The sequence below is a fragment of the Lissotriton helveticus genome, chromosome 7 (assembly GCF_964261635.1).
Source record: "Lissotriton helveticus chromosome 7, aLisHel1.1, whole genome shotgun sequence".
Taxonomy (NCBI): Eukaryota; Metazoa; Chordata; class Amphibia; order Caudata; family Salamandridae; genus Lissotriton; species Lissotriton helveticus.
This window is the reverse complement of record NC_136068.1, coordinates 1,745,125,860-1,746,279,292: the sequence shown is the minus strand read 5'-3', so window position 1 is coordinate 1,746,279,292 and position 1,153,433 is coordinate 1,745,125,860. Positions and strand designations below refer to the sequence as shown.

General features: G+C 45.4%; 1 protein-coding gene across 3 annotated transcripts; it reads left to right on the top strand.

Annotated features, from left to right (window-relative positions):
* Positions 1–554,933: 554,933 nt before the first annotated feature.
* On the top strand, positions 554,934–1,069,390 carry LOC144767667 (sialic acid-binding Ig-like lectin 13). Of its 3 annotated transcripts, XM_078651059.1 has the most exons (11): positions 554,954–555,010; positions 695,893–696,055; positions 760,298–760,651; positions 855,312–855,617; positions 859,935–859,979; positions 867,216–867,476; positions 942,703–942,750; positions 945,479–945,748; positions 984,631–984,745; positions 985,115–985,205; positions 1,068,752–1,069,390. In XM_078651059.1, coding segments are annotated over exons 2-11 (1,695 nt in total). In that variant the 5' UTR covers positions 554,954–555,010; positions 695,893–696,054; the 3' UTR covers positions 1,068,956–1,069,390. The 3 variants fall into 3 exon arrangements, with proteins under 3 accessions (XP_078507187.1, XP_078507186.1, XP_078507185.1); XM_078651061.1 differs by lacking the exon at positions 760,298–760,651 and having other exon boundaries at positions 554,934–555,010; positions 695,893–696,051; XM_078651060.1 differs by lacking the exon at positions 942,703–942,750 and having other exon boundaries at positions 554,953–555,010.
* The last annotated feature ends 84,043 nt before the right edge of the window (positions 1,069,391–1,153,433 follow it).

Genomic DNA, 1,153,433 nt, shown 5'->3' with positions numbered 1-1,153,433 from the left:
AAGGGAGAAGGTCCAGCGCTAGCATTTTAGCCAGCTTAGTGTTATACAGATGCGTCGTTGGGTGGTTGCTTTCAAATGGCGCATCTGAAAATAACATGCTTCTAATGGTGGGCTGGACCATTTTACGGGATGAGGATGACTTGTTCAACCCAGTTACGCTCAGTGATGATGAACTTTTTCGCATTGGTGTCTCACTCTCTCCCACACTCTTAGTTTGGCTCATATATCTTGCAGGGGGTGTGCTGCTGACAGGGGTACTGGGTGTAACTGAAGAAATGATTGACGCTTCTTCCTCCTCGTCATCAGCAGATGAAACATCAACGGATACAATTTGTTGACTTGCAATTCGGGCTGCCTTGATCTCCCTTAGGTGCGCATGCCATTTGACAGTGTGCTGTCTCTCAAGATGACCTCTCTGGCCTCCGGTACTATAGTTGGTACCAAGCTTACCACAACTAACTCGAACCTTACAAATGGTACAAATGGCTATGTTTTCCCTTGTTGGGCTAACACTAAAGAAGGCCCAGAGTACGGACTTCAAATGTCTGTGGGGGGCGGAGGAGGCGATACTGGGAATGCTGCTAATGCCAGATGAAGTGGAGGTTGTGTGTTCCCGAAATTTAGTACGTTGTGCACTTACAGCACCAGTAATTGAGGAAATGGAGGTCGAGGTGGATGGAGGTCCCTTCTGGCGAGAAAATATGGAAGCTGTAGGTGGTGGTGTACTAGTTAACTGCATTGGTGGTGGTCCCATTGACACGTCGCCAACATCACGCTCAGCAGCATTTCGGGCTAGGGTAAAAATGTCTGTTTGCTGCATGCCCGCTGAGGCTGGAGTGACGTCTATGATGACTGCGTCGTCGTCGTGAGAGTCTTCATCAGCAGGAGTATACGCCACTTCTTCTTCAGCGTCATCATCACACTCCATAACTCTGAGACTTTACTTTCGGGGACCTTCCTTTTACGCTTACCTACCTTTGTCAGATCATGGTGTGCCTCACTCTCAGACAGGCCTCATATGATACCTTGGCATGAAGTCGAATTCCTGATGTGCCCCTACTTCGGTAGGAACAACTATTGTGGGCACTTGTGCCGCTCCATGCACCTTTGCTTGTGCCTCTCCTTGCACCGCCTCTCCTTCTACATGTACTTGGGCTTGTACTAATTGCACATGTGGTTGCGGCTGTGGTTGTTGAACACTCGTCAGATGAGTTACAACAACCTGTGTTGATTGAGGGATGCTGCTACTTTCTTGCGATGAGCCAACATCACTGGTCCATGGTGATTGAACAACTATACTGGCTGCCTCTGCAGCACTCAAGGGCTTGGACCTAAGTTGGTGTGGTGGTGGCGGCACTGAGCCCAATGGAGCGGAGGTGCTGCTCCCAGCTTGGTCCCCAGCAGACCCCGATGCTGCTGCAGGCGTACTTGTGGCGGTCGTCACACCAGTCTCCTTGGTAAGTAGCGCCACTTGCTTCTTCTGCTTCTTACTGGCAACTTTCTTGCTAGAGGAGCTACGGGCAACTTTTTTTGGGGCCATCTTCTTCAGATGTCAGAACAGCAGGCCGCAGTTGCAGAAGTTGATGAGGTGTCTGTGGCCACACGTGACGTTGTGCTGCACACACCGCAGCAGGACTTCTTCCTGGCACTGAGGAACGATGAGGCTGATGATTTGTCTTTCTGCACCTAAAAGCAAACGGAGCCAGAGGAACATCAGTTAAATAAATGTTGCATATGTAGCGTTTCAATGAATAGTTTGCAAGTTAGCATTTTTAATTATACCCACCCCCCAAAATGGAAAGACCAAAAAAATGCACCACTGACTGAGTACCCCTGGGCATAATGGATGAAAGCATGGCAGACTGGGTGCAGGCCTATGGCACAACAAAGCACGCTGCCTGGCTTCAAAATGGCCCCTAGACCCCCACCCACATGGCCAGGCCCTGCCTGTACCAGTTCTCAAAATGTCCCCCACCCACATGGCCATGCCCCATCAACACCCCAAAAAATCGAAACACACACAAAAATCACAAAAATCCAATGCCATCCATGCCCTCCATGAGGTTTACATTAAAGAGACCCCACAGAAAGACTCAGTCCATGCACCACTGAGTACCCCTGGGCAAAAGGCCCCAACAACAGCCAAGAAATCGAAAAACACACAAAAATCATCACAATCCAATGCCATCCATGCCCTCCATGATGTTTACATTAAAGAGACCCCACAAAAAGACTCAGTCCATGCACCACTGAGTACCCCTGGGCAAAAGGCCCCAACAACAGCCAAAAAATCGAAAAAACACATAAAAATCACCACAATCGAATGCCATGCATGCCCTCCATGATGTTTACATTAAAGAGACCCCACAGAAAGACTAGGCCCATGCACCACTGAGTAACACTGGGCATAATGGATGAAAGCAAGGCACATTGGATGCAAGCCTATGGCACAAAGCACACTGCCTGGATTCAAAATGGCCCCTTGACCCCCACCACATGGCCAGGCCCTGCCTGGACCAGTCCTCAAAATGGCCCCCACCCTCATGGCCATGCCCCATCAACACCCGAAAAAATCGAAAAACACACAAAAATCACCACAATCCAATGACATCCATGCCCTCCATGACGTTTACATTAAAGAGACCCCACAGAAAGACTCAGTCCATGCACCACTGAGTACCCCTGGGCAAAAGGCCCCAACAACAGCCAAAAAATCGAAAAACACACAAAAATCACCACAATCCAATGCCATCCATGCCCTCCATGATGTTTACATTAAAGAGACCCCACAGAAAGACTAGGCCCATGCACCACTGAGTGAGTACCCCTGGGCAAAAGGCCCCAACAACAGACAAAAAATCAAAAAACACATAACAATCACCACAATCATATGCCATCCATGCCCTCCATGATGTTTACATTAGAGAGACCCCACAGAAAGACTAGGCCCATGCACCACTGGGTACCCCTGGGCATAATGGATGAAAGCAAGGCACATTGGATGCAGGCCTATGGCACAAAGCACACTGTCTGGATTCAAAATGGCCCCTTGACCCCCACCACATGACCAGGCCCTGCCTGGACCAGGGCTCAAAACGGCCCCCACCCACATGGCCATGCCCCATCAACATCCCAAAAAATCGAAAAACACACAAAAATCACCACAATCCAATGCCATCCATGCCCTCCATGATGTTTACATTCAAGACACCCCACAGAAAGACTAGGCCCATGCGCCACTGAGTACCCCTGGGCAAAAGGCCCCAACAACAGCCAAAAATTCGAAAAACACACAAAAATCACCACAATCCAATGCCATCCATGTCCTCCATGGTGTTTACATTAAAGAGACCCCACAGAAAGACTCAGTCCATGCACCACTGAGTACCCCTGGGCAAAAGGCCCCAACAACAGCCAAAAAATCGAAAAACACACAAAAATCACCACAATCCAATGGTATCCATGCCCTAAATTATGTTGAAATTCAACAAAACAGTTGCATCATGCACCCATAACTAACCCTGGTCCTACTGGATACTGTGGCTACCCACAATATATTGTATTTAATGTTCTGAAAAAGTTCCAAAATTGTAGTTGCAGCAACTGTAATGCCCCAAACAAACAACATCAACTTACTTGTGAAATTTCTAATCCAAAAGTGATCCAGAGAAAGTCAAAAAGGCCTCAAATCTAAATATCCAGCAGCATCCACAAAAAGTAATCCTTCCAGGTCAAGATCCAAATCAAAGTGACCAGGACATGAACAAAGCACTGGGAGGAGCCTGCTGGACAGGAACAGGAAGTTGGAGACTGTGGGGCACTTCCTTCCTCCCACCCGCACCAAAATGGACTCCTTGCAAACAAAAGTGAAGGCAAATGTCAACCTGAGGAGTTATTCTGATAAAAATCATCATTTTCAAGGTTTATGCTGCCTGCTGGTCGATTACTTGTGCGAAATTGCAAATTTTGCAATTTCGCAATTGCGAGATTGCCGCTGCCCGCCGCATCTACGTGTTCGCAAGTGTTTACTCCCTCGATGCGTGATCATGGGCCTTTATGACGTACTCGCGTTGACAAACTCTCGCTGTGCAAGGTGGCAAGCCGCGATGTTGTAATCGCGGTCGACAAACTCCTACGGGATCCCGCAGCAAGATCCAAAATGGCGCAGCACACGCAAACATGGAGAAAAACAACTCTTCAAACGCTGAATGACGGTAAGTGAACGCCACGCGCCGAAAAATTGTATAATATTGTATTTGTCAGGCGCGACCAAGCAAAACAATCCGCTTCGCATGAATTTGCGAATTTCCGGCAAATTGGCGAGAGTTCGCGGATTGCGAATTTGCCGAAAATCCACGAATTCCCAGAGCGGAACGGATTTTACGCCCATGCTTAGTAATGAGTAGTTTATCAACTCTTTTGAGTTTCTGTGACGGCATTAGAATACAGCACATTGCTGTCATATTGAAAACAGATAGCACCATAAGGGGCCCTATCTCATTAATTGTCAGACAGGATTTATCAGTCCTAGGGCACAATGCCTTCTCTCCTAAAAAATGTAGAAGCTAACACCTGCCGGTCATAAAACACAGCTAAATTAATAACACAGGCTTAACCCACAAGCTACAAATAAACACTGTGGCAACTTAGTTTTAAGTTAGTATAAAATTGTATACAAGCAAGTGCATTAAAGACTTCTAATTTTGAAAGTTAGAAATACAGCTTCATTATTGTGGATAAAAGAGAAAGGATAAAAGTAAGGGCTTTCTATTTTGTTGCTTTCCTAAGAAGCACATGTGTTGATCTGATTGTAAATAATTACTACTTTCTAAAGGGTGGAACAAACTTTCTATGTTTCAGTAAAGCTTCTGTGCTTAGTTTCAAAAGGCGTTTTGAAAGTATTATAAAAAAATGCATTTAAAGACAAAAGGCGAAGGAATGAGGCATGCTTTTTATATGTAGAAACAACAGAAGGGTTAGTGATCATAATTTAAAAAAATACTACAGGTAAAAAATTGTTAAAAGTAATTGCACTAAAACAGTTTTTGCATTATTATGATCTTTATAATGTCTAATAACACCACTGTGAAAATGCAATAATATTTAGCAGTGTAGAAAAAATTACGTTGTGCAAAATGTGCATTAAGATTTAAATGTTTAAATGATTAAGTATATTGTGCATCAAAATTAAAAAGCTGAGCATTAGTTTCTCTAGCAATGACAATTAATGTATCTTAGTGACAAACTTAAAATATGATTTCTAGTATGCCCTAATGGCTGCAGTCTCAAATACAATTAAAAGTTACACGAAAAGAGTAGCTCTAGAGACATGTGAATTACATCGCACGCCTTAATGCACAATAGTTCTGGGAGCATTATGGCGTTCTGAATACTAAAATTTTGAGCTAGTTCTTTAGGTGCTAGAACGCACAATGCACAAGAATAAAAAAATAAAGAGCAAAAGTTACATCCTACCTTTAAAATATCAGCACACAGGCATGGAGCAGGGATGCCTTTAGTCATGCTTCTCGAAGAGTTACTTTGAATTGTAATGGCCACATGGGGATAACTTTGCTCAGATGAGGGACAACAGGTTTAAGGATCAGAGGCCAAGTCTTGTATTTAGCAGACTAGCAATGATGAAAGCAAAATGCCCACATTGGAGGGTTTATTTCTGGCAGGCTTGCTCTGGCACTTTTACCTTGGAAGACATTCCGAAGTAAGGGGTCAAAGCGTAGAGAGAGAGAGAGGAGAAGCTTTGCTTATTATTTCTGGCAAAAGACCAGGCAGGTTCCATGAAGCCATAAGAGAGAAGGAGGGGCAGCAGCGTCTGTGGGCCATGTGCAGCTCCTAGCAGCTCTGCCATACATACAGAAATATTGGTTTCAATTGAAGGTTGCTGTGCCAGGGCTACATAAGGAGGCAATCAAATTAATTTTGCATTCATGGGCCATCATGTTAGACAGCCCAATAGCTAAAGGAATTGGTAGTTGGTCATTGGATTAATGTTTTCTAGTTAGCTCAATGTGTTTGTACAGCAAAATGTACAAAGTGGTCATTCCAATAGTATTGGACATTGCCTCCTTAGTATGGATTCCCCAAGCTATTAACCTCCTACCAGTCTGTTCATGCCCAACTGCAAAAGGGGGTAAGTATTGTCTACAGGAGGGCACCTGCTTAGGTTACCTACTGTTGAAGGGTTTTAGGAGACTAGCTCCTGGGCAAATTAAAGGTAAGCAAAATTAAGTAACACACTGTGTTTTATTTTGTTTATGTGCTTGGTATATGTATTATTGTGTTTATTTCTTGGCGTGTGTGTCTATTATGTGTAGTTTTGTGAGCTATTCTGCATGGAAAGTATGCAGGGCATCTTGTTGGTGCTCTCTCCTCTCTCTCTCCCTCTCTCTCTTGAGCCTGTCTAAGCTGTCTAGGAACAGCCATGAGACAATTGGTTGGGCTCGCTTTAGTCATTCATTTCACATGTTCTTGAATAAATAGAGACAAAGCACCTCACCAGTGCACGTCTAATTGGCTATTAAGTAATACTGTTTGAACAAATTGTTAGAATTAACAAAATGAATAAATAAATACGCCATGCTCCTGCCCATCCTGTCTGTAAACTGATGAAATTGGAATCGGATAAGGATGAAAGGATGGGTAGAATAGGCCTATGTTCCCTTATTTGACCTTTAAGGGGACCTATATGTTGGTGGCTTATGTTCCAAATTTCCCGATGGAAAACCATTATTGTTTATGTTATTACAGCACTACGTATGTCGGAGAGGCATCACGAGTCCCTCATTAGTTAGTCTATGTAATTGAGCTGACAGCCAATGCTAGAGCGAGTACATAGGTTTCTCCCTTGAATATGATATTACATGGCCCAGATCGTGAAAAGTATGATGTATATGGTTAACAATGCTAGGAAAGATGCCCATATGCCCTTAGCACACATTTTTAGGAACAAAATGTTCTTTTGATTGTTTTCTTGTCTGTCACAAACAAGTTCTGCTAGAAAATTCATGTGCCTACTAGGTTATGTTTAATGTATCAGTTATTCATGTAATATGGATCTCTCTTACATTCACAGTTTTAGAGTTACGCAGTACACATATGTTATGTTATGTTATATTAATTTATTATGCGCACAGATACTCCAGCCAAGGAGCGTCCCGGCGCAGAGACAAGGTAGAGCATAACACAACAAGAGGATGAAAATATAAAAGAGGCAGCTAAAACAAGAATGTTTTTATAGCCCTCCGGAAGGTCAAAAGGTCCTCCAGCAGGCGAATTTCAACAGGGAGGGAGTTCCAAGCTGATGCCGCTTTTACACTAAACGAGCGACCTCCCATACGACTGAGTCTGAATCTGGGGACTACAGCGAGGGCCAGGCCCTGGGAACGGAGGGTACGGGTGGGAACATAGAAGGAGAGACAGCTAGATAAGATTTCCGGGCCTATACCTCTCAAGATCTTGAAGGCAAGACACAAGACCTTAAAGAGGATGCGCTTCCTTACAGGAAGTCAATGTAGGGAGCGAAGAACATTTGCCACCGAACAGAATCTGGGCAGGCCGACAATCGCCCTAGCCGCAGCATTCTGAACCCGCTGCAAGCGAGTTAACTCGGCCTGGTTGGCCCCAGCCAGAAGAGAGCTAGCATAATCCAGGCGAGAGATGATAGTTGCCTGGATCATCAGCTGCCTGGTCGGGGCATCGAAGAACTTGAGAACAGGTCTCAAGCCTCTTAACAGACCAAAGCAGCAGGCAGCAGTTTTTTTAGTGTGCCCTACAAAGGTAAGGCCCGCATCCAGCCAGACCCCCAGATTTTTCACCTCCGACACCGGGGTCGGAGTGGGTCCCAGCTCTGGAGGCCACCATTGGTCACCCCACAACTCCACTCCCTTACCGACAACCATCACTTCTGTTTTAGTGGCATTTAGCTGGAGACAGTTGCCTGTCAACCAGCTAGCCACCGCCTTCAGTCCAGACTGAAACCTAGGGGCCTCAATCTCCGCGTCCCCGCTGAGAGTAACCGCCAGCTGTGTGTCGTCGGCATATGAGACCAAAGTTAGGCCCCACTGCCTAGCGACATCAGCCAGCGGTCTCACGTAGAGATTAAACAACGTGGGGCTCAGCGAGGACCCCTGCGGAACCCCCATGGCCAGCGGTTGGAATTTGGACTTGAAGGGAGGGATGGCGACACAGAAGGAACGGTCATCTAGAAAGGAGCGGAACCATTACAACGCCTGGCCGCCAATACCATTCTCCTCAAGCCGATGCAGGAGGATGCTGTGAGATACCGTGTCAAAGGCGGCGCTAAGGTCTAACAATATAAGCGCCGCCGTTTGACCAGCATCCAGCCTTGCACGGAGATGTTCCACCATCACAAGTAGCGCGGTCTCCGTGCTGTGACCAGCACGGAAGCCGTTTTGTGTGGGGTCGAGGGCATTGGTCCGGACAAGATGTTCAGACAGGGCCAGATTGACATAGGCCTCTGTAATCTTTGCAGGCCAGGGTAGCAACGAAATGGGACGGTAACTTTCAGGCTTAGACGGGTCCAGGGAGGGCTTTTTGATAATTGGGGACACCACAGCTTGCTTCCACTTAGCTGGAACTACTCCCGATTCCAAGGAAAGGTTGACAAGGGAACGCACAGCTGAGCGTCCCATAAAAGCCTGATCTCGAAAGAGAGCAGGCCTTACTGGATCAGAAGGAGATCCAGATTTGACTTGCAACGCAAGTTTGTCAAACCCGTCCAAGGTAAGAGGGGGGAAGGCAAGCAGAGTAGTCTGATGAGGTGTCCCACTGGCACTTTCCCGACCGGACCCTATGCTAGGGAATGTCCGATAAATAGCTTGGACTTTCCCCAAGAAATATGAAGCAAGGGATTCACAGTGGGAAAGGGAACTTACAGTCATAGAGGTAGTCCGCTTTGCCATAAGATCTTTTACGGCCTTAAAAATGGCCTTTGACGGATTGGCACTGTTCCTGAATTCTGCGGCATAAAAAGCCGCTCGAGCTCGACAAATAGCCCGATGATAGAGCTTTACGGACCTGGCGTATTCAGCTTTTAAATCGGCCCCATAGGTCTTCCGCCATGCCCTCTCCGCCCGTCTACAGGCTCCCTTCAGGGCACGAAGAGCACCATCGTACCAGGGACTCGACTCTCTAGAGTTGATTTTAGTCGATACAATAGGTATCAGAGAGTCCAGAGCCCTAGTAATCCAGGAACAAAAGAGGTCATACCCCTTTTCTACGTCTGTCAAAGGACCCAGCGGCTCCTCTAGTAGAAGAAGATGAAAGTCTTCTAACCTAAGTTTCTTCCAGGCTCTCCTCGGTACCCGTCTAGCCGAAGAGATGGAAGGGGTGGCTGAGACAGGACAAAGAATGGACACCAGGAAGTGGTCTGTCCATTCTACCGGTAAGATAGAGGTAATTTTAATCTCCGGCAGATCGGTGAAAAAGGGATCTAAAATATGCCCCCCCGTATGGGTAGGCTGGGAGACCATCTGGGAAAGTTGAAAGGCCTCTAGGTCAGAAGAAACGGAACGCACTGTCAGACCTGAGAGGGTGTCGAAATGCAGATTCAAATCACCCATGATGGAGAAATTGGCACAGTCTGCGACCAAAGGGCCAACAGTGTCGGGGAAAGCATTTCTAAACACCACATCGCTGCCGGGCGGACGGTAAATGACCATCCCGGAAAGCGTAAACTCAGGGCTGACAGAGACCTTGAACAAGGCACTTTCACATCCAGAGATATTGAGGGCACTCCACACACAGGAAAAACTGGACCTTACTATTAGAGCTATACCCCCACCTCTGGACGATCTATTCAAGGTGTACATAGAATAGCCAGGGGGGCAGGCTAGATTGGAAATAGCAGTATCCACATCCTGGAGCCAGGTTTCAGTTATGGCAAATATATCCGGGGCTTCCTCCTCAATGAGGTCATAGATGTTCTGATGATGTTTCAGAGCTGACCTGACATTCAGGTTCAGGATCCGCAAAGAGGAAGGGAAATCTCTAATGCGGCAAAATATGAGTGCATGGTCATAAGCGCAAAACATGGTTGTTCTTATGCAAGCAAAATAATTTTAGAGGTGTCTGCAGTGTTGCACAATAGTGAAGGTTCACAAAGTAGAAGCTGTATCGTGATTTATATGACTTATAAGTTTGTTAAAAAAAATAGCTGTTTTTAAATTCCTTTTTTTTAGGTTCCTCTTATGAATAACATAGGGGTGTTTCTGAAATTGAATATCCTCTTTTGATTGATTATTTGTATGTTGTGTCTAAAGATTTCCGTTCTGTTCACTAACAGATATCTGCTGCCCTACAACCATTGCCAGAGGGGCCAGGATATCAGATCCAACAAGGGGATTACGCGCAAGTCTAATTTGGAGATGAGGTGAAGGGACTCAGCCCAGGTGTTGTTCGCCACACCGGTGAAGGTGGAAGGTCAGATAAAACGTGTACCTCTACCAATGTTGGATAATTCTTGGGTGAAAGACGGGTTTACAAATCAGGACGGAAAGCAGATTCTGCGCTTTGCTCCTGTTTTTTTATGCCTAGCTAAGAGAGGCACAGACCGATAACAGGAGCAAGGAGGATTTGCCTGAGGGGACCCTCTCTGAAACAAGGGTTTCTTCAGATACTCCAGTTTCTGTGTATCTGGCTGAGACCCGGTCCCCAAGTGAAAGCAAGTCTGCACCTTTGTTTGTGGTGCCTGGTCACAATAGGTACAATCTGCGGCCCCAACGAAAGAGCAGTGTGTCAGCAGAGCAACACAGGAGTTAGGGAAGGACTTTAGCTCAGGGTACAGGTGCTGTGCCTCTGGTGCCTGTTTGATTAGTGTGAGCAATACTGGTGCAATGCGTGAGACACTGGACAGGATTGTTGAGGGTATTTACCCTGGAGGGTGATTGCCCTATCCTGAAAGAAAGACTTTTTCCTTAGCCTGGGCTGATTGTTTTTCTGGGTTGCAAGTTGGGCAGCTCCACCGTGAGAGAAGTGAGCGCTTGATGAACGATAAGAGCCTGCTTGTGAGACTCAGACGGACACAGGAAGAAGACTCCCCTCTGGCTGGTTGTACAGTTGTTTCAATTCCCCAAGTACTTTTTTGTTAGCAATGTACCCCTTTGGTCGTCCAATTTTTGTGGAGGAGCAGCCCTTTGCAGCTTCTCGACCTAATTCCCATGGCCCTGTTTGGTCCTCCTGGTCCCCCAAAACAAAGATTGTTATTGTAACAATTATTGTATTTGTTTTAATATTCGTATTTGGAATACTGTTTTTCTGCAAGAAAAATATCTTGTGCTCTGCCCCCCCTGAACATATCATTGGTACTCTAGCCCTCATAAAGTAGAACACTGGAATGTCTATCAAGATGATGCTTTTATTTAGATATTGCATCAGACATGTGCTGTTGGCTATTTCCAAACTCAATAAGATAGCCACTAAAATACATCAGAGCCCTGGAACTTGAAATCGGACTGGGTAGTTTTGGGATTTGCTTTCTGCTTGGGGTTGGAAAATATTGACAGTTCTGTTTGTGATGATAGCCATTATTTTCTCCTGCTATCTGTGTGTTTAGGCCGATGCTATTCATTCTCTGCCTTCTATTTTACAAACCATTCATCTATTGAAAAGCAAGCTGTAGGTATGGTTAGGTAAGTGTTAAGGTAAGAAAGCACTTTTTTGAAGGACAATTGGTGGATACTCTGGCTTAAGGTTCTTCAGCAGCCCTACTAGTCCTATTTCTGAATAAAAACAATGAAAAATCATTCCGCAATTAATTAAAATGGAGTCGAATTTTGGTGGAATGGAGACAAATCTGAATACAGAGGATACACGTCTTACTACCCTGAAAAATGTTCTCTTTTCCCCTTTCCCTACACATTCAAGCATCAGACTGTCTACAAAAATAGTTGAATAAACAAGAATGGGCAACCTAGCCTCTTTTGCTTCCCATTGTAAAAGCAAAACTGAGTGACAAGTCTCATCTGTTGAATTCTGCATCAGGCAAATAACTCCCCTCCCAACCTCAACCCGACAAATAATAATGGCATGTAAATTGTAATGCAAGTGTGTTTGAAAAAAGGCAATATTTTCACTTGACCTTTCAAGCACAGTAGAACTTTTAAGTGCAGGACAACTGAACTCAGAAATCAAATGCTAACCACTGTTCCTGATGTACTTTAAACTGTGACTAACATTTCCTGTTTACAATTGCAAAATGCAATGATATGAAAAGAAATATCTGCTTTCATGTTACAGTAATACCCATTCGGAAGGAACCTTGTGGACTCTAGCATTGGTAAAATGTCTATTGAAATAAAAAAAACTCATTTTTTTATTTAGTTATGGCTCCTTTTGGAAAGTGTTATAATAAATAATGGTGGCACAACTTGCCTCGCTTGTACATACACAAATAGGTTTTTTTTACGTATGGCTACAGACAGCTGTATCCATCTGTTGCAAAGCTAATTATGCCGACCCAAGGTATATAGCAGATGTAAACATTGTGTGATTTATCCTATGATGTCATAGGTAAAGTGGAACAATTCGGAAAACATGGAGTAATGACACCACCATTGCAAACATTTCATTGATGACATTTCCTACCCAACACGCAGATATTAGAAAATGTGAATGACCCAACTCCTGGTCAGCTCTGCATTCTATTTTACTGATTTTTTGTGTCTGTTTTGTAGCTCAGATTTTTGCTAGGATATATTAATGGTCAACCAGTGCCCCCCTACGGGCTTGTACACCTAGTTTATACTCAGTAGCTTCAGCAATACAAATCAAATGCGCTTAATTCTACTGTAGGCTTCTCTCAGGCTTCATATTCAGTAAATGCTGCTTTCTCACTAAAGCTATTCGATTTAGCAGATGTGCCAATCTGCTCTGTTTAGTGCTTCAGCTGCATATTTCACCCAGCCAAGCAAAACAGGTAATTTATAAATTCACACCTATATGAGGTAAAAAAACGAACATCTGTTTCTCTAGACTATAGACATTATGTCTAACTAACAAAATGCATTCTCATCAAAACAGAACATATTATGCCCAGCTTCAATGGAATACAATATAAAATTGCCCTACAAAAACAATTGCTTGCGTCTCTCTCCATCTACAACTATAGTATTTCACCTAAAGTGTTTAATTAACTGAACCTTCCAATAGGTTAATGCATCCATCTAAGTACATCCGTCTTGCTTAAGTATTTGTATGCTCCATATTGTATTTGTTTTTTCCAAAAGTAACAAATAGACTGTTATTGTGCCCATTATTGAAATCAGTACGTTTGCGATTGACTGAAGAACGCTTACAGTAGACAGTAAGTGCATAAAATAACAACCCATACGCCTACGTCGGACAGCTTCAAATAAACGGAGAAAATTCCATTCAGTACAACAAGCAAAGCAAGGACTGTATCTCGATAATAAACAATTGTGATGAGGTGCCACTGCGAAGATAAATATATACACTAGGGGGGAAAAGGCTGTTGGCACAATCTGTAATGCTGTATTCAAATTGTGTCTGCTTTTCAGAACAAGATGCGATTCAAAAACATTCTGGGCCGAGAATTCAATTTTTTAACAGTTAAGGGTAAAGGTTACGTCTGACCACAAAGGCGGCTGGTGAATGGCTCAGTAATGATCCTTTAGCACTGTAGCACCTTTGTGCAGCTCGGTGAGAGTAAACAAACCAAGCCAGATTTTCTGCCACTTTTCATTGGAGGGTGTGAAAATACTGAAGAGCTCACCTCGGCTATCCAGGTGCAAATGCAGTCCTTTGAGTTCAGGACATAAAATCCCCCAGTCTAGTTTCCTGGACCGGATGGCAAGCTTGAGCGGAGAGAGGCGTTACGCTGCTGGGGCCGGCCCAGTTCCCACCACCGGCACTAACTTTCTTAGAGGACCTATGTGAAGGAGAGTGTCAGGAAGCAGCTACAGGAGAATATAGCAATGAAAACATGTGGTTTATGCGGCCCCATTGTAAAACTGAAAGGGCGCATGGCACGCTGAGAATACAATTAGGCTTGTACTACAGGGAAGGGCAGCAGTAGAAAACAAGGAGATAAACGCACACACACAGCGTGCGCGTCTCTGCTCACTCCCACGGCAATAATCCGTAGGAATGAACTTGTGAGAAAAGGTGGGACATGCACCCACCAATAGTCATTTGCAGGCTACAATTTAACACACACAAATGCCTATCCAAAGCATAGGAGGAGTCAGACCCCACAAAGTACAGACAACAGATCGCCTAACAGCGCAAGCACTGTAGGCTCGACCTAAAAATAAGAGCTTCATGAGCAATGGGTCCTGATGTAATCCCTATGACAGTTATGAAAAAGAGCCTCTGCTGTGGGCTAGTACCTTACTCTGCTGTTTGACTATTGCTACCTGCAAGTAAAGACGCCCCAGTCTAGGTCCGGTAGTATCCTAATTCCATTATACATAAAGGGCCGTAGACATCACCCGGGTAACTACCGGCAAATAGCTACACTAGATGCAGGGGGGAAAATATTTGCTCAGTTTTCTTGACCATCTTACTCCCCATAGAACAAGCAGAATTTAGAAGAAAAAAAATCCACCCTTGATAACATCAGTATGCTGAAGTTAATAGGGGAGAAGTAAATGTATATGTTGCTTTTATAGACTTCTCAACAGATTTTGATAAGGTAGACCGGCCATTACTGTGAAACAAATTCCATAAAATCGGAGTGCTTACCTCCCTGTTATCATTAATTATTGTCCTGCACTTGCGAACATGGTGTCAGGGGCTAATAGGAGGAAAACAGGGCCTATCAACAGTAATACCTACAGAGAATGGCCTGAAGCAAGGGTTTCTACTAGCCAATAATACTCTTTTCTTTGTATGTAACAGATTTACCCGAATGCTTTGTTCCCTTCGACGGAGTAGCACCAAAGATAGGTGGCTGTCCTTTTGCATGTCTGATGTATGCAGATGATATTGCAACTATAGACCTGACCCCCAATGAACTAAATACAAATTTGATATCATTGAAGAAATATATGATGGTGCAATTTCTGAAAATGTATGTTTCTAAAAGTAAAGTTCTGATCATGAAATGTAGCAGAAGCATACATTTGTGGAATTTCAATTCAAGAACCGGTCTTAAACCTGGAGATGGTAGATTCTTTTCTCTACCTGGGGAACGTAATAATGGGCAACACAAAGAATAAGCCACATATTGAACATAGTTCTTGTAAAGTAGCATCACATGCAAATGGCTTACTCATATACTATAGCGCAATGGGACGAAAACACTTTTTACATTTGCTCACAGTTTTTAAAGCAAAAATCCCTTATACTTTGTTATATTCTATTGAATCTATGTCAGTATAGGACTGGAGTTTCCTAGATAAGATTGAAAGCCAGATTGTATGCAAATCATGTAATTTCAGTACTCTGTTCCTAACATAAGCTATAAGACTTGGCGCCCTGAGCCCGAGCCTGAGTGGCCCAATACCCTAAGGAGGCTCCCCCGGTGATCCTAACCTGGGTTCCTGTGACCCCCTGAACACTTACAAGCTTCTAACCCAAGACTGCAGCCATTATCTGGGAGGTCCCCTCCTACCATGAACGAAGGTGACACCCTGACTGTCTCTGTGACCGAAGCTTTCCAAAAAGTCCGACTGTGACCCCTCCGCCTACTCCTTCTGTGACTACTTATAGTAACAAGAATTCAACTCCCAAAGATCCCATTCGCCTGTTCAGTCCTTGACCACCTTCCAGGAATCCCCGACCGACTCTGCAGCTTAGACAAAGACCGACGGTCTTCACTGAGAAACCCTGAGCCCCCAGACGACTGGATCCTGTACTTGGCGGCCTCCGTGTCGCTGGTGGGGTAGTTCTTGTACTGCCGATTGGCCCCTTCCTTGCTTGACCTCGACCCCAGGAGCTTTTTGTTCAACCAATCTGGTGGGCTGCAGGTCTGCAGTCCTAAACCAACTACCTTACTTAGCCCGTTGGCTAACGTACAGTGTCTGCACTCCGCACCCGGTCACCTCTGTGGCATTGTTGGTGCGATCCGAGTGCCCATCGGAAAAAGCATTACCCATGGACCCATAACCTCATTTTTGTTCTCTAAGGACTAAGAGTGCCTCATGAGTAATCCTGGAAAACTGTAATTATACTGCAAAATGCATTACCCTCTTTCCTTTCTCTTAGGAAATGTACCGGCGTGGTATCTAGAGATACCTCGCGGAGTAAGAAAAGTAACTGTTAAGTAATTTTGACTATTTTTGCCAAAGTTTACAAACCTGTAACAAAACCAAGTGAATGTCAAATGCATGTTTGTGGTACCTTGCCGTAGAGCATATGATTCTGCCTATGATTTGGTTCTAGTAATGAGATACAACTATATATTAGTATACCAACAAATTGGTCTGAATTCAGTCTTTGAGTGTGTGATATAATTTCTTGCCTGAGTGTGTACAATAAATGCTTAGCACTACTCTCTGATGAAGCCTTACTGCTTGCCCACACTACCACAAATAGAGAGTAAGGTGTTATTACTTTTACCTTTGCCTAACTTTGGGGATCAACTGGAATCTGTGCACACTATACCCTACTTTGATATAGTATATATAGAGCCAGCTTCCTTCAGGAGTGAAAAGAAATATTGGTGAAGTAGTTATGGACATGTTAGGGGTTATCATTCATCTAACAGGAATAGCCGTAAATATTTGGAAATTATTTGAGTTGCAGATAGACTGGCTATGCATTCTGCAGGGTACTTTACTTTAGTGGATATGGAGATGTGAACAATTAGAGGAACGTTGATGCAGAACCATCTCCCCTTAGAGATACATTTGGAGAAGGAGGATGTATGACGTTACAACGCAGGCTATTACAACGCCTGCCTTTACAACGCGGTTTTTACATCGCAAACCTTTACAACGCATAGTGCTTTTAGGCGCTGGATAGTGATTTATTTAATTTACTATTCCAACTCCAGTCCCCGTGGATAGTAGGGAAGGTGTTGGATAGTAAATTAAATATATTCCCTATCCTAGAGCGCCCCCCAGCGCAATGCGTTGTAATGGTTTGCGTTGTAATGACCGCGTTTTAATGGTAGTGCGATGTAAAAATTTCGTTGTAAGTGATGTTTCCCGGAGAAGGAGGGTGTGTCTGTTTGGTAACTGGGGCAAAGAAGTGGTCTACATACATGCCAGATTATAGTAGAGCGATTGAGTCTCACATGACTTACATATCTAATTTGACTCACAAGATTAGGTCATTAGAAGAACCAGATTTTTTGGAAGATATAGGATTTTGGGATCAGAAAATAGAGAATGGTTTTGGAAAGGTAGGCAAGTGGCTAAGTATTTTGGAGTAATAATCATATTGATTTTTGCAATTCCCCTATTTTTCTTAATAAAACTAATAGAAAATATGATTAGAAAATATACTGGAAATAAGAAGAATAGAAGTAGTGCAAATAATTCTTCAAGAAAAAGGATGAACTTGGAATTGGACGATTACCGGGATCCAATGTTTCAACAAATGAAGCAGATGGAAGAGAATGCTCAACTAACCAAGAAGATGAAGGCTTTAAAAGACTAATGGCTGATTATTAAATTTATTAAATGAGGTTAATTGAGTATTTGGAAATAATCAGATAAAGGATTTGTAGCTTTTTCAAAATGTGCAATTGTGTAATGTTGGGTGAAAACTATTTCCGAAATGTTTTGGTTAAAATGAAGCATAAAGTCACAATGTTGCACCTATATTATGTTTACTGAGTCACTTTGAAGTGCAATTAATTCTGTGAAGTTGCTGTGCCACGCTTTTTTATATGAGATGCTATTTATTTTATTATGGATGCAGATTTGGGTGTTCTGTTCTACTCGCTCCTGCTCATTCTGCCTCATATTATGTTTAACCATCTAGCCTTGTTTCAACAGTGCACATATCCATTGACTTCAAAGATTCAAAATGTACTATTGTGCTAAGAAGTATGTATTGTGCAATTGTATTGTAATGAGCAGGAGCAAGAGGAACCTAACACCCAAATCTGCAAACCCAGGAGATCCACCAAACAGACGAGGTGGTATACTCCGGAACTCAGAACCCTCAAGCCAAACTGACAGCATCTAGAAAAGGGATGGCACACCAGTAAGGACCCCACATACCAAGCCATCCTCAAGACAGTACCAAACAATTATCACCAACGCCTAAAAGACATAAAAAGTGACACCCTGCCCAACCACATTGAAGCCAGCTCCAATAACGGTAATGAACTATTTTTCCTCGTAAGAGAGATCTCCAGTCCATCAGCCACTGAGCACACCATCACCCCATCCCAAGAACTCTGCGACATCCTGATGGACTTCTTCCACAACAAAATATCCACCATGTATAAAAACTTCCAACTACAACATACTGACCTCTACAACGTCCTCGCTCTCACTGCTGCCAAATCCCAGCACCGGCTGACCACACGGTAATAGCTCGCCACACAGAACTCCACGGCCATCATCCACTCCGTCTACTCAGAAGCACCCACAGACTCCTGTCCTCACCACTCTTCAACCTCAGAAGCAAAAAAATCAGCAATAAACTCACCTCCATCTTCAATGCATCCATCACCATGGCCACGTTCCCCACAGAATGGAAAGTCATAAAGGTCAAACCCCTCCTTAAGAAACCCTCCGCTTACCCCAGCAAACTCAAGAACTGCCACCCCATCTCTTTGCTCCCCTGTCCCACCGAAGTCCTCAAGAAAGCCATCTGTTGACAACTCACAGAACACTTACAGAACAACAATTTGCTGGACATCTCCCAATCAGGCTTCCTCACCAAGCACAGCACCGAAACTGCCTTGATCGCTACCTCTGACGACAGCAGAACCATCCTCAACCAGGGAGAAACAGCAGCCCTAACCCTCCTCAACCACTCAGCAGCATTCAACACAGTAACCCACCACACACTGATCAAGAAACTACATTAAATTGGAATCCATGGAAACGCCCTCAGATGAATCATCTCCTTCCTCACAGAAAGAACTCAGAGAATTTGCCTACCACCATTCACCTCAGAACCCAAGAGAATATTGCTGGGCATCCCTCATGGCTTATCCCTCAAGGCTTATCCCTCAGCCCCACCCTGTTAAAAACCTGCTCAACACCCTTGACCAACGTCATCAGAGCCCACAGCCTCAACATAATTTCCTATGCAGGTGACACCCAGCTCATCCTCTCACTTTCAGAATCCCCCTCCACTACTTGAACCAGTTCCCACAACTGCATGAAGAGTGTTGCTGGCTAAATGAAGACCAACTGTGTAAAGCTCCACAAGTGTAGTGTAGTTCCTATATTCCAAATAGGCTCTGCGCATTGGAATAATATATCCTATAGATGTGACGTAGGACTTAGGTCTAATAGGTCTCTATTGAATATATTAGACTTAATTGTGTGCCAGCTAGCTCAGAGGTCACTAGAAATTTTCTAGAATAAACAAGAAGGGATTAGTTTCTGACAACCGCATAAACATGACAACTATGTTTCCCCAAGAATAAAACTGATCTTCAGAGTCGTGGAAACAATAGATAGATATTTCACTCAGTCATTTGTGCATGCTTCGTTTCATCAGAGGTGCTGAGAAATAGAGAGACGGGCATTTTCAATAAAAGTATTTATTGAACAGTCTTCTTTCTCATGCAGAAGAAATGAACTGCTACAATCCTAATCCTGGCTGTAAAATATAATGCGTACAGCAAGAGGAGTATTACAAAATAATACTGTAAAAGCATGGTATGGTTTCTAAGCCATAGAATACATACATAAATAAATAAATACTAAAAGTACTCAACTGGTGCTTCTAAAATACGCCTACCCCTATGTACCTAACCTAGGTCTAGTACGAGGGAAGAAGTACGTGTGGTGTATCATAAGTTTACTATTCTTTTGCCAAGAATCTATCCAAGATTTCTCTTAGGGTCTAATCACCTTCGTACCTTGGTTTAGAATGAAGGAGGTCTGGTATCTCTTTGTCTCCGGACTCGATTTCCCAGCACCCCGCAACGGGACCTTGGAAACACTGGAGCTGGATTTCTCGGCAAGGGAAAAGACAGCGTCTCTCTCAGTGCATCAGCTGGAGGGTCGGCTTCCTTCAGCACATGCTGTAGCTAGATGCGTCGGGCAAGTAGATAGTCAAACTGCTCCAAACCACCGTGTGTTTGCTAGGGCAAGTGTCGGCATATTTATACCTTGAAGGTGCCAAGTTTGACATAAAGGTAGACATAATAACTTCATCAAAGAGTCACAGTTCTTTGAAAACTCCATGAGTTCTTGGACAAATCAATATTCAAGCAAGGGGAAGTCCCTAACTGCTGAAGCCGAATTTTCCAAGAAATCGTTGTGGCTTTTCAGAACTAGTGGAAGTAATCATGCCTGTATTTGGACTGCATGGGCTATGTCTAAATATGGTTATGATTTCTATGCCTATATAAGGACAAGGTGATTTATACCTATATCAGGGCATGAATCTGGAAAATTACACTAGGGTCCTAAAATGCTATACCATGAAAAGACAGATCAATGCAGTCTCTTCTGCCTGCTTACTCACTACCTACATTCACTGGAAGGTATTTAGATGGCTCCCAGTCATCACAAGGAAAACTGTCACGCAAGTCCTAGTCACCAGCCACCTGGTAATGGTAATGCACTCTACATAGGAATCACCACCCAACTCCTGAAGAGACTCCAGATGATACAGAACTCTGCTGGCAGACTCATCCTAGATCTACCTAAACAAACTCACACCATCTCCAACCTCAAGAAGCTCTACTGGCTCCTCGTCCACAAGAGATCACCCTTCAAGCTGCTTTTACACGCCTACAAAGGCCTTCATGACCAAGGGCCAGCATACTTCCACTAACCCTCCAGACACCTGCAATCCTCCTCCCAAACTCACCCCCCTCATCCACAGAAGCCACAGTGCAAGGGGTACCTTCTCCTACCTCGCCACCTAGTCCTAGAACAACCTTCCCCATCACCTTTGAACTTCTCCCTTCCTCTTGGAATTCAGAAAGGTACGCAAGACCTGGCTTATCGGCTGTTCCTACCTTCTGCAGCAAGAACCTTGTGCATGGATACCCTAGCGGATGATTAGCCATGTTCTACAAATATTGATCGATGAAGTGTGTATTGCATCAAGTACCCAAAGTATCATTTTCAAGGAGTTCCACTGAAAAGTTGGTTGAAGGCGTGTTAATTCTCTGAGCCATTATCTGAGAAGTGTTTAATTATGTGCTGATCTTGTTTGGCGTGCAGTTGCTGAGAGAGGAGGTGGAAGATTTCTCTTACCTTAAGAAATGGGTTAGTGTTAATGTTTTAAAATATTATGTTGTAGTTTGTGATTTGCCAATGCGACTCTAACCATGAATATGCAATGCTGAATTTGCAGAATCTACTAATTAAATGAGTGATTTGTGTATAAAAACTCCTGAGCTTTATCATCAAGGGACACATTCTATTTTATGGTGAGATCATTCTATTTTACAGGGGGCTACTTCTATTTTGTATTTTGCTGCGGCTGAGATGACATTGTATTTTTCCTTATGGGACTATGTCCATTTAAACTAAGTTATACCTTTTCTGAATTTGACTCCTGGGGGTTTGCTTAATGTTGCTTAGTTGAGGTTAAATGTTATGATTATATATTTATGTATTGAGCATTCATGGCATTTTCATACATTTTTGGTGTACCACATTTACTATAATTTCTGTAATCAATCAATTTGTTCCTTAGTTTTGATCGTTAACTCAGTTATTAATGCTTCTTTATAGTACTCTGGTAAATTGTGGGGCTTATTTACAAGACCTGTGCGCCACCGAAACATCACTTTTTTTTTACTTTCCGGCTGCACAGAGTTCAGAGCCGTATATACGAGGCCGCGGAAATCCACCTGCATGACTTTCCATGGCCTCTGGGATATGGTCTAAGGCAGTGCCTCAAACTGCATCGGGACCTGTGCCATGGGCTTTGCGGTTTGTGTTCCCACTCAACACTCATGGTATTTAATACATTCCCATATTTACAACACAGCGAAAATCTGGGAATGCACCAAAACAGCACACCTCCCCAAGGGAGGTGTAACAATTGTTTCTGTGCAGGAAGGTAACCCTTCCTGCACAGAAACAACTGAATTTTAACACAGACCCCATTGTGCCATGGTGCAAGGGTGCTGCGTTGGGGCTAGGCACCAATTTGTGCACCAGCACAGTGGAAGAGGAGAGGAATGTGCCATATCTCAGATACAGTGCATTCCTGCCCTTTTGTTTTGATGCAGGTGATGGAGCGAGGTTGAAAACAACATTTTTGTATCCCCTCATGAACTTTCTTCCCCATAACAGTAATATGTATTAATCGTGTGGTTTTGAACTTAACCAACCTAGAATAGAATGTACAACACATGAATACACGTGAGATACTAATTTGCTTGTGTTGCGAATTTAATCTACTAATTAGGTAAAATTGTTAAATTAATCTGGTAAAATGTCATAATCTAATGAAAATATATGTGTACAAGCTTCTTGTATGTCTTATTGTGGCAAAACTGATAGTATGCTTATTTGTGGCTAAAATGCTAGGTAATAACTAACAACGTTACCTTAGAATGGGGGAGGTAAACAGAAGGGCTATACTTCGAAATCCAACGTTTAATTGTGTTTGTCTCTGTAATAGTTCCCATAAAGGCCCATGAGGCCTAAGATAAAATGAAAGTTTGCGAGACTTCGAGATTGTGATGATCTACGAATTCGCGACTGTGCTCGAGAGAAGTGCAAGCAGCTTGTGTTTGTACCGAGTGGGTCAAGGTCGGCGTGGCTTGAACTTGAGCAAGTGCCAAAATCCTGTATGTCCGCATCGTGAGCATGGGAGCCCAGTCTGAAATAACAAATTAAAGGACAAAAGTGAAAAAACTGCTAAAGGACAATTGAGACTATTTTTTTGATTAAAACGATGACTTGGCAGAAATATGGACAATGAGGATATGAGGTTATGCTCATCCACCCCTTAATTCGACCAATGAGAATAAGCGAGGACACTAAAAGTTACGAATATTAGATAGATAAGTTAGGGTGAAAGGGTTTAAAGAGGACGTTTGGAAGTAAGAAAAAAGCTTACTTTTGATTTTATTTTAGCACCAGGACATGCTGTCGGACTAACTAACTTTTCCTATGGTGCAAAGACTTTAACTTTTGATGAGTACCGAGTCCGGATGGGAGGTGAGCATCAAGAAAGATTAGAGAGGTGGTTTTTGGGAATTATGCTGTCCTTGCTTTGATGTCCGTGTCCTGACATCTTGGTAATATTACTTTGACTTATTTTTCTGAACTGTTATTCTAATGAATATAAAAGTTTGAATTAAACTTCTCTTTCTCTCTAGGTCATTGAATGTTTAAATGATTATTAAAATAGAACGAATAAAGTCAGGTCATGTTAGGAGATTAAAAATTAAATAAATGGAAAGTTAAGCTGTTCTTGTTGTCCATTAAGTCAACTTTTACTAGCAGATTCATTGACCAAATGGTGGGGTGATTTATGTTTCTTAAGAATAAACCCATGGTAATTTTGACAAACTGCAGATGTATATAGTGTAAAACATTTTAGTATGAAGTAAGACACTCCGCTAAAAATCCTGCAGCTCTCCTCTAGTCTTCACTAATCCTGGGAGCAGGGTGAATGTGTGTATAAATGACTCGTGGTGTTATGGGCCCCACTGATGAGTAATGTGTGAATAGCTCCTAGGAAATTTGGTAAGAATTGGGGTGTTCAATATATTGGGGTTCAGAAGATTATTGAGGTTCGGCTTCCACATCGGTCACTGTAGGTTGTTGTTTCTGTACCGCCAAGTGCAGATATTGCATTGCCAGTCGTCGCTAGTGGTCGCTGTAGCGCAAATAGCAGGCTTCACTGGAGATTAACATTGGCAGTCATCACGGGGTCAAATCCGAGGGCTAAGGGGTCTGTTCACAGTCATGAAGAGCCTAAACTTCAGGATTTTACTTTTTCTTTTTTGGAGGAGCTCAAACTGATGCGAGCCAAGTCAAGAGTCCAGAACCTTGGGAGGCACGTCTTGGGGCACCGAAGGTGACTCTGGTATGCTTGGCGATTGCAGCGGGTCCTGTGGAGCTTGTTACGTCACTGTTCCTCAAACAGGAGGTAATCCAGCTAACTTCTCGGGTCAATCATTTTAGCCTGAGATGAAGGTAAGTAGGTCTAGCATTCCTTCTCAGATAGCAAGACAGATATGCATCAGAGCAGACTTCCGGTAGCAGGGCAGCCCTTTTTTGGTAATGTTCATAGGTCCAGGAGTGTTCTGCTGATTGTGTGAGTGATAAACCCTTTCCTACCCCAACATCTGGTTCTGGAAAGTTCTTCCCCTCTCTTGTTAAGGCTCCACACTTTCTGGGGGGACAACAGGCTGCAGGAATATGCAAACCCCAAAAGCAGGGCCATTGACAGTCATGTGACCAGGACAATAGCAGAAGGAACACATGGTTAGCACAAGTAGATGACAAGTTTCTAAAAGTTATACAATGATGTTTGCACTCTGTGTTACTTTTCTTAGTTATTCTTATTCCTCTGTTTGTCCTGTGTGCTTCCTTGTCAATGCACCGTGTCCACTGGCACTGTGTGAATTAAGCTTGCAAGAAAGTCAGGATGGAGACTCTACCTGACTGACTTGGAGCACTTTTCTGTGGAAAGCAAAGTAGTTTTCCTATTCTTTTTTGATCGCTTTTATCCTTTTTAGGTCGACCTCTGCCAATGCGCTTGCGCATTGCAGATGTCGATCTATAGTTGCTCAAATAAACTCTTTGAACCAAGCGCGGATTCGGATTACATGCAGTTCATGTGCCCGTGCACGCGCTTCAGACCCGCCACAGAAATGCCGAGAGAGCTTCACACTTTAAAGGTTCCCTCCCACCCTTCCTTTGATGTCTGCCGCGCGTAGCCTCTGCCTGTCGCCTCTCCTTCCTTCACTGCCTCTCTCTGTCATGAATCTTAGCTTAGTAAAGAGGTCTCTGGGTCCTAGCGCGCTCTTCATTTTCTCCTCCAAGATGTCTCCTTTTCAGTTTCTACGTTTGCATCTCTCTCGCACGCCCCTTTGTCAAGTTTTCAATGCATCTTACTCCCCTTGCTTCTCTTACTCATTTCGTTTTTCCAGAACTTGTATTGTATTGTATTGAACTTGTCCTCAGCCCCTCCCCACCTTTGTGCCTAGTCTCCTAATTCTCGTCTGTCCACACACCCCTGTCCGCTACTTATTTTCATTTGTGTAAACAGGCATTTGCCTCCACCAGTGCATCCCTAGAGTCCACCCCCCTACCAGTCATTTGCATCAAACCATTCCTCCGTGGCTGTGAAGGCCACACTAGACCTTTCCCCACTTGCTGCTGAGGAGGCCCCACTAGACTTTCCCCGGGTTGTCGCTTCTGTCCATCACTGTCTTCCAACCAGCGTCACTGGTCCCTGCAATATCTTTTTAAGGTTGACGAGCCTCACTGGACTCTCCCGAGTCCACATCCTCCGTTCTGTCCTGGGTTGAAAGGCCTGATTGCCTGCCGGGAAGTGCTAAACTCCCAGACAAAACTTCTTTGTCCGTTGGCACGCATATCCACCCCCCACCCCAGTGTCCGAATTACTGGTAGCCACTGCCCTGCCCCTGCACTGCCGTGGTGCACTCCCCGTTCTCTTCCTGTTGAATACCTTCGTAGGTTTCTTCTCTCGACTCATACCTGCAGTGACCTCTCCCTCTAGCCCCATACTGCCTCCTGCCGCATTATCCTTCTGATCTTCACTCCATTGGCCCTGCTGAAACGCCTCACATGCCATTTCACGTGATGGGAGCCTTAAGCCCCTCCCCCTGCATCTCTAATGCATTGTTTGCCGCGGCCCTGCTGACCTGCAAAGCTGCTGGGCACCCCGCCGACTCAGCGCCTGTCTCGCGCACCACAGTAGCACTGATCGCGCGCTTCCCATGCCGCACGCATCCCTCCTGACTTAAATGTACCGCTGCTGCCATGACAATCTGCAGGTGCTGATGATCACCCATGGTACCAGGTAAGGAACCTGATCCAGCTACTTAATGGGCCTCAAGTCCCAGTGCCACTTCTTTCTTGCTCCCCAACGTTTTGGGGTGCCGCAGCAAACATGCCAATATCACAACTGCCATTCCCTCTAGTGCCCTCCTCAGTGGCCGACTTCTTACTGCAACCACACCAGCCTGAGGTTCGGGCTCACTCAGCACCACCACAGCATCACTCAGCACCACCACAGCACCACTGAGCACCACCACAGCATCACTCAGCACCACCACAGCACCACTCAGCATCACCACATCATCACTCAGCGCTACCCCAGCATCACACAGTACCACCACAGCACCACTCAGCACCACCACAGCACCACTCAGCGCCACCCCAGCATCACTCAGCACCACCACAGCACCACTCAGCATCACCACATCATCACTCAGCACCACCACAGCACCACTCAGCACAACCACAGCATCACTCAGCACCACCACAGCACCACTCAGCACCACCACAGCATCACTCAGTACCACCACAGCATCACTCAGTACCACCACAGCACCACTCAGCGCCACCACAGCATCACTCAGCGCCACCCCAGCATCACTCAGCACCACCACAGCACCACTCAGTATCACCTCAGCATCACTCAGCACCACCACAGCACCACTCAGCATCACCACACCATCACTCAGCGCTACCCCAGCATCACTCAGCACCACCACATTATCACTCAGCACCACAACAGCACCACTCAGCACCACCACAGCACCACTCAGCACCACCACAGCACCACTCAGCACCACCACAGCACCACTCAGCACCACCACATTATCACTCAGCACCACCACATTATCACTCAGCACCACCACAGCACCACTCAGCACCACCACAGCACCACTCAGCACCACCACAGCATCACTCAGCACCACCACAGCATCACTCAGCACCACCACAGCACCACTCAGCACCACCACAGCATCACTCAGCACCACCACAGGATCACTCAGCGCCACCCCAGCATCACTCAGCACCACTCAGCACCACCACAGCACCACTCAGCGCCACCACAGCATCACTCAGCGCCACCCCAGCATCACTCAGCACCACCACAGCACCACTCAGCATCACCACATCATCACTCAGCGCTACCACAGCATCACTAAGCACCACCACATTATCACTCAGCACCACCACAGCACCACTCAGCACCACCACAGCATCACTCAGTGCCACCCCAGCATCACTCAGCACCACCACAGCACCACTCAGCATCACCACATCATCACTCAGCGCTAACCCAGCATCACTCAGTACCACCACAGCACCACTCAGCGCCACCACAGCATCACTCAGCGCCACCCCAGCATCACTCAGCACCACCACAGCACCACTCAGTATCACCTCAGCATCACTCAGCACCACCACAGCACCACTCAGCACCACCACAGCATCACTCAGCACCACCACAGCATCACTCAGCACCACCACAGCACCACTCAGCACCACCACAGCATAACTCAGCACCACCACAGGATCACTCAGCGTCACCCCAGCATCACTCAGCACCACTCAGCACCACCACAGCACCACTCAGCGCCACCACAGCATCACTCAGCGCCACCCCAGCATCACTCAGCACCACCACAGCACCACTCAGCATCACCACATCATCACTCAGCGCTACCACAGCATCACTAAGCACCACCACATTATCACTCAGCACCACCACAGCACCACTCAGCACCACCACAGCATCACTCAGTGCCACCCCAGCATCACTCAGCACCACCACAGCACCACTCAGCATCACCACATCATCACTCAGCGCTAACCCAGCATCACTCAGCACCACCACATTATCACTCAGTATCACCACATCACTCAGCACCACCACAGCACCACTCAGCACCACCACAGCATCACTCAGCACCACTAAGCACCACCACAGCACCACTCAGTACCATCACAGCACCACCACAGCACCACTCAGCACCACCACAGCACCACTCAGCACCACCACAGCACCACCACAGCAGCACCACAGCACCACTCAGCACCACCACAGCACCACTCAGCACCACCACAGCACCACTCAGCACCACCACAGCTTCACTCAGCACCACCACAGCACCACCACAGCACCACTCAGCACCACCACAGCATCACTCAGCCCCACCACAGCATCACTCAGCGTCACCCCAGTATCACTCAGCACCACTCAGCACCACCACCTCCCCACTCAGCACCACCACAGCATCACTCAGCGCCACCCAGCATCACTCAGCACCACCACAGCACCACTCAGCATCAACACATCACTCAGCACTACCCCAGCATCACTCAGCACCACCACATTATCACTCAGCACCACCACATTATCACTCAGCACCACCACAGCACCACTCAGCACTACAACAGCGCCACTCAGCACCACCACAGCATCACTCACCACCACCACAGCATCACTCAGCACCACCACAGCACCACTCAGCATCACCACATCACTCAGCACTACCCCAGCATCACTCAGCACCACCACATTATCACTCAGCACCACCACATTATCACTCAGCACCACCACAGCACCACTCAGCACTACCAAAGCGCCACTCAGCACCACCACACCATCACTCACCACCACCACAGCATCACTCAGCACCACCACAGCACCACTCAGCACCACCACAGCACCACTCTGGAACACTACAGCATCACTCTGGAACACCACAGCATCACTATGCGCTACCACAGCATTATTATGCGCCACCACAGCATCACTCAGGGCCTCCACAGCATCACTCAGGGTCTCCCCAGCATCACTCAGGGCATCCACAGCATCACTCACGGCCTCCACAGCATCACTCACGGCCTCCACAGCATCACTCACGGCCTCCACAGCATCACTCACGGCCTCCACAGCATCACTCATGGCCTCCACAGCATCACTCACGGCCTCCACAGCTTCACTCAAGGCCACCACAGCATCACTCAGGGGCACCACAGCATCACTCAGGGGCACCACAACATCACTATGCCCTACCACAGCATCACTTAACGCCACAGCATCACTCGTTGCCAGCACAACATCACTCCGCGCCATCACAGCATCGATCTGTGCAACCATTCAACAACAACTGGTTCAAATATGTTCTCTCAATGTTTCAAGCTTTATTACAAATGTCACAAAAACTTTTTAATATTTCACTTCTGTTCTTACATTTTCGTCACAATAAAATACACTGAACATAATCTTCACAAAAGTTATTTACAAAAGTTTAAGCTATTGTCATTATAAATTACAATCACTTTTATTTAAGTATTAATTATTTTAAAAAATTAAAAGCCATTGTTATTTGTAATATCAATACATCTAAGTCACGTAAATACAAAACATGTTGTATTACAAATGCTATAGGTGTCACATTTGCGAAAGTTATAACTATTGGCATTGTAAATGACAAAGCTATTAATTTAGCTATTTTCAAAACCAACACATAAATAAACAAATTGTCATTTACAAGACCAATAGCTCAAACTTTCTGTTGCAAAGTCATCCTGTGCCCTGGGCACCCCCCAACTTTTTGCTGACTGGAACTGGTGGTAACTGACTCTGACTGACCCTGGGCTCTGTTTAACCAGGCCCAGGGCCAGTGCCAAGCCAAAAGGAACACATTAGAACACAGTTAAAACACCCAACATACACTAGGGTACACTATAGTATGGTGGGGTACCCCTGTAGTTGGCATGACCTACCACCTAAGGCCCTAGTATGTAATAGGGCAGGGGATTGAAACTACCTAGAAGTCTCCAGTATCCTGGGGCATGGCAGTTTAGAGGCCATCAGATTCTCTGCACCAGCATGTGTGCAGTGCTGAAGCCTGAGGTCAGTTTAAACCCTAAATTGTGCCCAAACTCGACTTTGGGGGTAGTGGCCCTTAAAAATTAAATACCTACCATGTTTATGAATTTTAGGGACCCCCAGGATCACCCCTAGGTATCCCAGGGGTGGGGGTTCAGTTATCTATAAGGAGCGCCCTTATAAAATGAGTTTTTAGAAGCCTGGGTTAAGTGAAATTTTACATTTCACTCCCCACATTGTCTTAAAAAGGTGCTCAAATTCGACTTTGATGCTGGAAGAATTGGGTAAGGGTGATCTGCAATATTTCTGCAGATTCAGAACCCATGAAGTCTCCCCTAGTTGCACAGGGGGTGGGGGTCCGGTAGAAATTTGGGAAATACTTATAAAATATGGTTTTATAAGCCCTGGTGCTAGAAAAGTGGCGCCAGTCATTTTCCCCATTGCAAACCACATGGCCCATAGGTTAACATGGTAGGAAGTGATTGATTAATAAATATTGATAGGAGAGGACTAGCCGGACCATTCAAAGACTTCCCAGAATGGTCGTAGTAAATCCAACAATATTATATTGTTGAATTTCTCCTAAAGTGTACATACAATAAGTTATGAGACTTTCTTGTTTGTAAGTCCAAATTCAGCCTTTCAGTGGTCTGCCCTGATTGGTCAGATTTAAGTGGATTAGCCAGGCTGCTGGGAGGGCAGTGATCTGTTCTATTGGAATTCCAGGCCAGGAGGTGGCGTCGTAAACTACCCTCTTCAAAGGCAAGAGGGGAGGCCTGGGTTTTAGTCCACAATGACAGTCATGACCCAGAGTCAGGACTAGGCTTAAGAAAGGAATTTGCAGATGTTACTGGGATGGTCCATGGAAATGAGATATCCCAGGGGGTGTGTTTAGCCAGCTCTTACCTCCTTGCTGGAAAATCATCCATTATGGATTTGGAAGGATGATGCATTCTGGGACAAACTAATGACACACTCCACAGGATGTGGTCATAACTAGGAGTAGTTGCCCTGCTCTCATTGGCCAGCAGTGACCTGGTGCTTGACCCAGAGAATTTTGAATAAGTATCTGAGAGGGGCAGAGCCCTCCAGATCTGCTGCTTGAAACTGAATGAAGCAAGAAGTGCCCTGCTGCGAAGTTTGCTGTGCAAAGATTTCTAAGGCCTGACCTCTGAACACTGCACCAAGTAACACTGCAGCCCTGTGGATTACCTTGCTGCCAAAAGACTCAAGAGTGGAAACTCCCTGCAAGCTACAGGTTAACAGAGCTCACCTGGACAGCCCCACAAAGAATTCCAAGCCTGGAGCACAGTGGATTTGTAAGGGGTTTTGTTCAAGTGGATTGCGGAATTGAAGTTTCACACTTTCAAGGACCCTCTTGGAGATTCCAGAACCTTGGATTGTGTGTTGGATACTTTGGGACCTGCAAGCAGAACGCCAGGAAGGTGTTCTAACTGGACCCCGCTAGCTGAAGAAGGAGGCCGACTACATTGGTGAGAATTCTTCAGAACAATTTATAAAGGTGTGTCCCTGACAGAGAAAACAAAAAGACTTAAAGGGGCGCTGTTGGTTTCTAAGCACTAGAAAGTGACTAATCTTTAAAAATTCATATATCAGGTTCCCTACAGTGGATTATTTTCGTTTTGGTGTCATTTAAAAGATAAAAATATTAACTATTTTTATAAATTGGTGTTGGATTTTTATTTTGTGTTGTGTCTTAATTATTTACTGAAATGGTGTTTTTAAATGCTTTACATGCCTGTCTTTGAAGTTAAGCCTGTCTGCTTGCAGCCACGTTACCAAGGGTTGAGCAAAGGAATAATTTTCTAAGACCTATGCTGAGTCCTATCATGTGTTAGAGGCCTTATTGCCAGTGGCAGACCTACATTTGCCCCTACCAATAACACTTTCCTAATGCGAGACCTATTGCATTGCAAATGCTTGTTTTTTATTGTGTTCTAATAATCAATATGAACGAAGTTCCATTTGCAATTTATTTCTTTACTGCCATATTCCAATAACTTGCTGATGGCATTTTATTTAACGTCTATATGCTTTTGGAAGCCAATGCATTTCGGGTCAGTAATGGCCCTTCATCAGGGGTCTCAAATATGTTTCGACGCGGAGCTCATCCATTCGTTCATGAACAAATCATTTTTTCCACTTTGTACATGGTTGTAGATGGAGGAAAAGTATATCTTTACTGACATTAGCATGTTTCAGTAGGTTTCATGTATGTATGTATTGCAAGCTCTCATTTCATTCTGTTTTAAAGAAAATAATATTTGGAACACAAAGAGGATTTATTAAATTGCAATTAATTTGAGTCTAAACAGCATATTCCCATTTACTCTCAATTCAAAGTTACTACTTATTTAATATAAAAAGGCAACCCAGTATTAGTCAAAGGGAGAGACAGGTTTTCCGGTAGTGAAAAATTTACTTTAGTAAGTTTCCAATTTGTGGACGAGTAAAACATTAACACACATGTCCTATGTTTTTAATAGAATGCACCATGCCCTCTGAGCCTTTAGGGCCTGTCTTAAAGTTGACTTATAAGTACTAAAAGGGAAGGTTTACCGTAGCAAAAGGTCTATTTTGCCTGGTCAAAATGGTAGTTTAAAACTGTACTACACAATGCAGGGTTTGGCCTGAGACATCTTTTAAACGGCTACTTTACAGGGTGGCAAAATGTGTAATGCAGGGCGACAAGTAGCATTTAGGTCACAGGCCTAGGTACACCCAGTTCCATATACCAGGGAGTTAGAAGTTATTTAAATATGCCAATTAGGTGCAGAGTAAACGTAATGTTCTTAAAGGAGAGAACACGCGCATGTTAGTGCTGTTAAAGTGTGCAGAGTCCTAAAACCAGCAAAAAGAAATTCATCAAAACAGGAGTAGAGAAGGGAATACGTCTGGGGGAAACGCACACCAAGGATATCAGATGTGACATAATGTCTGTTGATGTCATCAAAAATATTTGAAATGCAATAACATGTATACGTTTTAGTCTCCCTTTGCTTTGGTCAGTGTGCCAGTTTTATAATATGCAATTAGTAATTATCCAAAGCATGTTGGGCTGGCTGGTTATTTGTGCCCTGGTTTGGTCTCTCCCCACCTTCCCCCTCTAACCCCCTCAGCCACTGTCCACCAGGACCTTGTTATTTGTATTATTCGGCTAATTCGTACCCGTAAGTCAGGAAGAGGTTTCACCATGGTTGATATTATTAAGCACAATTAATTCAGATATTTCACCCCGGCCCTTACACTGTGCTTTCCCTTTGCTCGTGTAAAAACAATGCATAACTGTTCATTAGAATGTGTTTGTTTCTGCTTCACTCTGGCTGCAGCTGACATCTGTTACAGTTTTAGAACTTGAGAGCTTTGGACTTCTGTCCCTATACACTGCCGTGACTGTGAGAGTTAAGAGGCTAGACGAAGAGGCCACTACTCACCCAGTACTGTGACACGGAGAGGAGCATGAGTATAAGTAAGTTTAATGCGACTGTTTTGACCGTGTTCATATCGGAAGTAGTACGTGCCAGTATCCCGTGTGCCGACGTCATCGATCCTGAGGGAACAGTCCCTTTGATTCACATCTCCCACCAGCTTGAAGCGCCCTCTGGTGTCCGCGCGGATCTCTGTCTTTCCATCATTGGAAGCCACGGCCGGGGCGGACCAGTAATCACCCTCAGTGAACCAGTATCCGTGGGGGTTCTCTGCTGCCTGCTGCGTCGGCTCGATGGTGAACCGGCAGGGAATGAGGACGCACAGGCCAAGCTGGACCGTGACGGGGTTGACCATCAATGTATAATCTTCAAAGGCACCGAGGACTCCTGCGGAGACAAGTGGGGAAGGAAATGTAATCTGTATAATAATATGAATTAAAGGAGAGAAGTAGCGAGCGGAAAGGGACAGAAGGAAACACGATATAACATAACAGGTGTATTTGTAAAGCGCACGGATCACCCATAGGTGCCCTGACGCTGAATAACAGATGTTTATTGTTACCCAACACAATGGTCCTCATTTTATCAACCTCAGACGGATGAAAGGCTGTGTGGACCCGCTGGGATTTGAACCTTTGACCATGAGGTCAAACACAGGCCCTTGCAGTGTCTGCTTTAGTCCACTGAGCCACCAGACCCTGTCTAATTTTCTACAAGGACAATTATTTTAAGATGGGAATACAAAAACAACGAATGTACAAACAGTAAAACATTAGAAAGGACACTTATTAATACTGACTGCTGCAGTCTGGTGCGTCTGTCAGGCAGAGAAACGTTTGTTTTCAGGTCCTCTAAAAACTTCCTCTCTGCACACATAGGAAACATGCACAAACTCTTCCACCCCAACCTCAGTTAAAACCACATCCCCGGATCCCTTCAACTATTAGAGATTCTCTTTATTGTACTATAAATGTTTTTTATTAATGATTGAATCCCTTCAACTTCTTGCTTTTAACGTTTGTCTCAGGTCTGTTAAAGTTTTACATTTCTAAAACGGTTTCTGCAAAGCGCCTAACATTTCCTGAGGCGCTGCTGTGCTATACAACAGTTGACTGCATTTTTAAAACAAGCATTGGCAATGCGATTGGTCTCGCATTGATGAGAGTTTAAGAATTGACCTTGTGAATGACAATGCAGTTTATTTATGTGTTTTGAAAATTAACACATAAATAAAGGGCATTGTCATTTATAATGCCAATAGCTCAAACTCTCTTAAATACGAGACCTATTTTATTTTAAAGAAGCGTCCGCCATTGTTCAAAGGGCACTGAATGTGCAGTAAAGCACATTGTGGCTGCAGTAGGAGAAACTCATTAAAGAAAATAGGGGCATATTATCAAGGTCCGGTGTTAAATTAACGCTGTTTTATCAGCAGGAAACTGCCGATAAAACGGCGATAATGGGCTTGATAATACGCCATTGTTAATTCCTATAGAAGCCCATGTTTTTGTGTTAACATGGGCTTCTATGGGAATTAACAAGAGCGTATTATTAAGCCCATTATCGCTGTTTTATCGGCAGTTTCCTGCCGATAAAACGCCGATAATTTTAACACCGGTCCTTGATAATATGCCCCATAGTGCTTACAGACTAAATAAGACGTATCATATAACAACAGAAGTAAAAAATGCCAGTCCTCTTGAGAGGTTACAAATGAAGACAAGGCGGTACTACGGAGGAACCAACAAGCCGAATAACGAATCAGAAGCCAGCATACAGCATGCCTCACAGACCAGCACATGCCCCGCAGAGCAGCACATAGCTGCCCAGGATCGATCTAAAAGCAATATCATGTTATAAAAGTGGCCCTCAGGCCCAATGAGCACTTGTGCCACTTTTAGTGCTGCTGAAATACTTGCTTATCACAGAAGAAAGAGCCCATATATGTGTTCTACAGCCCATACTGTAAATACAATCACATGGGTGCACATTTTTCATTTGCACAATCTCAAAGGGAGGTTCCCTCTTTTGCCTCACATTCTGACCCAACGCAAATAAGGGAACACTTTTGCCCCACCTCCCTTCATTGTATTGCTGATGCAGACACAGGTAATGTAAATATAATTTATAGAGTGCTGCTTATGCCCAAGGGCGAGTTGAGGCTTATGGAGAGAGTGCCACATAGGAAGTCACACACAGTTAGTGCCCCCTGAATGTAGGTTTTGCGAGTGGCCAGTGGTTCCAGGACACTTTCCCTGAGATAGGTGTGAGTCACACAATGCACACCTCTTGAAAGGAAGTCCGACCCCCTATTACAGTAAGACCAGTTCCCTTTCCTTGACAGATGTGGAGCTGTGGTCCATCTTTCACTGATGTGCTCCTAAGTGTGCAAGCATCAATGGGAGCTTTCACTGGACTTTCCCAATTAACTTGGCACAGACTGGGACCATGCACAATATTAATATAATACAACCCTGGTGCAAGCCCTGACAAGCCAAAAGCCCTGATGTTTGCCAATGTCTGCCTTCTGACTAGAGAAAGCTTATGTTTAGCACTAATCCTGAAGAAACACCACAATGCACTACAGAATGCAGGCACCCTTTTTCACTGGGCAACATTATATAAAATGAGCACAGTGAGTGCTAATTTAAGACATGAGGCATATATCACATAACGGAATCACAAGAAACATTACTTTAAGGCAGTCTCTGCTACAGTTTTGTGGTGACTGGTATCTTACTTAGTTATAGAGCTCGACCAGTGCTATGTTATCACTTAAGACACTGTCAAATGGTGATTTGTAAAATGAGCTTGAAATGCATGTACTGCTTGTGCCTTAAAATGGATCAGCGTTTGTTGAAAAAAATAACGTAAAATACAGAACATACCACAACAATATATACAAACATAACACAATAAAAACATAACAGGGCAAAACCCAATACAAGTCAAAGCAGAATGCATTATAATAACCACAGTACAACACATCGTATTGCAAAAATGTAGCACAAAAACACAGCAATGCAAAACAAGCATTGGCAATGCCAATAGGTCTCGCAAATGGGAGACCTATTTGATTTGTCAATGGGGTGTGGGTGGTGCATGGAGATCACGTTAGTGATGGTAGGCAGTAGTGGGCTCTCAGTGGAGGAGGCAGTGAAGAACTTGGTAAGACAAAGACAGGGCAGCAGCAGACAGTGGAGGGTTTTGAGAGGAACAGATAGAGAACGGCTCAGAGAACGGAATGCAATGAAGGTCGACACAAAGGGCACCGGGCGGTGCAGCGAGGATGGCAGTGGAATCCCTGACTCCTGTGCAGCCTCCCTAGTCTCACAGGGCTCCAAGGAGGACATACAATGAAAGTCGCCATGAAGGGCACCAGTACAGTGTGAATGGCAGCGGTACTATGGACTACTGTGCAGCCTTCCTATTCAGGCAGTTCACTGAGGTCCTTGAGTGGCTTGTGTGGCCAACTCCTCTTCATCTTCTAACTTGTGTTTGAAATTGAACGCGTCCACAACACCACCATGCACCGGCAAGTTTATAACCCTACTCTGCGATGTTCTTGACTACCATGCCATTGTTCACCATTTGAGTGATGTCATGGCCCGCCTCCCGAGGGGGGTAAGAAATGCTGTTCACAAGCATGGTTGTAGCTGTATGGGCAGTAAATATGTTGCGGCTGTCACATTACTTGAAAACATTGTGAGAGCCAAAGTAAAACTAGAGTGAATTATCGCATGGCATTTTGTGTGCAGCCCTAATGCTGATGCCGGCAGAATGGCGCTATGTACTGGAAATACAATTACAGAGACCTAGCGACTGTAAGTGTCCATGAATCTGGCACCACGCTGAGCCAGGGAAACACTCAAACAATAAAAATGTCCCAGACCAGAAAGTACCAAAGAACATGTCTGATGTTAAATATTAAGCGCTCAATGCCCCTGGGTAGAGTTCACTTCGTTTAAAACTGCAAAAGCGTACTGAGAAAACATCGGGCCGCCCCCCCTAACCAGGGCCGAGAAAGAGTAGAAGTATTCTCTGGAACGTTCCTGCTGCTGGAGAAACAGGAGCCTCAATCGCGTTCTACCACCGGGGCAACCACAGCTCATGCCCCGGCTGGCTGACACATTAGCCTACAGTCACCCACGTAACAGGCACGCTGGTTCCTGAATGGTCGGTGATGTCGTGTGGCTGACACAGCCAGAACTTTGACCCGCTGCAGTATAAACATCAGGCAACATCAAGTACCTCTCACAGAGGCAGGAAAGTGAAGATACCGGACACCGATTTAGAACATCAAGTCCGAGACCCAAAGTACGAGGGATATAAGAAATTTAAATTCAACAGAACGCATGCAGGCTGATGAAGAATTACTGTTATGTTTACAAGCCGATTGAAAATCAATGTTTTAGAGTAACAACATTGTGGTAAAACAAGCTTCCGGGCATTGTGACAGATCGCAAAACGTTAACTTTTCAGCAGTAAGGTAATTGCCCTCTGCGGGATTCTGAGAGTTTTGAAACAAGGTGGTGTGGCAGCAGGAGGAGGCTGGCCTGCACTTGCGGGAGCGATAATTGCTGCTTTATGGTGGCGTGCGCTCCCGCAAGTAGATCGCCTCACGTGCACGCGTTGTATTGATGGCAATGGAACGCATGCAGGTTTTTGGCTGAAAAGCCATGGCGATGGGGAAAGGTCTTTTTGCCTATGCAGCGCTTGCACGCTGCGTAGGCAAGACCTAAAAAAGCAGAACACATCACCACAGTAAAAAACAAGCATTTACAATGCAACGGTTTCGCCTTAGCAAAAGTTAGAGCAATTGGCATTGTAAATGACAACATTTTTATTTATGTGTTGGTTTTGAAAACAGATACATAAATGGCATTGTCATTTACAATGCCAATAGCTTAATCTCTCTCAAATGCCACACACACACACACACACACCCACAGAGAGCCCCCCACACAGAGCCCTCCTCACACACACAAAGAACCCCCCCCACACACACAAACAGAGGCCCCCACACACACACACAGAGCTCCCCCACACACACACATAGAGCCCCCCCCACACACACAGAGCCCCCCACACACACACAGAGCCCCCCACACAGAGCCCCCCCACACAGAGCCCCCACACAGAGCCACCCCACACAGAGCCCCCCACACACCCACACAGAGCCCCCCACACACTGCGAGCCCCCCCACACACTGCGAGCCCCCCCACACACTGCGAGCCCCCCATACAGAGCCCCCCACACACTGCGAGCCCCCACACACACTGCGAGCCCTCCCCACACACTGCGAGCCCCCCACACACTGCGAGCCCCCCACACACTGCGAGTCCCCCCACACACTGCGAGTCCCCCCACACACTGCGAGCCCCCCACACACTGCTAGCCCCCCCACACACTGCGAGCCCCACACACACTGCGAGCCCCACACACTGCTGCTGTTTACAAGGAGGGGCCGCATGTAAAGGTCCATTTGGACGCAAGCGGCCTCATGGGCCGTACATTGAGTATCACAGATTTAAAGTATACTCGCAGCAAGTTAGAACGGTAGCCGGGCCCTAAAGCAGCAAACCCATTACTTTCAATTAAAAAACGGGAAGTAATTATCACCGTGACCACTTTGAAATGAAGCAGTTATGCATCTTCAGCAACAAAAACAAAAGACAATGGCACTTAACCAACAACCACCGCGCTTTTAACAATTTCACTTTTCTCACAGACTTTACCCACCTCCACTAGACTGACCTGTGCTGAAAAGGATGCAGTTTTGCTAGTAACAAGCACCCCTACATCTGATTAAACTAATATACTTGATGCTCCACGATCAGTATTGTTGTTCAATCCACATCCTCAAAAAAATAGATTAAATTTACAACGAGCATGAACTAGGTAATCAGATGTAACTAGGGCGGATGGCGTTTATGTTCAATAAACTTGTGAGGCAGGGGTTGCATTGGTTTTAGATCTTAAAGGCACACAAGCAATGAGGGGGGGTGAGGACCTCACGCACACAAGCAACGAGGGGGGGAGGGGGGGAGGAGCTCATGCACACAAGCAACGAGTGGGGAGGGGGAGAGGAGCGCACGCACACAAGGAACGAGAGGGGAGGGGGGTGAGGAGCTCACGCACACAAGACGGAAAACAAAGACGACAGCCACGAGTTTACCTTAAATGCAAAAACAGGACCATACATACCAGGCAAAGACGGAAAACAGACACGACAACAACGAGCCACGCAAAGACGGAAAACAAAGATGACAACAAAAAAAAGACGGAAAGAAGCCACTGAGACGACAATCGCGCAGCCCACTCCGGCAAAAGACACTTTGAAAAAGACCAAAACATGACGAAAAAAAAAACATCCGCCCACCGCCGCAATGACGTTGTTAAAGGGGCGGAGAGCGAAAAAATCACCGGAACGCCCATGAATCTGCTCGGACAATGACTGACGCATCTCTGTTCCAATGGCAGGCCTCCATTTATGGAGCTAGCCAATGGAACAGAGAGGCGGGTTAAAGCCTCATACTGAAACTCAAAAGATTTCGCCTGCGCGAACAATGCTGCGCAGTGGACGCCAGGAGAAGCCTAAAAACCCCACAACCTTGTTCTAAACCTTAACCTTGTTCTAAAATTAATAAGAAAAGTGTCACAAAATTATTCAAATCCTATTACGGGAACGGGAGATATTGATTTAAAAAAGGTTCAAGTTAAAAAATCACCAAGGAACGGTATAGCATCTATTGATCTGGTTGAATTGATCCTAGGCACAAGTTGAGACTACACCCAGGCTTTGTCAGTTGATCCTGTAAAGATGTATCCTCTAGCTCGGCAACATTCAAGGCTGTATCTAACCAAGTCCTCTCAAAGTTGAATATTCACACAACAAGACCCTGCTGAATCCTTTGGTTTTGGTGGGAAATGCTCCAAGAAGGAAAAATGCAACTTTTGTCATCAGCTATATACCTGAATGGCCTTTTCCAAGTCAAGGCTGCTATCTTGGAACCTAATCTCTTTTTTCTGACTCAAACATCTCCAGTGGGACAACTTGGGAATCTGATGCCAGGCAGGGTGTTCAGAAATCAGATAACTTAGCCGTAGGTGTCTGCAGAAGTTCTCTTTCAGGCAGCCCGTTCTTCGAGTAGGACCAATCCAGTTTTCTTGCCCGCCAAGTTTGCACCTTGGTTGGATTGTCCTGGTGGTTAGTCCCTGTCCTTTAAAGATTTAAAAAAAATGTATTCAGTTACTTCTTTCCGGAACAGCTTCTCAATCTCTCCTAAGGCACCCTAGACCTCCGAGACAGCCCTTATAGACCAGTTCCCAGTAAAGTAGAGGTCACCAGCAGGGCCCAGTTAGGGTCAACTTGTAACTGGCCAACTGGTCACTTCCAAGAAAGCAAGAAAGGCCTCTTGCAGTTTGGTGTGTCTCTTCAGCCACACTTCTCAGTCCTAGATACAAGTGAGGACAGGCTCAGTCTTTCAGGCAAACTAGCCCATGGGTGGGGATCAGTCCTGGACACTACCTAAATAATGGGTAAAACATTCTAAAGGGCACCTATTCCCCCTTTTTCCAACACATCCTGCTTGCCTTATTGCAAACTCTTTCAAAATGCACCATTGACAGGGAAAACCGAGAAGAAACAACGTTTCTCTCCCGCGGCAGCAGCTTGTTGTCCACCCAGGGGTGTGGCCAGTGTAGTGAGATATCCCTACCACTATTCCACACCAAATGATTATGGAACAAGCCTCCTCCTCCTGTAGCCCCTCCCCCACCAAGAATGGAGTTGGGATGCTGGAGTGTACAATGGGATCAAAGGCTCGTCTTCCCCTGGTCTCGTTATATACTGAAGTGTGGATGGACAGGCCACACCCTGTACCCTTTCACATTAATGAAGTTCTTGGACTCTCCCAAATGGTCCTACTTGAGATAAACTGAATTGCATACCTCACACCGAAGCCATCCTGTCAAAATGTAATGTCCAGGCTATTGTTCCTGTTCTGAGAGCAGTTTCATACCTACTAGGTGAGTGAAGCACTGGCAGAGAGGGAAGTCAAGGCAGGCTAATGCTAATTAGCCTACTGGAGCTTCTCTGCAGCTTTCTGGAAGTCACTTTTCCTCTACAATTATCAAAAATGCAACTTCGCCACTGAATTTGATTTTTAATTCATGTTAAAAACATTGGGTCTAGTCTGTACTTTTTATCATGACAAACCTACATAAACATCATTTTAAATGATGTACTTTTCGTTTTTTTTCTCATGTAAAAAGTCAGAGCACCTATTTAATGAAAATAGCTTTTGAAGGATAGATCCTATAGGAACATGCCAAACTTGAATTTATGTGTTCAATTATTAAGCACTAAACACCCTGCCTTGAAGGCTGCAAGGCCTACTTAGGGATGACGTATTCAATATTTAAAACTAGTTTTCTGTCCTGTCCTGGTTAATTTTGACAGGTCCACTTGGAGGTTTAAAGCTGCAGCAGTTAGGCTACACTTGTACGCCTTAAGTCATGGGGTCCTTCCTGTTTAGCCTAGTGAACTACATAATAGATACTGCTGTACACAGGTGACAGCAATTTATTTCCCTGCCATTGGTGCATTTCCTGTATTGTATTGATGTATTTGTTGGCCTTACTGAAAAGTTAAATATGGCTGCTCATGTTTAATCAATTGTATCATGTTTAAGGGGTCAAAGCACATACACTGGGAACTTGACAACACTACTTCAGTGTGCAGAGATCAAACACAGCTGCATCATTCAAAGAACGGGGTTGACAATGGAAACAGAAGCACTTTCTCAAGCTTGTTCAAGTAAATACACCATCTGAGCGTCAAAAACAGTGATAGTAGGTGCTTTCTTGCCTTGCGTGAGAGACGAGTGACAATGTTATAACTCACAGAATGTTTACATAACGGATGGGGCCTTAATCCACAGGAAAGTCTTGTGGCCACATTGACTTAAAGTAAGGTTGATAGGCTTAGGAATAGATTTCAATAATCCTAAATTAATCCTCTTTCTTAACCGTGTGGAAAGTGGGGGAGGAAACAAGAGAAAAATAATTTCCACCGCAACACAATTTAAATAAAAATCTAAATATGGTCCTATGTAAATACGGAACTCACTCAGACCAACTCACAAATTAACAGCCTACAACAACAGGCCCATTTTGGGACTCGTACGCTTGATGAAGAGCTACCCAGTGTTGAAGCATATTAACTCCCAATCTGTGACATTGCCTATTTTGCCCCCGTGAAATGATTACATTGCTATGATAGAACAGTTAACAGGGAGACAAAACACGAGGCGCGTGACGCAGGAGGAGTTTAACTGTGCAAATAGCATCTATTTGACAGGTCTCCACCTGCCCAGTCTTAGCTGGACATTCGTGCAGTGCTGAGCATTTTACCCGCTTTGCCACAAACCACTGCTTCAGCGAAATGCGGGTATTTTCCAGGAGCAAAAATCACTGGCTTCATCTCGCAAACAGATGTTGACACCTAGTCTGAACTACAGGGTGTCGGGACATCTCTGCCCCACAAACCGCTTGAGGAATTCCTTGAAAGCTGGCGCTGCTGCCTTGTAATTAACCACGGCTACTCGAGCGTAAAATGGCAGGCACACGCCCCTCGAAACACCCCCTCTCGCCCCTACTCCGGTGGGTACCCCCTCGCGCGCCTCCTGACCGCAGATACCAGGGCAGGTAGGGGGAGAAGGGAAGGTGGGGAAGCTCCGTCGCTCTTCTTACCTTGTTTGGGGTGGAACAAAACTTCCCAACTCCTGCTCACCAGAAGGGAGAAGTGGCAGAACAGCCCAGCCAGCCACTTGCCAGTCTGCATGGTTCCGTTATAAAAGGGTCCCGCGGCCGTGCGTGCAGCCAGCCCCGGCACACTCTACACCCTCCTCCGCCTCTCGTCCCGGCTGGAATCCCCCCGCTGCGGGCAGAGCAGCACCCGCTCGTGCTCTGGCTGCCTCCTGCTGCACCGGCTGCCTCGCACAGCTCCTCTGCTGCTGGCGAGCCCTCATGCCCGCCGCTCAGCGCCCACCCCCATGGCCTCAACACTCCCCCTGCGCTGCCTCCCCTATCAGCAGCAACTCCCTCCTTCCGTCCGCGCGCCGCTGCCCTCTGCGATGCCCAGTCCTGCTCGAGGTGAAGAGCGGCTGCTCCACAGATCCCTAGGTAAAGGAGGCCCCTTTCTCTGGGGTAAGTTACCCTCTCTGTACCCTGTCACCCGTAAAAGACCCATCTCTAAGCACGCATGACATTGAAAACCACCGATGCTCTCATATTTTGCTGCTTGTGTTGAGGATAGAATGATTCAGTGGCAAGTTAAAACAAGTCAGGTCCCGGGCCGGCAGCCAATCACAGCGCGGCCTGGGAATGACGTCAGGGCGTGTCCCGTGCCGGCAGCCAATCACAGCGCGGCCCGGGACAAAGGGGCGGGATTTAAAAAAAGCCCTAGAAACGCCCCCGAATCGCGTTTTCCCCGAGAAAGCGTGATTGACAGCCTCTGTCTCCCAATGGCTAGCCTCCATTTATGGAGCTTGCCAATGAGAGACAGAGGCGGGTCATCGATCCGACATAGAACTCAAAAGGTTTTTTAGCGGATGCGCACTACGTGCGCACTTGCAGGCAAAACCTAAAAAGAAAAAAAATTATACACAACTAATATATATATAAATATTTTTGACACACATTAGTATCTTTAGAATCCTACTTTCATAATTTGGTGATAAAAGATGCTTCACCCTCTGCCTTCAGTTTACATAAAATAGGGCCAGTCAAAAATGTTTTCAGCTCCTGCGCTCTGAGTCTGATCCCAGCACCATTGTTGGAGATGCAGCTTACATTTTTAAAGCATAATACTGAAGCTATTATAATTGTCCGACATGAAACTTTAGTAAATATCACCTGCCTTAGAACCAGAAAATTAAACTCAGGAAGTAAATTATAACTTACTTCACTAGCTCTACAAGCATTAGAGAACATTCAGCAGCAGATGCCAGGGCCTGCAGGAAATGTCCAGCAAGCTTTATTTATCATGTTCCCAAATAAATTAATACTTTGCGTTATAATTTGCAAGTAAATCTGTATTATTAAATCATGACCAAGTAAGCAGTCATGTTTATTATATTCTTGGTGGTTGACATACATGGTGGTAATTTAATTTATTGTGCAGTTTTACCACTGTATTCTTCTTCAGTGTTGTAACTCTGTGTCAAGCAAGCTGTATACATGTACGGCCAGGTAGCTCTTCAGAGACAAAAACTGTCGACTTGCTCAATGAACAAGCCATAGCATCAGCCATGAAAAAAATGCACGAAGCCGGGAACAAAGTGGCATTACTAGAGTAGAGTATGCTCATTGAATGTGTTTACTATTACTTTGCTGCACACTCACGAGTTGGTTGCAATTTTACGGTTTTCTTGTGTAGGGTGTGCTTGCTGGTTGAACAGAGAACTAACACGTCGCGCAGCCCGGGGTTTCCTGTTAGTCTTTTGCAGAGTGTAATTTGTCTACATGTATACAGTGCCTGTCCTCACCTTAGATGGAACTCTGTACTCAGACTGCTTTTCCCCAGACGATCCATCTGTGACATTTTTGTTAAAAATCCTGCTATGGGGTTTCTTTCAGTCAGACATGGTTTTTTCTCCAAACAAAGAGTGAGCAGAGAGAAAGAGGGGGAGGCGCGAAGGAGTTTACCACACGATCGGCACAGAGATGTTTTAAGACATGGGCAAAGTGGACCCTCGTCCAGGGCCCCAGCCTATAAGAGGCCTCCCTGATAGAGCCAGGTCTGTTCTGCGAGTCTTGCTCCAATGACCTTGAATATTTCTTAAACGGATTGTTTTAAATATTTTTTTAAATACTGGTTCCTTTAATGCATTTTTATTGTGCTTGATGTGGGAGAGTCTATAACAGCCATTTTTTCCGAAGACAGTGCCTTACATGAGAAATTAGAGGGTATCACAGAGATTTTGCAGTAGTATTGTGCTGTAAAGGAAGAGGATCCATTCCAAGTTGTAGGGTAGACATTCCAAATATTTATAAGTATTAAAGACATGTAGAGGAGAACCCCGCCAGGAGCAGCCACCCTGCTGCTCATCCCTACTCCAAAAGACTCTCTGTCAAACACAAAACATTCTATCATGCACTCTCTCACCAACATCCGACACAGGCTGAACAGCAGGTATGACACATCTCCCTTTGTTGCCAATAATAATAACAACAGCAATTACATTTACATACATTTAGATATACGGTACAAAGCGAATAATATGGTACAAAGCTAAAAGTAATATAAATGTATAATAAAAGCAAAAGGTAAAGAGAATAAAAGAAGAAACAGGAAGCAGTGAGAGAATAAAAGATTGAAACAGGAAGAAGTGAAAGCATACGCATGCCAGCCATCCATCACACAACACTTCTCCCTTTGTTATAAACAAAACACAAAAGACCAATCTCCTAAAATCCAAGCCGTAGCAACAAACAAGCAGTCACACCAAGAAATAATCAAACCCAAAAGCACACACAAGAATCTGGCCAGGCCAACATGGTGTAAGAGGGTCAAGCTATAAGCCATAACAGTAAACTCCTAAAAAGCAAGAATTTAAACAGTAGTGGCAAAAAAGGACATCTTCGCCCAAACAGAAGTTTGGGTTGTGAGGTGTGGCTTAGGGGTTTTTCACACTGAACATAGGAAATCACATAAACTCTGCATGAGCAACATCAATGCGAACATTGAGAAGTAATATTACGTAAGTAATTAACATCATGTAATAATATCTAGTACTATAACTGCAGATTAAGACAAAATGTGGGTCCGGATCACAATGGGTGGTACAAAAATTACCAATCCATAACCACATAGCTGTGGGAAGCAACTTTAAAAATCATAACCACGTAAATGTGGGAGAAACACTGTAAAAAGTACACTTCAACAGTAAGCAAACAGTAAAGAAATAATCATTGCATCTAACATACTGCAAGTCAGAGATAATGTAAATTACGCTGCATAATCCGTAATGCAATGGGTGGTAGGAGAGGACCAACCCATAACCACCCAAAAGAGTGGGAGCAACACTGTAAAAAGCACATTCGAACATCCTTGAAAAGAAAAGAAAAAACACACCACAAGTTCCAGTACGAGGTAATTAGGTAAGTAAATGCAGTACGCAGCAACAACAGCAAATTCAACACAGCTTCCAGGAGCTGGCAAAAAGGTAAGAAAGTCACAACTAAGTACGCAGCAAGTCTCTGTAAAACCCAGTATTGAATGAATCAAAAACTAAAAAATCACTCTGCAAGAAAAAAAAACATATGGCAGTATTGATGAAAGCACAGCAAGGTGTAAAGAATGAGAAATAACATGTATGGCAAGTTATCAACATGCACAGTAAAAAAAAAAATAACAGGTGCATCCACGGTAAGCGATTTCTCACCCGAAGACAATCATTGTCCCAAGAAAATAATAAAATAAAATAAAAGAAGTAGTCACCGTGGTCATCTGAGTCAAATTGTAGAAAGTAATAAAGTGCTCACACAACTACGTGCCATTTTAATGAGGAAGGTCACTTTCACTAAGCAGAAAAGCACGAAGACTTGTTAAGGTGCTTCATTGTATTTTAACTTTATTGAATGTTCAAGAGCGAAAGTGCTGGAAAAGCACAAGGGGGCACTGTTGTATTAATTCTATTACTGGACTGGAGGCTTAGGATTATGCTATCTCTTTCTTTACTGTATAAAACACAGCAGCCAATAAAAACGTTCAATTAGTTATAACAAACTACATTGCCCATGATGCTTTGCAATGGTAACGCCTCCTTGGCCCTCCATAGGAGCCCTGAGTCCAGTCCCATCATCCTCTTTCTTTGCTGCTCACAGCAAGAGTTAAGGGCCCATCTATTGCTCCATCAAAATGTTTATTTTCATTGATATGTCAATCTGACTTGTGGGATTATCTGCTCTGAAATATGATTATTTGCACATCAGGTTTATTGCCTTTGTTCTTATGCCAAGTGTTTTATTTATCGTTATTTACTTGTAGCTTGCTGTTTATATTTATCCCAATTTGAGTGCTGGGAAGGGAATTTGTCCTTTTGTATTCCAGCGCGGCTGGTATTTCCGCATTCCATTTGCAGGCACAACCCTCGCGCAAGTGTACCTGACCGCTCCCGCGGTCATTTCAAACCGGTAGCCGGCAGCGCGTATAAGCGCTAGAGTGCCCTGGGCTCCCCTTGTCGCCCGCGCACCACGCAGGAGCTAATTGGTTCACGGCGGGCGGGCTCTGCACAAGCGCTACCATTGGGCTCAATTTAGGCTCCATTTGGGCTCCTTTTGGGCGCGTGTTGTGCTGCGCACGTCGCCCTCGTGCTGAGAGTCATTTTCCCCGCATTTGCATATCGAATAGTTGGTGGAGGTACACCCAGGTCGGCTGGAACGTTATCTGCCTTGTGGAGTGAGCACACACTCTTAGGATCTTAATTTTGGCTCCTACACCTTTTGTAAGGGGTTGTAACAACAGTTGACTACAGCTTTGCTGAGGGGGCTTGGTACAATCTTGTTTGACCATCAGTGTTTGTGTGCAGTGTGGGCTTGCCCCCCCCTACTCCTCTTTAGTTAAATATATATACAGATTGCCTTTAGTATATATCCATATCCTTATAGTCTTTAAGGATAATGGATGACTGGGTGACTTATGAAGATGGCGAAGAGGAGGTGTATTATGAAGGACAGCAGGAGACTGTACTTGAGGATAATATTGTGGAGGCTCTGGATGCTTCAGTCCAATCCTCCGTCAATAAGGCTATTGAGAGCACAGTACCTAATACTGTGCAACAGGTTCTAGCTGCTGCACTTAAGCCTATCACTAAGCAGCTTGAGAGTTTTGCTAAAAGGCATGGCTTCACTAAGGATAAAGCTAAAACATGCTGGAAAGCATTGTAAATAGACAACTAAGCAGTTATCTTGAAACCAACAACATCTTGGCCCCCTGCAATCCGGGTTTTGCCCAGGTTATCAGCACAGAGACCACCCTGTTAGCCGTTACGGACTCATTGAGGCTGCCTGTGGATGCTGGGGGATCTGCCATACTGATTCTCCTTGACGTCTCCGCGGCCTTCGATACCGTCTCCCACACCAGGCTCGGGGAGAGGTTAATATCCTATCAGGGTCTAGCCCTTAAATGGCTTAAAAACTTCCTAACGTACCGAGCCCAAACGGTTATCATGGGTCCTTTCCACTCAGACAAAACAACGCTGGACAAGGGTGTCCCACAAGGCTCCTGCCTCAGCCCTACCCTTTTTAACATTTATCTGGCTCCGCTGGCTGAGGCAGTTGAAGCATTAGGTTTCAAAAACAATCTCCTATGCGGATGACACCTAGCTACTGTTCACCATCGGCCCAAACCCAGAGGCTGAGAGGCTCCGGTTCACTAAGGGCATACTTGCAATATCCAACTGGATGACCGACAACTGTCTCCAATTGAACCCCGGTAAAACGGAAGTTATGGTGCTGGGAAAGGCCGCTACCATCTGGACAAACGAATGGTGGCCTTTACAACTGGGTATTCCCCCTGCTCCAAAACAGAGTGTAAAAAACCTGGGTGTGAAACTAGATCGCCTACTGTCAATGAAGGATCATGTAGCAGCCACTATTGGTTCCTGCTACCACAGCCTTCGCCTACTTCGGAAATTTTTCTCATATATCCCAACTAACCTCCGTAGAACGCTGATTCAAGCGATGGTGATCAGCTGTTTGGATTACGGGAACGCCTTACTGGCCGAGGTTGGGACCACACTCCTAAACAAACTTCAAGTAATCCAAAATACCGCTGCAAGAATGATCCTAAATATGCCTGCTGGTTCTCCGTCATTGCCTTTGTTAAAATCTCTACACTGGCTGCCGGTAAAAAAAAGATCCATCTTCAAAATCTGCTGCTTGTCTTTTAATGCTTGAAACGGCCGAGGCCCTCAATATTTACAAAAGAAATTGAACAGATACTCCCCTGGTCGTTTGGTGAGATCGGGCTCGCGAGGCTGCTTCATATTCCTCGCATCCGTCTCAAGCGTACAGGTGGTATGACTTTCTCCTACCTCGCCCCCAAATACTGGAACAGTCTTCCCAAATTTCTTAGGGACATTCCACTGTATACATCCTTCAGGAAACATCTAAAAGCCTTTCTGTACTAAATTCCAACTCAGCCCAGATGTCGCTATCAGTGATGTTTTACTCTAGGCAGTGCCGAGATGGACCAGGGTGATTCGAGCGCTATACAAGAGTGACTAACAAAGGGAAAAGCACTCTACCAACTGCAGGCACAGCGCAGAAAAGTCAATGGCCGCATGCCAGTGCATTAAATGATCTACCTCCTGCCCCTTCGGGGTAACATGGGTACTCCCTTAGTGGCAAGGCAAAGAGTAAATACAAGGTTTATCCCGATACCGACACAACCAATACTGACACGAATACTACTACTACTGATGAGGAACCCCCTCCAAAAAATAAAGCAAAGAGGGTGACGTCCACAACCCCGGAAGGAGCACTCAATACTCCATTCACTTTCAATCCTAGTGACATTGTGCACCCTAGGTCCTCGGATTGGTCTCCAACTCCAGAATTCACTGAGTACCTTCATGAAAACCTTCGTAAAGGTTTTGACAAAGAGGTTCGCAACTGACTCAGATCCGAATGTCCTAGGCCTGAGGTACCAGACAAAGTAGCAGAGACCCTAGAGACAGACGTGAGTCTCCTCACTTTTCTTAAAAAGTTTGCTAAGGATCCCAAGAAGGGGATTGAACGTGCTTGGCGCGGGTGCCAAGATAAGCTCCTGGACGTCAGAGGGTCCGCTAGCAAACATTTTGGAGATGGCCCTGTAGCCAAGGAAGCACCAACCCCGGTTGACCAGGATATACTTGCAGGTTGGACCCAGAGGACGTTTTGCCTTTTAGGCAATGCTAATTGCGCCATATCCACCAAAAGGCACAAGCCCTTGCTTATGCGCATGGATACTAACCTTACAGATCTTGCTGCAGCGGAACCTGGCCCATTGGCCGAAGGTAATCTCTTCGGTTTGTGAAAGACGTATCGAAATATGAAGGGACATTCACATTCCTCGGTAAGGCGCAGTCAGGCATTTAACGGTCTTCCAGCAAGGCCTTTTTAACAGGACAGGACGAGGCAAGGGACGCTCGTCAGACCGTGTATATAATCAAGGTCCCCCCAGAGGTGACTATGGCTGCGGACGAGGAGAATGGGACTCAACAAGAGGGGGCACCTTCTACTCCACTCGCCGACGTTTCAACAGACGGCGTTTCCACGGCGGTGGAAACAGAGCTGGTTTCCAAGCACAGAATTCCTCAGGTAAGCTTATCCGATGTATCTGTACTTCCATTTGGGGGTCGAACTCAAGCCTTTGTTCAGAAGTGTTTGATTACGCAAGATGCCTGGGTAATTCAGATGGTTCAAGGTTTCCGTCTGGAGTTCTACGATGCACGACGTCAGGACAGTTTGCCCAAACCTCTACATTTTTCTGAACTAGAGAGCAAGACTCCGAAATAGCAGAATTGCTGCAAAAACACGCATTATGCCTTGCGACGGCAAGCCTCACTGCTTTTGCAGCAATGTCTTTCTGGTCCAAAAGAAGGGTATTGGACATAGACTGGTCTTGAATTTGAGGGAGTTCAATCAGTACCTCATTTACAAACACTTCAAAATGGAAGGGATCCATTTTTTGAGGGATCTACTGAAGCACAGGGACTGGCTGGTCAGGTTGAATCTCAAGGATGCCTATCTGTCCATTCCCTTTTTTCCTCCACACCGCTGTTTCCTGCAATTTCAATGGAAAGGTCAGTGGTACGAGTATTCAGCCCTTCCTTTCGGGCTCTCCTCGGCTCCTTGGTGCTTCACCAAGGTGATGAAACCAGTAGTGGCCCACCTGCGGGAGCAGGGAGTGCGCATGATTATTTATCTGGACGACATACTAATCATGGCGCAGAGCCCGGAGTTAGTGGCTCACCATCTTCAAATGACAATGTCCCTATTGCAGAGTTTGGGCTTTGTGATCAATCACGCCAAGTCGACATTAGTTCCGGCGCAGAGGACGGAATTTCTGGGGTTTGTAATAGACTCTCAGTCGGCATAACTGAGTCTTCCCAAATCCAAGTTGATGGATCTCAGGAAAGAGATTACGTCACTTCTAGCAAGCAGCAGGTGTCTCTCAGACTTACTGCCAGAATGGTGGGTTTGCTATCGTCCACCATTCAGGCGATCTTCCCAGGACCGCTGCATTACAGAGCACTGCAGAGGCTAAAGATCCAACATTTGCAGAAAGGTCTCACTTACGCAAATGTGGTTCCGTTCACACAGGAGGTGAGAGACGAAATGCAGTGGTGGCTGGGCCACGGGGAAGCGTGGAATGGAAGAGCCATTTTGGGATCACAACCTGAGGTAGTCATCTAATCAGACGCCAGCCATTTCGGTTGGGGGCACACTGTGGAGATATCTCCACAGGCAGTCGATGGTCACCCCAAGAGTTGTCTTTACACATAAATTGTCTAGAGCTACTAGCGGGTTCTTTTGCGATTCGGACTCTATCCCCCAAGCAGACCTCGTGGTGCATCCTTCTAGGGATGAACAACATCTCAGTGGTGAGGCACATAAACAAGTTGGGGGGAACAAGGTCATCTCTTCTAGTGGAGATTGCCAAAGATTTTTGGCATTATTGCCTGAATCAGCAGATCACGGTGATTGCGGAGTACATCCCAGGGCAGTCCAACCTAGTAGCGGACTGGAATTCCAGATGTCTATGGGATTACAGCAATTGGAGACTGCATCCAACAGTGTTCCAATAGTTACAGAACCTTGGGGTCAATGTCAGACAGACTTGTTTGCGTCCAGGTTGAACCGTCAGCTTTCCAACTTCTTCAGTTGGAGGCCGGACGCAGCGGCGAAAGCGACCGATGCTTTCCTTCGGAACTGATCGGGAGGGTTGAACTATGCGTTCCCTCCGTTCCTGTTAATACCCAGGGTGATGTCACACATTTTCAAGCAGCAGGCAGAGGTGATACTGGTGACACCCCTGTGGAGGTCACATCCATGGTTCCCAGTGTTACTGGAGATGAGCAGCGACCTCTCCAGGATGCTACCCTGGTCGAAGTCCCTACTCGTGGAACCTCACAGGGAACAGCATTGGTTGATCCTAGTGGAGAGGCTGTCCCTGATGGCATGGTGGCTTTCCTGCAGCAGTGTGAAATGCCAGGAGTTTCGGCGACAGCTTCGGCATTCATCAAACAAGCCTGGGCGCCGTCAACTAGGAAACGGTACTCTTCAGCCTGGAAGGGCAGGATGTGTTGGTGTCTGGAACAGCACTTGGATCCCGTGGGGGCAGGTCTACCCCATGTTGTAAAAAAAATTTCCGGACAAAGTAGCCGAGGGTTTGGCATACCGGTCGGTAAATCATTTTAGATCGGCCATCTCGGCGGGACATTCCCAAGTGGACAGAAAACCTATTGGAATGCATCCTTTGATATGTAAGCTTCTTAAGGTTATACGGGTGGCAAATCCACCTAAACCTAAGTACTCTGGCTTATGGGATGTCTCACTTGTTATTTCCCTATTTAATAAGTGGCCAGTGAATAATCTTCTTTCCCGGAAACAGTTGTTTGCCAAATTGGCAATGCTTCTCTCCCTTTCGGCATGCAGGCGTTCATCGGATGTACGGGCATTGGAACTTATAGGTAGAGTATTTACTCCGGAGGGAGTTTCTCTTACTATCGCAGGTCGTACAAGAACTCTATCTATACATGTTACATATAATGCTTTTCTCAGCAATGAGAAATAATGTGTTGTGCACTGTTTAAAGGAATACCAAGAATCTACTAGATTGTTGAGACCAGAGGGTTCGACTCAACTGCTCATTGCAGTACAGAAGCCTTTTAAGCTGGTGTCGGCAGTAAGTATTGCCAGATGGCTTTGCTATGTTATGAAAGAGGCTGGTATTGATATTCAGAAATTTGGGGGACATTCAGTACGAGGTGCCATGGCATCTAAGTCTTACATGTTAGGTTCTAGCATTCAGGATATTATGCATTGTGCTGATTGGTCTGCAGGATCGACTTTAAACAATTTTATTATAAGCCGGTGGAAGACAGAACATCTGTTGTGTTTAATAAAGCGTTAAACTAGCATAATCCGAAGCCTTCGGTCCTGTAATAGAATCAAAAATTTGCTAGCATTCGCACTAAGAATTTTCAATTCTATTAAGGACACGGAGGCGAGGATTATCCCACCTGGCTATGTACAAGATTGTTGTTCATATTACACACCCGTGCATAATGAGATGATGAGGTTTAATGATACACAGATATTACGGGTTGTTCATTTTTTCCTAGGCACAGACAAGAAGTCTGAGTAAGAAGTTCTTCCAGTTGAAGACTAGAGAATGGATCTTGGTTCCGTGTTAACTTCCATGTTGGAGGATGTTCTACTGATAGAGCACGCAGGTTACCCGACTATAATAATTTTACCATATGCTCAATTTGGGCCCATAAATTCAATTTACCATTTTCATTAATCAGGCAACCTACACACTACTACCAGTAACCCTGTTCCTTCCTATTTATTTCCAATGTACCTGACCTACCAATCCTCGACGCAGGTACCTAAGATCACCATGGATCAGGGAGCTAGCTGAAAAGATAAGTAGTCACCAAAATACAATAATATTTATAATATTTGTACTCTTTATAATAACCAAAGACTCAGGAAGTTTTGAAAACCTTTATCTAATCTTCTTCATAATCAGAAAGCATTACATTTACAGCAAGTAAACCGTCAATAATCAAAGTCATGACAATTGTGTATCCATGTAGAAAGAAAAATAAATACAAGCATTTAGAAGTATAAGGGAAAGGTCAAGAAAAGGAACAACACTAAATAGACAATCCTGGAATCAGACTGGAAATGGTGTTTCCTAAAGGACGGGAAAGATAAGGAACATGCTAGAATCACAGTTGAATATTCACTAGAGAAATGGATGTGAATAAAGAACTTGATTTATGGAATGACGGGTTTAAGTAATTCAGCAGCTATAGGGAGGGTAAGAATTGGAACACGCTAATATTTCAGAATGACCACTTTAGTACGATAAAGGGAAGGTAAAGAAAAGGAACATCTATTTATTCAGAGACAGTACTTTAGTATCCAACTATAAGGTAAGGAAAAAATTGGAACATGCTAATAAAGGTACTTTTACGACTTCAGTATTTTGTCACAAGGGGAGGGGAAAGAAAGGACCATATGCAATTTTAGCAAGACTTCATAAAAGGGTAAAGAAAAGTAATGCAAGTATGCAAGTATGTCTCTCCCACAGATTTATATTTACCTAGAACTGTGTGGAGACCAACCCTGGCCACGGGTCAGTTAAGGACAGGAGAAACCCTCAAGGAATGCAGTTGCCAGTAGTCCAGCAGGAGCAGAATGGAAACCCAGGACAGGAAAACCAGATTAGGATCAGGACAGGACCACCAAAGTTGAGACCAGCACCCGCAGTTCAGTTGCAACGCCTGCGCTACACCTTCTCTGCAGCTATCAGTCAAAACGCCGATTGGATTCTCGAATTCCCCAGCAAAGTGCTTCGCCAGCACTTAAGGTTCTCAAAACCCCAAATGGGTCTGTGAGTCAGTTTGACAGAGTGCTCCGCGGCACCTCTGTTTCTCGATCAGCTATTGAGTGCGTTGGGTCAGTGACAGGTCAGCTATTCGGACAAGTCGGACAATGTCTCTAGCTAAACCTAGGCTAGTTATACTGTTTTCGGGTCAGTGTTCCACCCCCCAAATGTTGCAAGTGTAAGGATCCCCAATTTCGATTGGACAAAAGAAAGGACAGGTCATCACACCATCTAGGATTTGACTTTCTCAAGGCCATAATTTACATTTTCTGGGCACGTCTATCGAATTTCAGGTTCACATGATATGTTCAATATGCAAAACAATGGACAGTCTATTGATTTATACAATGTAGTCTTTTACCATCTTCTTAGTGGGGTCAGACAAATGGTTCCCAGGAACATCTTGGCTGGTGCTTCTATCTGGCTTGTTTTCAAGAACACCGAGCTCATCCCCTTGCTGAAGACTGTCATGCGCAGAAGGGGTTGTCAACATGGCGTATTCCCATCCCCCATTTACGATACATGAAAAGTAAATAGAAACAGTTTTAAAACACAGAAAAAAATGAATGCACTGTATACCATGAATCCCTATATTACTCCCATTACCTTCTAATAACTATAGCATTAGAATTAATGCAAAACGAACAGCATAGCAAAAGCTGCGGTGCAAGCTTCGGGCATGTGAGAACACAAAGCAGCCATCTTATTGCTACTGCGCAAGTGCAAAAGGTTTCCCACCAGAACTGCGAGAACGTCATGTCATATGGGTATGACTGACGCATGCGCAGAAGAAATTCCCAGGTTGGTGGCCATTTTAGGTTGCAAGCATATTAGGATTAGTAAACACATAAGCAAGCGTCTCTGGGACACCCAAAATGTAAGAATAAAGGGGAAAATAATAAGACAAACAGGTTGATTTAGTTCATTTTGGTTATTCGAGGTTCATGATTACAAGCAAGTCGCTTTACGTGCGAATCCTTGCTCCATCACTACAGTTATTTGTTGATATACGGACTGTTGCAGTTCAAGCAAAGAAAGAGGATGATGGGACTGGACTCGGCTCTTATGGAGGGCCAAGGAGGCGTTGCCATTACAAAGCATCATGGGCAATGTAGTTTGTCATACCTAATTGAATGTTTTTATTGGCTGCTGTGTTTTATACAGTAAAGAAAGAGATAGCATAATCCGAAGCCCCTGTGTCCAAATTTTTGATTCAACCCTTGAAGTGTGTTCATGGGTAGGAAGGAAATACATGCTGTAACAAGATAGAAATGTTCCAACGATGTGCACTTCTGAAGGAAAATTGTATAAATAAAGCATAAGGATGTAAAATAAATAAAAAACATGGGTGGCAGGAGTGGCATGCAGCAAATAGTGGATGACTTGAAGAAGAGTACCAAACTTAAAATAGCAGCACGCACTGTGATGTTGAGTCGGGTGGTTCACTGCATGTTATTATAGAGGGGAGTCCCTTTGCAGGATCAAGTTGCGTCGAAGGAGGAACGTCACAAGGAGGCAAGATGACGCCTAAAAACACATTGAAGAGACCTACGAAGGTAAGCGGGTGCGTGCCCCGTCTAACTCGTGCAGCATTAAAAAACAACTGTAGACATTGAACTGCCACTAATGGTGCAGTAGGAAAATAACGGAAAGTGTGCAGAACTAACAGGAAATGTTCATGTAGTAGAAGAGAAGGAGAAAAGTAGACGATCTCTTGCAGTACGTGACAGCTGCACCTCCACACGACAGGCAGAAATTGATGGTCCTCTCTCACCGGACTACAAGTTCATCACAATAAAATGGTAGCTCACACCATGCAGAGGAGAAAAAAAACGCTGCTCATCAGGGCAGAAGTTCTCCAGTGCAACGCCGTACAGTAGAAGCAGGGCATCCCATCTTGGAAAACGGGCAGCAGGAAAAGGAACACTTGCTTCAGGGCAGCAACACAGGGAGGAAGAAGGGCATTAGGCATGCCGAAGGCAAGCAGGAGACAAGTAAGAACTGATAGTTGGTGTGAAAAACTGCACTTTGAAGAAACACTCTCCCCAAAGTAACAGGAAGGGAACAGCAGGAGAGGAATACTTCTGTGAAGTTAGTTGGTCAGGAGCAGGCAGGCAGGGAGTACTTTTCAAAAGTAGCAGAACGGGCAGCGAGGCAGGAGGGAACTTGCATGTAGTACACAGTGCAAAAAAAAGAAGAATAGAGAGGCAACAACAAAACAGGTGGTACAAGGGAAGTATCCAACAGATTGTTTATGTACTTTCATAAACGAGTACTAGTCCTTCATTGATGTTCATAGGTTAATTTTATTGCATCCTTCATAAAGAGTCTTGAGAAAGATGAACAATCAACACAGCCAACGCGTTTCGCCCAAGTTGGGCTTCCTCAGGGCTGTAAATATAACAATAATACAATCAGGATATGCAAATCCAAAATTTATACACAAACAATGAACAGTCATCACAAAAATAGTGAAACAAAGTACAACTAAGAATTTAAATGGGAAACCTGATCTGTTCAAATACAAAAACACAAATAGAAGGACCATGAGCGCTACAGAAAAAATATAAAATGAGAGGCGAATAGCAAAACCTGGAAGAGTAAAAAACAGAGAAAACAGAACACAACATACACAATATAACCGATTTTTTTAGAATTATATGCAAAAACATTACAAACATCCAAAGCTGAGAAAGAACCGTAACAATTTTGAACGAATACAAAAATCCTCGAAGAAGAGAACACAATAATAAATGCTGAACATTGCAAATACACAGGACTGCCGCTTCGTTATATATACACATTCGAAAACCCAGGCCGGCAAAAAAGTAAATACATAAACAAAAGAATACATAAACAAAAAAATATATAAAACAAAGGAGAAAAGGGGGACAGCTTAACAAAGAAAAACAGAAATTGGGTGCAGGACAGGTGCATGCACAGAAAGCCAATAGCAAGAAAACAAGAGTAGACAATGTGACTCCTACATTGCTAGACACCTACTGCAACCCAAAACAGCAAACCATAAATAACCAAGAAGGTTAATCCTCACCAGATATTTGGAACAAAGAAAAAATTGCAGGTAAAGCAATCTTCAGATGACGCATATATGTCTCTGTTTCTAGATTGAAACTGCATGAACAACATGTAGAAAATTCCTTGTAACTTTCGATATAGACTGGAACACGTGAACCCACCACCCCCCTGCCCATTATTAGAAAAGCTTGGATACCTTTTCAAAAAAGCGGAGGCATCCAAGGACTTCTTTTTCCAATGGGCATGTATGTAGGCATATAACTGCGATCTACACAGCAAATCTGCACAAGCATATCGATATGGAAAAATTAATTCACTACACACAGGAATCAGGTTTTCGAGACTCTACTTAACAAGACGCCAAAAATTTGGACAAAAAGCAGTAATCATTCAATTACCTTATACATTTATCAGTGTTTTCTCAGTCTCAGGTTTCAGCAAACTATAACTGGTGAGCACTATGATATGTGTCACTATACAACGCGCTGCAAATAATAAGAAAATGAAATTAACAAGAAAAACGGTAGCGCCCCACTTATATAACAAAGTGAGCGGACAACATTTTTATTTAAGGCGAAATTTATACAGAATAAATAGGCCGTCCCATATTTGGTTTAATGAACAAATAACACGAAAAAAATACTCGAATATGACTAACTACTTTTCTATAACCAGAAAAACTAGGGTATGCTAATCCGATAACGTGACTGTGATGTAATGTAAATACATCAGTTCCAAACAGTAAAATACGGTAAAAGATACACATGGTTAATTATGTAGTGTTTAAACAAAAAAGTCGCGACGACCAAGCAAGAGGCTTGCACACATCATTTCTAAAGTAGAAAACATGAAACACATATACTGTAACGGGCTATGACAGCAACATGTATTTCAGTCCTGAAGAGCTTAGTGGTTCGCTCGACAATGCGGATTATCAAAGCGCATACAAACAAGAAAACGGGCATTTACCAGCTTAGCCTAAGCATCTCAGTATATACTTACAACAAGAATTTGTGGCCCGTTCCTACATCGGTCTTCCAGTTGCGTTTCTCGCCAATGGAGAAGTAAAAAAGACGCGTGAAAAAGAAACACCAAAAAGCGTCATCTATTAATACTCTGACTAATTAGCAACGTAATGAGGCACCTGATTTTGGGCGTGCCCCTTATTTTCATGAGTCAAATACTCAATATATAAGAGATAAGAGTAAATTGTCATACTCCTAGTCCAATAAAAATGATAAAAAATAGTGACAGCCAACTTTAATTGCCATCATCAACCAACCTTGTACAAGTTGGTCTAAAGAAATATTATTTAATAATTTAAAAGTGACCGCCCGTTACTGAAGCCGCACGAAACTTGTATGTTGTGGCACTTCCCCAATTCACCAGTAATGTTGCAAACTATGTGAGCAAAACGTAGTTATAAACAGGACGACCTTAATATATAAATGTAATCCAAGACACAAAAAACAAGCCGCAACTTTGAACTCGAAAATCCTGAGTTCACAATAACGCTTAGCCCAACACACCACAAACCCGTCGGCATGCCACGACCCTATACAATTTACCCGATCATTGTTCAAGAAATTCAGAAAAGTCAACCAAGCATTAACTCAAATCCTTGATAAGTTTAACAATCCCTCCAAATTGTAATAAGTATGGCAATAGCAGCCTAGAACTCATGATGACAGGAGTGGTGAGAACACTCTGCCGAGTGTCTCACGCCACTGTAATTGGCATAACGATGTAGGAGAAATAAGAGTAATTATTACATACTTACAGCTGTAAGGCCACTGAAAATACTGGCCGCGGTCAACAGTGTTTCCGAATCTATGGCCAAACAGTGACGTGGGCTACCATTGCCCGGACACACGCTAGTTTTGGGGAATAGAGCACATTTAAAGACAGAACCAAACCACTAGAGATAAATTGTAATGAGTATGCCAATGGCAGCCTAGAACTCATGGTGACAGGAGTGGTGAGAACACTCAGCCGGGTGTCCCACGCCACTGTAGTTTACATAATGACGCAGGAGAAAATAAGAGTAATTATTACATACTTACAGCTTTAAGGCCACTAGAAACACTGGCCGCGGTCAACAGTGTTTTCGAAACTATGGCCAAGCAGTGACGTGGTCAGCCATTGCCAAGATACAGGCTAGTTTTGGGAAGTAGAGCACATTTAAAAAACAGACCCCAACCACCAGAGACGCACTTCAGTGCACATGTATATCGAAGACGTGCCTTGATAGAGACATTACAATACAGTCAGTATGGTATCACATATAGAAAGGTAGCCATACATTCTTATATGCTGATGCTTTGCATAGATGTAATAATTTCAACAATTTAATGAACAACGCAGCAGACATAGATATGGCGAATAGCATATTTTCACTCATATTGTTAAAAACTGACCAGAGGTGAAGAAATGAGAAAAAGTTTCTCAATGAGTTATCAGGGGGCAAGGGTCCAAAAGACCGCGGAAAGATATATGAGTCATCATCACATGACACTTATACCAATTGTTGATGTTCACATGAATATTTACAGTACCAAGTCCAGGGCATTAAACAGACAAGTGAACGATCCAAGGCAAGCGGTACATGTACTTGTAATATGGATGCTGCGATAGTGTCATCATTTCCAAACAAAGAGGGGGTTGAGTAATGAACAGATATTACACATCCAATATGACTGAATCAAAGTTTACAGATAACTTATCTGATGCATTACAAAGAATAATGCATCTCATTTGTCAGAATTCAGGCCAACGGTATTAGCTCTCAATTTACAAATCCAAGTGGCCTCCAGTTGCCGCAGGTGCAGTTCTCTATTGCCGCCTTGTCTGTCAACTGGAACATGGTCAATTGCATCAAATTTAAAGTTAGTCTTGGGAATCGTGGACGTGCAAATGTGGGCTCCTGCTGCATTAGTACTATCATTTTTAAGAGCAGCCCGACGATGTTCCTGAATGCGGACCCTTAGCTATCGTACAGTGCTCCCCACATATATTTTGCCACAATTGCACAATATCACATAAATCACATGTGTAGATAGGAAATTAAGAATTTTTTTATCTCATTTACATAACCGCTGTTATAGGAAAAGCATGATATCTTATTCAGACCCATGTGACAAATACTGCAATTGCCACAAATATAAAAGCCTTTGGATTGATTGAGCCAACTTGCAGTATTTTTGCTTTTGTTTGCAGTGTAACTAGGACAAAAAGCTTCTCGCAGGGTTCCTGATCTCCTGTAGATCACCACGGGTTTTTTCCCCAGGAGTGATCCCACTCCTGGAGTGCCCATCAGGACCTTCCAATGTCTGTGTAAAATGTTATATACCTCTTGTTTCAATTGCGAAAAGGTAGTCACAAAAGCTAGACGTTCAGAACTTTTTTGTGTCGACATCCTTTTTGGTTTCAATAAGTCTTTCCTATTCACCTTCCTGACTTTATCAAGAGCCATGGTGAGCACCTGGTTTTTGTAGCCCGTCTGTTTAAACCGTTGCATAGTCTCCAAGGCATGCCTCTCGAAGTGAGTGTCATCACTACAATGCCGACGGGCACGGATCAGCTCCCCTAGGGGAATTGCGTTCTTAGTACTCAAAGAATGAGCACTGTCACAATGAAGTGTGCTGTTAACTGCCATGTCTTTCCTACATAAGGACGTCAAGAGTCTACCCTGTTCGACATATACCTTAACATCAAGAAACTGTATTTTACTCTTCGAGCTATTGATGGTACGACGAACATTGAAGGGATTATCATTTAGATATACAAAGAAAGAGTCCAAATTCTCTTGGGAACCAGTCCAGACTAGAAAGACATCTAGTAACGTCCCCAAAAGTGGACATCACCTGTCCACTAGTTAGCATTCCGGGACCAAACGTGAATTCGTTCAAACCATCCCATAAACAAATTCGCGTAGGATGGTGTGAATTTTGAGCCCATCGCGGTCCCCTGTTGTTGTTTGAACCATGTTTGGTTAAACAGAAAATAGTTGTTGCTAAGAATCAGATCAATCATCTCCAGGAGCATCCCATGGTGCTCTAACAAGGTGGCACTTCTGGTAGATAGAAAGCTATCAATCGATAGCCTTCCAAATTCCTTCTTAATACAAGTGTATAATGATACAACATCCATGGTCACCAACAACATGGAGTTGTCCCACTGTAAATCCTCAATCTTGTTGAGAAAGTCTTTCGTATCTTCGACAAAGGAAGGGAGATTGAATGGTTTTTAAAAAAAGTCCACAAATTCGGACAGATTTTCAGTCAATGAGCCATTGTCGGATATTATCGGTCATCCTGAGGGAAACTTAGATTTTTTGTGCACCTTGGGTAATAAATAAAGGCAAGTGGACCGTGGTGAGACAATTTTCAGATAACGATAATCTGATTCTGACAGAAGTCCAATTTCTTTCCAGTGAGCTAAGCGCATGTTGACTTTTAGCGTTGCATCGGGAATTGGATTTCCACTTATTTTGCTGTAACATTACTTGTCACTCAGTTGTCGGAGTGCCTCATTATCATAGTCAAGTTTGTTCATAATGACCACATTACCTCCCTTGTCAGCCTCACGGATGACAAGGGAGGGGTCATTCTTGAGATCATACAAAGCCCTGCGTTCTTCATTAGTTAGGGTGACATTCTTTCTGGTGCCTTTCCCGGCAATGTACCGATCCTCCAATTTATAGAGGTCCTCTGTTACTAATTTTTGAAAAACATCAACACTGGTGACATGCGTTCCCTGAGGTGTAAACTTACTTTTGGGATGTAATTGGGAATCGAAGGTTAGATCTTGTTGTATGTCTAGTTCCTGGGCTATCCCTTCTAGAGGAGTTTCCATGTGTTCATCAAGGGAAGTCAGAAGAGAAACCAATTTTAGATGCTCTACTGACATACTCCCTGAAGCACCCTCATATGATGTGGATGATCGTCCTAGATCTTGATTTAAATGAAAATGACATTTTAATTTTACTTTTCTAGAAAACTTAAAAAGATCAGTATGGATATCAGAAAAAACGCCTTTGTAGCATGCACACTAACCCAAACCTTTATTGAGCAAAGACATTTCAGCAGTATTCAATGCATGGTCTGACAGATTAATAACAAGATTCACATTGCTCAACGAATTAGTAACAGTATCAACACATACAACTCCCTCTAAGGGTTGAGTTTTTTCTTCTGATTTCTGGTTAATACCCCTGGTTCGTTTTCTGTTTTTCCTGTACCCACCCCTTCTTGTCTGTTTGTGGATTTCTTTTGTTTGTTGCCAATACGAAATCGTAGTACCTCCTCTAAAAACACGAGGAAGATGGGGGGGCAGTCACATCAGTGTTTGATTCATTAACAGTCATTCCTGTTGCCCCAGCTTCATCAATAGATGATGCATTGGAACTACTCAGTAGACTAGTGACACTTCCCATACTTAAAGCGTCACCCTCCTTTGGTTTCGGAACAAGTATATTATCAAACTTTTGCGCAAAGGTGTAAATGCGCCCCTGCAAATAATCACGATCATCCCTGGCTATTTTGTTTAACTTCCTTTGTTTAATAAAACGCTGGTGATTGGAGATCTGCTCTTTAAGAATTACATAGTTTTTTTCAGTGACTTCTTTCACATTTAAATTCTTAATCTCGTCTTCAAGGGCCTGAATTTCCTCTCTCAACTTAACACATTTTCTATCTGAATGTTCAATTAGTACTCTCATCATGACAAAAGATGAGTTTTCAAGATTCTGTTCCCAATATTTGAGTAGATCTGCTTCTAAATCATCAAAAGTTGTAAATGTGAGAATACGGAGACCACGTGGTATCTTTTTGTTATCCAGATACCTTTTAAGTGTGACTCCGTCCCACCACTTAGATAACTCTGCCTTTTTCAGGCGTTCTAGTCTCAAAAATTTTGTTTTTATACCTTCAACTACTGGGACATTGGTGGCATTCGATTTCGAAGACCTATCTGATGTAAATAGATCTTTGGCAAGCTCCTCTCTTTCATCATCAAAATTCATTTTTAAATTAATTTACAGTGCAAGTGGGTGTGCACACTATCCTTAAAATACAGCAGAAAAAGCAAAGAATGGCAGTAAGGATTTGCAAGTTGCACTACCCACAATATACACAAAGGTCACAGCAAAATCTTATTTGCATATGTTGCCCAGAGTGCTCCAGGGTAGCAGTAAAGGCAGGCAGCAGACAGTTCATCATTAATAGGCAAGACGTAAATAAAAGCAGGTAGGTAAGTACTTGTGGGAAACTGCATTATGGGTAGGACCAATCCCAGAATGCAGGAATTGGACACTACTCCATGGTACTGGGAAGGAAAGAAATGTAGAAAACTGGCATTTACCTGTTGGGCGACAAGTGGATTGGTCACTGGTGGGGTTCTCAAGGCCAGTTGAACAGGTACCTTGAATTTTTCCCTTGAGTTCATCTTTCTTCTTGTTTCTTTTCATTTTGAAGTGGCACACGTGGATTTTCGTTTCTTAAATCGTTGCCAAAATGTTGTAAAAGAAGAGGATCCATTCCAAGTTTTAGGGTAGACATTCCAAGTTTTTCTTTAAGTATAGAATACATGTAGAGGAGAACCCCACCAGGAGCAGCCTCCCTGCTACTCAGCCCCACTCCAACTGACTCTCTGTCACACACCCAACATTCTATCATGCACTCTCTCACAAACATTCCACACAGGCTGAACAGCAGGTATAACATATTGGTGTGCTCCTGCTGTGTTACAACATTGAAAACACACATCACTATCCGTGAATATTCGTTGTAAAAACATTTAGAATTTGGATGAGTAGACCCTGTGCACTGCCAGTGACCTGGCCTAAGAGGGCATGACAGACCTGAAATTGGATCACAAATTCAAAGCTGTTCCGAACAGGGGCCCCCAAAGTACATTTGGCCCAGGGCCCCCACAATCCTCAAGATGCCCTGGATCGGCAAGTTTTTTTTAAGTTATGAAGCTGGCGTTCTTCTACTTTTTGGGTAGAAACTGGATTTAACAAGCTTACATAACTATTTTAATTACAGAAGCAACACCTGGCTCTTACAGAAATTTGCGAGCATTTCAAAATTTGCAGTATGTAAACGGACTGGGATGGGGAGAAGGGGGTAGGCAGGATGAACATGAGGGAGGATGGATGAAGCCGAAACACGTTGCCGGCCCAAAGAAAACAAAAGAGTTTGCTGCCATGAAGAAAGGTTAAATGCAAGCGCAAATGTTTCTTTTTTAAAGCCTGCACAAAGTAAACAAAACACATACACATCACTGCAGTACACAAGCAGAGGCAAAAAACTAATTGTGTCATAGTAACAGACTTCACAAACAAAGTAGAACTAGTACCTCAATCACTACGATTGCAGGGGAGGGACACTAATTAAATTAAATGTATCTGTAGTTCAGCAGTGCTCCACATAAGCCACAGGAAGTGATGTATTGCAACTTCTGCCGAATTAGACGTCAGCCAGGGAAGAGTGATTATTCTATTGACCATTGGTGAGTGTGGGCGGGCTATAAGTACATGACTTTTTTTTAACACAACAGGTCTGTCTCCATAGAGACAGCGCTTGGGCGCTGCATACAGGCTTGACCTAAAAATGAAAAAGCCTTTTCCTTTCACTGTGCCCCACTTCCATGGTGGCTAGCCACATGGAATCTCTGAGTCTCAAAGAGTGTTTTAGATTCCGTCTAACCTCCGTCTGACCTCAGGCAGTTCTCTACCCCACTCTCTCCATGACAAAGCAGGTCAACACCGTCTCGTCCTCCTGCTTCAACACCCTCCATATGCTCCGCAAGATCTACAGGTGGATCCCCAACGGTCACCTAGGCCCTCGTCAGCAGCAGGCTGGAATACTGAAAGGCCCTCTACAAAGGAGCCTCAACCAAACTCCTTAAACGACTGAAAAGCATTCAAAATGCCTGATTCTCAACATCCCTTGCCGCAGCCACATCACAACCCACCTGAGAGACCTGCACTGGCTCCCCGTCAACAAGAGGATCATATTCATGCTCCTCACCCATGCACACAAGGCACTCCATAACACCGGACCAGCATACCTCAACAAACGACTCAGCTTCTACACCCCCAACCTCCAGCTCCGCTCCGCCGACCTCCCCACAGTCCCTCGCATCTGAAGAGCGACCTCCGGCAGCAGATGGTTCTCCCACCTCGCTACCAAGACCTGGAACACCCTCCCCATCCTCCTACGGCAGACCCAGGACCTGCTAACCTTCAGAAGACTCCTCAAGACCTGGCTATTCGAGCAGTAACAGCACCCCGCCCCCCAGCGCCTTGAGACCCTCACGGGTACGTAGTGTGCTTTATAAATGTTCTGATTGATTGATTGATTGATTGATTCTCAACCAGTGGATGTTATTGGGCTCGTCAGGCAGAGCAGGAAACAGGATGCAGGGAACAGGCAGGTTTCAAGCCTCTTTGAGTCACAATGACCACCGTCCTTGCTCCTCTCCGGACCCTGAGCTGATGCTCCTTGGTAACTCCCCCAATCCCACTATTGACTCCCTGTGGTCTTCTTGTCTTGGACCCGCCCCCACACCCAAGGACACAATTAAGAGCCTGGGCATCTGGCTGGATAAGTCTCTGAATGTTAACCACCAAGCAGCTAAACTTTCAGCCACCTGCTTCGGTATACTGAGGCTCATCCGGAAAATTCTCCCCCTACTACTCTTCAAGGCTAGTCAGATTATGATCCAGGGTCTCATTCTATCTCGCTTGGACGTTGGGAATGCCCTCTACCTAAGTGCCCCGCAGGCCACCCTAAGCAAGTCACCCAGAACTGTGCTGCACGAACCCTCCTTCAGATCCCCCCATCGCCTCCCTGTCAAAACCGAACTTAAGAATCTTCATTGGCTCCCAGTCAGGAAAATAATTGAATTCAAGAGCCTGTGTATCGCCCACCATGCCTTCTGGAAAGCGGGCGCCACCATTAATCATTCTCTGATCACCCCTTACCACCCCAATATCCTTGTCACAGTACCCAGGATCCAGAGACCCAGATGTCGGGCCGTTCGTTCTCCTAAAACTCGGCCAAACTCTGGAACTCCCTTCCCCTCCACCTGCGATCAGACCCCAATCTATTGTCCTTTCACAAAAAGCTAAAAACCCTGCTGTTCAATAAATCAGATTAGGTCCCTACCGTTCATCCACACGCATTTGTCTGCAGCGCTAGGATGCCTCATGGTAGCTATTGCGCTATACAAATCATCTTTTCATTTCATTCATTTCATTTCACACTGACCTATTGGAAGTGGCTGGGTTCAGGTCCGGGGAGCACAAAGGACCCTTCTGCCTCCTTTTAAAGGGTATGATTTCAAAACCACAGGCAGCCACCATCAAGTTCAAGTCCCCCACACCTTAGCCGTAGTATACTATATGGCGAATTTCTTCGTCTATGCCATATTAGTAGTCTTGAGTCCGATTTAAGACAGAGTCAAACTGAGGCTCTTGACCATTTTCTGGCTCGCGGGTATAAGTTTCCAGATTTAGAATCAGCCTTGGACAAGGCCAATTCCCTACCACGTGAGTTCTACTTCAAAACCAAAAAAGAACATAATGCAGAATTGATGGTACAGTCTTCAACTGTTGTAGAGAACAGTGACACACAACCCATTAGACTAATCACCACATATAGTAAGCAGGAAAAACAAATCCTAAAAATTGTTTACATAGTGCTTACGGAATTAACATTGAAATGACTGTTGCCTACTCTCCCTGCAATCACTTTCAGGAGAACACACTCCATGAGGGATGCCTTGGTTAAATCCAGCCCTGAACTGACATCCAAATCCACCTGGCTTTCTAAGGCTGGCTTTTTTAAATTTTCTTTTTGCCGGACATGCAAGTTTGGGGTCAATGTGTCTGAGTACTTAACGGTTTTCAGTGACATTCCAGTACAGATAAAAGAACATTACAGATGTCATACTAAATATGCTCTACATTTGCTTGAATGCAATTGTCACCTTATGTACATCGGCAGCACTTAGCTCCCAGTGTTCAATAGGATATTGCAGCACCTGCGAGCTATAATCAACCCATATCCCAACTGTCAAGTCGCCAGCCATTTTAGAGCTATCCATCAGAACAAAGTTAGTGATCTGAAATATTCTGTGATTGGGGCTGTCCCCCCATGTATGAGAGGGGGTAACGGAGGAAGGAAGCTGCGACAGTTAGAGTCCTCTTTCATTTTGACCCTCGACACGAAGATGCCTAACGGGTTAAATACCAGCGAGGACTTGCACAACTACTTATATTCATGTCAGTTGCTGGGCTTCCTTATGACCTATTTGATCTGCTTATGGGCTATAGACTCACTGTCTCTTCCGTTTTTCTATTAAATGTTCACATATTTCTATATAAATGTTTACATTTTCCCTGTTTTTTTAGTACTGCATTGATGAATTTGTATTGTATTCCCTATGTATATTTGACTGATATATTTTGTACTGTATTTTTGAGGCACCAACACTTTATGGATTAAGCATTAGCACTTTGATTAATACCTTAAGGTGTGTTTCTACAAGATGTACGTTGTTACAACGCATGCTTTTACCACGCATGCTGTAACAACGCAAGTTTTAAAACGCATTCCGTTACAACGCATTATACTGGGGGGTGCTGGATAGTGAATAGTTTAATTTACTATTCCAACACCAGTCCCCGTGGACACTAGGGAAGGTGTTGGATAGTAAATTAAAACTATTCCCTATCCTAGAGCGCCCCATAGTGTAATGCGTTGTAATGGTTTTTGTTTTAAAGTCTGCGTTGTAAAAGCACTGCGTGCTAAAAGTTGCGTAATAAAGGTTGTTCACCGTCCCTACAGTACTGTGTGCGCCCTTTGCACAGCCCTACTACTTTTTAAATACCAGGGTTTATAAGGGGATTTTTTATCTGTTTTAATCCGTTTTTCTGGCACTTTTGCACATGTTTTTAGCAATTGGTTGATGCTTGTTTTTACTTCATATGTATAATATTTGATGTTATCTAGATTTCTTCCATTTAGCCCTCATGATGTATTTTAAATATGTTTTAAATATTGGATAGTACCACTTGGTATTTAATTGTGCAGAGGGAGCTAAATGTGGTGCACTTTATCAATTATTGGCACTAGCCATGATTTCCAGCATATGTATGCTCAGAATTTGTTTTTAGTGGAATCCAGTTCTCATTATTCATGCCAATTTGCACAAGGAGTATCTGCTGGATCTCAACCTCCAAACAATATTTATTTACAATTATTTCTATTTTATGTCGTACCTAGGTCTTATGTAAAATCTCTATTGTTTTTATTTATGTATTGAAGTATTTATTATATGAGCCATGCAACATTGCCAGTGATGATGTTTCCATCTACATGCTCCGTACTATAGTGTGTTTTCTATTTTTACTTGCACTGCCCTTTGACCAGTCCTTTGTTGTGATTGTTTGCACTGAGTATTTGTGTAGTGAGTTGTGTAGCAGACCTTGTAAAATGTGTCTAAGGTCTGCCATTGCAGAGCCTGCGTGCAGTCTGGTACTGTCATGCTGACTGGGCAAGTGCACCCACTTGCCAGTCCCTAAACCTTCCCTTTTCTTCATATCAGTCACCCCTATGTTAGGCCCAAGGGCAGGGTGAATTGGAAGTATAAGGTAGGACAAGCCCTAATGTGTGTGGCATGTCCTAATGGTGAATTACAGCCATTTTCGTTTTTCATTATTGCAAGGCTACCTGTTCTCCATAGGCCAAAATGGGCTGTTAGATTATTACATGTTTATAATCCTATCTGTCGCAGAGAACATGGTCGAAATTCGAGTTCAGTATGCCTGAACTCAGAATGATAAAATACATCTTTTAGTGAAGTTGGTTTTAACATGTTTGTATTTGCGTATTTGTGTTTGCAAATACCACTTTTAGAAAGTAGGTATTTGCTTGTCTAACCTTTCAAGCCTGCCTCTGCTAGGTTGTGTATTCCTTTGTCTGGTTTTGTGAGTGACAGGGTTGGGGAATTCCAAGAAACAGGATGAGTCAGCCCAGTGGTGAATAGAGAACAAAGTTCTCCAGGACTGGACTTGCCTTCCACAATGCTGGCTCCACAACCTGTGGGGCGTCTGATGTGCCTGCCCTGCACTGTGAAAGGAAAGGAGAAGTCTGGTAAGCAGAGTGCTTCAGAACTGGTTTGGACTGGGCAAAGGCCCCTCTCCCCTCAGAGAAGAAAGGATTTTAGGGTATAAATATTTGGACCCTGATCCCATGAAATTAGATCACTTTTGGACTCCAAGAAGAACCCTTTACTGAGGAGAGGAACCTGAAGAAACTGAGGAGAGACTATTCCCAAGCTGAAATGCTGCTTGGGAGATTGGCCTGCAGTGGTTGCCTTACTGCCAAAGGAAGGAGAAAGGAACTTTGTGTACTTTGCTTTCAACTTGTGAAGGATCTCCAAGGGCTTGGAAAAGAGCTTGCCTCCTGCTGAAGTCTCAGGTACAACAGACATCGACTCCCAGCTCCTCAGAGTTCTTTGTAAGTGCCTGCTGCTGTTTTGAGCCTTCTGAGGAACTACGTGTCGCAAAGAGCTGGAAGCACGACTCATCGAAGAAGTGTGTCGCCGTCGCTGTGCCTGCCGCTGCAACTCCGAAGGAGGGTGCTGCCGCTGGAACTGTCGCACTGCACTGCATCGAGAGAAGCGTGCCGCAACGAAGAGGAAGCGTGTTGCCATCGCAATTCCGAAGGAGAGTGTCGCCACTGTAGCTGTCGCATTGCACCGCATCGAGAGAAGAGTCTTGCAACAAGGTCGGAGCGTGTCGCCGTCGCTGTGCCTGCCATCGCAACTCAAAAGGAGAGTTTCACCACTGGAACTGTCGCACTGCACCGCTTCGAAGACAAGCGCCACGCATACCCGAGAAGCATGCCGCCGTCGGAGCTGCTGCTGTCACATCGTGGATGTCGCCGATGTAGTTGCTGCATTGCGCGGAAGTTTCACGCATCGTGGGAGTAGCGTGTTGCAGTTGGAGCTGTTGCCGTCGCATCACTGAATAAGGGTGTTGCGGCTGCAGTCCACGCATCGAACCGAGAATTTCTCGCATCCCCAGGGAAGCGTGCCGCATCTGGAAGATCTTCACGTCTTTATTACTTTGCACCTGAACTTTGCCACATTTCCCTCGCTGGGACGTTGCTTTTCGTGGAAGCCCAACGCAGCCTAAGGTACATTGACGCAAAGTGTTGCATCTTAAGATCTGAACTGAACTTAGCTAAATCTACCATCTTAAAGTAACAGTATTGGTTATTTTTGTCGTTTATGGTCTTGTGGTAAATCTATATAAAGTACACTTATTTTTTATATAAAACCTTGTGTGGTATCCATCCGTAGTGTTGTCACTGGGTTACTGTATGTGGTCTCAAATGCTTTACACATTGCCTCTGAGATAAGCCTGTCTGCTCGTGCCAAGCTACCAAGGGGGTGAGCACGGGTTATTTTAGGAGTGTAATCCCCTTATCCTGACTAGAGGCAAGGGTCCCTATTTGTCACAAGTACCTACCTGTGCCAACTAGAGACCCCCAAATCTAACAGTGAGTGATTGTGAGAGTAGCTGTATGGATGAGTGTGTGCTTGTATCAGTGATTGTACTAGAGAGTAAATATGTGTTAGTATCTGTGTGAATAGGTGAGGTGGTATGTGTATAACTGTATAGGTGAGTAAATGGGAGTGTGATTGATTCTTTGCATGACTGACTAGGTGTGTGAGTAACTCTATGGATGAGTGGTGGTGTATGAGTCTCTATATAGGTGTATGAGTGCAAATGATACTGCTGTATTGATGAGTGACCTCATGTATGAGTGATTGTAGGGGTGAATGAGTGGATGTGTGTGTAGACCTAGGAATCAGTGAGTGGGTATGCAGTAACTGGTATTGGTGTGTCTGTTGTTTCGAAAATGGTAGTCTGTATTTTAGAGTGGGAGTATCAAAGGTTATAATCAATCAATCAGGGGTTTATATGGCGTGCTACTCACCCATAAGGGTCTCATGGCACGGGGGAGCGGCTCTGGATCAGTCGAAGAGCCAGGTCTTGAGGTCCTTCCTGAATGTGTGCAGGGTTGGGGAGCATCTGATGTTCACAGGGACCACGATCCAGGTCTTGGCTGCGATGTAGGAGAAATCTCTTGCTGGTTTGGTTTCTGCCAGGGAGAGGTCAGTGTGAAGTATTGGGTTTTTAAGAACCCAGTGGTGCCAGGGAACACACCCTAGGACTTCGAGTCTTTCCTGTCCCAGACTACAGAAACACAGAGTCTTCTTGGTGAAGTCAAAGGTCGAATTTATTGGCTGCAGCCAGTAACAGGTATCCTAGAAGTACAACACGGTGTATATTCTCAGGAGACTGCTCAACTTACAAAGCCATCCATCCCTTTTTATACAAAATATTATGCTTTAAGCAAACATTCCTTATTTTACAGTTGACCATTCACATATTTTCACAACAAAGAAAAAGCAGATTCATGATGACAAGCCCGTTTTCAGTTTGTCCAGCCCACAATCAGTTTCCCGGCAAAGCCCAGCATTTTCATCAGATATCGGACGGACCCTTAATAAAATCGGGCACCTCTTCCTCGTAAAGCAAGTCATAAAGAAAGAAACAGATACAGGTGTGTGCGAGATTAGGCGTGGTTTGGAAGTGATGAAAGGTTTATGGTTTGCTGTGCCTTGATACTAATCTTGATCGGCCACTGGGAGAGGAACTGGCCGAACAGGTTTGGCTTCAGGCAGTGGAAGTCAGCTTGCCCAGGTCACACAAAAGTCAGCAAAGGTTTACGTGTCCTTAAGACTCGTTTTGACCTTAGTCATCAGCCTATGTGAGGGCAACCACAAAATGGCTGCCATGCACAAAATGGAACCCGAGGGTTCAGGACGGAATCCCTGATTTAATGGTGATCTAGCCATTCGAGTACGCCTTTAATGCCTGGATATAGTATATTCGTCATTCTCGGTCTGCTGATACCAAAATCGTCATGATCCGACGATGTTTATGACACGGGTCCAGAATTTTCAGTACTACAGACCCTCATTTTGCCCTTACATAGGCAATCAACCTATACTCACGCTAATCTAAGTCCAGGTCTATATTCACAAATTCATTGAGATGTTGCTGTAGCACCATCCTATTGCTTAGCTCGTCCCTTGATACAGGTTTCCTTACACACGATGTAGCACAGAGGCCACATATAGCAGGAGCACACTGTACGCACAGACAAAACAGGAAAAGGATGGCTAAAATCATCCCAATGACCATCAGAATCTTCCACCCACCCCCAGGCGGACATCAGTTGCCAGAACCACCCCATCAACGACCAATCTCCTTTATCCACATGAATAGATTCAGAGATCTTATGTAGTTTGGAGATGGCCAGGTACACTGTTGGAGCGTTATCCGGAATGAAAACACAGCAACTCGATTGGATCACTTTACATACCCCACCTCGGTCTGCAAGTATGACGTCTAACGCGACCCTGTTCTGAAGGGTCATAAGGCGATCCGACTGGAGCTCAGCAGTCAAGTTACTAAGGGCACCGGCAGTTACAACTACGGTGGATTCAACCACTCTCGTCAATTGCCTTATGTTCCTGCTGTTAACCATAGGTCCCCAAAACGGCAGAAAACCCTTAAAGAAGTCTCCAAATGTTTGTCCTGCAGTGTCTTCTTTACTGAAAACACCTCTAACTATCCTTGTCTTATGGTAATCTGCCGCAGCTGTGTAGGTGGGAGGCAACAGGAATGAAACAAAACATGTGCCCGAGAAGTCAGGGGGCAACCGCATGTAGGGTCTATCATGACAGATGAAGTAGGTACCCTTAGCTGCTAGGAACGAAGGGGAAGTCTGGGATGCAAAGACATATGTTTCAGTGCAGATACTCTTTCCTAACTGAGCTCTGGGATTCTTGCCATTACCTTGCAGACATAGGTGACCCTGATGGGGTACAATCCAAATTGGGGAGGATCTCTTAGCTCGCTGTTTCTCACTCAGAGTAACTCCGTATCTGGTCACGTTCCAACCAATATATGCTAGTGTCTCATCTCTCGGGATAGTCTCATAGAAAGTATCTTCCCTAATCAGACCTACTATACCCTTAACTAGAGCACTATTCTTTGGATTATCTTTTACAGAACGTAGGGGGTGGACTTCATGTGCATAATTGAACATCGTTCTGTATGCCCACACAGAATCATTATGGCTGAAAGGCAGGACCAAATAAGGGATACCTTTATCAGTAGTATGAGGCATCAGACCACACACCCAACAGTTAGTCGTGTTCACTACTAATTGGTGTTGGTGCAAAAGCTGAACAAAGGAGTTATTGATAAACTTTAATCTCCTAGCGGACTCATGTTCAGGTAAAGGGTGAAAAGAATGTGAGGAAACAGTAGAAGGAGGCATGGGCTGTGCTGTGGGTGCAAATGTCACTTGAAAAGAGAATAAAACATATCCTATTAAAAATATCATTACACTAAACAACATGAAAATGCATAATATCAAAAAGCGTTTCTTGGTCATCATTCTACAAATTTTAGCTTTAAGGCTCATCTCTTTGGCAGGTCTCTCCATCTCGAAAAACTCCATCCTCTCTAATTGCTGCTCGCGATGGTAGGGTGTTCTATGCTAAGGAATGCTTCTGTCAGTCCAGGGCAACTCCCTTAGACCAACCAGAACCGTCGACCTAACGTCTTCGGCTGCACTCCAAAGACTTCGGCAACCACGACCCTACAGCTGAACCCGGATGGTGGTTCGAAAAACAAAAATAAAAAGTTTCTCAGATGAGAGAGCTGCACTTTCAAAAATAGCAAAGGAAAGAAAAAATGTTATTAGTCCATAGTTCTCGGCCTCAGATTATAACGTCTCTTTCCAGATAATGTCTGATCTTGGAACAAGGGTTCAGGCTCTGTAGTGTCCAATCGGATTGACAGTGGCATAGCCTTTTGCAAAATTTTGTCACTTTCACTGTCAGAAATTGTTCCTTTTACACGTGCATCGCTGAAAGGCAGAAAACGAGGCACAGTCTCAGTTTCAGAGTCAGCAATACCCTCCTGGACCCATCGGTCGTACGGCAGAGGCAAAGGAACCCTCTTGCAGTGTACGCCGTGGATCCAGTTCTTCTTCCCTTTCACTCGCACGGCTGATCTTGTTGATAGCAGGACTAGGTAAGGGCCTGTCCAACGGGGCTGATCATTCTTTGTCCGCTGGAAATTCTTGACCAGCACCCAGGATCCAGGAGTAATAGGATGTCCTGGAGCTTCTGAGACCTGATGCAGAGTATCGTTAACCTGTGCAATTTAGCCGTCAGATCATACAAATAATCAAACAGTACATGGTGTTCAATTTCACTGAATTTTGTCGGCCTAGGCACTCCCCATATGTTGGCCGGGCGGCCGAACACGATCTCATATGGACTAAGTCCCACTCGCGAATGCACAGTCATTCTGGTTGATAGGAGTGCTAAAGGCAGAGCGTCAGGCCATTTAAGACCAGAGCTTGCTTGGATTTTGGCCAATTTTAGTTTTAGCGTGCCATTATAGCACTGTACTAGTCCAGCTGATTGGTGGTGATTTGTAGCGTGGAATTTTTGCTGGATACCTAGCCCTTCACATACTTTCTTCATCACTCGACCCACAAATTCACTTCCATTGTCACTCCAGACCATTCTCGGCATTCCAAACCTAGGGAAGAACTCTTTGACAAGGGCTTTAGCTGTGGACATGGCAGTGTTGTCCTTCAGGGGATATGCTTCTACCCATCTTGAAAAGGCACAAACAGCAACGAGTACGTATTTCAAATTGTTGCACCTTTCCATGTGGATGAAATCTAGCTGCAAAACCTCGAACGGATACGTTGGAGGTGCAAAATGACCAGCTGGAGTTGGGGTTCCCCTACCAGGATTGTATTTCAAGCACACCATGCAATTCTTGACCACATTCTCTGCACACTTAGGAATTCTAGCATTTTGCCATACTGGAGCCAACAACTTACAAATCCCTTTCACACTGATGTGAGCCATTCCATGGGCCATTGTAACCACTGCAAGCACATATGCATCGGGTAATAACCATCGCTGATGTTCTGACAATTCAACCTAACAACCATTTGCATCCAATTTACCCGTACTCTCTCTCCACACACTCAACTCTTTCTCTGTAGCTACAGCTTGAATAGATTACACACTCTCTATTGTATCCTCACACATTCCAATGTCACCAACCCATCTCGCAGGGCCTGCAACATACATTCGACTCATCACATCCCTCGCTGTTTCTTTTGCGATTTCATCATCAAATGCATTGCCACGACCAACATCATCAGTAACCTTCTTGTGTGCACTGCATTTCACAATCGCAACTTGCAACGGCAAAGTAAGTGACTCAAGAAGCTCATTCACCAACTGACCATGCTGTACCTTGGCTCCATGCGAAGTCAGAAACCCACGTTCTTTCCACAATCGTCCAAAACTATGGGCCACACCAAATGCATACTGGCTGTCAGTATATATAGTCACTTTCATTCCTTTTGACAACACACACGCTCTTGTAAGTGCAATCAACTCTGCTGATTGAGCTGAATTATGTGGGATACGTGCAGCTTCAACAATCGTATGCAAAGTCGTAACAGCATATGCCGCAGTCGTATCACCATTCGGAAGCTTGAAGCATGAACCATCCACCCATAAGGTACCATCACACTCCACAAGAGGAGTGTCTCTGAGGTCTACTCTCCCTTTCATTTCTTCCTCTGTCTTAAGAAAACAATCATGCTGTTCAGAAACATCTGTTTCTGCTACAATCGGCAACAACGTAGCTGGATTCAATGTGTTGCATCTTTTTATGTGCACATGACTCGCCAAAAGTGTCAACTCGTAACCTGACAATCGAGCACTAGATAAGTGCTGTGTCTTGGTCCTGTTTAACAAAATGTCCACTGCATGTGGAACCATTACAATTAACATATTATTCATCACTAACCCAGCAGACTGCCGAATAGAAACTGCTGCTGCCGCTGTGGCTCTCAAGCAACTTGGCAACGCTCTAGCTACCGGATCCAAAGTCGACGAAAAATACGCGCATGGACGTTGCTTGTCCCCAAAAGACTGTGTCAACACTGACAATGCACAACCTTCTTTCTCATGGACATACAGTGTAAAAGGCTTACTGTAGTCGGGGGTACCCAACACAGGAGCCGAACGCAATGCGTCACGCAATTCGGTAAAACTTTTCTGACAATCTTCAGACCATGGAAGGGGATTCGGTGTATCTTTACGAGTCAATGCCACCAAGGGTTTGGCCAGTAAAGAAAAATTCGGTATCCATTGTCTGCAGTAGGATGTAATGCCCAAGAAAGCGCGCACTTCTCTCTGTGTCCTTGGCACGCTCAATTTTGCAATTGCCTGAATTCTTTCTGGGGTCAGTTTCCTTCCCTCCTTCGATAAGAGATGACCTAAGTAGGTCACTTCTTGTCGACAATATTGCAATTTAGAAAGGGACACTTTGTGATGCAAATCGGACAAGTGACGTAACAACGACAATTTTGCTTCTTTACAAATTTCCTCAGTATCTGCAGCGACTAGTAAATCGTCAACGTACTGAATAAGGGTAGCGCCATCAAGGTAGAACAATTGTATCAAGCTGTGTTTTTAAAGCCTGACTACATATCGATGGACTGTCACAATAGCCCTGGGGAGCGTGTTTGAACCGGAAGCTCCGTCCTCCTAAACAGAAGCCGAAAATATCCCTGCTCTCCTCGGCAATCGGGATGCTGAAGAAAGCCTTCTTCAAGTCAATCACCGAGAACCAAGTCGCAGAAGCTGGAATCATAGTCAATAGGGCAGTGATATAAGGAACGACTGGAAATTGTGGCACAACGATTTTGTTCACTTCTCTAAGATCAATCACAAACCTGTAAACAGGTGGCTGAGAAGGGTCAGTACGCTTCAAAACGGGCAAAACCGGGCTATTGCAAACGTTGCCTCTTGTCTCCTCAATTACATCTTTTTCAATCAAATCATAAATGATCGCTAGCAACGCTTTTTCACCTTCGTTAGAGATCTTGTATTGGGGAATACGTGGCATTTTAACATTCGCTTTTAATGTCACAACATATGGCGGTATTTCCAAAAGACCCACATCATTAGGACCAGTAGCCCAAAGAATATCAGGAAGGAGCGACAATTCTGTCGGAAGTTTATCCTTTGACAAATACATTGGGGAGACCACTTTCTTACCTAGTGTAAGCTGTACTCCTGAAGGAGAACAATACAAGGTTGCATACAATCTTTTCAACAGATCCAATCCTAACAAGTTCTCACCACAACCCGTTGTCAAAATAAGGGGTGCTTCTAATTCACAAGGTCCAACCGAAAGAGACATAGGACTAGAAATCGGGTTCCTAACCGGGGCGCCAGAAAAACCTACTGAAACATTCATTTCGCCAGACAAAGGTGCGCCAGGGAGTTTAGAGTGTATAATAGAACTCTTTGTAGCACCAGTATCCGACAGAAAAGGTTCTGACACACATGATGTAATCACCTCAACATAAGGTCCACTCTGATCCACTGGAACTGAAACAACTCCTTCTCTTTGTCTATGGCTGTCCTAGCAATCATTACCTTCCATATTCTCATCTTCTGCATAGTAGTCATCAGCATAGTATTGAGGCGTCCTACCAGACGCGTTATTCTGCTGATCAAAACTATTCATTGAATTCTGAGGCGGAAAAGAACGCGCGTTCTGGGGGAAATTTCCACGTCCTCTACCTCTAGGCGCTTGTGGGGCACCCCGACCTCTTGCGCTAGAAACACCATTCATACGCTGTAACAAAGCAGGGCAACTACTTTTAAAATGACCTTCTTCTTTACAATATGCACACTGATTAGGGCCTACAGGAAAACGTGGTTGAGAAAACTCGAACCTTTGCGAATTTCTCTGAAATTGCTGAGGTTGCTGATAATCACGCTGACCACCACGAGGCGGATAAGCTTGCTGTAAAAGAACCTTCGTCTTTAACTCTTTAGTTTTCTTGTCTGCTCTATCCTTCTCATCCTTATCTCTATTTTCATAATACTGTGCAGTAGCCAATATCTGTGCTGATGAGGAAACGGCCCAAGAACTCTCTGAATCTTTCAATTTTTTACACAACTCAGGAAGCAAATTATGTACGAACTTGTCAACGAACAACCGTTGACCACCTTCTGTACTCATATCTTGACCACTGTGGTCGATAAATGTTTCGTCAAACCTAGTGAAGAAATCAGACACGGTTTCCTCTTTCTTCTGCTTACATGCAGACAATTTGTCCCAATTCACTCGCATAGCAGGCATTAAAGTCTTCATGTAGGTAACAATTTTACCAGGGAGTTCTGCCACTACAGGCTCAGGTTTAGCACCACCAACTTGTCGGCCATCTGCAGCAGCAATATTAGTCCATGTATCACCTAACTCCTGCGCATGATCTGTATGACGAATCAATCCCCACAGAGGCTGTGGAACCACATTTCCAAACAACATATCTATATCAGCTAGACTCATGACACATGAGTCTGCAGTCTGTGATAATTCCTTATAATAACCTGCAGGATTTTTACGGGGGTCAGGCAAAGTCTGCTTAAGGGCCAAAACTTCAGCTCGCTTCCAAGGAACATGTACAAAAACACGCTGAAAGTGAGCCGGTACAGCTACAATACCAGCATTAACATCGGCCTAAACGGCCTCTTTCCACACCGGAGGAACCTCTCTCATTGGATATTGTCTCGCTTTCCTCCTAACAGAGGGATCAGGTTCAAACAACGACCGAGAGATTGTCTCCTTCCTAAATGACAGCAATGTCGCAACTGCTCTTTTAACATCGGAACCCACAATCGTTCCTTTTGCAAACTCGAACCGTACACGACACAACTCAGGTGGATTGGGCTCAAAATCATTATCCTCCAAATCCTCACAAAGAAAAGTACACATTTTATCAAAAACGTATCTTTGCTTCGGTGCTTCCCACTGATGGAAGACATCCATAACAGACTCTAGCTCATATCTTGTGGGGTCTGTAACCCATTTATCTGCCAAATAATTCAATGTTTCCTGCTCTCTAGAGTCGGGCAGTTGACTGCGCAACTGTTTGTGCGTTGAAACAGGAGTCATACTCGCTGCCCCAAAAAGAGGAGATAGGAGACTAGCAACAGTGTCAGTCATTCTCTGTCGAACAGAAGGAGAAGTCGACAAGAGAACAGGAGGAAAAGCAGAGTGAGGCAAGGCAGATGCAGACGCAGAGGCAGTAACAGGAGGAACATCAGAAGAGGTAGTTGATGCAGTAGTCAAAGTTGTAGGAAGTACAGAGGGAGCAGGTAGCAAAGTCAGCGGCCCTTGAGGAGGCTGAGCCGTAGCAGTAGGAGCCAACTGAAGAGGAGCTGGCGGCTGTGGAAAAACCTGAGGCACAACAATCGAAGGTTGCAAACTAAAGGTTGCGGAGGTACAGTAGCACTCTGCGCATAGGGTGGTGGCGAATTCAATAAATGCGACATTAGAGGATCTTTCTCAAGTTCCTTTGCTGTATCCTGCTGGAGAGGTGGCAAAACTGGATAGCATTTATCAATTGCCATTTTACGTTGCCTGTGCAACTGCTCACTCGCTTGCTCTTCTTCATCATCTTTATACTGCATAGCAGCTTGCATTATCGAAATACCCTTTTCTCTTTTATTCTTTTTAGCTAATTTAATTTCTTTCTGTTTGGCTTCCTTTCGCCATAGGCGGAAAGAGTCAAACATTGCCGGCCGGGCTTTCTTCTTGAAAAGTCTAACCTCTAGATTATCTAATATCTCTGTGTCAAAACTACCATATTGGGGCCATTTAGAAACACCATCCTTCCTGGTGTATCGAATCCATACTTCATTATACGTGATGGGGCCCACGCCGTGTTTTACATAGAGTTCATAAGTTGGAGTTCCAATTGGAGGAACCGGACACGAGTCCTCCAATCGGGAATCCCTGTTACAACCAAGACAAAACAAATTTCCAAGTCTGCTAAGACCAGGCATCTTCGCTCTCTAGTCTAGCTTCAAACTTCAAAGGATTATCGAAATACGATAGTCTCGTGAATACACGAGTCCCTCGGCTTTGGTACTTGCAAGTTCCAAATCGAAGTTCCCAAGGGGATACCCAAACTAAGAACCAAACTAAGGACTGGGAGACGCTCCACTTATACTTAACTGAGGTATCGATGATGTCACCAGAAGACTCGTCTATTGTTTCGCTCTACAAATCATCAAAGGGTCCAAGACAGGGCGATAGTCAGGGCAGCAGTCCTTTGTAGCCGTCGGGAAGCGGGGAACCGCGCAGCAAAGACTTTCGGACCACGAACGACATACAGGGGTCGATGAAGTGGTTGGCCTTCCTCCAGAATTTTCACACGAAGCTCCTCACGAACCTCTGGCTTGGACCGGTACCGCTGAAATCTCCCCGCGTTGGGCGCCAACTGAAGTACTTTAAGAACCCAGCGGTGCCAGGGAACACACCCTAAGACTTCGAGTCCTTCCTGTCCCAGACTACAGAAACACAGAGTCTTCTTGGTGAAGTCAAAGATCAAATTTATTGGCTGCAGCCAGTAACAGGTATCCTAGAAGTACAACACGGTGTATATTCTCAGGAGACTGCTCAACTTACAAAGCCATCCATCCCTTTTTATACAAAATATTATGCTTTAAGCAAACATTCCTTATTTTAGAGTTGACCATTCACATATTTTCACAACAAAGAAAAAGCAGATTCATGATGACAAGCCCGTTTTCAGTTTGTCCAGCCCACAATCAGTTTCCCGGCAAAGCCCAGCATTGTCATCAGATATCGGACGGACCCCTAATAAAATCGGGCACCTCCTCCTCGTAAAGCAAGTCATAAAGAAAGAAACAGATACAGGTGTGTGCGAGATTAGGCGTGGTTTGGAAGTGATGAAAGGTTTATGGTTTGCTGTGCCTTGATACTAATCTTGATCGGCCACTGGGAGGGGAATTGGCCGAACAGGTTTGGCTTCAGGCAGTGGAGTCAGCTTGCCCAGGTCACACAAAAGTCAGCAAAGGTGCACGTGTCCTTAAGACTAGTTTTGACCTTAGTCATAGCCTATGTGAGGGCAACCACAAAATGGCTGCCATGCACAAAATGGAACCCGAGGGTTCAGGACGGAATCCCTGCTTTAATGGTGATCTAGCCATTCGAGTACGCCTTTAATGCCTGGATATAGTATATTCGTCAGTCTCGGTCTGCTGATACCAAAATCGTCATGATTCGACGATGTTTATGACACGGGTCCAGAATTTTCAGTACTACAAGTGGAGCAGAGGTTACTCTTGGGTACGTGGAAGGATACTCTCTTGTTGGGGTATTAGGGTCCGATGGTGTTGAGGGATTTGTATGTGAGGGTGAGGAGTTTGAAGGTGAGTGACCCTCTCCTCGACGGGGAGCCAGTGGAGGCCTTGTAGGTGTTGGGTCAAGTGTTCGTGAAGCGGTGTCCTGAGGACGATTCTGGCTGCGGCATTCTAGATGGTTTGGAGTTTGTGTAGAAGAGTTCTGCTGATTCCGGCGTAGAGGGCATTGCCGTAGTCCAGTCTGCTGTTTATGAGTGAGTGGGGAACGGTCCTTCTGCAGTCAGAGGGGTTCGTTTTGAAGGTCTTACGGAGAATGCGAAGGCAGTTGAAACTAGTGGAAGTGACGGCATTGATCTGGTGAAACATGGAGAGGGAGGAGTCCAGGATGATGCCGAGGATCTTAGTGTGGTCTGTAAGGTGGTTGGGCTCCCAACGGCGGAAGGCCACCATGTGTTGTCCCAGGCGGAGGTGCAAGATTCGAGGATGAAGACCTCGGTCTTCACTGAGTTGAGCTACAAGCAGCTGTTTTTCATCCAGGCTGCCAAGTTCTTCATTCCTTCCTGGAAGTTGAGTCTGGTTTGTTTGGTATACTTTGTGAGTGAGAGGATGAGCTGGGTGTCGTCGGGTAGGATACGATGCTGAGCCCATGCTGTGTGACGATGGTGGTTGTGAAGTCTGGCTGCGAGCATGCAATGTGAAACGGTATTGAAGGCTGCGGAGAGGTGTAGAAGGATGAGGGCAGCAGTGTGTCCCTGGTCTAGTAGCATGCATCAGTGGCGGCGAGGAGGGCGGTCTTGGTGCTGTGGTTGCTGCGGAATCCAGACTGGGAGGTGTTTAGGATGGAGTTTTCTTTGATGAAGGCAGTCAGCTGGGCATTTACGAGTCTCTCGGTGACTTTGGCCGCAAAGGGGAGGAGAGAGATGGGTCGGTAGTTTGTCAGATCCGTTGGGTCGGGCGTTGGTTTTTAAGGAGGGGTTTCACCTCTGACTGTTTCCAGTCATCTGGGCAGATACCGGATCTGAGGGAGGCTTTGATGGTACGTCCTAGTTTGGGTGCGATGACAGCGGCATCCCTGTGCAATATTTTCTGGTGGGCAGGGGTCTGTTGGTGCTCCTAAGTGTGTTTTCTTCATGGTCGCGGTGATGAATTTGACGCTAGCGGGATCCCAGAACGTGATGGTCGGCTTATCGGTGGCAGTGGGTAGGAGGGTGGTATCCGGCACTCGTTCAATGAAGTTGTCGTAGAGGGCCTTGATCTTCAGATGGAAGTAGGAGCTGATCTTGTTGCAGAGTTCCTGGGAAGCTTTGATCTCTGTGGCTTCGCAGGAGGGTTTTGCGAACTGCTGCATGACGTTGAACAGTTCCTTGGTGTTGGTCGCGTTGGTTTGGACTTTGTCTCTTATGAAGGTCCATTTGGTGTCTCTTATGCGCTGGTGGTATTCCTTCTAGGCCTGGGCAGTAAATTCAGTTCCGCTCCCGGAATTTGCGGAATTTGCAGAAAACGCAGAACTGCCAAAAATTCCGTGCTTGCTCACGCTTTCAAAATGCGTGTTTGCGAGATATTTACCCGAGCACGCAAACAGTGTTTGCGAACAGGAAAAAAGCATCGCGAACGGGCAGAACATGCACTTGCCTGCAGAGATTTTTTACCATTTTGCGGAGCTTTGCATAGTGCGACTACACAAATTCTGCCCACCCCTTTTCCCTTCAAGGCGATCTTGTGGCTGTTCCGTGCTTCCATGGTTTTCTGGTTTTGCCAGGTTTTCTCTAGGCATCTGCAGGAGCGTCTGGCTTCTTAAAGTTCTGTGGTGAACCAGGCGGCCTTCAGATGGTGTTGTAAGGCGGGGAGGCGGAGGGGTGCAAGCTTGTCTGCGCAGCAGGAGACCCAGCAGTGAAATTCCCTGGCTGCGGTGTTGGTTGTGGTGAGGGGGGGTTGACAGAGGGTGGTGTTGAGTTGTTACTCTGTGACCTTGCTCCAGTTCCGTCGTGGTGGGTGCAGGGTGGGCTTGGGTGAGGTGGTGGTGTTAAAAGTGAAGTGGATGCAGTGGTGGTCTGTCCAGAGGAGCTGGGTGGTGTGGCTGAAGTGGATGTTTGTCCCTCCTGCGAAGATGGGGTCGAGGGTGTGACCCGCTCTCCGGATGGGTGTGTTGACAAGCTGCTTCAGACCTAGTTTGGCAAGGTTGTGAAGCAGAGTGGTGGAGTTGGGGTAATTGCCAGTTGTTGAGGTGGAAGTTCATGTCCCTGAGTAGAATGTAGTCCATGGAGGTGATGGCGTGGGGTGCGACGAGCTCGGCGATGGTAGTTGCGGGCTGGGTGCGAGGCCATGGCGGTCTGTAGATGAGGGTGTTGCTTAGCGTGGTCCAGGGTCTGGTCTGGATCTAGAAGTGGAGGTGTTCTGTGTTGGAGTGGGGGTCACTTGTGCTGGATGTGGAGAGTCAGAGGGGGTCTTGTGTGCAATGGTGAATCCTCCTCCAGGGCAGTGCAGGCAGTCCTTTCTCTGGATCTTGTAGCTGTCAGGGATGGCAGTGGCAATGTTCGGGCCGGAGGTAGCGTTAGTCCAGGTTTCTGTGAAGAAGGTAACGTTGGGCGAGAGGATGTCGATCAGGTGCCAGATTTCTATGGCATGTCGTTACAGGGAGCGCACGTTGAGAAGGATGCAAGTATGGGTTTCGGTGGTGTGTGCATCAGGCGGACCTTCAGCGGTCGTAAGAGCTTTGTTGATGGTGAAGGTTCTGCTGAAGGGTCTGCACAATAACTGCTCATGGGTGGTGTTCGGCTAGGATCCTGCGCAGTCAGTGTGTCTTCCGGAGTTGAGTGCGTGTAGGGTGGTGGAGTCATAGTGGTGGGGTCAAGGTGAACCAGGGTTCCTGGCGCTGGTAGCGTTTGGGTCGCAAACGGGCTTGCCTTAGGCACCCCTTTGGCTCGCCAGCAGCGCGACTGCACAGCCGTCGCCTTTAAGTAGGGTAGGAGGTGGGAGCAGAGGTAGGGAGGTGGGAGCAGGGCTGAATCGGGGGGCTTGGCCGTAGGGGCAGCAGCGGAGGGAAGGGTATGACCAAGTAGCAGGGGGAAAAGAAGAAACCCAGTAATACAGTACACAGAGGCAAACAATGAGGAAAAGCAATTAACGACGAAACAAGGGGAAATACCACTGAAAACGGACTGGCCTGCAGGCACGGAGAACCTGCAGCGCAGGGATTGGCTGCCGGCTCGAAACCTGGTCGGAGACAGGCTCTGTGCTGGAGCGGTCCGGCTGTAAGGCGGAGCTGCTGGGGAGAGTGCTGGACTTGGACCAGAGGTCAAGATTTTATATTAGGGCATGAGGAGGTGCACCAGATTATCACATGACTGAAGTCATCAAAGATGTCATCAGTGATGTCATTTAAGATGTCATCAGTGATGTCACTGACCATGTTATGAATGATGTAATATGTGACGTCATCAGCAGTGCTTTGCAGGGGCACGAGATATAGTTAGCTCAACTAACTATAACAGCCGAATTTCTCTGGTTCTGTATGAGGGAAATGTCCAACTAACTATAACGTCCCTGAAACCTGCTGGTTTTTTCAGGGAATTTTTAAGGTTTTTTAAATGCTAATTTCTAACTATAACGTCCCTGAAACCTATGGCTTTTTCAGTGAATTTCAAAGATTTTTAAATGCTAATCTCGAACTATGCCTACAGAGGAAGGATTTGTGTAGAAAGAGGAAGAAAGGTGCAGGAAGAAGCAAGAGAAATGCAGAAAGAGGAAACAGAAGTCCAGACATACGAAGAAAAATGCAGAAAGAAGTAAAAGAGGTGCAGAAAGAGTCTTTTTTTGCAAAGTCATCCTCTGCCCTCAACTATTTGCTGACTGGTACTAGTGGTAACTGACTCTGACCAACCAGGCCAGGAGGCAGTGCTTTGCTGAAAGACACTTGGAATACAGTGAAAACACCTACATACACTAGGGCACGCTATGGGTTGGCTTACCCCTGTGATTGCATGACCGCCCCTGTAAGGCCCTAGTACATAATAGGGCAGGGGGATTTAAACTACCTCTAAGTCAGAGGTGCAGAAAGAACAAACGAAGGTGCAAAAATAACCAAGAGGGATACAGAAAGAGCCAAGAAAAGTGCAGAAAGAAGCCAAAGAGGTGCAGAAAGAGGCAAGAGAAGTGCAGAACATGGCAGGAGAGGTGCAGGAAGAGGCAGGACAGGTGCACAAAGAGGCAAAAGGGGTACAGAAGGAAGCAAGAGAAGTGCAGAGAGAAGCAGCAGATGAGCTTAAAGAGGCAAGAGGGGTGCAGAAAGAGGCAAGAGAAGTGCAGAAAGACGCTACAGAGGTGCTGAAAGAGGCAAGAGAGGTGCAGAAACAGGCAAGAAAAGTACAGAAAAAGAGAACAGGGGCGCAGAAAGAGGTTAGAGGGATACATACATTTTCAAGAGAGGTAGATAAAGAAGCAATAGCAATGCAGAAAGAAGAAGAGAAGTGTAGAAAGAAGCAGCAGAGGTACAGAAACAGACAGGATAATTATAGAAAGAGGGAACAGGGGTACAAAAATAAGCAAGCTAGGTGCAGAAAGAGGGAAGAAGGGTACAGAACAAAGCAAGAGGGGTGCAGAAAGAAGAAAGTGAGGTACAGAAAGAGGCAACAGAGGTACAGAAAGATGCAATAAAAAAGCTTAAATAAGCTAGAGAAGTACAGGAAAATTGCTGAAAGAAGCGACAGAGGTGTAGAAAAAGGAAGGAAAGTGCAGAAAGAGGCAAGTGAGGTGCAGAAAGAAGCAATAGCAGTGCAGAAAGAACCAACAGAGGTGCAAAAAGAGTCAAGTGGGATGCAGAAAGAGGTAGAAGTGCAGAAGCAAGAGCAGTGCAGAAAGAACCAAGAGTTGTGCAGAATGAGGCAAGAGAGATGCAGAGAGAGGCAGGAGATGTGCAGAAAAAGTAAAAAAGGGTGCAGAAAGAAGCAAAAGAAGTGCAGAAAGAGGCAAGTGAAGTGCAGAAACAGGCAAACGGGGTGCATAAAGACAGAACAGGTGTGCAGATAGATGCAATAGGTGCAGAAAGAGGAGGGAGGGGTACAGAAGAGGCAAGAGGGATGCAGATATTTGAAATAGATGTGCAAAAAGAAGCAAGAGCATTGCAGAAAGAACCAACAGCTGTGCAGAAAGAGGCAAGAAAAGTACAGAGGGAAGCAAAAGAGGTGAGGAAAGAGGCATGAGAACTGCAGAAAAAGGCAAGAAAGGTGCAGAAAGAGGCAGGAGAGGTGTACAGAGTAGCAAAATGGATACAGAAATAGGGAAAAGGGATGCAGAAAGAAGCAAGAGAAGTGCTGAAAGAAGCAACGTAAGTGCGTAAAGTGGCAAGAAGGGTACAGAAAGAGGCAGGAGAAGTAAAGAAAGAAGCAACGGAGGTACCGCAAGAAGCAATACACATGCAAAAACAGGCAAGAAAGGTACAGAAATAGGGGACGGTTTACAGAAAGAGGTAAGAGGGATACAGAAATTTTTTAACAAAGGTGCAGAAAGAAGCAAGAGCAGTGCAGAAAGAGGTGAGAGTAGTGCAGAAAGAAGCAAGAAATGTGGAGAAATAGGAAGGAGTGGTGCAGAAGATGCATGAGGGACGCAGAAATTTACAAAAGAGGTACAGAAAGAAACAAGACCTGTTAGAAAGAACCAACAGACGTGCAAAAAGAGTACAAGTACAAGTACAGAAAGAAAAAAGACAGGTGTATAAACAGGGAAGACGTGTGCAGAAAGAGACAATAGGAGTGCAGAAACAGACAACAGGGGTGCAGACAGAAGCAGGAGAGGTATAGAAAGAGGCAATATAAGTAAAGAAAGTGGAAAAAGAAGTGCAGATATGAGCAAAAGAGGTGCACAAAGAGGCAAGAGGGGTGCAGAAAGAGGCAAGAGTAGTGCAGAAAGAACCAAGAGATATGCAGAATGAGGCAAGAGCTATACGGAAAAAGTAAGAAGGGTACAGAAAGAAGCAAGTGTGGTGCAGAAGGAGGCAAGAACATTGAAGAAAGAGGCAAGAGAGTTATAGAAACAGGCAAAAGGGGCACAAAAGAGGGAACAGGTATGCAGACAGAGGCAAGAGAGGTTCAGAAAAAGGGGAGAGGGATGCAGATAGAGGAAAGATAGGTGCAGAAAGAAGCAAGTGAGTTGGAAAAAGAAGCAACAGAAGTGCAAAAAGACACAAGAGAGGTACAGAAACTAACAAGGGAAGTGCAGAAGGAGGCAAGAGAACTGCAGATAGAGGCAAAAGAGTTGCAGAAACATGCAAAAGGGTTCAGAAAGAGGGAACAGGTGTGCAAATAGAGGCAAGAGAGGTACAGAAAGAGGGAAGGGGGTACAGAAAGAGCAACGGAATGGAGAAAATTGCAACAAAGGTACAAAAAGAAGCAAGAACAGTGCAGAAAGAACCAACAGAGGTACAAAAAGAGGCAAGAGGGGTACAGAAAAGCCAAGAAATGTACAGATTAAAAGCAAAAGAGGTGCATAGAAAGAGGTGGGAGGGGTGCTGAAAGAAGGAAGAGAATTGCAGGAAGAAGCAACAGATGTGCTGAAAGAGGTGCATAGGGTGCAGAAAGAGGTAAGGGAAGTGCAGAAGGTAGCAACAGAGGTGCAGAAAGAGGCAAGAGATGTACAGAAACAGGCAGGAAAGGTGCAGAAAAAAGCAACAGAGGTACAGAAAGAGGTGCAAAGGGTGCAGAAAGGGGCAAGGTAAGGGCAGAAACAGGCAGGAAAGGTACAGAAAGAGGGAACAGGGGTGCAGAAAGAGGTAAGGGTTGTGCAGATAGAAGGAAGTGAGGTGCAGAAAGACGCAAGAGAGGTGCAGAAACAAACAAGAGAAGTACAGAAAGATGGAAGACGGGTACAGAAGGAGGCAAGTGGGGTTCAGAAAGAAGGAAGAGAAGTGCAGAAAGAAGCAATAGAGGTGCTGAAAGAGACAAGAAGGGTACAGAAAGCGTCAAGAGAAGTGCAGAAAGAAGCAACAGAGTTGCAGAAAGAGGGAATAGAGGTGCAGAAAGAGGCAAGAGAGCTACAGAAACAAACAAGGTAAGTGCAGAAGCAGGCAAGAGAACGGCAGAAAGAGACAAGAGAGTTATAGAAACAGGCAAGAGAGTTGCAGAAAGAGGGAAGAGGGGCACAGAAAGAGCAAGGGAAAGCAGAAATTTACAACAAAGGTGCAAAAAGAAGCACGAGCAGTGCAGAAAGAACCAACAGAGGTACAGAAAGAGGCAAGAAGGGTACAGAAAGAGGCAAGAATAGTACAGAAAGAAGAAAATAGTTACATAAAAAGGCACAAGAAGTGCACAAATAGGCAGGAGGGGTGCACAAAGAGGCAAAAGGGGAACAGAGAAAGACAAGAGGGGTGCAGAAAGAAGCAAGTGAGATTCAGAAAGAGGCAACCTAGGTGCAGAAAGACGCAAGAGAGGTACAGAAACAAACAAGGAAAGTGCAGAAGGAGGCAATAGAACTGCAGAAAGAGGCATGAGAGTTGCAGAAACAGGCAAGAGAGGTGCAGACAGAGGGAAGATGGGCACAGAAATAGCAAAGGGAATGTAGACATGCGCAAAAAAGGTGCAAACAGAAGCAAGAGCAGTGCAGAAAGAACCAACAGAAGTACAGAAAGAGGCAAGAAGGGTACAGAAAGAGGCAAGAAAAGTACAGAAAGAAGAACAATAGTTACATAAAAAGGCACATGAGGTGCACAAATAAGCAGGAGAGGTGCACAAACGGATAACAGAAAAAGACAAGAGTGGTGCAGAAAGAAGCAAGAAAGGTGCATAAAGAAGCAACAGAGGTCCTTAAAGAGGCAAGAGCGGTGCAGAAAGAGGCAATGGAAGTACAGAAAGAAGCAACAGAGGTGCCAAAAGAGGCAAGAGAGGTGTAGAAACAGGCAAGAAAGGTATAGAAAGAGGGAACAGGGATGCAGAAAGAGGTAGGAGAGATACAGAAATGTGCAAGAGAAGTGCAGAAAGAAGCAAGAGAAGTGCAGAAAGAAGCAAGAGAGGTAGAAAAATAGGGAAAAGGGGTACAGAAAGAGGCAGGAGGGGCGCAGAAAGAAGAAAGAGATGTGCAAGAAGAAGCAACAGAGGTGCTGAAAGAGATGTGAAGGGTGCAGAAAGAGGCAAGGGAAGTACAGGAAGAAGCAACAGAGGTACTGAAAGAGGCAAGAGAGGTACAGAAACAGGTAGTAAAGGTACAGAAAGAGGGAACTGGGGTGCAGAAAGAGGCAAGGGGCATGCAGACAGAAGCAAGTGAGGTGCAGAAAGAGGCAACAGAGGTGCAAAAAGAAACAACAGAGAAGAGCAGAAAGTGGCAAAAGGGGTACAAAAAGAGGCAAGAGGGGTGCAGAAAGAAGGAAGAGAAGTGAAGAAAGAAGGAGCAGAGGTGCTGAAAGAGACAAGAAGGGTACAGAAAGAGGCAAGAGAAGAGCAGAAAGTGGCAAGTGAAGTGCAGAAAGAGGCAAGAGAGGTATAGAAAGATGCAAGATGAGTGTAGAAATAGGCAAGAGAAATGCAGAAAAAGGCACCTGAGTTGCAGAAAGAGGCAAGAGAGGTACAGAAAGAAGCTCAAGAAACGCAGAAAGAGGCAAGAGAAATGCTGAAAGAGGCAAGTCAGGTGCAGAAGGAGGCAAGAGAACTGCAAAAAGAGGCAAGGGAGTTGCAGAAATAGGCAAAAGGGGTGCAGAAAGAGGGAACAGGTATGCAGACAGAGGCAAAAGAGGTGCAGAAAGTGGAAAGAGGGTACAGAAAGAGCAAGGGGATGCAGAAATTTGCAACAAAGTTACATAAAGAAGCAAAAGCAGTGCAGAAAGAACCAAGAGAATTGTAGAAAAGGCAAGAGGGGTACACAAAGAGGCAGTAGAGGTGCACAAAGAGGAGAAAAGGGAAGCAGAAAAAGGCAAGAAGAGTGCAGAAATAAGCAAGAGAAGTACAGAAAGAAGCAAAGTAGGTTCTTTCAGAGGCAAGAGTGGCTCAGAAAGAGGCTCGAGAAGAGCAGAAATAAGCAGCAGAGTTACAGAAAGAGGCACTAGAGGTGAAGAAAGAGGCAACAGAGATGCAGAACGAAGCAAGTGAGATGCAGAAAGAGGCACAAGAGGTACAGAAAGAAGCGAGTGAGTTTCTGAAAGAGGCAAGAGAAGATCAGAAAGTGGCAAGTGATGTGCAGAAAGAGGCCAGAGAGGAATAGAAAGAGGCAAGATATGTGTAGAAAGAGGCAAGATAAATGCAGAAAGTGCACCTGAGTTGCAGAAAGAGGCAAGAGAGGTTCAGAAAAAGCTCAAGAAGCGCAGAAAGAGGCAAGAGAAGTGCAAAAATAGGCAAGTGAGGTACAGAAGGACGCAAGAGAACTGCAGAAAAAGGCAAGAGAGTTGTAGTAACAGGCAAAAGGGGTGCAGAAAGAAGGACAGGTATGTAGAGAGAAACTAGAGAGGTGCAGAAAGAGGGGAGAGAGGTGCTGAAAGAGGAAAGAGGGTACAGAAAGAGCAAAGGGATGCAGAAATTTGCAACAAAGTTGCATAAAGAAGCAAGAGCAGTGCAGAAAGTACCAGGAGAATTGTAGAAAAGGCAAGAGGGGTACACAAAGAGGCAGTAGAGGTGCACAAAGAGGAGAAAAGGGAAGCAGGAAAAGGCAAGAAGAGTGCAGAAATAAGCAAGAGAAGTACAGAAAGAAGCAAAATAGGTTCTTAAAGAGGCAAGAGTGGCTCAGAAAGAGGCTTGAGAAGAGCAAAAATAAGCAACAGGGTTGCAGAATGAGGCGATAGAGGTGCAGATAGAGGCAAGAGAGATGCGGAAAGAAGCAAGTGAGGTACATAAAAAGGCAAAAGAGGTACAGAAAGAAGAGAGTGATGTTCATAAAGAGGCAAGAGAAGATCAGAAAATGGCAAGTGATGTGCAAAACGAGGCAAGAGAGGTATAGAAAGAGTCAAGATAAGTGTAGAAATAAGCAAGAGAAGTGCAGGAAGAGGCACTAGTGTTACATTAAGAGGTAGGAGAGGTACAGAAAGAGAAGAGCAGAAAGAGGAAAGAGACATGCAGAAAGAGGCAAGAGAGGTACAGAAAGAGGCAAGGGAAGCACAGAAACAGCCAAGGGAAATGCACTAAGAGACAAGAGAGGAGCAGAAACAGTCAAGAGAGGTGTAGAAAGAAGCAAGAGAAGTTTAGAAAGAGGCAAGTGAGGTGCATAAGGAAGACAGTGAGGCAATATCTTCACGTTGCAACATACAATTCTCTAATCATCCAATCTGGCGTCACCTTGACTTTTCGTTAACAGATATTGCAGTAGTGGTTCCGAAATGTCCTTGGGCTTAGATGAAGAGGGAAGTTCTTCAGCATACATTTCCAATGTTTCTTGGCAGTACACCATGTCTTTCAGACAGTGGTCAGGGTGAGACAAGATTACACTGCCCGGCCAAATGCCAGAAGTCTGCATCTTGAGCACCACATCGCTTGCAATTACTGGTATCACGCAGGCCTATTTTTTACAGTTTGGAGGCTATGTGGTATATCTGATGTATGCATTTGAAATGAATAATCCTTAGACTGCCATTGGGGGTTAGTTTGCCTATCAATGTACAAATTAGTTCCCACTCTGAGGAGGTCAGCGAGGTTTTCAATGCAGTGTTCCACGGTAGCAGACTGCGATCCTCACGTCGGACCGTTTATATTCGTATCAACTTATATAGTTTAGTTACTAGTTTCTACTTCGAGGGTGTCACCAGCAGAAATTGTAGAGATTGCAGCGCAGGAGGTTCTAAGGGATAAGACTCAAAGTGCTTATGAAGTGCACGTTTCAGGCGGTGGATAAAATACAATTTATACGAAAACAGTAAAAAGACAATTTATCAAGAGACAAATTAAAAACAAGTTGTTTTTAATTTGTCTCTTGATAAATTGTCTTTTTACTGTAAGAGACAAATTAAAAACAAGTTGTTTTTAATTTGTCTCTTGATAAATTGTCTTTTTACTGTTTTTGTATAAATTGTATTTTATTGTTACTGATGCTAATATACATGGACAAGAGGGGGCTAACACTTTTGACAGACGCAATCAATATCAAATGTCCGACTATGAGCCGTCTAATTTGCAAGATTCTGCTTATGCATAGGATTGCCTAGGATGGGGTAAGGAATCAGTTGAAGTTCCAGTAGATCAGAAGGGTCCCTATGTTACAGCACATGTTTTGGGTTTTACTGATCAGTTTCTCGTTGATACAGGAGCTACTCGTAGCGCCTTGTCTAAACACTTGATTCCAAGGGTTCCCATGTCTAGCTTAACTATTACATCGATAGGTTTCAATGGAACATCATCCCTTAGCCCATTGTCACAGCCACTACCACTTCATGTTGATAAGTTTACTGCTCCATGTCCGTTTTTGCTTTCTCCAAATGCACCAGACAATATTGTGGGTCTTGACATGCTCAAATATTTCAGGGCCACAATACGATGTTCTCCGGAAGGAGGACGGGTTATTTTAAATGACAACCACCCCATGATTGGGAGATCCTGTATTGTTAAAGAGGACATCGCCCTAGCTTCACTCCCTAGTACTCTGTGGGCTACTTCAGATACTGATGTAGGACAAATGGTTATTCTGCAAGTACATATTAGTGTCAAGGAGGGTGCTATACTGCCGAGATTGCCTCAGTATAAAGTTTCTCGAGAAGGAGAAGAAGCACTTACACGTATTGTACAAGACCTGATTGAAGTGGGGGTGGTGGAAGAAGTTCCTTATAATGTCTGCAATAGTCCGATTCTTCCCATTCTGAAAAAAGATACTGACACTAGAATTTATAGATTTATCATTGATTTGAGAGAAGTCAACAAGATTGTAGTACCACAGTACCCTGTAGTGTCTGGCGTCGCAACATTGCTTACTTTGGTCCCTCCAACGGCGACTACATTTTCAGCAGTGGATTAAAGAACGCTTTCTTCTCGATTCTTATTCATCCTGATAGCCGATATTTGTTCGGATTTACTTTGAATAATTGATCATACAGATTTTGTAAAGTTCCTCAAGGCTATACTGAGAGTCCTAGTATTTATAGTCAAGCCTTAAAACAACAACTTGATTCCTTTACTTTGACTGAAGGAGTGGCCCTCATACAATATGTCGATGACATATTGTTGGCAGCCGATACACCTGAGCAGTGTGAACAATGTACTTTGTCCTTACTTTCTTTCCTTGCTACACACAACCATAAAGTATCACGGAAGAAATTACAATATTGTAGACCGAAGGTGACCTACTTAGGACACCTTCTGTCTAAGGAGGGCCGTGCATTGACATCAGATCGTATTCAAGCAGTTCTAGACACTCCAGTACCTTCCACTCAGAAAGATGTCCGTGCATTTATTGGTTTAACTTCACTTTGTAGGCAATGGATATTAACACATTGTTAAACCATTGCTAGCACTTCTGACTAAGAACACTCCGATTCCTCTTCCTTGGACAGATGAATGTCAAAATGCCTTCCGTCAGTTGAAACAAGCTCTTTGCTCTGCACCAGTGTTAAGCACACCAGATTATACGAAGGCCTTTACACTCTATGTACACGAGAAAGATGGATGTGCATTGTCAGTTTTAGTACAGACACACGGTGACAAGCAGCGTCCCTGTGCATATTTTTCTGCAGTTCTTGACCCTGTTGCTCGTGCTTTGCCTGGATGTTTCCGTTCAGTTGCAGTGACAGCTGTGTCCATACGTCAGAGTGAAGGGATAGTTTTGTTACACAAACTGTTGGTGCTAGTACCCCATGCAGTAGATGCCCTTTTGAATCAGACTAGAACGCAACATTTAACTAGTGCTCGCCTGACAGGATACAAATTGACACTTTAGCACCTCATATTACATTGAAGAGGTGTGCAACATTAAACCCAGCCACTTTGTTGCCATATCCTGCGACTCAATCTCATTCAAAGGAGCCTCATGATTGTATATTCCTTACTGAGGAACAGACAAAGGGTCGCATTGACTTGCAAGATACGCCCCTGACAGATGTAAATGGGGAGTTGTGGGTTGATGGGTCCTGTTTTAAGTTACCGGATGGCACAACCTCAGCTGCATATGCAATTACCACTCTTGAAACAATAGTGGAAACAGCTCGTATACGACAGAAGTCGGCTCAAGCAGCTGAACTAATGGCTTTGACACGAGCGTGTGAGCTTAGTACTGATTTATGTGCGAACATTTACACGGATAGCCGCTATGCTTTTGGAGTGGTTCAAGATTTTGGCCTACTCTGGAAGGAAAGAGGCTTTCTTACATCCCATGGGATGCAGATAATGCACGGAGAATTAGTACATAATCTTTTGACTGCACTTACATATCCGAAGAAAATTGCCATTATGAAGTGTAGCGCACACAAGAAGATCACTGACAAGATAGGACAAGGAAATGCCTTTGCAGATCGTGTAGCTCGCGAAACTGCAATACAGCGAAACACTACATCTATGTACGTAGTAAAATCACAAGCTGAGCATTGGCATGATGCTAGAGAGGAAGTATTGGATATACAGAGTTCTGCCTCTGTGCAAAAACTTGAGCAGTGGTCCAAAGAAGGAATGTTAGACGATGCGGGTTGCAGTGGCGTCACTAGGAGTGTGCGGGGGGTGCAGGCCGCACCGGGTGACACCCTCACATGGGGGTGACACCATCTGGTTGCGCCCCCCCCCAGCAGGCCTCTGTACATGGCACCCCCTGCACCGCACCCGAAGGCCTCGGAGAGACTCGATCCGCTTTAAAAACAAAAGCGAACAGAGATATTTTCTCACCTATTCGAATTAAAATGTTCTCATTAGTTAAAGTTTGAAAAGTGTAGTAATGAGGGGCACCCGCCATTTATATGGAAAAAGACACGGTGCTAAAGCGGGGGAGCCGGGGAGGGGGGTATTAACCGCTTGGAAATTAGCTTTTACTTTAGCTGTTTCATATCGTACAATTCTCACGTCTACAAACTCGCTGGTGCCTTGTACACAGATTTCTTTCTGCATCTTGCAAAGCTTTAAAAGAGAAACCACATGAAAGCGGCAGAGAGTGTAAAAGGGGGGGGTCCTGCTTCCCCCCCCCGGGGTTTAATGTGCGAGAGAGAGGGAGCTAGAGGGAGTAAGAAGACAGAGAGAGAGAGAGAGTTAGAGTGAGAAAGACAGAGAGAGAGGGAGCTAGAGTGATAAAGACAGAGAGAGAGGGAGCTAGAGGGAGTAAGACAGAGAGAAGGAGACAGAGGTAGCTAGAGGAAGTAAGACAGAGAGAGAGAGAGGGAGCTAGACAGAGAGAGGTAGCTAGAGGGAGTACGATAGAGAGAGAGGGAGCTAGAGGGAGCCAGACAGAGAGAGAGGGAGCAAGACAGAGAGAGAGGGAGCTAGAGGGAATAAGAGAGAGGGAGCTAGAGGGAGCAAGACAGAGAGAGAGGGCGCTAGAGGGAGTAAGACAGAGAGAGAAGGAGCTAGAGGGAGTAAGACAGAGAGAGAGGGAGACAGAGGGAGCTAGAGGTAGTAAGACAGAGAGAGAGAGGGAGCTAGACAGAGACAGAGGGAGCTAGAGGGAGTAAGACAGAGAGAGAGGGAGCTCGACAGAGAGAGGGAGCTAGAGGGAGTAAGACAGAGAGAGGGAGCTAGAGGGAGCTAGACAGAGAGAGGGAGCTAGAGGGAGTAAGACAGAGAGAGAGAGGGAGTCAGAGGGAGCTAGAGGGAGCAAGACAGAGAGAGAGGGAGCTAGACAGAGAGAGCGAGCTAGAGGGAGTAAGATAGAGAGGGAGCTAAAGGGAGTAAGACAGAGAGAGAGGGAGCTAGAGGGAGTAAGAGAGAGAGCGAGAGGGAGCTAGAGGGAGGAAGACAGAGAGAGGAGCTAGAGGGAGTACGACAGAGAGAGAGGGAGCTAGAGGGAGTAAGACAGAGAGAGAGGGAGCTAGAGGGAATAAGACCGAGAGAGAGGGAGACAGAGGGAGTTAGAGGGAGCAAGAGAGAGGGAGCTAGAGGGAGCTGGACACAGAGAGGGAGAGGGAGTAAGACAGAGAGAGAGGGAGCTAGAGAGAGTAAGACAGCGAGAGAGGGAGCTAGACAGAGAGAGGGAGCTAGAGGGAGTAAGATAGAGAGAGAGGGAGCTACAGGGAGCGAGAGCGAGCAAGACAGAGAGAGGGAGCTAGAGGGAGTAAGAGAGAGAGAGGGAGCTAGAAGGAGCAAGGCAGAGAGAGGGAGCTAGAGGGACCAAGCCGGAGAGAGAGGGAGCTAGAGGGAGCTAGAGGGAGTAAGACAGAGAGAGAGGGAGCTAGGCGGAGCAAGACAGATAGAGAGGGACCTAGAGGGAGCAAGACAGAGAGGGAGATAGAGGGAGTAAGAGAGAAGGAGCTAGAGGGAGTAAGCCAGAGAGAGAGGGAGCTAGAGGGAGTAAGACAGAGAGGGAGACAGAGGGAGTAAGACAGGGAGAGAGGGAGCTAGACAGAGAGAGGGAGCTAGAGGGATTAAGATAGAGAGAGAGGGAGCAAGACAGAGGGAGAGGGAGTAAGAGAGAGAGAGGGAGCTAGAGGGAGCTAGACAGAGAGATGGAGCTAGAGGGAGTAAGACAGAGAGAGGGAGACAGAGGGAGCTAGAGGGAGCAAGACAGAGAGAGAGGGAGCTAGACAGAGAGAGGGAGTAAGACAGAGAGAGAGAGTGAGCTAGAGGGCTCTTGACAGAGAGAGGGAGCTAGAGGGAGTAAGAGAGAGAGGGAGCTAGAGGGAGCAAGACAGAGTGAGAGGGAGCTAGAGGGAGTAAGACAGAGAGAGAGCTAGAGGGAGCAAGACAGGGAGAGAGGGGGCTAGAGGGAGTAAGAGAGAGAGGGAGCTCGAGGGAGTAAGAGAGAGGGGGCTAGAGGGAGTAAGACAGAGAGAGAGGAAGATAGAGGGAGTAAGACAGAGAGAGGGAGCAAGACAGAGAGAGAGGGAGCTAGAGGGAGTAAGAGAGAGAGAGGGAGCTGGAGGGATTAAGAGAGAGAGCGGGAGCTAGAGGGAGTAAGAGAGAGAGTGGGAGCTAGAGAGAGTAAGACAGAGAGAGGGAGTAAGACAGAGAGAGAGGGAGCAAGAGGGAGTAAGACAGAGAGAGAGGGAGCTAGAAGGAGTAAGAGAGGGAGAGAGGGAGCTAGAGGGAGCAATACAGAGAGAGGGAGCTAAGGGAGTAAGACAGAGAGAGAGGGAGCTAGAGGGAGTAAGGCAGAGAGAGAGGGAGCTAGAGGGAGTAAGACAGAGAGAGAGGGAGACAGAGGGAGCTAGAGGGAGCTAGACAGAGAGAGGGAGCTAGAGGGAGTAAGACAGTACCTAGCACCGTACATTTCCGACAGAGGTGGTCCATGCGGTAAGTCATGAGGGGGTGACACCATGAGTTACCCGCACCGGGTGACACCAACCCCAGTGACGCCACTGGCGGGTTGTTGGCGTAACAAAGAAATGAATACATGGAAATTACCTGCAGCCTATTTGCAACCTATGGTTCAAATGGCACATGGGCTGGCACATGTTGGAGCTCTAGCAATAACGAAACTACTTACACAAGTTTGGGAGCATCCTGAGATTGCCAGCACAGCTAAAAGAGTAGTACAGTCCTGTTTGATCTGTTGGCAGCACAATCCTGGAAAAGGGACACAAACTCCTACAGGAGGGTTTGCTACACCAACTGCACCTTTTGAAGTTTTGCAGATGGATTACATCCAACTTGAACGCTGTAACAATCTAAAGTATGTCTTAGTGGTGATATGTGCCTTCAGTAAATATATAGAGGCATACCCTACGAAGGATAATACAGCGCTCACTACAGCCAAGGTGCTTTTAAAGGAGTTTTCCCACGGTATGGTGTTTGTAAACTTTTGTGGAGTGACAACGGACCTCATTTTATTGGGCAAGTTGTTGATTATGTCATGAAAGGATTAGGGATCAAACAGAAGTTCCATGCAGTCTTCCACCCACAATCAGCAGGATTAGTGGAGAGGTACAACGCTATTCTGAAATTAAAGTTAGCCAAAATTCTGGTTTCCACATCCTTAAAGTGGCAGATGCGTTACCTCTGGCATTGCTGTCCATAAGATCGGTGCCACACTCACGATCTGGGCTCACACATTACGAGGTGGTATTTGGAAGACCAATGAATATTTGGGGAGTTCCTAAGCCGCACCCCATACATGCTGTACCTTGTGTTCTGTTAAATGATTATTTGGCACAATTGACTGAAAGTTTGATCTCTATTCATCAACAGGTTTGAGAAGCTCTCCCAGACAGATCTACAGGTGAGACCCATGACCTCCGTCCCGGTGACCAGGTGATGATCAAAGCCTTCGACAGATCGAACATCTTGGAGCCGAGGTGGCGAGGTCCGGAGCAGGTGCTGTTGGCTACAAGGACAGCGGTTTAAGTGACGAACAGGAAGAATTGGCTCCATACCACGCACTGCAAGCGTGTATCACCCGCCTTGGTGGAACCTGCTGTGCTGACTGATCATCGAGAGATTCTGGAGATGGAGAAAGGTCAAGCTATCGCAACGGACGAATCTGCGGAAGTCTTCCCGGACCACACGATTCCAGGAGCATCGTGATACGACTTGAGACCAAGAAAAAAATTTGCAGTTTTGAAAAAGAGAGGTTGACCCTGGGTTAGTGGAAACGTAATGCTGATATGACAAGGGGGGGGGGGATCAGCCCTGTGTAGTGTAGTGACACCCGCCTTGATCTTCGGTGAAGAAATCAGCGGCTGCCCACGGGATAAGAGCTCCAAATATTAATTTAACAAGTTTGCAGGAATATTAAATTATCACTGTTGCTAAAATGCTCAACAAGCAAATCATTTGTGCTGTAGGGAGTGTTGTTGCTTTGCTGGTTATGGCAATGATCACCTGGTTTGATGAGAAAGTGGCTCCTGCTCGACAGCTTTTTGTTGCCACTATGCCAGTTCCAGTGGAACACAACTATTTTACGCTTCCCTATCATGAACAGAAGCATCGACAATCCTACCTAAATAACACCTTTATCCAGATGTTGCATCATACACATAATACCACGAATACCACCAATTGTTGGGTGTGTGGGATGATACCTGCACACCAAAAGAAAGGAGGAACGCCTTTTATTCTTCTACCGTTTTCCCATAATGTTTCATGCCAAGCTTGGTATGCACTTTTGTTTGCTTATGGAAAACCTTCAGTAGGTGGAATAATTTCTCAATTAAATAAAGAATGTTACCAAGATAAAGATGGTTACCCTCAAGCTAAAGGGACTAATTTGGAATGGTATGAATACCAACCGGACAATATTTCGACACCATATCTCTTCACAAATGTGAGGAATATGAAGAACATTATACCCTTTGTGATTTCTGTAACCAGAGCAAAAGCAGATTTATGTATTGGCAGTGTTGGGAGAATTCCCGTAGGACGAAGTGAATGTATTTCTGTACTGAACATTGAGGGCATAAATAATAGTAGTTTTATATCGTCGCACAACACCTATTTTGTGTGCGGTAATAAAGGATATTACCAATTACCTGTTCAGGTGTATGTTATATATCATTTCTGTCACCACCTGTGTTTTTAGCACCTGCATCCTATTATCGGGACCTGAAACTGTACAATGATATTTCTAAGAATAGATATAAACGGACAACAAGTACTGACGAGATTGATCAGACAGACACCACTCTGCAACAATATGTTGATTTCAATTTGGGTTTGTTTTTCTTTGTGGGTGCTGCATTGAATAGCAGAAAAATCAGACGATTGACTCGTGTAGTGGAAGCTGTCACCCATCAGACAGCTATGGCACTTGGGAACATTACAGAAGAACTGCAAATTACAAGAATTGTAGCACTCCAAAATCGGATGTTGCTTGATGTGATTTTGGCTGATCGAGGTGGTGCATGCCACATCATCGGTAGCAGTTGCTGCGTTTTCATCCCAGACCACTCACCTTCAGTTTATGACGCAATCTCTAAGCTACATAAGATTGCTGCAGACATTCACCCAGAGACTGGTACATGGACATTTTCAAACTTTATATGGACACTCTTTGTTACTTGGGGCTGAAAGCTACTGACTATTCTATGTATACTGCTGGTGATACTATTTACATGCTGTACTTGTATACAATGTGGTCCCATGATTTGCTCCATGTGCATCACTGCTTGTATGCCTGCAAAAAGAGGTATTACAAAAGAACAACAAATGCTAAATAGTGAAGTTACTGAGATGATGAACATCAATGTACAGGATGCAAATCTAGATTACCCTAGACAGACAAATGTCTTCAGCTAATGCTGAAAGGGTCGTCTGTTGTAAATTAACAGCGATTAGATTAAGCATTAGCAGAAGACATCCTGTATTTAGAGATTATCTTGTCCGTTTATGGAATCCATTTTGTATTTCTGTCAGCCATTTTCTGTGCCATGTGCTCACCATGTGCTCTGTCCTAGCTTCCTGTTAACTGCTCTTGAAATCTGCCTAGAGACGAGATATATTTATCCTCCTTTGCTTTGTACATGCCCAGTAGAGCTTACAGCTGTTCCTAACTTATAACTGTCAAGATGTGTCCACCAGAATTAGCTTACTGTCAGCCCTTCCCACTTGTTGCTAGCACAATTTCTGTATGACCTTATATGTATTTGAAACCAACTCTCTGTGCCTTGTACCGCCTTCATTTCAGCCCCTGTGTGGGTATAAAAGGACCAAGCTGCTTCTAGTCAGTGTGCTACTTCATACACTACCGAAGGGTGTTGTATGGTTGTGGTTCCACCTCATGAGGTTTAATAAATACTTTGTTTTCTATTTTAGTTCATGTGCCAACTTCTTACTATTGGTCTGAGGACTCTGAGCAAAGAAGGGCGAATCCCTTGCACTGGCAGGCCTTGCTGAGGCTTGCTACAACAATAGGTGGTCCAATCCAGGGCCTTGTTTCATATCCCTTCATTGCGGAGGCATGTGCGTAGGGTGCAGTGGCAGACAGTGCCTATGGATCACATACTGAAGTATGATGGATACACACAAAGGTGATGGGTTATGGACTGCGCAACGTAAGTGAACACATGTAATATAACAGTATGAGAAATGACAAAGCTCTAAAGGGAAATTGTACAGCGACCACCATTCACTGTCAACAGCGTAGTCAAAGTCCACTAAAATAGAACAAACACATCAACTCCCAATCTATAGTCAATGAATTTTCAAGTTCAACCAATTAATCCACGCATGGGTCTTTTCAGTAAGTTTTCTTCTTGCGTTCTTTATTTGATGTTTGGTACCATGGAATATCTTCTATTCTTCAACAACAGAATAGATAGCCACAGAATATGTCCAGATCATGCCAACACGTGTTTCATTCAGGACTAACCTCGGACTTCCTCAGTGCTAAAACAAACAAATTCATTTTTCAATTTAGGTCTGAAAAACATACTACAGTCCTCTCATATGTGAGAAGATAACCTCCACTAAGGGATGTTAAGGGAGGACAGGTGAAAGTGTTATTTGTCCAAGGGAATAGAGGAGAAAAAAAGGTGGTTACTACGAATAGAGACACAAGCGCACATAAAATTATATAAAAAAGATACAAAATATAAATGTGAAGACGATAGATACAAGAAAAAGGGGGAAGAAGAGCGAGAAGTGATAAGTCATAAGGAGTGTATCAAAAAAAGCTGAAGAGACTTTATCAGACAATACTCCACTAAGTGTAACACACCTTAATACCAAATAACAAAAACTAAAAAAGAGAGGAGGTAGGTGTCAAAGTAGGGCAAGAGATACAGCACGCCCCTATCATGCACACCTATTAAGTGCCAACAGGTAAGACGCTCACCGCAAATTCCGATGTATTCAGCATAAAGGATCAGCTCAATGGCTACCTTCATCAACCTTCTTCATTAGGGACAACAACCTATAGATATCCATAAATCGAGTCATTACTCAAATTCATGTCCCTTTGCAAACAAATAAAACTCTGAAATCTGTTGTGCTTAAATAGCTAATAATATATGTGGAGAACACTCACCATAAATAGTAGAATCAATTGGAGAATAATAGTACATCCTCAGTCAATAGCAGCAATATTGTTAAAACCAAATATAGTCCTAAAATAATAATACAGGTAAACGCATTCAGGGATCAGAGCAAGATAAATCAATGCTATATTGCAAACGGTAGCCATAAAACTATAGTTATCGAAAATTCATATATATATATATGCGCGCTCAAACGTCTCAAATGCCGTCATATGTGCTTTGCCCAAGAGAGATACATGTTCGGTTATTTAGATTCACTAATTCGAATCATATATCTTTATCATTAAACTAATGGCCCACTTGAAAGAAAAAAGGGGGTGTGGGGTCCCACATTATCTATCTAGAATGAGGGGCAACCACATTTTGTATTAAAACTACAATTTCTACCCTAACAAGTAGTGTACACGGACTATCGAGTTCACAATTTATCCAATGTATCCCCAGCCCGAGCCGGATAATCACGGCACAATCATTACAATCTTAAAATTCTGCCATAGAAGGTTCCCTATCTCAAGTCAAGATTAAGGAACTCCTTACTGCAAACCCTTTATTGCAAATGGTATCCCATCTCAACTTAAAATCCATTCAGTCTGGATGGAAAGAATTCGCAGTGATTCCTGGCATGCAGCACCAGCGCCATCTTGTAATGGGGATTTATACAACTCCATTCAATCATAATAAAAAAGGACTAGACAAGTGGGTCATCAATGATTGCAACCCAACGGGCGCCATCTTGAAGTCATCCGTGAAAATATATTAAAACAACTTACCATGTGTGCAAGAAAGTTTTGCATCTCGTCTTGTTTTCAAAAGAGATCTAATTTTAAACAGAAAACATTCAGTTCGAACTAACCACCTTCTTAGAGCATCCGTAATAGTTTCTAAAAGCATATTGCCAAAAACGAGGACTTATATCATAGCCTTACAAGTAAGTCACTAACAACTCTACTGAGTATTCAAAAATGATTATTTATTTTAAAAAAGGGCAACAGGTAAGTATCTGGCTGACGATTTTACAAATCAAATTTCAAATTCGTCTTTATTCAATCATAAATAATCATAAAAGACACATATAACAATACAAAGTAGTTAAAATTCATGGTAGGTTTTTTTTAAAAAAAAGATATTAAACATATCATGGTAGGATTCTGTTAAAATTCTAAACACATATCAACAATTAAATGAATGTGAATCCTTTCCCCCTAAAATCAAATAAAAATTCATAGTAATAAACTAATTACACAAGTTTTGGCTAGACGCTTCATTCTCATGAGCATTATATATTAGAAAAGACTAAAACACAGTACACTCAACACAATCATGTTACATAGAACCTGGCAAACTAATCATTCTAAGGTCCCACGTCCAGCTCTTAAATTTAGCCATAGAAATAACTATGACTTCGCTAGTATCAGTTTTTAAGATATGCAAAGCCGTTTGACAAGATCTTGTTCCTATTAGAGCGCAAACCGGCTTTAGCCATTTGTGACGAGGGCCCTTGTATGCAGGGCATACAAACAGAACATGCTGTAAGGTCTCTTCCTCACATGGGCAGAAGTGACATTTTGTTTCTTGATTGATCCCCCACTTTTTAGTAAAAGATTTTAGGGGGAGAGAGCCCACTCTAAATTGGTGATAGAGTTTCCTGTCACCAAGGCTCGTGATGGTATCCAAATAAGCCTCCAGCCTACATTAAATTTTGTGATCCAGAAAGAGACATGTTAGGGAAGCACCATTCACCAGAGACAGAGACTTTTGGCTCACCATGTCCCTGTATATGGCTTCAAAATGTATTTTGGAAGGGAAATAATTCCCTTCAGGGTCCTCCCACAAATGGATGAGGCCCATAGCCAATAAAGTAGCCTTAATCTGTTGTAACCATGTGATTTTGTTGGATTTATCAGCTTCTCTAATATACCTAACTGCTCATGCATAAGGAGCTAACTTCGGGGTAGTCCAGAGTCTTCGCCAATAGGCAAGAGGTCTAAAACCTGCAGCCTCCTCAAAAGAAACACAACCCAGATCTGCAAGTAATGGTCTAAGAGGTGTTGATTGAGGAAGGCCGGTAAATGCCCTCAGAAACTTGTTCTGAGCTTGGACTAATGGAACTAGATTTTCGAATCTCCAAAGTTCAACTCCATAAATAATTGAAGCTCTAACCTTCCCTTGGTAAGTAGTTAGAGCCGGAGCAAGTAGCTTGGTTTGGGATCGCCGGTGTTCTTTAAAGAGGGACCCTGCTAGTTGGTTGTGTCTCAAGACTAACAGATCCATCTGTGGCTTCCAGTTCAACCTTTTGCCCATAGTAACGCCCAGATATGTAAAGGAGTCAGTTTTTTCCAGGAACAAATTATTCATTTCTACTCTAGCTTTCACATGTTTGTAGCTGAGTCAAGGCTATATGTTCCTGTTTTGTAAGGTTATAAGTATGTGCTGGCATTCCCTTATGTGTCATAGAGTCTTCAAATGTGTCTAGTTCTTTGCTGACAATTCTATGGAAAACCTCAATATTATTACTACTCATTAATTGGGGTGTCCATCGAGACTTAGGTTTCACTCCACTGTAAAACACTGGCATCTGTGCAAAGTTCTAAATCTAAAAGTACTTGCTGCAATGTTACTGTATCATGTTCATCTCTCGCAATGGAGAGTAGCAACGCTGTGCCCCGTATATCCTGAATAGATTGTTCTCCAACAACAATTTCATTCGCATCAAATTTATTTTCACTGGTAATATTGGCAAAAAACTTTTTTAGCTTTAAACTTTGCGCAACCTTGTACAAATCGATTTTATCATTTGACATATCACATCTAGAGGTTGGACAGAAATTCATGGCCTTACTCAAAACAGATATCATATCATTTGATAACGTCAGACCTGATAAATCGATCACTTGTATCCCCTCGACATTGTCAGACATATCTACTTGGTCATGTTCTAAGAGCGGGTGTGCATACCCTCCCTTGTTTTTCGATTTTCCTCTCCCCCTCTTTGTTTCCCTTGCAGATTCTTTTAATGTCCCTTCAAAATAAAATACTAGTGCTTACTCCTGGGGCTTCCACAACTGACACTTCCTCTCCAAGACTAGACATATCACTCAAGAAAGCTGTACTTAGACCACTCATTAATGAGGACTTGCTCTCAACACGCTGCAGGTCTTGTTTTACAAGATTATCAAATTTTTTAGCAAACATGTAGACTCTTCCACTGGAATAGTCTATCTCATCGCGCTTTAAATTACGCGCAATCCTTTCTTTTATGTCGTCCTCAAATTTACCAAGCACTTCCTCAAAAATATCATCATTCTTTTTGGTGGCCTCTACCAAGTTAAGCTCAAGGATTTCTTTTTCTAAATTATGAACTTCTTGCACAGTTTTAAGCACTTTCCTATCTGCATTTTCAATGAGTATGTTCATAAATCTCATTTAGTTCCTAGTCAATTCCTTTTCCCATATCAACAAAAGATCGCCTGCAAGATCGTCATAAGTCGGAAAGATCTGTGAACGCAGACCTCTTGGGATTCTTTCCAACCTTATGTATTCCTTCAAGGTGGCCCCATCCCACCATTTGACTATTTCGGTTTTCTTTAACCTTTCCAATCTCATAAATTTGGCCTTCAGGCCTTCGTTAGGCCTTATGGTGCCTTGTGTCACTCCTCTGATGATATAGACATCTGCCTGTACATTTTTAAAGAGATCTTCCGTAACCTTACTTCTATCATTTCTAGAACACATCATCCACATTATTGAACCTATTAGGTCAGTCACTAAACCTGCTGCAACCCCTATATGAGCAAGCACACATAAAGGTGGTGGGGTATGGGCTGCGCAACATAAGTGAACACATGTAATATAACAGTATGAGTAATGACAAAGCTCGAAGGAAAATTGTACAGCGACCACCATTCACTGTAAACAGCATAGACAAAGTCCACTTAAAAAGAACAAACACATCAATTCCAAAGCTATAGTCAGAGTAATTTTCCAGTACAACCAATCAATTGACGCAGGGGTCTTTTCAGTAAGTTTTCTTCTTGCGTTCTTTATACAATGTTTCTACCAAATACACAGTTAGGCAACACATTAACTGCTCGTCGAAATTGATAGTGTATGCATTATTATGTAAATGCTCCAAAATCTATATAGGCAGTATGGTCAAATGCCTGAAAGACCGTGTGGCTGAACACTTTAGGGCCCTAAAAAATCGGGATTCGAGATACCCTATCGTGAACCATGCCCTTGAGTGTCCATCACGGAAAACACATTTATCATTCACCTTTCAATTCTTACTGATAGTGGATAGCGACTCATTTGTAAGGCTATAATATTAGCCCTCGCTTTTGCTAATGTGGTTTTAGGAATTGTCACTGATGTTCTAAGGATGTGTCCAGTTCGAACTGAATGTCTTTTGGACTTCTTTTGAACACGAGGTAAGCAGCAATTTTCGTGCACAGGGCTAGTTGGTTATATATCCAACGTGGATGATCTCAAGATGGCACTCATCAGGTTAGAATCACTGATGACCCACTTGTTTATCTCCCTTTTTCTAACTGATCATGATTGAATGGATATGCGCACATCCCCATTACAAGATGGCGCTGGTACTAAGGAAGAGCCTGTTTTTGCAGGAATGGGATGCACACGTAGGTAAAATCGTCAGCAGATACTTACCTGTAACCCTTTTTTATAAATAATTGTTTTTGAATACTCAGGAGAGTGGTTAGTCACTTGTATGGCTGTGATATTGATGGAGCAAGGTTTCGTACGTTAGAAACTTGCTTGGATGCAATCCTATCGAATAACATGTAATAATGTAATCAACATGTTTCGTGAATACTAATAATTGCATTACACTCAATTTTAAATAATCTAGGGGAAGCTTGACAATATGTTTTTACTAACAAGTAATCCGAGTGGCTTAATGTGGCTGCCGAAATCGGGGGAATATTCTGGCAAGGCGTCTACTGCATCTACGTAGTATGACATCTTTCGCTTTGGGGGGAAACCTTGGCAGCTGCGCAGTAGTATTTCAATTTGCCGTTTGAACTTCACATGCTAATGCACATGCTATGCCTAAACGAAACCTCGCACATCTTACTAAAATGCTCATGCAATAGTTAAAGTAAATTAAAGGGATTAGGGTAGGAAGAAGTGGTATACAGTGCATTCATTTATTTTCGTATTCTAACATGTTTTTCTTTAACTTTGTTATTAGTTCGTATTTGGGCCTGGAAGGTGATTGCCTGATTATGCGCAAGCTTATTGGACTCTGTCAAACTCCGCAATGTGACATTGAAACCCAGCCAAGGACACTTTAACAAGAGAAGTGCCTGGGAACACCACCATTTGACCCAGAGAGGGAAAGGAGAAAAAGTCAAACTTTGTATACATTGTAGACGAAATTAAAATGAAATGCAGTCGGGAAATAAAGCAATGGAAAGTAAAATTAAGGGGCGGGAATATTGAACAATGGACTAAAGATATGTCATTACATAAGTAGGGTGTGATGATATCTCCCCATCTCATTGTGCAATCAGAAGTAGGGGATATACGAATATTGAAACATTGGGGGTTGGTACACACACTTAGAATAGTATAACTAAGGTAGGCTCAGTCAGTTAGATTGTCAGACTTGTCACCGACCTGTCACAGACGCATCACTGAGTGCCATGGGATATTGTCGTTGAGCCCTGTTCGGTGGGTCGACAGTCTGTCGACCCAACATTGTTCTTTTTCATATAGGAGCCGCTGGGTGTTGGGTCCCAGCGGGACTTGCTCAATGACAGTCCATCTCATATCGTTGGGTGTGTGATGAGCCTCGAGAAAATGGTCAGTAAGTTTTGTCGCATTTTTCTTGCATCGTATGTGGTATACCTAATTAAGTGTGCCTGTGGAAAATCCTACGTTGGCATGACGACCCGCAAAGTCAAGCAACGGATCTGCGAGCACCGCAGCACCATACGATGCAAGAAAAATGCGACAAAACTTACTGACCATTTTCTCGAGGCTCATCACACACCCAACGATATGAGATGGACTGTCATTGAGCAAGTCCCGCTGGGACCCAACACCCTGCGGCTCCTATATGAAAAAGAACAACGTTGGGTCTACAGACTGTCGACCCACCGAACAGGGCTCAACGACAATATCCCATGGCACTCAGTACTACAATGACTTCAAACGAACTCTTCTCTTCACTCATAGATCTAGAAAGGGTCGCTCACCGTGAAGCAGTCGCCCACTTCCGGCACTATCTGACCCGTTAAACTTTCCCATCTGGGACAGAACATCGAGCAGTGGGCTGACTGACCATCCCACCTCATATAGTCTAATAGCCTTTTCCGCAGGGCCACCCGTCCAGGACTCAGGCTTTAATTCCATTAAGTCCACATTCTGTTTGACATCCTTAACAACAGTTGACACCAAGTACAGGCTTTAACAACTGTTGAGCCATGTACCCCCAGCCAAGTCTCATCACTCATTATTTTTAACATTTTTAATTTCTGCTCTCCAGGGCTCTATAATATCTTACCCTCGTAGCAGCGGAAATGTTATTATTTACTTTCTTTGGCCCCCCTTTTAAGCCGTTTTGCTCTCACACAGAGCGATTCCCTTCACGGGAATCGAACCCTAGATTGCAGGGCGAGATTGAACTAATGCGGCCACCATCCATCACTCTGCCTCAGTGACGACCCTGGCGCCGACCCACGTGACCGGCAGTCAACTCCGCCTACCGCGGAAGTAGAAACCTTACATACCGGCCCAGACGCCCGTTCTGACTGTAACAGGGCGTAGGATCGCAGTAGGTACAAGGCCAGTGACCTCTTCACAAAACTGTAAGTAATTCATGCGCTGGGACCCGCGGGCCGCACAGACCTCAACGCCCGGTCCAGATTTTTCTTAATCCATTGTTCATAGTCAGACGCCATCCTTGAAACATACCTTCGATCTTTGTTTCAGAATATGTTTTTACTGACGAGGCTAGCCTTCCCCGCCCTATGAGGTTTCTTAATACCCCGATACGAGTAAGCTTAACCCTTGTGTGTCTTTAAATGTTTTTGTGTCTGTGAGTCCGGTACGAGTGATGCATGCAGAGCATGGCAGCCTATGCACTTTTAAAAAATTGTTTGCCCACACTATAGGCATGCAAGATTTGTTCACGCCACATAAAATGGATGTCTGGCGTTTGCATCAAATAGATATTGACGCACGTAAAATTAGCATTGTGTACTTGAGTGGCTAAGCAGTACACCACTTATAACATTACCCAGGTACCTCCACATCATGGCACTGAGCGACAGTACCCTGTATACGAGCATAAGATACCTGTCCTAATGAAATCATCAGCATGCAGACACGAATGTGAGTCACTGCACGACGTTACAGGCTTGTACCTAAACCGATTATCTGACATTACTCCTCATTTTCTTTGCAGGTATTTTGATTTTTCACGCAAACCCAATTGGGTTACAGCGTTTACCACAGACATTTACTTTTTTGTCACTCATTGTGGTCCCAGAGAGTAGGACTGGGTGCGTCTTTTAGGGGACGCACACCACCCACTCTCAGGGCAACAGTCCTGAAGAAAACCTGGTGAACCAACACCTTTATGGTTGAAACATGTAGACCTGACAACACATAGAGATACAAGGGCTCATAATCACCCTCACTTTATCTCGCACTTCTGTTTTTAACATTGTCCAGTTGCTTATAAATAAAAATTCAATTTCTTAAGTTAAACCAGGACAACTTTTAACACACATACCCTTTTTTTCTTTTCACGCATCCTCACTCACAACCAGCTCCACTGTAATCAGGTGTTGTAGCACACCCTGATGACGCTAGGTCATTAGGGTGGACCCCGATGATGAAGCATGTCACCACTAGGTGGTGAGTGAGGTGTTTCTTAACAAAAGCAAATTCCCCCCTTTTGTTTCAGCCTGTACCCCATTAGGAACTGTCATTTCCACTGGGTGGTACTCCTCCTTTTGTTCTTTGGCACATCATTAAGTACCAAAGCCATGACTGATTCCATCTATCTACTTGGACAGAAACTCACTGAGGAGTGTACAGAGCATTGAATTCTTCAAGATGGTTGGTAAGTTGTTCAGACATTATTTGCTTTGTCTTTTTTTACAAAGTGGGTAACACCACCGTGAGATCAGAGTTATAAACATTTAGAACATCCAAACCATCTTTTGAAGGCAGAGGGCTAACAACACTGGCTTTCCAAACTTTGGGGAAAAGTTCAGCTGTGAACAATGCATTGATAATATTGGCAATTTCCTAGACACTGGCAGTAGATGTTTCTTGTAATACTCTCAGACAGCACAAGTCATTGGGAAAGCCAGGTTTCAAAATGGACAGAAGAATGCCTACCTCCTCTTTAGAGACAGTGGTAAAGCAAGAGAGGGAAATCTCAGTGCAGAAGTAAAGGCCAGGTGCAGGAAAACTGAAACAAGTAAAGCAGGGGACTGATAAATGGGTAGGTATACTCTGCAAGTCATTGGACATAGAAGTGGCAGGGCTACATGTCCTCCAATGCACACCTCTTTAGAACAGAGGCAGAGACCAAAAGGCAAACAATAAGGATGGACAGAATTGACTTCATGGGTTTGGTGAGATGGAGTTCTGAGAGACTTGAGAGCTACATTCAGCTAGGAGTAGGGAAGCAAGAAAATGGAGGACGAGCTTAAAGCCGTATTTTACGTTATTAAGGGGCCTTGCCCATTCTAGGGATGAAACCATGTTTTGAGGTCACTTAATAAAAAAGTGATGTGATGATAGTAAAAAAGTACTGTTGGTGGAGCGGGGGGGGGTTATGAGGTAGCCCCAGCTCTTTCTGGTGTTACTAAAGCTAGACTATTGAACGCCATGCCAGTGGATTAGATAAACGCGCAGTAATACGATGGTGAAAACTGTGACAAGACGCTGACATTCGGTCAAGGTTCAGGTTTTATTGCATACGTGTTGAGGTAGAAACTATCGTACCGTGACTGACACTTGCGGTGTTGAAAACAGCATCTAGTGGTAAACCCTGGGTTTGCGCCGGGAACCTTGATGGAGAGACTGCTGGTGTGAAGTTGGGGAGTTCGGCAAAAGCCGAAAGTGATTAATATAACGGAATCAATAAAGCATCTAAAATGCGACTTTGTTGGACAAATTGAAGCCCCCGAAGAATGGCTCATCGCCCGAAATGCATTGGGCAAGAATTGAAACTCAAGAAAAATATGTAAATTAATTTACTTTGTATGAAGGAATTGGGAACAAGAAGATTTTTCAATCATAAAAGGATTAATGTTCTTTCAAGCATTTTTGTGTGAATAAATGTGTTTAATGAAATGTAAACATTGTTAAAAAGATTTATTTTTACAAGAGAAAAAAGTGAAAAGTGAATATTGCAAAAGCTTTCAGCGATTGTGCACAACGGTCAAGTTGAATAAACTTGAAATAGAGTTTATGTAAATAGGCGTGTACAGGCAGCACGTATCCCATTGTTGCACGCTATTAATATTAAGTTTAAAAAATAAGGGTTACATTGTGGTAATAGGAATTTGAAGAAAATAGGTGTGCTTCACTTACAAAATAGAGTTGCTAAAGCTAGGACACAGATGCCCAGGGCCAACAGATACATTTAGGAGAAAAGTAATCTGCAAAAGAGGCAGGGCAGGAAGCAATAAATCATATCAAGTAAGACTTGCTGGGGATTGATGAGGGATGACCAAAAGATGGAGATTGACAAATACAGTTGCTTCTAGTTTTAACAAAAAGAGGGTGGGGTAGCCAGATAAGTGAACATTCTACGTCTTGATTTGTATAGAGGGTCTGGGTCAGACATAATACCTGTAATCACTGAGATATTGCAGAGCTGGCCTGATACCAGTAAGTTTGAGAAAGGACTAAAAGATCAGTGTGAAAAAGGTGTCTGGTAGGCCTAAGAGGAGACGAATATGCCAATGCAAAGTGGACAGGGTCTAGAAACCAAAGACCTAAGTAAAGTGATGTGGTGAGAGAGATAGCTGAGAGTCACATACAGGATAAGTTATTGCATAGTAGATGGTAATGGTGTGATGTATTAGTTTTTCATTGCCCGTTCTAATCATTTACAAACTAAAGGGTGGGGAATTACTTTTAGTTTTTTCTTGTCTCAATTATAACACAAACTTTATTCAATTTTAAAGTTTGTCTCTGCTGATTTCATTGCTCCTTTTTGTCCTTCAATGACAAGCCAATTAGTTTGTTCCCAAAGAGATACTTCTCCAGGTGCAAGTGCAAGAGAAGTGGCTTCAAATATGCACACCCCATGTTGACACCATTGCATACACACATAGGTAGTCTCCACACCCATTCCTGCCTACAGAGCTGCACTTCACACCAACAATGTCCCTATGTAGCTCCAGGTAACATTTTGTTCAAAATAGTGACACCTCACACATATCCCAACAGAAGCATAGCGCTTTGTAGACACTTCTTCAAAAGAACTGCATCTCTCAAATACACCAATGAATAGTTCTTCCATTCTGAGACACTGCCCATTGGTGCTACATATGTAAGGCAACAAGATGCCTGCACTAAAATTAACCCATTTTGCAGCTCCCAGAATGCACTGGTATGGCAAATCAAAACTGGAAAAGTTGTGCCCTGGTGAGTCATCTAGTCACCATATACATATGACTGACACTGCCCCGAAAAATGTATATTTTCAGACAGTGCCCAACCACCACAACGTCACCAAAGCTCTGCGGTACACGCGAACAAAAACCCACATAAAGGATGAGCCTCATACCAATACTTATTTCTTCCAAACAACAGTAATATCGACCCCCGCCAAAAAGGTAAAATAACAATGGAGTACTTAATACCAGTATAGTACTCCCAGAGACCTAGTCAACACAAGAGGCTTTAGCTGCAACTCCCCGAAGAGGCGCTCTTCAGAAATAACCCTCAAAGCACGCACGGAAAAGAGCAAAACGTTAGGATATGTGGTGGATGTGCTGTGTAGCTAATATTATGAGTGAAGTGTGGGCCATGTAAAATATAAATGTAGGGTTCTGCCCCAAAAGTTCAAGAAGGGCTGAGACACGCAACAACTTGCAGTGAAATGGCAGTAAAACACTCAATATTGCCAGAGATTATAGCCGAACCTCACGATGGGGCCCGTTCAGAAACTATCAGATGGAGAGTATGAAAGCTGAAGCAGGCCCCACTTGAACTAACTGGATTTTTTAAAAATAACTTTTATATTTGTCTGCATGTGAGGTATGGTGTTGGATAAAAAAACGACGAGTTAAAAAAGAGCGGTACTGCGCAAGCCCTTTTAACTTCTGACAGGCCTTAGCTGGCTCCATTCGAATATCAAAATTAAATTAAATTAAATTCCAAAGCTCAGCACACAGACTCACACTCATCCAAGGGTTAATGAAGCTACTCGTTGCTAATTTATTCTGGAAGTTGCCATGTTCGGACCATGCAAGCATGATCCGTGTTTTTCAGGCGGTATGGAAACAGTTCAACTCCCTGCCTTCAAATCTTTGCACTCGCACCATGCCCTTAACAATCTAAACAGGGAAAAGCTGAGAAACTGGCGGCCCGGCCTTCTTACTATATGGATCGGTCCTAGGATTTGTGTGGCCCCGTGCAGGATAGAAACATGCGAGGCACCTCTAATTTGCATAAGATGTAGAAACACAGCAAGTGACATCATTGGAAGTGTCAACTGCATGACCAAACATTTTCTGGCGCTGTTGAAGTAGCTTTACAAAAAGCTACTTCTCTAATGCGGATATCACTGAGATTGCTACAAATACAAATATTAGCCCTAATAAAATAAGTGCAACTTTTTTAAAGCTCTATCATGTGGAAATACAACATGTCAAACTGGGTTTAAAAGCTAGGCCCATATCACCCCAAAACCAATGTTTCCAGATAAGTGTGTGATTAACATTCTAAGACAGACTGCCCCATAGCTGTACAGTTGTTCATCAGGTGATTCCCTGATACTCCAGTTGCACCAGTGAATTTCACGTTTAAGGTGTTTGGTTTTAGCAGGCATGGGCCTCAAACAAAGGGATCCATGCTGGTTTGGGTGAGTGACATGCAAATGCTCCAATATATAACAGAAAGCACAAAGAAGAGGATGAGATGACACTGATAACATACACAGGTTGGGTGGCAGGTGCACCAAAACCTAGACCATTCCCTCAAACTGAATGCCTAAACCCAGAAACTACTCTCAAGCATAATTTTTATGACCTGAAAAGAGCTGAACTAACTTAAAGATATAAAGATGAGATGGCTAAATAGGGACAAACAAGAATGTGTAAAAAGGGAACAACCTGTCAAAAGCTACAATGGGAGCCAGACACTCAACAGACAAGCAGTACATTAAAGCAACAAAACAAGAGGGATTTATTATAGCAGACTCAGTGCAGTTTTCCCTTAGAAGGAAATTAAATCTAGCAATGTGAAATAGGTTTGGCAGGTGGTGTTTGACTTTCAAAATAAATATCCCATACACCCTGAGTATCCCTTAGATTTTCATTTTTAAAAATTTGAAGTCACATTTGAAGTCGCGTATCCTTAAAAGCTGAGAAGACACTTGCCGAATTGCAAGGGTCCAGACATGTCGCTTGAATCAAATTTTGCCTAAGAAGTAATAACCAAATTGCACTTACCATCAGGTAAATCCACTGGATCTTGGTTAGAGATAAGTGAATGCAAGACCCTTAAAAAAGACCATGTCCATCATCCATAAATTACTACCTAATCAACACTTTTGGTCCCACCAATCATCAATTCATGATTTACCTTTTTAAAACTACTAGCCACCCACTCACAATAGGCTCAGTGACTGGCTAATCATTCCATGTGTGATAACATACTCTGTGGAATGAGGCACTCACTCCTCAGTCAGCTCCTCTCTTCAGCCCCCTTTTTCTGTTTACTGCTCCTTCTTCTCACCTCCAAAGCAAGGTTAATTCAAACTGTACTGCTGAAAAGCAGCAATTTACCCAGGTCTCTCCTTGAGGTTTTGGATCATTTGTCGTGGGAAGAGGCGCACATCAACTTATGCTTGCCCAGGCCGGGCCATTGTCATTCTGCACTTGACGATGATCAGGCTGTCTTTAGGAGCATGACCAGACAGACCCTGTGCAGCAGCATGCTACATGCATTTTAATACTATTTGGGACAGGATGACTAGCGTGTAGCATGCATAGATCTAGTTACTTGGACAGTTAGTGACAAATTATAAACTTTAAAACAAGCTGGCTAGATACCTAATAGGCCTTCAAACTACTTTTACAAGATATTTGAACTTCTTCACCTTACCCTTTCCTCAGGGTGTTTTGTTACATTTCACCAAATTGTGCCGATAATGCAAATTTCTTTAGTTATTGTTCTATTGAAAGAGATGAAAAAAATACCACACCAAGAGGGTATCCTGGCGCTAAGGGATTTCCAAGGAAAATGTACAGGATACACTAATGTATGGAAAGGCCAGTTTTACGTTTTTCCCCAAAAAGGAGAAGGATCTACCTCCAATATGTTTCCTCTTAATTTGGGGATGGAATAGGAGCGTGGCTGTTACAGAGCGTAGGATTCTGGAATAAACATAAGGAATAATATAGTGCTGAATAGGGAGCGGGCCCTTTTATGCAGTGCACAACGGCAAATGGATAGATCGTTTGGTAACTGGAATCAGTAGAAAGATGAATAGTAATGCTACACAATCTAGGGCCGCCTCCGATTAGAATCCTATCCCTAAACTGGACATGGTGAGTACTTAGGTACACTGCAGATTGGCTACTGGGATACCCTTATAAGTCCCTAGTATATGGTACTGAGGTACCCAGGACACAGGTACACCAGTATTCCCTCATGGGCTGAAGCATGTATTATATCACCCATGAGAGACCACTCAAATTGTGACTACAGGCCTGCGATTACAGCCTGCAGCCTGTGTAAGCTGGTGCTAGTACCACTTAAGGCAGATATAGGTTTCCCTATATCTGAGGTCACTACACTTTAAACCTATAAATCACCCCTAAGGCAGGTCTTTTGATCCTGAAGGCAAGATGCTGGGTCCTAAGTTGGAGCGTGCCCCGCATGAGTAGGGCACATGTACAACCTTCGGAGTCCATTCTCCCGGGTTGTAAGTGCATCCGCCATTATAACATTTAGACTAGCCATACGTCATTGCGCGATGACCATCTCTAAACTAGCTGTAACGAACCTCGTCATGTTTGGTATCAAACATGTTGGGATCATATCATACCATAAATGGTGTGGGAGGTATGATTCCATGCACTGTTCTTCCGATACCAGTCTTCCAGAACCGGACAGCAAGCTAGGGCTGCTGCCGACCAGAGACATGTTTCTGCCCTCCTGCTTCTGAGCCAAGCTTGAGCAGGGGAAGGCATAAAAAAGTTATCCTGTAACAGGGAGTTGTGAACACCTCCCAGAAAGGGTTTAGTGTATGCGCCACTAAGATGGCTTGAAGGGCACATTTGGTGCCCACCTTGCAAACTCCAGTTCAAACCAGTTCAGGGAGCAGTTGTCTATCTGCTCTGGCGCGAAACTGGACAAAATACAGGGGAGTATCCCTCCATGGTCCAGCCCCTCAGGACCCCTGAATTGTCCCAGCCCTTTCCTAAGGGTACTTAAGGGCTTACCGGTGGGTGGATATCACATCATGGGAAAATAATCAAATCATACACCACTTCAACTTTGACCATCGGGACACTATGGATTTTGTTTTGGGAACCAAGACTTTAACAGGTAAGATACCTGCTGCTCCTGGTCTCGTCATCCTGCTGGTCTTTTGCAACGTCTGTGCCCGTGCTCCATACAGGTTCTTAACCAGGCCTGTGGACATCCAAGACACAAGAAGGAATCTCCCTTGGAGTGAAGGAGTCACTCCCCTGCATCTGCAGGCACCGCAACACAGCTGACCAGTCTGCTGATCCTGGGCTCCCACTGACTCCGAAAGGCTCAGCAACACGAATCTTTGACAGAATATCGAGGGTCAGAATATCGACAGACAAAATATCAACGCTGGAATATCGAAGGCAAGTATATTGACACCCTATCTACAACATGGTAAGTACAAAAATATCGAAACTAAAACATCAATGTTAAAAATATCGTTATTAAAAATATGTTTTGTTTGTAAAAAAAAAAGTTAAAATAAGTTAATAATACTTATATATAATTTAAAATTATTTAAAAATATGTTATAATGTTTAAAATGATTACATAATACATATTTAATATTAAACATTTAATTAAAATTAAACATACAATATTTAATATATACTTAATAATAATATATAAATATTTTTAATTAATAAAACAATATTAACAAATACTATAAATTACAAAAACATCAACACTCATAATATAATAACATACATAATAATAAATAATTATATTTAATAAATAAAAACAATTAAATATACTTTCAATATTATAATAATTATTTAAATACAACATTATGTAACATATTAAATACATAAATAAATATAAATAATATTGGATAACGTAAGGGTAAAAATTACTATTCAAACTCCAGAGGGTGCAACATTAGGGAAAGCGTTGGATAGCGTAAGAGTAAAAATTACTATTCCAACTCCAGAGGGTGCAACAGTAGGGAAAACGTTGTATAGCATAGGGGGAAAAATTACTATTCCCACTCCAGAAAGTGCAACAGTAGGGAAAGCGTTGGATAGCGTAGGGAGAAAAATTACTATTCCCACTCCAATGAGTGCAACATTAGGGAAAAGATTGGATAGCGTAAGGGTAAAAATTACTATTCCAACTCCAAAGGGTTCAACAGTAGGGAAAGAGTTGGATAGCGTAGGGGTAAAAATTACTATTCCCATACCAGAGAGTGCAACAGTAGGGAAAGCGTTGGATAGCGGGTTGGTAAAAATTACTATTCCCACTCCAGTGAGTGCAACAGTAGGGAAATCATTGGATAGCATACGGGTAAAAATGACTATTCCAACTCCAGAGGGTGCAACAGTAGGGAAATCAATGGATAGCGTAGGGGTAAAATTACTAATCCAACTCCAAAGAGTGCATCAGTAGAGAAAGGGTTGGATAGCGTAGGGGGAAAAATTACTATTCCCACTCCAGAGAGTGCAACAGTAGTGAAAGCGTTGGATAGCGGGTGGGTAAAAATTACTATTCCCACTCCAGTGAGTGCAACAGTAGGTAAAACGTTGAATAGCGTACGGCTAAAAATTACTATTCCAACTCCAGAGGGTGCAACAGTAATGAAAGCGTTGGATAGCGTAGGGGGAAAATTTACTATTCTAACTCCAAAGGGTGCAACAGTAGGGAAAGCATTGGATAGCGTAGGTGGAAAAATTACTATTCCAACTCCAGAGGGTGCAACAGTAGGGAAAACGTTGGATAGCGTGAGGAGAAAAATTACTATTCCCACTCCAATGAGTGCAACATTAGGGAAAAGGTTAGATAGCGTAAGGGTAAAAATTACTATTCCAACTCCAAAGGGTGCAACAGTAGGGAAAGAGTTGGATAGCGTAGGGGGAAAAATTACTATTCCCATACCAGAGAATGCAACAGTAGGGAAAGCGTTGGATAGCGGGTGGGTAAAAATTACTATTCCCACTCCAGTGAGTACAACAGTAGGGAAATCATTGGATAGCATACGGGTAAAAATTACTATTCCAACTCCAGAGGGTGCAACAGTAGGGAAATCATTGGATAGCGTAGGGGTAAAATTACTATTCCAACTCCAAAGAGTGCAACAGTAGGGAAAGAGTTGGATAGCGTAGGGGGAAAAATTACTATTCCCACTCCAGAGAGTGCAACAGTACGGAAAGCGTTGGATAGCGGGTGGGTAAAAATTACTATTCCCACTCCAGTGAGTTTAACAGTAGGGAAAGCGTTGAATAGCGTACGGGTAAAAATTACTATTCCAACTCCAGATGGTGCAAAAGTAAGGAAAGCTTTGGATAGCGTAGGGGGAAAATGTACTATTCTAACTCCAAAGGGTGCAACAGTAGGGAAAGCGTTAGATAGCGTAGGTGGAAAAATTACTATTCCAACTCCAGAGGGTGCAACAGTAGGGAAAACGTTGGATAGCGTAGGGGAAAAATTACTATTCCCACTCAAGTGAGTGCAACAGTAGGGAAAGCGTTGGATAGCGTACGGGTTAAAAATAATATTCCAACTCCAGAGGGTACAACAGTAGGGAAAACATTGGATAGCATACAAGTAAAAATGACTACTTCAACTCCAAAGGGTGCAACAGTAGGAAAATCGTTGGATAGCGTCAGTGTAAAATTACTATTCCAATTCCAAGGAGTGCTACAGTAGGGAAAGATTTGGATAGCTTAGGGGGGAAAATTACTATTCCCACTCCAGAGAGTGCAACAGTAGGGAAAGCATAGAATAGCGTACGGATAAAAATTACTATACCAACTCCAAAGGGTTCAACAGTAAGGAAAGCGTTGGATAGCGTAGGTGGAAAATTTACTATTCAAACTCCAAAGGGTGCAACAGTAGGGAAAGCGTTGGATAGCGTAGGTGGAAAAATTACTATTCCAACTCCAGAGGGTGCAACAGTAGGAAAAGCTTTGGATAGCGTAGGGGGAAAATTACTCTTCCAACTCCAAAGGGTGCAACAGTAGGGAAAGCGTTTAATAGCGTAGAATTTTATTTTAACATACTTATAATTAATGTTTATATTTGCAATAATGTATAACTAATTTTTTTAATACATCAACATCAATAAAAAACGATTAATAATTAATATCACCAATAACATTTGAAGAATTATTTGACAATAAATTAACAACAAACACCAATAAATAATAATTATTAAATATTACTCACCAAATAATAAATATAAAAAAATCAACTATTTATCATAAAAATAATATATATATATTTTTTTAAATCACAATTAAAAAACAATAAAGAAACAATATACAAAATCACAAAAAATTAAAAAAATGTTTACCAATTAATTGATGAATTTTTCTACTGATAAAAATATATATACAAATTACAAATATTAATTGCCAATTAAATTAATTACTTATGTATTCAAATATTTAATTGCCAATTAATAATAATTAATACATTAATTATCCATAACAGAAAATGTATTAATAATTAAATATTTACAATTAAATTACTTCCCACCCAATACCCCTATAATCCCACAACACGCTCCGGTACTAAAACATAACATTTAATTTAAATTAACATTAATTACCAATTAAATAATAAATTTATCAATTTAAAAAATGAATTGCCAATTAATAAGTAATTACAAAATAAATTATACATAAACATTTTTTTTTAATTACAATTAAATTACTTCCCACCCTATTCCCTATAAACCCACAACCCGCTCCGGTACTAAAACACAACATTTAATAAAAATTAACATTAGTTACCAATTAAATAATTAATTTTCCAATTAAATAAATAAATTATCAATTAAAAAATTATTTGCCAATTAATAATTAAATAAATAATTATTTATACATAAAAATTTCATTTATTATTTACAATTAAATTACTTCCCACCCTATTCCCCTATAAACCCACAACCCGCTCTGGTACTAAAACATATAATTTAATAAAAATTAACATTAATTACCAATTAAATAATTAATTTACCTATTAAATAATTCATTTATCAATTAAAATTATTATTTGCCAATTAATAATTAAATAAAAATTTATTTATACATAAAGCATTCATTATTTATTTACAATTAAATTACTTCCCACCCTATTCCCCTATAAACCCACAACCCGCTCTGGTACTAAAACATATAATTTACTTAAAAATGTAATTATTAATATATAAAAATAATACACATATAATATGAATTAATTGAAATATTTAACAGAAACATATAACACATACATAATAAAAAACATAAAAATAATATAAATATCGATATTAGTAACATCGAAATTAGTTACATCGATATATATGCTATCGATATTACTAACTTCGATATTACTTACATCGATATAAATAAATTGGATATTACTTACCTTAGGGTCGATATTCTGTCCTACGATATTCTTGACATCGATATTCTGTACCTTCGAAATTTCAAACACGATATTTTGGTAGGTCGAAATTTATGACTCGATATTTTGACTGTGTACCCAGCAACACATGTGGTGGTTCTGCAACTCCCTCGAGGCATGAACTGTCTATATACCAAGTTTGAGGCCAGTATTACTCGTCGGAACCTCTGGAACAGAACTCCTCTGCACCGCATTGACTTGCTGTTGCTAAGGCTAAGGGAAAGGTGTGGTACCGCGGCCAGGGTGACTGACTCCGGAATCTGGGGATCACGATTTGATCGCCGGGGCAAGCGGCAGATTAGCCCAGCACCATGTGACTCTGGGCAATAGCTTGCTTAATCTTCCCGACGGCCCCTAGCGCCTAGAGACCCTATCGCGTGATGGTTCGCGCTTTACAAATGTGGATTATTATTATTATTATTATTACAAATGTGGATTATTATTATTATTATTATTATTATTATTATTATTATTTCCAACAGAGATCTTCGGGCTCCAAGAAGCTTCAACCTCAAGCAACTCTTGCAGCCAAGTCCTTATCTTGAATACACCTTTGGGTTCCACCGGACTCCTTTGTCTTCTTCTCAAGTGGCACCTTACTTGAAGTCTTCCATTGTAGTTTACAGCGGTCTCTGATGTCATTTGACACCTATGCAACCGGCTTCCCTGATGTGGGTATCCAGGTTCCTGGGGTATCCATGGGTGGGGTGACTCTACAACCTTCCATCTTCCACAGGGTTTCTTCAGGGTCCACTGGGAAGGATCCTTCCTAAAAAATTGCAACTGCATCTTACCTATTGACTAACATTGAGCACGCTGTCATGTTCCCACTCAGCACACAACCTCTGTGGGCCTCCTAGAAACTCACCCAGGGTGCTTACTTGGGTCCTCTGCTCTTCTACGTCTTCTGGGTCCATTCTGTACTTAGGTCATGGTTCGCATTCTACTATTTTAGTAGAAAACATACAAAACTGACGAATAGGAATAGTTCGAAAACAAGCTATCGAATGTCCAAAACACACCCTTCCTTCAGACCTCGTGTTCTCTCCTCCCCTCAAGTTAATCAACACTAGTGCCCGTATTTCAATTTGCAGGTGGTAGAACATGTTTGAATGCTTCAAAGGATAGTTTATGTAACAAGAGAACACACGAAGAGAATAGTGAAGGCCAGTCAAATAAGATAAAGTTAGGAAGAATAGTGAGAGCCAAACAGTCAGTCGAGACAGGGATAAATCAGCGTAGACATGCATTAGTGGACTCGGCCAGAACCTGACATCGGTTTCGTAAACAAGGGCTGGGGGGTTTACTCTTCAACAGACAAGAGACGTAGCAGCTGAAAAGGCAGAAACACCGTGTTCGCCGTGCTGCCTGAGTGAGGCAACACAAAATGGCGGCTGGACACAAAATGGCGGCTAGATACAAAGCGGAGTCAAAAACTACGTAACCTTGCCCTCCTTTTGCCATACTCAGGCAAAGCACAAAAGACTCATGCTAGTCTGAGTCGATGTCAATGGTCATGAGGTCATTGAGTTGTTGCTGTCACATCATTCTAATGTTCTCCGTTTTCTGTGACACTGGTTTTGGAACGCATACAGTGGCACAAAGTCCACAGATGGCTGGGCCACACTGTAAACAGAGGCAACAAGAAAAGATGATCGCTAGAATCGCTCCAAGGAAAGTTAATACTTTCCATCCCCATGTGGACAGTAGTCCGCAAAACCATCCCATCACAGACCAATCTCCAGTATCCTTATGAATGGACTCTGAGATGACATGTAGTTTAGAAATGGCTTGGTATACTGTAGGGGCATTATCAGGAACGTAAACGCAGCAACTAGACCCAATTAATTTACAGACTCCTCCTCTATCTGCAAGGACGATATCCAAAACCATCCGGTTTTGTAAAGTCATAAGACGATCCGCCTGAAGTTCAACTGTCAGATTATTCAATGCTCCAGCAGTTACGTTTATGGTAGCATCAACCACACGGACTAGACGTCTGATGTTTCTGCTATTAACTATTGGACCCAAAAGTGAAGAAACTCTTTCAGAAAATCTCCTCCCTCTTGTCCAGCTGTGTCTTCAGCATCGATAACCCCTCTACCGTATCTCTTTCTGTGGTGGTCTGCAGGAGCAGTATATGTCGGAGGAAGAAGGAAAGCTATGTAACATGTTCCCGAGAAATATGTAGGAAGCCATGTATAAGCTCTATCATGGCAGATAAAGAATGTACCTTGAGATGGTACTAACGGTGAAGAAACTGAGGGTGTGTAAACATATGTATGGTAACAATTACTCTTTTCCTGTCTGATTTTAGTGTTCTGGCCATTTATTTGTAAACACTAATTACCTTTATGAGGTATAGTCCAGATCGGGGAAGATCGTTTCTGTTTAATCTTGTCAGTGAGGCTAGTGATATAGCGAGTCACATTCCACCCATCATATGCTTGCTTCTCATCCTTGGGAATTTTACTAATGTCAGCTATTTTCGCCATTGTTACTATTCCGTTAATCAAAGGACTTTGGCTAAAATCCACTCCACCATTATAGGACCCACCAGGAGGATATCGAAGTTGATTCTGGTATGCATTAGAAAACATAGCCAGATAAGCCCAAGCAGAACCTTCATATGAAAATGTGAGAACTAAATACGGCATCCCTCTCTCTGTATTGTGGGGCATGAGCCCACAAACCCAACAGTTAGTAGTATTAACTACCAATTGATGTGATGTAACAATTGGATAAACGAATTGTTGAGATATTCCGTTCTCCTCATCTGCTCATGTTCTGGGAGTGCATAGAATTTGTGTGGAGAAATAGTAGTAGAGGAAATCAAAGAGACAGAAGTAGGAGCAGGTGCTGGCTGCATAATGTGTACAATCCTTCCTACACATGCTAATAAACTGCATAAACATACTAAAATGCATAATGCTACGCCACAACGACTGAACAGTAACTTCTTATAATGGTTTCTTTTCATCATTTTAATATCGCACCCTTCCATTTCATTATCCAATACTCTAAAGGCGTTGCTCACGATAATCTTCCTTATTCACTTGGCTGTGATTGTTAGCCGTCCTATGACACTGCAAGTCCTGTTGACCTAGTCACTATTCAGGTCACAGCCTAAGACTCCTACCGTGACCCTGCAACTTGATGGATAATGAAAAAGGAATGTTTTTTTAATAAAAGCAGAATTTATAAAACACAAAGTTCAATTGTCCTTAGACAACCTTGGTCGCAGGTTGTACCGCGTCGTGCCAGGTATTGTTTGGTCCTTAAACAAAGTCTTTGGATCTGACGTGTTCAGACGCAAGTGCGATGGTACAGCTTCCTGCAAAACTTCGTCGTCTTATTTTTCAGAATTTGTCCAGTCCAGGCGTGCACTACTGATTGGTACAAATCTGGGTACTTTCTCACATTCGCTATCACCAACACTTTCTTGGACCCACTGGTCATAAGGTAATGGTAATGGTACCCTTTTGCAGTGCACGCCGTGGATCCAATTTTTCTTCCCAACGACCTTCACTGCTGTGCGAGTGGTCAACAAGACTTGTCTCGGCGGCCCCCAACGATTCCAGGTTCTTTTTCCCCTGGAATTTTTTCAGACACACCCAATCCCCAGGTTGGATGGAGTGTCCTGGATCTGAGGAGGCCTCCGGCAAACCATTTTGGACCTGTTGACGAATAACACATAATCTAGTGGTGAGGTCATGCACATAGTCAACCAACAATAGATACGGAATGTCCGAATATTTCTTGGGTCGAGGGACTCCCCAAACATTGGCTGGGCGTCCAAAAACAATTTCATATGGGCTAAGCCCCAAACGAGAATGAACTGTCGTTATTGTTGAAAGGAGTGCCAAAGGCAAGGCATCAGGCCAGGAGAGGCCTGTGCTGGCCTGTATTTTTGCCAACTTGAGCTTGAGAGTGCCATTATAACACTCTACCAAACCCGCTGACCGAGGGTGGTTTGCCGCATGGAATTTCTGTCTAATACCAAGACCCACACACACCTTCTGCATAATTTGGCCTACAAATTCACTCCCATTGTCACTCCAGACAATGCGCGGCAAACCAAACCTCGGGAAAAATTCCTTCAAAAGAACTTTGACAGTGGACAAAGCAGTATTGTCCTTTAGGGGTAGACCTCTTTCCATCTGGAAAAGGCACAAACCACCATCAGGACATACTTAAGGTTGTTAAAACGTTCCATGTGATTATAATCTATTTGTAATACTTCAAAGGGATACGTCGGGGGAGCAAAATGACCTGCCGGAGTTGGTGTTCCCTTTCCTGGATTGTGCATCAAACAAACAATACAATGCTTCACCACATTTTCTGCACATTTGGGTATACCTTCTGTTAGACCTGTCTGCTTCTGAGAGTCCCCTCACACTATGATTTATTTTGTTACCCCGTGCCTCCTAAAATTTGTCGCTTTTTCTTTGTCTACCAGGACCTTTTTGTGTGTTGTCCCATGGGGCTAGATGCTCTTTGATGCCCAGTTGCTCACCAAGTTCCTGGCACCTATGTACAAGGCGCCTGACGGAACCGGTGGCATAACCAACTGGGGTTGTCAACCCTAAAATGGTGGACACAATTGTCCCCTATGAGAGTGACTCCCATTGGAGCCCCTCTGACCTCTGACCCTTTGAAGGTTTTGGCGCACTTTGTGTAACCTGCAAACCTGACAGGAATCCCCTCAGGAGTTACAAGTACACAAAATGGCTGCCTTAGGAAGCCCAGTACGGTGGCTCCTAATGACCAAAAAGATACCTTGAAAGGGCCATGTCATTGACATAGCCAGGGAAGGTTCTAGAACCTTCTGGCTCGTGCTGGTATCCTAGGGCACTGGCTATAAAAGGCCCAGTCCCTGGCGGCCATGTTGGAGAAGAATGATCAAAAAACACCAGAAGAAGAGGACTTGACCCCAGATTGACACCTGCCCTGTTAACCCCCTGAGGCAGCTGATAGTTCAGGCAGAAGAGCAGCAGAGGTTGCTGGCGTGGACCCTGACTGGCGTTCCAGTCAGAAGCGTGAGCAGTGTCCTCTAGCCTTCAACGCCTGGTCAGCAAGTGCCCAATTGCCCCTCAGAGACTTTGGCCATAGTTAGAGCCTCCCCGCCCCCCCAGTGGTGAGATCGCAACCACAACTCTTAAAGTGCCACCTTCAACTTAAGTGCCTCCTGGCGGGCGTTCGGACGTCTCCGCACCCACCGTGGTCGACGCGCTGTTTGTGGATAGAAGGTGAGGTGCTGCGCTGGGGCGGGGAAAGGCTGGCCTTCATTTGGGCGAGATTACTGTCTCTGCCCTGGCCGAGTGACTTGGGAGCTGGTGTGTGGGCGGGAACCCCCCCGTGAGTGAGCTCGGAGGGAGGATCGCGGAGCCCCTGGAACCCCCCTTCGCCCTTGGGAGAAGTGCCATACTGACTGGAGCGCTTACCGGCGCCGCCGAAGTGAGGTGGGCCGTCTCTACCCCTGAAGTTGCCGCGTTGTTGTGGAACTGTGATGCGGTCTCATTTTGAACTGTGCACGTAGGTGTTTTGGCCCCTCCGGCAGCCCGTTCGACGGTCCCAAGACTCGTGAACTGGAGCCGCCTTCGGAAACCCCGCCTGCGCTGACAGAAGCGCACAGACTCCTCCGGCAGCAGTAGCATTGAACCGGCTGACCGCGGAGTGTAATTGCCGTAGTCATTTTATGCCTTTATCTTCCAGATATACGCGCAATGAGTTGTGAGTGCAACTAAGGGATTATCACGCGTATCTTGTGCCCAGAGAGCCCGAACCCGTGAACACTTCAAAAACTGTAAGAGCACGCATTCCACATTGAACGACAAAGGTAATGTGTTTACCCTGAAAGTGATTAATTGGTGGCAGCGATACCAGAATGACCCTGTGATATTTATGTGAAACGATCAGTATCTAACCTGCTAGGAAACTGTCCAGTCATTGCTGATATTTATTCCAGTCATTGCTGATATTTATTCCAGTCATTGCTGATATTTATTCCAGTCATTGCTGATATTCATTCCAGTCATTGCTGATATTTATTCCAGTCATTGCTGATATTTATTCCAGTCATTGCTGATATTTATTCCAGTCATTGCTGATATTTATTCTAATGTATTGAATCCTGATATTTATCCAGTATATTTATTTATTAGAGTCCAACTATTTATTCCTGAGAAACCAGTACACAGCTAATCAAACCCATGTAAGAAATGTGAATGTGATTACCTAAGTGAACTTCCTTCAAACCCAGAGAACTTTTACATAAACGAAACGTATTTTTCTATAACAGTGGTGTGGTGTCCTTCTTTTTGTGTGGTGTGCAGGGAGTTAATATTGGGTCAGAGCCGGCTTAACACTACAGCCTTCACTTGCCTCGTCACTTGAGCCAAGTTACCCCCTTTGTGCTGGGCTTGCCCATCGCAGGTCCAACATAAAATTGGTGCTCAGCGGGTGGGATCGCGAGCCGTGCTTGTTTTGAACCCCATAATAATTCAGTGTGCACCACAGGTACACACCCGGAGTTTTCTCCTAGCGGCCCTCAAATTCAACGTTTTGCTTTTTCCAAATTCTTTCCTGGAGGTGGGTGGAAGTGACCCTCAAAGTTCTTATCCTGGTCACCTACTTCGGGGTGGTGGTCCACACTTTTCACTGACAAGATGGAATTCGAAATGTCAGAGCTGGAGACCTATACTGTGGCCCAGCTCAAGGATTTCTGTCAGGAGAGGGGAGTGTTTGTCAGGCGAGGGGCCAAAAGAGAGGAGCTCCGTACTAGTCTGCAAGCATGGGTGGAAGCACACACGGAGGGAACGGTGGAGGAGGAGGAATCGGATAGAGGTACTGTCATTGATAGGACTGCGGAATGTCCCCCGGGGGTGAGATGTCAATCAGCCCCAAGGCAACCTCACGGGAGGGCAGCAGTGTGTCATCGAGAGGATTGTCAGAAACCGAGTTAGCTGACAGGAGAGAGGAAAGACTGTTAAGGTGGGAAATAGCAAAAATGGAGTTGGAAGAAAGGAGGGAGGGGAGTTGGTTGGAACATGAGTCCAAGCTGGAGATGGAAAGGAAAAGGATGGAACACGAGTTCAAGCTACGAGAACTCGAATTCCAGGCCCCTAACATCACTCCGAAGGGTGTCGAGTCAAAGGAATTTGCCAGGGAGCCCAGGCCCCATTTACCCAAGGACGTAGTCGCCAGTTATACCGCTGGAGACGACTTAGCCAAGTGGCTGGCAGCCTATGAGGTCTCCTTAAGAGCCCATGGGATCCATGAGAAGCATTGGGGTGGTGGATTATACCGGTACATGCCTTCGACAGGTAGGGATGCCCTATTGGCCCTAGACCGGGAGGAACAGGTTAATTACCCCGCCATGAAAGTGGCGCTCATCAGGAAGTTTGGGTTGACCCCCGAGAAATACCGGCAAAGGTTTAGGGGCAGCCACAAGCTGAGCTCACAAAATTGGGTTGACTTCCTGGATTTTGCAAAGAAAGCCCTGGAAGGGTGGGTCCAAGGTAGTGAGGTGGAGGTCTATCAAGGGTTGTATGACTTAATCCTCAAGGAGCATCTACTCGAGAAATGTCTTCCCGAGCTGAGGCAACACCTGGTAGACAGCAAACTTACTTGCCCCCATAAGCTTGCTGAGGAGGCGGACATTTGGGCGAGTACCCGAGTGTCCACGAAGGGGACTGGAGGAGATTCTCAGAAGTCCGGACAGGGCGCTCCCCAGAGGAAAGAGGGGGGAGATAATAAGAAAGAGTTCTCCAAAGGTCCCCAAAATAACTTTAAGGGGAAAAACACCTTTTCCAACTCTAAGGCTAACCCGCAGAAGAACCCTAACCCTGGCCAAAGTCAGCAGCCAAGGGTTGTCCATTGCTTTGAGTGCGGTGGTATTGGACATTACAAAGGAGACCCGAAATGCCAAAGAGACCACCCCCTCCCACTGGAGGAAAGGCCCCGGGAGTCGCTAGTGTAGCGCTCGGGGAGGAGATGTCCTTAAGTAAGGGAAGGGAGTGGGCGGGAGTCACCTTAGTGTCCCTGGGTGATCGGGAGATGGTTCCAAAGATCCAGGTGCCCGCGAATACTACCAAGTATGGGCAGTGGATCACCATCAATGGCCATAGAGGGGAAGCTCTGAGAGATACAGAAGCCAGTATGACTATGGTAAGGAGTCATCTGGTGTCCTCGGAGCAGGTGATGCCAGGCGTACTTCATCCACCGCCGCAATGGCTGACGGCAGAATGGGTCACTATCCTGTGGCCGAGGTTCCCTTTGAGTGGGGAGGGGTTGCAGTTCCACTTCGAGTCGCCGTAAGCCCCGCCGTGCCAGTCGATTGTTTGCTGGGCAATGATATGGAGCACAATGCTTGGAAGGAGGTGGAATACCGGGCTCATTCTGAGATGCTGGGTACACCTGATTGGGCCTGTGTGAGTACCAGGTCGGCGACTGCTCGAGAGGAGAAGTCGCAGGGGTCGGAGTCTGGAACAATGGCCCGCCCCGTAGCTGCTGATGAGGGAGCATGTCGAGGACAGGAGGAGCCTGCCTCGACGTCCGTGCCCCATGAGGCGGATAGGCCACCTGCGGAGGTGGACCCGGAGTCCACGGAGGAGGACATGGTTCCGTTGGAGAACTTCGCTATCCCCGCTGATTGGCGAGTGGAGGGAGGTCCGTCCAGGGAGGAACTGAGCAAGGGACAAAGGGAATGTCCCTCCCTCAAGGGTCTGAGGCAACAGGCTGAAGCCCAAGCAGCGGGTAACGAGTCTGGGAACTATCATGTTTACTGGGAGGATGGCCTTCTCTACAGTGAACCCAGAGCGCCAGTGCACGGATTGTCACGGGCCCTGGTAGTCCCACAGTGTTACCGAGCCTTCCTGTTAGAGTTGGTTCATGAGATTCCCTTGGCAGGACAATTGGGTCAGGACAAGACCTTTGCCAGGCTTGTCCCCCACTTTTATTGGCCTCGAATGAGGGTGGCGTCCAACGCATACTGTCGGTCGTGTGTGTCATGCCAAGCCAGTGGGAAAACAGGGATGAAGCTGAAAGCTCCCCTGGAACCACTTCCCGTCGTTGGCACCCCCTTTGAAAGGGTGGGCATCGACATTGCTGGGCCCCTAGATCCACCAACAACCTCTGGTCACAGGTTTATCCTGGTACTGGTGGATCATGCCACAAGGTATCCAGAGGCAATTCCTCTGAGAACCATCACTGCACCGGTGGTGGCAAAGGCCCTGATGGGGATCTTTACCCGAGTGGGTTTCCCCAAGGAAGTTGTGTCTGATAGGGGGACCAACTTCATGTCAGCATACATGCGGGCAATGTGGAAGGAGTGTGGAGTGACCTACCGCTTCACCACTCCTTATCACCCACAGGCCAATGGCCTTGTGGAAAGATTCAACAAGACGTTGAAGGGTATGATGAGAAGTCTACCCGAAAGCCTGCGGAGGAAATGGGACGTCCTCCTACCCTGTTTACTTTTTTCTTACAGGGAAGTGCCGCAGAAGGGAGTGGGCTTCAGCCCCTTCGAGCTTTTGTACGGGCACCCTGTACGTGGACCTCTCAGCCTGGTGAGGGACTCCTGGGAAAAGTCTTCCCGGAAAGTTCCCCAGGATGTGGTGAGCTACATGCTGGCCTTCAGGAGCCAAATGGCTAAGTTGTGGAAGCAAGCTTCTGACAACTTGGAAGCCAGCCAGGCAGTGATGAAAGCGTGGTACGACCACAACGCTCACCCAGTGGAGCTGGAGCCTGGACAGAAGGTGTGGGTGATGGAGCCGGGAGAGCTGAGCGCTCTTCAGGACCGTTGGACAGGCCCCTATGAGGTATTGGAAAAGATGGGCAAGTCTACCTACCTGGTGGACGTCAAGACCCCACGGCATCCCCATAGGGTGCTGCATGCCAATCGCCGCAATCCCCACTATGAGAGGCCCGAAGTCATGTTAATCATGGTGACTGATGGATCGGAGGAAGAGGACACTGAGCCTCTTCCCGACCTGTTTGCGTCTCAAGAGAAGGATGGGTCAGTGGGGGGAGTGAAACTCTCACCATCCCTAACTCTGGAGCAGCAGGAGGAATGTCTCCAGGTCTTGGGGTCATTCTCTCCTCTGTTCTCCCTTGTCCCGGGTAAGACCCATCTGTGTGTTCATGACGTGGACACCGGTGACAGCCCACCTGTGAAGTCTAAGTCTTACCGGCTGTCGGACAAGGTGAAGGCCAGCATCCGAAGCGAAGTAGATAAGATGCTGGAGCTCAGAGTTATTGAACCTTCGAATAGCCCTTGGTCTAGCCAGGTGGTTTTAGTTCCCAAAGCTGCACCACCTGGCACCACGCCAGAATTGCGATTCTGCGTGGACTATCGAGGACTCAATTCGGTCACGAAGACCGATGCTCATCCGATCCCTCGGGCGGATGAACTAATTGACCGGTTGGGAGCTGCCCAATATCTGAGTACCATTGACCTCACAGCAGGGTACTGGCAGATTCCCATGACTGATGGAGCAAAGGAAAGGTCAGCCTTCTCCACACCTGATGGACACTACCAGTTCTGTGTGATGCCCTTTGGGCTCAAGAACGCTCCTGCAACATTCCAGCGACTGGTGAACACGATCCTCACTGGGAAGGAATCCTTCTCTGCTGCTTACCTGGACGACAGTGCCGTCTTCAGTAGCAGGTGGGAGGATCACTTGCAGCACCTGCAAGACATTCTCCAGGCCCTGGAACAAGCTGGTCTGATGATCAAGGCCAGCAAGTGTCAGATTGGGCAGGGGTCGGTGGTGTACTTAGGTCACTTGGTGGGCCGGGGAACGGTGCAACCCCTTCAGGCAAAGATTGAGGCAATCGTGGCCTGGGAACCCCCCAAGACCCAGACTGAGGTCCGAGCCTTCCTGGGCCTCACAGGTTACTACAGACGGTTCGTGAAGGGGTATGGCACAATCGTGGCTCCCCTTACTGAACTCACGGCCAAGAAGCAACCCAGGAGAGTCATCTGGACCGAGGCTTGCCAACGAGCCTTCGACACCCTGAAACAAGCATTGTGCAACGCTCCAATTTTGAAGGCTCCAGATTTCTCAAAGAAATTCATTGTCCAGACAGACGCATCCGACATTGGCATTGGGGCGGTGCTATCGCAACTCAATGAAGAGGGTCTGGATCAACCCGTGGTCTTCCTGTCACGGAGACTACTTCCCCGGGAACAGAGATGGAGTACCATTGAGCGGGAAGCCTTTGCGGTGGTCTGGGCACTGAAGAAGCTGCGACCATACCTGTTTGGTTCGCACTTCCTGGTTCAGACAGACCACCGACCCCTTCGTTGGCTCATGCAGATGAAGGGGGAAAACCCAAAACTGTTCAGGTGGTCTATCTCCCTACAGGGAATGGACTTTCGGGTGGAACATCGGCCCGGAGCTGACCACGCCAATGCAGACGGTCTCTCCAGGTATTTTCGCCTTAGTGTTGAGAACTCCCAAGGGGTTGGGTAGCTCTCCCCACTTTCAGCTGGGGGGGACGCGTGTTAGACCTGTCTGCTTTTGAGAGTCTCCTCACACCATGATTTATTTTGTTCCCCCGTGCCTCCTAAAATTAGTCGCTTTTTCTTTGTCTACCAGGACCTTTTTGTGTGTTGTCCCATGGGGCTAGATGCTCTTTGATGCCCAGTTGCTCACCAAGTTCCTGGCACCTATGTACAAGGCGCCTGACGGAACCGGTGGCATAACCAACTGGGGTTGTCAACCCTAAAATGGTGGACACCATTGTCCCCTATGAGAGTGACTCCCATTGGAGCCCCTCTGACCTCTGACCCTTTGAATGTTTTGGCGCACTTTGTGTAACCTGCAAACCTGACAGGAATCCCCTCAGGAGTTACAAGTACACAAAATGGCTGCCTTAGGAAGCCCAGTACGGTGGCTCCTAATGACCAAAAAGATACCTTGAAAGGGCCATGTCATTGACATAGCCAGGGAAGGTTCTAGAACCTTCTGGCTCGTGCTGGCATCCTAGGGCACTGGCTATAAAAGGCCCAGTCCCTGGCGGCCATGTTGGAGAAGAATGATCAAAGAACACCAGAAGAAGAGGACTTGACCCCAGATTGACACCTGCCCTGTTAACCCCCTGAGGCAGCTGATAGTTCAGGCAGAAGAGCAGCAGAGGTTGCTGGCGTGGACCCTGACTGGCGTTCCAGTCAGAAGCGTGAGCAGTGTCCTCTAGCCTTCAGCGCCTGGTCAGCAAGTGCCCAATTGCCCCTCAGAGACTTTGGCCATAGTTAGAGCCTCCCCGCCCCCCCAGTGGTGAGATCGCAACCGCAACTCTTAAAGTGCCACCTTCAACTTAAGTGCCTCCTGGCGGGCGTTCGGACGTCTCCGAACCCACCGCCGTCGACGCGCTGTTTGTGGATAGAAGGTGAGGTGCTGCGCTGGGGCGGGGAAAGGCTGGCCTTCATTTGGGCGAGATTACTGTCTCTGCCCTGCCCGAGTGACTTGGGAGCTGGTGTGTGGGCGGGAACCCCCCCGTGAGTGAGCTCGGAGGGAGGATCGCGGAGCCCCTGGAACCCCCCTTTGCCCTTGGGAGAAGTGCCATACTGACTGGAGCGCTTACCGGCGCCGCCGAAGTGAGGTGGGCCGTCTCTACCCCTGAAGTTGCCGCGTTGTTGTGGAACTGTGATGCGGTCTCATTTTGAATTGTGCGCGTAGGTGTTTTGGCCCCTCCGGCAGCCCGTTCGACGGTCCCAAGACTCGTGAACTGGAGCCGCCTTCGGAAACCCCGCCTGCGCTGACAGAAGCGCACAGACTCCTCCGGCAGCAGTAGCATTGAACCGGCTGACCGCGGAGTGTAATTGCCGTAGTCATTTTATGCCTTTATCTTCCAGATATACGCGCAATGAGTTGTGAGTGCAACTAAGGGATTATCATGCGTATCTTGTGCCCAGAGAGCCCGAACCCGTGAACACTTCAAAAACTGTAAGAGCACGCATTCCGCATTGAATGACAAACGTAATGTGTTTACCCTGAAAGTGATTAATTGGTGGCAGCGATACCAGAATGACCCTGTGATATTTATGTGAAACGATCAGTATCTAACCTGCTAGGAAACTGTCCAGTCATTGCTGATATTTATTCCAGTCATTGCTGATATTTATTCCAGTCATTGCTGATATTCATTCCAGTCATTGCTGATATTTATTCCAGTCATTGCTGATATTTATTCCAGTCATTGCTGATATTTATTCCAGTCATTGCTGATATTTATTCCAGTCATTGCTGATATTTATTCCAGTCATTGCTGATATTTATTCTAATGTATTGAATCCTGATATTTATCCAGTATATTTATTTATTAGAGTCCAACTATTTATTCCTGAGAAACCAGTACACAGCTAATCAAACCCATGTAAAAAATGTGAATGTGATTACCTAAGTGAACTTCCTTCAAACCCAGAGAACTTTTACATAAACGAAACGTATTTTTCTATAACAGTGGTGTGGTGTCCTTCTTTTTGTGTGGTGTGCAGGGAGTTATTATTGGGTCAGAGCCGGCTTAACACTACAGCCTTCACTTGCCTCGTCACTTGAGCCAAACTACCCCCTTTGTGCTGGGCTTGCCCATCGCAGGTCCAACACCTTCATTCTGCCATACTGGAGCCAGAAGTTTACATATACCCCTTGCATTAATATGGGCTGGTCCATGTGCCATAGTAACTACAATTGCAAAAACAACAAGTGATGGACTGAATGTGGATCAATGTCACACACTCCCCCAGTCAAAAGATCTGGGCCCAAATCCATCGTTTTTTTGCACTCCACACCACCCTGGGTTAGACAATGGCGATATGCAAATCAGCTCTGACCCTGTTGCCCCATGGGAACAGTCCAGTCCGAACTACAAAAGCCATGTCCTTCCCAGAACGGAATCAAGCATCCGAGGACCGGACCGGTTTCGAGGTAACACCTCTCTTCAGCCCGGCTAGCTTGACTCCAAGTGGTGTGGAGTGCCTGGGACCCACGTCTGGGCATCCCCAGCGCACTTAGGGCGGCAATTGCAAAAACAACAAGTGATGGACTGAATGTGGATCAATGTCACACACTCCCCCAGTCAAAAGATCTGGGCCCAAATCCATCGTTTTTTTGCACTCCACACCACCCTGGGTTAGACAATGGCGATATGCAAATCAGCTCTGACCCTGTTGCCCCATGGGAACAGTCCAGTCCGAACTACAAAAGCCATGTCCTTCCCAGAACAGAATCAAGCATCCGAGGACCGGACCGGTTTCGAGGTAACACCTCTCTTCAGCCCGGCTAGCTTGACTCCAAGTGGTGTGGAGTGCCTGGGACCCACGTCTGGGCATCCCCAGCGCACTTAGGGCGGCAATTGCAAAAACAACAAGTGATGGACTGAATGTGGATCAATGTCACACACTCCTCCAGTCAAAAGATCTGGGCCCAAATCCATCGTTTTTTTGCACTCCACACCACCCTGGGTTAGACAATGGCGATATGCAAATCAGCTCTGACCCTGTTGCCCCATGGGAACAGTCCAGTCCGAACTACAAAAGCCATGTCCTTCCCAGAACAGAATCAAGCATCCGAGGACCGGACCGGTTTCGAGGTAACACCTCTCTTCAGCCCAGCTAGCTTGACTCCAAGTGGTGTGGAGTGCCTGGGACCCACGTCTGGGCATCCCCAGCGCACTTAGGGCGGCAATTGCAAAAACAACAAGTGATGGACTGAATGTGGATCAATGTCACACACTCCCCCAGTCAAAAGATCTGGGCCCAAATCCATCGTTTTTTTGCACTCCACACCACCCTGGGTTAGACAATGGCGATATGCAAATCAGCTCTGACCCTGTTGCCCCATGGGAACAGTCCAGTCCGAACTACAAAAGCCATGTCCTTCCCAGAACGGAATCAAGCATCCGAGGACCGGACCGGTTTCGAGGTAACACCTCTCTTCAGCCCGGCTAGCTTGACTCCAAGTGGTGTGGAGTGCCTGGGACCCACGTCTGGGCATCCCCAGCGCACTTAGGGCGGCAATTGCAAAAACAACAAGTGATGGACTGAATGTGGATCAATGTCACACACTCCCCCAGTCAAAAGATCTGGGCCCAAATCCATCATTTTTTTGCACTCCACACCACCCTGGGTTAGACAATGGCGATATGCAAATCAGCTCTGACCCTGTTGCCCCATGGGAACAGTCCAGTCCGAACTACAAAAGCCATGTCCTTCCCAGAACGGAATCAAGCATCCGAGGACCGGACAGGTTTCGAGGTAACACCTCTCTTCAGCCCGGCTAGCTTGACTCCAAGTGGTGTGGAGTGCCTGGGACCCACGTCTGGGCATCCCCAGCGCACTTAGGGCGGCAATTGCAAAAACAACAAGTGATGGACTGAATGTGGATCAATGTCACACACTCCCCCAGTCAAAAGATCTGGGCCCAAATCCATCGTTTTTTTGCACTCCACACCACCCTGGGTTAGACAATGGCGATATGCAAATCAGCTCTGACCCTGTTGCCCCATGGGAACAGTCCAGTCCGAACTACAAAAGCCATGTCCTTCCCAGAACGGAATCAAGCATCCGAGGACCGGACCGGTTTCGAGGTAACACCTCTCTTCAGCCCGGCTAGCTTGACTCAAAGTGGTGTGGAGTGCCTGGGACCCACGTCTGGGCATCCCCAGCGCACTTAGGGCGGCAATTGCAAAAACAACAAGTGATGGACTGAATGTGGATCAATGTCACACACTCCCCCAGTCAAAAGATCTGGGCCCAAATCCATCGTTTTTTTGCACTCCACACCACCCTGGGTTAGACAATGGCGATATGCAAATCAGCTCTGACCCTGTTGCCCCATGGGAACAGTCCAGTCCGAACTACAAAAGCCATGTCCTTCCCAGAACGGAATCAAGCATCCGAGGACCGGACCAGTGGTGAGGAGTGCCTGGGACCCACATTCAGTCCATCACTTGTTGTTTTTGCAATTGCCGCCCTAAGTGCGCTGGGGATGCCCAGACGTGGGTCCCAGGCACTCCACACCACTTGGAGTCAAGCTAGCCGGGCTGAAGAGAGGTGTTACCTCGAAACCGGTCCGGTCCTCGGATGCTTGATTCCGTTCTGGGAAGGACATGGCTTTTGTAGTTCGGACTGGACTGTTCCCATGGGGCAACAGGGTCAGAGCTGATTTGCATATCGCCATTGTCTAACCCAGGGTGGGGTGGAGTGCAAAAAAACAATGGATTTGGGCCCAGATCTTTTGACTGGGGGAGTGTGTGACATTGATCCACATTCAGTCCATCACTTGTTGTTTTTGCAATTGCCGCCCTAAGTGCGCTGGGGATGCCCAGACGTGGGTCCCAGGCACTCCACACCACTTGGAGTCAAGCTAGCCGGGCTGAAGAGAGGTGTTACCTCGAAACCGGTCCGGTCCTCGGATGCTTGATTCCGTTCTGGGAAGGACATGGCTTTTGTAGTTCGGACTGGACTGTTCCCATGGGGCAACAGGGTCAGAGCTGATTTGCATATCGCCATTGTCTAACCCAGGGTGGTGTGGAGTGCAAAAAAAAAAAACGATGGATTTTGGCCCAGATCTTTTGACTGGGGGAGTGTGTGACATTGATCCACATTCAGTCCATCACTTGTTGTTTTTGCAATTGCCGCCCTAAGTAACCTGGGGATGCCCAGACGTGGGTCCCAGGCACTCCACACCACTTGGAGTCAAGCTAGCCGGGCTGAAGAGAGGTGTTACCTCGAAACCGGTCCGGTCCTCGGATGCTTGATTCCGTTCTGGGAAGGACATGGCTTTTGTAGTTCGGACTGGACTGTTCCCATGGGGCAACAGGGTCAGAGCTGATTTGCATATCGCCATTGTCTAACCCAGGGTGGTGTGGAGTGCAAAAAAACGATGGATTTGGGCCCAGATCTTTTGACTGGGGGAGTGTGTGACATTGATCCACATTCAGTCCATCACTTGTTGTTTTTGCAATAGTAACTACAGGTAGTACATACGCATCTGGTAACAACCACGCTGATGCTCTGATAATTCCGTCCAACATCCCATCGTGTCCAACATTCCTGTACTCTCTCTCCACTTACTCAATTCTTTCTCAGTCACTTCCTTCTGAATCATTTTCACGCTTTCTAATGTGTCTTCACACATACCTCCTTCTGCGACCCATCTTGCGGGGCCCGCAACATACATGTGACTTTCAACATCTTTCGCTGTTTCCCTTGCTACTTCATCCGCAAATGCATTCCCTCGACCCACATCATCAGTAATTCTCTTATGTGCACTACACTTCACAATCGCCACTTGAGCAGGCAAAACAAGTGATTCAAGAAGGTCAGTTACCAACTGACCATGCTGTATTTTAGTGCCGTGGGAGGTAAAGAATACTCTTTCCTTCCACAAACGGCCAAAACTATGAGCAACGCCAGAGGCATATTGGCTATCTGTGTAAATGGTCACTCTCTTTCCTTTCGCCAACACGCATGCTCTTGTTAATGCAATTAACTCTGCAACTTGCGCTGAATTCTGTGTAATGCGTGCAGTTTCTACTACTGTATGCAAAGTTGTAACAGCATAAGCTGCTGTCGTCTCGCCATTAGGAAGCTTAAAACAAGATCCATCTACCCAAAGAATTCCATCCGGATCCGCAAGTGGTGTATCTTTTAAATCAACTCGACCCTTAGTTTCTTCTTCTGTACGAAGAAAACAATCATGCTGGTCTTGTACATTTTTCTCATCTAAAACAGGTAACAATGTTGCTGGGTTCAAAACATTACATCTCTTGATGTGCATGTGACTAGCTAAAAGCGTCAACTCATACCCAGACAAACGAGCACTCGTTAAATGCTGTGTCTTTGTTCTATTCAAAAGGGTATCTACTGCATGTGGCACCATAACATTAAGAGTATGATCTAACACTTATCCAGCAGATTGACGAATGGAGATCGCCGCTGCTGATGTTGCTCTGAGACAACTAGGTAATGCCTTGGCTACTGGATCCAAAGTAGCCGAAAAATAGGTACATGGCCTTTGTTTGTCTCCAAATTGTTGTGCCAAGACTGACAATGCGCAACCTTCCCTCTCATGAACATATAGTGTGAAAGGCTTATTATGGTCTGGAGTACCCAACACCGGAGCAGAACACAAGGCAGTACGTAAATCAGAAAAACTCTTCTGACATTCATCAGTCCAAGGAAGAGGTGGGGTGTATCTCTGAAAGTAAGTGCCAACAAAGGTTTGGCCAGCAAGGAAAAATTCGGGATCCATTGTCTACAATAAGAGGTAATGCCTAAGAAAGCACGCACCTCTCTTTTTGTAGATGGCACAGACATTCGTGCAATTGCATGGATACGTTCTGGGGTCAATCGCCTTCCCTCCTTTGACAAGAGATGACCTAAATAGGTAACCTCTTGGCAACAATATTGTAACTTAGAAGGTGACACCTTATGATGTAAGTCAGACAAATGTTGCATAAGTAACACAGTCACAGTTTTACAAACATCTTCCGAATCGGCAGCCACTAACAAATCATCCACATATTGTATAAGAGTAGCACCGGGAGGCAAAGAAAAAGTATCAAGCTGAGATTTCAAAGCCTGACTATAGATGGAGGGACTCTCACAATAGCCTTGAGGTGCACGCTTAAATCGGAAGCTTCGGCCTCCGAGAGAGAAGCCAAAAAGATCCCTACTCTCCTCAGCAATAGGAATGCCAAAGAAAGCATTTTTAAGATCAATAACCGAAAACCAAGCTAGGGAAGCAGGAATCATAGTGAGCAAAGCAGTAATATCCAGGACAACAGGAAAGTGAGGGACAACAATTTTGTTGACCTCTCGAAGATCAATCACGAAACGATACACAGGTGGCTGGGAAGGATCAGTACGTTTAAAAACAGGCAGAACAGGACTATTGCAAACATTTCCTCTGGTCTCTTCGACCACACCCTTCTGAACCAAGTCATAAACAATAGCTAGCAAAGCTCTCTCACCATCATTAGAGATCATATATTGAGGAATGCGTGGCAACTTAACATCAGACTTAAAAGTAATCACATAAGGTGGAATTTGAAGCAAACCAACATCCTTCGGACCCGTAGCCCAAAGCATAACAGGGAGCGAACGCAATTCGAGTGGCAGTTGATCTTGAGATACATACATTGGAGAAGTCAATTTATCACCCAAAGTTAGATGTACACCAGAGGGGGAACAATACAATGTAGCAAGCAAGCGTTTTAACAAATCCAAACCCAATAAATTCTCTCCTCAACCCGTCGTCAAAAGAAGGAGAGCTTCTAAATCATACGGACCAATAGAAATAGGCAAAGGACAAGAAATAGGGTTACTAACTGGGGCGCCAGAAAATCCTACAGAAACATTCATTAAGCCAGACAAAGGTGCCCCAGGGAGTTTGGAATGTATAATAGAACTTCTCATTGCACCAGTATCCAAAAGAAATGGTTCCATAACACCCAATGCTACAACATCAACATAAGGTCCATTCTGATCCACTGGAACTGATACGACTCCCTTACTTTGTCTACGGATGTCCTAGCTTGTGTGAAAATCGGGACTTTCACTCTCGACATAATAATCGTCATTATAATATTGCGCAGACAGAGATTTTTGCTGATCAAAATAATTCATAGTTTTCTGCGGAGGTAAGGAAAGCTGTTCTTGAGACACCGCACCTCGCCCTCTACCTCTAGGTACTGACTGAAAACCACCACGACCTCATGGCACAGATTGTCCACCAGTACGTTGTAGTAAAACCGGACAATTAATCTTAAAATGACCGTCTTCTTTACAATAGGCGCATTGATTAGGACCCAACTGAGATCGCGGAACAAAATGTGTAGGTTTCTGCAATAACCTTTGAAACTGTGGAGGCGGTTGCGATTGGGGCTCATCAGAACGAGGGGAATAAGCATGTTGCAAAAGAATCTTCGTTTTCAATTCTTTAGTCTTTTTCTCTGCTTTTTCCTTTTCTTCCTTATCCCTAGTCTTATAATACTGAGCAGAAGCTAATATCTGGGCAGTTGACGAAACGGCCCATGAACTCTCTGATTATTTCAATTTATGTGATAATTCTGGAAGTAAATTACAGACAAAATTATCTACGAGTAATCGCTGTCCACCTTCAGTACACTTATCTTGACCACTATGGTTGAATAAATATTCTTCGAAACGTGTAAAGAAATTGGAGACACTTTCATCTGTCTTTTGCTTACATGCCGCTAACTTATCCCAGTTAACGCGTACAGCAGGCATCATTGTTTTCATAAGAGCTATTATTCTACCGGGTAATTCCGTGACCAAATCATCAGGTTTGGCACCACTTATTTGTCCTGCATCTGCGGCTACCATAGCAGCCCAAGCACCACCTAAAGCTTGATCATGATCTTCCCTACAAATTTTATCCCATATAGCCTGTGGGACTACATTGCCCATCAGTAAATCAATATCTGCCAAATTCATGATACATGCATCAACAGTCTGGGACAACTCTTTATAATACCCAGCAGGATTTTTACGAGGGTCCGGTAAAGACTGTTTAAGTGCCAACACTTCTGATCTTTTCCAAGGATCATGTACCCATATACGCTGAAAATGAGCTGGGACAGCCGGATTAGCATTTAGATCTGTATCTCTCCATATTGGAGGAACTTCTCGCATAGGATATTGTTTTATTTTACGCCGAACCGCAGGATCAGGTTCAAGAGGAGCTTGAGAGAAAAAGGAAGACCGGAAAGTAACACGTTTTTGAACAGCATGCTCTACATCAGGACCCACAATAAGTCCCTTATCAAATTGATCCTGTATCTCAAACACACCCTGTGGAGGAGGAAAATCCAAATCCATATCTCCCCATGCTTTGATAAGAGTATTACACATAATATTAAAGACATATCTCTGCGTAGGCGCATTCCATTGAAGAAAAGTGTCTAAGATATCACGCACACTATACTGCAGACTACTCATGATCCAATTACGAGCGAGAGAATCTAACTTAGTCCGTTCTTCTGAATCTGGAATCTGACTACGAGATTGCCTTCGAGATGAAGCAGGAGAAAAAGAAACAGACCCAAGAAAAGGTGACAAGAGACCGGAAACAGTGTTGACTAATCGTTGTCGAGCTGTAGGGGAATCTGACATGAGAACAGGAGACAATGTATTCTGTACGGCAGGGGAAGAACTAGTAGCAAAAGAAACTGACGACAAAGAAGACTGAGGCATAGAAAACTGAGGTAATGAAGCCGGTGGCAAAGGAGGCGGAGGTGGAATCACTGGAAGAGGCAAATGTGCTGGAACCGGAATAACTGGATTAGCAGCAGGTTGTAATGGGGGTGCATTAGCACCTAATACATAAGGTGGAGGTAAGGTCAATAGATGGGACATGAAAGGATCCTCGTCAGGACCCTTACTCTTTGAGGAAGTAGACAACACAGGATAACACATATCTATTGCCATACGATGCTGTCGTTCTGAAACTTCAATCAGCTGATCAGTCTCATCATTTTTAAACTGTTGGGCAGCCTGTAATATCGTCATGTCTTGCGCTTTTTTATCTTTCTTTGCTTGTTTAATATCTTTCTGCTTGGCTTCCTTACACCAGAGGCGGAAAGAGTCAAACATTTGCGGCCGGGCTTTTCTCTTAAACAAAATTGCTTCCAAATTATTTAATATGTCAGGCTCAAACCTGCCATTTTGTGGCCACTGTAAAACACCATCTTTCTTTGTGTACAGGATCCATGTTTCATTAAAAATAATAGGACCAAGTTTCGAATAGAGCTCATAAGTGGGAGTTCCAACCGGAGAAATCGGACAAGAATCCTCCAGCCGGGAATCCCTAGAACAACCAAAGCAACAGAATTTCCTAAACTTACTAAATCCAGGCATTTCGTAACAAACTGAATTTATTCCAAACGTCAAGAGGTTTGAAGACAATATAGTCACAGCACAAACGTACTTATCCCTTGGCTTCGATTAGTGCACTGATCGAATAACAAAAACAAAACAAAGAGTGGGCGCTACCCACGAATACTTAACTAAATATTTTCTCACGCCAACAGATGTCCGTCTAACGTCTCGCGATACCAATCATCACCAGAGGGCCAAGGCAGGGCGACAGTCAGGGCAGCAGCCGTCAGCAGCCGTCGGAAAGGAGTAGCCGCGCTTCAAAAGACTTTCGGTCCACTTCAACATACAGGGGGTCGCTCACGTGGTTCGCGAATCCTCCAGAATTTTCTTGCGAAGCTCCTCACGACCCTCAGGCTGAACCACTACCGCTGAAGTCACCCCACGCTGGGCGTCAATTGGAGAACCGGGCCTTATGGGCCCAGCGGCGCAGGGCACGCCTAATATCTCCGGGTTCATCTGCCTTGTCGAACAGAGACACGAGACACTCTGTTGGGCGTAGAAAATCAGGTTTATTAGCTGCAGCTAAGCACAGTGGTCCTAGAGGTACACCAGTGGTAAGTTCTCAGGAGACTGCCACTTAATTCCGTGGCGCACAATATATTATAGTACACAGATTTACAATGCCCACTCCCAAACATACAAAACTGACGAATAGGAATAGTTTGAAAACAAGCTATCGAATGTCCAAAACACACCCTTCCTTCAGACCCCGTGTGCTCTCCTCCCCTCAAGTTAATCAACACTAGTGCCCGTAATTCAATTTGCAGGTGGTAGAACATGTTTGAATGCTTCAAAGGATAGTTTATGTAACAAGAGAACACATGAGGAGAATAGCGAAGGCCAGTCAAATAAGATAAAGTTAGGAAGAATAGTGAGAGCCAAACAGCCAGTCGAGACAGGGATCAATCAGCCTAGACATGGATTAGTGGACTCGGCCAGACCCTGACATTGGTTTCGTAAACAAGGGCAGGGGGGTTTACTTTTCAACAGACAAGACACGTAGCAGCTGAAAAGGCAAAAACACTGTGTTCGCCGTGCTGCCTGAGTGAGGCAACACAAAATGGCGGCTGGACACAAAATGGCAGCTAGATACGAAGCGGAGTCAAAAACTACGTAACCTCAGGTCTCCCCCTGGGGACCACTGTGTATTTGTGTTACCTACGTGCTCAATTTCCTAAGTATTGTGTTTATTGTGTTTATATCTCCGGGTAGGAGATAATACATTGTGTTAATGACTGTTTGTTATAAAATACCTATTTTTATAACTACATTGTGTGATTCTTTTTTACCTAACCTATACCATAAGATTATGTACTGGTAAAAACAAGCTGCTTTATGCTCCTGGGCTAAGCCTGAAGGCAGCTCTCCACTTAGAGAGCTATCTAAGGTTGTCTTTGACCACTAAAATCACCATAAGGGTTGTCTGAATTAGTGCATGGTGCTACACTTACATAAGTGAGCACCATATACTGAGCTAGCCTCTCACAACACCCCTTTACATCAATCGCTCAGCTATCCCCAGCTTTGTCGCTTCTATTTCTCGTTATGTCCTTCTTATATCCACCTTTCTTCTCCATGCTGTATTCCTCATCTCTCCCCCTGCCTCTTACTTTTCTCACCAATTCTGGCCTTTTATACCCACCTCTCTCCATTCAAACTCTCTTATTGTTCTGCCTCTCTTACATCTATATACCCCATGCATGTACTTGTCCTTCACCTCTCATTTATTCCTTCAGCCTCCTCTGTCGGTTTGTCGCCCTTTACACCCACCTCTCCTCTTTGAGTCCCCTGCCTCTTACCTTGTCTCACTGTTTCTGCCTTTTATATCCATGTATACCTTCCATTCTCTACACTTCACTTTATCTCGACTATGGTCTCTTACCTTTCTCGCTAATTCTGCCTCTATTACACCCACCTCTTACCTACCTGCTGAACCCTTCACCTCTCATCTCTCTGCAGTCTCCAACCTTCTCTCACTGGTTCTACCTCTCTGAAATCTACCTCTCCCCTGCCCCTCTCTCCCAGCCTCGTACCCTATCTTGGCTGTGTTGCCTGCTACATTTAACACTCACCATTCCTCTACATGACACTCAAGTCATCCTAATGGTTCCGCTTCTCTTACATCTACCTCTTCTATCCAAGCACTGCCTTTCATCTTTCATCTTTCTCTCCAGCATTTACTTTATTCACTGATTCTGCCCCCTTCATGTCCACCTCTCCCCTTCATGCTCAACTTCATGTTTTATCTCTCTCTCTCACCTCTTATCTCCAGTTGCTGTTTCTGCCCCTGTAGCTTCCGCTTCCCCCTACATGCGCTTCCATTCATCACTCTTCTCCCCTGCCTCTTACCTTGCTACACCTCTTGTGCCAGGACGCAATACAGGCCCCTACAACATAGATGGGCCCACAACACTTCAGAGGGCCCCCAACCCATCAGGGGGCTTCCGTTCAGCCCATGGCCAATGACTGTCTGTGAGATGTGGGAGTTTCAGGGGCCCATTATCACATTCTGCAGAGAGGGACCCAATCATTTTGTGTTACACCACTGCTTTTATGTAACTTACAACATTTTCTCCTCTTCCACGATCTCACTCTCCCCAAGCCGGTTACATTTCTTTCTTTGCATGCTATTCCTTTTGCCTAACCAAGATTCTTCCCTTCTTTCATTGATTCTGCCATTACATGCACATCACTCCTTCCCCATCTCCCTTTCCTTAAGCGTCTTGTTCTATATAGCTGTTTTGCCCCTTATGTTCAGCTCTCTGCTGTACTTTGTCATCTCCCCACCTCTTACTTTCTTTTGTTTGTCTAACCCCTTTTAAATGTGCCTCTCCCTCAATATTTCTATAACCTAAAAAGAACACCCGACCTCCTTAGATGTACCCAGGAACACAGGAACTAAGACTTCAGGTGTGATCAAACATGATGCCGGGGAGTAGTTGTACCTTTTCAGTTGTGCAAAACAAGTAATGGTGTGTGGTTTGATGAGTTAAACAGCTTGGGTGTATCTTAGATGGTTCTTTGCACTCACCTCAGGGGTTACCCCTCCTTCCCTCCTACCAACTCAATGTTGTCACCTGTACTATTCTTTTACCCAATTGTTCAATATTCGTATGTTTCATGTAAATTACATGAAAATAAAAAACAGTAAGCGATTATACTCGACTGCAGTTACTATTTATGTTTGACTCTGTTCATGTTACTTTTGGATGTACATGCTTGTTGGCAAAATAAAACAACAAAACAGAATTCTAAAAAAATAAATAATAATAACCACCTCTCTCTCTACGTTTTCTGCTCTCCCTTCTTTGGAAGTGAGCAGACAGAGCCCATTGTTATGTGAGGTCACTCTGTTTTTTTGCTGTGAGCCCTGCATGATACTCTGCATTTCATTAATGCAGGAGCAGGGTTCACTTCAATTCTCACACCAGTTAAAGTGTCTGCCTAACGCTGTTATCAGATGCAGCGATTAAGCTAAGAGAAAGAGATGCAGGGAAAACTAATCACGGCCACAAACCCTGTCCTGCCCAGTCTGCAGCACCTCAAGGCGATGCAGTGTCATGTTGATGTTTCAGCCCATGGCAGCCGGGCCCAGGAGAGCCCCCCCCACCTTGTGTCTTTTCACAGTTCACCAAGTCTGCGAATCCAAATGGAAGGGACTGCCACCAGGAACAATGGCACCATTTCAAAAGCATGATGGACTCGTGGGGAGGCTCCATCCTAGTTAGACAGCCACGGGGCCCTGGGCAGCTGCCCACACTGCCCATGCCTAGGGCCGGCCCTGACTGGGCCTGCACCGGCGATCCGGGGGGTGGGGGGGGCAAGTGCTACCCCTTGCAGACGCCCATGTCTGTCAGTGATCCGTTACACTAAGGGGCCGATTCTGATCTGGGCCGGAATGCCTTCCGACCGTGCCAGATCCGGAGTATTTTCCAACAGAGCCAGACTCCTGCAGTCTGACCGAGCAAGTACGATGCAGCCGCATGCTGCCCAACTCGTTCGGTCGGACTCCCATAGAAGTCAGTGGGAGCCAGTCGTACAATGCGTACATGGGCTCCCATTGACTGAATGTGTGCATCTTGCACCAGGGCACCCTCTACAGTGGGTACTCGTCTGTGCCATCTGCACCATACATGCCCGTGTTGGGGAGACATTTGGGTCTCCCCTGTGTCCGAGTCGTAAGGCTGCGGGTGACGGGGGTGTCCAACGCAGACCCCCAAAGGCAGCTTCCCGGACGTTATATGAGCCGGAAAACTTCGCCTCCATTGCACGGTATGCTTACAGATGAGGCGTACCGAGCGGTTCACACCCGGAAAATATTCGGTCAGCGATTTTGCGTTTCTCGCATCTTACTTGCTCGCTCGTACAGCTGTACGAGTTGGGCAGAGAAAATCCGTATGGCTTGTACTTTTTACAGCTGGATAGTGTTCGGGGACCTTCCGAGCGAGATGGGAATCGGCCCCTTAGTAATTTTTTATACACTTCTTATGACTTATCACTTCTCTCTCTACTTCCCCCTTTTTCTTGTACCTATCATCTTCACATTTATATTTTGTATATTATTTATATAATTTTATGTACACTTGTGTCTCTATTCATAGTAACCACCTTTTTTTCTCCTTTGTTCACTTACACACATAACACTTTCCCCTGTCCTCTCTTAAAAATCCCTGGGTGGTTATATTCTCACATATGAGAGGACTGTAGTAGGTTTTTCAGACTAAATTGAAAAATGGATTTGTTTGTTTTAGCCCTGAGGAAGTCCTAGGTTAGTCCTGGATGAAACATGTGTTGGCATGATCCGGACATAATCTGTGGCTATCTGTTCTGTTGTTGAAGAATAAAAGATATTCCATGGTACCAAACATCAAATAAAGAACGCAAGAAAAAAACTTACTGAAAAGTCTCCTATGTGGATTCATTGGTTGTACTTGAAAATTAACTGACTATAGCTTGCGAATTGATGTGTTTCTTCTATCATGCATACATGCACAAATATGGTGAAAATATTTTCTGTGGCTAAAAATTTAGGTGAAAGCTCATGATTCTGGAATGACTGCAGGTGAGATAAAAGCTGAGGTGTATTGCCTTGTTGACTGGGAGCCAGTGCTGTTCTTTCAGGTGGGCAGTGATGTGGATGTGGCAGGGTATGTCGCGGATGAGGCGTGCTGAGGCGTTCTGTATGCGTTGGAGTCTCTTCTGGAGTTTGACCATGGTCCCTGCGTAGAGGGCGTTGCCATAGTCCAGCCTGCGGCTGATGAGGGCCTGTGTGACCGTCCCTCTGGTTCCGGTCGGGATCCTGCTGTAGATCTTGCGGTGCATGTGAAGGGTGTTGAAGCAGGAGGAGGAGATGGCATTGACTTGCTGGGTCATAGCGTGCGATGAGTCCAGGAGGAACCCCAGGTTGTGTGCGTGGTCAGTGGGTGTAGGTGCTGGTCCCAGGGTGGATGGCTACCAAGAGTCATCCTAGGCGGTGGGATTGGATCGGAGGATGAGGACCTCTGTCTTGTCCGGGTTAAGTTTCAGGCGGATGGTCTGCATCCAGCTGGCGACGGCTTTTGTTCCTTCGCGGAGGTTGGTTTTTGCGGTGGTTGGGTTTTTGGTGAGTGAGAGGATCAGTTGAGTGTCGTCAGCGTAGGAGACAATGTTGAGGTTGTGCGAGCGGACGATGTTGGCGAGCGGTGCGATGTAGACATGGAAGAGGGTAGGGCTAGGATGATCCTTGGGGCACGCCGCAGATGATCTTGGTGGCTTTGGAATGGAAGGGGGAGGCGGAGCCTCTGGGTTCTGTCAGTGAGGAAGGAGGTGGTCCAGTCCAGGGCTTTGTTGCGTATTCCTGCGTTGTGTAGGCGTGTGCGTAGGATCTGGTGGCAGACGGTGTCAAAGGCGGCTGAGAGATCCAAGAGCATGAGGGCTGCGGTTTCGCCATTGTCCAATAGAGTCCTGATGTCATCTGTGGTGGAGATGAGTGCGGTTTCGGTGCTGTGATTCCTGGACAGGTCCAGGATGTTGTTCTCCTCGAGGAAGTGGGTCAGTTGCCTGTTAATGAGCTTTTCGATGACTTTCGCCGGGAAGGGAAGAAGGGAGATGAGTCAGAATTTCTTGAGGTCCTTTGGGTCCGCTGTGGGTTTCTTGAGTAGGGCGTTGATCTCAGCGTGCTTCCAGGTTTCTGGGAAGGGGTCGGATGGCGAGCCAGAGTGGATGGTGTTCATGGTCTTGATGGTGTTGTCATCATTGATGTGGGTCCAGGAGAGTAGGTGTTTGTGAGGCTGGGGGGCGGTGAATCTGCAGTGTTGGTGGCTGTAGGGAGGATCTGGTGGCTGTATGGAGGATCTGGGAGGATCTGGGTGTTAAAGCAGTTGTGGATGTCTGTGATCTTGCGGTGAAAGAAGGTGAAAGAAGGTGGCTACTTGGTCGCATAGGTCTTGTGATGGTAGAATGTCATTGGAACTGTATCTGGGGTTTAAGAGCCCCTTTACAATGTTGAAGAGCTCTTTGGTGGTGGGTGCGTTGTTGTCGATGCATTCCTTGAAGGAGGTCCCTTTGGTGGCTCGGATGGGTTGGTGGTGCTTGCCGCTGGCGCATTTTAGGGCTGAGTGGTTGTCTGGTGTCTTTTTGTGTCTATTACTGGTATTGGTGGTGGTATTGGTGGTGGTATTGCTGGAGGTATTGGTGATGGTGGTGGTATTGGTGTTGGTGTTGGGGATATTGTTGGTGGTATTGGTGGTGGTGGTGGGAGTGATATTGGTAGTGGTACTGGTATTGGTGGTGGTAGTGATATTGGTAGTGTTGGTGGTATTGGTGGTGGTATTGGTGGTGGTGGTGGTAACTGGTGGTATTGGTGGTGGTGATATTGGTAGTGATGGTGTTATTGGTATTGTTATTGGTGGTATCCTTGGTGGTGGTGGTATTGGTATTGGTGGTGGTATTGGTATTGGTTCGGTGATATTAGTAGTGGTGTTGGTTGGTGATGGTATTGGTGGTGGTACTGGTATTGGTGGTGGTATTGGTGGTGTTAGTATTGGTGGTTTCGGTGGTGGTGGTATTGGTGATATTGGTGGTAATGGTGGTAGTATTGGAGGTGATGAAAATGAAATGAAAATTAAGTTTATAAAGCACTCGAATGCTCTGGCATCTTGGCACTAAAAAGCGGTGAGAAAGTGATGTTCTGCAGGTTGATATAGCTCATTCAGGAGGGTAACAGCCAGGATCTAAGTAATTTCCTAAAAAGCTGCAAGTTCGATTGCTGCCTCATGGTGCTGGTATTGGTGGTGGTAACTGGTGGTATTGGTGGTGGTGGTATTGGTGGTGGTGATATTGGTAGTGATGGTGTTATTGGTATTTTTATTGGTAGTATCCGTGGTGGTGGTATTGGTTGTGGTAATGGTGGTGGCGGTATTGGTTGTGGTATTGGTATTGGTTGGGTGGTATTAGTAGTGGTGTTGGTGGTGATGGTATTGGTGGTGTTGGTGTTGGTGGTATCGGTGGTGGTGGTATTGGTGATATTGGTGGTGATGGTGGTGGTATTGGAGGTGATGAAAATGAAATTAAAATTAAGTTCATAAAGCATTCGAATGCCATGGCATCTTGGCACTGAAAGCGGTGAGACAGTGATGCTCTGCAGGTTGACGTAGCTTATTTAGCAGGGAAACAGTTAGGATTTAAGTAATTTCCTAAAAAGCTGCAAGTTAAGTTGCTGCCTCAGGACAGTTGTCATCTTATTCCATAGCGTGGATGCACGATAGGAAAAACTCCTGCCACCCCATCTAGCTCTGCAAAATGTGGGAGTTTCAACAAGACCCCCATTAGTTGATCTTAGGCTCCTCACAGGCAAATACCTTGGGAACAATTTTTGGATCTCAGCAGCTCCATCACCATAAAGTGCTTTGTGGACCTGACAAAGTGCCTTAAACTCCACTCATTGCTGAATGGGGAGCCAATGTAATGCTCTAATTCCAGCTAAGGTAGAATGACCTTTGGTGATATTTAAAAGCAGACGAGCAGCTGCATTTTGTTAAGACTGTAATTTGGACAACTGAGCTTTGTCAATGCCCACAAAAAGTGTGTCACAGTGATTGATTCTAGATCGGATGAGAGCCACCACCACCGTTCTCCTGAGTTCTTGAGGGATAAAGAGAAAAATCTTGCATAGGATCTTTAGTAAGAAAAAGCAGGAAGACGATAGGCAGTTTATCTGGCCTGTAAAATGTAATTCATTGTCCACGATGATTCCTAAATTCTAAACCTTGGCTGTTGGACAGGGACACTAACCCGCCTCTGTTGGTCACCAGGTTTGGTTCTACACGAAAGGGCCCTTACCAAATTCCATCACCTCAGTTTTCTCTGTATTATTCTTAATAAAGTTTTGACTCATCCAGCTCATGATTTTGGTCAAACAGGAATGGAAGCTAACAGCAGCGGCTTCTGGATTTTTTGATACGTATATAATGAGTAGGGAATCGTCTGAATAGGAGACCAAGGTGAAATCATACTCTCTAATGATTCTGGCCAGTGGAGTGAGATAGATATTAAAGAGGGTGGGAGATAAGGCCGAGCCCTGTGGCACCCCGCAAGGAAGGTGAAAAGTGTCACATTGCAGATGCTCCCAGACGGGAAAAAAACATTACAACGCAACTTTTTCAACGCATTACCTTTACAACAAATCTTTTACAACGCAAGAACCTTCACAACGCATGCTATTACAACGCATGCTATTACAACGCAGATGCTATTACAACACATGCTATTACCACGTACGTATGGGTACGTTTTATATTATATTTTTTAATTAAAAGTTATTGTAATAGTTTTTTTTTATTTATTTTTTTATTTAATTTTAAATCCCCCAATAGTTTTTACACCTCCCTGGAGTTCGAATAGTAATTAATACCCTACCCTACTTTCACCCCCTGGAGTTAGAATAGTAATTAATACTCCGGCACTATTCAGCACTCACCCTACTTTTACACCCCCACGAGTTAGAGTAGTAATTAATACTCCTACACTATCCAGCACTTACCCTACTTTTACACCCCCCTGGAGTTAGAATAGTTATGAATACTCCTTCAATATCCAGCACTTACCCTACTTGTACACCCTCCTGTAGTTAGAATAGTAATTAATACTCCTGCACTATCCAGCACTTACCCTACTTTTACCCCCCCAGGAGTTAGAAAAGTAATTAATACTCCTGTACTATCCAGGACTTACCCTACTATTTCACCCCTCTGGAGTTAGAATAGTAAATAATACTCCTACACTATCCAGCACTTACCCTACTTTTAGACCCCCCTGGAGTTAGAATAGTTAATAATACTCCTGCACTATCCAGCAGTTACCCTACTTTTACACCCCCCTGGAGTTAGAATAGTAATTAATACTCCTGCACTATCCAGCACTTACCTTACTTTTACACCCCCTGGAGTTTAAATAGTAATTAATACTCCTGCACTATCCAGAACTCACCCTACTTTTACACCCACCTGGAATTAGAATAGTAAATAATACTCCTACACTACCCAGCACTTACCCTACTTTTTTACATCTTTGTTATTAAAATAGTAATTAAAATTCCTTTACTACTTAACTCTTACCAAAATAATACTCTCTGCTTACCTTTTAATAGTTAATAATACTCAACAAGAGTCTAACTCTTACTCTTCTTTTTTATCAATCCCTAAAAGTATGGTTAGTAAATTGAAAAAATACTCAATTTATTATTATTTGTTTTTTAAAATGGTTTACAATTATTTTGTTTTCGAATGTTGTCCTTTATTTTAAAAAAATATTAACAAAAAAATAGATATGTTAAAAAAATGTTTTGTCCTTCATATGATTCTGTTGCTGTCTATGTGTTTGCCGCGTGTATCATTGTTGAGTTCATTTGAAGATAGATGCGGGATGGAACAGAAGCAAATGGAAGCAGCATGAAGGTAAGTACAATATTTAAAAATTATTTACATGCTTGGTTTATTACTAGTTGAATAAATAAAATATGTATATTATAAATAATTAGAATGCGAGACTGTTTTATTTTCATTTTTTTAAAACTTTTTTTATTAAAGAATATTTTTTATTTTTAAATATTTTTTTAAAAATGTTGATGTATTTTATTACATAAGAAAACATGTTTTTAAACATATTGTGATGTATTCCTATAGGTTCTGTATCGATCCCCCTATTCCTGACCCTATTCTGGTTAACAAACCAACAAGTTAACTAGCAGTCAGCCCATGAGGCAGCAAACCCCCATGATGCAGATACCGTTATCTGACGAAGCCACACTACGGCACAGGAACGTGTTATCTGATTAGGTCATAACGCTTGCGATCTAATTAGACAAGCGATATTCCTCCAGCCCCTGATAAGGCATACGGAGTTCTCATAACAAATCAAACCTATGACAACCTGGGAAAAACCCTGCGGCCATTGTTTTGATTTCACCGAGAACTTCAGCAAAAGAATGTGCTAACGACCTGGTCGTATGACATCCTTATTGACGTATCTATGTCCATCCTTACGTCAATCTCGGCACCTTAAAGGTATAAATATTACCGATATTGCCCTATGCAAACACACGCGGTGGTGACGAGACGGAGCAGCCATACTTGCCGAAGCCCAGAGCAGAGCAGACCCCGCTGGCGCAGCCCCGCCTTCCTGACGCGCTGAGAACGAGACGCGCTGCTTTCTCCTGCCGAGAAATCCAGCACCGGCGTTTCCGGGTAGCCCTCGCAGGCAGCCTGGAATATCGAGAGCAGAGAAGAGAGATACCATCCCTCATTCATCCTAACTTCCAGGTACAGAACTGAATAACCCCTCGCAGAGAATTCTTTAGTCAGTCACTTGGTAAAAACAAACTTAACTTAAACTGTAACTTTCTATTCCCGCCCACGTATTAGGCTTAGGTCAGGTACACGGGGTAGGCGTATCTAGAAACACCAGTTGAGTACGTTTAGTCAAATGTATATGTGTATGTAATATATTTTATTCATTTTAAACCTTCATATGGCTTAGAAACCATATCAATGTTTTTACAGTATTATTTTACACTTCTGCTTTTAATGTATGCACTTTACTTAACTATAAGTATTGCAATAATATCGATCCATTTCTCTTGTACGAGAAAAGAGACTGATCAATAAATAACACCTTTTTATTGAACACGCCCGTCTCTTCCTTTTCTCTACATTCTGATGAGACTAAGAATGCACGTACTGACTGAGTAAAATAAATTGCCTTTTGTTCACACGACTCTCGAGATACACTCTTGATTAGGGGAGAGCAAAGTTGTCATGTTCTATGGTTGTCAGAAACTAAATCCCTTCTTGTCTAATCAGGGAATTTAATTCCTTCCTGAACATTCGTGAAAGTTTCTAGTGAACTCTGAGCTAGCTGGCAAACCCAAAACTTTAAGTCTAATATCGACAGTAGTAGACCTAGTTAACGTCTGGTCTAGGCCTATACTATTGAAGGTATTATTCCAATGCGCAGAGCCTATTGGGATAATAGGAACTACACTACAATATATTACTTTTAATAATAATTCGAAAATAAATAGTCCTTTTTCTTTCTTCATAGCTCCTGATGACGTATACGCGTAGACGTGATTCATCGCGGCCATATTGAGGAGCGTCGATGGACAGAGCAGAAGCAAGGAGACCTGCGCTCAGGTAGGAAACTTTTATAACTTTATGTATAACTAACAGCCCGTCCCGACGTTGTCCGGGTATGAATTGCTGCCGGCCAGTAGTATATTGTTTTGTAGGATTTCGTTTTGATAGCATTTCATATCTATGACAGGCCTGTGTAACGCTCCGATTCACAGTGCACTGCTGATGCACTTAAGAGTGCGCGTTCAGTGGTGTGTGAACTCGAGATTCCCTACTTTATTTTTCCTTACAATATAATATAGCGCGAACTCGACAACATGGCATGAGCACAATTTACATTACAGAAGAACACATTCATTTGTGGTCGGCACGGGGAGACAAAGCGATTTGCCTGGAATCACAGGATGTTGAGCTGATGCCGAGATTCGAACATAGCTCCCCAGCTCTAAAGTTCGTAATTCTAGAACTTGTGGCGGGAGGTGTGTCTAAAAGTGTATGTCGGTGCTGGCCATCAATGAGAGAGACCTGTGCATTTTTCAAATGGGTGGTGAAAAAATATGAGTATGTTGCTGGAGATGTGGGCCGCCATGCCACCAATATACTAACCGGGGGAGGGTAAACACCCATTATTCCGCAACTTTCTTTCCGCATACCATCACTCCGCATACCTTCATTACGAAAGTACCACGACTTCGCAATGCCATTATAATGCATGGCATTACATTTTATATGCTTTTACCACCAATACATTTACAACGAAATTAGTTGTAAATGCGTAATGGTAAAAGCATGTTTTTTTTTAATGTTTAGATAAGGTAAGTATGGGTATAGGGGTATATGTTTTGGGGTACTGAGGTATATGTTTTGGGGTGTTTGGGAATTTTAAGGGTTCAGATATAGTTGTGGGTTATGGGGTACAGGGGTAGTTTTAGGGTTTAGGGATAGGTATGGGTTTTGGGGTACAGGGGTATTTTTAGGGTTCAGAGGTAGGTTTGGGTTTTGGGGTACTGGGGTATTTTTAGGGTGCCACGCTGCTCACGGATTTTCCCGCAGCTCATGTGGGACATTGACAATTGGATTGTAAGTGCACCCGCGGACAGAGGCCCATCTGGTGGCTTCGATATTTGCACAATACAGCGGTGAAAATAGTGCACCCATACAGGGTTTAAACACAGAGGCACACTGCAGTAACCAGAATGCTTTGCCCATCAGAGGGCATGATCTTGCCATAAAGGAAGGTGTGTCCTAACAAGCACGAAGAAGTCAAGCCTTTGAATAAGAAGCATGGTAGCTTCAAAACGCGTCGGCTTAAATTGACTGAAATCAATCAGGATTCTGTATAAGCAATCTGTCCGGGGGGAGCACTTTTAACAATAAAAGGATCTACTCCCGTCAAGTGTCTGGGTGCTGTCCTGCCCTATAAGCATTTTGGAGTGAAATATATATATATATATAGATATGAGAATGTAGTAGCTGATTTAAAAAAGCTGCAAATTCAAACAGGTGGTACGAAGCGTAGGTACTCTGCTCAGCTACAACAATACAAGGCACTGACCGACAAGTTAAATAAAGAAAAAAATCTGGTAATAAGAAATAGTGACAAAGGGGGAAATGTTGTCCTCATGACAAAAATAAATTATGACAAGGAGGCATATAATCAACTTAATGATCATTTGTGTTATGAGAAGATCAACAATCGGGAATTGTTGACCATAAAAGAAGAATATCACCGCAAACTTTACAAGTGGCAGTCAGCAAAACTCATTACTGAAACTGAATACAAGTATTTAAAGACTGAACATCCTGTTACTCCCATCCTGTATTTCATCCCGAAAATACACAAGAACCCCGAACATCCACCTGGAAGGCCAATTATTTCGGCACGGGGAGGCCTCTTGGAGCATACCTCGATTTATATTGACTATTTTTTGCAAGGTTATGTCCATCAATTGGGGTCATATATACGTGACACAGGGGACTTCCTGGTTAAAATCAAAGATGTGCAAATTCAGGAGGGGGATTGGTTAATAGCATTGGATGTGACAGCATTGTATAATAGTATTTCACATAGTGATGGTTTGGAGGCAATTCGGTACTACCTCTCCAGAAGGGAATCAGGTAATGAGAAACATACCAAAATGCTGCTAGATATGTTAAGTTTCTGTCTAACAAACAATGTCTTCTTATTCAACCAACAATTGTATCGCCAGAAGCAGGGGGTAGCGATGGGGGCCAGCTTCTCTCCAAGCTACGCATGTTTGCACATGGGAGCTTGGGAGGAGCTGGTCCTCGGCTACGGGTACCAACATATTATCAGAAACAATCTAGTGGCATGGTTCCGCTTCATAGATGACTTGTTCGTCGTATGGAGAGGAAGTTATGAAGAAGCACTCAAATTTGTTAAGGATGTCAATGACAATCCCCTTAATCTCAGATTTACGGCGACCTTGAGTCAAAAAAGTGTCACATTTCTTGATGCCGAACTCTACATCAAGGGGGACCGTTTGGAGTCCAAGGTATTCAGAAAAAAGACAGCTGGCAACAGCATTCTTCATGCTGCGAGTGCCCACCCGGTACACCTTATTTCCAGCATCCCATATGGGGAGATGCTACGCCTGAGACGTATTTGTAGCAACCCCATAGATCTGGAGCAGGCACAAAATGAAAGTAAAAACAGATTCCTTGAGAGAGGCTATTCAACGAAATTGGTTGACCGAGCGAAACAGAAATCCATGAGTCTAACTAGAGAGGAACTCCTTATCAGGAAAGCTGAAAGGGAGCTCAACACCATACAAGATATATCTAAACATGGGAAGACAGAGCCTGAATGTTTTAGAATAATAACTGGGTTCACTAAGCAACGTCATCAAATAAGAAAATAGTGAACAAACACTGGCCCATAGTGTTAAAAGACACCGTGATAGGCAGTGGCCTGCCTAAGGAAGTTTTGTTAACCTTCAGCAGGGCCCCCTCCCTAAGGGATCATATTGGTAAAACTAATCCGGATCTTTTTACTAAAACAGAATGGTGGCAGAAGAACAAAGGCTTTTATAACTGCAAGGTTTGCAAAGCATGCACACATGGTGAAAATACCAAGACATTTAAGGATGGATTCACTGGGAATAACCATGCGATAACCCAAGTTTTAACATGCAAGACAGAATATGCCATCTATGTTTTGCGTTGCCCCTGTGGATTACAGTATGTGGGCAGCACGAGGAATGCTGTCCACAAACGTATTTTACAGCATTTGCGCGCAATAACCAATGTGGACAGTACCTATCCAGTGGCGCGCCACTTTAGAGACTTCCATCAAAGCAATAATAGCAGTCTCAGGTATTGGGTTATTGATGCGGTTATTAACAACAGAAGGGGTGGAGACAGAGATGCCAGACTCAGAAAACTTGAAACAAAGTATATTCTTCTGCTTAATACTAAGGTGCCTAATGGACTTAACGTGACAGAGGACCTCCACACTTGCTTGCTCTAATCATGTATGATTGGGTTGTGTGTTCTCCCCCTCTTGAGTGATGTCCTCGTCATGCGCCCGGCTGGGTGATGACTTGGGTGGACCTCGAGGGGGCTGCGAGCACACACCAATTATTATTAACTAATTGAAAACGTAATGCTGCTTAGATTAGATTATCAATTTTGATTATTATTTTCACTGTGCACTGGTTTTACTTGTTAGGAATACACATGAAGATACATATGACAGAGTTCCTAACAGTTTTCTTTTCATTTTATTTTGTTTATTATTCAGGGTAGGGTTATGGGTCATCATGACCAACCTCACATTTATTTACTTTTTGCACTAGAAACCAAGGAATGGCAAATATGGCAGCCAAATTTTTGAATCGTTTTAAAATATACATGAATTGATTTCATTTTAATATGAACAGGGAGGCCGTCCCAATATGGGGAGAGTGCAGTAGTGGATGTCAAATATTGATACACAACTGTTGAGGATTTCTCTGTACCGTCTATCCTAAATCTGCTAAGTTGAGATATATAATTATTTGTGAAAACTGATTGTGGACCCAGGGACTGACAGGAATACATTATTGCACAGTAATGCTAGATTTGCACATATTTTGATGATGCACTTTAAGCACGATATGCACTTTATAGAGTCAGCACTTTGCACTTTATATTTATTTATTCGTTATCCCTTGGTCTGAATTCAAACCTGGAAGTATGCAGAGATAGTTGGTACGGAAGTCAGGAAATTTATAATGAGGTTTTTACAGAACTTTTTTTAACATATATAACTGTTTTAGGAATTGTATTTATTATTCAAACAGCGGTCCTGTATATATCCTGACCAGTAATGCACTAGGACTCTTCATTTAAATCAGAAATCTTGAAAATATGTATTTTACAATGATTTTTAAATGATCGATCAATGGACTTTAGCTCATAAGGAACTTGTATTTTTTAGCGAAATTCAACATGTTTTAAAAATGTATTTCCCATCAATTTTGAAAAATAATGTGATTTTGTTGGGTGCAACGCCAAGTATTTCCTCTATGTCTACACGTGTTCATGCACAGGTGGTTTTAATTTTATCACGTACTAGCACTTTAAAAGGTGTACCTTGAAGCTTTATCGCTGTCATGTGAACAAGGCTCCGTTGAGCCGAAACGTCTTTGACACTTTCTGCTGAATAAAGATTGAAACACCTCGAGGTCCGTGTCCGGTGTCCTGTTTTGCCGGCTGAAAAAGCAGCGTGTGCAGGAGAGATACGGAGTTCACGATATATATAGATATATGAACAAAGTCCTTTCTGAAGCAAAAAGGGAGAGACCACACAGGGGAGTCTGCGGAGGGAGTTCTTTTAATGCCAAAGTTAAAACCAAATATCAGGGCAAATGCATTTCGGCATGGGTTTGCCTTCGTCAGCGCCAGATGGTTTTTCAGGAGGCAGGCAATCTGATCGGTTTAAATACCTCTCCCCCTCCTGTCTGGTGAAAAGGTAGCTCCGCCCCCCAAGCAGCATGTGCTGTTAATTGCTGGTTAGTTCTCCCTGTAGGACGCCTTAGTGTGTCAATACTACAATGTCCAGAATGCTGTGGGCTGGTCTCACAATCAGATGGGGGTGGATGAAATTAAGCGGGCCATTTTCACCTGTGAAGTTCGTGGCTGTCATCTCCTCCGCTCCCCGTACTGCACAAACCACAAAGTCCCGGCAGTTTCTTAGGCAGGGGTAAGACTGGCAATTCAGCTCACCCAACGTGGGGCACAGTGGCTCTCAGCACTGCCGTTTTCATTGCCGGATCCATGGGTGGGGCCAGACCATCCCAGTAGCCTGGGAACGAAAATGTTTCCACAGAAGCGGAAAGCCAGCTCGGTCCGGTCCACTTGTAATGCAGGGGTCCCTCAAGCGCGTTACTGGAGCTCGCGCCAAACAAGTGAACAAAGTCCTTTCTGAAGCAAAAAAGGGAGAGACCACACAGGGGAGTCTGCGGAGGGAGTTCTTTTAATGCCAAAGTTAAAACCAAATATCAGGGCGAATGCATTTCGGCATGGGTTTGCCTTCGTCAGCGCCAGATGGTTTTTCAGGAGGCAGGCAATCTGATCGGTTTAAATACCTCTCCCCCTCCTGTCTGGTGAAAAGGTAGCTCCGCCCCCCAAGCAGCATGTGCTGTTAATTGCTGGTTAGTTCTCCCTGTAGGACGCCTTAGTGCGTCAATACTACAATGTCCAGAATGCTGTGGGCTGGTCTCACAATCAGATGGGGGTGGATGAAATTAAGCAGGCCATTTTCACCTGTGAAGTTCGTGGCTGTCATCTCCTCCGCTCCCCGTACTGCACAAACCACAAAGTCCCGGCAGTTTCTTAGGCAGGGGTAAGACTGGCAATTCAGCTCACCCAACGTGGGGCACAGTGGCTCTCAGCACTGCCGTTTTCATTGCCGGATCCATGGGTGGGGCCAGACCATCCCAGTAGCCTGGGAACGAAAATGTTTCCACAGAAGCGGAAAGCCAGCTCGGTCCGGTCCACTTGTAATTCAGGGGTCCCTCAAGCGCGTTACTGGAGCTCGCGCCAAATAAGTGAACAAAGTCCTTTCTGAAGCAAAAAGGGAGAGACCACACAGGGGAGTCTGCAGAGGGAGTTCTTTTAATGCCAAAGTTAAAACCAAATATCAGGGCGAATGCATTTCGGCATGGGTTTGCCTTCGTCAGCGCCAGATGGTTTTTCAGGAGGCAGGCAATCTGATCGGTTTAAATACCTCTCCCCCTCCTGTCTGGTGAAAAGGTAGCTCCGCCCCCAAGCAGCATGTGCTGTTAATTGCTGGTTAGTTCTCCCTGTAGGACGCCTCAGTGCGTCAATACTACAATGTCCAGAATGCTGTGGGCTGGTCTCACAATCAGATGGGGGTGGATGAAATTAAGCGGGCCATTTTCACCTGTGAAGTTCGTGGCTGTCATCTCCTCCGCTCCCCGTACTGCACAAACCACAAAGTCCCGGCAGTTTCTTAGGCAGGGGTAAGACTGGCAATTCAGCTCACCCAACGTGGGGCACAGTGGCTCTCAGCACTGCCGTTTTCATTGCCGGATCCATGGGTGGGGCCAGACCATCCCAGTAGCCTGGGAACGAAAATGTTTCCACAGAAGCGGAAAGCCAGCTCGGTCCGGTCCACTTGTAATGCAGGGGTCCCTCAAGCGCGTTACTGGAGCTCGCACCAAATAAGTGAACAAAGTCCTTTCTGAAGCAAAAAGGGAGAGACCACAGAGGGGAGTCTGTGGAGGGAGTTCTTTTAATGCCAAAGTTAAAACCAAATATCAGGGCGAATGCATTTCGGCATGGGTTTGCCTTCGTCAGCGCCCGATGGTTTTTCAGGAGGCAGGCAATCTGATCGGTTTAAATACCTCTCCCCTCCTGTCTGGTGAAAAGGTAGCTCCGCCCCCCAAGCAGCATGTGCTGTTAATTGCTGGTTAGTTCTCCCTGTAGGACGCCTTAGTGCGTCAATACTACAATGTCCAGAATGCTGTGGGCTGGTCTCACAATCAGATGGGGGTGGATGAAATTAAGCGGGCCATTTTCACCTGTGAAGTTCGTGGCTGTCATCTCCTCCGCTCCCCGTACTGCACAAACCACAAAGTCCCGGCAGTTTCTTAGGCAGGGGTAAGACTGGCAATTCAGCTCACCCAACGTGGGGCACAGTGGCTCTCAGCACTGCCGTTTTCATTGCCGGATCCATGGGTGGGGCCAGACCATCCCAGTAGCCTGGGAACGAAAATGTTTCCACAGAAGCGGAAAGCCAGCTCGGTCCGGTCCACTTGTAATGCAGGGGTCCCTCAAGCGCGTTACTGGAGCTCGCACCAAATAAGTGAACAAAGTCCTTTCTGAAGCAAAAAGGGAGAGACCACAGAGGGGAGTCTGTGGAGGGAGTTCTTTTAATGCCAAAGTTAAAACCAAATATCAGGGCGAATGCATTTCGGCATGGGTTTGCCTTCGTCAGCGCCCGATGGTTTTTCAGGAGGCAGGCAATCTGATCGGTTTAAATACCTCTCCCCTCCTGTCTGGTGAAAAGGTAGCTCCGCCCCCCAAGCAGCATGTGCTGTTAATTGCTGGTTAGTTCTCCCTGTAGGACGCCTTAGTGCGTCAATACTACAATGTCCAGAATGCTGTGGGCTGGTCTCACAATCAGATGGGGGTGGATGAAATTAAGCGGGCCATTTTCACCTGTGAAGTTCGTGGCTGTCATCTCCTCCGCTCCCCGTACTGCACAAACCACAAAGTCCCGGCAGTTTCTTAGGCAGGGGTAAGACTGGCAATTCAGCTCACCCAACGTGGGGCACAGTGGCTCTCAGCACTGCCGTTTTCATTGCCGGATCCATGGGTGGGGCCAGACCATCCCAGTAGCCTGGGAAAGAAAATGTTTCCACAGAAGCGGAAAGCCAGCTCGGTCCGTCCACTTGCAATGCAGGGGTCCCTCAAGCGCGTTACTGGAGCTCGCGCCAAATAAGTGAACAAAGTCCTTTCTGAAGCAAAAAGGGAGAGACCACACAGGGGAGTCTGCGGAGGGAGTTCTTTTAATGCCAAAGTTAAAACCAAATATCAGGGCGAATGCATTTCGGCATGGGTTTGCCTTCGTCAGTGCCAGATGGTTTTTCAGGAGGCAGGCAATCTGATCGGTTTAAATACCTCTCCCCCTCCTGTCTGGTGAAAAGGTAGCTCCGCCTCCCAAGCAGCATGTGCTGTTAATTGCTGGTTAGTTCTCCCTGTAGGACGCCTTAGTGCGTCAATACTACAATGTCCAGAATGCTGTGGGCTGGTCTCACAATCAGATGGGGGTGGATGAAATTAAGCGGGCCATTTTCACCTGTGAAGTTCGTGGCTGTCATCTCCTCTGCTCCCCGTACTGCACAAACCACAAAGTCCCGGCAGTTTCTTAGGCAGGGGTAAGACTGGCAATTCAGCTCACCCAACGTGGGGCACAGTGGCTCTCAGCACTGCCGTTTTCATTGCCGGATCCATGGGTGGGGCCAGACCATCCCAGTAGCCTGGGAACGAAAATGTTTCCACAGAAGCGGAAAGCCAGCTCGGTCCGGTCCACTTGTAATGCAGGGGTCCCTCAAGCGCGTTACTGGAGCTCGCGCCAAATAAGTGAACAAAGTCCTTTCTGAAGCAAAAAGGGAGAGACCACACAGGGGAGTCTGCGGAGGGAGTTCTTTTAATGCCAAAGTTAAAACCAAATATCAGGGCGAATGCATTTCGGCATGGGTTTGCCTTCGTCAGCGCCAGATGGTTTTTCAGGAGGCAGGCAATCTGATCGGTTTAAATACCTCTCCCCCTCCTGTCTGGTGAAAAGGTAGCTCCGCCCCCCAAGCAGCATGTGCTGTTAATTGCTGGTTAGTTCTCCCTGTAGGACGCCTTAGTGCGTCAATACTACAATGTCCAGAATGCTGTGGGCTGGTCTCACAATCAGATGGGGGTGGATGAAATTAAGCGGGCCATTTTCACCTGTGAAGTTCGTGGCTGTCATCTCCTCCGCTCCCCGTACTGCACAAACCACAAAGTCCCGGCAGTTTCTTAGGCAGGGGTAAGACTGGCAATTCAGCTCACCCAACGTGGGGCACAGTGGCTCTCAGAACTGCCGTTTTCATTGCCGGATCCATGGGTGGGGCCAGACCATCCCAGTAGCCTGGGAACGAAAATGTTTCCACAGAAGCGGGAAGCCAGCTCGGTCCGGTCCACTTGTAATGCAGGGGTCCCTCAAGCGCGTTACTGGAGCTCGCGTCAAATAAGTGAACAAAGTCCTTTCTGAAGCAAAAAGGGAGAGACCACACAGGGGAGTCTGCGGAGGGAGTTCTTTTAATGGCAAAGTTAAAACCAAATATCAGGGCGAATGCATTTTGGCATGGGTTTGCCTTCGTCAGCGCCAGATGGTTTTTCAGGAGGCAGGCAATCTGATCGGTTTAAATACCTCTCCCCCTCCTGTCTGGTGAAAAGGTAGCTCCGCCCCCCAAGCAGCATGTGCTGTTAATTGCTGGTTAGTTCTCCCTGTAGGACGCCTTAGTGCGTCAATACTATACTATATATATATTATATTATATTACCTACTGGCGGTCGCCAGTAGGTAGTTATAGTTAGGATTGCCTACCATGGGAAATCCGCAACATTCTATTGGGAATAACTCTGGCGCCGGTTGAGGAATTTGCGTGTAATTTTCCAAAATTTTGGCCAGCTCCGCTCCGCTCCTTCCCTGGAAGTTTCGGGGGGATTCGTGGAGTGGGGGCTGAGAAAAAAAGGGGGGTCCCAAAACGTGTTTTCCCAATGTTAATTTCCATAGGACGGTCTGACAAGTCTACAGCCCGAACCGCTGAACGGAATTACGCCAAACTTGGCAAAATTGTAGGGACTGGTACGCAGATGTGCCTTTGCAATGTTTGGTGAAAATTGCGCCAGTGTTTTGTTTTTAAATTAACTTCAAAAACACATATATATCTATATGCTCTCTCCAAGCGCTCACAGGTGCGCGTTCCGGGGAGCGCACCCGGCGCGCTACGGGAGTGCGCGAGCGGAAAGCTGATTGGCTGTCGGGTGTCTGTCAACATTCTAAACAGTCCGGAGATTCCGCCATCTTGTGTCTCGGTAGAATCGAGACACAAGAGGTGAAAAAGAAAGGGGGAAATAATTAAAAGGGGGCAGAGTACACAGCCCCTGACCCCCTAGGTTTTCTGAGGGGGGCCTAGAAGGACCCTGAAGGGCAAAAAAACTTTTTTTGGGGGGGGAAATTTTCATGGGGTAAGCGCTGGGTGCGTTCCCAGTTGCGCGCTCCGGTACGCGCACCCTGAGCATACCACAGGGGAAAACAGTGTAAAAAATTATAGTAAAAAAATAATTTAGAGTGCTTAGAGGTAGGGTAGCTCTGAAAAGAGCTGTTGTGTTATGTGGGTGTTTTTTGTACCTACAAGTAGGTACCAATGCAGAGCCTTATATTCAAGAGGAAAACTCTATTCCCCTCATCTGTAAAATGCACACCATCTCTCCTATAGGTGTCTTGCATTTTGTAACGCAAGTTGTTGTGGTAAATGGAACCCATACCATAGTCTCTGAGGTAAGCAGAAACAGATTTATTTACATGTTTCCTTGCTTTTTCAATCTGTGGACAAAATTGGTTGGACCAGTTCCATTTTTGCCTTTGGCATATATTAGAAAATACCAAGGCAGTTTTTGGAAAAAGTGACATCAATTGCCCAAAGATGTCCTCTAAAAGCATTTCCAGACCTACCCCAGTCAAAGTGCCCAAGTCATTGCCACCACAGTGCACAATTATAAGGTCAGGGTGTGGTAAATGCATAAAGGATTTTACCAATGGTATCAATTGGTGACTTCTCAATCCTCTCTGTCCAATCCATACAATGTCCACATTTGGTAAATCAAGGTTGTAAATACCTCTGTTAGCTGTGTATTTTTGACTCCAGTGGACATAGCTATGACCCACAAACCAGACTTTTTGCATGTTGAAGGTAGATGTGCCTCTAGTCAGATGAATTGTGGAAATGAAATGGCAGTTTGATTAAGAAAAAAAGTGCTTGGGAATCAGTGCAGTTGAAAAACTAGAAATTATTGGTGCTTTCTTAAAAATCTCCACTGAAAATTAGGCTGCATGCTTTTTTTTTGTAAGAAGTCATTTAAATGGTTGAGAAAAAGTCATTTAAAGAAACATTGCATTTCATTAGCTAGTTAGTAGATTCAGAGGTCAAACAACCTTGATGGATTTTTTACCAACATAGTATGATGAACTTGTGAACTGTGTGCTGGTTTAAGAGGGAGTTACCATGGTTACTTGGTGAATGAGCACTGGGGGGATGGGTGAATGTTATGTGAGTTTCAAAGTCTTGAAATGTACAAACAATCAAAATGTGCAGTTTGGTTTTGAATTTATGTGGGAACAATTTTAATTGGTTAGGTACAAGAATATGGGTCTGAAATGAGAAAGAATCTATGCCAATATTCTTTTCTTCCTCTCTTTTCCCATCCTTTGCTCTTTCACTGTTTTCCCTTCCCTTACTGTCCTTACTCCACTTCACTAATTCCTTCTCTTACTCCCTCTGTCCTCTTACTCCTACACTCCTCTTACCTCATTCTCTCTCTGTTGGCCTCATTCTCTCTGACCCCTTAGTCTGTCACTCCTCTTCTATCACACTCACTCCCTGTAACACAGCCACACTCCCTCACTTATGTTTCTTTCCTCTCTCACTCAGGGCCTCATTTATGAGAAATGACGCATTGCTGCGTGAAAGCAGCGATGCATCACTTCTCAGTGCGCTCTCCTTGCGACATTCCTGATGCGTCATATTTAATGTATGACGTATTATGTCGCAAGGAGTTACAGATACGTCAGTATTTCTGACGTATCTGTAAGGGCAAAAGTGGTGCATTGCTGGAGTGTGTCACAAAAGTGACGCAACTCCAGCAATGTATCCTTTCACATGGGGCCAGCCCCATGTAAAAGGGCTTGCGTCAGTCTTATGCCTGCTGTGAGGCAGGCGCAAGATTTTGACGCAACGTAGTCCTAAAAGTGACGCAGTGAAATCTCATAGATTTCACTGCATCACTTCTACAACCCTTCCTTGCATCAATACGCCCCCTTTGCATACATTACACCTGGCGCAGGTATAATGTGGCGCAGGGGTTTACAAAGTGACGCATCTACCTAGATGCGTCACTTTGTAAATATGACTCAACAAGGTGCATTTTTTACACCACTGGTGCGTCACAAAAAGCGACGCACAGGCGGCGTAAAAGTGACGCATGGCCTCATAAATGAGGCCTTCAGTCTTCTACTCATGCGTCATATTTAATGTATGACGTATTATGTCGCAAGGAGTTACAGATACGTCAGTATTTCTGACGTATCTGTAAGCGCAAAAGTGATGCATTGCTGGAGTGTGTCACAAAAGTGACGCAACTCCAGCAATGCATCCTTTCACATGGGGCCAGCTCCATGTGAAAGGGCCTACATCAGTCTTACGCCTGCTGTGAGGCAGGTGCAAGATTTTGATGCAACGGTATCCTAAAAGTGATGCAGTGAAATCTCATAGATTTCACTGCGTCACTTCTACGACCCTTCCTTGCGTTAATACGCCCCCTTTGCATACATTACACCTGGCGCAGGTATAAAGTGGCGCAGGGGTTTACAAAGTGACGCATCTACCTAGATGCGCCACTTTGTAAATATGACTCAACAAGGTGCATTTTTTACAGCACTGGTGCGTCACAAAAAGTGACGCACCGGCGGCGTAAAAGTGACGCATGGCCTCATAAATGAGGCCTTCATTCTTCTACTCATGTGTCATATTTAATGTATGACGCATTATGTCGCAAGGAGTTATAGATACGTCAGTATTTCTGACGTATCTGTAATTGCAAAAGTGATGCATTGCTGGAGTGTGTCACAAAAGTGACGCAACTCCAGCAATGCATCCTTTCACATGGGGCCAGCCCCATGTGAAAGGGCCTGCGTCAGTCTTACGCCTGCTGGGAGGCAGGTGCAAGATTTTGACGCAACGGTATCCTAAAAGTGATGCAGTGAAATCTCATAGATTTCACTGCGTCACTTCTACGACCCTTCCTTGCGTTAATACGCCCCCTTTGCATACATTACACCTGGCGCAGGTATAATGTGGCGCAGGGGTTTACAAAGTGACGCATCTACCCTAGATGCGTCACTTTGTAAATATGACTCAACAAGGTGCATTTTTTACAGCACTGGTGTGTCACAAAAAGTGACGCATCGGCGGCGTAAAAGTGACGCATGGCCTCATAAATGAGGCCTTCATTCTTCTACTCATGTGTCATATTTAATGTATGACGCATTATGTCGCAAGGAGTTACAGATACGTCAGTATTTCTGACGTATCTGTAAGCGCAAAAGTGATGCATTGCTGGAGTGTGTCACAAAAGTGACGCAACTCCAGCAATGCATCCTATCACTTGGGGCCAGCCCTAAGTGAAAGGGCCTGCATCAGTCTTACGCCTGCTGTGAGGCAGGCGCAAGATTTTGACGCAATGGTATCCTAAAAGTGATGCAGTGAAATCTCATAGATTTCACTGCGTCACTTCTACGACCCTTTCTTGCGTCAATACGCCCCCTTTGCATACATTACACCTGGCGCAGGTATAATGTGGCGCAGGGCTTTACAAAGTGACGCATCTACCTAGATGCGTCACTTTGTAAATATGACTCAACAAGGTGCATTTTTGACAGCACTGGTGCGTCACAAAAAGTGACGCACAGGTGGTGTAAAAGTGACGCATGGCCTTATAAATGAGGCCTTCAGTCTTCTACTCTTACTTTTTCGTTCACTTTCTCTGTTTCTTCACTGCCTTACTCACCTTGTCTCACACTCACTTGTCTTTATGCAGTCTGTATCTCCACTCTTTCCTAAACATCACTGCTCTTTTCTTACCCTTCCACACCCCCGTTCTTTTAGTACATTTTCTTCACTTATCCACATTCACCATGTTCACTCTCCTTCTCCTCACTCTCCTTCCCCACACTCACCTTCTTTCAGTCCCCCTACTTCACTTCCCTTCCCCTCTCATCCCTTTCTTTGCTTTCTCACTCATTTTCCTCTCCTCTCTCACTGCACTCCACTTCAGTTACTCTTTTTCATTTTTTTAAGAATACAGCTCTTTGATGAGAATTGGAGGTAGTTCTGAAAAGAACTTTTTTTTCTTCTTTTTTCCTTTTTTTTGAACAAAAACAAAAACAGGGAATGGGAAACTGCTCAACTGGAGCAAAAAAAAATAATCAAAATTAGGGCTGGGGACGGCAGCGGTGGTTCTCTAATGCTCGAACCATGAGCATAACTCTTTGTTCCCCATAACAAAGTAGCTGATCACATTGTCTGCATTTAATTATGGCTTCATTAAAAGCAGGCCGAATATTAGGGATCAGCTCTTCTGTTCGCCCCCTCACCGATGTAGTTGCTCCTCCAGTTGAAGTAGAGGCACCATCTCTTGGAGCCTCTTGTGCCAGAGCCCTGACACTCTCCCGGGCATAGTTCTGGGAATGCCTTCTCTTAACGTGGCGAATCATGGTAGAATTACCAAAACTGTACTTCCTTGTGGGGTCTCCTCTGGAAAGTACAGTATGGCTTACACTCCACCTTTGGAGCATTTACTTTCTTACGTCCCTCAGGAATATCAAAATATTTCCAGATAAAATGCTCCTTAACTCTAGGCTGAGGAGGCTCTTCATCTACGAATCCATCAGAGTCATCATTGCTGCTCGATGCTCTGGCAGCCATGATAATCCAACAGAGATTAAGCAGTAAAAAGACAGGTCTTGCGGTCACAAAAGTGAAAGAAGAAGTGAAGGAAATGGGCAGGGATTTCATTATTTGTAAAAAAAACTGTTAGCAACCAATGAAAAGTGTTATTTTAAGGTCACATGACTTGACACGCTTACGCTGCCCGCACCAGGGCGCTTCCGGGGGCGCTTACGCGGCGCGAACGTAGGCACTTCCGGGGGCGCTTACGCGGCGTGCCTAAATGACGTTTTGGTAGCTTTACGGAAATGCTAAATCACTTTCATTTCGTAAATCAAAAATACTGCTTTTATAAGTATGCTACTGAATGTCTTGCATTATTATTTACTTTTCATACATATTTTTTTTTACGAATGCAGAAATAGCGCTCTCGCCGCGCTCTCGGGAGAGCTTACCGGTGCGCGCACCCTGAGCACCCCAAGTCAAAATGATACAGGTAAGCTTAACGGTGCGCGCACCCTGAGCGCACCAGGAAAAAATTATCAAAAAAAATATACATTGAAAAAATATTTTATTTTTAAAAAAATATATAATTAATACTTATAAAAAAAAGCTAATAAAAAAAATCGTAGGTTACAAAGTCGATATACAAAGGAATTTGCTTTTTAAAAATCAATGAAATTAACTGAAAAAACATAGGTTTCTCAATCGGTATTGTTAGGAATTAGCATTTAAAAAACCTTTGAAATTCACTGAAAAAACCATAGGTTTCACACTCGTTATAGTTAGGAATTAGCATTTAAAAAACCTTTCAAATTCACTGAAAAAACCATAGGTTTCACACCAGTTATAGTTAGCTGAACATTTTACTCATACAAAACCATTGAAATTCCCACGTTATAGTTAGTTGGACTCACTATAACTCGCGCGCCCGCAATCCACTGCTGATGATGTCACATATTACATCATTCATGACATGGTCAGTGACATCACTGATGACATCACTGATGACATCTCACATGACATCACTGATGACATCACTGATGACATCTCAAATGACATCACTGATGACATCATCCATGTGATAATACGATGCACCTCCTCACACTCTAATCTAACCTTTGATACAACCAGTGTTAAATACAAACTACCATTCCTGAAATTATTGACACACCAATACCCGTAACTACATACGCACTCACTGATTCCTAGGTCTACACACACATCCACTCATTCACCCATACAATCACTCATACATACAGTCACTCATCAATAGAACACTATCATATCCACTCATACACCTATAGAGACACTCACACGCTGACACTCATCCAAAGAGTTACTCACTCACCTAGTCAGTTATGCAAAGAATCAATCACACACCCATTTCCTCAACTATACAGTTATACACACTAAACTTTACTTATTCAAACATATACTAACACAAACATACTCTCTTTTACAATCACTGAGACAAGTACACATTGATCCATACAGTTAATAACGCAATCACAGGCTCTCATGTATAGTCATTTATATATGACAACTCTCACATGCACTGTGTTTTACATATGTACTTACTTGGACATGGAGCACTGAGATAGCTATTCACTCACCAACACACCCATGCAGACAGTCAACCACCCATACAGCTCTTTCCACATGCACTGTTGAACCCATATACCAAGTGAATAAACTGCTCACACATATATGCACAGAGTCACACACCTCCCAGCCACCCACACACACACTCACCCTCACATACAAATACTTGGACAACCAATCAATAACCCATATAGCCACTCATATAGCTACTGATCAACACATGCAGCAGCTTACACAACAACAGACATAATGATGCACACATTCAGACAGTTTAGACACTAACCCATGCATTCAGTAAGACACATTTAATCTCCCACTCATACAGTCAGTCATGCTCCTACTAAATCCATTATCCAAACACTCATACATACACTCATTTTACAATATGTTAAACACATTTTTGATTTTTAATTTACAGGAACACACATTTACTGGATGATGTCATCAGTGATGTCATTTGAGATGTCATCAGTGATGTCATTTGAGATGTCATCAGTGATGTCATTTGAGATGTCATCAGTGATGTCATCAGTGATGTCATCAGTTATGTCACGGACCATGTCATGAATGATGTAATATGTGACATCATCAGCAGTGGATTGCGGGCGCGCGAGTTATAGTGAGTCCAACTAACTATAACGTGGGAATTTCAATAGTTTTGTATGAGTAAAATGTTCAGCTAACTATAACTAGTGTGAAACCTATGGTTTTTTCAGTGAATTTGAAAGGTTTTTTAAATGCTAATTCCTAACTATAACGAGTGTGAAACCTATGTTTTTTTCAGTGAATATATATATATAGATATATATATATTCACTGAAAAAACCATAGGTTATAGACCATATATAGTTAGGAATTAGCATTTAGAAAACCTTATTTTACTCACACAAAACCATTGAAATTCCATATATAGTTAGTTGCACTAACTATATATCGCGCACCCGCAATCCACTGCTGATGATGTCACATATTACATCATTCATGACATGGTCAGTGACATCACTGATGACATCACTGATGACATCTCAAATGACATCACTGATGACATCACTGATGACATCATCCATTGACTGTGTGTTTCTGTAAAGTTTAAATATGTTTTACATATTGAAGAATGAGTAGATGTATAACTGTCTGGACGAAGGATTTAGTAGGTGCATGACTGAATGTATGAGTGAGTGATTAAATGTGTCTCACTGAGTGCATGGGTTAGTGACTAAACTGTCTTAATTTGTGCATCATTATGTCTGTTGTTCTGTAAACTGCTGCATGTGTTGATCAGTAGCTATATGATTAACTATATGGGTTATTGATTGATTGTCCAAGTATTTGTATGGGAGACTGAGTGTGTGTGTGGCTGGCTGGGAGGTGTGTGACTCTGTGCAGATCAATGTGTACTTGTATCAATGATTGTATAAGAAAGTAAGTATGTGTTAGTATATGTTTGAAAATGTAAGGTGCTCTATGTTTAACTGTATAGACAAGAAAATGGAAGTGTGATTGATTCTTTACAGGACTGACTAGGTGTGTGAGTAACTCCATGGATGAGTGGCAGAGTGTGAGTGTCTGTATAGGTGTATGAGTGCATATGATAGTGTTGTAAAGATGAGTGATTGTATGTATGAATGATTGTATGGGTGAATGAGTGAATGTGTGTGTAGACGTAGGAATCAGTGAGTACGTATGTAGTAACTAGTATTGTTGTGTCAATGGTTTCAAAAATTATACTCTGTATTTAACACTGGGTGAAACAGAGGTTATATTAAAATGTGAGGAGATGCATTGTATTGTCACATGAATGATATCATCACTGATGTGGTCATTGATGTCAAATGAGATGTCATCAGTGATGTCATCAGTGATGTCATTTGAGATGTCATCAGTGATGTCATCAGTGATGTCACTGACCATGTCATGAATGATGTAATATGTGACATCATCAGCAGTGGATTGCGGGTGCGCGATATATAGTTAGTGCAACTAACTATATATGGAATTTCAATGGTTTTGTGTGAGTAAAATAAGGTTTTCTAAATGCTAATTCCTAACTATATATGGTCTATAACCTATGGTTTTTTCAGTGAATTTTCAAGGTTTTGTAAATGCTAATTCCTAACTATATATGGTCTATAACCTATGGTTTTTTCAGTGAATTTCATTGGTTTTTTAACAGCTAATATCTGTAGCTGTAAAATGTATTCTTCTTTAAATCCAAAAATATATTTTATATGTTTATTAATAATTTTTTTTTTTAATATTTTTTTTTCTTCGTTCCCGCTTCGCGAATCGGGAAACTTCCCGTTAGCTGACCTTGATGCCGCGAAATAGACCGCGAGCCGGTAAACGTTTCTTTACCGCAACTGCCGCGTTAGAAAACAACATCGTGACGCCTCCCGTCCACATGACGTTTCGCGTTGTCGCGTGATACGTCATATGACGTGCTACGTTAGCGAACTGGTACGCGAAGCGAGGCGCAAAGCGCAGGTTTCTGGAAGCAAACCGGGAGGCCCTGCAAAGCGCGTAACGTAAACACAGCAGGTCATGTGACTTGGTAATAACACTTTTCATTGGTTCATTTCACTTTTGGTTTCCTAATGATGTAAGACTAGGTCATATAATCTAAAATGAACACTTTTCATTGGTTGAGAACTATTGTTTTTCCCAAATGATGAAAATCCCTCCTTCTTTCCTCACTCTGACTTTCATCATTGTGAGAGAAAGACCCTTTGTTACCAGTGAGCAATGGCTTCTTTAGTAGCTTCAGCTGGTGCTTCCCCACCACCTCCACCACATCCAAGGAAGAGTGGACCACCTGCTGAAGTTATAATTCAGCAAGAAGAGGAAGAAGAGGAACAGGACGACGAGCACGAAGAGAGGCACTTTTTGCCTGAGGAGCCCAGGACGTCTCACCGGAAAGAAAACTTCATTTGGCAATTTTTTAAAATTCCCAAAGGTCAGAAAAAAGTAAATGCAAGATACGTAACTTGCCTTATATGTCAAGATAGACTGTCCAGAGGGACCGAGAAAAAATACAGTTTCGGAAACTACACAATGCATCGCCATATGACTAGGTGGCATCCTAACAACTACAGTGCTGCACAGTTTCGTAACGACCTAGATAATCTCCCTATTATGGCCAGAAGATCTGTTGTACCGGAAGTAACGGGACCAGAGGGCAGGGAGATGGTGCCAAATATACAAACGAGATTTCGTGAAGTAAAACAAGTCTGCGTACATTGCAGTGGATTCATTTGCTACGGAGAAAGAAGCATCACTCTGATCAACAGAGCTATTGACAATCATGCTCATGTTTGTCCGAAACGCCCCAAACAATAAATTCTTTTTTTTTTTTGTTGCTCCTGTTGAGCCCTTTACAATGAATCGTTTTCGTTGCCCCCTCCGAAAAAAACCCCAAAAAAATATAAAACTGTTCAGAAAAATTCAAAAAAAGTAAAAAAATGTTCAGAAAAATAATAAAAAAAATATAAAACAACAAAAACAATAAAAAAAAAAGTTCTTTTCAGAACTACCTCCCCGGTATTAAAAAATTGGTACAATATTTGGAACTGTGCCAACCTCTATTTCCCTTAGTTCGCTTCCCAGTTCGCTCGCCGGTACGCGAACCGGATGCGAACCAAAAAAACAGTAAGTATAAGGGAAGGAAACAGACAGTTATGTTAAAAGAAAGACAGCTATAGGGGAGTAAACTAGAGATACTATTACCCGTAATCCACTGCTGATGATGTCACATATTACATCATTCATGACATGCTCAGTATGTATGGAAAGGGGCAGATTTATATTAACTAGCACATCCCCAGAGATGCACCAGTTAACGTGCACCGCTGCTCTGCCACCCACGGTCTGCCGCATTTACAATCAGATAGGACAAAGCTGCATCAAAACCCTGCGCCTGCTTGAAGCAGGCATAGATCTTGACGCAGGTAGGCTGAAAGCTAAAGCAACAACTAAGTGTCGTGTGCAGAAGTTGCAAAAAAGGAAAAATGGCGTTTAAACCAGTAATGAGCCCATGCTAACTTAACACAGTGTAAAGATATCCAGGATCTACATCAGTTTGGGGTTCACGAACCTGGCAGGTACAAGGCACTGAGGCTTTGCACCGTGCATATCTCATCCCAAATCATATGTTGTTTGTGAATGAAACAATTTCCCAGACCAAATGCTTTGGATTGGCTACTTCTAAAAAATTAAACACCCCTACTATCCCGGAGTTAGAGGAATATGATGGTTGGAGTAATTTTACTCGGTTGTCCATTAAAGATTTACAGGCCCTACTCCATAATTCTTCCTTTAACATTTCCAGTATAAATCCAAAAGGTTGGCTGCTTTGGCAACGTGCCTTATCCACGGTTTAATAACGCTGCCTTTTGCTTTATATAAGTTTTCAAATTGTATGAAATATATACCAATAGGTCGTTATGCACCTTTAGGTAGTGGTTTTCTTCATGAGGTCTGGTCGCTTCCATACACATACAGATGTTTCAAAGATGATCAAGAAGTTTATCTGAATGGAGAGGAATGCACTGAGACGCCAGATCATTCACTAATGTGTAGGCACATACAGTTACACGGTTCATGCAACAAACACCGACCAAATATGGCTTGCGTGTTGCAAGGCACGCCAGTTCCTGCTATCATCCCCACGTTCAAGTTGTTGGAAAATGGTAGTTATTTCATGCTCAATAATGAAGATTGTTCTGGGTTAATTAAAAGTATTCCTTTTATCGTAACAGTAAGTGAACGGGTTATTTGCTGCAGAAATGTTCTATTTCCTCCCACACATGAACATAGGGAGTTTTCAATCTGGCCACAAATACCAACCTTGGGAGCAGATTTCAACGGCATGGCAAGAATAAGAGCTCTTTTGTCTCAGAGAGAGGTGGCCTTGAGTTCGGCCCGTGAAACTTTCGTGCTTCACATAGCGAACACCCGTACAGAGGTGCAGACCCTTTTAAATACAGATTTGCCTTTCCATTTCAGCAAGATGGTTCGGACTATCTTTAACGCGTCCTCCACAAAGGGCCTGGCGCACTTTTTTAAAGTTGTTACCAGTGGTCTCGTGACTTCATTTGAGAAAATCTTTGGAGTCATCCCTGCTTTCTTTCATTCTATTTTTTCCACTGTGCTTGGTGGATTCCCATTTTTACTTGCATTACCAGCGGACGCTCTTGTGCTTTTTTACATTTTTAAATATGGATGTCCCTCCTGTGCAAGCTCCCGCCCTGCAGCTGCTGACGCTGTTCCGCAATCGCATGCTTGAATATTATGGCACAATGCCGTTGGCGATATTAAGCACGGCATATGGATTATCTTTTCGATTCTCCTACTTCACCTGTGTCCAGCCTGTATTTCACTGCCTGACCTGTGATTTCGATTGGGCCATTGATTTGTGTCTCTGCGGACCGGTTTCTCCTGACGTCGACTTTAATCAGCTGCTGACTCCTATCATTACTCACGAGTTGGTTTGTCCTGGCGAAAGGATTATGGCTGTGGCATTGATGCATGGACTAATTGGTCCCTGGAATTTACTGGCGGCAACACAGTCTTTCTTGGAACAGAGCTTTCTTGAAAACCCACCGAGCTGTCCTCTGATGGTGATAGAGGATCCGGTGCTGGGAGAGCACGTATGTTCTTTTCCGCTTTTAAATTGGATGGCTGAACTCTTTTCGGATGAAGACGGTGACTTCCTATTGGAGGCTGTTGCAGCTTATTTTGCATACACAGTTATGTCATAGACCTTTTTCATGTTTGATATGCTGAGTACTAGCATTTCATTGACAATTCATTGACTTATTTGTCAAGTTTTTATTATTTAGCTTGCCTATTGGCTTAAGCCTCGATAAAGTAATTGGCTGTTTTATTTTTCTTTAGCATTAAATTTTCCTAGTTTTAAATGTTTTACCTTGCGGACCGTCCACATATAAACTTGCAATCTGCTCTCATGAGATGCCACTTCTATTATCTTATTCAGTTCGTTTCCGGATCATGGGGAGGTGTCATCTAGATCCTGGATATCTTTACACCGTGTTAAGTTAGCATGAGCTCATTGCCGGTTTAAACGCCATTTTTCCTTTTTTGCAACTTCTGCACACAACACTTAGTTGTTGCTTTAGCTTTCAACCTAGTAGTTCATCGTGGTTTACATGAGAATAATATGTTATTGCTCTACTATCTGCTTTGCTTGTTAAACTATATCTGTACAGCGACTGCTGAAGTTTCAAGAACAACACGATACAGAATTGTTATGAGGTCTGATCTCCACGACTTCATACTCATAACATAAGTGCAGCTTCTGCCAATTCTGGGCATGAGGCGGGTTTTATATTGCTTTGCCGAACACACATACACAACACTTGATGCGGTTCACATGAAGAGAGAGCTGGTGTATGCTGATGTGATTCCTTCAAATCTAAGACACTAAAGTATGGGCACGCCCTAAACCAACACAAAGAGACCTTCTTAGCAAATAATATAATATGTGTATTAGGGAGGGTCAGATATAAGCAGCCGCGGGCCGTGGAGGGAGTTACGGTGGGGCAGGGAGGCGGGGAGGGGGAGGGGCAGGGTGGAGCCCTCTCCACCCTGCCCCTCCCCCTCCCCGCCTCCCTGCCCCACCGTAACTCCCTCCACGGCCCGCGGCTGCTTATAAGTGTTGCTAACTCTTATTCATTTACAGCATGTTAACATACTGTCACCATTCGCTTTTTATGTACTAGTAACTATGCTGGTAATTTTGCTACTGATAATATGTGTACTTGTATTATCTAAGATACTGCGCCTGAGAAGACGGCATTAGTAAATAAACATTTCAAATACACATGTGTTCTTCTTAACTCCATGTTCTGGTTTCTAAGAAATATATAACGACCGACTCTTCATGAGTTCCACGTATCCTGAGGTACTATAAGTTCATATTCTGGATTGTCTAAACATTGAGAGTTTGTTATATCCAATGTGACACTGTACCTAGCTTGCTAAGGGGTTTTTGATTACTAAGGTGAGTTTTGGGGCACCCTAATTCGCCGAGGTTCCAATCCTCTGTCCACAGTTCTGTGTGAGAACAGAAACCCTGCGACAGGGGCACCCTGGAGCCTTGCTGGAGCTTCATCACACTTGCGATACAACTCCAGCAATGCGCCACCTTTACGGCACAGATACGTCACGCATCTGTGCTGTTTTTGCCCCATGATGCGCCGCATTGTAAATGCAGCACACCATAGGTGACGGAACAGCGGCACAGAATGACTAACACATCCCTGGTGATGCGCCAGTCATCATAAATCTATCCCTATGCTTCTTATCTTGTTAGAGATGAACCGCCATATGTATCATCAAAGTTTTTTGCATTTCCTAAATAGCGAACTTTAAGGAATAAATAGCGATTCTTTACCATTCCTAGTTTGCGATGAGCTATTTGCTAATTACAAATTACCCATTCATTTCCATGCAGCAGGAGGCCCATAGGAATGAAGGTGCAATTTGCGATTAGCAATTACCTCATCGCAAATTACGAATTTTTCCGAGGGTGCAGGGGTGTCTCAAGAACACCCTGCTGCACCCCTGAAAAAGAAATTTGGGGGCATATGGCGCACATAAATTTTGAAAACATTCCTTTACCTCAAAAACGATTTTCAACTCATAATTTGAAAACACTGCACATGGGGAAATGACTTAAAATGTCCTTAAGACACATAAAAGCGTTTTTTGATTGCCTTTGCAGCATGTTTCAGTCACCTTTAACATGCCTATGTAACGCAAACATTCAAAATCTAAATTTGCCATGCACAGGTGGGAGCATATTTACAAGCAATTTGCTCCACAGACAAACTTCTTACATTGAAATGGGAAAAATAACATCAAAGACTCTCAATTACCTTATAAAGAAGCAGACACCATTATGTCCTTGTCATCAATATTAAAACCATTGCTTTTTCTCAAAAACGATTTACAAGTCATAATTTGAAAACACTCCACAGCTCCTATGCACATAAAAACCCTGTCAGTACTAATACTTCACATTTTCTCCAATTACAATTTCTCAAAGAAACAAAATCTATTTGTAAAACACTTGAGACAAAGAAACATTTGAAAAACACAACTTTCTTCATAATTTTCTCCTTAAAACACACTATTTTCTATCTAAATTAAAGAAATCTTTTCTCACCTTAGCAAATACTTTGAGTTTCAAAACAGTCTCAGAAACACACCAATTTGTCTTCAGCAGAGCAAAAGGTATGCACTCCAGAGTCTGCAGCTATCAAAAGCACAGAAATGCTGTAATTCTTCACACATATCTCTCATGTCACCCAATCAAAACTCTTCCCTCACTTTTTTTCAAATCAAAACCCTTCCCCCCCTCTGCCCCCTCTCTGTTTTTTCTGCATAGCAACCACCTCTTGCAAGACCTCTGGTGTTTCCAAGTTCACACAACAATGTTGCAATTGAACTCTGAACTCTCAGTGCACCTGCATATCCAATGCAATCTTTCATTTAATGATTTTTTCTTCGCCACTCAAAATACATCTTTCAACGAACTCATCCATGCACCCTAACTTTCTGTTTTCAGCAATCAAAATCCACCAATCACTCTTACTGCTTCATTAACACAGAAACTCCTCAGTTTTTTTCATTTTACACTCTCATTTTTTCAACTGCCATTTCATTGCCACACTTCATCTGACTGCAGGAGAACCTTCTCTCGCCATGTTTTCTGTCTGGATTGTTGGACATAGTTACATCTATTGGGCTCAGAGGTACGCTGAAAACAGGAATTTACCTAACCTCAATTTACAAGATGTGGAAATTAAGTGATTTGGCCACAGAGGATTAAAATGTCACCAATTGATACCATTGGTGAAAACCTTTATGCATTTGCCAAAACCTGACCTGTTAATTGTGCACTGTGGAGGTAATGATTTGGGCACTTTGACTGGGGTAGGTCTGGAAATGCTTTTAAAGGACACCTTTGAGCAATTGATGGCACTTTTTCCTCAGACTGCCTTGGTATATTCAAATATATGCCAAAGACAGAAATGGAGGTGGTCAAACCAATTTTGTCCACAAATTGAGAAATCGAGGAAGCATGTAAACAAATCTGTTTCAGCTTACATGAGAGACCATGGAATGGGCTCCCTGTACAACAATAACTTGCGTTACTACATGCAAGATATCTACAGAGGAGATGGAGTTCACTTCTCAGATGAGGGCAACAGAATTTTCACTCTGAATTTAAGACTGTGCATTGGTACCTACTTATAAGTACCTAAATGTACCATAAACCCAAAAGCTCTTCTCAGAGCTACCCTACATCTGATCACTCACAATTATTATTTTACTCTAACTTTTTTCACTAATTTTCAAGAAAGTACGCTCCCCAGAACGCTTCCCGGTTCGCGAACCGGGCGCACTCCACGCAAAAAAACTAAAAAAACGATATATTTTTTTTTTGCCCTGCGAGACCCTTTTAAAGCCTCCACATCAAACCTAGGGGATCAGGGAGGATCTACTATGCCCCCTTATGGTCATTTGCCCCTTCGCTTTGGCCTCCTCTTGTCTCTCGATCCTACCGAGAGACAAGATGGCGGCCGCTACGGACTGTTTGGAATGTTTACAGACGCCAAAGAACCAATCAGCTTCGAAAAGCTCCGTAACGCGAAAAGTACGCAAAGCGGAGCGCTGTTACAGATATATATCTTTTTTTGAACGTTAATTTCTCAAAATCCACTGGAGCACATATATTGAGACCTAGCAAAGGCACATCGGGCTACCAGTCCCTACAATTTTGCCAAGTTTCGTGCAAATCCATTCAGCCGTTCGATTATTATTATTTTTATTTTTTTTTGCCCCGCGGGGCCCTTTTAAAACCTCCACATCAAACCTAGGGGGTCAGCGAGAATCTACTATGCCCCCTTATGGTCATTTGCCCCTTCGCTTTGGCCTCCTCTTGTCTCTCGATCCTACCGAGAGACAAGATGGCGGCCGCTACGGACTGTTTGGAATGTTTACAGACGCCGGAGAACCAATCAGCTTCGCTTCACAAAGCTCCGTTGCGCGAAAAGTACGCGAACTGGAGCGCTGCCCGGTCCGCTGTTACAGATATATATCTTTTTTTGAACGTTAATTTCTCAAAATCCACTGAAGCACATATATTGAGACCTACAAAAGGCACATCGGGCTACCAGTCCCTACAATTTTGCCAAGTTTCGTGCAAATCCATTCGGCCCTTCGGGCTAAAAGTGAGGCCAACCGCCCTATGGAAAACTCAATGTTAAAAACACGTTTTGGGACCCCCCTTTTTTCTCGGCCCCCCCTTGACGAACCCCCCCCAAATTTTCAAGGGCTGCTCAGAAACAAAATGTGCCATTTTCCTGAAAATTTCAGCCAATTCCGTCCACAAACGCCAAAGTTATTAGACATAGAATTTTCAAAAATCCCATAGGGAAAAAATCCTAACTATATATACCTACTGGCGAAATATTGTCACAAGGAGGAGATGACTTGAATGATTTTTTTGATCAATCTCTTGATGGCGAATTTATCGAATGTTTGGAGACCATAGAGGTACAAGAATCATCATTGCAGACTTTTCATGAGGACATTGCTGATGAGGACATGTTACTAGTTCTTTCAAATTTAGAAAATTCTGAAGAATAAATTTATATTTAGAAATCAAAAATTGTTTGAGACATTATTCATTTTTATTTTTAATTTATGAGGTTGTAGCGAAGTGATTGTAGTATAAAATGAGACTTATAGTATAGAGTGCAACATTTTTATGTTACATGGTAAGTTTACTCATATTTACTTCCCTTCTGCCACTATATTATCTCCAATGTGTATTTGACATCTCTTCTTCATCTCCGGCCTCCTTTCTCTCACTGTGTCTCCAATGCATCTTATCGCTGCTATTTTGTGTAATTACAGAAGAGAGTAAAATAAAATAGTTCGGAACGTGAAAAGGGGGCAAAGTAGAGTACTCCTCACCCCCTAGGCCTTTTTAGGCGGTCCCAAAAGGATCAGTTTCTGCTTTCCTGAGAGATTATGGTATGAGTTCCATATACCACAATAACTTGCATTACAACATGCAAGATATCTATCTCCTTTTGGAGATATTCGCGCTAAGCGCGAATATCTCCAAAAAGTAACACCTGCCCTGAGCTAATGCTCTTAGCCATGTTATCCAATGGGAGGTGGATAACATGGCTAAGAGCATTAGCTCGGTAATGCATGAATATCGCTGAGTTTTTAGCGATATTGATGCATTGCGGCCGTTTATTATCGCATTTGCGATAAACCTTGATAATAGCAAGGTTTATCTTCTATAATTTCTGACGATGCTTAGCGGTAAAAAATTCGTTGGTAAGCATCGTTAACGATAAATATCGCTTAACTTTGGTAATATGCCCCAACGTCTGTTAACGTTCGATTCGAAGGAAAAGTGTTGAAAAACATTGTTTGCGCCATCTTGCCTTTTTTGAAATGCCACACTTTTGTGGTGCACGGCAGCCATTTTAGATGTCTTGACCAGACCCACTCTCTGCACGCTGTCGATCCTTAGCATGACTCCCCACCCTCGCAAGCATCTTCCCCAGGCACTGGTCACCCCCGCTCTCTGTCTTATGCATGGGCAATAAACCTCCCCCCATCTGCGCTGCTCTTCCCTGAAAATCACACTCTGTGCCCGCCCGACACCTCCCTTTCGCCCTATTCACTACCGCACCCTCTGACACTCCTCTTCCTCTGTGTCCGATTGTCCAGGCTATCAGCTAGCCCTGCAGATGTAGTTTATGGCCCCAGCTGTAAAGAATCACCCCTCTTCAAAGGAGTTATAGTAGATCAAGGCCCACACCCGATGAGATCCGTCACACCACACGCGTTCCTACTATCTGATAACCATCCTGTATTGTGATTTGGGAGGGGACCGAGCCTGTAGCGGAAGATTCCAGGAATGACTCTTGGTACATCAAAGTTTTTACAATTATGTGTCACATTAAAAATATGTAGCACTCCAACAAAGTAGTAGGAATATAAAACTTTAATAACATATAAATATATACAACAAAACAAAAACAGTAAAAACATTTAAACAACGAAGAGACCGTGGCAATTTCTTTTGAATTATCCAATAGATTTATTGAAATTGACAGCACCAATAATGAAATATTCTTGTCAGTAGCGGTCTGTTGTGCGAATAGTTCCAAGGCAGCAGAACGCGCTGAAATCTAGATGGCACGAAAGTGATGTCTAGTAAGTTGCCGCCCAGCAAATAACGGCGTGGGGCGCCGCGGGGGTGAGTGAGTCCAGTAGGCACCACAGCTATTCTTACCGGCATTGCAGAATTACTGCTGGGGACAATGCCTGTGCTGTAGCAGGGTCACAGCAGAAACAAAAAGGATTCTGTTGAAGATGTTGTTGGTTTTCAATTTGAAAACAGTTCTGGTGTCAACTGCTATGCTAATGTAGTGGTTAATGTTTTGTTTTCTCTAGAAAATGTAAAAGAGGGGGAGGCAGTCCAAAGTTCCGTTAAAAGGGCAAAGGAAAGGATCGGTGGTTTGAACTATCAGTCAAAAAGGGGAGGGGGTGCAACAATTTTTCCTACCGGGTCACACTGTGCTTTCACCCGAACTGAGGTCTGCAGGATTCTAGTAATTCAAAGTGAGGCTGGCGCCAGCATGGGAGCGCCGACGTCCCGCGGATACAGTTTCGTCACTCCACGGGCGATCATGGCAGTCATTCCCCATCGGGGGTCGGAGACTCCCGCGGCTCCTCTAGAATCTTCAAGGTCGTGGAGGACTACGGTGGTGGAGTCAAGCAGTGACCGGGCCATTTCTTTATGCTGGGCCCGCTCTTGCCAGGTTGACCGCCATTTTGAGAGTTCGGTAGCTACTGGCGATCGAGGGGTCAAATGAGCGGACGGGCTCCACCCTGCCGGGCGAGACGTTGCAGCATGGCCACAGTGGAAGAACCCTTTTCCGGGCGCCTGGAGCGCTGAGGGTGCAGCTGGGAAGCCTCCACCTGGGGAGGCGGGAGAGGCCTGTTCGCACCGTCTCTCCCTCCCAGTGCACCCCACGGCGTCTCGCTTGAGATTTGTTATGGCCGGACCAGGCGATGAGGACGAGGGGGGTGGGGGGGTCGGAGGCATGTGCAAGAAATCCCCCCCCAGTGTTGTCGCAGCCATTATTCAAGAAAGAAGAAGTGTCCCGTCCGTCTTCGGGCCGGGCTTCCGGTAGATGTCGGCCGGACGCCCCTGGCTCTGGCCCCATGAACGGGTTTCTTGGTTTATCGGCTGCAGCCGGATCCCGTCGTCCTCGGCCCCCCGACCGTTGGTGGCCGGACCGGAAGAGCATGTGGCGGGAGTACCTGCAACTCTCAAGGGCCACCGCGGCCGGACTGGGAGAGAGACGGGAGGGTCGAGGAGACATTCCCCCCCCCTGCAACTGTTCAGCGTTGTAAAGGCAATCCCCTGGCCGGGTCCCGCTGGCCTCGGCCTCTCCTCCGGCTACACCCTACGTTAGGATCTCCTGGCCGAGGCGTGGCAGCAGGACCTGCCTTATATGGGCTGCTCCCGGCTGGGCGTAGCCGCAACCCTGCCCCACCTTGGAAGTTTCCAGAGTGGGGGCGGATGTTCTACTGACTTGCATTTTCCCTAGTCTATCGATTTTTTTGGCGTGGCAGGCGGTGGGACAGCGAGGGGTGATTTGGTTTCTCTTACTGTTTTTCTGGTATCTCACCACTGGCATATTTTAACGTTTTCTTGTTTCTAGGACATTAATAGGTTTTATCATTACGTTATGTTATCGTTTCTTTGTTCGTTGTTTAATAAAAGTTCATGTTCATCAGTGGCCTACTGATTTTCGTTTTCCTATTCTTTTCTTTCCAGGTTGTTTCATGCTAAAGTTTCTGTTAACAGGATACAGTGATCACTTCGTTATTATTGCATATGTCCTTTTCACTAGGGGTGCTCTCTGGTCGGGCCAGATAACGTATCTCTAGTAAATGGTCCGGGTGAAACAGGTGCATCAATCAGTGGGGAGTAGATAGGCATGACAGATTACAACGGGGGAGAAAGGTCCGCATTATGTAGCCTTTCACTACTTGCAAAGATTTTCCTACGTTTATTTGCAAACAGGGAATACCTCCAAAAAGAACTAATTCCCAAACAGCCAATGTTCGGACAATCAATCAATCAATGAGGAATGAAATAGGTACGACGTGTTAAAGGCTTGCGTTACCTACCCTTCACTATCTGCAAAGGGAGAGAGAATATTCCTATTCTTCCTCGTTTGCAGGCAGAGAAGATCCTTAAGAGAACCAACTTCGAACAATTCAATGCTCGATTGAAACAATCAACAAGGGGTACTGTGACCACAAATGAACGCCGCTTATGTACATACGCATTGCTATTTTCAACAGGTTGTTCCTAATGTTTCTATTTTAGCGAGGTCAAAAAGAGATCCCATTAGTGGCCTACTGATTTTGTTCGATTCCTTTTGTTTTTTTACACGATTTTTCGCTATCTGCAAAGACTAAACAGAGTATTGCGACTCTGTGCTTGTTTGTAAATAGAGAATGAACCAAAGAGAACAATCAATCAAATGGAGAGAGAAGCAGGCACGACGGATTACAAAGGGGGCAAAGGGCTGCGTTAACTACCCTTCACTATCTGCAAAGAGAGAGTACTCCTAATAGAAATGAGGGGTGGGGGGCAGCATTCAAAGCAGATCAGTGTGCATAAACACGAAAATGTTTTTACTTACAACGTACTTGACATTCGACAGCTTATGATATTTGCTATTAAAAAACCATTGAAATTCACTGAAAAAACCATAGGTTATAGACCATATATAGTTAGGAATTAGCATTTACAAAACCTTGAAAATTCACTGAAAAAACCATAGGTTATAGACCATATATAGTTAGGAATTAGCATTTACAAAACCTTGAAAATTCACTGCAAAAACCATAGGTTAGAGACCATATATAGTTAGCTGGACATTTTATTGACATAAAACCAATGAAATTCCATATATAGTTAGTTGCACTAACTATATATCGCGCACCCGCAATCCACTGCTGATGATGTCACATATTACATCATTCATGACATGGTCAGTGACATCACTGATGACATCACTGATGACATCTCAAATGACATCACTGATGACATCACTGATGACATCTCATTTGACATCAATGACCACATCACTGATGATATCATTCATGTGACAATACAATGCATCTCCTCACATTTTAATATAACCTCTGTTTCACCCAGTGTTAAAAAGAGTATACTTTTTGAAACCATTGACACACCAATACTAGTTACTACATACGCACTCACTGATTGCTACGTCTACACACACCTTCACTCATTCACCCATACAATCATTCATACATACAATCACTCATCTTTACAACACTATCATATGCACTCATACACCTATACAGACACTCACAGTCTGCCACTCATCCATGGAGTTACTCACACACCTAGTCAGTCCTGTAAAGAATCAATGAAACTTCCATTTTCTTGTCTATACAGTTAAACATAGAGCACCTTACATTTTCAAACATATACTAACACATACTTACCTTCTTATACAATCATTGATACAAGTACAGATTGATCTGCACAGAGTCACACACCTCGCAGCTAGCCACACACACACTCAGTCTCCCATACAAATACTTGGGCAATCAATCAATAACCCATATAGTTACTCATATAGCTACTGATCAACACATGCAGCAGTTTACAGAACAACAGACATAATGATGCACAAATTAAGACAGTTTAGTCACTAACCCATGCACTCAGTGAGACACATTTAATCACTCACTCATACAGTCAGTCATGCACCTACTAAATCCTTCGTCCAGACACTTACACATCCACTCATTCTTCAATATGTAAGACATATTTAAACTTTATAGAAACAAAAAATCACTGGATGTTGTTATCAGTGATGTCATCAGTGATGTCATTTGAGATGTCATCAGTGATGTCATCAGTGATGTCACTGACCATGTCATGAATGATGTAATATGTGACATCATCAGCAGTGGATTGCGGGTGCGCGATATATAGTTAGTGCAACTAACTATATATGGAATTTCATTGGTTTTATGTCAATAAAATGTCCAGCTAACTATATATGGTCTCTAACCTATGGTTTTTGCAGTGAATTTTCAAGGTTTTGTAAATGCTAATTCCTAACTATATATGGTCTATAACCTATGGTTTTTTCAGTGAATTTTCAAGGTTTTGTAAATGCTAATTCCTAACTATATATGGTCTATAACCTATGGTTTTTTCAGTGAATATATATATATATATAAATACACATATATACAAACATATATTTGGTGTTTTAATAATGTACTTTTACAATGTATATGACTTTACCACACATGCATTTGCGTTATAATGGCATGCGTGATAAAGTCATTTGCGTTGTAAAAGTTTTAGAAATGATGTCTTTCCAGGGTAATAGTCCAACGTTATAAAAATTGTGGAGTGATGGTGTGCGGGATGTCGGTTTGCGGAATATCATCACATATTCCCGGGGGAGGGATAGTCCCTTTCTTGCTATTTCCGTGGAGGCGGGCCTTTTGTTCAGATGTGCGTGGCGCAAGGCCTGTGCGCAACAGAAGTGGAAAATCTCCAGTGTGCGCTTCAGGCGTCACCGGAATTTAAGGCGAGATTACATTTCCTGCACGATGGCCCCTGTTTGCGCTCCTTCCGGCCCTTGGGAATAGCGCCATGGCTGACCTCCATACAGTAAAGCAGGTGCTTGTCACTGGGGGCGCAGGGCAAGCACTCCCGGAGCTGGAATGTACAGAACCTGGGAAGAAAAAACAATGAAATATTGGGCACAACGCTCGCTTTTTTTTTCCATAATCCTTCACCCCGCACAAGCCCACGCCCACGCCCCCAGCACACGCCCACAGCACACGATATGAAAGTAAACGAATGAATGAAAGTAAACTTATAAACGCGCAACTTTGCCCGAAGGCATCAAGGCGCCTACCAAAGAGAATCAAAAAAAGAAAGAAAAGGCAAAACCAAAAGCTACAGGTATGCTTTACCAAAGAGCCATGTTTTTAAGGCTTTGAGACATGGCATGAAGCGCGGAACGTACCACACGCCCCCAGCATTTGTCACGCCCCCAGCACACGCCCACAGCACAACGCAGACACGCCCACAAGGGACTACTTTGCTGGCACGGTTCTTTTACCTTTTAAATGTATATGGTGGGCTTCTGCATAGCCTATGTCCTTCTACTGCAACTGCCCTTTCCAACGCTGTATTGGGTGTTGTGATTGGTGCTGTGGTTCCTGAGTTTACCTGCCTCGAAGGTTTGGGCTCTCTCTTTATTATATTAGTATAGATTTAAATGTTCTTTAGAGTTACATATATTGCAGGGAGAGAAGAGGGAGGATTAGTTTAGATATATGTTCATGTTTTTATTAGCTTTTTAGCATGTCGCCAATCGTGTTGCTAGAGTATGCCGTTGTCGGGTCACGTGTTATTAGTTATAAAAATGATATTATTAATTGAAAATATTAGTAATGTTCATAGTACTGTAAAAACTTGTTTTTGAATGTAATTTTTCAAAAAACAAAATTTGGATTGGAAAAGAGGGAAAAAGAAGAAGATCGATTTCGTTGGATTGGATTTATTTTTGGGAAAATGGATTGTTTTTTAAACAATTTTTTGGAATCGAGGAAGCTATCTAGGTTTTTGGCTGTGGATTTTGAAGACTTGGATTTTTCAGAGAAGAAAGAAGATGGATCGTTCTTTGTTTTCAATTTTCACTTCGCAATCGTTTGGATTTGGAGAAGATTTTTTGGGGGGTTTTGTTTGAATCGATCTTTTTCCAAAGGTCTCTTTTAATTTCGAATGTATTACCAAATTTGGACAATGTTTTTTTGGGGGGGAATCGTTCTTACTATTGAAGAATTCCCTATTGTTTTTTTTTTTGTGGCTGGATTTGTTTATGGATTTAAAAAAGCATGGACATGGTTTGGATTTACAAAGAAAAGAAAAGAAAAAAGAAGACATCTAAGGTAAGGTGACCTGACTTTATAATTTGTAAAAATGTTTTAGAAAAATGTCAAATTAATTTGATTGTTTATTTAAATTAGGGCAACACAGGAAAGTAATGGTGTAGGTGAGTAAGTAATGTAGTATGTGAGCAACATTATCTAGGTAGTCTGAAGCCACACACAACGAAAATTGTTGTAATGCACCCAATAGTCTTTCTGACATTTCTTTTGATCTTTTGGAAATGCGTGGGTTTAGACTACCTGTTAATGCTTGTGACATTCTCATTTCTTGGAAACTTTGCTCCTTCCTCAAAGTTTCCAGAAAATGATAAAAGTTTGGGTGAGGTTTTCCAATTGTGTGGTTGAAGGAGTTATGCCATCCCTCTATGGCATTGTTTATATACTTGGCTGTCTTATCTGTGGACATTATCTGAAAAGAAAAGATTTTTTATAGAAAAATATTAGAATTTTAAAGGTTTTGTTTTTTCAAACAGTGTTTCTTTCACCTTCCTTGATTATACTACACTTACTCAATTTTCTCACCCCCTGATGTTAGAATTGTAATTATTACTCATACGTTATCCTGCACTTTCCCTACTTTCTCACCTTCCTGGAGTTAAAACACAAATTTCTAATCCAACACTATCCGGCACTTTTCCTAATTTGAAAAACAAGAAGAGTTAGAATAGTAAATTATACTTCTACACAATTCAATACTTTCCCTACTTTATTATCCCTCAGAAGTAAGAATAGTTATTACTACTCCTGCACTATCCAGCACTTACCCTACGTTTACACCTTCCTTGTTTTTTGATATAAATGAACACTCCTATACTGTGCAGCATTTACCCTAGTTTTTAACCTCTTTGGAGTTAGAATAGTAATGAATACTCCTGCATTATCCAGCACTTACCCTACTTTTACACCCCTCCGGAGTTAGAATAGTAAATAATGCTCCTGCTCTATCCAGCACTTACCCTACATTTACACCCCCCTGGAGTTGGAATAGAAATTAATACTTCTGCACTATCCAGCACTTACCCTACTTTTACACCCCCCTGGAGTTAGAATAGTATTTATTACTCCTACACTATCCAGCACTTACTCTATTTTTATATCTTCCTGGATTTGGAATTTTAATTAATACTCTTGCACTGTCTTCCACTTACCCTTGTTTTACACCTTCTAGGAGTTAGAATAGTAATTAATACTCCTGCACTATCCAGTACTTACCCTATTTTTACACCAACCTGGAGTTAGAATATTAAATAATACTCCTACTCTTACCAGCACTTACCCTCCTTTTACACCCCATTGAGTTAGAATAGTAAATAATACTTCTACACCATCAAGAACTTTCTCTACTTTTACACCCGTCTGTTCTAATAAATAAAAAAATTATATTCTATATACTATTTATATTTTAATCTACCTTGAAACGTTTCTCGTGTTAAACTTTTAAAATAGTTTTTTTTAATTGTTTTTTTTTTTTACCTTTGTAGAAGTTGCTTGCTTGTTTGTGTAGATGTACTTTGTTGATCTTGTAGTTTCTTTGTTGACCTTTGAATTTGTTTAGCTGTTTTAAATAAAAAAAGAAAATATATGTTTTTTCTGCTTATTTGCGAGGTAACTCTATGAGGAGTTAAAGAGGTTAATTGATTTCTTTCAACATTTTTATTTAGTATTTACCTTTAGTTTTTTAGTTTCGATGTATTGTAGAAGGTTTCATATTAATACAAAGATGGTCTTCAGCAGTTTTTTTGTTCGATTTTTCAAGTTGATATTTCTTCGAAGATATCTGTAGTGGGATATAGGTATAAAAAACTGTTTATTTTCTAATTATTAAATCTCTATTTTAATTATTAAAAATGATTTCATTAGTTCATGGATATCCTGCTTTAAGATATTTTTACATTAAATTGTGTCTCCATTTTTCATTCCACATTTAAGTTATCCCTTTAAAACAGTTGCCAAATTATACAGGTAATTGTACAAAAACTTTTTAAAAAACATTCATTTTTAAATTAAATTAATTATTTGGTATTCTCTTTCATTACCTTTCAAAGAGATGTCTTTATAAATTGTTGGTGTCCTTTCTTCAATCTTTTTTAAAAAGATTTCTTGAAAAATAGTTTTATTTTGCTGAAATTATGAAAACGTGACATGGTTTAGCTTTGTTAATATGTTAACATTTTACAGAAAACATTTTATTTATGGCTTTCTTCTTTTCAAATTTAAAAAACACTGTTTATTCAAGAGTTTTACAAAGATATAGAACTGTGCCTCATATTATTGCTTTCTTTGAATTATTTTTAAAAGAAAAATTCATTTTGTGTGACATACTACTTAAAATGTTTTTTTTTAAATTACCTTACAACTAATATCTTTAATTGATTTTCAATATTCTGTTACTTGTTGTTTCGATTTTCTAAGGTGTTGAAAACTGTAAAATATAATGAATCTATTTTTAAAAATTTAGAATATTAATTTATTAAAAGAAATTATTCTTTCTTATATGTGTTATACTTACTTGTTTTTTGGGGAATTGATGTATGGCATTTGCTGAGTACTCGTTTGTCTGTAATCGTCAGAGTATATGGGAAATCTGTCTGCTCTCTCTCTGGTAGTCTGTTGACCACTGGCTTCAAAATGGTGTCTTCCCCTTATTTATAGCTTTTTGTGTGTGTAACCATATTTTACAGGAAACCTTTTGTTGGTATTCGTGTTTTTTTGTGATTCATTTTATGTGAGAACTTATATTTTAAATGTATTCCTTTAAACTTACTGTTTAATCTGTTCGACAGTGTTTACTCCTCCATTTTGTTTTATGTGGCTTAGTGTTCTCGTCATGAAAACTGTTGTAGGACTTGATTTTCACGAAGGTTTTAAAATGGTGGCTCTCTTTATGGTTTAATCTCTATTTTCTTGTTGACTTATTTTGATTTGTTAATGTTTAAAAAATGATTATAATCTCATTTCCTCTTGTTGTTTTGATTTTTTTTAAATAATGTTTGTTACTCGATTAATAATCGAGTATTAATTGTAATACCCAAGTATTAATTTCGTAAATAAAGTTCATCATTTCATAATTATGTGTTTAATTGTGTTACATTTTGTAATACACTTCCCCACCCAAAACCCCTATTTTCCCTGCATCCCGTCCCAGGAGTTATTTTACAAAATTTAAAAATGTATATATTTTTGCATTGTAATGGTATGCGTTGTATTGTTTTTTGTTGTAATGGTACTTTTAATAGTTTCCAATTGCATCGCGTAGTAATGGTATGCGTTGTAGAAACATTCGTTGTAATGGGTTTTGCGTTGTGAAAAATGCGTTGTAATGGCATGCGTTGTGATAGCATGCGTTGTAATGACATACATTCTCCCAGACTATACTCTGCTCTCTGGAGGCTAGGAAGGAGATGAGGAGGGCCAGGGCCATACCCCTGATCCCCAGAGCCTTCAGCCGCTGCACTAACACTGTGTGATTCACGGTGTTGAATGCTGCCTGTAGGTCTAGGAGGATGAGGATGGCCCAGCCCCCCGTCAACCTAACTGCGAATCCCTTTTGTAGCCATTATCAGCACCGACTCGGTAGAGTGGCAAGATCGAAAGACATGCTGAGTAGGATCTAGCAAATTGTTAGATTCGAGGAATTGAGTCAATTCCATATTCATTGATTTTTCCAAACTTTTGGCTGCTAATGGCAAACAGGAGATTGGTCAGTAGCTCTTAACTTCGGTCTGGTTCAGGGCAGGTTTTATTAGAATCGGCCTGATACAAGTTTTTTTTCCAGGCACATGGAAAGCTCCCTGAATCCACTACTTTATTAAGGAAAAGAGTTAAATATTTTATTGTATCTGAAACTAAATGTAAAATCACAGGTGAGCCTGACTTATTAGTGAGAAGAAGGTGATTCACCTTCTCTGGTGAGGAGCAAGGAAAACTAATGATTTGGCTCAGAGAGCTAAACTCCTCTACTGGTGAGTTATTAGAAGCCACAGTAGCGCTTATTTTGAGAAGGAGATCATAAATAACTTGGACTTTTGTTTGAAAAAAAATAACCAGCTTGTTAGAGAAGGCTTGATCAGGCCTAAACTGTTTGGACTGTTGCGGCTTGGAAAAAGCTTGGACTGTTTTAAAAAGTTGCTGCAAGGAGTTTTTGGCCTCCCCGATTTTAGCCATAAAGTAGTCCTTTTTGGCCCTTATAATAGCCTCCTTGTATTGCTCCAAAGCTAAGTTATAAGCTAGTTTGTGCTCCTTACTATAATTGGATCTCCATAATCATTCGGCTCTCCTACAATTCGATTTATTGCATTTAAGACCTGGTCACACCAAAACCATACAGTCAATACACAACCTAGCAGAGGCAAACAGGATGGCTAAGCAAGAAACTACCTACTTTCTGGAAGTGGTATTTTCAAACACAGAGTAAGAATCATCTTCACTAAAAGATGCATCTTTATATTCTGAGTTCAAGCATATTACACTTTATCTTTCCATCTTGTCCCAATGGGAAGTTATATTTTTAAGATGTTATAAATGAACTTCCTTTCTATCCTATGGGACTGGTAGCCTTTAAATAGTGAAAACCGAAACTCACTGTAGTTCAATATCCAGACATGTTACACACATCAGGGCATGTCCTACCTTTCATATATACTGCACCCTGCCCACAAGAGTACACTGGGCCTACCTTAGGGGTGAATCACAGGCAAGAAAAGTGAAAGTTAGGGCCTGGCAAGTGGGTGCACTTGCCAGGTCAACATGGCAATACCAGACCGCATACAGACACTGCAGTGGTCGGTCTGAGTGACATTTACAGGCGTATCTTGTGGGTGGAACAATCAGTGCTGCAGACTCACTAGCAGTATTTGGTTTACATGCCCTGGGCACGTACAGTGCACTGTACTAGGGACTGATTAATAAATTAAATATGCCAATTATGGATAGCTAATCCAAGACAACAATTTACAGAGGGAGCACTTGCACTTTAGCAATGAACAGCAGTGGCTAAGTGCTCAACACATCTAGACCATCAACAACGAAGTCCAACACACAGTAAAAACACAGGAGGCAAAGGCAAAAATACTGGGGAACCCCATGGCAAGGATGCCAGGTCTAACAATTGCTAATCTTCTCCCCAAAGCCACTACCACATGCTCCACCTGTAATTTTTCTCTTGAAATGCTGGTCCATATTCACAAGCCACTAGTTGCTCTAACCACCATTCAGGCCGCTCATTCTCCTCACAAATCCCAACTGCTATGTGTGCTTCTCAAAGCTGAAACCCTTATTAAACATAATACATAATCACCGACACCTTGGCCCCGGTACTCACTGACATCTTGCAATTGATGTTTTTGCATTGCTTTTTCACAGATGGGTGAAAGAAAGCTTCCGTCCATCCTCTACTCAAGAAATATTCTCTGGATCCATCTGACCCTAACAACTATCGTCCAATATCATGTCTTCCACTCCCGGCCAAGATCATCAAGAAGGTGATGAATTCTCAACTAACTGAATTCATCTATTCCTATAATCTTCTTGATCCCACTCATTTTGGTTGCCATGCTGATCACAGTACGGAAACAGCCCTAATCAAGGCCAATGAAGATATTAGATCTGCCCTGTATGCGTGCAACAAAGTTGCTTTGATTCTTCTGGATCTGTTGGCGGCTTCTGACACAGTCCACGACAACTAACTGCTGTTCCAGCCTCAATGAGATTGATGTCAAACGTTTGGCCTGGGACCTACTCAGATAATTTCTAAAATCTTGTGAACAAGCAGCTTGTCTGGACAGCTTTGTATCCCTAACTTTCTCCCTTCCTTGTGGGGTTCCATAGGGATCCTCACTAAGCCCCACGCTTTTCAATATTTACATCACTCCATTAACGGATCTCATTAAGTCTTTATGATTCGCCCTCACATCCTATTCTGACGATACTAAAATCGTTATCTCTCTTGGTATTGATACACCTGATTTGAGTATGCACTTCTGTACCTGCATGCGGGCATCAGCAATTGGATGTCAGAAAACTGTCTTAGGCTAAACTTGAGTAGACAGGGTCCTTCTCTTGGGTGCACAGACCCCTTTCTGGACCCCGCACAATGGCCCCAGGAACTGGGCACTCCTCCATAACCAGTTAGTATTACCCGCAATATGGGAGTCATTATGAATGACAAACTCTTCTGCACAGACCTTGTCATCGCAGTCTCCTCCAAAGTCTTCTATACGCTCAAATTGATTAAAAAGATTCTTGTCTAGCAATTTCCATACTGGAATACTGCAGTGCCCTTTACCTGGTCCTGAATGCACATAAGTCAGTCCTTAATAAGCTTCATGGGCGGCAGCGCATTTCTACTCAGCATCCCAAAATATCAATCTCTGTCTAAACACTTGAAAAGGCTTGCTGGCTGCCTAGCAGACACAGAGTTATGTTTAAGATTCTCTGTATTGTCTTTAAAGCCTTATATGATAAGGGCCTCACTTTCTGAAAAACAGCCTCAGTTGGTACACTCCCAATAGACAACTAGGTTTAGCTTATGCCAAACTCGTGATCATCCCTATCTTCTAACTGTGAGGGCGGCATTAACAATTGTACATAGCTCTAAGAAAGCATCTCCGGGGAGAGCTTGATCATCATCCTAATGAGAAATTGGTTTTGAGGGAGTTGAGTTTGTCAGCAAGATCTAGGAGAACTATGGAACTGAAGACTGGCCGTTGCTGAATTCTATGGAAAGGGGTGGGTGAAAACATTAAGCAGGCTTTGTTCCATTGATGTGCTGTTGAATCGTCTGTATATTTTTTCAAGAAAGAACTGTTAATGGCTTTGCACTTTTATGTGAAGTGAGGAATAAGTGTGTCCGGCAGGAGGTTGGTTGTTCCATTGCTTGTGTCTCTGAAACGGATTTCTGCTTCTTCTGATGGCTTCATTGATTGTGTATTCTCCTGCACTCTTAATGATCTGGCAAAGAAGAGGGCGAATAGGACTTACACCTTTTTGGTGGATGTCCCTTTCCAGACTTTAAAATAAATTGCAATCTTATTTCTAATCTTTCACACTTAACCCTTGGTTTCCATTGTTACACTTTGGACAGGCCACAGAAAAAAGGTGGAGGTCTTGCTGTCATCTATCATGATTCCCTGGGACCTACGTTTCGCCCGATTTTCCAACTCAGGGGGCCATTAGGATGGTGGGCGGACTTTGCCCGCCCGCCATCCTCACATGTACTTGGGACCATCCGCCATAAGGGAGGGGGTCCCGTGCATGGTATTAGGATGCGCCCGCCAAAGTGGCGGATGCATCCTGCATTTTTAACATTGTGGCGGGCGGTGCTCTGCTAAATGCTAAAAATGCATGTATGCATTTGCATACACAAAGCGGCAGGCACCGCGCAGTGCCTGCTGCCTTGTGTATGCAAATACTGGGGGGTATCACAGGTACCCCCATGTGCACCCCCCACCTCGCCTTCACTCCAGGGGCCTGCAGGGGGCCCCTGAAGTGAAGACCACCTGCATTTCCATGGCGGCATCGCCGCCACGGAAAGGCATCTGTTGCTGCCCATAATAATATGGCTGGCGGTGTCTGATAGACACCACCACCATATCCTTTTCCGCCCCGGTCGCAATGCGACCGGGGCGGAAAAGAGGCAGACGGTCTTTCCGTCCGCCGCGGAACCCCCAACCATGCTAATATGGCGGGGGTCTTTCTGGTTAGGATGGCGGGCGGATTGCCCCCGCCAGGCCGGCGGTGGCTACAGCCAGCCTGACGGGGCAATCCGCCCGCCATCCTAATGGGCCCCTCAGTGTGTGAAGCACTAGCTTTTAATATTCATTTAATTAATTACAGGACTTTTAAAGGTATATTGCTAAATCATCCACCGGGCCCTAAAAGAGGATTCTTGGAGATAGTGGGTACCTTAATTGAGGAAGGGTTATTTCTTGATTCCTATACAGTAATGATGGATTTTAACTTCTATTTAGAAAATCACACGGATTTTGACACTCATCAGTTAGATCAGATTATGGGGGTTGGAGGCCTACAACAGTTGGTGAATATTCCTACGCATGAAAATGGACACACTCTTGATGGCATATACTCAAACAAACCTGATATAGGTTGTATTTCAGTCCTCCCTCTCTCATGGTCGGACCTCTGTGCTATTCAGTTTGAACTTAAGAGTGGGGGGAATCAACTAGTGAAAACTAAACCCGCCCAGGAGATTGTGTCCAGAGCCTGGGGAAAATTGGATATCAGTCAACTGGAAAGCTCTCTAAGCAGCTCGATGCTATCCCCTCCAGTTGTAGTGGAAATTGCTGCAGCTGCTTATAATCAATGGTTAGCCACAGCCTGCAATTTATTAGTTCCTAGAAACAGTTGGTTCCCAAACGAGCCTCACCATCAGCCCCTTGGTACTCGGAAAAACTAAGAGTTAAAAAACTGGAGTGCAAACTGTTGGAAAGGGCTCGGCGTAAAAATTATGGTGTAACCGACAAGGAAAGACATAAACTCTGCATTACAAACTATAAACAAATGTTACTAGAGGCTAAAAGATGTTTTTTTTCATTGCACATAACATTAGCAAAGTCAAACTCAAAGGAACTGTTTAATACCATTGAACAACTGTCTACTCCAACTGCTCCTAGAAGCCACAGTAATCTTTCATTCTGTAATGAAATTGCTGATTTCTTCAAGAACAAAGTGAAGGGTATATTTTTATCCTTTTCTAAAACCAATAAAATGATACAGTCAAACCCTAACATGAGCAGGTTAGGCAGTAGTGACTCCTCATTGGCATTTGATCAATTCTCATCAGTGGAGGTATCAGAGACAGTTAAGGTGTTAACCTTGATTCGTTCAGGAGCCCCTAATGATCCATGCCATGCTTGGATCATTAAGCAAATACCCGAAGTTATAGGAATGGCCCGACCCCCTTGAATGCGGTCCTTAAATCCGGTGTATTCCCTAAAATCTGGAAGCAAGCCTCTGTGCTTCCACTTCTGAAGAAACAGAATTTGGACCCGAAAGATCCCAACAACTATAGGCATATCTCGCGACTTTCTCTGCCTGCTAAGATCTTGGAGAAGGTGATGAACATCCAACTCAGTGCGTTTCTCCAGCATAATAACTCCCTGGACCCATCACAATACGGGTTCAGGGCTGATCACAGCACTGAGTTGGGTCTGTTGAAATCCACTGAAGAAATTAGAGAGGCCGTAGATGGAGGAGGTAGTGCTGTTTTGATCCTATTGGACTTGTCCGCAGCCTTTGGTCCATCATAAGTTATTGATGGACCGACTGTCTGAGATAGGTGTCGAAGGCCTAGCGTGGAAACTCCTTCAATCTTTTTTAGCTGATAGGATTCAAACCATGGATCTGGATGGTAATTCATCTAAATCATTCACACTCCCCTGTGGGGTGCCACAGGGCTCTTCATTAAGCCCAACGCTTTTCAATATATATGTGGCACCTCTAGCAGGAGTTATTAGATCATTTGGTTTCCAGCTCACCTCCTACGCTGATGACACAAAAATTGTGTTGTCGCTGATTAGGGGAGGTGAGAAGGAGACTGGGGATCGTTTCCATGAGTGTATGAGTGCAATATCAGGTTAGATGTCCTCCAACTGTCTTAAGCTTAATTCCAATAAGACTGAGGGTTTTAAGTTCTGGAACAATCCACTAATGTGGACACCGGAATGGTGGCCAGATGACCTGGGCCCTTGCCCTATACCCACTAAGAAGGCTAAAAACTTGGGGGTACTAATGGATAACAAACTTGCCATGGGGGATCAAGTGAGCTTGGTTTCCTCAGCTTGCTTTATGATTCTAAGAATCAGAAGGAAAATTAAGTTCTTCCTAACTGAGAGCAATCTTAAGACAGTAGTCATGGCCCTTATAACATCACGTTTGGACTATTGTAATAGCCTATATCTGAACATACAAAAACAGCATATGTATAGGCTTCAACTAGTCCAAAACACAGCTGTAAGGCTGCTGTCTGGAACACCCACATTTGTCTCTGTTAGAGGAGAACGTAAGAAGCTACATTGGCTCCCAATAAAACAAAGAACCCGCTTCAAGGCTCTTTGTGTAGTATTCAAAGCCATCAATGGTATTGGCCAAAGTTTCTTAGGCAAAAATTTCACAGGTACATTCTGGGGAGAATGTTACGATCCACCAGCGCTAAACAAGTGCAAGTCTCCATGGCTAAATAATTAAGCTGGGGAGGCAGGAGTTTTACTCATTGTGCCTCTAAAGCCTGGAATGAGCTCCCTCTTTCCCTCAAAACTGCCCGAGTCTCCTTATGTTGCGGAAGGGCCTGAAAACATGGCTCTTTCCTAAGTAGCGTTCCATTCAGCTTCCCAGGAAGACCAGTATTAAGCGCCAGGACACCCAAGGGTAAGCGCGCACTCTACAAGTGCATATAACATAAAATGACATAACTGTTCTTTAATTTTTGTCAGTAAGGCATCCTGCATGCAACAGCTATGCCAAGACATGGGTCTCCTGCTCACTGTGCGAGAGGGCTCAAGCTGTGCAACACTTATAATACCAAATAAGGTCAAGAGTAAAACCAGTGGCTTATATTATTTCAAGCATTGCACCCATTGTTTTTTTTATTTGTTTTCTAGTGAAATCTAGCTTGTGTACTTCAAAAACAGATTTGTGGTGTGCATCGAGGATCGACGCCAGGCTCATGCAATATGTACTATTTCATATGAATATGCAACAGTTTGCATGATGGCATCATATATTAGCAAGAAGTATCTGTCACACATCTGCACTCTTTTACAAAACACAGGGGTGTTTTTTCGCGTAATCATGTAGAATTCAGCAGTAATCTTCAGTAATTACGCAAAATTCGTACACACCCATTTTTAAACACAACTATTACTCTACAATCGGCAGAAACAAATCCATCATCATGCTTCACCAAGCAGAAATGTACCCAGCAAGGAATACCAGACATTTACCAGAACTGTTATTCAACTATATAGTTCCGGAAGATTCATGTCTTGTTAAAAGACTGCTAGCCAAACCCTTTTAAAACATTGACGTAACAGCTACTCTGTGTTAGTCACGCCAGAAATATTTCTGAATTAAATAATAACCCAATCTCTTCAACAAAAAGGCACTTTAGAGTAAGGAACATTTCCATGCAAACAAAATATATCTAACAAAAAATATGATTTAATTTGTGTGTTTTTTTAATATTGATGCTGCACACTTACCTTTCCAGAACACGGACAGTGCAAACACTCTAAGGAAAATCATAGTTGACAATGCACTGAAGTCTCACTGACTGGCAATGTTGCAAAAGTTGTTACTTCACACGAAACTATTTTATTCGCACAACAATTCAAGTAGATTTGCACTGTGGTAAACTGGAAGAGAAAGAACAGAAAACGTGGTCAAGATTAACTAACTTTTTAAAGAACAGAGTCAATGCATCCAAAGTAAATAAGCTCAGTTAGTCATTTGGCTAATTTTTTTTTTCATGTTTATATATTACTAGCGGCCCGTCCGGACGTTGTCCAGGTATGAATTGCTGCCGGCCAGTAGTATATTGTTTTATAGGATTTCGTTTTTGATAGCATTTCTTATCTGTGACAGGCCTGTGAAACGCTCGGATTCACAGTGCACTGCTGTGCACTTAAGAGTGCGCGTTCAGTAGTGTGTGAACTCGAGTTTCCCTACTTTATTTTTCCTTGCAATATTATGTAGCACGAACTCGACAACATGGCATGAGCACAATTTACATTACAGAAGAACACATTCATTTGTGGTAGGGGAGACAAAGCGATTTGCCTGGAATCACAGGATGTTGAGCTGATGCCGAGATACGAACGTAGCTCCCCAGCTCTAAGTTCGCAATTCTAGAACTTGTGGCGGGAGGTGTGTCTCAAAGTGTATGTCGGTGCTGGCCATCAATGAGAGAGACCTGTGCATTTTTCAAATGGGTGGTGAAAAAATATGAGTATGTTGCTGGAGATGTGGGCCGCCGTGCCACCAATGTACTTACCGGGGGAGGGTAAACACCCATTATTCCGCAACTTTCTTTCCGCATACCATCACTCCGCATACTTTCATTACGAAAATACCATGACCCCGCAATGCCATTGTAACGCATGGCATTACATTTTATATGCTTTTACCACGCATACATTTACAACGAAATTCGTTGTAAATGCATGAATGGTAAAAGCATGTTTTTTTTAATGTTTGGATGAGGTAAGTATGGGTATAGGGGTATATGTTTTGGGGTACTGAGGTATATGTTTTGGGGTGTTTGGGTATTTTAAGGGTTCAGATATAGTTTTGGGTTATGGGGTACAGGGGTAGTTTTAGGGTTTAGGGATAGGTATGGGTTTTGGGGTACAGGGGTATTTTTAGGGTTCAGGGCTAGGTTTGGGGGTAAAGGGGTATTTTTAGGGTTCAGGGGTAGGTTTGGGTTTTGGGGTACAGGGGTATTTTTAGGGTTCAGGGCTAGGTTTGGGTTTTGGGGTACAGGGGTATTTTAGAGTTCAGGGGTAGGTTTGGCATTTGGGGTACAGGGTTATTTTTAGGGTTCAGGGCTAGGTTTGGGTTTTGGGGTTCAGGGATATTTTAGGGTTTAGGGGTAGGTTTAGGTTTTGGGGTACAGGGGTATTTTTAGGGTTCAGGGCTAGGGTTGGGTTTTGGGGTACAGGGGTAGGTTTGGGTTTTGAGGTACAGGGGTATTTATAGGGTTCAGTTCTAGGTTTGGGTTTTGGGGTACAGGGGTATTTTTAGGGTTTAGGGATAGGTTTGAGTTTTGGGGTACAGGGTATATTTATAGGGTTAAGATGGGTTAATGTTTAAGGGTGTTTGGGTATTTTAAGGAGTAAGGGTGGGTTATGATTATGGGGTGCAGGGGTATTTAAAGGGAGCATGGTGGGATTAGTTTTTAGGGTGGAAAGGGTAATAAAATAAAATAATAAATAAAAATAATATAAATAATGCAATTTAAAAGAATAAATGTTTTAATTAAATTTAAAAAAAATGTGTATATAAATATTACTTTTAGAAAATCTGGTTCTATGGCAGATAAGTTGGTACACAATTTCCTTGAGAAGCAAGTCTCGGATACTTGGGGTGCCTTGGGAGGAGGATTTAAGAAGTGTGCAGTTTGTAAGGCTTGTAAGGCTTGCAGGCATAGATGCAACAAGACACAGTATGTTGTACCTTTTAAGAAAGAGCCTGTGAAAATCAGGAAAAGAATGTCTTGCAAAACAGATTTTGCAGTTTATGTGCTGCAGTGCCCTTGTGATCTCCGGTATGTGGGGAGTACCCGCCTTCCGGTGCACAAGCGGATATTGCAGCACATTAGGGCTATCGTGGGTAAAGATCAGGCATACCAGGTAGCCCGCCATTTTGAAAACATGCACAACAGTGACCCCACCTCCCTAGAATATTATGCCATTGATTGTGTTCTTCCCCTCAAGAGAGGGGGAGATAGAAATGCTAAACTTCGGGCGTTGGAAACCAGATATATAATTGAATTAGACAGCAAGACCCCGCACGGGATGAATGCGAGTGAAGACCTATATACTTGCCTTTAGTTCTATATATTCATATCATATCTGGACTAATTGAAGGTCACCAATTACATTATGTAGTAATTCTGGAGTACTGTTCTGTTTTCTGGTTCTCTATGTGTAACATCGGCTGTGGTGAGGTCTCCCAGTGTGGATTTTCTTTTTGGTGCTCATTGGCCAAGCAGTGGTAATATGAGGTCTTAAAAAATCTGAGACCTCCTTCTAACTCTTTTACAACTCACTAACAAAATATTCCTTTTTTTGTGAATCTCTTTTTTTTAAAAGGGAATCCTGAATTAAGTAACATTATTATGCACTATAATATTTTTTGCACATACAAGGGTTAAAGTTTTTAACGAGGGGAAATATTAAGAGGAAATAAATTTATATTAATCAGATTTATGATAATTTAAATACAATTATGTTTTGGCAAAAGATAAATAAGTCATTTGGAAAGCATAGGGGTTGATTTTTGTTCTATAATTGATAGGACAATGGATGTGATTTACATAACGAATTACATGTCATGTCTGGTCAACTGATTGCATATGCATGTTCCAAAAAGACAAACTGGAGTCATTCTTTAGTGGGATTAGGTTCTCATTTGTAGGCACAGGCACTTTGTCTTGCATTGTATATAGTATGTATATAGAACAAAATGAATTGAATTGAATGAAATTCTGTCTTATTTTTGATATACATATATATTTTTGATAACATTGGTGTATATATATGGGCATATTTATTTGTGTACATTATCAAGTTTTATATGAGAAATATATATTTAAGATTGCGGAATTTGCACAATGTTTGTGTTGCACAGAACATCATTAACTCGCTACAATAGTCATATGGCACTTTGCCAGAAATCAAGCCTTCATTGACTTATATTGCATTGCATATCGAAATGAACCACTAGGGGTTAAAAAATTGCGGTTGGTTTGCTTTAGCCCCTCCCACCCCTTCCCTGAAATGTACAAGTACCCTCGTTTGTGTCTTTGCAACTGTATCATGTGATCAAGCCTTGTGTCGGAGGCGAAACGCGTCATGCGGTCTTGCTGGGTTTTATTTAATATAAAACACTAAATTTGCACCAGAAAACTTGGGTCTGTCTTGTTTGCTTTTCCTTGCGAGCTGTCTGGATGGAAACGGACAGGGATGTGGCGGCGGTCACATCAGGCGGAGTACAAGAAATATATATATATATATATATATATATATATATATATATATATATATATATATATATATAAATACACATATATACAACATATATTTGATGTTTTAATAATGTACTTTTACAATGTATATGACTTTACCACACATGCATTTGCGTTATGATGGCATGCGTGATAAAGTCATATGCGAGTAATAGTCCCGCGTTATACAAATTGCGGAGTGATGTTATGTGGGATGTTGGTTTGCGGAATATCATCACATATTCCCGGGGAAGGGATAGTCCCTTTCTTGCTATTTCTGTGGAGGCCTACCCCCGTGAGAACGGGGGTAGAAACGAGGATCATGCGACAGAGGAGGAAGTAATGTCGGATGAGTTACAGGTGATCAATTTATCCAGCAGAAAATTAAACAACACTGAGATATCCCTTTTAAAAAGAGGAATACATTTTTGCCCTAAAAGTCACATGAATTTGGCACAGGTCAGGATTGACCTCTATCTCTACATCAGAAAAATCAAGTTAGCAAAAGCCTTCAAGGAACAAACTTTAAAAGAGAAATCCAAAAAACAATTGGAATCTTCGGAAAGCAATCTATAATTAAAAGATGCAGAAGGGTTTTTAACCCTTATGAATATTGATCAAGGCCCGGCACAGCAACTGACGGTAACACAAAGTGTGAACCAACGAGGAGCTGGATTAAGTGGGAAAAAAGCTAAATCTAAATTCTACCAGCAACTGGGACCAGGTAACAAAGTAGACCTATTCCAAGAGTCTGTGATACAAGATCTTTACAAACTCAAGTGGAATCATGACCAAGATAATTTAACTAAGGCTGAACGGATGGCACTCAAAACTCTATCGGAGGATGACAAAATTGAAATAAAAATCGCCGACAAAGGCGGAAATGTAATAATTATGGACCGGAGTGCATACATGATAGAAGCCCATCGTCAACTCAGAGACACACAATGCTATGAAAAATTGAAGAAAAGTCCTATAATGGAAATAAAGAACAAAATTGACACAAAACTATCTGTATGGGTGACGAATGGTCTCATTGACGAAACGGAAAAAAAATGTCTAACGGTAACACACCCAACAATGGCGACCATGTATTTTCCACCCAAAATACACAAAGACCAAAAAAAAAAACCCGGAAGACCAATTGTATCCGCCAAAGGATCATTACTGTAACCAATGGCTGAGTACATAGACCATTTTTTGAAACCTTATGTAGAGAACTTGAACTCATACATTCAGGACACAAGTGATCTTTTACGAATCCTACAGAATACACGTGGCAAGACTCATATCACCTTATTGCAATGGATGTAATTGGTTTGTACACCAATATAGACAATGAGATGGGTAAACAGGCATGTAATTACTTCTTGGAGGAGAGACGTTTGGAATACAGCAGCCATAACAAAATGTTGCTGGAAATGATCTCAACCTGCTTAGAGGATAATATCCTCACATTCGGAGAGGAAATCTTCAGACAACGCAGTGGAACGGCGATGGGATTTTCCTTCAGCCCTAGCTACGCGTGTCTAACTATGGGCTGGTGGGAACAGGAGAAAGCATGGAACTCAGCAAATGAACTAGCGGTGAATAAAATCATCAGTTGGAAAAGATTTATCGACGATCTGCTGATAATCTGGGATGGCACGGAGGGTGAATTCGAGGATTTCTTTAAAATAATGAACAACAGCACCACAAACCTAAAATTCACCTATACCATCAGTAAGGAAAAAAATCATCTTTTTAGATACAGAAATCTACATTAACCGCATGCGCGCTAGCGAAATTCCGCTCCTGTGCTGAGACTTTTAAAACCGCATGTTTCATGACGAGCTGGGCTCGTCATGAGCGTGTGAGGAGGCTACCTCATGACGAGCCCAGCTCGTCATGAGCGTCGAAGGGGTTAAGGACCATCAAGTCCATACCACACTACATAGAAAAGTGACCTCAACAAATGCCACCCTAGAGGCAACCAGTTTCCACCAAAAAACATTGTTGAACAGCATACCCTATGGAGAATTCCTAAGGATTCGCCGAATATGCAGTGAGCAAGAACAATGGCAAAAGAACAGCAAACACACAATTGAAAGATTTGTGAGGAGAAAATATCCCATTAAAGCAGTAAAAAAAAGCTTCGAAAGAGCAAACAAAAAAACACGTGAAGAATGCTTAAAACGGAAAAACAAACATGAGGAATCAGAACATGGAAAAATCAGAATGATCATGGACTTCTCCCAAGAAAGCACCCAAATTGGAAAGATTTTAAGAAAGAACTGGAAATTACTCCAATTGGATGGTACTGTCAAAGAAATCATGGGCAATCACCTAATCATAACGTACAGACGTGCAAAAAACTTGAAAGACCACATGATACATAGTCATTTTCAAAAAAAGAGACAGGATGACTGGTTAAAAACCAAAGGTTTCGTAAAATGCCATGGGTGCAAGATGTGCCAAATTGCTAAACCAATGAAAGAGATAATGTTAGTAAACAAAAAGAAATGGCAAATCAGACAATGTATCACTTGCTAAACACCTTTCACAGTCTACATAGTGGAATGTCCGTGCCCCTTGAAGTATGTGGGGAGTACCACAGTGGAACTGAAAAACAGAATCCTGCAACACATGAGGGCAACAATACATAAAGATCGGTCAAATGCCATATCAAAACATATGGAACAATTTCACCAGGGAGATTGGCAAAAGATGAGCTTTTATGGCATTCAAACAATCCCAAAAGGAGATCGAGGGGGTGACCGCGACAGAAAATTGAGGCAAACAGAATCAAAATTTATTCTTAACCTGAGAAAGCTGCATCCTCATGGTATGAACCAGTCAGAAGAATTATATGTCCACTTGTAAAGATCATCAGAAACTGTAACAAGAATTCTTGTGGAACTGACGTTCGGCAAACAAAGACACAAATAAGGATTAATAGACTGAAAATAATTGATAAAGCCTATTGGAAGGCAACAAGTCATTATGAAAAACAATGCTGATCGTTTCAGAAATATTGAAAAACATAAAATGGAAAAACAAACTAAACTTTTGTCGTAAGAAACTCCAAGGACCAGAATTCCTTGAAATATGAACATGTGACAGGAAATGATCACAGAGAAAGAAAAAAAAAACTTTTAAAACTACAATGGGTGGGGCTACCCGTTGATCGTGAGCAAGGTGGTGAGACACCGAAACGCGTAAATCTAATGTGCTGTTAGTCCCTGTAATTTAAAATAAAGCTGATTTGTGAACTGTAACTGGGTGTGCGACCCGTTTGTTCCCCTTGGTGGGGGATAGTTGGTGAATACAAAGCGGCGTTGGTTCTGCCGCAGGATAACGCACCTGCATGAGCGCTGCATATCCCGGATAAGTTTGAACCGATTTGGAGGATATATATATATATAAATACACATATATACAACATATATTTGATGTTTTAATAATGTACTTTTACAATGTATATGACTTTACCACACATGCATTTGCGTTATGATGGCATGCGTGATAAAGTCATATGCGTTGTAAAAGTTTTAGAAATGATGTCTTTGCGGAGTAATAGTCCCGCGTTATAAAAATTGCGGAGTGATGGTATGTGGGATGTTGGTTTGCGGAATATCATCAAATATTCCCGGGGAAGGGATAGTCCCTTTCTTGCTATTTCCGTGGAGGCCGGCCTTGTGTCAGGATTTATTTATTTATTTATTTTTAGAGTTTTCTATAGCGCGAACTTGAACCGATTAGGTTATCAGAGCGCTTTACATAGCACATGTTACATTTATCACCGTTACACGTTATCACAGCAGTTTACATAGAATCAGTTACGTTGCACATTTCAGTAACTTGAACCGATTAGGTTATCAAAGCGCTTTAAATAAGACAGCATTCGATGTCCAGTGCCCTCCTCCGCCGTGTAGCGGGGGACCACTTCCAGCCCTCCGAAGTCGTCGAGCTGTCGGGACTAGGCTCCTGGAATGTCCAGTGCCCTCCTCCGCCGTGTAGCGGGGGACCTCTTCCAGCCCTTCGAAGTCGTCGAACTGTCGGGACTAGGCTCCTGGAATTTCAGCTGTCCCTTTACAACTACTTTGTTTGAAGTCATGACGGCAGTCTCAATCCCAGCAGCAACCAAGTGAGCTCTCTGTCTCCAAGTTTCTCTCCGCGCTTGGTGATAGTTCCTCAAGGCCATAAATAACCCCAACACAGTTTTTTCCATCTTAGTTCTTATGCGTGGAAATAACAGGAAACTGCAGTTCATACGAAATAAACGTCCGGATAATCCGGCACTGGCAGTGGCCCCAAGCTGGCAACAGGTCGGGAGGCAGGCCACTAGATCAATAGAGGGCCACAGGATTAGCAGGGGGCCGGGGAAAAGTTGGGGCGAGCCAGTGGAGGGCCACAGGATTAGCAGGGGGCCGGGGAAAAGTTGGGGCGAGCCAGTGGAAGCGGCGATCGCCATCAGCAGTCGCCTCCGGCCGCCATCTTAGGGTCAGGCAGGCATCGTGTGTTTATTATGTCCTTGCAGCAGAGAGAGAAATTCCCTTTAGGTTTGTCCCTGGGAGCGCGTGGTCCGCTGCTCACCTCTGTCCCGATGGTGCTGTACACCCCCAGATATTCAGGATCGGCTCCGTCGGCCGTTTTCAACACTGGGCGCCATCTTGGAGTCAGGCAATTGTTGCCGATCGGGGGGCTATTTCGTGCTTCAATGCGGTGTTGGGGGCAGCAATCGACTCACCAGCTCCCAGATCGCCGCTGATGGATGGGTGGCGTCACGACCATGCTCGGTGAGACTGCGGGGCTGAGATCGCGGGGCTGTGTGGTGGCGAGGCAGAGATCAGGACAGCCAAAATGGCGGGCCGTCACCGATCGCCGCCACCTGTCTCCTCGTGTGCCCTCCAGAACTCGCGTCAGTCAGGCTTCCGAGCAGGGCACAGTACCGAAACTGCCATGACTCACATAGTGGACGATGCCCTCCAAATCCTAGACCAAAATGAAAGGATGTGTGTGGCGCGAGGCCTGTGTGCAACAGAAGTGGAAAATCTCCAGTGTGCGCTTCAGGCGTCACCGGAAGTTAAGGCGAGATTACATTTCCTGCACAATGGCCCCTGTTTGCGCTCCTTCCGGCCCTTGGGAATAGCGCCATGCCTGACCTACATACAGTAAAGCAGGTGCACGTCACTAGGAGCGCGGGGCAAGCACACCCGGAGCTGGAATGTACAGAACCTGGGAAGAAAAAACAATGAAATATTGGGCACAACGGTTGCTTTTTTTCTGTAATCCCGCGCCCCGCACACACCCACGACCTGGGCACACGCCCACAGCACACGATATGAGACATTGCATGAAGGGCGGAATGTACCACACGCCCCCAGCGTTTGTCAGGCCCCCAGCACACGCCCACAGCACAACTCAGACACGCCCACAATGGACTACTTTGACTGGCACGGTTCTTTTACCTTTTAAATGTATATGGTGGGCGTCTGCGTAGCCTATGTCCTTCTGCTGCAACTGCCCTTTCCAACGCTGTATCTGGTGTTGTGATTGGTGCTGTGGTTCCTGAGATTACCCGCCTCAAAGGTTTGGGCTCTCTCTTTATTATATTAGTATAGATTTCACTGAACCTTCAAATAGCTAAATAGGAATACAATAGCGTACCGTGTTTCAGTGTAGAAACAATACCTGTCTGGTTCAAGAGGAAAGTCATTAAATGCTTCTATACTTGCTGTGGTAAATCTTCCAAAACACCCATATTACAGAATGAGAAAATGAATCCTTTTTGTATATATTGATGGACTTTGCCCTCCCTGCAGTGCCACTCCCAAACATTTTGCCTTCACCCCTCCTGTTTTACTAACATTTTTTGTTGGCTTTGAGGACTCTGTGCACTGCTAACCAGCGCTAAAGTGCTTGTGCTTTCTTCTTTAAACATGGTTTGCCGTTGCAATTGGACATGGGCTGTCGGGCGATTGAAGACCAAGCTAAGTTACGCCCTTTGCTTCTGTGGGCCCGCATCTGGAGAGTTCCTGAGCTCTCAAGTTATGCGGATGGCCTGCGGGAGATAATTAAATCCACAGGCTGGACAAAAATAAAATGGTTAAGGGATATCAAAGCATTACTTGCCAATCTGGGCCTAGAAGAAGCATGGCATCAACAGACGGCTCCGCCCAAACTAATGCTAAAACAACTCTACTGGAAATGGGTGGCAAATAAAAGAAACTCTTCTGTAACGATTTGTAAATCGTCTAGAAATTTTATGGAGTCTAAAGATGTCCCCATCAGAGAACTGTATTTAGACATTATCTCAGCCCCATGGGAAAGATCCCTGTATTTTAAATTTAGAATAGGTCTTCTCCCCTTAATGGAACTCACAAGCCACTGGAAAATTCCCTATCAGACTGCTCCGTGGTGCCCTTTCTGCCCACAGCGTCATGAATCTGTCCCTCATTTTTTATTCGAGTGTCCTGTCTATAAAGTTCCACGGACGAAATGGCTAAAACCCATGTGCCTTACACTGGGAACAAGACATTGTAATGTGGCACTAAGGATATTACTTTCAGACACTCGCTCATTTTATGCATGCGCCACCTCGAAGTATCTTGGGTGGGCATGGCGGATTCGGTCAAAAAGACTTAGACAAATTGTTTAATCATGTTTTTATTTCTTGGGTCTGTTTAATGAATATAACTTTTTTAGGTAATTTATACAATTTCTCCCCCAAAAAAAATAATAGTAAGAATTGCTGATTTCCATCATGCAAGGGGTCTTTTTATACGTTTTATTCTTATTGCCCAAAATGAATTTTATATGTATGTATGCTTTTTAAGATATTTTTATGTCGAAATAAAGCCTTTTTGACTTGACTTGACTTGACTTTAAACATGGTAAAAATTGGCTTTCACTCAATTGGCAATTTATTTTACTTATAAGCTCTTGTAACATGGTACTACGTGTACTCAGAGGCTGTAAATTAAATGCTACTAGTAGGCCTACATTACTTATTGTGGCATCCTCTTGAGCAGCCCTTTAAAATATGTCTCAAGCCTGCCATTGGAGCCTGGCAGTTTTAAACTGCAATTTCGACTTGGCAAAATAAACATTTTGCCAAGCCTAATCCTTCCTTTTTCATTGATATAATAAATGATCAAATGTACAAGGTACTCGTAACAAAGCCACAGGACAAAAACACATTTAGGGCCATATTATCAAGTAATTGCGATAAAGATCGCAAAGCACGCTTAGCCCGTTTTTATCTATTGTCGTCTATCGCTGAATTACATCGCCGTGTTAGCAGCGTATTAGCAACCTTTGCTAACAGGCGATGTTCAAACCAGCAATAGACGGCGATGAACAACATTAGTGTGTCAAATCAAGCAAGGATTTCAGAGCGCTAATGAAAATCTTGTAAATATGGGAGTGTGGACTTAATCTGTCAATCCACCTCCCATTTAAAAGATAGCTAAGTCAGGAATTTACCTGACGTTAGATTCCAGCGATAACCGCGGTTAGCACAGCTATTTTTATCTCTTTGCGTGTCCCGGTCATCCTTCTTAATAGCGTGATGTTGTCTTTGCGGCTATTTTGCAGTTGTTTTGTGAACGAATGCCTACTTTGCATCTAATTAGCGATGCGAGGGGTTAGTAAAACTGCGGCTAACATGCGCTAATGCCTGTTAGCAGCGCATTGATGATATGGAGATAAATATATTGCCGCTTTTCGGGCCAAAATGACAGCGAAATCAGCGATGTTGGGCTTGATAATATGCCCCTTAGATATTGCACATTAAGGAAATCCACCCAGAAAATGACAGTGTGAATTCCTAAGTAGAAAGGATGCTGAACCGTAACTCTTTATAGAATGCTCATATGAACGGAGTAAGTTAGCGTCCCACAGCCTAGCAGTATATTTCATTTTCTCATAAAAACCAGTGGTGAGCATGAAAAAAACGTAGTCACCAGTCCATGGTTTCACAATAACTAGCATATACAGGCATCTCGTAGCCTCTGCAATTCACCTTAATAAAGTTGTTCAAGTATTTGGGAATTCAAAAACAGGTTTTCACAATCATACCCAGCTGAATGCGTGATTGCTGTTTCTAAATTTCAGCAAGCACAAAAATGAACCAGTAATGTGACATGACGTATCAAAGCTTAACAACAAACTAATAACGACATGGCTACTAGGATGACAGCATGTATGTTGCAGACAGTCGTGGCTTGCAGTACTCGGGGGTGGAGGGGCACACGTGAGGCTTATCGCACGGGGGATACTGTGGGGGATGGCGTTGAAGAAAAATAAAACTTACCCTACCTGGTCCCACATCGCCTCTGCTCCTGGTCTGGGTCAGCGCTTTCCTGCTCCTGAATAGGAACAGGCATTATCCCTCCCTTCCGGTAAGCCAATCACAATGCTGCATTGGCAGCGTTGTGATTGGTGCAGAGTCAGGGACAGCAGCGCCCAGCAGGGCATCTGTAGGGAGGTCAGTTTCTCTATATAGGCTGCATGCAGCCTCCGTAGAGAAAATGTAGAGTGAGTATGACTGCTTTGGTCAGCCATAGGGCCAACCAAACAGTCAGGGTACTCAGAGTGGTGCAAGCCACTCCTCCCCAAAGACCCCCAACTAGGCATACCCATGCTTTCTGCTTTTTCGCAGCGTGAGAAGCAGAATATAAAATGGTATTTAAAATACCATTTAATATTCTGCTTCTCACACTACGAGAAAGCAGTGGGGCGGCGCTCCCCCACTCTAATGGAGGAGCCGCCCCCTGGATATAAGTAACCTCTTGGGTTGGCCCTAATGGCTCCTAAGGCAGGGAGCAGTGTTTTAAAAAAGTTTGACATGTATTTTAAAATTTTACATATCCTAGTACTGAAAAACTCTTTAAATTATTTTTTTGTAAATACATAGCCTTCCTCTTCAATAGTATAAAATTGGGTTACCTTATTACATTTATAAAATGCTTACTTTTTTTTTTGTACAAGTGGAAATATAAAGTTTGGTCACCGGGGGCTTAATAAAAATTTATTTTTCTACCTCACGAGCCAGGTATTTTTTAACTTTCACTCACTTTAAACTCACCACTCACATACGTCCTTTTACCCCACACACATTCACACATAGTCCAATAGAAAGTGCTCCCACGTAGTCGTCGGTCGCAGCACGCCGCATCCCGGAGAGGGGTGCGAAGACCCCTATGAGCAAGCATGACATCAAGGGGCCTGTTGGTGTGTGAGGGGTATTTAAACAACACTGAGTGTTCCCCACCACAATAGGGACCATCTCAAACTGTCCAAGTGGATTCCACTTTGTTTTTGTAACTGAGAAAGGGCCACGGCTGATGGGGAGGGGAAATGTTGAGATTCTTACACACCCCGAGTCCGGGCTACCTAATGTCAATGGCACAAGCGGGGTGAATATCATTGTAATGGACCCGATTAAAGACAGGCAAGAGGCGTTAAGGAAGAACCCACAAGAAGGAGGCACATGCAGCGAGGTTCAGGGTGACTCCAGCCCAAGCAAAGTTAACAGGCATTCAAGGGAGGAGAGGGCATTGGCCCGTACCAATAAGGATAATATATCGTGCTATCAGGGGAGGGGAGGTGCTAGACTTACTGAACTAGTATCCTCACAGGCGAACATGACAAATAATATCCAGGAATTACCAGTACTAGATCTACCTCCAGCAGTAAGTCCCTACACACTGGTTCTGACAGGGATCCAACCATGTCCAGAGGGCAGGGAAGAAACCACCTGCTCCTTGATTAATAAAGCAGCCCACTGGCTGGCCGTTAATGTAGGTTTTAGTATAAGTAACCACAGACACATGTTAATGGCCAGAAGAGTATCATGGATTGGAAAGAGCAGAAAGGGATTCCCGGGAGACTGTGTAATCCTAAACTTTAGACACCCAGAGTTGGTAAGTGATCTATTGTACCATCAAAAGAAGGGGATTTATCAGGACGCTAGTAACTCCAGGGATAGATTACTCCCACTGGGCTTCTTCTACAGAGATCATGTGCAAACCCAGAAGAGGGAAGGTCCAAGGTTTCCAAGGGTAAGGATAATGGACGGGGGGGTAATCAGTGCCGTTGTTCAATCGATACACCCCCCTACAAAGTGATTCTGCCCTAAGCGACCTGGACTGACTACCTGAGGGGCCAATTATAGCTCAAGGGGGAGCCCTGGAGGAAGTACAGTCAGCCATGGCCACGGGAGGAGGAGGTGGAATGCAGACGGACATTCAAGCACAGTCCACTGCATGGACAGTATATAGAGAACTTGGCACCGAGTCTAGTCCACCTGGAGGATCGTCACTCCAAAAGGGGTCCAAACTCTTCCTCATCTGAAGGACAGGGAATTATTAATATAATTTCCTCGAATATAGCAGGCCTGCCCAGCAAATTAAAAAATCAGAACTGGCTGAATTATATAAGGAGCTTCAAAATAATTTGCCTGCAGGAAACATGGGAGGTGGATTCGACCAATTTAGTAATGGAAGGGTATAAAATGTACTTCGTCCCCGCCCAAAGATCTCTGGCTGGGCGAGCTAAAGGAGGTTTGATCATGTATGTGGACCTGAGGCCAAGGGGAAAATGGAAGAACCTAGCTTGGTACTCTGCATGCATTCAAGGGTTACAGTTCATGACTAGGGGTTTGAAACAGCTATTGACTTTCATTGTAATTTTTACAACGCCGTTCAAGGCGGATAGTCCATGGCCAGCCTGGTTGAGCTGGACCATAGGTTGACACGACTGGAATCACTAGGAGGGAGCAAAGCGCAGCTGATAGTGATGGGAGATTTAAATTGCCATTTGTGTGACCGCCTACTTAATAGTCAAGAGGTTTGGGCATCATGCCCAAGGGAAAACGGAATACATATGGAACACACTAGGGAGGGACTGGAGCTTAGCAAGGTCTTGGGCACTCATGCCATAACACACACATTAGACCTGATAAGAGTAGTCGGGCCGTGGGCATCTCTTCGACTTTTAAAGGCAAAGGAAGGGGTTCCGTTATAGATTTTATCTTTGTACCCACCACTCTAATTTGTCGGATATTGAGTTTCAATGTCGAACTAAGCCCCTTCAGCGATCACAACCCACTGGTCCTGACCTTACAGGGCCCGGACCTAGTCAAGCATTCCCCGCGCAAACAGACCAGAGGCTCTCTTCAAGCAACGGATCAGGGGAGAAGATTTATATGGGCAAAAATTGAATGTGATAAATTCTATAATGCTCTACTGATGGGGGAAAATCAACAGATATGGTTGTGCTTGGATCCCACCATTGAGGGGGCGGGCCAAATTACTGCATATGAGGGGGCTGCTCGCCGTATTGATGAGCTTCTTAGATGTACAACGAGAAAAAAAGTAGAAGACACCCCAAGGTGGTTCAACCAGCAATGTTCTAGTGCACTTAGAGACCTTAAAGCAGCACTAAAGTCGGTCCCCAGAGACAAGCTCTGTGTGTCATTGGGTAGGGGAAGGTATAAACAGGCCCTGAAATATTGTAAATATTCACTGCAAAATGAGGCATGGGAAAATCTGAGGGAGGCAGCTGAAGCGAGGGATATGTCTGCCTTCTGGAAAATTGTAAATGACCCCCTCTTTCAGATAAGGATGGGTGGAGCATTTCAAAGGTCTTTATAACTATGTTTGCCCAAGCATTGCACCTCCATCTGAAGGGGTTGAAAACAGAACATCTCTGGACATCCCCTTTGCCTTGGGCGAGATAAAAGCAGCAATAGAGGGTTTAACCCGTAATAAGGCCCCGGGACCGGATGGGATTCCCCCCGACCTCCTGCTATCTCAGGTAGACCTGTGGGCTCCAATCTTAGCAAGAGTAATTAATACAGCAGTGGAGATAGGCATGCCTCCTTCATGGTCCACTGCGACAATTGTCCCAATTTTCAAAAGGGGCGATAAAGATAACCCACAATGCTACAGACCTATTTCCCTTATTGACGTCTCAGTAAAAGTCATGGGGAGAGCAATACTTAACCGCCTCATGGAATGGGCAGAAGAGCACGAAATCATCTTGGACATTCAGTATGGCTTCAGGCCGGGTCGCTCAACAACTGACCAATGTCTTAACCTCTACCTCCTTGTTGCCAAGTACACCCTCGCCAGTAATGAGACGGTGTACCTGGCATTCATGGACCTGACAGCAGCCTTCGATCGGGTCAATCGCTCCAAACTATGGGAGTTACTGGGGACCATGGGTGTGGATCCAGGACTGGTGAATATTCTACGCACCTTACACCAGAATACATCAGCCCGGGTCCGATATAACGAAACGGATCCCTTCCCCTGTACCAGGGGCGTTAGACAGGGCTGTATCCTGGCTCCCTTTTTATTTACACTATAAATTAATGGTTTAGATAAGGCTCTGGGGGAATTAGGGGCAGATTGCCCGAGGATAGGCAATAGAGTAATACCGGTCCTGACGCGGTGCTGTTGTCTCGCACCGCGCGGGGCCTCCACCATCTGATTGATGGTTTTGTTAGCATTATGGAGAATCTGGAATTGTCCGCAAATCTTTCAAATCCTATATCATGGTGTTGGGGAAAAGACCAGGTAGAAACTTCAACTTCAAGATTGGCTCCCACTCTCTAGAAAAAGTACAGGCATTTTCCTATTTAAGTATCGTGTTTGACCCCCGGACTAGGTTCAATAAACTGATGGCGGGGAAATGCAGCTCCCTCTCTAGTTCTACGGGGGCAATCATGAAATTTGCACAAAGGCTGGGACGTTGGGCCCCAGAATAAATCACAAACCTGTACAGGGCCATTTGCAAAGCAAAAATGCTATAAGGAAGTGAGTTATGGGGATTCACCGACCCTACAAAGATACAGGTTGAAGAAAATAAATTCCTGCGTAGGTTACTGAGAGTCCCACAGAGTACATCATCTCACTCCATTCACGAAGAGCTAGGTCTCTCTTATATCAGAGATGAGATCCAATTAAAACCCCTCTGTTGCTGGATAAAAACATGGTCCAAACCCGAAGCGACTCTAGGAAGACAGATTATATCTGATTGCATCAAAAGGGACCAAGGGCATAACATCCCCTTGCTGAAATACGTAAAGGAAACTCTGGCTGGTTTGGGCCATGCTGGCTATTATGAAATCCCGAATTCGCTGGCGGCACAGGCTAAGGAGACTGTCAAGACGGCATTTTTACAGCAGAGGGCCTCCGCCAGGGACGACACTGAGTTGATCAAACCATCTGTAGGAGCCCACCTACTTGCTAAATCTAGTCCTGGAATAGAACCATACTTGGCCTACTTCTATAATGCCCCGGACAGATTCATGATGACCAGATTTAGGTTGAACCAACTTCACAACATCTTGGAGTGCCCAGAGGTTTTTTTTCCAACGACTGAGTTAAGGGGTCCCTGCGGATGCGACTAAAAGTACCCACAGGACACGCTCCATTTTGTTTAATTGTGCCCTCATTATGCCCACCCCAGGAGGTTGTTTTTAAAAAGAATTTTAAAGTCTGCTAGGTTCAAACAAGCAAGGGTGGCGCTACTATTTCTGAAACTGTCTGCTGAGGCCTTCACACTCTTTTGCACAGTACATTTTTTAAGGATGGCCGCAAGACTGACGAAAACCATAGACTCTGGATGTTGACTCTTATCATGTGACCGTTCTTTCTTCCCCCTAGGCTATCCCGTATGAGGTTCTTGAATGGACATTTTAAACCTAGACGTTTTTAAGGTGTCCTGTTTGGGGGTAATTCTCTGTCCCGCTAAACCGGCACCAAGCCCTCTGCTATAGACATCTTTTCTATTGATCAGAATGCCCTTTAGGTATAGCATTACTTATAATTGTCAGTCTATTTTAGTAGTATGTGTTAATAGTTCTGTATCTTATTTTTATTGTAGTATCTTATAGAGTGTTTTTATCTACGGTGTTTTTAACATGTTTGCTGTATACTTTTAATGGTATTCATGGATACCGAATAAAGTAATCTTGTCTGTCTGTCTGACATTTCAAACAGGCTGCATTAGCACACTCAGGAAGAACTTGACACTACACTTTTGTCACACCTGGCACCTTGGGGTTTGGGCAGGGGAAGAAAAGAAATTCCAGACCAGATGTGGGGAACATCAACACATTTCTCCCACTTCAAAGCTGGCACCAGATATACATTTTAGATCCTCAGGCCAATTTTTCAGTGTACATCTGGCCCTGTGATTACCACAGAAGAAGGACAGCTCTGCTACTTAGGAATGCGTTGCCGCTTGAGGCCTGCCCTGCTCTTTGAGAAGGAATACTGGACCTACTCCCTTCTTCCTAGGCAGAGTGATTTCAAGTGTCATGTGTCTACCTCCTGTTCTGAGCTACAGAAACACAAGCTCCAAAGCCCTCCCTGCAATTGTCCAGGTGACCTGCTGCACTGGACCTGCATTTGAAACTTCCTGAGCCCGCTGGTTTCTGCTGAAATGAGATCCTGACCTCAAGAGTTACCTCTCCTAGTCCGGGACTCTTGGCTGGCATCAGATGAGCTTCTCCAATCAAGAAAAAGAGGATTCTTTAACAGTCGGTGTCTCCCGACCGGATCCTCTGACTACAGTGACGACCGTCCACAACAACCGACCTGCTCCTCGCACTACAGTGACGACCCTCCATGATGCGCTCCCTGGCCATTGTAGTCTGCCCCACCACAAACTGTACTCTTCATACCAGATTTTTAGAATGGAACTTTGGCAGATGGACTAACCTGGTCCATGTATCCGGGTGGCGCTCCATCGAGGTCAGCCTGAACTTGTGACGTTTCCCCAGTCTAGCATGACTAGAAGACCTGCTAGTGGTGCTTCGGGCTTTTTGGCACTATGCTTAAACTTAAACTATTGAAACTTGCATATCTCTGGTTCTACTAATTGACTATTTTTAATTTTGGAATCATTTTATTTATAACATGTTGCTCTATTTTTTTTAATTGGTGTGGCATTTTTTATTGCATTATGTTTTCACTGTATTACTGTTTGTGTGCGGCATACTTACTTAACACAGTACCTCTAAGTTAACTCTGACTACTTTTGTACCAAGCTACCTGAATGTTAAGCACAGTCAAATTTAGTGACTATTGTGGCTCACCCAGACAAGGATTGTGGTTGTTGCTTGAGAAGGAATAACACCCCACCTCAACCCAAAAACTATTTTTTCACAAGCATTGTGACCTCAAATTTGGGTAATGTTAATAATGCTCATAATCGGTACTCTAGAATCTTTTCATGGATGCCACGATCAACAACTCAAAAAATATTCTGTTAAATTACAAATTGTAGAGAAAGTGATTCAAAAAGGAGTTGCTTTTGTCACATATGTAATAAGGAAAACTCATGAGGAGAAACTTGAAAACAGGTTTATTTCAATGTAAGCAAGCACAAGCAAAAAGTTAAGCCTATGTACCTTCTCTGGAGTTTGAGAGGGGCAGGAAAGGGCTGAATTCCTCCGGGACTTATTGTGCTTCTTGTTTTACTTACTCAGTGACTTCAACTGTGACAATGATCTGCTGTAGGAAAAACTTTATGAGCAGCAAGAGGACTTCCCTTTCGGCCTTGACAAGCTTAGACTCAAAGTCATGTTTGGCCTTGTGGTTATCTGGACACAATTGCTACATGCCTTGGAGTCATATCTGAACCCCAAATACCTTAGGCATATCTGAAGGGGATCAGTCACAAACATCTGTTCGTAATGGTCCCTGCAAGGTTTAAGCCTTGAGGCCTGAGTGGGAGTTAGAGGCGGGGGGGGGGGGAATTATTTACCTAGCACTCTGCTATATTTTACATTTTTATAGAGAAAATGATCTCATCAGAAACAAGGGGTATCTTTGGATCAATATCTGGTGGTATGGAAGGAAATGGAATTGCAACAGCATGTATGGGTAGTGCTTATATGTTGCTCAGCACATCACTTCTAAAGCAGAACAAAGTCACGGAAGAGTCGCACTACACCACAAACCAGCACAAAGGGTTACTGCTGAAAGTTTTCTTGATCCAATCTGACTTCTGGAAAATATTCACAATGTGAGGAATGTGCAGTTAGAAGTACCTAGTACAAGACTCTTTTAAAACTTTGCTGCAAAACTAAGGTGTTGCCCAAAATGGGCCCAACTTTGATCATTTGAAATTGTGCACCAAACCGTTTATAAGCAATAACAGAAAAAAAAACATATTGGCTTTATGTAGTCTGAGCAAAAATCAGATGATTCCTGCAGACCATGAAAAAAATAGCCACAAGTTGATGAAGTAAAAGCGACACATAAAAATAAGGGACACCGGAAAACAAGGGCGAAAAAGGGGATAAAAATGACCAAGCAGAAAAGAAGAATACAAAATATAAAGATAAAAACAATGCAATATAGCGTTGTGGGTTTCTGTAATTAATATCTCAGAGTTGCCAAACAAAGTCCTCAAAAACTACGTGAGCTACTCATTTAGGGCCCAGCTGGGCACTACAATGAAAAGCAAAAGAAGCATATAAAAACATGTATGCTAGACTTCATTGAGATTTGATCCACAGTATAAGTTATCTCAGGGGACTTACCTTAGTGAGATGGAAGTTGCTGGATATTGATAAGGATGATACTATAAGAGGGAAAACTATACACTACCGCTGCAATACAGAAATGAAGGCCCAGTTGTAATATTTATACAAGGCACAATTGTGTTGGTGTGTGGCTAAAGTTCAACAGCTACTGACCAGGTAGCATGTGGCAGCATCTGGGATAGGGCTGTCAATGGCACGCAAGAGGCACGCAGGCTTGGGGTGAGAGCTAGGCTGCCTCACGGTGAGGGTTGTAACCACGTTTTCTTGCAGTAGCTCCGCCTGGGAAATGACAGTTTGATAAGGTGTGAGGGGATAAAAAGACACATTCTGTGTACTTGTGAACCGCCGATTTCAGTTCTTCCGTTTGTGATGGGCGAAGAGCCGGGTACGTCTCTCGTTCAATTTCTTTTTTTTTGTTAAATAATTTATTGATGTAATAATAAAAGTACCCGAGTTACAATTGAACATAAGTTGAAACAATAGAATAATATAGTGTATAACATCAAAAAATATTATTATAAAGAGCAATCTAATTCAGAGATAATAAGGAGAGGGAAATGAGATCATCTTATGATTAAGAAATGAGTAAGCAGAATAAGGATACATATTAAGATAAGTGGAAGCTAGACGGACGTTTTTGAAAATAAGGGAATAAGAAAGGGGAGAAAGAGAGAGAAGAAAGAGAAGAGAAGAGAAAAAAAGGGGGAAAATGAGAAACGGAAAGGTGAGAGGATAAATAAGAAGTGAAGGGAATTCAAAATAAATCTGATTTGATTTTCTGAGATAACGATGATAATGAGACATTAGAAATTCTATGTTCATTACAAATAAGGTTCCACCACATTAATGTACAAACTGTGGAGTTATCTTTCCAACAAGTTAGCATCGCTTTAAATGCAAGAGAAATTAAAAGGTCAAACAGTTTCAAACTTGGTGTAACCTCAGGAAAATCAGTAGACATAGATCCAAGAAATATATTTTGAATTGATAATGGTATTCTAACAACGAATTATTCTGGAAGATATGTACCAAATGGATTTCCAAAATTTAAGAACATTAGGACAGTAAAAATTAAATGTAACAATGTGCCATCCAAGGATAGACAAGACCAACAAAGGGAAGAGGAAGAGGGATTAATCTTATGAGTATGAATAGGTTTACAAACAGCTCTATTGTAGAGAAAAAATAAAGATTGAGTAATGTTAGCAGCTTTTGAAGTAGTGACATTTTTTTGCCATAATTTGTCCCTCCTGTTAGTGGAAAGGGATAGAAAGAGGTCTTGTTCCCAAGCTAATCCAACAGTGGATTTAGGCCTATCAGATGTAGGGGTGGACAGAAGCTTGTATATGATAGAAGCTTTGGGATTGGAGTCAGGATTTAAGGTGGCGAAAGGGATCAATGGTGTAAAGGGTTTAGATAGGATGGTGTCATCGGAAGAAAATTTTGACGACAGAAATGGTTGTATGACAATGAATATTTGTGAGTATTGGGAAGAGTAGGAGAGAGGTAAATTATAACGTTGGCGTAATGCATTGAAGGGTATGAAAGAGTTATGGGATACAAATTGACGAACATAAAAGATACCCTTCTCTTTCCAATGTTTAAAGTAAAATGATTTGTGTCAGAATGTAATGAATTTGTTATACCAAATGGAGGATGTAAGGAACTCTTGTTGAAAGGTGGCACCCTCTATGAACAATAAGTGCATCATGTGTTGGGAGTATTTTGAAATGGGATAATGAGAAATAAAGGAACAATTAAACATAAAGCTTGTCAGAAAAGAAGAAGTTGTGTAGCAAGGAGTGCTCAAAATCAATCCATCTAAGCATCAGTGAGTTGTGAGACTGTTTATTTAGAGCATAGAGTTGTCTAAGTAAAAATGCGGTATGATGTAATTTAAAATTAGGAAATCTTACACCACCTTCATTTTTTGGTTTAATTAATTTAGATAAGGCAATACAAGAGGTGTATTATTCCACAAAAATTAAAAACATAGAGAATTAAGTTGTTTAAAATAGTAATTGGGGATTTTGAATGGTAACATGGAAAGTAAAAAAAGGATGAGAGAAACAATCATCATTTTAATAGAATCAAGTCTACCCCACCAAGAAGGAAAGAGAGGGGACCAGGAATTAAATGATGTTTGAACATTGAGTTTTAGTGCATTAAAGTTATGTAAGAGAGTATGAGGGATATTAGAGTAGAACCATACACCCAAATATTTAATTTTGGACGGACACCATTTGAAACTGGTGTTGGAAAACATGTATTGATAACAGGTGGAATTTAATGGTAATACCTCTGTTTTAGAAAAATTTAATTTGTATTCAGAAACTTTAAAGTATAAATCAATTTCCTGTAGTAACGGGGGTAAAGCGGTAGAGGGGTTAGAGACATAGATCAAAATATCATCTGCATACGCAGATAGTTTGATTTCATGAGATTTATGTTTAAAGCCTGTTATTAGGGGTTCATGACGGATGCTTTCAAGGAAAGGTTTAAGACATAAAAGAAATAAAAGAGGGCAAAATGGACAGCCTTGCCTGATACCTCTATGTAAGTTGAAATAGGGAGATATAAGACCGATAACAGCGATAGATGGCGGGGTTCAAGATAAAACAACTTAATAAATTAAATAAATTTAGGGCCAAAACCAAACCAGTGAAGAGTTTTGAACATGAATGGCCAATATACACAATCAAATGCTTTCTCAGCATTGAAAGATAATGTGGCTACATGGTCAAGATAATTTTTCCCCAATGCAAGCACATTAGATAACATCCTAGCATTATCAGTAGTAGGCCGACTTCTAATTAAAGCGGATTGGTCAGGTTTGACTAGAGGGGGTATAATAGTATGCAATCTAGAAGCAAGAATTTTCACACAAATTTTACAATCATAATTAATTAATGAGATTGGGCGATAATTTTGAGAAAGGGTATGGTCCCAGGTTTAGGGATGATTATAATGAGGGCATCTAAAAAGGATCCCTCAGGTTTTTATGTAGAGATGAAGGAATTAAAAATTTCAAGGAGGCGAGGGGCAAAAAAAGAGGAGAAAGTAGAGAATAGTTCAATGGAAAAGCCATCAGGACCAGAAGCACTGGCCCTTCTCAAGGATTTAATAGTATCAAGGATCTCCTGGAGAGATACATGTTTTTCAAGAAGAGATATTTCATCAGGCACAGATGGGGAGTAGGGAAGTTCATCAAAGAAAGTGTGAGTATTACTAGCAGAAGGAGAAGTATCACCCGTATATTGAAAATGATAGTAGGAAAGAATTAATAATTTCAGAATCGGGGAGGAGCCTAGCTTCCAAACATGATGGCCGCCTAATCCTTCGGCTCCGCCGACCCTTCCGCTTTCCTCCCGTCCCGGGACCTATCCTGGCGTTAATCCTGCTCCTGAGTTCGATTTTCGGGGCCGGGAGGAGACCCCGACTCTATTGGTGTGTCTTCTCACGCGCTCCCTGCCGCTGAAGCGTTGGGACGCTCTCGCCTTCTCCCGACCGCTGCCCGGCGCCGAGGGGTCTTTGTTCTTCGGCTCTGGCTGCCCTCACCCCGGAACACAGCGGCCGCAGTGGACGTAGTCAGGCCGGCCGGCGGCTCGCAGCGGCTGCCTTGGATGTTTGCGTTCAGCCCGCTCTCCTCATCTTTCAGTAGACGGCATACCGGCTGTGAGCGCAACATTGTCTCACCGTCCAGGCTTGTCAGTGCCTTTGTTCTCTTCTTGGCTCGCTCCGTGATGGGGTGGGCGCCATTTTAAGGTCCGAGCGACTGGACCTTGTTCTCACGATCCTGGACCACAACTACTGACATGGCAGCGGCAGTCGCTACATTTGCCCCTGCATTGTGCAGCAGGGTCTGTGCGCCCTTGGTGCCCCCGGCCAGGGGGTGTTCTCAAGTTCACCGGCATGGTGCTCAGCTATCTGATGGTAACGTGGAGGACCAGTATTGTGGGCTGCAACGACGTTCTGAACCGAATGTGCGGGGATCTGCCACATCCTCCCCACCGGAGGCACCGGTGCGGATTGCGGATATTCTGGGAGCCCTGGGTCTTTTTCGATCTGCTCTATGCGGCGACGCCTGTGACCTAGGGCTCCGTCTGGATGCCGTTCTCTCTGCTGTGCCCTTGCTCGACCGAGCACAATCACGAATGCGGAACGATGAGCCATATCCTGTGTCCGAATTTTGTGGAGTGCCCGGGGGTGCTGGAGGTCTGTGCTCCTGATGTTCCCGCAACGCTGTTTTCGATGAAGACGCAGCGGTCTGCTGTCTGCGTGTTGGTTCACTGTATGGGATCTCGTCCTCAGACGCCATGTTTGGACACTCCTTTGTGGACTATTGTGGCTTTGCAGCTGCTGCTCCTGCTCTGGCCGGGTGGACTGCTACGGTGCGATGACCAACTTTGTGTCGCTGTCGCGTGCATGTCATTGGATTGGACGGACTTGGATGGAAGGCGCTGTGCTGTGCTGGGGTCATATTGCTGGTTTGTCCCATTCAAGGCGGCTACGGTGCTGCTGAACCACGTCGATATTCCTGATCGTAGGGGACAGGGCTGAATTCCCCCTGTCTATGACTGTGGTAGCATATACTGTCTGGGTGGCTCGGGGTGAACGGGGCTTTGAGGTCGGACTTTGTCGCTGTACCGGGTGGCGGGGGGGTGGGTCGGGGATGTCTCCTTTCCCGTCAGACCTATTGTTGCTCGTTATGCAGGGAGGCTGGTGGTGAGCCGGGGATCCTATATGTTTATTCTGTGTCGGTGGCGGGGTCTAGGAATGGGAGCCCGATTATTACCTGCCGGGTGCGGGTCTGTTTCTCTCCTCCTCCTCTCTTTATATCTTTATATACTTCCCTACTGTGGGGCAGTTCCGGGGCGACAGGCACGCTGTTAGTGGGATTGACCATAGTCATTACAGGAGTGCTGGGTGGTGGGTGTGGGGGGGGTTTGTTTTTTTAGTTTGTTTTGTTATATGGTCACTATCGCTCTTTTCCGTCTTTGGGAGGGTTCTTTCCTCTTTGTTGGGTTGGCTGCTTCTGGGTTTCGTACTTTTTTATCTTCCTGTATTTCAATGAATCATTGTTTCCGTTCTTGGGGGTGGGCTTCCTGGGACTGTGAGTGGAATTGTTGTTGGTATGTAACGCTGCTTACTATCCGATCTTACTGTCGCGGTTGCTTATTATATATAATTGCTGTCTTTATGGCCTACTTTCGACTGTAAATGGGGTACGCCCCTCTTGTTGCGTTTCTTTTTGTATCCCTTTCTGTAAGGTGTGTATTCCTTCCTGTTGCAGCCCCCTCGCTTCATCTACTTTAAAACGAAAACCTCTTCTCTTGTGTTGCGCATCCCGTAGTCACTTCTGTCGGACTTCGCAATATTCTGATTGTACGTGGTTACACTGTTCTCCTGTTTTTTCTATCTTTGCGGCCGGCCGTGATGGTTGTGGGCTTGCGCATGTATCTCCTGTTTTTGTCTCAATAAAGGTTTTCAAAAAAAAAAAAAATAATAATAATTTCGGAATCAGAATGAAGTAATTTAGTAGTAGTAGTGTTACGAATAGGGCCGATGGTTTTCTTTTCCGTTTTGATTTTTAAATAGTTAGCCAACCTTTTACCTGCTTTATTTTGATCCCCGTGATATTTGGATTTTATTTAAAGTAAAATATTGCACGCATCAGCAGTAGCTAATTTATTTAAGTCAGATTTTGTCTTAATGAGGTCGCAAAGGTGTGAAGGAGAATTAGATGTAAAGAAAGAGTGTTGTAGAGATTTAATGTGTTTGAGAGCATAGAGATACTTGGAGTTTAGTAATAAGGGGCCATAGTATCAAGAAGGGTGATAACATTATCACTGCGTTAGCGACAGGAAACTGCCACTAAAGCGGCCATAAGTGGCTTGATAATATGTCCTTGTGAATTCTCATAGAAGCCCAGGTTCGGGTGTGAACCTGGGCTTCTATGTGAATTCACAAGGGCATATTTTCAAGCTACTTATTGATGCTTTAGCCGTAGTTTCCTGCCACTAAAAGCGGCGTTAATGTTATCACCCTTCTTGATAATATGGCCCTTCTTCTTTTTGGCGATGTATGCAATGGTGAAAGCCCTAAAGAAAGCCTTAAAACGCCCCAGTTATTATGGATAGACGTATCACTGGCTTTGTTGAACAGAAATAATTCATTTATGAAAGAGGTGGCTTCAGATATATAGGATTGGTCAGATAGATGAAAGTTATTGAATCTCCATCGGGCATGTTTGGAGATGGTAAGAGAGATATCAAATGACAAAGAAACAGTGGCATGGTCGGAAAGAAAAATGGATCCATTTTCTGAGGATTGAACAGAGGGGAAAAGGGATTTTGAAACCAAAATATATTCAATGCGTGACATTGTATGATGAATATTAGAGAAAAAAGTCAATTCATATTGATCAGGATTGCAGGTTTTCCAGACATCAAAAAGTGGATGAGAGGCAATAGCAGATTGAAATGATTTATGGGATTTGTCCGGTTTAAATGTTCATTTTGATTTTCGATCGGAAAAAGGATCAAGCCAATTATTAAAGTCTCTAGCAACAATAATATTTGGATTGGAAATGGACAATAATTTAGGTTTAATTGTATTCCAAAAATCAGTGTCAGGTTTAACTGGTCCATAAATATTGAAGAAAGTGATTACTTTATTATGGATCTTGGCCTGAAGTATTGCCCATCGTCCATTTGTATAATTTTCAGTAGACAAAATGTGAATTTATAATGATTTATGACAGAGAATTGCAACCCCACCCTTGCGGTTGACCGCAGGTGAAAAAAGAACCAGGCCCACACATTGAATTTTAAGTTTAAGAGACTCAACATCGTTACAATGGGTTTATTGTAAAAAAGCAAATTGGAAATTTAACTTTGAAAAGTGGGAAAGTACCTTCTGGCGCTTGACAGGGTGCCCCAGACCACGAACGTTCCATGAAACAAAATTAAGCATATATTATTTTAGAGACAAGGGTACAGGAACAATGATGACACACTGCAGAGACAACAATGGGAGGAAAAAGGACACTGTTTTACAATAATGAGGAAATGTAAGGAACATAAAAGTAGTAACCATGAAGACAAAAAGACACCATTTATCAATAGAAAGTAATTAAAAAAAATATCAAACAATAATGAATGATATAGGGTCACGTAGAATAAAGGAGATGACACAAAAATAAAGAAGTATTCCTATGCTTCGAAAAAAGAAAAAGAAAGATGAACAAAAAAAGGGACAATGGAGAAAGGAAAACAAAATAGGAGGAAATCAGAGTTAAGTGGAGAGAGAGAAAGAAATGACAGAAGGATAATAAATAGCAAGAAAGAATGAGAAGAAAATGAGAGAGATAAGAAAAAGAAGAGACAGATCAAGAACCATACGCCAGATCTGAGAGACAAAAAGAGTAAGAAGAGAAACAGGCATGTAAGCATCCAAAAACAAAAAGCAACATTGGAGAGAAATGGAAGATAATATATTAAGAACATTTCGAACCGCGTAATCAAAAGTTAGAGAGCATAACTAGAGAACCAAATCGTTTTCATTTGGTCGGATCTTCAAAAGAGCGGGAAACACCCTTGTGAGTAACTTTGCAGAGGCAGGGATTTAGTATACTATAGCGAATATTCAGAGATCTCTTTTGACTACGTAGTGCCAGTAATTTCTTGCGTCGAGCATTGATCACATTAGAAATATCTTGGGAAATAAATATGTTATGACCAGACCAGACAAGACAGCATTTCTCTCTAGCACATTTCAGTACTCGCATTAGGTCAGTAAATTCTAAGAAGAGCAATATGATAACACGCAGTCTGGTGGAATGAGGATGAAGGCGGCCAAGCCGATGAGCTCATTGAATGTTTAAAGGTGCAGAAGACTGAAGATTCAAGAGTTCAGGTAAAAATTTCTTCAGGAAGGAAAGGAGGTCAAGGCCCTCAATATATTACGGCAGACCATAAATACGTAAATTGTTTCTTCTGTTGCGATTGTCAAGGTCCTCGTATGAAGCTTAATCTTTTGGATTTCTTGTTCCAACACAGGAATCTTGGTCGTCAAGTCTTGAATGTGGCCCAAACGTTGTTCCATTTCAGTGATTTTACCTTCCATGTTGATCCATCTATCTTCAGTCAACTGCAGTTTCTCGTTGGTAGCACTCATGAAGGGTGTAAGTGCACGTAATTTGTCCGAAATTGTATTCGGGACTGGATTTGAGGATGACTGAATTGGAAAAGGTGAATCGTTCTTGACTCTTTTAGGTTTGGTGCCAGAAGAGGAAGCTTTGGAGAGGCGCAGTGATTAAGTAGACATTTTAAAGATGCGTGTCTGACCTTGAAGAGGCTTTTTAGAAGGAGATATTCTGCCCATAAAAGAGGGTGTAAAGAAGGAATCGTAAGTGAACAGCACACTGCAAGTGTATATACGCTAATACCTCAAAAACGTACACAGAATAAATTAGAGGTATAAGTAATCACATTACAATACAATATATGTTACTGAGAAATATGAAGAGCATGTAACAGTAAATGCAGACACTAAAAAACTAGTTCTGAAGTAATTTGTGCAGTAAGCAACAAAAGGACGCACTTTCCATTGACAGGTGTATAATACAATAAACTAGAGCATTATAATGTGGCATTATTATGAGATCTGTGGGATGAAGGAAAGTTGCAGACCTGAACAGAGCCAAAAGGCCAAAGTCACAAGTGGACTCTGGTAGAAATGCAGCGCAGATACCAGAATGTGTAAAATTGTGGCCACTCAGTACTTCAAAGAGCCCAGCGTGCGTTTTTTCACAATAAAATCCTAGCCCTGAGAGTTGCAAATAAAAAGTGAACCCAAAACAAAAATGGGATCTTATGTGTTGGAAATATCACTTGTTAAAGGATTGTAGACCTGCAGTGCTTTATAAGACCACTAGAGAGCAGACAGAGACAATTTATGGGGCCTTTCGCACTAAACACAGAAGTTCATTGCTCTTGATTTCAAAGGTAACACGACCCGTTTTCCCTGTCCGGCACGTCTGTAAAACCGCATTCCATGATGGAAATAAAAGCTCAGTGCAGAAAGTAATTGGGTTTGGAAACTGTTCAAGATGCCAGCATATGCACCACAAAAGGAGAAACACTTATTATTATTATTATTATTATTAAATGAAATTTATAGGTAGCGCAACTAAACCCGTAGGCATCAAGGCGCTGATGATGGTAAACGGAAAGCTCAGAAATCACCTAAGAAGGAGTTATGAATAGGCTTCTTGAAAAAGCCATGTCTTAAGGGCTTTACGGAACAGAGTGTGGGAGGAGATCACCTTGAGGTCGTTGGGGAGTGTATTCCATAGTCTGGGTGCAAGGAAGCGGAAGGACCTTCCGCCCCATCTGGCCTTGACTATACGAGGGACAACTAGCAGGCTTTTGCTGGAAGAGCGGAGTGCTCTACCAGGGGTATAACAGGCCACCAGAGCGCGAATAGCCTCCGGTCCAGACTCATTGAGGGCACGGTGTGTAAGGCATAAGGCCTTAAAATTAATCCTCGCCTGCATGGGGAGCCAGTGCAGACTTTTTCCAATGGCCGTGCCCGAGGAGCGTTTGGGGGCACCCACAACAAACCGGGCAGCCGCATTCTGCACAGTCTGGAGGCGATGGACCAGACCATTGCTAATGCCAAGGTAAAGTGCATTGCAATAGTCCAATCTGGAAGCAATGAGCGCCATTACTACCTGTTTGCGTGACTGAGGGGAGAGGTAATGAATAATTTTTCTTAAGATCCTCAGCGCATTGCAACAGGTGGACACAGTCCTGCTGACTTGCTTGTCTAGCGAAAGAGTAGTGTCCAGAATGACCCCAAGATTGCAGGCAAATAGGGACGGCAAGGGGCAGGTGCCTAGCACAGAAGGCCACCAGTCCATGGACCAGATCTCACTTTTGCCCCCAAAAATGAGGACCTCCGTTTTCTCCCCATTAGGCTTGAGGAAGTTCTCAACCATCCAACCGGCGACCGCCTCCATGCAGTTTTTAAAGTTATGAGCAGTTATGCTCGCAGATTGAGAAATGGAGGCCATAATCTACATATTGTCGGCGTAGGAGAGAACTTCTAGCCCAAAGGATCTTATAAGCCTGGCGAGTGGGGCAACATAGACGTTAAAAAGCGTCGGGCTCAGGGAGGAGCCCTGAGGGACCCCACACTTCACAGCCTTAATAGGTGACATATACTCGCCTAGCTTCACCCTTTGCTTCCATTGGACAAGGAAGGATGTTAGGAGGCTGAGAGCAGAACCCTTGACTCCCAGCTTACTGAGTCGGCTGGCCAAAATGGTAGGGGACAGGGTGTCGAAAGCAGCCGTAAGGTCAAGTAGCACCAGTAAGGTGATCTGACCGGTGTCGACCTTAGAACGGATGCTGTCGACAACCACTGTGAGCGCCGACTCAGTGCTGTGAGTCCTCCGAAAACCGTGCTGTGAAGGATCAAGGGAGTTGGAACTGTCAAGGAAAGTGCTCAGATGGAGATTGAGATGAGCCTCTAGGAGTTTGGCAGGGGCAGGGAGAAGGGAAATGGGACGAAAGTTCTTGAGTATCCCAGGGTCCAAGGTAGGTTTTTTCAACAGAGGCTTGACAGTGGCCATTTTCCAAGAGAGGGGATAGGTCCCTTCTGAAAAGGCCCGATTCATAACCTCCATCAAAGGGGGCAGAATAGTCTGTCTACAATCCTTAAGGACCTTTAAGGGGCATGGGTCTGACGGTGACCCGGACTTTAGTTTGTCCAGCAGCGTGTTAAGATGTATAGAAGTAATGGGAGGAAACTGGGAGAGGGAATGGGAAGGGTCAGGAGCTTGGTCTTCAGAAATGAGAATCGAGGAGGTGGCAGGTTGGTTACTGGAGTTAAGGATTTCTAGGTCAGTGTAAATGTCCGAGATCTTTTCATGGAAAAATGTAGCGATCTGGTCACACAGTGCCTGGCAGGCTGTAATAGGGTCAGGAGTCTGAATAAGGGAAAGATTATCCGCTATCTTAAAGAGATCACTAGGAGATTTCAGCGAGGATGTAAGCTTGGAGTTATAGGCCTGTTTTTCTGTGAGGACCTTTATAGCCTTTGAGAAGGAACTTATGTTTTTCCTTCTCTACGGGGTCCAGGTGTGTCCTCCAGAGCCTTTCCTGCCTCCTACATCCTTGTCTGAGAGTCCTGAGGGATTCAGAATACCAGGGGGCCGAAGGCCGTTTTCTGGCAGAGTAGTATTGCCGGGCCGGGGCAAGCGAGTTGACAGCCTCCGTCAAAGTATTGGAGAGGTCAAGAGCTGCAGCATGAACATCCCCGGTAGATCGGAGTTTAAGAGTGGCTAAATAAGGAGTGAGGGAGTCATTGGTAATGTCCCCAAAGTTCCTTCTCAATGCCCACTTGGTGTGATCAGACCGAAGGCCAGTGGGAGAAGAGAAGAGAAAATCAAAGGGGACGACAAGATGGTCTGACCCAGACAAGGTGAAGGGAGTACCAATTTGAAGACGGGGGTCGTTACTAAAAACTCCATCCAGGGTATGCCCAACTGAATGGGTAGGCCCAGTCACTAACAGCGGCAGGCCATAAGAGGATAAGGAGTCCAACAGATGGGCCGTATCAGGGGAGTTATAATTTTCCAAATGGAAATTAAAATCCCCTAGGATGGTTAAACTGGGCCCATCAATATAGGGCTCTAGGATCTTGAGAAGTTCTGAACCGAACGCAGACCTAGGACCAGGGGGTCTGTAGACCAGTATTCCAGTAAAGGAGATCGTGGGGGAGGGATTGAGGGTAAAATGCATTGCCTGAAGGCGCTCGGATGGAGAGGACAGATGGGCAGTCCGGCATTTTATAGAGCTGAGGTACAGTATCCCCAGACCTCCTCCCACTCGACCCACTCTATCCATCCTGGCCAGCGAGTACCCCTCGGGAATAGCATTTAACAGGTCCGGTTCAGACGAATCCGAGGCCCATGTTTCAGTGATGAAAGCCCATGTGGGCTTTCTCTGTGAAATGAGATCCCTAAAGGAGATGTTATTTTTGACCAATGAGCGGGAATTTAGAAGGATGCCCGCGTGACAAACGGTAGGCGACGGAGGTACCCTCGTGAGAGGAGGGCAACAGTTAGCCGTATCCAGGGAATTATGTGTGGTAGCTGTATAATTACAACTGCATACATGGGTGTTTGCAAGGCTTTCAGGAGTGAAAGAGTGATGGCAGGACAGCTTAGAGGGTTTCAGTGCCCGCAGGGCAGAAGAAGAGTATAAGGGATCACCTGAGGCAGCATGCCTGGCCCCTGGCGCCTCCTTGTCGCTGACGGGCACAGACGGGCTGGACTCTGGCTCGACTCCGGCGCGAATGCGGCTCGACCGCTGATCACGTCCGCTGCACGGAGTCATGAACAGTTGTTTAAATACTGGCGACTAGAGCGCCGAACCACGAGTGCCCAACCAAATATGGCCGCTGCAGATTTTCACCGCCCGGGAGCCTCAGCCCTTAATGCGGCCGAGAGCCAGCCTGGGTGTGTGAGAATGGTTAATTAAAAATGATCAGCGGAGCAGAGTGCAAATTCTTCGAAGTCCGTGACACAGCCAGGTATGTTTTAAAACGGGGAAAGCGCCACGATAAGATCCGTGAGCGCTGGGAGATAGGAAGGGGGAGGGAACGGACACAAAGAGTCAATAGCAAGTACAGGATAAAAGATAATTTTTAAAAACGCTATCAGGGACAATGCCTCCCGGCTTCCGCCTCAGGAGATAAACGAGCAGCAATCTCGCGCCTGCTCTCGGGGGCCGTTTAAATACTGGTGACTAGAGCGCCGAACCACGAGTGCCCAACCAAATATGGCCGCTGCAGATTTTCACCGCCCGGGAGCCTCAGCCCTTAATTCGGCCGAGAGCCAGCCTGGGTGCATGAGAATGGTTAATTAAAAATTATCAGCGGAGCAGAGTGCAAATTCTGCGAAGTCCGTGACACAGCCAGGTATGTTTTAAAACGGGGAAAGCGCCACGATAAGATCCGAGAGCGCTTGGAGATAGGAAGGGGGAGGGAACGGACACAAAGGGTCAATAGCAAGTACAGGATAAAAGATAATTTTTAAAAACGCTATCAGGGACAATGCCTCCCGGCTTCCGCCTCAGGAGATAAACGAGCAGCCTCACTTCAGGTGAGGAAACGTTATGAGAGCACAGGAATGCTTAAAATGGCTGGTGTAGGAAGGTGGAATCTGACTGCATGGTTGCCCTCACTTTTTTCCTGGAGTTTTGATGGTTTGTGACTTATTTTGCTGGGATCCTGCTATTCAGAACCCCAGACTAGCTGCTTCCTCTTTAAATTGATTGCATGTACTTTATGTACACTCCAGTTTGGTTACTGGGTTACCCTTGTGAGTCCCTAGTACATGGTACCTTGGGTACCAAGGGCATAGGTACCCCAGAAGCCTACCAGGGGCTGAAGCATGTATTATGCCACCCCTTGGCAGCCTTCCAAAATGGCACCACAGGTCTGCTACTGCAGCCTGGATAAGGAGGTGTAAGCACCACTTACTAAGATATAGGCTACCTATATCTACCTTTAATAACAGACACATATAAACCTATAAGTCACTCCTAAGGCAAGCCTTAACTATCCTGAAGGCAGAGTGCTTGGTTTTGTGTGAGAGGGTGCCCATGCATGAGCAGGACCCCTCTGCAGCTTTTGAAATGTATTCTCTGAGGCTGTTCTGTGAACAGCCATACCATATACTCTTAAGTGCATTATAACCTCGCTGTAAATACTAACTTTGGAATGGCTGCATCGAAACATGTCGTATTTGGTGTCAAACACTTTGGAATCCTACACCCTCACTAGTCCTGGTGGAGGGGGGTAGAATTCCACCCTTCTAGAGGGAGAAGACATGTACCCACTTACCTGACTGGTACTAGTTTAAAAGAGCCCCAGCACCACAAAATGGATGCTGCAGACACAGACACGAGTCTGACCTCCTGCTGCTGGACAAAACTCCAGCAGGGGAGGCCTGGACATTAGTTACCTGTCTCAGGGAGTTGTAACCACCTCCCAGACAGGCTTTAGTGTATTGGGGCTGGGTGTGTGTATTCATAGAATGCTTTTTAGACAGTGGTGGGGGCACACTTGGTATTTGTGCTCTGGTGCGAAACTGGACAAAGGGAAAGGGGTGTAATCACCCCCTCCCTGGGTCCTCCCATAGGTGGGACCCTAGAGTAAGCCCAACCCTCAAAACTTAGTATAAGTATAGGAGCCCAGTCCTTAGGACTTTAGATTATACCTGGACGAAACTCTGCAACATATATCCTGGAACTTCGACATTCTACATCGACTAGAAGACTGAAAAATCTCCCTTGGGGTCAAGGAGGGACTCCCCTGTTCGAACAGGCACAAAGAAACATCTTGCCGGTCTGCATTTCCAAGTCTCCCGCCGGATCCCGCCGGACTTGAGACTCAAGACATGGACTTCGTAGAAGCAGACACGAGATCCCAGCAAAGCTGAGGCCCGCAGACATCACGAGAGACATGGGACTGGAACTCCTGGACACCGTGCACATTTGCCAGTGCATCCACTTTCCAAGCTTTCCCGAAATTGTGCATTGGGCTACTTGTAGTCCAAGCCCTAGCACCATTTGCATCAAAGATTGTGAGCCTACACTCCACGAGTGTTCCGTGGGCCTGCTTCTAGCATTTCTGCTTGAGGCCCCTTCGTGATCCCTGGTCAATTGACTGGTGGGTCCCCACGAAGGTAACTCTTCTGTTCCTTGGGCTTCCCTGGTTGCTCCAGACGTGCCCTGACTCCTCTTCAAAGGGTGAGTCCCTCAGACCTTGCTGGTCTGCTCCGAAGCCAATCCCTGCTTTCTGCGTGGGTTGCTGTTGCCAAGGTTTGTTGGTTCCAATCAGGATACCGATGCCGCAGCACTCAAATCCAGCTTCTGGTTGTCCTCGACACCTCCTGGTCCTCGTGGCTGAAGAGTCAAGCTTCACCTTCTGCATCTGAAAGCACCCGACATCGGTAGGCATCCGCTCATCGCCTTCCTGGTCACTGGCTAGTGACCCAGACTCTGTCCCCTCTGCTTTCAGATTCTTCAGATCTTTGATCCACCCTTGGATCCATCCGGACACTTTCCACTTGGACGCCTGCAGCATTTTTCAGCAGCTCTCCATAGAAAACGATGACGAAACCCGACACAAAAAGACACCTATGCACCCGGCTTCCCTGGTTGAGGTAACTCGAGTACTCTGGTGCTCCTGTGGTTTCTTACTATAGAATTACCTAGTTCTCAAGGGGTTTGCTCCAAGTCCACCTCTAAGTGTCACTATTCTTTAAAAATCTAATTGCAACGTTCTCCATAGTAGTCAATGGTGATATGGCCGGGATGCCCGCCACCCCCTCCCAACACACATCCCCAAGGATGGGAAGTCGGACAATAGTTGACTTTTTTGGAAGACGGGAGGGAGTCACCCTCCCGGCCGTATTTCTTAAAATATGAAACAAAATTTAAAACATTAAATTAAAAGTTTCATCATTAAGCATTATGTACAATTTGACATTTATTACATTTCGATGCAGTCATGTACTTTTGGCTAACATCCTGAAAATGCATACACTCTAATTCAAATTGTACATCCTAGCATTAACGGCCAACGGCAAGGTCTTAACCGGTGTCAGATCCCTACTTCCTAAATCTCGCCCTCACCGTGTGAGCGGTGCATGCGCAGAGGGCTCTACCCTCATTGCCAACTGTAACTTCCCTTATCGTGGTAGGGGCCCCCTTTCCACTCTACGCCATCTTAAGGATCGTCCGAGTTCCCGTATGAGGTCTCTGTAGGAAGGACAGCGTGGACTCTCCCCCCCACCCCATACTCTCTATCCACCGTCGCGGATATCCGGCCCCCGGGAAATTCGTCAGGAGGGGCATTTAACCGCCTCCCCACCTGGGAGGGGCCCATGGCCATCTCCCCCTAGGCGCCCCATCCTTAGTGGGGGTCGCCTCCCCATGGAAGGGGCCAATGGCCGTCTTCCCCCGGGCGCTCCCATCCATTGTGGGTGGCGCCCCACTCTAGGGACCTTTAAATTCCTGCTCACCGATCATGACCTTACCGCCCGACAAATAAATACGACAGTTGTTTAACTTACTAAAAAGAAAAAATTCAACTACATCTTACTGTTCTAATGATCATTCCTGCAAGAAGAACTTTCTCCAATGCAAACCATATTTACCCTTTCAACATTCCTTTATTCACTCTATTAAGGAAAAGAAAGGCCTATACTTTCATCACTCAGAAAAACTTTATTTTCTCCAAACATTTGCTATCAGGGGCTGGTGGGTGGGTCAAAATTGCTGCTTGTTCCGTCGAGGGCTCACGAGCAACGAGTGGGTGCAGCCTTCCGATCCGAGGAACAAGAGGACGATCTTCGGGGTTCCCGCTCCTTTGTCCTTCTGCGGGAGGGCGTGTACCCGTCACCGATACGCCTACTGGGCGTGGTCTTCCTTCAAGGTGTCTAGGACAACCCCTCTCGGGCGGGGGGAAGGCGCGCTCCGGCTACACCGCTTTGGGCATACCAGCCGGGCCACGCCCACCCCCGCCCAAAATGGCTTCCCGGGAGGTTCGGGCCCCCAACCATACGTTCGGGGGGACCTAGCGGTCGCCCCTTTCCATATGGCCGGGATGCCCGCCACCCCCTCCCAACACACATCCCCAAGGATGGGAAGTCGGACAATAGTTGACTTTTTTGGAAGACGGGAGGGAGTCACCCTCCCGGCCGTATTTATTAAAATATGAAACAAAATTTAAAACATTAAATTAAAAGTTTCATCATTAAGCATTATGTACAATTTGACATTTATTACATTTCGATGCAGTCATGTACTTTTGGCTAACATCCTGAAAATACATACACTCTAATTCAAATTGTACATCCTAGCATTAACGGCCAACGGCAAGGTCTTAACCGGTGTCAGATCCCTACTTCCAAAATCTCACCCTCACCGTGTGAGCGGCGCATGCGCAGAGGGCTCTACCCTCATTGCCAACTGTAACTTCCCTTATCGTGGTGGGGGCCCCCTTTCCACTCGACGCCATCTTAAGGATCGTCCGAGTTCCCATATGAGGTCTCTGTAGGAAGGACAGTGTGGACTCTCCCCCCCACCCCATACTCTCTATCCGCCGTCGCGGATATCCGGCCCCCGGGAAATTCGTCAGGAGGGGCATTTAACCGCCTCCCCACCTGGGAGGGGCCCATGGCCATCTCCCCCTAGGCGCCCCATCCTTAGTGGGTGTCGCCTCCCCATGGAAGGGGCCAATGGCCGTCTTCCCCCGGGCGCTCCCATCCATTGTGGGTGGCGCCCCACTCTAGGGACCTTTAAATTCCTGCTCACCGATCATGACCTTACCGCCACAGACCGGATGGTTGACCGACCATCCGGTCCCCCCAAACTCCTCCTATAGGTCATGCTTCTTCAACTTTCTCAGCCAAGCAACCAAGTCTCCTATGAGTAAATCATTCCCCTCCCTGGACAGGTGAACCCCATCGTTCAGATACATCTGGTCACCCCGGATACATCCATGTGGAATAACATGCAACTGTGCAGAACGGAACAATCTACCAATCTTATTATTAACCCGTTTAACTGAATGGTTCAGAGCTGACACCGAAAGGCCCCCCTGCCACCTCCTTCTAGGAATCATGTGGGACCAGGCAATCGTGCACCCCGGGACTCTTTTTGCCAACCAGCTAACAGTTGACAAGATACGTTCAAGTAACACTCGTCTACCCAGATTCACCAAATCATTGCCACCCAGGTATACTATGACTATAGATGGCGGTGACCTATGCCGCCCTAAAAGTCCCTCGAAAAATTACTCAAATTTGTCAAAAACGAGCCCACCTTTCCCATGGAAAGCCATTCTGAACCCGTATTCCCCAGGTGCGTGAATCGCGTCACCTTCTTTGAATACGTCACCGGCGCGCCTCACGTATGAGTGGCCCACGACCCATACCATCCTCTCCCCAGTCGGTGATCTCTGACCGCTGGTCACTTGATGTAGGGTCGAACTCCAATTCCGCCCTGCATGGCAGGCCCGCGAAACTGCAAAGTAAACAAAAGACAGAAAACGTGAGTGCATGTCAATTGATCACTTACAACATGTGCAATCGCACATACCTCTTAAAGCAATTCGAGGACCAACGGCCCAACTGTTTCACTTCCTCGGCACTCTGACCCCTGGCTGTAGCCTCTGTAGCAGCCCCTATCCTAAAGGAGTGGGTCCCAAAATCGCACGGGTCCATGCCCGCGTCAGCGATTGCCAGTGCCAGCACCCTCTGAAACTGAAATCTCGTCAGTGGGGTGCCATCCTTGTGTCGGAGCAAGCTCCCCCCCCAGGCGGCCACTCTTAGCGCCAAATAGTCTTCCACACACTTCAACGGACAGACGGGGGACCCATGCTTGCACTGTACGACCACACTATCTCCCATAGCCCCCTGGTCGGTCTTGGACCTGGCTATCATGATTATCATCGAATCACCCCTTATCTGGATGTGATCCCTGCACAAACCTCCCTCCATCTCTCTCTTGTTCCTTGCGACAAGCTCGCTCACCCTCATTGCCCCATGGAATGCCAATGTGAACGCTGCCCGGAACAGAACTGCTTCATAATGGGAGGAACATGTCTCATCCAGCTTTGCTAAAAGCAGAGACAGTCTGTCTAAGCCAATCGGGTGCCTCGTATCTCTTTTGCAACCCTCAAGGCGCTGCCAGCCGCGAAGGGCTCTCTTCACCAAAAAAGAACCTGTAGGATCTTTTATGCCGTGTACCTGGGCCATGAAGGAAATGGCCGCCCTATGCCTACCGGCCGTCGCTGCTGATCGGCCCTCTCTGTGTAGTGCAACCAGGTACCCCAGGAAGTATTCCTCCTGACCCCAATTCTGACTCCCTGCAGGACCCAAATATGTGCAATAGGAACGAAACGCTCCTTCGTATGCTTTCCTCGTCCTGGGGGCTAGACTCGCTGCCACGAGGTCTTGTAATCCGAGGCACCGATCAGCCACATTGCTTCCTGGAATGGTGCTGCCTCTAAGTCTGCTGTGGGCAGATAACCCCTGAATGCCTGTATATGTGAACGAGAGAGTGCATCAGCCGCATGGTTCAGTACACCTGGCACATGTTTTACCCTGAACAGTACATTCAACCTCATGCACAGCAGGACAATCTCTTTCAACCATCTCAAAATCATTTTGCAGCGTGCTGCCTGTTGGTTAATGCAATCTACAACAGTCATATTGTCGGACCAAAACACCACTGAGCGGCCCCTGAAATCATCTGCCCATGTCATCAGAGCCACCCAAATGGGGAATAACTCGAGGAACCCAATGTTACTTGTGATGCCGTCAGAGTGCCACCATGTTGGCCATGTTTGTGCCGACCATCGATCACCTAAGATGGCGCCAAAACCCACACTCCCCGCCGAGTCGGTCCATAGACCTAATTCCACTGAAGACTCTGGCGGGGAACTCCAGACGACTCGACCGTTGAAGTCTGCCAGAAATGCCAACCAAATACGCATATCCTGGCGAACCTCTCCAGACAGTCTCGTACGGTGGTGCGCCTCTTTGAGACCACCCATAGCTTGCGCGATAGAGCGCGAAAACGGCCGGGCCATAGGAATCACCCTCAGGGCAAAATTAAGCTGACCCACTGTTCGTTGTAACTGGTGCAGGGTCACTTTCTCCCCACTCAGGCATTGCATCAAGGAAGCCCGGAACCTCGTCACTTTGTCTACTGGCAGTCGGAAACACCCCTCCACAGAATCGAGCTCAATACCCAGAAACTCCAGTGAAGTAGATGGTCCAACCGTCTTACCTGGTGCCAATGGGACACCGAATTCTTTCATGAGGATGCAGAAATCATGCAGCGCCTGTGCGCAATTCATATCATCGGCTGCCCCCAAAAACAGGAAATCATCCAAATAATGCATAACATGTCTATGCCCTGTGGCCACTGTAAATGCCCATTCCAAAAAACAGCTAAACATCTCAAAATATGCACATGAAATGGAACAACCCATGGGCATGCATTTATCCATGTAATACTTTCCCTGAAGTGCAAAACCTAGCAGGCGCTGATCCTGCGGGTGCACCGGAAGCAACCGGAATGCTGATTCGATATCACATTTCGCCATCAGCGCCCCGGGGCCTAGGTGGTTCAAAATGGCCACGGCATCATCGAACGATGCGTATCGTACCGAACAAACTTCTGGGTCTATGGCCTCATTCACCGAGGAACCCCTGGGAGCAGAAAGGTTATGTATGAGTCTAAACTCCCCCGGATCTTTCTTCGGGACCACCCCTAATGGGGAACATATGAAATCGGCCACCGGCGGGCAGGGAAAGGGGCCAGCCACTCGTCCTAATCCGACTTCTTTAGCTATTTTCCTCTCTGCCACGCCTGGGTTGTGCCGTACCGATAACTGATTTCTACAAAAGGAGTTCCCCCGAACTTCCCCCACTGGGATGTGGAAGCCATGTAAGAATCCCTTCCTCAACATCCCAGCGGACACATGATCAGGGTATTTGTTTAACCACGGAATCATAACCATTAGATCAACGGGTGTAGGCATACGGTCACAAAGGTCCACCTTACTCCTGCTTAGGTCCTCCTTTTCCACCCGCCCCGACGTTCTTTGATCTACAAGTACTTTCCGGGTGCGAGGAATTCCCACACCCGGCACACACATGCTTAAACTTGCATGTCCCCTGCGGTCTGTTACAATTGCCTCGATTGAAGCCCCAACAGACCCCTCCTTGTCCGCCCTTCCTGCCAACTCTAGGCTGATAGCCCCCACCTGTGCCTGCTCGAAAGGGCACCCCGGGCTTTTGGCGGACAACTCCGGACCCGCTCCCGCCTGGCGAGGACGTACCTGTCGCCCCTGGCAGGAGTTGCTTGTGCCATGACACCGAGTCCAAACAATCCCAGGACAGAGAAGAATCAAATTCTTTTGCTTTACGGAACTTCATGTCATAGCCTTTCCATTCTTCCCCCTCATACATTGAATAAAAATCCATAATGCGATTCTGATAGCAAACCAACTCAGTCATAACATCAGGTTTACGTTCCACCAAAACTGCGGTAAATATAGAGAAAGCCTTCACCCAGTTCGTCACTGTCTCTTCCACCCTGAACTCGGCCATCTTGGCGCGCCATACACTAGGGTGCCACAAATCTTTCTGGGTTTTAGCATATTCCATCTCACGATGGTCTGTTAACAATGAAAACATGTTGACATACTTGTCTCCCCATATTAACTCCTTTGTGGCCAAGGGAACGTGCTGTGCAACTTTTTCCCGCCTTGAGGGTATCGAGCCCTCCCCCACCATTGGCAATGCGAGCTTACCCGGATCGGCTATTGTTGCCGCCGCCTTCTCTTGACCAGCTGCTGGTACTCCTGGCGCCACCTGTGGGGGAACAAGAGGAACACTCGCCCTTACGACATCTCTCGATTGCCGCAACTGCTTTATTAACACTCTGGCCTCTGCGGCCGGATCACCCGGGGTCGCAGTGCCCCCCACCTTTGTCTTAAACCATGCCGTCAACTGTGCGGCCAATTCTGGGGGCATTTCATCATCCTAGGGCGAGGTGATCACCACTGGGATAGGCTGGCCTAACACTGGTTCCGGAACCGGGATACCAGCCGGTACTAGGGGGACGATGGGTTGCACCTCCGGTGCCGGGACCCCCCCCCGAGACTGTCCTCTCTTTGACCCGCTTCCCTCGTAACGCGGGAACCACTCCCGGAAAGCCCGGGCCTATTACCTTTTTCGGCTGACCTGGGTCGTTCATTGCCGCCAATTGCTTCTTTACCTCCGCCAAACCTCTACCGAGCGATTGGACTTGACCGAGCTTCCGGTCCATACAGGCCATCCGGTTCGACAATAGGCGTAACATCTTCTCCGTTTCGGAACCCTTTCCTGCTTGCTTGCTAGGCATGGTTTCGAGTCCTCCGCCTTTGGTCGATCCACGAGGTCCTGGAATCAAGTGTCGAAAACTGAAAGATAAAAACAAGATTACCACGTTCAAAATTGCTGCTTGTTCCGTCGAGGGCTCACGAGCAACGAGTGGGTGCAGCCTTCCGATCCGAGGAACAAGAGGACGATCTTCGGGGTTCCCGCTCCTTTATCCTTCTGCGGGAGGGCGTGTACCCGTCACCGATACGCCTACTGGGCGTGGTCTTCCTTCAAGGTGTCTAGGACAACCCCTCTCGGGCGGGGGGAAGGCGCGCTCCGGCTACACCGCTTTGGGCATACCAGCCGGGCCACGCCCACCCCCGCCCAAAATGGCTTCCCGGGAGGTTCGGGCCCCCAACCATACGTTCGGGGGGACCTAGCGGTCGCCCCTTTCCATTTGCGGCTGTGTGTAGACACTGCACGCGTCCCCCGTGGGTCTCCTGTGTCACTACCTTGGGTGGTTCCTGGTTGCCGCAGTTGTTCTACAGGCCCTAGGCCTTGTCTCTATGTCTATCGTGGTTCTTATACCACTAACTTTGTATCTGGTTTGTGACGCCCCTAGGGATAATCATATATTGTGATAATTTACTGTGTGATAAATAAGTTTATCATATGTACTTGTGCCTCTAGCCTCAAAAAGATACTAGCGGGATGTGTTTAGAATAAATACATATATTTTTATATATACCTAGTGTGGTTCTCCTTTCATTTGGTCATTCACGACATTATAGACTGGTAAAACAAGCTGCTTTACATTCCTTCAAGACTTAGCCTGAAGGCTGCTCTCCACAGCTACCACTAGGATAGCTTTCTATAAGGTTGTCTTTAACCTACCATCAATATGGAGTAGTTTAGACTGGTGCAAGGTGCCCGCTAGAATAGTGGACAGCATATGCCAGGCCGACTTCTCACAACGGGCGCTCTGTATCAGGGAGTGTTGCGCATTGTACTGAAATGCGAAGAAAAGCGGGTATAATTACAGCCCCGCTCGCTCAAGAGACTTGCACAATGAAAAGACGTTGGATGCCAGCTTTGAGTGCGCTGATCATGGTCTCAAAGTGGTCGAAATATGAATTATTCGCTCCGTGAGCGGACGGAGCTGAGAAGGATGCCACTATCTTGCTGGATGAGTAAGCCATGCCCCCCTCTCGTTGAATTTTAACTCGCAAAAACGAGTCTCAGCTACGTGTCACTAGACTCAACTAGCGAAAAACGAGAGCAAGCCTCCAGTTACTCGGGGCTCATAGAGTGGGCATAACATATGTTTGAGAGTGAAAAAGACTTTGACGAGATAAGTGAATGTTCAAATATACCATTTAAGGGGGCAGGGTTAAATCTAAATAGGAGGTTATATTTTCATATAGATTTGTGTAATCAACAGCAATAGGTGGCTATCCCAATAAAGGGAAGTTTCAAATAGTTAAAATTAATTAGCGTTTGCTAAATACATGAATGCAAAATAATTACATAAACAAATAAATACATATCTATAGAGGCAGTTCGAAATTACTGTGATAGGCTGACAAGTTAAATGCCTTCGATTGTCCATGCTTGTCTTTACAGGCAACATTATCTTTTCAAAAGGTACATTTACCATCCAAGCGAAGTTAAAAGTAGGACGTACTAATGGTACTCATAAAGAACAGCATTGTAAGCAGGAAAAACAGAGATTAAAAAATGAGGCAAGTATACATGTTAATACATAAACAAATCATCATTGATGCAGTGTAAGCTGACCCATCAAGGAACCTCCTAAGAAAACAGCGCTGTAAGCAGTAAAAGCGACATGTAAGAATGTGTGCCACCATGTTAATTGCTAAATATACACTATTGACCTCAATGACAATCAAAATGAGCAACTCTTTATATATTAGTCCTTACATTCTACCATGTTTTGACCAACTTCTAATTATGCCTATCTTTGGGGGACTGGCCCCTTCCATGTCATTGGGGACACTGTCTCCAGTTCTGTACTTCTGTGTGATTACCTCAGGCATTTTGACAGCTGTAAACTTCCTTTGCTTCCTTTAAGTTGATTAGAGTACCAAGTCTGATAACAACGGTTTGTAGGTCAAAAGTTCCAGACTGTATGCAGTATCTGTAATGACCTGGAGTAAGGTGGTCACTGTAGCCTGCCTAGCACCCTGAGCTCTAAAATTCCCAGTAGTACCATTTTACAAAATTAGCCATCACCCTCTTCCACTCAGCAATGGTAGCTACACCTCTGGGCAGAGGGATTTAGACTGATACCTTTATGTTATGTTAATGCATATGCATTTATAGGCTTCTACAAACGGTTAATAGGAGCAGAGTGCTGAGCTCCTCAGAGTGACTAGAGGCTTTTGGTGCCCCCATATGAGCGCCCTCAGGAGGGTATCTAATTCTTGAAAGAAACGGAGGTGATGATGGGGAGGTGGGTAAAGTAGTATAGGAGTTGGAACAGGATGACCATTTTTGGCAAAGCCAAAAGAAGATGTTTCCAGAATCGCATTCTTGACCACAGCGAGGATAGGGCTTTTTTCAGGTTGTGGTCAAAGAGGACAGCTGATGAGGGATTAACCTTTTGAATGCTATGGGGATTTTTCCCCTGTGCTGGAAAATCATGATTACCATTATTCATGACGAGCTGGGCTCGTCATGAGCGTAGCAGGAGGCTACTGCATGACGAGCCCAGCTCGTCATGAGCGTCGAAGGGGTTAAGGTGTACTCAAAGATAGCGGACCGTAACACTCAGCCAACTTTGGGGGATGACTCCGAGTTGAACCTCTTGTGGGGAGGTGTCGGTGTGCAGTGGGTATATGCAATTTTTAGTCAAGTTGACATGGAGACCCCCAATACACACAAATGCATCCAGCATGGCACGTATGAGTGCAGTATTGGAGCAAATGTCGTGAAGGTAGAGAAGCAAGTCATCCCAGTATAAGGACACAGTGCGTGTCCCATCATCTAAGGGGAATTTACCAATTTTGTCCTTCCTTGCGAAGGTGGATTGTGAGGGGTTCAATGGCATTCGCAAAGAGCAAGGGGGACAGAGAGCAGCCTTGTCTGGTCTCCCTTCCCACTGAGAATGGCAACGATATAAGCCACCCCAGGCGGACATGGGTATCGTGAACAGTAGTTTTGTGTTTTTTAGGAGGCAGTTGCCCACCCACATATGGGATAGTATCTGGATGAGGTAGTCCCAAGAGAGCGTTTCAATTGCTTTTTCAAGGTCTAAGAAAAGGCAGGCTGCATGTCCGTGGCATAACGAAACATGAGGGGGCCCCCAGCAAAGTACATGATGAGGGGCCCTCCACTCCTCGGACCCAGTAAGGAGCTTGCAGGTCAGGTGTCCATCGCCCATGCACAGTGCCGGAGGGCCATCCTGGAGCTCGCCCCCCACACCATGGAGGTTGCAGGGGCTACTGTTACCCTACTGCCTATTGCCAAGGTTTCTAGCACACCGAACTCTGTGTTTCAGAGTTATCTAGAAAATGCTAATTTATATAGTAAAAAAGAGTTCTAATTGAAGTGTAGTAACCCTTATGTCCCTGGGTCCTGGTGCCACTGTTCCTGCTGCTCTAATGATAGCTATGTCCCCTATTTTAGATGACTGAAGTGATGTGGCATAGGTTATAAAACTGGGATTGTAGAGGGTTGCTTTTGCAGGTTTACAATTTCAAATCTGAGAAACGTTTGCTTGAGAGGTGCCTTCTTAACTTGAGTATTGTTTATCCCTTTACAATTTTGGATCCCAAGTCTTTGTGTATTTTCTAATGCCTGCTCAGGGATTTGTTCGATGACTGTCCATGTGAGGTCCTTGGGGGTATGGCCATGGGTGATGAAAAGTAATGGACACTACCCCTACAATGATTGCAGTGTGTGTCACTTAACCACCCACACCAAAACTCTAACCCTAGAACCTAACAAGGTGCGGACACAACGCAGCCACACCAACTGTAATTCACGTAATGTGATTTATCTTCTCACCTGCTCCTGTGGTCTCCGCTATATCGGCCTGACTACCCGACCCGCAAAATACACACTAGGGTCACTGAGCACAGAAGCACCATTAGGTGTAAGAAAAACATCAGTAAATTAACCAACCACTTCATCACCCATGGCCATACCCCCAATGACCTCACATGGACAGTCAGAGAACAAATCCCTGAGCAGGCATTAGACAATGAAAGAAGACTGATGAGCAAAGAGCAGCGTTGGATCTATCGCCTTTTCTCACACATCAATGGCCTGAACAATGCGATCCCTTGGAACTCAGTCACATGCTGACTTAAACCTCTATACCGAGGTCTTTACTAGTACCCATTCAACCCAGTTGACCTATGAACTGCCACTCAACTGAGGCTACCACCCCTAATCGTGCCCAACCCATATCGGGTTGTGACTAGTTGCCATACCCAGCCATAGCCTCCCGCTCCTACAGCAACCTGTGATGATTCATTACACTATGCCCGAGCTAAATGCACCTCCTTGAAATTCCATGCCCGCACTATTGATAGTGGCAGATTGCATACTTCAACACAACACATACTCTAACGCGCACCTGCACTAATATCTAGTATCTCACCCCCGCTCATGCGCAATAGACACAAGCAGCACCGCTCATGTGCTAGAGACTAGTGTCTTTCCACCAACTAGTGTCTCACCCCCGCTCATGTGCAATAGACACAAGCAGCACTGCGCATCTGCTAGAGACTAGTGTCTTTCCACCGCCCATGAGCAGACAGCTAGGAACACACCCGGGGTAGTCTTTCTACTCTTACTTCCAGCTACAGGTGCAGATAGTTAATCCAATTAGCAAGCATATAAAAACGAACAAGAAACTCCAGCTCTTTCTACCGGAGTACGAGGACGGTGCAACAGGTACAAGGCAGGCTCTGACCAGAAAAGCTGTGAGTATGACAACCTCCAAGCAACAATCTCTGGGTAAGCGCTTTTCCCTCCTTACAGGTCTCTAACTCCCAGTGGCCAACATTATTTCCCTACAGGGTCAACCCCTTACCGCTTCACTCCTGGAAGCATTGGCTGCAAAATCTAATCGTTAGAGTGTTTACTTACGCCCCATCACACTTTGTATCTCATGCATATGTGTGACACCCGTGTTTTAGCGACACCACCCCCAATTATTTGCGATAATCACAATAATGGTACCACCAGTGCCATTACACTTTTACCGACTGTAGTCTACCCACTGAGCACTGTAGAATCGGCATTCTATGTATATGACTATGTGGTGAAGACGCCTATTTGACTCTCCTCTTCTTACATGTTTTGTCTATGTCTTCAATGTTGTCGGTACAGGCATATATGAGAAAGGAATCCCCCCTCTCACACTTAGAGAAACACCTTAGTGAGTGTAACACATAGCCTGGATTACACTCCTTTTTAACCTGCACTACACTCTATTTTAAAAAGGTCCTGAAGAAAGCCAGATTTAGTTTAAGGCACTGGCTGAAACATGTCGATCAACTGATGGATGTAGGAGGTAGTAACTCGCCTCCCTTAAACATCCCCAAGCCTTATTTTAACCGCTGACGGGGGCCCAGTTATTACAATTTAATTTACCCTCGGGTACTGGGACCCTCGCCAAGCCGTTTTAACTCACACTTCATTTTACACCTCACACTGCACTCTCGGTAAAATACCAGCTCCGCTGTAATCAGGCGTCGCAGCACACCCGGGACACATTGGGTGTCACTGGGTGGGCCCGATGATGAAGCATGCCACCAACCAGGTTGGTGGGTGAGGGCTTCATGAACTCACCAACGAGGTGCCCATGACAAATCTAATCAGAGTCCTAACAATATTGGTCATATTTAAGCTAGTCTCTTTTGATAACACACGAAAATAGAACCTTAACATTTGAGATAAAAAGGAGAGACAAACAGATACCCATTCAGTGAATGATTTGTACAAAGTGGAACCAGAACACTAGGATTCATTGCGGCTTCCCCGTAACTAAATTGTGTGAACTTAGGCAGATATTTCTTTTCACCTGCTTTTCCCTCACTATTGCATATGAAAGCACCTTCAAAAACGTGAAAACTGTCTTGCCTCTTAGGTCATTAATAGCACTATTGCCAGGGTGGAGGCGGGGGCAGAAATGGTTATAAATTCAAGTTAAAAACTATCACTTTTGATAAGTACGTCTCAGACAGTGTTTCTGTGTGATTTATAATGTCACAGCTTCCACTTGTTCAAGAAGTATGATATACATGGCGAACGTGTTTGTGGCTCGGGATCCACCCAGACCCTTGGCTCGGCTCTGTCTTGGCTCACACTGTTGAGTCGTGGATTCGTCTACCTACCTTCCATGAGATCAGTCATAAGATATTGTGCGTTTACTCCCTCCGAGTTCCATGTTTAACTTTCCAATGATGTGTTCCGAGGGAATAGCCCCATTGTTTCCCAATACCCAAGGACTGGACGCACGCTCCAGCCTTCCTTGGGTGACCTTAGGCCTGACTGACGTGAGCAGTGGTTGCCCGTTCGATTCCCTGACTACATTCTATGACGTTTATCACAAACAACATTGTTTCTTTAGTTTAAGGACGAAACGAAAATTCGAGTAGAAGAAAGGTAACGGATATATTTATATGTAGAATGTGTAGAATTGTGTCATGGAGGGCCCCCCTCTGAGGTTCTGTAGCGATCCGAACCCGTGTTTTCGGTATCGTAGTACTGACACGATTTTGGTACCAGTGAACCGTAAATGATCCATTGTGTATGTGGCAGTGTTTTCGCTGTGCTACTAGCACGGATACACTGAGAAATAGGGCATTCTGTTGAAAACACACGGCATCCATTTTAGATACGGCATCCATTTTGTCTCTTGCCCTCACATAGTCAATGGACGAACGTTGACCCCAGCTGAATCACCTTGTTAGGGACACGTAGGCTTTAGTTCAGGAAGGCTGATGCTGCGTGACTTGGCAGAAGCTGCCTCCCTTGCCTGAAGCCAGTCCTGTTATACTGGTTCTCGTGTTCGTTGGCCTGACCACGATTAGGAGGCCGAAGACAGTAGCCGTGCCCGTTTTATGACCCACAAGCATCTCTTATCCTGCTTTTCTATCTTCTACACCTGGCCCTGCTCCTTTCCTTCTGGGCTTTTACTATGGGGAGGAAACATTTTTTACGATGAGGCGGAACGATCTATGAATAGAAAACTGACATGAAGACTTGATGGAATACTGGAAACTTGCAAATAATTATCGTTGATATATGTTTATTGTTCTGTTTGGGATACCGGGCTAGGCATGGAAGATATTTTAACAATGTTGCCTAAAGTCATTTTCCATGTATATAAGGAGCGACCCACTTTGTACAAGTTGAACAGTCTCCTAGAATCTGCCTTTGTGTGGTTCCTGTGACTTCTGTATCCCTGCAGTAAATAAACCTTGGTCTCTGACGCCACCATCGAGAAGCCCGTGTCTCTGTTTATTTGTGCACCGAGACAGGAAGGAACTCAGGGGTCTTTTGGGTGTTGTTTCCCTGACACCTCTGGACTCTAGAAAGTCCAGAACCTCATTTGGCGCCCAACCGGGGCGACGTCAACTGGTACCGGTCCAAAGCCTGAAGATTTCGAGGAGCTTCGTGTGGAGATTCCGGAGGGAGGTACCCCGCTTCATCGATCCCTGCATGTCGTAAAAGTGGCCCGACAATCTCTTCCACGAGGGTTCCCGTTCCCAGACGGCTACAGAGGACCGCTGCCCTGACTGTCGCCCTGTCTTGGACCTCAGGTGCAGACCTTAGTACGGCGAGACGTAGACGGGTTCTCCTTGGTGACGTCTTCGACATTTCAGTTAAGTATTAAGTGGGTCGCACCCAGTTTGGTTGCTCTTGGTTGCTCTTGGTTGCTCTTGTAAGGATTTATCATTGGTTGACGGATAATCCTTTTGTTTTCTGGATATACGCTTGTTTTGGATACTCTTGGTTGCGTTTGTAGATTATCACTGGTTGCTCTTGTCAAAGATAATCTTTGGTTTTTGGTATTGGTTCATTTGGATGCTCTTGGTAGGCCTAAGTTCTTTGCACATTTGGTTAGAATCTTGTCCTTAGTTTGTAATGGCTAGTCGTAGTAATTGTTTCCTGTCCTGGTTAAGTTGCAACAGGGATTGCCGGTTGGAGGACTCGTGTCCGGTTCCTCCGATTGGAACTCCAACGTATGAGCTCTACTGTAAACATGGTGTGGGTCCTATCACTTACAATGAAGTGTGGGTCCGATACACCAGGAAAGATGGTGTCCTTAGTTGGCCACAACATGGTAGCTTCAAAACTGAAATTCTAGATAACCTGGAAGTAAAATTATTTAAGAAGAAAGCCCGGCCGGCAATGTTTGATTCTTTTCGTTTTTGGCGTAAGGAAGCCAGACAGAGAGAAATAAGAAAAAGGAAAAAGGAACAGAAAGAGAAAGGTTTGACTTTGATGCGGTCTGCTAGGCAGTTGCATATCAACGAGACTGAAAAAGCAATAGAGGTAGCGAATAGAGAGCATAATATGGTGATTGACAAGTGCTACCCTGCCTTGCCATCGTGTCCTGCTAAGCCAGCAGAGGACCCCGAAAAGGACCCCCTGTTGTCTTATCTTTTGAGATCGCCTCCACCGTATGCACAGGGTGTTACGGCAACACAGTTGCCACCTGTTGTACAACCGGCTGTTGGTCAGCCTGGAATAGTTGTTCCTCCTCTTTTGATCCAAGCTCCTGCCCTTCCTGTGGTTAATGTTCCTCCAGCACCCCCTCTTCCTGGGTTGCCTATTCCGCCTGTGCCTGTCGTTTCGCAAACTACTTTGCCCACTACTCCTACCCTTACAATTTCATCTGCTCCAGCTTCCTTGTCCCCGACCTCTGTAAACATTCTGACTCCGCTTTCTGTTCGTCGGAAAATAACTTACTCTGTAACTAATATTTTAACCCCTTTTTACAGGTCTTTAATTAAGACCCCCGTTTCTGACTCTACACAGAGACGTAGTCAGCTTCCTGGTCCCCAGGAACGAGAAATGTTAGATTCGACAGCTCTTAGGTGGGTTTCGAAAACTGTGAAATACGATGCACAAAGGGTGTTGGATACGTTTATGCAATGGAATGAACCAACTCAGCGATACGTATTTGATGTGATGTGTTCCCTTTTGCGTGAGGAATGGGATGATGATTACTTGGATTCAGTTCCCGCTGATTTGATATATACTCAGCAAAGATTCGCTGCAGGAATGATAGTGGGTCCGGACGTAAAGGAAGCGTTAGAACTGATTTTAGCATACAGGTCTGATTCTCCTCTTCGATTACCAAGGGACCCAGATGGTTCTTCGATTACTAGGAAGAAGCGAGGTCAGTATACGATGAGGGAAGTCCCGCCGATATGGCGTGAAGCAGTTCAAGCTAATGCGAATCTTGGTATTCAAGCAGCTCCAGCACAGTTTCAGAGAGTGTGGATACACATTCCGTGGAAACGGGCTGAAGTTTTAGCAGTAAAACAGACATTGCCGGACCCGTGCAAGAATCCTGCTGGTTATTATAAAGAGTTGACCCAGACAGTTCAAGCTTGTGTCATGAATTTGGCAGACATTGAGATGCTTTTCGGCAATGTAGTGCCACAGCCTATTTGGGCCATAATTCGCAATGAGGATCAACAAGTTGCCTTAGGAGGTGATTGGCCAGCTATTGTAGCGGCAGATGCACAACAAATTGGTGGTGCTAAACCTGAGCCCCTGATCGCTGCCTTGCCTGGCAGAATGATCAATTTGATGAAAACTCTGATGCCGGCGTTACGTGTCAACTGGGATAAATTATCAGCATGCAAGCAAAAGAAGGATGAAAGTGTCTCTGATTTCTTCACCAGATTTGAAGAGACTTTCGTAGACCACAGTGGTCAAGATATGAGTACTGAGGGAGGCCAGAGATTGTTTGTCGACAAGTTTGTGTTTAATTTATTGCCTGAATTAAGTAATACGTTGAAGGATTCTGAGAGTGCATGGGCGGTATCGACGACAGCACAGATACTTGCAACTGCTCAGTATTACGAAAATAGAGAAAAAGAAGAGAAGGAAAAGTCAGAGAAGAAGACGAAAGACTTGAAAACTAAAGTTCTTTTGCAACAGGCGTATCCGCCTCGCTCGAATCAGTCAGATTCACAGCAGCGACCCCAGTTTCAGCAACAGCCACAGTTCCAGCAAGGAATGTCCCAAAGGTTTGATTATGGTATTCCCTGACAACAGTTAGCATGGAATCAGTGTGCCTATTGTAAAAAGGAGGGTCATTATAAGAATGAGTGTCCAGTTCTGCATCCACAAACTAGCGGTGTCCCCGCTCCGAGAGGCCGTGGTGGTTTCATGCAAGCTCCTAGAGGCAGAGGACGCGGTGCTGTGCCTCCACAGACTGATCGTTCCTCTAATTATTTTGATCAGCAGAATGTGCCATCGGGTAGATCTCAACAATACCATGTTGAAGATTATTAAGAGGTAATGGAGAAGTACAGCAAAGTGAGTACTAGGACAGCCATAGGCAAAGAGAGGGAGTAGTATCAGTTCCAGTCGATCAGAGTGGACCTTATGTCGCAGTAGCTACATCCGGTGTGATTGAACCGTTTCTGTTGGATACTGGTGCGGCAAAAAGTTCAATTATGCATGTGAAACTCCCTGGCACACCTTTGTCTGGCTTAACCAACATTTCGGTAGGATTCTCAGGCGCCCCTGTTCATAACCCTGTCTCTGGTCCTTTGTCCATTTCTGTTGGACCATGTCATCTAGAAGCACCCCTTATTCTAACGACTGGTTGTAATGAGAATCTGCTTGTTCTAGATCTGTTAAAACGCCTGCATGCGACATTGTACTGCTCTCCTTCAGGAGTACAGCTCACGTTGGGTGAGAGAGTGATCTCTCCAATGTATTTGTCAATGGATAAGCTCCCACCGGAGCTGCGTTCTCTCCCTGATACTCCTTGGGCAACTGGTCCTAACGATGAAGTTCTTTTGGAAATTCCTCCTTATGTGGTGAGTTCGATGGCGAATGTTAGATTTCCACGAATCCCACAGTATCGGATTTCAAATGAAGGTGAATGTGCGCTTTTACTGATCGTGCAGGACTTGATACAGAAAGCTGTGATAGAAGAAACTAGAGGAAATGTATGCAACAGTCCTGTTTTGCCGATGTTAAAACGCACTGATCCTTCCAAACCTCCAGTCTACAGACTAGTGATTGACCTTAGAGAGGTTAATAAAATTGTGGTTCCGCAATTTCCTGTGGTCCCGGATATCACTGCATTACTGACATTAATTCCTGCTTCAGCTGCGTGGTTTTCAGTGATTGACTTGAAGAATGCCTTTTTCAGCATTCCGATAGCCGAAGACAGTAGGGATATTTTTGGTTTCTCCTTAGGTGGTCGTAGCTTCAGATTCAAACGCGCTCCACAAGGCTATTGTGAGAGCCCTTCGATTTACAGCCAAGCATTAAAAAGTCATTTAGATACCTTTTTACTTCCTCCTGGTGCTGCTCTTATCCAATATGTAGACGATCTCTTAGTGGCTGCTGATGACGAGGAAACGTGCAAAACAGCTACAATTTCTTTGCTGCATCATTTATCAGACTTACATCACAAGGTGTCACCTTCTAAACTACAATATTGTTGCCAAGAAGTGACCTATTTAGGTCATCTTTTGTCAAAAGAGGGAAGAAGGTTGACCCCAGAGAGAATTAAAGCAATTTCGCAGATGACTGTACCAAGCACACAGAGAGAAGTGCGTGCGTTTTTGGGTATTACGTCATATTGCAGACAATGGATCCCAAATTTTTCTCTTATGGCAAATCCATTGGTGGCTCTGACTGGAAAAGGTGTTCCGAGTCCTTTGCCATGGTCTGATGAATGCCAGCAGAGCTTCTCTGATTTGCGTGATGCGTTGTGTTCAGCTCCTGTGTTGGGTACTCCTGACTACAGTAAGCCATTTACACTATATGTCCACGAAAGAGAGGGTTGCGCGTTGAGTGTTTTGACGCAACAATTCGGTGACAAGCGACGACCTTGTGCGTATTTCTCATCGACATTAGACCCGGTAGCCAGAGCATTACCAAGTTGTTTGAGAGCTACAGCAGCAGCTGCAGTGTCCATTCGACAGTCTGCTGGATTGGTCATGAACAATATGTTAGTAGTCATGGTTCCACATGCCGTGGATACACTCATGAATCGAACGAAAACTCAGCACCTCACCAGTGCTAGACTATCAGGCTATGAGCTGACGCTTTTGGCAAGTCACATTCAGATTAAGCGGTGCAGCATATTGAATCCAGCAACACTGTTGCCGACTACTCAGGAGTCGAGTGATGTGGAACCCCATGATTGTTGCTTCAGAACTGAGGAAGAGAAAAGGACGGATTGATTTAAAAGATACTCCATTACTAGATCCAGATGGTATTTTGTATGTGGACGGATCTTGTTTTAAACTCCAGAATGGTGATGTAACTAGTGCGTACGCAGTTAAGACTTTGAGCACGATTGTTGAGACTGCAAGAGTGAGTCAGAATTCTGCCCAAGCTGCAGAATTAATTGCATTGACGAGAGCGTGTGTTTTAGCTGAGGGAAAGAGAGTGAATGTGTTTACTGATAGTCAATATGCCTTCGGCGTAGCACACAGTTTCGGTCGTTTGTGGAAGGAAAGAGGTTTCCTTACGTCCCATGGGACTAAGATCCAACATGGACAATTAGTCAATGACCTGTTGGAATCTCTGGCCTTACCAAAGGAAGTTGCGATTGTGAAATGCAGTGCCCATCGAAAGGTTACGGATGACCTTGGTCGTGGGAATGCGTTCGCAGATGAGGTCGCTACGGAGACGACCAAGAATATGATGAGTCGAATGTATGTTGCAATGTCTGCAAGGTAGATTGTAAAGGCAATCCAGAATGAAGCTACTGAAAGTGAGAGGAATGCATGGGAGGAGAAAATGGGTAAATTGGATTCGAATGGATGTTGGATTGATTTGTCAGAGCATCAGCGATGGATGTTGCCTGATGCGTATGTACTTGTGGTGGTTACGATGGCTCATGGAATAGCGCACATCAGTACGAAAGGTATCAGTAAGATGTTAGCTGCCGTATGGAAGAATGATGGGATTGCTAAGTGTGCGGAGAGAGTGGTGAAAAATTGCATGGTATGCCTGATGCATAATCCTGGCAAGGGAACCCCAACCCCAGCTGGTCATTTTGCTCCCCCTTCTTGTCCCTTTGAAGTAATCCAGTTAGATTTTATCCACATGGACAGGTGTAACAACCTCAAATATGTCATAGTGGTAGTCTGTGCATTTTCGAGATGGATTGAAGCTTATCCGTTAAAGGATAACACTGCCCTGTCCACTGCCAAAATCCTCCTGAAAGAATATTTCCCTAGGTACGGCATGCCACGGATTGTATGGTCGGACAATGTAAGTGAGTTCGTAGGGAAAGTTACGCAAAGTGTGTGTGCAGGTTTGGGAATTAAGCAAAAATTCCACAGTGCGAATCATCCACAGTCAGCAGGCCTGGTTGAGGGGTACAATGGTACCTTGAAGCTGAAACTTGCTAAAATCCAAGCTTCCACTGGTTTATCTTGGCCAGATGCACTGCCTTTGGCCTTACTGTCTACCAGAGCCACTGTACACTCTCGAATAGGGCTTAGCCCATATGAGATTGTGTTTGGTCGCCCTGCTAATGTTTGGGGAGTTCCGAGGCCCAAGGAATTCAATCGGATCGAATATCCAATGTTGATTGATTACCTTTTTGACCTGACTGCTAAATTGAGTCTTATTCATCAACAGGTTTTTGAAACCTTGCCTAAGCCGCCAGAGGGTCCAGGGCACGCACTGAAACCCGGGGATTTTGTTCTCGTAAGGAACTTTGGACGAACCCGAAACCTTCAGCCAAGATTTGTTGGTCCTTTTCAAGTGCTCCTGGCCACAAAAACTGCTGTACGCCTAGCCGGCAGAAAAAAATTGGGTGCACGCTACCCATACGAAGCGTGTGCCTCTCCCACTCCCCCATGACAGTTGGGTTAGATAGGGAATTGGTGTTTGCGAGACCAAACCTGTTCCTAGGCTTGTCCCTTTCAGCGATGCAGAGTATACAACGGACAGACAAACTGAAACACAGAACTCTGACACCACACCAGGAACTGTTTCTTTGAACCCTCAACAGAGCACTGTACAAAGTGAACATTTGCCACCTGTGGATTTGAACATTGCTGCATCTTCAAATCCGTTGTTTCGAGATCAGACACAACCTTAAAAATTCCGTTACAACTTGCGTTCTCATTCTATGAACCAATAACATTGCATAAGTACTGGTCTATTTGAAAACTGATTGATCTAACCATATTCTTTTCAGTCAGGAAGTTTTGCTCATGAATGTTTTGTTTTTTTACCTTGCCATCTGGGTTGCCGTAGGGTCGTAACGTGTGCCTAGTTTAACTTGCAGGGGACCAGACACAAGGTCGGTTTCTTCTGTTTATTTTGGGAACTCCCAGAGTAGACAGAGGCATTTTTAACAGGTACAAATCATCCGATTGTGAACGGCTGTAGAAGATGGAGCTTCCTGAACTGCGACAAGTTAACGCTATCAATACTCGCAAGACAAATTTGTACAAAATTCTGCATAGCAAATGTTTCATAATGCAATGTGCTCTGACATGTTTGACTGTTTTAATAACTTTGGTGGGCGGAATTGTTTTCGGTATCAAGTTAATTTTTGCACCAGTTACATCTACAGTACCTCCAAATGTTTCTGTTTCTCCGACTATTGTTTCTCTTCATTCTTTTCACCCTTTTCCTGCACATGAGCAAGCTCGATGCTCTGAGTTTATAAATAACACTTTCATTCAGCTCTTGCACCAACACCAACTGGTAGTAAATACAACGAACTGCTGGGTGTGCGGTCTGATACCACATACCATGGACAAGGGTATCCCCTATCTGGTTCTGCCCTTTAGTTATAATGGATCATTTTGGGCATTTCAGACCATGTTCGTTTATGCTCTTGAGACCTATCCCCCGCGACCTCCGCGTTCCACTAGGTATAACTCTGCTAATAGAGCCTTGGTAAAGGGAATTACTGACATGGTTAGTGATGTCAATGACACTCCGTTTATTCCCAAGGATGAATTGCGAGTTTATATGGGTTGGAATGCTACGGAGAATGGCATTAGTTTGGGTTAGAACAAGCGTAAGAGCTCGACTCCGATTTGGGTCGTACCCCACCAAGGTCAAGTCTGTTTGCAAGGGAATGGGAGGAACCCGAGAGCTCGGTTAGGGAAGAGTGACTGTACTGAAACGTACGTTTTTCCAGCACAGTCTTCCCCAGCATTCTTAGCTGCTAAGGGTACCTATTTTGTCTGCCAAGACAGAGCATATACATGGTTGCCGGCTGACTTTTCAGGCTCCTGTTATATTGCCCGACTGTTACCTCCGACATACACTGCTGCACCGGATTATCACAAGACTAGATTTGTGAGAGGTGTCTTCGACAAAGAAGATACTGCTGGCCAAGAAGCAGGAGATTTTTTTTAAGGGTTTCCTTCCGTTCTGGGGGCCCATGGCCAATAGTAGGAACTTGCGTCAACTAACACGGGTAGTTGAATCCACTATCACTGAGACTGCCAGTGCCCTTAGTAACCTGACAGCTGAGCTCCAGGCGGATTGCCTCATGACGTTGCAGAACCGTATGGTTCTTGAGGTAATACTTGCAGATCGAGGTGGAGTATGTAAGATGATCCAATCGAGTTGCTGTGTTTTTATTCCTAATAATGCTCCAACAGTGTACGAGGCCATTTCTAAGTTACACAAGATCGCTGACTCTATTCACGTAGATAAAGGTGATTGGTCGCTGATGGGATGGCCTTTGAATCTGTTATCTGCATAGGGATGGAAGGTTCTGATGGTCATTGGTGTTGTGTTGGTGTTCCTATTCTCATGCTGTCTCGTTGTTCAGTGTGGTCCTGCCTTATGTGGCCACTGTGCCGCAACATGCGTAAGAAGGCCGCCTGTTTTGGGAGAGACGTTACGAGATAGAATGATGCTCCAGCACCATATCAGTGACTTAATGAATATAGAGATAGACTCTGACATAGAGTGAGTTATTGCCTATGTAAGGGCAAGAGGACGGTCTGAGGTTCTGTAGCGATCCGAACCCGTGTTTTCGGTATCGTAGTACTGACACGATTTTGGTACCAGTGAACCGTAAATGATCCATTGTGTATTGGCAGTGTTTTCGCTGTGCTACTAGCACGGATACACTGAGAAATAGGGCATTCTGTTGAAAACACACGGCATCCATTTTAGATACGGCGTCCATTTTGTCTCTTGCCCTCACATAGTCAATGGACGAACGTTGACCCCAGCTGAATCACCTTGTTAGGGACACGTAGGCTTTAGTTCAGGAAGGCTGATGCTGCGTGACTTGACAGAAGCTGCCTCCCTTGCCTGAAGCCAGTCCTGTTATACTGGTTCTCGTGTTCGTTGGCCTGACCACGATTAGGAGGCCGAAGACAGTAGCCGTGCCCGTTTTATGACCCACAAGCATCTCTTATCCTGCTTTTCTATCTTCTACACCTGGCCCTGCTCCTTTCCTTCTGGGCTTTTACTATAGGGAGGAAACATTTTTTACGATGAGGCGGATCGATCTATGAATAGAAAACTGACATGAAGACTTGATGGAATACTGGAAACTTGCAAATAATTATCGTTGATATATGTTTATTGTTCTGTTTGGGATACCAGGCTAGGCATGGAAGATATTTTAACAATGCTGCCTAAAGTCATTTTCCATGTATATAAGGAGCGACCCACTTTGTACAAGTTGAACAGTCTCCTAGAATCTGCCTTTGTGTGGTTCCTGTGACTTCTGTATCCCTGCAGTAAATAAACCTTGGTCTCTGACGCCACCATCGAGAAGCCTGTGTCTCTGTTTATTTGTGCACCGAGACAGGAAGGAACTCAGGGGTCTTTTGGGTGTTGTTTCCCTGACACCTCTGGACTCTAGAAAGTCAAGAACCTCACCTCTCATAGCTGCCAAGATTTCGGATTGCTATGTGTGACATTTTCAGAATTTCAGTGTGCTTAGGAGTGACATTTCAATGACTATGAGTAACACTATCTCAAGAGCAAAATAAAGCAATAAATAAGAGGGAAATATATAAACAGCTGAATTTACAGCTATGAACAACGAGAAAAAGATTTTAAAACTGCTGCAAAGCATCACTAGAAATTAGAGGGCACTAGTGCCCTTGTAATCTGATCGTACTTTAGAGCTGGGCAGGACGACCCCCCCTGGTGGAGAGATCTTGTTTAGTTTGGCTCAGGGCACCACCCATGGCGCTATAATGAGGCAAATTGCATGCAGCGCTAGTCGATTAGTACAGCACCCCCTCCCTCCTGACACTGTTACACTACATTATTGTGTACTAACGTGTCACTGCAGACATAGAGAGACGCTGCTTGCTTCACAATATTTCTGAGAGTATATGAGATCGTAGGCAGCCCAGAATTGATCCAATTTTATAGCAAGCAAGTGTAACTACATACCTGGCAGACGCGGGACGTGAGAGAGCCGTCTGTGCTGAAATAAGTGTAAAGGCGTGCCGCGGTAAAAATCAAGTAATTTAAGGGGCTTGTACTGAAACTCCTGCTGCTTGGGGCGTCGCTCAGTGGGACTGTCTAGCCATTGATGGGCGAAAACCTAAGTGAGTGTGGGCCTCTCACCAAACAAGCTAATTCTGGCACCCATCTGATACCTTTGAAATTCCCGCCTATTGGGACCTGCAGCGCAGCTACATAGAGATGCGTGTAAATAATCGGACTCTGTGAAGGATTGTGTAAATTCAAGGTGATGTGGAGGGTCAGTTTTAATGATGTCTTGCTGGGGTGGACACTGTAAACTTTAAGAAACCCTTTCTTGCATGTCCCACGGCATGGCCGTGTGAACCCTGCTCGTCCCCAGAGTGAATAAATTAAGTAATCACTTACTGTGGCCCGGGCAATGATTCAAAGGTGCCCACCAGCTGCACAGTCCATGAGTGGTGTGCTCGCCTCCTCTGCACTCCATCGCAGCTGCCACGGTCCCTTGAGTCAGAGGCCAGATATTGGGAATCGCAATGTTGATTCGTTTAATTTAAATTTTGACCATGGTGGTGTGAGCGGTACTTCTATTTGCCGCACAGAAACTTTGCTGCCTGACTGCTGCTGTGCCACAGTACAGTAAAGTAAAGTATGGCATTCACTTTTAAGTTTTACAAGTCTTACTAGTGAAATAATCTTAAATTCATTTTTCACTACTGCAAGGTCTGGCTCTCCCATGAGCTAAAATTTGGATTGCCTTATTACATTTTATAAGTGTAATTTCCAATCGGAAACAGATGGGACCTTCAAATGTTGTGTCTCTGGAATCACATTTTTAAAAAACAACCTATGGTGAAGCTGGCTTTTATCTTGTAAATATGAAAATGCCACTTTTAGAAAGTTGGCAAATTTCTTACTGTAACCATTTGGTGCCATCTGCCTGTCCCTGGAATACACATCTGAGGTGGATGACATTTGGCTTTGTGCATTCCCTCTAGACAGCCATACAAAAAGGAAGGGCAGGTGTGAGTGAAATGCAATCTGAATCCTGATCGCTCATCCTGGGCAGGATGGGAGGGAGAAACTGCCACTTACACCTTAAAGGGTTGTGTCCTGTCCCCACACAAAGGGTTGCACATACCCCCTCTGTAGTGAGCCAGGGCATGAAAAGAAAGGGACGTGTGCACTTCAAATGCATCTCTTTGAAGTCTCCACCTTCAAAGGCCCAACTGGGTATAAGTACTAGACCTCTGCCACCACCAACTCAGACCACTTCTCGAACCAAGGACATTCTAGCAGGAAGAAGGACTACTGCGCTGTTGGAGGAACTGTCACTTTGCTAAACTGCTTAGCTATGTTGGCCTTCTGCCTCTTGCCTGGGAGTGAGAAGGACTGGACCTACATCCCAGAACCAAAGTATCTTCAAGGGCTTGCTGATTTGTTGCCTGTTTTCTGAAGTCTCAGGGATTTCAAAAGCGTCTTTCTTCAACCAGCACCTGTCTGCTGTGAGTCCTGCTCTGCCAAGTGGTTGCAATCCAGTCCTGGGCCCTAGGAAGTGAGTGTAAAGTACTGCAACAAAGACAATCCATGCCTCAATGACGTTGCGCCGATCAGAACCAGTGCATTCCCCTTGACACTGACACATCACAGCTGCTGCATGCACCGTGAACTCCTCATCGCCGTGCGAGCAAAGCATCATCCCATGGTTCCGACTTCTATCCGACTTTGCATAGCTCTGCGCTGATGCATCCCTTCGTACTGCTCACATCGCCTACAGCCCAGCGCTTTGACGATGATGCCCCTCCCTGGTGTACATCGCACCTTGACTGTCAATGTATCTGTGCTGGTGCGCAGCTCATTAACAACGCATCGCCTATATCTGCTAGATTGACAACGACGCATCGTCTTCTTTGCTCACCGCATCGCCCTCGACATATCCGAGGTACAGTTCAGCAGGCCAAGGCCGACCCACACTCTACCGCAGTCGGCCCAAACTTTATGATTTGACCTGGTCAAGCACGACCAGATAGCCCCGGTTCGCGCTATCTATTTTTAAGCATTATTGAATAATTTATTCTTTAAAAATTCAAATCTTGTCTTCTACTTATTGAATTTTTAATTGTTTTGGACTTGTTTTACTCATAAAAATATAAACTATTTTTCTAAACTGGTGTGAAGTCTATTTGTGATGTTTTCAATGTGTTTCTGCTTGATGTGTTGCATAAATACTTTGCACATTGTCTCTTAAAGTAAGCCTGACTGCTCTCTGCCAAGCTACCCGATGGTGAATACAGGTTAATTAAATAGTAGTTACTGACTTATTCTGATTAAGATTGTGGTTCCTGCTTGGACACGGTGAATACTTCTTCCAACCAGAATCCCAATTTCAAACAACATACATTTGTGCTTGTTGTAAGCAATGTTTGTGGTAATATCAAGGAAATCAATAGTAAGAGATGGCCCATCAAACCATAAAACAGGCCCACAGACAATAAAGGAAACAGCCCATACTCTGGTCTTTGAGGCCAGTCCTACAGACACTGTCTGATTGCCCTATATGCAGGGGCAGTGGAATTAAGCGACTGTGCAGCCATGGTGATTTTTTGCATAATTCCAAATGTATGCATTTGCCACATAGTTCCTCATCTGCTGCATAATCTGGAGATTTTAAGAAAAAATTGTTTCTAGCTCATACGGTTCAAAGGTTACTAAAACTGCAGCGGTACGTGTTCCTGTGAAGTGGAAGGCTATTTGTAAAGGTTGACTGGTCACATTTCTGTTGTTTACTGCTGTATGAAGTAGTCTCCTTTGTGTATAGTCTCCTTTGTGTCTTAAACTGGTACTAATGAGGTGCACCTAACGCCCAGACAGTGTTAACAAGTGTAAAAAGTACAAAATATTGAAGTAATACTATTAAAAAAATATGCTGCATCTCGCTGCATAATTTGTCTTTTCTTGCAGCATAATTTACTCAACCCTGCTTCATAATTTGTCCCTCTCCTGCCGCACAATTCCGGTGGCCTTGCCTATACGCCAGTCTGACTCAGGGTGCAGCCCGAATTAATGCCTCAGCAGTTTGCCTTGGACACAAAGCAAACCGAGAACATAAAATGTGACAAAAGCGGCAACATAAGTATTGCAGCCCTTTCTATAAAAACATATTGCCCTGGGCACTATTCATAATACAGCCCCTGTTGTGCTGCATGGGCTTCCCCAAGATGCTAAAGTGTCTTTCCTCTTATAGAAACTAAACTACCATAAGCGGGTCACTACTTTTGTGTCTCCAGGAACCACATTGTGCCACTGAAGACGGGCATTCTGCACGGAAAATGTGATGCAGCCGAGCTCTAGAAGAGGAGGAGAGAGAGGAGACAGCATTGCAGCATGCACAGATGGAGCCAAGATGTTTTCAATGAGTGCAGTAAAAGCTTCTTTATTCCCCATCACCAAATCCTTAATGAAAACTCAATGGTACAATATAAACATTTGTGAAATGCCAAGCGCTTTACCACACATAACAAACAACAAGGTATTGGATGGAAGCATTGATTTAATCTCAGCTCATGGCCACATACCAGTCCGTCGTTTTTCACCCACCTTGAAAATCTCTTCAGCCACCTAAATAAAGTCAGTACTGACCCTGCTCCTCGTGGGAAAAGTCCATCCCAAACTGCCAAATGAGGGTCCCTCTAGAAGGGAACCCAAGTAACCTAAGACCGCTTTTGGACTATTTACGCCTCTTCAGTAGGGTGTAGCCTGAGTAGTATGCCACTATGAATCTAGGACCTACCTGGGCATTCGCGTCACCCTTAGACCTGACTGATGGCACGTCGAACCAATGGTGAACAAGGAAAAATACAGGAAAACAAATGACTTAATGGGGCTTACTCAACGTCATTCTTTACATATCATTTGTGTGTTTTATTTATTTTAGGAAACGATGGCATGAGCTCTCGTCGCAGTCAGCTAAAGCTGTCTGTAGCAGACCTAAAAAAGCAGAAGCAGGACTGAGCAACTTCCTTGTCTCAAACAATGGGACCATCTGTTCTCTTATCCGGCAGCAGCAGTCTCCTCTCCTGTGTGATTTCTGCTCTTGATTAGGGTAACATAAATATGGTTAAAGTACTTGACATTTCTTTCAAATGCAAATGAAGGTGCGCATGTCCTGGTGTATTACCTACAACAATTCCCCAATCGTATTTTAACCCCTACAATAGCCTACTCAACCAATTATTCTCTGTTGGTTGCTTTTTCTCCTGCCTCTATCCATTGACACTATGGTGTTGGAATGCCACTAGACCCAAATGTTGGTGAGTGTTAGATGGATTCGTCAGCACGAAGAAGCTTGAACCATCAAAAAACCTTTCAGCACTCATAACATTGAACCATTTAGCCACTGCTGTAAGTTAAGAGGCTGCCTATCAGTGAGCAAAATGTGTCTTTACTAGAAGTAAGGATTTGACGTCCCAAGTGCCTGCCACCCACGGACCTAGCTGAAATGTAGTGGTGCCTTCTTTTGTTACAGTTGTTGTATTACTTTTTCTCATTGCAGTTGTACTTGTTTTACCAAACCGCCACTTATTGTTCCCAAATCAATCTAATGTGCATTTCTATGCTGAGGTTCCAAGTGTTGCAAATCTGCCAGCAAATGAATGGGGCCACAGCCTGGCACCCCTCATAACAGACCCTGCACCAGTCATTCCTGAGGATTGGCATTCTGACCAGCATCTCAGGCAGGGACAGGAGGGCGAGTTAGCCAGGGACTTGCCAGTAGGCGATGGTGATGGGGCCATTAGCCCCTCTGGCACACTTAAACAGCACCAGCGCGCCCTCATCCTGCTCCCATCCCAAAGCTTCCAGACATTGTTATGGCATTACAAAAATAGAAAGTTTCACGGACACTTTGTGCGATTGTTAGGGCGCATTGAGGCAGTTCCTGGCTGTACACCTATTGGGGCAAATTTACAAGAAACTGAATCATCTGTAGAGCTGCGTCAGTTTCTCTGCACCATCATCGATGCTCCATATTTACAATATGGTACAAAAGGGGGTGGTGATAGATGGAGCATCTGAACCATTCAAACACTCACACCCAGTCAACAGATCTGGGTTTAAACCATCACCGTTCTTTAGCCCACTCTGCCACCCCAGTTCAGACATGGCCATATGCAAATCAGTCTGACCCTGTGCCTCATGGGAACAGTCCAGCCCGACCTGTCAAGCCATGCCTTCCCTGGATCGGAAACAAGCTTCCTAGGACCGGTTTCTGGCATTTCAGCCATCTTCAGCCAGGTTTGCTTGAATCCAGTGGCAACGTGAGCAAGGGACTCACGTCTGAGCATTACCTGCCAACTTATGGCGAACAAAGCGGTACAAAAGGGGGTGGTGATGGACGGAGCATCTGAACCAATCAAATCAATCAATCAATCAATCAGAACATTTATAGAGCGCGCTACTCACCCGTTAGGGTCTCAAGGCGCTGGAGGGGGGTGCAGCTACTGCTCGAAAAGCCAGGTCTTGAGGTGTTTCCTGAAGGTGAAATGGTCCTGGGTCATTTATAGGTGTGCGGGGAGGAAGTTCCATGTTTTGGCTGCCAGGTAGGAGAACGATCTTCCTCCGGCTGTGGTTCTTCGAATCCGTGGGACGGTGGCGAGGGCGAGGCTGGCAGAGCGGAGCTGGTGGGCTGGAGTGTAGAACGAGAGGCGATTGTTGAGGTATTCGCGGCCCGTGCCGTGGAGAGCTTTGTGTGCGTGGGTGAGGAGCCTGAATGTGATCCTCTTGTTGACGGGGAGCCAGTGCAGGTTTCTCAGGTGGGCGGATATGTGGCTGTGGCACGGGATGTCGAAGATGAGTCTCGCGGAGGCGTTCTGTATGCGTTGTAGTCGTTTCTGAAGTTTGGATGTGGTTCCGGCATATAGGGCAATTCCGTAGTCCAGTCGGCTGGTTACGAGGGCTTGGGTGACCGTCTTTCCGGTTTCTGTGGGGATCCAACGGAAGATCTTTCGGAGCATGCGCAGGGTGTTGAAACATGATGATGAGACAGCGTTGACCTGCCTGGTCATCGTGAGAGAGGAGTCCAGGATCAATCCCAGGTTGCGTGCGTGGTCCGAGGGAGTCGGCGCGGAGCCCAGAGCTGAGGGCCACCAGGAGTCGTCCCAGGAGGATGGGGCTTGTCCGAGGATGAGGACCTCCGTCTTGTCTGAGTTCAGCTTCAGGCGGCTGAGCTTCATCCAGTCTGCGACATCTTTCATTCCTTCCTGTAGGTTGGTCTTGGCGGTGGTGGGTCTTTGGTGAGTGAGAGTATCAGCTGGGTGTCGTCGGCGTAGGAGATGATGTTGATGTTATGTTTGCGTGCGATGGCGGCGAGGGGGCTCATATAGATATTGAAGAGGGTCGGGCTGAGCGAGGAGCCTTGGGGTACGCCGCAGATGATCTTGGTGGCTTTTGAGCGGAAGGGAGGGAGGCGGACTCTCTGGGTCCTGTCCGAGAGGAACGAGGTGATCCAATCCAGGGCTTTTCCTTGGATCCCCGTGTGGTAGAGGCTGGTTATTAGGGTGTGGTGGCATAGTGTCAAAGGCTGCGGAGAGGTCCAGGAGGATGAGGGCGGTCGTTTCTCCGTTGCCCATCAGGGTCCTGATGTCGTCGGTGGCTGCGATGAGGGCAGTCTCGGTGCTGTGGTTGGCTCGAAACCCGGCCTGGGAAGGGTCGAGCGAGTTGTTTGCCTCGAGGAAAGCAGTCATCCATTTGTTTGTTCAAACACTCACACCCAGTCAACAGATCTGGGTTTAATACATCACCGTTCTTTAACCCACTCTGCCACCCCAGTTCAGACATGGCAATATGCAAATCAGTCTGACCCTATGCCTTATGGGAACAGTCCAGCCCGAACTGCCAAGCCATGCCTTCCCTGGACCGGAAACAAGCTTCCTAGGACCGGTTTCTGGCATTTCAGCCCGCTTCAGCCAGGCTTGCTTGAATCCAGTGGCAAAGTGAGCGAGGTACTCACGTCTGAGCATACCCTGCCAACTTATGGCGAACAAAGCGGTACAAAAGGGGGTGTTGATGGTCGGAGCATGGCTTGGCAGTTCGGGCTGGACTGTTCCCATGAGGCACAGGGTCAGACTGATTTGCATATGGCCATGTCTGAACTTGGGTGGCAGAGTGGGCTAAAGAACGGTGATGGATTAAACCCAGATCTGTTGACTGGGTGTGAGTGTTTGATTGGTTCAGATGCTCCCTCCATCAGGAGCCCCTTTTGTACCGCTTTGTTCGCCATAAGTTGGTAGGGTATGCTCAGACGTGAGTCCCGTGCTCACTTTGCCACTGGATTCAAGCAAGCCTGGCTGATGACGGCTGAAATGCCAGAAACCAGTCCTAGAAAGCTGGTTTCCGGTCCAGGGAAGGCATGGCTTTGCAGTTCGGGCTGGACTGTTCCCATGAGGCACAGGGTCAGACTGATTTGCATAGGGCCATGGCTGAACTGGGGTGGCAGAGTGTGTTTAAGAACGGTGATGGATTAAACCCAGATCTGTTGACTGGGTGTGAGTGTTTGATTGGTTTAGATGCTCCCTCCATCGCCACCACCTTTTGTACCGCTTTGTTCGCCATAAGTTGGCAGGGTATGCTCAGACGTGAGTTCCTTGCTCACTTTGCCATTGGATTCAAGCAAGCCTGGCTGATGACGGCTGAAATGCCAGAAACCGGTCCTAGGATGTTTGTTTCCGGTCCAGGGAAGGTATGGCTTGGCAGTTTGGGCTGGACTGTTCCCATGAGGCACAGGGTCAGACTGATTTGCATATGGCCATGTCTGGACTGGGGTGGCAGAGTGGGCTAAAGAACGGTGATGGATTAAACTCATATCTGTTGACTGGGTGTGAGTGTTTGATTGGTTCAGATGCTCCGTCCATCACCACCCCCCTTTGTACCACTTTGTTTGCCATAAGTTGGCAGGGTATGCTCAGACGTGAGTCCCTTGCTCACTTTGCCACTGGATTCAAGCAAGCCTGGCTGAAATGCCAGAAACCAGTCCTAGGAAGCTTGTTTCCGGTCCAGGGAAGGCATGTCTTAGCAGTTCGGGCTGGACTGTTCCAATGAGGCACAGGCTCAGCCTAATTTTCATATGGCCACGTCTGAACTGGGGTGGCAGAGTGGGCTAAAGAACGGTGATGGATTAAACACTGATCTGTTGACTGGGTGTGAGTGTTTGATTGGTTCAGATGCTCCGTCCATCACCACCCCCTTTTGTACCATATTTACAATATGTCACACCATGGAGCAAGGATTGACAGATGCGTCAGAAATTCTGATACATCTGTTGGCCCAAAAGTCATGCATTGCTGGAGTTGTGCTGGAGTTGTGTGACAAGCACGACACAACTCCTGCAATGCATGCGTAGGTCGATACTCATTGTACTGCGTCACTAGTTACTCTTGCTTCAAACAGGCATAAGGTTTTGACGCAGTGGTAACCCTGCATATATTATACCTGACGCAGGTATAATGTGACGCATTACAATGTTATGCATTTCCCTAGATGCATCACGTTGTAAATTGGTTGCATTGTGTGTGCTGAGCCACAAAAGTGACACAACTTCGACGCAAAAGTGTTTTGCATGGGGATAGTAATTCGGCCCCAGTATCTGTCACAAGAAGTGTAACAGTTTTTAAAAAAAGGACAACTCACACAAAAAACCAAGGCAAACAGTTCTTTTGAGAAGTTTTATAACTCCAAATTGTCTTTTGAGAAGATTTAGCTTCTCGAGGAGAGAATCTTCTCCAGGTTGCAGCTGTGGTCAGTAGCACTCTATCACACAAACAGCCTCGCAAAAAGAAGTGCCAGACACCGCTGGTGCAGACTAAAGCCGTGCTGGCAGCCATAATAATTCATGGGCAGCTAAAAAATCTCACGGGTGCTTGCGAGCACATGGCAAGTTGCGGTTGCACTTGCCGCGGATGTGAAAAGACGCTACCAGCGCACCAACGGAAAAAAACTATGCTCCATTTCCGAGCACAGTTTATTGGTAACTCTGTGTTCTCGGCAGAACAGAGAGTTGCTGAATTCCCCAAAGACGGTGAGCGGAGAGGAGCTTTTCAACCAGGCCTAGTGTATATATATGAATATAGACATATGGATATATGTATATATTCACTGGAAAAAAATAGTCACAGGGACGGTATAGTTAGGCTCAGATTTCACTTGTACAAAACCATTGAAATTCAGAAGTTATAGTTATCTGCTCTAACGCTAACTTACGTCCCCACAATGCCCTGCTTAAGACCTCACATATGAAATCACTCATGACGTGGTCAGTGATCTCACTGATGACATCTCAAATGACATCACTGATGACATCATCAAGTGAGTGTAAGTGTTTTTAAGAGTTTATGGGTATATATACTAACCTACAATAAAAGTTCATTCATTCATTCAAATCCATTATTCGATCTTACGCATAAGATCATAAAGGTATTTACAGTCACAGTTTAAGAAAAGATATAGAAAAAAATATCATAAGTCCTGACACTTAAAAATCTGTTAACATCCAATTTGGTTCAAGTCCATTTCACCTATATACATGTACAAATACAATAAGAGTTGGAAAACCAGTCCTAACTCACCTTATGAGTCGACCTGCTACCTCTTTTTCAAACATGCCAATAAAAACGATGCTAGCGAGAAAACACACGAAAGAATTCTGCAAGGATTTGAGAAAAAAACAATTTTAAATTGAAACCCTTACAAATCGGTACAATAAAATCATATCTTTCCTGGCGGTAAAGACCACAAAAGAATAAAAGATGAAGATAATTTTGTGGGGATAACTTGTCACATGGACACAGGGAAAGATCAGAATGTATGTATTTCTTCCCTGGATATCCTACCATCAGTAGAATCAAATGTAGGCAAAATATTAATAAAATATATTTGTGATGTGGGAATGTAACATCAGCCAAATAAAAGTAGCTTCCCTCCTCCAGCACTGGGGTTAATTAAAAAAGACGAGCTGACTGTGTGTGGAATTTTTTTTCTCTTCTTAAATATTCGGCTCTCTGAGTGAATAACTCAATTACGTTCCGCTTTGTAATGGAGTTACAGGTTGATGGATCTTTAAAAAGGCAACTTAGACTATAAAAGTTACATTAGTATATTAGGTACACTACTATTGAGGGATTTTACTTCTAATATATATTATGTGAGTGGCTGTGTGACTGTACGTATCCTTGTGTGTATAAGTGTGTGAATAGCTGTATGGGTGCATAAGTGGGTGCGTGAGTAGCTGTGTGGGTGAGTGAGATGCTGTTTCAGTCGCTGTATTGGTGAGTGAGTGGGTGTGTCTTTGGCTATATGGGTGTATCATCCAGTGAGTGGAAGTATTTTGTAAACGTTTTGGAGTTTTAATAGATATATACTAAGCTGTTTCATAACATAACTTCTTTTGTACTACTAATGACTTGAGAGACTGTGTGAATCTGTGTGCGAGTGGTTTGTTGAGTACCTGTATGGGTGTTTGAGTGGGTGTGTGAGTTGCTGGGAGTCCATGCCTGTCAATTATGTTTTTGCATATAAATATAGCTATAAATAATAATATGTAAGTGTTTCACACACACACATATATATGAATATATATATATATTCACTGAAAAAACCATAGGTTATAGACCATATATAGTTAGGAATTAGCATTTACAAAACCTTATTTTACTCACACAAAACCATTGAAATTCCATATATAGTTAGTTGCACTAACTATATATCGCGCACCCGCAATCCACTGCTGATGATGTCACATATTACATCATTCATGACATGGTCAGTGACTGGCCCCAAGGGGGGCCGAGAAAAAAGGGGGGTCCCAAAACGTGTTTTTAACATTGAGTTTTCCATAGGGCGGTTGGCCTCACTTTTAGCCCGAACGGCTGAATGGATTTGCATGAAACTTGGCAAAATTGTAGGGACTGATGTGCCTTTTGTAGGTCTCAATATATGTGCTACAGTGGATTTTGAGAAATTAACGTTTAAAAAAAGATATATATCTGTAACAGCGGACCGGGCAGCGCTCCAGGACGCGTACTTTTCGCGCAACGGAGCTTTGTGAAGCGAAGCTGATTGGTTCTCCGGCGTCTGTCAACATTCCAAACAGTCCGTAGCGGCCGCCATCTTGTCTCTCGGTAGGATCGAGAGACAAGAGGAGGCGAAAGCGAAGGGGCAAATGACCATAAGGGGGAATAGTAGATCCTCGCTGACCCCCTAGGTTTGATGTGGAGGTTTTAAAAGGGCCCCGCGGGGCAAAAAAAAAAAATAATAATAATAATCGAACGGCTGAATGGATTTGCACGAAACTTGGTAAAATATTAGGGACTGGTAGCCCGATGTGCCTTTGCTAGGTCTCAATATATGTGCTCCAGTGGATTTTGAGAAATTAACGTTCAAAAAAAGATATATATCTGTAACAGCGCTCCGCTTCGCGTAACGGAGGTTTGCGACGCTGATTGGTCATTCTGTCACTGGGCTATAGTTGGGCTACATCTGGCTGATATTTGGGCTACATTTGTTTTTTTTCGTCTCTGGCGGCCATCTTTGGGCTACATTGGGCTACATTGGGATTCATTGGGCTTCATTGGGCTACATTGGGCTACATTTGGGTTCCAACATATATATAGGCCAATGTAGCCCAATATATATTTTTCAAAGTTAATTTTCGTAAAAACCACTGGAGCATATATCTTGAGACATAGCAAAGGCACATCGGGCTACCAGTCCCTACAATTTTGCCAAGTTTCGTGCAAATCCATTCAGCCGTTCGAGCTAAAAGTGAGTCCAACCGTCCTATGGAAATGAAGGAAATGAATGGGTAATTTGTAATTAGCAAATAGCTCATCGCAAACTAGGAATGGTAAAGAATCGCTATTTATTCCTTAAAGTTCGCTATTTAGGAAATGCAAAAAACTTTGATGATACATATGGCGGTTCATCTCTAACAAGATAAGAAGCATAGGGATAGATTTATGATGACTGGCGCATCACCAGGGATGTGTTAGTCATTCTGTGCCGCTGTTCCGTCACCTATGGTGTGCTGCATTTACAATGCGGCGCATCATGGGGCAAAAACAGCACAGATGCGTGATGTATCTGTGCCGTAAAGGTGGCGCATTGCTGGAGTTGTATCGCAAGTGTGATGAAGCTCCAGCAAGGGTCGGGGGTGCCCCTGTCGCAGGGTTTCTGTTCTCACACAGAACTGTGGACAGAGGATTGGAACCTCGGCGAATTAGGGTGTCCCAAAACTCACCTTAGTAATCAAAAACCCCTTAGCAAGCTAGGTACAGTGTCACATTGGATATAACAAACTCTCAATGTTTAGACAATCCAGAATATGAACTTATAGTACCTCAGGATACGTGGAACTCATGAACAGTCGGTCGTTATATATTTCTTAGAAACCAGAACATGGAGTTAAGAAGAACACATGTGTATTTGAAATGTTTATTTACTAATGCCGTCTTCTCAGGCGTAGTATCTTAGATAATACAAGTACACATATTATCAGTAGCAAAATTACCAGCATAGTTACTAGTACATAAAAAGCGAATGGTGACAGTATGTTAACATGCTGTAAATGAATAGGAGTTAGCAACACTTATAAGCAGCCGCGGGCCGTGGAGGGAGTTACGGTGGGGCAGGGAGGCGGGGAGGGGGAGGGGCAGGGTGGAGAGGGCTCCACCCTGCTTCTCCCCCTCCCCGCCTCCCTGCCTCACCGTAACTCCCTCCACGGCCCGCGGCTGCTTATATCTCACCCTCCCTAATACACATATTATATTATTTGCTAAGAAGGTCTCTTTGTGTTGGTTTAGGGCGTGCCCATACTTTAGTGTCTTAGATTTGAAGGAATCACATCAGCATACACCAGCTCTCTCTTCATGTGAACCGCATCAAGTGTTGTGTATGTGTGTTCGGCAAAGCAATATAAAACCCGCCTCATGCCCAGAATTGGCAGAAGTTGCACTTATGTTATGAGTATGAAGTCGTGGAGATCAGACCTCATAACAATTCTGTATCGTGTTGTTCTTGAAACTTTAGCACTCGCTGTACAGATATAGTTTAACAAGCAAAGCAGATAGTAGAGCAATAACATATTATTCTCATGTAAACCACGATGAACTACTAGGTTGAAAGCTAAAGCAACAACTAAGTGTCGTGTGCAGAAGTTGCAAAAAAGGAAAAATGGCGTTTAAACCGGTAATGAGCCCATGCTAACTTAACACGGTGTAAAGATATCCAGGACGTAGATGACACCTCCCCATGATCCGGAAACGAACTGAATAAGATAATAGAAGTGCCATCTCATGAGAGCAGATTGCAAGTTTATATGTGGACGGTCCGCAAGGTAAAGCATTAAAAACTAGGAAAATTTAATGCTAAAGAAAAATAAAACAGCCAAGTACTTTATCGAGTCTTAAGCCAATAGGCAAGGTAAATAATAAAAACTTGACAAATAAGTCAATGAATTGTCAATGAAATGCTAGTACTCAGCATATCAAACATGAAAAAGGTCTATGACATAACTGTGTATGCAAAATAAGCTGCAACAGCCTCCAATAGGAAGTCACCGTCTTCATCCGAAAACAGTTCAGCCATCCAATTTAAAAGCGGAAAAGAACATACGTGCTCTCCCAGCACCGGATCCTCTATCACCATCAGAGGACAGCTCGGTGGGTTTTCAAGAAAGCTCTGTTCCAAGAAAGACTGTGTTGCCGCCAGTAAATTCCAGGGACCAATTAGTCCATGCATCAATGCCACAGCCATAATCCTTTCGCCAGGACAAACCAACTCGTGAGTAATGATAGGAGTCATCAGCTGATTAAAGTCGACGTCAGGAGAAACCGGTCCGCAGAGACACAAATCAATGGCCCAATCGAAATCACAGGTCAGGCAGTGAAATACAGGCTGGACACAGGTGAAGTAGGAGAATCGAAAAGATAATCCATATGCCGTGCTTAATATCGCCAACGGCATTGTGCCATAATATTCTAGCATGCGATTGCGGAACAGTGTCAGCAGCTGCAGGGCGGGAGGTTGCATAGGAGGGACATCCATATTAAAAAATGTAAAAAAGCACAAGAGCGTCCGCTGGTAATGCAAGTAAAAATGGCAATCCACGAAGCAGAGTGGAAAAAATACAATGAAAGAAAGTAGGGATGACTCGAAAGATTTTCTCAAATGAAGTCACGAGACCACTGGTAACAACTTTAAAAAAGTGCGCCAGGGCCTTTGTGGAGGATGCGTTAGAGATAGTCCGAACCATCTTGCTGAAATGGAAAGGCAAATCTGAATTGAAAAGGGTCTGCACCTCTGTACGGGTGTTCGCTATGTGAAGCACGAAAGTTTCACGGGCCGAACTCAAGGCCACCTCTCTCTGAGACAAAAGAGCTCTTATTCTTGCCATGCCGTTGAAATCTGCTCCCAAGGTTGGTATTTGTGGCGAGATTGAAAACTCCCTATGTTCATGTGTGGGAGGAAATAGAACATTTCTGCAGCAAATAACCCGTTCACTTACTGTTACGATAAAAGGAATACTTTTAATTAACCCAGATCAATCTTCATTATTGAGCATCAAATAACTACCATTTTCCAACAACTTGAACGTGGGGATGATAGCAGGAACTGGCGTGCCTTGCAACACGCAAGCCATATTTGGTCGGTGTTTGTTGCATGAACCGTGTAACTGTATGTGCCTACACATTAGTGAATGATCTGACGTCTCAGTGCATTCCTCTCCATTCAGATAAACTTCTTGATCATCTTTGAAACATCTGTATGTGTATGGAAGCGACCAGACCTCATGAAGAAAAGCACTACCTAAAGGTTCATAACGACCTATTGGTATATATTTCATACAATTTGAAAACTTATATAAAGCAAAAGGCAGCGTTATTAAACCGTGGATAAGGCACGTTGCCAAAAAACCCGCAATCCTCTGCTGATGATGTCACTGAGCATGTCATGAATGATGTAATATGTGACATCATCAGCAGTGGATTACGGGTAATAGTATCTCTAGTTTACTCCCCTATAGCTGTCTTTCTTTTAACATAAGTGTCTGTTTCCTTCCCTTATACTTACTGTTTTTGGTTCGCTTCCGGTTCGCGTACCGGCGAGCGAACTGGGAAGCGAACTAAGAGAAATAGAGGTTGGCACAGTTCCAAATATTGTACCAATTTTTTAATAACGGGGAGGTAGTTCTGAAAAGAACTTTGTTTTTATTGTTTTTGTTGTTTTCAATTTTTTTATTATTTTTCGGAACATTTTTTTACTTTTTTTGAATTTTTCTGAACAGTTTTATATTTTTGGGGGTTTTTCTTGGAGGGGGCAATGAAAACGAATCATTTCAAAGGGCTCAACAGGAGCAACAAAACAAAAAAAAAGTATTTATTATTTTGGGCGTTTCGTACAAACTTGCATATGATAGTCAATAGCTCTGTTGATCAGAGTGATGCTTCTTTCTCCGTAGCAAATGAATCCATCGCAAAATACGCAGGTGTGTTTTACTTCACCAAATCTCATTTGTATATTTGGCACCATCTCCCTGCCCTCTGGTCCCGTTACTTCCGGTACAACAGATCTTCTGGCCATAATAGGGAGATTATCTAGGTCGTTCCGAAACTGTGCAGCACTGTAGTTGTTAGGATGCCACCTAGTCATATGGCGATGCATTGTGTAGTTTCCGAAACTGTATTTTTTCTCGGTTCCTCTGGACAGTCTATCTTGACATATAAGGCAAGTTACGTATCTTGCATTTACTTTTTTCTCACCTTTGGGAATTTTAAAAAATTGCCAAATGAAGTTTTCTTTCCGGTGAGACGTCCTGGGCTCCTCAGGCAAAAACTGCCTCTCTTCGTGCTCGTCATCCTGTTCCTCTTCTTCCTCTTCTTGTTGAATTATAACTTGAGCAGGTGGTCCACTCTTCCTTGGATGTGGTGGAGGTGGTGGGGAAGCACCAGCTGAAGCTACTAAAGAAGCCATTGCTCAGTGATCACAAAGGGTCTTTCTCTCACAATGATGAAAGTCAGAGTGAGGAAAGAAGGAGGGATTTTCATCATTTGGGAAAAACAAGAGTTCTCAACCAATGAAAAGTGTTCATTTTAGATTATATGACCTAGTCTTACATCATTAGGAAACCAAAAGTGAAATGAACCAATGAAAAGTGTTATTACCAAGTCACATGACCTGCTGTGTTTACGTTAAGCGCTTTGCAGGGCCTCCCGGTTTGCTTCCAGAAACCTGCGCTTTGCGACTCGGTTCGCGTACCAGTTCGCTAACGTAGCACGTCATATGACGTATCACGCGACAACGTGAAACGTCATGCGGACGGGAGGCGTCACGATGTTGTTTTGTAACGCGGCAGTTGCGGTAAAGAAACGTTTACCGGCTCGCGGTCTATTTCGCGGCATCAAGGTCAGCTAACGGGAAGCTTCCCGATTCGCGAAGCGGGAACGAAGAAAAAAAAATATTTAAAAAAAAAATTATTCATAAACATATAAAATATATTTTTGGATTTAAAGAAGAATACATTTTACAGCTACAGATATTAGCTGTTAAAAAACCAATGAAATTCACTGAAAAAATGGTCAGTGACAACTCTTGCAAAGCTTGCAAGATTGGTAAAAGCATGAAAGTGATCGAAGAACCAGATGGGAAATCAATGAAAATTGAACAACAAATTTCATGCACTTCAAAAAATGTTGTATATATCGTAGAATGCAAATGCGGAATGAAGTACGTGGGATGTACAACTTGTATGTTAAAAAAACGGATTTTGGAGCATATCCGAGCGGTCAAAAATTCCAATATGCAATATGCCACTGCAAAACACATGAGCATCTGCCAAAATGGAGACTGGAGACAAATGCATTTTTATGGTGTAAAAATGCTGGATAAAATGGAGAGAGGTGGTGATGTGGTTCGAAGACTGCGACAACTGGAGTCACGCATGATAGTCAGACTCAGAACGAAACACCCGAAAGGGATGAATTTTGGAGAGGATCTGCACGTTCATCTTGAATAAAATGTTCTCAAAATGACATTGGGTACTACACCCTGAATTTGGGAATAAGACTGCAAAACAGTGGAACATTAAGGAAGGATTTGGGTACTATACCCGAAGGATACAATTTAAAATGCCCCAGTGAACTATTAGTCACCAATGTGCAGTAACTGAAACAGCACACATTGTCTTTCTTTTCTTTTAATTTTTTTCACAAACAACAGTAATGTAACTACAATTCCCACAATGCCTCCTAAATGGCTAGTTATGGGATAGTACAAATAAAGACACTGTAGAGGGACTAACCAACCGTGAGCAAGGCCAGTGTTGGCTGAAACGCGTTGGTGGGGTGAAGTCTTGATTAAAAAGGCTTAAAGGTATTCCTGGTGTGCCGCCTCTTTTGTTTGCCATATATATATATATATATATATATATATATATATATAGTTAGGATTGTTTTCCATAAGGAAATCGCAACATTCTATTGGGAATAACTTTGGCGCCGGTTGAGGAATCTTCCTGAATTTTTCCTTAACTTTGCCTCGCGACGCTCCGGTCCTTCCCTGAAAGTTTGGGGGGGATTCGTCAAGCGGAGGCCGAGATAAAAGGGGGTCCCAAAACGTGTTTTCCCCATGTTAATTTCCATAGGGCGGTCGGACTCACTTTTAGCTCGAACGGCTGAATGATTTACCACCAAACTTGGCAAAATTGTAGGGACTGGTAGCCCGATGTCCCTTTGCTATGTCTCAAGATGTGCTCTCCAGAGGATTTTGAGTAATTTAGGTTAAAAAAAGTATATATCTATGGCAGCTTACCCGTGCGCTTACGGTACGCGCACGTACGCGTACCGTACGCGTACCTCTAGTGCGCGAGCTGCATTCTGATTGGCTGCCAATGTCTCTCAACACTCCAAAACAGAAACTGTTGGCAGCCATCTTGTGCCTCAGTAGACTGAGGCACAGGAAAGCAGAAAAACAAACGTGTAGAACTCAAAAAGGGGGCAGGGTAGAAGCATCCTGACCCCTAGGCCTGCTCAGGGGGTCCCACAAGTACCCCCAAGGCCCAAACAAAAATAATAATAATTTCGGAAAATCGCGGGGTACGTGCGCGTACCTCATTTTTTTACAAGAAAAAAAAAGATTTGGGGGCCTTGTAGAAACACTCTGACCCCCCTAGGGCTGTTCAGGTCGTGCCATACGGATATTAACATATATAAATGTTATCCGCTAATAGAATTAGCATTTAAAAAACCTTGCGAGTTCACTGCAAAAAACAAAGGTTTCAGGCCTTATATAGTTAGGAATTAGCATTTAAAAAACCTTTGAAATTCACTGAAAAAACCATAGGTTTCACACCAGTTATAGTTAGGATTTAGCATTTAAAAAACCTTTGAAATTCTCCGAAAAAAACATGTTTCACACCAGTTATAGTTAGGAATTAGCATTTAAAAATCCTATTAAATTCACTGAGAAAACTATAGGTTTGACACCAGTTATAGTTAGCTGAACATTTTACTCATACACAAACACCCCACACACATACCCCACATACACACACCCCACACCCACCCCTCCCACACACACCCCCCACACATACCTCACACACCCACACCTCCACCCACACCCAAACACCCCACACACCCAAACCCACACACACACCTTACACACCCACACCCCCACCTACACCCACACACCCCACACACCCTTACCCACACACACCTTACTCCCCCCCACACACACACACCTCACAGACACACCCCACACATCCCCCACACACACCTCACCCCTCCCCCCCACACACACACACCTCTGACACACACCCCCCCACACACACACACCACACACACACCTCTCACACCCACACACACACACACACACACCCACACACACACACTCCTCACACACACACACCCCTACACACACACCCACACACACACACCACACACACACACACCCACACATCCTACACACACACCCCACACACACCCCCCACACACACACTTATTCTTTTTTTTCCTTTTTTTGAGGGGGTGCCCCACACACATACCCCCACACACACACACCCCGCACCCCCCCCCACATACACCCCCCACACATACCTCATACACCCACACCCAAACACCCCACGCACCCACACCCACACCTTACACACCCACACCCCCACCTACACCCACACACCCCACACACCCACACACACCTCACTCCCCCCACACACACACACCTCACAGACACACCCCACACATCCCCCACACACACCTCACCCCTTCCCCATACACACACACCTCTGACACACACACACACCCACACACACACTCCTCTCACACACACACCCTCACACCCCCCACACACCACACACACACCCCACACACACACACCCACACATCCTACACACACACACCCCACACACATACCCCCCCACATACACACCCCACCCCACCCCACCCCCCACACACACACACCACACACACACTCATTATTTTTTATTTTTTTTGAGGGGGTGCCCCACACATATACCCCCACACACACACACCCCACACCCACCCCCCCACACACACCCCACCATACCTCATACACCCACACCTCCACCCACACCCAAACACCCCACACACCCACACCCACACACCATACACCCCCACACGCCCACCTACACCCCACACCCCCACCCACACAGACCTCACTCCCCCCCACACACACACACACCTCACAGACACACCCCACACATCCCCCACACACAGCTCACCCCCCCACCCACACATACCTCTGACACACACCCCACACACACACACACACACACCCCACACACACACCTCACACACACACACACACACCCACACACATTCCTCACCCCCACACACACCCACACACACCCCCACACGCACACACACCCACACACACACCCCACACACACACCCACACATCCTACACACACACACCCCACACACATACCCCCCACACACACACCCCCACACACACACACCACACACACACACACTTATTATTATTATTTTTTTTTTGAGGGGGTGCGCGCCCCGGTACACGTATCGGTACGCGTACCCCGGAGAAAAAAAGAAAGACAGAGTTTTTTTAAAATGTAGCATTTTTATATAAATTGGAGGTAGTTCTGAATAGAACTGTTTTTTTATTCTTATTGTTGTATTATTTTTTTATTGTTTTTTTGTACCCCGCGACTTTAAAAAAATATATATATATATTTTTTTTTGCCTTGGGGCTCCTTGTGGGACCCCCTGAGCAGGCCTAGGGGGTCAGGGTGTTTCTACTCTGGCCCCTTTGCGAGTTTCACACCTTTGTTTCACTGCTTTCTTGTGCCTTGGTTCTAACAAGGCACAAGATGGCTGCCAGGGACACCCAGTATGCAAGGGGAATTAGTTCCCCCTCTTCAAACATGCACGGGGGCTGTGTTGCAGAGAGGTGTAAAAAGGGTGTGGCCTCATTACACCTCTATGCAATGCAGCCATCTGGCGCATACTGGAGGCTCCTGGTGGGCTAGTTGGCCCCCAGGGACCCCCATTATGCAAGGGGAATTAGTTCTCCCTCTGCAAACGCGCCAGGCGGCTGCGTTGCAGAGAGGTGTAACAAGGGGCATAGCCTCATTACACCTCTGCAATGCAGCCCCCTGGCGCATACTGGACGTTCCAGGTGGGCTAGTTGGCCCCCAGGGGCCCCCAGTATGTAGGGGGAATGAGTTCCCCCTCTTCAAACATGCACGGGGGCTGCGTTGCAGAGAGGTGTAAAAAGGGCCGTGGCTTAATTACACCTCTCTGCAATGCAGTCCCCTGGTGCATACTGGAGATTCCTGGTGGGCTTTCAGGTCTTATATAGTTAGGAATTAGCATTAAAAAAAACTTTGAAATTCACTGAAAAAACCATAGGTTTCAGGCCTTATATAGTTAGGAATTAGCATTTAAAAAACCTTGCAAATTTAATGAAAAAACCATAGGTTTCAGCCTTATATAGTTAGGAGTTAGCATTTAAAAAAACCTTGCAAATTCACTGAAAAAAACATAGGTTTCAGGCCTTATAAAGTTAGGAATTAGGCACAAGAAAGCAGAAAAACAAACGTGTAGAACACAAAAAGGGGGGGCAGGGTAGAAACACCCTGACCCCCTAGGGCTGCTCAGGTGGTCCCCCTAGGATATTAATATATTGAAACATTATCCGCTAATAGAATTAGCATTTAAAAAACCTTTGAAATTCACTGAAAAAAACATAGGTTTCAGGCCTTATATAGTTAGGAATTAGCATTTAAAAAACCTTTGAAATTCACTGAAAAAACCATAGGTTTAAGGCTTTATATAGTTAGGAATTAGCATTTAAAAAACCTTTGAAATTCACTGAAAAAACCATAGGTTTCAGGAGTTATATAGTTAGGAATTAGCTTTTACAAAACCTTTGAAATTCACTCAAAAAACTATAAGTTTTAGTGGTGTTATAGTTAGCTGGACATTTTACTCATACAAAACCATTGAAATTGCTCCTATATAGTTAGTTGTACTAAGTATATATCGCGCACCCGCAATCCACTGCTGATGATGTCACATATTAGATCATTCATGACATGGTCAGTGACATCACTGATGACATCTCAAATGACATCACTGATGTGAACACATACAGTAATACTGTGAAAACACTACAGTGGACACCACACCAGTTTAGGAAATAAAATCAAAACTTTATATAAACCAACAAGGCCAAATATGACAAAAATACCAACATACAATTCTGTAAAAATAGTTACTTTGCAAGATAACCTTTAAAATGCAAAAATAGCTGCAAAACACAATTCTTCCGAGTCAGTAGCTCCATCCATGGCTACTGCAATTTTGAAAACAACAGAGTCTAACTGTTCCAGCCGACTGCATTGGTACAGGTCAGCTAAAGCGTCAACAGCCTTGTAGAAAGTACTTTTCTTGTTGCGGTTGACACATTGGTACGGGCCGGTCGGGGCAACTGTTGTGATTGTGGTGAAGTGGAGCGGTGCAGGGGTGGTGCCCTCATGGTGCGGTGCAGGCAGTGGCTCAGTGATGGTGTCGTCGAGGCTAAGGCTTTTGTTGCAGAGGGAGGCGTGCTCTATGCGGTGCTGGAAGATCACAATGCAGGAGACGGAGCTGGTTGGTGTTTGGGTCAGGCAGCGACGGTGTCTACGATGTCCAGGCAAGGTGAGATGAGGTGGTGCAGTGCCCACAGGAAGCGGTGCAAGTAGCGGCTCAGTGACGATCATCCAGATGGTGTCGGTGATGCCCAGGATGCGGTGAAGTGCGGCGGTGCCTTCGGCAGAGGCTTCAGGACACAGAATCCTACTACGGAGTCTGTGATGGAGTTGGTAGCCCTTTTCTTCTGTGGTGACTGAAACCAACGGTTGCAGAGACGGTGCCCAGCAGGATGGTGAGATCTTTGCTGTTCCTGAGACCTTTTGAACAGGGGCCAAACTCCACTTCCAGGTCCTTGGAGATAATTCTCATGCAGTTCCTCTCCCTGGCAGAAACAGCTACTTTAGGCCATCTCCAGACAGCACACAGCAAAGGGGCCATATTCATCCTCCAGTTTCTTGCAGCTCTTCTCATTGGCAAAGGTTCCTCTTGAAGTCCAAAAGTGATTTAAAAGTCTGGGCTCTGGGCCCCTCTTTTTACAATACAAAATATTTTGTTCTCTTTGGCAGAGAAGCTCTTTGCCCAGCCAAAACCAGTTCTGTCCTCTATTGCAGCCTCTTGGCAGGATTTGGAAACAGCATTCTCCAAGGCAGACTAGGCTCATTCAGGGGTGAAAGAACCTCCCCCCTACTCTGAATGCAGCTCAGGTCTATTCAGCCAAGTCCTGACTCGCCCTGAAAAGGCAGGACACACCTCAACCCCCCCAAGTGGCTTTCTGAACAGAATGCACATCCCTAGCCCCTGGCACTCCAAAGACAGACAGTCAATTCAAAACCTAGCAGAGGCACACTGGATGGTTAGGCATGAAAAGACCTACTTTCTAAAATGAGTAGTTTCAAAACCCAGAATGTAAAAATAAGCCTCACTAAAAGATGCATCTTAACATTCTGAGTTCTGGCATATCAAATTTTTATTTCCTCTCTTGTTACCATGGGCAGTAATACTCATAAGATGTTATGAGCAAACTCCCCATTCTATCCAATTGGACAAATAGGCTTACAATAGTGAAAAACGAAATTGGCAGTATTTCACTACCAGGACATGACACACACATCAGGGAGGTCCTACCTTTCATATACACTGCACCCTGCCCAGAGGGGTGTCTTGGACCTACCTTAGGGGTGACTTACATGTATTAAAAGGGTAGGGCCTGGCAAGTGCGTTCACTGGCCAGGTCTGCATGGCAGTATTAGACAGCAGAAAGGTACCGCATTGGTAGGCCTGACACCTTGTTGCAAGTCTGCTATTGTAGGTGGCACAATCAGTGCTGCAAGGATGCTAGCAGTTTTTGGTTTACAGGCCCTGGGCACACAGTGCACTGTACTTGGGACTTAACAGTAAACCAAATAACCCAATCATAGAAACGTCAATCCATAATTACAATATACAGAGGGAGCACTTCCACTTTGGCACTGAATAGTAGTCGCAAAGTGCCCAAAGCAACTAGACAAGCAAAACAAAATGCATCACACAGTAAAAATACAGGAGGTAAAGGCAAAAAAATGCAGGGGAAACTGACGCCAAGGTTGCCAGGGCTGACAATGTTTCTATAAATATACATACAAATATACATATATTTTTTAAAAACACATATGCTTTTACCACTCATGATTTTATATATATATATATATAATCACAGCTCCCAAATACAAAGATACAGCACTCTCGAGAAACTCTAGAACCAAAAGTTTATTTGGTTGCTTCAACACAAAAGACGCGTTTCGGCAACTGCTTTTGTCAATTTCACAAGGCAGCCCGAGACAGCGATATTTAAATTATATATATGTATATAAAAGGCTATTTACTTATCTGCTAAATCCTTTGGGGCAGATTAACAAGCCCCTTGTGCTGCCAGTACGTCACTTTTTGTGACGCACTGGCAACGCATTTCTCTATCCCATATTTACAAGGATAGGAAAAGCCATCCTGTCCTTGTAATTACGGCCTCTTTCCATGCAGTACTTTGCGTGAAAGGGGCATTCCATCGGTGTGCTCATGCAACACCCATTGATCCAGACACATTTCTAGATTTACGAGGATTCGTAAACCTGGAAATGCATTAGTATGCTGTGCTACGCTAAGGGTGACATAGCGAAGCACAATGAGGGGAAATGTTTTAATTTCTCCTCATTTTGTTCCGCTTTCAATGCATGCTGCATTCTACAGCACGCATTGAGAGAGGTAAATGCCTGTAGTGATTGTTTTGGAGCAGGAGGGTGCCCCTTCCTGCACAAAAACATTCTCCCTATGACACAGGCATCCTTGAACCGTGGTGCAAGGGAGCCTGCTCTGGTGCATGCCAGCTGTTTCTAGAATGGTCCCCACGAAGGTGGAGAGCACTCAGTGTTCTTTTAATACCCCTCACACACCAAAAAGAATCCCTTGTTGTAAAGCTTCATCATCGGGGTATTCGCACCCCTCTACGGGGTGCGGCGTGCTACTAACCGACGGAATACGTGGGAGCACTTAGTTAATGACTATGTGTGGTGTGCGGAGGGGTTATGTTATTAAGTGAATGGTGGGTTTGAAGTGAGTATAGTGAAGAAATTAAAAAGGGCCTGGCACGTGGTCTAATAAACTTTAATGGGCCTCCGTGTTGGCACTATTAAAAGGGTGGTTTCGAGGTGTATATGTATGATAATGTACAACACCTCATGGGTGCGTCAACATGTTTTGATGCAGAGCATCTTCTCCAGGACGGGGTTGCACAATCCCCACCTTACTCACATCTAGATGTCAAAATACATCAATTATTAAACATAATTAGTTTAATTTGGCTTTCCGAGACTAATGTGTGCCTAATGTTTAATTCGTAGATATCTGCAATGTATACTTGCTGCCAAATTGTTAGCACCATTAGCCTCCAGAACGGTAGGGGTGTTGTGCTAACTAGCAACAAAAAGCAGGAGAATCCCTGTCCTTGTCTGCCCCTGACTATGGCTCCATTGATACCACTCCCAATAACAATCTATCCCAAATAACCATTTCCAAATGTTTCCCTCTTTTATCCCTCCTTTACCCTATTCATCCAACGAACAGGTGCACATGTCCACCACTCCCAATGACAATCTATCCCTTACAGCCCTTTCTAAGCTAGTCCCTTCTTCATCCCTTCTCTAAGCTATTTATTCAAATAACAGGCACACATACCCACCACTCCCAAACACAACTTATAATTACCCTCTGTAGTGTTCTACTAGCCAAAAAGGCTTTCAATGTCTCATTAGGGGTAGTAAGCACTATAGAAATACAATTACAATTACCTATCATCCATTGTCTTGAAGAAACTGGCTATGCGTTCTCTATTCATTAAGGAAGTCACCATCCACCATGCCTGCTTTTCGCAGTAGAACCTTTGTCTCCTGCATACTGTAGCCAACTGGTCTGTATGTTGGAGCAGAGTGCCATATGTAGATTGTTATTGTCGCATTCTTGCTTGAATTGACCTGATCGATTATTGTATTTGGTGTGACAGAGATAAGCTTGAATGTTAGATTTCTTGAGCATTGATTTTAGGAAAATCTCAAGCCACTAAAGCAGCCATTGCTTCTACATATTTTAGCCACCCTCTTCACCTTGGATCCATCAAGAGACAACTAGTCAAAAAATCAGGTAGTTGAAAACCAAGCACTCCCTTCCCGTCAAATACTATATTCAAAGTAAGTCACTAGCATATGATCTATCTTGTATCAAGGTCAAACATCTCACTTGCTGTTGTTGTCCATGTTTGTGCTCCATGAGTCTATGTGTTCCTCCTCATTTTCAAACTAGAGCTGTCACAGATTTGGCAGCAGGCTCTCAGCAGTGAAGGGCACCACTTCGACTTAATTTAGTACATTTCCTTCTAGTGAATTTTTTTGTGTAGGAAGATGCAACTTCTTGCACCAAACAATCCTGCATGCAACGGAGGCACCCTGGCACCATGGTGCAAGAGGTCCTGCGTTGTCTCTATCACATCGTGCGCCAGTGATAAGGAAAGGACAGGAACACGCTATATTGGGATAAATATTCCTGCCCTTTCCCTGTGACGCAGCACAGCAAGCTGACTTGCTGTGCCGCGTTACTTTTTAATAAATATGCTCCTGAAGGACTAACCATAGATGCCGTTTGAGAGAGACACTCTTCCATCCAAGCACTACCATGGACGACTGCCCGTCTGCAAATATGTCACAAAAGTGTAACCGCTATATAAATGAGACTACAAGGCAATACACCCACACAGCCATTAATTAATGAACACATCCATCCAGAACCCTTGTGTTTGTGCTCATACATACATTGTTTGAGGCAAGGGAGTGTCTGTGTATTTATGCCTGTGTATATGTGCACTTGAATATTTTTCTTGTGCATATGAGTGCGTGTTTGTGCTATCTGCGGATGCAACCAAACATAACAAAGTTCCATAATTATACGATAACAAACAACAAATGCCCATAAAATGACCAGCCCTATTGCCTTTGCCAATGATTGTCTCGCATCTTTCATGCATTACAGAAGAACAACAATGAGCATACTCATCATTCAAAATGATACCAATCCCAGTGCTAAATCTGTTGCGGGATCCTAAAATATCTAATTGGCTGGCCAGCTCATGGAAATACACAGGCCCTGGCTCGAGCTGTGGCCCCCAATGAAGGGCACTAACCCACCCTCCAACACAGGGACTAAAGAGACTACCCATCGCCCCAGTGCGGACCTGAAGACCTGTCCCAGGAAGAGGGCTGCAGCTTGTTTCATCGATTCATGCATCCAATGATAGACACACAATTTAGAGGCTGCTTTGTACACTTACTTCTGGAGGAGCTGAGGCAGGCGTGTCTGTGTCCTGTGGGCGCCGTGCTGGTGTGAACCAAGCTGTCCCCACAGAAGGAGGAGAGAAAAAAAAACAAAGCAGGGCTGAGGCAACTTCCTTGTTGTGAACATTGGTTCAGGCTGTTCCTCTTCCGTGCAGCAACCTCCTCTTCTTCTAGGGTGCATGACTGTAGGTTTAAGCGGGGTCATGTTAAGGATTTTGTGGGCCCCCAGTCGAAGGTATTTTTGGGGCCCATGTTCCGAACAGCTTTGAATTTAAGATTGAGTTTCAGCTCTTTCAGGCCCTCTTTGGGTGGGCACTGACAGTGCACAGGCACACTGGTCCACATTCTAAATGTGTTTACATCTAATATTCTGAGATAGTTACTGTGTTTTCAATATTGTAACACAGCAGTAGCTCACTAATATTGCAAATATTCTCAGTAACCCCTTCCCGTTTCTCACATGTGAGGTCCTGTTTTGATCTAAAAGAAACTTTTTTTTTACTGGTGTTGCATTAAACATTAAAACAAATGTTTGTAATAGACTCCCACGCATCACTCTTATTAAAAATAAATTAAAGGAAAACACTATTTACAACAATCTGTTTGAGAATTATTCAAGGTCATCATGTCAAGACTCAGAACAGAGCTGGCTTGGTTAGGGGGTCCTATAGTCTTGGGCCCTGGGCCAGGGCCCACTTTGTCCATGCCTTAAAACGTCTCTGGCTTTAAGGCCACATCGATATGGTGCCTTTTTAAGAGTACATTGTAACACAATTTCTATTCTCAGATATGATTTTTGAAATAATTTACTTGCAAAGCAGAATGTATGCATGTGTGTTTGCAATACTACTGTTACATTTTCCTGTGGTTGTTCTTGAAAAATAGTCTGCTATGCCAGGATTGTCTGATAGTACTTAAATGTTCACTTCACAGGAAACAAGAATTGGCAACACCAATGAGTCTGCCCTACAGTGTGCTATAACATGACTGAGCATTTGGCTGCTTTAGTGCTTCTGCACATAAGAGCAGATATCTTCTACTGTTCCAAGACAGCTTAAGCACCACTTCTACATGTGTTGGCTATCATGAATTTGTAAATCACTAAGTTAACTTTTGGGAGAACACATGTTCTTCCACATGTCATTTTTATTTCTTCTTGCATACTTTCTCATTGCTGTACCATTCCAAGATGACCGATGCACTGCAAAACTAGCAATGGCAGTAGTCCATAGCAGTAGTCAACCATCATTTGGTGATATGTGGCCAGAGCAGTCAACATCGAAGCTGGGACTGGGTTCGAGTCTCGGCAGGGATGGTCAACATCCTGTGATTCTGGGCAAATTCCTTAGGGCCTTATGTATGAACACATTTCCCCATAGACACAGAATGGGTAAAACCCTTTGATACAACTGGCCCCATATCTCCTAGTGTCTAACAAAAATGAGTGCGTCTTTAACACAACTGGTGCCCGTGTAAAGAGCTCTGATACCTTTTGGTCATGTTTGTGGTATATATAGCTCTAAAAAAAGTACATATGTATCTGATAAAAAAATAATTTACGGGGTGCAGAATAGGGATTCCCATTCTCCTAGCCTTGTGTTCCTCTGGGACCCCACCTCCCACAAAATGTATTAAAAAAAAGTAAAAAAAAATTGATACAATTCTGTGGTTCTCCCTTGAGACTGTGATTAAAACAAATTGCAGGCTGCATTGTTTTTTTAAATTAAAATGACCACCAGGGTGGGCCAGAGCCCAGTGAATCAAATCATATTTATTTATTAAAAATGTGGGCAAGACGGTATGTATGGGGCCACCTCCCCAAGTTGAGCTAATTTTGGTCCCAGGGACCCCCATCTACTGGATCCTGGTGCATTTCTTGAAGGGGACAGGGTGAGAGCCATGACCCTATGGAACCAAACACCCAGATATGGCATTTTTTTAACAGTGGAGGGGTGAGAGGCCTTCTCCATTACTATTATTATTATTATGAAATTTGTTAAGCGCACGGCTACCCCCACCGGGGGTGTCCCGGCGCTGTGGCCTGCAGCGGTAGTGACCATGGAGGTTAATAGCTGGAGAACAGTCATGTTTTCAATTTGGACCTAAACTGAGATTCTGATTCGATCGGTCTGAGATTTAGCAGGAGGGAATTCCACAGCGTAGCAGTGACCACCGCAAAAGCTCTGCCTCCTCTTCTCGATCGATGGAAACGGGGGGGCAGGAGACGGAGGTGCTTAGATCTGAGTGCACGAGATTAATGGAGCTTCATAAGGCTCCTGGGACTCCATCCCTAGGGCCAGCTATATAATTTTTAAAAGGTGGGGGCGCGAAGTCCCCACCCTGAGCCTCCAAAGGCCCCAGGGACCACATCCCCCAGGGTCAGCTCACTTGTTGTGTACAGAGGACACTGTTGACAAAACTCCAATTAGTAGAACTGGAGTTATTAAGTTTTAGGTCAAATCTAGCTCCTAATAGATCAAAGGACTAAACGTGGACATCTTGTCGTGCAAGACCGGGTCAAAGTCAAAAGGTTTGGCTTACCTTGATGGAGTGTAGGTCAGATACAAGAAATGATTGGGTCTAGTCGGCGCTTACTTTCAGACTTTGAAGAAATTTTGAAGGCAATGTTCTGAGAAGGTAAAGTGAAGCAGGCAAAGTCTTCAGGAAGTGCCTGAGGAGGAAGCGTCATTGTCGGGGAGCCACTGGACGAATTCACATTGAAGATTTCCATTTTCTGACTTTTTTGGGGAAGTAAAAAATCTCCAGGGAGACGAGGAAGGGGGCTGTAGCCGACGAGAGTTCCATTAGGCTGGATACCCTTTGGTGAAGGACCGCTGATTAGGATTTGCTGCTGCAGTGAAGAACGTAGCGAAGTGGTCGCTAAGTCAGGTTTCCGACGATGCACCTTGTGCGAAAAGACAAGCAGGTTGGTCCTAGTCTTCTCTCGGTTCTCAAAGTAGGTTTTTGTCAAATCTATTTTTATTTTGTCTATCTGGGTACCTTTAACCCCACCATCAAGGACCCAGGACTGACTGGAGAAGCATCATTTGTGGGGTTTGGGGGGGGGTTTGGCTCACTCAGGCTGGGTGGACCAGGTGAGGGTTAAAGATAGATGGAGCCTTTTCTGTTCCAGAGGCTTTAATCAGGAGGCCAGCTAACTAGCCCTTGAAGTCATTTTGGTAGGCTTGGGTTTAAATGGTGAAATAGGGCTCAAGCAGCAGGGCAGGCCTCTGAGGGTTCAAGACAGCCTCAGACAGCATAGCAGTTTTGCCATGTGCAGCAAAGCAGTCTTCTGAAATACAGAGCAGGGCACAGCAGTAGGTATTCCTCTGACAGTCCTTCCACAGGTCCAGAAAGTGAACTTAAGATTGGGTCTGAGGTTCCCATTTGTAAACCTTGGGCTCTGTGGCCCCCTCTCCCAAGCCTATTTAGGCCTTGGGGACCCCATCCTTCGTGGTCCACATTAATTACAGGTAAGCTTCCCGTTGCCCACATATGGCGCCCACCATGCACAATGGTGAGGGCTGCCGGGGAGCCCCAGGACCCCCGCTGCTACAGCCAACTCCCCGCATGCTGGGGGAGTCGGCATTTCTTGCACACAGAGGGAGCAGCCAGTATTTATGCTGGTCCCTCCCGGCGGGAGTAATCTGTTGTTCTGCTAACCTGCCCGCATTATTGCAGTCAGGAAACAGATAACAATTCTGCTCCCAGCTGCCTGGAGCATTTTTAAAGCTCCCGCCCCCTGGCACAGGCTTGGTGTTTGCTCCTATTTGGTGGGAGTGTTAAAACAAACGCAAGTTTCCCTGCACATGCTAGTGCACGCAGTGAAATCACTGTGTCTTGGGAATGAATGAATGAATGAGTACATATTTGTATAATGCATGGCTACCCGGAGGCATCCCAGTGCTTTTGACCCAGAGAAAGGACATCTCACTCAGCAGAACAGAAAGGTCTTCAACCATTTCCTAAATGCTAGGTGGTTGAATTCAAGCCGGATGTTCTCGGGGAGTTGGTTCCAACATTTGGCTGCGTGAAATGAGAATCGTCGGCCAGCCATGCGCGACCGCTTGAACCTGGGAACCGTCAGCAGATTGAGATGGTTGGATCTTAGGACTCTAGAACATTGATAGTGGCAGAACAAAGGGCGCAGGATGACCGGGCCATTATTAGTTGTCGACTTATGAGCCATACACAAGGCTTTGAACCGGACCCTTTCCTGCACCGGCAGCCAGTGGAGAGAACGAACGGCAGCCTTCGCAGAACAATGTCTAGGTACATCCAAGAGCAGTTGGGCTGCGCAGTTCTGGACAGACTGTAGAGTTTTGATTGTGCCTAACGGTGCCCCGAGATAGACCGCATTTGCGTAGTCCAGTCGAGAAAGAATAAGAGACTGGACCAAGATCCGTCTGGCCTCAAATGGAAGTAAGGTCAAAACCTTCCTTAAGAGTCTAAGCAGGCCATAACAAGTCGCCGCGACTTTTCAAGCCTGAACTTGAAAACCCAGGGTGGGATCAAGCCAGACTACTAAACTCTTGATTTGGTTCTTCGGAATGGGGAGGAACCAAGACATTTCGTCCACCAAGTGTCCAGATTAATGGGGGCCTTGTAGCCTAGCAACATGATCTCGGGTTTTAAACCATTGAGCTTTAAGAAAGAGGAGTCCATCCATTCGAGGACCTTGGTGAGACAGGGGGAAAGATTGTTTATCCCAGAATCCACAGCATCCGCCCTAGCAAGGGAGACGACCAACTGCGTATCATGTAGATAATAAACAAGGTCTGGCTAAGTGCGGATCCCTGGGGACCGCCGTAATACAGTGGGAGTTGTTTGGATGCTGATTCATCTTAAAAGACCGAAAAGGTTCTCTCCGAGAGAAAAGACTGGAGCCATTTAAGAGCCACCCCTGAAATTCCTACCTCCCGCAGACGGTGAATCAGGAGTGGGCGGTTTACCGTATCGAAGGCTGCGCTGAGGTCCAGCAGGATCACCGCAGCGCAGCCTCCCTCATCCACAATTTTCCTACTTTCCTCCACCACAGCAACCAGGGCAGTCTCTGTACCCTGCTTAGTTCTAAATCCCATTTGAGAGGGGTGAAGGGCTCCCTCGTTCTCAATGAACGATGGTAATGCAAGGTTAACATGTTTCTCTGCAATTTTGCTGAGCCCAGGCAACTGAGAAATGGGTCTATAGTTGGACCAATCTTCCGGATCCAGGCTGGGTTTTTTTAAGAGAGCCTTGACTCTCGCCTGCTTCCATAAAGGAGGAACCACACCTGAAGCCAAGGAGGCATTGATGACGTTCCTAATGATTGGAGCCACGGTCGCAGAGACCTGTTTAAGAACAGAAGGAGGAGCAATGTCTGATGGGGAGCCAGATTTAAGAATCCCAAGGAATCTTTCTACCGTGGGCAGGTCAAGCGAAGGGAAGGACTCCAGCACTACGGGAGGTACATGCGCAGTGAGCGGGGAGGTGGGGTCGGAATTATTAGAAGGGAGAAAGGCTGAGTAGATATTGGCAACCTTAGTGGTGAAGAAATAAGCCAATTCATCGCAACGTTCTGGGGGTCCGACGCTTCATTAAGGGAACAAGGGGGGGGGGGGTGACCAGGGATTTAAACATTTTAAAAATTTCCCTAGGTGAATTAGCGGCATCTGCAATTTTCCCTTGGTAGTAGGATGATTGTGCAATTTTTAATTGGAACTTGTATGCCCTAAGTTGCAGTCGATATTAATTTTTATTCTCAGAGGAGAAATTCTTTCTCCATTTTCTTTCAGCCCGCTTGCAGCTACGCTTAAGTTTTTTCAGTTCCGTGGAGTACCAGGGCATTTTATTTTGACCGATACGATGACATACTTCTATTTTAGGAAGAATGAGATCTAAAGAGGTCTCTAGCCACTTAATAAAGGCAGCATTAGCTCTAACAGGATTATCACAAAGTGGGGGGGAGATTTCTTTAAAGTGGCTACCCACTCATCTAAGGAGAGTCTTGACCAAATCCGACTCATCTTCTTAGAGACTAATTTGACCACCGCGCGCTGAAGTACTTGTTGCTACATTGCTCATTTTAACTATTTTAAAAATCACTTGTTCTACTGCGCGTTCGCGCTGACGATCTTTGGCGCTAGGCGCAACCTTTCCTTGCTCGTTATTGGGGGGCAATACTTAGATTAGCTTCTCACCTGCACCATAATTGGACCTCACCCCGCACTTTGCGGGACTCAGAGCGCTTCAGGGCACCTTGGGCTCGTGGGGACATCACATCGCGGTGATTGTAGCCGCCATCTTAGGTGAGGGAACCAGGGAGTGCCGAATAGCAGGCGCCATCTTGGTTGGGGGGCTAGTGATTTCATTGCAGGACTCCCGTGTCTGAGAAGGGGTTTAAAAGCGGAGCCTTTCTATCGACAGGTCAGACTAATTTGACCACTGCGCGCTGAAGTACTTGTTGCTGCATTGCTCGTTTTAACTATTTTAAAAATCACTTGTTCTACTGCGCGTTCGCGCTGACGATCTTTGGCGCTAGGCGCAACCTTCCCTTGCTCGTTATTGGGGGGCAATACTTAGATTAGCTTCTCACCTGCACCATAATTGGACCTCAACCCGCACTTTGCGGGACTCAGAGCGCTTCAGGGCACCTTGGACTCGTGGGGACATCGCGTCGCGGTGATTGTAGCCGCCATCTTAGGTGAGGGAACCAGGGAGTGCCAAATAGCAGGCGCCATCTTGGTTGGGGGGCTAGTGATTTAATTGCAGGACTCCCGTGTCTGAGAAGGGGTTTAAAAGCGGAGCCTTTCTATCGACAGGTCAGACTAATTTGACCACCGCGCGCTGAAGTACTTGTTGCTGCATTGCTCGTTCTAACTATTTTAAAAATCACTTGTTCTACTGCGCGTTCGCGCTGACGATCTTTGGCGCTAGGCGCATCCTTTCCTTGCTCGTTATTGGGGGGCAATACTTAGATTAGCTTCTCACCTGCACCATAATTGGACCTCACCCCGCACTTTGCGGGACTCAGAGCGCTTCAGGGCACCTTGGGCTCGTGGGGACATCACATCGCGGTGATTGTAGCCGCCATCTTAGGTGAGGGAACCAGGGAGTGCCGAATAGCAGGCGCCATCTTGGTTGGGGGGCTAGTGATTTCATTGCAGGACTCCCGTGTCTGAGAAGGGGTTTAAAAGCGGAGCCTTTCTATCGACAGGTCAGACTAATTTGACCACTGCGCGCTGAAGTACTTGTTGCTGCATTGCTCGTTTTAACTATTTTAAAAATCACTTGTTCTACTGCGCGTTCGCGCTGACGATCTTTGGCGCTAGGCGCAACCTTCCCTTGCTCGTTATTGGGGGGCAATACTTAGATTAGCTTCTCACCTGCACCATAATTGGACCTCAACCCGCACTTTGCGGGACTCAGAGCGCTTCAGGGCACCTTGGACTCGTGGGGACATCGCGTCGCGGTGATTGTAGCCGCCATCTTAGGTGAGGGAACCAGGGAGTGCCAAATAGCAGGCGCCATCTTGGTTGGGGGGCTAGTGATTTAATTGCAGGACTCCCGTATCTGAGAAGGGGTTTAAAAGCGGAGCCTTTCTATCGACAGGTCAGACTAATTTGACCACCGCGCGCTGAAGTACTTGTTGCTGCATTGCTCGTTTTAACTATTTTAAAAATCACTTGTTCTACTGCGCGTTCGCGCTGACGATCTTTGGCGCTAGGCGCAACCTTTCCTTGCTCGTTATTGGGGGGCAATACTTAGATAAGCTTCTCGCCTGCACCATAATTGGACCTCACCCCGCACTTTGAGGGACTCAGAGCGCTTCAGGGCACCTTGGGCTCGTGGGACATCGCCTTGCGGTGATTGTACCCGCCATCTTAGGTGAGGGAACCAGGGAGTGCCGAATAGCAGGTGCCATCTTGGTTGGGGGGCTAGTGATTTCATTGCAGGACTCCCGTGTGTACGGCTATATAAGAGGGCTGCTCCTAAAGCGCGCAGCGGTGTGCCAGAGGTAAGCCCGTTTGCGCCCGTTCGCGCCCGTTCGCGCACAGGATGCGCCGGGTGCCGGAAACTCTGCCTCTCTGCATCGAGCCGCATTATCATATTCCCATGACAAACTTGTAAGCCTGAATCTCGGCACCATCCCTAGTTGTAAGCCTAATACCATCTGTAAGCACCCAGACTCCTTGAACGTGAGATCTCTCAGCAAGCACTGTGAAGAAATTGCGCTACTCTTCATGACAGAGACTTGGACCAGAGCAAACAGCTCGGTGGAACTGGGGACAGCCTGCCCCCCCGGCTTTAAAATAATACACATTCCTCGGGTGGGGGCTAAAGGAGGTGGAGTCGGGTTAATCTTTAGGGAGACTTTAGATTTCTCCCAGTTTAACATCAAGGCCATTTCTGGATGTAAACTCCTGGGCTTTTCCCTTAAGGGTCAGGGAGGTGTATTACACACTGGGCTGCTATGTTACAGACCCCCGGCTAACACGCTATCTGCTGTGTCCGAGCTTATAGACCTAATTTATGATCTATCTCATTCTCACACAAGGCTGATGGTGTTAGGGGATTTTAATCTATGGCCGGATGGACCGACGAACTCGGCTTTCGTAGAGCTGGTCCAGGCCTGCCGCAACATCGAGTTACAGCAGCTCGTACTCTCCCAAACCCACTCAAAGGGTCACACTCTGGATTTGCTCTTCGCCGACGTATGTCACACGATTCTGCGGGATGTCCTACCTCAGTGCTGGACGGACCATGCGCTCGTCCTTTTCTCTCTCTCACTTACAGCTGCTATAGTAAAGAAAGGTAGTGCGGGAGTCATTAAGATGGGTAGACAATGGTCTAAACTCCTTAAACAATCTACACTACCTACTTTGCTTTTGGATGGCTTCATCTTGCGAGATAGTGTGGACATGAGCTATGAGTTCCTTTGTCAGCGAATTCTGGCTTCTCTGGACTGTTTGGACCCGCTGCGTAAAATTAGAGCTAGGACTAATCTGGCTATGCCATGGTACTCAGGAGAACTTCGGCAGCTCAAGCTCCAGTGCAAACAGGCTGAGCGCGCCTGGAGAAGCAGTACCTGGAATCAGACAGAGTCTTCTTTATACAGGCATTGGTGACCTATAAAGTCCAGATTAAGCTGGCCAAAGCCAGTTTCCTAGAAGAATCGCTGAAGGCAGCTGCAAACAAGTCTCAGGCCTTATTTAAGATCGTTAAAGACCTGGCCCACCCAGCCTGTACTATAAATGAAATCCCGGCCTCTCAAGCTCTTTGCGACTCATTGGCACAGGCCTTTGAGGACAAGATCGCCACCATCTTAAACAATCTTGCCTCGTCATCTGGCCCTGTCCCTCAATCCGCGCATTATCCCATTTTGACTGAGACCACGAAGGATGGTGCCAAGTTAGCCGGGTTGAACAACTTCCCCCTGCCATCCTTTGAGGACTTCTGTGGGCTGGCTGACAGTGTGTCCTCGGGCTCGCCGCTTGATCCTCTTCCACCTAAATTCTGGAAACTGTTCCGGGAAGAGCTTTTTCCCCCGCTTTTTTCCATTTGCTGTCAGTCCCTCAGGTCGGCACTGGTCCCGGACTGCTGGAAACTGGCTGTGGTCTCCCCACTGCTAAAGAAGGAAAACCTGGATCCTGTTTGCCCAGCTAACTATAGGCCTATTTCCCTGCTGCCATTTCCAATTAAAATTCTTGAGAAACTGGCCACAAAACATCTCTCCAACTTCTTTGAGACCACTGATTGCTTGGATGTGGCCCAGTTTGGCTTTAGACCAGCCCATGGGACAGAATCGGCACTGGTGACTGTTCTTGATGTCGGTCCTTTAGGTTCACCGCAGCAAGACTGTGGAATTCCCTTCCGCTAGGTCTGAGGGGTTTGGAAGACCTCCCTTCCTTTAAGAAAGCCTTAAAAACATACTTGTTCCCTAGAATAATGTAAATGGTTCAGCTGCTGGAAACATCATGTATGTGTCATAATAGTCTAAGCGCCAGGATGCCCGTCGGGTGACCGTTTTTTGCGCTATACAAGTATGCCAATACATACAGAAATACATACATATTTTGACCGAATGGTTAGGGTCAGCAGGGGTCCAGGTAAATGTGAGCAGCGCGTGGTCTGACCACGGAACAAAAAGAGACTCATCCCAAGTAATGTCATCCAGATTGGTAAAAAAGTGGTCAATCAAATGTCCCGCTAAATGGGTGGGTCCGCATACAATTTGTTTGAGTTGTAGCATCCCCAATCCTTCCAGAAGGTCTTGCGAAAGAAGAGCCCCAGGATCATCAAGATGTATATTAAAATCACCTGAGATGGAGAAGTTGGGGTACTACTGATGATATGGGTGATCTTGTCAAGAAGGATGTTACAGAAACCGCTGCTATCTGCGAATGCAACAAAAAATAACAAAGTTCCATAATTATACCATAACAAAGAACATATGCCCATAAAATGACCAGCCCTATTGCCTTTGCCAATGATTGTCTCGCATCTTTCATGCATTACAGAAGAACAACAATGAGCAGACCCATAATGCAAAATGATACCAATCCCAGTGCTAAATCTGTTGCAGGATCCTAAAATATCTCTTTGTCTGGCCAGCTCATGGAAATACACAGGACCTGGCTCGAGCTGTGGCCCCCACTGAAGGGCACTAACCCATCCTCCAACACAGGGACTAAAGAGACTACCCATCGCCGCAGTGCGGACCTGAAGACCTGTCCCAGGAAGAGGGCTGCAGCTTGTTTCATCGATTTATGCATCCAATGATAGACACACAATTTTGAAGCTGCTTTGTGCACTTACTTCTGGAGGAGCTGAGGCAGGCGTGTCTGTGTCCTGTGGGCGCCGTGCTGGTGTGAACCAAGCTGTCCCCACAGAAGGAGGAGAGATAAAAAAAAAAAGCAGGGCTGAGGGCGGCAACTTCCTTGTTGTGAACATTGGTTCAGGCTGTTCCCCTTCCCTGCAGCAACCTCCTCTTCTTCTCGGGTGCATGATTGTAGGTTTAAGCGGGGTCATGTTAAGGATTTTGTGGGCCCTGTGTCGAACATATTTTTGGGTTCCATGTTCCGAACAGTTTTGAATTTAAGATCCAGTTTCAGCTCTTTCAGGCCCTCTTTGGCTGGTCACTGACAGTACACAGGCACACTGGTCCAAATTCTAAATGTGTTTACATGTAATATTCTGAGATAGTTACTGTGTTTTCAATATTGTAACACAACAGTAGCTCACTAATATTGCAAATATTCTCAGTATCCCCTTCCCGTTTCTCACGTGAGGTCCTGCTTTGATCTAAAAGAAACTTTTTTTTACTGATGTTGCATTAAACATAAACACAAAATGTTTGTAATAGACACCCACATATCACCCTTATTAAAAATAAATTAAAGGGGGGCTTGGCTAAGATGGCGACGGAGTAGGATGTGTTGCTGAGTCCCTCCGGCGCCACCACTTTCTTAGCGTTGTTTAAGCCCCTGATCGCGTCAAGAATCGCCACCATACCTGGTAACTGATTATCCTGGTGCGGAGTAGCGGGGTCCGGTATCGTAATTGGTACCGCAGGAGCTCTTTGGCGGAGGTGACGAGCCGCCAGACCTGTGGCGTGGTGAGGCCTGGTGTGCCGGGGCCTAGAGTGCGTGGTGAGGCTGAGGGTCGCTGCTGTTGGAGGCGGAGAGGCGGCCTGTGTGGTGCCTCGTAGTGGGACGATCCCTGGCTCCCCCGATGGTGTAGCTGCCCTATTGCATGGCCCCGGGAGACTCTGGTGGCGGAATCGACTCCTGGCCCTGAGATAGCAGAGGGAAGGCCCGGGACGCATCGCGGAGCACGGCGGTAGCCGGCAGGTGAGGCCGGGGATTGGCGGCCTGCCTGGGGTGAACGGAACTCCTGTGGCGCTCTCCCGCCCCCGCCTCTCCCTTGCACTGTGTGCGGCTTTGGCGGCGGGGACGCCTCACTCCGGGAGAACTTTGTCCGGGGTGCCTTTGGCACTGTGGGCGGCCCTGCTTTGCTGGGGGCCCCTGAGGAACACCAACTGAGTGCCGCGAGGGGGGCGCGACCAACCAGCCCCTGGACGCTGCCGCCTGTGGGGAGCGAGATCGGGCCCTTGTCCTGTGGGCATCACTGCCTGGCCTTGGGGGGACACTGAGGACCGGCCACGGCCAGCCTTGCGAGCGGAGGCCTCCAGGGTGATGAGGCAGAGCGGCAGGGCCCTGACTGCATGTGGGGAGAACCGGCGGTCTCCTGGCGCAGATGCCCCCGGGGTACCTAGGAACCGGATCCCTCAGCTGACTTATTGGGCCTCCTGGGAGCCTGCAGGAATTTGCTTGCCCTGCTGCAGTGGGTCGCCTTGGGGCCCCGCTGAAACTACCCGGGGACAGAGCGGAATAGCGGTCAGCGGCCGTTCCACGCGGCCTACTTTGCCAGCTTGGCACCGGGAGCGCCCTGGGCAACGAGTGGCGGCTGATCAGAGCCCTACCCGGGGGCGTAGCGTGGCGGGTCTGCTGGAGGGACCCTGCTTGGTGATCTGGTCCTGACTTGCCTCTATCTGGGGTCCCTGGAGTGGCGGTGTGGAGAGGCACTCGTGGGGGTCCCAGCTTTGGAGGATCTGGTACCTATCCTTTGGCCCACGCGGCACCGCAGTGGTGTCCTGCGGCGACGCTGGAGGGGACGGCCCCACGCGAGCCTGGAACGGGGGCCTCCGGTTGAATGGCGATGCGAGGTGGTGCCCTAGCTGCCGGGGGAGAGAAGTAACAGTCCTCTGGTCCGGATGCTCTGGGAGACATCTCTGTGAACAGTGCTCCCAGCGTCTCGTGAGGCCTCCTTGGACCCTGACTCCGGCCTCATTGGACCCTACCTTTGCGATCTTGCCCTGCTGCGGCACGTTGTCTTAAGGGCCCCAATGTGCTGCCTGGGGACGGAGCGGTCAGGCACTGCGAGCGCTCACATGCGGTCGGCTTCGACGGCCCGACAACAGGAGTATCTTGTGCGACTGGTGGAGGCTGGACGGGGCCATACCTGGGGACGAGGGGCGGCTGGCTTGGTGGGGGGTGCCTTGGCTCGGTGGGCTCGTCTGGCTGGCTACGGCGTGGTGCAGCCCAGCTCTGGAGCGCCTGGATCCTTGGGAGACCATGCCCTGCTGCGACATCCCTGTGAGGGGCACAGCCATTGGCGGTGCCGGTGAAGCCTGCTGGGGGACCTCGGGTCCCTTACCAACGGCTGCAGAGGAGAGGGAGATATAAGGGCCCTGACCTTCGCCGTGCCTGCCCGGGGAATGCACGGATTGATCACTGCCTGATATTACAACTGCAAGATTACTTGGAGTGGAAAGGCGCTGCAAGAAGGCCAGCTGGTGCTATAGTGGTTGGCGAGCTTGGGAGCTGGGAGGCTTAGACCGGCGGAAGAGTCTGATCTGATGCTCTGTCTGGCTGGAGTGGGTACGACAGGGACGGCGCAATGTCCTCCAAACCTCGTAAGGAAAAGCCGGGCAAGGATGCCCCGCTGAGGGGGGCCCAGCAGGCGGCATCGCCGGCTCCCAGCGCCTTGCCCAGACGAAAGGACGATGAGGCGCCCGCCACTAAGGCTTTCATGTTTGAACTTTTCTCTGCCATAAAGGAGGACATCTCGGAACTCCGCTCCCAGCTCGCTTCAGATCTCCGTGAGGTGAGGAGGGATGTAGATGGCATTTGGGAGCGAGTGGCCACACTGGAGGATCATGATTTGGGGCTAGCTGGCGACGTGCACCAACTCCAACAGGATGTACTCCGGCTCACGGAGCAGAATCTGGATCTCCAGGCCCACGCGGAGGACTTGGAGAACAGGACCCGCAGGAATAGCATCCGCATCCAAGCCGTGCCCTGGGACAGTGAAGCTGGAGACCTACGGGGCTATGTAGAGGCCCTCTTCCTGCAGATCCTGGGAGAGGATGAGCTCCATGAAATTCGTATGGACAGGGTCCATAGAGTTGGTCTGCCGAGGGGCGCGGGGGCTCCACCCCCTGACATCCTGGTTTGCATCCATGACTTCCAACTGAAGGAACGCATACTTCCAAAAGCTCAAGGGATTTCTTCATTGCAATTTCGGGACCATCGTCCCCAGCTATTCCAGGACCTGGCGGCCTCGACGCTTCAGAAGAGGCGCGACTTTCGACCTGTGACGGCCTTCTTGCGCGACCAGAATGTGGCCTACTCCTGGGGCCATCCTTTACGCCTTATCTTCAGATGGCAGAACAGGTTGGTTCAAGTCATATCCCTGAAGGATGCCAAGGACCTCCTGGGCCTGGATGATGCTGCCCCTTCCCCAAGAGGGGGGGCTCCCCATCGAGAAGGAGACGGCGCTCCCCGGCCTGGCAAAGAGTGGGTCGGGCTGATACATCGGGGAGGCCGGATCCCGCAGTCAGCCTGCAGGAGAGGGGTGCAGCAGTTGCCTCTGTGGCGACGGTGACGGTGACGCCATCACAGGATAGCTCTTCAGCTGCCTGAGCCCAGGGAGGAAGATTGGCTGGTGTCGGAGGGACACCTCCCTTTGAGGTACCATGGGTATTTATGTACTTTTGGGAAGACACCCCGGTCCGGAGTTCTGGGGGGACACTAACTGTTGCCACGATCCCCGTTCTCTGAGGGTACCAACGGACGTCCACATTCTGGGACTGTCAGTTCCTCTGATCTGCATTCTTTGCTTCTTTTTGAGACTCTTCATTGCTTCATTTTGTTGTGTTGGTTTTCTGTTAAGTCTTTTGGGTCTTGGGGGTGGGAGGGAGCTTGGGTGGTCTGTTGGGGGGTGGGAGGGATTGGGGGTTGGGAGGGTGGTGGTGGTGGCCAAGGTGTGTGGATGTGTGCAGCTTTTATGTTGTGGTATGATGTGTGTATGTGTTTTGACTGGCCAGGGCTGGGTTGTGGTGCACTGAGTGTCCGCTGTGATGAGATTGCTGCTTCGATGGCTGCGTGGTCCTGGTGTCCTGGTGCGGCTGGAGGAGGGGAGGTGGGGTGGAATCCACAGCTGCACAGGGTCGGATTGTGGGGGGGCGGGGAGCCTGGGGGAGGGAAGGGGGGGAAACCGGGCTGTTGGACGAGGTACGCTGCCCTAGATCCTGTTCTATGTAGCGATACTCACTGTTGTGCACTATTACAATCTGGGCGGTGGCGGGTTCGGATAGAGGGAGTTGAGTCGATTAGTGTGTGCCTGCTAGTGGAGAGGGAGGGGGTCCCTAATTCGTAATGCCGATCACCATAGGAACATGGAATGTGAAAGGTTTGAATTCCCCACAGAAACGCCAGAAAGTTTGAAAGTATATAAATGATCATCAGCTGGATGTGGTGGGCCTTCAGGAGACTCACCTGGCATGAAGGGACGAGACCCGCCTCAAACATAAGCAGTTTCCCCTTATTTATAGGTCGTCCGCCCCCACGAAGCATAGGGGAGTGGCCCTTATCTTCCGCTCTGTCCTCCACTTCCAGCCCATGGGTGTGCGTAGCGATAAGGAGGGGCATTGGCTCATGGTTAAGGGCCTGCTTCATGGCAAATTATGCACGTTTTTGGTTTTGTATGCTCCGAATGTGGGCCAAAATGGCTACATTCAGGACCTGTTGCAGAGGGTGGAGGACTTTGTCGAGGGGGTCCTATTTTTGATGGGGGACTTTAATCTGGTTTGGCATAGGGAGCTGGATAGCTCTCACCTCCAGAGGTCCGATACTGGTCTATTCTCTGCTGAGACGCAGTGGCTGACCGGTGACATGGGGCTAGTGGACGGTTGGCGTTCTCTCCATCCCCACTCACGGGATTTCACCTTCTTCTCCCATGTCCTTCACTCTTATTCCCGCTTGGACCACATTTTTATAAGTCAATCCCTTAGGGGAGATGTCCGCAAAGCCAGAATATTCCCGCTTTCTGTTTCTGACCACAGCTTGCTCGTGCTTTGTCTACACTGGTCGGCAGGGGGAGATGGCCAACGCAAGTGGTACTTTCCGGCCTCTCTTGTCCGGGACGAGGCCTCGTGTAAGGAACTGCGCAAGGCCATCCGTGAGTTTTTTGCTCTCAACCCAGTGCAAGATACGTCGGTGTTCAACACCTGGGACGCCTTTAAGGCGTCTCTGAGGGGCAGCTGCTTGGCCCTCAATGCTACCCTTAACAGGTTGCGGAAGAAGGAACGTGAGGAATTGGAAAGGGAGCTCTCCGCTCTTGAACAGGCACATAAACAGAACCCTACCAGGCTGACACTTCGCCCACTGATGGCGGTCAGGGGGAAACTTAGGGCTCATTATAACAACAGAGCGGAGTTTACCCTGCTGAAATTGCGTCGCCTCTCCTATTCCCAAGGGAACAAAGTAGGGAAGCACTTAGCTCGACAACTCCGGAACAAAAGAGAGAAGGAATACATAGGGGGTATCCGGGATGCAACAGGGACTGTGCAGCACCGCGACGAGGACAAGGCTGACCTCTTCGGTGACTTCTACGCCACGCTCTACGTGGGAGATGCCTTTGACCCTGAGAAACAACGAGACTACTTAAGCGCCCTACCACTGCCCCAGATCTCCACAGAGTGGAATGGGCTACTCACTGCCCCCTTCACTAGAGAAGAGGTCTTGGGTGCCATTAAGGCTTTGAAGCCCCATAAGGCACCTGGGGCGGATGGCTTTATGGCTCTTTTTTATTAAACCTTCGCCACCGAGGTGGGCGATTTTCTGGTGCACCTTTTTAATGGCATGGCTGAGGCCGGGGAAACGTCAGGGTCCATGGCCGAGGCCGTAATTTCGATTATCCCCAAACCGGGGAAGGACCCATCTAAATGCTCCTCATATAGACCAAGAGCCCTTCTCAATCTGGACGCCAAGCTGTATTCCTCCATCATCGCGAACAGGCTTCAAGACCTGATTCCGGCACTCATTCACCCGGACCAGTCTGGATTCATTAAAGGACGCCAGACTCACGATAATACCAGAAGAGTGATACGTCTGATAGAGAAGGCTAATAGATTCAGGATTCCGGCGGTCCTGGTGGGCTTTGATTCAGAAAAAGCCTTCGACCGGGTGGACTGGGGCTTCTTGTTCCACACCCTGTCAGCCTTAGGCTTCTCGGCTAAATTCCTATCGATGGTCGGGGCAAACTACAGCAGCCCTCAATCTAGTGTGGCGGTTAATGGCCACCTGTCTGCATTTTTCTCGCATTCACGAGGCACCAGGCAGGGCTGCCCCCTCTCCCCCCTGCTCTTCGCCTTGAGCATTGAGCCGTTAGCATTAGCCGTACGGGGGCACCAGGAGATTCATGGACTTCCCTTTACGGGGGAACAACATAAGATTACCCTATTCGCTGATGACGTTCTCCTTTCCCTTATGGATCCAGCTCAATCTCTACCGCACATCCAGGAGGCCTTGCCGTGCTTCGAGGAGGTGGCAGGCTTTAGGATGAACTATGATGAGTCCTATATTCTCAACCTCACGCTCTCTTCGGCGGAGGTGGACCGACTGCGGCCGCTCACTCCACTGTCGTGGGCCTCCAACTCCATCTTGTACTTGGGGATCCATTTGACTCCCACGATAGGGAAATTGTACTCCGCGAACTTCCCCCCACTATTGGCGAAGGTACAGGGCGACCTCGGGCGCTGGAAACCGATGTACATATCGTGGTTGGGGAGAATTCACGCGCTCAAGATGACTCTTCTCCCCATGTTCTTATACCTTTTCCAGGCACTCCCTATTCCGCTGGAGATGGACTTCTTCCAGCGTCTCAAAACACAAATGCTTCGTTTCATCTGGCAGGGGGGACGGGCGCGTTTTTCCTTTACCACTCTCCGTCGGCCGCGGAAACAGGGTGGAGTGGGCCTCCACGACATGCACCTATATTACAAGGCAGCGCAATTACGTGTCTTGGTGGAATGGACCCAACAGGCCTCGGAGAAACACTGGCTGTATATGGACAGGAGTGTGGCGGGGAGAACGATATGGGACTTGGTGTGGAGGCCCAAGGGGGATAGGCCCAAGAACGCCTACATCAGTACTCCCACCGGCACTACCCTGAAAGTATGGGACTCGGTATCTGGTGATGAACGATGGACGTCGTTCCCGTCTCCTTTTACCCCTATACACTTCAACCCAGCTTTTCCACCAGCTCTGCGGGAGGGCCCTTTTGATGCATGGAGGGAAGGGGACTGCCTTGCTCTCACGCACTTGTTTCATGGCTTTACCCCACTCACCTTTGAAAACTGCATGCGGGACTACGGAGTCCCAATATCTGAACGGTTCCACCACATCCAGCTGCTCCATTGGGCTATGTCACCCGCGGTCGGAGATGCGGTCACGAGACCACCCGCCCCATTCGAGGCTTTCCTATCCCGAACATCGACCATGAAGGGCGTCATCTCATTTATTTACAACCTTCTTCTCTCTTCCGCCGTGTCACCGAGGCCGCAGTATATGGGCCTCTGGGAGGAACTCCCCGGGCGCAATATTTCGGACGTGGAGTGGTCGCACCTTTGGCGCGACATCGCTGCACACAATCATTCAGTGGAACTTCGGGAGGCACATCTTAAGACTCTCATGGATTGGTACTTGTACCCGACCAAGTTGCATCGGATCTTCCTGAATTCCTCGGATAGATGCTGGAGGGGCTGCAGCCTCTTGGGAGACTTCTGCCACATCTGGTGGGACTGCCCGATCATCCGCCCATACTGGGAGGATATCCTATCCCATATCCAGGAGATGCTGGGGTACCCGATTGCGGACTCGATGGCCCATATTCTGCAGGGCCTTCGGGACCCGGATCTCGAACATCAGACTAGGGCTGACAAAAAGATACTATGGCTGTCTATTGGAGCTGCCAAGCTCACTCTAGCCGCTGCTTGGAAGAAGCCAGAAGCCCCGGTGATTTCCCTGTGGCATGCGAGATTATGGAAGCTGTTGAGCATGGAACGCATGGCGGATATCTTCTTGGGTAATTTCAAGAACTTCATGTACCGCTGGGGCCCTTTGGTCTGCCTTTTTTCCAGAGGTCTTCCGTCTGTGGTTTGCCCACCCATGGTACGGGCTCCATCTGTTTCAGGTCTGAGTGTGATAATTGGATGAATGAGTAAGTGCGGATGTTGCCACCACCACAGTGGGGAAGGGAGGGGGGGGTGTTTCCTGGTTCATGTTTTTGTGACACCCTACCAATAGCTGAGGCAACAAGAGGCCCAACGCAATGTAGAATGCTCAACTTTTTCACTGTTTTCTGAAATTGCAAAGCCACCCACCCCGACTCGGTTCTTGATTCTGCGGTGACTCTATATCCATGGCTTGGGGGTGTCTCATGTGCCTCCTATGGACTGGGCCTTCCGGGCTAAATGTCGGTGGCTTTCCTTGCTACATGCCTCTTTGTCACTTGTCTCTATGATTGCCCCCTGCGTGGGAAGTTGTGCGGGATTGTCGCATGGTTTTTCTGTTTCCTTCTTTACAATCTTAATAAAAACACCTTTGACAAAAAAAATCAAAAATTCAAGGAAAACGCTATTTACAACAATCTGTTTGAGAATTATTCAAGGTCATCATGGTAAAAACTCAGTACAGAGCTGGCTTGGTCAGGGAGTCCTAAAAGTCTGGGGCCCTGGGCCAGGGCCCACTTTGCCCATGCCTTAAAACGTCTCTGGCTTTAAGGCAACATCGATATGGTGCCTTTTTAAGAGTACATTGTAACACAATTTCTATTCTCAGATATGATTATTAATATAATTTACTTACAAAGCAGAATGTATGCATGTGTGTTTGCAATACTACTGTGAGTCTGCCCTACAGTGTGCTATAACATGACTAAGCTTTTGGCTGCTTTAGTGCTTCTGCACATAAGAGCAGATATCTTCTACTGTTCCAAGACAGCTTAAGCTCCGCTTCTACATGTGTTGGCTATCATGAAATTGTAAATCACTAAGAACCTATCAGTTAACTTTTGGGAGATCACATGTGCTTCCACATGTCATTTTTATTTCTTCTTGCATACTTTCTCATTGCTGTACCATTCCAAGATGACCCATGCTCTGCAAAACTAGCAATGGCAGTAGTCCATAGCAGTGGTCAAACATCATTTGGTGATATGTGGCCAGAGCAGTCAACATCGAAGCTGGGACTGGGTTCGAGTCTCGGCAGGGATGGTCAACATCCTGTGATTCTGGGCAAATTCCTTAGGGCCTTATGTATGAACACATTTCCCCATAGACACAGAATGGGTGAAACTCTTTGATACATCTGGCCCCATATCTCCTAGTGTCTAACAAAAATGAGTGCGTTTTTAACACAACTGGTGCTTGTGTAAAGCGCTCTGATACCTTCTGGTCATGTTTGTGGTATATAAAACTCTAAAAAAAGTACATATGTATGTGATAAAAAAGAATATAAGGGGTGCAGAATAGGGATTCCCATTCTCCTAGCCTTGTGGCCCTCTGGGAACCCACCTCCCACACAATTTATTTAAAAAAATAATTGACACAATGTTGTGGTTCTCCCTTGAGACCGTGATTAAAACAAATTGCAGGCTGCATTGTTTTTTTAAAAACTAAAATGACCACCAGGGTGGGCCAGGGCCCAGTGGATCAAATCATATTTATTTATTAAAAATGTGGGCAAGAGAGTATGTATGGGGCTACCTCCCCAAGTTGAGCTAATTTTGGTCCCAGGGATCCTGGTGCATTTCTTGAAGGGGATAGGGTGAGAGCCATGACCCTATGGAACCAAACACCCTGATCTGGCATTTTTTTTACCAGTGGAGGGGGGAGAGGCCTTCTCCATGAGCTTCATAAGGCCTCTGGGACTCCATCCCTAGAGCCAGCTATATATTTTTTAAAAGGTGGGGCACGAAGTCCCCACCCTGAGCCTCCAAAGGCCCCAGGGACCACATCCCCCAGGGTCATCTCACTAGTTGGGTACAGAGGACACTGTTTCTCTACTCTTGAGAGCATTGATATGGTTGACTTGTATGCTACCTCCCGGCGGGAGCTGCAAAACTGCTCCAAACCCCCTACTGCTCATGGCTTGTGAGCAGTGGGGGGAGGTAGGGAAGGGCACTAGCATGGGTTGACAAAACTCCAATTAGTAGAACTGGAGTTATGAAGTTTTAGGTCAAATCTAGCTCCTAATAGATCAAAGGACCAAACGTGGACATCTTGTCGTGCAAGACCGGGTCAAAGTCAAAAGGTATGGCTGACCTTGATGGAGTGTAGGTCAGATACAAGAAGTGATTGGGTCTAGTCGGCGCTTACTTTCAGACTTTGAAGAAATTTTGAAGACAATGTTCTGAGAAGGTAAAGTGAAGCAGGCAAAGTCTGCAGGAGGTGCCTGAGGAGGAAGCGTCATTGTCGGGGAGCCGCTGGACAAAGTCACAGCGAAGATTTCCATTTTCTGACTGTTTTTTTGGAAGTAAAAAATCTCCAGCGAGACGAGGAAGGGGGATGTAGCCGACGAGAGTTCCATTTGGCTGGATACCCTTTGGCGAAGGACCGCTGATTAGGATTTGCTGTTGCAGTGAAGAACATAGCGGAAGTAGTCGCTAAGTCAGGCTTCCGACGATGCACCTTGGGCGAAAAGACAAGCAGGTTGGTCCTAGTCTTCTCTCGGTTCTCAAAGTAGGTTTTTGTCAAAGCTTTTTGTATTTTGTCTATCTGGGTACCTTTAACACCACCATCAAGGACCCAGGACTGACTGGAGAAGCATCATTTGGGGGGGTTTTGGCTCACTCAGGCTGGGTCCAGGTGAGGGTTAAAGATGGATGGAGCTTTTTCTGTTCCAGAGGCTTTAATCAGGAGGCCAGCTAACTAGCCCTTGAAGTCATTCTGGTAGGCTTGGGTTTAAATGGTGAAATAGGGCTCAAGCAGCAGGGTAGGCCTCTGACAGTTCAGGACAGCCTCAGGCAGCATAGTAGTTTTGAAACCACTACGAACCTTAGGTATGATTCGTTCAGGCTGCCCAGCCAAATTCTACGATTTGAATCAAATGAATCAACTGCGCTATTTTTACTCTCCTTTTCTTGGTAGGTAAACTGTCCATTTTACACTTTAATCCTAATTTCATCCTCAATTCATTTTACTCAATGTTTTACGATGTGTATTTGTTCACAAAAAGCCCAGGAATCCGAGGTAGGTTGCACATGCCATGATTTTATTTTGGCAGCCCAATGCATTTTAAGAAATTAAATTCTCTTCTTCAGGGGCATCTACAAACATAAAATAAATATTTTTAGCTAACATATTTCACTATATAAAATGCTTAGTAACACTTCAGTAACCATAACAAAATGAATCAGTTCAATAACACTTCAGCAACTATAACACAGTTAATCAGTGGTACAGCACAAACGTATTCACAAGTCTGCTGGAAAGTGGTCTGGTCCACGTTAAGAACCGTTTACAAACTCCAGGGTTTCCTCATTAATCATCCCCCTCATCTATAGTACATCGTTTTTCCTTTTTTTAAAACAAAACATATTGCCACAATTTTAACATACTTCCAGACGTGAACTACTCTGCTCTTACCATGGCTTGTAAATCCCCGTGTTTGTTAAAATGAGAGCCTCCTCCCTTATCCGGCTTGTGACCGCGCTCTGATGCAAAGTGAAGTTTATTTGAGAAATCACAGCTTTTACTTTAGTGTTCCCGTGAACTGGTGAATGACTAATTATTCTGTTCAGGTGAGTGCGAATGGTTCTACACTAACACTAAAAACGGACGTCTGCCGTTCCCCTTCGATAGTTATTCACATGGCACTTCAATTCCCAAAATCCTATGCAATGTCTTCTCCACTCACTCAGTCTCTACGGAGCTCACATAGTTATGCTGGTGTTTTCAGTGCTTTATAAATGTTCTTTTTAAAAAACAGTCTTTAATGTTCCAAACATCTTCTTAATTCGGTTAGCAATCAATGTTGAATTTCTTATTTAATTTTGTAAGTTGGCAAGGTAACAAACCCAGGTCCTGTGCTCATTCTTCATGCAAATGTATTGTATCACTGTAGTTCGGGTCTCATGTTTCTTATGAATCCTTATTTTAATAATGTCTTCATGGGTGCCATCTCGTGGTGAGACGAATGTGTCATACTAATGGTTGAAGAGAAGAGATGCACTCTCTGGTAATCCTTATGTTTAAACGTGTGTAATCCTTTGTCATTTCTTCATGGCGTGCAAAACCTGCTTTGCGCTCGTCTCTAAACGCTGTTTGCATTGTACTGAAACCACTACGAACCTTAGGTATGATTCGTTCAGGCTGCACAGCCAAATTCTACGATTTGAATCAAATGAATCAATTGCGCTATTTTTACTCTCCTTTTCTTGGTAGGTAAACTGTCCATTTTACACTTTAATCCTAATTTCATCCTCAATTCATTTTACTCAATCTTTTACGATGTGTATTTGTTCACAAAAAGCTCAGGAATCCGAGGTAGGTTGCACATGCCATGATTTTATTTTGGCAGCCCAATGCATTTCAAGAAATTAAATTCTCTTCTTCAGGGGCATCTACAAACATAAAATAAATACTTTTAGCTAACATATTTCACTATATAAAATGCTTAGTAACACTTCAGTAACCATAACAAAATGAATCAGTTCAATAACACTTCAGCAACTATAACACAGTTAATCAGTGGTACAGCACAAACGTATTCACAAGTCTGCTGGAAAGTGGTCTGGTCCACGTTAAGAACCGTTTACAAACTCCAGGGTACCACGAGATGGCACCCATGAAGACATTACTAAAATAAGGATTCATAAGAAACATGAGACCCGAACTACAGTGATACAATACATTTGCATGAAGAATGAGCACAGGACCTGGGTTTGTTACCTTGCCAACTTACGAAATTAAATAAGAAATTCAACATTGATTGCTAACCGAATTAAGAAGATGTTTGGAACATTAAAGACTGTTTTTTAAAAAGAACATTTATAAAGCACTGAAAACACCAGCATAACTATGTGATCTCCGTAGAGACTGAGTGAGTGGAGAAGACATTGCATAGGATTTTGGGAATTGAAGTGCCATGTGAATAACTATCGAAGGGGAACGGCAGACGCCCGTTTTTAGTGTTAGTGTAGAACCATTTGCACTCACCTGAACAGAATAATTAGTCATTCACCAGTTCACGGGAACACTAAAGTAAAAGCCGTGATTTCTCAAATAAACTTCACTTTGCATCAGAGCGCGGTCACAAGCCGGATAAGGGAGGAGGCTCTCATTTTAACAAACACGGGGATTTACAAGCCATGGTAAGAGCAGAGTAGTTCACGTCTGGAAGTATGTTAAAATTGTGGCAATATGTTTTGTTTTAAAAAAAGGAAAAACGAAGTACTATAGATGAGGGGGATGATTAATGAGGAAACCCTGGAGTTTGTAAACGGTTCTTAACGTGGACCAGACCACTTTCCAGCAGACTTGTGAATACGTTTGTGCTGTACCACTGATTAACTGTGTTATAGTTGCTGAAGTGTTATTGAACTGATTCATTTTGTTATGGTTACTGAAGTGTTACTAAGCATTTTATATAGTGAAATATGTTAGCTAAAAGTATTTATTTTATGTTTGTAGATGCCCCTGAAGAAGAGAATTTAATTTCTTGAAATGCATTGGGCTTCCAAAATAACATCATGGCATGTGCAACCTACCTCGGATTCCTGAGCTTTTTGTGAACAAATACACATCGTAAAACATTGAGTAAAATGAATTGAGGATGAAATTAGGATTAAAGTGTAAAATGGACAGTTTACCTACCAAGAAAAGGAGAGTAAAAATAGCGCAATTGATTCATTTGATTCAAATCGTAGAATTTGGCTGTGCAGCCTGAACGAATCATACCTAAGGTTCGTAGTGGTTTCAGTACAATGCAAACAGCGTTTAGAGACGAGCGCAAAGCAGGTTTTGCACGCCATGAAGAAATGACAAAGGATTACACACGTTTAAACATAAGGATTACCAGAGAGTGCATCTCTTCTCTTCAACCATTAGCAAAGTAGTTTTGCCATGTGCCGCAAAGCAGTCTTCTGAAATACAGAGCAGGGCACAGCAGTAGGTATTCCTCTGACAGTCCTTCCACAGGTCCAGGAAGTGAACTTAAGATTGGGTCTGAGGGTCCCATTTGCAAACCTTGGGCTCTGTGGCCCCCTCTCCCAAGCATATTTAGGCCATCCTTCGTGGTCCACATTAATTACAGGTAAACGTCCCGTTGCCCACATATCGCACCCACCATGCACAACGGTGAGGGCTGCCGGGGAGCCCCAGGACCCCCCCGGCGTAGCCAACTCCCTGCATGCTGCGGGAGTCGGCATTTCTTGCACACAGAGGGGGCAGCCAGTATTTATGCTGCTCACTCCGGGCGGGAGCAATCTGTTGTTCTGCTAACCTGCCCGCATTATTGCAGTCAGGAAACAGATAGCAATTCTGCTCCCAGCTGCCTGGAGCATTTTTAAAGCTCCTGCCCCCTGGCACAGGCTTGGTGTTTGCTCCTATTTGGTGGGAGTGTTAAAACAAACACAAGTTTTCCTGCACATGCTAGTGCACGCAGTGAAATCACTGTGTCTCAGGAGACACAGTATATGAGCCAACACTGGGGGTTGGGTCCTCTGGGCCAATAATGGTTCAGGAAAGGGTGCTGTGTGACCCCCTTCCTTTAAAAAATATATTAGGCTCCAGGGGATGGGTTGAATATGGGGGCAGTGCTCCCCCTCTCCATTTTTATGAATTGAGCCCTGAGGGATGGTGACCCTAAGGCCAAAAATGGCTCAGAGTGAGGGCCACACTTCCCTCCCCTCAATTAAACAATGCAGCCCGGCACTCCATTTTGTTTTGTTTTGCTGCAGCCCTGCGGGAGTCCCACAGGTTTGTGGGAAAAATTGGCAATTGTTTTATCTTTTGCCCCCAGGTAGGGTCCCTTTTGGTTCCACCTATGGTGCCTAGGAGGGCAGGGTATCCCTACCCTGCCCCATTACATTTCTTAGGTGCGTCCATTGGGGCGTAGGGGCGCACCATGACAAGAGCAGCCAGCACCTCAATAAAATTAGAAATAATGACAAACAAGAAAGCGCCGCAGCGCAGCGCTGCAGTCCGGGACCGGGACACACCCGATGGAATGCAGAGTGCGCAGGGGGTGGGGCTGGCCAACTTGAGTGACAGTCTGAGTCTGCAGCAGACCAGCAGCAGTACTGTCTGCGCATGAGGATTTTTGGGCTGTAACTATCCCAAGCATGCGCGTTACAAGGCTGACAGTGAAGTTCCCCAGAGAGGGACCAAAGGGGCCGTGGGTGCTGCTTTAGCCGGGCCCGGGGTTTCAAAGGCGCCAGAGGGCGAGTAGTCAGTGTGCCCCCCTAGCCAATCCTGGCGCTGCATGAAGCGCCAGGATTGGTTGGTCCACCGCGCATAAGGGCAGGCAATCCATTATTGGATGCCGCGCGTGGGTGGTGGTGGGTGGCACACTGCCTCAGCACTGACTGCATATCATGGCCACTCACAGCATGTTAAGCTATGTAGTGATTGGCCATTCGGGACGCGTGCGCGAGCCGTGACGTCGTTTTCACTTTTTCAGTAGTTACTGTTTCTACTGTACTTTTAGTTGCTGGTCGAGTCGTCGCCACGTGCATGCAGGCAGCTGAGTGAGCAGCAGACGTCCGACTCCGACACTTCACTCACTTGTCGTCGTCGAGCCTACTCGAGAGATAAGATACAGTCCGACAGAAAGTCAGCTTCTGTGACAGAAGACAATAGAATAGTAGGTGCAGTGCTGCTCCAAAAAAGTTGACTCTGTTGTTACTATGAATAGAATTAGAATCAGTAGTAATTACAATCTCATTGACGAATTGATCCTCCTCGTCACGTCCTCTGGCATGCCATTGCGCGCTGGTTCACAGCTTTTCGCTCTGCATCTCGCCGTTAAAAATGTCTCTCGCTGCCCCCGCAGGGATGTTTGTCAAAGCCCTGAGAAGACATTTACAGGAGCGCCTGCAAGAAACGCTCTCGGAAAAGAACACAGACAAGGGCAGGTCGGCAATAAAGCATTTGTGGAGCATTGGGGGACGGTTCTCGGGTTCTGGTTCTCACGTGTTTATGGAGGCCGTAAACCTTCAGGAAAACAAGTGCAGCATTCTAGTGTCTCACGTGAGAAGGGCCTCGTTATGTCTAAAGTTGTGCGTCATTACTGTTGCCGGGTAGGAGTCATTCTTGCTTTGGCGAACCATATTTTACCACGAGCCATTACTTAATACAAGGCCCACTTGGGGGTTTCCATGTCAAATTAGTTGACTTTTTCCAGCCCCAATTATCGAAATAGAAAGGTTACACAATAACACAGGACATTCCTTTTTACAATGCCAATTAATTGCACAGCAGGGCTCTATTGTAACTAGGGCATGTGCAGAATTCGCACATTTTAGTAATTACACGAAGTTTCAGACAAATTAAACAAAACTCACAGAGCTGCTCGTGTTTTGACTGGCTGGTGCTTCAGAGACAGGATTTTTTTTGCTCAATCCACCCCAATAAAGCCATGTACCAGTATGGTGTCATTTCGAAAAAAAAGGGTAAGGAAAAATGTTGGATAATATGCAAATTACAATATAGCACTGACATTTTGCCTGTTGCCATATAAACGGAAACCCCGCCCTTTGTCGATTTCCACATGGCCCCATGTTGAAATTATAGTCTTTAATTGTACTAAAAACATAATATAAATTTCAGCTCCAAAACCACTTAAATATTATTCATGATCATGAATACAGATACCAGAGCCCACAGTTCACCCCCTTCCCATCCTTTTTACAGTAAAACACAGCTGACATTAAGAAAAAACTCAAATTCCTCCGCAAATAACCAAAAGCAATAATTATTTGTAATGATGGAGCATGGTCTCCCTCCAGCACCTGCAGAATTATCACAGCTAATGGATTCCTGCGCCTTCATTTCTTGTGGGGTGGTTTTAATTGGAAAATGCACAAAATGCATGTTTCACATTATTAATGGTAAATGAAACTAGAAGAAAAACCCGCGGTAGCTGCAGGGAGTCTGTCAGTGCAGCCCTCTTGTTAGGGGGATGGTAGAGGCGATGCACGTGGCGTGGAGCTAGGAGTTGTGGTGGATATTTTCCTGCAATGGTCCTGGGTATTTCTGTCGCCTTGCACGGTGATCCGATCTCACTCGGTTTAGAAAATGTAAAGGATGAGGCAAAAAATGTGGGAATGAGATGGAAGTTGAAGGGGGCTAGAAAAGATCAACAGCAATAGATGGCTGAAGCTCTTTCTCAAAAGAGTTGAGGTGAGGATTGGCGTCAATTTACCAACTTTTGAGGGGCAGAGGATGTGACATCATGCAGTCTCCGAGACTATTGATGACATCACAGGTTTAATCCTTGGACCAACCATTGCCCCTCAACGGTACCTATTTGCCTCGAAGTAAACGTTTACGATGAGAAAATCACAATGAGATGAGGCAATATTTCTCTCCATGTGTTCTCATTCCTGACGTGTCACGCAGTTTGGTGCTTATTTCCCATGTTAAAGAACAATAGATGTTTCAGCACCCAGGCTAATGTGCTGTATAGCTCAATACATATAAGGTCCCAAAGACGAGACCGATTGTATTGAAAATGCTTGTTGTTGAGTAGGCTTGAATACAAATGCAAATTGCAAATGCAAATTGCAAATGCTTGTTGTTGAGTAGGCTTGAATACAAAAGGCCATGATTTGGACGTGAAAGAATGCGACATGAGACTTTGGACCATTCAAACTCTTTCTTATCTGCACTCTTAACAAAGGAATGACTTGGAAGCTGGCCTTGTGATACGACCTCCGCATGCTTTGTCTTGTGGTCAAGATCCTTAGGCTTGTGATATATTTTTAAGACACTATAGAATCTTTCAAAAAGAATATAATGGACAGGGAGGGCCATGGTGTACTTTTAAATTGTTTTGAGGGAGGGATGTATTTAAAAAAAAGGCTAGAGGGTGGTGGTGCTCGTGGGAGGCTTCCTCAGAAAACACTGGCGAGTTGTTTGTGAAAAAACACATAAATGGAGCAAGACCATAAAACAGTTCCCTTGTAGACTGGTTTTATTAATTCTACCTGTAGAAGGCCATTGTGCAGGCCAATAACTATGTTTTGCATTTACTATACAATGAATTGAAGCTACTTTGCAGGTTTGAGACCACACTTCCCACAAAGATGAACAGTAGAGAGTGTGCATGCATAACACAGGATGCCCTTCTTATACGTAGACTCTGGTCAGTATGCAGGTCAAGGTTTAAACCTTTTTATATATGTGACCTGTGATCAGTTCACAGTCAAGCAATGTACATTTTCATAAATATGTCTTGTGGTCAGGGTACTGTTCTAGGACTGGATGTTTTGATAGATGTAATGTGTTGCAAATGTGCAGATCTGTTACTGGAAAATCTCATACATGTTGCCTGTGGTCAGTGCCAGTAAAGGAGTGGAACCTTTTTATTTGTGTGACTTATGCTCAATGTGTGGGTCTCAAATTGGACCTTTTCATATCTGTGACTTGTAGTCAGTCTGCAGGTCTCAGACTGGACCTATCATACATGTGACTTCAGGACCATGTGCAGTCCAAAGACTTGATCATTTCACATATGTGGCTTATAGTTTGCATGTAGGGCAAACAATGGACGGTTTGATATACATGATTTATGTTCTGTGTGCAGGCCTAAGACTAGACCCTTCATATACAGTTAACTATGACTCTAATCCGGGGTAGTGAAGCATGACTTTAATCCAGCGCCATGCACCATGACTCTAATCCAAGGCAATGAAACATGATACTAATCCAGGTTCTGACAATAAATTATGTTGGTGAATTGAACTCAGACCTGCACACTTACCGTGACCACAAGTCACATTTATGAAGTTGCCTAGTCCTAGTCCTGGACACTCACCACAGGTTTTATATATATATATATATATATATATACCTATATACCTATATATACCTATATATATAAAACCTGTGGTCAGTGTCCAGGACTAGTATATGCAGTTTGCTAGGTTCTGTTTCAGTGGAGTGCGCTCTCTCTCTCTGGAGCAAGAACTTTATAAACATTGTGCATAATCAATTATTGTTTAGATTCCCTAATAAAAGTAGTTTGCCCAATAAAAATTCGGCATGCACTTTACTCTTACATTGACACTTAGGCAAGCCCACCAGGTCAGGCCTTCTAGCAATGGCCCACACCGCATGGTCATGTTAAATTGTGTTAAGTGCTCTTGAATGGCACATTCCCACCATAACTATGGCCTCATAGCCTCTCATGTATGCTGCCGTCTTCGCTGTTCTCTGTTGATTTGGAATTTAGTGGAGTTTCTTGTTCTCTTGAGGAGAGTAGTCTTACTGGATAGTGGTTGGCATGATGGACCCGATTAACGTATTGCCCAGTGATTGACTATGTTGGAGGAGGTGGTGGCTAAATCCTCCTACTGGTGTCTGTGTTCACCACCCTCCCTGTCTGGCTTTGCTATTCCTTGCTACGGGCAGTTGTTTCTGAATTTGTTCTACCATTTGTGTGAGGAGGCTGAAGCAGGACCCTTAAATAACAACTCTTTCAATCAAAATGTGCATGTGCTCACTAGTTTCTCAGGTCCTACTTGACAGTGAAGCTGTCTGGAAGATCTATTGTTGCTATTTCTTTAACACAGAGAGTGCACCATTTCTCACATTATACTAATGGCTGATTAAAGTATCATTCCACTCCCTCAATGGAGGAATATTTCACATCACAAAGGTACTCAGAATCATCCTGTATTTACATTTCTTCATTCATAGATGCATTATATAAAGAAAGCAATTGTGTTTTTATTTTTGTTTTTCACTGCAGCAGACTTAATAGGACGGAATGTATGAAGCTCTGTGGATATACTGAATAAGCAGCTACCTATGTTATGACATCTATTAATGTAATACCTGCACTTTCACAATTGCTTTATTAACCTTCCTGCTTTCTCAAATTTGCTTGAAAATGCACAATTTGTCCACACTTTTTTAAAAATTTGCTCGGGGGGAAATCCCCCCGAACCCACCTTAGGGGTTTCGGCCTCGTTCGCTGCGCTCGCTCGCTACGGTGCAGTATGATTATCATTTTACGCCCACCACTTTCAAATGTCACCAGCCGCCCCTCACAGGGGACTAAGTTCCTGGCAGCCAATCAGAGCACTCGCTTCAGTGGGAGTCTGACTCCCACGGGATCGAAATGGCAGAAGGGAAAAATAGCTCCATGGGCCAATCAGAGTGCTCTAATTTTTTTTAAATGGACCCGAGAGACTTTTGCAAGAGGCCCTCAAACCCAACCGTCCAGACATACACTTTTATTTTTAACCTTAAGGTCTCAAAAACTACTGTAGGGGGGACAGAGCAAAAAATGGAGGAGGGGGTTCCAAAATGCAAAATCCCTATGCATTTTTCATAGATTATTTTAGACAGCGCTATTGCAAAAACTGCTGAAGGGAATTACATAAAATTTGTCAGGGAGCTAGATCTTGAACTAGAAAGCCTGCTTTTTGTGATTTGGTGTAAATATGTTTAGTAATTTTTGAGAAATTATTTGTATATCTAGACGATTAGGTATGAGGGACTCTCACAACAGGCCCTCAAACCCAGTTTTGAAAAATAGAGCAATCTTTTTACCGCAAGCGCTCTGATTGTATGCCAGCATCATGAATAAAAATGTTGCTGGCAGCCATTACAGGATTAGAGGAGTTAGTTTTCTGAGTTGAAGTTTAAAACAAATAAGTGGACAGGTTGCAATACCCTGCCCCGCTAGGCCTTGTGGAGGTTGGGGGAGTACAGACAGACCTACAGGTCCAAAACTTTTAAAAACTGCAGTTTTTGGCACAATCCTGCTGGACTCTCCCAGGATCATTCGAAACAAACAAAAATAAGGCAGCCTGCCATCTTCTAAAAAAACATATGGGGGTGTGAGTGGGAACCCCTTCCCATGCCCATTTTGGGCCCCATATACCCATCCTCTAGGGTGTAATTCATTTAGTAAGGATAAGAAGGCCACTCAGACTCCTCCCCGACATTTAATAGGCCCTGGGGACTCCATTCCCATGGGGCAAGATTCTGTAATTATGGGGAGGGAGTGTGCGGCCCTTCTCCCCAAGCCTTAGCAGGCCTTGGGTACCCCAGCCCCTGGGGCCAAATGTGGAGTGTACTAAACTCCAAGTACACAAAAGGATCCAGCACTTGACAACCATTAAGAATCATGACAACAAGTATCCCGTAATGAGACATTTTTGGCAACAACATGAAGGCAAGACTTTTGAAGTTCAGTTTAATAAACAGGATTAAATGCAACAGTACAGGAGGAACAAAAAGATAGCTATAAGGAGACTTGAAGTCAGGCATATATTGGAATTCGATACCAAGGAGCCAACAGGTTTGAATGCGGATGAAGGGATGTTCGTCCATTTATGAATATGATTGTATTGAATGTACCTTGACCCATACAATTAGGTAGGACATATTTCTTTTAATTGTGTGTTTATTTTATCCATGCTCCAGTGTTGCATGGAATGCACTCGGTGAAATTGCATGAAACTTTTGAATATGGATCCTTAAGTTAAGAATTTACCCTCTTGGCTGGAATTGCATGTTTTGAATATTTATTTAGATTTATTGCATAATGAGTAGGCCTGGGCTAGGTTTGCCGAGTTCAATGACCAAAAACCTCCACCATGCTATGTGGAATTCCGCAAGTGGAGGAGTGCATTTAGTCATGCCCCTCGCATCGATTTTCAAGGCCGGGTGTTTGTCCTGCACTGTAAAATCAGTACTGATAAGCTGAAACGCGTCTGCCGAGAAGGTTCACTTTTATGGTTTCTACGCTATGAAATTGAAGAAGAATAAAAGCAGCTTGAATAAAAATGCTTGCTGAGTCGGTCACTTTCATATTGTGAGGGGGTATTGGACTTTATGTTACACCTGTAATCTTGGCACTAGTTACTGGCATGCCCTCCAGATCTGGTGCAACGCGTCTGACAGCGACTTTGGAGTTTAGAAATTAAATACAACGCGTCACCCCCCCAGCAGGGAATTCATCGTGGAACATTATCGAACTGCAAGGGGAGAGAGGCAGCAGTATTTTACTGTGGGGGGAGTTTCAAGTGGACTAACCATTGCTGTGTCAGGCCCTTTCATATTGTGAGGGGTTATGGCCCCGGTTACTTACCGGTAATCTTCATTACTCCGAGTCCTAGTCTTCCTCGCCACAGTATTTACTAATGAGCATTCTGCTCCTACAGAAACTCCAGGCAAAAGTTAAAATACTATTCTCCCTATCCCTCCAATATGGCCCCCAGTGGCAACCACCAATCACATAAAAGGATACAAGATCCAGACCACGACCTGTAAACCAAAGCTGTATACATGAAGCCACAACAGAGGGCCGGGAGGGAAGGGAAACTATACTGCGGCGAGGAAGACTAGGACTGTTTAGATCTCCCGAGGGAGCCACAACGCTGCTGAGGCGCGGCGCAACGAAAACCTTTTAATCTTCGGGACTTTTTACTTACCTTGCCTCCATCTTGCAGGGGCTGCACCCTGGACATCGCGCACCCCCTGACGCCTCCTGACCTCCCTGCCGGCCGCCGTCAGAGCGCCCCACGCTGCTCGTTCCCTCACCCTGTGACGGGCAGGTCACGAGGGCGGGGACGGGCGTGCCCACCATCTCGGGCTGCTCTGTGGTTGGCGGGGCTGCTTCTCTGTCCCTCCCCCCCTGGTAATCTATTTCAGCAGGGCGAGTTCAGGCCCTGTCACTGTTTAGATCTCCCGAGGGAGCCACAACGCTGCTGAGGCGCGGCGCAACAAAAACCTTTTAATCTTCAAGACTTTTTACTTACCTTGCCTCCATCTTGATGGGGCTGCGCCCTGGACATCGCGCACCCCCTGACGCCTCCTGACCTCCCTGCCGGCCGCCGCCAGAGCGCCCCACGCTGCTCGTTCCCTCACCCTGTGACGGGCAGGTCACGAGGGCGGGGACGGGGCGTGCCCACCATCTCCGGCTGCTCTGTGGTTAGCGGGGCTGCTTCTCTGTCCCTCCCCCCTGGTAATCTATTTCAGCAGGGCGAGTTCAGGCCCTGTCACTGTTTAGATCTCCCGAGGGAGCCACAACGCTGCTGAGGCGCGGCGCAACGAAAACCTTTTAATCTTCGAGACTTTTTACTTACCTTGCCTCCATCTTGCAGGGGCTGCGCCCTGGACATCGCGCACCCCCTGACGCCTCCTGACCTCCCTGCCGGCCGCCGCCAGAGCGCCCCACGCTGCTCGTTCCCTCACCCTGTGACGGGCAGGTCACGAGGGCGGGGACGGGCGTGCCCACCATCTCGGTCTGCTCTGTGGTTGGCGGGGCTGCTTCTCTGTCCCTCCCCCCCTGGTAATCTATTTCAGCAGGGCGAGTTCAGGCCCTGTCACTGTTTAGATCTCCCGAGGGAGCCACAACGCTGCTGAGGCGCGGCGCAACGAAAACGTTTTAATCTTCGAGACTTTTTATTTACCTTGCCTCCATCTTGCAGGGGCTGCGCCCTGGACATCGCGCACCCCCTGACGCCTCCTGACCTCCCTGCCGGCCGCCGCCAGAGCGCCCCACGCTGCTCGTTCCCTCACCCTGTGACGGGCAGGTCACAAGGGCGGGGACGGGCGTGCCCACCATCTTGGGCTGCTCTGTGGTTGGCGGGGCTGCTTCTCTGTCCCTCCCCCCCTGGTAATCTATTTCAGCAGGGCGAGTTCAGGCCCTGTCACTGTTTAGATCTCCCGAGGGAGCCACAACGCTGCTGAGGCGCGGCGCAACGAAAACCTTTTAATCTTCGAGACTTTTTACTTACCTTGCCTCCATCTTGCAGGGGCTGCGCCCTGGACATCGCGCACCCCCTGACGCCTCCTGACCTCCCTGCCGGCCGCCGCCAGAGCGCCCCACGCTGCTCGTTCCCTCACCCTGTGACGGGTAGGTCACGAGGGCGGGGACGGGCGTGCCCACCATCTCGGGCTGCTCTGTGGTTGGCGGGGCTGCTTCTCTGTCCCCCCCCCCTGGTAATCTATTTCAGCAGGGCGAGTTCAGGCCCTGTCACTGTTTAGATCTCCCGAGGGAGCCACAACGCTGCTGAGGCGCGGCGCAACGAAAACCTTTTAATCTTCGAGACTTTTTACTTACCTTGCCTCCATCTTGCAGGGGCTGCGCCCTGGACATCCCGCACCCCCTGACGCCTCCTGACCTCCCTGCCGGCCGCCGCCAGAGCGCCCCACGCTGCTCGTTCCCTCACCCTGTGACGGGCAGGTCACGAGGGCGGGGACGGGCGTGCCCACCATCTCGGGCTGCTCTGTGGTTGGCGGGGCTGCTTCTCTGTCCCTCCACCCCCTGTCACGCCCCTCTTAGACCCTTTCCATGTGTCCCTATATCACAACTTCCCCGTTTAGACGGCGCAGCGGGCGGGCGCAGCGGGCGCGACGAAGGCGCGCCGAAGTTGCGCCTAAGTTAAGCCCGTCTGCGCCCGTCCGCGGCCGACCGGGGCTAGGGGCGCGTCACTCTGCCCCGCTTATCACCTATTCCCCGGCCCAACTTCACTGCCTCCAGGGTCCCTGGCCCATTGCTACTTCCACTTGTTCTCGTATTTCCTCCCTTGGTCTATCCCATGAGGTTTCCTCGCACATTCCCTTTACTGTGTCTGGCCCTTCTCTTTTACTCCCATCTTCCATTCACCCTACACCCCTTAAACCCTTAACAGTCCTCTACCTTAATACTCGGTCCGCTGTTGCCCATGCACACGAACTTTCGGTCCTGTTGGACCTTCATACCCCTGATCTCCTTTTTTTAACGGAGACCTGGTTCGGCGATGACTCCCTCCCCGCCCTTCTGGCCACCCTGCCGGCTACTTACTATGCTCTTCGGGCAGATCGCCCTTCCGGCAGAGTGGGGGGCGGTGTGGCAGTCATCGCACGCACCGATCTCCCTTTTCAAACCCTGTCCTTACCGGACATTGCTACCTCTGAATACTTGGTTATTCGCACCACTGCCACCTCTCCTCCTTTGACCTGCTTTCTCACTTACCGTCCTCCCCAATCTCCCGCACAGTTCCTTTCTGATTTCTTGGATGTCCTGGCTACCATTACAGTTAACAACACCTCTATTTTACTCCTTGGTGATTTTAATTTCTGGCCCTCCGACCCTGCTGAATGTTCTTCCTCAAAGGAATTTTCTGAAACCCTTCAATCCCTCAATTTCACTTCCTTCGTTCACTCTCCCACCCACATCAAAGGTCACATGCTTGACCAGATCTGGTCCTTGAATTGTCCTGTGGAATCTCTCTCTATCTTGCCCTGTACATGGTCCGATCACCACTTGATTTCATTCTCTCTGCCCACTCACAACATAACCCTCCCTATAGAGAGAAGCAGAACATGACAACATGAGAGTCTGCCCGGACACCAACACGGCAAACCTCCAGCAAAGCCGGTAAACATCAAGCGACCCAACTGAACAGCTTTCAGGCCCATGCAACGGAGAACAAGAAAGCAGAGCCACCGACCACCAGGCGGCATCAAAGAGTCATCCAGATTAGCCCCCCCAGGGCAACAGACAGGCACTCGCAGTGACCATCCGAGAGGGAACAAACAGAAACGGACGACATCAGAACAGAAGACCGACATCCAGCCAACAACAAAGAACTACCCTCACTAGGGCAGGCACAGGAACCCCCAAATCGAAATCCAGACCATGAGGGTCTCAATGAGAAAAACAATATAACTCATCATAAGAGACAAAGGGAGAGGAGCCCATTGCACCACTAACAAGATTCGGCTCTTTAAGACCGGAACCACAACAGGCGTCAGCCCACAGCACCTGGTACCACCAGGCGACCGCCCAACCAGGCACTAACCTGGTGCGACCTGTAACTTCAGAGAGCAATCCAGATCAGGTGTGGCATAGGACAGAATACCCGGACCCCCAACCAAATTCACACTGGAGGGCAAGTCCCCGACACAAGGGACCGAAAACAGATGTCAGAGGCAATGTCAGTGCATGATGCTTAAACACCAACCAACAGTGTCCCAAGTGAGCCCCAATGTACATCTGATCCAGTGAAGGAACCAGGAATCATGAGAAGACGTGACCCACAAGGACCAGGCAAGTCTCACCGACAAGGAGCATTGCCCCAAGGAAAAAGAAGCAGATACAACCAAACAACCAGGTAAGGAAGATCACAATCCCCCTCCCATGATAAAGCCTAACCAGAGGTGTCAGAACCGCAGTAAAGACACGAGGGCAGAAACCCCGGCCCAAAGGACAGGGACAAGGAGAGAAGCATCCCGCAAACCGAAGGAATTCAGAAACCCAACAAATGAGCAGATGCAGGAACACCTGTAAGGGCACCAATCTGACGGGATCAAAACATCAATCCAACCAAGGCAGAACCACCACTGGACACAGGCCCTCCAAGAGACATGCCACCAGGAAGAGAACAAAGAATACACCCGGCCCCCACTGATCCACAGGCAGCGGAACAATAGCCCCATATTCCACAAGGTAGCGGAAGCCCCCAAAAGTGCCACCAAACATAGAGGGAACCGGGGGCAAAGGAGGACCAGAAACCTACTGGGGAGACAGAAGGAAACAAGGAGAAAGCAGTTAACACCATCAGGAGAGCCCAGTGGACCAACACAGCCCACATCCAGCCGACGACAAAGAGAGACAGCCGACCCCCCACAGAATCCACACCTGGAGTAACCCAGGCAGCAGAGGAGGAGGAAGAGGGGGCAGGGAATGGGGACTAGTCAGAGGAAGAAGTACCCCGGCCACACCCAAGACCACGAAGTTTGGAGGAGCCCTTCCCCGATGAGCAGGAGCAAGTGCAGAATCACTCATCAGAACCACCAAGTGAGCACCAAAAGGCGAACACCAGAAAGAGAAACGCACCGGAACAAAACTCTCAGCGCAGATTCGGCTCTCTAAGACCGGAACCACAACAGGCGTCAGCCCACAGCACCTGGTACCACCAGGCGACCGCCCAACCAGGCACTAACCTGGTGCGACCTGTAACTTCAGAGAGCAATCCAGATCAGGTGTGGCATAGGACAGAATGGGCATAGGCCCAAGGAGACAAAGGAAACGAAAGAAAGAAACCGACCCCATCATTCCATCAGGGCGAGAGTGGGAAACAACCACACCCAGTCCAACATCCACCGTAACAGAGGCAGGAAAACAAACTGCAAAGTCCTACAAGGGATAACGGTTATTCAGAAACCGGGGGAAATTTCAACAACATCATTCCATACAGCCACCGACACCCCCAAAACAGGTGAATATAGAGGCAACGACACTGGCTCCTGATGGTGAAATAGCGCAAAGAATGAGAGACCTCCACATCCACCACGGACTCGGGAAACAACAGGACGGTACGGATGTGTTGAAGAATATCCGAAATACCCGACCCCTGCACAAAACGACCATATACGTCCACACATTTCACCCCCACTGAGACATGGGAAGGACCCAGAACACATCAGGCCCATTTGGGAGGAGGAAGCGAGACCCGAACATGCAAGGTAGCCGCCACCGCAGTAATCAATAACTGCTGCATCAATGCAAGGTTTGGGACTGAGTCCTGAAAACCAGTACAAGGAATAACCTGTAATATCACCACAGCAAGTAGGAGCACACAAAAGTGTACCATCACCATGGAAACCAGAGAAAATAGCCCCAGACCTGGAGCAGCAGGCCCAAAGCAAGCATGTCATAGCATGATCCCAAGAAGAAGCGCAGTAAACCAAGCACCAACCCCTACAGACGACACCAAGAAGCCACGCCCCACCATAATGCGGAGAGGAAGAGGGAACTGGCATGCAAAACAGGGAGGCCCAAAAAACAAGGTACGTTGAGTCCGCTAAAGCAGGACTCAGTATCATGCAAAATGAGAGGGGCATGCGGGAGAAGCAAACTTGTATGGGACCCACCAGTGACCGGGGCGGAAGTCAAAAACACAAAACCAGAGTCCGCATAAGCGCAAGTGGTGAAAACCAGCAATGCAGGTTAAAAGCGCTATATCAGCATACCCACAACACAAACACTGGTACGCTGATCAGCTCGGACCTGTCAGCCACCCCGTGCATCAACACACGGTGATCCTACCTCGAGGCAAGCGGCAAGAACTCATAAGTGGTAGCGTGACCGGGAAACAGAAACTGAAAGCCGCCCCCACTCGCCCTGCCGTATACATGACAGCCATTTCAAGGAAAACAAGTGGTCCCAAGCATAAACAAAATAGTTTTAGCAAAATAATATATAGACCACAATGGGCTACTATATAGTATATAAAATCCCTTGCCCAGCCGGGCAGGGTATCTTTATTCAAGTGATAATCTGTCTAGATGTATGAATAAAACAGGTAACCAAAGACATCAAGGTTACTGTAAGGCACGGTCCTGTGCCATACACAAAGGAAGAAGTAAAGAGGACAGTAAGTGCAGACAATATCAGGCAAACAAAGTGAGCTAGCAGGCCACTGACATAAATTGAAATCAACAGTGTGACCTGGAGTTAGACAACCATACTCTAATGCAATAAATTACAAATATGGGACACTCTTAAAGCAGTCGACGGACGTTTCGATCCCAAGCTCAATTATAAAGGGATCATCTTCAGGACTTTCTTAATCAAAACTTTTGCCTGAATATAACCTTTTAACATAAAACCGCCTGTTATGGGAAGAATTAGAAGGGAAAAAGACAAAACAGAAGTATAATCAGTGAAAAGGACATGTACAGTTTATGCTCGCCAGTTACTGAATTCGGAATCGCAGTGCATTTCGTGTGCATTCCGTGCAGTTCATGTGAAGAATCTTTTTTGACCGTTTGGTGGTATCCCGAGGGGTTTCTTTGTGATGTGACCTATACTTCTAGGGAGAGGTGAGGTCGTGGTGGTGACGTGGTAGCCGTGCTGGAGAATTGGGCCGAGAGTGGGTTGTGATTTAAATAAAAAGCGATGGGAGTGTAGCATAGTTAGGGAAGGTGTCTAGCATGCGCTGTGGAGATCACATACCAGAATTGTATCTGTTGTTGGGTTTTTTTTTTTTTTTTGTTCTTTGTTAGATGTCTTCAATAATTAAGGCAATAACACGACATCCTGTTGGCAGAAGGTGGGAGAGCCACATTGTTACTGGTACTATAAAGTTATTAATTTTCTCAGTTAAAACCAGGACTGGCAAACGGTTCAATCATTTACCATGTTTGGAGGTTGGAATTCCGAGCTGGACTTCAATTACGCACAGCAAGGATGCGGTTCAGGTTGTGGCGCCAATTTTTGAGTCCGGGTTGGACTGTAAGTACAGAATTAGAGCCAGAGTTAAAGGGGTGTTCAGCTGGGGCTGTTAGCGAAATGATTGTACGCAGCAAACTTTTACCTTGGAATCTAATCCCTCGGGATTTGTAATACTAGTCCCAGTATTTCGCGCTTTAAAAGGATTTTCTGTACACAAAATAACTTCTATACAGGAGGTCTGAAAGAATTGAGTTCAAACAGAAGTCACTAAAAGAACTGAGTTGCAATTGAATTCAGTAACATTTCATTAATTGTACCTACGGCAATTGTGTTGATTTGTGGTGGGTATTTGACTGGGACCCACTATCGAAAAATTCTGATCTCCCTTTTACATTACGGAATTCCGATATGTCTGGAGTGGAGAGAAGGGCAGGAGTGAGATACGATTTAATCTATTTTAAATTGTGAGCGCCGTGGGTGTTAAAAAGGAAAACATACTTAGCTGCAGTAGAAATAGTTCATACTGCAATTCGAAAATCGGCGCTGGTATCCTCCGTGAGGGCCCGAAAATTAAAGGTCTCCTGTAGTGGAACAGAATAACGTTCTTAGCGGAAAATATCGGACTTTGTGAACTCTAACTCACGAGTAGTCAGAGGCTTACCTCGAGGTACCGGTGGCTTTGCGTGCATCGGTGGCGCGTTGTGATCAGCAGGATTGCTTCCGTGTTGGAAGACTGTTCGCTGCTTATTGGGCAATTTGTAGATCACGTGTGTGGAGATACTAGGTCACGTGATAGGGGTCCGAAAAAATCATAGCCGGCTTCATAGAATCATTTACGCCGCCATACTGGAGTGGCTGGTTGTACAGTATTTGGGGTTTTTTACCGTTACCTTTTGTACAATATTTTTCGTTACATATTACAGACCAGCGCATTTTCTGCGGCATTTTACTCAGTGATATAGAGGCAGTGCCTAAAAACTGGGCATTTGTATATTTGATGTGGAGGCAGTAACGACCAGCGCATTTTCCTCAGTGATGTAGAGGCAGAGCCTAAAAACTGGTCATTTGTACATTTGATGTGGAGGCAGTACCGACCAGTGCATTTTATGCGGCATTTTACTCAGTGATGTAGAGGCAGTGCCTAAAAACAGGGCATTTGTACAATTGATGTGGAGGCAGTACCTCAAAACGGGGCATTTGTGCAGCTGAAGGGAGGGGTTTTTTGTGAACACCCAAAGTGACTTATATTTACAATTGATTGTGCAGAAACAATTTTTATATACAATAAGCAAGCTTATTAATATACATATCAAAGCTTTCCTTAGAATCATGGTGTGGACAATTTCGGTCAGAACAAAACATGAATTGTCACGGTTTGCAATTATGTAGAAGTCCCAGTTTCAGATTCATATTCCTTTTAGTTGAACCAGGAACAGAATACAGTCTTTGTATCTCGTTGGAACTATAGAAGGGTAGTCCAGTCCTCATTCCTATTTAGTCCACTGTGGATAGTGTCAAACTGAATGATGCTTTTTAGTTCTTCGCGGTTGAGCAGTTGGGCCAAGTTGCCACCCCTTGGTGGAAGTTTAACAGTCTTCAGGATTATCCACTTGATGTCATCTGCGGAGTGTCTTTGTTCCAGAAAGTGATCCACCAGTGGTGCATTCTGTGTGCCGCACCTGATACGGCTTCGATGCTGACATATCCGAGTCTTTGCCTTCTGGGTAGTTTGCCCAACATACATTTTTGGGCAGGGGCATAAAATTGCATAAATAACATTATGGCTATTGCAATTTGTAAAGCTCTTAAAAGGTACCGTCACACCATTGTGGCTGAAATTCCTTGATTCAATCGTGAACTCACAAACCGTGCAGCAACCACACTTCACGTGACCTAGGATAGGTGGAAGACCCCAGTTCGATTCAATTGTGGTAGTAAACATGGGGGAAGGGAGGGCAGCCCTTACTAGATGGTCTTTTAAGTTTTTGCCTTTCTTAAAAGCAAAAACAGGTCTCTCCAGATGTATTGGTCCTGCATTTAATGTAGGCCAATGTTTCAGAATGGATTTCCTAATTTTGTTAGAAATAGGAGAAAAGGTAGTTACGCAGGCTATTCTTTCAGTTTTCTCTCTTACTTTAGGGGGAGAGAAAACTGAAAGAATTGCCTGCGTAACTACCTTTTCTCCTATTTCTAACAAAATTAGGAAATCCATTCTGAAACATTGGCCTACATTAAATGCAGGACCAATACATCTGGAGAGACCTGTTTTTGCTTTTAAGAAAAGCAAAAACTTAAAAGACCATCTAGTAAGGGCTGCCCTCCCTTCCCCCATGTTTACTACCACAATTGAATCGAACTGGGGTCTACCACCTATCCTAGGTCACGTGAAGTGTGGTTGCTGCACGGTTTGTGAGTTCACGATTGAATCAAGGAATTTCAGCCACAATGGTGTGACGGTACCTTTTAAGAGCTTTACAAATTGCAATAGCCATAATGTTATTTATGCAATTGTATGCCCCTGCCCAAAAATGTATGTTGGGCAAACTACCCAGAAGGCAAAGACTCGGATATGTCAGCATCGAAGCCGTATCAGGTGCGGCACACAGAATGCACCACTGGTGGATCACTTTCTGGAACAAAGACACTCCGCAGATGACATCAAGTGGATAATCCTGAAGACTGTTAAACTTCCACCAAGGGGTGGCAACTTGGCCCAACTGCTCAACCGCGAAGAACTAAAAAGCATCATTCAGTTTGACACTATCCACAGTGGACTAAATAGGAATGAGGACTGGACTACCCTTCTATAGTTCCAACGAGATACAAAGACTGTATTCTGTTCCTGGTTCAACTAAAAGGAATATGAATCTGAAACTGGGACTTCTACATAATTGCAAAAAGTGACAATTCATGTTTTGTTCTGACCGAAATTGTCCACACCATGATTCTAAGGAAAGCTTTGATATGTATATTAATAAGCTTGCTTATTGTATATAAAAATTGTTTCTGCACAATCAATTGTAAATATAAGTCACTTTGGGTGTTCACAAAAAAAACCCTCCCTTCAGCTGCACAAATGCCCCGTTTTGAGGTACTGCCTCCACATCAATTGTACAAATGCCCAGTTTTTAGGCACTGCCTCTACATCACTGAGTAAAATGCCGCATAAAATGCACTGGTCGGTACTGCCTCCACATCAAATGTACAAATGACCAGTTTTTATGCCCTGCCTCTACATCACTGAGGAAAATGCGCTGGTCGTTACTGCCTCCACATCAAATATACAAATGCCCAGTTTTTAGGCACTGCCTCTATATCACTGAGTAAAATGCCGCAGAAAATGCGCTGGTCTGTAATATGTAACGAAAAATATTGTACAAAAGGTAACGGTAAAAAACCCCATATACTGTACAACCAGCCACTCCAGTATGGCGGCGTAAATGATTCTATGAAGCCGGCTATGAATTTTTTCGGACCCCTATCACGTGACCTAGTATCTCCACACACGTGATCTACGAATTGCCCAATAAGCAGCGAACAGTCTTCCAACATGGAAGCAATCCTGCTGATCACAACGCGCCACCGATGCACGCAAAGCCACCGGTACCTCGAGGTAAGCCTCTGACTACTCGTGAGTTAGAGTTCACAAAGTCCGATATTTTCCGCTAAGAACGTTATTCTGTTCCACTACAGGAGACCTTTAATTTTCGGGCCCTCACGGAGGATACCAGCGCCGATTTTCGAATTGCAGTATGAACTATTTCTACTGCAGCTAAGTATGTTTTCCTTTTTAACACCCACGGCGCTCACAATTTAAAATAGATTAAATCGTATCTCACTCCTGCCCTTCTCTCCACTCCAGACATATCGGAATTCCGTAATGTAAAAGGGAGATCAGAATTTTTCGATAGTGGGTCCCAGTCAAATACCCACCACAAATCAACACAATTGCCGTAGGTACAATTAATGAAATGTTACTGAATTCAATTGCAACTCAGTTCTTTTAGTGACTTCTGTTTGAACTCAATTCTTTCAGACCTCCTGTATAGAAGTTATTTTGTGTACAGAAAATCCTTTTAAAGCGCGAAATACTGGGACTAGTATTACAAATCCCGAGGGATTAGATTCCAAGGTAAAAGTTTGCTGCGTACAATCATTTCGCTAACAGCCCCAGCTGAACACCCCTTTAACTCTGGCTCTAATTCTGTACTTACAGTCCAACCCGGACTCAAAAATTGGCGCCACAACCTGAACCGCATCCTTGCTGTGCGTAATTGAAGTCCAGCTCGGAATTCCAACCTCCAAACATGGTAAATGATTGAACCGTTTGCCAGTCCTGGTTTTAACTGAGAAAATTAATAACTTTATAGTACCAGTAACAATGTGGCTCTCCCACCTTCTGCCAACAGGATGTCGTGTTATTGCCTTAATTATTGAAGACATCTAACAAAGAACAAAAAAAAAAAAACCCCAACAACAGATACAATTCTGGTATGTGATCTCCACAGCGCATGCTAGACACCTTCCCTAACTATGCTACACTCCCATCGCTTTTTATTTAAATCACAACCCACTCTCGGCCCAATTCTCCAGCACGGCTACCACGTCACCACCACGACCTCACCTCTCCCTAGAAGTATAGGTCACATCACAAAGAAACCCCTCGGGATACCGCCAAACGGTCGAAAAAGATTCTTCACATGAACTGCACGGAATGCACACGAAATGCACTGCGATTCCGAATTCAGTAACTGGCGAGCATAAACTGTACATGTCCTTTTCACTGATTATACTTCTGTTTTGTCTTTTTCCCTTCTAATTCTTCCCATAACAGGCGGTTTTATGTTAAAAGGTTATATTCAGGCAAAAGTTTTGATTAAGAAAGTCCTGAAGATGATCCCTTTATAATTGAGCTTGGGATCGAAACGTCCGTCGACTGCTTTAAGAGTGTCCCATATTTGTAATTTATTGCATTAGAGTATGGTTGTCTAACTCCAGGTCACACTGTTGATTTCAATTTATGTCAGTGGCCTGCTAGCTCACTTTGTTTGCCTGATATTGTCTGCACTTACTGTCCTCTTTACTTATTCCTTTGTGTATGGCACAGGACTGTGCCTTACAGTAACCTTGATGTCTTTGGTTACCTGTTTTATTCATACATCTAGACAGATTATCACTTGAATAAAGATACCCAGCCCGGCTGGGCAAGGGATTTTATATACTATATAGTAGCCCATTGTGGTCTATATATTATTTTGCTAAAACTATTTTGTTTATGCTTGGGACCACTTGTTTTCCTTGAAATAATTGATACCCATGGTCCTAGGCCATTTATTGGGTTCCCCTTGTTCTCTCTAAAATAGTATACATGACAGCCAGCAGGAAACCAAACACCGTGGCTTCAAGCAGGAAGGCAAGAAGATAAATGCACAGCGGTCCCAGAAACACGCCGGGTCTGCTTCAAGCATAACAGCGGTACAAAAGGGGGTGGTAATGGACGGAGCATCTGAACCAATTAAACACTCACACCCAGTCAAAAGATCTGGGTTTAATCCATCACCGTTCTTTAGCCCACTCTGCCACCCCAGTTCAGAAATGGCTATATGCAAATCAGTCTGAACCTGTGCCTCATGGGAACAGTCCAGCCCGAACTGCCAAGCCATGCCTTCCCTGGACCGGAAACAAGCTTCCGAGGACCGGTTTCTGGCATTACAGCCGTCTTCAGCCCGGCTTGCTTGAATCCAGTGGCAAAGTGAGCAAGGGACTCACGTCTGAGCATACCCTGCCACACTTATGGCGGCCAAAAGCGGTACAAAAGGGGGTGGTAATAGACGGAGCATCTGAACCAATCAAACACTCACACCCAGTCAAAAGATCTGGGTTTAATCCATCACCCTTCTTTAGCCCACTCTGCCACCCCAGTTCAGAAATGGCTATATGCAAATCAGTCTACCCTGTGCCTCATGGGAACAGTCCAGCCCGAACTGCCAAGCCATGCATTCCCTGGACCGGAAACAAGCTTCCGAGGACCGGTTTCTGGCATTACAGCCGTCTTCAGCCCGGCTTGCTTGAATCCAGTGGCAAAGTGAGCAAGGGACTCACGTCTGAGCATACCCTGCCACACTTATGGCGGCCAAAAGCGGTACAAAAGGGGGTGGTAATGGACAGAGCATCGGAACCAATCAAACACTCACACCCAGTCAAAAGATCTGGGTTTAATCCATCACCGTTCTTTAGCCCACTCTGCCACCCCAGTTCAGAAATGGCTATATGCAAATCAGTCTGACCCTGTGCCTCATGGGAACAGTCCAGCCGGAACTGCCAAGCCATGCCTTCCCTGGACCGGAAACAAGCTTCCGAGGACCGGTTTCTGGCATTTCGGTCCTTGGATGCTTGATTCCGGTCTGGGAAAGACATGGCTTGGTAGTTCGGACTGGACTGTTCCCATGCGGCACAGGGTCAGAGCTGATTTGCATATAGCCAGTGTGTAACCTTGGGTGGTGTGGAGTGCAAAAAAACGATGGATTTAGGCCCAGATCCTTGTACTGGGGTGAATGTATAACATTGTTCTTCATTCTGTCCATCAACTGTGTTTTTTGCAATTTTCACCCCTAGTGTGCTGGGTATGCTCAGACGTGAGCCCAGGCTCTCCACACCACTGGAGTCAAGCTATCCAGGCTGATGAAGGCTGATAGCCAGAAACCGGTCCTTGGATGCTTGATTCCGGTCTGGGAAAGACATGGCTTGGTAGTTTGGACTGGACTGTTCCCATGAGGCACAGGGTCAGAGCTGATTTGCATATAGCCAGTGTCTAACCCAGGGTGGTGTGGAGTGCAAAGAAACGATGGATTTAGGCCCAGATCCTTGTACTGGGGTGAATGTATGACATTGTTCTACATTCTGTCCATCAACTGGGTTTTTTGCAATTTTCACCCCGAGTGTGCTGGGTATGCTCAGACGTGAGTCCCAGGCTCTCCACACCACTGGAGTCAAGCTATCCAGGCTGATGAAGGCTGATAGCCAGAAACCGGTCCTTGGATGCTTGATTCCGGTCTGGGAAAGAGATGGCTTGGTAGTTCGGACTGGACTGTTCCCATGAGGCACAGTGTCAGAGCTGATTTGCATATAGCCAGTGTCTAACCCAGGGTGGTGTGGAGTGCAAAAAAACGATGGATTTAGGCCCAAATCCTTGTACTGGGGTGAATGTATGACATTGTTCTACATTCTGTCCATCAACTGTGTTTTTTGCAATTTTCACCCCGAGTGTGCTGGGTATGCTCAGACGTGAGTCCCAGGCTCTCCACACCACTGGAGTCAAGCTATCCAGGCTGATGAAGGCTGATAGCCAGAAACCGGTCCTTGGATGCTTGATTCCGGTCTGGGAAAGACATGGCTTGGTAGTTCGGACTGGACTGTTCCCATGAGGCACAGGGTCAGAGCTAATTTGCATATAGCCAGTGTCTAACTCAGGGTGGTGTGGAGTGCAAAAAAACGATGGATTTAGGCCCAGATCCTTGTACTGGGTTGAATGTATGACATTGTTCTACATTCTGTCCATCAACTTTGTTTTTTGCAATTTTCACCCCGAGTGAGCTGGGTATGCTCAGACGTGAGTCCCAGGCTCTCCACACCACTGGAGTCAAGCTATCCAGGCTGATGAAGGCTGATAGCCAGAAACCGGTCCTTGGATGCTTGATTCCGGTCTGGGAAAGACATGGCTTGGTAGTTCGGACTGGACTGTTCCCATGAGGCACAGGGTCAGAGCTGATTTGCATATAGCCAGTGTCTAACCCAGGGTGGCGTGGAGTGGAAACAAACGATGAATTTAGGCCCAGATCCTTGTACTGGGTTGAATGTATGACATTGTTCTACATTCTGCCCATCAACTGTGTTTTTTGTGGGTTTTTTTCAAGCATAACAGCGGCATCAGGGGAAGCACCAAGCAACACGCGAGTCCTCTAGAGCAGGACACGGCAACATGAGCAAACAATCAGGCACCCAGACAAGACGCTGAGTCAGCTAAGGCAGGACTCTGCAACACAAGGAAAAAATACAGGCACCCAGACAAGACGCCGAGTCCGCTAGGGCAGGGCTCGGCAACATGATTAAACAAATTGTGGCACCCAGACCAGATGCCGAGTCAGGACTCGGTGTCTGCAGCAGAAACCATCACCGGCACGGAGAGCAAGACCCTGCGAGTCCGCTAAAGCAGAACAAGGGAATATGTAGAAAGCGCCCAACAAGGGGGGCAGGCGGAGGGAGGAAACAGAGCAAAACCACACTGCATCCCCCACCCCAAAACGGGGCACAAGAGTCTGCTAAAGCAGGACCGCCGCCCCCAACTTACCTGTAGAACAGGAACATGAACAGCACTCGAAGTAGTGCAGAAACAAAAAAACAGGTCGTAGTCTAGATCTTTTATCCTTTTATGTGATTGGTAGTTGCCACTGGGGGCCATATTGGAGGGATAGGGAGACTAGTATGCTAATTTTTGCTTGGAGTTTCTGTAGGAGGAGAATGCTCATTAGTAATTACTGTGGCGAGGAAGTTGGTCGAGGAGGTAATGGACCATATATACATATCCAAATGTGAGGGCTCGAAATTGAAAGTGCCACATGCGCCGGGATTTCTTCCTTTTTATTGGCAGGACAGCAAGGCTTCAACACAGTAAGTTCCAGCACACGAATACGCCAAACATTGCCATACACATTTCAGGAGTCTATTCCCTTGGTCACTGGCATGGCTAAAGGAGAGCAGATGGGCAAAACGATGCCGCACTAGCAGGGTGTTTCTAAGTCCTGCCCGAATGGGCATGTTCTCACAGTGCATTCTGGTCTCAATAGTTCCATAGCGGATGCCTCTGTATTCTCTCCTCACATGATTTCAATCACCACAGTGCGTTTGCAGACAACATACCAGGTTGGTGCTTCGTATTCTTAGTCTAGCAAACTGGACACGTCGCTCCATAAGTGCCTCGTTGGTCATCAGCACTGCGGACCCGCACTGTCAGTGGTGGGGCGCTTCCGCGGCCAGAGCAGGTCGCTATATATCCAAACGTGAGGGATCAAAATTGAAAGTGCCAAACGTGGTGTGATTTCTTCCTTTTTTATTGGCAGGACAGCTAGGTTTCAACATGGTAAGTTCCAGCACATCAATACGCCAAACATTGGTGATTCGACCATGGTTTTCATAAACTGGAAGTGATGGCGCTCAACCAGTATTTACGTCAACTATAAGTGAAAAGGAATTAGGTATGGTGCAGTCAGGAAGGAGAGACCCTAAAAAACCCTCAATCTGTGAAGGAGAACCAAGCACAATTACAAAGAGCATGATTCCCGCGCACTCATACAAGATAATATATCATGTAGACAAATGTTGAAAGCAAATGGAACCAATCCAATGTTGAGATATTTGTTTTCTTTAATCGGTCATCAAACATAAAAACACACAGCCAGCCGACACGTGTTTCGTCAGAGAAACAGTGCACTCCGACTCTTCAGGGCTCTATGACTAGCTCCAAAACTGTGATATCCCAAAGCCGGTGATAATTCCAACCAGGTAGGGTATGCTAAGTCTCAACCAAACGAATATTAATTCAAGAGTGAAAATACATGCTAATCGAAGTTACGGTCAAATGTGACGCCAGTGTAGATAAATAGGGGAAATACGATAATCACAATCAAATAATCACATGAAGCATACAGAGAATATAACTTCTGGAACAATCCCAGTAAAGCACGAGTACGTGCTTCCTGATATTTTGGCTCTGTAATGGTGTCTGCGTCCTGGCGTCTTCCACACAATCCGCCAAACATTGCCATACGCATTTCCCAATCCCAGTTGAAAAGTGCGTATAAAAAAGCATTGGTTATGCCAAAAGATTTCAAAGCCAAGATAGATTGGCTTTTTCAATTCTTATTTCATTGGGTAACAAAAGCAGGCAGAGTGCATAGTTCTTGGTTTGGGTCCATAACAAAGTGAATTAAAACAAGCATATGCAAATCCAAAATGTAGGACCTTGACTGTGCTTTATATATGGAAGTATTTAACACCTTCAATGCTATGGAGATTTTTCTCCCACGCTGAATCTTTTTTTTTCCCATTGTTTATGACAAGGTCAGATCGTCATAAGCACACGTCCAGTGTACTGCATGACGAGCTGACCTACCTTGTCATTAGCATAGAAGGGGTTAAGGCATTAAAAATCAACTGAAGAATGAACATTTCCTTTGTTGTAATATTTATTCATTAAACTCAAACTGTTTGGTAAATCACACAAACATATATGCTGTTAGATCTGTAACCCTTGATGTTGCATTCTCCGAAACGTTTTGCCTTCTCCCCTCTTGTTTTCTGGAATTTGTTTTTGTTGGCCTTAGGACTCTGTGCACTTTATTTACCACTGCTCACTAGTGCTAATGTGCATGTGCTCTCTTCTTTAAACACACACATGTTTCCTCTCTGCACATACTCACACCTTTCCAGACTAGACAAGTGGCATACCTTACCTACTACATATTATCCCCCTAAGCTCCCCGTTACTTTGAAGGGTAGTTGCTTGCATCTACTCCTTAGGAAAAATGCCCAACGGTGGGTGAGCCCCCATGGCCGAAATGGCGCGGAAAGAAGACAATGTGCCCCCTCCCCTTAATCAAACAATGCATCCCCGGTCCACCATTTTAGTTTTTTTTGTCCTTAATCCGGTTCTTTTCCATTAAACTACACTAGAATTGGGATCTAGTCTTTGTTTAGTGGCAGCCATATATTTGCCATATATACGTAGTTATGATATTACAAATACAACAAGAAAATACAGTTTTCATTCCGGTTCCAACACAGGAAACCTCACCCGGCCCGGACACAGAAAGGATTGACAGATTGACAGCTCTTTCTCGATTCTGTGTGTGGTGGTGCATGGCCGTTTGTAGTTGGTGGATCGATTTGTCTGTTTAATTCCGATAATGAACGAGACTCCTCCATGCTAACTAATTACACAACCCCCAGCGAGGCTTTATTTGGAAACCACCTAAAAATAACTATATGTGTAAATTCACCATGTATTTGTTACATCAACTATGAATTACATCAGATATTATTAGGAAGATCATATACATTAACATGATCTTCTGAATGTAGTATGTGTGTGTCAAAAATGAATGATGTTAGAATGGTGGTTATGTGTCAGTCTCTGTGGAACTTACGGTTTTCTATTCTCATAATATATGTTTTATGCACAAATAAGATTATGTATAGTTGAATAAATATATTTTCATACTTTTCTAATTATTAGTGTCAGTATTGATTTTTATATACACATGTTTTGAGAGACTGTTATGAAGTAGCCCTAGAATATTTACATTAATGTAATTCGCTGTCTAGGTGTACTTCTTATCCTTCTCAGGGAGCCCCTTTTCTTTGCATTTCACACACCCCCAGTGTGATCACCACCCTGGGGGTGTCCAGTGGCCACTTGTACCCACAACCCTAACACCCCTAAATCTAGGATCTAAGGGCCACCCTGGACAACAGAACTCCAGTTCTGATCAAAGTTGCATCAAAGAGAACAAAGAAGTAATTCAAGGTGACAACATCAGAACTTTCACACACCAAAAGAGGGAGACTCGATACCTGTGACGACACTCCTGGAACTGCTCAATAGAGGTTCAACCTGTGCTAAAGGTCGGTTCCCCTGGACAGAGGGACCCCTGTGAGAGCCAGAAGCAAGTTCAGACTCCTGAGGACCACTGGGGCTAGTCCCCCGCAAATTGAAGGTAAAAAAGCACTCCTGAGTCAAAGAATCTCTGGTCATTGGGCCCTCTGAGGGATCGCCCAAATCCAGTTGGTCTAGTGCATTGCGGGAACCATAGTCCTTCCAGGCAACTACTGTGTTCCCTGAGGCCACCGGACACCAAAGTACTCATCTGCTATGCTTACCGTTAACAAGGCTTGTTGGTCATCAGTCCAGCAAATGTCCCCTGCACTCAACGCAGTACCTAGAGGTAAATCTATCTGACTTTCATCCAATGTCAGCAGCTGCCACCTTCTTGCGTTGTTCCACTTGTTCCCCGCAGCACTGCGCCATCTGTAAAAACGTTCCGTCCATCATCCCCTTTTGTGTAGCTGTAAAAAGCACTACGGACAGCCAGGAAAACTCTGCACCTGCGGTCCACGAGGCAGATAAAATTGAACTGACTGTCGTGGCTTGGTCCAGGGTCCTGCATCACATTTATCCTCCTTGAATTCCATGCAGCTCATCCTGCAAGTAACTGATTGTGGCTACCAGTTTTTTCCCATTGACTGCAATGTAAAAGTTCTGCAGATTTAAATTGCTGTGATTTATGTCTTCTTCTACAATCCATGACTCCGATATTATGTATCTGATCATGTTCATTTTAGTGTCTAAATTAACATGAAAATCTGCTTTTTATAAATAAATTGGTGTCAGATTTCTTTCAAGTAGTGTTAATGACTTATTGTCCATGTTGGTACTCTGAAATACTTAACAAGTGTTCCTCTAGTAAAGCCTGACTGCTCTTTGCCACACTACCAGGACTGAGCTAAGATCTTATTATTGTGAATCTACGGATCCTAGTTGGGGTTTGTGATAGTATGGCAGGGGCATCACTGACATAAGACTACAAAAATATCCCCATACACAAATATCGACACAAAAATATGGACATCCACAATATCGACATCCTATCTTTAAAATGTAAAATACAAAAATATTGAAAAAATATATAGATGTAAAAAATATTGATGCACAAAATATCGATTTTTTATATATAATAATGATGTTTAATAAAATAAATAATAAAATCAACTTAATTTTTTTAAAGATGTAATGTACATTTAAACAAATATAATAAATACATTTAATTTAAAAAATGTAATTGTACATATATAAAATGTAATATATGAATTCATATTTACTGTAAAACAATTGATACATTAATAACGGTAATTCATTTTCAAATGTTATGAATATATAAAAATTAACAAATACATAAATATATATATACATATACCTATAACAAAAAATCTAATAAAAAAACATTATTTTATAAACACATTAAGAGTAGGCCTATTTGCTTGGCTACTGCCTATTCATGCATGCTTGCCTTGGAAGACGAAGAGTTGGTTTTTCGCTTAAGCACATTCCTTAGAATTGCCACTAGGGCGCGTAAGTCAATGTTCATGGACTGAGTTTTTAATTATGCATAGACAATTCCTAATTATCAAATGGATTGGTTTTATACATTAGTGATTTATCTATGATGATTGTATTGTTCCAATTTGCCCTCTAAACATTTTTATGTTACTCTCCACATACAACTGTAATCTCTGCTACTATATATTGTTAATTCTTATTGTCATTTTTAATTAATGTTGCGCTTTTATGGATACATTGATTATACGAATAAAGTTTGTGAACTATTATAAATTAAAATATTAATATATATTTTTTAAAATAGCTTACATTTTGCACTCCATTGGGTGCAACAGTAAGAGAAAAGTGTTGGATAGCGTAGGGGTAAACATTAGCATTCCCACTCCGGTGAGTGCTAGAATATGGAAAGTTTTGGATAGTGGAGGTAAAAAGAATTACTATTGCCACTTCAGTGAATGCAGCAGTAGGGAAAGTGTTGTAGAGCACAGAAGTAAAAATGACTATTCCCACTCCAGTGAGTTCAACAGTAGGGAAAGTGTTGGATTGAGTAGGGTTAAATATTATTATTCCCACACCAGTGAGTGCAACAGTAGGGAAAGAGTTGGATAGAGGAGGGCAAAAAATGACTATTCCCACTCCAGTGAGTGCAGCAGTAGGGAAAGGGTTGGATAGCGGATGTAACAATTACTATTACCACTCTGGTGAGTGCAACAGTAGGGAAAGTGTTGGATAGCGGAGGGGTAAAAATGACTATTATCACTCTATTGAGTGCAATAGTAGGGAAAGTGTTGGATAGCAGAGGGTTTTAATTAATATTCTCAATAAAGTCAATAAAAAAATAAAAACAAATAAAAGATCAACTACAATACAAAAATTGTTAAAAACACAAAAATAAAAAATATATTAAAATATTAAAGATAACAAAAAATAGAAATGTGTTATAATGTTAAAAAAATAAAAATTTCCAACAACCATTATTTTATAAAAGTTTAAAAAAAATTGCAAACAAATAACTATATTTATTATAAATTAATTATAATCAAAACATTAATTGTTACATAAAAAAAATATTCTTTATTTCCTACCCTATAACAACACATATTTTACATCACACATCTAAATTTCTAAACAAAATTGTACCTCCATAATTAACATCATTAATTATCAAATACATAAGTATTATTAATTAAAAATCAAATTAAAACATATAAAAATTAATTTACTGACCAGCATTACCTCTATAAAACCATAATCCACACAAAATAAAAGTAAAGAATAACCATACAAAATATCAATTAAAGAATGAATAATAATGTGTAAATAATTATTAATTAATTCATAAACATAAAATAATTTTCACCCTTTACCCTATTAAAACACCACAACACACACATAAAAGTCTTGACACATTTTCCATAACTAATTTTAAATTATTTAAAGTGTTTCAATTAACATCTTATTAATTATTTGAAAATAGTTTACTTCACACCATTTACCACTATAAACCCCACAACTCACATCTCAGATTAATTACAGAGTTGCCATCATTAATTCTTAATACATTAATTAACATTAAATATCAATTAATTTTAAATAAATTACTTCAAACCCTATTCCCCTATAAACCCCACCACCCATTCCTAAACAACATACACAATCAACAAAATGAATTACAAAATATTTATTTAATTAATGTTAATTAACAAACATTTGATTGATATTTAATATTACACTAATTCCCATAATTAACACTATAAATTAAAAATTAAATAAATATTAATACATACACATTATTTTATTGTATTTATTTATTTATGTATTTTTTGGGGGTCCTCATTTTCCACCATGGATTCGAGTGTAGGGTCGAGCAGAAACGACTTGCTGTCTCAGTATATAACTGGCAAGGGTTTTAAGTTTTACTGTTCTAAATTCCCTTCAGCAAGAAAGCGCGTTCTTCCAAGATCCACACATAGAAGCCAAATAAAAAGTGAACAATACTGCCATTGTACTCCGGAAACCACCCAGAGTATAAGCGACATAGGGAGAATTTAGCCACAGCGGCGTAATCATTGGACCTGGGGGAAAAACAAAAACCCCAGTCTTTTAGTTCCATTTCAACAGATGCCAGAATGATCTTTTGTTTCGGTTCCCAGACCTTGCAAGGTCGAGCTTTGACACTTGCAAGACCGGAGCTCGCCAGTCAGTAAGTGAGGGTGGAAGTTGATCTTTCCATCTTTTACAGATCTCCCTTCTAGCCAATAATATGGAGTAAAAAAGAAGATTTTTGGCCGGACTACACATTATTATTAAATATATTCAAATTAAATTACTTCCCACCATATTCCCTTATAAACCCACAACCCGCTCCTACAAAAATAACACAATTAACATATTTATCGATTAATTAATTAATTAATTAATTAATTAATAAAACTTAACAACCAATTAATAAATAATTAATACAAAATTAATTCCCACAATCAACACAATAACATCTAAATTAAATAAATACTAATAAACACAAATAATAATTACTTTATTATAGTTAAATTATTTGCTTTTTTTAAAGTGTCATATGGCAGAAATATATGCCCATAGGGCATGTATGTGTGGCACATGTGCACCCATGCACTATTCAGGGGCGCAACAGGGTGTGAATGTGACACCCTGCCACCCTTGTAAATGGTCCCCCTATTACCGATTCGGTAATCTGTATTTACCATTCCCATTCTCAGGCCCATAGGAATGAATGGGAATTACAGATTCGGTAAATACCGATTCTGTATTCGGTAATACCGAATATTACCGATTCGGTAAATTGTACAGAATCTTTATCTACATCCCATTTACCGATTCTGAAATACTGAATCGGTACAATTCGGTATTTTAGAATCGGTAAATGGGAATTACCTACATCTGGCCCCTAATCTCTCCGGGTGACAAAGGAAAAAAAGGCAAAACTTTATGAAAATATATTTCCACCAAAGCAGTATTCTTGCTGCAGGAAATGATAAGAGAAGCAAACTGGGAACAAGCATTGGTACATGCAGGAAAATATACTACAGCCAATAGAATTGGTGGAAAGGTAAGTGGCACACACAGGAACCAATGAGAAGCCAGGAGAAAGAAGAGACGGGATGTAAGTCCGCTTTAAGTTTACGTTAAAAACAAGAGATGTCTCCAGCTCAGTGCAAACACTGTGCAGGCAAAACCTAAAAAGTATTTCAACATTAGAGAGATGTGAGAGCAGGGATGCTGATCTGCTATCTTCACTGGCCTTTGGAGCTATTCGCAAAGGGACACAAAAGAGTTACTGCCTCATTCATATTAGGAGGTAAGATTTTTTTGCATCCTTCTTAGAATGGGCATTTTATGGTAATACTATCTGTACCTTAATCTCAAGGCAAAGAAAAAGAAGATCATAAACGATTCAGTTTTCAAAATACTGCAATTGGATAGTGATCTACCTTTAGTACATCTGAAGTACCGGGTTTTTCAGAACCCAGCAGTGCCAGGGGTACACCCTAAGACTTCGGGTCCTTCCTGTTTCAGACTACAGAAACTCAGAGTCTTCTAGGTGAAGTCAAAGATCGAATTTATTGGCTGCAACCAAGTAACAGGTATCCTAGAAGTACAACACGGTGTATGTTCTCAGGAGACAGCTCAATCTTACAAAGCCAGCCTTCTCTTTTATACAAAATATTATGCTTTAGGCAAACATTCTTTGTTTTACAGTTAAGCATTCACATATTTTCACTACAAAGGAAAAGCAGAGTCATGATGACAAGCCCATATTTCAGTTCGTCCAGCCCACAATCAATTATCCGGCAAGGCCCAGTATTTTCATCAGATATCGACGGACCCCTAATAAAAACGGGCACCTCCTCCTCGTAAAGCAGGTCATAAAGTAGGAAACAGGGACAGGTGTGTGCAGGATTAGGCGTGGTTTGTGTGCGATGAAAGGTTTATGGCATGTTGTGCCTTGATACTATCTCGTTCGGCCACTGGGAGAGGAACTGACCGAACAGGTTTGGCCTTTGGGCAGTGGAGTCAGCTTGCCTAGGTCGCAGAGAAGTCAGCAAAGGTGTACGTGTCCTTCGGATTCGTTTCTGGCCTTAGTCATCTGCCTATGTGAGGGCAACCCACAAAATGGCTGCCGTACACAAAATGGAACCCGAGGGTTCAGGACGCAAACTACGGTTTCAGGGTGAAATCGTCACTCGAATATGACGAAAATGCTTGTGCATAGACTACCAGCCATTCTCGTTCTGCTGATATCAAAATCGTCATGATACGATGATGTTTATAACATGGGTCCAGAATTTCAAGTACTACGGCCCTCCTTTTGCCCTTACATAGGCAATAACCTATACTCATGCTAATCTGAGTCCAGGTCTACATTCATAAAGTCATTGAGATGTTGCTGTAGCATCATCCTATTACTTAGCTCGTCCCTTGATACAGGTTTCCTTACACACGATGTAGCACAGAGGCCACATATTGCAGGAGCACACTGTACGCACAGACAGAACAGGAAAAGGATGGCTAAGACCATCCCAATGACCATCAGAATTTTCCATCCCCAGCCGGATACCAGTTCCCAGAACCATCCCATTAACGACCAATCTCCTTTGTCCATATGAATAGATTCGGAAATCTTATGCAGTTTGGAGATGGCCTGGTACACTGTTGGAGCGTTATCTGGAATGAAAACACAGCAACTCGATTGGATCACTCTACATACCCCACCTCGGTCTGCAAGGATGACGTCTAACGCAACCCTGTTCTGAAGGGTCATAAGACGATCCGACTGGAGCTCAGCTGTCAAGTTACTAAGGGCACCGGCAGTTTCGACTACGGTGGACTCAACCACACTTGTCAATTGCCTTATGTTCCTGCTGTTAACCATGGGTCCCCAGAACGGCAGAAAACCCTTTACGAAGTCTCCAAATTCTTGTCCGGCAGTGTCTTCTTTACTGAAGACACCTCTAACTATCCTTGTCTTATGGTAATCTGCCGCAGCTGTGTAGGTAAGAGGCAACAGGAACGAAACAAAGCATGTGCCCGAAAAGTCAGGGGGCAACCATGTATAGGCTCTATTATGGCAGATGAAATAGGTACCCTTAGCTGCCAGGAACGAAGGGGAAGTCTGGGACGCAAAAACGTACGTTTCAGTGCAGATACTCTTCCCTAACTGAGCTCTGGGATTCTTGCCAGTTCCTTGCAGACATAAGTGACCCTGATGGGGTAAAATCCAATTCGGGGAAGATCTCTTACCTTGCTGTTTCTCACTCAGAGTAACTCCATATCCGGTCACGTTTCATCCTATATACACTAGTGTCTCATCTCTCGGGATAGTCTCATAGGAAATATCTTCCTTAATCATATCTACTATACCCTTAACTAGAGCACTATTCTTAGGATTGTCTTTTACAGAACGTAGGGGTAGGTCTCATGTGCGTAGATGAACATTGTTCTGTATGCCCACACAGAACCATTATGGCTGAAAGGCAGGACCAGATAAGGGATACCTTTATCCGTTCTGTGAGGCATAACACCGCACACCCAACAGTTAGTCATGTTCATTACTAGTTGGTGTTGGTGCAAAAGCTGAACGAAGGAGTTATTAATAAACTCTAATCTCCTAGCGGACCCATGTTCAGGAAGAGGTTGAAAAGAATGTGAGGAAACAGTAGAAGGAGGAGGTATAGACGGTGTAGTGGGTGCAAATGTCACTCGAAAAGAGAATAAAACATATCCTATTAAAAACATCATTACACTGAACAACATAAAAATGCATGATATCAAAAAGCGTTTCTTGGTCATCATTCTGCATATTCCGGTTTTAAAGTTCATTGTTTTGGCAGGTCTCTCCATCTCGAAAAACTCCATCCTCTCTAAATGCTGCTCGCGATGGTAGGGTGTTCTATGCTAAGGAATGCTTCTGTCAGTCCAGGGCAACTCCCTTAGACCAACCAGAACTGTTGACCTAACGTCTTCAGCCACACCCCAAAGACTTGGGCAACCGCGACCCTACAGCTGAACCCGGATGGTGGTTCGAAAAACAAAAATAAAAAAGTTTCTCAGATGAGAGAGCTGCACTTTCAAAATTTAGCAAAGGGAAAAAAAAAATTATTTGTCCATAGTTCTCGGCCTCAGATTATAGCGTTTCTTCCCAGGTACTGTCTGGTCTTGAAACAGGAGTTCAGGCTCTGTAGTGTCCAATCGGATTGACGGCGGCACAGCTTCTTGCAAGAGATTGTCACTTTCTTTTTCAGAAATTGTTCCTTTTACACGTGCATCACTGAAAGGCAGAAAACGAGGCAAAGTTTCAGTCTCTGAGTCAGCGATACCCTCCTGGACCCACTGGTCGTACGGTAGAGGCAAAGGCACCCTCTTGCAGTGTACACCGTGGATCCAGTGCTTCTTCCCTTCCACTCGAACTGCTGATCTCGTTGAGAGAAGAACTAGGTGAGGGCCGGTCCACCGGGGCTGGTCATTCTTTGTTCGCTGGAAATTCTTGACCAGCACTCTGGATCCAGGATCGATCGAGTGTCCCGGAGCTTCAGAGACCTGAGGCAGAGTATCGTGAACCTGTTGGTGTAAAACACGCAATTTAGCAGTCAATTCATACAAATAGTCAAGCAGTACAGGGTGTTCGATCTCACTGAATTTTGTCGGCCTTGGCACTCCCCATATGTTGGTCGGACGGCCGAACACTATTTCATACGGACTAAGTCCCACTCGCGAATGCACAATCATTCTTGTTGATAGGAGTGCTAAAGGCAGAGCGTCAGGCCATTTAAGACCAGAGCTTGCTTGGATCTTGGCCAACTTTAGTTTTAGCGTGCAGTTGTAACATTCTACTAGTCCAGCTGATTGGGAGTGATTTGCAGCGTGGAATTTCTGCTGGATACCTAGCCCTTCGCATACTTTCTTCATCACTCGACCCACAAATTCACTCCCATTGCCACTCCAGACCATTCTCGGCATTCCAAATCTAGGGAAAAACTCTTTCACAAGGGCTTTAGCTGTTGATAAGGCAGCGTTGTCTTTTAGGGGATATGCTTCTACCCATCTAGAAAATGCACAAACAACAACGAGTATGTATTTCAAATTGTTGCACCTTTCCATGTGGATGAAATCTAGCTGCAAAACCTCGAACGGATACGTTGGAGGTGCAAAATGACCAGCTGGAGTTGGGGTTCCCCTACCAGGATTGTATTTCAGACACACCATACAATTCTTGCCTACATTCTCTGCACACTTAAGGATTCCAGCATTTTGCCATACTGGAGCCAACAACTTACAAATCCCTTTCACACTGATATGAGCCATTCCATGAGCCATTGTAACCACTGCTAGTACATACGCATCGGGTAACAACCATCTCTGATGCTCTGACAATTCAACCCAACAACCATTGGCATCCAATTTACCCGTACTTTCTCTCCACACACTCAATTCTTTCTCTGTAGCTTCAGCTTGAATAGACTTCACACTCTCTATCGTATCTTCACACATTCCAACATCACCAACCCATCTTGCAGGGCCTGTAACATACATTCGACTCATCACATCCCTCGCTGTTTCTTTTGCAATTTCATCAGCAAATGCATTTCCACGACCAACATCATCAGTCACCTTCTTGTGTGCACTGCATTTTACAATTGCGACTTGCAACGGCAAGGTAAGTGACTCGAGAAGCTCATTCACCAACTGACCATGCTGTATCTTAGCTCCATGCGAAGTCAGAAATCCACGTTCTTTCCACAATCGTCCAAAACTGTGAGCCACACCAAATGCATACTGGCTGTCGGTATATATAGTCACTTTCATTCCTTTCGACAACACACACGCTCTCGAAAGTGCAATCAACTCTGCTGCTTGAGCTGAATTATGTGGGATACGTGCAGCTTCAACAATCGTATGCAAAGTCGTGACAGCATATGCTGCAGTCGTATCACCATTCGGAAGCTTGAAGCATGAACCATCCACCCATAAGGTACCATCACACTTCACAAGAGGAGTGTCACTAAGATCTATTCTCCCTTTCGTTTCTTCCTCTGTTCTGAGAAAACAATCATGCTGTTCAGAAACATCTGTTTCTGCTACAATCGGCAACAACGTAGCTGGATTCAACGTGTTGCATCTTTTTATGTGCACATGACTCGCTAATAGTGTCAACTCGTAACCTGACAACCGAGCACTAGTTAAGTGCTGTGTCTTGGTCCTGTTTAACAACGTGTCTACTGCTTGTGGAACCATCACAATCAATGTGTTATTCATCACTAAACCAGCAGACTGTCGAATAGCAACAGCTGCTGCTGCTGTGGCTCTTAAGCAACTCGGCAATGCTTTAGCTACCGGGTCTAAAGTCGACGAAAAATCTGTACACGGACGCTGTTTGTCTCCGAACAACTGTGTCAACACCGATAATGCACAACCTTCTTTCTCATGGACATACAATGTAAAGGGCTTACTGTAGTCTGGGGTACCCAACACAGGAGCCAAACATAATGCATCACGCAATTCGGAAAAACTTTTCTGACACTCTTCAGACCACGGAATGGGATTCGGTGTATCTTTACAGGTTAATGCCACCAAAGGTTTGGCCAGCAAAGAAAAATTTGGTATCCATTGCCTGCAGTATGATGTAATACCTAGGAAAGCACACACTTCTCTCTGTGTCCTTGGCACACTCAATTTCGCTATTGCCTGAATTCTTTCTGGGGTCAGTTTCCTTCCCTCCTTCGATGAGAGATGACCTAAGTAGGTCACTTCTTGACGACAATATTGCAATTTGGAAAGAGACACCTTGTGGTGCAAATCAGACAAATGACGCAACAATGACAACGTGGCTTCTTTACAAATTTCCTCAGTATCTGCTGCAACAAGCAAATCATCAACGTACTGAATAAGGGTAGCGCCATCAGGTAAAACAATTGTATCAAGCTGTGTCTTTAAAGCCTGACTATATATCGATGGGCTTTCACAGTAGCCCTGGGGAGCGCGTTTGAAGCGGAAGCTTCGGCCTCCTAAACTGAAGCCAAAAATATCCCTGCTCTCCTCGGCTATCGGGATGCTGAAGAAAGCATTCTTCAAGTCAATCAAGTGGCGGAAGCTGGAATCATAGTCAATAGGGCAGTGATATCAGGAACAACTGGAAATTGTGGCACAACTATCTTATTGACCTCTCTAAGATCAATCACGAACCTGTACACAGGTGGCTGAGAAGGATCAGTACGTTTCAAAACAGGCAGAACAGGACTATTGCAAACGTTGCCTCTTGTCTCTTCAATTACATCTTTTTCAATCAAATCGTAAATGATCGCTAGCAATGCTTTTTCACCTTCACTAGAAATCTTGTACTGGGGAATGCGTGGCATTTTAACATTGGCTTTCAATGTCACAACAAATGGCGGTATTTCTAAGAGACCCAAATCATTAGGACCAGTAGCCCACAAAATATCGGGAAGAAATGACAATTCTGTCGGCAGTTTGTCCCTCGACAAATACATTGGAGAGATCACTTTCTTACCCAGTGTGAGTTGTACAACCTTTTCAACAGATCCAATCCTAACAAGTTTTCACCACAACCTGTCGTCAGAATAAGGGGTGCTTCGAATTCGCAAGGTCCAACAGAAAGGGACATAGGACTAGAAACTGGGTTCCTAACCGGGGCGCCAGAAAAACCTACTGAAACATTTGTTTCGCCAGACAAAGGTGCGCCAGGGAGTTTAGAGTGCATTATAGAACTCTTTGTAGCACCAGTATCCAACAGAAAAGGCTCTGAAACACCTGATGTAATCACCTCAACATAAGGTCCACTCTGATCTACTGGAACTGAAACAACTCCCTCTCTTTGTCTATGGCTGTCCTAGCAATCATTACCTTCCATATGCTCATCTTCTGCATAGTAATCATCAGCGTAGTACTGAGCTGTCCTACCAGACGCGTTATTCTGCTGATCAAAACTATTCATTGAATTTTGAGGCGGGAAAGAACGTGCGTTCTGGGGGAAATTTCCGCGTCCTCTACCTCTAGGTGCCTTTGAAATACCTCGACCTCTTGCGATAGAAACACCATTCATACGCTGCAACAAAGCAGGGCAGCTACTTTTAAAATGACCCTCTTCCTTGCAATATGCACACTGATTAGGGCCTACAGGAAAACGTTGTTGAGAAGGCTCGAACCTCTGCGAGTTTCTCTGATACTGTGGTAAATAAATAATTAATTACCGGTACTATTTTTGAATACAGTGAATAAAACAGATAGCTCAATAAATAAGAGACAGGATTCGAGGTATCGATGTCTGACAGGCTTTTAATCAGGCATAAGGGAAGGGACAGGAACGGGATAGCCTTCATGGGAATAGAATGATGGCAGCTGCCAGGGAAGGGATAAAGGGTAAGCTTTTAGTAACAGTACACAGTATATATACTAAAACAATTACATTACATTCAATACAGTAGGCGTAGCAGTAGGCGTAACTCGTAGCAGTCGCGAAAGATAAAGACAAAAGGGGTGTAACAAGAAGACGTGTACAGGGCGTATACATAGACATGTGATGTAAACGTAACAGAAGTGTCATAAACGGGGCGGAAACATGGAGGGGGCTATCTGAGTAGCTGGGACCTTTAACCTAGTGGTGCGCGCAAACGGGCAATGACGTGTTACCAGGGAGGAACTGGGGCTATGACTTCTGCGCTAGAGGAGGAGACTAAAGTCTGCAGTGTCAGAACGACTTGTACCTATATCATATCTGGTATCTTGTGTTTGGAGTACATGTTGATAGAATCCAAAAGTTATCAGGGCAAAGGCTACTTGATACTAAGACTGGTGCGTGCATCATTCTACATGTATTGCGTGTGCGAGGAATATTCTATGAATATTAATACAGTATTTCTCTTACATGGAGACAGTAAGGCTAGACCATGGCTGAAACTGTTGATGCGATTCAGTAGCTTAGGAATGCAGAGAAGGAGGGCTGGACTGATGACTAGAAGCATAACATACTCTTGGCAGACTGGCAGGCAGAGCCAGGCCGGGCCGGGCACTGTGAGGCAGGAAGTAAGTGAAGGGTCAGGGATGCAGGTGGGGGCTGTATCGCTCCTCGGAGAGGGTTCAGGAGACAGGAGCTGAATCTGATGTCCGGGCCCTTTTGAGGCCTAGAAACGGGGACAATTCAATGAATTAACGTGCACACTGTAAAATGTGACAACATAGGCCTAATACTCGTTGTTTTCACGAGAACTGGATACTGACGTACTAGAGTTGGACACAACTATAATTGCGTCTTTAATCGACCATAGGGGAATACATGCATATCGATCATGCACATATAGCATAATATGGGGAACACGTAGGCACATATAACATGGCAAAATTTACTTTTCCACTTTCCCTCCTTGTGCCCTACGTTTCCATCAGGAAACATCAATATTCATGATACCATCTATCTGTTCATATAGCATCATTTGCTCGTCTCGAATTGTCTTGGAACGGGATTTAGGACTAGGAATACAAGAGGTAGCACACATGCCGCAAATCGCAGGGCCACATTGTATACAGAGGCAGCAACTGAATATGATCATTACTGCTATACCTAGGAATGACAATACTTTCCATCCCCAGGCAGATATGATACTCCAGAGCCAACCGGACCACGTCCAGGTGCCTGGATTCTGGTGTAACTGATGGGCAATTTTATGAAGTCTGGTTATAGCTGAATAAACAGACGGCGCGTTATTAGGAATGAAAATGCAGCAACTAGATCCGATGACTCTACATGCTCCTCCTCTATCGGCCAGTATGACGTCAAGAACGAGACGATTTTGGAGCACGACAAATCTCATAGCAGATTGCTCTTCAGTTAAGTTACCTAGAGCGGAAGTAGTCTCATTCACTGCTGCTTCAAGGGTTCTGGTTAACCTACGTATTAACTTACTATTCTGGACAGGTCCTATAAAGAAAAAGAATCCTTTATTGAAGTCTTGATATTGTTCTAGAGTAGTTTCAGTTTGATCGACAATTGGGGACTCCCTTCTATGTCTGATGTGTACTAGATGTGTGTTTCTGTGATAATCAGATGGGGCTAGAAAAACTGGTGGCAGTAGGAAGGCAATGTAACATGTTCCATCCCAATCGAGGGGCAGACGAACATATGCGGTTTGACCACAAACAAAATAAGAATGACGTGAGGCTTTGAAAATAGATTTCCCACTGTCACCATACTCGATAGTAGTAGTACAATCACTATGTCCTACATGTGCGGAACCATTCTTTCTGACACATAATTCGCCTTTGACTGGTAGTACTGAAATAGCAGGCAAATCTGGAGTAGTATCGGACTGAACATTCAGGACCATGAAAGTCGAAGAATAATTACCTAAATCATATACTTCATTTTCTAGATCTAACCCTGTTCTATGGGAAAGACCTTGCTTGTCTGGGAAACATGTTCTATTCAGAAGGGACATGTCAGTGGAGGAAGACGTTAACGTGGACCATGCTCCACATGAACCATTATGTGAAAACGGATAAGGAAAGAGTGGCAGAACTCCCTTCGGTGTCTGGAAAGGGGGGAGTCGACCACACACCCAACAATTAGTGGCATTGCTGGTCTGGTGGGAATAGTGCAACATTCGGATGAATGTATTGTTACGCATAGCAAGACGATAGGATAGCTCGTGAGGAGGCAGATCACTAAATGTGTGCTCTACCGTAACATTAGAAAACATATGTACATGTGAAATTGGAAAACATAAATGTAAAGCATAACTTATGCATGTAACCATAAGACTCAAAAATAACAAGAAGAATAGAACGATAATACATCTTTTAGAGTTTTGACTAACTCTCTCACTGTGTGGGTCTATCTCATACATGTCAGGAACCTGTCTAACCGTTTCACCCGAGAGGGACTTAGACAATTAAACTGGCTAACTTATTTTACTAGACCGGAGTTTGATTTTATACTCCTGCTGCGGAGTTTTCTCTAACAGTGGAAGTTTGAATTGGGAGTCTGTTTTTAGGCAGTCTTTAGAAATAGGGCAGTCCTTAATAAATGTCTTTTGTCGTAATCCATGGAATTTCTTGATATGACTGATGTGGACCCATCCCTTCCGGCCTTCTAGCTTGACTGCGGTCCTTGTTGTCAATAAAACCAGCCGGGGCTCTTTCCAACGGGGCTCCAGCGGACTTGAACAATCAAAATTTCGCACCAGGACATATTCTCCCGGAAAGACTTCATGCGGTTTCACCTCAGTGTTGTCTGGGAATGCAGCGGCAACCTGTGAACGACAAGAGTGTAGGGCAGACATCAAGGAAGCTAGGTAATCTGTCAGCATATTACTGGAAACATCTGTAATGCTACGGGGTCTAGGTGTACCCCACATGTTTGGAGGGCGGCCGAATACAACCTCATACGGGGACAGACCTGATCTGGAATGTGCAACCATTCTCATGTAGAACAGAGCAACTGGCAGAGCTACTAGCCAGTCTACACCTTTCTCTGTACACACTTTAGCAATGCGGATTTTCAAAGTCTGGTTATGTCTCTCTACGAGACCGGCTGCTTCAGGATGGCGTACACAATGGAACTTCCACTGGTACCCTAACAGAAGGGAAACATGTTTCATGAGCTCGGATGAGAATGGCTGGCCGTTATCTGAATACACGACCCTAGGTAATCCATAGCGGGGAAAGAACTCACGAACCAACTGCCTGGCAGTGGTCGCGGCAGTGTAATATGGAACTGGATATGCTTCTGTCCATCTGGACAAAGCGCATACAACTACTAGGACATACTTGAAACCTCGACATCGCTCCATCTGAATATAATCCATCTGGAGGACTTCAAAAGGGTGGTCAGGAGGTTGGAATCCACCTTGTTCCACCGGAACACTTTTACCTGGATTGAACTGACAACATATCATACAGGTGCGTACTTTCTGCTTGGCTGCAGCTCGTAAATGCTTGTTAAACCAAAGGTTCTGAATACTGTCCAACATAGCTTTTTCTCCTAGATGTGCTGGACTATGTGCGGTGTTAATAATGACTTGAACCATAGAGTCGGGGAGAAACCATGTGGCTTTTCCCTTCGTCAACCATCCTTGATCTGTCTGGACCCCTCCTTGTTCGGACCATTTCTTGATTTCTTCGGGAGTAGCATGTGACTGTATATCTATGACATCTTGTGTAGGGTCCTTGACGGTCATACAAGTAGTCTGATCTGGAGTGAGTGTCTGTGTCGTGTTAACTGGAATGTCTGGAGTCTGAGCTGTGAGCTTGGCTGTTCGATCTGCTAGATCGTTACCTTGGGAAATAATGTCAGTGACTTTCGTATGTGCCTTGCACTTCATGATAGCAATAGCTGTCGGTAAATGTATTGCATCTAACAGAGCTTGAATGAGGAGACCATGCTGGATCTTGGTTCCATGAGAAGTCATAAAACCTCTTTCTTGCCAGAGCACTCCAAAGTCGTGTACGACTCCGAATGCATAACGTGAATCTGTGTATATGTTTACTTTCTGGTTCTTGGCACGTATGCAGGCTTGGGTCAGAGCGACTAGCTCTGCTGCTTGAGCAGACAGGGTGTCAATACGATGTGTTTCTATAACTTCGGTTTCAGTAGTCACTGCATACGCGGCTACTAGTTCTCCTGTACTTGTTCTCATACATGAACCATCCACATAAAGTGTCAGGTCGGGATCAGGTAATGCAATATCTGTCAGATCTTGTCTTGGCTTTGTCATAGTGTTAACAACTTCCACACAGTCATGTGTGGCAGGATTTGAAGTAACTGACGGTAACAGTGTAGCTGGATTTAGAATGTTGCAGCGTCTGATTTCTATGTGTGGCTGAAATAGTGTCAGTTCATAACCTGTTAAACGTGCAATTGTCAAGTGCTGAGTCTGGGTTCTGTTTAAAAGAACTTCCACGGAGTGTGGAACTTGTACTGTCAGGGAATGTCCTAACACTATGGAATCACTTTGTCTGATAGCTAGAGCTGTGGCTGCAACTGACTTGAGGCACGCAGGCAGAGCCTGGGCCACTGGATCTAATGTGCTCGAAAAATAAGCACAGGGCTTGTATTGTCCTGCTTGATCTTGAGTGAGAACAGATAATGCGGTACCATCACGTTCTGTGACAAAAAGTGTAAAAGGCTTACTGTAGTTTGGTATTGCTAGAACTGGTGCTTGGCATTAGGCTTTCTTTAACTCATTGAAAACAAGTGTATGTTCCTGGTCCAAGGGAGGACAGTCGATACGGCTGCCTCCTGTGTCGTTAACTGTATCAGTGGCTTGGCTAGAAATGCATACTGAGGAATCCATTGTCTGCAGTAAGAAGTGAGGCCAATAAAAGCTCGTACCTCCTTCTGTGTCTTGGGCTGTGGAAGACGTGCTATTAACTGGATACGGTCAGGTGTCAACTGCCTACCCCACTTGGACAGTAAGTGTCCTAAGTATACCACTTGCTGGACACAGAATTGGAATTTGGAAGGGGACACCTTGTGCCCCATCTCGGCCAAGAAATACAGAACTGTAAGTGACGCTCGCTCGCAGTCACGTTCAGAACGGGCTGTGATCAGTAGATCATCGACATACTGGAGCAGGGCAGTGTCAGTTGGCATGTGAATATTGTCTAGTTGTCTTTTAAGTGCTTGACTGTAAATGCTAGGGCTTTCTGTAAAACCTTGAGGAGCTCGTGTGAATTTATAGCTTCTTCCATTTAAACAGAAACCGGAAAGGAATTGGCTGTCTGGATGAATGGGGACACTGAAGAATGCGTTCTTGAGATCGATAACTGTGAAGAACGTAGCTTCAGAATCAATGGCTGTCAAGAGGGATGAAATATCTGGGACTACTGGGTACTGGGGTATAATACATTTATTAAGTTCTCGAAGATCAATCACTAATCGATATACTGGAGGTGCATTTGGATCAGTACGTTTCAGGACTGGAATGATAGGAGAATTACATACATTGGAGTCAGTTTCTACAACCACTCCTTGAGCAATAAGCTCGTCAATAATTTTGGATAAGGCTGCTACAGCCTCAGGTGGCAATTTGTACTGTCTGATTCGTGGTAAAACCACACCTTGCTTTAGAGTCACACGATGGGTATGCATACAACCTACATCAGTTGGACCTTGCGCCCATAAATGCTGTGGTACATTCAATAATCTTGGATCAAAATCACGTAATACATAATGACCTTTGAAGTCTCTCAAAAACAGGCGGACCCCCTCTGGGGAACAACAAATTACTGCTCCTAATTCTTTCAATGTCTTAATGCCTAACAAATTTTCTGGACAAGATTTCGTGAGTAACAAATCAGTAGTTCGGGACAATGGACCGCCTTCTAGAGTAACTGGTTTCGATATCTCATTAACAATCGGTTTTCCTGAAAATCCAAGGGAAACATTTCTAGAGCCTGAGAGCGGAGCCCCTGAAACCTCGTCATGACTGATAGTAGTCCTACTTGCCCCTGTATCAATCAGAAACTTTCTGTCTTTCCCTAATACTTGACTGTGTACATAGGGACCCTCTTGATCTACAGGTATCTCGATGAGAGGCAAGCCTACCTCCCTCTCTAGGCTGTTTCATGACTATGGCTGATAATCTGGATATTCTGTCTGGGCATACTGGTACATCTGCTGTGTAACATGCTGTGTTGCAGCGATAGGCTGCGGTGCTGTAACTGTCTGTTGTGCATTCTGTGGTGGCTGAGAAGTCTGTGAGACTTGTTCTTGTCTAGGCGGACGTGGTCTTTCTTTAGTTTTACCAGTAGCTATGTTGTGTTTCAGAACTGCACACTCGTTTATAAAATGACCTGGCTGTTTACAGTAATTGCATGTCCCTTTAACGGGAGCTGTAGGATGACTAGCTTGATTCGGACCCCTCTTCTGACTATCTTGTGGAACAGATTGGGCAACTAATACTTTCATTTTCGTGTCTTTCATACGTCTCCTTTCGTGTTCCTGCTCTTCCCTGATTCTGTTCTGGTGATACTGGAGCATTTGTAACATCTGTGACGGAGTATTAGCTTGCCAGGTACTTTCGACTTTCAATACTCGATTTTTAACTTGTGGACTTGAATTCTCGACTAGTTTGGTAACAAAAAGATGAGGGTACGATTCACTACTTGTTTTCAGACCACTGTTAATAATAAAACATTTTTCGAATCTAGAATAAAAATCACTAGTGTCTTCATCTTGTTTCTGTTTACAAGCTGAAATGGCATCCCAATCTTCCTTTTTCGTGGCTAGTAATCTTGGCAAAACTTGTATCAATAACTCGGGCAAATCTTTAGCCTTCTCCCCAAGACCAGTACCTGGTACTCGTAAATTATCTTCAGCTTCTAGAGCTGTCCAATCTATCTTTTTCTCTCCCACCTCCCATTCTTTTTCCTTGAGTTTTTCATATACACCCGCGGGCAACAGGACCTTTAACATTTTAATGATATCAGGATACGTGTATTCACCCATACGGAGCATGTCTTTTAATTCACGATGGAACCCTGCTGGATCTTTGTCGTGACAGGGAATTAACTTCTTCATCTCTAAGAGTTCCATCTTTGTGATGGGGGTGTAAACAAATACTCGTTCTAGATCACCACCCGTTGTCCTAACTGGGTGTACTTCTCGTAACGGATTCTGTCTATCTATGTAAAATGATTTACTTTCTGGGGGTGAGACGTGAACAAAATGCGGATTCAGAAACGTTCGATATTTGTGGCGCTGTTCTAGAATGACACTAATTAAATCGGTACCTAGACCTCTCCATCTGTACTGGAGTAACTCGTTCAAAACATCATGTAGAGGACCTGGATCAGAATGCTGTCCCTCATACAGTGTAATGAGGTGCTGGATCATATACATACCCACCAGTCGCTGCTCGGCTGGGGGCAATTTCAGAAACATTTGTGCCACTTTTTCGTCTGGAAAAGTGGTAGAATCAGTAGTCCACCGGACTGCTAAACGGGCTAGTTCTTGTTCATGCATTGTACTAAGCTCACTATAGCCTATTCGTGATTTCAGAATGTGATCGGTAGCCTGGAATACTTGTTCAAGAGAACACTGTTCTGGTACGGGAGGAGGGAAAACTTTCTTGTGATCTAGGCGTGAATGTCGGTCGGGAAGTCTAGTTCTACCTACATACGCTATTCTGGAGGGATTCTCGTCGTCTACCTCTTCAGTAGGAGAGTCGTCTTCTTTCTCGGTTACTTGTGTTGCTTCTCGTTTCTCGTGTAACTTTATTATTTCCCTACGAATTTTCTTGTACATACTCTCTATACAATTTTGTGTCTTGTGTCTTCCCTCGGCTATATGGTCACTCCACCTGGTCAAGACTTTCATTTCTTCTTGATCTTTGTCTGGACAATCTTGCTCTCTGATTAAACAGTTAATTAAAAACTTTAAAAGCATGAGCTGAGTCTCGACTTTTCTTTGAATCATGGCGTCGCGAATACTTTCTGGATACACTCCTGTACGGATAAAACGATATATTCTGTCTAGATGTTCTTTCATATCGGGCAGGGTGTCCAAATAGTCGGTCACCCGTCTTAAACGTAATGAATATATGACCATAGTACCATCGCCTGGAACTGGATCATAACGACATTCGGTAAGTGCTCGCTTGATATCTGTAAATGTATGAACTTTTGGCGTACGCTGTAACGCTAGTTCATGTAGCGTCATACGTCTGTGTTGAGGCGGGGTACCAGGAGGACTTCCCCCCGCGGCTCTTAAACTGGAATCGTCAGTGGGTACTGTACGTGCTGGCAGAGTGACTGATGTAGCGGGCACATGTACTGTGGGCTGGGCCGGGGGTGCTGTAACAGATGCTGTAACGGGTGCGGTAACGTGGACTGTACCCACGGCCCCGGTGGCTGGAGGAACAGGAATTACATTATTTACGAGAGCTGGCGGAACAGGGTTTGCATATTCTGGGACTGTATCGTCCAAATAGGACGAGAGAAAAATATCAGCTGCGGTCGGTTTATGACGTAGCTTAATCGGGACTAATGGTGGCGGAAAATTGCATGGTGCTTCCGGGGTTGCTTTTGGCAAGCCCTCGGCAAGAAGAGGATACATACCCTTAATAAGGGCATTTCTCTGTCTGTCTGACTGTTCTGCTTTAACTCGTTCACCTACTTCGATCAATTCCCTTTCTTGGGTTCTTTCTGAGGATTCCCTACTTAATTCTGTTTTTCTGATCTCTTTTTCGGTTCTTTTATGAGATTCTTTGCGCCATAACTTGATGGCATCTTTCTGGGACTGTCTGGCTTTCTTTTTCCATAATGCTTCTTCTACTCGCATGATGCACTCGGCATCCCATGTACCTGATACGGGCCATCTATATTGCTGTTCTAATTCCTTGGTATAGTCCGCCCATAAGTCTAGATATAATATGGCACTTAAGCCATGCTTATGATACATAAAATGACCTGGACTGTCCCTAGGCGGGACAGGAACTGCTTCCTCGAGTAACCCTTTTCTGGTTTTTAACTGACGTAACTTGGAGAATAGAGGCATGCTTAGACTTGAATCCGAACACAATACAATACACGATAAACACAGTAATGACTGGAAAAACAAATCACTCATACCACGACATTGAAAACACATTAAATAACATTTAAAATAACAGTTCGGACAGAAATATTACCTGGTATACTGAAAACAGAGACATGAATTTCTCGAGAACGGAACTTACTAGAATTACTAGATGCACTGCTAAACAGTACGAAACATACCGGTCCCATAAAGAGACACGTCAGGACCCGCATCCACCTAGGTGGACACTTCGTGCTGGATCTGTGTACCCAAACCCACTGGACCAGAGACAAATTAATTGACCCTGTCTAGATACTACCCCAGCAACGGTACTCACCGGGCAGCAAGAACGGAAGGCCTCGGACTGGACTGGACTGCTACGACGTCGGACTACGAACTACGGACTTCAGTTACAGGTGGGCCTCCGGATACCTCGGACCTTGTACTCTCGGCTTGGGCTCTGGTCGGGACTCGCCGCGTTCCTCACCGCCTCGTCTGGATGCTGGACCGCAACCTCCGTCTCCTCCGTGGGCCTGAGGGATACTTGAAGCAGAAATATCTGCACGTGCACGGTATGGTTCCGTCACGGCTGCAGAGGATCAGGGGGCCTGCGTGGCTTCACCGGCGCGTGGGGAAAGGGCAAGTCCCTATTCGGGCGCCATTATGTGGTAAATAAAGAATTAATTACCGGTACTATTTTTGAATACAGTGAATAAAACAGGTAGCTCAATAAATAAGAGACAGGATTCGAGGTATCGAAGTCTGACAGGCTTTTAATCAGGCATAAGGGAAGGGACAGGAACGGGATAGCCTGCATGGGAATAGAATGATGGCAGCTGCCAGGGAAGGGATAAAGGGTAAGCTTTTAGTAACAGTACACAGTATATATACTAAAACAATTACATTACATTCAATACAGTAGGCGTAGCAGTAGGCGTAACTCGTAGCAGTCGCGAAAGATAAAGACAAAAGGGGTGTAACAAGAAGACGTGTACAGGGCGTATACATAGACATGTGATGTAAAAGTAACAGAAGTGTCATAAACGGGGCGGAAACATGGAGGGGGCTATCTGAGTAGCTGGGACCTTTAACCTAGTGGTGCGCGCAAACGGGCAATGACGTGTTACCAGGGAGGAACTGGGGCTATGACTTCTGCGCTAGAGGAGGAGACTAAAGTCTGCAGTGTCAGAACGACTTGTACCTATATCATATCTGGTATCTTGTGTTTGGAGTACATGTTGATAGAATCCAAAAGTTATCAGGGCAAAGGCTACTTGATACTAAGACTGGTGCGTGCATAATTCTACATGTATTGCGTGTGCGAGGAATATTCTATGAATATTAATACAGTATTTCTCTTACATGGAGACAGTAAGGCTAGACCATGGCTGAAACTGTTGATGCGATTCAGTAGCTTAGGAATGCAGAGAAGGAGGGCTGGACTGATAACTAGAAGCATAACATACTCTTGGCAGACTGGCAGGCAGAGCCAGGCCGGGCCGGGCACTGTGAGGCAGGAAGTAAGTGAAGGGTCAGGGATGCAGGTGGGGGCTGTATCGCTCCTCGGAGAGGGTTCAGGAGACAGGAGCTGAATCTGATGTCCGGGCCCTTTTGAGGCCTAGAAACGGGGACAATTCAATGAATTAACGTGCACACTGTAAAATGTGACAACATAGGCCTAATACTCGTTGTTTTCACGAGAACTGGATACTGACGTACTAGAGTTGGACACAACTATAATTGCGTCTTTAATCGACCATAGGGGAATACATGCATATCGATCATACACATATAGCATAATATGGGGAACACGTAGGCACATATAACATGGCAAAATTTACTTTTCCACAATACTGTTGAGGTTGCTGATAGTTACTCTGACCACCACGTGGCGGATACGCTTGCTGTAACAGAACCTTCGTTTTTAACTCTTTAATTTTCTTGTCTGCCCTATCCTTCTCATCTTTATCTCGATTTTCATAATACTGTGCAGTAGCCAATATCTGTGCTGAAGAGGAAACGGCCCAAGAACTTTCTGAATACTTTAACTTCTTACATAACTCGGGAAGCAAATTATGCACAAACTTGTCAACGAACAACCGTTGACCACCTTCTGTACTCATATCTTGACCACTGTGGTTGATAAACGTTTCTTCAAACCTGGTGAAGAAATCCGTTTCATCTTTCTTCTGTTTACACGCAGACAACTTATCCCAATTCACACGCATCACAGGCATTAAAGTTTTCATGTAATTGATAATCCTACCAGGAAGGTCTGCTATTAAAGGCTCGGGTTTAGCACCACCAACTTGTCGGTCATTTGCAGCACTAATATTAGCCCATGTGTCACCTAACTCCTGATCATGATCCGCATGACGAATCTTTCCCCATAAAGGCTGTGGAACAACATTTCCAAACAACATGTCTATATCAGCTAGATTCATAATGCAAGAACCTGCGGTCGGTGACAATTCCTTGTAATACCCTGCAGGATTTTTACGGGGATCGGGCAATGTCTGTTTAAGGGCCAAGACTTCAGCTCGCTTCCATGGAACATGTACCCAGACACGCTGCAAATGTGCTGGTACAGCATCAACGTGATTAGCTAGATCAGCCGCAACGGCGTCCTTCCATACTGGAGGAACTTCTCTCATTGGGTACTGTCTCACCTTCTTCTTAACAGAGGAATCAGACTCAAACAACGACCGAGAAACACCCTCACTCCTAAACGACAACAATGTCGCAACTGCTTTCTCAACATCGGAACCCACAATTGTTCCCTTTTCAAACTCGAACCGTACACAGCACAACTCAGGCGGATTAGGCTCTAAATCATTTTCCTCTAAATCCTCACAAAGAAAAGTACACATTTTCTCAAAAACGTATCTCTGTTTCGGTGCTTCCCACTGATGGAAGACATCCATAACAGACTCTAGCTCATATCTCATCGGGTCGGTAACCCCTTTATGTGCCAAATAATTCAATGTTTCCTTCTCCCTAGAATCAGGCAGTTGGCTATGTAACTGTTTACGCTCTGAGACAGGGGTTACACTTGTTGCTCCGAAGAGAGGATACAGAAAGCTAGCAACAGTGCTAGTCATTCTCTGGCGAACAGAGGGAGAAGTCGATGAAAGGACAGGCGGAAAAGCAGAGTGAGGCAAGGCAGACGCAGAGGCAGTGTCAGGAGGAATACCAGGGGTGGTAGTTGATATAGTGGTCAAAGTCGTAGGAAGTAAAGGCAGAGCAGATGTCAAAGTCGGTGGCCCTTGAGGAGGCTGCACCAGAAGAGTAGGAGCCAACTGAAGAGCAGCAGGTGGCTGTGGAAGAACCTGAGGTACAACAACCGGGGGTTGCTGCACAACTAAAGGTTGCGGAGGTGCTGTAGCACTCAACGCATAGAGGGGTGGCGAACTCAATAAGTGTGACATTAGGGAGTCTTTTTCAAGTTCTTTTGCTGCATCTTGCTGGAGGCGGCAAAACTAGATAACATTTATCGGTTATCATTTTACGTTGCCTGTGCAACTGTTCGCTCATCTGTTCCTCTTCGTTATCTTTAAACTGCATAGCAGCTTGCATTATCGAGATACCCCTTTCTCTCTTATTTTTCTTCGCTAATTTAATTTCCTTGTGTTTGGCTTCCTTACGCCATAGGCGGAAAGAGTCAAACAACGCCGGCCGGGCTTTCTTCTTAAAAAGTTTAACTTCTAGATGGGGCGCTAGGTGGCGCCAAACCAAGATGGCCGCACTGGAGTGAGGCTCCCGCCTGACCGGGCACTCTTTTCAATCCTGTACTATCCTGATCGCTGATATCGGACCAAAACCCTGGCTTCATTGCGGTGACCTGCACATAACGGTGTAAATTTTATCGAGTTTGCCCATCCGGCTGCCTTGAGGAACACCGACGCTTCTGGAGCGGGAGGAGGGGACGGAGCGAGGGCTGCTGTGAGCCGGACCCGCACGCCAGGAAAGACCGGGGATCTGCGGCCTGCGCGGCGCTGCTGACGAACATCGACCCGGGGAACGAACTGCCCCCCTGCCCGGCCCAGAAAGCTACTGCAGCGAGACCCCCAGCGCTGCGCTGACACGGTGAGCACTGCCTACATCCTGGGAATTTCCCCACCGAGGAGTGCGCTAGGCACCGCGCGCACCCTGGGAGATACTGACGGCCCGGCTGCTCAAATAGAAGGCGAGGAAGTAAGAACTGCTGCACACCGCGCTGCACCATCTCCATTGGTCTGGCCCTTATCGGAGGGATTCAGGGACGCCCCCTGCCCGCCTGGCACTTCTCGCTCGTCGGAACGGCGCACTACGCGACCGCGAGGCCGTGCGGCCTATACACGCCTGGTCGGCCACACCAGCCTGAGCCTGCGCGGGGACTCACCTGCCACCCTGCCCGCTGAGAGCTGCCGCGCTGGGGAAACATGAGCCATGCTTCCCCGCTGACCTGCCTCGCCATACAAGGACTCCTTCACAGGCGCGGCCCCCCCCCCGACCCGGGGGCTACGCGCGAGCCTGAAGTTGTGGCCTGCGTGGTTCGGGCCTGGTGCTGGGCCGCTGGGGTGCTCAAATCTCTGACCTAGTGGGCACTGATACACGGCATTGAAAGGCCACCTCATCGGAAGACGAGGCGAAGGCCCCAAACAACGACCTGGGTGACCTACTCTGAAAGGGCCTGCCGACTGTTTCGTACATCGCTGCCTAATTTCCACGTCTAGGTGGCGGCAACCTCTTTGCCTGGAAAGACCCTGCGGAACACGCCCATACCGGCTGGACTGTGGCCCTGGCTGTCCCTCTCCTACCCCTCCCCCCTCGCCTGGTGGAGGCCTCTACCGGGTCAACTGCCCCTGAATTTTGCTCCTACCTCCGTGGGCCTGAACTAACAAAGGACACACCCCACAACAAGGCTAACCCCCCGAAAACCTTCCAGAGGGACGCTGTCAACTAAAAGACGACATCTGACACTTGAAGCTCCTACCCAGCGTATCTGCTCGCGCTCATCACTGTCGGATCTCCTTTTGGTCGAAGTTCTGGCGTCCTCTTCACTTGTGACGGCCCGGACCCCAAGGCGCGACATGGGGCGCAATGATGCCAGACAGTCCAAAATACCATTTGAGTCCAAAAAATCTACCAAGGCGACACCGGAGACGGAGGAGTCCCTCGCCGCACCAGCCCCCCAAGAGGAGGATTGGAAAACGCTCCTGCTTGGCATGAGGCAAAGCCTATTGACCATTGATGCCAAGATCGACACCATTAACACGCGCATGGATAGCGTTGTGACACGACTGGAACATCATGATACCCGCATCAAAGAGACCGAAGACAGGATCTCTGTGCTGGAAGACGGGGCCTCCTCGACCACCAAGCAAGTCACACACATAGACAAACTGCTCAAAATAATTGCAGATAAAAACGAGGATTTAGATGCGAGGTCCCGACGCAACAACATCCGCGTCCTGGGCCTTGCGGAGTCCAAAATCACAGGAAAAATTGAGGTTTTCATGGAAAAACTGGTGGTGGAACTGTTCGGGATAGAGTTCTTCTCCTCCCACCTTATTGTGGAGCGGGCCCATAGATCTCTTGCTGCACAACCTCTTCCTGGGTTACCCCCAACGTCCAATCATCGCCCGCTTCCTGGACTACAGGGACAGGGATGCAGTTCTACGTCGCGCAAGAGAGCTCGGAACTGTAGCTTATAGCAACACGACGCTATCCTTCTTTCCTGATTTTACCCCCTCGGTTCAGGATGCCAGACGCAAGTTCGCCGGTGTGAAAAAGAAACTCCAAGCCCAAGAAATCCCCTATGCCATGCTCTATCCTGCGAAGTTAAAGGTCACTCACCGTGGCACACAACACTTTTTCCATAACCCGCAACAGGTGGAGGACTTTCTTAAGCAGCACAAGAAGGAGCGACTCCGAGATGAGAGGGAGGGACGTCGGTCCAGATCACACTCTCCGTTATCCCAACATGACTAACAACTGGAACTGAATTCCTCGTTGCGCTGCTACTGGACGCAGCCCCTATCTGGGCTAGACGCAACACATACCGGTGAGGCAACACTCCTGATTTCCTCACTCACCGATCTAAGACATGAACGAGTGCCAGATCACCCACCTCCGTCCCACACTAGCAGTCTGGGATTTGTCCCAGGTGCCTGTGGGTGCAAGTAAGGAGGTGGAGGGCAGGTCTGGCGCTCCCTAGGTTCCGCCTCCAATGGGCGATCCCCACAACACCTCTTCCCCTTTAGGGGCAAGGGTGAATGTAGTTACTATCTTGTTTTTGGTTCTACTTGGGCTTGGGGAGGGTGGGAGGGTGCTAATTGCCCGGCAGGTTGGGTTTGCCGGTGTGGGTGGGTGGACACTATGCTTTGATTCTGCGATCATTACTGTGCCTGATATAATGGGGGTGTCTGGGCACTTCTGGGTTGCGGGACGGGTGCTACTCCGGCCAGTTGGGGATGCCGGAATGGGGGGGAGTTTGACCTGGGTTTATTCTTTTTACTACACTGTTGCGGTACTTCCAGATGTGGGGGGGAACTACGGGGCTGGGAAATGTCCTCATTAGTAAATCCACTGGTGCCTGTCTGATGATATATGCTGCATGTGCATGCCACTTTTATTTTCCATTGTGGGGATGGGTGACGTGACGAATGTGCCGCCAACGCTCCAACTCCAGGTGATGTCATGGAATGTACGTGGGCTAAATAACCCTAGAAAAAAGCAACAAATATTTGGGTACCTGGACAGACATGGAATGTCTATAGCTCTCCTACAGGAGACTCACTTAGTGCCGACTGGGTCCCCTCTGTTCGCATCCAGATGGGCTTCGTGCAGGGTCTTTTCATCCTATTCAAGTTACGCTAGAGGAGTCACAATCCTGATACGGAGGGGGGTGGGCTTTACCCCGGCAGGTACGGACTTCGACACAGGAGGGAGATACTGCATGGTCTGGGGGACACTGCACTCCCATACGGTACTCTTTGCATGCTACTACGGCCCCAACACAGATGACCCGTCTGCACTTCTTACCATGTGGGGCAAAATTCAGACGTTAGGCATAGCTCATGTAATGCTTGGGGGGGACTTCAATACTGCTGTAAAACCTGTTCTTGACAGGTCACACCCACAATCGATACATTACACACACACCCAACGCTCCTTATTAGGCATCATGGAGGACCAACACTTGACAGATGCCTGGAGGCATTCGCACCCCTCCTTGCATCAAGGCACTCACTACTCGGCAGTCCACTCCACTTGGGCTCGCATAGACTACATATTCCTGACCGCAGGCCTCACACCCTGGGTGGTTAACACTATGCACCTAGCTCGTACTTTTTTGGACCACTCACCAGTCCTCCTCTCCTTGCGCGTCCCCCACGATGTCTCCCCTTATTTAAGCTGGCGCCTCAACCCTGCGCACCTCACAGACTCGGCCTTCAAGACGGAGCTGGAGCAGGACATACAAGAATTCTTTGACTGCAACATTAACTCAGTTGATAGCCTTACTACCGTATGGGAGGCCTTCAAGGTCACTGTGAGAGGTTGGTGTATCTCCAAAGGAGGGGGAGTACTCAAATCCCTTCGGGGGGAGCTACGTAAGTTAGAATCCGAGATTCACACGCTTGAGAGTGATATTTCTCGCGGGACAAAGGGGCATGAAGTGCGAGCGCAGCTCAGAGAAAGAATTAATGAATATACCGAGGCTGCGGAAAAGGAAAGTACATTTCTAGGGAAGCCTTACATGGCACGAGTATATGGTGAGGGAGACAGGCCAGGCAGGGCGTTGGCCTCGGCTGTTAAGCCCCCCAGACATCGCAATTATGTCACCTCTCTGCTCGATGACCAACAGGTGCCACAGAGAGACCTACCTAGACAGCTTCGCGTACTCACTGATCACTACAAGACACTGTACACCTCCCAGAGGCAGAGGTAGCTGGACCTGAGTGCATACCTTGACGACACTGCGATTGCATGGTTGGGCCCGACACAACAGAAGTTCTTACACCTCGAGCTTGAGCTGGATGAAATAAAAGACGCCATTATGTCCATGAAATCTGGCAAATCCCCTGGGTCAGATGGTCTGCCGATAGATTTCTATAAAGCCTACATCCATCTGCTTGCCCCCATGCTGAAGCGAGTGTACTACTCAGCTCTGGAGGAAGGCGTTTTGCCAACTAGTATGCGGGAGGCACTGATAGCGTCACTGCTTAAGCCAGGCAAGCCTGCTGAGCTTTGTGACTCCCACCGGCCCCTGTCATTATTAAACACTGACGTTAAAATACTGGCGAAAGTACTGGCGACACGCTTGAATCTTCTGATGGAAAGGCTGGTCCTCCCGGATCAGGCAGGCTTTGTCCTGAACCGTGCGACTTCACACAACCTCCGCACCTTACAAGCGGTAATGCAGGATATTGATCCTAAATGTGAAGCAGCTGCTGTTTTCCTCGATGCCACCAAGGCGTTCGATTCCCTGGAATGGGACTACCTACTGTCGTTGCTAGAACGGATGGGAACTCCATTTAGTTTTCTAGATTGGATCAAGCTATTGTACACTAAACCACATGCTTCGGTCCTACTGAATGGGTCCCGTTCGGCCCCCTTCGAGATAGATAGAGGGACCCGACAGGGATGCCCATTATCCCCAGTATTATTTGCCATAGCTATCGAACCCCTTGCCGCCAAGCTTCGCCAACATCATAATCACAGATCCCTGATTCATCCGGAGCGACAGCTGCTCATTTCATTATATGCCGATGACATGACTTTATATGTCCATAAACCGCAAGATAATCTGAATCCCCTATTGTGCGAAATTACCAAATTTGGAGCCATAGCGGGGGTACAGATCAACTGGTCCAAATCAGCCCTGTTCCCCCTAACAGACAACACTCCCCAGTTCCCTCTCGACTACCCCCTGTTATGGGAAAATGACGAGATAAAGTACTTAGGAATCAACGTGGCCAGGAACCGTGAAGCTCTAATCAGGGCAAACTACGGTACTGTCCTTGACAAATTGACGGACAGCATTACTAAATGGATTAATCTTCCGCTGTCCATGGCTGGACGCATATCCATGATCAAGATGGTTATTCTTCCTAAGATGCTGTACCTCTTCGCCAACATTCCCTATAGTCCAGGCTCGCATTTCTTCCGCGCCCTGGATTCCCAGGTGTCAAGACTTGTGTGGGGGGGGGGGAAACAAGCTAGGCTAAAACTTGGGACGCTCATGTTGCCCTACCACCAGGGCGGATTTGATGTGCCGAACTTTCGGCTGTACTACGACTGTGCGCAAGGCCACTTTCCTGCCTACTGGCTTCATCCACCACCCTTTATGGCTCACCTGGCCGTGGAGGATGGATACATGCGACCTGAAAAACCGTTGGGCTATCTTTACACGGACGCCAGTAAGTCTGACCGAGACCCCTCCACGGTAGATTGCACCGTACGTGCCTGGCGTAGGATTGCGGAGCGTATGGGGGTGACCCTTATGTATTCCCCATGCATGACCCTAGAGTAAGCATCACACGTGAAGAAATAGGATGCAAACTGCTCTCCAAACTAGCCCTTCATACATGGGGAGATCTGTACGTGCAAGGTCAGTTTCGTACAAAAGACCAATTTTTTGGGGAGCACGCACCTTCTGTTATGGACACGTTTCTTTACACGCGACTACGACAGAATATCAAAACTGTTACACCCGGGTTTCCAGACGAGCCGGAAGTCTTAGCGCCCTTACATGCACTGCTTCAAAACGACACCCCGAAACACGTAGTCTCCTTGCTCTACAAACATGCGTATGCGGCCTACACGCCCCCTGATCTACGAGCGAGACGGGACTGGGACGCAGACCTAGATTCCCCTCTCTCAGACGAACAATGGGAAGACAGCTGCTCCCACACGACTTCAGTGACGGGAAATGCCCGCCTCCGACAGGTCCATTATAAGTTCTATTACACTCCCGCCAAGCTGTGCCGCTTTGGACTAAGTGACAATGACCCATGCATCAGATGCAAACAGACAGGGGCGGACTTTATACACTTGGCATGGGCGTGTCCAGCTATTGCACTATACTGGGCGCAGGTGTTTGAGGCCATGTCTACAATGATAGGGACGGAGATCGAAATATGCCCCAAAATTGCCCTATTAGGCCTCTCCATCCCGGCAAATAACAAACACCGGAAATTCTTCGCACTGGGCTTCCTGCTTGCGAAACGCCATGTGGCATGTAGTTGGGGCCGTGGTCGCGCCCCCAAATTCAAAATATGGCAGACTACTATGTCAACCTGGCAGGATCAACCCCATAACTACGCCGACTTACTACCACATAAATCCGCCTATCTGCTCCGGGCCCAAACTACTGCTGAAGCTGGACTTGAGGATCGGGAAGATGCTAGACATGCTGGGCAACCGTACGAGCTTCATGGCGCGTCCTCTCCACTGCTGATTGATGCTGCTGAGAACCCCCACCCCCCCACCCCACCCTCTAGGTGCACCTTGGGCGAGGAGATATTTAAACCAATGCACCTCCACCTGTGGTCCTAGGCGCCTTCATGCAAATTTATATGGGTATACTCTGCCCACTCCCTGACTGACCATAAGACGGACTTCTGGCCCTCTCGGCGTCAGCGCGCTACACTCCTTTCCTCCCCCCCCCCTTTTTTTTTTTTTCCTCTCTGGCACAATGCACACAACATGGCGTTCCACAGTGGACTATCTCCCCAGTACCCGGAGACAGGCACAGGCTACACCCCCCCCTCCTCCCATGAGACATGCACGTCTGGCCCTTAAGCTGACTCTGCACTAAGAGATCCTCTCAACAACATCCCTCGACTGGGGATTACACAGGGGAAGGGGACTGACAGCCTCGGTTCTTGTAGTTCGTTATAGTAAAAGTTTAGAGTTCAACAAAAAGAGAAAATGAGACCTCCAGTGTTTAAGAATTGGCATTATCTGATCAGTTGCCTGCGGAATTACGCCTCCTTTCACAGCTTTAAAAGCTTTACATCGCGGCCGGCCCGGATGGGTTGTAGGCGGCATGCTGTGTTAATCTATTGCTCCTTTCCTATGGTTATGAGGAGTGCTGGAACTGCATACTATTGCTGCCGGCCTGACTCCTCAGGTTGTAGGCACCGAAGCTGTGTACTGATTATGTGACTTCAATAAAGGTCTTTAAAAATAAAAAAAATAAAAAAGTTTAACTTCTAGATTATCTAGAATTTCCGTGTCAAAGCTACCATATTGGGGCCATTTTAAAACACCATCCTTGTGGGTGTATCGGATCCATACTTCATTATATGTGATGGGGCCTACTCCATGTTCATAGGTTGGAGTTCCAATCGGAGGAACCGGACATGAGTCCTCCAATCGGGAATCCCTATTACAACCAAGACAGAACAAATTTCCAAGTCTGCTAAGACCAGGCATCTTCGCTCTCTAGTCTAGCTTCAAACTTCAAAGGATTATCGAATACGATATTCTCGTGAATACACGAGTCCCTTGGCTTTGGTACTTGCAAGTTCCAAATCAAAGATCCCAAAGGGATACCAAACTAAGAACCAAACTAAGGACTGGGAGACGCTTCACTTATACTTAACTGAGGTATAGATGACGTCACTAGAAGACTCGTCTATCGTTTCGCTCAACCAAACGTCAAAGGTCCAAAACAGGGCGATAGTCAGGGCAGCAGTCCTTCGTAGCCGTCGGGAAGCGGGGAACCTCGCAGCAAAGACTTTCGGACCATGTCGACATGCAGGGATCGATGAAGTGGCGGCCTTCCTCCAGAATTTTCACACAAAGCTCCTCACGAACCTCTGGCTTGGACCGGTACCGCTGATATCGCCCCACGTTGGGCGCCAGATGATGTACCGGGTTTTTCAGGACCCAGCGGTGCCAGGGGTACACCCTAAGACTTCGGATCCTTCCTGTTTCAGACTACAGAAACTCAGAATCTTCTAGGTGAAGTCAAAGATCGAATTTATTGGCTGCAACCAAGTAACAGGTATCCTAGAAGTACAACACGGTGTATATTCTCAGGAGACTGCTCAATCTTACAAAGCCAGCCTTCTCTTTTATACAAAATATTATGCTTTAGACAAACATTCTTTGTTTTACAGTTGATCATTCACATATTTTCAATACAAAGGAAAAGCAGAGTCATGATGACAAGCCCATATTTCAGTTCGTCCAGCCCACAATCAATTATCCGGCAAGGCCCAGTATTTTCATCAGATATCGATGGACCCCTAATAAAAACGGGCACCTCCTCCTCCTAAAGCAGGACATAAAGTAGGAAACAGGGACAGGTGTGTGCAAGATTAGGCGTAGTTTGTGTGCGATGAAAGGTTTATGGCATGTTGTGCCTTGATACTATCTCGTTCGGCCACTGGGAGAGGAACTGACCGAACAGGTTTGGCCTTGGGCAGTGGAGTCACTTTGCCTAGGTCGCAGAGAAGTCAGCAAAGGTGTACGTGTCCTTCGGATTCGTTTCTGGCCTTAGTCATCTGCCTATGTGAGGGCAACCCACAAAATGGCTGCCGTACACAAAATGGAACCCGAGGGTTCAGGACGCAAACTACGGTTTCAGGGTGAAATCGTCGCTCGAATATGAGGAAAATGCTTGTGCATAGACTATCAGCCATTCTCGTTCTGCTGATATCAAAATTGTCATGATACGATGATGTTTATAACATGGGTCCAGAATTTCAAGTACTACACATCAGGTCTAGTTACCAGTATAGTTTAGTGAGACCGATGAGAGAATCAGTCATAGAGAGTTAGGTGTCAATCTGACCCTTCTATTCTGTCCCGTGAAATATTGGACCAATTATGTGTGCATGTGTGACTACATTATTACACCAGAGCTGCCACCCACTAACAGTCCAACACATTTCCTGCCCGTGCATTTAAGTGTCTTATGAGCCATTGTTACCTCCCGGGCTGGACTGGCTACCAGGCGTTTTGGTGTGCTGCCAAGCTGGGGGCTGATTTCGTTGATGGGGAAATGCCTGTACCTAAAACCATTTGTTTTACTTTGTTTATTTATAAGCACACGCAGGTTCCCATCAACAAAATCAGCCCCACCTGATTGAAATCAGCCCCCAGCTTGGCAGTACACCAAACCGCCCGGTAGCCAGTCTGGCCCTGGTTACCTCGTTGATGGCTCCACCTGCTGTTGCCTCCTTCTAACATTCCACTGCTCTGTCTCCTGCTTACAAATATAGAGTACTATTTTTCAAGTGCGTTTTTAATATTCTCCTCAGACTTACAAATATTTGAGTTTTCTTTAAAAGGATGGAGTTTTGCATGATTATCTTTGCTATATGTTTGTTGCTGAAGAAATATACCTAGCTGTACCTTGTTAATTCAAATTTTTTACTAAGAAATAACATACGTTTCTTGTTAAGACTTCTAATTGCATGTATTCAAAATTGAAGTATGATTCATTGAAATTGAATAAGTGCAATGTTCTGCAAAAGTCATTGCCTTTATGTTATTTTTGTATATGCAGGCTAGACATAAGTGTAACACTCTTTAACAGACCTTAAATTTGCAACTGTGACACTTAACAAATGCAACTGGATGGACTAGTCTACTACCCTTTATCCCTTAATCCTTAATCCCCCTAGACATTTACCACAAACTCTTAAATTCATACTTCAAACCCTATGCAGTTTATGTCTACTAAACAATCATTTAGCCAGAACCCCTATACTATTAAACACTCCTACTAATCTTTAACTCTTACCTCTACACCAATAACCTTTAATCCTATACCTCAAACTCTTAACCACATACCCAAATGCTTAACCCTTAACATCTGCCCTACACCCCAAAATGTGCCTCATTCTGCAAACCATATACCCAAACCCTTAATCCTATACTCCTAATCCCATACATTTAACGCTTAAATGTTAGCCACGGGCCACAAACCCTTAACACTAGTCCCTTAATCCATAATAGTAAACCACAAATCCTTAATTTTATACACCAAACCGTGCAGCCTACATCCCTTTACCTTTAGTCTTCTGACTCCAAACCCCAGTACCTGAAAAACGTATCCATATATGCCAAACCTTTAGGCCTATATCAAAATTCATACACTCTTCACCCCAGATCCCATACTCTTAACCCCTATACCATAAACTCTATAATGCAAAGCCTTACTCGTATGCCTTTAATCCACTCTATTCCCATAATCCTTAAATTCTATTCACTGACCCGTATCCCTTAATTTTTACCTGTAAGAAATTGGATAACAGGTTGACGAGGGTGAAAGACTACTCAATCAGTAACCATAATCCTTGTCAGTGTGAGGCAAAAGCAAATCTAAAATTCACCTGTGCTCAACCCTCTGGTAGATTGGCACTGAGCAGTCAAGCTTAATTTATAGGCAATGTGTGAATATTTATGCAGCACACAAACAGTAATCGAGTGAAAAAACACAAAACAAGAACAATTGCAGATCAACTTAGAAACATAGAGTACATTTTTATAAATAACATAATATAAACACAACAAAAATACTATCAACAGAACCGGAGATATGCAATTTTAAAGGTTCAAGTAAAAATAGCACTATAAAGCACAAAGCAACACCTGTGGATATCTGGTCGCACCGGACCAGTACAAGGTCACAAATTCAGGCCAACCACTATGGAGTGCCAGCTGGCTACAGTGACCCATTTAGGCCAGCTGAACAACAATACCTTAAATTCTGGTTGAGAAGCATTGAAAGGTCCCAAGCATAGAATACAACATGCTGCCGAGGTGAAGCTGGTATGTGAGAATCCGGTCGAAGAGGGCTTGCAACATGAAGCCAGGCATTGAAGATGCAATGCACAATTGAGGTGATGAGTCTGTTACAAAGAGCTGCGAGGCTACAATGTAAGAACCTCAAGCCTACCATCAATGAGAGATTTACGATGCACAGGAGTACTGAGGGAAAGTTTTGCGCAGGTGGCAGTTCCGGTGCGGACTGCGTGGTCAATGCAGAGTCCTTGCATCAGGAAAACCCTTGTAGCAGAGGCAACAGTTCCGATGTCCTCACATCAGAAAAACCCTTGCAGCCGAGGCGATCCGTTGGTTATGCTCTCGATTTTGTCGCTCAGCAGCAGTAATGCATCAGTTCAGCTGCCTCCACAAATGGGCTGGCAGAGCACCTTTAGGCTGACTTCCAACGGTGTAGGACTGGGCTGGCACCAATTGCATTTGGCAGAGTCGAGGGCTGGGTACATGGTTGTCGTAGTCTTCTGTCCTTGAGACTCTAGACAGGAGGCCAGACAACTAGCCCTTGGAGTCACTTTGGGGTCCTGAGTTCAGCAGATGCAAGTCCAGTCCTTCTCACCCAGGCAAGAGTGAAGCAGGTCATCAGGGCAGCAGTTCCTTCAGAGCAAAAGTCCAGTAGAGTGTCAGTACTGTCAGCAGCGCAGCAGTCTGTATGCCTGGCAATGTATCCACATGTCCAAAAGTGTACTGAAGAGTTGGTGTCTGGGTTCAAATATTTATACCTGGACCTTCCTTTAAAGTGGGAAACACTTCTAGAGTTTTCCCTTTGAAGTTGACATGCATCGTGCCAGAATGGCCTGGCTCCAGAATAACTACAGGAGCTATGCAGCTCTCTGTGTGGAGGCAGGACAAAGCCTATTCAAATATATTAGGGCTGTGTCCTTTTCCGCCCTCCCATCTTTCCAGGGATAGCCCATCCAGGCACACCTAAGCATGTGCGTGGCTCTCTAGGATAAATACACAAAGCCCAACTGTCAGCTACACCAGTCATGTGACCCAGAGATAGGCTGCAGGCAGTAAATGGATAAGACAAGAAAAATCCCACTTTCCAAAAGCGGCATATTCAATATTGTAATTTAAAGACTTCTGCACCACATGAGAGGATTTATCATTACAATTTCAAAGACCCCAAACATGAACTGGTCATCTGCTCCCATTTGGAAATGATCACTTATCAGATATAATAAGGTAACTTAAAAGTTAGCCTATGGGAGCGGTGGCAGTAGTGAAAAACGAATGTAAGAGTTTTTCACTACCACGACATTTAAAGTAAAAATGTGTATGTACCACTTTTTAAATACACTGCAGCCTGCCCTCTGGACTGCCCAGGGCCTACCCTAGGGGGGACTTTATATGTATTAGAAAGGAAATTTTGGGCCTGGGTAACAGGTTCATTTTGCCGGGTTGACGTGGCAGTTTAAAAACTGCACACACAGGCTGTAATGACAGAAGTGAGACATGTTTAAAGTGCTACTTGAGGGAGTGAAACATTCAGTGCAGAAGGCCCACTGTTGCATTTAATTTACCAGCCTTGAGCACAGGTTGTGCCTCTTTTTTCTAGGGTCTTATAAGTAAAGTATATTTGCCAATTGGCTATAAGCCAATTCTTCCATGTTTTAAGGAGAGAGTAAAAAACACTTTGCAGAGTCCTAAAGCCACCAAAAAAAAGTCAACAAAACAGGAGGGTTGAAGGGAAAACGTGATAGGGAAAACCATGCCAAGGATGCCAGGTCTAACACTAACCCATCCATAAAAAACAATACCCTTAACCACTAATCCCACACCCTTAAAGTTATACTCTTAATCTCAAACCATTAATATATTAATGCATTAAACCCTTTCACACTGTTCTTACTTCAATATATTTTTAATCAAACTCTTTAGAAAGTGTTCTTGTTTACATGCTTTTAAAATCATGTGTCCTAATGAATGGTCAGTTTGATTCAGAATGTATCATAAAGCTATGGATAGTAATTTTTTAGAGCATTGTCCAATGTTTTTGCAAATTCATACTGATGCCCATCCATGTGTGCAGTAAGGTGATTCTACTGCAGTAAGGGGTCTATTGCTTTTCTCCTTATGGTCTTTGTGCCTGCTGCTCACAGTAAACTCAATAACAAAAACCTTCTGAAGGATTTATATGCATCTCAAACTTCAAACACTTGTAGAGATTTTAGAGAATGTTCTTCGGTTTGCTGAGTTTTTTCTTACAATAAAAAGATGTTTCACATTGTGGTTATATTACCAGAGTTTTGTTGACAGAATATAATTTGACATAATTATTGCACTCTAAATATTGTTTATAAAAATATTGCCCAATTAATTTTATAATAGAAGTCCCATTGCTAATAATTCCTACTAGGACAATATTTTGGACTATATCTGTAGATGACTTTCTGACAACCATACTGTGACTAATGGATGCCTGCTTCTTAGACAACGGAGAAATTCAAGTTTCAGGCAACAGTTCTATAACAATTTCTTTCACAGAACTCCTCTCATTCACAGATTCTTTCCACAGCTTTATATGGTATCTAGATGGCTATCTAGAATGCTGTAAAAGAATGTTGGTTCACATTCCAAGTCCAGGGATCTGATTAATATAAGGTTTTATTCTGGACAGGTGAGCCTGCATCCTGAAGCTGTTGGATGTGATGTGCTCCTAATAAAGAACCTAATCTGCCTATCCCTGGATGGCGTTATCTTTACAGGTTGTTCTTTGAAACCGCTCACAATTATAATCTAGTGGCCCAATTCACAAATGTAAACTGAGGCAAAATTCTGACTTTCAGAATTCACAAAGGGCATTTATGAGTAGTAAAGTTAAACTTTCATCTCGGTTAAACATAAGTTTTAGTATTAAGTTTAACTGAGACCAAAAGTCCTTAAACTTTTAGTCTCAGTTTAACATAAGAACAAATCCTTACTACAAAAGTCTAACTTTACTACTCGTAAATGCCCTTTGTGAATTCTGTTTTATTTTTAAGTGAATCATAAATCTGGTCAGTTTTTTTTTATTTAACCCCGTTTGATTTCTTTGTTTGGGTCTTTAGTTTATCTGTAGCTTCCTCATGACTCTAAGTCACTTACTGTTGTTGAAAAAAGAAATCTATATCCACCAATTGAGAATAATTTTATAGTGTGAATAAAAGACAGAGCTTCCATTCTTGTGGTTAAGGAAGGGTAATTTATTGTGTCTAATGTTAATAGCTTTCTTCAAGTTCTTTCTTTCGTTTTTTTTCAAAGTTAAGACTGTCTAAATTTGACCCTCCTTAATCAGAATTGGTAGGTCAAACAATATTGTTTGCCTATTTTAGGTTCAGCCCTTAACTGTTGCAGTGTTGTTTAAGCTCGGCTCCCCTTCCCTTTACAGAATTTTCCAGGATGAGAGAGCACCAAGAATGTTATCTTGTGTTGGCTGCCATTAATGTGTATGGCTGATAAGATGTGGTTCAGGTCTGCCAAATATGTCTTATTACTAAGATCTGAAAGTGACATCTCATAGCTGCTATCTTTCACTGAGAGTTCTCTATGCTAGGTTTAACAACCTTACAGAGTTTATCCTTCCTGCCAATGTCATTGGGTGGACTGTTTTTGCAATGTGCACAGCTTCACTCCATGTGTTTCTTTTATGATGTTTTGCCAATAATTATATTGTTATCTGGTTCTCCGGTTTTGTTTGAGATTGAATGCCATGATGCAGTGCGCTAAGACATGATTCATTGCAACAGGAGCAAGGCACCCCTGCATCCGGCCACCCTGCACCCTGGAGAATAGGACCTGAGGTGTTGCTACTGTCCCGAGATCTCCTACTTACCTGCTCAGCTGTTGGTTCCTCCCAGAAGACTTCCTGGATCGAGCCTGCAGCCAAAACCCCAAACCAGCAATTAAACTACAGGGCACCTGATGCCAAATCACTACCCTGCACCCGGTTGCACCTGTGCCACAGTGGGTGCACCTTGTGGGCTAAATTGGATGCCCCTTTGGCCTGAGTTAAACCCTAGGAGCTTTGATCCCTCAGGCAAGTGGCATGCACGAGAGTAGCCACTGACCGGAGGTCCCAAATCCCCCTTTGGATAACATTGGGCCTCAGCACTCTGCACCCTGCCGCTCTAGTGTCACTGAGAGTGCACTTTGAGTGCATCCTTGACCCTGGGGGAAACCTGATTCTAACCACAGAAACTCAACTCCCAAGACTGATTCCTCACCTTTAAACCGACAACCTGACTTTCTCCTATAGGACTGCACTGACTTTTCTGTGAAAAAAGTTGTGCATGGAGTTGAGAATTGTATGAAACCTAAGAAACTGTGTTTTGAGAAAAACGGACTTACTCGCCTTTTATCCAGGAAATATCCCAGTGTGATATCTAGGCATATCACACTGAGTAAAAAAAGTATTCCTGAAAAAGTAATCCTGAAAAGTAATAACATGTAATTGCAACTATACTTGCATATTATTACAAACCTGTAAGAAAAGTCATTCTTCATCAAGCTTGCTTTTTAACAATCTTTCTTGAAAAGTAAAATCATATTTACCAGTACCAAGTCCTGCTTGGGACTATAAATAAAAAGTGGTAACTAGACATAATATCGAAGTACAAATATAGAATGGACAAAATATCGAATGGACACAATATAGTGGTTAAAAATATCGAATTGAAGGTAAGTAATATCAATTGACAAAATATTGAAGTCAAAATATCGAAGTATATAATATAGGCATTAAAATATATCGAATTTTTAAAGTGTCTTGTATGTTATATATGTGTGAAAAGTGTATATTATTTTTGTAATGTTTAATATTTTTTAAGTAATGAATTTTATGTTATTTCATTTTTGCATAATTTAATTCTGTAGCAGGTTGTGAGTTTATAGGGGACTAGGGTGGGAAGTAATTTAATTATATTAAATTAAATATTAATTTTTAGCATTATTAATTATTTTCAATTTAATTTTGCTTTTTAGTTCTGCAGCGGGTTGTGGGTTTATAGGGGAATAGGGTGGGAAGTAATTTAATTGTAGTTCAGTCGATATATTTTTTTTATTTATTGGTATTGATTGTTAAGTTATTGTTAATTAATTTTTAATTGTTAATTAATTTTTATTCATTGGTAATTAATTTTTATCAATTGACTATTTGATAATTATGATAATTTTACTAATTTATTTTCCGTAGCGGGTTGTGGGTTTATTGGGGAATAGGGTGGAAAGTAATGTAATTGTAATTAATTACATATTAAAAATACTTTTTGTGTATTGATAATTAATTTACTGTTAATTAAATATTAATTGGTATTAATTTGTATTATTAATTAGTTTTTGTTATTGAAAATGAATTTGTTGTTGATTAATTATGAATATGTAATAATTGTTTAATAACTAATATTTATTTGTATTTCTGATTAATTAATTGTTACATAATATTCAATTGGTAATTAATTTTAATTAATGTTTTATTGGTATTGATATTTAATTTATTTGTATTAATATATTAAATCATTACTTTCCCTACTGTTAAACTCACTGGAGTGGGAAAAGTAATTTTAGCCCTATGCTATCCAACGCTTTCCCTACTGTTGCACTCTCTGGAGTGGGAATAGTAATTTTTACCCCTACGCTATCCAACGCTTTCCCTACTGTTGCACTCTCTGGAGTGGGAACAGTAATTTTTACCCTCCCGCTGTCCAACGCTTTCCCTACTGTTGCACTCTCTGGAGTGGGAATAGTAATTTTTACCCTTCCGCTATCCAACGCATTTCCTACTGTTGCACTCTCTGGAGTGGGAATACTAATTTTGACCCTCCCGCTATCCAATGCTTTCCCTACTGTTGCACTCTCTGGAGTGAGAATAGTAATTTTCACCCCTGCGCTATCCAACGCTTTCACTAGTGTTGCACTCTCTGGAGTGGGAATAGTAATTTTTACCTTCCCGCTATCCACCCCTTTCCCGACTGTTGCACTCTCCGGAGTGGGAGTAGTCATTTTTACCCTCCTGATATCCAACGCTTTCCCTACTGTTGCACTCACTGGCGTGGTAATAGTAAAACTTACCCTCCCGCTATCCTACGGTAAAAATATTGTATCTTTTTTATTAATATTACGTTAATATATCTATCTGTATTAAAAAATAAAATTGTATGGTTATTTTTTTAACTTACATTAATTATTTATTCATTTTAAGGTTATTAAATATTTTTAAGTATGTTTCAGTTAATTATGTTTATTATTTCATTAATTTTAAATTACTTTTAAGACATTTAAAAAAAATGATATTTTGACTAACTATATTTTTTACAACAATATTTTTGATTCGATATTTTTGTACTTACCTGTTTGTAGATAGGAATTCGATATTTTTGCATTCTATATTTTGTCAACGATATTTTGGTAAGTCTACATTTTGGTATGCTATATTATGTCAGTGATAAAGAAATATTTTTGTTACAAACAATTGTACTGGTTTCAGTCTTTCAGTGTGTGACATCATTTCTTGCCCAAGTGGGTACAATAAACGCGTAATACTGCCCTTTTATAAAGTCTTAGTGCTCGCCCACACTAACACAAGTAGTGAGTAAGCTTTTTTCTCCTTTTACCTGTGTAAGCCTTTGGAGATCCACTGGACACTGTGCACACTATACTGTACTTTGATATAGTATATACAGAGTCAGCTTCCTACAGCAATGCACCTTGAAGACGCCGGAGTGCCATAAAGAGCGGAGAGCTGTCCCGCAACACGGACCGCACGCAGGACGCAGCTTGACGCGTGCCCGGGCGAAGATAGGGCCAAGAGTGGGTCCGTCTGTGCATGTTAGCTGCAGGAAGAGGTAGGAAGAAGCGGGGCAGGGCCACCCCTGTTGGTCCAATTTTTGACCGCCATGAATCAGTGGACTTATTTAGAGGCATATTTTTGCGTCCATAACAAGGCCCTGTTTCTTTTGCTTAACTCTTTGTGTTTGGCTGGTTAGACTGGGGCATTGGACCAGCTTCTTTCTGACTATGACCCGCTATTTTTGAGTTTAGTTAACTTGACCAAAAGGCTAATGGTGCAAAAAGGTGCAGTGAAGATGGGGAAAAAGAAAGGTCCTTCCACCAAAACTCTGCCCCCATTTGTAGCCCCTCGTGTCAAAACCATAGAAGGCTTTCTCTTCCAGGTAGTGGGGTCTGTAGCCAAGGAAATAGAGCTGGTCGAAAGGAGACTCTCTTTGGACAGGGTCAGGTCCCTCATTCTTCCCATTGGGTCACTGGAAAGGTCTTGCTTAGAGTGGCCTCATTTTGATTTGGTCCATCTGAGGAGGCAGAAGGTAGCTTGGGGGGACACCTACAGGAATGGTGAAGGTAACTCCATAACTCTCACCACACTGGTAGACAGCCCGAGGTGCAAGAGGAAAAGGAAAACAGCCCAGCCTCTTTTTGAGCCCAAACTGGGTGTTTGTTCCACTACTATTTCAAAGGATGGGGAGCTCGTCCTATAAGAGTGTATCGCTCAAAGACTAGAAGTCAATGTTAAATTACAAATTGGACCAAATTTTGATGAGACTTTCACACATTGAAGAAAAGGTCGGAGAGATCCTTACCTCGATTAACAAGGGGAGGATGGGGTATGGGACCTGTCTGGAGCGGGGCCCACCTGAGCCCGCTTGTCAGAAGAGGGAGCCCGGGTCAACACATGTTGTCCCTGCGATCCTTGTTGCTCTTATACCAGGGAATGAGGTGGAGTCTCGGGGTGCTGATACTTGTCCCTGTTTCTTGGGCACTGACGGGGTGTTTGGCCTCCTGGGCATCAAATTAAGTAAGGGGAGGTGCTTAACTTGCCCCCAGTAGCAACCCCCTATGTAGTTGTTTTAGGAAATGTCGAACCCTGCTCCACCCCTAGGGGAGAATCATATCAAGAACTCAAGAACAAGGTAGTGTATTGGTTTTGCGTGCATTTGCCCTGAAGTAAGTGGGTAGCAGACCGCATCATGATGGCCCGTAGAGTACACTGGGTAGGGAACGACAGGAAACTGTGGGGGGGGGAGACTGTGTAGTCATTTACTTCGATAACCCTTGGCAAACTTCTTTAGGCTGTCCCCTGCCCGACATTGAGAATATCGGGGATAGTTGCCCTCCCACTGGATATTTTCTATAGGCCAGGCAGGGCTATGGGCTCTTTAGATTCCCATCACACGCATAGGGAGTTGCATTTAACTACTGAGCATCTTGAATCAGGGCTGTTTTCTTGTGTGACTGTTGCTAATAGATTTCTGCCCCTGACTTGGTTGGGGTCCTTTGATTGACTGGGTGTATGCGATTCTGTGCAGCACCCTAGCGTATCTTTGCCCCTGGTCCCCGCAGTAATCCCCTCTCAGTCTTTAAAAGGTTATACACTGTTGTCCTGTAATATTGCGGGTCTTTCCACCAAGTGTCTGAACTAATGTAGGTCCATTTAATTAAATTCTTCCATATCATTTGTCGCCAAGAAACTGGAGAAAATGTTAATAGTTTATATCTTGAGGGAAATGCACCATATTTTGAACCAGCCATACCTTGAAAAGCGGGTAGGCCAAAGGGAGGATTAATTAAGTTTGTTCAAATGAAACTGAGTGGCTGAGTTTTTGCCTCCACTGGCTTGGACATATAATGTAGGAGCTGCGGTTAGCACTCCCTGACTTCCTCTCAGAGGTTTTAGTCAATTTTCATAACAGTAAATGTCGTAGTTCTGAGCAGGGGACGTGGGCTTCACAATTGGACCGCCATTTGCACTCCATTTCAGCCCAAGGTGGCGAACAAGTTCTAAATGTGATAGCGAGGGACTTTAGTTGTCACATGTGCAACCCCCCCAGGATGGTGAGGAACCAAATTGAAGCTAACTGCTGAGAGTAGGGCTACATTTTGAGCACTCTCAGAAAGGTCGGGAGCTCAATGAGTTCCTGGATGGCCATAATCTAGTCTTTACTATGGAGAATTTGGTAAACTCCCAGGATCCTGTAATTTGTCGAAGGGAGGGGCTGCAGGCCGTTTATTGATTTATTTTTGTTTCTGCTTCACTATTTTGGTTTATTTCCATTTAACATCGATTTTAGCTGTTATAGTGATCACAACCCTATATCTGTTACCTCGGATGTAGCTAAGGTCCCCCTGACAGCACATGGGGGCTTTGAGGAGGCTCTCTACTGCTGATGAGGGGATACAGCTGAAATGGACGGCAGCGCCTTCAGGTGGCCCTTTTTGCACTTTATTCTAGTGAAAATAATATCTGTCTTGACAGTGGGAAATAGGAAGGTCCTGGGGGCTTTCAGAGCTATTGATGCTGGGGTTATTAAAGTAATGACAGTTCCAGTTTCAAGTTGTAAGGAGTCACATGCCCCCAAATGGTTTGATACGTGTTGTTTGAGAACTCTCCATTATTTGAAGCTGGCTCTGAAGCAATGGGGCAATTAGTTAAAGATTGCAGGCTGGCTTATAAACAGCCTCTAGTTTCCTGTAAATGTAATTTACAGGAGTTGGCATGGGGGAACTCTGTCAAGCATGTGAGACGAGGGTTAGCTCTCTCTTCTGGAGAGTGATAAGCAAACCCTGCTTTGCAGTGGGTCCTGGGCCACTCATATGTCATCATATTCAGTGCATCAGTGGGTGGCTCATTTTGAGGGTGTATATAACCAGGGGTCTTGTGGAAGTGACAAAACTCCCACTGGAGCACTCACAGTCTGTGTTTCAGTGGTATGGTATCCAGGTGGCGACGGCTATAATCCCTTCTTGAAAGTTGTGCCTGTTGATGTTGGGTTCTTTGGTGAGGGAGAGGATGAGCTGGGAGTCCTCTGCATAGGAGACAATGTTGAGCTTGTGGCTTATGACATTGGTTGCAAGGAGGGCAATGTAGATGTTGAAGAGAGTAGGGCTGAGAGAGGATCACTGGGGCACCTCACATCTGGTCTCTGTTGGTTTCAAGAGGTAGGGCAGGAGTCTGTCTTGCTTAGTTCGACCTGTGAGAAATGAGCCTATCAATCAAGGGCCTTTAGGCGGATGCCAGAGTTGTGAGTCTGATTGCTAGTGTGCGGTGGGAGACGTTGTTGAAGGCAGCCGAGAGATCCAGGAGGATGAGGGCTGATGTTTGGCCCTGGTCGAGTAGGGCGCGGATGTCATTGGTGGCGGCGAGTAGGGTGGTCTCAGTGCAGTGGTTGCTGTGGAATTCGAATTGGGAGATGTCCAGGAAGATGTTGGCTTCGATGAAGTTTGCTAGCTGGGTGTTTAGGTCATTTTCGATGATGTTGGCTATGAATGGAAGCAGGGAGATGGGTGTGAAGTTCTTGAGGTCCATTGGGTCTGTGGAGGGTTTCTTCAGGAGGAGGTTGAGATTGGCGTGTTTGCAGTCATCAAGGAATGTAGTGGTTTCGAGGGAGCAATTGGTCATTTGGCGAAGTTTGGGTGAGATGGCCGTGGTGGGTCTGTGGTAGATGTGGGGTGTGTAGGAGTCTGAGGGAGCTTCGGTGTGGTCTTTATGGTGTCTTCTGTCATGAGAGGGGTCCAAGTGAGCAAGGTCTTTTCGGTGGCATCACTGGGGGTGGGAGCTGGAGCAGTGAGGAGGGCTTTGTTGTTGAAGTTGTCATAGCTCATCTTAATCTTGAGGTAAAAGAAGGTGCTGAGTCTGTTGGAGAGGTCTTGGGAGGGTGGGACGTCTGTTGTTTCGCTGCAGAGTTTGGCAAATTCGTTGATGATGAAGAGTTCTTCGGAGTTGTATGAGTTGGTGAGAATTCTGTCTTAAAGGAATTTCTTCTTTGTGGATGGATGAGTTGGTGGTGTGTTGTAGTGGCTGCTCTGTAATTGTTCCTCCATGTCTTTTCGAGTCATCAGCAGGAGCGCTTGGATTTTTGGAGTGCAGGGGGGAACCTGCTTACTTTCTTGATGTGTTGTCCTGTGGCTTTCTTGAGCGGGCCGAGTGTGTTGGCACATTTTGTGATCAAACGGTGGAGATTGTGTGCCATGGTTTTAGCATCTATTGTCGTCAGTAGTGGGGTGCCGATGATAGTGAAGGTGAGTTAGTATCGGTGACTTTGTTCCAGCTTCTATGGGAAAGGTTGTGGGAGTGCTTGTATACAGTGGTTTTCTGAAGGAGACGTGGATGCAGTGGTGATCTGTCCAAAGGAGTCCCGTGGTGTGGCTGTAGGCTGTAGGAGACACTGTTTCGTTTAGAGAAGATGGGATCGAATGTGTATCCTGCAGTGTGAGAGGGGGCAGTGACAAGTTGCTTCAGTCCTATGTTGGCGAGGTTCTCTAGGAGTGCAGTGGTGTTGGGGTCGCCGTGGTTGCCCTCTGAGTAGGATAGAGTCTGTGGAGGCAAGAGCATGTGGTGCGCTGAGGTAGGCGATCATATTGGGAAAAGGAGTGCAGGGGCTGGGCGACCTGTAGATGAGGGTTCCATGGAAAGTCATTTTAGTGTCGATCTGATTCTGGAAGTGGAGATGCTCTATGAGGGTTGTGGTGTCGTCCGGGCGGGTGGTTGTCAAACCCAGGATGTTTTTGTGGATGATGGAGATATCTCCTCCTGGGCGGGTGGGGAGGTCTTTCCGCAGGATCTTGTATCCATCTGCAATGGCGGTGGTGATGTCAGGCGCAGAGTTGGCGCTGGTCCAGGTTTCTGTCAGGAAGGCGACGTCTGGGCATGGGAGTTGAGGAGGTCCCAGATTTCTATGGCATGCATGTAAAGGGAGCACACGTTGAGGAGAATGCAGTTGAGTGGTTTGTGAGCAGTGGTGTTCCGTACGCTGGAGGCTGCTGCTGGGGTCCAGATGTGGGTGAAGATGCAGCAGCAGTGTTGACAGGAGATCCGGCCTTGAGTGTTGCTTGGCGTCAAAATCTGGCAGTTGTTGCTGTGTCTGGGGTTGAGAGCATGGAGCATTCTGGAGTCACAGCAGAGACCTGGCAGGGTGCTAGGGTCCCTGGCACTGGTCATGGTCAGGTCACGGATGGGCACAGATGGGATTGCCTTTGAAGTGCCTTTGGCGCACCAGCGGCGTGCCAGCTGAGCGCGGCCGTCTTTAAGTAGTGGTCAGGGAGGGACGTCAGCTAGGAGGCGGAGCGGAAATAACACACTGGAGGGAGAGGGGCCACAGGCGCAGCAGCGGCATGGACAGTGAAGGGAGCGTGAGGGGGAAGGGAACAGAGAGAGAAGAGAGAAAAGAGGGAGAAAAGAGAGAAGTGAGAGGAAAGTGAGAAACAAGTGCTCTCCCACTGGAACACGAGGAATGAGGAGCAGGCAGGAGCCTGTGGGTGGAGGAAGGCCTCGACCACCCTGTAATGGAGCTCAGGGGGCGGCACTTAGTGGTGGAGCTGCACGGGGAGAGCAGTCACACTGACCAAGTGAGTGGTTTAGCTAATTTTGGGGCACACCACCGGGTGCCCGCTGAGCGGGCCGTCATTAAGTAGGGGTCGAGGAGGGAGGTCAGCTGGGAGGTGGGAGCGTTAAGGACACACTGGAGGGCGAAGGGTCTGTGAGGCAGAAGTGGCATGGACAACGACGGGAGTTCAAAATGAGAAAAGAGAAAAAAGGCCACAGAAAGAGGCAAAGTGATGCAGCAGAAGAACAGAGTGGAACACCATGGATGAGGCACAGGCAGGAGCCTGCGGGCGGAGGAGGGCCTTGAACACCCTGTAACGGACCTCAGGAGGCAGTACATAGTGGTGGGCAACTATTTATTACATATAGTATATAAAAAAAAGCCTTCAGATAGAGCAAGAGTCCTGAAGCTTGGGTTCTGTCAAAGATGATGTAAATACAGAGCACCGTCAGATCCGCAAAAAAAAAGTAGATGTCGCTCCCTTCACAGTTTTTATAACAGATCAATAGCAAACTCGCCTCACTCCCCGGAGGTGTGCACCATTACATGACTGGGCCATGTTGTAGTATTAGCTGCACAAGTGTGTAGGCATTATGCACCATCGTCATCGGATGTCATCAGTAACTGTGCTTCACCAAATGTGAAACACTGAGCATTACCAGCCTGTGCGTTCTCCAATTCTAGCTAGAGCGAGGAGTATGGTATAAAGTTTCAGTTAGTATCAATGTCCTGGCATGCAATAGTTTCCTTTCTACTGTGTCGGCAAGTTTTTAAGTACCAACATCGTGAACCTGTGGGAAAAAGGACAAAAAAGTGTTTTACGCACAACAACACAAAGTGGTTTAGTGGGGAAGCTAGAATCAGAAGGGTTCTCAAACTCCACATCTGGCTTTGTCCTTTTTTTTCTGGGACATGTAGTTTGGATTTTTGCACTCAACACTGCTTAGCCAAAAATTAAAATAAATAAGCAGGACTGTGAAAGATTCTGAATGTCTAACATCGAGCATCTTGAAATCTTAGACTTAAACACACGCCAGTTTTTTTTACTTAAATTTACTCTTCCAAATGTTTCTATATTTCTCTTAGGTTTTAATTGTTTTATATTATCATGATTTTAGGGCACCACCTGCTGACATTTCTCTGTATTTTTCAAAGTTGCTTTGATTTTGTAATGCTCAGTGGCGGACGTGCTGGTGACACATTATATTGTTAGATCTTCCACATTGAGAGGGTCTATTGGGTAGCTCTGGCTCATCTCTTTTTATTTATTTTCATTTGTCTGACACAATTAACTCATTATGATTTGCTTTGGTATTCCCTCTTTTATCTATATAGACTTTTATTTTCGTAAGTTTACAGTCTGTCATTTAGTTCTGCAGTATTCCTCATACATCTTCTAGCCCCCTGTTTATTTCCACTGTTTCGTTCCCCCTGCCGTCCATAGTCCGTCATCTAGTTTCACTGTATCGTCTCGTTCTCGACGAGATTTGCTCCCTGTATATATAGGCCGCATTTACCAGCCGTCTTTTCAGTGGCGGACACCTGATTCTTGTCCCCAGGGCTTCACCGGTGTCAACTCCCTGTGAAACCACTTTACGACTCGTCCGTTGGCTAGTGGAGGTAATTATTGGATTCCATCTTTACAATCACGCAGTAGCTAAGATGGGGCTTAGTCCTACCTGGTTTACTTTTGAATAACTCAGTTCCTCTCTACCACTAGAGCACGCTCCACCACGGCGTAACGTATCAGCCAATTAGTGCTCCTACCTTCCCTCCACGGCTCGTCGTCTATCTTCGTGACAACCCGACCGCATACTATCATAGGTAATTATTGTGTTATACCCTTATTGTATTGCTTGGGCTTGCATGTAGCTGGTTTGTCACTGGTTTCCCCCTCTGATTCTCAGTTATTTTATATCACTAGAGTATCGAAATCTCGGAGGACAACATCGTTTCAATAGTGCTTCTACCCGCCTTCTACGGCGCCCTTCTCCTACCTCCTGGTCCATTTGTGACGCAGATTCACATGGTCGCCGACTGGCTGCCGCCCCCCTCCCTCGAACTCACCACGCCAAACCCAGGACACAGGCTCATGAAACATGGTTAACTTTTGGAAGGCGGGGGTCACGAAACCCCCGGCCGTATTTATTAAGATATAAGATCATAAAATGTTTAATTGCATGATAAACGTTTTATACAAAATCATCAAGACATTAGATACAATGTTGTCAACAAATGTGAAAGCCTAACCTTAACAGAGACTCTAATACATTTTGTTTCCTAACCAAATCCAACATCCTCATCTAGATTTTGTATAATACATTTCTGGCCATATGGCAAGGTCGCTAACCGGTGTCAGGTCCTACAAGCTGCGCCTTACCTAGCGATGTGCGCATGCGTAGCCAAGCCCGTTAAATTACCCGGTCCACGCCGTGAACTCCATTTACCCACTAAAGGAGGGCCCTTACTCTGCGCCATCCGGTGACGTCATGAGTATGCGCGCGCGGGGTGGCTACCAGCCAAAGGAAAGCGTGACTACTCCAACCCGCGACCCTTTGAAGCACCAGTTACCTTGCCCCTGAAGTTCTAGGAGGTGCCAATGGCCCCTCCCCCTGGGCGGGAACCTCCTTTATGGGATGATGCCCGCCCCCTCAGACCTTAAAAATTAGCTGCTCACCGGTCATGACCTTACCGCATGCCCCATACCTAATAAATACGACGACCTATGGAAAAAATTCTAATGGACAACTACTCTCTACTAAACACATAACGCATCCACATATCTACCAAAGGAAGAAAGGGCCTAATTATCATTGTAACAGCAAAACATAATTCAACACGTACCTATCAAAGGAAAAATTGGCCTAAACACAATCGAACAGTACAACATATTTCAACATTTCTCAGAACATAATCTACAAATTTACAACTAGACCAACTTCATCACCGCACAGTCATTTTTTGTTCCAGGGATGGTGGGAGGGAAAACAAGAGGCCCCCGGGCGTGGGGCACGACCAGTTGCGTGGGAGCGTCCAGGAACAAGAGGGTCTCCTGGGCGCTCTCCGCCTCTATATTCCTAAGGGGCACGGTGGGGGGGCGGCTACGCCCCCCACCCGGCCCCTCCTGCGGTCCGCCCCCCAGACCCGGTAGTCCTATGATGACATCCGGGTCAGGGAGGGCACCTGGAGAGGGGGGCGGTCGCCGCGCCGCCATGCGGGCGGGGGGGCCAAGAGCCCCCCCTTTTCACATGGTCGCCGACTGGCTGCCGCCCCCCTCCCTCGAACTCACCACGCCAAACCCAGGACACAGGCTCATGAAACTTGGTTAACTTTTGGAAGGCGGGGGTCACGAAACCCCCGGCCGTATTTATTAAGATATAAGATCATAACATTTTTAATTGCATGATAAACGTTTTATACAAAATCATCAAGACATTAGATACAATGTTGTCAACAAATGTGAAAGCCTAACCTTAACAGAGACTCTAATACATTTTGTTTCCTAACCGAATCTAACATCCTCATCTAGATTTTGTATAATACATTTCTGGCCATATGGCAAGGTCGCTAACCGGTGTCAGGTCCTACAAGCTGCGCCTTACCTAGCGATGTGCGCATGCGTAGCCAAGCCCGTTAAATTACCCGGTCCACGCCGTGAACTCCATTTACCCACTAAAGGAGGGCCCTTACTCTGCGCCATCCGGTGACGTCATGAGTATGCGTGCGCGGGGTGGCTACCAGCCAAAGGAAAGCGTGACTACTCCAACCCGCGACCCTTTGAAGCACCAGTTACCTTGCCCCTGAAGTTCTAGGAGGTGCCAATGGCCCCTCCCCCTGGGCGGGAACCTCCTTTATGGGATGATGCCCGCCCCCTCAGACCTTAAAAATTAGCTGCTCACCGGTCATGACCTTACCGCCACAGGCCAGCATTGTTAACCGACGATCTGGCCTCCCCCTGTCCTGACCTACCCTAGCAAGTTCTCCCTTTAGCAAAACCCTCCAACCAGGCCCAGACATTATCAGACCACAGGACGTTCCCTTCCTCAGTCAAGTGCACCCCATCACTCGCTGGACAGATTCTACCGCTGCTGCGCACGCGCTGCTGCTGGCGTTTCTGATTTTTAATCCTCCTGATTTTGCTATTTGTTTTATTGTTCGTTTATTGCACATTTCCCCTGTTTTTAGCGGGGCTTGGTCAGGGCTTCCTCCCTCCCTCTCACCTGCATTTAAATAGTTGGTTGCACCGCCATTTGGTGGGTCCTGGTCCCGAGGGTGGTCCTGTGGGCGCCATCTTGTGTTGGGCTCATTTTTGGAAAAACGGGCGCCATCTTGGAGCGTACTCGCGCTCGCGACGTGATTGGTCGGCCTATTTAAGGCGGACCCACTCATCTGGCAGTCTGGACAGATTCTACCGCTGCTGCGCACGCGCTGCTGCTGGCGTTTCTGATTTTTAATCCTCCTGATTTTGCTATTTGTTTTATTGTTCGTTTATTGCACATTTCCCCTGTTTTTAGCGGGGCTTGGTCAGGGCTTCCTCCCTCCCTCTCACCTGCATTTAAATAGTTGGTTGCACCGCCATTTGGTGGGTCCTGGTCCCGAGGGTGGTCCTGTGGGCGCCATCTTGTGTTGGGCTCATTTTTGGAAAAACGGGCGCCATCTTGGAGCGTACTCGCGCTCGCGACGTGATTGGTCGGCCTATTTAAGGCGGACCCACTCATCTGGCAGTCTGGACAGATTCTACCGCTGCTGCGCACGCGCTGCTGCTGGCGTTTCTGATTTTTAATCCTCCTGATTTTGCTATTTGTTTTATTGTTCGTTTATTGCACATTTCCCCTGTTTTTAGCGGGGCTTGGTCAGGGCTTCCTCCCTCCCTCTCACCTGCATTTAAATAGTTGGTTGCACCGCCATTTGGTGGGTCCTGGTCCCGAGGGTGGTCCTGTGGGCGCCATCTTGTGTTGGGCTCATTTTTGGAAAAACGGGCGCCATCTTGGAGCGTACTCGCGCTCGCGACGTGATTGGTCAGCCTATTTAAAGCCCCCCCCCCCCCGCGCAGCTGGGACGCCGTCGCTGTGCCGGAGTCGTGCCAGAGTCCTGCCCGTCTGCGCTCGTCCGCGTCGAGGTAGCGTGAGGCGGGCAGGCCCTGGCTCCTTTGATTGGGGAACTTCGCACTCCCTGGCGGGATGTTGTCTTATACACGGCCAGAACTTCTGGCTATAGGACAACGGTCTAGGGTATGCTTATGCAAGCCGGTAGATCCATTGGCTGGACCATATAGCTCTGCCTGTAAAGGCTGGTCACTCACGAGCCCCACCAAGATCCGTTCCCTGGAAGACGCTACTACCATCACACGCAAGCGTGTTGTGACTCGGGATTTTCGGATCTGGTGTTTGAATGTCAGGTCTCTGGCCAAACACTATCAGTTCATTCGTGAACTGATTGACAAAGATGACCCTGATCTCTTTCTATTGACCGAAACCTGGCTTCAGGACTCGGATTCTGCTATATTGAATCTAGCCTTTCCCCAGAATTATAAGATCTTCACGGCCAACAGGGCCACTAGAGGAGGTGGTATTGCTATGGCAGTCAAATCCTGTTTCCCGGCTGAATGGAAACTTTCAGGACTGCCCGCTTGTGAAAGCGCCATATTTAAAATTGCCTTTAGCCATCACTTTACATTCAGCGGTATGCTCATTTACCGCCCTCCCGGCAATGATTCTGTCTTCAGGTCCGCACTGGCCGATATGGTCAGCCCGATAGCGCTCGGTTGTGCCAATTTTAACATCTTGGGGGACCTCAACATCCATTTTGACAATGGGTCATCCACAACCGTGAGCACTCTATTGGCGGATCTGGAAGCCCTGCAACTCATCCAGCTTGTCACCCTTCCTACCCACTCAGGAGGCCATATTTTGAACCCCTTTTTTTCCACGCTTGAGGGGGTGAAGGTGTCAGACCCTTTGTTGATGGGATGGACGGATCATTTGCTAGTGGAAGCCTTCTGTTCGGTCCACGATAAGCCTTTTATATCGGTGGACAGGCCTATTTTAAAAAGGCCTTGGCATAAGCTAAAGCTCGAAGAGTTTTATAGGCTACTGGAACAGAAACCTCTGAGCACCCTTGTTAATGCAAATGTGAACCAAGGATACCATCAGTTCTGCACCTGGATCACCGACGCTCTGGACTCTCTTATACCTATGCGGTGGTCGAAAGGCCGGATAAAAACACAAAGCCCTTGGTATAATGAGTCTCTTGCAGAGCTGAAAAAATCTTGCCGAAAAACAGAGAGGGAATGGAGAAGATCTTACGATCCTGCTCTGAAAATTCGGTATTTCGCTGATCTGAAGGTTTATCACAGGGCTATTTGCAGAACACGAGCTGCTTTCTATGCACAGGAATTTGCTCTCAGTTCCAACCCCTCGAAACTGATTTTCAAGGTCCTGAAGGACCTGATGACTAAAAAAGCCACCTCGGAGGTGATTTGTACAGACTCCCATTGTGACAATCTGGCCACTTTCTTCTTAGAGAAAGTGGAAAAAATCTACCAAGGATTTGATACAGGCTGTTCAAATCTAGAGGTAACCGAACCTGATGCTATGGGACATGATACCCTGGCTATTCTACCAGACCTGCCTATTGAAATCTTTGACAGGCTCAGCCTCAGGGTTAAGTCAGGTTCTCCTCTGGACCCGTTGAAGCCAGCTTATATCAACACACTTTCCCCGTTGTGCCGAGACCCCATATTGAAATTAATCAATATGTCACTGTCCAACGGAATGGTACCCACCGCATGGAAACAGGCAGTGATTACCCCTATTTTAAAAAAGGCCAATTCTGACCCCCGGATGCCAGAAAACTACAGACCTATATCCCTTCTGCCTTGGATAGCGAAAATAACGGAAGCCCATGTCAACTCAGTTCTGTCTGAGCATCTGGCTCGTAACCAGATATTAGATCCCAGTCAGAATGGCTTCCGGTCAGGACACAGTACCGAGACGGCGTTACTTTACATCACGGAACATCTTCGCCAGGTACTTGACTCGGGTCATACAGCAGCGCTCCTGCTATTAGACCTAAGCGCTGCTTTTGACACTGTGTCCCACCATATATTGATCCAACGCTTACAGGAAGCTGGAGTTACGGACATCGCTCTCCAGTGGTTTCGTTCCTTTCTATCGGAGCGAACCTTCAAAGTGGCTATACCACCAGCTCAATCCGCCACTTATTCCTTGGAGATGGGAGTCCCACAGGGATCCTCGTTGAGCCCTACAATGTTCAACCTCTATGTGAAACTGCTAGCTGCAGTCGTCAAACAGTGGGGTCTGACGATGACCTCATATGCTGACGACACACAGCTGGCGGTGACACTTAGTGGAGACCCCGAGGTGGAGGCTCCCAGATTCCGAGAGGGTCTGGTGGCAGTAGCAAGCTGGCTCCGGACCAACTGCCTTCAGTTGAATGCCACCAAAACTGAGGTGTTGGTATTAGGGAAGCATGCGGAGCTATGGGGAAATCAGTGGTGGCCACCAGAGCTGGGTGTCATTCCGATTCCTGCCTCTGGCGTCAGAAATCTAGGCATTTGGCTGGATCCTGCACTCACCTTCATGGATCACACCAAGAAGGTGGCGGCCACATGCTATGGCATCTTGCGGGGTATAAGGCCGGTTTTAAAGTACTTTGACCCCCCCACTAGACAGCTTGTGGTCCAGGCATCAATACTATCCCGGCTGGACTACGGCAGTTCGCTGATGCTAGGGATGAATCAAGCAGAGGCCTCTAGACTACAAAGGGTTCAAAATGCCGCGGCACGTGCCATTGTGGGCCTCCCCAGACACTGTTCAGTGGCTGGCACGATCGTGGCCCTACACTGGCTCCCGGTCAGACAGCGAATCAAGTTCAAAGCGCTGTGTCTGGCTTTTAAAATTTTGAAGTTTTCTTCGCCGTCGGCACTTGCCAACTTACTTACTCCCTATTTTCCTTCAAGGTCCTTGAGATCTGAGTCGCTCCACCTGGCAGTATGCCCCCGTTTCAAATTGTGCAGAATGGGTGGCCGTTCCTTCCGGGTGCTTGCGGCAGGGTTATGGAACTCGCTTCCGGTCCATATTCGAGCTCTCGACGACCTGCTTGCCTTCAGGCAGGCGATTAAAACCTTCTTGTTTCCCGTCTCTGAATAGTTGCCCCTTTCTTTTATTGTGTGTTATGTTGTAGTGTCTGTCCAAGCGCCAGGACGCCCGTTTGCTGGGGCAGCTGTGCGCGATAAAAATACAATTAACATAACATAACATAACATAACATAACATAACATCACCCAAGTAGTAATGTTCACCCCATATACACCCATGCGGGATCGTCTGCAACAGGGGGGCTCGGAATAATTTGTCCAACTGTGTGTTGATCCTCTTTACCGAGTGATTCAACGCCCTGACTGAGTCCCCCCCTCGCCACTGCCACCGAGGGATAAGTTGCGACCATACTACTGTGCAACCCGGGCAAGTCCTAGACACCCACCCCGCAGTGGAAATGATCTCTTCAATGAGTATTTGCCTCCCCAGTTTGGCCAGGTCATTCTCCCCCAGGTGAAGTATCACCACTGACGGGGGGTCGGGCTGCTGAGCTAAGAGTCCCTGAAAGAAGTTCCTGAACTGTCCAAGGCACAGACCCCCTCTCCCAAAGAATGAGATGTCCAACCCCTTCAATGCCGCCTTTCTCTTACGGTCTGTTGAAAGAAAAACATTTTGCACCCGCCTTACATAAGAATGACCTACAATCCAGAGCTTGCTGCTTGTGCTGTGATGGTGTAGCTCCTTTGTTCCCGCCAGCGAGTTCCTCCCCTGCGTCACAGGTTTGAGAAACTGCAAGAACCAGAAAACATAACCAGCGTGAGAATCATCCTGTCATAACATGTCAATCCGTACATATCGTTTATAACAGTCAGATGACCATCTCCCAATCTTCTTCACACTCTCTGCCGAAAGACCCCCTAGGGCAGCCTCAGTTGCCGCCCCTATCCTGAAGGAGTGCGTGCCAAATTCCTTAGGATCCAACCCTGCCTGTCTAACAGTCAGTTCAAGGACCCGCCTGAACTGGTATCTAGTCAATGGTGTCCCATTGGCATGACACAACAGTGCCCCACCCGCCGTGCCCTCCCGTTGCTTGTGGAACACCTCCACATGGGAAACCGGGCAACAGGGGTTGGTCTCGGCCCGGTGGAGCACTATGGTGTAACCCCGAGACTCCTGATCAGTTTTTGACCTCTGAATTGTCACCCACATGGTGTCTTCCCTGATCCTAACACTATTTAGCTGTAGCCCGCCCAACTTATCCCCTTTTGACCCTGCCACCAGTTCGCCAATTCTTAGAGCCCCATAAAAAGCCAAGGCAAAAGCAGCTTTGAACAGATGTATCTCCCATTCTGAACTACACACCTCGTGCAATGCCACTAATAAGGCTGTCAGCCGCGCCAAGCCTATGGGCTTCCTTGTATCTGCAGCATGGCCCTGCAACCGGCGCCATCCCCTCATGGCCTTGCGCACCACAAAATTATTGGTGGGATCTCGCATGCCCTTAGCCTGTGCAAAGAAGGAAACAGCTGCCCTATGTCTGCCTGCGGCTGCCACTGATCTCCCTTCCCTGTGCATCCATTCCAAATATTCCGCAAAACTGTCCTCCTGCGCCCACCTGACCTCCCACTCCTGCCCTAAGAACGAGCGGTAAGACAAAAACGCCCCTTCATAAGATGTCTTGGTCCTGGGTGCTAGGCTAGCAACCACGAGGTCCTGTAATCTGGGGCACCAATCTGCCAGAGTACTGTCGGGAATTGTGCTGGCGAGGGGTCTGCTGCAGGAAGGTGTTCCCTGAAAACCTGCATTTTGAAGCGAGAAAGGGAGTCAGCTGCATTGTTAAGGACGCCTGGGACATGTTTGGCCCTGAAGAGTACATTCAATTTTAAGCACAGCAGCACAATCTCTTTAATCAGGCGCAAGATGAACGGACAGCGTGCCCCTTGCTGGTTTATGCATTCGACCACTGTCATGTTATCAGACCAGAACACCACTGATTGGTTACATAGATGTTCTGGCCAGACCTTCAATGCCACCCATACTGGAAAAAGTTCCAGGAAGCCAATGTTGGCAGTCAAGGCCCATCTTTTCCATTCCTCTGGCCACCGTTGGGCTACCCACTTGGTCCCTAAAATGGCACCAAAGCCAACACTACCAGCAGCGTCCGTCCACAAACCCAATTCTGCTGATGACGCGGGAGGACCCGCCCACACTACCCTGCCATTAAAGTCCCTCAGAAATGCCATCCATATCTGCATATCCTGGCGAACCTCAGCTGACAGCCTAGTGCGGTGGTGCTTCTCCCGCAGTCCTTTCATAGCCAGGGCAATAGAGCGTGAGAATGGGCGTGCCATTGGGATGACCCGTAGTGCAAAATTCAGTTGCCCCACCACTTCCTGCAGCTGCTGCAAGGAAACCTTGTTCTTTCCTAGACATTGCCGCAGAGCCGCTCTGAACCTAGACACTTTGTCCTTGGGCAACCTGAAACATCCTTGAACCGAGTCAATTTCAATGCCCAGAAATTCCAAGCAAGTAGCCGGGCCCACCGTCTTCCCTGGCGCCAGCGGAACCCCAAAAGCCCGCATGAGCACGCAAAATTCCTGCAATGCCCACGCACACTCCTGAGAGTCCGCCGCACCTAGGAACAAGAAATCATCCAAGTAATGCATAACTTGCTGGTGGCCCGTTGCCTGTCTCATAACCCATTCTAGGAATGAGCTAAATGTCTCAAAATAGGCACATGATATGGAACAGCCCATGAGCATACATTTGTCCATGTAAAACTTGCCCTCAAAGGTAAAACCTAAAAGGTGGTGGTCCTTCGGGTGCACTGGGAGGAGGCGAAAAGCGGATTCTATGTCAGATTTAGCCATCAATGCCCCTGGTCCCAGGGCACGCAACAGGGCAACCGCCTGATCAAAAGAGGCATATTTCACACTACAAATCCCTTCATCAATGGCATCGTTCAAGGATGACCCTCTCGGCGCGGATAAGTTGTGGATCAATCTAAATTCGCCTTTCTCTTTTTTGGGTACTACTCCAAGTGGTGAACACACAAAATTAGGGACAGGTGCCTCCTGGAAGGGGCCCGCTATCCTGCCTAAGGACAGTTCCTTGGTAATCTTAGCGGACACTACTGTTGGATTTTGTTTCACTGATAATTGGTTCCTGCAATTACTGCTACCTGTGTAACCCACTGCCGGGATCCTAAAACCTCGTGAAAACCCCTCCTGAAGTAGGGTGGCCGCTGCGTGATCAGGGTATCTATCTAACCATGGGATCAATGCTAACACATCTATTGGTGTGGGGGGGCCCAGCTCGTCAAAGTTACTCCGGCTTCCCCCTTCCCCTATGCCCATGGTTGCCTGGCTTGGACCTGCAGGTTGTCTCGGGGTGTGACTGGTGTCCACAGATTGAACATGCATGCCTGAATCTACAGGTGCCCTGGGGTCTTGTGCATGTGCGCCTATTAAAATCCCAGCATACCCCCCTCTTTTCTGACCCCACCCCCTTACTTTTCCCCGGGACCTCATTCCCCTGGGTTGTCCGAAAGGGCTGATAAGGCTTCGCAGAAAACGTCCTGACTGTACTGATGGCCTGCGAAGGGACTGAGTCACCCGAGAACTGTTTATGCCAAGACAAGGAGTCGACCTTGTCCCATGCTAGTGATGCGTCAAATTCTTTGGCCTTCCTGAAATTCACATCATACTCCTTCCACGCATCACCAGTGTATTGATCACTCCACCCCACAATCCTACTCAGGTAGCAAGCCATTTCGGCCTGCACATTTGGGGGGCGTTCTGCCGTGATGGCCGAAAGGACAGCAAAGGCCCTGATCCAGTTCTTCAATGTCTCCTCTACTCTAAACCTGGTGCATTGCGCCCTCCATTCGCTTGGATGCATCCACTCCTTCAATACCTTGGCCTGTTCCATCTCCCTATTGTCCAGCAATAAAGAGAAAAGGTATACATATTTCCCTGCCCAAATCATCTCCTTCACTTCCTTGGACACATGTTGCCCCAAATTTTCACTTCTCGTTGGCACTAAGCCGTCCCCCAAAAAGAGGCAGAGACACTTCCTTACCATTCACAGGCACTTGGGCCGGTAGGGCACTCTCCCCGTTCGCCTGGGCAGGACCCGGACCTGTAAGGGAAGAAGATGCTGGTCCCGCACTGCTGGCAACCGCCGTTGCAGCCTTAATCTTTTCTACCAACTTTTCTGCTTCTGCTACATGATCAGATGAATCAAAGGTCATACCCCCCTTTCTCAACCATGGCAGCAAATCAGCTATCCGGGATACCAATTCTGAAGGAACTGCGTCAGTTCCCGCGGGGCCCGCCGTCACCACTGGGGGCACGGCCGGGGGCGCAGGAGCAATGGGCAGGGGAGCGGGTGTGACTGGTATTGGTGCCAGGGGGGATTGGGCAGGTCCCACAGGCGGGAGCGCCGGCGGGATGGCAGGCACCGGTGCTACGGGCGCTGGGATCACAGGCGTAGGTGAAATAGGCACCGGGACTACCGGCTCAGGGGTAGGGGCAGCATACCTAGGTTTCTTGGCCTTAGACCTCTTTGGTGAGGTGACAAAATCCCCCCTTGGAGGGGGGGGCCTTCTGACGAACAGGCCTACCCGATGGGCCAGGGGAATCATCAAACCTCTCATTAATTCGTGCCTCTAATTCATCAATCTTCCCCAACCGTTTGTTCATTTCGCCCATTTCCCGCATCATGGCTCGCATCATCACCTCCATCTTAGACCCTCCTTTACCACCCCTTGCTCCTGGCATGATGACAACTGCTACACTCCTAGTATCACAAACGGGCGTATTTGTGTTCTGTACCTTCACCAGATGGAGGGTCTCCAGGGGGCTTTCAGCACCAAGCAATGGCAACCGCAACACCACCGGCTTATCCGGCTATGTAAGGGGTGAGTAAACCTAATGTAGACCCACCCGGCGGCCACCAGGAGTGATGAATGCCAGCCCCCCGTTCGCCTCTTACCGACCAATCCTGCGTACTCGCCGACGATATCGGTCTGCGACCACACCACACGTCCACGCCTTCGCGCTGAACAGTCAAAATTTTGCAGGAAAATTCACGTTAAATCCTGTAATAGAAAATGTTATTAATACTTGGAAGTACGCGGTCGTTCACCACTTGGCTGTTCCCCTTACTTACACATAGTACAGTTGTAGCCTTACATTAACAACCCCTTTCTGTAGTCTACCACACTAACAGTTTAATTCACCAAATTGTACAATATTCCCCACTTAGACCTAGAGTAATTGTAGCAGTATCCCTCACTTTAACCTAGTACAGTTGTAACCCTGCAGAAACTAACCCCTTTTCTGCATTTAAAATCACCAAATTGTTACACGCACCAAATTGCCAGAAATTCACTAGGGTCTCCCATCCAGGTCCTACCCTGGTCGACCCTGCTTAGCTTCCTTTCACACTTGTTCATTAAATGCTTTCAAACCTCGTTGATTCGTTACCCCCGTAACTAAAGCCGGCTGGATGGCGCCAGAACCGCACAATGATTTATTTATATGATCGAGCAGAGCGGGGGATAACAAATTAGTGGCCCGATGCCCCCGTGAAACCGGCGATTATTCCCTTCGAGCAGGCGGGGGGGGACCAGTAAATGACCCGATGCTCCAAACACGCTCCCGTGCACCGTCCCTCGTCGAGCCGCTCTGCAGCCCGTGCCCGACAAATACCTCAATCCGTCGACAACCAGTAAATACTGCGACGCTCCGGTAGCTCAAACCCCTTCGGCAGCAGCCCGTCAGCTCAATCCGTCGACAACCAGCAAATACTGCGACGCTCCGGTAGCTCAAACCCCTTTGGCGGCAGCCCGTCAGCTGACGACGCGATCCAAGAAGCCCCAGCAGCTCGCACCTGAAAAATAAAAGAAAATTGAATCAAAAAACAAGAGGCCCCCGGGCGCGGGGCACGACCAGTTGCGTGGGAGCGTCCAGGAACAAGAGGGTCTCCTGGGCGCTCCCCGCCTCTATATTCCTAAGGGGCACGGTGGGGGGGCGGCTACGCCCCCACCCGGCCCCTCCTGCGGTCCGCCCCCGACCCGGAAGTCCTATGATGACATCCGGGTCAGGGAGGGCACCTGGAGAGGGGGGCGGTCGTCGCGCCGCCATGCGGGCGGGGGGGCCAAGAGCCCCCCCTTTTCATTACCGTTCACCAGGTAGTACATCTCCTGGATTACATCTTTGCTGTTTCACTTAGTGGTTGTCGTTTTAACACGTACCTAATTTTGGTTCGGTCTTTGGTTGGTGAGTAGCTACATGAGTGTCTATATGGGTTATTAGTTGTTATTTTGAGTATCAGAATGAGTGTCTGTATGGTTTGATGGGGGGTATTACTTAGCGCACAGATGCATGAATGACTGACTGACTCACTGTAAGTGTTTTGAAGACAGCATGTGTGCAGGACTGTATGGGTGGATGAGTGTGTGTATGGGTGTGTTAGTGAGTGAATGACTGTCTCAATAGTATCTTTATGAGTAACTACAAATGTTTTAAACTACTATAAGAGAGTATTGATGTTTATAAGTGAGTATATGTGAGATTGAGAGATTGGAAGAGTTCCTGTATAAATAAGTATGTGTTTCTATAAGTGATTGTTTAAGAGAGTAAGTTTGTGTACGTTTCTGAAGAAGTAAGTGTAGTGGTGTGTGTATAGCTGTATATGCAAGTAAATGGATGTTTGATAGTTTATTTGCATGTGTGAGTATGTGTGTGAGTAACTCAATGGATGAGTATCGGGGTGTAACAGGATGTATAGGTGTATGAGTACATATGATGAGTTATTACATGTATGAGTGATTATGTAGAACTTTTGGTGAATGAGTGGATGTGTATGTAGATGTTGGAATTACTGTATAGGTTGTTGTAACTGGTATTGGTATCTCCATTTTTTTGAAAATGTTAGTTTCTATTTTTGAATGTGTGTATCAAAGGTTATATTAGGGTGAGTGGAGGTCTGCCACTCTTTCACAAGGATGATGTCATCAGTGATGTCATTTGAGATGTCATCAGTGATGTTATGAGTGATGTCACTGACCATGTCATGAGTGATGTAATATATGACGTCATCAGCAGTGCATTGCGGGCACGCAAGTATAGTTAGCTGAACTAACTATAACAGGGGAATTTTAATGGTTTTGTATGAGTGAAATGTCCAGCTAACTATAAGATGTGTGAAACCTATGGTTTTTTCAGTGAATTTCAAAGGTTTTGTAAATGATAATTTTTAAATGTATTAATTGTTATTTTTTTTATACTGATTTACTACATTGTTTTAAAGTATTTATTTTTAGATATTTTATTTTTTAAATTACATTACATATTTTTAATATAAATTGACAAAAATGTTTTTGAAAATATTGAAATTGTAATATATATATATTTTATTTTATATATTTTTTAATTTATATATATTTTACATAGCAGGCAATGATATCCTATGGAAGGAAATTCAAGTTACTGTAAATATGGTTATAATTACTTTTCAGGATCAGTAGTGGGCTGAAAGATGCAGCACTGTGGTCTCTTCTGATAAAAGGTGAGTAAATCGGAATTCGTAGTTCGGATAATTTTAGAGGAATTTTTTAACATTCCAAAACTCCGCATTTGGAAGAATTTCCAAGTGAAACCAGTCAATGTTAGCCTATGGAAGGAAATTCAAGTTACTGTAAGTATGGTTAGAATTACTTTTCAGGATCAGTAGTGGGCTGAAGGATGCAGCACTGAGGTCTCTCCTGATTACAGGTGAGTAAATCGGAATTCTTAGTTCGGTTGATTTTAGAGGAATTTTTTAAAGTTCCAAAACTCCACACACAGAAGAATTTCCAAGTGAAAACAGTCAATGTTAGCCTATGGAAGGAAATTCAAGTTACTGTAAGTTTGGTTAGAATTACTTTTCAGGATCAGTAGTGGGCTGAAGGATGAAGCACTGAGGTCTCTCCTGATAACAGGTGAGTAAATCGGAATTCGTAGTTCAGCTGATTTTAGAGGAATTTTTTAAAGTTCCAAAACTCCACACACAGAAGAATTTCCAAGTGAAACCAGTCAATGTTAGCCTATGGAAGGAAATTCAAGTTACTGTAAGTATGGTTAGAATTACTTTTCAGGATCAGTAGTGGCCTGAAAGATGCAGCACTGAGGTCTCTCCTGAGAACAGGTGAGTAAATCGGAATTCGTAGTTCGGCTGATTTTAGAGGAATTTTTTAAAGGTACCTCCAGTATGTGCCATGGAGCTGCGTTGCAGAGAGGTGTTCAGAGGCCACTCCCCCTTTTTACAACACTCTGCAATGCAGCTCTGTGGCACTTACTAGAGGTACCTGTTGGGCTAGTTGGCCCCTAATGAACCTCTGGATAGAAAAGGAATTAATCCCCCAACCTAAATCGCGCCACAGGGTATGTTTGCACCATATCACCTCAAGCCCCACCCCCTACCTTCACCACCGTGCAAACTCACCCCGTAGCGTGTTCTAAGTTGGGGGATTAAGGGGCATATTACCAACAACTAGCGATAATTTTTGTCTCTAACTTGTTTAGAGACAAAAATTATCGCCGCACATCGGCGATTTTTATCGCAGATAAACCTTGCTATTAGCAAGGTTTATCGCAAATGCGATAAAAAACGCCCGCAATGCATGAATATCGCTGAAAAGTCAGCGATATTCATGCATTATCGAGCAAATGCTCTTAGCCATGTTATCCACCTCCCATTGGATAACATGGCTAAGAACTGCTCAGGGCAGGTGTTAGCTTTTGGAGATATTCGCGCTTAGCGCAAATATCTCCAAAAGTTGGTAATAGGAGATAGCGATGTTAGCGACTGTTTCCAGTCGCTAACATCTTGGCACTCCCACTTTGCATATCATTAGTGATAAATATCACTGACATGCAAAGTGGGGCCCATGATGGTCGCTATCTCCTATTAGCTGTCGCTAACTGGTGTTAGCGACAGCTTGGTAATAGAGAGATAATTTTATCTCCGCTTTCTTTGCTTTTAAAGCCAAAAAAGCGGAGATAAAACCCCTTGATAATATACCCCTAAGTCCCCTTGCATACTGGGGGTCCCTGGGGGCCAACTAGCCCACCAGGAACCTCCAGCATGCGCCAGGGGACTGCCTTGCAGAGAGGTGTAAAAAGGGGCGTGGCCTCATTACACTTCTCTGCAACGCAGTCCCCTGGTGCATTTCCAGAGGGGGAACTAAATCCCCTTGAATACTGGGGGTCCCTGGGGGCCAACTAGCCCACCAGGAACCTCCAGTATGCGCCAGGGGGCTGCCTTGCAGAGAGGTGTAAAAAGAGGCGTGGCCTCATTACATCCCTCTGCAACGCTGCACTCCGAGTCAAATAAAAAGTTCGTTAGAAGAGAGTAATCTGGGAAAGATCGTTCGTTTAGAGTGATCAGGATGAAACCCCTGCTAACCTGGAGGGGTAGTAAATATGAATCAAAAGGAACCTTAAAGGCGTAAGGTGGATAACCTGAGCACTCCTGTGTGCTGAAATGAGCAATAGTCATCAAAAAATTCTCGAAAAATTGTAGTCCAAACCAATCATTAAATGTTAAATGTTCAAAGTTTTATTCACTTTGTAACATGATGCAGATTTGTCTTTAATCCAAAGTAATCAATTTTGCAGGTAATTTTATATATTTCCATGGAAGGAAATTCAAATTACTCGGATGGCGTTTCACGGCGTTCTGCAACACGGACGTTCCTCCTTAACTGCACCTTCTCGAACCCCCGACGAAGAGCTACGCTTCGAAATGCATTGGGGACATGGATTAATGTTCATTATGATGACATTTATGAGAAATATATAACATTACCTGCAAAATTGATTACTTTGGATTAAAGACAAATCTGCATCATGTTACAAAGTGAATAAAACTTTGAACATTTAATGAATGGTTTGGACTACAATTTTTCGAGAATTATTTGATGACTATTGCTCATTTCAGCACACAGGAGTGCTCAGGTTATCCACCTTACGCCTGTAAGGTTCCTTTTGATACTGTATATTAGAACATTGGAATGTTGGGAGCTCCATTGAAGACAATGGAGTACTCCTTGCTTCTACGCGGCCGGTAACGGCCCTCATAGCAACATTCCAATGTTTTACAAAGGCCTCTCGGATTTAAATCCCCTCGAGCTTCGAGAAGCCTTTGTTTTATTTCTTAGAACATTCTGCCTTCTAGTGGCAGAATGTTCTAATAGTCTTATAGCCCTTCGTAGTAGGGCTATACCGGCTATTAAAGTCCCGGTCACTTGTTAAAGGCTAACGCAGGAGCTAGCCTTTAATAGCCGGAATAGCCCGCTATGGCGGGCTATCAGGCTATATGATATAACCCAGCATCAATACGATACCTGATCATAATAAGACTTTCCACCCACCAGTGCTACTGCATATATGAGTCTAACAGCATGTATATGTATTTGTAATCACCTCAAGTGGCAATGATATGTTGTTCTTCTTTAAACATACTTAGAATCAAATAACATAGGGGCATATTACCAAGCAATAGCGATAATTATCGCTATTGCTTGGTTAGAGACAAAAAATTACCGCTGAGCTGCGGCGATTTTTATCGCAGATAAACCTTGGTATTACAAGGTTTATCGCAAATGCGAAAAAAACGGCCGCAATGCTTGAATATCGCTGAAAAGTCAGCGATATTCATGCATTACCGAGCTAATGCTCTTAGCCATGTTATCCACCTCCCGTTGGATAACATGGCTAAGAACTGCTCAGGGCAGGTGTTAGCTTTTGGAGATATTCGCGCTTAGCGCAAATATCTCCAAAAGTTAGTAATAGGAGATAGCGATGTTAGCAACTGTTTCCAGTCGCTAACATCTTGGCACGCCCACTTTGCATGTCATTAGTGATAAATATCACTGACATGCAAAGTGGGGCCCAAGATGGTCGCTATCTCCTACTAGCTGTCGCTAACTGGTGTTAGCGACGGCTAGGTAATAGGGAGATAATTTTATCTACGCTTTCTTGGCTTTTAAAGCCAAAAAAGCGGAGATAACCCCCCTTGATAATATGCCCCAAAGTTTTAGTTTTTTAAAGCAAAAACAATCGTGAAACCTAAATGTGGAAATTATCTCATGCAAATCACCCAGGAAATGGAAACATGAAAGGGGGGTAAACTTGATATGTTTCCGAGAAGATCAAAGGGGAAGTTTGCAGACGGCGAGATAAGAGGTGGCTGGGTTTCAACAGCAGGCTCGAGCCACAGCAAATAGCCCTTTTCATACTCTCAATAAGATGGGTCTGTAAAGTGACACCGGTGCAATAACACGGCCAAACCGATGAAAGGGATGACTTGATACATTTTTCTTCTGATAAACTTCCGCCAACTCCCAGGCCTCATCAGGATACTTGATTTGATTGTAGGACAGTCCTGCAAAGTACAGTTTAGAACAGGTTACTGCAATTAGAGCAGAGCAGAATATGGGTGCTTTGTAAAAGCATTAAATAAAGTGCACCAGAGTCTTTTTTGAGCCAGTGCAAAGTTCACGTCTACAGGTCCCCCAAAAAATTGACATTTGTCAATGCATTGTGTTTTATAGTTCCAAAAGTACCTTCAATGGTAGAATTTTGATCCCATATTGATTGACCTTAAAACAAAACTAAAGGTCTCAAACGCAGTAGTGGGGCTGCAAAGATGAGTGCATTATATTGCGTTCGATACTTACACAGTACATTAAAGGAGTACAGTAAGGAGGAGGAAACGTTAGAAAAAAGTTAACTTGGTCCAGGAAGAACGGAACCTGGAAGGTTTTAGCTGAAAAACAGGAGGGGCGTTTATTTATGTATTTTTCTACTGGTATATAGCTCAAACATGACCCTGAAGTATTGGAGCGCTTTACATTAGCACCATCACGTAAATTCACATTCATGCTCTTAACCACGGCAGTGGCGGCTGGCAGTGAAATGGGGCATGGAACCAAATATATTACTTTGAAAGGGGGTGGAGGAACCGAATATATATATTTTTAAAACACTTACCTTCTCGTGCCGCGGCCGTCTCAGTCTCTCCTTTGTCGTTGCTGAAGATTCTGGAAGCACAAATGCTTCCCTAAGTCAATCACAACACTGCAATGCAGCGTTGTGATTGGTCTGAGTACTGTCGATCGGCGCTCAGATGGGGACTGGGGCCTGGGCATGTTTTCCACCAGGCTGTGTAATGCAGCCTGGGGGGGGGACATGCAAGTATGAATGATGGTTTGCCCAGGGCAAGACGGCCAACTAAATAGTCATGCGCACTTAGGGGCCCATTAGAATGTAGGGCGGATCGCCACCGCCCACATGGTGGTGGCAATCCGCTCTACATCCTAGCCCGCCCGCCACCCATTTCCCCCGCCATATTAGTATGGCTGGGGGTACCGCTGCGGACGGTAGGAGCGTCCGCCGCTTTTCCGCCCTGTCAACAAGTCGACCGGGTGGAAAAGGGTTTAATATGGTGGCGGTGTCTGCTGGACACCGCCATCCATATCAGGATGCAGGCGGGGCAGCCTTTCTGTGGCAGTGTTGCCGCCTCGGAAAGGCATGCGTTTCGAGGTTGGGGGCCCGCAAGATGTTGGAGGGGTGGGAGGGGCCCCTGAGAGGTACCAATGGTACCCCCATGCATGTGCATGCACAGCATGGCAGGCACTGCGCAACATGCATTTTTGGCATTGCGGTGGGTGCTGCTGAAAGCACCGCCCGCCGAAATGTTAAAAATGAAGGATGCGCCCGCCAGCGTGGCAGGCGCATCCTAATCTCCCCCATGGGACCCCTGCACATATGGCGGGCGGTCCCGTTTTCCATCCTAATGATGCCCTTAGTGTGCACAGTCCACTCTTCCTCCTTGAGCCACTAGCCCCGCCCCTCCCTAACCCAGCCCCACAGCAACGGAAAAAAATGACAATAACCTTTTTATTATCATTTTATTTTTCCCTTTCGTACTGCTCTGCAGGGGCGTAACACAGGCCCCCGCAGCCCCCGCGTTGCGGGGGGGCCCTCGTGCTCCAGGGGCCCCGGACCCCTCACAAGTGCAGGAGCAAGCATTAGCAAGCCAGAATTAAATGGTGCGCTCAGCACATGGCCTGCTCCTTAATTAAACAGTGCGTAAAAGCCCCCGGGCTGCGTTGTGGGTGGTGCGTGCTCCAGGCAGGGGCCCCTCACTCAGCCAGCAAGCCTCTGACTTCATTAATTCAGTGGTGCGCACGTCCGCCAGGCCCCGGGCGGGCCTCTGAGATAGTGAGACACTTTAATAATTATTGTATGGGGTGCGCAAATGTCTCCGCCCTCCTAGTCCCCACCTGGCTAACCTTGCCCTTGCCCTCTTCTGCTTCCTGCCACCGAAGGAGCTGCATGCCGGGCCTCTCAGGTGAGTCGAGGCAGAAATGGTGCGAGGGTTTGTGAAATAAAAGCTCTGCTTGTAGCATTTTGCGTTAAATCTTCATTTGTCTTGAAAAGCAAGTGAAATCCGGAGCTACACAGAACCGGTCACATGGTTGGTCTGTTTTCACAAGGTTCCCTATTTGGTGCTCATTAAACCCTGTCCATACCTTGTCTCAGTCTGTGAAAGTCAAAACCGAAGTTGTCTATTACAGCACTGAAAAAATAAAGTAATTGACCTTGTGCCACGGAGATTTGCTTTTTGTTTATTTTGTGCCTTTATTTCGTACACTAACTCTTTTAAATATTAATGTGTGGTGGGCTTGGTAATGAACTCTTGGCCACACTCCGGATGCAGGCTGAGTGTAATAGGAGTGCAAATGTGATAAAAATATCGAAGAGCGACACTTGCTAGAGTTACAAGACTTTGTTTACAGTCATAATAAAGCTGCATTTTAGGCTCTTTTTGCTATCAATAAGACCGTAAGCCTCCTTTTCGCATGTTCCTCCACTGACAATGGCAAGGACAACATACATATTGTAACAATGACACATTGCCAGATTTCATCAGAAGCAAACCAGGTTTGTGGGCAAGATGTGTGTCTGCCTACATTATGATTGCCCAGCCCTGCCCCTATGGTGTAATGGACCCTAATGTAAGCAAGGGACATGGGCCCGCACACCATTTGGGTGGTAATATTAAGCCATAAAGGCAGCAGAGAGGCCTGCCTGTCTGCACCCTGTGGCCTGGTACCATTGTAGTAGCTCAGACGAACCATGTCTATGTTCAGTGCCACCCAGTATTCATTTGATGGAGCGGGGTGATTTTGTGGAGCAGGAACTATTGGAAATATTCACTTCCATCGTTCAATGACTTGTAGGGAGAAGTCCTTAGCATGTAGTGCCTTGATGTTTAACTTTCTACGTAAACGCATAGTTTGTTGCCAGGGAGTTGGGCTTTTTGAGAAAGGTAGCAGTATTGCCTGTTTGAACCCCAAGTGCAATGATCTTTATTTTGAAGCCCTTGAGCAGGAGTATAATACTCTCCCTCATATTGTGATGCGAGTAATGAAGGCATTTAGCGGTGTCTCTTGGCTATCCCACCTGCTTTGATTTGTCACTTAATCACAGTTGGCTATCTCCTTGGGGGTCATTTCAGTGAAGCGCGGGAAGCAGCGATTTGGACATTGTGAGTGCACTATGGATATCCCATCTCCTTTGATTTGTCACTTGTCTGCAACACAAGATTGGCCTATATGGCAATCTGGCAATGCCAGAAGGGCTGATCTGCCAGGTCAGTGTTGAGTCGTTTCTATGGTCTGGTTTGACAGCACAGCTGTCGCCAGGCAATTGTGAGTATCACTAGAAAAGGGCGTAGGCTATACCCACATCTTGGGAGTCAGGAGCACATCATTTGATTGAGCAGAAGTTGTGTGCTTCCACAAAAAAGTGCTTGCCCTCCACGCAGCTATGATCATTATGTTCATTTATCCAGTTGCCTGAGCTTGAACTTTTACGGGCACACATGTGACATTGTAATGCTATTAAAATGTCTTTGATAACTAGATAATATATGTAGTTTTTCTCTGGCAGCAGCACAGACGTGAGGAGGGAAGTCATTAACCTGCACAGGTTTTTAGATCTGGTTTCACTGTGCAACTGTCACTTGATGTTTTAACCTACTCCGATATTATTCCACTTTTTTTATTCCACACTATTATATCACTATTCCAGTAGCATAACAAAGGCCCCCGCAGTGCAGTACCATGGCCTGTGAACTTCCGAGTAAGTGCAGAAGTGGGGCTCTCCATGCACTTTTCAGGGGGAGGCCTCAAGTTTCGTTCTGCTACTAGCTCTGTACTGTGTACACATCGTGAGTTTTTACCATATTTCTTGTTTTAGGCATTATGAAAACAAACGTCGTTTTTAATTTCAGGAGAATGCATGTCCTATGTTTACAAATTAATGATCAGCCCCAGACAGCTCAGTGGAGGAACACACACAAAGCATGGTTTACCAGTGTGTGGAGCTTATGTTCAGGTTTCTACCTTGTGACGTGTTGTGTTAATTTGAAGTGGGTGTCTTAACATCAATGTAATATTTAAGTGTTTACATAGCCTGCACTAGTTTAATTCTCTCTTGTGTAATATTTGTTAGTCATTGCTTCATCTGCCTCTTGTGATGAAAGAAAGAGCCCTTTAGGACACCCTATTTCCTGCAAATTTCACCGCGATCTTTGCAGTGGGTGTTCAACCAGCTGAGTTATCCTACTAACATGGGTTCGAATATTTTTCTCACGGGCTGTATAAGGGACCTTCTTCTTACATCTTGGTGTGGTGGTGGGCATAAAATAAGGTCTTCAGTAAATGGACCACGAAATCCGAAAAGGCAAGCACTGGCATTATCGGCTAAATAGATGACACAAGAGGAAACAAAATGAAAACAAAACTGATAGGAGCCCTTCTACAGGGGAGGATTGCGGTGCTAATATGTACAGGTGCACATTTATTTAAAAAGTTCTTTCACGGGGGATAGTCATATGTCTGGGACCTAGACCCAATGGGCAGTGTAGAACTTGAGACAGAACACAGGATTCTGGTCATCACATGTTTGTTACAGATGCAGGGTGGACATTCACAATGCTTGAACACCAGAGCCTAAAGCCTCTGCACTACAGCGCTGTACAACTGTCTGTGTCATCAGCAGAGTAACCCTACAGTTCTAACAATTGTGAAGAACGGTTGGAGGAGATGTGTGAAAGGGTTGATGAGCAATTGACCTGTTTTGTCTGGATATTTGTCTTGCCCTTTCCCCTCGTGACAAGTCACGCGCCCAATGCACCACCAGTAAAGGCGTGGAGCGTATCAATAACACCCACAGCCCCCTCGGTGCAGGGGGCCCTGGGATCCTGGATGCCCCCTCTGACACTGTGCACAGGTCGCCCTGAGAGTTCCTGACTGGGCCCGAATCGTGGGGGCCCCTTCCATGCACTTTGCAGGGGGGCCCCCTCAAGTTTCGTTACGCCACTGCTGCTCTGAGAGCAGTGGGTGACGCTTCGCCCCCTGAAGCAGCAGAAAAGTAGTTGCCTAGAATCAAAGGATGTCGAGCCGAAGGCGAGAATAAACCTGGTTCCCCAGTTCTCGAATCGACAGCTCTGGCCAAAAGTCACATACATGCGGTTGTGAGGGAGAAAGGGGAGGGACATTTGACTAGATAACAGAAGGGCAAGTGACTTACCAGGGAAAAGGGGGAATAGGGTGTATATAGGGGGCAGGGGAATTAGGAGTGTTGGAAAATGATGCCATGTATTTATGTGCAGGAAATAAACAAGCATTTACAATGCAATAGGCCTCACATTTATGATAGCTTGAGCTATTGGCATTGTAAATGACAATGCCTTTTATCTCTGTGTTGTTTTTAAAACAGATAAATAAAAGGCATTGCCATTCACAATGCCAATGGCTCAAAGTCTTGTAAATACGAGACCTTTTGCATTGCAAATGCTTGTTTTAAATGCTGTGTGAAATACTTAGCTGTATTCCTCGCAAAGGTCAACTGTAGGGCAGTGTTTATGATTTGACAAGGCTGTGTAGTTAGTCACAGCATGTGGTTTTAAGTACAGAGGGGCAGATTTATGAAGGCCTTGCGCCGCCGGTGCGTCACTTTATTTGACGCAACGGCGGCGCAAACAATGCGCCCTATTTACAACGTGACGCATCTAGGAGATGCGTCAAGTTGTGAAGCCCTGCGCCATAAGGAGGCGTTCCTGCGCAGGGGGGGGGCGTTCCTGCGCAGGAAGGCCTCCTAAAAGTGGCTGAGTGAAATCTATAAGATTTCACTCAGTCACTTTCAGGACAATGCTGCGTCAAAACCCTGCGCCTGCTTGAAGCAGGCGTAGGTCTTGACGCAGCATTGTGGAGATGGGGCACCCCCGAGCCTTGCTGGAGCTGCATCGCGCTTGCGACGCAGCTCCAGCAATGTGCCACCTTTACGGCACAGATGCGTCACGCATCTGTGCCGTTTTTGCCCCATGGTGCGCCGCATTGTAAATGCGGCACACCATGGGTGGCGGAGCAGCGGCGCAAAATGACTGGCGCATCCCTGGGGATGCGCCAGTCATCATAAATCTGCCCCAGAAGGTTTAGCTTTCAGCTGCTAATTCTTGCTTAGCAAAAGTTGGGGACATAGATAACCATGAAAGGCCTGGGTAGGAGCCAGTGAAACAAATTGTTAAAGGGCATGTATGCGTTCTGTCCGGAAGTGTATGTGTAATCAGTGATAAACAGATGGTGACCCTGATAGTAATTAAAGTTCTTTGGCTGTGAAGATGTCTTCAGGTTGTCTTTACTGAAACCAAAGAAGTCATTCAATTGGTGTGCTGTGACCTACTTTTATTTTCTTGAAGGCTTATATAGAGGTATATGATAAACATTGCTAAAAACAGTGCTGTAAAAGCGTGTTACAATTAAAAAAAAATCAGTGAGTATGTGATAGTAATGTAAAAAAGACATTGTACAAAAGATACCACACAATTGGGCAAGTACATTGTTTGCTGTGGTAAAAATATAATTGCGTGTTGTTTTGCATTGTTATAATGCAGTTTCTATGTAGAGCAGGTTGCAGGGAAGAGAGTGTGCAAATGCTTGAAGCATTTATTAGGAATATAAGGTAATGCACACCATGAGCCAGACATTTTGGAATGCCCAACTGTTCGTAGACCATAAAGGAATGCCACGGGTGTGTGCACTTTCAAGCAATGTTATAGACTTGAGTGAGAGGTGCATCCTTAATGCCATACATATGGAGACATGCCGTGGGCTAGTGAAAGGCATGCCCAAAATATGTGCAAACTAAATAGATGCAGTGTAGGAGTTTAACTTGAATACTATTTGCACCTTTGGGAGAAAGAGAGCCCAGGGAGCTCCACATTAGCGTAGAGGGCTGCTTTTTGTGTGATATTACGAAATGGTGAAAAAGTGTAAATTTCTAAAAATAGGAAGAGTAAAGTGCGCTTTCTGTGGAGTGAACCCTTGTCACTAATTCCAGAGCTGTGTGGGCCTATAACAGCGCCTCTTATTAGCGTAACGTGCAGCTTTTTCTCTGTTATTAGTAAGTGGGCAAATAGTAATGTTTTTTAAAAGTAGGATGTTTCAAAAGTGACATTTTTAAATGTTCGATGCACTCTAAGCCTTTGTAAATTCCTTTGGAGCCTTTTCTGTTGTATATAATGCAAATTGAACAGTGCAAAAGTTTGTGTTTTATAAATGTTGAATATTATAAATCCCAACATTATAATAAATACAAAATGAATAAAAGGAGGGGTTAGTTAAGTTGTATGTATATAGTGCTATGGAAGCAAAATAGCATTTTAGTGTTGGAGCACTCCCTGTACCCTAACTACAATAAACGTTTTGTTTAATATGTGTCGGAAATAAATAGCAATCCATGGTTTTGTTCAGCTAACTTCAACTTGCAAGGTTTTATGTAATTTTTAAAACCGGTTGGAGTGTTATACGATAATAAAACTGATGCACTGTAAGTGTATAACACAAATATAAAGCCTGGCCTCATGCACCATCTGGAGGAAGGGAGCCCAACAGATCTCCCTATTAACAAAGGAGCATATTATCAAGCAAATGTTCGCCCAGTTTAGCTGCGCTTTTCTGCGATGAAGCATCAATTTTTTTATCCGCAATTTACAAGGACTCGCTATCATGCTTTAGAGATTGTTTTCTTGAGATAGCAGCTGTTTTTTTGCAGCTTTGCATGTCAGCGATATTTATCGCTAATGACATGCAATGTAGGCGTTCCTCACTAAAACTACATGGAAACAGTCTGTTGGACTTGGGCCTTAGTGCAGGTTCACCCCTAATCTTTTTGCTTTTATTTGTGACCCAGTGTTAGTGATTTTTGGGTCTTGGCGCACTTTTTCCCTGTGTCCTAGAGTAAAGTGCGTGCGTGTAGTATGGCTGGCCTGCCCTCCCATAGGAATGCATGGGGAATGTGTGTGTCCATGTTAGTTCCTGATGTGTGGGGAATGCAGGCTCGAGTTTAGTATGTATGAACTCGTGAGAATGAATGCTGCACAATGGTATGTGCGGCTTGTATGTGTCTAGTTGGGAAGTGCTACTTCTGGACATTGAGGTATGTGTGCAGTGAGGATACTGGAGCGTGATTGGCTGGAGCTGGCTGGCATGCCAGGCTCCAGGAAGTCTGGATGGGTCTGCCCGGTGGTGAGTGTGAGATCAGCATGAGTGATGTGTGGGAGGAGTGCACCTGGGTCCTTGATGGGCTGGGGTTTTCCCCACACAATGCTGGCTCCGCCCCCCTGTGGTTTGTCTAACGACCCAAGCCTCCCCAGTGAATGAAAGGGGTGGTTGGGCCATCAAGGGTACTCCCAAGCCAGCTGAAACTGGTTTCCCCCCACCCTGCACCCTGAAACAAAGGATTTCACAGTATAAGAAGGGGCTGTGTCCCCTTACAATTTGTTCTACTTTTGGATCCTTGCCAGAGGGGGCTGTTGCTGCTGCTGGGGCCAGGAGGACCTCCACTTGGCTTGTCTCCCTGCCTGGAGACCCAGTGTGCTGGCTCTGGCCCTGCCTTGCCCCCCTGCCTGCCTCCAGACCCTGCTGGAGCTTTGCTTTTGGCCAGAGCGCCTAGAAGCGCTTTATTTCTCCCCTCAGCGCTGGGAGCGCTTTTGCTTATATTTCTAGCGCTGGGAGCGCTTGATTTGCCTCCTAGCACTTGGAAGCGCTTTATTTGCTGGTTATAGCGCTGGGAGCGCTTTATTTTACCCTTAGCACTCGAGGGCGCTTTACTTGTTCCTCGCCGGTGCCCACCCGGCATTTGGCCCGTTTCTGCAGTTTTTCGAGTCCCCTGGCAGGTGCCCACCCTACCAGGGACCTGGCGCTGTTCTTTTGGCCTTGAGCGAGGCTCCGTGGCATTGGTTTGAGCCCCGAGGCTCTTGCGGGCATCTCAGCCTTCTGAGTCCACGAGGGACTCCAACGACGCCCGCATTCTTAGTGAGAGGAGCCCAGAGGCTCATGGGGGCAACTTAAGATTCACGAGCCCCGAGAGGCTCCTCAAGGTGCCACAGCTGTTGTGAGAGGCTCCCGCCCAGTAGTTATTGTAGAGCCCCGTGGCTCTGAGGCACCAGTTGTTTGCCGAGCCCCTAGGCTCGAGGGGGTAGTTGGTTTACGAGCCCTGAGAGGCTCCTTGGCCACATTGATTTAGAGCCCTGAGAGAGGCTCGAGGGGGGCATTTTATTGATTAAGAGCGCTGAAGCTCTTAGGTGCCAGTCACCTGTGTTCTTGAGCCCACGAGGCTCCAACGTTGCCCTAACTTTCCCTGCATCAGTTGCCCAGCACTTTGTGGGCAACTGCTACGTTTAGGTTTGTGGTTTGTGCTGCCTGCGCAGACCCCCTGACATTGAGACTCAGGGCATTTCAGCCCCTTTCGAGGCCAGTTGGCCTGGGGGACAATTCTAGTGTTGTGCCATGTGCACCCTGCGCAATTTATGATTTACTGCTAATTTGATTTCTGTGCAAATGTCCTACCTGCACCTCTGGATGTGTTTTAATGTTTCATGTGCAATTGTTTATTTTATTACCTTTGCTAAAAGTGACCTGCTTAGGTAATTCCTTATGTTTTTATTCCCCTTTGCTAAAAGTGACCTGCTTAGAGGAATATTGATGGTTTATTGCCTTTGCTAAAAGTGACCTGCTTAGGTTTCCTTCCCTTTGCTAAATGTGACTTGCTTAGGTGATAGGTTTTCCTTCCATAGGTCCTGATGATAAGGTCCTAGTTCCCTGCGTGATTTCCCTACAGTGTTTAGGGTGGCGTAGGAGGTATTTACCCTTTACCAGTAGTTACTGGTTGTATGCTACATGTAACTATTTTGTGTGCTACATTCATTATATGTTTGTGCTAAGTGTTATACCTACAAGTATTATTTCTAAAAAGTGCATACCCCTGACCGTGGTCCAGGTGGCCCTGTCCTGTACATAATCCCTTGTAAATCTTGCCCGTGCCTGTTGGCACATTGTAAAGTGTGTGTGTTATCTAATGTGTTTTTACTATTATAATACAAAGGCTATTTTTGATATAACCTTGTGTGGAGTCTCCTTTGTGGTGGGCCTAGGGTGTTGTCGCTGGGGTGCGCGCGCAAACGCTTTACACATCGCCTCCGAGATTAGCCTTGCTGCTCGCGCCACGTTACCTAGAGGGTGAGTGGGGGTTATCTTGGTGTGTGACTCCCTTGCCCTGACTTGGAAGTGGTGGTCTCTGACTGACCTTGGCGCAAGCCTTGGCCAGCCAGAGATCCCGTTTCTAACACAGTCGCAAACACAACTTCCTTCTATTATCAATGCGGCCCGGACCCGCAAAGTGATAAAAAAAAGTTGCACTAACCGCTTTTATCGCTGGAGTTTAACACCTGAGAAAAACTTGACTTAACCATCTTGTCAATGGGAGGTGGATTGTTAGGTTAAGTCCAGACTTGCCTATTAGCAAGCTTTTCATTAGAGCAGTAAAATTATCACTAGATTTCTCGCTATATTGCTGGTTTTCACCGCTATCGTTGGATTTTACATCGCCTCTGAGCAAAGCATTGCTAATACGCCGCTAACACGGCGATGTAATTCAGCGATAGACGGCGATAAGAAAATATGCCCTATGCGCGATTTGCGATAATCTTTGCACGGTGTTGATAATATGCCCTATAGAGTGCAGCTTTTTCCGTAGTATGAACAAGTGTGCAAAAAGTGGTAAATTGCAAAAAAAAAAAGGGTCTATAAAATGGGCTGGATGTGGTGTGATCCCTTGTGACTCCATCCGGATGTTTGTGTGCAAATACCAGGGTTCCTTGATAGTGTATTGTGCAGCTTAAGCTGTAATATTAAGAATTGTGCGTAAAGTGGCAAATTGTTTTAAAAAAACATATAAAGTGCGATGGACGTGGCGTGATCTTTTGAAACACCATGTGGGTGCTTGTGTGCAAATAATTGAGCTCCTTATTTGCATACAGTGCAGTTTTATCAGTAATTTTATAAAGCCGTTAAAAAGTGGTATTGTCTAAAAAGAATATGTGCAAACTGCGCTGAATGTGGTATGTATGTATGTATGTATTGTGCACTTATATAGCGCGAACTGCCACCCAAAGGGTATCCTGGCGCTTCTGACTCCACTGAACCATTTACGCAGACACGTATTTAGCCAACTCTAGGAAAAAGGTGAGTTTTTAAATTTTTCTTGAAGGATGGAAGGTCCTCCAAGCTCCTCAAGAATAGTGGGAGGGAGTTGCAAAGCTTGGCAGCTGTGTATCCAAAGGATCGGCCCCCCATCCGAATCCTATTGATCCTTGGAACCACGACCAGATGTAATGAAGATGAGCGTAACGGTCTCGCTGCGTGGTACCAGGAGAAGAGGTTCCGTAGCATTACTGAGCCTTGGTCATGTAGAGCCTTAAAGACCAGGCAGGAAGATTTAAAAAGAATTCTCTGTTGGACTGGCAGCCAATGCAGATCTTTAAGTGCAAGGGATGAGGAGGCAGCACGAGGCCTAGAGAGGGCTAGTTTTGCAGCCATGTTTTGGACGCGTTGCAACTTAGAAATCAAGGTACCAGGAGCCCCCAGAAGCAATGCGTTGCAATAATCTATCCTACTAAGGATAATGCCACGCACCACCTCTGGTCTGGCCTGGAGTGGGAGCAGGGGAAGAATTTTCCGCAAAGTGCGGAGTAACATCATACAGATAGAGATGGTTTTATCAACAAAACCATTCAGCTGGAGATTGGAATCGAACATTACTCCAAGGTTACGGGCAGAATCCACCGCCACCACCTTACCCAAGGTATGAGGACTTGACACTTTATTTTGAGCATTGTGTGCTAATAGCAGAGCTCTGTAGTAGCGTAGAGTGCAGATTTGTACATAATATTTAGAAATAGGTAAAAAGGGATAATTAAAAAATATGTACTGTTTTGGTACGAAAACATCACCCGCTGGAAGTGGCATAAGGCCTTGTGATTTCCTCTGAAGCTGTTTGTGGCAATTTTTCTAGGCCCTTTGCGCTGTACAGCTTTACGTTTAGTTCGAGCTTCTTTTACAGAGCAGGAAGGAAGGGTTTGCGCTGATGCCTGGAGTTATTGTTATGGAAGCAAAATAGCATTTTGGTTTTAGAGCACTCCCTGCATATTAAATAAAATAAAAGGAATGCATGCACCATTTAATATAATATCACCCTTGGGAGGAAGGGAGCCCAACTGAACTTCGCATTAGGGTAGAGTAATTTTTTAAAAAAGATTAACAAGTGGGCAAAAAGGCATATTTTGTAAAAAGAAAACGTGTAAAGTGTGCTGTATGTGGTATGCTTCCTTGGAACTTCCTCCAGAGCTCTGTGTGCTATTAATAAAGCTTCCTATTAGCATAAAGTGCAGCCTTGTTTGCTATATTTAAAAAATCAGCAAAAAATCATTTCAAGCCACGGAGACTTCCTCCAGCGTTCTGTGTGACAATTTTTCTGAGCCCTCTGTGCTCTACAGCTTTAAGTATGCTGTCAGTTGTTTTGAAAGAGAAGGAGAGAAACGTTAGAGGGCCTGCATAGATTTACTGCTAATGAAGCAAAATAGCATTTCGGTTTTGGAGCACACCTTGCATTTTAATTAAAATTAAAGGAATGTGTGCCCCATTTAATATAGCATCATCCCTGGGAGGAAGGGAACCCAACTGAGCTTTGTATTAGCGTGGGAGGAAGGGAACCCAACTGAGCTTTGTATTAGCTAGAGCAGGGGTCTTCAAACTGTGGGGAGCGAACCCCAGGGGGGCCGTGTAGCGATGCAAAGGGGGTCGCGCCTTCACAGTGTCACTTCTGCCCTGGCCTCCAGGATTTCAGCCCCCCTCCTCCCCCATCCTGTGTCTCAGCCAGGGCTGCTGCAGTGCAGCTCGTGCTCCTGGAGCCTCAGCTAGGCAGTGTCTGGAGTCTTATCTCCAGCCGAGTTTTTCACAGGTTGTTAAAGACCATTAGTATATTTACATGCCTGTGTTAACTAATTACCAAAGCTTAGTTTTTTTATGGTGCCAGTACCCCCTGGGCCCCTATCCCTTACATTTGTCTTTTTACACTTACTGCTGTAGTGTGAGAATGCATTTAATGAAAAGAAATATAAAGTTGGGTTGCCAAAAGGAACATGCCTGCTATGTGTTGTTTAAAGATCCTGCAGAGACCTGCTCTTGACACTAAATTGAGTTATAAATAAAAAAGTATGTCTTAATTAGTTATGTGACTTTTCTGTCTTCATTCTCTTTAATTATTAGTCATGGATCATGGAGGCATCCCTAGAACACAATTAAAAGTGCTTTCAATTTATATTTTCTGTTCTAAGTATTCACAGATAAGTGCAAAAAATACAGCTGTTGGTGACTGCTTATTTCTGGGCCATCAAAATAATGAGCTGGTAACCCTAATCATTAGACTGGAAGTTTGTTACAGGATCAGCACATTATTTATTTCCTCCACCCTAGAACCCTGATTAATGCCATTATAGCAATAGTTTAACTTATATCTGAAACCCTACGCTTCAAGTTTCTGGGAATGCACCCTGCTTTCAGACTACTCACTTCTCATTCTCGCCCTGCACTCCCAGCGATCACCATGCACTCCCAGCGATCACCATGCACTCACACTGATCACCATGCACTCAGAGCGATCACCATGCACTCATAGCTATCACCATGCACTCACAGCGATCACAATACACTCACACTGATCACAATGCACTCACACTGATCACAATGCACTCGCACTGATCACAATGCACTCACACTGATCACCATGCACTCACAGCAATCAGAATGCACTCAGAGCAATCACCCGCTCACCCTGCACTCACAGAGATCACAATGCACTCACACTGATCACAGTGCACTCACACTGATCGCCATGCACTCACAACATTCACCCACTCACCCTGCATCTACAGTGATCACAATGCCCCTCCACTGATCACCATGCACCAACACCATTCACCCGCTCACCCTACACTAACCGTAATCACAATTCACTCACACTGATCACCATGCACTCACACCATTCACCCACTCACCCTGCACTCACAGTGATCATAATGCATTCACACTGATCACAATGCACGCACACTGATCACCATGCAGTCACACTGATCACAATGCACTTACACCATTCACCCGCTTACCCTGCACTCACAGTGATCATAACACATTCACACTGATCACAATGTACTCACACTGATCACCATGCACTCACAACATTCACCCACTCACCCTGCACTCACAGTGATCATAATGTACTCACAGTGATCACAATGCACTCACACTGATCACCATGCACTCACAACATTCACCCGCTCACCCTGCTCTCACAGTGATCACTCTGTACTAAAAATTTGCTTGAATTGTTCACTCTGTACCTCACCATGCAGTCACACGAGCACACTTCTCACCCTGCACTCATGTGACACTTCACTCACCTGCCCCCCCCCTTACTGCTCAATCTGTAGCTCACTCAAACAAGGCCATCACTAACCATGCCCTAATTCATCCCACTCTGCACTTACAGCCAAACCCAAATTCATATGGTCACCTCACTCACCCTACAGTCACTCCTTTTACCCTACTCTCACACTGTTGCATTGTTCACCGTGCAGTCACATGGGCACTCTTGTCACCCACACAGTGCAGAAGGTTAAAGTGCCTGGTACAAAGAAGATGTACCATGCACATCACAGAACTGAGTGAGAGTAAACTATGAGTAGCGCTATAAAAAAATGAAATGTTTGTCAGACAGGTGCTATAGAGAGATGAGGTGTATTGTTGGTGAGTGGTAGTGAGGGAATTCATGGAGAAGGTGGAAAGACTGTTGCACCGTGTGCGACCAGTGCTTGGACAAGCCCTGGCTGGGAGTGTTAACCCCCCCCTCCGAAGTTCGGGTCTAGTGGATCCCCTGCTTCTGCCTATTTACATTTGTAGTGCGCTACTGTTACCAAAAGGTGTCCTGGGGCTAATAACCATCTGCCTGCAATGTGAGAGAGAGATCCAGGGTTGGGAGAGGAGAGAAGAGAGGGATGGAAGGAATGGGTGAGAGGAAAGGGGCATGGGTAAACTGCTTAACTCTGCACAAGACCGCCACGGTTTGAATGCACCCTGCTGCTCCCGGCCATGGCCAGGTGAGCTTCTAATGTAGCAGTGCGTATTCCTGCGGATTGGGAGGCCCTTCACAGAGGTTGACTAGACATTTTTCTCATGTTAATTGCTGTATTTTGGTTATAAACTGGTACTGATGGGGTGAAATCTTTCCTCAGTATTACTGTGTTTAAAAATAATAAAGCAATGCTACCCCAAAATACGCAGCATCACAGAACATTATTTACATTTTCTACTCACACAATTTAGTCAAGCTTGTCGCATAATTTGGTCCTCACCTTCCTCATAACCTAGAGGTTTAGAAATTTTTGTCAGGAGGGGGTCCTTACGCTTGAAAATGTTGACAGGGGGTTCTCGGCATCCAAAAGTTTGAAGACCTCTGGCGTAGAGTGTAGCATTTTCCATAAGTATAAAAAGTGGTCAAAAAGTGGTATTTTGTAAAAACAGGACATGTAAAGTTCACTGGGTGTGGCATTAGCCCCTGTGACTCCATCCAGAGCTCTGTGTGCTATTGACAAAGCTCCCTATTGGTGTGAACTGCAGCCTTCTTAGTGATATTTGAAAATGGGAAAAAAATACTTGAGACCCAGAGACTCGGGGCCCGATTCACAGAACTAACTTAAGACAAAATCCTAAACTTACTACCATTTTGGTATTCACAGCAGGCACTTACTCATGTTGGTATTCACAGAAGGCACTTACTCATTTCGGTATTCACAGAAGTTAGGAGTCCTAACTTTAGGACTCCTAAATGCCTTCTGTGAATTCTGAAATCTTAAAGTTAGGATTTTTCTCAGTTTAGGAGTAGTAAAGTTAGGAATCCTATCTTTGGGACTCCTAAACTGAGAAAAATCCTAACTTTAAGACTTTTGGTATTCACAGAAGGCATTTAGGAGTCCTAATGTTAGGGGTCCTAACTTTACTACTCCTAAACTGCGAAAAATCCTAATTTTAAGACTTTCAGTTTTCACAGGAGGCATTTAGGGGTGCTACAGTTTCCTTTTTTGAAAATGGTGACCAGTATGGAGCTCCTCCAGGACTCCGGGGTTGAGGCGGTTAAATAGATGTGATTGAAGAGCGGGGTTAGTAGTGACGCCCAGAATTCTGGTTCCAGTTTAAAAACCAGTGCAGGAATACCGTTGGGCCCTGGGGCCCCATTGTTTTTCATGCTCTTGATGGTTTTGATGACCTGTTGGACTTTTATCTGGACTGGTAGGGGACCATGGGCTTTGGCCGGAGATCAATTGTCCATGGAGGCCTTGCCTGGGCTTGATATCGTGACTCCTGGCTTTGTGTTAACTGGATTGACTTGCCCGGATGGGTCCGCCCTACCACTTGTTAGATCTCTATTAGAAGGCACTGTTACATATAGCTGTTTCACGTGTAGCAACCAATCTTTTTCAGACACTCTGTTTTCTCTTGTGGCTCCTCGGTTGCTTCCATGGTTTATGTATTTCCAGAGTTGTGCTGGGTGCCTTTGTTTGAGCAGGGAAAAGACTTTTAGCCATTCGCTTTACATGTTCGCTTTTTAATGTTCCCATAGTTTCTTCCTAAGAGATGACCTCAATGATGCGATTGATGGTCCCTCAGTTTGACTACCCCCTTTTTTCTTTTCAGTGAGGGCCTTGCGCAGAAGCCTTTTGCATTCCCATATATCGCTGTTTGGGAGAATACTTCCTGGTCTCCATTGCCCATTCTGTCCCGGGTTTTGAGTCTTGGGGTTCCAGCACTTGGTTTGTGGCTCCTCGATCATGTTCTCCCATCCTTTTATGGGTGAAAGTTCAGCGAGCAGAATCCCTTCCTTTTTCTGGGACAACCAAGCTTGAAGTGTATTCCCGATCTTGTCTGACCACTTAATCCTCCTCAAGACGCTATGTAGTTCCTCCGCACTAGTCTCCCCAATGGATTGGTGGATAGTGGCGGGTGGAACTTCCAGCTGAAATGCCGCTCTTAGTGGCCGGTGGCCCCTTTCCTTTCGGTCTGCGACTTCAAAGTCTTCCATTCTTGCCTCCATCTCTTCGCTGGCCATGATGTAGTCAAATCTTGACGCGTCTCGGAAGGTGAACTGGGGATGCCAAGAGGCCGAGCAAGCTTTTTTCAGTACATGAGTTGATATCAGCTTATAATTGTTGAGGAGGTCATGCAAAGGAGCTGCCCTGCCTAAACTCTGCAGGAGGGATTCAATTTTGTCAAGATCCTTCAGATTGAAATCCCCCGCTACGATGACCTGGTGTGATTTATATTTGTTTAGCAGGTCTTCGAGGTGCTGTGCCATTGCCTCTAGCTGATCTTTCATGAGGGAATGTGCTGGGTTGATATAACAGTTAATTAACAACAGGCGCATTGGATATTTATTGAGATTCAGGCATCTGATCTGTAGGGCTTGTAGTCCAGGAGAGTTTGAGTTGATTGCTGTGGCTGCAAGGGTGCATTCGTGTTTTATGAAGACTGATAAACCACTGGCTGGACGATCAAAGATGTTCCGTTTGATGGCTGGGACTTGATGTTCATGGTACCCTTTCCAGGAACTGCCTCAGATTTTCATTTTTGCAGATTTTGCTAATCCATGCGATGTTCCAGGAGATTATGATTAATTGCTGCTTGTGGTTTAGTCCTGGCCCAGCAACTCCTTTGACCGGATGGCTTTTGTCGTAGTTAGGAATACTATGGCCTCCTTCTTGCGAGACCCTTTTGATCTGTATTAGGGGAGGTGGTGCATATAACCCGCTGATTGTTTTGGCATGAGATCCTAATGCCAGTTAGGTCCCCTTTGCCCGTCTGGCTTCTATCCGAGGGTCCTGAGCTTTTTGTCTCTTGCAGGACCGACCAGGTGGCCTTGCCCCCTGGCTCTGGGGCTAAGACATGTGGCTATTTTGGTTGCGATAACATCTGAACTTCGATGCCCCATTCAGCGAATTAGGTGGAGTAATTCATGACAACTTGTATTTCTTTGTTCTTCAGACCAACCACTGCTGAGTCGCCATGTATGTCACCCTTCATGCTCAGGAATTTCACCCATTCCAGGTCTCCTGTTTGTATCTTGTCTAGGGTATCCAGATGCTTGAAGAGATGTAGAATGTTGCTTCGATTTAGGATGTCGTGCTGTCCCGTACTAAGGAATCTCGGAGTGAGAACCACCTCATATACAACTGCTGGCGCACCCACGGTTAAGATTCTTTTTGTAGCTGTCTCTGCTGGTGTTGGTCGTATGCTGGTGCTTCCTTGTTCAGTTGAGGAGGGTCCTGCTTGAGGCCGCTTATTTTGGCCATAATATTCCAAGGGGGGGGCTGAGGCCCCAGACTTACTTGTGGTGGATTTGAAGTGGCCGACTGTGGTGACTGCGTTGCCGAGGCTGTTTGGATGAGGGGTTCTGCTGTGGGTGGACTTTTTTCAGCTGTTAAGTCATTGTCTCTGGGGTGATACGCCCTTTCTAATGACATTTGGCCCTTCACACTGAAGGTGCTTGGTGGTAAGGTTGACTTCTGCTGGATTTCCAAAGACGTGGAGGCTCTGGAGACAGTAAGGCCGAAGGAGCAGATTGAGACCAGGAGATCATTGGTTTTGGCCCTTTAGGAACGTATTGGGCTCACTGATCTCCGTGGTGTGAGGGTCTAGTCCGAAGGCGTTAGGCTGGTGGATTTGTGCAGTTGTCATTGCTGTGGAACTGCCTTTGAGCAGGGCTGTGCCAAGAGTCTTGCTGATTGTGATATCCTGCCCCTTGTCTTCTGTGAGAAGTAGGAGGGATCCGCCCCCGGGAAGGCCTTTTAGTTGCTTTGGAGGGGTGTTCTTGTGTTCTGTACTGGTCTTTTCCTGCTTGGCCCTAGGTTCCTCGCAGGGGAGGATGTTGTCCTTCAGTATGCGGATGTGATTGGACACTCGTCGAGTATGTTCGTTGGTGCTGCTGACTTGAGCTGGACTTGGGCCAAAGGGAGGCATGTCCAGTGATATACTATTGTCGCTGCTGGGGGGGTCATTTTTCTTAATGAGAAAGTTTCTAATCGAACCCCTTTGAGTTCCCTTTTGTGGCATTTCTTTTAAGCAATCAGTTAATGATTTGCTCCTTGTAATCCTATTGTACCCTTTCTTTGATGGGTTGCTTGTAGGGATTTCTTCCGGGGTCCTGTGTAATCGGCCCTTCCTTTGGGGCCCTATTTGCCCGATGGATCACTGGAGTCAACTGGGACACTACGGAACGTGATTCCGCCCGCCGCTAAACCCTGAGTCCTCCGATCACCATCTCCCAATGCAGCTCCCGCCACCAAACACCAGCTCTCGGCTCGCGCTGCTCGCACCGCTCAGGTCGCTCAGACTGCGGACAGGCTCCTCCTCCTCTCAGGTGGACACGATCAGCCAGTAACCATCTGCTCTGTGCTCCTTGCCCTTACACAAAAGTGCACAGAACGGGAAACTGAGTTACAAGGTCAATGTTCTTCTCATAGAAATGTGACCAGAGTTCAGTTTAAAATTGCTTGAGATGGGTGCACTATGATGGCAAACGTGAATCTCCTGGGCGTCTGCAAACTGTTGTGCAACTGTGCCTCGCAACTGATGCCGCTCCTCTCCACTCCGTGGTCCTTAGTCCTGGGCCCCGCAAGTCCGCCCTTTGAGCACTTTTCCCCGACCAACCACGCCCCTGTGTCTCAGGTTCAGGTACTGTGCCCAAGGGCAGCGGGGAAGCAGGGAAGCGACAGCGATGTAGATAGCGCCCTGGTGGCGTCAGAGAGGCTGGAGCGGAGTGCTGTAGGGCTGCCGGAAACTGCAGGAGAAGCGGATACCGGCTTGCACTGTGACTGCGCTGGAAGCCGGTTGCCTGTCCTCAGGAGCCACGGAGAGCAGTTAACGGAATACCTCAGAAGCTGCCGCAACGGTCCCAACCTCTCTCCAAAAAACCGTGCTGATTGTAGTTGTGCTACATATCGGCTGCAGGTCCTCTGGTGCAGCGGGCCATGGTGGCGGGATACTTCAAGAGCCGCGGTGGCCACAGGAGAGGCGAATACCAGCTTGAACATAGCTAGATGCCAGTTGCCGGTCCGCAGGCGCCGCGGTTTACCTCGGGAGCCGCAGGCGGCTGCAGCTTCTCCTCTCCTTCCAAATTTTGCGCCGTGTCTTGGGAAAACCAGGACTGGAGAATTTAGATATCATTCTTATTATTTTTTTGTTAATTGTGATTAGCTAATTAATTAAATGTTTAGTTAATTGTGTTAATTTAATAATATTTTAGACTTTTGGAGGTGGCGTTTATAGTGAAAAATAGTGGGAGGTAAAATAAATTAAATTTTAATTAAACTGTAGGACTGGGTCTACTAAATTATTCCTCTACGCTATCCAAAACTTTCCCTTCTGTTGCACTCTCTGAAGTGGGAATAATAATTTGTACCCCTACGCTATCCAACACTTTCTCTACTGTTGCACTCACTGGAGTGGGAATAGTAATTTGTCCCCCTACCCTAGCCAACGTTTTCCCTACTGTTGCACTCACTGGAGTGGGAATAGTCATTTTTACCCTCCCACTATCCAACACTTTCCCTACTGTTCCACTTGCTGGAGACGGAATAGTAATTTGTACCTACCCGCTATCCAACACTTTCCCTACTGTTCCACTCACTGGAGTGGGAATAGTCATTTTTACTCTCCTGCTATCCTACACTTTCCCTACTGTTCCACTCACTGGAGTGGAAATAGTAATTTTTACCCCTACGCTATCCAACACTTTCCCTGCTGTTGCACTCTCTGGAGTGGCAATAGTCATTTTTACCCCTACGCTATACAACACTTTTCCTACTGTTGCACTCACTGGAATGGGAATAGTAATTTTTACCCCTACGCTATCCAATGTTTTCCCTACTGTTGCACTCACTAAAGTGGGAATAGTAATTTTTACATTCCCGCTATCCAACTATTAAACTTGACGGAGTGGGAATAGTAATTTTATATCCTATGCTATGCTACGTTTTCACTATTTTTATATTTATTGTAGTGTAAAATTATATATTTTTTAAAAGTTTATTTTAATATTTTAATTTATTATATCTGAATATTTGTATATTCATATAATATGTTTATTTATATAAATGTAATTATATTTTAAAGTATGTCTTTAACATTTTTGGTCCGAATCCAATTCGGTAAAATCCCGCACGGATAGTTGTACGGAGCGTATTTCTCGTACGAATCGTACACCTTCAACGTCCCCGTACGTAGGATCAAGTACGATCCAAATCCAAATCAGATCTCCGTACGAATTGTACCAAACACCGTATGACAAAAACATACATAGGATTTGTATCCAGTACACGCAGTCCGTACGTAAACAAGCAGCAGTTTCCGGCCCAGCAAGTACGATTCGTGTCGGCGAGACTCCGTATGACCCTTTTTCTACGGGAGCTGAAAACGTCCGTAAAAAGGAGAGTCCGGCCCGAACCGCACCCCAGGTCCGCGACATACACGCCATGAACCCCATCGTCCGTGTCATCCCAGTCATGTACGCCTATGACCTGGTGCACAGAAACCGATGATGGCGCAGACGGTGAGAACAACGTATCGCAACAATGGAAGTGTACTTGTACGGTGCGTCTTACACACTCGCGTATTTCACCATTGCAATAGTGCTACTAGCCACACACACGCCGTGAATGTTGGGGTATGGTGCATCACACGCTCGCGTATGGCACCAATGCAATAGTGATACGATGCGCACACATACCATGATTGTTGGGGTACGGTGCAGGTCACGCGATGCGCACACAAGCCATGAATGTTGGGGTACAGTGCGTTTCACGCGCTCGCATATGGCACCATTGCAATAGTGATATGAGCCGCACACACACGAACAACGTATCGCAACAATGGAAGTGTACTTGTACGGTGCGTCTTACACACTCGCGTATTTCACCATTGCAATAGTGCTACTAGCCACACACACACCACACCATGAATGTTGGGGTACGGTGCGTCACGCGCTCGCGTATGGCACCAGTGCAATAGTGATACGATGCGCACACACACCAAGAATGTTGGGGTACGGTGTGTGACATCTGAGGGGTGGGTGGAAATGACTCCCAGCATAGGCCAACAGTATGGGGGTAGGGGCAGAGGACTCCCAGAAGAGGCCAACAGTATGAGGGTGGGTGGATATGACTCCCAGCAGTGTTCAGACATATGAGGGTGGTGCAGAGGACTCCCAGCATAGGCCAACAGTATGGGGGTGGGTGGATATGACTCCCAGCAGAGGCCAACAGTATGGGGGTGGGTGGATATGACTCCCAGCAGAGGCCAACAGTGTGGGGGTGGGTGCAAAAGACTCCCAGCAGTGACCAGACATATGAGGGGTGGGTGCAGAGGACTCCCAGCACTGTCCAGACATATGAGGGGTGGGTGCAGAGGACTCCCAGCAGTGGCCACACATATGAGGGGTGGGTGTAGAGGACTCCCAGCAGAGGCCACCGTATGGGGGTGGGGTCCAGAGGACTCCCAGCAGAGGCCAACAGTATGGGGGTGGGCGGATATGACTCCCAGCAGTGTCCACACATATGGGGGTGGGTGCAGAGGACTCCCAGCATAGGCCAACAGTACGGGGGTGGGTGGATATGACTCCCAGCATAGGCCAACAGTATGGGGGTGGGTGAATATGACTCCCAGCATAGGCCAACAGTATGGGGGTGGGTGGATATGACTCCCAGCATAGGCCAAAAGTATGGGGGTGGGTGGATATGACTCCCAGCATAGGTCAACAGTATGGGGGTGGGTGGATATGACTCCCAGCAGTGTCCAGACATATGAGGGGTGGGTGCAGAGGATTCCCAGCAGAGGTCAACAGTATGGGGGTGGGTGGATATGACTCCCAGCAGTGTCCAGACATATGAGGGGTGGGTGCAGAGGACTCCCAGGATAGGCCAACAGTATGGGGGTGGGTGGATATGACTCCCAGCAGTGTCCAGACATATGAGGGGTGGGTGCACAGGACTCCCAGCAGTGCTCAGATATAGGGGGGTACATCATCATCAGCATACCACAACTACATGGGGGTATGTGCACATCCCTAACTTGTGACTTTCATGATAGTGCCATAGCAACACATCACTTACAGCAGTATCCCACTCCATGGAGGATGGATTTCTGACACACCACATGTGGGTGTGATGTAAAATTCCACATGCATACCCACCCATGGAGGTTGCTGGCGAAATACACACCCTACCATCATGACACAATAGTGTATAGTTATGTAACAGCCCACCAAACAAAGAGAGAGAAAGGGAACGCACACTGTCACGTACATCCCAGGGCTGATATGAATGTCCAGGTGGTTGTCAGACAATGCTCAAAATTGTAAGTCGTGTGCCCAAATACCCTGCAGAACAATTCCCAACATAGGGGTAGGCCGTGATAAAACACATGCATAGTGGCAAAAAGGGTGAATGTGTCCATGAAGGCATTTGTACATACTCAAAACACAAGTACAGTGAGTAGCATGGATGGCACAGACGAATGAGCAGTGGACATCTGTGAGCATGCATGGCCATTGCTGAAGGGAACCACCACCAAAAAAGGAAATGTGCACACGTGTCAGCACAACAATTGTGCAACTGTCTGCAGTAAAGATCTCAGGTGTCACATAGGAAGGAACACTCCTTGGGACAATGTCTGTAGCCAAACTGAACCCACACAACCAATGATTAATTGCAGAGACATTGTGATGGCACACAGATACCATGGTCCACTTCATGACCATCAACAAAAAACATCTTTCAGAACCCCAAAACATTACCATGAACCCAACTCCAGGGCCCTCATCACCAACAACAAGTACCTGAAATGCAATAGTGTAGAATGCAAAATAAAAGGTTTTATTCAGCTGCTGAGCAGGATGTGGGCGGCGTGGCACTGGTACCACCACCAACGCATGAACTACAACACCAACACGACCTAGAGCTTCCATATTTTTTAGTCAGAAGGGCCGGCAGGCACCTCCATCCAGCTCGACCTCCATTACCTCAAGTAGTGGTGCTGTAAGTGAACAACAGAGTCGAATTCAGCCACGCCCATCCTCCACTTCATCTGGCATTGAAACTGAAAGTAGCACCTCCACCACCAACAGACATCTCCAGTCCCAGTTTGGGACTTCTTTAGTGTTAGCAAAAATGCGGAAAACATGGTTGTCTGTTCGATTTGTAAAATATTAGTTAGTCGGGGTAAGCTTGGTACCAACTATGGTACCGGAGGCCAGAGAGGTCATCTCCAAAAACACCACACTATCCAGTGGGAGGCGCACCTAAGGAAGATCCGGGAAGCCAAAAGTAGAACTGATCCAAATGTATCCATTCACATTGTATCTGATGCTGACGAGGGGCTGATTGTGCAGGTAGGAAGTCAAGAACCGACCGACATTTTTTCTGGTACACCCAGTACCCCTGGCAGCAGCACTGCAGTGGTACTGCCCACACCCTCTACCCCTGCAACATGTATGAGGCACACCAAGAGTCTGGGAGAGACACCAATGCGAAAAAGTACATCAATGAGCCTAACTGGTTTGAAGAAGTCTGCATCATCATCATCACGTAAAACGGTCCAGACCACCATTAGCAGAATGTTTTGGTCGGATGCGCCATTTGAACGCAACCACCCAACGGCACTTCTGTATAACGCAAAGCTGGCTAAAATGCTAGCGCTGGACTTCTCCCTTTTTCTTTCATGGAAGGGGTGGGTTTTCTAGAATTTGTGGCAACAGTCTGCCCTAAATGGAAGGTTCCTAGCCGGTCCTATTTTGCCAGGGTTGCTGTTCCAGCACTACATCAAGATGTGCTGAAGGTGATTGGCGCAGCTATTCTGAAGAGTGCTGTTCACACTATCCACCTGACAACAGACATGTGGACCAGTTGCCAAGCCCTTGTGCATCACTGCACACTGGGTCTCTTTTGCAGGGGTTGAAGACCAGTTAAAAGCAGGTGTTGACACGGACACAGTTATTTAACCCCTTCCATGCTCATGACGAGCTCAGCTCGTCATGTAACGCGTTTTTTTAAAAACGCCACACAGCGCGAAAAAAGCCGCCGCACGCATGCGGTTAAGCTACTTGGAAACATGCAACAGTAGCCATGTTTGCCATGGAGAAAACTCATACTGTGCCTAACCTTTTGGAGGAGTTTGATAGGAAGGTCTGTGAATGGCTGCATCCAAGAAATCACATAGTTGGTTATGTTTCCACTGATAATGGCAGTAATATAGTATATATATATAGTCAGGGCCATGGCTGATGGTGAATATATCAGAGTGCTGTGTTTGGCGCACAGTATTAACATCGTGGTGCAAGATTTCTTGAAAAAAGAAAACACAGTCAGACTTGCTCACTTTGCCGCATTGCTGTAGGGGATACCAACACACCGCCTACCTGGTCTGAAGATCGCTGCCTGCACTTGGGACCCCACGCTGTCGGTCTCCCCTGCCGCCGCTGCCTGCTACATCGAGCGGCCGCCGAGGGGGAGACTACAGCTCCCAGGTAGCAGCACGGTAACACCGCCCACTTCCGCCCACTATCGCGCCCGGAGGCGCTCAAAGGGAAGATGCTCCTTCGGTGGAGCGGGGGACTTGCTCACTTTGCCGCATTGCTATGGGGGATACCAACACACTGCCTACCTGGTCTGAAGATCGCTGCCTGCACTTGGGACCCCACGCTGTCGGTCTCCCCTGCCGCCGCTGCCTGCTACATCGCGCGGCCGCCGAGGGGGGAGACTACAGCTCCCAGGTAGCAGCGCGGTAACACCGCCCACTTCCGCCCACTATCGCGCCCGGAGGCGCTCAAAGGGAAGAGGCTCCTCCCGTGTCGCGGGACGCGCGCGGGCGACGCCGGGCTGAGCCCGGGCAGAGGGCGGGCCATCTGTGGCCATCAGGGGCCAGAAGAGGCCGGGCAGGGCCACCCCCCTTGACCGTACTAATGGGTAAGCGCAAACATCTGGGAACTGAAGGGCAAGGGGCTAAAGATGCTGAGGTACCCCGCAAAGCAGATACAATCATCTCATATCTCACATCAGCGGTTGGTGCCATTAATCAGAAAATAGCCAACACAGAAAAGGAATTGGAACTGGGAAAGGCTACTGATTTACCCAATCCTGACCTTCCATCTTCACCCACAGAGACAACGCCTGAATGTATTCTGGTTGAGGCACTACCTATATGCGAATCTGCGACTCATGATCTTCCGGCACAAAGCTTAGAGAGTCACAGCCTAAAGGCTCCACTAAATAAGGTCAAACAGAAGTCTAAGAAAAGTGGGGGGAAAGGCACCCATGCCTCCCTTCACCAGGACCTTGCTCATGACATCTGCTCACTCATGGGGGATAAATTGGAAGAACTGATTAATGCCCGATTAGAACCAATTCTGGAAGAAATTGGAAAAGACATTTTTGACTGTTTGAATACTTGCTTGGCTGGTTTGTTAAAGAGGTGCGAGAAAATTGACTCATTCATCAACGATTTTCGCACCCGAGAACAACTTTCTGCTAATGACAATAAGTCTTTCGAGACCAATAACATAGAGTCTATGGAATGTACAGGGCGAAAAGTTTCCCCTGTGAAGGCACATCCGCCACCTAAACATGTGTTACCAACTTCACCCCACAAGGTGGATAGGCCTGGCACTAGCAATCCATTGCCACAACTAAACCCCGTTCCAGCTACACATGTGAATCCCGCTGCACGTCCTAATCCCCCTCACAATACATCTAACTTTAGTACTTCTAGCACTCCTAGGTTGCACCTACTCCCTGAGGCGGCCCCTTTTGTAGCAGTAATAACTGGGGTCCCGTCCTTTCACCAAAACGAGAATGAGTCCACCAGGGACCTGCTAGACAAATCTAGAGAATGGTGCAAACAATACTAAAGTGGTGAACACGATATATCCCGTTCCATCATTATGGCTAGAAGGGTGGGGTGGGTAGGACACGGGGTGAAGAATATCAATGGAGATTGTATCGTTATTAACTTCTCAGTGAGAGAAGTTGCTGAAAAACTATTTTGGTATGGGTCTCCCATTACAAATAACGCTATTAGACCCCTCCCTTTAGGGTATTTCTATCCTCCGCAGGGGAGTAAGAAGCCACGCTCATGCTCACAGAAGCTAGCTGGAAAAAGAGATATACCTACTTTAGGACCATGTCACTTTGCCATGCACCACAAGTGCGGTGCCCCAACTATTGTTTCCCAGCGCCTTCCCCCAATCATAACACCTACACTGAATCTTGATGACAAACAGATTGGGGGTGTCCTTTTATCCAATCGTTTTACATCACTGTCACATCCAGATAACTTTGATTGACTACATAAGACACGAGATATTAATTATATCTCTTCCTTGACACGAAAGAACATATGCAGAATTCTCAGCTGGAATATTGCAGGCCTAAGATCTAAGATTGAAGATGAGAATTGGCTGGGTTTTGTTTCATCTTTTGATATTATATCTTTTCAAGAAACATGGGACACAGCCAATAGATTTGCCTTAGTTGGGTATGTTCACTTTAGTATTCCTGCTATACCAAGCGTGTCAGGGAGAGCAAAGGGCGGTCTATCCATATTACTCTCACTCAACCTGAAAGGGAAAGCTAAACAGCTAGAGACAGGCTCTCCTCACTACTTAGCAGTAGAACTGTCAGCGATTAACTCACCCACCATTTTATTTATTAACTTCTATAATTCTCCAGAATTTGTCAGCACACACCAACTTATAGTCTCACTTGAGGAATTTTTAGATAATTATAGAATAACTAAAAACAGTTTTGAGGTCATCCTCATGGGTGACTTCAACACACATCCTTGCCGCATGGACTGCATTGCGGAAGACAAAGGGGGACCACCTTTTCACTCTTCACGCATCTTGAGCACACTAAACAAGGGGAAGCCTTGGAGAGCTTTTTGGCCTCCTTTAATCTCTATGAATCTAGTTGCTGTCCAACAGGCCCTAGATCCCTAACATTTAAAGGGAAAGACACAGGCTCGGTCATAGATTACATTTTTGCATCATCTTTTATTTTACCTTTTATTTTAAGTTATAGGGTAGTAGACTCTATTTTCCGTGATCATAACCCCATGGTAATGGAGGTTGCTCAGGGGGGGTTATTAGATTTTAAAGATTATGACATGCGTTGTGCGACTGATTTGACAACCAAAGATCAGGGTAGAAGGCTGAAATGGTCTAAAGTGACCCCGGTCAGCTTTTTAAAAGAGGTATTAGCAAAGGTCGAGGAGGAGGTCGGTATTTGCCTAGATCCTCTTGCCTCTAATAGCAGAACAGTTGAGGCATTCAACTTAATATGCCAGCAAGTAAACAATGACTTAATGCTTAAAGCAAAATCAGGGGGGCAGAGAGGAAAACGTTGGTTTGACACTAATTGTTCCAAGGCTCATTCCGCCCTTCTAAAGGGACTTAGGGAGACACCTAGAAATAAAATAAATATAGCCCAACTCAGGAAGGCTTATAAACAGGCAATTTATGCCCGGAAGAAGCAGATCAACGAACGAGCCTGGAATGACCTGCAATCAGATGAGGTTTTGCGGGATAGTTCCAAATTCTGAGAGGTGATTAATCACCCCTATTTTTCAGGGGTGGAGAATCACGGTGCAGAATGTGTTATACCGGACGAGCAGTGGCTATCCCATTTCGGCAATATTTATAGTCAGCCTATATCCGGCCACATGCAGGAGAGTCTTCTCCATCCTCGCTCGGAGCTAATTCAAGCATTTGAGGCAGAGGATGTAGAAAAGGCTATAAATGAGACACTCAAGAACAAGGCGCCGGGCCCTGATGGGGTCCCTGCGGACCTATACAAATCAGCACCCAAATTTTGGGCCAAGATCTTGACAAATGTGTTTAATTGTGCTAGAGAAAACAACTTTTCTCAATCATGGGCTAGGTCTATAATCATACTAATCTTTAAAAACGGTCAAAGGGGCGACCCAGCTTGTTATAGACCCATTTCCCTAATAGACTCTGCCGTTAAGATCTTGGGCAGAGTCATTTTGGGTAGGATAACAACTTGGTTAGAAGGTAGAGGAATTTTATCGAACGCCCAATACGGATTTAGGCCCAAAAGGAGCACCTGGGATCAGTGCTTAAACTTGCACTTGATCATTAGCAAATATACCACAGTGAAAGAAGGGGCTCTGTATATGGCATTTATGGATCTCTCCTCAGCCTTTGACCTGGTTAACAGGTCAAGGCTGAGGGGAGTCCTTTTGGATATGGGAATGGAGCGAGCACTTGTGGGCTTTTTGGCAGACCTTCATCAAGGATTAGAGGCCTCTGTTAGAGTCACTCAAGAAGGAAGATGCACTGGACCCTTTAAATCTCAGAGAGGGGTGAGGCAGGGGTGCATCCTTGCCCCTCTCATTTTCACTTTATACATAAACGTACTTGAGCCAGCACTTTCCACCATGGTAGTTGACGTCCCGCGTGCAGGAGAGACTAACATCCCGGATGACGCAGTCCTTCTGGCCCGAACGGGCATGGCCCTTAATACATTATTGGCCTCCTTTGGGGATTTCATGACCGCGTTAGATCTGAAAATAAACACACAAAAATCTCAGGTCATGATTGTGGGACTTAAGGGCAGGAAAAAGAAACCCATAACCTTCAGCTGCAGAGGAAAAGAAGTACTTAGGGTCTCCTCCTTTACCTACTTGGGCGTGATCTTTGATGATAAAGGAACCTGCGGCGTCCAACACAAGTCTAAAACAAATGCAGTTACTAGATCCGCTGCAGCCCTCTTGAGCTGCGCTAAAAAAATGGGGTCACGACCAATGGAGGCCATTCTCAAGGTGTATAAAGCCAAATGTTTGGCAATAGCCACCTATGGAGCTTCAATCTGGGGATACACAAACTCAGACACTATCCAGAAGGCGGAAAATAGATTCCTTAGATCACTGCTTTCCGTCCCCCAGTCCACTCCCACCTTTACCACTCATTCAGAGCTAGGCATTGGGTTTGTCACAGATCAAATAAAATCTGCCCCTGTTATTTCATGGTTAAAAACATGGCTAAATGAGGAAATCTCCTTAAACCACCAGATCCTCAAAGATTGCTTGGCCATGGACAGAGCCCAAAAAATTCCATGGCTGGCCTATGTAAAATCTATGTTATCACACGTGGGACGCATAGATCTTTTTCATTCCCCTGATAGTATTAAAAAAGGGGATGTTATGATGATAAAAACATCATTGATAAACTCATTTATGGCAGAGCGGGAGGAAACTGAGATAAAAAAAACGACTGTTAGAAGAAACTGCGCCCTCATTATTGTCCCAGGCCCGGAACCCTACCTGGTTTTTGTTAACAAACCATTTCATCGCTTTCTTTTAACTAGATTTTGTTTAAATTTGATACACTTCTTGTTAGGCTCCTACGCTAGATGGGAAACTCCTGTTAACCGCATGCGTGCGGTCGATATTCTGCTGCTGCGCTGGGATTTACAAAAACCCATTATTCATGACGAGCTGGGCTCGTCATGAGCGTGCGAGGAGGCTACCTCATGACGAGCCCAGCTCGTCATGAGCGTCGAAGGGGTTAAAGCAAGTCCTTGTGATTGCGATCACTTCTCATTACAGGACACTTTACATTTTACTATGTTTTGCGATCATTATGCACTAATCAGGAAAAAATACCTACTACCAATTCTCCGAGAGGCTGGCTTTTTACAGGTCAGGCCAGCGCTCTTATTTTTGCAACTTTTTCCTAGTGCACGAATAACTTTTTATGTAGCAAACTTTTTAGTGGCAGGAGTTCGTATAAACAAAAGGCGTAATAAAGGAAGACAAGGACAAATCTTCAATGAAATATTTTAGTAAAACTCGGTGTTTTAAATTTTTAAGTTTAGGTGAAACATTTAATTCTATGATAATCTTATAATGATGTAAGATATGTTTACATAGACTATTTTATTTGAACTTATGAAATATGCCGATATTATATATGATATATTTTGCACAAACTCTATTAATGTTGTATTGTTGTATTTTATTGTATTTTGCATGATCTGTATACCGTGTCTTTTTGTGATTTAAAAAAAAAATTGAATAAAAGTGATTGACTGACTGACCACCTGCCGAAGAATCTGCACACATTTCAGCCATTCTTTTAAGGCCCGGAAGTCAAAGGACTCATCCATGAGGTGGCAATACGTTGGAACTCAACCTTTTACATGCTTGAGCGTCTGTATGAGCAGTGGGGGGTAATAAATGATTATGTCTATAAACTGGGTTCTACAATTAAAGACTTGAGGATAGAGTTAGGGGAATGGAAGCTAGTTGCAAGCCTGACAGACATGCTTCGTCCTTTTGAGGTCTTCACCCGTGAAGTCAGCAGGGAGGACTGTTCTTTGGGCAAAGCTATCCCATTGTTGGTCATGCTAGAGCACCAACTGAAGGCGGTGTCTTCAACGTTCCGAGATGATGCTGAAAAGCAAGACTCATTACAGTTGGCGGAGAGGTTATTAAGCCGCCTAGTTGACAATGAAAGGCTTAAAAACATACATACAGAACAACATTACATTTGTGCCACTATTCTGGATCCACGGTACAAAAAGGCAGTGGCCAGCAAAGCATTCATTCCTTTTTATGAAGCAGATGTTTCAAAGTACAAACATTGGCTAGCTGTGTCAGCCACTCAGTTCGAAAAAGAGCGGCAGAAAATTCAAGGAGCCGGCAGAAGTACAACTGAGTCAAGTTCCACTTCTGAATCTGTGGCCGAAGGGAGTCACTTTCCCTCACAGCCGTTAATGACACCAGCAACCATATCATCATCCTCACCTGCACCAGGCCCAGCCATAATATTGTCGGTTAGCTGATTGGCTAACTCATCAAGGGTTTGCTCGTTCCAGTGATTCAGAGGCCACAGATGGTACGCAAAGTGGAGCAACCCTGGAGAACCTTGAGTCGATGGTGCAGGCCTATCTGGATGACCCAACAGAGGTCTTTGTTATTCAGAACCCATTGCTGTATTGGTATAGGAAAAGGCCTCTATGGCGACTGATCACCAACCTGGCTCTAAATTATTTGTCTTGCCCACTCGCAAGTGTGTCTTCTGAACGTATTTTCAGTGCTGCTGGTGCCATTGTAACTTCAAAAAGGACCCGCCTCACGCCCAAAAATGTGGAGATGTTAACACTGATCAAGATGAATCAGCACTTCATACCACCAGGTTACAAAATACGTGAATGCACGCAGGAAGAAGAGGACACCGACTTAGGTAACCGAAGTTCTTCTCTGTTACCTGACCTACTCCCGTCTCAATTCATAGAGTTTGAGGACGAGCTCTACTTCCCTGACACCGAGGCCTGAAAATGACTTCCTTTTTTCGTCCTTATTCACTTTTATTCCTGTGTGTCTTTCTTTGTTTTGCAACTTTTACCACAACAAAACTCTAATCACCTAATCACAACAAGTCCATCAGCAGCACTATCTTCATCTTATTTTCCATATTGATTTGAAGGTGCCGCAGTCAGCATTCCTGAGGTTCACACGTTCACAACTCAATCATGCTCCTCTATCCTCCTCCTCCAGACTCCCCCTATCCATTTCCCTCAAGGCAGATGGATGGAATATGCAGAATAAAGAAACTTTGCCTTCGTAGACGAGTCTCTCGAGTGGGACCGAAATTACTGACTGACTACATGCTTGCTGATTGCTGACAGAGTTACTTCTGAAATTGACAGGAGAGGCTGCCCTGTGGGCCCTCACTTTCCGAAGAAGATGCGGACAAAAAGTAGAACAGGTAATGAATAATGAGAAGATGGCATGCAGTGGGCAGCAATGGCTGTCTGGCTCTGATTAAACAAATTGCTGTTTGTTTTTTGTGCATGAAATGAATCATATGTCTTATCTCAGTTATTATTTAATATTTTACACAGTAATTGTAACTCATGTCTACTACTCTGTTTTTTTTTTACCTTGTTTAATTCAAATTGTACTTCAACTTCAGGGGCCACTATGTTGCATTTTTCAATATGCAAAATGTCCTTGGAGTGGACTCACTTGCCAATATACCATGATGATTGATTAAATAATATGTCTTTTTTCTTTACAGTCACTCACTGGGATGGATGGATCATCAGCGTCGGTTTACAGAAGAACTATGGCCAATTTGTGAGTGGCAAACAGGTAAACCAGTCTACAACAACTACTACAGCAGAACTACATGTCTGTCTATTCGTGGTATGTAGTGGTCGAGGGCGAGGCAGTGTACTGTTGTTGTTATGCCAGGCAGAGTCCACTCCACTCCAGACAGCAGTTCATGTAAAATTGGGGCTCTGTGTCTTGCTGCATACAATTAGATATGCTTTGTCTGTCTGACAAAGAGCCTAGGTATGCTACATCAGGTTGCTTCACTCAGTGGTGCCTGCCTTGACCGCGTGCATGGCCGTGCCTCAAGCTTGGGCCAAACATCAGTTATGTTTGCGAAATTTGCTGTTTTTCCGTTTATCGCGAATCTCGCAAAATTACCGAACATTCGCAAATTCTTGAGCGGAACGGATTTTTGGCCCATGCTTGCGGCAGGGTCATGCAGACGGTCAAGGCAGGCACCACTGAGTGAAGCTGATGTAGCATACCTAGGCTCTTTGACACAGACAGACAAAGCATATCTAAGGTTTAGGGTTCAGTGCGATTTACTAGGGTTTTTGGGTTTAAGTTGGTAGGGTTCCCGCGGAGTCTAGGGCTCAGGGCCCGATGCAGGCTCGTTCATAATGATGTTGGCAAGGTTTTAGGGGGGTTTGGCGTTCTTTGGTCCAGAATTGGCAGAATTTTGGCCTTTTGTGGTGTTTTGCGGGCACGTGTGTTTGGGTGAAAAGTGAAAACTAGTCGTAGACCTTCTTCTTCTTCTTCTTCTTCTTCTTCTTCTTCGAAGAGCGCAGTGGTTCGATTTTGTTCTCCCTCGCTGAGATTCTTGGTAATCACTGGAGCAAGTGTCCAGGTAAGTTTCAAGAGGATCGAAGTAGTGGAAGTGCTGAAAACAGCAATTTTTTGTGAACAGAGCAATTTGCCATGTATTGGATATACCAGTATTGCATGTTTTTGGGGGGCTGTTTGGGAGTGTTCAAGATTTGTGGGGGTGGGTTTATGGGTCTGGGAGCACTGCTGGGAAGGTCTAATTTTGATTGCAAGTGGTTTGAAGAAAATCCATGGTGGAAAAGGGGGGTTTGGGCCTAGTTGCAGACAGCGTTTTGGCACAATTTAAACTGAGGCCTAGCAGTATTGCATGTTTTTGGGGGGCTGTTTGGGGGGCTCTACATTTCGGGGGTGGGTCGGGGGGTCTTGGAGCACTGCTGGGAAGGTGTAATTTTTATTGCAAGTGGTTTGAATCAAATCCATGTTGGAAAAGGGGTGTTTGGGCCTAGTTGCAGATAGCGTTTTGGCACAATTTAAACTGAGGCCTAGCAGTATTGCATGTGTTTGGGGGGGCTGTTTGGGGGGTTCTACATTTTTGGGGCTGGGTCGAGGGGTCTGGGAGCAACTGCTGGGAAGGTCTAATTTTGATTGTAAGTGGTTTCAAGAAAATCCATGGTGGAAAAGGGGGGTTAGGGCCTAGCTGCAGAGCGCGTTTGGAACGATTTTCAGGCAGGTCTCTGTAGATTTTCTAAGTGTGGCATTTTCCATTTTTGCTTTTGGCCTGTTTGGGGGTGTTCTACTTTTTTGGGGGTGGGTTGAGGGGGCTGGGGGCACTGCTGGGAAGGTCTAATTTTGTTCTAAAATCGCAGTTTACACTTTACACCTAGCTTGAGGGGAAAGATCCGCAAATTTCGCCCACACTTATTTATCCTTGAAAGGAGACTCCGAGTACGCACTTTCGAAATGATGCTTGTATGTATTGTAATACTGTCGACTCTGAAACTGAAAGTGTTATTTTTGCACTACACAGCGTACCTTATTTTTTTCTCCGTGGTGTTTTAATATCACTTCCTACTTTTCCATCAACAATTACAGGCCAGATTTTACCCTGTGCAATGGGAAAAAAGAATGAACTCAGGCTTACCATTAGTGAGCCGCAATTCAGCATCCGCCAGGCAGGCAGTGGACAAGGTGTCTTATGGTCCCCAACATTGATCGACGGAGCGTCAGATGGAATGGAGGAGTACCGCGAAAAAGAGGAATGGCTGGATGCATGCAACTTCCCAAATTCAACAGGACAACTACAACAACATACAGTTACAGTATCCATCTTAATTTCTACTTATCTTTTAAGTAATATTATTGCTGTGAATTTCTATGAGTGTGACTCTGTGCATTTGTTTGCTCTCTGCTTCAATTCATCCCTCCAGCCATTGTATACTTTTTTCTTTGCTATTTTTTCAAATAATTTAATGTACTAAGTGGTTCTTCTCTCTGAGGGTAGATAGGCAAGTGAAATTGCGTAATTACTGCAGCCCTGTACTGTCACATAACCCTGGGCGGAGAACTACGCTCCGTTCGCGGAGTTTGCGAATTTTCTGCAACTTCGCACTTCGTGGCGAGCGCGAAGTTGTCGACTACTTCGCAATCTACAGCGTAGCGTAGTAGTTTTTCTTCCTCGCGCGCTCAATAGCATTCTCGCATGCGCGGTAATGACTCACCGTGGTTCTGCATTCGCTTTCTCGCTTTTCTCTCCCGGTCGCGTTCGCTACGATGTTTGGAATCCGGCCGCACAATCCCATGCGACTTTGAGAACGCGATTACGTCATTCGGACGCGCCAACATGTCATTGGGACGTGCGATCCTCCTTGCAGTGCCATGTTGGTAAGATCGCGTTTCCGAACACGCAGAAACTGCAATCTGGCACAGAATATCTCACGAGCATGTTAAAATCTTCTCAAAAATGTTCATTTAACCCCTCAGATTGTGATTTGGCTGTATTATTTTGGGCTAGGAGTCCTCTTTTTGTTTCTACTCTTTTTTTCAAGAGAAAGGAAGTGCCCCGGAGTCTCCAACTTCCTGTTCCTGTCCACCAGGCTCCTCCCAGTGCTTTGTCCATGTGGTGTTCACTTTCATTTGGAATTGGAGCTGGAAGGATCACTCTTTGTGTATGTCTGCTGCATCATAGCATTTAATTGGATTTATTGAGGAATTTTGGATTTGAACTTTTCTTTTACAAGTAAGTTTGAGAATTGAGAATTGGTGTACTGTAAATGTTTGTTTGGTTTGGGTTTTTTTTAACTACAGTTTTCTGTGCTTCTCAACCTTTCTTAAAAATTATTATTGAGGGAGGCCTTTACTTTCATGAGGGGCCAAGTTGTATGTGTTTGAAATTTCATCCAGTAGGCCTAGAGGTACCCAAGGGTCCACACATGTTTCTGTTGTGTCTGTAAAACATCATGGATGGCATTGGATTTAATTGCATACTCTGTTGTAGTGGAATTTAATTTTGTTTTAGTAAAATTAGGTAACCCTAGTAGTTCATGTAGTTAGTGTAGGCCTGCTTGAGTTCATTTACTTTCTGTGGGTGGCTTGGCCAGGTGGTGGTGGCCATTTTGTGTTTGTAGCCACTGTGTTTTTGCCATAGGCCTCCAAGCTTGTGGCCTACTCTGCCAGTAGGCCCAAGGGTACTACTACAGTCCTCATCATGGGTGCATGAAAGTTGTTCAACTGTTATAGGGGTGTTTAATTTGTTAGTGTAAGATCATGTAGGTCATGGATGGCTTTGGATTAATTAGCAAAATGTGTTTGTGGTGTTGTATTGCAGGTTTTGGGTGTGTGTTGAATAATATGGCTTTTTCTGCGCACTAGGTAACCCTAGGATTCAGCTCGCGGAGTTTTGGTAACTTTGCACAGTGCTACAACGCGACCTTACAGTTTTTGTCTTCTTCGCGTGCTCAATGTGCGTGCTCGGGCACGCGATAACGACGTTTTGTACAGTTCGCGCTGCCGAACACGCCGAATTTGCATTCTCGCGAGCAATATCTCTCGAGTTGCCTAAAACGTTCCCGAAAATGTAGATGCTGTTAATTTTGCTAAAAGAAACTCCTTAGGTTTTCATTTGCTTGTAGTTTTTGGAGCATGGACCACTTACTGTTTCTGTCCTCTATGTACTTTGTTGTTTGAGGGTGGCCTGACCATGTGGGTGGCTTGTCGGCCATTTTGTCAACCCAAGCATTGTCCTTTTGCCACAGGAATGTATTGTCTGTCTTCTCTTTCTTTTCCTGTTTTTGGGGGTGGCCAGGCCATGTGGGGGCAGCCATTTTGTGTGACCTTCCATCGTGGTTTAGTTTTTTTGCCGCAGGCCTACAAACTTGTGTGATTTTTTCTGCCAAAAGGCCTAGAGTCCCAGAGATAGTCAGCGGGGATGCTTGATGTAGCGTTTTCCATTTTGTCTGTTGATTTTAACTTCATTTAGGGCATGGGTGGCAATGCATTGAATTTTCAAATGTGGTGTTTGGGGTGTAGTTAACTGTTTGGGTGAAAACTCTAAATGCCTTTGTTGTTTGTGTTGTTGTGTAACTTTCAAACCTTGTAGCCATGGGGATTTTCTTTTTGGCATTAAGTTGTGATGCAGGCATCCTCCCTTTTCTGGCCTTATAGGGAGGGATATAGGCCTCCTTGAGTTTATTGTTTTCTGGCCTTTACCCATGTACCTGTGATGATAGTGCCCATTTGGAGCTGTGGTGGTAGTAGTAGTGTGCTGTTTTGTTTTTGACAAATTGGCCTGTGTCTTGCCATTGTTCCTGTTGGCTTACTACTATTCACATCCCCATTGCTATCTGCTGCAGGTCACTGATGCTGCATCCATCCGAAATGATGCACAAATGAAGGATAAACAAGTTCCACTTCCACTACATTTGCATTTTAGTTCTTTGCTATTCTTACTCTTACTGGTTGTACTAATACTTCTAGTAGTAATTAAAATTAAAGCTAAAAAAAATCCACATTCGACTGATGTTGTTCTGCCTTCTTTGCTTGTAGGTGCACAAAAGACTGAAGAGGAGGTGTCTGTCATCATTCATCACCTGTTCTACTGCCAGACAGACGCCCTTCTGTTCTGTACTACGTCACGTGTGGTGTGACTAACCTGACCCGACATCATTCTCAGCAACTTGGGCAACTGAGTGCTGCTGCTGACATCTGAAAAAGATGGGCCCAAAGAAAGCAGGTACCAGGTCCTCCAAGACCAAGAAGGTTGCTGAGAAGAAGGAAGAACAGAAGAAGGAAGTGACAAATAAGTCTGGTGTTGACCCGAAAACCTTTTTTGGGCAAAAAAAAAGTACGCCTGCAGCAGCAGTGACCGGGGTCCAAGTTGGGGCCAGTACCTCCGCATCAGAGGGCCCAAGCCACCAACCCAGGCCCAAGCAGATGAGTGGGGAAGAGGTAGCCAGCCTAATGGTGGAAAGCAGTGATACTGAGCCTGACCTGAACTTATCGCTATCTTAAAGTAGTACACATTCCACGCAAGAGGGAACACAGCAGAAAAGTGATGAACAACAACCAGCGCCTGCAATAGTAGATGTTCAACCTGAGCCACCGCCCTCAATAGTAGTTGTTCAACAACCACCGCCCGCAATAATAGATGCTCAACGAAAACAACAACCACAACCACCGCCTGCAATAGTTGTTGTTCAAGAACCACCACCAGCAATAGTAGTTGTTGTTCCTCCCGAAGTCGGAGCAGTTCAGGAAATTGAGCCTGATGCAGAGCAAGAAGAGGCAGCACCTCATGCAGGAGATCTACTGTTTTCCAAATCCCCACCAAGGAAAAGGAGGGTTAGTCCATCGAGTTCTTCGCCAAGCATCCCTTCTGATGATCTTGATCCCAACTGGGAGCCACAACAATCTGAGCATGAGAGGAGAGACATCCCAAGAAGACCAGGCTAGGGAAAAGGAAGGTTCCAGGAAGCCTACCACTTATGGAGTGCGATGTTGAGCAGCCGGATAATGATGGTGATGATGAGTCAGACCCAGTCATCACAAGCATTACTCCTGGCCCTGAGGACATGGAGACCAACATTTATCCCTAGCATGAATGGCTGCGACTAGTAGGGATGTAGCACGCATACCACCAACACAGGCCACACCAAAACTACCTCCAGCTTCCATTTTTACATTTGCACACAGCCGGCAGCGTCCTACATCCAGCACAAGTTCCACCTCAGCAGAAGTAGGTAGTGGTACTACTGCGCAGCCACATAGTGAAATTCACCACACAACCTCCAGTTCATCCGGCATTGGAAGTGGCACCTCTAGCAGGAGACAAAAGTTAAGCTCCCCAGTGTGGGACTTCTTTACAGTTAGTGCAAATGAGGAGAACATTGCTATATGCTCCATTTGTCATTCCTCTGTTAGTCGTGGTAAGCTTGGTACAAACTATGGTACTGGAGGCCAAATGACCCATATGAAAAAACACCACGCAATCAAGTGGGAGGACCACCTACGTATCATAAAAGCAGGAACCATTAATGTTGGTGGGGAAGCAGTAGAAGGTGCACAGGTCGAACAGGAAGAAGAGGGAGACATTCTATATGGTAGTGGTACACTAAGTACCCCTGTCCGACTCCCCAGCACTACAGTGGTAGGTCCCACATCCTCCGCATCAGCAACATCTCTGTGGCACCAGAGTAAGAGTAACCCGGAGACACCAAGGAGTACGGGTGCGAAGCCTGCCTCGCGAATGACAGCATCGGGCACAACTGAAAGAAATACCAAGCAGCGTACCATTGTTAGCATGTTTAGGCAGGAGGGAAAGTACGAGCGCAACCACCCAATAGCACTTTTGTACAATGGTAAGCTTGCTAAAATGTCTGGACCTTCTCCCTTTTTCTTTTGTTGAAGGGGTGGGTTTCCTGGAATTTGTGACAACCCTCTGCCCAAAATGGAATGTTCCCAGCCGCTACTATTTTGCCAGAGTTGCTGTTCCAGCACTACACCACGACGTGCTGGAATTGCTTGGAAAAGCCTTGCAGCAGAGTGCTGTGCATAGTATCCACCTGACAACAGACATGTGGACCAGTAGCCAAGCCACTGATTACATGTGCAACACTGCACACTGGATCTCTTTTACAGGTGTTAGAGACGAGATATCTACAGGCATTGACACTACTGAGATTTTTATTGATACTCGCAGACATGCTACTGTAGCCATGTTTGCTATGGAGCAATCGCATACTGCTGCAAACATTTTGGATGAGTTCAACAGCAAGGTCTTTGAATGGCTGCAACCAAGAGGCCTCAACATTGGTTTTGTTGCCACCGACAATGGCAGTAATGTAGTTAAGGCCATGGAAGATGGTCGCTATTTCAGGGTCCCGTGTTTGGCACACTGCATTAACATTGTTGTTCAAGACTTTCTGAAAAATGAAAGCAAAGTCAGCAACTTACTGACCATTTGCAGAAGAATCTGCACGCATTTCAATCATTCTTTTAAAGCCTGGAAGCAGCTACGGGTCATTCAACGTGAGTATAGAATGCCGGTCAAAGCACTCATCCAGGAGGTACCAACACGTTGGAACTCTACTTATTACATGCTGGATCGGCTGTTTGAGCAGTACATACCACTTAATGCTTATGTCATGACAATGTCAAGAAGATCAGGGCAGGATCCAACTGTTATTAAAGCCATGACAGTTGATATGTCGCAATGGGACCTCATTAAATGCCTGACAGAGATGCTACTTCCTTTTGAGGTCTTCACACGTGCAGTCAGCAGGGAGGACTGTACTATGGGCCAAGCTATCCCATTGTTGTACATGCTGGAGCAACAGCTGAAGGAGGTGTCTGAAACATACGAAGGTGTTGAAGGAAAACTTGAAGCATGTAATTTGGCGAAGTCCTTAGCCGGCCGCTTATCTGAGAATACAAGGATTCAAAATAAGATTGTGTCACATCAACATTACATTACTGCCACAATTTTGGATCCACGGTACAAATTATTTGTGAACAGTAATGCAGTAATTCCTTTTTCAGAAGAGGATGTTTTACAAGTACAAAACTGTAATAGCCAAGGAAGCCACTGATTTCGAAAACGAACGGCTCTCAATTAGAGGCCTGCCAGTGCCAGCCCAGGACAGTGCAAGTATTACTGAGCATCCTACAGAGTCAAGTTCTTCTTCACAGCATGCGAGCAGTGCGTTTGGTTCCCAGCAGTCACCAACACAACCAATAACAACAGCCGCACCAACAGGATCTGATTCATCAGACACAAGCAAAAAAATAGCTGCGTGGTTTCTACAGAAAGGGATAGGTAAGTCCATTGCTGTCGCAAAGCAAAAAGAGGACGAGCAAACCCGAGCACCAATGAACATTGAGCGGTTGGTCCAGGCCTATCTGGATGACACAACAGAGGTATTCATGGAGCAAAGCCCATTGGTGTATTGGTATAGGACAAGAAAGCAATGGCCACTGCTCAGCAGGCTGGCGATAAAGTATCTAGCTTACCCTGTTGCAAGTGTCTCTTCGGAGCGTGTTTTCAGTGCTGCTGGTGCCATTGTGACTGTGAAAACGACCAGTCTCTCGCCCAAAAGCGTGGAGAGGTTAACCATGATCAAAATGAATCAGCACTTCATACCACCAGACTACAAAGTACGTGAATTAGAGCTGGAAGAAGAGAGCGAGTCGGAAGAATTAACTAGTGGGTTACAGGACCTACTTCTGTCAGAAGAACCACCAGGGTTTGAGGACGAGCTCCTCTTCCCTGACAACTAGGCTTTTAAATTGTTACATTCTCCCTTCCTTTATTTCTCCCTTCCTTATTTGTGTGTATCTGTCTTTCTGACTCAAACTTAATCAAAACCAACACCATCTTCCTTTCTCTTTTAATTACCTATTGGAGTTGCACATCTGAGCATTTACTATGCATTCCACTCATCAGAGTCCTGGTCCATCTTCCTGACTCACCCTAAAGTAAATACATTTCCATCTTGCCATACTCGTCATCACTTTCAGAAGACTCTGCTGAATCTGTGATCTGACAGCCACAAAGAAGAGAAAGACAGGTATATGAATTAAATGATGCCATACATTGCATTGGCTGCTTGCTGACTCAGAGCAAATGTGCATGAAGTAGAAATATACTAGTAGTTTAATATAATAACAAAGTACTTGTGTCTCAAGTGATGGTCAATGTTTCCATGTTGTTTAATAATATGTATCCAATTGTACTCCTACTACTGCAGGTGCAGTCTGGACTTAATCGTAGTCACTCACTACAGACTGAGTTGCTGTTGTAGAACACGTACACGTGCTACACCGGATGATGATGATGATGATGACCACCATACCATCTTTGCACGCTGTCAGTCAGTTTGATCAGAGATGATTGATGCAATATGTTCAGGAAGTGGAATACAAGGTAAACAACACACAACCAATCAACAAGAACCACAGCAGACCTAGGCTACATGTGTGTGCAGTGGTGGAATAGAATAGTGGTATGATTGACTGACATTGGCGCATTGATTTAATCAATTGTTTTGGAAAATGCTAGGTTGATGTATATGCCTTTTGTCTGAAACTGTTAAAAATGTAGGTAATGGAGTTTGGGCCACAGACTCACGGCCCGGTGTTGTGGTGTGGCCCTGTAACTGTTCTGTGCTGGCTCCTATCTTGCTGTTCTTTTCGATGACTGCTGTGCAACTAGAAGAGTAGAGTTAATCAATGTATCCAAGCAGCCTCAGTCTGAAAATCTTCTCGCTCAAGGGTCTTGTCTTTTTTGCTCTACACCGTAATTGATTTTTATGTTTTCATTCAGTTAACCTATTTTGTAATACCCCATTTCTTCTTTCATCAACACTTACAGGCCGGCCTTTCACCCAGTGCTATTTACGAGGAGCAACAACTCACACTTACCTTACCAATCCTCCTCATCATCATCCAGCCAGAGGCGCCCAAGAATGATATAATCAGTCACAGTGTCCATGGAAAGGAGGACAAAGATGAATGACGAGATACAACTACACATTTGGCCCTGGATAATACATTAACTTTAGTATCATTTTCATATTTTTCTTTGATTCCTTTTGCCTCTTCATTTATGTTACGCTTGTGTTTGGTAATTGATTGTTCCCTTAAACTATCTCTTAATTTTCTTTGCTAGCTTTCAGCCCGCTACATCAGGTATTACGGTTTCTCAGAGGGCATACAGCCTAGGCAAAAGTCATATTCATATCATATATAAGAAATACTTCCTTTGAATTGTGTAGTATTACCACTTATTATTAACCATCAAGTTAATAATAAACCTTCATCATGCAGACATTTCATTTTTCTTACTTGACTTTACATTTATTGGGTAGTTGTGGATCAGCAATCATTGTCTTCATTGTTTTGCTTTTGTTGTCTCCATGCGTACTGTTTTTCTTTGTCAAACCTTTCCCCAAACCCCCGTTCCCATCCATTCATCAAAGCCTAACCCTCTTCCCCCGGGCTGTGTGGTTTTATATTGAGGTGTGATGTTACTACATTAAATCTACACCAACAATTGATCACACGCTTGCTGGGGCAGATGTGGTGAAAGCAACACTAATGAAATCAAATGTCAACGAGGCAGGGCGGGATCTTCTTTTGCTTGCCCACCCAAGCTCACTTTATGTACTAGTGTACACGGCAATTAATTTCCCAAAGTGACCCAACGAATAAATGTAAATCATTGCTGGCATTGTTTGAATTTAATTTTAGAGCATTTACGTTTACAATTTGTAATGTGTTTTTATGACTCCAACGCAACTACAGTTATCTTCTTGTACTTGGCACAGTCCCCGACACCATTGATTTCTTTGAGTTCGTTTAGCAGTTGCAATATTGTTTGTATTTTTTTGTCAGTATTATGTACTGTAATTTTCTACTTCTCCCACATTCTCTCTCAGGCAAATGACTGTCTCTTTGTTTTTGTTTGCCAATGCTAGTGCCAGTGTCTAGTCTACTACTACCATCACACAACCACGGCATATTCTCCGTTGTCTTGGGAAACCATGCAGCCCTTGCGGTGCCAAACTTAATCATCATCAATCACAGGTAAGAAGAGAAGTTTGCTGGGAGGTATAATGGAGGAGAGGCTGGTAGTACTAATAGGACAAATATAACTGAGTGAGGGGTACAGCATCTATCTGTTTGCATGTTACACATGTGGTCAATTAATAAAGTATTTCAATCAAACACTGGCCGCTGCCCTGCATCTAGAGTAAACCTTGTGACGTACAACAGTAACCCCCCACAAAACAACATCATATGTGTAAGTTGAAAATAAATAACATTTATTCATGTAAAAAAATATCCTCCTAGTCCTCCTACCCCACCCCTATCCCCACCCTAACCCCAACCAATGTACAAGTCCAAAGAATGTCCCACAAAAATAACCTCAACACCCAATTCCCACCCACCAACAAAAGTATTAAAAAAGGGGCAAATCGACAGGGTCCATTACAATTGGCGGGCTTTGAGGTGTTTGTCCACTAAAATCTTGACGCGCTCCTCTAATTGGTCCTCCAGCTTGGCCACCCGGAGGAGAAGTTGTTGCCGAAATGCACGGCACCTACATTTGCATCCATGCTGTGTGGGGGTGGCAGATGTTAATTGCCGGCGGTGAGCGGCTGCCTGGCCGCGGCGTCGTACTCCTGCAGGTGGGGCCTTGCTGGGGCCAGACGTATTGGAAGAGGCAGCAGCTGCTGCCGCCGCCTCTTCCTCCTCCTCCTCGGCCTCACCCACCAGCTTCCGGTACTCCTCCACAATGGCCTGCAGTTTCCTTTGCCGGGCCCTGGCTGCCAACTCCCTCCTTGATAGTTTTTGGGAAGGAGTATGAGTATCTTTAAAAAAAGAAATAGAATTGTAACTGAATGTAAATGTAAATGTAAATGTATGAAACTTATATAGCGCAGGACTTACCCTGGGGCATCTCCGCGCTTGCTTAGGGAACCCGTCCTGGTATTCCCCTGTGAGATAACCCTGGAAGGGTATCCACAAGGTGAAAGCCAGGCATCCCACCGCGAGGGGCCGATGTGGAGATTAAGCAAGCTATTGCCCAGAGTCGCAGAGTGTGAACCCGTGAGTCGAGAAGGCACCGGAGCGAGAATTAACGAGTCCGTGGAATTATTGAGCCCAAGACCCGCCGAGGCGGGGAATTGAACCCTGGTCCAGGGCCGAACTCCTGCTCCAGGTCTGCCGCCTCTAACCCCTGAGCCACACTTCTGAAACTGAAACTCTTCAAAATTAATTTAACAGTAAATTGTGGCATAGTAGCACTACCAAGCGCAATACATACAATTGTTGTCAACTTTTAGTATCTATCTAATCTATCCTCCTGCTTCCCCTGCCTGTAGCATTAGTTGAAGTTTTTTCTGGCATTATACTTGCCCTAGTACTGGGTGGCCTTGAGTACACAGAAGAACACCAGTCTTTTTTGTATCTCCTTTTATTTTTTCAAAGTAAGACTCTGCTTCCAGTGACAGTCTTCACCTATGATGAATACAATACATTTAGGGGGCATCCACCCATTAAAAGTAAATGTCTATCATTCTTTATTATCGGCCTAGCTGGTTTCACTTTCACCAGCAACCACCCATGCGTCCACTCCTTCCTTGCCTTGGGTTTCATTCACACAAACCCCGCTCATGATTCTCGCTATCCACTATATCCATGCACTCATATTGTTTTGCCCAACCAGGCCTGCATTTTCTTTGACCTTCCAGTTCTACCCATCCTTCAACAACCCATGCATCGGATTCATATCAGCCACGTGAATGAACCTTCCAAAGTATCCTTCTATGGTAGTTAGTCTTAATATTACATCTCTTTAGTCCTTCCACCTTCCACCCTAGTTCACTTCTTTCCCTTTTTGTTCAACACATCCCTCAAGGTTATCTGATCTGACTTTTAGTCTTCTCCATAACTTTCACAGCTGAGTTGGAGCCTGATGGAAGAGGCCTTGTTTACTCAAATCACACTGGTAATGCTACAAAGGGTGTCTTCTTCAACCATTGTATATTGTCCAGTACAACTTCAAATTCATACTTTCTTAATAAGTCTCATAGCACAGTGAGGGAAATGTCCCCCTTCCACCTAGTAATGCAAATAAGTAATGAATATAACTTACCACCGCCCACCGCTGAAGTTTCCTCCCCCACTGATGCTCCTGTAGGTGCCGCAGCCACTGTCCCCTCCTGGATGGCAATCGCATCGCCGCTGGCCCCGTCGGCACTGGTGGTTGGTAGTGATTGTGCACCTATAAAAGCAAGTACACCTTTTTAGATGCCTGCACACCTCCCCCTATTTTACTAGTTGTACTATTTTCACCAGGAAGGAAGATTGAAAAAACAGTTACGTACAACATGAATCGTTGTGTAACTAGTCCAAATTGCGTCCTACTGTACAGCAGTCACATTAGACAGAGTTTAGTTTTAATTTATTAGATGGTCCCTAGGGTCATCTAATCTCTACTCCTACTCTAGTCTTTGGAAAGTTAGCCTGAGCCATATAACCATTTTAGATCCGGGTCTACTGCTTTGCCCATGTTACCTCGCAGCTTGTTGCACAGTAAGAAAGACACCTTTGAGGACACATGAGTGTTGCATACAACTAAAGAGGTTGACAAACCAGTATTGTTAGTCCCTTTTGCTTATCCATAATGTTGCACTTTTTGCCATGACTGCTAAAAACTGGCATAGTTATATTCACTGTCTAACGTGCAAAATTTTTCTCATAGGCAGATGAGAAGAGAAGATTGACTTCTACGAAACAAGGGATTTGCTGAGCTTTCGAAAGATGCATGTGTAACCAGTATACGTTCAACGGTGAGGGGTCTCCCACAATTCACACATTTCTCTATTATGCACTAGATGTACAAAATGTATAGTATTTAATCTTCTTCATTTTGCATGTTGGAGCAGGATGTTTTTCATGGAAATACTTACAAGTTACAACAATACAAAGCTTGTTATTAAAAAAATAAAGTTATTGAACTTGCACATAAACTCTGTGGTATATTTTGAGTGTCTGGGGTGTTGTGGACTGAAACGAGTGAGTGAGCGAAAGGGTGTTCTTCTGTTCTGGCCTGGGTTGTGTAATAAAATCATTGGGTATATATATCAAACTATCTTCGTGTGGGGGTCGGGAGTGGGACAAATGACTATGACCGAGACACTTAGGTAGGTAGACGGTCATTGGATTGTGGGTTCTTCTGACTGAGTTCTGTGACTAGGGTGTAAGGTGTAAGGTCCAACCTCCCTATCACCAACATCAACATCCTATTTTCTTGTGCATAGTTCTGTATGTGTATGTGCAAAGAATAATAACCACAACAGTAGTAGTAGTATACTAACTGAACAAAAATTAGTAGGCAAACATCTGGTTGTGCATTTTGTTGGGGGGAATTGACAAAGACTGGAGATTACAGAGGACAAAGCAAAAGACAGGAGTGGAACCAGTGGCTTCAGCTATTCTATCACAGCTGTATTCAAAAGAATAGCTTAACTAAAGAGTGGTCAACAGGGCAAGCTTAGCTACACACAGTCTAATAGTATTTGCACAGAGAGTCTTAGGGCAGAGGCAGTTTGAAGGAACTGAAAGTCAGGGATAGCAATGGATACCCAAAATTTGGAAAACAAATTTAAGACCAAAGAAGGTTTTGCTAACATTGAATTAGGAAGGAGGCTTAATAGGTTGGAAAAAATAAGGTGCGTTAAAAAGTTAGGGAAATATAAATGTTAATAATATAAGCACTGTAGGACTTACTGGGGCGAGCAGCAGGATCCTCGGTAGAGGAGCGCTCCTCTTGTGGTTGTCCCGCCAACTCGGACCCCATCTTCTTGCCGTTGGGTGGTGCTGATCATATAAGAAATAATAAAGAAAGAGAAACATTAAGTGCTGTGAAACAAAGACCTCATTCAAAAATCCTCTCAAATATTTTAGGAAACAACAATTCCAATAAAAATGACTTCGAAGTATAAATGACTACTGGCTTGCAGGATTCACAGACCGTCTACTTATAGAACACTAATCAAATGTTCCATAAACATTCTGATTGCAGAATATTCTAACGAAGCCAGTACCACCTGACCTACACCACCTATTCAAGAATCCAGACGGGCCAATTGTTCAGTAAGTCGGCATTTCCATTTTATTTTTGCCCGCAAACATGCATAGATAATGAGATGGAGGACACATGCATAAATTTGTGCATACACGGAATTGTTGGTTGCTTGCGTCATATGAACTGCTGCTGACTCACCTGACCATGCTATTGCTGCTAAGCCTACCACTCAGTAAACAAACTTCAAACCGGTTCTATAGAGGGGTCGGGTAAATAAAGAACTAAGCATTCAGTGACAGAGGAGGCGTCATGCAGACCGTTAAAACAAGCATTGAAAATGCAATAGGTCTCGCAATAGAAGAGTTTGACATTTTTCGTTTTGCAAATGGATGAGTGACACCTATAGCATTTGGAATGCAACATGTTTTGTATTTACGTGACTTATATGGCAGCTCTGGTCGTTATGCTACATCTCTAGATAGTTTTATCTTTCGCAAATGTGACACCTATTGTAACACAATATGTGTTGTGAGGGTGAGTGAGGGTGAGGGGTTGAGGGTGAGGTGTTGAGGGTGAGTGAGGGTGAGGTGTTGAGGGTGAGTGAGGGTGAGGGGTTGAGGGTGGGTGAGGGTGAGTGAGTGTGAGGGGTTGAGGGTGAGTGAGGGTGAGTGAGGGGTTGAGGGTGAGTGAGGGTGAGGGTGAGGGTGAGGCTGAGGGGTTGAGGGTGAGTGAGGGTGAGTGAGAGTGAGGGGTTGAGGGTGAAGGGTTGAGGGTGAAGGGTTGAGGGTGGGTGAGGGTGAGGGGTTGAGGGTGAGTGAGGGTGAGGGGTTGAGGGTGAGTGTGGGTGAGGGTGAGTGAGGGTGAGGTGTTGAGGGTGAGTGAGGGTGAGGGGTTGAGGGTGAGTGAGGGTGAGGGTGAGTGAGTGTGAGGGGTTGAGGGTGAGTGAGGGTGAGGGTGAGTGAGGGTGAGGGGTTGAGGGTGAGTGAGGGTGAGGGTGAGTGAGTGTGAGGGGTTGAGGGTGAGTGAGGGTGAGGGTGAGTGAGGGTGAGGGGTTGAGGGTGAGTGAGGGTGAGGGTGAGGCTGAGGGGTTGAGGGTGAGTGATGGTGAGTGAGAGTGAGGGTGAGTGAGGGGTTGAGGGTGAAGGGTTGTGGGTGGGTGAGGGTGAGGGGTTGAGGGTGAGGGAGGGTGAGGGGTTGAGGGGTTGAGGGTGAGTGAGGGTGAGGCGTTGAGGGTGAGTGAGGGTGAGTGTGGGTGAGGGTGAGTGAGGGTGAGGGTGAGTGAGGGTGAGGGTGAGTGAGGGTGAGGGTGAGTGAGGGTGAGTGAGGGTGAGGGGTTGAGGGTGAGTGAGGGTGAGGGTGAGTGAGTGTGAGGGGTTGAGGGTGAGTGAGGGTGAGGGTGAGTGAGGGTGAGGGGTTGGGGGTGAGTGAGGGTGAGGGTGAGGCTGAGGGGTTGAGGGTGAGTGAGGGTGAGTGAGAGTGAGGGTGAGTGAGGGGTTGAGGGTGAAGGGTTGAGGGTGGGTGAGGGTGAGGGGTTGAGGGTGAGTGAGGGTGAGGCGTTGAGGGGTTGAGGGTGAGTGAGGGTGAGGCATTGAGGGTGAGTGAGGGTGAGTGTGGGTGAGTGAGGGTGAGGGTGAGTGAGGGAGGGTGAGTGAGGGTGAGTGAGGGTGAGTGAGGGTGAGGGGTTGAGGGTGAGTGAGGGTGAGTGAGGGTGAGTGAGGGTGAGGGGTTGAGGGTGAGTGAGGGTGAGGGGTTGAGGGTGAGTGAGGGTGAGGGTGAGGGGTTGAGGGTGAGTGAGGGTGAGGGTGGGTGGGGGTGGGTGAGGGTGGGTGAGGGGTTGAGGGTGAGTGAGGGTGAGGGTGAGGGTGAGGGGTTGAGGGTGAGTGAGGGTGAGGGTGGGTGGGGGTGGGTGAGGGTGGGTGAGGGTGAGGGGTTGAGGGTGAGTGAGGGTGAGGGTGGGTGAGGGTGGGTGAGGGTGAGTGAGGGTGAGGGGTTGAGGGTGAGTGAGGGTGAGGTGTTGAGGGTGAGTGAGGGTGACAGCGTTTCTTTTCAAAGACAACCGAAGTGCAAACACAAGTGTATCCCTGCCCCTCACACGATGGTTTTTAGGGTACAAATGTACAACGGCCGTCTGTGGGTCCTCGCCGGGCTTCCGAGAGGCAGGAAATACCGTTTGCATTCTTAAATTGCGAAGTTGTAGTGGGGGAGGGGGGGCGGTAAGAAAAAGGCGACCTCGAACTCCAGGTCCCAACAATCCAACACACACTCTCCGTTTAATGCAATATAATGGTGCCGAGAGACCTGGAAGGCGCGGGCCCTGCTGGCAGAGGTTGCACTGCGGCTGCGCAGCTTCAACACCTCCAAAGCACCGAAAATGACTGCTTCAATTCTACTGTGATGACTTACATGTGGTTTGGTGGCGCAGAGATTAGCGCAATTTTATGCAACGCTTCCCCCCCCCACAAAGTCCTAATAGACACTGGGGGTGAGGTCAAAACACCTGGCTACCACAGAGGCCATCTTCTCTTACAACCCACCCTCCCTGCTTCCGCCATGGCCTGAAAGTGATGGCCCGGCTGGGGTTAACAATGCTTCTGGAAGGGCACAAGCGGCAGGGCGTGAGAATTCCCCAAAGGCTAAAGCAACACCTGGCCCCTAACCACAAACCGCAATTTACAGCACGGCAGGGGAGTGAGCGAGATATTGGGGCCACATTAAAGTGGCCTGGTGGGGACTGGAAAAGAAAGTCAGTCACCGGGTCCGTTTTACAGAGGCCTAAAAAAAACGGCTCACAAATGACTCTGTGGCACCGGCCCATTGGCTGGCAGCAACCACTTGTGTAAGATTGTCCTGCGGTGAAAATGCAGGTGACCAGTTCCTCCACTCTGGCTGGATGTGTTACTATTCCCGGTGACAGAGACCCCTTGTCCGTGTAGGTGAGCCAGAAAATTCCACGACTGTGCCAACATTTTTACCTGTTTCCCCAATTTTTTTCTAAACAATAATTCTTACTATCTACCAATATTACATTTACCCAACATTATAACATAAAGTTTTAAAATCTGTGATCAGTGTACACCTTATATAAAGAACACAAAAATGTGTACACAGTGGATGTAAAGGGGCTGTGCACAGCTTTTTCGGCTTTTTGAAGGTGCACAAGAGAACACGTGATGGTCGCAGAGCTGAGCATTCGCCTGTAAGTCGAGCACACGTGAACATGCGCGTCCCTCCGGCCAGTGTAAGGCCAGGGTGACTGATTGCAGTGAGTGCCCGAGGTCAGCAGTCAGCAGTCAGGAATGGCAGAAAGATGCCAAAGCTGCATAGACGTGTCTTAAAGGCCATCTTCAGAAACGGACGATTAATCAGTGTAAACCATCAATCTATCAAAGTCTATGTCAGAAAGGTCTGGGTAGGTCATCTTCCTCAATGCTGTATTTTTTCCCTCAATCTTCCGGCTGTCGGCGGACACCTTCATATAGGGTGGACGAGGTTGGTATTTATTAAAACATTCACACAGTGGCTGTCAAGCTTACCCCAACCGAAAATAGAGGCTGAAAGTCGCGCTTTACCCTTTATAGGAAGTATTCTTTGATGGGGAAAACGGTCGGGTAAAGGAATGGGCCAAAGAAACCTGCACTGATGTAAGATGCTGACTGTACTGGAAACGTACTGCGTCCTCTGGCATTTTATATAATGTTAATCAGTACTGCGAATTGTGAAGCCAAACCACCCGTGTGCTCCTTTGTAAAGTTATCATGTTAACCACTGTAATGGGGCCTTTGCACAAGGCATTTACCTCTAGGCTTCATTTAAGCAAAGCTATCCTGTGATGCATCATTTTGTGGAATTGCCCAGCTCCTGGGAGACGGAGGGCATTGCTGTGGGGAGGGGGTGGAGGAGAAATGCACACGGCGGGCAGGGGAGGGGGCGGAGCGGGGAGAGCGGCATGTGGGTGTGAAGAAGCCGGGGCCTTTGAAGTGAAGCTAAGCTTCACTTCAAAGGTGTGGGAGGAATGCGGCTGAGGGAACAGACGGCGATTGCGGCTGAGGGAACTGATGTGCACGCGCTTTTAAGCTCAATGCACATGCGCATTGAGCTTAAAAGTCACGGGCACTGCAAGGAATCGCCACGATTCCTTGCTTGTTAGTTAAAGAGTGGTTAAGCCGCAATAGTCTCGCAAGCTCGATGCGCATGCGCATCGACAGGCGAGACCTAAAAATATGAACTAATACTATCCATCCACCACTATTTCACTAAAGGACAATGTAAGGAAGGACTAGACTCCAGCAATAGCATTAACTAACTTCAGTTCTCTAAAAACTCTAACATGAATAATCACCATAATCACCAGCCAAAGCTAGCGCAAAGTTACAAACCAGTAAGAGAAGTGGCGAGCAGCACCTGTGTCATACAATAACAGAAGATTTTGAGACTGAATTGATCTGCAATGTAACTAAGCGCACCAGTAATCGTGTTACTTTTTCATCCATTAAATATACACAATACTTATACTACTATATTATATATTAAATATTACTAGCTACTCACCAAGCCCCACGACCTCGACACCTAGCAAGTCCAACAGGTCCTGCTCCCTGTCCAGAATGTCTGCCTACCGGTGGGCCAGCTGCTGGTGGGTGCGCCGGATATCCGAGCGATGGTAGACTGCCCGGCGCACCTTTGCCCACCGGCGGTGACGCTCCTCTGGGAGGTAACCGGAGCCTGGCCTGCCGCCTGCTGCCAAGGTCAAGGGGAGGTGGCGCTGGAGTGAACACACATGAACTACATCATGCTCTGCATGAGAGACACCACCATGTACACCCCGGGACTCACTCACAACCACATTGCATGTCTGTCCCACCAATACACAATGCCTGCTATGACACTCACACAACAGGTGCACAGTCAAAGGTAGTGAAGTCAGCACTCACCTGCTCCTCTGGTCTCCCATACAGCTTGCTGTACTGTGGTAGAAGGGCATCCAGCAGGGCCTGGTTTTCCTCCTCAGTGAAGTCTGGGGCCCTCTCCATAGTACGAGCCATGAAATGCCAGAAGATGCAGAGACAGCAGAAGTGTGGTCCACTCCAATGTTGTGCAGGCAAGTGCCCTCTCAGGGGTTCTTACTGCCTTAAATCAGTGCTGATGAGGGGCTTTCGGTTCGAGGAGTACAGAATGATAGGTCAGATTCGTTCGCATCGTATGCAGCAGAAGTGTGGTCCACTCCAATGTTGTGCAGGCAAGTGCCCTCTCAGGGGTTCTTACTGCCTTAAATCAGTGCTGATGAGGGGCTTTCGGTTCGAGGAGTACAGAATGATAGGTCAGATTCGTTCGCATCATATGCAGCAGAAGTGTGGTCCACTCCAATGTTGTGCAGGCAAGTGCCCTCTCAGGGGTTCTTACTGCCTTAAATCAGTGCTGATGAGGGGCTTTCGGTTCGAGGAGTACAGAGTGATAGGTCAGATTCGTTCGCATCGTATGTTTCCTCCAATCCCTTTAAACAAACAGCTCTGACACGCATTCGCATCATTCAAAATGTGAGCTTCAGCCCCACAATCATTTTGCAACATTGTATATTTTTGCCCAACTTACTTTTGCAGGGCACCTGTAGCACAGACTCAAATCTCAGTATCCATGACAACCAGGATGCATTCAGGGCCTACTACTCGTCCCCTAGGTGTCCCCACGTGTACGGTGTGTTTCACGCGCTCGCGCATGGCACGATTACAATAGTGAGACGATGCGTGCACCCACCCAGAAACTAGGGGTACGGTGCGAATACAATAGTGAGACGATGCGCACACACGCCTGGAAAGTAGGGGTACGGTGCGCTTGCGTATGGTACGAATACAATAGTGAGACGATGTGCACCCACACCCGGAAAGTAGGGGTACGGTGCGTTTCACACTCTGATGCGAATGCAGGGGTACGGTGCGTTTCACACGGTGCGTTTCACACCCTGTAGTGAATGCAGGGATATGGTGCGTTTCACACCCTGATGCCAATCCATGGGTACGGTGTATTTCATGTGGTGCGTTTCACATGCTGTAGTGAATGCAGGTGTACGGTGCATTTCACACGCTGATGCGAATGCAGGGGTACGGTGCGTTTCACACGCTGATGCGAATGCAGGGGTACGGTGTGTATCACACGCTGATGTGAATGCAGGGGTACGGTGCGTTTCACGCCGTGCATTTCACACGCTGTAGTGAATGCAGGGGTACAGTGCGTTTCACACGCTGTAGTGAATACAGGGGTACAGTGCGTTCCACACGTTGCGTTTCACACGCTGTAGTGAATGCAGGGGTACGGTGCATTTCACACACTGATGTGAATGCAGGTGTACGGTGCGTTTCACACGGTGCATTTCACACGCTGTAGTGAATGCAGGTGTATGGTGCGTTTCACACGCTGATGCGAATGCAGGGGTATGGTACATTTCACACGCTGATGCGAATGCAGGGGTAGGGTGCGTTTCACACGCTGATGCGAATGCAGTGGTACGGTGCGTTTCACGCGCTGATGCAAATGCAGGGGTAAGGTGTGTTTCACACGGTGCGTTTCACATGATGTAGTGAATGCAGGGGTACGGTGCATTTCACACGCTGTTGTGAATGCAGGGGTATGGTGCGTTTCACATGCTGTAGTGAATGCAGGGGTACAGTGCGTTTCACACGCTGTAGTGAATACAGGGGTACGGTGCGTTTCACACGGAGATGCCAAAGCAGGGGTACGGTGCGTTTCACACGCTCACGTATGGCACCATTACAATAGTGATATGAGGCGCACACATGGCAGGGATGTAGGGGTACGGTTCAAACAAGGATGTCTATCAAGTTCTTGTCATTGCATACTTACATGAGCAGGCCCTAGGTGTGGCAGGCAGTAATATAGCACAGGGCATCTGATCTTGTTGCACAATTGATGTGTGATGACCTGTTGACACATTTCATGTGTGATGGGGCACTATGTGGTACACATCACCTATACACTTGTGCCATATGTATCATTATGCAGATGTTGTCATGCACATCAACACTGGGATGGCACAGTCATCACTACGGGCACCTGTCTCATGATGCCAGGGACCGGGGCACTTTGTCAATTGACATTTCACGCTCAGCATGACCCTATGTGACTATGTCCGGTGTGTGTCATGGTAAAGATTGAGCTTGCTGTTTGTGTTCCATAAACTGCATCTGCGGTTGGTGCATCTAACATGGGTCTGTGTTGAGATGGGAATGGTTTCACATGTAGGGACACCATGCCACATGTGCATTCCCACGGCTTTTGGGTCTGATGGCATCATACATGATTTTTCCCCAGGCATAAATGTCTGCATCGTGACAATGGCTGTGTTGTTTTGTTGTCACATGCACACCTTAATCGCAATGTGTTTGATATGTACATTTGAAATTCCGTGTGACCTGTGCGTGTGCCTTGCAGTCAGCTGTCTGGATGGGATGACAACCTTTCACTGCAGGTTTGGTGATGTGTGTCACTCCAGCGATATCTCGGGTTGTTCACTCAGACCAGCCCAGCAGCTCATTTGAGGGCATGTCAAGTTTATTTGTCAATCAACAGGTGTATCTGGGTTTTCATAGGTGTGCCTGCATGCTGGCATATGTGTCCTGGATGTATTGCACACGCCTGACTCCATAGTGACCTGCAGTTTTGCATGTGCTATGTACATTGATATCGATGTTAGCTGACAGTTGTTCTCCATTCTTCTCAAATATGTCCTGCAGGGCACCGCCTCTACCAAGGCCCTTTCCAGACTTGGCTACCATGAGGGAATGTGCCTGCATCCGACATTACAGATTCACTCGACAGTTGATTCAGAACTTGATGAACAGGCTGGAACCACATCTCCAACCGCAACACAGGTATCCTACTGCGCTAACCCCCAAGCTAAAGGTGATGGCAACCCTCAATTTTTTTGCTACAGGTACGTTTCAATTAACCATACCTGATGTCGGTGGAATGTCACAAACAATGTTCAGCTGTGTCCTGCGTGATGTTTTAGTTGCCATGTTGGAGCACATTGATGAATTCATCAAATGTCGTACTCCTGAAGAGTTGAGAGATGTCAAGGGTGATTTCTATGCCCTGGGAGGGATGCCACATGTCATTGGGTCCACTGATGGGACACATGTGGCTTTGGTGCCACCAATGGCTCAGGAGCAGGCGTACTGCAACAGGAAACATTATCATTCAATGCCCTGGTGGTGTGTCTTGCTAACATGCTGATTTCCCATGTTTGTGCACGTTTTCTAGGATCGGCACACGATGCATTCATCATGAGGCGTAGCAGGGTGCCATGAATTATGCTACAGCTGCGCAACGATTGGGCATGTCTTTTTGGTGGGTAAACTCTGTTTGTCCTGTGTGTTTCAGTATCTTTTGCTCTGACGGCATCTCCTGACCCACCTATTTACATGATGTATCTTTGTAGGTGACTCGGGATATCACAACATGCCATGGCTAATGACACCTCTCAGCAACCCAAGAACAGCTGCAGATCAGCGGTACAATATTGCACACGGGCAGACCAGGCGAGTGATTTAGCGGACGTTTGGCCTCCTGAAGAGCAGATTCCGGTGCCTCAATAAGACCGGCGGATCCCTCCCATATGCCCCAGCCAATGTCTGTAATATCTTCATCGTGTGCTGCATGCTGCACAACATGGCAGTTGAGAAGGCAGTGCCACTCATCCTGGATCCTGAGGAGCAGGAACATCCACTCGTTGAGGATGAAGGGCTTGGTCACGATGCAAGTGATGAGGAGGAGGAGGATGATATCCGGAGTCAGCTCATAAGCAACTTCTTCTCATAATTGTGAGTTACAGGGAATGAGTGTGCAAGCTTGTAGCATTGAGCGGCATGTGTTGCAATGTGTGTGTCCAGTTGACTGTATGCAAAGTAACTTTGATGTGTGTTCTGATTTGTCAGGCAAGGGCTGATGTAATGCCACACAGACATTGCGCAATGACTTACCTTGAAATTTACATGTGTAATACATTGTTCCTGTTTTGTACATGCTCATGTCTTTAGCAAAGATTTTTAACGGTGAGCCTTTGTTTGTCTCTCATTCCCAGGTAGCTGTGCCTGTTGTCTGTTCATGTCATCTTAGTCCTCCTGCTATTCCTCATGATGATTGCAACGTGGCCCGAATCAACATTCCATGCACGGACATGTGTAAATGTCAGTTGGAGTAAGAGATCCAAACAGGCTGTTTGGTGTTGGTATGATTTGGGAATGTGTGGGAACTGTTTCTGTGCATTTTGAAGACTCATCCATACATGTCTCATCACCATGGATCAAATTACATGTTGCACCACTCCCATGACAGGACAGTCACCCTTCTTGACAGTCATAAGTTGAGGAGTTTTGACTCTGGTGAAGGCATCAATGTGTGTAGACCTTGACCCTGACACATTGCGGATACCACAAGTTGACATTGTGTGGGACATCACAACCACAGGCTCTATGGGGAATTGCAGCCTCACTGTGTGCAGCAGGATGTGTTTGGCTCATCCACTTAATCTTGTGTGCCAGTACAGTTTGATTTCCAATCAAACGCGTTGTGAAGGTGTGGGCCAGCGTATGTCCCACATGTTCTGTCACATGTCCTGTGAGTCTGTTCGTATGGATGCATTGCCCCTTGGGCCAGTATGTCATGTCACTGTCACGTCGCTTCCTCAGGGCCGGTGGAGAACACTGCTTTGCAAGCCTTCTCGTTAAGTTGATGTTAACTTTCTATTCCGATGATGCCAGGAATGTTGCGCTGATGACGTCAGAACGTTGTGCTGTAGAAAATGTAAACCAGTCGGGTGACGTTAATCCCAGGATTCTCTTGTGGCGTGCTGCATATCCTGGTCACATTTTATGAAGAACAATGGTCCCTATACGAAATTAGTACACACAGAAAAACAATAATCATATACTTGATAAGTAATATGTCTTCTGCCCGTTTGGACAGGGTTTATTTATCAATGAGTGCAAAGATAAAAAACTTTTTGGAAGAATGTCAAGCGGGCACAGCCGTGACCCTTAACATACAAGACAAAAACAACACGGAGAAAATGTGAACAAGGCAAGAGAATAAGTCTGCATACTTGTACATCAGTAAAGGAGGCACAAAATATAATGAAACCGCTCCATTGCAAAATTGTACATAAATAAATCGCATATGGGGTTTTTTAAGGTCGACGACGTTTCGATGCCTATAAAGATGAGGGCATCATCATCAGGACAAGGGGTAACATTATTGTTGTCTTGAGCAACAGCAGTATATAATGCCTTTAATTTACATTTACTTTTACAACCATATTTACAATTTGGGAGAAAAGAAAAGAGAGAAAAACACAACAAGAATTAAGATAAGCAAAGGCATGTATTAATGATCCTATTATTTACAATAAGTGAACTGCTTCTTAGTGAAGTCCAGTAGTGCGTGAGTTAAAACCAATTGTATTGACGCAGTGACTCTCAACGGCGCAGTGAGTCTAAAAACGGCGATTTTGGGTGTGAAGAAATAGTGATTTTGACCATTTCACGGAATTATTATGAATCCAGAGACTGTGGCACCTTCGTCATAACATTAGTCAATAGTCTGTGGTGCAGTTTTACATGCATGGCATGGCATGAAGCGCAATGGCTTCCTAACACGGGCAAAAAAACGAGGGTCTCAGTAAATTGCCTCATTGCCGGGTGGACTAAATAATGGTTAAAGTCGGCTGGTGTACTTACTAGAAGAGTGCGGCGGCACTGCTGCGGGTGTGGCATCCAGTGAGACGTGAGCCTGACTTCCCGGGCTTTAGGTAAACCTACAGTGAGGTAGAAAGTGATGAAGGACTGGCTACCATGTGTTGTTTGTGAAGGGGGTGATTTCGGCGGCCATCTTAGAGTGGTGATATTTACGTGACCATGCAATTTAATTAAAAAAGCGGACATGAAAAATAACATCTGTACATTTCAGTTTGCAACAAGGACTTCCCGTCCTTAATCCGATTTTTTTTAAAAAGAGGTCAGACAATTACGTATGTGAATTTCAATATAAATGACATAAGAAAGGAATTTACAACAGGGATGTCCAGTCCTCAATCCGATTTAACCCGTTACGAATGCTATTGGTCCGTAGGATCCAGTGTAGTTCCACTTTGTTTAGTAATTGGGCCATGTCTGCCCCCCTAGGGGGGGGTTTGATAATCGTGATCACTGTCCATTGTAGATCATTCTCGTTGTGTCCATTTGCAGAATAATGTTCCACCAGGGGTGCATTTGCTGTCTTGCATTTGATCCTGCTTCGATGTTGGCCAATACGCAGTTTGATTTTCTGGCTGGTTTGTCCAATATAGATTAGACCGCAGGGGCAAAAGATGGCATAGACTAAATTGGCAGAATTACAGTTGGAGAAGGATTTTCGCTCAAAATTGATATTGTCATATGTAAACATTTTCCCTTCAATAGTCGTATCACAGTACATACATCCACCACACTTATTGTGACCAGTAACAGGTGGGAGCCCCCACACATCGTTTATCGTTGTTTTCAGTGTTGGTAGTGGGAGCGCTGCCCTAACTAGGTGATCTTTAATATTTTTTGCACGTTTAAAAGCAAACATAGGCTTGTCTAGAGTAAGTTGACCAGCATTGATAACAGGCCAATGTTTTAGAACACTTTTTCTTATGGCATTGGACACTGGCGAGAACGTAGTGACACATATGAGCTTTTCCTGTTCATTTTTTTGTTTAGGCTCAAGAAGGGTTTCTCTGGGGCAGTACCAGGCTCTTTTGAGGGATTTTCGAACCAGTTTTCGTGGATAACCTCGGCTTCTTAATTTTTTGCTAAGGGTCTTTGCTTCAGAGAAGTAGTCTTCCCTAAAATAGCAGTTACGCCTAATCCGAAGAAACTGGGAAAAGGGTAAGGAGTCGCGTAAGGCCCTGGGATGATGGCTGGTATATTCGAGCAGGGTATTGCGCTCTGTGGGCTTGCGGTGAAGTGTGGTAGTTAAACGACCTTCATTATGTTTTATTTGTAAGTCAAGAAATGGAATTGAGTCTTTACTGGTGGTTATGGTAAAACGGAGGCCTCCACTGTTGTTGTCAAGCCACAGAGAGATTCCTCCGTGGAGGGCGTGCTCCTCGAACAGGAAAAAGTTCCTGGTGAGGCAAACTTCTAGTAATTCAAGGATAAATAGTGAGGGTACATTATGTGGGCGTGCTCTTGATTCAAGGACCTTCTCAATCACCCTGGGACCCACAGCCCGAGACAATCGGGCGGCCCGGGGGTGATTGAGGATTCTTGTGAATCTTGGGCAGACAGTATATCACAGGGGTGCGATTCACAAGAATCCTCAATCACCCCTGGGCCGCCCGATTGTCTCGGGCTGTGGGTCAATTCTTGAGCCTTTAGGTCATTACATAGACTACTTTATTAAGCCCTTCGTCCCAGATACCATCTGTTACATCAGAGATAGTATGGCCATGATAAACCTCATTGAAGAGTATCCTTTTGATCCCACATCCAGCACTATGTGCACGCTGGATGTGGAATCACTGTATACTAATATTCCACAATTTGAATCCCTAAGGGTGATTGAGAAGGTCCTTGAATCAAGAGCACGCCCACATAATGTACCCTCACTATTTATCCTTGAATTACTAGAAGTTTGCCTCACCAGGAACTTTTTCCTGTTCGAGGGGCAATTCTATGGCCAAATCAAGGGTACGTCCATGGGAGCTATTTTTGCTCCAAACCTGGCCATTCTGTACATGGACCATCTGGAAACCAGTACCATTTTGCATACGTCTAATCCTTTCCACGGAGGAATCTCTCTGTGGAAAAGATATATAGACGACATCTTCCTGCTATGGAATGAGTCCTCTGAGAACCTCCTAGCATTTCAGCACTGGCTTGACAACAACAGTGGAGGCCTCCGTTTTACCATAACCACCAGTAAAGACTCAATTCCATTTCTTGACTTACAAATAAAACATAATGAAGGTCGTTTAACTACCACACTTCACCGCAAGCCCACAGAGCGCAATACCCTGCTCGAATATACCAGCCATCATCCCAGGGCCTTACGCGACTCCTTACCCTTTTCCCAGTTTCTTCGGATTAGGCGTAACTGCTATTTTAGGGAAGACTACTTCTCTGAAGCAAAGACCCTTAGCAAAAAATTAAGAAGCCGAGGTTATCCACGAAAACTGGTTCGAAAATCCCTCAAAAGAGCCTGGTACTGCCCCAGAGAAACCCTTCTTGAGCCTAAACAAAAAAATGAACAGGAAAAGCTCATATGTGTCACTACGTTCTCGCCAGTGTCCAATGCCATAAGAAAAAGTGTTCTAAAACATTGGCCTGTTATCAATGCTGGTCAACTTACTCTAGACAAGCCTATGTTTGCTTTTAAACGTGCAAAAAATATTAAAGATTACCTAGTTAGGGCAGCGCTCCCACTACCAACACTGAAAACAACGATAAACGATGTGTGGGGGCTCCCACCTGTTACTGGTCACAATAAGTGTGGTGGATGTATGTACTGTGATACGACTATTGAAGGGAAAATGTTTACATATGACAATATCAATTTTGAGCGAAAATCCTTCTCCAACTGTAATTCTGCCAATTTAGTCTATGCCATCTTTTGCCCCTGCGGTCTAATCTATATTGGACAAACCAGCCAGAAAATCAAACTGCGTATTGGCCAACATCGAAGCAGGATCAAATGCAAGACAGCAAATGCACCCCTGGTGGAACATTATTCTGCAAATGGACACAACGAGAATGATCTACAATGGACAGTGATCACGATTATCAAACCCCCCCCTAGGGGGGCAGACATGGCCCAATTACTAAACAAAGTGGAACTACACTGGATCCTACGGACCAATAGCATTCGGAACGGGTTAAATCGGATTGAGGACTGGACATCCCTGTTGTAAATTCCTTTCTTATGTCATTTATATTGAAATTCACATACGTAATTGTCTGACCTCTTTTTAAAAAAAATCGGATTAAGGACGGGAAGTCCTTGTTGCAAACTGAAATGTACAGATGTTATTTTTCATGTCCGCTTTTTTAATTAAATTGCATGCTCACGTAAATATCACCACTCTAAGATGGCCGCCGAAATCACCCCCTTCACAAACAACACATGGTAGCCAGTCCTTCATCACTTTCTACCTCACTGTAGGTTTAACTAAAGCCCGGGAAGTCAGGCTCACGTCTCACTGGATGCCACACCCGCAGCAGTGCCGCCGCACTCTTCTAGTAAGTACACCAGCCGACTTTAACCATTATTTAGTCCACCCGGCAATGAGGCAATTTACTGAGACCCTCGTTTTTTTGCCCGTGTTAGGAAGCCATTGCGCTTCATGCCATGCCATGCATGTAAAACTGCACCACAGACTATTGACTAATGTTATGACGAAGGTGCCACAGTCTCTGGATTCATAATAATTCCGTGAAATGGTCGAAATCACTATTTCTTCACACCCAAAATCGCCGTTTTTAGACTCACTGTGCCGTTGAGAGTCACTGCGTCAATACAATTGGTTTTAACTCACGCACTACTGGACTTCACTAAGAAGCAGTTCACTTATTGTAAATAATAGGATCATTAATACATGCCTTTGCTTATCTTAATTCTTGTTGTGTTTTTCTCTCTTTTCTTTTCTCCCAAATTGTAAATATGGTTGTAAAAGTAAATGTAAATTAAAGGCATTATATACTGCTGTTGCTCAAGACAACAATAATGTTACCCCTTGTCCTGATGATGATGCCCTCATTTTTATAGGCATCGAAACGTCGTCGACCTTAAAAAACCCCATATGCGATTTATTTATGTACAATTTTGCAATGGAGCGGTTTCATTATATTTTGTGCCTGCTTTACTGATGTACAAGTATGCAGACTTATTCTCTTGCCTTGTTCACATTTTCTCCGTGTTGTTTTTGTCTTGTATGTTAAGGGTCACGGCTGTGCCCGCTTGACATTCTTCCAAAAAGTTTTTTATCTTTGCACTCATTGATAAATAAACCCTGTCCAAACGGGCAGAAGACATATTACTTATCAAGTATATGATTATTGTTTTTCTGTGTGTACTAATTTCGTATAGGGACCATTGTTCTTCATAATATGTAATGCCCAAGGTCCCTATAAATATACCTTAAGGGTTCCCTTGTTTTGTCAAAGCATATCCTGGTCACGGTAAGGGTGGTTTTGTGCCATTGCTCCTCATTACTCTCTGTTGAGTTCCGGCCCAGCAGCTTGTTATGTTATGCATTTCAAAGCCCAGTTGGACGAGCCAATGACTGGCTCTTGCAGGGCTGCCTTGTGTTTACCTAAATCCCTCCCTCATTGGATGAGCTTCTTAAGGCTCTTGCGGGTGATGTGTAATTTCCCTTCTTGACCCTCACTGATTCCCAGGGGTAAGTAGGGATTGTTGCCTTTATGTGCGTAGCACTGCAGCGCATTAGAATTTCTGTTTATTGGAGCCTTAGTCATACACTGTGATTTCCTTGATTACCCCATGGCTCTATTTGCATTGAAGCAGCCTGCAGAGCGTTATACCCTCTTCATTTAGCTGCAAAACTCTGCTACATTTTATGTGTCTGTGTTCAATCCTCAGACCTAGTATCATTTTCATTACTGTGATCCCAAATAGGATACAGTGGCTGTTGTTTTACCTTTACAGGTGTAACTGTTACAGTATAGGTCCTGAGGTATTCTGTGATTCAGTGACAAGAAGTGTTGAATCCTTATGCTTGTTTACCTTTGTTTCAGATCTCCCTCCCTGCTGTTCCCTTCCTTTCCTTTCCTCACCTGATCACCCTTTTGATTCAGCCATTTCTACTCAGACCAAGGGGCTATCGGGAGATGGACCACATTGAGCATCGCACGTTTCTGAGGATTCAAGGATCCGACAGTCCCAGGCAGTTGTGTGCACATTGTTTCACCAGAATTACAGGTAAATTCATTGCATGACTGTTATTTTCTTCAAGGCAATGGCACTGGCCATGGACATTGGCTAAAGCAGCATGGCCTCAACACAAACTTGATCCATTTGTGTAGAAAATGTGTTCCCCACAGTACAATGTGCCTCATTAATGTCACTGCAGATCTCTTGCCAGTTTACATGCGTCATCTATGGCATAATTTACAAAGATTGTGCATATGGGAGTATGTGTACTGTGGCAAAATGCATGCAGTTTATCATGGCGAATGATCCATATTGTGCATGAAGTTCATGGTTGTTTATGTATTGTTACAGCTTGCTACCCACAACGGGCGGGCAGGCAACACCTGCTGACGCTGTGTGTCCTGTGCGCAGCTTGGCCTTTTGGTGCCTGATCCTGTGCCCGTCATATTTGGTGTTTGTTCATCCATTTTATTTCAATGAGCCATGAGTAACCAGACACTCCTTCCTTTCCATACACCTGTTACATTATGCCTTTCAAACCTCCTTGTCTTTGTGTGCTGGTTTTTGCATGGTGTCTCACCCCTTCTGCCGTCATGTGTTCACTCATTCCTGCTGCTGACTCCCCTGCGGCAACGCACCGCCGAGTGCCCTGATTCTACAACACACACGCCTCCCAGATGCTCCTCCCTACATCCACCCATTCTTAATGCAGGCAGCAGCTTGTCAGTGCCACTGTTGCTCCACCTCCGTGCCAAAGGCAGGACCGTCAGCACCAACGTGCACAGTGCAAGACCCTCTAGTCCTTCCATGATGCAGGTAACACAACAGACTCATGCTCCAACCACCCTCCAAACAGTGAACACCAGACAACCATCCACCTGCTATCAGGCCACCCCCAAGAGCACCCATTACAGCTTCGCAGGCTGTGTGTGCAACTCCTACTGCCAACACCGTCCTGCCCTGCATAACTGGCCAGGTCCGTACAACCAGGTTATGTGCCTCCTACTGCACACCCGCTCCATCCACCTGCACGCCATTGGACTCTGTTACCTCCTCAACACAACAGCCCCACACATCGCCGTCATTACAATAACCTGGTTGAACGCATCCTCAGCACACTACTTCAACATTGCCATCACAGACAGATACAAGATCACCCGCAGGGACCGCACCAACAATCCAGGAGGATGAATTGCAATTCTTTCTGAAGTACACCCTCAGAGTCACATACAACACCAAGGACACACTCAGCATTGTCAAACATCTGCACTTCAGGTTTCACACCAACCCCCTGACCACATTCAGTCTAACTATCATCTACAGATCTCCAGGGCTACACCCACAATTCTGCTAAGCCATCTAAAATTATATTCATAGTCATTTATTGAGCGCACATCTAACCCAAAGGGGTGTCCCAGCGCTGTAGTGTGCCAAAACTGAGTCAGCATACGGAGGAGCAACTAATCAAGCAGGCTAAATAGCCAGGTGTTAAGGGCTTTGCGAGAATCACATTCAGACAGAATCATACGCAGTGGAAGAGGTAGCTTAGTCCAACATTGGGTGGTTCCTACCTGAAAGGTTTCACCTCCTGATCTAGGTTTTGCAAACCAAGGACTAATGAGCAAGTGCTTGTCATTGGAACGTACAGATCGTGATTGACAATAGGGACGTAGTCTCTTCCTAAGGTAGACTGGACCACGGCCTTGTCCTGCCCTGAAGGCGAGTGTCAGCACATTGAAATCTATTCATGTAGCCATGGGCAGCCAATGGAGTAGTCTAAGATACAGGGAGATATGTTGTCAAAGTGAGACTCAACATACCAGGCGGGCAGCAGCGTTTTGGAGCGTCTGCAGCATACGGAGCAAGCCTAATGTGAGACCCACGTATGAGCCTTTTGGGTAGTCTAAATGGGAGGTGATCATTGCATAAACCACCGTTTTCCGGGTTACATTGTGCAGATAGTTAATAAATCTCTTGATGATTTTACTCGTGCCAAAACAAGCGGCATACGCCTCTTGCACCTGTGTGGCAAGGGATAGCTGATTGTCCCATCTAACTCCAAGATTCCTGACCAAGTCCTTGTGTGCCTGAGCAATGGCCAGTTCCTCTGGCCACCACAGATTGGAAGAGAGGGGAGAAGGTTGGTTAAAAAAATAGGATCTAGGTGTTATCTGGATTAAGTTTCAAGAAATTGTGGTCCATCCAGGCCACAATAATCTTGAGACAAATTTCGAGTGGGTCAAAATTAGTGGCACACACAGCATTTAAGGTGAATAGAAGCTGAAGATCATCAGCATATGATATGATTTTGACTTCAGACATGGCAAGCGATTCAGCCAGCGGGCTTAAGTAAATATTAAAAGTCAGAGGGCTCAGAGCAGAGCCCTGTGGCACGCCCCACTTCAGCGGTTCGCCTGGGGAGATAAAAGGATAGGTCCGGACCTGCTGTGTGCTGTCAGATAGTAAGGACGATATCCAGTTCAGCACTGAGCCCCCCACGCCTATGGTCTTAAGGCAGTTCAGAAGAATGGGATGGTCGATGGTGTCAAATGCTGTAGACAAGTCTAACAGCACCAACACCGCCTTGGAACCTCCGTCGACCGCCCACCGTATAGAGTCTGCCATTTCAATGAGGGCCGACTCCGTACTGTAGCCGGGATGGAGGCTAGATTGAGAGTTGTGAAGGAGGCTATTATCTTCAACAAAGGCCATCAGTTGCAGCCAGAAAAATTTAACTGAAATCTTGGCCAGAGCTGGTAAAAGAGAGTTAGGTCTATGATTGCAAGGAGATTCAGGATCTGCTTTGGCTTTCCTTAAAATGGGCAGGAGGAACGCGTGTTTCCACCCATCCAGATTAGATCCCAATCTGAGGGAAAGGTTCCAGATGGCGTTTAAATGGTGATTGTGAATCTTAGTAAGGATGTTGTATTGCTTGGCGGGCAAGGGGTCAGTAGGGGAACCGCATTTACACATCTGCAATTCGAGCAGAGATGCTTCCTATGAAATTGTGGCTAAATCTGTGACTACAGAGCTGGGAAACGGCTTTACTGATTGGTCCTTAAACATTGGACAACTACATCAGCATGTAGGCCCTCACCTACACAGACTACATGTGTCAGAGGGACAGCAACTCCTGGCTGGAGGACAACCACACCACATCCTGCATTAGTACATCAACATTTGCATCCAGTTGTCCAAAAAACAACACACTGCACCACACTCCGCTACAGATCCACCAAAAAAGCTTTACCTGAGTCAACACAAATGAGCTGTGTGGCACCCTCACTCAGGACACTCCAACCAACGACACTGCCACACCCTGCAACCGCTCACACTGGATCAGCGACTGATCCAACACTCTTGCCACATTGGCGGACTTTCCTGTGAAGCACAACAACAGTTAAGCCACCAGGGAGAAGGCAGACCTACTGGACTTGTACAGGTCTAGCCAGACTCATGTGCAAACCTTGTAAAACAAACAACCATCAGTTACCTTTCAGCCCTGAAATCCACAACACACAGACATCACCATATCATCAGCATGGACAAGAGGACAACCTTCAGGTATTGCCTAGGCACCAACACACACAACATGAATGACCTCATCGGCATTGTGAGTGAACTATCTAACCCCAGCTCTCCATCCAAAAGACATCCCACAATTGCAAGGCCAAGGGGATCCCTTGTAACTTACTACCACTCTAAGCTTGTGGGCGTACACGACAGCCTCGCCACCACACAGAGGCAGACAGCGCTATTTTCCACAGGACATAACCCCCCTCATGCCCTGGACTCCCGTCAGCAGCAAAGACACCACCCGGCTCATGTACACCATCCACTCCGGCTCTCCATCAGTACCCTTCCCACACAACATCTCAATCAAAGCATACAGCATCCTTGAAGCCCACCTCTGGCATGGCATGAATGTCTCCTTTGAGTATTCCTCTTTCCATGGGAGCAGGAGGCATGCAGAAACCCAGGCCCTTCTTTGACAATGGATGGCAGTACCGCAGAATGTCCTGGAACATCCCCCTGCTTGCCTACCCGGCAAATGTCATCAAGAAGACAGTCAACGAGCAACTGACCATCTCCCTCCAAGCAAACATCTCCAGGCAACCCACACCAGACCATCTTCCACAGTAATCACCTCACTGCAACAGCCCTCATTGCCACCACCAACGACATCTTGGACCCTACTCTGCAATGGTGAGACCACCAGCCTCAGCCCATCGACCTCTCAACGGCATTCTACACCATGTGCTACCACACTGTCAGATCACACATCTCCAACACTGGGATCCAGAGGAAGGCCCAGGATGAAATCGCCAAGTACCTCCCCAGCAAGGCCCAGGGGGTCCCCATCCCCCTTTGGCATGTAGTACACTGGGGTCATAGGGGCCATGCCCCAGGCCTCATCTCTCAGTGTGACAATCTACAATGTCTCCATGACCCCCATCCAACATCATATGCGCACACAACCTTATCATCATGTCCTCTGCCATTGACACCCAGCTGCTCCTCACCCTAACCAAAGACCCAGCCACTCCCAGATCCAACCTTCCAGAAGGCATGAGGTGCGTTGACAAATGGATGAACATCAGCCACATGAGGCTGGACTTGGACAAGACTGAGCTCATCATCTGAGGAATGTCCCCTTATGGCTGGGACAACTCCTTGTGTCACACCGGCCTGGGAAGCGCACAAGCACACAGTGGCCACACATGCAAGCAGGTGCTCATCGTACACTCCTCGCTCACAATAACCATGCAACGCAACACCATCTCTACCTCATGCTGCAAGTCCCTCTGCATGCTGCAAATGATCTTCAGATAGATCCACTCCTAGTCAAGACAGACAGTCACCCTGGTCCACGACACCAGCCGGCTCAACTACAGCAACGCCCTCTATGCAGGAACAACAGCCAGACTCCAGGAGGACTTGTGCACATCCAGGGTCCATCCGCACACCTCATCCTCAACATCCCCTGCCACAGCCACATGACTGTCCACCTGATATACATACAATAGTCTCACTATCAACTGCAGGATCACCTTCTTACTCCTCAGCCACACTCAGGAGCCACTCCACAACCCCAGCCCCGAAGTCATACATGGACGTCTCCCATCCAACACCCCATTGCCCCAACTCCGTCCAGTCAACCTTGCTCTGGGCACCATTCATCACATCCACAGTACAACTGCATGCAGGAGATGGTTCTTTCACATCACCAAACAGACCTGGTACTCCCTCCCTGGGCACCTCCACATGACCCATGACCTCTACACCTTCATTAAACTCTTCCAAAACTGTGCGAGCAGTATGGCAAGCCCCCCTCAGCAGATTGAAACCATCACGGGTGAGTATTGTGCTCATTGTATGTATTTGATGATACATGGTGATCTATGTGTGTCCTCGACCGGACTCAGATCCCAGTGTATGGATGGCTTGAGTTTGTTCCACACTCTGGCATACTTTGACATATCCCCACACGTATGTTGTTGACTCAGGGAAAAATACTGCAACATCAATTTCACTTGTGTTTGTTTTGTTTATTTATCTATATTGTGCGGAAAACGTGAGTAAGTACAAAAATGCTGGGAATCCAAAGATCACAGAGGGAGATGTGATGCCTTGCAGTTTGAGTCGATATAGTCCAGACCACAGTGCTTGGCATCATTGTTCAGACTGCAACCAGCAAGTCCAGGTGGGAGAGTAAGACAGTCAATAAGGTGATTCTTTTGCACACAAAGGCAAGATGCCAGACCAGGTGACCTGGGAGATGTGCATGGCCCACTGCCTCTCACTGTCTTTTCCGTGGACGACCCACCTTCCTTGGGGGACCCTCATATGCAGGCCTTGACGATCCATGGGATGCTCCGTCGGACGATTCCTCCTCCTCCTCCCTCCCTGTGCCTGTTGGCAGTCTTTGCCTAGATGTTTCTTGCCTGGTGACACAGGGAGGGTGACTGGCTTATGTCTTTTTGCACCGCCAGGAGCTCAGCCAGTCTTGCCTCCATCCATCCTTGGTGTTGTTGTTGACTGGTGTGTTGCTCGGCCTGCTGGGTTTTGATTTCGGTGAGGGCCCCCAGTACCTGGCTGAACTCCCTGGTGTCCCGCCAGAATGCCTCCATGACGTTGCGCAGTTGAGATATACCGGGCCCTGCAGCTGGCCTCCGCCTTGTGCCACTCCCACCACCCCTGCCCACATGAGCCTGGCCTGCCATTGTGGGCACATCGGGTCGACGGAACCCCTGAGGGATAGCATTGGTGGTGTTGCCTGCCACCTCCTGGATGCCCGGCGAACCTTGTCCCTCATTGTCATACTGGCTCAGTTGTTGAGTGTGGGCAGGGCTCCGAGCTGTCTGCTGTGATGTATCAGGAATGGGTGTGGTGGTTGGCGCAGATGTTCCTGATCCAGTTGCTGCACGGGTTTGGGCACCAGAGATGCCAGGTTGGTCGGGGTCATCCATGGAGTGGTGAGAGGCGTCGCTGTCGGTGGGATGAGGGTCCTGCGTAGCCTGGGACTGTGATTCCTCTCCCCCATTGTTGGGGGGAGATTTCGCATGTTGCCCTGTGGGTGTGAGAGACAGACAAAGTTAATGCCATTTAATGCAACATCCATTTTTCATATGCAGTGTCGTTGGCACTGTTCCACCTGGTAGTTGTCTATGCTTTGAATTGTTCTCAATGTTCACTTGTGGATGGGTATGTTGTGGGATCAGATTGATCTGTGCTCAGGAGTCATTGACATGTGAGGGACTATTTACAATGACTGTCACAGCCATGCATATCAGCAGGGATTTACCAGTCATTGTGCACCACAGCTATGCCAGGATGGATGCAACATATTTACAATGCGGATCAGCATGGTGGAAAAACGGCAAAGCTGCGTCATGCATCTGTGCCGTAGGAGTGGCACACTGCTGGAGTTGAGACGCCGGCGCAACTCAGCACCAGGAATGCTCTCTAAGGCCATATCTGCACAATGCAGCGTCACTCCTTAAGCCTGCTTTAAACATGCACAGGGTTTTGACGCAGCATGTGCATGAAAGTGACTGAGTGAAATCTTTAAGATTTCACTCAGCCACTTTTGGGAGGTGTTGCTGCGCCGTGACGACCACCCACCGCCCCCACGGACCAGAACACCTACTTCTGGCACAGGGCTTTAGAACGTGGCACATCTCCCAGATGCATCACCTTGTAAATACCCAGCACCATTGCGCAACGTTTGTGCATCCGCTGCGTCACAAAGGTGAAGCAACGGCGTCATGAAAGAAGCGCAAGGGACTTGTGAATCTGCACTGTGCATTTTTTGCTTGGATGCATTATCAGATCTCTATTTGTTTCGCTGTGTTACATGACAATTGTGACAGTTGTGTGACAGTTGGGCACGCCATTGCCTGTCCCAGCAGGCTATGTTTATGCAAGGGGTGTGTGTGACAGGCCGTGCTGGTAGTTGGAGTCTGATTTGGAACTGGGCCTCCCTCGTGGTGTGGCTGTCCCCCCATGGAGCATGCTGCCATGACAGTGGTTGTGAGTTCCTGTCCAAGATATCTGACCTTGTTGTCCTGGTGTTTGTGTTTGCACTGGTCACAGGAGGACCTTGTGCTGGCTACACCAGGGCCCAGTGTCAGCTATCTTGTACATTCCCACTCCATGTGCATTGAGCATGGTGTATGGGTGTGTACCTGGGCCATATGGGATGAGTGCAATTGGGCATGGGCGTCCACAAAAATGTATACAAGGGGTGACCAAATGTTTTGATTCATCACCATCCCCCTTGCACCCTCCTCCCCTCTGCCTTGTACCCTTCTGGCACTCTGCCTTGAATCCTTCTCACCCTCTGCCTTGCACCCTTCTCATCCTTTGCCTTTCACCCTTCTGGCACTCTGCCTTGCACCCTTCTCACCCTCTGCCTTGTACCCTTTCGAGCTTCCCCTTTCACCCTTCTCGCCCTCCCCCTTGCACCCTTCTCGTCCTCCCCCTTGCACCCTTCTCGACCTCCCCCTTGCACCCTTCTCACCCTCCCCCTTGCACCCTTCTCGACCTCCCCCTTGCACACTTCTCGCCCTCCCCCTTGCACCTTCCTCCCCTCTGCCTTGCACCCTCATCCCCTCTGCCTTGCACCCTTCTCACCCTCTGACTTGCACCCTTCTCACCCTCTAACTTGCACCCTTCTGGCACTCTGCCTTGCACCCTTCTCACCCTCTGCCTTGCACCCTTCTGGCACTCTACCTTGCACCCTTCTCACCCACTGCCTTGCACCCTTCTTGACCTCCCCTTGCACCCATCTCGTCCTCCCCCTTGTACCCTTCTTGCCCTCCCCCTTGCACCCTTCTCACCCTCCCCCTTGAGCCCTTCTCTACCTCGCCCTTGCACCCTTCTTGCCCTCCACCTTGCAACCTCCTCCCCTCTGCCTTGCACCCTTATCCCCTCTGCCTTGCACCCTTCTCACCCTCTGCCTTGCACCCTTCTGGCACTCTGCCTTGCACCCTTCTCACCCTCTGCCTTGTACCCTTCTTGACCTTCCCCTTGCACCCTTCTTGCCCTCCCCTTGTACCCTCCTCCCCTCTGCCTTGCACCCTCATCCCCTCTTCCCCTCTGCCTTGCACCCTTCTCACCCTCTGCCTTGCACCCTTCTGACACTCTGCCTTGCACCCTTCTCACCCGCTGCCTTGCACCCTTCTCGACTTCCCCGTTGCACCCTTCTCGCCCTCCCCCTTGCAACCTTCTCACCCTCCCCCTTGCACCCATATCGACCTCCCCCTGGCAACCTTCTCACCGTCCCCCTTGAACCCTTATCGCCCTCCCCCTTACAGCCTCCTCCCCTCTGCCTTGCACCCTCATCCCCTCTGCCTTGCACCCTTCTCACCCTCTGCCTTGCACCCTTCTGGCACTCTGCCTTGCACCCTTCTCACCCTCTGCCTTGCACGCTCCTCGACCTCTCCCTTGCACACTTCTCGCCCTCCCCCTTGCACCCTTATCGACCTCCCCCTTGCACCCTCTAGGCCTCCCCTTGCAACCTTCTCACCCTCCCCCTTGCACCCTTATCGACCTCCCCCTGGCACCCTTCTCACCGTCCCCCTTGCACCCTTCTAGCCCTCCCCCTTGCAGCCTCCTCTCCTCTGCCTTGCACCCTCATCCCCTCTGCCTTGCACCCTTCTCACCTTCTGCCTTGCACCCTTCTGGCACTCTGCCTTGCACCCTTCTCACCCTCTGCCTTGCACCCTTCTTGACCTCCCCCTTGCACCCTTCTCACCATCCCCTTGCACCCTTCTCACCCTCCCCCTTGCACCTTTCTCACCCTCCCTCTTGCACTCTCCTCCCCTCTGCCTTGCACCCTCATCCCCTCTGCCTTGCACCCTTCTGGCACTCTGCCTTGCACCCTTCTCACCCTCTGCCTTGCACCCTCCTCCCCTCTTCCTTGCACAATTTTCGGCACGCCCCTTGCACCCTTCTCACCCTCCCCCTTGCACCCTTCTTGCCCTCCCCCTTGTACCTTTTTCTCCCCCTCCCCCTTGCACCCTTGTCACCCTCTCCCTTGCACCCTTCTCAACCTCCCCCTTGCACCCTTCTCACACACCCCCTTGCACCCTTCTCGCCCTCCCCCTTGCACCCTTCTCACCCTCCCCCTTGCACCCTCATCCCCTCTGCCTTACACAATTCTCGGCAACCCCCTTGCACCCTTCCCAACCAATGGAGGGTTCTGCCACCTGGGACAATGGCACCATTTCAAAAGCATGATGGACTAGGGCCGGCCCTGCCTTGGCCCACACCAGGCACACTGGTGATCCAGGGGGGCCAAGAGCCACCCTTGCTCCCCCTGCGGACGCCCATGCAATTGGGTCTTATTTGGAGTCCCACGATGCATTTTGTGACAGCCACCATCCCAGAATACCGGACGTCCATTCTTGGATCTGTGCTTCCTGTAGCATGGGACATAGCATGGTCTTGGTTTGTCAATGGGGCACTGTAGGAGGGATGGGCGGAAATGGAAACTAGGAGGCATGATTAGGGGTTGAATGGCAATTTATTGAAAGTACAGAACATAAGATATGGTGGTTGGGATGAAGGTTCCGATGGTTGGTCAGGTGGCTGTGATGGATTGCCAGAAGGTTGTGGGATTGATCGCCTTTCCCAGTCGCTTTACTTTTCTTTCTTGGTTCAGGTTTGGGGATGGCCGTCCTGGAAGGCTCAAGGCTAAAAAAATAAAGGAAATAGGGGTCAGTGGACTGTCAGAGGTTTCAATTAGTTTTACCGTCACCGTCACCACACCCGAAGTGTATCAAATTATAGAAGCGAAGAATAAAGAAAATGACAACGAAGGAAAGTAAGGCCTGTAACTTCTCCTTGGCTTGGTTTCTCCTCAGCTGGGAGATTATGGGTTATTTTACACTAGAAAGGAATAGGGGCGGCTCAGTCCTACTTGGATTTCCCATTTCTAGGACCACTGTATGTGGTCTCTTCAAGAGATGCCTCTTAAGTTTCAACAGAAAATACCACCACGTATACTAAGTTTCAACAATAAATGCCACAGCGTATACGTTACTACAAAAATGTGAAGGCAAGGGAATTGGGTTTGGTGCTAGGAGCTACAGGCCTATCAGGGGCAGTGCACACGAAGGTAACAAATGTTGTGCCCCGGGGTCAAACCCTTCACCCGTATTTCCCCCCTCCCCTCCCTTCTCCTCCAAGGCACTCACCGCGTCTGCCGCAACTCACCAGAGTTGCAGCGGCCTTTCAGCAACCTCCGGGGCGTCCACCAGTCCTCGGACCAGTTCTCCACGTCCTCCCCATCAGCGTCTTCTTCCATTGTCATCCTTTGGAGTTTCTCCTCTGCCTGTTGTTCCGCCTTCTCCCCCTTCGAGGCGTCCAGCTTCTTGCTTCCCGTCTTCTCCGTCGTCCACTCCCATAAAGTGGGTTGTCCTGCCTCCTCCGGTGAGCTTCTCCTCTCCCATTGGTTAGCGTGCCCTTCCTTCTCCTCAGCTTCATGTAGGGATGAGGGAGGGTTTAAGGTTAACTCCTTGAGTCCCAGGTTGAAATGTGGAAAAAATGCGGTTGATATAGGTGAGTCCTCGTCCTCCTCCTGCACCTTTTCACTTCCCCCTTACCTAACTTTCTTGCCTGCAAGAAATGGTTCTAATGGATATCTGGAGAGGAAGTCTGCATTCGCATGGTCTTTTCCCTTTCGATGCAAAGTGGTGAACCGGAAGGTCTGGAGGGCTAAAAACCATCTTAGGACTCTATCATTATGCCCTTTGTTCTTGGCCATCCATTCCAATGGGGCATGATCTGTGAAGAGGATGAACTCCCACCCCTCTAGATAATAACGGAGTGACTGTACTGCCCACTTGATAGCTAGGGCTTCTTGTTCTACTACAGCGTATTTCTTTTCCCGTGGAAACAGTTTGCGATTAATGTAGAGGACTGGGCGTTCCTGTCCTTGAGGATCCTTTTGTGATAATACTGCCCCTAAAACATGTTCTGAGGTGTCTGTTTGCAAGACAAAAGGTTTGTTGTAATCAGGACTAAGAAGGACAGGTTTCGTTGTTATGGCCTGTTTCAATTAGGTGAAAACCTGCATTGCCTCTAGGGAAGGATGGTTTAATTCTTTTTCTGTTTTGGCTTCTTTCTTGAGAAGGTTCGTCAAAGAGTTAGCTATCTGTGAGAAATTAGAGATGAACCGTCGGTAATACCCCCAGGAAGGGTCTTAGGTCTCTCTTATTTCTCGGGAAGGGAATGGCTATGATAGCTTCTACCCTCTCCTGCTGTGGTTTGATTAGCCCTTCCCCAAACAGATAGCCTAAATATTTAACAGATTTTGCCACCAGCTTACTTTTGGAAAGATTGATGGTAAAACCTCTTTTCCCTAATGTGGATAATACGGTTTCTAAATGTTGTAGATGCTGTTCCCATGTGTCGCTGTGGATGATGATGTCATCTATATAAGCAGCTGCCTAGGCAGCACAAGGTTTCAGCACCATATTCATTACTCGCTGGAAGGTAGCAGGGGCCCCATGTAACCCGAAGGGTAAGACGGTAAAATGGAATAACCCTTCGGGAGTAGAGAAGGCAGTTTTTTCCCTATCTTGTTTGCGTAAGGGAACTTGCCAGTATCCTTTACAGAGGTCGAGAGTGCTCAAATATCAAGCTTTTCCAATTCTTTCTATCATCTCATCGACTCTCAGTAAAGGATAAGTGTCAAACTGCGATATTTTATTCACCTCTCTGAAGTCTATACAAAACCTGATGGACCCATCAGGTTTTGGTAATAGAACTATTGGAGAGGTCCACTTGCTAGAAGATGGTTCTATAATTCCCATGTGGAGCATTTGTTCTACCTCTTTCATTACTGCCTCTCGTCTGGCCTCTGGAATACGGTAGGGCCGTAACTTTACCTTCTTCCCCGGAATGGTATGTATCTCATGTTCCAGGACATCTGTTTTCCCCGGTAGACGAGAAAACACCTCCTGTAGAGATTGCAGTTGGGTACATAATTCGTCTCTTTGCTGGACAGGGAGGTCGGGTCGATACTTTTCTTATACAAAGGCTCACTATGGCTAGATAATCCCACCAGAGTAGGAACGGACCCCTCCCATTTTTTTTAACAATTTGACGTGATATTATATTTGGGTGGTTGTGTGTGTGTGTGTCTTTTTGTGTCTAACTCCAGACGGTATGTTACCAGGGTCACCTTTTCTATCACTCTAAATGGTCCCTCCACTGACCTAGCATTTTATGCTCTGAAGTAGCCAGCATCAGAAGAACATAATCGCCCACATCAAAGGATCGTACCTTGGCTTGTTTGTCATGTTGTTTTTTCTGGGAAGACTGAGCTTGTTCTAAGTGTGATCTCACTATGCTACGCAGCTCCTGCAAATGGGTTTTAAGACTAGTTACATACTCTGGTAAAGGCTTACCACCCAACTCTTCCTCCCAGTCTTCTTTTGCCATTTCTAACAAGGTATGTGGGGCCCTCCCATATAGTAGCTCGAAGGGGGAATATCCTGTACTCTTTTGTTGTTTACAGCGGATGGCAAATAAGGCCAAGGGCAGCATGTCTTCCCACTTTCGGGTTTCTAGGTCAAGTAGTTTCTTTAGGGTGGTCTTAAGTGTGGCATTATATCTTTCCACCAAACCATCCATCTGCGGATGGTAGGCAGAAGTTCATATCTGCTTGATGTTAAGTTGTTGGCAAACTTGTTTCATCAGATTAGAAACAAAAGGAGTCCCTTGGTCCGTTGTAATTTCTCGTGGAAACCCTACTCTAGAGAAGATAGATACCATGGCTTTGGCTATCTGTGTGGCGATGGGTTGTCTCAGGGCTACCGCTTCTGGAAACCGTGTGGCATAATCAACTGAAAACCAACACATATCGGCAACCACTTCTAGAGGGAAGAAGTGGCCCAATAATGTCAATTTCCACCCGGGAGAAGGGCTCCTCAATTATGGGTAAAGGTTGAAGGGGGACTTTTGGAGGAAGGCTTCTGCGATTCTTCTGGCAGAGAGAACACTCTCTGCAGTAACGACGGACCTGATGACAGATTCCTGGCCAATAGAATTTTTCAAGAATTTCCTTCTCAGTTTTCTCTCTGCCAAAATGCCCTCCTAGCGGATGACTGTGCACTAGGAAGAGTACTTTCTTTCTATATCTCTGGGGCACGAGTAACTGGGGATTGTGATCCCTCCCCCCCTTTCTGTATAGTAAACCCCTTTTCACCAAGAAATAAGTAAGTATGGGCGAAATCAGCGAAATCGCGGTCCGCGAAATCGTGCTAAAGCGCATTCGCGATCCGTATTATTTGCGAATTCATGCGAAGTTGCGAATTTTTGGTTTTTTGCGTGTTCGCTGGCATTTTTGCGTGTTCGTGGGGCTTTTTGCGTGTTCGCGGGCCACTTGCATGGCAAAGTTACCCATGCGGTTGTATATGTGGGCACAGCACCCTCTGGTTTACACTGCCACCCTCTGGTTCATCACTGCCACCCTCTGGTTCACCCCTGCTGCCACCCTCTGGTTCAGCACTCACCACTGCCACCCTCTGGTTCATCACAGCACCCTCTGGTTCACCAGTGCCACCCTCTGGTTCATCCCTGCCACCCTCTGGTTCATCCCTGCCACCCTCTGGTTCATCACTACCACCCTCTGGTTCAGCACTGCCACCCTCTGGTTCATCACAGCACCCTCTCGTCTTCACAGCACCTGTGGTTCACCCCTGCCACCCTCTGGTACAGCACTGTCACCCTCTGCTTCATCCCTGCCACCCTCTGGTTCATCCCTGCCACCCTCTGGTTCATCACTGCCACCCTCTGGTTCATCACTGCCACCCTCTGGTTCATCCCTGCCACCCTCTGGTACAGCACTGTCACCCTCTGCTTCATCCCTGCCACCCTCTGGTTCATCCCTGCCACCTTCTGGTTCATCCCTGCCACCCTCTGGTTCATACCTGCCACCCTCTGGTTCACCACTGCCACCCTCTGGCTCAGCACGGCCACCCTCTGGATCTTTACAGCACCCTCTGGTTCACCAGTGCCACCCTCTGGTTCATCCCTGACACCCTCTGGTTCATCACAGCACCCTCTGGTTCTCCACAGCACCTCTGGTTCACCCCTGCCACCCTCTGGTACAGCACTGTCACCCTCTGCTTCATCCCTGCCACCCTCTGGTTCATCCCTGACACCCTCTGGTTCATCACTGCCACCCTCTGCTTCATCACTGCCACCCTCTGGTTCATCCCTGCCACTCTCTGGTACAGCACTGTCACCCTCTGCTTCATCCCTGCCACCCTCTGGTTCATCCCTGCCACCTTCTGGTTCATCCCTGCCACCCTCTGGTTCATCCCTGCCACCCTCTGGTTCAGCACTGCCACCCTCTGGTTCAGCACTGCCACCCTCTGGTTCATCACAGCACCCTCTGGTTCACCAGTGCCACCCTCTGGTTCATCCCTGACACCCTCTGATTCATCACAGCACCCTCTGGTTCTTCACAGCACCTCTGGTTCACCCCTGCCACCCTCTGGTACAGCACTGTCACCCACTGCTTCATCCCTGCCACCCTCTGGTTCATCCCTGCCACCCTCTGGTTCATCACTGCCACCCTCTGGTTCATCACTGCCACCCTCTGGTTCATCCCTGCCACCCTCTGGTACAGCACTGTCACCCTCTGCTTCATCCCTGCCACCCTCTGCTTCATCCCTGCCACCCTCTGGTTCATCCCTGCCACCCGCTGGTTCATCACAGCACCCTCTGGTACACCAGTGCCACCCTCTGGTTCATCCCTGACACCCTCTGGTTCATCACAGCACCCTCTGGTTCTTCACAGCACCTCTGGTTCACCCCTGCCACCCTCTGGTACAGCACTGTCACCCTCTGCTTCATCCCTGCACCCTCTCGTCTTCACAGCACCTGTGGTTCACCCCTGCCACCCTCTGGTACAGCACTGTCACCCTCTGCTTCATCCCTGCCACCCTCTGGTTCATCCCTGCCACCCTCTGGTTCATCACTGCCACCCTCTGGTTCATCACTGCCACCCTCTGGTTCATCCCTGCCACCCTCTGGTACAGCACTGTCACCCTCTGCTTCATCCCTGCCACCCTCTGGTTCATCCCTGCCACCTTCTGGTTCGTCCCTGCCACCCTCTGGTTCATACCTGCCACCCTCTGGTTCAGCACTGCCACCCTCTGGCTCAGCACGGCCACCCTCTGGATCTTCACAGCACCCTCTGGTTCACCAGTGCCACCCTCTGGTTCATCCCTGACACCCTCTGGTTCATCACAGCACCCTCTGGTTCTCCACAGCACCTCTGGTTCACCCCTGCCATCCTCTGGTACAGCACTGTCACCCTCTGCTTCATCCCTGCCACCCTCTGGTTCATCCCTGACACCCTCTGGTTCATCACTGCCACCCTCTGCTTCATCACTGCCACCCTCTGGTTCATCCCTTCCACTCTCTGGTACAGCACTGTCACCCTCTGCTTCATCCCTGCCACCCTCTGGTTCATCCCTGCCACCTTCTGGTTCATCCCTGCCACCCTCTGGTTCATCCCTGCCACCCTCTGGTTCAGCACTGCCACCCTCTGGTTCAGCACTGCCACCCTCTGGTTCATCACAGCACCCTCTGGTTCACCAGTGCCACCCTCTGGTTCATCCCTGACACCCTCTGGTTCATCACAGCACCCTCTGGTTCTACACAGCACCTCTGGTTCACCCCTGTCACCCTCTGGTACAGCACTGTCACCCACTGCTTCATCCCTGCCACCCTCTGGTTCTTCCCTGCCACCCTCTGGTTCATCACTGCCACCCTCTGGTTCATCACTGCCACCCTCTGGTTCATCCCTGCCACCCTCTGGTACAGCACTGTCACCCTCTGCTTCATCCCTGCCACCCTCTGCTTCATCCCTGCCACCCTCTGGTTCATCCCTGCCACCCGCTGGTTCATCACAGCACCCTCTGGTACACCAGTGCCACCCTCTGGTTCATCCCTGACACCCTCTGGTTCATCACAGCACCCTCTGGTTCTTCACAGCACCTCTGGTTCACCCCTGCCACCCTCTGGTACAGCACTGTCACCCTCTACTTCATCCCTGCCACCCTCTGGTTCATCCCTGCCACCCTCTGATTCATCACTGCCACCCTCTGGTTCATCACTGTCACCCTCTGCTTCATCCCTGCCACCCTCTGCTTCATCCCTGCCACCCTCTGGTTCATCCCTGCCACCCGCTGGTTCATCACAGCACCCTCTGGTTCACCAGTGCCACCCTCTGGTTCATCCCTGACACCCTCTGGTTCATCACAGCACCCTCTGGTTCTTCACAGCACCTCTGGTTCACCCCTGCCACCCTCTGGTACAGCACTGTCACCCTCTGCTTCATCCCTGCCACCCTCTGGTTCATCCCTGCCACCCTCTGGTTCATCCCTGCCACCCTCTGGTTCAGCACTACCACCATCTGGTTCAGCACTGCCACCCTCTGGTTCATCACAGCACCCTCTCGTTCTTCACAGCACCTGTGGTTCACCCCTGCCACCCTCTGGTACAGCACTTTCACCCTCTGCTTCATCCCTGCCACCCTCTGGTTCATCACTGCCACCCTCTGGTTCTTCACTGCCACCCTCTGGTTCATCCCTGCCACCCTCTGGTACAGCATTGTCACCCGCTGCTTCATCCCTGCCACCCTCTGGTTCATCCCTGCCACCCTCTGGTTCATCCCTGCCACCCTCTTGTTCACCCCTGCCACCCTCTGGTACATCACTACCACCCTCTGGTTCAGCACTGCCACCCTCTGGTTCATCACAGCACCTCTGGTTCACCCCTGCCACCCTCTGGTACAGCACTGTCACCCTCTGGTTCATACCTGCCACCCTCTGGTTCATCCCTGCCACCCTCTGGTTCATCACTACCACCCTCTGGTTCAGCACTGCCACCCTCTGGTTCATCACAGCAGCCTCTAGTTCATCACAGCACCTCTGGTTCACCTCTGCCACCCTCTGGTACAGCACTGTCACCCTCTGGTTCATCCCTGCCACCCTCTGGTTCATCCCTGCCACCCTCTGGTTCATCCCTGCCACCCTGTAAAACTGTAAAATTTTATTGTTTAGTTAATTAAAACCATAACAAATGGGCAAGTGAAAATTGTCTTTTGCAATAAGAGAGAACAAGTAAAATTCATCAGAATACTTTTTAAACACGAGATTTAAAAGGGATATAACTTTTATCAAGTTACACGTTAGTAAGACAATTAGTAATATAGAAAACCTTATTGTTTTAAAATTTCATATTGCTTTCAAGCGCTTTTCAAAGGCTATCAAGAACTTTATTAGCTTGCAGTTTATTATAGGGGCTGTTGGGTCCAGAGCACCAATAATAGCAGACCTGCAGGTACGTAGTCTTTTAATCCTAAAAAAATTCTTTAAAAAGTCCGTGCGCTCCTGGTTCAGAAACTTAGAGTGGCATATGATGTGGATTAAATTCTCTTTTGAGGAGCCACATAACCGACAAGCGTGTGAGTCTGAACGTATCCAGGTTGGTTCGTCTGCCAAAGTTGGTGATTTACCAAGTCTCAGGGCCATCAGCCTTTTTTTAATGAAGACCGAATATGTTGTGTCAAAATACGCAGCCGCGGAAAGCTTTTTATAACTGTTAATCACAGACCAGGAGTGGGAACGGCTTGAAAAAATTGCTTTGTCAGTAATCAGCGAGTGAAATTTGGCCGCCTTATTTAGTGTCTGTTTAAAGGAAGTGAATGGCAAGTTTTTTTCCCACAGGTTGGCAGTACATGTTTGCTCCAGAGCGCAAGTCAGATATTCTTTGGCTACTGAGTTTTGTTGGCTTTCTAATTCCTGCCATAAGAATCTGTTTATAGTATTGTTTGTGGAGTTCATTTTAATTCGGTACCATACTCTGATGCATGTGTAGAGTCTTCCCAGTAACTCATTCGTTAGACCAAATTCTAGTCGCATCTGCGCTGGTGAAGATGAGCTCGGGAGTTGTAAAACCTTCTTATAGATTTTTGTAATGAGGTTATTTAACATGATTGCGTCCTTGCCCTGCATTGCAATACTAGCATACGATAAGGTAGGAAGTACTTTGGTGGCCATCACTGTCAAAAGGGGTTTAAATGAGGGGCCTTCCAGTTTTTTTGCCAGTGCACTTAGTGCAAATGTTAAGGCTCCAGCTCTTTGCTTCAAGTAGTTTTTTTGGGCATTTAAGGTGAGTTTGTCGTCGATATAGTATCCTAGATATTTATAATTTGATACTCTTTCCAGTTGTTTTCCTTCAAGCATGATCTTAAGATGCGCCGAACGACGGTTGGTTATTAGCATTGTTTTTGTCTTGGACAGATTGAGAGCAAGATTGTTTGTCGCCAGGAATTCTGTCATTACTGCTAATAGTCTAGATAGGTCCACTTTAGTTAAACTCAGAAGCACAATGTCATCAGCGTAAGCCATGTGAGTAAGTAAGAGGTTGCCAAGTTTCGGTGCATGAGCATTGCTGTCGTTTAATTTTCCCGAAAGATCAGAAATGAATAGGTTAAATAGATATGGTGCTAAAACGCAACCCTGTTTTAGTCCGATCGATGTATATACTTTTCTTGATAGATGTGAGCCGTCCCCTATCTTGATTTGTGCCCAGGTGTCTGAGTAGAATAAGAGGAGGCCCCTAAGTATGTTCTCCGGTATGGCCCATGCTATCAGCTTTGCCCATAGTATCTTGCGATCCATACTGTCAAATACCGCCTGCAGATCAATGAAGCACAGGTTCAAGTCCTGTTTAACGCGCTGGCATTTCTCTGCTATCAGGGTTATTGACAATATGTTCGACGTTGTTCCGATACCAGGTCTAAATCCAGTTTGGTTAATTGGAATGAGTGCTTTGTCTTCTGCCCAATTTACCAGGTCTTTTAGGAGGAGAGAAGCAAAATATTTAGCTTCTATGTCCTGGAGTGTTATTAGACAGTAATTTAGAGGGCTAGCTCTGTCTCCTCCTTTATATATAGGCGTAATGATAGAGCCTTTCCAGCTTTCGGGAATGTGATTACAGGTTCGAACATCTGCAAAAAGTTTTTCGAGAGGTGGGCCCCAAAATTCTGGTGCGTGTTTGAATGCCATTTGCGGGATACCGTTCGGGCCCGGCGCACCGTTGCCTTTACCCTTTCTAATGATGGTGATTATCTCTTCAGCCAAGTAGCAGCCGTCTGTGGTTTTAAGGTATGCAGTATTCCTTGGGACTAATGTTGTTAGGTGGCTACAATGCTGTTCTTCGTTGCTGTTTTTTTGGGGATCCGCTGGAAGGAATTGCTGCCCAAGAGCCTTCTTTTGATTGTCTTTAAATGTTGCCAACAGAAAAGTTGCCCATTCGGTTTCTTGTATGGACGATGTTAGTACGTTTCGCGGTATTATTAGTTAGTTTATTATTTTCCAAAATTTGCTTGAGTCCTGGAGCTTGGAGCTCGCCAACAGGTTGATCCAGAATTCGTCATTCGTCTTCTTTTTATATTCCCAAATCCTTTTTTTATATAACATTCTTTGAGCAAGGAAGGTATCCAAGTAGCGCCGGTCATTAGATTTTAGATGCAGGATTTTTTGACTTCTGCGTAAAACCCTTCTTAGATCTTGTAACTCCAGCAGCAATTTCTTTGTTGGGTGCTTTCTATTAGCCATTGTTTTGAATGGTTTCATTTTTGTCTTCAGTTTCTCTAAAAAAAGGCACCAGGCTTGTGTCTTATCCATTGTTGTACTACCCAATTCTTGCAGTGTGGCCTCTATTATTGAGATCCACTTCTCTTTATTGGAGCTATTCCAGTATATTCGTTTTAGGTTAGTTGTGCCTAGTTGGCCCTCTAGGGAGTACGCAGGTTGCAGTGTTTCTGCAAGAAAATTAAGTTTAAGGTGTTGCATGCCGTGATCACTCATTGGTGTATATTCAATGTAGAAGGTGAGTAATGGTGGAATCAATGGTAGGCTTACAATGGTAAAGTCAAATATTGAATGATTGTAAGGACCATAGTAAGTTTTTTTCGGTGGTCTGTCTTCCTCTGTCCTGCCATTCAATACTCTCATACCTAGGTACTCTAGCTCCGTTACTAAGTGTATGGCTAAGATGTCCTTTCGACTCCTTGTCGCTCCATGTGACTGCTCAGGGACATTCCAGTGCGTATTCTCTGTGGTTAATATCTCGTCTTCCTCTGGTGTGTATATCAGGTTGGAGTTGAAATCTCCAGTTAATATAATGTTCCATGTTGGCTCTGTACTTCGTAGATATAATATTTCCTTGCATAACAGAGCGTTTCGCTTGAAGATTTGGTTGAATATAGTAATTAATCAGAATTGTCGTTTTATGGTCGTGTGGGTTTTGTCCTGATAGTTTGATTAGCTGGATGCTTGGATCTGGAGATTTGAGTTGTTCTGTATCGATTTTTAGAGCGGTAGACACATAAACTGAGAGACCTCCTATAGCTCGACCATAGGTTTTACACTTTTTCGCGGGTACCGTGTAGTGAATGAATCCGGCCAGTGCAATGTCTTCCTGCAGCCATGTCTCCTGCAGGGCAATTATGTCGGCATTGTCCCATTCGTCCAAGGCAAGACCATCCTCCAGCAATCTTTTTGCACCAGCTATATTCCATGAAATTATATGTATATTCTTATTGACTGCTTTGTTTCTTTCTGGATCGTTCGGTCAATTCATCCAGTGGTTATTTAACATGCTGGGAAGCCATTTCCAGGTGTCAGGTGGCGTTAACAAATCCCCCGCTCTCTCTGTATCAGATACTTTGCATGTAATATCTGCCTCACTTCTGCCTTTGGCGTTGTGTAAATAGAATATACAGTTTTTTTCGGGGCAAGGTCCGCCAAACTCCTTGTGAGTTGCGGCCGGGTGTTTTTCTTTAGAGGAAGCGGATATCTTGGGGAGGTAGGCTGCGATAGTTGTATACCCCACGTTTGAAATATGGCCGATTTCCCAAGTATTAATTGCACTAATGTGGCAGTTTTCCAGGTTGTCATCATTTGTTCATTCTCAGTTTCGTTAGTGCTACTTAGGAATTGAACCTGAACTAAGTCGGACGATTTGATGGCACTCAGGTCCTTAATTTCCGCCATCAATTTTAAGATATTACTCCTGTTTAGAAAGTCGTGTTGGCCTTGAGTCTGGTACTCCGGGGTGAAAATAATTTGGAAACTGACATCTTCTAGCTTAGAGCTGTCTAACGTTGGCTTTGTTGCCGCCTCATGGTTTAATTGCGTGTTTTCGTTATTAACAACGCAGAAGCTCAGTTTTGTCTGGACCAGATGGCGCCGTGTGGCTGTTGGTGGGTTTTGGGGGATTGTCCTGGACATTTGAGGAGTGACTTGTATTCCCCTTTGGGGAGCTGTTTTTAGATTGTTATCTTTCAAGCTCGGATTTTCCGCTTCGCTCTGTGAGGGCTTTTACAATTGGCTGCTAGCGCATTCATGTGCGTCTTTGTTTTCCTTGTGATGTGCTCCCGATTGAGCATTTTCGGGAGTTGATTTTGGTGGTGTGTTGATCCAATAACTGCCATTCCGCGTTTTTTGATACCCGGACTGGCTCCAGGTCTTGGGATTTCAACCCGTTTAAGATGTTCTTAGCCTGATCAGTAGCCTCTTGATCGGTAGTATTGTTGTTAACCCTTGTAGCGGGTATTTTGTGTTCCATCCCTTTTGCCGACAGGCTGGTCAGTTTTACAGCAGCGTTTTGTTTGGTTATTGGCAATTGGGGGCTGTTAGTCGGACTTCTTGGTAAACATGGGGCCTTGGGATCCTTTATTGATGACGTATTATTAGTAGGATGCCTACTGGCTCCTGCTATTGGGTCTTGACTTATTCCCCTTGAGCCAGGCTCCAAAGTTTTTTGTGTGTGTTGGTTTGAGAATATCAGATACATACTGGGACATAGGTGGGTGTCATTTTCAGTTTTTTTGTTTCTCGCTTTTCGTTCTTTTTTCCTTTGTCTTTTCGTTAGTATTTGTTTTATTGGCAACGCAGTGGTATGCTCCATCGTTAAATCGTCCAAAGTGTCATCGCTATTTATATTGTTCGCGTACTTAGATGTCAGGTCTTCGATCTTTTTTTCCGAGCAGAACTTGTTACTGCCTGTTTGATGTTCGGCGGTTATGGCGATATTCGGGCAATCTGTGGCTCTTTCACGGTTAATAGCTTGTTTGTTTAGATTAATGATCTGTTCTAGAACCGTTGGTAAGGTGCTTATTTTGTCAAGGATTGGGCCGCAGGGGCAAGATGGTGTCAGATCGGTGGTGTTAGCTTGGGCTCTTTTAATTAGGGTGTTAAGATTATCTAATTTAGTATTTACCCCAGCTATATAGGAGGCAATTATATTCATTAAGTCAATTTGGATGTCCAGCTTGTCGGATTGCATTTTGAGCATTGCCGTAGCTGTTTGTAGAGCATGCAGGAGGGGAGCTACAAGGATCGGAGAACCTTCGTCTTTGCATGAGGTAATGGCTGATTCATTTGTTGAAGGTTTATTTTGCCGCCTTGTGTTCTCTGCTAGGGCAGGGGCCGTTAATCCGTGTGAGAGTATGTTATTACTCAGAGCTGGTAAGTGTAATACCTCGTCCTCCTTGAGCGCTACAGGCTCGACAATGTGCACTACCTGATTCAACCGTTGGTCAGGGCCCGTTTAAGGCAGTTGATCTCTCTCTTTAGATTTTTCATGCAATTTGTTGGTGTCAGACCGTAGTTGTGATAGCTCGTCATGGCTAGGGTGGAATGGATAAGTATGATTTTGTTGTGTTGCATCCGTTATATCCGTACTTAGGCTGGGAAATTCTCTTATTTGATTACCTTGAGGGTTTTTTTGTTTACAGGTATCTAGGTCTAAGTCATCCGGGCGGGAAGAGTGTATTAATGCTGTTGTGGTTAAACTTGTTTTTCTTGTTAGGCGGAATTTTATTTTTTTGAGCTCCGTTTAATTGGTGATCTTGAACTTTTATGGCAGGGCCGTCTTCGCTGGCTTGAGCAAGTAAATTTGCGTCCGCCGTCTGATTGTTAGCTTCAGGTTCCTTAGTTGGGTCCAGTGGAGATAATAATCCCTCAACATCAGCTGTTGAGGAAAACAGTGCTGAGCCCGGGTCTTTCAGGAAGTGGAAACGTAAGTCCAGTAAAGAATTTTTGTTCGCTATTGATTTTTCAAAAAGCGTTGCAATTGGTGAAATTAAGGGGTTTTTTAAGGTATTATTAGCCTTATTTGCAGTTGTTTTTTCGAGTTTTCTCCGTTTCGCTGTACCCTTCAATGTTGTTGATTTCTCGCCAGGGGCTTTTCTAATTTTGCCGGACCTCATGTTTAGGCTGGGTCAGCTATGGCTTGAGGCTAGCGGCTCCCCGACGCTGTTTCTCGGCTAGACCTTGCGACTTTCACCCCTTTTCTTAAATTTTTTTTTTATATGTGGATTCTCTCTAAAGCTGTGGGCTTAGGTCCTGTGGGCTGCGGCGGTGTTGTTCTCACAGCACTGAACTCACGCTCACACCTGCGTGCAACTTGCCTCCTCCTCTGGTCTCCTCTCCTATGGACTCTTTACTCAATCTCTCCTTCGTGTAGACCTTCTCGGGCCGAAATATCCTCGTCCCTTAGAGTAGAGAGTACATGAACCCTGATGTGGCCAAGGATTTGAGGAGCCACTTCATTATCAACCCTTAAACACTGTGGCTCCAAGTGTCTATTCCCCAATGGCTTTGCTCCCCGCTCACCCTCCCAAGGCTGTCTGCCCCAGGAAGGACAGCTGCCGTCAGGGAGGGAGAGGAAGTCGGTGTCGAGGTAACGTGGCGATGTGTGGGTCTGTGTGACAGCTCTTGTTTGTATTATAACGGCTGCTGAAGGACTGCTTAATTGGGTATACGATGGAGCTCGGATGGGGCTCAGTCCCACTAGCGTAGGCAGCTAAGTCGCTTTTGGGTTTATTGTTTAGTTAGATTTGTTAGTGTTAGTATATTGTTTATTGTTCGTTGTATGTTGTAATGTTGACTTTCGCTACGGGTGCAGAATGCAGCATGCGTGGTTAGGCTTGGCTGGGCTCTACTTCTCCACTTCCTTATGACGATTTTCAGTGACCGTCCTCAGCCTCAGCTACCGCCACCGCGTCAGCCCTTGCTTCAGTCTATTCCCTGACCCCTCGTGCAACTGGGTGGGGACCCCCCTAAGAGCCCCCGGAGAGCCCCTGAGGGTTAATTAATCTTGGGGCGATGTATAATGTCTGGCTGGCATAGGTGGTGGGTACAATCTTCTTCTTCTCCCACTCAGCTGCTGCGGCACTCAGCGGCACTCTGCTAACCAAGACAGCCAAAACAGTGCCGCTCTGCGAGCCCCCCCCTCCCCCGCAGCTCTCACCGTTTCTTAGCAGCAACGGGGCGGGGACTTGTGCAGGTCTCTCGGCACCGTAGTCAGCTCGCGGCTCTTGGTTTGGCTTGGCTCGGCTGTAGCCCGGTGTTTAATATCGCGCTCCTTGCTCCTCGCTCCGGGGCCGTCGCGCAGGGTGCTGCCTTTGTAGCTGTTTTCTTTTTTTGGCGTCAGCGGAGGCGGCTTCGGCTTCAGCTTTGGCATACACGGCTGCGGTTGCGGCTTTTCCTTTCCCTTGATGCAGGTTTAGGAGTGGTTTTTTCAGACCGCACTGACCGCCGACCGCTAACCGTTGACCGCTGTGACCTCGCCCCGTACTGTTCTGCTGCTGACTGCTAGCCAGCACTCCCTGCTCTCTGGCGCCACCTCGAGCTTCTACACCAAATGACTAATTCCGAACCTGAAACTGCAGAACGAACCTCCCTGCCACCCTCTGGTTCATCACAGCACCCTCTGGTTTATCACAGCACCTCTGGTTCACCACAGCACCTCTGGTTTATTTATTTATTATTTATTCATTAATGACATTTATTGAGCGCGAACAAATGCCCGTGGGCGTCTCGGCGCTATGATATCTGCCCATAAATTCTCCTGTTAGCAAGAAAGCACTGGGGTTACTGGTTGAACAGCCAGGTCTTTAGCTGCTTGCGGAATGACCAGAGTGAAGGGCTGGTTTTTATTGACTGGGGTAAAGTGTTCCATAATTTCGGGGCCGAGACCAGGAACCTTTGGTCTCCCCAGGAAACTGTTTTGGTGCGGGGTACCACTAAGTCATTTAGAGTAGTGGAACGTAGAGCTCTGGATGGACGGTAGGGAGTCAGATGTTGTTTGAGGAAAGAAGGTCCTTGGTTGTGCAGAGACTTATACACTATACAGAGAGTCTTAAACTTGATCCTGTTTCTGATATTCAGCCAGTGAAGATTTCTAATGGTGTCAGTTGCGGACTTGTGTTTAGGGATTCTGGCAAGAAGTCTGGCTGCTGAGTTTTGGATGGTTTGCATTTTGTTGATAACCCTTATTTGAGCATTTGCAAACAGGGCATTACAGTAGTCCAGAGTGGACAGCACCAATGAGGTCACCAGGGTTTTGCCGGCCGTTTCAGGGAGGAAGGGGATTATTTTCTTTATTAGGCGCAATTTGTGGAAGGCAGATGATGCTATTTGGTTGGCGTGTGGGAGAAAATTAAGACGGTCATCAAAGACAACTCCCAAGTTTCTCACCTTGCTAGCAGGTTTAGGCGGGGGACCGAAGGCCATAGGCCACCATACGGAGGACCACTCTGGGGTCAAATGTCCGAATATGATGACTTCTGTCTTATCGGAATTTAGTTTTAAACAGTTGGAGGCCATCCAGTCCCCAATTGCCAGCATGCCCTCTTTAAAGTCCTCTGCTACTTTATGGCCATTGTTTTTGATGGCCAAGACCAACTGCGTGTCATCCGCATAGGAGGTAAGGCTCATCCCGTGTGCTCGAATGATATTGGCTAGGTCCGACACATAGATGTTGAAAAGTGTCGGACTTAGGGATGAGCCTTGTGGTACCCCGCATGGTAGAGACAGGTTGGACGATTGGAAGGGGCCCAGTGTGACAGCCTGGGTCCTATCGGACAGAAAAGATGCTAGCAGTTTCTTGGCTGTAAGTTGGAAGCCCATATTTTCGACACGGTCGACCAAGATTGAGTGATCGACCGTGTCGAAGGCGGCCGACAGATCTAGCAGTATAAGTACTGCTGTTCCACCGAGATCTCGAATGGATCTGATGTCGTCCGCGGCCTTGATTAGAGCGGTCTCTGTGCCGTGAAATCGGCGAAATCCAAATTGGGTGTCATCGAGTAGATGGTGTTCCTCTATGAAGGCAGACAGTTGTTGATTCATTGCTTTTTCGGCGATTTTGGCCAGAAATGGAAGGCTTGCAATTGGGCGATAGTTTTTAAATTCTTCCTTATCAAGGTTAGACTTCTTTAATAAAGATTTGAGGAGGTTTTTTTTAAGGCGTCTAGGTAGATACCTGATCTGAACATGGCGTTGCAGATTAGGGGGATGGCAGGTATCAGCACATCGATGATAGGTGGGAGGATTTTAAAAGGGCAAGGATCAAGTGCAGAGCCTGTTCTAATCGTGGTAATGATTTCCCCAATTTGGGCATTGGTGATATCCGAAAAATGAGTAAATTTAGGTCCAGGGGGAGTTGAAGTGTGAATAATAGAGGAAGAAATGGTGTTTTTTGAGAAAGCCAAGAAGATGTCATTGACCTTTGTAAAAAAGAATGTGGCCAAGGCATCACAGAAGAATTGAGATGAAGGTGGGTTAAGATCAGGTGAATAACCAGCTAACTGCTTGGTGGTATCATACAGTTCCTTAGAGGAATTTTTGGCTAGTTCTATCCTTTCACTGAAAAACTTTTTCTTAGCCTCAATGATCATAATTTTATATTTAACCAGCGCCTCCTTGTAGAGAATGTTATTGTCTTCGCTATAGGCCTTCCGCCAGTGCCTCTCTTTATTCCTGCAGCGTTGTTTCTGGGTTCTCAGCTCTTCCGAGAACCAGGGTGCAGAGGGGGCAAGTCTATTACGGGTCACCCCTGCCACCCGCTGGTACAGCACTGTCACCCTCTGCTTCATCCCTGCCACCCTCTGGTACATCCCTGCCACATGCTTCCTTAGCTGTAAGTGCTTAAAGTTAAAGTTAAAGTCCACATTTGTAAAGCGCACAATCACCCGTAAGGGTCTCTAGGCGCTGGGGGCCGTCGGGAAGATTAAGCGAGCTATTGCCCAGAGTCACATGGTGCTGGGCTGACCTGCCGCCGGAGCCGGGGATCGAACAGTGGTCCCCGGATTCCATCGTCAGTCGCCCAGGCCGCGTCGCCACACCTGCTTCCTGTTGCAGTTATTTTTTGAGGGTCAGAGCAGGGTCAGAGATTAGTTGCAAGTAGGCAACTGAACTCTGGAGGGGCCCCTCAGGAAGCACTACAGGGAATGGTTACAAATTAGCTTGAACTGCTGCACCTGCTAAGTGCTTTCAGTTTTCCAAAAGTCGTTTTTCTGCCATTTCGCGAGATTCGCGGGGCGCGAATTCGTGCGAAATCGAACTTGCAATCCGCAAATTCGTGCGAATTTGCTGATTTCTTTTTTTTGCGTGTTCGCGCGGTTTTCTGCTTATTTGCGGACCGCTTGCAGTGCACCGACCCCGAGGTTGCCCATGCGGTCGTGTATGGGCGCAGCCATTTTGTTTGCGTGACGTGTTTCTGTTTCCGGGCGCTTGTTGCATGCTCGCGACGTATGCGGCGCGCGATTACGTATTCGTGGGTGTTTTTGCGTGCTCGTGGGGGAAATATCGCGCGAACTTACCCACGCGGTCCTCTATGGGCGCGGCCATCTTGTTTTTCATTCACTGCTATGGTTTTGGGCATGCTACCTTTCTATCCACCTTACATCTTTGTAATCCTATGTTTTTCTGAACTTTTTTTGTTTTTTTTGCTTATTATCTCTCTCTTCAATTTCCTACATCTATATTTTGTGTTTTTTTTTAACTTTTTGTTACTTTATTACCTACTTTATTTCTTTTGCTCTCTCTCTTATTTTTTTTCACACCTATTCTTCTTTCCTTCTTCTTGTGCCCCGGACCATGGCTAAGGGTGGCGACAAGGGCAAGGGGAAGGGCCCAGCAACACGTACCCGGCTCCCTTGCGGGCGTTGGAGGGGGGAGGAAGTGCAGCCCAGGGAGATCTTCTCTGCGGTGGAGGTGGCCGCCTTGATGGTTTTTGTGCAAGTCCACCTCCCTAAGACCGTGGCAGCAGGTGGGCGGATTGCTTTCGGTTACATCGTCCGGGAGCGTCGCCAGCTGTGGGAGAAGGTGTGCCGGCGCATGTATAAGGAGTCTGGGGTCCGGCGCACCTACCACCAAGTGACACACCGGTGGAGTGACATCTTGGACCGGGAGCATGACATGGTCGACCTGCTCGTTGTGGAAATCCCTGGCCTTGGTAAGTAGCTATTTAATAACTACTTTTTTTCCTTCTGCTCTGTTATATTGCTAATCTATTTTTCTCCTGAAGAGTACGAATGCTGCTGATTCGATTACATTGCAGGTAAATTAATGTTTAAATAGCTTCTGTCATTGCAGGTGCTCGCGTGGTTATTGGCGTTGCTACTATGCTTACTTGTTTGCAACTTTTTAGTCATTTGAGAGCATTACTGTGTAATGCAAGAGAGTGTAGACTCAAGTCTAGTCCTTCTTTATACTCCTGCTGCTGCCACTTTGATGAGATAGTGGTGGATTGATACGTTGAGTTTATTATTTTTTACTTGTTATAGGACATTTGTTAGTGGTCTGCAATCATGATGACGGACTGTGTCTGTCACGCGACGTCTCGTGCTGCTGAGTGATGGCAGTCGTAGTAGAACCTTTTTGTTGTTGATGTAGTTAGTGAATTGCATAACTTTCCTATTAGATGGTCTGCGAATCCTGCAATACTGTACTACTATCCTCCTAGTTGACCAGATCAGATGCAATCGATGTTAATTTGTTTCCCCGACATAATTTTAGATTGAGTACAAAGAAATCAAATATTTCCCAAAAAACAATCATCCATGTTGTGTTTCATTATTTCATGATCACCAGGACCTCCCAGGGGCAAGGCGGCGGCGGCGACAGAGACTCCGGTGGCAGAAGGTGGAGAGGCTCAGTCCCTTGCAGGCTCTTCTGCTGGCCCCAGTAAGTTGTTCTATTGTTATATTAATACTTATACTTCCCTAACTTTTACAGCTCCTATTCATTACAAACTGGTTCCTAATAATTCTATGTTTTACAAAATAGTCTTTGATCTTCTTCTAATGTAGACTACTTTCTACATTCTTATCCTGCCTCTACCATCACTCTCTGTGCTACTACTATTTACAATTATGAGTCGGTCTGTGTAGGTAGCTAAGCTTGCCCATTCGGCAAACGGTGTGAAACAAAACTCTGATACAGCAATAGCTCTAGGCACTGAGTGCAGTCCTCTGGGTTGTCCTTGCTGTCTATTCAAGTCTTCTTAATGTAAGTGCTTTGACAATTTCCAACAACAAAATGTCATTGTTTACACCAAGTAAAAGGTAGCAGTTGCTTTTTTGATTTGAGAGGAGCACATCCCATACCGCTAGTGTTTCAGGGACTATTCTGCACACAAAGAAGTATGACCAAGATAAATAGGACATTGTTGATGATAGGTGCAGTTCGATTTTCGACATACCTCAGTCCGAACAGAAGTTGAACCCCCATTCCCCTGACCGACTATCTAGAATGTCTGACCAATGATTTTACGACCCAGAAGAACAGAAGAAGACTACCTCCGAGTCCCGGCCTATCTGAGTCACTGAAACATGACTGCCAAGTGCAGTAGTTCAAACCTTTCCGCTCACTCACTTGTGAACAAAAACCACACAGTGTTTGTTAGTTTTAAAGTTTTATTTTCAATTGAGAAATGAAAACATTATTTCTTTATTTTTAATAGCGTAGTATTCTTATGGATGAAGATGACGTTAAAGTTTAAACAACATTCCCATGAATGAAATTAGTATGACTCAATCATAATAATAGTTAACACTAACAGACACAGGAAATTAGTAGAATAACTGTGCGTGAGCCCCCACCTTCTTTAAAGTACTTAAAGTACTGCTGGTGGTGACTCAGTAGTAGTTGGTGAATCGTCTGGCAGAAGGGCATTGGAATCTTCTTTCTGTAATGAGAAAAAGGTGCACGTTAAGCAAGCATTCATCAGTTGTCATCAGAAGAAGTGTAGCATTTAATGGAATAAGCATCTAAAAGGTTAACACCCTCCCCAAAACCGTTACTTTTTTTCAATCCCAGTAATAAAAAATGTGTTATGTAACATTTCCTTCCATTACGAGACAAAATAGGGGGTTGTGTATGGCATCTGAAAATATGACATGTTTTTCCTAGACGTCACAACATCTGATGCGGCACAGATGACCACCAGTGCCGGGGCCAGCAGTGCGGAGGGGTCCACTCTGGATGCGGCGGCGCCAGCAGGAGGAGCTGGGGGGGGGAGACTCAGCGGCGGCGGATGGTGGTAAGTTATTATACTCCTTAATTATTGAAATTCTTTTGAGTAGGCTCGTAAAGGAGTGTATGATGTACTGTTCAGTAGTACACAGTACACTAGTATAAGTACACTGTACTGTCAAGAACATTTACTAATTTATAACTACTTTTTGGGCTATCACGGAGAAGACAGTCAACCTTGACTTGTAATAGCATTAGCGGCGGTACTTCTCTGGTAACCAATGGCCCCCTCTATTTCACTTGAACTCGGCTGGCAAATTTTTATTGTGAAGCCAAGTCATATCAGATCAGATGTAGTTTAGGGATGTGAAGAACGAAAAGTTAAAGAAGGGTGAAACGAAGGACGAGCGAGTCTTAATATTTATTTATGACTGTAAAGAATGGTTTTGTTCAATGCAATTCAACATAAGAAAGAAGACGGTGGTTTCCAAAATATAATGAAAAGGGTGTTAGTTGGTTGTTGACAAAAAGAAATTTTGATACATTTGAGACATTAAGAAGAATCATAGACATACTTTGGAAGCCTGGATGTTATCTTCTTTATCCTTCTCGTCGATAGCAGAGGTGTATGATTTAGTAGAGCAGACGCTGAGTGGATGAAGTATGGCCAGTGGCAGTGCCACCCCTATAGAAAAGTAAGACATTCCTATTCCCACCTGCATGTACTGCTTAAAGTACTGCGAGTCTGCATCATCATGGCCTGTGTCTGTATTTCTTGGGTTAAAGCTGAGTGAGCTGCCATTATGGCGGCTACCACAAGTTCACGTACCAGTAATTTCTTTTGCAAAACAAGAGAAAAAAAGTAAAAAAGGCATTTTTTAGTACTGTCTGACTATGTATGTACTAGTAGTGAGTCCACCTATAGTGCTGCTAGTGGAATTCCTGAAACTCACAGTGTCACAGGCTTACAAAGACGGAGGAAAGATACAGGCCAAAATGTTATACTGTGTTTGCTACTTGCTGGTGTTACTGAGTGTCAACCTTCCGTTGAAATATTTTGACTTTATGTTAAGGACTATTGGCTACAGTATTTTTCTTTCTTTCTTCATAGATGCTACTCCCAAAAAGCTCACCCGTAAGGAGATGGCTGTCCGGGCCAGGGCCCGTAAGCTGGAGGCTATTTGTGTCGAGTATCGGCAGTTGTGGGCTCGGGAGCATGAGGAGACAACATCAACATCTACATCCTCCTCCACTGCCCCCGGGTCCACCAGCCAGAAGCCTCCAGCCAAACGGAGCCATGGCCCAACAGCCTCCCGCCGCCGCCGCACAGCAGCAACAACATCAGCGGCCCTCCCCAGATCCTGGATCTTTCGTGTGCGCCGACTACGCAAAAGAGTGGACTACCTGGAGCGGTTGGCCGAGAAAATCAGCGCCAGCTCCGGGACCTCCGCAAAGAGCAGCGGGACATGAAGCAACAGCTTGCAAAACTACGCCACCGGAGGAAGTGACTGTCCCTTGCCCCTTTTTTAAAGACTGTTGGGGGGGTGGGAATTGGGTGTTTGGGAAAGGGGACTTTTGGACTTTTGGACATTGGTTGAGGTTAGGTAGGGGGTGAGTTGGGTTAATTTATTTCATTTTTTGACTACCTCAATATATTTCTTAATAATTATTTTTCATACCAAAACATAGTATACGCGTTCATATTATTTTGTGTGGGGGTGGGCGGTGGTTACTGGACGTTTGGTTTCTTCCAACTTACCAGCATGAATGAAACATCTAGTCCTGAAATGTACCAAAGTGCCAGTAACCGAGTTAGTGAATTCAGTAGCCCTACTAGTACTTTACTAGTAGTACTGGCAATCTCTGCTCTCCTCCCAGTCCTAGCCCATTATTCTACCTCTCCAAAATGCTTATCTTACCTGTCATTCGTGTTTGAGAATCGGGGTAGCCCCAGGGCTGGCTGCATTGCAAATGGTGACTAAGGTTGGTTGTTGACTTGAATCCTCGACGGATGCAATATCATTGTTGTGCTGGTAGCAGTAGTGGTACACACTTGCAGTATCACTATATGAAAAAAAGAGGAAATTAAACATTGAGTGGCCTGAGCGTAGCATTAGAAACAGTACAATAGATAGTACGGTACAGAACAGTGCCCTAAATTGTAGCCTAAGCAGTGCCAACGTAAGGTAAGCATTAAGCATTAGATTGTTCACGTCGTGTAGGAGGAGGATGTTCTTATTATCAATCCACGATGGCGCACATGAACTTCTGGTTGCTTTGACCTTATCCTCCCCAGCAAGTGTGTGGAATTTATTGTTGTTGTCAGTCACACATCAATGAAATACCACACAGCCCGGGGGAAGAGGGTTAGGGTTTGAAAATTGGATGGGAATGGGGGTTTTTGGGAAAGTTTGGTAGAGTGGAAAAAAACACAGCATGGACAGTCAAACAACAAATGAAGAGAAACAAATCTTTGGATTTGAAGATATCGATAAACTTTTAAAGGGACATAAAGGAAGTGCACTACTGCATGCCAGAAGTTGTTTAGTAAATGGATGGTTAGCGTACTGAAAAGTAGTACTACTACTTACTGCGACTTACTAGTAACTACGAAGGAACAAGTTGGCAGTACAGGGCTGCAGTCATTACGCAATTTCACTTGCCTCTCTGCCCTCAGACAATAAACACTTAGAACAGTAAATTAGTGTTAAACATAGCAAAGACGTATCAAATAGCTGGAGGGATGAATTTGAAGCAGAGATCAAACAAACGCACAGAGTCACACTCGTAGAAGTAAGTTCAAGTTCACAAGAATATAATTTAAAAGATAAGGAGAATTTTGATACTGTTACTGTTTTTTGTAGTTGTCCCGTTGAATTTGTGAAGTTGATGCATCCAGCCATTCCTCTTATTCGCGGTACTCCTTCATTCCATCGGATGCTCCGTCGATCAATCTTGGTGACCAGACACACTGACTGTCCACTGCCTGCCTGATGCGGATTTGCGGATCGCTAATTGTAAGCCTGAGTAGTACATCAATGGCACAGGGTAAAAGCCTGCCTGTAATTGATGATGGAAAAACACAACAGTAAGTGTTAAAGACACCTCGGAGAAAAAAATATATAAGGCACGCTGTGTAGTGCAAAAATTATACTGTCACTTTCAGAGATGACAATACCCAAAATCTAGAACACCCCACATTACCCTTCCAAAAACTTGCAGAATACTGCTGCTACCTCGCAGAGGCCTAATTTCAAATTGTGCCATAACGCACTCAGAAAGTATGCCCAAAACCCCCCTTTCCCACCATGGATTAACTTCAAACCATGTGCAATCAAAATTAGACATTCCAATAAGTGTTCCAAGACCCCACCCAGTCGGAAAAATCTAGAACACCTGCACAAACACATGCAATACAAGACTGCTAACCCTAACGAGCCCTAAGTTATGAATAGCGGCAAACGCTTTCTTTAACTAGGCCAAATCCCTCCTTTCCCACCATGGATTTTCTTCAAACCACTTGCAACCAAAATTACACATTCCCACGAGTGCTCTAAGACCCCAGAACCCAGTTGCAAAAATCTAGAACACTCTCAAACACATGCAATACTGCTGCCAGTGCTAACCCTAACGAGCCCTAAGTAAAAAAAAAGTGCCAAAACGCTTTTCAGCATGGATTTTCTCCAAACCACTTTTATCCGGTATTAGACATTCCCAGCAATGGCCCCAGGCCCGTCAACCCCGGTGGAAACAAGTAGAAGACCCCCAAACAGGCAAAAAGCAAAACCTGAAAAGCTCACACTTAGAAATATTTTCGGCCTCATTCCAAAATCACTCCAGGCGCGCTGTGCAGCTAGGCCATAACTCCCGTTTTCTACAATGGATTTCCTGAAAAACAAATGCAATCAAAATTAGACTGTGCCAGCAGTGCTCCCGGACCCCAAAACCCACCCCCAAACACCAGGAACCCCCCCAAACAGCACCCCAAAGACAAGCAAGTGAGCAAAAATGCAAATAAAATGTGAACTCAGATTTTCTCCAAAACACTTTTAACTGGTATTGGACCTTCCCAGCAATGGCCCCGACCCGTCAACCCAGGCGGAAACAAGTAGAAGCCCCCCAAACAGGCAAAAAGCAAATATACAAAAGTGGGGACTTAGAAATTTTCAGGAAAATTTCCAAAATCACTCAGCGCGCGCTCTGCAGCTAGGCCCTAACTCCCCTTTGCCACCATGAATTTGCTTCAAACCTCTTGCAATCAAAAGTATCCATACCCAGCGTTGCTCCAAGACCCAAAACCCCACCCACAAACAGCAGGAACCCCCCAAGCAGGCCACCGAAAACACGAAAGTGATAGAAAACGCTAAAAAGTGAAAAACTTTTTAACCATGTATTTTATCCAAAACACTTTTATCGCAGCAATGGCCCCAGACCCGTCAACCCAGGCAGAAAAAAGCAGAACCCCCCAAACAGGCAAAAAGCAAAACCGGAAAAGCTCACACTTAGAAATATTTTCGGCCTCATTCTAAAATCACTCCAAGCGCGCTGTGCAGATAGGCCATAACTCCCGTTTTCTACCATGGATTTCCTGAAAAACAAATGCAATCAACATTAGACTGTGCCAGCAGTGCTCCCAGACCCCCGACCCAGCACCGCAAATCTAGAACACCCCCAAATAAACCCCCAAAAAACCTGCAATACTGGTATATTGAAAACATGGCAAATTGCGCTGTTCACAAAAAACAAACAGCAATTGGTTTCAACAGAGACAGACAGCCATTGCTGTCCACTGCATGCCATCTTCTCATTATTCATTACCTGTTCTACTTTATGTCCGCATCTTCTTCGGAAAGTGAGGGCCCACAGGGCAGCCTCTCCTGTAAATTTCAGAAGTAGGTCTGTCAACAATCAGCAAGCATGTAGTCAGTCAGTCAGTTATTTCAGTCCCACTTGAGGGGACTCGTCTACGAAGACAAAGTTTGTTTTTTCTCCATAATCCATCCATCTGCCTTGAGGAAAATGGATAGGGGGAGTCTGGAGGAGGAGGATAGAGGAGCATGATTGAGTTGTGAACTTGTGAACATCTGAATGCAGACTGCGGCACCTTCAAATCAATACGGAAAATAAGATGAAGACAGTGCTGATGATGGACTTATTGTAATTAGTTGATTAGAGTTTTGTTGTGGTAAAATTATCAAAACAAAGAAAGACACACAGGAATAAAAGTGAATAAGTACGGAAAAAAAGGACGCAATTTTCAGTCCTCGTTGTCAGGGAAGCAGAGCTTGTCCTCCAAGTCTATGAATTGAGACGGGAGTAGGTCTGGTGACCGAGAAGAACTTCCGTCGTCGTCATCACCTAAGTCGGTGTCCTCTTCTTCCTGCGTGCATTCACGTATTTTGTAATCGGGTGGTATGAAGTGCTGATTCATCTTGATTATTGTTAACCTCTCCACATTTTTGGGCAAAAGGCGGGTCCTTTCTGAAGTAACAATGGCACCAGCAGCACTGAAAACACGTTCAGAAGACACGCTTGCGAGTGGGCAAGACAAATAATTTAGAGCCAGGTTGGTGATCAGTGGCCATTTTGAGCTTTTCGTATACCAATATCCCAGTGGGTTCTCATCATGACAGACCTCTGTTGGGTCATCCAGATAGGCCTGCACCACCAACTCAAGGTTCTCCAGGGTTGATCCACTTTGCGTACCATCTGTGACCTTTTCATCAGTGGACCGTGCTAACCCTTGCTGAGTTAGCCAATCCCCTAATGACAATATTTGTTTGTGGCCTGGTGCAGGTGAGGGTGATGATATGGTTGCTGGTGTCGTTAACGGCTGTGAGGGAAAGTGACTCCCTTCGGCCACGGATTGAGAAGTGGAACTTGACGCCGGATGGCCTGCTGATTCAGTTGTACTTGTGCTGCCTCCTTGAATGTTCTGCCGCTCTCTTTCAAACAGAGGGGCTGACACAGCTAGTCAATGTTTGTACTTTGAAACTTCTGCTTCCGAAAAAGGAAAGAAAGTATTGGTGGGCAGTGCCTTTTTGTACCGTGGATCAAGAATAGTGGCACAAATGTAATGTTGTTCTGCATGTATCTTTTAGCCTTTCATTGTCAAGTAGGCGCCATAATAACTTCTGCGCACACCATATGCTTCTCGCTTTTCACCATCATCTCGGAATGTTGAACACACCTCCTTCAGTTGGTGCTCTACGATGCGCAACAATGGGATAGCTTTGGTCAAAGAACAGTCCTCCTTGCTGACTTCACGCATGAAGAGCTCAAAAGGACGAAGCATGTCTGTCAGGCTTGCAATTAGCTTCCATTCGTCCAACTCTAGCATCAAGTCTTTGTGAGCAGAACCCAGTTTAAAGACAAACTCATGTATTACCTCCCACTGCTCAGACAGACGCTCAAGCATGTAAAAGGTTGAGTTCCAACGTGTTGCCACCTCCTGGATTAGTCCTTTGACTGGCAGTTGACGTTCATATTGAAGGCTCCTCAGCTGCTTCCGGGCCTTAAAAGAATGGTTGAAATGGGTACAAATTTGTCGGCAGGTGGTCAGTACATTGACGACTGGCTCTTCTGCTTTCAAGAAGGCTTGCACCACGATGTTAATACTGTGCGCCAAACACGGCACTTTGAAATAGCCACCATAAGACATGGCCCTAACTATATTACGCCATTATCCGTGGAAACATAACCAACTGTGCGGTTTCTTGGATGCAGCCATTCATTGACCTTCCTGTTAAACTCCTCCAAAAGGTTAGGTGCAGTGTGAGATTTCTCCATGGCAAACATGCCTACTGTTGCATGTTTGCGAGTAGCTTGAAAAACTTCCTCCGTGTCAACATCTTTGTGTTTTAACTGTCTTTCGACCCCTGCAAAAGAGACCCAGTGTGCAGTGATGCACATGTAATCAATGGCTGCGCAACTGGTCCACATGTCTGTTGTCATGTGGATAGTGTGAACAGCACTCTTCACAATAGCTGCGCCAATCACCTCCAGCACATCTTGATGTAGTGCTGGAACAGCAACCCTTGCAAAATAGTACCGGCTAGGAACCTTCCATTTAGGGCAGACTGTTGCCACAAATTCATGACAACCCACCCCTTCCACGAAAGAGAAAGGGAGAAGGTCCAGCGCTAGCATTTTAGCCAGCTTTGCGTTATAGAGACGCACCGTTGGGTGGTTGCGTTCAAATGGCGGATCCGACCAAAACATGCTGCTAATGGTGCGCTGGACCGTTTTACGTGATGATGATGATGCAGACTTCAAACCAGTTAGGCTCATTGATTTACTTTTTTGCATTGGTGTGTCCCCCAGACTCTTAGTGTGCCTCATACATGTTGCAGGGGTAGAGGGTGTGGGCGCTATCACTGCAGTGCTGCTGCCAGGGGTACTGCGTGTACCAGAAAAAATGCCTGTCGCTTCTTCACTTCCCCCTGCACGATCAGCCTCTCATCATCATCAGATGCAATATCAAGGGATACATTTGGATTTGTTTTGGCTTCATCGATGTCACTTAGGTGCTTATACCACTGGATCGGGTGGTGTTTTTTTAGATGACCTCTCTGGCCTCCGGTACCATAGTTGGTACCAAGCTTACCCCGACTAACTGATACTTTACAAATTGAACAAACAACCATGTTTTCCGCCTTTTTGCTAACAGTAAAGAAGTCCCAAACTGGGGACTGGAGATGTCTGCTGGTGGTGCAGGTGCTACTTTGACTTCCAATGCCAGATGAAGTGTAGGTTGTGCGTGGCTGAATTTTTCCCTGTAGTTGACTTACAGCACCACTACTTGAGGTAATGGGGTCAAGCTGGATGGAGGTCCCTGCCGGCCCTTCTGACGAGAAAATATGGAAGCTGTAGGTCGTGTTGGTGTTGTAGTTAACTGTGTTGGTGGTGGTACCACCAGTGCCGCGCCACCTCATCCTGCTCAGCAGCCATTTGGGCTAGGGTTAAAATGTTTGTCTGCTGCATGCCCGCTGTGGCTGGAGTGACATCTGTGATGACTGGGTCATCGTCAGACTCTGCATCAGCAGCAGAAGGCACCCCTTCTTGTTCGTCGTCATCACCCATAAGTCGAAGCCTTGCGGGAACCTTCCTTTTAGGCTTAGCTACCTTTGTCGGCTCATGGCGTGCCTCACTCTCAGACTGCATATGTGGGTTCCAATCAACATCAAGGTCATCAGAAAGAAGAGGGCTTGAAGAAGAACTTGTAGTAGTAGTAGCCCTCCTTGACCTTTTCTTGCTGGGGATCTGGAAGGCAATGGATCATCATCCGAAGGAGTGGCTTCCTCGGATGATACCTCCTCTTGAATATCAATTTCCTGATGTGCCCCTACTTCTGGAGGAACAAGCGATGTAGGCAGTGTGCCGCTCCATGAACCTCTAGTTGCACCTCTCCATGCACCTGTCCATGCGCCTCTCCTTGCGCCTCTCCTTGCGGCTCTACTTGCGCCTCTCCTTGCGGCTCTACTTGCGCCTCTCCTTGCGCCTCTCCTTGTCCATGTACTTGCGCTTGTACTAGTTGCACCTGTGGTTGTCGTTGCGGCTGTGGTTGTTGAACACTCGTCAGCTGAGTTACACCCGGCGTTGATTCGATGGTACTTTCTTGTGATGAGCCAACATCACTGGTCGATGGTGATTCAACAACCAACAGGTGGCTGCCTTTGCGGCACTCATGGGCTTGGGCCTAACTTGGCGTGGTGGCACTGACCCCAATGAGGCGGAGGTGCTGCTTCCAGCTTGGTCCCCGGCGGACACCGCTGCTGCTGCAGGCGTAGTTGTTTTTTTTCCCCAAAAAGGTGTCGTGGGCACGCCCGTCTCCTTGGTAGGTGGTGCCACTTGCTTCTTCTGCTCCTTCTTACTGGCAGTGGCACTAGCACTGGCAACTTTCTTTGCTGAGGCGCTACGGCCACCTTTCTTTGGGCCCTTCTTCTTCAGATGTCAGAACAGCAGGCCGCAGTTGCACGAGTTGCAGAGTTGTCTTGTCTGTGGCCACACGTGACGTCGCGTGACGTTGTGCTGCACACACCGCTGCAGGACTTCTTCCTGGAACTGGTGGTTCTCTTGTGCACCTAAAAGCAATGGAAGACAGAGGAACATCAGTTATACACCCCCAAAAATTGAAAACCACATAAAAATCACCACAATCACTACCCCTGGGCATAATGGATGAAAGCTAGGCAAAATGGGTGCAGGCCTGAGAATACTGCCTGCCTTCAAAAAGGCCCCTTGCCCCCAGCACATGGCCCGTCCCTGCCTGTACCAGCACTCAAAATGGCCCCCACCCACATGCACAGTCCACAGCAACACCCCCAAAAATCGAAAAACACATAAAAATCACCACAATCCCATGCCATCCATGCCCTCAATGATGTTTAAATTCAAGACACCCCACAAAAAGACTAGGCCCATGCACCACTCACTACCCCTGGGCATAATGGATGAAAGCTAGGCAAAATGGGTGCAGGCCTGAGAACACTGCCTGCCTTCAAAATGGCCCCTTGCCCCCCAGCACATGGCGCACCCCTGCCTGTACCAGCACTCAAAATGGCCCCCACCCACATGCACAGTCCACAACAGCACCCCCAAAAATCGAAAAACACATAAAAAGTACCAAAATCCCATGCCATCCCTGCCCTCAATGATGTTTAAATTCAAGACACCCCACAGAAAGACTAGGCCCATGCACCACTCACTACCCCTGGGCATAATGGATGAAAGCTAGGCAAAATGGGTGCAGGCCTGAGAACACTACCTGCATTCAAAATGGCCCCTTGCCCCCCAGCACATGGCCCGTCCCTGCCTGTACCAGCACTCAAAATGGCCCCCACCCACATGCACAGTCCACAACAACACCCCCAAAATCGAAAAACACATAAAAATCACCACAATCCCATGCCATCCATGTCCTCAATGATGTTTAAATTCAAGACACCCCACAGAAAGACTAGGCCCATGCACCACTCACTACCCCTGGGCCTACTGGCTAGTGAGGCTTTACAGGCACCCCAAAAAAAAAAAAAAAAAAAACATATAACAGTGAGCTAAAATTCCATGACATATATGAGAATTAAGTTAAACAAAATCAGAGAAACAGTTGTATTATGCACCCATGACTAACCCTGGGCCTACTGGATACTCTGGCTAGCTACCACCACAATATATATTTTGTTAAAGTTGTGAAAAAAGTTTTAGAACTGGAGTTGCCTCAACTGCAATGCTCCAAACAAACAACACCAACTTACTTGTAAAATCTCAAGTACAAAAGTGATCCAAACTCCAAAGTCCAAAAAGTCCTCAAATACAAAAATCCACCACCAGCAAGAAAAAGTAATCCTTCCAGCTCAACAGCCAAATGAAAAGTGGCCAGTACATGGACAAAGCACTGGGAGGAGCCTGCTGGACAGGAACAGGAAGTTGGAGACTCTGAGGCACTTCCTTCCTCCCACCCCACCCCAAAAAATTAACTCCTGTACCAAAAAGTGCAGCCAAATGTCAATCTGAGGAGGTATTCTGATCAAAATCATAATTTTCACAAGGTTTATGCTTCCTGCGGTGGATTTCTTGTGCAGAATTGCAATTTTTGCAATTTCGGGAACTCAAGCTGTTCAAACCCTCCCGCCGGAGGTCAGCTGCGCGCCGTCGCGGGCATTTATGACGTACTCGCGTTGTTAAACTCTCGCTGTGCAAGATGGCAAGTAGCGATGACGTAATTGTGTTCGAAAAACTCTCGAGCGATCACGCAGCAGGATCGAAAATGGCGCAGCACACGCAAAACCGGGAGAAAAACAACTCGGCAGGCTCAGAGTCAACGCAGCGCGCGCGATATTGTATTTTTCAAGCGCGACCAAGCAAAATATTTTGTAGCTTGCGAATTTGCGGATTATTGGGTAAATTCGCACGATTCGCAGATCCCGAAATCGTCAAAAATCCACAAATTCGCCTGCGAAACGGATTTTACGCCCATGGTTAGAAATAAGGACCTACTTGATTGGGGTCTTCTTCCTCCTCGGCTCTGTTCCAAGCCTCTCTTAGGGTGGGGTCTTCCCTTTGTGCAGCGTGAAACCCTGGATCATATTGCCACACTGGGTCTTCTTTTGGTCGGGTTAGGGCTACCTGTGTCCAAAATCTTTTTTCTTGTTTCTTTTGTTTGTTACTCTTTCTTAGTTTCCCTGGGAAAGAGTCTAGTTCCTGCTCTTTGGCGAAGGGGGTTGTCTTTCTCCACTCTTCTGTGGCATTATGCAAAAGCTGTTCTATATAAGGGTAATCTCTCCCTAGGATAAAGGGTTCACGTAGTTTAGGGATGAGCCCTACCCGCAGAGGAATGGGTTGAACAGTCGGGTCATGTTGTACTTGTACATCGGTGGTAGGGTATTTTCTACTGTGACCATGAACACATTGGATGTTCACTATACCTCTAGTTTGTGGAGGACCCCCTGGTATGATCTGAGGTCTTATCACACTGTGTAGACACCCGGTATCAATTAAAGTGGATCGTTCTTCACCGTTTGCTTTGACTACCTTATGAAAGGGGAGGTGTTGTCCCTCTTTAGTACAATAAAGGGACATGGCTACTCCAATCTCCATCGGCTCTTCTTTTTGAGGGCAGATCCTAGCTATGTGCCCAAACCCTCCACAATTAAAACACTGAGGTTCTGTGGGGGTGGTTCATACGGGAGTTGGTAATGGCCCTGGTACCAAGGTAACAGTGTTGGGTTTTCTAGGAACAGGAGGTCTATTGTTTTTGGGAATATCGCTCCCCGAGGGGTTCCCATGTGCTTCTCCCTTTTGTATTTCAAAAGCCCGGTGAAAGGTGCTAGCTATCTTCACCGCCCTGTCCATATTTAGATGTGTATGCTGCCGCACCCATTTCTGTATCGGTGGGTGTAAGGAAGCTAAATATTGTTCCAAATATAATCTTTCCACGATTTCCTCCTTGGTTGAACTTAGAGGTTTTAACCAGTGGTCGGCCATGTCTTTTACCCTAAAGGAAAGGGCTCTAGGGGGTCCTTGCGGGCCTTCCTTAAGTTGTCGTAGGCGCAACCGATACGCGTCTTCGTCTAATCCTAGTCGCTCAAGAATGGTTTTTTTTACATCCTCATAAGGCGTAAGACCAAGTGGATTGGCCGCTTGATATGCGGCCTGCATATCTCCTGAAAGGAGGGGTCCCAAATAGTGGCCCCATTTTTCCCCAGCCCATCCTGTTGCTCGGGCCATGCGTTCAAAGTTTGAGAAAAAAAATCTGGATCTTCACCATCCACATACTTCTGGAGAACTGCAGACGGTAGGGTGGTCTGTCCCCTCTGTTGACCAAGTGTTTTGGCCAATTTCCCTATGACGGGGTCCTGGCTTTGACTTTGTTGAGTTAAAGTCTGATGAAGCTTTTCCCTGTCCTCTTGCGCTACTGCCAAAAACTTTTCCATTACAAGTCCTAATTTTTCTTGATTGTCCGCCATCTTTTGAAGTGCGGCCTCCATTTCCGTAAATCCCACTTCTGACACCACTTGTCGGAGGGATGGGTGGAAATGGAAACTAGGAGGCTTGATTGGGGGTTGAATGGTGATTTATTGAAAGTACAGAACAGAAGAAATGGTGGTTGGGATGAAGGTTCCGATGGTTGGTCAGGTTACTGTGATGGATTGTCAGGTGGTTGTGGGATGGATCGCCTTTCCCAGTCGCTTTTCTCTTCTTTCTTGGTCCAGGTTTGTGGATGGCCGTCCCGGAAGGCTCAAGGCTAAAAAAAAAAAAGGAAATAGCGGTCAGTGGACTGTCACAGGTTTCAATTAGTTTTACCGTCACCAGTGTATCAAATTGTAAAAGGGAAGAATAAAGAAAATGACAACGAAGGAAAGATGCCTGTAACTTCTCCTTGGCTTGGTTTCTCCTCAGCTGGGAAATTATGGGTTATATTACACTAGCAAGGAATAGGGGTGGCTCAGTCCTACTTGGATTTCCTGTTTCTAGGACCGCCGTATGGGGTCTCTTCAAGAGATGCCTCTTTCGTTTCAACAGAAAATACCACCGCGTATACTAAGTTTCAACCGAAAATGCCACAGCGTATACGTTACTACAAAAATGTGAAGGCAAGGGAACTGGGTTTGGTGCTAGGAGCTACCCCCCGAGGACTCCCGCCTTCTACATCCTCCCTAAGATCCATAAGCCGGCCCGGCCGCCGCCGGGCCGGCCAATTGTATCAGGTATCCAATCCATACTGGAACCTCTATCCCAATTCGCTGATTACTACCTTCGCGAATCAGTGGTAACACAGAAGTCCTTCGTGAAGGATACAACAGATATTTTAAATGTCTTAGAGAACATGACATTTAACCCTGAAAAGGAGTACATTGTAACAATTGACATTGAGTCATTGTACTCATGTATTCCCCAAGATGCTGCAGTAGTAGCAGCGTCGCGAGCACTAGCCAAACAAGAATGGTTCTACGATGCCCCTCAGAGCTTTGTCTTACAATGTGTGGAATTGGCTCTTACTAGGAACTTCTTTGGCTACAAGAACGACTTGTTCCTTCAAGTGACGGGTACATAAATGGGAGCCACTATGGCTCCCAGCCTGGCCTGTATTTATGTAGGCCAATTTGAGTAGCACATCATCGAGTCAGACACCAATCCCTTCAAAAGCCAGATGAGGCTATGGAGGAGATATATAGATGATGTGCTCCTCATTTGGTCAGGAGAAGAAACAGCTCTCATTCAATGCCTCAATTGGCTAAACACACAGGACACCTGCCTGCGCTTCACCTGGAATTACCACCACACCAGAGCTGTATATCTTGACCTAGACATTGAAGCTGCTGACGGAGTGTTCTGTACAAGCGTACACCAAAAGCCCACTGATAGGTATTCGTTACTCTCGTATCAATCATACCATCCAAGAGCATTAAGAGACAATCTCCCGGTGGGGCAATTCTTGAGGTACAGGAGAAATTGCTCCTCTACGGAAACATATAAGGAACAAGCAGACGCACTTAGTGAGAAGTTAGAAGCCCGTAATTATCCACGTAGAGTCATCAAACAGGCCAAGAAAAGGGCCTTGAACACACCGAGATCTGTTCTGTTGGAGTCCCACGAAAAAGAAAAAAAGGAATGCCTACCGGTAGTCATGACCTATGACCCTATGGCTACTAAAATCCGGCAGTCGATCAGAAAGCACTGGTCCTTACTATCTACAGCAAACTTCAAGATGCCACCACCGTGCTTTGCTTTTAGAAGAGCTGAAAATGTAAAAGATAAATTAGTGCATACTAGGGTAAATACAAGTTCAGAAACAGAGACAACGACGGTCCCCAAAGGACATTTCCCATGTGGAAATTGCTCAGTGTGCCCCCTTACGAAGAAGACCACCACCGTAAGTTTGCAATCTGGAAAGAACTGGTCACTGAACCACTTCAGTAATTGCAACACTACCAATGTAGTATACAGATTGAAATGTGAATGTGGGTTGGAGTACATTGGACTCACTACACGCAAGATCAAGTTGCGCATCCAAGAACATACAAGCACAATAAGGAGTGGCAAATTAACAACGAAACTAGTGCAACATTGTCATCGTAATAAACATATGTTCACGTGGGTGGTACTGGAAAGAGTGATGGGAGATGTCCAAACTATGGAGAGACGCCTGGTAACAAAAGAAGCACGATGGATATACCAGGAACAAAGTGAACAGAAAGGGCTGAACGAACTTTTTGAGTGGAACAAATTGCGTTGAAATACGCTTGTGGAGGTTCTTTTGCACAGTGGTTAATGATTGATCGTGGTTCCAGGAAAATCACAGCCCCCCTGTGAATTACTTGGATAGCTGGTACACATTAGAACAGAGCCTTGGTTTCATAGATCCAATATGCACAACCAGAGGGGTGATGCAATGAGAATATATAAATAATGTTCTGGGATCAGTATATTGGATGTCCCAACGTGTTGAATTAATTGATTTAATTAACTTAATTTTATTAATTTTCAACCTTTGAAACTGTGCAGAATATTATTTCACGGGGTGGGCAAGATTGTGAAGTTTAACTTCGGATCTTTGTTTGTACCCTCATGCAATTTGCATCCGTGAGATCATGGTAAGCGCTGTGTTATATAAAGTAAGATAGACTAACAGCAGTGTAGACGGACTGCTCTAAGATGGCCTCCGGAATTTGAGCTGAAGATCCCTTAATTTACATTGTTTTCACGACATCGGGACTGTTTACATATGGCTGCGGGTGTCATGTGAACACCACAACCAATCATTGACTAGCTTAAGACTACCTCAGCTCTTTAGTGCTGAAGGCGCGCTGGTCGACAATGCATCACCGGCGTCTTGATGAGGGGCAAAGTTCATTATTTGATGGCTAAAAATAAATACACACTCTGAGATCAGTTAATTAGGAAAAATAGATACTTTATTCGACATCTGAATTGTTTACATATGACCACGTTAGTCATGTGACTTCGGCAACCAATTAGATACCTCGAAAAACGGCAAAGGCAAAAGGTAAATAGAACCGCCCAGCATTGCCTCGGCGTTCGAGTGCTGAGAAGACGCCGGATGAGTATTCTCCACCGATAACTGTACAAAGGGGGAAACTTTGCCACATAACTGGGAAACGTCAAATAAGGTATAAGGATAAGAATAGTTAACCCATGTGTGTTTCACATTTTATTCCAGTATCAAAATTGAATGGGAGATTGGAGCATGCTCACCATTGGGGGCTGCATCCCTGTTTTTACATTCCTCGTGGCTGGTATGAGAGTCATAGTCAACTAAAGGGTAATTATTCCTTATAACAGTATGGGCTTTTTTGACAGTGCTAAATAAATATAAAAAACTCTTGGATAATTCAGAGGTAGACAGCAGGTAACCTCAGATATGTTTTGTTGTTTTCATTTACAGCACATTACGGTCGTTGGCTTGTGCAGTGGCATTTAAATGGTTTGCCCTGAGGAAATTGCCTGATAAAAACCAAGGCAATGAAACATGTCGGCTGTAAGTAGGGTGTGAATCGATGGGTAGTATTCACATCCTCCTTTTTTATGTTTAAGTGTATACTGTTTGCAACAAAGAATAGAACACAAGTAAAGTTTTTTTGGTTCTGGTTGCACAGTAACTTATATGTTGTATGTTATATGTCTAATGTCGTAAGTTTTGTCACATATAAGTTGTGTCCATTGCACCATTCACTGTCTTTTCACCCTGGGTTTAGACACGTTTCCGTTTAGGCTTGATGGCACCGATGATGAGAACAGGGCCAACCTGGTGAGTACCAGCCAGGGGTCCCATTGGTGGTGCGCCCGTGAGGTGCCATCTCGCCTTCCCCACCTTTTTTTATTTTCGTTAAATGTTTGTGGGTCATGTGCTGTTTCAATGTATGTGGATCAGAGAGGGGCTATTTTATTAAGGCATCAGTCTGAGACAACTTGAAAGTCTCTAAAGAATAGAGTTTTCCTGGAACGACTTGTGATCCATCCAGTATTGTTTACAGATTAAGCAATGAGAAATGCCTCAGACACTATGGCAATAATTGTGCAATGCTAGGAGCTACGGGCCTAGCAGAGGCAGTGCACACGAAGGAAACAAATATTGTGCCCCGGGGTCGAACCCTTCACCCGTATTGCCCCCATCCCTTCTCCTCCAAGGCACTCACCGCGTCTGCCGCAACTCTCCAGAGTTGTGGCGGCCTTTCAGCAACCTACGGGGGCGTCCACCAGACCTCGGACCAGTTCTCCACGTCCTCCCCCTCAGCGTCTTCTTCCATCGTCATCCTTTGGAGCTTCTCCTCGGCCTGTTGATCCGTTGTCTTCCCCTTCGCGGCGTCTTCCGGGTTCTTGCTTCCCGTCTTCTCCGTCGTCCACTCCCATAAAGTGGGTTGTCCCGCCTCCTCCAGTGAGCTTCTCCTCTCCCATTGGTTAGCGTGCCCTTCCTTCTCCTCAGCTTCCTGTAGAGATGAGGGAAGGTTTAAGGTTAACTCCTTGAGTCCCAGGTTGTCGTGTGGAAAAAACGCGGTTGATATAGGTGAGTCCTCCTCCTCCTCCTGCACCTTTTCACAGGCATACACATGTTAGTGGCATTAGCGTTGTTTTTGCCTGTAGTTATGGGCAACGGGCGATTGGCGCTTGTTGCGGGCATTTTTTGTACTTGGAGTGTAGAGGCCATTACCCACATGTAACTTGAGTTGTTTGTATACTCACCTGGCTCTACGACTCCTTCAATGCCATGTACTCCCACCGGTGGTAGCAGGGCCATGACCTTCTCCTCCCAGGGATGGTACTGTACTGGTCTGCGGGGACCGCCACCTCCAGTGTGCTGGCTCTGGGCGTAGTTCTCGTCCATCTTCCGCTTCACCATTCTCCGCAGATCGTACCACCTGGCCTGGCAAACCTTCCTGGTGCGTCTGATGGGTGCAACAGCATTCACCCTATTGACGATCCTCTCCCACATGCGTGTTTTTTCAGCTATGCTGGTCCGTCTGACCAATGCGCCAAACAGCTGTGGCTCAACTCTTATGACTTCATCTACAAGGATCTCCATCTCCTCCTTTGTGAACATTGGATTCTTTTGTGCGGACATGGTGTGGGGTGAATGTGATTGGCAGGGTGACGGTGTGTATGGATGTGGGTCTGTGGGTCTGAATGTGATTGGGGGGTATGTGTGAAGGTGGATGTGTGCAGTTGCTGGTGTATTGTCAGTTTCTGTAGCTAAATGGGTATGTTACAAAGGATCATGGTTTGTGTGTGTGGGCCCTTTTTATTGGTCCATTTGTAGGTGGGGCGTTTGTTTGAAATTTTGGTGGATGTGGTTTAAGGGGTGGGTCTGAGTTAGGCCCTCTGTTTGCCTGTTTGGATCTAGCAAGGGCATGCATTTCCAATGGTTTGTACACAGGAGACATGTTTTGTGGTGTTGTGCGAGCCGTTTGCACCCTCCTTGTGCTGTTTTTAGGGGTTCGCATGCGCTTCGTTTAGGGTGGGTTTGTGTCCTATTTACTTTTGTGGCTCACTCATACGCAACGTTTTTAAGGGGTTAGTGTGCGCTTCGTTTAGGGGGGTTCGTTTCTTATTTGATTTTGTGGCTCGCTCATATGTGACGTTTTACGGGGTTTGCGTGCGCTTCTTTAAGTGGGGGTTTGTTTCGTATTTGATTTTGTGGCTCGCTCATACGTGAAGTTTTTACGGGGTTCGCGTGCGCTTCGTTAAGGGGGGGCTGGTGTCATATTTGATTTTGTGGCTCACTCATACGCGTAGTTTTCTGTACAAATCGCAGTTCATACGTGACAACGTTTTCCGGTTCGAATCGCGTTCTCGGTCCCTGGTCTGGATCATAACTGTCGGGTCGTACGGCATGTTTATGAATCGTACAGTTCACTTTCCGAGTCAGTATCGTACGAATTTTCGCTTGTTTCTCGTACGGTTCGCAAACATTCGGACGTATTTTTTACCAACGGATCGTACTACGCGATTCGAACAGATTTGTACGATTCATATGGAAACGGCTACGAATACGAATCGTCGCACGGATTCCTTTCCTGAATATGAATCCACCCCTTTATAATTAAAAATAAATAATTATCTTTTAATATTGAGTTAATATATATAAAAAATAAAGATGTGTGTTTAATTTTGGGGGGGTTAAATATAATATTTATTAATTTTAATATTTTTTTTAATGAGTTTTAAGTATGTTTTACCTAATTATATTTATTATTTAATTAATTTCATATACATTTTAAGACATTTTAAAAATTCTATATTTTAGTAAACTATATTTTTAACAACTATATTTTGAAATCGATATTTTGGCACTTACCTGTTTGTAGATAGGTAAACTATATTCTGTCTGTCGATATTCTGGTGTTGATATTTTGTGCAGTCGATATTATGTCCCTCGATATTCTGTCACTGATTCGAATATATATGTATCATAATTCTTGTGCTGCATTTATTCAATATAGTATATTAAAATGCACATTTATAGGGCACATTCTTCAGGTAGAAGCAAACATTTTGGCCTCAGTCCTAAATCAACAGGGTAGTGTTGCAAAGTCAGCCTGTGCCCTGGGCACCCCCCAACTTTTTGCTGAATGGTACTGGTGGTACCTGACTCTGACTGACCCTGGGATCTGCCTAACCAGGGCCAGTGCTATGCTGAAAGAGACACATTTAGAATGCAGTGAAAAACCCTACATACACTAGGGTACACTAAGGGTTGGGGTACCCCTGTAGTTGGCATAACCTACCCTAAGAGACCCTATTAACATATTAGGGCAGGGTGATTAAAACTACCTAGAAGTTCCTAGCCTACAATAGGGCATGGCAGTTTGGAGGCCAGCAGCTTTTCTGCAATTGAATGTGTGCACCGATGAAGCCTGAGGTCAGTTTTAAAAGTAGCACTGGGTGGCAGGACTGCTTTTAAAAAGTAAATTGTGCTCAAACAGGACTTTGAGGTTTGGGGCACGTAAAAATGGATAACCTGCAATGTTTTGGCATATTAGGAACGCCCATGGTCTCCCCTAGGTGTCCCAGTGGTGGGGTGTCAGGTATTTATAAGGTAGACCCATATAAAATGAGTTTTATATACCCTGGGTTCAGTGAAATTTCACATTTCACTCCCCACATTGTGATAAAGTGCTGCCCACATTCGACTTTGATGCTAGGAGCCCTGTGGAGGGAGGATCTGCAATATTTCTACAGAAAATCCGAATCCCTAAAGTCTCCCCTAGTTGCCCCATGGGTTGGAGGTCCTGTAGATATAAGCAAAATAAGTCCTGGTGCTGGAAAATGGCCCAAGACATTTTTTCATTGCAAATCTCCCGCTACATAGGTTAACATGATTATTAACTAATAACTCTTGATTTGAGAGGGCTAGAAGTACAATTCAAAGACTTCCCCAAATGGTTTTAATAAACCATGTGTGTTTCACATTTTATTCCAGTATCAAAATTGAATGGGAGATTGGAGCATGCTCACCATTGGGGGCTGCATCCCTGTTTTTACATTCCTCGTGGCTGGTATGAGAGTCATAGTCAACTAAAGGGTAATTATTCCTTATAACAGTATGGGCTTTTTTGACAGTGCTAAATAAATATAAAAAACTCTTGGATAATTCAGAGGTAGACAGCAGGTAACCTCAGATATGTTTTGTTGTTTTCATTTACAGCACATTACGGTCGTTGGCTTGTGCAGTGGCATTTAAATGGTTTGCCCTGAGGAAATTGCCTGATAAAAACCAAGGCAATGAAACATGTCGGCTGTAAGTAGGGTGTGAATCGATGGGTAGTATTCACATCCTCCTTTTTTATGTTTAAGTGTATACTGTTTGCAACAAAGAATAGAACACAAGTAAAGTTTTTTTGGTTCTGGTTGCACAGTAACTTATATGTTGTATGTTATATGTCTAATGTCGTAAGTTTTGTCACATATAAGTTGTGTCCATTGCACCATTCACTGTCTTTTCACCCTGGGTTTAGACACGTTTCCGTTTAGGCTTGATGGCACCGATGATGAGAACAGGGCCAACCTGGTGAGTACCAGCCAGGGGTCCCATTGGTGGTGCGCCCGTGAGGTGCCATCTCGCCTTCCCCACCTTTTTTTATTTTCGTTAAATGTTTGTGGGTCATGTGCTGTTTCAATGTATGTGGATCAGAGAGGGGCTATTTTATTAAGGCATCAGTCTGAGACAACTTGAAAGTCTCTAAAGAATAGAGTTTTCCTGGAACGACTTGTGATCCATCCAGTATTGTTTACAGATTAAGCAATGAGAAATGCCTCAGACACTATGGCAATAATTGTGCAATGCTAGGAGCTACGGGCCTAGCAGAGGCAGTGCACACGAAGGAAACAAATATTGTGCCCCGGGGTCGAACCCTTCACCCGTATTGCCCCCATCCCTTCTCCTCCAAGGCACTCACCGCGTCTGCCGCAACTCTCCAGAGTTGTGGCGGCCTTTCAGCAACCTACGGGGGCGTCCACCAGACCTCGGACCAGTTCTCCACGTCCTCCCCCTCAGCGTCTTCTTCCATCGTCATCCTTTGGAGCTTCTCCTCGGCCTGTTGATCCGTTGTCTTCCCCTTCGCGGCGTCTTCCGGGTTCTTGCTTCCCGTCTTCTCCGTCGTCCACTCCCATAAAGTGGGTTGTCCCGCCTCCTCCAGTGAGCTTCTCCTCTCCCATTGGTTAGCGTGCCCTTCCTTCTCCTCAGCTTCCTGTAGAGATGAGGGAAGGTTTAAGGTTAACTCCTTGAGTCCCAGGTTGTCGTGTGGAAAAAACGCGGTTGATATAGGTGAGTCCTCCTCCTCCTCCTGCACCTTTTCACAGGCATACACATGTTAGTGGCATTAGCGTTGTTTTTGCCTGTAGTTATGGGCAACGGGCGATTGGCGCTTGTTGCGGGCATTTTTTGTACTTGGAGTGTAGAGGCCATTACCCACATGTAACTTGAGTTGTTTGTATACTCACCTGGCTCTACGACTCCTTCAATGCCATGTACTCCCACCGGTGGTAGCAGGGCCATGACCTTCTCCTCCCAGGGATGGTACTGTACTGGTCTGCGGGGACCGCCACCTCCAGTGTGCTGGCTCTGGGCGTAGTTCTCGTCCATCTTCCGCTTCACCATTCTCCGCAGATCGTACCACCTGGCCTGGCAAACCTTCCTGGTGCGTCTGATGGGTGCAACAGCATTCACCCTATTGACGATCCTCTCCCACATGCGTGTTTTTTCAGCTATGCTGGTCCGTCTGACCAATGCGCCAAACAGCTGTGGCTCAACTCTTATGACTTCATCTACAAGGATCTCCATCTCCTCCTTTGTGAACATTGGATTCTTTTGTGCGGACATGGTGTGGGGTGAATGTGATTGGCAGGGTGACGGTGTGTATGGATGTGGGTCTGTGGGTCTGAATGTGATTGGGGGGTATGTGTGAAGGTGGATGTGTGCAGTTGCTGGTGTATTGTCAGTTTCTGTAGCTAAATGGGTATGTTACAAAGGATCATGGTTTGTGTGTGTGGGCCCTTTTTATTGGTCCATTTGTAGGTGGGGCGTTTGTTTGAAATTTTGGTGGATGTGGTTTAAGGGGTGGGTCTGAGTTAGGCCCTCTGTTTGCCTGTTTGGATCTAGCAAGGGCATGCATTTCCAATGGTTTGTACACAGGAGACATGTTTTGTGGTGTTGTGCGAGCCGTTTGCACCCTCCTTGTGCTGTTTTTAGGGGTTCGCATGCGCTTCGTTTAGGGTGGGTTTGTGTCCTATTTACTTTTGTGGCTCACTCATACGCAACGTTTTTAAGGGGTTAGTGTGCGCTTCGTTTAGGGGGGTTCGTTTCTTATTTGATTTTGTGGCTCGCTCATATGTGACGTTTTACGGGGTTTGCGTGCGCTTCTTTAAGTGGGGGTTTGTTTCGTATTTGATTTTGTGGCTCGCTCATACGTGAAGTTTTTACGGGGTTCGCGTGCGCTTCGTTAAGGGGGGGCTGGTGTCATATTTGATTTTGTGGCTCACTCATACGCGTAGTTTTCTGTACAAATCGCAGTTCATACGTGACAACGTTTTCCGGTTCGAATCGCGTTCTCGGTCCCTGGTCTGGATCATAACTGTCGGGTCGTACGGCATGTTTATGAATCGTACAGTTCACTTTCCGAGTCAGTATCGTACGAATTTTCGCTTGTTTCTCGTACGGTTCGCAAACATTCGGACGTATTTTTTACCAACGGATCGTACTACGCGATTCGAACAGATTTGTACGATTCATATGGAAACGGCTACGAATACGAATCGTCGCACGGATTCCTTTCCTGAATATGAATCCACCCCTTTATAATTAAAAATAAATAATTATCTTTTAATATTGAGTTAATATATATAAAAAATAAAGATGTGTGTTTAATTTTGGGGGGGTTAAATATAATATTTATTAATTTTAATATTTTTTTAATGAGTTTTAAGTATGTTTTACCTAATTATATTTATTATTTAATTAATTTCATATACATTTTAAGACATTTTAAAAATTCTATATTTTAGTAAACTATATTTTTAACAACTATATTTTGAAATCGATATTTTGGCACTTACCTGTTTGTAGATAGGTAAACTATATTCTGTCTGTCGATATTCTGGTGTTGATATTTTGTGCAGTCGATATTATGTCCCTCGATATTCTGTCACTGATTCGAATATATATGTATCATAATTCTTGTGCTGCATTTATTCAATATAGTATATTAAAATGCACATTTATAGGGCACATTCTTCAGGTAGAAGCAAACATTTTGGCCTCAGTCCTAAATCAACAGGGTAGTGTTGCAAAGTCAGCCTGTGCCCTGGGCACCCCCCAACTTTTTGCTGAATGGTACTGGTGGTACCTGACTCTGACTGACCCTGGGATCTGCCTAACCAGGGCCAGTGCTATGCTGAAAGAGACACATTTAGAATGCAGTGAAAAACCCTACATACACTAGGGTACACTAAGGGTTGGGGTACCCCTGTAGTTGGCATAACCTACCCTAAGAGACCCTATTAACATATTAGGGCAGGGTGATTAAAACTACCTAGAAGTTCCTAGCCTACAATAGGGCATGGCAGTTTGGAGGCCAGCAGCTTTTCTGCAATTGAATGTGTGCACCGATGAAGCCTGAGGTCAGTTTTAAAAGTAGCACTGGGTGGCAGGACTGCTTTTAAAAAGTAAATTGTGCTCAAACAGGACTTTGAGGTTTGGGGCACGTAAAAATGGATAACCTGCAATGTTTTGGCATATTAGGAACGCCCATGGTCTCCCCTAGGTGTCCCAGTGGTGGGGTGTCAGGTATTTATAAGGTAGACCCATATAAAATGAGTTTTATATACCCTGGGTTCAGTGAAATTTCACATTTCACTCCCCACATTGTGATAAAGTGCTGCCCACATTCGACTTTGATGCTAGGAGCCCTGTGGAGGGAGGATCTGCAATATTTCTACAGAAAATCCGAATCCCTAAAGTCTCCCCTAGTTGCCCCATGGGTTGGAGGTCCTGTAGATATAAGCAAAATAAGTCCTGGTGCTGGAAAATGGCCCAAGACATTTTTTCATTGCAAATCTCCCGCTACATAGGTTAACATGATTATTAACTAATAACTCTTGATTTGAGAGGGCTAGAAGTACAATTCAAAGACTTCCCCAAATGGTTTTAATAAACTAAAGAATATGATATGGTTGAATTTCTCCTAAAGTGTACATACAAGAAATTATAAGTCTTTTTTGTTTGTAAGCCAGATTCACCCTTCCAGTGGTCTGTACTGATTGGTCAGAGTTAAGTGTATTAGCCAGGCAGCCTTGAAGAGGTGATAAAGAGCCCCTGGGGTTAACCAACTCTGCTGGGAGGGCAGGGTGCTGCTACACTACAATGCCAGAGCAGGGGGAGGAGTTGTAAACCATGGTCTTCAAAGAGAAGAGGATGCCTTAGTGTCATTTAAAACTCAACTTTTCACCTCAGGCAGAGCTAGGCTTATGGAAGGAATGCACAGATGCAAGGGGGAGTGTTTATGGTAAGTAGGACACTCTAGGGGTGTGTTTAGCCACACCTTAGCACCCTGCTGGAAAATCTGCCATCATGAATTTGGGAGGTTTGATGCACTCTGAGACAACATGATGCCACTCTACAGGATCTGGTCATATTCTTGGGGGTTTAACCTGCTCCCATTGGTCAGCAGTAACCTCATGCTTGACCCAGAGAACTTGGAATAAGTATCTAAAAGGGGCAGAGCCTCTCAGATCTGCTAGTTGCAACTTAAGGAAACAAGACGTTGGGGTGCAAAGTTCTAAGGCCTGTCCTCTGAAGACTGCACTAGCTGTAATTAAAACCCTGTGGATTACCTTGCTGCAAAAGAACTAAAGAGTGAACTCCCTGCAAGCTACAGGTTAACAGAGATAACCTGGACCATCACCACCAAGGATCCTCAACCTGGAGAACACCAGTGGATTTGTAAGGATTTTGTCCAAGTGGATTTGGGAACTGAAGTCCTCAACTTTCAAGGACCATCTTGGAGCTTCCAGACCCTTGGAGTGAGTTTGAGACACTTTGGGACCCCTTGAGGAACTTCAGGAAGTAAATTAAGATGTTTGGAGAACTTTGGAGCAACTTTGCAAAAATGCCCCATGGAAGGACCGACTCAACCTGGCCAGCCAAGCTGCCTGCTTTCAACTGCGAGCCGGCCAAGCCATTCACATTCGTCCCGCTAAAATCTCCGTAGGTCCAACTTCCAGAGTATGACCGGGAGTAGAAGAAATCCAAGGCAGACGAACCCTCAACAAATCCGGCCTGGTGAAGAGCATCGAGGGACCCAGCTAGACAAATGTTCTGTAAAAGTTTCTAAGTCTGAATGAAGAAAGGGTGTCCGGGAGCAACCGTGAAAACCAAGCTGCCTGCCTTCAACCGCGTGTCAGCCTGGATCCTGGGTTTGCCCAGCTGAAATGTTCTGGAGGTCGGACTACCATAAGTTTGACTGGTGGCTCATCGCAAGGCTATCCGCGAACCCTCACTGAATCCGGACTGGCTGAGAGCTTCGAGGCACCCCGGGAAGAAAAGCTCCAGAAAAGTTATCCCAATAAGGTGCTAAATTTTTCTAAGTGCTATGTAATGCTAAATCTTTGAAACTTCATATCTCCAGTTTCCTATATTGGATGTTTGTCGTTTTAGTGTCATTTTAAAGATTACAATATTTCCTATTTTTATAAATTGGTGTTGGATTTTTATTATGTGTTGTGTCTTAATTATTTACTGAATTTGTGTTTTAAATGCTTTACATGCCTGTCTTTGAAGTTAAGCCTGCCTGCTCGCAGCCAAGCTACCGAGGATTGAGGATACAAATACATTTCTAAGACCTATGCGCAGTCCTATCATGTTTTAGTGGCCTTATTGCAAGTGGCAGCCCTACATTTGCCCCTACCAATAATCCACTTTCCAACAAGGAGACTTCCAACTCCCCAGTCATTAGCCAAGCACAGTACCTGAAGGTGCTAATCCACACGGGACGGGAAGGAGAGGAGAGCACAGAGGCAGCATGCATATTAAAGTATTATTTGAAGTGTTAGTTCATTGTTTCAGTCCCATTAAACCAACATAATGTTTTTAGGTAGCAGTTTAACGTTATAAATGATTTCGAGCTGCATAGCTAGAAGGCATGTGGAGGGCAGAAATCATCCTTGTTCTGTTGACATTTTCCAAAGGGAACACAGCATAACCCTTCCACGTCCTCCCTCCCAAAACTGCTATTTTTATCCCAAACTGATGAGTTATTTTGCCAAGAAGATTTACTGGCAGTGCAAATTTGCAAATTGTGTCTTACTAAAATTAGCAACACATATGCAAACACATATGCTGTGTTGCTGTTTGTTATCAGTGAAGGGATGCAGCTGTTCTCTCCAGCTCCTACCTCTACGTCTCTGCCTCCCGTGGATGAAAATGGGAGGGAGAGTGCTGCTCCGCCTAGCTCAGTTCTGGTGGGCCATGGCCAGGCATAGGAAGGGGTTTAGGTTGGGCATCCTTTGTCCGGGATCTTTCCCTAGTCTATAGGCTGAGGCTGTGCTGAAAGGAGGGAATGGGAGGGATAGAGGGCTGCTGCTGGCTGTGGAGCTGGTAACAATGCGGAGAGGAAGGACAGGACAAAGAGAGTGAGGGTGGTTTCAAAGGACCCGTTAAAGAGGCAATGCCATTTACATCCTAGTGGGGGCCAGAGTTACCGTCACAGTGTTTTTGTGCCTGTTTCTCGTCTTTCACCGGAAATATGTGTCTAAATAAACTGTGAGTTGCATTTTTGGTGTTGTTTTTAGATACGCTCGTGGGATCATGCTGATACAAACATTGCGCCTGCAGTCACCAAGCAACAGAGCACCCCTATCACAGCATCTCCGATCAGATCAGAGCACAGCAGCTATTTGTTTCCTGCTATGGCCTAAGCAACGAGGAAATTAAGGGGGGCAGAGTTGAAGCCACAATAAGTAAATGAGATGAATACAAAAGAATGTCAGCCACATGAGAGGAACTGGGGAGGACAAATGCTGCAATAACATATAGGCACCTACGGGCCTGAGCACCCACAGTGTAAGACAAGGAGGAATAAATAATACATTAGTCCCCTCATGAACAGATAAACACAACTAAGCGTAATGGTATTGTACTTAGTCCTTGTTCCTGAGAGGAAATAGGAGGGACAAAGAGGCAGGACTGACCACAAGAAAGAAAGTATTTTTAAAGAACATTGAAACTAACAAATGAGAAGAAGGGGGTGACTTTAATCCAACAGAGATGTATACTAAGGTATACAAGAGCTTGTATGCTTACTACCTAAAAAGAGCAGTGACCATATTGGGGGGCTGTGAAAAGGTGACATAAGAAACTCTTGCCCAGTCCATCTCAGTTACACTGGAGGGGACAGGCATGGGGTTTCATGGCTTATTACTGGGAGTTGTGTGTCATGGACAGGCAAGTTAAGGGCATCTTTTGATTAGGTATCCAGCATGATAGTCACCTAACTTGGGGAAAACAATATGACCTCCCACCCTTCCTGAAATGCCTGGGAGCCACGTTGATGAGGTTGGGGAAATGAGGGGCTCTTTTGAGGTGATGTGGGGCATAATGTCAGGATTAAGGGAGGTAGGGGTTGGTTTGATGGAACAGGTACGTAAGGTTTGTGACCATGTCTGTTGTAGTCGCTGATGAGCAGGCGTTTTTTTTTATGTGTATGCATTTTCAGTAGGCCGGAGAGATGATCTGCCTTAATAAGCATCTGGCCGACCAGTTTGTGTTGGGGGAATGGGGCAGGAGGTGAGGTGACCCAAAAGGCTCTAAACAACCAAGGATCCGCCTACATTATATACCACCTGAACTGACACCAACCATCGAGAAGATTATGCTCTACCTTTATTTCACTTGCCCATTCTCCCCGCCTCTTCTGAAACAGATATGGAGTATGCTCCTTCTCCCATATTGCAGCAAAAACTGGAACAGCCTCCCCACGCACCTCCTGACCATCACCTCACTTCTGGAATTCTGAATGGCCCTCAAGACATGGTTGTCTGAATAAGACTTGGGGACCTGAAAGCACCTGGATACCCTATTGGGTGATTAGCCGCGCTTTATGAATCCTGATTGCTTAATTGGCTTCTAAGTCCAGAATTTGGTGAATGAAGTTAGTTAGTTTGGGATTGGGCAAGGAGACTGCCTCGGAAGGCGGCTGAGGGTAGTTTTGAATGTTGCAGATTGGAAGGAGTAAAAGCTATTGTATTGGGATGTGTGTGGGGTGAAGCGGTTTCTTATGTGTTTATTCAGACTCTACTTAGTTTGTAACCCTCTAGCTAGTGTGTCGGTAAATTGATTTGTGGATCTGTCTCAATGAAGGTTGACCCCCTCCTGATAATACTGAGTCCCTGTTTTAATGAGAAGCCTCCCAATTGCCATCGGAATTTCCAAGAAAAAAGGGATTTATCGGAACAAAATGTGGTCTCGTGTGCATATTCACCATCAATCAGTGTCAGTACTGGGGGGGGAGGGGGAAAGGGGGGGGGATCTGGCCAGGGTGGCTGGGGTGTGTTAAGTCCGAGGCATAGCGGTCCTCTTTCGTCTCACTGAACATCTTAACCAGTCCTGGCGTTTTTGCCAAGGCCACTTTACAAAGTTCTTCAACGAAGTTGCAGCCATTTTAAAGCCTATTCTGGAGATAACAATAAAAGGGGATTTTCCGGCAGTCCTGCTTTGTTCTGTTCGGAAGGCAGGGTCACTCAAAGTGACACATTTAAGTCAGTGAAACAGAAGCGCACAGGAGCCTTGGAAATAAAGGGAGATATTGGAAGCTATGCCGGCAGCTAATCCCTGTTATTGTAAAGGGCGTGGTCTTTCCATCAGGACTGAGTGATGAATCGAATCATATTAACAAAGTTAAACAAACAATCTGGAGCTGCGTAACTGCTGACCTCAAGTTCGTCCGGGCCTGCAACCACCAGATAGCCCCAACCAAATGAGAAGAGGCTGCCTCCAGTCTAGTGTAGTGTTTTTCATAGTAGGCGTCTTCTCTTTAAGAGGTCTGCGCAGCCATCAATACGGAAGTAACAGCCTGATTCATCAAGCTAAATTGCACTTGCATAGGGCAAGATTCTCAGAATCTTGCCTTTTGCGAGTGCAATTTTTGCATTTGGGATTCATCATCCCAAATGCAAAATTCGCTATTAAAGAATTCGCACATTTGCGAAGATTTGCATTTAAGGAATCTCTATTTGAGATTCCTTAAATGCAATTCATGAATCATTTTAAAATTGCAAAATTACAATTTTGGGGCCGCTATTTACCGAGAGGTCAGACCTCGTGGTAAATAGCAAAAACTTAGAAAAATGCATTTAAATGCATTTTTCTAAGTTGCATGTTACACACACACATGTCCTTTGAACATGTGTGTGCGCAACACCAATGTAGATTACATTTCAGGGGTGCTACAGGGTGTCCTTTGGACACCCCTGCAATCGCATCCTTATTTGTGATTAGCTAATTGCTAATTGCAAATAAGGAATAACTCCCTATTCATTCCTATGGGCATGTAGGCCCATAGGAATGCATGGGGAGTTATTCCTTATTTGCGATTAGCAATTTGCTAATCGCAAATAAGGAACATGTAGGAGTCGCAATATTTTTGCAATTCCTACATGAATCCCGTTTTGCAAGTCCTTAATAGCGATTCCTTATGAATCGCTATTAGGGGCTCGCAAAACGGGAGAATGATGAATCAGGCTGTAAGTGTCCTGCTTTTAGAGAGAAGAGCCCTTATGTGTTGTGCTTTTAAAGAATGATATGGACGACATTAACACGCATACAATAGTGCTTTATTTTAGCCAGTGTTTACAGGTGGGGCGCCCAGCCACTCATTTTTAGGGACCAGCACTTATTTTTCCTTATCAGACTTCCACTGGGAGTAAGGGAGAGAAAAACACACAATGGGAAAAAGACGGGGAAGGAATAAGACTGAAAAACTGTGACAAAGGGAGAAAGCAGGAATCTGCAAGAGTGGGATAAAGAGGAAGAGAGTGTTTGGTAGTGAATTAACCCCTTCACTGCTAGGCCTTTACTCCCTCTTTTCTAAACCTTATTTTGGCCACTTGGGGTAGTTTTGCGCCTAGGCCCCTGTAACATTTTTACCACATAAGGTATCCACGCCAAATTTGCATCCTTTTCTTCACACATCATGGGGATTCTAAAGGTACCCAGGGTTTGTCATTCCCCTGGAGGGGCACCATTAATGAGCCAAAATACAGCAACATTTTGTTTTTTGGGGGGAAAAATGGGAAAAAAGTGCTGCAAATGAAAGAGTCTATTTTTCCCCTTGCAAACAGTATCAAAAAATAGTTTGTGGGACTGAAATCACAATTTTCCCAGCTTTTAGGGACTGACAGACTTTTATCAGAAAACCAACATTTTTTTACTCAGTTGTGGCATTTTTCTGGGACATACAGCTAGATTCATGAAAGGGCCGTTTTGCGAGTCTTTAATAGCGATTCATAAGGAATCGCTATTAAGGACTTGCAAAATGGGATTCATGTAGGAATTGCTAAATAAACTGCGATTCCTACACATTCCTTATTTGCGATTAGCAAATTGCTAATCGCAAATAAGGATGCAATTTCAAGGGTGCAGGGGTGTCCAAAGGACACCCTGTAGCACCCCTGAAATGTGAATCTACACTGATGTTGTGCACACACATGTCCAAAGGACATGTGTGTGTGTAACATGCAACTTAGAAAAATGCATTTAAATGCATTTTTCTAAGTTTTAGCTATTTACCACGAGGTTTGACTTCGTGGTATATAGATTGTGGGATACTTGTAAAGCGCACTGTTACTCTACCCGAGTGTCCTGGCGCTGTAGACCGCTGGGGAACCCGTCCTGGTTTTCCCTGTGAGATGGTCCCTTTCTGGGTATCTCCAGGGTGAAACCAGGCATCCCCGGCGTCTGTGGGGGGCCGTTGTAGAGATGAGGCAAGCTTAATGCCCAGAGTTACCGAGTGTGTTCCCTGGTTGGAGTAGGCACTGAGGCGAGAATTATCGAGTCCGTTGACCCTGATCCAAGACCCTGCCGCGTCGGGAATTGAACCCTGGTCCCGGGCCGTTCTCTGCTTACAGGTCTGCCGCCTCTAACCGGTGAGCCACACCTCTCCACTATATATAGCGGTCCTAAATTGCGATTTCGCAATTTCAAAATGGTTCATGAATTGCATTTAAGGAATCTCAAATAGAGATTCCTTAAATGCAATTCCTCGCAAATGTGCGAATTCTTTATTAGCGAATTTTGCATTTGGGATCATGAATCCCAAATGCAAAAATTGCACTCGCAAAGGGCCAGATTCTCAACTAAGCCACTTTTTTGGCTTACTGCTGCCTGATAAATATCAGTCCCTTTAACACAGTGTTCTGCGTTAAAGGGGCGTGCAATGGGTGTTGCTGGGGGCATTCCCAGCAACATCCATGGCCTTTTGACACTGCCCCAGATTTAAGAGAAATCGTAAATCTGAGGCAGTGGCAAAAGCTCCCCTGGGGAGGCGTAAGAGAGGCGTATCGGGGAGAGATATCTTTATTTCTCCTTGTTTTTCCTTTTTCTATGTGTGCAGCATTCTGCAGCACACGTAGAAAGAGGAAAAGCCTCTTGTAATTATTTTTGTACAGAGAGGTTTCCCTTCCTGTACAAAAATAATCAGCCCGCAAGGCAGGCACCCTTGCACCATTGTGCAAAGGTGCCTGCGCCGGCGCTCGGCAGCCCACTGTGCACCGGCGCAGGGGAAAAGGACATGAATGCGCCGTATCTTATAGATACAGCGCATTCCTGCCCTTTTCTGTTGCCGTAGGGAAGCGCAGCAGGAAGGCCTGCTGCGCTTCCCTATGGCAAAACCTCATAAATGAGGCCTGCAGAGTTTAGAAACAGTGGATATTTCCACATTTCCAAAATTGGGAATACTCATATTAGCATGAGAATTATCAGTCATTTTTCAAAATGACTTCTTTTTTACACATTGTCTTTCATTTGGCAGGCAGAAATGCAGAGAAAGTCAATAGGTAATAATAGTTGCTTTACAAATATGAATTACCATAAATCTCCTGATAAAAATGGTACCTCACTTGTGTGGGTAGGGATAGTGCCCACAACAGGAAATGGCTCAAAACGTAATGTAAACACACCACATTTTCACAATGAAAAATGACCCTTTTTTGGCAAATAGCCTAGCTGTAGTTTTTTAACCCTAGCTCGGCCGGCACCTGGGGAAACCTAGTAAACCTATACATTTTTAAAAACTAGACACACTGGGGAATCCAGGATGTAGTGAATTGACTGCCTCTCTCCAGGTTCTGTTACCCATGTGTCCCAAAAACCACATTTCCCTCACATGTCTGTGGTGGAAAGTTATGGAATCTGTGTGGATCCATAAAATCTAATGCTGCCACTTTTCACAAAGTCTTTCGAGAAAAATGGTACCTCACTTGTGTGGGTGGGTCAAGTACCCGTGACACACAAGGTCCCAAAACGTATTGAGTAGACATCAAAATGACCTGTCACAAAACAGCCTGGTTTTCAAGGGGAGTCACCAGGGTTTTTGGCCCCGGGCTCAGCGGCCATCTTGGGAAACCTACCTAACCCACATATTTCTGAAAATTAGACATCCAGGAGGGTTGTATGACGTTACAACGCATGCTTTTACCACGCATGCTGTTACAGAGGAGTTTTTACAACGCATTCTGTTACAACGCATAGCGCTTTGTGGTGCTGGATAGTGAATAGTTTAATTTACTATTCCAACTCCAGTCCCAGTGGATAGTAGGGAAGGTGTTGGATAGTAAATTAAAACTATTCCCTATCCTAGAGCGCCCCCCAGCGCAATGCGTTGTAATGTTTTTCCTTTTAAAACCTGCGTTGTAAAAGCACTGCGTTGTAAAAGTTTCGTTGTAAAGGATGTTTCCCTCCAGGAGAGTCCAGCGAGGTATGGCCTGCATGGGTCCCCCAATGTTTTCATATTCAGAATCCCCTGCAAACCTCAAATTTAGCTGAAAAAAACACTTTTTTCTCAAATTTCTGTGTGGGAAAGTTCTGGAATCTACATAGATCCAAAAATGTCCTACCACCCAGCGTTCCTCCAGGTCTCCTGATAAATATGAAACCTCACTCACATGGGTGGGTCTAGTACCCGCTTCAGGCAGAGGCCCAAAACGTATTGAGTAGACATCAAATTGACCTATCACAAAACAGCAAGGTTTTGCAAGGGGGGTCATCTGAGTTTTTGGTCACAGGCTTGGCGGCCATCCAGGGCAACCTATCAAACCCACACATTTCTCAAAACTCACAACCGGGGAAGTCCAGCGAGGTATGGCTTGCGTGGATCCTCCAGCGTTTTCCTACCCAGAATGCCCTGCAAACCTCAAATTTAGCCTACCACCCAACGTTCCCTCTGGTCTCCCGATTAAAATGATACGTGACTCCCGTGGATGGGTCAAGTACCTGCAACACATTTCTGAAAATTAGACGCCCGGGGCATTCTAGCGAGGCATGGCCTGCGTGGGTCCCCCAACGTTTTCCTACCTAGAATGCCCTGCAAACCTCAAATTTAGTTTAAAAAAATCACTTTTTTCGCAAATTTCTGCTTGGATAAGTTCTGAGATCTGCGTGGATCCACAAATTTCGTACCACCCTACATTCCCCCAAAATGGTAGCTCACTTGTGTGGGTAGGCATAGTGGCTGCAACAGGAAATGGCCCAAATCGTACTGTGACGACTTCAAAATTACCTATAACAAAACTATGTGGTTTTGGGAGGGGGCATATGGGGTTTTGGCCCCAGGCTCTCCGTCATCTAAGGAAACATATCAAACCCACACATTTCTGAAAGCTAGACACCCTGGTGAGTCCAATGAGGTATGGTTTGCGTGGGTTCCCCAAAGTTTCCGTATCCAGAATCCCCTGCAAACCTCCAATTTCGCAGAAAAAAACACATTCTCCACATATTTTTGTGTGGAATCAGGTATTTTAGACCAGACAATATCAGGTATTTGACTTGCCTTCTTTCGCTGTCTTTTCCGACTTTTGAGTGTTCTTGCTCCCTTTTTGTCCAATTGTTTTCCCAGTGTTCTCTTCCTTTCAGCATCGGTAGAATCTCTCTGTTTCCGACTTCTTCGGTCCGTCCGTTAGAGGTAACCAGTTTTTTCAGCACAGTCAGCTTTTTTGGTTCTCACAGTTTATTAGCTTTTTTCTACACTTCGCGCACATTTGTCTATTTACTTTCACACTGGTGATGGTTCACTGATATTCCTTCCTTTTAGATGTGGTCACATGTTGCTCATATGTGTGGTGTCCTTAGATTTGGTAGCTCCTTAAATGCTTTATATTTGCATCAGCATGCATTCTACAGACACATGAATGTATATTTATTTCTTTTCATTATAGAGGCCCCTGAGGAAGGGACTGTGGGTCCCGAAATGCATCGGGCTACCTGGAAATGTCTTTGATTTAAACACTGGAAGGCCAGGATGTTGCTCCAAAATAGAATGGAATGTCTGACATTTGATATGTCATACAAACCATTGATGTATTAGTATCAGGGTTGTTTTAATCCATATGTTGTTTTTTCAATAACAAACAACCGTTGTATGATAACAACTTTGTGTTTGAAGCCTCATTTTGTTCAATTATGGATTTACAATATTGATTCTTATGATTGATCCAGAAAAGATTGTTTAAACTATATTGGTAGTGCACGCAGTTCATTCATGTGAGCGTTCTCTTGATTTTTGCTACAAGTGGGTTAACTTGCCAGGTTGAAATGGCAGTTTAAACTGAAGACACAGGCTCTGCAATGGAAGGCCTGAGACATGTTCAAAGTGCTAGTGAAGTAGGTGGAACAATCAGTGCTGCAGGCACAACAGTAGCATTTAATTGACAGTCCCAGGGCACATGTAGTGCACTTTACTAAGGACTTATAAGTGAATAAGGCAATTGTGGGTATGCCAATGTCACAGTCTTTTACGGAAAGAGCACCTGCACTTTACCACCCGCTAGCAGTGGTAAAGTGCCCAGAACCTTAAAGCTAGCAAAGCAGGAGGTCAGAAAGCAAAAACGTCAGGGGGAAACTACGCCAGGGATGTTAGGTCTAACAGGCACTGAGACCTATACTGTACTGGCGTAGATTTGATTTCCTACAGAAGGGGCTTGGAGGATGACCTCGGGCAACCTGGAGCACCTAAGATCCCTTGCCTCAGGTTTATAAAACAACACCCTATCCAGATTGGATGTGGGAACATATGGTCCAACCCTTTGGAATCTACTGAGGCATCAAATGCTTTGTTAAAGGGTTCATCCTGGCAGTACATACATGTTTCCTTTTTAGGGCAACCAAGAGTGGGTTCCCTTACTGCCTCTTAACTTGAGATTACAGACGAATATATTACGGACATCTTCTTGGATGAGACAGAACCCCTTTAAGCCAAGATACTATATAAAGTTTCAGCTAGGGCTCCTGCCACTATGCTCCATAATGGCAAAATCGCAGCACCTTCTCAATGAGTATGATGGGCTTAGTCCTTTCTGTACCGAGGTTACTGAAACAATTGAACATACTGTCGTTTTTTGTACAACATATCTTGGGTACAGAAGGAAATGGATTCTATTGTTATGTCATAATTTGGGAATTGGTATTAGAGATTAGTAATTAGGATCCTGAGAAGCGATATTAGACAAAACACACAAACTGGACAGTGGACCAGAAAGCAACCAGTAAGGCACCAATGACATGCAATCACCAATTGAAATACAAAATAGGATCTTGTCTGCAAATCTACAAACGTGCCCCCTGTACAAGAGCACTACCCTATTACCAGGGGCACAAAATGAAAACGCTAAATCAGAGCTGCACCACCTAGCGACAATGTTCAAATATCCTTTAAGTAGTAGAGTTCTACGGAGCCACGGAGCCGTTGTATACAGGTCAAGTTTTTCTTTTTCTTTATTGGTTCATTCTTTAAAAGACAGACAGCCAACGTGTTGCGTTCTTAGAAACAGGACTTCTTCAGGGCAATGTAGAATCTATGCAGAGGATTAGGAATAAGTAGAAATGGTAGTGACCTTGGGCAAATAGTGTGGTGCAGCATGTAAATTAAGAATTTGCAGCATGGTATAAAGCATGTGTGGTATGATAGCCCCAACAGTATGTTGTAAAGGTGCAGTTGGTACTCCGTAGAGCATATACAGAGTCTAGCATGTGGAGTGGTGTGGCTCACTGGTTAGAGGCGGCAGACCCGGAAGCTGAAGTCGACCCGGGACCAGGGTTCGATTCCCGACGCGGCAGGGTCGTGGACCAGGGTCAGCGGACTCGATAATTCTCGCCTCGGTGCTTACTCTAACCAGGGGTCCCACTCGGCAACTCTGGGCATTAGCTTGCCTAATCTCCACAACGGTCCCATCAACGCCGGGAATGCCTGGCTCCACCTTGGGGATTCCCAGCAGGGACCATCCCATTGGGAAAGCCAGGACAGGTTCCCCATTGGTATACAGCGCCAGGACGCCGGCTGGCAACAGTGCGCTTTACAAGTATACACATTACATTACAATACATTAGCAAGCGTACTTTCTATCAAGTAGTAACACGCCACATGGTAGATGGTGTTCTCCTGCCGCCCAACTTGGTCTTATGTTACATCAAGAACACGAATGGACGTCTAACCTCTTATCATGTCCCTTTCTTGGTTGGATTATTTGTTGGCTCTAACTGACAAGCACGGCGTGAGGGTACAACTGCCACATTTTCCACACCACACTATTTGCTCAAGGTAGTACTGTTTTGTCTTATTCCTAATCCTCTGCATAGATTCTACATTGCCCTGAAGAAGTCCTGTTTCTAAGGATGAAACGCGTTGGCTGTCTGTCTTTTAAAGAAAGAACCAATAAAGAAAAAGAAAAACTTGACCTGTATACATTAGACAACCTATTAAGTTTGCAGACTCGCAGTTTTGGCTCCACATGTGGAGGCTCAGACACAAAAAAGATTGCCGGAAAGAGGGACGTTTTTATAGCAGGTTAGAACTTGGCACCTTACGTACTTTAATGGAATATACCTTTACATTTGCACATTGAACTGTAAATGAAAGGATTTTATAGTTTTGAACTTATTTTATTGTATTTCTATCTAAAATGATGTTATGTATTTAAATTTGTGATGGCTTTCGCATGCTTTATGGCTTTGTAACCAAATAAAGATTTTTGGGGATAAAACACCCACGCGCCTGTCATATTGTATCAAGTACACCACATACTTCATGACAGGTCACAATCATACATGACCAGGGCTCATGCTCTTCAACAAATGTCATTCACATTGCTAAGTGTACCGACGTATTCACAAATGATTGCACTCATACTGCACCACGTACTGACAACAATTCACCAAATATTACCAAGAACGCATCCTCTTTACTCGAGCAGTGTCACGCATACTGCTTTACTTCATATTACATTCCCCAAGAGTGCTAGCTGTTTCAGGATGTGTTTTTCTGTATTTCATTTCACAGCATATTACTCTTGGATGATGCAAACCTAGTACTGAGTCGCCTCCAGGTGTTCATAACAGGCTACAGTTGAGCACCATGGAGTTGAGGCTGCAGGCAGTATAAATGTCACACTGTGCCTGTCTGTGGGTCAAAAAGGTGTTCAGATTACAGGATCATTCAAAATATGGCCTCTCTGCAGAGCACAAAGAGCAATGGTCCTGCATTCCAGTTGTGATTCTATGCAAATGTGTGTGAAGGAGCTACTTATTGGTCAAAACAACAAGGTGAAAGTAAGATAATTTTATTATTGTTACTCATTTAGCTTAAACAACTAACAACCTTTGACGAAATGTATACTCCTGGCTGTTTTAATGTTTTTGTTAGTTGGTATGTTATATTTCAGGATTCAATCATAGAAAGCACAGAGTGGAACCAAAGTACCAGATGGAACACTATAGGAATCACAGAAATTTAAAGTATGTGCTTAAGCTACTCCCTTAATTACACAGTCCACACCCCTTTTAGAGACGTATCTATTTTTTCCAGCCCACTTAAAGCCCTGGGCTTGTGGAAAGGGAGACTGGGGGAAGAGAAGAGATAGATGTAATGTGTAAAATCAATGCAAACAAGGTGGTGGAGAGATGAGGTGAAGGGCATTGCATGCAAAAGACAATGATGTAAGAGAAACAGAATCCACGCAAAAATGGTAAGAGGCAGGGAGACTGGTGAACTTTGAAATGCAGAGGTCCCTAATAAAACACAAAATAATTTGTGTTGTGCCAGGCGACCTTTACGCTTCACAGTGGTTTGGGGGATTCACCCTCCCCAAGAATACTTTGAAAAGTGGCAAAAAATAGTATTTGTGGCTCAGTTGCCATAAAAAGTGGCCATGAAGCCACATGTGTGATCTATTCTAACCAGTCTGAATTGCACCCTTCTTTCTTCTGTAATCCCCACCTTACCATATGCTCCATTTTACCTTTTTAATCAATACACTTTCCTGTCTGCAACATTCTTCCCCAGTAGCCACCTCTCATCATTGTGTACTGTTTTCTAGTGTGCAACATTCCTGTCTCTAAGCTCCTTTTTTTGGTACACCATTATAACTCGATGTGTACCCTACCTGAAATGTCTCCTGTTTTCCTAGAGGACAAAACCAGAGTAAGAACATTTGCATGTGGGTCCTAATGTAAACATTACTGCTAAATCGGGTGAAGATGCTTTGTGCAACTATTTTTGCCATAGCTGGGTCACAATTACTCTGACCAAAGAGGATGCTAAAATGTATCTCCGTATGGACTCAAAGTATATTTTCTACGTTAGACAGTGGAACCATCCAGGAATTCGACATTTCAACTTATTTCAGAATATGGATTTGTGTAGGGGATGAATCATATTTAAATTTAAATTGCAATGGTCAGCAGTTCACACTTTTTCATTGGCTATCAACAAAACATATTTACAGAGCTTAGTACTGGTAAATGTGTGCTATTAAATACTATATAAAAACGTTATTGTTCCATTTATTTTCCTTGCAATTAGCTTTTAAAATAAACTCAATGTACAATCATGGTTACTACTTAGAGAATACATCTTTATTTTCATGTGCAATAAGACTGTTATTGGACACTCAAAAAGCTAACATGCTGTGACAGTCTTTTCAGGAATGTGACACCGCATGATCATAGGTGATACCCCGCTCAAAGATTTTTCAAACAGTGTGATCGTTGGCTAAGAAAGCTGATACAATGTGTGACCACCTGCACAGAATGCCAAGGCTTTGGTGTGGGAACAAAAACCTGGCCAGTGGAGAGCAAAGCGGACAGAAGAAACCACGAGGCAGTGGGCCGTCTAACTTACCAACTGGTACGGAGACAGGTTTCTACATACCAGCTCTTCTATTCTGGTTCACTTAGTCGTAGAGTCTGTGTCTCTGCACAAAAGCTTGCTGACAGCCCTATCAGAAGACAGGATAGGATCAGGGGCTGACCCTTCTACAGCCCCATTCTATCATGGCTTCTGACAGGGCCTTGAGCGACACAGCTACAAATACATCACCACCCAAGGATACTCCTGTAGTTCATAGGGGTGCATTTCAGGGAGCATATACTGTTTCTCTTTGGCTTGTGAAGGTGTGAAGGGTGCAGAAGGAGCCTAGCACTGGTGAAAGTAAACATCAAACTGGCTGTTAGTTTGGGTGTTTATACTTTTTGCCTTTCAAAGCTGTTCAAGTAGCTTCTTTTTGTGCCTGTTGATACTTTGCAGCAATGCTCTCGCACCCTCAGGCACCAGCCATAATTGGTAAAAGGATTGGGGAGAGTGGGACGGTGGAAGGGTAGAGGTGGATGAATAAGAGGCGAACAAACAAAACCAAATAAGAGACTGGGGAGAAAAGTGGCGAAAATCAGCACATGCAGAGGAGAGGTAAATGTCATAGGGTCAGATTCAGTAAGAGCAGGACAGAGGTGAGAGAGAGATGAAACATGATGCGTAGAACATGGAGGGAAGAGGTAGAACTAAAGAGTGCAGAACCAGCGAAAAAAAGTTGAGGCTGAAGGGAAAGGTAAAAGGTACGAGATAATTCATAAATGGGCGCAGCAGATATAAAAGAAGCAGAATCATGAGGATAACTTAAGTGGCGGGTAGAGGGAAGGATGAGAGGTGGATGTAAGAGGGCAGAATCACCAATAGCAGGTAAGATGCTGTGTAGGGACGCAGGGGAGAAGTAGCTGTTACAGGGGCAGAACCAATGAAAAAATATTAGAGGTTGGGGACAGATGAGTAATTAAGTGGGCAACAGGGAGGAGAGATGGGGGTGAAAGAGGAGCAGAATCAGTAAGAAAAATCAGAGTCGGAAGGATGCAGTGAAGTGTAGAGCATGGAAGAGGGAGATGGATGTAAGAGATTCAGAAACAGCGTGGCAAAGTGAGAGGCTGTAGGTGAAAGAAGGGAGGTGGATTTAAAGGGGAGAGGTGGATTTAAAGAGGATAAATGAGCAAAAAAGGTACAAGGCTGGAGTGAGAGATAATATGTGAAGGGTAGCACATGGATGTGAGCTGGTCAGAGAGGCAGAACTAGCAGAGAACGTAAGTGAAGGGGGGAGAGAGAGGGACTAGAGAGAGGTGCATGTCAGAGGGGCAGAATCAATGGGTACTCTAAGAGTCAGGCATAGAGATGAAGTGAATTGTAAAGCATTAAGGAGAGAGAATTCTTTATTGTTTAAAGTTTACATAGAACTATATACAAGAATTACATTACACAAAATACACCACTAAATACTGATTAAAAAGCACCATTAAAAATCGACGCATTTAAAAAATAAAATAAACACTAAGTTACGTTTTCTTACTCCCAGAGCTTCACCTTCTGTCTCACAAACTTCACAAGGTTTCCCACCACTTTACAGAACCATCTTCAAAAGCACAACTATACACGCTCTGGTATTGTTCTTATGCCCTCAGCATTAAACATTGGCTTTGAATATTTTTTGGGCATGTCTAGTAGGGCTGGGCATAAGCACCTTCTATGTTGATTGAACTCTTCAGCTTACTTGCATATCCTACATGACCTGTCCGTGCTGCCTTTTAGTTTCCTTGAACCATCAAAAGCCTTAAAAGGGAGATTAAAAAAAACCTGAATCTCAGAAACATGGCCTTGTTCTGAGGCCACAAATTAAAATCAATGTAAGGTTGCCTTAAGCTAGAAACAGTGTCTAAAGTATATCTGCTATACTTCTATCTGGAGGCTGCATCAATGTCCCTACTCAAGGTTTGGCTTTTCTATCCCTTTTTACCACTAATTTGTGTGCTGATCTAGGCATAGATGCCAGTGTTGCTATCGAGGGGACCTTATTTTCTTCCAGTAGCTCTTCAGTGGATATAAGAGACAGAACCAGTCGGAAACATGACAATCTTGGGGCAAAGGAGAGATGGATGTAAGAGGGACAGAATACAGAAGGTAAGGTTAGAGTCTGAGGGAAAGATGAGAAAAAGAGTACAACATTGAGGGGGATGGGGATTAAAGAGTGCCAGAATCAATAAAGAAAAATAAGATGCTCTGTCAGGATGGGAGGGGAGAGATAGATGTAAATGAAGCAGTGCAAGGAAAGAAGTTATGAGGCTGGGGAGAGATGAGAGTTGGAGGGTAGCAAATGGATAAGATGTGTGGATATAACTGAGACACAACCAGCAAGGGCACATGTGCAGAGTGGAGAGAGGAGTGATGAGAGGTAGATAGAAGAAAGCAGAACCACCCAAAGATGGTAAGAGGTTGGGCGGAAAGATACCGGAGGTGAGAAGAGGAAGTTAGATAGACAGAACCAGCAGGAGAACATTGAAGCAATTAAGTAAATAGAGTCTGAAGGGAAGGTAAAAATGCTCTAAAAATCTTCAGCTAGCTCAAATCTTACAAGCTTCTTTGGGCATAGGTTAATGCACCTTTCTCAAAAATTCAGCTCCAAAATGTTTTTTAAAAAGTAATTTACTAATTGACATTGTGCCGGTTACCTTCTGACAACTTTAGGAGATTGAAGTAGCATTTGGTGCTGAGTCAGATGATTTGCCGCTGACTCCTGATCATGAAGTTAGAGCAGCATTAATACTACTAAACCTTAGTGCCATATTTGGCACTGGTTCCCAGACAGTGCTTATAAATCAAGTAGTACAACCTGGAATTTAAGGTATTCTCCTGTAATGGCTTACCTCTATCCTATCTGGGAAATCTGAAACAATCCACTCGTCACCTATTTCTGTTACGTACTAAACCTCTGGCTTGTGGATTTTATTGGGTCTCCGCTATTTAATCTTTATCATACCCAGTTAGCCTTACTCATACAGCCCTTTGGTTTCTTGCTGATATCTTGTGCATATTGATACCCAAACATGATTTCCCTCAGTGACTATCACGCCTCTGCTGAAGAATATGTTTGTATATGCATGCTAGCAGTTGATTTCCGAATGAAGACAAATTCATTAAAACCTTATAGTGACAAATCAAGGGTTCTCATTTTTAAAGGCTCTCATGCCATCTGCTGTTCTCTTTGGTGGCTGGTGGAAGTAAGCCAAGCGCCCACATTGGCAGAGTCAGCAAAAAATATTGGATTCATTTTCCAGCATCTTTTCTTGTTTTCAGACTATAATAACCATTTTCCATCCACTTGCCTTTACTACATCCATAAGCAACACAAAATCATCCCTTTTCTGCCCTCTCACTACTGTGAGGCTGCTGTACAGTCAATTATCTTTTCACTAGATAAAGCAAATTCACTTTTTCTTGGGCTTTCTGCCTTCTTGCGTGCAGAACCCTTCAAATCATTCAGAACTGTGCCAGGCTCCTCATCTGAGATGGCTGCATTGCTATGCCATTTCTTCTCATCTTTCTGCTGGGTTTTTGGTCCGAAACCCTCTATCTGCAAGGCACTATCCATTTGTTGTTGTACACTGCTTTAAAATGGATCTGTCTTGTTGTGGACCCTCAATTTTGGAACGATTTCTCTACCTTTTTGTCATCACATGCTGCTGATGATTTAATTTTGGGAGGTGACTGCAACCAACTTATGGATCCCTTCCTAGATCGCAAATCACAAACTAAATATGTTCCCAACAAGATGCAGAAATCCTTTCACAAATCAATATCCACCAGAGGCCTTATAGATTCCTGGAGGGTCTCTCACCCAGAAACCCTCGAATTCACTTTTTTTTCCCCAGTGCACAAGTCCCATTCCCGTATGGACTATATTTTTCTTACCCAACATGCTTTCCAGTTTATGACAAATGTGGAGATAGGTGCCATTCTCATTTCAGATCATGCCCCAGTCATTTTAGATATGGATTTTCCGCCACCTTCTCCCCCCTCTCGTTGTAGGCATTTCAACAATTCTCTTCTCTTAGATCCCTAATATGTTGAACATTTTACTCTCTTTATAGATTATTTCTTTCTTCATAACCTTACCTCTACCCCCCAATTTAATGTTATTTGGGATGCTTTTAAAGCCGCTGCTAGAGGCTTTATAATTGACTTTGTAGCTCGGAAGAAGAAAAAAAATCTTTTAGAATCTTCTCTTATTCGTAAGCAAATTAAGTCATTAGAACATCAATATTTTACCACTAATTCTTCCGATACTCTTTCCTCTCTCATCAAAGCCAAAATGCAATTTAATAAACATACCTGGGATTCGGCCTGTAACCAAAACCTTAATTTCAATGCGAAAATGTGTGGCGGGCGTAATAAAACGGGTAACAATGGCTAATTATCTTAAAATTAAGAAACTGAAGTCTAAAATAATTACTATTACAAATGATTCCGGTGTTAGGCATACCGCTGATGACAAAATACTAGCCTGCTTTGTTCAATATTATACCTCTCTTTACACTCCAGAATCTACTCCTTCCCTTACTCAAATTGACTCCTTTTTTCAATCCATTCCGCATTCTTCTGCAGCTTCCGCAGATCTCACGTCATTGGATACCCCATCACAGAAATGGAAATTATTAATGCTATCAATCTTCTTCCCAAAGACAAAACCCAGGGTCCAGACGGTTTCACAGTGCAATTCTACCTTCATTTTAAAAAATCCTTAATACCCCATTAATTTTCTTTGATACATTCTTTTCATCAAGAGGGAGAGTCACATGGAACTTTTACTCAAGCCATGCTATTTCTTATTCCTAAAAAGGACAAGGACCCCTCCTTATGTAAAAATTATAGGCCCATATCCCTGATTAATACTGACTGCAAAATTGTTGCCAAAATACTAGCCATCCGTATTAATACTGTAATCCCTGATCTTATCAACATTTATCAATCTGGGTTCGTTAAGGGACGATCTATAACCGACAACTCAAGAACTCTTGTTAACATCATCCACCTTGCCTTCAAATTTGATTCTCCTGTTACTGCCATCACATTGGATGCGGAAAAAGCATTTGATAGAGTGAGCTGGAATTTTATGTTTGGAGCTTTAAGATGGCATGGTTTTAGTCCCTCTTTTATTAGATATATTCAATTACTTTATTCCAATCCCTCCACATCCATATGGGCTAACGGTTGTCAGTCTAAATATTTCCCTTTACATAGACAAGGATTTCCCCTCTCGCCTCTTCTCTTTATTCTTGCTTTAGAGCCTTTTCTTGAAAAAATTAAACGCTCACCTTCCTGTAGTGGTTTCCAATTTAAGGATATTGATATTAATTACACCGCTTATGCAGATGATATTTTACTTTAAATTTCAAACTCTTCTACTTCTCTACTGGCTCTTTTTTCTTTAGTACAAGAATATTCTTCAGTCTCAGGTTACAAATGGAATATTGACAAATCTGAAGTCTTACCTCTAAACAAATATTGTATTTCCCACATGGCTCATGGCTCTGGCTTTAAATGGAACCCTAAACGTATCAAATGCTTAGGTATCCTTTATACTAACTCCTTTAGAGAGACTATCAAAATTAATCATGCAGATATACTCAAAAAACTCAACGCTTCCATGGATAGTTGGTACCCGCTTTTTCTATCCTGGTGGGGTAGACTCTCCACTATCAAGATAATGCACCTCCCCATTGTCAACTTTCACCTCTCTATGCTCCCAGTTTCTCTTCTGCTTTATTCTTTCGTTCCATCAATAGCTCCTTAACTAAATTATTTTGGAACAATCATAAAGCTAGGATTTCCCTTTCTCGTCTACAACAACCCAAAAACCTTGGTGGCGTAAATTTCCCTAACATCAGCCGCTACCACTCTGCCTTTACTCTTAAACAAATTTGGCCCTTTTTAACTAATTCCCCTGCTCCTCCCTTGACAGCTTGGAGTACGCTTGAGCTTCCTCAACTTTTACCCTTTTCATTTCCTACAGCCACCCGCCTGACTCAACCCCGAAACGTTTCTCTTCTCACATTTTTAATCACTCCAAAGCTCTCTCTCTTTCTTTATTTTGGTTGTTTCTCTCACATGAAGACCTTCTCTCCCAAACCCCAATATGGTACAACAATTCCTTAAAGATAAACAACAAAGCACTTTTCTGGAAGGAGTGGATTGACAAAGGTATCATCACTCTTGATCAGGTGAGGAAAGATAACTTGCCAAAAGATTTTTCGGACCTTCGCGAGTTGTTTAATCTATCTGTTACTCATTCTTCTCAATATTCCCTACTCCACACTTCTCTATCAACTCTTTTCTCAGGTCGGTCCTTCGACTTCTCCTACTCACACTCCTCTTTCTTCTCCCGACTGCTCTACTCCTTTTAAAGCTTATCCATTTATAAATTACTCTTTCGCCCTTCAATAAACAGGTCCAAGTCATCAATAGAATTACTTTGGGAAAAAGATTTAGCCCAAGAACTCTCGATTCAACTTTCGGACTCTATTTGGTCCAAAATACATACCTCTTCCCATTCTGCCAGCACTACACAAACTTTATTTTTCTTTTATAATAGACTTTTTTTACCCCCTCTTATTTGCACAAATTCAAACTATTAGAATAAACAAAAAGTTGGTCATGTCCATTTGAAAATAGTGACTTTCTCCATATGTTTTTTTACTGTCCAGCAGTTAAGTCTTTATGGTCACATATTTGTTCCAAGTTGAATGCTATCCTTTCTACTAATTTCCCTTTTGAAATAATACATATATTTTTGGGAGGTGACTCACCAATTTGGAATGTTTCATGCAGTATTCGTCAATTTATTGATTTGTTTATTGCTATTTCTTTCCAAATTGTTACTACCAACTGGAAGGACACTTACAAAATCTCGCACCTAGCCTGGTGGAATCTATTATGTCAACATCACAGGCTGGTTCGTTCCTTTGCTACTTCTGTACCCTTACTGATTAAGAGAGATTTATTGTGGTCACCTTTCACAACATTTCTCTCTTCCTCGGCCCCTTGATGTTGTTACCCATTCTCTTTTATTGTACTTTTTAAATATATTGTTATCTTTTCTTTTTGTTATAGCTTATTTTATAACCGGCTTAAGTTATTGAACTGTACTTCCTTCTTTTTTTCACTATTCCCTCTCTCCCCCCTTTTTCTCTTTCTCTCTTTCCCCCTTTCTTTTCCTCTTTTCTTCTTACTCTTTCTTCCTTTTCTTTTCCTTTCCAAAAAACAAAAAATGTTAAAAGCTTTTCTTCTAAGTACAGTTTCATATCCATTTTGGACTGATTTTGCAACTTTTCTGTTGTATAATTACTATATATTTTCTTTTGTTACTCATTTGCTCCTGTATGATGTTTTACTATGTTTACTATCTTTCAATAAAGCTTTCTAAACTTAAAATTGATCTGTCTTTCTACAACACTCCTTACATTTAGTCCAGAACCCCATACTCTGTGCCAACCAAACTTCAGTGCCATCCTAAAATTTAGATGGCCCTGATTGGAGGGGGATCCTTCTCCTTTCTAGTTGTTCAGGACTGGAAATATCTCCCTCTTGAGCTATGGTGTAACTCCAGTCTTTTGGAAAAACACTCAAAACTGTCTTTTCTCTACACTAGTAAAGTCTGCTCCTCTCCATTGGACATCTCTTAGTGCCTGAATGAGAATGCCCGGTAAGTATAGCATTTTTAATCATCCGATTCAATAGAACAATACCCAAGTTTAATTCATTTAAACTTCATTCAATCTACTTAATAGCAATTTAATATCTATGTACGTATTTTATCAGTATTATTAATACTTTTTTAGCCATGTTACTGATATCCAAATTAGTTAAGTAGCTTCTTGCAAAGCGAGATTCATCAATGCCATATAACAAATGGCCAATTGATATTACTTCCTATGATGTCACTTCCTGAGAGGTTAAATCTTATGCATATGTCTTATTCTGCCCGGGGCCCCACATATCCTAGGACCGGCCCTGGTCCTTGGGTAACATAATCAATCAATCAATCAAGGCATTTATATAGCGCGCTACTCACCCAGAGGGTCTCAAGGTGCTTGGGGGGGGGGCTCCGCTACTGCTCGAACAGCCAGGTCTTGAGCTGCTTCCTGAAGGCGAGGTTGTCCTGGGTGAGGCGAAGGTGGGTGGGGAGGGAGTTCCATGTCTTGGCGGCCAGGTAGGAGAAGGACCTTCCTCCTGTTGTGGCTCTTCGGATGCGGGGGACGGCGGCGAGGGCGTGGTTGGTCGATCGAAGCTGGTTGTTGAGGTATCCTGGGCCTTGGTTGTGCAGGGCTTTGTGTGCGTGGGTGAGGAGTCAGAACGTGATTCTCTTGTTGATCGGGAGCCAGTGCAGGTCTCTCAGGTGTCCGGAGATGTGGCTGTGTCGGGGGATGTCCAGGATGAGTCTTGCTGAGGCGTTCTGGATCCGCTGGAGTCTCTTCTGGAGTTTGGCAGTGGTTCCGGCGTAGAGGGAGTTGCCGTAGTCCAGTCGGCTGGTGACGAGGGCCTGGGTGACCGTCTTCCTAGTCTCGGTGGGGATCCACCGGAAGATCTTGCGTAGCATGCGCAGGGTGTTGAAGCATGACGAGGAGACGGCGTTGACTTGTCTGGTCATGGACAGGGAGGAGTCCAGGATGAAGCCCAGGTTTCGTGCGTGGTCCGTTGGTTTGGTTGCGCTGCCCAGGGCAGGGGGCCACCAGGAGTCGTCCCAGGCGGAGGGCGAAGATCCCAGGATGAGGACTTCCGTCTTATCTGAGTTCAGTTTCAGGCGGTTGTTCATCATCCACTCGGCTACGTCTTTCATCCCTTCGTGTAGGTTGGCTCTGGCGGTGGCGGGGTCGTTGGTGAGGGAGAGGATCAGCTGGGTGTCGTCGGCGTACGAGATGATGTTGAGGTTGTGCTGGCGTGCGATGGCCGCAAGGGGGCTCATGTAGACATTGAAGAGGGTGGGGCTGAGCGATGAACCTTGGGGGACTCCGCAGATGACTTCGGTGGCCTCTGATTTGAACGGGGGGAGGCGGACTCTCTGTGTCCTTCCGGCGAGGCAGGAGGTGATCCATTCTAGTGCCTTCTCTTGGATTCCGACATTGCTGAGGCGCTGTACTAGGGTGCGGTGGCAGACAGTGTCGAATGCTGCGGAGAGGTCCAGGAGGATGAGGGCCGCTGTTTCCCCGTTGTCGAGCAGGGCTCGGATGTCGTCAGTGGCGGCGATGAGGGCGGTCTCGGTGCTGTGGTTGGCCCGGAAGCCAGACTGTGAGGGGTCAAGGGATCCATTAGTCTCGAGGAAGGCGACCAGCTGCTTGTTGACGGTCTTCTCGATGACTTTGGCCGGAAACGGGGGGAGCGAGATGGGGAGGTAGTTTTTGAGTTCGGTGGGGTCTGCTGATGGTTTCTTCAGTAGAGCGCTGAGTTCGGCGTGCTTCCAGCTCTCCGGGAAGGTTGCGGTGGCGAAGGAGGTGTTGATGATGTCCCGTAGGTAGGGTGCGATGATGGAGTCGGCCTTGTTGAAGACGTGGTGAGGGCAGGGGTCAGTTGGAGATCCGGAGTGGATGGAGTTCATCGTGCGTAGGGTTTCTTTGGTGTTGATCGGGGTCCAGGCGCGGAGGGTGGTGGTGGGGGGCGCAGGTGTGGTCGTGGGGAACGTTGACTGTGTGCTGAAGCTGTTGTGTATATCTGCGATCTTGTTGTGGAAGTAGGAGGCGAGGGAGTTGCAGAGGTCTTGCGATGGGGTGATGTCGTTGTTTCCGGCGCTGGGGTTGGAGAGCTCTTTGATGATTTTGAAGAGTTCCTTGCTGTTGTGTGCGTTGTCGTCTAGTCGCTCCTTGAATGCGGTTTTCTTGGTGGTGTGGATCAGTTGGTGGTGTTTTCGGGTGGCGAGCTTGAGGGTGGTCATGTTGTCTGGTGTTGGGTCTCTGCGCCAGGCTCTCTCGAGGGCTCGGCAGTTCTTCTTGGAGCTCTTGAGTTCGTCGGTGAACCATGGTGCTTTCTTACTGCCGGGTCTGCTGGGCGGGGTCCTCAGTGGGGCGAGGTCGTCTGCGCAGTTGCTGATCCACCTCGTGAGGTTGTCGGCGGCCTGGCTAGGGTTCGCTGAGCTGGCGGGGGGGTCCTGGCTCAGGGACGCGACAAGCTGGTCGGCTGTGATCTTGTTCCAGCTTCTGCGTGCAGCCTGTTGCTGGTGGTGGTGGATCGTGTTCTTTTTGAAGCTGAAGTGGACGCAGCTGTGCTCCGTCCAGTGGAGTCCGGTGGCGTGGCTGAAGGCGATGTCCTTGCTGGAGGAGAAGACGGGGTCGAGCGTGTGTCCGGCGTAGTGGGTGGGGGGGGTCACCAGCTGCTTGAGACCGAGGTTGGCGAGGTTGTCCAGTAAGGTGGTGGTGTTGTGGTCGTTGTTGTTCTCCAGGTGGAAGTTGAGGTCCTCGAGGAGGATGTAGTCAACGGAGGGGAGGGCGTGCGGGCTGATGAAGTCGGCGATGTCTTCGCTGAATTGTGTGCGTGGTCCCGGGGGTCTGTAGATGAGGGTGCCTCAGAGGGTGGTCTTGGGGTCGGTGTGGATCTGGAAGTGCAGGTGTTCGGCGGCTCTGAAGGTGTCGTCGATGTTGGTCGTGATGCGGATGGTGTTCCTGTGGATGATGGCGATGCCTCCTCCGGTCTGATTGACGCGGTCCCTCCGGGTGATCTTGTATCCGTCCGGGATGGCGATGGCGGGTGCTGAGGAGGCGTTCATCCAGGTTTCCGTGAGGAAGGCGATGTCTGGTGATGTTGTGTCGAGCAGGTTCCAGAGTTCCACGGCGTATCTGTGGACAGAGCGGGTGTTGAGCAGGATGCACTTCAAGTGGTTGCTGCTGGTTTTCGGGTTGGCGGGTGCGGGTGCCGTGCAGGTCCGGATGCAGGAGAACTTGCAGGAGTGGCAGCTGAATGGTCCGTGTGTGCGTCTTGGGGTGGCTCGGTAGCATCCAGGGATCCGGCCGGTGTTGAGTGCGTTGAGGGCGGCGGCGTCGTAGGTCTGTCGGGGCGTCTTGCATCGGCGGGGGCCAGGGGTCCTGGCACTGGGCGCGGTCCAGGCGCGGACGGGCGCAGACAGGCTTGCCTTTGGCGCGCCTTCGGTGCACAATCGGCGCGCCCGCTGCGCGTGGGAGTGGGTGACATAAGTTAGGAGCCGGGAGGGCGGGTCAGCTGGGTGGCGGCGAATGGGCGTCTGGGGGCATGGCCGCAGGGAGACAGCGGCGGGAAAGTCTGGGCGAGCGGCAGCTCTGCGGTGGATGGGGCGCTCTGGCAGCCGGCTCTGCGGTGGCTGGGGCGCTCTGGCGGCCGGTAATGCGGGCTGGGTCTCTCGAGTGCGGTCGGCGTCAGCGGGAGGCAGGAGGGGGTGACCAGGCCTAGGGAAGGCGCTGTGGTCACTGAGGAGGGCTGTCCGCGGTCCCCTTAAGTTAGGAGCCGGGAGGGCGGGTCAGCTGGGTGGCGGCGAATGGGCGTCTGGGGGCGTGGCCGCAGGGAGGCAGCGGCGGGAAAGTCTGGGCGAACGGCGGCTCTGCGGTGGATGGGGCGCTCTGGGGGCCGGCTCTGCGGTGGCTGGGGCGCTCTGGCGGCCGGTAATGCGGGCTGGGTCTCTCGAGTGCGGTCAGCGTCAGCGGGAGGCAGGAGGGGGTGACCAGGCCTAGGGAAGGCGCTGTGGTCACTGAGGAGGGCTGTCCGCGGTCCCCTTTTGTTAGGAGCCGGGAGGGCGGGTCAGCTGGGTGGCGGCGAATGGGCGTCTTGGGGCGTGGCAGCAGGGAGGCAGCGCGGGAAAGTCTGGGCGAGCGGCGGCTCTGCGGTGGATGGGGCGCTCTGGCGGCCGGCTCTGCGGTGGCTGGGGCGCTCTGGCCGCCGGTAATGCGGGCTGGGTCTCTCGAGTGCGGTCGGCGTCAGCGGGAGGCAGGAGGGGGTGACCAGGCCTAGGGAAGGCACTGTGGTCACTCATGTAAAGCGCTTGTACCGAGTACCGGCCCTTCTCAAAGTTCTCCCCTAGAGTAATGGAACTTTTCCTTGTGCTACTGCTACCCAGGGGCAGCTGGGGTCAGGCCTTGAGTGGGGAGTTTCTGTGAGGGGCCTCGAGTATCAATGGCGAGTGACTATTCCAGAGCTAGGAGCTGCTGCTCTCTCTTTTGTGATGCCGCGGTCTGGCGCTTTGTGCACTAGTATTACGACTTCAGTTCAGAAAAGTAGCGCACCTCTACTAACACTAGTTGGCGCAAGAGTACATGACTCACACAGCGCTCTTGCTGCTGTCCAAGGTCGGCCTCATCTCGGAAATGATATGTGCTTATGCTGTAAGAAAGGGGTCTGTGCAAAAAAATATAGTAAGAGCATGTCTGGGAAAAATGTAATAGTCGTTCAATAATGACTTGTACATTCTATTATTGCAATGTATACTGTGCATCGTAAGCATCTATAGGAATGGGAATAAAGCACAGGCAATGCTTACTTATAATGGAAAAAAGGAGGAAGGCAGAAGCCAACCGGGAACCTTAGTGAGTTAAACTAATGTAAAGTACAATTAACCTGGCTACAAAATGCAACCAGGGTTAAACCCTGGTTGCATAGCCCACAGGCGAGGAGACTTTTACTGCCAGGAAACGGCAGGGTTGCCCTGATGTGCGCGAGAAGGAAGTTGCTCGGTCGTGGTTCTGCTTTTTGCCTCTTCCCTCCATCACTCTGTAGGTTGAACTCTGTGGTTCACAGCACGAGCCCACAGGGCATAGACGCACGAGCGCCTCGGCTCCTCACGAAGTAAGTACACAAATCTTTAAAACTGTTTATTGCAATGTGCGCCTAATCAAGCCACCAACAGAAGACAGAGAGCCGGCGCTGTGCTGGTGCCTAGCGCAGCGAAGTCCATAGTCTATCAATACACGCTAGAAAAAATAAGCACTGAAACGGAAATAAATGATTAAGAAACCCCTTTAGCAGCCTTAGTGATGGAGACGCCCACATCGACCAAGATGCTTTGTATGAATCTGTGATGTGACCAGCCTATAGGGGAGGCAGGGCCTCATTTTGTGTTGTTTCTCTGGCCCACGAGCGTTCCACCACGCACTCAACAGAGAAAAGCGTTAACCTTTAGCTGTATGAAGAATTTAAGAGACGGCAGTTGAACATAGTATGGGTTTTGTAGTCAATACATGGTTTCTGTTTACCCTAGAAGCGCACCATATACTGTACAGACAAAAGGCTGCAGCAAAAGGCCTGACAGTGGAATCCGCTTTTGAACAAATGAAAAGGCAAAACACAGGTCCTTTGCATTATGTTATATATGGGATAAAGTATCTCCAACTGAGCATACTAGGGATGTCCCGTGAGCTTCAGGCCTGTCTCTGTAGGTCCCTGGCTTTTTGAGTGACTTGTATTGTTAGATCTTCAGTCATTGCAGTTGGGGGTATTTTATTTCGTATTGTACATCAGCGTTCTATTACAGTCTATATACGCAGGGACGTCTTAAAGATTTTGGGGGCCCTTGGCCAAACGTATTTTGAGGGCCCATGATCAGAACAGCTTTGAATTAATGATACAGTTTCAGCTCTTTTATCCTCTTTTTGTCCAGGTCACTGGCAGTGCATAGGCCCACTCGTCATATCTAATATTCAGGGATAGTGAGGTGTGGTTTTTAATATTATAACAGCAGCAGCTCACTAATATCACTGCAAATAATCTCCATATGTGAGGTCATGTCATGATCTAAAAGAAGCTTTTTTTATGGACGTTGCATGAAAAATTAACACAACATTTCTCTGTGAAATATCTGTACACATCAGCCACATTGAAAGTAAATTAAAGGAAAACGCTATTTAAAACAATCACTTTAAGAATTATTCAAAGCTATCCGGGCAAGACTCTCTACAGAATAGAGCTCTCTCAAAGAGCCCCCCTGCCCCCATCGAATGGCTGAGGCCCTTAAAACGTCTCTGTATATACGTAAGAAGTAATGTCATGAAATATGCAAACTTTCTGCATGAAAACCTATTAGATGAGGTACAAAAATCAGCTCCTTCTTGATGCTGTTGTTGGGGTCTCAGCACAAAAACTGTTAAAGATTTAAGGCCAGATGTATCAAGATACACTTTTGCGATTCTCAAATAGCGATTTTGTAAGGAATCGCTATTTGAGAATTGGAAAATGGTATGTATGTAGAAATTCGCTATTATTTAGCGATTTCTTAAAATTCCTTAATTGCGATTAGCAAATTGCTAATCGCAATTAAGGAATAATTTCCCATTCATTTCTATGGGCCTGGAGGCCCATAGGAATGAATGTGAAATTATTCTCAATTTGCGATTCGCAATTTGCTAATCGCAAATTGAGAATAATTTCAAGGGTTCAGGGGTGTCCAAAGGACACCCTATTGCACCCCTGAAATAAGCATGGGTGCACATGTGGGGCACATACATGCCCTAAGGGCGTGTATGTGCATCACATGGCACTTTGAAAAATGCAAAAATGGGCATTTTTCAAGAAATTAGCAAATTACCACCAACTTGAAGTTGGTGGTAATTTGCGATTCCTTAGGGACAATTAGCACATTTTTTTTGCATCATACATTGCATTTAAGAAATCGCAAATTTTGTGATTCCTTATTTTGCACAGAAATTTGCTACATACATACCATTTTGCTCAAATGAGTTGGCAAACGCCGAATTTTGGTGTTTGCGAACCCATTTGAGCTTCATACATCTGGCCCTAAGTGCTTAGACGCCTCTGGGTAGCAATGCGCTTTATACGTTTAAATAACATAACAGAACAGATTCTTTTTATCGGGCAGGAGTTAAATGGAGGCCTTGGTCCCCAATATCTCCGAACAGTTTTCCTGCCTTGTGGAGTGCCGCAGAGATCTAACTCTCTGTGGCACTCCATGCCTAACTATGGGCATGGAGTGCCACAGAGAGTTAGATCTCTCTGCGGCACTCCATGCCCATAGTTAGGCTATGTCATCACCCCATAATTTGAAGGGCGGAAATTTCCATGATCGCATGAGAGAAACTGGAAAATGGATGGACCAAAACTGTCTACAACTTAAATCTGGGAAAACAGAAGATAATTTGTTTGGGAATAACCCTTTCCTATGGTCCTCTTCCTGGTGGCCCAAGGGAATGGGCCTGCTTCCTGCTCCTGTAAAGAAAGCCAAAAACCTATGAGTCGTCATGGATAACAAACTAGCTTTTGGATTACAGGTCAATACAGTTACATCCTCTGCACTCTTTATTCTTACGATACTTAAACAGATCTCTCCTTTCATCCCTGTAAACTTTAAAAACTGTAATGCTATCCCCCACATTGGATTATTGTAATGCCCTTTTTTCTGAACATGCAGCATCAACATCTAAATAGGCTTCAGGTATTACAGAATGCAGCAGCCAGGACACTTGCCCGGACTCTTTACCGATCTCGCAGGCTATCATTAAACTCCACTGGCCGCCGGTTAAGCACCGTGTGAAATTCAAGGCCCTATACCTAGCCCACAAGGCCCTTTATGGCACTGGCTGGTTTTTTGCAGCATTCTGTCAAATGGTTTAGACATAGGAGAATTATTCGATCTGTGGGTGCCCAGTAGTTAGAGGTGAACAGATTTAGACATACAAACTGAAGTGGGGTGGTGGGGGAGAAGCTTTGTTACATCAACAGCCAAAGAGTGGAATCTTCTGCCTCCCCACATAAGTGCCACATCAAATCTCTTATTGTTCATGAAAGCTTTAAAAATATGGCTAGTTGTGATAGAGCGCGGGTTCACCTGCCCAGAATTTTACCATACTCACCTGGGCCCAGAAACATACACACTTTGAACAGGTAAACCTACACTTAACCAGTGATTAATAAACCTTTTAGGACCTATACCTAGACTTACCAATCCTAGTCACCGGTACCTAGAGTCCTAAGGGATCAAGGGAGTTAGAATAATAGGCAGTATATAATCATTTACACTCGTTAAAATAACCACAGACTCGGGAAAGATTTAAACGCTTTATCTAATTATTTTCTTTAAATGTTAGAGTCCATACTAAATTAATCAGAACTTGATCAATTAGAAAGTATAAAATCAAAGCAAGATAATGTGAAAATATCATAAAATGTTCTTTAAGCATTGAAACATAGGAAGGGTAAGAAGAGGGAAACAGCACAATGACATATCCTGCTCAGTTTTATGTTTACCTAGAATGGTGTGAAGACCAACTCTGGCCATGGGCTGGGATAAAAGGTTGTATGGCATTACAAAGCGGGCTTTTACCACGCGTGCCATTACAACGCTGTTTTTACAACACAAGTCCTTACAACGACTTGCGCTGTAAGCGCTGGATAGTGGAATACTTTAATTTTCTATTCCAACTCCAGCCCACGTTACAGTAGGGAAGGTGTTGGAATAGAAAATTAAACTATTCCCTATCCAACAGCGCCCTCCAGCGCAAGTCGTTGTAATGATTTGCGTTGTAATAGCAGCGTTGTAATGGTAGCGCGTGGTAATACCCGCATTGTAAAGGCTGTTCCTATGATAAAAGATAGGACCCCCGATGTGAAGGTGCCAACAGGATAGAACAGGTGTAGACCAGAATCAGGATAAGCAAGGACCAAATTCATTCATTCATTTAGGGCCAGATGTAGGTAATTCCGATTTACCGACTCTTAAATACCGACTCATACCGAATCGGTATTTAAGAGTCGTAAATTGGAAGGAGGCAGATGTAGGTAAAAAATTTCCAAATCTGTAAGAGTCGGTATTTAGCGATTATGTAAATACCGATTCTGTATTTCCCATTGATTCCTATGGGCCTTGAAGCCCATAGGAATCAATGGGAAATACAGAATCGGTATTTACAGAATCGGTAAATACCGAATCCTGCAAGGGTGCAGGGGGTGTCACTTTGACACCCTCTAGCAGCCCAGGTACAGGCAAGTGTGACATGTGGCACATATAAATGCCCTAAGGGCATGTCTGTGTGTCACATTGCACAGGTGTGCATGCACAGATGTGCATGCACACCTAAATTCGGTATTTTACCACCCAATAGGATTGGGTGGTAAAATACCGACTCTTAAGGGCCTGTGGCACTCTTAGGAGTGTTACCTACATATGGATTTACAGAATCGGTATGTTTACCGATTCGGTAAAATACCGAAGTGGTAAATTTACCGAATCGGTAAATATACTGATTCTGTAAATAACTACCCACCTACATCTCAAAAGCCAAATACCGGTCGGTAACGGCCGAATTCGGCCGTTACCGACCGGTATTTGGCTACCTACATCTGGCCCTTAATCTTTATTTCGATACACGGTATCATAAAAGTTACACAAAGAGAAAAAGGTCACAACTTTTACAATGAGGCCTAACATCATTATACAGACATGAATTGACATAGATACAAACATTTCTAATCATGGGGGGAGAAGGCAGTCATGATTAAAACCATACATAAATAATTTAAAAGGCACAATAAAATCATGTTTTAAAAATCATCAATTCTTAGTGTATTGGAACTTGAGTGAGTTTCAAAGTTTTTCACCAGCTTTTTTCCTGTGGCACTCTTAGGAGTGTCACCTACATATGGATTTACAGAATCGGTATGTTTACCGATTCGGTAAAATACCGAAGTGGTAAATTTACCGAATCGGTAAATATACCGATTCTGTAAATAACTACCCACCTACATCTCAAAAGCCAAATACAGGTCGGTAACGGCCGAATTCGGCCGTTACCGACCGGTATTTGGCTACCTACATCTGGCCCTTAATCTTTATTTCGATACACGGTATCATAAAAGTTACAAAAAGAGAAAAAGGTCACAAATTTTACAATGAGGCCTAACATCATTATACAGACATGAATTGACATGGATACAAACATTTCTAATCATGGAGGGAGAAGGCAATCATGATTAAAACCATACATAAATAATTTAAAAGGCACAATAAAATCATGTTTTAAAAATCATCAATTCTTAGTGTATTGGAACTTGAGTGAGTTTCAAAGTTTTTCACCAGCTTTTTTCCTGTGGCACTCTTAGGAGTGTCACCTACATATGGATTTACAGAATCGGTATGTTTACCGATTCGGTAAAATACCGAAGTGGTAAATTTACCGAATCGGTAAATATACCGATTCTGTAAATAACTACCCACCTACATCTCAAAAGCCAAATACAGGTCGGTAACGGCCGAATTCGGCCGTTACCGACCGGTATTTGGCTACCTACATCTGGCCCTTAATCTTTATTTCGATACACGGTATCATAAAAGTTACAAAAAGAGAAAAAGGTCACAAATTTTACAATGAGGCCTAACATCATTATACAGACATGAATTGACATGGATACAAACATTTCTAATCATGGGGGGAGAAGGCAATCATGATTAAAACCATACATAAATAATTTAAAAGTCACAATAAAATCATGTTTTAAAAATCATCAATTCTTAGTGTATTGGAACTTGAGTGAGTTTCAAAGTTTTTCACCAGCTTTTTTCCTGAGGAAGTACACTGCTAGAAGAAACCTACTGATACCAAAGACAAGGAACTGGCGCGTATCGGTTTTTAGAATCCTTCCTGCAACTCTACACGATCGCACACCAATATTTAAACAGAGGGGTTTGATCCATCTTTTCCTTGGAATCAGATAAGCAGGGCAGGTGAACAAGACATGCACAATATCCTCCCTAACTTCCTCACTGCACATGGAACATTTGTCATTGCTATCTTTGTTCCACTTTGCTAAGTAGTTTTTTAGCATCAATACTCTATATCTAAATTTTAGGTATAATGTTTTAGCCAAAGGAGGATTTACTTCATTCAAAAAGGTTTCAAAATTCGTGCCCGCCTTGAACGAAAGATATTCTTTTGTCAGAGAACCATTTGTTATATCACTGGTTCTATGGTCATCCATGTAAACCCAAAACATTGCTTTTAAAATCTTCCTTGACCCCGGCATTAATGCAGATGGATTACTCCAAAAGTGTAATAGTCCCACCCTCTCTAACCATGTTCTAATATGATTGAACCATGTGATGGAATTAAAGGTATCTAAATCTTTTATCTCCAACAGGGCTTCTCGATAATGTAGGAGCTCTGGTGTTGTCCAGATTATAACCCAGAACATTAAAGGTCTAAGGATAGCATGATGATCTGTACGCTTCATGTTGAGATCGAATATCAGTGGGACTGTGGGAGTGCGTACTGGTACCTTTAGGAGGGCTCTGTAAAATATGTTCTCTTTCACCTCAAAGGCCTTTTTGCGGCACGGGCCCCATAGTTCTGCCCCATATAGGGCTGCAGATTGCACTTTTCCCCGAAACACCTAGAGTGCAGGAGACACAGCTTTGTTGAGACTGTTACCATGTCGTTTTAATATTGGACGAGTGTTCTGTATTAATAACATCTTACTCTTTTCAATTTGTGATTTCCACAGCATTTTAGAGTAAAACACCCAGGTAGCTAAAACTTCGAACATATTCCAGCTTTTGGTTATTCAAGATCAAGTTCCCCCTAAATGAACTATGGGGATTTATTGCCATGTATTTGGTTTTGCCAGTATTTATCTCTAATCCTTTTTTACTGCAATAGGATTGGAAAGAATTAAGCAAAGATTGTAGGCCCTTAGGAGTTTGTGATATTAAGATGGTATCATCCGCAAAAAGTAGGGCCGGTATTTTCTCTCCCCCCCAATTTCGGTGCATCGTTGTTACATTTGCTTAAAAAAGAAGGAATGTCGTTAACAAGTAAGGAAAACAAAGTTGGTGCCAGGACGCAACCTTGGCGAACTCCCCTTTCTATTGGGATCGATCTAGTAAGTTCGCCACCTGGGACCCACCTCACCTTTGAAAAATGTTTGTGATGTAATCTTATTAATTGCGCTAAAAGGTGGGCCGGTAGTCCCTGGCTATGAAGTGCTTTCCACAACAGATGCCTGGGAATGAGATCAAATGCGGCTCTTAGATCGACGAATGCCACATACAGATGGCCTTTTTTTAAATTAACGTATTTCCAATGGATACTGCAAAACCTGAATACCTGGTCTATGGTACTAACTTTACATCTAAAACCCGCCTGGAATTTGGTGTGAACCTCTCTTTCGTCGATCCAGACATTAATTCGATTTAAAATGTGCCTGCCGTACATTTTTTGTAATTATCTATTAAACTAATGGGGCGATAGTTCGCCGGATCGCTCCTATCGCCCTTTTTAAAAATGCAAATGATTTCTGCCCCCCTCCATGTGTCCAGTATGTCTGCTCCGGCAGCTATGAAATTACACAAGTAATTAAGATACGGCCCCCAGACATCCATATCATGCTTATATAAATCGCTGGGGATCATGTCTAAGCCTGGAGCTTTACCAGTTTTAACAGAATTGATGGCCATAATAGTTTCCTGCAGGCTAAATTCTAGAGTACTTTCGCACGAATTAGTTAATATCATGTCATCTCCCCTAGTGCCAGTTTCCGGGGCTGCATATAACTTTGTGAAATGGTCTATCCATGTCATTTCATCCAAATAGACTTCTCTGGAGCCCATTTCTTTCCTATTCCCATTAGCAACTATTTTCCAAAATGCCATGGAATCCCTACTTTTTGCTGCATCCAGCATGTCTGACCAGATTGCTTCGTCCCAGAGTGTTTTAGCATTGTCTAATACCTTCTTATAGGTGTATCGTGCTTCCTTGACCAAAGTACTATTGTTCTTATTTTTGATAACATTAATTAATTCTGTTTTAGCTTTACGGCATGCTTTGTTGTACCAAGGTTTCCCCATCGGCTTTTGATTTCCTTTCTCTGATTTTGATTTAGTTTTCTTAGATACTAGGAGAACAATTTCATTAAAGAAACCCTTGTGTGAATTTAAAAATGTATCTCCTTCAATTGCCACTTCAGGGCTTACGTAAATACCAAAGGTCCTGGCGAAAATGGCATAGATATTAGCCAATTTTACTTCGTTATCCAATGTGTGTGCCCATTTCACTGCACGACGATTATTGCTCATTATTACATTGTCAGTGCACACTAGTGGGGCAATATCACAATCCAATAAACTAGGTATTAATTCACCCTTTAGGGTTAATTCAAGTGGCCCTTGGTCACTCTCTACTCTAAACTTAACCCTAAGGTCAATTGCGTACTGCCATAAATCAAAAGATAATAGTAGATAATCTATTTTGCTTTAAATACTATTTCTACAAAATGTAGGGACCATCGGTATATTCGAGGGGAGACGACCATTGCATGATCTTAAGCCATGGGTCATCATTAAGCTCATTATTTGTAATGCTAATGTTGTACATGGGACATGTTTTAAACTAAATAGTGCAGGAATCTCATTTGCCAAATCTTCGTCTTCATAAAAAGCCTCTAGCCCCTTTATAGGCTCGTAGTTACAATTAAAATCTCCTCCTATAATTAACCCTGTACCCGTTTCAGCTCTACTTAAAATAAAATCCAATTGGTCAAATGTAACTGACTCCTTTGAAACCAGTCCTGGACGGTTATAAATGTTGTATATGTGGAGTACCCTGTTAACATTAGTCACTATTTTTATGCCTAATATATCTGGGGAGTCCGTCTCTATTTCTTTAATACTTCCATTAAGGGTAATTTTTGTCCAAATGGCTAAGCCACCAGACGCCCTCCCTCTATTTGATGGTACTGCGGCTAGAAAGAAGCTCTTATAACCTACTCTATGCACAATCTCAGTAGCCCAAGTTTCCTGTAATAAACAAATATCGGCATTTTCGATGAATTCATTCCATCCCAGATCCCTGGTATTCTTCCTTAATCCCGCAATATTACAAGAAATTATTTTTAGACCAGGGCTAATTTTTTGGTTTCGATGTGTTGGGGGATCTTCTCCAGAATTTGGGGCCTTATTACTTAAAGGCAATGCCTCTTCACAATTATTGTCCACACTTCCATTTCCCTTCCCTAATTTACCTAAAAACATGATAAGCCCTGGATCTAACCTTTCTTCTTCTTTAGCTGGACTATTCAATACCATAGATTGATACAGTCAATCCACTGCTTCCAGCGGAGATAACTCTTGAAATTTATTGGAAGTTACAGCGTCATTCAAGATATTCAATGTTTTTGCCGCTCTATTTCTGTGGTTTTTGTGGAAGTACTCTGATGGGAGTGCGTGAATATTTGTATTACTTGTGGGTGTTTCTTCATGAGCCCTCAACAAGGAGCGAACTACATGGGGATGTCTAAAATTTACAACTATACAGTCTCCCTGTATATCTTTCACAGTGTTCCCCACCCAACCTACCCTACGGACCTTTAGAATCTCATTTGCCCTGTACACCCTGAATTTTTTATGTTTACATAACCAATCCGTAACCTTATTCTTTAGGTCGTTCCAGGATTCTTTCTGGTCCCGTTTTAGTACAGGAACACCTGCTAATACTAAAACTTACGGGCATGCAGCAGACGGGAGATCCAAACTCTCTGTATTAGGAATCAGATCTGTCCCTTTGGGGCTATATTGTGAAATGATTAAGCACTGATCCTGTTGTTACATTATTGGGAGCAGAGGAAGCCCTCTTTCCTTGCAGGGGTCGATCATTAGACTCTTTATTATTTCTTAGGGAAGCTCTATCTGGACTTCTTACGACTGCTTTCGGACAGTGTTCCGAATTCCCTTCAATTCCAGTGGGGTCACTACATGTCTTTAGTGATGTTTTTAGGTTGACTAATACATTTTCCCCTTCTGTGATTATGCCTCTCCCATCGCTTAAACTTTTTCCTAAGTGAAGTACAGCTGCATTTAATTGGGTAATTTCACTATTCAAGTCCCTTAATTTAGTGTCCATTGTTGTACTTATTTGGTTGTGAACAGAAGCTAGGGTGGTTTTAATAATATCTGCCACAATTTGTTCAAGACCTTCTATTATCTCATTGTCCCGACCAAGACCATTTTGTTCAATGTCATCGGTTTGTATTCCTATTGATCTAGATCTATGATTTGTGACTTCTATTTCCTTAACCTGGGGGTGACAAGCCCCCCCTTTCTCTCCTTTTTTCCCTTTCTTTTGGTAAGATTTCTTTCCCCTCACTGATTTTTCGTTTTTGTCCTCATTATTCGGTCCCATTGATCCATTACCTTTTGTCCTCGTTGTCGACTCGAGATTCCAGGGCTTGCCCTTGGGTTCTCATCGACTAGTCTAGTTAAAGAGCTAGAATGGGCCAATGGAATGCTATAATTCTCTTGCTGATCGGCTAAACTGATTGTCGGGCTTGTGGTTATCAGTGGGAGTTGTTCCCTATTTTCAGTGTACGTTGGGAGTTTGGAGGGGTCTAGCGATAACCTTCTCTGAGCTATTTCGATTTGGCGTGACAAGACATGTTCAGCTCTCGTGATAAAGTCATCTAAAGTCCTGGCTGTTCCCTTCCTTTTGATCATAGTCAAATTATACATGATCCAAATATAACACTATCCCGAATGCTAAAGTAGATGAGCAATACAAGTAGGGAAGTAAATACAAGGTCAATCATGTCAACAAATGCAAGGGATACAAAGTTTTTTCTCCGATATGTTTTATATCAGTAACATTTCCTTCTCTCAAGTTGCCACCAAGAGCGTGGGCCCAGCCCGGCCTCTGACGGCCTAAGACGGTCCCGCCCTTGTCCCGGGCTTTTCCCGGCGACGCCGGCGCGTGTCCCGCGTAGCGTGGGGGAAGCCGGCGCTTTGAGCGCGATGCCAGCGCCTCCCCCTGCAGCAGCAGCTGGTCTCAATTGGGCCTCTCGATGCACCCTGGGACCACGAGTCCCACCAGGGCAAGGACATGGAGGGATCTGCAGCGGCGTTTCAACCCGCGAAAGGAGCACTCGGCAGGTCAGCAGGTGAGCGGGTCTCTAGGTCAGCAGCAGCCTTCAAAAGCAAACGAAGAGAAAAGGGCCCGCGCTGCGTGGGGGAAGGCAGCGCTTTGAGCGCGATGTCAGCGCCTCCCCCTGCAGCAGCAGCTGGTCTCAATTGGGCTTCCCAATGCACCCTGGGACCACGAGTCCCACCAGGGCAAGGACACAGAGGGATCTGCAGCGGCGTTTCAACCCGCGAAAGGAGCACTCGGCAGGTCAGGTCAGGAGGCGAGCGGTCTCTAGGTCAGCAGCAGCCTGTCTGCGTCCAGAGCATCCTGTTCGGACGCTTCCTCTTCCTCCCAAATTGGATCAGGACAGGACCACAGCAGGTCAATACCGGCACTGCAGCTACAGTGCAACGCCAACGTCACACCCCTCTCTTCAGCTAACAGTCAGACTCCGATTGGGTTATCGAATTCCTCCCCAGAACCTCGATTGGGTTATCGAATCTTCTGACAGAGTGCTCCGCCAGCACCTCTGCTCTCGATCGCCTATTGAGTGCGTTGGGTCAGTGACAGGTCAGTAAGCATGGGCGTAAAATCCGTTCCGCTCGCGGATTTTGTGGATTTTCGGTATATTCGCAATCCGCGAACTCTCGCGAACTTACCGAAAATTCGTAAATTCGTGCGAAGCGGATTTTTTTGCTTGGTCGCACTTGCCAACTAGAATACTATACAATTTCGCGGGAGTAAACACTCACGAAAACGTAGATGCGGCGGGCAGCGACAATCTCGCAATTGCGAGATTGCAAAATTTGCAATTTCGCACAAGAAATCCACCAGCAGGCAGAATAAACCTTGAAAATTATGATTTTTATTAGAATAACTCCTCAGGTTGACATTTGCCTGCACTTTTTTTTTGCAAGGAGTCCATTTTGGGGGGGGGGGGGTGGAAGAAAGGAAGTGCCCCACAGTCTCCAACTTCCTGTTCCTGTCCAGCAGGCTCCTCTCAGTGCTTTCTTCATGTGCTGGTCACTTTGATTTGGATCTTGACCTGGAAGCACTCAGCAGGTGCAAAAGTTCAAACTCATCATTAGTAACCATTCCCTGTAGTGCTTCCTGAGGGGCCCCTCCAGAGTTCAGTTGCCTACTTGCAACTATTCTATGACCCTGCTCTGACCCTCACAGCAGGCTCAGAGAATAGCTACAAGTATACAACAAAGGTCCTGTTAAAAAAATTACACTGCAACAGAAAGCAATTACAGATAAGGAAGCAGGTGCCAGGGATCTTGACCTGGAAGGATTACTTTTTGTGGATGCTGCTGGATATTTGGATTTTTGCAAAACTGAAAGCACTCAGCAGGTGCAAAAGTTCAATCTTATCATTAGTAACCATTCCCTGTAGTGCTTCCTGAGGGGCCCCTCCAGAGTTCAGTTGCCTACTTGCAACTATTCTATGACCCTGCTCTGACCCTCACAGCAGGCTCAGAGAAAGCAATTACAGATAAGGAAGCAGGTTCCAGCCAGGAAGTTCAAATTCAGTAACACATTAATCAGCCCCTAATTCATTTATGTCAGTTGAGGCAGGGCAGGTGTGCTTTTCCACCCATAATCTACAGTGATGAACTAGAGGGTGGCATGGGTGAGCCAGAGGGTGGCATGGGTGAGCCAGAGGGTGGCAGTGGTGAAACAGAGGGTGCTGTGATGAACCAGATGTAGAAACAACATGTTCGCGACCGTTGCTACCCGAAAAGTAAGTTTGCGTTTGCGAACTGGTACGAAATCCTTGCGAACTGGCAGAAATCCTTGCGAACACAAAAAAAAAATTATCCGCAAATTCGCGAGAGTTCGCGGATTTTGCGGATTGCGAATCCGTAAATACGCAATTTCGCGGATTGCCAATTCGCAAAATCCGCCCATGCTTACAGGTCAGCAATTTGGACAAGTCGGACAATCTAACTAGCTAAGCCTACCTTAGATATACCATTTTCCAGGGCAGTGTACCACACCCCAAAGCTGCAAATGTGTGAATTTCCTTAATTTGATTGGTCAAAAGACGAGGAGAGGTCATCACACCATACCAGTTATGAAGTCATGCTCTTCAATATTTAGATTAATGTTCCCGCCCAATATTTTATTTTCCCATGCACTTTTATTCCACCCAACAATGGTTGCTTCAATAACAAATACAATGTATACGAATATTGGTAAGTTGTCTTCCTCAGAGGGTAAAAGTTCATTTTCCCAGGCGCATCTTCCTGTCAGGCTGTCACTGGCACTCATTCAATGCCATGGCTTGTGGACTCTAGGAAATGTAGAGCATGCGCAGTTGCGGGACCCAAGATGGAGCAACAATGTAATTTGATTGGACAAACACGAGCTAATAACAAAGTCAAAGAAAAACAGTTTTAGAACATAGCATAAATGAACGCACTGTATACCACTTATCTCTACTCTATTCCTATTATTTTATTTTAACTATAGCATTAAAGATTAAGCAGAATGAACAAATTAGTAAAAGCAGCATTGCAAGCTTTAGCACGTTAACACACAGAGTAGCCATCTTAGTTCTAGTGCGCAGAAGCAAGAATTTCCCACCAAGCAGAGAGAATACGCCATGTTCCATGAGTGTGACAGATGCATGCGCAGAAAAGTTCCCACGTTGCAGCGGCCATTTTAATGCATTCGAGTTACTGTTAATAAAACACATAGAAAAGCTTCCCCTAGATACTAAAAATGTTGTGTTTTATATTGTTAATAAGACAAAACATGTTTATTAGTGTATTACAGTTTATTTCGAGGGGGCTGAGTCCAAGCAAGTCGCTTTACGTGCAGAACCTTGCTCCATCAGTTGCCAATCAAGGAATATATCAGGTACTATATCAGTTTCTTACCATGAACTAGCGCCTTAACACCCACGGGTATTTGTCGAACTCTATAAGTATTTATAACGTAACATACCTCAGTTCTAAGATCTAAAGAAGATGAACGAGACCGAAGTACATCAGATATATTACAAGCCAGTAGTGGAATGAGAAATTCCTTGTTGTATGTAGAGTTTAGCAGACTCTTCACCAGGATGCACAACTTTTTCACACTGAAAAAGAAGAATATGCGTAATATATGTGTTCAGCAAATGCCACTGAATTAATCATACTTGGCACAGCAGTGCTGATCACTCGTCGATCTAACACTTATAAATCCTGCATCTGCAAGTTGGATCTAGATTCCAGTTCAGTTATTGAGACTTGTTTGATGTTCGTGGTCCAGTGCTTAGGTTTATCTGTTAATGCTGGGTTGGATCTGAAGTGGGTATCAATAATATGCAATATGAGATGGTGGCCAGGGGGGCATGGACTGCTGGAGCAACATGGTGGATGCATTTTAGAGCCGCTCCACTTTGAATCCCCTTAATCCGCCAAATTTATACGCCACTGTATGGAACTCACCGATTTAAGACCAGGCAGTAGTCTCTGCATGCCCCAGCGGCAAGCCCAGCGGCGGCAGAGGCTGGAGATGCATCGTCTGAGCAGCCATGCTCTGCTGACGGACTCAAGATGGGGTCTGGGCCTGGAGTGGCGCTCGTAGGCTGGCAGCTCGGAGGTGCCACAGAGAGGAGCCAGATGATGGGGTCGCAGATGGCAGGCCCTGGAGAACGAGTTCCTGGCACAGCGGAGATTTGAGGTGCAGAGCTGCAAGACCAGGGACGTCTGCACCCAGCAGTGACGGAGCACCACAGGAGGAGCCGGTGAGATACGTGAGGCGCTGCTATGGAGGCCTGTAGAAACGCACCGCAACACAGAAGGAGACATCAGGTGAGCAAAAACGACCGGAACGAAATAAGGAGCTGGTGCATGGGGGAGCACAAGGAGTGTCACAGCAGGCGAGCACCCGGTGGGTTGAAGACCAAGCCTCACTGGGCACATGAAATCTCCCCCAGGGTGCACGTCCGTGGAATGCAAAACACCCTAACAACAACCTAGTAAGACCACTGAAGCCTAGGAACTGGTGAAAGGAGTCTGCTCTGAGTGATGGGGAAGGTCATCACTGGCCACAATAGACTACTAGCGACAGTAGGAGCCCGTCTGTGTTTGGAGCCTTGTAACTTGAAGCCTTGCACACCATAAAGAGACCCCCTGGCAGGTCCACACCGAATTTTCAGCACATTCTTGGCATCTGAGGGTTGCTTGGGTTTAAGCCCTACACCACAACTGCGACACGTACCTGGCATTCCCCTGAGTTGCAGGGCGATAAAGGCACCAGGTCACTCAAGGTTAGTCCTGCACTAACTTTGCAATACGCTACCGTGGCTCACTAGCTTACACATATCTTTGGGGCTGAGCATGTTTGTGTCCATCTGAGAAATGGCGCAATGGACACAGACTCTGTGAGCAACTTGGGCGGGCATTAGCTGGAGGCAACAATTATAAACTGTGGTTACGTTGAATCACGAGCCCCCCTTTACCACACCGCTAGCCAGAGAAAGGCACCATCTGATACATTAGGGGGCACTGCGACTAGCTCGTGCCCTCCCATCTATTGCACCGTGTGGCCCTGTGAGGCGGCAGACAGCCACCAATACTGTCAGACAGTGAGCCTCCAAAGATGGGCCGCACTAGGGGTGTTGGCCCTGGCAATTCCTTGTACACTTCAAACATAGATGACACAGAGCAGGTGGCGCACACAGACTAGCAACGCCCACCGGAGGATAGACAATGTGATCCTAAACGCCATTGAAAGATCCAAAGTATCGCTGGATTCCATTATTGATAAAGTGGGAGCTGGCCTGATGCTATTACATGCAGATCAAGAAAAATTAAAAGATCGAGTGACTACTGTGGAGCGTACCCTGACTGAATTCAAGTTAATTACGGACTTAATTGAAAAACAGCAAAGCGTGGACGCTCACAATACGCTACCTGGAAGGCAGGGTGAAAGACGCGAAAGGGCGCTCCAGGCGCAATAACATCCGTTTAATTGGACTATGTGAAGGAGTGGAGGGCCATGATGATGTTGTATTTATGGAACACTGGGTTAAAGAGCTACTGTCCGCTTCCTCTCTGTCCCCCTTCTTCACGAGGGGATTCGATGTGCTCATTCTATCGTGAAGAAGGGGGACGGAGAGGAAGCGGGCAGAGAAAGCTTCCAGGCAATAAAATGGAGAACATGAGAGTTATGCTTTTCTCAGAATATACATTAAGAGTGCAGGTTAAACATACACTCTGGCAATTATACATTCAATACTCGTTGCTATACCCAGCAGGACTCCGAGTGGTGGCAGATGGCAAACAAGATTTTTTGACACGACACAGTATACGTGGAACTGGCTATAAACCACTGGACAATTCCTGCGACCTCGCCCATCTGCAATACCTAGCACTCGGTCCAACATAACTGCCGGACCCAGGACCCGTGGCCAGAGCAGCAAGAAACACCCACCCAGTTTGATATTGATGCCCGACCTGTAACAGATCATGCAGGTGCGGCAGAAAGCTGTGTATGAAGTGTTGCAAATAACTGTTACTCCACAGGATACTAGCAGAGAGACAACACCAATCACCTCACTGAAAGAGGAGAGCTCATCTATGGGGTCCCTTCAGACATTGCCTCACTAAAGTTTCTGAAAGTCACTCCACAAATTTCAAATACTATACGTTGACACCCCTCTGTCACTTCCCATATGCAACTATATCAGTGATTCATAGCCCCAGACACACCGCTATACTAACCATGTTCACAAAGGCCCTTGAGCAATGCGAGACCCAGCAAACACATAGATTTTGTTTAAGTTACTAGTACATTTGGACTTACACCAAGAGCATAAGCGAGGCAATATACATTGAAACTAGGGGATTACACCTTGACACACTCTGTAGGCACAGCACCCCTTTTCTTCCTTTCACACACAGGGAATTAGTGAATAGTATAGCAGGTTCCTTTTCCCGCTCAGGTTTGGGCAGTTCTGTCCATTCATGGAGACCGCCCTTTTGGTATTTTTTTTTTGCCATGTTTGCCTAACTGTCTTAATCCAAGTTACATAGGCATCTAGGAGGAGAGTGCCTGCGGACTACCAGAGTAATCTACACACATACAGCTTCACATACATGGGCCAAGAAATGTTCTAACCTTCCCTCTGTCACCATTATGACGGGCCAAAATATATTCACCTGGAAAGTGTGAGGCCTCCACACACCATCTGCCGTTATGCAGTATATTCTTATCTTAAGAGGCATAATGCAAGTATTGCCTACCTAGAGGAAATGCACTTAACACAAATGGAGACAGATAAGCTGCAGAGGAAATGGAGGGGCAGAGTATATGCCACAGATTTCTCCTCATTTGTTCGAAGGGCATTGATTTGGATTTGTCCAGGTATCCCTTTTTTGGAGAAAGAAGTTGTACGACACAAAGAAGGTAGATATGTAATTGCAAAGGGTAGGTTAGATGGACGTCACCTCCTATTGGGCAATATCTATGCCCCTAACACAGAACAGGCTACTTTCTGGAAATCACTTTCCCAGATATATGCTAAGTGGTGGGAACTACTGTGGTTGTTGGGGGTAGACTTCAACAGTGTCCTAGATTTAGACCTATACAGATCCTTTCCACCCATGCGGGATACCACTGCATGTATTAACACGACCAAGTTGAGAGACAGGACGAACAGGTGGAACCTGGTGGACATATGGAGACATTGCAACCCCAGGTTGTGGATATACTCCTTCTACTTAGCACTGCACATGCCACATGTCTGCCTAGACAGGTTTTTGAGCATACCCTCCCTACTCCTATATGTAGTAGACACAGATTACTTAGGACACACTCACTCGGCCCATAATCCACAGTTTGTCATGCTTGCCTGGGAAAATAGTACTCCGTTGATCCCCACATGGCAGCTGCAGCGGGCTATGCTGGGAGACTCTGCATTCCGTGTATCCTTCAGCAATACTATTAGGGAGTACTTTGAATATAACACAGACAGCTTTATCGGCAGCAGTAGAATCAGGGGCGGACTGGGAACCAAAACCGGCCCTGGTAAAGTGCTTGGCAACCTCCCCCTACCCCTCCCCTCGGGGGGGGGGGTTGTGGGTGCCGCCGGGCTTTTTGCCAAGACCGGTTTTCAGCCGATTTTGTTACAGGGCCGATTTTGCAGCTATGCTGCAAAAAAGGCCCAGTAACAATAACGGCCCCCAGGGTCCCCAAACCGGCCCCCCACCCGTGTGGCGCGGAGTGGAATGGGATGCCCTAAAAGTTACGCTATGTGGGAAGTGCCTAGGAATCAGGAGCAGTATGAGGCGGAAAATAGAATCAGAACTGCTAGAAATAGAAAAAGACTGGTTAATACATGAGTCATGGCAGCGACAGCACCAGCAGGCAGGGCCTCATTAATGGAAGCGCGCAATAAACATTTGTCACTACTAAAGCGGTTGAGGTGTCTGAACTATGCGGCACACTCAGCAAGAACACAAGAGGGGGCAGACCGATCTAAGCAGCTTCTTTCCTGGCTGATCAAACAGGAAACACCATCAGGCCCTATAACAGTGCTCAGGCCACTTAATGGAGGGATGAAATACACACAACATGAAATACAAACTGTGCTGACCATGCACTTTGGGAAGTTGATTCACTCAACCCTAGAAGTGTCAGAGCCAGACATACATCACTTTCCAGACAGCTTGAGCTCCCCGGACTCAAACCAGACCAGCACATGGAATTAGAAGCCCCAATCATGCCAGAAGAAATATGCGGCGCAATGCACGACCTAGTTTCTGGGAAAGTTCTGGGTCCAGATGACTTTCTATCCGAGTTCTTCAAAACATATGCTGACCTCTTAGCCCCACAACTACATCGGGTATACACAGATGCATTACAATCCGTAAACCTCCCGGCCTCACTCACTGAGGCCACGTTGATCACCTTCCTGAAACTGGAAAGAGATCTCATGCACACAGGGTCTTATCGCCCATTGGTGCTACTGAAAGTGGACTATATGATATTTGCAGTGGTCTTAGCGAGACGGCTGGCACTAATCATGCCACACTTCATACATGCAGACCAGAACGGTTTCATCCATGCATGTAACACCTGTCTCGATATACCTAGACTGTTTCAAGTAATTCGGTATTCTCCACGCGACTGGCCAGGAGCGCAGTGTCTGGTGTTAGACCTGGAAAAGCTTTTGACACCATTGAGTGGCCATACATGTTCGCTCTACTTATGAGATATTGATTTGGACCATGTTTTCTGAGCCTAGTTAAACTGTTATACAGAGCGCCAATGGTGAGGATTCACACTGGCAATTGTTTTCACTACCCATAATGACCGGCAGGGGCACCAGGCAAGGATGCCCCCTCTCTCTGCAAATGTTCTCTCTGGTAATTGATCCATTAGCAGTGACATCTAAGCAGTGCCCTCAGTAATATCCGACACCCTTACAGGCTTTTGTTAGTCTGTCAGGGCTATGAGTTAACTGGGGTAAATCCTGCCTATTCCACTTTGACCCCTGAACGACAGCTTCCCCCCTCTCGGTCAATGGTACTCATGTGAATTGGCAACCAGTCATCTTCCATTACCTGGGAATACGGGTATATCATGTAGATCAGGACATACTAGATGGCAACTTCCCCAGGGCGGTCACTGCTTTAACAATGCAAATCGAGTTCTGGATAACACCAAACCGCTCAGTAGTCGAGAGGGTAGCGCTCATCAAAATAGTGGTCCTGCAGTGTTTACTATATTATTTCACTAATCTACCACTTTACTTACCAGTTACCAGCATCCTTTTTCAGATCTCTGGAGGGCACAATACTTGACCGTATCTGTAACAACACGCGCTGCAGGGTAGCACTCGTAAAATTATACTTGCCCCAGACTCAAGGGGGCCTGGTCATACTAAACATGAAGCATTATTATTTTAGTGCCCAGTTGCAATGGGTTGCCACCTGGATGGTGGAGTTACACTTGGCAAACATGTCAGGGAACAGCCCCTCATTCACCGTAGACATGCTCATGCACATATTTCTCCACTGAACAACACCACATAAAAACTGACCCTGCACATGTCCGGAGGGGTGCGGACCCGCACTGGGACTGGAGGTGCCCCACCGAAGAGGAACACAGACAAACCACTGAAAAAGATGGCCGCCGACCAAGTGACTGCGAGGCTGGACAGCGTGCTAGCAGCCATGGAGCGCATGGAACAGTCGCTTCAACTGACCAGAACCTCCTTGGAGTCCAAAATAGACAGTGTTGCCATAGATCTCACCCACCTGAGGGACGACCACAGGAAACTGACCGATCGGACCAAGACTCTGGAGGGCGCTGTGAAGGAACTTGAACCCAAGGTCACCCAGACAGACAAGCAAGTACAGGATCTACTGAATAGAGTGGAGTTCCTGGAGGACCGCGCTGAGGATGCGGAAGGGAGGGCGAGACGCAACAACATCAGGCTCGTGGGAGTCCCGGAAAAATGGGAGGGGAATCGACCTGCCCAATGAGTGGAAGACTGGCTCAGGACCCTGTTACCCGAAGGCTCGCTCTCGCCCCACTTGGTAGTGGAACGGGCGCACCGAGTGCCTACTAGGCCCCACACCACAGGTGCTAATCCGAGGCCGCTACTCTTCAAGATCCTGAATTTCAGGGACCGAGACACGGTGCAGAGGGAAACTAGAAAACTCGGCGAAATTCGGATAGACAATGCTACAATAATGTTCTTCCCGGACTACACTGTCCAGGTGCAACTTCAACGACACAACTTCTTGGAGGTAAAACTGCGACTCCGCACCACGGGCCTTAAATATTCCCTGCTCTTTCCTGCAAAACTGAGAGTGGTGGCAAGGGACAAGACCTACTTCTTTAACACTCCAGAGGAGGTCGGTGAGTGGCTAGATGGCGGCACGGACACGGCGCCCAGACAGACACAGGGTTATGAGGTGAGGCCGCGATCACGCGGGCCGCGGCGCCGCCGCAGAAACAGAGTACAGCAGACCCAACACCCGGAGGAAGCGTCGCGACTATCTCCGCCGATGGACCAAATGCTTCAGGAACAGCGAGATGTGCTCCGGAGGTTCTACGAATTGAGCAACTCGCCATCATCGGACGCTGTCCCGGAAGAAGGCCCACAGACAATTCCTAGCGACGATGATGAAGCCGTGTATGGGATCCCGAACTCTCAGATCTCGGTGGACCTACCGGACGTCACACCGCAGACAGCTGATTTGCTTCATTGACAGCATGCGAACCGTCTGTGAGAGGCCCGCCACGGCGGGGGGGATAGCGGCGGGGGCTGGCTGGACGCTGGGGCGCGGCTGATGCCCGAGCCTGCCGGGGACCTCTTCTCCTCCCCCTGCCCGCTGGCTGGACGATGGAATGCTGACGCAGTGAGTATTGCCCCCAATAGTTCAGACACAAGCAGAAACTGGTGGGGGTGGGGTCGCCTTGTGGCCCACGTTCCTCCTTCCCCCATCTGATCGCAGGCCCCAGCGAATGGGGATCTAACTATACCAGGGGCTCAGGAACTGTACCCCATCTCATCTCAACCCCCTACTGTGGCTGGCTGGAATGGGCCCCCCACGGGGCTGGTGGCCCCACACTCGAGTGCACTGACTTTGGCTGCCAGTCGACTATCCCGTATGGCCTGGGGAAGGGCTTTGATCTCCTTCTTTGACTACCTATCTGAACCATCAGAACTGTGTCTAGCACACGATCCCCCTAGACTTGAAAAATTGTCCCTCTTTATTGAGAGTATGGACGGTGGCCCGTTTCGCTACTGCCCCTTTGGTATTCTAGTGGGGTACACCCACAATTGGTTCTTGTTGTTACTTGTTTTCCCCCCCTTTAATGTCTTCCTGAACTTTGCTGAGTGTATTGGGGAGGGTGGTCGTGGGAGAGCCGGGAGACGGGATGCGATGGACCTGTGTTGGGCTGATGTTTATGGGCATGGAGGGGGGGCACCTACACTGTTACGATGACCACGATACAAATATGTACCTGGAATATTAGAGGCATGCACACACCAGCGCGCCGATATCAAATATACTCCTACCTGAAACGACACCAGATACACATTGCACTTCTGCAAGAAACGCACTTGAACAGGGCGGAGGTGGTCGCACTGCGCCGCAGGTGGAGGGGGCAGCTGTATGCCACTGAGTACTCCTCGTTTGCCCGTGGGGCGCTACTGTGGGTGAAACCGGGTACTCCATTCATAATGACTGATGTACACACAGACCCAGAGGGTAGGTATGTGTTAGTGAAAGGCCGCATTGATGGGCGACCTGTAGTACTGGCGTCCGTTTACTCTCCAAACACGGAGCAGGGGGGCTTCCTGGCACGCATTTCAGAGAAACTGGCGCCCTGGCATGGAGTCCCCTGGGTTCTAGGGGGGGATTACAATACAGTGCTAGACCCCACCCTGGACTGCTCGGCCCCACCCAGGCCTGATGCAAAATCTCTGGGAGCCATAAAGGCACTCACCCAATGGGCGGTACAGTGGGATTTAAGAGATGCTTGGCGCGCCCATAACCCTAACACCGAAGTGTACTCTTACTACTCAGGGGCGCACGCGCTACATGTCCGCCTAGACAGATACATGGTGTCACCAGAGCTGTTGCCACACATCACAGACTCTCAATACCTTGGCCGAACGCACTCGGATCATAATCCACACACGCTGCACATAGCTTGGGAACGCCCACACCCGCCCATCCCCACATGGTGTTTACAACCAGCCCTACTGCTGGATACCCCCTTCCGAGACTCCCTGCAGGCATGCGTGGCACAATACTTCACAGACAACTCGGGCACGGCGTCCTCCCCGCAGATCGAATGGGACGCCTTCAAGGTTGTGATACGGGGACACTGCCTGGGCACACAGGGGAGCATACAGAAAAAACTGGAGGCCGACCTGCTCCGATGGGAGCGGGAGGAAGAGGAGGGGACGGACGACCGGTTGGGTGAGGCCCGTGTGGAACATATGGCGTTACTGGAACGATTGCGCCACATCAACTATGCAGCTCACTCGGCGCGCGTACACTGATACAGCGACAAGCCCGGGAGACTGCTGGCCTGGCTAGTCAGGCGAGAGAGCCGTACTGAGCCGGTGTCCGCCATCCAAATGACCGAAGGAGAGGTTGTGTACACTCAGGGCAAAATACACCAAGCCTTTGTACATCACTACTAGGCCCTATACAGGTCGCAGCTGAGGGCCTCATCGGCGACCATAGTAGACTACCTCGCGAATGTCCAACTGCCCTCCCTTACGGACGCGCAGCAGGGGGACCTAGGGGCACCATTCACACAGGAGGAGATGCGCGAGGCTATTTTCGCCCTCTCCAATGGCAAATCACCCGGCCCAGATGGCCTACCTGCCGAATTTTTTAAAACATGTTCGGACATGCTGATCCCTGAGCTGCTTAAAGTATACAACGCCGCGATAGAAGACTCGGCACTCCCGGCTACATGAGGCCTACCTGGTTTCACTTTTGAAACTCGGCAGGGAAGAAACAAGCATGGGCTCCTACAGGCCGTTGGCCATGTTGAACACCGACTACAAAATTTTCACCTCCCTACTAGCCCGACGCTTAGCCATAGAGGTCCCAACCTTGGTCCATGCTGACCAAAATGGTTTTGTACCGGCGAGAAGCACCTCACGCAATATTCGCCGTCTCTTTCGAATACAGGAAGCCGCCACACTGCACTGGCCGAGATCGGGCTGCCTGGTCCTGGAACTTGAGAAGGCCTTTGACTCTGTGGAGTGGCCCTATCTGGGGGCGGTGCTGGACAGGTTCGGACTGGGCGATGCGTATGCGGACATGGTCGGACTGCTCTATCAACAGCCCAGTGTCAGAGTGCGAACGGGCGGGCTACCCTCGGAGGCAGTGCGGGTGCGTAGGGGCACCCGACAGGGCTGCCCCCTGTCGCCCCTTCTCTTCTCTCTGGCCATTGAACCCTTGGCGGCACTGTTGCGGGCGAGGGGAGCAGGTTGGGGAATCCCGCTAGCTGATGGTGTACATATAGTTTCGCTCTATGCTGACGACTTGCTTCTGTATGTGCGAGGCATTACTGCTGTGCCGAGCGTACTGTCGGAAATTTTCCAGACATTTGAAGAGGTATCGGGGCTTAAGGTCAACTGGGCGAAGTCCGGAGTGTATTCGTTCAGCCCGGACACGCAGGAATGCGACGTGAACCTCGGAGGTGTCAGATTTGTGGAGAAGTGTGGCTCACTGCTTAGAGGAGGCAGACCTGGAAGCAGAGGTCAGCCCGGGACCAGGGTTCAATTCCCGTCTCGGCGGGGTCTTGAGTCCTAAAATGTCCATGGGCTCAACAATTCTCGCTCTGGTGCCTACTCGATTCACGGGTTCACACTCTGCGACTCTGGGCAATAGCTTGCTTAATCTCCACAACGGCCCCTCGCGGTGGGATGCCTGGCTTTCACCTTGCGGATACCCTGCCGGGGTTATCTCACAGGGGAATACCAGGACGGGTTCCCTAAGCAAGCGCTTAGAAACCACTCGGTGATTTGCGCTATATAAATTCCTGTACATTTACATTACTTACATGGTATCCTACCACCTTTAAATACCTTGGAGTGCACATATACAGAGACGCGGAGAACATACTCGAGGGTAACCTGGTGCGCGCTATATCCTCTTTACGTGCCCAGATGGCTTTCTGGAAGACACTGCCTCTGAACGTGCCCAGTAGGATTGCACTATCCAAAATGATAGCATTGCCCAGGCTCCTCTATTACTTCGCCAACATCCCACTATATGTCCCCACGAGAATATTCCGTGACCTGGAATCAATGATCCGCAACCTAATCTGGAACACTGGGCGCCCCCGAGTGGCTGTGGCGAAACTCTACTCTCCAACCGCTGAAGGAGGGCTGGCGGTCCCTAACATGGAGCTGTATTACCTGGCAGCACCGTTACAATGGGTGACACACTGGTTGAGCGGCACACACCTAGATGATACGGCCACCGCTACCTACACATGGACGCATACGCAAATATGCACATTGTTGCATCCCCTGACTAAAGGACCCCACCCACTACCTCTACATGTGGCTGTGGCCCGCAAATGCTTCCTCCGTAGCCTAAAATTGACTCGGGAAGTTAGGCCCTATGCCCCTACGCTTCCCCTGTTGGGTACCCCCAGGAGGAGCGGAGCAGTGACGCCACGCATCCTAGAGAGCTGGACTGCAGCTGGAGTGGAGACTATGGGGGACCTCTATGCCGATGGGGCCATGCGCCCATTTGAGGAACTGGCGGAGGGCACGGGTCTGCCGGCGGGGCAATTCTTGCTCCATGCGTGTATACTGCGGGCATACACGGAATCCTGGGGAGATGTTCGGGAAGAACCGCCGATACACCACCTTATGCAATACCTGCATGTCATGGGCAACGGTTCCCACATCATCCGCTGGCTGGCGCAAGCCCTCCTCATACACACACAGCGGTCCACACAACCGATACGGGACAAATGGGCGGCCCACCGAGGGAGGGATTGGACGGACAAGGAGTGGACCATGATCCTAGCCTGCCCTGTGAATATCCCATGCAATTCCCGCTTCCGGACTATTCAATTTTACATACTTCACCAGGCATATTTATCGCCAGACAGGATCAACAGATACTTCATGATCAACACCACTACCTGTCCCAGATGCGACCTGCTAGGCGCGGACATTCTGCACATGCTTTGGCATTGCCCCTCTCTAGCTACATACTGGGGGGAGGTGACGTCTCTCCTGACATGCAGTACTGGCCCAGGGCTGCCATACACATGGGAGGCTTGCATTCTAGGATTATATAAAAGAAATAAGCTAAATAAGACACAAGCCAGGTTCTGGGATCTAGGCCTCATCACGGCCAAGCGACTACTCACCAAACACTGGAAAAAGAGGGAACCACCGATCCCTAAGTACTGGTATGCTTCCTTCACTAACTGGGCTAGGGCAGAGAGCGCGGCACTACATCAGGAGGAGATAGTGGGCTTACTGCAATTCCCAATTGCACAACTCTGGGATGATATCATGAGGTCCCTCCAGAAGGAGGGCACGACCAGAGGACTCATATAGGGATCACCACAAGCGAGGTGACACAGACAGGATAGATGTGGAGACGCCAAGGACACAGATAGTGCTTCCCCCTCACGACATTCACACACTCGGAGCGCTAGAGATGTGGCGATTGCAGCCCGGCGGGAGCTTGCCTCCTCCCCAGCTGCCCTGAAAATTGACTATGCCACACATCCGACATGCTGGCCGGCGGTCCGGACAGCCACTCACATGAAGAAGCATTAGCCCATGTCATGTCACAATATCTTCCTGGCCCCCTTCCGGGGCATCGTTCCCTCGAATACGCTCTCCCACCCCACCCCCCATCCCACACAACTCCCCCCGTTTATTTGTTTTGGATTCTTGTCTCCCATATATAGCCCCTTTTTTCCTCTAACACCCCACCCGGGGGGCACACTTAGACGCCCGACCGGCCACGAGGTCTGGCGCAAGTCGTGTCTCCTCAACTTACAGTCAGGCTATACCAGTTATACATATGACGCATCACACAATGCATTGATAGTCCGTGGGGCTATGCCGCCCTGAATGGATGGCGTGAGCCGCGGCGAGGATAGACCGAGCGCATGCATTAGATACCTTTATTCCATTGACACGCATCCGAGGTCTATCCGTGACCTTTATGGGTTTCAGTACAATGGACACTGAATGTTACTTGACGACATAGCCCATTAGTTGGGACACACCGATGAGAACTGTTCAGCTTACAGAGTTAAATTGTTTCCTTATAGACTAATAAAACAAGACGTCCTTTAAATGTACAATTGAATTATGTGCACGTAGGATACGATGGATACAATGAATGACTTACATTTTATAGTTATAGCCGTAAGAAATGTATGCATCTCTTTTGTACCTCTCTACTCTTACAATACATCGTAATGCTGCGGCCGGCCCTCTGGGTTGTAGGCTCCGCTATGTGTACTGCTCTGTTGACTACTAATAAACGTCTTACCAAAAAAAAAAAAAAAAAAGTCTCTTCCTCGATTGGTGCAAGTGGCCCAGAAATGCTTCTGCCGAAGCTTATCCCTTACCAATGAAATCACGCCATATGCGCCAGCTCTTCCTATCCTGGGCACACCAAAGGGAGGCAGAGGGGTCAAGGCAGCCAAACTCATAGCCTGGCATGAGGCAGGCATTCACACGATAGGAGATCTTTATAATGATAATACACTAAGGACAGATGAAAATCTGATGTATAAGGAGGAAATCTCACTGGGTCTCCTCCTAAGCCATGCTGCCTGGGTTGGTACGCTACGGCACCACTGGGGTGATATTAAGCGGCAACTACCAACACACATAGTGGTGCAATATATATATGTATGTGATAGGCATGGGACGGCACCTCACCTAATGGTTTGCAGAGGCACTTCGCAAGCACCCTGCAATAGATTTGGCACCCTTACGGTGTAGATGGGAGGCAGATCTAGATCGCCCATGCACACTTAGGGAATGGAATACAATGTTAGAGAGCCCCATACTAATTCCTAGAAATGCCAGGTTTTGTCTGATTCAGTTATACAGAGTGCACCGAGCATACCTCTCTCTGGACAAAATCAATAGATACTACCACAAACAAGATGCATGCTGCCCTGATGCAAACTAATGGACACAGACTTTTTGCACATGTAATGGACATGCAATAAATTACATAACTAATGGGAGGGAGTAGTACGACACCTCTCCACATGCACTGATGGAGAACTTCCTAATACACAGGAAGTCTCTATACCGGGAGTATTTCTGAGGGATAAAAAGCATAGACCCGCTACCTGATTTTGAGATCTAGGTCTAGTGGTAGCCAAGCAGCTAATCACAAGGCGCTGGAAAGCTGTGGATCCCCCAACCCTACAGGCTTGGTCTCAGTCCCTGCTAAACTGGGCTAACGTGGAGGGAACTGCGCTACATAGGGAAGATATTCTGGGATTACGCAAATACCCAATCTCAATACTTTGGAACAAAATACTAATGGTGCTTCAAATGGCGGTAGCTCCGGAGAATACCATAGACAGCCCTGATGAAACGAACTGCAAAATTCGGTTGCAACAGCATTAACGCCTATACAGTACATGGTCCTGTGTCCACACCAATCACCACACATGGTACAATCATAAGTAGGCTAAAGGTGTTGCAGTTGGATGATTAAAACTGCTAGTTTAACAAGCTAGGTGCTGCTATACATCCCCACAACTAGTTAGGCTCCCCCTTTCCCTACTTACATTTCCATTGTTCTGCTGGTTTGGTCATGATGCAGTTAACTGACCTGTGGCCATTGGAGACACAATACCATTTGCAAGAGTTCACTAGATCACCCACACCACAGACATTAACATTTGGGTAAATGGCTCACTTGTAAATTATGATGTAGTATATTCACGGACACATGTCGGACTGCCATATGTGAGTATTCCATTGCAAACCTAATCTGTAAAGATGACACACGCTTGCCCACACGATATCTATTGATTGCTAATTGCAATGTTGAATGTATTGTCAATCTCTCTTAAAAGCCATTAAAACAGATCAAATAAAAAAAAAATCAGATGGTGGTCAGACATGTCAATGGGTGAGATGGATCTAAGTGAGACCAGCTCATTGTTAGTGATAATCGAATCTAAAGTGGAGCTTTTATTTTTTGTTGGTTCACAGCAGAGTTGTCTTTTTTGAACTGTGATGTCTTTTGAGTTGTTCCAGTGAATATTGAAGTTGTCCTAGAACACGTCCTTTATGTCAGTTAGGGATAACCATGTTACTAGGTCAGTTAACTCTTTGGAGAAGAGGGCGCAATCATCAGGAGGGTGGTAGATGGTGTGTAGTTTGATAGGAGAGGAGTTATTGAATTTAAGTTTAACTCCAAGGTATTCAAAAGTTGAGTATTCTGCGATTTTTTTGATAGAAAGATGTATTCCTTCTTTGTGAATAATAGCTAGTCCACCACCTGTTCTTTTCTGTCTGACATGTTAAATGATGGTTTATCCAGGTGGAGTAAGCAGGTCCAGTATTGGGATAGAGTGGTCATTAGGCCAGGATTCGGTGAGGAAAGTGTTATCAATTTCTTCACTGAGTATAGCTTAAGTGATATGTGTAGCGTGTTGAGCTACTGAGCTACAGTTGAGGAGCATGAATGATAGAGTGCAGGGCTTATCAATAGTTGAATGAAGTGTTTGAATTGTGGTGGATTGAGCAGGAGGTCTGGGCGAGTAGAGAATTCTAGGGATTTTATTTGTGTCCACTATTACTGGGATTGTGGAGAGAGGTTTTAGGACCATATTCTGGTTCTTTTAGAGGTAAGATTTGCGGATAGCATCTGCTTCCATTGCGGATATGGGGCAGTGAGCGCGGTGGGTATGTGGGACTGACGACACAAGAGAGTAGAGGGTCAGAGTGTACTTTGTATGGCAGTTGGAGAATCTGTCTGGAGAGGCAATTTATAAATTCAGGAGTGTGAGAGCGGGATAACTTGACCTGGCTTGAGAGGTCCTGTCTGAGATGCAAGATGTCAGTAGCTAGGGAATCAAGTTTTTGCTCCATTCATGAGCTGGGTAAGTGTGTCATTAATGCTTCCAGCATTGAGAGTGGATGGATGTAAATGTAAATGTAAATGTACAGGAATTTATATAGCGCAAGTCACCAAGCGGTTTCTAAGCGCTTGCTTAGGGAACCCGTCCTTATATTCCCCTGTGAGATAACCCCGGCAAGGGTATCCGCAAGGTGAAAGCCAGGCATCCCGCCGCGAGGGGCCGTTGTGGAGATTAAGCAAGCTATTGCCCAGAGTCGCAGAGTGTGAACCCGTGAATGGAGTAGGCACCGGAGCGAGAATTGTCGAGTCCGTGGACATTTTAGGACTCAAGACCCCGCCGAGCCGGGAATTGAACTCTGGTCCCGGGCTGGCCTCTGCTTCCAGGTCTGCCTCCTCTAACCAGTGAGCCACACTTCTCCATGGATATGCAGCAAGTCCTGAGTATAAGGGAGGAGAGTGTGCTACACTATGGAGGTGGTCAGTGTCAATGGAACTGGGAGTGTAGACTGTTTGTGTGACCTGAGAGGGGTCTGCATTAGTAGGGAGGGGTGCGTCCGCTGAGAGTTCAGTAGCTCACAGTCTGTAGTTGGGGCCTGTACCAGGCTTGAAGTGTGCCTCATTGAGTTTTGTTACAGTGTTTATCCTGTATAGGGTAGAAGCAAGTAAAGACAGAGTTGCACATTGAATCAGTGGGGAAAAGGAGGCGGCCGGTTCTGGGTTGATGGTCAGGGGTAAGAGGGAGAGAGAGCAAGAGGAGCTTGTTTTACATGGCCATGTTGTGTTAGTGAGATGAAAAGTGACTGGAAGTGTCGATCAAAGATGTTCAAGTGAGGGTCTGTAGCATGTATAAGTATGTTCCCTGTCCTGAAAATAAAAATAACGATTTTTCCTCTAAAGGTTGGGAGAGAGTATGTTTCCTGTCCTGAAAATGGAATTCACAATTCCCCCACTAAAGGTTTTTGGTCTCACTTGTGAATCGTTTCCCATTGACCCCTGGACAACTGCTCCACCCAACAAACAGTCAATGTATTAACTTGTGAATCCTAGCCCATTGACCCTTGGACAGCTGCTTCACCCCACTAGCAGTCAATGTATTCACTTGTCAATCCTTGCCTAGTGACCCCTGGGCAGCTGCCCCGCCCAAAAAGCAGTCAATGTATTCACCAGTGAGTCCTAGCCCAGTGACCCCTGGGCAGCCATTCCACCCAACAAGCAGTCGATGTATTCACTAGTGAATCCTAGCCCGGTGAACCCTGAGCAGCTGCTCCACCCAAAAAGCAGTCAATTTATTCACTAGTGAATCCTAGCCCAGTGACCCCTGGGCAGCTGCTCCACCCAGTAAGCAGTCAATTTATTCACGTGTGAAATAACCCAGTGAACCCTGGACAGCTTCTTCACCCAACAAGCAGCCAATGTATACACTTGTGAATCCTTGGCCATTGACCCCTGGACAGCTACTCCACACAACTCCCTCATACGTAAATCACTGCTCCTGCCTAATCCTATGCACAACTGGTTGTGTTTACTGTCATCACCAGGTACCAGATACACCAGTGAACAGAGTCTCAGCTTACGTCATCCAGATCCAATAGTGTTCACACCAGGACTCTGCCTCCAGCTTCACAAGAAAAATTGTGCAGAAGCTTTTACCAGCTGAAGCCAGACATAGAGCACAACCCCAAAGCCCATGCAGCTCTTGTGTGTCCACACACTTATAGTACACAAATCAAGAAAACAGCCCTTCACATGCATGCTATACATGAACTACTATGAGCTTGATGGGAGAAACTGCTCTGCCATAAGACATGGTCTCCATACTGCAGATGCGCCCAGGATCACCCACTCATGCATAAACCAATGGGATGGAGGAGCCACTGCTTGGTAGGAAACCCAGGAGCTGTCAATCTAATACACAACACAATCACTGCTGAGGGGATAGAGGGAGCACACAACAGCAGCTCTGCCATCTGTGTGCTTCCTTCAGCAGTCTACACACGCCAGCTAACTCTAAATGCAGTAACATTGTTATGTGGGGATGTTATCACTATCTTAGCAGTAGGGAGTACACAGTGTGTCATGTCACACTGTACCAGCCCTGCTGCTCCTGGCACACATGGCATGGAGTGCTACAGCTGTTTTTAGGTAGAACCTACAGAGCATTCTCTGTCTGGAAGACCTGCTGCAATCATTAAATACAACTTTATTCCCGCCTTTGCTTACCATTGGTTCATTCATGCTTCGCTTTTGTTTGCTGCCTTCTAACTCGTACACGCAGCAGATACCTCACTTCCGATAAAGTCTGAGGTGCACCGGCCGAGTACACTGTTCTTAACCTTGTATACTTGATCTGTTGTTTTGACAAACTCTTTTGTCTACATGTTCCTTTCTAAGTAGATAAAACATTGGTAAACTGGTGATGAAATTACATTTTTTTCTTAATATATTTTTAAATGAAAATTTGTATGGCCAGACATCTATTCCAAACAGTCCTCGCCTCGTCTGTCGAACGGGTGGGATTTTAAGCCCCTCTTCTGTCAGGTGCAGATCCAGAGCAGGCGATCTCAGTTTAGGGGAAGCGGCGACAGTCTGGCACGGACATGGAAATGATGATGTGCTTCACCATAACTTTAGGGATTGCGTTGGGGTACCACGCGGGTGGACCGTGTCCCCGCACTTGTTTTACCGGGTGTTTACGGGGTGGATGCTGTCCCCCCTGCCCAAAAGATGGAGCCGGTACCCAAGGCTGCACCTGTGTGCACGCCGAGCACTCACCAAACCTCACCTCCTATTGTCGAGAGAGGGTGAACGGAGCTCTTTTAGCCACATGCTCCCCATTTTGTGTGTGAATCAGACTGCTTCTCTGGCAGGCCCAGTACAACTCCTCGGGCAGGCAGGTATGCTCTCCTGCTTGATGCAGGTCACCATTCCAAACCTAGGCCAGTCTGCAGGGAAATCATTAATTGTGCAGACATTCTTGAGCCCGGTACTGCACCTGGCGCTTGTCCTGAGATTTAATGGAGGCTCGCTTCTGACAACTTTTAGATACTATGGGACTGTGCTCAAGGGGGTGTGGTAAACACGGCAGTGCATGTTGGGGCCTATCGGGAGACGGGGGGGGGGGAGACTGACTGGAGACAAAGTAAGGTGTGATAAAGGCCGCTTTATTGGGAACAGGTGCATCTTACCACATACCACATCCTTGGCCTTTGCCGTATAAAACTAGACCTAAAATGTTCCCCCTGAAAACAACATATACATAATTACCAACTACCCAATGCCTGCCTCAACTGTGTAAACACTTGCCATATGTACACTCCCTCCTCCTCTGTCCTGGACACCTCATTCCTTCTACCTACCCCCCCTTAAACCTGGAAAAGCGCCACCCCCAGCAACATCTCACCAGCACCTGCCCCAGCGACAACAAACCCCAGCGCCTAACCAAAGAGCGCACCTGCTCCCAACAAAACCCCTCTCAAAAATTTGCCCCCAGGACCAAAAAGACCCCTTTTTACCCAACAGCGAAACCCCACCCATGCCACCAAAGGGCAGGCGGGCGGGCGGGCGGGACAAAAACTCTCCTGCCTGCACCTCGGCTGCCGGGTCACTGTCCACAAAATGGTGGACAGTGACCTGACATGGCCGGTCTTATACTAACAAGCCCAAAAGCAGCCCAAGGCAGCCCAAATCCCCCCGAGAAGCCCAACCAGCCCAAGCCTCACTTACTGTCCCCTGTCACTCCAGTCCCCCCCTTCCTCCCGGGGCCCCAAAATTCCCCGGGGGGGCGAGCCTCCCTCCGGTCGGCCACCCCCGCAAAGCCCCATTGGGGCCCATCGGAGACGGGGGGGGGAAAGACCGACCAGAGACAAAGTAAGGTGTGATAAAGGCCGCTTTATTAGGAACAGGTGCATCTTACCACATACCACATCCTTGGCCTTTGCCGTACAAAACTAGACCTAACTAAATATACACATGCCTAACCAAACCCCCACCCCCACCCCTAAAATGTACGGCCTTTCCTGGCGTCAAGGCTGGCGTCCGCACCGGATCCCTCCACCTAACCAGTTCCGCTGGGGGGGGCCGTCACTCGCGGCACCGTCTGCCGGGGGCGTACCTGTAAAATACTTCCAACAGCATTACTCGTCTCCCCCCTCCCGAATTTCCCCCTCCTCCTCTGACTCCAGCACTCCTTGCTCTCCTCCATCCCCCCACTGTCTCGCCTGGCCACCTCCCGTGCTCACCCTGCTCAAACCTGCCTTGTCCCTGCACGCTCTCATCAAAACCCCCAAATCCACGCTCTCTCTCCTCCCGCTCTCTGCTTGATAATCCGTATCGCCTGAAACATTCGCGCTCCAACCCCGTCCCCGGCGTCTGTCTCGACCCATCGGGGGGGGTGGCGGAGACCTATGGCCCTGCCATCCGCTGTCCTCACGTGCATGGTCCCTCGTTGGAGCGCGACCGCCAGTACAAGGCAGAGCCGGCCCATCCTCTGGGCGGGTTGAAGCCGCATGCTGCTCATCCGAGCCCCTTGCCAACTGCTCCTGCCAAGAAAAAAGCGGGGAAGTCCAGGATTCCGAGGAAAACTCAACCCCCTCACCCCCCCAACCTCCTGGCGTGCCCCTCCACTAGGCCGCTGAATGCCCCCCCGTCGCGCCGGCTGTCCCCTCCACCCCCCTTCCCAACTCCCCCACCAATCACCCCCCGCTCCCCCCCATACCCACCCCAAGCCTACCCTCCACCCCCACACGCCCCACATCCCTGCGAACCCCCGCTGCCCCTACACCCGCGTGACTCCACTCTTCGTGCCTCCCCTTCCTTCCCCCCTCCCCCCTGCCGACGCCTCGCCACTCCTCCGCCCTCCATCCATCCTCGCCTTACCCCCCGCCCCCATCCACCCTCACCCCCCTTGGCGACGCCGGCCGCTTGGGCCCCACCACGCCCCCCTCCCCCTCCGATGATGACCCCCAGTCCAAATCGCTCTCCCCCTCGCCCCTCCACCTCCGACTCCTCAATCAGCAACGGAGAGCCACCCCCCCCTCCAGCTGACCCTCCAGCCCCACACCCCCGTCCGCACCCTGGGCCGGCCCCCCTCCCCCCACCTCCCCACTCCCCACACCCTGAAGGCCAGTCATCCCCCCTTGGCCCCCCCGTGCACACCCCCTCCTGTACCACGGGCTCCTGACCCCCTTTCCCCCCTGCCAACACCTGCAACCGGGCACCCCTCCCCTTATTCTTGGCACCCCCCCACCCCTCACGACACCGCCAGCCCCCCTTGTCCCCCGTGCCCTCCACCAGTACCACAGCCTCCTGGATCTCACAGTCCGCCCCCCCCTCACCCCCCGCCTCCTCCACGAACACCAGCGGCTCCTTCCGCGCTCCTCCTCGCCTCTTCGCCGATCCTCTTCCCCGTTTCGGCGCCCCAGCCACCTGCCGACCGCCGCCGCGCGTCACTCCGCCTCCCTTTCACACCCCCTCCTCCCTCCGCGCCCACGACCTTGGCGGCTCACAGGCCGCAACCGCCGCTGCGGTGCCATCTGCAGCGTGCCACGGAGGCCATACCCACACATCGCTGCGGAGCAGGTCCATCCTGCCAGCTTCCCCCAAGAGGCGCAGAGCCTCACGCACTCGGGGATCGGAAAGTGCCTCCTCCGCCATGCCGCACTTCAAGGTAATCTCGCTGATCCGCGAAACCCACGCCTCGCTCGCAACAACCGCTCGCCAACCTCCGCCGCTACAAGCCCTCCTAACTCCCTAAACTGCCACACGACCACAAACTACAAAAACTCACCTGCCTGCACCTCGGCTGCCGGGTCACTGTCCACAAAATGGTGGACAGTGCCTGACAAGCCCAAAAGCAGCCCAAGAAGCCCAAATCCCCCCGAGAAGCCCAACCAGCCCAAGCCTCACTTCCTGTCCTCTGTCATTCCAGTCCCCCCCCTTCCTCCCGGGGCCCCAAAATTCCCAGGGGGGGGTGAGCCTCCCTCCGGTCTGTGGAAAAGTAAATTTTGCCATTTTCTATGTCCCTACGTGTCCTCCATCATATGTTATGTGTGCATGATTAATATGCATATGTATTCCCCATGTCCGATTAAAGACGCAATTACAGTTGTGTCCATCTCTAGTATGCCAGTTTCCAGTTCTCGTGAATACTACAAATATCAGGCCTATGTAAAGCTACGTTGCCACGTTTCCCAGTGTGCACGTTATTTCATTGTAAAGTCCCCGTTTCTAGGCCTCAAAAGGGCCCGGACACCAGATTCAGCTCCTGTCTCCTGAGCCTCGCTGAGGAGCGATAAAGCCCCCACCTGTATTCCTGACCCTTCACTTACTTCCTGCCTCACAGTGCCCGGTTCAGCCTGGCTCTGCCTACGAGTCTGCCAAGAGTATGTTATGATTCTAGTTATCAGTCCAGCCCTCCTTCTCTGCATTCCTAAGCTACTGAATCGCATCAATAGTTTCCGTCATCGTCTAGCCTTTACGTCTCCATGTAAGAGAAATACTGTATTAATGGTCATTTAATATTCTTCAACACGCACTACATGTAGAATAATGCATGCACCAGTCTTAGAGTCTGTTGGCCTTTACCCCGATAACTTTTGGATTCTATCAACATGTTCTCTAAACATCAGATACTAGATATTGTTTAGGCACATGTCGCCCTGACTCTCCAGACTTCAGTCTCTGCTCCTAGCACAGAGTTCATAGCCCCAGCTTCTCCTAGTAACACGTCATTGTCAGTTTGCGCGCACCATTAGGTTAGAGGTCCCGGCTCCTTAGGTAGCCCCCTCCATGTTTCCGCCCCATTTATGACATATTCTGTTACGTTCACATCACATGTCTATGTATACGCCCCTGTTACACCTACTTTCACCCTTATCTTTCGCGACTGCTATTGACCACACCCACTGCTGCGCCTACTGTATTCACTGTAATGCAACTGTTTTAGTATATATGCTTGTGTATTGTTATTAAAGTTAGCGCGCTCATTCCAGATCCTGCCCCCAGGCAGCTGCCATCCTATTCCCGTGCAGGTTGTCCTGTTCCTGTCCTTTATGCTGTATTAAACCTGCAAACTCCTACTACCTCGAATCTTGACTCTTATTTATTGAGCTATCTGTTATTACGATGTCCAGTCAAACCTAGATCCGGTATTATTTATTTATATACCACATAATGGCGCCCGAATAAGGACTTGCCCTTTCCCCACGCGCCGGTGAAGCCACGTATGCCCCCTGATCCTCTGCAGCCGTGACGGAACTCTTCTGTGCACGTGCAGATATTTCTGCTTCAAGTATCCCTCAGGCCCACGGAGGAGACGGAGGTTGCGGTCCAGCATCCAGACGAGGCGGTGGAGGAACGCGGCGAGTCCCGACCAGAGCCCAAGCCGAGAGTCCAAGGTCCGAGGTATCCGGAGGCCCACCCGTAACAGAAGTCCGAAGTTCGTCCGTCCGGCGTCGAAGCAGTCCAGTCCAGTCCGAGGCCTTCCGTTCTTGCTGCCCGGTGAGTACCGTTGCTGGGGTAGTATCTAGACAGGGTCAATTTAATTGTCTCTGGTCCGTGGGGTTTGGTGGTACACAGATCCCAAAACGAAGTGTCCACTTCGGTGGATGCGGGTCCTGACGTGTCTCTTTATGAGACCGGTAAGTTTCGTACTGTTTCAGCAGTGCATCTAGTTTCTGTTCTAGTCAGTTCTGTTCTCGAGAAAATCCATGTATTCTGTTTTCCGTATTCCAGGTAGTATTCTGTTCGAACTGTTATTTTAAATGTTCTTCATGTATTTTAATGTCGTGGTATGAGAGTGGTGTAATTATCGTGTTCACTGTGTATTGTATTGTGTCTAGATTACAGTTCCGTCATGCCGTTGTTCTCGAAACTACGTCAGTTAAAAACCAGAAAAGGTCTGCTAGAAGCAGCAGTTCCTGTCCCGCCTAGGGACAGTCCAGGTCATTTTATGTATCAGAAGCATGGCATAAGTGCCATATTATATCTAGATTTATGGGTAGAGTATACCAAACAGTTAGAGGAAAAGTATAGATGGCCCGTATCAGGTACGTGGGATGCCGAGTGCATCATGCGAGTAGAAGAAGCATTATGGAAAAAGAAAGCCAGACAGTCACAGAAAGATGCCATCGAGTTATGGCGCAAAGAATCTCATAAAAGAACCGAAAAAGAAATCAGAAAGTCAGAATTAAGTAGAGAATCCTTAGAACGAGCCCAAGAAAGGGAATTAATCGAGATAGGTGAACGAGTTAAGACCGAACAGTCAGACAGACAGAGGCATGCCCTTATTAAGGGTATGTATCCTCTTCTTGCCGAGGGCTTGCCAAAAGCGACCCCGGAGGCATCTAGTAATTTTCCGCCACCACTAGTTCCGACCAAGCTACGTTATAAACCGACCGCAGCTGATATTTTCATCTCGTCCTATTTGGACGACACAGTCCCAGAATATGCAAATCCTGTTCCGCCAGTCCCTGTGAATCAGGCAATTCCTGCTCCTCCAGACACCGGGGCACCCTTTGCAGTACCTGCTACGGTACCCCTGGTCCAGCCTACATTACAATTTCCCGCCGCGCCAGTACGAAGAGTATCAGTCGATGATACCAGTTTAGGGGCCGCAGGAGGAGGTCCTCCTGGTACCCCGCCACCACACCAACGTTTAACATTAGTCGAGTTACACGAATGTGCGTTACAGCGTACGCCCAAATATAAGTCCGTTGCAGACATCCGACGAGCTCTTACTGAATGCCGCTATGATCCAGTTGCAGGTGATGATAGTACAGTTATATATTCCATCCGTGTAAGACGGGTGACCGGGTATTTGGACACCCTACCAGATATGAAAGAAGATCTAGACAGAATATATCGTTTCATCCGTACAGGGGATGATCCAGAAAGTATAGGTGAAGCCATGTCTCAAAGGAAAGCTGAAATCCAGCTCATGATATTAAAGTTTCTGATTAATTGTTTAATAAGAGAACAAGATTACCCGTCCAAAGATCCGGCTGAAATGAGAATCCTGACAAGGTGGAGTGATAATATAGCCGAGGGTAAACACAGAACTATCAGTAGTATAGAGAGTATGTACAAGAAAATTCGTAAGGAAATAATAAGGTTACACGAACAACGTAAAGCAGCACAAGTAAGCGAGAAAGAGAATGACTCTCCTACGGAAGAGGTAGAGGACGAGAATCCCGCCAGAATAGCGTATGTAGGAAAATCTAGATTTCCAGACCGCCATTTACGCCTAGAACACAAGTCAGTTTTTCATCATCCAGCACCAGTAAGGTTCTCTAGAACAAGTATTTCAAGCTACCGATCACATTCTGAAATCACGAATCGGTTATAGTGAGTTAAGTACTATGCATGAACAAGAACTAGTCCAATCAGCAGTCCGATGGATTACTGATTCCACCACTTTTCCAGACGAAATAGTGGCACAAATGTTTCTGAAATTGCCCCCAGCCGAGCAACGACTGGTGGGTATGTATATGATCCAGCACCTCATTACTCTGTATGAGGGTCAACATTCTGATCCAGGTCCGTTACATGATGTTCTGAACGAGTTACTCCAGTATAAATGGAAAGGTTTAGGTACCGATTTAATTAGTGTCATTCTAGAACAGCGCCACAAATATAGAACCTTTTTGAACCCGCATTTTGTTCATGTCTCACCCCCAGAAAGTAGACCGCTTTACATGGATAGACAGAATCCGTTACGAGAAGTACACCCAGTCAGGACAGCAGGTGGTGAAATGCAAAGAGTGTTTGTTTACACCCCGATTACAAAGATGGAACTCTTAGAGATGAAGAAATTAATTCCTTGTCATGACAAAGATCCAGCAGGGTTCCACCGAGAATTAAAAGACATGCTCCGTATGGGAGAATACACGTATCCAGATATTATTAAAATGCTAAAAGTCCTATTGCCCGCAGGGGTATACGAGAAACTCAAGGAAAAAGAATGGGAGGTGGGAGAGAAAAAGATAAATTGGGCAGTTCTAGAAGCTGAAGATAAGATACGATTACCAGGTACCGGTCTTGGAGAGAAATGTAAAGAATTACCAGAATTGTTGATACAAGTTTTGCCCAGATTATTAGCCACTAAAAAGGAAGACTGGGATGCAATCTCAGCCTGTAAACAGAAACAAGACGAAGACACTAGTGATTTTTATTCTAGATTTGAGAAATGCTTTATTATAAACAGTGGCCTCAAGACAAGTAGCGAGTCATACCCTCATCTTTTTGTTACTAAATTAGTCGAGAATTCTAGTCCACAAGTTAAGAATCGAGTTTTGAAAGTCGTAAGTACATGGCAAGCTAGTACCCCGTCCCAGATGTTGCAGATGCTCCAATACCACCAGAATAGAATCAGAGAAGAGCAAGAACACGAGAGAAAACGTATGAAAGACACGAAAATGAAAGTACTAGTTGCACAATCTGTTCCACAAGACAATCAGAAGAGTGGTCCGATTCAAGCGAGTCATCCTGCAGCTCCCGTTAAAGGGACATGTAATTATTGTAAACAGCCAGGTCATTACATAAACGAGTGTGCAGTTCTGAAACATAATATAGCTACTGGTAAGACTAAAGAAAGACCACGTCCGCCTAGACAAGAACAAGTTTCACAGACTTCTCAGCCACAGAATGCACAACAGACAGTTACAGCACCGCAGCCTATTGCTGCAACACAGCATGTTACACAGCAGATGTACCAGTATGCACAGACAGAGTATCCAGAGTATCAACCGTATTCATGAAACAGCCTAGAGAGGGAGGTAGGCTTGCCTCTCATCGAGATTCCTGTAGATCAAGAAGGTCCCTATGTTCATAGTCAAGTACTAGGGAAAGACAGAAAGTTTCTGATTGATACAGGGGCAAGTAGGACGACCATCAGTCACGCCGAAGTTCCAGGGGCTCCACTCTCAGGCTCTAGAAATGTTTCCCTTGGATTTTCAGGAAAGCCTATTGTAAACGAGATATCAAAGCCAGTTACTCTAGAAGTAGGTCCATTGTCCCGCACTACTGATCTGTTACTTACGAAGTCATGCCCAGAAAATTTGTTAGGTATTAAGACACTGAAAGAATTAGGTGCAGTTATATGTTGTTCCCCAGAGGGAATACGATTGTTTTTACGTGACTTCAAGGGTCACTATGTATTACGAGATTTTGATCCGAGATTGTCTAATGTTCCGCAGCATCTATGGGCGCAAGGTCCAACTGATGTAGGTTTCATGCAAATCACACCCCATCGTGTGACTCTCAAACCAGGTGTAGTCCTGCCACGAATCAGACAGTACAGATTGCCACCTGAGGCTGTAGCAGCCTTATCCAAAATTATTGACGAGCTCATGGCTCAAGGAGTAGTTGTAGAAACTGACTCCAATGTATGTAATTCTCCGATCATTCCCGTCATGAAACGTACTGATCCAAATGCACCCCCAGTATATCGATTAGTGATTGACCTTCGAGAACTCAATAAATGTATTATTCCCCAGTACCCAGTTGTACCAGATATCTCTTCCCTATTGACAGCCATTGATTCCGAAGCTTCATTTTTTACAGTCATAGACCTCAAGAACGCGTTTTTCAGTGTCCCCATTCATCCAGACAGCCAGTTTCTTTTCGGATTTTGTTTAAATGGAAGAAGCTATATGTTCACACGCGCTCCTCAAGGTTTCACAGAAAGTCCTAGTGTTTACAGTCAAGCACTTAAAAGACAACTAGACAACATTCACATGCCAACTGACACTGCCCTGCTCCAGTATGTCGATGATCTACTGATCACAGCCCGTTCTGAACGTGCTTGCGAGCGAGCATCACTTACAGTCTTGTATTTCCTTGCCGAGATGGGGCACAAGGTGTCCCCTTCGAAGCTTCAATTCTGTGTCCAGCAAGTGATCTACTTAGGCCACTTACTGTCCAAGTGGGGTAGGCAGTTGACACCAGACCGTATCCAGTTATTAGCGAGTCTTCCTCAGCCCAAGACACAGAAGGAGGTACGTGCTTTTATCGGCCTTACTTCTTATTGTAGACAATGGATTCCTCAGTATGCATTTCTAGCTAAGCCACTGATACAGTTAACGACACAGGAGGCAGCCGTATCGACTGTCCTCCCTTGGACATCTGAACATACACTTAGTTTCAATGAGTTAAAGAAAGCTTTATGCCAAGCTCCTGTTCTAGCTACACCGAACTACAGTAAGCCTTTTACACTTTTCGTCACAGAACGCGAAGGTACAGCATTATCTGTTCTCACACAAGACCAAGCAGGACAATACAAGCCTTGTGCTTATTTTTCGAGCACATTAGATCCTGTAGCCCAGGCTCTGCCTGCGTGCCTCAAGTCAGTTGCAGCCACAGCACTAGCTATCAGACAAAGTGATTCCATAGTATTAGGACACTCCCTGACAGTACAAGTTCCACACTCCGTGGAAGTTCTTTTGAACCGAACACAAACTCAGCACTTGACAATTGCACGTTTAACAGGTTATGAATTGACACTGTTCCAGCCACACATAGAAATCAGACGCTGCAACGTTCTAAATCCTGCTACACTGTTACCATCAGTTACTTCGAATCCTGTCACACACGACTGTGTGGAAGTAGTTAATATCATGACTAAGCCAAGACAAGATCTGACAGATATTCCATTACCAGATCCCGACCTGACACTTTATGTAGATGGTTCATGTATGAGAACAAGTACAGGTGAACTAGTAGCCGCGTATGCAGTGACTACTGACACTGAAGTTATAGAAACACACCGTATTGACACCCTGTCCGCTCAAGCAGCAGAGCTAGTTGCTCTGACACAAGCCTGCATACACGCTAAGAACCTGAAAGTTAATGTTTACACAGATTCACGCTACGCATTTGGAGTTGTACACGACTTCGGAGTGCTCTGGCGGGAGAGAGGTTTCATGACTTCTCATGGAACCAAGATTCAGCATGGTCTCCTTATTCAAGCTCTGTTAGATGCCATACATTTGCCGATATCTATTGCTATTATGAAGTGCAAAGCACATACGAAAGTTACTGACATTATTTCCCAAGGTAATGATCTAGCAGATCGCACAGCCAAGCTTACAGCACAGACTCCAGACATTTCAGTTAATCCGACACAGACACATACTCCAGATCTGACTACATGTATGACAGTTAAGGACCCTACTCAAGATGTCATAGATATCCAGTTACATGCTACTCCCGAAGAAATCAAGAAATGGTCCGAACAAGGAGGGGTCCAGACAGATCAGGGATGGGTAACGAAGGGTAGAGCCACATGGTTTCTTCCCGACTCTATGGTTCAAGTCATTATCAATACCGCACATAGTCCAGCACATTTAGGAGAAAAATCTATGTTAGACAGTATCCAGAACATTTGGTTTAACAAGCATTTACGAGCTGCAGCCAAGCAGAAAGTCCGTACCTGTATGATATGTTGCCAGTTTAATCCAGGTAAAAGTGTCCCGGTGGAACAAGGTGGATTCCAGCCCCCTGACCACCCTTTTGAAGTCCTCCAGATGGATTATATTCAGATGGAGCGATGTCGAGGTTTCAAGTATGTCCTCGTAGTTGTATGCGCTTTGTCCAGGTGGACAGAAGCATATCCAGTCCCAGATTACACAGCCACGACCACTGCCAAGCAGTTGGTTCGTGAGTTCTTCCCCCGTTATGGACTCCCTAGAGTCGTATATTCTGATAACGGCCAGCCATTCTCATCTGAGTTGATGAAACATGTTTCCCTGTTGTTAGGGTACCAGTGGAAGTTCCATTGTGTACGCCATCCAGAAGCAGCCGGTCTCGTAGAGAGACATAATCAGACCCTGAAAATCCGCATTGCTAAAATATGTAAAGAGAAAGGTGTAGACTGGTTAGTAGCTCTGCCAGTCGCTTTGTTTTACATGCGCATGGTCGCACACTCCAGATCAGGCCTGTCCCCGTATGAGGTCGTATTCGGCCGCCCCCCTAACATGTGGGGTACACCTAGACCCCGAAGTATTACCGATGTTTCAAGTAATATGCTGACAGATTACCTAGCTTCCTTGATGTCTGCCCTACACTCTTGTCGTTCACAGGTTGCTGCCGCATTCCCAGACAATACCGAGGTGGCACCGCATGAAATCGTTCCCGGATGCATGGTTCTTGTCAGGAACTTTGATCGTTCAAGTCCGCTGGAGCCTCGCTGGAAGGAACCCAGACAGGTCCTCCTGGCCACCCGTACTGCCGTCAAGCTGGAAGGCAGGAAGGGCTGGGTCCACCTGTCACATGTGAAAAAGTTTTACGGACTAAAAAGTGTTTCCAAGAACATTTCCTAGGATTTTAAAGACTGCCAAAGTACTATTCTTAAGGACTGTCCCGCAAAAGACATTGACACGAACCCCTCCCTGTTAGAGAAAACTCCGCAACAGGAGTATAAGCTAAAATTAAGGTCTAGTAAAATAAGTCAGCCAGTTTGATTGTCTAAGTCCTCCCCTAGGTGAAACGGTTAGACCGGTTTCTGACATGTATAAAATAGACCCCCATAGTGAGAGAGTTAGTCAAAACTCAATCCGATGTATTGTTTTTCTAAGTTTCATATTGTTTTTCAGCTTTATGTTTACCTGCACCAGTTATGCATTTTATTTGTGTTTTCCAGTTTCTCATGTAAATAAGTCTTCTATTGCTACAGTAGAGCACACGTTTAGTGATCTGCCTCCTCATGAACTCTCTTATCGTCTTGCCATGCGTAATAATTCCTTTATCCGCATGTTACATTATTCACACCAGACCAGCAATGCCACTAATTGTTGGGTGTGTGGTCGACTCCCCCCTTTCCAGACACCGAAGGGAGTTCTGCCACTCTTTCCTTATCCATTTTCACATAATGGTTCCTGTGGAGCATGGTCCACGTTAATGTCATCTTCAAATGATATGTCCCTTCTTGACAGTACATGTTTTCCAGACAAGCAAGGTCTTCCCCACAGAACCGGGTTAGATCTAGAAAATGAAATTTATAATTTGGGTAATTATTCTTCGAATTTTATGGTCCTGAATGTTCAGTCTGATCCTATTCCAGACTTACCTGCTATTTCAGTACTACCAATCAAAGGCGAATTATGTGTCAGAAATAATGGTTCCGTACATGTAGGACATAGTGATTGTACTACTATTGTCAAGTATAGTGACAGTGGGAAATCTATTTTTAAAGCTTCACGTCATTCTTATTTTGTTTGTGGTCAGACCGCATATGTTCGTCTGCCCCTCGATTGGGAGGGAACCTGTTACATTGCCTTCCTACTGCCACCTGTTTTCCTAGCCCCATCTGATTATCATAGAAACACACATCTAGTACACTTTAGACATAAAAGGGAGATCGAGTCCTCAATTGTCGATTATACTGAAACTGCTCTAGAACAGTATACAGATTTCAATAGAGGTTTCTTCTTCTTTATAGGACCTATCCAGAATAGTAAGTTAATACGTAGATTAACCAGAACCCTTGAAGCAGTAGTGAATGAGACTGCCTCTGCTCTAGGTAACTTAACCGAAGAGCAATCTGCTATGAGATTTGTCGTGCTCCAAAATCGTCTCGTTCTTGACGTCATACTGGCCGATAGAGGAGGAGCATGTAGAGTCATCGGATCTAGTTGCTGCATTTTCATTCCTAATAACGCGCCGTCTGTTTATTCAGCTATAACCAGACTCCATAAAATTGCCCATATGTTACACCAAGATCCAGGCACCTGGACATGGTCCGGTTGGTTCTGGAATATAATTTCCGCCTGGGGATGGAAAGTATTGTCCTTTCTAGGTATTGCAGTAGCGATCATATTCAGTTGCTGCCTCTGTATACAATGTGGCCCTGCGATTTGTGGCATTTGTGCTACCTCTTGTATTCCTAGTCCCAAGTCCCGTTCTAAATCCCGTTCCAAGAAAATTCGAGACGAGCAAATGATACTGTATGAAATGATAGATGGTATCATGAATATTGATGTTTCCTGATGGAAACGTAGTGACAAGGAGGGAATGTGGAAAAGTAAATTTTGCCATGTTCTGTGTCCCTACGTGTCCTCCATCATATGTTATGTGTGCATGATTAATATGCATATGTATTCCCTATGTCCGATTAAAGACGCAATTACAGTTGTGTCCATCTCTAGTATGCCAGTTTCCAGTTCTCTTGAATACTACAAATATCAGGCCTATGTAAAGCTACGTTGCCACGTTTCCCAGTGTGCACGTTATTTCATTGTAAAGTCCCCGTTTCTAGGCCTCAAAAGGGCCCGGACACCAGATTCAGCTCCTGTCTCCTGAGCCTCGCTGAGGAGCGATACAGCCCCCACCTGTATTCCTGACCCTTCACTTACTTCCTGCCTCACAGTGCCCGGTTCAGCCTGGCTCTGCCTACGAGTCTGCCAAGAGTATGTTATGATTCTAGTTATCAGTCCAGCCCTCCTTCTCTGCATTCCTAAGCTACTGAATCGCATCAATAGTTTCCGTCATCGTCTAGCCTTTACGTCTCCATGTAAGAGAAATACTGTATTAATGGTCATTTAATATTCTTCAACACGCACTACATGTAGAATAATGCATGCACCAGTCTTAGAGTCTGTTGGCCTTTACCCCGATAACTTTTGGATTCTATCAACATGTTCTCTAAACATCAGATACTAGATATTGTTTAGGCACATGTCGCCCTGACTCTCCAGACTTCAGTCTCTGCTCCTAGCACAGAGTTCATAGCCCCAGCTTCTCCTAGTAACACGTCATTGTCAGTTTGCGCGCACCATTAGGTTAGAGGTCCCGGCTCCTTAGGTAGCCCCCTCCATGTTTCCGCCCCATTTATGACATATTCTGTTACGTTCACATCACATGTCTATGTATACGCCCCTGTTACACCTACTTTCATCCTTATCTTTCGCGACTGCTATTGACCACACCCACTGCTCCGCCTACTGTATTCACTGTAATGCAACTGTTTTAGTATATATGCTTGTGTATTGTTATTAAAGTTAGCGCGCTCATTCCAGATCCTGCCCCCAGGCAGCTGCCATCCTATTCCCGTGCAGGTTGTCCTGTTCCTGTCCTTTATGCTGTATTAAACCTGCAAACTCCTACTACCTCGAATCTTGACTCTTATTTATTGAGCTATCTGTTATTACGATGTCCAGTCAAACCTAGATCCGGTATTATTTATTTATATACCACAGGTCGGCCACCCCCGCAAAGCCCCATTACAGTTAACGCTGCTGTTGATTGCCGACCAGTGCAGCTCGACTAGTGCGAGGGTAATATGCTTGACTTTCATTTTATAAATAGCTCTGGCTGTGCGACTCTTCCTGCACATTTAGCAGGAAGTAAGCCCAGTGGAGACTACATTCATATAGTCTAATCTGGATATCACCACGCCCCTCAACAAAACCCTCCACGAAAGGCAGCATGAGCTGATGATTACCGTTTTTCATTGAGCTGCTGATGCCCTTTGAACCTGCCCCCATCGCCTTGTAACTTTGTTGATGAGAGGGGACTACATTTCGTTAGGCCACTTACTGTCATGACGTCACTTCCTGTGACACCACCTAACTTGGAGCGTCCCCCCACTATTTTTTTAGGACTTGTGCCCTGCATAACTTACTTGTATGCCAAGGTAGGGGTGTTGTCCACAAATGTTTGCTCTTCTGGTCTCGCCGGTGACAGTTTCTTTTGTTTTTAACATATCCAGGAGATGAAAGGGCATCCAATGGGTAATTTGAAGCCAAGAAAAAAAAATATATATAAATTGTTGAGACTATCGCTTTCGATTCTTTATATTTTGGGCTTAAAGGTTCACCACTACACAAATCGCGGAAACACAGTGGTTTTTAGTAGCAGGATATTTCTGTTTTCCTGCTTGCTTCTTTCACAAACTCTCTACAAATCTTCTTGGAAAAATATAAATCCCTAGAAGTTACTCCGGCTTCTGCCTTCTTCCCTCTTTGCACTTGAACACCAGCATGTTGGTTTGCTCTGCTCACTCTCTTGGGGTCACTTCTCTTGCTGTTGACAAAGCAATGATTGAACTTTTATTCTGTTGCAGCCTTGAGAAAGCCGTGGCATGATCTGCCACAAAGGGCGAAACACGTCAGCTGTTTTCCTCACTGTCAATAAAAGCTGGCTGTTTTCCTCAATCAAAAAATGATGAAACAAACAAAGAGTATAATGGATTTAATTAGTGGCAAATTATTGGAAATGGAGTATTAGCCCTCTACCAGCGAAACATTTGATAATAAGGATTCATTCTCGTTGATTAAGTACTTGTTCAAGAAGAAGGAACATTAGCTCACAAATATATAACCCTACTTGACCTTGTGAAGGTACTACGGTCCAGAGCTTCCATCACAGTTCCTGCACCCGATAATACATTAGGAATCAATATCTAGACCTAGGATCCCTGGACCTGTTGTCTTTGCTCTGGCAGGGTGAGCCTGCGCCTTCACAAAGATCAGAAGAGTTCTTTGAGGTCCCTTTAAACTGAGTTAGGGGACAATTACATTTCATGATTGCTCCAGTGCTTGTCAATCCCACTGTACAGGAGAAGGAGTAACTGCCTTTACTGGTTGCCCCACCTACTTTGCTTTAGCTCTTGCTGAGATCTCCCTTATTGTGCAAATATTGTGTATCTATGACGTCTATTCCAAAGCCTGTCCAGTTGTTTCTGTTTCTCGTCTCCTCCCTACCCCTTCCATTTCCCATGGGTACAGACCCAGGAATGCCAGACATGTATATGCACTTGGCTTTCACTAGAGTGGGAGCTTGGCACGCACGTGAGTTCACCTGATACTTGCTCCATTCATGGCAGTTTCTTGCTGTATCTAAAATATTATCTTGTAAATTTTAGTAAGTCTTGGGTCCTAACATCAAAAAAGTATCTTGGTTCGCATTTACCTATGAAGTATTGTGTGTCTTTTATACATTATATTGTAATTCTTTGTAAAAGTTAGTCAATTCCACCCAACAAAGTAAAGGAGGCAGTGGAATGATGAGATCAATGAAAAGAATTTGGAGGAATATATCAATGTTTTGCAAAGGTGATTATTCTTAACATCCCATAATACCTATTTATTTTAAATTGCAGCACTGTGTTACTCTAACTTGTTGAGGCCACATCTCTGATGTTAGGTTTTGTCAAAAATAGGCCTGCGAACATTGGTTTCATCAGCTACATAGTGAGTAGCACTGATCGGCTGACCCTCCCTTCTACTCATTGCAGTCCCCTCCCAATGACTCTGGCTAACTGTGATGCTCATTCGTTTTTGGAAGGGATGCAGCGGAATCGTGCTGAAACTGGACTTAATTAGAGCTGGCACTTTTAGGGAGTAATGTAACGCTGCCACCCTATGGTGCCACCACGGGGAGGCAACAAAATGCCACATTGCCATTAAAGTTGCATTTGTTATGCTTTGGCTGGGAGTGGGGGGTTTACATTCAAATGCTCAATAATGATGTGTCCCATGTTCTGCTGATAATCCTGGCCCTATTCCTGGAATTAACTAAGCAAGTAGTATAAGCTCACACATCCAGGACCCAGATCCCAAAACCTTTTAACCTGGCACCTTTACACCTCCTTAGTAGTAAGCAGGGCTGTGCTTCGGGCAAATTACTTTTACCACCATATTTTGAAAGAAGTTATGTGGAGATGGTGGGAGAGTTTTTTTTTCCCAAAAGGGTGATTTTTTCAAAACACATGCATGAAGGAGGGTTGTTAAAAATGTGTATATCCAATTTTGACTTTTGGTTTTCGAAAAAGAGCGTCTTGCACTTTCGATTGATTCCCGAATTGCAGTTATATGTGTTTTTCTGGTGGAAAAGGCGAGCAAAGAGTAGTTGTAATTCATAAACTGACTATACTCATGCATTTAGGTTCCTGGACATACTCAGTATTTATAAGCAGCTGCTGCAATGCAACACTCTGCACCTATTAAAAGCATTAGGGTTTGGTGGAGAGGAGTCACTGCCATAGATTTAAGAACAGAACATGAGGAGATACAGTCAAACATACATTCTTGAAATAGTTCAACAATGAATATGGAAAAGAAAATAACATTAAAACGATTTGAAGGAGAAGCAATCAAATGAAAGCTCTCCTAGTTTTCTGAATTCGATTTTTCTGGCCTTAGGACTCTGTGAGCTAACCAGTGCTAAAGTGATTCTGCTCACTCCCTAAACATGGTAGAAGTTGCTTACAACTGGCAGGCATATTTAATTTTATTGTAGGTCCCTAAAGTGATTTGGCTAACACACTGGGGCTGTACATTAAATGCTGGTGGTGGGCCTGCTGCACTTATTGTACCACACACTTAGGTAGTCTCTTAGCACATGCCCCAGGCCTGCCAATGCAGCTTTTATTCCACTTGCCAACATAACCCCTTTGCCAAACCTAAAAATCTCTTACATATATGTCACCCCTCTGAACCAATTCTTTGCTACACATCTTCGACATGGGACCTTGCAACGCTCCATAATCAGGATTTAAGGTACTTGTGGGTATATTTACTAATAAGTTATGAAGTATTTACAGCAATACGGTGCAGCACTGTGGTTTCCCCCCTGCGCTGGCTCTAATTTCAACTGCCTAGCTCCAACGTAAGCACCCTTGCAATTTACAAGGCAGCTTTAAGCCACGCTAAGTGGCTTAAGGTGAACCCGTATCACCAACACAACGACAAAAAAGTGATGTCCTGGTGGCAATAGGGGCTTGGAAATATGCCCCTTTGTTCAGAGAGCCTGCTTTGGTCCCTGTATTGGGTGCATGCTCCATTGCGGTCAGCCTCAACGTGTGTCTTTGCCCCGTTCCGAGGCGACCAGAAAGTCACAGTTGGCGCTTTGTGCTTTTAAGCACTACTTTGACCAAAACCTTTAAAATTGCATACCACTGGGTCTACTGTTGTTTTGGAGTGAATTACTTTATTAAAATCTGCTCTAATTTTCTAAATTGGTGTGGGATTTTTCTTGTATTGTGCTATCACTTTATTGCTGTTTGTGTACAGCATAAATACTGTACACATCGGCTTTAGGCATTTGAGCCAAGATACCAGAGGGTTAACCCAGGTTAATTTGGTGACTTTAGTGGTTCACCATGATGGGGAATGAAGCTATTGCTTGGGCAGGGTTCTCATCCTGCTCAACCAACAACCCAGTTGCATGTTAAAACAAGACCACACTCTGTCACAGGCCCCCTGCAAAGCCTACATCACCGGGCAGCACCTTCAGTCCATTGTACCACGGAGGCAGAGGTAGCGTATGCTGGAGAATATGACAGGCTGTGTCCACCTTCCAAGTGGGTAGCTTGGTCAGCATTTAGGAGGAATCTGCGTCTGGATGGGAAATATTAAGGAAGGATGATCTATGGGCAGCCTCGGAGCTTGTGAAAAAGCATCTAATACGGCTGCTGTCTTGGCCACGCCCTCTGACTGCATAATATATTTTAAATTGAATGTCTTAATCTAGTGTGAATTATATGAACTGATTTAACTACAATATTACTTTAACAGTGGCAACGAAAGTGATTAATTAAAAGTATTTTTTTTAAGTACAATATGTGATGGTATTTCAATAATTCATTGTATAGATTGTTGAAATCTGTCTTTGGTAACCAACACTTACTTCGAGCCCATGCTAAATTTCCTTACCATCTAAAGTCCCTTTCTTTCCTAAATGACCGCCAACTACTTTAGCTGAACATCAGCATTCTTGTTAATTAGCTTTTGCACTTTTGAAGGTCATTCTCTATCTCAGTATCGCCTGGCCAAGCTGACAAGGACCTCTTGGCTCTGAGCAGTTGGTCAATGGTGTCAGCAATTATGTAATTTAACATGCCATGAATGATGTAGTATGTGAGGTCCTAAGCAGTACAAGATGGCGGAACAGGATATAGCTAGCGCAGTTAACCCTAACTGGCAAAGGTCTGTGCTTGTTTTTTGATTTAAAACCATTTTTATGTTATTGCAAGGACTAAGTATAACATTGCTTTAACCTTTAGTTTCTTCAGGGACTTTCTATGCTGTTTTAAAATAAACATACCGTAAGATATTATTGCTAAACATACCTATAACATCACTTTAACCTTTGGTTTCTTCAATTAATTTCTATGTTTTTAAATTATAAAATAATATCCTATGACCATACATAACTATATTGTAATTTTATCCTTTGATTTCTTCAGTGAATTTCTAAGGGTTTTTCAATGTAGAGTAAGATTTTATTACCATACCTAGTGCCTCTCACTTACAACTTTTTTTTAACTGTACCATTGTACTCCATTGCAATCACCACACAAACTGCACTCCCAAGCACCTCTGGACTGGGCAAGTTTTACTTGGTAACACTTGCACAGTCCTGAGGAACCCCACGGTTTTCCCCAATGACGACACAGAAAGACTGCTCTGGGTCCCACAAGGGTTCCACAGTACCACACAACACAAAAGAAAACTAATTTGGCTGAGGGATGGGTCCCTCGGGGCCCCCGCACAAACAAACTCAACTAGAGGACATGGGACCAAGTCCCTGTTTCTTGTAATGGCCCTTGGAGCAGCTCTGTTGATGTTATGGTCTGCCTATCAGATTTCTTGGTACTGCAGGACCAGTACTGGTACTGTGTACCAAAGTAGGTGACAGGAAGCGTGCCCTCTTGGCTGATCCGAATGTTCCATTTTTTTTTATTTGCTCTACCACAGAATTAATGCGGGACCACCACAGGCCAAAAATCCGTATATTTCATTGTTTTTTTCTAATCTTAATTTATCAACAATGGCTGAACAAATTTACACCAAATCACTAAAAGCTCGCTTCCTGCGTAAAGATCTTACTTTCGACCCAATTTGAGGTCATTGTCGTGAGACATTTTTTCTAAAACTACTTCTAAAAATTCCAATCGGAAATTACATAAGGAAAATATGTTTTGGGACTCACATTTTTCAGCTCTTGCTTGACAGATTACCCTGAAACCTTTCAGGAAGGAGCTAAGGTGGATAAACTTTTTTTTCTTTAAGTTTCATGAAGATTTGTTAAGCTGCCTCAAAGTTATTAGCAAACACTGTTCCATTGTAAGCTCTGACTTAATTATAATTAAAAACTGTTGACGGCCACTGTGTAATAAACATGTACCTACCTACATGCACATGTTTATTTGCAATGTTTAAATATGACTATGTAGATAGCCTCACCAATTTCATCTGTGGTCCAATGTGTTATATATTCACTGCTAGAAACATCACTGACAGTAGGAGAAGCAAAAGTAAGCACTTCTTTAACAACCATAGCCAGAATTTTTTTTTCTTGTTGGCTGTGTCTGCTCATAAGATTATGTAGTCCGGATAATTTAGAATTAAGCCTAAAATCGAGTGCACCTAAGCTTTTTTTTAATAAAATATACATCTTTCCAGAAACTATTGATGAAGAAGGCCACTTAAGTGTAAAAAGAAAATATACATTCAAACACATATTGGTTAGCTGTATGGTGGATAACAAACTGTCACAATGCTCCTTTGATAATGAGTGAGCTATTGGGTTTGCTCTGAGAGATAGCAATGCCTCTCAGAAGTGACAAAAACAAATGGAAGATGAGGTGTGTAATAGACAGTGTAATTGGCTCTGGTCATGCTCTGGGTGGGTTTGCATTTGGTATTCCTTTGGTGACACAAGTGCAGCCATTGAGTTGGGCTCCTCGGGTAGGTTCCACCATTTCCGACCAGGGTTGTGGTGGGGAAGTGCTGAGAGGCTGGCGGTGTGGTTTAGTAATAGGAAAAAAAGAGATACCTGGTTTTCAACAGAAAAGAGAAGTGGAGCCCAGACAGTACAACCCAGTTAACAACTTCCTTTACGGAGTGGTGGAAATTGTAATAACGTATCCAAATTTGAAAAGAGCAGGCAAACGTAATAAGATCAAGCTACATGAACAAGTACATTTAACACATTTTAATTGAAATCACAAAATAAAAATGACTATAAAGTCCCTGAAAAAGTGTTAAAAAAAAAAACAATACACAAGCGGTCGGTGATCCTTTACCCCTTATTTGTGTGCCCATTTTAGAAGTGTTCTGCAAACGAAGGCACACAAATCCGTCTTTTGATTGTTCAAAATGGAAAAAAGGATCACGATTAAGGGTTAATACATTTGTACGTGTAGATAAAGGCATAGCCTTAGCATAGTGCTGATTAAAATTGCAAAAACTCCATGTTTTATTATCTTTTTTAGTGTAACTGAAAATAAAATTCAAAGATACGACATTGCATTAGCTCACGAAATCACACAGAGTCTATTGGTAGCAGTGTTCTATTCATAAGCTACATAACAATCTGCCTCCAACAACAAAGATTTTCACTCCGAAAAACAGTTATGTGTTTGCACATTGGGTTTTACCGATCAAGCTTACATTGAAAGGCTGAGTTATGAATGACTTGCTGCCAGGGCGGTAAATTTGTGTTTCATAAAAGTAATATATAATTAAAAAATAAAATAAGGGGGGCTTGGCCAAGTAAGATGGCGGTGCATACATGAATCCGCTCAGCTCCGGACCCCACGATTGTTTATTCGGCTTGTTTGGTGGCTAGGGAGAGAGTTACTTACCTCTCTGGCATCTGCTGCCTACCAGGACCTTCCTGGACAGTGGGAGATGTCGGCAACCCTGTGGGCCCGGTGATCCGAGGTTTGAGCGGCGAAGGAGCGGAGTTCCCAGGCTCCGGGTGCCATTTTGCGGTGATCTGAGCTCGGGGTCCCGTGGTCTATCCTGGGTGCCAACATGGGCTGTGGGAGCCTCCTCCAACCTCGGGGGGGGGGTCTCCTTTCTAGTCGCTGTGGGGCTGAAGCGCTGAGGAGAGCTCTAGATTGCAGACGGGAAGTAGTGCGGGCGATCCCGTGATGGCGCCATTTTCCAGGTAACGCACTGCGGCTGCATCGGCGGAGAGGAACGACTGCGGGGGGAGGAACGACTGCGGGGGTCGCCCCATGGCCTGGTGATGTGGTGCGGCTGGCCCCCCTCCACATTACTCTGGTTGCAGTCCGATGAGAAGTTTTTCTATGCGCAGTAATAATAATAATAATAATAATCCACATTTGTAAAGCGCACATCACCCGTAAGGGTCTCTAGGTGCTGGGGGCCGTCGGGAAGATTAAGCAAGCTATTGCCCAGAGTCACATGGTGCTGGGCCAATCTGCTGCCGGTGCCGGGGATCGAACCATGATCCCCAGATTCCGGAGTCAGTCGCCCTGGCCGCCGCGCCACAGGCTCCAGAGGTGAATGCCTGACTTCAAGATGGCGGCGATTCTGGGTTGATTGCTGGCGGTGATGAGAGGAGAGAGGCCTTGATCGGCTAACAGCCGAAGTGTCATGATGAGAGGTTGCGGAGCCCAGCTTTCGGGGGGGAATCCCCCTTGGTTTTAGTACGGAGTCAGGACCACATGTATCTTTCCTCGGCAGGGGCACCAGCAGGACATCACTAACTCCTGGAAGGCTTGCCTTTGCTTCTTGCACTGTGGGCTCAGTTCAGTGCTAGCGATGGGGGTCTGCAGTGTCCTGGGCAAGATGAGCCCTCCTTGAGACACCGACTACCGATCCTTCGTCTATTGCCAGGCTCTAGGGCACATTGCAAAGAGCGCATCTCTGAGGAGGAGACCTTATGCCTCCCAAGAAAAACACCAATAAAGTCTCCCGGTATTTTAAGGCCTCTGAAAAGACACCCACCCCAGCAGACGACACTCATCTGCCAGAGATGGCGCTCACACGAGAAGATTTGGTTAATACCCTTCGCGATTTTAAGGTTGAGTTATGCCATGAGTTTAAACAGGACCTTAGATCCTCTGTGGACCAACTGAAAGCCGATCTCACTGAAAAACTCACCACTCTTCGGCAAGATGTGGATGCAGGAGGAACCTGAATTCTGAAGGTGGAGGGGCAAACGCAAGATTTGGCGGTGGCTAATGCCAAAGTACACGACAAACAACAGGTCCTTCAAGCCCAGCTGCAGCAAGTTATGCTTAAGGCGGAAGATTCGGAGAATAGAACCCGGAGAGAGAATGTTCAGACCCGGAACATGGAGGAAGGAGCGGAGGGTCCTGACCTGGAGGCATTTGTAATGGACCTCTTTGCCGAACTTCTTGCCCCTCAACAACTCAAAATCAAGCTGGACAAGGCTCATCGGTGTGTCTTGCTACAGGTTGGGAGCCCGAATTTCTCGCCCCTCAACAACTCAAAGTCAAGCTGGACAGGGCTCATCGGTTGGGCTTGCTACGGGCTGGGAGCCGCAAACGCCCACGGGACGCCTTGGTCAAGCTCCACTCCTTCAAAGTGAAGGAAGCCATCCTTTCTGCCACCAGGAAAAAGAAAGAGGTGTCTTTTCAGGGCCATAGTTGCTCCCTATTCCAGAATTTGGCTCCCGCGACCCTGGCCCGTACAGAAACTCTGCGAACGATCATCACCAAGCTGCAAGAAGATAAAATTCGGTATCGGTGGTCCTTTCCCTTTGGTCTCATCTTTGAACATGGAAATAAGACTCATCACATATCCGAACTCTCAGAGGAGCTACGTGTCTTGGGGCTTTCCTTGCCAGAAGAGTCTCCAAGTCCGGGGCAATCAGCGGAGGCAGCACCATACAGGGGTAGTCCCAACCCTTGGCACACAGTTTCGAGAAACCGTTGATGCTTCTTTGCCATATCGGGGAGTTCATATCTTTGCGGGTGCCTACCGAGTGGTCACTGGACTTTCCAAGCTCAGAAGAATGTCGACAGCCCCTTCGATGGATATATCGGCAGGTGTGGTCACGAAGGTAACGGGAGGGCCGGACTTGATCTCCATGGACACTGAGGATGTTATTTTTTTCTTGACTCGACATGTGTTGTTCCCTAGCATTTCATGACTTAGCGATCAGGGGGCGCGGGTCTTGCCTGTGCTACCCACTATTCCTCCTTTTGAATTTGGAGGGTATTCGGTCCGCCGGCCTTTGGTTTTTGGGGTAGTTTGGGGGGGGGGGGGATTCTGGGAGCGGGAGGGTTCCTGGTGGTGTATGTTGGGGGTTGTTATTTGCTTTTTTGAAGGGTCAGGTTTTTAGCTTCATGGTTGTACTGGGGGTGGCCGGGTGGAGATGGGGGGCGGAGTTTGCTTTGGGGTCCATACTCATCGATTCAGTCTGCTGGGTTGTGGTCAGAGGGCTTATATGGGGAGGGGTGCGGGGGTGTCTTTTGCAATGGTTAACGTAGCCTCCTGGAATGTCAAGGGCCTAAACACACATTTGAGGTTGTAGCATTACAGGAGACACATCTCAAGAGGGCGGAGGTCACCAGGCTGCGCCACAGGGGTTATTCGTTGATATATACTTCCTCCGCCGCCTCTAAGCACAACGGGGTGGCTTTGCTCTTCTATAATACGACGACTTTTCAACCAGAGGCTACTAAAACTGACAGGGAGGGGAGATTGTTGAATGAGGGGCACGCTTTGCATAATTGTCTCACTATACGCCCCTAATTCCAGGCAATCTGTCTTCCTCTCACACACTCTGGATCAATTAGGGGGGTTTCCTGAAGGTCCCATAGTGCTCGTTGGGGACTTTAATCTCACGTGGCAGGGGTCTCTCGATAGCACAAGTACTTGTAGATCAGCCACCTGTTCCTTTCCTAATAAAATTCGACAGAAATTTACTGATCTGTGTCTAAACGATGCCTGGCGATTAGTGCACCCTACTACTAAGGACTATACACATTTTCCCTTGTGCATCGGTCGTACTCCAGAATTGATTACATTTTTATCAGTCATTCCCTCTTGGGGGCAGTACAGGCTGCCCAGATACTTCTGATAGCTGTCTCAGACCATAGCCTGATCATCCTGGACCTCCACTGGAGCAGGGACTCTCCTAGGACTTCTCGGTGGCATTTCCCTTTAGCTCTCACCAGGGATCCAGTTGCGAGGGAGGACATACGGGCGGCCATTGTTGATTTCTTTGAGCACAATGACCCACAGGACACATCTCCTCAGAACACTTGGGACGCCTTTAAGGTGGTCAGGCGAGGGAAATGCATCCAACTCAATTCGATCCTAAACAAGCAGAGGACGGGGGAAAGGGTGGCCCTTGAGAAAGAACTGGAGATGGTAGAACAGGCACACAAAGCCAACCCAACCCGGGTCCTCCAGAGACAACTCCCCGCACTTGGGGGCAAACTTTGGTCTATATATTCCAATCGGGCGGAATTCACACTGCTTAAGATTCACCAGTCCTCATTCACTAAGGGCAATAAGGTGGGCTCACATCTACCGCGCCAACGTAGGGTACTAAGAGAAAGGGACTTCATTGGGGGGATTGTGGATCGGCAGGAACAACTCACTCACTCCGACTCCACCAAAGCGAACATGTTTGGGGATTTTTACGGCCAGCTCTATCAGGGCACTCTTACAGACACGGGTCGGCAACAAGATTTTTTAGATAGGCTCACACTTCTGCAGCTATCCCGTATGTTGGTTGACGCTTTGGATTCTCTCATAACTCAGGAGGAGGTTCAGGAGGCTATTTGCAGACTCAAACTACACAAGGCTCCTCGGCCCGACGGCTTTACGGACCATTTTTACAGGTGTTTCTCCGCAGAACTCATTCCCCACCTCACAGCCTTTTTTTGAGCCAGTGCTTCAGACGCCCCGGTCTCAGGTTCTATGGCGGAAGCCGTGATTTCGGTAATCCCCAAGCCTGTTAAAGATCTGCAGCTCTGCGGCTCCTAGAGGCCCATTGATTTGCTTAATTTAGACGCCAAACTCTACTCGGCAATATTAGCGACGCTTCTTGAGAATTTGATGCCGGAGCTAATCCATCCCGACCAATCCGGATTTATAAAAGGCAGGCAAACACATGATACCATAAGACGCACTATCCATTTGATTGAGAAGGCTTCCAGGTATAAAATCCCCGCAGTCTTAGTGGGCCCTGATGCGGAGAAAGCTTTCGATAGAGTGGATCGGGCTTTCCTTTTTTAACTATGTGGAAGGCCATCTTTCCTTTTTTTAAACTATGTGGAAGGCCATCTATCACCTCCCTACTTCTCAAGTGCTGGTCAACGGTTACACCTCCTCACTCTTTGCCCTGAGTAGAAGCACTCATCAGGGATGCCCTCTCTTTCCCCTCTTGTTCGTTCTAAGTATCGAACCCTTGGCGGTCAGGATCTGATCCAATGCTGAGATTCAGGGAGTCCCCTTTAGTGGCTTTGAGCACAAGGCCTCTTTATTTGCGAATGACATTCTGCTCAAGCTTACGGACCCGCTTACTTCGCTCCTGGCGGTGCAGGCAGAATTAGGCCATTTTGAGCAAGTGGCAGGGTTTAAAATAAACTTCACAAAGTCCTCTATACTTAATCTTACCCTCCCTTCCGCTGAAGTGCTCCGCTTGAAAAACCAGACGCCCTTTCAATGAGCAAAATACTCTTTACTCTATCTGGAGTTAAACTTCCGGCCAATTTAGGTGACTCATACAGAGCGAACGACACCCCTGCTGACACAATTACAGCAGGATTTCAAACGGTGGTCGCCTCTTAATATTTCGTGGCTTGGGAGAATAAATGCAATTAAAATTACGGTTCTACCTACATTTTTATATTTATTCCAAGCACTGCCTATAGAGCTAGAGCGATCTTTATTGCCGAGCCTCTGATAACTAAATTTATTTGGCAGGGTGGGAGGGTGCGCTTGCCATATCATGTGCTTCGAAATCCATTGGATAAGGGTGGCTTGGGTTTACCTACCTTCACTCTATATATTATCAGGCTGCTCAGTTGCGTTTGACAGCGGAGTGGTTGGCAAGGGAACCAGGCAAGCACTGGCTCCATATGGATCGTTCAGTAGTGGGACGCTACATATGGGATGTCCTTTGGAAGACCAGGGAAGATCGTCCCCCTAATGCATATATTAGAACCCCCACGCGCACAACACTGAAGATCTGGGACAAGATTACAAGCAGGGAGGGTTGGGCTTCCTTTTCTTCCCCTCACACACCCATTCATTTTAACCCAGCATTTCCTCCAGCTCTACGGGAAGGGGCCTTTGATTGCAGGAAAGAGGGGGGCTGCCTCAAATTATCTGACATGTTTCATAATGGTGAGGTCCTGATGTTTGATAGATGTAAAAAGAACTTCAAGATCCCCCAGAATGAACACTACCACTGTCTCCAGTTTAAACATTGGGTCACAACACAACACATTCGAGAGGTGGCTATTAGGGAGCTTACGGATCTGGAAAAATTGGTGATCGATAGGGCAGGTTCCATGAAAGGCACTATCTCCACTCTCTATGGCATGATGCTGCATACCCTGCATGCTTTGTGGGCGCGATATATGACTTATTAGGAGCGACTTTTAGATAGAGATATTTCTGAGACAGAATGGACTCACATCTGGAGGGACATTCCAAAACATAACAAGTCCATGGCGCTTCGAGAAGCTCAATATAAAACACTACATGATTGGTATCTATACCCCACAAAGCTTCGACGAATCTTTCCTGACACTTCAGACCTCTGATGGCAGGGTTGTGGGCTTTAGGGATATTTCAGGCATATATGGTGGGACTGCCCAAAGATCCGGCCATTTTAGTACGAGCGAGATCCTATCACATATTAAGGACGTGTTGGGCTATCCGCTCCCGTCCTCTATAGACTTTGCTCTGCTTGGGGTCAGGGATCCAACATTAGCTCATCAAACCAAAGCTGACAAGGCGATTATGTGGACGTGTCTGGGGGCGGCCAAGCTTACCATAGCGGCAGGATGCAAGAAGACGGACACTCCGTCGATATCACTGTGGCATGCCCGATTGTGGAGAATACTTTCAATGGAGAGTCTTGCAGATATATTCCGGGACAATTACAAAGACTTGGAGCTCAGCTGGGGTCCATTGGTTGCCTTTCTGTCCCAAGGCCTGCCTTCTGCTGTTTGTCCTCCGACTGTGCAGGCTATGCACCTCTTCCAAATATAGATTTTCTTTCTGGACTACTTGGCCACAATACGTCCCCTGGAGTATGCTCTGAGAATGCTCTGGGCTCTTCACTAATCCAGACGTCAAGACAAAAGTGCTCGGAGTTGCTTCCCTTTTTTCTTTTCTTTTCTCAGTACAGTTTACTCACCACCGGGAAAGGGGAGGAGGGGGAGGTTGTTTGGGGGTGGGTGGGGAGGGGTGGGTGTTCCGAGGTTCGGTTTCTAGACTGTCGAACCTCCTTGAGTTATGTTCTCTTTAAAATAGCAGTACTATTTTCGAGAGGGGGGTGGGGTAGTTCCTGGGGTCATGTGAAGCTGAACTCCCAATTAGATGACTGTTTTGCAACCCCGGAGCTTGCGCGCCCCCGTGTAGCTTCTATGTCATTGATCTCTTTGTTATGCTCTGTTTGCTGTGCAATAAAAATAATTTTTTACAAAAAAAAATATGTTATGTGTTACAATAAGACAGAGTATACAGTGTATAATAAAAACTTTGCTATCAAATAAAATACTCATGGCTGGGCAGTATTCCTCAGACATAATTCAATAATTTGACTATATTCCCAAGCAACACAGTAAACTCTTTCTGGTACATAATCCTACCAAAACTACACCAGGCAAGGATACTAGTCACATGTCAACGAGTGAAATGCAGTCTTTAGTAAAAAAATAAAAAAAAAAAACTCATGAGCTTTGTATAATATGGATGAGTTTGGTGCAAATACTATGCATTTTTTAAAATCATCATATCACTTTGTGGGTGCTATTGGAAGGCGTTTTTTCTCTCTCTTTTTTTGTAGTCTTCATATGCAACAACTAAGGTAAGAATAGCCATGGGGTGGTTGGGAGAAGACAGTTAGAGAACACCACGTAACTTTGGACTCTTTTAATCAACCTTTTTCCATTTTCAGACCAGTAGTTGGAGAGTGACTTGTAGTATCCACCACTATCCTCAGCCACAGGTTGAAAAGTTGTTTTAATCCTTGGACTTTCCATATTGTTTTTCCCTAAATTATACCCCCACCCCAAATTATACATTACTTCAATCAGACATTTAAAGTGAGAAAAGGTGCCCACTTTTTTCCCCTCTTTGTTGAGCCAGATTGACAATCAAGTCTATCAACATGGCCAACGGAGGCATTTCATCCCTCCCTTGTAACTCTGAAATCCATTTCAAACAGATTTCTCTCTGTGTTATCACCATCAAGTTAAAGATAAACTGGGCTCTAAGGGCCATATGTATCAAGCACAAATGCGTTCGCAAACGAATTTCGGTGTTTGCGATCGCATTTTTGCTAAATGGTATGTATGAAGCAAATCTGCGTGCAAAATAAGGAATCGCTAAATTTGCAATTCCTTATTTTGCGATTGCATTTAAAGAATCGCAAATTTTGCGATTCCTTAAATGCAATGTAAGAAGCACAAAAAAGTGCAATTTCGCATTAAGGAATCGCAAATTATTTGCGATTTCTTTGAAAAATGCACTTTTTTTCATTTTTCAAAGTGTCATGTGACGCACATACATGCCACATGTGCACCCATGCTTATTTCAGGGGTGCAACAGGGTGTCCTTTGGACACCCTTGCACCCTTGAAATTGCATTCTCAATTTGCGATTTGCTAATTGCTAATCGCAAACTAAGAATGTCTTCCCATTCATTCCTATGGGCCTCTAGGCCCATAGGAATGAATGGGGAGATATTCCTTAATTGCAAATCGCAATTTGAGATTCACAATTAAGGAATATGTAGGATTCACAAAATGTATTGCAAATCCTACATACATAGCATTTTGCGATTCTCAAATAGCGATTCGCCAAAAATCGCTATTAGAGAATCGCAAATTGACTTTTTGATAAATTTGGCCCTAAGCCTCCCCAGACGGACCCCTTCCTCATGCAGTGTCCCAAAGATAACTAAAGGGAAGCTTACCTTGATGCTTATACCCATAATTTTAGTCAATACTTCCCCCACTTCATGCCAAAATGACTGGATAGACCAGACTGCTAATTGGTAGTATTTGAATCTAGAAAGCCTAAATGCAGTGATTGTCTGTAGGCTGTCCCATGATAATAGGACACCTTCCTCAGCTAGCTGACTCCACCTCCCAATACCTGCCACTCGCAAAGTTGTTGCTAAATTGTCTTGGAGACACAGAAGTGTCCCTGGGGAGTTCCAAATGGGGCTTTGGCACCATAATATGAGATTCCCAATACTCTTTTAACTTGTATCCATACTTTATATGCTGTATTAAGAATTTTAAACTTGATTTTTTTTTAAAGTATTCGGGTTTCCTTCCTCTGCAAACATTTTTGTTGGAGCCCTTAAGTGGGCTGGGGTATCACTGGAATTCATTAACCGTGTTCTTACATTTTTTCAATGTAAAATCCCAATAATAGAGTTGGAAGTCCTGGAGTGCAATACCACCATCTATCTTTGTATTTTAAAAAAATTTCCAGGCAATTCTTACACTCCTACAACATCAAATAAAACTGCGTAATTCTCCCTGTAATTTTTTAACCATTCTGGCTTAAAATATAGAGGCAGAGAGTTAAAGAGAAACATATCTTTTCGGAGGATCATCCTTTTTTAATGTTGGTTCTGCCTAGAAAAGAAATTGGGAGGGAGGCCCACCAATGCAAACGTTTTTTAGTTTATTTCAAGAGTCTATCAAAATTGATGAATGTCATTTCATTCAAATATCTTGCCACCCGTATTCTCAGATATCTAATCTCGAGAGGAACAAGGCAGCCAGCCAGAACACCGGCCGCAAGCTCCGTAGGTCCGATCACAATGCAGCGTTCAAACAGCTATTAGCCTTACCTTGCCTCAGAGCACCATCTGGATGTCGAACCCACTTTTCCTTGGCTTGCTTACCCCTTGTGGGTTCTCGCAACAGATTTGCCTTGGTAGATGGGAGAAGGCACGTGTCGGCTTCCAGGGGATTTTGGAAAGAACTGTCACAAGCACTGCAGGTGCAGGCTGACTGGGTGTTCCTGCTGAGTTGCCTGTGGAAGGTGAGCATTCAGGAACACACATGACGCCCCAAAAATCTTCGAAGACTCAAGGGCAGAAAAAAAAAAAATAATAGCTTAAATCCTCATACGTCTCCCGGGATTCTTAAAGGTATAGAAGAACAGCTGAGCACTGGGGTTGGAGCAGCTTCAATAAATGCCACAACTCTAACAGTGAGCGGCAATCAAGCGTCTGCCCTTGTAAGACAAGGTAAAAACAGGTACTGCTTGAGAAATATTGATTCTGAGGCAGAACAAGTACAGGAAACTAGGGGGAAAAGCCTTACTTAGGCACTTGGGAGGGTCGTGGTGCATGTCGCAGGATCCCCCCAGACAATACTCACTCTCTGCCCATTTTACAAGCTAAAACCATAAAACCTCCCCAGAAAGGGGAAAAAGCGGCAGCGGTGTCAGGGAGTAACCCTGGAGGGAAAGTTAAAATGACCCCCTCACTAATGTCTTTCTTTAAAATTGAGGTGACGGCGGAGAATCAAATTAATATAATGGGGGAGCTTCTAAACCAAACAACCAATGGTGAGAATCCTAAAATGCGGGATAGGAATGTTTCAACTGATAATGCTGTACAGCCACTAATGGTGGGTGAATCAAATATGGCCACAGCTAAGGCGACGAGTGTAGTGGATGGTCAATCTATCCAGCCCAAAGCGACCTCAGCAAGTATGGAGGGACCCTCTATCCCAGTAAGGAGAATACGACCAGCTATCCTCCCACCAGCTTGTGAACCGTACGTCGTTGTACTTTCAAATGTTCCACCTGTACACCCAACTGAATTTAATTTCCACCAGGAGCCACACGATTCACTGAAGCATAAAACTGTCTCCTGGCTGAACAAAAACTGTGGGTTCCCGATACAATTCGCTGACCAGATACTATCAACTAGACGAGCATCGTGGATTGGAAATGCTAGGAAAACCTGCAGGGGTGACTGTGTCATAGTCAATTTTAGACACCCCCAGCATGTTGCGACTGTATTGCTTAGAGCTGCCTCCCTAAAGCAGGGTGAGAATAGTGTGGGTGTCCACCCCCTGGGATATTTCTATAGCCATTTAGACAAGGCCCCCCAGCGTAATAACCCACCAAGGCCCCCTAATTCCTATGGGAGTTCAATCTTTGGGATCACACCGCACAACAGATACCAGGCACTGAGTGCGATGGATCAGAATGATTAACTCCCATTGATTGACAGAAATTGTTTGGGGACCACTCTAAGCAATAAAGTAGGTAAACTAAATATGACTAGTCTAGAAGCTGAATTTTCGCAGGAGCGGGTAGTGGTGCACACACTTAATAACAATGACAGGTTAACACACAGGCCTGTTCAAAGGGCAGTTGAAATGGATAAGATTACTATCTGTGTTGGTGATATTTGTGATACCCCAGATGAGGGGATTACGTGCCAGTCAGACAGGAGTGTGCTTCAGGGTTCTAATATAGCAAATAATACTGTGAATGAAATATGTAGTCAAGCACAACCCCTGGCCGCTAAAATCTCACAAGACCCACTGTTGGATGTACCCTCACCCAGTCCCAGTGACAAATTATTTTTAAAATGAATATCATGGAATATAGCGGGGCTAGCTAAGAACCTTTGGGACCTCGACTGGTGTATTTACACTGAGGACTACGATATCATCCTCCTTCAGGAGACCTGGTCTTTAATAGCTCCACACAGGCTTGGGTATAAAACCTTTAGATGTGACGCAATTCCCTCAATAAGAGGAAGACCATCAGGGGGCCTGGTGATCTGGGTTAAAGTTAATCTAGAAATAGAAGTTACCCCATTAAATATTCCTTCCCCAGATCTGTTAGGAGTAAAGATGGTGACAAGGGGGAATGATATTATATATCTAATAAACATATATATTAGGCCACAGGCAACAAATAAAGAATCTAAGGTGATAGAATTATTAGATACCTTCTTAGATACCTTAGGACCCAACGCCCAAGTAATAGTAGGAGGGGATTTTAATTGTAAATATGAACCGGTACTGGGCCTGGACAACTTACTTGAAGAGCACGACACTGCAAATGATATTCCAAACATGGATGTTAACGGGCCAGTTAAATGCACTGTAGCGGTAACCCAAATCTACCAGTTAACTGTAGGTCATGAATTAAGAGCTTGTAATGGCCGCTTGCAGTCAGACAGACCGGCAGCCCCAACTTTCTGCAAAACAAATTGTAAGACACATATAGACTTTATATTGGTCTCCCTGAGCTCATGGTACCTACTCATTGATCTAAAAATAGACACCAGAACCGAGAGTGATCACCTCCCACTCCAATTATGGGTAAATTCACAACCTTTTATATCCAATCGAGATGAGGAGGTTGCACGAAATAGATTCTCAGGGGAACCACAGATATCTAATAATAGACGTGCACTAAGATGGCCCAATATCCTGTCAAAAGAAGATATAATGATAAATATCTATAATACTTTTTCTGATACTGTTACATCTTGCAAGGATCCCTTATTGGGTAGCCAGGGTGTCTTAGACCTTCACTATAAACTGGTTGATGCTCTAGGCCCCCTCTTGAGCAAAGCTTGCAAAGGAGAAAAGACCCCAAATCATTTAGAGTTGGTCAACCCTTGGTACAACAAGGAATGTCACAAAGCAAAATCTAATCTCATTCAGGCTGTTAAAACGAAAAACTCCCATTTTATAAGAGAATGCAGACATGTCTATAATAAAATTTTGTCACAAACTAAAAAAAACTGGGATGATGCATTATGGGAAGATTTACTAATAGCAGCCAAACTAAGAGAGGCACAGGGTCAGACTGATTTGCATATAGCCATGTCTGAACTGGGGTGGCAGAGTGGGCTAAAGAACGGTGATGGATTAAACCCAGATCTTTTGACTGGGTTTGAGTGTTTGATTGGTTCAGATGCTCCGTCCATTACCACCCCCTTTTGTACAAACTAAGAGATCAAGGCACCTTTTGGAGCTTATTATCCAAAGGGAACAGAAAGGGTAGATCGCCCAAGGACGTTTATTTAGACGAAAAAACTTGGTGCGACCATTTTGGTAAACTTTACTCAGAAGATGTAGAGGGGTTGCACATACAAAATTCAGAGTACAATTTAGAGCGAAGTATTGTGCCATTAAAATTTAGTATAGAGGAGACTATACAGGCAATAGGGGCTATTAAGGTGGGCAAAGCTCCAGGACCGGATAGGATTCCTGGAGATCTATTAAAACACGACGTGGAAGTATGGGGACCATACATCAACTTTCTATGTAATTCTATAGTGGCTGGAACGCCAATCCCTGAAAGTTGGAAAGGGGCAGAAATTGTAACAATATTTATAAAAGGAGATCGTTATGATCCGGGCAATTACCGCCCAATTAGTTTAATTTACCTTTTACAGAAGGTTTTTGCCAGGCATATTTTAAACCAACTTATAGAATGGATTGATGAGACCCAAATATTATCTAAATACCAGGCAGGGTTCAGACCAAAAGTTAGTACAGTAGATCAAGTGTTCAGGTTCATGTGTATCTGCTGGAAGTACATCAACATAAGGAAGGGTAGTTTGTATGTGGCATTTATAGACTTACGGGCCGCCTTCGACCTCGTTCCACGGTATCTATTGTGGACAACATTACGAGACATGGGGGTCCCAGGCGAGCTACTCAACAAACTAATTCGATTACACACAGAGAACTATGCAAAAGTTAGATGGGGAAAGGATGGTGAATTATCAAAGCCCATACCTGTAAGCCGTCGTGTGCGCCAAGGATGTGTATTGGCACCTACGCTATTCTCATTGTACGTTAATGATATACCCGTGTATTTAAGGGACTGTGACCATGACTCTCCAAGGTTAGGAGATGAGGCAATCACGGCATTACTTTTTGCCGATGATACAATCCTCATCTCACAGCCCCCGAAGGGCCTTCAAAATCTGGTGAATTCCTTTAATGGCTACTGCGAAAAGAAGGGGTTGGAAATAAACTCATCCAAAACAAAATACATGTCAATAAATCCACAAAAGTCTTTTAAGAAAAATTTGGCCTTAAATAAACAAAAACTGGAATATGTGGAGAGCTTTAACTATCTAGGTATTACACTGGACAGCAACAGTTCATGGAAGGGACACCTGACAAGAAGTAGGTTGGCTTTCAAGCAAAACTCTATGCCCATCCTAAAAGTGCACGGAGCTAGTGACTCTAAAGCCATCACACCGGCACTGGAAGTCTTTAAAGCAAAGGCCTAATCGGCTGCACTTTACGGTGCTGAGGTCTGGGGGCATTGCTGTAAACATAACTTTGAACGGGAAGAAAACCACTTTGTGCGCAGGTTATTAAAAATACCAACTAGAACTCCCCTAGTTCCAGTATTCCAAGATTTGGATCTTAACCGGTCAGATCATCAAGCAGCTCTCAGGCCATTGATGTATTGGGTAAGGTTATGGACAACCCCTGAGTTGTGTAACTATAAAAATGGACTGATAGAAATTACCCAGATTGATGAGTACAAGAAAATTGCATGGCTAAAACACATTGAACATTGGTGTATCAGGTTAGGGCTGTCCCATTTTTGGGACGAACCCCATAATATGACTTCTGTGTGTAAAAAGATTTTAAAAACTACCTATTGGTCTCATGTTAATGACGAGCCATCTCACTGTCCATCTACTGGTATATTGACTCAGAAATTTTTGTCCATAAAAGATATTGCGGCATTCGAATCGTTTCTGGATGAGATAAACCCACCACTAGCAAAAACTTTATATTTACAATTTAGATATGTGGTATTACAGACCAATGCTCATACATGCAAATGGGGAGATAGCAATGAGGATGGTATCTGTACCCTTTGCCCACTAAAGGCCAAGGAAGATGATGCCCATCTATTGTTTTTCTGTTCCGTTTATGCGTTACCTAGACAGAGCTGGATAAAACCCTTGTTTAAAAATGTCGGTGTCAGGACGTATAAAGAGGCTGAGCGTATTATAAGGTCTTATACCTCACAACTGGTGGTTTCTTGTATAGGCAGATTCTTATTCAATGTGTTCATTATTAGAAAACGTTTTGGACATAAACTATAATGTAATAATGAAATCTGCAATCTTCTCCCACAATGTTAAATAACAAAGAATGCACTGAGTCCACTTTTTGTATAAATCATGTGGTTTTAAAGATTTTAATCTAGGTTTTATTCTGGCTTTTTATAAGGAATCAACCTTTTTTATGGTTTTAATTAGATTTTATGTAATATGCATAATTAATTGCACAGAATTAATTGTTACTCTGCCCCACTATATATTAATTGTAATGTGTCATGTGATCAATTGTTGTCAAATGTGTTTTTTTTAGCTCCTGTTTGTAAATGTCTTTTTCTTGTCTGTACTTCCTGCTTTTATGGCTATTAGCCGAAATAAAGTTGAACTGAACTGAACTGAACTGAAATTAATATCTCTATTCTCACCCTGATATATAGAGAGCATAGTCTTGATACTCAATCTAACATGGAAACTTTAGGGTCTCCAAGTGATGTTGTTCAGTCTATTACTACCTCAAACCAATTCGCAAATACTAACAAATAATTCACAGATGGCGTGCCCATCAGGAAAGGATCAACAACTTCTCTCTGACAAAGTACTTATAAAAATGCAGAAATAGCAGGTGCTGATATTAGTCAGATATTGCTCTCTCCGTCAAGAGATATAAAAGGAAAATGTGCGACTTCAGAAAGAAGCCAAGAAAAGATAGAGGTAAAACAGGCCAACATCACAAAAAGGCTAGCCACAATGGAGGAATCTATAGGTGCAATACAAGAGGAAGTAAAGTCTAATCAGAAGGCGATTCAAAGTTTAAAGAATGGAGAGAAGGAAATTAAAGACAAACTAGAGGCAATGGAAAATATCTCAAGATGAAATAATTTAAGATTTTTAAATGTTCCAGAGGGTATGAAAGGAGGTGATATAAAAGCTTTTGTTATTGATTTGGTAAAGGAATTCATCCTTGAAACATCAGAGTTTGACTTGGAAGCAGACTTTCAGAGTGTGCTCCAAGACCCATTAAAAGGAACACTGGAAGAGAAAAACTAAGGAAGATTTTGATAAACTTCCGTTCCTATATGATCAAGGAAGTGATCTTGACAGCAGCCCTTAAAGTAAAACAGTTTAAGAAGAATGACTGGTTTTCACTATAAGATCTGACATAGCAAAGGTTACTCAAACTCGGCAATGGGAATTGGGGAGACACATACAAGAATTGAAAGCTTTGGGAGTGAATGCCCATTTGAAATTTTCAGTGTTACTGAAATTAATGTGGAACAATAAAATGTACAGCATAATAGATGTGCCAGAGGCAGAAGACTTACTTTCACAGATAAAAGCTCAGAAAGGCTTATAAAATAAGATCGGACGAAAATAGCTCAAAGGATATAATGAAATTCCCAGTTTGGAGAAAGGGAGGGTTCCCCGGGGTGGGTTGGGAGGGTGTCAGTAGAAGGGTTTCACTTTTAGGTAAATTAGTTGAGCACAGGTGAGGGAGCATAGAAGGTAAAAAAAACTTTAAAAAACTGATTGCCCTAATGTGTTTAAAAAGATCAAAGATTAGTAGGCGAGGGGATATCAACATTCATTCCAATGATAGCATACAGTAAAGGGACCCAGGAATTGAGGGTATTGACGTGGAATGTGAATGGTTTAAGGGTCAAAAGTAGGAGAACAAGGATCCTGGAAGCACTTAAAGTATCAAATAATGATGTCATAATATTGCAGGAGGCACACTTACGCCGGGAAGAGTGGGATGAAGTCCTTAAGAGGAATAGATGGATCAACCATCTTGCATGTACTAATCAAACCAGTAATGTGAAAGGAGTAGCAAATATTTTTTAAGACCTCTGCACAAGCTTGGCTTGAAAATACTATCACCGACCCAGGGCTCAGGTGGTTGATCTGTAATATGAAAATACATAATGTGGGTTATGCTTTCATAGAGTACTATGGCCCCAATATTGACGATCCATCCCCCCTTGGGGAGGTATATAATCAACTCTTTGGAATAAGATATTTAATAATAATGGGAGGGGATTTTAATACTTTATTGGACCCAGCCCTAGATAAATCCACTATTAGGCCCATAATGCATTCCCCCAAAATGAGAGAAAGCTTACACCAATTAATTAAGAATCTGGGGTTGGTAGACACCTGAAGATTAAAGGAGGGTCGGAAACGAGAATACACCTTCCAGAATAAAAAATATTGTCACGCCTCCAGAATTGAACTCTTTTTGACAGATTGTAAAATGAAAAAAAGCATTAGTAAAATAACACATCGACCAATGTATTTATCAGATCGTGGAATAATAAAATTAGAGATCTCACCAAATATTCCCCCTGCTCAGGTGAGATGGACCTTGGATAGAACTCTTTTAGGGGATATTGATGTCATAAATGCTTTGAAGGCTGATACGGTTGAGTTATTTTAATTTAAATGACTGTTCAGCCCAAAGCATATGGGATGCTTATAAAGCTTTTATTCGTGGCAGATTAATTAGCCTGGCAGCTTATACAAGGAAGGTGTGCAAAGACAAACTTCTAGATCTCGCAACAAGAATTAAGGAAATTCAAGATGAATTAGCAGAGCCTACTCAACCCGCCAATATGGTGAAGCTCCAAAATAAGCTGAGGGAAGCAAAATAATCTTTAGTAGAATATTTGGAGGTGAATGTGCAGAGGAGATGGAAGCACGCTGCCACACTATGAATATGGAGATGGGTGTGGAGAAGGGTTGGGAGGCTGCTAGCTTGGAAGGTGAGGCAGGATAATATCAGAAATGAAATTAACGAGGTAGTAAACAATGTGACCAAAGAACGATGCATAGAGGATCGAGCTATAGAGGAGGCCTTTTTAGGATTTTTTCATGTAGTATACACAGAGGATACAACAGCAAAAGATAGGGAGATTAAGGAATGGTTGCAGCAGGATAACCTCCCTAGCCTGGGTACAGAACAAAATGCTTTCCTGAACCAGGAAGATATAGATAAGATCATAAATGATCGCCAGAATGGGAAAGCCCCTGGCTCGGATGGCTTGGCAAATGAGGATTATTAGATGTTAAGGGAGAAACTTAGTAAACAGAATTTATATGGAACAACTTTCCCTGCCGCCTTCATGGAATGAGGCGACAATAAAATTGATACCTAAACCGAAAAAGAACCCAAAAAAATGTGAAGCATATAGACCAATATCCTTGCTAAACTCAGATTTTAAAATATTCACGCAAATTCTCACTAAAAGGCTGGATAAGGTTCTGGGAAATAGTATACATAAAAACCAGAAAGGGTTTATGAAGGGAAGACAGCTGGCAGAACTAACCCAGGATTCAGTATGTGCAATTGACATCGCTTTGGTCTCAGGAACTCCTTTAACCGTAATAATGGTTAACAATGCTAAGGCCTTTGATAGAGTCAGTTGGCCTTACCTATATGAGGTAATGGAAGAAACCGGATCAGCTGGAAATTTTCTTAGGGTATTTAAAAGCATTTATAATGCTCCAACAGCCAGGATATTGGTCAACAGCTCACTAACTTTGTCTTTTGATGTAAGCAGAGACGGGATTGCCTGTTAACCCCGCTGCTATTTAATATATACATAGAATCTCTGGCTAGAAGAACAAGAATGGAACAGAGAATTCAACCTTTTCTTTATCTTGGATGGACAAAGAAAGAAGCCTTATACGCTGATGACTTGATAATTTACACTAGTGACTCTTACACCTCAATGCCAGTAATAATGGAAGTAGCAGGTAACTTTGGGAAAAGTTTGGGATATTTAGTGAATAAAGATAAACATTAGACTATGTCCTGGAACGAACCGTTAGGTATCCCTTTAAGAAAAGGAAAGTGGGTTGTTGGTAGTGGTAAATGTGCATCTACCACTGGCAATAAGGTCACTAACACAGTCCATGGCTCAGAATAGGTCTCAGAACATTCTTTCCATGCTCAACCCTTGGTAGTTTGGCTGCAAACACTACCATCAGCAAATTCCGGCCTTAAGCCTGCCATTTAGTTGAGTCAGAGTCTTGGGAGGTAGATGGACCTGGCCTTCCCCTCTCCACTACTCTGGCATTCATGTGTAGCAGAGCTCTCTCTACAAGATAGTCTCTCCTTGGGTGAGTCACTAATCACCTCACCTCATCAAAGCAGCCTGGCTAATCCTGTTAACTTTGACCAATCAGCTAAAAGCACAAGATGGCTACATTTTGCCTTACAGTCAAGAAAGCCTTATAACATTGTTTCTGTATATTTTAGGAGAAATTCAACACTGGCATTGTTGGATTTATCAATACCATTCTCCTAGGTCCATTTGTGGTAAATAAATAATTAATTACCGGATCTATTTGTCAGAATAATCAATAAACAGGTAGCTCAATAAATAAGAGTCAAGATTCGAGGTAGCTGGAGTTTACAGGCTTTAATCAGGCATAGAGGACAGGAACAGGACAGCCTGTACGGGAATAGGATGGCACGGCAGCTGCCAGGGACAGGAATGGGAATGGCTAGCAAACTTTAATATCGGTGCACAATATATATAGTTAAACAAAATACATTACATTCAATACAGTAGGCGTAGCAGTAGGCGGGGTTCGTAGCAGTCGCGAAAGATAAGAGTGAAAGTAGGTGTAACAAGAGGCGTGTACAGGGCGTATACATAGACATGTGATGTGAACGTAACAGAAGTGTCATAAATGGGGCGGAAACATGGAGGGGGCTACCTGAGGAGCCGGGACCTCTAACCTAGTGGTGCGCGCAAGCGGGCAATGACGTGTTACTGGGGAGAACTGGGGGCTATGACTTCTGCGCTAGAAGAGGAGACTAAAGTCTGGAGTGTCAGAGCGACATGTACCTAAAACCTATCTAGTATCTGGTGTTTGGAGAACATATTGATAGAATCCAAAAGTTATCAGGGTAAAGGCTAACAGACTCTAAGACTGGTGCATGCATTATTCTACATGTAGTGCAGGTGCGAGGAATATTCTATGAACATTAATACAGTATTTCTCTTCATGGAGACATAAAGGCTAGACTATGACTGAAACTATTGATGCGATTCAGTAGTTTAGGAATGCAAAGAAGGAGGGCTGGACTGATAACTAGAAACATAACATACTCTTGGCAGACAGGCAGGCAGAGCCAGGCCGGGCCGGGCACTGTGAGGCAGGAAGTAAGCGAAGGGTCAGGGATGCAGGTGGGGGCTGTATCGCTCCTCGGAGAGGGTTCAGGAGACAGGAGCTGAATCTGGTGTCCGGACCCTTTTGAGGCCTAGAAACGGCGACTTTATTCTGAATTATCGTGCACACTGTGAAACGTGGCAACATAGGTTTACATAGGCCTAATACTCGTAGCTTTCACGAGAACTGGAAACTAACATATTAGAGTTGGACACAACTATAATTGCGTCTTTAATCGTTCAGAGGGGAATACATATGCATATTAATCATGCACATATAACATAACATGGGGAACACGTAGGCACATACAACATGGCAAAATTTACTTTTCCACATTCCCTCCTTGTGCCCTACGTTTCCATCAGGAAACATCAATATTCATGATACCATCTATCATTTCATATAGCATCATTTGCTCGTCTCGGATTGTCTTGGAACAGGATTTAGGACTAGGAATACAGGATGTAGCACAAATGCCGCAAATCGCAGGGCCACATTGTATACAGAGGCAGCAACTGAAAATGATCATTACTGCTATGCCTAGGAATGACAATACTCTCCATCCCCAGGCAGATATAATACTCCAGAGCCAACCGGACCATGTCCAGGTGCCTGGATTCTGGTGTAACTGATGGGCAATTTTATGAAGTCTGGTTATAGCTGAATAAACAGACGGCGCGTTATTAGGAATGAAAATGCAGCAACTAGATCCGATGACTCTACATGCTCCTCCTCTATCGGCCAGTATGACGTCAAGAACGAGACGATTTTGGAGCACAACAAAACGCATAGCAGATTGCTCTTTGGTTAAGTTACCTAGAGCAGAAGTAGTCTCATTCACTACTGCTTCAAGGGTTCTGGTTAATCTACAAATTAACTTACTATTCTGGATAGGTCCTATAAAGAAGAAGAAACCTTTATTGAAGTCTGTATACTGTTCTAGAGTAGTTTCAGTTTGATCGACTATCGGGGACTCAATCTCCCTTCTATGTCTAATGTGTACTAGATGTGTATTTCTGTGATAATCAGATGGGGCTAGAAAAACTGGTGGCAGTAGGAAGGCAATATAACAGGTTCCATCCCAATCGAGGGGCAGACGAACATATGCGGTCTGACCACAAACAAAATAAGAATGACGCCCCAGAGTGATCACCAGGCCCGTAGCCGGAAGAATAGGAAGTCCAGGTCCAGGCGCCGCAGCGCCTCTGACACTGGGCGCATTACCGCTGAGCCAGCTGATCCAGACGCTTCGGGGGGCATTGGATGAGGTGCAATGGGTGGTCCTGACCGCCTACGGTTACCAGCCGCTCCAGCGGTGGACGGGGTTCCACTGGGGCCTTGCATACCTGGGGACTGCAACATGTGCTAACTGTTACGTTTTCTGACTGTCCCGCAACAGGTTCAGACTTTGGGACGGGTTCGGGGTGCTCCGATACAGGGGCTGCTAGCCTCCTGCATAGTTGGGAGTAGATAGGGGGAGGTGGGAAGCGTTAGAGTAAGGGGGTGTTCGGGATCCATTGGTATGGTAGGCTTTGGGCGCTCTGTTTTGGGCCCGAAGCCGCCCATATCGCGACAGGTACTTCAATGTTTGGTGAGGTATAGGGGGGGGAGAGGGGGGCAGTTGGGGAGATGGGTTGGGGGACAGGTTGGGGTTGGGGTAGTTGGGGGGGTAGGGGAGGGTGGCACAGTGTCTGCTTTACTTAGGCTACTTTCTTGTGTGTGTGTGTGGCTCCGAGAGCCCGGGTCCTTACATCTCCTCCCCATTGACTATGGTTGATCACCAACGGTCAGGCCTACCAAGGGCAAAATTGCGAGTGGTGAGCTGGAATGTCCGGGGGATGCTGGATAAAATTAAGCGAGGGACGGTGCTGCAGCTGGGGAAGAGGGAGGGGGCGGATGTCCTCCTCCTCCAGGAGACGCACCTTTAGGGCACCAAGACCCTTAGTTTACAGAGGTATGGTTATCAACAGGTGTTTCATGCCGGGTTTGCAAGGGGGTCCCGGGGGGTGGCGGTCCTAATACACCGAAGGCTCGCATATGTACACGAAACTCATTGGGTCGATGCACATGGTAGATACGTGTTTGTTAAAGGAATGATTGGGAATGAGCCGATGGTCTTTGGTAGTGTGTATGCCCCACCCCCGCTGCAAGATGCCCTTATTGAGAGGTTGTTCGAAGTGTGGATCGGTATCCCGGATGTTTTGGCGATTGTGGGAGGAGACTGGAATGATGTGATGGATGGGCGGATGGATCGCTACAGGCCCGGCAGGGAACCCCAGACAGCGGCGCCGACGAGGCTTCATGGCCTGGCACAGGGCATGGGTTGGACCGATACATGGCGCTACCAGCATGCCTTGAGCCGAGAATACTCCTATGTGTCGGCTGTGCACAAGTCCTTCTCTAGGCTAGACTATCTGTTCGTACCGACTCCTTGGCTGCCGAGGGTCGCTGCCACAGCCGTGCTCCCCCGTGGCGTCTCGGACCACTCCCCCGTGTCCCTGGACCTGCTGCTGGACAGGAGGCGACAGCCCTTTCGTTGGCGCCAATCAGCGTGGCACCTACAGCAGGATGGATACCGCACACGTTTGCGCGAGTCTATCTCCGATTATTGGGCAGAGAATGGCGGGCCGGAGGTCGACGCCGTCACCCAGTGGGAGGCGATGAAGTCGGTGCTCAGGGGAGTGGACATTGCCTGGTGTGTGGAGGCCCGAAGGACCCGTCTGCGCGAGGTGGAGGAGGCGGCGGGGCGGGTTCGGGACCTGGAGAGGGACTGTACCGCGAGTGACACGGACGAGGCGGTGGGGCCGCTCCTACTGGCACAGCAGTTGTACTCCTCCCTGCTGCGCAATGAGGCGCGCCAGCTTTGGCTGGCCACTCAGAGCAGGATCTATCAATGGGGGGATAAATCCAGTACCATGCTATATAGACTTTGCCAACACACCTTCCGGCCCCAGGCTCTGCCGGGCATTAGGGATGTCCAAGGTGTCCAGTTGGCGGCCCCTGAGGCCTTAGCTGCCAGCTTCGCGAGGTATTATGCCGATCTTTATGCCCCCCGCGAGGTCCTCTCTGCGGAGGATATAGACAAATTTTTGGCAGATCTCCCGCCGCGCGCCCTCCCAGAGGAGGCCAGGGATCGGCTGGACCTTCCCCTCTCTTTGGAGGAACTGGGCACGGCACTTGGGGAATTGAACACCGGTAAAGCCCCGGGACCGAACGGATTTCCGTGCGAGTTTATGAAGACCTTTCACATCCAGCTGGAGGGGCGCTACCAGTTGGCACTGGAGGCGGCCAGGGAGAGTGGACTCCTACCAGCGGATTGGCGACACGCAGAAATTGTTGTTTTCTGTAAGCCAGGGAGGCCCCCGGAACAGCATTCTTCGTACAGACCGATTTCCCTCTTAAATTTCGAGGCGAAAATATTGGCCAAGGCCTTGGCCAACCGCCTTCTCCCGTACATCACTGACTTGGTACACCCTGACCAGGCGGGGTTCATGCCCCATAGAGCAACTCGGCACAACATTCGCCGGGCGCAGGTGGTGGTAGAGACAGCCCGGGCCGCCGGGATCCCAACGGCGCTCCTCCTGGCAGATATCGACCGAGCCTTTGACTCGCTCAGCTGGGTGTACCTTAGGGCACTGCTGTCCCGCCTCAATCTCGGGCCGGTCTTCCTCTCGTACTTGAGCTTGCTCTATACGGACCTGACCGCGTCGGTGCGGGTGGCGGGAGCGGCGTCCGAGTCCTTCCCCATCGGACGGGGCACCAGGCAGGGATGCCCTCTCTCCCCCTACCTATTCGCCCTGGCCATGGAGCCTCTGGCGGCGTGGGTGAGGATGGATGCGCAACTCCGGGGACTGGAATGGGACATGGGCCCCTCCGACCGCATTGCGCTCTACGCCGACGATGTCCTGTTCTTCCTCACGGACCTCAATAGGTCCGGACCCAGGGTCCTGGAGATAATGAAAATCTTCGGGGAGGTTTCGGGATTGTATCTGAATGTGCAGAAGTCCAAGCTGTGGGCTCTGGGCGGCGGGGACGGGCCGGGTGATTGGGCCTTGACACTGCAGAGCGCGGTGGGGGGCCTCATGTACCTGGGTATCTTTCTTACAGATGTTCCAGACTTGGCATGGGAGCGCAATGTGGTGCCTGTGTGGGACAGGGTGCGTTCGGACATAAAAACCTGGTCCAGAATGCCGCTGAACATATATGGCCGGTCGGCGATCTTTAAAATGGTGGCCCTGCCGCGCCTTCTATACCACTTGCAGAACCACCCATACCCCATTGCCCCGCAGTGGTTTCGCCAAGTGAACGCCGCCCTAAGTCAGTTCCTTTGGGCTGGGGGAGTGGCGAGAGTGGCTCTCCGCACCTGCTTTCTTTCTACGTACTGCGGGGGCCTGGCCACCTCAGACATTTTATCATACTATCAGGCGGCGCACCTGCTGGTGCTCAACGACTGGTGGTATGGGGATCGGGGCGACCCGACTTATGCCCTGGAGCGGTACCTGATGGATCCAGATACGGTCCACACCATTCTTTATTCGGCAGCTATCAGGAAACGACTCCCCATGGTCACTCAGGTGGTCTTCCGGGTGTGGCGCGCTGCCTTGCGCCGCATGGGATGGTGGAATAGATTGACGGGGGAGACCCCGCTGTGGCAGAACGGCCGTCTCCCGGAACTGGCGTCCCTACGGGGATTCAGGGGCTGGGATGATATCGGTATCTCCACGCTCGGCAGCGTCCTGAGGGGCACCACCCTTAAGTCTTTCCAGATGTTGCGGGAGGAATACGACATGCCCAAAACTCAATTCTTTAAATATTTGCAACTACGCCATGCACTATCTCCCTCCCTGGTGGGCTTGGAATCTCTGCCCGAGTTCAGCCCCCTGGAGGCCAAGGTGTTCATGGGGGAACTAGAGGAGAAAAAGATTTCCAATATATACCGAACTCTGGTCACGCACTGTTCCTCCTCTCTTGATGGGTTACGTACTGCATGGGAGAGAGATCTTGGTGCGTTCGAGGAAGAGGACTGGAGAGAGGCCCTGGAGGCCCCTAAGGGGGCAGCCATTGCGATGCGCCTCCGCTTTATTCAGTTTAAATACTTACATAGGGCCTACTTTACCAGAGAGCGGTTGTGGAAAGCAGGTTTGATTGCCTCCCCCGAATGCTTGAGATGTGGCCGGGCGGTTGGAACGTTTGTCCATACTGTGTGGTCATGTGCGAACCTGGCCAGGTACTGGGTGGGGGTCTGGGACTGTTTGGCTGAGGTTCTGGGCTGGGACCTTCCCCGAACGCCGCAGCTTGGCTTGCTTCATGTTATGGAACAGGTGGGGGGCAACATTTACAAGCGTCACTTACTGGTCCTGGGCCTTACTGTAGCCAAGCGGGACATAGCCAGGGCCTGGAAGGACCCCAGGGCCCCTTTGTTGGAGGTTTGGAGACGAGGATTGGACTTTTGCATGGGACTTGAGCGCCCGATCTTTGAGGCCAGGGGATGCCCCCGGAAACATTTTAAGATATGGAAAAGATGGGCGGAATACAGGGGGCTGTGGCTGGATCCACCGATGGCCCAGGACACTGGGGAAGACCTTTAACTACTGTACCCGGGGCGACAGGGAGTACGCACACTGGCTATTATTATTTTCTATGCCTTGAGATTAGCAGACACTGGGTGGAGGGCGGGGTTGGGTCAGGGGAGTTAGGGAGTTGGGGGGTTGGGTGTTTAATGCAATAATGCTTGTACTGAATGCATATCCTTTTTTCTATATGCTTATGCTCATTGGTCCTGCGTTGTGATGCGGGACGATGTCCTTATACTCTGTGCAATGTCAGTACTTGAAAAAATAAAATTTTGTTCTGAAAAAAAAAATAAGAATGACGTGAGGCTTTGAAAATAGATTTCCCACTGTCACTATACTTGACAATAGTAGTACAATCACTATGTCCTACATGTGCGGAACCATTCTTTCTGACACATAATTCGCCTTTGACTGGCAATACGGAAATAGCAGGCAAATCTGGAGTAGTATCGGACTGAACATTCAGGACCATAAAATTCGAAGAATAATTACCTAAATCATATACTTCATTTTCTAGATCTAACCCTGTTCTATGGGGGAGACCTTGTTTGTCTGGGAAACATGTACTATTCAGAAGGGACATATCAGTTGAGGATGACGTTAACGTGGACCATGCTCCACACGAACCATTATGCGAGAACGGATAAGGAAAGAGTGGCAGAACTCCCTTCGGTGTCTGGAAAGGGGGGGAGTCGACCACACACCCAACAATTAGTGGCATTGCTGGTCTGGTGTGAATAGTGTAACATTCGGATGAAGGTATTATTTCGCATAGCAAGACGATAGGATAGCTCGTGAGGAGGCAGATCACTAAATGTGTGCTCTACTGTAGCATTAGAAAACTTATTTACATGAGAAATTGGAAAACACAAATGTAATGCATAACTTGTGCAGGTAACCATTAAACTCAAAAACAACATAAAACATAAAATAACGATAAATCTTTTAGAGTTTTGACTAACTCTCTCACTGTGGGGGTCTATCTCATACATGTCAGAAACCTGTCTAACCGTTTCACCCGAGAGGGACTTAGACAATTAAACTGGCTGACTTATTTTACTAGACCTGAGTTTTAGTTTATACTCCTGCTGCGGAGTTTCCTCTAACAGGGGAGGCTTGAGTTCAGAGTCTGATTTTAGGCAGTCTTTAGAATTTGGGCAGTCCTTGGCAAAGGTCTTTTCACGTAGTCCATAAAACTTCTTGATGTGGGACAGGTGGACCCACCCCTTGCGGCCCTCTAACTTCACGGCAGTCCTTGTGGTGAGCAAGACTAGGCGGGGCTCCTTCCAGCGGGGCTCCAGCGGGCTTGAACGATCAAAATTCCGCACCAACACGAGGCTTCCTGGAATGACTTCATGCGGTTTAACCTCGGTGTTGTCTGGAAATGCGGCGGCAACCTGTGAACGACAAGAGTGTAGGGCAGACATCAAGGAAGCTAGGTAATCTGTCAGCATATTACTGGAAACATCTGTAATACTGCGGGGTCTAGGTGTACCCCACATGTTTGGGGGGCAGCCGAATACGACCTCATACGAGGACAGACCTGATCTGGAATGTGCAACCATCCTCATGTAAAATAAAGCGACTGGCAGGGCTACTAGCCAGTCTACACCTTTCTCTTTACAAACTTTGGCAATTCGTATTTTTAATGTCTGGTTATGTCTCTCTACGAGACCGGCTGCTTCAGGATGGCGCACACAATGAAACTTCCACTGGTACCCTAACAGAAGGGAAACATGCTTCATAAGCTCTGATGAGAATGGCTGGCCGTTATCTGAATACACGACTCTAGGGAGTCCATAGCGGGGAAAGAATTCACGAACCAACTGCTTGGCAGTGGTCGCGGCTGTGTAATCTGGAACTGGATATGCCTCTGTCCACCTGGACAAAGCGCATACAACTACGAGGACATACTTGAAACCTCGACATCGCTCCCTCTGAATATAATCCATCTGGAGGACTTCAAAAGGGTGGTCAGGAGGTTGGAATCCCCCTTGTTCCACCGGGACACTTTTACCTGGATTGAACTGGCAACATATCATACAGGTACGGACTTTCTGCTTGGCTGCAGCTCGTAAATGCTTGTTGAACCAAATGTTCTGGATACTGTCTAACATAGCTTTTTCTCCTAAATGTGCAGGACTATGTGCAGTATTAATAATGACTTGAACCATAGAGTCGGGGAGAAACCATGTGGCTTTTCCCTTCGTCACCCATCCTTGTTCTGTCTGGACCCCTCCTTGTTCGGACCATTTCTTTATTTCATCGGGAGTAGCATGTGACTGGATATCTATGACATCTTGCGTAGGGTCCTTAACTGTCATACATGTAGTCTGTTCTGGAGTGGGTGTCAGTGTCGTGTTAACTGGAATGTCTGGGGTCTGAGCTGTAAGCTTGGCTGTTCGATCTGCTAGATCGTTACCTTGGGAAATGATGTCAGTGACTTTCGTATGTGCCTTGCACTTCATGATGGCAATAGCTGTCGGTAAATGTATTGCATCTAACAGAGCTTGAATGAGAAGACCATGCTGAATCTTGGTTCCATGAGAAGTCATAAAACCTCTTTCTTGCCAGAGCACTCCAAAGTCGTGTACGACTCCGAATGCATAACGTGAATCTGTGTATATGTTTACTTTCAGGTTCTTGGCACGTATGCAGGCTTGGGTCAGAGCAACTAGCTCTGCTGCTTGAGCGGACAGGGTATCAATACGGTGTGTCTCTATAACTTCGGTTTCAGTAGTCACTGCATACGCGGCTACTAGTTCTCCTGTACTTGTTCTCATACATGAACCATCCACATAAAGTGTCAGGTCGGGATCAGGTAATGGAATATCTGTCAAGTCTTGTCTGGGCTTTGTCATGGTGCTAACAACTTCCACGCAGTCATGTGTGGCCGGATTTGAAGTAACTGACGGTAACAGTGTAGCGGGATTCAGAATGTTCCAGCGTCTGATTTCTATGTGTGGCTGGAACAGTGTCAATTCATAACCTGTTAAACGTGCAATAGTCAAGTGCTGAGTCTGTGTTCGGTTTAAAAGAACTTCCACGGAGTGTGGAACTTGTACTGTCAGGGAGTGTCCTAATACTATGGAATCACTTTGTCTGATAGCTAGTGCTGTGGCTGCAACTGACTTGAGGCACGCAGGCAGAGCCTGGGCTACTGGATCTAATGTGCTCGAGAAATAAGCACAGGGCTTGTATTGTCCTGCTTGATCTTGTGTGAGAACAGATAATGCTGTACCATCTCGTTCTGTGACAAAAAGTGTAAAAGGCTTACTGTAGTTCGGTGTAGCTAGAACAGGTGCTTGACATAAGGCTTTCTTTAATTCACTAAAAGCAAGTGTATGTTCAGATGTCCAAGGGAGGACAGTCGATACGGCTGCCTCCTGTGTCGTTAACTGTATCAGTGGCTTGGCTAGAAATGCATACTGGGGAATCCATTGTCTGCAATAAGAAGTGAGGCCGATAAAAGCTCGTACCTCCTTCTGGGTCTTGGGCTGTGGAAGACTCACTATTAACTGGATACGGTCAGGTGTCAACTGCCTACCCCTCTTGGACAGTAAGTGTCCTAAGTAGACCACTTGCTGGACACAGAATTGAAGCTTAGAAGGGGACACCTTGTGCCCCATCTCGGCCAGGAAATACAGAACTGTAAGTGACGCACGTTCGCAGTCACGTTCAGAACGGGCTGTGATCAGTAGATCATCGACATACTGGAGCAGGGCAGTGTCAGTTGGCATGTGAATATTGTCTAGTTGTCTCTTAAGTGCTTGACTGTAAATGCTAGGACTTTCTGTGAAACCTTGAGGAGCTCGTGTAAATTTATAGCTCCTTCCATTTAAACAGAAACCGAAAAGGTACTGGCTGTCTGGATGAATGGGGACACTGAAGAATGCGTTCTTGAGGTCGATAACAGTGAAGAACGTAGCTTCAGAATCAATGGCTGTCAATAGGGAAGAAATATCTGGGACAACTGGGTACTGGGGAATGATACATTTATTAAGTTCTCGAAGGTCAATCACTAATCGATATACTGGAGGTGCATTTGGATCAGTACGTTTCATGACTGGAATGATAGGAGAATTACATACATTGGAGTCAGTTTCTACAACCACTCCTTGAACAATAAGCTCGTCAATAATTTTGGATAAGGCTGCTACAGCCTCAGGTGGCAATTTGTACTGTCTGATTCGTGGTAACACTACACCTTGTTTCAGAGTCACACGATGGGGTGTGATTTGCATACAACCAACATCAGTCGGACCTTGCGCCCATAAATGCTGCGGTACATTCAATAGTCTGGGATCAAAATCACGTAATACATAGTGACCTTTGAAGTCCCTCAAACACAAACGAATTCCCTCTGGGGAACAACATATAATCGCACCTAATTCTTTTAATGTCTTTATGCCTAACAAATTTTCTGGACATGACTTCGTAAGTAATAAATCAGTAGTTCGGGACAATGGACCAACTTCTAGAGTAACTGGTTTCGAAATCTCGTTAACAATTGGCTTTCCTGAAAATCCAAGGGAAACATTTCTTCAGCCTGAGAGCGGAGCCCCTGGAACCTCGTCATGACTGATGGTAGTCCTACTTGCCCCTGTATCAATAAGAAACTTTCTGTCTTTCCCTAATACTTGACTGTGTACATAGGGACCCTCTTGATCTACAGGTATCTCGATGAGAGGCAAGCCTACCTCCCTCTCTAGGCTGTTTCATGAATACTGCTGGTACTCTGGATACTCGGACTGTGCATACTGGTACATCTGCTGTGTAACATGCTGTGTGGCAGCTATAGGCTGCGGTACTGTAACTGTCTGTTGTGCATTCTGTGGTAACTGGGAAGTCTGTGTAACTTGTTCTTGTCTAGGCGGACGTGGTCTTTCTTTGGTCTTACCAGTAGCTATATTGTGTTTCAGAACTGCACACTCGTTTATAAAATGACCTGGCTGTTTACAATAATTGCAGGTCCCTTTAACGGGAGCTGCAGGATGACTGGCTTGATTCGGACCCCTCTTCTGACTGTCTTGGGGAACAGATTGTGCAACTAATACTTTCATTTTCGTGTCTTTCATACGTCTCCTTTCGTGTTCTTGCTCTTCCCTGATTCTGTTCTGGTGGTACTGAAGCATCTGAAGCATTTGTGACGGAGTATTAGCTTGCCAGGTACTCTCGACTTTCAATACTCGATTTTTAACTTGTGGGCTTGAATTCTCGACTAGTTTAGTAACAAAAGATGAGGGTATGACTCGCTACTTGTTTTCAAACCACTGTTAATAATAAAACATTTCTCGAATCTAGAATAAAAATCACTAGTATCTTTGTCTGGTTTCTGTTTACAGGCTGAGATAGCATCCCAGTCTTCCTTTTTCGTGGCTAGTAATCTTGGCAAAACTTGTATCAATAACTCAGGTAATTCTTTACATTTATCTCCTAGACCGGTACCTGGTACACGTGTATTATCTTCAGCTTCTAGAGCTGTCCAATCTATCTTTTTCTCTCCCACCTCCCATTTTTTTTCTTTGAGTTTTTCATATATGCCCGCAGGCAACAGGACCTTTAACATTTTAATGATATCTGGATACGTGTATTCTCCCATACGGAGCATGTCTTTTAATTCACGGTGGAACCCTGCTGGATCTTTATCGTGACAGGGAATTAACTTTTTCATCTCTAAGAGTTCCATCTTTGTAATAGGGGTGTTAACAAATACTCGTTCTAGATCACCACCCGCTGTCCTAACTGGATGTACTTCTCGTAACGGATGCTGTCTGTCTATATAGAATGGTTTACTGTCTGGGGGTGAGACGTGAACAAAATGCGGATTCAGGAACGTTCGGTATTTGTGGCACTGTTCTAGAATGATACTAATTAAATCGTTACCTAGACCTTTCCATCTATACTGTAGTAACTCGTTTAATACATCATGTAATGGACCTGGATCAGAATGTTGACCCTCATACAGAGTGATGAGGTGCTGGATCATATACATACCCACCAGTCGCTGCTCGGCTGGGGGCAATTTCAGAAACATTTGTGCCACTATTTCGTCTGGAAAAGTGGTAGAATCAGTAGCCCATCGGACTGCTGATCGGGCTAGTTCTTGTTCATGCATAGTACTAAGTTCACTATAACCGATTCTGGATTTCAGAATGTGATCGGTAGCTTGAAATACTTGTTCGAGAGAACCTTGTTCTGGTACTGGAGAAGGGAAAACTTTCCTGTAGTCTAGACGTGAATGTCGGTCGGGAAGTCTAGTTCTACCTACATATGCTATTCTGGTGGGATTCTCGTCGTCTACCTCTTCAGTATCAGAGGCGTCTTCTTTCTCGGTTGCTTGTAATGCTTCTCGTTTCTCGTGTAACTTTATTATTTCCTTACGAATTTTCTTGTACATACTCTCTATACAACCTAGTGTCTTGTGTCTTCCCTCGGCTATATGATCACTCCACCTGGTCAGGACTTTCATTTCTTCTGGATCTTTTCCTGGATAATCTTGTTCTCTTATCAAACAATTAATTAGAAACTTTAAAATCATGAGCTGAATCTCGACTTTTCTTTGGACCATGGTGTCGCCAATACTTTCTGGGTCCCTTCCTGTACGGATGAAATGATATATTCTGTCTAGATAACCTTTTATATTCGGTAGGGTGTCCAAATATTCGGTCACCCGTCTTACACGCAATGAATATATAACCATATTATCATCGCCTGGGACTGGATCATAACGGCATTCGGTAAGGGCTCGCTTGATATCGGCAACTGACTGAAGTTTGGGTGAACGCTGTAACGCTAGTTCATGTAGCGTCATACGTCTGTGTTGAGGCGGGGTACGAGGAGAACCTCCCCCCATGGCCCCTAGACTAGAATCGTCGATGGGTACTGTACGGGCTGGAAAAGTGACTGATGTAACGGGCACAGGTACTGTAGGCTGGACCGGGGGTACCGTAACAGGTGCTGTAACGGGTGCCCCGGTGGCTGGAGGAGCAGGAATTACATTATTTACAGGAGCTGGCGGAACAGAATTTGCATACTCTGGGACTGTGTCGTCCAAATAGGACGAGAGAAAAATATCAGCTGCGGTCGGTTTGTGACGTAGCTTAGTCGGAACTAATAGCGGCGGAAAATTACTGGATGCTTCCGGGGTTGCTTTTGGCAAGCCCTCGGCAAGAAGAGGATACATACCCTTAATAAGGGCAGTTCTCTGTCTGTCTGACTGTTCGGCTTTAACTCGTTCACCTATTTGGATTAATTCCCTTTCTTGGGCTCTTTCTGAGGATTCCCTACTTAATTCTGTTTTTCTGATTTCCTTTTCGGTTCTTTTATGAGATTCTTTGCGCCATAACTCGATGGCATCTTTCTGGGACTGTCTGGATTTCTTTTTCCATAATGCTTCTTCTACTCGCATGATGCACTCGGCATCCCATGTACCTGATACAGGCCATCTATATTTCTCTTCGAGATCTTTAGTATACTCGACCCATAAGTCTAAGTACAATATGGCACTTAAGCCATGCTTATGATACATAAAATGTCCTGGACTGTCCCTAGGCGGGACAGGAACTGCTTCCTCGAGCAGACCTTTTCTAGTTTTTAACTGACGTAACTTCGAGAATTGAGGCATGATTAAGGCTGGAATCTAGACACAATACAATACACGATAAACACAATAATAACTTGAGAAAACAAATCACTCATACCACGACATTGAAAACACATTGAAATAACATTAAAATAACAGTTCGGACAGAATATTACCTGGAATACTTTAGAACAGAACACATGAATTTCTCGAGAACAGAACTTACTAGAATTACTAGATGCACTGCTAAAACAGTATGAAACATACCGGTCCCATAAAGAGACACGTCAGGACCCGCATCCACCTAGGTGGACACTTCGTGTTGGATTTGCGTACCCAAACCCACGGACCAGAGACAAATTAATTGACCCTGTCTAGATACTACCCCAGCAACGGTACTCACCGGGCAGCAAGAACGGAAGGCCTCGGACTGGACTGCACTGCTACGACGACGGACTACGAACTTCGGACTTCAGTTACAGGTGGGCCTCCGGATACCTCGGACCTTGGACTCTCGGCTTGGGCTCTGGTCGGGACTCGCCGCGTTCCACACCGCCTCGTCTGGATGCTGGACCGCAACCTCCGTCTCCTCCGGGGACCTGAGGGATACTTGAAGCAGAAATATCTGCCGCTGCGCAGGATGGTTCCGTCACGGCTGCAGAGGGTCAGGGGGCTTGCGTGGCTTCGCCGGCGCGTGGGGAAAGGGCAAGTCCCTATTCGGGCGCCATTAAGTGGTAAATAAATAATTAATTACCGGATTTTTTTTTCAGAATAATCAATAAACAGGTAGCTCAATAAATAAGAGTCAAGATTCGAGGTAGCTGGAGTTTACAGGCTTTAATCAGGCATAGAGGACAGGAACAGGACAGCCTGTACGGGAATAGGATGGCACGGCAGCTGCCAGGGACAGGAATGGGAATGGCTAGCAAACTTTAATATCGGTGCACAATATATATAGTTAAACAAAATACATTACATTCAATACAGTAGGCGTAGCAGTAGGCGGGGTTCGTAGCAGTCGCGAAAGATAAGAGTGAAAGTAGGTGTAACAAGAGGCGTGTACAGGGCGTATACATAGACATGTGATGTGAACGTAACAGAAGTGTCATAAACGGGGCGGAAACATGGAGGGGGCTACCTGAGGAGCCGGGACCTCTAACCTAGTGGTGCGCGCAAGCGGGCAATGACGTGTTACTGGGGAGAACTGGGGGCTATGACTTCTGCGCTAGAAGAGGAGACTAAAGTCTGGAGTGTCAGAGCGACATGTACCTAAAACCTATCTAGTATCTGGTGTTTGGAGAACATATTGATAGAATCCAAAAGTTATCAGGGTAAAGGCTAACAGACTCTAAGACTGGTGCATGCATTATTCTACATGTAGTGCGGGTGCGAGGAATATTCTATGAACATTAATACAGTATTTCTCTTCAGGGAGACATAAAGGCTAGACTATGACTGAAACTATTGATGCGATTCAGTAGTTTAGGATTGCAAAGAAGGAGGGCTGGACTGATAACTAGAAACATAACATACTCTTGGCAGACAGGCAGGCAGAGCCAGGCCGGGCCGGGCACTGTGAGGCAGGAAGTAAGCGAAGGGTCAGGGATGCAGGTGGGGGCTGTATCGCTCCTCGGAGAGGGTTCAGGAGACAGGAGCTGAATCTGGTGTCCGGGCCCTTTTGAGGCCTAGAAACGGGGACTTTATTCTGAATTAACGTGCACACTGTGAAACGTGGCAACATAGGTTTAAATAGGCCTAATACTCGTAGCTTTCACGAGAACTGGAAACTAACATATTAGAGTTGGACACAACTATAATTGCGTCTTTAATCGATCAGAGGGGAATACATATGCATATTAATCATGCACATATAACATAACATGGGGAACACGTAGGCACATACAACATGGCAAAATTTACTTTTCCACACATTCCTATCAATAGTTATGCATTCATAAACTATTGCAATGGTATCCTATGTGGCTGAGGATCTACAATAGGGAAAATACAATAGGGAAAATAATAAAGACCCTGCTTATAGCTACAACACCTAAGAGAGACTTTAAGGGTTCTGAATATGCAAAGATAGTATAGATCCTCACTCCACTGTATTCCTAACTCCAAAGTCGATTTTTGGAGGCACTTTACTACAATGGGGAAAGTAAGATGTGACATTTCTCTATCCCCAGGGCATATAAAACATCTTTTATAAGGGCGCTTATAATTAGTGACATGACCCCCCCTCCCCCCACCCCTGGGACATATAGGGGAGACCCTGGGGTACCTAAAATGGCAAAATATTGTAGTGTATCACTTTCTAGGTGCCCTTACCACAAAAGTCGATTTCGGGCACAATTTATATTTAAAGCAGTTCCACAAAATCAGGGCTGCTTTTAAAATGACCTCAGGCTCTCAGCATTGCATGCATGCAAGTGCAGAAAGGGCTGCTGGCCTCTAAACTGCCAAGCCCTATTATGTACTAGGGACTTTTAAGGGTAAGTCCTGCCAATTATAAGTGTACCCTAATATATAATGTACTCTCATGTATGTGCGTGTTTTCACTGTGATTTCAACATTGCACTGGCCCTGGCCTGGTTGAACAGGGCCCAGAGACAGTCAGAGTCCATTACAACTAGTCACAGTCAGCGAAAAAATGGGGGTGGACAGGGCACACATGATGACTTTGCAACATGGCCCCCCAAACAAAAGGTGATGGGTCACCAACCTACACCCTAGTAAATCTTATCAGCTAGGTGGAAAAACCTGAAAAGTCCATCAGTATTGGAATGGGCACCCCAGGTCTGCGTTCCACTGTAAAGCCATCCTCTGTAGGGGAATGGACCACCTCAAAAGCTTGGGATTCTCATGAGCCATCGGAGAGGTATGTGGTCAGTTTGAACACGAAAGTGAGCCCCACACAAATATGGTCTCAGCTTTTTCAGTGACCAATCCACAGCAAAGGCCTCTCTCTCAATGGCATTCTACCTCTGCTCTCTGGCAAGAAGTCACCTGCTAATGAGGGCAAGTGGCTGATCAGGCCTTCCTCATTCACCTGTGAGAACACTGCCCCAATCCCTTGTTCTGAAGCATCTATCTGAACCACAAATTACTTTGTGTACTCAGCGGCCAGTAACACTAGTGCTGCGCACATTGCAGATTTCAGAGTACCAAAAGCCTTCTGACACTCTGGGGTCCAATCAACTTTCTTGGGCCCCTTCTTAGAAGTAAGTTTCACGGGGGGAGCCACAATGATCCCATAATTCAGAACAAACCTTCTTTAGTACCCAGTCAGTCTAAGGAAGGCCCTGACCTGAGTCTGGGTGACAGGAGCTGTTCAATCTAAAATTGCTTGAATTGTGGCCTGGAGAGACTGTACATGGCCTCCCCTACAAAGTGGCCTAAATAAACCAAAGAACTCTGCCCTGTTTGGCACTTACCGGCCATAATATTCAGGCCTGGCAGTTGCATGGCCTGAAGCACTTTCTTCAGGTGGCTTAAGTGATCCCTTCAGGTAGAACGTATACAGCTATATCAGCCAGATGTGCTGCACTGAACTTCCCCACACCAGACAGGACTCTTTTCAGTCTTTGGAAGGCAGCAGGGGCATTCTTTAAGCCAAAGGGTCTTACCTTAAACTAATACTGTCCCTCTGGTGTGGAGAATACCAACTTCTCCTTTGCTCCATCTTTGAGGGCAATCTGCCAGTAGCCTGAAGTGAAATAAAATGTACTGTACTCAGGTACTTAGCAGTCCCTAAACTATCAGTGAGCTCATCAGCTCTAGGTATAGTTTGAGCATCAGTCTTTGTGACTGCATTACATCCTCTGTAGTCCACACAGAACGTTAACTCTTTTGGTCCCCCGGGGGATTAGGTTTGGGCACCAGCACCACTGGGCTGACCTGTTGTCCGTCAGATGGCTCAATTACCCCCAACTTCAGCATCTTAGCTACCTCAGCCTTTATGCCATGGTCAGACAACCTGTACAGTTTATGTTTGACAGGTAGGCTGTCACCAGTGACAATTTGGTACACACATCACTCAGTGACACCTGGGGTCAAATAGAATAGGCCAGCAAAATGCTCCAGCATATGCTTGCTGTCTCTGTGCTGCGGGTCTGTCAATGTGGGAGAGAGTACAACTCCCTTCACGGACCCATCTTGCACATTTTTGGAGAGGAGGTTGGGCACACTGGTTAAGTCTCTTCCTCCACTCCCTCATCTGTGACCAGTAACATGGCCATGTGTGCCCCTATCTGAAACAACCTCTTTTTATAAAACCATTCTGGCGAACACAGCAAGCAGAGCCCTAGCCACTGCAGGAGCAGCTATTGTCCTGAGAGGTATTGCTTCAGGGTATCTTGTGGTGTGGGCCACTACCACCAAGATACTCCTATTTCCTGATGCAGTAGGTGGGTCCAGGGGACCAACAATGTCCATATCCATCCTCTCAAAGGGATCCCAGCCACTGGCAGTTGTATCACGGCAGTCTTTGACTAGCCTCCTGCCTTGCCATTGACCTGGCAGGTGACACAGGAGCAGCAAGCCTATTTTACCTTTTCAGACAAACATGGCCTTAAAAATGGTTCACCAACCAGTTCAAAGGCTTAGTCTGCCCCAGATGTCCTACCAAGGGGATATCATGACCCAAGGCACCAGAATTAATTATCTGTACTCGTGGGGCACCACTAACCTCCTAGTGGCCCCTTCCTTGAGCTTTCTGGCCTCAGTATAAAGCAGTCCATCTTCCCAGAGGATTTTGTGAAATCCACTGTCATCCCACTCCTCTTGCTTGGGGACAATCTGCCTCAAGTTCTCAAGTGTGGGACAGTCTCTCTGTCCCTGAAAGAACTCCTATTTGGAGGGTCCACCAGTTCCTGTCAGTTCTGCCAAAACTGATAGCTGTGGCAGGGATGGAGTCCCTTCCTTAGAGGTCAGATCCTCCCCCTCAGGGTCAGGTTCCCCCTGCACCTCTGGAGTTCCCTGGGATGGCTCACCAGACCCAGTGCCCGTGTCCTTGCATGCTTGGCCCTTTGATCCAGGGTCCAGACACCCAGCCTTGCCATTCGGGATAGTCTGTGACCTGGTCCCAGCACATACCCACTCAGGAAGCTCCAACATTCTCATATAGAGCCTTCTCCCCATCCCGGACCACTCAGATGCTTCGAGATCAATGCTTAGTAAACACTGGACTGGGAGTACAGGAAACACAGCTACTTTCATAGGGCCTGGCACACCACCCATTCCAAATCCACCATAGCCATAGGGTGGAGTTTGGTGCTGCTGTCTTCATAGGTCACCTAGTGAAACGCACCAGGTAGCAATGTCTCTTGAGGCACCAGGGTATCTAGGACCATAGTCACACTTGCCCCTGTGTCTCTTGGAGCCTCAGCCTTAGTCCCATTAACTTTAGGCCTCTGCCTGTACTTATCCAGGTTCGGAGGTAAGTCGGCCAGGGTTGCAATATACACCCCATGCAGGAATACCAAGGTTGCCTCTGCCACTTCCCTACCCCACTCTAGAGCACTCTCCACTCCTACACTTACACTAGCAACCCCTGGGGATGACCAATCAGCAGGGGGCTTCTTTGTGCAGACAGCATCACCTTTGAGGGATGAACAAATCAACCATTCTTTTCCTGATACCCCTTCCCTTTGAATTTGGGTTGGCTCAAACCCCCACCCCTCCTTGTTCAGATTGTTATGGGTCTTTTGAGGACTCATTTTGTTTTTTAACTTCTTTCCCCTGGGATTTCTCCCGGGGAGGGACCTGTATCCTTTCTTCTGGTCACCCCCCTGGTGCTGATTGGAAACCCAGTTCTCATCGACTCATTAGCTGCCTTGTCTAGTTCTGTGGGACTAGACAGCTTTGAGTCTACTAGGTATTGGCGTAACTTCTCTTCAGCACAATGAGTCAAACTGTGTTCTCTCAAAAACAAATTGTAGAGTCCCTCATTTGTGTCTACTTTGTTACCAACGATCCAGCCTTTTTGTGCCTTCTGTGAGGTGTCTAAAAAGCCTACCCACAACTGGGAGTTTACCTTCTAGGTACCTCTGAACCTCCTCCTGTACTGCTCTAGGGTTAAACCAAATTTCTCAACAAAACATTGCATAATGTGAGCATAGGACTTTACACCCTCCCCCTGAGGGTCAAGAGCCTTTCCTTTCCAACTACTGAAATCAGTTCCCAGAAGAGTGAACACCAATGATTGGTAGGACACCACCCATCTCTAGGGTACTTTCAAATGCAGTCAGCCATGTGTCAATGCCACCCCCCTCTATGTACCTGGGTTATATACCCTTGGGAAGGTTGTGGTCAAATACACCACCCCTAGACATCTCAACCTCTTCATCATTATCACTTCCCTCATTTTCTTTTTCCTCTTCTCTCTGTCACTTCCTCTCAGCTAAATCCAGTTTCTTCTGCTCAAAAGATTTGAAAGCTAGTTGAACCTCAAGAAGCCTCTATGCAAGGGGCATTGGTGGTTCCTGAATAAGGAACCTGCCCTCCTCTCACCATCTGGAATTACATAGCTAACACTGGAAACAATGGAGGAGGCATCTTCCTCGCCTTGCAACTTCCACCCCCCCACTTAAAACTCTTCAGCTACTCAGCTACCCCAGCACAGGCTTTATGGGGCTTAAGCTACCTTGCCTTCCTAATCTAAGTCACGCAGGTCCCTAAGCCTACACTGTACTCTAAGCTTAGCCCAATTGAGTTAAGGCAGTTTACCTAGGTCCAGCTCCACGGTATCCCTAGTTTTGTGTCACAACAACTAGCAATCAGAGTTAGAACAATTCTGGAAAAATCAAAACAGTGGATTAAAAATCAGCTTAGTCCAAAGTTCCAAAAATTCAAAACTCTAAAGTTTTGTTCTACTACAAGTTTGAGAATGTTTACACTCTCAATTCATTGAAAGGTATACATTTAAACATAAGTTGTCATCCACACCGCTGACCACTAAATGTTGGAAAGTGGTTTATAAGTAGGGGTAAATGTGCACCTACCACTGGCAATAAGGCCAATAACATGGTCTAGGGCTCAAAATAGTTCTCAGTAAATTATTTCTGCGCTCAACCCTTATTAGCTTACCTGCGAGCAGACAGGCTTAACTTAGGGGACAGGTATGTAAAGCGTTTAAAAACACCAATTCCTTGAATAATTAAGACACAGCACCCAATAAAAATCCAACACCATTTTATAAAAATAGGAAATATTTGTATCTTAAAATGACACGAAAATGAAAACAATCCAATGTAGGGTACCGGAGATATATATATTTTTAATATTTAGCACTATAAAGCACTTAGAAACCTACAGAACCACTCTGGGCCAGCTGGTCATGCTTGACTGGGACTAAGTCAATGTCTCAGGCTGACTGTGATGGAGACTTGCTCGGATACCCCTTGCGGTAGGCCTTGGTTGAGATTTTACCTCCTGACTTACAAACTTATCTGGAGCTTTTCTGCCGGGGTCCCTCGATGCTCTTCACCAGTCCAGGTTCGGCGGGGGTTCGCTGGCTTCTTTTCCAGGGAGCTCCTAGTCAAACTCTGTAAGTCAGTCCTCTGGAGCTTTTCAGCTAGACGAACCAGCAGGCCAGGCCGGATTGCGGTTGAAGGTTGTCAGCTTGGGTCTTGCGGTTGAGTGGGTCCCTTATGGAGTTTTTTTCCTAAGTTGCTCCAGACTTTTGCAAATTATTCCTGAAATTCCTCTTGAGGGTCCAAAGTGTCCAGAACAGAATCCAAGGTCTTGAATCTCCAAGATGGTCCTTGAAATGTTGAGACAACAATTTCCACAATGCAACCGGACGAAACCCTTTCAAAACCACTGGACACACTCCAATCAGGGGATTCTTGGTGGTGATGATCCAGATGAGCTCTGTCAACCTGTATCTTGCAGGAAGTCCACTCTTTATTCATCTGAAATCAAGGTACATCCAAAGGGCTGTAGTTCCAGATAATGCATCAGGCGCAGACAGTCAGAATGCAGGGCCTGATGGTGCAAATCAAGTATCCAGCTTGGCAAGCCTTCTTCTTCTTTTAGTTTCAAGCAGCAAAACTGAGAGGTTATGCACCTCTCACATATTTATTCAGTGTTTTCTGGGGTCAAGCAGGAGAGCACTCCTGCCCAATAAGGTGTAGGGCAACACCCAAGAGCATGACCCTTTCCTTCAAAGTGTGGCATAATCTTCTTCCAGAAAGCACTATTCCTCCAAAATTCAGTATGGCTGAATTGGCATAAGGGGAGCAGGAACTATTTAAACCAATCTCCAGTATATTTCTTTTCCATAACTCTCCTCTCCCTGCCATTTGCAAATTCCTGCCTTAAGCCTGCCTTCTGGCTTGGTGGGAAGACTAGGTGGTAGGTGCACCTGGCCTTCCCTGCCTGTCTTATCCCCCTTTGAGAGCTTCATGAGTTAACATCCCTCCCCACTGCTCTGGCATTCCTGTGTAGCAGAGCTTTCTCTACAGGATAGCCTCTCCTTGGGTGAGCCAGTGATCACTTCATCAAACCAGCCTGGCTAACCCTTTCATCTCTGACCAATCAGGGAAGAGCACAAAAAAGCGAAATTCTGGCTTACAGACACGAAAGTCGTAGAACTTCTTTTTTGTATATTGTAGGATAAATTCAACAATATCATATTGTTGGATTTATCAATACCATTTTCCTAAGTCCTTGAATGATATGTTTCTTTGATTCCTTTTAATAGTTAAGCGTTCATAAACTATTGCAATGTTCTATGTGGCTGGGGATCTTCAAAGGGGAAAATGAAATGTGCAATTTTTCCAACACCAGGGACTATAAAACTGCTTTTATAAGGACTCTACTTATAGTTACATGACCCCCCAACCCCTGGTCACCTAAGAGAGACTTTAGGGGTCCTGAATATGGAAACCTAGTGTAGCTGCTCACTCCACAGTGCTCTTTACGGCACTTTACAGCAATGAGGAAAGTGAAATGTGCAATTTCTCTATCCCAGGGCACATAAAACACCTAAATCATCTTTTATAAGGGCCCTCCTTATAATTACATGACCCCCCCACGATGCTTGGGACACCCATGGGAGACCCTAGGGGGTACCTAAAATGCCAACATAATGTAGTGTATTACTTTCTGAATGCCCCTACCACCAAAGTCAAGTTTGGGCACAATTTAAAATTAAAAGAAATTCTGCAACAAAGGGCTGCTTTTAAAATGAAATGACCACAGGCTCTCAGCAAGTGCAGAAATGACAGCTGGCCTCTAAACTGCCATGCCCTATCATGTATTAGTAGTCTTAATCCCCATGCCCTAATATGTTCTAGGGAACTATTGGGTGGGTCCTGCCAATTAAAAATGTACTCTAATATATAGTGTACCCTCATGTAAGTGTGTTTTTTCACTGTGTTTTCAACATAGCATTGGCCCTGGGTTTTGTTGAACAGGGTCCAGGAACAGTCAGAGTTAGTCACCAGTACCAGAGTACGGGAGACAGTTAGAGATGCATGACAGGCTAAAAAGAACTGTTATTTGTTCTCTATGCTAAATGTCCCTTTAAAATATAGGTTTGTGGTTCTGGAACACATTGAGTCAGAGGATGTCATTGTAGGAGTTAAGCTCTTTAAAAAAAACTTTTTAGTTTTAGTGTACCCATATGCAAGTGGGGGTAATTTATTTGTATGGGTGTTCATAAAAAAGAAATCCTCATTCCAGACATAATACAAAGTCAGTACTTGCTAAATTAGCCAAGGTTGAGTTGGACTCACCACAGCTTTTCCTGAAGGGAATGATAATAATATGACATTTATAGATGATGATGATGATAGAGTTCATGAAAACATTTCTGGATTGCGCAAAAGATGCATGAATAATAAAGAGTGGAATTCCAAAGTACCTGATCGGACAATCCAATCCAACACCTAAATCAGCATTCATAAACTATACGTTTCATGTTTTACTTTTTCCTGTACACATTTAGAATGATTGACAGTGTCATCAACAATTCATAATCCACTATTAGAAATACTACTTAGCTTTGAAAAGACTCATAGCCTTGTAGAAATGCTGTTTATCAATAAATCGATGACCCAGTTGTGTGGTATTACGCTTCTTTATTTTAACAATTTACTTTTCTGAAGAGCGCCGAGCCGGCGCTGTTGATTGTCCGATGCCACGCCTCCTAATGAGATGCGCGCGCATCCACCTAAAATGGCCGCCGCACGTCACGTCGTTACGTGACGTGCATCAACTAGTAAGCGCCACTACATATCTCCCCTTTTTCCAAACAACAAATAAGTCACTTACAGTTCACTGTTCATTTCGTAATCTCGAAACCTGGATGGTCTCACCACAGACCTTCCGCTCCTGGTCACCCTGGTGGGGTTCTCCGGGGGCCCTCGGCTCTGCACCTCGTTACCTCCTTCTTCTCTCTGCGCAGCCGCGCCCTCCTCCGTACTCCTCCTTTGTGAGTCCATGTCAGTTCCTTGGTGACCATTCGCTCTCCTCTCCTCTATTAGTCCATCTCTAGCACTTCCTCCTCCTTGCTGCTCACCGGCGCATTGTTCCATCTCTACATTCAGCTCTTCCCTGTCTTCCCATTCAGTTCCATTCTGTTCCCATTGCAAGACTTTGTTACACCTGGCCATGCGGTCTTGGGACCATACATTGCCGTCACTCAGCAGGGCCGCTCGGTCGTACACTTTCTTGACTTGCATGGGCCTGCTGTATTTACTGTCTCCTTTCTTCTGTAACGTTGCCAACTTTACTCTTACCCACTCACCTTTTTTCAAGTTTTCCCCTTTAACATTCTTCCGTTTGTTGTAGTGGTCAGTATATATGGACTGTGCTTTTTCCAGGTTGGCACGCACCACCGCAGGGGACCATTCGCTGGTGATTAGCTTCTCCTTCCAAATCCGGTTGTCATGTGTGAAAGGTTCACGCCCTCTCAAAATCTGGAATGGGCTGTATCCAGTTCCCGTGGGGGTGATCCTGTAGGCCCATACCATGTTCTCTATGGCCTTCTCCCAATCCTTGTTGCAGGAAATCGCAGCTTGTACGGCACCCATCACAACCCTGTTAAATCGTTCCACCAAGCCATTTCCAACAGGATGGTAGATCGCTGTGTGTTTAATTGTGATACCGTTCCTCTGCATAAATTTGTTCCACCTTTCTGACGTGAATTGGGGGCCATTATCACTCAGGATGGACTTGGGGATGCCCTCTCTCACAAAAGTGTCCGACAAAAATTTCAGAATGTTCTCAGTGTCCATGGTCTCATCCACCTTCAACTCCGGCCATTTGGAGTATCGATCCATGAGGACACATACATACTTCTGAGTGCCCTGGTCATCGAGGATGGGTCCTAATATGTCTATTGATAGTTCTTCCCACGGGTTCTGCGTGGTTTCAAACTGTCCTAGCGCAGGACGCAGGGGTTTGAGCGTCTTGTCCGCTCCTTGGCACTGTGGACATTCTCGGACGTGCCTCTCCGCTCTTATGTCCATACCTGGCCACCAGTAGTTTTGTTTGGCCCTCAACTTCAATTTTCCGATGCCTAGGTGGCCCTCGTGTAACATGTTCAGTAACTTGGTAATGAGGTTCCTTGGGGGGGATCACTTTGTCTCCTCTATATGTGAACACTCCTTTGTCCCCTACCGACAATTCTTCCCTTACTTCATAGTATGGCTTGATATGTTCACTCACGTGTCTTTTGTCTGGCCAGCCCTTGACAATGTGCATCTTCACTTCTTTCATGACGCTGTCCTCCTCGTATTCCTCGGTCCACTCCTGACAGCTGATGATTTTCTCCTGATCCTCCACTAGAGCTACCAATTCCCTTTGGTCTGTAGGGTCTTCTTCCCCTGGCTCCATGGCTGCTGCCCTGCTCAGATAGTCTGCTACTCGGTTCCGATTTCCTGGAATCTACTCCACATCATACCTGAATTCAAGTAGTTTCAAAGTCATTTTGGATATTCTGGGAGTGGCGTTGGCGTGTCCACTGGATGTTAGCACCTTCACCAACGGCTTATGGTCTGTCTTAAGCAGGAATCGGGTACGCCATAGGAATTGCCGAAATCTCGTCATGGCCCACACCACGGCCAACATCTCCTTCTCGATTACACTGTATTTGCTTTCGGTGGCCGTCAGTGCCCGGGACGCGAAACTGATCGTCTCCATCTGTCCTTGTCCACGATCCTGCATGAGCACTGCGCCCAGGCCCTTGTCGCTGGCGTCGGTTGTGAGCACGGTGGCGCCCTGTGGATCGTATCCTTTTAGCGGCACTGCTCCTGTGACGTCCTTCTTGATTTTGTCGAACTCACTTTATGCCTCTGGCGTCCATTGGAAACTGGTGCTCTCCCTGGTCAGCATCCTCATATGCTGTGTCTATGAAGCAAAGTGTACCACAAATTTACTGTAGTACTCCGCCATACCCAAAAATGATCTAACCTCCTCCTTGTTGGTGGGGGGGCGGAGCTTCAGCGATTGCCTTTACATTTTCTGCTTTTGGTGTGATGCCTTGTACCCCTAGTTCATGGCCTAGATAGGTCACTGACTCCAGGCCCAATCAGCATTTTGTCCACTCTGCTGTGAGGCCCTTGATTTCCAGGGTTTTAAGCACCTTCCCGAGCTTCTGGTCGTGGTCCGTTTTGTCTCGCCCCATCACCAGAATGTCATCTTGGAAATATTGGATGCCTGTCATGTCCCTAAACAGCTGGTGCATTAGCTTCTGGAACACGGCAGCTGCCGAGGCCAGTCCAAACGGCATGCGGCGGAACTGATAGCAACAAAATGGGGTGATGAATGATGTGAGTTTCCTGCTGTCCGGGTGCAATTCTATTTGGTGGTAAGCGGAGGTCAAATCAATGGTGGAGTACCATTTGACCCCCCTGGTTCTCGCCAACATTTCATCAATCCTTGGGAGGGGGAATTTTTCCACGACAATGTTCTTATTTAGTTCCCTCAAGTCAACACAAAGCCTGACCTTCCCGTTGGGCTTCATGACTACCACCAACGGTGCGAGCCATTCCGCACAGGTAATGGGTTCAATTATCCCTTTTTTCTCCAAGTCTTGAAGCTCTGTTTGAACTGCCTCTCTTACCGCTATAGGTACATTCCTTACTTTGTGGGCGACGGGAATAGCGTCCTCCTTGAGTACAATCTTGTGTTGGAATCTCTCCAGTTTCCCTACTGTACCTCCGAACACCTTTGGGTAGTTTTCTTTCCACTCAGTCAGATTGGGCCACGTTTCCGGTTCCGTGAGCAGGATCTGTTCTTTCCCTCCTGGGTCCAATTTTATTCCCAGGTCGCCCTGGTCCAGCCATCCCAGTACAGACGGGCCCCTTTCTGAGACGTACAGCTTGCATAGCGCTGACCGGCCTCTGAACTCGAATTTTAGGAGCCGGAAACCCACCATGGGGATGCGATCGCCATTATATGTGACTGGTCGGATGTCCAGTTTCTCCAACTCTGGTCCTAGCTTGGGTCTGAAGGTGTCGTCCCACACCGCCCTTTGAACGATAGTGTAGGGGGAGCCTGTATCCGCTACTACACTGATGGTTATTCCGCCCATCTTCATTTCTAGTACTGGTTTGGTTGTCCTTGTTCCATCCACGCTTAATACCTGGTCATATATGCATAAAACGGTGACTACTTCTTCTTCTGTGGTCCCGTCCTGGTTTTCCTCCTCTTGGTCGATGTATTTCACACGTTTTTTTGACATTTTCTTCCGGCACACTTTCTCGTAATGGCCGATGATGCCGCAGTGCATGCACTTGGCCCTGAATGCGGGACATCTTCTATCGTGTGCCTCGTGAGACCAACTTCCGCACCTGTAGCACGTTTTCTTGGTGTCGTTGCCTGCTTGTTTTCCTTGCTATCCTGTGCTGCCTTGCCATTTGTTGGGTCCTTTTTGTGCGAGGTTCCTCTTCATATACCTTGTTTACCATGGCACTGGTTGATGTGTCTTTCTTGGTAGCGTTGGCGCACCTGCGTGCGAGTTCTGCCCTCTTGACGATGACCATCACATCTTTGAGTGTGGTGTCTCCACTCGCCCACAGCTTGTCCTGAACGTTCGTGCTGGAGGTGTGCATCACAATCTGGTCTTTGATAAACTCCTCCTCCCATTCTCTGTACCTGCACGTGGCCGCTAGTTTCTTCAGGGCCGCAACGTATTCCTCAATCGACTCTCCAGCTCGTTGTTTCCTCTGCTGGAAATTGAATCTGTCGACTGATACGCATACAGTGGGTCGATAATGTTCGTTTAGGTCGTCGATGGTGTGGGCATACACATCATCGTCCGTGCTATCTCTCTGCTTGGGCACCAGGCGCTTGTAGATTCTGAGTTCTTCTGGCCCCAAATTGAGTAGTAGTATGCGTTTCTTCCTTTTGGAGTTGAAGTTCTCTTCATTCTCGTCCTCCAGGACCCCTATAAAGTTGTCTATATATTCTCGCCAGTCCTCCCACTTCATCAGTGGTTCCCCTGGTCTCGGTAGGAACTGGACCCGCGCTATGGCGTATCCCGCTGGTGTGCTCATCTTCTCTTCTTTGACTGTAGGTGCCCTGTCTCCCTTGCTGGTGGGGCTGCCTGGGGTGCTGTCCGCCTCTCCTTTGCAGGGTTGTGCCTGGGGACTCTCGTTGTCAGCCCCCTCCCCCTGCTTAGTGGCTGCCAGCTCGCTATCTCTCGTGTAAGTGGGCGGTTTGGATTTGGCGCGCTTGTTTTGCCTGCACGCGGTCTCTGCGCCGCCTTCCCGCTGGCTTCCCTGTCCGGGCTGTTATGGGCTCTGCCACCCTCTTCAGTTTTATGGGAACTTATCTGTTGCATAGGTCCTGGCTCTGTTCTGTTGGCGCTGCTAGGATCATATGGCCTCTCCAATTCTTACTGCAACAGGGTCCGTAATGACTGGAGCTCTTCTGACTCTCCCTGAGTTCCCTCGTGTTGGGTCCGTTATATATATATTTTTTTTTCTTCGAGGATTCTGGTCGCATCCCGACCTCGTCGCCACTGTAGGAATGCTGTTTATCAATAAATCGATGACCCAGTTGTGTGGTATTACGCTTCTTTATTTTAACAATTTACTTTTCTGAAGAGCGCCGAGCCGGCGCTGTTGATTGTCCGATGCCGCGCCTCCTAATGAGATGCGCGCGCATCCACCTAAAATGGCCGCTGCACGTCACGTCGTTACGTGACGTGCTTTAACTAGTAAGCGCCACTACAAGCCTCCAAGCCCAAAATATTTTAAAGGAATAGAAGCAAAGGCATTATTAGTAAGATTCAGACAAACTCACTCAACGGAGTTAATTATCAGATATGGCTGGGCATGGGTTCATTGGAAAGATGATAGATTTTAATAAAGGAATACACTTCTTATCATATTCTGCCACATTTTAAATGAAAGAACACTGGTACAGGTTTATGGCAAAGTAAAAACAAATCTCCATAGATATTTTAGCAGGTAGTCTCCTGCTTTTTCTTAAGTGGGTGGCAAGGACTAACGTTATGATATTAAGAAGTATTTTTTTTTAAATGTCAAAGAAATTTGTCAAAAAGCAAGTCAGTTGATAAATGTCGATGTATGTAATAAGTAGCTTCAGTCAAGTAGAATCAAAGCTGTCATTTACCTAAAATAACAGCGACATGAGAATATTTTGAACTTTAGAGTTGCATTGCATATTTTGTATTTTTATTTATTGTTGTTCGTAAGTTAGCGGATGTATGACATTACAACGCATGCTTTTACCACGCATGCTTTTACATCGCAAGTTTTACAACGCATGCCTTTACAACGCATAGCGCTTTGGGGTGCTGGATAGTGAATAGTTTAATTTACTATTCCAACTCCAGTCCCTGTGAATAGTAGGGAAGGTGTTGGATAGTAAATTGAATCTATTCCCTATCCTAGGGCGCCCCCCAGTGCCATGCGTTGTAATGGTTTGCGTTGTAAAAGTTGCGATGTAAAAGCATTGCGTGGTAAAAGTTGCGTTGTAAAGAATGTTTCCCTAACTCAGGAGCATCTATGTGGATGTGTCTGATGAATTTATTATTTCAACATTTTAGTAATTATCTGAACATGTTGTGGTTGGAGAGTGTTGGAACTGGATGTGGAAGACGTGTACTCAGATGGATAGTGAACTCCCCTTTGTGGAAGTGTAGCTGTTCCTTTGGTGGGGCTGTTATGCAGTGCGAATGGTTGGACCAGTTAAGTTAACCTTATTTGAATATTCTGACATGAGCACACACGTTTGTGGTGCACAGTGCATGCATTGACTAAAGCTGTCATCTGTAGGCATGGTGTAAACTCAATTTGTGATTTTTAATCTGCTTTCTATTGCTTGCACTAGACAAACACTGGAAGCAGAGTGCTTTTGCATGCATTAAAGTGACCACTTACATTCAAACATTGGCGCTACAGCATGAAATGCTTTTTAGGTTATTCTTGCCAGTTTGTAAGTGATTTCTTCTTTAGCTATAGTAGTGTTGTTAGAATTGGTGAGAAAGGATCAGATTTTCTCATGCCTGTAACTAGTCTTGCCATAATATGAAGGTCTGCTTTGAGCAAGACTAGATGAATCTTTGGAGCTCCTAAGAGGAAGAAGTTCCCATAAGTCATGTATTCTACCACTTGTTTAAAATGAAATATAGTCATGATGTTGCAGCCTGAAGTAGCTTTTTATATTTATATTGGTGTCCCTCAATATTCAAATTAACATTATATGGGAATTAAAGTTCCCACTAATGTAGCTTATAGGGAAATTGCAAATCACCGAGGAGGTCTATGGCTATGTAGAAGAAAAACTCCCTTTAAGAGGTCATGATATTCCAGGGTGACTTGCAATATTATTATAATGTATGACAAGGGTACTCTATTCCTTATAATACAAGGTAAGAGGTGCATACCTTCCTGCAAACCCCTTAAGTCTTTGTTGTCTTGCTCTTTCATGTTCATTACAGAGAAGAAGAATAAAAGCAGAAGCATGAAAATGATTAGACACGTTGCCATAAATGTCCACGTACTGCTTAGCACTTTTTTTTCTCGAAACGATATCAGAAGAAGAGTTCCCTTTTTCCAAATTTAAACTGCGGCTGTAATTATACTTCATGATCTACCTTTCAGACTGACTGTTGACTCTGGCAGTAGGCACTGTGAAGTCAGAAATCAACTATATTAATAATTATATTGCAGCAAGACAGCCACATCATTTCTTTATAACGGTTACCAGAGGTATCACAACTTGCCTTTATGAAGGAAATTAGAGAAGTACTTGTTATGTTTAACTTATATCTAATCTTCACCAAGGCTCGTGACTCGCGCTGGGCTTGTGTCGGCATATTCTCGAGCCTACGAGCCCAGGATTCTGTCATGTAGCCGTTAGAAGGAGTTGGAAGCCTGGCACTGCTGGTCGGGTTTTTCTGTGCTGTCAGCTACTAAATAAACAAAGTTATTACTCATTGAACTCGCATGAGTCTTCTTCGTTTACAACAGTACTTTTATAATGAGCTGGTAGGTTCCAATGTATTATGAATTTATGTTGTGCTCTTTTTAGGTCTCGGCTAGTAACGCGCGTAAGGCGTTCTCGCCAGAGAACTATAGCTGTCGTCTCAGCCGACAACGAGTTGGAATGTGGAGACAAGACCTGGCCGCGCGCGCACCGTTGTCCCATAGGATAACGTTGCGCGCGGGAACTTCCGCTGTTTTCAGCAATGCTGAAAGAATCGGATCGCGTCACGTGCCTTGGGAAGAGGTCACGTGACTGTGTTTGGAATGCAGGGCTGAGTCTGCAGCAGTGTTATTTATGGCTTCTGACGTGTAATGTGCAGATAATGTTCCTGCCCCATCCCATTCACGTCTTCTGCTTCCCGTGCACAGATTGATGAATTATAATCTTATTGATGGCCTAGGTTGGACATGGATTGCAATTTTGACACTGAGTTTACTGGATTGTTTAGAATTTTGTGAATGGTTTTAAAATGCTGAGTTTTACTTAAAAGTTTTATTTTACTATGCACAGTTTGGAAGTGCCTCCCCCCGCCATCAGCCTTTCCTGTAACTCCACTGACTCGGGCAGCCAGCCAGCCAGCTAGCACACGTGCAGCCTCACCTTTATGTTTGTTAGCAAAAACAGCTTATTTTATTTAACCACCATCTAAAAGCCGCGAAGCGTGCCAGGACCCACTTCCAACACGGAACCAAGAACCTCTGGACAGCAGAGCTCACGCCTTACATGACAAAATAATCCCATTTCTTACGACGTTTCTCCGCTGTGCCAGAGAGCAGGCTGACCGGCAGCCCTGGGAAACAGCAGACCTGCCCTCTGATGTCATCTCTGCCTCTCCTCCCTCCCTCTACCCCGAGGAGCTCAGAGGTCACATGCTCACACACGCTATTGCTCACCCCGGCCAGACAGATGCAGGCTCGTCACCGGTAGCTTGCCAACACCATGGAACGCGCAAGCAGTGTGGCATCGTAGGCGCTGGTAATCCACAAAACAAACTCTTACTGTGTACCCTTACGAAGGTCCATACTATGTTGCACTGGACCAGTGGTTTTGAAATGTTTCCTGCCGAGTCACTGTTTAAATGTGTCTGAAACCGATAGGACTGACAACATTTTCCATATTGATTGTGGGAAAATTGTAACTATTGTGAGTGCTGGTGGCTAACAAACTGGGGCACGTTAAAGGTTGCACAAATTACATTGGGCTTAATAGAAGGCAAGTGGCCCCCAGATCGCAAAACCTCTTCGTGCGCTGAAGATGCTGTTTTCTTGTCCTGTGAGACAGTGTTCAGGAGCCTTCCTTCCAGAGCTCTACAGTAAAAACTAAATAACTTCTGAAAACATGGCATGCTGATTATTGCAATTCACTACCAAAGAGTTCTCAAGTGAGCATAATTTCCGAGGGTTTAATCCACAAATTCCATAGAAATAGTCATTGCTGTCTCCTCAAAATACTTATTCAGTCCAATACTTTATGATACTCATGTTTGGATGAACAGTTTAATGACACTCAAGCAGGCCACACACACAGCTGTCACACACACAGCCGCCACACACACAGCCACACACACACACAGCCACACACACACACAGTCACACAGCCACACACACAGCCACACACACACCGCCACACACACAGCCACACACACAAAGCCACACACGCACAGCCACACACACACAACCACAAACACACACACAGCCACAACCACACACACACATACACACAGCCACATACACACAGCCACACACACACAGCCACACACACACAGCCACACACACAGCCACACACACACAGCCACAGACACAGCCACACACACACACAACCCCACACACACACAACCACACACACAACCACACACACACACAACCACACACACAGACAACCACACACACACACACACACCACCACACACACCACACACACACACACAACCACACACACAACCACACTGTCAGTGCACACTTTCACCAGGCACAGGCACCATCAGTCGTCAGTGCACGCTTTCACTGGGCACAAACACCACCAGCTGTCAGTGCACGCTTTTACCGGGCCCAAACACCACCAGCTGTCAGTGCACACTTTAACCAGGTACACACACCACCAACCATCAGTACACGCTTCCACCAGGCACACACACCACCAGCCGGCAGTGCACACTTCCACCAGGCACACACACCACCAGCCATCAGTGCACAATTTCTACAGGCACACACACCACCAGCCATCAGTGCACACATCAATTGTTAACGCATCCACAAATAACTATTGTAGCAATCGCAGTATGGCGCACTTTACTTTCAAACATATTCATCTAAAGCGCAGCACGCCACCACTGCTACAAAAATAAATACACATTTTTTTGGCCTACAATTTATAGACTTTTGGTGCAATTAATGTTGCAATATTAAGCAATCCCAATAGCTCAAACTTAATTAATCCGAGACCTATTGCATTGTAAATGCTGGTTTGATAGTGTGTTTATGTGGTCATATAGGTTTAAGTTTTTGTCTTATCAATTAGGCATTCCACTAATGAAGGATTTCAGTTCAGCGCCTTGATTAAGATGAGCCAGGTGTGCACAGGGCAAGAGCAATTGAGTGAAGCCGTCAGAAGTTGAGATTTAGATACTGTTCGATCATCTATGATTGAATTTCATCTAAGGCTCAGGCTCCATACCAAATGTTTTAGGGGATATGATTTTCTTGTGTAGCTGGGCATTCGTTTTGTAGCTAGGATGAGATCCGATTGTGAAAAGCACCGTTCATCCTCATTTGGCCTTTAGATGTGATTTACTGTGATAAGTCTCAAAGTATGAGGAAGCAGAGGTCCCCTTCATATAGCATTTTAACATTGTCTGCTGTTTTTAGAATACTCATCTCTGAGCTGCTGGTAGCTCTGATTGGAGATCATCCACTCAGTCATTCTCCTTCAACAAAAGTATGAGCTGTGTTTCTAAGCAGTTTTCAAAAGCTTTCTCTATAAAAGGCAGATTAGTAATTTATTGGTAGTTGTGAAGATTCACAAGGCCAGAACGTTGTTTTTTTTCTAATCATAGATTGCTGACAGTAGGTTGTCCTAGTCATTGGCTTTGAATAACCTACTGACGTATTGTATTCCAAAAGTCAGGTGTTTCCACCATTAACTGAACCGTGAGTACTGGGAGTGAAGCTTCTAGAGTAGAAACCAGATAGGCATGTCCTGATTGAATTCTAAGAAGGGGAAACTCTGCCTTCTTGATTTTCCAATAGTAAAAACATTTATTCAAAACATAAACATTGACTCATGCTTTCTCCTGGAGAATAATTGTTTTAAAGTTATTCCCATATGATTACTCTTAGAGTTAATCTCGAAATCCTATTTATTAGGTTTTGCCTGCAAGTGCGCACGTAGTGCGCATGCGCTAAAAAACCTATTGAGTTGTATTGTGATCGATGACCCGCCTCTGTCTCTCATTGGCTAGCTCCATAAATGGAGGCTAGCCATTGGGAGACAGAGGCTGTCAATCGCGCTTTCTCGGGGAAAACGCGATTCGGGGGCGTTTCTCTGGCTTATTTTAAGCCCCGCCCCTTTGTCCCGGGCCGCGCTGTGATTGGCTGCCGGCCCGGGACACCCCAGTGACGTCATTTCCCGGGCCGTGCTGTGATTGGCTGGCCGGCCCGGGACCTGACTTGTTTTCTTTTTTTTTTTACAAATTAATCACTGGCTCTAACTGAAAATGGTTGTACGCCTGTGAGTCTCTTCCAAGCACACAGAAACCTGTGTCAAAGCACACTTGAAAATCACAGACGCAAAATTGACATGCTTATGTGTCATGATTTATGAAACTCGGAGTGGGCTAGGGTCATATCCCCTCCCTGCTATGGAAATTGGAAAGCACGTTCTGACGTCCGTCAGAAATTACGCATTATTGTATAGAAATGTACCACCCTTGCTTTTTCCAGTCTTCCTGAAGGATTTCCTCTAAAAACTGAGGCGCAAGAAAGGAAATTCTGACTGGAGATTAATTAAATTACCCAAGTAAAACTGCCCGCGCCTGTTGTCAAAGTGGCGGGAGTGCGCGCGCTTCCACGGGCGCAGCATTTGGGGTCCCCCTCAGAGAGGACGCCCCGCGCACACCCCTGTGTCCACACAGATAGCACCGGGGCCGGGCCGGGTCAGCACAGGTCACCGCTCGGTGAAGCCCTCTGCAAATTAAAGGTGGTGTAATCTAATCGGCTATCAATTAGTTCCGCCGCGCCCTTAACATGCAGCAGGCCCGACAAGTATTTTTCATGAACCTCCTGCCACGGTTTGTCACCCGAGCTCTGAGCTATCCCCCCAGCTCCATTTCCTTTTGCACGCAATTCCCTTCGGCCTCCTCTTCCCTGTAAAGAGAAAATATGGCCCCGTTGTAGGACATGTGTCTGAAGAAGAGGCCTGTAGGGCATCATTTTAACAAGGTGGCTCCGGCGTTTACGAGCAAATCTCTCCCCAACGAAAAGCCTGTTTAGCTCACAGAAACACGAAAATATTACTCACTTCGACCAGGCACAAAACGTCCGATATCTATTCATTTTCATCATCCAAAAAATAAACCATCAACACTCGTTGGCTCCGGGTATTTTTTTTTTTGCAGTTTTATATAGCGCAAACTTGACCCGAAGGTAGTGGAGGCTTTATATGAGCACTAGTAACGTTACATAAGGACACGTTTGCAGAATGCGCAGGACGCGCTGAAAAGCAACAAGAACACACACACGTAAAAACTCAAACGGGAGAATAAATGAATGCAACTGGATTTCTTCAGCACGAGTTTTATTTCGGCATTCTGCAAATAAAAAAATCCTATAGTAAGGTATGTTGACCTGCATTTAAGACCTTTGCTGATATAGTTCCACAGATATTTACAGGTAGAACATTTTTGTGTCCCACTCTGATTTAAATGGTTGTATTATTACGTTTTTGCACACACATCCTCACATGATAGTTCCTCTCTTTGCATTTTCCGTACAAAACCTTGTTGTGCACTCCAACTCCAATGTGGATATAACAAGCGGCGGATCCTCCATGGGGGCGTTTGGGCGCCGCCCCCCCTACTTTCTCGCCGTGCGAGAAGGCAGAAACAAATGGTAGTTATTATTAATTAACTACCATTGTTTCTGCCTTCTCGCTCGGAGAAAAAGCAGAACTTCCTCGTTTAGAGTGGGTGTGTTACTCGAGGGCAGGGCGGAGTGGCTTGGGGGAGTGGCTTGCCCACTGTTGTTAATACTGTCTGTTTGGACAGCCTGAGGCCGCCCAAACAGACAGTATTACCAACAGTGGGAAAGCCACTCCCCCAAGCCACTCCCCCTGCCCTCGAGTAACTCTCCCCTGTTCTCTCTCAGAGAGAAAATGACGTAGGTGGGGCAGCCGGCCGCACCAATGAAAAACGCGGCAGAGTCTGCCGCGCCGCCTTCTTGATGACGTGCAGGACTTGAACCAGGACGGCGGGAATCGGGATGAAGTCTCTATCGACGGTTACAGTACGTTTATTTTATATATATATTTGTAGTCTCCAGGCTCCCTGATCACACCCTGTGTGCTGCAGCTTCGAGGCGCTAATTGCTCGTCCATTCTTGTTAATTTAGCGCGCATACTTTTGGAACATTCTTAGAAGCACACAGAGGGGCCTGTGTTACCAGTATTGTAGGGCACTTCAATACGAATCTAACGTTGTGCTGGATGAGACGAGAAGGTGTGGGCTACTACAGAGAATACAGCTTGAACTAAGAGGGAGGGGAGGGGTGTGGGCTCGGGTAGAAGGAAGCTGACAGTACACCGCCACGCAGCGAGGGCTCTTTGGAAAAATAAGTGGTAAAGAACTACGGAGATCTGTTTGTAATCAGCAAGCCCCCCCTCCCCCCCGTTTAATCTTCATAAGACAGCTCAGAGTGTTTACATGCCTGTTGCAGAGTGTGGTGCTAAACCGGCATGTCATGGCTACGAATCCTAGCAGGATAGCTCATCTGGTTTAGGCATTTGTTGTAAACATGCATGTACGACATAAAGCAGGTCACATCACCAAATACAGGAAGCGTGTTATCATTATGCAATTTATATAACAAAGCGTTCAGTGAATGCTGCTTTCGAGCTGAGGGCATTGCGTGTCACAACATTCAAGTAAGACTTGTGCAGTATTCAGAGCTGTGTGTTTACTTTCCGCTTACATAGTTATGATTTAGCAAACATCGGCAGTGCAGGCGTGGGTGACCCCTGGCTGGGGGGACAGACCCTGAATGAATGCTTCTGCCGCTGTAGTTACCATGTTGTGTTTGCCTGCTACAGTGAAAGCACCTTTCCTTTAAGGGGCATGCGAAAGGAGGTTCATTGCAAAAGCCTGTTAGGTGGTAGGATGCGACACTACCTTCTTCCTACACACTGCATGTGCCTCTTGGTAGAGAACTGTACCCAGCCCTGCAGTGGCGTCAAAATGCAATTTATCGTGAAGAGATAGATGCCGAATCTTCAGATTGCTTATGTGCAATGTATTCATAGTTTCCTTTCCACAGTACTTGCGTCAATTCATACAAGTGGCTCACTACAGTAACTGTCTAACATATCTAAGGCAGTAAGATATGGGGCAGGTTTGATGTGTTTAAATATTTCATCACTGCACTTTCACAATTGCTTTATAAACCTTTCTTTCTCAAATTTGACTTTAAAATGTACCATTTGCCACAGGTTTCTTGAAAGTTTTCTCCCCAAAAACGAAACAACACTTATTCCGGACCTTTCCGCCCTACCACTTTCAAATGTCACCAGCCGCCCAAGTCAGAACGGTTTTTATTGAATCAATTGAAAAACGACTCTATTTTTCCGAACAGTTACATTGTTTACGCCTGCGATAGAACTGGTTTTGCGAGAGAACCATGTCCGACTAATGCGCTCCCTTTCTCCTCTGAGTTAAATGAGAAAATAGCGGGGGGCACGAAGGGAGCTTGTTTGCTTTGTTTCTGACATTTTATGAACACATTTCTTTTCGTCATACGTGCGCGGGTGTTTGCTTGTTTGTTGATAATGCTTTGTCGTCGTCTCCTTCCTACATCTTTTATTAGCAATTAAAAGTGGTGTGGACTACACCTTGTAATGTAGCTTGAATTGCATATATAAGATATAGAACTCGCGGAGCTCCGATGAACAGTGGCTTGATGGTAACAGACAGCATTTTATTGGATCAGGCGCACCCTAACAGGTCTGTACATGGAACGGAACGATATGGTGCATGTGAGGGAGGCACAGGGGTCATTTACCAGAAAAGAGGACTGCTTTTTTCTGGGTTTGGGGAATATAAATGGCAAAGTAGTCCATTGTTCACATTTTTATATTGCACTATTATAAATATGTACAATTTTAGAAGCAGAGAGAAAATAATACGCTCACAATCACTCGACTTTCTAACTGAAGATAGGATTAGAACGCAGGCCTCAAAATTACAATTTCGGCAAATTAGCCAGTCTGAGAGCGGAAACGTATATGGTGTGGGGGGGCTCTGTGTGGGTGTGGAGGGGCTCTGTGTGGGTGTGTGGGGAGGGCTCTGTGTGGGGGGGGGCTCTGTGTGGGTGTGTGTGGTGAGGGCTCTGTGTGGGGGGGAGCTCTGTGTGGGTGTGTGGGGAGGGCTCTGTGTGGGTGTGTGGGGAGGGCTCTGTGTGGGGGGGCTCTGTGTGGGTGTGTGTGGGGGGGCTGTGTGTGTGTGGGGGGGCTCTGTGTGGGGGGCTCTCGGTGTGTGTGTGTGGCATTTGCGAGAGATTAAGCTATTGGCATTGTAAATGACAATGCCATTTATTTATCTGTTTTCAAAATCAACTCATAAATAAAAAGGTTGCCATTTACAATGCCAATAGCTCACTTTTGCAAAGGCGAAACCGTTGCATTGTAAATGCTTGTTCTTTTTGTTTCAAATCTCACACATTTTTGTTATTTCTTTTCCTTCTTCTTTCCTATAACCTATAACATTCTCCATTTAATTGTTTTATTTTCTCCTATTACTTTCTGTTGTATCTATCCTTTAATTAGTGAGAGGAGACCATACACCCATATCTCCCTCAGTAAATCTAACACTTTTGATTTTCGTTTTATGTAAACATGCTGGCACACCAATTGCCCAATCAGAGACTGACATTTTCCTGTACTAATAATTCTTTTTTTTTTATCAATTTGTTCGAATATTCCGTTTCCCATCAGCCAACACATTTCGTCACAGTCAATGTACATCACTGACTTTATCATGGCTGAACTGATGAAGTGTGTATATTTCCCAGTTCAGAAAAGCAGTGTTTCTGAGTAGAGAAAAAGCAGAGTACCAATCAAAGAAAAGTTCATCTGGGTAATGGTATCCTACAGTTTGTCTATTCATTCAAAGGACATTAGCCAAACAAATCGTGACAAAACTCGCGTTGACTGGCGGGAATCTGCGCATCATATTTATGGGAAAATAACCCAAAACAGCAAATCACCTTGCTCGCTGCCTTACAGGGAACAGGCAGGAATGCGGCATATTTAAAAGGATACAATGCATTCCTGAACTTGTCCCTGCGCTGGCGCCATTTTGGCTGCCTAGTGCAAACACAGGCACCCCTGCACCATGGTGCAAGGGTGCCTAAGTTGTACGTAGCATTGTTTTTGGGCAAACAGGATTTTTAAAAGTCCCCTGCATTACCCAGAAGGCACTCATGCTAGTCTTCCGTCTTACCTCAAAGTCAAACTCAACATAAGAGGCATAGAAAAAAATACAAGAGGAAGTTCTAACCTCCTTTACTAAATCCCTAAAACAAGAAAAGTAAAACTTGTAATCAAGTCTTCTCCTGACCCGTCCCCTATACTTTGGAATGCATAAAAAAAGGAGTGATGTTGTATATATGAAAAATATTATCCACGTTGCCTTGCCAAAGTCTCAGTCAGGCTGCCATTATTGTTTCTTAAAAGGCGGATAGTGATGGGGAACACGTGCAGTCCATGAGTTTACGGTGGATGAGCCGCAGGTTATGAGTATCCCTCATAGTTTAAGGTCTAGAACCAGTTGGTCAAAAAGTGTACAATTCGGGTGGATTAGATAGGCAGAACTCGCCTTCCCACAGATACATAATGCAGTTAGCACAGATGTACAATGAGTATCTGGTGGGCATATAAGAAAGATTGGCAAATACATTTATACATGCTATGGCAAAGCTTCTAAACCTTCCTAGATATTTAGGTTCAAGAAAAGGAAAAAAGAAAAACCTTGTAGGTTCTTTGCCTCTCATTTGGCGTTGTGTCCGACAAGGTAAAGACCCACTCATAGGATGTGGCTTTTATATTTTAAAGCCAACAACTTAAAAAAGAAATACTGTAAAAGTGTAAAAACGATATAGTTGAAACCGATGTCATAAAACATAATTACTTGATGTCACAAAAAGATCAAGCAAAATGTATTAAGGTAAACTGGAAAAAAAAGAATTCTTTCATAGTAAGCCTGGAAAAGCAGCCCTTACATGGAAGTGTTTGGAAACCAGAGTCATCCCATGGTGGAAAGAATAAAAAATTCAGAAAAACAATTAAAAACCTGATTTTGAGTTGAGTGCTCCAATTAATAAAAGCAGATATAAAATTGGAGATTAATCCACAGTTGGAATTTCTTTCATCATACTCTCTCTATGATGGCAGACGTGCTTGCAGTACAAGCTTCAATTACATAGATGGACCCCCATCACAGGTCACTCCGAAATACTGCATAGATATCGGGCACACAAGATTCCAGATACTACAGGTATCAATAGTTATGTTAAGTAAAACAATCAATACATCAAATCACTATTATACAATATTCAGCAAGGGAAAGGGAAAAAAGGACAAAGTGCATTTCCATAGTCAATAAACATTGGCAAACAGTCATTGTGCCTGGGAAACAAATATATGTCTCTAATCTGAGTTATAAACAGTTATCAGCAGCATAAAAATATGTCGGCAGAGGAAGAAAAAAAGTACAACGTGCATAACCACCGCGTGATAAACATTAGCGCACAGCCAATCGACCTAGGTAACAGGTAAAACTGTCCATTAAAAAAATACAAAGTGCACCAACAAATAAAAGCTTCAGATATCCCACCCAAACATAGGCTAATTTAAGGCAAGAGCTCCCGTATTTGACAGTGTCACTCATAAAAAAAACCTACTTACGCACAAGTTTAAACATCCCTGAGCATAAAAGGAAATCGCATGGCAGGCCTTACTGGATTACATTTTAGAATCTCTAGGAAGGTATTAACATTTTTCTCCTAGGAAAAGTAAAAAAAAGGGCAGAACAAAACAAGATGAGCAATGGTATGGCCTACATCTTTGTCACACTCACGAAGGCAAAGGTACCCTGAGTGGCCCAACCCTTAGGAAAGCTGATTAATGGCAAGAAAATATTCATTCTGAACTTGGTTAGAAGCTGGTGATGATACACATCGTTTATCCATGTAATACAGCTTACTAAAGGGAACAGTTTTGGTCAGACAGTGGGCACAAACAGCAGACTTCAAATCAGTCTTGAACTTGTGCCTCGTGGGAACAGTACAGCCCGAATTGCCAAGCCAGATCTTTCCTTGACTGAAAATAAGCATCCTGGGACTGGTTTTGGGGTAACACCATTTTCTTGTGTTTGCTTTGTTCGCCCTAAGTTGGAAGGGTATGCCCAGACGTGGTTCCTTTGCTCACTTTGCCACTTGATTCAAGCTAACCTGGCTGATGAGGGGTGTTACCCCAAAATTGGTCCCAGGATGCTTTTTTCCAGTCCAGCGAGAACCTGGCTTGGCAGTTCAGGCTGGACTGTTCCCATGAGGCACAGGGTCCAGACTGATTTGCATATAGATGGGTCTGAACTGGGGTGGCGAAGTGAGCTAAAGAACGATGATGGATTCAACCCAGATCTGTGAGTGGGGGTAAGTATCTGAAAAGTTTCAGCGCTCCGTCGATCATCTCCTTGAGTTTGCTTTGTTCACCCTAAGTTGGCAGGGTATGCCCGGATGTTGGTCCCTTTCGCACTGTGCCACTGGATTCCAGGATGCTTGTTTCGGATCGAGGGAAGATCTGGCTTTCCTGAGCTAAAGAATGATGATGGATTCAACCCAGATCTGAGACTGCGGGGAGTGTCTGAAAAGTTTCAGCACTCCGTCCATCATCTCCTTCTATTTGCTTTATCTGTGGGGGTTTATTAGTCCTTTGTATAGAGACAAGGACACAGCCTATTCAAATTATGTGTTAGCCCATCCCTTCTGTCCTGCCCAGGCAAGGCCATCAGAATGCAGATGTATGTAGATGGGTACACAGACACACCTGTCTTTCCTGTGTCATGGCTGTCTAGAATTAGTGCACAAAGTGTAGCTGGCACTCATCCCAGATGCGTATTGGAGACAGGCTTCAAATCACACAAAGTTATAACCTCAGAGAAATGTCCACTTTCTAAACAAAGTGTAAAACAACAACAATTTCCCAACCAGTAATATTAAGAAAGGTAATTTATTCAGTATGAACAAGACATTACTAAGAGAAGAAATTAGGGAGTGCAAAACATGCCCCCATCGAAACACCCTTGATTTGTAGGTAAAGAGTGTCACAGTGTAGGAAGTAGCTATTTTTCAATGCAATTCCTAGTAAGTCCATGATGAAATCGGTGGGGATCAACGTTGGTCTAGGTCAGGCTTCAAGAAGTTGGTGTATAATGATTCTATGTCAAGTCCTGCCATGAGTTCGATGCTGGTGTCAAATGGTCTGTCCTCAATGGTCTTAATGAGATCCATGCTGTCATGTATATATGTTTCTGTCATGAACACAAACTCTTTAATGATGGCATCAATATATTTGCCCAAGGGTTCCAAAACGGAGCCGCACCCAGAGACAATGGGATAGTACTATCCCTTTGTATCTTGGGTAATCATTGATAAACGGTGTCTTTGGGTGTTGGTTGTTCAGAAATGCAAATTCTTTGGCTGAAATAATGACCCTTGATCTTGCTTGTCTGGTCACTCTTTGGATTTCAGTTTTATGCTCTGGTAAAGGGTCCTTAGGGAGTGGACGGTAATGGCAACTGTTGGCAAGTTGTCTCCTGATTTCTTGGTCATATTTGTCAATTTACATGACCACATTACCTCCACCCTTATTGGCAGGTTTTATGATAAGGTCTGTTTTTTTCTTTCAGGTTAAGTAGTGCTTGTTTTTCAGGCAGAGGCAGGGTGTATGGAATATATTCAAATAGATTTTTAAAGTCAGCTACTTCGCGAAGGACCAGGCATTCAAATGAGAGTATTTCTGGGGGCATAGCGGCAGACGGAGGGTTGAAGGTGGAAGGTGGGTGGAAAGGCTTTCTGGTAGTGAATGTAGACTGTGGTCTATCAAAAAGGAATTGTTGTAGCCTGTTTTGTCTGAAGAACGGTAATAGATTTTCTTGGAGGTCAAAGAAATTACTACGTTCCGTTGGTACAAAGCTGAGGCCTCTACTCAGAGTTTGGTTTCTTAAGAGGATAAAATGAGACTGGATAAGTTGGAACTTGGCATTAACTGTAGGTTCGAGTTGTGTGTGGAAGCAGCATTTGTGGTAGATGACGTTGCGTTATCAAGGGGGTGTCTGTTGTAGTGGGCCCCATTGGTTAAACTTTCTTCGGGTTTGTCATTCTACGGAGTATTGATATTGGTAGTTGTTCCGTGTCCGTTCCCGTCTACATCCGCGGCCCTCTTCTAAAAAATGAGGAGGCAGTAATGGTGGGGATCTGTTGGGGTTCCTTGAGGTGCTGGTGCCCTCTCCCGGAGTCTGAGTCTTCTATCGAGGTGTTGGAGGAGTCAGAGAAGTTGATGGTTTGGTTATTGCGAAATCTTCCCCAGTTGCGGGTTCTTGGTGGATTGTAGGGAGTATTGTAGAATTAGTCGCGTAGGTATGGGTAGGTCTTTTATTTGCCGTAGTATCAGATATATGTTTGGATTTTGGTGATTTTTTTGTTGAGTTCAAAGGTGTTGAAGTGAGCAATTGTTGAGTTGATTTTGTCTAGGAGGATTTTGGCAATTGTTAAGGTGCTATCCTCTAAAATGAGCTTCTATAGTTCAGCCATCTCTTCGTGTTCACTTTCACTTTCAGTGTCACAAGCACATAAGTGCACAAAGTTTTTGGGTTGTTTTTGAAAATTTTGCCTTCAGTGCTGATACAACTGTTTCTCTGTATTCAAAATACAGGATGCCTTGAGCACATTTTATGACAAACTATGAGTCTCCCTAATTTCTTCTATTAGTAATGTCTTGTACATACTGAGGAAATTACCTTTCTTAATAATATCGGTTGAGATATTGTTGTTGTTTTACACTTCCCTACCCAGATTTCAATCAGGTCTAGGGGTTTTACTCCTGTCAATTTTAACTACATTTTCTAAACATGGCATTTCTCAAACAGTAATGTCAAATCCAACTTTACCAGTAAGGAGGATTTATCAATACCATTCCTAACATATGAAACATGAAAAAGCTACTCTTCTCTGATCAGGATTCACAGCTTAAAAGTGTATTAAAGAATACCCAATTCTAACCTATGAAAGGAGTAGGACCCATAGTAGGAAAAAACGAATAGTGTGTCACTATTGGACATGCACAACATACCATTACATGCCCTCCCTTTCATTTAAACAGCACCTTGCCCTTAGGCATGACTTATGTGTAATACAAGTGGAGTGGCAAACTTGTCAAGTAGTTTTAAATACCAAGCCAAAGTGGCAGTAAACTGCAAAAACAGGCAACGCAGTGGCAGGCCTGAGTCAGGTTTGAAAGACTACTTCTATGGGTGGTACAATCAGTGCTGCATGTAAATGTAAATGTATGTAAATGTATTTGAGCTTGTAAAGCGCACTGCTACCCGTCCGTAGGTTTCCTGGTGCTGTATAACTCTGGGGAACCCGTCCTGGCTTTCCCTGTGGGATGGTCCCTGCTGGGAGTCCCCAAGGTGGAGCAAGGCATCCCCGGAGGTGATGGGGCCGTTGTGGAGATTAGGCAAGCTAATGCCCAGAGTTGCCGAGTGGAACCCCTGATTAGAGTAAGCACCGAAGCGAGAATTATCTAGTCCGCTGACCCAAGTCCACGACCCTGCCGCGTCGAGAATTGAACACCACATGCCCACAAGTAGCATTTAATTTACAGGCCCTGGTTATTTAGTATACCACTGTACAAAATACTTACAAGCAAACCAATTATGTGGAACAGGTATAAATCAATTATACCATGTTTAGAGTAGTGAGCACATGCACTTTAGCACTAGTCAGAGGTGGTAAAGTGTTCAGAGTCTTAAAGCCAACAAAAAGAAGGTCAGAACAAAAGAGGAGGAAGGCAAAAGGTTTGGGTTGACTCCCTCACAAAGGGCCCTTTGCCAACACCTAATCCTGAAGCCAGGTTAGCCTAATCAATACCTTTATGGACTTTCCTGCTCACTGTGATAGAACGTGGACTATGACCAGCTACTGTAGTGGTACTTGCCAGTTCTACACCTTTCTCAACCCAGTTTAATCCCTTTGTCTATGCCCTCAGGGTCCACTGAGCTAACTCATGGGGAATCCCTCTCCTTACCTGTGCAGCACCTAATTTTAATTTGCTCAAAGGTGCATCCATGTAGGCAGATAGTACCACCATGGCCAATACAGTGATGTGACCCATTCCACATATTGGGTCGTATATCTATCCCAAACCCAAGGAAAATTCTATCTACAAGGACATTGCTCAACAGAGTCCACTCACAGCTGTCAGTGTTCAATCAATCAGGGAATTGTAAGCACGCTACCCAGCCGGGAAGGTCTCAAGGCACTGGAGGGGGGGGAGGAGGGTCATCTGTTCCGTTCAGCTGAAGAGGCAGGTTTTGAGAGTCTTCCTGAGGAGTTCAGGGAGGGGCGCATCGTATGTCACTCGGGAGCTCGTTACAGGTCTTGGTCGTGATGTAGGAGAGGGATCTTCCCCGTGCTTTGGCTCTGCAAATGCGTGGTGTTTCGGGAAGGATGAAGTTGGCTGAACGGAGGTTTCTTTTGGGTACGTGGAGTGTGATTCTATCGTTGAGGTATTAGGGTAGGCATTTGTAGGCGTGGGTCTGAATCTTTAAAGTGACTCTCTTCTCAACTGGTAGCCAGTGGAGCTTCCGTAGGTTTTGGCTGAGGTGCTCGTGTCGAGGGATGCACAGAACAAGTCTGGCGGTGGTGTTCTGTATCGTCTGGAGTTTGCGGAGTAGAAACTTGTTTATGTGGGCATAAAGGGCGTTCCCATAGTCCAGCCTGCTGGTGATGAGTGCATGGGTCACTGTCTTCCTTGACTCGGGGGATCCATTTGAAAGTCTTACGGATGATGGAGAGGGTGTTGAAGCAGCTGGAGGCGACAGAGTTGACCTGTCGGTTCATGGTGAGGGAGGAGTTGAGTACGATGCCGACGTTTCTGGCATGGTCCATGGGGGTTGGTGGGATGCCGAGGGTGTTTGGCCACCAGGTGTTGACCCATGCTGATGGGGGGGTTTCAAGGACTTGGACTTCTGTCTTCTCAGTGTTGTGCTTTAGGCAGCTGTTTGTCATCCGGGCTGCGATGTCTTGCATTCCTTCTTGAAAGACGAGTCTGGTGGTGGCGGGGCCCTTGCCAGAACCTAATAAAATCCTAGAGAAGGTAGTTCAGAAGCAGTTATCTGACTTCCTGGAGGCTAATAACCTACTTCATGACTCCCAATCGGGTTTTATATCGGACTACAGTACTGAGAGTACCTTATTGGAGGTGGTGAAAACTATACGGGAATCTTTAGATCAGGGTAGCTGTGCCATGCTTATGCTGTTGGACTTGTCTGCAGCTTTTGACACGGTATCCCACCAGATTTTGCAAGAAAGACTAGCACTGTTAGGAGTTACGGGAACTACTGTAGCTTGGTTCCGCTCCTTCCTCAATGCCCGGTCACAGCAATTGTTTCTCTTCTAGTCTTCATGTGTGTGGAGTCCCACAGGGTTTGGCATTGATCTCTACTTTGTTCAATGTTTATCTTATCCCCTAGCATTAGTAGTTGAGCATTGTGGGGTGAGAGCAGTCTCATACGCTGACGATACTCAGTTGTCATTTTCTATTAAAAATCACGCAGAGGTTGCATTTGATAGTTTTAGGCAATGTCTGATCAACATCTCTTCCTGAATGACAGACAGTTGCCTAAAACTAAATGTTGATAAAACGGAGGTACTGTTTTTTAATTAACCTCGCTCCTCCATGATCCGATTTCTGGTGGAGCTCAACCCCCATCCTGTTCCTGTCACCTCAGCTAGAAATCTAGGTGTTAAATTTGATTCCAAACTCTTGGGCAAGGTCCAGATTGGTCAAGTTTCTGCCTCCTGTTTTTGGAAACTGAAGCCTTTCGGAGATTTCTTCATCTTCTGCCGATGGACTGCTGGAAAACTGTGGTCCATGCTCTTATCACGTCTCAGCTGGATTATGCTAACAGTTTATACTTTGCTCTTCCAGTATATCTGATTCGGAAATTGCAGATTATCCAGAATGCGGCAGCCAGGATAATTAGAAATCTGCCACTCCGTCACCACATCTCTCCTCACCTGCGCAGCCTAAACTGGCTTCCAGTTAAAAGGAGAACAGAGTTTAAGGCACTGTACCTGGCTTACAGAGCTTCAAGACACAGTGGCCCTGGATATCTGAAGAAGAGACTCCAGAAATATCGCCAGTCTCGGTCAATGCGATCAAGGACTTAAGGTTTAGTAGGTGAATCCGCATTGACACAGAATGAATAGGATCACTAAGTTGCGTACATTACACATGTTTGTAAATGTTTTGTTGTCAACATGTTCGTCTGTAGCGAACACAACATTTCTATGTGTTCTTTTGTCCAATGTGTGATTTTAAAATCAGGTTTGATTAATTCATAGGGAGGTTTAACCCTTTCTGCTTAGTTTAGAATGTAAGTTCTTAAAAATTCAGGAAACCTTGAATGGACTCTAGGTTATTCAGCATATTTGGTGGTTGGAGTAGCACACACTTTTCTAAAAAGTTGGCTGACAGGCTTTTGCCTTCACTTGATAGTTCATATCCAAGGAAAAGGACGCTGAGATGGGCAATTCTTGATTTTTTTAATTGAATTTATACCCTTCAGTGGTGAAGTCCAGTATAATGGTGTTCAACCTGTTCAATTGCTTTTTCAGGTCATCGTCTGTCAGATAGATATCACCGACATATGATGACAATGCCTTATCATCATAAGTTTGTAGTAACTCTGTTACCCTTGCTGAGAATAACCCCGGACTATTCTTGAATCATTGATGGAGATGACAGAATTGATGCTGGGTCCCCATTATTGAGAAAGTGGTCAATTACCTACTTTCAGGTACAATGATTTAAAAAAAGAAACCATTAGAAATATCTAATGTGTTTTTCTATTTTTTACCACTGTTATTCATTAATGCTGTACTGTGTGCATTTTGTACTGCAAATCTTTTACAACATGAGATTAGGTGTCTGTAATCCCAAACTAGATGATATGTATTGTCTGGTTTGGAAACAGTAAACAAATGATTGTTCATTGATGAGGTGCATGTTTTAATCACCCCCTGGTATTCAAGTTGATCTAAGATCTCCCTGACCTGTTTTTAGCTTCCTGCTTAATTGGGTACTGCCTTTGTGCAGTTGGTTGATTTTTCAAGTGGATTGTGTGGTGAGGTGAGTCCTCATCCCATTCTACATGATTTTTGTATAAAGCTTGGGCTTGGGCGACTGCCCATTTCCTGGCATAAGTATATTTAAAATGTGCTGGAATGTGGTTAGATAAGGCTGGCATAATGATGTATTTGCCATGTGGGCACTCCCTGACAAATTCTGGTGGCCAGTCCTTTTCTGCTAGAAGTATGTCATACCCCTTTGAAAGTTGCTCCCAAAAGAGTGCTTTTAATTTTCTTGGTATGTCTTCCTCCATCCGGAGTGTTAATTCATATAACCTATGTGGAGAGCTAAACCTGGTATCTGCAATTTCAACTTCAATGCCCTCATTCATGTCCACTGTCTCCAGAAGTCCCTTCAGGTTCTGGCAAGCTATTGATACTTCTGCTTCACTGTCCAACATTGTCTGAGCCCATTCTCCATTCTTGAGTTGTGTTCTCAGAATCCTCGGCATGTCTGATCTTCAGACCTGCTACTTTCTTCCTGGAGAATTGAGGTTTTGTTTTGTTTTTCTGAACGTATTGATCGTCTTTGGACTTCACTCTTTTTGATCTGACCGTCCTCTTCTTTCGGATGTCTGTGACGATATCTGAAAGGTACGAGAGGAACGTGTATCAGTATCTTGATACCTGTCAGGTTTTCTAAAAATATCCCTATTCCTGAGCTTATACCTCCTTTCAGAGGGCTCCTTCTGAGGATACCTACCTCGAGATTGAGAATCTTTCTCTTTTGGATGTTTGTTATTTTCCCACTTCTTTTTAGAAGAGGTAGGCGAGTTTTTAGTAAAGACCTTTTCAGGACTTTCAGGCAGTTGTAGTTTAACTGTATAGTCCTATTAACCTTTAGATATCACTAATCATAAACCGGATATTTGTTTCTTTACGGAAACATGGCTCCATAGCCAGGCTTCACCTGACATTGCCACGGCATTCCCTAAGGAGTATAATCTTATTAGGCAAGACAGAGTAGGAAAGCGAGGGGGAGGCATTGCCGTGGCTGCAAAGGCCCCTATCGAGATTACCAGGCATGAATCGTTCACAAACGAAATGCTGGAAATCCTGATAATTAATATGAAATGTAATGCTACGTCCTTTGGAAGGACAGCCGTGGTTTATAGAGCCCCGGGAGAGAAGTCGAAATGTGCCAACTATCTGTTAGACACCTTAGCGTCACATGTGGTGGCTACAGACAAGTTCATCCTACTTGGAGATTTTAACCATCATGCAGAGCTACTCCATGACACTGATTCTTGTCATTTAATCACGACCTTAGAAACCTTGGGCCTAACCCAAAGGGTACTAGGCCCCACCCATCAAGCGGGTCATTCGTTGGACTTAATTTTCTCTAACCTACCTAACTTAATCTGTGAACCACCCATGCCGATGATCTGGACTGATCATTTTCTAATAAATTTTAATTTCCCTAAGCCTCTCGGGTCAAGGTCCAGCCATTCATAAAAAATCTACTTCTGTACGACCTTTGCGCAAACTGACCCCTGAGGCCTTTCTAATGCATTTCAGGCCTCCCAATAATAGCCCTAATAATATTGAAAAAATGGCAACTCAACTAGAAGTGTCCATCAGTAACAGTCTTGATATAACTATTCCAGAAACGAAAGTTAATGTAAAAAGTGTTGCTTCCCCTTGGTTTACTGAGGCTTTGAAAAAAGAGAAAATGGTCAGTAGATCAGCTGAAAGGTTATGGCGGTAATTTAGAAAGCCGGAAAACCGTAAGAATTATAAATCATCTCATTCTAACTATTTAAAAAACATAAAAGTAGCAAAAACGCTCTGCCTCACACAAAGAATAAATAAGGCGGCCCACTGTAGTAAAGAATTGTACAAAATACTGAAGGAAGTTACCACCCCTCCGGTGGAGCAATCAGTATTTATTCCCACCTTGGAGTGGGTGAACTCCCTGGCCTCTTATTTTGACAATAAAATCAAGATAATTTACTCTTCGTTTCCAGCCCCTCACCATGATCCGGCCCCACCTGGTGTGGCATCGCCTAGCATGATGTCCTCCCGAGAGACCATTGAAACTCCAACCCTCACTGAATTTGAGCCCACCACTCCAGTAGAAGTGCTTGATGCACTTCGGAAAATTAAATGAGGTTCCCCCACCGACTCTCTATTCTCACGTAGGTGCAGTGAGATACTCCCACTGCAGGTTGATATTTTGTCTAACATTTTCAACATCTCCTTTGAGAGCGCCTCCGTTCCCAGCAGCTGGAAGCTGTCCCAGGTTAAACCTATCCTTAAAAAGCCCAACAGTGACCCCTCTATTCTGTCTAACTACAGGCCTATATCTCTACTGCTTTACTTTGGCAAGGTACTAGGACATCTGGTCAATAAATGTGTCTCCACTTATATTAAAACCCATGCACTTCTTTATCCCTCGCAGTCAGGGTTTCGCGCCGCCCATGGTACGGAAACTGCAGCGATTGAGATGGTGGATAATATCCGTTTAACCTTGGACAGAGGCGAATCTGCTATTTTGGTCCTATTGGACCTATCGGCGGCCTTTGACACCATCTCGCACAGCATTTTGAAACATCGGTTGTGGGAGATTGGTGTCAGAGGCAACACCCTGGCCTGGTTTGAGAGTTACCTTGCGGACCGCCATACTTACATCAAGATGAATACCCTGGTATCCAGGAATACTCCTCTTATTGTGGGGGTCCCACAGGGGACGATTCTTAGTCCCCTGTTGTTCAATGTGTATCTCCCCCTCTGGCCAATATTATAAAATCATACGGCTTTACCACAGTTTCTTATGCAGATGACACGCAGGTGCTTGTCACCTGTAGCTCTGAATTCCTTGAAACCTGTACTAGGTTTAAACAATGCATGGTTCACATCAGTAATTGGATGAGTGATAACAAACTTCAACTCAACTATGGTAAGACCGGAATTCGGCTATTTGGTAAGGCCCCGACTATATGGTCTCAGGATTGGTGGCCACGTGAATTAGGACCTTGCCCGGAACCTAAGGAAGCCGTACGTGATTTAGGCATTTTGCTCGACAGTGCTCTCTCCATGAAAGCACATGTTAACCAAGTATCAGGAACATGCTTTGCACTATTGCGGTACCTGCAAAAAAAATCTTTAAATGGCTTCCTCTTGCATCTAGAAAGCCTCTGGTTCAGGGGCTGATTGTAAGCCGTTTAGATTATGGTAACGTGATGTTCGCCTCCATCAACGAGGGTTTGCTTTCTAAATTGCAAACCCTTCAGAACGCAGCCGCTAGACTAGTGTTGGGTCTGCCTCCTAGGTCTACCTCCAAACCCAACCTCAAAAAGTTCCACTTGTTACCTGTGCGCCAAAGTTGTCAATTTAAGATCCTGAGTTTAACACATAAACTCCTCCAGGGCACTGGACCTTCTTACTTAGCAAAATAACTGGCCTAGTATAGACCGTGCAGAGCATTACGCTCTAGCTCGAAATCACTTCTATCCCAGTCTCGGGTCCGGACATCAAGAAATGGATGTCGGTCCTTTTCTTACGTGGCCCCGCAACTCTGGAACAAGTTGCCGGCTCATCTCCTGTCTCTTTCTAATCACCAGGAATTTTGCAAGAGTCTGAAAACCTGGCTCTTCCCCAAATAATGCCTCACTCTGACGTTGCTACTCAACAGGGTTACTGCCTTTTCTCTATGCCAGCGCCTTGGGACCTTCTTGGTGATAAGTTTGCACTATACAAATGCATTGACATTTGACATTTGACTAAATAATTCATCATGCAACATTGCTTCATATCAGGGTCAGGTGTATAGAAGGCTAAAACCGGCCATGTTGCTCCTGGCTTACCTAGTGGACCGAGCATGGTAATGTGATTTAAATGTTTTGGGGCGCCTTTAAACCAGAGCTCATGTTCCTGGTATGTAAGTGGAATTTCGATATCCTCTAAAGGAATATATTCCTCGAGTGGATCATCTTCTTTGTACAAGTGAAACAAATGTGTTACTGGATTTGCTTCTGTGAATACTATCCATGAATAGAATATCTCTGCCTGGTGATATTCATGTGCCTCTATCACAAAAACTGCTCTACCACCTCTTGGTGTTAGGCCATGTTTTATACGTTTTAAAATGATGGCTCTCCTCAAATTTGGTGGAATGCCTATAGTATTCTCATTACTTTCATTAAAACCTGTATGATTAAAAGCGGGTACAGCGTTGTCGCCTGTAGCTCCACCTTTTTCGATGTTATTGGCTTAGTCGGCCATTGTTTAATGAAAGCTGCAGAGCAAGATTCAAGGGAACAAAGAATATTTTGGAACACTGTATACTTCAATGTTGAACAAACCAAAAAGCTAATACATAGGATTTTCCCTCCTACTCAGCTACAGCAGATATTATCCCTAACTGAAAATGTGCACTGGTAAATTAATAACAGTATTCCCAGCCAGCACTCCTTTGAGACGTTGTCTCCAAATATAATCATCAAAATAGATACGTTTTTTCTTTAGTGAAAATAAATACACTAAACTGTCAGGTTCTTCTGGGTTCAACCGTCTTGTGTTTTTAATTCATCATCATTGTTTCGTCACAATGGTTCCATCCAAAATGAATTGTATCGTTATACATCTCAACTTAACCTTTCACATGTGTACATTAAGATCCATGTGTACTGCTGACTAGCGAATCCCTATGCATTTCGGGACCGAGCCCTTCTTCAGAGGCAAAATATGTAATCTGAAAAAATAGAAAAATCAACATGTTGTAGTTCAAGAATGTCTACTGCCCCACGAGTTGGTACAAAAAAACAAGGATGACAGACCGTGAATTGGATTAAAAGGAATCTGATGGTGATTTGGTGATACATTGTGAGCTAAACCGTAAGTCAAGAAATGAGTCAGTGGCTGCTTAGGGTGTGATTGTGGGTATGGTTAATAGGCACGTCAGGAACGTGGTGCTCTCAATTCAGTGATATTGCCGATTTAAAAGCATCTGTGCTTACTGACATGCGGATTTTACCGATGTGCAAGTGAACTTGTTTTAAAAGAAAGCAGGTGAAAAAACAGGGTGGCCACGAACGAAACTACCGATCAGTGCAACAGTGACTGTAATAAAAAAATGTATCGCACGGACCGTATCCGTAAAAATAAGGGACCAAGTAGGGTCTCTTTCTTACCGCATTCATTAAGTGAAGCATAAAATGATCATTAAACAACAACAAAAAGTCCTTTAGACATGCTAAATCATTGGTAAATGGTTATTGTTTAACACAGGGCTCTGATGTAGAGCTCATTGAGACTCAGTTCATGAGCCCACATGACTTTTTTCTCTACCAAGGCTCTCTCAGGCTCAGCTTTTCTCTTCTCTGCAGTCAGCTGGTCCTGCTGCAGCCTCAGGTCACTCTCAGCCTATCTTTCCTTGAGCTCCTCAGGGGACAGGCTTTGGGAGGATACCCTGCTCCCAGCCTCAGATCCAGTCTGGACTTCTCCCCTCTCCCTTCTGGAATCTTTGCCCAGTCATTTTTCTGTTCTTTTTTCTCAGGCCTGGTCAGCAGTGGTGAGTCCTAAAGCCAACAAAAAGGTCAGGAAAATAGGAGGAAGACGGAAATCATTTGGATTGATTCTTTAGAGAGGGCCATTTTCCAACATTTACAATCACTAAAATTGATTTGTTGAGAAAAGAAAGTAGTACCGTCCCTATATTTGAAAAATGTATCTTATCTCCACCTCAGCCATGACACAATTCAGAGAGATTAGAGTGCAGAACCCCGTCTTGGCTTGCCCCAAGAAGATGTAATGGCTGGGCGGAAAAAATGAGCAAAGCCATCCCAAAAAGTTATATTCTTAACAGACCAAGTTTTCTGGAGGGCTAATATATGATATGGTCTAATGAAGTCTAGCCAATTTGGGTCCCTGACCTTCTTACTGAGCCCTGCTATGTTCCCTGAAAGGAAACTAAGCTGATCATTAGAAGCAGGTCCTAAATGGAAACTATCAGCCTCAGCATCTTTTTTAGCAAAATCATCATCTAGCTCAATAAATGGTAGTCAGTCCACCTCCTTAAGAGAATCAAGAATCTCAAATCTGTTACAAGAAATACGAGACAAGGCAAGCTCTCTGTATCAGGAATTTGGGAATGGGGAAATACCACAAGGGGGCCCTGAGAATTTGGGAATTATTTTGAAAATCAGTCATTTCAAACCTATTTGTGTCTGTACTTCTCCATCTTTCAACCCACACATACCAGATAATTTCACCAGGTTTTAGCTAGTGAAATGTCTGAGGGACAGCGAGGGGGACTCACTGGGATTCGCTATATTCCTGCTTTCAAATTCCTGTGTGTTACTGACTAAATTCTCTAGAAACACCATTTCTGGACACCTCTTGAAGTACACTGGGCCATGATGGGCATGATAATATTTGCAACGAAAGGTAGGACTTTGTAGGACTCAATCCAATCAAATATACAAGCATCATAGCCTGAAGCAGAGTATTAGAACAGATGTTAAAGTCCCCATACCTGAGGTAGGGCATGAGCCTTGGGCTGGGGCCTATTATTAGGCCTGGGCAGAACTCGCAGAATTTCACTCCCCTAATTACTCGGAGTTAAATCCCCTTTAAGCCATCCACCACATGCATCACCAAGGCCAGAGCTACAGGAGAAGCGCCTCCACCCCTGAAGGTGATGTACTTCAACGCACAATCTATTCCTAAAAATGCGTTAGAAATCTGGACTCTCTTGGATCAAGAGAAACCGGAGGTCTGTTTCATGACTGAAACCTGGTTCCATGAACCGTCCGCCCCAGATATAGCCATTGCCTTTCCTTCTCATTACAAGTTAGTAAGGCTGGATAGAGTAGGCGGAGAAGAGGGGGCTTAGCTATCGCGACAACAGGTTCTCTAGAAACCATTATTACAGATGCTCTGTTTCTAGATAAAGCTGAAATACTACTTTTCAAATTAATGTCGCAATCTGTTAGGATATGGACAGGAGCCCTAGTGTCTAAACCGCCCGGTCATACAGCAAAGTTTGTGAGCCAATTAGTTGAATTGATTATTCCTTGTGTGATGGGAGCCGATAATTTTATTCTTATCAGCGATTTTATTTATCATGCTGAGCTGTCTCATGACCCTGACACCAACCAGTTGGTGACATCTCTCCAGACCTTGGGTCTGGAGGAAGTGGTAGTGGGACCTACCCATCAGGCTGGCCACACCCTCGACCTTCTGTTCACTAACTGTACCAGGATCATTATGGACCAACCTGCACAGTTGTTATGGACAGACCATTACTTAATACAGTTCAGTCTTGCTGGGAAGGATCTGAGAATAAGACCAGCTAACGAAAGAGTCATGACTAGATCTTGGCGCAAAGCCACATCTGTCTCCTTTGCAAACAACTTTAATGTTGTAGCTGTACCGAATACTAACGACATTGAGGGAGCGATCACTGACTTTGAACAGGCAATTACAACTACTTTGGATAAAATAGCGCCGTTTTCTAGAGTGAAGAGGAAGCATAAACCGTCGCCTTGGTTTACTGCAGATCTCAAAACTCAAAAATTAGCTAATAGGAAAGCTGAACGCCTCTGGAGACAAATTAAAACTGCCAAAGACCTAGTCAGATACAGAGAGAGTCACGGTACTTATTTAAATAACATCAAAGAGGCTAAAAAGAGGTATTTAGTTGGGAGCAAAGAACTCTACAAAATTATGAAAGAGTTCACCACTCCCGAAACCATACAATCCTCTGTGCCTCCTTCGCAGGAGTGGGTTGACAAATTATCCTCCTTTTTCGACGATAAGATAAGGGCTATATATCGATCCTTCCCGCTGGAGGATGGGACCGATCTGCAGTTAACCACCAGAGGTGATCTACAAACCACCCTGTTGGCCGAATTCCAACCAGTAACTAGGGAGCAGGTCGTGGAGGCTATTGTCAAAATCAAATCCGGATCCCCTACTGATCCGTTCCCCCCACGAATGATCAAGATCCTGGCTCCCTCTCTGATACCAAGGCTTACTGAGATTCTCAATCTCTCTCTGAATCAAACTATCGTTCCTGTCAGGTGGAATAAAGCCCTTGTCAGGCCTATTTTGAAGAAGCCTACATCAGATGCTAGGGAACTAGCTAATTATCGCCCTATTTCGTTGTTGCCCTACTTTGGGAAAGTTCTTGAAGCCTTAGTAAATAGACAACTAACCAGCTATCTTGAAGGGCAGAGTTTGTTAGATCTTTAAAAATCTGGGTTTCACGCTGCGCACAGCACTGAAACAGCTGTAGTCGAAATGATCGATAACATCAGGCTTGCCCTTGATAAGAAGGAATCAGCCATTTTGGTGCTTTTGGATCTATCGGCCGCTTTTGACACCATCTCCCATGACATTTTGTTATAACGGCTCTGGGAGATGGGGGTCCAGGGGAAGGCCTTGGGCTGGTTTAAGAACTATTTAAATGATCGATTTTCCTTGGTGCACCTTGGTCCTATGGCAGCATGCAGCAGATTAGTATGTTTTGGAGTACTCAGGACTCCATTCAGAGTCCCATGCTCTTTAATTTGTATGTGACTCCTTTGGCCAAAATAATTCAACTTTATGGCTTTGAAACTGTATCATATGCTGATGATACCCAACTGCTGATAACTTTTGGCCCTGACCCCTCGGACACCATCATCAGGTTCAACGAATGTATGACCCACATTGTTGAATGGATGGGTCTACATAAACTGCAACTGAATATGAGCAAAACTGAGATAATTCTGTTTGGCAGAGCTGAAGACCACTGGTCCATTGACTGGTGGCCCCAATCACTGTGCCCCTATCCATCACCTAAATCAACTATTTGCAATTTGAGGATCACCATCGACAATAAACTGTCAATGAAAGCTCATGTGAACTGGGCTGTGGGCCCTTGTTATGGAATACTACGCAATCTGCGTAGGATTTTTAAGTGGCCACCAATCGATTCTCGCAAACCATTGATCCAGGGACTAATCATGAGTCGAGTAGATTATGGTAATGCACTATTGGCTTCTATAAATAACAATCTCTATGCCAAGTTACAAACCCTTCAAAACAATGCTGGCATACTGATTCTGGACCTACCCAGGAGATCATCCTCCTGTGCTAATTTGAAATCCCTACACTGGCTACGAATTAGGCTGAGAGGCAAATTTAAGACTCTTTGCCTCATACATAAGAGACTCTACCACTCTGGCCCAGGGTACCTAAACAATAAACTGCGTAAATACCAACCTACCAGAACTTTGAGATCTTTGAGAACTTTGAGAGTGCGCACAACGAGACAGGGTGGACGGTCTTTTTCTCATCTCACCCCCCATCTCTGGAACAAGCTGCCCCCACATATCTCTTCCATTTCAGATCATATGTCCTTTCGTAAGGAACTAAAAACCTGGCTATTTCCCAACTAATAGCGACCTGATGACCCTCAATGTGTCTGCAAGCGCACTGAGACTTAACGGTGATATGTTGCGCTATAGAAGACTATATGACTTGACTTGACATGACTTAAATAAAACCTCTGGGAGATCCCACACAGTTTAGCCAACAGGCAGACAAATGCAAGTCTCGCTGCTCGCGCTGTGATTTATCACTGGCAGTCCTCCTAGTAACCAGAAATAGCACAAAGGGGGGCCAAATCTCATTCACCAGCTCTCATCCAGCAGCCTTGTATGGTTTCCTGTTGTTATTGACTTACTTGAATGGAAAAACAATTCTGGTAGCAATTAGCAGAATTTGGTGGGAACTTGCCAAATTTCTCCATCACTGCATGCAGAATTCAGAATTCTGCCTAGTCTAAATCTATACTAATATAATAAAGAGAGAGCCCAAACCTTTGAGGCGGGTAATCTCAGGAACCACAGCACCAATCACAACACCCAATACAGCGTTGGAAAGGGCAGTTGCAGCAGAAGGACATAGGCTATGCAGACGCCCACCATATACATTTAAAAGGTAAAAGAACTGTGCCATCAAAGTAGTCCCTTGTGGGCTTGTCTGTGTTGTGCTGTGGGCATGTGCTGGGGGCGTGACAAATGCTGGGGGCATGTGGTACGTTCTGCCCTTCATGCCATGTCTCATAACGTGTGCTGTGGGTGTAGCACGGTTACAACGAATTTTTTACAACGCACTACCATTACATCGCAACTTTTACCACGCAAACGATTACAACGCAATGCGCTGGGGGGCGCTCTAGGATAGGGAATGTATTTAATATACTATCCAACACCTTCCCTGCTATCCACGGGGACTGGAGTTGGAATAGTAAATTAAATAATTCACTATCCAGCGCCTAAAAGCATTATGCGTTGTAATGGACTGCGTGGTAAAAACCGCGTTGTAAAGGCATGCGTGGTAAAAGCATGCGTTGTAGTGACACCAATCCGTGCTGTGGGCCTGTGCTGGGGGCGTGGGCGTGTGCGGGGCGCGGGATACGTAAAAAAAGCGAGCATTGTGCCCAATATTTCATGATTTTTTCTTCCCAGGTTCTGTACATTCCAGCTCCGGGTGTGCTTGCCCCACGCTCCCAGTGACGTGCACCTGCTTTACTGTATGGAGGTCAGGCATGGCGCTATTCCCAAGGGCCGGAAGGAGCGCAAACAGGGGCCATTGTGCAGGAATTGTAATCTCGCCTTAACTTCCGGTGAAGCGCACACTGGAGATTTTCCACTTCTGTTGCTCACAGGCCTCGCGCCACGCACATCCGGACACAAGGCCCGCCTCCACAGAAATATCCCTCCCCCAGGAATATGTGATGATATTCCGCAAACCAACATCCACGTGGGACAATTACTCGGCAAAGACATAATTTCTAAAACTTTTACAATGCATATGACTTTATCACGCATGCCATTATAACGCAAATGCATGTGTGGTAAAGTTATATACATTGTAAAAGTACATTATTAAAACTTCAAGTATATGTTTGTATATATGTGTATTTATATATATGTGTGATCTAGGCCGCATGTCTGACGGCCGAAACGCGTCATTTGGACATTTGATGCTATAATTAAACACCCTTAAGCACTAAGTCTTGCCTGTGGAGTCTGTGTCCTGGTTCAGCGCCGCTGTGAAGGTTGGTCGCACTGCTGGGACTTTCGTGTTTCATATATATATATATATATATATATATATATATATTACAACGAGTAGGTTCCCAGGCTACCCGTATCTGGCGCTTCTCAGTGGGTGCGTGGCTTACTGCGATTGAACCACACCGCTTCCTATTCCAACAACGATTTTTGAAGAAAACCAACAAAGCCGCCACTCCAGTCACTCGTAGTGTTGTAGACAAAATTAATTTATTCTTAAATCCATTTCAGCATTTTAAACACAGCAAAACCAACGCGTTTCGGTTGCTCCTTCTACCTTGTTCACGGTTGCTAACCACTGTTTGCTGATATTTATTTAAAAAAGGAGATCCCACCCACAACAATCACGTGATTGACCTAGTTCCTGTCACCATGATAGGAATTCTGGAACTCGTAGTTCATATTTATGCATATCCCCCACAATTATTTGCATTGTATTTTTAGTTATTGACATTCATTTCATGCACAATAAATATATTTGGAGTGATTACAGTTCATTTTTCTGTTTGTTTTACCTCACTCAAAATGATCAATTTAATTGTGGGAGCTATTTGTAACAATGTCTCATGAGTATCATTTCCTTACCGCCCTCCAGTGGGCCTACGTGAATGTTTTGTCTCCTAAAAATAAAGTAGGGAAACTCGAGTTCACACACTACTGAACACGCACTCTTAAGTGCATCAGCAGTGCACTGTGAATCAGTGCGTTTCACAGGCCAGTCACAGATAAGAAATGCTATCAAAACGAAATCCTGAAATCAATACACTACTGGCCGGCAGCAATTCATACCCGGACAACGTCGGGACGGGCTGCTAGTTATACCTATAAAAGGGAAAGGGTCTTTATCAATTGGTGGCATGAGGTATAAGGGCTATAGTTCTTTTATTATATCAATCAGCCACTTAGGGATAGTTGTAAAATAAATAGGGAGACACAAAAAGCCACGTAATGAAACATTGGAGCAGAAGGTCTATGCCGTCCAATATTGGCCCTGAAACACTTTATTTTCTTCAGTTGAGCTCCCAACATGGTGAAGTTTAATTAAGCTTTATTGCCCACATCATGAACTGGGGTGGCAGAGTGGGCTAAAGAACGGTGATGGATTAAACCCAGATCTTTTGACTGGGTGTGAGTGTTTGATTGGTTCAGATGCTCCGTCCATCACCACCCCCTTTTGTACCGCGTTATTGCCCACACCAGCAGGTAATAACCTGTCCTTCTCATTATTATAGCCCCAAACCAATAGTGATGGTGCATAGTAAGTAAGGGTAAGTAATTAAGGGGTCATTATTTTTCTGAAGGTGAAGGCAATACGATTATTCGTACCCCTGCTCCCTCCATGTTCCCTCTGACATTCTCAAGCAGCAGCCGGGCACAGGATGCTATTTGGGCTTCTACCACTGCTTTTGGTGAAGGGAGTCACAATCAATCAAAGAAAAGTTCGAGATGTTCCTTCATGTTTTTCTACTTTTCTTTGGGTGATTGTGCTTCCCTTCTCCAAAAACAAGGTGCGATTGGTGAAAAACCAGATGCAACAGAAGAGGCTGAGTTAGTGCAGCATGAGGATTGAGATGCGCTTTGCTCCCAGACATTCAGGTGAGAGGCTGCACATGTTCTTGCAGTACTCCCTGTGCAGCTACTAAAGAGAGAAGTGATGATGAGAGCTAGACAGCAGGCCTTTAAGGTTACATATAGCCAGAAAGTGGAGCATTCTTATTTACTGGGTAGCTCCCACTGTTCCACTTTAGGCGCTAGTACATTTTACTACAAAGGTCGCAAACGTTATAGCCAGCTGCATTTCACCAATTGGAAGAGGACAGGCTGTACCAGTGTAAGCTTCCCTCATGCGCAAAACGAATATATTGTAACATTATGGTAGTCCAAGCTTCTCACACAAAGAAGATGTACAGCACAGTCAGCAGTGTTGCAAGCTTCTCTAAATGAAACTAAAGGTTGCTAAAGTGTAAGCAGCTAGACTGTGGTGTCTGCTTTAGCTGATTGTTCTAGTGGAGGAGAAAATGAAGACGAGAAGTAGGAGGAGAACCTGCTGACCTGAGTCCCAAAATGAGAAATAATGACAAATGGTGCTTTCATCTCTAATACGAGATTACTTTCTTTAACCTCTTGACAGCTTTCCCAATGATGCAAGCCCACTAGGTCCTGCCACACATGTGGAATAGCGATTTTATAGGGAAACGTGGGGGAAATCTGGATGGTAGGAATTTAGTGGATCCCTCTGGATTCAGGAAGTTTACATCACAAAAAAGCAAGGGAAATATATGATGTTATGCAGAATTTGAGGTTTTCAGGACATTGTGGTTATGAACATGTCATGGGATTTATTCAAAGCACACCACCCTTGACTTTGCCAAATCATTTCATTAATTGACAGTGAATGTTGTGCATGACTCCACTGGGCCTGGGTGGAGCTTGCAGAGTTTCACTCCGCAGAATTCTGCGGAGTCATTGGAAAACTCTGTGGTCCACGGAGTTCCTCAGGCCGGCGGAGTTCCCTATAACACGGACATGTTGGACCATCCCTATTTTGTGAGAGAGGGGGGACATTCAGGCCTCACCTGCCGTGAATGCATTGCAAACACTGCAGCCATGCAGCTCAAATTCAACATCAAAACAGATTTATTAGACGAACAAAGGTCGTAATGCATAATAACTACACGTGGTTCACATTACTTTCATCCCATACATATTTGGGCTATCTTCATGAGTCACTGTATGTAATGTGGGAAATAGCTGTTCCCAAATGTGGCTAGCAATGACTGAATGCTACCGCAAAACACCCTCACACCCAATGTGCAACATAAACAACTTGAATGTAAAGCTCCCATTTGCTAACAACTGCTGCCTCTTTCCCATTAAAGTTTTAAAACAGCTGAGTCGATGTGCCCAAGATCACAACATTTGGTCAAGGAAGGGTGAGCTGGGATTATCAGTCTAGCATCATTCCAAAGTGTGCAAAATTATCCACGTAACCACATTTTTCCGGTACTTATTATATCACCATTCCCTTCTTTATGTGCCTCAGCCTCCAAGCCCCTCTTCCTCCCCCTCTTTGTTTTGTGATTTTGTGATCCCATTCCAATCCTGACCCATGCAGGTCTTCTTACCTTCCCTGCAGGCACTGCCTGTTGCTGCGGCTAGGTAAAGTGAAAAGGCAGATGCTCAGACTAAGCATTTCTGTCAGCCAGGCCATGATGTCTTGGCCTTGCGTCCTGGTGGGCGGCTCAGGGGTCCTAGAGGCACAAATGCGCTCAAGAGAACTTAAGGAGTGGCCACACACACTGCTCAGTGATGTACTCCCCGAACATGGATCTGCGAAGAGGAGGTTTCAAGCTCCCCACAAAATGAAATGATTCCACCGAGGTCTGGTTCAATGAGGCCATTCCAGGTGGGGGGCGTGGACCTCCATTTTGGGGGCATGTGGTGCCCACCTTTTTCTGCACACCTTATGAGTAGACCAGAGCCCCTTGCGTGTCCCCTCCTTCCTCCGTACGATGGCCTCTCTCAACTCTTCCACTCCACCTGAAGGAAACTGCAGGCCTATGAAGGAGGCATCCCCCCCCCCCGACCATGTATTCACAATGGAACATTCCTTTTCTAAGGCAGAATGACAGATTTTCTGGTTATCAAGGCCTCCGTGAATGCACTGAGAAACAGTGCGTTTCGGAAACGATGCAGAAAGTGGGCATATGCATCTCCACTGTAAGCGATTTTAAAGAACATTTTTTTTATGGGAGTAAGCCTTGGAATTCTATTCCACATCGAAAAATCTAGTTACTCCACCACCCATGTTTACTCTCCTATTATTTTTTGCGGTCTTTCCTGTCATTGACACTAGTTCCATAGTGTTTTTATTAGAACAAGTAGGGGAATGCTGGGCGGTAGAAATCTTGTGGATCTCTGTGGATTCCTGCAGATTACATCACAGATATTAAAGGTTAGGCAAAGTGTGAGGTTTTCAGGGCATTGTAGGTAAATAAATGTCATTGGATCCACATGGATCACTCCATCCTGGACTCCCACGGGTGCCTAGTTTTCAGAAGTGTCAGAGTAAGGTAGGTTTCACTGGGTGGCAAATGATTCCGGTCCCGGTACCACTGATGTGGTTTGCTCCACATTGCTTTTTAGAGCCTTTTATGCTAGACCGAGTCATTTAAGTGGGGTAGCCTTTTCAACTGGATAAGTAGGGCAACGCTGGATTGCCGAACTTTTGTGGATTCCAGAAGTTTACATAAAAATTGCATGGAAAATGGATGGTTTTAGATAAAGTTTGAGGTTTGCACGCATTGTGGGTAGGAAACCTTTGTGGGCTCCACGTCAGGCACACCTCCCTGGACTTCACCACAGTGTCTATTTTTCTGAAATTTCTGGGTTTGCTAGGTCTCCACAGGTATTGGCCAACTAAAACAGAAAACCCCAGGGGCAGATTAGAGGTAAAGTTCTTCTACCAGTCCCTCAGGGGGCAGAAAGATAGTTATGCCTGAGGGAGGGAGGAGCACTAGCCAATTGCCAAGAGGCTGCTGCCCCTTCAAAAATAATCCCTTACTTCTAGTGGATTAATCCCTGCTTGGAAACGGTGAGATTCTCCCCTTTCCAATAATACCTTCCCTGTTGAATCGGTTCTTGGGGGCTGAGATATGCGCCGAGCACTTATGCAGTAAAGTAAAATAAGCTGATCGGCTTGTTTTAGTTTCAATTTTTGGGGAACATCAATAAGCTATCACCAATGCTGATCATCATTTAAAAAAATGAAACAACAGTTTCAGGCTGCTGGGGAAACTCTTTATAGTAGCCCAACCTGAAAAAAGAGAATCCATTTGGTGCTCATGCCAGAGGGATTTCTGGCCCTTGGAATCTAGATGTGACCTCTCCTTCTATAACACCCAGCTGTGAACGCTACAGATGGATGTGGATGTCACATCCATAGCACCTAAGGAGTTAAACACCTTGAAAACCTTTTGTGTTTCCCAACTCATCACAGCAGCACTGAGAGGCCAGCTGCAGGCAGGCTAAAGTTAATTAGCCTGAGGGGCGGTTGAGGCAAAGAAAGTATAACTTTTGAAATGCAACTTTTTCTACATATTTATTAAAAACCCAACTTTACCATTCAAATGGATTTTTAATAAGTAGTGCCAATAGTGGTAGAACTATCTCTGTAGCTTATTCCGTAAAAAGAGATGCCACATCCATAGCACCTAAAGAGTTAAACACCTTGAAAAACTTTTGTGTTTCCCAACTCATCACAGCAGCACTGAGAGGCCAGTTGCAGGCAGGCTAAAGTTAATTAGCCTGATGGGAGGTTCAGGCAAAGAAAGTATAACTTTGGAAATGCAACTTTTCCTACATATTTATTAAAAACCCAACTTTACCATTCAATTGGATTTTTAATAAGTAGTGCCAACAGTGATAGAACTATCTCTGTCGCTTATTTCATAAAAACAGATGCAGAATTAGCATACTAACTGTACTCCATTTTTATTTCACAGAAATAGCTATAGCCTTAGCAGTGAAAGTAGCTTTCTGAGGCTAGTCACAGTAGAAGCATGCAAACATTAAGGCCTAACTGTATGCTTTTTCATGCAAATTAGCACAGCAAGACACAATACTGCACTACACTGTTCTCCATGAAAGAGTAATACTACACCATATCTATCAAGATATTCCACATTTCTGTCCTTTGCTTGTGCTGGCGCACACAGTGCACCCAAGTGCCAATGCAGGCACCCTTGTACCGTGGATTTTTTTTGTGCAGAAAGGTACACCTTCCTACAGGAAAACATTCCTCAGAGGCAATTTCCTAGAAAGAGGAAACAACAAGGAGAGGTTCAGATATATATCCTTGTTGTGCCTTTATTGGGAAGGTGTACAATTCGGATGTATTCCCAGGTCTACCAGTGTTGGTAAACCTGGCAATGATTAGAAAGTTCATGGGTGGATGAGTGGGAACACCCACGCTCCGTGGATGTAATGCCTTCACTGCAGTGTAATGCAAGACAGCGACTTGCGCTGCCCTGCATTACAGCAGATTTGCATGGCATGGTAAATCTCATTCTTGCTTTTGTGTCACCCTGCGTGACACAAACACTTGATGAATATAGGTCTAAACTTTTACATGTTTCACTTTTAAATGACAGGCAACCTACCCTGTAGACTAAAAGGCCTACAATGGAATAACTTTGTTACTATTTAAAAGTCCAATTGAAAAAAGAGCATTCATACAGCACATTCTCCAACGTCCCTATGTCCCACAATCAATTTCTGTTATGAGAACTTGGCTATAAACCATACATAAAGGTCTGTCCCTTAAACCAGAATCAATTTCAGTTATGAGTCATACAAAAGTTCCACATTTAAATGAGATAAACAGGGTTCACTCCGTGTAGTTTCTTCAAATCAATGTCATTTTATTTCCTTGTTGTTAAAACATCCATCATACATGACTGCCACTGTGCCAATACGTGTTTCTTCTTCATTGAGACTTTATCAAGGCAATTGGCAAGACACTCTTTGCCCTACTGTTCATCCAAGACCAAAACTGCCTCGTAGTCCTGGTAGTCTAAAATCCACAGCTGACTGGTCGAAGTGTTATCCAGAGTCTTCTATAATACCAGCTGTCTATGCCTCAAGTCTGAGTCCTTGTATAGACGCTCGTTATTTATCAGTATATAGCACCACCCCTCTCTGTGGAAGGTGGGGCACCCCGCAAAAAGCTCAATTTGGTATAGCCACTCTCTATATTTAAAAGGGAGAACTACCCGCCATCTTAATAATGTGATCAACGAAAGCGAGAGAAACGTGCCGTGGGAAACCATAAAGCGTTCCAAACCGCAAATTCAAAGATGTGCGTCCTCCACTAAAAAAAGTATATTTGGCTGCGCCGTGTCAAAATACTCATCTTTAAAAGCACTGTTTCTCTTCTGTCAGAAGCTTCTGTGTCTCCCTATAGGCATAAAGGCAGCAACAGTCAGACTCTATGTGTAGGCCTGATGCCAATTTTTCCTTGTCAGACTAATGAGTTTCATAATTGGGTGCAGCAATCCTCAGGTGACATTTAACTTTCTAAACTATTGGTGTATTTACCTGCATCATATAGCATGGCCAAATTGGAAATGTAAAATATGTTAATTTGGGATTATTCAATTTTACTACACTTTACAAGTCAGAGCATATATGCTGAGGACTGGACAGCAGTACCCGAATATGCAGAGTTATAAAACCAGCATCCTCAGTTCACAAAAATGGGGACAACTTTGCAAAACAGGGGTATTTTATCACTATTAGTTTGATATGGTCTAATGTATTAGAGATGAGATGGGCTGCTACATGTACAGTTGCTCTGGTAGATGCAGTGGGAGACCAGCACAGGCAGCATCACATCCATCAATATGGGAAAGGTCAATGGATTGAATCCCAGTCCTAAAATGCACTGGAAGAACAGAGGGTTTCATTTTCTTTTGGATGTGTTGATTTTCCTAGGCTTTTGATGTGCTTGTTCATATGGAGCTTGGTATTCATGACACATCCAGAGTATTTTGCTGATTATATACACATTTTCCAATTTGAAGGCATGTGAAAAAACACAGGTAAGAGGCACACTAAAGATGTGCTGTGTGTTTGCTTGATAAATTAATGTGGTAATTTGTTTTATTAAGCTGAAGTATTTTTCTGTTTATCTCCGCAGATCATACCAGTGAATACTTGAAATAACTGATGAGCAACCACCTTTCCTAGGAAGTTCTGGGTGCTGTGGGGATAAGAGAAGATCCCTGTCACCAAGGCATGTCTCAATAGCCCACTATGGAACTGCCTAGAGTGCTGGTACTGTCCTTACTTTGGAAAGGTTAGTTTGACACCTACCTGAAAAATGCCTAAATCCATCACATTTACAAAAAAAGTAAAGTGAACGCTGCACCCCTAACGAGATGACTTCATTATCTGAGAAGCCGAACCACATCAGTAAATTTACAGGGCACCAATGTTATTTTAGGACAAGCTAGACAGCGCAGTTGTCGCTTTGAAACCTGCTGTAATCGGTCTGTGTTGTTACATACCAATAGGATAAGCCCAGTAGGCAGCCAGACCTGGGCCAATAATGATATGTACAACAGGTGGTCCAGCTGACCAATATGTTTTCTAAGAGAACAATACCTAGAAAAACAAAGACAAGCATTAAATTAAACATTATCAAGGTTATCTTAGTTTTGAAGAAGTTTATAGTATGAATAGATCCATGATTCACAATATCAATGGTTGCTCCAACGTATAAAAGTGGATACAGTGCTCCGGGTAGTGTTTGCAAAGGTATGAAAATGTGAAGGTGATGGTGAAAATAATTACAATATTTACAATGATGAGACAGATCGGTCTAACAATGTTTCAATGGACTAACTAAACATCCCAAGTAGCAAAACGGTATGAATGTGAATAGAGTTCTCCACTTCTGGGCATAAATAATTGGTATAGGTCAAGGTACAGATAAAGTCGATGTCAAGACCCCAGAAGTGGACAGAAGGCAATTTGTTCCCTACACCTGGGTCTTCCTCAGGACAATGGAGGGAGCAACCTACAAGGTAGGTAACATTCTCATCAATAATATTCCAAAACAAGTTGGAGGGTGGGTGTATAAATGAAATTACATAGCATGCTAGCTCACCTCAGTCTTAAACTGCAGAGCAGACAGTAAAGAACTAAGAAAATGGGCTGGGTAGATCCTGGTGCAGAAAATGCACAACCTCGGCATACAAAGATCACTCTGAGACTGTTGACGGTTGAGATGAAACTTATGTAAAAGGAGGCACATTAGTGGTGAGTACAAGATCAGCAATACTAAACTTCACTAGAGAAGCGGATACTCACTGATGGAAGGCTTTGCAGGATCATAACCAAGAATTGCAAGCCTCTAGGGACACTAGGGCACGATGGATGAGTCAATTAATCCAGGACAGTAACTTGTGAACAGAGTGGCACAGAATGTTCTGCATATTTCTAAAGGATAAGGTGAGGGCAGTTAAGCTCAAGAGAATAGGGGTAGCGTAAGCTACATGCGTGCATCGCTACAAGGAGCGTTTACCTTGTATAGAAGAAGGAAATTGAAGAGTGTCTCATGTCATGTGAGCGCCCGGTATAGTGTGTCCTGAAATAGACCACACGCTAGCGTTCATTCTGCTGCTACCAGGTCAGGGAAGCAGCTGCTTGTTCTTGTTTAATGTAATACTGGGTGTTTTTCCTAGGTTGTGTACTCCTAGAGGTACATATCGTAATTGGTCTGTGGGGATCAAGTCCGTTCCCTTTCTTGACATTTGTTTTCATTGGTCTATGTCAGTGTCTTTCAAAAATCCATACTAGCTAGTGGTCAGTCCCACATCTTTGTCCCTCCTTTCTTTTTTCTGTTTCTCACACAGAGCAGTGACGTAGTACTGTCTCATTCAGCTACTGTTCTTTGTTTGTTCTTTTGAAGACTATTTTTTTCTTGGTTTCCTGTTCTGTTACTGTTTGTCTGTGTTTAGCTTAAGCAACCTCTCTGCTTACATTCAAAGATAGCATTCTTCCTCCCGCCTACTCTGAATCCCACAGTTGTGCTGCTGCTGCCTTTTTTACTGCTCTCTGAAAGGTCACTCATGTTTCCATGGCAATCAGAGAATTTGTGGGCTCCTCCAACAATAAAAGGGGGCAGTTACCAAGAAGCGCTCGTTTTTATTTTGAAGCCGCATTTGATTGGATCATATGTCTTGTCTAAGCTTGAGTTCCTCATGTGAACACTGCCGAAAGAATGTAAAGCATTGCCTAAGTTTATTTTACAAAATATTTTTTTAAATAAACTTAGACAAAGATTTATTTCTCGGTTCGGCCAGCCATGGACAGCCATACTGTGGTAGCAAGCCTCAGCCAGGCCTACTAGTGCAAGGGATTCACCCTCCTCTACACAGAGTCCTTAGACCAATAGCAAGAAGTTGGCACAGAACCTGGAATAGAAAAGACAGAGTTTATTAAACCTCATGAGGTGGAACTACATTCACACAACACCCTTCGGTAGAGTATGAGGTAGCACACTGACTAGAAGGAGCTTGGTCATTTTATACCCACACAGGGGCTGAAATGAAGGCGGTACAAGGTACAGAATGCTGGTTTCAAATACATATAAGGTCATACAGAGAGTGTGCTAGCAACAAGTGGGAAGGGCTGACAGTTAGCTAATTCTGGTGGACATATCTTGACAGTTACAGGTTGGCGACAGTTGTAAGCTCAACTGGGCATGTACAAAGCAGAAGAGGATAAATATATCTTGTCTCTAGGCAGATTTCAAGAGCAGTTAACAGGAAGGTAGGACAGAGCACATGGCAAACAAAATGGCGGACAAAAATACAAAATGGATTCCGTAAACGGACAAGATAGTCTCTAAATAAAAGATGTCTTCTGCTAATGCTTAACTTAATCATTGCTAAATTACAACAGACAACCCTTTCAGCTTTTGCTGAAGACATTCATCTATCTTGGGTAATCTAAATCTGCATCCTGTACATTGATGTTCATCATCTCAGTAATTTCACAATTTAGCATTTGTTGTTCTTTTGTAATATGTCTTTTGGCAGGTGTACAAGCAGTGATGCACATGGAGCAAATCATAGGACCACATTGTATACAAGTACAGCATGTAAATAGTATCACCAATAGTATACATAGAATAGTCAGTAGCTTCCAGCCCCAAGTAGCAAAGAGTGTCCATATCCATTTCGAAAATGTCCATGTACCAGTCTCTGGGTGAATGTCTGCAGCAATCTTATGCAGTTTAGAGATTGCATCATAAACTGAAGGTGAGTGATCTATATATACTAATATAATAAAGAGAGAGCCTAAACCTTTGAGGCGGGTAATCTCAGGAACCACAGCACCAATCACAACACCCAATACAGCGTTGGAAAGGAAAGTGGCAGCAGAAGGACATAGGCTATGCAGACTTCCACCATATACATTTAAAAGGTAAAAGAACCATGCCAGCAAAGTAGTCCCTTGTGGGCGTGTCTGCGTTGTGCTGTGGGCGTGTGCTGGGGGCGTGACAAACGCTGGGGGCGTGTGGTACGTTCCGCCCTTCATGCCATGTCTCAGATTGTGTGCTGTGGGCGTGTGCTGGGGGTGTGGGCGTGTGCGGGGCGCGGGATTACGGAAAAAAAAGCGAGCGATGGGCGCAATATTTCATTGCTTTTTCTTCCCAGGTTCTGTACATTCCAGCTCCGGGTGTGCTTGCCCCACGCTCCCAGTGACATGCACCTGCTTTATTGTATGGAGGTAAGGCATGGCGCTATTCCCAAGGGCCGGAAGGAGCACAAACAGGGGCCAGTGTGCAGGAAATGTAATCTCGCCTTAACTTCCGGTGATGCCTGAAGCGCACACTGGAGATTTTCCACTTCTGTTGCACACAGGCCTCGCGCCACGCACATCCGGAAACAAGGCCCGCCTCCACGGAAATAGCAAGAAAGAGACTATGGGCCTCATTTATGAAAAGTGACGCATCGCTGCGTGAAAACAGCGATGCGTCACTTTTCAGTGCGCCTTCCTTGCGACACCAATGATGCGTCATATTTACAATATGGCGCATCATGTCACAAGGAGTTACAGATACGTCAGTATTTCTGACGTATCTGGAGGCGTAAAAGTGACGCATTGCTGCAGTGTGTCACAAAAGTGAAGCAACTCCAGCAATGCGTCCTTTCACATGGGGAAAGACCCATGTGAAAGGGCTTGCGTCAGTCTTACGCCTGCTGTGAGGCAGGCGCAAGATTTTGACGCAACAGCGTCCTAAAAGTGACACAGTGAAATCTCATAGAATTCACTGCGTCACTATTACGAGGCTTTTTGCGGGGGAACGCCTCCTCTGCATACATTATACCTGACGCAGGTATAATGTAGTGCAGGGGTTTACAAAGTGACGCATCTGCTTAGATGCGTCACTTTGTAAACAGTGCGCAACAGGAGGCATGTTTTACGCCACCAATGCATCACAAAAAGTGACGCATGGGAAGCGCAAAACTGACGCAAGGCCTCATAAATGAGGCCCTATATCTCCCCAGGGGATATGTGATGATATTCCGCAAACCAACATCCCGCATACCATCACTACGTAATTTTTATAACGCGGGACTATTACTCTGCAAAGACATCATTTCTAAAACTTTTACAACGCATATGACTTTATCACGCATGCCAATATAACGCAAATGCATGTGTGGTAAAGTCATATACATTGTAAAAGTACATTATTAAAACCAAATATATGTTTGTATATATGTGTATTTATATATATATATCTATATATATATATATTCACTGAAAAAACCATAGGTTTCACACCAGTTATAGTTAGCTGGAAGTTTTACTCGCGTAAAACCATTGAAATTCCCACGTTATAGTTAGTTGGACTCACTATAACTTGCGCGTGCATTGCACTGCTGATGACGTCACATATTACATCACTCATGACATGGTCAGTGACATCACTCATGACATCACTGATGACACCATCCAGTGAATGTGTGTCTTTCTGAAAAATAAATATGTTTTATATATGTATATGTAAAAGTTGATGGAAGAATAAATGTTTAAATAAGTGTTTACATGGATGTTTTAAAAAAAAATTATTGGTTAACTGGCTTATTAAGTGTATCTTAGTGAATACATATATTAGTGAGTAATGTTTAAATATTTAAATATATGTATTAGTGTTTCACTTTGTGTATAAGTGGTTGCATGGGTTGGTGAGTAGCTACATGTGTATGTATATGGGTTATTAGATGTTTTTCTTAGTATCAGTAGGAGAGTTTGCATGGTTTGGTGGAGGTATTACTTAGCACATAGATGCATGAATGACTGACTCTCTGTTTGTATGTGTTTTGAAGACAGCATATGTGCAGGACTGTATGGGTGGATGAGTGTGTGTTACTGAGTGAATGACTGTCTCACTAGTGTCTTTATCAGTAACTACATATGTTTTAATCTAATATATGTGAATATTGATGGATATAAGTGAGTATATGTGAGAGTGAGGGATTCTAAGAGTTCTTGTTTAAATTAGTATGTGTTTCTATAAGTGATTGTTTAAGAGAGTAAGTATGTGTAAGTTTCCTTAGAAGCAAAGTGGTAGTGTGTGTATAGCTGTATATGCAAATAAATGGATGTTGAATAGTTTATTTGCATGTGTGAGTAACTTTTGGATGACTGTCGGTGTGTAACAGGATGTATAGGTGTATCACTACATATGATGAGTTAGTATATGTATGAGTGACTATATAGAACTGTTGGTGAATGAGTGGATGTGTACATAGATGGTCGTATTATTGAATTGGTTGTTGTAACTGGTATGGGTATCTCCATTTTTTTGAAAATTTTAGTTTCTATTATTGAATATGTGTTTCAAGGGTTACATTACAGTGAATGGAGGTCTGTCAGTCTGTCACAAGGATGGTGTCATCAGTGATGTCATGAGTGATGTCAGTGACCATGTCATGAGTGATGTAATATGTGACGTCATCAGCAGTGCATTGCACGCGCAAGTTATAGTGAGTCCAACTAACTATAACGTGGGAATTTAAATGGTTTTATGCGAGTAAAACTTCCAGCTAACTATAACTGGTGTGAAACCTATGTTTTTTTCAGTGAATTTAATAGGTTTTTTTAATGCTAATTCCTAACTATAACTGGTGTGAAACCTATGGTTTTTTCAGTGAATTTCAATGGTTTTTTAATAGCAAATCTTTATAGGTATAAAAAATAAAAAAATTTAAAACGAAGTTTATATTGTATAATTATGTTAAATTTTTTTCTTTTTATTTTTAACCCCGGGGCGCTCCCGGGGCGCATACCAGTGAACGCACGGGTAAGCGCAATATTACGGCGTGCCGCAGGGCGCGTACCGGTGAGCTTCCCGGGAGTGCTATTCCCGCGAACGAAAACAACATCGTGACGTATCGCGTAGACGCGTGATGCGTCATATGACGCACAGCTAAAGCGCACCCGAGCGCATACAATCGCGCAACGTCTTGACGCGCTTACGCTACGCGCCCCGGAGCGCGACTACGGGCGCGCCCCGGGGCGCGTAGCGTAAGCGCGTCGGGACATGTGACCTGAAAATAACACTTTCTATTGGTGCAGAACAGTTTTGGTTTCCAAATGAGTAAAGTCCGGGTCATGTGACCTGAAAATAACACTTCTCATTGGTTCAGGACAGTTTTTTTTTCTCCAAATGATGAAAGACCCCACCTTTTTTCCTTATTCTGACTTTGTCCTTTGACTGAGGAAGACCTGTTTCAGCAATACAGGGAATTATTTTGTACTTTCAAATGGCTACTGTAGCAGCAACAGCTGGAGCATCTGCACCACCACCACCACCACCACCACCACCAAGAGGACCACCACAACAGTACATTGGTGGTCAAGAAGAGGAGGAGGAGGAAGAGGAAGAGGAGGAGGGGAGAAGATGGCTGCCTGAAGAAAATACCCCATACAAGCCAAGGCCACACATTGTATGGGAGTTTTTTTCAATCCCAGAGGGCAAGAAAAAAGTTAATGCGGCCAAGGTAACTTCTCGAATCTGTGGCATGGAACTCTCAAGGGGCAATCCAAACAAAAAATATTCCTTTGGTAATAATACCATGATTCGACATATGACCCGCAAGCATCCTAACAACTACTCTGCTGCAGAGATCAGGGAACTGGCCAGTAACCTCACCCAGTATTCAAGGACCACCTCCAAAAGAAAGCAACCCACTCCATCGGGACCAGAAACAACGGAGATGATGCCTTGTATTCAACCACGATTTGCAGATTTTAGAATCACATGTATTGAATGTGGCAAGCTCATCGCCTATGGTGAAAAGAGCGTAAAGCTCGTCGTCCTTGCTGGTGACAATCACAATTGCCCCAAAAAACAGTAATTTTTTCCGTTTTTTTCTCCAGTTGAGCCATTTCCAATTCAATTTTTTTTGTTTCTCCCCATAAAAAATACAAAAAAAATATAAAACTGTTTTGAAAAGCCAAAAAAAGTACAAAATGTTCACAAAAACATTAAAAAAATATAAAACAACAAAAAGAAGAAAACAGTTCTTTTTAGAACTACCTTTCATTTATAAAAATAAACTTATATTTTTAATGAATCTCTGTCAATTTTTTTTCCTTAGGGTACGCGTACCGGGGCGCGCCCCCAAAAAAAAATAGAAAAAAAAATTTCATGAAGGAGTTAGCATGAGGGAAGAACACATAGAGAGTAATGTTAAGAGAAAGAGAGCTACAGGATGAACACAGAGGGATTGTTTATTACATAGTAAAAAACAGAGAAGGTGTAATAGGGTGAAAGTGAGAAAAGTTAAATGACTAAAGGAGCGAAAGAAGGGAAGAGAGAGGAAGAAGACTAAAGTAGAGATAGTGGGAGAATGTGAGTGGGTGTTGAAAGAAAAAGAAAGGACAGTAAAAAATTGAGAATGAAGGGTAGTGGCGGAACCGGGATAAATGAAGAACGGTGAGGGAGGGTAAGAAAAGACCAGTTAGTATAAGTAAAGAGGGGCGAAAGAGGGTGAAAAATTGAATTAGGATAAGACATGGGGAGTGACAAAGAGAAAGGACAAAGAGAGTAAAGGAAACAGTACCTGAAAGGGTTTGAGTGAAACAGCAAAGAAAGATAAGTAATGCAGTGTTTGTCACTTATAGGGAGTCAGTGGGTGTAGGTCGGGGTGTGGGTGTGTAAGGTGTGTCTGTGGGTGTGGCTGGGTGGGGTGTTTTGGTATGGGTGGAGGTGAGGGTGTGTGAAGTATGTGTGAGGAGTGTATGGGTGTGGGGTGTATATGTGTGCGATGTACGTGTGTGTATGGAATGTGTGTGTGTATGTGAAGAGTGTGTGTGGGGGGATTTTTTGTGTGTATGAGGTGTGTGTGTGGTGTGTGTGGGGGGTGTATGTTAGAGGTGTGTGTATGTGTTGGGAGGGGGATGAAGTGTGTGTGTAGGAGTAAGGTAAATAATTAAGAAAAACAGAATGAGTGAAGAAGCAAAGGAAGGGAACAGAGGGTAAGTGAAGTAAAGAATAGGGATTGAAAGAAGTTGAATATGAGAGGGGAAATAGGGAAATTGGAGTAAACATGGAGAATAAGAATAAGTGAGGGAAGCAGAATAAAGACACAGGAGTGAGGTTGGTTGAGAAAATATTAGTGAGCTTAAAGCAAAGGGTGATGACAAAATACATTTTTATAGTCATACTTACCATATAATAAATGTAACTTTAATTATTTTTTTTACTGCACTTTGTATCTGTGAAAGAGAGAAGAAACAATAAGTTATAATTAGTAAAATGTGTATTTTAAATTAAAAGATACAAATGAAGAGGTTAAAAATCATAACAGTGTATTTAGAAATAAAGTAAGAGTGAAGGATACAGAAAGGGAAATAAAGTAAGGTAGAAGGATAAAAAGAGAAAAAAAGAAACAGAATGAGAGCAAATTACTAAGAATAAGGCATATAGATTCACTGACACAGAGGAAGAGAAGAACAGAGAAATGAACTGAAGGTAAGAAAGATACTAAAACAATGTGAGTTAGCAAAACTAAGTCAGGAAACAGTAGTAAGTAAAAAGTTAATAACAGAGACGGAAAAGAGTCTAATTAAGGATGCATTTAGAAGATTGAGAAATAGAAGATAACTGAGAGTAAGTGAAGAACAGTCAAAGTGAAGGGATGAAGGGAGAGAGGATAATATACAATGATTGAGGGAAATGGAGTGAGGAAGTTAGTAGACAGATACACTAAGAGAAAAACTGAGTGAGGTGGAGTACGATAAGTGAGCAAAGGAAACGAGTAAGGGAGCAAAAAAAGGAAAGATAGGAGAAGACGACTAAAACAGTGGTACTGAGACAAAATAATTTGGTGATGAAAGTAAAGAGAAAGACATTGAAAGAAAGGAAATGAGGGATAGTAATGGAACCAGAGTAAAAGAAATGGGATGAAGAACGATGACAGAGGAGCAGTGAAGTTGTTGTAAAAGAAATTATAGAAGGTAGATAAACACAAGTGAACATAACACAAGGAGAGTGAGGCACTGAAGACATAGAGGTAGTGAACGAAAAATAGGGAGAAGAGGTCAAAAGAAAGGAGCAAACAAAGATAAGCGAGGGAGAGTGGGTGATTTATAGTGATAGAGTGCGACAATACTGCTGAGTGAGTAAAGAGGAATTACTAAAAGAGCAAAAGAGGAAAATACGGAAAAGGGAAGTAAAGCAGAGAGACTGAAAGCTGAAAAGTTATGCAAGGGAGAGAGGGGATGCAGACAGTTGAAATGAGAATGAGGGGATGTGAAAGAAATGGAGTAAAGGAACGGGGTTGAAAGAGAGTGAAAGAAAGACATTATAAGTGAGTAAAAAAAGCTGGAAGAGGGTGGAAAAAGAAAAGTGAGTGTGAGACAATGGGAAAATAATTTCAATTACAGAATACAAACTATAGATTAACTTGTACAACATGTTACATAGTTTATTTTTGCTGTTCTCAGAATATATTGAATTTCACTTAAAAAAGTGAGTTCAAACTACTCATCATATTACAGCGGGGAAAAAAAAACCACAATCAAAAAGATTGTGTTTTTAAAAAAAAACATCCAAAGTTAAAAATAACAAATATACACTAATGTTTGATTCACTTACTTTTCCTTTAGGCCAAATAGTATATCATGAAGGTCTGTTTCTCATTGGAAAGTACTCTGCTGTTCACTAAAAATTCCATTTCATCGACTTTCTAGAAGAAAAGCTCCAAGAACATCTGAAATATTTTCATTATTTTCATATACTCCTTTTTTCACTCATGACTCTTTGCTCATTCCTTAACTTTTCCTTTAGGCCAAATAGTGTTAGATGTATGAGCATACTTTCAAATTAATTAAAAGAAACTCTGAAATTACCATTTTTAAATAGCAAACTAACCTTTATTAACTGCTCCCGTCTTCATAGGCCAATTACCTTTACTTAAATTTTGGTTCTAAAAACACTAGATATGAATTTTTTAAGTCAAAAGTCAAACGTTGTTTAAAAGTCAAATGAGTATCGTTACAAAGGGTCCAACCTTTAACTTTTTAAATAACATGTGTAATGCCCTGATGTTGTTGAAGGTCCGTCATGATAAATAATAGCCACAGTTCCAAACGTTCTTCCTGAAATTGATAACTGAGAAGCCACAACATTTTTAATAGAAGTTGTCAATTTCGTTCCATCAGGTCTACATCGTTGGAACATTAAAATGACATAGTGACCATAACTTTGTAGAAATAATGTGGTCAGCATTGCAGACTTACATTGGGTACACACCATATTGTGATCAGCTGCTTTAACTAGATTATTGAAAGACACTGATTTACAGTCTGGTAAAGTCAAATATAGAAATCTTTCAGTGTGTATTCTAGTAGTACTTGATAAAGTACAGTTATCACAGTCATGTTGCCATTGATAAGAACGGTTAAAAAGATTTTTTATATCTACTCCTTCATCTTCCAATACATCAAACATATACTTTAAAAATTCCTGACAATCCTGCTGAATTATCTGTGAAAATTGATTTTGACCAGAACATATGTCTAGAAGATTTCTAATTTCTGAAACACTTTCTATTTTTGTTCTATCACTGCTACATTTCTCTAACACAGAATTCAATAAACAGCACAATGTTTGATCCCGATTTTCAACAATCTGTTTTTGTAAATTTTGAAGAAAAAAACAACATTAACTACTACATTAGCATAGCAGTTGACACCAGAACTGTTTTCAAACTGAAATCCAACAACATCTTCAACAGAATCCTTTTTCTTTCTGCTTACAATTACAGTTTTATCTACTTTTTGCTAGTACCTCACTGCAAATTAATCTCATTTCTTCTTTTTCGGCCTACCACACGTTTTTCAAACAGAGGATATTGAGGCAAATGTGGAGCATACTCTCTTCTTAACCTATTGTATTCTTTAACACAATCTAGATCAGCACAAATCTTTGTTTCATCACACTCAATCAAGTACAATCCTGATAAAGTTCTGACTCGTGATAATGCCACATATGCCATACCCTCTTTAAACACAGAACTTCCAATGTTCACCAAAGCACTATCTACACTTAAACCTTGAGATTTATGAATTGTCACTGCATATGCCAAACAAACAGGAAACTGTTTTCGGCGAACATATAAGTCTTTCACAAGCAAAAATCTAGCTGAACAACGACAAATTTGTTCTATTTCGTCAATGCCATCAAATTTAATTTTTAAAATTTCAATTCCATCTCTATTTTTGTAATTCACAAAACCAACAACATGACCCATTGCTCCATTTACCAGACCTCTTTCAACATTTAAATTCCTTCTCAAAATGATACGACAATTTAAACACACATTCAGAGTCTTTTCAAAACCAGCAGTTTTAGATATAGTCTTCTCTAATGAATCCAATTTTGATTTCAAATTTTCTGACAAAATAATTGTTGCTCCCATATGCTCTATTTTATCTATGGCTTCCAGTTTCACTATCTCTTCAAATTTCTAACTTTAACATTTTGTTGTTGAACATGGAACATTCTTTCAGAGTAGGCATCAAACATATGCCAGATTTCTTCTCGTTAATTTTCTTAAAAATATTCTCCGGAAGAATGTTTTCATTTGGGTACAAATTAGAAATTAATCGTCCATGTAAAGCTTCTTTCCCATGCTGACTTATTTTTCCGATTCTTACATCTTGTAGAATCTTTTTATAATCTTCATCCTTTGCCTGCCGCATATTTTGGAGTAGTTCTGCATATTTGAAATTTAACCATATATTAACGTTTCCAATACTTCCTAGGCACTTCCTGGTATCTTCATGCGTGACCATTTTAAACACTGGTTGACCTTTCACTGGAGTCAACTGCAGTAGATCTCCAAAAACGATAATGTGTTTTCCTCCAAATAAGACATCATAGTCTGTTCTAAGAATTTCTTGCATTCTCAAATGCACAAAAGCAAGCATTAGATTTGAGACCATGCTTACATCATCAATGATAATGTAATGTAGTGGCTCTAGTAGCCGGAAGCCCGCGCACTGGAGAGCTCACTTAAGCTGCTCTCATTAAGACATCGGTAGACCTTCCAATCCTCGCGCGCATTGCTGTGCTGGGCACTTTTTAAACTTGTACTGTATACTTTGGGAAATATTTTAAACCCGCTGCTCGTGATTGCGCAGTTTGTTTTTTGCCATTCATTGGGCGCTCGCCACTGCTGCAACTTGGGGAATTAGGTAGGCTCACCCGCATAATAATTGGTATTCACCCGCATTTGACGGGACTCAGTTAGTGGGGTTCCGGGTTGTCGTGGTCCCGACCGCCATCTTGGGTGGGTGTTTATGCCTGGGCCACCTTTAGGCGCCATATTGCTCGGTCTAGTGGCTCTAGTAGCCGGAAGCACGCGCGGCGTTATAGTATAAATTAGTATGGGTGAACAGGCACGCAGCGGGTGCGCGCAGCGGAAGCGCCATAGATGCGCCGGAGGTGCGCCAGAAGTAAGCCCGTTTGCGCCAGTTCGCGTCCCGGGCACTCCCGGTGCGTCTACCTCGGCTACTCTTCACATGTTAGATCCCCTAGTGGATCCTCATGATTCTCAGATGGATAACAATGCCGGTAAACACTGTATTTCAACCCTCTCTCCTTCCACAGTTCTTTCTTGTGGACTGTTGAATGTTCGATCTCTTGTAAAGCATCATGCTGAAATTGCTCTCTTAATAGATTCCTTACATTTAGACATACTTTTTGTAACGGAGACCTGGACTAAAGTAGACTGCGGGGTGGAACTTGGGTGGGCCTGTCCTCCGGGCAACCTTATAAAACATACTCCTCGAGCATCTGGCAGAGGGGGCGGAATAGGCTATATTTTTAAAGATTCAATTTCTCTTACACAGCTGGCGGTAAAAGAGGTACTGGGGTTCGAGCTCATGGGCTTTTCCATCACGGCCCAGGGCGGCACTCTGGTAACGGGTCTTCTATGTTATAGACCGCCCTCCTCAACCACCACGGCCCTTCAGCCATTGATTGACCTGATTTACGATCTTTCGAACTCCCACACTAGATTTCTAGTACTAGGTGATTTCAACCTCTGGCCTTCTGGCCCTCAAGATCTGGCCTACAGAGAACTCTGCCAAGCATGTAGCAATATACAACTTGCACAGCTGGTTATGTCACCTACTCATGCTAAAGGGCATACCTTAGATCTTGTATTTGCCGATAAGGATCTAGTTATAGTTGGAGAGGTCATGGATCAATGCTGGACTGACCATGCACTAGTTCTAATGTCTGTCTCTTTGCCCGGCTCGCTAAGGACAGGCGACCCAGGCGGTACCAAGATTAGTAGGCAATGGTCTCTCCTTCTAAAGCAACGGAACAGACCTACATTATTGCCAAGAGCATTTATGGTGAAGGATAGTGTGGACAAAAGCTACTCTCTCCTTTGCCAGCAGATTTCGATATCCCTGGATGAGCTGGCTCTACTAAGGAAGGTGAGGGACAGACCTAGAGGAACTAACGCTTGGTTCATCGATGACCTTAGACAGCATAAACTCCACTGTAAACAGGCGGAACGATTCTGGAGGAGAGAATATAAGGATTCAGATAAGGTAGCATATAAAGTGGCCTTGCAGGAATACAAGGTCCAGTTGAAGAAGGCCAAAGCTCAATTTCTGGCAGATACGCTGGCCAAGGCCTCTAACAAGTCGCAGGCCTTGTTTAAATTAGTCGACAATCTAGCCAATCCGTCCTGTACTGCACCAGCCATTCCCGTCTCCCAGGAATTGGGCGATTCTTTAGCCTCTGCGTTTGAGAAGATTAAGACAATTTTGAATGGACTGCAGATTCCTGACCGCATTGTCCCTATCTTCCCCTGCAGAACCCCTCCTTCTTGCGGGCCCTGAGAAGGATCATAATCGGGAAGAGTTCCCTCAGCTGTCTTGCTTTCCTATTCCTTCTTTGGAGGAGTTCTGCTTTTTGGCTAATGGCGTGTCCTCAGGATCATCACTAGATCCTATGCCACATAAGATCTGTAAGGCATTTCAAGATGAGCTGTTTCCTCCGGTTCACTCTATCTGTTGCCAGTCATTGAGCACAGCAGTAGTTCCAGACAGTTGGAAGATGGCGATAGTTACACCATTGCTAAAGAAGGTTTCTTTGGATCCTTAAAGCCCGGCCAACTATAGGCCCATTTCACTTTTACCATTTGCGATAAAAATTGTCGAGAAATGGGTCACGAGAGCACTATCCAGCTTTCTGGAAAATAACTCCTGCCTGGATACATCACAATTCGGCTTTAGGCCGGCTATCGGCACTGAGGCTGCATTGGTCACCGTGTTGGACGATCTACGAGCGCGTGTCGGCATGGGCAAGTCAGCATTTTTAGTGCTGCTTGACATGTCGGCCGCGTTCAACATGGTGGACCATGCAGTACTATTGAGCCGCCTTTAGAGCATAGGAGTAACTGGCTTGGCCTTGAGATGGTTAACATCATATCTCAGCAACAGACAGCAGGCAGTGGCGTTACCACCTTTTCGATCTGCCATACGACAAGTGAATCAGGGTGTCCCCCAGGGGTCAGCGATCAGTCCGATCCTTTTCAATCTTTATCTTCGACCCCTGGTAGACCTGATAAAGTCATTCGGCATATCTGTCATCAATTATGCCGATGACACTCAATTGATTTTTTCATTTGAGGGCACAAAGACAGTATCGAGGGACACTTTCCACTGCTGTATGTCGGCAACAGCAGAGTGGCTGCGAGTCAACTCGCTTCAATTTAATGGGTCCAAAACGGAGGTTCTTCATTGCTCCTTAGATCGTACCCCTCGTCCGCTTCCGGACGATTTTTGGCCTACTTCCGTCTTAGGTACGGTAGAGGCTGCTGAATCGACCCGTAATTTGGGAGTCCTGTTTGAACCTAACCCGCAGCTTGATGCCTCTGTGAACAGGACCACGGCGACATGTATAGGTTTACTTCGTGCCCTACGCAAGATCTTACCGCTCCTCCCCATAGAGGCTAGGGCAGAGGTAGTGCGCAGTTCTATTCTTAGTAGATTAGACTACTGCAATGCACTACTTCTGGGAGCCCCCAAAATTTTGATCTTAAAGCTGCAGAGGATTCAAAACATGGCGGCCAAACTGGCTTTATCCCGCCCTCGCTCTGCTTCCTCTTCCGCAGCATTGGCTGATCTTCATTGGCTACCTGTCCAACAGAGAATTGCCTTTAAGGCTTTATGCCTTGTTTTTAAGGCTCTGCATGGACAGGGACCGATACCGCTCCAAAATCTTTTTTCCTGGTATCAAGCTGCCAGACTTCTGAGATCCTCCTCCGCGTTTCTAGTGACGGTCCCTAGGATCAATAGAGTGAGGATGGGTGGCCGTGCTTTTAGTTTCACAGCCGCCACACTTTGGAACACCCTCCCGCTGGCGCTGAGGAGTAGACAAGATCTCACTTCTTTTAAAAAGGATATCAAGACCTTCCTGTTTCCTAGAGCAATGTAATGTGGTCTATCTGTGGGAATTATGTGGTCTCAGTGCCAGGATACCCTTTGGGTGGCAGTTGCGCTTAACAAGCAATAAATACATACATACATACATACATAGATAAGAAGTTTCATTTTCTTCAGGATTCTCGAAACTTCAGAACACGCATCTCCAGATAGCTTGTGGTATTGCAATTTGTTATCATGCTCCACTGGCAGCATCAGTAAACGATGTAAAGTAATCCCTTTAATGTAAATGTAAATGTAAAGAAATTTATATAGCGCAAATCACCAAGCGGTTTCTAAGCGCTTGCTTAAGGAACCCATCCTGGTATTCCCCTGTGAGATAACCCCGGCAGGGTATCCGCAAGGTGAAAGCCAGGCATCCCGCCGCGAGGGGCCGTTGTGGAGATTAGGCAAGCTATTGCCCAGAGTCGCAGAGTGTGAGCCCGTGAATCGAGTAGGCACCGGAGCGAGAATTGTCAAGTCCATGGACATTTTAGGACTCAAGACCCCGCCGAGCCGGGAATTGAACCCTGGTCCCGGGCTGACCTCTGCTTCCAGGTCTGCCTCCTCTAACCAGTGAGCCACACTTCTCCACTGTTTAATATTATGTGCTGCCAGCCCAGTTGGAGCGGTAACAACACAAGACAGCGGTGATTCAGTCCTTTTCTGCAGATAAGTTGCAATTGCTTTAATCAGAAAACTTTTTCCAGTTCCCGCTTCTCGACTCACGTACAGTCGGACAGGCTTAAATGATGTACATGAGCACTCTTTCTTCTCATGACTGAATCCATCTTCAACCTCTTCTGTGACTTCGTCGTATATCTGTTTCTTCTCAAGGTTTAATTGTTTCACCAAATCTTCTAAATTATTTACATCCTCTTGAGCTTGCTCCATAGCTCTTTCCACCTCATCCATGGCAGTGGCAGCTTCATTTTGGATAATTGGTCCTCCTAGTGGATCCTGACTCAATGAAGCAGAACTCTGACTGTATTGAGAACTGTCTCTCGCAATCTATGCAGCAATTGTTGCTTCTTGCTCTATTTCTTCATTCAACATTTGCAGATAATTTGGAAAAACAGGACATTCTATGGTATCCTTGGTTGCATTAAAAGAGTCTTCATAACAGAGAAAATCTCCAAGTAGTTCCTCTTCTTTACGCCATGGTTTAAAGAGTTGCAAAAGAGCCAAATAGTAAAATTCTCTTTTATCTGGATTTTCACAACTCAATTTTCGATGATTAATCAAATGACCTTTTCTCTGTTTCACTAAACATCCTTCACATCCAATGACAGCATATATTCCATTATTGATATCTTCTCTGATGTTCCTCTTATAAATATATCTTTGCAGAACTTCATAGAGACAAGCGTTCTCAAGGTGAGGACTTCTATTTGGATAGTATGTATCCAACATGTTTGTCTTCAAAATATCTGTGCTTTCTGGTTCTTTCTCTGCCAAATACTCTATCTCTTGTACAGATTTCAAAACTCGGTTTCGTGTTGCAGCAAGACCTAGACTTATTCAAATGATGGTTCTAGATTTGGCATAGAGACTTGCTGATGACAATCGATCAGAACATTCATATGCTCCAATTTCTCGATGCGACAACATCTTCAGACTCTAACTATATAATTTCTTGCTTAGACTCTTTTCATGTGAAATGTCCTCCCACATTTCCTTCAGTTCTTTCTTTTCTTTTTTTGTGATGTAAGACGTCACATATCGAGCCACAGCAATGGAGTTTTCAGCAACGAATTGAATATCCATGTTAGCATTCCACATGGACAAAATCACAGGGTTGTAGTCGTTGATGTACTTGGACTCTTCGTTTCTTTTTAAATTGTATGTATTTTTTGGTGATTTCCTCGTCACAGTATGTCGCAGAGAAGACATCAAATTATTTACTCTTCCTTTAGAAATCACTGGTCGTGGAAAGCCGAAACGACATTTTGTGTAGAACTTGTCCTTGTTTCTGAATTTTCGACGACAGTACTTTCCACAACGATGGGATTGAAAGCGTAAAACTTGTTGCCTTAAACCAGGGGTACTCATAGTACGGCCCGCGGGCCGGATGCGGCCCGGCAAGCCTTCCTTGGCGGCCCGCGGACCTTCGAGACAATCGTACCTGTGCTTAAAAAAATAATTTATTAGTGTTGGCAAACACCGCCGCAGCAGTGCTTGGCTCGGAGACCTTGATAATCACCGCTCCCCCGGCCCCCACAGAGCAGAGGCTTTGTTGTATTTCACCCCTTAGCGCCTCTGCTCAGGCGAGATGTTTGTCAGAGTGGAGATGCAGGGGCACTACAATAAAGCCTCAATAATATGTAAATGGTCTTTTAACGACCTGCTAAGTACTTTGGTACGACTGATGGACGGCTGTCTCTTTGCCCCCCACCCCCCCTTAATCACCCTGATGCCGTGTCCATTCACTCACAGTCGCGTGGACACTCCTGTAATTATCAGAAGGGCGCGCGCAAACTGTCTTTTAGTCATGAGAAACTTCTTGCCAGATAGGGATCTTTCTGTGTGTGCGCTGAGGAAGCTGTATCAGCCCAGGCTGAGGCTGACACGGACAGACACACACAGTGAGATGACAGAGGGGGAGGGAGAGGGAGAGCTAGATGGAAAGAGAGATGGAGAGGGAGGGCAGGAGGGAGAGAGGGAGGGCAGGAGGAAGGGAGGGCAGGAGGGAGGGAGATGGAGGGCAGGAGGGACAGGGAGGGCAGGAGGGAGAGGGAGGGCAGGAGGGAGGGCAGGAGGGAGAGGAAGGGAGAGATAGGGCAGGAGGGAGAGGGAGGGCAGGAGGGAGATGGAGGGCAGGAGGGAGAGGGAGGGCAGGAGGGAGAGAGAGGGAGGGCAGGAGGGAGAGAGAGAGGAAGGGCAGGAGGGAGAGAGAGGGCAGGAGGGAGAGGGAGGGAGAGGGAGGGAGAGAGAGGGCAGGAGGGAGGGCAGGAGGGAGAGAGAGGGCAGGAGAAGAGAGAGGGAGAGAGAGGGCAGGAGGGAGGGAGGGCGGGAGAGGGAGGGCAGGAGGGAGAGGAAGGGCAGGAGGGAGAGGGAGGGAGAGAGAGGGCAGGAGGGAGAGAGAGGGCAGGAGGGAGAGGGAGGCAGGAGGGAGAGGGAGGGCAGGAGGGAGAGGGAGGGCAGGAGGGAGAGGAAGGGAGAGATAGGGCAGGAGGGAGGGCAGGAGGGAGAGAGAGGGCAGGAGGGAGAGAGGGAGAGAGAGAGCAGGAGGGAGGGCGGATGAGGGAGGGCAGGAGGGAGAGGGAGGGCAGGAGGGAGTGGGAGGGAGATGGAGGGCAGGAGGGAGAGAGAGGGCAGGAGGGAGAGGGAGGGCAGGAGGGACAGGGAGGGCAGGAGGGAGAGAGAGGGCAGGAGGGAGAGGGAGGGCAGGAGGGACAGGGAGGGCAGGAGGGAGAGGGAGGGCAGGAGGGACAGGGAGGGCAGGAGGGAGGGCAGGAGGGAGAGGGAGAGGGAGGGCAGGAGGGAGAGGGAGGACAGGAGGAAGAGAGAGAGAGAGATGGAGAGGGAGGGCAAGAGGGAGAGAGAGATGTATGTATGCTGGGTCTGGTGGCTCAGTGGATGAAGGCATCTGCTGCAGGGACCTGTGTGCAACCTCATGGTCACAAGTTTTCTTTTTGTTTTAGCCCCGCCCCCTCCCCCTCTGACCCCGCCCCCACCAGTGCGGCCCTCGGCCACAAACCACACTGTAAATTTGGCCACCGAGAGAAAGTTTATGAGTACCCATGCCTTAAACTGTTTTCTTCGGTAGTTTTCGGAACAGCACATGTTGAATACTCTTCAATGAAGCTCATCACTGTCTCATTCGAATCTGTTCCAAATTTGGGTGCATCTTTAATCCACAACAACATATGTATATGAGGAGCATCTCTCGCTTGATACTCCTTTCTCCAAAAGAAAACCAAAACCTCTCCAAGGGGAGGATTTTTTTTATTGGTAATAAAAGACATCATAGCTTCAAATCTATGATTGAAATATCTGCATACATTTACTGGATCCAAAGAACACAGTTCTCCAGGTGTTTTGAATTCTATATTTTGTATATTTACATTTGCCTCTCGTAGAAATTGAAGTAAGTCGTCCCATGCATACTCGGCACAGCTAAGAGTGAGGAACCATGTAGGAGTTCCTAAGTTTCTTAGCATACATTTCAATTCCCCATGACAACGGAACCAATACTCGTTTGTACCACGCTGACAAGCCATGAGATTGATTAAATGAGATTCCAAAATATTATCTTGCAGATTCACTTTCTCCATAAAGTCCCTCGCGGAAACATTTTGGAAATGTGCTCCACTTTTCAGTTTATGGTTTACTGCATAAGAAAGCCCAGACAAGTCACTTTCATACAGTAGATGAAACAAATAGGGAATGCATTGACGAAACCTTGGATCTTCAGCATATAATCTTACAGTTCGGTATTCAGATGCAGGAATTTGAAGTGGACGATCGTCATATCGTCCACCTCGACCTGTTGGAAATAATTGTGGAAAACAACGAGCTTCCAAACTTTCTTCCCATACACTAATGGGACTTCCTTTTGCTGCTTTCATTTGAAACAAGTCAATTGCATTCCCCATCACTTCTTTGGAATGCAAAGGATGAACAGTATAATGTTCATATATTTCTTCACTTCTTGATACATCAACTTTTTCAATTTGGCCAGTTGAACAATCACTGTCTTCATCTGCAGCTGTTTCCTCTGCTTCAACACATACATGTTTGTAGTACTCATTGTTTTTGACCAAATACAACGTTGCCTTTTTGACTTTCCTAACATCCACTAAATCTTGCCAGATTTTCCTACTCTTTGTCGGAACCCCATTAACTAGAATAACCAGAGGTTCCTCTTCCACTTTCTGTACACCAATGGTATCAATATTTTTCTTGAAATCTAGAGGCAAATAAACAACTCTTCCCTTTAATCCTCTCTGTACATCTGAAGGAGGCAATTTCCCTATCTTAGGCTCCATGCGAACAATAGCCTGAAAAGGATGGACACATTGAATCAAAATAGACTCATATGTATTTAAATCCATCAATTCAGAAGGAATGTCTACCAACTCCAGATTATTATGAACAGCTCTAGCAGGCATTCTGTTTTGATTTAATGTATCATAACAATATTTGCAAATACGCTGATCAGAACTCAAATCAAAACAATTCTCCACCCACAAATAAGTAGTAAAATCCTTCCACTCATAATTATTTATCTTTTCACTTTTTACGTATAAATCAACTAATCTAGTTTGATGCTTATAATGAGTTCGTCGACAACACACACAAGTAAAATTCGGCCTTTCACTTGATGTCACCTTAAACCTGGTAATTTCCTGGTCAAACTTTTCTGTTCTTGAAAACTGTACGTTGTCTTCCACAATATCTTGAATTTCTGTGTCAATTTCTACACTGTCCTCTTTTTCACCAAAATAAGAAATCTCAATTTCTTCACAAATCTTCTTCACATCTAATTCAGTTCCATGCAAAAGAGCACTGTTTAATTGTTTAAGCTTAAGTGCTGGACTTTTTGCATAATACAACATTCTCACTAATTTCCTCATTTTGGTATGATGCACTGCTAACATCCTAAAATGATGAAAAACACTTTGAAAGACTTTTCTAGAAAGACAAGCCAGTGAATGGCCTTGCAAACCTGTCTTTTCTCTCACTCTGCAAGGATCTAAATCTTGCAACAACTTCATTTTCTGCTTCAGACTTTTCTTACTATATGTACGTAAGAAATTATAAAACAAATCAATTGATTACTGTCTCACGCTACAAATACGACTACACTTCCAAGTGTACACTGGACCCTTAGTACGTCTCCCTAAAACTTCATCAGTTAACACCTCTTCTGGTTCTCTAGGCACAAGTTTTTTTTTTTCAATCAGACAACCGTCTTTCACCTCATATGCTCGACCACTGGTGTCAACTGCATGCACTAAATCATTCTCCTGAAAGTAACTCTCCTCATTAAAAAATGGCTCACAACTTGAACTGTGCATCCATTCTCCTGAAAAAACTTTACAAAAATTAGTCTGATTAATTACTCTTTTCCATCTACTGTTTGATTTGAAAACATCAATTGTCTTGTTAAGTGTCCTAATTCTATTGATTATTAAAATAAATAATTTTTTCTTAACTTCAAAAGCCTGATCAACAATCTTCTCTACATTTTTCTTTTTCTTATAAAAAGCAGCTCTCTGTTTTCCTTTCCTAATGTTTTTTAACAAATTTAAAACCACCCTATTGCGAAACATTCGTTTACGAATGTCTCTAAACTGATTCTGCCTTCTATTCCGATACATATTATTCTCTCTTGCTCCAGTAGTAAGATTTTTTGAGGGCCTCTCCTTCCTTTTCAAACTTACTCTCTCCTTCTCTTTTTCTACATGCTGTCCAACATTTTTTTTTGTTCTACATATGTTCCATAAGAAAGACTTAGTTATCTTACCAGTAGCTTCTTTCCTGTTTTTTGAAGTCTTTGTTGTGGAGGACTGCTGTAATTCCGATGCTGTTTTTGTTTGTTACCGTATTTCATTTTTCCTTCTTCTTTGCCTTGAGGGCATCTTTCCTTACTCTTGAAATCTTGATTTCAATCTGTGTTAAAGAAAAAAATAGCACATAATAGACCACTATTATCAAACAACAAAGCAATGACAAAAAGCAAACGGTCTATTCAGGGTTACAGATCAAGTGAGGATTCTCCAGGGGTGCAGAAGAAGTGAGACCTGTATTGAAGAGTGTAGTGGAAGAGAGGTATGTCCACAGGTACAAAGAAAGTGAGACCTTTGTCTAAGAGTGCAGTAGGAGATAAGCTTCATGAAGTCTAGTCCACTGCACTCTTACACACAGGCTTCACCACCTATGTTCTCCAGGAAAGGCCTCTCTCCCACTACAGTCTTGAACACAGGCCTCACCTCGTCTTTTCCTCTGGACATGCCTCACCTCATATACACAATCTACTTCCTAATCTAAGGTAACACAGGTGACATTATTGTGAAAAGATGAAATATATGTATTTAATCATGCAGACACTATTTATTCCTTCTAAAAAAACTAAAAGTCATTGTTTTTCACCAAAATCGTTTTTTAAATAACATTTTAGACACACAGTGCAGGTCCTATGTACAAGCATTCAGTGTCCATGACTACAGTGGAGAGGACTAACCTCCTCTCACCCTTGGACAAGCCTTACCTCATCTCTGTCCTCTGAACAGGCCTCAATGTATTGAGTATAATTGATAGTAAGGAGGTGCAGATGAGGCGACGCATGTCCAAGGGTGTAAATAAGCTGAGGCCTGTCTAAGCTTGCCAATTAGTTGAAGTCTATTCAGGGTTGCAGATGAGGTAAGGATTATCTAGGGGTGCACAAGAGGTATGGCCTCTATTGAAGAGTGTAGTAGAAGAGAGGTCTGTCCACGGGTGCAAAGAACTTGAGACCTGTGTCTAAGAGTGCAGTGGGGGATAGGCTTCATGAAGCCTAGTCCACTGCACTCTTAGACACAGGTCTCACCACCTACGCTCTCCAAGAAAAGCCTCTCTCCCACTACAGTCTTGAACACAGGCCTCAACTCCTCTGTCCCTCTGGACATGCCTCACCTCATCTGCACAATCTACTTCTTAATCTGAGGTAACACAGGTGACATGATTGTGAAAAGGTCACTTTTTTTATGTAATCATGCACACACTATTTATTCTTTCTCAAAAATGTAAAAGACATTAATTTGCCCCAAAAATGTTTCAGTACTGCAATGAAAAGCTTATACATATGACCTTTTCTCTGTTTTTCAAATTTTATTCTAAAAAAAGATTATGAGGCCTAAGCAGGAGTGCAGATGTGATGAAGCCTGTCCAGGGGAGCACAAAAGGTGAGGCTTGTGTCCAAGAGTGCAGTGGGCAGGACTAAACTGGAGTGGTGTGCAAAAAAAAGATGAGCCTCATTTATAAGCCCTGCATCAGTTTTCCACTGCTGATGCGTCACTTTTTGTGACTCATCGGCGGCATAAAACATGTGCCTTGTTGCGCCATATTTAAAAAGTGACGCATGTAGGTAGATGCGTCACTTTTTTATCCTCTGCGCCACATTATACCTCTGTCAGGTGTAATGTACACAGAGGGGTCATTTCTCCGCAGAAAGCCTCGTAATAGTGACGCAGTGAAATCTATGAGATTTCACTGCGTCACTTTTAGGACACTGTTACGTCAAAATCTTGCACCTGCCTCACAGCAGGCGTAAGACTGAGGCAAACGCTTTCACATGGGGCTTTCCCCATGGGAATGGATTCTGACACCTAAGCAGGAGTGCAGATGAGATGAAGCCTGTCCAGGGGAGCACAAAAGGTGAGGCTTGTGTCCAGTGCTTGTGCAGTGGACAGGACTAAATTGGAGTAGTGTGCAAAAAAAGATGAGCCTCATTTATGAGGCCCTGCGTCAGTTTTGCACTGCTGATGCGTCATTTTTTGTGACGCATCAGCGGCATCAAACATGTGCCTTTTTGCGCCATATTTAAAAAGTGACGCATGTAGGTAGATGCGTCACTTTTTTATCCTCTGCGCCACATTATACCTCTGTCAGGTGTAATGTACACAGAGGGGGCATTCCCCCGCAAAAAGCCTCATGATAGTGACGCAGTGAAATCTATGAGATTTCACTGCGTCACTTTTAGGACACTGTTACGTCAAAATCTTGCACCTGCCTCACACCAGGCGTAAGACTGAGGCAAACGCTTTCACATGAGGCTTTCCCCATGATGTGAAAGGATGCATTGCTGGAGTTGGGTCATTTTTGTGACACACTCCAGCAATTCGTCACTTTTGCGCTTACAGATACATCAGAAATACTGACTTATCTGTAAGTCCTAGAAACATGATGCGTCATACATTAAATATAATGCATCACTGGTGTCACCAGGAGTGCACAGTTAAAAGTGACGCATCGCTGTTTTCATAAATAAGGCTCTCAGTGTGCTTCCTAATCTGAGGTAACACAGGTGACATGATTGTGAAACCTTCAAATTATTTTATTTAATCATGCACGCACTTTTTATTCTTTCTCAAAAATGTAAAAGCTATTAATTTGCCCCAAAATCGATTTTTCAATAACATTTTAGAAACACAATGCAGGTCCTATGTACAATCATTCCATTTCAGTACTGAAAAGTCACTCTTTTACAAAATCCTATCTCTTGCAAATATTCCTACCAAGCATTACCCAAAAAATGAAACAAACCAACAGCAAAGAAACTCAGTCTGCTTCCCAATCTGAGGTAAAACAGGTAACATGTTTGTAAAAGATTCAAATATTTTTATATAATTATCCACACACTATTTATTCCTTCTTAAAAATGTTAAAGCCATGGATTTGCACTAAAATCGTTTTTCAATTACCATTTTAGGAACAGAACACAGGTCCTATGTACAAGCATTCATTTTCACTAGTGAAAGCCATTAATTTGCCCTAAAATCGTTATTTATTTAATATTTTTATGAACAGAGCACATATCCTATTTACAAGCATTCATTTTCACTACTAAAACCCATTGTTTTGCACTAAAATTGTTGTTCAATTAACATTTTAGAAACACAGCACACATCCTATATCCAAGCATTCATTTTCACTACTGAAACCCATTAATTTGCACTAAAATCGTTTTTCAATTACCATTTTAGGAACAGAACACAGGTCCTTTGTACAAGCATTCATTTTCACTACTGAAACCCATTGATTTACCCTAAAATTGATTTTTAAAATAACATTTTAGATACAGAGTGCAAGTCCTATGTACAACCATTCAACTTCACTAATGAAACATCAGTATTTCACAAAACGAAAATATCCTCTATTTTACAAATATAGAAACCATGCATTTTCCAAAAGCATCACACAAACCAACAGCAAAGAAAATCAATGTGCTTCTTAATCTGAACTCTCTATCTAAATGAATCATAACTCACCTTTACAAATGCTTTAGGAGATTCTGAACAGTGTCAGATACACACACCAATATTTCTTTAGCAGAGCAAAATGTATGTTCTCCAGGCACTGCAACCATTAATGGCACAGAAAACCTCTAATTCTACACACATATTCCTCATGGTAACCAATCAAAACTCTTCCCTCTCTATTTTCAAATCAACACCCTTCCCCCCCTCAGCCCTTTCTACCTGTTACCATAGCAACTCCCTCCTCACTGAGCTCCCAGGGTTAAACGTTTATTCTACAATGTTGCAAATCAAATCAGCAAGCATGTTTGACCTCTCAATACACCAGCGTATCCACTGCAATCTTTCTTTAAATGACTTTTTCTTAACCATTCACATTACTTCTTTCAGATAACAGAACCATGCACCCTAACTTTCAGTTTTCAACTATCTGAATCCACCAATCATTGCTTGTGATTCAAGAGCACTGAAGCTCCACAGTGTTTTTTTGCAAACTCCTACTGTTCCAACTGCCATTTCATTGCTACACTTCATCTGACTGCACCAGAACCTCCTCTCACCATGTACTCTGTCTGGATTATTGGACATAGCTACATTCACTGGGCTCAAAGGTATGCAGCTACCAGAAATTTTCACAACCTTGATTTACCAAATGTGCACATAAAATGGATTGGCCAAAGAGGATTGAGATGTCATCAATTGATACCATTGGTGAAAACCTTTTACCATCTGCCACACTCTGACCTCATAATTTACTGTGGTGGAAATGACCTAGGCACTTTGACTGGGGTAGGTCTGGAAATGCTTTTAAAGGACACCTTTGGGCAATTGATGACAATTTTTCCACAAACTGCCATGGTATATTCCAATATATGCCAAAGACAGAAATGGAACTGGTCCAACCAATTTTGTCCACAATTTGAGAAAGCACGGAAACATGTGAATAAATCTGTTTCTGCTTATATGAGAGACTATGGAATGGGTTCAATATACAACAACAACTTGCGTTACAACATGCAAGATATCTACAGAGCAGATGGTGTGCACTTCTCAGATGAGGGGAATAGAATATTCCTCCTGAATTTAAGACTGTGCATTGGTACCTACTTGTAGGTACCTAAATCAGCCACAGAACCCAAAAGCTCTTTTCAGGGCTACCCTACCTCTGATCACTCCAAATGATTATCTTTTTCTAACTTTTTCCACTATTTTTCACCAAAGTACAGTCCCCGAGATGCTTCCCGGTGCGCGTACCGGGCGCTCCCCCCGCGAAAAATAAAAAAAATGTCTCGCCTATATGGGCCTCCTAAGACCCCCTCAGAAAACCTAGAGGGTCAGGGAATGCCTACCATGCCCCCTTATACCCATTCCCAACGTTGTTTGTCCTCTATTTTAAGTCTCAAATCTACCGAAACACAAAATGGAGGACTCCCGTAGCGCTGCCGGTACGCGTACCGGGGCGCGCACCGGGAAGCGCTCCCAAAAATTTTAAAAGTAAATTTACATAAAAACCACTGGAGACACTTTCACCAAATATAGAATAGGCCATACTACATACCAGTCCCTACCATTTTCCCAAATTTGGTGGAATTCCATTGAGCCATTTGGCCTGTAGCCCTCTCTAAATATCCTGAGGTGAATTACTTGACAAAAACACATCTGAAGTGTTAGAATTTACAACCAATTAAAATGTTACTTTCATTTTCTACTATTATTTCATGACATTTGATTGGTTATGTACATGAATATATATAAAGAAAGAGAGGGAAACACAGCCATTTTGACTACTACTTCCTAAAGTACATTTCAAAAGGATTTTCACTGAGAACTTAAACTTCTTTTTCAAAGGTAAGATGTTATTTTGAAAACTGAAGTATGTTGTGCACTTTAAGTTAATTTGGAAAACATTTTATGATAGTTATATACTATCCCTCTGTAATAGTTATAGATTGAGATAGGCTTCTCTGTTATAGTTATGGATGGAGTTAGGCTTGTCTTGTATAATTATGAATTTACTTAGGCTTTATGATATACACTTTTTTATATTTCTACTTCCAGCCTGATACCATACACTGCCCAAAGATAACTTAAATCAAAACTACCTGTCTGAACTTAAACCCAACAGTGCCCTATCTCTACTGATATATTTATTTTTTATGCAAATTACAGCAAGAAAATGGAAGGAGAGCAGAATATTTCCTTCAAAATTGTTCTGGAGAACAACGCTGAAAAAGTTATTGAAGACAATGATGACTTAGATTTCATGGATGAATCTCGGGACTATGAATTAGTTCAATGTGTAGAAGCAGTAGATTCGCTGATTGAAAATGAGGACATTTCCGACAATGTGTTGTTAGAAGTTCTGTTAAATTTGGAAAAAGAATCAGAAAAATAAATTTATATTTAATAATCAAAAATTGTTCGAGACATTATTCATTTTTATATGTGATTCATAAACTAGTACCAAATTAATTATAATGTAAATTCAGACTTATAGTATACTGTGCAACTTTGTTATGTTACATAGTAATTTTGCTCATAGTTACTTCCTTTCTCCCAATATATTATCTCCAATGTGTATTTGACATCTCTTTTTCATCTCCTGCCTCCATGTTCTTTCTGCTTTCCTGACATCTACAAAGGAAACGGTGTACATTAAATTTAAGACTCAGCATTGGTACCTACATGTTGGTACTTAAAACACCCAAACAACACAACAACTCTATGCAGAGCTACCTTACCTCTAATCACTTTAAATTATTATTTTCCTATTTCACTGGGTTTTCCCCGTGGTACGCTCCCCGGTACGCTCCCCAGTGCGCGTACCGGGCGCTCCCCCCGCGAAAATCGAAAAAAAAAAATGTTTTGTCCCGCGGGACCCTTTTATGGCCCCCACATCAAACCTAGGGGGTCAGGGGGGGTGTACCCTGAACCCTTTTGGTCATTTCCCCCTTTGTTTTTTACCACCTCTTGTGTCTCGATCCTACCGAGACACAAGATGGCGGCCGCTGCGGACTGTTTCGAATATTTACAGACACCCGAGAGCCAAACAGCTTTCCACGCGCAAGTCGCATAGCGCGCCCGGTGCGCTCCCCGGAGTGCGTACCGGGGCGCGGCTATAGATATATATATTTTTTTAAACCCAAATTACTCAAAATCCTCTGGAGCACATATCTTGAGACATAGGAAAAGGCACATCGGGCTACCAGTCCCTACAATTTTGCCAAGTTTGGTGAAAATCCATTCAGCTGTTCGAGCGAAAAGTGAGTTTGACCGCCCTATGGAAATTAACATGGGGAAAACACGTTTTGGGATCCCCCTTTTATCTCATCCCCCAATTGACGAATCCCCCCTAAACTTTCAGGGAAGGAGCGGAAAGCCGCGAGGCAAATTTGAGGAAACTTTCAGGCACATTCCTCAACCGGTGCCAAAGTTATTCCCAATAGAATGTTGCTATTTCCCAATGGAAAACAATCCTAACTATAACTACCTACTGGCGACCGCCAGTAGGTAATATATATATATATATATATATATATATGCAAAGTCACGTACTATACTAGTACCACGCACTCCACATAGGCAATTATACCTCGTACTCCGTCCGTATGGTCATATTAGATTTTATTGGTAACCATAAGCCAAAAAAACAAACCCTACGCATTTCGGCGGATAGCCGCCTTGCTCACGGGTAAAGCCCTACTACATGGCCATTGTTTATATTTCGTGCACGTGATTACACACTGACAGACAACATTAAGGATGGACTAACAAAATATTTGGGGTCGGCCATCTTTGAACGGGTCGAAGTAACTCATAGTTCACGAACATACCATGTCAATTATTAAACATTGCAGTTAAACGTCACAACAAATTCGTATTTCAACTTAGTAATTCAAATTAAGCTAAGGGCGCTATTGCATTAACAATGATCAAATTGGTATCAGTCTGCAATTAATTCCTAACATTGAGTGAAAAACAAAACAGACCAAGTGTCTGTGAAGACACATTAAACCCCATGCCTTGTACATAATAAAGAAAGTTCTTATTTTCATTGCGTCACACTTTTGTGTGGTTGGGTAAGTACCTCTTATTTCCATAAGTGAGTTATATCTATGTTTTACTAGATGGAATGTATGGTTAATCGTCCTTGCGTGCGTATATACATTGCATATGTGGTTCAGACACAAATCATGAGCCTTATAGTCATAAATTATCGATCAGGAATTCCCAAGTGGGATGAAACAATATGGAGCCCAAAGATTATACATTTCTGCCAAGTGGCTCAAAATAAAGCAATGTATGAATCACATTAATTAGTTTTGTGAATTCCAAATAAATAAATCCAAGGTTGGAGCTGAGTCCTCAGGTTACATGCCAATTATTCATGAATAAACAATGGCCAAGTCTTTGTGCTAAGGCTAAGGATGTCATAAAATTCATGACACTAACTAAATATTTTGACAGATACATTCTTACTGAAATTACTCAATGCCATTTTGACAGTGTAGAAGAATCCAATGAATCAATCATGAATATGTTACAACACACCTATAAGCTTAGTGTCGCTAATGCCCAAGTGGGTATCATAATTATTCTCCATTGTAATTTATCTTGTTTTCCAACTGGAGGAATTCCATATATATATATATATATATATATATATATATATATATATATATATATATATATATATATATATATATATATATATATATATATATATATATATATATATACACATTTTTTAAATTTAATTAAAACATGTACTCTTTTAAATTGCATTATTTATATTATTTGTATTTAATATTTAATTTTATTACCCTTTACACCCTAAAAACTAATCCCACCCTGCTCCCTTTAAATACCCCTGCGCCCAACAATCATAACCCACCCTTACTCCTTAAAACACCGCAACAACCTTAAACACTAACCCATCTTAACCCTATAAATATACCCTGTACCCCAAAACCCAAACCTATCCCGAAACTCTAAAAATACCCCTGTACCCCAAAACCCAAACCTAGCCCTGAACGCTATAAATACCCCTGTACCTCAAACCCCAAACCTACCACTGAACCTTAAAAATACCCCTGTACCCCAAACCCCACACCTAGCCCTGAACCCTAAAAATACCACTGTACCCCAACACCCAAACCTACACCTCAACCCTAAAATACCCCTGTACCCCAAAACCCAGTGCCGTATGTTGACTATTGTACGTCCAGATAAGTCTGACTGGTTGGTTAATCTCAGATTTACTAGCCCTGTGTATCTTCTTGTGGATCAGCGCATTGCTGCGGGACAGGCCATTTGCTTTCCTTATAGCTGTATCAATAAGGTTTTCTGCATAGCCCCTAGCCAGAAACCTTCGTTTACTGGCTGCCTGTGCTGTTTTACAAAGAATATCTGTACTGCACACCCGCCGAATTCTAAGCATCTCCCCATAGGGGATCCTCCGAATTAGATGCGGTGGATGATGGCTTCCTGCATGCAGGATAGTATTTCCAGCAGTCGGCTTTCTGAAGAGTTTTGTCTCAAGCCTGTCCTGACTGACCTCCAAGGTTATATCCAGAAAATGGGCTTCCTTTTGACTGATATGTGAAGTGAAAGACAAATTGAACTCATTAGTGTTCAAGGCAACAATGAATTTTTCAGCCTCTTCCCGGGTCCCCCGCCAGATCATCAAAATATCATCGATGTATCTGTACCATCGTATGATATTGCGGGTGCACATTTCCTGGTGAATACCATTGAGGACCTGTCTCTCCCAGTATCCCATATGGAGACAGGCATAGCTGGGAGAGAAACAGGCCCCCATGGCAACGCCCCTGACCTGCTGATAGTATTGATTCAGAAACATGAAATAATTGTGATGTAAACAAAAACTGATTATGGTGAGCAACATTTTGTTATGTTCGACCAATTCTATTGGCCGTTTCCCCAAAAAGAACTCAACAGCCCTTAGCCCATCTGCATGCACAATACTGGTATAGAGTGATGACACATCAAGAGTAATCAGCCAATAGTCACTACGCCATTGCAGTTCATCCAATTTTCTTAGGAGGTCACTATATATATATATATATCAAAACGAGGTTCAATATTGGCCAATTTCATAAACAAAAGCCGCAGTAAGTGTTGCTAAACTACCTTACCAGTCAAAGGCATCAAAACCAACAGCAAGTGCCGCAAAACAGCTCTTGCCAATCAAATGGTGTCCAGCTTCCTACAGCCAAGTTCTTAAAACAACCAAATGGTCACTGCATGGCGAATTAACAGAAGAGATGTCAAGCGAGAACCGGCGCCTCCTGGATGGTCAGATCAGAAAGAAAACGCCGTGGATGCCAAGACTCTATTCTCCTCCGGCAGTGTTCACGTCCAAAGCAAGATTCCAATCCTTCGTCTCAACCACTCCTTCGGGCATCCGAGTCGCCGATGAGCCCCACATTGGAAGCGCCAATTTGTGTAGCAAGCCTCAGCCAGGCCTACTAGTGCAAGGGATTCGCCCTTCTCTACACAGAGTCCTTAGACCAATATCAAGAAACTGGAATAGAAAAGACAGTGTTTATTAAACCTCATGAGGTGGAACTACATTCACACAACACCCTTCGGTAGAGTATGAGGTAGCGCACTGACTAGAAGGAGCTTGGTCCTTTTATACCCACACATGGGCTGAAATGAAGAAGGAACAAGGTACAGAATGCTGGTTTCAAATACATATAAAGTCATACAGAGAGTGTGCTAGCAACAAGTGGGAAGGGCTGACAGTTAGCTAATTCTGGTGGATACTTCTTGACAGTTACAAGTTGGTGACAGTTGTAAGCTCAACTGAGCATGTGCAAAGCAGAAGAGGATAAATATATCTTGTCTCTAGGCAGATTTCAAGAGCAGTTAAAAGGAAGAGGTAGGACAGAGCACATGGCAAACAAAATGGCCGACAGAAATACAAAATGGATTCCGTAAAGGGACAATATAGTCTCTAAATACAAGATGTCTTCTGCTAATGCTTAACCTCATTGCTAAATTACAACAATACTGACAGCCACAACCATGATGAGTTTCGCGTTTCTGAATTTTTTCTTCAGCTAGTTCACATCTGTCACAATCAAACTCTGTGTGCCTTTGAAGCTCACCGACTCCCACTATTCTTTTAAATGAGCGGCAACTGGCCTACACTCCTGATGTGTATTTAGTGTTTATTTTGAACATTTTTATTTTATGAATATAATATGTACTTTTAACGTGTAATTTTGGTTAAAATTTTACTTATTTGAACATTTATTTAGAAATGTTCTTTTGCCTTTGAGGGCATGCACACATTTATTATGCTATTAACATCAATAAGCACGTGTAGGGTGTTTCACAGCTGCATGTAGAGTTTCTGTTACTAACCGTGCAGCCACCAACTGAGTAGTTCATAGGTGAGGTGTTTGCATCAGTTTTTAAATGTGAGTGTTGTCATTTAGAACGTATATCCACTTTTGCAAACAGAGTATGAGTTCTTTGCTATGTGCTCGGTAAACACATGTTTAGTTTTTTTGGCAGATGATCTGTCACGAAAGACAGTGTGTTTATAAAGTATCTGCAAACACAAAAATGTTTGATATTTATGTAAAAGGCCAGGTTTCACTGCCACTTATGGGTGATGGTCGAGCTGCTCTCTGTATTTAGGGAAAGGGATCTGCGCAGATTATTAGGGAGTGTGCTGTGGGTGTGGGCGTACTATTTTGGACCCTGGTTTTTGTGGGGTTCCCTGGTGTTGAGATGGGCTGCTTGACTTTTAGGATTAACATGGGGGAGGGGCATTTTGCAGCGTATAAAGCTGTATAACCTGGCTTTAGCACTTGGAAGAGCACTTATGTAATGGTACATTGCACTTTGCCTTTTCTTCTTTACTCCACACCACTCTGCTTCATGCCACTCTGCTTTACTCCACATAATGCCACTCCACACAACTGCACTTCACTTCACTCATGCAGCGCCACCCACGCATTGTCACGCCATACAACACCGCTCTAAGCAACCCAACTCCTCTCCATACAATTCCACTCCACTCAACGCAACACCACTTTATTCTATGCAACTCCACACAACACCACTCAATACAATGCCAATCGATACAACTACACCACGCAGCATAATTATAATCCATGTACAACAGCTCAACACCACCTAATTCAACTCTACCTAATTACATAATACACCCCACATAAATCCACTGTATACTACATAACAATCCACATAAAACACTCCACACCATGGTACATAATTCCTCTCAACATAATTTCCCTCTATACCACACTGTTCCATGCCACACTATTCAACTCCCCACAAACCCATTCCACATCACATAATTAGAAAAAACAAACATTATTCCACCAACAAAAGAGTTTCACTACACACCAAATATATCTAATTTGAAACTCATAACTCAACATCATCCCACACAATTTGACAGCACACCACATAACTAAATGCCACTATAGAACACTTCACAACACAAAATACCATTCATCATAATTACATTCTAGGTTCTGCGCTCTCCTCCCACCAGTTCAGGACCTCTCTCCAACAACTGGTCTCCCAACCTAGGGTCTAACTCCTAAGGTTGCACCGGGGTGAGAGGCGAGGATTCCCTCCCTCTGCACCCCCTTCCAGAGTTCTGCACCCTCCCAACTGGAGCAGTACCCCTGGAAGATGAACCGGTCAGGACACTGGTTACAGACGTCCTTCCCTCCAGGTCAGGCAGATCCTGCACCTGGCCTCCCAACCTTGAGGCTGAACCCTTTGGCTGAGTACTTGTCTGGCATGCCAGGACTTCTGGGTACTCAAACAGTATCCCCCTGGGTAACACATGACTCATGTGTCATGTGACAGTCTGCCTGGTGCAGATCTCCTGTCCCCTCTCCACCTGACAGTGTGCGAAGATCCCCCAGAACAGAAGTGGTATCACCATGGTCTCACCCCTCAATCCGGACTTCTGTACCCTCCCAACTGGAGCAGCACTGCCAGACACCAGAACCACTGGAGCTCTATTTACAGATGCTCCAGATTCTCCAGACACTAGGAGATCCTCCTCAAATGGTCTATCAGTACCGCCTAGGCTTCCAACCAAGGTATTCCTCTCAGGAACCATCCAAGTCCTGAGACTGGGTTTCAGGCACCTGGGGATACACAGTCGTCACACTCACTCCTACTCCACTGATACAGGACGTGAGCCCCTACACCCTTCCCACTACACTGGGACCCAGCAGGGCTACTCTGAACCTCTTCTCCAATACAGGACTGGAAGATACCTGAGCCACTACTTTTGGAATCCCTCCCCAATGCCTCTTCAGAACCTCAATCGCAATCAACACACAGTGCCCACACCACAATTACTCAGTACGTGTTTTTAAAGGGTAAGAAACCAATTTATTGTCGCTTCACTAGACAGCATTACTTTGTGTCCATTATTTTATATCTTTTTCATATTAGCAAAAACTCATAACAGAAAAAAGACAGTACATTCAAATATTTACAAGGCTAAATAGACTCTGTACAAACATTAAAGATAAAAATTCTTTACACATTGGAAAACATTTCAACATCAAGCATTACAAAAAAAAGGATAATAATTATATCACAAACAACAGTTATTACAACCAATTAATGAGAAAAACTAAATTTGGGGGAGAAAATAAGTGACTCAATGACTTACAGACACTTGAATACTGGACCAGCCGGTCCTAGTATCCTAAAAATGGCAAATTATTTTTCCCAAACAACACTGCCGGGAAAATAATGGACACAAAGTAATGCTGTCTAGGGAAGCGACAATAAATTGGTTTCTTACCCTTTAAAAACACGTACTGAGTAATTGTGGTGTGGGCACTGTGTGTTGATTGCGATTGAATATAGGGTCTAGACCCCACCATGTGTCTATGGACCTAACCCCTGTTGTTCAAAATCTTCAGAACCTCAGGCACTTTCCCAGAGGTCTGCCTCTCGTGTAAACTCCCTTAGATCAGAAAACCCACCCTCCAACAGGTGTTGGCGCAACCCCGGCAAACAACAACTGAGCATGTGCTCTCTGATAACCAGGTCAAACAGTCCTTCAAAATCCAGGTCCGTGTTAACCCTTACCCAATCAGCCAGTGCCTCATTACATTCATCCGCAAAATCCCCCCAAGACTGGAGAGACAGTTTCTTACTGTCCCTGAACTTCAAACTGTACTCCTCTTCTTGGGAAAAAAGTCTCATACTTTGGGAACTGGGAATGGACTCTATATTGCTGCCAGCACTGGACCCCACCCTCACTGGGGAATCCAGAAAACTACAACTGCACTCAGGGGATAATCTACCCTCCAGAGCTAATTTCACCCTGGCAAAGGCCCTCTCAGCCTCTGCCATCCTCTCCCTTGCAAAGACCCTCTTGGTCTAAAACTTCTTCTCCTCCACACTCAGCTGCACTATCTCCTTAGCATGCTCCAACCTGAGCTTCTGCAAAGCCAGCTAATGCTTCCTTTCTTCCCTCCTATCTACCCACTCCTCTGGGGACAGGGAAAGGGATGGGGCGCTGCCCCTGGCACTGGACCCAGCGGGAGACTCCCTATCTATGGGGTCCTCACTATCTACTGGCGTCCCTATCCTGTCATTTTCTCCCTCCTCTTCAGACTCCTCAGGGCTCCCTCAGACCCACTTTTTTTTTTTTTTTTTTAAAAAGGCTTTATATAGGGCTGGCTGGACCCAAGAGTATCAGAGCGCTTTAGAGTATAGGTTAAACAAGACAGGTTCAACTAAGTACAGTTGCTAAAATAAGGTAAGGCAGTTGAACAATATGAGTGATTTACAGTTTGGAAGTTCAAAATCAAGTAGCAAATTGAGGGTATTAGATCAGGAGGACAGAGAGGAATTGTATAGTAGGTCAATAGTTGGAGAAAGGTGTGAGATTAGGGTATAAAATGATGGAATGGAGGGGTGATTGAGATTATAGGTGGCTGGGGAGCCTGTTTAAGTAATGAATAGAGTGGAAATTTAAGGCCAAAGACAGTAAGTATAATTAAGGACCCCAATATTTGTTGAGATGGAGCAGCTTGAGTTTTTTTTAAGCAAGGGTAAGAAGGGTTACAGCGTAGATCTTTGGGAACAGTATTCCAGATGGACGGGGTATTACCAGAGAATGAGCGAGATTGAGTTGCTTTCTTTTTTAGCTGAGGCGGGATTAGAACAAGCGCGTTAGTGCTCCTCAAAGTTCTAGCACATCCTGCTTTTTGGAGTAGGTAAGAAGGGGTATGTTGGTGAAGGGCTTTGTGAGTGATGCAGGCTATCTTGTAGGTGAATCTGCCTTCGATTGGAAGCCATTTGAGTTTTTTGAGAACGCGGGAGATGTGGTCGTATTGCTTACAGTCAGAGATGAGCCTGGCAGCAAGGTTGAGAATGTATTTGATAGGGACTAGGTGGACTTTAGGGGTGCCAGCGAGCATGGCATTGCCATAGTCTATTCGAGATAGGACCAATGATTGTACAACGGATTTAAAGTCCTCAGCTGGGATGAACGGTTACATTTTTTTAAGGTGATGCAGTGTGAAGAGAGCACCTTTCGCTGAGTTTTATATATGGGGTGTCAGATTGAGGTTCTGATCAACACTAATGCCAAGCGATTTGGCCGAGTTGGAGATTGTGAGAGAGCAGTTTAGATCTTTATTATCAGTGATCCAGTGTTGAATAGGGAGCAAATGGTTCTTGGGAGAGAATAGGATGATTTCTCTTTTTTGGGGTTTAGTTTGAGGTGGTTTTGATGGAACCATAATTGAATCTTGGTCAAGGCATCATTAAGATGCAAGATGTCATCGTGGGATTTGATCTTGTAGTATAGTTGGGTGTCATCGGCGTAGAGGTGATAACTTATTTTTGCTTGTTTAAGAATAAGGGTGAGGGGTTCCATGAAGATTTTGAAAAGAGTTGGAGAAAGGAAAGAGCCCTGTGGAATGCCTAAGGAGACAGGTTGAGGTTTAGAAAGGCAGCCACTGACTTTATTTTGTTGGGTTCTATTTTGGAAATAGGAAGCGAACCACTTGAGAACATCACCGTCAAAGCCGAAACGTTCTTTGAGAATGTTGAGTAAAGTGACATGGTTAACAGTATCAAAGGCAGCAGAGAGGTCTAGAAGAATGAGGATTTGTCCAGGGACCGATGTAAGTAATCGATAATGTTGAGCATAGCTGTTTCCGTGCTGCTTGCTGACAGGGCCCTTTTCTCTTCATTGCGCTCTCGTTGCCATTCATCCTTTTGCAATTGGATCAGGTTTTCCCTAAGTTTTGACTGGGTGTCTGACCCACTCACTGCTATGTCTCTCTCCTCACAGAACTCTACCAACTCCAACATACTGTATCTAAACAGACCACAAAAATTAACAGGTAACTCCATTTTGGCAGGACGCTCAGAGACATAAGCAACACAGGAGACCTAGGTGCAAGAGCTGCAAAAGGGGTACAACATTAAAAAATGACACTTTTAGGAGGATAATAAAATAGAAATCAGAAACAATAATCCCCAAACACGTGATTATCTAAATGCAGAGTTTGTAGTGCAGCCAGTTGTCACTATGGCACTGCGCAAACGCAAGTCCTATCCTCACCGCTGACAACCAATGTTAGAAATAGGATTTCTGGTTGGCTAAGGCTTGCGCCAAAGCCAGGCATAAATCACCACTCTAGTCAGGGCAAGGGAGTTACACGCCAAAGATAACCTCTGCTCACCCCCTTGGTAGCTTGGCACGAGCAGTCTTGCTTATCCCGGAGGCAATGTGTAAAGCATTTGTGCAACACCCACACAGCAGCAACACACTAGGCACACCACAAAAGCAACTCCACACAAGGTTATATCAAAAATAACCTTTGTATTGTCATAAACACATTAGATCGTAATCACACAACGTACACTGTGCCAACTGGCACTAGGCAGTATTTACAGAGTATTATTTACACATGACAGGGACAATTGGCCCACTGTCAAAACCATCACAAAGCACAAATTGTAGATGTAGCACACATAGTAAATGTAGACAGAAACATTCATTATTGGCAAGCACTGCACTCAGCATAATATCCTAAAACACAAATCATATTATGCCATCAGCATCACAGGTGTAAAACCTATTAGGCAATGACCATCAGCAAAAACACATTATGCATCTTCATAACAAGCCTACACCACAGTATGCCTCATCACCAAAGGCATAAACCCTGAGCAGTGCACCCTATCAATATCAAATCATATTTTTTAGCCCCCACTAGGGATAAATCAAGGAATATGACACATATCATCACCCCACCAGGACATTGTCAGAACAATGCAGCATCTACTGGTAGAGGTAATCTGGGCATGAATATTTTAGTAGCCTATTAGGTATTAGCGCCAGCATAGTACATTCTGCACATTATTAGTAGTAAGAGGACCATAAAGTACCCACTTTCAAAGGGACATGTGCATGAGACTACTTTCAAGGCTCACAGGCACCTGAATCATCAAGCCCGAGTGTAGGGTACTGAAATACTTTCACCCCTGCCTCCAAGCGCTGTACCTAACTTGTCGGTACAGGGTCCACCCAAGGGCGTGTGTCCATCGAGCAGCTGCCCGCTATCTGACGGTGCAGCTGTGTACACGATTTTTGCCCCCTAACTTGGGCATAAAACAGAAAATGACTCAGGGTAGTCTCGGGCGCCGAGGAAAGCAGACACCTTGCTCCCCCTCCTCTGCCCTGGTTCAAAATAAGTAATGCTCCGGCCGTAGACCTCTCCCGGTCTCCAGCTTGTAATCTTTAAATATGCGGGACTTCTTGGAATGCAGTTGGCCGTGATCACACAACAGGGACAGCTGCTTCAGGGCAACCCAGCCACTACTGAGACAGAGACCTCTACCGGGCCCCACCCACTTTCTGGTTCCTCGCCATCTCACCCGCTGCCTGGGGAAATCAGATTCATTGGACGCAGTGGGAATCCAATGCGGCGGGGGCAGGCGCTGACAATGCGCCTCAGGCCCCCTCCGCCTTACTTCTTGACAGCAGCTGTACTTGTGGGGCTCTCTTCACTCATGGGAGCCCCACGCCACAATGCAGCCTTGCTTTACCCGGTCCCTCTTCCTGGGAACGAGACTGGGACGGGGATCCCTCGAGGATCCAGACGGCTTCTGCAGGCTTCTTCCGTGTCTCGCCTTCTTCCTCGGCAGGGCGGGAGAAGCGGAAATGACGCCCGAGGCCCTGCCCACAGTCAGGCACAGGGGTCTGGCTTTCTGGTCGCTGGGCCCGGCGATGAATTTCTTTTCATCAAAAGCGGCAAAGCAGGATGGGCAACCGCCAATAATGCAATTAAAAAGTGCAGAAAGAACGCGGGGTTGGCACCCGTTAAAGGGCACAACTGCGGGGTGGGCACCCGCTTGTTAAAACCAAAAGCACCAAAGGCTGCTGAAACCCGGGGTAGGCTCCCGCAAAGTAAAGGGCTGTGTGGGGGGAATCTCACACATTGCAGCTTCACGCTGCTGGCCACCAGCGCTCCTCCCAATAAAAGTAAAGAGCACTCAGGAGTAAAAAGACACATCCCTGTCCAGGCACTTAGTCCATAGTCCAGGGAAAGCCGTTCAGGAGGAGTGGGGCAAAGGCTGGGCCCAGGCAGGCCAGCTCACAGGGCCCTCCAGCAGGGAGCCAGTCTCTAGTGGCGGTTCTTCCTGGAGCCCAGCAGCAGCAGGCCCCCCCATGTCAGGAACAGCACATCAGAGAACAAATTCATGGGGTCACAGCCCCTTCATTTATACACCCTTTTCCTTTATGTTACAGCACAGGGCTTGGGGATACCAGTTAGGACTGGTTTAGAGGGGCTTTGGAGCACTTTGTTTTGCCCAGCTCCTCTCCCCTTTGTCAGGAGGGGGGGCTCAGGGATCAGACACACCACAGGGGGCGGCACCAGCATTGTGGGTCAGGTCAATGCTGGTGCAACTCCTCCCTCCCATCTGCATGCAGATCTCTCTATTCACCCCTGGGTTGACTCCCCCTGTCTCCTGGAGCCACCCACACCTCTCAGCTTCCATCAATCACAAGCCAGACATGCAATTCACATCAGGCAGGCAGACACATATGATGTATGACATTACAACGCATGCTTTTACCACGCATGCCTTTACAACGCGGTTTTTACAACGCATAGTGCTTTGGGGCGCTGGATAGTGAATAGTTTAATTTACTATTCCAACTCCAGTCCCCGTGGATAGTAGGGAAGGTGTTGGATAGTACATTAAACCTATTCCCTATCCTAGAGCGCCCCCCAGCGCAATGCGTTGTAATGGTTTGCGTTGTAAAAGTTGCGTCGTAAAGGCACTGCGTGGTAAAAGTTGCTTTGTAAAGGAAGTTTCCCGACACATAGCACACAGAAATGCCAACTTCTAAAAGTGGCATTTCTCCACCAGGCACCATACATCTGCGTACAACATTGCGCAGCATTTATTCTCATGAGTTCTTACATACTAAACTCGCCCCTGCATTCCTCTTATACCAGGAGTTACCAGAAACACATATATCCCCCATGCATTCATATGGGAGGGCAGGCCAATCTCACTACACGCACTCAGAGTGTGCACGCACTTTACACTGGCCACAGTGCTAAAGTGCGCAGAGGCCAAAAACTACCAATATCAGGTCACAGAAAAGGCAACAAGTTTAGGGGTGCACCTGCCAAAAAGGGCCAAGTCCAACACACTCCATTACTCACAATCCCACTTCACATAATGCCATTACACTTAAAAACACATACTTACTATCCACATATTGCAACTGAACACCATGCCACATAATTCCACTACACAAATCCACTCTACACCATACAATTTCTAATGGCACACAATACCACAGCCAACAATTCAAATCCAACTCACAAAACTTCACTACACACCATATACATCCACTCCAATCCCTAACCACATACATACACTCATATCCATAAAATATAGGTAGGACATTTATAATAAAAACACCAATATCTCTAACTTTCTTTTGTTTTTTAACACTTAAACATACAGATCTGAAGCTAAGTTCCTACCTATTTCTTCTATTTCCTCACCAAACAGGTAAAGCTATTGACGCAGTTCCACACCACACAATTAAACTCCACCCATTTGCAATCCACACCACATAATTCAATACCAAACCAAATAATACAACTCAACAACACAATTACACAACACACCACATACATCGAATCCCTACCACAAAATTCCACATCTTGCCACAAAAATCAAGAGCAGTTCACGTAGCTATGCGTAGCATGCGTAGTGCGAAGTGCACTTCCCGTAGCTAGGCGTAACGCTACTACGCAAACTACGCCCAAGGTTAGACCTGGCACTGTTGGCGTGGGTCTCCCTTCCATTTTTTGCTGTTGCCTCATGTGTTTTTACCGGTTATAGATGCTTTGGGCACTGTGCTACTGCTATCCAGTGCCACAGTGCATATGCTCCTTTTGGTAAATTGATGTATGGATTAGTGATTCCATGATTGGCTGGTTTGGTTTACTTGTCAGACCCTAGTACAGTGCACTGAGTGTGCCTAGGGCTTGTAAATCAAATGCTGCTGGTGGGTTTGCAGAACTGGTTGTGCCACGCACAGAAGCAGCCTGTAAAAGTGTGTCTCAGGTCTGCCATTGCAGAGCCTCTGTGCAGTCTGGTACTGCCATGCTGACTGGGCAAGTGCACCCACTTGCCAGTCCCCAAACCTTCCCTTTTCTGCATATTAGTCACCCTTATGGTAGGCCCACGGGCAGAGTGCATTGTAGGTAAAAGGTAGGACATGCCCTGATGTGTTTGGCATGTCCTAATAGTGAATTACAACCACTTTCTCTGCTCTGCTACACACTTGAACAGCTCATACACTTCAAAGAGGAACTTAAAAGTAAGTGTAAACACTCTATACGTCCTGAGCATCATGTCCTACAATCTTCTAATTGTGAATGCAAAATGTGCCCTGCTTTAAGTATGTCTGGCACTTTAGTGGAGGAAAGGGAGCTCAAAATGCTTCTACTTAACTGTCGCTCCCTCCCCAAACACGCTGTGGAGATTCACATCCTGCTAGAAGACGAAACACCTGATATCCTATTCCTCAAGGAAACTTGGTTGAACAAAGATTTGGATTATGCCACTGTACAAGCACTCCCACCTCACTACATAATACAGAGGCAAGACCGAGATGTCGGTCTGGGAGGGGGCATTACTATTATCTACAAGGATGATTTTAAATGCCGCATCACGACTAATCCCATCCCTAACTGTAAAAGTATCTTGTTCTCCATCTGGATATCTCATGTCACACTCATTACCCTATTACCCTCCAGGCCCTGTGAGTCCTTTCTGTCAGGCCATACCTGAAATCGTAGCCAATTTGGCAAGCTCCCTACCTAATTTTACGGTATTGGGACATTTTAATATACATTTTCAAAATGTTCAACTCTCCCAAATATCAGACTTGTTGAAGGGCTAGGGGCCTTTCAGCTCAATCAAAAAGTCCCAGAGCCAACACACAGTAACAGTCATTTATTGGACCCCATTTTCTCTAACATTGAAACATTGACTGCCTCCCAACCTATTCCATTACCCTGGTCTGATCATTTCATGCTCCCATTCACCTGGGCAAGGCAGGAAATAAGACCACCGGCCAGGGAAACAAAAAAACCTAATCTAAACCCGGAAGACTGGGCAAACTACCGATCTATCTCCCTGCTGCCTGGCATAAGCAAAATTGCAGAGAAGCATACAAATTCCTCAGTTTTGGGCTTCCTGTAATATAACATCTTGCTCCACTCTTCACAAACAGGTTTCAGATCACAGAAGGGCACTGAGACTGCACTCCTGTCGGTAGTGGAGGAAACTAGAAAAATTCTCGACAGCGGAGGCTGTGCTGCAATTATTTTATTATATATAAGCGCAGCCTTCGACACAGTCAACCACTTGCTCTTAATTAGCAGACTTCGAGATGTTGGAATTAACGGAATAGCACTTAAATGGTTCAATCTTTTTTAGAAAACAACGGAAAACAGCATCTCCGAACAAGTACCCCTGACATGTGTAGTCCCTCAGAGATCTGCATTAAGCCCCACTCTATTTAACGTCTACCTGAGTTCCCTGGCACATATAGTCATCCCATTCGTGGTGCAGATCATCGCCTATGCAGACAATACTCAGTTAGTTGTCTCACTGAATAAAAATGACAACTCAGGATTGGCCCTTACATCCTGTTTAGAAAAAGTGGCCAGTTGGATAGACACCTCAATTTGAAGCTCAATGGAGCAAAAACTGAAAATATGCTTCTTGGCAATGTGGCCCCCCTCAATATAGACTCCTGGTGGACTAACAGTCTTGGTCCTCCTCATACCCCGAAAAAGTATATAAAAAGCCTAGGAGTCGTACTAGAATCCAACCTAGATCTTAAGGAACAAGCGCGGAAAGTGGCAGGCACTTGCTACTGCCTTTTGCGGATGATCAGGAAAATTCTCCCCTTATGACTTTTTTTGGCCAGAAGGCTGCTAGTACAAGCATTAATCCTGTCTCGACTGGACTATGCAAATGCTATTTACCTCAAAGCCCCACTTTCCCCCACTAAAATACTACAGAAGGTCCAAAATTGTGCAGTTCGGCTGCTCTTAAATGTTCCAAAACAGTTCTCAGCCAAATCTGCTCTGGCCTCATTAAACTGGCTTCCAATCCAGGAGAGGATTCAATTCAAAGCTATGTGCATTGCACATAAAGCACTGTCCGGAAAAGGATTGATTGATTCAGGCCATGATCCTTCCCTACCAGCCCAAAAAAGCCCTAAGATCAGATGGTAAATACCTATTACCAGTCCCAAAAATCAAACAAACAAGAAGTGGAGGTCGCCTGTTTTCATATAGTGTTGCCAAGATTAGGAATCTTATTCCTCTTCACATCCGCTCTTAATCTAACTACCAGCACTTCCGTAAACAGTTAAAAAACTTTCCTCTTTCCCATATATGTTATAAATCCGGTTTAGGGTACTCCTTAGCGCTGGGATGCCCTCGGGTAACCAGGCGCTTTACAAGTGTTTCCTCATTTATTCATTCATTCATTTTTGTTTTTCACTATTGCAAGGCTACCTGTTCCCCATAGGCCAGAATGGGCAGTTTGATTATAACATCTTATAAACCTGACTGACTCAGAGAACTAGGTAGAAATTCGAGTTTAGTATGCCAGAATGATAAAATACATCTTTTAGTGAAGTTTAGTTTAGTATTAGTTTATACATTTATAGTGCGCAGCAGCTACCCCAAAAGGGTTTCCCGGCGCAAGAGGCAGGTCAGTTGGTTTTAACATTCTGTTTTTTAAAATACCACTTTTAGAAAGTAGGTATTTTCTTGCCTACCTGCGACTGCTACAGTGTGTATTTCTTGTCTGGAGTTTGAGTGACAAGGGCTGGGGGACTCCAGGAGACAGGGTGAGTTGGCACAGGGCTGAATAGAGATATCTGCATGTAGATGGGTGGGAGGAGTTGCACCTGGGACCTGAATAGGGCTGTGCCTTCCCTCCACAATTCTGGCTCCACCTCCTGTGGTGTGTCTGATGTCCCTGGCCTACACCATGAAAGGAAAGAAGGAGACTTGTCAACAAAGTGCTCCAGGATTGAGCAGAAATTGTTTGGAATAGGCAGTGGCCTCTGCCTTCAGAGAACAAAGAGAATATGAGTGTAAATATGGGGACCCAGACCCCAAGACTTTAGATCACTTCAAGATGAACCTTTTTCCAAAGAGAAGAACCAAGGAAGCTGCAGGAGTTTGGACTGCCCCTCTGCCAGTGTGCTGTGTACTGGGTTGGCCTGCAGTGGTCTCTTCATTGCCAAGGAAAGGAGAAGGAACTTTTAAAGAACTTTCATCATCTTGCAGAATATTACTCCAAGGGCTTGCATTTGAGCTCTCCTCCTGACCAAAGTCTCCGGGTTACCAGACTTCACCACCTCCTGTGTGCCTGCATCTGGAACTTGCTGTTCTAATGCTACAGAAGGAATTCTGCAACACCGACGCCGGCGAGCGATGCCGTCATCAGCTTCAAAGCTGTGAGCGCTGCTTCGACTTGCAATGTAGACCCGACGCCAGCTGCCGTGCAACATCGACGCCATTGAACAACATCATAAGCCTGCCATAGCCATGAGTGTTGCTCCGACTTACGACGCCGACCCGCCTGCTGCTGAGCCGCATCGACTCCAAAGCTGAAATCAATGCAGAGCCGATCGTCGACGGGGTTGGTCAAGAATCCATGGACATTGTGACATCGTACGGATCAGGAACGACGGCTCCCCTACCTGCGTAAGCATCCAGGTCACGACGCATCATCTGCCCCGAAGCAAGGAACCGATGTTGCAACGCGCCAACTAAGCAGCAACTCCCCGACGTGTGAGCTGTCTTTGTTTTCACTTTTCCATGGTTCTGTTCTGGGTGGGTTTGTTTTGACTCCAGGCCCGACGCCACGCACCTCACGGCCGGCACCGTACTGTGGGATTTCTTTGACCAGGATGCTGTGATAACTCCCGTTGGGGTTATCACAACCCCGTTGAGGATATCTGTTGCTAAAGTTTCTGCTGCTAGTTTGCTTGTTGCATATTTTTTCCTCCATTTGCCCGCATACTCGCATTTTAAAATATTTTTACTATCAATTTGCAGTCCCTTCCTTTTTTATTGTACTGATTCATATTGATGGTGCTCACAGGGGCGAGGGGGAGTAGTCCGCTTCCTGGAGTACCATGGTGCCATTGAGAGACGCCATTTTTTGTAGTCTGCGCTCTAGCTGTTTGGCTCCCCGGCAATATTTAAATGCGTGCTGCACAGACGCGCAGCGCCTAAGGGGTTTGTTCTTCCGTAATTGCTGCTATTTTGCTTGTTGCACATTTGTTTCTCCATTTACCACCTTACACACATTTTAAAATATTTTATTATCAATTTGCATTCCCTTCTTTTTTTATTGTTCTGATTCATACTGATGGAGCTCACAGGGGCGAGGGGTAGTAGTCCGCTTCCTGGAGTCTCGCGGTGCCATTGAGAGTTGCCATTTTTGGTAGTCGGCGCTCTAGCTCTCTGGCTCCCGGGCATATTTAAATGCACGCTGCTCGGACGCGCAGCGCCTAAGGGGTTTGTTCTTCTGTGATTGCTGCTAGTTTGCTTGTTGCACATTTGTTCCTCCATTTGCCCGCTTACCCGCATTTTTTAATATTTTATTATCAATTTGCATTCCCTTCCTTTTTTATTGTACTGATTCATATTGATGGTGCTCACTGGGGCGAGGGGGAGTAGTCCGCTTCCAGGAGTCCCCCAGTGCCATTGAGAGATGCCATTTTTGGTAGTCGGCCCTCTAGCTCTCTGGCTCACAGGCATATTTAAATGCGCGCTGCATATCTGCGCACGTCAGCATTCCCGGAGGCGACCAGCGCGAGCCATGCTGCCCGTCAGCCCTTGGGGGCTGAGTTAAGAAGAAGCTATTCTGGTGCCATGCTTAGAGCACTGGATGCTGATGCTTTCTGCCACCCAAATAATTGGGATGTGGTTGTGACACCGTCAGCCGTCTGCCCTGTGTGTGGTTTTAAACTGGGGTGGGGGCTTATTCCCCTGGCTAATGAGGTCAGTTTACCCAACCAGCGGGCCAAGCACTTCTCTATTTTGGCAGCTTTGATCAATGCCCGCTCGCTTAGGAAACACCATGCAGATGTATTTGATCTCTTGGAGGACAACTCTCTTGACATGTTGCTCCTAACGGAGACTTGGCTCGTTCTCACTTCGGATACCATTGTTTCCTTTGCCATTGCAGTGGAATATAAGATCTGCAGAGTCGACCATGAAGGGGGAAGAGGAGGCGGTGTGGCCATCATATATAAAAATATATGGGATCTTCATCTGGGAGACACTATGGCTTGGGGAGGTTGTGAGGTGCTTGATTTTAGCATCCGTTTCTCAGCCCATTTTATCATGGGAGCTTCATTGATCTATAGGCCCCCTGGACCTGCGCGTCCATTTCTGCAGACCTGTGGGGACGTTATTGCCTCCAGGGCGGTTAGATTTTCCAATTATATGGCTCTGGGTGATCTTAATATCCATCTAGATCAACCTGACACCAAGGAGGTGACTGACCTGCTGGATATATTACAACTGGCACAACTCAACCATCATGTCAGCCTTCCCACTCGTCAGGCCGGCCATATATTAGACCCAATTTGCACAAATTTCCCTATTTTCATAAGGGAATCGTACCCGGTGTCCTGGTCCAATCATTTTATATTTTATTTCTCTTGGGTGGTTTCCAATGCAAAGACACAGGTGCACTCCTACCAGAAGCCAGCATTTGGGAAAATTGATCCTCTGGAATTTAGTAGGGCTCTGGAATTTTCATGACCTATCCTGTCTGGAGAACTGGAGGCATGTCTGTTGGGGTTTACTGGTTGGATGTTCCATGCGGTTGATTCCGTGGCCTCTCCTCGGCCCACCAGACCGGCCAGAGATGCGCCCTCTAAACCCTGGTTTAATTTGTTGCTTAAAGCTGCTAAGCAGGACTGCAAGATCCTGGAGCGGGCTTGGCGCAGGAGTGGTTACAGCCCCATGGCCAATAGGAAGCTCAGAGCAATGCAAAAAGTTTATTATAACGCTATTGCTGTGGCTAAAAGGCAATTATTTGCAGCCCGCATTGATTCTACCAGGAACAACTCTAAGGAAATCGTTGCCATAGTTCAGAGCTTTACATCTCTGCTGGCTCAATTGAGTGTGACTCCACCTTCCTCTGCCTGGAGTAACACGCTTTCCTGCTGTTTCAGAGATACATTTCAGGCTATCCAGGCTACATTTCCCTCTGTGCAGGATAGCCATGGGGGGTCCTTGGTGGGGCAACCTGTTGCATCCACCAGCTCTTTATCATCATTTAGAGCAGTTGACCCCTCGAAATCCCTTAAAATCCTTAGGGGGCTTAAGTCCAGTTCTCCCTCGGACTCCTGCCCGGCAAGGTTGCTGGCAGCAGTGGCAGAAAGTGTTCATATGTAAGTGAACCTTATCATTAACTTGTCTCTTCAGTCAGCGGCTGTTCTTCAGGGGTGGAAGCAAGCAAAGATCCTGCCTCTCCTTAAAAAAACCTTCTTTGGAACCCCTTAACGCAGGGAACTATCGGCCTATCTCCCTCCTTCCGGCCATCGCTAAGGTATGCAAGAAGGTGGTCAATAAACAGCTTACAGAGTATGTGGAGAGTGAGGCACTTTTGCATCCTTCTCAATCAGGGTTCTGTGCCTCTCACAGCACTGAGACTATTTTAGTTGAGGTGGCGGATGCCATTCGGGAGTGCCTCGACGCCGGCGGTAGAGCGGCACTGATTTTGCTGGATCTCTGGGCGGCGTTCGATACGGTTTCACATGCACTTCTTTTGGTCCGACTGGCAGGGATTGGAGTGTCGGGAGTCGTTTCGGGCTGGCTTAGGTCTTTCTTGGAGGAGTGTGTCGAGCAGATATGGCTTCCTCCTTTTTCTTCCTGCCCTCAGCTGGTTGCCACTGGAGTCCCGCAGGGATCCTCCCTTAGCCCTCTTCTCTTTAACTTCTATGTCACGCCACTGATATATCTGGCAGAGGAGCTTGGGGCTAAGGAGATGGCCTATGCAGACGATGCCCAATTGCTTTTTACCTGGTATAAAACAACAGACTCCGTCTTGGCGGTGCAACAGTGCCTATACTCCATTTTAAATGGTTGGCGGATGCACAGCTTAAGTGTAATGAACGGAAGTCTGAGATCCTGCTATTTGGCAAGTTCCCCTCTGACTTCCGAGAGTAGCTGTGGCCGCCTGACTCTCCACTGTCTCTATCCACGGGACAGAACACAAAAAATCTGTGTGTATGATTCGATGAGATTCTCTCTTTTTCGGCACATATTAAGAAACTGGCCGGCAGCTGTTTCGGCCTTCTTAAGACACTCAGGCACTTTTCACCTCTTCTTCCGCAGGCGGCAAGAGAAACTGTTACGTGTGCTTTGATCTTATCACGTTTGGATTATGCCTATGCCCTCTATGCTGGCGCCCCTGGCTACCTGCTCAAATGGATTCAGGTGGTTCAGAATGCGTCAGCAAGATTGCTATTGGGCATTTCAGCAAGAAACAGTGTGGCTCACCAACTGCGCTCCCTTCATTGGCTCCCCGTTGTGGACAGGGTCAAGTTTAAATCTCTGGTTCTGGTCCATCGTGCTCTCCATGGGTGCGGCCCTCTTTATCTTCAGAGGCGCTTCTCTTGTTATGTTCCTTTACTAGCTCTTCGATCTATGTCTCTTCGTTTTGCTTGGGTTCTGCGCTTCAAGTTTCAGCGGTTAGGGGGGGCAACTCCTTTGTGGTGAAGGCTAGTCTGGCCTGGAATGCCCTCCCTCTTGCCTTACGGTCTAACCAGGACCCAGCTGTGTTCTAAAGGAAACTCAGGACCCATCTCTTTGCCTGATAGCCTTTACTAGAACCCCTCTGGCATCTCGCCGGGACACTCACGAGTATCCGAGCACATTAAAAATAAATATAACATAAAGACTGTTTTTAAATGAATAAACTATTTTTGAACTATTTCTACCATCTTGCATAATTCCTATTGGTACAGTGTTGTGGATTTTTATCGTTTATGGTCTTGTGATAAGTCTATATAAAGAATACCTATTTTTATAAAACCTGTGTGGTGTCCATCTGTAGTGTTTTCACTGTATTACTGTATGTGTTCACAAATGCTTAAGACACTGCCTCTCAGAAATGCCTGTCTGCTCACGCCAAGCTACCAAGGGGGTGAGCAGGGGTTATCCAGTAGTGTAATCCCATTTCCCTAACTTAGAAGCAAGGGTCCCTATTTGGTCAAAGGTGTATACCATTGCCAACTAGAGACCCCCAGTTCTAACATGCTGTCCTTACCTGGAAGAAAAAATTGGGTAGAGAAGACACCATTGCATTTGCTTCATGCTCATTGACCCCCACTGAGGAAAAATACTTGGTCATAGAGCTGGGAGTACTAGCATGTGTGTGGGGTTTGGAACACTTCTGCCACTTTATTTTTGGATAATAAAGTAATCTTATCTAGTGACCATAAACCTCTTACCAGAGTATTAACCACAAGGGATTCTATGCTGTAAGATGGTTGGTTTTAACTACTGAGTACAGTATGTACTTGGTGCTAAGAATGTAGTTGTAGATTTCCTCAGCCACATGCCCCTTTAGCTTATGAGAATATCGGGGAAGAATTTTGTGTAACTAACATTTCTGAATAGTTTCCTTGCATCTCAGGTGAGGAATGGAAGAAAAGCTCAAGAACAGTATGTGGTTCTCAAAGAAGTGAGTAAGATGATACGAGGGGGGTGACCAGATAGGAAAAAACATTTGTAAAGGATTGAGCACATACTGGGTACTTAGACATGAGATGTCATTGGAGAGGGGAACTTATTTTAAGACAAGGGAAAGTGGTTGGCCTGAAACATTGAGAAGTAAAATTTGGGAAGTTTGCCACAAAGGACATTTGGGCATTAGCAAGAGTAAAAGATTGATATTGGTGGCCAGGTTGAGACAAATAGATCGAAAGAAAAGTGAGGGACTGTATGCAATGCGAAAATTCTGATAAGACACTGGTAACTTTCAGGACTTAATTACATCCTCTTCACAGTCCAGGTATGCCTTGGGAAAAAAATGGGTATATATATATATAAAATGGGACCTATATGGGTGTGTGGGGAACATGTGTATTTTATTGTGCTCATAGACCATTTTTCAAAATGGCCTGAAATAGACATACTTCACAAAGCTGATGCAGGCAGTATTATCAAATTCCTGGATAGGGTATTTACTAGAGAAGGGCTACCTAAATACATTCTGAGTGAAAATTGATCCCAGTTCATGTTGGAAAATGTAGTATGGAAAGAGATGGCATTGCACACAAGACTACTTCTGTGTACCATCCAGCTGGGAATGGAGCCTTGGAATGGTTCAAGTGGGTCATTAACCGCATCCATGCGGTGCATTTTCCCGCTGTGCGCTGGAAAAATTCAAAAACTCATTGTTCATGACGAGCTCACCTTGTCATGAGTGTACCAGAGGTACACCTCATGACGAGCTGAGCTCGTCATGAGCATCGAAGGGGTTAAGTAAATTGTACAATTAGCCAATGATAAGAGTCTAGTTCGGAGAAGTGAATTACACAAGATGGTGTGGGCATACAGGATCACCCCAAACAAGAGTACTGCATCCAGTCCTTTTGAGTTGATGAGGGGAAGAACTCCTATGTCCAAAAATATTATTACAACACATTCCAGGGGGAAAGAATGTTACTGCTGATTGTTTGTCTACGCTTCCTCCTGCTGAGGTGTCTGAAGGAGAAATCATTGATCAACATGAATGTGTTGTTGCCATAGTGGATGCTGTGAGATCTTGCAACTCCGACATTTTGGAAGAAGACAGGGATAGGTTTGTGTCTGTGGATAGTGCTATATCCAAAGTCAAACTCTTTGTGGGTAATGGTTGGCCACCTTCCAGGATTTTAGATCCTTCTTTACAGAGTTTTGCTCAAGTTGCTAATTAACTTAGCATTGAAAATGACATTTTATTGAGACATGATTTATTTGTACCACCTGTGGGTATTAGAGACAAACGTATTCAGTTGGCTCATTCTGGGCTTCCTGGTGTTTCTAAAACGAAGAAATTACTCAAACGTCAATATTGGAGGCCTGGAATGGATGCTTTTGTTGAGCGCTTTGTGGATAACTGTAGTGTGTGTGTCAAATCTGATGAGCATTGGAAGATTTCTACTGAACTTTTATCCGTTCAGGATGCCCCTAGGGGGACCTGGGGTTTCTCTGGGCCATATGATTGTTTAGGCAGGGAGAGCAGATTTTTTGTGATTGTTATTGACAATTTTTCAAAGTGGATGTATTACACTTTTTTTGAACATCCCAATACTGATGAGGTGATATTTGTTTTTTAGAACATAATTGCAGAATTGAAGGAACACCTGAGGTTCTCATGTCATATAATGGTGTGCAATTTGTTTCTACCAAGGTGTTACATTTTTTGAATGGATTTGGAGTTTGTTCTGAGAGGGCACCTTTGTATTGTCCTAGGGCCAATGGTCAAGTAGAGAGGGCAAACATATTTATAAAAGAAGGTATTCAGACTGCTTTAGAGAGTAACCTTGATGTTTTTTTAATTAAAAAAAATGTTTGGAGTAATCATATTACTCCTAATGCATGCACTGGAGAGACTCCCTATTTTCCGATGAGAGTTAGGTACGTTTTTAGTCTTTTTAGCAAGAATGTGAAGAAGGGCACACTGGAGACTTGCATTGCTAAAGCCAGACGTAATATAACGTATTCTCACATCTATGGAAAAACTTTCCATGACATTAGTCATAAAGCTAAGAGCAAAGGTGTTGAAATTGGTGATTGGGTGCATGTTATCAAACCCTCTTGAACTTGTAAAGGCTCATCTAAGTTCACTGTTCCTTTCAAAGTGGAGAGAGTGTCAGATACTGCAGTTCTGCTAAAGGACAAGGGTTGGTGGAACAAGAGTTCTATAGTTGTTCTCAAACCTGGGTAGGAATGTTTGTTTGTATAGGAAAGGGCTATGGATGCTGGTGGGTGGTTTGGTGAGAATGGTGTAAAATGCAATCCTGTTCAAGGTTCCATTAGTGAAGGTTCCATTAGAGTCAATACTTATCAAGTTGATTCAACTGTGGAAGGAAGTGTTTCACAGGCTGCTTCTGATTAAGGTAATTTTGTGTTACAAAAGAGAAGCACCAAGATTCCCAAAAAGTTTGATGATTATATTTTAGAGTGATTACTTTTGTGTTTTTTTTTTTTAATACAAGGATACATGTGCTAATCGCATCCTTTCTATTTCTTTTATGTCCATTAAATAATTGAGTTCAATGTCGTATAGAATATAGAGTTTATTGATGTAATGTTTGGTAGATTAGATTTCACTGATGTTACAGTTTTGTTTGAATTGGGAGAGAAGCTGTTGAAGATTGCTAGAGCAGGACTCTTTGGCTCTTGCACCAGTGGGTCGTTTTATGGCACTTAAATCCATTTTTATTTTTATATAATTCCTGACTCCGTCGCTTCTTTACACATACATGCCAACATTTTAGGGCAGGGACGTGGGAGATTTAAAATAAAAAATTGGGGGAATTAAAATTTCCCATTGACTTCTACTGGAGAAAATGCAATTTCAGGCGGGAGACACCTAAAATAAAGCCATATTTGCCATGTATGGGTACTAGTGTGCTTAGTGCTGCTCGCTCAACTTCATCTATGCTTAAATTGACTTGCATGCATCTGCTCATTCTTCTGCTTTGTGCTATCATGCTGAGTAGTGCTGCTTTACTCACCATATACTGTTTGTGTATTGGTTGTATGTGTTAAGATCTTGGGCCCCAGGGGTCTGACTAAGCAAGGGCGCACAGCAGGGGAGGGTTGCAGCAATAAAGAACACCACACACTGCGTTAGTGTCTACGTGTGGTCTGCTGTAAACGGTCCTGCCCACCGTAATTTATTAGCGCGCTCGCCCGGCCTTACTTGGCATGTAAATGTAAATTGATACTTGTATAGCGCACTACTCACCCGCAAGGGTCTCAAGGCGCTTGTACGAATACCTCTGTGCAACCCATCCTGGCTTTCCTGGGCACCCCCAAGGTGGAGGCCAGGCATCCTTAGCGTTGTGGGGGCCGTTGTGGAGATTAAGCAAGCTATTGCCCAGAGTTGCAGAGTGGGACTCCATGATTGGAATAGGCACCGAGGCGAGAATTATCAGGTCTGTGGAATTTTGAGCCCAAGACCCGCCGAGGCGGGGAATTGAACCCTGGTCCCAGGCTAGACCTCTGCATCAGGGTCTGCCGCTCTAACCATTGAGCCACACTTCTCCACTGCATGCAAGGTCTCTGAGTTGGGTGCTTGGTTGTGGATTGTCTCTCAGAACATACCTGTGGATGCCATGGCATGGTCCGGGTACTGCTACTGATTCACAAGGCACAGGCAGCTTCTCCTGGGCTTCTTGGGTCGCTTCGGGAGCCCTGGGCGGTAATACTTGCCCTGGGTCGCTGCCCTTGACCCCTGCGGACTCCATGTAGTTGTCTTCTCGCTCAGCTAGATCATCAGCTGGTTCGGCCATGGTGTCGGAGTTGCCTACTTTTTTAAACCACAAGATGTTACGGGTCACAGTTTCCCCTTCTTTCTCAGCTGTCACCATGGTGCATTTCGCCTCAGTCACAGTCCAGTATCCATATTCATAGCAAGTCCCAATCTTCCCGCCCGGCCTGCGGTCTCTTAGGAGCTGGCGGGACACAGCCCTCCTTGTCTGACTAGCTGTTAGGATGTACTTTTCCCTCCTTCTGAGAGCACCTTCCTCATCGAACGAAGGGCAGTGGGGAGGCCATTGCGGCGGGTTTCATTGAAAATTATCGCCCACAGTGTGTGACGTATGGAGCTTTGAGGGGTACTCCGGTATTCCAGAAGGAATTTCCGTAAGTGCTGTTCAGGGTCAACCTGTTCTGCCACGGCGATGCGGAGAGTCTTATTGATAGTCCTCATAAATCTTTCAATCTCACTGTTGGCTTGTGGCCACTGCAGGGTGATACATCTATGCCATGTTGATTTAGGAACTCATGGAATTCGTGCCCTTGGAATGGGGGCCTGTTGTCACTCCTGATTTCCTCGGGGCACCTGAACATGGTGAATATCTTGTCCAACACATGACCAACTCTGAGAAGGCTGTGGAGCTGACAACTTCTACCAGAGGGTACTTTGAGTAGCTGTCAATCAGGGCTAGGGTAGCCCTGCCATCTGGGAAGCTCCCAAAATTAATGCTTATCTTCTCCCAGGGTCTTCTCCCCTGCTCTTTGGTGTGGATGTGCGAAGGCCTTTCTGGGGCACTCGTCACCTGGCAGGAGGGGCACCTCTTGACCATCTCGCCAACACGTGTGTCCAATCCTGGGAACTAGACTTTCTTCCACATGCGTGCCTTCATCTTTTCCACACCTTGGTGCCCCCCATGGGCTACTTGCGTTGCCCGCATTTAGAGGGATGCGGAGATGATAATTTGTGGTCCTCTCATTAGGATTAGGTTTGTTTGAAGCTCAACTCATTCCTGACCCTCCACATGTGCATGAAGCTCTCTTTTTCTGGGCCAGACCATGAAGTGGCAGATTGTAGGAACTGATGCCAGTACCCACCTTGGACGGCTGCCTGTACCTTGGTGTTTACTGAGTCCTCTTCTGCAGCGACCGCAACTTCTACGAGTGTCAGCGCGCGAGGGCATGTCAGTGCCGAGATCATGGTCAGGTGCGCCTCCGCTGCTTCCATGTCAGGCTCCTCTTGCCCGTCTTTGTGTGGGTCTGGGTGTTTTGAGAGGAAGTTGGCGGGGTTCTTGGCGCCAGGTAGATATGCCACGTCCATCTCATATTGTTGGAGACCAATGGCTCAGCGGTTGATTCGTAGTGGAGGGTGGGGCGCCGAGCCTCTGAATAGCGGTACTAGGGGATGGTGTTCTGTGATGACCTTGAACGGGTGGCCGCATATGTACAGATGGAAGTGCCGGCTGGGTTGAAATTACTAGAGTCCTTTGATCAAGGAGGGCGTTCTTGACTGCCTGGAAGGCCACTTCTTCAGTGGGTCCGCACTGCCACATGATGTCAGCATGAGTGAGGTTTCGGAGAGGCTCCGCAATGGTGGCGAGGTCTGGAATGAAGTGGCCACAATTCTTCGCCATCCCGAGGAAACTGTGTACCATAGCCACTGTCAGTGGCGCCGGCGGGTTCTTGATGGCCTGGATTTCGGAGGTCAACCTGGATTCCTTCCTGCGTGGAGGTGTACCCAAATAATTCTATCTGTTGGTGAAATAGCAGGCATGTTTCTCTGTGCAGAGTGACCCCGTGGTCTTGGAGCCTCTTCAGTATGGCCCCAGGCGCTTGTAGTGTTCTTCGGGGTCTGTGAGTGGATGAGGATGTCGTCACTCACATTCAGCACGCCAGGCAGTACTACCAGGATCTCCTTGACTGTGTTCTGGAAGATTTCAGCAGCTGATGATATGCCAAAATTCAGTTGCTTTTATCTTCTGAGTCCTAGATGGGTACTGAACATGGTGATAAACCTGCCTTCTTTGGCGAGAACCAGCTGGTGATAGACTGCGTTCAAGTCCAGTTTTGAAAACCACCTGGACCCATTTAAGTCAGCCACAATACCGCCCATCGTCAGTGTTATGAGGCGTTTCCGCCGAATGGCTTTGTTGGGAGGCGCATATCTATACAGAGTCTTGTTTTTCCTAGTTGGCAGGGCTTTTCGGCGATGACCATGGGGGACACCCATAGCGTGGGCCCAGAGACTTTCTCTATGACCCCCTGGTCCTCTAGTTTCCGCAGCTCTTCTTCCACTACAAGTTGGAGATGGAAGGAAATCCTCCTATGCATTAGCGCCATCAGTTTGATAGTCTGGTCAACGTGCAGTTTAATTGGAGCCTTCTTTATCTGTCCGAGTCCTTTGAAGAGGTCTTTAAATTGAGCGAGCAGGTCTTTCGATTGGTCAGCTTGCAGACTCCTTGCGAATGTTATCTGCCCTAGGTCTTCTGCTGCATGGCTGCTTAATAGTGTGTCAGCCTCTTGGTTGATACGTGAATGTCAATTGTGATTCCGGCATCCTCATGCCATACAGGCACAGTCATCTTGCCTCAGAGTGGTAGGGTTGACATGCTCCCATACGCAAAGATCTTCAACTTTGAAGGCCAGTGTTCTGTGTTGGGCCTTAGGTTGTTATACTGCTGTATCCCCATGACTGTGGCTGATGCACTTGTATCAATAACTGCACTGACTTCCGACTCCGCTATGTGTATCTTGCATCTGGGCTGGGGTTGCCTCCGTCTTTTCAGGGCTTGTGTGAAAGAGACCAGATATGTCTCCCTTCTTCATCCGATCAGGTATCGTCTGCCTTAAAGATGCCTTTTTCACTCTTCTTCTCCTTCTGCGAGGACGATAGCGAGATACTCGATAGTTGGCAGACCAGCTTTCACCCCGACGTGGGCCGTTTTCCTTCTCTCCATTGCGCCTTTCCTCTGCACACTGATGCAAAGTGATTTGCAATGCCACAGTTGGTGCACGTCTTCCCTCGGGCTGGGCATGAATGGGAGGGGTGCTCCTCATACCCACAGTGCCCTTTGGGGTTGGGGGTGGGCGATCTCATGGTTTCTTGTTCTTTTCTCACACCCTGACGGTGTCAGCCCACTCCGCCTTGACGGTGACACCTATCTCCGAGTTGCGCATCAGCGCGAGGTCCATTTCATCTGTGTGCGCCGCCGAAAGCTGATGGGACCATTCCATCACTAGTATATCCACCATTGGTATGTTCAGCTGTCGTAATATGAGGCCCCGCAGGACCTTGCTGTAGATGTCTAGGATCAGTTGGGCCCTGATTTCTTCTGCCGCCCTGTCGCCTACGAGGTGAGTGCTAGCGAGCTCTCTCAGCCTTGCATAAAACAAGTCCGCTTATTCCCCTTCTCTTTGTCTTGCCTGCCGCAATTTGAAGTGCTCAATGTCCGGTTTGAGTTGGGGATCAAAGTGCACGTTGAGCGCAGCTACTGCTGCTGCATAGTTACCTGGGAGGCTTGTATTGGGGAGGTGTTGGAAAAGGATAAATTTCTTCACCTGCATAGTGGGGCAACAAAGAGCGTTTGACGGTGCCATCCATCTCCCTAGTGGTGATGAAGCCGTTCTTGAGGCGTCCTAGCCAGACTTGCCAATGTATAGATGCCGTGACTGGGTCAGCTGACTCGCTTAAAGGTGGTAGGACCCCTGATGGAGGGTGTTGCAGCGTGGCCCTGATGGGGCTTGTGCTGCATCCCCTTGATCTCCCATGGCTGCAGGTGATTACTGGTTCTAGTGGGTGCTGTGCAGTTTCAGGCCGCTGAGATGGCCAGGGTGGGCCCTGCTGGTGCAGTATGGGCCTACGCAACCTGCGCATCCTAGCGCGGTCTGTGGCACTTGACTGGGCCCACCGAGTAGTGAAAAGTCAGGTGTGTGCACATTGCATCTTGCGCGACCCACCATTGCTCCTTTGTGCTCGCTTTGCCTAGTGGCTGTTGGGTGATGCCTTCATGCCAAGTATGAGGCCTGCCTGCCTCGTGGCATCTGCCGTGACACGTGCCTCGCAGATTGATTGGGGTCCACCCCTGATTGCACTCTGCGGGGCTGCGGGCATCGTTCTCTGGCTCAATGGTGTCTGGAGCATGGTCCGCTCCATCCTCGTTGCCAGCGTTAAGATCTCGGGCTCCCCTCGGGGTCAGACTGAGCAAGGGTGCAGAGCAGGGGAGGGCCGCGGCAATAAAGGACACCACTCACAGAGTTAGTGTCTAAGTGCGGACTGCTGTAAACGGTTCCTCACACTGTAATTTATTAGCATGCTCCGCCGGCCACGGTGAGCACTTGGGTCGTGGACATCCGGCGCGTACACCTGCAGCCAACATCTAACACGCTGACTCATCACAGTATGCATGTTACTTTATTATAACCATCCTCTGTTCCCCAGTATGCATGTTACTTTATTATAACCATCCTCTGTTCCCCAGTACTTTATGTTTTGCCTCTTATTTACCTTTGTACATTAATTTTCACTGTGGCATCGGGCAATGTGTACAATCTCTTTCCTCCACAAGCGTTTTTGCCTGCAACTGGTGAACCAACATTAAAGTTGGGGGAATGGCGTGAATACGTCACAAACTACATTTACTTGTTTAACGAGGAGTTATCTCCTGATATGAAGAAAAAAATAATATTGCATTGTTTAGGAGCTGGAGGTCTAATAGTGTGTAATCTGATTAATAAGAAAGCTCACGTGGAAGGACAAAAAGATCTGTACACTCTTGCCCTAGAAGACTTGGACAGGAGCTACGAAACCACTGTATGTGTTGCTGTGGATCGATATAAATCCTTCCATTAAAAACAGGGGAAAAAAGAGTCCATTGAAGATTATGTGTCTGCACTGAAGAATTTGGCTCTCACATGTCGTTTTGGCAATTTGCACGACAAATTTATAAGGGACCAGATTGTATTTTGTGCCGCCAATCCAAATATTCCAGACAACTTGTGGGCTAAAGGAGAAAAACCTCTGCTGGACGTAATTGACATTGTCAAGAGAGGTCAAGTGACAGTTGGTGCGCTGAAGCCATGCTAGTTGAAAATAAATTAAAGCAGGAAGACTCAGCAGTTATTGTCAATGTAAGCGGCGTAAAGTCAGCCGATTCATTCAAGAAGAAGAACAAAGAGGGAACAGAGACACAGTGGAGGGTTGTTGTTAACAGTTCATCCCCAAGGAACTGCTATAGGTATGGAAGCACTAGACACTTGGCAAATGACAGGAAATATCCAGCTCGCACACAGAAATGTGCAAAGTGTGGCATTGTAGGTCATTTCCAGAAGGTTTGCCAGAGGAAGCCAGGTGGTAAAGTGAAGATTGTAGACGGGGGGAGGGGAGGAATACAACTCGAGGTCGTCTAATGATTCTGATATTAATATGTGTGTTCTGAATGTGGATGATGCACAAGTACTTAATATAGATACAGGGGAGAATGTTAAAAGAAAGAAACCCATGTGTGAGATGTGTATTGGTGGTGTTAACATCTCTATCGTTGCTGATTCTGGTTCACCATGCACAATAGTAAAAAAAAAAGTGTGGGGTGTAAAATTTGCACATGCACTAGGACAAGAGTTGGTACAACCTGATATCACGCTTAAAACATTTACAGATTAACCTATTGAGATAGTAGGCTACAGGAAACTTAAATTCATGTTTAAGAGCAGAGAAACTATGAGCCAACTGTATGTTTCTGCCACAGGTCCTTCTGCATTGTGTTGGAAGGATCAAGGCAAGTTGGACGTAACTCTAAATCCAAACAGTCCTGAAACAGTTTTAACTGTACAACCGGAGGAGGAATTTGTCTTATTAATTTTAAGGAAATTCCTCACGGTGTTCTCATGTACTATTGGGGAGCTGAAAGTGTTCCAACACAAGACGAAGTACGAATACAGGTGGACGATTTACAAAAAGCTGGGGTTATAGAACAAGTAGAACCCTCAGAATGGGTGGTGCCTTTGGTCGTTGCTAAAAAAAAACAATGGAAAATTAAGGTTATGCATAGACTTAATTGACCTTAATCGGAATATTCAAGTGGACCAGTGCTCCATATCTAAGATAAATGAAATGTCAACCCATACCGGGAACATCAAGTGGTTCTCAACTATTGATCTTACTCCTGCCTATCACCAGGTATCATTGCACCCTGACAGGAGAAATCTTACTCCATTCATTTCATCGTTTGGGTGCTATGGATTCAAAATAGTACCTTTTAGCCTAGCCTCAGCTGCAGCTGTGTTCCAAAGATTAATGCATGAGGTATTTAAAGGGATTACAAACCTCCTCATCTTCCAAGATGACATTTTAGTGATGGGGAAATCCAAGGAAGAGCATGCCGTAAATTGATGCAAGTTCTCAGTATTTTGGGAAAAAAGGCATAATGTCTGAATTCAGTAAATGCAAGTTCACCATGAAATAGGTTATGTATTTGGGTCATAAAATCATGCAGGAAGGGTTAAAATCTAAAAAAGAGTTGTTGAGTGCTATTAAGGGTGTGCTGGTTCTCAAGAATAAAGATGAATTAAGAGCTTTCTTGAGGTTGGTTGAATTTTATTTAAAGTTTGTGAAAGATTTTTCCACTAAAACTTTTGACATCAGACAACTTCTAAAGCTTACGAACAAGTTTGAATGGTCTACCTGCTGTCAAGAAACGTTAATTTTCCTCAAGAAGAACATTTGTAATGCTCCTCCTTTACAGGGATTCGATCCTGAGTCTGCCAACATTGCCACTATGGATGCCAGTGTTAATGGGATTGGTGCGGTCCTTACCCAGAAGAACAAATTGGTTAGAGAGGACACCATTGAATTTACTTCATGCTCCTTGACCTCCACTGAGGAAAAATACTTGGTCGTAGAGTTGGAAGCACTAGCATGTGTGTGGGGTTTGGAAACATTCTACCAATTTATTTGGGGTAAGAAAGTAATCTTACGTAGTGACCATAAACCGATTACCAGAGAGTTAACCACAAGGGATTGTATGCCATAAAATGGTTGGTTTTAACTACAGAGTACAGTATGTACCCGGTGCTAAGAATGTAGTTGCTGATTTCCTCAGCCGCATGCCCCTTCCTAAGAGTGAAGCTAATGAGAATGCTGGGGAAGAATTTTGTGTAGCCAACATTTCTGAAGAGTTTCCTTGCAACTCAGGTGAGGAATGGAAGAAAAGCTCAAGAACAGGATGTGGTTCTAAAGAAGTGAGTAAGATGATACGAGGGGGTGGCCAGATAAGAAAACATATTTGTAAAGGATTGAGCACATACTGGGTACTTAGACATGAGTTGCCATTGGAAGGGGGACTTATTTTAAGACAAGGGAAAGTGGTTCCCCTGAAACATTGAGACGTCAAATTTTGGAAATTTGCCACGAAGGACATTTGGGCATTAGTAGGAGTAAAAAAATGGTATTGGTAACCAGGTTGAGACAAAGAGATTGAAAGAAAAGTGAGTGACTCTATGCAATGCGAAAATTCTGATAAGACACAAGCAACTTTCAGGCCTTAATTACATCCTCTTCACTATCCAGGAATGCCTTGGGAAAAAATAGGTATATATATATTGGGACCTATATGGGAGCATGGGGAACATGTGTTTGTTATTGTGCTCATAGACCATTTTTCAAAATGGCCTGAAATAGACATACTTCACAAAACTGACTCAGGCAGTATTATCAAATTCCTGGATAGGGTATTTACTAGAGAAGGGCTACCTAAATACATTCTGAGTGAAAATTTATCCCAGTTCTTGTTGAAAAATGTAGTATGGAAAGAGATGGCATTGCAGACAAGAATACTTCTGTGTACCATCCAGCTGGGAATGGAGCTCTGGAATGGTTCAACTGGGTCATTAAGGAAATTGTACTGTTAGCCAATAATAAGAGACTAGTTTGGAGAAGTGAATTACACAAGATAGTGTGGACATACAGGATCACCCCAAACGAGAGTACTGCATCCAGTCCTTTTGAGTTGATGAGGAGAAGAGCTCCCATGTCCAAAGATATTACTGGTTGACTGAAAACTGCAAAGAGTGCTGTTTGGTCACCTGAAGAAGTTAGGGAGAATGTATTACAAGCACAAACTGAATACTAGAAACAGTATGACTTAAAACACAAAAGCAAGGCTGTATGTGTCAAAATTGGTGATTGCACCAATTATGAGGTAATCAGCTGGCATTCTAGAATGCCGGCATATCTATGCGCGACTGTGGGAGAGGATTTACTCTGGAGTAGACATGTGGTTGCTCCGCTGTGGTGTGTTGGATAAGTACGACTTCAAATAAAGAAGTACATCCTATGCTTTTACTGTATTCATCTTTACACTGTGAAACCTTTCAATAAAATGTTTACTCAAAATGTTGACAAAGAGGTAAGACTAGAAGGAGTATGATTTCTCATCCTCTGTCTGAAGATGCGGGGAGGCAACAGAGAACGTTAATGAGGACGCCCACTAAAGAAGTAGAAAATATTGTGAAATATCTCATCCAAGGTGATGCGTTTAGATATCTACGTTATTTCCTTTTACTTGTACTCAAGGGGGCTTATTTATGAACCCTTGTGTTACTTTTGCGCCGCTGGTATGTCATTGTTTGTGATGCCCCAACGGCGTACAAAATGGACCATGTTGCGTCATATTTACAAAGTGACGGATCTAGGTACATGTGTCACTTTGTAAACACCTGCGCCACATTATACCTGTGCCAGTTATAATGTAGGCAGGGTGGGTGTTCCAACACAAGTAAGCTTCGTAGAAGTGTCGCAGTGAAATCTTTGAGATTTCACTGCGCCACCTCCAGGATGCAAATGCATCAATATCTTACGCCTGCCTCACAGCAGGTGTAAGACTTATGCAGGAACATTTGAAATGGGACCTGCCCATGGTAAATGACCCATTGCTGAAGTTGCGTCACTTTTGTGAGACTTCAGCAATGCGTGATTTTTGTGCCTACGGGTGCAGATTTACAAGCCACTTTTGCTTCACTTTTCCCATGTTAAAGTGACGCAAAAGTGGCGCAAGGGGCTTGTAAATCTGCCCCACAGAGAAGTCAGAAATACTGACGTATCTGTAACTCCTTGCGACATGATGCCTCATACTGTAAATAAGACACATCCAGCTTCTCGCAAGGAGGGCGCAATGAAAAGTGACGCTTCGCTGTTCTCACACAGCGATACGTCACTTTTCATAAATGAGGCCCAATGCTTTTAATCAAATGATTATGCTTGAAAACGTAGCGTCCGTAAATGGAGTTTCGTGTGGGCCCTTCTCCCACTCTCGCCTTTTCTCATATTTCTGCTTTTTGGGCAATTTCCGTGATGTTCAGTTTCCCTCAATATCTCTCAACTCGCGCATGCGCCCCATAGCAGTTCATATAATTCAGTTTACATTTCCTGCCAATCTTGTCTCTGTAGGAGTCTCCGCATGTGTCTGTGAAAATAAAGATGCTACAGTGAAGGTGCGCACCCCCGTCACAGTTCAGGAAGGCCTGTGTGTAGTCATTCCCTGCGAGTTCACCTACAAGAAGACGACGGAGAGACCAAGGAGCCCCCGCGGATACTGGTTCATTAAAGATACCAAGAAAGAGGGCCCGGCCGTGGCTTCCAACGATGATACTAAAGTGATCTACAAGGAAACCAAAGGCCGCTTCAGACTGGTGGGAAATGTGACGAGGAGGGACTGTTCCCTCAGGATCGATGACGTCAGGAGTTCGGATGCAAGATCCTACTACTTCCGATATGAACACAGTCCATCCTCATCACTTAAATATTCTTATAAGTGTTGTCAGCTGCAAGTTAAGGTTGCAGGTGAGTCACGTCTGATGGTAAAATTGGTTCTAATTCCAAATTGATTTGAATATCGGTGCCTGGCACAGGTGAACGGTTGACACATATTAACCCCTTTGCTGCTAGGCCTTTTCCCCTCCTGTGCTAAGGCTTTTTTTGGCGTTTGGGAGTAGTGCGCGCTTAGGCCCTTGTAACTTTTTGACCACATAAGGTATCCACGTCAAATTTGCGTCCTTTTCTTCCAACATCATGTGGATTCTAAAGGCGCCCAGGGTTTTTGGATTCCCTTAGAGGGATCCTAGAAATTAACCAAAATATAGTGATTATTTTGTTTTATTCAGAAAACTGGGAAAAACGGGCTGCAAATGAAAGCCTCTGGGTTTTGCCCTGAAAATGGTATCAGAAAGGGTTTGTGGGGCTGAAATCTTCATTTTCTCAGCTTTTAGGGAATGACAGTCTTTTGTCAGAGAACCGACATTTTTCACTCAGTTTTGGCATTTTTCTGGGACATAGCCTATTTTTGCTATTTTTAGAGCTTTCCACCTCCTTCCAGTTAATGGTGGAAATGAGTTTGAAATCAATAATGGATCCTGGAAAGCTTTACATTTTAGAAAAGTAGACAAAATTCTGAATTCAGAAAGGGGTCATTTGTCTAAATCCATGAAGGTTTCGTTATAGAAACTAACAGTTAGATATTGGAATAATTGAAAATTTGTTGAAAAAAACAGCCTTTTGTCTCAACGTTTTCACCTATAACTTTTTCTAATTTTGACAACTCTTGGAAAGCAATATACCGTTACATCCGTTAGACCTTCCTGGTTGTGGGGATATATAGGACTTGTAGTTCCACCAAGAACCCGACGAACCCAGATCCAAAAACTGAGCAGCAACTTGCAATGGTATTTTTTCATTTACTGGGTATAGAGCACTTTGTCTTGGAAAATGTATACATGGAATAATCTGTATGAAAGACACCTATGTATTTCTGAATTGGGAACAAATTATAGAGTTCAGAAACAGTATATAATTGCACATTTTCAAAATTGGGAATACTCATACTAGCATGAGAATTATTGGTCATTTTTCAAAAAGATATTTTTTTTACACAATGTCTTTCATTGAAAGGGAGAAATACATGAAAGCTCAATTGGTAATAACAGTTGATTTACAAATCTGAATTACCCCAAGTGTCCGGATAAAAACTGTACCTCACTTGTGTGGGTCGGCCTTGTGCCTGCGACAGGAAACGGCGCAAAATGCAACGTGGTCACACCTAAATTTTGCAGTTACAAATTGACCCTTTTTTGGCAAAGTGCCTACCTGTAGTTTTTGCACCCTAGCTCTGCCGGCACCTAGGGAAACCTAGCAAACCTATACATTTTTGAAAAGAAGACACCCAGGGGAATTCAGTATGGGGTGACTCGACTGCCTACCACCAGGTTTTGTTACCCAGAATTCCTTGCAAAGCTAAGATTTTGACAAACAAAACACATTTTCCTCACATTTCTGTGGTGGAAAGTTCTGGAATCTGCGTGGATCAACAAATTTCTACACACCCAGAGTTCCCCCAGGTCTCCCAATATAAACGGTACCTCACTTGTGTGGGTCGGCCTTGTGCCTACGACAGGAAACGGCACAAAATGCAACGTGGTCGCACCTCAATTTCCCAGTGAAATCTTGCGCTCTTTGGACAAAGAGACTACCTTTAGTTTTTGAGCCCTAGCTCAGCCGGCACCTAGGGAAACCTAGCAAACCTATATATTTTTAAAAAGTAGACACCCAGGGGAATTCAGTATGGGGTGACTCGACTGCCTACCACCAGGTTTTGTTACCCAGAATCCCTTGCAAAGCTAAGAATTTGACAAAAAAAACACATTTTCCTCACATTTCTGTGGTGGAAAGTTCTAGAATCTGCGTGGATCAACAAATTTCCACCCACCCATCGTTTCCCCAGGTCTCTCAATAAAAACTATACCTTACTTGCGTGGGTAGGCATAGTGGCTGCGACACGAAACAGCGCAAAACGCAACATGGTCGCACCTCAATTTCCCAGTGAAATTTAGCACGTTTTGGACAAAAAGACTACCTTTTGTTTTTGCGCCGTAGCTCTGCCAGCACCTAGGGAAACCTAGTAAACCTATACATTTTTGAAAACTAGACACCCAGGGGAATTCAGGATGGGGTGACTCGTCTGCCTACCCCCAGGTTTTGTTTCCCAGAATCCCTTGCAAACCTAAAAATTTGACCAAAAAAACACATTTTCATCACATTTCTGTGGTAGAAAGTTCTGGATTCTCTGCGTGGATCAACAAATTTCCACCCACCCAGGATTCCCCCAGGTCTCCCAAAAAAAATGGTACCTCACTTGCATGGGTAGGCATAGTGGCTGCGACATGAAACAGCGCAAAACGCAGCATGGTCGCACCTCAATTTCCCAGTGAAATTTAGCACGTTTTGGACAAAAAGACTACCTTTTGTTTTTGCGCCGTAGCTCTGCCAGCACCTAGGGAAACCTAGCAAACCTATACATTTCTGAAAACTAGACACCCAGGGTAATTCAGGATGGGGTGACTCGTCTGCCTACCCCCAGGTTTTGTTACCCAGAATCCCTTGCAAACATAAACATTTGACCAAAAAAACACATTTTCCTCACATTTCTGTGGTGGAAAGTTCTGGAATCTGCGTGGATCAACAAATTTCCACCCACCCAGCGTGCCCCCAGGTCTTCCAAAAAAAATGGTACCTCACTTGAAAGGTTAGGCATAGTGGCTGCGACATGAAACAGCGCAAAACGCAGCATGGTCGCACCTCAATTTCCCAGTGAAATTTAGCACGTTTTGGACAAAAAGACTACCTTTTGTTTTTGCGCCGTAGCTCTGCCAGCACCTAGGGAAACCTAGCAAACCTATACATTTTTGAAAACTAGACACCCAGGGGAATTTAGGATGGGGTGACTCGTCTGCCTACCACCAGGTTTTGTTACCCAGAATCCCTTGCAAACATAAAATTTGACCAAAAAAAACACATTTTCCTCACATTTCTGTGGTGGAAAGTTCTGGAATCTGCGTGGATCAACAAATTTCCACCCACCCAGTTTGCCCCCAGGTCTCCCGAAACAAATGGTACCTCACTTGCGTGGGTAGGCATAGTGGCTGCGACATGAAACAGCGCAAAACGCAGCATGGTCGCACCTCAATTTCCCAGTGAAATTTAGCACGTTTTGGACAAAAAGACTACCTTTTGTTTTTGCGCCGTAGCTCTGCCAGCACCTAGGGAAACCTAGCAAACCTATACATTTTTGAAAACTAGACACCCAGGGAAATTTAGGATGGGGTGACTCGTCTGCCTACCCCCAGGTTTTGTTACCCAGAATCCCTTGCAAACATAAAAATTTTACCAAAAAACCACATTTTCCTCACATTTCTGTGGTGGAAAGTTCTGGAATCTGCGTGGATCAACAAATTTCCACCCACCCAGCGTGCCCCCAGGTCTCCCGAAAAAAATTGTACCTCACTTGCGTGGGTAGGCATAGTGGCTGCGACATGAAACAGCGCAAAACGCAGCATGGTCGCACCTCAATTTCCCACTGAAATTTAGCACGCTTTGGACAAAAAGACTACCTTTTGTTTTTGCGCCGTAGCTCTGCCAGCACCTAGGGAAACCTAGCAAGCCTATACATTTTTGAAAACTAGACACCCATGGGAATTCAGGAGGGGGTGACTCGTCTGCCTACCCCCAGGTTTTGTTACCCAGAATCCCTTGCAAACATAGAAATTTGACCAAAAAAACAAATTTTCCTCACATTTCTGTGGTGGAAAGTTCTGGAATCTGCGTGGATCAACAAATTTCCACCAACCCAGCGTGCCCCCAGGTCTCCCAAAAATAATGGTACCTCACTTGCGTGGGTAGGCATAGTGGCTGCGACATGAAACAGCTCAAAACGCAGCATGGTCGCACCTCAATTTCCCAGTAAAATTTAGCACGTTTTGGACAAAAAGACTACCTTTTGTTTTTGCGCCGTAGCTCTGCTAGCACCTAGGGAAACCTAGCAAACCTATACATTTTTGAAAACTAGACACCCAGGGAAATTCAGGACGGGGTGACTCGTCTGCCTACCCCCAGGTTCTGTTACCCAGAATCCCTTGCAAACATAAACATTTGACCATAAAAACACATTTTCCTCACATTTCTGTGGTGGAAAGTTCTGGAATCTGCGTGGATCAACAGATTTCCATCCACCCAGCGTGCCCCCAGATCTCCCGAAAAAAATGGTAACTCACTTGCTTGGGTAGGCATAGTGGCTGCGACATGAAACAGCGCAATACGCAACATGGCTGCACCTCAATTTCCCAGTGAAATCTAGCACGTTTTGGCCAAAAAGACTACCTTTTGTTTTTGCGCCGTAGCTCTGCCAGCACCTAGGGAAACCTAGCAAACCGATACATTTTTGAAAACTAGACACCCAGGGGAATGCAGGATGGGGTGACTCGACGGCCTCCCACCAGGTTCTGTTACCCAGAATCCCTTGCAAACCGAAAAATTTGACCAAAAAAACACATTTTCGTCACATTTCTGTGGTGGAAAGTTCTGGAATCTGCGTGGATCCACAAAATTCCACCCACCCAGCGTTCCCCTAGGTCTCCTGAAAAAAATGGTACCTCACTTGCGTGGATAGACATAGTGGCTGCAGCAGGAAACGGTTCAAATCGTACGGTGGTGAATTTACATTACCCTATTGCAAAACTACCTTGATTTTGGGGGGGGGGGCATCTGAGTTGGTATTCTTTGCAAAGTAGCAAACCCAAACAGTTCCGAAAACTAGACACCCGGGGGAGTCCAGGGAGGTATGGCATGCGTGGGTCCCCCAATGTTTTCCTACCCAGAACTCCTTGCAAACCTTAAAACTAGGTAAAAATAGCACTTTTCCAAACTTTTTGGCGTGGGATCGCCGTGCCGGCAAAAATGTCCTAGCACCCAGCGTTCCCCTTGTTCTCCCGAGTAAAAGGATACCTCACTTGTGTGGGTGCCCCAAAGCAGAACATGCCAAAAATGAATTTTGAAAAAAGTAGTATTTAGTAGTATTTAAGTTTTACAAATTAAGCCCCCCAGCCTAAGTCACATGCCTTGGGCCCACCCACACAAGTGAGGTATCATTTTACTTGGGAGAACAAGGGAAACCCTGGGTGGTAGGACATTTGTGCCGGCAGCGAGATCCCACCCAAAAAAGTACGGAAAAGTGGGGTTTTTTACCAAAATTTAAGGTATGCAGGGGTTTCTAGGTAGGAAAACATTGGGGGACCCACGCATGCCATACCTCCCTGGACTCCCCCGGGTGTCTATTTCTCAGAACTGTTTGGGTTTGGTAGTTTGCAAAGATGCCCGCCAAGCCCCGGGCCAAAAGCTCAGGTGACCCGCTCAAAAAATAAGATTGTTTGGCTAAAGGAAATTTTTTGTCTCCACAGTAAGAATTGGGCCTTTTCCTAAAGCAGCCACTATGCCTACCCACGTAAGTGAGGTACCATTTTTATCGGGTGACCTTGGGGAACGCTGGGTGGGAGGTAATTTATGTGAGCCCAGTGATGCCATGCTTTCCCACACTAAAACGTGTAAAAACATTGATTTTTTCCAGCTAAAACTGAGGTTTGCAAGGGATTCTGGGTAAAGGAACGTTGGAGGATCCACGCAAGCCATACCTCCTTGGAAGCCCCCGGGTGTCTACTTTTCAGAAATGTGTGGGTTTGGTAGGTTTCCCTAGATGGCTGTCTCGCACGGGGCCACAAACCCAGGTAACCCCTCTTGCAAAAGCAAGTGGACTTGACATTGTCACCATTGTCAAATTCACCAGCTTTTGCAAGAGGGGTTACCTGGGTTTCTGGCCCCGTGCGAGACAGCCATCTATGGAAACCTACCAAACCCACACATTTCTGAAAAGTAGACACCCGGGGGCTTCCAAGGAGGTATGGCTTGCGTGGATCCTCCAACGTTCCTTTACCCAGAATCCCTTGCAAACCTCATTTTTAGCTGGAAAAAAATCAATTTTTTCACACGTTTTAGTGTGGGAAAGCGTGGCATCACTGGGCTCACACAAATTACCCCCCACCCAGCGTGCCCCCAGGTCTCCCGATAAAAACGGTACCTCACTTGCGTGGGTAGCCATAGTGGCTGCAACAGGAAAAGGTCCAAATCGTACGGTGGTGAATACAAAATACCCTGAAGCAATATAACTTTGATTTTTGGGGGGGGGCACCTGAGTTTGTGGCCCGGGGCTCGGTGGTATTCTTTGCAAAGTAGCAAACCCAAACAGTTCTGAAAACTAGACACACGGGGGAGTCCAGGGAGATATGGCAAGCATGGTTCCCCCAATGTTTTCCTACCCAGAACTCCTTGCAAACCTTAAAATTAGGTAAAAATAGCACTTTTCCAAACTTTTTGGCGTGGGATCGCCGTGCCGGCAAAAATGTCCTAGCACCCAGCGTTCCCCTTGTTCTCCCGAGTAAAAGGATACCTCACTTGTGTGGGTGCCCCAAAGCAGAACACGTCAAAAATGAATTTTGAAAAAAGTAGTATTTAGTAGTATTTAAGTTTTCCAAATTAAGCCCCCCAGCCTAAGTCACATGCCTTGGGCTCACCCACACAAGTGAGGTATCATTTTACTCGGGAGAACAAGGGAAATGCTGGGTGGTAGGGCATTTGTGCGGGCAGCGAGATCCCACCCAAAAAAGTACGGAAAAGTGTGGTTTTTGACCAAAATTTAAGGTTTGCAGGGGTTTCTGGGTCGGAAAACATTGGGGGACCCACGCATGCCATACCTCCCTGGACTCCCCCGGGTGTCTAGTTCTCAGAACTGTTTGGGTTTGGTAGTTTGCAAAGATGCCCGCCAAGCCCCGGGCCAAAAGCTCAGGTGACCCGCTCAAAAAATAAGATTGTTTGGCTAAAGGAAATTTTTTGGTCTCCACAGTAAGAATTGGGCCTTTTCCTAAAGCAGCCACTATGCCTACCCACGCAAGTGAGGTACCATTTTTATCGGGAGACCTTGGGGAACGCTGGGTGGGAGGTAATTTTGTGAGCCCAGTGATGCCACGCTTTCCCACACTAAAACGTGTGAAAACATTGATTTTTTTCCAGCTAAAAATGAGGTTTGCAAGGGATTCTGGGTAAAGGAACGTTGGAGGATCCACGCAAGCCATACCTCCTTGGAAGCCCCCGGGTGTCTACTTTTCAGAAATGTGTGGGTTTGGTAGGTTTCCCTAGATGGCTGTCTCGCACGGGGCCAAAAACCCAGGTAACCCCTCTTGCAAAAGCTAGTGGACTTGACATTGTCACCATTGTCAAATTCACCAGCTTTTGCAAGAGGGGTTACCTGGGTTTCTGGCCCCGTGCGAGACAGCCATCTATGGAAACCTCCCAAACCCACACATTTCTGAAAAGTAGACACCCGGGGGCTTCCAAGGAGGTATGGCTTGCGTGGATCCTCCAACGTTCCTTTACCCAGAATCCCTTGCAAACCTCATTTTTAGCTGGAAAAAATTAATTATTTCACACGTTTTAGTGTGGGAAAGCATGGCATCACTGGGCTCACACAAATTACCTCCCACCCAGCGTGCCCCCAGGTCTCCCGATAAAAACGGTACCTCACTTGCGTGGGTAGCCATAGTGGCTGCAACAGGAAAAGGTCCAAATCGTACAGTGGTGAATTCAAAATACCCTGAAGCAATATAACTTTGATTTTGGGGGGGGGACCTGAGTTTTTGGCCCGGGGCTGGGTGGTATTCTTTGGAAAGTAGCAAACCCAAAAAGTTCTGAAAATAGACACCCGGGAGAGTCCAGGGAGGTATGGCATGCGTGGGTCCCCCAATGTTTTCCTACCCAGAACTCCTTGCAAACCTTAAAATTAGGTAAAAATTGCACTTTTCAAAACTTTTTGGTGTGGGATCGCTGTGCCGGCAAAAATGTCCTACCACCCAGCGTTCCCCTTGTTCTCCCGAGTAAAATGATACCACACCTTAACAGAGTTACTCAAAAGTAAAACATTCAAGCACGGCTATCTATTCCTCAAAGACACACACATACAGGTTGGATTTGGCACGAGGGCGAGTGATGGTTCAGTACATAAAATTTTATTAACAAGATATTTCAAAAAAATGAAATGCTCTGTCAATAAATAAATGCATAAAAACTGAACCAGTGACTCGCAACTCGTGAGCTGTAAAGCCACGACAAGGCACCAACCGTTTTACAGGCCATTCACGCACCTTTCATACCTGATACAAACCAGACCATTGACACCATCCGAATGGAAAAGCAACACATAACAACAATCACAATAAGGGACAAGGTACACCCTACTGCAGAAAGAGAAAAAAAACAATTATTACTGCACACCCATCTAATCCGCAAGAACACACACATACTGGTTGGATTTGGCACGAGGGTGAGTGATGATTCAGTACATGCAATTGCATACGAAAGTAATTTCACAAAAATGAAATACACTGTGTATAATTGAAAGTATGAAAAACTGAACCACTGACTCACAGCTCGTGAGCCCTAAAGCCACGTCAAGGCACCAACCTCTTTACAGGCCATTCATACACCTTTCGTACGCGTGACACATACAAAACATTCACACCGCCAGCCGCGGACCCATCACATTTCAACACTCACACCAGCAAACAGCGCCATTCAAGGGCCCATCACTTTCACACGCCCACATTTCTGACACTGCAACTACACAAAATGATGGACTGTGTGGAGTGTCACTCAACTAGCAGTGTGTGTAGTGACCAACAGAAAGTAACTACTCACACACCGCCTGCCGAGCGCCAGTCCACCCACACCACCATCCAAGCACCAGACCATGCACACCGCCAGCCAAACACCACTCAGCGCACACCGACAGCCAAGTACCACTCCACACACACCACCAGCCAAGCATCACTCCACTCACACCACCAGCCAAGCGCCACTCCACAAACACAACACCAGCCAAGCACCACTCCGTGCACAGACAGCCAAGTACCACTCCATGCACACCGTCCAGCCAAGCGCCACTCCACACACACCGCCAGCCAAGCACCACTCCACACACACACCGCCAGCCAAGCACCACTCCGTGCACAGACAGCCAAGTACCACTCCATGCACACCACCAGCCAAGCGCCCCTCCACACACACCACCAGCCAAGCGCCACTCCACAAACACAACACCAGCCAAGCACCACTCCGTGCACAGACAGCCAAGTACCACTCCACGCACACCACCAGCCAAGCGCCACTCCACACACACGACCAGCCAAGCGCCACTCAACACACACCACCAGCCAAGCACAACTCCACACACACCGCCAGCCAAGCACCACTCCACGAACACCACCAGCCAAAAACAAATCCAAACACAACACCAGGCAAGCGCAAGAGCACGCACACCGCCAACCAAACACCAGACCACGCACACCGCCAGTCAAGCACCAGTCCGCAGACACCTCCAGACAAGCACCAGTCCACAGACACCGGCAGCCAAGCGCCAAACCATGCACACAGTCAGACAATGGACACCACACGCAAACCAACATCATACTTTAGTTTTTTTTTTAAATAAAAGAGAAACAAAAACAAATTGCAAATTGATACAAATCTACTAACTCGACAACTAAATCTAAAAAGACTACACAAATACAAACTTACAAACTGAACAATAAGTTTTACAGAATAAAGACCAACCAGTTCACTTTACCACTCATTGATACTCCCAAAAATTATTTTGCGTGTGGTACAATCTAAAACAAGCAGGTACACACAGCCCGGGGTTTGAAGGGCAGTCGGGGCAGTACATGCAAACCTCCTTCCGCAAACCTCTTCGCCAACAGACTCTACATCTCCGACTGGGAAAGTCTTTTGAGGTTGTAGGAGGAATTGTATCAGGAAAGTGGCGATCTTTCAATCTGGCAACATCCTCCACCACTCCAACTCTAGGAACACTTGCCTGTTCCACTAAAACAAGGCTGCCTATTACAGACTCCTGAAACTTTACAAAAGTCATCTTTGACTGGGGACAAGATTTCTGGAACACAATAAAAGCATTAAAGGTTGCCAAGTGGAAAAGATGGATAGCCAACTTCTTGTACCAAATGTAAGCCTTACGAAGAGCAGCCTACGGTTCCAACCTCTGATCAACTCTGTCAACACCACCCATGTACTTATTGTAGTCCAGTATGCACACAGGTTTGCGCACTTCTGCAACCTGACCCCAAAAAGTCAGTGGTTCAATGCTTTCATCATGTATTGTAGTCAACATATAGACATCTCTCCTGTCTGAAAACTTCACAGCTAGAAGCTCCTCACAACGCAATGCACTGCACTGTCCCCGAGCAAGCTTTCGACAAACAAGTTCTTTTGGGAAACCTTTACGGTTTGAGCGGATTGTGCCACAAGCAACAGTGTCCACTTTGGCCAATTCCCTGAACAACCGCACACCAGTGTTGAAGTTATCGACATACAAATGATGGCCTTTGTTAAACAATCCACGACCAAGTTCCCACACAATTTTCTCAGTCACTCCAAAAGTCGTTGGACAACCAGGGGGGTTAATCCTGGATTCCTTACCAGTGTACACCCTGAAATTAGAGACATATCCAGTCTCACTGTCACACAGCATATACAGTTTGATTCCATAGCGTGCCCTCTTACTAGGAATGTATTGCCGAAATACCAAGCTGCCCTTGAACAACAGCAAAGACTCATCCACTGCAATTTCTTTACCAAGATAAAAGATCTCAGAAAATCGATCAACCAAATGATCAATGACAGGCCGAATCTTGAAAAGACGGTCACAATCAGGGTGATCTCGTGGCAAAGCAAGACTATTGTCAACAAAATGCATCATCCGCAGCAGAAGCAAATACCTATCACGACTCATGACTGCCGGAAATATAGCTGTTGCCATCAAGGGACTAGTAGACCAATATGAAGCCATTGATGTTTTCCTAAGCAAGCCCATCAAAAAAGTTAAACCCAAAAACTTTTTCATCTCCTCCAAATTTGTGGGAGTCCACCGGGTAGCTCTAGCGTGGGGCTTAAGGCTGGCACTGTTCACCCTCAAAAAATTTTCAGCATACAAATTAGTCTGCTCTACAATCTCTGGCAAAAACACATCATCCATAAACAACTTGAAAAAATCAATAGGCAAAAAGTTTTCAGTGTTCACCCTACACCCTGGAACACCAGTAAATTCAGGCAATGCCGGCTGCACCATGCCTGGTGCAACCCAGAGGTCAGAACTTTCATCGTCAAGTCTTGCAGCCGCAGGTCGCCGCCCAGCTGCCTCTTGTCTCACTACACCAACTGGAAGTCTAGCAGCCCCAGGCTGCAGCCCAGATGTCTCTTTCCGCAACCACAGGCACATCATCCACACCAAAAGTAGCTTCATCAGCACTCAAAGTGTCTTCATCATCAGATGAAGCCATGTGTAGAGAAAACTCACTACCTGAATCTTCACCTCCCACCTCTGGCTCAGAATCAGAGTCAGACTCTGGACCATGGTCAGAGGAAGAATCAAGAAGCATTCCAACAACTTGCTGAGCAGTAATACGGCGGCTAGCCATTATCCTTACAAATAAAGGAGTCTGCACAAACAACTCAACAACCCCAACACTGCGCAAAGTAAGATAAAAAATGTAAGACTTTTTCACAAAAAACTATATTTAGAAAAAATATACAATTCACTTAAAGACACAACTACACTCACCAGCACCTACTCTGCAAAGACACAGCAATTAGGCAACGATATCCCACTAGAAAAAAAAAAACTTACATCTACAGAAGGACACATCAAAAACAAATGCAAAACATGTTTTACAATCACAACAAACAGAAACAAAACATACTCGTATTACTACACACTTTGCAAAATAAACAATTACATTACAATTGAACAAAAAAAAAGGTCTCTTACCAAACACATGCAACTACAGAAACAGCAGAACAACAGAACCACCAGTAACAGAACCGCACACTGCAACCATCTAAAGAGAAAAAAAAACAATACACATTAGAAGAAACACAAACAACACACATTACAACAGGCTATGTCACAGGGTATGTCACAAATGGGGTGTCTGTCCCCAAGGGGGGAAGATTATAAATCATTATAAACGTGGGCCCCCTGGAAGCAACCCTACGGAGGGCAGAGAGGCCAAATAAAGACACGGCAGAACATACTGAAAACAAATGGGCCCAAGGAAGCAACTCTTGGCCAAGGGGTCGCTCCCTATAAAAATAAATAACCCTGGAGTCTAGTGGGCTTTTCTATCCCCCCCCCTGGGTCCAGAAACGGTTTAAAAAAAACAGCCAATCTGCCCCCAGGGGGGTGTGGGGGGGGAAGAAAAGTCTATAAAAAAATTAGGGCCACTAGGAGGCGACCCTTCCCCAATGGGTCGCTTCCTTTTCAAATCCAAACAAATCCCTGGTGACTAGTGGGCCTTTCTGCCCCCCCCCCTGGGTGCAGATCAGCCAAAAAAAACACTGATCTGCCCCAGAGGGGGCAGAAAAGTCTGAAAAATATTACATCCCCCTAAGGAAGCGACTCTTGCCCAAGGGGTCGCTTCCTTTATAAATATAACTCAATCCCTGGTGTCTAGTGGGCTTTTCTGCCCCCCCCTGGGTCCAGATGCGGCCCAAAAAAACGGCCGATCTGCCCCCAGGGGGGGCAGAAAAGTCTAAAAAAATATTAGGGCCACTAGGAAGCGACCCTTCCCCAAGGGGTCGCTTCCTTTTCAAATAAAAAACAATCCCTGGTGACTAGTGGGCTTTTCTGCTCCCCCTGGGTGCAGATCGGCCGAAAAAACGGCCGATCTGCCCCAGGGGGGGCAGAAAAGTCTGAAAAATATTTTATCCCCCTAAGGAAGCGACCCTTGCCCAAGGGGTCGCTTCCTTTATAAATAAAAATCAATCCCTGGTGTCTAGTGGGCTTTTCTGCCCAACTTGGGTGCAGATCGCCCAAACAAAACGGCCGATCTGTCCCAGGGGGGGCAGAAAAGTCTGAATATATTCATGCCTCAAAAAGGAAGCGACCCTTGCCCAAGGGGTCGCTTCCTCGACAAACAAATATGGCCAAATATCAATCCTTGGTGTCTAGTGGGCTTTTCTGCCCCCCCCTGGGTGCAGATCGGCCAAAAAAAAGGCCGATCTGCCCCAGGGGGGGGCAGAAAAGTCTGGGAATAATTATAGCCCCCTAAGGAAGCGACCCTTGCCCAAGGGGTGGCTTTCTACACACAATTGCGGCAAAAACAACAATCCCTGGTGTCTAGAGGGGCATTCCTGGTGCACGATGTGCGCGATCGTGCACCAGGAATGCCCTGCATTGGGACATCAGGGGAGAGGAAACACAGTTTCCTCCCCCCCGATGCCTCAAGGCACCGAAAAACGGCCCCCCCACCCCACCGGAGCAGCAAACACCAACCTTGTTTCTGGACGCGCTGGAAACAAATGGGTTCCAGCGCGTCCAGCGCTTCCTGATGACGTCGGCGCGCGCTGTGCGCGCTGACGTCACCAGGAAGCGTGGGGGGGCCAGAGGGTGGCAGCGGAAAGTCTTCCGCTGCCACCCCTGCAATAAAAAAAACAAGATCACTGCACAGGGGGGGGGGGGGAGCGCCAGCGCTCCCCCCCAGGGCTGTACTGATGACGGAACGGTTCCGTCATCAGCACAGCCCAACCGATGCTGATGACGGAACCGCTCCGTCATCAGCAACAGGTCAGAAATATCGACTGCTTTTCGTGCGGCTCATGTAAGTCACAAAGAGAAAGATACTGCTGCTGATAAAGTGCTAGGAGAACTAGGTCAAATTATAAAGATCACCTCATTAAGAGTAGAGGTGAGGCGTAAAATAAATGCGTTATAATTGCATTACCGCACACTGAAAGCAACATCGTATCCCTACATTATGAATTTGGTGACAACACATCTCTCCACCGTCCACTGTGTGCATTAACACAACAGCTGGTGCCTACGTTTGGTCTTTTTTAATACTGAAATCCATGCAAACCACTGCTTACACATCATCCCACACCAAAGGATTTATTTGTGGTAGGACGCAGAATACTGGAAGGCAAATTTACTAACAATTTGTGCTAAGCTTGCATCACAAAAGTTATGCAAACTCTGAATTTGGGGTTTACTTTCAAGCACCAAACTTCATTGTGGTGGACAGTACGAATGTATGACTTTACAGCGCAAACTTTTACAACGCATGCTTTTTACAACCCAGGTTTTACACCGCAACATCCATTACATCGCATGCCATTACAACACATTTTTAGAAACTACATTTACAACGGATTCCATTACATCGCATTATATCATTATATCATTACAACGCATACCATTACAACGCATACATTTACATTTAATATAAGTGTTGGATAGTTTAGGAGTAAAAATTACTATTCTAACTCCAGTGAGTGCAACAGTAGGGTACGTGTTGGATAGTGTAGGGGTAAAAATTACTATTCTAACTCCAGTGAGTGCAACAGTAGGGTAAGTGCTGGATAGTGTTGGGGTAAAAATTACTATTATAACTCCAGTGAGTGCAACAGTAGGGTAAATGTTGGATAGTGTAGAGGTACTATGCGTTGTAATGTTATGCGTTGTAATGAGATGCAATGTAATGCCTGCATTGTAGTGACATGCGTTGTAATGACATACGTTGTAGTGACATGTGAAGTAATGGCTGCGTTGTAATGACATGCAATGTAAAGGATCATGCGTTGTAATGACTGCGTTGTAAAGGTAGTGCGATGTAATGACTGTTGTAAAGGTTGTTTCCCGGACAGTAGCACTAGAGCAATGCAATGCTGCTTTACATCAAGGGGGGTGGGGGGTGTCCCATAATTAGTACAGCAGCATGCCTGTACATTCACCGATAGTTTTAAATGCTTGTCTCTATCAATTATCATTTATAGATAGGACTTTGCACCAAAAACAACACCATTTTGAGGCTTAACTTGGGGAAATGTTTTGATTTCTCCACACCTATTCCAGGTCTTCCAGACAAATTCTATGTTTAATATCACGCGCACACCTTTACATTATGGTGCAAGGCTGTGTGCACCGGCGCATGGCAGCATAAAGTGCAGCCACACAGTGAGAGTAGAAAACTGCTCCATGTCTTAGGAGATGTGGCAAGGTTTCGCTCTCTTCCTTTCATGCAACTGGAAGGCCTAATAAATTACCAGTTTAGGGTCTGCAACAGCGCCGAGATGCCCCCGGGTGATACGTGCGCTATAGCAAATAAAAATAAAATAACATAACATGCAACGCAGCACAGGAGACTTCAGACGGGGACTTGAAGCCCATTCCAGTCTTTTTATTGGGCCGAGTCACCGTTTATGCTAAACACTGGCCTCCCATTGAAAAGGATACTTTTGGGCCACTGCCCTTTCTCCCTTTTGGACGACCCATCTGGACTGGGTCGTCTGCTTCACGGCTGTCGTGAAACAATTTCTTATCTTTGGGGGCGTGTATTGGCTGGTCATGTTTCCTTTTCTTACTTAATGCGGGGCAGGCACAGAGATCAAAGGTGCAGGGGGGTCATGGGGAGGACAGAGGATCCCGGCATAATCTGGGTGCCTTGAGTTTCAGCAGCAGTGCGCGTGATCATGTTTCCTTTTCTTATATAATGCCGGGCAGTCACGTAGCTGACAGGCGCAGGGGAACATGGGGCGGAGAGGGGGATCCTTGCATACTCTGGGTGCTTTCACTTTCAGCAGCAGTGCGCGTGATCATGTTTCCTTTTCTTACTTAATGCCGGGCAGACGCAGAGCTCAGAGGCGCAGGGGTTCTGGGTGCTTTCACCTTCAGGCAGCACACATTGAAATAGCAAAAATGAGGAGAAATAAAGCATTTCTCCTCGTTTGGCCACCGTAAAACCTGATTTTTCCTAATCTTAAATTTGGTGCTACCTCCTATTTACGCTGCACTTGAGAATAGGAGGTAGCGTCAAACTCAATGGGTGTTGCAGTGGAACGCCGACCGCAACACCCACTTCATACCCCTTCCACGCTAAAAACAGTGTGAAGGGGGCCCTATTTAGAAGGCAGCATTAAGCTGCGTTAAGCCACGTAACGTGGCTTAACGCTGCCTTGTGAATAGGGCTCCGACCCTATCGCCACAATAACGTCACTGATATTGTGGTGGTGATAGGCTCTTGAGTATATGCCCCGGTTACTTTTTCTTCAAGGCAGGCTAGAGTCGCTTGCTGGCACATGCGTATTCTGTTCCTAATTAAATACTGCCTTAGCAGTCCTATAAATTCTGTCATTAGAGCTGGACAAATACAGACAATATGACACATTACATCCATTCAATAGTTACAAAACTGACATGAGATCTCAGCAGACGTTCTCCTCCATACAGGGGAATTAAAGCAGGTTTGAAAATCGCTGAGCCGAAGATTCAGCAGTTGGAGCTTGGACGTTAGCCCAAACAGGTGCCCTAATTATGACTGAGCTTTGAGGAGGCCCTGTGAACCACTTGTCATCCAAGCATGTGATCTACTGCATAGCACAGCTTTATCCATGAGAGATTTGCTGTTTTTCGCGGTTGAATATGACTCTACTAAAAGCTGGTGGTGAAAGGGTTAGGACCCAACGTTCTTTGGTTAAAGCCAGATTTAATTAGTCATATATAAGGGTATTTCTTGGAACACACATGCCTTTCCACACAGTAGTACTTAGGGTGGGTCTGGGATCGTTGTTTAGCTTCTAACAAAATTTTAAATAAGCACCCAAACTATGCTCTGCTTCCTGAGGCTTAACTCAAGGCAAATTTGAGCTGGAGCGGCATGGCCAGGAAGATTGAACAGGCATTGGTATGTCCCTGTTATGGCATTATCGATTATTTTGTCGGATCTTCCTTGCAGGGCCTCAGCTCTGTAAGTGTGAGAGGGAATGTGTTTGTCAGCCACAACTTGAAGGAATGGCTTGAAGAGACAAGCCTTTCTCAGATTACCTTATTGAGTAGAAAGCGGAGGGTATAGTGTTATTTCTCCTTTGTATCACACTGCTCAGTTTCGTAAAAGCACATCTGTGTCAAAATATAAATACATGGGTATCATTTTTGACACCCAGGTATTTATATTTCGATACAGATTCCAAGGCTGACCCATCTGGACGGAATGTTGGTGGTGGGTCCTTTCTCATTGTCACTAATGTTTTTATTTTGTTGAGATTGACCCATAGCCCACAATTTGCAGCATACTGGGCTGTTGTGTTAATTAAGCGCTGTAGGCCGACCTTGGTGTGACTGATCAAAACGACATTGTCGGCATAACGCATTTATGAAGAGCTAAATCCAGAGACCGTGGTGGGATGAGGGTTGACGCTGCTTTGAGCTGTTGTCAGCTCCTCTAGATACAAGTTGAAAATAAACGCGGACAACACACATCCTTCTTTAAATCTGTTGCTTGTAGGTATTTTGTTTAGACAGATGCACCTTTGCCCAGCCTTACATTTGTCCGCGTATCGGTGTACAGAAGTTGAATGGCTCTTAGGAGAAGAGGCTAAGGGGCATATTCTCAAGGACTTAGCAGTGAGTTATCAACACTTGAATGCCGCAAAAGTGGCGAAATATTCATCATCCCATTCTCAAGCTGGTGCAAACTGCAGAAATCGCCATTTTCCAGCGATAACTTCCGCAAAAAACATCGCCACAGATGAGAGCAACAACTAACGCTAATGATATGCAGAGTAGGCGTTCAGGTGCAAAAACACACAAAAACACCACTTCACGATATTCTCAATGATCAGCCAGATCGGCGAAGTGATCCAAAAATAGGCGATAATGCACGTTAGCAGCAGTGAATGAACACCTACCTTGTACTGGTGTTAAGCAGGACGACAACCTACAGTATAAAAGGGAGCTCAGCCCAGAGCCACATTGGCAGACCAACACATGTCATGGAGCTACCGATCATGCAGCTCAGAGATCCAAGAGGCCCACAACACCCACCGCCATCAGTCCCAGCCCCCCCCGGACCCTCCTCCCCCTGGACCACACCCCTGGACTACCACCAAGGCAGCGCCGAATAAGACAGCGGTTCTTCTGAAAGTGCACCAGCTTCACAGACTTAATGCCAAAGGAAGTCATTGCCCACCACAGGCTCAAAAGGACAACCATCCTCTGCATCCTGACCCACATTTCCCACAGGCTGATGGTACCAACACAGCGGACAACCAACATCCCTCAGCAGACAAAGCTGCTGGCTGTGCTGCACCTGTTGGCCTCTGGTACCTTCCAACTAACAATCGCCATAGTCGGCGGAGTCTCACAGCCAGCCCTATGAAAGTTAATCACAACTGTCTTGGATGCCATCATCAGCTTGGTACCCCAGCACCTTTACTTCTCCCACGCTGTGCAGGAACAGCTGGAGACCAAGCAAGGCTTCTACGCCATAGATGGCTTCTCGCACATGTTGGGGGCAATTGACTTCACACATGTCCTACTTGTGCCCCCTGCCGACACTGCACACAATTACCGCAACAGAAAGCACACACATTCCATCAATGTGCAGGCAATAGTCAACCCTCGTGGACTCTTCACCAACATCGTCACCAGGGCCCGACTGTCCGTAGCGGGCACTGGGCACTCCCCCGGTGCGCCGCAAGGGTGGGGGGCCGGTTTGGGGCCCCTGGGGGCTGTTTTTGTTACAGGGACGGTTTTGCAGCAAAGAGCTCGGCGGCACCCCCAACCCCCCCGCGGGTGGGAGGGGTGCAGCCGAGCACTTTGCCAGGGCCGGTTTTGGTTCCCAGTCTGGCCCTGGTCGTCACCAGCTACCCAGGCAGTGTGCATGATTTCTACATCTTCTGTCAGTCCATCATCATCAACCAGCGCTTTGAGATGGCACCCACGCAAATGCACTGCTCGTTGGTAAGTACCAAATTAACACACACCACACCTCAACTCCACAATCATGCAACTCACAACTGTGGGAATTCACACGTTACAACATCACATAAACATGTCAAACAACATGCCCACTTACCAGACACGACAACACAAATAACTGTGGTAACAGGGGCCAGCCATGTAGACAAACCATCCACGTCATGGCACCTCTGCCACATAATAGCAGGATGTGGTGAGAGGTGGGAACCAAGTATGTGCGAAGGAGAGAAGTGACCCAAGAATCAGAATGTACACAATGCCAAGTGTGGCAGTAATGTGCTGGACAGACTCAAGTATGCAGAGCACAGACCTGTCCATGTGGACATATACTGCTGGTGTTTGTAGTGTCGTAGACAGTGGACACAACCATGTTACCTCAGGCAGTGGGGTAGACCTTGGACATGTAGCTATGTCGTCCACCCTGTAAGCATAAGCAAAGTGGGCTTGGCCAGCTTCGGAGTGGAATTAATAGCCCGGGACTAAGGGCCTGGTTCAATTCCAGGATGGCCACAAAGCAACTACTGCGTTTGTCTCTGTGCCCGCCATATCCTCAACACAGGCCTACACACACTTGGCCCGACCACCTTCATCGGCCAATATCACAGTATTGTTGTCAGGCTTGTAGACATGTGCAGACAGTCATGACAATGGTGTGTCTTAGGAGTGCAAGTGATGCAACCGCACAATGCACACAAGTGAATGGGCTCGGGGAGTGAGGAGCTGCTGTGAGGCAACGTAATACACATGGATGCTGCTCATTTGCCACATGCAAGACATGTCAAACATGAATCCCAAAGTCCCACACATCACACACCAATATACTAATAAGCCTGCCAACACAGAATGCAGAACCACCAATTGACACATCTCTCTCCCCTGTCACAGGTGATCAAGAATATGCACTCTGCCCGTGGATAATGACACCCCTGCGAGCCCCGAACACCCAGGCCCAGAGGCAGTGCAATGCGACCCGCAAATGCACCAGGGGCATTGTGTAGCGCTCATTTGGCATGTTGAAGTCAGGTTTCAGGTGTATGTACATCACAGGTGGAAGACTTCTGTACAGCCCGCAAATAGTGTGCAACATGATCATTGCATGCTGTGTGTTGCACAACATATGTGTACGCACCAATGCCCCATGGATCCATGTGTGAGAGGCACCAGACGATGATGATGAGGGTGAGGCAGGTGGACCAACCCCCAGTGCAGCAGCAGGAATAGCCTGGAGGGACACAATCATTAACAATTTCTTCATATGAGCACGTCACATTAAGATATATATAGATTTATATAGATTTCCCGATCCATGCCCTTATATAGGTACAATTCACATTGCCCTTTTTAGGCATAGGAAACCATCCCTTATTTAGGCATTGCTCTTGCTAACAAAATACAGGCATGGTCAACTACATCTGTTCATCTTCGTCAGAACGAGTTCTTGGAAAACCAGACTCTTAAGCCTTTAGGACTTTCCCTTGCCCGGATATTGATTTCTCCAAGAACTCATTTATTATGCATGAACATCTATTCTTTAGGGGTTCATTCATTACGTTCTTATGCCCGACATGTACGTCAATACCGGCATTCCTAAACACCTTCAAGGTATAAATATACCTTCATTTGCCATGGCAAACCACGGTGCAATTTGGCTACCTACTTGCACGACGCGGCTCGCCACAGCAAGTTTGGAAGGAAGTCAAGTCCCCAACTGATGCACTGACCAGACGCTGTCATCCTCCTTGCCGAGAATCCAGCTCCAGTGTTTCTGGCTCCCCTTGCGGGGAGGACGAGTCCCGGAAAAGATATTCCAACCTCTCTCAATCTAAGGTATGGAGCAGACTAGAACCTAGAGAAACCTTTGGCAACTCTTGGCAAAACTAAACTAAACTGTAGCTAAACAGCACCTACTTCTTCCCTCGTACACTGGGGTAGGATTATTTTAGAAGCACCAGTTGAGTATTTCAGCCTGTGGTATTTATGTATGTATTTTTATATATGTCATATAGACCATGCTATTGCAGTATTATTTTATCTTACTGCTAACGCTGTACGTATTATACTTCACATTCTGTCTTACAATTGTAGCAGTTCTTATCTCTTGCATGAGAAATAAGACCGTTCAATAAAATAAATGTATATTATTCCAATGCGCAGAGCCTTTCAGGGAAATAGGAACTACACTACACCACCACAACATCACAAAAAGTGACGTTGTGGTAGCAATAGGGGCTTGGTAAAATGCCCCATAGAGTTTAGAAACAGAAGCTATTTGCACATCTCTGAAATTATGGGTACCTATACCAGCATGTAAAAATAGGACATTTTTCAAAGTGACTTCTTTTTTACACATTGTCTTATGTTTGGAAGGCGGAAAAGCATTGAAAGTCAATAGGTAATAACAGTTGTTCTACAATTCTGTGCTACCCTAAGTCTCTCAATAAAAATGGTACCTCACTTGTGTGGGTAGGTTTCGTACCCACGTTAGGAAACGGCCCAAAACACAACTGGGACACATCACATTTTCACAGTGAAAACTGACCCTATTTTTGCAAAGTGCCTAGCTGTATATTTTGAACCATGCTCTGCCGTCACTTAGGGAAACTTAGCAAAACTGTACATTTCTGAAAACTAGGCACCCAGGGAAATACAGGATGGAGTGACTTGTATGGCTCTCGCCAGGTTCTGTTACCCAGAATCCCTTGCAAACCTCAAACTTTGTAAAAAAACACACATTTTTCTCACATTTCTGTGGTGGAAAGTTCTGGACTCTGCATGGATCCACAACATTTTACTCACCCTGCATTTTCCCAACGTCTTCCAAGAAAAATGGTACCTCACTTGTGTGGGTAGGCTTTTTGCCAGCCACAAGAAACGGCCCAAAGCACAACGTTAACACGCCACATTTTCACAGTGAAAACTGACCCTTTCTTTGCAAAGTGCCTAGCTGTAGATGTTGAACCCTAGCTCTGCCGGCACCTTGGGAAACCTAGCAAGCCTATACATTTTTAAAAACTAGACACCCAGGGAGATACAGGATGGGTTGACTTTTCTGGCTCTCACCAGATTCTGTTACCGAGAATCCCTTGCAAACCTCAAACTTTGGAAAAAAAACACATTTTCCTCACATTTCTGTGGTGGAAAGTTCTGGAATCTGTGTGGATCAACAAATTCCACCTACCCCGCATTCCCCAAAGTCTTCTGATAACAATGGCAACTCACTTGGGAAACCTAGCATACCTATACATTTTTTTTTAAACTAGACACCCTGGGGAATACAGGATGTGGTGACTTGTCGGGCTCTCACCAGGTTCTGTTACCCAGAATGCCTTGCAAACCTCATTTTCCTAACATTTCTGTTATGGAAAGATCTGGAATTAGCGTGGATCCACAAATTTCCTGCCACCCAGCGTTCCCCCAGGTCTTTCAATAAAATTGGCAACTCAGTCGCATGGGTGGGTCAAGTACCCGTGACAGGCAAGGGCCCAAAACGTTTTGAGGAGACAACAAAATTACCTAATAGAAAACAACCTGGTTTGCAAGGGGGGGACACCTGGGGTTTTGGCCCCGGGCTCAGCGGCCATCTTGGGAAACTATCAAACTCACACATTTCTGAAAACTAGACACCCTTGGGAGTCCAGTGAGGTTTGGCTTGCCTGGGCTTCCCAACGTTTTCCCACCCAGAATCCCCTGCAAAACTTAAAGTCAGCTGACATTTTTTTCTTCAGATTTCTGTGTGCTAAAGTTCTGGAATCTGCATGAATCCACACATTTCCTATCACCCAGTATTCCCCCAGGTCTGCTGATAAAAATGGTACCTCACTCGCATGGGTGGGTCAAGTACCCTCTACAGGCCAGGCCCCAAAACGTATAGAGGAGACATCAAAATTACCTATTTCTGACCCGAGCTCGGCAGCCATATTGGGAAACTACCAAACCCACACATTTCTGAATACTAGACACCTGGGGAGTCCAGCGAGGTCTGGCTTACCTGGATCACCTAACGTTTTCCTACCCAGGATTTTTTCTGGAAAAAACAAATTTTCCACATATTTTTGCGTGGAATCAATGTGCTGGCACAAATGTCCTACCTCACAGCGTTCCCCTCAGTCTTCTGAGTAAAATGATTTGAAGTTTGCAGGGTTTCCTGGGTAGGGAAACGTTGGGGGATCCATGCAAGCCATACCTCCCTCGACTACCCCGGGCCTCTAGTCTCTAGGGAAACCTACTAAACCCACACATTTCTGAAAACTAAACATCTGGGGGAGTCTAGGGAAGTATAGCTTGCATGGATCCCCCCAATGTTTCCCTACCCAGAATCCCCTTTAAACCTCAAATTTTGAGGAAAACATCTAATTTCACTCAAATTTCTGTGTGGGCAAGTTGTAGGATCACCGGACTGATACAAATTTCCTACCACCCAGCGTTCCCATCAGGTCTACTGATTAAAATTATACCTCACTCATGTGGGTAGGCATAGTGGCTGCAACAGGAAATGGCCCAAATCGTACTGTGGAGACTTCAAAATTACCTATCACAAAACTACCTGGTTTTGCAGGGGAGGCACCTGTTTTTTTGGCCCTGGGCTCGCAGCCATCTAAGGGAACCTACCAAACCCACACATTTCTGAAAAGTAGACACTTTGGGGAGTCTATTAAGTATAGCTTGTGTGGATCCCCCAACCTTTCCCTACCCAGAATCCCCTGCAAACCTCAAATGTAGCTGAAATGAAAAAATTACTTTTTCCACACATTTTTGTGTGGGAACACTGTGACGGCACAAATGTTCTACCACCTAGCGCTTTCCTTGAACTCTTGAGTAAAATGATACCTTACTTGTGTTGCCCCGATATGCCCCCAAAAGGGGCAGAAATACTGGTGCTTTTTTTTGGAAGGGTGGGGACATTGTGATGCCCAGTCTGAGTATCCCCCACCCCTGCGTATAAAAAAGCCAGCATAATCCCCAGTGCCTAGTGGGCTCTCTGCCCCCCAGGGGGCATATCAGGGGTTACTGCTCCCATCTGCCTCCTGGGGAGGGGCCAAAAAGACTGTGGCATCTTTTTGGGGGTTTTAGGGGCATTTGCATACCCATTCTGGGCAGTCCCAACCCCTGAATTTTGATTTTTTTTTTACCCCTTTTGCCGTGTGGGCTTTCTGCCCCCCAAGGGGGCTTTTAAGGGGTTATTACCCCATCTGACTCCCAGAGAGGTCATAAAGACTGGTCATTTTTTTTGGGGGGGGGCATTGGCATGCCCATTTTGGGCAGCCCCACCCTTACATATAAAAAAAACAAATCCATGGTGCCTAGTGGGCTTTATGCCCCCCAGGGGGCAGATCATAGGATTCTGCCCCATCTGTCTCATCTGAAGGGGCAGAAAGTCTGGGGATTTTTTTGTCGGGCATAGGCATACCTATTCTGGTCAGCACCCACCCCGAACTTTGGGGGGAAGAAATCCCTGGTGCCACGGGCAGTTTCTATTGCCCCATCTGCCTCCGGGGGGGGGGGGGGTGGCAGAAACACTGCAGCATTTTTTGGGGGGGCATTTTGGGGGAAGCCCCCACCCCTAGCTATATAAAAAAAATCCCTGGTGCCTTGTAGCCTTTTTACCCCCCTGCCAAGGTGAATATCAGGGGCTACTGCCCCACCTGCCTCCTGGGGGAGCAGAAAGACTGTGGTATTTTTGGGAGGGGATGGGGTCATTGGCATGCCCATTCTGGGCAGCCCTGCCTCAAACCTTGGAAAAAAAATCCCTGGTGCTTAGTGGGCTTTCTGCCCCCCCCCGGGGGGGAAATAAGGTACTATTGCCCCATCTGCCTCCCGGGGGGGGGGGCAGAAAGACTATAGCATTTTTCTTTTGGGTGGGGAAATTGGCATGCCCATTCTGGGAAACCCCCCTACGAATTTATATTTTAAACAAATGGGGTCTAGTGGGCTTTCTGCCCACCCCAGGGGCAGATCAATGTCTATTGCCCCCATCTGCTTCGTGGGGGGGACAGAGAGTCTTATGCCTTCATTGAGGAGTAGGGTGGGGGCATTGACATGCCCATTCTAGACAGCCCCCACCCCTGGCAAATACAAAAAAATCCCTGGCGTCCACGGTGCTTTCTGCCCCTCGGGGTGGCAAGAAAGGCTGTCTGGCATAATTTAATGGGGGGAGCAAAGGTCCTTGCCCAAGGGGCCGCTCCCCCTCCTTGGTGGCTAGCGGGTGGATCCCTGCTTGGGGATCGCCCTCCTGGAACAATTTCCAAGCAGGAATCCACTAGGAAAGGGTACCATTGGAAAGGGGAGATTCTCCCCCAAGTGTTTCGGTGCTCGTGGCTGTGATAGCCCCATGAGCACCGACACATTCAAACTGAAACTAAGTTTCAGTTTTGTTTCCAATGTAATGACGACAGCGCGCCATGCGCACGATCATCATTACATTGAAAATCACCAAAGGGCTTTAGGACTTTGGGTAAGCTCTTCCCTATCTCCCGAGGCCCTCCAAAAAATAAGGAAATCCCTCTGCTGTTTGCAGCAGAAGGATTTAGTGCCACTGGTATATAACTAATTGGCATAATTGATGTGCAAATATGCCCCTTGAAAAGTTGTATACCATGAACACAGGGCCTGTTCTTTAAATGCTAAAAGTGGGCCTGCAACAGTATTTTTGCCACCCACATATTTAGCCTTTCAACCTGTCTCTGGCCTGCCACTGTAGTGTCTGTTTGTGCTGTTGACTGCCACTTCGGCTTGCCATTTAAAACTACCTGCCAAGTCTTAAACTACCCTCTTATGACATTTAAGTCACCCTAAGGTAGCTTCTAAGTCCCCCTTAGGGCAGGGTGACATGTTAGTAAAAGGTAGGACATGTGTGTTTAATCTTTACATGTCCAGGTAGTGACAACCCCTCAAATTCATTTTTCACTACAGTGAGGTCTACCCTGCTCATAGGCCAGCTTTGGGAATTCCTTAACAGGCTTTTTAGGTGTAATTCCTGATCAGAGAGGAGTGGCTTTTTCATGTTTCATATCTTTGGAATAGTAATGATAACTCCTTCTTACTGGTGAAGTTGGGTTTGACATTACTGTTTTAGAAATGCCACTTTTAGAAAGTGGAGATTTTACTGCACTTACTGCTCTGTGTGCATGACAGCCTGTTTCCGATAAACGCCTCGGGTGGGTAACAACTGCACTTTGTGCATTCTCTCTAAACAGCCACAACACAGGAATAATAGATGCATCTAAGTACCCATTTACATACATCTGCATTCTGATGGCATTACCTAGGCAGGATGGACGGGAGGGGCTAACACTTCACTTTAATAGGCTGTGTCCTGTCCCCACACACTGATTACCCCCACAGATAGCCTGGCTGGCAGGACTGGGTTGAACGGGATCCTTGTGCACTTCGGAGAGCTGCCCTGAGGTAACACCCACATCAAAGACACTTTGGGGTATAAATTCTGGGTCTCTAAACCCCCTAAAAACAGACACTTTGGGACTTGCAAATAAGCTCTACCGGAAGAACAGCTGTGCTGCTTAAAATACTCAACTGGACTGCTGATCTGGAAGGCCTGTTTGTTGCCCTGCTGCTCTCTGACTCCGCTGAAAGAAAGCTGGACTCCGCCTTCTTCTAATGATTAGATCGACACACCCCCTTGACCGCATGGCAGATTCTGTTGTTTCACTAGATGTTGCACTGGGTTCTGCTGCCAGCAGCATGCCTGGCCTAAAGCCTGATCACATATTTTTTAGACTTTTTGCTGTAGGTGAGCCTCACTACCTGTGTCTCACCACTGGTAAACACATGGTAAATGATTGCGTGTGTTTACCACCAATCAACTTTTAAGGTAAAACCTTCCTCTCCCCTTTATAGAGTCTTGCAAAAATATTTCTACCTGCTTCGCTGCTGTATCCTGGGACTGCCATGGAGAACTGGAAGGAGTAACCCCTTGACCGTCCACTCAGGACCCAGGACTCTGTCCAGTTGGCCCCAGGACCGGTGGGTCTCCCTAAGGGCTAGCGAGGCTGGCCCCCTCACTCCTCCTGAGGACCAGTTGGGGGAACCCCTGGACCACCTACGAAGCACCACTGATGAAGCAATAAAGGGGAACTGGCGCAGGGAGCCAGGAAGACCATCTTTTGGAGGACTGCACCACTTTGGAGGTGAGGAGGGTTGCTGAAACTGCACCCTGTTGGATAGAGCTCATCACCAGGATTAAAACTAGGCCAAAATTGGACTAACTGTGCCTGAGTTATGCCCTTTTAAAGTTTGGCGGCCTTTGACCTTTTCCTTCTTCAGGCATGTGACACTCTGCTGCTGTTTGATTGATTTCCCCTGGTGTGGACCAGGGCCGGTGCAAAGGTTCAAGAAAGCAGCCTTGGCAGTGCTAGGGGGAGGGCCAGCATGGGTCCCCACCCATGTCTCTAGCTCGCTTGGGGACCTCATCCCCCAGAGTGGATTTATGTTTAACGGGCCGGGACCCAATTCTCAGATTCCCATGTGCTTGCTGATGCGGGGAAGCACCAATCCCTTCCCTGAGATGCCAGTGGTGGTGCTAGGATGATGAGACCACCACCAAACCGTTCAGCACGACATGCTCTTTCACCATGGATCATCTTTTGGGTCCTCACCATAGGTTGAGGAGACCCCAAAATCATCACCTTCTCTACTTTTTCAGCTATTTCCAACCTCTCCCATCTTTGGAGCTTTTGTTCTTCACCTGAGAGTTTTTTGTTGTCTAAGAGCTTTATCTATGGTATTTTAATTATGTTGTTGTATCGTAATGATAACGGCTATTCCTCATAAAGGTTTTTAGTGGGATTTCACGATTACTGCAGACAGTTTTATTGATCATGAATACAATTATGACAATGATTCCTACCAAAGTAATATGTGTGATAAGTATGACAGTTGAAACTCACTTGCTAAATTGGTGTGACTCCTCTAGGGGGTCACCAGTGATTGCACAATGTAATCAATCAATCAATCAATCAATCAGGGGATTTGTAAAGCACACTACTTACCCGTGGGGGTCTCAAGGCGCCGCGGGGGGGGGGCGACGCTACTGTTCGAAGAGCCAGGTCTTGAGGAGTTTTCTGAAGGCGAGTAGGTCTTTGGTCTGACGTAGGTGGGTAGGAAGGGTGTTCCAGGTCTTGGCGGCGAGGTAGGAGAAGGATCTGCCGCCGGAGGTAGTTCGTTGGATGCGGGGGATGGTGGCGAGGGCGAGGCTGGCGGAGTGGAGCTGGCGGGTGGGGGTGTGGAAGTTGAGTTTGCTATTCAGGTAGGCTGGTCCGGCGTTGTGGAGTGCTTTGTGTGCGTGGGTGAGGAGTTTGAAGGTGATCCTCTTGTCGACGGGGAGCCAGTGTAGGTTCCTCAGGTGGGGGGTGATGTTGCAGCGGCGGGGTTTGTTGGCGATCAGTCGGACGGAGGCATTTTGGATGCGCTGGAGTGTTCATAGGTGTTTGGCTGGGATTCCGGCGTAGAGTGCGTTGCCATAGTCCAGCCTGCTGCTGACGAGGGCCTGTGTCACCGTTCTTCTTGTTTTGGCCGGGATCCATTTGTAGATCCTGCGAAGGGTGCGGAGGGTGTTGCAGCAGGAGGAGGAGACGGCTTTGACCTGTTTGGACATGGAGAGGGTGGAGTCGAGGATGAATCCTAGGTTGCGTGCGTGGTCGGTGGGTGTCGGTGCTGTCCCCAGAGTGGTAGGCCACCAGGAGTCGTCCCAGGCTGAGGGGTTGGGCCCGAGGATGAGGACCTCCGTCTTGTCAGAGTTAAGTTTCAGATGGCTGCTCCTCATCCAGTCGGCGATGGCCTTTATACCGGCGTGGATGTTGGTTTTGGCGGTGCGTGGGTCCTTGGTGACGGAGAGGATGAGCTTAGTATCGTCGGCGTAGGAGATGATGTTGAGGTTGTGGTGGCGGGCCACTTGTGTGAGGGGGCCATGTAGATGTTGAACAGCGTCGGGCTGCGGGAGGAGTCCTGGGGGACGCCGCAGATGATGTCGGTGGCTTCGGATTGGAAAGGCGGGACTCTCTAGCTGACCAGGAGAGTGAACAAGACTGGGGAGAGGAACTGGGGGATGCCAGTGGTTTGGACACCTCGCCTGACCTTGGCATGTTGTCTCCTTCTACCGTGGCTATGGAGGAGGGAGCGTTGTATGCAGTGCTGCCATTAGTCCAATTACTATTATTCCAATGCTTCTCAGGTTGCGGCTGAATCGTGCTACACGCCACGGAATGCTAGGTGGCAGTACAGGATCGCGAGGAGAGAGGAGCGAGCGAGGAGCAGGCGAGCTGTCACTGCTGCTGCCGGAGGACGCCCGGGGGGCCTCCAATGATCTATGACTGCGGATAATTGGCGAATTGCGGTCGAGACCTGGTTTTTACTCGGCCTACACCCTGAGGTCCGCAGACTGCTGCCTCTGCCCCTGTCTCAACATATGCAGCCTGTGGTAAGGAGCGAGCAGCCAGTGAGCAGCCTGCGTCAACACCCAGGCAGGGCGAGAGCAGGGTCTGGAGTGCGGCCTCTGCTATCAGAGACTGCAGAGTGGTGTGCCCGGGTGCGCTGCGGAAAGCGGCTCAACTAGGTTGGGTGCGGCTGCGGTGCCCCAGTGTGCCCTGCTCCTGATCGCCCTGTTATCTCTCTTCAGCCTCCAACTCAGTTTTCCATCCAGCCCTCCTCCTAAATCTGCACTCGCCAATGAGACATGTAGGCTGGACGAGTGGAGTAGTTTAGCCCTTTAAAACCACACAACTGTCTTATTCCATAACGAAAGTGTGGTGAGTCATCCTGAGTTTCACCTGGAGAGAGAGAGAGAGTAACCTCGAGTATCCTTGACCTGGCCGTGCACACTTGCAAAGGAGGGGAAGGACCCCTTTGGACACGTGCAAAACCAGTGAACGAGTTGGAAGAGCAGAGGGGTTGTGTAGCGGGGTTGAGGAGGGTCCAGCACAGGTTAGTGCACTCCTGCTCCCCTGCTGTTGGTACCCCACAATCATCAACCAAAAACAGATCGGAGGGTGTATGTAGCCCACTGAGGCCAAATCTCTCAATTTATAAGTGCCACAGGAGTTCTTTTACTTGATAAGGAAGCCAAAAACTTCAAAGAAGGAAACCTAGCCACATTAAGCTACAGTTACATCATAATGCAGTCTGGAAGGCTAAAGAAAGAAACAACAAAAACACGCAAGTTCTGATAGCATCTTTTCACTATCACAAAATTCATCTCCGCAAGTACCCACAGAGTCAACTAGTAGGATGCTATCATCTCCCACCAACAAAAACCCGCAAGAAGCTGAACAAGGATCTTACAGAATCACCTGGGGAACCGGAGTTAGTGCAATCCCCTCCCCTGGCGCCATCACCGCCCCCTCTATAGCATCACAATTATAAACCTAGCACCGCGGTCCAAACAACCATGACGGAAATAATAACTTCTCCAGCGCCCTCCACTCAACACCATAATATGCAGGATAAAATAGGTAATGATACAAAAAGGAGGACCCTCAGAGATTATTTTAAGACAAATGGATCAACAGCCCAAACCCTAACAAACCCCAATGAAATATCATCTTTATTAGTTCAGCCCCCCCAAATTCCTCCGAACACCGACCTCGTTCAGATTAAAGTGCAGGCCCTGATCCATGAACAGCTTCACAATCAGGTCACTGTCAAATCTCCAGACAGTTGCTCCACAAGGGACGTACTCCATACGTCGGAAAAAAAGGGCCATTATGTGGTAAATAAATAAATAATACCCTATTTTTGACTAGACATATATCATAACAGATAGCTCAATAAATGAGAGTCAAGATTCGAGGTAGTAGGAGTTTTGCAGGTTTAATACAGCATAAGGACAGGAACAGGATAACCTGCATAGGAATAGAATGGCAGGGCCCAGCAGCTGCTGGGGCTGGGTCTGGGATGAGCGCGCTGGCTTTCAATAACAATACATGAGCATATATACATAACGCAAACACATAGCATTACATTGCAGTAGGCGTAGCAGTGGGTGGAGCAGAAGGTGTGACGCGTAGCAGTCGCGAAAGATAAGGGAAAAAGAGGTGTAACTGGGCGTATACATAGACATGTGGTGCAGACGTAACAGGATATGTCATGAATGGGGCGGAAACCATGGAGGGGGCTACCTAAGGAGCCGGGACCTCTAACCTGGTGGTGCGCGCAAACTAGCAATGACGTATTACTAGGAGAAGCTGGGGGCTATGAACTCTGTGCTAGGAGCAGAGACTAAAGTCTGGAGGGTCGGAGCGACATGTACCTAAACCCTATCTAGTATCTGATGTTTAGAGAACATGTTGATATAAACTAGAAGTCAGAAGGGGAAAGGCTAACTCGATTCTAAGACTGGACCATGCATTTATTCTACATGTAGTGCGTGATGAAGAATATTAAATGACCAGTAAATACAGTATTTCTCTAACGTGGAGACGAGAAGGCTAGACAATGACGGAAACTATTGATGCAGTTCAGTAGCTTAAGAATGCAGAGAAGGAGGACTGAACTGATAACTGGACTCATAACATAGTCTTGGCAGACTCAGAGACTGAGCCAAGCTGCACCGGGCACTGCGGGGCAGGAAGTAAGTGAAGGGTCGAGGATACAGGTGGGGGCTGTATCCCTCCTCAGCGAGGCTTCAGGAGACAGGAGCTGAATCTGGTGTCCAGGCCCTTTTGAGGCCTAGAAACGGGGACTTTATAATAGAATAACGTGCACACTGGGAAACGTGGCAACGTAGCTTTACATAGGCCTGATATTCGTAGTATTCACGAGGACTGGAAACTGGCATACTAGAGGAGGACACAACTGTAATTGTGTCTTGAATCGGACATGGGGAATGCATATGCATATTTAATCATGCACACATAACATATGATGGATGAGGCGTAGGGACACAGAACATGGCAAAATTTACTTTTCCACATTCCCTCCTTGTCACTACGTTTCCATCAGGAAACATCAATATTCATGATACCATCTATCATTTCATACAGTACCATTTGCTCGTCTCGAATTATCCTGGAACGGGATTTAGAACGGGGCTTGGGACTAGGAATACAAGAGGTAGCACAAATGCCGCAAATCGCAGGGCCACATTGTATACAGAGGCAGCAGCTGAATATGATCGCTACTGCAATACCTAGAAAGGACAGGATTTTCCATCCCCATGCAGAAATTATATTCCAGAGCCAACCGGACCATGTCCAGGTGCCTGGATCTTGGTGTAACAGATGGGCAATTTTATGGAGTCTGGTTATAGCTGAATAAACAGACGGCGCGTTATTTGGAATGAAAATGCAGCAACTAGATCCGATGACTCTACAGGCCCCGCCCCTATCGGCCAGTATGACGTCAAGGACGAGACGATTTTGCAAAACGACAAATCTCATAGCAGATTGCTCTTCAGTTAAATTACCTAGAGCGGAGGCAGTCTCACTTACTACAGCTTCGAGGGTTCTTGTTAATCTACGAATTAGCTTACTATTTACAACTGTGCCTAAATAAGGGAAAACACCTTTATCAATATCAATGAATTGTTCTGCAGCAGTTTCAGTATAATCGACAATCGGGAGGTTTCTCTTGTGTAGTCAGGTGGGGCTAGAAAAACAGGTGGCAGTAGGAAGGCAATGTAACAGGTTCCCTCCCAATCGAGGGGCAGACGAACATATGCGGTCTGACCACAAATAAAATATGAATGACGTGAAGCTTTGAAAATAGATTTCCCACTGTCACTATACTTGACAATAGTAGTACAATCACTATGTCCTACATGTACGGAACCCTTATTTCGGACACATAATTCGCCTTTGACTGGTAGTACTGAAATAGCAGGTGAGTCTGGAGTAGTATCAGACTGAACATTCAGGACCATAAAATTCGACGAATAATTACCTAAATTATACACTTCATTTTCTAGATCTAAACCTGTTCTGTGGGGGAGACCTTGCTTGTCTGGGAAACATGTACTGTTAAGAAAAGACATATCTGTTGAGGATGACGTTAACGTGGACCATGCTCCACACGAACCATTATGTGAAAAAGGATAAGGAAAAAGTGGCAGAACTCCCTTCGGGGTCTGAAAAGGGGGGAGTCGACCACACACCCAACAATTAGTGGCATTGCTGGTCTGGTGTGAGTAATGTAACATGCGGATAAATGAGTTATTACGCATAGCGAGGCGGTAAGACAGCTCGTGAGGAGGCAGATCACTAAACGTGTGCTCTACTGTGCTCTACTGTAACATTAGAAGGCTTATTTACATGAGGAACTGGAAAACATAGGAAAAATGCGTAACTAGTGCAGGAAATCATTATGCTGATGAATAATATGAAACTTAGAAAAACGATACATCGGTTTGAGTTTTGACTAACTCTCTCACTATGGGGGTCTATTTTATACATGTCAGAAACAGTCTAACCGTTTCACCTAGGGGAGGACTTAGACAATCAAACTGACTGACTTATTTTACTAGACCGGAGTTTCTGTTTATACTCCTGCTGCGGAGTTTTCTCTAACAGAGGAGGGGTTGTAACAATGTCATTTGCGGGACAGTCCTTAGGAACAATATTTTGGCAGTCCTTCGAATCCTGGGAAATGTTCTTAAAGACGGGTTTCAGTCCTTTAAAAAGTTTAACATGAGAAAGGTGCACCCAGCCCTTGCGTCCTTCCAACTTCACGGCTGTACGGGTGGTGAGGAGGACCTGTCGGGGCTCTTTCCATCGAGGCTCCAGCGGACTTGATCTGTCAAAGTTCCGGACCATCACCATGGATCCTGGAACGATTTCATGCGGTGCCACCTCGGTATTGTCTGGAAATGCGGCGGCAACCTGTGAACGACATGAGTTGAGGGCAGACATCAAGGAAGCTAGGTAATCTGTCAGCATATTACATGAAACATCAGTAATACTTCGGGGTCTAGGAGTACCCCACATATTTGGGGGGCGGCCGAAAACGACCTCATACGGAGACAGACCTGATCTGGAATGTGCGACCATGCGCATATAAAACAAAGCAACTGGCAGAGCTACTAGCCAGTCCACACCCTTCTCTTTACATACTTTGGCAATTCGGATTTTCAGGGTCTGGTTATGTCTCTCAACGAGACCGGCTGCTTCAGGATGGCGTACACAATGGAACTTTTTGTAAAGTAACAAGGGCCCCCTGGTTAGGATAAAAATCCTGGGTCAGGGAAAATAAACAATGTTAAGGTAAACACCCAGGCTAACTGTTGAACACACACCAGCTATGTATACCACTGAAAATTTCCCAAAGTCGAAAACTTAAACCATAACATAAACAGACATATTGATATCAAAAATAGTATTTAATAAAAACAAAGATAAATCAATACAATATAAAAATACAATTATAATAACTTATTGGTGCAAAAATGATAAGTTTCCTAATTGTAGGAGACATAAATTTAAGACAAATTTGGATAGACACTGATACATATCCTTAATACAGTTATTGTGGCTGTCGGGTTTGAGTCAACGCGTTTCGACACGACGTGGTGTCTTCCTCAGGACAGTTTATACGTTCAGCCAATATGTCTGACTGTGGTATTTCTTCAGGATTTGTCAGCCAAGACTATCATTTAAAACCAGAATGATTGAGGCACCGTTATTTTCGTTTTCATAAAATTCGGCATGTGTAACCTTATTCTTAAGGGTTCACTGCTCCCATCTCAATCAGACTGTGTTCCTATAGCATTATGTGGTTATTTTCTTAAAAACGGGTTCCTTCCAAGCTTAGTCGTGGAAAGAAGGCATTGTAAATGAAGTTAAAAAACCATCTCGCAGTTGTTTGGTAATTATCAGCCCAAAACGAACATTCATCCAGGAGCTTCGCGCTTCCAGTGTAGAGTGGCAACTTAAGGGACTCCTGTTTCCTGACCGGACCGATAGAGGTTGCTGCTTGCAAGATAACGCTGCGTCTAAAATGAGTTAAATTGTTTGTTCTTCCTTCCCGAGGTGAATCCGGCCTCCAGCGCAATGCGGCAGCTTTAAAGGGTCATTTTTTCTTCCCGCGGGCTGCTAGAGATTTCCGCTGTTAAGAATCTCACAGTTCCGGCGGCGGATTACCTCGTCTGGTGTCTTTACAATGCGGGAACTTATTCGCAGTGCAAGAGCGCATTTAATTGTAGATGGACTCTATCCTTTAAGTAGAGTACCTCATTCGCGCTCTTTCTCCCTCTGTAAATGGGCCAATCAGCGGGCGGCTTGTAACACCAGGAAATCCGGAGGTAATCCGCCGCCGGAACTGTGAGATTCTTAACAGCGGAAATCTCTAGCAGCCCGCGGGAAGAAAAAATGACCCTTCAAAGCTGCCGCATTGCGCTGGAGGCCGGATTCACCTCGGGAAGGAAGAACAAACAATTTAACTCATTTTAGACGCAGCGTTATCTTGCAAGCAGCAACCTCTATCGGTCCGGTCAGGAAACAGGAGTCCCTTAAGTTGCCACTCTACACTGGAAGCGCGAAGCTCCTGGATGAATGTTCGTTTTGGGCTGATAATTACCAAACAACTGCGAGATGGTTTTTTAACTTCATTTACAATGCCTTCTTTCCACGACTAAGCTTGGAAGGAACCCGTTTTTAAGAAAATAACCACATAATGCTATAGGAACACAGTCTGATTGAGATGGGAGCAGTGAACCCTTAAGAATAAGGTTACACATGCCGAATTTTATGAAAACGAAAATAACGGTGCCTCAATCATTCTGGTTTTAAATGATAGTCTTGGCTGACAAATCCTGAAGAAATACCACAGTCAGACATATTGGCTGAACGTATAAACTGTCCTGAGGAAGACACCACGTCGTGTCGAAACGCGTTGACTCAAACCCGACAGCCACAATAACTGTATTAAGGATATGTATCAGTGTCTATCCAAATTTGTCTTAAATTTATGTCTCCTACAATTAGGAAACTTATCATTTTTGCACCAATAAGTTATTATAATTGTATTTTTATATTGTATTGATTTATCTTTGTTTTTATTAAATACTATTTTTGATATCAATATGTCTGTTTATGTTATGGTTTAAGTTTTCGACTTTGGGAAATTTTCAGTGGTATACATAGCTGGTGTGTGTTCAACAGTTAGCCTGGGTGTTTACCTTCACATTGTACACAATGGAACTTCCACTGGTACCCTAACAAAAGGGAAACGTGCTTCATGAGTTCAGATGAGAATGGCTGACCGTTATCAGAATATACGACTCTAGGGAGTCCATAACGAGGGAAAAACTCACGAACCAACTGCTTAGCAGTGGTCGCGGCTGTGTAATCTGGGACTGGATATGCTTCTGTCCACCTGGACAAAGCGCATACAACTACAAGGACATACTTGAAACCTCGACATCGCTCCATCTGAATATAATCCATCTGGAGGACTTCAAAAGGGTGGTCAGGGGGCTGGAAACCACCTTGTTCCACCGGGACACTTTTACCTGGATTAAACTGACAACATATCATACAGGTACGGACTTTCTGCTTGGCTGCAGCTCGTAAATGCTTGTTGAACCAAATATTCTGGATACTGTCTAACATAGCTTTTTCTCCTAAGTGTGCTGGACTATGTGCGGTATTAATGATGACTTGAACCATAGAGTCGGGGAGAAACCATGTGGCTCTACCCTTCGTTACCCATCCTTGATCTGTCTGGACCCCTCCTTGTTCGGACCATTTCTTGATTTCATCGGGAGTAGCATGTAACTGGATATCTATGACATCTTGTGTAGGGTCCTTAACTGTCATACATGTAATTGGATCTGGAGTATGTGTCATGTTAACTGGAATGTCTGGAGTCTGTGCTGTAAGCTTGGCTGTGCGATCTGCTAGATCGTTACCTTGGGAAATAATGTCAGTGACCTTCGTATGTGCTTTGCACTTCATGATAGCGATAGATGTCGGTAAATGTATTGCATCTAACAGAGCTTGAATAAGGAGACCATGCTGAATCTTGGTTCCATGAGAAGTCATGAAACCTCTCTCCTGCCAGAGCACTCCGAAGTCGTGAACGACTCCAAATGCGTAGCGTGAATCTGTGTAAATATTAACTTTCAGGTTCTTGGCGTGTATGCAGGCTTGTGTCAGAGCAACTAGCTCTGCTGCTTGAGCGGACAGAGTGTCAATACGGTGTGTTTTAATAACTTCAGTGTCAGTAGTCACTGCATACGCGGCGACTAGTTCTCCTGTACTAGTTCTTAGGCATGAACCATCCACATAAAGTGTCAGGTCGGGATCTGGTAACGGAGTATCTGTCAGATCTTGTCTTGGCTTTGTCGTAATGTTAACTACTTCCACACAGTCATGTGTGTCAGGATTTGAATTAACGGATGGTAACAGTGTAGCAGGATTCAGGATGTTGCAGCGTCTGATTTCTATGTGTGGCTGGAACAGTGTCAATTCATAACCTGTTAAACGTGCAATTGTCAAGTGCTGAGTTTGTGTTCGGTTTAAAAGAACTTCTACTGAATGTGGAACTTGTACTGTCAGGGAGTGTCCTAAAACTATGGAATCACTTTGTCTGATAGCTAGTGCTGTGGCTGCAACTGACTTGAGGCACGCAGGCAAAGCCTGGGCGACTGGATCTAGTGTGCTAGAAAAATAAGCACAGGGCTTGTACTGTCCTGCTTGATCTTGTGTGAGAACAGATAATGCTGTACCTTCACGTTCTGTGACAAAAAGTGTAAAAGGCTTACTGTAGTTCGGTGTCGCTAGAACAGGTGCTTGGCATAGGGCTTTCTTTAACTCATTGAAACTAAGTGTATGTTCAGATGTCCAAGGGAGGACAGTCGATACGGCTGCCTCCTGTGTCGTTAACTGTATCAGTGGCTTAGCTAGAAATGCATACTGCGGAATCCATTGTCGGCAATAAGAAGTAAGGCCAATAAAAGCACGTACCTCCTTCTGGGTCTTGGGCTGAGGAAGACTCGCTATTAACTGGATACGGTCTGGTGTCAACTGCCTACCCCTCTTGGACAGCAAGTGTCCTAAGTATACCACTTGCTGGACACAGAATTGAAGCTTCGAAGGGGACACCTTGTGCCCCATCTCGGCTAGGAAATACAAAACTGTAAGGGATGCTCGCTCGCAATCACGTTCAGAACGGGCTGTGATCAGTAGATCATCGACATACTGGAGCAGGGCAGTGTCAGTTGGCATGTGAACATTATCAAGTTGTCTCTTAAGTGCTTGACTGTAAATACTAGGACTTTCTGTGAAACCTTGAGGAGCTCGTGTGAACATATAGCTCCTTCCATTTAAACAGAATCCGAAAAGGAACTGGCTGTCTGGATGGATGGGAACGCTGAAAAATGCGTTCTTGAGGTCGATTACTGTAAAAAACATGGCTTCGGAATCAATGGCTGTCAATAGGGAAGAGATGTCTGGGACAACTGGGTACTGAGGAATAATACATTTATTAAGTTCTCGTAAGTCAATCACTAATCGATATACTGGGGGTGCATTAGGATCAGTACGTTTCATGACTGGAATGATTGGAGAATTACATACATTGGAGTCAGTTTCCACAACTACTCCTTGAGCGATGAGCTCGTCAATAATTTTGGATAAGGCTGCTACAGCCTCAAGTGGCAATCTGTACTGTCTGATTCGTGGTAACACTACACCTGGTTTCAGGGTCACACGATAGGGTGTGATTTGCATGTAACCTACATCAGTTGGACCTTGCGCCCATAAATGCTGCGGAACTTTAGACAGTCTTGAATCAAAATCTCGTAATACATAGTGACCCTTAAAGTCACGTAGGAACAATCGTATTCCCTCTGGGGAACAGCATATAACTGCACCTAACTCTTTCAGTGTTTTAATGCCTAATAGATTTTCTGGACATGACTTAGTAAGTAACAGATCAGTAGTACGGGACAATGGACCTACTTCTAGAGTAACTGGCTTTGAAATCTCATTTACTGTAGGTTTTCCTGAAAATCCAAGGGAAACATTTCTTGAGCCTGAGAGCGGAGCCCCTGGAACTTCGGCATGACTAATTGTGGTCCTACTTGCCCCTGTATCAATCAAAAACTTTCTGTCTTTCCCTAATACTTGACTGTGAACATAGGGACCTTCTTGATCTACAGGTATCTCGATGAGAGGCAAGCCTACCTCCCTCTCTAGGCTGTTTCATGAATACTGTTGATACTCTGGATACTCTGACTGGGCATACTGGTACATCTGCGATGTAACGTGCTGTGTTGCAGCGATAGGCTGCGGTGCTGTAACTGTCTGTGGTGCATTCTGTGGCTGAGGAGTCTGTGAAACTTGTTCTTGTCTAGGCGGACGTGGTCTTTCTTTTGTCTTACCAGTAGCTATGTTGTGTTTCAGAACTGCACACTCGTTTATGAAATGACCTGGCTGTTTACAATAATTGCAATTCCCTTTAACGGGAGCTGCAGGATGACTGGCTTGATTCGGACCCCTCTTCTGACTGTCTTGGGGAACAGATTGTGCAACTAGCACTTTCATTTTCGTGTCTTTCATACGTTTTCTTTCGTGTTCTTGCTCTTCCCTGATTCTATTCTGGTGATACTGGAGCATTTGTAACATCTGGGACGGAGTATTAGCTTGCCAGGTACTTTCGACTTTCAGAACTCGGTTTTTAATTGGTGGACTTGAATTCTCGACTAATTTAGTAACGAAAAGGTGAGGGTATGACTCACTACTTGTCTTGAGACCACTGTTGATACTGAAACATTTCTCAAACCTAGAATAAAAATCACTAATATCTTCATCTTGTTTCTGTTTACAGGCTGAGATTGCGTCCCAGTCTTCCTTTCTAGTTGTCAATAATCTGGGTAAAACTTGAATCAATAATTCTGGTAATTCTTTACATTTCTCTCCAAGACCGGTACCTGGTACTCGTGACTTGTCTTCTGCTTCTAGAACTGCCCAATCGATCTTTTTCTCTCCCACCTCCCATTCTTTTTCCTTTAGCTTTTCATACACCCCTGCGGGCAACAGGACCTTTAACATTTTAATGATATCTGGGTAAGTGTATTCTCCCATACGGAGCATGTCTTTTAATTCTCTATGGAACCCTGCTGGATCTTTGTCATGACAGGGAATTAATTTCTTCATCTCGAGGAGTTCCATCTTTGTTATTGGAGTGTAAACAAACACTCGTTGCATTTCACCGTCCTCTGTCTTAACTGGATGCACTTCTCGTAACGGGTTCTGTCTTTCCATGTAAAATGGTTTACTTTCTGGGGGTGAGACATGAACAAAATGTGGGTTCAGAAACGTTCTATATTTGTGGCGCTGTTCTAGAATGATACTAATTAAATCGGTACCTAGACCTCTCCATCTATACTGGAGTAACTCGTTCAGGATATCGTGTAACGGACCTGGATCAGAGTGCTGACCCTCATACAGAGTAATGAGGTACTGGATCCTATACATACCCACCAGTCGCTGCTCGGCTGGGGGCAATTTCAGAAACATTTGTGCCACTATTTCGTCTGGAAAAGTGGTAGAATCAGTAATCCATCGGACTGCTGACCGAACTAGTTCCTGTTCATGCATAGTACTTAACTCACTATAACCGATTCGTGATTTCAGAATGTGATCAGTAGCTTGGAACACTTGTTCTAGGGAACCTTGTTCTGGTACTGAATGATGGAAAATTGACTTGTGTTCTAGGCGTAAATGGCGATCTGGAAATCTAGGTTTTCCCACATACGCTATTCTGGCGGAATTCTCGTCCTCTTCCTCTTCAGGATCAGAGGTACTTTCTTTCTCGCTTACCTGTGCTGCTTTACGCTGTTCGTGTATCTTTATTATTTCTCTACGGATTTTCTTGTACATACTTTCCATGGCACCAATGGTATTGTGCTTTCCTTCGGCTATATTATCACTCCACTTTGTCAGGGTTTTCATTTCGGCCGGATCTTTAGACGGGTAATCTTGTTCTCTTATTAGACAATTAATTAAAAACTTTAATATCATGCGCTGAATCTCGGCTTTCCTTTGAGACATGGCATCACTAATACTTTCTGGATCATCCCCTGTACGGATGAAACGATATATTCTGTCTAGATCTTCTTTCATATTGGGTAGGGTGACTAGATACTCGGTTACCCTCCTTACGCGTACTGAATATAAAACCATATTATTCTCACCTGGGACTGGGTCGTAGGCACATTCGCCAAGGGCTTGCCTGATCTCTGCAACAGACTTATTACTCTTGGGAGTACGCTGTGATGCTTGAGCATGTAATTCGAGTGCTGATAAACGCTTGCGTGGCGGCGGGGTTTGAGGAGGACCTCCTCCTGCGGCCCCTAGACTAGAATCGTCGACTGATATTCTTCGTGGCGGAGCGGGAAATTGAAATGCTGGCTGGACCGGGGGTACCGTAGCAGGTACTGCATGGGGTGCCCCGATATCTGGAGGAGCAGGATGTGCCTGATTTACAGGGACTGGAGGAGTGCAAACAGGATCTGCATATTCAGGGACTGTGTCGTCCAGATAGGACGAAATAAAAATATCAGCTGCGGTCGGTTTGTGACGTAGCTTGGTCGGAACTAATGGTGGCGGGAAATTACTGGATGCCTCCGGGGTCGCTTTTGGCAAGCCCTCGGCAAGAAGAGGATACATACCCTTAATAAGGGCATGCCTCTGTCTGTCTGACTGTTCGGCTTTGACTTGTTCACCTATCTCGATTAGTTCTTTTTCTTGGGCTCGTTCTAAGGATTCTCTACTTAATTCTGACTTTCTGATTTCTTTTTCGGTTCTTTTATGAGCTTCTTTGCGCCATAACTCGATGGCATCTTTCTGTGACTGTCTGGCTTTCTTTTTCCATAATGCCTCTTCTACTCGCATGATGCACTCGGCATCCCATGTACCCGATACGGGCCATCTGTACTTTTCTTCTAACTGTTTGGTATACTCTACCCATAAATCTAGATACAATATGGCGCTTATGCCATGTTTCTGATACATAAAGTGACCTGGACTGTCCCTGGGCGGGACGGGAACTGCTGCTTCCAGCAGACCCTTTCTAGTTTTTAACTGACGTAACTTGGAAAATATGGGCATGACTGAACTGTAATCTAGACACAATACAATACACAATGAACACGATACTTATACTCCATTCATACCACGACATTAAAATACATGAAAAACATTTAAAATAACAGTTCGAACAGAATACTACCTGGAGATATTGAGAACAGAAATTTTCTGGAGAACAGAAACTTGACTAGAACAGAAACTAGATGCACTGCTGAGACAGTACGAAACTTACCGGTCTCATAAAGAGACACGTCAGGACCCGCATCCACCGAAGTGGACACTTCGTTTGTGGGACTGTGTACCACCAACCCACAGACCAGAGTCAATTAAATTGACCCTGTCTAGATACCACCCCAGTAACGGTACTCACCGGGCAGCAAGAACGGAAAGCCTCGGACTGGGCTGGACTGCTACGACGACGGACGACGAACTTCGGACTTCGGACTTCAGTTACGGGTGGACCTCCGGATACCTCGGACCTTGGACTCTCGGCTTGGGCTCTGGTCGGGACTCGCCGCGTTCCTCCACCGTCTCGTCTGGATGCTGGACCGCCTCCTCCGTCTCCTCCGTGGGCCTGAGGGATACTTGAGCAGAAATATCTGCCACTGCGCAGAAGAGTTCCGTCACAACTGCAGAGGGTCAGGGGGTCGGCGTGGCTTCACCGACGCGTGGGGAAAGGGCAAGTCCCTATTCGGGCGCCATTATGTGGTAAATAAATAAATAATACCCTATTTTTGACTAGACATATATCATAACAGATAGCTCAATAAATAAGAGTCAAGATTCGAGGTAGTAGGAGTTTTGCAGGTTTAATACAGCATAAGGACAGGAACAGGATAACCTGCATAGGAATAGAATGGCAGGGCCCAGCAGCTGCTGGGGCTGGGTCTGGGATGAGCGCGCTGGCTTTCAATAACAATACATGAGCATATATACATAACGCAAACACATAGCATTACATTGCAGTAGGCGTAGCAGTGGGTGGAGCAGAAGGTGTGACGCGTAGCAGTCGCGAAAGATAAGGGAAAAAGAGGTGTAACTGGGCGTATACATAGACATGTGGTGCAGACGTAACAGGATATGTCATGAATGGGGCGGAAACCATGGAGGGGGCTACCTAAGGAGCCGGGACCTCTAACCTGGTGGTGCGCGCAAACTAGCAATGACGTATTACTAGGAGAAGCTGGGGGCTATGAACTCTGTGCTAGGAGCAGAGACTAAAGTCTGGAGGGTCGGAGCGACATGTACCTAAACCCTATCTAGTATCTGATGTTTAGAGAACATGTTGATATAAACTAGAAGTCAGAAGGGGAAAGGCTAACTCGATTCTAAGACTGGACCATGCATTTATTCTACATGTAGTGCGTGATGAAGAATATTAAATGACCAGTAAATACAGTATTTCTCTAACGTGGAGACGAGAAGGCTAGACAATGACGGAAACTATTGATGCAGTTCAGTAGCTTAAGAATGCAGAGAAGGAGGACTGAACTGATAACTGGACTCATAACATAGTCTTGGCAGACTCAGAGACTGAGCCAAGCTGCACCGGGCACTGCGGGGCAGGAAGTAAGTGAAGGGTCGAGGATACAGGTGGGGGCTGTATCCCTCCTCAGCGAGGCTTCAGGAGACAGGAGCTGAATCTGGTGTCCAGGCCCTTTTGAGGCCTAGAAACGGGGACTTTATAATAGAATAACGTGCACACTGGGAAACGTGGCAACGTAGCTTTACATAGGCCTGATATTCGTAGTATTCACGAGGACTGGAAACTGGCATACTAGAGGAGGACACAACTGTAATTGCGTCTTGAATCGGACATGGGGAATGCATATGCATATTTAATCATGCACACATAACATATGATGGATGAGGCGTAGGGACACAGAACATGGCAAAATTTACTTTTCCACATTCCCTCCTTGTCACTACGTTTCCATCAGGAAACATCAATATTCATGATACCATCTATCATTTCATACAGTACCATTTGCTCGTCTCGAATTATCCTGGAACGGGATTTAGAACGGGGCTTGGGACTAGGAATACAAGAGGTAGCACAAATGCCGCAAATCGCAGGGCCACATTGTATACAGAGGCAGCAGCTGAATATGATCGCTACTGCAATACCTAGAAAGGACAGGATTTTCCATCCCCATGCAGAAATTATATTCCAGAGCCAACCGGACCATGTCCAGGTGCCTGGATCTTGGTGTAACAGATGGGCAATTTTATGGAGTCTGGTTATAGCTGAATAAACAGACGGCGCGTTATTTGGAATGAAAATGCAGCAACTAGATCCGATGACTCTACAGGCCCCGCCCCTATCGGCCAGTATGACGTCAAGGACGAGACGATTTTGCAAAACGACAAATCTCATAGCAGATTGCTCTTCAGTTAAATTACCTAGAGCGGAGGCAGTCTCACTTACTACAGCTTCGAGGGTTCTTGTTAATCTACGAATTAGCTTACTATTTACAACTGTGCCTAAATAAGGGAAAACACCTTTATCAATATCAATGAATTGTTCTGCAGCAGTTTCAGTATAATCGACAATCGGGAGGTTTCTCTTGTGTAGTCAGGTGGGGCTAGAAAAACAGGTGGCAGTAGGAAGGCAATGTAACAGGTTCCCTCCCAATCGAGGGGCAGACGAACATATGCGGTCTGACCACAAATAAAATATGAATGACGTGAAGCTTTGAAAATAGATTTCCCACTGTCACTATACTTGACAATAGTAGTACAATCACTATGTCCTACATGTACGGAACCCTTATTTCGGACACATAATTCGCCTTTGACTGGTAGTACTGAAATAGCAGGTGAGTCTGGAGTAGTATCAGACTGAACATTCAGGACCATAAAATTCGACGAATAATTACCTAAATTATACACTTCATTTTCTAGATCTAAACCTGTTCTGTGGGGGAGACCTTGCTTGTCTGGGAAACATGTACTGTTAAGAAAAGACATATCTGTTGAGGATGACGTTAACGTGGACCATGCTCCACACGAACCATTATGTGAAAAAGGATAAGGAAAAAGTGGCAGAACTCCCTTCGGGGTCTGAAAAGGGGGGAGTCGACCACACACCCAACAATTAGTGGCATTGCTGGTCTGGTGTGAGTAATGTAACATGCGGATAAATGAGTTATTACGCATAGCGAGGCGGTAAGACAGCTCGTGAGGAGGCAGATCACTAAACGTGTGCTCTACTGTAACATTAGAAGGCTTATTTACATGAGGAACTGGAAAACATAGGAAAAATGCGTAACTAGTGCAGGAAATCATTATGCTGATGAATAATATGAAACTTAGAAAAACGATACATCGGTTTGAGTTTTGACTAACTCTCTCACTATGGGGGTCTATTTTATACATGTCAGAAACAGTCTAACCGTTTCACCTAGGGGAGGACTTAGACAATCAAACTGACTGACTTATTTTACTAGACCGGAGTTTCTGTTTATACTCCTGCTGCGGAGTTTTCTCTAACAGAGGAGGGGTTGTAACAATGTCATTTGCGGGACAGTCCTTAGGAACAATATTTTGGCAGTCCTTCGAATCCTGGGAAATGTTCTTAAAGACGGGTTTCAGTCCTTTAAAAAGTTTAACATGAGAAAGGTGCACCCAGCCCTTGCGTCCTTCCAACTTCACGGCTGTACGGGTGGTGAGGAGGACCTGTCGGGGCTCTTTCCATCGAGGCTCCAGCGGACTTGATCTGTCAAAGTTCCGGACCATCACCATGGATCCTGGAACGATTTCATGCGGTGCCACCTCGGTATTGTCTGGAAATGCGGCGGCAACCTGTGAACGACATGAGTTGAGGGCAGACATCAAGGAAGCTAGGTAATCTGTCAGCATATTACATGAAACATCAGTAATACTTCGGGGTCTAGGAGTACCCCACATATTTGGGGGGCGGCCGAAAACGACCTCATACGGAGACAGACCTGATCTGGAATGTGCGACCATGCGCATATAAAACAAAGCAACTGGCAGAGCTACTAGCCAGTCCACACCCTTCTCTTTACATACTTTGGCAATTCGGATTTTCAGGGTCTGGTTATGTCTCTCAACGAGACCGGCTGCTTCAGGATGGCGTACACAATGGAACTTCCACTGGTACCCTAACAAAAGGGAAACGTGCTTCATGAGTTCAGATGAGAATGGCTGACCGTTATCAGAATATACGACTCTAGGGAGTCCATAACGAGGGAAAAACTCACGAACCAACTGCTTAGCAGTGGTCGCGGCTGTGTAATCTGGGACTGGATATGCTTCTGTCCACCTGGACAAAGCGCATACAACTACAAGGACATACTTGAAACCTCGACATCGCTCCATCTGAATATAATCCATCTGGAGGACTTCAAAAGGGTGGTCAGGGGGCTGGAAACCACCTTGTTCCACCGGGACACTTTTACCTGGATTAAACTGACAACATATCATACAGGTACGGACTTTCTGCTTGGCTGCAGCTCGTAAATGCTTGTTGAACCAAATATTCTGGATACTGTCTAACATAGCTTTTTCTCCTAAGTGTGCTGGACTATGTGCGGTATTAATGATGACTTGAACCATAGAGTCGGGGAGAAACCATGTGGCTCTACCCTTCGTTACCCATCCTTGATCTGTCTGGACCCCTCCTTGTTCGGACCATTTCTTGATTTCATCGGGAGTAGCATGTAACTGGATATCTATGACATCTTGTGTAGGGTCCTTAACTGTCATACATGTAATTGGATCTGGAGTATGTGTCATGTTAACTGGAATGTCTGGAGTCTGTGCTGTAAGCTTGGCTGTGCGATCTGCTAGATCGTTACCTTGGGAAATAATGTCAGTGACCTTCGTATGTGCTTTGCACTTCATGATAGCGATAGATGTCGGTAAATGTATTGCATCTAACAGAGCTTGAATAAGGAGACCATGCTGAATCTTGGTTCCATGAGAAGTCATGAAACCTCTCTCCTGCCAGAGCACTCCGAAGTCGTGAACGACTCCAAATGCGTAGCGTGAATCTGTGTAAATATTAACTTTCAGGTTCTTGGCGTGTATGCAGGCTTGTGTCAGAGCAACTAGCTCTGCTGCTTGAGCGGACAGAGTGTCAATACGGTGTGTTTTAATAACTTCAGTGTCAGTAGTCACTGCATACGCGGCGACTAGTTCTCCTGTACTAGTTCTTAGGCATGAACCATCCACATAAAGTGTCAGGTCGGGATCTGGTAACGGAGTATCTGTCAGATCTTGTCTTGGCTTTGTCGTAATGTTAACTACTTCCACACAGTCATGTGTGTCAGGATTTGAATTAACGGATGGTAACAGTGTAGCAGGATTCAGGATGTTGCAGCGTCTGATTTCTATGTGTGGCTGGAACAGTGTCAATTCATAACCTGTTAAACGTGCAATTGTCAAGTGCTGAGTTTGTGTTCGGTTTAAAAGAACTTCTACTGAATGTGGAACTTGTACTGTCAGGGAGTGTCCTAAAACTATGGAATCACTTTGTCTGATAGCTAGTGCTGTGGCTGCAACTGACTTGAGGCACGCAGGCAAAGCCTGGGCGACTGGATCTAGTGTGCTAGAAAAATAAGCACAGGGCTTGTACTGTCCTGCTTGATCTTGTGTGAGAACAGATAATGCTGTACCTTCACGTTCTGTGACAAAAAGTGTAAAAGGCTTACTGTAGTTCGGTGTCGCTAGAACAGGTGCTTGGCATAGGGCTTTCTTTAACTCATTGAAACTAAGTGTATGTTCAGATGTCCAAGGGAGGACAGTCGATACGGCTGCCTCCTGTGTCGTTAACTGTATCAGTGGCTTAGCTAGAAATGCATACTGCGGAATCCATTGTCGGCAATAAGAAGTAAGGCCAATAAAAGCACGTACCTCCTTCTGGGTCTTGGGCTGAGGAAGACTCGCTATTAACTGGATACGGTCTGGTGTCAACTGCCTACCCCTCTTGGACAGCAAGTGTCCTAAGTATACCACTTGCTGGACACAGAATTGAAGCTTCGAAGGGGACACCTTGTGCCCCATCTCGGCTAGGAAATACAAAACTGTAAGGGATGCTCGCTCGCAATCACGTTCAGAACGGGCTGTGATCAGTAGATCATCGACATACTGGAGCAGGGCAGTGTCAGTTGGCATGTGAACATTATCAAGTTGTCTCTTAAGTGCTTGACTGTAAATACTAGGACTTTCTGTGAAACCTTGAGGAGCTCGTGTGAACATATAGCTCCTTCCATTTAAACAGAATCCGAAAAGGAACTGGCTGTCTGGATGGATGGGAACGCTGAAAAATGCGTTCTTGAGGTCGATTACTGTAAAAAACATGGCTTCGGAATCAATGGCTGTCAATAGGGAAGAGATGTCTGGGACAACTGGGTACTGAGGAATAATACATTTATTAAGTTCTCGTAAGTCAATCACTAATCGATATACTGGGGGTGCATTAGGATCAGTACGTTTCATGACTGGAATGATCGGAGAATTACATACATTGGAGTCAGTTTCCACAACTACTCCTTGAGCGATGAGCTCGTCAATAATTTTGGATAAGGCTGCTACAGCCTCAAGTGGCAATCTGTACTGTCTGATTCGTGGTAACACTACACCTGGTTTCAGGGTCACACGATAGGGTGTGATTTGCATGTAACCTACATCAGTTGGACCTTGCGCCCATAAATGCTGCGGAACTTTAGACAGTCTTGAATCAAAATCTCGTAATACATAGTGACCCTTAAAGTCACGTAGGAACAATCGTATTCCCTCTGGGGAACAGCATATAACTGCACCTAACTCTTTCAGTGTTTTAATGCCTAATAGATTTTCTGGACATGACTTAGTAAGTAACAGATCAGTAGTACGGGACAATGGACCTACTTCTAGAGTAACTGGCTTTGAAATCTCATTTACGATAGGTTTTCCTGAAAATCCAAGGGAAACATTTCTTGAGCCTGAGAGCGGAGCCCCTGGAACTTCGGCATGACTAATTGTGGTCCTACTTGCCCCTGTATCAATCAAAAACTTTCTGTCTTTCCCTAATACTTGACTGTGAACATAGGGACCTTCTTGATCTACAGGTATCTCGATGAGAGGCAAGCCTACCTCCCTCTCTAGGCTGTTTCATGAATACTGTTGATACTCTGGATACTCTGACTGGGCATACTGGTACATCTGCGATGTAACGTGCTGTGTTGCAGCGATAGGCTGCGGTGCTGTAACTGTCTGTGGTGCATTCTGTGGCTGAGGAGTCTGTGAAACTTGTTCTTGTCTAGGCGGACGTGGTCTTTCTTTTGTCTTACCAGTAGCTATGTTGTGTTTCAGAACTGCACACTCGTTTATGAAATGACCTGGCTGTTTACAATAATTGCAATTCCCTTTAACGGGAGCTGCAGGATGACTGGCTTGATTCGGACCCCTCTTCTGACTGTCTTGGGGAACAGATTGTGCAACTAGCACTTTCATTTTCGTGTCTTTCATACGTTTTCTTTCGTGTTCTTGCTCTTCCCTGATTCTATTCTGGTGATACTGGAGCATTTGTAACATCTGGGACGGAGTATTAGCTTGCCAGGTACTTTCGACTTTCAGAACTCGGTTTTTAATTGGTGGACTTGAATTCTCGACTAATTTAGTAACGAAAAGGTGAGGGTATGACTCACTACTTGTCTTGAGACCACTGTTGATACTGAAACATTTCTCAAACCTAGAATAAAAATCACTAATATCTTCATCTTGTTTCTGTTTACAGGCTGAGATTGCGTCCCAGTCTTCCTTTCTAGTTGTCAATAATCTGGGTAAAACTTGAATCAATAATTCTGGTAATTCTTTACATTTCTCTCCAAGACCGGTACCTGGTACTCGTGACTTGTCTTCTGCTTCTAGAACTGCCCAATCGATCTTTTTCTCTCCCACCTCCCATTCTTTTTCCTTTAGCTTTTCATACACCCCTGCGGGCAACAGGACCTTTAACATTTTAATGATATCTGGGTAAGTGTATTCTCCCATACGGAGCATGTCTTTTAATTCTCTATGGAACCCTGCTGGATCTTTGTCATGACAGGGAATTAATTTCTTCATCTCGAGGAGTTCCATCTTTGTTATTGGAGTGTAAACAAACACTCGTTGCATTTCACCGTCCTCTGTCTTAACTGGATGCACTTCTCGTAACGGGTTCTGTCTTTCCATGTAAAATGGTTTACTTTCTGGGGGTGAGACATGAACAAAATGCGGGTTCAGAAACGTTCTATATTTGTGGCGCTGTTCTAGAATGATACTAATTAAATCGGTACCTAGACCTCTCCATCTATACTGGAGTAACTCGTTCAGGATATCGTGTAACGGACCTGGATCAGAGTGCTGACCCTCATACAGAGTAATGAGGTACTGGATCATATACATACCCACCAGTCGCTGCTCGGCTGGGGGCAATTTCAGAAACATTTGTGCCACTATTTCGTCTGGAAAAGTGGTAGAATCAGTAATCCATCGGACTGCTGACCGAACTAGTTCCTGTTCATGCATAGTACTTAACTCACTATAACCGATTCGTGATTTCAGAATGTGATCAGTAGCTTGGAACACTTGTTCTAGGGAACCTTGTTCTGGTACTGAATGATGGAAAATTGACTTGTGTTCTAGGCGTAAATGGCGATCTGGAAATCTAGGTTTTCCCACATACGCTATTCTGGCGGAATTCTCGTCCTCTTCCTCTTCAGGATCAGAGGTACTTTCTTTCTCGCTTACCTGTGCTGCTTTACGCTGTTCGTGTATCTTTATTATTTCTCTACGGATTTTCTTGTACATACTTTCCATGGCACCAATGGTATTGTGCTTTCCTTCGGCTATATTATCACTCCACTTTGTCAGGGTTTTCATTTCGGCCGGATCTTTAGACGGGTAATCTTGTTCTCTTATTAGACAATTAATTAAAAACTTTAATATCATGCGCTGAATCTCGGCTTTCCTTTGAGACATGGCATCACTAATACTTTCTGGATCATCCCCTGTACGGATGAAACGATATATTCTGTCTAGATCTTCTTTCATATTGGGTAGGGTGACTAGATACTCGGTTACCCTCCTTACGCGTACTGAATATAAAACCATATTATTCTCACCTGGGACTGGGTCGTAGGCACATTCGCCAAGGGCTTGCCTGATCTCTGCAACAGACTTATTACTCTTGGGAGTACGCTGTGATGCTTGAGCATGTAATTCGAGTGCTGATAAACGCTTGCGTGGCGGCGGGGTTTGAGGAGGACCTCCTCCTGCGGCCCCTAGACTAGAATCGTCGACTGATATTCTTCGTGGCGGAGCGGGAAATTGAAATGCTGGCTGGACCGGGGGTACCGTAGCAGGTACTGCATGGGGTGCCCCGATATCTGGAGGAGCAGGATGTGCCTGATTTACAGGGACTGGCGGAGTGCGAACAGGATCTGCATATTCAGGGACTGTGTCGTCCAGATAGGACGAAATAAAAATATCAGCTGCGGTCGGTTTGTGACGTAGCTTGGTCGGAACTAATGGTGGCGGGAAATTACTGGATGCCTCCGGGGTCGCTTTTGGCAAGCCCTCGGCAAGAAGAGGATACATACCCTTAATAAGGGCATGCCTCTGTCTGTCTGACTGTTCGGCTTTGACTTGTTCACCTATCTCGATTAGTTCTTTTTCTTGGGCTCGTTCTAAGGATTCTCTACTTAATTCTGACTTTCTGATTTCTTTTTCGGTTCTTTTATGAGCTTCTTTGCGCCATAACTCGATGGCATCTTTCTGTGACTGTCTGGCTTTCTTTTTCCATAATGCCTCTTCTACTCGCATGATGCACTCGGCATCCCATGTACCCGATACGGGCCATCTGTACTTTTCTTCTAACTGTTTGGTATACTCTACCCATAAATCTAGATACAATATGGCGCTTATGCCATGTTTCTGATACATAAAGTGACCTGGACTGTCCCTGGGCGGGACGGGAACTGCTGCTTCCAGCAGACCCTTTCTAGTTTTTAACTGACGTAACTTGGAAAATATGGGCATGACTGAACTGTAATCTAGACACAATACAATACACAATGAACACGATACTTATACTCCATTCATACCACGACATTAAAATACATGAAAAACATTTAAAATAACAGTTCGAACAGAATACTACCTGGAGATATTGAGAACAGAAATTTTCTCGCGAACAGAAACTTGACTAGAACAGAAACTAGATGCACTGCTGAGACAGTACGAAACTTACCGGTCTCATAAAGAGACACGTCAGGACCCGCATCCACCGAAGTGGACACTTCGTTTGTGGGACTGTGTACCACCAACCCACAGACCAGAGTCAATTAAATTGACCCTGTCTAGATACCACCCCAGTAACGGTACTCACCGGGCAGCAAGAACGGAAAGCCTCGGACTGGGCTGGACTGCTACGACGACGGACGACGAACTTCGGACTTCGGACTTCAGTTACGGGTGGACCTCCGGATACCTCGGACCTTGGACTCTCGGCTTGGGCTCTGGTCGGGACTCGCCGCGTTCCTCCACCGTCTCGTCTGGATGCTGGACCGCCTCCTCCGTCTCCTCCGTGGGCCTGAGGGATACTTGAGCAGAAATATCTGCCACTGCGCAGAAGAGTTCCGTCACAACTGCAGAGGGTCAGGGGGTCGGCGTGGCTTCACCGACGCGTGGGGAAAGGGCAAGTCCCTATTCGGGCGCCATTATGTGGTAAATAAATAAATAATACCCTATTTTTGACTAGACATATATCATAACAGATAGCTCAATAAATAAGAGTCAAGATTCGAGGTAGTAGGAGTTTTGCAGGTTTAATACAGCATAAGGACAGGAACAGGATAACCTGCATAGGAATAGAATGGCAGGGCCCAGCAGCTGCTGGGGCTGGGTCTGGGATGAGCGCGCTGGCTTTCAATAACAATACATGAGCATATATACATAACGCAAACACATAGCATTACATTGCAGTAGGCGTAGCAGTGGGTGGAGCAGAAGGTGTGACGCGTAGCAGTCGCGAAAGATAAGGGAAAAAGAGGTGTAACTGGGCGTATACATAGACATGTGGTGCAGACGTAACAGGATATGTCATGAATGGGGCGGAAACCATGGAGGGGGCTACCTAAGGAGCCGGGACCTCTAACCTGGTGGTGCGCGCAAACTAGCAATGACGTATTACTAGGAGAAGCTGGGGGCTATGAACTCTGTGCTAGGAGCAGAGACTAAAGTCTGGAGGGTCGGAGCGACATGTACCTAAACCCTATCTAGTATCTGATGTTTAGAGAACATGTTGATATAAACTAGAAGTCAGAAGGGGAAAGGCTAACTCGATTCTAAGACTGGACCATGCATTTATTCTACATGTAGTGCGTGATGAAGAATATTAAATGACCAGTAAATACAGTATTTCTCTAACGTGGAGACGAGAAGGCTAGACAATGACGGAAACTATTGATGCAGTTCAGTAGCTTAAGAATGCAGAGAAGGAGGACTGAACTGATAACTGGACTCATAACATAGTCTTGGCAGACTCAGAGACTGAGCCAAGCTGCACCGGGCACTGCGGGGCAGGAAGTAAGTGAAGGGTCGAGGATACAGGTGGGGGCTGTATCCCTCCTCAGCGAGGCTTCAGGAGACAGGAGCTGAATCTGGTGTCCAGGCCCTTTTGAGGCCTAGAAACGGGGACTTTATAATAGAATAACGTGCACACTGGGAAACGTGGCAACGTAGCTTTACATAGGCCTGATATTCGTAGTATTCACGAGGACTGGAAACTGGCATACTAGAGGAGGACACAACTGTAATTGCGTCTTGAATCGGACATGGGGAATGCATATGCATATTTAATCATGCACACATAACATATGATGGATGAGGCGTAGGGACACAGAACATGGCAAAATTTACTTTTCCACAGGGGGGGGGGCAGAAAGACTATAGCATTTTTCTTTTGGGTGGGGAAATTGGCATGCCCATTCTGGGAAACCCCCCTACGAATTTATATTTTAAACAAATGGGGTCTAGTGGGCTTTCTGCCCACCCCAGGGGCAGATCAATGTCTATTGCCCCCATCTGCTTCGTGGGGGGGACAGAGAGTCTTATGCCTTCATTGAGGAGTAGGGTGGGGGCATTGACATGCCCATTCTAGACAGCCCCCACCCCTGGCAAATACAAAAAAATCCCTGGCGTCCACGGTGCTTTCTGCCCCTCGGGGTGGCAAGAAAGGCTGTCTGGCATAATTTAATGGGGGGAGCAAAGGTCCTTGCCCAAGGGGCCGCTCCCCCTCCTTGGTGGCTAGTGGGTGGATCCCTGCTTGGGGATCGCCCTCCTGGAACAATTTCCAAGCAGGAATCCACTAGGAAAGGGTACCATTGGAAAGGGGAGATTCTCCCCCAAGTGTTTCGGTGCTCGTGGCTGTGATAGCCCCATGAGCACCGACACATTCAAACTGAAACTAAGTTTCAGTTTTGTTTCCAATGTAATGACGACAGCGCGCCATGCGCACGATCATCATTACATTGAAAATCACCAAAGGGCTTTAGGACTTTGGGTAAGCTCTTCCCTATCTCCCGAGGCCCTCCAAAAAATAAGGAAATCCCTCTGCTGTTTGCAGCAGAAGGATTTAGTGCCACTGGTATATAACTAATTGGCATAATTGATGTGCAAATATGCCCCTTGAAAAGTTGTATACCATGAACACAGGGCCTGTTCTTCAAATGCTAAAAGTGGGCCTGCAACAGTATTTTTGCCACCCACATATTTAGCCTTTCAACCTGTCTCTGGCCTGCCACTGTAGTGTCTGTTTGTGCTGTTGACTGCCACTTCGGCTTGCCATTTAAAACTACCTGCCAAGTCTTAAACTACCCTCTTATGACATTTAAGTCACCCTAAGGTAGCTTCTAAGTCCCCCTTAGGGCAGGGTGACATGTTAGTAAAAGGTAGGACATGTGTGTTTAATCTTTACATGTCCAGGTAGTGACAACCCCTCAAATTCATTTTTCACTACAGTGAGGTCTACCCTGCTCATAGGCCAGCTTTGGGAATTCCTTAACAGGCTTTTTAGGTGTAATTCCTGATCAGAGAGGAGTGGCTTTTTCATGTTTCATATCTTTGGAATAGTAATGATAACTCCTTCTTACTGGTGAAGTTGGGTTTGACATTACTGTTTTAGAAATGCCACTTTTAGAAAGTGGAGATTTTACTGCACTTACTGCTCTGTGTGCATGACAGCCTGTTTCCGATAAACGCCTGGGGTGGGTAACAACTGCACTTTGTGCATTCTCTCTAAACAGCCACAACACAGGAATAATAGATGCATCTAAGTACCCATTTACATACATCTGCATTCTGATGGCATTACCTAGGCAGGATGGACGGGAGAGGCTAACACTTCACTTTAATAGGCTGTGTCCTGTCCCCACACACTGATTACCCCCACAGATAGCCTGGCTGGCAGGACTGGGTTGAACGGGATCCTTGTGCACTTCGGAGAGCTGCCCTGAGGTAACACCCACATCAAAGACACTTTGGGGTATAAATTCTGGGTCTCTAAACCCCCTAAAAACAGACACTTTGGGACTTGCAAATAAGCTCTACCGGAAGAACAGCTGTGCTGCTTAAAATACTCAACTGGACTGCTGATCTGGAAGGCCTGTTTGTTGCCCTGCTGCTCTCTGACTCCGCTGAAAGAAAGCTGGACTCCGCCTTCTTCTAATGATTAGATCGACACACCCCCTTGACCGCATGGCAGATTCTGTTGTTTCACTAGATGTTGCACTGGGTTCTGCTGCCAGCAGCACGCCTGGCCTAAAGCCTGATCACATATTTTTTAGACTTTTTGCTGTAGGTGAGCCTCACTACCTGTGTCTCACCACTGGTAAACACATGGTAAATGATTGCGTGTGTTTACCACCAATCAACTTTTAAGGTAAAACCTTCCTCTCCCCTTTATAGAGTCTTGCAAAAATATTTCTACCTGCTTCGCTGCTGTATCCTGGGACTGCCATGGAGAACTGGAAGGAGTAACCCCTTGACCGTCCACTCAGGACCCAGGACTCTGTCCAGTTGGCCCCAGGACCGGTGGGTCTCCCTAAGGGCTAGCGAGGCTGGCCCCCTCACTCCTCCTGAGGACCAGTTGGGGGAACCCCTGGACCACCTACGAAGCACCACTGATGAAGCAATAAAGGGGAACTGGCGCAGGGAGCCAGGAAGACCATCTTTTGGAGGACTGCACCACTTTGGAGGTGAGGAGGGTTGCTAAAACTGCACCCTGTTGGATAGAGCTCATCACCAGGATTAAAACTAGGCCAAAATTGGACTAACTGTGCCTGAGTTATGCCCTTTTAAAGTTTGGCGGCCTTTGACCTTTTCCTTCTTCAGGCATGTGACACTCTGCTGCTGTTTGATTGATTTCCCCTGGTGTGGACCAGGGCCGGTGCAAAGGTTCAAGAAAGCAGCCTTGGCAGTGCTAGGGGGAGGGCCAGCATGGGTCCCCACCCATGTCTCTAGCTCGCTTGGGGACCTCATCCCCCAGAGTGGATTTATGTTTAACGGGCCGGGACCCAATTCTCAGATTCCCATGTGCTTGCTGATGCGGGGAAGCACCAATCCCTTCCCTGAGATGCCAGTGGTGGTGCTAGGATGATGAGACCACCACCAAACCGTTCAGCACGACATGCTCTTTCACCATGGATCATCTTTTGGGTCCTCACCATAGGTTGAGGAGACCCCAAAATCATCACCTTCTCTACTTTTTCAGCTATTTCCAACCTCTCCCATCTTTGGAGCTTTTGTTCTTCACCTGAGAGTTTTTTGTTGTCTAAGAGCTTTATCTATGGTATTTTAATTATGTTGTTGTATCGTAATGATAACGGCTATTCCTCATAAAGGTTTTTAGTGGGATTTCACGATTACTGCAGACAGTTTTATTGATCATGAATACAATTATGACAATGATTCCTACCAAAGTAATATGTGTGATAAGTATGACAGTTGAAACTCACTTGCTAAATTGGTGTGACTCCTCTAGGGGGTCACCAGTGATTGCACAATGTAATCAATCAATCAATCAATCAATCAGGGGATTTGTAAAGCACACTACTTACCCGTGGGGGTCTCAAGGCGCCGCGGGGGGGGGGGCGACGCTACTGTTCGAAGAGCCAGGTCTTGAGGAGTTTTCTGAAGGCGAGTAGGTCTTTGGTCTGACGTAGGTGGGTAGGAAGGGTGTTCCAGGTCTTGGCGGCGAGGTAGGAGAAGGATCTGCCGCCGGAGGTAGTTCGTTGGATGCGGGGGATGGTGGCGAGGGCGAGGCTGGCGGAGTGGAGCTGGCGGGTGGGGGTGTGGAAGTTGAGTTTGCTATTCAGGTAGGCTGGTCCGGCGTTGTGGAGTGCTTTGTGTGCGTGGGTGAGGAGTTTGAAGGTGATCCTCTTGTCGACGGGGAGCCAGTGTAGGTTCCTCAGGTGGGGGGTGATGTTGCAGCGGCGGGGTTTGTTGGCGATCAGTCGGACGGAGGCATTTTGGATGCGCTGGAGTGTTCATAGGTGTTTGGCTGGGATTCCGGCGTAGAGTGCGTTGCCATAGTCCAGCCTGCTGCTGACGAGGGCCTGTGTCACCGTTCTTCTTGTTTTGGCCGGGATCCATTTGTAGATCCTGCGAAGGGTGCGGAGGGTGTTGCAGCAGGAGGAGGAGACGGCTTTGACCTGTTTGGACATGGAGAGGGTGGAGTCGAGGATGAATCCTAGGTTGCGTGCGTGGTCGGTGGGTGTCGGTGCTGTCCCCAGAGTGGTAGGCCACCAGGAGTCGTCCCAGGCTGAGGGGTTGGGCCCGAGGATGAGGACCTCCGTCTTGTCAGAGTTAAGTTTCAGATGGCTGCTCCTCATCCAGTCGGCGATGGCCTTTATACCGGCGTGGATGTTGGTTTTGGCGGTGCGTGGGTCCTTGGTGACGGAGAGGATGAGCTTAGTATCGTCGGCGTAGGAGATGATGTTGAGGTTGTGGTGGCGGGCCACTTGTGTGAGGGGGCCATGTAGATGTTGAACAGCGTCGGGCTGCGGGAGGAGTCCTGGGGGACGCCGCAGATGATGTCGGTGGCTTCGGATTGGAAAGGCGGGACTCTCTAGCTCACCAGGAGAGTGAACAAGACTGGGGAGAGGAACTGGGGGATGCCAGTGGTTTGGACACCTCGCCTGACCTTGGCATGTTGTCTCCTTCTACCGTGGCTATGGAGGAGGGAGCGTTGTATGCAGTGCTGCCATTAGTCCAATTACTATTATTCCAATGCTTCTCAGGTTGCGGCTGAATCGTGCTACACGCCACGGAATGCTAGGTGGCAGTACAGGATCGCGAGGAGAGAGGAGCGAGCGAGGAGCAGGCGAGCTGTCACTGCTGCTGCCGGAGGACGCCCGGGGGGCCTCCAATGATCTATGACTGCGGATAATTGGCGAATTGCGGTCGAGACCTGGTTTTTACTCGGCCTACACCCTGAGGTCCGCAGACTGCTGCCTCTGCCCCTGTCTCAACATATGCAGCCTGTGGTAAGGAGCGAGCAGCCAGTGAGCAGCCTGCGTCAACACCCAGGCAGGGCGAGAGCAGGGTCTGGAGTGCGGCCTCTGCTATCAGAGACTGCAGAGTGGTGTGCCCGGGTGCGCTGCGGAAAGCGGCTCAACTAGGTTGGGTGCGGCTGCGGTGCCCCAGTGTGCCCTGCTCCTGATCGCCCTGTTATCTCTCTTCAGCCTCCAACTCAGTTTTCCATCCAGCCCTCCTCCTAAATCTGCACTCGCCAATGAGACATGTAGGCTGGACGAGTGGAGTAGTTTAGCCCTTTAAAACCACACAACTGTCTTATTCCATAACGAAAGTGTGGTGAGTCATCCTGAGTTTCACCTGGAGAGAGAGAGAGAGTAACCTCGAGTATCCTTGACCTGGCCGTGCACACTTGCAAAGGAGGGGAAGGACCCCTTTGGACACGTGCAAAACCAGTGAACGAGTTGGAAGAGCAGAGGGGTTGTGTAGCGGGGTTGAGGAGGGTCCAGCACAGGTTAGTGCACTCCTGCTCCCCTGCTGTTGGTACCCCACAATCATCAACCAAAAACAGATCGGAGGGTGTATGTAGCCCACTGAGGCCAAATCTCTCAATTTATAAGTGCCACAGGAGTTCTTTTACTTGATAAGGAAGCCAAAAACTTCAAAGAAGGAAACCTAGCCACATTAAGCTACAGTTACATCATAATGCAGTCTGGAAGGCTAAAGAAAGAAACAACAAAAACACGCAAGTTCTGATAGCATCTTTTCACTATCACAAAATTCATCTCCGCAAGTACCCACAGAGTCAACTAGTAGGATGCTATCATCTCCCACCAACAAAAACCCGCAAGAAGCTGAACAAGGATCTTACAGAATCACCTGGGGAACCGGAGTTAGTGCAATCCCCTCCCCTGGCGCCATCACCGCCCCCTCTATAGCATCACAATTATAAACCTAGCACCGCGGTCCAAACAACCATGACGGAAATAATAACTTCTCCAGCGCCCTCCACTCAACACCATAATATGCAGGATAAAATAGGTAATGATACAAAAAGGAGGACCCTCAGAGATTATTTTAAGACAAATGGATCAACAGCCCAAACCCTAACAAACCCCAATGAAATATCATCTTGATTAGTTCAGCCCCCCCAAATTCCTCCGAACACCGACCTCGTTCAGATTAAAGTGCAGGCCCTGATCCATGAACAGCTTCACAATCAGGTCACTGTCAAATCTCCAGACAGTTGCTCCACAAGGGACGTACTCCATACGTCGGAAAAAAAGGGTCTAAGATCAGTCATCCAGTCTGGAGACATGACTCCTACTTTACAACAAGCACTTCAACTAAACAAGGATCAATGTTCATCTCCATTATCAATTTCAAGCGACAACGACTCCCCTCTCAACACTAGATTACCCCTGGAGCATGAAACCAACCCTCACATAGATAACTCAGTTTCCCCTGGAAACAAAATAAATTCTACCCCCCAAGCAGCGCAGTGGACCAGGTCTACTCCGGGTATCATTAAACCATTAACCCCAACAACGCCACCCGTCTTGGTCCACCAGGAAACTCCTGAAGCAAACCAAGGGCAACCCAATGATCACTCCCTCTTGGACTTACCCTTTTTCAAAACAGAATAAAATAAAACAAAATATGAGACTGAAGGTCACGAACCCATAGCATTTCAATTCAACGCCATCTGGCCCCAGCTTTTACAAACTCTACAATCCACAGTATCGGCTTTAAATTACCACTCAGATAAGCTCAATCTACAAGTTGACCTTTTAAACACATTAGCAGTATACACAGCAGGGATTGACAATAAATTGGAAGGCTTGAACGCCTTAATTACAAAAGCACAATCCAAAGTCAACCTGACCCAAGCAATATGCTGCTGCTTACCAATCATTGATAGCATGTCAACGCTTCCTCAGTTCCATGCCCTGGTCCTGACAGAAATAAGGAAATTGCCGTCATGTTTGCAAGATACACCACATCACTCATGCCTGCTGACAAATACGTAACCACTCAGAAAGTTAATGATCAAAGCATAAACCATAATAAAACCAGTGACGGCAACAAGGTATTACCAGCAAAAACTGATATTCAACTGACCAACGTTACAGCACTAGGACCGTCCTCAGATAATTAAGTGTCTCCCAAGGAGTTCAGTATCTTTCAAACCACCAAATTAAGTAATAAAAATAACATCACCTTAAAAACAGAAACACTGCTTACGACTGAGACAAGGCAAGATATTGACACTCGAGACGTAGACTCGAGTTCAAGACCAATGAATACATCCCTTCAATACCAACATTTAAGCAAAAGGGAAAGGAAGAGACTAAGGAAAAAACGCAATAAACGCAGCACAGTGACCGAAAACATGACTAATGACCCCCCTATGCCGAAAAGGACAACACACGACATGGCTCAATCAATTCCGCAAGTTCTGATAGCATCTTTTCACTATCACAAAATTCATCTCCGCAAGTACCCACAGAGTCAACTAGTAGGATGCTATCATCTCCCACCAACAAAATCCCGCAAGAAGCTGAACAAAGATCTTACAGAATCACCTGGGGAACCGGAGTTAGTGCAATGCCCTCCCCTGGCGCCATCACCGCCCCCTCTATAGCATCATAATTATAAACCTAGCACCGCGGTCCAAACAACCATGACGGAAATAATAACCTCTCCAGCGCCCTCCACTCAACACCATAATATGCAGGATAAAATAAGTAATGATACAAAAAGGAGGATGCTATCATCTCCCGCCAACAGTAAAAATCATAAGGATACATCTTTGGCCAGGGGCGAGGTCTTAGTAAAGTCCCCATACCAATTGACTCTAGATGAGTCAGGAGGAGCCATCAAGTTGGAAACATTGCCCCACATGGTCAAGATCAGACCTGAAGACCCAATAGTTTCAACAAATACGGTAAATTCATCAAGGGATAACAAAAACCGGGAAAAGATAGTCCAGTAATAGGACGAGAATAGGTTAAGACGCAAAGAGAATTTTCAAATAACACTATTCAAGAACCGGGACATAATACAACCGAGCAAACATTCCCCCAAAATTGAGGACTACCAACCTCAAGAAAAACAAGTGGGACATAAGCAACAACTACATCATTAATCCAAGAGAAAACAGGTTCAGCAAGCACTCTCTAAGTTATTTAGAATTTTTGGATTTTTTGAAGATAGTTATCATCATTCTTAAATCCCTACATAAGTAAGGCAAATAGTTTCAATAATAGTTATTTGTAACTCTCGTGCCAGTATCGTTCATTTGTAGAATCTGAATTGCAAAATATGGATCCAAGTCTGATGTATGTATTCCAAATTCTTTATTTCATGTACATTAATAAAAAAATCTCTATTTTCCAGCATACACCGCCGACACGTGTTTCGTCTTTAGAAAAACTTTTTCAAGGCGAACAAAAATAGCGGTGGTTGTCTTGATAAATTAAGATGTATTACTGCGTGGAGGTTGGTTCCTTCTTCTATAGTCTGTAGATGTACCGTGATAATTCTCGTAAGAAACGCCGTCCGAGCGGAGCCTCCACTGCTGACAGCAGTGGATCAAGACAACCACCGCTTTTACCATTCTTGAATGTGGACTACATCCGATACTCTATACTATAACACAGGGGAGAATAACGTGAATATTCTAACTGCAGCTTCCCGGCTTACCTCACTCGGATTCTTATACAGCATGTGATTATTGATCTCCCCAACAAATACTGTTACAAGACAGGACTCGTCCCATTAGAACATTTTACAAGAATTTTTGTTCGCCTTGAAAAAGTCTTCTAAAGACGAAACACGTGTCGACGGTGTATGCTGGAAAATAGAGAACATTTTTTTTTAATGTACATGAAATAAAGAATATGGAATACATACATCAGACTTGGATCCATATTTTGAAATTCAGATTCTACAAATGAACGATACTGGCACGAGAGTTACAAATAACTATTATTGAAACTATTTGCCTTACTTATGTAGGGATTTAAGAATGATGATAACTATCTTCAAAAAATCAAAAAATTCTAAATAACTTAGAGAGTGCTTGCTGAACCTGTTTTCTCTTGGCTTATTGATATTAGCGAGAATTCTCCCTTTTTTGCTAATTTTGACGCCCTTGGTGGTGGGTGCAAACCAGGACAGCAGTGCACCTCATTGGAGAATACTTAGACTATTTTGTAACATTACACGGGGAATTGTTTCAGGGAGATTAGTATTGACTTTACATGCGGATGTTTTCTCTTTTGAGAGACACTACCACCAAATCTTATATATAACAACTACATCATACCCAAAGGAGAATCAATTTACCCCAGACAATAGATAAAAAGAATCATAAGACTCAACAACAACAAATCCTAAAACTAAATTGTCATTTATCCCTGAATATTACACCCAAGGACCACATGACATCCTGAACAGAGGGAACATTCTGAAACTTTTTAAAACCATCCCTGAACTGTGCCATATTGAATCCAAGGATATAACTTCGATTGAATTCAAACCCATTGGAAGTAATCAACTCACCGAACCAACGTTAATCACCTTTTCAACCACAAAAATCAAGGAGCAGGTTCTAACAATGTCTGATTTACTTAATACATGGGGAATCAAAGCAGTTCAACAAGGCGAACCACGGTATCCATCAGTTCTCGCAAAATCCCCGGCTTTACTTAATCAACCAGGATCTTCATCTCTTTCAATATTAAGATCTGCCAACGGCCGATACCCAGGAAGGGCCATACGCCCTGAAACAGAGGAGGTCAAAATTACGGCGTCTAACTGAGCTTTGATGCCAGCGGCCCTGGACGGGGGAAACCAAAATTGAATCGGCATTCAACCCGGTCTTTCAGTATGCTCTTGGAATATTAACGGCCTCACTACAAAACTTCAATTTACCGATGTGATAACATTCGTAAAAAACCACAAGGTCATACTATTGCAGGAAACATGGTCCCTGGTCAGTCTTCCAATAGAAGGATACCTGGAATATAGAGTCCCCGTTCAGAGGTCACATAAACCTGGCCGACCCAGCGCCGGTCTTTCAATCTACATCTCAGTTAAGCTGAATGTTAATATTGCCCAATTGACATTTAAGAAAGACTGGATGTCTGGTATAAGTATAGATAACCCCAAACAGACTGACCAACTGATCTTGATCAACGTTTATATTTCACCAAGTATTAGGGAGAAAAAAAAAAACTTCAACCATCTAATCCAGACCCTATGTAACCTAGAAAGTAAGTACAATAGACCAGCCTGCCTAGTATCAGGTGATTATAATACAAACCTCTTTCAAGAACTTCCCAAAGAATATGTTGCACCATTGCCAGAAATTCTGGAACAATCAAAACCCACCGGCACCAAATATAGGAAACTCGGCGAATACATGGTGCTACAACTCAGTGCTCTGGGATATACAATCCTGAATGGACGTTTCGCTAAGGACAATCCACCGAATTGGACAAGATCAAATGGTCATATTCACTTCTTCCTTGACCACACCATCTGTAACAAGGACATCCTCCCCCTGATCGAGAATTATGCCATAGTCGCTCGAGGTGACAGTGATCACCGTCCTCAAGTGATCACCATGTCATTTCACTTAGCACATCACGCCACAACAAGCAAAACCTCAGGAGGGGATTACACTGAAAACCTCAAAAGGCAGAAATGGTCAGATCCAATTATACCAGCAATAATGGGTAAATGTAGAGTCCTGCAGAGCACCAATGAACTATCGCCAATCACAGCATGGGTCACCTTCTCCCAGGAACTGCTCAAAACCTTTTCTCGTATCTCAAAAAAAAAAAAAAAATGCAACCTAGCGATAACAACAGATTAAATTAAGAAATTAAAATCAATACGTAACAGTACGCTAAGAAAATCTCGTAGGCACCCAGGAGAAGATCAGAAATTCAATAAATATAAGGTAGCCCAGAAAGCACTTCGACAAGCAATACTCCTTGAAAAAAACAAATGTTCTGAACAGTTTTGGCTAAAACTGACACATGCAAGTAAAAGCCATAACCCAAAAGCTTTCTGGTCACTCGTCAATTCCAAAACACACAAGCAGGGAGGACAAAGTAGCGCCAGCATCTCCAAAGCCGAATGGGTATTCTATTTAACAACCCATTTCGAGGAACAAGAAAAAGAAGCTGGTCCACCGGTAAAGTCCCCAGTATTGGCCCCACAACGCAACTGCTGCCAACCATTAGGCACAATGGATGCAGATTCACCAAAGAAAAAAGCTTAATCAAATATAAGGGTGCCACCGGCAACTAATATTAAAACCTCGCTCCAGCCCCCAGAACCATCCCAACATGTTGTTACAAATTTTGGAACCGTCATGGAAAAAACAGTTCAAATCATAACTAAGGGCCGCGCAGATGGAGCCCCAGGGCTAAATGGGCTACCACAGGCGTTGTTTAAACAAGACATAGTATTCTAGGCCTATCAACTGGCACCCCTTTTTTCCTACTGCTGGACCAATTCGGTATTACCAGAATCATAGCGTGGCACCATCATACATCCACTCTATAAAGGAGGCAAGAGATCAGACCCGAAAAATTATAGGATGATCACTCGACGTAGAATCAAAACACTACGCCAAACTGCTCCTTCAAGATCTGGGGTCTTGTGCAACAAAAAATAATCTAATACCTTTTAACCAGACAGGATTTGTGCAAAAATCAGGCACCATAACAAATTTGCTTGCAATATCCGTCTTGTTGGACAAATCGGCTTCTTCAGGAATCTTAATGCATGGCTGCTTCGTGGACTTTAAGGCCGCCTTTGACCATGTACCCCGAATTCTATTATGGCTCAAATTGCGGAAATGGGGGATTCCACCAATGCTTCTACGAGCAATAATTGCACTACACACCAACAGATGGATCTGCATAAAACTTGGGGACGGATCATATACCTGAAGGAAAATCCCAACAGTCATGGAGTGAAACAAGGATGTGTGTTAGCACCCCTTCTTTTCAATCTCTTCATCTCTGGCTTGTCAGAGTCCCTTGATGAAGTTAATTCTCATCCTCCAAAACTTGCCGGGGTAAGAGTCAGTAATATATTGTACCCGGATGACTTAGTGCTGCTGAGCCACACTAGGGTAGGCCTGCAGAGACTCCTCGATCAATTGTCCCTTTACACCACCGGAAACAAACTGGAATTGAACCTAACAAAGACAAGGGCAATCACCTTTGGGTCAAGGAAGTATCGAGGAGGCGGCTGGCTGTACAAAGGCAAAAGTGTCGACATAGCCATCTCATATAAGTACCTGGGGGTCCCCATATATAGAAGGGGCTCATTCTCCAAACATAGAGACGAGGTAGAAGCCAAAGCTTTGACAATCCATGTGGCATTTAAGACCCTTGCCAGGCAACTGTCTGGACCTAGCCTAACCCCACTCATAACAGTTATGAAGGCAAAAATCATCAATTTCCTCACTTACAGCCAGGAGATCATGCAAGGGAAGGACAACACCCTTGTGAATAAAATAACAACAAGAATATTCAAATAAGTGTTGAGCCTTCCGAAATCTTCATCTCCTGCTCAAATACGTCACGATTTTGGCCTTCAAGACCATCAAGCAGTAGGGGCCTGAGCTTTTATCAGGCTGTGTAATAAGTTGCGTACCTCCAGAGAAGGAACCCTGGAGGGCTTTTGTGGCAGGAAATCTCAGCCGGACAACTTGGTAGATCATATTGGCACTACCTACAAAACTCCCTAAAACTCCTGGACTCAGAAGAAATCTGGAGCTTGAATCCACCGCGGCAGGCACTCAAAATCCACATTAAAAGGAACGTCCGCCTTTGGTCCTTCCATTCAAACAGAGCCCAATTGGCCCAACGTAAGCATGCCTGGACAATTGTATCAGGGTTTCAGCCAGGGATTATGGCCCCATATATGTCATGTAATTATTCTGTGCTATGGAAAAAAGATTCATGGCCCTCAGAATGGGTGAATGGCCATTCCTATACCACCTGCCGAGCTGGCAACGAGTAAACACTAACATAATGTGCAGGGGGTGCGGGAGTAGCAAGGAAACAATTGAGCATGTGGCATGTCTCTGCCCCACACTACTTGACGACCGAAAAATCTTGTTCAAGAGCGAATGGAATAAACTTAGCATTTGCACGTGCCGACAAGCTATCATTGCTTCAATGAATCCAGACAATTCACTGCTCAATATCCGGTTCACCAAGTTTATGACAAGAGCAGTAAGAATATTTATAATCAGAGAGAGCAAGCAAGTAAATAATAGTCAATTGTAAAAGGGCGGTTTAAGCCCTCTGCTACACTACATAGCATCTGACAACGGCCTTTTTTCACACGGATCATTTCTTGACCACCCGTGCGCCTCAGGAACATTTAAACATTTGGCAGTCAGGACGAACCTCCTGACAGAGGTGCTTCAACCGGCTGCAAGTTCTTCGGAGCCCTTGCTTCCGTTTAATGAGGCCCTCACCGCATCCTTTTGGGCACTTGGGCCAGGCTCAATACGGGGGCTCCCATGGACAGAATGATTGCCCAAATCCACTGCCCCGCTCCAGGTGACCCCACTTTCCTTTCCCAACACCCTACCACAGAGAGCTTAGTGGTCCTAGCTTCCACTTCCAAAAGTGCCTTCCTACCGCTCCACCGGAAAGGGAAGCAAAGAAGCTGGACCATCTTGGAAAGAAAATGTTCTCTTCCGTCAGCTTAGGACTGCGGTCTGTAAACAGTGCAGGTCTCTTGGGCCGTTTTTCCCACTCGGTATGGGATGCAGTGGCGCAAGTGCAATCTCAGTGTCCGGAGGAGGCCCTGGAAGTGCTCTCCCAGGCAGTTGCCACCCGGAGTGATGCAGCTAAGTTTGTGATACGTTGTGGGCTGGATACCACCAACTCTCATAGCAGGATCATTTCATCGTCGGTAGTGCTTTGTCGCTACACCTGGATGAGGTGGACTGGTTTCACAGGGGATGTCTAGAACACCTTGATGGACATGCCCTTTGATGGCCGTCGCCGTTTTGGTGACAAAGCAGACAACACTCTAGAGCATTTCAAGGACTCACGGGCTACAGCCAAGTCCTTGAGCCTCTCCACCCACCCTGCGCAGTCTACTTTTCACCCCTTTCCTCGCTACGGAAGGGGTGCCCCGCTACGTCCCACCCAGAGCCAAAGGCCACAGCAAGTTACCCAACCTTCACGTGGCCAGGGACGTGGGAACCAATGCTGTGGTACTGGGGGCAGCAGGTGGGCCAGTCCTCCAACCCCCCTCAGCAGCAGCCGCCAAACCCTCCTAGTCTGACCTCTCAGGCCCATCAAATGGTAGTGAGCGGCAGGATCCGCCAACACCTTCCCAGAGAAGACATGGCTTGGCAGTTCGGGCTTGACTGTTCCCATGAGGCACAGGGTCAAGACTGATTTACATATGGCCATGTCTGAACTGGGGTTGCTTGGTGGGCAAAATAATGATGGATTAAACCCAGATTTGTGACTGGGGGTGAATGTTTTGCCATTGTGCAACATTCCGTCCATCATCTTGCGTATTTTGCTGTTCACCCTATGTGGGAAGGGTATGTTAAAAGTTAGGCTGCAAACGTCAACATTATCGGCGCCATCTTGCTCTTCTTGAACCCATTTGTGCACGTAAGCGGCAGCCATTTTGAGCACCATGGCCTCCCTGCCCCTCGCTGATAGCCAGCGCGTCTCTCTCTCTCTCAACCTCGCAGGCATCTCCCCCGCACGCTGACAACCCCCCCCCGCTCTCACATGCCTTGAGTCGTAAAACCCCTCTTCAGCGCAGCTCTGTCCCGGAATCCCATCCTGTTCCCAGCGCGACACCTCCCTTCATTCCTTTCATGGTCCCAGGCCCTTTGATACAAACCCCCTTTCCTGCGTGCCCGTTTGTCTTCCTCGTTCCCAGGCCGCCACCTGGCCCTGCGGATACTGTTTATTGCCCCCCCCGTACAGTAGGTAGCTTCCCCCCAGTAAAGGACCCTCGAGTTGATCAAAGCCCCCACCCTATGAGATCCGATCAACCCCACACATTCCGTGAATCGGCGGAATGTCCAGCTGCGCGATAATCATCACCTATTGTGACCGGGGTGGGGACTTCAACTGTAAATGTGTGTGGGAACGGGCCTGAAGGGGAGATTCCGAGGATGTCCTTTCATACTTTAAAGCATTGCAAGAATGTGTTACCTGCAATAAAGATCATAAACTTGTGTATAAGAGGCCAGGCCTCAGAGATGCGGTTAGAGCACCTCGTGACGATACTGGCTGTCCGAACTGATGTGTTCTCCTCCGGAGAGAATAAACCTTGTTTCCTGCTTTCCAGTCTCCAGCGCCTGCCTCTTCATTGATTAATATTTTGTGGGTTAAAGAGGCGATACCGCCGGGCAAATATTGGTTGTCCCTGACCTGTTTTTACAATTGGCGTCCCAAACGTGGGGCCCATCAGTGACTCGTGGATCCAGTGGGAGAGGTCCTGACGACAGAGTGAATGACTGCAACGATCGGGAGTGCACCTGTCCGATAGACCCTCGTCTGACAGCCGATCATCCGAACTTCACTGGTTCCGAACAGACCTCTCTCGAGTGATCTACGGTCCTGACTCGGAACCATCAGGAGTGCCGCGAGGATTACGAAGAAAAGAGGACGATCGGGCGCTGGATTCGGAAGTCAAGAAACTGTCCATGCGGTCCGGGTAAGGTCGTGTAAACACGACGAATTGCGAAATGATTGTTTGATTGTTTAGAAAATACTAGTATTACTCTTTGTTGATTTATTTGGAGATCCGCTGTCTGCAAACGGAGAAACAACAGGCTCTCTCTTTGCAAGCAGTGGAGGATAGGTAATGCAGCCGTCGTGCCTATCTTTCTCCCCCACTGATTAATTATTTGAACCTGAACTATTGTTCACAGACTGTTTTCTGGAGATTCTCTGTCTGCAAACAGGAAAGAGCCCCCCCCCCCTTTTTACAGATAGTGAAAGGGTAGGTAACGCAGACCTTTGCGGGCCTACTTATTCTCCCCACTGAATTGTTTGATTGACCGAACGTTGACTATTTGATATTGGTTCATGAGGTATTCACTGCCTGCAAACAACGTAGAATAGGAATATTCTGTCTAGTCTTTGCACGCAGTGATAAGATAGGCAGTGCTGACTTTTGTCCCCGTTGTGAACCGTCATGTCTGTCTTCTCCCCACTGATTGGTAGCCTGTTTAGCCCGGACCGCTTATTAGAGATGAACCATCCGGCTCCACTGGAAGGCACCCCATATAAGGACATGTTCATGAAGCATGGATTGATCGCTATAGCCTATAACAAGCTGTGGCAATAATATACGAAAAAGGATCGAGAAAGTCAGTGGCCACTGATAGGATCCTTTGATGATGACAAAATAAACGCGCTAGAAGCAGCCCTTGGTAAAAACAAGACAACGCCCACTATGCTTGATAGTTTCGGCATGTGGCGCAAAGAAACTGAACAACGTAAAAAGAAAACTGAGAGTAGGTTGGGAAAAGAGCTGCGAAAAGCAGCCCACCTAGCTGCTCAGAAACTAGAAGGAGAGATAAAGGAAAGAGAGAAAGCCAAACAGAAACTAGAAATGGAAACATCAAGCCAGTGTCCGGTTAGAACGTCCTCCATGCTCTACCCTGATTTACCCTCAAGACAACGAGCCAACGATGATCTGCTGTTAGGTCCTCCGATCATCTACATGCCCCCTCCATATGCCCCTTCCCAACCCTTAGCACAGCACTCACCACCCCCAGGTACAAGTGAGGGTAGCGCCACAGCTTCGGCCCCCATGGCCTCTGTGCCGGCCGAACCCCTTGTATTAAATACTACGCAAACGACAACGTTAGGCGACCCTGAGACCCGAAGGGCTGGTTCTGCAAGAACAAACAGAGTAAGCAAAGATGAGCGAGCAGGGATCGACAAGATAGCAAGGACACTGGTAGAAAGGAAGGAAGATGAAGAGTACATCACGGATATGTTTAACTCGTATACAGGGAGCCACAGACGACATTTTACCGTACGACTGTGTTACCATGTCTTGAACACATACGAGGACCGATATCGAGACAAAGGTCCCGAGAGCCTAACGACTCTGTACCGGAAGGTCGATATTGGGGATGAGGGCGAGTGTGATGTGACGGACCTCCTTACGCGTACGCTTTAGGTTTTCCGCCACCTCACTGAACGAGAATTGGGAACTAAACCCACGACATCCGTAGCGACCGAACCACAAACTGAGCAATCTAACACCATGATGCCGATACGAGAGGCTGCCCCTTACTGGGTTCCTCCACGAGGTGCAGGGACTAACGATGATGCAAACCACCAAGATGCAAAAGGAAGGGTAGTGTACAACTGGGTCTACCAGCCATGGGACCGGCAAGAGATTCTGACATTCCGGAAATCTCTGCCTGACCTACGTAAAAACCCCACTGCCTTCTATACTGAATTGGGTACAGCCCTATGTTCAACGATTATGACCCTGGCTGACATCGACTTGTTTTTCGGGTTGTGTCTACCAGCTGATGTGTGGAAGCAAATCCGGAAAGTCGACCACCTTGAGCTGTTTGGACATACCTGGTCACAACTCGATGACATTGATAAACAACGAGGACCTGGACAAAAGCCTTTGAAATCCATTCTAGACCTTCCAGATAAAATCGTACAGAAATTAAAAACCCTGATCCCAGAAAAGAAAGTGGACTGGTCGATAGTAACGGCCTGTCGCCAGAAACCCCAGGAGGATGTATCAGAATACTTCTCCCGGTTTGAAACGGTGTTCTCCGATTACAGCGGTCAGGACATGACCACTGCAACCGGACACCACCTGTTTGTCCAGAATTATGTTAAGGGTCTGTCACCGGAGGTCTCCCAGAAACTGCAGGCTAGCAAGAGTAGTTGGGCAGCCTCCAAACCTACGGCTATCCTCCAGATGGCCCAATATTATGAACATCAGAAAAATGAAAACGATAGAGCAACAGAGAAAAAGAAGAAGGACTTGAAAGAGAGGGTGATGATTGCCCAACTGCAAGGGGTGACTATAGGACGAGACCAATACCGGGGAAACTACCAGACGAACGTCCCTAAGACTGCATTTCCCCAGGACCGCACTTTGACTCCCCACAGTGGACGTACAGACCTTAGAGTGGACCAGTTTGCTTTCTGCAAAGGAACTGGCCATTGGAAATCCCAGTGCCCAGTTCTTCTGGAAATAATCAGAAACAAAGACCCCAAGGACATAGCAAGTGGACCGAGAAATAAGGGACAACAGCGAGGGCCCCCAAATGACACGACTAACGACAGATCAGGCAGACCAAATACATTTGATCGACCCAGACAGAACCAATACCAGCAATCTGACTACGATGACGCCCACAACTTTGCATAGGACTGCCAAGGGCAAGGGAGGGATCCAGTCGAGCTCTATGTTGACCAGCAAGGCCCTTACGTCACTGCTAAGGTCCTGGGTACAAAGTCTCCTTTTCTGGTAGACACTGGCGCAACACGTAGTGCGTTATCTAAAGGACTGATTCCAAGGGCACCCTTGTCTGGCTCACTTATAACATCGACAGGTTTCGATGGAACGCCCTCCACTAACCCTTTGTCCGCCCCAATCCTCTTCGACTTAGAAAACAACACCACTGACACCACGTTTTTGCTTTCCTCCAATAGCCCTGACGCCATTATGGGACTTGACTTATTGAAACACTTCCGAGCGACGATCAGATGTTCTCAAGACGGAGTTCGAGTTTTCCTTAACGACAACCCCGTTCTGCTTAGACATTGCCCTCCCCGACGCATGTTTTCCATCACCGACGCTGACACATCCCTGCTTGACACTCTGCCTCCGTATCTGTGGGCCAAGGCGGATTCGGACGTAGGGCGCATGTTGATTGACCCAGTGCACATTACTGTCCGACCAGACGCAACACTCCCAAAACTTCCACAATATCGGATATCGCCCGAGGGCGAGAAGGCATTGGTAAAGATTATTCAGTCACTGATAGACGCAGGAGTGGTAGAGGAAGTGGTTAGCAACGTTTGCAACAGCCCTATCTTGCCCATCATCAAGAAACAGGGAGAGGGAGATGAGAAAGCATACCGTTTTATCATTGACCTTCGAGAGATCAACAAAGTGGTGATACCCCAGTACCCCGTGGTCTCAGACATCACCACCATCCTGACTTTGATTCCTTCTACTGCCACCACCTTCACTGTCATTGACCTCAAAAAGGCATTCTTTTCCATCCCCATCCACCCAGACAGCCGATATCTCTTCGGCTTCACCCTAAAAGCCCGCTCATATAGGTTCTGCCGAGCACCCCAGGGCTACACAGAAAGCCCTAGCATCTACAGCCAGGCCCTCAAGAGACAACTGGATCAAGTCCAGTTACCCGATGGAGTGGTGTTAGTGCAATATGTCGACGACATCCTTTTGGCAGCCGACACCACTCCATTAGCAGTTACAGCCACCATTCAACTCCTGCACTTCCTTGCGGAAAATGGCCACAAGGTCTCCAAGAAGAAGTTGCAATTCTGCCAACCCCAGGTCACTTACCTAGGCCACCTTTTGTCCAAAGAAGGAAGGAAACTCACTCCCGACCGGATCCAAACCATTCTCGAAACTCCTGTCCCTAAGACCCAGAAACAGGTTCGCTCCCTACTATGCCTCACCTCCTTCTGCCGACAGTGGTTACCAAACTTTAGCCTCATTGTAAAACCGCTGCTTTCTCTGCTAGGTAAAGACGTCCCCTTCCCACTCCCTTGGACCCCTGAGTGTCAAACCTCCTTCACGGAACTACGAGATGCCCTTTGTTCGGCCCCTGTCCTAGGTACCCCTGATTACAAAAAGCCCTTCTCCCTTTACACTCACGAAAGGGAGGGGTGCGCTTTATCTGTCCTGACCCAGGCCATTGGCCCAAAGCAACGACCGTGCGCTTACTTCTCTGCCACTCTTGACCCTGTAGCCAGAGCCTTGCCTGCCTGCCTTCGAGCTGTAGCTGCTGCTGCAATCTCTATCCGACAGAGTGAGGGGATCGTACTCTCGAATTCCCTCACGGTACTGGCACCCCATGCAGTTGACACCCTCCTGAACCAAACCAAGACGCAACACCTGACGAGTGCACGACTGACTGGATACGAACTGACTTTGCTTGCACCCCATATCGCCCTGAAAAGATGCACCACACTGAACCCGGCAACTCTGTTACCCTTACCAGAGAACGATCCCAATGTGCACCCTGTACATGACTGCGTGACTCTTACGGACGAACAGACTAGAAGTAGGGTTGACCTCAGAGACACGGCTTTCCCTGACCCTGACGGAGAGCTGTGGGTGGACGGTTCTTGCATCAAACTCCCTGATGGCACCACTTCCGCTGCCTATGCAATCACCATGGCTCGAACTGTAGTCGAGACAGCCCGCATCACGCAACGATCTGCCCAGGCAGCGGAACTGATTGCCCTGACACGAGCCTGCATTCTGGCAGCAGGAACCACAGCGAACATTTACACCGACAGCCAGTATGCCTTCGGGGTGGTTCACCATTTTGGGCTCCTTTGGAGGGAAAGGGGATTCTTGACCTCACACGGCACCCCCATTTTGCACGGGGATCTAGTCTCCGCCTTGATCGAAGCTGTCCTTCTTCCCAAAAAGCTTGCAGTCGTCAAATGCCAGGCACACAAAAAGGTGACAGACATCATTGGGCAGGGAAATGCGCTAGCCGACATCACTGCCCGAACGACAGCTGAAAATAGGACGACAACACATATGTACGTGACCAGGTCACAAGCAGAAAAATGGACTGACGCTAGGGACACTATTAGAGACATTCAAACGGCTAGCACACAGCACGAACTGACTGAATGGACACGGGTGGGATTAAAAGATGACGAAGGCTGCTGGCGGACAAGAGACACAAACAAATGGTTGCTACCTGACTCGTACCTGATTCCCATACTGACTATGGCACACTCCCCTGCCCACATAAGATCAGCCCCCATGATTGAACTTGTCTCCAGAGTTTGGCACAATGATAAAATCACAGACTCCGCCAAACGTCTGGTCCAACAATGCTTGATATGCCTGCAACACAACCCCGGGAAAGGAACTGTAGTACCCCGGGGAGGATTTGGGGTCCCAAATCACCCGTTTGAAGTCCTGCAGATGGACTACATCCAGCTAGACAGGTGCCAAGGCCTGAAATATGTACTTGTTGTGGTATGCGCATTTAGCAAATGGGTGGAAGCATACCCAACCCGTGACAACACTGCTATGGCCACTGCAAAAGTACTGTTAAAGGAGTTTTTACCCCGTTACGGCCTTTGTCGTATTTTATGGAGCGATAATGGCCCCCACTTCATAGCCGAAGTCATCCAGCTCATCTTAAAGGGGTTGGGCATCAAGCAGAAATTCCACGCAGTCTTCCACCCCCAGTCTGCTGGACTTGTTGAGCGACACAATGCCACTCTAAAGCTTAAACTGGCCAAGATAGTGGCTACCACGGGTCTGAAATGGCCAGACGCCCTCCCACTGGCATTGCTATCGATGCGTTCCACCCCCACCAGACATCACTTAACACCTTATGAAGTTGTTTTCGGTCGACCCATGAGTGTCTGGTCCGCACCGAAACCAACTTCCATTCATGACGTCCCGGACGTCCTAATGTCTGATTATCTGTATAAATTGACTGAAACTCTGTCTATCATTCATCAGCAGGTGCAGCAGGCCATCCCCGATGCTTCCAGGGGTCCGGGTCACGCCATCCAACCTGGAGATTTCGTGCTGATCCGAAACTTTCAGCGGTCGAAGAGTTTGGAACCCCGGTGGACGGGCCCCTGGCAAGTGTTGATCACCACCCGGACGGCTCTTCGTGTGGAGGGGAAACGGCACTGGCTGCACGCACACCACTGTAAGAAGGTCTCCTCGACCCTGGCCGCGACAGAAAACATCGACAACCAAGAAGAGCTCCTGAACAAGGACCGACCGTCGCTAACCTGCCATCCTGATACCGAAGCACTTGAACTTTCGAAATTCTCTGATCCCACTGTGCCATCCAGAGAAGGGTATTTCCTGCGTCGAAAGGAGGGAGCTTCGGCTAAGTAGACCACGAACTAAGTTAAATCTCAGAACGGTGACCCAAAGCAACCAAGGGTTACCTGGAGAGAAGCTAAACTAAGTCTGTGGTTCTGCCCACTACCGAGCACCTTGAAGATGAAGATGATGGAAGCGCCAGATAAGAAGATGATGGAAGCGCCAAATAAGAAGATGATGGAGGCAACAGGAAATACCCACTACAGAAACCCAAGAACAGACAGACTCCACAGCTCAAAGACAATTGCACTCTTCATCACAATCCTTTTCTGCTTTCTCCTCATGACCACACTCTGGATTGTGGAAGAAAATGCACCGGCTCACGAAACATTCCTGACCACTGCTCAGCCTACCACCATGAAGGAACATTATCTGATTTCGCTCTCTCCTCAACTCAGAGAGAGGCGAAAGGAGTTTTGGAATAACTCTTTCGTACAGCTACTTCACCAGCACAATCTCGCCACCAATGCCACCAACTGTTGGATCTGTGGGTTGCTACCCCACGCCACTGGACACTCGATACCATTCATCCCTTCACCCTTCTCAGTTCATGGCTCCTGCCTTGCTTGGCTGATCCTCCTGCAAGAAAGCTATAAGGACAATGCCACCTCCAGCAAAACCGTAACGCATTTCTTCCACGGGGTCTGGCGAAACAAAACAAAGGCACACTTCTGCCCGCAGACCTCCAACGACTCAATCCACATGGACATCCCTGCTAAAGAACGAATTGAAATGCAGGTGTTCAACAATCCAACCAGACCCACCTTCTCCTACCTGCGGAAATGAACGGCTGCCACTCTGACTGTGGCCCTGTCAGTCATCAACGTCACAGGCCACATGTGCATAGAAGGACGTGGGACACAGCTGGTGGGCCGCAGTGCTTGCCGTTTTACCAGAACTTTGGACTCCATGGATCCACCTTCCTTTGTGTCGTCCCCAAACATGTATTTCGTCTGCGGCACAAAGGCCTACACCTGGCTCCCCAAAGGCTGGGGGGGCACTTGTTTCATCTCCTTCATCCTTCCTCCGACTTATGTGGCCCCAGCGAATCATCATAGACAAAAACGAGCCAAGGACATTGAACAAGCCGACTCAACAGGAGCGCAGTTCCTCGATGCTATGAAGGGACTTGTTCCCCTCTGGGGCCCGATGGCAAACAGCCGTGCCATCCGACATCTGACTCAGGCAGTTGAGACAACAATGAACATCACAGCTGGTATCTTTGCTAACAACACCGCCGAGCTTCAAGCGGTCCGCTTGGTGGCCCTCCAGAACCGCCTTGTCCTAGATGTGGTTCTTGCGGACCGTGGTGGAGCATGCCGCATTATTGGGTCCAGCTGCTGTACATACATACCGGACAACTCACCCTCAGTGTACAAAGCCATCGAGCATCTTCACAGACTCTATTCAGAAGTCCACCAGGATCAGGAAGAATGGTCGCTTGGTGGTTGGTTCTGGAACACCGTTAAGAACTGGGGCTGGAGACTGTTCACCATTATCCTGATTCCTGTAGTTGTAATATGCGGTCTATGCTTAGGAATTCAATGTCTGCCACCTCTGTGTTCACTATGTACAAATTGTATTTGCCCTAAGACTGTGGACTTTGGAAACGAACGCATGGGAGCATTATATGATGCCGAGGTTAGGAATTTGATGAAGATTGACATTGAGTAGGCAAGTTGGCTAGATATGTTGAAAAGGGAGGACTGTTAAAAGTTAGGCTGCAAACGTCAACATTATCGGCGCCATCTTGCTCTTCTTGAACCCATTCGTGCACGTAAGCGGCAGCCATTTTGAGCACCATGGCCTCCCTGCCCCTCGCTGATAGCCAGCGCGTCTCTCTCTCTCTCAACCTCGCAGGCATCCCCCCCGCACGCTGACAACCCCCCCCCCCCGCTCTCACATGCCTTGAGTCGTAAAACCCCTCTTCAGCGCAGCTCTGTCCCGGAATCCCATCCTGTTCCCAGCGCGACACCTCCCTTAATTCCTTTCATGGTCCCAGGCCCTTTGATACAAACCCCCTTTCCTGCGTGCCCGTTTGTCTTCCTCGTTCCCAGGCCGCCACCTGGCCCTGCGGATACTGTTTATTGCCCCCCCTCCGTACAGTAGGAAGCTTCCCCCCAGTAAAGGACCCTCGAGTTGATCAAAGCCCCCACCCTATGAGATCCGATCAACCCCACACATTCCGTGAATCGGCAGAATGTCCAGCTGCGCGATAATCATCACCTATTGTGACCGGGGTGGGGACTTCAACTGTAAATGTGTGTGGGAACGGGCCTGAAGGGGAGATTCCGAGGATGTCCTTTCATACTTCAAAGCATTGCAAGAATGTGTTACCTGCAATAAAGATCATAAACTTGTGTATAAGAGGCCAGGCCTCAGAGATGCGGTTAGAGCACCTCGTGACGATACTGGCTGTCCGAACTGATGTGTTCTCCTCCGGAGAGAATAAACCTTGTTTCCTGCCTTCCAGTCTCCAGCGCCTGCCCCTTCATTGATTAATATTTTGTGGGTTAAAGAGGCGATACCGCCGGGCAAATATTGGTTGTCCCTGACCTGTTTTTACAGGTATACCCAGACGTGGGTCCCGTGCTCACTTAGCCACTGGAGTGAAGCTATCCTGGCTGATGAAGGCTGATAGCCAGAAACCGGTCCTAGGATGCTTGATTCCCTTCCAGGGAAGACATGGCTTGGCAGTTCGGGCTGGACTGTTCCCATGAGGCACAGGGTCAAGACTGATTTGCATATGGCCATGTCTGAACTTGGGTGGCTTTGTGAGCAAAATAACGATGGATTAAACCCAGATCTGTGACTGGAGGTGAATGTTTTGCCATTGTGCAACATTCCGTCCATCATCTTGTGTATTTTACTGTTCACCCTATGTGGGAAGGGTATGCCCAGACATGGGTCCCGTGCTCACTAAGCCACTGGAGTCAAGCTATCCTGGCTGATGAAGGCTGATAGCCAGAAACCAGTCCTAGGATGCTTGATTACGGTCCATGGAAGACATGGCTTGGCAGTTTGGGCTGGATTGTTCCCATGAGGCACAGGGTCACGGCTGATTTGCATATGGCCATGTCTGAACTGGGGTGGCTTGATGAGCAAAATAACTATGGATTAAACCCAGATCTGTGACTGGGGGTGAATGTTTTGCCATTGTGCAACATTCCGTCCATCATCTTGTGTATTTTGCTGATCACCTTCCCCACTGGCGCACCATCACATCAGACAGGTGGGTTTTGCAGATAGTCCAAAGGGGCTACTCCCTCCCCTTCCAAACTATCCCTCCAGCCATGCCACCAAAATACCATTGCATGCCAGAGGATTATCTGGCCCTTCTCCAGCAGGACATTAGGGCTCTCTTGGCCAAGGGAGTAATTGAACACATTCCTGTCCCAGAAGTAGTCCGGGACATTTAGGCTATGATTCCGATCTTTCAGCCTATGTCTCGGGTTTCGGTTAGAATGACCCTGCTGGGCCTCATGGCCTCCTGTTTCCTGCTGGTCGATCATGCCAGGTGGCATATGCGGGCTCTGCAGTGGGACCTGAAGTTCCAGTGGGCGCAGCATCAGGGGAATCTGTCCAATTTCAACCAGATCTTGGAGGGCACTGCTCAACAACTGCATTGGTGGCTCAGGAACCAGGATTGGGTCAATGGCAGATCCCTCTCCCTTCCACAACCAGAACACACAGTGGTAATGAGGCATCCCTTTTGCAATGGGGCAGCCACTTGGGAGAGGCAGAGATCAGAGGCCTCTGGTCTCCGGGGGAGTCCGGGCTTCACATCAACCTTCTGGAGCTCCGGGAGATTTGTCTTGCACTGAAAGCATTCCTTCCCTCTGTCCGGGGAAGAGTAGTGCAGGTGTTCATGGACAACATCACCGCCATGAGGTACTGCAACAAACCGGGCAGGGTGGCGTTGTGGACCCTATGTCAGGAGGACCTTCAACTCTGGACATAGCTGGAACATCAGTGCATATCCCTGGTGGTTCAACAACTGGCAGGTTCTCTGAACGCCAGGGCGGACGAACTCAGCTGCAGGTGCATAAAGGATCACAAATGGCGTCTTCACTCGGAGGTGGTGCTAGGTCTCTTTCGACAGTGGGGAGAGCCTTGGGTAGATCTATTTGCCTCCGAAGAGAATGTGCAATGTCAGCAATTCTGCTCATTGTATTTTCCAAGGTGGCACTCTCTAGGCGATCCCTTTCGTCATGAGTGGAGCTGCGGTCTGTTGTACACGTTTCCGCCTATACCAAATATGCCCAGAGTGCTGAAGAAAATCAGACGTGACTGGGCCCATGTCATTCTGGTGGCTCCGTATTGGGCACGAGGAGTCTGGTATCCCGAGCTGCTCAACATGGCCATCGATCGTCCGATCCAACTCCCTCTTTGGGAGGATATTCTGTTGCAGCAGCAGGGACGGTCCTCCACCAGAACCTACCCAGTCTCCACCTCCTTGTGTGGAGATTGAGTGGTGGCAGTTGACGTCTTTCGACCTGCCTCTCGAAGTCTGTGACATAATCTAGGCAGCCAGGCGTCCCTCAACTAAGACGGTATATTTCTGAAGTTCTCCTGTGCCTTCTCTCTTTAGCCCAGCAGGGCTCTGCTCTGGGCACTAACAAGGGCTATCTTTCAGTCATCTCTTCCTTCCTTCGGCTGCCGGATCAACCTTCTCTTTTGCAGTTGCTGGTAGTTAACCATTTCTTGAAAGGCTTAACGCATCTATTTCCTCCAATTCCCTTCATTATGCCTCAGTGGGACTTGAACCTTGTTCTTACCCATTTAATGTGCACTTCCTTTGAGCCGCTTCATAACTGTCCTTTAAGACTCTTGACTCTTAGGACTGCTTTCCTGGTAGCCATTACTTCTGCTAGAAGGGTGAGTGAGCTCCAGGTCCTTTCTATCAAACCTCCTTTCCTGTCTGTCCATCCGGACAAGGTGGTACTCAGGACTCATCCATCCTTCCTTCCTAAGGTGGTCACTGCCTTCCACATCGGGCAGACCATTACTTTGCTCACCTTCTTTCCTCCTCCGCATCCTTCGAAAAGGGACAGCGGCTCCACCGTCTGGACCCAAAACGAGTGCTCTCTTTCTATCTGGATCGCACAAAGCAGCTCTGGGTGTATTACCATCACTTTTTTGGCTACATGGGCACCAAGAAAGGTTGGGCCGTACACAAACGCACCATTTCTCAATGGGACATTTTGTGTATTAAGGCATGCTATTCTCTGGCTAAAAAGGAGCCTCCGATTGGGCTACGAGCCCACTACTGCCTTGGGAAATGGAGTTCCTCTAAATGACATCTGTCAGGCAGCCACGTGGGCATCGCAGCACAAATTTATGAAACACTACTGCCTGGACAGGCAAGTCCGGAGAGATGGCCTCTTTGGCCGTTCTGTTCTTCAGGACTTTCTGGTGTGATCTTTGTTCGCAGACCCACCACCAGGATCGGTATTGCTGGGGTATCTATTCTAAGGTAAGGAATCTATAACTTACGTGTTTCTTTCAGATAAACAAGTTACTTACCTTCGGTAATGATATATCTGTAAGAAACATTAGTTAGTTATAGATTCCTTACCTCCCCACCCATCCTCCCTGTTCTGCGAACTGATTTCTTGGGTTAGGCTATCCTTTCAGGGCCCTCGTGTTGTGAACCAGTGGTCAGTGTCTTGCATGGCTCTGCGTTTCTGGTGCGAAAAGTCGTGTACAGAACTGACGTCAGCGTGCAAGGACGGCGTCTAAGTAGCTGCCGTGACGTCATCCCGGCGACCACGACGCCGACAACAGACGCGGAGCCAACCGACGCCACCTTCCGACGCGCAGAGGTAGTGCTAATGAAAAAACCTTCCTGATCCAGTCTGACACCTGGGGATTAATTCTAAGGTAAGTAATCTATAACTAACTAATGCTTCTTACAGATATATCATTACCGAAGGTAAGTAACTTGTTCACCAGGCTCTGTCCAAATGTACTGCCTGTGTGAGTTTCATGTTGTATGTATGTATTCCCCTTTCATGCTAGCCTGGCCTGGCTCATAATCCAATGGACCGGGACTTTGTATGTCCGTTCTTCTTCCGTCAGTAAACACTCAATGATGAGCAGGCTTTACTCCTAATGTACCAGAGTAAGTTTTTGTTTGGGTCAAAATCAAATTCAGAAAGTATGTTTAGCAGGTGCTTGGTATCCTTTATATAAAACAGCATATTTGTAACAAGGTGATGGAGAAACCAATCTGTTGACTCTGACAGAGGTTCCAGGCTGGAACCTATCACAGAGACATGTGGTCTACCTGATACAAGGACGCGTTGTTTATGGATCTTTCACAGTGTTTAGTAATATGAGGTTCTAGGTTTTGTTGTAATTAAGAATTCACATTCTTTTTTGTGAGATCCACACATTCTCTTTGGCTAGGTCTACTATGATTTTTATCTCACCTTGTAAAGCAGGTGTTGGGTTTGATGGTAGAACCTTGTAGTTTCGTTCTTCCCTGAATAGTGTCAAGCATTCCTCATGGAAATCATCTTTTGAATAGATAACAATCGACCCTCCCACGTCAGCCTGTTTTATGGTGAGATTTGTCCTTGTTTTCTCTTCCTTGGTGAGGATGTGATAATGAATTTCTTTAGGGACTAGTCTAGCAATGTCCGTAGTGAATTCCTGTTCAAAAGCAACTACCTTGGAGATATAGATGTGGTTGGAGGTTAATGTTGGATTTTCTTTTCAGGACAGTGTATCCTGGTTCCTGATCAATATGAGGTACATAACATTTTTGTAATCCTAGGCCACAAAGTAAGTTGAGGGGCTTAATTTATGACGAGACAACTGAAGGTCTGGACATTGGTTGCATTGTTTCTTGATCCTTTTCCATTGCTACCTCACTTATGTTCTGTGACTACATGGACATGTCCTTCTTTCACCCCATGTAGCCTATCATCCTGAAAATTCAGGGTAGGTGTTATGGTGTGTTAATTTCATGAACTACACACCATTGGTTTTTCTTCCTCACAGACCAGTGGATACATATAGGAAGATAACGTTTATGTGTGTGCTTATATGTCAGGTCTATCTCTGTATTTATTGACCATACTTTCACTGGTTAGTGATTACAGATAATGAGATAACCAGAATCAACATCCTCGTTATGTGTCACGCCTAGGATGTTTTGTTCTGTTTGGTTACTACCACAAATAATTGTTCCGTTTAAATCATGTCTTGCTCACTAATTGGGGTGGTGATACATTGAAAACATGAACCAACGCAAGTCCATTATTTTTCTTTTTTACAGGGAACAAGAAGAATACATCATATGAAAGGGCGATCATCCCTTTGCATGCTATATATGCTTCTTTATCATCTATGTCCTGACTGAATTAGAGTTAGGTCAACATATTATTCCAATTGACATTACACCAGGGCAGCAAATGTATTTAGTCCTGATGAAAGTCTTGGACCCCTTAGTCTTATTGCTTAAGGCTGAAACATATTGACATTTACATAGGGTGTTGGAACATTACTTCCACAGGCACCCTTCTCTTACATGGTTTAATCATACCTGGAACACCAAGATTAAAGGGATACCTAGGTTTTCTGAGATATTTTGACTGTAGAAACCTCGGCAGGAAAACATCCAAAATGCTCCTTGAATTATGTTTTTTAGGGTCTAGTTTGAGATCCAGTGATGAAGTATGACCCCAATAGGGTGGGTGAGGATCAAACAAACAAAATATATTGTTGACTTGTGACAACTAATCACCTTTTTTCACTTAGGATACCTTTTTTCTCCAATATTGAGCAGAGCATTAAGAGCATGATAAGAACAATAGCATATGAGCAAACATTAAAACCAGAAACAATAGCTTCTTCTATCCAAAAAAAAAGAATTATTTTTAATCATAGCTAAAACATGGCTAGCGTAAATTCACTAATAATTGCAGATTAGCAAAGTGCAAAAAGTGCATTAAAGTGCATTCAGAAAATACAAGTGCTAGTGCTACAATACTAAATTGCTAAATTGCAATACTAAAGTGCTCAAATACTTAACAACGAGTAATTCTAGTTCCTCCAAACCATATAGAAAGAATGATAAGACATCTATTTAATTCTCGATAGCGGGTGATATTCTCCCTCCGTTGGATTTTCCAAATTGCTTAAAAACTTCCAATTCTTACTGAATTTCCTGGAAGCTCCCACCCGTCTTGCATAAGCTTCTTCAAAAGCCTGCGTCCATTTCATTTTAATTGAAATTCTCATGGGTGGGAACATCCCTGGATTTCAGATATTGAAGGATTAAAGAAAGAGCTACCATACAAGAAATAGAGAGAAAAGTTGCCTCAGCTTCCGTTAAAATTGTTCTGGCTCTACAAAGTCCAAACAGGGCAGCCTCGGCCACCAGTGCAACACTCTTTCCAAATGCCCGGTTTAGGGCTGAGAAGATTGCCTCCCAAAAAAACCTTAGCCTAGGACATGTAAAAAAGATATGGAGCCAGCCCCCCTCTCCATCCGCCTGACAACAGAAGCACCTATTTTCGGCATCAGGATACCTTTTCTGAAGTGCTTCCAGAGTAAGGTAGGCCAGCCACCGAGATAGGAAGGCCATTCTTTTTAAATTGGCTGCTCGCAACGATTTACTTCCAAGATAACAAAAAGCTTCCCATTCATTGATGGAAAAAGTACATTGTGTTTCGCGGACCACTCTTTCCAGATGGTTCTCTATCAAAGGGAGTTGGCCCTGGTCATGTAGCAGACGATACCAATTCCCTACACCATTTTAGCCCCAAAGAGAGCTACCACAAGTTTATTTGGTGTATCAAGAATACCATTTACATTTTTCACAAAATGGACAATGTGTAAGTATTCAAAAAGGCAGGTTTCCTCTGACTCCCGACCCTTAGCAGCACCTCATGCCAGTAGATCACCCTATTCTGAATACAAAAATAACTTAACTCTCCTAGCCCGCAACCTTCCGAAATATTCAAATGGCTTGATCGAATCTGGAGGCCAAGACATTTACATTCCCCCATTTTCAAGTATTGTAGCCCGGAGGAACCGGTCATTTTAAAAAAGGACTGAAGTCTGAAAGAATAGTCCTTCAATGGCTAGTTTCTTGCTTTTTTTGGGAGTTTGGCGGTTTTAAAAAAAACTGGAATATGAGAACTGGTTTCCTGCACCATTTTATCAATGAAGAAGCTATCTCTGGTGCTTTTAGATCCCATTAAGCCCACTAGTAGATCCAAAAAAGCAGCTTCATAGTAAGTTCTTAAGTGAGGTGAAGCCAGACCCCCTTGTGCAGTTGTTAATTGTAATGCTGTTAATTTGACCTCTCTTCTTGAAGAAAGCATCCTTACCACCTCCTTCTCCCAGCTCAACCATAAAAATTCCAAAAGGGCAATTAGTGACATTAGTCAACCTACCAGTACGGGACCAGAAGACATCACAATGCCTTCAGCCATCTGGTCAGATCCAATCTTTGCCCACAAAGAGAAAATTAGCAGTTCAGGTTCAAGATCAAAACCAGGGGGCTCCTCCTGAATCATCAAATTTGGTAGAAATGACTGCTCTCAGTCTGATCCATCCAATTATATGTGCATCTCCAGCTGAGGGCAATACGGTGCTAGAAAGTGAGACCCATAATTCTCTGACATTTCAGGACCCTGCCAATCTCAGTCTCAACTCCGACCCCAGCCTCAGCTCCAACTGTTGACAGGGGGATACCGCTTGGCGATGCCTTACTAGAACCGGAGAACACTCTTGCTGAGAATTCGACCAGGTCAGGGAGGTACCACAAATCAACTCCAGTAATAGGGCAGAAGCATCCGGAATGTACCAGATGGACATAAGAGCTATGTTGAACTTGATTTTGGAAGAGGTTCACGAAATGAAAAAATCCCAAAAACTTGAGATTGCCTCTTTACATCAACAGTTAGGCAAAATAGAAGAAGCAATTACATGCCTTCTAATTAAACTACAAGAAGCTGAAACCAGAATCTCATTACTTGAAGACCAAATGAATGAGATGCCTGGGAAAATGAAAGAAGCAGCTAAAAATAAAAGCTTTTTGGAGAACAAACTGGAGGAACTCAAGAGTTATTCTCGGAGGTCAAACCTCCGAATAGTATGGGTCCCCGAGGGAATTGAAGGGACTCGAACCATGCAATGAGTCAATACATTTATTAAACAGAGAATTCGCCCTGAATTCAAAGGAGATCTAACCATCACCAGGGTGCATCGAGTTCCGGCTCATCCCTTCCCAAACTCAACGATACCACAAACAATCTTGCTGAACTTTGCAGACTTTCGTGTTAAGGAGTGAATCCTAACAAAGACGATTCAGCAGAGGCAGTTTGCTGTAAATGAAACCTCTAAATGTCGCATATTTTCCGATATGACTGCAGATGCAGCACGGAGATGAAAGGAATTTGTCAAGTTGCTTTATCTATTTAAAGCTTAGGGTGCTCAAGCATCAATTGCACAACAGTCAAAGCTGCGGCTTTTGGTTAGGGAGAAGTTCCATCTTTTCTCGAATTTGGAGGAGGCCTCGGTGTTATTGAAAGAGATATTGGCTGTACATAGAGTCTGATTTAACATTAAGAAAGTTTGGGCTTTTCATTTCTGTTCGGGGGTTCCTTCCCGTTGCGGTGAGAAGGTGTGGTGGTTACATATTCAACTTTGAAGTCTCTATTTGCTGGCGGCAGCAGGGTCACCTAGGGTGTAGTACCAGGACACCCACGAGGTTAGTAGGGTTGGTTGAAATGTGGCTAGCGTGGCTGGTGGGGGGTTTTCCACATTTCTGTGGGGGTTCCTTTTTTTGAAGGAGGGAGGGTGGGTTTGTGGGGGAGATTTGAAGCAGGAAAAAGAGCAGCAGCAAAAGGTACAGATAGTGAGATATATATATAGATATTTGTTATTGAGTAAACTAGAAATCTACCTTAGAAATAGCAGCAGAAATTGCTAGTAAATGCAAGATCATGTCGGTCATTGTTAATGGAATTCCTTATAAACAATAATATGGTGCACTTATTAGATGGCTTAGCTCGTTTAACCCCTATGTCTTGTTTTTTCAAAGAGACACATCTAAAAACTAATTCCACCAAACTATATGTACCTAGAGCTTTTTCTGATGCCTTTTTCATGTCTGCAGGCCTTGCTATGAGAGTGGTTGCTATTTATTTTTCCAAAAACTTACCTAGGGAATTTGACCAAGTGCATAAGGATCCCCAGGGGAGGTAGCTATGGGTAGTAGCAAAGTTGAGGGGGAAGATTTTAAATTTCATAAATTACTATGGCCCAGTTATGGATAATGCCTCGGTGTTGGTCAACATCAATGAGCTTTTGAGGGGAGCCCCTGGGCAGATCATTATCGGTGGCGATTTTAATTATATACAGGACTTAAGGAAGGACACCTCAAACAAAAATTAAAAAGAACTTAAACCAAATACAAAAAAAATCTTTGAGACTATTAGGCACGATTATCAACTAATAGATCCTTGGCGGAATATTAATGCCGATATGAACTCCTTCAATTGTTGCTCGCACCGCTGTCAGACCTTCTTTTTTAGCATCAAGATCTCCGCAGATTTTAAAGGCAGATATTGGGAGCAACCCCTTCTCTGATCATGTGTACATAGTGCTTGAGCTCAAACGTGGGGGGGGAGAAGAGAGCGACAAAGGTGGCAGCTGGATCGCCTCCTCCTCCAGGATCAAGAATGGGTGGAGAATTTTAGAGAATGGATCTCCGAATATTTTAGGATCACTGATAGTACAGCGGGACTTTTTTCAGTATGGGGGGGTTTCAAGGCCACAGCTCGTGGAAAAATAATCTCCTTTTCGGCTGCCCACACTAGGGCTCGGCGGCTGGAAATAGCAGCACATCAACTGGAAAAGGCTAGAAAGGCCTTGAGAGACTTTTTTGTCCTAGAGGAGATCAGCAGTTCCCAATCTTATCAACAAAAGGTTTATGAGGATAGCCAGAAGGTCGGCAAATTACTGGTTAATTCTACAACAACCAAACAAGAAGCAGCCATAGTATCAAAGGTTACGGACCCCAAGACCGAAATAGAAGTAGTTAATAGTGAGGAGATTCCACAGATCTTTTAGAACACTTCCAGCAACTTTATACTGCCAAATACTTGGTGGAGGAGGAGTCAACACAGGAGTATTTTATCAATGTAAATATCCCTAGATTATTCGAATGTCAGATTTACAAGGTAAAATCTGATGTGGAATCTGCTGAGATTTTGGCATCCATTAAATCAGCGTCCAGACCCAAAGCGTGTGGGGAAAATGGGTTCCCCATAAAATGTTATAAAACCTTTTCAAAATAATTAATTCCACCATTTAGGATACCTTGTTGTGATATTAATATTTCGTAATGCCCTGGATGAGACATGCTGCAAATTGAATGATACCCTTAAGAGATGCCTGTGTGAGGTCTGGGAGGCCACGGATTAGCACACTTCCTGGAAGAAAGGTTTACTTTTATTAAAAGAGTGAGCTGGTGCCAGGCCATCTTTGTTTCTTTGACAGTGTGTTACTTGAAAGTAGGGTTTGTGTGCAGGGTGAATCCAAGTAACTTGGCATTCTGTGAAAGTTGGTATTCTGTTAAGGTTAATTTCACAGGACCATGTTTGCAAAAACAACAGTTGATGGACAGAATGCAGAATCACCCCAGTACAGAGATCTGGGCCTAAAGCCATCATTTTTTTGCTCACCATGCCATCCCAGTTTGAACCCAGCCATATGCAAATCAGTCTTGACCCTCTGCCTCATGAGAACAGTCCAGCCTATACTGACAAGCCAGGTCCTCCCTGGACTGGAAACAAGCATCCTAGGACCGGTTTCGGGATTTCACCCCTCATCAGCCACGATAGCTTGATTCCAGTGGCATGGAGAGCACAGGACCCATGTCTGGGCCTACCCATCCCACTCAGGGTGACAAATGCAAATACAACAGTTGATGGACAGAATGCAGAACAATGTCATACAATCACCCCAGTACAGAGATTTGGGCCTAAATCCATTTTTTTTGCTCACCATGCCATTCCAGTTTGAACCCAGCCATATGCAAATCAGTCTTGACCCTGTGCCTCATGGGAACAGTCCAGCCCAAACTGCCAAGCCACCTCCTCCCTGGACTGGAAACAAGCATCCTAGGACCAGTTTCGGGGTTTCACCCCTCTTCAGCCAGGATATCTTGATTCCAGTGGCATGGAGAGTACGAGACCCATGTCTGGGCATACCCGTCCCACTCGGGGTGACAAATGCAAAATCAACAGTTGACAGTGTGTTACTTGAAAATAGGGTTGGTATACATGCTGAATCCAAGTAACTTGGCATTCTGTGAAAGTTGGTATTCTGTTAAGGTTCATTTTACAGGACCATGTTTGCAAAAACAACAGTTGATGGACAGAATGCAGAACAATGCCATACAATCACCACATTATAGAGATCTGGGCATAAAGCCATCATTCTTTTGCTCACCATGCCATCCCAGTTTGAACCCAGCTATATGCAAATCAGTCTTGACCCTCTGCCTCATGAGAACAGTCCAGCCTGAACTGACAGGCTAGGTCCTCCCTGGACTGGAAACAAGCATCCTAGGACCGGTTTCGGGGTTACACCCCTCTTCAGCCAGGATAGCTTAATTCCAGTTGTATGGAGAGCACGGGAACCATGTCTGGGCATACTAATCCCACTCGGGGTAACAAATGCAAAAACAACAGTTGATGGATAGAATGCAGAACAATGTCATACATTCACCCCAGTGCAGAGATCTGGGCCTAAATCCATCGTTTTTTTGCTCACCATGCCATTCCAGTTTGAACCCAGCCACATGCAAATCAGTCTTGACCCTGTGCCTCATGAGAACAGTCCAGCCAGAACTGCCAAGCCAGGACCTCCCTGGACTGGAAACAAGCATCCTAGGACCGGTTTCGAGATATCACCCCTCTTCAGCCAGGATAGCTTGATTCCAGTGGTATTGAGAGCACGGACCCACGTCTGGGCATACCCATCCCTTTCGGGTGACAAATGTAAAAACAACAGTTGATGGACAGGGCCATGTTTGTACTGTATCTTTTTTATTGTTTTCGATGAATAACAGGAATTCAGACTAGGTTGGGTTGAGCTTAAAGTAGGGGCTGGACGTTCAAGTCTGGATGATGTTTCAAACACTGTTTGAGGAAGTGGATATCTGAAGCAGAGGAGACTTTATAGTAGAGTACCATGGGCATACAGGTAATTCTTGATGCTGTTGTCTGTTATCAAGCAGCTTGATATATAGGCTGAGCCACTGAGGATGACCCGAGACATTATTGAGCTCTGAGGGACTCTAAGGGTAATAGGGATCTTTTGTGACCTACACATGCCAATGTGAACAAACTGGTGTTGGTTAAAAGTGAAGGAATATAACCACTTGTGGTGATTCCTATTCGAAACCCCAAGGTGCATATGAGGGTCGGATGGTCGCATATGTCAAAAGCAGCTGAGATGTCCAACAATATCAGGAGGCAGGTTTCATATTCATTTGCTGTCAAGAGGCATTATCTATGATGTGTAAGGTAGTGGTTTCTGTCCATGGCGTTATTTGAATCATGCTAAAAATATGGATCAACCCTGTTTTCCAGGGAACCTGGGTACTTAATAGTTTTAGAGTATAATGGTTCCCTTGGAGGATGCCTCAGTCCTGAGCTTCACTGGTGGAACAAACAACATGCAGATCTTATTGTAGTGACAGAATTTACTGTCACATAGATGAATGAAACAAATTCAGACAAATACGAATTAACATAGTGCTCCAGTGAACAGCACAGTGAAAGTGACACATGTGAATGATTGTGTGCTAAAAATGTAAAGAAGTGAAGTATAAACTATGTAGATATATTTGCAATACTGCTTTCAGTTTTTGTCTCTGACATAGAGAACAATTCAGGTGAACATACATGAATGGCAGTTTACTAAAGAAAATGTTGAAGTTTTAGTCCATATTAATTATTTAGGAGGGGTCTTCATCAGGAAAGGATCAAAACTCCGAAAGAAAACCCTATGGGGGACTCGGGATTATTAACTTGAAAATCATCCAGAATATAGCTCCCGAAAAATGAAATTTCACAAATCATCGGGTGAATCACCAATAAATTGGATTGATTTATGAACAGTCAGCAGATCTTTGTCAAACTCATGTGTTTCAGTAAGCCACTGCTAGAATAAAAGAAACAAAGAGACGGGAGTAAACCTGTTAACCCAGTCGCGACCCGAGTACAATATGCATACAAAGAACAATATCTCTACTGGAGATTATTTCATGTGACCAATTCAGAAGCAAATTTAATCAAAAGGAAGAACAGAAAAAATGGGAGACACATAGGCAGTCGTAGAGAAACAAAGAGTTCTTATTTGCAAGTTGTTATGCCAGCACTACAATACATTGTATGTAAAAGTAACCATAAGTGGGTTGTGCACTTAAAGTGCTAGTGACAGGGAATGGCGCAGTGACACAAAAGAGTGAACGAGCAGCGTGGGCGGCACAAACATTTCATCAAAATTGTGGTCATTAGCAAAAGGAAACATATACAGGTAAAGTATTTCGTAAGTCAGTTCAAATCATTCTAATTGACCACATTAGAACCAAAAAATGACGCTGGGTGGTCGACGGCATTTCGACCTTTCTGACTTCAGTTCGTCATCAGGACCAGGGGCCAGATGTAGGTGTCAAAATACCGGTCGGAATCGGCCGAAAATACCGATTTTCGGCCGTTTCCGACCGGTATTTTGCCATTGGTATGTAGGGGCACTGAAAACATACAGATTCGGTAATTTACCCGAATCTGTAATTTTACCAAATCGGTAAAATTACCGATCGGTAAAATTACCGAATCTGTATTTTCCTATGTAGGTAGCACTTCTAACAGTGCTACAGGGCCTTTAGAATTCGTTACTTACCATGTAATACAATTGCATGGTAAATAACGAATTCTTGTGTACATGCACATCTGTGCATGTACACCTGTGCCATGTGGCACACATACATGCCCTAAGGCATGTGACGCCCTGTCCCCCTTGTAAATTCGGTATTTTTACCGATTCGGTAATTACCGAATCGGTAACTGCAATTGAATCCTATGGGCTTCAAGGCCCATAGGAATCAATGGCAAATACCGATTCTGTAATTACAGAATCGGTAAATACCGAATCATACCGATTCGGTATTTGTTACCGAATTTCTACCTACATTTGAATTACCGATTCATGAATACCGCATCGGTAAAATTCGGTATTTATGAATCGGTAATTCACATTTACCTACATCTAGGCCCAGGTTACTTGATTTGGTGTAGTGCTTTGAGATTAAAAGAGAAAAAAAGTAAGGCCGATGGGTGGCCAGGTAGACAAGAGCAAGTAGGCTAGAATGGCCAGGTAGAGAAGAGAGCATGGCCAAGGATGAGAGTGTTCAGACTGTACCCGAATGGAAGGGAGAAAATGTCAAAATTGGCGGCCGTGGGAGCGGGGATATCCCAGGAAGTTCTGAAGAGGAGAGGAGAAAACTGTATAGGTGCGATGGGCACCGGAGTAGGGAATACAACTATAACGGGCACAAACCAAAGTCATACCTGCAGTCAATGGAGCAGGCCACAAATGAAGGAAGGTTACAAATCTGCGGGTAGTAGAAGTGCTGTAAGTAAGCCAGCGCTGTTGTTACTTATGACGTGTGATTTGGAGGTGTTCTACGGGAAACAAGAGGGGAAGGTAGGGAAGGGGGGTGTTAGGAAAAATCGTAAGCTGTGCTCGCGATATGCAGCCGTGAAGCCATAGCGGGGAAATAGATGACTTGCATACCTGATGTTGCCAAGGTCAGGAGCAATCCTTGCGAGGCATTCGTCCTGTACTGGAGAAGTCGCTCGAGCGAGGAATCCGGCGGGCTGACTGGACAGCAGCCCACAGACAGGAGCAGGGGCACCAGCTGGCATGCGCGCTCTAAAGTGCTCGGGAACACTCGCGGCATGGGGCAACTGGGCCAAGAGCAGACCGTCTGTGCCCCTCAGAGCCCATAAGACGCTATGTTTTGACACCCCTCTTGACTTCCTGCTGTGTCTACAGTCCCTGAAAAAACCTCTAAATAGGCAAAAGAAAAATGGATGTTCATTGTGCTAGCGTCCCAGCATCAAAGAATATCACTACTTATTTAACTAAAGTTATGGGTGTGATTGAAAGAGAAATTAGTATTACTGAAGAGCACATAGCTACAGTTCAAACCTTCAATAAACTCCACTGAAAATCTGTCTGGCTTTGACTGAGAAGGTGTCAATATACTAATGTGGCCTATGAGCCTTTCACAATTGACAGATCCATTCTAAATGTGTCCTAAACAACCGCCACAAAGGAAAAGAAAGAAAAGCAGTGGCAAAATTGCCCAACAAAGAGCCTATGCAGGCTGGAAGCCTGAGGGGCTGGAGTAACAAGAGCACTCTTAAGCAGAAACAAGACCATTCCAAGAAGGACACAAGTATTTTGTGATGTCTAAAACTGTTGGTTAACAACTCACTGCATCTAATGTTGTCCATGCCACAAACAGTTGAAAACAATACAAGTACATGTATCGCAGTGATGCAGGAAGTTAATCAAAAACAAACGTTTGAGGGAGAATTAGGTATTAGAGATCTAGCCCATTCAGCAAAGACTGTTTAGCCCGCTTCTGCTAATCAAGTTACATTGGACCTCCAACCAGAGGCTACACAGTCTGTAATTATTTTAAAGAATGTTCCGTCCCTTGAGACAAATCAAACTGTCTTGAGAAAGTCTCAGAAATAAATCCATCAATCGTTTGGGACAAAGAACAGGCCTCACTACCCAGCTGTCAACAATCTAAATATGATTGGTACGATAAGCTGGGTAGGTAGGAGCCCAAATACTGATAGGTGTGATTGTGTCGTAATGATTTTTAGCTCTCCTAATTTAGTCAGGCATGTTTTTCACTGTCTCAGAGGGGCATGCCTTGTAAATTCGTGCTTTAACTCTTGTCTTCTTTTATACACATCCTGATGGAAGTGATTTTGCTAATAAACAGAGGGTTGATCAGAGACAGAGACATGATAACTACCTATACAATGTCCTTATTATATAGTAATATGCTACTGTGCCCACCAGGGAGTGTGATAGATCCATTGAAGGTAATGTGAGTGTGAGGGAAATACTCTATGCTTGAAGTGAACGATATGCTACTTTTTCTGCATACAGAGTTTGTTGAGGCAATACAATGATGCCTCTTACATTGTTGGATGAATAAGTATGTAAGGACAGAATACATTTGTTGTGTTCCATTTGGATTACCATGTTTCATTTGTTTCACATACTTTCTATTTCTTCCTATTATTTCTTTGCTTTTGATACTCCTTTACACCTAGTTGTTATTGCCAATTTTGATCATGTATGTATATCATGTTATTCCTTGCTCAGTTGTGCTGAAGCATTTTAGAGTTTTTTCTGCTTAAAGGGGGAGGTGTGTACCTTTTGGTATTTTTGCTTGTGCTATTGTTGTCATTCATTCTAGAATTTCATCATGCTTAGGAGTCTGGTCGCTCGAAGTGGAGAGGCCGGTTGCAGTGGGATCTACATTCAAATGCAGATCTGAATGAATATGGCATCAGAGTAGAGTATAACACAGTGATCTTTATCTAAGGATTCAGCTGGAAGTTTTTCATGTTCTTAAGAGTTTTTGGACTTCGTTCAAATTTGCTGACGGATAAAATAGACTATCAGCCTTTAGCAGAATACTGTTCCTGCAAAGGGGAAACATGCTTCCACATACGTTCATTTTAAATTCCCCATATTCCAAATGTCAGAAAGTTGCTGAATTACAAAAAAATGGCTGTGATGTTAAGCATCTTTACACGCCAAACCTAATAGCTGTTGCATGCAAAAGCTGCTAAGCCAAGCAAGGCGTCCCACTGAAGCTGAAAGAGCTACAAAGAGACCTTAGGTGCGAGAATAATGTACAATAATTAAGGATGTATTTGACAATACTAATCTTTTATTTCCTCTCTCTTAGATCTTCAAGATAAGCCCACAATTGATCTTCCACCAGCACTGACCGAGGGTACAAATGTGAGCATCAACTGTACGGCCCCCGGGCGGTGCTCAGGGACGCCCCCAAACATCACCTGGTATGGGGACTGGAACTTTGCACATGCTACAACGAATCGCTCAGTTACTGATGCTAATGGTGCCCAGACCCACATATCTGAGATCTCCTTCCAGGTTACCAGAGAGGATAACCGCAAACAACTGATTTGTACAGCAACTTTTTACACTGCTGGAGCATCAACTAAAAGTAATTCCACGCTCAATGTGGAATGTAAGTACAGTCTTAATGGATTTCATGAAATTATGCTTTCAGTGCCTATCGTTTTGGCAATACCATTGGTGGATGAATCGGTCTTAAAAAGCAGTGATTGAATCGCTGGATTATTTTTCCTGCATCTCTTCCTCTTATCTCAGTACTGGAGAAGTTCATAGATAAATGACAGAAATGTGATGAGCACTCTGTTGTATGTTGGCTAGGTTCACGCCATGAAAATTCCACATACTTACATACATATATACATACAATACAGCTCAGGATTCTGACTTCGTCACCCAAGCATTTATTTAGCCAGACACAACATATCCGTGGGCTAAAAGTGATAGAGGAGGACGGGTGCCGTGGGCACTAATGCAGGCAGGGAAAACGCCTCCATGCATTGGCTAGTTAATAATATAAAACAAGAAACTATAAATAGGGAGCAATACGCCCCTCAGACCTATGGGATGTAGAGACATTGCCGCTGACACATTATAGACAGCTAGATAGAAGCAATGGTAATCAGTAAGTAGGTAGACGTGCTGCAGATTAACCGGAAAGAACTCTCAAAATTTCACAAAGACAAAGGGCCAGATTTACAAACCTTTTTAGCTAGGTATGAATCACAAATGTGACACAAAACTACACTAAACATTTTTGTGAAGAGTAGGTAGCCGAGGAAAGTTGCCTAAGAGTACCACAATGCAGCACAAAATTCCTCTTTGTGTTACTCTAAGTCAGAGGGGTCATTCATGGGTGGTACCTGGGCGTTCCCATACAACCGTATATGGTTTTTGATGCAAAACCCTGTCCGTTAACAATAGTAAACTGGGTTTTGCAGCTAAAAATAATGCCAGTTCAAAGCAGGCAGCAAGAAGGAGAAATGCTATTATTTCTCCTTTATGTTCTGACTTTGCATGTGTGCCGCACTGTACAGCACACATACAAAGTAAGAAAAGCTTTAACGTTAATGTAAGCATGGTATTTTGTACTAGAAGGATTAACATTCAATAAAAACCGTATGCTAGATTTGGTTTCACACAAAAACCCTTGCACTATAGTGCAAAGTTGTATGCATGGAGCAGGGCTGCATGATTGTGTACCAGTGCTAGGGAGAGGGGAGGAGAGTGCCATATCTTTGTAGATATGGCACTCTTATGTGCTCTACTTGTGCCGTAATGCAGCACAGCATCTTTCGGTGCTGCGCTGCTCCTCTAGGCATCACTGTAAATCTAGCCCATAGAGCTGAAATTCTGCATAGCCAGCATCAAGGAGCAACTACTTGAATAACCAATAGATAAAGAGAAATAGCTACTTATAGACAATAAATAAACATGCATAAGATTAATGTAGTGCATAATAAAGTAGCATATATACAATGTAACATAAGATTCACTGACTAGGTAGCACACGGTCTCCTAGGCAAAGGGCGTATATCATTGAGTGCTCCGAGGTGCCTGACAGTCAACAGTCAGCGCTCTATAAAACTACCAAATAGCATTGGCAAACGACTGGTATTATGAGAAACAAAAAGCACAGCTAACAGAACTTGACAGGTTGAGGGCCAAAGTCTGTCTGGGATAGAAAGAAATATTCAGCATCAAACAAGAAAACTCACCCTGACATACTAAATGATATACCAAACAGAAATCATCACTGCAGAAGAAATACACAGAAGTTTGGAGATTTGCAGTTATGAAAATGTCATTAGAAGCATATAGAAAAAATCTCACTACATCCCAGAGGCTTCAGAAGTTGGAAAAGAGTTTTCTAGAATCCTCAGCAAAAATAATGGTATTTTCCACTGATTCTGCTTGTTTTGATTTAATGAATAATGGAAGTTGCCTCTAAAAGTCTGTGTTGAAAAGACACACCTATTTTTGCCATCAAGTTACTCTTCACCTTCAATGAACTCAGCATCATGTCAAGTAAAACGGAATCCTATTTTCTAAGGGATCTTAAGTTTTGCAGAGTGGCTGCACCACCACATCTAAAGAGTTTCCCCACATTTATAAAGGTGGATAACCACAGTGTTCGATGGTGGATCCTCAGCTGGCTCTGTCATTGTAAACCCCTGATGTGAAGAACCATTTCCAATTGAACTGACTGGTAATATTGAAAGCTGCACCACCCTTGTAGGATAGGGATGCCCCTTTCCTGATTTCCTTGTTGGGTGCTTAATGTGAGGCATGGCCATCCGGGGTAAAGATAACCCGTTAACCGGGTGAAAGGTCCCGGTCGTCACAGCCAGTAATATTTCGTTTTTCAAGAGAAAACCCTAGCTTTTGGGGATTATTTTTGGAAAGGAAAAAAAAAAGTTTTTTAACAGGTACAGCTAATGAGACACAGATGCTCTGAAGACTCCCACCAGACAGACGTGTGTAACTCTCGTTGGCATCTTCTAATAGTGATGTGGTGGCCAAAGCCTTTTTATGATCCACGGGCAGTAGAAAACAAGCTGCCTTTTAAACAAGTGCCTTCAAAGTAAGGGTAGTATGTATTTATTCATTAGTCCTTTATAGTGCATGCTAGACCACACCAGGAAAGCATTCTAGGCTAAACAGTTCCTTAGAGATCATAAAGAAACATTGCAATTTAGAGGAATACAGCATGTAACTTTGAGAACAAGGATACAGATAGTGAAGACCAAAGATCTAAGTGGAATGCAATAGATTGAAAGAGGAGGCAAGTGACAAGGGAAAACAGTTAATATCGAATAGGTGAACTCTAATATTAGAACATATCCATGAGTTGCAGTCTTTGGTATACAGAATCAAATAGTCAAAAATGATTACATTGTTATTTATGTAATGCTTATGACCACGTTTGTCATCATTTCTAAGTATTGTAATGTACATGGGTATGTGAAGAAATGTAGAAGTCCTTCCAAAAACGTTTTTTAGAATTCCTTGCAAGCTTTACCTTCTCAAGAGTTGCAACGCTTTAAGTTGTGTAGAAAGAAATTGCATTAAAGCTACTAGACTACTGTTTTTTACTGTAGCAGTGGTGACGTATCTCAACTGGATTCCCAATCATAGTAAAGTGTGCCGGAGCAGTATAGGTACAAACTGGGACACTTCTGCTGGTCAGGGGGCTTAGCAGAGGGGACGAAAGGAGGTCCCTGGAAGTTGGTCCAGAGAAGGTCCAGGAATTACTGCCCTGAGTTGTGGTAAAACAGAATCTGCTAGGCGTGGTACTTGGTTTTGTAGAGTCAGCTGTTGAAAAGCAAGGCGCTTCAGAAGCCGGCATAAGTCAGGCTCTTACTTATGCCTCCTTGCTCCGGGATCCTTTACCACGATTGGGAATCCAGTCACGATACGTCGCCACGGCTATATATAAATAACAGTAACCTGGTCCTGATGATGGCCTAAACACTTCAACAGGCCGAAACGCTGTCGACTTTTGCAGCGAAAATTTCTGCGCTATTTCCTCAAGGATACCCATCTTGACTCCTTTTGTATATATTATCATTTATTGTATGTGCATCCCTACTATGTAAATCTCACCATTATTTGGGTATTTGTTTGTTGCGCCTCTTCCTGTCACTGTACATACTTCCTCACGTGTCACTTGCACCGTCATTATTTTTCATGAGCACTAGTGCACAGTATGTCTCAGGTTACAAGCCATTCAATGTAACGCAGTGCCACCCATACATATGTTTGAATATATGAAGTTAAATATGCCAAATATATGCATTTACTAACCTCTCCTCTACTGTTGTCAAAAATGTTCTTGTCTCCCTTGTTTCTCCTTCTGCTACGCGCAAGTAATTGTGCTGTTTGAATTGACCTTTAACTAACACCCTCAGAGAAATTGTTGTATGTTACAGATGTTCGCTCTAGTCTCTACAGGGTTTATAGGCTACCTCCTGCAGTCTGATACTCCCTCCATTTGGGTGGGGGCATGGTTGGAAACTGGATCCAAGTTAAAAAGTCTATTGATTGCTAGAAAATAGTGACAGGGCACTGAGATCTGTAAAGGGGTTTTGAAGGAAGGTGAATTTAGTAGCATGGTATTGTGTGAGCTTTTATTTACCGCAATAAGAGAAAAGTGGTCAAACAATGTGATGTGATTATGGTTTCTAGCAACGGAAATAGAAAGTCTTCAGAGATCTGAGTGAAATGTTGGAATGAAGAGTGAAAGTCTTCCTTCTCACTCTCCTTCTTCAGCTTCTTTTGGGGATTGACACAACAGACAAAAGGGAGGAGAATCCCAACTACCACCTCATTTGTCAGCATCGGTCATGCTCATGTCAGTTTACAAACTTTTATGATTAGTACCCTTTTAAAGCGTTACATTTATTTCTAATTTGAATATACTCCTTCATAGATCCACCTGGGACACCAACAGTCAATGTATCTATCACAGATAGAGGTAAGGTACTGCATCCATATTTATTCTGTACTAATTTTATTACCATGATTTACTGACCATACCACCATAATTCATGCTCTCAGTTTACCTTGAGGTCTGTTGTTTGCACATAGGCTTATTTTGAGTGGTGTGTGATTTTGTCAAATTCAGGTTTCTGCAGGTTATCTTTTTATATTTGTTAAATACAGAACTAGATACTGTGGGCCAGATGTAGGTATCCAAATACTGGTAGGTAACAGCCGAAAATACCGATTTTCGGCCGTTACCGACCGGTATTTGGATACTGCGATGTAGGGCATTAAAAAATACAGACTCAGTAATTTTACCCAATCTGTAATTTTACCGAAACGATAATTTTACAGATTCGGTATTTTACCGATTCGGTAAAGTTACCGAATCTGTATTTTGAAATGTAGGTATTTTACCGATTCGGTAAATTTACCGAATCAGTATTTTGAAATGTAGGTAGCACTGTAAACAGTGCTACAGGGCTTTAAGGATTTGTTATTTACCACCAACTATTAGTTGGTGGTAAATAACGAATTCCTTTGTAAATGCAAATATGTGCATTTACACCTGTGCCATACATGCCACACAAGCACTAACCAGGGGTGCAACAGGGTGTCAAAGTGACACCCTGCCACCCTTGACTATTTCACAATTTTACTGAATCGGTATTTACCGATTTGGTAAATGACATTCATTCCTATGGGCCTCCAGGCCCATAGGAATGAATGGCAATTACCGAATTGGTAAATACCGATTCGGTAATTACCGAATCTCAACGATTCAGTAAAAAATACCAAATTATTACCTACATAGGTTTTACCGATTCTAAAATACCGAATTGGTAAAATGCGGTATTTTAGAATCGGTAAAACCTTTTTACCTACATCTAGCCCCTAACACTCCAATTATAATAATAGACGAGGGCATGTTACACATCTGCATTACTTCCCTAAACACAGGTCTGAATTTAGTGATCCAGCCAATCAAATGTCATACATTGGTGCCTTTCGTCACTGACTTTAGGTTGAAAATGTACGAAGAGCAGCATGACCACAATATCTGGCAAGCATGAGCTACTCATAACAAGTTGTCAAGTAAAGTAATTCCTCACATATTACTTCTCCTGCTCCGAAGTGCAGGCTCATCTTCTATCCCCCACTGAAGAGCCATCTGCTGTCAATGGAATTCCAATTCTGAATCATAATACGTTTTACTTTATTTCACATCTTTGACATACTAATAGAAACAGAGAGCTCCATTTAAAAGCAATCTTCCAGGAAGAAAATCACTAACTTAAAAGGAAACTCATAAAAACATGAAACCTGCAGATAACTGAATATGTTATGTGCAGCTGAACAACTAGTGTGTTTTTAGATGGCACTCATTGTGTCATCGGTGTGCCACAGATTAAGATTATACACTATGTAAGTTATCAGGAAGCATTTTCTTCATTAAAGATATTCAATTAGTCTCTGTGTGAATCTGCAAATATAAACCATTAAACCTGCTTTTAAGTGGTGTCTTCTGAAATAAGCGTTGTTTAGTACATGTCCAAAGTTTTAGCCAATTTCAATTATATCATGCAAACAATCACAGCCTCTCCCATCTGATCCCACGCTCATTACTACTTTGCTAGTTTCAAAAGGTGCTAAGAAACTCAATTTAATGCAAAATTCCCTTGTTAGTGAATTGCCATTGGAAAATTCATCTCATATGAACAGGTCATCTCTCACTAAGGATATTTATAGGTGAGGCTATTTCGTCTTTCTATGTGTGCAGGATGCAGGGGCTATAAAGATATTTCTCTTTGTTGCATCTCCCTTGGGAAGGTTTAGCCCTTTGATGCATTTCCAGGTTGGTTTATCAGTATTGGTAACTCTGGGCATGTGCAAAAATCCATGGCTGGATATGGGGGAACACCCAGCCTCCACCCAGAGAACACCTTCCCAAGGCAGAGTAATGCAAGCAACGATGGAGGGACATGGAGGTTCACCTGGCTCCTGTACAACAAAAAATCACAACCACCTTATTTGACTTATTGGCCCCTCTCTGGGTCAGACTTGATAATCTAGAGGCAGTTTCTAGGGAACTGTTAAGCAGAATGGAGAGAAGTTGACAGTCACTGATAAGATTCCCCACTCCCTACCACTGACCCAAGTTACAACTATCGACATTCCTACCTCTGATCTCCCTAGTTGTAGACAGCTTTGTACCAGTTAACTCCAAGTCCCAGGCTGCAACGAGTCAGAATTATTTATTGGGCCTCTCACATCCCACCATATTACCAACTATTTAGTTCCCATAATCAGCCTCCCTCTGCGCCTAATTCTGCTGGTGAATTCCAAACCAGTTGCCGGTCAGTCACTGGCTCCCCGCTACTGATAATTAATCTCCCTCCCCGGCCTGTTCCCCTTACACTGTAGTCTTGATTGGGGCCCCCTGGCTCGCTACTCACACAATGGACACCACAGATAGATTAATAAAGTTACACATTGGTTAGGTAAGTCATACTAGGTGGGACTATAAAGATATCCTGATAGCAAGGAGGGTCTCATGGATAGGGACCTCTAGGACACCATTTGAGGGAGAGTGCATTATTATTAGTGTTAGAGACCCTGAAATGGAACAAAGAATTTTGATCAGTTTTTCTAAATCCTACCTTCCAAACACCTGTATAAAACCACTCCTGTTGGGCTTTTTACAGAGCCGGACTGGGAACCACAACCGTCCCTGGCAAAGTGCTCGGCCGCCCCCCCTGCTTACTCGGGGGGGGGGGGGAAGGGGGTTGGAGGTGCCACCAGAGCTCTTTGTCGGGCCGGTTTTCGGCCGAATTTGGTACAGGGCCGATTTTGCAGCTACGCCCCCAGGGGCCCAAAACCCGCCCCCACCCGTGTGGCACACCGGAGGATTGCCCGGTGCCCGCTATGGCCAGTCCGGCCCTGGCTTTTGCTATAGGCCCCCATGTGTGCCTTCAGTGCAGAACAATCTCTTGGCCATGGTGGTGCAGAAAGCACACTGGGGGGCAACAGTCGCTCTCAAATCATTACGCCCCTATGGGAGACCTTAATGATCTGGATTGACTCCCTAAGAGAGAAGGCAAACTCAGTCTGCAGGTCCATCAATTGGGTACATTATCACAGGGTTTGGAAGCGAGTGGGAACTTACCCCCCTAAAACGAATCAATTCCCTTATACCTTCCTCAACTCTAGTGCACCACTCTCATAACTCACAGCTTATGGGGCCTTCGAACCTTCCAGCCAACCATATAACCTCCCCCTTGTGCTTTACCCTCTGACCCAGGATGAATTTAAGACTCATCTCTTGAAATTTGGCAGGCTTGTCCGCTAAGTTCTCAGATTAAAGGTGGATACAGTTTATTAAGACTTTTAACATCATTTGCCTGCAAGAGACTTGGGGAGTCAAAAATTAATTTTTCTTTGAGGGGTACAATACCATCTTCTGTTCAGCGGTAAGTGTCCAGTGTGGATAGAGTAAGGATGGGCCTTATTATTTTTGCAGCCCTTGAGTATTGTGGCTCCATGCAGATCATGAAGCGGGACTCCCAAATGTTTCAGGGCCTAAAATTCCATGTTGGGAGAGCTCTCCCTATGATAGTAAATAATGTGTATAATGCAAATAGGGGGCCATGCAGGTCCTCAAGTTTTACAGCCTGAAAAGGTTCCTTAGATTCATTAAAGGGGGAGGCCTTGGCCATGGGACTTTTATCCTGATAGCGGATTTTAATTGTCATCTGTGCCCAAACTTCTTACACTCATCACCCAATACACAAGGGGATTTTAATTGCCATCTGTGCCCAAACTTCTTACACTCATCACCCAATACACAACCTTGCACGATTCCGGAGGACTTGCACATGAAGCACACCATAAAAGGTGTGGAGATAGTTTCCTTGCCACGCACAATTTGGGTTTCACTTTAGACAAGCTAATTAACCTGCCTAATTCCCAAATCTCTCCGACATATATTGGAGGTGGTCCACCACGATCATTGATTTCATCTTTGTTTCAGCTTATATGGGTTAGCCACCTGCTTCCTTTAATATCTTACATAGACACTATAGTGTCCTAAACCCTGTCTTTGGAGGGGGTAGAGAACCATTTGGAGGGCTCATGCAAGCCCCCGGGACCATTAGCCCCAACTAATCAGGGGAGATGTTTACGCTGGTCGCAAATAGATGCTAAGGTTTTTAATCACAGACTTTTCGCAGACTGCCAGCAGGAGTTACTTACCTGCTTGGACCCTTTAGCGCTTGGTGGGTAGGTTTGAAGTTCTTTTGTCTCCAGATTACCCCTCATGGTTTGACCCCGTGTGCCCCCGGGTCCTCCGCCTTCTGAAGAAAGCCATGAAGCAGTCTTCTTGCGATAGGGAATGGGTGGCAATTTGCCACTGAACCAATAAGGAGGCTCTGAAGGAACGGAGGCACCAGTTACAAAAACAGGCATGGTTGATCTGATTAAAGCTAGCCAACTAAGGGATACCTCACTTTTTCGGCAGAATATTAATAGTCTGTTTTTCCAGCCCATCAAGGCCTGTCTTATGTCACCACATCATTCCTGATCAGCGGGTCACCCATTTTTACAGTGTGTATATTTTTGCCCATCTCAAAGGGTCTTGCAATGATATTGCTCCCAGTCTGGTTGACACTTCAGTCACTTTCTCGTTGGAGGAAGTCTACAAGGATATTGAGGCACTGTCCCGGAACAAGGCGCCAGGCCCTGATGGGATTCCTCCTGATCTCTTCCGGGACAATATTGAAGCTTGGGCCTCGGTTTTGACACTAGTATTCAATGCTGCAGGGAAAAAGGGATGCTGCCCTCTTGGTCAACGGCCACAATTCTACCAATTTATAAAAAGGGGGATAAGGATAACCTGCAATGCTACCACTCTATTTCTCTCATTGATGCCATAGTTAGGGTTCTGGGCGGGGTCCCATCAACTAGACTTTCTTCATGGGCGGACAATAATCAAATAATATCTGAGGTAAAGACTGGGTAAGTCAACCATCAAGCAATGACTCAATCTTTACTTACTAATAAACAAAATATAGGGTTGCTCAACAGGGTGCCCTGCATTCAGCCTTTATGGACCTTACGTCGGGCTTTGATCACCACTGTATCCCTGTTAATGAATCTTCATGTCCATACTACTTCGGCACTAAGATTCTCTTGGGGGTGGCCTTACTAAATATTTTATATGCTCCAGGAGGGTTCAACAAGGCTGCATTTTAGCCCCTTTTGTATTTACTGTTCACACTATTGCAAGTTATGTAAATAGGCTGGGATCTTGGGCACCAGATGCAATTTTAAAATTGTATTAGTCTATATGCACCTCATAGGTTTTATATGTCAGTAAGGTTTGGTGCTATACTTCATCAAATAATCTACAGGCGGCCCAAAATACGTTTTTGAGACGGATGATGAAGGTTCCCCATAGCACTCCCTCCTTTGCCGTACACAAAGAGGTTGGTGTCAACTTCTTAGCTGACCAGGCAGCATTTAAGCCTCTGCTTTGTTGGGTTAAGATATGGTCTAGGGATAATAAGGATCTAAAGCGCCTGATCATCTCAGACTCCTTGTCACTAGAGCATGCTTTTCAAATCCCCTGGTTACGGAATGTCAAGGAATCTCTTTTTGCTTTAGGTAGAGCATATATGTTTCTTTGACATGATTCAGATAGGCCTCAGGACCTTAACACGGAAAAAAAATAGTTCTTTAAACACGCATCAGCCCATCATGAAAACACTGGGCTATTGAAACCATTATGACGGTGCATGCCTTATCAGTTCAGGGTAGGGAAAATTATCTCTCGACCTTTACAAGTGCAACCAACAGGTTTGTAGTTACCGGTTTTAGGTTCAACCTGCTTCACCATCTCTTGGCATCTCCGTCTGGTTTTGCTCCACAGATGTGAGGGGATCCTGTGGCTGCAACTCTAGGTCTCCACAGGGCACATTAGATGTTGTCCTTTTATGTAAATATTTCAGTTTCCCAAGAAGGCAGTTTCATTGCCCCTTTTTAAAGTCCATGAAGTTTAGGCAAGCCTGAGTGGCACTTATGTATTTACAGCTGTTGCCTAATGAACTCACACTTTGTGCAATGACAAATTTCTTGTGGGACACCCATAGATCAAGGCTATCTAGAACCAATTGACTGTTGAATGACTTTTTGTGTCTTTGCACTGCCTTTTATTCACCTTCTTTTAATTACTGGTGATCAGTCTTGTTTCATCTTAACTTTTAACTGGATTTGTAATGCTGTTTTTCCTACTGTATGAGTGTATATTTTATGGTTGCAATTGCTCCAAAATAAAGATGTATTTATTATTATTAACTTGTGCTGCCTTAAATTACTCCAGATTTACCAAGTAACACAGGGTCACGCAAGGTGGCCTTGCCTTACATGATAAATCTTACTTACGTATTGCATTGCCCTTGCAACACCACGTATGATTTAAGAACAACGCAATTACATGATAAATACATCCCTCCACGAGTAAAACCCCAATATGTCGCAAGCACATTGTACTCGTATGCTCCGTCCGCACCTAAAGCTTGCTCCCTTTTCAGAGAGCTCAGGGAATGATGATCAGACTTACATCTTCAACATCTTCCTCTCACCCTTCAAGCCATCTCCTTTTGACCCTACCACATCCAACCCCTTTCTGTATATGTACTTTATCTACCTTTCCTTTTTAAGCATCCCCACAAATATCTTCAACCATGCACGCCGAGCAAATATTGATGTTATCATCTGCAGCACATCATCCCCCACTCAACCCATTTGTTGCTCCATAAAGAAGAAATGCTGCAATCTTAATATTAGAAACAAATAATAAACTTAAAGTAAAAACAGATACACAATGCTATGTTCTTGCTATACATGACCGTGAAATGGATGTCCAGATCATCAGACACCATAGATGGAACTTTCACAAATAATTGTGAATCTATATTAGATGGGATACACATTTCCTTACTTTGTGCTTGTAAACGATGAGAGTCAGTGAAAGAATGTTTGATGGATGAAATTTGTGGGTGTTTAGTTGACAACTATATACTGACAGTCATTACCAAAGCAGCTTGTTGGATATCTCTTTTTAAGTGTTCTACAAAATTATCTAAAAATAAGTTGTCAAGTTACGTAATTTGAGGTAACACTCAGAAGAAATTCTTAAAATTAATAATTTTGTCTGTTACATGTTTCACAGAAAGGGATATGAGAACAACTAATGCAACACCTGTGGAAGTGCTAGAAGGCTCCAAATGCATCTTGCTCTGCATTGCGGACAGTAACCCGCTTTCTAATCTCACCTGGAGGAAGGGAGAGCTCATCCTTAAATCAACATTTTTTTCTAATGACCTGAAACTGACCCGCCGCAATATAACTTCCAAAGATGATGGCGTTTACCACTGTACAGCGGCTAATAAACATGGGCAGGAACAGAGCTTAGTCAACGTCTCTGTACAATGTAAGTATCAATCTATTGAAATACCAAAATATAGTGACCCATTGCCTGATAAACTATCTTCTTTTGGACTCAGCATGAAGTATGACACAACTTTGGATTTCTTTTCAGACGCAAGCTATTTTTTTAGCTAAACGATCTGGGAAATTTTTAATTTGTTTAATTAATTGTACCGAATTGCCTCTTAAATTGAGTAGGACTCACCGACACTTGAACAGCATATGCGCTTACCCAAGGGTCACGTTCCAGCCCTTTTGAAGACATAGGAAGGGGGATTGAGGAATAGCGCTTGCCCGGACGGCCGCCATCTTAGGTTGGGCCAGGGGCAGCGCTCTAGGCAATTTGAACACCGCCCTTAAAAACAGGTTCTGGCGCGACCGCGCAGCGGGTGCGCGGGAGGCACGCCGAGGGTGCGCCAAAGGCAAGCCCGTCTGCGCCCGTCCACGCCGGTACCGCGCCTAGTGCCATGACCCCTGGTCGTGAGGCCCCAGGCAGTGCGCCACGGAAGGTGTATGGTCGTAATACTCTACTGAGCCTTAACGCGGTGGAAAGAGTGACAGGCTGCAAATCTCTGAGGATGGATGAGAGCCTGCAAGGGGGTCCTTATGTCTGCCATGTCTGCCAAGTACATACCCAGGACATCCTGATGAGTGAAATCAAGGCACTAACCCCGACAGGGAGGAACAGGGAGGAAACAAAGAGGAGGGATTTCGACTGCCTGTTGCTCAACGCTAGATCATTGGTCAAGCATTGTCTAGAGGTAGCCGATTTAATTAAAGATCATGACATTAAAATAGCATTTGTTACTGAAACCTGGACAGATGCAGCGTCTGGCCCAGACCTGGTAAAGGCGATCCCAGTGGACTACCTTAGTTATACACTGGATAGGCCGAAGAAAAGAGGAGGAGGCCTTGCGGTCATATATCACCCATCCTTTAAAGGTAGTTTTCTCCCTATAGTGTCCGACTCTTGTGAGGCCCTAGCGTTCAATCTAACTTTATCGGACCATCAATCCTTTAAGGGTTGTCTCATATATAGACCACCGGGCACTAAAGCTGTGTTTCTAGGGGAAGTGGGCAACTTTTTAGAGGAAGCACTGTGCACAAAGGCCTACACTGTCCTTGGGGATCTTAATTTCCACCTGGATTCCAGTCAGGACAGTGATACAGTTGCACTAAAAGACCTAATGGAAGAGCTGGGGCTAATACAGGTGGTCATCGGGCATACTCATAAAGCAGGCCATTCCTTGGATGGGATTTTTACGAGTCATCCAGACTTGCAATTCTCCGGGACAGAGCCCGTAGCCTGGTCAGACCACAATGTGGTGTGGTTTAGAATTCAAGGCGGGGCATTACAGAGGGCAAGGCGGATTAAGAAGGAAGTCAAGGTTAGTAGAGCCTGGACTAAAATAGATGGGACAGCCTTGGAGGAATTGCTTGCATCCACCAAGGTGCCTCTGCCGGTAGGAATAGAGGAAGCCGCCACCACTTTTGCCAACTGGATTGACCAAGCTTGTACTATACTGGCCCCACCTAAAAGCTGGCTTCCAATCCGCACGGTTCCATCAGCCCCCTGGTTTACAGAGGAACTCAGGGAGCTAAAGTGCGAGTGTAAAAAGATAGAACGAGTCTGGCGTAAAAACTATAATGAAGCCGAGAAGAAGATATACAGAGCCAGCCTGGGAAAATATAAAGAAAGAATTAGACAATCTAAGGAAACCTACTTTACAGATCGTATCCTTGGGGCAAAAAACTCGTCCAAGGAACTCTTTCACACAGTAGCCAGCTTGGCCACACCTAAACCAGGAGTTACGCCTCCAACTCAGGAACTTTGCGAGAATTTAGCTCATTTTTTTTCAAGCAAGGTGGAAAAGATTTATGCATCCTTGGAAGCCCCTGTGGCACAGAGCCTGCAGGCATCTAGATCCAGGAGCCCGAAGGCAGCCACCCAGGACACCAAATTGCTAGGCTTCGTCCCAGTGGAAGGGGACGAGATTAAAAGACATTTGCTGAGCATAAAATCTGGCTCACCCTATGATCCCTGCCCAGTAACAGTTGCAAAGTTGGCAGTAACCCCCTTAGCCAATGCTTTAGCAGGATTAGCTAAGCAGCTATTTGAGATGGGGGATTTCCCATCAAGCTGGAAGCGGGCGTCCATTAAGCTGCTATTAAAAAAGCCCAATCTGGACATCTCGGACCCCAATAATTATCGGCCAATTTCCAGACTTCCTATGCCGGTCAAGATCGTAGAAAGGCTAATGAACATCCAGCTTAGTCAGAGGCGTAGCTAGAGCTTGTGGCGCCCGTGGCTATCTTTCAGATTGCCGCCCCCTGTGAGGTGCTGGGGAAAAAGGACGGCGAGCACCTGAAAGAGGTCTGAGAGACACGTAGTATAGCCCTTAATAGTTACCTCGATCATGCAAGTTACATGCTCATACATGACACGGTCCAGGGCTAGACACCCCCCGTCCCCAAAATAGTGCCACCTGGGGTGGACTGCCCCCACCTTGCTACGCCGCTTAAGGAAAAGCAGAAGGAAACCCAAAACTTTTATCAGTTCTACCTACCCTGTTTGTGACATCACAGCTTGTGCTGGACCCTTCTCCCCAATATGCCCCATCCATGACTTCTCACTTATGACATCACAGCGTGTGCAAGACCTCTGTTCCTTACCTGTCCCATCCATGACATCACAGCTGGTGTAGGACCCCTGTCCTCTGGTCATATTCAAGGCACCTACCCCATCACGTGCCCAGCTTCAGTGGCACGAAGACCTACTCCTCTAGGCATAAGCTGTGAAGTACTGGGTTTTTCAGAACCGGTACTGAACCGGTAACCCAGCGGTGCCAGGGACAACACCCTATGACTTCGAGTCCTTCCTGTTTCAGACTACAGAAACACAGAGTCTTCTAGGTGAAGTCAAAGATCGAGTTTATTGGCTGCAACCAAGTAACAGGCGTCCTAGATTTACAACACGGTGTATATTCTCAGGAGACTGCTCAAACTTACAAAGCCAGCCTTCTCTTTTTATACAAAATATTATGCTTTAGGCAAACATTCTTTGTTTTACAGTTGATCATTCACATATTTTCACTACAAAGAAAAAGCAGAGTCATGATGACAAGCCCATATTTCAGTTTGTTCAGCCCACAATCAATTACCCGGCAAGGCCCAGTATTTTCATCAGATATCGACGAAACCCCAATAAAAACGGGCGCCTCCTCCTCGTAAAGCAAGTCATAAAGAAAGAAACAGAGGCAGGTGTGTGTAAGATTAGGAAGGGTTTGTGTGTGGTGAAGGGTTTATTGCATGTTGAGCCTTGATACTATCTCGACCGGCCACTAGGAGAGGAACTGTCCAAACAGGTTGGCCTTGGGCAGTGGAGTCAGCTTGCCCAGGTCGCAGAGAAGACAGCAAAGGTGTACGTGTCCTTCAGAATCATGTTTTGGCCTTAGTCACCGGCCTATGTGAGGGCTATCACAAAATCGCTGCCGTTCACAAAATGGAACCCAAGGGTTCAGGACGAAAATGACGTTTTCAGGGTGAAATCGTCACTCGAATATGACGAAAATGCTTGTGCATAGTATACTGGCCATTTTCGGTCTGCTGATATCAAAATCGTCATGATATGACGATGTTTATAACATAGGTCCAACATTTTCAGTACCACAGACCCTCCTTTTGCCCTTACATAGACAATAACCTATACTCATGCTAATATGAGTCCAGGTCTATATTTATAAAGTCATTGAGATGTTGCTGTAGCATCATCCTATTACTTAGCTCGTCCCTCAATACAGGTTTCCTTACACATGATGTAGCACAGAGGCCACATAGTGCAGGAGCACACTGTACACACAGACAGAACAGGAAAAGAATGGCTAAGATCATCCCAATGACCATCAGAATTTTCCATCCCCAGGCGGATACCAGTTCCCAGAACCATCCCATCAATGACCAATCTCCTTTATCCACATGAATAGATTCAGAGATCTTATGTAGTTTGGAGATGGCCTGGTACACTGTTGGAGCGTTATCTGGAATGAAAACACAGCACCTCGATTGGATCACCTTACATACCCCACCTCGGTCTGCAAGTATGACGTCTAACGCGACCCTGTTCTGAAGGGTCATAAGACGATCCGACTGGAGCTCAGCGGTCAAGTTACTAAGGGCACCGGTAGTTTCAACTATGGTGGATTCAATCACCCTTGTCAATTGCCTTATGTTCCTGCTGTTAACCATGGGTCCCCAAAACGGCAGAAAACCCTTAAAGAAGTCTCCCAATTCTTGTCTTGCAGTGTCTTCTTCACTGTAGACACCTCTAACTATCCTTGTCTTGTGATAATCTGCCACAGCGGTGTAGGTGGGAGGCAACAGGAACGAAACAAAACATGTGCCCGAAAAGTCAGGGGGCAACCATGTATAGGCTCTATCATGGCAGATGAAATAGGTACCCTTAGCTGCTAGGAACGAAGGGGAAGTCTGAGACGCAAAAACATATGTCTCAGTGCAGATGCTCTTCCCTAACTGAGCTCTGGGATTCTTGCCTGTACCTTGCAGACATAGGTGACCCTGATGGGGTACAATCCAAATCGGGGAGGATCTCTTAGCTTGCTGTTTCTCACTCAGGGTAACTCCATATCCGGTCACGTTCCATCCTATATATACTAGTGTCTCTTCTCTCGGGATAGTCTCATAGGAAATATCTTCCCTAATCATATCTACTATACCCTTAACTAGAGCACTATTCTTAGGATTATCTTCCACAGAACATAGGGGGTAGACTTCGTGTGCGTAGATGAGCATTGTTCGGTATGCCCACACGGAACCATTATGGCTGAAAGGCAGGACGAGATAAGGGATACCTTTATCCGTTGTGTGAGGCGTAAGACCACACACCCAACAGTTAGTCGTGTTGATTACTAGTTGGTGTTGGTGCAAAAGCTGAACGAAGGAGTTATTAATAAACTCTAATCTCCTAGCGGATTCATGTTCAGGAAAAGGGTGGAAAGAATGCGAGGAAACAGTAGGAGGAGGTATGGGCGATGTAGTGGGTGCAAATGTCACTCGAAAAGAGAATAAAACATATCCTATTAAAAACATCATAACACTGAACAACATGAAAATGCATAGTATCAAAAAACGTTTCTTGGTCATCATTCTGCAAATTGTAGTCTTAAAGTTCATTTGTTTGGCAGGTCTCTCCATCTCGAAACACCCCATCCTCTCTAAAATGCTGCTCGCGATGGTAGGGTGTTCTATGCTAAGGGATGCTTCTGTCAGTCCAGGGCAACTCCCTTAGACCAACCAGAACTGTCGACCTAACGTCTTCAGCTGAACCCCAAAGACTTGGGCAACCGCGATCCTACAGCTGAACCCGGATGGTGGTTCGAAAAACAAAAATAAAAAAGTTTCTGAGATGAGAGAGCTGCACTTTCAAAATTTAGCAAAGAAAAGGAAAATTGTATTTGTCCATAGTTCTCGGCCTCAGATTATAGCGTTGCTTCCCAGATACTGTCTGGTCTTGAAACAGGAGTTCAGGCTCTGTAATATCCAATCGAATTGACGGTGGCACAGCTTCTTGCAAAAGATTGTCACTTTCTTGTTCAGAAATTGTTCCTTTTATGCGTGCATCACTGAAAGGCAGAAAACGAGGCACAGTCTCAGTCTCAGAGTGTAGTGTAGTCCCTATTATCCCAATAGGCTCTGCGCATTGGAATAATATCTTCAATAGTATAGACGTAGGACTGTGGTTAACTAGGTCTTCTACTGACGATATTAGACTTACAGTTATGTGTGCCAGCTAGCTCAGAGTTCACTAGAAACTTTCTCGAATAGGCAAGGAGGAGTTTAACCTCCCTGGATAGACAAGAAGGGATTTCGTTTCTGACAACCATAGAACATGACAACTTTGCTCCCCCTAATCAAGAGTATATCTTTAGAGTTGTGTGAAAACAAAAGACAATCATTTTACTCAGTCAGTACGTGCATTCTTAGTTTCACCAGATTGTAGAGAAAAAGAAGAGACGGGCGTGTTCAATAAAAAGGTATTATTTATTGATCAGTCTCTTTTCTCATACAAGAGAAATGAATCACTATTATTGCAATAGTTATAGTTAAGTAAAGTGCATACAGTAAAAGCAGGATTATAAAATAATACTGTAAAAGCATTGATATGGTTTCTTAGCCATATGATACTTAAAATGGATAAAAGATATACATACATATATACATTGACTAATCGTTCTCAACTAGTGCTTCTAACTACGCCTACCCCGGTGTACCTGACCTAAGCCTAATACGTGGGCGGGAGTAAATAAGTAGCAGTTTAAGTTAAGTTTGTTTTGCCAAGGATCTGACTCAAGAATTCTCTGTAAGGGGTTAGTCAGTTCAGTACCTGGGATTTAGAAGGCTGGAGGGTTGGTATCTCTGTCTCAGGACTCGATATCCCAGTTACCCGCGAGAGCGGCTGGGAACGCCGGAGGCTGGATTTCTCGGCAGGAGAAAAGGCAGCGTCTCTTTCAGCGCGTCAAAAGGGAGGGGCAGCGTCCGTGGGCTTCCTGCTTCAGCTGGGCTCTCCGGCAAGTAGCGCTGCTCCAAGCTCGTCACCACCGTGTGTTAGCTTAGGGCAGCGTCGGTATATTTATACCTGAAAGGTGCCGTGTTTGACGTAAGGAAGGACATAAGACGTCAGCAAGAATGTCATAAGGACTGGTCGTTCTTACATTCTTTGCAGGAGTTCTCAAGCGAAATCAAAACAATAGCTGCGGGGGATTTCCCAGGTCTGCTGGAGGTTTGATTTGTTTTGAGAACTCGGTGTGCTTTCTAGGGGGCTGGAGGGATAGTGCTTGCTTAATGTGACAGCATGCGCTATGACCTAATCTGAAAACGAGTTTCTGTGCCGGTGTATGGACATTAGTGAATTAATAACCGGACATGGGTCAGAAATAGGAGTATCAATATAGGTACCTAGATAAACACACTACACCCACTCCACGATTTTATGTACATATTTACTAAACTAAGCAATAGTAAACATAACTAACAGTGCATGTGTATATCGAACCACCCCAAAATACATTTTTTGCATTTAAAAAATGGCGTATGCGAAATACACGAAATGAGTATAGGTACTGTATGCATTCAAGCAGTATAATCATTCAAAAAGGAGATGCACATTTTATATCAGCATGAATGATTTGCGAAATTACACATGAAATGGCTCTTGATACAGAAAAAAAATTGCGAGACCATCTCATCACATATAAACACAATTAATTGCATATAAACTAGAGGTTGAGGTAATGTAACGTCTCTAGAATTCCTAAGAATAGAAGCTCTGTTCTCTAAGAATAGTTTTACTTTAAGCAGAAGATAAGTGCCAAAAAAGGTAAATATTTTGGAATTGGAAAAAAGTTTTCGCTTTTCAGGGGAGAAGTGAAAAAATAGTTCACAGTCACTTTGTTTTCAAAAGACTGAAGGCCAAATTCAGAGTTCAGGGAACGCCGTGTGCAAGTTTGTTTAAAATCATTCTCTCTGTTCCAGTGAAAACATCATTTCAGACAAACTCTCGAAAAAACAGTCTACGGCTTCTGGTGAAAGTTCGACTAGGTTGGACAAAGTCGCTACCATGCAGTCATTCGCATGATTGCTTTCAGTGATGTTTTTATCAGCATAGCTGACAGAAGGTCGTACCTGATCGATGCTGCTTTCATCTAGTACTTCACTACCCTTCAATCGCAGTGGTGAAGTCTCCACGAATGCCGTCATCAGGATAGGTAGCCGCTGGGGACAGCACAATGCATGAGCCTTTACAGGACCCAACAAAGTATCTGCATCCAATGGTACTTCTGATTGTAGTGTAAGACAGGTGTCCAACACGCATTCTTCGCTGCATAGCACGCACCTTAATACAGGCATAACACAATTCTGCCACATGGGTCATGAAAGAAACCAGGTCATATTTAAATCTCGTAGCCGGGCTAAACCAAGGACTTTAGTTATGCGGTCCCGGTAGCGAATAGCTAAGATCGTTTCTTCCATTGTTGCTGGAGTCTTGTCTGTGACATGGCTTGCCATAACGAAGCAATAGTAGCACAAATAGGACGCCTGCTGCTAGTCCCAACAGAAGAGGAACTCCGCCAAAGATGGAATGGACAAAATTTGGAAAAATACCCAGGATCGCTTTGAATGGTGTTAAAGCTCCTGAAAAAACTGTCTTAAATACACTTGCGATACCACTTGTATCAGAAATATTTAAGATTTCGTTTAGCATTTCTGCGAAGTGTAGGGGGCAATTTGTTGATAACATTGAATGAATCTCTGCCGTTGTCCTTGCAACTTGGAGATCATACGTTTCTTTTGATGACGTCAACTGGGTTGGCGTCTGTAGGAGCACAGTCTTCATTCTGCTTAAAGTATCAATTCGAATAGAAGAGATTTTTAAACTGGGCCATAACCTTCCCTCCCTGTCTGGAGCATCATTCGGGAACAATACTCTTTCACAGCACATGACCCTGGAAGTCACGCTTATAAGATAAGGTTTTCCTGGCAGCAAGCCACAACAACTGTGTTCTACAATTAGAATGTAACTCACGTTAGAAAGTTTTCTAAGTGCCCCAGATCGTTTTCGTTTCAATGTTATTGTTCCAGAAATCAAAACCGAATGTATTCATTTTTTCAAAAAATGAGTCCGAATATATCAGTTTTGTGTTTGTAAGCATGGTTTTCACTCCTGTCTTATTTAACAATTTGAAATAAAATGTTTCTGCATTACTTGTGTTGAACCCTGAAAAGTATGAATATTTTTCAAAAAATGTCTTTGAACTGCCTTTTGGTGGAGTTGCACAATGTTCCCATTGGTTAAAATTTAAAACATTTCTAGGTTGAGTAGATTTATGCAGATAATGGTTACCATAATGGTTGTAACAAAACATTTGATCGTAATTAGATGAACCTTGTAAATAATCATGTTCTGTAAATTTAGCTGACATTACTAGATCAGACATCATATCATTAATACTTTCAAAGTCCCAATCATCAGCGAATGTGCTTGGTTTTACAAAGTCACTCAATGAAATCTTAAATTGATGAGGATACTTCAGGAGCTCAACCGGACCATATATTTCGTAATCAGTTTTGTCCCATGCTACCCCACCGGGTATAGGATTGGCTGTGAAGTTTACTGGAGAAAGTTCTCTTTTCTCGATGTGTGAAGATTTGTGTGGTTTCAGGACCAGGTTGATATTCTGACTTGCTGTGTCCATTGTAGCATATTTTCCTTCAATGAAATGTCCCAAGCATAGTACCATGATGAGCCAAAGTATGAGGATGAATACTCCTAGTGCCACCCAAAGTTCAATCCATGGAGAAATCAGATAGGTTCCTTTTAGTTGATGAAAGAGTTCATTTGCTTTGTCTTTAAAAGTTTTTGTTGTCGGCTGTTCCTCGGGTTCACTCTGATCCTCAGAAAAATCATCGAAGTTGATGAAGTAGCCGGATGCTGTTCTGTCAATTGTTTCAATTGCTTCTGGATTCCTTTTCGTTTTTGGAATTTTCTTTGTTTCATTAGCATAGTCTGTGGTTACATCATTATATAATGGAGTTTCTTGATGTAAAGTTTTGATTTGGGTTTCAAGAGGTTTAAGTTCCATGGCTATGTTGCATAGTCCTTGTTGTTTCACGGTAGGTTTATCAATTGTGATTAGTCTTTCAGTTTGAATCTCTGTGTTTGTAGCAAACTTTGGTGTTCTGCTACTTCTTGGGAGTCCACTTGGCCTACTACTTGTTATCGGTCACATGATTGTGGTTTAACCAGGTCGATGGATACAACTCGGTTCTCCTTTTTACCAGCAAGGGGCGGTAGTACTACTGATCTTGTCCCGTTGACAGACAAGACAGGAACTGCTTTTCTGTAAGAAGGCCCAAATTACTTCTTCACCGCGATCTTCTCTCTGACCAGATCCCCGATTTTTGGAATCCAGACAGGCATTGCTGGGACAGGTGGTTTCTCTTCAGTGGTTATTGACTGCTGTTTCAATTTTATGTAGCTCAGGTCTTTTCTTGTTTCGTTTAAGTCCTGTAAAATAGCCAAACGATCTTTGATATCAAAGCATTTTTCTTTAACCACTGAAGTTTGACTATCAAGGTCCCGGATTAACATTCTAGTCCCAAACAATAGTTCCTACGGACTGAGACCTCTTAGAGAATTTCTTGGCAGATTATTAAGACTACGTTGGACACTTATTAAATGTTTGACCCACCCAGCTCCCGAACCTAATACCTTTGCTGTTATAGATTGCTCTGTGTCACGGTTTTTTCTTTCCACAATTCCGTTTCCCTCAGGATGAAAGGGACAAGAGTACCGCAATGCAATGCCCATGCTGGTCATGACCTCCTTGTAAGCCCGAGAGCTAAACGCAGGACCCTGGTCAGAATGTAGCATGCCAATTGCGTATGTGCTGATAAAGACTTGCAAATCTTTGTATAACAGTTCAGACGTCAGCCGAGAGCTGTGGTCTACATTACAAGTGAAAATAGTCTCTACATGTTAATATGACGCATTATTCATACTGGGTATTTTATGTCGATAGCCTATTCCTTATTGAGTGAAACGCCACGGCAGTACACCGTCTCGGTCACCACTGCGATCTCTGTTGCAGTTTGGACAGTTTTTTGCAAATATGTGATGTTGCAGGCTCATTCCTGGCCACCAGTATGTTGATTGTAATTCTTCTAGAGAATCCTTAAGTGTAAGGTGTCTAAGACCCTCACCCATATGTGCGTCTGCTATTAACAAGACCATCCTGTCCATGTTTGGAATCACTCTATCCCCCACTCCAGGGATTCGAGCAAAAGGAACGGAGTTTGCATCGATTATGTATGCATAATTGAGTGGATACATGAGGAGTAGCGCTGAGCAGTCGCCTTTTGATGACGTTTTTACCGCCAGCATTGTTTCCCCGTCAATGTATTTTACTGAACGCTTTTTTGTAGCTACGGAAGCCGATTTAGTTGTTTCCGCTGTGGCTGTCTCGGCCAATGAATTCCCTGCAACGTGAACGCCATCACGCTGATGACTCAGTGAGTGTATCACGTGAGTCTTTGGTAGTTCTTTCTGTAAAAGAACTACTTGTTCCCAAAGCGATTTTTGCTTTATTGTTGCACCTGTGTCATCTTTGTAACCGTTTTGAATCCATTTCTGTAAATCGTTATTGTATGATTTGACGCAGTAATACGAATCGCACACTATTAGTGTCAGGAATTCGCGATCGGCATTATCTAGCGCCATTTTTAACGCTATTATTTCAGTTTGTTCTTCTAAATTATCTTCCACTGAGTGTGTTTTTGAAAACAGAGGTCTCAATTTACCTTCGCGCCACACGTCTTTTGTAATCTCGCATGTGGCGTTATAGGCTTGTTCTCCCCAAACTGAGGGTTGAGCATGTCCGTCTGTATATATTACACAGGCGTACTGTCGTATGGGCAGAATGTCGATTGGCAGAGGATATTCTCTTTCATATTCTAGATTTTTTAATTTTGTCATTTCTGGATCAAAATAGTATTTCACTCTGTCTGTAGCAAGAGAATCTTCCCATTGTATCCATTTTGGATTTAGTGCCATTGTAGGTAAATTACATGGGCTTGTTAATGCCTCAAAAGCTGATTCTGCTGTTCTGACTGTAATCCGTCTTCCGCCAGCTTGGTATCTTTCTCTTGCTACAGCTGTTTGAACCGCGTGAACAATGTTATCCTTAATGCTGAATGTTTTTTCAGCTTCTGTGTACAAATGTGATTTGTATGCTATTGGTACCGTTTCTCCCTCATTAGAGGTTAGGTATGTGAATCCGCATCTTCCTGGGATGACTCGAATCACAAGGTTGCGTGTGTTATCGCGTGTTTGCAGTTTTGTTTTAACTAACATGTCTGTTTGTAAAGATCTCAAAATTTCTTTTTTGTTTTTGAGTCCAATTGGTTCTTTTAAAATCTGGTTTTATTAAGACATAGAGAGGTTTAACCCTCTCTGCATAGTTTATAATGTAAGTTCTTCCGAAATTCAGGAAACCTAGAATTGATTGCAAGTTTTTCAGTGTTCTAGGTGCTTGGATTACAGCACAATTCTCTAGGAAATTGTCAGCCAGGCTTTTGCCTTCACTTGATAATTCATATCCTAAAAATAGGACCGTCAGATGGGCAATTCTTGACTTCTTGAAGTTGAATTTGTAACCCCCTGCTGCGAACCCAAGTATTATGGTGTTCACTCTTTTCAAGTGAGTATCCAAGTCATCATCTGTTAGATAGATGTCATCGACATAAGATAATGCCTCATCATCATATATTTGTAGTAACTCTGTTACTCTCGCTGAGAATAATCCTGGGCTGTTCTTGAACCCTTGGGGCAAACAACAGAAATTTTTCTGCGAGCCATTTATTGAGAAAGCGGTCAAATATCTGCTTTCTGGTGCTATATTTTGACAAAAGAATGCATTAGAGATGTCTAATGTTGTTTTGTATTTTTTGCGCACTATGCTATTCATTAGTGCTGCACTGTGTGAGTTTTGTACTGCAAAAGTTTTGCAACATGAGTTAAGATGTCTGTAGTCCAAAACTAGAGGATATGAATCATCTGGTTTGGAGACAGGAAACAAAGGATTGTTCATTTGTGAGGTGCATGTTTCAATCACCCCCTGGTATTCAAGTTGATCTAAGATCTCCCTGACCTGTTTTTTAACTTCTTACTTAATTGGGTACTGCCTCTGTGCAGTCGGTTGAGATTTTAACTGGATCTTGTGAGGAGGAGAGTCCTCATCCCATCCCACATGATTTTTATATAGTGCAGGAGCCTGGGCTACTGCCCACTTTCTTGCAAGTGTATATTTTTTATGTATTGGAATATGATTTGAGAAGGCAGGCATAATCATTTCTTCGCCATGAGGGCACTCCCTGACAAACTCTGGTGGCCCGTCTTTTTCAGCTAGGAGGATGTCATAGCCCTTGGAGAGGTTATCCCAAAATAGACCCCTCATTTTCCTAGTCTTATCTCCCTCTATACGTAAAGTTATTTCATATATTTTATGAGGTTTGCTAACTCTGGTATCTGCAGTTTCCACCTAAATGTACTCATTCGTGTCCACTGTCTCCAGATGATTAATCAGGATCTTGCGAGCTATGCTCACTTCTGCTGCGCTGTCTAGCATTGTCTGAGCCCACTCTCCGTTTTTCAGCTGAGTCCTCAGGATCCTCGGCATGTTTGATTATTTTAATGCTGGCTACCTTCTTCTTTGAAAATTGTAACTTTTTACTTTGATGAGCAGGTTCTTTGTCTTTGGACTTGACGTGCTCTTCCCTGTGTTCTGACCGTCCTCTTCTTTCCGATTTCTGCGAGGAAGTCTGAAAAGATCGAGAGGGACGTGTATCAATATCTTGATATCTATCAGGTTTCTTCAAATTATCCCTATTTCTAAGGTTGTATTTTTTCTCAGAGGGCTCCCTCTGGGGAGACTTGTTTCCTTGGTCCGGAGATCTTTCTCTCTGCCGAGGAGACCTTCCTCTGGACTGGAATCTTTTTTCTTTGGGAGTGGATTGTTTATTTCCATCCCAGTTCTTTTTTGAAGTGTTTAGATTATTTTTAATAAATACCTTTTCAGGATTTTCAATTAGTTGGGGTTTCACTGGTTTTCCACCCAAACTATCTCTTCCTAGTTCTTCATAGGATTTTTCTATGATTCTGGCAAGTTCAAATGGTTGGTCTGCTATATCTGTTTCTTTCAACCTTTGGCGGATTGCCACATTTACTGCTTCCCTTTTATTGTTGGCTAGTAATATTGCAGAGACCTGTTTGAAGTCTTTCAGTAATTTCATACCCAGAGTTAAAGCAGGTTCTGGACCGTATTCATTTTGAATCTGTTTTAGAACCTCTGGTATTACCGCCATGGACGGAACACCATGTGTTTTTGTGTAAATGGAAGCAAAGACTGTACCCCAAGTGTCACAGTCCTCCACATGTGGTGCGATCCCCATTGGGAGACAGATAGTCAGAATTCTGTATTTCTCCACAGGGGTGGTATCTGGGAATACCGCCTCTATTTGAGTTATTTTCTGTGCTAACCAGAATGGAATTTGTTCCCTTTTAATGGGTACTTCACCTAGACAGGACTGTATGTTCTGTGGTGTGATTTTATTTGTGTTCCCCTGATGAGGGGTCAGCTGTAGAATTTTAATAGCTGGTTGGACTGTTGAAGTCCGCATTACCTATTGGACTAGTTGTCTGTGTATTTTAATCAGTTGTTTTAACTGTGTTAAAAGTTCTGGTATTGACATTTTTTCAATGTCTGGATGTGATGTGTAGCCGGCTAGAACTGGCCATGTTGCTCCTGGTCTACCTAGTGGACCGAGCCTGGTGATGTGATCATTATGTTTTAGGGCGCCATTAAACCAGAGCAGGTGCTCTTGGTATTTGAGTGGTATTTCCACCTCCTCGAAAGGGGTGTACTCATCCGGAGGTTCCTCTATCTTGTAATAATGGAAATCCTTTGTTACAGCGTTTGCTGCTGGAAAATTTATCCATGAATAGAATACCTCTGTCTGCCGATATTTGTGTGCCTCAAATACGAATATGACTGTACCACCTCTTGGTGTCAGTCCATTTTCTATAAGTTTTAAGGTTATAGTTTTTCTTATGCCGACCGGGATGAGTATTGCATCCGGGTCTTGCTGTACGAGACTTGTGTCATCCGCTAGGAGTTGAGCTGCTACTCTAGCTGTCTCCCTTTCTTCTTCAGTTTCTGACATTTTACTGTCAAGAAGGGTTTTTGTTGCAGATCAGGTTTCCACGGAAACAAAGATTAGATGCACAATATTTTGGAACACTGTATCTTTCAACGTTGAATAAACCAAAAACCATACATAGGAGTCTCCTCCTACTAAGTTTGGCGGATTTAACCTTTCACCCACTCCAGACGTCGTTGGAGTTTTATGGGAAAAAAGGGGTCTGTGTGAAAAAGCACGACTGAGTTACTCTAATATCTTGCGTTAGATTTATCGCCTATCCAAACCGTTGGGCGCCATGTAGTGTAGTTCCTATTATCCCAATAGGCTCTGCGCATTGGAATAATATCTTCAATAGTATAGACGTAGGACTGTGGTTAACTAGGTCTTGTACTGACGATATTAGACTTAAAGTTATATGTGCCAGCTAGCTCAGAGTTCACTAGAAACTTTCTCGAATAGGCAAGGAGGAGTTTAACCTCCCTGGATAGACAAGAAGGGATTTAGTTTCTGACAACCATAGAACATGACAACTTTGCTCCCCCTAATCAAGAGTATATCTCTAGAGTCGTGTGAAAACAAAAGACAATCATTTTACTCAGTCAATACGTGCATTCTTAGTTTCACCAGATTGTAGAGAAAAAGAAGAGACGGGCGTGTTCAATAAAAAGGTGTTATTTATTGATCAGTCTCTTTTCTCATACAAGAGAAATGAATCGCTATTATTGCAATACTTATAGTTAAGTAAAGTGCATACAGTAAAAGCAGGATTATAAAATAATACTGTAAAAGCATTGATATAGTTTCTTAGCCATATGATACTTAAAATGGATAAAAGATATACATACATATATACATTGACTAATCGTTCTCAACTGGTGCTTCTAACTACGCCTACCCCGGTGTACCTGACCTAAGCCTAATACGTGGGCGGGAGTAAATAAGTAGCAGTTTAAGTTAAGTTTGTTTTGCCAAGGATCTGACTCAAGAATTCTCTGTAAGGGGTTAGTCAGTTCAGTACCTGGGATTTAGAAGGCTGGAGGGTTGGTATCTCTGTCTCAGGACTCGATATCCCAGTTACCCGCGAGGGCGGCTGGGAACGCCGGAGGCTGGATTTCTCGGCAGGAGAAAAGGCAGCGTCTCTTTCAGCGCGACAATAGGGAGGGGCAGCGTCCGTGGGCTTCCTGCTTCAGCTGGGCTCTCCGGCAAGTAGCGCTGCTCCAAGCTCGTCACCACCGTGTGTTAGCTTAGGGCAGCGTCGGTATATTTATACCTGAAAGGTGCCGTGTTTGACGTAAGGATGGACATAAGACGTCAGCAAGAATGTCATAGGGACTGGTCGTTCTTACATTCTTTGCAGGAGTTCTCGAGCGAAATCAAAACAATAGCTGCGGGGGATTTCCCAGGTCTGCTGGAGGTTTGATTTGTTTTGAGAACTCGGTGTGCTTTCTAGGGGGCTGGAGGGATAGTGCTTGCTTAATGTGACAGCATGCGCTATGACCTAATCTGAAAACGAGTTTCTGTGCCGGTGTATGGACATTAGTGAATTAATAACCGGACAAGGGTCAGAAATAGGAGTAACAATATAGGTACCTAGATAAACACACTACAAGAGTCAGCAACACCCTCCTGGATCCACCGGTCGTACGGCAGAGGCAAAGGGACCCTCTTGCAGTGTACGCCGTGGATCCAGTTCTTTTTCCCTTCCACTCGAACGGCTGATCTTGTTGAGAGAAGAACTAGGTGAGGGCCGGTCCACCAGGGCTGGTCATTCTTTGTTCGCTGGAAATTCTTGACCAGCACCCAGGATCCAGGATCTATCAGATGTCCTGGAGCTTCAGAGACCTGAGGCAGAGTATCGTGAACCTGTTGGTGAAATACACGCAATTTAGCCGTCAATTCATACAAATAGTCAAGCAGTACAGAGTGTTCAATTTCACTGAATTTTGTCGGCCTTGGCACTCCCCATATGTTGGCCGGACGGCCGAACACAATTTCATACGGACTAAGTCCCACTCGCGAATGCACAGTCATTCTGGTTGATAGGAGTGCTAAAGGCAGAGCGTCAGGCCATTTATGACCAGAGCTCGGTTGGATCTTGGCCAATTTCAGTTTTAATGTGCCATTGTAGCACTCCACTAGTCCAGCTGATTGGGGGTGATTTGCAGCGTGGAATTTCTGCTGGATGCCTAGCCCTTCACATACTTTCTTCATCACTCGACCCACAAACTCACTCCCATTGACACTCCAGACCATTCTCGGCATTCCAAACCTAGGGAAGAACTCTTTGGCAAGGGCTTTAGCTGTGGACAAGGCAGTGTTGTCCTTTAAGGGATATGCTTCTACCCATCTTGAAAAGGCACAAACAACAACGAGTACGTATTTCAGATTGTTGCACCTTTCCATGTGAATGAAATCTAGCTGCAAAACCTCGAACGGATACGTTGGAGGCGCAAAATGACCAGCTGGAGTTGGGGTTCCCCTACCAGGATTGTATTTCAGACACACCATGCAATTCTTGACCACATTCTCTGCACACTTAGGAATTCCAGCATTTTGCCATACTGGAGCCAACAACTTACAAATCCCTATCACACTGATGTGAGCCATTCCATGGGCCATTGTAACCACTGCAAGCACATACGCATCGGGTAACAACCATCTCTGATGTTCTGACAATTCAACCCAACAACCATTCATATCCAATTTCCCCTTAGTCTCTCTCCATGTACTCAACTCTTCCTCTGTAGCTTCAGCTTGAATAGACTTTACACTATCTTTCGTGTCTTCACACATTCCCACGTCACCAATCCATCTTGCAGGGCCTGCAACATACATTCGATTCATCACATCCCTCGCTGTTTCTTTTGCGACTTCGTCAGCAAATGCATTTCCACGACCAACATCCTCAGTCACCTTCTTGTGTGCACTGCATTTTACAATCACAACTTGCAACGGCAAGGTAAGTGACTCGAGAAGCTCATTCACCAACTGACCATGCTGTGTCTTAGTTCCATGCGAAGTCAGGAACCCACGTTCTTTCCACAATCGTCCAAAACTATGGGCCACACCAAACGCATACTGGCTGTTGGTATATATGGTCACCTTCATTCCTTTCGACAACACACACGCCCTCGTAAGTGCAATCAACTCTGCTGCTTGAGCTGAATTATGTGGGATACATGCAGCTTCAACAATCGTATGCAAAGTCGTGACAGCATATGCTGCAGTCGTATCACCATTCGGAAGCTTGAAGCATGAACCATCCACCCATAAGGTACCATCACACTTCACAAGAGGAGTGTCCTGAAGGTCTATTCTCCCTTTTCGTTTCTTCTTCTGTTCTGAGAAAACAATCATGCTGTTCAGAAGCATCTAACTCTGCTACAATCGGCAACAACGTAGCTGGGTTATGCGTGTTGCATCTTTTTATGTGCACATGACTCGCTAATAGTGTCAACTCGTAACCTGACAACCGAGCACTAGTTAAGTGCTGTGTCTTGGTTCTGTTTCACAACGTGTCCACTGCATGTGGAACCATCACAATTAATGTATTATTCATCACTAAACCAGCAGACTGTCGAATAGAAACAGCTGCTGCTGCTGTGGCTCTTAAGCAACTCGGCAACGCTTTAGCTACCGGATCTAAGGTCGATGAAAAATACGCGCATGGACGCTGCCTGTTCCAAAACAACTGTGTCAACACTGACAATGCACAACCTTCCTTCTCATGGACATACAATGTAAAGGGCTTACTGTAGTCGGGGGTACCCAACACAGGAGCCGAACATAATGCATCGCGCAATTCGGAAAAACTTTTCTGACACTCTTCAGACCATGGGAGGGGGTTCGGTGTATCTTTACAAGTTAATGCCACCAAAGGTTTGGCCAAAAAAGAAAAAATCGGTATCCATTGTCTGCAGTAAGATGTAATGCCCAAAAAAGCACGCACTTCTCTCTGTGTCCTAGGCACACTCAATTTCGCTATTGCCTGAATTCTTTCTGGGGTCAGTTTCCTTCCCTCAGATGACCTAAGTAGGTCACTTCTTGTCGACAATATTGTAATTTGGAAAGAGACACTTTGTGATGTAAATCAGACAAATGACGCAACAACGACAACGTGGCTTCTTTACAGATTTTCTCAGTATCTGCAGCAACAAGCAAATCATCAACATACTGAATAAGGGTAGCGCCATCAGGTAAAACAATCATATCAAGCTGTGTTTTTAAAGCTTGACTATATATTGATGGACTTTCACAGTAGCCCTGGGGAGCGCGTTTGAAGCGGAAGCTTCGACCTCCTAAACTGAAGCCGAAAATATCCCTACTTTCCTCGGCAATCGGGATGCTGAAGAACGCATTCTTCAAGTCAATCACCGAGAACCAAGTCGCAGAAGCTGGAATCATAGTCAATAGGGCAGTGATATCAGGGACAACTAGGAATTGAGGCACAGCTATTTTATTCACCTCTCTAAGATCAATCACGAATCTGTAAACAGGTGGCTGAGAAGGATCAGTACACTTCAAAACAGGCAGAACAGGACTATTGCAAACGTTGCCTCTTGTCTCTTCAATTACATCTTTTTCAATCAAATCATAAATGATCGCTAGCAACGCTTTTTCACCTTCACTAGAGATCTTGTGTTGGGGAATTCGTGGCATTTTAACATTGGCTTTTAATGTCACAACATATGGCGGTATTTGCAAAAGACCCACATCATTAGGACCAGTAGCCCAAAGAACTTCAGGAAGAGACGACAACTCAGTCGGAAGTTTATCCCTCGACAAATACATTGGAGAGACTATTTTCTTACCTAGTGTAAGTTGCACTCCTGAAGGAGAACAATACAAAGTCGCATACAATCTTTTCAACAGATCCAATCCTAACAAGTTTTCACCACAACCTGTTGTCAGAATAAGGGGTGCTTCTAATTCACAAGGTCCAACTGAAAGGGACATAGGACTAGAAATCGGGTTCCTAGCCGGGGCGCCAGAAAAACCTACTGAAACATTCATTTCGCCAGACAAAGGTGCGCCAGGGAGTTTAGAGTGCATAATGGAACTCTTTGTAGCACCAGTATCCAACAGAAAAGGCTCTGACACACCTAATGTAATCACCTCAACATAAGGTCCACTCTGATCTACTGGAACTGAAACAACTCCCTCTCTTTGTCTATGGCTGTCCTAGCAATCATTACCTTCCATATTCTCATCTTCTGCATAGTAGTCATCAGCATAGTACTGAGCTATCCTATTAGACGCGTTATTCTGCTGATCAAACCTATTCATTAAATTTTGAGGCGGAAGGCAACGCACGTTCTGGGGGAAATTTCCACGTCCTCTACCTCTAGGCGCTTGTGGAACACCTCGACCGCTTGCAGCAGAAGCACCATTCATACGCTGTAACAAAATAGGACAACTATACTTGAAATGACCCTCTTCTTTACAATATGAACACTGATTAGGACCTACAGGAACACGCTGTTGAGGATACTCGAACCTTTGCGAGTTCCTCTGAAGCTCTTGAGGTTGCTGATAGTTACTCTGACCACCACGAGGCGGGTACGCCTGTTGTAATAGGACCTTTGTTTTAAACTCTTTCGTTTTCTTGTCTGCTCTATCTTTTTCATCTTTGTCCCTATTTTCGTAGTACTGTGCAGTAGCCAATATCTGTGCTGAAGAGGAAACGGCCCACGAACTTTCTGAATCTTTTAACTTCTTACACAACTCGGGAAGCAAATTGTGCACGAACTTGTCAACGAACAACCGTTGACCACCTTCTGTACTCATATCTTGACCACTGTGGTCGATAAACGTTTCTTCGAACCTGGTGAAGAAATCAGACACGATCTCATCTTTCTTCTGCTTACACGCAGACAACTTGTCCCAATTCACTCGCATCGCAGGCATTAAAGTCTTCATGTAATTAATGATCCTACCAGGGAGATCTGCTACTAAAGGCTCAGGTTTAGCACCACCAACTTGTCGGTCATTCGCAGCACTAATATTAGCCCATGAGTCACCTAACTCTTGATCATGATCCGCATGACGAATTTTTCCCCATAAAGGCTGTGGAACAACATTTCCAAACAACATGTCTATGTCGGCTAAATTCATAATGCAAGAGCCTGCAGTCTGTGACAATTCCTTGTAATATCCTGCAGGATTTTTACGGGGATCAGGTAATGTCTGTTTAAGGGCCAAGACTTCAGCTCTTTTCCATGGAACATGTACCCAAACACGCTGAAAGTGTGGCGGAATGGCTGGATTAGCATTTGGGTCCCCTTCTCTCCACTATGGGGGAACTTCTCTCATGGGATATTGTCTCACCTTCTTTTTAACAGAGGAATCAGACTCAAACAACGACCGAGAAACAGTTCCACTCCCAAGCGATAACAATGTTGCGACTGCTTTCTTAACATCTGAACCCACAATTGTGCCTTTCCCAAACTCGTACCGTACATGACATAACTCAGGCGGATTGGGCTCTAAATCATTCTTTTCTAAATCTTCACTAAGGAAAGTTCACATTTTATCAAAAACGTATCTCTGTTTCGGTGCTTCCCACTGATAGAAGACATCCATAACAGGTTCTAGCTCATATCTTTTGGGGTCCGTAACCCATTTGTGTGCTAAATAATCCAATGTTTCCTTCTCCCTAGAATCAGGCAGTTGGCTGCATAACTGTTTACACTCTGAGACAGGAGTTACACCTGTTGCTCCAAAGAGAGGGTATAGAAGGCTAGCAACAGTGCTAGTCATTCTCTGGCGAACAGAGGGGGAAGTTGATGAAAGGACAGGCGGCAAAGCAGAGTGAGGCAAGGCAGATGCAGAGGCAGTGTCAAGAGGAATACCAGGAGTGGTAGTCGATATAGTGGTCAGAGTTGTAGGAAGTAGAGGCAGAGCAGATGTCAAAGCCGGTGGCCCTTGAGGAGTCTGCACCGGAAGAGTAGGAGCCAACTGAAGAGGAGCTGGTGGCTGTGGAAGAACTTGAGGCACAACAATTGGGGGTTGCACGACTAGAGGTTGCGGAGGTGCTGTAGCACTCTGCGCATAAGGGGGTGGCAAACTCAATAAATGCGACATTAGGGGATCTTTTTCAAGTTCTTTCGCTGCATCCTGCTGAAGAGGCGGCAAAACTGGATAACATTTATCGATTACCATTTTACGTTGCCTGTGCAACTGTTCACTCGCTTGTCCTTCCTCATCATCTTTATATTGCGTAGCAGCTTGCATTATCGAGATACCCTTTTCTCTTTTATTCTTTTTAGCTAATTTAATTTCTTTCTGTTTGGCTTCCTTTCGCCATAGGCGGAAAGAGTCAAACATCGCCGGCCGGGCTTTCTTTTTATAAAATCTAACCTCGAGATTATCTAATATCTCTGTGTCAAAACTACCATATTGGGGCTATTTTAAAACACCATCTTTTCTGGTGTATCGGATCCATACTTCATTATATGTGATGGGTCCTACTCCATGTTTCACGTAGAGCTCATAGGTTGGCGTTCCAATCGGAGGAACCGGACACGAGTCCTCCAATCGGGAATCCCTATTACAACCAAGACAAAACAAATTTCCAAGTCTGCTAAGACCAGGCATCTTCGCTCTCTAGTCTAGCTTCAAACGTCAAAGGATTATCGAATACGATAGTCTTGTGAATACATGAGTCCCTCGGCTTTGGTACTTGCAAGTTCCAAATCAAAGATCCCAAGGGGATACTCAAACTAAGGACTCGGAGACGCTCCACTTATACTTAACTGAGGTATCGATGACGTCACCAGAAGACTCGTCTATCGTTTTGCTCTACCAATCACCAAGGGTCCAAAACAGGGCGATAGTCAGGGCAGCAGTCCTTCGTAGCCGTCGGGAAGCGGGGAACCTCGCAGCAAAGACTTTCGGACCACGTCGACATGCAGGGGTCAATGAAGTGGCGGCCTTCCTGCAGAATTTTCACACGAAGCTCCTCACGAACCTCTGGCTTGGACCGGTACTGCTGATATCGCCCCATGTTGGGCGCCAACTGAAGTACTGGGTTTTTCAGAACCGGTACTGAACCGGTAACCCAGCGGTGCCAGGGACAACACCCTATGACTTCGAGTGCTTCCTGTTTCTGCCTACAGAAACACAGAGTCTTCTAGGTGAAGTCAAAGATCGAGTTTATTGGCTGCAACCAAGTAACAGGCGTCCTAGAAGTACAACACGGTGTATATTCTCAGGAGACTGCTCAATCTTACAAAGCCAGCCTTCTCTTTTTATACAAAATATTATGCTTTAGGCAAACATTCATTGTTTTACTGTTGATCATTCACATATTTTCACTACAAAGAAAAAGCAGAGTCATGATGACAAGCCCATATTTCAGTTTGTTCAGCCCACAATCAATTACCTGGCAAGGCCCAGTATTTTCATCAGATATCGACAAAACCCCAATAAAAACGGGCGCCTCCTCCTCGTAAAGCAAGTCATAAAGAAAGAAACAGAGGCAGGTGTGTGTAAGATTAGGAAGGGTTTGTGTGTGGTGAAGGGTTTATGGCATGTTGTGCCTTGATACTATCTCGAACGGCCACTGGGAGAGGAACTGCCCAAACAGGTTTGGCCTTGGGCAGTGGAGTCAGCTTGCCCAGGTTGCAGAGAAGTCAGCAAAGGTGTACGTGTCCTTCAGAATCATGTTTTGGCCTTAGTCACCGGCCTATGTGAGGGCAATCACAAAATGGCTGCCGTTCACAAAATGGAACCCAAGGGTTCAGAACGAAAATGACGTTTTCAGGGTGAAATCGTCACTCGAATATGACGAAAATGCTTGTGCATAGTATACTGGCCATTTTCGGTCTGCTGATATCAAAATTGTCATGATATGACGATGTTTATAACATAGGTCCAAAATTTTCAGTACCACAGCTGCAATCGTGGAGAACTGTTTTTTGGGTTTGCTGATCTGGTTAAATTTACAAGAACACCCCTCCTCCCCTGCCTCTCACAACCTTACCTGTGTCCTGGAACACCCACCGGGGCTGCCCTCATCCTTGGTTTAGCTGTCTGCAAACCCTATTTAGAATCCACCTCTCTCCATGACTCAGCATCACTCTGTGAATGAGTTACGCTGAAAGTAACGCCCAGGCTCTAGGACAAACAACACTGCCATCTTTAATCAATGTGGATCTTTCCCCCAACAACATTCTACAAGAGACTCAAGTTTTAACTACAATATGGCATCCTCAATACACCCCACATGGCAATGGTGGCATCCTGAATCATGGAAACATAACCAAAATGTTAGCATCCCAATCAAAATGTTGCCATCCGAATTCCAATGATATCACTGCTATTCAATTCATACCATCTGAACTCATGCCATAAGGAAGCTACCGCAGTGACAAGGTCTTCTTTTGCAGCATCCTGACACTATTTGTGAAAATCTGTAGATTCCAGAGGAATGGGGCATGCTAATCACCTTCCCAAAGAAGCCCTACTATGCTAAAGCTCTCCAAAAACAGAAACATGAACAAGAATCCTCATTGCTCCATCTAAACCAAGCAAGCATTTTGCGGCACTTGGGTGGGGAACCCGCATACCGATCAACATTCCTCTCATGGTATGCGCCAGGTACACTTTAATCATCTGTTCTCGCCAGTTCAAAATCATTAACAATTGCCACAAATCGTAAGGCCAGGAGGAGGCTTTATTCAATCACTGGACCCCTGTTGGAAATCCCTACGAGGAGTCGGGCTGGCTCGATTCAACTTTACCAAGTTCAAAACCCAATCGACATAGCTGCCAAGGTTTCAGATTGCTTATGTGTGACATTTTCATAACTTCAATGTAAGTATGAGTGACATTCAATGATTATGAGTGACACTTTCTCGCGAGTAAAATCAAAGATATAAAGACAAGGGAAACATATAAAGATGAGAAATCACAACTATTTGAGCAATGAGAAACTATAGGATCATCTTAAAACTGCTTCCAAAAAGCACCAGGAATGGAAGGGAACTGTGAGATGGACTGACACAAACAGGATGTGAGAGGCCCCAGCGCACGTTCTCAGTTACAATAAATTATCACAATTAGTCAGTCTTGGTTTCAATCTGCAGCTGCCTCGTGTTCTAGAAGGCACTAGAATATTCTGCACATTGAAGCCTCAACTTTCGTAGAAAAGCTCATGAGTCTCCTGTTTAAATGCACCCCCAGGAGCGCTGATGAATGCACCCCCAGCAGTGTCAGCATCTAGTGCTCTGCTGTAGCACGAGACTGTGCCTGCTGCCCTGATCACGTCTCTGGTTGTTTGCATCATCAACCTAGTGGCCTGTTCTATTGTCTTGTGATTGCTGAAGTGCGTACATGGACAGACCGTGGAAGTACTTCAGCAATCACATGACAACAGAACTGGCCACAAGGTTGTTTATACAAACCAGACGTGAACTGCTTGGCTCATGCGTTCACACTTTAGATAAACTGATATAATTAAATCGAAGATAATTGAGGCTCTCACTTGTTCTTAATGGACGGAGTCTTCCGGGGTCAGGTTCCTGTGTCAGCTATTCCACATGTATGTGGTAGCATCCTGTTTCGAGCACACCCCTTTTTTGAAGGGTCGTTGACTCTCTGGCATGGTAGCTGATGGCCCTTCGTATTTCACCAGAGCGCTATGCGTGTGTCCTGAAAACCTTTTAGTTTTATTTCATTTGCAACATGATAGTGGCACTGGCTGAGGCGGGTTCAAGGGCAGTCAGCCCTCGGTCTTCAGAGTGACCGAGAGACCCAGGGCCATGATGAGGAACCTCCAAGACGCCTTGTCCCGGGTGAGACACAGCAGGGCATGAGAGGCACAGGCGGTCGACACATTCCAACCATTTTCAATAAATCCACCCCTTCCCCCGCACTGCACGTTTGAAGGATATGACCGGGATTTGTACTATCTGGCAGAGGGTCCTGATGAATGACAATAAATCTCTGTACTGACAGCAGGGAGTTAAACTGGGGCGACACACGAATGTGAGACTTTAACCTCACGCCTGCGTAATGACGTGAGCTTCGGGAATGGGGTCATGGGGCTGTGCTCGGCAGTGCGCACCCAGCGCTTGCACTTTAAACGGTGGCCAGGCAGTACTGGGCTGTTGCGGCGGCCTTTATATAATTTATTTGTGTACCCAAATAAATTATAAACGCCACCGTAATAGCCCAGTGCTGCCTGGCCGCCTCCCTGAAAATAGTGACACCTGGGGCGGACCGCCCCCCCCCGCACTCCCCTAGCTACGCGGGTGAGCTTAGTGCATACCTAGGAACCGCTCAGGGGCTAGACATCTCACAGCATGGGTTCAGACCAGACCACAGTACCGAGTCCGCCCTGATCAAGTCAACAGAAGAGGTCAGGAAGGTGATGGACTCTGGAGGTCGGGCAGCTCTGGTCATGCTGGATTTGTCGTCAGCCTTCGACACGGTCCACCATACCATCTTGGTGGACCGGCTGGAGGAATGTGGGGTCCAGGGGAAGGCTTTAGACATTTTGAGATCTTTTTTGACCAACAGGGTCCAGGTAGTCGCGCTGGGGGACTTTGAGTCGAAACCTTTTCAACCACCTTGTGGAGTCCCTCAGGGTTCCTCACTTAGCCCTACCTTGTTCAATGTCTATGTCTCTTCCCTGGCCCCAGTCATCCGCTCCCATGGGTTTGAACTTACATCTTATCCAGATGACACACAGATTGTGGTGTCACTGCTACCGCGTCCAGCAAGTTCCAGGAATGCATGAAGGCTGTGAGCAAATGGATGGCAGGAAATTGTCTAAAACTCAATTCGGCCAAAACTGAAATAATACTGTTTGGCTCCACGGCCAATTTTTGGGGCCCGAGCTGGTGGCCAGAAGAGATGGGGACTCTTCCCACTCCTGTCAACAAGGTTAAGAACCTGGGGGTCATCATAGATGACAGACTTTCTTATAAACCCCAGGTAAACGCCTTGGCCTCATCCATCCACTGGACATTGAAAACCCTTCGGAAGGTTCTTCCGTTTCTTCCAGGGGAATGTAAAAAAACAGTGGTGACGGCTTTGGTGCTTTCACGATTGGATTATTGCAACAGCTTGCTCCTTGAAGCCCAGCAAGGAGTATTCAGCAAGTTACAGATACTGCAGAATGCAGCAGCGCGCCTGCTTATAGGCTTTCCTAAATTTGCGCCCATCTCCCATGAACTAGTGGAATTACACTGGTTGCCAGTAAGGAAGCGGATTCTATTTAAAAGCCTGTGTATTGTCTTTAAGGCGATCCATAGCATAGGTCCCGCATTTCTGGGGCAATAGTTTCACTGGCACAAACCCGGAAGACTATTGAGGTCAGCTACTCTGGGATTGATTAGGACCCCACGCATCAGAAAAGTGGTTTGGGGAGGCAGGAGTTTTAGCCGAGGGGCGGCGGTGGCCTGGAATGCCCTTCCAGCGGCACTCCGATTGTCCCCTGAGCTTATGACCTTTCGGCGAAAGTTAAAAACATGGCTTTTTGTAAATTAACCTGGGGATTTAGGGGCATATTACCAACAACTAGCGATAATTTTTGTCTCTAACTTGTTTAGAGACAAAAATTATCGCCGCAAATCGGTGATTTTTATCGCAGATAAACCTTGCTATTAGCAAGGTTTATCGCAAATGCGATAAAAAACGGCCGCAATGCATGAATATCGCTGAAAAGTCAGCGATATTCATGCATTATCGAGCAAATGCTCTTAGCCATGTTATCCACCTCCCATTGGATAACATGGCTAAGAACTGCTCAGGGCAGGTGTTAGTTTTTGGAGATATTCGCGCCTAGCGCGAATATCTCCAAAAGTTGGTAATAGGAGATAGCGATGTTAGCGACTGTTTCCAGTCGCTAACATCTTGGCACGCCCACTTTGCATGTCATTAGTGATAAATATCACTGACATGCAAAGTGGGGCCCAAGATGGTCGCTATCTCCTACTAGCTGTCGCTAACTGGTGTTAGCGACAGCTAGGTAATAGGGAGATAATTTTATCTCCGCTTTCTTGGCTTTTAAAGCCAAAAAAGCGGAGATAAACCCCCTTGATAATATGCCCCTTAGTTTTGGGAGCTATCAAAACAGCACCAGGACACCGTAAGGTAACAGTGCGCTTTACAAGTGTCAAAAATAGAATAAATAAATACATCATTTCACCTTTGTGGGTCAGAAATTAATCTCCCTGGATGGCGGAGTGTCCTCTAATTTTAAATGTTACATCACAGGCTCTCATTTTGCTGTATTATGATTAGGATCAGTTTTGGGAAATCGATTAAGTATGTATCCATGTTTGTCCAGTGTCTCTAGATGATTGGTTCAGGTGATGCTCTTCTGCTGCTCGAGGAATATCATAAATATCATCCTTTGATCAGTTACTCCTGAGACCCTCATAGTTATTTTGTTACTTCATCGCATTTTGCCACTCTCTGTTCTAGCCATCGTGCATTAGCATTATCTGACATGCCCTGACTTAGAACATTGTTGTAGCAGGAAATTTGTAAAAAAAAAACTGTGGATTCTCTGTCCCCATCTCTGGAGGATGAAGTGAAAGTCAGTTGACTATTTTCATTTTCTATTTTCTGTACATGTCTGGCACACTAGAAGCTAGTTTCATAGGTGACAATGAGAAGGAGAAAACGAACATGAAGCTTAAATGCTTCTTTGAGTGAGAAAGAGATTTGTTTGGGCTGTTCTCATAGGGTTCAGCAGTCAACATCTGTTTTTTGCTCGAGCCTACCCGACAGCTCAGCTATAAAAAAAAAAACTACCATAATCTAACCAGTGGCTTACAGGCGCTTACAGCCAGCCACTTGCTTACCATTGGTTAGCTTTAGTGTCGCTGTCATTTGCTTGCTTCTTATTTCATGGCTTTTATTGTCTCAACTTGCCGCTTGTCCCTGGAGCACTACCTCTTTATCATATATCTGATTAGCTGGCAGATATCCTACTAACGCACACTTTTATGAGAGTGCATGCGTTTTCCACCTCTCTCCCTCTCCTGCTTCTCCCCACTAAATATCCACCCCATGATGTTATCTCCTCAACGAGCTGCAAGCTCTGTCTGGTGTGCTTGTCCCCCTAGCCAAACTACTCTGTGTGCTTCTCACTGTGTGCTCCGTGTTGCTTTTCTCATCGGTTTATGCCTTTCAAATCCACTTTGCTTGCCAAGCATGCACCCTGTTGCTGCCCCCACTCTACACTTGGAAGGCCAGGCAGCAAATTACTGCCAAACCCTCTGACTTAAAAAACTCTTTAGGGCTTTTTTACAAGCTGCTTGCGCCACTTTTGCATCATTTTTAACATGGGAAACGTGACGTACGGGTGGCGCAACGGGCTTGTAAATAAGCCCCTTTGTTGCTACTTCAGTTTCATATTTTGTTTTATTTACTAACCTATCTTGGATCAGAAATGGTAAGCGTGTCACTTCATGGGAACTCACGTATGGTGACACATGCATGTGCATACATAAAAACGTGGCTTGTTGCATCATTGTGCTTTGCATACTATCTTGCCAATGCTGTTCAGCATCACCAAAATGTTTTAGCAAAGCCAGAAGGTCCAAAGGGGGACCTATTGCTTTTGCCAATGCTTGTTATGATTGTCAAAAGAAGTACTTTAATGTGCTCAATATATGTCAAATAATTTTGCTTAAGTACCACTGGAAGAATTGGAGATACTTACTCTTGTACTGAGACCTTGTGCACTTCCAATGTCTGAAAATGAATATTCAGATTGTACCAGGAATAGTTTAAGAGTCACAGGGAGAGTCAGTAGTTTACGTCACTAGATGGAATTGATGCATAGCAGCATTTGACCACTCTCTGATACAGAATGGCAGACTTTTGAGCAAAGGTTAAAGAATCATTTCATATTCTGAAATGTATCCTGAGTATGTAGAATTATTGTGAACATTCCTTGGCTATCAGTAAGCAATTTCGATTGCATCTAAATCTCTTTTAGAATTGGAGGGAAACTACAGGCAGGCTCTCCAATCAACTCCAATGAAATGCATCTCTTAAAGAATCCATCTAAAGAATCCAGTTTTTGTAATGCTACAGCTGATTACCAGTTGAGTATACCTAGAAGCTGCTCCAAGTTTGGAAAAAATTTTCCTTTACTGTACAGCATGCCATTGATTGGGGTGACCTGCCTGTACAGTGAAATGTCCAGCAACATGTCCAAATATCGGAGATGTATTGAGCTATTGCTTTTGCCAATATTTCCATCACCACTTTGCTGGTAAAGATACTGTATGTATCACCCTACTTTCTGTTTGAGTACAATGGTGTCTTTTTGACAGTGCGATTGAGAATTTTTTCACCAATCAGGAGTGTCCGGAACACCCTCTGTACCAAGAAAATGATTCCCAGCGTTGGAGTGTGTATTTGGAGTGTAGCATCATTCCTTACGTATTGGACACTGATACAAATGTATCTGCATTGAACTATCACTCCGCAACCCAGTACTTCAGTGATTTATAGGAAGAGTCTATCAATTTAAGAAAGGAGCATTGGTGGATAGAAGCAAGAAAGCATTAGTTTGCAACTGTTTGAACATTTATTATGCAAAGTCTGGTATGAGTTGCATGGGCAAAGAGTTCATGGCTTTGAAACAATATTTTAACACCCCTATTAGTGGGATGTAATGAATCTCTTTATTTCTCTAGTGGGGTAACCCTTGTGTTATTGCATCTTCCAAAAATGAGCGACAAAGACATTGGAGAAAATGTAGGATGTTTCAACAAGAACCCGATTTCAAATAATAGGATTTGGAACAGGATGCGTCCTATTAGATGTGTTTATCAGCTCGGGTACCTGGCTCACAAATCATTATATGGCAGTAGATATGCCTCCTGTGGTGGTCATGGCTCTCAAAAAGAATAATCATTGTTCATTTAGGTCAGAGAGGAGAGGCATGTACTGGAGAGAATTCTCCTTATTAACAGGCCTGAGAAGCATACGGCGAAGTGCCTGCTAAGGATTGATGTAATGCGACAGGGATGTCCACACATAGAAATGTACAAACATGAGCATCAGGACCTTCTCCAGAAGAAGAATCTCTTTGTAATCGACATATTTATGCTGGGCTGGATTCCTCCTACTATACCAAAATGATGTAGGTAAAGTTTGCATAGCTGACGCCACGGCACAAACTAAATCACTCCTAGGCGAAGAAGCCCTCTTTCCCAAGAAGGTTTAGTAGAGAACCATTAGGGCCACTGGAAACGTCAGCAATGGGGTTGAAGACAATAATTTATATTTGAGAGAAACCATGGGTCGGATGTGATGGGAAGTGAACATCCTGGTTTCTATAGCAAAATGCTGTTTTAGCCCAGGTGATCTGAAGGCATAAGTAGACACACTCTATGTGGTATTAGCCGTCTTTTTCTGTGGACAAATCACACTTATGCAACAGTACGTTTGGTTTGATTTCTTGAAAAGATATGGGGTAGTTGAGCAGTCACTCCCTTGATATGATTCCCCAAAGTCCTTTCGGAGGGTGGTCCGGAGTCCTCTTCTTCTTCTCTTGTACTACAGGGTCGATGAGGGACATCTATCCAGTTTCTACCATCTGATCTTCCCAGTCACTCCTGCTGCAGAGCTGAGACATAGAGGCCCTCAAGACATACGTCAAGGTATATCAGTACTGTGTTCACAGTATCCACTGTGTTTTCTCAGTAATGCCTACACCGCACCGTGACACGAATCTTGACTGTAAGACACACATGCTTGCTGGTCTCCACACTAGTGATTGCCCCTGTTTATCTCTGACTTACTCTCCTTTGGTTCCCTGAGGCCCACCTACCAACTCCATGTGGAAAAAACCCTATGTATAGGTACTTGCCTGAACCCATGCCCCTCCTGGGTTGCGGCGTCTGGAGCCAAAGCATCCATCTCCTCTCTGGGAAGCCTGAACTTGATCGTGTTTCCCCATTGGAGGTCTTTCTGGTTCTTGCACCGGTCGGGGTCCTTCTCCGTTCCATCATCTCCTGAGTCTTGAGTCATGCCAATGCTCGCCACAAGTCTTCTCCTCCCATCGGTTCTTCAAGCAGTCTCCTGAGGCAATTGTCAATCCTGTTGCTTCTGCTTCCCCAACAACTTCTCCATGCGAGTAGCATTTTTCCTCCCGCAATACTTGTCCTGCCTTTATGTTGCCAATCTTGATCCCGGACCACGTGATCACCTTCTGAGCTGCTGCAGCGCTGACCCATCCATGGGCTGGACCAACCTGGGTGGCTGTTAGAAATGGGATTTCTGGTTGGCTAAGGTATGCTCATAAGCCAGGCAGCAACCACCACTCTAGTCAGGGCAAGGGAGTTACACACTGAAGATAACCCCTGCTTATCCCCTTGGGAGCTTGACATGAGCAGTCAGGCTTATCCCAGAGGCAATGTGTAAAGAATTTTAGTAACACACTCTGACACCACCGACACACTAGGCACACCACAAAAGAGACTCCACATAAGGTTATATAAAAATAGCCTTTGTATTACACATAACACCCATTAGAACGTAATCACATAAGTACACTGTGCAATCTGGCACTAGGTATTATTTTACAAGGGATTATACACACATTAACAGGGCCAATTGGGCCACTGTCATCACCATTAGAACACGTAAGTAGTAAAACACAACCAGTAACTGCTGGCAACATTACAGGCAGCATAAACGCATTATGCATAAATCACATTAGGCATACATCCTAAATCAGAGGTGCACCACAGTAACACTAGTAAGGTGCACACATCAACTTAGGGCCTTGTGCCCCACAGTACACAAGGTGATTTCTAGGCCAACTGGCCTTCCTTTAGGGCCCATCTTGGGCTGACCCAAATGCCCCTGTCCCACAAACTCAGGGCTCTCCCTACTGCATGTTTCCTTCCACACGGGGCCTCCACTAGCCCCCCTGCTATGGTTGCAGCAGAGCAATGTGCCCGTAACACAAAAGCGGCGAGGGTGCAACTCATCCTTAACTTTCCTTAGCAAAGAATTACCCCCCAACGTTGCAACTGCCTGCGATCTGATGGCGCCGCTGTAGAATCACCCAGCACCAACAGGGTGATGGCCAGGCGCCACTCACCGGGCCTCTCTCTCCTCCTTTTGTTGCAGCTACCCACAATCTGGTGGTGTAGCTGGACATGAAGACAGGCACCAACAGCTTGCTGTGTGAGCTCCCCCTCACCAGGGCTCCTCTTCGTAGGAAAATAGACACACAGGTAGTCAGGCAAGGAGCGAAGCCTCTGTCAACCCCGCCCACAACAAGGGGACCATCGCCTGACTTCCTCCTCCCCTCTCCTGCCGGCCTCCAGGCAACAGGCGGGGCTTCCCTTTCATCTGGGGAGCCCCGCCCACAGACAGGTGCAGCCTTGCCTGACTCCCGGCTGCATGAATCACAAAGCGAAGTCTTTGTTGGTCCCACACTCCTCCTTCGTTAACACAGGACACAGCAATGCGGGTTGGGGTCCCGCCGGAAGGTTGACAAAGGTACGGAGCGAAACCTCCGTTGTCTCCTTTTCCTTCTCTGGGCACCACGCAGGCTCCCACTGGCAACACGGGAGCCCCACCCACCTCCAGGCACAAGGTTGCCTGACTTCCTGTTTTGCTGATCTTGGCACAAAGTCTCAGCCGATTCTGCTGCCCCCTCTTCTCAGCTCAAACAGTGCCAGGAAAGCGCCAACGATGCGCTACTGGTGTGCTGGGGCAGCCCTCTATAGCAAGCGCTCTCAGTCCTCTGAAGGCAGGGGCCAAAGCTCACAATGCGCTGATTCCAAGGGCCTAAGGGGCACTGCTGGGCCCAGGGAGGCCAGTTCACAGGGCCCTCTAGCAGAGGGTAAGTCTCTCATGGCCGTTCCTCCTGGCGCCCAGCAGTCCAAGTAAGCACAAGAAGCACCCACAAATGAGGTCACAGCCCCAATATTTATACCACATTTAGTGTTTGTTATGTCCTGGCACAGGGCATTGGACCTAGTCCAAACCGGTTCTGGGGGGTACTCAAGCATTTCTTTACAGTGCTCAAACACCCTCATTGTTAGTGTAGGCACTGACCCCAGACTCACCACAGGGGGGAGGAGCCAGCTTTGTTCAAGGCAGGCACTGCTTTATTCAGGGTCAGGGGCTACACCTCCCACAACTCCAAATGTAGATCTCCCTATTCAGCCTAGCGCTGACTCACCCAGCCCCTGTCACTCCAGAGCCAGCCATGCAATACACATAGCACACAGATATGCAAACTTCTAAAAGTGGCATTTCTAAAATAGTGATAATAAATCTGTGTACACCATTATGCAGCATTTATTATTACTATTCCAAACATGCCAAACTTGACCATGAGGCTCCTCTCATACCAGGAATTACCACTGAAGCACATATCAGGGAATCCCAAATGCATTCCTATGAGACTGCAGCCTCACAGTAGTAAGAAACCAAAATGGCTGTTTTTCAATACCAGGACATGCCACTGTTAGATCTGGGGGTCTCTAGTTGGCAGAGGTAGGTACCAATTTCCAAATAGGGACCCTTGTTTCTAGTCAGGGTAAGGGGGATACACTCTTTAGATAACCCCTGCTCACCCCCTTGGTAGCTTGGCACGAGCAGACGGGCTTATCAAAGGCAATGTGTAAAGTATTTGTACCAACACTCACAGTAACACAGTGAAAACACCATAAATTGACTCAAACCAGTTTAGAAAAATAAAGTATCTTTTTCTAAACTACACAAGCCCAAAACGACAAAAATCCAACATACACAGTTCAAGAATATGATTTTAAAAGAGTTCTCGGGTTTGTGTTAATATAATCTACAGTTGCGTCACGTTTAGCCAAAAGTACCTTTAGATGCGACAAAAGTTCCAAGTGAAAGCTGCAGCGTTGAAAAACAAGCAATGCGTCACTACTGAGACCCTGGGGAGGCGATGCGACAGCCCCATTGGACGCAGCGGGCGTGATGCGACAAATCTGGTCTGTATGGGGAGGGAGGCGATAACTTTTTAGAGTCGAACGAGATTCTGCATGCTACCCAGTCAGGTTTTCGCCCGGGTCTTAGTACGGAGACCGCGCTCCTCGAGGTCTCCGAAACAATCAAGGAGTCGTTGGATGCAGGGGGTAAAGCCATGCTGGTGATGTTGGACTTGTCGGCGGCTTTTGACACCGTTCCCCATGATGGTCTTCTCACAAGACTTTGTGAGATAGGACTTCGGGGAACGGTGCTCAGCTGGTTTTCTTCCTTTCTAGCCGGCCGCCGGCAAACGGTCTGGGCCGCTCCAGATTCCGCCGTGATGCCGCCTCTGGGAGTCGGGGTCCCTCAGGGCTCTATTTTGAGCCCGACCCTCTTTAATATCTTTATGACCCCTTTGGCGGCTTTGGCGGAGTCTTTCGGGGCCCGGATCGTATCGTACGCCGACGATACCCAGCTCCTCTTCTCTTGTAAGAGAGGAGTGGACTTCGAGGGGGAAAGTATCCGGGATTGCCTTGAGGCTGTGTTTCAATGGTTCCATCTACACAGCCTCAAGTGCAACCCCGATAAGTCTGAGGTACTTTTCTTCGGGTGTGATGTGGAACCAGAGTGGCAGGCCTGGTGGCCTATTAACATGGCCCCCCCTTCGTGCTCATCCCAATGGGCTAAGAACCTGGGAGTGAAGATGGACACGGGGCTAACAATGAAGGCCCAGATCCTCGGAGTGTCGGGTATGTGTTTCGGCCTCCTGAAGATGCTACGGAGGTTTCTTCCTCTACTATCGGAGGAGCACAGGAGGCTGACTGTGCAGGCCCTGATAGGGTCCAGGTTGGATTATTCCAACGTTCTATACCTGAGCCTGCCAGAATACCTGCTACAGCGGCTGCAAGTTGTGCAGAACGCTGCGGCGCGTGCAATCTATGGATTGAACAGACGGGCCAGTGCTACGGTTCTGTTACAGACCTTGCACTGGCTGCCAATCCGTAAGCGGATCGCCTTTAAGACCTTGACTCTGACGTACAAAGCGCTCCATGCGACGGGGGCTAAGTACCTCCAGAGGAGACTCACCTTTTATCAACCGGCGCGCTCCCTGAGGTCAGAATCGTTACTCTTGGCGACCGTTCCTCGAGTAAAGCGTGCACGCCTGGGAGGTCGCTCATTTAGTTTACTGGCGCCCCAATTGTGGAACTCTTTGCCCCTGTCTCTTCGGGGAGCATCTAGTTTATTAGCCTTCAGAAAGGACCTTAAAACGTGGCTATTCTCCCAGTAGGCCCTCGGTGTTTTATTTTTTTTCTGTTGTTGACTGTGTAGCTGTTATTCTCTTTTTAATGTGTTATGTTAGTTTCACTGCAGCCTGTTAATTAAAAGCGCCGGGACACTCTTTTTGAGTAGCCGTGCGCTCTATAAAAGCCACTATAACATAACATAACATAACCTTGTATGGATTCTGGTGCGCAGGTTCCGGAGGAGGCGTCTCGCAAAGGCACGATGCGACCAGCTTCGGGACAGCGACGATCTCAGGTGCGGAGGCGATGCGCAGTGTCGATCTTCTCCTCTCGCGGCCCCTCGATGCGATGGCTCTGCGACGATACTCGCAGCGATGTGATGCGGTCCGCAAGCAAGCGGTGGGGCGATCTCACCCAGTGACGACAGGCTCTGCGACGATACTCGCAGCGATGGTAATGTTCCCGCACCGGAGCAACGCGTTCCGCAAGCAAAGGATGCGTCGGTTCTTGCAGTGGCAACAGGCGCTGCGACGATCTTGATCTTCACGGCGCTGGAATTTCCTCGCACTGTCAGGGATGCGCTCTGCAAGCAAGCGATGCGTGAAAATTTGCAAATTGTCTTAGTTTCTCCTTGACCAGCTTCCCAAACAACAGGTACAACTTCCAGAGGCACCACAACTGGACCAAGCACTCGAGGAAGGATATAACTCATATAGCAGAGTTCAGGGGAGAAGCTCGGGTGAAGTCCTTCTGTTCCTGGGACTTCTTAACAAGCAACAAAGCTCTACTCAGGCCCTTGGAGACCTCTTCAAGCAAGGGGACACAGCACAAAGCAAAGTCCTTCCCCTCTCCATGGCAGCAAAGCAACTGCAGGTCAGCCCACAAACACACAGCAGGACAGTCCTTCCTCTTCAGTCTTCCAGCTTTCTCCTTGGCAGAGGTTCCTTCTTGATTCCAGGATGATTTAATTTTCTGTAGTCTGGGGTCCTGTACATATACCCCAAAAAGTCGTTGTTCCCTTTGTGCAGGAGGGCTCTGAGCCCAGTCTGAACCAGTTCTGGGTGCTCCTTGAGCACTTTGGGGCATATTTACAATAACTGGCGCATCCCTGCAAATCAGCAGGGATGCGCCAGTTATTGTGCGCCACAGCTCCGCCATCATGGATGCGCCGCATTTACAATGCGGCGCACCATGGTGCAAAAACGGCACAGATGCGTGACGCATCTGTGCAGTAAAAGTGACGCATTGCTGGAGTTGCGTCGCAAGCGCGACGCAGCTCCAGCAATGCTCTGATGGCCCTATCTAGTTAATGCTGCGTCAATCCTTACGCCTTCAGGCAGGCGCAGGGTTTTGACGCAGCATGGGCCTAAAAGTGACTGAGTGAAATCTTGTAGATTTCACTTAGCCACTTTTAGGAGGCGTTCCTGTGCCGGAACGCTCCGCCTGCACAGGAATGCCTACATGTGGCGCAGGGCATTACAACGTGATGCATCTCCCAGATGCGTCACTTTGTAAGCACCCCCGCACCATGGAGCAGGATTTGCGCCGCCGCTGCGTCACAAAAGTGATGCAACGGCGGCGTAAATGAGGCACAAGGGGCTTGTAAATCTGCCCCTTAGTTTTCCTGGCTTCTCCTTTCCTTTCAGAGAAAGGGGCAGGGTCATCAGCTGCCCAGCAGGAGATGGAGCCAGAATTGTGGAAGGCAGGCACAGACCTACTCAGGCCCAGGTGCTATTCCCTCCCACCACTCTAGAAGCTGATGGAGTTATTCAGCCCAGGGATGGCCCACTCAGCCTCGGGTGCCACCCTGCCCCTGTCACTCACAAACAAGACAGTTAATTCACAAACAGGCAAAGGCACACAGAATGGTCAGGCAAGAAAACAGCCACCTTCTAAAAGTGCTGTTTTCAAACACAGGATTTAAAAAACATCTTTCCTAAAAGATGTGTTATTAAATTCTGAGTTCAGGGATACCAGACTTGTATGTCCTATCTTGCTCTTATGGGGAGATATGCAGGTAACCACTGTACACAGCATTCATCATTATAGCCTATGGGCAAGATAGCCTCACAATAGTAAAAAACGAAAATGACTGTAATTCACTACCAGAGCATGTCGCCCACACTAGTACATGCTCTTCCTTTCACATATACTGCACCCTGCCCAGGGGGGTACCCTGGACCTTCCATAGGGGTGTCCAATGTGTACAGAAAGGGAAGGGTTAGGCCTGGTCAGTGGGGACACTGGCCAGGTTGACATGGCAGTCCACAGACTGCACACAGGCACTGCGGTGGCAGGCCTGAGACACCATTTTAGGGCTACTCCTGTGGATGGCACAATCAGTGCTGCAGGCCCACTAGTAGCATTTGAATCACCAGCCCTGGCACACTCAGTGAACTTTACTAGGGACTTCTTAGTAATACAAATATGGCAATCACAGGAAACCAATTGCAATAACAATTTACTCAGGGAGCTCTTGCACTTTGACACTGATCAGCAGTGGCAAACTGCCCAACGCATCTAAACCAGAAAAACGAAATCACAGCCTCAAAAATACAGGGGATAAAGGCAAAAAGTCAGGGAAAACCACGCCAAAGATGACAGGTCTAACAGCCACGCAGTTAAGGCACATGTCCTACCTTTTACCTTCATTGCACCCTGCCTATAGGGCTAGCTAGGGCCTACCTTAGGGGTGACTGATATGTATTAAAAGGGGAGTCACAGAAGTAGCAACCACTTCATGTGCCACGGCACCGTAAACTGCGCGCAGAGGCCCTGCAATGGCAGAGACCGGAGACAGGTTTAAAAGGCTACTTTGGTGGGTGGCGCAAGTAGCACTGCAAGCCCACCAATAGCATTTAATTTACTGGCCCCGGGTATCTGAGATACAACTTTAAAAGGGACTGATGGGCAAATTAAAAACTCCAAAAAGGTGCAGACCAATCTTACCACGTTTTACCATAGAGAGCACTTGCACTTTACACTGGAAAGCAGTGTGAAAGTGCCCAGAGTCCTAAAACCACCAGCACCATGTCAGAACAAGCATTGGAATAGCCAATAGGTCACACCTTTGGGACATTATAAGTGTTAAGCCATGCAACAGTTGTTGTTGCACCAAGGATATTGTGCTGTAGAATTAAATACTTATAAGGTCCCAAAGGAGATGTTTGACATTGGAGGCCCGTTGTGGGCCCCCAGGGACTCTGGGGGTGGAAGGTGCACATGGGGGGTATCTTTGGTACCCTCCAGCAGTTCCATGCACAACAAGGCAGGCACCGCGCGGTCGGGCCAATAGAGACTAGAAAATAAACGTTTTATAGTCCTGTCTTCGCGCTCTATTTACAGAACACTATGCTTTGGTGCAGCAAAGATACCATGGCCCTGCTGCACCTGCTGCAATGCTGATGACACACCCCTGGTTACACGACTGCCAGAGACCAGAGGTGTGTCAATCAATCTGGGATACAGCAAGTCTCTACGGTGACTCAATATGTAAATGACTTCAATCTTTGTCTTCAGCTATTGGGATAGGTTCGCTTACACCTGTTTAACGATTTTTCCTGACCGCGTCACTGAATAAAGACTGGGTTGTCCGCAGTCCAGAGAAAGGGATCAGGAGAGTGATGGTAGAATCTTATTAATTAAAGCCGCAGCTAGGAAGACGCATGTCATCCCATTAACAGCATCAATGACCATCATCTTGATGCTGGTAATAGTGAAATATGCAGATGCCACTCAGGGTATTGGAAGAAAAGGTTTGCAAGAATTCTTGTGTTGATACTCGGCTGAGACTCCCCCATTATGCAGTACCAAGGGTAAGAATTAAATAATCATCACCTTCCTGTCTTGGCGGCTCTATAGAAATATCCACAAAATAAAATATCTAGCATCGCTATGCCCACCTGAGGCTGGATACACAGTTTTTGAAACAAGTCATCTGGTAAGGTGAATGGTTCAGGTAACTCTGAACTAGGAGCTCAGTTAGGATCTTAACAGAATCTGCAGTCTTGTCTTTGAATCCCAGCAGGACCAGCTCAGCTTTCCGCCAGATAGAAACGGTAATTTAGTAATTCTAAGCTGATGGAGAAAAACAGTTCTTATGTACAATGCCACGGGGGCAGCACAAGAAACAACACAAGGAAGGTGCATTCAGCACTACAGTACATGCTCCCTCAAAGTTCCAAAATTGTAGCTATGTTGGAACACATGAAAAGAGAAGTGAATTGAGGGAGGCTTGTCAGCCATATATTCCAACCAATAAAAGAACGTAACTTGCCATCGTCCTTCATACCATCACAGTGCAGGAACACAACATGCAAGTCAAATTAGTGCATAAACACTGCAGTTGGAGCCAACGTGAACATCAGATATGGCATACGCTGGCATTCTCCTATTGCGGCTAGCCATGCATTGATTTATTTTATTTTTAAACAAAATGATTGCCATTTGTACTTAGTAAAAAGTTCCCCATAACCAATGGGGATTTACTTGCCACTTCAGGGTGGATTAGTAAAAAGAGGTAGTTTCAGAGAATGAGGAAACACTTAACAAAGGATTAGAACAAACTCCCGAAAAAATATATAATACACTCCACCGAGCATTGGGTCTTCAGCAGGCCTGGGCGGCAAATTCCGTTACGCTCGCAGAATTTGCATAATTTCGCGTTCCCTGGTGAACGTGAAATTTCCCAAAATTCTGCGTTCCCAGACTTTGTGAAATTTTTTGCTTGTTCGCGTTCTCACAATATGTGTTCGCGAGATATTTCCCCCGAGCACGCAAACAGCAATTGAGAACAGAAAAAAAGCATCGCGAACAAGCAATTCCACGTGTTCACGAAATTTCTGCGTGTTCGCAGAGATTTTTTACCATTTCGCGGAGATTTGCGTAAAGCGATTATGCAAATTAAACCCACCACTAGTCTTTGGACAATGGAGCTCCCCCTACGCATAAAGCGCCTCCATCTGTTCCCACCAAGATAATAATAACAAGCATGCGACAGCAGGGGAGGGGGCCTGCGCAATTTCTTTGCAGGAGCATGCAACCATATGGCGCCGCACTCTCCAGCAAGCAATGCAACGCGTGCACATTTTTGCCCCCAAAGCTGTGCCCATGGCATTAGGTCTCTCTCCTATTCAGCGCATGCGCTGCATAGGCGAGACCTAAAAAAGACTAGGAGGAAGGCAAAAAGTTCAGGGATGACCCTGCATAAAGGGTCAACTCGAACAGTGGTCATGTTTGAAGCAGGTCTTGGAGTAGTTCGCAGAGTTTTGCTACGCAGAACTCCGCAAAGTTCCAAAAAAACTCCACGGAGTTCCACATGTGGCGGAGTGCAGTGCGAACTGCAGTTCGTGCTGGTATTACTGCCGCTCAGATAGAAAATCTACTTGTGGGCAGCTCGCGCTCGCGAACTGATTTTTCGGGATCGCAAACTTACCCGTCAGTTCGCAGTCACGAGTGGGGGAAAAACTCTGTTGCACTACGAGAAGCTGAGTTTTCTGCACTCCGCAAGCTCCGCGAAGCGTGGAGTGCAGAAAACTTTGAAAACTCAGGCCCAGGCCTAGTTAGAAGTCACGGGCTCGAGGGCTCCAGACCACACTCTCCATAGGCACTTGGAGGAAATCCATAAGTATAGCTCTGTTAGCACCAGCATCATAAGGTTAGAAAAGTTATATCCCAATTTGTTCAAGAATCTGTTTGGGCCAATATGGTAAAGAAGGATGTAACCAAGTCTTGTCATGGATGAAACTATAGCTAAGTATGATTTATAAGCCTAAATTTTCTCATTGTTATCCCCTGCATTGTTGGTCATGGTAAGCATATGGTAGAATCATTTTCCAATGTTCTAATGTCTAATTGTTAATGCTGCACTTTAAATTAGTATTTGACCATCATAAGGCACTTAACATTTTTGGGAAGGGGAACACAATTATGAATCCCATGGCTTAATGCCACTGCTGTTTTTGTATTGATAATTGATTCGTTGACAAGTCTATGTTATTATTTGTATGGAGGTTATTTATACTCACGCAGGTTACCAATGTTTGCAAAGTTCCCCTTTCCAAACTAAAAAGACCTGTAAATGACTGAATACAAACTTAATTACTTGAGCTTAGTCTCTGGTTTGACTTGGTGATGTTATGACTAATTTGTTGATGGAGTTACCACTTCTCTTAAACCTCTTGTTATGCTGCACAAGCTACATAAGGACTATGCCCTTACCCGGCGTTCAGGTCTTATGTTCATTGAGATGTATAGAGCACATTAGCAAGCAATGGGGCCCTGCAAATTGAGGAGGAGGTTACAAATGTGTCTTTCATGGAGTGGCAGTGTCTTCTACTTGAATTAGGGTTTGCTAGGTTTTAAGAGCAGCTAGCTGAAATTTTACAATCTTGGATGAAGTGCTCATTGAAAATATGCATATTCAGATTCTTTCTGAATTGTACAAGCTGCTTTGTGGTTGTGTTTTGTTTGCGTGCATTAGCGTGTAAAAGTTTTTCTTTATCCACAGCTTGAATCCTAGTTTAGCGATGTGAGTTTTATCAGGTATGTAGTACAAGTCTTGTAGGTAATGCATGTATCTTAAAACAGACATAGGCTTTTTGGAGAGATATGGACATATTTCTTAAAGCTGATTGATCCCTTTAAAGCTAGGCATGCCTATGTGACCTCGATCTGAGGTTCATGGATACTTCCTTCAGTGATCGCATTGGACATTGAATAGTTAATAATGAGAAAGGGCATGTTAGAGTTTGCCTCATAACCAAACGTGCTGAAGACACACAGGTTGTTCTTTGAATTTCGCATGACTTGAACCACGGTGCAGACAACTAAAATAAATTGTCTCCAATCTTCTGAAACATAGATGCATTGTAACCAACCCAAATGAGATGAATAAACCTAGTGTTAGATCTGGGGGTCTCTAGTTGGCAGAGGTAGGTACCACTGTCCAAATAGGGACCCTTGCTTCTAGTCAGGGTAAGAAGGATACACTCTTCAGATAACCTCTGCTCACCCCCTTGGTAGATTGGCATAAGCAGTCAGGCTTATCGAAGGCAATGTGCAAAGTATTTGTACCAACACTCACAGTAACACAGTGGAAACACCACAAACTGACTAGAACAACAAAAGTCCAACATACACAGTTCAAGAATATGGTTTCAGATGAGTCCTTAAGGTTGTGTTTAAATTGTCCACAGTTGCGTCACGTTTTAGCCAACAGTACCTTTAGTAGCGTCAAAAAGTTCCCCGTTAAAGCTGTAGCGTTGAAAAGCAAGCAATGCATCACTCCTGAAACCCTAGGGATGCGATGCCACAACGCCGCTGGATGTAGCGGGCATGTAGCGGTGACTCCGGTCTGTACGGGGAGGGATGCAATACCTTGCGTGGATTCCGGTGCACAGGTTTCGGTGGAAGTGGCTCGCAAAAGGTACGATGCAACGATCTTTGGGGCGGTGACAATATCCGGTGCGGCGACGATGCGTGGCTCAGCGTCGATCTCCTACTCTCGTGCCCCTTGATACGATGGCTCTGCGACGACTCTCGCAGCGACGTGATGCGGTCCGCAAGCAAGCGGTGCGTCGATCTCACCCAGTGACGACAGGCTCTGCGAAGATACTCGCAGCAATGGTAGTGTACCTGCACCGGACTGGTGCGTCCCGCAAACGAAGGATGTGACGACACTGGCAGCAGCAACAGGCGCTGTGACGATCTCGGCCTCCGTAGCGGCGGGATTTTCCTCGCACTGACTGGGATGCGCTCCGCAAGCGAGCGATGCGATAAAACTTGCAGAAAGTTCTTTAAATCTTGATTTCCAGCTTCCCAACACAGGTACAACTGCCAGAGGCACCACAACTGGTCCAAACAGTCTAGGAATGGAAACTGGGGGTGAAGTCCTTTTGTTCCTGGGACTTCTTTACAGGGAACCAGCTCTTCTTCAGGCCCTTGGAGATTCCGTCAAGCAAGGGGACACAGCACAACGCAAAGTCCTTCCCCTCTCCTTGGCAGCAAAGCAACTGCAGGTCAGTCCAGCAAAGCAACCGCAGGACAGTCTTCCTTCTTCAGTCTTCCAGCTTTCTCCTTGGCAGAGGTTCCTTCTTGATTCCAGGATGATCTAATTTTCTGTAGTCTGGGGTCCTGTACTTATACCCCTAAAAGTATTTGTTCCCTTTGTGCAGGAGGGCTCTCAGCCCGGTCTGAACCAGTTCTGGGTGTTCCTTGAGCACTTTGTTTTCCTGGCCTCTCCTTTCATTTCAGCGAGAAGGGCAGGGTCATCAGCTGCCCAGCAGGAGGTGGAGCCAGCATTGTGGAAGGCAGGCACAGCCCTATTCAGCCCTATTAAGGCACAAGTGCTATCCGTTCCCACCACTCTAGATGCAGATGGAGCTATTCAGCCCAGGGATGGCCCACTCAGCCACTGGGAGCCACCCAGCCCCTGTCACTCACAAACCAGACAGTCAATTCACGAACAGGCCACGGCACACAGAAAGGTCAGACAAGAGAACAGCCACTTTCTAAAAGTGCTGTTCTCAAAAACAGGATTTAACAAACACCTTTCCTAAAAGATGGGTTATTAAATTCTGAGTTGAGGGATACCAGACTTTTATGTCCTATCTTGCTTCAATGGGAATATATGCAGGTAACCACTGTAGCCAGCATTCCTAATGATAGCCTATGGGAAAAACAAAACTGTCTGTCATTCACTATCAGAGCATTTCACCTGCACTAGTACATGCTCTACCTTTCACATACACTGCACCCTGCCCAAGGGGGTACCTTGTGCCTTCCATAGGGGTGACCAATGTGTACAGAAAGGGAAGGATTAGATCTGGTCAGTGGGGACACTGGTCAGGTGGACATGACATTTCACAGACTGCACACAGGCACTGCGTGGCAGGCCTGAGACACCATTTTAGGGCTACTCATGTGGGTGGCACAATCAGTGCTGCAGGCCCACTAGTAGCATTTGTATCACCATCCCTGGCACACTCAGTGCACTTTACTAGGGACTTCTTGGTGATACAAATATGCCAATCATGGATAACCAATTACAATAACACTTTACACAGAGAGCATATGCAATTTAGCACTGATCAGCAGTGGTAAAGTGCCCAGAGTCATATTGCCAACAACCACTGGTCAGGGAAAACAAGGGAGGAAGAAGCAAAACGTTTGGGGATTACCCTGCAAAAAGGGCCATTTCCAATACCTAGAATCCTGGCTTTCCTTGTGCCTTCCACATTTTTGGCAATCCCCTTTGAGCTGCTGATCTGGGTGTGCCTCCTCGATCATTCTCTTGTGTTAAGAATCCTAATGTTAAGTTTGATGGGAAATTGGCATTTACAGTAGAAAGAAACACAATAGTCTATTCTTTCTTTTCAATCTTCACATGGTTGCCTTCAGAGTGGGATATGCCTATAAGAGGAATCTTTTGTGTGAAGATTCATGGTGTTACAGCATACATTAGCATGGTAGCCAGTTAATGCTTGCTCATTCTCCATGGTCTTGCCTGCTAAGATCGGTATGCATATTAGAGTAATCTCTTGAGTGAAGAATCTAGGTGTCCAATTTGACACTAGCAGCAGTATTAGGGTGGTAGTTAGTGCCTGTCTTATCAAGGTTAACATGTTTAAGGATATTTTATTTGTTCTCTTTTCCTCACAAGATATTAATCATAAATGCTGTTTTCTGTTCCTAAAAGAAATACTACAATGCCCTATATCGAGAGCTTTATGCCTGCTTCTTCTGTATTTTGTCTACAGTTGATTCCGAATGTTGCAGCCAGAATGTTTTTCAGGCTGTATAAATATGACCATGTGTAGCATGTTTCACTTCACTGCACTGGCTGCCCATTCAGCAGTAAATTGCATTCAAGTCCCTATTTACAGACCTGACTCTTTTTTTTTCTATAAAGTTTTAATTGGAATTTTATGAGTGGTACAATCGGTCATATACATCACTTGCAGTAGACTGGTATACTCTAAAAATGGTGTTACACTTCTTGATTTCTTTTTTTTTTTGTTGTAACTTTTTTATTATTTGAAACACAAAAACAACAAAACTTCAAACAGACAAGCAAGGCAGTACAGCAATAATACAGTCATTAGGTCTGTGCTCATGGAGGACGGGCGATACATGAATCAGGAGCAAAAAGTCATTGAATGCAGATGAGGGGAGGGAGGCAGAGGCAGAGTTGCATAGGAACAATACGATACACCACAGCCGGAAGGGATATAAGTCAAGGCGATGGGGAAGGACTCTGGATAGCGGTAAGCGGGGGTGTACAAATATCTCCACGGTATGAGTTCCACAGATTCCAAATCTTCCCCCATTTTGCGGGCCTGCCTCTAGCAATATATACTGTTTTCTCTCGAAACATGCACCAGTCCAGACTCTCTTTCCAAGCAGTCACTGTAGGCGGCCTTGGGGACCCCACTTCTTGATTTCTAAGATCAAGTTAGCAATGTCTCTTAAATGTCCCCAAAAGTTAAAAGACATTTTATTTGTGGCACTGCTGCCCAGTTGCCATCACCATCACATTGAACCAGTTCTATCTCATAATTTCCCAAGAATTTGGCTTATTGAGTTTATGGGAGGCCTGTAAAACTGGGCATTTTTTATAAAAACGACCCACTTAGCTCTGCTTTTTCCAGTTTTGCAGTGATTAGCACCTTGGTGCACCCGAATTAAAGCGTTCTGAACAAAACAAAATACAAACCAACAGTCACCAATGATCCCACCCGCTATTGTAAATGCATATTTAGCATCTCTTCTTTAGTCTTATACAAAGCTGTAAACAAGACATCTAATTGTTCTGGTAATCAATCTTTACAACAAAACTTTTACCCCGCATACCATTACAATGAAAGTATCATTACCCCGTAATACCATAATAACGCATGGCATTACATTTTATATGCTTTTACTATGCATGTTTTTACAACGAAAGTCGTTGTAAATGCATGAATGGTAAAATCATAAGGGCCTTATTAGCAAGAATGGTTTTAAAATTATCGCTGCTTTAGCGGCAGGAAACTGCCGCTAAAGCGGCGATAATGGGCTTGATAATATGCCCTTGTGAATTCCCATAGAAGCCCAGGATCACACCAGAACCTGGGCTTCTATGGGAATTCACAAGGGCATATTATCAAGCCCATTATCGCCGCTTTAGCGGCAGTTTCCTCCCGTTAAAGCAGCGATAATTTTAAAGCCGTTCTTGATATTATGCCCCTATGTTTTTTATATTTAAGTTTAAGGTAAGTATATGGTTTGAGGTTGTGGGTGTAGGGGTATATGTTTTGGGGTTCAGATGTATTTTAAGGGTTCAGAGTGGTTTTGGGTTATGGGGTGCACAGGGTATTTTTAGAGTATAGGGTTGGTTTTGGGGTGCTTGGGTATTTTTATGGTTAAGGGGGTATTTAGGTTTTGGGGTGCAGGAGATATTGTTAGGGTTCAGTGTGAGTTTAGGTTTTGGGGTGCAGGGGTATTTTTAGGGTTCAGGGTGGGTTTGGGTTTTGGGGTGCTGGTGTATTTTTAAGGCTTAGTGGGTATTTATTTTTTGGTGTACAGGGCATGTTTAGAGTTGAGGGTGGGATTGGGTTTTGGGGTGCTGGAGATATTTTTAAGGTTCTGGGTAAGTTTAGGTTTTGGGGTGCAGGGGGTATTTTTAGGGTTCAGGGTGGGTTTGGGTTTTGGGGTGCTGAGGTATTTTTTAGGGTTTGGGGGTATAAATGTTTTGGGGTACAGGGGCCATTTTAGGGTTTAGGGTGGGTTTGGGTTTTGGGGTGCAGGAGGTATTTTTAGGGTTGAGGGTGAATTTAGGTTTTGGGTACAGGGGCCTTTTTAGGGTTTAGGGAGGGTTTGGGTTTTGGGTTGCAGGAGGTATTTATAGGGTTGAGGTTGGAATTAGGTTTTGAGGTACATGGGCATTTTTAGGGTTTAGGGTGGGCTTGGGTTTTGGGGTGCAGGGGTATTTTAAGGGATCAGGGTGTTTTTCGATTTTAGGGTGTAAAGGGTAATTAATTTTTTTAAAATAATATATATGTAGATAAAATATATATATATATATATATATATATATATATAAACGCTCCAATTGCGCCGAGAAACGGGGCTCAAGCGGTGGGTGCCGCTGCACGGTCGACGCACCGTGAAATATCGATGCTCCAACAACCCCTCTCCCAGCCGAGAAAGAGGTAGAAAAGCAGCACTCGCGGGGTGGGTTTCAGAGTTTCTTTATTTCTTTAGTGCAGACGCGTTTCGGGCAAAGCCCTTTGTCAATGTAATTACAAAACGCTAACAGGAAGACATTATATGCAGTGCGTCGCTACTGATGGAAACTGAAAATGGACTACCCGACTCAGAACCGCGGGCGCCATATTGGAATGTGCAATGTAACATTGTTACCGTGATCAAAGGGCAACAGATTACCTTTTCTCAGTATCGTTCATTTGGTTATTAAGCTGTGGATCAGCATGCATTCAACGTTCAATTAATGATTATTGTGACCAAAAATATGTATATGAGCTAAAGCGGGTACATTTTAGATATGCTAAAATTTACATGTAAATTCCAATCGTCTTTATCCTCTTATTTACTGTACATGGTTACTCATTTTGTCACAGAAAATAAATACAAATGCCCACTCGATCAAACATTCCATTATTATCTTGCCGTGGATCGGCTTAAGCGGCTCCTATTGCTAGAAACCGCTAATAATGACCAGGGGAAACCCCCAGGTCAACACAGATTCCATCAGATTAGAGTGAGACAGCAAGCTGTTGACTGATGCAGTTTATTTGCCCAGATGGATGGCTAATTCCTCGCCACTATTCAAACCATTTGGAATTTTGGTCTGTAGGTCAATAATAAAACGAGACTCCAGACGTCTTAGCTTTAAAAGTCTGTTCCCACCCCTTTCACTCTCTGGAACTTGGTCAACCCCAAAGTATTGTAACAGGTCTCTGTTGCTGCGATGTTTGATGGCAAAGTGTTTAGCAACAGGAGAAGTCAGATCCTTATTGGCTATCGCCCTCATATGTTCTAGGATTCTTAACTTCACGCTTTTTATAGTGCTCCCTATATACTTAAGGTTGCAGGGGCATACTAGACAATACACCACATACGGTGTCTGACATGTGATGAAGGACCCAATGTTTTTCTTCCTTGTGACCCCAGGGATATGAGGGCGATAGCCAATAAGGATCTGACTTCTCCTGTTGCTAAACACTTTGCCATCAAACATCGCAGCAACAGAGACCTGTTACAATACTTTGGGGTTGACCAAGTTCCAGAGAGTGAAAGGGGTGGGAACAGACTTTTAAAGCTAAGACGTCTGGAGTCTCGTTTTATTATTGACCTACAGACCAAAATTCCAAATGGTTTGAATAGTGGCGAGGAATTAGCCATCCATCTGGGCAAATAAACTGCATCAGTCAACAGCTTGCTGTCTCACTCTAATCTGATGGAATCTGTGTTGACCTGGGGGTTTCCCCTGGTCATTATTAGCGGTTTCTAGCAATAGGAGCCGCTTAAGCCGATCCACGGCAAGATAATAATGGAATGTTTGATCGAGTGGGCATTTGTATTTATTTTCTGTGACAAAATGAGTAACCATGTACAGTAAATAAGAGGATAAAGACGATTGGAATTTACATGTAAATTTTAGCATATCTAAAATGTACCCGCTTTAGCTCATATACATATTTTTGGTCACAATAATCATTAATTGAACGTTGAATGCATGCTGATCCACAGCTTAATAACCAAATGAACGATACTGAGAAAAGGTAATCTGTTGCCCTTTGATCACGGTAACAATGTTACATTGCACATTCCAATATGGCGCCCGCGGTTCTGAGTCGGGTAGTCCATTTTCAGTTTCCAGCAGTAGCGACGCACTGCATATAATGTCTTCCTGTTAGCGTTTTGTAGTTACATTGACAAAGGGCTTTGCCCGAAACGCGTCTGCACTAAAGAAATAAAGAAACTCTGAAACCCACCCCGCGAGTGCTGCTTTTCTACCTCTTTCTCGGCTGGGAGAGGGGTTGTTGGAGCATCGATATATATATATATATATACATATATGTATATATATATATATAAATTCACTGAAAAAACATAGGTTTCAGGCACGTTATAGTTAGAAATTAGCATTTATAAAACCTTAGAAATTTACTGAAAAAAACATAGGTTTCAGGGGCATTATAGTTAGTTGGACATTTCACTCGTACAGAACCATAGAAATTCCCCTGTTATAGTTAGTTCAGCTAACTATAAATCACACGCCCGCAATGTATTACTGATGACGTCACATATTACATCACTCATGACATGGTCAGTGACATCACTAATGACATCACTGATGACATCTCAAATGACATCACTGATGACACCATCCATGTGATATGATGCATCTTCTCACACTGTAGGATTTTGGGGTGCAGGGGTATTTTAAGGGGTCCGTCTTCTCATCAGCAGTGCATTGCGGGGGTGCGAGTTATAGTTAGCTGAACTAATTTTTAGGGGGAATTTCTCTGGTTTTGTATGAGTGAAATGTCCAACTAACTATAACTTTGCCTAAAACCTATGTTTTTTCGTTGAATTTCTAAGGTTTTTAAATGCTAATTTCTAACTATAACATGCCTAAAACCTATGGTTTTTTCAGTGAATTTCAAAGGTTTTTTAAATGCTAGTTTCTAACTATGCCTACAGAGGTAGGAGATGTGAAGAAAGAAGAAAGAACGCACAGAACGAAGCAAAAGAAATGCAGAAAGAAGCAACAGAAGTGCACAAAGACGAAGAAAAGTGTAGGAAGAAACAAGACATGTGCAGAAAAAACCAACAGGGGAGCAAAAAGAGGCCTTGTTGCAGAATCGTCCTGTGCCCACAACTTTTTTAGATGGGTACTGGTGGTAAATGACTCTGAGTAACTAGGCCTAGAGCAAGTGCTATGCTAAAAGACACTTAGAATATACAGTGAAAACACCTACATACACTAGGGAACACTGTGCATTGGGGTACCTCTGTGATTAGCATGACCTCCTCTGTAAGGCCCGAGTACATAATAGGGCAGGGGGATTAAAACTACCTCTAAGTCAGAGGTGCAGAAATGTGCTACTTTAACTAGTAGTCGAGTTTGCAGAGTAGTGGAGAAAGGGTGCTGGGCGTCCAACCAACGCTTAGAAATTTCGCTGCATCTCTCTTACAGGTGGTACCAGCAGGGATTCTTGGCCCCCAAACTACCACAGTACTAAATTGGACTTCATCCCCGTCCAATAGTCTGTTGCAGAGTGGTAGAGAAAGGGGGCCATGGCCTCCAAAGACGTCTTGGCAATCCCACTGTGTGGGACTTACTGGCGGTAACAAGAGGGGTAGTTGGCCCCCAAGGACATCCTTGGGGCCCAACTACCCAAACTATTACCTCCAGTCAGTCCCACACAGCAGCATTGGTAATTACTCGTAGTGCTACAGCGGGACTCCAGAAATAAATTCTAAATCACCATGGCCATTTATCTAGAACCTCAGAAACACACATAACATTCAACAGTGGGGCCCATTACACTGCATACTTACTCTGTTCATTTAATTTGGCTTCAAAGATTTGGCCAACAACCCAGGAGTCCTGCTATAACATTGGTGGAGTGTCTGAACCTATTTAACTATTTCTTTTTTTACACCTGCAGTTTTAGACATTTTGCCAAGGTTTCTTTAAACACCTTTAATCAGAAACGCCACCATAATGGCAATGGATCTGCTAGAACAAAAATTAGGCGTAGGAAGAATCAAAGACCCGCTTTTACTTCTTCATTTATCTAATTTTATTCAAAACAAACGTTTTCGTATGTCTGACATTTAGGCATTTATTAATTCTATATTCAGTAAAAATCTTTAACTTTATTTCAGAAAATGATCATTTATTTTAAAGCTCAGAAATAGACATTTATTTAGAAGTTTAGCAAAAGTTTTGCAAAAGTCAGATAGTTTCAAGTTCATTCTCTCCTAACATCTCTAGCTAACACCCTCATCTTATCCTAACAGACCTGCAAAGAAAAATAATCAGTCAGAAAAAAAACCCAAAGTTCTTACATCCAAGAATCGATCTTCAGTCCGGCAGCATCTCCAGAGGAAATCGAAAAAGCGAATGCTTCTAAGCAAAATCAGGGTTTTTTATACACTAATTGCCTAACTCTAGCTATCTAAAAAGTAACTATCATCATAAACTCGTGTTCTCATTGGACAAATTTGGGTAGATGAGCACCTCCTCATCATTACAGCATGTTTTTCACAACGACTCAGCAGAAAAATAAATGGTCTTTGTTTAAGACTGTTTGTGGCCTAGGCGCTTCCTTAGATTGAAACATAAGGTAAGGTTCCCATGGTTCGAGCATTACATCGTCCATGCTTGGCACTCATCCTATGTTCCGGGACATGTCGACCTTGAACCTCCCATCTGAGCACAGTCAGCTCACTCGTTCTGGCAGTCTTTTGAATGCCCATGCGCAGACCAATATTCGCTAGCAGTAACTCAAAACGGCCATGTTTGGACTAGGCCTCACGAGCCACATTTTGGAACTATCATAGAAACAAACACAAATTCACGTTATTTATGAAACTTAAACCCTTCTGTTTACCACCCACCATACTAATGTTTTCCCATTAGTTGTTACCTAGCAAATAAGTCACATATATGCGTTTATATCTACATATCCAACGACCTTTTTAGCACAAATACACGTACAATAAGCACACATAAATTGCGTTTGTTTATAATTAAGCTGTGCATTAGTCCACATCATAATTACAACATGTATTAGCTCATTTTATGGCATCATGCAAGCAAGATTAGTGTTCCCATATGTTCATGTATGCATATTACTCTAAGGTTGGTTATTTAAACACATCACACCATTAGTTAATATTAAGGTTATGGAATATTGATTTCAAGAGGGGTATACAACATTTTGCTCACCACCTTGCTCTATCAGTACCAGGCCACGCACACTTTGCCCTTCACTCTACAAACGCGCTCCCTGGCACGCAGTTGGAGGGGGAGTGAAATCCCCTTCACTGCTGGGGGTCCTTTAAGGACCAACTAGCCTACCTTTTACCTCCAGTAAGCCCCATGCAGTGGGATTATCACGAGAAACAGCCGTCACATCCTTGTGGTCCACACACGCGACTCTTGAAAGCGATACCTGACAATAGCCGCGTTTTTAACATCGCCGACAACTAAATAATTAAAGCACTTACACACGCAACATCAGCATTTGAATGTGTTTGAAAACTCTATCAAGTCACCAAACATCCCCCCTTTCTGACCTAAAATAGACGAAGTGCTTTGCGTTGTTTATCCCTGATACGAAACGTCAAATGACTGCAGCCATTGAGATTTTACCTTTCCTTAATCGATGACCGGCAACCCTTGCTGACACGCTTCTTCGGCAGGAATAATAACAGCATAGCCGCTATCAGAAAAAGAAGCCTCACGCAAAGATCAGAATTGGATTTATTCTATATTTTCTCCTTTTTTCATTACTCTAATGAAGGCAACATATGCTACAAGATGGTAGCGTCCTGAGGAAGACACTTCCAACGTGTCGAAACGCGTAGACGGAACCGATCTTCCCTTCATACTATTAGGAATTTTTTTCACCTATAAAAAATAATACATATTGTGAATATCGACTATAAAGACTTTTAATGTATTTTTATTTATCTCTATGTGATGAATATCTTCATAACATTTTTAATCAGATTTATTAAATGCAATCTTTGAATGCTAGTCCAGCGCCTTTTTGTGTTCATTATACATTCTCTTTGCTATTTTCTTGAACCTTGCCAGTTTTTATATTTTGCCTGGGTTGTTACTTTACTTCAGAGAGGTAGATAAAGGCCATGCCCCCTTTCTCCACCACTCTGCAAACACGCACCCTGGCGCGTTGTAAGTTTTGGAATTAAGTCCCCTTGAATCCTGAGGGTCCCAGGGGTCCAACGAGCCCACTAGGTACCTCCAGTAAGCGCCAGAGAGCTGCATTGCAGAGAGGTGTAAAAAGGGGCATGGCTTCTGTACACCTCTCTGCAACACAGCTCCCTAGTGCATCCTGGAGGTACCTGGTGGGCAAGTTGGCTCCCAGGGGCAATCAGGATTAAAGTGGAATTCATTCCCTAACTTAAAACGTGCCACATGGCGTGTTTGCACATATGTCACCTCAGACCCCGCCCCCTTCCTTCACTACTGTGCATTCGCCCCTTGTGGCATGTTTTAAGTTGGGGGATTAAGTCCCCTTGAATCCTGAGGGTCCCTGGTATCCAACTAGCCCACCAGGTACTTCCAGTAAGCGCTAAAGAGCTGCATTGCAGAAAGGTTAAAAAGGGGCTTGGCCTAGACCACCTCTCTGCAACGCTGCCCTGTGGTGCTTACTGGAGGTACCTGGTGGCCTATTTGGCCCCCAGGGGCCCTCAGGATTGAAGGGGAATTAATTCCCTTACTTAAAACGCGCCACAGGGCGTGTTTGCACATATGTCACCTCAGGCCCCACCCCCTCCCTTCACCACTGTCCAAACGCGCCCCGTGGCACACATTAAGTTGGGGGATTAAGTCCCCTTGAATCCCGAGGGTCCCTGGGGTTCAACTAGCCCACCAGGTACCTCCAGTAAGCACCACAGAGCAACTACAGCACCGAGACTGCCCTCATCGCTGCCACCGATAACATCAGGACCCTGCTGGACAACGGTGAGACGAGCACTCATCCTCCTAGACCTCTCTGCCACCTTCGACACCAACTGCCACATCACAATACGCGAGGATCCGAGACAAGGCTCTGGATTAGACCACCTCCTTCCTCTCCGGCAGAACCCAGAGCATCCGCCTCCCCCCATTCCATTCCAAAGCCTCAGAGATCATCTGCAGCGTACCCCAGGGATCCTCCCTCAACCCGACGCTGTTCAACATTTACATGGCCCTGCTCGCACACGTAGCCTGACAGCACGACCTCAACATAATCTCCTATGCTGACGACACTCAGCTGATCCTCTCCCTCACCATAGACCCCATCACCGCCAAAGCCAACCTCCACGAAGGAATGAAGGCCATCGCGAACTGGATGAAGAACAGCCGTCTGAAGCTGAACTCAGACAAGAATGAGGTCCTCATGCTCGGCTCCAACCCTTCAGCCTGGGATGACTCCTGGTGGCGGACTGCACTGGGGGCAGCCCCGACATCCACCATCCACGCACGCAACCTGGGAATCATCCTCGACTCAACGCTCTCAATGACCAAGCAAGTCAACGCAGTCTCCTCCTGCTTCAACACCCTCAGCATGCTCCGCAAGATCTACAGATGGATCCCAACAGATACAAGAAAGACAGTCACCCAGGCCCTTGTCAGCAGCAGACTCGACTACGGAAATGCCCTCTACGTGGGAGCCCCGACCAAGCTCATCTAACAACAACAACGCATCCAAAAAACGCCTCGGCACGACTGATCCTCAACGTACCACGCCACGGCCACATCATCCCCCACCTGAGAAACCTGCACTGGCTTCCCGTCAACAAGAGGATATCCTTCAAGCTCCTCACCCACGCACACAAGGCACTCCACAAGACCGGCCCAGCCTACCTCAGCAGACGGCTCTCATTCTACATCCCCAACCGGCAGCTACGCTTCGCCGACCTCTCACTCGCCACTGTCCCCCGCATACAAAGAACAACCACCGGTGGGAGATCCTTCTCCCACCTCGCCACCAAGACATGGAACGCCCTCCCACTGAGCCTACGACAGACCCAAGACCTGCTGACCTTCAGGAGGATATTCAAGACCTGGCTGTTAGATCAGTAGAGCCCTCCCCCCCAGCGCCTTGAGACCCTTGCGGGTATGTAGTGCGCTTTACAAATGATTGATTGATTGATTGTGTTGCATTGAGGTGTAAAAAGGGGCGAAGCCCGGACCACCTCTCTGCAACGCAGCCCTGTGGCGCTTACTGGAGGTACCTGGTGGTGGGCAAGTTGGCCCCCAGGGGCCCTCGGGATTGAAGGGAAATTAACTCCCTAACTTAAAATGCGCCACAGGGCGTGTTTTCACATATGTCACCTTAGGCCTCACCCACTCCCTTCACCACTGTGCAAACGCACCCGTGGCGCACTTTAAGTTGGGGCATTAAGTCCCCTTGAATACTAAGGGTCCCTGGGATCCAATTAGCCCACCAGGTACCTCCAGTAAGAGTCACAGAACTGTATTGCAGATAGGTCTAAAAAGGGGCGTTGAATGGACCACCTCTCTGCAACACAGCCCTGTAGGAACCCCCAGTATTGAAGGGGACTTAATTCCCCAAATTAAAATGCGCCACAGGTGTGTTTGCAGAGTGTTGCGGGGAGTAGGCGGGCCTCTGGCACGATCGTGTCATTTATTTTTAAAGGGGGGGGCCCCCTTCTTTTCCCATTTTTGGGCCCTGGGGACCCCATTCCCCAGGGCCTGACCCTTTAAAAAAAATGATCAGGAAGGGGGCTGCGGGGGCTCCCCTCACATGGCCAATTCCAGCCCCAGGGATCCCAACCTCCAGGACTCCCAACCTCCGGAGCATGGTCACATTATTATTTTTTTTTATAGATGGATGCTGTGTGGCCCCCCTCCTGAGGCCTCTATTGGCCCGGGGACCCCATCCCCCGGGGCCGGCCTTTATTTTTTATTTTATTTTGAGGAGGGGGCCCCTTCTAGCCACGGGAATCCCATCCCCCAGGGCTGATCCTCTCCTTTGGGGACCGTGGGGGGAGCCCCAATTCCCCCACGGTTCCGCCCGCTCCCCGCGTCGTGCGGGAACCGTCATTGCTTTTCCACATGGGGAGCTGCTAAAATGCAGCTCCCCTTGTGGAAAAGCAATCTGCTTTGCTTCATTGAAGCGAGAACAGGTTTCCTTGATCTCATTTCAATCAAGCAAAGCAGTTTGCAATGGCAGGGTGGGAGCCGCACGGCTCCCGCCCTGGCATTGCAAACAGCAGTGTCCCGAGGGTGGGCACCCCGGGACACTGAAGGAGCCAGCCCTGGCAAACTGGCAAGAATCCCTTGCAAACCTAAAAAATTGTCAAAAAAACACATTTTCCGCACATTTCTGTGGTGGAAAGTTCTGGAATCTGTTTGGATCCACAGATTTCCACTCACCCAGCGTTCCCCAAAGTCTTCAGAGAAAAATGGTACCTCACTCGTGTGCCCGTGACAGGGAACGGCGCACAACATTCTGGAATCCGTGTTAATCCACAAATGTCCTCCCACCCAGCGTTCACCCAGGTCTTGCGTTAAAAATGGCACCTTGCGTGGGTGGGTCAATGACCCACGACAGGCAAGGGCCCAAAACTTATTAAGGCGACATCAAAATTACCTATCACAAACCAACATGGTTTTGCTTCGGGGAGTCCCTTGAGCTTTTGGCCCGGGGCTCAGCAGCCATCTAGGGAAAACTACCTAACCCATATATTTCTGGAAACTAGTGGATCCACAAATTTTCTCCCGCACAGCGTTCCCCCAGGTCTCCCGATAAAAATGGTACCTCACTTGCATGGGTGGGTCAAGGACCCGCGACAGGCAAGGGCCCAAAACCTATTGAGGCAACATCAAAATTACCTATCACAAACCAACCTAGGGTTTTGCATGGGGGGGGGGTCCCATAAGTTTTTGGCCAGGGGCTCGGCAGAAATCAAGGGAAACCTACCTAACCCACACATTTTCTGGAAACCAGACACCCGGGGGAGTTTGGCTTGAGTGGGTCCCCTATCATTATCCTACCCAGAATCCCCTGCAAATCTCAAATCTTGCTGAAAAATTCACTTTTTTCTGACATTTCTGTGTGGGAAAGTTCTAGAATCTGGACTCCCCCGGGTGTCTAGTTTTCCCCTTTAGGAAGCAACCCTTGCCCAAGGGGTCGCTTCCTTTTCAACAAAAAAGCATCCCTGGTGCCTAGTGGGGGCATTCCTGCAGCACGATCGCGACCCTGTGCACGATTGTGATGGAGGAATGCCCTGTATTGAGACATAAGGGGAGAGAAAATACTCTTTCCCCCGATGCCTCAATAATTTAAAAAATCCCCCCCGCCCCACCAGAGACCAAAACCTACCTCCTCCTGCTTGGGACGCCAGGAAGTAAATGGCTTCCAGGCGTCCCAGCGCTCCCTGATGACGTTGGTGCGCGCTATGTGCGCTGACGTCATGGGAAAGCAAGGGGGGTGGTCAGGGCGTAGAGGAAACTCTTCCGCTGCCTTCCCCCTCTGTGGGGGCAAGATCGATGCCCCGGGGGGACCACCAGCGCTTCCCCCAAGTGGTGTGCTCATGAACGAGCGGTTCAATCATGAGCACAGCCCAACCGATGCCCATGGCGGAACCGCTCCGTCATAAGCATCGAAGGGGATAGTTATCTCCCAAAACATTACACTTGGAAACATTGGGACCAATTCACAAAGATAAACTGAGGCGAAAGTCTAACTTTACGACTTTCGGTAATCACAAAGGGCTTTTAGTAAAGTTAGACTTGTTTCTCAGTTTACCTATGTGAATCGGGTCCACCCATTACAACATGATCATCTTTACACACACATGCATACCACAATTTCAGTCTTTCTTTGTTCCCCATTGTAAGCTTTATATTCTCTTCTGTTCTTTAATGACTACGGGGAAGAGGATGCTGCAGTGCCGTCTTCTTATAAAATGTCATATAAAACTCACAACCTCATTAGAAGCTATTTACTTTCACAGCACTTTAGTGCAAAAGTTCCGGGTTAATGCATGATGACTCCAGATTTTTGCAACCTTAACGAGTCAACTCGACGTCAAGTTTAATCAAAGCTTATTGTGTGTATGAAATTCTCAAATCTGATTATTATTAATTCCCTGAGAGTAAAATTGTTCTGTTATTGTTCGCAATGAAATGCTGTGATTACTGAGCTCAGGGAGAGTGGTGCGCTTTTTCAACAGTTGAATAGCAAGACCAACAGAAAAGTAGTAAGACGCTCTTGTTACCTGAAAGAGCAGACATGATCTCTGAAAGCCAATTGGCACACTGATATAGAAGCCATAGAGAGAATGGAGATTTGGAGATCATTCACACACAGATACATATGAATAAAGGGCATCGACAAATGGGCTGGGGTACTCTAATACCTTTGCCCCACCTAAGATGGACTATTGGCAAGGATGCTGGGACATGTAGTCCCTTAAAAAACACAGTTCTTCTACAATAGAACAAGGGTTGATAAGAATGGTAAATATGAATGGACATCAGCAATATTTACACATGCACAAAATATCAAAATGTGACTGTTGCCTAAACTGCTGTGCAGTCATGGAAAATCGAAAGTCACTGGCTAACCCGGTGAACCACCTGAGATTTGAAGTGTCTTAAAAAATCACTTCAAATCAGGTGCACTTCTGACATAAACAGTTAATTAATCTAAATCAACTATATTGAGGCCATGATCAGAAATTAGGATGACACCTTTCTCAGAATTAATTAATTTTGCATGAAGTTTTTGTCAAAAATACAATCTATCCTGGATCCAGAATGGTGAGATTGGGGAATAAAATAGGGGTTAAAAATAAATGAGGGTTAAAAATGCAAGAGGCATCAACTACTTCCCTACCGGAAACTGCGCAATGAAAAGCCTTTCGCATTATATTGTCTCTGAGGTTAGAACTTCTATCAGGTATGGGGTCCTTCAATTGATTACAATCACTACTTATCACAAGATTGTCATTCATCCAAGACATCAATTTAAGAGAAAGCAATTACCAAGACTGTATGCCAGCACCATTGGGATCATACACATTGGTGAAAGTGTAGGAGGTCCCATTTATCATTGTGTCTAATATAACCATCTTTCAACATCATCAAGTTCCTGCTTTAAGATATCAACAGATACATCTTTATGACAAAGAATAACAGTCCCATTTTTATTTTGAGAAGCAATGGAACAGTAAACAGAATCAAGCCAACTTTTTTAAAGAAGTTAATATCAATCAATGAATCAACATTTTGTAAAGCGCAACACTGTCACCCCTAGGAGTATATGGGCGCTGTGTCCCTGTCAAAGAGCCAGGTCTTGAGTATCTTTCTGAAGTCTGCCATCGAAGGGGCTGTACAAACCTGGAAGGGAAGGTCATTCTAGGTTTTGGCAGCAATGTGGGAGAAGGATTGGCCGCCTCTGCAGCTGCGACAGATGCAGGAGGTGCTAGAGTGAGTGAGGGGTATTGCTGGTGTCTAGAGGGTTGGTGGAAGGGCTTAGTCAATGGCTGGTTTATGCTGGCCCAAGGCCATGAAGGACTTTGTAGGCGTGCATGAAGATCTTGAACTGGCGTCTCTTCTGGATGGAAAGCCAGTGGAGGTATCTCAGGTGGGAGCCAATGTGGGCTTGTTTTGGGAGGTCAAGGATGAGTCTGGCTGCAGCGTTCTGTATTGTCTGAAGTCTTCTGTGGAGCTGGGTGGGGATGCAGGCATCAAGGGCATTGCCTTAGTCTAGGCAGCTGGTGATGAGGGCCTGAGTATTGGTCATTCTGGTGTTTGCCAAGATCCATCTGAAGATTCTGCTGAGCATGCAAAGTGTCTGGAAGCATGAGGAGGCGACTGCGTGGACTTGTCGTTTCATGTTCAGTTGGCTGTTGATGATGAGTCTGTGTCCATGGACGGTCGGTTTGGGTGTAGGTCTGAGTTCTGCAGGCCACCAGCTCTGGTCCATGCAGAGGTGTTCTTCCCGAAGATCAGTACTTCAGTTTTGTCAGAGTTGAGTTGATGCCAGTTGTCTCTCATTCAATCGGCTATGTTGAACGTGGTGTTGCAGAAATTGGTTTTGGCATTGGAGGGGTCCTTGGTGTATCAGTTGAGTGTGGTCTGCATAGAAGAATATGTTGAGTCCATGGGATCTGATAACATCTGCAAGGGGGGTCATGTAGATGTTGAACAGGGTGGGGCTGAGGGAAGATCCGTTTGGTACACCACATATGATGTCTTTGGGTGCGGAGGTGAAGGACTGCAGTCGGATGCTCTGTGTGCATCCTGTAAGGAAGGAGGTGATCCACTTGAGGGCATCTTGCTGTATGCCTATTTTGTAACGTCTGTTAAAGTGGGTGTTGTAGGAGACGGTGTTGAATGCCGCAGAGAGGTCAAGGAGGATGAGGGCCACGGTCTCTCCATGGTCGAGGAGTGTTCTGATGTCGCTCTGGCAGTGATCATTGCAGTCTCAGTGCTGTGGATTGCACAGAATTCTGAGTGTGAAGCGGTCAGTAGATGGTTTTGTTCCAGGAATCCAGGGAGCTGCTGGTTGATGGCTTTCTTGAGTACTTTGGACAGGTAGGGGAGCAAGGAGATTAGCTGATAATTTTGTATATTGCTGGGGACAGTGGAGGCTTTCTTTAGGAGGGGTCTAACATCTGCGTGTTTCCATCTGTCCATGAGGTTGCTGTGGAGATGTTGAGGATGCTGGTGAGTTGTGTGCTGATAAGATTCATTGCAAGGTTGTAGAGGTGGTGGTGGCAGAGGTCAGTGGGCGCCCCAGACTTGATGAAATACATGGTGGCTGAGGTGGTCTGGGCGTGAATGTAGACAAGGTGTTAATGGTTTGGCTGATGTTTATTGGTTGGTTGAGGTCATTGGGGTTGAGGGTGGCCAGTTGGATTTTGAACTTGTTGTAGAAGTTGGTGATATTGTTGAGCAAGTAGTCTGGGAGTGTGTTGCAGAGTTTTTGGAAGGAGTGGACGGTGTGTTCTCCATGGCTATTGGCTTGGAGACTTCTTTGACTATTTTGAAGAGTTCCTTTGTGTGGTCGGCCACTGAGTCAATAAAGTTGGTGATGGCTACTTTTTTTGCTTCTTTGATTTGCTAATAATAGTTGCTGAGGGGTGTTTTGTGAACTGCTCTGACTGTGGGGTTCTTGGTGGTGCACCATCATTTCTCCAGTTGGTGGTAGTTGCGCTAGGTGGTCCTGAGTTCTGGAGTGTACCAGCTGGCATGTTTGGAGGTCTTGTTGGATGTTGTAGGTTTTGGTAGGGTGACTCTGTCAGCGCTGTTGGTGATCCAGGTGCCGAAGTTCTGGACATCATGGTCGAGGTCCGTTTAGGCCTTGTGTTGGGACGTGGTGAGGGCCTGTGACCTTGCTCTAGGTGCGGTGGGAGGAGATCCGCTGCCTGGTGATGGTATGCTGAGTGTCAGTGAAGGCGAAGTATACAAAGGTGTGGGCAGTCCAGGTGAATTCTGTGGTCTTGATTAATTTGATTCTGTTGCTGAGGTGAAAGAGGTCGAGCGTGTGTCTGGCTTTGTACATGGGTTTGGTGACCAGTTAGGTGGGGCTGATATTGTTCTCGTGATGGAGTTGCCGTTGTTGAGGTTGTCGATTGCGAGGGGGTTGATATGGTTGGGTTTGGTATCACAGAATGTTGCCCGGGTTCCCAGGGGTCTGTAGGCTAGGGTGCCTCTTATCGTGGTCTTCCCGTCAATTTGTAGTAGGAAGATGAGGTGTTCCACAAGAGGCGTGGGTTCATCATTCGTGATGGTGCTTATGATGGTTTCCTTGAAGATGATGATGATTCCTCCACTTTCTTGGGGGGTCATTTGCAGCGCACACAGCCTACCTGACCACACGCCAGCACTCTGCCTCTGCCCCTGGGTTGCCAACGCTGTAAGTCTCGCCGCCATCGACATCCAGGAGCGGCTGGAGACTACAGCTCCCAGTGGGCTTTGCGCGGACTTCCTGTCCCCGCTGTTTTCGCGCCCGGAGGCGCTACAAAGCGGAGCCTTGACCTTCGCGTCGCGGGACGCGCGCGGGCGACGCCGGGCAGAGCCCGGGCAGAGGGCGGGCCGTCTGTGGCCGTCAGGGGCTGGCTGAGGCTGGGCTGGGCCACGTCCCTTTCTTTCTTTTCTTTTCCACCAGTTGTGAGGGCATACGCCCGGTGCCTGTCCCCGTTCTGTTGCCCTAACCATGTCTACCCGTTCAGGAAAACCACTCAGGGGCGAAGTTGACAGGGGATCAAATGTCGCGAGCCCTGTCATAGGATCAATGGACCGTTTTATCACCAGGGTAGCGGCGGTGATTGAAAAGGAGATCGCCATGTCTGAGCGGCGTCTATCTGAAGTATACCTCCCCTCAAGACGTTCATCCTTGGGGGCAGTTGCACAGTCGCTCACACCTGCCATTGTCCGGGTTCAAGCGGGTACCCCCCCTAGTGTGGTTGGTGTTTCTTCAGAACCCCCCCATTCGTCTGGTATAGAGCAAAACATAGATAGGCTGGAAAATCTGGCCGCTCTTCTACCTATAGTTACAATGGAAGACGGTGACCCTAGTAACCTGTCCACATCATCACCACCTATCCCGACAAGTGATGTCGTCAGAGATCCTGAGTCCCCAAAATCGCTTGCACCCCCCATAGTCACATCAGACGGGAAGTTAGTTGGGCCTTCACCTATCACCGTGACTCCTGATATTAGGCAGGTGTTTCTCCCCGTAGGTAAAAAGTTGCGCAAACGCAAGAAGGGTAGGCTAGTGAGACAGGCCGCCCTCTACCAAAGAGTAAGGAAGTCTCCTGTATCTAGTGCGAACATTACAAGGGGTGCTCCTATGCTGAACGAAAAAGATACAGAAGGGGGTGTACTGATCCCTCCCAAGGTGTTACATTCAGCCAAAGTCTCAAAGACAACTGATTTAGTAGCAGTTGAAAATACTCTGGAGAAGGTATATACCCTCTTAAAACCGTTACTAACACAAGTCAAGGGCCTAGGAGAGAGGATTGATAAACTAGAGCAGTCAACCCTGGACGGGTTTCACTCACTCAAAACAACAATCAAACAAACAACTAGAGTGATTGGAAATAAGGACGTGGGCGCAAAGGGGAACGAACTTCCAGCTCATAGTGGCCCCAAGCCCCTAACATCTCAAAATAAAGCTATTCCTATTAGTCCACTAATCCCAACTCCCAAATCTCCTCCCCATACTAAAGCAGGCCCTAGTCACAAGGGACTTTTAACACATACAGAGCCTGAGAAACATAAGTCAAAGCCTCTTCTACAAAAACAGCAACAGACAACTAGTGGTAAAAAGGAAGTCCAACAAAAGACAGAGGGGAGCAGTAAACTTAGCGGGGTATCGACAGGGAAAGCCACTAGGTCTGTAACCCAACATCCTGCCCCAACTACTTTTTTAATGGCCCCCAGTAACCCACCACGACGGATTCCCCCGATTAATCTCCCACCAGACTGTCAACCCTTTGTTGCTGTCATGGTTAATGTGCCTCCCCTAAAGGATGGCCAGATGGAAAACCATCAATCACTTAAGAACAAGTGTATCCATTGGCTGAAGGCAAATAAGCCAATCCCCCTGGGTGTGGATGGCATTATCCTAAGTGTCCGTAGAGTGGGATGGGTGGGGCAAGGGAAAAAAATGCAGGAGGGGGATTGTGTAATCATAAACTTCCAAGACCCCAGAGTAATACCTTCCATTTGTACTCCTATCAAAAATATGGGGGCCCCGGGGGTTAAACTAGTAGATCTTACATATTTTTATCCTCGGCATCTTGTTAGTCCTAATGGAGGAAGTGTAAGTTCCCCTAATTCTGGCCAAAACTGGGTTGGGGTTGTAGGGGGCAATAGGGAAAATCAAATGTGGGCAATTGGCCCCTGCTGACTGGAAACAGCGAGCAGAGTAGACCCAGTAGCACCACCACCCACCCAAACAAACTTTGAAAGTGGAATGGGAGATTCTATAGCAATTCCACAAGATCCCTGCTCTCCTCGGATATTTAGGAGGAATCCTACAAATAGGGGCTTCCAGGTGCCCAGCGACCTTCCAGCTGTGACGGACCTAGTCTTTAAGGTTTTCAGCTGGAACGTCGCAGGGATTGCAGGAAAACTGGCCCTTCCAGATGTTACTGCATGGGTTGATGAGCACTCCTTGTGCCTCTTCCAGGAAACATGGAGCCTGGTGCCGGTCCATAGGGTGGGATTTTCCTCTTATTCCTCTCCTGCGCGAGTCTCGGAATCTGGGAGAGGCCGTCCTTCGGGCGGCCTTCTTATCTGGGTCGCAGCTTCGCTAAACTGTAGAGTAGTGGACTCTCCTACAGGTTCCCCGGACATACAAAATATCACCCTTATAGATCAAAGGGGAAGAATTGTTCTAAATATCTATAATGTGTATGCACGGGGGACAAAGGGTGGGAGAAAGTCTTCAGTAATAGCTCTTCTCGAGACCCTGTTAAACAACACCCCCCATAAGACACGCATCTTGGTTGCAGGTGATTTGAACTGTACGTTCGAGCCCTTGGGCTTGGACGTTTCCCTCGACCAAGATGAGGAGGATGCTAGGAGGGGGATCCCGGCACTAGACATCCCACCGATCAAAAGGTGGACAGAAGTGGCGCTCCAGATATACTCCCTGAGTCTTGAATTTAACCTAAGGGCAGCGAATGGGAGGACTTCTTCGGATAGGGGGGGTGCCCACACCTACAATAGACCAGGGCACACCTCTAGGCTGGATTATATTCTAATAGACGTGTGCTTATGGTCTTATGTAAGGGACATGCAGGTGGTCCCTTCGACAGAAAGTGATCACAACTCACTCTCCCTAAAAATGGAGCAATGGTGGCAACCCTTAAGGAGGGCCAACATCAACTTGGCACCCGTACTACTAGATGAATCGGAAGTCACCCCATGTGGTAGAAGAATTAAATGGGCGAAACTGGTTCTATCCGAGGCAAAGGTTGGGGAAATCAAATCCCATCTAAACCGTGTGGTAACATCTCTCGGAATCTCCATGGAAGGGGTGGGTAAAGCGTGTGGGTTATTTGTGTCCCTGATTGAAGCCTTAACCAACGTGTTTACCCTGTACTCTAAAAAGCCGGGCAATACAGGAACTAAAAAACCAGTTGAGGGGTGGTACACCCAAGCATGTAGGGGCCATAAGGCAAAGTTAGTTGAGGCAGTCAAATCTAAACCCCAAAGTGTGATCCAGGAAGCAAGGAAGGCCTATAAAAAGTCCCTCAATTTGGCTAAAAGGGAGTGGGAAGATAAATACTGGGATGACCTACTCCAGGCTAGTAAAAACAGGGATTCAGGGGTCTTTTGGAATCTTATAAGTAAACGGAGTAAATCTGACGCAGCCATTAGACCCTGCAACATCCCGCCTCAAAACTGGGTTAAACACTTTGGGTCCTTATACCTCCCAGCAGATGGGGATCTGTCTGTAGGGGGGGACCTCACACTGGCAATTGAACCTCACCCCTATGACCTCTTCACTCCCCTAGAGATTGAGGGGGTTATAGGCTGGGTAGCACCACGTAAGGCACCGGGCCCGGACGGCCTTCCGGGTGATCTCATGAGGGCTTACCCAGCGGAATGGGGAAGGATCATAGCTGCTCTCCTAAATGATATTATGAGGGGAGGAGTAGTGCCAGAATCCTGGAAAGGTGCGGTGGTTGTCCCTATTTATAAAAAGGGGTGTAGGGAAACCCCGGGCAACTATCGCCCCATAAGTCTGATAGACTCCACCCAAAAGATAGCTGGTAAAGCTATCCTTGGTAGGATTCTCCATTGGGTGGAGGAGAATAAAATCCTATCAGACTTTCAGGCAGGTTTCCAGGCCGGTATGGGGACTATAGAGCAGGTGTTTAGGCTGTCCCTTTTGGGGTGGAAGGTGGTGGAACTAGGCAAGGGTAGTCTTTACTTAGCCTTTATAGATCTGAAGACTGCCTTTGACCTAGTTCCCCGGGAAGAGCTTTGGAGGGTCCTTCTTGAGTTGGGATTACCACCTTACATCTTGTCCCTTCTCATAAGCCTTCATGCCCACACCTTTGCACAGGTCCGCTGGGGTAAAAACGGAGAGCTCACTGAGAAGATACCAGTGTCTAGGGGCGTAAGACAGGGCTGCGTCTTGGCACCCACCCTTTTCTCGCTATATCTGAACGGGGTGGTAAAACATCTTCAACAAGAACCAGCCGACGCCCCCTGTCTTGGAGGTGTCCGCATCCCAATCCTGCTTTTTGCGGATGACACGCTCCTGATTTCGAAGACCCCACAAGGACTGCAGAAACTATTAACACGATTCCAGGAGTTCTGTGGTGCTAAAGGATTAATAATAAATGTGGACAAAACGAAATACTTAGTTGTTAATCCACCCAGAAAATTGGGCCGCCCACCTACACTCAACTCTATCCCCCTAGAGAAAGTAGCCGAATTCGACTACCTTGGTATCCGGATTACGGACAGGATGACTTGGGCAAACCACATTGAAAAAATGGTTCTTAACCACAGGAGAGTAGGAGGAGCTCTCATGAGGGAATACAGAGCCTCAACTAGGAGATCACTCACCCCAGTACTTGACATCTACAAGGCCAAAGTAGCGACTTCAGCCTTGTACGGGGCTGAACTGTGGGGCCACTGCCGACTGGATGCCCTAGTCACAGCAGAGAGCAAGCTTTTAAAATCCTTCATCTCTGTTCCTCTGAGCACACCATCAGTACCAGTGAGGATGGACATGGGATGTAGAAACATCAAAGATCAAGCTCAGCTTCGCCCGCTCCTGTTGTGGACAAGGATTTGGAGGAGCGAAGATTTAAAATCCTATGCTGATGCCCTGGGAGACATAATGAGCCAGGGGGGTTGGGCTAAGATAAGATGGTTAAATGACACCAAAAAACTTTTGGAGAATATCGGACTAGGAGACTGCTGGTCATCCCGTTCAGCCCCCCCAAAAGAAGTTGTCAAGGCGCTTTACTGGAAATGGACTGCTGAGCGTCTAATCACAAGCTCCAATCATTGCAGGTCCACTGCCGCCTTTTTACAAATTAAAGACACTGTGGCCGTTGAACCCTACTTGGACTTGATCACTCTCCCCTTTGACCGATCTCTTTATTTTAAATTTAGAGTTGGTTCCCTCCCGCTAGGTGCTTTGGTATCGAAATGGTCATTAGCGGCCCGTACTTCCCCCAACTGTGCATGTTGCCCAAGTAAGGTTGAGTCCATTGCGCACGTTTTATTTGAATGCCCGGATTACGCAAGGCCTAGGAGCTTTTGGCTGAAACCACTCTGCCGAAATATGGGCACACGCAGTCATTCAGTAGCCTTGCGTATCCTAAGCACGGACACTTCCCCCCCCATTGTATGCGGAATAGCTAAATTTTTAAAGCAGTTTTGGCTCATTCGATGTAAGAGATTGTCAGTAGCTGTTTAATTCTCTTTTAGCTAATTTATAAATGGCCTTTTATATCCTTTTATCTCTTTTAAACATTCACACTGACTTCTTATGGTAATGATTTTTTTGTACATTGTATGATTGTATTATAAATGTGCTTATAAGATATCTCTGTATATCGAATAAAAGCTTATGACTGACTAATAATAGTTGCTGAGGGGTGTTTTGTGAACTGCTCTGACTGTGGGGTTCTTGGTGGTGCACCATCATTTCTCCAGTTGGTGGTAGTTGCGCTAGGTGGTCCTGAGTTCTGGAGTGTACCAGCTGGCATGTTTGGAGGTCTTGTTGGATGTTGTAGGTTTTGGTAGGGTGACTCTGTCAGCGCTGTCGGTGATCCAGGTGCCGAAGTTCTGGACATCATGGTCGAGGTCCGTTGAGGCCTTGTGTTGGGACGTGGTGAGGGCCTGTGACCTTGCTCTAGGTGCGGTGGGAGGAGATCCGCTGCCTGGTGATGGTATGCTGAGTGTCAGTGAAGGCGAAGTATACAAAGGTGTGGGCAGTCCAGGTGAATTCTGTGGTCTTGATTAATTTGATTCTGTTGCTGAGGTGAAAGAGGTCGAGCGTGTGTCTGGCTTTGTACATGGGTTTGGTGACCAGTTAGGTGAGGCTGATATTGTTCTGGTGATGGAGTTGCCGTTGTTGAGGTTGTCGATTGCGAGGGGGTTGATATGGTTGGGTTTGGTATCACAGAATGTTGCCCGGGTTCCCAGGGGTCTGTAGGCTAGGGTGCCTCTTATCGTGGTCTTCCCGTCAATTTGTAGTAGGAAGATGAGGTGTTCCACAAGAGGCGTGGGTTCATCATTCGTGATGGTGCTTATGATGGTTTCCTTGAAGATGATGATGATTCCTCCACTTTCTTGGCGCCGTGTTGGTGTATCATCCTGTAGCCTTCGGGAGTGGTGGTGGTGATGGGGTTTTAGATGGGGTTGAGCCACATTTCGGTGATGGTGCTTCTGATGGTTTCCTTGAAGATGATGGTTATTCCTCCACTTTCTTGGCGCCCTGTTGGTGTATCATCCTGTAGCCTTCGGGAGTGGTGGTGGTGATGGGGTTTTAGATGGGGTTGAGCCACATTTCGGTGATGGATGCAGTGTCCATCGAGAGCATGGTGATGGCGTCCCAGATTTACATGGGCTGTTTGCAAAGTTAGGGGGCATTTAAAAAGGATGCAATGGAGCAGTTGTAGGTGTTCTTGGTCTTGGGGCTTCGGTGGTGGGGGATCTTTCATAGGTTATGTTGCAGGAGAAGTGGCAGTGGAGGCAGGTGCAGAATCCTTTAGTGGACCATGGGGAGGAGGAGCCAAAGTTGTTGTTTCGGCATCCAGGAGTTACTTGGCTGTGTATCATCGGGTGTACATGTGTACCGGCCATGTACGGAAGGGTATCTTTGTCCGAAAGATAAGTCTTTTGCAATAAAGCTATAGGACATTTTATTTTAGACAGACCTGTGGCTACTCTTTACCATTTATTTGGAGTGCTAGGACCTTTAACATTCCATGAAACAATTCTAGAAGTACTCATGAATAAGAAAAGCACATGTTGCTATACAACCTTACCTTCAGATGCGTACTTAATATAATATAGTAGAAATATGTAAAAGTGAATTAAACACAACAAGATGGGCAAAAATTGCATAAAAGAAATTGTTGGGTTCAGATGAAAGAGGGAAATGTGAAACAAAATAACAGGGTTCATGCAGCAATCCTACATAGATGAGGACCAAGAGTATGGTGAAACGTTTAAAAGACTTGAACCATAAGAGTAAAGTTAAAGAGACAAAATAAATTTAATATGGGAAGCAAAGAGGAACCAAAGTGGATGACTAGCCAGAATCCCTCATCCTATTGAGAATAAAAGAATAATAGGAAGAGTCAGATAAATAATTAGAAAACATAATAAATGTAACAGTATAGAATTAAAGTAAAGCTTACCTCAAGATGTAGAAAACAAAGGGGAGATGAACTCATGCATAATGTTGAAAATTAAATAATTAGACAACAGCAGATGATGAGGGATAAAATCACAGACATCACTATGCCATGAGAAAGAATCTGAAGAAAGATTGAGAACAGTTTGATACTAGATAGGAAAGAGTAGTATGAAGGCTATGAAAAACCTAAAGAAAACTGTAAAACTGTATACACAAACAACATATAAAAAATTCAGGAGTAGCTAATTTCCATAGCATATTTTTGAGAAGCTGGATGTAGTCTCTAATTTGAACCAAAGATTCAAAAGTGGTAGTCGCATCCTTATCAGTGACTTTAAAAAGTCATAGGTGAAATAGTCTAAATCTTGCATTCACGGCTCATAAGGAAGGGAGTCAGTCCTGATTTGTTGTGACTCTCAAGATGATTGAGAGGAAAACACCTTCTGACCAGACCATGAGATTTGTTTTCTGTGCAAGGAGTCTGAAAGTAATTTCATGAGATCAGTGTATTCTTTGAAGAAATCAACAATTCCGCTGGCATGGAGCCCAAGATCAAAGTTAAATGTTTGGGACATAAACTATGAGCTCTATGAATTTGAGAGAGACACTATCTGATAAACTAACAATTTTTGGTGTGTTATTATTCATAAAAGTTATCAGTGCTTTTCCGGATCCCATAAATTCTGAGATTGTTACATCTATTGTGATTCTTTAAATCTTTAGTCTGTCTTTTGAAAGAGTCAATCTCCCTAGCTCGTTTTTAATGACTCTTGAATCTACATTATTTGTGTCTCCGATTCTTAGTTCAATATTCGAGACTCCAGACTTGACGGTAAACCACCTGTCCTCTAGTCATTGAAGTTTAGTGTTAGTTTCCATAATTAAGGGGTTCCAGAGTTTATTCAACTCCATTTACTCGTCCAGAGTGAGTGGGGATGAAACAGTGTAGGAGAATTTCTTCAGTCATTTATTACTACCTGCCATTTCATCTTTGCAAGAGAAAGGGCAGCTGATGACTGTGTCACAGGTTTCAGTATAGAAGGCATCTTGCAATTACCTTCTGCCATGGCACTAGCTCCATCACTGTTATGAGACAAGTAGGATGCTGCTGAGATATTATTAGAAGGAAAATGAGTTAAGGATGCTGTCTAATTCTTTGTATGAAAACACACAGCAATTCAAGATATATCAGCCTCTATTGGTATAAGAGTAGCAGATATTGAATACGCAATGCATTGGAAGCAAATTTACAGTTAAAGTGTCATGGCATGCCTCAATCTTAAATATGTCAATGGTAAAGGTAAGTCTGAAAACAGGCTCTCATTGGTGATGAAAAGTATCAGCCATCCCTATAAGACCCTTTAGATAGTCGTCAATAAACTGCATCTACCTGTGAATGAAATTTAAAATATACAGATTTCAGACAATTAAAGCTTTTGGCATGAGGAAATGTCATTTGCAAAAGGCATAGTTGTGAAGTCACCAGTTGAAACAATAGAATTCAAAAGTCAAGAAAATGAATTCAGAAAGATGAAACAGTCAGCGTTAGACATTGCACTGGCACTTGGGTGAGACGATAAGATTGTGACTCATGTCGCACTTGCGTTTGAGTCACATAAGGCCTGGGAAGGGGCAAATGGGGACCCGTAAAACAGAAAAATTGTTGATTTGGGACCAGATGTGGTCCAAAACACTTATCAAGCCGCTCACCACCTGCATTTAAATGATGTCACGTGTGAGTATACAACAGTTTTGAGCCCAAATACCCCTCTAGAACTTAGGATACAAATACATCTGATACAAAGCAAAAACAGCACTGGCAGGAAAAATCGAAAAGATAATTAATCAAATAAAATAACACTTGTATTTTTATTGAGAGGTTTATTATCACCCTTCTAGTTTTCTTTCATCAATGCCTAGCATCTGAATTGTGCTTTTCCGCACACACTTTGACATATACAAATATTGATGCAAGATGATCTTTTTTATCACATATCAAGCATTGAAAGAAAGTAGCTCATGCAATAATCCCATCTTTTGCACATACCTTCATATATCCTAAATATTGCACATTCCAAGTCAAAATCTAATATTTATGGAAAGTAACAGTCATTCTAACTGTTTGAATTATGAACCATTACAAAGGTATTCCAATCTTGGATGGGACCAGCTGTAGAATATATACGCCCAATGCCGTTGATTACTTAAAGCATGGTGCACAGTTAAATAGAACTTTTCATTTCATGTCTGGCGGGCTTCTTGCAGTGTGGTCAACACGTTTCAGACCAACAGTTCAGGGCCTCTTCAGGGCAGGGAAAGGGAATGTACCTTCACTAATTTCCACCTTTCACTATGCTCTCTGGGTATATATTTATTGGGAGCATTCCTGACAGATCTGGCCGGACGATCACTGTTCCGACATGTCTTTCATTTTGCCATTTGTTATATCTGGCCCAAGAGTGCTGTTGTGGTATGGTGGTCTGTGGGGCGTCAGTGCAGTAAACCACGTGATGCACCACTCGAGTGTCCAAATCTATCTCAGAGCACCAAAACTGCAAAGTAAGCCAGGCAACGTCTGAACAGAGCAAGCTGTGTCAGTTCAGTTTAATCTGGCCTATAAATTTGAAGCAAAAGACACACAATTGATGGACGGAATGCAGAACAAATCAAAACATTCACCCCCAGTCAAGAGATCTGGGTTAAATCCATCATTCTTTTGCTCACCATGCCACCCCAAGTTTAGAACCGTTCCGTCCATCAATTGTGTGTCTTTTGCTATAAATTTGAAAGTGCGTCCAGGGGATATAGAGCTCAATTAAATGGTGGCCATCTTATGGGTGCCCAAATCATGGCCTGTTCCCCAGCAATTTAAATCATTAAAAAATATTCAATTCAATTGGAAACCCATTACTAAAGGTTGTGGGGCATGTGGTACAGAACAAAAGCAAAGGTGTTCTACCCTTGTGCAGTAATTGCACCCCAAAATACTTTATCTGCTTCCCAACCATGAATCATGGCAAAAGGACACGGGTGATATCCCCTTGAGAATATGAGATTTGATGGTCAGTTTAGCACCCACCCCTGTCATGCTGTGCATTAACAGCATAAGATTATGGGAGGGCAAAAATTTCTGCTCCGCTGGCGGAGTTTGCGAAATTTTACCCACTCCGAGCTATGCGAGTATTACAGAGATCTGGCAAACCTCCTCGAAGTGCCCCGTGGCAGAGTTTTTTCTCACATGCAGCTCACCAAGTTAAAGTTGGTGAGTGCAAGAAAGAATTTGCATCCCCTATCTCAATTTTCAAGCACTATAATGCCACATGTGACATTTTCTGTTGGGAAAGCTGCCGCCCGAGTGGAAAATCTACTCGAGCGGCAGAAGACAGCAGTGTCCTCTGGCATTCTACCTGGTGCAGTTCGCACTGAATTTACAGAGTGGAACAAGATCCCGGCACTAGAAATCAGAGCAGCGTGCCGAATTCCGCCCACTCGTGGGACTTCATGGAAACTCACAGAGTTTTTATGTAACTCCACAGATTTCCATAGAGTAAAACTCAGCAAGCACCCCCCAGCCCTCCATTAGACATGCAAGTTTGTAAATTAGGGGATATTTTCAAGTAGGTTCTCCTCAAACTAAGACTAAAAGGTAAACACAAGGGGTCATGTGAGACAGGACACCTGGGTGAGTTAGCTGGTGGCTTTTGCTTAATTTTCAATGGGGAAATGATGTCAGACTTACCATGATGATATTTTCACTGATTTGACCAACTCTAAGTTACCAGTTTACAATTTGTTGGGTATTTGCAACATTTGTTGTTCGTGGAACACTTTCCATTTTCACCCAATTACTAAATCAAGCCCTAAATCTTGAATGGCAACACTCTCCAAACATCACAACTGAAAATATCAAGTTAAAGGTGCTTCTGTAACCCCATGGTATAGGCAGTATAGACTTTCAGTTTAAATGTGTTAGGATTATGAGCTGCATTATTTGTTTCAGCTTCTTACTTAAAACTATAGCTCGACTTCTGTTTCAAGAATTTCATAGTATTATTGCAAAGTTCCTTGTAACTTATTTGGGAGCATATTAGCAAGAACCTTGGTAAAATTATCACCATTTTAGCGGCAGGAAACTGCTGTTAAAACGGCGATAATGGGCTTGCTAATATGCGTTATAGAATTCCAATAGAAGCTCAGGTTAGATGTCCTGCACATCTAACCTGGGCTTCTATTGGAATTCTATAACGCATATTAGCAAGCCCATTATCGCCGTTTTAGTGCCAGTTTCCTGCCGCTAAAACAGCGATAATTTTAACGAGGTTCTTGCTAATATGCCCCTTGGTCTCTATTACTCACAAATGTATTGCCATCCATCTGCGCTTTCTTACAGCACAACAAACTTGTGTGGTGTTAGCAACGTTTTTTTGCTAATTTCAATGAGATACTTTTGAAAATCTGCTAACGTTGCGAAGCCATTTATGTTTTTTAGCATGTAAATTGCAACAACAATTGGGTTGTACAAAAAAAATGCCTGCAAAATCGTCGCCTATTAACGACAGTAAAACGTTTTCACAACAGAATATTTTGCACAACTCTGGTGGTGGAATTAGAACACCAAAAGGTTGTGCATTACACCGCACCACCATTTTCACTTTCATGTTTCTATAGCATATGTTTTCATAAAAGTGAATTACTGAGACTGGGTGCATTGTTTTTTATGTTCGTGCTAAGCCCAGATACTCTTTTTTTACATGCAGAATACGCAAAAATTGTATTGTATTATAATTGCATTTATACAGTGCTTAAACGCCCATGACAAAGAGTTGGAGTTTATGGCATGCTACTCCAAATGTAGTTTGTCCTCGTGTTATTAATTATTGTTGTTAATGTACAGGTTAATGGGCTTAGCGTTGTGCTTTAAGGAAACTGAAGCATTTTTGTTGGTGGATAAAGTTAATATGAATTAGTTGTAATTATTACAGTTTTTGCAAATGACTAAAAATAATGACCCCTAATATTCTGTGTCTGAGTTTACTTGAGATTCAGAGTGCTTACAATGTATTTCAATGTAGCTGTATGAGGACAGCAATTATTAATTAACAAAAGAACAGCTAAACAAAGAGATTTTCTGATTTTGTTGCTACAGATCCACCAAGGAACATAAAAATAACCACAGAGGACACCATGACACAAGGTATCACTGGTCATTGTATATGTCATATTTCAACATATGTTATAAGTTGGTTACTTGTGCACGTCTCAGTCAAACTAGCAGAGCCCTCTTTGAAGGAAGTCAATGTCTGAAAGGCATATTTATAAACAAATTGCACTAGGTTTGCATCACAAAAGTGATGCAAATTGGCACAAAATGTTTTCTTTTATTTACTTTCTTGCACAAACCTTGTTTTGCACTGGAAAGGTCCCTCAAAGTAAGGCAAAGTAGAACTAGCACTGTTTTGCCCAAGTCTACATCAGAGGGGCATACCGTGGGTAGTACATGGGCATGCCAGTAACAACATAGAAGCCAGGGTTTTGCATCAGCAATAATGCGACTTTGAAGCAGGCACTCCTCTCCCCTTCACAACTGGGGAAAAAGCTGAAGCTACAAAACCAGTGGTTAGCTTATGAGTTTTTAGGGGGTTTTGGCAATTTGTGGGTGTTTGGATTAGATAGACAAGACAGTATTCAAGCTGTTTTGAATTATACTAAACCAGACTTTAAGTAAATCTCAGTTTGGTTAATTCTTTCAAATTATAATACGTTAGAAACAAATCATTAACTGAAAATTGCAAATCACATTAATAAATATGTTTTACATGTTTGAGAACAGCCAGTTATTGTTAGATATAGTAAGTTCAATTTAACTTCTTCAGAGATGTTTAATTAATCTGCTGTACAGGTTTTATTCCGTTTTTACTAACCCTATAAAACAATCCAGGTCGCATCACGCTTGCCTGTATATTTGCACTTGTGGGGCCACATTTATTGGGATTTGGCTTAGTGCAGAGTAGCAAGTCACCTTGCTGCACTGTCCTATGTCAAAGTGAAAGGGCAGAAATGCACTGGGCCTCATTTATGAGGCTCTGCGTCACTTTTACACCGCCGGACGCATCTAGCTAGATGCGTCCCTTGTAAACCCCTGTGCCACATTATACCTGCGCCAGGTATAATGTATGCAAGGGGGGCGTTTTGACGAAAGAGAGGGTCATGGAAGTGACGCAGTGAAAGCTATAAGATTTCACTGCGCCATTTCTTGGCCGCTAATGCGTCAAAATCTTATGCCTGCTTCATGGCAGGCGTAAGACTGACGCAGGCACTAACAACATGGGACTTGCCCATGTGAAAGTACACATTGCTGGAGTTGCGTCACTTTTGTGACACAATCCAGCAATGCATCACTTTTGCGCCTACAGATACGTGAGAAATACTAACGTATCTGTAACTCCTTGCCACATGATGCGTCATATTATAAATATGACGCATCAATCATGACACAAGGAGTGCGCACTGAGAAGTGACGCATCGCTGCTTTCACGCAGCGATGCGTCATTTCTCATAAATGAGGCCCACTGTATTAATCCAATAAGGTGCATTCCTGTCCTTTCTCCCCGCAGTGGTGCAGTTTCGGCAGCCTAGCGCCCAAGCAGACACTCTTGCACCATGATTCTATTTTCCAATATGTGATCAATAAACACTGCATCACTAGTGCAGTGCTGTTGTCTCATTCAGGTCAATGGTCCTTGATTCACAAATCGATCTAACAAATGCGCAGTGTAATACCTCCAGTGATATAATGCCCACAGCAGTGCTTGTCTGGTGGTATGATGATGTCCACTTGGAGATACTCCACACTAGAGTAAATAGCTGATTCCTTCCCTATTGCGCCATGAAGGCATATACAATACATATTCTTGTTTGAGAGCCCACCCAAAAACCTACACTAAATACCAATAAGCTTGTTTCAGCCTTTCATCCTTCTAAAGGGGTAGTACCAATGATTTGAGTAGTATTATTAACATATATTATTCAAGTATGTATGGAGAATTCAGCTTGTGCTGTGTGCCATATGAACAACCACCATTATGCTATATGCTGTTGCAATCTTGCTTTGCAGATTCACTCAAAAGGTGGCATGCAAGGGTTGAAGAATTTTGAAAATCTCATGTTTTTTTGCGTTTTATTAGTTCGGTCTAGTGCTTTTTTATTTGCTCATGTTGTGCTCCCAGATGTACACATGTTGTTTATTGCTGACCAGTTAGATTTTAGCCAAAGCCCAGTGGAACTGTGGAGCACAAGGGACTACTGCAGGTCAGTGATGGCTGCCTTTGCAACCAAGTCTTGGCCGAGGGGCGGGTCATTGGTTTGCTTGTTGTAAGGTGATCTTGCTCTGCCCACTGCCCAGGCAGTGGTTAATAGTTTACTTAATGTGTGTTTTGTTCTACTTAAACTTTAGTAGACTAGGTATGAATTTTGCTTGGCCATCTTGGAGGCTACTCTCTGCGAATACCATTGTGTTGGTGGTCACACAGTACCCTATTTTTGTAATTAATTAAAGATGTGTATGATACAAGTAATCTAAATGAAAAAAGGATAATTCGGTGCTGTCCCAAAAGAACATAAATTCGTAATTTGGTACTGTTTTTGGTAACTTGATGGCCTACACATGAAATATTTTTGGGGTAATTTTGTAAAAAAACACTTTTTATTACATGTGCAAACAGGGTAGTGAAAAGTTTAATGAACAAAAAAGAATGGGGTATGTAGCCGTTCTTGCATTTCGCTTTACTGCTTTTGTGAGAAGTACTTTACAAAAACTGGCATCTAAATTGAATGAATTAGGTGGATTGTATATATCCGATCTTTCAAATAACGTCATTAATATGAATATGTATGTCAAATGAAAATATGTGATTTTTTTGCAGGTCAGCTAAGTGAAAGAGAAAATAATTCGACTGAAAAGATACTGGAAGGCAGATCAATCACCATGAAGTGTTCAGTGGAGAGCTCACCCCTTGCCTCCCTGACATGGATGAAAGTAGGACACAAAAGTCTCATAGAATTAGATACGTTGAGTCAGAACAGTTTGACGCTGAGTCTCCCACATGTGACACCAGAAACCGATGGACAGTACCTGTGTGTGGCAGAGAATCAACACGGCGTGGTGAACTCTTCTGTGTTCATCACAGTGGAGTGTGAGTATGTGCTGCCCTGGGAGCATTGCTGCACATAAAGGAGATGTTTGTGGTTGGAGGAAACACAAATGTTCGTATATCTAAAAATGTTATTGATTGTTTTAGGGAGATATATGGGAAGGAATTACCTTCATGTGTCTCTGGTATGAAAAACTAGAAACCTTATAGCAAATTTCCTGACTCTTTTCCCTTGCTTTGCAATACCAAGCAGCCCAGAGCAGTTCCTACTTACGTTGAAATGCAAAATCAGAGCACAGTATATACATGCTGCAGGAGTGGCTGGATGGGTTTTGGGATGGAGGGAGAGGAAGGACAAACAGTAATGGCGCAGCTAGACCTAAATTTGCCAACTTATGATGGCTGCAGGTAAGAGTGGGGAGGCCAGCGCCCCCAAAACCTGTGTGGTACGTGGCAGACCGCCCCACTCCCCCACCCCCTTGCTACTCCACTAACAGTAGAGGAATTACAATGAAAACATATTTATGTTCTGTCTTGTCCTGCTCATTTCTAAAATAGCTGAGAATCTATTATGGACCATTTGAGTTACAGAAACCACTTATGGTGTTGGGTCCTAGGAAAGAATCTGTTGTTGAATGGCTTCTCACTAAGTTGAATTTTAAGGCTCTTAACCACTTCGCTGCTAAGCCTCCCCCCGTGCTAAGCCTTTTTTTGGCTATTTGGGGTAGTTTGCGCTTAGGCCCCTGTAACTTTTTGACCACATAAGGTATCCACGCCAAATTAGCGTCCTTTTTTCCAACATCATGGGGATTCTAGGTACCCAGGGTTTGTGGATTTCCCTGGAGGGGACCCAGAAATTAGCCAATATACAGCTAAATTTTGTTTTTTGGGGGGAAAAATGCGAAAAAGGGCTACAGATGAAAGCATCTGTTTTTTTGCCCTGCAAATGGTATCAAAAAAGGGATTGTGGTGCTGAAATCATCATCATCCCAGCTTTCAGGGTCAAGCAGACTTTTGTCAGAAAACCAACATTTTATACACAGTTTTGGCATTTTTCTGGGACATTGCCTATTTTTGCTATTTTTTGCGCTTTCAACCTCCTTCCAGTTAATGTTAGAAATGGGTATGTTTTGTCAACGTTTTCACCTGTAACTTCTTCTAATTATGACAGCTCTTTGAAAGCAATATACCGTTACTTCCGAAGGAAGTTACTGGTTACTGGTTGTGGAGATATATAGGAGATATATAGGACTTGTAGCGTCACCAAGAACCCGACGAACCAAGAGCCAAAAACTGAGCAGCAACTTGCAATGTTTTTTTATTTTAGACCGGGTATATAGCAATTATTCTGGGAAATTGTATACATGGAAAAATCGGCATAAAAGACACCTATGTATTTCAAAAAATGGAACAAAATATGGAGTTTAGAAACAGTAGATATTTGCACAATTTCAAAGTGTGAATACCCATACTAGCATTAGAATTAAAGGTAATTTTTCACAATGACTTATGTTTTACACATTGTTTTTCATTTGGAAGGCAGAAATGCATCGAAAGTCAATAGGTAATAACAGTTGCTTTACAAATCTGAATTTCCCTATGTCTCCCGATAAAAATGGTACCTCAATTGTGTGGGTAGGCATAGTGCCCACGACAGGATAAGGCTCACAACGCAACGTGAACTCACCACATTTTCACAATGAAAATTTACCCTTTTTTTGCATAGTGCCTGGCTGTAGGTTTTGAACCCTAGCTCTGTCGGCACCTAGGGAAAACTAGCAAATCTATACATTTTTGAAAACTAGGCACATATGGGAATCTAGGATAGGGTGACTTCACTGGCTCACACCAGGTTCTGTTAACCAGAATCCCTTGCAAACCTAAGAAATTGTCAAATAAAACACATATCCTCACATTTCTGTGGTAAAAAGTTCTGGAATCTGCGTGGATCCACAAATTTCAATGCAACCCAAGTTCCTCGAAGTCTTCCGAGAAAAATGGTACCTCACTTGTGTGGGTAGGCCTAGTGGCCATGACAGGAAATGGCGCAAAACGCAACGTGAACACACCACAATTTCATAGTGAAAAATGACCCTTTTTTGGCAAAGTACCTCTCTGTAGTTTTTTAACCCTCGCTCTGCTGGCAGATAGGGAAACCTAGCAAACCTATAAATTTGTGAAAACCAGACACACAGGGAAATCCAGGATAGGGTGACTTGACTGTCTCCCACCAGGTTCTGTTACCCAGAATCCCTTGCAAACCTAACTGATTGTAAACAAAAACCAAATTTTCCTCAAATTTCTGTGTTGGGAAGTTCTGGAATCTGCATGAATACACAAATTTCCACCCACCCGCGTTCCCCAATGTCTTCCAAGAAGAACGGTACCTCACTTGTGTGGGTAGGCCTAGTGACCACAAGAGGAAACGGCACAAAACGCAACATTGGCACACCACAATTTCAAAGTGAAAAATGACCCTTTTTTGGCAAAGTGCACTTAGGGAAACCTAGGAAACCTATACATTTTTGAAAACTAGACATGCAGAAGAATCCAGGATGGGGTGACTTGACTGCCTCTCACCGGGATCTGTTACCCAGAATCCCTTGCAAACCTAAACAATTGTCAAAAATCCACATTTTCCTCACATTTCTGTGGTGAAAAGTTCTGGAATCTGCGTGGATCCACAACATTCCACCCACCCAGCATTCCCCAAAGTCTTCCAAGAAAACGGTACCTCACTTGTGTGGGTAGGCCTAGTGCCCATGACAGTAAACGGCGCAAAACACAACGTGGACACACCACAATATCAAAGTGATAAATGACCCTTTTTTGGCAAAGTGCCTAGCTGTCGTTTTTTAACTCTCGCTCTGCCGGCACCTAGGGAAACCTAGTAAACCTATACATTTTTTATAAACTAGACACCCAGGGGAATCTAGGATGGGGTGATTTGACTGCTTCTGGCCAGGTTCTGTTACCCAGAATCCCTTGCAAAACAAAAAATTGTCAAAAAAACAAATTTTTTCTCACATTTATGTGGTGGAAAGTTCTGGAATCTGCGTGGATCCATGCAGATTCTAGTACTTTCCACCACAGAAATGTGAGGAAAATGTGTTTTTAGGACACTTTTTTAGGTTTGCAAGGGATTCTGGGTAACAGAACCTAGTGAGAGCCAGTCAAGTCACCCCATCCTTGATTCCCCTAGGTGTCTAGTTTTAAAAAAAGTACAGGTTTGTTCGGTTTCCCTATGTGCCGGCTGCACTAGGGTCCAAAATACACAGGTAGGCACATTGCTAAAAACAAGTCCATGCCTAGTTGGCTCTCTACCGCCCTGGGGGGATATCGGGGGTGGGGTTGCCACAATATGCCCCCAAGGGGTGTAGAAACACGGTGGCTATTTTTTGGGGAGTTGGGGCATTGGTATGCCCATTCTGGGCAGCCCTCACCCCAGGCATAAAAAAAGACAGCGTAATTGTTGGCGTCTATTGGGCTTTTTGCCCCCCCCCCGGGGGGCAGATTTTGGGCTTCTGCCCCATCTTCTCCCCATGGGGGTCAGAAAGGCTGTTTTTTTGCGGGTGGGGCCATTGGCATGCCCGTTTTGGGGAGCCCCCACCCTAATAAAATGTGCCCAAAATTATCCCTGGTATCTAGTAAGCTTTTTGCCCCCCCCCCCGGTGGGGCAGTTTGGGGGCTACTTCCCCATCTGCGCACCAGTGGTGGGCAGGAAAGCTGTAATTTTTGTGGGGGAGGGGTGGGGGCATCGGCATGCCCGTTTTGGGCAGCCCCCAACCTAATTCAATTTTGCCCAAAAAATCACTGGCATCTAGTGGGCTTCCTCCCCTCCCCCCCGGGGGAGAAATTGGGGGCAAAAAGGCCACTAGATGCCATGGATTTTTTTGGGCAAATTTCAATTAGTGTGGGGGCTGCCAAAATGGGCATGCCTATGCCCCCATCCTAATTAAAATTTGCCCCAAAACATCTGTGCCGTCTAGTGGGCTTTTTGCCGCCCGGGGGAAAGATTGGGGGCTAATGCCCCCATATGCCCCCGAAGGGGGGGCAAAAATGATGTATTTTTGCAGGGAAGAGGTGGGGCACTGGCATGCCCATTTTGGGCAGCCCCCACCCTAATTCAATTTTGCCCAACAAAATCCCTGGTACCTAGTGGGCTTTTTGCTCCCCCAGGTGGCAGATTGGGGGCTAATGCCCCCATCTGCCTCCCAGGAGGGGCAGAAAGACTGTACCTTTGTGGCAGGGTTGGGGGCATTGGCATGCCCATATTGGGCAGCCCCTACCCCAAATTATAATTTAAAAAAATCCCTGGTATCTAGTGGGCTTTCTGCCCCCCGGAGGAGGGCTAATTGTGGGCTAATACTCCCATCTACTCCCCAAGCGGGGCAGAAACACTGTACCTTTGTGGCGAAGGGGTAGAGGCATTAGCATCCCCCACCTCTAATTATAATTTTTTCAAATCCCTGGTATCTAGTGGGCTTTGTGCCCCCCCCCCCGGGAGGCACAAGGGGGGCTACTGCCATATCTGCCCACCAGGAGAGGCAGAAAGACTGTAATTTTGCGGCCGGGGGGTGGGGGCATCGGCATGCCTGTTTTGGGCATTTGGGATACTGCCCCCATCTACATCCCGGGGGGGTAAAAAGACTAATCATGCCCAAATATATATGGGGGAGCAAAGGCCCTTGCACAAGGAGCCACTCCCCCATCCCTTGTGCGCTAGTGGGTGGATCCCTGCTTGGGGATCACCCTCCTGAGGTGATCCCCAAGCAGGAAACCACTAGAGAGGGGCAACATTGGACAGGGGAGATTTTTCCTGTTCCAATGCTACCTCTCTTGAGTTTCTACGTGCTCAGGGGACTGAGATAGCCCCTGAGCACGTAAAAACTGAAACTGAAATGAGCCACTTGGCTCATTTCATTTTCGTTTTCACTGAAATTACGTCATTTCAGGGAAACCAGGGGGGGAGCCTTGGGAGCTGGCGAAGCTCTTCTCCAGCCCCCGAGGCTTTAGGGGTGAAAAAGAAATCCCTCTGGTGCCCCACCAGAGGGATTTCCGGTGCTGTGTTCCATGACGGGCAGGAGCCGTCGTTTGCACACGAGCACTGTTGCGCACGACGGCTCCCGGCCGTCGTGCGCATAGAAGGGGTTAAAATGTGTACAATGCGAAGCTCTCTGTAGTGTTCCTGGTACAGGCATGGGTGCTGTATTTTCACAGATTGATAAAAGTGGTGTTGAATCTATTGTAGCTTATGCTTCAAGATCTTTGTCTCCAGCTGAAACGTGTTATGTGATAATAGAACGTGAAGCACTTGCCTGTGCTCTTGAACATTTTCGAACTTTCATTTGGGGCAATGAAGTTACTATCAAGTGCAACCACAGACCCCTTGTAAAGGTGTTAACGAACGTAGGTATGATTAATGTGTCATCGAGGTTAGCCTGCATTTCCATGAGGCTTTTAGATTTTCTATACAAAGTGGAATATTTGCCTGGCAGGAAAAATGCATGGTTATGGGACCATGGTGTTGAAGCTTTTAAAGGAGAGGAATGGAATGATGCTGTATCTACTGATGATTGCTTAAAAAGAGTTTTGGAATTTGTTAGTAAGGGCTGGCCTCGTAAAATTGAGGTTAATGATATCAAACCTTTTTGGGAGGTCAGAAATGTACTGTTCGTATTGGATGGAAATTAAATGAGAGTTGATAAGGTGGTTCCTCCGTTTGCATTAAGAGAAAAAATCCTCACATTGTGTCATGAGGGACATTTAGGAATCTTTAAGACTAAATGCATTGTCAAGAGCAGATTTTGGAGCCCTGGTTTAGATATTTCTGTTGAATGAATAGTAAGAGATTGGAATTTGTGTTCTTCAGCTGATAAGACTCTTAGAACTCTGAGGCCCCCCCATGAGTGATTTTGAATGTCCTAACTCAATCAATCAACAAAGCTTTATTTCGATATTTGATATCATAAAAGCACATTTACAAATTAAAACACAATTAATAATAAATACATAAAAAAGTGAATTTCATCTAAAAAACCTTTTTACAATGGATAGATAAAAAATATATTAAACTTTTACAGCTTTGTGGATGTTTAAAAACAATTGATTATACAGATTCATCGTGACGCCTTTAGTCTTATCAACCATGCCCAGCTTCAAAATTTAGCCACCCCACAGGCTAGGATTGTCTAAGTGCAACAGAGTGGTCCCTAGTTTCAAGCTGCAGGCACACAGGTTTAAGCCATTTCAAGCTAGGTTTTGTATAGGCTGGGCATACAAAGAAAAGGTGAGGGATATTTTCAACGACACCTGCACAGTTTGGACAATCCACAGGCGTTTGGTGCGGGGGCTTCCATTGCTGGTACGTTCACGAAGAGGAAGGGTACCCGTCCTAAACTGGATAAAGAGAGTCCTATCTCTCGGCTTTGTGATGAAGTCCAGATAGGGCTCCAGGCGAGGTATATGCTTATGTTGACGAAATGCCTCAGTCAGCCTGCCTTGGTTAGGGTCCCTCTGCTCTTGATTATCAACCCATGCCCAAAAGGCTCTCTTGGGGCCAGATGTAGGAGAGCAAATATCGGTCAGTAACTGCTGAATTCGGCTGTTACCGACCGGTATTTGGTGTTTGACATGTAGGGGCCATCATTTTACAGAATCGGTAAATTTACCGATTCTGTAAAATACCGAATCGGTAATTTTACAGATTTGGTAAATCCATATGTAGGTGACACTCCTAAGAATGCCACAGGCCCTTAAGAGTTGGTATTTTATCACCCAATCCAATTGGGTGGTAAAATACCGAATTCAGGTGTGCATGCACATCTGTGCATGCACACCTGTGCCATGCGACACACAGACATGCCCTTAGGGCATGCATGTGTGCCACATGTCAAACAAGCCTGTACTTGGGGTGCTAGAGGGTGTCAAAGTGACACCCCCTGCACCCTTGCAGGATTCGGTATTTACCGATTCGGTAAATACCGATTCGGTATTGCCCATTGATTCCTATGGGCTTTAAGGCCCATAGGAATCAACGGGCAATACCGATTCGGTATTTACCGAATCGGTAAATACCGAATGTTACCGAATCGGTAATTGAAAATGAAATTTTACCTACATCTCCCACCTTCTATTTTACCGATTCATAAATACCGAATCGGTAAAATTCGGTATTTATGAATCGGTAAATTAGAATTACCTACAACTGGCCCTTGGTTTCTACCTTTGATAGCACTACCCCAGACTCCCAAGCAGTTAAAAGACCAGTGGCCAGAAGAAGTTATATTAGCTAACCATCCGATCTTGTGGGATCCTTGGAGATTCATGACCTCTCTTAGGCCCTCGACATACCTGGAAAGCTCTGGAGTGCGCCATAACCGGGCCCAATATAAGAGAGGACGCAGAGTGACTAGGTCCTTAATTGAACGGCGACCCAAATCACTCAAAAGTGGCTTGGTTGGGGTGCCCCTTGGGAGTGAGACAAGCTCCCTAAAGAACTTGTTTTCGGTAGTGACTAGCACTTCAACACATCCAAAGCCCCAGAGTTCTGCTCCATATAGGGCACAGCCTACAGCTTTTGCAGCATAGATTTCCAGAGCAGGAGCAATGGGCTTGGAGGTGGACGCGCGATGTTCCCTCCCTAGTACTCCTACTACCCGTTTATGATTTAGGGCCATTTTATCTATATGTAACTGCCATTTAAATTTATCTGAAATTCGAATCCCCAAATAGTCGAACTCTTTGAAGCACTCCAGTGGGACCCCATCGAGAGCCAGAGTAGATCTAGACGATCTGCTTGGATTGAAATAAAGGAGCTTTGTTTTAGAGGTATTAATGACAAGGCCCCTCATCTTGCAAAACAAACAGAAGCGATCCAACATCTTCTGTAACCCTGCAGGAGTTTTTGATACTAACAACGTATCGTCTGCAAAAAGTAATGCGGGGACTTCATCACCTGCCAAGACCGGGCGTCAGCATTAATTTCATGCAAAAAGGAGACAACGCCGTTCACAACGAGCGTGAATAGTGTAGAAGCCAGTACGCATCCCTGGCGGACGCCTCCATTCACAGGAATTTTATCAGTTTTTTGCTCCTGTGATCCCCATCTAATGCGGCGTACTTACCATCGTGCATACGGGCTAAGAGGTTCAAAATGGGCTGGGGAATCTCCATCTCCTGCAGGACCACCCATAGGCAGTCTCAGGGGACCAGGTCAAAGGCGGTCTTCAAGTCAATAAATGCCAAGTAAATGCCGCCTTTGCCAATGGTAACCACCTTCCAATGCAAGAGTGCCAACCTAAATACCTGGTCTATCGTGCTCGTACAAGCCCTAAAGCCCGCCTGGAACTGTGAAATGATGTTATTTTCATCCGCCCATGAAAGGATCCTCTCCAGGAGAACCCTGCCAACCAACTTCTGTCCAGCGTCTATTAGACTTATTGGACGGTATTTGGCCGGGTCCCCCCTGGAGCCCTTCTTATAAATGGGAATTACTTTGGCCCCCTTCCAAGAGTTCGGGACCGGTGAACCTTCCAACAGGGCAGTCTGCCAAACCCCTTCTCATCAAATTGCACTGGCTCCCTGTTAGCCTAAGGGCAGCCTTCAAGCTTGGCTGCCTTATTTTTAAGTCTCTCTCTGGCTCTTGCCCCGCTTTCCTGAAATCCCTCATTCGGCCCTATTGTCCTTCACGTAACCTCAGATCATCACACTTACACCTCTTGGTTGTCCCTTCCATTAAACTCTGTAGATCTGGTGGTCGGAGATTCGCCTACCTTGGCCCCAAATTTTGGAACTCCCTTCCTCTCTCAGTTAGGATTTCTAACACTCTCATCCAATTCCGCAAATCACTAAAAACCTGGCTTTTTCCACAATCTAGCTAAAGTCCCTCTGTTTCTTTCAGCATCCAATCAGCGCCAGGAAACTCACGGTGACAGTGCGCTTTATAAGCACCCCCTTAACATAACATAACATTAATGAGGAATACAAAAAAGGTGGCCCATTCCTCAGCATTAGCTCTAAATAGGTCGCCCAGTATGCCATCTTGTCCCGGGGCCTTAGCGGGTACAATCTTGTTTATAGCGGCCACCACCTCTTTCTTCTCTATCCTAGGGAAGGAACCCTGACCAGGGGCAGCTACCATGAAGCCACTTAGGGGCCCTAGACTACCTGTTTCCTCATCCCCTACATATAGCTTACTAAAGTGCTCAAACCACTCCCTGTCGGGCATATGATTGGGGATTTGGTCCGGATCTCAGCCATTAGATCTTCTCACTAAAGCCCAAAAGAGCTCACCGTTCTTGGACTGGCTTGCTGCTTTTAGACTATCCCAATGTGATTCTTCCCAACCACTCTTTGCATCTACAATCGCTTGCCTATACTGCAATCTTGCCAGCCGAACCTCAACAGGGTTATTGGATTTGATAGCAAGTATCAAACTGTTTTTTTTCAATCTACAGTTTCTATCAAACCACTTCTGTACTGGCTTGGCACTCATCAGGCGCTTTTACTGGGGTCTACAAGCAAAGTGCCAATCAAATCTATGGTGTCAGCATAGATTGTTTCCGCTGCAACGGACCCAGCCTCGTTCTTACATGCTGCAGAAAGCCTAGTAATCTGGTCACTAAGTATTTCACCTAGGGCGCTTAATCTTTGCTCATTCAGAATGAACTTTGGCCATTTGAGGAACCTATTACAACTGGATGGTGCCTTTGTTAGCATTCTAGATCCAGTAGTAATAGTATCCTCCTTCCTTTGCCACATTTCCAACATTGTGAGGGCAAGGGGTTATGATCACTGTCTATTGATGGTATAATGATCATATCAACCACAAACTTCCATGACCTCCTATCGACCAATATGTAATCGATTCTGCTTTGACAGGAGACCCTGTTGTATGTATTTGCTCCCATTACGTCGGAGGACGTGCGCCCATTTACAGCTCTTAACCCAAATTCTAGCATTAAGGCATTCAGTTGAATGACCACCGGTGTCCATTTCTTCACTGGCGCAAGAGACAAAGAGGGAATGCCCCATCTGGCATCCTCCTCATAGATTCCTAAAATTTCGTCCACTGCCAAAGGCTCAAATGAGCAATTTAGGTCGCCGGCGACCAGGACAAACAAATCAAAAGGACAAGAAAGGAGCATTTCAGAAAGGACAGAGATGGTAGACGATTTAGCCCCCCCTTGGGTGCCTCTAGCATATATGTTAAAGAGTTCCCAGGTGATATTGTCCTTCATGCCCTTAAGGGAGAGTCTCATTAAATCTAGTGAGGTGCACGAACGGTGAATAATCTTAAGGTTAAGCTCTGCCGTGACCCATATCATGAGCCCTCCAGATGGGCAACCTCGACCGGACGAGGTAGCAGGAACATGGAAACAAGAATAACCAGGCTTATACAAAGGTTCAAGACACCATCTTTCCTGAAATAAACACAGATCATACCCATCAATAAAATCATTCCAGTCCGGTAATGAGAGCTTATTACGTAGGCCCGCAGCATTCCATGAAATAAGTCTAAGATTACTGGTAAGACCATCACAGGAAATTAAAGCACTTGGGGATTGATCTGAGACCCGGCCAATGATGTTGTTAACCCTCTGAGGAACTGTAACAAGAAGTGGTATTTCATAACCCAAAAGCTGTGGCAAGACAGGAGGACTAGGAGTACAGCTACCTGGGGGGAAAAAAGAACTAGTTGGTGCTCCTTCTCGAACCTGAAGTCAATTAACAGCCTCCAAGCAGCTGAATCGATTTTGAACAGGAGTTTGATTTAAAGAAAATAGAGGCTTGGGCCATCCCCCCTGAGGCAGCCCCCTCCCATTCTGCTGCAGTAGTGTCCAGCTATCGCTACTGATGTAAAATGACCTGGGGGATAGAAATAGGTCAGTGGATGAGAGCGGATAGTTACTCCTGGGCTGGGGTATCTCTAGTTACAAATATGCTCAACCATTCTAGGGTCATTAAAATTGACCAAGACACAATCCCCTTTTATATTCTTAGCCAGATGTCCCACCCATGGCACCCTCCGAACCATCAGTATTTTACACACTATATGTGGTGGCAGTGGTCTGTTTCTGTTTAACCAGTGGGCAACCCTGTTCCTCAGTGCTGAGGGAGATTCAACTTTGTGTTTACCCAGTTCAGGGACCCCTGCTAGGACTACCACAAACGGACAAACTACCGGGGGTAAATTGAGGATATTTATGCCCCTGGAGTCCTGAGCTACGGGGGCCTCTCTACCCTCGCTGAGTTAAGGTGTATTGTGCTCGCATGATTTACTAGCAACAGCTGCCGCTGTGCCCTTATCGGGGGCAGCAACTGGTGCCTGGTGAACTGTGGTCAATATCAGCGGGTCCCTCGAGACAGCCGTGGTATTTTCCCCTCTAGCTTTATCTAGTGGTTGAGCAACAATTCCCTAAGATCAAGCTCAATCTTTTTTAAATGCTGTTCGATCCTACTTAGTCTATCTTCCACTAGGCGAAGGAGAAGTCTAATTGTGTCACATATATTAGTCAACAAGGGGTCCATCATCTCTGTCCTTACAGATGGACTTGTCCCCCCACTTGCGGCCTGAGGTACCGTTCTAATGGGGATTGGTTCAGCTAAAGATGTAATTACAATTGCCGAAGCATCCACATCGGGCTGCTCTCCTGTAGCGGGAATTACTCTAGTGCTTTCTTTTTCTTCCCACCATTGTTGTTGGACAGCCCTTGCTTATACTTAGGAATAGCCCCTGGATGTCTCTCACGCAATTGTCTGGTGTTATGCTCCTTTGCGGTGATGGATTAAACCCAGATCAGTTGACTGGGGGTGAATTTGCATATGGCCATGTCTGAACTGGGGTGGCAGAGTGGGCTAAAGAATGTTGATGGATTAAACCCAGATCAGTTGACTGGGGGTGAGTGCTTGTATTGTCAACGCTCCGTCCATCATTTCCTTTGGTGTTTCCTTTGCGGTACTAGGCACAGATGGTACAGATGGTAATTTGTGGGGAGACATCAATAACGATTCGGAGATCGTGGACTGATCCCCGGAGGAAACATGATAAGTATCAGAAGGTGGTAAATGTACAATCGGGGATTCTAAAATTGCACCAATACCACTATTCTGGCATTGGTGAACAGGAGTCCGCGCGTTAGCAATGTGCCCCATAGAAGACATTCTGGCGATCCTTAGATCCTGTGAAACTTGACGTTCCATCAGCTTGATCCCCTGGTTACGAACTGGTCCATTGTTCCTCTGAGATTATGATTGTCCGCTCTACCTCTGGACTCCTTTGGGGGCATAATAAGACCAATAAATCAGTAAGAAGCAATGAAGTACTCACAAGTCAATCCCCCAGTGTAAAATGGAAGAGGGGTGGCCCGTCCCGTCCTTGCACGATCTTGAACGGGCTTAAACGGGCCCGCCCTTGGCCCGGGCTTTGCCCGGCTCGTTCCGCGTGCGTTCCGGAATGCACGGTACTGGAGCAGAATTTCAATCACCTGTAGAGGGCGTGGCGGGGAGGTGCTCTTGGCCCTGGTGACTTGTAGGCAATGTTGTTTTTGGCCTCCCTCTTGGCCACCTGACCCCCAGCGACGAGCGTTTCCCGCAGAGCGGGAAACATGAGAGGTGACGGAGAAGCGCTGCCAGATAGCGCTACAAAGCCCAGAAGCGTGATTCTCCTCCTCCACCCGATTTCCGTATTCCAGGCAGGTCAGTCCACTATGTGGGCAACAGCAGTGGCTACACCAAAGATTTCCCGCGATGCGCGGTACTGGAGCAGAATTTCAATCACCTGTGGAGGGCGTGGCGGGGAAGTGCTCTTGGCCCAGGTGACTTGTGGGCAATATTGTTTTTGGCCTCCCTCTTGGCCACCTGACCCCCAGCGACGAGCGTTTTCCTGCGGAGCGGGAAACGCGAAAGGTGACGGAGAAGCGCTGCCAGATAGCGCTACAAAGCCCAGCTGCGTGATTCTCCTCCTCCACCCGATTTCCGTATTCCAGGCAGGTCAGTCCGCTATGTGGGCAACAGCAGTGGCTACACCAAAGAATGTACTAACTGTACATGGGAGTGTGTTGCTGTTGATATCATGGGTCAAATTGGCAGCTCTGACAAATATATCATCTCTATGATGGATGTTTTTTCTAAGTGGCCTGTTCTTAAAGTTATTAAGAAATTGGATACTGAGACTGCTATTGCATTTTTTGTTGAGGTTTTCACATCTGAGGGTATCCCTGCAACCATAATCAGCGACATTGGTGTGCAATTTACTTCAGAGACTATGACTTAATATCTATCAAAATGTGGTTTTTTACACAGGACTACTTCTCTATATAATCCAAGCAGGAATGGTTTAAATGAAAGATATAGCAGAGTTTTAAAAGGTGCCATTAAATTAGCTTGTCAAAATAATGTTCTATGGGAAATTCAAATAATGAAAACATTGTGGGCTTACAGAGTTGCTACTGTTGATTCTACAAAGTTTTCCCCGTTTGAGCTCATGAGGGGGAGAAACCCAGAGCAAAGTGGTATCCTGGGTGGATTAAAGATTCTAGTGAAGTCTATTGGTCCTCACTTGAGGTCAAAAATAATTTGTCTCTCAAACATGACAAATATAAAAAAAAATATGATGCTAATCACTGTACTAAAAATGTCAAACTCTCTGTTGGTCAATGGGTTAGAATAAAAAAAACGGGTTTTACTAAAAAAGGTGATGGAAAATTTCTTTTGCTCAGCGCATTGCTTCTTTAAAGAAAGAGGCTGTTATCTTAGAAGATGGTAAGAAGTGATAGAGCAAGCGGACCCCAAGGGAGGTGAGTCAGAAGATCCCAGAACAAGACCCAGACCGAGGGTAGGAGGGGTTAATGAGGATGAATAAAATCACCAGATTCCCGAAGACTAAGGAAGCAACACTCACAGAATGTGCAGGGGAGCACCAAATGGTACAGGAGATGATAGCCTTGTTGTTGGTAGAGATTAAAGACCACTTTGCAGTGTCAGAAGCTAACCAAAAGGAAACTCAATTGGCTTGCACAAAGATAGAAGTGACAATCGATGGTTTAGCGAGGTGTACATAAATAATAGAGAAGGCAGTCCATGACCATAGTTTGGAAAGTAGTGCCAACACAAGGGAGATTCAAGAAACAAAAGGGGAAAGATCTAGTAGAGAAACTAGAAAAGTTGGAGAATAACGCAAGGAGTAAATGCATATTTCACAGCAATTGCAGATAATTTATCATAGGCTTCTCCCATTCACCTCATGACATCCTTACTGATAAACAGAAGTTTATTTTGCTGATACATATTGTTCCCCTTTGATTGGCCATTCAAAATGTGGTTGCTGCAATGTCTGCGAATTCACAATGGAAGGTAAATTCTTCACTTTTAACAACATCACTGTAAATTGTCGAGCTTTCACTAATTGTAATACCAGTAATGTGGTGTATTTGATTCAATGTCCCTGTTTCAAATTGTATGTTGGACAGACAACTCAGAATATAAAAACAAGAATCTGCCAGCACCGCAGCAGGATAAGGTGTAAGACACAGAATGCCCCCCTGGTAGAACATTTTACACTGGCAAATCACTCGGAGAACGATATCCGATGGACAGTCTTGAAAGAACTGAAACTCCCATCAAGAGGTGGCAATATGACTGCACTATTGAACAGAGAGGAGCTAAAGTCAATAATCCTCTTTGACACCATAAGAAGCGGATTGAACAGGAATGAGGATTGGACAATGTTGCTCTGATTTCGCCCTACTCAAGGAACCTCCTCGTATATATTTCTCTGAATGCTGAAACTTTGGTTTTAATTCCTTAAATACGAAATGACATTACCCTCAGGTAACCACGCATGTACACCCTGTATATGGCACTATCTTACAATACTTTTTCACGCCATAACAAGACAAGTTATGGCATGAATGAAATTGCTTCTATATGTTGACAGGTCTTTATTAATATGTGACCTTGTGAGGCCGCTTAGCAGAAAGGTTTAATTCTATTTGGGCTTTTTAGCATTCTACACGTCCTCCTCCAATATTCTTTTAACCATTGTCACAGTGTTTCTGTACAATAAGTATATTACCAGTATATTACAGAATGATGCTGCAAATGTGGGTGCTCATGTTGTAAAGCACCTAAAGCTAAAACACGCCTTGTTTCCACAACTCCTAATGAAGCTGCCCCTAATTTGAGTACACCATAAATCTGCTTCTCTATTGACCATCCTGGCCGTATTAATCCTCACTACGCGGTCCATGCCTTTTCATAATACCTCGATGGCATGGTAGTCTTTCTTCTATTTTCACCGGTCATTCAACCAAGATGGCCCCTCGCTTCTCTTTATCACACCCGTCGCGTCTGCGATACACACAGGTCCTGCCATTAAGCTACGAACCACAGGTGCATCCTCGCCTACGGAATAGACGGTAAACGGCTCACTCCTCCCGTGCACGATAGGTTCAGCTACCGTTACTGCCACAATCCTTTAACCATCCCTTCTCCCTTCCTCCCCAACAGCGGACTCGGAATTTAAGCCCACTGTGGCGTCCTCGTAAACTAGGCCCTCTCGAAATAAGCCTATTGCACCAGTAAGGATCATTTTGTCCAAAACCCTCAGTCCGCAAGGTAATTTACCATATTGACTGCCATGTTAACTTTTAAACTGCACAATCCGCTATTTGGCTAACACCCTTTTCCATTTTACAGTTCCGCCAATCCATTGATATACCCTCCACTTTACCCAATTCTCAAGGAATTCTCAAGGTTCGTTAGCTTGTTTTATTTTTTACTTTTTCGGCATGTTTAACTTTTCGGCATGATTCAACTGCGCTTTCTGATCCACATGTAAACATAACCTATAAGGTCAGAACATCACCCGGTTCTTTTTCACGCCCAGACCCTCCGCGACTCACGTATCAACACCCTTCCCTTTTCAAATCAATTCGGCCGCTATCTCCAACACAAACACCCGATTCTCACTCAACAGTTATATACTAGTAAGCTCGCATCACGGTCACAACAACACGCGCCACTCATACCTCATACCTCACAATGTTCTCACGACGGTCCCAACAACATACATGAAATTACCTGGTAATCCTACTACACAATTCAAAGAAATTTTGACAAACAGTACAGAAAGCCTATGAATGTGGAACTATCGATGAAAGGACAAAGAAATACTTACTCAAACCTTTTCCTAAGAGTCCATCGATTTACTTAATACCAAAAATCCACAAAAGCTTAGAGGATCCTCCTTTTAGGCCTATTGTCTCCACCAGGGGTTCACTACATGAACCCGTTGGTAAATTTATAGACCGGCACCTACAACCTACTGTCAAAAAAATGAACAGCTACATTCAAGACACCACAGACTTTCTTCAACAATTGGCTCGCGTGAAGATTTCAGAAGAACAAATAATATTGTGTACAGCTGACATTCGCTCACTTTATACTTCCATCCCCCATGCCGGGGGTATCCTCGACGTCCCCAGACGTAGCCACATATCCAGACACCTGAGAGACCTGCACTGGCTCCCGATCAACAAAAGAATCACCTTCCGGCTCCTCACGCACGCACACAAAGCCCTACTCAACCAAGGCCCAGGATACCTCAACAGCCGCCTCAACTTCTACGCTCCCAAACGCCACCTCCGATCGACCAACCACGCCCTCGCCGCCGTCCCCCGCATCCGAAGAGCGACAACAGGAGGAAGGTCCTTCTCCTACCTGGCCGCCAAGACCTGGAACTCCCTTCTGACCCACCTCCGCCTGACCCAGGACCACCTCTCCTTCAGGAAGAAGCTCAAGACCTGGCTGTTCGAGCAGTAGCAGCACCCCCCCCCCTAGCGCCTTGAGACCCTCCGGGTGAGTAGTGCGCTCTATAAATGTCTTTGATTGATTGATTGATTGAATGGAAAAATCAATCCTAGAAAGCAACCTTGAGCCAGACATGCAACAGTTCCTCATGGAGTTAACTATGTTCACTCTATATCAGAGCTACTTCCAACTAGACAACGACTGGTTTCTACAGCTGTCCGGAACCTCAATGGGTAATTGTGCGGCGCCCACGTACGCCAAAATCTATATGAAACATTTTGAACAGATGCACATCCACAAAAACATAAACTGGACAAAAAACATGAAAATGTACGTAAGGTACATAGACGATGTATTCATAGTATGGAAAGACACAAAAGAATCACTATCACAAGCCTTGATCTCACTGAATCAAGCCGATGAGCGTATCCAATTTACCTGGGAGATTGATAAAAAAAACATCACCTTCCTTGATGTTAAGATTACGGTTACCACCACAGGTTTTGAAACGGATCTATATCGTAAGGAAACTGATCGCAATAATGCCTTGCATTTTTCTAGTCATCACCAAGGATCATTTAAAAACCATTTACCCACATCTCAAATTCTACGAATCAGGAGAATAACATCTGATCCTGATCGAACTCAAATTAGACTACAGGAAATGGGGGAAAGGTTCCAAATCAGAGGATATCCCACCACACTCATAGAGAACGCGAAGAAAAAAGCTATTGAGACTCCAAGGGAGACATTATTTTCAAAAACTCCACGTGAACAGACCAACAGAACGGTACTAGTCTCCAAATTTTCGAATATGAGTTCATCATATAAACGAATAATTCTAAAACACTGGCCGATCTTGAGCATTGAACCGGACTTTGGAACCACCTTTAAAGAACCACCTCTATTCGCTTACACCCGCAGTGCCAATTTGAAAGAAATTCTGGCAAAGAAACACCAGGAGAGATTGCCTAGTAAAGGCACCAGACCACGCAGAAATTGCGGAAACTGTAACAATATAATTACGGGAACAACAGTGAACCACCCCATGAAAGGAACTCCTGTAAAACTTTTTGTAAATGCTACATGTGATACAACTAATGTTGTATACCTAATCAAATGTCCTTGTGGCAAATGCTACATTGGAAAGACAGAGAGAAAAATCAAGACTCGAATTAACGAGCACAAATCCAACATCAGACTAAAAAACCTTAAATCCAATGTGGCAACGCACTTCAATGAAAATCGACACAACGTGTCTCAACTTACGTTTTTCATCCTAGAACGGATCACTGAAATAATATCGACTACCAAAATATCGACTACCCAAAATATCGAGGAAAAAATATCTACAACCAAAATATCGAGTTTGTATGTACAAACAGGTAAGTACAAAAATATCGAGTACAAAATATCGTTTACAAAAACTATAGTTGTAAAAAATATCGACTTTAATAAAAACAATGTTTAATTACATTAATATAAAAAATTAATTACTAAAATATAATTAACAATACTTAAAATAACTTTTAATAATTAAATAATTAATGAAAGTAAAAAATAATATTTTTTAATCATATTTCTTAAAACATATATATATATAGTAACAAAATTTAATTAAATAATAGCCAATATTATTAACGTACAAATACAAAAGAGTAAAAATTACTATTCCCACTGCAAAGAGTGCAACAGTGGATATATGACGTTACAACGCAACTTTTACAACGCACTACCATTACAACGTAAGTATTGGTAAGTATGTAGTAATTTTTTTAATTTAAATTATTTAAAATTATTTAAATATTATTTAATTTCATTTCATTAAATTAAATTAATGTAAATTTAATTTTACTTTATTTTTACACTGTACCCCTGTACCCCAAAAACCCAAAACTGACCCTGAACCCTAAAAAAAACCTTTACCCAAAAACCCAAAACTGACCCTGAACCCTAAAAATACCCCTTTACCCAAAAACTAAAAACTGACCCTGAACCCTAAAAATACCCCTTTACCCAAAAACTAAAAACTGACCCTGAACCCTAAAAATACCCCTTTACCCAAAAACTAAAAACTGACCCTGAACCCTAAAAATACCCCTTTACCCAAAAACCCAAAACTGACCCTGAACCCTAAAAATACCCCTTTACCCAAAAACTAAAAACTGACCCTGAACCCTAAAAATACCCCTTTACCCAAAAACTAAAAACTGACCCTGAACCCTAAAAATACCCCTTTACCCAAAAACTAAAAACTGACCCTGAACCCTAAAAATACCCCTTTACCCAAAAACTAAAAACTGACCCTGAACCCTAAAAATACCCCTTTAATTTAACATAATTAGCAATTAATCAATTAAATTAAATTAATTACCAATTACATTTTAAATAATTAACAAATATTATTTAATTACCAATTAATTAAATATTACTACCAATTAATACATTTACATATTTAATAAATAATAATTAAATTACTTCCCACCCTATTCCCCTATAAACCCACAACCGGCTACAGGAAATACATTATTTTAATTTACATAATTAGCAATTAATAAATTAAATTAAATTAATTACCAATTAAATTGTAAATAATTAACAAATATTATTTAATTACCAATTAATTAAATATTACTACCAATTAATACATTTACATATTTAATAAATAATAATTAAATTACTTCCCACCCTAATCCCCTATAAACCCACAACCCGCTACAGGAAATACATTATTTTAATTTACATAATTAGCAATTAATAAATTAAATTAAATTAATTACCAATTAAATTTTAAATAATTAACATATATTATTTAATTACCAATTAATTAATTATTACTACCAATTAATAAATTTACATATTTAATTAATTATAATTAAATTACTTCCCACCCTATTCCCCTATAAACCCACAACCCGCTACAGAATAAAATTACACAATAATTTAAAAAAAATCATTAATTAAAAATAATTATAACATAAAATGACACTTTTCACACATATTATAACATAAAAACACTATAAATAATTACATATTATTTAAAAAACTATATTTTTTACTATCTAGATTATATACTTGGATATTTTCACTTTCTATATTATTTACAGTCGATATTACTTCACTTACCTTAAAAACGATATTTTGGCTGTTGATATTCTGTCCTGTCGATATTTTCTCCAAACGATATTTAAAACTCGATATTCTGTCCAAACGATATTTTGGAGTCGATATTATGTCTGTGCACCCCTAGAACAAGTACAGAAAATCGAAGGGATGGATAATAACAAACACCTACTTCAGAGAGAAATGGCTTGGATTTATTGTATGCAAACTATGAAACCAAGTGGTCTTAATGACCGTTTAGAATTTTCATGTTTTGTTTGAACTAATGACATTGTTCCTATAATACGATTGACATTTTCTACATTACACTGGTATAACACTGTTTGATCATACTGTGTGAATTTCCTTCTCCAAGATGGCCACACCGTTTTTTACACACTCCTTAGTCCGTTTTTAGTTGTTACCGCTGTCACTAACCCATAACACTTCCCGTGTTCCCACTCCCACTTCGGAGATCGTGAAACCGACGACCGGAGCCCTAACTCACACCGCTACGAGTACGTTTTTGGTGTAATATCATGACACCCGATATCTGGTATGCATGCTGCCTATTTCATATTGAATACGCCTCGGCGTCTCATGGTAACCGCATGACATGACACACATAGACTTCGCGTTCTTCACACGAGTAATTTTTCCCACGAGTAATTTTGACCCACATTGCCTTTAGCTCACGTAGCGTTAACTACTTGACACAAAGCCGTGTTAATTCGTGTTAGTTCACCCCAACGTTCCCACCTAACGTGCACCGCCTTACCTACTTTTCTTATGACGGTCCAGTGTAATCTTTATTTCTGGAATTTGCGTATATTGTCTTTTTGATCATTTAGCCCACATGTTGGAAATCCATCCTTAGCGCTATGTCTCGTTTTTGTTACAGAAGCTCCCCGATGAAGGGCATGTTCCGCCCGAAATGCATTGGAGCATGGAGCATTTCGAATGCATTTACATTGTGAAAATTCTATTGAGATGAGTGGATTTGAATTACTCTATATGAAGCATGATAAAAATACAGATGAATGAATAAACAATTCTTCACAAGAATTTTTGGAATCTCACTTGTGGGAGAACCAAAGGAGTGCCTAAAAACAGGGATGGCACCATGATCTCATGGTGACACATGTTTTAGTTGTAATATAGACGTGCCTAGGACGGACACGTCACCTGGTAGAGCACCCAACCGATTCTAAGGTTTACTAGCATACAAGAACCTACAAATTAGAAAGGAGCAGTGCGCCACCCACCGTGAATAACTTTTAAATTGCACAATCCGCTATTTGGCTAACACCCTTTTCCATTTTACAGTTCCGCCAATCCATTGATATACCCTCCACTTTACCCAATTCTCAAGGAATTCTCAAGGTTCGTTAGCTTGTTTTATTTTTTACTTTTTCGGCATGTTTAACTTTTCGGCATGATTCAACTGCGCTTTCTGATCCACATGTAAACATAACCTATAAGGTCAGAACATCACCCGGTTCTTTTTCACGCCCAGACCCTCCGCGACTCACGTATCAACACCCTTCCCTTTTCAAATCAATTCGGCCGCTATCTCCAACACAAACACCCGATTCTCACTCAATAGTTATATACTAGTAAGCTCGCACCACGGTCACAACAACACGCGCCACTCATACCTCACAATGTTCTCACGACGGTCCCAACAACCCGTGCCATTTGTACCACGCGTTGCCGCACGCAACCACAATGTTGCAGCGTTTTAGCCGGCTCAGTTACTCCTCTCACCCGCGCTCTGTGCAACTGGCTGGCACTGTTCACCTAACCACCTGAACGTATATGTTAGTCTCAACTAAGTGGTACTCATGTTGTCAACATGTTAGTAAATGTTTTCCAATAGTGTACCTGACTGGTTACCTTGTTTTCTTCCTTCCCTGTTTCTTATTCCAACAGGCATTTTTTGGTAAATACCAGGCAAATCTATTGTTTTAGTCCTGATGATGATCCCTATTACTTGTGAGCTTGGGATCAAAACGTCGTCGACACTCTGATTAGTGCCATTAATCTCAATTTTACATATGAATAATGTGGTCACTATGTGGGTTAGCTTGCTTCACTGTATAACTAGTTCTAGCTCCCAATGCTCAAACTATTGCCTGTGTTCTTTTGTTTGTTTAAAATAGACATATTTATTTTGGCCATTTCAAGACTTCCACTTATCATTTAATCTAATTCAAGTGTTAATTTACCTACATCCACCAAATTTGAGGTGGCTTTGAGGTCCTTCAACCATTCGTCTATCTCCTGAGCACCAAGTCTATGTCGCACTCTCAGAAGTCTTGGGTACTGGTCCCTCTTTGGGGGTGCTACTGAGCGGATTTAGTGGTAGCTGGCGTACCTAGGTCTGGCAATCCCTGGAATGATCTCACGTTTCCAAACTCAGTCTGATTAATCGTAGAATCCTTACTCGCCCCGCAAGGGGAGCTCATGTTCATTGGGAGCAAGGGGACAAACCTTCTCACATTCATACTTGTAGGAACCGTCTCTGGGGTTTGTGACTCGGCTTGAACAGCCACATTTTATGTTACACTCCTTGTAGAGCTGGGATTGGAAATAGGAACCACAGGGCCAAAGGTGACCGGAACTGTGAGAGCATGGGGAACATTCTGAGCTGTGGATGTGCCAGGCGTGTAAATCCCTGAAATCCCTCCCATAGATTCCATCGATTCATAGCAATTTCAGAATTTCAATTAGAATTAGTGACTCCACCTCCCATTACCGGGGTCTCATTGTACGGAGATGGGCATTCTGACAATAGAATGTTTAAAAGACTGTCACTAGTATCCCTGGCACTATTCTCACTTCTATCACCTGCTTACCCTCTCTCATTTATTCTCTCTCTCTGTTTCTTTTCTTTCCTACACTTCTCAAATTCGCCACTGGTCAATGCCGGATACAACTTATCTCCTTCTATATAGTCGGTTCTTTACTTCTTCTGTTCTGCATCCCACCTCGCATCAGCATAAGTGCGTACTGCCATTCTAGCTCATGACTGATATCTTTCTTTCTCTCTGGCATGACCAGCATGCTCCCAAGCTTTGAGCCTTTAAACTCTGTAGGTCTAGGTTGAGGTTTCATCTCATAATCACTCTTCCTCAAATTTTCAATGATTCTCACATTAAATGTATCATAGCCTGAAAATGCCAGTGCGCCTTCTTTCTCAGTGATCTTGTGGGTATACACCCGTTACAACGGATCTTTTACTCCGCACTACCATTACAACGCGACTTTTACTCCGCATACCATTACAACGCATTGCGCTGGGGGGCGCTCTAGGATAGGGAATAAGTATAATTTACTATCCAACACCTTCCCTAGGGTCCACGGGGACTGGAGTTAGAATAGTAAATTATACTTACCACTATCCAGCGCCCCAAGGCGCTATGCGTTGTAACGGTATGCGGAGTAAAAGTCGCGTTGTAATGGTCTGCGGAGTAATAGTATGCGTTATAACGTCATACATCCATCTTGTGCCATTGTTTAAGCTAAATACAATTGGTAGCCCTACATTTATCACCATATAATGACCTGCGGTATATTAGGGTGGTGTCTCTTCTCCCTTCCAAACAAGTACCATCACATCTCCCTTAATCAAATCTCATATGACTTAAAACATTTCAATTTCTGATAAGTACATCAATAATCACAATTAGAAATGTTCGTTTCAGCACCCAATATCTTACTCAATTCTCATTCCTAATCAACAACAAATAACAGCACAGCAAAATAACAGCACAGCACTTGTGATGTAAACAACCAATAGCAGCATGGCTTTACACCTACAGACCAGTCCGAGCGCAGCACACTGTGACTCCAGAAGCACTCCTTTCAGCGGTTCACCCCCTTTACAATTTTCCCAACCGCACTCTCTTCAGTGATATAGGTGCAAACATATACATTGCACTGGCAGAAAATAACAATTGTCTCCTCACTAAAGAAATCTACAGAATTCAATTATGCAATAAATACTTTGGAACAACTCTTTACGATCTACTCTGACACACGTTTGAATGAAACCTCAACCTGCGGGGAATCACCTTGAGTACAGTTTCTCCCTGCACAAGAGGTCCACCACACTAATCATACCACAGTTTCACACATTAAGATAAACGTCCCTATCTTAATTGGGCTATCAATGACGTCTCATGACAGACACCACAAAACCTTAGCTGACAATTACAATACGGTGTCTTCTGCACTTTTTATTATCCTCTAAGGATCTTAGGGCACTTTGGACCTGTTAACAACTTCAACTTCTCCACTTTAAACACTACATTCACCAAACATTCAAAATACCTCCACCAAACATTAAACAATTGCTATACACCACAAGATAAAGCATAAGATGTACACGTGCAACCCTATTAATACTCACTCCTCAGCTGTTACCTCTCTGCCACAAACCACTCTGCCGATCCCCCGAATTAAAACATAGGGATTTTAACTATTCTCATATGAAATCTCCAGACTCCCCTATCTCAGAACCTAACCATCCTCTGCTACGATCTGCTAATGCATAGTATTTGGGCCCCTTTTCCCTTGTTCCCTTTAATAGAACTCTCAAGGCACCTGAGGAATAAAAGGAGTTAGGGACAACTACAATTTAACACAGTAAAACTCTGAGTCATAAGAAGGTATTATGTATGGATTTATTACAAAGTCAAAGCCAGACTGATATACACCAGTCTCAGGAATATATTGTAGAGACACAAGCTTTCTACAGGGGGGCTAAAATGACAAATGAAGTTTAGCCTTAGCAAAATAAACCATACAATAAATTTGATTATAGCGATATGGAATATTAAAAAGACAATTTTATCAGTGTAAGATATGTAGTCCTCTTGCCTATTACACATGAGAAAAATCTGAATCACCTAATCTAAATCTACTCTAAATAATACAAGATGAGGAAACCCTACTTAGATCCATTAAAGGAGAATGGTGTCAGCATAGCAGAACCTATGCAGAAGTTCTCTAAAGGAAAAGAATATTGTATAGCATGAAGCCACAAAACAGAGATGAATCAAAGAGGTTTGCACCTCTCAAAGTCTAAAAAGGAATCTGAATATACTGCAATGTGATCACCAATTATACCCACAAAAGAATCTCGAGAATCTGATGTCACATGTCTAAATATTTTCCACCTTCAGACAGTAAAATACACTCAAAACTCCTTTGCTTTGGTCCACATATCAGAACGTCCTTCGATACCTCCCATCTCCCCATTCTGCATGAGCGTAGTCCTCCCTTTGTATGTTAAGGCTTCTCATCCTTGCCAAAAGTACTACTCCAGAGCCTCACTATCTCTTTCACATTAAATGCCTTCTCTATTCATAAGATCACATGACCGCACCTGCAGAGGAGAGATAAGCATTGCATCCAAACCAAATGTTCACATTAAAGGTTAAACATTAAGACATCCAACGACTCAAGGTATTTAGTCAAGTTAGTGTGCAAGGCATCTCAATACAGGCTGGTATGCATGATTCCAGATACATATACGGTTATGATATAGATGTAGAGAACTATTCAATTAAATACATTTTCAGATATGAAATAAATGCAGAGTATTATTTAAATGAGTACGCATACATATAGAAGAAATAACCGAATTACTCAAACCACATAAATGCAGATATATATGAGAACTGCAATTCGTTGGTACAGCTGTTCAGGTGCACTACATTATGTTAATAATGTTTCATCACACAAGTACAAGAGGCCATGTGTAAATATTTATGTAGCCTAATCAAACAAAATGTGGAGCCAAAGTGATGATGCTTCATTCCTATTTGCTGGATTTTGTCTGTTTTTTGATTTTGCCATTTTCTCTCTTCTTCTGGAATGCTTTTTCACATATTAATTGTATGTGTGAGACTGATTCAAACAAAGTATGTATCATAGAAACTAGGAAATGATGTGTGCAACAGCTGAGAGAAATGCTTTGCTCAAACCAGTCTCCATGTGTATCTTGCATGACTTTTGAATGGTAGGTGTTACCTTGCATACTCTTTTCACATAGGTTGCCAACAATATATATTTCTTATAATGCAGATACATTTTGATAAAATTATATGTACTTTTTGATTTAGCCCACCATGATATAATCACCTAATGAAAATCCATGTTTCTTAGATAGCTGAAAATAACCTGACAAATTCATGTTACAAAGCCAAACCTCATGCATAAGCAACTGTCACATCCTAAAAACTGTGTCTTTGCACATGGCTAGACCAATGGCAGGAAAATGAACAGCTGCATAGCCTGCAGTAGCAAGTGACTGTATACAGTCAAGGGTGGCAGCCAGGGCTGTAGCCTTTAGGGTAGTGTTTGGCATATGATGCCCCTCTAAATAAATACATTATTGGCTTGGTAGTTGGTTCTGGGGTTCCTGAGGCAGGTCTGCTATCTCTTTATCGTTTTTTCTTGTCCTGATCCAATAATGAATAGCAGAACGGTGACTTTTTTCCAACAAGAGAGAGAGAAACGAGAGAGAGGGAGCTACTCATATGGTGGCTGAATTTCATAAATGTGAAACCAGATAGCCTGCAATCAATATTGGCTTCCCTGCTTGTCCAAATTGTTTAATCCTAGGCAAATATTTTATTTCAGAGTCTACTTTTTCTTTATTATCAAATATGAGCCCATATTTTTCAATGCTTGAGTACAGGATGTGTGCTATACAAGCATCTCTTATATTTGATTTAATACACTGTAATGTCTACTCCACTCTGTATTAGGAGTCTAGGCCATGTTCAAGGTTTGCATGACTACTGACTCACCTCTTAGTTCATTAATGGCAGTTATTGGGAGAAGTGCTACGCAAACAAATCATGGACAGAATGCTGAATAAATCATACCTTCACCCCCAGTCAAGAGATCTGGGTTAAATACTTCGTTTTTTTGCTCATCATGCCACCCCAGTTTAGACCCAGCCATATGCAAATCAGTCTTGACCCTGTATCTCATGGGAACATTCCAGACCGAACTACCAAGTCAGGTCCTCCCTGGACCGGAAACAAGCATGTTGGGACCGATTTCGGGGTGTAACCCTTCATCAGCCAGGCTAGCTTGATTCCAGTGGCACAGTGAGCAAGGACCCACGGCTGGGCATAAAGTCATTGGGAGGAGGCATGAATGGTTCCTTAATCACTTTTACAATAGTCTGTCTATGGAGCTGTGCAGGTCTCAAAAGTCAGATCTCATTTAAACATCAGATTCTCACTGTCACAGTCACCTACTTTATGTTATTAAAAATTCTCCACAAGGTGTAAGATTGTCTCCCTCTTAGAGCTAGTAAAACCGTGATTATAAGTACTAGGCTGGATTACTTGAACTCAGTTTGCCAAGGCCTTCCTACAAAACTCACAACCAAATTCAATTGGTACAGAATTCAGCGGCCAGTGTACTACTTCATCTTCAACATGTTGTTTCATCTCAGCTAAATTGATGGACCTTGTCTGGCTCCTGATAAAAATAATGATTCTGTTCAGACTCACATTCACAGAGCCGTCTATCTTTCTGGTCCACATAGTCTACAAAACCCTTTCAAGTTCCACTAGCCTGCCAGACCTTTGAGAGATGCTGATAAATTTCCTATCCCCCCTCCAAAATCATTTGACCTGGGTCCCTTGCTCACTTTGCCATAGGACTTAAGCTATTCCTCACTGATGAGACCTACATAGGTTGAACATTCTGGGGTTTCTTGTGGTCCGTTCTGGAGGGGGCCTTTCCTGGCAGGTTGAGAAAGACTGTTCACCTAAGGAGCAGGTTTGGTACTCAATTTCATTTTTCACATTTTGTGTTGTCCGTTGATTATGCCTTTTAAATTGGCTTGGAAATAGTGTACTCTCTACCCCTATTGTTTCTAAGAGAGGGGAGATATTTGTAAAAATTTACAATACGACGTACACGAAAATTTATATATCATTGCCTAGGGGGACCTGGTCATTGTTGTTTGTATGACTATATGAGTGGAGGGCGACTTGGGTCCTGTTTTCCCTCTGTGCTCCTTTTTGTGTGTATGTACTCAATGTCATACAACAGGCCATTGTCTGGATAGTCTAGATCAGGGGCAGCTCCTCTGTTATGGCAGAGGAGCGTCGCCCCACTGCTGGAGCCAGTAGATGGAAACATGTAAAATAAAATGATAATAAAACAATATAATTAACATTTTATTTTTCATGACGGAGGGAGCCAGAGTCTTCAGGGTGGTGCCATTGTCTTCCACCCGCAAGCTGGAGGAGGAGTGGTGAGCACTGCAAGTGCTCATGACGGTTTGGCCAGCTGCCTCAAAATGGCCAAACCGTCAAACACACTGAGATCTCTCCAGGCTGTTGCATAGAGAACAACAGGCACAGGCTCCATTTTTCAGGCACACGCTCCGAATACCTGTGGGAGCAAAAAAAACTAGCCCGCTCCAAACTATCCCAGCTCTTCTCTCATGCTGGCTATTACCAGCATGAGAACAGCTCTGGATTGGATAGAGGCAGGCGCGCAACACCCATTGGGCTCAAGGGGCTTCAACATTATCCCCCCCGCCCCCCTTAACGTGTGTGTCAACCCGGCTGACACAGCTTTGCGGGCTGGCGACCATCTAATTGCAATTTACAACAAGGGGTGGTGATGGACAGAGTCTCTGAATTAAGCAGAGTACTCTCACCCAGTCAAGAGATCAGGGCTAGATCCAACACCGTTTTTTAGCTCATTGCACCATCCCAGTTTCAGAACCTGGCTGTATGCAAATTAGTCTGTCCCTGGCCCAGTGCATCATGGGAACAGTGCAGACCAGACTACAAAAGCCAATTCTTACACTGGGAAGGAAACAAGCTTCCGGGGACCGGTTTCTGCCATTTCAGGCGTCTTCGGCCCGGCTTGCTTGAATCCTGATGGTGCAATGAGCAAGGGACTCACATCTGAGTATACCCTTCCACGCTTAGGGTGGACAAAACAATTTACAACAAGGGGTGGTGATGGACAGAGTCTCTGAATTAAGCAGAGTACTCTCACCCAGTCAAGAGATCAGGGCTAGATCCAACACCGTTTTTTAGCTCATTGCACCATCCCAGTTTCAGAACCTGGCTGTATGCAAATTAGTCTGTCCCTGGCCCAGTGCATCATGGGAACAGGGCAGACCAGACTACAAAAGCCAATTCTTACACTGGGAAGGAAACAAGCTTCCGGGGACCGGTTTCTGCCATTTCAGGCGTCTTCGGCCCGGCTTGCTTGAATCCTGATGGTGCAATGAGCAAGGGACTCACATCTGAGTATACCCTTCCACGCTTAGGGTGGACAAAACAATTTACAACAAGGGGTGGTGATGGACAGAGTCTCTGAATTAAGCAGAGTACTCTCACCCAGTCAAGAGATCAGGGCTAGATCCAACACCGTTTTTTAGCTCATTGCACCATCCCAGTTTCAGAACCTGGCTGTATGCAAATTAGTCTGTCCCTGGCCCAGTGCATCATGGGAACAGGGCAGACCAGACTACAAAAGCCAATTCTTACACTGGGAAGGAAACAAGCTTCCGGGGACCGGTTTCTGCCATTTCAGGCGTCTTCGGCCCGGCTTGCTTGAATCCTGATGGTGCAATGAGCAAGGGACTCACATCTGAGTATACCCTTCCACGCTTAGGGTGGACAAAACAATTTACAACAAGGGGTGGTGATGGACAGAGTCTCTGAATTAATCAGAGTACTCTCACCCAGTCAAGAGATCAGGGCTAGATCCAACACCGTTTTTTAGCTCATTGCACCATCCCAGTTTCAGAACCTGGCTGTATGCAAATTAGTCTGTCCCTGGCCCAGTGCATCATGGGAACAGGGCAGACCAGACTACAAAAGCCAATTCTTACACTGGGAAGGAAACAAGCTTCCGGGGACCGGTTTCTGCCATTTCAGGCGTCTTCGGCCCGGCTTGCTTGAATCCTGATGGTGCAATGAGCAAGGGACTCACATCTGAGTATACCCTTCCACGCTTAGGGTGGACAAAACAATTTACAACAAGGGGTGGTGATGGACAGAGTCTCTGAATTAAGCAGAGTACTCTCACCCAGTCAAGAGATCAGGGCTAGATCCAACACCGTTTTTTAGCTCATTGCACCATCCCAGTTTCAGAAACTGGCTGTATGCAAATTAGTCTGTCCCTGGCCCAGTGCATCATGGGAACAGGGCAGACCAGACTACAAAAGCCAATTCTTACACTGGGAAGGAAACAAGCTTCCGGGGACCGGTTTCTGCCATTTCAGGCGTCTTCGGCCCGGCTTGCTTGAATCCTGATGGTGCAATGAGCAAGGGACTCACATCTGAGTATACCCTTCCACGCTTAGGGTGGACAAAACAATTTACAACAAGGGGTGGTGATGGACAGAGTCTCTGAATTAAGCAGAGTACTCTCACCCAGTCAAGAGATCAGGGCTAGATCCAACACCGTTTTTTAGCTCATTGCACCATCCCAGTTTCAGAACCTGGCTGTATGCAAATTAGTCTGTCCCTGGCCCAGTGCATCATGGGAACAGGGCAGACCAGACTACAAAAGCCAATTCTTACACTGGGAAGGAAACAAGCTTCCGGGGACCGGTTTCTGCCATTTCAGGCGTCTTCGGCCCGGCTTGCTTGAATCCTGATGGTGCAATGAGCAAGGGACTCACATCTGAGTATACCCTTCCACGCTTAGGGTGGACAAAACAATTTACAACAAGGGGTGGTGATGGACAGAGTCTCTGAATTAAGCAGAGTACTCTCACCCAGTCAAGAGATCAGGGCTAGATCCAACACCGTTTTTTAGCTCATTGCACCATCCCAGTTTCAGAACCTGGCTGTATGCAAATTAGTCTGTCCCTGGCCCAGTGCATCATGGGAACAGGGCAGACCAGACTACAAAAGCCAATTCTTACACTGGGAAGGAAACAAGCTTCCGGGGACCGGTTTCTGCCATTTCAGGCGTCTTCGGCCCGGCTTGCTTGAATCCTGATGGTGCAATGAGCAAGGGACTCACATCTGAGTATACCCTTCCACGCTTAGGGTGGACAAAACAATTTACAACAAGGGGTGGTGATGGACAGAGTCTCTGAATTAAGCAGAGTACTCTCACCCAGTCAAGAGATCAGGGCTAGATCCAACACCGTTTTTTAGCTCATTGCACCATCCCAGTTTCAGAACCTGGCTGTATGCAAATTAGTCTGTCCCTGGCCCAGTGCATCATGGGAACAGGGCAGACCAGACTACAAAAGCCAATTCTTACACTGGGAAGGAAACAAGCTTCCGGGGACCGGTTTCTGCCATTTCAGGCGTCTTCGGCCCGGCTTGCTTGAATCCTGATGGTGCAATGAGCAAGGGACTCACATCTGAGTATACCCTTCCACGCTTAGGGTGGACAAAACAATTTACAACAAGGGGTGGTGATGGACAGAGTCTCTGAATTAAGCAGAGTACTCTCACCCAGTCAAGAGATCAGGGCTAGATCCAACACCGTTTTTTAGCTCATTGCACCATCCCAGTTTCAGAACCTGGCTGTATGCAAATTAGTCTGTCCCTGGCCCAGTGCATCATGGGAACAGGGCAGACCAGACTACAAAAGCCAATTCTTACACTGGGAAGGAAACAAGCTTCCGGGGACCGGTTTCTGCCATTTCAGGCGTCTTCGGCCCGGCTTGCTTGAATCCTGATGGTGCAATGAGCAAGGGACTCACATCTGAGTATACCCTTCCACGCTTAGGGTGGACAAAACAATTTACAACAAGGGGTGGTGATGGACAGAGTCTCTGAATTAAGCAGAGTACTCTCACCCAGTCAAGAGATCAGGGCTAGATCCAACACCGTTTTTTAGCTCATTGCACCATCCCAGTTTCAGAACCTGGCTGTATGCAAATTCGTCTGTCCCTGGCCCAGTGCATCATGGGAACAGGGCAGACCAGACTACAAAAGCCAATTCTTACACTGGGAAGGAAACAAGCTTCCGGGGACCGGTTTCTGCCATTTCAGGCGTCTTCGGCCCGGCTTGCTTGAATCCTGATGGTGCAATGAGCAAGGGACTCACATCTGAGTATACCCTTCCACGCTTAGGGTGGACAAAACAATTTACAACAAGGGGTGGTGATGGACAGAGTCTCTGAATTAAGCAGAGTACTCTCACCCAGTCAAGAGATCAGGGCTAGATCCAACACCGTTTTTTAGCTCATTGCACCATCCCAGTTTCAGAACCTGGCTGTATGCAAATTAGTCTGTCCCTGGCCCAGTGCATCATGGGAACAGGGCAGACCAGACTACAAAAGCCAATTCTTACACTGGGAAGGAAACAAGCTTCCGGGGACCGGTTTCTGCCATTTCAGGCGTCTTCGGCCCGGCTTGCTTGAATCCTGATGGTGCAATGAGCAAGGGACTCACATCTGAGTATACCCTTCCACGCTTAGGGTGGACAAAACAATTTACAACAAGGGGTGGTGATGGACAGAGTCTCTGAATTAAGCAGAGTACTCTCACCCAGTCAAGAGATCAGGGCTAGATCCAACACCGTTTTTTAGCTCATTGCACCATCCCAGTTTCAGAACCTGGCTGTATGCAAATTAGTCTGTCCCTGGCCCAGTGCATCATGGGAACAGGGCAGACCAGACTACAAAAGCCAATTCTTACACTGGGAAGGAAACAAGCTTCCGGGGACCGGTTTCTGCCATTTCAGGCGTCTTCGGCCCGGCTTGCTTGAATCCTGATGGTGCAATGAGCAAGGGACTCACATCTGAGTATACCCTTCCCCCTTTTCTGTAGCGACCATCTAATTGCAGCCGCAATCGAGTACTTGACCGGCCTGTAAAAGACCATTTACTTGTAAATTAGGGTTTTGTTGTGTTTTCACCCCTTCTTTCAGTCACTCTGTCTTTGTTTGGAAGAATTAGTCCCCCCCCCGAAATATTATTCAGCCCCCCCCCGGAATTTGCCTTTAGTTGCCCGACTAGATAGGGGAGTCTGGGCACATGTGCATCGGAGCTGAATACAACCGAGGCGGCGTGCGACAGGTACGTTTTCTTTTTTTAATTCATTTTTGTTCCTGTGCCGTGTGCTAGCCAGCGCAATCTGCAGGTAAGCCGGGCTCAGACCCGAGGGCTCCCCTCATGCATGTGCCTACTGCCATCAAAGTGGTGCTGTTGTGTGTTTGCTTTTAGCCTCATGGCTGGATCCCGACATCTTCGGATCCAGCCCAAAGCCTCAATGCAAACACGAGCAGCCTTTCAGCAAAACACTCTCACCTGTGTTAATGAAGTAATTACCACATGTAAGAGCGTCTTCAAATGAGTAGTTTCAATATGGGCGCTGTGCAAAAGGAAACCTCATATATGCAAATGAAATGGTTAGCACACATCAGCGCCTTGAAATACGTGAATTTACAATGGGTGGTATACAAAAGGAAACCTTTAGATGCTCTCATATATGCTAATGAAGTCATTAGCATACATAGGAGCACCTTGAAATAGTTGAGCATAGGATGGGCACTGTGCGAAAGGAAATTTGTATTGAGCACATCCTGAGCTCACGTATTTCAAGACGCTCTCATGTGTTTTAATGGTATCATTAGCACGCATGAGAGTGCCTTTAAATACGTAAACTCAGTATGGGCGCTATACAAAAGCACACTTTCTTGGCTCATGTTTTTCAAGGTGCCTCACCACTTTCAAACTACACCAGCCGCTTCTGGTCTAAACGGATGATTGGAATGTGAGTGCTAGTATTTGAGATGAATTCAGGCATTCTAGTCATTATTGTTCTTGCAGTTCCTGCCCTAAATGCAACAGGAATGCCCAGACCTGGGTCCCATGCCACAGGACACAAGCTACACCTCGCTGATGAGACCTAAGTAGGTTAAAACCGGTCTGGGTCTCTTATGGAGAGGGCCCTGCCTGGAAGTTTGAGACGGACTGTTCCCATAAGGAGCACGGTCCATATGGATTTGCTAATGGTGGGCCTAGTGTGGCATGGTGGGTAAAAAACAAGGTACTAAATTGCCGCCCGCATGATTGCCAGTGGCCAAAATTAATTCAAGCATTCCATACATTATGTTGTTGCTGTTGCAATTTATGCCCATGGGCTACGGGTATGCCCAGATGTGGGACCCGTGCTCACTGGGCAATGGGACTCAAGCTATATTTCACTGATGAGAACTGAGTAGGTTGAAACCAGTCTGGGGTTGCTTGTGATCCCTTCTGAAAGGGGCTGTGCCTGAAGGTTTGGTACAAACTGTTCCGATGAGGAATAGGGTCAATACTTATTTGCATAAGGTGGGCCTTTGTCGAGGGCAGGAGACTTCAAACTGTGGGGCGTGACCCCCAGGGGGGTCGTGGAGTAAGAGAAAGGGGGTTGCATATTCCTGGTCACACTGAAGGATTTTGCAGAAAATAAAAAGTCAAGTGTCTCAAGGCTGCTGTGGTCGTGTTCCATGAAGCACCCAGTGTAACTGTGTTCAGTGTTGCTGTTGACTATTGTATTCCGAGCTTTGAATGAAGCTGCTTTTTATTTTGCGTTTTGGTAGTTGAGAGAGGTTTCTTTTCAGAGGAGGTGTGAGGAATGACCTTAAACAAAAGTGTGCGATTTTGATATTTTTGACCATCACACCAATAAGAAGTTTTTTTTTTGCGGGGGACTTTTTTTCATAGTTATAGGTTGAGCTGGTGTTCGTGAGAGTGGCGTAGAGGCCCCTCTATGTTTTCAACCAACAGTTGCTAAAAGTGACAGTGCCAAATGAATTGTCATCTGGTACCTAAATAACATTTCCGTATCCCAAATGGGACGTTTCATTTAATTGGGAATGATGTTTCGTTTAATTGGGAATGACGTAATTATGGACATGTGTAGATTGCACACAAACTTGCAGGGTGTGCTTAATTCTGCAGTTTCCTATTTTTTTCCGCTCAACAGATATTCAGCTAGATTCATCAATGTAAAATCGGCTCGCAAAGGGCCGGATTCTGAGAATCTGGCCCTTTGCGAGCGCAATTTTTGCATTTGGGATTCATCATCCCAAATGCAAAAATCGCTATTATAGAATTCGCATTTTTGCGAGGAATTGCATTTAAGGAATCTCTATTTGAGATTCCTTAAACGCAATTTATTAATCATTTTTAATTTGCGAATTCGCAATTTTTGGCCGCTATTTACCGCGAAGTGTAATTTCGTGGTAAATAGCGAAAACTTAGAAAAATGCACTTTAGTGCATTTTTCTAAGTTGCATGTTACACACACACATGTCCTTTGGACATGTGTGTGCGCAACACATGTGTACATTTGCATTTCAGGGGTGCTACAGGGTGTCCTTTGGACACCCCTGCACCCTTGAAATCGCATCCTTATTTGCGATTAGCAAATTGCTAATCGCAAATAAGGAATAACTCCCCATTCATTCCTATAGGCCTTTAGGCTAATCGCAAATAAGGAAGCTGTAGGAATCGCAATTTTATTTGCAATTTCTACATGAATCCCGTTTTGCAAGTCCTTAATAGCGATTCCTTAATAAACGCTATTAAGGACTCGCAAAACGGGACAATGATGAATCTAGGGGATTGTTTCCTTTCTGCTGAAGAGCAGTTTTTTCATGCTCGAAGGTGCGCACCTACCAAATGCAGGTGGTGTCTTCCTTTCTGCATCAATACAGGGGTCAAATACGTAAAAATAGCGTAGGTGAACTCGAGGTCCAAAGGCTATAGAAATCAGGCTGAAAGTCTAGCAAAAGTCCGAGGCACCAGGCAGTGAGTGGCCACATGGAAAGCAGACTCTTAAAACCAGTGTCAGGCATTTCTGACTGCCTGCAGATCTGTTCCTGTGTAGTAAGTGCCACACTCCTCTCTGCCCATATGGGTGATTTACTGCTTTTACTTGCTCCGGGAGTTTAAATGCAGAAAGTGTGCCTTCGTGTTTGTCTGCAGCTGAGAATGCTTGCCAGAGCTCCGTGGGATCTCTTAAACGTCCTTGTTATGCTAATGTATATAGTTGCTTTCAGTGAGGTGTAGACACTTCCCAAAGAGTTCTGTTTGATTGTTATTACCCTTAATTTTGTCATTTTCTTAGGAAAGATTTGTTTACGTTAAATTGATGCAACATGCAATTTACAGACAACACTATGCAATGTTACTCGCAGAAATATAAACCCAGAGCTTTGTCTAGGGTGTTCACTATTAGAGAAGCGGATATCCACACGATGGGGCAGATTTACAATTACTGGCTCATCCCTGCATATCAGCAGGGATGCGCCAGTAATTGTGCGCCGCAGCTCCGCCACCCTTGATGCGCCGCATTTACAATGCGGCGCACCACTGGGCAAAAATGGCATAGATGCGTCACGCATCTGTGCCGTAAAAGCGGCGCATTGCTGGAGTTGCGTCGCAAGCGTGACGCAGCTCCAGCAATGATTAGGGGGGCCCTATGTGCACAATGCTGCGTCAATCCTTACGCCTGCTTCAAGCAGGCGCAGGGTTTTGACACAGCATGGGCCCAAAAGTGACCGAGTGAAATCTTGTAGATTTCACTCAGCCACTTTTGGGAGGTGTTCCTGTGCCGGAACGCATCCCCCTGCGATGGTACACCTCTTTTGGCGCAGGGCTTTACAACGTGACGCATCTGGGAGATGCGTCACGTTGTAAATACCCCGCACCATGGCGCATCTTTTGCGCCACCGCTGCGTCACAAAAGTGATGCAACGGCGCCGTAAAAGCGGCACACGGGACTTGTAAATCTGCCCCGATGTGTGCAATCTTTGAGTTGGGAAGTTGGGATTAAAATCTCAGCTTCCTTGCTTGAACAGATTGTGTGATTTTCGGCAAATAACTTTACTTGGCTGCCATCACATTTGAGAGCACTTTTAAGTCATTCAGCTGAGGGCGAGTACTAACCAGATTTATTAGACAATAAATTTACTACCATACACTAAAATTATTCAGCTTATTTAGTCATGTGGGCACGCCAAATTGACTTCTCTCCTTGTTAAACTCATGACGTAATCACAAATGCATGTGCTGTGCTTCATGAATGTTAATGTTTAAACTTGATTACCTTTATTAAATGTAATTTAGTACATCGGTATGATCTAATGTACTCAGTGATGGACAGGGAACCCAAAACAGCCCAGGTGGTTTCGATACTACCTACAAATTGCTACAAGCGAATATATATGGCGATATTATCAAGACAGGCGGTAAAATTATTGCCGCTTTAGCGGCAGTTTTCTGCCGCTAAAACGGCGATAATTGTATCGCCTGTCTTGATAATATGCCTCATAGTGAGCAAGCCTGACATTCTCAGGGTTAAGCATGGGCGGATTTTGCGAATTGGCAATCTGCGAAATTGCGTATTTACGGATTCGCAATCCGCAAAATCCGCGAACTCTCGCGAATTTTGCGGATTCCCTTTTTTTTGTGTTCGCAAGTGTTTCTGCCATTTGGCAAGGGTTTTTTACCAGTTCGCAAACGCGAACTTACTTGTCGGGTAGCAACCGTCGCGACCATGTTGTTTCTATGTCTGGTTCATCACAGCACCCTCTGTTTCACCACTGCCACCCTCTGTTTCACCCCTGCCACCCTCTGGCTCACCCATGCCACCCTCTGGCTCACCCATGCCACCCTCTAGTTCATCACTGTAGATTATGGTGGGAAAAGCACACCTGCCCTGCCTCAACTGACATGAATGAATTAGGGGCTGATTAATGTGTCACTGAATTTGAACTTCCAGGCTGGCACCTGCTTCCTTATCTGTAATTGCTTTCTGTTGCAGTGTAATTTTTTTAACAGGACCTTTGTTGTATACTTGTAGCTATTCTCTGAGCCTGCTGTGAGGGTCAGAGCAGGGTCATAGAATAGTTGCAAGTAGGCAACTGAACTCTGAAGGGCCCCTCAGGAAGCACTACAGGGAATGGTTACTAATGATAAGATTGAACTTTTGCACCTGCGGAGTGCTTTCAGTTTTGTCTGTAATTGCTTTCTGTTGCAGTGTAATTTTTTTAACATGACCTTTGTTGTATACTTGTAGCTATTCTCTGAGCCTGCTGTGAGGGTCAGAGCAGGTTCATAGAATAGTTGCAAGTAGGCAACTGAACTCTGAAGGGGCCCCTCAGAAAGCACTACAGGGAATGGATACTAATGATAGGATTGAACTTTTGCACCTGCTGAGTGCTTTTAGTTTTGTAAAATTCCAAATGTCCAGCAGCATCCACAAAAAGTAATCCTTCCTGGTCAAGATCCAAATCAAAGTGACCAGCACATGAAGAAAGCAATGGGAGGAGCCTGCTGGACAGGATCAGGAAGTTGGAGACTGTGGGGCACTTGCTTCCTCCCCCCCCCCCCAAAATGGACTCCTTGCAAAAAAAAAGTGCAGGCAAATGTCAACCTGAGGAGTTATTCTGATAAAAATCATAATTTTAAAGGTTTATGCTGCCTGCTGGTGGATTTCTTGTGCGAAATTGCAAATTTTGCAATCTCGCAATTGCGAGATTGTCGCTGCCCGCCGCATCTACGTGTTCACAAGTGTTTACTCCCGCAAAATTGTATAGTATTCTAGTTGGGAAGTGCGACCAAGCAAAAAATCCGCTTCGCACGGATTTACGAGTTTTCGGCAAGTTCGCGAGAGTTCGCGGATTGCGAATTTGCCGAAAATCCGCAAAATCCGCAAGCGGAACGGATTTTACGCCCATGCTTACTCAGGGTCACTAATGGGGAAAAAAGGGTCTCTTCCCAGGAAGTATAGGAAAAAAATATATATATACATATGCTTAGATCATGTCTAGGATCGCCTTAGAGAAATTGAAACAATAATAGAATATTTGTTTTTATTTCCATGCAGCTAGATTTTATTTTTTTCGCCTGTATTCTTCCAACACATGATGTGTGTGTGTACGAGTGTGTGTAAAGGCGCTGGATGTGTGGGTACTTGCACAGGTTCTGAGACAGAATGCCACCTATGTCATAAATTACAAGATAACTTGCTCTTCACGTTTTTCAGCTGCTGATCCTCAAGCAGCTTCTATCATGCCAATGATTGGAGGAGGACTGGCTGGCATCGTTGTCCTTGCTGGGATATCCTTGTTGGGCTGGCTCTTTGTTCAGAGGGTCAGAAGGTGAGGTCCATTTGAAACCTCAAGCAAATGACTATCCAGACTGCTTTAGTGAAATCCTTAACCATGTGTGTCCTTACATTTATCAACCAAAGCTTTAAGGTTTACTCTAGAGAGCCTGTTTTTGCAATGAACTTTAATGGAACCTCCTCCAATTTCTGTTAATATGGTTACATCAGAATGCAATGTAACTGTGGAATTTCCTTTGCCTTAGAGTTAGCCTGGAGAAGAAAGATCCGGTTTTGGATTCTCCTCAAGATTTAGCACTTCCTTAACAAATTTAAGGATTTCCTGTTGCCACCTAACTGTAAATCAAGCTTGGAGTCTGCTATACATGAGACAAGCTAATGTATTGACAATATTTTTACACAGGACAAAAAATGGCAATAATGGTATGGGCAATAAAGAGGAAATGGTGGATGATGACACCCTGATTTATAGCGAGATTCTCAAGCCTCCACAGGTATGTGTTCTTTTCAAATGCACTCTTTTTAACACCTCATGGATAACACCTAGAAAAATAATTTGGTGCAATTTAAGGTCGAAAGAGCAAAGGTAAGGATGAAAGAGTCAGCACTCTGACTTGCATCAAACGGAGAGAGAAACAAGCATTTGCAATGCAATAGGTCTCGCATTATGCAAGTTTGAGCTATTGGTATTGTAAATGACAAATATTTTATTTATGTGTTGGTTTTGAAAATAGAGAAATTAATGGCTTTTTCATTTACAATGCCAATAGTTTTAACTTTCGCAAACGTGACACCTATAGCATGTGTAATGCAATATGTGTTGTATATACATGACTTAGATGTATTAATATTACAAATAACAATGGCTTTTATTTTTTTTAATAATTAATACTTACATAAAAGTTATTGTAATTTATAATGGCAATAGCTTAAACTTTTGTAGATAACTTTTGGGAAGATTATGTTCAATGTATTTTATTGTGATGAAAATCCAAGAACAGCAGTGAAATATTAACATGTTTTGTGACATTTGTAATAAAGCTTGAAACATTGAGAGAACATATTAGAATCAGTTGTTATTGAATGGTTGCACAGAGTGATGCTGTGGCGTTCAGTGGTGCTGAGTGATGCTGTGGCCTTCAGTGGTGCTTAGTGATGCTGTGGCCTTCAGTGGTGCTGAGTGATGCTGTGGCGTTCAGTGGTGCTGAGTGATGCTGTGGCGTTCAGTGGTGCTGAGTGATGCTGTGGCATTCAGTGGTGCTGAGTGATGCTGTGGCATTCAGTGGTGCTGTGGCGTTGAGTGGTGCTGAGTGATGCTGTGTTGTTGAGTGATGCTGTGGCATTGAGTGATGCTGTGGCATTGACTAATGCTGTGACGTTGAGTGATGCTGTGACGTTGAGTGATGCTGTGAAGTTGAGTGATGCTGTGATGTTGATGGATGCTGTGCGCTGAGTGGTGCTGTGGCATTGAGTGGTGCTGTGGCATTGAGTGGTGCTGTGGCGTTGAGTGGTGCTGTGGCATTGAGTGATGCTGTGGCGCTGAGTGATGCTGTGGCATTAAATAATGCTGTGGCGTTGAGTGATGCTGTGGCTCTGAGGGATGCTGTGCGCTGTGTGGTGCTGTGCAATTGAAGGGTGCTGTGGCATTGAGTGGTGCTGTGGTGTTGAGTGGTGCTGTGGCATTGAGTGGTGCTGAGTGATGCTGTGGCTTGAGTGATGCTGTGGCATTGAGTGATGCTGTGGCATTGAATAATGCTATGGCATTGAGTGATGCTGTGGCTTTGAGTGATGCTGTGGCATTGAGGGATGCTGTGCGCTGAGTGGTGCTGTGGCTTTGAGTGGTGTTGTGGCATTGAGTGGTGCTGTGGCATTGAGGGGTGCTGTGGCATTCAGTGGTGCCGAGTGATTCTGTGGCACTGAGTGATGCTGTGGCATTAAGGGATGCTGTGGCGTTGAGTGATGCTGTGGCGTTGAGTGGTGCTGTGGTTTTGAGTGGTGCTGTGGTGTTGAGTGTTTCTGTGGCGTTGAGTGGTGCTGTGGCGTTGAGTGGTGCTGAGTGATGCTGTGGCGTTCAGTGGTGCTGAGTGATGCTGTGGCATTCAGTGGTGCTGAGTGATGCTGTGGCATTCAGTGGTGCTGTGGCGTTGAGTGGTGCTGAGTGATGCTGTGGCGTTGAGTGATGCTGTGGCATTGAGTGGTGCTGTGGTGTTGAGTGGTGCTGTGGTGTTGAGTGGTGCTGTGGCATTGAGTGGTGATGTAGCGTTGAGTGGTGCTAAGTGATGCTGTGGCATTGAGTGATGCTCTGGCATTGAGTGATGCTGTGGCATTGAGTAATGCTATGGCATTGAGTGGTGCTGTGGTGCTGAGTGATGCTGTGGCATTGAGTGATGCTGTGGCATTGAGTGATGCTGTGGCATTGAGAAATGTTATGGCATTGAGTGATGCTGTGGCGTTGAGTGATGCTATGGCGTTGAGGGATGCTGTGCGCTGAGTGGTGCTGTGGCATTGAGTGGTGCTGTGGCATTGAGTGGTGCTGTGGCATTGAGGGGTGCTGTGGCATTCAGTGGTGCCGAGAGATTCTGAGGCGCTGAGTGATGCTGTGGCATTGAGTGATGCTGTGGCGTTGAGTGATGCTGTGGCATTGAGTGGTGCTGTGGTTTTGAGTGGTGCTGTGGTGCTGAGTGATGCTGTGTCGTTGAGTGATGCTGTGGCATTGAGTGATGCTGTGGCATTGACTAATGCTGTGACGTTGAGTGATGCTGTGACGTTGAGTGATGCTGTGAAGTTGAGTGATGCTGTGATGTTGATGGATGTTGTGTGCTGAGTGGTGCTGTGGCGTTGAGTGGTGCTGTGGCATTGAGTGGTGCTGTGGCGTTGAGTGGTGCTGTGACATTGAGTGATGCTGTGGCGCTGAGTGATAATGTGGCATTGAGTAATGCTGTGGCGTTGAGTGATGCTGTGGCTCTGAGGGATGCTGTGCGCTGTGTGGTGCTGTGGCGTTGAGTGGTGTTGTGGCATTGAGTGATGCTGTGGCATTGAGTGATGCTGTGGCATTGAGTAATGCTGTGGCATTGAGTGATGCTGTCGCGTTGAGGGATGCTGTGGCATAGAGTGGTGCTGTGCAATTGAAGGGTGCTGTGGCATTGAGTGGTGCTGTGGTGTTGAGTGGTTCTGTGGCGTTGAGTGGTGCTGAGTGATGCTGTGGCATTGAGTGATGCTGTGGCATTGAGTGATGCTGTGGCATTGAGTAATGCTATGGCATTGAGTGATGCTGTGGCTTTGAGTGATGCTGTGGCATTGAGGGATGCTGTGCGCTGAGTGGTGCTGTGGCTTTGAGTGGTGTTGTGGCATTGAGTGGTGCTGTGGCATTGAGGGGTGCTGTGGCATTCAGTGGTGCCGAGTGATTCTGTGGCACTGAGTGATGCTGTGGCGTTAAGGGATGCTGTGGCGTTGAGTGATGCTGTGGCGTTGAGTGGTGCCGTGGTTTTGAATGGTGCTGTGGTGTTGAGTGTTTCTGTGGCGTTGAGTGGTGCTGTGGCGTTGAGTGGTGCTGAGTGATGCTGTGGCGTTCAGTGGTGCTGAGTGATGCTGTGGCATTCAGTGGTGCTGAGTGATGCTGTGGCATTCAGTGGTGCTGTGGTGTTGAGTGGTGCTGAGTGATGCTGTGGCGTTGAGTGATGCTGTGGCATTGAGTGGTGCTGTGGTGTTGAGTGGTGCTGTGGTGTTGAGTGGTGCTGTGGCATTGAGTGGTGCTGTAGCGTTGAGTGGTGCTAAGTGATGCTGTGGCATTGAGTGATGCTGTGGCATTGAGTGATGCTGTGGCATTGAGTAATGCTATGGCATTGAGTGGTGCTGTGGTGCTGAGTGATGCTGTGACATTGAGTGATGCTGTGGCATTAAATGATGCTGTGGCATTGAGTGATGCTGTGGCATTGAGAAATGTTATGGCATTGAATGATGCTGTGGCGTTGAGTGATGCTATGGCGTTGAGGGATGCTGTGCGCTGAGTGGTGCTGTGGCATTGAGTGGTGCTGTGGCATTGAGTGGTGCTGTGGCATTGAGGGGTGCTGTGGCATTCAGTGGTGCCGAGAGATTCTGAGGCGCTGAGTGATGCTGTGGCGTTGAGTGATGCTGTGGCGTTGAGTGATGCTGTGGCATTGAGTGGTGCTGTGGTTTTGAGTGTTGCTGTGGTGTTGAGTGTTTCTGTGGCATTGAGTGGTGCTGAGTGATGCTGTGTCGTTGAGTGATGCTGTGGCATTGAGTGATGCTGTCGCGTTGACTAATGCTGTGACGTTGAGTGATGCTGTGACGTTGAGTGATGCTGTGAAGTTGAGTGATGCTGTGATGTTGATGGATGCTGTGCGCTGAGTGGTGTTGTGGCGTTGAGTGGTGTTGTGGCATTGAGTGATGCTGTGGCATTGAGTGATGCTGTGGCATTGAGTAATGCTGTGGCATTGAGTGATGCTGTGACGTTGAGGGATGCTGTGGCATAGAGTGGTGCTGTGCAATTGAAGGGTGCTGTGGCATTGAGTGGTGCTGTGGTGTTGAGTGGTGCTGTGGCGTTGAGTGGTGCTGAGTGATGCTGTGGCATTGAGTGATGCTGTGGCATTGAGTAATGCTATGGCATTGAGTGATGCTGTGGCTTTGAGTGATGCTGTTGCGTTGAGGGATGCTGTGCGCTGAGTGGTGCTGTGGCTTTGAGTGGTGTTGTGGCATTGAGTGGTGCTGTGGCACTGAGTGATGCTGTGGCGTTAAGGGATGCTGTGGCGTTGAGTGATGCTGTGGCGTTGAGTGGTGCTGTGGTTTTGAGTGGTGCTGTGGTGTTGAGTGTTTCTGTGGCGTTGAGTGGTGCTGTGGCGTTGAGTGGTGCTGAGTGATGCTGTGGCGTTCAGTGGTGCTGAGTGATGCTGTGGCATTCAGTGGTGCTGAGTGATGCTGTGGCATTCAGTGGTGCTGTGGCCTTGAGTGGTGCTGAGTGATGCTGTGGCGTTGAGTGATGCTGTGGCATTGAGTGGTGCTGTGGTGTTGAGTGGTGCTGTGGTGTTGAGTGGTGCTGTGGCATTGAGTGGTGCTGTAGCGTTGAGTGGTGCTAAGTGATTCTGTGGCATTGAGTGATGCTGTGGCATTGAGTGATGCTGTGGCATTGAGTAATGCTATGGCATTGAGTGGTGCTGTGGTGCTGAGTGATGCTGTGGCATTGAGTGATGCTGTGGCATTGAGTGATGCTGTGGCATTGAGTGATGCTGTGGCATTGAGAAATGTTATGGCATTGAGTGATGCTGTGGCGTTGAGTGATGCTATGGCGTTGAGGGATGCTGTGCGCTGAGTGGTGCTGTGGCATTGAGTGGTGCTGTGGCATTGAGTGGTGCTGTGGCATTGAGGGGTGCTGTGGCATTCAGTGGTGCCGAGAGATTCTGAGGCGCTGAGTGATGCTGTGGCGTTGAGTGATGCTGTGGCGTTGAGTGATGCTGTGGCATTGAGTGGTGCTGTGGTTTTGAGTGGTGCTGTGGTGTTGAGTGTTTCTGTGGCATTGAGTGGTGCTGAGTGATGCTGTGTCGTTGAGTGATGCTGTGGCATTGAGTGATGCTGTCGCGTTGACTAATGCTGTGACGTTGAGTGATGCTGTGACGTTGAGAGATGCTGTGAAGTTGAGTGATGCTGTGATGTTGATGGATGCTGTGCGCTGAGTGGTGCTGTGGCGTTGAGTGGTGTTGTGGCATTGAGTGATGCTGTGGCATTGAGTGATGCTGTGGCATTGAGTAATGCTGTGGCATTGAGTGATGCTGTGACGTTGAGGGATGCTGTGGCATAGAGTGGTGCTGTGCAATTGAAGGGTGCTGTGGCATTGAGTGGTGCTGTGGTGTTGAGTGGTGCTGTGGCGTTGAGTGGTGCTGAGTGATGCTGTGGCATTGAGTGATGCTGTGGCATTGAGTGATGCTGTGGCATTGAGTAATGCTATGGCATTGAGTGATGCTGTGGCTTTGAGTGATGCTGTGGCGTTGAGGGATGCTGTGTGCTGAGTGGTGCTGTGGCTTTGAGTGGTGTTGTGGCATTGAGTGGTGCTGTGGCATTGAGGGGTGCTGTGGCATTCAGTGGTGCCGAGTGATTCTGTGGCACTGAGTGATGCTGTGGCGTTAAGGGATGCTGTGGCGTTGAGTGATGCTGTGGCGTTGAGTGGTGCTGTGGTTTTGAGTGGTGCTGTTGTGTTGAGTGTTTCTGTGGCGTTGAGTGGTGCTGTGGCGTTGAGTGGTGCTGAGTGATGCTGTGGCGTTCAGTGGTGCTGAGTGATGCTGTGGCATTCAGTGGTGCTGAGTGATGCTGTGGCATTCAGTGGTGCTGTGGCGTTGAGTGGTGCTGAGTGATGCTGTGGCGTTGAGTGATGCTGTGGCATTGAGTGGTGCTGTGGTGTTGAGTGGTGCTGTGGTGTTGAGTGGTGCTGGGGCATTGAGTGGTGCTGTAGCGTTGAGTGGTGCTAAGTGATGCTGTGGCATTGAGTTATGCTGTGGCATTGAGTGATGCTGTGGCATTGAGTAATGCTATGGCATTGAGTGGTGCTGTGGTGCTGAGTGATGCTGTGGCATTGAGTGATGCTGTGGCATTGAGTGATGCTGTGGCATTGAGAAATGTTATGGCATTGAGTGATGCTGTGGCGTTGAGTGATGCTATGGCGTTGAGGGATGCTGTGCGCTGAGTGGTGCTGTGGCATTGAGTGGTGCTGTGGCATTGAGTGGTGCTGTGGCATTGAGGGGTGCTGTGGCATTCAGTGGTGCAGAGAGATTCTGAGGCGCTGAGTGATGCTGTGGCGTTGAGTGATGCTGTTGCGTTGAGTGATGCTGTGGCATTGAGTGGTGCTGTGGTTTTGAGTGGTGCTGTGGTGTTGAGTGTTTCTGTGGCATTGAGTGGTGCTGAGTGATGATGTGTCGTTGAGTGATGCTGTGGCATTGAGTGATGCTGTGGCGTTGACTAATGCTGTGACGTTGAGTGATGCTGTGACGTTGAGTGATGCTGTGAAGTTGAGTGATGCTGTGATGTTGATGGATGCTGTGCGCTGAGTGGTGCTGTGGCATTGAGTGGTGCTGTGGCATTGAGTGGTGCTGTGGCGTTGAGTGGTGCTGTGGCATTGAGTGATGCTGTGGCGCTGAGTGATGCTGTGGCATTGAGTAATGCTGTGGCGTTGAGTGATGCTGTGGCTCTGAGGGATGCTGTGCGCTGTGTGGTGCTGTGGCGTTGAGTGGTGTTGTGGCATTGAGTGATGCTGTGGCATTGAGTGATGCTGTGGCATTGAGTAATGCTGTGGCATTGAGTGATGTTGAGGGATGCTGTGGCATAGAGTGGTGCTGTGCAATTGAAGGGTGCTGTGGCATTGAGTGGTGCTGTGGTGTTGAGTGGTGCTGTGGCGTTGAGTGGTGCTGAGTGATGCTGTGGCATTGAGTGATGCTGTGAAGTTGAGTGATGCTGTGATGTTGATGGATGCTGTGCGCTGAGTGGTGTTGTGGCGTTGAGTGGTGTTGTGGCATTGAGTGATGCTGTGGCATTGAGTGATGCTGTGGCATTGAGTAATGCTGTGGCATTGAGTGATGCTGTGACGTTGAGGGATGCTGTGGCATAGAGTGGTGCTGTGCAATTGAAGGGTGCTGTGGCATTGAGTGGTGCTGTGGTGTTGAGTGGTGCTGTGGCGTTGAGTGGTGCTGAGTGATACTGTGGCATTGAGTGATGCTGTGGCATTGAGTAATGCTATGGCATTGAGTGATGCTGTGGCTTTGAGTGATGCTGTGGCGTTGAGGGATGCTGTGCGCTGAGTGGTGCTGTGGCTTTGAGTGGTGTTGTGGCATTGAGTGGTGCTGTGGCACTGAGTGATGCTGTGGCGTTAAGGGATGCTGTGGCGTTGAGTGATGCTGTGGCGTTGAGTGGTGCTGTGGTTTTGAGTGGTGCTGTGGTGTTGAGTGTTTCTGTGGCGTTGAGTGGTGCTGTGGCGTTGAGTGGTGCTGAGTGATGCTGTGGCGTTCAGTGGTGCTGAGTGATGCTGTGGCATTCAGTGGTGCTGAGTGATGCTGTGGCATTCAGTGGTGCTGTGGCCTTGAGTGGTGCTGAGTGATGCTGTGGCGTTGAGTGATGCTGTGGCATTGAGTGGTGCTGTGGTGTTGAGTGGTGCTGTGGTGTTGAGTGGTGCTGTGGCATTGAGTGGTGCTGTAGCGTTGAGTGGTGCTAAGTGATTCTGTGGCATTGAGTGATGCTGTGGCATTGAGTGATGCTGTGGCATTGAGTAATGCTATGGCATTGAGTGGTGCTGTGGTGCTGAGTGATGCTGTGGCATTGAGTGATGCTGTGGCATTGAGTGATGCTGTGGCATTGAGTGATGCTGTGGCATTGAGAAATGTTATGGCATTGAGTGATGCTGTGGCGTTGAGTGATGCTATGGCGTTGAGGGATGCTGTGCGCTGAGTGGTGCTGTGGCATTGAGTGGTGCTGTGGCATTGAGTGGTGCTGTGGCATTGAGGGGTGCTGTGGCATTCAGTGGTGCCGAGAGATTCTGAGGCGCTGAGTGATGCTGTGGCGTTGAGTGATGCTGTGGCGTTGAGTGATGCTGTGGCATTGAGTGGTGCTGTGGTTTTGAGTGGTGCTGTGGTGTTGAGTGTTTCTGTGGCATTGAGTGGTGCTGAGTGATGCTGTGTCGTTGAGTGATGCTGTGGCATTGAGTGATGCTGTCGCGTTGACTAATGCTGTGACGTTGAGTGATGCTGTGACGTTGAGAGATGCTGTGAAGTTGAGTGATGCTGTGATGTTGATGGATGCTGTGCGCTGAGTGGTGCTGTTGCGTTGAGTGGTGTTGTGGCATTGAGTGATGCTGTGGCATTGAGTGATGCTGTGGCATTGAGTAATGCTGTGGCATTGAGTGATGCTGTGACGTTGAGGGATGCTGTGGCATAGAGTGGTGCTGTACAATTGAAGGGTGCTGTGGCATTGAGTGGTGCTGTGGTGTTGAGTGGTGCTGTGGCGTTGAGTGGTGCTGAGTGATGCTGTGGCATTGAGTGATGCTGTGGCATTGAGTGATGCTGTGGCATTGAGTAATTCTATGGCATTGAGTGATGCTGTGGCTTTGAGTGATGCTGTGGCGTTGAGGGATGCTGTGTGCTGAGTGGTGCTGTGGCTTTGAGTGGTGTTGTGGCATTGAGTGGTGCTGTGGCATTGAGGGGTGCTGTGGCATTCAGTGGTGCCGAGTGATTCTGTGGCACTGAGTGATGCTGTGGCGTTAAGGGATGCTGTGGCGTTGAGTGATGCTGTGGCGTTGAGTGGTGCTGTGGTTTTGAGTGGTGCTGTTGTGTTGAGTGTTTCTGTGGCGTTGAGTGGTGCTGTGGCGTTGAGTGGTGCTGAGTGATGCTGTGGCGTTCAGTGGTGCTGAGTGATGCTGTGGCATTCAGTGGTGCTGAGTGATGCTGTGGCATTCAGTGGTGCTGTGGCGTTGAGTGGTGCTGAGTGATGCTGTGGCGTTGAGTGATGCTGTGGCATTGAGTGGTGCTGTGGTGTTGAGTGGTGCTGTGGTGTTGAGTGGTGCTGTGGCATTGAGTGGTGCTGTAGCGTTGAGTGGTGCTAAGTGATGCTGTGGCATTGAGTTATGCTGTGGCATTGAGTGATGCTGTGGCATTGAGTAATGCTATGGCATTGAGTGGTGCTGTGGTGCTGAGTGATGCTGTGGCATTGAGTGATGCTGTGGCATTGAGTGATGCTGTGGCATTGAGAAATGTTATGGCATTGAGTGATGCTGTGGCGTTGAGTGATGCTATGGCGTTGAGGGATGCTGTGCGCTGAGTGGTGCTGTGGCATTGAGTGGTGCTGTGGCATTGAGTGGTGCTGTGGCATTGAGGGGTGCTGTGGCATTCAGTGGTGCCGAGAGATTCTGAGGCGCTGAGTGATGCTGTGGCGTTGAGTGATGCTGTTGCGTTGAGTGATGCTGTGGCATTGAGTGGTGCTGTGGTTTTGAGTGGTGCTGTGGTGTTGAGTGTTTCTGTGGCATTGAGTGGTGCTGAGTGATGCTGTGTCGTTGAGTGATGCTGTGGCATTGAGTGATGCTGTGGCGTTGACTAATGCTGTGACGTTGAGTGATGCTGTGACGTTGAGTGATGCTGTGAAGTTGAGTGATGCTGTGATGTTGATGGATGCTGTGCGCTGAGTGGTGCTGTGGCGTTGAGTGGTGCTGTGGCATTGAGTGGTGCTGTGGCGTTGAGTGGTGCTGTGGCATTGAGTGATGCTGTGGCGCTGAGTGATGCTGTGGCATTGAGTAATGCTGTGGCGTTGAGTGATGCTGTGGCTCTGAGGGATGCTGTGCGCTGTGTGGTGCTGTGGCGTTGAGTGGTGTTGTGGCATTGAGTGATGCTGTGGCATTGAGTGATGCTGTGGCATTGAGTAATGCTGTGGCATTGAGTGATGTTGAGGGATGCTGTGGCATAGAGTGGTGCTGTGCAATTGAAGGGTGCTGTGGCATTGAGTGGTGCTGTGGTGTTGAGTGGTGCTGTGGCGTTGAGTGGTGCTGAGTGATGCTGTGGCATTGAGTGATGCTGTGGCATTGAGTAATGCTATGGCATTGAGTGATGCTTTGGCTTTGAGTGATGCTGTGGCATTGAGGGATGCTGTGCGCTGAGTGGTACTGTGGCTTTGAGTGGTGTTGTGGCATTGAGTGGTGCTGTGGCATTGAGGGGTGCTGTGGCATTCAGTGGTGCAGAGTGATTCTGTGGCACTGAGTGATGCTGTGGCGTTAAGGGATGCTGTGGCGTTGAGTGATGCTGTGGCGTTGAGTGGTGCTGTGGTTTTGAGTGGTGCTGTGGTGTTGAGTGTTTCTGTGGCGTTGAGTGGTGCTGTGGCGTTGAGTGGTGCTGAGTGATGCTGTGGCGTTCAGTGGTGCTGAGTGATGCTGTGGCATTCAGTGGTGCTGAGTGATGCTGTGGATGCTGTGGCATTCAGTGGTGCTGTGGCGTTGAGTGGTGCTGAGTGATGCTGTGGCGTTGAGTGATGCTGTGGCATTGAGTGCTGCTGTGGTGTTGAGTGGTGCTGTGGTGTTGAGTGGTGCTGTGGCATTGAGTGGTGCTGTAGCGTTGAGTGGTGCTAAGTGATGCTGTGGCATTGAGTGATGCTGTGGCATTGAGTGATGCTGTGGCATTGAGTAATGCTATGGCATTGAGTGGTGCTGTGGTGCTGAGTGATGCTGTGGCATTGAGTGATGCTGTGGCGTTGAGTGATGCTGTGGCATTGAGAAATGTTATGGCATTGAGTGATGCTGTGGCGTTGAGTGATGCTATGGCGTTGAGGGATGCTGTGCGCTGAGTGGTGCTGTGGCATTGAGTGGTGCTGTGGCATTGAGTGGTGCTGTGGCATTGAGGGGTGCTGTGGCATTCAGTGGTGCCGAGAGATTCTGAGGCGCTGAGTGATGCTGTGGCGTTGAGTGATGCTGTGGCGTTGAGTGATGCTGTGGCATTGAATGGTGCTGTGGTTTTGAGTGGTGCTGTGGTGTTGAGTGTTTCTGTGGCATTGAGTGGTGCTGAGTGCTGCTGTGTCGTTGAGTGATGCTGTGGCATTGAGTGATGCTGTCGCGTTGACTAATGCTGTGACGTTGAGTGATGCTGTGACGTTGAGTGATGCTGTGAAGTTGAGTGATGCTGTGATGTTGATGGATGCTGTGTGCTGAGTGGTGCTGTGGCGTTGAGTGGTGCTGTGGCGTTGAGTGGTGCTGTGGCGTTGAGTGGTGCTGTGGCATTGAGTGATGCTGTGGCGCTGAGTGATGCTGTGGCATTGAGTAATGCTGTGGCGTTGAGTGATGCTGTGGCTCTGAGGGATGCTGTGCGCTGTGTGGTGCTGTGGCGTTGAGTGGTGTTGTGGCATTGAGTGATGCTGTGGCATTGAGTGATGCTGTGGCATTGAGTAATGCTGTGGCATTGAGTGATGCTGTGGCGTTGAGGGATGCTGTGGCATAGAGTGGTGCTGTGCAATTGAAGGGTGCTGTGGCATTGAGTGGTGCTGTGGTGTTGAGTGGTGCTGTGGCGTTGAGTGGTGCTGAGTGATGCTGTGGCATTACGTGATGCTGTGGCATTGAGTGATGCTGTGGCATTGAGTAATGCTATGGCATTGAGTGATTCTGTGGCTTTGAGTGATGCTGTGGCGTTGAGGGATGCTGTGCGCTGAGTGGTGCTGTGGCTTTGAGTGCTGTTGTGGCATTGAGTGGTGCTGTGGCATTGAGGGGTGCTGTGGCATTGAGGGGTGCTGTGGCATTCAGTGGTGCCGAGTGATTCTGTGGCACTGAGTGATGCTGTGGCATTAAGGGATGCTGTGGCGTTGAGTGATGCTGTGGCGTTGAGTGGTGCTGTGGTTTTGAGTGGTGCTGTGGTGTTTAGTGTTTCTGTGGCATTGAGTGGTGCTGTGGCGTTGAGTGGTGCTGAGTGATGCTGTGGCGTTCAGTGGTGCTGAGTGATGCTGTGGCATTCAGTGGTGCTGAGTGATGCTGTGGCATTCAGTGGTGCTGTGGCGTTGAGTGGTGCTGTGGCATTGAGTGGTGCTGTGGTGTTGAGTGGTGCTGTGGTGTTGAGTGGTGCTGTGGCATTGAGTGGTGCTGTAGCATTGAGTGGTGCTAAGTGATGCTGTGGCATTGAGTGATGCTGTGGCATTGAGTGATGCTGTGGCATTGAGTAATGCTATGGCATTGAGTGGTGCTGTGGTGCTGAGTGATGCTGTGGCATTGAGTGATGCTGTGGCATTGAGTGATGCTGTGGCATTGAGTGATGCTGTGGCATTGAGGAATGTTATGGCATTGAGTGATGCTGTGGCGTTGAGTGATGCTATGGCGTTGAGGGATGCTGTGCGCTGAGTGGTGCTGTGGCATTGAGTGGTGCTGTGGCATTGAGTGGTGCTGTGGCATTGAGGGGTGCTGTGGCATTCAGTGGTGCCGAGAGATTCTGAGGCGCTGAGTGATTCTGTGGCGTTGAGTGATGCTGTGGCGTTGAGTGATGCTGTGGCATTGAGTGGTGCTGTGGTTTTGAGTGGTGCTGTGGTGTTGAGTGTTTCTGTGGCATTGAGTGGTGCTGAGTGATGCTGTGGAGTTGAGTGATGCTGTGGGAAGCCTATAAGGAGGATAGATAGAGGGTAGGAAAGAGAAAGGAGAGAAGAGGGGTGAAAGAAGGATTGGCGTGGAGATGCAGAATGATGAGTTGAAAGATCACTAAAGCGAGGAGGGAAAAAGAGCAAACAATGAGAAAGGGAAGGGAATCCATGAGACAACAAACAGGAGGAGGAGGTGTGAGAGCAAGAAAATGTATGGGCGAGAGGGAAAGGGGTTGGAAAGTAAAGTGAGAGAATAGATGAAAACAAGCGATGTGCGCTCTGAGCTGGGGGAGGCCCATTAGCCTGTAAGAACTTGCAGAGGACATCATAGGAAGGGTCGGAGGGACATTGGCGAGTGAGGGGCGAGGGGGTATGCAGCCTGGTGAGTTGAAGTGGCAGCAGAGGCGGAGCATGGCGCGCACGAAGTGTCTGGTAGCAAATGGTCACCGTAGGTGACCGGGGTGGGGGAGAAATGGTGGGTGGGACAAACCGAGGAGAGGGTTCTGCAGATTTGGAGGCATTTATAATAGAGCTTGGGGAAGGGCTTTAGGGCGCATAGAAGAAAGCGCGAGAGGGAAAGGGCACTGGGTTGGATGTGAACTGGCCATCCAAAATATGTCAAGGAATTGACCAGTGATTGGGCTGGATTAGATAATATAAAATCTGAAATTAAACTTAAACACACAGGATCGAATATCAGTTTTTTTTTTAGACTGAAAGCTTACCCGTAACATTTTAAATACAGTTGTAAAGTAGAGGTTATGAGTTAGGGTAATATCTACCAAATTTAAGCAAAGAGCGCAAGAAGTATTCCACAGTCAAATCTGGACACTAAAAATAAGCTATATTTCTCCTGTGCCAGATGCATTTATTACAAATTCTCACACATGGACAATTCTTAAATTCTTGTTAAGCCAGAAACGGACGGCATCTCAAACGTAAACAGTTTGATTCTGAACTTTTTGCTATATCTAAAACATACAGGAAATGCTAGTGTTAATGTGTGGCAAAGTTCAGTACAATCTGAAAAAGGGCTCAGACCATCACAAGTGCTACTTGCCGCAGTATTGGAACTTTCATAGATTCCCATGCTTTTGTATCATTCCCCGTCGTCGGAATGGGAGTCTCGGTAACAAAAATACCATAGCAGTAGGCACAAAAGAGAGAGAAAAAGGCCCAGGCCTCATTCCCTTTTGTAGCCCAGCACTCTATTTGTGTAAAAGACACCAAACTTGGGCATCAGCCAATCAGAAGAGCCTCACCCCTGACGAACCCTCCTGAAGGAACCTCAGAGCCTCAGATTTTCTACCGCACGTTGTGCTTAGGGAGTCTCCATTGAGCTCTGCTCAATCTACTCTTCAGGAGTTTATTCTTCAACGTTTTTTCTTCAGTTTTCTCTTCAGTTTGTTTGCTGATCCTTCCAGGATGTCTGACAAGAAGAAAGCCCTTTTCAAGCCATGTTCTACCTGTGGTAAGAAAAGGCTTTTCATTGAGGATAAGCATAAGGATTGCATCCACTGCCTCTAGCCTGACCACAAAGCTGCGGACTGTAAGATCTGCCGCACCTTTTCAACTAAGACCCTCCGGGACCGTGAGGGTAGGCTTCTGACATGGCTCCAGAAGTTGAAATCCAGGAAGGATACTGTCTCCAGTGACAGTGAGGATTCGGCATCGGCATCTTCCTCAAGAAGGTCAGTGAAAAGGGGTAGGGGTTCCCCTTCTCCTTCTGTGGAGCCTCCTTCTAAGGCCTTAAAAAAGACCCCCAGTGAGCCTGAGAGCCAGGGTCCAGGCAAATCTCACCAAGGTAAAAAGGAGAGGGTAGGACCATCTACGCCTTCTGAAGGGTTGAAGACTGATCCAGCCTTCAAGAAGCCCTCTTCTCATTCTTCTGACAGAAGTTCCAAGTCGTCGACGAAGAAATTGAAACAGAAGCTGAAACTGGTTCCGTCGACGGGCTCTTCGACAGCACAATCGCCGACGGGATCGTCGATGACAGATACAGCAGCGTTGATGAGTGACTCGCCGACGACGGCATCGTCGACGAGGGTGACAACGACGACGACAGTGTCGACAATGAGGTCGACGACGATGGCGACGACGACAGTGTCGTTGACAAGAGCCTCCACCACAGCAACATTGACGACGACGAAAGCTGGGATGTCGACAGTCTCATCGTCGACGGCATCGATGACGCCCATCTCGACGTCAAGTGTTTTTGTGTCGACGACACATACTCCGTCGACGAAGCCGACGACGGCTGCATTCTCAATTCCATCGCCTTTTTGCTGAACTTTAATAAAATCTTTACCCTGAGGCGGAAGCCGGGGCCCTTTGCGCTCTCTTACGCACTCTGTGTAATTATTTAAATAATACCTGATCGGAACACCATTTGGAGCACAGACTCGTCTGGGCAGTCGTGCTAGAGCACACGCTAGTTGGAGCCGAGTTAATTTTAAAATATTGTATATATTTTAACAGTTGCTGTTTTAGACTCGGACTTGCCTTACCTGCAGCGAGATTGCTTCGCCAGGCAGCATCTTCGGGACAGGCGCTGGTAACCGCATCACCGAACGGACCCGCCATCTTGGGTAGGGAAGGTCGACGGTCCAGTTGACCGCCCCTCCCACCCTCCTCCCTCTCCCCCCACCATGTATAAAAATAACCGACTTGCACGTCCGCGCCAAAGGCACGCCCGTCTGTGCCCGTCCGGGCCAGGCCGGGCACAGGGCCACCCACCATGCCCGTTTTGCATGAGCATCGTATTAGACATACAAGGGACTACTTGTTACAATTTTGCGCGGCAAATTCACTCCCAACCCCGATCCCTTTAATTACCTTCCACAACGATGCTCCCGGGATATCCTCCAACCAGACAACCAACAGCTTCAGTCTGGCATTATTGAACTGTAGATCAGCTGTCAAGCATGCGTTAGAGATAAAAACGCTTATTCTGGACCTACAATTAGATATTGTTTTCCTCACGGAAACCTGGCTAACGCCTCATTCAGATGCTGATATTGTGAGTATGTTACCAAAGGATTACCTCATACACCATCAAAATAGAATAAAAGGCATAGGAGGCGGACTAGCGATTATTTACAGGAATTCCATCACTTGTAGGCTACAAGAAGGAGGGATTGAGGACTGCGAAAGTGCCCACTTCTCACTTCAACTAACCCCTAATAAATCCCTGTCAGGTCTTCTGATTTACCGCCCGCCGGGGGCCACAGGTAACTTTGTAAGATCATTACTGGACACCACCACTTCTTCTTGTACTTTGACCCCCAATTTTATCCTGCTTGGCGATCTAAACCTACATCTTGAGGACAGTACTAATAAAACTGCTGGGGACCTTATCTCAGAATTAAAAGTACTCGACCTTCATCTGATCAACTCAGAGGCAACCCACACCAAGGGTCACCTTCTGGATCCCTTATTTGCCAATCTCATAAAAATTGAAGCTCGCCCTGCACTCCCTCTCCCTTGGTCTGATCACTTCCTCATCCCGTTTATGTGGCAAATTAGCAAAATCACTGGCCAATTGCAAACTCCTAGAGGACGGGACAGACCATGGTCCAAAATACCCCTTGAAGACTGGACACAGGAGTTGTCACGATCTACCCCCCTAGCTGATCCTGATCCTGTGCTAGCCAATGATAATTTCACTAATTGGATCACCTCCACCTTGGATATAGTCGCCCCGAAGATCGACTTAAAGAAAAGAAGTACCACTTTTAAATCACCATGGTTCTCACAGGAACTCAGGGACCTTAAGAAAATCTGTAAAAGCCATGAGCGTAAATGGAGGAAAACATGGGACCCCACCACCAAGGAAGAATATAAATCAGCGATGAGGACTTATAAAGCGGCGCGAAAAGCAGCCCAAGCCTCCTTCTTTGATAAAAAAATCAAAGCTGCCTCTAACTCTTCTCGGGAGACCTATAAAATAGTTAAAGAGCTCCTAACTATACCGAACACCCTCCCATACCTACAACCCACAATTGACAAATGCAACCAAATAGCCTGTTTTTTCCAAAATAAAATCATCAAGATCCTACAGTCACTTCCTCCTTTAAACGATGATAACTCCCTGACCGCTTTATCAGTCTCTGTCAGTGGTCCAACATTAGACAGTTTCAGCCAACTTTCTGAGGACGATTTCTTAAAAACTCTTTCAGACTTGAAAAGTGGTTCCCCTAACGATCCCGCTCCTATCCACATTCTCAAACAGGTTGGACCCACCATCTCGCATCTGGCTACCAATCTTATTAACGCCTCGTTGAACCAGGGAGTGGTCCCTCCTGATTGGAAACATGCCATTGTTAAGGCACTTCAGAAAAAACCGGGTATGGACCCTACAGATCTGACTAACCTCCGCCCAATTTCACTCCTTCCTGGACTAAGTAAGATTGCAGAGAAGGTAGTCAACAAGCAATTGTCTGCCTTCCTTGAAACCAACAATCTCCTTCGTCCCACACAGACAGGCTTCCGGCCAGGCCAAGGGACGGAAACAGCCCTTTTAAAGGTAGTTGAAGAGGCTAGATGCATCCTGGATTCGGGAGGATCAGTGTTACTGATCCTCCTGGATCTAAGCGCTGCATTCGATACGGTGGACCACAAAACCCTCATTAAGCGCCTCTTCAGTCTGGGAGTAAGGGGCACAGCCCTCTGCTGGCTCTCCTCATTCCTAAAAGACAGAACATTTCAGGTCTGCGAAGGGAATGTGCGATCCGATAGTCTCCCTCTCCAGTGTGGGGTCCCCCAGGGCTCTTCATTGAGCCCTACGCTTTTTAACACATACATGGCCCCCCTGGATGACGTGGTCTCTCCTTTTGGGATAAAAGCCGTCACATACGCTGACGACACCCAAATGATCGTTTCATTTTCTCTGGAAGAGGATAAGGTAAAAAACCTTCATGACTGTCTAGAGGGTATTCATGCCTGGATGTCTGCCTCAAGGCTTAAGCTCAATGGCTCGAAAACTGAGCTCATGCTGTTGGGAAACAAAATATCTTCTCTTCCATCTGCCATGTGGCCAGCATGCTTAGGCCCCCTCCCTCAACCCAAGACTGAATTAAAAAGTCTGGGTTTCTGGCTCGAACAGGACCTATCCCTCAAAACGCAAGCGGAAAAAACAGCTGGCACATGTGTGGGGCTAATGCGTTCCATCAGAAAGATCCTCCCTTTACTTCCAGGACCCTCCCAGAAATTGCTTGTTCAAGGTCTAGTCCTATCAAGACTAGATTACTGCAATGCTCTCTTTCTTGCTGCCCCGGAATCCACGATCAACATTCTTCAAAGAACACAGAATGCTGCAGCTAGGATTCTCACTGGGACCTCTCGCAGAGTCTCAGCCAAACCCGCCCTTAAGGCTCTACATTGGCTGCCGATCCGCGAAAGGGTCAAATTTAAGGCACTTTGCACGGCCCATAAAGCTTTGCAAAATCAAGGGCCTCCAATGCTAAAAGATATGATCTTTCCATACAGACCCAATAGGCCCCTACGATCAGCTCAAGGTCATCTGGCCACAGTCCAAAAAATTAGAAAAGCCCGAACTGGAGGACGCCGTTTCTCGGTTACTGTGGCCATCTCTTGGAATGCCCTGCCATTTCATCTTCGTTCTGAGTCCAATCTTCTGAAATTCCGTAAGCATCTAAAAACTCATCTCTTCCCGCAATAACTTCCTTCCTTTCCCCGTCTTCACCCTCAGAAGTTCTGCAATTTCAGCGCTGGGACGCTCACGGGCAGCCATGCGCTATATAAGACCTAAATTTCATTTCATTTCATTTCATCGCCGATGGGACCGTCGACGATTTTGTCATCGGAAAGGAGGATCACAATTTCCATGACCAGGATTACCCCGGACATGACATCTCCCAGGAGGGTAACCCCTCTTCCTCCAGCTCTACTGTTCGATGAGGATGAGTCCAAAGAGGAGGATCAGGACTCATTTGGCTATGCCAACAGCCCCTCTCAACTGCTGGTTAAATGCCAGGAAACGGACTCGGACGGAGGATATGACCAAGAGGAGGGCTCTGAACGTCATGCTGCCCAACCACAGCAATACTCTGGTCAAGAGATGGTTACTGTACCATCATCTTTCCTACAGGACCTGCTAAAAAGGCTGCAAGATTATAAGTCTTGCCTGTCATGGCACCGGCCTCAACGGCTGTTCCTGTATCACCACCTCAGGAGTCTCTTCAACCACTGACATCGACTCCACAGGAGCCTCCCAGACCTGCTGACACTCATGATGATTTTTCGGATTAGGATCATGATTCGGAGGGTAGAGATGGTCAGGCCTCTGAGTGGTATGATTACGTCATTCCGGACCCTCCATTTCCAAGTCCGGATCCGGTGGATTCTCCACCTGCTGATATCGGAGGTTTTCATCAGCTGATGGAAAGAGCGACTGGAAGATTCAAACTGACAATGCCTAAGGTGTCCCCTGAGTGTTTCTTGTACGATTTCAAGGAATCTTACAGAAGAACGACAAGATCCATTCCAATAGTGCAACATCTCTGGGGTGAGGGCCTTAAGGCTATGAAAAATCCAGCGACGGTGGTTCCTGTGATACTGGGGCTAGATAAGAAGTAAAAGGCGCCTGATGATGGTCCAGCTACTTTGACAGGCCACCCGAAACCGGACTCAGTAATTTCCCAGGCGGCGCAGAGAAAATCCCACAACCCTTCTGCTCCTTTAACAACTCCTCCGGACAAAGAGGGAAGGAGTTTGGACAATGCCGGGAAGAGATTCTCGTCCATGGCGAGTCTTCTTGTGCCCTGGCAATATTGCGCAGATATGACCATCAGCTTTGGTGTGATGTTGCACCGTTCCTGGACCAGCTACCTCCAGAAGCGAAAGCAGAGGCAAGGAAGGTCTTGCAAGAGGGGGAGGCGACATCGATGGAGGTCATTGACTGTGCCATGGACATTGCCACGACGGCATTTCGTTCTTTGGCAGGAGCTGCAGTCCTTCGTCGCCAGGGGTGGCTGAAAGCAACCTGGTTTCGACCCGAGATCCAAAAATAAAGTCCTGGACCTTCCATTTGATGGAGAGGCACTGTTCAGGAAACTGATTGATGACACTCTCCAAGACATCAAAAAAGACACTGAATCCGCAAGATCCTTGGGTACGCTCCAGTACCGTAAAACACCTTTTAATGGATCCAGGGGTAAGAGTACGAACTACAGAGGATCTTACCAACAGCAAAGATACTCTTCCTATGGTTCAAGTTCACAGCAGTACCGCCAGCCTTACCAACAAAGGCAGGGCCAATCCTCCAATTACTCAAGGCCTAACAACAGAGGAAAGCAGGCTCGCCAGGGACGCGATGCGTCCAAGTGCCAATAGGGGCCTCCTGGCTCTTCCTACTAGGCCCTCCTCCAAGAAGTCATCAGTTGGAGGCAGGGTATCAAAATACCTTCTGAATTGGTCCAAGATAACATCGGACCGTTGGCTGCTCAACATCATTCGAAAGGGCCAGACCATGGAATTCACCCAAATCCCACCAACAAAGCCCCCTGCAGCCGTTCCATCAAAACACCTACGTCTTCTGAGGCTCGAAGTTCAGCAAATGCTCCTCAAGAGCCGGTTCCCTCCGACCATGAGGACAGAGGTTCTATTCCAGGTTCTTCCTGGTCAGGAAGACGTTAGAGAAATGGCGCCCCATTCTAGATCTCAGGGAGCTCAACACCTATCTCATCTCCCTATCTTTCCGGATGATTTCCCGTCAAGACATCCTGAGGTTGATCAATCCGGGGGATTTCATGGCCACTCTCGATCTCGAGGATGCATACTTACATGTACAGATTCAACCAGCACACAGAAAGGTTTCTATGGTTTACAGTAGCCAAGAGCCACTTTCAATTCAGGGTTTTACCCTTTGGTCTTCGCTCTGCCCCGAGGATTTTCACAAAGGTGCTGGCGCCGGTAGCGGCATTCTTACGAAGACATCATTTTCAAGTCTTCCCTTACCTGGACGACTGGTTGCTGAAGGCTCCATCCAGGGAAGCAGCGCAGGAGGGAAACAACCATTATAACGCAACTTTTACAACGCACTACCATTACAACAAAACTTTTACAACGCAAAAACCATTACAACGCATGTATTTACAATGCATGTTTTTACAACGCAGGTACCTTTACAACGCATACCATTACAACGTAAGTATTGGTAAGTATATAATTATATTTTAAATTTTATATGTTTGGGTTTTTTAAGGGGTATTTTTAGGGTTCAGGGTCAGTTTTCAGTTTTTGGGTAAAGGGGTATTTTTAGGGTTCAGGGTCAGTTTTCAGTTTTTGGGTAAAGGGGTATTTTTAGGGTTCAGGGTCAGTTTTCAGTTTTTGGGTAAAGGGGCATTTTTAGGGTTCAGGGTCAGTTTTTAGTTTTTGGGTAAAGGGGTATTTTTAGGGTTCAGGGTCAGTTTTCAGTTTTTGGGTAAAGGGGTATTTTTAGGGTTCAGGGTCAGTTTTCAGTTTTTGGGTAAAGGGGCATTTTTAGGGTTCAGGGTCAGTTTTCAGTTTTTGGGTAAAGGGGTATTTTTAGGGTTCAGGGTCAGTTTTCAGTTTTTGGGTAAAGGGGTATTTTTAGGGTTCAGGGTCAGTTTTCAGTTTTTGGGTAAAGGGGTATTTTTAGGGTTCAGGGTCAGTTTTCAGTTTTTGGGTAAAGGGGTATTTTTAGAGTTCAGGGTCAGTTTTCAGTTTTTGGGTAAAGGGGTATTTTTAGGGTTCAGGGTCAGTTTTCAGTTTTTGGGTAAAGGGGTATTTTTAGGGTTCAGGGTCAGTTTGGGGTTTTTGGGTAAAGGGGTATTTTTAGGGTTCAGGGTCAGTTTGGGGTTTTTGGGGTACAGGGGTATTTTTAGGGTTCAGGGTCAGTTTGGGGTTTTTGGGTAAAGGGGTATTTTTAGGGTTCAGGGTCAGTTTTGGGTTTTTGGGGTACAGGGGTATTTTTAGGGTTCAGGGTCAGTTTTGGGTTTTTGGGGTACAGGGGTATTTTTAGGGTTCAGGGTCAGTTTTGGGTTTTTGGGGTACAGGGGTATAAGGTAAAAATAAAATAAAATAAAATTTAAATTAAATCAATTAAATAAAATAAAATTAAATTAAATTAAATTAAATTAAATTATATTATTTTCAATTATTTTAAATTAAAAAAAATAATATATACTTACCAATACTTACGTTGTAATGGTATGCGTTGTAAAGGTACCTGCGTTGTAAAAACATGCGTTGTAAATACATGCGTTGTAAAAGTTTTTGCATTGTAAAAAATTCGTTGTAATGGCATGCGTTGTAAAAGTATGAGTTGTAACGTCATACATCCGCGCAGGAAGCTGTTCAGGCTTGTACAAACCTATTTCGCAATCTGGGACTCACGTTAAACAAGGACAAATCATCTCTGGTTCCATCCAGGAAGGCACGATTCCTGGAGCCATCCTGGACTCAAAACTCTCAAAAGCTTTTCCAACCCTAGAAAGGCGGAGAAAACTTCAAACCATGCTCTGGACCTACGGAAAAGAAGGTGTCTTTCAATACGCCGCTACAAATCTCTACTAGGGGTAATTTCATCATGCATACCCCTGATTTCTCACTGCAGGCTGCGAATGCAGCCTCTTCAGGAACAATTGGACATCCAATGGAAACAGGTGCACGGATCATTCGACGACAAGGTGTCAGTCACCCCGACAATGCGAAGAGCGGCCCTATGGTGGACAGACCAAAGCAACTTGTCCCAAGGTCTATCCTTCGTAAACGATCCGTCTCCTCAAGTTGTGACAATGGATGCGTCGTTGGATGGTTGGGGAGCAGTGATGCAGGACCTGCACGTCAGTGGCCATTGGTCTCCTCACGATCGACTGTTCCACATCAATCTACTGGAGCGCAGAGCGATAAAACTGGCTCTTCAAGCTTTTCTCCCACGTCTAGGAGGTTCACAAGTTCTCATCAGGATGGACAACACCACGGCCATGCATTATGTGAACAAGGAGGGAGGAACCAGATCTCTCCCGTTGTCACAGGAAGCTCAGGAAATCTGGGAATGGGCTACCCTTCACTGAGTGTCACTACAGGCAGAACACTTGCCTGGGGTTTTGAACGAGAATGCCGACAGACTGAGCAGGTTATCATCAGTCAGTCACGAGTGGGAGCTGGACCAACAAGTTCTAGAAGAGGTATTCCGCCAGTGGGGCACACTGGCAATAGATCTCTCTGCCACACCATCCAACAAAAAAATCCGGTCTTATGCAAGCAGGCTTCATCCCCACGGATCATTGGGGAATGTGCTTTCGACAGCCTGGTCAAGAACATTTGTCTATGCCTTTCCCCCATCCCACTGATCCCGAGACTGATCAGGAAGTTCAAGGTGGAACCTTGCAGTATGATCCTGATAGCCCCTGCTTGGCCGAGACAGTTCTGGCACACAGAGTTCCTTCTGTTGTCGCTAGCTCCACCTCTTCCCTTGAAGCTTGTTCCAGACCTACTCACAATGTCAGAAGGACAGGTTTGGCATCCCGATCCAAAGTCATTACACCTGACAGCATGGCTCCTGAGCAGCAAGAATTTATGAATCTCCCCATCTCGACCGAAATTAAAGAAGTCCTCTCCCAAGTGAGAGCCCCTTCCACAAACAAGACGTACCGCCTCAAATGGAAGAGATTTTGCATTTGGTGCAGGAGAGAGAAGATTGACCCCTTTTCTTCAAAACCTCATCAGCTTCTGCCTTATCTCTTGTCCTTGGCTAAGTCTGGGCTGGCCCATTCTTCTATAAGGGTACACTTGGCAGCAATTTAAAGATACAGACGGTCAGAGTCCGGACCTTCTTTGTGGTCTTCCAGAATTATTAAGCAGTTTCTAATAGGCTTGTTTAGGGTCTATCCACCAGTGAGACCTCCGCCTCCTACTTGGCACCTGAATCTCGTCCTTACTCAACTCATGAAAAATCCGTTTGAGCCAATTCATCACTCAGAGATGAAGTTCCTGTCATGGAAATTGGCTCTCCTTCTTGCCCTCACATCGGCAAGACGTATTGGGGAATTACAGACTCTCACAATCCAAGAGCCTTTTCTACAATTCAAAAGAAACACGGTTATCTTGAGAACCAACCCAAAGTTCATACCCAAAGTACCCTTGGACTTCCACTTGAATGAGCTGGTTATTCTTAAGGCTTTCTTTCCTCACCCGGCTACACCAGTGGAGAGATCGCTACATTCTCTAGATGTGCAGCGATGTTTGAAATTCTATTTAGATCGCACCAAGGGATTTCGGAAATCCTCACAATTGTTTGTAGTGTTTGGTGGTCCGAGAAAGGGTCTCTCTCTCTCAAAGCAGGGAATTGCAAGATGGATTGCCAGTGGCATCCTACATTGCCATTCTGCAGCAGGTAAACCACTGACTGGCAGGGTTCGGGCACATTCCACAAGATCAGTGGCGTCTTCAACAGCCCTCTTCGCGAGGGTACAGATAAAGGACATTTGCAGAGCTGCTACCTGGAGCAGTGTTCACACCTTTACTTAGCATTACTGCTTGAAGATACTGCAGTGGGCCAGGCAGTCCTGAGGAGCCTCTTCCACTAATTGGTGAGCTTTCCTTTCTATCCCACCTTCCGTAATTTTGCACATTTTGTATCTTTATGTCATGTTGGCTTTGCAATATATACTATGACACAAAATGTGGGTTTTTTATTGCTAACTGCTTACTACTCTGATACAAAAGCATGGGTATCTATGAAAGTTCCAATACTGGGGCAAGAAAACAAGTTACTTACCTGTAACTTTAGTTCCCCAGTATTGGTAATTTTCATAGATTCCCATGCGCCCGCCCACCTCCCCGAGAAAAGCTCAGCCTTCAGCAGAAATGGTGGCTACACTACGGCTACGAAAATCTGAGGCTCTGAGGTTCCTTGAGGAGGGTTCTAAGGGGTGAGGCTCTTCTGATTGGCTGATGCCTAAGTTTGGTCTCTTTTACACAAAGAGAGTGATGGGCTACAAAAGGGAATGAGGCCTAGGCCTTTTTCTTTCTCTTTGTGCCTACTGCTATGTTATTTTTGTAACCGAGACTCCCATTCCGACGACGAGGAATGATACAAAAGCATGGGAATCTATGAAAGTTACAAATACTGGGGAACTAAAGTTACAGGTAAGTAACTTGTTTTCTTACATGGAGATCACTGAAAGCAACAGAAAATCATGTTACAGAAAAAGGATTTTATTTTACCTTTTGCAGTGAAATACAGGCGAGTCAGGTGACGGGCTTTAATTTTACAATTCATAGTGTAGCCCCTTGCATGTCAGCACTGGGGAAAGCCATTTTTGCAGGACTGCTGGAGTTGCAGCCTAACACCGTGGGCTTGGATGGGAAGCCGTGCAACACATTTAAAGTGCTTTAACAGCGTGTTTCCTTTATTCCTGAATGAGAATGTTAGCGCGGCGCGCACAAAGTGTCTGGTAGCAAATGGTCACCGTAGGTGACCGGGGTTAGGGGAGAAATGGTGGGTGGGATAAACCGAGGAGAGGGTTCTGCAGAACTGGAGGCCTTTATAATAGAGCTTGGGGAAGGGCTTTAGGGCGCATAGAAGAAAGCGCGAGAGGGAAAGGGCGCTGGGTTGGATGTCAACTGGCCATCCAAAATAAGTCAAGGAATTGACCGGTGATTGGGCTGGATTAGATATTATAAAATCTGAAATTAAACATAAACACACAGGATCGAATATCAGGTTTTTTTAGACTGAAAGCTTACCCGTAACATTTTAAATACAGTTGTAAAGTTGAGGTTATAAATTAGGGTAATATCTACCAACATACAGGAAATGCTAGTGTTAATGTGTGGCAACGTTCAGTACAATCTGCAAAAGGGCTCAGACCATTACATGGAGATCACCGAAAGCAACAGAAAATCATGTTACAGAAAAAGGATTTTATTTTATCTTTTGCAGTGAAAAACAGGCGAGTCAGGTGACGGGCTTTAATTTTACAATTCATAGTGTAGCCCCTTGCGTGTCAGCACTGGGGAAAGCCAATTTTGCAGGACTGCTGGAGTAGCAGCCTAACACCGTGGGCTTGGATGGGAAGCCGTGCAACACAATTAAAGTGCTTTAACAGCGTGTTTGTCTTATTCCTGAATGAGAATGTTTAGAATGCTTGTCATAGTTATTACAATTAGTTTGCTCTTGTGAACAAACGGATTCGAGACTCTCCATGAAACAAAATATGGAGCAAAAGTTCTATACAAGTGGGAAATCTAGGTCTACCATTTAAATTCAATTATCAAAAAACAAATAAAATTAAGGATGCTGAAATTCTCGAGGCTGCTGGTTATAACAAAATGCAAATTAAGCGTGCTGTAGATTTTTCAGCAGAAGGAAAGACAATTAACATGCAAGAAACACGAGGGAGGAATGTTGGGGTAATTAAAGCTGGCCGAGCGCGCGCTGGGGAAGCTTCACGCTTGAATGCCTGAAGTCGGAAGGGTGGGAGGGAACTGGCGAAGCTTGAGATGCCTGGCTCGGGGAGCAAATGGGAGCGAGGCTGATGGGTTTGTGCACATGCGTCTCACACGAGTGCACCACATGAACTGGACGTGATCCGCCCTTGTTCAAGAGTTTGTTTCCCTACTATATGTCAGAGCTATATAATAGCTCGACCTAAAAAGGCATCATATCAACTAAAATACAGCACATCTGTTTCTCCGTCGCGCTGCTTTTGGCTGTCATGTGCCAATTCACGCAATAATAAGCATGGCACTCACTTTAATTAAACTGTAGTAATTGGAGTACTTAGAGTAATTTTTTCTTACACTTTGACGCAGGATTACCATTGATAACATGATTTAGCCAGCCCACTTAATTAAGTGTAATTTGGGGTGAAAATCCTACTCCAAGAGCACATTTAGCGATCAAAAGCAGCTGCTCGCACAGCTGTTTATGTTGCGTTGCATTAGAGGCCATTTACTTAGCACAAAATGCATCATGTTAGGGTGCATTTTGTGCTATGAAACTGGCACTATATGACGAAAGTAATTTAGGGAAAATCAAACCCCAAGTAGACATTTAGCAAGCATGAAAGGCTGCTTACAATGCTATTTATTTTCTCTTGCATTTAGTGTTACTTCTTAGAGCAAAATGAACCCTTGTGAGGAAATAGCACTAAATTACTCTTTGTGCGTAATTCTGCTTAATCTTGTAGACTTTCTAGTTAATTAAATGTGACTCCTACACACAACTTTTGCCATTGTGAAAAGATGTGTGAATTCTCTAAAGTTAGGTTTTGTGCTTCAAGGACCCCATCCAGTTCAAAAGCTATCCTTTAATACATTTCCCTCTTTATAAGCGTTTCATACAATGTGGCACACATGCTAAGTTCTGAAAATGAGAAGAAACTAAAACAGTACTCCTTGTTAAGCCTGCCATGAAAAGGCTCAACGTGTTGGTGCAAATGCTTGTCTGCAAATGTTACTTGATAGTTTTTTGTGTCAAAACCCACATGTTGTTGCATTGGTATGCCCATGTACCACCCAAACCTGCACATAGAATTTGTTTTCATTGTTCATAATGCTAGAGAGCTTTCCAATGCAAATACCGGTTTATGTTGGATAGTAAGTCTGATCTCTACGTGTTCCACAAGGCTTATACCACTTTTATTACACAAATCCACTGTAAAATGTTAGAAAATATGGACCTGAGTTTTTACTGGAATGGGCATGTACCCTAGATTGCGATGCTGTGGAACTGTTAAATATGTGATAAGGTAATCCACAATTTATGATGAACTCAGGCAAACATCCTGCCAAATGGCAATTTTAACTCTGAAAAAATTTAAATAGTCTTTTTTCTCCAGCTGGCCCTCTAGTTTTTCACCTGCCCTCACCACCTTCCAGATGGTTAGGAATCACGGGGCTAGATCTAGTACCCATTTGCTTTTGCGACTCCCAAACTGCGCACAATTTGTGAGTCGCCAAAGCAAATGTACAACAGTGTCAGAGACACAGTTAGCGATTCCCAATGGGGTCGCAAAATGCAAGGCTCATGAATATTAATGAGCCACTCGCAATTTGCGTCCTTATTGGGAATGGCTGGCCCTCCCAGGGATGGTAGCCTGCTGGGCAGAGTGTTCCGGAGTGTAATGGGGGGTTCCTTTTTCTACATAACATTTTGCTGTACATCCGGGACTGGACTTGGAGTACATCGAAGATCTGATTATTCCTGTCCCTTTGCTGCTGTGGTGTTCAAGCGGCTAGCTTTAGGACCTATTGACGCTGCTAGGCTGCACATTGATCACACGACCATTATGAGTTGAGGAATCTATGCTGGTACTTCAGACCACATTGTTTCTTGTAATTTTTACTCCTATCGCTGTATTTCAAAACCTTTTTAATAGTCAAATATTTTATCTGTGTAGCTTACTTTTACTGGTACTCTCTTTGCTGCCAGTCCCATTCTGTCGCAGCTGCATTGCCGATTGCACCGAGGGCTATCGGATGTCTCCTGCTCACTTCTGCTCGTCTTTAACGTCCGGTGGGGTGCTCAGTCTAGTCTCCGCATCCCACTGTATATTTAAACTATGACAGAGCGGGCGCGCAGCATATGCTTGCAGTGGGCACGTCACTGAGGCACAGCGGGCGCGCCTAAGGCATGTTTGTCTGTGCCAGTCAGCGTCCCGGAGGCGGCCGGTCATGCTGCCATTTCCAGCTCAGGTAGGAATCATAAGCTACATTACAGTTGTGAAGAACCGCTGAATGTAAAGCTGCCCCAGGCCTGTCATAATATAACCACTAATATGGAGACATGGGTTAACTCTAAATGCCCTAGGTGCAGCTGGACACCTCCTCGGCCTCCAACTGAGTGCCTGTGCCCCTTTCTCTCAGCCAAGATGTCTAAATATGTAAATTAGTTCAGAGCCATTTTATTGAATGCTCGATCACTGCATAAACACACAACTCAAATTTTTATCTGCTGGTAGATTAGGGGCCGGATCTCCTGTTTCTTACTGAAACATTGCTATCCGAGTCCTCAAAATTATTATGCATGAACAACTATTCCTTAGGGGTTCATCCATGACGTTCATATGCCCGACTTTACGTCAAAGGTGGCATTCCTAACACCTTCAAGGTATAAATATACCTTCACTTGCTATAGCAAAGCACTGTGTGTTTCGGTGCAGTTCGACAACCTACTTGCCTGACGCAGCTCACTACAGCAAGTGCCGAAGGAAGCCGACTCTCCAGCTGACGCACTGAAAGGAAGCTGTCCTCCTCTGCTGAGATTCCAGCTCCAGTGTTTCTGACTCCCCTTGCGGGGTGTTGGGAAATTGAGTCTGAGACAGAGATACCAAACCTTCTTCATTCTAAGGTATAGAGCTGATTAGAACCTAGAGAAACCTTTGGTGATTCTTGGCAAAACTAAACCTAAGCTAAAGACCACACTTAGGGCCATATGTAGGTAAATACCATTTACCGATTCTAAAATACCGAAGTTTACCGATTCGGTATTTCAGAATCGGTAAATGGTATGTAGCTAATGATTCGGTATATTTTACTGAAACGGTAATATTCGGTATTTGCCGATTCGGTAATTACCGAATCGGTAATTCCCATACATTCCTATGGGCTTTGATTAACAATTTTTCTTTTACTCTTTTATTGTTTGTGCATCACACTTTGTTCCCTAGTGAAAGATTCACTCACATTTTCAAACTGGCACGTCATTGACAATCCTCGTGATGCTGCTATATAGAACGCAATGCCCTCATCTGATTTCTAAGTCCTAAAAAAAAAACTTATGGTGCTCCTATACAAGATAATAACTTTTGCCGTAAATTGTCCATCCAATAAAGACATCTCATATACATTTGTGGGTTAGTCATTCCCCACTCCTAAGGAGATTTCTGCCAAATCTTCATATAGCCTTCCCCCTTCAACACCAAGATGGTGGAGCAAAATTGCTTGTCTTCTCACAGGACCATATTTGTCATCAACAAAAATGAACATATAGGTGACAAACTGTTTTTTCACTGTTGCCATTATATTGACGGTTCACCTGGAGTTGCCAGGAATATAGGAGGTGGAGAGAACACTTGATTAGCCATGGTACACAATGGGATGTAAAATACACAATGCACAATCACTCTTTTAACCTGTCAAGTCAAGTGAAATGTTTGTTATTGAAAACAATAAATTTAACTAACAAACATACAAATTAGCAGAATAAACTAGAATAATATAATAATACTAATCAAATCTTATTTTAAAATGTGTTTTTTCTTTAGCTATTGTGGCCAAGATACTTTCCTCTAAATGTAGACTTTCCGATTTGACCATAGAGATATGCAGTAGCTAATGACGTTCCTAAGTGGAGTCATTGAAGCCTGATGCAGTTGAAACACAATAATAAGGGGCATATTGACAAGGGCGGGCGATAAATATCGCTAAGCGTGCTTAGCGGTTGGATATTTATCGCCGGCTATCTATGGAATTTATCGCCTGGTTAGCGCGTTATCATCAATGCGCATCGCCATGGCGATAAAAATTCCAGAGATAGTGTGGATATCGTGTTTACCATGGTGGAAAATGGCGATATTCTAGATGATAGTGCCTGTGGTCTTAGCCGCAGAATCCACCAGCCATGTTAAGTATGCCTTAGTCAGGAATTTAACAGACGTTAAATTCCTGCATTAAGGCATACTTAACGCAATTTAATTAATCGCTACCCTTCCTTGTTAATATCGCAAAGCTGCCTTCGCGATATTTTCCCTGGTTGGTTTCACAGCCACGCCTACTTTGCATCTCATTAGGGATGCAAAGTTAGGCGTGCTGGAAACAGGCACTAAGTCTGCAAAACTAGCGATAGCATGTCTTTGCTGATAAGGCGATAAAATTCCCACCGCTTTTCCCCCCAAATCGGCCACAAAAGCGGCGATAATTTTATAGCGCCGCCTTGTTATTATGCCCCTAAGAGACTTCGTGGAACAAGAAACTCAGCAATGAACCAGTAAGACCAACAGAACGAGGTGTGACGGTGTGAACAATGATATGCTTCAATAATTGTTTTCACACACAAAATTTCCTTTCTTTTGAGCATTCTGATTCCAGAGTGTGATTGTTCTCACAAATTAAATTCCCTTTCTTTTGAGTATTCTGATTCAAGAGTGGCATATTATCAACACACATATCACAGTTTTTTCGACATATAGCGACGAAAAAGCTACGATTTTTATATCGCACAACCATCAAGGCAGCGCTAACATGCATTAGTGAATGTTTGCTGGCGTTTTCGTAAAGCTTCGCATCTTAGCAATATACATCGCTAATTAGATGCGTAGTAGGCGTTCCTTCTTCCAAAAACATGAATAAGGTCGCAAACACGTCATCGCAGAATTAACAATGTGGCCAAAGAACCGCGAAGCGATATTAAAAGCCGCGCTAACCGCGGTTATCGCTGGTTTCTTGTTTCTGCTTAAAACCTGACTTAGGGCATATTTTGTATGTGGATCGTCTGGTTAGGTCCACACTCCCCTATTATCAAAAATTTTATGAGCGCTGTAAAATCCTTGATAGAATTCACGCGCTAATCCTGTTATTTGGCCTCCACCACTGGAATTACATTGCTTGTTAGCAAAATGTTGATGATATGTCGCTAACACGGTGATGTAATCCAGCGATAATTAAAATCGCGCTAAGCGCAATTTGTGATGATTATCGCATGGCCTTGGTAATATGCCACAGAGTGTGATTGTTTTCACACACAAAATTCGCTTTCCTTTTCCTTCCACACAGAGAAGGAAGGCACTAGCACGTGTCTGCTTATCCCAGAATAATGCTGGCTGCTGAACATCTCACACGTTAAAATACAGAGCTCTTTACCGTGCGATTCTGTCTTTCAAATCTCTTGCACGCGAGACAGCCATTCAAATAATTCAGATTCCCATTCAAATGATTTTTTGGGTTCCAATTTAAACGATGCACCTGCGGCCACCAGCTGAATGTCAGTCTTGCCAAGTATCACGCATCAGGCGTGACACTGCATTTCAGTGTGGTGCTCCGCAACACCGCACTGAAATGCATTGTCATGCATGATGCAGTAGTTTCAGCTGTCAACAGAAAGCATGCTGCAAACAACTGAATATGGCAGCGCGCTCTAGTGCCTGCACAGGCTGCTCCCGTACGCTTGGGTCACTTTCAGCAGCCGAGCAGGCTCACTCAGCCTCACAGTGGCATCCAGTTAGTGTGATGCAATGTGTCCATAGTGTGATTTCCGTGGCGCCGCAGGGCTGAGTAGCACAGTCTCATACTGCCGGTAGCACTGCAGGAGGACGTGACGTCACGTCCAACAGCGCGGGGAGTTATTATATTTTGTGAGGACTCTGCTGCAAACAGCCTCACCTGCTTGCTCAGCCACACTAATTTGTGAGCCCGGCCGCTGGCTTGCACTGCTGTTCGCACCTCAGACCTGTCCTGGCCTGCAGGGCCGGCAGGTCAGGCCCTGGAGCTAAATTATTGGCCAAGTCGACGAGACTGCCTATGAATTATTTGCAGCCCCGGCCGGCCGACTGTTGGCCACTGGGTGAGGAGGAGAGTGCACTGCTCTTTCATGCATGCAGTAGATCGCGGGGAGAGGGCCAGGCCTCATCGGTGAAGAGTCACGCTGCCTTAGTCAGCCTAGGAATAGCAGAGGTGACAGAATGCACACCCCTTTCTCCTGGTTTATACCACATTTCTTCTGTTCCATTACATCAAACCACTGTAGGCGTGCAAACTCAAAGAGACGCTCCACCCACTTGCGCAATGAAAGTAGAAAAACACGTAGGGGCCATTTTTCTGGTCCCTATTGAGCTGCATAGCCAAGTTTGCCATAAATGAATCCAATAAATCAAGTTGTATTTATTTCTTCAATTATTCCACTGTTTCTCCATATTTATAGTAATAGTAATAGTAATAGGGGCATTTATAGAGCGCTGAGTTACGCACACCGGCATGTCCCCGCGCTAAAAAGTGGGAGAGGCGGTAAACAGGGAAGAGCAGCTGCCCGGTAGACATTTATCCAACATAGAGGTGGGTTTTTAATTTCGCTCGAAAACTCCTTTCTTCAGGTTCCAGGCGCAGGTCTGCTGGGAGTTTGTTCCAGTAGGTTGCCGCTAAATACCTAAAGGATCTCCCTCCCATGCGGGCTTTCTTCACCTTTGGGATCCTCAACAGTCTCCCCCCCGCAGATCTGAGCGCTCGAGCAGGCTCATAGGCTTCAATCAGTCTCTGCAGTGGTCGAGGTGCCTTCCCATTCAAGATCCTGTGACAGGTGCAGAGTGCCATTTCTTTTCTCTATCAATTTATTATACTCATTTTCATCATTATTTTTGGTTATTTCAAGAAGCACACAGGATAATAAATGTTTCCCTATGTCACGACGTTTTATTAAAAATCACCCAATGCATTTCGGGGTAAACCCTTCGTCAGGGGCATCTAAAATACAAACAAATCATGATTTTAATATAGTACATTTGTTGTGCAAATCGAATTCCCAAAAATTAACTCTCCCTAGAATATGAAATAAAACATTATGCCCAGTGCCCTCTTTAGAAACATTTCCTCTCATTACCCAATGTCCAAAACCCCACCTTTCCATTCCAAACCTAACAGTGTCAGATGTCGTGACTCGACAGCACAGCACTAGGACCCTGTGGGTCCTGGAGGACGAGGACAGGTCACCGGACACCACATCTGGTCAGGGGGGCGGAGGAAGGGCAGAGTGACCAGGGCGAGGGATCAGGACAGACGTGTCGAGCACCAGCTGTACACCAAGAGAATAAAGAACTAAGCCACCGACCTGTGTGACGTGCCTTATGTGACCCCGGCGTTTCTGTAGATCATTACAACTGGCGACGAAGAGGGCAAAGGATCGACGGGTGGTCACTCTGCCCTTCCTCCGCCCCCCTGACCGGATGTGGTGTCCGGTGACCTGTCCTCGTCCTCCAGGACCCACAGGGTCCTAGTGCTGTGCTGTCGGGTCATGACATCAATCAAAAAAAATTAATCCATTCTGCCTGAATGCTTACAACAGCTTGTACACCCGAGAAACAATTATCCTCAAACTGGCATATGAATAATGTCTATCAGCTTACCGTAACACAAGTTCCTAGTTTTAAAATTCGGCAACGTTTTACATGTGAACTCTGTGCATATTCCTTTTAACATCATTCTAGCTTCTGATGGCGCTGCCCGCACCTTCACCTTGCTTAATAATCGTTGGGTGAACTACTATGGACCTTAGCTGATGCTTATCACCCATTCCGCCTCCGTGTAATTAATCACGTGTCTGTACTTAAACACCACTCAACAGTTGAAGCTCGCTTTTCTCAACATGCAAATCGCCCCAAAAGAGTCCAATCACTTCATTTCCCAGAATGCCTTTTAACTGAGATTTAACAGCATTCAGATAAATATGTTGTGCTTTGAGTAGCTCCATGGAGATGGAATACTCTGAGTAGCTGGGAGAGTCAGTTGCACCTGACTTACTGAACTGGATGGATGGGATCTTTTACTCTACAATAAACTTAACATATTTTACTCAATTTGGAGCAGCAATCATTTATAATTATTACAGTTTTTACACTGGCGACGAGGATGGGATACCAACCCACGCGTGGGGATGAAATACTCAAAGCACAACATGTTTATCTGTAACAAAGACCTTAAAGGAGACACACACTACTATGTACAAGTAACATGACTAGACAAAGCAATAAACACATTATTACAGAGGTCTAGGCCATGGGTGCAGGAGGGAGGGCCATCCATGCTGATGTGAGTGCTGGCAGGGTCAGTGCATAGTGACTGCGCCAGATGCTGCCAGCAATGAGTTTTGAAATGTGCAAACGTAAAAAGTGATGGGTAAAAAAACAAGCATTTGCAATGCAATAGGTCTCGCATTAGGAAAGTTTGAGCTATTGGTATTGTAAATGACAAATTTTGTATTTATGTGTTGGTTTTGAAAATAGCGAAATTAATAGCTTTGTCATTTACAATGCCAATAGGTATAACTTTCGCAAATGTGATACCTATAGCATTTGTAATGCAAATGTGTTTTATTTACGTGACTTAGATGTATTGATATTACAAATAACAATGGCTTTTATTTATTTTTTAATAATTAATACTTAAATAAAAGTTATTGTAATTTATAATGGCAATAGCTTAAAGTTTTGTAAATAACTTTTGTGAAGATTATGTTCAGTGTATTTTATTGTGACGAAAATCCAAGAATAGATGTGAAATATTAACATCTTTTTGTGACATTTATAATAAAGCTTGAAATATTGAGAGGACATATTTGCACCAGTTGTTGTTGAATTGTTGCACAGATTGATGCAGTGGTGGCGCTGAGTGATGTTGTGGTGCCCCTGAGTGATGCTGTGGTGGTGCTGAGTGATGTTGTGGTGATGTGATATATAGAGTGAGGGCGATAGATAGATAGAGTGAGGGCGATAGATAGATAGATAGATAGAGAAAGGGCCATAGAGTGGGGGCGATGGATAGAGTGGGGGCAATAGATAGGTAAATAGAGTGAGGGTGATAGATAGATAGATAGATAGATAGATAGATAGATAGATAGATAGATAGATAGATAGATAGATAGATAGATAGATAGATAGATAGATAGATAGATAGATAGATAGATAGATAGATAGATAGATAGATAGATAGATAGATAGATAGATAGAGTGAGGGCGATAGATAGATATAGTGAGGGCGATAGATAGATAGAGTGAGGGCGATAGATAGATATAATTATGTGGCACTGAGTGGTATTGTGTGGAGTGTGTGTGTTGCATTCAGTAGAGTGTAATTATGGGGAGTGTAATTATGTGGCACTGAGTGGTATTTGGAGTGTATGTTGCATTGAGTGCAGTGTAATTATGTGGTGGGTAATTATGTGGCACTGAGTGGTATTTGGAGTGTATGTTGCGTTGAGCGCAGTGTAATTATGTAGGATATAATTATGTGGCACTGAGTGGTATTTGGAGTGTATGTTGCATTGAGTGCAGTATAATTATGTAACATATAATTATGTGGCACTGAGTGGTATTGTGTGGAGTGTGTGTTGCATTCAGTAGAATGTAATTATGGGGCATGTAATTATGTGGCACTGAGTGGTATTTGGAGTGTATGTTGCATTGAGTGCAGTGTAATTATGTGGCGTGTAATTATGTGGCACTGAGTGGTATTTGGAGTGTATGTTGCATTGAGTGCAGTGTAATTATGTGGCGTGCAACTATGTGCACTGAGTGGTAATTGGAGTGTATGTTGCATTGAGTGCAGTGTAATTATGAGGCGTGTAATTATGTGGCACTGAGTGATATTTGGAGTGTATGTTTCATTGAGTGCAGTGTAATTATGTGGCGTGCAATTATGTGGCACTGAGTGGTATTTGGAGTGTATGTTGCATTGAGTGCAGTGTAATTATGTGGCGTGTAATTATGTGGCACTGAGTGGTATTTGGAGCTTATGTTGCATTGAGTGCAGTGTAATTATGTGGTGTGCAATTATGTGGCACTGAGTGGTATTTGGAGTGTATGTTGCATTGAGCGCAGTGTAAATATGTAGCATATAATTATGTGGCACTGGGTGGTATTGTCTGGAGTGTATGTTGTATTCAGTAGAGTGTAATTATGTGGTGTGTAATTATGTGGCACTGAGTGGTATTGTTCAGAGTGTATGTTGCATTGAGTGCAGTGTAATCATGTAACATAATTATGTGGCACTGAGTGGTATTTGGAGTGTATGTTGCATTGAGTGCAGTGTAATTATGTGGCGTGTAATTATATGGCACTGAGTGGTATTATAAGGAGTGTATGCTGTATTCAGTAAAGTAATTGTGTGGCATGTAATTATGTGGCACTGAGTGGTATTTGGAGTGTATGTTGCATTGAGTGCAGTGTAATTATGTAACATAATTATGTGGCACTGAGTGGTATTGTGTGGAGTGTGTGTTGCATTGAGTACAGTGTAATTATGTGGCTTGTAATTATATGGCACTGAGTGGTATTTGGAGTGTATGCTGCATTGAGTGCAGTGTAATTATGTGGCATGTAATTATGTGGCATTGAGTGGTATTTGGAGTGTATGTTGCATTGAGAGCAGTGCAATTATGTGGCATGTAATTATGTGGCACTGAGTGGTATTTGGAGTGTATGTTGCATTGAGTGCAGTGTAATTATGTGGCATGTAATTATGTGGCACAATGGTATTTGGAGTGTATGTTGCATTGAGAGCAGTGTAATTATGTGGCGTGTAATTATGTGGCACTGAGTGGTATTATGAGGAGTGTATGTGGTATTCAGTAAAGTAATTGTGTGGCGTGTAATTATGTGGCATTGAGTGGTATTGTGTGGAGTGTGTGCTGCATTCAGTAGAGTGTAATTATGTGGTGTATAATGAAGTGGCATTGAGTGGTATTTGGAGTGTATGTTGCGTTGAGCGCAGTGTAATTATGTAGCATATAATTACGTGGCACTGAGTGGTATTGTGTGAGCGTATGTTGTATTCAGTAGAGTGTAATTGTGTGGCATATAATTATGTGACACTGAGTGTGTGACAGTGCAGTGTGTGAGGGTGCAGTATGTGAAATGTTGCAGTGTGTGAGATGTTGCAGTGTGTGAGAGGGTGCAGAGTGTGTGAGAGGGTGCAGAGTGTGTGAGAGGGTGCAGAGTGTGTGAGAGGGTGCAGAGTGTGTGTGGGTGCAGAGTGTGTGAGGGTGAAACAATATTATTTGCCTCTTGCTTGTTTCACTGTTTTGCGATATAGAATGTACATCCTCTGGCGACGTTTGACGGTTGGTATCAAGTCCTTCACAAGCGCAGATGTGCGCACCCACACGTATATAGCATACCCACACTCGCTACCCTGGATGTGTAAGGGACAGTGTCAGCTGCTCCAGGCATTGTAAAGATTTGCTGGCCTCAAAACCCAAGAGTAACGAATACACCTTAAACTCAACACTGCATGCATGCCTCCAAACATCGCCACGCATCTCACCCTTCCCTGATGAAAGGAGGGAGAAACGTCGCAAGCACCGGAGAACGGCGACGAGCAAACCCCGAAGAAGAACCCCGGGCAGATATGAGCGACTATGGGAGACACCTTTCGAGAAACAACGGCGAGCCAAGTGAATAATAAGATTCGCATTAAATAGCATTCCTCGCTAGGAGTGTTGGCCCGCCGCCACCAGAGGCGGTTAGACATGTGGAAACAACGCCACGCCGAGGCCAGGCGCACGCTCGCTGCCACACTGTGCGTGATTCAGCACAAGAAAAGCGTTTACCCCACCTTTATAGGAGTACATTAACAGCCAGCATTTTATAGCGAGCGCACAACGAAACCAATCGTCTGTCAAGGCAGTAAATAACAGGTGTCATTATCACCGAACTCTACGCTCCTCGCTTTGCCACCATCTCATAGCCACCGGAGCCATTCGTTCAAGCCTCCCCCCCCCACCCATCGAACTGTGGGCTTTAAGGGATATTAAAGCCATGCATACATCGGGTGGGGGGAGCAACAGAAGAACACTAGAATTCGGGGGCGCAGGGCAGGTGAGAGGATGGGGTTCTGCCCAGGCACCCCGGTACCGACCATGACCGTTTAAACATTCCAGCCCCACGGGTCTGGTGCAGTGGCGGCTAGTAATATACTTAAAGTTAATTTACCTGGGCTGTACAGAAGAGGGCCGGGACACTCACTGCCTTATTGATTACTCCGTGGTTCCTGTTAGGCGGGAGTCGGAACTGGGGCACAACACTGCGTGGCGTGCACAATCCCGGGTGGAAGTCAGGCAGGCCGGGGGCGGGACATCAAGACACACCGGAAGCCCAGGCAGGAGCCTACCCAGCACTGGGACGTGTGGGCAGGAGGAGAAGGGCGGCTGGCGCTAGCGGGGCTCCCGTGAGGTGAGAGAGCCCCGCACCGAAGGAAGAGACCACCGCCGCCTGCAACGAGCCCTCGCCTGGAGAGCTGCAGACGAGTACCGGTGAGTAGGGGCCTTTGCTGAGCTGCGAGGGCGGAGGTGTGTGTGTGTGTGTGCGCATGCGGCGGGGGGGCTCTGTATGTGTGTGAGCGTGTGTTTGTGTATGTGTCTTGGAGTCTGTGTGTATGCGTGTGTGCGTATGCGTGTGTGTGTTTAAAAGAGACCGATGACTGTGGGGGGGGGGTGTGTGTGAGCGAGCGAGTGTCTGTCTGTCTGTGTGTGTATATGCGCGCGCATGTGTGCCAACTTCAAGAAATCGGAGCCGGGGATGTGCACGGCGCGGCGCGGGGCTGGACGTCGCACACCTAAATCCGCACGAAAAGGTCGTAACACCCTCTTGTCCCTAATTCCCCTGAGACGGCCATCTATACGTCTCCAGCTGGACGCATCCTTCGGATGCTATTCCAGCGAGACCATGCTATTCCAGCGAGACCTAAAAAAGGAATTTCGTAACGCATGAAACTCTTCAAAAACAATATGAGGTGGGGTAGTGGGTAAAGACAGAGACTAATGAGGGTCTGTTTGTGCTACATAAGTACGGACACGTGACATGCGCAGACCCGGTGGTCTTTTTCGTTTGCAATAGACTTTTGACATGCCTGTTTGAATTAACAGCTCAGTTTATAAAGGTAACAGTGGTATGCAGAAATGATGTGCAGCTTTCCAATAAAATATTCTTAATGCATCAGATGACTGTAGTAGGAGAAACAGTGCATGAGAGACCGCTATATATTCCTTGTGAGGTATGAATGATTCACCCAGGCTTTGAATTTTCTTTGCATTCTAATGTTTGTTGTCATTAATCGTACCAACATTCAAAAAGGAAACAAAAACAGACCACGGCTACACTGTGAGTAAGTAGTAGAAACGTTACCTCGACCCATTACAAAGAAACTAGGATTGTGCCCTTCCATTTTTGGTGCTTTGTAGATGTTTTAAGATCTTGTTTTAAGTTTCTTATTGCTCAAATGCGTGTCATTTCTGATATTTATAGGTTTCCCTACCTCGTCTTCATTGTTTGATTTTGCTTGCGTGAAAGAGTCACTCAGAAATGTTGAAATGTTGCTCATAATTACACTGAAATTATGAAAATGTCATTCACAGCAATCTGAAACCATGGCAGCTATGGAATGTACGACAACAATGCCTCAGTACATCATTTCAATACTGAATACCAAATACTGTAGTGTCGATGGCAATATAACCAGGTTCGCACTGCCCTCTGCTGGCCAGCTTCAAAAAGAGATTTGCTGATCAATCCAGCCATGGGCTCACAGGCAAAACAGTAAATAAAGGTCATTCACCCCTAGTCACGGATCTGGGTTAAATACATTGTTATTTTGCTCACCACACCACCCTAGTTCAGACATGGTGATATGCATATCAGTCCTGACCCTGTGCATCATGGGATCAGTCCAGCCCGAAGTGCCAAGCCATGTCTTCCCTGGCCCGGAAAGAAGCATCCTAGGACCGGTTTCTGGGTTTCACCCCTCTTCAGCCAGGATATCTTGACTCCAGTGGCGTAGTGAGCACAGGACCCTCGTCTGGGCATACCCTTCCCACATAGGGCGAAAAGCAAAACACACAAGATGAGAGACGGAATGTTGCACATTGGCAAAACATTCACCCCCAGTCACAGATCTGTGTTCAATCCATCATTATTTTGCTCTCCACACCACCCCAGTTCAGACCTGGCCATATGCAAATCAGTCTTGATCCTGTGCCTCATGGGAACAGTCCAGCCAGAACTGCCAAGCCATGTCTTCCCTGGACCAGATTCAAGCATCCTAGGACCGGTTTTGGGGTTTCACCCCTCTTCAGCCAGGATAGGTTGACTTCAGTGGCGTAGTGAGCACGGGACCCACATCTGGGCATAGCCTTCCCACATAGGGCGAGCAGCAACCGGTCCTAGGATGCTTGTTTCCAGTCCAGAGAGGATCTGGCCTGGCAGTTTGGGCTGGACTGTTCCCATTGGGTGCAGGGTCAAGACTGATTTGCATATGGCTGGGTCCAAACTGGAATGGCATGGTGAGCAGAAAAATTATGGATTTAGGCCCAGATCTCTGTACTGGGGTGAATGTATGACATTGTTCTGCATTCTGTCCATCAATAGTTCTTTTTGCATTTGTCACCCCGAGTGGGATGGGTATGCTCAGATGTGAGTCCCGTGCTCTCCATTCTACTAAAATCAAGCCATCCTGGCTGAAGAGGGGCGAAACTAACCCTGGACAAAGCACTATGCTACGCTCGCGTAGTTTGCGAAGGGTGCTCAACTTCGCACTACGCTAAGTGCACGTAGCACAGTGTGAACACGCGTAGCATAGCGTAGTGCAGCGGTCATTTTTTGCTTGCTCGTTGTCTTCAACGTCAAGTTGGCGACCGCAAGCAAGCAAAATGACATCCTGGCGAGACTTTTCCTTGTTCGCGATCAGCAACATAAAGTTGCCGATGGCGAGCATGGAAAATAAACCTCCCGACGAGATTCTCAATGCGAGGAGGTCAGGTCTCTCATTGCGAGTGGTTGCCTATGCTCGCGACCGCTCGCAATGAGAAACTACCAGTCCACGTTGAGAAAGCTCCTGCTCGAGTAAAAATCTCCTTAAGCGGCAGAAAACTACAGCTCGCACTGTGCAAGATGCCATTTTCAATGATTGCACAGTGCCGGATGCTTGTCCGCACTGTTCAATCATTGAAAATGGCATCTTGCACAGTGCGAACAGGGTACTACGCAGTTCGCGTAGTGCTACGGGTAGTTTGTGTAGTGCGAAGTGCACTTCGCGTAGCTACGCGTAGCGCTACTTCGCAAACTACGTCCAGGGTTAGGCGAAACCCCAAAACCGGTCCTAGGATGCTTGTTTCCAGTCCAAGGAGGAACTGGCTTGGCAGTTCGGGCTGGACTGTTCCCATTGGGTGCAGGGTCAAGACTGATTTGCATATGGCTGGGTCCAAAACAGAATGGCATTGTGAGCAAAAAAACGATGGATTTAGGCCCAGATCTCTGTCTTGGGGTGAATGTATGACATTGTTCTGCATTCTGTCCATCAATAGTTCTTTGTGCATGTGTATTAAGTCACATCAAGATTGCCAAGTGCACTGCTTAACGATGTATGTAGATAGCTCATGCGATTACATGGCCACCCTCACAGGTACCAGTTCATAGGCAATTCTCCTAGTGACACGTTTTGGCAAACACTGGTAGCAAAGCTCAATACATGTACTTAACCTTACCTGAGCAGATAGGCTAACTCTTACACAGTACATCATGTTGTAGATGTGTACATAACACACAATGATATTTAATGTGATCTTAAAACATTTTTGGGGCTAAAACTACCTAACCTGCAGAAACCAACTATTCTAACTTAACCTCCACTACCTTGTCCTAAATACTATCTAAAACTACCTTAACCTAAACTACCTTACTCTACACATATAGCACAACATAATAAACATCAACCTCCCACCCCCTAAAACAAGTCTTCAGACTAAGACAACAGAAACTACATCCATTCATCATCTACCCACATATATAGTCATAAACAAATATATATATTGTGGGAAGCTGGCTCTGTATATGGTATACCACTAGGTGGTTATGCCATGCACAGAGTCCATAGATTCCCCCAGAAAAATACAGTGCTCAATGCAAACCAAAGTGCTCTATTTGTGGTAGTGTGGTCAAGCAGCCTTAGTAAAATGCAGAGGAGTGTAAGACAGCTGCTGTGCACACGTTGACCAAGAAATGGCACGCAACTCAAAAAAGAGATCGAACCAAATGTATAAAAATAAGCTTTCTTTAAGATTTATTTTAAGACCAAGATCTTCGGAAAAAGGTAAGTACGTTTTTAAATGAAAATAATTTTCATTTTCAAAAGTGGACACAGTTCAATTTTTAGTCTTTGCAATGCTAACCTTTGTAGGAAAACAATAATGCAGTGTTACAGGTATGCAAGCAACTTACGAATCCAGTCTTGAGGTTTCAGGGTCAGCAGAGATCTAAAGACAGTCTATGACCACACCAAGGTTGATAGGTTTTCAGGGAGCACCTCTGAGGTGCCCTCTGAGTATGTTTCCATAAATCCCACACTGGCGTAGAGTTGTCGAGTTCTCAGCCCATGTACTCTTGATTGCTTCCCTAGCACTTACAATATTATGGAATATACCGAAATACTGTAGAGACATATCTGCTGATTGCAGATACGCCAACACCAGAGATATAGTGCACCCTACCTTAGGGTTAATAAGGGTGAATTATTATTATTATTATACAGTTTATAGAGCTCCTTGTTACTCCAGCGGAGTGTCCCTGCGCTAGAACACCAGATTAGTACCCAGCGGGTTAACCAAGCCCACCCCCACACGCTGGAATCAGAACCTCCTAAGAACAGCTAACATCGGGCCTATTTCCCACCAGCCAAGGGAAAGCAGAATAGTCGTGTCTTGAGTTTTTTCTGATATTATTGTCACCTTGCTACACATCAGCACTCAGCACATCCATTTGATGGATGTGTGCATGCATGCCCTACATCTCACCTGGACAGTAAGGGCCATATCCTGATCACCCTAAGTGAAGTAACTTTCTTTGGAACTCCCAGCTAAATACCTTCTTTTACTTTTGGAGTGCAGCGGACCCCTTTCTTCGATTAGTCCTACATCTCATCTGCACAGGTATGTTGTGATGTAAATAGCTATTACTGTTCCAAGTGTGATCCTGTTTGTTATAAAATTGGGAGATTATCCAGGGCAACACAATCTGAAGATGGATTGGGCACTGGCATGTTACATGACTATGCTGCGCATACATCCCTCCGGTCAATCACACCTTGGCATACCTGTGAAGAAGACATGGGATACAATGTTAATGTGTCCACCACAGAGTATGGGGTATTAACAACATGAGTGTGCCCTTCATATACATTACCATGTGTGGAATGGTGACATCAGGCCTTGCTACAATTAGGGGCTTATTCACAAGTCCATCTGTCCTGGCTGTACTTCACTTTTTGTGACGGTCATATGCACTCACCGCAGGGCCATATTTGAAAGACCACATAAAGCCACCCGGCATGGCTTGTCATGACCCTGTAAATATGGCCCATAGTCTTTCTGCCATGACAGTGGTGTGAATTCCCCCTCCTGTGTGGAGTAGCCATGAACATCGGACTGGGTATGAAATGTAAACAAAAACAGTAGAATCGCAATTCTGAAATGCATTTGATAGGTTTGCCATCCCCAGCCGTGTTCACCTATGAATACAGTACAATATATGCTCACAGATCATGGCATTTTGGTAATTGCTCTACGGTCAAACCATCGGACATGTGGTCCATCAGTAATTGCAAATATATTCACCCTAACATTAGTCAGAGGCAACTAACTGTACATCCAATAATTAACATCTACATTCCTGACATATTCTTTATGTTGCATATGATTTGTTTGTGTTAACCCCTTATCTGCGCTGAACGTACCGCGCTAGTGCTGAACGTTCTATTGCGCGGGCAGGGCCGCGACGTCCAACGGACGTGCGCAGCACTACCGAGGTAGTGTACGCGACGTCAGTTGGACGTCGCCAGCAGCAATGGGGTTAAGAATTCACATTGAACATGACAATGCACAAAGCAGCCAACATCATACTCAATCATTGCACTACACAATAAGCATTCAAGATGACACTCACTGGAAATATTGGGATCCTTGAAGCTCTCCTCCTCACCACCTGTGTAAGGCTCAGGTCCACCTACAAGACATAACATGATACATTGCACTGTTATTGTAGAACACATTCACTGTGGTCAAGTTAAGCATAGCACATAAGAATAGCAATTGGCTATGTAACCCTTCTGGTTGTAATGAATCAATGGCTCAGGCGACATGCCTCAATAAAACACATTGGTAAAGCAGGCCAACATGTATGCACATATGAAGACCCAAACATGCATCAGGTGGGCACATTGCAGTACCAGTTCAAATACCTCACTATTACAAATTATGACAAGGGTATCAGATGTTTTTGGCTCTCTGCACCTAAATAACTCACATACCACACTCAGCAAGGTATAGCAATACCTATGCCTTTCTCGGTTCTTTACATGTGAATGACTACGCTATATATATATATATATATTACCTACTGGCGGTCGCCAGTAGGTATATATAGTTAGGATTTTTTCTCTATGGGATTTTTGAAAATTCTATGTCTAATAACTTTGGCGTTTGTGGACGGAATTGGCTGAAATTTTCAGGAAAATGGCACATTTTGTTTCTGAGTAGCCCTTAAAAATTTGGGGGGGGTTTGTCAAGGGGGGGCCGAGAAAAAAGGGGGGTCCCAAAAAGTGTTTTTAACATTGAGTTTTCCATAGGGCGGTTGGCCTCACTTTTAGCCCGAACGGCTGAATGGATTTGCACGAAACTTGGCAAAATTGTAGGGACTGGTAGCCCGATGTGCCTTTGCTAGGTCTCAATATATGTGCTTCAGTGGATTTTGAGAAATTAACGTTCAAAAAAAGATATATATCTGTAACAGCGCTCCGCTTCGCGTACTTTTCGCGTTACGGAGCTTTGCGAAGCTGATTGGTTCTCCGGCGTCTGTAAACATTCCAAACAGTCCGTAGCGGCCGCCATCTTGTCTCTCGGTAGGATCGAGAGACAAGAGGAGGCCAAAGCGAAGGGGCAAATGACCATAAGGGGGCATAGTAGATCCTTCCTGACCTCTTAGGTTTGATGTACCATTTTGCCAAGTTTGGTGTAATTCCGTTCAGCCATTCAGGCTGTAGACGTATGTAAATGTCCTATGGAAAATTGCATGGGGAAAACACATTTGAAAGTGTTGAAATTTAGAACCAATTAAAATGTTACTTTGGTTTTGTATTTGTGTGTGATGAAAGTTAATTGGTTATGTATATATCTCAAATGAGAGGAAACCACAGCCATTTTGTGATACTACTGTCTGAGGTACATTTGTGAGGAATTTTTGGTGGTGAATTTCTGGTGTTTGATTTACACAGTACTAACACTTCTCCTACTTTTAAAAAGGTGAGTTGTTAATTTGTAAGGGGAACTATGTTGTACACTTGAAGATAATTTGAAAAATGTTTTCTGTTATTTATTTGCAGTCCTTCTGTTATACTAAATACTTGATAAAGTTAGTTTTATATTATGTATTACTAAAAACGATAAATGAAAGTGATTATTTTTTTCTGCAATTTACAGCAAGCAATTTCAAAATAAAATGGCTGACAATGAAGAGACCGTGGCAATTTCTTTTGAATTGTCCACTACATTGATTGAAATTGACAGCACCAATAATGAAATATTGTCACAAGGAGGAGATGACTTGAATGATTCCACTACATTGATTGAAATTGACAGCACCAATAATGAAATATTGTCACAAGGAGGAGATGACTTGAATGATTTTTTTGATCAATCTGTTGATGGCGAATTTATCGAATGTTTGGAGACCATAGAGTTACAAGAATCATCATTGCAGACTTTTAATGAGGAGATTCCAGATGAGATGATTGAAGAGGAAATTTCTGATGAGGACATGTTAGTAGTTCTTTCAAATTTAGAAAATTCAGAAGAATAAATTTATATTTAGAAATCAAAAATTGTTTGAGACATTATTCATTTTTATTTTTAATTTATGAGGTTGTAGCGAAGTGATTGTAGTATAAAATGAGACTTATAGTATAGAGTGCAACATTTTTATGTTACATGGTAAGTTTACTCATATTTACTTCCCTTCTCCCACTATATTATCTCCAATGTGTATTTGACATCTCTTCTTCATCTCCGGCCTCCTTTCTCTCACTGTGTGTCTCTGATGCATCTTATCGCTGCTATTTTGTGTAATTACAGAAGAGAGTAAAATAAAATAGTTCGGAACGTGAAAAGGGGGCAAAGTAGAGTACCCCTCACCCCCTAGGCCTTCTCAGGCGGTCCCAAAAGGATCAGTTTCTGCTTTCCTGAGAGATTATGGTATGAGTTCCATATACCACAATAATTTGCATTACAACATGCAAGATATATATCTCCTATTACCAACTTTTGGAGATATTCGCGCTAAGCGCGAATATCTCCAAAAACTAACACCTGCCCTGAGCAGTTCTTAGCCATGTTATCCAATGTGAGGTGGATAACATGGCTAAGAGCATTAGCTCGGTAATGCATGAATATCGCTGAGTTTTCAGCGATATTAATGCATTGCGGTCGTTTTTAATCGCATTTGCGATAAACCTTGATAATAGCAAGGTTTATCTTCGATAATTTCTGACGATGCTTAGCGGTAAAAAATTTGTTGCTAAGCATCGTTAGCGATAAATATCGCTTAACTTTGGTAATATGCACCAACGTCTGTTAACGTTCGATTCGAAGGAAATGAGGAAGTGTTGAAAAACATTGTTTGCGCCATCTTGCCTTTTTTGAAATGCCACACTTTTGTCGTGCACGGCAGCCATTTTAGATGCCTTGACCAGACCCACTCTCTGCACGCTGTCGATTCGTAGCATGGCTCCCCACCCTCGCAAGCATCTTCCCCAGGCACTGGTCACCCCCGCTCTCTGTGTTATGCATGGGCAATAAACCTCTCCCCATCTGCGCTGCTCTTCCCTGAGAATCACACTCTGTGCCCGCCCGACACCTCCCTTTCGCCCTATTCACTACCGCACCCTCTGACACTCCTCTTCCTCTGTGTCCGATTGTCCAGGCTATCAGCTAGCCCTGCAGATGTAGTTTATGGCCCCAGCTGTAAAGAATCACCCCTCTTCAAAGGAGTTATAGTAGATCAAGGCCCACACCCGATGAGATCCGTCACACCACACGTGTTCCTACTATCTGAAAACCATCCTGTATTGTGATTGGGGAGGGGACCGAGCCTGAAGCGGAAGATTCCAGGGATGACTCTTTGTACATCAAAGTTTTTACATTTATGTGTCACATTAAAAATATATAGCACTCCAACAAAGTAGTAGGATTATAAAACTTTAATAACTTATAAATATATACAACAAAACAAAAACAGTAAAAACATTTAAACAACGAAGAGACCGTGGCAATTTGTTTTGAATTATCCAATACATTTATTGAAATTGACAGCACCAATAATGAAATATTCTCACAAGGAGGAGATGACTAGAATGATTTTTTTGATCAATCTCTTGATGGCGAATTTATCGAATGTTTGGAGACCATAGAGTTACAAGAATCATCATTGCAGACTTTTCATGAGGAAATTCCTGATGAGGACATGTTACTAGTTCTTTCAAATTATGAAAATTCAGAAGATGTTGCCTGGGGGTGGGTCGTCAGTAGCAGTCTGTTGTGCGAATAGTTCCAAGGCAGCAGAACGCGCTGAAATCTAGATGGCACGAAGGTGATGTCTAGTAAGTTGCCGCCCAGCAAATAACGGCGTGGGGCGCCGCGGGGGTGAGTGAGTCCAGTAGGCACCACAGCTATTCTTACCGGCATTGCAGAATTACTGCTGGGGACAATGCCTGTGCTGTAGCAGGGTCACAGCAGAAACAAAAAGGATTCTGTTGAAGATGTTGTTGGTTTTCAATTTGAAAACAGTTCTGGTGTCAACTGCTATGCTAATGTAGTGGTTAATGTTTTGTTTTCTCTAGAAAATGTAAAAGAGGGGGAGGCAGTCCAAAGTTCTGGTAAAAGGGCAAAGGAAAGGATCGGTGGTTTGAACTATCAGTCAAAAAGGGGAGGGGGTGCAACAATTTTTCCTACCGGGTCACAGTGTGCTTTCACCGGAACTGAGGTTTGCAGGATTCTAGTAATTCAAAGTGAGGCTGAAACTGGGATGGTGCAATGAGCTAAAAAACGGTGTTGGATCTAGCCCTGATCTCTTGACTGGGTGAGAGTACTCTGCTTAATTCAGAGACTCTGTCCATCACCACCCCTTGTTGCAAAGTGAGGCTGGCGCCAGCATGGGAGCGCCGACGTCCCGCGGATACAGTTTCGTCACTCCACGGGCGATCATGGCAGTCATTCCCCATCGGGGGTGTCTGCGGGGGTCGGAGACTCCCGCGGCTCCTCTAGAATCTTCAAGGTCGTGGAGGACTACGGTGGTGGAGTCAACCAGTGACCGGGCCATTTCTTTATGCTGGGCCCGCTCTTGCCAGGTCGATCGCCATTTTGAGAGTTCGGTAGCTACTGGCGATCGCGGGGTCAAATGAGCGGACGGGCTCCACCCTGCCGGGCGAGACGTTGCAGCATCGCCACAGTGGAAGAACCCTTTTCCGGGCGCCTGGAGCGCTGAGGGTGCAGGTGGGAAGCCTCCACTGGGGAGGCGGGAGAGGCCTGTTCGCACCGTCTCTCCCTCCCAGTGCACCCCACGGCGTCTCGCTTGAGATTTGTTATGGCCGGACCAGGCGATGAGGACGAGGGGTGGGGGGGTCGGAGGCATGTGCAAGACATCCCCCCCAGTGTTGTCAAAGCCATTATTCAAGAAAGAAGAAGTGTCCCGTCCGTCTTCGGGCCGGGCTTCCGGTGGATGTCGGCCGGACGCCCCTTGCTCTGGCCCCATGAACGGGTTCCTTGGTTTATCGGCTGCAGCCGGATCCCATCGGCCCCGGCCGTTGGTGGCCGGACCGGTAGAGAATGTGGCGGGACTACCTGAAACTGTCAAGGGCCACCGCGGCCGGACTGGGAGAGAGAGGGGAGGGTCGAGGACATGGACATTCCCCCCCCTGCAACTCTCCAGCGTTGTCAATCCCCCTGGCCGGGTCCCGCTGGCCTCGGCCTCGGCCTCTCCTCCGGCTACACCCTGCGTGATGATCTCCGAGGCGTGGCAGCAGGACCCGCCTTATATGTGTTGCTTCCGGCTGGGCGTAGCCGAAAACCTGTTGCCCTTTGGAAGTTTCTAGAATGGGGCGGATGTCTGCTGACTTCTATCTTTCCCAGTTTGCCGTTATTTGGCCGTGGCAGGCGGTGGGACAGACACGTTTTGGGGCAGTGAGGGGCGATGTTTTCAGGTTTCTTATTACGGGCTTACTTCTAACGTTTCTTGTTTCTAGGACAATAATAGGTTTTATCATTACGTATTGTTATCGTTTCTTTGTTTGTTATTTAATAAAAAGTTCATCAGTGGCCTACTGATTTTCGTTTTCCTATTCTTTTCTTTCCAGGTTGTTTCATGCTAAAGTTTCTGTTAACAGGATACAGTGATCACTTCGTTATTATTGCATATGTCCTTTTCACTAGGGGTGCTCTCTTGTTGGGCCAGATGACCTATCTCTAGTAAATGGTCCGGGTGAAACAGGTGCATCAATCAGTGGGGAGTAGATAGGCATGACAGATTACAACGGGGGAGAAAGGTCCGCATTACCTACCCTTTAACTACTTGCAAAGATTTTCCTACGTTTATTTGCAAACAGGGAATACCTCCAAAAAGAACTAATTCCCAAACAGTCAATGTTCGGACAATCGATCAATCAATGAGGAATGAAATAGGTACGACGTGTTAAAGGCTTGCGTTACCTACCCTTCACTATCTGCAAAGGGAGAGAGAATATTCCTATTCTTCCTCGTTTGCAGGCAGAGAAGATCCTTAAGAGAACCAACTTCGAACAATTCAATGCTCGATTCAAACAATCAACAAGGGGTACTGTGAACACAAATGAACGCCGCTTATGTACATACACATTGCTATTTTCAACAGGTTGTTCCTAATGTTTCTATTTTAGCTAGGTCAAAAAGAGATCCCATTAGTGGCCTACTGATTTTGCTCGATTCCTTTTGTTTTTTTACACGATTTTTCGCTATCTGCAAAGACTAAACAGAGTATTGCGACTCTGTGCTTGTTTGTAAATAGAGAATGAACCAAAGAGAACAATCAATCAAATGGAGAGAGAAGCAGGCACGACGGATTACAACGGGGGCAAAGGCCTGCGTTAACTACCCTTCACTATCTGCAAAGAGAGAGTACTCCTAATAGAAATGAGGGGTGGGGGGCAGCATTCAAAGCAGATCAGTGTGCATAAACACGAAAATGTTTTTACTTACCACGTACTTGACATTCGACAGCTTATGATATTTGCTATTAAAAAACCATTGAAATTCACTGAAAAAACCATAGGTTATAGACCATATATAGTTAGGAATTAGCATTTACAAAACCTTGAAAATTCACTGAAAAAACCATAGGTTATAGACTATATATAGTTAGGAATTAGCATTTGCAAAACCTTGAAAATTCACTGAAAAAACCATAGGTTAGAGACCATATATAGTTAGCTGGACATTTTATTGACATAAAACCAATGAAATTCCATATATAGTTAGTTGCACTAACTATATATCGCGCACCCGCAATCCACTGCTGATGATGTCACATATTACATCATTCATGACATGGTCAGTGACATCACTGATGACATCACTGATGACATCTCAAATGACATCACTGATGACATCACTGATGACATCTCATTTGACATCAATGACCACATCACTGATGATATCATTCATGTGACAATACAATGCATCTCCTCATATTTTAATATAACCTCTGTTTCACCCAGTGTTAAATACAGAGTATAATTTTTGAAAACATTGACACACCAATACTAGTTACTACATACGCACTCACTGATTGCTACGTCTACACACACCTTCACTCATTCACCCATACAATCATTCATACATACAATCACTCATCTTTACAACACTATCATATGCACTCATACACCTATACAGACACTCAGTCTGCCACTCATCCATGGAGTTACTCACACACCTAGTCAGTCCTGTAAAGAATCAATGACACTTCCATTTTCTTGTCTATACAGTTAAACATAGAGCACCTTACATTTTCAAACATATACTAACACATACTTACCTTCTTATACAATCATTGATACAAGTACACATTGATCTGCACAGAGTCACACACCTCCCAGCTAGCCACACACACACTCAGTCTCCCATACAAATACTTGGGCAATCAATCAATAACCCATATAGTTACTCATATAGCTACTGATCAACACATGCAGCAGTTTACAGAACAACAGACATAATGATGCACAAATTAAGACAGTTTAGTCACTAACCCATGCACTCAGTGAGACACATTTAATCACTCACTCATACAGTCAGTCATGCACCTACTAAATCCTTCATCCAGACACTTACACATCCACTCATTCTTCAATATGTAAGACATATTTAAACTTTACAGAAACAAAAAATCACTGGATGTTGTTATCAGTGATGTCATCAGTGATGTCATTTGAGATGTCATCAGTGATGTCATCAGTGATGTCACTGACCATGTCATGAATGATGTAATATGTGACATCATCAGCAGTGGATTGCGGGTGCGCGATATATAGTTAGTGCAACTAACTATATATGGAATTTCATTGGTTTTATGTCAATAAAATGTCCAGCTAACTATATATGGTCTCTAACCTATGGTTTTTTCAGTGAATATATATATATATATATATATATATATATATATATATATATATATATATATATATATATATATATATATATATATATCCACAACGTGATCCAGCAGACTGTGAGATCGCTCGACAGCGGGTGCTCAACTCAGGGGTTGGATCCAGACCCAAAAAATCATTTTTCTGTACAAATGGAGCGGCACAAACAGAAAGTTTTAGAAGCCTTTAATCAGCGCTTCCCCCACCAACGCGTTTCAGCCACACAAGGCTTTGTTCACGTGAACAAAGCCTTGTGTGGCTGAAACGCGTTGGCCATTTGGCTGCACGTCGGGTTTGGAGGATTCATCCCCAAACCTCCTACTCCAAAGATCCTGTTTGGGCTTTGGGGGTTTATGCGGTATGTGGGACCAGAGGAGACATGCAGTTTTGGAGGGCACACAGACCTGGTGACTTTGTGAAATTCGTGACTTTACCTCCCCACCCACATTACATCCCACAGAACTGTGGCATTCTGGGACCTGTAGGCGCGATTTTAACTCGCCACATTGAGACTCATTTTGGGGCGGAGTCACTAATCACGTAATTGTTAACCTCACCTCTGGCACTGAAGAAGGCGGAGTTTACTGCCGAAATGCATTTGCCCATCTGTGAGCCTCGAGATTAAATGCCTCCCTGAATCCCGCAAGTGGTCTCTGCTTCTTCTTTCGGAGGAGCTGTTTGGATATTGTTTGCGTGATGGCCAGCATCGCGCTGAGAGACCCCCGCATTTCAAGTTGGGCGCAGTGCTGCTGGCTTCTGTCTCGGCGGATTTCTTTGTTCCAGGTTACTGGATTGTTGGCTGCACCCCACCCCCACTCCAGGGAGAAGTCGGAGTGGTGTTGTCGCCATTTGGCTGCACGTCGGGTTTGGAGGATTCATCCCCAAACCTCCTACTCCAAAGATCCTGTTTGGGTTTTGGGGGTTTATGCGGTATGTGGGACCAGAGGAGACATGCAGTTTTGGAGGGCACACAGACCTGGTGACTTTGTGAAATTCGTGACTTTACCTCCCCACCCACATTACATCCCACAGAACTGTGGCATTCTGGGACCTGTAGGCGCGATTTTAACTCGCCACATTGAGACTCATTTTGGGGCGGAGTCACTAATCACGTAATTGTTAACCTCACCTCTGGCACTGAAGAAGGCGGAGTTTACTGCCGAAATGCATTTGCCCATCTGTGAGCCTCGAGATTAAATGCCTCCCTGAATCCCGCAAGTGGTCTCTGCTTCTTCTTTCGGAGGAGCTGTTTGGATATATATATATAGATATATATATATTACCTACTGGCGATAGCCAGTAGGTATATATAGTTAGGACCTAGCTACCATAGGAAATCCGCAACATTCTATTGGGATTATATATATATATATATATATATAGATATATATATATATATCTATATATATATATATAGATATATATATATATATATCTATATATATATATATATATAAATATATATATATAGATATATATATATATAGTCAAAATGCAGAAGGCAGAGGCAAAAAAGGATGCCATGTCTTCCAATGTTAGGTTTGTAAAAGATCATTTTTGGGGATGCATATATATATATATATATATATATATATATATATATATATATATATATATATATATATATATCACACAGTAGCCATCCTTGTTCCTTTATTTAACAGAGATCAGTAGCTATCAGTGCTGCATAGTACATTGACCATGCATGTCCTGTGCATCCCCAAAAATGATTTTTTACAAACCTAACATTGGAAGACATGGCATCCTTTTTTGCCTCTGCCTTCTGCATTTTTGACTATGTGCTGGACTTCGCTTTTGAACGTGTTTGAACTCTGAGCACTTTACCACTGCTGATCAGTGCTAAAGTGCAAGTGCTCCCTTTGTAAAATGTAATTATGATTGGTTATCCATGAATGGCGTATTTAAATTACTGGTATGTCCCTAAAGTGAACTGTGTGTTCAAAGGGCCTGTAAATCCAATGCTACTAATGGGCCTGAAGCACTAATTATGCCACCCAAGTGCACCCACTTGCTAGGCCCAAACCTTCCATTTTATTACATGTAAAGCACCCCTAAGGAAGGCCTAAGGTAGACCCGTGGCCAGGGTGCACTGTATGTAAGTAAACATCTTCTTGCTTTACCATCCTGTTCCTCTTCCTGCCTGTAGAATTCACATCTGGTTTACACTGACAGTTTGTGGATTCACTCTAGATCAGAGGTCTTCAAACTTTGTGATGCCGAGACCCCCTGTCAAAAACGTTTAGTGGTACAAAGACAAAGGGCCTCATTTATGAGCCATTGGCGTAGGGCAGCGCCACAAGTCTTCTTGCTGCGCTGCCCTACGCCAATGTGAAAGGGCAGGAATGCACCTTATTTATGAAATTTCCCCCCATGTTGGCACACAAGTTGCTGCCTAGCAACAACATAGGCCAGGTTGTTTTAGTGCAGGAAGAGGCACCTTCCTGCACAAAAAGAATCCTGAGAGGGGTTTTCCTCTTTCCATGTGTGCTGCAGAATGCAGCACAATTGGAAAGAAGAAAAACCGAGGAGAAATGAAAACATTTTGCCTCGTTACACCTGCTGTGGGGAGGCGTAAGGTTTGGCATTTCCCCAGGTTTGCATGATTTTGTAAATCTGGGGCAGTGTCAAAATCTGTGGCCGTTGTGTGGGAACACCCACCGCAACGACTTTGGAACACCTACTTGACATAGAGTAAGGCAACGCAGCGAATTGTTCTCTTTTGTCTTACTCCATATCTATGAGGCGATGCAAAGCCACGCAGGTTGACGTTGCCTTGCCACATCGATATGATTGGCTTGCTTGTGCCGCCAAAGCTTAAAAAAAACTGACTCTTCAGTGGCACAAGCCTCTCATAAATCAGTCCTAAAATAATGTATTTGTTTTTAGGTCTTTCCCCATCAGGTAGCTACATATAAAATAATGGGTATCTTAATTAAAAAATATATTTAAAAAGTTGTTACTCTGTGGGAAATGCACTACATAGTACATTATAAAACCTCTATTATTTGATGCACTGCATAGGTCTGTGTGTAACTAGAGAGCAACATAATTAAAATTGGTTGGTGCAGTGGAAAATAGTGGCGTGTGTATTTTTAGTGCTATGAGGTCACAGGCTGTGACAGAAAGCACTGTGAATGTGTAAGTCATTATTTTATACTTGTATTAAACATATTACAAGATAGACTGCTAAAAATGTGCATAGAGTTTTAGGATAAAATGGAGCTTCCAAAATGTAGATTTGTGTAACATCAGACCATAAGTAACAATTTATTTTTGGATAACTGTCCCTTCAATGCCTTTTCAGGGATACTAAGCATTGTGTAAATGCAAATATCATTAAAAGCATGCACTTCACAGCCCAGTTGCTAACCACCACACAAAAAACACATCTTTTCCATCACAATGCTTGAAGTGATTCAAGCAATTAAAGCCAAAACCACTCTGAAGCAACCTTTACATTTGCAGATTAACTCCTAGTGTATATTTGCATTCCATTCATGCAAACAGGCACCCTGGTATGAAGGTTTAGTTGAAGGATTTTTTTAACTGTCTGCTGGGCTTCTTAGTTTTACAGCACATGACACTCAATTAACGCCAGCTGAAGCATTTTAACCATCGCGGTTGTGTTTGTCCAAAAGGAAAGGCACATTTGGTATTCCAGGCAGAAGTTAGGCATGGAAATGTGCAACCCCCTTCCCGGGACTCCAGGGCCTCCCTGGGGGTTCGTGCCCCACAGATTGAAGACCTCTGCTCTACACAATCACACAAAGGAAGCTGAGGTGTGCGTTCCATATCCTGATTGCCCATCACCAAGCTGATGAGCCTTCTTGAACTAGACACCTGAATTGGGCTGTGCCTGTCCTCTCATATTGCTGTCTCTACCCCCATGTAGTGTGTCTGTGTACAGGACAGGGCAAAGCAGGATCTGTGCACTACTAAGACTACCCTTTCAAGTATGCCTACTTCAAAGGCGAAAAGGGTTATAAGTATTGGACTTGTAACCCCTAATTTTTTAACACTTCAGGACTGATGACTCTGCCGAGAAGAGCTGGAGAGCTGTCAGGAGGCTTTCTGCCCCTTTGCTGTGTTGCTTTGCTGGGTCGGCCCATAGTTGCTGTTTCTTTCTGTGAACAGTGAAAGGACTAGACTTTACTTTCTTGAATTCTGCTTTCCAAGTTCTCCAAGGGCTTATGTGTGCTTGCCTCCTGCTGGAGTTCTCGGGCGATCAAAGACTTCATCTGCAGCCCCCCCAAACTCCTCTGCTGGGAGTTCTGATCTGAAAAGTGGTGCTGACTCCAGTGCTGGGACCTTGGAGGTGGTTTGGCTGCTTCAGAAGCTGAAAACCAACTCATCTCTCCTTCAGCACCATTCTTCCCACAGCAAGCGTTCATTTGAAAAAACAACGCATTGCCGCCTCTGACGTTCGAGACCCCTGCTCTGAATTCAAGGCAGGCCATGCTGTGCACCTGAAGGAATTGTCCACGGCTATGGACATCGGCACATCTCCAGTTTCACTGCAGCATCCACCCAGTGCATAAAGAGTTTCCAGGCATATTGCCTGTGGGCCACGTTTACAACACATTGCCCAGCAGTAAGGAGCCGCTTCTAGAAACAGACATATTGCTTCTCCTCACAGTGAGAAATCGACGCAACACTTCTCCTGCTTTTAGCCAAACCGACTGCTCCATTCCCCTGGGACTCAAGAATCGACACATCACTTGAGTTTTCTGACACTTCCTTCCTTTGCTGCTGTTTCTCATCTTGGATTTCGACACATCAGAGGTACTTTCCGCTAAAATCCATGCATCCATAAAATCCCATGGACTGAATTGCTTAAACCTTTAAAAAATGATATCTTAAGTTGTGAATTTTGGATTTTTATCATTTTGGTCTTGTTTGGTTTAGATAAAGATTGGTTCTTTTTCTAAACTGGTGTGGTGGCCTTTTTGTAGTGGTTTCACTGTTTTACTGTGTGTTTACGTACAAATGCTTCACACATTGCCTCAGAGATATGCTTGACTGATCGTGCCAAGCTACCAAGGAGGTGAGCAATGGTCATCTTGGGTGTATAACTCCCTTATCCTGAATAGAAGGAAGGGTCCCTACTTGAACACGGTATAAACCGCTGCCAACTAGAGACCCTCATTTACAACAAACAACATTTATGATATATGTCCGATGTGTCTTATTCAGTCTGTCAGATCTTTTGATAAAGTAACATGTAAGTGGGGTCCCCTGTAACATGCATTTGCCTCCTTTACAAGAGTCATGCACAACTGGAGTATAATTTGTAAGGATGTCATGCTTCATCATTGGGCTATTGCTACTCATCGGGCCAGTGCTGTAATGCCCTTCGGGTCCCCCGTACGGTCACTTTTTCAGATATCTTTTTGATAAAGCAGTAATGGTACAGTGGGGGTGAGTGGCAGTGGTGTCCTAACGTGGAGTAAACAAATGACTGGATGGGTGCTTGGAGAATGTATTGAAGAAAAGAGTCCCTCTGTCATTAGTAAAAACCAGGAAGGTGGTGCTGCTGTGAGGGGAAACAACCTTTACAACACAACTTGTACAACGCACTACCATTACAACGAAACTTTTACAACACAACATCCATTACAACGCATGCAATTACAACGCAACCATTACAACGCATGACACTACAACGCACACCACTACAACGTATGTCATTACAACGCGTACCATTATAATGCATAACATTTCCATCCAACACTTACCCTACTGTTGCACCCCCTGGAGTTAGAATAGTAATTTTTACCCCTACACTATCCAACACTACCCACTACAATGCATGTCATTACAACGCAGTCATTACAACGCGTACCATTACAATGCATAACATTTCCATCCAACACTTACCCTACTGTTGCACCCCCTGGAGTTAGAATAGTAATTTTTACCCCTACACTATCCAACACTTACTCTACTGTTGCACCCCCTGGAGTTAGAATAGTAATTTTAACCCCTACACTATCCAACACTTACCCTACTGTTGCACCCCCTGGAGTTAGAGTAGTTATCTTTACCCCTACACTATCCAATACTTACCAAACATGCAATGTAATGTTATGCGTTGTAATGGTATGCGTTGTGACGGTATTATGCGTTGTAATGGAATGCGTTGTAAATGTAGTTTTTAAAATTTCGTTGTAATGGCATGCGTTGTAGTGGAATGCGTTGTAATGGATATTGCGTTGTAAAAAATGCGTTGTAAAGGTATGCGTTGTAAAAGTGTGAGATGTAACGTCATACATCCGCTGTGAGGGATGTAATGGCCCTCTGTAGGTTTGTGACACACCCATAGTGGTTATGTTTTGTAGGTCGACATGTTTTATGCAATTTAATGGTCTCAGGAGGAGATCCCATGCGCTTCTTCAGGACCATAAAAGCGTGTAATAATAGATAGATCAGATACGTGACCTATAGTGATTGATCTAGTGCCACTTAGGAAGTAAGGAAGTAGTATTCTGGAATGACAAAAGCATAAAATGGAATTGCATTGAGTCTCAATCTTTGACTATTTACAGCAGTAAAAAAGGGCCTGGGTCCCCCATTGGTGGACCACGTGCTCGTGGTCATCTTTGTTTAATGTTAGCGTACATTCTGTGTGGCTATAGTGTGCTATGGAGAGAAAAATAAAAAATACCAATACAGGAAGAACAAACATATAGGCTTAGGTGTAGTCATTTTGGCGCCATGGTAAATGTGCCAAATCTGTTATTACAGGACAAACAGGACATATAGTACCCAGAATCATTGTCAAGACTGCCACGGTCGGTAGGCAAACTATATTGCATATGACATATAGATTATACTAGTTCCCACCATTGATGGCAAACCTCAGGTCACTGTGTACATGAAAGAATAGGTAAGTATTGGTCATAATGTGCTCACCCAAATTAAGCGTGAAGAAATCCCCATGAGAATCGGCTGTGGGTCCCTCCTGACCTGTTGCAAGGATTCATAAGATTAGGGGCACTACAGGGACAGCAGACACTACAAGACTTTACAAAAAACACCACTTCTCTCTCCAGCACAACCAAAACACACCCTCTCCTGAGCACAGACAGACAAACTGTTATTAAAAGTGAAAATAAAACTAACTTTCATAGTTCCTGGTTTGCAACATGCCTGATCCTTTACTTCACTTCCTGGGCAGATGATCACATTTTCATCTGACAAGGCACCATCCAGTAATTCAGATGCGTCGGCTGTGAAGGGCAACCTCTGGCTGACGCAATGGATGTCGAAAATCACACTTTATGCTGAAGCATCTTTTTTTTATGCGAAGGGGCAAATAGTTTTTTTTCCTGTGTGGTGGGATGTGCAATGCATGAGAACATTTACAGGGATTGCTGTGTTGCCTGTTAATAGTTGAAGTGACCTGCTTGCTGCTTACTGTCTTTTCATGTGTTTAATATGTGTGTTGACAGTGTACATATGTGTTAGAGCATGCCTTTCAGGGATCATACTACGCATAGGGCCCAATCCCTCCGGTAGCCCCAGGGCACACCTTACACGAGATTCCATTGTTGGAGCTTCCCCCAGGGATGCCGCAGACTTTCGCTGCTATGAGTTCAGGGGACCCACATTTAAGACAGTGCATCCTTTTGCCAATCTGCACCATGTACCAAAGTGCAGGCAGCAGGCTGTCAGGAAATTTGAGGGTGGGGGTTACAGTTTCCCTTGCAGGCAATGCTGTGATTGGTTGCACCTTCCTGGAAGGGGAGGTATGGATGGGGCCATATCTCCCCATTTCACTCTCCAGGAGGCACCCCTCAGGGGATGCTCTGCCAGTGCAGCTCCGCAGATTAACTTTGCCTCTGGCCCCCACATCTTACATATTGCGTACAGGCTGAATCAATGTGTTTTTCAGATTACCATGAAGCCACACACCCCTGCACAAGAGGGATCACCCTGTGTTGACGGCGCAGACAGTATAAGAGTCCCTATGCCAAATCTTTGTCATGATTGTCGGTGCATGCATGTGCAACCTCTTCAAGCATTCCTAAAGACCATGAGGGGGGGCACAAATGCACATTGTGCACCTGTGGCTCTTCTACCAAACAGCACCTGGTGTGAATACTGTGGCACAAAAAGAGCCATTTTCACATTGGCTTGCATGTGAACGTACCCATTGAGTGATTTGGGAGACAACTCAGGACATCCAGCTAGTTTTATATGCTGTTTTGCGTTGCGTTTGTGTTTTGCATTTCCTTGCACTGATGCACTTCATGCAGCCTAGTAGCACCCCTGTCACCCTAGTACCACAGTGCTTGTGATGCAGTATTACAAGGAGATTGTTTTGTGTGCAGGTAGGGACACATTCTGCCACGTTAGCATACTCTCATGGAATTTCAATCTTAGTATGTGTGCTGTAGATTGCAGCGCACATTCGTTGTTGTTGAAATAAACTCTTTTATTGTTGGGTGGTGGAAACAACCATATCCTTGCATTTGAAACGTTTGGGATTCTAATATTGTATGCAATCCAGGTGTGGATGAATGGGAACACCCATACCCCCTCCCCAGAACGGTTTCCATACAGAAGTGTGATGCAACACAGCAAAAGACAATGATTTGCATATCCTTTGCTTCTATCCCACACAGGGCAGTTAAGATTAGCCTTTGCCTGTCTTTTGAATTCACTAATGTGATTCTGTGTCATGGATGGGCAACCACACTGATGCAAATGTTATATATTTTAGACTGAAATGTAGACGTGAGTGCTCTTGTGTGGTTGAGTATAGACCATTCATTTTCAAGTCTCAAACCACACAGGAAATTAAAAGTTTTATCATTTGGTTTTATCATCAATGCTGATAGTGCTGTGCAAGACCACCATGCATGCCTTGCCGTGACATCTTAAATATTGTTGACAGCACAGCAGCGTAAATCACACCATAACTACACTCTGCATCAAGGAAGTGTTGCTTGTTTGTAGCAGTGGGTGTTCACATGCAACACCCATGTAGTTTGACACTGAGGCAGGTAATGAGACTCACATGGACCTGGCACAGTCCAAAACATGTCAGATGTGCCCAGTAGATCCTGAAAAGGGATGTATTAATTAATATAACCTTGGGTCTTTCCACGTGTCCTGCATTCTATTGCTCACATTGGCCATGTAAATAGTTTATGTGGAGGGAAGTGTTGAGAGAACTGTAATGAAAGTTGACAGCAGATTGGGTGGAAGTTTGGGGCTTTTTCTACAGTCCCAGATTGACATTCATAATTTTATATGAGTCATCCTAATTATCCATGTGGGTTAGCTGGCAGTAATGAACCCACAAAGCCCCTGCAATGCACCCATTTCACAGAGTATCACTAGGCAGCCTCTTGGTGTGCCTTCATTCGCTCCATAGGTATGATTCCAGGGTGAGCCATATGGTTAGACTTTGCATGGCCTCAGGGATATTGTTAAGAGGCTTGTGCCACTAGATAGTCCAAGACTGGTGTGACACCAGCATCACCGGCCCTTGGTACCTAGGATCATATCTGGGTAAATTGCTATCATATGATGTATTGTAGTTTCAGTACCTACTAAGGGAATGACTGACATTCTCTGGTTCAGCCAGTCTACAGTGTACATGACATACATCAGATAGACTGGCAGTCTAGTTGTGCTATGGATGTGTGGTGGCATTAATGAACATGTTGAGATGTGCATACCAACGGTTACCATAGAACCTTCACAAACACCCACCATATCATGTTGTAGTACACAACCATCAGTTGCATAGTCTTATCTCTGGAAGGATATGTATGGTCCATGCACATAGTCTTTACCACAATGCATAAACTATGATTTGTGGATCACAAGGCCAGCTTGTCTAGCCACAACTAATCAGGTGTAGTCCAATCATGAATATGCGTGTCATTGGCACCTATCACAATATGTTTCCGCATTGTGTGGTGACTTGAAGTTTGCTGATGGGTATGCATTAAGACACAAAGTTCTTCTGTGAATTTCTAGCTACATTCGACCACTATATCTTGGGATGCATCAGAGTAAGCCATTGTTTGTATATGAGTGCAACACATCAACATGGTAGTCTACATCATTGCTTGCTCCATTAGCATTTTTGCCTAGTGGGGCAAGTGTGGCCCCATTCTTACTAGGTAGGCACTCTTGAACTGGCAAAGAATAGTATGTAGTGTTTGTATGTGTAATATGAGAGCTCCTAATGTAAATGCTATGTGGTTGCAGATTTGTATGTTTCATATGTAAACTATAGGGGTTGGACTGTGTTCCCATGCACATACAATGTGGATCACTTCACAGCCATACCACTATGTGTTAACACTGATATTATCCACAAATATGAGGCTGTACAAATGGTCAGCTGTACTAGACACACACACACCATTATTGTACACTTTCTACGTTACCACACCATGTTCATTGTGGTTGGCCATGGAAGACTGTTTGGTACAGATTATTGTCATGCACACTAGTTTGAATGTACCAGATTTTGTTCAGTGCTGTTTGTTACACATAGCTACATAAATTACTATACTATGAAGTAAAATTGCTTGCAAACTGATGGTGGTCATATATTTACTTTCATTTATGTACAAGATGTTCATTTAGTTATTATTGTAGTAGTATTTTAATACATCAAAGTTACTCATACATCATTAAGAAGTTTTTGTACTATATGGTCTCTGTCATTTTGCTGCAACTGACTGGACATTTTGATGTTACTCCTCTTCTTCCTCATCATCATCCTCCGCACTTCATGTCCTCATTGATATCGCCCCATTGGTCCACACACAGATGTTGTGCAAAATGCAACACAATATTATTATTTTACATACCTTTGGTGGCGGGGACAGCAATCGGACCACAGACAATTCCAGACTCCTAAGGCGGAACTTTAAGAGTCTGAAAATCTGCTCTAATATGATGCGGATCCTTCTTAGGGCATGATTGCAGTGCAGCTGGGCTTCAGTTAGAGGGTGTTTATAAGGAGTCATCAGCCACGTCTGCAGACCAAGCAATACTCCGAGGCGGAAGCCGGGAGCTGCACCTTGTTTTGCACCTTGTTTTTATATTTGAGTGTCACTATTTGGTAAAATTGTGTTTTTAAACTTCCTTACCTTAATAAAACCCTTGGGACAGGAACAAAACCCTGATCAACTGCACAGCGGCTCCTAAACGCTGACCTACGATCACTGGCTGACGCCATTGCCGGCGTGCACCAAGGCCACGCCCCCTTTTAGGACACGCCCCCCCACCCAGCTTGAAAAGGCGCTGAATACGAGCGCGATTTCAGAAGCAATACTCCTGAGGCGGAAGCCGGGAGCTGCACCTTGTTTTTATATTTGAGTGTCACTATTTGTTAAAATTGTGTTTAAACTTCCTTACCTTAATAAAACCCTTGGGACAGGAACAAAACCCTGATCAACTGCGCAGCGGCTCCTAAACGCTGACCTACGATCACTGGCTGATGCCATTGCCGGCGTGCACCAAGTCCACGCCCCCTTTTAGGACACGCCCCCCCGCCTCCTCTTCCTACATACAATGTGCCACTGGCGGAAGCGCAAAAAACACAGTTGATGGACAGAATGTAGAACAATGTCATACATTCACCCCAGTACAGAGATCTGGGCCTAAATCCATCGTTTTTTTGCACTCCACACCACCCTGGTTAGACACTGGCTATATGCAAATCAGCTCTGACCCTGTGCCTCATGGGAACAGTCCAGTCCGAACTACCAAGCCATGTCTTCCCAGACCGGAATCAAGCATCCAAGGACCGGTTTCTGGCTATCAGCCTTCATCAGCCTGGATAGCTTGACTCCAGTGGTGTGGAGAGCCTGGGACTCGCGTCTGAGCACACCCAGCACACTCGGGGTGAAAATTGCAAAAAACACAGTTGATGGACAGAATGTAGAACAATGCATACATTCACCCCAGTACAGAGATCTGGGCCTAAATCCATCGTTTTTTGCACTCCACACCACCCTGGGTTAGACACTGGCTATATGCAAATCAGCTCTGACCCTGTGCCTCATGGGAACAGTCCAGTCCGAACTACTAAGCCATGTCGGACCGAGCGGACGAGCGCAGCGGGAGCGCCTAAGGCAAGCCCGTCTGCGCCCGTCCACGCCAGGATGAGCCTAGGGCCAGGCACTCTGGACCTACCCACTCAAGCAAGGCTGTCATACTCCAGGGACTCTCTGCTCCAATTGAATCAGCCCCTACAGGCTTCCTGCACCAATTCCCTTAAAGGCGAGAGCCGGTGTACCCATTGTCCATATTGCCCATTCAAACTTTCCCCAACTTTGAAGAACCAATCACCCCTGACAATCATTAACATGGCCCTGTTAAATTGTAGATCTCTACCCAAACATGCCCAGGAAATACATATGCTACTAAAAGACGAGAAACTCGACATTCTGTTTCTCACAGAAACGTGGCTCAGCCCAGACTCGGACTATGACATTGTTCAGGCTCTACCTCAGGGTTTTCTCCTGCAACATCTAGACCGAGCAAAGGGAAAGGGAGGAGGGATTGCGATTATCTATAAGGACCAATTTACATGTCGATTTCATGACAGTCCTCTCTCGAACTGTGAAAATGTACATTTTAATATCCAACTATCTCCATGTAACTCCCTCTCAGGAGTCCTCATCTACCGCCCACCAGGGCCTTTGGGCCAATTCTGTAGTTCCCTCATGGAATTCTCAACCGAATTGTCTAGCACCTCGTCTAACATGATAGTCCTAGGGGACCTTAATATACACTTTGACAATAGCAATGACAATACTGCATCAGAACTACTTGCGGACTTAGCGACTCTTCAGCTCCACCTCCAGAGCAATCAACCCACGCATATGCTCGGACATTTACTTGATCCCATCATAAGCAACTTTGATGATCAAAAAACTAACGCCCCGATTCTTCTGCCATGGTCGGATCACTTACTTATCCATTTAAGATGGGAAGTACCTAACCTCTCTCTTCCCAACAAACCCCCCGATAAACCTACGCGTCCATGGGCTAAACTAGATACTGATAAATGGAAACAGGCCTTGGAACTCCTTAAACCAACCTATGAAACAGATCCTATCACAACAGATATGGAGTTCTCCTTTTGGATTGAAAACTCCCTTAACACGATTCTCCCAACAAAATCGCACCTTAGCTCTCGCAAAAAAAACCCTGCCCCATGGTTTACCCAGGAGACTCGCAAGCTAAAGAAACTCTGTAAGAAAGCCGAAAGAGTGTGGCGGAAAGACTTCGACCCTAACCGCAAGAAGGACTATAGACTGTTTATTCTTACATACAAAAAAGCTCTGAAAAACGCCCAGACCGCGTTCTTTCAAGAGAAAATTAGCGCGGCATCATGTTCGTCGAGGGAGACTTTTCAAATCGTCAAACAACTTTTAAAAATACCTGAGTCCACAGGCTCGATTGACCCCTCAAACAACCACTGTGATAAACTGGCTACGTTTTTTGACCCAAAAGATCCAAAATATCTTACAGCTACTTCCACCCCTCTCCCCTATGGACCATTCATCGTTACCAGTACCGCAGGGCAACAACCTTAATACGGGACTTGACTCATTCACCCTTATAAGTCCTGACACTTTGTCCCCCATTCTCTATTCACTCAAAAGTGATTCACCTTCAGACCCCGCTCCAGTTAAAATCTTAAAGTTGGTTGCACCAACCATTCTTGAACCTTTGGTAAATGTGATCAATGCCTCTCTGACCAACGGACTGGTGCCCCCTAGCTGGAAGAAGGCGAAGGTTAGGGCCCTACTTAAAAAACCTAACCTAGACCCCCTCAACCTCTCCAACTTTCGACCAATCTCCCTCCTTCCGTGTACTAGCAAGATCACAGAAAAGTTCGTTAACTCCCAACTGTCTAACTATCTCGAAATCAACGGATTACTCAAGTCCTCACAGACAGGTTTTCGCCAGGGCACTGAAACCGCGATGGTGACAGTGGTCGAGGAGGCCAGGAAGATCATGGACACAGGAGGATCAGTGGCAGTGATCCTCCTGGACCTGAGTGCGGCCTTCGAAGGGGAGGTAGGGGCCTGGAAGGGGAGGTATGGATGGGGCCATATCTCCCCATTTCACTCTCCAGGAGGCACCCCTCAGGGGATGCTCTGCCAGTGCAGCTCCGCAGATTGACTTTGCCTCTGGCCCCCACATCTTACATATTGCGTACAGGCTGAATCAATGTGTTTTTCAGATTACCATGAAGCCACACACCCCTGCACAAGAGGGATCACCCTGTGTTGACGGCGCAGACAGTATAAGAGTCCCTATGCCAAATCTTTGTCATGATTGTCGGTGCATGGATGTGCAACCTCTTCAAGCATTCCTAAAGACCATGGGGGGGGCACAAATGCACATTGTGCACCTGTGGCTCTTCTACCAAACAGCACCTGGTGTGAATACTGTGGCACAAAAAGAGCCATTTTCACATTGGCTTGCATGTGAACGTACCCATTGAGTGATTTGGGAGACAACTCAGGACATCCAGCTAGTTTTATATGCTGTTTTGCGTTGCGTTTGTGTTTTGCATTTCCTTGCACTGATGCACTTCATGCAGCCTAGTAGCACCCCTGTCACCCTAGTACCACAGTGCTTGTGATGCAGTATCACAAGGAGATTGTTTTGTGTGCAGGTAGGGACACATTCTGCCACGTTAGCATACTCTCATGGAATTTCAATCTTAGTATGTGTGCTGTAGATTGCAGCGCACATTCGTTGTTGTTGAAATAAACTCTTTTATTGTTGGGTGGTGGAAACAACCATATCCTTGCATTTGAAACGTTTGGGATTCTAATATTGTATGCAATCCAGGTGTGGATGAATGGGAACACCCATACCCCCTCCCCAGAACGGTTTCCATACAGAAGTGTGATGATTTGCATAACCTTTGCTTCTATCCTACACAGGGCAGTTAAGATTCGCCTTTGCCTGGCTTTTGAATTCACTAATGTGATTCTGTGTCATGGATGGGCAACCACACTGATGCAAATGGTATATATTTTAGACTGAAATGACGTGAGTGCTCTTGTGTGGTTGAGTATAGACCATTCATTTTCAAGTCTCAAACCACACAGGAAATTAAAAGTTTTATCATTTGGTTTTATCATCAATGCTGATAGTGCTGTGCAAGACCACCATGCATGCCTTGCCGTGACATCTTAAATATTGTTGACAGCACAGCAGCGTAAATCACACCATAACTACACTCTGCATCAAGGAAGTGTTGCTTGTTTGTAGCAGTGGGTGTTCACATGCAACACCCATGTAGTTTGACACTGAGGCAGGTAATGAGACTCACATGGACCTGGCACAGTCCAAAACATGTCAGATGTGCCCAGTAGATCCTGAAAAGGGATGTATTAATTAATATAACCTTGGGTCTTTCCACGTGTCCTGCATTCTATTGCTCACATTGGCCATGTAAATAGTTTATGTGGAGGGAAGTGTTGAGAGAACTGTAATGAAAGTTGACAGCAGATTGGGTGGAGGTTTGGGGCTTTTTCTACAGTCCCAGATTGACATTCATAATTTTATATGAGTCATCCTAATTATCCATGTGGGTTAGCCGGCAGTAATGTACCCACAAAGCCCCTGCAATGCACCCATTTCACAGAGTATCACTAGGCAGCCTCTTGGTGTGCCTTCATTCGCTCCATAGGTATGATTTCAGGGTTAGCCATATGGTTAGACTTTGCATGGCCTCAGGGATATTGTTAAGAGGCTTGTGCCACTAGATAGTCCAAGACTGGTGTGACACCAGCATCATCGGCCCTTGGTACCTAGGATCATATCTGTGTAAATTGCTATCATATGATGTATTGTAGTTTCAGTACCTACTAAGGGAATGACTGACATTCTCTGGTTCAGCCAGTCTACAGTGTACATGACATACATCAGATAGACTGGCAGTCTAGTTGTGCTATGGATGTGTGGTGGCATTAATGAACATGTTGAGATGTGCATACCAACGGTTGCCATAGAACCTTCACAAACACCCACCATATCATGTTGCAGTACACAACCATCAGTTGCATAGTCTTATCTCTGGAAGGATATGTATGGTCCATGCACATAGTCTTTACCACAATGCATAAACTATGATTTGTGGATCACAAGGCCAGCTTGTCTAGCCACAACTAATCAGGTGTAGTCCAATCATGAATATGCGTGTCATTGGCACCTATCACAATATGTTTCCGCATTGTGTGGTGACTTGAAGTTTGCTGATGGGTATTCATTAAGACACAAAGTTCTTCTGTGAATTTCTAGCTACATTCGACCACTATATCTTGGGATGCATCAGAGTAAGCCATTGTTTGTATATGAGTGCAACACATCAACATGGTAGTCTACATCATTGCTTGCTCCATTAGCATTTTTGCCTAGTGGGGCAAGTGTGGCCCCATTCTTACTAGGTAGGCACTCTTGAACTGGCAAAGAATAGTATGTAGTGTTTGTATGTGTAATATGAGAGCTAATGTAAATGCTATGTGGTTGCAGATTTGTATGTTTCATAAGTAAACTATAGGGGTTGGACTGTGTTCCCATGCACATACAATGTGGATCACTTCACAGCCATACCACTATGTGTAAACACTGCTATCATCCACAAATATGAGGCTGTACAAATGGTCAGCTGTACTAGACACACACACACCATTATTGTACACTTTCTACGTTACCACACCTTGTTCATTGTGGTTGGCAATGGAAGACTGTTTGGTACAGATTATAGTCATGCTCACTAGTTTGAATGTACCAGATTTTGTTCAGTGTTGTTTGTTACACATATCTACATAAATTACTATACTATGAAGTAAAATTGCTTGCAAACTGATGATGGTCATATATTTACTTTCATTTATGTACAAGATGTTCATTTAGTCATTATTTTAGTAGTATTTTAATACATCAAAGTTACTCATACATCATTAAGAAGTTTTTGTACTATATGGTCTCTGTCATTTTGCTGCAACTGACTGGACATTTTGATGTTACTCCTCTTCTTCCTCATCATCATCCTCCGCACTTCATGTCCTCATTGATATCGCCCCATTGGTCCACACACAGATGTTGTGCAAAATGCAACACAATATTATTATTTTACATACCTTTGGTGGCGGGGACAGCAATCGGACCACAGACAATTCCAGACTCCTAAGGCGGAACTTTAAGAGTCTGAAAATCTGCTCTAATATGATGCGGATCCTTCTTAGGGCATGATTGCAGTGCAGCTGGGCTTCAGTTTGAGGGTGTTTATAAGGAGTCATCAGCCACGTCTGCAGACCATATGCTTGGTCAGCTGACAAGGCAGGAAGGGGAAAATGAGTAAATAGTAATGACAGGGGATGGCTCCACATTCATCTACATTCTGTTATGTGTGCTGAATGACTCATACACTGTGCCTACAGTATGAGACATGCTATGTCATTGTGTGCCATATTTGCTAGTAGAAATTTGATATGACTGACACTGTACTACAAATACAGCTGTACTGTCCTCTGTGATTCTCTGACTGTCTGTCATACTTGTGAGTGTCAATGCCATGAATGTGGTGATTTATCACCAGGAAGAAGAGTGAATTAGCCATTGAGAAGACAAATCTCTCACATTCATCTATTGTGTTTATTATTGACTATTATTGAAATTTCTGAACTGATTCATGTCAGATTTTTAGACCTGTAGCTGGAGCAGGTGGAGTTGCATACTTCAATCACACATATTTGACATTGAGAGTTGGAGTCAATGTTATTCAATAGCTACTGTCAAGGGGAGTGTAGTGAGTGGATATCAATGTGGGTCATGATAGTGTACAGATGACAGTGCACTGTGTGCCATTGGTTGATAGTACACAAAAGGTTTGAGTTATGTGGCAGTCTTGCACTGTACAATGCAGTTTCAGGGGTCCCCTTACTACCGAAGAGCGGGACAAACAGAGGAAATTGATGCTCTGTATGTATTGTGGTAAGGGAGGCCATTTTATCAGAGAATGTCGAGCCCGAGCCCAGTTGCCTAACCAGAACCCGATTCGGAAGGGACAAGCCGTAATCAGGGCTAAGGAGGGGTCGGAAAAACCAATAGGCATGAACCAGGGGTAGGTCACTGGTTCAACAGGCGCCTGGACGAAGATCTCTTCGGTGATTGCACGTACTCCCCTGAGTACGGCTACTCATCTCACTATTAACGTACATTTATATCTAGAAGAAAACCATCACATTGCTGTGGCAGCCTTGTTGGACTGAGGAGCTACCGGCAATTTTATCGACCAAGCCTACTCCAGAACCATAGGAGTGGAATGGCAGTAGAAGAAAGACCCCACTCAAGTCCATGCCGTGGATGGAAAAGCCCTCACATCAGGGCCTGTCTGGTATCACACAGTCCCTCTCCTCATGAGGTTGGGGGAACATCATTATGAGACCATCCAATTCGATGTCATAGATGCTCCGCAGTTCCGCCTAATTTTAGGCATGCCTTGGCTTACTGTACACAATCCTACCATTGGATGGGCAGAGCGCTCCTTGAAGATGGAGTCCTTGTACTGTCAAGAACAATGCACACACAAGAAGAGCTTATGGGAGGTGTATCACGAAGACTCCGAGGCCGTCTTATTGGCCTCGGCTTGCCCTACTCCGGCATACTGTTGTACCACGTCCTTACCAGGAGAATATGAAGAATATCGAACAGTTTTCGATAAACAATTGGCCACACAATTACCCCCACATAGGGTATACGATTGCAGGATTGAGTTGACCCCCGGTGCGGAAATTCCGTGTAGCAGGGTTTATGCACTAACTGAACTGGAAACACAATACCTCCGCAATTATCTGGACGAAAACCTTGCCTCAGGTTTTATTAGACATTCTTCCTCTCCTGCTTCCTCGCCCCTCTTTTTCATCATGCAGAAGGATTGCGATAAACTTCACACATGCACAGACTATCGGGCCATCAACCGTATCACGATAAAAAACCGTTACCCATTACCATTGATACCGGTTTTACTGGATCAATTGAAAGGGAGCAAGTACATCACGAAGCAAGACCTGCGAGGAGCCTACCATTTAGTGAGGGTAAAACAAGGAGACGAATGGAAGACCGCCTTTAGAACCAAATTCGGACTCTATGAAAACAGAGTAATGCCTTTTGGGCTTTGTAATGCCCCCGCGGGGTTTCAGTACTTTATGGATGAAGTACTGAGAGGGCTACTAGACACGTTCTAATCGTCTACATCGACGATATTCTGATTTACTCCACCTCTCTCTCTGAACATGTACGGCATGTCAAAACCGTCCTAGACCGTCTCCGAAACCATTCACTGTACGCCAAATTGGAAAAATGCTTGTTCCACGTCCGAGAAATAGCCTTCCTGGGTTACATCATCAATGAAAACGGATTCCAAATTGAAACAGGCAAAGTAGAGGCGATAACCTGTTGGAAAACCACCCAGAACGTGAAATCCGTCCAGTGTTTCCTGGGTTTCGTGAATTACTACAGGCGCTTTATTAAGGATTTTTCCAAGATTATTCAACCTATCTCAAGCCTCCTAAGGAAAAATACCCCCTTTGTATGGGGAACAGAAGCTGGGAAAGCATTCACGACGCTCAAGGAACGATTCACAGGAGCCCCGATCTTACGCCATCCAGACACACAATTGCCTTTCATCCTGGAAACAGACGCTTCCCAGTATGCACTCGGAGGAGTGCTATCACAGAGACATCCGTCCACAGGGCAACTGCACCCAGTAGCTTATTTCTCGAAAAAGCTCTCACCTAGCGAAATTAATTATTCAATCCGACAAGGAGCTACTCGCGATAAAGAGGGCATGCGAGGAATGGAGACACTACCTTCTTGGGGCGCGCCACGTCGTAAAAATCTATACAGATCACAGAAACTTGTTGTTTCTGAGGACAGCGAAGGCCTTGACACCTCGGCAATTGAGATGGACTTTATTCTTTGCCGACTACGACTTTGTGATCAAATACAGACCTGGGCCCCAAAACGGTAAGGCTGATGCCCTGTCGCGCAACAAAGACATCCACGACTCAGGCCAGGGAGAACAGACTGAAGTACCATCTATTCTACCTGAGACCTGTTTCCCTGGACCCCTGTTGGCACTGATAGAGTCTCATGAGTTCCTGGATGACCTTAAAGTGGCTGTATCTGATATAGACTGTGACGCCTGGATCCAAGAAAAACCTGAAAATCGCACCAAAAATGAAGAGTTGTTATATCACTCTCAAGCGCTGTATGTCCCACACTCCATTCTCCAGAAAAAGGTGTTAGCATGGGCTCATGACTCCACCCTGGGTGGACACTTGGGACGATTTAAGACCGTAGCCAACATAGAACGCTCATTCTGGTGGCCTACTCTACGAAAAGATGTGGAGAAGTATCTACTGAACTGTGCGGTAGGAAAAGCAAGTCATGCAAGACCAGCGGGACTTCTACACCCTCTTCCCGTTCCTCCCAAACCATGGCATACAGTCTCTATGGACTTCATAGTAGAAATGCCACCCTGTGAATGGTTTACAACTATGCTGGTTGTCGTGGATCACTTATCAAAGATGGGCCATTTCATACCACTCAAGAGGTTACCCACGTCTTCTGAACTAGTGTTCGTCTTACTTCAGAACATCGTTCGACCACATGGGATTCCTAGGGTCTTGATCACCGACAGAGGGTCGCAATTCACATCCCGCTTCTGGAAAGCATTGTGCAAATCTATGTCAATAGAAGCTAAACTATCAAGCAGCTACCACCCCCAAACGGATGGAAAAACTGAACGTTTAAACCAAACCCTTGAGCAGTAACTCCGTTGCTTTTCCCTACAGAATTCCACCCAGTGGTATCCCTTCTTATGGACTGCAGAGTTCACATACAACAACGCTGAACATTCTACATTAGGGTGTTCCCCTTTCTTTTGTGTCAACGGACATCACCCTAATATGCTCCCATTTGAATGGCCTATCCAGTCTTGTCTGCCAAGTATCAGTGAACATCATGCTCACCTTAAGGCAGTGTTAGTGGAAGCAAAACGGCATTTGCTCTCTGCCAAAAATCACAAAAACAACACACAGATAAGAAGAGGTCTCCTGTACCCACCTACCAAGTAGGAGATAAAGTCTGGTTGAGCACTAAGAACCTGCCTCTGAAAGGTGTGAACAAACTCAGACATCGATACGTGGGCCCCTATGGCATCGAAGAGGTGATCAATCTGGTATCAATGAGACTGTCCTTAACAGTCTCCTGGCACATCCATCCAGTCTTCCACGTCTCACTCCTCCAGCCATGCCCATCTAGTATGAGACTGCCAATTCGTCCTCCCCCCATTGAAGTGAAAGGGTGGGATGAGTATGAAGTTCAGTCCCTCCTTGATTCCAGGTTGGTGCGAGGGAGGGTTCAATATCTAGTGGACTGGAAAGGGTTCGGAGTAGAGGACCGGACCTGGGAACCTGTGGGGAACCTTCATTGTCCCGAACTGATAGTACAATACCATATGGCCAATCCGGGGAAGCCAGGTCGACCACCGAGTCGGCGGTCCTCGAGAGGGGGTTCTGTTGCGATTATGGGTACATATAGAGCAGACATCCCTCACCTTTCATGGTTTCGAATGTCACGTATGAGTCAGGAACTACATGTTCCACAAAGCTTAGGAGCATATCACTGGAAAACAGGATAAAGCAAACTCCTATTTAAGCCCCGCCTCCTAGAGTAACGGTGCTTGACAAATTGCCTGCTGAGCCTACCGACGGACCTGTTTTGGTGTTTCGGGCATTCCGCGATCTCCTCGCGGTGGAAGACGCCATAACTGAAAAGAACCACACGGAGCCTTGAGACCGCGCGAGTTTGCAGCGCGGCCGGATTACCTTTGACCTCCACAGCACCGAGCGGGTGCTCGCGTCTCTGTTCAGGATTCGAACGAGAGAATGTTGTTTATTTTGCTTTTACTTCTTTTCGGGCACAAGACAGAAGGCGTTCCGTATTTCCGCATGCTGCACCGACCTTTAAGAAATCCGAGTCCCGCTTTGACGCAAGACTGTTATAGTGAGGAGCCCTTCGTGAGAGTCGGAGACGGCGCGTAAGGGCGCTCTCCTCTCACTTGTCAGCCTCCCGTTATCCGGCATCAACCACCATTGAATCCATCGAACCAAACAGGTATTCAGACGTTTCTAGAGAGTCGTAGACTGCGCATAAAGGCGCTCTCCTCTCTAGACGTCCATCTTCTGCATCTAACTCCTACTAATGGGGAATGTCTTTCCGAACAAGGTTTAATTCCTGATTGGTTGGTGTGCGTGTATCCAAGTACATCCCAGTAGAGTCCTCTAAGAGGTACATCCTGGTTGTGTTTCCTGTAAGTTTCAAAGTGGTATCGCTAATACTTCTCTTTCCTATATTGTGTATGAATGTGGAGATACTCATTCTGTTCTTACTCTCTTGTATGTACAGGGATCCTAGAGGGTGTACAAAAGACGGGTGCCATATCCTGTGACAGAACAGGACACCTTTATTATTTTATCCCATTCCCTTTTTCCCTTGGGATACTTCTCTGCCCATAGTGCGTTACGAGTATTGTGGGAGGAGTAGTGTTTAGGGGACATCAGGAACTACTCTACATGACACTGTTCCTGCTGGCTGTACCTAAGGTTAGTGGTGTATTATCCTTGGCGCTACTGACGAACCCTGACACTTAGTGCATGTGTGTCAGCATTGTGGCGTCAAATAACTTATTCTTTAAGGGACACATTTCTGCACCAAAATAAACAATCTATGCAATTTCCTCATTCTATGTGTCCTGTGAAATGCAGGTTTCGTAGAAATTGGAAATGGTAGAGACATGTAGTTATTCATCCTCATTTCACCTCATTATTACCTAACAGTCTCAAGGTCACTGATCCTTGAATATGTGAAAATGTGTGAGATCTTCATTGATGTTGCATGGGACAAAACATTGCAAAGACCATGGAACACATCCTCAACGCAGGGTGAGGTAACACTGCACTTTGCTGTGACTTGCCCTACTCCATGGAGTGTGAGGTCATGAAAGGGCCCACAGACTAAGTTTGCATTGCCTCATAGATATCAGTTGGAGACTTGCTCCACCAGAGTGTCATGAACAGTGATGCTCCAGCAGTACTGTTCATATGTGGCCCACAGGTGCATAGACAGTCTCAACATGTGTGACTTGTACGGTTGTGCAGCAGCGGCTGCTACCGGATGGGGGCATAGGAATTAAATAAAGAAAGGAAGTACCTTTTACGGCCTGACTGCTGCTGCCCCTTCTCCGTCCTCCGTCCTTGTTCTTTTCATCTTCCAGTCCTGGCTGGCAGCAGGACTGCACCAGGGAGCCAGTGCATGTTCCTGACCAGACTGTGTAATGTGGCCTGGTAGGAACATGCAAAGTGTTCAAGAACTGTTTGGTCAGCCCATGAGGGCTGGCTAAACAGTTAATGCGCACTTAGAGAGTGCACAGCACTCCTCCCCTGCTCTGGCCAGCCCCAGCGCCACTAACTGCAATTGGGAAAATAAAATGAGAATAACAATATGTTATTACCATTTTATTTTTCCTTTTCAGCAGTGGGGCTAAGCTCCTCTGCTGTAGCGGAGGAGCCACCACTGGGATTGTGTTGCACATGTGCCATGTAGTATGGTGCAAGTATGTAGCCCCATGCCTACGACGTATGTACTGCCTCATTCAGCCCATGTAGGAAGCCGCCTCTTTTTAAAGTGTACTAAAATGAAGTACACTGTGCAGAGATTCCATGGGGTTCCAAATTGGTACACGGGGAAAATTAGATAATACTAATGCCTATTTGTGCTAGTTTGGGCGAGCACTTAGACATATAAGAGGGTATTGCTATGCATTTTTTGTTCTCACAGAGGCAATAAACGACACACACTCAAGAAAAAATCTGAGACCAATTTGCAAAAATAATATTGATTTGTGTGTAACTTTTTCAGATCAAGAACTTAATTCTAAGGTAAGTACTTGTTTTGTTACGATTCTTCAAAGTTCACAAACTAAATCATTGCTGTGCACAACTACGCACAATAGACAATGGAAGAAAAATGGAAAAAGCATATAAAATCACACAGTGGGATCTTGAGGTTCTCCTTCTGGATTTAGGTACGTAGTAAGGCCAGGTCCAATGTTCCAGAAGTGGACGATCAGGAGCGTCCTTGATTCGGCTGGGAGCAGGGTGCAGAGGTTGTTGATATCAGGCGCGCTATAAAGAAGGGGGCCACCTGAAAACACACTTCAGAGAGGGATTTAAAGTTAAGCCTGGAAGGTCCTACTCGAGGCAGCAGGTGGCAAGAGCCTCAGGATCATAGGAGCACAGCTGTTTCATCATTACCCACACTGGCTGGGCTGCGTGCAGAGCTGATTGGGCAGCCAAGCATCATGTGTCAAGATGGTCCTGGTGGTCAGGAGCAGGAAGGTTGTAGGGATGATTCCGGTACAGCTGGGCCACTCATGTAGCAGGTCTCAGGGCCTCGAAGACCCTCGATGGGTGTCTGCTTCCTGGGTCATTGGAGTCCGCATTGGAATCTTCTCGGTCTTCGATGTAGGGGGTCTGGTACCCTGGGTATTGGCACAGCATTGCTCTGGTAGGTCCTAGTGTCCTCTCACCCAGTAGGGGGACATACCTTACCCTCGAGAGCTGCTGTACCTCTTCTTGCTTGGGTTCTATATTGGGGTTAACAGGATGTAGCAAATCAGTAAACTACACTTTGCAGTTTGGTGCCTGCAGGTTGCAGGGGAGTAGCTACTCTACTCCAAGTGTGGTTCTTACCAATTTGTGGAAGGATGGCGGTGTTTAAGGGTTCTTGAAGGCCCAACAGTTGCAGGATGAAACGGCATGCCACTATTACGGAGTCTTAGAAGCAACCAGCAGGGTTTGGTACAAATTCTCTGCAAAAGGTCATCGGTTCTTGGGTCAGCAGCTCTTCTTTGTTCGATGCTCTTCTTAGGTCCATTGAATCTAAAGTTCAGGGTCCAGGGATGCCACCTAAACACTAACTTTAGGACCGTTGAAGGGGGCAACAGGTAATAGCTTATGGGATACCTACTTTTGGGGTGTCTTCCTGTTAATTATTGCCATCCAAGGATGGAGGAATTGGAAAAGTAGTGTCCACATCACCTGCCCCACCTTAGGGGTGGTGCTGGATAAATGTAGGCACTCTTCCTAATCTAACTAGTTTTCCTGCCTGTCCTTCTGCCAATGTGAGCAGGAAAGGAGGGTTGGCATACTCCACTTTCTAGAGATGCCTGGGTTGCATTTCAAAGGTGGCCTCACCTTTGAAGCTTCTCACTCTGAAAGGCCATCTGAGCCTGGAGGAGGTATGAATTTCATCCACCAGAGCAGACTTTTTCCTGCCCTCTGAGAGTGCTGGCTCTCACCCCTTGAGGTCAGAAACATGTCTGGTGGTGTCAGGTTGGCTAAGACTAGTCAGAGACCACACCAGTGCTTGGTGGGTTTTCAGGGGACCCTCTAAGGTATCCCCTATGTACATTGTTTAATGAATCCAACACTGGCATCAGTGAGGATCTATTAAGATGAGATGTTTGGTACCAGACATCTTAGGGTACAGCGAAGCCATCATGGAGCTAGGAAACTCGTAATGACAAGTATCCAGCACATGCACTCTCTTTGGCTTCCCTGTGCACTTACAATATCGTAAGATAACACATTGATTCAGCCTGTACGCAATATGTAAGATGTGGGGCCAGAGGCAAAGCCAATCTGTGGAGGTGCACTGGCTATTGCATGGTCATATCTGCTCAGGCAGATATGTCCACACATGAAACATTGTGCACCCTGTTGTAGGGCTATAAGGCCTGCAGTAGTGGTGACTTACCTATGACTGATGCAATGTATGTGGGCATGGAATACAGGGCTGTGTGCCATGTCGACTCTTCAGTTTTCTCTGCACCAAGACATGCAGCATGCAATGACAGTTTGTATGGTCTTGGTGAGGGGTCACTAAGGTGGCGCAGTTTGAGCTGCAGCCCTAGAGGACCCCCTACAGCACCAATGCCCTATTTGCCTGTTGCACCATTTACTAGGGACTTACAGGGGCTGCTGAGGTTGTGTCAATTGTGGTACAGTTTTAGGAAATTGATCTGGCACTGAGAACCTGGTTAGCAGGGGGCCCACTTTCAATTCGAAATCACATCATGCACCAGGCAAAAAGTGTGGGCTAACCATGACAAAGAGGCACTTTTCTACAGCCCAACATTAATATGGTGTGGTTATCACACATCATTGATTTTTATGTGGTCTGTCATGTGCTTGAGAAATGCTTACCAACCAGTAGGCCATTCCCATAGCTCCTATTCCAGAAGCGCTCATTCATGATGGAATGACAAAAGATGAAGGAATCAGGAGCACTCCCCTGGTACTTGGCCAGGACAATGTTGAAGAACCCCAGATTGTCCATGATTGCCTGTACATTCATGGAATGCTTGTGCTTTCTACTGCAGTATATGTGTGATGTAGCTGATGGAGGCACAATTACACATGTGTGCAGTCCATTGCCCATAACACATGTGGAACTCCTTCAATTGCATAAAAGCCTTTTCTTGTTTCCTGTTGTTTCTGTGTTGTGTGGGGAAGATGAGGATCTAAGGTGTGAGGCTTATGATGCCATACTGGACAGAGGGGAGGAATGCAGAAACAGATGCCTGGGATACTCCTGACACTCTGGCTGTGGTGGGTTGTAATATTCCAGACACCAGCACCAGCATGTGTAGTACAGCCAGTAGTTTGGCCTGCGGAGGGATGTTGGTGCACCGCTGCAATGTTGGCTGCAGCCTTGGTGTAATCTGGTGCAGGAGCTGGACAATGGACTCACTCCTAAGCCTGCATTGGGTGATGATGTTCTTCTCCCTGAGGTCAATGAGGGTAATCCTCCGGTGGTAGGGCATCTCCCTTCTCCTGCTCTTCCTCCGTGATGATGGTGGTAATGATGGTACTCTCCTTGGTGCTCCAAGCTGCAGTAGGAGTAGGTCCATGGTGAAGTATAGCTTTCCAGAGTGATTTTTGTATGTTCGGTTTTGTACCAGTGGCAAATCATCGTTTTTTCGTCTGGTTTGCCAAAGCGTTATTTTTTTTAAGCTTTTACCATAGTAGCCTAATTTTCCCAATTTGTTGTAAATCTGGCTGCGTCAGTTCTCCGTGACTTTTGAAGGTGGAACACATACCTCGCATATCATTTCCGCAATCTGATGCATCCGGATCTGAGCGCAGCTGAAAATCGATCTAGTGTACAGACTTAAGGCAACATAATTATAAACATTATAATGATTTCATTTCATTTCAAAAATCTTTATTTCGATCACAGATCATAAAAGATACATAGCATTTGTACAACTTAAAAACTGATTAAACATGTGGTGATCCAATATTTAAGACATTTAAAACGCTAGGAAAGATAAAACAGTGTGTATCTGGACGGGATTTTTATACAAGTCTTTTCATTAATCGGCTTCGAATGAACCACATAGAGGTCAGAAATTTCGATAAAGCATAGACTACAATAGGCGAGAGGTCTGTCTTTAAAACTCTATAAGCAGGTTGGAAGGATCTGAAGCCCAAGTTCCTGAGTAACGGGACTAACCAGTATTTCCTACTCCTCTCGTAGCCCTTACAGAAAAAGACAGTGTGGGCATCGTCCTCCTTCGGATGAGCACACATTGGACAAGTTGCTACGGTGGAGCGGGATTGCCATGACGCTGTGAAGGAAGCTAGGGGAAGACATCCATATCTCCATTGGAGAAATAATTTTCTCGTGGAACACATACCTCGCATATCATTTCCGCAATCTGATGCATCCGGATCTGAGCGCAGCTGAAAATCGATCTAGTGTACAGACTTAAGGCAACATAATTATAAACATTATAATGATTTCAATAATTGATAATAAATCAACATGAATGAAAGGAGAACCAACTGTATATGGATATGCTTACAAAATTGATATGATTTCAATTAATGATAATATTAGAAAATTTGTTTCATTAAAAAAGAAGAGGGTCCCATACAAACTCAATCATTCATCTTCATTCATACAGCAAAAGGCTAGTGTATATTAAAATGTGTAACCATTTTACATCTCAGATGAATACAATGATAACAATGTCAAGTTTTAATGAGAGAAAACCAGTGTGGCACACAAGTATCAATCTCTTGTGTTCGACGCGAGTTTCGGCACTGAGCTGTGACTTCGTCAGGAAAATGGGCCACAGTAAATCAGGGCTCGTTTCTTATGTCTATTAATTTGATGATAAATGCAATCCTCTTTGATTTGCTAATGGCTGTTAGGCACTTCTTGTCTGTTAGTCAGAGATGAGGATACACTGAGTTGTGAGTATTCTGGAACAAGGTGTAGTTCTTTTAGTTTATATTTTTAACTGTATGTCCCTGAATATAAACAGACCTGGCATCCAGTAGTAAAAATGATCTTTAAAACATTTATTTGTGTGTCAGGTTCTGTTGCCAAATTAAGGAGTCCTCCGCACACGGCGATCGCTGAAAATCGATGCAGGATTGGTAAAAGTGATGTTGGAGGCCTGCGTGAAGAGTGAATGTGCCGCTGCTGAGTAAAAATAAAGGAATGGCAAGAATCCTGTGCACACAGTCCATCCACACTCAGGCAGGTTAGCGGACTAGTTGACCAGTCTCAAGCGATCTACATTTAGGTCCCCTTTTTATGTCGGTGATACCGGCGGCGTTACTCACTTCCTGTTCCTTCCCAGGTTAGCGATCTAGCGCTCTAACTAGACACCAGGTTTTCTCGCCCTTTTACATTATAACTACTTGAGTACCGGCACCTCCCTCACTTGCCAGCCCCTTAGGAAGACAGGACTCGTCTCTCCGCTGCCATATCCCAGGTAAGAGACCCCCCCGGATAACAGTACTTGACTACGCGCCCCTGTTTGACTCTTATGCAGGGCTTGTCTGGAATCTCATGTCCTTTTTTGACTTTGTTTTGCTAGGCATTAGCTGGTTTCAGACGGATGTACCCGCCTGTCTCTGAGTCCACAGTGACTCACTATAGCTGATTCTTTCAACCCAGACCCCAGACGCCGGGTCGGAAATATCACCGGCTATATGGTGAGTCAGCGTTTCATGTCCACTCGTCTTAACTTTCTTGTGGGTTCCCTGCCTTCACCTGTTACTTACTGCCCTCCCCTGCCTTTTCTTTCAACAGGACCATTACCCCATTTGTGCTTACAGGTATTTCTTTCACCTATACATTTGCAGCTGGGCCAGTATGCTCCCACCCGCCCACCCCCTTTTTTTCTCTTTCTACCGTAACCTTACCGTTCTTTCTTTACTCACCTCTTGGCCGCAATTAGTTCTAAAGCCTTTTTTACATAAACCATGTGATCACGTTTCGCTCATTGATTTCTGGATTTAGATTGGTCTTAACAACACCATTCCAATTATTTTATTTTTTTATCGAGGCCATTGATTACCTGTGCATGTAATTTATCGTTTGGGTATCTAGACTTTCTTAAGCCTGACTTGAATGTGAACCTTTCGTTCTATTATCTTAAACATGAACACTTTATGCATGTCATGTAAGTTATATGAGCAGATAATATCTGTCTCTGACTGCCCCTGGACCTTTTTAACACTGTTCTTTCACTAAGTAGTAATGTTTTGCTTTTTGTGCATCGTCCGGGTTTATACCCTTCTCCATGAATGAAATGTTGATTGAATTTCTCTGTCTAACTAGCCAATCTGCTTGTTCTTTTGAATGGAACGTCCTTTTGATTTTTTTCATTTATGATGCTGGCATTACCGATGAGACTTATTTTCCAGACTGTATGGTTGTCTTTTTTCTAAACCTATATAATTCTCACTGTTCATGCTGTTACCTACCAGTCCAATTCTCACCATCGCACGCGTCACGTTATCCTCTTTTTTGGGTCCCTAGCCAGAGTACCGACTCTGTTCTTCTAGATTATTGATATTGATTATTTTTTGATGTCTAGTGTTTCGCGGAACCATATTTTATATTTCCTCACCTGGTTTCTACCTATCTCATGAGGAGAGGAGAGGAGTTGGCCTAACGGCTAGGGCGCTCGACCTCGGACCTGGGGATCTGGGTTCGAGTCTCGGTAACGACGCCAAAACCTCCTGTGATTTTGGGCAAATCACTTCATCTCCTCGTGCCTAAAATTAATGTGTGTCCGTCCTCATGTAACGTAACTGGTGCTATGTAAAGCGCTCTGATACCTGATTCGGTTTGGGTCTACTTTGTGCTATATAAAACTCTGCAAAAAAAAAAAAGTGTGATGTCACTACCTAACATGTGAGATGTATTTTTTTCTTGCTTTCCCGTCCATAAGGGTTTGCACTCATGTTAGGTGATCTTCTGCGCTATTCACCATTTCACAGACAATACGCCATGTACATATTTTTCCATACTGTACTATGTTGTTCATCTCACCCCCAGCCCTGAAGAGTCACGGGCTCCTTGCCCGCTTGACAAAACACGTGTCGGCTGGTCATTTGCTTTTGAAGTTACCTTTCAACAAAGGAAGGTCAAATACAATCCTTTGAAGAACATAAAGACTTTCTATTGTGTCCACTTTGTTTCATTTACTACCTATTGTGTTCTTTTGATTAAGCATGATACATGTATACACCTCGCTTAACGTGTGCACAGGATTCTTGTCATAATTACTGAGAGGGCCCTGGCCACTATCTGCAGAGGTTTCGGGTTCTCCTCTGACCTTGCTGCACCATCTTCATTATTGTTGTTTTTTAGCTAACACACACCGCTACCAGTTAAGGCGCCACACTTTCTGTATTCGTCAAAATTCTCCACAGAACCCGTAAAAATAAAGGAAGCTGCTGTGACTCCAGCTGCTTGTAAATATGCCCCGATATGTCCTGCATTAATACCTTGTTTCACCCCCTGAGTCAAATTCTTTGATCTTAGACGAATCATGCTCTCCCTGTCCCTTTTTCTGTACAGTGAGAGAGATGTGTTTGGGAATCTCAGGGATGCTTGGGAAAATTTCCTCCTAAAAAGGTATATTTTTCCACAGGGTTATGTTGCGGAGGGAGGCTTTCAGTTGTAAGTTAGGACTGAGAAAACCGAAGGGGTTATTGCAAAGGAAAGAGGAGAAATAAAAACAAGACATGTTTTGAGGAGATGTAAAAAAGGTCTGCTTTATTATACTTCATCACTATGGTACTTCAAGACAAGCTCCCGATTTAGTAAGAAAAAACTGCTACAATTCTCAGATCAGAACAGATTAATGTTATGCACGTTATATTTAAAATAAATATATAATGCAAAAAAAACGTGGTGCATGTATACAGCATACGGAAAACATAACTCAGTTATGGGAACGTCCTTGTTTTCTTACCCTTCTGCTATTTTTGTGGCTCACATTTTCCCTTCTTTGCTTTCTGTGTAGAGCCCCATCGCTGCTGCAGATCATGGGGCTGAAAACAAGCCAGGTTCTGATGTCACAAGTACTGAGCGCAAAGAAGACCTGTACGAGAACTTCAGAGAGGACAACCTCCAGTACGCGTCCATCGACTTCTCCAATCTGAAGCCCGGAAGCAAGGCCACCGCTGCCCCGGAAGAGACTTTGTATTCCGAGGTCAAACTGCACTAGCATAGAGCCTGGTCGAATTTATGACATGTGGAATGTATTTCATGAGATGTTTGACGTCATGACGCTGTGATGATTTTGTTGAGCCTACAACTTTTGTATGGTTTTAAGAAACTGAGATTCATTTTTCTTATCAATCAAATAGCCAACACCTGTGTCTCTATGCTTCTTGGAGAATGGGATCCCTTTTCCATAGTACCAATAGCATCGTATTCTGCCTACTATACATTGATGAGGTGAGGTCATGTTATGCCTTGGCAATGAAACAGGACAGATGAGGGATGTGTTAATGGCTCCTGATGTGATGCTTTCTGATTGATAAGTTGATGTGACATATTGATAACGATTATTGAAACTCTCCAATAGATGAATTCATCTATGATAAAACAGATTAATCAGAATAAAGAAGGTGATTAGAGGCTGTCAAATCAGTGCAAATTGCAATCTAGTCAGCACATTTTGCTGCTTTTCTGACTGTGTAGAATTCTGTTTCTGCGCTCAGTCGAGTTCACAATATGCCTATTTTTTAACTGAATGTTTTATTTTAGTGCAGTCAGTGTCTTTCAGCCAAAACCTATTAGTCACTCTTGTACCTCGTGATGCACTGCCTGAACATGAAACTATCACACTCCACAATCATTACATGCATCAACCTCAGCTACTCACGTATGTTGCGTGAGTTCATCAAACTCATCCCCTTCACAGTTCATGGATACTGTAATGGGTCTCAGTCACACCAGTTAACTGGAGGTCATATTGATTGACTGAAGCTATCCATCGTATATGTGGATTGGGTCCCCATAGAGCGCTGTCACTATACACTGCACTGTGATAGTACAGGAGGCATGGTTTCTTGTGGTTGTGTTTTATCGATCATCTAGGACTATCGAAGAACTGGAACTTCTGAGGAACTTTAATACCACGATTTTAGCTTAGCGCCTAGTGATAGTTCGGCTGTGTGAAATCTAACCCTTCTTCTGCTGTGTGGTCCATTGGCTAGTTCCTATGTCAAAGGCTTCTGAAATAATTATGTCAGGTGCGTCTGATGCGGGTCCTGTCTACTGAGACAATTAATCAAGAATGTTCAAGACATCAAGATCTAATATCAGGATATCATCATAAGATAAAATTGCACAGAGTCAATCTAAAAGTAACTCATTTAGATGGTGGTTTGATATCCTGCAAACATATCATTGTTCCGGACCTTTTAGACTCACATTTCAAATCCCTGAGGCCAGTGCTTTATTTGTAAAAGAATAAATGGCAGGACTCTCGTCTAGGGGCAGCTGCAGGTTGTACCACACGGGAAACATCCTTTACCACGTAACTATTACAAGGTGGTATGGTTACATTGTGGTTTTAACAACGCAAGTCGTTACCATGACTTGCACTGGAGGGCGCTCTAGACTGAGGAATATTGTGAATTACTATTCCAACACCTTCCCAACTGTGCATAGACTGGAGTTGAAACAGTAATTCACACTATTCCTAGGTCCAGCGCCCTGCAGCGCAAGTCGATGTAACAACTTGCGTTGTTAAAACCGCGATGTAACATACGTTGTGATGGTATGCGTTGTATCATCATACATCCATACCACGCATTGCTCCTGCCAGCTGAAAACAGCAGTACAAACACTGCTACTAACCATCACACTCTTTCAAGTGTGACAAGTCATAATATTCAAGGCCCACAAAACAATAAGAAAGGCTTTGAAGGCAAGTATTAGTCATTGTAAATGTCATTGTAAACGTAAACTGAACTGATAAGCAGCTGTTGTTGTACTCACACGTAATTAGCCAGACAGCGCCACCATATAGCAGACTGTCCAAAAGCCCTGGTGCTAGCAATTAGGTGCCGGCTTCCAGCACCGGAAACCACCAGCTCAAATTAAGCACTGCCTGAGGCACAATACTAGATAACTACATAGCCTCAGATAAAACTTTTTTATACATTTTTGAGTCTCTACAAGATAATATGTTACTGAGAATTTTATGTTGTGTGCACTTCTGATGGAAGTGATCACTCTGCATGCTAATGAGTCAAACTTTAGGATTCACGCAACCAAATGATAGGTCTACTTAGAGATGGCATACTACATGTCTGCTGTTCAAGACTCATGAGTGTCTGTGCAATCAATCAATCAAGGGGTTTAAAGCGCACTGCTCACCCATGAGGGTCTCAAGGTGCTGGGGGGTGGAAGGGTGCAGCTCTGGATCAGCCGAAGAGCCAGGTCTTGAGGCTCTTCCTGAAGGTGTGCAGAGTAGGAGAGAGTCTGTTAATGACAGGGAGCTCATGCCAGGTTCTGGGTGCGATGTAGGAGATGGCCCTTCCACCCATTGGTTTCTGCCAGGGTGAGGTCAGCCAGCTGAGGTTTCTTATAGGTACATGGAAGGAGACTCTTTTGTAGTGGTATTTGGGTCCGCAGTTGTTGGGGGATTTTGTAGGCATGGGTGTGTAGCTTGAAAGTTACACTCTTCTCTGGCTTGATCGTAATCTTGATTTTAAGGAGCAAGGGCTAAAGTCGAGGTCAGTTGCTATGGGATTTTAAGGATGATCAGTAATGTCTTCCCTTTGCTACCTTTTCTAGCCAGAAGACTTATGGTTCAAGCACTGATCCTCTCCCGGCTTCATTATGCAAATGCCGTTTATTTGAGAGCATCTTGCTCCTTGACAACAAAACTACAAATTGTGCTAAACTCCTGAATATTCCAAAGCGCATTTCGGACAAGCCCGCATTGGCGACACTTCACTGGCTTCCTATTCAGGAGAGGATCCAGTTTAAGGTGCTGTGAATGGCACATAAGGAACTTTCAGAGAAGCGATCTCCCTTTATTCGCTATAACATTCTGCTGTACCGTCCTAATAGGGCTTTGAGGTTAGAGAATAAGCATCTGGTGGCAGTACCGAAAATCAGAAGAGTATGAAGTGGTGGTCGTCTCTTCTCATATAATGTTGCCAAACTCTGGAATTGTTTGCCCCTCCAGATCCGTATTCAACCAAACTATTTGATCTTTGGGAAACAAATTAAAACATTACTTTCCCCTTAACACTGCTCGGAGTTTGTGATTGAGACGCTAATAGCGCTGGGATGCCTTCGGGTTACCTTGCGCTTTAGAAATGCTGTTTCAATTCAATTCAATTCAATTCTCAACATGGAGCCAGGGGCGGTCACGCAGGGGTTGGGTATTGTGCTCATGCTGTGGTATGCCGAGGACGAGGTTGGCTGCAGTGTTCTGGATGTTCTGGAGTTTGCGTAGCAGGGATTTGTTGATTCCAGCATAGAGGGTGTTTCTGAAATCCAAACTGCTTGTTATGAGTGCATTGGCGAGGGTCATTCTGGCTTCAGGGGTGATTCACTTGAAGGTCTTGCGGAGGGTGTTAAAACAGGTGGATGCAACGGCGTTGTTCTGTCGGGTCATGGTGAGGGAGGAGTCGAGTATGATGCTGATGTTTCGGGCGTTGTCTGTGGGGGAGGGGCCAGTGCAGAGGGCCACCAGGAGTTGTCCCACGTGGAGGGGGAGCATCCGAGGGTTAGGTCTTCTGTCTTCTCCTAGTTGAGTTTCAGACAGATGCTGCTCATCCAACCGACATTGTCTTTCATTCCTTCTTGGATGCTGAGTCTGGTGGTTTTTGGGGTCCTTCGTGAGGGAGAGGATGAGCTGGGTGTTGTCCGCATAGGATGTGATGCTGATTCTGTGCTGTCTGGCAATCATCCAATTAATCAATCATTCAGGAAATTTTACGCATGCTACTCACCCGTGAGTGTCTCAAGGTGTTAGGGGAAGGGGGGGTGTCCCCAGATCTGTTTAGCCAAAGAGCCAGGTCTTGAGGGTCTTCCTGAAGATGTTCAGGGAGGGGGCGCCTCTGATGTCTGCCGGTAGCTCATTCCATGTCTTGGCTGCAATGTGAGAGAAGGATCTTCCACCTGCTCTCGCTCTGTGGAAGCACAGAGTTTCGGCCACTGCGAGGTTGGAAAATTGGAGGTTTCTTTTGGGTACGTGGAAGTTGATTCTGTCATTGAGGTATTTGGGTCCGTTGTTGTGTAGGCATTTGAAGGTGTGAGTGAGGATTTTGAAAATGACTCTTTTCTCCACGGGGAGCCAATGGAGAATTCGTAGTTCTTGACTGATGTGTTTGTGTCGGGGGATGCCGAAGACAAGTCTGGCGGTGGTGCTCTGTATTGTCTGGAGTTTGTGGAGTAGGGACTTGTTGATGCAGGCGTAGAGTGCATTTCCATAGTCCAGTCTGCTGGTGATGAGTGGGTGGGTCTTCCTTGACTCAGGGGGGATCCACTTGAAGGTCTTGTGGAGGATGCGGAGGGTGTTGAAGCTGCTGGAGATGACGCATTGACCTGCCGGTTCATGGTGAGTGATGAGTCGAGTACGATGCAGAGGTTTTTGGTGTGGTCTGAGGGGGTAGTGGGCTTCCGAGGGTGGTCAGCCACCAGGTGCTGTCCCATGCAGAAAGGGTGGTACCGAGGACAAGGATTTCTGTCTTCTCATAATGACAAGTATCCAGCCCATGCACTCTTTGGCTTCCCTGCACACAATATCCAAGAATGGTCTTAGATATTGCATGGTCATATCTGTTCAAGCAGATATGTCCACACATGATACATTGTGCACCCTGCAGTAGGGCTATAAGGCCTGCAGTAGTGGTGACTTACCTATAACTCATCCATTGTATGTGAGCATGGAGCACAGGGCTGTGTGCCATGTTTACTCTTCAGTTTTCTCTGCACCAAGACATGCAGCCTGCAATGGCAGTTTGCATGGTCTTGGTGAGGGGTCACTAAGGTGGCACAATTTCACCTTCAGCCCTAGACGACCCTCTACAGCACCAATTTACTATTGACTTACAGGGGTTGCTGAGGTTGTGCCAATTGTTGTACAGTTTTAGGAAATCTATCTGGCACTGGGAACCTGGTTAGCAGGGGCCCAGTTCCCTTTCAATTCGAAATCACATCATGCACCAGGCAAAAAGTGTGGGTTAACCATGGTAAAGAGGCACTTTCCTACAGCCCAACACTTATATGGTTAGTTTATCACACATTATTGACTGTTATGTGGTCTGTCATGTGCTTGAGAAGTGCTTACCAACTAGTAGGCCAATTTCCATAGCTCCTATTCCGGAAGCGCTCATTCATGATGGAATGACGAAAGATGAAGGAATCATGAGCACTCCCCGGGCACTTGGCAAGGACATGATGAAGAGTTCCAGATTGTCCATGATTGCCTGCACATTCATGGAATGCTTGTGCTTTCTACTGCGGTATATGTATGATGTATCCGCTGGAGGCACAAGCTGCACTTGTGTGCAGTCCATTGCCCATAACACATGTGGAAATCCTTTAATGGCATAAAAGCCTTGCTTGTTTCCTGTTGTTTCTGTGTTGTTTTGGGGAAGATGGGGTACTAGGGTGGGAGACTTATGATGACATTCTGGACAGAGGGGAGGAATGCCGAAAAGGATGGCTGGGATACTACTGGCACTCTGTCTGTGGTGGGTTGGAATGTTTCAGACACCAGCATGTGTAGTACAGCCAGTAGTTTGGCCTGCGGAGGGATGTTGGTGCACCGCTGCAATGTTGGCTGCAGCCTTTGTGCAATCTGGTGCAGGAGATGGACAATGGATTCCCTCCTAAGCCTGCATTGGGTGATGACGTTCTTCTCCCTGCCGTCGTGATGGTGGTAATGATGGTGGTCTCCTTGGTGCTCCAAGCTGCAGTAGGAGTACGTCCATGGGAAAGTAGATTGATTTGTGTATGGTCTGCTTTTGTACCAGTGGCAATGCATAGTTTTTACGTCTGGTTTGACGAAGCTTTAATTTTTTTAAGCTTTTGCCAAAGTAGCCTCATCTTCCAATTTTGTTGTAAATATGGCTGCGTCACTTCTCCCTGACTTTTGAAGGTGGAACACCTACCTCGCATATAGTGTTTGCAATCTGACGTTTCTGGATCTGGCGCAGCAAAAAATTGACGCAGGAGTGGTTAAAGTGAAGTTCAGGGCCTGCGCGAAAAGTGAATGCGCCGCAGCTGAGTAAAAATAAATGAAGCTGCTGTGACTCTAGCTGCTTGTCAATATGCCCCAAGATGTCCTGCATTAATACCTTGTTTCACCCACTGAGTCAAGTTGTTTGATCGTAGACAAACCATGCTCTCCCTGTGCCTTTTTCTGTACAGTGAGAGAGATGTGATTGGGAACCTCAAGAGAGAGATGCTTGGAATATTTTCCTCCTAAAAAAGGTATATTTTTCCAGAAAGTTATGTTGAGGAGGGAGGCTCTCAGTTGTAAGTTAGGAGTGAGAAAATCTAAAGGGTTGTTGCAAAGGAAAGAGGAGAAATAATAACAAGACATGTTTTGAGGAGATGTAAAAAAGTTCTTCTTTATTATACTTCATCACTATAGTACTTGAAGATAATCTTCGATTTAGTAAATAAACTGCTACTGTTCTCAAATCAGAACAGCTGAAAGTTATGCAGATTATGTTTAAAATAAATATATAATGCAGAAAACCATGTGGTGTGTAGGAGAGTAGGGTCTGCTTCTTATGGTTACCCCCACTTTTTGCTGTGTTTCACTGGTTTTTCGACTTTAGTATGGCTGTGCCCTGCTAATCAGGTCCACAGCCTAGCTGTTCTTTCTCTTTATTGATACCATGTACTTTAGGTACATACCAGATTAGTTACTGAGTCACCCTTATGAGTCCCTGTATATGGTACTTTAGGTACCCAGGGCATAGGGACCCCAGAGACCTACCAGGGGCTGAAGCATGTATTGTGCCACCCCTGGTTAGCCTTCCAAACTGACACCACAGTTCTGCACTTGCAGCCTTGGTAAGGTGGTGTAAGCACCCCTTACTTAGATATAGTATATCTATATCTCCCTTCATATATAGACACATAGTAAACTCCTATGGCATTCCTTGACAATCCTGAAGGCAGAGTGCTTGGTTTTGCGTGAGAGGGTGAGCATGAGCTGAGCCCCTCTGCAGCTTTTGGAACCATCTCCTTATAGCTGTTCTGTGGTATAGCCATACCATATACTCTTTAGTGCATTATAAACCTCTTGGTTATTGCTAACTGTGGTTTGGCTTTATCAAAACATGTTGTGTAAGGTGTCAAACACTTTGGAATACAACCCCCCCCCCACCAGTTCTGGTGGTGGGGTAGCATTTCACCCTTCTAGAGGGAGAAGACCTGTTCATACTGGTAAACCCGGTTAAAGTTAAACAGAGCCCACAAAATAGATGCTGCTGTCACAGACACGAGTCTGCCCTCCTGCTGCTGGATGAAACTTCAGCCGTGGAGGCCTGGACAATAGGTTCCCTGTCCAGGGAGGTGCTAGCACCTCCCCACACAGGCTTTAGTGTATTGGGGCAGGGTGGGTTGCATTCAGTGAATGCTTTTCAGACACTGCCTGGGGCACACAAGGTGCTCCATGCATTTCCCAGTTCAAACCGGTTGGCAGGGCACTCAGCCCCAGCTCTGGCATGAAACTGGACAAAGGGGAAGGGGTGTAACCACCACCTCCCGAAGTCCACCCATAGGTGGGACTTTAGAGTTAGTCCAACCCCTAAACTTGCTATAAGAATAGGACCCCACTCCCTAGGACTTTAGATTAACCTGGACGAACCTCTGCAACATATATCGTGGACCTTCGACATTCCATATCGACTGGAAGATGGAAGAAATCTCTCTTGTGGTCAAGGAGTGACCACCCTGTTCAAACAGGCACCAACAGCATCTTTGCCAGTCTGCATTTTTTAGGCTCCCGCCGGATCCTGAAGAATCAGTGACACATGACAGACATCTCTGAGGCTGATCCAAGCTCCTGGCAAAGCTGAGACCCGTAGCTGACACGAAAGACGTGGGACTGGAACCCCTGGACATTTCGCATTTTTGCAAATGTACCTACTTCCTGAGGGATCCCGAAGTTGTGCATTGGGGTATTTGCAACCCCTGCCCCGAGCACCTTTTGCACCAAAGTACAGAGGCCAGCACTCCACGAGTGGCCCATGAGTTCTCTTTCTTCAGCACAGCTCGAAGTGCCTTTGCAGTTCCTAGTACATTGACTAGTGAGCCCCCACAAAGGCCAATCCTTGATTTCTTTAGCTAACCAGTTAGCTCTAGATGTGCTCACACTCCTCTCCAAAGGAGGAGTCCCTCAGACCTTGCTGGTTTGAACTGAAGCCAATCTTGTTATCTTGCGTGGGTTGCTGTTGCCAAGGCTTGTTGGGTCCAATCCGGATTCTGACGCTACAGCACTCGACATCCTTTGTGGGACAGCTTGAAACCAGCTCCTGGTTGTTGTCGATACCTCCTGGTCCTCGTGGCTGAAGAGTCAAGCTTCACCTTTTTCACCTGAAAACACCCAACATTGGTTGGCATCTTCCCATCGCCATCCTGGCCACTGGCTAGTGACCCAGACACTGTCCCCTCTGCTTTCAGGTTCTTCACACCTCTGATCCCACCTTGGATCCACCCAGACACTTTTCCTCTGGTCGCCTGCAGCATTTCTTTGCAACTCTCCATAGGAATCGACGACAAAACCTGACACCAAAAGACACCTATGCACCCGGCTTCCCTGGGTGGGGTAACACGAGTACTCCGGTGCTCCACTGGGTATTTACTCTCAAAGTGTCCTAGTCTAAAAGGGTTCCATCGTAGTTCACCTTAAAAATTGTAACTTGTTCGTTCTCCATAGAAAGTCAATGGTGATCCGCTGCTGTGTTTACACACTGCACGCGTCCCCCATGGGCCTCCTGTGTCCCTACCTTGGGTGGTTCCTGGTAGCCCCAGCGGTTCTACAGGCCCTAGGCCTGCTTTCTAACCCTCACAGTGTTTTTATACCTTTATTTTCGTATATGGTTTGTGAGGCCCTTAGGGCATAACGTATACTGTGCAACTTATCATATGTTAATTAAGTTCCTTGTATTGTACTTTTACCTCTGACCTCATAAAGAGTCCAGAGGGGTTGTGTTTAGAATAACTACATGTATATTTGATATATACCTTGTGTGGTGTGCTTTCATGTGATCATTCTAGAGATTATAATTGGTAAAACAACTAGCTTAACTCACCTCTAAGTCTTAGCCTGAAGGCTGCTCTCCACAGCTACCACTAGGATAGCTTTCTATAAAGGTTGACTTTAAACCTACCATCAATAAGGGTCGTTTGGTGCAAGGTTCCCACTAGAATAGTGGACATCATATGCCAGGCCAACTTCTCACATGGTGCATTTATAAAGCATACGGAAAACATAACAAAGTTATTGCAACGTCCTTGTTTTCTTACCCTTCTGCTATTTTTGGGGCTCACTTTTTCCCTTCATTGTATTTTGTGTAGACTCCCATCGCTGCCGATGCCACAGATCACGGTGTTGAAAACAAGTCAGGTTCTGATGTCACAAGTACTGAGTGCAAAGAAGACCGGTACGAGAACTTCGGGGAGGACAACCTCCAGTACACGTCCATCGACTTCTGGAAACTGCAGCTCAGGAGCAAGGTTACTCCCTGCATGGTTACAACTAGGATATCTTCAGGTGTGTGTCGAGGCCCGACAGGTTCCAGGGGAATAAGCTGTAGTATTTGCAAGTATTTCGGGCATGTCACTTCCCGAAGGTCTTTAGACAAAAGCTGCACAAACGGCGCCCAGAGGGCAGCATACTTGGAACCTTTCCCATCCATACCCAAAGACAGGCGCTCCATAGCAAGGGTGTGCCATAGCCGCTGAAACCAGTACCGCGGGTCAGGTATCACCGGGGAGCCCCATTGCGCTAGAAGGACTTGTCGTGCCGCCAATAGAGGCAACGCTATCTGTTTACCCCTGAGCGAACGCAAGGGAAAAAATTTAGGGTGGGGAAGACCCAGCAAACTATGCTCGGGCAATCTGGGCAGTGTAATCTGAAAAGCAGCATCCCGCTCGTCAAGGACTGTTGCCCAATAGCGTTTCAGTTTCGGGCAGCGCAATAGTAGATGAACTAGGTTCCCAGACATCCCGCAACCCCTCCAGCAGAGGCCCGACTTTCCTTTGTCCCAGGTCTGTACGCACGCTGGGGTATAATACCAATAGGTTGCAGTTTTATAGGCTGATTCAGTGCCTGTGGTGTTGGAGGTCGTGTGATGTGCCCGGTAGAACACATGCTCCCATTCTTTGGGCGACAGGGGACGTCCCAATTCCGTCTCCCACCGCACCTGCGCCTTCATGTGCTGCTTCCGGGGGCCGCGCACAATCATTGCATAGAGTTCCGAAATAAGGCTGCGGTCGTCCTTTTTACAAACCAGCCAGAGTTCAAAGGTCGTGAGCGGCCTAGACATAAGGGCTACATTAGCCAGCGGGAAGTAGTCTGCTTGTAGGGTCAGAAACGGGATCACCCCTCCTAGATCAAAAAGCATGCCAACTCGCTTGCAACCCTTCTCCCGCCAGCGGTTGAAAACTGGCGATGAACAACCCGGAGGGATATCAGGATTATCCACTATTGGTGTCATTGGTGAGGGGAAGGAGGTCCAACTTTTACGGAGAGCCAGTTGATCCCATGCTTTGAGCGTCGGGGACGTCACTGGGGAGGAGTACAGCCCCCACGCTCTGCATTTACGCGGCAGCCAGAGCTCTCTCCAGATGTTACAGCCGGCCACCGTCCATAAATAGCCAATGTTTACTGGACATGGGTCTATTCCATTCCACCACGTACCTAAGACAGGCTGCCTGGAAATATGCAGAAAGCAGAGGGAATCCCAGGCCACCAGACGCCTTTGGGGAGGTGGTTACCGTGAACGCAAAGCGAGGTCTTTTGTTATCCCACAAGAATTTGTTAAGGAGACTTTGCAACCGTCTTAACAGGCCCGGCGGTGGGGCAAGGGGTAGCATCTGAAAGAGATAAAGTATACGGGGATGCACCATCATTTTAATCGCGGCAAGCCGACCAACCCGTGCCAGTTTAAGAAGTGATCAATCAGCCAGGGATTTAGCAACCTGTTGAGCCAGTGTAGAATAGTTCAGAGAAATGGTTTTGGCGAGAGTTGGGGCCAATCGTATACCCAAATAAGTGATATCCGAATGCACCCATTGGAAGGCAAAATCACTCTGCAGGTCTACTACATCAGAGTCCGGAATGGAGATGTTAAGAATTTGCGATTAAGCAAAATTAACCTTAATCCCCTCCGCTGTGTGGAAGGCCAGAAGCTCAGTGGACAAGCACCGTATGGAAGAGTGGGGGTCGGTCAGTGCCAAGATGACGTCATCCGCGTGTAGACTGATTTTATGGATATCAGCCCCAAAGTGAATACCCGAGATATTAGCGTGGGTACAAACGCGCTGGGCAAAGAGTTCCATGTAGAGCGCGAAAATCAGCGGCGAGAGTGGGCACCCCTGCCGCGTTCCCCTTGTGATGGAAAAAGGGGCAGACCTACAGCCGTTCACTCTCACCACCGCCCTGTGCGCTGCATATAGGCATCGAATCCAACGTAAAAAGTTGTTGCCAATGCCAAAGGCTTTCAGCACCTCAAACATGTAGTCCCAGTCCACGCGGTCGAAGGCTTTCTCTGCATCTATAGACAGTAGAAAAGCCTGGGCCTTAGAGCGGTGGACCAGGTCCAGCAAGTGGAGCAGCTTCTTGGTATTATCTCCCCCCTGTCTGGTCGGTATAAACCCTGCCTGGTGGGGTTCAATCACTCCATCCATTAAGGGGCTAAGACTTGCCGCCAACACTCCAGCAAACAACTTAGCATCAATGTTAAGAAGCGATATTGGCCTGTAAGAGCCGCATTCAATCGGTTCCTTCCCAGGCTTGAGAATAACCGTTATGGCTGCCTCAGTCATGGAGGGAGTGACCACCCCAGTGTCAAGAAAGGAGTTGAAGAGACGGGTCAAAAAAGGAGCCAGCTCCCTACAGAATGTTTTGTAGAATATAGCTGAGAACCCGTCTGGCCAAGGTGACTTAGCCAGTTTGAGTCGGGAAATGGCCGATATAACCTCTTCTATATGGTCTCCTGCGTCGAACCCTCCCTCGTGTATAAAGATTGATAAAAGTGGTGGAAGGTGTCGAGAATGGCAGCGTCAGTGCTGTGAAGCTTCGCCCGGCTGTCTTTGATTTCCGTGATGGCATGGGTCTGCACCCGTGCCCGCAGCCTATGCGCCAGCATCCTACCCCTTTATCTCCACAGAGATAAAATTTATGATGCAAACGCAGCAATGCATATGCCGCTCTGTCAAGATCCAGGTGTTTGAGCATGCGTCTCTTTGTCTCCAATTCTCTCCACACCCTTGGGGCCCCTGTCCTTTTGTGGATTGCCTCCAAGCCTCGTACATCTCCCTCCAACTCTTCACGCTTCTCCCTGCGCAGCTTAGCATAGGTGGCCGCAAGCGCTATGAAATCCCCCCTTACCACCAACTTCAGGGCCTCCCAAATTGAAGCTAATGATGTGTCCCCCACTTGATTTTCGGTGAGGTAGTGAGTGATAGTGTCCAGAATCTTTCTCACCACGTCCTCCGAGTGTAACATAGAGTCCCTAAGCCGCCAACCGGCCGACGGCGATCTGGTGCCGCAGAGCGAGACCTTTAATGAAATGAGCGCATGGTCAGAAAGAGAGCGAGGTGTGATGTCTGCATCAGATAAGTGAGGTAAGAAGGCTGATGTGGCTAAGAAGTGGTCAAGATGCACGTCTTGTGTGCCGCTGAATAGTAAGTGAAATCACGCTCCTGAGGATGTTGAGCGTGCAACACATCGTGCAGGCCTCCCTCGGCCAACCACAGTTTCCCTTCCTGTGACCAGGCACCAGCTTGATTTGAGCGCTGCCCTGATCTATCCATCCCCCCCTCCATCACAAGATTAAAATCCCCTCCCACCAAAATCAGTGCATCCTGGGACACCAGGACCTGTGCAAGAGCAGCATGCAGGAAGGGTTCCTGCTGAACATTCGAAGCATACATGGACCCTATTGTGAAGGCCGTCGCGCCCCACTGGACATGGACTGCTAAGAACCTCCCCCTAATGTCCACAACCTGAGAAATCACTTTACAATGCATACGACTACTAAACAGTAACGCCACCCCATTTTTCTTGTTCGGGCCAGAGGACCAGAGCTGCAAGGGGTAACGCTTGTCCTGCATGCGTCGGACATCTTTTGCGAGCAGGTGGGTTTCTTAGAAAAGGCACACATCACCATCAGCATTTTCCAAAAGGGACAGAATTGCAGCCCGCTTCACCGGACTATTTAATCCACAAACATTCAGGCTCACCACTCTCAGTTCTCTAGTCATTGCAGTTCAGGCATTAAAAAAAACTGCTAATGCGCATGCGGCGTCCAAACCCAGTGTGCCCGATCGGGGGCATACAAACCTTCAGTGGCTACTCGCACTGCCGCCAGGCTATGGGTTTCTCGTCACCAGGTCTCGATCCACCTCACTTGAGGATGATGAGCACAGCCACTACCCCATAGGTCACTGAGGCTAATAAAATACAACCAAGGGACGACCAAGCAGCCATAACTACCCCCTCCGCCCCGTCCAGTAGGACCAAACCTCCTCCATCGCCAATAAACCCCCCTTTAGCTGATGCAGAGCCCCCCTACCCTCCCCCAAACCCACCTAACCCTCCTCCCCCACCCCCCAAACATAAGGAAAACCACAAAGTTTCAATACATAACAGCACTAGAGTTTGGAATAAACGGCAGTCCGTTGAACAGGCCCCAAATGCAAGGGCACATGGCATCCACTAACCCCGTACCCAGTTCCTGATACAGGACATTCCCTTCAGCAAGGACACTTACAAGTAACTGAGGAGGTCCCCATCCGGACCCCTCCGGCGCCAGGCAAGCCCCTGAAAGGCCCAGCAAAAGGTTTGAAGTCTCAGGCGTCTCTGAGAGCGTCCGTCACCAAGGCCACCGAGGCTACCGCATCCCCTCTCTCCTTCAAGCTTAACGACCGGTTCGGTTTCAAAGCTGGCGCCTGCCTGCCAACCTTCTGCCATTCGGCGGAGCGTCGACGGCGTCTATCAGGAGGGATGCCGATCCCAGACGGGGTAGCAGACCTCTCCAAGCTCAGAATGGAACGTGCCGCTTCCAATGACCGAACCTGAAACAATTTGGACTTCCACTTGAAGATAAGCCTAAACGGGTGCCCCCACGAGTAGGGGACCCCCTGCTCCCTCAGGTAAGTAGTGACGGGCTTAAAGTCTCTTCGCTTGAGTAGTGTTGAGGCTGCTAAGTCCTGGAACAACACAGGATGGTGGTCGCGAAATTGGAGGGGGACGAGGCCACGCGCCCGCCTCAAGATTCTCTCCTTAAGTTGAAAGTCATGCTCACAAACGAGGATATCTGGGGGGGGGGGACTTGGGCCCCCGTGGCAAACCCACTCTGTGCACACGATCCATTTTAATCTCCTGCAGATCCTCCTCATTCAAAATTTGCTTAAAAAGGGCCTCCACATACTCTCGCAGGTCTGTACCTTCTCCTTTCCATGGGACTGCCCTGATCCGATTGTTATTTCGCCGAGACCTGTTCTCCAGGTCCTCGGTGTGGGCCTGCAGGTCCAGGTTCTGCTCCTTGAGACGGATCACGTCCTGTTGCAGCCGCCGTACCTAGATCGTGTTCCTCTAAAGTAGCGACTCGTTCCCCCACATTGTCCACATCGCGCCACAATTCTCTCATATCCGAAGCAAGCTGGGAGCGCAACTCCGTAATATCCTCCTTAATGGCGGCAAACAACTGTAACATGACTGCCTTAGTCGTTGGTGCATCGTTGTCAACGTGGCGCGGAGATTTATCAGTGGCCAGCGAGGCGGGCTGCTGAGAGGGTTTCTAGTTATTGTCTTTCGTCAATTTATCTTTTTTGAGCCTGGCTGTCGCCATTTTGTCTTCTCAGGTGGCTCACAATGGAGGCGAGGACAGGACTGCGTCTCGTACGTGACTCGCCATCTTTGGCAGTTAGCAGCACCGCCAGCCAGCTCAACCCCAGCAGACTGCACCATACCCTGCTGCACCACTCCTATCCACCAACCCACGTATCGCCAGTGGGGCCACAGCAAAAAGGGCCGGTCTTTAGCTCACTCACATAGAGATCAGGGCCAATTGTGGAAATAACAGCCACCTCAGACTGTTCAGCGACAGCCAGACTAGTGCACAGCCCCAATTCAGATCTCAGCCGGGCTCGGGTGATAAATATCAGATCCAGGCTCTCCGTATGGCGGGCGTGCTCTGGAGCTTGTGGGAGAGAGGTGAAAGGAGCAGGCCTTGCAAAAGCTGGCAGCGTGCTTCCCGCCGAAATGCGGGCCGAGGAAGGGCTTACGCTCAGGCAGCTGCGGACTGTGGGGGCGCCATGATTCACTTCGGCCATGCAAGTCCTCCTGTCCCTCCAATGGCCGACCCTACCGAGGCCCAGGAAAGCGTCACACCACTGCTCAAGACCTCAGGGCTCCCAGACCCTCCTCCTAGCCTCACCGTCCGCCAAATCGCGGACCGAAATACCGTGTCTCTCCAGGGGCTAGCCAATCGTCTCTCACCTTCTCCGCTACCTGTAGTAGTGCGCCGTCGCGTGGGAGCACTCACCCGCAGAGCAGGAATCTCCACCACCGCGGCCCCCCCAAACTGAATTGTTCACAGCACCCCCAGTCGGGCCCTGCCACTCAGCGCACCACCACTGCCCTGCAAATCAAGCCCGCAGCAGGTACCGGGCCGTCCCCTGGTGGCCACGCCGCAGGGCCGGCATCCTCGTCTTTAATTAGGGCCGGGGCACCGCCTCTTACTTCTGGCACCCTCTCCGCACTCTCTCCGTGGCCGGGGATAGCCAGTGGGCCTGCCGCAGCGATCGGCAGCCTGCGTTGGTCTCCCGGAGGTCTACACATACTCTCTCTGCCCTCCGAGAAAGCTGATCGGAGCAGGCGCCGGGGAGCTCCACCTCCTCTCTGCGATGTCACCAGTCCCCTGTGTCTCCGGCCTACTCCCGCCGCGTGGGACCAGTCAACCTCCCACTGCGGAGCCGGGTCAAGTCGCTCGCGGCTGCTTGCCTCAGGGCGCCCATCCGCAGGCTCCAGCACCTCCGTTGCCGTTGCCCCAGAGCCACGGGGTAGCCGGCACTTCTCTAAAGTCGTTCAGTGAGGAGGCCCGGGGTAGCTCCCGTCTGGCCTCCCATCTAGTCCGCACCACGCCGCACCTCCACTCTCGGCCAATCGGGAATTAAAAGGTGTCGGACAGCGCCTCACAACCTCCTGGACCACGCTAGCACAATTTCAGACGTGGGTGGGCGCTTAGCAGTGCGCTAAACAAAGCTATTAAATGTGCGGCGCCGGAGGGACCGAAGACACATCCTACTCCGCCGCCATCTTGGCCACGCCCCCCTCTCTGAGAAACTTTTTCACCAAGATTTTAGCTTAGCGCCTAGTGATAGTTCGACTTTGTGAAATCTAACCCTTCTTCTGCTGTGTGGTTCAGTGGCTAGTTCTGATGTCAAAGGCTTCTTCATAATTATGTCAGGTGCGTCCGATGTGGGTCCTGTCTACGTGAGACAATTAATCAAGAATGTTCAAGACATCATCATCTCATATCATCATAAGATAAAATTGCACATAGTCAATCACAGAGTCAATCACAGAGTCAGAACTCATTTAGTTGGCGGCTTGATAGCCAGCAAACATATCATTGTTCCGGACCTTTTAGACTCACATGGGAAATCCATGAGGCTAGTGCTTCATTTGTAAAAGAATAAATGGCAGGACTCTCGTCTGGAGGCAGCTGCAGGTTGTACCACACAGGAAACATCCTTTATCACGTAACCATTACAAGGCGGTATGGTTACATTGTGGTTTTAACAACGTAAGTCGTTACCACGACTTGCACTGGAGGGCACTCTAGACTAAGGAATATTGTGAATTACTATTCCAACACATTCTCTACTGTACGTAGACTGGAGTTGGAATAGTAATTCACACTATTTCTAAGTCCAGTGCCCTCCAGCGCAAGTCGATGTTACGACTTGCGTTGTTAAAACCGCAATGTAACATTCCACGTTGTGATGGTATGCATTGTATCATCATACATCTGTACCACACATTGCCCCTGCCAGCTGACAACGGCAGTACAAACACCGCTACTAACCATCACACTCTTTCAAGTGTGACAAGCCATACTATTCAAGGCCCCCAAAGCAATGAGAATGGCTATGAAGGCAAGTATTAGTCATTGTAAATGTCATTGTAAACCTAAACTGAACTGATAAACAGCTGTTGTTGTGCTCACACGTAATTAGCCAGACAGCGCCACCATATAGCAGACTGTCCAAAAGCTCTGGTGCTGGCAATTAGGTGCCGACTCCGAGCACCGGGAACCACCAGCTCAAATTAAGCACTGCCTGAGGCACAATACTAGATAACTACATAGCCTCAGATAAAACTTTTTTTTTTTGCATTTTTATGAGCCTCTACAAGATAATATGTTAAAGAGAATTTTATGTTGTGTGCATAAAATTGGCGTTCTCTTCAATCAATCGTGTCAGTTTCACTGGTGGAGAGGGGGGCCATGTACCTGTTAAAGAGCATGGGACTGAGCGATGATCCTTGTGGAACTCTGCAGTCGATGTCTGAGGGTTCAAAGAGGAAAGGCAGGTGTCTGATCCTTTGGGTTGTGCCGGTGGGGAAGGAGGGGAGCCAGTCTAGGGCGGCTTCCTGTATACCGCCGTTGTGCAGTCTGGCTGCGAGGGTGCGGTGGGAGACAATCTTGAAAGCTACGAAGAGGTCAAGTAGGATGAGGGCTGTGTTGTGGCCTTGGTTGAGGAGCGTGCAGATGTCGTCTGTGGCGGAGAGGAGGTTGTTGCTGCGGAATCTAGTTTGGGAGGGGGCGAGGATGGAGTTCTGTTCGATGAAGTTTGTCAGCTGGGTGTTGACAATCTTCTCAGTGACTTTGGCTGTGAAGGGAAGGGGAGAGATGGGTCGGTAGTTTCTCAGGTCCTTTGGGTCTGCCGCGGGTTTCTTGATAAGAGGCTTAACTTCTGCGCGTTTCCAGTCATCTGGGAAGGTGCCAGATTCGAAAGTGGCGGTAATGATGCATCGTAGCTGGGGCGCAATGGCGGTGATGGCTCTGTGGAAGATGTGCAGAAGGCAGGGGTCAGTGTGGGCGCCCGAGTGGGTACTCTTTATGGTAATGATGGTATCTTTGGTGGTGACCGGGGTCCAGGTGGTGATGGTGGGCAAGCTATCATTGCTGATCGGAAGTGTGGTTTCTGGAGTTTGCTCACTGAAGTTGTCATAGAGGGTCTTGATTTTCAGGTGGAAGTAGAAGCCAAGCTTGTTGCAGAGGTCTTTGGTGGGAGTGACGTCTGCGGCTTCGCTATGGGGCTTGGTGAATTTCTGGATGATGTTGAAGAGTTCCTTTGAGTTGCTGAGGATTTTTTTCCGTATGAAAGTTTTCTTTGTGGATCTTATGCGTTGGGGTAGTCTGTCATGGCGTTTTTGTAGGTGGTCAAGTCTTCAGTGGCTTTGCTGTTTCTTCATCGTTTTTCAAGACGTCTGCAGGAGCTTCTGTTGATGCATGGACCATTGATGAATCTAGTTTATGCCTTCTGGACTGAGCGAAAATGCTTTGTCTTGAACATTACAAGAGTAATATAAAATACAATCAATATGTTTAAGATAAGTACATTATCATGATATCCCTGATATCTAAGTTCTGAGTGTTGTATATGTGCCTCAATTTTATTTAACAAATGTGTCTAGTAATTTTAGTGAAGTGAGGTGGTCGTCCCAAAACAAACATACTTAGCATTTTCCTGGAGCCATGTCGACCTACAACAAAGTCCTCCAGATGCCATAAACCACAACTATAGGTTTAGTCTGTCTCATAACTTTCAGGAGAAGGTCATTTCTTCTAGTGCTGGTGGCTCAGTGGAATGAAGCATCAACTACAGAGATTTGCGTTTGCACTCTTTGTCACAGGTTTGATTTCCGGCATGACCACTCTGCATTTCCTCCTTCTAGTGTTAATAAAATGAGCACAATTGGGTTGGATAGCAAAAAAATCTACTATTTCAGCACAAAGATGCTCTTCTGAGTAAACATGCATTTTACAAATGTTATGTCATTGTAACCAGATAGCCCTAAATTGACCATACTTAGTCCTCTTGAAATACGGATCTTTTTTACAAAGTCATCTATCAGTCATATTTCAATTTGTCCATTGTTATTGAATGTTTTATAAATGGTGTAAATTGTGCTCTGCTTTGTGATTGATAAATTGAGCGTGTGAGTGCACACATGATGAGATAGTCAAGGATGAAGGAGCTTGTTTGGACGTGAGTGAGTAACTGTTTCAAGGTTTGTTGTCACGAGATGCGTAAGAGGTGCCTTGCAGTATTTCTCTTTGATCGGGGATGTACAGGTGCAAACTGAACGATGCCCTGTTCCCTGAATATTACCTATAATTTTTCAAACAAGTGTGTTAAATGCAAATGTAAGTCCTCTCTCTGTAATAAATACCTATGGAATGTCTATATCAATGACAGATTCATTCTATTTGACAATGAAGCATTAATTGAACTACTGTGGAGTCTGAATTGACAACTAGATATAGTGTGGTTTTAATTTCAGGAGCAATTTTGTGAGATGCTAGTGCTAGTGAGGCTAGTGCCAGCTCCATGGTTCTCTTCAGCCCTGGCAGACAAACGTCGGCAGTGTAAAATAGCCGAAAGGAAGTGGCGTAAACACTACGACGCCAGCTGCAGGGAATCATATAGGTCTCTGATCAGAGACTATCACCGCGCTATCATCGTCAATAAAAAGTCCTACCTGGCTAGCCGTATTGAGGAGGCCACAAACTCCTGCAAGGAAATTTTCAGGATTGCCAAGGATTTTATCACCCCCCCCCCCTCCCCCCCCCTGGGACCAATCCCAAAATCATGCATTCCGAGTCCTGGATCTCCGATTTGGCTGTCTTTTTCGCTGACAAAATTAAAAATATCCAGCTATCCTTTGGTGCCTCCAAGATGAGGTACACTTCTATCCTTTGGTCACCAGATCCCTCATCTGCGGCGCCAGAGCCTTCCCTTTGCAACTTTCCTCCCATGTCTCTTCAGGCGTCACTGGACCTCCTCACTAAACTCAAATCTGGCTCTCCCCTTGACCCTTGCCCTGCCAAAACCCTTGCCCACCTGGCCCCCACTCTCAATCATCTCATAAACCCGATCCTTAACCTCTCACTTAGCACAGGTGAAGTTCCGCAGCCTTGGAAACAGGCACTCATCCTGCCATTACTCAAGAAACCCAATCTGAACCCTGACTCTCATGCCAATTATCGACCCATCTCCCTCTTGCCTGCCCTTGCGAAAGTGGTGGAGAAACATGTCCACATCTCTTTGTCCCACTTTCTAGAGATGAATGGCATGCTAGATAGTTCCCAGTCTGGCTTTCGCTCCAACCTGAGCACCGAAACCGCTCTACTCGAGGTCACCGAAGTGATCAAGGCAACCTTGGACAAGGGAGGAAAAGTCATGCTGGTGATGCTCGACCTCTCTGCGGCTTTCGACACCGTCCCCCATGACCGCCTCCTAGCAAGACTCTGGGAGGTGGGTCTAAGGGGGACGGTGTTCAGCTGGTTCCGCTCCTTCCTCTCTAACCGACAGCAAACTATCTGGGCTCCACCTTTTTCTGCCGCGATGCCACCTCTGGAGGTTGGAGTGCCGCAGGGCTCTATTCTGAGCCCTTCGCTTTTTAACATTTACATGACCCCGTTGGCGGCACTCGTGGAGGGCTTTGGGGCCCAGATCGTATCGTACGCTGACGATACACAACTCCTGTTCACCTGCGACAAGGGCCACGACTTTGACGGGACTTCTATTCGGGGCTGTCTTGAGGCGGTGTTTGACTGGTTCAACCGACACTGCCTCAAGTGCAACTCCGAAAAGTCGGAAGTTCTCTTCTTTAGCTGCCCCGCTGATCCCAGGTGGAAGGAGTGGTGGCCTGCCGCCATGTTCCCTCCTGACAGTGATTCTGGGTCTGCGAAGAAGCTAGGTATTCAGGTCGACAACTGCCTCTCTTTCAGTGGTCAGGTGTCGGGCCTGCCTGGCAGATGTTTTGCGATCTTGAGGATGCTGAGGAAGTTCCTGCCCTTACTATCCATCGAGCACAGAAAGATCACGGTGCAGGCCCTGATTGGCTCTCGCCTGGACTACGCCAACGTTCTGTACCTTGGTCTGCCAGAATACCTCATATCGTGCCTCCAAATAGTACAGAACTCGGCAGCCCGGGCCATCTTTGGCCTTACCAGAAGAGCCAGGGCCACGGAGCTCCTTAGAACTCTTCATTGTCTGCCCATAAAGAAGCGGATCGCTTTTAAGGCCCTGACCGTCGCCTTTAAAGCCCTGCATGGTTTAGGTGCCTGCTATCTTCAGAAGTGGATCACTTTCTACCTTCCTTCGAGATCCCTTCATTCTTCGTCACAAGCTAGGGCAGTCACCCCTAGGATACATCGGGTTCGCCGCGGCAGACGCTCCTTTACACATCTTGCGCCTCTGCTGTGGAACGATCTTCCTCTCGCGCTCAGATCCTGTTCCAATCTTTTGGCATTCAGGAAGGATTTGAAAACCTGGCTGTTTCAGCAATAAGTCCTTTAACCGTGTCCTCTCCTCATGCTGCCTGTTCCACCTGTTTTTTATTCCCATTTAGACCTGTGAGGCTCTGACAGCGCCGGGACACTCCTCGGAGTAGCCGTGCGCTATAGAAGCACCCCATTTAACATAACATAACATAACATATAAATTCTAGAATATAATAGAGGGACAGAACAAGTTTACATTGCCTGTCTTGAGCCTGATGAATCGTCCAACATCCTACCAACCTTAGTGAAGCCCTCTATTATATATAGTGGACCTTGTACCTTTTTTTATTTTCAAGGTTGCAAAGTATACATCGTTTGACATAATAGTAGTATACCCCCCTCCCCGTTTTTACACAATAGAAGAATAAAGTTCAAAGATTAATCAGGAACATCAAGTACATATGAATAATACATCGTGAGAGAATTTCATAAACTGGAGATGTAAAGCGGTTTACAAAACAGAAGGAAAGAAAAAGAAAAATGGAGAGAGAAAAAAAAAAGAAAAAAAGAGAAAAAAAAGAAGAAAGGGAGATCTGAAGATAGAAGATGTTAAGGAATTTGAGGAGTTAAGTATAAGGGTGTAATCTAAGCGTTCAAGCCATGTGGTAAGAGCTTCCCATATGTCAAGCCCTCTCCTTTTCCCTTTGCGACCTTTTTTAGCGTATATCGCTTTCTCAAGATGGTATGTCACCATTAGCCTGGCTAGCCACTGGGAAAATGGTGGCGGGTCTGCGTCTTTCCACCCAGATCCTCCAAACTGTCATAGCTACAAACACCAAAGCGCCTCCACATGTCCGACTTAGTGTTTCACACGTCCCTAGCATAATAGTTGTGGGGGTTAGTATGTAGTCTTGTGAGGTCCCTAGCATAATAGTTGTGGGGGTTAGTATGTAGTCTTGTGAAACAACCTTTCCCAAGAATTCCTTTATTCTAGACAGTACCGAGGACAATTTTTGGCAAGTAGCAAACATATGGACGGAATCAGCCCCAACCGCAGAGCAGCGAGGGCATGTTGTTCCCTCCCCCGTGCTCCACTTTGCGATTCTGCTAGGAGTTAGATATAAGAAAAAAATTGTTTTGAAGTGCTGTAGTTGCAATTTAGCTGACAGTAAGTCTCTTTGTGAAAGTTCCGAGGATTTAAAAAACAGGCTACGTGGCGCTTCCAGTTTTGATGACCACTTGTCAGCTATTCTAGGGAGATCATCCGGTGTGTTCGAATTTAAAATGGCATAGATGGACCCTATTCGTGGAACTACCGAAGCTGACAGCATATTGACAATTTTAACCTCTGAGAATCCAGCCAGTCCCCCCACCTTCCGTGAAAGAAAGCTATGTATGGCTGTGTACTTGAAGGCATCTTGCTGTTTTAATCCAAATTTGCATTGAAGTTCTAAAAAAGTACTCACTCCCTCGTTTGAAATTAGGTCCCCTAGTTTTAAGATACCTGCTTTGTAACCTAAGTCAAAAATGCCAGGCAGATCTCGATTTTGAGTAAGGGGAGTATAATGATTGAATCTTCCAAGACCATAAATCCTACGTATGGTGGAAAATGGTACACAGACAAAATATCGAAAATAAAATATCGATATGCAATAATATCGAAGTTTTAATATCGATGGTACAGTATATCGATGTGCCATAATATCGACAGACAGAATATCGAGAATAAGGTATGTATGTTAGTAATATCGAAATTTTGTTGTTTAGTGTTATGTATTTTATTTTGTTGTTTATATGTTTGCTAAATATGTTTAGAAATGTATGTTTGAAAATTAGTCATTTTGTTAACATTTTGCGTTTTAGTATTAGAGCGGGTTGTGGGTTTATAGGGGAATAGGGTGGGAAGTAATTTAATAATAATTAATTAATTAATATATGTTTGTACATATTTGTAATTAATAATTAATTGGTAATTAATTAATATTAATTAGTTAATTAATTAATATAATTTTGTACATATTTTTCATTAATAATTAATTGGTAATTAATTAATATTAATTAGTTAATTAATTAATATAAATGTGTACATATTTTTATTTAATAATTAATTGGTAATTAATTAATATTAATTAGTTAATTAATTAATATAATTTTGTACATATTAATTAATAATTAATTGGGAATTAATTATTATTAATTAGTTAATTACATTAATTAGATTAAGTTTTTAATATATATAATTTTTTTATTGTTAATTAATTATTTGGGAAAAATTATTATTAATTAGTAAATTAAATTAATTATAGCTAATGTGCTAATATATTTACTTTATTGTTATTGTTAATTAATAATTAATTGGTAATTAAATAATGTTAATTAATTTTGGGTAAAGGAGTATTTTTAGGGTTCAGGGTCAGTTTTCAGTTCTTGGGTAAAGGAGTATTTTTGGGGTTCAGGGTCAGTTTTCAGTTTTTGGGTAAAGGGGTATTTTTAGGGTTCAGGGTCAGTTTTCAGTTTTTGGGTAAAGGGGTATTTTTAGGGTTCAGGGTCAGTTTTCAGTTCTTGGGTAAAGGAGTATTTTTAGGGTTCAGGGTCAGTTTTCAGTTCTTGGGTAAAGGGGTATTTTTAGGGTTCAGGGTCAGTTTTCAGTTTTTGGGTAAAGGGGTATTTTTAGGGTTCAGGGTCAGTTTTCAGTTCTTGGGTAAAGGAGTATTTTTGGGGTTCAGGGTCAGTTTTCAGTTTTTGGGTAAAGGGATATTTTTAGGGTTCAGGGTCAGTTTTCAGTTTTTGGGTAAAGGGGTATTTTTAGGGTTCAGGGTCAGTTTTCAGTTCTTGGGTAAAGGGGTATTTATAGGGTTCAGGGTCAGTTTTCAGTTTTTGGGTAAAGGGGTATTTTTAGGGTTCAGGGTCAGTTTTGGGTTTTTGGGGTACAGGGGTATTTTTAGGGTTCAGGGTCAGTTTTGGGTTTTTGGGGTACAGGCGTAAAGGGTAAAAATAAAATAAATTTAAATTTAATTTAAATCAATTAAATTAAATTAAAAGAAAAAAATTACATTAAATTATTAAATTTTTAATTTATTTTAAATGTATATGTATTACTTTTAATTATTTAATTATGTTTTAATTTTTTATTAATATTTGTTAAAATATATGTATTTTAACATTATTTTTACATTATTATTAATACATTTAAAAAAACGATATTTTTAATTTCGATATTTTTGTACTACGATATTATTTTTTCGAGATTTTTGTACTTACCTTTATGAAGATAGGATCCCGATATTATTGTCCTCGATATTTTTGCTCCGATATTTTTGTACGTCGATATTGTGAATCTCGATATTTTGACAGACATTCGTGGAAAATACCTTGAAAGAGTTCATCAGTGTCTTAAACCGAACTCGTTTTTTAATATCCATAGGATAGCTGTCTGAAAAGGCAGCCGCGAGCTTCCTCTCCTATTAATATCCGTAAAGGAGATGGCAATTTAGTAGTAGAGATACAAGGATGTGTTGTGATTAATTTGGTATGTATTGTAGGACTGATGCCCAATAATTGAGTACCATGTTTGGCAGTGCCCACCCCCCCCCCCGTTCATTAGGAAGTGTCAGTTGTTTCAGGGCCTGTCTAGGCTGTGAGTACGCCCAAATAAATCGTGTGAAAATTTGCTGAAACATTGCTAGCTGTATTATCTTGGTGCATTGTAACGGAATAGAGCGAAAATAATAAAGTAATTTTGGAAAATATGTCATCTTAATTACGTTGCATCTTCCCACTATTGTCAAGTGCAGATTGTCGATTGCCTTAAGGGACTTTTTTGTATCGGTAGCCAAAGAGACTAAGTTCTCTGCTACCAGGTTGTACAAATTTGCAGTTATAGTCACTCCCACGTACTTTGCTTTTGTTACTACCCTGCTGTTATTCCAGTGAATTTCGCTATTAGTTATTATCTGGGTTTTGGTGCTGTTTAACGCGTATCCGGAGATTTTTCCAAATCTGTAGGCCTCTGCTTCTAGTGCCATAATGGCATTTTCAGGATCAGGGGTGGTAATGGCCAAGTCGTGTGCGTAAGCCAGAATCTTTGTTTGCAGTCCCTGTGTGCTCATGGCTTGGATGGCTGGATCTTTCTCTATTTTTTTTATTAGGGGATCAATGTAAAGAGCGAACAGCAGAGGGGAGCAGGGGCAACCCTGCCTGGTGCCTCGTGAGATGCTAAAGTTTTTGGAGAGCCTTCCGTTTAACACTAGACAGGCTGTCGGATGGTAGTATAGTGCCTGCACAGCCTGCTTAAATTTTTGTCCAAACCCCATCCTGGCCATGATGCCCCACAGGAACCGCCAGGCGATCCGGTCAAAGGCCTTTTCGGCGTCTAGTAAAATCAGGGACATCGACTCTCCTAACACCAGTGCGGCATCAAACAGGGCGATGGCCCTCCGTATATGCTCCGTGGCACCCTTTTTTGGAATAAATCCATGTTGCCACTCTGAGACCAGAGATTCTATTACCATGGACAGTCTGTTTGCGAGCAACTTGGAGTAGATCTTAGAGTCGCAGTTTATCAAGGTAATGGGTCTATAAGAGCCCATTACTAACGGCGATTTATCTTTTTTTGGGAAGATAGAAATGTTAGCGTTTGACCAGGATGCGGGGGGGTGGCCCTCCGTTAAAGATAGTGGTGATTATGTCAAGAAAAATGTGTTTTATTTGGGGCGCAAAGATCTTATAAAATTCTATGGGGATACCATCTATACCCGTCGCTTTTCCATCCGGCAAACTAAATAGGGCAGCTGTAATATCGTCCCATTCTGGCACATTCTCTAACTGGGCAGAGTCACCTATATTAAGTTGTCTTAGTTCGATGTCCTGCAAGGAGTTAGTAATTTCTTGCTCTACTAAGTCGTCAGGCTGGGTGTTTCCTTCTGAGTAGAGAGTTCCGTAGAAATCTTGAAAACCCACTTGTATCTTATTGAAATCACTAGTTTCTATCCCTGAAGGAAGACAGATTGTACCTATTTCGCGGTTTACTATTTTTTGTCTTGTTCTGACAGCGAGGTGATGGCCAATACTGTCGCCACACTCGTATAATGTCTCACGGGCGGCTGCCCACTTAGAAGCAGCTCTTTCCGAGAATATTGCTCCTATTTTAGCCTTAATCAGTGTTGCTTCAGTTTGTATATTCTCTGTTTCAGCTCCGTTCTGGACCCATGAGGAAAAACAGCCCAATTTACAACTGATACCCAGGCTGCTGGCACAAGACGCCTCTTAGTTCCCCTTTCGATCAGTTACCAAATGAAGAGACGGGCGATGGAAGCGGGAGTGCAAGAACAGAGTTTTATTTCTCATGAGGAGAGCCTGTCATTTTGGACATACGCACAATGTCTTCAAGAGGTGCTCTAACAAGTTTCTCTGAGGCTCCGTCTTTTATACACAGGTTTAGGATGCACAAACATTCCTTATTGCAATAAAGAAACTTTGAAGTACGAAAAGGCATGTTTGGAATCCCAGCTTCAGGCCTATTCCCACACCAGTCGCTCGGATGTCGTTTCCCCTCCCAAATGTAACATGTGATTGTTATCTTGCAGCCGGACATTCCAACAGGACACAAGGGCAAGAGGGAGTGGTCAGATCTAAGGTTGAGCAGACGATAAGATCGGGCACTTCGGTTGGTGTATCACGCTCTGCTATGCGGGGCCAGGGGGGGGTACATCCATGAGGCTTTGTTTTATGACTTGGGACCGGGTCGAGAGGCCAGGTGTAGCCGGGGGGGGGGGGGGGCATCAGAAGAGGGGAAGGGTGTTCCTGGGAGGAATGCAGTGGGTGTCGGTCAGGCGGGGTGTCATTTTTAGAGCAGGGTCGCGCAGAGGGAGAGGGTTTTATGGCCTATGCATGATAGAGCGGGGGTGTTCAACGGGGGGGGCGTGCTGGGGATTTAGCAAAACGGGCAAAGAGGCCTTGGTAACAAAAATGTCTGTCGTGTAGGTGCGTGCATGGGCCTATGCTGGCGGGATGATGCGGTAAATGCTTCGCGGTATTCGTTCTGCTTACAGCGAGGGGTATGGTGAACACAAATGAACGCCGCTTATGTATATATATATATATTGTCATTTTTCACACCCATTGTATTAATGCGGTTTCTACTGCAGTTAGCTTTATTTGTAAGTCGGTTATTAACTGCTTTTCTGTTTTACTCTTCCTAATTGTGAATCTTAGCGTCTCTCCATGGATACCAGCTTTTAGCGTGTCCCAAACTACTGTGTTGGTTGCTGACCCCACGTTCATTTCAAGAAACTCCTGAATCCAGACTTGCATGCCGGTCCGATAGTTAATGTCCTGCAGAAGTGCTTTCTCAAAGCTCCACATGGGAGTGTCCTTCCCAATCTCGCACCCCCTAACCGTCAAAATGAGTAGGTTGTGGTCTGACATAAAACGTGGGGCTAGGCCTATTGTGCATTTGTCTAGCATAGAAGACGAGATCAGAAAATAGTCTAATCTGGTGAATGTTTGATGTGGAAATGAGAAATATGTGTATCCAGGTTGTGAGGGCTTGAGTTTGGACCAGACATGTAAATGTAAATGTAAATGTTGGATACTTGTAAAGCGCACTGTTACTCTACCCGAGTGTCCTGGCGCTGTAGACCGCTGGGGAACCCGTCCTGGTTTTCCCTGTGAGATGGTCCCTTTCTGGGTATCTCCAGGGTGAAACCAGGCATCCCCGGCGTCTGTGGGGGGCCGTTATAGAGATGAGGCAAGCTTAATGCCCAGAGTTACCGAGTGTGTTCCCTGGTTAGAGTAGGCACTGAGGGGAGAATTATCGAGTCCGTTGACCCTGGTCCAAGACCCTGCCGCGTCAGGAATTGAACCCTGGTCCCGGGCCGTTCTCTGCTTACAGGTCTGCCGCCTCTAACCAGTGAGCCACACCTCTCCACAAGCCTGTGTGTTTGCGCTAGGTTGATTAATGCGTTATAGACTAAAGGCTTCCTGCCTTTATAATTCCTTCTACTCCCTACTTCTAGATTGTGCGGCAAATTAATGTTGAGATCGCCACATAGAATTATTGGAGTGGGCCAATGAGCTAGCTCCCTGAGACAGCTGGTTAATAATGCTTGGGTTGTCAGCATTGCTACCATAGATTGAGCATATTGTGAAGGGACTACCTATGGGAAGATGACATTCCGCTATCACCCATCTACCTAGTACGTCGGATTTCACTTTTGAGCTCTTGATAGATAGTTTTCTTTCAGCCAATATTCCCACCCCTTTAATTTTTGTTCCTTGTGTGGTGGCTCCTATGATTTTATAGCCTAATGTATCCAACAGCTGTTTTTGTGACCCCTCCAGATGGGTTTCCTGGAGACATATAACATCCCCGCCTAAAGACCTTAATCCTTGGGCCACTTTTTGTCTTTTCCTGTTATCATTCAATCCACAAACGTTGACAGAAACAAACCTAATAAATCCTTTGCTAGCCATTAATGGATTCTTTTAAGGAGATGGCGAGTCAGAAAATCTCTGCAATTTTATTGTTCTGCTCTCTCCTTTCCAGTTTCCCCCCGGTCCCCTCTCCCTCTCCCCCTCCCTCCTCTCTAAAATAAATCTGTACATAGTCTTTGTTACAAGTATCTAAGTAAGTGGATAGCTGTGAGACATGGGATGTCCCTGAAGCATGCTGATCTTCTTTGTGTACCCCCGTCCTGCCCCCCCTCCATCCCTTAAGACCCGAGCAATCAGGTATAACCTGAGTGATGGTTGCCGTGAGTGAAGTACAGCCACCCGCCGCACCTCTTAGATCAAAGGATAAAAAAAGAATGGCTAGGTGCCACCCTGTGTGACTGAGGCCAGCGTGTTCAGTTAAGCTGAAGAAGTACCCCTCATAAGATAAGTCTCGCACGTGACAAGGTGAAAAAGCAAATACAATAAACAGTGATCTGAGTTAGTCCCGTGATTTAGTACGCCATTTTTACGACATTTTTAGAAGAAAAAAAAAAGGGGAAACATTTCATATTAGTGTCTGTTAATGTCTGTTGTTGTCTATGTTTGGCAAGTTCCTTCAGCATTCCTCTTGATGCTTTTTACCTAGGTCTTTCTTTTTTGGGATTTAATTTCATCAAGGTATTCGCCGGCTTTAATTTCGGACAAGAAGATCTGAGAGTTCCCGCTACAGATAATTTTGAGCCTGGCAGGGTTCATGAGATAGGCTTCTGCTTCTGCCTGCTGAAATGGAGAAATCAGTTGCCATAGGCGCCACCTACGCTCCACTGTCTGGTGACAGAAGTCTGGTTTAGCAAAGAAGCTGATCCCATTGGCCCCCTTTTTGGAGTTAGGACGGGCTTGATCGTAGATGAGCTGTCTTAATAAAAAGTTTCCAAAGTAAACTAGAAACTCCCTTGGGTGCCCACTTTCCATGCCACTGTTGCCGCCGCTACGTTGTCTCCTAAGGTTTAAGGGGAAGCGATGGGCCCTCTGCACCTCTCGGTCCCAGTCCCATGTCGGATGGTCAGGAAAGGAGTCTTGTAGGAGCTTCACAATAAACCTTCTGGGGTCATCCCCCTCTTTACCTTCCGGAATGCCGAGCAGGCGTAGGTTGTTCCTTCGCTGGCGGTTTCCTGCTCCTCCATCTTTGTCATTATATCTCTCAGGCAAGCGGTGTTGGCTTCGCTTTGCTTTTTGACTGCCGAAGCCTGGGTCTCTAGATATTCCGTGTGCCCCTCTATCATAGAAACACGATCACTTATGTCTGTGCATGTTTTTATTTAGACGTCCGAGGCCACCTTATACTATCTTAGCTGCGCTCTTTGCTGCCTGGCTGTTCGCCCGCACCTCCTCTTTAATTCTTTGATAGATGCTAGTATTGAAGCTAAAGAGGGTTCAGATAAGTCGATGGCGGCTGGCAGGCTCTTTTTTCCTTTTCCCAGTCAGCCTGCTGCGCCTCTTCATCTTCATCCAGGGGGTAGGACATTTGCGAGTCTCAGTAATCCCACTTCAGCTGGCTCCTTCTTTTCCCTTTGCTTCTTCCATTTTTGGCGCGCACTGTTATGTTATGTTATGTTATGTTATGTTATTTGTTGTTTTGTATAGCGCAACGGTTACTCAAAAAGAGTGTCCCGGCGCTTTTAGGAAAGGCGACATAATGCAGAGTAACATAACACAGTTTAAAAGAAATAAACAACACACAGAGAATAAAAAAAAGAAGAACTACCTAGAAGCCTACTGGGAGAACAACCAGGTTTTGAGCCCCCTCCTAAACTCAAGAAGAGTGTCCCTGTGTCTTTTGCGTGTTCCTCACTGTCGCCATCCCCTTCGCTTGAGCCGAGGCCCCCTTTGTCTGAGGATGTCCCGGTACCGTCAGAGACAGAATCGAAATGTTCAGGCCCTACGTCCAGGGTCCAGGGGACTCGAGAGCCAGCCGCTGCTTCCAGGCCCTGAATATAGTTATTTATCCCGGTTTCAGGTGTACCTAGTGGGGCTCCGGTTTTCTCAGCCGTCTGTGCAAGCAGGTCCCCCTTGTATATTCCGTTTAGACCCAGTTGACTTGCCTGGTCAGTGTCAGTGCTGGTGTCGACAGGGAGAGATGAGGGAGTAAAATCTTCCACACCACCTACTCGCTCTGAAGCAGCCACTGGGTTGTTTGGAGACGGTACCTCCTGCCCCCCATGTGCTGCGTCAATCTTAGGGTCCTCTGCTAATGTGGGAGCAAGGTGGTTTGACAGGGCTATATCCAGGTCTGGGAAGACTATCGGCAGAGGGTTGTTGTTTGCATTTATGTTCTGACTTAGTCCTTTACTCTGACATTTAGTTTGCCCTTTGGTCCCTTGCAAGATTTTGGCTAGCGTGGGAGTGCCGGTTACACTAGTACAGTCTTTGCCTGCACCTGCGTCTGCCCCTGCCCCACCGGGTTTTCCAAGCAGTTTTTTAGTGCTACTAACCTCTTGCTGGGTGCGGCTGTTGCTGGTGCTGTCCTCCATTGAAGCATTGTTCCGAGGCTCTGTGGCGTTCTTGGCTTTGATTCCTCTCTTGGCGCCCCGGCGGCTCATGTTGGTACAGTTGGTACAGATTTTCAGACCCCTCCGGGATTCCCCTGCTCCGCACCACAAGCTGCAGCCCGTCACCAAGTTTCCCAAAATTATACAGGCTGCCAGGGAGAAACCTGCCAACAGCCAGCCTCTGGGTCTGCTCCCGCTCCCGCGCGCTTAATTTTGTAAAAGCTACTGCTACTGCTCTGCTTCTTCTCAGCAGCGCGTCTCTCCTCGCTGCCTGCCAGCACCTCTTCTCGCGCATCGCAGGCCGCCTAGCCGAGCGTACGCAACTGGCGTGAGGCGGATGGCTGCTCGACCGCTCTTCACTCCAGAACCTTCATTGCTCTCAGGACCTTGAACCTTTCATGTTTCCTTTATAGGCAGGGTTTATGGTATTTAGTTCTGTGACTAATATGTCCCCACGAACAAACAATGGTGTGGCCAAACTTGCTATATGAATTGAGATTTCTAGAGAAAAACTTTCTTTTTTACTGTTTAGTAAAAATGTGCAGCATACAGAAACTAAATTAAACTCTGTTTTAATTTCGGCTTTTGCATATCTTTTGGCGGCTGAATCTACCTTATATTTAACTATTCGCCTATTCTTGTTAAGTATATTGTTACACGGAGCCACCACTACAAGAGCAAACAATATGTTTAAGAGTATGTTTAATTCTCTTACAGTATAAAATCTTATCTGCTGCGAGCTTGGGAAGGCAGGACTCTTGTCACAGTGGATGTCTAGGGGGGAATGCTTTAGGTTCTTCCATTACAAAGTCCTGTGTGGCTTTAATGTTAACATTTAGGCCTGTCACATTCCAGGTTAAAACGTATGAGTACTCTTTTGTAGCAATAAGTAATTGAAAATTGCCTTTGAAAAATAGAAGTATGAAAGCCCTACTTCCCCCGTATGCTTCCCATCACGAGACACCCTCTCCCACTTTCCCTCCCTCTACCTTCCCTGTCCTAGGTCTATGCGACTGTCCACTGGAGCCCCCCTTTATTGAGATTCTTCTAATCAAAAAATGCTCAATCCCATCTTTGGCCACTGCTCTGTCTCACTCTCTCACTGATCTGCCTTTGATGCTCCAGTAAGGGACCTATTCACAAAGCTAAGGTGAATGTAAATGTGTTTGTATTTATATAGCGCACTTCTACCCAGAGGTCTCATAGCACTGTATTCATACCAATCCCAGCTTTCCTGTGAAATGTCCACTCCTGGGCACCCCCAAGGTTAATCCAAGCGCTGCTGGGGCCGTTGTGGAGATTAAGCAAGCTATTGCCCAGAGTCACAGAGTGGGACCCAGGATTAGACTAGGCACCGAGGCGAGAATTATCAGGTCCGGGGAAATTGATTCCAAGAACCGCCGAGGCGGGAATTGAACCCTGTTTCCGGGACAGACCTCTGCATCAGGGTCTGCCACTCTAACCATTGAGCCACGCCTCTCCACAAAGGTGAGTCACAAAGGTATGTTTACTGCCAAATGTACCATACTTTGACCTGTCAATAAATCAAAAGGGCATTTTTGTCCGGGGTAAGCCCACTTACACTTGTGGAGCTGATCTGTGAGAGATAATACAGTGTATCTTTTATTAGCGCTGGGACAACAATCTGGTGGTGGCTAGATAGTGGAATGCGGACTTTGGCCAGCGTTATTAATGGTGGCGGACATTTTGTCACCTGCACTGTAGCACTTAATTAACCAGTGCTGCAGTTGTAGGTGGGAAAACTCCTGTGGACACAGTGTGGGTGGGTCGCAGAGGAGACATGGGGTGGAGCACCACTCCCAGAATAATAAAAAAACAACCAATCACTGTGAAGCAAATACCGGCTTCCAGAGTGTGTCTGTGTTTGTCCCGCAGTGAAATGCCCACAAATGCATGAGATCTGGGTGCTGCAGCATGTGTCTGGCACTCCTGATTACTCTGCATTTCAAATAGGAAAATCCTTCATTCTTCTTCTGTGGAAGGCCGACTGCAAAATGTTATGCAGTTATTTTTGTCGTTTAGGGCTTGGGAGCCATCCGGTACCTGATTGTGACCGTTTGCAGGGAAGGGCTGGTAGCAAGAAAGTGTCTATCATTCATGATTTTTCATTTACATGGAAATACACATGTCATTGGAAGCCTTGTATGTTTGCTACATTGGACAGTGGGACTATTCTCTCTAACTGACCAAAGTATGCCATTAAGTACACTTAAAAATCAAGAGCATTCACTAGTCCCAACTTCCTACATACCAGATGGGAAAAGGCAAACTGTAGATATGCCCTTTGCTCACATGTGCACACACATAGACACACACACAAACACACACAATCACTTGTTTAGCGAGGGCTGCTGTCCCTCCAAACCTGAGTCCACATTGCATTGATCAACCAGGTCTCTGGACTCTCACTGAGCTGACCTTCAGCCGTTTTTGCAAAGAAGAGTCGGGTGTTTTTGATGCCAGTGGAGTCTGTTGCCTAGATTGTGCTCCCTGTGGTAGACTGGTTGAAGCATTCCATATCATTCCATGGCATCTGATCCCAGAGTAAAGAGTGGAATAAAACACTCTGCTGTACCTGTACCTGGAGAGATCCAGAAGCCCGGATGTGTAGTGTAGCCAGCACTTTGACACGGTCAGTGACAACCAGGCAGAAGGTGAATTAAGCTGTAGCTCCATGTCTGCAACCATGTCAAGTATCTAATCAGATGTAAAGTGTTGTCCGACAATTACTGCGTCCTTGGACATACCAAAGACATTGAGCTCTTTCCTGTAATTGTCACTCTCCTCCTCAAATAAATGTTCCTCAAAATGGAGGTCAAGTTTACAAAGACATTCAGCAACATAGTGAACCAAAAATGTCTTAAGGTCTGTGACATTACTTCTTATCTGGTCAGCCTGAATGTTATCGTTTGCTGTTCTAATGAGATACTATTGTAAGCGGATGGAGGAGTCCTTCATTTTCATTCCATCTCCTCTTGCATTACATGTCATGTCAGCCTTGTTTAATTATTGTGTTTATTGTAATTGTTATTTAATGTTAGGGAGAACATTGTAGTTCAATAATTTTAAATTAATATATCTTAAAAATAGTAAAGTCAATACAATGTATTATGCTTTTTTATTTAACTATTGTATATGTTATGCCTTGCCTCACTTGACTTCAATAACAGTATGTCACAGTGCTAGTAACTGGCCATGTGTTCTGCTTCCATTTCTCTAAGACTTAGTTTGAATAAATGATAGACTTCTTCATTTTTTGTATTTTTATTGTTTGCAGTTTTATATAGCACAAACTCAACCTGAAGGTCATGAGTTGCATTACACAAGGACACATTCACCATTGGAAGGCTAAATTTGGACTTACAAACAAGAAAGTCTTATAATTTCTTGTATGTACATTTTATGAGAAATGCAACAATATCATATTGTTGAGTTTATTAATACCATTCTGGGAAGTCTTTGAGTGGTTCTTTTAGCCTTCTCCTATCAAATGTTATTAGGTAATAACGTCTTGCCACGTTAACCTATGTGGCAGGGGATTTGCAATGGGAAAAATAACTTGGGCCATTTTTCAAGCACCAGGGCTTATAAACACTTATTTTATAAGCACCCTGCCTATATTTACAGGACCCCCACCCCTGGAATACCTAGGGGAGACTTTAGGGTTTCTGAATATGCTGAAATATTGCAGATCCTTCCTCCACAGTGCTCCTAGCACCAAAATCGACTTTGTGCAGCACTTTATCACAATTTGGGGAGTGAAATGTGAAATATCACTTAACCCAGGGCATATAAAACTCATTTTATAAGGTAGATACTTGAAACCCCACCCCTGGGACACCTAGGAGAGACAAAAAACCAAAAAGGTGGTGGAGGGTCCGAGGGGAAATGTTTTTATAGACCAACTAGTACCTAGTCCCCCAACTCAACAGTAAAACACACGGGAGGTACTAAAAGTCTGAAAACAAAGAGATAACTGGAACCTAATAGTGTCCCATTTTATGCCCAGACCACAAAGTTGATCCAGAGAAATGACATTGTTATACCAAGGAGAGTGAGAGAAAGAGAAGATACAGAGTCTGAGGAACTAGAAAAAGTACCCATCAGCCCACTCAAAAGTGGAATCTCGTCATCTGGGTATGTTTGTGTTGGAGAATGGTGTCCTATAGGCTCCTCCTCAGAGAGAATTTTCCGAGGTCGCCTACTATCGGACCCAATGGTCAAACATTCAACCAACAGATGGCAGTATATGAGCGGGAGGGGCAAGAAGTTGCAGTGCTCAAAAGAAGAAAAGGAAGGAAAATGATCCACGTGATTTAAAAATGCCTACATTGATGTCATAGGAAACTTTATTATGTCTGACCATCAATGTGGTATGGTTAAAAAGCAGTAAATGATAGCATGCAAGGAATTGCTACCCACCATATATGTTATTCGGTCAACATGTTTCAGCCTTAAAACGGCTTTCGTCAGGACCTATGATGTGCTACTGCAACACTTACTTTCAGTGATGTGATATGTGATCTACACCCACTTTCCAAGTGAAAAAATTGGTGTATCTTCTCCTGTATATACAATGTGGGAAACAAAAACAAAACAGGATTACAAGTATGCAATTTTGTGTATCCCTTATCTCTGTAATGAATACATATTCACTTAAATGTTTATCACTCACCCTAATTGCAGGGAGAGAGAACCTCACCTCACCTGGCAACTGCTCAGGATAGAAGGAGGCCACGCACTGGAAATAAACATATAAATCTAAGGTTAAATCCAGAGGCAGTAAAAAAAGGGGTTTTGAATTTAAAGTTTAAAAGCATCTTTAGAATAACCACGGTGAGGAGGGTCCCCTGGATAGGCCATCAGCCGAAAACTATCCAGGGTGACTGTATAATAGTCAATTTTGAAAGCCCACGCGCAGTGGATCACATCTGCTCCTGGAACACTCCAGAAACTGGAGATAGAATAGACGCTAAACGCTTATCCTTTTTTTATCCCCGACAAAACCTTCGCCTAGAGGATCCCAACTGGCCATCGAATTGGTCCTGGGATCACTATGACCAAGGACCAAGAAATTGGAACTGGGGAGACAGGAGCCATGAAAATACCCAAAGATACCACTCGCAGGGAGAGTGGGGTTACGAACAAAGAGATCGAAGAGACTACACTAACCATGTCAGGAACCCATATCAACGTCCTAACAGAGAACCCTGGACTGGAATTCCTACCTTCAACTATTACAGTTGTCTAGACATGGTGGATTGACCGCTACTACACTCTCCGTTATCTAGGTCCTCATCCAACTCAAATGTAGGTCCATCTTCCCCATCAAATAACTCTAAGTTCAGAATTCCTGAAAAGGCTCAAAGTTTGCGTTACACTGGACTATATCAGAATCCCCGGAAAAGCTCAATCCAAAAGTTAAATAGTAAGTTTAAAGCCATTCCAAATAATTCTACCCCAGACATCATATGGCAGTCTCCTTCATACCCTCCTTTAAATAATAGGAACGCTGAGGCTGAGACAATACTGAAAGCTAATCATTTAACTACAACAGTAGAGGTAGAAGCCTCAGACAAAAAGACTCAACTTGATAGCACCACCCCAGCCACCGAGAGACATATGCTATTTTGGAATGTGGCGGGTCTAGCATCAAAGTATATGGAGAAAACTTTCCTGGACCTAGCTAACACAAAAGACTTGATCTGTCTCCAGGAGACTTGGCTGAACGACCCAATTCATCTGGTGGGATATAGAACGTACTTCTCCCACGCAACAAAGTCACATCAAGGAAGAAGTAAAGGCGGATTAACAACGTATATGTCTAACTTATGGTCAACCCAAGAGATTAAGATCATCGCACTCCACCAGAATTATCAGGCCATCAATATTAAAGTAAATAATCAGGTCATCTATACAGTAATTAATTTTTACAATAATATGTGTCTGACTGATTCAGTTAAAGTTCTCGACGAAATTAGAAACACGATAAACGAGCAACAAACTAAATACGCCAAAATAACACACTCGACAATCTGGGGTGGAGACTTCAATTTACACATATGCAGTAAAAGCAATGCTCCTATCTGTGGGATTACGGACAATGAAGAAAACCCCCAGGAGCATTTCTCTCACACGGAAGAAGGAAACATCATACAGGCCATGATGTTTGAGTTAGACCTAGGATTCGCAAATACGATAATGAGCCCGCCGATCCAGTTCACTCCAACTTTTCATGGAAGAGGAGCCCAAACCTTAATCGACTATATATTAGTTTCTATAAACAACGCTGCACGCATAAAGAACTTTGCAGTAAACTGTAACGCACTAAGTGACCACTATCCACTTACAATAACTCACTTAGAATCTGCTCACCGTAAAAACCAATCTGTGGATGATTTGGGTTTATTGCAACAAGACGCACTCACTCTAAACAGATCGAATGGATTTACCCTAAAATGGGGCAGTATAGACCAAGAAACATTTAGCGCAGGAATAGTCAATAAATGTAGAATTCACATAGAAAACTGCCTAAATCCTACTACAACGGCACTTGACATCCTGACCAGCTACGATGTAATAGTGAAAACTATAGCCAATGAACTAATCAAACCTAGGCCGCAAAACAACGGTCAAAAGAAAGGTTGGTTTAATTCCTCGTGCACGAGGGCCTATTCAGACTTGAAGAAAGCGCTAGCGAAAAAAGATCGAAATAGAGAAGAGATAGTGCAACTAAGAAAATTATATACGCAGGCACTTAAACAAAGGAAAAAAGAGATGCAACATAATCTCTGGACCCAACTGACAAAAAGCAGCACTCAAAAAAATAGCGCAGAATTTTGGAAAATAGTCAAATCTCCATTCCTAAATGGAAATAACGAGGGACCCTCTTTAGATGTTGCAATAAATGAGACAGAGTGGGTACAGCATTTCTCTGGGGTCTTTAGAGAGGAAAACTCTGCAGATCTGGCTCTCCCGTTTATCCTCCCACCAGTGGCATACCCGATAAATATAGAATTCACTGTTAACGAAACAAGGAAAGCAATAGAGATCGCAAAACACGGTAAAGCACCAGGACCGGACTCTGTCCCTATGGACTTATACAAATTTTTACCAGATCTATGGTCCCCCTTGCTAACAAAAGTCCTGAATGCAGCAAAGGAGATTCACTTACCTAATTCCTGGTCAACATCTATTCTGGTACCCATTTTCAAGAAAGGTAACAGGGACAGCCCTGCCTGTTATCGTCCCATCTCCCTCCTGGATTCGGCCGGAAAAATGGCAGGGAGAATACTTCTCGACCGTCTCCAGGAGTGGTCAAAAGAACATGGGAAAATTTCAGACCTCCAATACGGGTTCAGGGCCGGACTGAGCACCGTAGACCAAGTCTTGAACCAAACATTGCTGGCCGGAAAATATACAACAGCAACAAAAACTAGTTTACATATGGTATACGTTGACCTTACGGCAGCGTTTGACTGTGTGCAACATTCAAAACTTTGGTCCTTAATGCTGCAAATGGGAATTGACTCAGCCATTGTAGACTTCCTTCGGGAGCTATATTCCGGGGCCACGGGAAAAGTACGATATGGGACCAGCGGTCAACTCACAGACAGCTTCACAATCCAGAAAGGAGTTAGGCAAGGGTGTGTGCTGGCCCCCTTCCTATTTACGCTCTACACCAACGGACTGGAAGCTGCCATGCTACAGGGCGTAACAGATTACCCAGAAATCGCCCGGCGTCCATTACCGGCACTACTGTACGCCGACGATGCGGTGATTCTTGCGCGCACTCCAATCCAGCTGCAAAAGGCTTTAAACAATTACTGTTCCTTCATGTCAGGTTTAAACCTAAAAGTTAATATTAAAAAAACTTACGTGATGCATGCCGGCAGTAAGGGAAAAATACCGAAGACAATTTTCGTGGACAAACTCTCGCTTGAAAGAACGAAAACTTACTCTTACCTCGGCATCACCATTGACGAAGAGTTTAAATGGAAAGCAGCCATAAACTCCCGCAAGCTGTCATTAATCAAAACAACCGGTGCATTAAAAGCATTTTCTCTTCGTCTAGGAAAAAGACCTCTGGCTGAGATGTTAAAAATCTATAACGCAAAATGCGTCACCACGGCGATCTTCGGAGCAGGAGTATGGGGAATAGCAAATGCTGAACAAATACAGATAGTGGAAAATACATTCTTAAAATTCCTATTAGCAGTTCCAAAGAGTACAACCAACTTTGGCTGCCATCTTGAACTCGGATTGGATCATGTTATCGACATCATTAAGATCCAACCCATTATGTTGTGGAGAAGAATATGGGCCACCGACGAATGCCATCTTACAAGAGCAATTATTGAGGATTGCATGAAACTAGACCACATGAAGAAGATAAAATGGTTATGTTACATAAAATCGTTTCTTTCAGATATTGGCCTCTCGAGGTTTTTTGAGGAACCACAGTCAGTAACAGACATAACAAAAAAGGATCTAAAAAAGGTTTGTCTGTCTCACCTAACCCAACTGAGAATAATGACTGAAATAAGAAAGACATCAGTCCAACATTGTCTAATGATTCAACTGGTTCCATCAATCCAACCGTATCTGCAACATGACCTAACACAATTCGAAAGACTTCTTCTCACTCGTTTCAGGTTCAACCTTTTCCACATTATGGTCCTATTCCCCACCCAGAATGTATGGACACACAACTCGACACCATGCCCCTGCGATTTTATTTCCCCTCAGTCCACAATTCACGTTGTTTTCTTTTGTAAATTTTATACCCCGTTTAGAAAAAAGTGGATTTTACCAATTTTAAAAGTAATGAAGATTAGAACATGTCGCCCCGCATTTTTGGCGCTGCAGTTTCTGGAAAACAGTTTGGTCTCAAAACCAGTGGCACACTATCTAAAGTTGTGCATCAGACATCGTACGAACTTATAAAAATAACAGAGACGCACAAATTTATGGACCTCTGACAAAATACTGATCTTCTTTTTAATTTTGACTAATTCTCTATATTGTGAAATTAATGTTTTGTACTTTTATGGATTTCTGATTGAAAACCGAATAAAGTTAAATTTGATTTGATTTGATTTGAGTGGGCTGATGGGTACTTTTTCTAGTTCCTCAGACTCTGTATCTTCTCTTTCTCTCACTCTCCTTGGTATAACAATGTCATTTCTCTGGATCAACTTTGTGGTCTGGGCATAAAATGGGACACTATTAGGTTCCAGTTATCTCTTTGTTTTCAGACTTTTAGTACCTCCCGTGTGTTACACCTAGGAGAGACCCAGGGGGTCCCTAATATGCCCAAACATTGTAGGTTATCAATTTTTAAGTGCCCCAAACACCAAAGACGAGTTTGGGCACAATTTACTTTTTAAAAGCAGTCCTGCAACACAGGGCTACTTTTAAAATGACCTCAGGCTCAGCAGTGCACACATGCAAGTGCCGGAAATGGCTGCTGGCTCTAAACTACAATGCCCTATTATATACTCGGGACTGAGAGGTAGTTTCAATCCCCCTGACCTATTCTGTACTAGGGCCTTATAGGGTAGGTCATGCCAATTGCAGTGGTACCCCGACCCATAGTGTACCCTAGTGTATGTAGGTGTTTTCACTATATTCTAAGTGTCTTTCAGCGTAGCACTGGCCCTGGTTCGGCAGAGCCCAGGGTCAGTCCGAGTCAGTTACCACCAGTACCAGTTAGCATAAAGTTGGGGGTTGCCCAGGTGACAGGATGACTTCACAACAAATACCACATCCCAAAATCCATATGTACAAGGCTTTAAATGGGACAAAAAGACTGGGAAGGTGGACTGTCAAAGGGGCATGGCTGGTGTAATTAAGGGTGTGGCTTAAAAACATGCAAGCTAAAAATCTGTCCTTAGCATAGTGTGCCGCCCCACTGGTATGTTGATGCTTCTCTCACTGCATCCAGACATATAATACAACAAGTAACAGTATGCATACAACAAGCCATGTCTATTGGCTTTGTCAATGATTCTTAGTTGTATGAGAAAAATAAGCAAGAACTATGGCTTCCTTGTATATAATATTGAAAATGCCTCAGTTTTCAAATGTTGAGACTATTGATAGAGTGCGCAGATCCCCTGACTATAAATTTACCATACTCACCTTGGCCCATAATCAATAACTCATAATTTAATCAGGTAACCTTCGCTCTACTAACACTCTATTTCATTTACTAGGTTCTATACCATTGACTTATCAATACTTGTTGCTGGTACCTGTAAACCCATTGGATCAGGGTGTTAGATTGAAGATAGATGGAGAAAAATAACGTTTGCACTCATGTAATAATCACAGACTCTGGAAGTCTTTAAATCTTTATCTAAGTTTCTTAAATGGTCATGATCCAAAGATTAAACACCAAAAGACTCTCAATCATGAAAATCAGTACTAGAATATAACTATGCAGAAGATGTAATAAACAGATTTCAACCATTTAGCAATAGGGAGGGTAAGAAAAGGAACATAATGCAATCGAAGCATTAACGGTAGGAAGGGTAAGGAGAAAAGGGAACAAAATAATGACGAACCCATACAAATTTATATTTACCTAAAATTGTGTGAAGACCAACCCTGGCCACGGGTCAGTTTAAAGGACAGAACCCTGAAAGTTGCATTTGCCAGTAGGCTAGCAGGTGCAGATTAGAATCAGGACAGGTAAAGCCAAATTGGATCAAGACAGGACCACCAAAGGTTAAGACCGGCACCCGCAGTTCAGTTGCAACGCCTGCGCTACTCCCTCTCTGCCGCTAACAGTCAGAACCCCGATTGGGTTATTGATTTCACTGACAAAGTGCTTCACCAGCACCTCAGCTTCCCGGACCCCGATTGGGTCAGCGAATCTTCTGACAGAGTGCTTCGCAGCACCTCTGCCCTCGATCACCTATTGAGTGCGTTGGGTCAGTGACAGGTCAGCTATTCGGACAAGTCGGACACATTTACTAACTAAACCTACCCTAGTTATACTATTTTTAGGGCAGTGTATCACCCCTCAATGGATGGACGGATCCCCAAATTTGATTGGACAAAGAATGAGGAGAGGTCATCACACCATACCAAAATGAAACTTTCTGCATATCATATTTAAATTAACGTTCCCGCCCATCATTTTATTTTTCTCATGACATCTTTATTCCACCCAACAATGAATGTTCTATTAGTAAATACATTGTATTAACATTGTATATTAGAGCTTTCTCTAACAGAGATAAAGGGTCAGCTTCCCAGGCGCATCTTGGATGAGACTGTTCCTGGTAACCATTCAATGCCATTTCTGAAGCGTCCCTTGATTTCTTTTGCGCATTTTCAAAATGGATGCAGTGGGATCTCGTCAGGTCCAAATGGGTTATGTAAGATATAGGAAAGAAACAGTTTGAGAACACAGAATAAATGAATGAAACTGTATACCACTTATCTCTACTCTATTCCCATTACTTTATTTTAACTATTGCATTAGGAATTAGGCAGAACAAACAGCTTAGCAAAAGCAGCAGTGCAAGCTTCATTCATGCGGTTACACAGAAGAGCCATTTTATTTCTAGTGCGCAATAGCGAAAGTTTCCCTCCAAGCGAAAGATACGTCATGTCACGTGAGAAAGACAGATGCATGCGCAGTAAGAAATCCGCGTAGCAGCAGCCATTTTAGTGTAAGCAGATTATCGTTCGTAAAAACACATATGTAAGCTTCTTCTAGATACCCAATGTTTATGTGAAATGCGATATTAACAGGACAAACATGTTGATTAATATATTATTGTTATGTCGAGAGGACTGATTACAAGCAAGTCGCATTACGTGCGAATCCTTGCTCCATCAATCCCCTCCTTGATGATATTTTATATCATCACAAATTAATGAAACAGATGCCAACTTTTCACAATTCACCCAATTCAATCTCTTCAAACTTTCTATGTTGTTTCTTTTCATTGTTTATGTGAAAATGTTTCACTTTCTTGTATATATTTCCATTTATCTCTTCTAATTCTAGTTCATCAATATTTTTCCTCTTATTTACTGTATATGCCTTTTTGTGCTTCCGACATTTGCAACCCTAAAATAAGTAAACCTATTCCCGCCATTGGCATCAGTATTCTACCTACAAAACTGTTTGCAACATTAGTAAGCCAACTACCTATTGAGGAGAGACCATCAGTAAGCCTCTTCCATGCACTATCAACCTCCAGTGGTTTGAGCTCTTTTTCCAAATGCGTAATATTTCTCACATACCCCTTAATTTCAACACTTTTGTCAGGTATGTAAGTGCAACAATGTTGCACGTTCAACATTCTACAGACTCCGCCCTCTTTTGCTAATAATGTATCAAGAGCAAGTCGATTTTGTAAAACCATTGATCTGATCGCAACCAATTCGGTATTGACCATCAAGAACCCTCCAGCAGTGTCAGTTGATAACTGATCCACCATTGTAGACAATTTGCAAATTCTGTGTGTATTCAGAGCCACTCCCACTGGAGGTATCAATGCACTAAATATATCACCTACTATTTCACCAAAACTAGCTCTTTTATTACATATTAATCTATTAGTCTGTTCATTGTTTCCAGTGATTTTATTTACATGATATATCTTTGGGAAAACTATTTCAAAATAACAGCTCCCATACCAATGGTCTGGCAATTTGTAATAAGCCTTGTTTCTGCATATAAAATAAATTCCAGGAAACACAGGTTCAGTTCCATCTTTGAAACCCTAACCCCCAATTACCTTATAATTGTGTTCACATTCACTGGAACCAATGAATATATTGGTATAATAACTTGTTCTTTCTCTATGGAGACAGAGTTTCCCTTTCTTCTTCAAAATCCAGCAACATAGCAGCATGAGTTTTGCCACTTGGGGTGAAGCCTATATTTTCGGCCCATTTAGGAATTTTATGATTCTTATCATTTGCCTTTCTTTGGAAATTCTCTCTCCTTTTCTCAACCATATTCAAAAATATTTTCTCTTTTTCTTGTAATAAGCATGTTAGATTATTCTTGTGTGCTTCAGCTATATCTATTGTACCTATTGTTAGAAAATATTCACCCATGTAACATGTTACATCACTCTTAGTATGTACAGGATTCAGGTTACTGCGTATAGGGAGTTCAGAAAATATCACATCTGAATTAGAACAGTAATATTGCAAAGCCCTTTCTTATAGAACAAGCTAGCTAAGACACTTCATGACATTCCATATGTTAATGGTAAATGGTGGTAAGTTACACCTTCCGCTACCGAAGTAGGTAACTTCATACAGACATCGCAATCTTCTATTTCCATAGCTTCTACATAGTGTACTAATAGATTTGCAAATACATTTAAATGAGTTCTATTTTTAATTCTAGTATAATGTCGTCCTTCCTCATCTGATGGTTCGAGATCTACTTTCTGTTGTTTAATGTAAGTGTTTTCTCTTGTGTATCCATTCTTCTAGGTGTATCTGTCATTTGTATCTCATTAGTATCATTCTTCATGTCTCTACTCATTATGTAAGGAATAGCTATTGTCAGTCCTAACCATACTATGAGTACTATCGCTATACTACATGTGCATGTTCTACAGCATGTTTTCAAGCAGTTTCTTTTCGGTCTTCCATTAACAGTATGATCAGCCATTTCTAATCAAGGAGACTTAACCCCTCTTTGTAGCTTTTACACAGTCTTTTACCCTGTGAAATTTTTCAAGTGGGTCTCACTTCTCCGTCAGTCTGATCAGCAATCAATATGTCATCACTTTCGTCACTTATGTCTAAGTTTTCGAAATCTTCAAGAATGATGTAAGTCCCTTCAGGGCCACTGAATTTATTATTTACCCTTTTTAGTCGTGGATTTCTCCTTCTTGGTTGTATTACAGACTATTCAGCTTGACTAGTTATTTCATGAATTTGTTCTGGTTCCTCATTTATTGTCTTTAGACGAAGTCTCAGTCTTTTGACAAACCTTGGCCACTTGTCTCCTTTTCTGAGTCTTTTAGCTGGCACTGAGCTCTGGCCTTATTCCCATGCTCTTTTATTTTCATTCAGTTGTGGCACATCTATTTCAATGCTGTCTTCTGTATTCCTCTCTATCTGACTAGGTCCAGGTCTTATTTCTGTTTCTTCTGCCTGGTTACTAATCTGGCCTTGTTCAGGTATTTGCTGAATTTGACTTTGATTTGTTTCACCTTCTTCTTCTTGAACACTTTTTTTCTACCCCTATCTGGTCCTGCTCAAGCTCTTCAAACCCTTGATTTTCATCTGCTCGAGCTTCCGCCCTTTTTCCTATCTGTCCCTTCTCAGACTCTGTAGCTGTAACAGGTATTTGGAATGTCTGAGTATTTCGATTTTCCCTTATCTGATCCTCCTCAAGATCACCATTGACTTGAATTTCTGTAATCTGAGTCCGTTCTTCTAGACCTATCTCATCCTCACTATCACTCTGACTATCTAGATAGGTTTGACTTCTGGTTCTCACATATTCTGCGGGTATCTCAACTACTGGAGTCCAATCGTCTTGACTGGTGCTTGGTTGTTCCTCTTCAGCTACTTCAGGATCGATATCTTGAGACCCCTCAGCTGCACAACCTTCAGCTTCAGTTCCATCAGGCTCAGAGACCCTTTTTGTATGACTGGCATGGATCCAGTGTGGAACTCCTTCGCACTTTACAGCTGTGGTGGTAACCAATATCACTTGATGTGGTTTTCCCCACCTCGGTGCAAGGCAAGATTTTCGAGTATGTTTCTTTAGCACTACCCAATCACCTGGGTTCAGATCGCGTGCTGGTGTTGCTTGTCTGGCGACAGCGTCTTCCCCAACCTGGTGAGAGATAGAACTCACTTGGTCAGCCAGTTCTTTGCAGTACTCCAGTACTAAATCATCAGATATACTTATCAGTTTGTGTCCTGGCACGCATGCTTGCCTCATTGCTCTTCCCATCAGTATCTCATGAGGACTCAAACCTGTGTTCCGGTCTGGAATACTTCTGAGTCCCATCAGAACAAGAGGTAAGGCATCTGGCCACTCTAGTCGGGTAGCCTCATACATCATTCCCAATCTTGACTTGATTGTGCCATTCAGTTGTTCTACCACTCCAGAAGCCTCACGGCAGTATGCACAGTGCAGCTTTTGTTTAACATTGAATGCTTCACAAATTAGACAAATGATTTCACTATTAAAATGTTTTCCTCGGTCTGATTCAATTGTTACTGGAAAACCGAAGCTCGGGATGAGTTCTCTGAGTAGGAGTTTGGCTACAGTGATGCTATCATTTCTACGTGTGGGGTAAGCTTCCACCCATTTTGAAAACAGGCAGACAATGACAAGTATGTATTTTAGTCCTCGACAAGGGGGTAACTGATTGAAATCAATCTGTAATCGTATGAAGGGAGCCTCTGCCTTCCCAATCCTTCCTGGTAACACTACAGTTTTCTTTCCAGGATTCATCTGTTGACAGATTAAACATCTTTGGTAAAGTGCTTCTGCTATATTCCTGAATTTCGCATTGAACCAACTCTGTCTGAACAACCTAATCATGGCATCTCTTCCCAAGTAGGTATCTCCATGGAACATATTAGCCATAGGAGCAAGCAAATAGTCTGGTAACACAGGCCTACCATCAAGGTAAACAATGATACCCTCCTCAACCTTACTCTGACAACCTATCTTTCTCCACTCTTCCTTTTCTTTTGGTTCTGCTTCATTTTGTAAATCTCTCACTTCTTCCCAGGTTCTCACACCTTCAAGCAACATAAGTTGGCAGCTGTTTTCACCTACTTCAACTTTCTTGTTTATAGCCATTCTGAATTAGGCACAATGTTGGGCTAACTGGTCAGCATATCGGTCACTTTGTCATTTCCAGATTTGTGAGCAGCACACTTGACCACAGCCACTTCTTTTGCTAATTTAATTGCTTCAAGTAAATCCTTTACATAATGACCATTTTTGGTTGGAGTACCTGAGGAAGTCAGAAACTCCCTTTGCATCCATAATTGGCCATAGTCATGCACAACCCCGTAACCATACTGGCTATCAGTGTATATGGTTACTTTCCAATTTTTTGCAGACTTTTGTCAGGGCAACCAATTCAGCTACTTGTGCAGACTTGACTCCAGGTAAATAGGATGCTTCAATTGGACCCCCCAATGTACACACCGCTTAGGCAGCACTCAAACCTCCTTCCTCATGTCTCATACATGAGCCATCTACAAATAGCTCATATTCGGAATCAACTAATGGCTCCTCTCTTATGTCAGGACGTGGTTTTGTATTATATTCAGTCAAGTCAATACAATCATGTTCGACATCTCCCTTCACTTCTGCAAAGTGTGAATTAGGTAGCAGTGTTGCTGGGTTCAAAATATTACACCTTGCAATGGTTACATTCCCTGCACCTACAAGGATTCTCTCATATTTAGTCAGCTGACTAGGAGTGAGATACTGGGTCTTGGTCCTTGTTAACAAAATCACAACTGCATGAGTAACATACACTGTTACAGGATGTCCCATAATAATGGACTCGCTTTGCTCAAGACTCATGCAGGTTGCAGCTACTGCTTTCAGACATCCAGGCAATGCAGGTGCCACTGAATCTAGTGTGGAAGAAAAATATTCCAAAGGACGTCTCATCAGTCCATGAGTCTGAGTCAGAACTGAAAGTGCACAATTATCTTGTGTGTCACAGAATAGTGCAAACTCTTTTGAATAGTCAGGCATTCCCAATGCTGGAGCTGTACACAGACATTCTCGTAGTTTCAAGAAAGCAGTCATGCTTTTGTTATCCGATTCTACTGGGTCTTTTGCTCTTTTCTTTGTCATTTGTATTAATGGTTTTGCTAAAACTGCAAATCACACAATCCATTGCCTGCAATAACCTACAACTCCAAGAAACATTCTGATCTCTTTCTGAGTTTGAGGCAAATTCATGTTTTTAACTATTCTGATTCTTTCTGTGGTAAATCAAAATCAAAGATTAGGGAGTAAAGAGGTAGTGCTCCTAAGAGTACTATGGTGGATGCATCCTCCAAACAAAGTTTTATGAAACAAAAGTATCCACCTCAAATATGTTTAATGTATGTCTAGAAATGTAAGGCATAAACTATGTTTGTTAAAGTACCCCTCACACACCAAAAGGGCCCTTGGTGTCATGCTTCATCATCGGGGTCTTCCCGCACCGCAGCGGGATGGGTCGTGCTGCGACTGGCGACCACGCTGGAGCACTAAATTATTGTAAGTGCTATGTGAGGTGTATCTGTTGTGAGTGAAAAAAGGGTCAGGGGTGGATGAAAAGTGAGGTTTAAAAAAATACCTGGCCTTATGGATTCAAAAAACTTTATTTGGTCATAGGCTGGTATTGTTAAAAAATGTGAGTCGGAGAGATCACGCTAGTAATGTGCGTATTCTCCTTTGGGTGTCAACATGTTTTGAAGCTAGAGATGCTTCTTCGTCAGGACAGAGTATGATCCCTCAGTAACTCAGTATGTTGCTATAAATATGTGAAGAGAAATATATACAAGTAATATTCAAAAATACAATACCTACTTGGTACAGGTATGAGTTTTCTAAAGCTTTATCAGTATTTCTGAGTATAAGCTAGAACCACACCACGGAACCACGGGTTGGCGAGAGAGAAAGCAGTGACTTCAAGACAGAATATGAGAGTTTAATTTCACCTCTCAAACCGGAGGTTCATCGAGCACTGACTCCTTATGTTTCTAGCTTATACTCATAAATACTGATAAAGCTTTAGAAAACTCATACCTGTACCAATTAGGTATTGTATTTTTGAACATCACTTGTATATATTTCTCTTCACATATTGATAGAAACATAGTGAGTGACTGAGGGATCATACTCTGTCCTGACGGAGAAGCATCTCTAGCTTCGAAACATGTTGACACCCAAAGGAGAATACGCACATTACTAGCGTGATCTCTCTTTCTGTTGTAACCCTTCCAACAACTCCAAGAAACATCCTGATTTCTTTCTGTATTTGAGGTAGATTCATGTTTCTGAATATTTTGATTCTTTCAGAGGTAACTTTTCTGGCACCTGTTCCTATCTGCAATTTCTCAGGTGACACTTTATGCCCTCCTTCTGATCTCTTTCTGAGTTTGAGGCAAATTCATGATTTTAATTATTCTGATTCTTTCTGTGGTAACTCTTCTAACACCTCTTTCTATCTGGTGCCCCAGATATTTCACTGATGTGGTGCAAAACTGCAATTTCTCAGGTGACACTTTATGCCCTCCTTCACCCAAATGATTCAGCAAGGCAATCGTATCTACAACACAGTCTTTTCGAGTTTTAGACGCCACCAATAGGTCAACTATATATTGAACCAGTACTGACTGTCCGGCCAGTACCAAAGACTCAAGGCACTTTTTCAAAATCTGATAAAAAATCGATGGACTCTCTGTATACCACTGTGGAACGCGGTTCCAGACGTACACATGTCGAATTCAAAAGAAAAAATAAATTTGCTATCTGGGTGCAATGGAATTGAGAAAAATGCGTGACACAAGTCGATTACGGTGAACCATCCAGCTTCCCACGGTATCTGATATAAAATCACTGCAGGATTTGGCACAACTGGACAGCATGGAACAACAATCTTATTAATTTTTTGAAGGTCTTGTACGACCCTATAATTGCCACTCGGTTTCTTTATTCCAATTATGGGCGAATTACATAGACTGCTCATTATTTCTTGTAAAATGCCTGCTTCAACCAATCGCTTTATTTCTACTGCAACACCTGCTTTTATTTCTGGGCTCATTTTGTACTGTTGAGTATTTGGGTAAACTGCATCTTCCTTCACTGTCACTTTTATTGGATCGACATTTGCCATTAATCCTACATCTTTTCCGGTAAAATCCCATACATTAGGACTTACAGTCTGTTGTAATTCTTCTGGTAAGTCTTCTATAGTCAACTTTTTATTTTCAGTTTCCTGTTTTGCTAACATTAATTTATAGACTCCGTCTTCGTCTGGGGTTTGTATTTCAACACCACTTGGGGTACAAAAGATTGTGCAATTCATTTTGCACAATAAGTCTCTACCTAACAGGTTCACTGGACTTGATTCACACACAACAAACCTGTGCATTTCTTTAAAATTGCCTATTCTAACTTCCATTGGCTCTGTAACTGGTGTACTAATTCGTTTATTTGAAACGCCCACTACTCGGATCGCTTCTACCGAGAGGGGTAGGTTTGGAACGTCTGCTATTCTCACAGTAGAACGGGTAGCACCAGTGTCCAAGAGAAAGGTGACATCATTTCCTTCAAACTTTCCTTCAATGTATGGACCTGACTGATCTACCGGCAAGGAGGCGCCAAGTACGCACTCCTCGTCCTCCCCTCTCAGGCACCGTCAGTAGGTGTCCTCACTGAAAAATGTATCACTCAAAAGATATTGTGATGTTGCTGTGTCTCTCCTTTCACTTCCCTCCCAATTTGTGGTATCCACATTCTGGTGTGATTTGCTCCTAAAATTTGGCATAGGTGCAAGGGGTAAAAGGTTTTGTATTACCTGCTGCTGTGGCTTCTGTGGCACCTCATTCTGCGTCTGTGGATTCAAATCATTAGTTTGGACAGTGTTACTTTGTACAGCCTTACACTCGTTCTTCCAGTGCCCCAACTTGACACACCTATGACAGGGAAACTTCTTATTTGCTTCCTCTCTATTGAATTTTCCCCTTGTCTTAACCCCATTACCATCACCTTGATTCTGATTATTGTTTATCTGACTCAATTGAAGTTCCTGTTGCTCTGCCAATTTCACTTGGGCCCACATTACTTTCTCCTTTAATTCCTTTCTTTTATTGTCGAGCTCATCTTCACAATATTTTGCATATTTAAGGATTTCATCAATCGGCTTCGCCTGCCAGCAAATCCTATGGTCTTTAATCCATTGCGAAATTTCTGGCCTTAATCCTGACACAAACCTATAGTTAAAAAGCGTCATGTCCTTCATATCAATGTTATCCTCCAGACCACTGTACTGTTTGAACACCTGTAACAGGCGTTCATAATATGCATGTACAGACTAATCTTTATTCTGGGTAGTCCTATCTATTCTAGTCCAATCTGTCTCTTTTGCAGGCACCTTCCCTTTGAGGTAGAATTACTTGGTTATATTTTTTCATCACCTCATCAAAAAGTGCCCCTGTCTTTGGGTCTCTAGGGTATTCATCACTAAGCCAGTCAATAGCAATTTTACATTCTGTCCACAAATCCACGGGAACAACAATGTCAAACAATCCATCTAAGTCTTTCAAAATACATTTTGAAACCTTCACAAATCTCTCGACCTGTCTGTACCATTCTACAGGTTTTTCTCGTAGTTTTGGGAAATAATTTGTAAATGACAAAATATTCTGTCGGGACCATGGTACATGTACATAACGTCCACCTGGTACCTCTCTCATGGGGCATCATTTTTCTACCTTTTCTGTCTCTTTTAATACATATTCAGAAACAGTTTTTCTTGATCGAGAATTTTCTTTTTTCTTTGCCCATCTAGTTTTCCATTTTTCTAGGTCACCCCATTTCTGCAACAATGACATCAACTCCTTAATTTGGACTTTTGTTCCTGATGTATTCATGTTTTCCAAATCTTTGTCAGAAAATTCAACTCGATATGGTTTTTGTAACACTTTTGAATTGCCAATGTCAATTCCCATATTAACTGCCGTGTCCATTAATTTTTCATGAAACACTTTTGTATTTCTAGTAATACTTTTGCATATAAATAGTAACTCATCTTCACTGAATGTATTTAATCTGTCCAATCCCACATTTCCAGCCATCATTTCCTCTAATTTGACTCTTAATTTAAATACATCCAACACCTTTGGCTGTGACTTTGGTTGCTCTATTTCTCGTGTCCATCTCTCTATTTCTTCTGGGGTTACTACTGTGGCACTTCTTGTACTTGAAGATGTCTCCATCTGTACTTCTCTAGAATTCATAGGAGTTATTTTCCTGATCGAGTCACCCACTGGTTCTCTTATGGGCAAATCCATAAGAGAAATCACCGACTCACATTCGCTTGCCTGATCATCAACTATTAAGGGTTCTTTTCTTGGCTGAACTATAGTTGTAGTCAGAACGGGAGTTTTTGGACCAATCAATCAATCAATCACTGCATTTATATAGCGCGCTACTCACCCAGGAGGGTCTCAAGGCGCTGGGGGAAGGGGTGTGTTACTGCTCGAACAGCCAGGTCTTGAGTTGCTTTCTTAAGGAGAGATGGTCTTGGGTGCGTCGGAGGTGAATGGGGAGGGAGTTCCAAGTCTTGGCTGCCAGGTAGGAGAAGGATCTTCCTCCGGTGGTGGTTCTGCGGATGCAAGGTACGGTGGCGAGTGCGTGGCTGGTAGATCGTAGCTGACGCGTGGGCGTGTAGAAGGTCATTCGGTTGTTGAGGTACTTGGGTCCCAGGTCGTGTAGGGCCTTGTGTGCGTGGGTGAGGAGTCTGAACGTGATTCTCTTGCTGACGGGGAGCCAGTGCAGTTCTCTCAGGTGTCCGGTGATGTGGCTGTGTCGGGGGATGTCCAGGATGAGTCGTGCGGAGGCATTCTGGATTCGTTGGAGTCTTCTCTGGAGTTTGGCTGTAGTTCCGGCATAGAGGGCGTTCCCGTAGTCCAGTCGGCTGGTGACGAGTGCCTGGGTGACGGTCTTCCTGGTTTCAGTGGGGATCCATCTGAAGATCTTACGGAGCATGCGCAGGGTGTCGAAGCACGACGAGGAGACGGTGTTGACTTGTCTGGTCATGGAGAGGGAGGAGTCCAGGATGAAGCCCAGGTTGCGTGCGTGGTCTGTAGGTTTGGGGCGGTGCCCAGGGCCGGGGGCCACCAGGAGTCGTCCCAGGTGGAGGGTGATGATCCCAGGATGAGGACTTCCGTCTTGTCTGAGTTCAGTTTGAGATGGCTGTTTCTCATCCAGTCGGCGACGTCATTCATCCCTTCGTGTAGGTTGGCTCTGGCGGTGGTGGGATCGTTGGTGAGGGAGAGGATCAGCTGGGTGTCGTCGGCGTAGGAGATGATTTTGAGGTTGTGTTGGCGTGCGATGGCTGCGAGGGGGCTCATGTAGACGTTGAAGAGGGTCGGGCTGAGAGGAGATCCTTGTGGTACGCCGCAGATGACTTCGGTGGCCTCGGATCTGAACAGAGGGAGGCGGACTCTCTGGGTTCTTCCGGTGAGGAACGAGATGATCCATTCCAGTGCTTTCTCTCGGATTCCGATGTTGCTGAGGCGCTTCACTAGGGTTCGGTGGCAGACGGTGTAACACGCTGCGGAGAGGTCCAGGAGGATCAGGGCTGCTGTTTCCCCGTTGTCGATCAGGGTTCTGATGTCGTCAGTGGCTGCGATCAGGGCGGTCTCGGTGCTGTGGTTGTCCCGAAATCCGGACTGCGAGTGGTCGAGGGATCCGTTCGTCTCGAGGAAGGCGGCAAGCTGTATGTTGACGGTCTTCTCGATGACTTTGGCCGGGAAAGGAAGGAGCGAGATGGGACGGTAGTTTTTGAGGTCGGTGGGGTCCGCTGTTGGTTTCTTCAGGAGGGTGGTCAGCTCGGCGTGCTTCCAGCTCTCCGGGAAGGTGGCGGTGTGGAAGGAGGCGTTGATGGTGTCTCGGAGATGGGGTGCGATGGTGGCGGCGGCTTTGTTGAAGACGTGGTGTGGGCAGGGGTCGGTTGGTGATCCGGAGTGGATGGAGTTCATCGTGCGGGTGGTGTCTTCGGTGCTGATCGGGGTCCAGTTGCAGAGGGTGGTGGTGGCGGGCGTTGGTTCGGTGGTAGGGTGCGTGGTCTGTGGGTCGAAGCTGTTGTGTATGTCGGCGATCTTGCGGTGGAAGACGAGGCGAGGGAGTCGCAGAGGTCTTGCGTGGGAGTGATGTCGCTGGTTCTGGCGCTGGGGTTGGAGAACTCTTTGACGATGCTGAAGAGTTCTTTGCTGTCGTGGGCGTTGTTGTCCAGTCGTTCTTTGAGTGCCGTCTTCTTGGTGGCGCGGATCAGTTGATGGTGTTTGCGGGTGGCGTGCTTGAGGGCAGTCCAGTTGTCTGTGGTGCGGTTGAGCCGCCAGGCTTTCTCGAGGTTGCGGCAGTTCTTCTTGGATTCCTTGAGTTCGTCGGTGAACCAGGGGGTTTTCTTGCTGCCGGGTCCGCTGGGAGGTTTCTTGAGTGGTGCGAGGTCATCGGCGCAGGCGGTCAGCCACTTGTTGAGGTTGCTGGCTGCTACGTTGGGGTCCATTGTGCTGGTGGGAGTGTTCTGGTTGAGGGAGGTGGTGAGTTGCTCGGCGGTGATCTTGTTCCAGCTGCGGCGGGGGACCCGTTGCGGATGGAGGTGGGTCATAGTTCTACTGAAGCTGAAGTGGACGCAGCTGTGGTCTGTCCAGTGGAGTCCGGTGGCGTGGCTGAAGGAGACATGCTTGCTGGATGTGAAGACCGGGTCCAGCGTGTGTCCGGCGTAGTGGGTGGGGGTGTCCACCAGTTGCTTGAGTCCGAGGTTGGCGAGGTTGTCCAGCAGGGCGGTGGTGTTTCTGTCATTGTTGTTCTCCAGGTGGAAGTTGAGGTCCCCTAGGAGGATGTAGTCAAAACGATAGTTGGAAAGTAATGAAAGATTCTGGATGTGTTTGAAAGTGAGACAATGCCGAAAGGGGGAGCACAAATTGAGAAGAGCGGGGGCTGAGGGGTGAAGAGAGAGAGAGTGAGAGAAAGAGAGAGGGATTTAGAGAAAGAGAGAGATTTAGAGAAAGAGATTTAGAGAGAGAGAGAGATTTAGGGAGAGATTTAGAGAGAGAGAGAGAGAGAGAGAGAGAGATTTACAGAGAGAGAGGTTTAGTAAGGGAAAGATTTTGAGAGAGAGAGATATTCAGCGAGAGATTTAGAGAGAGAGATTTAGAGAGAGAGAGATTTACAGAGAGAGAGATTCTGAGAGAGATTTAGAGAGAGAGAGAGAGAGAGATTTAAAGAGAGAGAGAGATTTAGAGAGAGAGAGATATTCAGTGAGAGATTTAGAGAGAGAGAGATTCAGAGAGAGAGAGAGATTTACAGAGAGAGAGATTTACAGAGAGAGAGATTCGGAGAGAGATTTAGAGAGAGAGAGAGAGATTTACAGAGAGAGAGATTTACAGAGGGAGAGATTTAGAGAGAGAGGGATTTAGAGGGGGATTTAGAGAGATTGAGAGATTTCAAGAGAGATTGAGAGATTTAGAGAGAGTAATTCAGTGAGAGAGAGCTTTAGAGAGAGGGATTTAGAGAGAGAAATATTTAGAGAGAAAGAGATTAGAGCGAGAGAGATTTAGAGAGAGAGGGATTTAGAGAGAAATTTAGAGAGAGAGATTTAGAGAGAGACAGAGAGGGAGATATTTAGGGAGAGCGATTTTGAGAGAGAGATTTAGAGAGAGGCAGAGAGATTTAGAGAGAGGGAGAGAGAGATTTAGATAGAGGGAGGGCGATTTAGAGAGAGAAAGATAGATTTAGAGAGAGAGATTTAGGGAGAGAGAGAGATTTAGAGAGAGAATGAGAGATTTAGAGAGCGAGAGAGAGAGAGATTAGAAGAGAGAGAGATTTAGAGAGATTTAGAGAGCGAGAGAGAGAGAGAGAGAGAGAGAGAGAGAGAGAGAAAGAGAGAGATTTAGAAATTAAATAACACACTGAAAGCTGCCAGGCAGGTTTTGCAGTTTCATGGCCGCCTGAGTTTCTGCAGTGTCTTGGACGGGGAGGCACTGCACGGAACTCGAGGGATCATCTTTAAGCCCATAGTTATTAGCCCTTCGAATTTAAGCGTTTCGTTCGGCCTGGCGATTTCTGACATCACACACCCGATTGCTGCAGTGACACTTGAACGTGGTGGGCTGGCGAATCAATGATTTTGTTGTCGTTTCTTGCAAGAGTGCATTAGCCCTACCTACTGTGGTGACGGCGGTCACCGGGGAAAGGGCAAACCTAGGCCACAGTATTGGGCCTTTGCTAATATAAATGATTGACGCTGACACAGTTATGCTACTCTGGGCCGAAGACCACGAGCAGTCTCGCCCCCCTTTATTTATTGCGTGCGTGTGTGAATGGGCCACATGGCTCCGTTATTACATCCCTCCAATCTTTCGGATACAGAGGTTCTTCTCCGGGGAGCACTCAAATCTTGTGTGCCCACCACGCAAATATCTTTCAGTCTCTGGCTGGGGGTTCGATTCGGCCGTTTACCATACTTCTGGCTCCGGGAGTTCTTGCTTGCCTACGACCCTTCAGGATCCTCTGTGGGCATGGTCTCACACTCCGCAGGATCCTCCCTGACTCCTGTTGCTTCTGGTTCTTTCCGAGATTGTGTCTGAGTATCCTCCTGTTGACTCTGTGGGATCTCCACGGGGATGGTTTCTTCTCCACACTCCGGCTCTTCGATCAGCAGATCATCGGTCCCCAGGTCGCTGGGGACTCTCTTGAGCCAGGATGTGTTTCTGGTAACTACCTGGGTACCTCGCATGGCCGATACCATGGTCCCTTGGGTGTTGACTACTTCCCCCACTTCTGGTTCATACGCAGTGCGGTACTTCCAGTACGGGTGATGGTCTTTCATTATCACTCTGTCACCAACTACAATGTTCATTGGTTGGGCTCTTCGAGCCTGGCTCGCCTTGTCGTTGGAGGTCTTCCTTCTTCCTTGTGTAGCGTTCTGGTCTAAGTCTGGTGGATTCCAGGATGGGCCCGCCGGCCCACAGTGCCTGAGGGCCTTTTGAAACAGCAGGTGTGCCGGGGCACACTGGGTGGTGCAATGAGGGTTCTGGCGATAGGCGCTGAGATATTGTGAGAGACACTACTCGCCACCATCTCCTTTGTCTACCCAGATCCGGAGAGCCCGGTTCATGGTTTGCATGAACTGCTCTACCTCGCCATTGGTTTGGGGCCACTGTGGGGTGATCTTTCTGTGCTTATGCCACGGGAGGCCAGGTAGGCCTGGAACTCTCTGCCCTGGAACGGTGGCCCATTATCTGACCGGATCTCGTCGGGCAGGCCCATCATTGCGAATGTGCGATCCAACACCGCCTTGACGTGGGAGAACGCCGTCGATGGCACCACTTCCACCACCGGAAATCTTGAGTGTGAGTCGATGAGCACCAGGGTGTTTCGTCCATCTGGAAACAATCCAAAATCAATGCTCAGTTTGGACCATGGGTCCAGGCATGGGTCTTCGGTGATCACCGAGTGCGGCGCCGGGTCTCCGCTCGTGATGTTGCAGGAGTGACAGTTGCACACCATCTCCTCGACCATGACATTCATCCCAGGAAACCACACCTTGCTTCTAAGTCTGGCCTTGGTTTTGGACGCGCCCTGGTGGCCTTGATGCGCCAGATGCATCACTTCTTTCTGCAGGCTTGTCGGGATTACAAGGGAGGTTCCTCGGAGGATCACCCCATGAGGACCTTCGCTGAGTTCACTCTGAGCTCCCCACACTTGCTGTTGAAAGCTTTGTTCTTCCGTCATGAGGGAACTGACACCATCCAGGAAGTGTCACCAGTTTCGATTGGCTAGCGTGCTTCTCACCCTGGTAAGGCACTCGTCGGACTCTGTGGCCCTCCCACATCTTCCAGCATGAGTGCGACCGGACATGCCTCTTGAGAGATCATCTGGACAAAGTCTTCAACGTCTTCATCTTCCTCCAGCGTGAGAGACTGCATGGGATGACAGGAAGTCGGCCCCTGGTCGATAGTGCACCTCATAGCGATAAGCCTGAAGCTGCACAGCCCATCTCTCAATCCGTGGAGGTGCAAGCCTGGTGGTTCCAGCGAAGAGCGGGACGAGGGGTTTGTGATCCGTGATCACCCGGAACTCATGGCCGTTAAAGTATAGATGGAAGTGCTGGCATGCCCATTTTATGGCTAGCGCCTCTCGTTCTATCTGAGCAAACCGCATCTCGTGGCGGTCAGTGCCCGACTGGCATATGTGGTGGGAACCCAGTCTCTTGACTCCATCTCCTGCATTAGGACAGCTCCTAGTCCGATGGGACTGGCGTCTACTACGACCTCTGTGCGCCTATTCAGGCAGAAGTATGCCATGACTCGATCGTCAATGAGTGACCGCTTGAAATGCTACGTCTTCGTTAGCGGACCAGGCCCACGGTTGTCCCACCTTTGTCAGGACACAGAGAGGCTTGGAGATGGATGCGAGGTTGGGGATGAACCGGCCACAGTACGTGGCCATCCCCAAGAAGCTTTGGACTTCAGTGGCCGTTGTGGGTCTTGTGGCCAACCGGATGGCTTCCGCCTTCTTTGGATCCACGCACAGCCCATCCCTGGAGAAGATGTAACCAAAAAAGTCCACTGACTCCCTGTAGAAGGAACATTTAGCTTTGTGTAGGGTGAGTCCATTGTCCGCCAGGCATTGCAGGGTGGCCCGGAGGTGTGCATGGTGGTCTTCGAGAGTCTTGGAGAATACAAGTATGTCGTCGCTTAAGTTGATTACTCCGGGCAGTCCAGAGAGCGTCTCCCTTATGGCGTTTTGGAACACCTCCGCCACTGACGAGATGCCGAAACTCAGCCTTTTGTAGCGAGGTAGGCCACCGTGGTGATGTTTTGGCTGTCGGGGTGGAGCTCAAGTTGGTGATACCCCGCGTTGAGATCCAGCTTCGTGAACCATTTTGCGCCGTTCAAGTCGGCAATGATGTCATCCATCGTAGGCGTGAGATGATGCTCCCTATTCACGGCCTTGTTCGGTCGGCGCATAACGACGCACTGTCGAATGGCCCCTGGTTGTTTCAGTTTCAAAGCTACAACGAGGGGGGGGAGACCCATGGGGTTGGGCCCAAAACCTTTTCTATCACCCCCAGTCCATCAAGCTTTTGGAGTTCTTCCTCCACCTGGGGCCGCAGGTGCAATGGCACCCTCCGGTGCCTCAGCGCCATGGGCCGGACCGTGGAATCCATGTGCAGCTTGAACGTCTTCCCTTTTAGACAACCTAGGCCCCCACTGGTGATCTCTACCTCCATGACCCCTCGCAGATGGAGCTGCTCGTGGCTGTCATATGTGTATATCTTTGCTCTGGATGGCAGGAGGGGTGGACGAGGTATTAGCTTTTCATAATTGATGCTGTCCATCACATTGACTGATGCACCTGTATCTATCAGGGTGTGCACCGGGGATCCTGCCACGGTGATGTCGCACATAGGCGATGGCCGTCACCTGGAGCCTTCTCTGCCAACGAAAGACACGAAGAACATGTCATATTCCTCAGTCTCAAGGTCGCAGCTTGTCTGTGCGTTGTCACCACTAGGGCCGGGATCCTCCAGAGTCAGCTGTCGCACTACAGGGGCAAACCCGTGCAGGCTGGGGACGTTGCGACGCCCTCCCCCATTCCTGCAGACTTTGGCAAAATGGATGAGCTTGCCACACCGTGAGCACGTTTTCCCTCTCGCAAAACATTTGCCTTCCATTGGGTGGTCCATGCCACAGTTGCTGCACATGGGAGTCTGCGGTGCTCTCGCACCTCCTTTGAACTGGGGAGGCCATCTGTGGATCACATCCACCTTCTCCACCTTGATCGTGGCAGATCGCTGCGCAGTCGTAGGTCGATTCAGTGCCGCCTCCATCTCGTCCGCCCGAGCATTAGACAGTTTGTGGTATCTGGCGAGGACCAGTATGTCATCGAAGGAGATGCCTGACTGCCGTGGGATGAGATGCCTCAGCGGAACTGACCGGCACCCCTGAATTAGCTGAGCGTGTATCTCCAACCTCTGATCGGGCAGCGTACAGGAGGTGGCGGGTTTCCTTAAGGGGGCATAGTAGACATCTATCATTCCCGCTTTGCCCTGCCGCGCCTGCTGTAGCTTGAACCTCTCGAAATCCGGGTTAATCTGGGGGTCATAGTGGCAGTTCAGGGTTGCGACCGCCCCAGCGTAGTCATCGTCACCGCCCCTGTCCGGCAGGGTCTCGAACAGGTCGTAGAGTTCAGCTCCACCATAGCACATGAGAAGCGATCTCTTTACTCTCCCATCCGTCTCCCTTACACCTACAAAGTAGTGATCTAGACGACCAATCCAGTAACGCCATCTTGCCGCGGTGGTGGACGGGTCAGACAGTTCGCTAAACAGCGGCAGAAGGGAGGCCATGCCATGGCCGGGGGGAGCGGGAGGGTGCTGGGTGGCTTGGAGTGGAGCAGGAAGCTGGTGGGTGGCATGTTGTGGAGCGGGGGCCTGGAGTGCGGCCTGCTGACGCGCCGGCAGTGTGAAGGGGGCACGCCCGCTGGTGGCAGCTTGCTCAGTCATTGTTTCAGTTAAGTTAAAGACAATGGTCCTTGACAAGAAAGATCAACGTATCAATAATTATAGGCCACAATAAGCACTATAATGAAAAAAAGTCCAGCCGGACTTGAAATTTATTCAATGTTTGAATATGTTAAATTAGACGAACCAACATTTAGACAGTGGGACACAGTCAAACGCTCTATTGGAGTCCCATTGTTGACTTCACCGCCTCCGCTGTTGGTGCTATTATTGCTAATCGGCAGATAAGCTACGGGCTGGTTGAGGTTGGGTACGCGTACTCCCACATATAATTAACACCGTTCTAAGTACCTCCCTTTTCACCCCTAGGTAATTTTGCCCACTACTCGAACGCGCCTTGCTGCAGTAACTGTGTCCCCTACCCTACGCTGAACCCCTTCTGGGAACGTGCCCCTTGTTGCAGCTCCGCATCAGGAGCTTGTACTTTCAGTCTGCAGGTAAACGGCCAATCCATTAGGTTTTTGCTAAGTACCTAGATACACGTTGTGTGGGTTTATTTACATCCAACCTTTGTTGATCCCAGGCACCCTCTGGGACGTTTTCTGGTCCTCGACGATCCCTAATTAATCTCCATGTGGTTAACGTCATCCCCTGGACCCCCGTGACCGGGTGCAAGGTTACACCAAACCGGTTGGCTATACCCTCATCTACTTCACCCTCGGTATAAAATTACCTCATCGAAAATTGGTAATCCCTTGAGGTAAGTCACTCTACCCCACCCCTCCCCGCTTATCTCGTTCCCTTCATGCTCAAGCCCGTTACCTTACGTGGTCCTTATTCCCTAGGCACCACTTCAATTGATTGCTGACGCCGTTCCATTGGCCCGAAGTTCGAGTATTACACGCCGGTTAATGCCCCAACCAGGCCCATCGAGCTTATGTAATTATTCCCTTTTAATTCTAGCACCTAACTGTTGGGTACACCAATCTTGCTGCACTGATTGAGGGATGTTCACTGAACGGCTTAGACCTTCCACTACTCTGATAATACTCACCCATAGCATGGTACACACAATTTTGAACATAAATTGTCCACCATAGATTCCGAGCATGGCATTGCTTGCCTTCCACCGCGTCTTGTATGGTTGGCACAGGTTGTCTGACACATGCTCACCTGAATGACCAACTAGCACCTTAAGAGCTTGGCATGGAATTGCGTGATAACTCATGTGAGCAACACAGTTGATTAATGAAATGTTATATGTTCCCTTCCTCCCTGTCAATACAGGCTTTTTGCATTCAGGCTAACAATGAATGTCCTGATGATGATCCTTTAATGCTAGTAGGATCGAAACGCCGTCGACATGATATGTGGTTAAACAGTAGTGTATTATTATGTGCCTAAATTACTTACGTTTCCACATATGTGAAGCAAATGCACTTTAAATTTTCTCTTTGCTCCCAATTTTTATATGCCTGAAATACCCCAAGTATTTGTATTGTTTGATTGTAAGTGTAGCATTGTGGATGCAGGACTGTGTCCCACTGTCTAAATGTTGGTTCGTCTAATTTAACATATTCAAACATTGAATAAATTTCAAGTCCGGCTGGACTTTTTTTCATTATAGTGCTTATTGTGGCCTATAATTATTGATACGTTGATCTTTCTTGTCAAGGACCATTGTCTTTAACTTAACTGATACCCCAGGTCCTTGCTTACCTAGTGGGTTCCCTTGTCCTTTGGTAAAAACAGTCATTGTTTCAGGGAATGGACGGGGCTGGCTCAGTCCCCACGATGCTGTGATCATCATCTGTGTGCGGGCGTGCCTGGTGCAGGCACGTGCAACCTTGCCTCCTTAGTGGGCGCCTCTGGGTGTGGCCACGTGACTATGCGCAGACACCGGCGTGTCCAAGTACGTGACATTTGAGGGCTGCCTGGGTAGGCCTTGCTGTACCCTCTGTGACTACTTGTGTCCTCAGATCAGGGGTGGGGCGTGACGCAGGCTCAGGCAGGTCTGTAGCGCGCATAGCCTTCTTGGTAGTGTGGGCCCACGTGAAGCCGATGTAGGCCAAATCACGGTGGCAGTCAGGGGATCCACCCTTCCCCTGTGCAGTGGAGCACTGTTAGCTTGCCTATGTTCCCTCCTCTGAGGCCACTTGTCGAGGGCAGCTTTCGGGCGAATGCAGCAGTGGGGGGGTGTGCCTGCAGGCAGGCCCCAGCTTGCGGGGGGTGACAGATCCCCACGTGTGAGCGCGGGCCTCAGACGTGCTGAACAGAGCACGTGGTCTTACTCGCCGGCTCCGCCACGTGGGAGCGGGAGCGAGGAGGGGTAGCAAGACAGTGTGGGGCCCTGCAAGCGGAGGTGGTGCAGTGCAAGGACAGCAACGTGCATGATCGCTAGCCTCCGCTTGAGTATGGCCTCACCTCTGCGCAGTCCATGCGCAACGGGCTGCACCTCCATGAACCTGCACCCAACGGGGTGCAGGCAGCATCAAACTCGCGGGCGGGCACCTGCAGCCGGGTCACGGCGACAGCTATAGCGCAGACAGCCCGAGCATCACGGACACGGTACTCAGGAATCAACGTGTGTCCGCGGGATCGAGGCGTGGGACAGACCAGCCTCATCGCCAGTGTGTTGACGGTGGTCACCGGGGCAAGGGCAAACCTAGGCCGCAGGATTGGGCCTTTGCTAATATAAATGATTGATGCTGACACAGTTATGCTACTCTGGGCAAAAGACCCCAAGCGGTCTTGCGCCCCTTTATTTATTCCCCTCGGTCGAGCCCGCCCTCAGGATGCGTGTGTGCGTTTGTGAATGGGCCGGGTGGCTCCGTTAATTCACCTACATTGAGTCACCTTTCTCGTGTGTGAAGTTTGCCGCCTTTGCCCGCCACTTTGAAAAGCACATGTTACTCTTTGGCGAGGAGAGGCTGCTGCTTTGCGTTCATGGCCCCCCGGTGAGTCAGAGCAGTGCCCGCGGGCATGTCTCCGTCAGCGAGCTCTGCTTGCAGGCCAAGGAGAGCAAACATTGGCACCGAAAGAACGAGGGACAGAGGGGCCCTCGAAATTGGAGCTAGCATCACCTTTTTTCGGTAGACAAAATGAAAGCAGACGGAGGCAGTGCTTTCCTGGTTTAATGTGAACGGAGTGACCGAGAAATGATTGTGCTGTTGTCAAACTTGAAAGGAGGCACCTTTCCCATTTTATTTTTACGTTGAAAGTGCTCAGGTGTCTACATTTAGGGCATTTCAAAAGAGCAAGCAACATAGATCTGAGAAATGGACTACATTTGTTGTTTATTTCCATATTATTCCTGCCCAGAGAGACACCAGATGATGTTTAAACTGCAGGATTTTTTTTTGTTTCCGTGTCTGAGAAGCATTTGGAAAATAACTTACCTTGAGTGTTTGGGTGACGCACTTTTAATCCGCGGGTAGTTTTGGTGTGCATGTGCGCAGTTAGAGAGAGGGGAGCGCGCTTGAGGGCAGTCTGCTCTTTTTAGAAGCACATACTTGTGCTTGTGGCGCACCACTGCGTGCTCCCGCAAGGTGTATGCCGCCACAAGCACGAGTATGTGCTTGGAAAAAGAGCTGTACGACGGCTAAAGGTCTCCTAAAAATGGTTCAAATTAAATATGATTTTTTAACAGGACCCTTTATGGACTTCAAATTATTTTGTAATGTTTGTATTGTAAGTGGAGGGGTAAAAAGTGCCTTCAAGGGATTTGTTGTGAATGGATTAACAATTATAATTAGTTGAGCAAGGAGAGGTCAATCAACCTAAAATGTAACCAATACATCAAAGTTAATACATCTAAATTGAATGAATCAAAACCATGAGGTCACATATAACAAGTACACAACATATAAACAACAAAACACGAAGGTGTATATTAAAAAGTAAATTTTATCAAAAGTTTCTTTAAAAATGATTCAACAAAGCAGAAAGTAGGAGATGCAGGTACACAGGAATACAGTCAAATTAATATGTGTCACAGCAAAACCTAAAAAACCATCTATCCCAGATCAAAATGAACTAAACATTGCGTGGATAAGATGATGGTGTATGTAAGTGTACATTGATTTATGATCAATAAATATAACGTATCTAAGCAATGGCTCCACAATCCATTACATTCAGGCGTGTAAGAATGTCTTTCAAATTGTCTGGCGTTACAGTTCTAGGACTCATTTTCAGGTGCTTAAACATTAGGGGCCCGATTCACAGAATGAACTTAAGACTAAATCCTAAACTTACCACTATTTTGGTATTCACAGAATGCACTTACTACTTTAGGCATTCACAGAATACCCTTACTACTTTCGGGATTCACATAATGAACTTACTACTTTAGAGATTCACAGAATGAACGTACTACTTTCGGGATTCACAGAATGAACCTAAGACTACTAATTTTACGTCCGCCGCCGGGCCGTATTTTCCGCCGCCGGGCCGGAATTTACGGCTCTCCGACGGAATTTACGAATACGGCCCGCAATTTACGGAACAGGGCCGTAATTTACGATTACGGGCCGGATATTCCGATTTCTGGCGGGAAGATACGATTTTGGCAGTTGGTCATGTTATACAAGGGTAAACACCTGTTAAAGTGCCTACCATCCCCCACCAGGGATCAGCTGATACACTGCAGCCAATCCCAGACAACAGTCCCATTTTGCCATGGTGAATGTTGCCAGTGCCTACCATCCTCCACCACAATCCAGCTGAAGCCAATTAGCAATAATTGACCAGCACTAGAAAACACATAAAAGCAGCACACATTGAAGGAACCGGTTTCTCCACAAAGAGTGTGTGGCTACAACGCTCACAGTGACCCTGAAAATGGACATGAGGAGGAAAAGGAACTTCACAGCAGAAGACACCACCATGCTTGTGGAGTTCATAGTAAGGCACCACAAGCGCCTCTATGGCTTACCACCCTACTGCACCAGGGGGGCACAGAAGGCAGAGCTATGGCAGAAGATAGCCACTGCTGTCTCAGCCTTGGGGGTGGAGAGGCGCACAGTGCAGGACATTAAAAAAAAAGTGGCAGGACGAAAGGCAGAGGGTGAAGGAGAAATACTCAAGGATTGAGTTAAGCAGGATCCTCCCTGCTGCATGCCCTGGACCCCGCATCCAGCTCACCCCACTGGAGGAGGATATCCTGACAACAATACACCCCAACTTGATCCATGGGCTGCCTGTCAGTGACGTCCGCTACGTGGTACCAGGTAAGTGGAATGAAAAGGGAAAGTGCTTGAAAAGATTGTCTGTGTTACACTGTCATTGTTATTAAGGAACTTGTCCAAAGTGTAAATAAAAACATAGTCAGTCAGAGACTCATGTGTCACCCTCTGTATGTAGCACCACAAGTCCCAGAATCCTTTGCATTAGAAATGGCAAATCCCTCCCCCTCTATTGAAAACATGGACACAGTACTGCAGCCGTACATACACAACCCTGCTAATTCAATAACTGTTCATATTGACTGAAAATGTGCAATGCTATATGGAAATGCTAAATAAAGTTACAAATATAAAGTAGCAATTGACAGTTATTAGGAGGGAAGCGCCAGTACCAATGTGACATGCAATTCAACCCTTGCGCATACAGGGATGCGTTGTGTTTAGATGGTGGTGCACTGTGGCGCAGGGATAGACAGATGTGTGTTGAATCGTATGGTGTGCAGGGGGGCTTTGCTGGAGTCGTGTCGCAAGAGCGATGCAACTCCAATAATGTCCATGCACTGCCCATACCTAACGTGCTGCGCCACTCCTTACGTCTGCTTCAAGCAGGCGTAAGGTTGCATTGCAGCAGCCTCTGACATGTGACTCTGTGAAACATTGTAGATTTGACTGAACCACTTCTACGCTGCTTATCCCAAAGGAATGCCGACCCTGGCTACACCAGAGCTGACGCAGGTTCAATGTTGCGCAGGGAATCACAATATGACGCTTCACCATAGAAGCGTCACCTTGTGATTATTCTAAATGTGTCGTCTGTTGTACACCACCGTTGTGTCACAGAAGTTATGCAACAGCAGTGTAAATCTTATTCAAGGGGCTTGTAAACCTGCCACAAAATCTCTAAGAAGTACATCACCCTGTGCCAGCCTGAATCACAAAGCAGAAGGTGAGAGTATCATCAGATGTAAATATGTCATTCACATATTCTGTATCCATTTTCCACTCTGCCACGCCATTACATCCACAACACACCACTGCTCCTACCTCCCCGTCTGCGGCAGTACTTCAGAACACTGTTAGCATGCAGAAGATATGGGCAAATCCCCAAAACGTTCCACAAGCACATTTCCCATTTGTTTACTTTCTCTAGTCTCACCCATTGACACATCCAGCTAGAGCACGGACAACTGCGGTAGCAGAGGTCACCACATCTAATGGGAGGAATCAGCAGCGTACAGAGGAAGGCATGACAACCACACTAACTGGTAAGTCATGCTGGCCAGGAGATGGTCAAAATGCATACATTGTCGTGAGACAACAGAGGGACAAATAGTGCCCAGCTATGTAAGTCACCCAGTGATGCAAAATTAGCTTCATTACAATTGGAGTTGCCAATGGACATTCACCTTTACCAAATGACATTTGTGAACAGCCAAAGACAAAATGTAAAATGTCTTGGCTCATCATACCTTTGTAAATGTGGTACATAACATGTATTTCACCAGCAGACCCAGACCGGGGAAACCATTCCTGTAATCGAAGGCCACAACTAGTCAAAAGGGTGTAGCCACTATATTGTCATAGTGTCTATAGAACTTATCAAGAAAGTCTATTGGCACAGATATGGAAATGAAAAACAAACAGTAAGATACCAGTCTCTGTAGTATTGACAACATACACTGTCCAACTTCAAATCTTAACAACCTACATTAAATTGCACAGTCCACACAGCTGGTCATGTACTGCGTACATTGGATGGATAATTTTCTTGGGCATCAACAAAACACGATAGTGGACCTTACCTCAAAATTCGTAGGCATGTCATTGTGATATAGGTAGCATTAAGGTAGTGGGCCCATTCCAAGTGATATGTGGGACCACTCCTTACATTATGTATTACACACTTCTGCAACGGTGGTGTCCACAACTGCTTGTGCTTGTCCTCTGTGCCAGAAATTGAATGTATCACATGTGGCAGCAGGAATGTAAAGTTGCAAAACACACTTATCATTGTAGGTACAATGCGGTCCTCCCAGATACAAATACGCACACTGACTCCTGCTTCTAGGTTGGACTTGACATCTGTGCAGGGACCACACACTGCTCCGGTGCTGGGCCAAGGTAAGTCAACCTGGCTGAATGCACATCAATTGTGCCTTTCACCTCCACCGTATTTGTGCTGTATAACACTGTTGTCCTGCATCACAATATGCTCACATAGGACATATGAACACATGGCCAATCAGACCCTGGTGGCAAATGAGAGGCTGTCACAAAATGTATGCCAAGTGTGTATAAAATGGACATACAATAGAACAATGTGTCATATGAACTGACCAAAACACAACAGGCTTGCAATTCAATGATAGGATGAATCCGTAGAAAACTGTACATGGTCAAATCAAAATTAAATTGGTATGGCCGAGGCACACACTGGTGCCAGTTGTGTACCTTTCAGATGGGTGTAGGGGCTGCTAAGGTGACTCTTAATGCAGTTACACCTGCAAAATGAATTGGCTGAAGAGCTACACGATAATCCAGTGCAAGTGGGAAGCCGTAAAGCTTTTCAGCTCATCTGCAATGTGTGATCATACCCAAATTTAGCTTTCTGCTTGCCTCCCTTCTATCGTATTCACATGTATAGGTGAGTGTTTGGCATATGAGGTTTGGATGTCTGCTGCACAAGACACCATCCGTTGTCATGTAAGTAGTACCATGATGTTGGAAATGGAGTATAGGAACAGAGAACACTCAAAGGATGGACATTAGTAATCTGTGTTCTCTCATTCAAATATGAGCTGTGTGACCTCATGGGTAGGGAAGCACAAATGGGCAAGTTCATGTCCCTGACCACTGCACATCTCACACATGAATTCCTTACTGACTTGTTAACAGACAACATTACTCCCATGATAACAGTTAGTCTCAATGGTAAAGGTGAAATCAGTGTGATGCAGATGTGTCAGGGTCATTTATCCCCTTCCTTGAAATATCAGTAACCTTCTCATACAAGTTTGTCAGTTGATGTGTCATCTTATTGATGTCAGTGCTGCATGGATGTAACAGCTGGCAAATGCTGCTTGTGAGCAGGTCCCACATGTAAAGTCAATGAGGTAAACATGCTGCACATCGTCCTTGATTATCCGCAAATGGTTAATGAGAATAACATGTTGGCTCATAGCTATAATCTGTTGTACTAAAATATGGACATGTATTGCTCATCACCGGTGCTGACAGGATGAGACCACTGCAGCGGACAACATCCCGGGGGGATGCATGACATCCTGGCTGCAGCTGTGAAACGGTCGCGCACCTGTCCTTCAGGTAAATCGGGCATGAGGTGTGTCACCAGCTTAGATTACTTAGCCACGACAGAGATCGAGATCCCCTTCTTCATGGAATCAACAGTTGTTCTTTACAAAGTGAAATACTAACCAGGAGTGTCACATATGCCTATCTGTCAATTGGTGATGCAGATCATTGAGAATGTAGTTTCTACCCTCTACAGCTATGTCTACAACACCTATGAGGAGACAGGTGCAGCAGGATACACCAGTGGGGAGCGCAAAGGGACAGAGAGTTGTGGCTGGAGCTGGTGAGTTTGCTAGTATTATGTACATCTCTGTGTAACACCTCAGTGCTATGGTGTGAGTGGTCATTTGTGGTGGTACCCTGACCAGATCACATGATGCCCATCTGCTGATGCAAAGTACAGTTAAAACAACCCTGGTGCGCAGCATATGCAATACCTGGTCAATCACTAATACAGTTGCAACCTCTGTGTTTCAGATGATGCTGAGGGAGAGGTTGACAGACCGACAACCAGTGCTGGCCAACGGGGAATCAGAGGGGAGAATCCCCTGATCCTCCAGGCAGTTATGTCGGCAGCAACTCATGCCCAGGAGGAGGCTCAAGATCAAGAGAACGTTGACTTGGAGGAGGAGGAGCACATATACATTGACTCCGCGGATGACGGTACTGACATCACGGCATCACATCCTCTGCCAAGCAACAGTCGTCTACCTCCTCTCAAACAAACTGGGCATAAATCAAACCAGCCACGGCTCACACACATCCAATCACAGACATCACTCCGTCACAGCCCTCACGTCCGGGACCGACATGATATTTCCCCTACCCACTCTTCCCTACGCAGTGTATCCCTGACACCCTCCCCACCATCTGTGGGAAGTACCAGTCCTGTTGTGGTGCAGGTATCCCCTGGGCACCCTTCTCCTGCCCACAGTCTTCCACCTGCCACCCCCCCTGTTGTTCGACCTGCTCATCTCATCCCTGGCAGACACCTGCAGAGGGGGCCTGCACGTGGTGATGGTGGCCAGTGGGAGCAGGACTTCTTCCGACAGCAGGAAGATGTGAGGCAGGACATTCGTGCCATAGGGGCTACACTGTCAGTCATGTCAGGGTCCCTGCAGGACATGGTCCAATTCCCTCAGAGGGTGGACAGGGTGTGCCAAGCTTTGTATAGGATGGATAGCAATTGGCAGGAAATGTCTAGGAATATGACTGACCTGACATCCATCCAAAGGGAAGAGAGTGCAAGACGCCATGCCTTGGCCATGAAGATGATGGAGGGCATGGTGAGAGTGATCCAAAGTCTACCTTCACGGCCAACGCAGGGAGGGGAACCATCATATCGGCCTGCAGGACAGCACATCCCCACACCTGTAACACCAACTGCACAGCACAACAGCCAAGGTACACAAACACACCAGCACCCTGAACAGGCACCCCCACCACTTGCACAAACACCAACAACCTCTGAACAGGCACCCCCACCACCGCCACCACCTGCACAAACACCAACAAACTCTGAACAGGCACCCCCACCACCTGCAAAAACACCAACAACCTCTGAACAGGCACCTCCACCACCTGCACAAACACCACCAACCTCTGAACAGGCACCCCCACCACCTGCACAAACACCACCAACCTCTGGAAAGGCACCCCCACCACCCCCACCACCTGCACAAACACCACCAACCTCTGGAAAGTCACTTCCACCACCTGCACAACCAGCCCTTGTCCAGGTACAGACACCAAATGTGCGGACACCACCTGCACCTCTTGATCACCCTGTAGTACAGCCACATACACGAAGGCGACAAGCACAACCTCACCCCTCACCGCGTTCATCACCCCCACTATTGCGGAAGCGCAAACACGATCGCCACTGACAATCACGTGGGCAATTTGTGTTGGGGTCCTTAGGTGTATCGTGAAAATAAAGATCTACAAAAGTAATATCCTGTTGTGTATCATGTCCTGTCGAACGATGTAAGCATGTGTGTGTGTGTGTGTGTGAGACAGTTGCAAGTGTAACACATCATAGCAACACGTTATTATGTGCATAGCATATGACTCAATAAATATGTGTCCATCTTTGGAAACAGACATTCAAAATGAAGTCAAAAAGTTAAACAAAGTAGAATTACTCAAAGATATTTATGTAGGCAGAAATAACTGACAGTACGTTTGGAAGGGGAAAGGAAAACAAATGATGATCCTAATGCAGAAGGAGATGGGAACTTGGATTGGGGTGGGGCAAAACAAATATAATACGTCAGGGAGCGTCAGGGAAACCAGTCTATTTACAAGGGGAAAAAGAAATCTTCGTCAAGAACAATGTCTCAGTCCAAAAGTCAAGTGTCTTTCTGGTCATCCTCCAGGACCACAATATCTAGATCCTCAGGGTCTGACAAATCCACACGGCTGGCTTGTGCAGGAACAGGCACCACATAGGGACGTGACACACGAGGAGTACGGGGGGAAACTGTGTGGGGCAACGGACAGGGGTACACATTGACGGTGGTATGGTAGGGCGTTTGTGAGACAAAAGATGACATGGCTGTGCTCATGGACTGCATGTGGGTGCCAAAGTTGTCCATTGATCGTACAAGGTCCGTTCGCATAGACCGTATCTCCAGACACACTTGTAGGAACATACGAGCGTACCTGTCAGGTTGACCCTCGACCATCCAACCCAAGTCCCCTGCCACAGCCACAGGAGGAACAACACCGGGAGGGATGGGGGGGGGACAGAAGGGATGTGGTGCATCTGGTCCGGAGCTGATTTGTTCGGCATGGCGGCTACGAGAACGGGGACAGGTTTCAGGGGATCGAGCTGGAACCCCCGATGGCATGGGGGACACTAGAGGTCGTGAGGGGCAGGTGGCAGGCCTAGATTGAATATTGGCCTGCCCCGGGGACACCTCTTCATTACCCATTGGTGAAGAGTGTGTGGGTGGTGAGTAGCTCTCCACCACATCATGGTCCGAGGTGTCCGGTACTTCCCCCACCCCTACAATGTCCACAGCCTCGAACCCGGGCAGTAGTACCAGAGTCTTGTTCTTCCTCATCCCGGGTGGGCGCAACCCCCTGGCCTGCAGATGTAGAGGACCCCTCCTCCTCCTCCTCTTCCTCGCTGGTGGAAAGAGGGTGTAGCCACTGGCAAACTGATCTCCTCCTGCTCCGGACTTGTTCATGTGTGTCTTCTGTCTCACCAGCCGTGCCTGCAGAAGTGTAAGCAAAATCCTGATGTGGTGGTTGTTTCATGCAGGACGATGCACATACATAGATGAGCCAAGGTCAGAATTAATTTCTCCTCTGATCACACAGTTGTCAGGGGCCGATTTACTACTTCTGGCGCATCTCTGCTAATCAGCAGAGGTGTGCCAGAAGAGTTGCGATGCATCTGCCCACCCGTGCGCCACCCCTGAAGCACCGCATTTACAATGCGGCACACCATGGCGCTTGGGTGGGCAGATGCGTGATGCATCCCCGGTGGAATAGCGGCGCTTTGCTGGAGTGGCATAGCAAGTGCGACCCCACTCCAGCAAGGCTCGGGGATGCACGATCGCTGACATGCTGCGTCAATCCTTACACCTGGTTCAAGCAGGCGCAGAGTATTGATGCAGCATGGCCCTAAAAGTGACTGAGTGAAATCTTGTAGATTTCACTCAGCCAGTTTTAGGAGGCGTTCCAGCACCGGATGTGTCTCGTTGTAATTACCCAGCAGCATGGTGCTTTGTCAGATCCGCCAATGTGTCACAAAAGTGACCCAATGGCGGTGTAAAAGTGGCGCAAGTGCCTTGTAAATCTGCCCCTCAGTCTTTATGGACTTAATGGGGGTTGGGAGCACACTGCCTCACAGTCCCAGCACAGTTCGCCCCTTTGCATCCTGGTAAATGCAGTACACAGAACAAACTTACTTCAAAATCATCTGTGGTTGCTACAAATGCTGCCAAGTTCCTCCCAGGTCACAGTACCACTCACAGGCACATATCAAACCCAGATGATTTTTCTTTGCTCTCTAAAACAGCTGCTCTCTACTGATGAAGCGCTCAAAACAGAAACACGTGTCTAGAGATATACAGCAATGTCTGCACCAACTTTGGTGAATGATTCCAGATAAATTTGAAGTAAGTTTGAACTGTGTACTGCATTTACCAGGATGCAAAGGGGCAAACTGTGCTGGGACTGTGAGGCAGTGTGCTCCCAACCCCCATTCTGTTTATGAACTTACATTACATGTATGTTCACTGTTATATACAGAATTGAGTTTGACTTGGACATCTCATGTGTATTATTGTGCCTTACAAAACGTTATTGGTGAAACCTCAACCTTGGCATTCTTATGATCTGTGTGTCCTGTCACTGCTACATGTGCATGTTCAAACACCAGTCCACCAAATGGGAACATGAAGAGTCCAGATTTAATAGATTCTTGTCATTGGTATGGATTTTCATCTATTTAACATCTGGACAAGTGTCATCTGCTTTGGAGCATTGTATGGGACAAGGCGAATGTGGGTCACACATCCACATTGGGTCTGGACTACTTCTATAGCTACATTGTGAGTTCAGCATTTGGCCCTCCACACACATCATCGGACAATCCAGTGTCACATATTGGCTTTGTTGACTTAAACTGTAGTGCAGTACACTGGTGAACAGTGGTGGGTGGTTGTGACAGCTACCTGTACATGTGAAATGTCATACAGGCCACTAAGGGTGAGACGTCTGTCAGTGGACACACCTTGCTAATTTAGGAACACTTAAGAGTGATGCAAGGATCTCAAAGTCTGTCTTGACTCCATGGCACATGATGATCTGTCTCAAATGGAACCCAACTCTACAGGTGCAATGGAAATCACAACATCCAATACCCTATGGCCTGCCATGCACACACTGGACAGTCTCTGTACCATTACTCATCCAATGCACACATCAGTCATGATTTACTTGGTTCAATGTTAGTGGTGCTGGCAGAGCAGAATTCAATATGAATGCATGAGTGTGGCTCATTTACCCAGTTGTCATGAAGAAACTACAACTCCCAAAATGCACTCTGCCCTGTACAGTCCATATGCCACAGTGTGCTACTTCAATCTAGGTGACTGCTGCTTGGACACGGAATTGGTGAATGGAGGCATGGGACACACAATGGTACAGCACTGTTTCACTCAAATCATACTCCCAGACACATATTGCATATGATGCACTTACTAGGTTTCTGCTGCCCATGCTCCTCCAGCTGAGCATGGAGGGTCGGCCAGGCTGCTTGCAGGACCCTCCTGTACAGTGGGGAGAGGTGAGGACGATGCGCATGGTGCTGGGAAGACAGGCCAGCCAGCTCCGTAGCCTTGTGACGGGCCCAGCGCTTTAGGTCCTCCCAGCGCTTGCAGCACGCCCTAGCACTCCTGTTGGACACTCCCACTGTACTGCAGCGCTCGGCGATGTTGGCCCATAGCCTGCCCCGGGCTGCAGTGCTCAGCTGGTGCTCAGGGTCCCCATATAGCTGAGGAAATTTCTCCAGCACCCCCTCCACCAAGATGTTCAATTCCCTTTCTGAGAAAGGGGGTGCTCTCTCCTCATAATCCTCAGCCATTATGGGAAAATAAGTATTATGAGAGCAGCAGGATGCCTGAGGATCTGTTCAGTGATAGAGGATGACTCAGAATGAACATAATATGGCTGCCAACTACTTCCTGTGATGTATTTCCTGTCTCCCACTTCCTATATTACATTGTCTGTATGAAATGATGTGTTCCAGTTTATTTTCGGAATTTGCGGCCCGAAATCGTAGTTTCCGGTTCCGGGTCGCAAATAACGCGCACGCGCATTCCGGCGCGACACCGGAAGTTACGATTTTGCGCCATAACGTCCGAAAATGACCCGGAACATATTATATCATACAGGAGAGGTCATACAGACAGGAAATATATACATACAGAGGTCATACAGACAGGAAATACATCACAGGAAGTAATTGGCAGACATTTTGAATTCATCATGGTCCATCCACAATCAGTAATCAAATCCACTACCATCCTGTTGTTCTGTTGTAGTAAAAAGTGAAATGACAGTGCAGGTGCGAATCATGAATATGTATCTAAAGGGGGAACAGATCATTTAATGACATTTCTGACATTTCTGCACAGGCAGGGGGGCTGACATAACATCAGAGCCCAGTTTCATTTTCTCATACTTTGCATTATGGGACATGTAATCCACATTGAGTGCTCAGTATCAGAGTTGTGTGATGTGTTACGTAACATTAGTGTGGAGCAGTGTGGATATGTCACAGACACATGGGGGCAGATTTACGAGCCCTGTATTCCACTTTTGCGCCACAGTTGCGACAATTTTGTGACGCAGCGGCAGCGCAAGGCCAACGCCATGCTGTGTCTTATTTTCAACGTGAAGTGTTGTAAGGCCCTGCACCACAGTTGAGCGTTCCTGGGCAGGGGGTATCCGGCACAGGAAAGCCTCCTAAAAGTGGCAGAGTGAAATCTAATACATTTCACTCTGTCACTTTAATGGCCAGTCAGAACCCTGCGCCTGCTTGTTGGAGGCGTAAGGATTGATGCAGCATGTTAGGCATAGGCATAGGGTCACCGCTTGCCTTGCTGGAGCTGCATTGCGCTTGCAATGCAACTCCAGCAGTGCTTCACCTTCATGCTTCTGTCTATACTTGCCCCATGGTGCGCCACATTGTAAATCCAGCACATCCATGATGGCGCTAGGGGTGTCTGCTGTAAGGCACAATAACTGTGGCATCCCTGCTGATATGCTGGGATGCACCAGTTATTGTAGGTCTGGGCCATGGTGCCTGATTCTCCCATGATATCATCACTCACATTCAAGGCCCATCGTTTGTGGTGGAGTCAAATCTGTGGAGGTCACAGGCCTAAGTATGCAACCTTTTGTGAATTGGTGACCCATCCTTATGTGGTCCAGGTATGTCTCTCAGGACATGTATTGTTTGTCAACAGAGTGAATAGTTGGTTTTAGGGACGTCCACTAGACTGATCGCTGACATGGGCACATGACCTGAGGCACACTCCACCTTTTGACTACTGTAAGCGGCTGTGATTTGCATGCAGTTCATGTGGTCTGCAAAGTCGTCTCAGGGTGGGATTTATTGACACTGTCAGTGTCATCATTGACAACAGACAGCAAACCACATTTTGTCCATGACACTACAGGTTGCTCATGTGAAAAACGTGGCAACGAGCTGATAACGGACCTGCATGCCCTGCCGTCGGTCATGTGCAATGACACGGTTTCCCAGATTCAGAGCTAGCCAAGGTTCCAGAGGCATGTGTAAGCCATGCGTTAGAGCAATGTTCTGCAAAACACAACAGGCTAATATAATCTTGCACACTAATTCGGGGGAGTACTGCAGCACACCCCCTGTATGGTGGAGACATCTGAATCACGACTTCAACAACCCAAAAGTGCACTCTATGATGGCTCGAGTCCGTATGTGTGCCCTATTGTACCTACGCTGAGGTACAGTGTTTGCACGCCTGTAAAGGGTGAGGAGATGTGGGGAGAGTACATAGCCAGCATCACCTGAGGAGGGAAAAAAGGGCAGTTGTTAATATTTCCCTTTTTTAACTTGCACAGAACATGATCTATACGTTCGTACATGCAGTGTCTGTTGGGCCCTGATTCTCATTGTACAATGGTTAATATTGGGGGGCATTCATATATTTCAATGGCACATATCACTCATTTTCAGTGCTTGGTACTTACCCAGTAGCCACATGTTGCCAAAGTCTCCTGCAGCCATACGCTGGGAAAGAGGTGACATGCAGAATATGAAGCTGTCATGCGTACTGCCTGGGAACACTGCATGCACGTCGATGAACCTCCCACTGGCATCACAGACAACTTGCACATTGATGGAATGCTATCTGTTTCTGTTGCAGAAGATGTGCAATGTGGCGGGGTGGCTGAAGGGCCACAAGGGTGCAGTCAATTGCACCCAGCACACGTGGGAATTGTTCAAGGAGATAAAAATCTCTTGCTGCGGTTTGTCTCATGGCCAGTGTATGTGGCATTTGTATGTAGTTGGGGGCTCTAGCAGTGATGCATCTCAGTACCTGATGCAGGCACCGCGGCTGGCTCGCCTGGGAAATGCCCACAAGGTCACTGGTGACCCTTTGGAATGATGGCAATGGCAAAGAAGTGCAGGGCAGACAGGATCTTGAGATATGCTGGTATTACATGTGAGCAGCAGGTCACAGAATCAAGTTCCTGCTCCCACTCACAGACCATATCCAAGATGACTTCTGGTGGGAAACGGTACCTGGCCCTTACATCTTGGCTGGTCATTCCAAATAGGTTGATACTCTGCCTGAAAATCCTTTCAGCTCTCCTCCTCTTCCTCAAGTAGTTTTGCCGCATGGCAAGGGGCAGTGCTACGAACACATTCAGTGACATCTTGAAAAGGTTTGTTTGTGTCTGCTCTGTATTTATCCATGTTGGTGGGCTGGGATTGGCTGCAGTGTATCAGCTGATCCGTGGTGGGGGATGGTAGGCACTTTAACAGGTGTTTACCCTTGTATAACATGACCAACTGCCAAAATTCGTATCTTCCGGCCCGAAATCGGAATTTCCGGCCCGTAATCGTAAATTACGGCACTGTTCCGTAAATTGCGGGCCGTATTCGTAAGTTCCGCCGGAGAGCCGTAAATTCCGTCCGGCGGCGGAAAATACGGCCCAGCGGCGGACGTAAAGTTAGTAGTCTTAAATTCATTCTGTGAATCCCGAAAGTAGTAAGTGCATTCTGTGAATCCCCAAAGTAGTACGTTCATTCTGTGAATCCCAAGAGTAGTAAGTGCATTCAGTGAATGCCAAAAGTAGTAAGTGCATTCTGTGAATACCAAAATAGTAGTAAGTTTAGGATTTAGTCTTAAGTTCATTCTGTGAATCGGGCCCTAGGTCCGGCCTGAAGCAGATGCTGCAAACAGTGTCTCAGGTTCAGATGTAATACATCTGTGAGACTTGTGCACTCAGTAACATGGATCTTACCATTATTGCCTGAAAAGCACCTCAGAATTAGTGAGCTCAAACCATCTGCAACCCAGCGTGTCACTAACGGAGGAGAAGAAGTGACTTAGAGAAGGAGCTTGCAATTCGAGGCAAGACTGAGTCTGAGATACGTCTCACTTGAGACACTCCTCCGGTCGGGCCCCCAGCATGATGGAAATCTACCTGATGCTGTGCTAGAACACCACAAATGAAATACCTGGTGATCGAAGATAGCCGTGGTGCACCGATGCGACCAACGTGGAGCCTGGAGGCCGAGTGATCTGTTCGCTGCGAGGCCACTCCCAGCATCAGCGCTGCTTGCTCTGTAATCTGTGGTGTCCTCCGGCCTGCCGCAGGCTGTCACGGAACAGCTGTTCCGAGCCTTCTCTGTTCAACCTGAGTTGTGCGCTGAGAAAATCCTCATTGACTCCGAGAAGCCTGCACGGAAGAGACTTTCCCATTCTGTTGGGTTAGCGCCGTTTCCAGAAGAAACTTTGTAGCAGAACCTCAGCTACTGTAAGACTCTCCTCTCTACAAGCAGACATGTCAGGATGTAGCGGGAAATCCGCTAAGACTAGGAACACTCAACCATGCCTGCCAATAACTGCAGCAGCCATCGAGCCTCCATTGCTGCCTGTAGAAAATCGGGGCAAAATTATTGAGGCCCGCGGGGGCAAGGGGAAGGAAAAAATCAAGAAGGCGGAGAAAACCTCCACCGAAAACCCTCTGGGAACTGGTGTTGTGTCAGCCTTTAATTATCAATATTTTCCGCCCAACAGAGGCAGGCTCACAAAGGGCCCTGGAGAAAGAAAACGGGGCGGAGGAGCAAACCACGGTTGGCACTACGTCTACTTCTGGGCTTGAAACCAGACCTAATCGCCAGCCAAGCTCCACCTCAGACTTGGCCCTTGATGTTGAAGATCATACTCTCACAAGTCCCATCCGAGGCCCCAAATATGATTAGAAAATGCCTAAAAACAGTCTGGAAAAGACCGAAAATAAGAAATCCATGGCTGGTAAGGATGCTTAAAAGGAAGATGTAAACACCCCTCTACTCCGGGCCAGATCTCCTTATAACCATTGAGAAATGTTATTCCTTAATTGATTAATCGGAGATCTCGGACCTGAGTATAACAGCCTCCAGCAAAGAAGAGGGGCGCAATTGGAACAGCAGCACTGGGTTGGGTTTTCCCTCAAAATCTCAAGGCCAGAAGTAATCTCCAACAACGAAAGTGAGGAGGAAAGAGATATGCGAAACCATCTGAATGAATAAGTACTGGGGATTTGAAATTGGACTACTCAGCTTCACAACTGACCTGACCACCCTCTCAGACCAAACAGTTCAATCAGGGGGAAATCTCACAATGATAGGCAACACTGAGACATCAGGGAATGGGAGACAGAATGATCCTGCCTTTTCATTGGTGCTGCAATCAATCAAGAGTTTCCAGGAGGAGGTAAAGACAGACAATCGGAGAGCACGTCTGGGCGCCAAAACATTGCAAGAGGCCGTCAGTAAAGTGGGCAGGACCTGTGTGGAAATCGTGGGCAGAATTGCCTCTGTGGAAGCTTGGGCTGAAAATTGGAGGATACTGTCAAGCTGAAGGCCCAGAATGATGCACATGAGGTGATAGTAAAAGACCTAATGTGGAAAATGGAGGACCAAGAAAAGAGGCAACACTGCAATGACCTTCATTTTCTAGGCATCCAGGAGGGAGTCACCCCAGGAAATACATGATCTCTTTGCTAAGAGGGGCTCTTCCAGAACTGTGTACTAGGAACTGAGACAAAGAGAGCCCACAGGTTCCCCCTAACACCTCCAAAACACCCCTCACCCACTCCTGAATTGCCATGGGTTACGCTCCTATACTTTGGAAACGTTTTACTCCGACAGTCTCTCTATGACTTGGCTAGGCCAACTGCCAAAAAGGAATTCAATGGAGTGAGCTTCTTCACAAGGCCAGACCTCGCTCATGCCACAGTGGAACGGAGGTGGTGGCTCCGACAGCTATTTGCCCATTACCGACAGCTGGGGGCAGAAGTCTACCTGCAGGACCCAGCTCAATTAAAAATTGTCTTCAGGGGGACAACCCGCAGTTTTATTTCTGAAATCCAGGCCAAAGATTTCCGGCAGAACTGAGAATGGGGTCTAATGGTTAAATCTCAAGGCCCTTACGTTTTGCCTTCCTTGGCTTCTCTTTTTTCTCTTTTCCTTTTTTCTTTTTGGTGTGCATTGCAATAGTGGTTTTACTAACACAATTTATTTAATAGAGACTGATCTATAAGAGTGTTAAGATATGATTCACAGCTTCGAGGGTGGCTAGGGGGGAAAGACTTGAGGAGTAACGAGGTAATGATTATTTAGATGATGGACCGAGCAAGGACACCTCAGCAATAGGTGGTGGGAGGGGGAGGGTGCTTCTGGGTGGGTGGGGGTGCTGGCGGGAGAGGAAGATGTCCTATAGATACTGTGTTCCTCTATATCTCAGAAGGGTAAAATACATGTAGCCACCATCAATAGTTGGGGCCTGAATGACCCAAAGAAGAGACAGCATATGGCAGCTGGGCTTTGGTTCTTGATGGCAGATATCCTCTGTATGCAGAAGACTCACATTGAAAGGACTCAACTGCACTGTTTAAACTAACTTTGTTATATATTGGTGCGGGGATGACACAAAACACCAGGACACGAGGGGTGGCGATCTTGACATCCAACAACACCCTACAATTTAGGCAAACATCAGAGAACCAGATCGGAAGATGGGTAATATTGAATGTTGTAAAAATAATGAGGAATGACTCACTATTTGCTCGATTTATGGTAGTATCCTGGATGATCCAGGAGTGTTTGAGCAAGTAAAAAGCGAACTCGCCGCCTGGCCGCTCCCCGTAATTCTTTGAGTGGATTTCAATATAAACATACCTGCCAATAAAAAATTGAGTTCGGAAGGTAACTGGACATATAGTGGCAGGAAACTGAAAGTCCAATGCGCATTAAGGACTTTATGCATAGACCACGGGCTTTGCGATGTCTGGAATTGGCAAAATCCATCAGATCCTGGCTTTACCTATTTTCTTTTCCACACAGTATGCATGCTCGACTTGACTGTAATATTAGTGCCTTACTCCCTGCTTCATGATTGCTCTATAGAGAAAGACCCACATATTCTTTGTGACCACAATCCCCTAATGGTTGAGATCAAGGGAAAGATGCCAAAAACTGGGGATAACATCTGGAGCTTTGAATAAACCTTTCTCGTGAATCAGGAATACTGTAGTCACATGCGGAACTGGATCCCTTTGTTCCTGAAGGAGAATCTAGGGAGCACAGGAATTTAAATCAAATGGGACGCTTTAAAAGAGGGAATACGGGGGAAAACCCTTAGATTCTCTCTGTCTTTGAATAATAAAAATAACACAGATTTCATATGATGCAAACTAGACTGGCAGTGGCAGAAGAAGATCTGGTCAAAGTGCTTCAAATGGGTGGGGATGTCGACAAAGCACGGCAAACTTGGCAGCCGCTAAATCATCTATCATGGAAATAACCGCGAAAAAAGGCCCAGATAGACTTATAGTGTGGAGAGGGAAAACATACAAGTGCAGTGAAGGGCATCGTTTGGCAATAAGAGCTAGACGAAAAGCATTGCAAAATATGATGCAAGAGACCAAAGATCCAGTGCTGGGAATGGTTACAGATACAGACGGAATTAGAAATGTGTGTCACGCATACTATCAAAACCTATATCGAGAGGATTCACCTGGGGAGCCTAGAGAAGTTAAGGCATACCTGAATTCAATTCCTGTGGAGCAATTCTCTCATAAAGACTAACTACTGTTAGACAAGCTCACGCAATGGATTGAGATACTACTATGCATTAATAGTCTCCCTAACGGCAAGGCTACAGATTTTGCATAGCATTCCTGCGGAAGTTTATGAAAGATTCTCGAAGCAACTCAAAGATTGTTCATTCATGTATTCAAGGGGGAAGACCTCCAAACTCCTGGTCATATGCAAAAATTGTGTTCTTCCTTAAAAAAAAAAACCTGCATGCGAGCCTTGCGCATATGATCAACAGCAATAGTAAGATTTATTCCAAAGTTTTACGACTGGGCCACTACACTACTACTACATAATCTAGTACTATTACACGAGAAACTGACGTGAAGAGATATTGAAGCGGTTCCGACCCCCCTCGAACATATAATGGGGAAGAAGCTTGGGGATGGGTGTGGAGTTCCCTAAATGATAATCACTACAAAAAAGTTTGTTTTAACACCCTACAAGGGAGGTTTAAAGTCTGGATGTCTATTTGAAGACTAATAGGAGTTGGTCGGCTCAATTTTTATACACCACTTATAAATAACCCAAACCTGCTAGAAATTTTTGAAGATCACACAATTAAAAGTGGGGTGAGGTGGGACTGACAAAACTCTGATTCTTTTTTCTCCAAGCGGTCTCGTCTCCTTAGAAAACATCAGAGAGTGGTTCGAGATAGACCTAAGAGATTTCTTCAAATACCTCCAAGTAATGGATTTTTTATATAAGAAAGGTGGCAGACCAATAGGATTCTCCAGATATGATATAATCGAGAAACTGGTAGAGAACAGGGACTTGTCTGTACGGGTTATTTACAACCTTTTCAAATCACTGATGAAAGATGACTTGGATGAACGGTCGTTAAAATGGAAAGAGAAAATTGGGGAATCAGAAGATGTATTCTCTCACTCATTTAAATTGGCACAGAGTATTTTAATTCCGGCCCGGTTACAGGCACAATATTACTAAACTTGCTTTTTACTATATTGTACTTCAAATAAGGGAGTGGGAAAAAGGACATTCTGCCCCCGGTGTGAATTATTTCAGGCAGATTTGGTACAGATGTTCGCTTCCTGCAACATGTAAATTAAAACTAGAGATTACTAAATTTCTTAAGGAAGCTTTGGAGTGGAATGTTCCCTCTCTCCATCCCTGATAGTGCTGGGGATGGCTCAATATACATGGGGGAAAACCAGAGAGGAACTGCTGTTTATAGGTATGGTGATCCTCCGTCTATGTATAGCATCGGCGTGGCTGGATTCCAATTCCCCCGGATTTCAGCAGTGGCTTCCCTGCCTGCTGGCAAATTATAATTTAGAAAAGCTATCTATGCAAGCAGAGGAATATGCAAATGAACCCCAGGTATAGTGGGCGTAGGTGGGCTATGCGGAGGTCCACGGAGTTGCAAACAATCTCCGCAGAACTCCGCTACGCTACGCTACCCGCCTCAACCCCCCAATATTAACAATTAAATCTACATTACGTATTAGTAGATTTAAATCACTTACCTAGCTTGTGGCTTCCCCAGGCTGCCCCCCTCCTCTTCGAATCGGTAATCCTTGAGAAAACTGCGCAAGTGTGCCTGCCCACCCATGCCCATTTCTTGTGAATGTGCTCTCAACATTACAGAAAACTGCAGACATGCAGTAACTATAAAGTTGTTAGAACACGGCATACCCGCAACAAGTGGCTGTGTTACCTTTGTGATCATCTCGGGCTGTGCCTCCGTATCAGAACCCAGAAACCGTTCTTGAAAGATGTACATTCATACTTGAGAGACACAACTGATTTCCTCAACAGAGTAGAAGGCATGCCCTTTGATGAAGATACACAAATTATGGTAACATTAGATGTGACATCATTGTACACACAGATTCCCAAAGATGAGGCACTAGAAGTAATGGAGTTGTACTTAACAGAGAATGGCCACATAGGGTCCCAACTTCATTTATCATAAAATTGGCAGAAATAGCTCTAAAAAACTATTTTAAATTCAATGACCAATTCTTCATCCAGGTAAAGGGCACTGCCATGGGATGTCCTTATGCACCGGAAATGGCAGTGCTCTATATGGGACAATACGAAGAAAGACTTGTGGAAAGTAACAACCTCTTTAGAGAGAACATCAAACAATGGGTACGTTACATTGATGACATCTGGCTCCTGTGGCAGGGGAGCCAGATGTAGTTAGTAGCGTTCCATGAGTGGCTTAACAATCGACATGAGGATATCAAGTTCTCCATTCAATGGAGTAAAACTAAAATGACCTTCCTTGATGTTGAAGTTACAAGTGTAGGAAACCAGTTAAAAAGAGATGGATAAAAATAAAATTCTACACCACAAGAGCGCCCACCCTAGGAGTTTGAAGGAAAACCTCCCATATG

Bases quoted from the DNA above. Each gene is read 5' to 3' on its own strand.
- LOC144767667 (XM_078651059.1), top strand. The intron at 760,652-855,311 runs GTGAGTCACGTC...CCTCTCTCTTAG, and splicing joins GCTGCAAGTTAAGGTTGCAG to ATCTTCAAGATAAGCCCACA. The intron at 945,749-984,630 runs GTGAGTATGTGC...CACGTTTTTCAG, and splicing joins TGTGTTCATCACAGTGGAGT to CTGCTGATCCTCAAGCAGCT.